Raw genomic sequence first — 925922 nt, 5'->3', positions numbered from 1 at the left:
AATTGAAAAGAACAGAAAAGTAAACTCCTCATTATATAATGAATAATAAAAAAATACAAAAAATATCCACATTTTATCAGAAATTTATAACTAAAATACAGAACTTTGTCAATTTTCTATAACAGATCTTGTCTCGTAAATGAATTATTTTATTATTGAGTAGTTAAGCGTATATAAATAAATTATAACATTCAGTAAGAAGATGAGTAATAAATTCTAGTCTCATAGTCTAATGATAGAAAGTATTACAAATACTTATTACATAATATGAGATTATTCGATAATTATTAATACCATTAGCCTTTCTATCATTAGGCTGAATTTTTAACAAAAAAAAAAAAATTTTTTTTTTTAAATAACTGCTATAAAAATCAGGAAATTAAAAATATTTCAATAAAATATTAATATATAAATATATTCAAACTCATAATTTAAAGCTGAAATCCTCTGTAGATAATTAGAAGTACAGCATATGTTCTTTAATATATATTTAATAGAATTTAACTTATTAACATACATTAACTATTGTAAGACTGATAGATTTATGACGAGGAATAAGGCCCTATAAAAGTATTTTAGCTAAAAAAAAAAAAAAGTTCACAATCTATACAAGCAACGTTAATGCCTAAGCATGCAGTCAAAGCAAAAACACTTTAAAGCAAGATATCATTATATAAAAAATGAAATTACAATGATAATTTTAATATAAGGAGCAGTTTTTTAATTAACAGTAATTCAGATGACAAGAAAAAAAAACAATAAATTTGCTATGTGAGATATATTAAAAAAAAGAATAAATTTCACACAAAAAATTAACTGTTTTATAAATTAACTAAAAAAGAACATTTTATTAATAATCACCATGAGTTAGGTACATAATCTCTAAATTTAGAGATTATGCACCTAACTCATGGTGAGATGCATTACTGTATTTCACTTATAAAAATTTCACCATCAACAACTTTAAATACTGTAGAAAGCTAACAAATAAAAATAATATTCTATTGGTCCTAGTTATTCCAAAAGGAACTGTATTTATTTTCCAGTATAAATAACTTCCATTCTTGCAATTTTTAAGCTATATTTTTAGGAGTGCTTTAAAGTACCATAAATTATTCAAAAAATATACATTTTAAATAATTGGATAAAGGATCTACCACACTTTCAACAGCATAATTTTGAATTTTCTAACCACTAATCACATATTTATGATCAGAAAATGACTGTTTACATATTTATTTTATAAATTTTAACTGCCGATAAAATTATTTTAACAATAACTTTAACGCCATTTCATTAAAATTAGCAGCATATAATATGAAGCATCTAAATTTCTAATATTACACATCTACATTTATGTCACAAAATAAATTAAACACCGGATCTATTTCACTGAATAACTCTACGCTATTATATCATTTTGATATAGTAGTGTACAGATAATCTGAGAGTATCTGGAACAGTGATATATGCTTGACAGTTATATTTGCCAATTTAACGATACAATTATCGGTAAACTGGCAAATATAGTGTTTTTACAAAGATTAATTACATTTACGTGATAATTTTAATCAAAGAAATATTTCTCAACTCACTGCAACATTTCTAAAGTATTCATAAACATTTATGCTTTTACATTTTGTTGGAATGCATTTTTTCTTTGTGATTATTAATCATTAAAACAATTTGCTATTATAAATAATCCTCTATATTCTGTATGACTATTCTGTTTAAATATACATGCTGATTCAAAACTCAGCTGCCAATGTGAATTGGAAAAAATGTTCAAATTTCTGCCCCAAAACTGAAATAAAGTGTAAACATTTGCTATGTTAATCTCAAACAGTTGCTGGTATGTATGCAATTTATTCAACACATATGTTGCATCATGAATGCATTTGCAAACTCTTCTTGGTTGTCTTATGATTGTTACTGACAAGTTCAAACCATTTTTCTGCCACCTGCAAATAAAAAAAAAAAAAAAGAAAAAAAAAAAAAAAGGAAAAAAAATGCAGTTTGTTGGCAGCAATTTGAGCATCTCTGCTAATTCACAAGTATATACATCATATTATATAAAACAAATTATAAGGCAAGTAGAATTACTTTTTATTGCATTATAAATATATACATTTTAAATACATTTTTATATATTTATATGTATACTTAACATACCCAAACTAATGTCACCTATAATGAAGAACTGAAGTAACATCTTCTTTGATGGTAATGTAAATGATCTTTACGGTGTGTCGAGAAACCACAGAACTTGCAACAATGCATTTTAAAATTTGGTGTATGTATTCTTTTGTGTCGAGAAAAAGCAGTCTGATTTGTAAATTGCTTCTGACACTGCTGGCACGTATAGAGTGGATGAACTTGTGTTCCTCTGTTAGTCCAGTATACTAAAAAATAAAAATAGTGAAAATGGAGTTATTTGCAACAGTTATAGCAAAAGAAAAATCAAACAATTTAGCAAATTTTGTAAATTTATTTAAATTGAAAAAAATAATAACAAAAGCTGTAGCATTAATTTATCATAATGATAACAAAACTTAGAAAAATTGGTCTATTTATATTTAAAAATAAATTATATCATCAATTTGTTATTAAGAACAATGGGAAGTAAAAAATGGGAGAAAATACAGAACAAAATAAATTTCTTCAATGTTACTAGTGTAGAGCGAACAGTTCCAGAAGGATGCCTACAGGAATAAAAAAAAATACATACATAATTGTTATGAAATATACTGTGGTACTTTAATGTAGAGAGTTTAAAGTGTTATGAATTATCAATCCAATAATGACTGGTTAATCTGCCTAAACTACAACCAAAGGTTTTACCTTCAGTTTATATTCTTAGTTTTGTTTGTAAGGTGAAACCACTCCGGATCCCCCCCCCCCATAATCTTTCCTCATTCAAACTTTAAGTATATTAAAGCATTCAAATATTTTTAGAATAATTTAAGAGACTGTTTTTTCCAGATTTTCTATAAAAAATTGTTTGAATCTTTTTTTACCCTCGATATTTCCTGTTTCTCTCATCTAAATATGCATATGCAAGTGTCAAAAAGAATGATAAAATTTCTTTATCAAAAAAATTAATGAAAATTTAATGCTATATCTACATAACAGTAAACTTTCAATTGCAAAGAAAGTGGGGGTATATAATAAAACATGCCTTGAAACACATTGAACTACTATTGATAATCTCATGAAAACAAAATATTCATTTGAACACACACACACACACACACACACACACACACACAATTTCAGATAACAGCATTAAAAAAATAAATAATAATAGTTTTTTCTTCTGACCTCTCATGATAACCCCCTATTTAAAAAAGTTTTGTCTGCTATTGCATGAAGATGAATGCTTCAAATATTTTTTTTATTTTAAAATGAAATATTAATATAACTCACTTGAGACAGAAAATACTGAAACAATTATTTACTTTGAAGGCCCAAATACTTTTGCATATCATGCTTGGCAATGCACCAACTGTTTGCAACAATCGGAACATTACTACAAAATGCCTGTTAGAGCATAAATGTGAGGTCATGCTGTGCATCTTTTTTTGGTATGTAACATTTTATGGGTGCTGGTAACATGAAGCAGCATTACTCAACATAAATGGTTCTGATATAGATTCATTTTATTGTGAGTATAATGAATATTGAACTTTATAATTACAATAGTTTAAAAGATTGGTAACTACTGTATATACAAGTATATTAATTTGACTGTTCATATTCAGGTATTTTTGGCATATTTCTAAGATTTGCTGAAGAATTTATTTTCCCTTTCATTATAATTATTCAAACAATAGTATAAGTTGAGATACCAATTATTTTAAGTATTTGTAAGGTCATTGGTATTTTGAAATGTTCAAGATGGGAGAAAGTGATAAGTCTCCCATGGAAGGAAACAACAATTAAACAAAGAACGAGGAGGTACTGGTTGCAGGATGAAAGTCTCAAAACTCAGAAAGGCAGAACTTTGAATGCACAAGGAATGATTACTACAAAAGCAAATGAAACCCTTGGGAAAGCCAAAGTCAAATAAGCAGTTGACAATGCCAGATGTAGAAATGGAATCCAGAATCAGACATCTAAATGATCAAACTAAGAAGAAAATCAAATGCAGCCAGAAAATTAAAAATCTAATTTAAAAAAAAGAATTAAGTAAACAGAAATTAAGACAAAAAGCCCAAAATTCTCAAGAACCAAAAACAAATAGTGAGCAACTCCAATGACAACTAATTTTTAAGTTTTGGAATTAAAATTTTCTAAAAGCAACAGATTTATTCAAAAGTTGTTGCTACAAAGACAAATTAAAATTCAGGCGAGCATTTCCAGACTCTTTGTGAACTCAATATAAAAACCGAGCTCTACACATTACAAAAATTGTTTAGAAAATATCAGAGCTTAAAAAGTCCAATTAAAAACAGGTTCATCACAGGAAAGATTTATGCACTAATCTTTTTTGTCATATTACCCCAGGGACTCACATCTGGTGAGTATGGGCTTGGCACACCTAGGGTCCTGAGCTGGATATCATCATTCTTCTCTTTCTTGGTGATTCCTTTCTACTTTGACTCTCTCTCTCTCTCAGGGTAACTTGGGAATTTTATTTTTTTTATTTATTTATTTATTTTTTTTTGTTGGTACAGCATAAGCCTCAGGCTTCCTTGCACCATATGGCTAATAATAATAATAATCATAATAAAAATATGCAATAGGTTAATATATAAGTTATCAATGATGTCACAAAAGGCTATTTCAAAAGTATCAATTACAGTATAACTTTAATTCTGGGATATCACTAATGGAACGTTTCAAGGGTATTTGCCACCCATTGTACCAATTATACCTCTATTTAAAAAAAAAAAAAATTAATTTTTGCCAGCCTGGTTCTGCACATCCAGGTTGAAATGCCCCCCGATCACTAATGGCATGTTTAGTGCCAAAATACCATTTCTTAATTGGTGAAGAAGCAAACTAAAGTAAACGACATTGATAAGTACAGGTAACCCTCTTATAACACGGTAGTTAAGTTCCTATAAAATCTCGTGTAGTACGAAACCGTGTTATACGGAACTAAGAACCAAAACAAAAAGGAAGGTTACATTCCAAAAGCTAATGAAAATACATTTTTTTATTAAAAATAGTAATAACTGAACAAACATCTTACAAACTGTGATACATAATATGTCAATTAATGTACGTTCATTTAATTTTCTTCCACTTCATTGCTGCTAAGCACAATCAAACGAGAACATTTCTCTGTTGCAGAATATCTTCACCTTCTGAACCTTCACCTTCACCTTCAGCATCTAGATTTCACATATCTTCTGCTCTCTTTAAAATATCAGTATTCTGGGATTGTTTGCTTTTGCTTGATAGATCTTTGTAAATTGCATGGTATGGAGCTAAGAATTTTTGAAGCTCCCTTTTGGACTTTGTGTTCCTTCCAATCCAAGGATCTGCATTCGAAAAAAAAAATAAGATTCTAATTGCTCGGCTAATATTATGCTTTGCCACGTGCTTTTTGTTGTAAAATTTGGAACTTCAGAATTTATCTGCACTATCATCCTCTGAATTGATTGATTTACCTCCGATTCCATTTCCAACAAATCCGCTTTGCCAGCCTCTTTTCTACCAGTAATTCTTAAATGTCTTCAGAATCAAAACTAAGGTAAACTACATTGAGATAGACTAAATTAATAAATAGTCTAATAGACTAATTAGACTAAATAATAAAATTAGTGTTAATTTACATTTAATTAATTTTATTATATTTTAATATTACATGCAACTACATATAACATTCCATATAATTTATATCCATTCTTGTTTATACTTTGGCACAACCACCAGGTCAGAGGAGTTTATAATAAACCATAAATACAATCATTAATCATATTTAGTAGTCATGGGCTTCAATGGTCTACTCAAGGAGTGTGTGCTACTGCACTCTTATTCCTAACCACTCAGCTACCCAAGGCCTGCTATGTTATACAAGCAGAGCATAGTCTCAATTTGTATGCAGCAATGAGCAAACTAGGTTTGCACCTTAGTGCATCAATCTCATATTGTGGAATCCACTTTGCCACAAGTTGCTTTGGTGTTACACTACTCTTAAAAAAAAAAAAAAAACTGCCCCAATGGAGAAGTATATTACTATTCATTTAAAGTATATGCCAACTACCACAGACTGCCAGTTTTAACCCTGCTTAGGGTCTCATAGCTGAGTAGGTAGGCACGATGAAGACCTGAATAACCAAGTCACGAGATATCTTTCTAAACATTAAAATAATTTCCCTTCTAGTGATATTTATTCAGCCAATGAGAGAAGGGACATGCGAGTTACGTGGTAATATGTAACAAATACTAAAATACTTAACAGAAGCTTGTTTTACTATGGTGAAACAAGCTTCTGTTTAAGTGTGATCAATCACATGCTATGTTTATCTAACATGACCATGCGATACCATGCTTGGTTTCCATGTGTAACATATTTATATATTCATAGCAGAGGAAGAGAGAGACAATTTCGAAGGCTTCTGTAAGTATTTTATTTTACTTTATTAAAAGAAGTGAGCACAGCGAGCAGGGGGGAAAGCCCCCTAGTGTTTATTAATAAACTTTTATTCATTTTATGATGACATTGTTAATAAACTTACTATATTTTCTTGAGGTATCTATAAAAACGTTTCATAGCAAATCCACTGTACACATCAGTTTTTTAATGCAGAATACTAATTTATGTATTCTTATCTATTACATCATTCTTACCTTTTATATCATTAATATGGCATTATGTTACTGCTCATCCAGAAAAGTTTGTTTTGTGGTAAAGAAAACAAGCCTAGAGGTATCAATGTATTATGCCCATAAATTTGTGCATTTTATTGTTGATTTTGGGTTTTGCTTGATGAAAAAGATGAAAGCTGACTGTGAAATCTTCACCTGAGACAGATTAACTCAGCCACTATAACAAAAAGTCCACAAATTTCCTCCCACCTTGAGGATTAAGGAAACCAGAACTTTTTTGCAGAGCGAAAGGACAGTGACTGTAACTACTTGCTATCTGTGAGAGTTACCCATAAAAGATAATCACAGATTCTGAAAAACAGTTTAAAACTGTTATATACCCTCATGATCACCACATCTGTAATGGACTATGCTGTGTAGCTGACAGTATAAAAAGCCAAACAGCTTTGTTCACTAGAGAAATGGTAATTTGGCACCTCAGTAGCCAGGTGAGCAGGAGCAGCAGTGCATAGTACACGCTTCTTGATTAGACCAGGGTTCAAACCCTGGTCTAATCAAGAAGCGTGTACTATGCACTTGATTAGACCAGGGTTCAAACCCTGGTCTAATCAAGAAGCCCATGACCACCAAATACAGAGAATGCTGAAAGGTCGGGGAATGACCACCGCATATCCCTGGAGCAATATGGCCTTAGTTGGTAATGCTCCTTAAAAAAAAAAAAAAAAAAATACAAAGTGGTAATTTGCATCTGGTCATGCAAGTCAAAGTGATAAATTAGCAGTTATGGGATGTAGTGAAGATATCACAGGGGTTTTGTGCGTCAGGTGCAGGGCTGAACAAGGTAAGCAGGGAATAGGGGTGCCAACGTCTGGGGAAGCTGAAATTCAAAATTTTTATTATAATAATATTTAATAAAAGTATCTCAAGGGCACCAAATACATTTCTGCCTAGCAACAGCAAAAAACCCTAGCGCCGTGCCTGGTCAGGTGCTTCCTTATCGGAAACCCATGTCTAGTCAACTGCTCATGACCCACTGTGGTTAAGATATGCAAAAATGGTGTTGAACAAGTCGAACTACCTCTCACATATAGAACTGTAAACGATTATGCAAAGTGTTCGTGTTAAGTGAAGGGTTCAGCACACTGAACAGACTCAATGGCAGGTCAATGTGCAACAGGTGACATCACAATAACAATATCCCACACAGTCAGGCATATGGGATTCCACAGCAGACAACCCAAGAGACACCCTTTCCTCACTGCTGACTATCATCAATAGTGAATGCTGATGTGTTAACAATACAATGGTTGGATACTGGAGGACTGGAAACGAGTGTGCCAGTTGGATGAGTCCATACCTGGTGCAACATGCCAATAGATGCATTTGTGTGTAGCAAAATGCAACATGAGTCCAAGGATCCATCGTATATGGTGCCCACTATACAAACACGTGGAGTGATTGCTTAATATGGGGCATGTTTTGTGCCAAGAATTAGGATGCCTGGTGCATATGACCCAATATTTCACTGGTGAGGTCTAATGGCAGCTCTTAGAAGACCATGTGCACCCTACCAAGTTGCATTTTTTTCCTAGACAGAAACAGATCTTCCAAGACAATAATGCGGCATGTCATCAGGCCTGCACTGGGCAGAAATGGTTTGAGGAACACAGTGAAGATGTCATCCACCTTGAATGGCCTCCCAATCTGCCTAACTTAAATCCAATTGAAAACCTTTGTGGAATGTTTTGGAATGGAAAGTGCGGCATGCAACCATCATCATTCTGACACTGTGGAAAGCCTTACAGGCAGCATGGCTGCATATCCCTACAGACGTCTTCAGACATCTAGTGGAGTCAATGCCTAGGAGAATAGTGGCTGTAATCCATGCAAATGGTGACCCAACATGGTATTAGGTAGGCGGTGTTTTATTTGTTACACACAAAAAAAAAAAAAAAAAAAAAAATGCAGAACCCTTTTAATATCATTTACCTATTCTTCAACCAATATAGCATTAGTAGAGGCATATGATGCAAGAAAGCAAGTTTATGCAGCATCAGCAAAAAAAAAAAAAAAAAGCTCTTATTTCACCCCTCTGTTCGTTCCAAATACCTGTCCAGCTCAGACTTAAATTTATTTAGGCTATCAACTTCTACAACAAAAGATGGAAGTCTGTTCCACCAATCAACTACCCGCTGGCTAAAGGCAAACTTCTGCACATCTATCTTACAACTGTCTTTCCTCAATTTGAATTTATGCCCTCACAGCCGATTATTCTGAGCAAGAGAAAGAATTCCATCACAGCATTGAGAATGCTCAAGCATGCTCAAACCTTAATCAGATCACCTCACAGGTGCCTAGTATCCAGACACTGTAATTTGCAAAACTTAAGCCTTTCTTCGTAAGAGCAACTCTTTGTTCCATTCACTAATCTTGTTGCCCTTCTCTGTACTCATTCCAACAGCTCTACATCCTTCCTAAAATGAGGCCTCCAGACCTGTGTACACTACTCAAGGTGTAGCCTGACCATTGCCTTATACAAGGGGATAATCACCTCCTTATCATTGCTAGAAAAATTCCTGTATATCATTGACAAGACACCATAAGCTACTCTTGCAGCTTGTCTGCACTGCTCAGAGAACTTCATATCTGCCTGCACAATTACTCCCAGGTCCTTTTTGTTCTCTATCACTGTCAGTGTAGTACCCCCTCACCTGGTGGGTTCCCCATGCCAGCTAACATATCCCTTCCCGGAGGGATGGGCAGCTTGACCTTCATACCAAATTCGACACTGCTTGGGCATGACATGATGAAGACATTCTTTGGCGATCTGAACTGGGTACTCTAACCTGGTTCACTTTAAAACCCCATCCCCAGGCAGGGGGGGGTCTGGCTCCTCTCCTCCCTGCCTGCCTGCCTACCCCCCATGACACCATTACAGGGGCGGTGAGTGTGTCAGTCTAGTGATTTTGTGCTCTTACATTTCCTTTAATTTCAAGTGCAATTATGCAACCAAGTGTAGATTATTTTGAATATCCTGAAAGCTAAAGATGTCATCTATACAAAAGTTCCAACTATCGGCCCCGAATTTTTGAGGTAAACTTACTTTTGATAATTTTAGATAGACATAATTATATGCTTTAGCAGTAGTGACCGGATGCACGTGTATCATAGCACTTAGAGCGAATGCCACCCTGCTGCATGTACTCGCAATTAGGCTAATCCCTGCCTCGAGCAACAAGGCTCCAACCCTCTGCCTTTTGTTTCTCAGGAAATAGAAAGTAGCTAATAGTGCACAGTGTTTGTTGTTTACTTGTTTGAATTTAAGAAGGGCAAGCTATACAATAAGGTAATTTATCTCCAGAGCTTACAAATTTACCCTACTTGATCATTTATTTTCAATGTATGTAAATATATTTTTCTAAAACATTGAAGTCAGCCTCCAAAAAATCGCCAACTTAGTTCAGCCCCTATTTGACCACTTACTTGTGGTTTTTTGGCAATTACAACGAGCTCTGCTTCCACTTACTACGAGTAGAAAATCGTTTATCCATATTCCTCTCGTTAATCCAGATACCCACTAAAACAACATGAGCGACGCTGAAGTTGAACTGATAGTTAAGGGACAGACAGATTACCCAATCCGCTCAAGGAATGAGGCCCCGGCAACTGGGGAAGGTATGAATAAACCTACAAAGACCAAGGCCAAGAAGAAAGAGAAGGGTAGAAGAAGGTCTGCTACAGACGTCCCAACAACGAAGGAAGTCTCTGAAGAGGCTGCCAATGAATCATTCAGCGAATCTGACCATGAAGAACAAAAGAGTCAGGAAACTGAGCATGAAGGAAAAAAGAGTCAGGAACCCCCTATTACCCAGGTTCCCCCGTTGACTGGGACTCCAGTGGAACAGATTATTGCCATTAGAGGAACCCTAGAAAAATACATGGCTAAGCAATCAAGTAGAATTACTGCTGCCATTAGAACTGACGTGATAGAGATCTTCAGTAAAATGGAGACAGTGGTCCAAAAATTGCACGTCGACCACGAGAGGCTGAAAGCAAAAATCGAAGTTCTCACACAGGAGGGGGAAAAACAAATGCAACAATGCCCCCACTCCTTTTCAGAGGCGTTGAGGAATGGAGCTCAATATGTGCCTAACCAACCAGGAAAAGTACAAAACCGAAAGGTGGTAAGAAAGCCTGAATCACATGTTATTTTGGTTAAACCAGTGGAAGACGCACATTTAGATACCAGTGAAGCGGTCAAGGAAGCACTCACAAAAAACTTCAAGGAGCAGATGAAAACTGTAAAAATAATGAGTATTAGAAAGACCAGGCATCCAGGAGTCTTAATAGAAACAGACACCAGGGAGGAGGCACAAACCATCCTGAATAATGCCGACATGACAAATTTCCGGCTTAGGGCAGAAGCACCAAAGAAAAAAGGGCCTTCAGTTGTGATCTTTGATGTGGACGAGAGCTTAACACCAGAGGAGCTCAAAGCCGAGATCTTTAATAAAAATCTAAGTATATACCTGCAAGATGAGGCTAGCGTGGATGATATTATTCCGAAATACAAAACGAAGACCAAGTCACCTACAAACGTAAACTGGGTAATCGAACTATCAACCAGAGCATGGCAAATTCTGGGAGCTCAAAACAGAATATTCATTGGATGGGGCAGCCATAGATTCAAAGAATATATTCCTGTCCGCAGATGTTACAGGTGTCTCCGCTTTGGCCATACCTCACATACTTGCAATCAGCGTGAATCCACATGTGGCCACTGTGCCCAAAAGGGACACGACTATAAGGCTTGTCCTGTCAGAGATCAGCCGCCAAGCTGCGCAAATTGCAAGGCTGCAAAGGCTCCACACCAACATTCCATCCGAGATACCAACGATGTCAAGTGGACCAATCCGAGATTGGTCCACTTGACAACGATGGTTCAACCATTAATGATCCCTGCTCAGGTAGCTAACAAACTAAATGAATATTTTGCATCTACATTCACACATGAAGGGTTATTCGGGGAGGGGAATGCCAGAGGTGTATTAAAATCTGGCAGTAAGCTAGATAATCTTGTAATAACTGAGAGTAAAGTGGAGGAGAAATTGTTGAAGATAAACATAAGGCACCTGGGATGGATGGAATCTATCCAGTTATATTAAAGGAGGCAGCAAAGAAACTAAGTAAATCCTTAATCAATATTTATAAGAGCTTCCTTGGACTCAGGGGAGGTACCCATGGACTGGAGATGTGCAAATGTGACCCCGATCTACAAAGAATGAACAAAGGGAGACATGGGTAATTACAGACCTGTTAGTTTAACTTCTGTTCCGGGGGAAATTAATGGAAGCTCTGGTTAAAGAAGCATTGCAGGATCATCTAGACAAGACTTCAGTTATAGCTCAGACACAGCAACACAGTCTTGTCTGACCAACATGATTAGATACTATGATGTAGTCAGAAAGGAACTGGATGCAAAGAATAATTTTGATATCATATATCTGGATCTTAGAAAAGCTTTTGATACTGTTGCACATGGAAGGCTGCTGCACAAATTGGAGCAGTGTGGCACTGGAGGCAAATTGCTGCTATGGATAAAGGGATGGTTGAATAGGAGAAGACAAAGAGTGGTAATCAATGGACACTGCTCTTTGTGGATTAATGTTGTTTTCTGTATTAATGATATTGTTGTTTTCTGTATTAATGATATTGATGATGGTATATCAGGCTTAATGTCCAAGTTTGCAGACAATATGAAGGTCGGCAGGATTGTTAATGACACTAATGATAGTACGTTGCTGCTACAGGATCTAGAAAAGTTGAGCAGGTGGGCTGAGAAGTGGCAACCGAAGTTTAACATTGACAAATGCAAAGTACTACATATGGGAAACAGTAACCCCTGAGTAATGTATCAACTGTGTGGTACTAAACTAACAGTGGTAGAGAGTGAAAAGTACCTGGGGGTAATTGTGCAGGCAGAAATGAAGTTTTCTGAGCAGTGCAGACAGTCTGCAAGAGTAGTTTGTGGTGTCTTGTCAATGATATACAGGAATTTTTCTAGCAGGGATAAGGAGGTGATTATCCCCTTGTCAGTGGTCAGGCCACACATTGAGTACTCTATACAGGTCTGGAGGCCTCATTTTAAGAAGGAAGTAGAGCTGTTGGAACGAATACAGAGAAGAGCAACAAGATTAGTGAATGGAACAAAGGGTTACTCTTACGAAGAAAGGCTTAAGTTCTGCAAATCACTGTCTGGTGAGTAGGCACCTGTGAGGTGGTCTGATTGAGATGTATATAGCCTTGAATGGTTTGAGCATGCTCAATGCCGATGGGATTCTTTCTCTTGATCAGAATAATTGCCTGAGAGGGCATAAATTCAAGTTGAGGAAAGACAGTTGCAGGATAGATGTGCAGAAGGTTGCCTTCAGGCAGCAGGTGGTTGACTGCTGGAACAAACTTCCATCTGTTGTAGAAGTTGATAGCTTAAATAGATTCAAGGTAGAACTAGACAAACATTTGGAGTGAGTGGATGGGTGAAACGAGAAGGGTGTGTGTGTGCGCACGTGTATGTTTTGGCTAATGCTATATAACCTTGCTTTCTTGCATCATGTGCCTTTGCTAATGCTAAATTAGAGGGGGTGGTTCGACATACCAAAACAAATACAAGGGCTGATATAAATTCTAAATGGTTAAGAAGATATGGTAATTAAACACAATGGTTATGAAGTTTTGAATAGCTAAAAATAAATAACAGACATATATATAGTAAAATGATTATTCATACCAGGCAAACTAATTAAATTTCAGTATATAAATTGTAAGAAAATTTGTTGGACATCCACTGTCTGCTTATTCTTATTTATATTACTTCATGGTCATATTTTGAAATTCAAAAATAACTCAAAAATTCAAAAAAAACTCTATAGACATAACTTTGTACACATTTAGAATCTGAAACAAGTTCGTAGCCATTCAGAATCTGACATAGAACCACCTCTATTTATGTTTGTGTAAACACCCTGTATAGAGCACCTTCCGAAATGTTATGATTATTTCAAGTTATTACTTCAAATAACATACTCATATAAAACACTAAGAAATATTTTTAAAAAGAGAGTTTTGGAGAAAAACTATATTTTAGAGTGATATGGCAGAAATCTTCTGACATCAGTGATGGCACATAACATTACTGTATGCCATTACTTATTTTACAAATAAGTTTTATGATCACATCTTTTACATCTTTTTTTTGTTAATATCATCTAAGAAGTATTTTAAATTGCACAAATGCTTTATCTCTATTTCTGTTCCCCAATGGGAAATTATTACATGCTGAATCTGCTGAAATGCAAGAACTGAACTGGGAATATGTTGCCCATCTAACGCTGACACGGAATCTTGGTTTCTTTTTGAGTGTCAAAACTTCACATCCCAAATCCCTATGTAAGATATATATCATTGTCTGAATTTTGTAATTTTTTCAGAATAAAAGTGTATGTGCGCTTGAATAAATTCAGTATTATTTATCTGTAATACGTGTGAGAGAACACAACTCCAAAAAAATGCAAAATATTTACTGAGTGACAGGAACCATTTTTCATCCAACAGCATAAGACCATCCACCCTCTTCAAGAAAGCGATCAAGACCTCCCACATTTCACTCTCCTTTACTACCTAGGAGGGTGTGTTGGAAGGTGGGAGGGACTTATTGTCAAAATAGGTAAACAGCACAAAGGTAGATTTTACAAGTAACTGCAAACTTCTCAGATGCAGATTATGGGTCCTCCATTCTCACTTCAAGATGCATGATTGTCTATCAAGTTGACTGCCAATACATGATACATTACATCAGTCAGCAATATTACAAGTTGTGATCTGCTCTTTCACTCACACACAGTTACTCCCCAGAGAGAGAGAGAGAGAGAGAGAGAGAGAGAGAGAGAGAGAGAGAGAGAGAGAGAGAGAGAGAGAGATCCTAGAAGCCTAGGCATCCAACACAGTCCAGGTGTCACAACATCAATGGAAGCAGATGCATCATTTCCTCTGCCCTCACTGGATTCCCCCCCTCTTCTTCAATCTCAGATGCCTTCCCAAAAGGCACGTCAGACCTAAAACTCCACCCCTTCCCCAGGGGTTACTTTAAACAGTACCAAGAGGTTCCAAATAATCCAATCCAGACTGCCAGTCAGCCAAGTGAACCAAGCTCTAAGCTCTATCCATTAATATATATTCCCCTGACATTCTACTTAAGATCTCAGGGCATTCGAAACAGACAAGCCATAGTTAATCATGTTTTTCTCTCGAGGCTACATTTTAATATGCAGACTCTCCAACTCCCGAGCGGTGGATATCTCTAACTTACATCCACCACTTTACCTTCATATATTCCCATTCAACCCTCTGGCTGAACAGGAATATATCCCCCTGCACTCCCCTTCAATAAAAATTATTATATTATTATTATTTTGTTTTATTATTTCTTTTATGAATTCTCCCCAGAAAGCTCAGGTGACTATGGGGTTGGCTCCACCAGAGTTTACTGCCCTACTTTCCTGGCCTGGCTTCTTGTGCTGGTGGACAGCAACTAGGGGTCAGTGGTGTTCCACAGGCCTCAGCCAAGAGGCGAGATGCACAATATAACCCACACTCACACACGCAAAATCCACATATTATTCACTCATACAATGTTCTGGCCTTCACAGAACACTGTATAAATGAGTCACAGAGATACTATTGTGGAGTTGGGAATCCCTGAGGCTTCCAGAAAAAATACACTATACTGTGTCCAAATATCTATAACACACTGATCACCAAGTGTTTATATGGCCCTGAAAACATCTGACAAGTTTGGACCAATCAAAATCTTCCTTCTACTTTATTTTGCTGCTGCTGCCAGATCTGGTTGCTTACAAAAATGTATATCCTATGCTGTTTCTCCCCTCCCCCCACCAAATCCCCGAAATCTACTATTGAAGACCATATAGTTCCTCCTCCTATAGTTTTTTTTTTTTTTTTTTTTTTAACTGATTTACTTAAAGTTTTTCTGCTTAGTTTGGCCTGTTCACCTTGAAGAAAGTTTTTCCACCATTCAATAAATATTTTACATTTATTCATGCAGAGTTGTGTTCTTTCTCATGCATATGGCATCTGATATGATAATCTTAAGCAGTTTAGATTATCAAATACATAATGATATTCAGATGGTGTAATATGTTAACAATAACTGACTAAACATCAGGGAATTCAATTAACAGAAAATATTAATATGCACACCTATCCCAATACAAATACTGTATATCAGTCACTACATCCTTTTAAATTTTAAAACAAAAATTAAACTGAAATTTTAAAAAGAATTAAATAACTTCTCAGAATTTTATTTTATTTTAACCATTACACAGTAATACGTATTACCTACACAAGTAAAAAATTTACAGAATTTGATGTTAATTCAATAGCAGTTGTTCCTGCTTCTGATTTTGGTAAAAATACCTTGTATCTATATAATCTCTATTAAATTTTATGTCATCCATCTGTACGTCCCAATCTGTTGTATAGATTTCTCCCCTTCCCTTTTAATTAATCATTACAGAAATAGGAAATGGTGTTGTTTTTGTAGTTATTCTGTTTTTGTGACAAAGCAATTACAAGGCATCTGCATTTTGTGTCTGTAAGCTATGGATATTCTATGGTCAAATTCAAATTATTTTAATGGCATCCAAGCTTGTCCTGTGTGTGTGTGTGTGTGTGTGTGTGTGTGTGTGTGTGTGTGTGTGTGTGTGTGTGTGTGTGTGTGTAGAAGTTGTAAAGAGTTGATTTGCATATTATACAGGCTGAAAAACCAGAAGCACTCAGAGGGAGAAACCTACCTGAGGTCCCCTATTTATCAATTTATCGTGCTGACCAATCTGTCATGAAGGACAATATTATATGGTCAAGTTACCTGTTTTGAGCAGGAGAAAAAAAAAACAGGTTTCCACTAGAGATACAGCCTGTTCTCTAAGATCACCCAATTCAGTCATGATGTGAAAGAAATCCATAAAAATCCCTCCCCTCTTAACAGGATTCAATCCCAAGCTTTCGCCAAAAAGTATGGAGCATCAGCAATTGTAACTACTATATATTCAAAAGGATGAAGGGTTGTAGAAACCCATACTGCTTGTAATACAAACGGATTATAGATTGAAAAGTAAAAATACTTCTTAACTTGGACTTGAATTTTTGTAAGTCACAAAACTTACAAGAATTCAATGCAACAATCATTCAAATAACACTTTTCTAAATTTTTTTCCCTGAACTTTTTATAATCCTTTCTCCCCATTTCATATATGCCTCCTCTATTATCATACAAAATAAAACACTCAAAAATTTAATCAAAATCAAGCAAAACAATTCCCTGCAATAATCCCCCCCCCCCTTTGCAACCTATAGGGCATGTCCCACTGGTGGGCTAAGACATTTCAAATAAGGCACAGTATAGCGAAAATCACCATAATCAACCATTAGCAGATGTTCAAGTGGTGCATGGGTTAAATATCTTGATACGGTAGTGTTTTTTAGATATTTTTGATAATAAATTATAAAAAGTTTAGGAAACACTGCTGAACATGTCATCAACAAAAATCAGACCCAATCCTCACCAAAATTAGGGTCTGTAATTCTCAAAAAAAAAAAAAAAAAAAAAACTACCTTTAGCATCAATTTTAAAAAGATGAATTAAAAACTACTCACAAATACCGATTTTCTATTTTGTAATATATTTGTTCATTTTCAACACTTTTTAAATAAAATTTGAATAATTATCATGCAGATCAATTCTCAATAATATACATTTGTGCCACAGTGTTAGGCAAACGATAAAGCCTTAAGTTTAGTTTATCACCTGCATGTGGAGTTGTACAGAGCTTTTCATAGCTCACTAAATGTAACTCGTATCATCCTTTCTCTACAAGATTTTCCAGTAACATACTACAATGGCTACTATGTCCATACTTTGATAAGTATTCTAGTCAAATGCTTTTCACTGTGAAATTTGTATATCATCAAGTAACAGAAATAAAATGTAAAAAAAAAATCTGTAGCTGCATATTCCTTAAATTCCTTCTTGGATACTCAACATCTCTGGTTATTAAAATTGTCCCATTATCAGAGCCAGCCCAAGGAATTTTTTCTATGAAGCCAACAACTAAATGTTACCATTCCTACATCCATTACAAAAGAAAAAGAAAGTATAGTTTTAAAAAAATAATTATTACAACTTAAATAATTTAAATACCTGTTATGAAATATATTCAAATAGCTATTTCTCGACTGAAAGATTAAAAAAAAAAAAAAAACAGAGAAGACTGATAAAATGTTTAATAGTGCAAAAAATTACTTGGAAAAATTTTTGTAATGAGCCATAACCAAGGGCAGATCCAGCTTTTTTTTTTTTTATTTTCTTTCTTTTTGAGAAGGGAAGAAAATAGGAAATTATTCTTTTGGAAGGTAAGACAGAAACAGAATAACCTTAGGAGTTAATTACTCCAATTACTTCCTCCCCCAAGATCTACTCTTGCACATAAATCATAGCTACTCATTACATTCACCTATATCAACCAACCTTGGTCTGGATCACCTGTGAGAAATCTCTTTTCACTGGACCATGCTCACTTTACACTGACAGTTTTTTTACATTGGTTTAAATGATATTCATAAGCCTGTTTTTAATGTGATTTGCAGATTATTACTCAGATAAATTACCTTCATTAAAACTTTTTAATAAATGGGAAGTTTATTTTTTCAATTAATTTACAATTCTATTATTAAAAAAATTAAAATAAGCTGTATCAATGCTTTGTTAGCTGCTTTTAGAATTACTAAATAATGAGACTACAAGCACTAATTCAGCATGGACTTCATTCCAAAAAATTATCCTTTCCATGAAAGAAAAGGCATTTTCATTAAATGGATTTCCTAAAAAAAAAAGTGTAGAGAAAATAAGGTGTGATGTAAATTACTCAAAAAAACAAGTTTTTGTAGGCTCAGAAAACTGGGTTTCAACTTCAATGGAATCCAACATTCTCTGTGCTGACAAATTAATTCATCACAAAAAATGTCGAATCTGTCCAATATTTCACCCAAAAGTAATGAAAAGCATCCATTGTAGTCAAAGTAGTCAGCAGCCCAAGCTCTCTAATTCTAAAAACATGCCCCTTTCTTAACAAGTTTCCACCTTTCATTCCCATGTTTGATGCATGGATATAAAAATGTTATATAACATAAAGAGATAATACAGTGTTCTCCCCAGGACCTATCAAATGGGTGCACTGCCCAGTGAATTTAACTGACAGCTGGCTAAAACTTAAGCAATTCTTGCGGTACCATACGGTACTGCTCCCTGATCTCGATCAATATTAATTCAAACATACCATGCAATTGAGGTCAATACGACAGGCGCATATAATGTTAAATTATGCAATTAATTTTTGCTCTGTATCGCTTAAGTCGCATTTATAAATAACAAAAAATTTTATACAAAGTATTACATTTCCCCATGGGGCTCCTTCATAATGCCACCTGGCTGGCAAAATTTTCTGGGAAGAACACTGTAATAGTGATAATAACAATTTTGTTTGGAGAAACCAAACCATGCAGAGGGCACATTATCACATAAAAAATACTTTGTAGTTCTATCATATGTTTCAAGTAATAACTGAAACTAAGGAATGACTACACTTCAATGTCTGTGATGCCAACTTTAATTAATCTGAAATATTACTTCCTTACATATCAATTTCTTTCTTAAAATCTTTGTCAGAGGCTGAACAACAAAATTATCCAGAATTAGGAATATGTATAATTAACCACTCTTTTACCACATGGAGTTTTTAATATATATTTTATTAAGCATAGCCTAAACTAATATATACAATAGTGTGATGTTTCCAGTGTGGTTAATTATACATATTAATAATTCTTAATGGATAACAACCACGTAATGTCCTTCCCCGACTATATTCAGAATTTAGCATTAGCATAGGCATTTGATGCAAGAAAGCAAGCTTATGCAGTATCAGCCAAAAAAAAAAACTTCCACTTCACCCCTCTGTTCATTAAAAATACCTGTCCAGCTGAGCCTTAAACTTATTTAGGCTATCAACTTCCACGACAAGGGATGGAAGTCTGTTCCACCAACCAACCACACGCTGGTTAAAGGCAAATTTCCGCATGTCTGTCCTACATCTGTCTTTCCTCAATTTGAATTTATGCCCTCTCAGGTAATTATTCTGAGCGAGAGGAAGAATCCCATCAGCATTGAGCATGCTCAAACCATTCAAGGCTTATACACCTCTATCAGATCACCTCGCTGGTGCCTAGTCTCCAGACACTGTAATCTGCAAAACTTAAGCCTTTCTTCGTAAGAGCACCCCTTTGTTCCATTCACTAATCTTGTTGCCCTTCTCTGTACTCATTCCAGCAGCTCTACATACTTCTTGAAATGAGGCCTCCAGACCTGTATACAGTACTCTAAGTGTGGCCTGTCCATTGCCTTATACAAGGAAATAATCACCTCCTTATCCCTGCTAGAAAAATTCCTATATATATCACTGACAATACACCATGAGCTACTCTTGCAGCCCATCTGCACTGCTCAGAGAACTTCATATCTGCCTGCACAACCACCCCCAGGTCCCTTTCATTCTCTACCACTTTCAGTGTAGTACCACAGAGTTGATACGTTGCTCTGGGGTTGCTGTTTCCCATGTGTAGTACTTTACATTTGTCAATATTAAACTTCATTTGCCACCTCTCAGCCCATCTGCTCAACCTTTCCAGATCCTATTGCAGCAGCATAGTGTCAGTAGTGTCCTTGATAACCCTGCCTACCTTTGTATCGTCTGCAAACTTCGACATTAAGCTTGATACACCCTCATCAATATCATTTATGAACACAGAAAACAATAATGGACCCAACACTGAGCCCTGAGGGACTCCACTAATAACATTACTCCACGACGAGCAGTGTCCATTGATTACCACTCTCTGTCTTCTCCCCCTCAGCCACCCCTTTATCCACAGCAGCAATTTCCCTCCAATGCCACACTGCTCCAATTTGTGCAGTAGTCTTCAATGTGCAACAGTATCAAAAGCCTTTCTAAGATCCAAGTATATAATATCAAAGTTATTCCCTGCATCCAGTTTAGATATAATATCAAAGTTATTCCCTGCATAGTATCCAATCAAATTGGTCAGGCATGACTTCCCCTTAACAAAACAGTGCTGTGTCCGAGCTATAGCTGAAGTCTTGTTTAAATCATCCTGCAGTGCTTCTTTAACTAGTGCCTCCATTAATTTTCCTGGAACAGAAGTTAAACTCACAGATCTATAATTACTTGTGTCAGCCTTTGATCCTCCTTTGTGAATTGGGGTGACTTTTGCACATCTGCAGTCTGTGGGTACCTCCCCTGAGTCCAAGGAAGCTCTCATAATTATGGCTAAGGGTTTGCTTACTTCCTTTGCTGCCTCCTTTAATATAACTGGATAGATCCTATCCACCCCGGGTGCCTTTCTTGTGTTTATCTTCAACATTTTCTCCTCCACTTTACTCCCAGTTATTACAAGATTCTCTAGCTTACTGCTCGAGTTGAATACACCTCTGGCTTTCCCCTCGCTAAATAACTCCTCATGTGTGAATGTCGATGCAAAATAATCATTTAGTTTGTTAGCTACCTGAGCAGGATCATCAACAGTTGACCCACTGATATCAAGTGGACCAATCTAATTCATCCCCTTCCTTCTAGAGTTTACAGTAAAGAACCCTTTGCTGTTTTTCTTCGCATCCCTTGCCAAAGATTTCTAGTAATCTGCCTTCGCCTGCCTAACCTTCTTTGTAACTTGGTTAGAGATCAACTTGTATCTATCATAGGTTTCTGTGTCATGTGTTAATTTGTATGTATCCCATGCATGTTTCTTCTCTGCCATATGCCTCATCAGTTCATCTGACATCCATTTTGGCCTAAACCTTGAACAATATTTCTTAGTTGGTATGTAAAGCCTAGTAGCTTCCAAGATAAGTTCTTTGAATGCTTCCCATTTTGCATTTGCTGTTGGTAACATCATCAGTTGGTCCCACTGTATAGAATTTAAATACTGTCTCAGTCCATCATAGTTGCCTTTACGAAAGCAATAACCCTTCCCTTTACCCCTAATGGTAGTTACCTCTTTGAGTAAATCCCACTTCAGCACACTGTGATCACTGCCACCTAGTGGTTCATTTATCTGCAGATCCTTAATGCATGAAGAATCACTGCTGATAATCAAATCAAGAGTATTCCTCCCTCCAGTTGCCTCCCGAACATGCTGATGTAGAAAACAATTATCCAATAAATCCACAAAAGCCTTCCTAGTGTATGAGTGACCAGCCCCCAAATTTCAGTCAATATCTGGGAAATTAAAATCTCCCATTATAAGACTCTCTGATTTACTGGCCCACTCTATTTCCCTGTACAGTTTCTTATTATACTCATCAGAGTCATTAGGCCTATAGCACACTCCTACTCTCAATTTTGATCTCCCAATGCTTAGGTCACACCAAAGTGACTCGACACTGCACTGTCCAGCGATGTCCACTGGCTTCACTTCCTTGGATTTTATGTATTTCTTAACTAATAGCATAACCCCTCCTCCCTTCCTATCCAGTCTATCCTTTCTGTAGACGTTGTACTCCCCAATTTCCAGTTCTGCATTCCTTATATCTGTGTGACACCACGTCTCTGATATCCCAACAATATCTGCCTTTGATGTTTTGAGCAATACCTCAAATTCATCAAATTTATTTACTAAACTCCTAGCATTGGTGTACACGCAAGTATACATGCACCTATTTCTATTCTTAGCTACCCTAACACAACCCATGTGTTTACTTGTACCGCAATGACTCCCGGCAGTCTCTGAAATATCCTGCATCTTGTTTTTCAGGCTTCTGCTCATTCCAATAGAAGCCGTGCAAGAATCTCTTTCACCTCTGCCAGTGGCTACTGTTAATCTATTCGTCTCTGTCTCCCCCCAAGCTAGCAGTTTTCCGACCCACCTAACACTGCCTCAATAGCATCAGCAAATATTCTTGCACCCTTTCTATTTAAGTGTATCCCATCCCTGTAGAAGCAATCTCTCCTGTTAACAAGTACAGTCCAGGCTGAAAAAAAATTCTACCCCTTGAGCAGTGCACAATCTTTCCAGGGCCGAATTGATCGACAAGGCTCTCATCATATACTCCCTCCTATTGTGTCTGGGCAGAATTGCTTTTGTTTAGTCCCCAACAAAATTTTGAAGAAATTGAAATGTAAGCAAATCTATTCTAAATGTTTGTATGTAAACTGGTCAGCCAAATTTATTAAAATCAGTGTCACAACACATAGCAAACAGTGGTTATTACCACAGATCAAGATGGGGTGTTTATATGAGGTGCCTACAATCTTTTTCATCATACTGATGAAAAAAAGGATAGGTGCAATAGGACCTGGGTATGTTTGCCAGGGACAAAATTGGATGATTCTAGAGCAGATATCTTTTAAGGGTACAAAAGGTGATATTGTTGTACACGTTGGCACTAATGACATTAAGTGTAGGAGATCTGCGGATTTAATTAACAAGTACAAGTCAATGTTGGAAAAAAGTCGAAAATTAGGGTTAAATTTGAAAGTGTCTGCAATCCTGCCCAGACATGATACGAGGGAGTATATGATGAGAGTCTTGTAAATCAATTCGGCCCTGGAGAGATTGTGCAAAGCTCAAGGGGTAGAATTTTTCTCAGCGGGATCTGTGCTTGTCAACAGGAGAGATTGTTTCTACAGAAATGGGATAAACTTAAATAGAAAGGGAGCAAGAATATTTGCTGATATTATAGAGGCAATGTTAGGTGTGTCAGAAAACAGCTAGCTTGGGGAGATTCACAGACTAACAGATTAACAGTAGCCGCAGGCAGAGGCAGAAATGATTCTTGCACTGCTTCTACTGGAATGAGCAGTAGCCTGGAAAGCAAGTGTCTGGGGATTTCAAGAAATGCTGGGAGTCGTGAAACAAGTAACTACATGGACTGTGTTAAAGTAAATATGAGTAAGAACAGTGCATGCATACTTGCATGTACACCAATACTAGGAGTATAGTAAATAAATTTGATGAATCTGAAGTGCTGGTCAGGACATCAAAGGTGGATATTCTTCAGATATTAGAGACACAGTCACACAGAATGCAGGATTGGAATTTGGGGAGTACAATGTGTACAGAAAACAGAGAGGATAGGAAGGGAGGAGGGATTTGCTGTTAGTTAAGAAACACACAAAATCTAAGGAAGTGCATCCAGTTGACACAAATGGAGAGTGCAATATTGCGTCAGTTTGGTGTGACATAAGCAATGGGAAAGCAAAACTGAGGGTAGGAGTTTGTTATAGGCATAATTGACTCTGATGATTACAATGAACAATTATACAGAGAAACAGAGTAAGCCAGTAAATCAGAGTGTCTTATAATGGGGGATTTTAACTTCACAGATACTGGCCGGAATTTGTGTATTGGTCACTCGCACACTAGCATGGCTTTTGTGGATTTGTTGGACGACTGTTTTCTAGAGCAGCATGTTAGAGAGACAACCACAGGGAGTAACACTCCTGATATCATTATCAGCAGTGATTATTCATGCATTAAGAATTTACAGATAAAGGAACCACAAGGCGGTACTGATCACAGTGTACCTATTTACTTAAGAGATGTAACTACCATCAGGTGTAAAGGGAAGGATTTTTGCTTTCATAAAGGTGACTACAGTGGTATCAATGATTTTTTTTAAGTTCCATACAGTGGGACCAACTGATGATGCTACCAACAGCAAATTCTAAATGAGAAGCATTCAAGGAAGTAATGTGGGCAGTTACTAGGCTTTTTGTTTCAACTAAGAAATACTATTCTAGGTTTAGGCCCAAATGGATGTCAGATGAACTAATGAGACTCATGGCAGAGAAGAAAAATGCATGGGATGCATATAAATTATCAGGAGACACAGTGGCCAATGGTAGATATAAGTTAGTCTGCAATAAAGGCACAAAGGAGATTTAGGCAGGCAAAGGCAGATTATGAGAAATGGTTGGCAAAGGATGCAAAGAAAAACAGCAACCACTTTACTTATATAAACTCTAAAATCATATTGGTCCACTTGATATCAATGGTTTAACTATAGATGATCATTCTCAGATAGCTGCCAAACTAAATTAGTATTTTGCTTCTACGTTCACATGAGGAGTTATTCAAGAAGGAGAGGGCCAGATGTTTATCAAGCTCTAACAGGGAGTTAGATGATTTTGTAATAACTGAGAGCAAAGTGGAGGAGAAATTCTTGAAGTTAAACATAACAGAGGCAACTGGGGTGAATGGGATATATCCAGTTATATTAAAGGAGGTAGCAAAGACAGTAAGCAATACTAAGCAACAGTACAGAATGTAAGTTAGCCAAAATTATGAGAGCATTGTTGGACTCAGAGGAAGTCTCCATGGAATGGAGGTGTGCAAATGTATCTCCAATTCACAAGGATGGGGGATGGGGGTTAATGGGTGACACGAGTAATCAGCAGTAAGAGTTCAGACACAACGTGGGTTTGTTAAGGGTAAGTCTTTTCTGACCAATTTCATTGGATACTATGACGTGGCCACAAAGGAACTGGAAGCAAAATATAATTTTGATATCATATACTTGGATTTTAGAAAAGCTTTTGATACTGTTGCAAATGGAAGGCTGCTGTACAAATTGGAGCACTATGGTATTAAAGGCAATTTGCTACAATGGATAAAAGGATGGTTGAGGGGTGAAGACAGAAAGTGGTAATCAATGGATACTGCTCTACATAGATTAATGTTATTAGTGGTGTCCACCAGGATTCGGTGTTGGGCCTATTGTTGTTTTGTATATTTATCAAAGATATTGATGAAGGATCTATTTATCAATGATACCTTTATCAATATCATTGATATATTTATCAATGATAGTGATGAAGGTATATCAAGCTTAATGTCAAAGTTCGCAGATGATACAAAGGTTGGCAGGGTTATTAATAACAGTAATGACAGTACACTGCTGCAGCACGATCTGGAAAAGTTGGGAAGATGAGCCAAGAAGCGGCAACTGAAGTTTAACATCGACAAATGCAAAGTACTGCATATGGGTAGCAGTAACCCTGGAGAAAGGTACCAACTGGAGGGTGTCACACTCAGGGTAGTGAAGAATAAAAGAGACCTGGGGTAATTGTGCAGTCAGTAATAAAGTTTTCTTAGCAGTGCAAACAGGCTACCAGAGTAGGTTGTGGGGTCTTGTCAACGATACACAGGAATTTTGCGAGCAGGGATAATGAGGTGATTATCCCCTTCTATAAGGCAATGGTCAGTCCAGACGTTGAGTACTGCGTACAGGTCTGGAAGCCTCATTCTAGGAAGGATGTAGAGTTGCTAGAATGAGTACAGAGAAGGGCAACAAGGCTGGTAAGAGGAACAAAGGGGTGCTCATACGAAGAAAGGCTTAAGTTCTGCAAATGGCAGCGTCTGAAGACTAGGCACCTGTGAGGCAATCTGATTGAGGTGTATAAGGCCTTGAATGGATTGAGCAGGCTCAATGCTGATGGGATTCTTCCTCTTGCTCAGATTACAAACCTGAGGGGGCATAAACTCAAATTGAGGAAAGACAGTTGTCGAATAGATATGTGGAAATTTGCCTTTAGCCAGAGGGTAGTCGATTGCTGGAACAAAGTTTCATCTGTAGTTGTGGAAGTTGATAGCTTAAATAAATTCAAGACAAAACTAGACAAATATTTGAAACGAATGGATAGGTGAAATGGGAAGGGTGGGGTTTTTTTTTTTTTTTTTTTGCTAATTCTGTTTGAGCTTGCTTTCTTGCATCGTATGCCTCTAATGCTAATGTATTCATCTACTTTACAAAATATACAAGGTTTCAAGATTGACTATATTTTCACAAGTATATCTGTATCCCAAATAAAGTATGATGTGCAGAATCATTTAATGTTTTATTACAAAAAAAAACGGCTTAAATGAGTACATAAAAATGTTTAAGTTTTGAAGTAAACTTAAAAACCTACATGTAGAATTAACTGGAATTTCTGGCATTGGTGTTCACAAAAAAACTTATCTTTCTTGCTATGGACCAGATTAACCAAAACATGATTTGCAATCAACTCAATTGAAATGACTATTTGCTGGCCTCTCATTTACAATAGGCCAGAGGTTCCCAAACTTTCTTGGTTCACGGTGCCCTTAGTGACTCAGTAATTTTTTCGTGGCACCCCTAGGCCAAAAGAAATACCTAACAGTTCCGTTTATTAAGTAGTTAGGTTCTAAACAACTTAATAAGTAATGTTGAAACTGTGAACTACCTCGAGTTAGTAGTTCGCAGTGTCAGACAGATGTTAAGTATCACTGTGCTTCCCTCAAAAATTTAAAAGATCCCAAGGCATCCCTATGAGTTGACTGCAGTGCCGCAGCATACAATTTGGGAACTGCTGCAATTCACAATTAATTTCCCTTGGTTTACATTTATCTTAATGCACAAAAATATTTTCCCCAATATATAACTGATGAAGTTCACAAATAAATTAAGAATATACATAATTTAATTAAAATCAATTTACCTGCAATTTTGAGGTTTCACACTATTCAAATTCAGGTTATTATACTATTCTGAGTTTGAATAATATGAATTATCATATCAGATGGCATTTGATTTTATTCCATTATACTAGATATTGCTTGTTTCTTGAGAATTATAGAGATGGTAACTCAATGATGGCTCATTAGAAGAGTTAACAAAAAATACATATAGCAATAAATGGTTTAAGTATTTCAGAGTTGTAATGTTGCATTCATCACAGTAATATTAGTACCATATTGATACAGTTTGAATAGTATGGAATCTCAAAATAAATGGTAAACTTATTTTAAACAAACAAAATCATCCTTATATGATGGATATATACATAACAAACATTTAATGATAGTTTATTTATTATTAATTCAACTTACATGTATGATCAGCTATTTTATATTTTTATTGACTTTTATCATATAAAAATTGGTCGGTCAAGTTTAAGATTTTAACTACAAGTAGTACAAAGTTGCAAAATGAGAATCCAACTTCTATACATTATTAGAGAAAAAAGCTAGCTTTAGATTATTCTGACCAGTTGGTTGTGGGATTAACTGTCCGATTACATCTAGGTGCCAGATCTAGATATGAGATCCTAAACCAGGCATGGGCAACCTTTCCTAGTTCAAAGGCCAAATTATCATTGTCTCCAAGTCAAGGGCCAGACCAAATTATTAAATAAAATAAATTAATATTAAATGAATTAAAACAAGTTGCTACTTCATATTTCAATTATTTATAATATAATGCTTTGGTATAAAGCTCTACATAAATTTTATAATATAATGAACGACATAATAATTTAATGTGAAGATTGGCCTTGTACTTGAACTACGAGACTATTAATATTGACATTAATATTACTTAAGGATAATCACGTAGAATTTTCAGAGGTTTTCGTCCGTTATTCTTGTCCGAATTTTTGATTTATTGTATTTCATCATCGAAAAAAACTGTTCACACATATATGTGCTGCTGAAAAGACAAATGATTTTTCTCGAAAAGGCACGGAAATTTATATATTTTTCTTCCACCAAATAAAATTTATAAAAATCCATCAAAGAAATGTTGTTAAATTGAGATTTTAGCAATAAATCCACCTGAAGCTCAATAAGTTCCATCTGTAAGTTTTCTGGCACGTTATTTACAACAGCATCCAACGGACGAGCAAATATAGCGAATGTGGAGTCTTTGTTTTGGAAGTCAGCAAACCTTGTATCAAATTGCTCTATTAGTGCCTTCAGTTCTTCTCCATAACAATTATAAGGGATATTTTTATGAGTTGCTAGAGTAGGAAAATATAATTTTTAGCTCTTATCTGACTTTCCAAAAATCTTAGTTTATTACCAAAAGCTCTGACATGTCCATGCAGTTCGTGAACCAATTGTCCTTGTTTTTGCAATTTGAGATTCAGTTCGTTTGGGTATCTGGTGACATCTACAAGAAATGCTAAACAACACACCCACTCATCTTTTACTTGGTTAATTGTTTCCTTTTATGTCCATTAAATCTGCAATGTCTTGTCTCAGATCATAAAATCGTTTTAACATTTTACCTTTACTCAACCACCTCACTTCACAATAATAGGACACATCTTCAAAATAGGCCTGCCAAATACTCCTTAAATTGGCGGTGATTAAGTGCACGTGACTTAATAAAGTTAATACTGGCTACTACAACTTCCATAACATTTGTGAACTTAATCGATTTTGCACACAGATTTTGTTGGTGGATAATGCAGTGAAAATTTGTTAAATTTTCCTGATCGATCTGTAGTTCTATTGCTCTTTCATGAACTATTCCAATAAATTCCTTTCGTGCACCAACCATTGCAGGGGCTCCATCAGTGCATATGCCAGATAGTGAACTCCATTTAAGCCCAAATCTCTCGAGGACTGTGTTGACTGTTTCAAATATATCTTCACCGCTAGTTGTTCTTTTTAACGGCCAAATCGCCAATAATTCTTCTGTGATGTTGAAATCAACTCTTCAAAGAAATATTGCTAGTTGTGCTATATCAGAGACATCAGTGCTGTCATCCAAAGCAATTGAAAATGCTTTCAATCTAGCAATCTTCTCTTTTAAACTTTTTTTGATATCATCAGCCATAATTTCTATCCATTGAACAACAGTACGTCTCGACAAACAAATATTCTCGAAGTTTTTTTTTCTTTTCAGAACATATTATACTTGCAACATCCAGCAGACATTCTTTGATAAATTCTCCTTCACCAAATAACTTAGAATGCTTAGTGATTTTTTCGCTTACCACAAAGCTGGCTTTGACAATGCTGTGGTGCTGCATTCTTTGCTTGTTGAACATTTGCTGTCGGGTATCCAAGTTCTTCTTCACCTTCTATATTTCATCTTTTCATAGTTGTCCATCAATTTTTTGGTGATCCGCATATCTCGAAGTAAAGTGTCTCTTCAAGTTGTATTCTTTGACTGATACGGATTCCTTGCACAGCAAACATACAGGAAATCCTTTATTCAGAATAAAATAATAATCCTCCGTCCAGTTGTATTGAAATTGACGATTCTCTGCATCTACTTTTCTTTTTTTTTGACATAACCCCTGACATTGTCCCAAATTTATAAGTGATATTCAAAACTGTCAAACAAACTGTCTTCTACACTGCAGGCACTGAACAGAACACAAAATCAATGCAGGCACCGAACAGAACACAACATCAACGCAGGCACCGAACAGAACACAACATCAACGTAGGCACTGAACAGAACACAACATCAATGCAGGCACCGAACAGAACACAACATCAATGCAGGCACCGAACAGAACACAACATCAACATAGGCACTGAACAGAACACAACATCAATGCAGGCACCGAACTTACACATTTTAACACGTTCACACACACCGCTAGTCAAAGTGAGAAAGAGACCTTGGTGGGAGAAAACATGGTGTGTTTTGCGCAAGTCATATGACGTCAGCTTAATGTGAGTTTGTAGAACACACCATGTTTTCTCTCACCATGAATCAGCCAAACTTCGCTGAAATAGATTAGGGCCGGATCAAAAGAAGTAGAGAGCCGGGGGTTGCCCATATGTGTCTTAAACCAAAATAACAGAGGTCCCAAAATATGTGAAGTATAACAGCAAGTCCCCACTCCCCCAACTAGAACTGCTTTCCAATCCCAATTAGAGCTATGAACCGTAAGAAACTATAAGGTGACACAAAACAAGGTGGGTTGGAAAACTGCTAGCTTTGGGGGGGGGGGGTTAGACAGACTAATAGATTGACAGAGGTCCAAGGAAGAGGTGACAGTGACTCTTGCACTGCTTCTATTGGAATGAGCAGCAGCAGCCTGAAAAACAAGGTGCTGGGAGTCATCATGGAACAATTAAATACATGGGCTGGGTTAGGGTAACTAAGAATAAGAATAGCCACATGTATCCTTGCATGTACACCAATGCTAGTTTAGTAAAGAAATTTGATGAACTTGAGGTACTGGTCAAAACATCACAGGTGGATATTGCTGGGATATTAGAAACATGGTGTCAGGCAAATATAAGGAAGGCAGAGTTGGAATTTTGGGAGTACAACGTATACAGAAAGTATAGACAGGATAGGAAGGTAGGAGGGCTATGCTGTTAGTTAGTTAAGAAACACATAAAAGCCAAGGAAGTACATCCATTTGACATGGTAGACAGTGCAATGTTGAGTCAGTTTGGTGTGACATAAGCAGTGGGAAAGCAAAATTGATTTGTTATTTGTTTGTTATTTGGTTTTTAGGAGCATTAGCAACTAAGGCCATATTGCTCCGGGATATGCGGTCGTCATTCCCTGACATTTTCGCATCCATCGTATTTGGTGGTGACGGGCTCGAACCCCGGTCTAATCAAGAAGCGTGTGCTACGCACTGCTGCTCCTTCCCACCTGGCTATGGAGGCGCCTACATGAGTTGGAAGAAAAATGGGATGCTAGCAGGTCAGCTTTATCTTTGGCTGAAGTGACAACAGAACCATCTGGTTTTGACAGAGGTGGGAGCATAGATGGGCAAAAGTTGCAGCCAATAGTTTTGGCAAGAGACTAGAATGCTCAGCTACCATTAGGGCAAGAAGCAAGTTTTCTACTCTTAGCCTGTTCAAAATCTAGTTTGGACTGATTAATAACTGCTTTACAATTGTTGTGAGCTTTGGTGTAGGCAGAAAATGAAACTGAAGAATTTGAAACAAGCCAATCACGATATGCAATGTTCTTCTCTTGAACAGCTTTAGCACATTTATTGAAAAATCAAGGTTTAGATAAAGGACGAGATTTTAAAGTGGAGTATGAGATAAAGGATTCCATTCCTAGACGAATAATTTCACTGACACGATCTGAGCAAACAGTGACATCGGAAGTTTTGAAACTAATCAGACCAAGGAAAAGAAGAAAAGAAATCTCACAGGTCATCCCATTTTGCACTCTTGTAATGCCAAACAATACAAGGCTGGGAATAACCATGAGATAAAGTCTCCATTGGAGAAGAGACAACCACCAAGTTGTGATCTGAGGTGCCTAAAGGACCACTCACTTCGAAGCAGTGAGTGGTCCTTTTAGCACCACTTACTTAGAAGGGTTGTTGGTGAGAAAAAGATCACGTGTATTGGCTGTATAGTTAGGATTGTCTGGTATTCTTGTAGGTAAATGAACAATCTGTGCAAGGTGATTAGTAATTGCAAAAGCCTCAGTATTTCAACCAGCTCGGTCGGTGTGACTAAAAAACGGAAGACAGCTGGAGTTGTGAACATTAAAATCACCAAGGAAAATTACCTCACTTTTGGGAAAGTTGGACTGGAGAAAGTCAAGTTGCAAAGAGAGGAAGTCAAATAGCTCCAAGTGATTAGTGGTTGTTGTTGAGTTTAATGACACATACGCTGCTGGGGCCATATTGTGTCTTTCTAATGGTGAATATGAAACAATAACTATATTTTATGATATATTCCTATCTGATTTAGGAAAGTAAATAGTTCCTTTTTATTAGGATCATCTCCCAGAATTTGCATTAAATTTATTGATGACTGCATATTAGAAATTGACTTAAAAGCGTCTAAGTGGATGGTTTGAAAGTGGGGACAGTCCACTAGCAAATAGTGAATGGTCAGTTGAACTTGGCATGATGTGCATTGGGGAGCGATGTCTTTAGTTAATAGATACAGGTGAGTGAGGTGAGTATACCCAATCCTAAGCCTTCCTAAAATTGTTTCTTCTCATCTATTTTTCCAGAAACTGGACAGCCACAGCTTTGGTTCTGGTTTTATTTGGTATAGTTTGTTTCCTGGATAACCTCTCCAGATCAGTGACCAGCTATTGTAACATGCTTTACGGATGGGTGATTAGTGGAGTTGGGAGAACAGTAGAGACAACAGATGAATTTGACAGAATGAGGTAGAGAAATTTTAAGCCAGAGAAGATCGAAAAGAGGAGATTCCAAATTACCAAGTCTCTGACAGGGAATATCGGAACGGACATATGCACCTTTGAGATGAAAGGAATCATACAGTGACTAATTTGGGCAACTGAGATGAGCAGTAGTTGAATCAGCATTAGCATTGGCATTAGCAGAGGCATATGATGCAAGAAAGCAAGCTTATTCAGCATCAGCCAAAAAAAAAAAAAAAACCCTCTCCCATTTCACCCCTCCGTTCGTTCGAAATACCTGTCCAGCTGAGCTTTAAATTTGTTTAGGCTATCAACTTCAACAACAAGTGATGGAAGTCGGTTCCACCAACCAACCACCCGCTGGCCAAAGGCAAATTTCCGCACATCTATCCGACATCCGTCCTTCCTCAATTTGAATTTATGCCCTCTGAGGTGATTATTCTGAGAAAGATGAAGAATCCCATTGGCATTGAGCATGCTCAAACCATTCAAAGCCTTATACACCTCTATCAGATCACCTCGCCAGTGCCTAGTCTCCAACTCTGTAATTTGCAAAACTTAAGCCTTTCTTCGTAAGAGCAACCCTTTGTTCCATTTACTAATCTTGTTGCCCTTCTCTGTACCCGTTCCAGCAGCTCTACATCCTTCTTGAAATGAGGCCTCCAGACCTGTATACAGTACTCAAGATGTGGCCTAACCATTGCCTTATACAAGGGAATAATCACCTCCTTATCCCTGCTAGAAAAATTCCTGTATATCATTGACAAGACACCATGAGCTACTCTTGCAGCTCTGCACTGCTTAGAGAACTTCATATCTGCCTGCACAATTACCCCCAGGTCCTTTTCAATCTCCACCACTGTCAGTGTAGTACCGCAGAGTTGATACATTGCTCTGGGGTTACTGTTACCCATATGTAGTACTTTATATTTGTCAATGTTAAACTTCATTTGCCACCTCTCAGCCCATCTGTTCAACCTTTCCAGATCCTGTTGCAGCAGCATAGCGTCAGTAGTGTCCTTAACGACCCTGCCAACCTTTGTATCATCTGCAAACTTAGACATTAAATTTGATATCCCATCATCAATATCATTCATAAACACCGAAAACAACAATGGACCCAACACTGAACCTTGTGGAACTCCACTAATAACATTAGTCCACGTTGAGCAGTGTCCATTGATTACCACTCTCTGTCTTCTGCCACTCAACCATCCCCTTATCCATAGCAGCAATTTGCCTCCAATGCCACACTGCTCCAATTTGTGCAGCAGTCTTCCATGTGCAACAGTATCAAAAGCCTTTCTAAGATCCAAATATATAATATCAAAGTTATTCCCTGCATCCAGTTCTTTTGTGACTACATCATAGTATCCAATCAAATTGGTCAGGCAAGACCTGCCCTTAACAAAACCATGCTGCGTCTGAGCTATAACTGAATTCTTGTCTAGATGATCCTGCAGTGCTTCTTTAACCAGTGCCTCCATTAATTTACCTGGAACAGAAGTTAAACTAACAGGTCTATAATTACTTGTGTCAGCCTTTGATCCTCCTTTGTGAATTGGGGTTACATTTGCACATCTCCAGTCTATGGGTACCTCCCCTGAGTCCAAAGAAGCTCTCATAATTATGGCTAGGGGTTTGCTTACTTCCTTTGCTGCCTCCTTTAATATAACTGGATAGATCCCATCCACCCCAGGTGCCTTTTTTATGTTTATCCTCAACAATCTCTCCTCCACTTTCCTCTCAGTTATTACAAAATCATCCAGCTCACTGCCAATGTTTACTTTACCTACATCATTCTCCTTCCTGAATAACTCCTCATGAATGAATGTAGATGCAAAATACTTGTTTAGATTGTTAGCCACCTGAGCAGGATCCTCAACTGTTGAACCATCAATATCCAGTGGACCAATCTGATTCATCCCTTTCCTTCTCGAGTTCAAGTATGTAAAGAACTCCTTTCTGTTTTTCTTTGCATCCTTTGCCAAGGATTTTTCGTAGTCTGCCTTTGCCTGCCTAATCTCCTTTGTGACTTAGTTACAGACCAACTTATATCTATCATAGGCTTCCATGTCACCCATTAATTTGTATGTATCCCATGCATTTTTCTTCTCTGCCACATGTCTCATTAGTCCATCTGACAACCATTTAGGCCTAAACCTTGAACAATATTTCTTAGTTGGTATGTAAAGCCTGGTAGCCACCAAGATTAGTTCCTTGAATGCTTCCCATTTTGAGTTTGCTGTTGGTAACATCATCAGTTGGTCCCACTGTATAGAATTTAAATACTGTCTCAGACCATCATAGTCGCCTTTACGAAAACAAAAACCCTTCCCTTTACCTCTGCTGGTAGTTACCTCCTTGAGTAAATCCCACTTCAACACACTGTGATCACTGCCACCTAGTGGTTCATTTATCTGCAGGTTCTTAATGCATGAAGAATCACTACTGATAATCAGATCAAGAGTATTGCTCCCTCTTGTTGCCTCACGAACATGCTGATGTAGAAAACAATCATCCAATAAATCCGCAAAAGCCTTGGTAGTGTGCGAGTGACCAACCCACAAATTCCAGTCAATATCTGGGAAATTAAAATCCCCCATTATAAGACTCTCTGATTTACTGGCCCACTCTATTTCCCTGTACAATATATTATTATACTCATCAGAGTCATTAGGCCTATAGCACACTCCTACTCTCAATTTTGATTTCCCTATGCTTATGTCACACCAAACTGACTCGACACTGCCCTGTCCATCGATGTCAACTGGCTTCACTTCCTTTGACTTTATGTGTTTCTTAATTAATAGCATAACCCCTCCTCCCCTCCTGTCTTGTCTATCCTTTCTATATACATTGTATTCCCCAAATTCCAGTTCCGCATTACTTATATCTGTGTGACACCACGTCTCTGATATCCCAACAATATCTGCCTTTGATGTTTTGAGCAATACCTCAAATTCATCAAATTTATTTACCAAACTCCTAGCATTGGTGTACACGCAGGTATACATGCACCTGTTTCTATTCTTAGCTACCCTAACACAACCCATGTGTTTACTTGTAACGCAATGACTACCAGCAGTCTCTGAAATATCCTGCATCTTGTTTTTCAGACTTCTGCTCATTTGAATAGAAGCAGTGCAAGAATCACTTCCACCTCTGCCAGTGGCTACTGTTAATCTATTAGTCCTTGTATCCCCCCCAACTAGCAGTTTTCCGACCCACCTAACACTGCCTCGACAGCATCAGCAAAAATTCTTGCACCCTTTCTATTTAAGTGTATCCCATCCCTGTAGAAGCAATCTCTCCTGTTAACAAGTACAGTCCAGGCTGAAAAAAATTCTACCCCTTGAGCCTTGCACAATCCCTCCAGGGCCGAATTGATCGACAAGGCTCTCATCATATACTCCCTCCTATCGTGTCTGGGCAGAATTGCAGACACTCTCAAGTTCAACCCTAATTCACGGCTTTTTTTCAACAGTGACCTGTACTTGCTAAGTAATTCCGCCGGTCTCCTACTCTTAATATCATTAGTGCCAACGTGTACAACTAAATCACCCTTTGTGCCCTTAAAAGATGATATCCGCTCTACAACGTCATCAACCTTTGCCCCTGGCAGACATACCCTGGTCCTATTCCACCTATCCTTTTTACTTTTGCTATGTAATGACCGGAATATTTTTCTACTCTTTACGAAAGACTATTATCAAGACTCGCACCCAGGATCTCAACTGATAACTAACAGAATCAACTGATAACTGAGATTCTGTCAGAAAAAGTATATGGGGTTTGGCAGATTGCAAGCGGAAATGGACATCGTTGAGATTACAATTGAGACCATGTACATTTGTGAAATGAACTAGGAAGTATTAGGGAGGTTTAAATCTTTTCACAGATAAGCTTACTCTATCAGTTTGACAATTCATAGTGTATTCAATAGTAAGAAAAAGTGGAGGGGGGGACATGCTGTATGAAATAATAAAATTTTTGGATATGGCATACAGATGGTAAGAATATACCCAGATCCTTGACATAATGTGGCCTCGATAATGCTCCCCGCATACACACTACTCGGACTCCCTCCAGTCACTATCTGGCAGAGTAGAGGTAGCAAGATTATACACTAGCTGATCTGGAAGACTCCTAAAGAGTTACCAATAGGTTTGATCTGGTGTACTAACTAGCGGCCAGCCCGTGAACACCATTTTAGAGCTGTACCCTCGAAATAAGGAAGATTGGATCTTGCCACGATGTGTATCGTAACCTCAAAAGTCATCAGTCATACTGCATGATGGAAGAGTTGGGGAAGGGTTGACCGGAACTTAGATCTGGAGACTAAACATGGGTTCCACCACTTCAAGCCTCCAATAAGCAAAGTGGTGGTATTGCACCAGTTGATAAGGGTCATCTACTGCCTAGTATTGCCTGGTAACACAGAGGGAGCAGCATTTCTCCATGTGGTGTGTGCTACACCTCGACCCCTGCTTATGTTAGTTCACACCTGATTGGTCACCTACCGTGTGCTTGTGCATGGAGGTTATACCCAGAATTACTAACAGTCCCACCATCATGAAGGTGCAAGCAGAATATTTGGCTGTCACAAACTGTCCAGACTTTGCCAAAATTGGGTCCACTTGACTTGAATGTCACCCGAATATCAGTTCCATCAACATTTTAGACTCCCAGGTAGCTAGTACAGCTTGTCTGGCATGTCTGTGACAACCTCAAGGACTGAAGTTTAACATTGACAAATGTAAAGTACTGCATATGAGTAACAGTAACCCCGGAATAATGTACCAAGCATGTGGTATTTACACTCAGGGTAGTGGAGAATGAAAAGTTCCTGGGGTAATTGTGCAGTCAGATATGAAGTTTTCTAAGCAGTGCAAACAGATGTAAGAGTAGCTCATGACATCTTATCAATGATATACAAGAATTTTGCTAGCAGGGAGAAGGAGTTTATTGTCCCCTTGTATAAGGTAATGGTCAGGTCTGGTGACCTCATTTTTAGGAATGTTGCAAAGCTGCTAGAACAAATACAGAGAAGGGCAACAAGACTGGTGAAAGGAACAATGGGTTGCTATTACCAAGAAAGGCTTAAGTTCTGCAAATTGCAGCATCTGGAGACTAGGCACCTGCAAGGTGATCTGATTGAGATTTATAACAACCTGAATGGTTTGAGCAAGCTCAAAAATGATGGGATTCTTTCTCTTGCTTAAATTACTCTCCTGAGGGGACAAAAATTCAAACTGAGCAAAGACAATTGTAGAACATGTGTGCTGAAATATGCCTTTAGCCATTACTGGCTAAAGACAAAATTTTGGGTGATTGATAGTTGGAACAAAACTTCCATCTGTAGTAGTGCAGGTCAACAACTTAATTAAGTTGAAGGCAAAACTAGACAACCATTTGGAATGACTAGATGGGTGAAATGGGAAGGTTTTTTTTTTTTTTTTTTAATTTGGCTAATGCTACATAAGCTTGCTTTCTTGCATCATATGCCTCTAACAATGGTAATGCTAACCGTGAAAATTTCATCCTCATTCATTTTACTTTTGTCTATCAGAGCCTTAAACACCTCAGTCAAGTCTCCTCTAAGGTGTCTAGTTTCCTAACTGTGCAACCCACATACTGAAGCCTCTCCTCATATGGACACCCATTTGCCAATCTTATCAGGTGAGTTACCCATCTTTGGACCCTTTCAAGATGATGTCTTTTTTAGGTGTAGTCTCCATACTTGAACACATTCTCAGTGTAGTCTAACAACAGCCTTATATAATGGGATTATGATGTCCTTATCTGTACTATCAAATGCACGATACATCATCGATAGGACACTATGGACCTTGTTTGCAACCTGTCTACAATGCTCACAGAACTTCACGATTAACCATATCATAACTCCCAAGTCCCTTTCTTCCAGTACTTACTTACTTTAGTTCCACTCTACCAAGTGTATAGGTTTCTTTAGGGTTGCTGTTCCCCAAGTGTAAGATCTTGAATTTTGCTGGATTAAAACATAGCTGCCACTTTTCCCACCATCCCTGGAGTCTATCTAGGTCATCCTGAAGAAGCTCTGCTTGGTATTGATCATTAACTACTCTACCAATTCTTACAATATCTGAAAGTCATCAGATCACCATCACACCCTCTATCCCTTCATTAATATCATTTAAGAAAATCAAAAACAACAGTGGCCCCAATACTGATTAATAATGTAAGAAGTTGTCCCAATTTTTGGGGAACCCACTTCTTACATTAACCCAATCTGAAGAATAACCATTTATCACAACCCTCTGCCTGCTGCCCTGAAGCCATTCTGCTATCATTTAAGGATTTTCCCTGCTTTTCCAACCTGTTCCAGCTCACATGGGACTGAGTCAAATGCTTTAATGAAATCTAAATAAACAATGTTGAAATTATTCCCTAAATCCAGCATGACCCTGTCAAAATAGCTAACCAGATTTGTTAAATATGATTTTCCCCTTTACAAAACCATGTTGTGTATCTTTTAGAATTCCATTTCTAACCAAATGATCCTGAATTCCACCCTTTATCATTGCCTCCATGGTTTTCCCTACAAGTTAGGCTGACCAGTTGATAATTTCCCACTGCTCTCTTAGAACTTCCTTTAGGTACTGGCAATACATTGGTACTTTTCCAATCCAACAGAATGTCTCCTGAGTCCAGTGATGATCTCATAATTAGCCTTAAATGATTTTAATGCACTCACTTGCCACCTTCCTTAAAATTTTAAGGTATATGCCATCAACCGCTGGAGCCTTACTCATCTGTACGCTCGAAAGTTTTTTCATTAAATAATCATGTGAAATTTCAGTATCATTAATTACATATTTTTCAACTTCACTCCCATAATTTTTCATTGACAAAGTGGTTTTCTTCTACAAATATCGATGCAAAGTAACTACTGAGTTCATCTGCAACTTTAGCTGGGGTATCTGAAACTATACCAAGTCCATTACATAAGGGTCCGATCTGGTTTGTCCTCTTTTTTGCATTTATGTATATGTGAATAATTCCTTATTCCCACTCTTTGCTAGAGATTTCTCATAATCTGCCTTTGCCAGCCTAACCTTTTCTGTAACACTATTAGAGATCAATTTGTGGCTTCAGTACTTTTTATTGCTCTAACTTTTACATGACATCTTTTTCTGCCCAAGTAAGCTGGCAACTACATTATTCATCCAAACTGGAATCCTCCTCGTGGAATATTTTTTTTAATGGTATACATCCATTCAAAGCTCCGGTGATTTGTTTTAAAAGTATACCATAATTCAATTGTATTCACTCTCTGTGAGATATCTACCCAGTTAATAGAGGCCATGTAGCACCTTAGGCCACCATAATTTCCTTTTCTGAAATTATAACCCATTCCTTTTACAGTGTGAAGAGTAAGGATGTAAGGAGTGTCGATGTACAGAGTATGAGGATATCAGGAGCCAACTCAGCGTTATTGTGGGCCTTTATTAGAGCTTCAGAAACAGGAACAATGCCCTTGAAGGAATTAACTTGAAGAAGCCATCAAGCTCTCAGCTGCCCACATCAATGCCAGAGCTTACACTTGATCATCAGGCAACACAGCAACAACCCCAAAGGCAAAATACACTGGTCCCACAGAAGCTATAATGTTGTCATTGGCTCTACTGACAGGGAAAGAAATGAGAAATATATCCTTTAGTGCAAAAAAGGATATCTGGAATAGGACCAGGGTATGTCTGCCATGATGCAAAAATTGATGACATTATGGAGCAAATATCTTTTAAGGGCACAAAAAAGGTGATATTATATACACTGGCAATAATGACAATAAGGGTAGATCTGCAGACTTACTTAACAAGTACAAGGCAATGTAGAAAAAAAAAGGGGGTGTTAAATTTGACAGTGTCTGCAATTCTGTCCAGACATGATAGGAGGAAGAATAGAATGAGAGATCTGTCAATCAATTCCCCCCTGGAGAGATTGTGCAAGGCTCATGAGTAGAATTTTTGTCAGCATGGACTTTGCTTGCTAACAGAAGAGATTACGCTTCTACAGGGATAAATTAAGCACTTCAACAGAAAGGGTGCAAAAATATTTGCTGATGCTATCAAGGCAGTGTTAGGTGGGTTGGATAACTACTAGTTTCGGTGGGATACACAGACTAATAGATTAAAAATGGTTGCATGTAGAGTTGAAAGTGTTTCTTGCACTGCTTCTATTGGAACAAGCATCAGCCTTGAAAGCAAGATACCGGAGATTTCAAGGACTGCTGGGAGTCATTATGCTAAGAGAACAGTCAATGCTAAGAGAACAGTAAATAAACTTGATCAATTTGAAGTGCTGATCAAGACATCAAAAATGCAGACATTGTTGGGATATCAGAGATGTGGTGTGATTCAGATATAAGGAATGCAGAATTTGAATATGGGGAATACAATGTACAGGCAACTCTCCATTTATGAACGTCACAATTCATTCAAAATTTCTTAAAGTGGCCAAGAGATAAAGTTCCTTATAAAATGAGATGCCAAACGTATAGTGAACATAACTAAGATTTCAACAAACTTTTAAAAAATGTACTTATTAAAATAATTATCAGAAAATTATTATATGATAATTATACTGAACTGTTAGTAAATAAAACTATTCTAGCCAGTAAAAAAAAACAAAATGTTGGTTTACATGCATCACAGTGTAGAATGTTTTTTCTGAAGGGTTGGAAATCTTTGAAGAAGAAGATGCAAATATGAAAAAAACTGCAAAAGTGAAAAGAGGCATTTATGACGTCTGGCATGCTACAGTGAGATTTTTAAGGGAAAAAAAGAAACTAACTGTCCATAAAAACAATGTTCGTTAAAAACATATTTTAAAAAAGTGGAAAACCCAGCTGTTTCTTCATTATCAGACACCCTTCCATCTACCTCATCTGCACCTAGTGTCACTTATGTGGAAAATATTGAGCTGTGATGAAGATATTGACGAGTAAAAGTTGAATACATATGTACAGTACATATATTATGTTAGTACTATACTCATTTTCTTTATTTCTATTTTGTGAGGGAGCAAAGGCATATTACAAGTATGACATCTTGTTTTTTTGTATTCTTTTCTTATTTTACATTACATATTGTATAAGATAAACCATAATGCATACATACATTAAAATAAAACATTGTATAGACTATTCGATGTTTAGTACACCGTTTTAATTAGCATTAAAATTAGTAGAGGCATATGATGCAAGAAAGCAAGCTTATGCAGCATCAGCCAAAAAAAAAAACTTCCACTCCACCCCTCCGTTCGTTCGAAATACCTGTCCAGTTAAGCCTTAAATTTATTTAGGCTATCAACCTAACAACAAGGGATGGAAGTCTGTTCCACCAACCAACTACCCGCTGGCTAAAGATAAATTTCCGCACATCTATCCTACATCTGTTTTTCCTCAATTTGAATTTATCCCCTCTCAGGTGATTATTCTGAGCAAGAGGAAGAATTCCATCAGAATTGAGCATGCTCAAACCATTCAAGGCTTTATACAACTCTACCAGATCACCTCGCCAGTGCCTAATCTCCAGTCACCGTAATTTGCAAAACTTAAGCCTTTCTTCGTAAGAGCAACCCTTTGTTCCATTCACTAATCTTGTTGCCCTTCTCTGTACTCGTTCCAGCAGCTCTACATCCTTCTTGAAATGAGGCCTCCAGACCTGTATACAGTACTCAAGGTGTGGCCTGACCATTGGGCCTTATACAAGGGAATAATCACCTCCTTATCCCTGCTAGAAAAATTCCTGTATATCATTTACAAGACACCATGAGATACTCTTGCAGTCCGTCTGCACTGCTCAGAGAACTTCATATCTGCCTGCACAATTACCCCCAGGTCCTTTTCATTCTCTACCACTGTCAGTGTAGTACCACAGAGTTGATACGTTGCTCTGGGGTTGCTGTTTCTCAATGTTAAACTTCATTTGCCACCTCTCAGCCCATCTGCTCAACCTTTCCAGATCCTGTTGCAGCAGCATAGCATCAGTAGTGTCCTTAACAACTCTGCCAACCTAATGCTTTAAAATCGCTGATAACATATACGATATGTATCGTAAAAGCACAGGAATGCAAGATACACATGACAAACAAATGTATAATGAACCTCTTGGAATGGAACTCGTTTGTATGTGCTTATTAATTAAGCACATACCCCGGGGGCATATGTGCTTAATTAATAAGCACAATATCTAAGGCAGTGGATTCAGTTGACACGGGAGGCCTGTGCAATGTTGAATCAGTTTGGTGTGACATGAGCACCGGGATTGCAAAAATGAGAGTATGAGAGTGTTATGTGCCGAATGACTGTGATGAGTACAATGAACAGCTGTACAGAGAAATAGAGCAGGCGAGTAAATCAGAATGTCTTATGAGTTATTTTAACTTCCCAGATATTACTGGACCTTGTGAGTTGGTCACTCGTAGACTGGAAAAAGTTTTGTTGACTTTTCAGATGACTGTTTTATACAGCAGAATGTTAGAGAGACAACAAGAGAGTAATACTCTTGATCTGATTATCAGCAGTGATTCTTTGTGCATTGAGAATTTACAGATAAAAGAACTACTAGTGGTTCTTTTTTCTACAATGTATTGATGTGGTCTTTACTGAAGGAAGTAACTGTCGTTAAGGGTAAAAAGAAGGGTTTTTGCTTTTGTAAAGGTGACTAAAGTGGTCTTGTCAGTTTTTAAATTCTATACAGTGGACCAACTGATACTGTTACCATCAGCAAATTCTAAATGGGAAGTGTTCAAAGAATTAATCATAGAAGCTACTAGGTTTCATACCAAGTAAGAACTACTCTTCAAAGGAATAGGCATAAATGGATGTAAGATGAACTGATTAGACTTGTATTAGAGAAGAAAAATGCATGGATGCATATAAATTATTGGGGGACACAGAAGCCTAGGGTGGTAGTAGTAACATGTGATGCAAGAAAGGAAACGTGAGCTTATGCAGCATCAGCCAAAAAAAAAAAAAAAAAAAATCACATCATTCCCTCTGAATGTTTGTCCAGTTCCTCCTTAAATTTATTTAATCTATCAACTTCCACAATGACAGATGGAAGTTTGTTCCAGCAATTAACGACCCGCTGGCTAAAGGCAAATTTCCGCACATCTATTCCACATCTGTCTTTCCCCAATTTGAATTTATGACCTCTTATGTTCGTAATCTGAACAAGTGGAAGAATCCCATCAGAATTCAGCGTGCTCAACCCATTCAAAGCTTTATACACCTCAATCAGATCACCTTGCAGGTACATAGTCTCCAGCCACTGCAATTTGCAGAACTTATGCCTCTCTTGGTAAGAGAATCCCTTTATTTCCCTCACCAATCTTGTTGCCCTTCTGTGTACATACTCAAGCAAATCTACTTCTGTGTACATACTCTAGCAAATCTTTGGGGGGGCTCGTTATTCACACACTAGCAGGGCTTTTGTGGTTTGATTTGATTTGGATTTTTGTGGCGCAAAAACAGCAAGGTTATAGTGCGCCATGGAAAGAATAAAATTCAAAAAAGATTAGTCTTCTTAGTTTTAAAAAAGGTTACTTCGTCTAAAGTTGCAGGTGTATATATATATATATATATACAGACATATCAATACATAAAAGCAGATTGTATATTTCATATGAATGTATACATATTGATCGATTTTAAAAATTTAAAAACTGCTGACACATTGTCGTTGTCATTTAAAATCTGACTGAGTGTATATGGCTCAGTCAGATGGGTAAAAGCGTTAAAACGAGCATTTATAAAACTGGTACAATCGCATAAAATGTGTTGGACGGATAAAACGGTGTCGCATTGCTCGCACATAGGAGGGTCATCAGCCCTCAGAAAAAAGGAGTGTGTAACATGACAGTGTCCTATGCGGAGCCGAGCAAGAACAACTTCCTCTTTGCGATCCCTGCATGAGCTGGACCGCCAAGGATGGATCACAGGCTTAAGTCGACATAGTTTGTTTGTATTAATCAGTCGATGCCACGAATCTTGCCACTGAGATTGTAGGTTACTACGGATCACTTGCCTGTAGTCTGTATAGGGGACTAACAGGTCAAGATTATCCGTCAGGGCTGCCGACTTGGCTGCAATGTCAGCCAAATCATTTCCTCTAATCCCGATGTGACTGGGGATCCAGCAGAAGCGGATATCGAATCCACTTCCATAGAGATTGTATATGATCTGCTGAATTCGGGACAGGGTTGGATGGTTAATGTGTGACATCACTGATAAAGCCTGTAGTGCACTCACTGAATCGGCATATATAATACACCATTGGTAACGGTGTTTTCTGATGTGATCTAGAGCTAACTCTATGGCATGCAGCTCTGCAGTATAAATGGTGCAGTCAAGGGGTATCTGCTCTGATATGGTATTATTTGGAAAGACAGCAGCAGATCCCACATATGATTCTGACTTCGAGCCGTCTGTGTAAACTGGCAAGAAGTCAAAATGTTCTGCACGGTGTTGTGAATAGAGCTGAAGGTAGACAGAGGCTGGAGTATTAGACTTCGTCGCGATCTTGAGCGAGAAGTCACATGCTGGTGTTTGTGCATGCCAGGGTGGAAGGGGCTCCTCTGGTGATCAAGCGACCTTGTCTACCGAGATGTTAAGCTCATTGAGTAGCTCTTGGACATGAATGCCGAATGGACGATTAGCGGTTCGTCGTGTGTTGTAGAGATTTTCCCATCGTGGCTCGAAAACGGATGTCCATGTGGGATGATCTGGCAGGGACTTCAGCTTGAAGGCATATTGTAGAGACAACTGCATTCATCGAAGCGATAAGGATGGTTCATTTGCTTCGACATACAGACTTTTGACAGGTGATGTTCTGAATGCACCAGTAGCAATACGAATGGCTTGATGATGGATGGGGTCAAGCCAACGAACAGCGCTATTTCTGGCAGATGCATATACCTGAGACCCATAATCTAATTTTGAACGTACAAGTGCACGGTACAGACGTAGGAGAGTGCATCGGTCTGCACCCCAAGAGGTAGAAGAGAGAGAGTGGAGGATGTTAAGCCCTCTCGTGCACTTTGTGCGAAGCTGACGAATGTGTTGGACAAATGTCAGCTTTTTGTCAAAAATGAGTCCCAGGAATTTCGCCTCTGATACTACTGGAATGGTGCATTGTCCAAGTCATAATTCAGGCTCAGGGTGGAGGTTACGTTTGCGACAGAAATGTACGCAAACGGTCTTCTCCGGTGAGAACCTGAAACCATTGGCCGTGGCCCAGGAGTTAAGATGGTCAATAGCTTGTTGCAATTGTCTCTCAATAACCCTCATATTACATGATTGAGAAAATATACTGAAGTCATCGACGTAGAGTGCACTGTTTATAGTTGGAGGAAGTTGTTCAGAAATAGAATTTATTTTAATGGCAAAAAGCGTGACACTTAAGACAGATCCTTGTGGTACCCCCTGGTCTTGGCAAAAGGGCCGCGAAAGGGAGGATCCTACACGAACTTGGAAATAACGGCAGGATAAAAAATTTTTAATAAAAACAGGAAGGTGACCTCTTAGACCGAGACTGTAAAGGTCTTTTAAAATACCAAATCTCCAAGTTGTGTCGTACGCTTTTTCCATGTCAAAGAAGATGGACACCAAATGTTCTCTTTTTAGGAAAGCATCTCGGATAGATGTTTCCAGTCTAACTAAGTGGTCCAATGTGGACCTATTTCTTCAGAAGCCGCACTGAAAGCGGGAGAGAAGGTCATTCGATTCTAAATACCATAAGAGCCGAGCATTGACCATTCTCTCCAATATTTTGCACAGACAGCTGGTCAGAGCAATAGGACGATAGTTTTTTGGATATTTAGGATCCTTTCCTGGCTTAGCAAAAGCAAGAATAGTTGCCTTGCGCCAGGTTTCCGGAAAGTGCTCTTCGAGGAAGATTCTGTTGTACAGGAAGAGCAGACGGTCGATGGATTCTGGTGAAAGATGTTTGATCATTTCATAATGGATGTTACTTGGTCCAACAGCGGTAGCCTTTGTACGGGCGAGTGCTGTTTTCAGCTCATGGATATTAAATGGCCCGTTGTATGGGTGGGAGCCCTTCGATGTGAGTTTAAGGGCCTGTTTTTCAGCGTTGCGCTTTAAGACCAGAAACTCTGGGGAGTAAGATGATGTTGCAGAGATGTTAGAAAATGTTTCCCCAAGAGCATTGGCTATTGCAGTATAGTCTGCAATAGTACATCCATTATATTCAAGGACCGATGAGGGGTGTGCTGTGTATTTTCCCTTCATTTTCCGGATTTTTTCCCAGACCACCTTAGTGCTGGTCGTCTGGGTAATGGATGATGTGAAACGGATCCACGATTCCTTTTGACTCTGACGGCGGATGTAGCGTGCTTTAGCTCGTGCACGTTTAAATGCTAATAGGTTGACCGTGGTAGGATATCGTCGAAATATCCCCCAGACTTTGTTTTGAGCCTTTTTAGCTGCTGTGCATTCTGGATTCCACCATGGTTTTGGAAAGGGAGGAAACCGCGTGGATGTCTTTGGAATCGCAGTTGCAGCTGCATGGACAATATTTTCTGTTATGTACATAACTGCATCATTGATAGGCTCCTGACTGACTGCAGAGTTGTCAAACTTTGCCAGGTGTTGAAAGGCACTCCAGTCAGCCTGATCAAACTTCCACCGCGGCAACCAGGTGACAGGAAGACAAGGTCTCCCAGTAATTAATGTGGTTATCACGGGGAAGTGATCACTTCCATACGGGTTCATTTCTACCTCCCAAGTAAGCGAAGGGAGAATAGAAGGCGAGCTGATAGAAAGATCAATGGCAGAAAACGTACGGGTAGGCATGTGGAAAAAGGTGTTTGTTCCCACATTAAGAAGGCAGAGGTCATTGTCAATGAGCATACGCTCTATGACTCTTCCCCTTCTATTAATGCTAGCACTACCCCACAGGATGTTATGTCCATTAAAGTCCCCAAGAAGTAGGAAAGGGGGAGGCAACTGCATTATGAGATCATCAAAGTCTTTCTGGCAGATGTCAGTCCCAGGTGGCAAATAAAGAGAGCAGACAGTTAATAAGAACCCCACCGTAAGGCGAATTGCTACAGCCTCAATGCTAGTTGTAAGCTGCAAAGGCTGAAATGGGATCTGGTTGCCGATGAGGATTGCGACTCCTCCGTGTGCAGGACCATCCACAATTCTATCCTTACGAATGATGGTAATGTTATGCATAGTGGGGTCGTCATTTGCCTTTAAATAAGTCTCCTGTATGCAAAAGCAAGCTGGTTTGTGCTTTTGCAGGAGTGCCTTGATGTCATCAGTATTTTGCCGGAATCCACGACAGTTCCACTGTAGGAATTTAGCCATTATTTTGGCTTGGTGGGTCCATCAGGCGGCTTCCGAGGTGCTGAGGGCTTACCTTTTTCAGTTCTGATCTTCTCCTTCCTGGGGAAGTATGGACGCTGTCCAGTGTCCATTTCCTCCTCAGCAAAGAGCTCCAAAACTGAGTCTTCTTGTACCTCCTTCTGCTCGACATCCATGTTTTCTTGGATACTAGGTGGTATTTCACCTTTCTTATTCTTTTCTTTTGTATTTGCTTTTGTTATTTGTGGAGCATTAGGAGGTACCGATATAGGAGTGGCAGCTGATTGGTCCTTCTGTGCAGGTTTTTGTGAGCTTAAAAGGTAACGTGCGATGGGAGTAAATGATTCTTTTGGAGGGGCGGACATGTCCGTCTGAGTCCCAATCAAACACCTCCCTGCTACCTTCTGGGTGTAGGTAGGTTTTTTGATGTTAAGAGGTTTCACTGCTTTCCTCGACTCCTGGTACGATATGTTTAGCTCTGCCTTCAGCCGCTGAATTTCTTTTTCTTCTTTCCACCTCTGGCATGCTCGTGAGTAGGCCGGGTGTTCGCCTTCACAGTTAATGCAGGTGGGTTTTGTGGCTGAACATGCTGTTGTTTCGTGGTCCTTTGCACCACATCGAGCGCATGCAAGGACTCCACGGCAGGCCATTTGAAAATGTCCATATTTCTGGCATTTAAAACACCGTAAAGGGTTCGGAACATATGGACGCACTGGACAGTTGATGTAGCCAGCTTTAATCTCATCAGGAGGTTTGGGAGAGTTAAAAGTCAGGATAACACTCCTGGTTTTAACAATTTTCCCATCCCTTCGCGCAGTGATTCTCTTGACGGCAGTAACTCCCTGTGGTTTTAATTCGGAGAAGATTTCCTCCTCGGTGACGTCGAGAAGGTCCCACTCCGAAATGACACCTCTCGATGAATATAGTGTTCTGTGTGGTGTCACTGTTATGGGTATTCCTCCGATTGATGTTACTCAGAGTAGATGTTCAGACTGCCTGTCATTTTTTGTTTCAATCAAGAGGTCCCCAGAACGGAGCCTCTTAACTGCCTTGGGTGAACCTGCTAACCCATCCAACCCTTTTTGTATAAAAAAGGGTGACATTTTACCAATCAGTGTTTCGTTGGTGGAATGCATTATTAAGAACCTTGGGACAGGCCCTGATGGTAGTTCGGTTCGCTGACTCTTTGTAGCAATAATGCTATCTGCCTCTCCATCATTATTTTCAGATAGGGACCGGGTTGGGGCCCCTGAAGGAATATGTTTATCAGGATTCATGAAAGTTTTAAAGTGGTTCAGTGCCCGGGCTCCCCACCCACCACGGAGCCCAAAGGGACGCCCACTACCCGGCATGCAATAAATGCGCTCGGGAGTGGGACGCCAGGGCTACCCAGACACTATACCCGCACCGCCGCCAGCCTGAATCCTGTCCCTCGGACCATGAGGGTAGGGGCGTGGCATTGACACGGTTGACCCTCGCAGGCGAGCCTACTAGCCGATTGATCCTAGCTGGGCCTTCCAGGACCACCCGTCTTGTCGAAGCAGGGGCCAAAGTGGTGTATTGAAGCTGAGCCCCTCAACCACCAGGATCCCCCTTTCCGAATTTCCACGGGTCGCAGCGCACGGCAAACACGCCGGATTCCATTGATGTAAGCCTGGAACCTGGGCTGTGGGCGTTGTATCCCAGTGATGCTAGTCTGGAATTCCAGCAGCATCACTAGGAGGTCCCCTCACCACGTACAGGTGCCCACGTCGAGGGGGGCTTTTGTGGATTTATTGGATGATTGTTTTCTACATCAGCATGTTCGGGAGGCAACTAGAGGGAGTAATACTCTTGATTTGATTATCAGCAGTGATTCTTCATGCATTAAGAATCTGCAGATAAATGAACCACTAGGTGGCAGTGATCACAGTGTGCTGAAGTGGGATTTACTCAAAGAGGTAACTACCATTAGGGGTAAAGGGAAGGGTTATTGCTTCTGTAAAGGCGACTACGATGGACTGAGACAGTATTTAAATTCTATACAGTGGGACCAACTGATGATGTTACCAACAGCAAATTCAAAATGGGAAGCATTCAAAGAACTTATCTTGGAAGCAACTAGGCTTTACATACCAACTAAGAAATATTGTTCAAGGTTTAGGCCAAAATGGATGTCAGATGAACTAATGAGGCATATGGCAGAGAAGAAAAATGCATGGGATACTTACAAATTAACACATGACACAGAAGCCTATGATAGATACAAGTTGATATGCAACCAAGTTACAAAGGAGGTTAGGCAGGCGAAGGCAGATTACGAGAAATCCTTGGCAAGGGATGCAAAGAAAAACAGCAAAGACTTCTTTACTTATGTAAACTCTAGAAGGAAGGGGATGAATCAGATTGGTCCACTTGATATTGATGGGTCAACTGTTGATGATCCTGCTCAGGTAGCTAACAAACTAAATGAATATTTTGCATCGACATTCACACATGAGGAGTTATTCAGCAAGGGGAATGCCAGAGGTGTATTCAACTCTAGCAGTAAGCTACAGAATCTTGAAATAACTGGGAGTAAAGTGGAGGAGAAACTGTTGAAGATAAACACAAGAAAGGCACCCGGGATGGATGGGATCTATCCAGTTATATTAAAGGAGGCAGCAAAGGAAGTAAGCAAACCCTTAGCCATAATTATGAGAGCTTCCTTGGACTCAGGGGAGGTACCCATAGACTGGAAATGTGCAAATGTGACCCCAATTCACAAAGGAGGATCAAAGGCTGACACAAGTAATTATAGACCTGTTAGCTTAACTTCTGTTCCAGGAAAATTAATGGAGGCACTGGTTAAAGAAGCACTGCAGGATCATTTAGACAAGACTTCAATTATAGCTCAGACACAGCATGGTTTTGTTAAGGGGAAGTCTTGCCTGACCAACTTGACTGGATACTATGATGCAGTCACAAAAGAACTGGATGCAGGGAATAACTTTGATATTATATACTTGGATCTTAGAAAGGCTTTTGATACTGTTGCACATGGAAGACTGCTACACAAATTGGAACAGTGTGACATTGGAGGCAAATTGCTGCTATGGATAAAGGGGTGGTTGAGGGGGAGAAGACAGAGAGTGGTAATCAATGGACACTGCTCATCGTGGATTAATGTTATTAGTGGAGTCCCTCAGGGCTCAGTGTTGGGTCCATTATTGTTTTCTGTATTTATAAATGATATTGATGATGGTATATCAAGCTTAATGTCCAAGTTTGCAGACGATACAAAGGTTGGCAGGGTTGTCAAGGACACTACTGACACTATGCTGCTGCAACAGGATCTGGAAAGGTTGAGCAGATGGGCTGAGAGGTGGCAAATGAAGTTTAACATTGACAAATGTAAAGTACTACACATGGGAAACAGCAACCCCAGAGCAACGTATCAACTCTGTGGTACTACACTGACAGTGGTAGAGAATGAAAGGGACTTGGGGGTGGTTGTGCAGGCAGATATGAAGTTCTCTGAGCAGTGCAGACGGGCTGCAAGAGTAGCTCATGGAGTATTGTCAATGATATACAGGAATTTTTCCAGCAGGGATAAGGAGGTGATTATTCCATTGTATAAGACAATGGTCAGGCCACACCTAGAGTACTGTATACAGGTCTGGAGGCCTCATTTCAAGAAGGATGTAGAGCTGCTGGAACGAGTACAGAGAAGGGCAACAAGATTAGTGAATGGAACAAAGGGGTGCTCTTACGAAGAAAGGCTTAAGTTTTGCAAATTACAGTGTCTGGAGACTAGGCACCAGCGAGGTGATCTGATAGAGGTCTATAAAGCCTTGAATGGTTTAAGCATGCTCAATGCTGATGGAATTCTTCCTCTAGCTCAGAAAAATCACCTGAGAGGGCATAAATTCAAATTGAGGAAAGACAGATGTAGGATAGACGTGCGGAAATTTGCCTTTAGCCAGCGGGTGGTTGGTTGGTGGAACAGACTTCCATCCCTTGTGGTGGAGGTTGATAGCCTAAATAAGTTTAAGGCTCAGCTGGACAGGTATTTTGAACAAACAGAGGGGTGAAGTGGAAGTGGGGTTTTTTTTTTTTTTTTTTGGCTGATGCTGCATAAGCTTGCTTCCTTGCATCAAATGCCTCTACTAATGCTAATGCTAATGCTACATCCTTCCTAAAATGAGGTCTCCAGACCTGTACGCAGTACTCAAGGAGTGGCCTGACCATTGCCTTACAGAGGGACAATCACCTCCTTTTCCCTTCTAGAAAAATTCCTGTATATCATTGACAAAACCCCATGACCTGCCATGGCAGTCTGTCTGCATTGCTCAGAAAACTTCATATCTGACTGCACAATTACTCCCAGGTCTTTTTCATTTCCTACCACCTTAAGTGTAGTATCACACACTTGATACATTCCTCTGGGGTTACTTCTACCCATATGGGTAGATATAAACTAGCCTGTAATCAAGTCATAAAGGAAGTTAGGCAAGCAAAGGCATATTACAAGAAACCTTCGGCAAAGGATGCAAAGAAAAACAGCCAAGACTTCTTTACTTAAGTAAATGCTAGAACAGTATTTCTCAACCTGTGTGCCGTGAGTATGCTTAAAGTGTGTTGCGGAAAATGCAAATTTAAAAAAATAATAAAAATCCAAGTTTTATAATAAAAATTAATTCAAATAAAAAATTCGTTTTTTTTTAATTAATGTGACGTCACGTTTAATTCCTAGTACTGTATTAGATCTGTTCACCTTTTGATTCTTAGTATTAGGTCTGTTCACTATTATAAACCATTTGATTCCTAGTACTAGAATTTTTCATCTTTATTTGGCCATTCTAATCACTTGAGAGTCTCTCCCAATGCATTTTGCAGTTGTATATATGTGCATAAAGCATAGGACCACAAATTAGGTGCAACTTTAAGCAGCATAGTAAGAAATTCTTTGTTTTTAAAGTGCTTTTTGTGTTTTATCTCTAAAACATCATATTCAGTTAATTTGTATAGAACAGGGATTTTCAATTAACTGTATTAGTTTCTAAAAGTAACTAATTTTTTTATAAATTATTAGTGATGGATTAATGAAAGAAAATCAGAAGAGGCAACTTGAATAACAAGCTTGGAGTAAATGATAAAAACGAGCAATCATGAAAGTCAAAAAAGAAAATGTTGTCGTAAATATGATGATGATTATTTGGGGATGAGATTTTCTTATACTGGTACCCAAAATTGTCCTCAACCTTTATGTGTGGTATGTGGTTTAAAATTGTTGAATGAATCAATGGTGCCGAGTAAATTGCAGTGTTATTTTTCTACGAAACACGGGAATTTATCGTCCAAACCTGTGGAGTATTTTAAAAGACTGCTGGCCTCTACTAAAAAACAAGGTACAGAATTTTATAATAGGGCTAAAATATCTAATAAAGCACAAGAAGCCAGCTATTTAGTAGCTGAACTGGTGGGGAAAAAAAAAAAAAAAAAAAAACCTCACCTGATTGCAGAATGTCTTATAATCATGAAAAGTATTTTAGGAGAGAAAGTTGAAGGGAAAAAAAATAATAATAATAATGACAGTACCTCTTTCAAACAGCACAATTAGCAGGCATATAAAAGAAATGTCCGACGATATTGAAGAACAAGTTGTTCAACATATTAATAATTTTGGGCAACTATTTGCATTGCAAGTAGACAATTCTATAGATATTAGCTTGGAAAGCCCAATTAATAATAACATTGTCAGGTTTATCAAAAACGACACAATTATTATTATTTTTATTTTTTATTTTTTTGCAAAGAAATCACTGAAAGAACGACTGGCCAAGATATTTTCAAAGTAATGGATAATTATTTACAAACTCGTGGTATTTTACGGAAGTCGTGTTTTGGCATTTGTACTGACGGTGCTCCCACAATGACAGGAGCACTAAAAGGATTTGTAAACTTAGTAAAACGACGCAATTCAAATATTATTCAACACACTGTTTTATACACAGAGAAGTTCTAGTCCAGTGGTTTCCAACCTTTTTTTAATAACAGCACCCCTAAGTAATTTATGTTATTTTGCGGCACCCCTACTCAATTTTCTGCCTGTTAGATCTGATTCCCTCTCTCTGTATATATCCGTGTGTGTGTGTGTGTGTGTGTGTGTGTGTGTGTGTAATATTAAAAAATATATAGGTTATATAATATTTCTTACATAATATAATTAAAAAAATTAAATTTCATAATACAAATTATATATATATATAATTTGTATATTGTTTGTATATAATTGTATATTTGTATATAATTTGTATATTTTTCTCTGTCAGGTCAACGATGATTAATATATGCTTACATTTATATTTTACTTATATTTCTTACCTTTGATTCTAATATTTCAAAATTTTTCTTAATTAATTATCTTCATTCGATTTATTTATATTCGATTTATATTCAGCCTATACTGGTTTATATTTGGTTTAGATTTAAATTATTTAGCATATATTGATCATCACAGAAACAGAGAACTTCTTGTCGTTTTTTGCCTTCATTCTGGGTGGTTGGCCCCAGTTGAAGTCATCTAGATTGTCAGTAAAAAGCGATAATAATTTTTTTTTTTTTTTTTTTTTTTTTTTTTGCGTTTTCTTAAGTCCTTGATGGTATTCTTATTATTGGATTGATTTACTTTTTCTAATGATATTCTATAGACATTGTGGGTGTATTGCATGATTGCTTGCAACTGCATTAACCCATAAATATTAGTTCTTGTCTTTTAACTTTCTTGCTTTTCTTTATTTCTTGCTTTCCTTTTATCACTAATATAACTATTAATATATATATATATATATATATATATATATACATATATACAGTATATAATTTTATTCTTTATATAGGAGTACTAAGTAAACATCGATCACCACAAAATTAAAAAGATACTGTACACCTTTTTATAATGAAATAAACATATGAATTAAAAAATAATAATAAGTTTAAGTAACTTAAACCCAAATTACGTGGCACCCCTGGTATGTTGTTGCGACACCCCCTGTTGAAAACCACTGTTCTAGTCGAAGAAAATTTAGAACTGTTTCCCTTGACTGCCAAAACAAATTACACTAAAATAATTAATTAATGTAATAAGCAAAGCATTAGGCTGTTAAAGACAAAAATTGAGCATTACTTCCCATCCCTTGATACCAAAAAATATTTGTAGGTAAGAGATCGATTTGTAACAAGAAATCTTCCAACGTTAAAACTTAATTTGCAAGAGGAAGAATTGGCTGACATCCATAGTGACCAGCTGCTAGAAATTCCCTTTAATAACACTAATATTAGAAAATTTTGGATTGAAATTCAAAATGAATTTCCACTAATTTCAGAAAAGGAAATTAGAATTTTATTGCCATTTTCCACTTCCTACTTGTGTGAAACAGGGTTTTCTGCTTTAAACAAGATTAAACAAAAAAAAGAACGAGAAAGATTAAAGTCAGTAGAAGAGGAACTGAGAGTAAGCCTATCCACAATAAATCCTCATATTAAAAAAATGTGTGCCTCCCATCAAACCCAACTGTCTCACTAATTGAAATGTTATAATTGAATATTTTTTTGTTTTTATATAATTATGTTAATTTTTTATATATTTTCTTTTAAATTTCATGCAATTCTGTATGTTCAAAAAAGCGACATTAAAAGCATTTAAAACAAATAATAAGTGTGTTATTAAATATACCCAACAGAAGTAACTTCCAGTTCGTGAAAAATGGTTTCAGTGAATGCAAAATTAATAAATAGGTATGACAGATGCACCTAAAAGTGCAAAGCAGCATTAAAGGATGCAAGAGTAAATATAAGTTGTATTAATATATTGAATTAAATATGCATAAATGTATGTGATAGTTATACAAAGTGCCAGCAACTAGCAGAGTGAGGAAAGTAGAAAAAGAAGTGCAGTAGATTTATGAAAAATGAAAGAATGTTAAAATCCTAGAGGTTATGATAAATTAAGAAAAATTATGGGCTGAATTACCAAGTCAATATAAAGTGGGGAAACTATAAAGGAAAATTAGTACATCAAAATAATAATATAATGCAAATAAAATGGAAATAAAAATGTTATAGCTGTCATCAGATATGGGGGGGAAATATTTAGATAATGGTGGAACATAAGTAATGCAAATATGCATGATCTAATGTCAGCAGAAATAATTATTGATATATATACATATATATAATTATTTCTGCTGACATCATTATATATATACATATAACAAGAATATATGCTGATGCTATCAAGGCAGAGTTAGGCGGGTCGGAAAACTGCCGTAATAGCCACTAACAGAGGCGAAAGTGATTCTTGCACTGCTTCTATTGAAATGCAATTGAGCAGCAGCTTAGAAAGCAAGGCAATGGGGATTTCCAGGACTGCTGGGAGTCATAGTGGAACAAGTGAATACATGGGCTGTGTTAGGGTAACTAAGAGTAGAAACAGGTACATGTATACTTGCATGTACACCATTGCTAGGAGTATAGTTAATAAGTTTGATGAGCTTGAAGTGCTAGTCAACACATCAAAATGCAGTTATTGTTCAGATATCAGAGACATGGTGTCACACAGATATAAGCAGTGCAGAATTGGAATTTGGGAAATACAATGTGTTCAGAAAGGATAGACAGGACAGGAAGGGAGGAGAGGTTATGCTGTTAGTTAACAAACACATAAAATCTAAGGAAGTGCATCCAATTGATGTTGTTGGGCAATGCAATGTTGAGTCTGTTTGGTGTGACATAAGCACTGGGAAAGGAAAAATGGGAGTACGTGTGTGTTATAGGCCTAACGAATCTGATGAGTATAATGAGCAACTGTGCAGAGAAATAGAGTGGGCCAGTAAATTGGAATGTCTTATAATGGGGGATTTTAACTTTCCAGATATTGATTGGAACTTGTGGATTGGTCACTTGCACACTAGTAAGACTTTTGATTTATTGGATGACTGTTTTCTACAGCACAATGTTCAAGAGGCAACCAGAGGGAGTAGTACTTTTGATCTGATTATCAGCAGTGATTATCTATGCATTAAGAATTTGCAGATAAAGGAACCACTGGGTGACAGTGATCACAATGTACTGATGTGGGAATTACTTAATTAAAAATGTAACTATAATCAAGGCTAAAGGGAAGGGCTTTTGCTTTCGTAAAGGTGACTACATGGGCTTCAGATGGTTTTTAAATTCTGTACGGTGGGAACAACTGATTATGTTGCCAACGTTGAATGAAAAGCCTTCAGGGACTTAATTTCGGAAGCTACTAGGCTTTTCATTCCAAATAAGAAATACTGTTCAAGGTTTAGGCCTAAATGGATGTCAGATGAATTTAAAGAGGCTCGTGGCAGAGAACAAAATTGTATGGGATACATAAAGTAATTCATCTGTAATGCTACTAAATAACACTGACTCCAATTTGTAAAACGTCTTTATTATAATAAAATAAAATACATGCATACTGTTTGTATAACTATATGTTAAAATATTAAAACAAAATAAAATAAATGTTGTATAACAAGAATAAAATTAAATAAAATATATAAGATTAAAAGCAATAAAAGTTGTTTAAAACCACTATACAGGAGCTTTCAGCAGCACCGGCCGCCTTCATCAGCTATAATGGTTGCAGGATGACCAACAATCTATATGTGCCACACATCTCGGCAGGTCTGCGAATTCAACTATGGAGTCTGCGCATGGTTCACTTCTCGTGTATTGGAACCGGAAAATGGATGGGCCACTCTAAACCATTCGTCTCTTCGTAGGATATGAGCTTCAAAGAGTGGATGAATGCGATAGCCCTTATCCCTATCAAGACTGTAGCGCTCGGACAAACATATTCTTAAACTCTCCAGCCATTTCCAGTTCCAAAAGCCATGTGCCTTATCCATGATCATGGCTTCTTTAGCAGTAATGCCATGCCCAGTTTCCCAGGCATGTTCCGCTACAGCTGAAACTCCCATAATTTGCAGTCGTAAGGGCTTTATCATGTTCCCCCAGGTGATCCCGTAATCTGCGTTTCGTTTCCCCCACAATCAGGACACTCAATTTCATATATGTCCCCACTAGTGTCATTACCTGCAATAGGATCTTTAGTTGCGGACACTACTGTGTGCAGCCTCCGACTTGGCAGCTGCACACAGTGTATCTTACACGAATGCAAGATACCGGAAATGGGTTCCGAAATGCCCGGATAGTAGGGGATCTATGCAGTGGAAACAGCTGTAAAAGCATCCCTGTGACTGTTGTTCATACCTCTTAAACGCCTATCAATAATGCCCTGGGTAACTGCACATTACTAGGTCCACTAATATGTTTAATCTCCTCGCCTCTCTTCAGACGAGGAGCAGTGGGGGCCCACCCTTTCCAATAAGGCCTTAACCACACTACTTTTGTAACAACTGTCCTGAGCTGTTTTGAAGTGTATGTATTGGCCCCGACACACAGGTTTTCTCTAAACCATAGTTTTCAAGTGTTGGCCTTCTCTGTATACACATACGTCTAGGAACGGAAAGCGCTCCCCCGCTCAACCTCCGAAGTAAACCGAATATAGGGCGAATCGCTATTAAATCATTCGAGTATTTCTATTTCGTGTCCTCTTTGTATCACCGTGAACGTGTCATCAACATATCTCTTCCATGCATGTAATGAGGGAGGACTAGAGCTCCCCAACATCCTATCTTCAAATTCTTCCATTGCTAAGTTGGCTATAATTTCACTAATAGGTGGCGCCTCTGTAGCCAGATGGGCAGGAGCAGCAGTGCATAGCACACGCTTCTTGATTAGACCGGGGTTCGAGTCCATGACCACCAAATACGAAAGATGCCGAAAGGTCAGGAAATGACCACTGCATATCCCTGGAGCAATATGGCCTTAGCTGCTAATGCTCCTAAAAACCAAATAACAACAACAACAGTACTAATAGGTGAACCCATAGTACTACGCAAACCTGCTGGTACATAACCTTTTCGAATAACATAGTGGTACTACTTAAACATAAGTCAACACCTTCATAGCGGAATTTGTCCCCTCATTCTGGAATTCTTTTTAACAGTGAAAATTCCACCTTCATTCACCTTACTAATTCATCTCAGGGTTAGTTAAATGAAGGTGCCTGGTTGCCAAGCTCTGTTGCCCACATAATCAATCTTTTCTCATCAATGATCTCACCATACGAGTTGCCTGCCTTTGGACCCTTCCAAGAAGCTCAGTGTCTTTTTTTCAGATGAGGTCTTCATACTTGAACACAGTATTGCAAATGTGGTCTTACAACTGCCTTATATGGTGGGAGTACGACCTCCCTTTTTTCTACAGGATAAAGTTTGATAAATCATGGGCTTTCCTGGCTGCCTATTTACACTGCTCAGAAAAATTTATATGTCCATATCATAACTCCCAGATCCCTCTTTCCCTATACACTTCAACCCCACCAAATGTATAATTTAAGACCTTGCATTTTGCTGCATTAAAAAATAGCTGCCACTTTTCTGACAATTCTTGAAGCTTGTTTAAGTTATCCTGAAGGAGTGTTTCTTGGCACTGATCATTAACAACTCTCCCAATCTTTACATTGTTTACTCTCCCAATCTTTACACACCCTTTATTGCTTCAGGGACATTGTTAGAGAAAAGGCCTCACGCATCAGGGTTAAACATACTAAAATAATATTGCCTCAACTGATAATTGATAAAATGAAAAAGGTTCATTGAAACAAAAATAGATAATTAAAAATTAAAATACACTATGTTAGAAATAAAACTACAACAAATTAATTTGAAATATTAAAATAGAAAGTTAGATTAAAAACATAAAATTAAGAAAATGGGGCAAGTAGCTTTCGAGGCAGAGAGCAACTTTGCCAACAGCTAATGATGTTCATAACATTAATTATATCAACAATTAATGATGTTGCTAACATCACAAATTGTTGTAAATTGACAAAGAGGCTCTTTGCCTCAAGCTACTTGATTTTATGTTTTTAACCTAACATTTTTATTTCATTTTTATTTAATTTACTTTAGTTTTATTTTAAATAAATCTATTTTTAATTTTTAATTATATACATTTGTTTCAGTAAATGTTTTTTATTTAATCAGATGTCGGTTGAGGCAATATTATTTTAATATTGATGTCGTTTATGAAAATCATAAACAGCAGTGGTCCTAGAACCAATCCTTGGGGGAACCCCCATTCCTGACATTACACCATTCTGAAGAATATCTATTAATCATAACCCTCTGCTTCTGCTCTACAACCCCCCTGCAGTCCATCTTAGAATCTTTCCAGTAATCCCAACATGTTCCAACTTATACAGTAGCCTCTCATGAGGGGCTGAGTCAAATGCTCTGCTAAAATCCAAATCAGCTATATCAATTGTTCCCATATCCATCTCACGAGTCACTAGGTTAAAATAGCTTACTAGGTTGGTTAAACATGATTTTCTCTTAACAAAATCATGTTGTGTGTTATTCAGAATACAATATCTAACTAAATATCCCTGGATTGCACTCCTAATCATTGCTTCTAAGATTTTCCCCTCATAGACACCCATCAGAACACTGAGTTTGTGCCTAATTTCTCGACACTCTAGACACCTAGCACACACAAAGGCATCCTCCTTGGCTAAATCATGTCCTGTTTTAGAAAGGTCAGCAAACATTTCACATTTTGCACATTTTTTGAGACCGTGATGCATTGGAGAATCATCCCCTTCATTTCTCCCCGAGTCACAGCACTCGTCTTGCTAGTCTGTGTCATGATTTCCGTTTAAATACAATTTAATTAACAATGAAATTTAATAAGATTAATAATATTTTTGATTAACTGATAATACTATAATAAGCTAACAGATTCCTAATACAGTGCTTCGTATTACACTATACCTTATATCAGTTCGAGATTTATATACATTAGGCTATTTCTTATCGACTACAATATGGCAGCTAGTTCAACAATATTGGCACCAACACCCAGAGTTATAACTTCCACAAATCACTAATTAAATTCAAAATAAGCTAATAAATGCTTAAACCTATTTAATATCTCTGTAAAACACAATGCAGTATGTTAATTAAGGAATAATACGGTAAAAATTAAAAATACTTATCCCTTTACAGCAGTCAAAAATGCACTGTTCTCTTCTGCGACCAGAGCACCCTCTCATTTAAAGCCTATGACACTTCAATTCAGGTCTCCTTGCAAATGCCTAGTTTCCAAGCTCTGAAAGTTGCAGAACAGAAGCCTTGTATGGTAAAAGTACCTTTATGTTCTTGAATAATCTGGTTACTATTCTCTGCACCCGTTATAAGAGATCCACACCTTTCTATTTTTTAAAATGGGGCTTTCAGACCTGTGTACTCAAGATGTGGCCTATTAATTGCTTTATACAACAGGATAATGATTACTTGGACCTTGCTAGCAAAGTTCTGGCAACTTGTCTGTACTACTCTGAGAACTTCATGTGGGACCGTACACTTACCCCGAGACCATGTTAAGTGTTGTACCACCCAAATAGTATGTTATTCTTGGATTACTGCTGTCCATATGCAGTACATTGAATTTACCAAAGAAAAACTGTTACTTCTCAGGCACTTTGCCTAATTTATCAATGGATGCTACAGTAGTATGCCTATCATTAACCGCTCTGCCAACCTTTGTATTACTCACAAACTCTGACAAACTTCAGATGTCTTCATCAATAAATAATTTGACAGTAACAGGGCCCAACACTAAACCCAGAGGGATTCAACTAATAACATTAATCTAAGAAGAGCAGTGACCATTAATAATATTAGTTCAGTAAGAGAGTGCATCATTTATAACCACCGACTGTTTTCTGCCACTTGACCATCCCTTTATTCACAACAGTAATTTTGCCCTAATGCCACATTGCTCCAATTTGTACAATACTCTTTCATGTGGAATAGTGCCAAAAACTTTACCAAAATCTAAATATATTGAAAAAATTATTACTTTCTGTTACTTTGTTGCAGATTTATTGGATGCCTGTTTTCTACAGAAACGCATTAGGGAGGAAACAAGAGGAAACAGCTATTCATGATCTGATTATCAGCAGCAATTCTTCATGCATTAAAAATCTGCAGGTAAAAACCCATTGGTTGGCAATGATCAGTGTACTGACATCAGGTTTGCTTAAAGTCAAAAGTACTGTCAATGGTAAAGGGAAAGAATTCTGCAAGGATGGATACAGTGGTCTCAGACAGTTTTTAATTCTATGCAGTAGAACCAACTGATAACATTATCAACAGAAAATTCTAAATAGGAAGCAATCGGGGGGGGTAATTATAAAAGCTACTGGAGTTTTCATAACTAAGAAATACAGGTTCAAGCATAGACATAAATGGATGTTAGATTAACTGATCAGACTTGAAGCAGAGAAGAAAAATGCATGGAATGCATATAAATTATAAAGTAACTGTCGGCAATCAAGTCACAAAGGAGGTTAGACAAGCTAAAGAATATTATAAGAAGTCTCTAGCAAAGCTGCAAAAAAAAGCAGCAAAGCAAAGACTCCTTTACTTACATTAAGAGGAGAAAGAAAGGGAAATCACATTGGTCTACTTCAGGGGTCCCCAAACTATGGCCTGTGGATATTTCAATTAGATCATAAAAATTAATGTTTACATTTGATCATAATAAAATTTATGAAAAACACATTTTATAGATTATTTTATCATTTGTCGGTTGCTTAATAGTGTTGACATCTCAGTGTCATCAGCTTAGTCTTATTAGATATTAATTCTGTTATTTCCACTCAAAGCTATTCTTTGAAACATCATTAAAATAATCCATTAACATCATTAAAATAATCCATCATTAAATAGCAACAGTCATTAGAGATGGCAATTACAGATTTCCTAATCTCTTGGATTGACTTAGGTGATGCTTATGTCCCCTCCACAGAGACCTACCCCTTTTGTAGTGGGGGTAGGTCTCTGTGGAGGGGACCTAAATATTTTTATTTAGTACTAAGTTAGCACTTCACTTGTTAAGTTCTAAGTTAAACATTTGTTAGAGTCTTGTATATATGTTTCGTTTAATAAATCTTTAAAAGAAAATACAGAAGTGCTGTACTGATTGAAACCTTCACGAACAAGACCAATTTCGGTAGCCTCAACGAATAGTTTTAAGAAAATCTAGGTGAAAACAACAAGTTTGCTAAAAATCAACTGTGTAAATTTTTTTGTAATAAACCTTAAAATTTATTTCAATTTTGTAAATAAATTTATGTTAATATATTTCAATTTTGTAAATAAATTTATGTTAATATATTTCATAAAATTTTTTATGAAATATATTAATATATGTGTCTATTAAGACACATCAGTGCTTACTTCAATATTTAAAAGAATTTTTTTTATTCCAGTGACCCCATAAAAATCATGTCAAAGTTGATGCTGAGTGTTACGTTTTAAATAAGTGGTGGCCAATTAATTACTTTTTTGCACTGCTTAATGATACTTGCACTTGCCTTATTTGCAATGAAACCTTGTCGGTGTTCAAGTAATATAATGTGAAACATCATTACACCACAAAACATGCCTCAAATTACAATAAATTTCAAGGAGCTCTGCAACAAAAAAAACTCCAAGAACTAACCCAAACTTTTCAAAGTCAACAACAGAAGATTAAAACTTTTACTCGTCAAAATTTATCTGCAGTTAGAGCTAGTTTACGAGCCTCCCAAATCACTGCCAAATAAGGAAGGAAGTGCCTTTACAGATGGAGAATTTGTAAAACGAATGTTTGGCAAATTGCAGAAGAATTATGTCCTGAGAAAGTAAAGAATTTTGCACCTGTAAGTTTATCTTCATCAAATGTAACAAGAAGAATTGAAGATTTGGGAGCCGATGTTCATAATCAACTCATAGAAAAAGTTCATGAATTCACACATTTTTCAACAACAATTCATGAGAGAAGAAACAAGCCATATAGCTCAATTACTAATTTATATCAGAGATGAAAATCAAAGTTTTGAAGTAAACAAAGAGCTAGTTGCATTAAAAAGCTTGAAAGATCCAACAACAAGTGAAAATATATTTTTGATTGCATTAGAAGCAATTGACAGCCTCAAATTGAATTAGGACTTACTATCAGCAGTTACAACAGCTGGCACTAAAAATATGGTCAGTACTAAAATTGGGTTCATGGGTCAGCTTCATAAATACCTTGAGAGTAAAAATATTAAAAAAACCAATGCAAATTTCATTGTATAATTCACCAGCAGTCTTTGTGTGGAAAAATTTTGGGTGTAGAGTCAGTCATGTCAACTGTACTATAAACAGCAAATTTTATTTGCTGTTTATTAGTAATTCAAAAATTTTCAAATTGCAATTTTCAAAAATCCAATTGAATTACCAATGGTAAAACCATTGGTAATTCAAAAATTTTCTTGACACTATTGAAACTGAATGCGGTGATTTCTTGTACTACACTGAAGTATGATGGTTGAGTCGCAGTAAAGTATTGAAGTGATTTTTTGAACTTAGGATCGAAATAGATCTATTTATGAATGAAAAATAGAAACCTGTTCCAGAACTGTCAAATCCCAATGGTTGTGGAACCTTGTTTTTTTTTGTTCTTTCTCATGTAAGCACCTGAATTTTCTTAATATGAAACTACAAGGACTTAATAGGAAACAAAAAAAGGACAAGACAAAATTGTCAATGAAATGTATTATAATGTCAAAGCATTTGAAACAAAACTGGAGTTATTTAAAAGTCGACTATTTGGGATAATTTTTCACATTTTCCATGTTGCTTTTAAATTTATCTAAAAATACTGTATGCCTAGTTGTAATTTTTCCACTGAAAATTTTGTTCAAAACATAACTTTGCTGTAGATTTAACTTTGTGGATAGATTTTCTGATTTTAAAAATAATTCCAAGGTATTTGAACTTTTTCAAAATCTGCTTGAAGTAGCCATCAACAGATACGTCAAACAGAATTTACAATTAGAATTGTTAGATCTTCAATCTAATGATGCACTGAAGACAATATTTAAGAATGAAAATTAATTCAATTTTAAACTATCTCAAAATTAAAAATTTTTCAAGAAAGGTTACATCAATTTTTGGAAGTACAAAGATATGCGAGCAGACCTTTTCAAAAATGAAATATTACTATGAACCTACGAACAACAATGGCTCAATATATCCTATGTTTTATTCTTAATTGAAAATTACAAAAGAGTTACCTCAATATTTCTTCATAGGATAACCTATAAACAGGTTTAAAATAATTTAAAAGGCATAAAAACTTCTTTAAAATTATTAAATGTGTTCAATAACTGTACTAAGAGTGCATGAACGATCTGACACCTCGGAATCATAGTCAAAAGCCCCAACACAACACCAGATTCATCAAACCCTCCAAGAAATCTCGAGTAACTGAAGACATCATGTGAGATATTTAAAATAGACGCCGATAAAATGTCACGAAATAAGCTGCTACATAAAAATGTGATGAAAATAATTTACAAAAAACTTTCCTCCCTTAATTTTCAACTCCCATCGTGTTCACAGGTCAGAACACTAATGTACGGTGGGTGTGTTCCCCACAATACTTATGGGAGATTACTCGTTAATTCGCATGGTGTAAAAGCCCATGAATCTTAAATAAGGAACGGACATCATATGTTAATAGAGTTATTATGTAATGTACTCTCATTTCTAAGGTTTCTGCAATTATAATTTTGTATAATTGTGTTGTAAGTTTAAAACCTTAGGCTCATTGAACAGGAAAGTGTGATTCTCATTTATGACATGGAAAGAAAGTTTTGACACTGTGGCTCATAACACTAACTGACACAGCATGTTGTTTTAGGTGTGTGTCCAAAAAACACCTTTGTTGATTCCACATAAGAGGAATTGCAATCTCCGCATGAGAGACTATATACTATGTCATGCATTTCTATGGGAAAAGAGGAAAGGATGGAACAATTTTTCAATATGGAGTGAAGTTTCTGTTTTGGTTTCGCTATTATTTTGAATTCTGTATCCTTGAGAAGAATATTAAGTTACTTGTACCATTGTTCAATGTATGGAATTGTAATAAAATGTTTTTTGCTAACTCTGTTATTGTGTTCTATACTGTCCACCCTGTCTTTAGCCTGCAGTCTAATACTGTTAATGGTCAATTAACAGTAGTCCAAGTGCAAACCCGTGTGACTGCTAAATATGGTTAATGATTGTATTCATTGTCAAAATAATTAATTGTAACTCCTCTCACCTAGTGGTCATGCCAGAATGTAAACAAGGAGACCCTAGCAGTGTCTTAGTATTAGTATTAGTAATGGCCGCATGGTGCAAGAAAGCCTATGGCTTATGCATCAGCCAAAAAATAAAAAAAAACCCGAATAACACAATGATAAAAAAAAAAGAAAAAATAATAATAATATCAATTAATAAAAGAAAAGGAAATTAAACCTATTATCCTATGCTCTTCCCTCACCCGAAGGTACTATCCAGATGACCTTTGAATTTCCCCAAACTGTCAGCCTCTACCACCAGTGTAGGCAACTTATTCCAGTAATTTATAACTCGCTGGCTAAAATAAAACTTCCTGCAGTCCAATCTAAACATTTCCCCCCGTAACTTGAATTTATGTCCCCTAGTTCTATCATCATTTATAATCTTAAAAATTTCGTCCTCTTTCATTTTACTGATGCCTCTCAGAGCCTTAAACACCTCAATCAAATCTCCTCTAAGGTGTCTAGTTTCCAAATTCTGCAACCCACATATTCGAAGTCTTTCTTCATAAGGACACCCTTTTGCCGATCTCACCAGGTGATTTACCTGTCTTTGCACCCTTTCAAGAAGCTCAATGTCTTTCTTTAGCTGCAGTCTCCTTACTTGAACACAGTATTCCAAGTGTGGTCTAACAAAGGTCTAATTAATAATGGGATTATCACATCCCTATCTCTACTTGCAAAAGTTCGATAGATCATTGATAGGACACCATGGGCCTTCCTTGCAACCTGTTTACAATGCTCAGAGAATTTTATGTCTGACAGTATCGTAACACCCAAATCCCTTTCCTCCAACACTGGGTTTAGTTGAACTCCACCAAGTGAATAAGTTATTTTGGAATTACTGTTTCCCAGGTGTAATACCTTACACTTTGTTGGATTAAAGAATAGCTGCCATTTTTCTGACCATTCCTGAAGTCTATCTAGGTCTCTCTGAAGAAAATCAGCTTGACAGTGATCAAGCTGAGCTTCTTCAGAACTACTCTACCAATTTTACATCATCTGCAAATTTAGATATCATACCCTCTATCCCTTCATCGATGTCATTTATGAAAATTAAAACCAACAGTGGTCCTAATACTGATCTTGAGGAACCCCACATTTTACATCAACCCAATCTGAGGAATAGCCATTTATCACAACCCTCTACCTCTTGCCCTGGAGCCATCCTGCCGTCCATCTAAGGATTTTCCCAGTGATTCCAACCTGTTCCAGCTTATAAAGCAACCGCTCATGTGGGACTGAGTCAAAAGCTTTGCTGAAATCTAAATAAACAATGTCGAAATTATTCCCTAAATCAAGCTCTTGAGTGACCCTTTCAAAATAGCGAACCAGATTTGTTAAACATGATTTTCCCTTTACAAAACCATGCTGAGTATCCTTGAGAATTTCAATTCTATCCAAATGATCCTGAATTCCACCCTTGATCATTGCCTCCATGGTTTTCCCTACCACTGAAGTCAGACTGACAGGTCGATAATTTCCCACTTCACTCTTAGAGCCGCCCTTATGTATAGGAGATACATTAGCACTTTTCCAATCCAATGGAATCTCCCCAGAGTCTAGTGGTGCTCGCATAATTAGCCCCAATGGTTCAATGCACTCACTTGCCGCCTCCCTTAAGATTATAGGGTATATTCCATCAACTCCAAGAGCCTTACTGGCCTGTAGGCTCGAAAATTTTTTTATTAAATAATCTTGTGAAATTTCAATATCATTAATTACATATTTTTCAACTTCGCTCCCACAATTTCCCATTTCCACAAAAGGTTTTTCTTCTGTAAATATCGATGCAAAATAACTGTTGAGTTCATCTGCAAAGGCAGCTAGTGTATTTAATACTATCCCCTTTCCCTTACATAAAGATCCAATCTGGTTTGTCCTGCTCTTCTTGGCATTTATATATGTGAAGAATTCCTTATTCCCCACCTCTTTGCTCTGTTTGCTAGTGATTTCTTATAAACTGCCTTTGCCTGTCAAACCTTTTCTGTGGCTCTATTACAGATCATCTTGTAGCTATTATAGGCTTCAGTACTTTTTATTGCTCTGTAACCTTTCCATGCCACCTTTTTCTGCTCAAGTAATCGGCAACTTCACTATTCATCCAACTTGGAACCCTCCTCATGGAGTATTTTTTTAATGGTAAATACGCATTCAAGGAGTCTGTGATTAATGTTTTAAAAGCATACCACAGTTCAATTGTATTCATTCTCTGTGCTATATCTTCCAGTTAATAGAGGCCACCTTAAGGCATCATAATTTCCTTTTCTGAAATTATAACCCATTCCTTTGCCTTTTACTACTGCTATCTCTCTCTCATCATCATCCACCGTAGAACTCCGTGATCACTTCCTGCTACTGGTTCCTCTACTGTCAGCCTTGTTATGTCATCTGATTCATGGGTGATGATGAGGTCTAGGATATTCTTTTCTCTAGTACTTTCTCTGACATGTTGATACAAATAACAGTCATCTAGTTGATTTAAAAATTTTGTTCCCCATGTTGAGTTTCCTTCCCATTTACTCCAATCAATTAGAGGCAAATTGAAATCACCCATAATAAGACATTGACACTTACTTGCCCGTTCCATTTGCATGTAGAGGCTTTCGTCATAATCTTCCAAATCACCTGGTCTGTAGATTACTCCTACTCGCATTATACCTTTGTTTCCAACTATCTCACACCATACAGATTCTATACCAGCATGTGAAACGTCTGAATCCGGGAAAGCTATCATCACACTCAGGCTGCTTCTGACAAGAAGCATTACCCCACCACCCCTTCTATCTACCCTATCCTTCCTAAATACATTATACAAGCCGTACTGAAACTCATCATCCCCAATTTCCGGGTGGCACCAAGTCTCCATAAGCCCTATTATGTCCGCGTCTTGAACCTGAGTGCAGACATATTCTACTGAATTCCAGAATTTAGTGCATGCCATGCAGCTTTGAGGGAATTCTGCCCCTACTCTTCCCTAATTCACTTACCATATCATAGAGAACCTCATCATCCCCTATTTCCGGGGAGCACCACATTTCCATTAGTCCTAAAATGTTAGTGTTAATTATTCTAACAGTAGTTTGAATTCCCTCATTTTACTAATGATGTTTACTACTCTGACAAACCCTTCTTGATATTATTTAAGCTTGTTTCCCTAGCAACAGCTTCCTTTTTGTTTGGAAAATTAGCTACCCTCAGAACATATTGCCAATATTAGCTTTTATGGAAAGAAACAAGAAATCTTGAGATATGTATAACCATCAGATAAGTGTGCATCTATATTAATCCTGTCTCCCCCAACTAACAGTTTCCCCTGAACCCTTAAGGTATACTCAATAATAATGGCAAAACCCTTGCACCACTTTTGTTCAAATGATCCCATTCTAAAAAACAGTTTCCTCCAACCTACAAGTGCAGGCCATGATCATAAAATCTCATTCCCCCAAGAGTTGTGAAGTGTTCATGTTTTGAGTTAATCTACAAAGCTTTCACAGTATATAGTCGCTCCTATGGTGCCTAGGCAGAATTCAGATACGTATACATTTTTACCTAACTGGCGTAATTTTTTCAGCATGGTCCTATATTTATCCAGCAGCTTGTCACTTAATGTGTGCTTAGTATCTTATCCCCGTACCTCTTTACCCCTTAACTTCCACACACACTTTTTTTTTTTTTATGAAACCCCCAAACACAAAAGAAACCCAGCATTAGTGGAAAAGTAGAGGATAGAGCAAACTATCAACCACAGAGAGCAGTCAGAGAGAAAAGTGGATACCCAATTGTAAAAAAACAGCCAACAGTTACGTTGTTGACATTAGACTCTAATTTCTGTTGACTGTAATTTTGCGGTGTCCAGTCATCCATGTGCCAGGCACTCTGATATCTACCACCTACTTAAACATCATTGCTGACCAGGTATACCCTTTCATGGCAACGGTCTTCCACTGTGGCGGCGCTGTCTTTCAGCAGGATAATGCACCGTGCCACACCACCCTGAGTTCGAGACTGGTTCGCAGAACATAAGGAAGACTTCCAGGTATTGCCCTGGCCTCCAAATTCCCCAGACATCAATCCCATTGAGCATCTGTGATTTGTGTTGGAACAGCAACTCCAATCTGTGTCATCTCAACCATGGGCCTTACAGGAGTTAAAGGATCTGCAGGTTATGTGTTGGTACCAGATACCACAAGACACATTTAGAAATCTTGTAGCAACCATGCCTCGGTGGGTACGAGCTGTTTTGGCTGCACGTGGAAGGCCAACATCATATTAGGTAGGTGGTCATAATGTTTTGGCTCATCGGTGTAGAACATCAACCAAAATTTAAAAAAAAAAAAAAAAAAACACCATCCCATTTCACCCATCCGTTCATTCCAAATGTTTGTCTAGTTCAGCCTTAAATTTATTTAAGCTAACAACAGATGGAAGTCTGTTCCAGCAATCAACTACACACTGGCTAAAACCAAACTTCCGCACATCTATTCTACGATTGTCTTTCCTCAATTTGAATCTATGTCCCCTCAGGTTCTTAATCTCAGCAAGTGGACATATCCCATCAGCACTTTGGGACCAACGCATTCTGCCTTGGAGATTGACTCTGTGTTGCCTGATGCACAGGAGTGAACTCTGCTGTTGAGATGGGCAGATGCAAGCTTGGTGCCACCTCATATTAATTTCTTCGATGGCATTTACCCTACACCTCATAGACATCCATCAGAATGCTGAGTTTGCGCCTAATTTCTTGACACTCTAGACACCTAGCGCGCGCACACACACACACACACACACACACACAAAAAGGCATCCTCCTAGGCTAAATCATGTTGTGTTTTAGAAAGGTCGGCAAACATTTCACATTTTGCACATTTTTTAAGACTGTGATGCATTGGAGAATCGCTCCCTTCGTTTCTTCCCAAATCACAGCACTCTTGCTGGTCTGTGATCTTTGCTTCGCAGCTCTAGTCTGAGTCATGATTTCCGTTTAAATATAATTTAATTAATGATGAATTTTAATAAGATTACTATTATTTTTGATTAATTGATAATACTATAATAAACATCTTCTGAAGAACGTAATTACAAAGTTTGATGCACTAGTAGCAAAAATATTGTATCCTTGGCAAGACCAATGGAGATTGCAAAGTTAGGCTTTAAACTGTCCACATGGAGGTTACCAGGAAAATAAGGGATCTTAGTGGTACAAAATTTGCATCACTAAGAGACTGTTTATAGGAAGAGAAGGAAGGAAACACATGCCCAGCTGTCATCACTATTATCTTAGAATCAGTTCCTGGTAAATTTAACACAAGTAGTTTTCCAGCACTACTAGAAATGCTAATGCCTTTCACACAGTCATATTTAGTAATTCCAGTTTGAAAATGAATTCCTATAAACATAGATGATAAAAAACACTAGATAAATCATTCCATTTAAAATTTCATAAAACCAGGACATATATGCATTCTGAAAAGAAACCTTCAAGACATTGGGTCAAGGCACTGAAAATCAGGACTGGCCATCCAACTTTTATCTACATTTTATATCTAACTTTCTGAATTACTGAATTTTACTATATTATTCTCCAATATGTACGCACGCACCAGTGACTGGAAGCACAACCCATAAATGTTTTGATTAATAAAATAAATAGACTACAAATCATTTCATAGAATAATATAACCATAAAGCAGAGTTTTTCCCAAAACCTTTTTAACTCTAATTCCAAGTGAACAATAATGTATCACTTCCAAAACTGCTCAAATAAGGCAGTATGTATAATTAGGATAGCAGATAACCACTAACCAATAACACTAGTTGGCATCAATTAATCCCTGAAATAATAGACAGATTCTCGTAGGAAATGTGTGTTCAAAAACCCAGATATGTGCTTAAAAAGTTTTCAGCAACCTCAGTTTTCAAGTATTGTAGATTAAAGACCAAAAACCAAGAAGCTTCATTTCCTACATTCCTATTTAAACTTTTTTTCTGAAAACTTGGGAGCAGTCTCTGATAAACATGTGAAATGTTTCACCAAGATATTTCTCAAATGGAAAAAAGATACCAGGGAAAATGAAGTCGAAATATGTTGGCAGACTACTGTTGGGATCTCATAAGGGAGACAGCAATGGACAATTATAAAAGGCAAAAAACAACAAAATAAGAGTTTTTTTTATCAGATAAACATTTTTGTAAACAGAACAAGGTTAATAGACCATTTGTTAAATATTTAGTACTTTATATAATATTTTCTTAAAATATATGAAATATTTTTTACTAGAAACTTTTTGAATTTAATCCCTTCTCCTTTAAAACTGGTGGGTGTGACAGCAATATAGTTGCCATATTTGAATTCGATGTCAAGTCTACAAGAATCACCCTGAATTTTAACAGGGAGTGAAAAATTATTCATTTTTCCAACCAGTGTAATAACACAGAGCAGATAATTCGGAGGAAGCCTGCAAGACAGGCTCCATCGCTGAAGGGTTACAGTTAGTATTAGTAGTGGCAGTGATGCACGAAAGCAAGCTTATACAGCATCAAAAAAAAAACAAACATTGTCCATTTCACCTGTCCATTTCCTCCAATAGTTTGTCTAGTCCTAACTTGAAGTTCTCTAAGCTGTCAGCTTTCAAAACAACAAATAGAAATCTGTTCAAGCAATCAACTGTGCACTCGCTTAAAGGCAAACTCCACATATCTATTCTGCAACCATCCTTCCCAAAATATGAATTTATAATCCCTCATGCACACAGTCTGAGTAAGAGGAAGAAATCCTTCAGCAATGAGCTTGCTCAATCCATTCAAAGCCTTTAACACCTTAATCTCACAGGGGCTAGTCTCCAAACACTGTAAATTCCAGAACTGAAGCCTTTCATGGAAAGAGCACCCCCCCCTTTGTTCCCCTCACCAATCTTGTTGCCTTTCTCTCTACCCATTCCAGCAGCTCTACATCCTTCCAAAAATGAGGCCATGAAACATGTATATGCAGTACTCAAGATACAGCCTAACTTATACAATGAAATAATCACCTCCTTATCTCTACTAGCAAAATTCCTGTATATCATTGGCAAAACCTCATGAGCTGTCCTGGCAGCCTGTCAGCACTGTTCAGAGAACTTCATGTCTGACTGCACAATTACCTCAAGGTCTTTTTCATTTCCCACTTAATCTGAGTATAGACACTGAGTACCACAGAGTCAGTACCTGTTACTCTAGAATAACTGCTACCCATATGCAGTACTTAGCATTTATCAAGGATAAACTTCAATTACCATTTCTCAGCTTATCTGCCTAATTTTTCTAGATCCTGTTGCAGTAGCATACCATCATTCCTGTCATTATTCACCCTGTCAACCTTTGTATCATCTTCAAACGTGGACATTATACCCGATGCCTTCATCAATATCATTAATAAAAGAAAACAGCAATGGGCCCTGCACTGAACCCTGGGGAAACCCATTAATAACATTAGTCCAGGAAGAGCAGTGCGTATTGATAACCATATTCTATGTACCTGCTCACTCAACCATCCGCCTATCCACAGCAGTAACTTTCCCTTAATGCCACACTGCTCGAATTTGTACAACAGTCTTTTATGTGCCACAGTATTACAAGTTGTCATGAAACCCTAGTAATTGATAACAAAATTATTTTTTGCATCCAGCTACTTTGAGACCATAGCGTAGTATCCAATAAAATCAGTCGTCCAAAATTTCCTCTTAACAACCCATGTTGTGTCTGAACTATAACTGCAATCTTGTCTAGATGATCCTGCATTACTACTTTAACTAGTGACTCCATTATTTTCCAAGAAACAGAAGTTAAACGAACAGGTCTGTAATTACGTGTGTCACCCTTTGATCCCTCTTTGTGAATTGGGGGATACATTCACACTTCTGCAGTCTGTGGGGGTCCTCCACTGATTCCAAGGATGCTTACATAATTATGGGACCATCCTTGTCTTTGCTTATCTCTTTTGTTGCCTCCCTTAATATAAATTGGATAGATATCACGGATGTTCCTAAGGTATTTGGCACCCTGGTGCCAATTGAAATTTGACACTCCCCTTTAACGTTTTCTTCATATGTGTATGCAAGTTTCAGGTGTCCCTTGAACAATGGTGTTCGGGTTGACTGCACCCATTGCACCTCCCCCCCCCACTGATCAGTGGAAGGTGATCATTGCACCCCCCTCCCACTGATCACCTTCCCCTCTGACTTTCACCCCCAGTCTTCACTCTCCCCCCTACTCTGTCTAATTCAACAGCAAATGTCCCACAAAACCAAAATTTAAAGCATCCAAATTAATGCGTAAGCTCTCTCGGCCTCTCAATCCTAACAGCATCATAACCTTTTTTCTCCCCCCCCTCCAATAGGTCCTAGCCACTGAAGTCTCAGGAAACTAGGTGGCAGGACCTAGCCAGAGTAGTTATCTAAAAATAACTGGTGTACCTGGTCTGCCTCCACGGGGCTTAGTGTGGGCAACGTCAGGCCTCAGTAGGGGGTCCAGCAACTAAATGGCTAGATGAACAACAGTACACGACACTACACCCCACAGTATCCGCACACTTAAATCTCTGGCCGTTACAGTGTACCGTAACACACGACAATGTATACAACACAGAGATGGGCGGAACTCCTGGTGCCATTAGACCCTAAACACACTTTACACTTACCCCTTGCACCCTCGGGATGGCCCGCCCCTGATAGATCTCATGCACTGAAAGTTGCCTTTCTTATTTTCAACTTCAACAATTTCTGTTCCACTTTCCTCACAGTTATTACAAAATCATTTAGCTCCTTGTTAGTTTGATAAACTTCTGACATCAACTTCCCTAAAGAATTCCTCAAGTGTGAATGTAGATGCAAAATATGTATTAATTTTTTAAAAACCTGAGCAGGATCGTCAACAGCTGAATTATCAACATCAAGGGAACCAATAGGATTCCATCTCCTTCCTTCCAGTGATTAAGTAAGTAAAGAAGAAGTCTTTGCAAATATTTCTCATTCTGCATTGGCTTGCTTAATCTCCTTTGTGACTTATATCTACCATAGGCTTATGTATCACCTGATAATTTATATGTATCCCATGCATTTTTCTTCTCTGCCACATGTCTCATTAGTTCATCTGACAACCAAGCCTTGAACAGTACTTCTCAGTTTGTATAAAAAATCTAGTAGCTTCTACAATTATTTCCCTGAATGCTTCACATTTAGAATTTGTTGTGCAACATCATCGGTTGGTCCCACTGCATAGAATTTAAAACTGTCTAAGACCACTGTAGGCTTCTTTACAAAACCAAAATTCCTTCCCTTTACCCTTGATGGTAGTTACTTCTTTAAGTAAATCCCACATCAATACACTTATCACTGCCATCTAGTGGTTCTTTTATCTGTAAATTTTTAATGAATGGAGAAGCTGTTGATAATCAAATCAAGCACTGTTGATAATCAAATAACGATTATTGCTCTCTTGTTGTCTCACTAACATGCTGCTATAAAAAACAGTCGTCCAATAAATCCACAAGTTTTGCTAGTCTGTGAGTGACCAACCCAAAAGTTCTAGTTAATATCTGGAACGTAAAAATCCCCCCCCCTTTCTGATTTTTTGGCCCACTTTATTTCTCTGTACAGTTGTTCATTATACTGATCAGAGTCGTTAGGCCTATAACATACTTTAATCTCATTTTTGCTTTCCCATGTCGCACCAAACTTATCATTGTTGAACTGGCCATCCGTGTCTACTGGATGCACTGCCATAGATTTTATATGCTTCTTTACTAAGAAGCATAACCCCCACCTCCTCTCCTGTCATTTCTATACACTGTAGTCCACATATTCAAATTCCACATCCCTAAAATCTGAGTGACACCATGTCTGTTTTTCTAACGTCTGCATTTGATGAATTGACCAGCACTTAAAATTCATCAAATTTATTTACTATGCTCCTAGAATTGGTGTACATACAAGAGAAGAAAAATGCATGGGACGTATATAAATTATTAGATGACACAGAAGCCTATGGTAGATATAAGCTAGTCTGTAATCAAGTCACAAAGGAGGTTAGGCAAATGAAGGAAGATTGCGAAAAATCTTTGGCAAAGGATGTGAAGAAAAAAAGCAAAGACGTCTTTACTCTAGAAGGAAGGCAATGAATCAGGTTGATATTGATGGTTTGACTGATGATCATCCTGTTCAGATAGCTGACAAACTGATAGAGTATTTTGCATCTACATTCACACAAGAGGAAAGTGAAGGACAGAAGCTAATTAAACTCTAAAAGGGAGCTTAATGATTTTGTAATAACAGAGCAAAGTGGAGGAGAAATTGTTGAAGTTAAACATAAGAAAGGCACCTGGGATGGATGGGATCTATCCAGTTATATTAAAGGAGGTGGCAAAGGAAGTAAGCAAGCCGTTAGCTCTGATTATGAGAGAATTATTGGACTCAGGGGAGGTCCCTATGGCCTGGAGATATGCAAATGTATCCTCAATTCACAAAAGGGGAATTAATGGGTGACAAGAAATTACAGACCTGTCAGTTTAACTTCTGATCAGAGAAAAATAATGGAGTCACTAGTTAAAGAAGCATTGCACGATCATCTAGACAAGATAGCAGTAATAATTCGGACACAACATGGTTTTTTTAAGAGGGATATCTTGCCTGACCAATTTGGATACTATGATGTGTTCACAAAGGAACTGGATGCAAAAAATAATTTTGATATCATATACATGGATTTCAGGAAAGATTTTGATACTGTTGCATGTGGAAGACTACTGTACAAATTGGAGAGTATGGCATTAACAGCAAGTTGCTACAATAAATAAAAAGGAGTTGAGTGGGAGAAGACAGAGTGGTAATCAATGGAACACTGCTCTTCATGGACTAATGTCATTAGTGGAGTTCCCCGGAGTTTGGACCATTGTTTTTATATTTATCAATGAAGATATATCAGGCTTAATGTCCAAGTTTGCAAATTAGCATTAGCAAGGGCACATGATGCAAGAAAGTAAGCTTATATAGCATCAGCCAAAAAAAAAAAAAAAAAAAAACCCTTATTTCACCCATCCCCTCGCTCCAAATGTTTGTCAAGTTCTGCCTTGAATCTATTTAAGCTATCAACTTCTACGACAGATAGAAGTTTGTTCCAACAATCAACCACCCGCTGGCTAAAGGCAAACTTCCGCACATCTATCCTACAACTGTCTTTCCTCACTTTGAATTTATGCTCAATGATATAAATATCTGCAGGGTTGTTAATGACAGTAATGAGGTATGCTACTACAACAGTATCTAGAAAAGTTGGACAGATGGGCTGAGAAGTAGCAACTGAGGTTTAGCATTGACAAATGCAAAGTACCGTATATGGGTAGGAGTAACCCAAAGAAACATACCAACTGTGTGGTACTACACTCAAAAGTGGTAGAGAATGAAAAAGACCTGGAGGTAATTGTGCAGTCAGATATGAAGTTTTCTGAGCAGTGAAGACAAGCTACCAGAGCAGCTCATGGGATCATATCAATGTTAAACAGGAATTTTACTAGTAGGGATAAGGAGGTGATTATCTTTTTGTATAAGGCAATGGTCAGGCCACGCCTTGAGTAATGTATACAGGTCTAAAGGTCTCATTTTAAGGCTTGGTTTTTAAAGCACATGGATGACTAAGGCAATAATGAGCCAAGTCCACATTTTAGGAAGGATTAGAGTTGCTAGTACAAGTACAGAGAAGGGCAACAAGACTGGTGAGGGGAACGAAAGGATCCTCTTACCAAGAAAGGATTAAGTTCTGCAAATTACAGCATTTGGAGACTAGGCACCTGTGAGGTGATCTGATTGAGGTGTATGAGGCCTTGAATAGCTTGAGCATGCTCAATGCTGATGGAATTCTTCCTCTTGCTCAGAATAATCACCTGAGAGGGCATAAATTCAAATTGAGGAAAGACAGTTGTAGGATAGATGTGCGGAAGTTTGCCTTTAGCCAGCGGGTGGTTGATTGCCGGAACAAACTTCCATCTGTTGTTGAAGTTGATAGCTTAAACAGATTCAAGGCAGAACTAGACAAACATTTGGAGCAAGAGGATGTGTGAAATGTTTTTTTTTTTTTTGGCTGATGTTGTATAGGTTTGCTTTTTTTGCATCATATGTCTCTACTAATGCTAATGCCATTACATGCACCTGGTCTTACTATTATTTACCCGAATACAGCTCATGTATTTACTTTTTCTGTGACGACTCACAGCAGAACTTGAAATCCCTGACACCTTGCTTTCCTTACTCTCCAGGTTCCACCAGAAGCAGTTAATCAAGTTATGAATATTAAATGTTTAGTTCCTTAAACATTTGATGAAAATTATCTTAAAAAATTTCATTAGAAAACTTGAATGAATTTAGGGTAATTTTCAATGAAGAATATACAAATTAAACATTTTGGAATTCAAAATTTTATTAATAGTCATTGGAAGAAAAAACTTAATCTGACAATAGTATGCTTCTCTGCATTCTAAAAATGGAATACAGAAAAGAGTAATAGTATCAGAAATTTGATGCCTGTAGTGAAATATAACTCCCCTCACCTTTATTAATTAAAAATTATTATTATTAGCTATATGGTGCAAGGAAGCCTGACACTTATGCTTCACCAGCCAAAAAAAAAAAAAAAAAACCCTCCGTGTGCCAAGCCCATACTCAGCAGATGTGAGCCCCTAGGGTTACAACAATGTGTTATTAAATAAAATTTAATTAAACAAAGTTCTAATTAAAGACAACTTACTACAGCTATCTTTCTAGTTATCAGACTTGACACATCATGCCTAAGTTGTCTATGTGCATTGAAAAATCAATCAATCTTACTAGTTACACAGACAGATAGCTAAACTGAAATATCTGTTCACATGAATAAGTTTGATTGTGTAATATATTACTAGAAATACACTTCATTCATAACAATCAGAGAACTGTTTTATTGTCCACATTTCTTCTTCCCGGGGCAAATCTTACCCACAGATATTTCATCCTTATTTATTAATTTTAAAAGAATTTTTAATCTATATTCTAAATTAGTTTTAATCCTATTCCACCTTAATATCATATAACAGAGCAGATCAATTGAGGCAAGTACTGCCAATTAAGCCTTTATGCTATCATCCCCATTTAGTTTAATTCATATACAGTACTTTAAGATGTTCTATTAATCACCTAAGTGTCCAACTTTTAGAAAAAGGATCCCTGTGTAACAGGGATCCTTTTTCTAAAAACATTCCATGCAAAGATCTCATTAGAAAAATTCACATTGCTTATTAAGCCATGGAAAAAACTATTTCCATGACGTATCTATTTATCAATATGATTGTAACTACAGGTACTGTATAATTATGAATGCTAATTTATCAATAAAAAAAATTAACATATTCTGATATGCTAAATTAATGCACACTTACCATGTCCACTTAATTGGTCCACAATTCATGAAATCCGGTGATAGCTTCTAAGAACATCGCATTTCAAAACTGATTGGTAAATTTTTTAAATTACCACTGCTTAATCTTCATCGCTGGCATGATTAGGTAAAGTGACGGCCATTAGATTCTATGCAGAACAGCTCGTCTATACACCTCATCAAAACTGCTTGTATTTTTCTAGAGTTTGTTTTAAAAGCATGCATTTAATGATGCTTCTTGAAAACTTTAAATAGTAGAGACATCATTCTGTTCCACAACTTATAATTTACTTAATGTTGAAAAAGGTCTCAATCATCATCTCATATCTATAAAAATATTTTTTTTTTTTACACACAGAAATTCAATTACTTTGGATGAACTTCCAGCATTGAAAACAAACTATACTTGTTTAAACTGTCATCTAAAGATTATAATCTTTTTCTAATTATCATTCTGGGCAGCATGGTGAATCAAAAAAAGAAATTGTTCTCAGTAGTGCAGTGTATTTAAAATAACTGCCAAGCCACCCAACCTTAAATATACAAAAAGGTGTAAAATCAAACCAAATCTTGGGGCTCCACTCAACATGAAAAGCGTTGGGTGCTGTTATCATGACTCACACATAAGATTTATTAATAAATTCAAGATGGAGATTTGGATTTGTTATAAATGAACTTCATTCAATTACCATTTAAGTCAGAATGCCACACATTAAGAAAATCTCTGAAGATCTGAGTTTCAACTAATATATCCAAGAATACACCATAATCCACAGATCGCACCAAAGAAAAGATCAACTGTACACAGCTGCACTCTAGAGAAGCATCTGTTAAAAGAAAATATATTTATAAGGCAATTTGGATATTCAAAAGCATAATATATAAAAAATTATTGCACGTACTATTTGTCCACAAAAATATACTGAGAATTTTCCATATGCACTTATATAAATTCTTAAAACAATCTAATAATTTCTAAGGTTTCACTATTTATTCTTATAAAGAATTTTGATTCATATATTGTACAAATATTTGCCAATACAGCATAGAGCAATCTTTTTTTGCTGGTATATAGCAGTGAAATTTCATGGGAGTTGCACACCCCACACAAATGAAAATACCATATATTCCAACATATACAGTGTATATTATAAGTCGACATCTGTTTCTTTGTCTTCGAAATTTGTGCTTAATCATATACTTCCCATATAAGTTGACTCCCCTTTTTACAGTCATCCTTCACATAACAGTATATTTACAGTAAAATCTACATTAGGAACCACGACTTTTAAATTCAATTATTCCTGCTCTTTCTTTTAAATGTTTACATTCTGACATTTTATTACACACTACAATAAAGTGTTAAACAAATGGTAAGCACATAAAATATCCCCTTTACAGCTGAAGGTCACGAAAACAAAACCTACACCTACAGACACAGATGACAGCATCACTCTTACTGATACCACTCATGTATGTACATAGGATACTTTGATTACGTAAACATGCCACTCCTTGTTGCATGTTTAGTACTGTACTGCAAATTGGTTTCTCTGTAAAAAATGCCTCAATATGGAAGTGCATTTGTAATAAAAATTTTGCAATTTTAAAGAACTGAAAAATTAAAACCTGAAAGAATAATTCCCATGAATTCCATTAACTGTTTTCTCCTGATGAATAAGCAAATTCTTGAGCTTTAAAAGTTGAACAACAATGTATATTTGTGCAAGAGTTGAAAAAGGAAATTTTACAAAACTGAATGCTTGTCAATAAAATCTTATTTTTAATAAAGTAAATGTGTGACATGAACTGAAACAGTGTATTCCAGTGCACTCCAGTCCATTATGAGCCTGTGTAATGTTTACGTCAAAACATTATTATGTACACCTTTCGACATCTCTCATATTATGGGATTATCTTCACAATTGGACTGTCATGTCTGCAATACCAGGGTACCTGCCCACCCACCGATGAAGGTCCAATAAGCCTTGAAATGGTGCCCTCTGGGTGGTGGTGGTGGTGGTGGTGCCTACTGAGAATAAGTAACAATAGTCTTCTCTTTTAGTGAAGCGTTACTTATTATAACTTATTAACTAGTATAAGGCAATGGTCAGGCCACACCTTGAGTACTGTATACAGGTCTAAAGGCCTCGACTAGGCACCGGCGAGGTGATCTGATAGAGGTGTATAAAGCCTTGAATGGTTTGAGCATGCTCAATGCTGTTGGGATTCTGCCTCTTGCTCAGAATAATCACCTGAGAGGGCATAAATTCAAATTGAGGAAAGACAGATGTAGAATAGATGTGCGGAAATTTGTCTTTAGCCAGCGGGTAGTTGGTTGGTGGAACAGACTTCCATCTCTTGTTGTGGAAGTTGATAGCTTAAATAAATTTAAGGCTCAGCTGGACAGGTATTTCGAACGAACGGAGGGGTGAAGGGGAATTTTTTTTTTTTTTTTGGCTGATGCTGCATAAGCTTGCTTTCTTGCATCATGTGCCTCTACTAATGCTGAATAAATGCTGAGTGGCTTGGTTTTTTATTAGCAGATGTCAAAACATCTGCACCCATACAATATTTCATCGCTCTCATACTAATAATAAATTACTTGCATTTGAAAATTGCATGCACAGATAAAATTTTTAAAATTGTTTCATTACCTGCACTACATAACAACACACTTACCACTAACCTTAACTTAGCATTAGCATTAGTAGAGGCATTTGATGCAAGAAAGCAAGCTTATGCAGCATCAGCCAAAAAAAAAAAAAAAAAAACCACTTCCACTTCACCCCTCTGTTCGTTCAAAATACCTGTCCAGCTGAGCCTTAAACTTATTTAGGCTATCAACCTCCACCACAAGGGATGGAAGTCTGTTCCACCAACCAACCACCCGCTGGCTAAAGGCAAATTTCCGCACGTCTATCCTACATCTGTCTTTCCTCAATTTGAATTTATGCCCTCTCAGGTGATTTTTCTGAGCTAGAGGAAGAATCCCATCAGCATTGAGCATGCTTAAACCATTCAAGGCTTTATACACCTCTATCAGATCACCTCGCTGGTGCCTAGTCTCCAGACACTGTAATTTGCAAAACTTAAGCCTTTCTTCGTAAGAGCACCCCTTTGTTCCATTCACTAATCTTGTTGCCCTTCTCTGTACTCGTTCCAGCAGCTCTACATCCTTCTTGAAATGAGGCCTCCAGACCTGTATATAGGTGTGGCCTGACCATCGCCTTATACAATGGAATAATCACCTCCTTATCCCTGCTGGAAAAATTCCTGTATATCATTGACAATACTCCATAAGCTACTCTTGCAGCCCATCTGCACTGCTCAGAGAACTTCATATCTGCCTGCACAACCAACCCTAAGTCCCTTTCATTCTCTACCACTGTCAGTGTAGTACCACAGAGTTGATACGTTGCTCTGGGGTTGCTGTTTCCCATGTGTAGTACTTTACATTTGACAATGTTAAACTTCATTTGCCACCTCTCAGCCCAACTGCTCAACCTTTCCAGATCCTGTTGCAGCAGCATAGTGTCCGTAGTGTCCTTGACAACCCTGCCAACCTTTGTATCGTCTGCAAACTTGGACATTAAGCCAGATATACCATCATCAATATCATTTATAAATACAGAAAACAATAATGGACCCAACACAGAGCCCTGAGGGACTCCACTAATAACATCAGTCCACGATGAGCAGTGTCCATTGATTAACTATGCAAAGTAAAATGAATTATTAGAGATGAAAAATTTAAATTGTCATTGACTACTGTGTCTGAGAAAATTAAGGAGGGCATCATTAAATAAGTATTATAGGGAGAACAGCCTCCTGTTTTTTGTAAAGGGAAATTATGCCTAATTAATCTGACAATCAGAATTAGTTGGCCTGGAAATCTAAACTCACCTCATATTTCAAGTTTAGCTGTAATTCTTAATTAATAATATTGTCTAAACTTGTGGCTCCACCCTAAAAATATTAATTCTAATCTGATAAGCCACATTTGTCACAAATGAAGTGGATGCAAAGATAATGTTCACATAGCCTATTCAGACTTAAATAAGGCTTTTGATAGTCATGCATGAATGTCATTTACTTAAACTGTAATAATATGCCATAAGTGGCAGGTTTCTCTAATGGATAAAAGGATGGATAACTGGTAGGAGATAAAATATAATTATAAACAGCTACTGCACTGAATGGACCAAGGTTATGAGTTTGGTCCCACAAGGACTAGGTTCAGCACTTTGTCCCATATTGTTTCTGATAATCTGATGCCAAAGTTTGCCAATAATCCAAAGGTTGAGAGGGTAGTAGTTAACACCATGATATTCTGCTTCAAAATGACCTGGGTAAGTTATTCAGATGATCCAATATGACAACTAAAATACAATGCTGGTAAAAATCTCTCTTCACCTCCCTAAGTTTTTCCTTCTTAAGCAATAGGTTAATAAGGGATTATTACTTTGGTGCTGGAGCTTTTACATTTTTTAATTTTTTATTATTAGCCATATGAAAAAATAAAAAAATGTAAAAGCTCCAGCACCAAAGTAATAATCCCTTATTAACCTATTGCTTAAGAAGGAAAAACTTAGATAGGTAAAGAGAGATTTTTAGCAATAATTATACAACCTGAAGGTCTCCTTCATGTTAGATTGTTATACACTCAAGAATGTAGAGAAATTTTTTCAATAGATACAAAAAAGTGTTTATTTTCTTGGTTTGTTTGTTATTTGGTTTTTAGGAGCATTAGCAACTAAGGCCATATTGCTCCGAGGATATGTGGTGGTCATTCCCTGACCTTTCCGCATCCTCCGTATTTGGTAGTCATGGGCTCAAATGGTCTAATCAAGAAGCGTGTGCTACGCACTGCTGCTCCTGCCCACCGGCTACGGAGGTGCCATTATTTTCTTGGATAAAGATGGTTAAGCTACATCTTGATTATTGAATAAAGGCTTCAAAAACCCCATTTCAGGAAAGATGAAGACTAGTTGAAAAGGTACATTGAAGAGTAACAAGTTATTTCCACAAAAAAAAAAAAAATATATATATATATATATATATATATATATTCTTACATGAAGGAAGGGATTCCAGTTGCAAGCTTGTTCCTAGAGTTATATAAGCTTGTGTATAAATTTATTAACCTTCTGTCACTCACACCCTCACTTGTAACAAGAACACACATACACATGGTTTCTGAGTGATCGTCTTTTAATTATAAAATTTGTTTTTTGAATTGAAAATGATTATCTATTAATTGATTTACTAAACTCAATTAAAAAATAAAGAATAAAAATAAACAAGAGAAACCAATAATAACAATAAAGTTTTTATCATATTTTTTTAGAATTTTCAGTCATTCCCCAGATTGAAACCCAGACACTTACGTAGCATCTGGCAGATGCCAAATGAAACTCCATATTTTTGTCAATAAAAGAAATCAAAGCATTACAGCAAGATTAGACAATTATTACTGGCATATCACAAGACAACACATAGGAGTGGGAGTTTCCTAGAAAGTAGACACTTTTGCTCACCTGTAATCTGCTAAACATCAAACAAATATTTAGTCTCTTAATTTGTAGTATATCAAAATGAAAACAGAAAATACTGTATGGCTAGTTAGAAAATATTAGTGAGGAAAGGTACATGGGAGGATCTGATTTTATTTCCAGAAAACAACAGAAAAATTTTAAAAAGTAATATCTGTCAGATGGCATGCTGGAAACATTAAAAATGTGCCCTTTGAAATAAAAGAAACCTATTTTTTTTTTTTTTTTTTTAATTTCTGTCCTCCTAAAATGAGGTTTCCAAACCAGTATGCAGCATTCCAGATGACCTAACCATTGATATATATATAGATATCTTTTTTTTGTTGGTCCTATAAAAACAACATAAATACATTGCATAAGTACAATGGGACTATTAACTTGTCCTCGTTGACTAAGTTCCTTGTGTACCATTGACACAACCCCTGGGGATGTTTTAGCAGCTTGTTTGCATTGCTCAGAGAATTTCATTTCAGCTGTATTCCTAGGTCTGTTTTATTCTCCACTACCTTCAGTTTGATAGGTCCCAAGACAGATCAAACTGAAGGTAGTGGAGAATAAAAATTCTGGAACTGCTGCTATCCAAATGCAGCACTTTGCAATTATCACTGTTAACCTCAATTGCTATTTTACAGCTCACCAGATGAGTTTATCTATATCCTCCACCCATAACATATCCTGATTACTGTCATTAACTGCTGTGCCCACCTTATCAGCAAACTTACACATCAAACTTGAAATACTTACATCAATATCATTAATAAATATTAAAAACAGTACTGGGCCCAGTGATGTACAAAGCTTCTGTAGCTGATGGTATCAGGTCCAGGAGCTTTGTTGGCTTTTAGGTGCAGTAATTTCTCTTCATTTTACCTTCTATAATTATAAAATTATTTAACTCTCAATTAGCATTAGAGAGACTTTTGCTAGTCCCATCTGTAACACCCCAGACTACATAACTTCCTGAGTAACTTGATTACACATTTTAGTTTGCCCTTATTAGTATTAGAATTGACAATTGATGCAAGAAAGTAAGCTTATACACAATCAGAAAAAAAAAAAAAAAAAAAAAAAACTTACTTTCTACATTATCCATTCATCTGTTCTAATAAGCTAATAATTTATCTAGTTCTTCCTTAATTTATTCAAACTATCCTCTTCTGCATTACCAGATGGAAGTTTGTTCCAACAATAAACTACCAGCTAGCTGAAAGCAAATTTCTATATAGCTATCCTGCAATCTTCCTTCCTCGATTTAAATTTATGTCCCCTCACGTTGTCTGGGCAAGAGATTATTACTCTAAGAAAATCTATATACCCTGACAATTTATAATCATTTGATGCATTTTTCTGATCTGCCACTAAGCTCAGTTCTTTTGACATCCATTTTGGTCTAAATCTTCAACAATATCTCTCAATTGCCATAAAAGAAATTAACAACTCCTTAATTGGTTCATGGAAGAACTAGACAAACTACTGGGGAAGAAGGATAAGTAAAATTGGAAAGTTTTTTTTTTTTTTTTTCTGTGATGCTGTATAAGCTTGCTTTCTTGCATATTTGCCACTATTAATACTAATATGCTTAGTGGCCTTTATGATTACTTCTAACACTACAATTTGGCATTTACATTTTTCAACATCAGTTGCACCCACTGAAAAGACTTTTAAAAATGTCTGAGCCCATTATAATCATCTCTGCAAAAACAAAACCCCTTTCCCTTTACCCTTGAGAGTAGTTATTTCTCTGACTAAATCCCATATTGAAACTCCATGATCACTTCCACCTAAAGATTCTTAATACATGATAAATCACTGCTAATAACCAGATCAAGAATACTGTTTTCCCTTGTTGCCTCTAATATTTTGGTGAAGAGATCTAGCAAATCAAGAAATATCTCAACTGCCAACCCACAATTTCCAATTGATATCTGTAAGTTAAAATCTCGCATGATAGACCATTCTAATTTGCTTGCCCACTCAAAATGTCTATATCACGGGTAGCAAACGTTTTTAAGGGTGTGCGACCAAAATTGGTTAAATCTTTTAAAAAAACTCCCCTGTGCCCCTCGGAATTTTGCACAGTATAACATTATTTTTCCTCACACACACGTTTTACTTGACAAAAGCATAACAAAAAAAGAATGAAATCAAAGACTATCTGAAAAATGCTTTAATAAAGGTATTAAAATAAAATCCTTCATAAAAAACAGGTAAAATGTTTCAAAGTTTGAAATTTTTTTGAGACGCTCTGAATTCCGTGTGCCCAAAAAATTTGTACGCATGCCATGCATTTGCCACCCCTGGCCTATATTTGTTCATTACACTTATCACAGTCATTTGGCCTATAACAGATACCAGCTTTTGTTTTCCCAGTGTTTATGTCACACCATATTGACTCATTATTATACTGGTAACCCCTGTGTCTACTGGTTGTACTCTTTCAGTCTATGCATTTCGTAGGCTAAAGCATCACACCTCTCCTTCCCCATCACGTCTGTCCTTTTTGTACATATAATTATAGTATTCAAATGCTGCATCAGAGCAACCCATGTTCCTGTCATAACTATAATGTGAGCATTTGGTGACTTAATACTTCAAACTCCAACTTTATTTACTATACTCCAACATCAGTCTACAAACAAGCAAATGTGTGAGTGTGTTTTTAGTAACTCAAATAATGCTCTCCTTTCTGCATTTCAGGCTTCTTCTTCTTCAAGAGGAGTGTTTCCAAATGGGTTTCCTCAGCCTACAAGTTATTTCTTGTTAGGATTTTTTTCCTGCCATAAAGTGCGGTTCAAGGTTTCTTGGTCGGTTAAGCCTCGGGCTGTCATACACTCCCATACTCCATCCATCCATGTCCTCCTAGGTCTTCCTCTTCTCCTTCTTCCAGGAGGTATCCATTCCAGGATAGCCTTTGGATATCTGTTTTCTTGCACCCGTTTTACATGTCCATACCTGTTAGACACTTTTCTTTGATGGTGTCAATAATAGTCTTTTTCACTTGCATTTTTTCCCTTATGTCTTCATTCCATTTTCTGTCTCTTCTAGAAGTTCCTGCTGAGCGTCTCCAAAAATCCATTTCTGTGGAGAGCAAGTTGTTTTCCGCTCACCTATTCAATGTCCAGGTTTCCGCTCCATACAATAGAAGACTTTGTACAATCAAGGCTACTGCATATAAAAATAGAATTCATTTTGCCTCTTCTTGCAGCAGCTGTTAAAGTATTATTCTGTATATCCACTCAAACTTCCAACTCACCTAACACTTCCTCGCTAGGTTGACAAATATTCTTGCATTCCTTCTATTTAAGTGTATCCCATCCTTGTAAAAAGTCCACTGGCCATGCTGAGAAAAATTTTATCCCACGAAACTTGCACAATCTCTTTGGGGTGGAAATGATTCACAAGGCTCTCATCAACTCCATCCTAACGTGTTGCGGAAAAATCCCAGACATTATAAAATTCAACACTAACTCGTGGCTTTTTCTCAATATCACCTCATACTTGTTAAGTAAAGACTCAGAATGCCCATGCTTAATCATTAGTACAAACATGTGCAACAATACCAATTCTGTACTTAGAAGACAGTTCTACAATATCACCAACTTCTGCCCCAGACACATCCTGGTCCTATTCCACCTATCCTTATTGCCTAAAATATTCCCGGACTACAGAGCAACCAAGAATAACTACCTCTTGTGAGACTAGTGCATCCTGCCATACAACCAGATGCAAGAGAATGGGTTCTAAACATTAAGGTAGCTAAGGGCATGAAAAGTTCCATTATTTAATTCTATCAAGGGCAATGACCCTTTTCTTCAAGTATCATTTAAATTTGTCCAATGAAACACTAAATTTCCACTTAATTTGCTCACACTCTCACCTAGCGCACACAAAGGCATTTCCTGCGACATTATGTCCAGCCTATAGTCAGGTCTGCATACATACCACACACACAATGCATGCAATAAGATCTTGATTCGTAGAACTACCATCAGGAACTCCCTCCCCAAATTAAAGCATTCTCACTGCTCTGAATACTAATGATACACTAAAATAGTAATAACACTACACTATTACCAGTTAATATAGCAATATGCCATAGTTATGTAATTTTTATAAAACACTATAATATTAATTACATTCCCACAGAACCTCACAAAAGCAAATATTCAAGAATTATACTTATCCTTCAGACCTGTTTAAAAACTTCCCACAACAGTAAACTGATGACAATGGCCAACTTTGCTTTTATGTTTAACTTTCTATATTAGTATCAGTATTAGATTGTATAACTCTTCATTATACACATTGCTGTCATTTTGCCTATAACATACCTACTCTCATGTTTTTCCAGTGTTTGTCACAAAACTGACTCAACATCACACTGTCCACCTATGCCAATCAGGTGCATTGCCTTAGAATCTACGTGCTTCTTTGCCAACAGCATAACTGACCCCCCCCCCCGTACTGTCTGTAAACATTGTATTCTCCATCATATTCAAATTCTGCATCCCTACAACTGAGTGGCACCATGTTTCTGACCTCTAATACAATGCATGTTCAAATTTGATGATCTAACTAATATTTAAATTCTTTGTATTTATTTACTATACTCCTAGCATTAATGTACAAACAAGTATATATGCATTAATTTTGTTCCTAGAAACTAACTGATCCCTTGTAATTTCTTGTCCCATGAAGTCTGCCAGCAGGCCTTGTAATCCTTCAGATGTGTTTTCCTGGTTGCTTCCAATAGATGCAGTGAAAGAATGAATTTCACCTCTGCCTATGCTACTGTAAAGTATTAGTCTGTATCACTCCAAACTAGCAGTTTTCTGTCCAGCCTAACACTGTCTCAATAGCACCAGCAAATATTCTTGCACCTCCTTCTATTTAAATGTATCCCATTTCTGTAAAAGCAGTCTCTCCTATTAACGAGCACAGACCATACTGAGAAAAATTCTAATCCATGAGCCTTGCACAGTCTCTCCAGGGCTGAACTGAGTGACAAGGCATCTTATCTCTTATATGCTCTCTCTCCCCTAACATGTCCAGGAAACATAGTCGAAACTTTCAAATTTAGTACTTTTTCTCAACACTATCATGTACTTATTGAATAGGGCCACAGATCTCTTATTCTTAACATTATTAGTCCACATGTACAATATCACCTTTTGTGCTCTTAAAAGATGATAGCTTCTCTATGACATCGTCACCCTTTGCCAATACCCTGGTCCTATTCCACAAATCCTTTATTTCACAATATATTTCCGTGACAAGAGAGAGTCACCAACAATCACCACCTCCTGTGACACCAGCACATCACTGTGTCATCTGATGCACAAGATTAAGCTCTGGTATTAAGGTGGCCACCTGAGAGCTTGATGGATCAATCCCAATTCCTTTCGAGACATAAACCATGTTCTTCAGGCTCTCATAAATGCCGAGGTTGCACTTAATTCCCTCACACTCACTCACACACACGCATACCCTTGGCTATATCGCATTCTGTTTGAGTTAGGTCTGCAAACGTCAACAAAGCACATTTTATAAAGCCACGATTCATAGAACTCCTGCAGTTCTTCCCAAGCCGTGTTACTCCAGCTATTTGAGCCCTTAATTTTTCTTCTCTAGTGTGAGGTATGTTTTCTATTTTTAAAATTTAACTGAATATGAGAATAATAAACTAAGAGACACCTAGTGCAATAATAACACTATTCACAGGTTACAGTCACAATATACATCATGCTACCAAATTACATTATGTATTACACTATACCAGGCTTGGGCAAACTTTTGGACTGAAGGGCCACAATAGGAATTCAAAAAGAAGGCGGGCCAGACAAAAAAATACTATTTTTAGATATATATTATTTGTTATCATGAAGAAGAAATATAACATAAAAAAATTATTCTCTAAGAACCAAGGATTTAATGAGATGAATGTAACTGTTTTACATATTTTACATTTTTTTAATTTCTCAATAGCACCAGCAAATATTCTTGCACCTCCTTCTATTTAAATGTATCCCATTTCTGTAAAAGCAGTCTCTCCTATTAACGAGCACAGACCATACTGAGAAAAATTCTAATCCATGAGCCTTGCACAGTCTCTCCAGGGCTGAACTGAGTGACAAGGCATCTTATCTCTTATATGCTCTCTCTCCCCTAACATGTCCAGGAAACATAGTCGAAACTTTCAAATTTAGTACTTTTTCTCAACACTATCATGTACTTATTGAATAGGGCCACAGATCTCTTATTCTTAACATTATTAGTCCACATGTACAATATCACCTTTTGTGCTCTTAAAAGATGATAGCTTCTCTATGACATCGTCACCCTTTGCCAATACCCTGGTCCTATTCCACAAATCCTTTATTTCACAATATATTTCCGTGACAAGAGAGAGTCACCAACAATCACCACCTCCTGTGACACCAGCACATCACTGTGTCATCTGATGCACAAGATTAAGCTCTGGTATTAAGGTGGCCACCTGAGAGCTTGATGGATCAATCCCAATTCCTTTCGAGACATAAACCATGTTCTTCAGGCTCTCATAAATGCCGAGGTTGCACTTAATTCCCTCACACTCACTCACACACACGCATACCCTTGGCTATATCGCATTCTGTTTGAGTTAGGTCTGCAAACGTCAACAAAGCACATTTTATAAAGCCACGATTCATAGAACTCCTGCAGTTCTTCCCAAGCCCGGCGCCTCCGTAGCCAGGTGGGAAGGAGCAGCAGTGCGTAGCACATGTTTCTTGATTAGACCGGGGTTCGAGCCCGTCACCACCAAATACGGAGGATGCGGAAAGGTTAGGAAATGACCACCGCATATCCCGGAGCAATATGGCCTTAGTTGCTAATGCTCCTAAAAAAAAAAAACCAAAAACCAAACCTTCCCAAGCCGTGTTACTCCAGCTATTTGAGCCCTTAATTTTTTCTTCTATAGTGTGAGGTATGTTTTCTATTTTTAAAATTTAACTGAATATGAGAATAATAAACTAAGAGACACCTAGTGCAATAATAACACTATTCACAGGTTACAGTCACAATATACATCATGCTACCAAATTACATCATGCATTACACTATACCAGGCTTGGGCAAACTTTTGGACTGAAGGGCCACAATAGGAATTCAAAAAGAAGGCGGGCCAGACTAAAAATATTATTTTTAGATATATATTATTAGCATTAGCATTAGTAGAGGCATTTGATGCAAGAAAGCAAGCTTATGCAGCATCAGCCAAAAAAAAAAAAAAAAACCACTTCCACTTCACCCCTCTGTTCGTTCAAAATACCTGTCCAGCTGAGCCTTAAACTTATTTAGGCTATCAACCTCCACCACAAGGGATGGCAGTCTGTTCCACCAACCAACCACCCGCTGGCTAAAGGCAAATTTCTGCACGTCTATCCTACATCTGTCTCTCCTCAATTTGAATTTATGCCCTCTCAGGTGATTTTTCTGAGCTAGAGGAAGAATCCCATCAGCATTGAGCATGCTTAAACCATTCAAGGCTTTATACACCTCTATCAGATCACCTCGCTGGTGCCTAGTCTCCAGACACTGTAATTTGCAAAACTTAAGCCTTTCTTCGTAAGAGCACCCCTTTGTTCCATTCACTAATCTTGTTGCCCTTCTCTGTACTCGTTCCAGCAGCTTTACATCCTTCTTGAAATGAGGCCTCCAGACCTGTATACAGTACTCTAGGTGTGGCCTGACCATTGCCTTATACAGTGGAATAATCACCTCCTTATCCCTGCTGGAAAAATTCCTGTATATCATTGACAATACTCCATGAGCTACTCTTGCAGCCCATCTGCACTGCTCAGAGAACTTCATATCTGCCTGCACAATCACCCCCAAGTCCCTTTCATTCTCTACCACTGTAAGTGTAGTACCACAGAGTTGATACGTTGCTCTGGGGTTGCTGTTTCCCATGTGTAGTACTTTACATTTGTCAATGTTAAACTTCATTTGCCACCTCTCAGCCCATCTGCTCAACCTTTCCAGATCCTGTTGCAGCAGCATAGTGTCAGTAGTGTCCTTGAGAACCCTGCCAACCTTTGTATCATCTGAAAACTTGGACATTAAGCTTGATATACCATCATCAATATCATTCATAAATACAGAAAACAATAATGGACCCAACACTGAGCCCTGAGGGACTCCACTAATAACATTAGTCCACGATGAGCAGTGTCCATTGATTACCACTCTCTGTCTTCTCCCCCTCAACCACCCCTTTATCCATAGCAGCAATTTGCCTCCAATGTCACACTGCTCCAATTTGTGTAGCAGTCTTCCATGTGCAACAGTATCAAAAGCCTTTCTAAGATCCAAGTATATAATATCAAAGTTATTCCCTGCATCCAGTTCTTTTGTGACTGCATCATAGTATCCAATCAAGTTGGTCAGGCAAGACTTCCCCTTAACAAAACCATGCTGTGTCTGAGCTATAACTGAAGTCTTGTCTAAATGATCCTGCAGTGCTTCTTTAACCAGTGCCTCCATTAATTTTCCTGGAACAGAAGTTAAGCTCACAGGTCTATAATTACTTGTGTCAGCCTTTGATCCTCCTTTGTGAACTGGGGTCACATTTGCACATTTCCAGTCTAGGGGTACCTCCCCTGAGTCCAAGGAAGCTCTCATAATTATGGCTAAGGGTTTGCTTACTTCCTTTGCTGCCTCCTTTAATATAACTGGATAGATCCCATCCACCCCGGGTGCCTTTCTTGTGTTTATCTTCAACAGTTTCTCCTCCACTTTACTCCCAGTTATTTCAAGATTCTGTAGCTTACTGCTAGAGTTGAATACACCTCTGGCATTCCCCTTGCTGAATAACTCCTCATGTGTGAATGTCGATGCAAAATATTCATTTAGTTTGTTAGCTACCTGAGCAGGATCATCAACAGTTGACCCATCAATATCAAGTGGACCAATCTGATTCATCCCCTTCCTTCTAGAGTTTACATAAGTAAAGAACTCTTTGCTGTTTTTCTTTGCATCCCTTGCCAAAGATTTCTCGTAATCTGCCTTCGCCTGCCTAACCTCCTTTGTAACTTGGTTGCATATCAACTTGTATCTATCATAGGCTTCTGTGTCATGTGTTAATTTGTAAGTATCCCATGCATTTTTCTTCTCTGCCATATGCCTCATTAGTTCATCTGACATCCATTTTGGCCTAAACCTTGAACAATATTTCTTAGTTGGTATGTAAAGCCTAGTAGCTTCCAAGATAAGTTCTTTGAATGCTTCCCATTTTGAATTTGCTGTTGGTAACATCATCAGTTGGTCCCACTGTATAGAATTTAAATACTGTCTCAGTCCATCGTAGTCGCCTTTACGGAAGCAATAACCCTTCCCTTTACCCCTAATGGTAGTTACCTCTTTCAGTAAATCCCACTTCAGCACACTGTGATCACTGCCACGTAGTGGTTCATTTATCTGCAGATTCTTAATGCATGAAGAATCACTGCTGATAATCAAATCAAGAGTATTACTCCCTCTAATTGCCTCCCGAACATGCTGATGTAGAAAACAATCATCCAATAAATCCACAAAAGCCCTGCTAGTGTGTGAATAAACAGCCCCCAAATTCCAGTCAATATCTGGGAAATTAAAATCTCCCATTATAAGACTCTCTGATTTACTGGCCCACTCTATTTCCCTGTACAGTTCCTTATTATACTCATCAGAGTCATTAGGCCTATAGCACACTCCTACTCTCAATTTTGATCTCCCAATGCTTATGTCACACCAAACTGACTCAACACTGCACTGTCCAGCGATGTCGACTGGCTTCACTTCCTTTGTTTTTATGTGTTTCTTAACTAATAGCATAACCCCTCCCCCCTTGCTATCCTGTCTATCCTTTCTGTAGACGTTGTACTCCCCAAATTGCAGTTCTGCATCCCTTATATCTGTGTGACACCACGTCTCTGATATCCCAACAATATCTGCCTTTGATGTTTTGAGCAATACCTCAAATTCATCAAATTTATTTACTAAACTCCTAGCATTGGTGTACACGCAAGTATACCTGCACCTGTTTCTATTCTTAGCTACCCTAACACAACCCATGTGTTTACTTGTACCGCAATGGCTCCCAGCAGTCTCTGAAATACCATGCATCTTGTTTTTCAGGCTTCTGCTCATTCTAATAGAAGCAGTGCAAGAATCTCTTTCACCTCTGCCAGTGGCTACTGTCAATCTATTGGTCTTTGTCTCCCCCCAAGCTAGCAGTTTTCCGACCCACCTAACACTGCCTCGATAGCATCAGCAAATATTCTTGCACCCTTTCTATTTAAGTGTATCCCATCCCTGTAGAAGCAATCTCTCCTGTTAACAAGTACAGTCCAGGCTGAAAAAAATTCTACCCCTTGAGCCTTGCACAATCTTTCCAGGGCCGAATTGATCGACAAGGCCCTCATCATATACTCCCTCCTATCGTGTCTGGGCAGAATTGCAGACACTTTCAAATTCAACCCTAATTCTCGGCTTTTGTTCAACAGTGACCTGTACCTATATTATTTGTTATCATGAAGAAGAAATATAACATAAAAAAATTATTCTCTAAGAACCAAGGATTTAATGAGATGAATATAACTGTTTTACATATTTTAACATTTTTTTAATTTCGGGTGTTAATTTTGTAGTTGAGATTCTTAAAACTGCTCGTAAATGTTCATCGGTGATGCTTGATCATAAAGAATTTTTATTTAATTCATGATGGAAAATGTTTGTTCACATAAGTAGGTTGATCCAAAAAGAACCAACACTTTTCGGGCAAAATCTTAAGTTCATCGGATTTGTTCAATTAAGAGTATTGTAAAATTTACAGATTTCCTCACGACGGCGCAATTCCCTTAAATCAGTATCACACTGCAGATCTATAATCTGAAGCTGTAGTTCACTCGGTGCACTATCAATTTCTATTGAAAATCGGTCGTGCACTATTACCAAACTTGTCTCAATTTTTCGGAAGTCGCCAAATCTTCGTGAAAAGTTGTCATTCAAAGCTTTGATAATTTCACAATATTTTTCAAATTTATTTTCTGGAATCTTCAGCAACTTCATGGTTGGAAAGTGGTCTACCTTGTTAATCAATAAATGTTGAAGGAACAACTGGAGTTTTAATTGAAATCCATTCAAACTTTTTACCATATCATGGGCGTATAAATTTTTCCCTTATAACACGGTGTTGAAAGTATTTAAGTGTGTCACGATGTCCAGGGTAAACGCAAAATCACAAATTCAGTATTATCAGTTAATTTGGGAAAGTCCATAATATTTTTCAGTTTTAAAAATAGAACGATGTCATCTTTAAGATCCCATACTTGCCGAAGAACTTTTCCTAAGCTAAGCCATCGAATTTGGCTATGATAAACGGCCTCCGTAGCTGAGTGGTCAGGAGCGGGAGTGCAGTAGCACACGCTCTTTAAGTAGACTGGGGTTCAAGCCCGACTGCTGAATACGGTCGATCTGCCAACCCGCACTGGACCAGCATGGCAGATTATGGTCCATTTCCCTCGGCATGAATTGTTGAGGAGGCTTTCATCCTGCAGTGGGTTGATAATGGCTGCACTTAAACTTTTTTTTTTTAAGGAATATCTGTGTACTCGGATTCAATATCTTGAAGAAAATTAACGAACTGTCTGTGTTTCAGGCCCCCTTTGATCGTATTAAACTTACTAGTTTAATAATACAAGATGAACTCTTTATTATATATAGAAGGCACATGTGACATGTTCAACTTTTAACACATTTTTACATAATACTTGTTGATGTATAATGGGCGCCTCCGTAGCCAGGTGCAGTAGTGCATAGCACATGCTTCTTGATTAGACCGGGGTTCGAATCCGTACCCATCAAATACGGAGGATGCGGTAGGTCAGGGAATGACCACCGCATATTCCCAGCCCGGATAAAGGGTGAGGGTTAGTGTCAGGAAGGGCATCCGGCCGTAAAAATTGCATGCCAAAACAATAAAAACGCTGATCCCATATAATAATGGGAAAAAGGAGAGGACAAAAAAAAAAAAAAAAAAAAAACTTGTTGATGTATAATACAATGAATTGTAATTAAATTATAATCAGGATAAGTTTCACAAATTTTATCCTGAATTTTCTTTAACGCTCCAACATTTTTACCTGTCAAACTTGGTGCTCGTCAGTTGTTACGCTTACCATTTTGTTCAATTGTAAATTATATTTTGTTAAGCATTTCTCAACTTTTTCAAATAAATAATCTCCCGTTGTTTGGTCTTTAAGAGATTCCACTGAAAGAAGCTCTTCAATAATTTCAAAATTAGAGGTACATCCACGTATGAAAATCAATAAATGCACAGTATTCTTTTGGTCGTTACTTTCGTTGAGAGCTATCGAGTACCATGTTATGGATTCTAATACTGATAATAATTGCTCATTCAAATTTGTATCGATACATTCAATTCTTCTTACTACAGTTTGCTGAGATAAACTTATATTCTCAAATTTGTGTTTAATGTCAGGACATAATTCCACAAGCTTCAGTCATACATTCTTTAATATAGTCTCCATCATAAAAAGGCTCATTGCTTTTTGCAATTATATGAGAAATAACAAAACTTGCCTCTACAGTAACTTCTTGTTCCTTAGTTAGCCGCGTAAACACATTTTGTTGTCTAGATAAATTTTGAATCAATCCATCAGCAGTTTCTTTCTCGCTTCCGAAGTTAAACTGGCACCATATTCGGAATGTTTAGTAGTGAAATGTCTTTTAATATTGTACTCATTAAACTGAGACACTATCCCAGCAGATGAGACAGTCTCGTTATTTATGTTAGCAAAAAAATATTTTGTGTTCCACTCTTCATTGAAGACACGATGCTCTTGTTGAATTTTTCGTTTTTTATTCATTTTTAAAAGGGCATAAATATTATTTTTATCGCTACTGGCACCAAGTTGATAACCGAAGATAACGCAAAAAAACTAACTGCGGGACGACCATCAGAGAAAACAGATTGGAACTGCGGCCAGTCAGCAGTCCTATCCTATTACTCCGCCACCAGCAAAGCCATTGTCATTTGTTTTGTTTGTTATTTGGTTTTTAGGAGCATTAGCAACTAAGGCCATATTGCTCCGGGATATGTGGTGGTCATTCCCTGACCTTTCCGCACCCTCCGTATTTGGTGGTGATGGGCTCGAACCCCGGTCTAATCAAGAAGCGTGTGCTACGCACTGCTGCTCCTTACCACATAGCTACGGAGGCGCTAAAGCCGTTGTCGTCATCTGTTACCGTAGTTTCGCGCAGTTAGTTTTTAATCGCAAATTATACTGTTATAAAAGCTTGGTTCGCTCCAGTTCGCGCACAATTTCAAATTCTATCTCAATTTGAACAATACAGAGATGATAAAACAATTTACAAGTCGACAAATTCTATAATGTATTATATATACAAATTTATTTTCCAAAAAGGCGTTGCAAAAGGCATAAAATAAGTAAACTTTTTTAGAAAATACAATTAAAGCTCGCGGGCCATAGTTTGCCGGGGCCTGTACTATACAATTACATTTTAGCTTATTTTATAGCCTTAGGAAAAACACTTCTAATAGTAATTAGACTCCTACAGAACTACAAACAAGAATATGAAAATATTTAGATAAACACAAAAAAAAAAAAAAATGTCTGAATTAAGGCACTTAAAACTATTCCTTTACATTGTTACAGGTTATAATGTTTGTTAGGCTAAACACTTCCAAATTATCACAAAAAAAAAAAAAAAAAAAGAATTTACAAGAAAACTGAAGAACATCTGCCTCCAATTTTAAATATATACTACAAATAAAATATACGAAAATCACGTAATTTTATATAAAAATGATAAAAAACACAACTAATTTCTTTCTAGGAGAGAACTTATTTACAAAATATTAATTCGAATATTTTATCGATATAAAGAAACCAAAACAAATAAAATTAAAAATATGGTATCTAATTTATATTTTGAAATTTATTTTTAAATGTAAATATAAATGATAATCATAGTTTTACTATTGATAAGAATATTTTTGCTATTGCAAACTTTGCTATTGCTTGTCTTAAACTGTCACAATTTTAATAATAGAAGTTTATTATTATGAAAGTAAATTCTGCCTTCTTGCTGTTTACATGTTGTTCATGCAATCCTCACTCATTTCAACAGCCTTCCCAGTTTTGCAAGTTAAAAAGTCTGAAAGCCACCACTAGGCATCTGATAGGTGTTTTTTTAAGATTTTAAAAAGGTGGATTAAACTAAACACTGGGGCATACCTTTCCTCTTTCAGGTAGCACAAACTATTGGACACACATTCAAGTTAAGAAAGGATAACTGTAGACCCAATTTAAGAAAATTTTTCTTTTACCAAAAATAACTGGCAACTGAAACAAACTGCCAGCTAATCTCGTGGAACTGGAGAGTTGGATGAATAACTAGTGAAAACAGATGTCAACAAATGCATATGCTACAATAATAATAATAATAATAATATTTATTATTATTATAAAAGTATAATATTTTAAGGCTAATATATCACAGTCCACTATACTCATTAGGTATTAATACATTTTGTAAATAATTATAAAAATCAACTCAATTACCAAAACCATTTGCAATTTTATATACAAATGTTATGCAGTTGGAACATTTTTGGACAAACTATTAATAGTCAAGAGTAAAAAAACATAGGTTTTCATTTTCCAAATATCCCTCAACTTAATTCAGAACAGACATATGTAATTAAATATTAATCATTCAGCTCAACACACAGAACAATATTATTTACTTTATTTTTTTTTTTTTTGGCTGATTAGTAGTAGCGCAGCCTGTGTGCATTATATAAGTTGCTTTCTTAAATCATTTACCACTACTAATATTAATCACTGGAACCATAGGTAAAATGTTGTAGTAGTAGAAGTGGTGGCATATAATGCAAGGAAGCAAGCTTAAAAAACATCAGCCAAAAAAAAAAAACCTCCCACATCACTTGTCCACCCCCCCTTCCAATAATTCGTCTAGCTCTTCCTTGAATTTATTCAAACTGCCCACCTCCAAAACCAGATGAAAGCTAGTTCCAACAGTCAACCATCTGCTGGCTGAAGACAAACCTCATCCCATCTATCCTGCAACCATCCTTCAATTTGAATTTATGCCCCCTTGTATGTAGTCTCAGCAAGAGGAAGAATACCATAAGCACTGGGCTTGCTCAATCCATTCAAAGCTTTAATAATAATAATTTATTTATCCCAATTTTACGTTATGCTTTTTTCAGAGATAACAGCAAAAAGGGAGGGAGACCACATAAGCCAATGGTTTTTAGGGAGTGTTCCCTTAAAAAATGATGAATATACAAATATACAATTGAAAAATATACAGTTCTGAAATTGTACAGGTAATGTTGAACAGAAAAGACAAATAAATTGGAGTTTTTTGTACATTTCTTTACAGAAGACTTCGTAAACCATCATTACTTAAAATATCAATGTGAACATTTTTACAATTAAACAATGAGAGAAAAGAAAAATGATGAGATATATGCACAGAAATTTACGAACTGCTTCCTTTAACATTTGTACATTATTTCCTCTGTGGTTTTAAAATCCAAGAGTTGAGTGGAAGATAATTTGAATCATACATCCCTGGTGATGTGTTCAATTAGTAGTTTTTTGAATTGGTTTAGTGAAGTGATATTTTTGATTTTCACAGGAAGTTTGTTAAAAAAAGTTTTAGCACCTCTATTTTATATTTTTCTGATCTATGGCTTTTCTGAAAAGCAGAACTTTCAGGTTGGCTCCATTTCTGAAACTGTATGATATTTCTTCTTCTACAGTTATGAAAAAGGATCTGAAGAGAGGGGAACGCTCTGGTGTCTTCAAACCATTGTAAACAAAGACCACCTCGGCTTTCTGTAGCAGTTGGTAGATGCTGAGGAGTCTCGCTGCCTTTTATCTTGAATTAACCAATGCATTACAGGGAAGGCCCAAAATTGAGCGAACACATCAATTGAGAATGGAGTTGATTCTCGCAAGGTTTTTTTGGCTGGTGGTACCCATAAGATAATTCCATAGGTGAGGTGCAGCTGAATTAAACAAAGGAATACTAGCTGAGAAGGGAAGGAGACACCCAGGCAGAGGCCATGGCGAGTATTCCTGCTAGTGACAAAGTGTCCTTTCATAGGGTTATTGTTTGTTTTACCCAACTTAGCTTATCACAATTACCTGCAGTGTCTTTTTTATTTTTCACTACTGAGTGTAGTACTGTGTTATGTTAATCTGGGATTACTGCTACCCATATGCAATATCTTGCTTTTGTCAATGTTAAACTGCACCTATTTCTCAGCCTATCTGCTTAATTTTTCTAGATCTTGTTGCAGTAGCTTACCTTGATTAATGTAATTAATCACCTTGCAAACTTGGACATTAAAGATACCTTCTTCAATATCATCAATAAATACAGAAAACAATAATAGACACAGCACTGAACCCTGAACATAAGAACAAAGTTAAAACTGTTCTTATTTTCTGAACTGAAACAAAGTTCCAATTTAGAAACTTTGTTTCAGTTCCTCCACATGTTGAAAGCTTAACAGTCCCTCAAACATTCTGTTAATGAGCAGAAAAGTTCTTAATCACAAGAAACTTGTATATTTCTGATACCTCTGTATACAAGAATAATAAAAACCAAAAAAACTTTCAATAAGAGAATCTTTCATAAGACAACCACAAGCTGCAACTAATCTAAGGAAACAACAGATATTTATTCTCGTGCACAAGATTTTAATCTAAAGTCTCCCAAAGGTAGAGCATCAGCATCTGCTATTTTTACTAGTACACTGCAGTTATCAACCTCCCATACTCAAGACAAGTCACCATTTAAATATAGTCAAAAATTCCTTTAAAAGAATGGGGTGAGCCCGTTTATAGAGCTTGAACTGAAAAACAGGATGGATGACCTCAAAGGAATTAAAATTTGGGGGGCATCAAATCCTCATCTGCCCATATATATACACCAGAGCCTACACTTGATCATTAGCATTAGTAGAGGCATATGTGCAAGAAAGCAAGCTTATGCAGCATCAGCCAAAAAATAAAAAAACACTTCCACTTCACCCCTCCGTTCGTTCGAAATACCTGTCCAGCTGAGCCTTAAATTTATTTAGGCTATCAACTTCCACAACAAGGGATGGAAAGTCTGTTCCACCAACCAACTACCCACTGGCTGAAGGCAAATTTCCACACATCTATCTTTCCTCAATCTGAATTTATGCCCTCTCAGGTGATTATTCTCAGCACAAGTAAGAATCCCATCAGCATTGAGCATGCTCAAACCATTCAAAACTTTATACACCTCTATCAGATCACGTCGCCGGTACCTAGTCTCCAGACACTGTCATTTGCAGAACTTAAGCCTTTCTTCGTAAGAGCAACCCTTTGTTCCATTCACTAATCTTGTTGCCCTTCCCTGTACTTGTTCCAGCAGCTCTACATCCTTCTTGAAATGAGGCCTCCAGACCTGTATACAGCACTAAAGGTGTGGCCTGACCATTGCCTTAAACAAGGGAATAATCTGCTAGAAAAATTCCTGTATATCATTGACAAGACACCATGAGCTACTCTTGCAGCTTGTCTGCACTGCTCAGAGAACTTCATATCTGCCTGCACAATTACCCACAAGTCCTTTTCATTCTCTACCACTGTCAGTGAAGTACCACAGAGTTGATACGTTGCCCTGGGGTTGCCGTTTCCCATATGTAGTACTTTACATTTGCCAATGTTAAACTTCATTTGCCACCTCTCAGCCCATCTGCTCAACCTTTCCAGATCCTATTGCAGCAGCATAGAATGAGTAGTGTCCTTAACAACCCTGTCATCAGGGAACACAGTGGTAACCCCCCCCCACAAGACAGAATGTGCTGGTCCTACAGGAGCTAGTTGCTGGTGACTCTTGTCGGGGAAAGAGGAAAATATACTAGACAAAAAAGACAGACAGAATAGAACCAGGGTATATCTTCCAGGAACAAAAGTTGATGATGTTATAGAGCAGTATCATCTTTTAAAGTGATATTGTGTACACATTGACAATAATAACATTAAGAGCAGGAGATCTGTTGACTTAATTTAAAAGTACAGGTCAATGTTGAAAAAAAAGTCACGAGTTAAGGTTAAATTCGAAAGTGTCTGCACTTCTGCTCACACATGATAGGAGAGAGTATATGATGAGAACCATGTCAATCAATTTGGCCCTGGAGAGACTGTGCAAGACTCATGGAGTAGAATTTTTCCCAGCATGGTCTGTGCTTGTTAACAGGAGAGACTGCTTCTACAGAAATATTCTTACACCCTTTCTATAGAAAGGATGTAAGAATATTTGCTGATGCTATAAGGCAGTATTAGGTGGGTTTGAAAACTGCTAGCTGGGGGATAACAAACTAATACATTGTTTCCCAAACTGGGGTCTGCAGATCCCTGGAGGTCCATAGACAAGTTCCAGGGGGTCCACAAAATGTTCAGAAGGTATCAAGTAATGTGTTTATTTTCTTAAAAAATGTACGGATAGAATCCCAATGAATTTCATTATAAAACATTACTTATTTTCGATACGATTAATATAGATAATTGTACACATATTTCGAATTATTCATTCTTATAAAAATGAGAATAAAGTTGAGTTGTTTCACACATTAAACTTTGAATTTTCATTTCAGAAAACCCAGTGTTCATACCGGGTTTTCTTTTTTGAAGGAGGTCCATAAATCTCAGTAGTTTCGGAACCACTGGTCTAAAAGATCAACAATAGCCGCGGGCATCAGTAAAAGTGATTCTTGCACTGCTTCTATTGGAATGAGCAATAGCCTGGAAAGCAAGGTGCCAAGAATTTCAAGAACTGCTGTATGTCATCGTGGAACAAGTACATACATGGGCTGTGTTAGGTAACTAAGAGTAAGAACAGGTGCATGTATGCCAATGCTAGCAGCATTAGTAGAGGCATATGATGCAAGAAAGCAAGCTTATACAGCATCAGCCAAAAAAAAAAAAAAACACTCCCATTTCATCCTTTCGTTCGTTCCAAATTCCTGTCCAGCTCGGTATTAAATTTATTTAGGCTATCAACTTACACAATAAAGGATGGAAGTCTGTTCACCAACCCTCTACCCGCTGGCTAAAGGCAAACTTCCGCACATCTATCCTACATCTATCTTTCTCAATTTAAATTTATGCCCTCTCAGGTGATTATTCTGAGCAAGAGGAAGAATATAATCAACATTGTGCATGCTCAAACCATTCAAGACTTTATACAATTTCATCAGATCACCTCGCAGGTGTCTAGTCTCCAGACACTGTAATTTGCAAAATTTAAGCCTTTCTTCGAAAGAGCAACCCTTTGTTCCATTCACTAATCTTGTTGCCCTACTCTCTACTTGTTCCAACACCTCTACATACTTCTTAAAATGAGGCCTCCAGACCTGTTTACAGGTACTCAAGGTGTGGCCTGACCATTGCCTTATACAAGGGAGGGGATAATCGCCTCCTTATCTCTGCTAGAAAAATTCCTGTATATCATTGACAAGACACCATGAGCTACTCTTGCAGACTGTCTGCACTGCTCAGAAAACTTCATATCTGCCTGCACAATTACCCCCAGGTCCTTTATGTTTTCTACCACTGTCAGTGTAGTACTACAGAATTGATACGTTACTCTGGGGTTACTGCTTCCCATGTGTAGTACTTTACATTTGTCAATGTTAAACTACATTTGCCACCTCTCAGCCCATCTGCTCAACTTTTCTATATCCTGTTGCAGTAGCGTACTGACATTAGTGCCTTTAACACCCCTGCCAACCTTCGTATCATCTGCAAACTTGAACATTAAGCTTGATATACAATCATCAATATCATTTACAAATACAGAAAACAACAATGGACCCAACACTGAACCCTGAGGGGCTCCACTAATAACATTAGTCCACGATGAGCAGTGTCCATTGATTACCACTCTGTCTTCTCCCACTCAACCATCCCTTTATCCATAGCAGCAATTTGCCTCCAATGCCACACTGCTCCAATTTGTTCAGCAGTCTTCCATGTGCAACAGTATCAAAAGCCTTTCTAAGATCCAAATATATGTTATCAAAATTATTCCCTGCATCCAGTTCCATTTTGTGACCACATCATAGTATCCAATCAAATTGGTCAGGCAAGACTTTCCCTTAACAAAACCATGCTGTGTCCGAGCTATAACTGAAGTCTTGTGTAGATGATAATGCAATGCTTCTTTAACCATTAAGAAGCATTGCATAACTTCTTCTTCATTAATTTTCCTGGAACAGAAGTTAAACTGACAGGTCTATAATCACTTGTGTTGCCCTTTGAACCTCCTTTGTGAATTGGAGTAACATTTGCACATCTCCAGTCCATGGGTACCTCCACTGAGTCCAAAGAAGATCTCATAATTATGGCCAAGGGTTTGTTTACTTCCTTTGCTGCCTCCTTTAATATAACTGGATAGATCTCATCCACCCTATGTTGCCTTTTTTATGTTTATCTTCAACAATTTCTCCTCCACTTTCCTCTCAGTTATTACAAAATCAACTAGCTCACTGCCAGAATTTAATTCACCTCTGGTTTTCCCCTCCATGAATAACCCTTCATGTGTGAATGTAGGGGCAAAATACTCATTTAGTTTCTTAGCCACCTGAGCAGGATCATCATCAGTTGAACCATCAATATCCAGTGGACCAATCTGATTCATCCCTTTCCTTCTAAAGTTTACATAGGTAAAGAAAGAACTCTTTGCTGTTTTTCTTTGTATTCTTTGCCAAAGATTTCTCATAATCTGCCCTTGCCTACCTAATCTCCTTTGTGACTTGGTTACAGACAAGCTTATATCTATCATAGGCTTCCATGTGACCCATTAACAAAAGCCGAGAATTAGGGTTGAATTTGAAAGTGTCTGCAATTCTGCCCAGACACAATAGGAGGGAGTATATGATGAGAGCCTTGTCGATCAATTCGGCCCTGGAAAGATTGTGCAAGGCTCAAGGGGTAGAATTCTTGTTAACAGGAGAGATTCCTTCTACAGGGATGGGATACACTTAAATAGAAAGGGTGCAAGAATATTTGCTGATGCTATCGAGGCAGTGTTAGGTGGGTCGGAAAACTGCTAGCTTGGGGGGAGACAAAGACCAATACATTGACAGTAGCCACTGGCAGAGGTGAAGGAGATTCTTGCACTGCTTCTATTAGAATGAGCAGAAGCCTGAAAAACAAGATGCATGGTATTTCAGAGCCTGCTGCGAGCCATTGCGGTACAAGTAAACACATGGGTTGTGTTAGGGTAGCTAAGAATAGAAACAGGTGCAGGTATACTTGCGTGTACACCAATGCTAGGAGTTTAGTAAATAAATTTGATGAATTTGAGGTATTGCTCAAAACATCAAAGGCAGATATTGTTGGGATATCAGAGACGTGGTGTCACACAGATATAAGAGATGCAGAACTGCAATTTGGGGAGTACAACGTCTACAGAAAGGATAGACAGGATAGGAAGGGGGGAGGGGTTATGCTATTAGTTAAGAAACACATAAAAACCAAGGAAGTGAAGCCAGTCGACATCGCCGGACAGTGCAGTGTTGAGTCAGTTTGGTGTGACATAAGCATTGGGAGATCAAAATTGAGAGTAGGAGTGTGCTATAGGACTAATGACTCTGATGAGTATAATAAGGAACTGTACAGGGAAATAGAGTGGGCCAGTAAATCAGAGAGTCTTATAATGGGAGATTTTAATTTCCCAGATATTGACTGGAATTTGGGGGCTGGTTACTCACACACTAGCAGGGCTTTTGTGGATTTATTGGATGATTGTTTTCTACATCAGCATGTTCGGGAGGCAACTAGAGGGAGTAATACTCTTGATTTGATTATCAGCAGTGATTCTTTATGCATTAAGAATCTGCAGATAAATGAACCACTAGGTGGCAGTGATCAGTGTGCTGAAGTGGGATGTACTCAAAGAGGTAACTACCATTAGGGGTAAAGGGAAGGGTTATTGCTTCCGTAAAGGCGACTACGATGGACTGACACAGTATTTAAATTCTATACAGTGGGACCAACTGATGATGTTACCAACAGCAAATTCAAAATGGGAAGCATTCAAAGAACTTATCTTGGAAGCTACTAGGCTTTACATACCAACTAAGAAATATTGTTCAAGGTTTAGGCCAAAATGGATGTCAGATGAACTAATGAGGCATATGGCAGAGAAGAAAAATGCATGGGATACTTACAAATTAACACATGACACAGAAGCCTATGATAGATACAAGTTGATATGCAACCAAGTTACAAAGGAGGTTAGGCAGGCGAAGGCAGATTACGAGAAATCCTTGGCAAGGGATGCAAAGAAAAACAGCAAAGAGTTCTTTACTTATGTAAACTCTAGAAGGAAGGGGATGAATCAGATTGGTCCACTTGATATTGATGGGTCAACTGTTGATGATCCTGCTCAGGTAGCTAACAAACTAAATGAATATTTTGCATCGACATTCACACACGAGGAGTTATTCAGCAAGGGGAATGCCAGAGGTGTATTCAACTCTAGCAGTAAGCTACAGAATCTTGAAATAACTGGGAGTAAAGTGGAGGAGAAACTGTTGAAGATAAACACAAGAAAGGCACCCGGGGTGGATGGGATCTATCCAGTTATATTAAAGGAGGCAGCAAAGGAAGTAAGCAAACCCTTAGCCATAATTATGAGAGCTTCCTTGGACTCAGGGGAGGTACCCATAGACTGGAAATGTGCAAATGTGACCCCAATTCACAAAGGAGGATCAAAGGCTGACACAAGTAATTATAGACCTGTGAGCTTAACTTCTGTTCCAGGAAAATTAATGGAGGCACTGGTTAAAGAAGCACTGCAAGATCATTTAGACAAGACTTCAGTTATAGCTCAGACACAGCATGGTTTTGTTAAGGGGAAGTCTTGCCTGACCAACTTGATTGGATACTATGATGCAGTCACAAAAGAACTGGATGCAGGGAATAACTTTGATATTATATACTTGGATCTTAGAAAGGCTTTTGATACTGTTGCACATGGAAGACTGCTACACAAATTGGAGCAGTGTGACATTGGAGGCAAATTGCTGCTATGGATAAAGGGGTGGTTGAGGGGGAGAAGACAGAGAGTGGTAATCAATGGACACTGCTCATCGTGGACTAATGTTATTAGTGGAGTCCCTCAGGGCTCAGTGTTGGGTCCATTATTGTTTTCTATATTTATAAATGTTATTGATGATGGTATATCAAGCTTAATGTCCAAGTTTTCAGATGATACAAAGGTTGGCAGGGTTGTCAAGGACACTACTGACACTATGCTGCTGCAACAGGATCTGGAAAGGTTGAGCAAAAGGGCTGAGAGGTGGCAAATGAAGTTTAACATTGACAAATGTAAAGTACTACACATGGGAAACAGCAACCCCAGAGCAACGTATCAACTCTGTGGTACTACACTGACAGTGGTAGAGAATGAAAGGGACTTGGGGGTGGTTGTGCAGGCAGATATGAAGTTCTCTGAGCAGTGCAGACAGGTTGCAAGAGTAGCTCATGGAGTATTGTCAATGATATACAGGAATTTTTCCAGCAGGGATAAGGAGGTGGTTATTCCATTGTATAAGGCAATGGTCAGGCCACACCTAGAGTACTGTATACAGGTCTGGAGGCCTCATTTCAAGAAGGATGTAGAGCTGCTGGAACGAGTACAGAGAAGGGCAACAAGATTAGTGAATGGAACAAAGGGGTGCTCTTACGAAGAAAGGCTTAAGTTTTGCAAATTACAGTGTCTGGAGACTAGGCACCAGCGAGGTGATCTGATAGAGGTGTATAAAGCCTTGAATGGTTTAAGCATGCTCAATGCTGATGGGATTCTTCCTCTAGCTCAGAAAAATCACCTGAGAGGGCATAAATTCAAATTGAGGAAAGACAGATGTAGGATAGACGTGAGGAAATTTGCCTTTAGCCAGCGGGTGGTTGGTTGGTGGAACAGACTTCCATCCCTTGTGGTGGAGGTTGATAGCCTAAATAAGTTTAAGGTTCAGCTGGACAGGTATTTTGAACGAACAGAGGGGTGAAGTGGAAGTGGGTTTTTTTTTTTTTTTTTTTTTTTGGCTGATGCTGCATAAGCTTGCTTTCTTGCATCAAATGCCTCTACTAATGCTAATGCTAATTAATTTATATGTATCCCATGTATTTTTCTTCTCTGCCATATGTCTCATTAGTTCATCTGACATCCATTTAGGCCTAAACCTTGAACAATATTTCTTAGTATGTAAAGCCTAGTAGCTACCAAAATAAATTCTTTGAATTTGCTGTTGGTAACATCATCAGTTGGTCCCACCATATAAAATTTATATACCGTCTCAGAGCACCGTAGTCGTCTTTACGAATGCAAAAACCCTTCCCTTTACCCCTGATGTTAGTTACCTCTGAGTAAATCGCACTTCATCTCACTGCCACCTAGTGGTTCATTTATCTGCAGATTTTTAATGCATGAAGAATCACTGCTGATAATCAAATCAAGAGTATTACTCCCTCTAGTTGCCTCCCGAACATGCTGATGTAGAAAACAATCGTCCAATAAATCCACAAAAGCCCTGGTAGTGTGTGAGTAACCAGCCCCCAAATTCCAGTCAATATCTGGGAAATTAAAATCTCCCATTATAAGACTCTCTGATTTACTGAGAGTCTTATAATGGGGGATTTATATCTATCAAGGAAGGGTTATGCCATTAGTTGGGAAACACATAAAAGCTAAGGCAGTGCATCTAGTTGACATGGGCAGCCAGTGCAATGTTGAGTCAATTTGGTGCGAAATAAGCACCGGAAAAGCAAAAATATGAGTAGGAGTGTGTTATAGGAATAAAGATTCTCATGAGTACAAACTGTACAGAGAAATAGTGGGCCAGTAAATCAGAATGTCTTACAGGTCTGGAGACCTTGTTTTAGGAAGGATGTACAGCCGCTAAAACAAATGCAGAGAAAGGCAACACGATTGGTGAAGGGAATAAAGGAGTGCTCTTACCAAGAACAGCTTAAGTTCTGCAAACTGTAGCGTCTGGAGATTATGCACCTGAAGGATGATCTCATTGAGGTGTGTATAAGGCCTCAAATGGTTTGAGCAGGCTCAATGCTGATGAGATTCTTCCTTTTGCTCAGTAATTTTCAAGATTATAAATGATGCTAGAACTAGGGGACATAAATTCAAGTTACAGGGGGAAATGTTTAGATTGGATTGCAAGAAGTTTTATTTTAGCCAGCGAGTTATAAATTACTGGAATAAGTTGCCTACCTGTGTGGCAGAGGCTGACAGTTTAGGGAAATTCACAGGTCATCTGGATAGTACCTTCGGGTCAGGAATGTGCATAGGATGATAGGTTTATTTCCTTTTTTTTATTAATTATTATTATTTTTTTTATCATGGTTTTTTTTTTGGTTGGTGCAGCATAAGCCATAGGCTTTCTTGCACCATGTGGCCATTACTAATACTAATAACACACTTGAGCAGGCATAAATTCTAATTTCAGAAGGATAGTTGCAGAAATTTGCCATTAGCCAGCAAGGGATTGATTGCTGGAATAAACTTCCATCTGTTGTTGTGAAAGTTGATAGCTTAAATAAATTCAAGTAAGAACTACACAAACTTTTGGAGAGAATGGATATGTGAAATGGGAAGTGCATTTTTTTTTTCGGCTGATGCTTGTGTTTGGTGAAACCCAAGCAGTTGCTCTTGACATCTCAAAGGCTTTTGATCGTGTTTGGCATAAAGGACTTCTAAACAAGCTTCCATTTTATGGTTTTCCAACTGTTTTTTGTAATTGGTTATCCAGTTTTCTCTCTGATCGCTCACTCAGGGTGATGGTAGATGGCTCTCTGTCTTCTAATCTCTCCACTAATGCTGGTGTCCCCCACTCTTTATCGCTTGTATATTAATGACCTTCTTCCATTGACTGGAAATCCTATCCATAGTTTTGCTGATGATAGCACACTGCATTCCACTTTCCATTTTGAGAAACCTTACCCTGCTCGATCAGCTTCAACTTTTCGAATATCCACTACCAATTCCTTAAATGCCAATCTCCAGGTAATTCTCCAGTGGGGCAAAGACAACTCAGTTGATTTCAATCCTTCTAAAACTCAGTCTTGTCTTATATCTCGCAAAAAGGATTCTTCTGCTCCTATGTTTATCTTTGGTGACACTCCGATTTCTAGGCAAAATGATATATCTCTTTTGAGGATTACCCTGACTTCTTATCTCTCTTGGCACAAGCATATTACTCGTGGAATATCTGTTTCCGCATCTGGGGCAATATCCCAAAACCTCTCAGACTTCTAGATTCCATTCAGAAGAGGGCAGTTAGATTAATTAATGACATCTCTAACAGAGTCTCTCCACTCTGTCTCATAGACGTACTGTTTTTGCTGCATGCCTTTTCTACAGATACTTCCATGGGCACTGTTCTTCTGAATTGGCTTCTATAATTCCCACTCTCTCTCTCTCTCTCTCTCTCTCTCTCTTTGAAAACAGTCCAAACACGTGCCGCCACCAGCCAACATCCATTTACTGTCCAACTTCAAACTCACAGAACCAACTTTTCATCTTCCTCCTTTATTCATTCAACTGCCGTTTTCTGGAACAACCTTCCTTCGTACATATTTCCTGAAAATTACAGTCCACAGAAGTTCAAGTCTAATGTCAACAAATATCTTCTTTTGTCTTCTCAACCTCCAACCCAAGCATGGTAATAAGTACTGTAGGTTCTAATACCTCTCGTGTTTGGGGTTTCCATAAAAAAAAAAAAAAAAAAAAAAAAAGCTGGCTTTTTTGCATCTTATGGCACTACTAATGATAATGCTAAAACAAATTCTGGCATTAAAAATACAATTTTTATAATAATCCTTTTCTGAAGCAAGAAACTTCTCTGTGATGCAGAAATTTTCTTTCTAACATGTTTGAATAAAATTGTGAAGAAGAAAATTTATTTCATGGTTGAAATACCAACTAGTAGTAAAACATCTACTAGTGGCTTTACACAGCTGCAAAGTTTACATAGCTGAGTTGACTGTCTGCATTTAAAGAGAATATTAAATGCCCGATGAATGGCCTTTGACACTGAGACTAAATGGTGCCTCCATCAAGCTTAATCTTGGAATCAATTTACATAAAGGTACAACCTAAGTCCAGTAAATGTCATCTAAGGCTAAACAGAGCTACAAAGAACAGTTTTCACACATACAATATATATACAATCTTTGCACTGGCCACAAGAAAGCAGCCCTAAAAAAAAAAAATAATAAAATAAATTCATAACTGTTTTTAATCATTTTATTTTCAATATTTATATCCGTATCTAACCTATACTTATTCGCATTATACATGCAGTAGTAAAAAACGGAATTACAAATAATGAAACAAAGCAGTCATGTTTGAACTGAGTTATTTTATAATTTTGAAAATGTACAATATACAAATAAACATATTTCTAGAAGCCTCACATTTTTAGAAAGATCACCATTCCTCTAACTAAGCAAGATGATATTTTATTATGATATTTTTTTTTCGCAAACCGTCTTTGGAGTTTCAGAGCACATAGGTTAACGTTCTCTGAAACTGTTTAGAGGAGTGTTTAAAAAACAAGTTTTAACTACGTGTTATTATTTGATGCAATCTGCTTCTGTTCAAAATTCATGAATTGTTAATTATTTTTAAGATTAGTTTTTAATTAATCAAAAGTAAAGGTAAGCTATCTAAAACACTTCCAGAAATATTCAAAACAATTAAGATATAGTTAATTAAGATTAAGATATCTAAAACACTTCCAGAAATATTCAAAACAATTAAGATATAGTAGCCCATTAGTAGTCCTACCATCAACAATAAATAAACATATATAACATAGATGCTTTTGCATAAATAAATGAATGCATACTTGTGTGTGGTTAAGTAGTCCTTAACCACACACACAATACAACTTTAAAACAACTCAAAAATTTAACTTAGAAATGACTCATTACATAATTATATATACAGCCAGGGCTTAGTTAAATGGAATAATTGTGTCTATAGCTATAGACTCCGTAATATTAATTTGATCAAAATGTACTAACCTTATGATTAAAAATAATAGGACAAACTGCTGTAGAAAAATTGGATGCAGTATTCAAGGATATAGGAAAATATGGGGCATAATGCAGACAGGCCAAATGAACATTAAAAAAAAATTCATCTAAAAGGTAAATAATTTATTCTTTTAATGTAAATTAATATTATTTTAAGCCAATCAGGTTAAAATTTTGAAAATTATACAAAATAGAGGACATTATATACAGAAAATATAGAATATGTTTCAAATATACAAGAAATATGGATAATAGAAATGCTCAACGTTCCAAACTGTCCTGTCAGTATAGCCCTATATCAGTATAACTCACATTTAGAAGGTATGAGTTCAAATACCTTAGAGATATCTTCAATCCAGGCTGCAGTTAGCCTATTTAATGAGAGAAAAAATAAGGTTTCTCCAGCAAGTTATTTGGAATTTTCAGCCTGCACAAAAAAAAACTGGCCTGTGTATACCCTTTTACAGAAACCACACAGAGTGCAATGTGGACTTATTATGAACTATGTAATTCATAATAACATTCGAAATTGAATGCAGGAAAGACGAATACACAAATTCTACACAGTCCCGTCTAACAGTAAACTGCTAAATAGTAAGTAAGCAAGCTATAAAAATATTAAATTAGGGCTGCTCAGAAATATTCAGTATACACATTTGGGTGCAATTACTCTTAAACCAAGTCATTTAAAACACACTCCAGAACAATACGAAGTATGTTCTGGAATATACAGTGCTTTAAATTTCATTAATTACTCACATTAAATATGACTCACAAATCAAGATATTTTATTTTAATCAAGATTAAAATAAAGTACAGACACTATCATTCCAGATTTACTGACAAAAGAAACAAATGATATAATGACAGAGTGAAATTAAGTAACTATTTATATTGCTTTTCACATCACATCAAATCAATTTTTGTACTGATTGCATGAGAAGCAAAATCAATGACAAAAAAGTATTTTAAAAAAAAAAGTAGTTTCTTCAATTTCTAATTAATTAAAGTGAAAAAAAAGTTAATAAACAAAGCACAAGTAAAATTCTATACTACCATGTCAAGCCTGTTAACTATCACCGGTTTCAATTGTAAATGAAATGCTGAATGTACATTTTGAAATAAAATGAAGGCTTAAACTGTAACTGTCCCACATATTCAATTTAAAACTGTATTTGTAATCATTAAAAAAATAAAACATAATTAAAATGCTATCATATATAAGTAAAATAATAAAAATACTATCAAAGTACATGTACTTTTCTCTGTTGAAGTGACTAAAAAATGAGCCAGTGATTTTTAGCCAATTTAAGGGAGAAAAGTTAAGTTATTAAGTGTAACTTACGTAATTTACCAGGTATTGGCAGCAATATATATATATATATTGGAATTGTGTCAAAAGACATTTAGGTCTAAATATTAAAATGGCGTAAGTATTGTAAATATTGGCTCCAGCATTAATGCTATTGTCTGTGGACAATTAGACATTACACGTGCATGGGTTGTATATGTACTTAACTTATTTATACATTTCTGTTTTTAAACTGTTGTACTACTTGGGAGCATCAGGTTTGTAATCCGCTGTAACTAGCGGGTTGGGGTCACTACAAACCTGATGCTCCCAAGTAGTACAATTTAAAAACAGAAATGTATAAATAAGATAAGTATATATATATAGCCAGATATATTCAACAATGCATTAACATCCCATCAGTAACTCTTATTCAACAAGGAAACTGTTGAATTAGAGTTATGGATGGGGAGTGTTAATCTCCGTCTCGAACACTTGTAAAGAAAGTATATATTATCATAATACTATGAGAAGACAGATTTTCTTGTCCTTTCTAATATAGATACATCACAGAGATAAGCATTATAACAGTTTCTGTTATTCCAGTTAAACAACAACTTATATACTTTATCTATATCCTGTACTTTAAAGTTAAGAAAGACAGTTATATAATAATATAATAACCAAATATAATAATTTCTTTTAGGCAAACAAGGCATAATTGGCTACTGGAACAAACTGTCATCCAATCTTATGAAATGAAATGTGTAAATTCGTAAAATTCAGGGGAAATAAGCGAAAACAGGTAACAAGAGATTCTTGTGGAATTATTGGGTTTTTTTATTGATTTATGTATTTCTTTTTCTTTCAAAGACTGATGATAACAAATCTGGCTCCTCTGCACCCAGATTGCCCTAGTACATTTTAAGAGGTTTCTAATGCAGTAAATTCCAACTGCTTTCTATAACTGCACTGTATAGTTATCTGTTCGAGACAGAGAGAGAGATTATGCATGTGTTTAGGTCTTATGTTGTTTGGGGGGGGGGAGAAGAAATGGAATAACTTACAGGGAACCCTACTCCTTGCACTGGAGATTAGCAAATTCAGCCCTGAATGGAAGAGACTTTTAAAAAAAATTTTCAGTGGACTCATACTCAGACTTCTCCAAATGATCAGAAAGTTGCAAAACCACTACATTGCCATAGAGGACTTGGTTACATAGTGCATTTAGCATCTAAGGGCATATGATTTTGTCTGTACAACTGTATTCAGGGGTGGATTTGCAAGTTGTGCAATCTTAAACCTGAAATAACAGTTAGCGTTTCCAATAATATCATTTTAGGCCAAAGACCTCAGGATTAGCAACTTTTCTCTGGGCTGGCTCCAAGTTTTCTACTTCACAAATTTCTTCAACTAAAACTTTTCTAATAAACATTTTTTTTTTTTTACATAAAGTTTAAGAAATATGTCTACATATCATTTGATTGAAAAATGCAGTCAGTGCAGAGCTAGCAAAAGCAAAGCACACAGTCAAACAAGATATAATTTTAGACTGCTCAAAATAAGTTTGATTTCACCGTTTTGTGATATTTACTGTTTATATTTTAAATATTTTTTTGCTATTGTACTTATTTTAATGGACTCATGTTATTGTTTGCAGTTTTGCTTTTTATTTTTTTATGCATTCAATAATTACAATGTTTTGTTTTGTTTTTTGGCCTCCTCAGAGAGATTATTTTACTTTGAGTCAGTCAGTACAGTGTTCACAACACTAAGATCTGTTTGAAAATGCTTTAAGAAATCCTCCATTACCCAGAGGGATCGAAATCCAGGCTTCTCCAAATGAGTAACAAATAAAAACTCACTATACTGTCATAGAAGACTCCAGTGTTTTCTAAAAACATTAAGTATGAAAAACTATTGACAACCAGGGCCAATCCAACAAATAAGGGGATGGGGTGCAACTGCCTCAAGCATGCATTTGCAAAAGGCACCAGAAATCTAATGTTTAATTATAATCATAGTAAGGCAAGCCATATTCATATCTTGCCTCAACTCTGTGAACAGGTGTGGTTAAGTATATTTTTCCTTCCGATGTATAGCTAAAATTCTAACTAGACAGAATTTTCAACATCTAAATGGAAATGCCAAAAAATATGCAACTATTGCAAAATGAACGTTCAGTGATACACCAGTTCAAGTACATAACATATCTAATTTCAATATCTACAATATTCATTCATAATAGTTTAAATGTGTTGCAATTTTTTTTTTTTTTTATGAGCACATTTGGTAAGCTGGAATTTGCTCATTTAGGAAACTGAAGAAGTGAAAGACTTCAGTTTCCTAAATGAAGAGTTTTTTGTTCACTTAATTTCAGCGAGAATGAAACTACACACCAGTTATAATATTTTGCCCTTTAATTTGCAGACCTCCTTAAAAATATTTCTGAAAACCATCATATTCCTGGTATATTTTAAAAGTTAAACTAGTTTAAAAGTTTATTTTAAGTTATTAAACTTAAACCTTTATGTAAAGAGTTATTTTTTTTATTAATATAAAATTTCCTTTCTGGTATGAAATTTTCATATGTATGGTAAGATTCCATACATATTTCACACGTATGGAATCTTAATATTTTTCAGGTAGCTCTTGAATGGATCTTTTTGGGAATGGGGGAGGTTCATGTAACTACCATTGCTATATAGTGTGTGATCTGTAAAGCCCTTCTCTCATATAGTAACAAAATTCCTAAAGATTGATATACTGTTTATCAGAATCTAAATGTAACTAAACTTATTTCCCACAGAGGAATGTTAATGAAAGTACATGAAAAGCATAAAACAAGCGTAAGGGAAACATTTAGTCTGATCTCAGATATGTAGAGAAAGTTCCACTGTTGAAAAGAACTAATAATTTAAGACAGAATGGGATAAATACAGCTGAGATCAATAAATAATAGAAGACTGCACATGTGGGCATTTGACATTATATAATAAAATAAAAAATAGTCTTTTAAAACAAAAATATTTCGTATTAAAGCCTTTTGGTGTGTATTGTACGAATATTTGCTGAATCCTCATTTAATTTCCTTATTTTTTTTTACCCTACTTATGTTTTAAAATATACAGGTTACGGGTTCATCATTCTCTTTACGTGCAGTAATATTGACATTTTTATTAACCAGTAATGACCAAGAATGTGTATATTGTGTAATGTGACTATGTACACATTTCCCAACGCCTCTGTGCCTGCTTTCAATATTTACACAAGACGCAAGCAGATGTAATTTCTTCTTACCGTGGCCAATCCGGCCTCTTAGTTTACGGGTAAATTGCTTCATTTTCGTATACACTGTTTAGAGATAAACTTTAAACGACTCAAGTTATACACATATAAGATACTCTGGAGTTATATTAATGTAAGCTACTTTCCACGATAAAAGTTTTTAAAAAATAATACTCCAAATAGTTCAATTTTCTTTCATACCGATGAGCTTGAACTTGGTTTCCTGGAATCGTACATGCCAAAGGGTGCATAAATATGTTACTCTCCGATTTATATGTTCAAATTTATTAAAGGGGAAGGAACACCCACCGCGACACTGCTCCTTACTGATAAATTACTTAGAACGCGTAATGATTTAAAGTACTGATACAAACTAACTATTGGCCTACATAAAACTGAAGGCTACCGTTCTGCGATAAGTGTTCAGGAACGAGTAATGGCAGCCAGTAGGAGCGCGTTGTTGGCACAAGGAGAAAACATGCCGAGATGTGACAAAAATAAGTGAACCACACCCTCGATCTCTAACTTACCGGCAATCGGAAATAAATTTCAAGCACTTCAGAGCCAAGGATATCCCTAATGCATAAAATTGTATCCCATTACTGCAACAACTGACATTACAAAGTACCATATGTGACAATTCGGTAGCAGCTTCGAGACAATCCTTGTACACATCACTATTGTCTAAAGTATATCACAGGAAGAAATACAAATAACATACCGCTAGGTTTGGATATTCGCCTTATCGACAACCACTAAAGTTTAGCTTTTTTAAGGAAAAATCGGAATATTTAAATTTAATACCAGAATTTTAGCAAAACAAGTTTCATTTGCTACTTTGCTTTTCTTAGTAACACAAGACTGTTCTTTTTTATATTTCAACCACCCACTCTTATTAAATTTCCGTTAGGAATAGTGGGAAATCCTGTGATGTTAACAGGAATAAATAAGATAGAACAAAATGTATACAAATTTCCAATTACTGTTAATAAAATTATCATACCTATATAAACTTGCGTAACTGCATAAAATCTTAAAGATTATCAAGTGAATTATAAAAAGGAAGTAATAGAAATCTTTCTTTTCAGGAAAAAAAAAGAAACACTAAATAAATAAAAATAAATAAGGATGTAAATAATGGCATTTACGTAATATGTTATCCACCCAACTTATGTAATTAATTAATGAAAATAGATTTTTAAAAATAAATAAGAAAAAAGTTAATTGTTAAAATCTGCTTTTTTGGTTCCCTTTATGATCCTCCAAAATTTTTAATTAAATATGTAATGATATTCTAAAATAACGCATAATCATACATTTTAAATTCGAAATATCTGGTTGTAGTTCTTCGTAAACAAATCAATGCCATTTAAGTAATTAAAATTTTACTAGACAAATAAACACCAAAAAACTGTTCTTCCTACTCTCCTTTTCCATTCCATTATTTTCACATTCTTCTTTCATTCGACTGTGAGAACAGTGGAATAAAGAATAGGAAAAGAAGTGAGACAATGTGAATTTACACCCCCAAGATATTTTGGTATTTTTACTGTTATCAGTTCAAATTATTACAAACGTCTTGCTGCTAATTCTATTACCGTGCACTTTAAAATAACACTTGCAAAAAAAAAAAAAAATAAATAAATAAAAGGATGCTACACTTTATTCCTAAGTTAAAATACAAAGTTAATTTTTTACGTATAATAACTAAACAGGCTATGCAGTGTGTAAATCTACTATATTTATTTATTATTGCACATACAAAAATCAACTATATATGCCCTAATATGTCTGTTCCCAATTATACCTACAACGTGACAACTATATCTGACCCTGCTTTGCATTCACGTGATAGTATACGGTATTCAAACAGAATTTCTGTGGCTACTGGAATGAACGATACAACTCATTTTCTAGAGGAGTGGATATTTTGCAGACCCTATTATCTATTTTCTTCTTTTTTTATATATATACTGTATATACAGTGAAACCTCGATGTTATGAGCTATGAGTTTAAGCGTTTTGCGATTCTGATCACGTTTCTGACTCTCATTTCCGTGTGGACGGTTGGGCTGTTCATCTGGAAAACTTGGTGTGATGTAACAACAGTCTCATAGCCAACACGCTCACGTGCATCCTTAGTTTTTTAAAATAGGTTGTTATACTTTTATTTTACTAGATACATAAATTTGTAATGTTCGTTCAAAAAAAGAAGGGCGAAAACAGTCGACCTCATTAGTCCTCAAAACGTAAAGTCTAGGACAGCGTTTTCAAAAAGTTCCATAGTCTTCTCCCCATAGAAGAGGGGGAAACTTTCTGTAAATTTGCATATTAGTACGTTTTTTTTTTTTTTTTTTTTTGTTAGCGCATCGGCTTCTGCGGCCATAATGCACCTCCCAAAGTTTTTGCATTTTACTCTGATCCAAGCCCGAAGCGGATTCGAACCCGCGACCTTTGGGTTGGTCAGGCAAGCATTTTACCCACCTGGCTAGCCCGGCCGGCTTAGTACAATCTACAAATATTCAAATAACAAACACATACAAATACAAAAAAAAAATAATAATGATATATAAAAGTCACAAACACAGACAGATGCAAATCATCAAACAAGCTTTAAATTAGAAACGAGAATACAAAGCCAGTGGAATGGTCAGTATGACATGCTAATATTAGTTACAAAAGAAAACCAAATACTGGTGAATCGGTTTGCCTGAAAGACTCAGAAATTCGTGTTGGGTGAAATCCTACAGGTGGTCGATATTGGCTTCATTGATAAGCAAAACACCGTCATTCAGATTTTAAAACATCCAAGCAGACTGAAAAGGTTTAAAGACGATGTTAATACATCTTTGGGCCATTGGGTATGAAGAAATATCATTTTTATATCATAATGAATGAAATATCATAATGAATGCAATCCTGACAGAGGCAGGATTGCATTCATTATTATTATTATTAGCCATATGATGCAAGGAAGCCTGAGGCTTCCTTGCATCAGGCTTCCTTGCAAGGAAGCCTGAGGCTTATGCTGCACCAAACAAAAAAAAATTCCCGAGTTACCCTGAGAGAAAAGGAGGGGCGGGAGGAAAGGAAGAAGAGAGAGAGAGAGAGAGAGAGAGAAAGAGTCGAAAGTAGAAAGGAATCACCAAGAAAGAGAAGAATGATGATATCTAGCTCAGGACCCTGGGTTTGCCAAGCCCATACTCACCAGATGTGAGCCGCATGCAATGTCGACTTCACCCGCTCCAACCACATCACATCTCATTGAAACTGCAGTGGTTGAAATCATTATATGCAGTGCTCTACCCAAAGACAGATCCAACTAGAACGATGGAATTTTAAATGATGGTGATGAGTTATAGTTTTGTTGGGAGAGTGATGACGAGTGATGTAGTGGGATTAGGATTGTACAAAAAGGGAGAGGAGGGGTACTGGATGCGTCGCACCGAGGCTCCAACGTAGAAGTGCTCTCAAACCAAAATGTTTCTTATAAATAATATCAAAAATCAACGTTACATTTAAAATATATCTGACCTGTCCTTTTGTCATTTCTCTAACCGTTGTTATTTCTTTATTGCAATATGATCATGCTCACCCCTTACTGCTAATATTGTCAGACAGTTTCGCTGACAGTCATCATGGAACCTCTCCAAACGAGTAACAAGTGGTTTCCTTACTTTTAATTCGTTTAGAGAGGTCTGGGTTCGAATCCGGTAGGAAACTGGAGGAATTCTTACTTCCAGTAAGAATTCCTCCTGACATGCTTCCCCTGGCATGCTGTCCCCATAATTTATTCCATGTTGAGCACATAAAAGGATAGCCAGGGTCGTGCCGATCTGATCTAACTACTGGGGAAGAAGTTCATAGTGCAATTCCCTTCCCCACGAACTTAAATTTTATTTATTTAAATTTTTTTCGTCTCTAGTAAAATTGCGCCCAGACTAGTGTCCCGTTCGTTCGTGGCTTGGCATAGTACTGGGGACAACTTAGAACCGTGCGTCAACCAGCACAAACCACAGGTACAGTTTTTTTTTTTTTTTTTTGGTAGTTGTTGGCGCATAGGCTTCTGTGGCCATAATGCACCTCCCAAGGTTTTTGCAGTACATTGATCCAAGCCCGAGGCGGGAATCGAACCCGCGACCTTTGGGTTGCCAGGCAGGCACTTTACCCACCAGCTAGCCCGGTCGGCCAGGTACAGTTAATTCAGTGGCATAGCAAACTCTTGTTGGACACAGCGAAAACTCACATTTTGGCGCTGCAGTGCACAATTTGATTTTCGGGCCCTTATCGTTAATTTTATTTAATTCTCTTTCTCTTCTTTGCCCCCCCCCTCCCGTGTCGGACCTGACAACATAGTAAAATAAAATAAATTTTTTGTTTATACTCTGGGACGACCACACGGTCAAAGGAATTCACAAAATTGAAAGACTACAAAAACAGCGCTCTATTTAGCAGTCACAGGCTTGAACCCCAGTCACCCAAAGCACTGTACTTATGTACGGTCGCACGACCACTCGGCTATTTCCCACTGACGGTAGGATAATTTTTCTAGCACTGAGTGAAGAGAATATTAAAGTCAACTAAATTTTCTCTCATAATGCCTAAGCTGCGTATAATAAACAACACATAATGTCATCTTACGTATCCTGAACTGCATAAAAAGAAATTTCACTTTTTTTAAATCCCGGTTTGATGGCGATTATTTATGCAAAAGCCCTTTTACAACAGTAAATAATAGTGTGGGGACGCGTAAAATACTGAAAAATTAACTCATTCAGTATTATTCGATTAATCAAAAGGATAACTAAACTTACCTCATTTAATTACATCCTGGGAATACACTGAGGCGTCCTAAATTTTCAATGTTAAGTAAAATTCTATATCTCCGGCGTTTCTCAACTTCCTCATAAAATGCAACTAACTTTTTTTGAAGATAGGATTATCTTTCTAACGCAACTTGAATACTTCCGATTGACAGTTCATAAGCTCTGCTCATACTGCACTTCTCTTCAAAATAGTCTTGGATAAACTTCGCAGACGACAAGTGGACCCGTCTTCTGCCATGCTTCCTCGGTCTTTTCTAAATTCTCTGGATAAGCAGATAGATAAGAGAGGGGAGGGAGAGGGGCAGAAAACAGAAAAGGGAAGGGAGTTATATGGGGGCGAGGGAGAGAAATGGTGAATTAGGAGAACGCAGAACGGGTAGAGCAGAAAATTAGGGAGAAATACGGATGAAATTTCCGTTTGCATATAAAAATAATGTGAACGTGTTCTAATTTATTTTGACATAATTGACATTGGTAAGCCTAATTCCGTATTGTTAAATAAGACCAGAAGATTACACCCTCCCTGCTAAAGATCCTCTTCTCCAAGATTCAGAAGCGTTTTTACACTACCATGATTTATTTGTGCTCATTGATTTAATCTTCAACCATCTTTAACAAGCGAGTAGATAAAAAGTACCAATCATGTTCGGTGAAGATCCCAGGTAGAGGTTAAAAGGAATTTAGCCCCACCTATGATCAAAATACTGTGAAATCTTTTACTCCTACAAGATGATTACAGCGTAATGATTCCCCTTTAGAAAATCCTTATTCCCCGGAAAATTGCTTTGGTCCCCTCTCCCTCCTTAGGAAATCCTGGACAGCCACTGATCATGTGATCTTCTGTCATGAAGATCACAACATGATCTTGATTTTTTCTTGGATTAGCCTTGTTTGGTTTGAATTTCGTCATGGCAAATAATGACATGAAACGTCAACATGTGTCTGCAAACTGCGTGTGCGCATGGTCAGTTCGTCGGGTTTGGCGAATGAAACAGTCGAGAGAACAAAAAATGAAACCCTCGGCTAGGACCGACTACTCAGTCATGGTCTGAAAAATGCGCATAAAAATTTCTTCAAAGGGATTCTAACCCAGTGTGGAAGAACAGAGATTAAGATCACTGTGCTAGCTGCAAGGGCGCGAGTCTTACAATTCGCATTCTTTCAAGACTAACACAGATCCAGGAAAAATCGGGATAAGAATTAAAAAAAACATCGTGCGGCGAACCAACTGGAATTTCATTTACTTATTGCTCAATTTGCAATATACAACTTCATCCCAAAGTACGAAAGTGTCCTAGTGGGATATATACACTGAGTGCCCACTTTATTATGCACACCTAACCTGATATTATGCACCGCTAAACCCCCAGTATAACCTAGAATCCGTGGCATAGACTCAACGAGGTACCGAAAGTGTGCCAATGAAATGCTGGACCATGGTAACGCAATTGCTTTCCACAGTTGCTGCAAACTGGATGGTTGAGGATCTATACTCAGAAAGTTCGTCGAACATCATCGAACAGGTGCTCAATTGGATTGAGATCTGATGACTTGTGGGGGACTAGCGCAATAAAAATCACTCTGTTGCTCCTGGAACCAATTCTGTACAATTCTGGCCTTGTGCTATGATGTATTATCCTGTTGGAATGAACATCTGCAGATAGATACACTACAGACATGAAGGGATTCGCATAGTCGGAAACAATTTCCAAATAACCTGTGGCATCCAACTGTTGCACCACGAAAACAAAAAAATGCCCCCACTAGCCTACACTGTTGACACCTAATATGGTGGATCCATGGATCTATGCTCTTTCGGCTAAATTCTGGTCCTCCCATTAGCATGAAACGACAAAGAATCATCAAGCCAGACAAGTTTTTCAATCCTCCAGTGTTGATGCAGCCCACTATAACTGTACCTTCTTGTTTTTTTTAATGCCAGGAATGAAACCCGGTTGGATCTTCGGCTGGGATACCCCATCTGACGTGGTACGAGTTGTGCGTTCTGAAATGCCTTTGGCTACAAGTGGTAGCCAAAGAGGCACAAGTTATCCTGCATAAGTCTTGTCAGCCTCTACTGACTTCTGGAATCAACGAGCTATTGTCCGACAGAGGATTATCATTCGATGGGTGTTATTTGGATATTGGACCAATCTCAATACACCAAGACTTATGCTGGGATTTCATACGTGAAATCCCAGCAGGTTCCGAGAGCTTTAGAGATACTCCTACAGGCGCGTCTGGCGCCGTCTATCTTCCATGATCAGTCTCACTTAAATCTTTTCTTGCCCATTCTCGCACTGAATTTCACCCATACAGCTTCCCTACCATCCTACTCTTTTTTTATCGTATAGTAAGAACACGTGATGCATTTAGTAGAGTGCTCCACTTCATGAAAAGGATAGATGTGACTAATGAAGTGGCTACTTAGCTGTGGAAAAACGATACAGTTGAAATATTTACGTCATTAATTCGAAATTCAAATCCAAACAAATAGCAATCATAACATGTAATTATCACCACACATACTCTTAATATACTGCATGTATGTATGTATATATACATACTATTAACGTGCGTGTGTGTATATACATACAGTATATACGCACGCACAATGTTCGAAATGGAAAATATTAACAACCGGAACAATATTTCGCACAAAAATAAAATAATAATAATAAATATATTTCTTGGCAAAAGTTTAACACTTGTAAACATTATATTCTAGTTATCATTGGTTGTTCTGACATTCAGGAACAAGAATTACCAATATGGAGAAACTTTTTGGAAAACATTTTCAGGTGCTTTAGATATAATTCAAACACATCATGTCTATTTATTTATTTATTTATAAAATAAAGGAATTAAAAAAGAAAAATATCTGAAAAGTAATCTATTCAGATATATCTGTAAAGTGATCTATTCAGATATATCTGTAAAGTAATCTTAAAATGAATAATCTGATTTATACGTTGGAATTTATTCAAGGTATAATAATAATCGATCATCTTAAAATCACAGCAAAATAATTTTAACTTTTATAAAATCGCTAAAAAGGCAGGAACTCAATTGTTTGTTGGATGCTGACACAATATTTTTATATATACTGTATTCGTATACTAAACTAACGTTTTTCAGTTTCCTTGATTCTGAACTGAAAGAAATGAAATTCAATAAGAATAATAAATGTGCTCGGACAACATTGATAATGAAAAAGTATCTGTTTATTCCCCACATTGGGATAAACCTTTACAAAACATACCCAGGCCGATAAAAACAAGTAAATTGTTTTGTACAAGTACACCAATACAATTAAGCATACACTTTTTCCAAAATGGCGGAATGGCAGTAGGAAGAACTTTGCACCAAATCTGTATATAACTTTTAACAAGAGAGAGCAAATAAACTTACATTGTGGATTCCCTGAGAGAGCAAATATTTCATAAAAGGGGAAAATTCATAACCACTAAAAAAATATAAACAGCACCGGCGCGTTACACTAACAGCTTCATCACTTGTAATAAGAACAGTCGATTAATTCGTTTGATAAACATACAGAGCCACCTTTCGAATGAGCGTCTACTTATAAAAAACTAAATGTTTTTTTTTAATTAAAAAGAAATTAAAATATTTTACAAATAGGATTAATAAATATTATATTTCCAAGTATCATTTCCATGCAACAGCGTATTAATCTTAGTGTGGAAGAAAAAAAGTAACGCTGAAAAAAGCAATATTTTTTAGTAGGCTTACAGTTTCTTTTTTTTTTCTTCTTATTTATTGTCCAAAAAACTATGAAAAAGTAACGGATTCTGAAAAAACAAATGCATATTAACTATAATGTGGCATTCACCACAGTATAGTTTAATATTCGCCATAGCAGCGATGGAATCAAAGTTCAAAACGGATGTGATGCCGAAAAAAAAAAAAAAAAAAAAAGACAATAATATACAGTAAAACCTGACATGGTAACCACCTCTGTGTAGCAATCTGTGACCAATTTTTGTTTGACACTTGCCTTGGGTCTGACAGGTATGGCCAACCCACAGCTCGCATGACACTTGTGGCGCGTTCAGTTCTACTTATTAGCACTCTTCCCAATGTGGAAAAAAAAAAAAAAAAAAAAATATATAAAAAATTATATTTGAGAATTTGAATTCAGAAATGAGGCTAACAGAGAAGTTTAAATTCGACTTTCATTGTCAGAAATTATGACCTAGATTCAACGTGAAGGGACCCTATGAAAAAAATAAAAATGAGAATAATTATTTCTCGAGAAATGATTATTTTCGTTTTTAATTTTTAATTATGATTTATTTTAATTTTTAAAATTTATAAACTATTAACTCCCCCCCCCCCCTGCTTCATTTGGTGCCTTTTTTCAGTGCACAGCATGCACACCCTCACGCGATAGCCCTGACTATAAATTTTCATCCGTATATTGGTTCGTTGTTAGTTCTCGAAGTCAATGACTATCGCAGCTGAGGTTATTGCTGAAGTTATAATAAACTTTTCCCCTGAATTTTCGAAGTAACCCGTTCATGCCCATCAGATTGGGCAGAACTCTAGTAGTGGCTGTAGAATGCACTCCAGAAAGCCAGAAAATACATCAATCTCTTTAATATGATATAATGGTCCGCAACGTCCACTTGTCAATCAATTTCACCTTACTGGAGATTACGATATGTCTCATTACATTTTAAGCTTCAGCCTTCAATGCATTCTATCAGTTAATAATGAACAATGAGCTGACTCATATTGTATTTGGCGTCGAAGCATTTCTTCTTCTCGCGTAAATCTTCAAACTCCGGAAGGACATTCCTGCTCGGCAGCTTAGTCATACCGGCCACTGACAGCCGTTTCGCGATATTTCGCGTCATTAGCAGGGGGAAATGACTACACTAAGTAGGCGACAAAGCACAAAATGCAAACGCACGCTTCTACTTGCTGCGGGAGGTCATTCTCCTGTTTACTACATTAAATTTTCTCTAAATAAGAATATTTCATCACGATCGGATCAAGCAAGATTTCGGTTTGTAAATTATAAACAGGGGAGATCAGAGCCAGCATGGGTTCTGAGGAAAACAGCCTCACCGGGTAGACTTGGCCTTTCCTATTAAAGATTTGGAATTGGAGATATATGAAAACTCCAAATCTCTCTAAAAATGTATAGCTCATACCGATACCCTTTGTTGAATCGCTGCCAGATATTAAAATTAAAATGAGAAAGCAGAAAAGCACATTTTAATTACTGTGTCCAATTATTAGATGTACAAATGGTAGGGAAAAAAAAAAAAAAAAAACTCAGGTTTTTCCTACCATCACCATTTAACTTCTGCAACTTTTGGATCAACGCACCATGAAAAATTTTGCTGGGTGAAAAACTCGATTTCGAGGAAGGAAAAACCATGCTACCCTCTCCTGAGACTGTTAAACTCAACCGTTGCGAAAAAAGCCCATAAAAAATTTCTCTCGCCACCTCAGGCCTTTCTACGTTTGGGGGGACGGTGATTATATCCACTGTAACCCACGAGGGAAGAATATATTAGAACTCATAGAACTTAGTGACATGCATTGGTTGAAGTTTGTTCTCAAACTTCAACCAATGCATGTCACTAAGTTCTATGAGTTATAATTATCAGGAAATGCCAAGAATGAAGGCTTTTCCAGTAGAAGGGATAAATGAGAAAGAGGAAAAGTTATTTCCACGAATTTGGAGATTGGCAGTGAATAGATGTTGACTAGTTGAATCGAATATTCGGATTGGTTTGGAAGAGAGTGGTGGGATTACAGATGCCAGTTCATATGGTCAATTCCCATGGAAATATAAATTTATGAAGTGGAAACTAAAAATATTTGTGATAGAGAGTGAAGGGAATATGTGTAGGAGATGAGACAGATTATGCATATTGCCCTTGAATAGAGTATTTGGCAGTGGTGGTCAGCCTTTTCCTGCAACATGCCACATATTATTGGAAATGTGTTCCGTGCCACCAAGGGACACGGAACATTTATTTATTTATTTCGATTTGCCTGGGTGGCCAGAAGCTACCCAGGCAAATCGAAAAAAATAAATAAAAAAGAAGACTCGTGAACTTTTTAAGTCTTCGGTAATTCGGTTACCACTTTCCTATAAAAATTCCATGAAAAACTTTAGGCTGGGCTTTTAAGCGAATTCAGTCATTTTCCTCCCCACTCCAAGTAATCCGTGCCTGGGGATCACCTAATATTTTTGCTAGCTGCGAAAAGGTTTATGCTAAGCGCTTGAAATAATAAAAACTGAAAACAATTTTGCATTTATAAAATAAACTTAATATAGGTTAATGAACAAAATTTCGTCCTTGCAGAACTAATGTCATGAGTAGCTCACTAGCACCTCTAGCTACCTGCAGTAAACTGACACTAAAGGCGACGAAATTCGAGTCTGCAATGTCTGACAATAAAAGTGGAATTTACACTGTTATGTATTTAATTTCATTTCATATTTTTCACATCAGTTGTATCATTACGTTATTTTATTTATTTATTTATTTTATTTTCAAATTGAAAAGCCTGCCACATACATATGCAGCGAGTCGGCCATCCCTGATCTAGAAGCTTAAGAGAGGTGGCAGTACAATCCCAGATGTGGTAAAGATATCTGTGGGGTAGATTTCAGATTTGCACAGTCAGTAGCTATTTAGAAAAACAGAGAAAGACTGAGAGCGAATGAGAAAACCTTATTTGCATCATTCACATTGTTTACACTATTAATATTGTGTAAAATCCGAAAATATCAATATAATCTTCGTACTGTTTATAGAATAGTTTTTAATGACCCAAGAACACGGTAATATTTTAAAAAAATAATCTACTTTGAATAATTCTTTTTGTAACCGCATTCATTTGATTGCTGGTTTCATATTCGAACTTTCTCCTTTTCTTTGATGATTTCATTATCATTAATTTTGACTTATGGAATATATATCATTATTCTTCTCTTTCTTGGTGATTCCTTTCTACTTCTGACTCTTGCTCTCTCTCTCTCTCTCTCTCTCTCTCTCTCTCTCTTTCTCTCTCTCTCTCTCTCTCTCTCAGGGCAACTCAGGGCTGGTGCAGCATAAGCCTCAGGCTTCCTTGCACCATACGGCTAATAATAATAATAATAATAATATTTGGGCAGTAGTAAATTGGACTGATTTAATTATTTTACCTTCTCCTCCTCCTTTGCACTATTATAAAATCGATGCAATTTCTAGCCTTTTAAAATTATATTTCAGAGTTAGCACTGTTATTTTCTATTTATATAAGATAATGATGAGACCACATTTAAAATATTGTACTCGGGGCTGGAAGCCACATCTGAAGAAAGACATGGAGCATGTATGGTTCAAAGAAGGATAACGAGACTTGTTAGGGGGTGTTAATCGATAGCCATATGAAGAACGGCTTAGAAGATGCGGACTGCAAAGGTTAGAAACTAACTAGATATCTTAGAGAGGGGGGGGAGGATGACCTGATTGAGGTATATAAGGAGCTGAAGCAGATCAGTAAAATGAAATGAGATATGTTTTCACTGTATGAGAGACAAGAAGAAGTAGATATGGCGGTCGAAGAGGAGAGTTTGCTAAAGTTCAAAGAGGAATTTGGCAGTCACTGTTTAGCGACATGGGTAATATGAATGATTGGGGAAACGTTTCCTTCCTTCTTTTCTCTTTCTTTTTTTTTAAGCCATCGGTCCCTTCCTCTGTTCATGATTCTAGGACCACGTGTGGTGATTTTAAGGTCCTCTACAATCGCTGTCACGTGGTTAAAAAAAAAAAAAAAAAACTGTAAGCATATGTAATTTTCTAGTCAAACATATCATAATAGTATAGTCACTGCCATTCGTTTATGTTCATAGTTAATGTACGCTATGCTAACTAACAATCTCACATAATTATTATTATCTAATATAATATTATTATCTAACCCAATGGTACATTGTACATGTTTTCTCATAAAATTACGGTATGATAATCACACAAGTACTATGCAAGCTGCCAAATTACAGCAGTTAACAGAACATTCGAACATTGTCTTTACTTACTATCGAAATTCAATACCTGAAATATTTAACTTGAGTTGGTCCATCAAAATGACACACGGTTTCAGCAAAATGAAGCTGCTGAAAACGTGTGTTTGTTTTTATAAATAAATGAAATATAAATATAAATGTGAAACATTAACAGTGCATATTATAAGAAACATTGGAGGTATTTGAACACAGAATTCAAAGAATGCATCCAGTTTTATGTAACACTTCACGTACAATATTTTATTTGCAAGATGGATATTTTCTTAAACAGATCTGAGTGACAATTGAAATTTATGTCTTTTAAAGCTTTATTTTCACTTTAGCACATCTTCCAACTTGAATCACATGTCTAATAAAATACAGCCTTGCTTTCCACACTGTTGACTTCAAATTCAATTCAATTCCTACCTCACCAAGGCAATTAATAGAAACTCTGTGAAACATAAACTGCGTTTTAACTAATATACATTTTTTTTTTTCTAATATGAACATAATAATGATGGGTGGGAGTTGGGGAGAGGAGAATCCCACTAAGTAAAATCCCTATATCCAGCTTTTTAAAGACACTGAAACTCAGTCAGAAATATTTTTACAAATATTCCATTTTCGCGAAATATTTTGTGCGTAAATTCAGTGACTATTACGACAAAAACTATTTAAGAACACTTATAGTAAAGTTATCTATAACTTACATTAACAACTAAACTCTAAGGTTAATGTACGAGTTACTAAAAACCTGACTTTATCAGTGACCAGAAACCTGATTTATTTTTGAGTATAACCTACGCAAGAGCATAACAATTTGTTCTGGTTGTTAGTAAGGATGTGTTAATTTGGACATTACAAATGGACAGCTAATTTGGACCTTACAATTAGCGAGTTCCTAATTAATTATATAACGAGTCCGCTGTTAAGATGATTTACAGTACACCAGCGATTATTATTAATATATTTATATGATAGGAATTTCTCAGGAATCTCAGAAATTTCTTGATATCGCTGCAGTCACGTGATATCAAAAGGATATTCCATTACTAAGCAGAAACCTTCCGTCTAATTAACATACAAGTAAAAAATATTACAGAAGATAAACTATTAATTATTCTAGACTATTTGATACCCTATTATATTCAGCGTTACTAAGACAAATTGATGCAGAGTACAAACCACGATTTAATGCAGTAATTAGTGCAAAATTATCCATTTTAATTGTCATACCTATCCATTTTAATTGTCAGAGCCAGACCACTCCACTTTTTAAACATAAATTTAATCTATGCACTGGATGAATAACAACGTAATTTTCACAGGCTAAAATAAATACATTTAAAAGAATGAGTTTGTAACGCACAAACGTTTCAAAGACATTTTCAAACCGGTTTCATCAGAGTGACCAAGAAAGTTACATGAAAAAGTTTAATTAAAAACAGTGAATCAATTAATCTGTGAGGAGAGGGAAGAATGTTTACGAACGACTCTGAATGTCAACGAATTTAATAAAACATTGTTTTGTTACCAACTGAATGTACAAAATCATTTCTTATGTAATTTTTTAGTATATAACATTCAACCGATCAATTGTAGCGCATTCTGCCATTTAAACCTACATTAATATCCTTGACTATCACGACATAATAAAGAAATTATGTCGAGATAGAAAGATGCCTTTAATTCGCGAAAAGATTCTCACATTCAAGATAAGTGTGATGATTTAAAATTACAGAAAAGAAAATCCGAAATGAAGAATTTATATCACAATTAAATATATCTCCGCAGAGATTGCTGATCAAAGTGATAACACACACTTAATGTCGTTTCCAACTTAGAGTACAAAATCGGTGGGTTTGTTTCCAAGATGACCATTTGTGCCCTATTTCCATGAAAATTTTGACATCTACGTATTCAACCTGGAGACCTTACTGTCACCACTACATCTGAACACATCATGCATGCGTTGTTTGAAGGTGGCCGTTTTTTTAACACCACTCGACCTATAGAAATAAAAGAAAAATTTTAAAATCTGTTATAACCAGGGTTATCCAAGTAGCGAAAAAGCAGAATAGTAGAATATTACTAAATCTAACTAAACCTGCTATGCTTTCATTAGCAAACGAATTGCAGAAATGAAAAGCATTAATTAAAAATTCCAGCATGAGGTTTGAAAGAGCACTTATTTAAAGAACTATCCAACCCGCAATCCCAATTTCGATTATTGTCTCTCACCTCCTAGGCTCCCACAAATATTGAAATGGTTCTCGATTAGAGCTTACTATGAGTCAATTTCGTCTCTCCTCATGCTTCCTCCTCCTTTGAGCAGCATTCCAAACATGCTGACGAGGAACATGCTGATTAGTACGGCACCCATGAAATAGGGAAAGAAAAGGACCTAACGGAGTTTGAAAGGAGTATGATTTGCTGCGTTAGGAAGGCGGGGACCAGAATCTCAGCAACGTTGTCGGCTCTTCGAAAATCACTGGTGTAGCAGAAATGATCTGAAGAGGGACTCACAGCCGTCCAACTTGCCAGGACGAGGAGACCACCACTGGTTGACAGTCTAGGTGAACGGCGGTTGGTTGGCACGCGCTGTCCGGGACAACACACGGATCACAGTCCTTGAATTAACAGTAAACTGCAACCAGAGAAACGTTCTTGTGGATAGGCCTACGGAGTAGGCGATCTGTTCATGTACCCATGTTGACCGACCCTCATCGACACTCCGCCTGCAGTAGGCAAGGGAACACTGTTCCTGGACTTTGAACGGCTGAAAAAGAGTCCTATTCTTATGAATCAAGGTTCCAACTCCCACATGCTGACGAACGGGTGCGTATTCGACGGCCAGCAGGTTTGCTGGTTTTGCGTGTCGATTATTTTCAATATAATAGACCTCTATTGTATTTTATGGAGGTCTGTTATTTATATGTTAAACTGCAGTGGCAGCGAAAATCGGTACGACACATCCATGTCTGCGATTCGTTTGGAGAGGTCTGGGTTCGATTCCGGTAAATGAGGAGGAATTTTTAAAGTCCTCTTCATTCGAGGCTGTAGTTAGCCGATCTTAGGTGGAAGGGTAGGATTTTTCCCCATGAGTTACTCCGGATTTTCAAGCCTGCACAGAATGCAAATCGGTCCATGAACACACTCTACAGGCATAATATACTTCCGATTATGAGCTCACGCTTGAAGACCGTTAGTACCAATATTTATTTTTTTTTTCACACGTATGTTGCGACTAGAAATACATAAACTAGAAAGACGTAAATAAGGGGTCATACAGAATCTATGTCAAAATGACTTTGTTTGGAACATCTACTGTTGGGGAAAAAAAAACCTATCGATCATGAGAATCACGTTTTAAAATGGTTCTCATGATCAAACCCGTAACAACATAAAACCACGAAACAATTTGCACTGAATTCAGTTCCAGGAAAACCAGAGAAAAAGTTTCTTTGATTGAGTAAAAACCTCAAATTACTTAAAATTTCTGAAATTTAATTTATCACTCTCTTTGGTGGGGGTTGCTAATCCTCCCACCAGAGTCTCGCTATTCGCTACGCAGCTAATGGCATCGGATTTGATGAACCCTGATAAATGGAACTAAGCTTCATTGCTGAAAAAGGTGACGTCCAGAATGTTGTAAGAAAGTCTTGAAGCCATCCGCAATACTGCACGCGCTTCACGTAGTCACGTTCTTGCATTGCATGCACTGATGTTATCTTGTATGGATGCTATTTCAGGTGTTTTTTTAAGTTTACTTGTTGAGTCATATGAGATGCCTACTTGGTGCGACAATTTGCGAACTGACTTTTTCGGACTTCTCATGATGCGCCCAGAAGTGCTTAGTCAGGATAGGATTACCCATTAAGGCAATGAGGCACGTGCCTAGGGGGCCCCAAGCCAAGACATTTTCCTATAGTGTTCTAAAATAGATTGATGTTTTCAGTAAACAATACCAATGGCTGTAATGAGCCAAGAGCGATTAAATGCCTTATCCGTAATTTCCATTGAAAACGAGTTTGCCGAAAAAATAAACTTTGAAGACATAATCAATAAATTCGCGAATTCTAAAATTCGCAAAGTAAATTTGTAAAAACGACATAAAAATTATTCATTAAACTAAAAAGTTTTATTATTTATCATCCTTTAACCCTTTAACAGGCAGAAAAATTCAGAAGTTCAAAAAATTCAGAAGTACAAAATTTCATTTATTTGTCACCTAACTTTTATTTATTTTTATTCTTTTTTTTTTTTTACTATTATTTTTTGGGGGCCCCCAAATATAATTTGCCTAGGGCCCCCAACTATCCTTAATCCACCACTGTGCTCAATACTTTGTCCACTGATGGCCTGCAGACCTCGACATGTCTTGTTAATCAAATACGACACTATGTTGTTGTGTGTTAAGTAAATTTCGGAATAATTTCCACAATTTTCTGTTTGGCTTCTGTATATTAACCACCACGACGAAACACGTATTCCACTAAAAATATGCGGGCGTCATTTGACAATGCCATTTTCACAATACGCATCCAAGCAGCTCAAGGTTTAATGGCACTTTGGATAGGGGTTAGACCTATCTGTCAGTAGCCACGTACACCACTTGTGTGTGGGACGTTCCTACTTCCAGCAGAATACAACTGCAGGTGCCTACGATGTGTAATTAAGGAAGGCGTACCACCTGCTTATAGTAACATAAAAATGAAATTCCTAAAAAAACATTTATTCGAAATAGGCCTTGTTCTTTTTTTTTAAATTAGAGTCTTAGTGAAGATTATATCAGATTATATATGCGACGGGTTACTGTAATTAAGCTATAATTATTCTGCGTTAAATTCTGCATCTACATTAATACAATGGATCATGGACAGACAGTCTGCGCCAGTTTATAATCTTTACTTATAATTAGAGTGTTTTGTTGTTGTTGTTTTGAAACTGAACACATACTTATTCTTAGTATATTGCTCATATTACCAATAAAACCCCATTACTATCTAAAAAAAATTAAAAAAACTCTTTGAGTAGTGGTGAGGAGGTTGAATACAATCTTCATAAAAATTGTTTAGCGATACGGATATAAAGAAAAGCTGAAATAAAAAATTATTACATTAAAATTGAGAATATTGTTATGCCTTATAAGAGAGGATATATTTTGCCAACGCCCTTGTTTAAAAATCTAAAAAGCGGACAAATCGTTAATGTGGATCATTTAAAATTTTTCATATTATCAGTTGTTTTACCCAAATTCGCCATCTTGTTTTATTTCCTCGTCACCATTATCTTTTTGAGTACATGGCCGAACATGTGTTCTGCAAACTATTTTCAAGTATTGTATTTACTGCAAAAAGTAAATATAATACCTGAAATTATACATCAAATTTCAAAAATTCATAGTATAAATTTATACTTATATAAATACAAGAAAGCTTCTTACGAGACTATTTGAAGGATTCAAGATATGGGTTTCTACGTAAGACAACTCAAATCTGTATGCCTTCGAAACAAAGAAAATCTCTCTTGAATTCAAACCAAAGAAAATCTCTCTTGAATTCGAACCAAAGCTTCTTAAGCAGGAATTCGAAGGATCATAGTTATTGAGATGGGAACCATGAATCTCATTACTTCTGTAGGCGTCCGTTGATATTATTTCACTGTACGCAATTGGAAAAATCTATTCGAATGTTTTCATGTGTTTTAATCTTCTCACTGACGAGAAGGATATTTTCTATAACTCAAGATAGATTGAGTTAATTGGAGTCAGAGATACATTGTTTTTTATTTTTTATCACTCCTCTCATACCAGCAATTTAGGTTTTTCATTACTCAGATATGCTATACACTAACCTCTACGATGTTTTGTATCTTCTCCATACTTTGAAACTTTTGCTCACAGATCGTTGGGAAACGCTCAGAGGTTAGCAGAAAAAATCTATTTGTTCTATTCTGATTATTCTGTAACTATAGAATTAATAATACATAATTAGCATCATTCTCCAATCGATTTCATGTCCATATTTGTTCTTCTAGCTTACACAGCGACTGTTTATTAAATTCGTAGATTTTCGTGTGCTCTATAAATTTGTTTCATATCGAATCGAATCACTCCTTAAATATTTAACACAGAATGAACATACAAGGCCGTATTTTGAGATACGATTTTCTGTGGCATCATGCCACAGAAACATGATGTGTGTGTGCATTCTTGCTAGTCTCGGGAAGAAATATATATATACTGACACTTACTAAAATCATATGAGTAACTATTTCTTTAATGTCTGCTTTTCGTAGATTTTTATAAGCTTTTGTGCAATTTTAATATACCTCACCAATAAGCGGTAGCTACCAATTACACCATTACATCAAGATTATCCTATGTTAACAGCATCACGTTCCGGAACTGTTGTTGTTGTAGGGTTTTCCACTTGGTTTGGGTAGGACAGTGATTATCTTAATTTTTGTACCTACGAGGGCTACCTCTACCAGTTCCTTGGTCAAAGGCAGAAGTTTCGGAAAGTGATACTGTTAACATGTTAACAATGGTAATAATTGCAGTGTAACAGTGCGTTCATTGGTAGTTATCTGTTAATAGAAATAAAAAGCGAAGGAAATGACTCTTTTATCTCATCTAGACTAGTCTTGGTGGGTGTATTAAAATTGCTCTCTAAGAATTGCACAATCTAACAAATACCCTATTTGTTACCAAAATAAAAGACCATATAGTATAATGTGAAAAGTAAAATTATTTTTTGAGGTACTCTGTACAGCAGCCATCAATTCCCAATCCGGCCTTTATCATCACAAGAATTCTTGCCTTGTGATAAATTACTTAGCAAAAAAATATATTTTTTCAAGAATTTTTGCAGCCTTAAGGTTTTCAGAGTTCTTTCACCATCAGCTTTCCTTGCAGTGAAATCTAACCAATCAAATGATGATAAAAGTTGAATTTCTGGCTGATCCCCTGAAGCAACGTTGGGGGAGCGGCGAAAAAATCGTTGAAAGTCACATTAACTGTTTCATAAAACTTTGGTTTTTGTATGCCACACACAGGTATGAAATCTTTAATGTGATTTTAATGTAATCGTGACGAAAAATATATTTATAGTATGATGATTTAAGCTTTGTCGAAGTAATTATGTTTCCCGTTAATGCGATTTTGATGAGGTTTTCAAAGATTTCCTATTGGATTACTGAAAGTAACCAAGAAAACTATGACGAAATGCGTCATATTCTTCAGTCATTTTGCCTAACTCGCAGGAAATGACTTCTTCAGCAATTGCCACTTATTGCTACTGTTACTAAGAAATACAATCATTATGAAGTGCAGAGTATCGCTGTAATGGTGTGGGACTGGAAAATTCGTGATTAAACAGGAAATATTCAAATTATGAAACGTCAATACTAATTAGTCAGAACTATTAAGTATATTTTGAATTTGGAACTATCGATTAAAGAATGTTTTAGTTGTTATGCACACAAGCCTGAACTTTTCTATATATTTTTTAAAGTTACGACACTGTTTCAAATGTAGAAACAGCATTGTGATTTGAAATAATGCGTTTGATTAATTAGTATTGGTACTATTGCAGTATCAGATTCATTAGTATGATTATTTCAACAAGGATGGCTGTATAAATTATTTAATGAATGGCAAAAGTTTGGAAAGTTTTCAGATAGATTACGAACTATGTTGTTAACAATTCTGGATGATAATTATTATTAAAACTTTCAGAAAAGCGCTCTGCGAACACTGGCCAAGGTAAACAAGGAATAAATTTAATAATCCCTTGAGTATATTCGGAACATTTTAGTTCATAGTCGGCAGATGGCGCACTTTTATTCCATGCGATGAAATATTAAATTGGTGACATGTTTAACGATTAGATGAAAAGTTTCACTTTTAGTTCTCCCGCTAATTATAGTCGGTATCGATTTATTATTAATAACGTTCGTAGAATAGGATCAGAGCTTAATGTTCACATTTGTTCTAGCTCTTGACTGCCACATTTCATTTGCTCTGACGGGTATTAGACTCACATTTCATGATAAATTAATTCGAGGGCTGCTTATCACTGACAGCTTTCCCCGAAAGCGCCCAAATCCGTAATATCTGGTAATCCTTTGTATTTTATTATTTCTCATGAATACAACTCATACCAACCTATCAATAAATTAAAAAAAAAAAAAGAAGAAAGAAGAAAAGTGAAAGGCGTAATACACTCATCTGTTCCCGCTAGAGGCGAATCGAAGACGGCTCCACCGCCCCCCATCCGTGACGTCACAGTTTCCACGACTCCCACATGCGCTTCTTACCACGTCCCCTAGTGGACTCCATCCGAATACCATGAAGACACTGCATGTGCGCACGCATGTTATCGAACCAGTTGAATCGCCGCAGACAGACGTGGCACTGGTACTTGAGAAAAGTAGGGCTATGAATGGCGAAGTGCCGACGTAGGGAGAAGTTGGTTGTGAAGTCTTTGTGGCAGACTTCGCAACGAAACATCCGATCCCGCTTTTTCTTCGAGGATCTTTCAGCAGGTATTGGAGACTTGGCACCTACATTTCCTAAGGGGGAGGGGATAGAAAAGGAAAAGAAAGTTTATTATTCTCATGAAGTTATCAGTACAGAAAATCATTCTCTTACATGATAAAAAAAATAATAATAAATAAATAATAAATCATGTAGTATTGATATGTTAAGGGAAAATATATATATTTCAAACTGTGGCAAGTATCGATATAAGTTAACGTCCCTAGACAGAAACAATTTAAAATACTTTGTATACTTGCATTGCAACTTAAATTTTATACTCCTTTTTTGTCACAGGTTTCAAAACAGGCGCACAGATATCCCACTTCCCCGATTTGCCCCTGAGTAAACAACTTCCTCTCCGTAACACAATTGCACAATATTTTGGATGATTCTTTATACCTCTCCCATGTGTGTTCAAAAGTATCTTTTAGTTTCGGGGTGATATAAAATTTGAAATACTGGGAGAGGAAAACGCATTCTAAAATGAGAGACACTTTCTAAATTTATAAGTGAGGTGCCTCCCTAACGCACACACAAGACAGGAAGAGTTTTTAAACTACATTGTCACTTTTAGCCAAATAAAATTATTCCATTTCTAGACACAAGAAACAAATGTGCCGGGGGTTGATCCAGGAGAAGGAGGAAGAATTATTCTCCTCCCTCAAGGATTACTCAAAAATCATGTTTTTTTTTTTTTTGCATTATTTACAAATAGAACAATTTTAATATGCTGTTGTCCCTCCCAAATTGGACTGGATCCGCCCTTGTAGTTATCAGCTAGTTTAGAAGATGTTTATATTCTGGTCACATCAGAGATTACTAAATGCGTATGTAAGTTTTCGTCGTGGGAAGGGAGAAAATGTATAATTCTTCATCTCTTGGAATCACAAGTGCCTTTAGTAATATTTCGCCACTTGTCAATTTGGCAACTTTTTTCCTTTGTTGTAGACCGCTTACGATCTGATCATGTCATTCAAACAAAGGGGTTGATACAGGCACACCAATTAGCCCTCGACCCACATTTTTAATTTAAAATATACATAATTTATAATGCGCATGTATGCACTTATTTTTAACATGCGGACCTCAAAATTACACCGTGCCTAATGATTATGATAGTCTTAGTGAAGACATTCAAACTAAAATGAAATTTGAAACCCGATATTACAATATGGGTTAATAATAAAAAAAAAGTATTAACATAATGTCAAACATTCGAAGGGATGGAAGATATGTTTCTTACCTTGATCTTCAACCAGTAATACTTTAAACTGTTTATGTGAATAAATGATGATTTAACTTAATAATTAAAATCTAGATTTGATAAAGCAGCAATTCTAATAAGACACAAACAATGACATATAAACACGACAAGTCATGTACAATAAAAAACATTTATTTGTGCGCAGAAACGTGTCTTTATGTATAAAGACTTATTGCATAATTTATTTCAATTTGATGACTCTTACAAAAAAAAAAAAAAAAAAAAACAATAAAGAACGCGTGTTTACAGAAATTTTACTGTACAGGATTATCGGGCCTCTGGATACGAATACTCATTTTTTTACAGTAAATTGTACGTGAAACGAAGTTACAGTATTCAGTCACTGATATTCAGTCATTCACAGGTAACTTTGTAATGTACACGTTTACCTTTTTTTCTTTCTTTCTTTCTTTTTTTTTTTTTTTTAATTAAACAACACAAAAATACTCTGGAAGCCATCAAGATATTCCATGAACATTCTTCAAGTGAACCTTCATGGAGTCCGATCGTGTGAATGTGGATGGACACAGACTACAGCGAACTGGTTCCTGAAAGGTATGCTGCACTCTATAGTGGCGTCGGCGATTGCTGGCGAATGAGAACACCTTCCTGCAGATACGACAAGGGTAGCCTGGGCCTGGGATAAAACGGGGGCGCCGAAAGATTAGCAACAAGCTATACACAAGAGTTTAAAATATAAATAGTTGTTACACTGGAATGAAATATATTAGTAAGGAGCTGAGATACGTCGCGACTTGGTAGATTACATGAGCAGCTTAATACCTTTATGTATAATGCGTTAAAGATTTGCAATTTGGCATTTTCATGACTAGGTAGACATATGTATATGGTCAGCGCATTTACTACCTGTGACTTGAGCTACATCTAGAACGCGATATGCAGTGGGTCAAAAACAATCTATTTAGCAGCCCTGAAAGTTGCAAATTTTCTTTAATCCTTATTTGTACTGTTTTGTGACAATTAAAATCTAATAATCAATGCCCTGTTGGTAGGAAATGTAAAATTTAATCATAAAGATATTAAGCTACAAAGCCCATCCCAGTTATAACCTTACATTTGCCTAAACTGATAACTTTCACTGAATAAATTCGAAATATTTTGAACATCTGTATTGAAGAAGAGGTAACAAAGAATGGTTACTACTACGAGAATAAGAAAAGGTCTACAGTAAATACTAACATTTCAGCATCTTCCCTTATTCCTCTATAGCAATGAAATCTGCTAATGGGATATAAATTAGGGTTTTATTGATATGATCTTAAAAGTTTATTATTGGTAAGATATTATTTTAACATTTATTTACTCTGAAGAATTTCAAGTAAAAACAAACGAGTGCTTTAAGAGCATATAAGTAAATTACCGTGAAAATGTTAACAGATATGCATAGCTATTACGGGAATGTAATGGTTATACATATGTGATGTTTGATTCCTGGGCGCTTATCTCAAATAAATAGGAAATTTCAGATTGGATCAATACAATTAAAAGACCGATGTATATGTATAATTATTACGGGAATGTAATTTATACTTCTCTACTAGTAACTGTCTAGTCTAATTATAGTAGTTAGAGAATTATCAGTGAATGGCTATCACAGTGAAACTATAAAACTGTTTGATAGCAGACCTTTCTTTCTGAAACAGGTTTTACAACCATCCAGGATTGAATAATAATCCATGAATTTGTCCAGGAGATATTTAAGAAGCTTGAAGTCACAGATTTAAAATTTCTTTACGGTTTCACTTTAATTTTTGCACCTACTTTTAACATAAATTACTACTTAAAGCAACAACATCTCTTGAATATATTTAAAAAAAAAAAAAAACTGGTTTTATGTTCTAAATACCCATTATCGAAAAAATTCACCACCCTAAGCGAATCAAATTATAACTAATTATAAGAAATTTATGTTACTTGTTATATAACATAACACATCGGTATTTTAATTGTACTGATCCAATCTGAAATTGCCTATTTATTTGAGATAAGCGCCCAGGAATCAAATCTTGGACAGTTGAAAACCCTATTTTGAAATAAGTCAAAAATATAAAATATTGTATAAAATATTGTATAAAATCTTGTATATAAAATATTTTTATATACAAGAAATATATTCAACACTATAAAATCCATTCATTATCAATATTATTTATTGATGTATTCGTGCGTTCTCCATAGATAAAATCCATTTTTTGAAACACTGGATATTTCTGAAGAAATTTCAGCCACTACCCACTAGGTAATTACAGAATAAATTTAACAGATTATATTATACAACAATAACAAACAAAATAAGACTAGAAAACACGTTTCAGTTATAGCCATCTCAAATATACATTCAAAGCTTGAAAACAAATTTTATATTTACCCATATTTTATAAACGATAATATATTTATCAAAAATGGATGCATTATAACAGGTGTCGCTTCAGTATTCCTAGTTACCAACAGATAATTCAGTTCGATATTAGAGATTGTGAAACATTTTTACGTTAATATGGTGTTTGTTAAGTACAAGTAATTAATAAGTATATTTGCTTATAAATAATATAAATTAGGCTAATAATAAGTAAACATCGGTTAAATTATTACAAAACAAAGACTGGCGAAAAAAATGAAGACCGATTTTTTGAGGTAAGCGGACATTTGAATAAAAATAGTTTATTGTAACACTATCACGTGATTCCTTTTATGCATTTATACATCAAAATTTCTAAGATTATTATTCCAAAGATTTATTTGCATGCCAAAATCTCAGCAACATGCAAATATAGTTTATAGGCTGTTTTTAGCGCTTTCCGTTTAAAATAATAATTTTATCTCTTCATTGTGCTTCTTTGGTGAAGCGTTTAAAGAAGTCGCCCCACTTCAAGACACATTTAACATCACTTAAATACAATACGAATAAAATTAAGAGTTATATTAAACTTGTTATCGTTAAAATATTTGAACATAACATGTATTCATTCATACTGAACTTTGAAGATCAGATCATCAAATTTTCTGCTGTTTAGATGTCAGTTTAGTTTCAGTGAAAATGAATTATTTCGAGCATTAGGCCAACAGCTTAAGAATATCTTAAGGCTAATAGTTTGAATATCTTAAGAAAAACAAATGACAGTATCATAAGTGTGAATAGACTGTTCGGAATTCTATATTAGTAACAAATAAAACAGATTTCAATGATTTATTTATGATTTTATTTGATTTATTACTTTATTCGATTTTATTATTATGTAATTCATTTATTTTCCAACATGTCTGTGGGGTATTTATTCGGCCCAGAGTAGTTTCTGTTACTTTTATAAGAGAAAACAGTTTGATAGAAATTGTTATTTATTATTATTTTTTAATTTGCTTCTGCTAGGGCTAGCACAACACAGTAATTTGGCACTGTTAGCATTACTTTCTTCTTATCAAGTAAAATCAAAACTATTCCAATAAAGTCTTAAGAGCAACCGAAACTGGTGAAGTTATTCCCACCTCTTCTTTTCGCAGGTTTCCATAATTCTTATTCGTTGAGAGTGGGAGCTTAAGAACGAAACGTTTTTACTTGAGGTGACAGTGAAGATGCCGCAGTAAAGTGTGTCTTCTCTTGAAAACCTTTCCACATTCCTGGCACGGAAACTTCTGCATGCTCTTGTGTTCATAATAGTTGTGAACTCGTAGAGAGGATTTCGAAATAAAATTCTTGTGGCAGACTTCACAGCGAAAAGCCTTCTTTGCCAGATTACTAAAGGTGAAAGCCACGTAGCCGGCGTTGTTGCCTATGGAAAGAAAGACAGAAGAAAACTATTAGTCAACAAGTCTGAGAGAAAGAAAGAAACGGGTGGGAAATGCTTAAATGATTAAAAAAACTTAATAAAGACAACACAAGTTGTTGTTGCAAGAAAGTCAACAAATTAATATCAATAATTTAAAATTTTATTAACGTAAAGAACATTATACAATACATAATGATTTTACTCATTTTGACGGTTGGTTAAGATAATTAAAAAAATTTCTATGACCATAAAGAGATATAGTTATTATTGTGATGCTACCCACGAATTCTCTGTAGACTTGTAATGGATAGTGCCCAAGTGGGCCCTGGAATCTAAATAATAAATTATTCTTATGAAATATGTACTGTTTATAAAAATAATTATATATGGGCCGTAAATTATTTTAATATCATTTTGGCCAAATTTATACAATTTAAATCATATCAGCATACAGTTTTCCCTGTAATTAAATATATTTCATCTTCCTTACGTAAAATTTATAAAAATACAGTGGTGGGAGGTATTTTATTTTCAACCTTCCATATATACTGAAACTGGATTCAGCAGTGCATTCAAAATACGGTATTTGGCTGAACATTTTTCATGATCCATTTTTATGTTTGTACGAATATAAAGTTTGTTTAATATATTATGTTTAATATCGTTTATTTTTCTTGGTATTTAATGTTTATATGAAAAAAAGAGAAGCTTATGACAGAATGTGGTTTTATATTGAGTAACCTTTTCTATAGGTTGGTTTAAAAAAAAGAAAGCGGCATAAAGTTTTTTGCGCTTTGTACAGTGTACATACATTGCACAGTGTCTATGTTTTATTATAATAAACCTCAATAAACTCCGTTTATTCTCAGTTCATTATAATTATATATTTAGTAATTAAAAGAGTACTTAACTTTATTTTTATGATTCCATTTGATGGATTTTAATTGTTTATATAACAATTAAAATTATTATAATAATAAAAATTTTAAAGTAGATTTTTATTTTTTGTGATATATTTTAACTTTAAAAATGTTTTTATTCATAAACAGTTTAGTGCCAAAGATTTATTTATTTTTAGAATTAAAAGGAAAGTGTGCATTTAATGGCCGCCTAAGACGAAAGATAAGTTTCAGAATTATATTTTACTATTAAGGAACCAAAACCTTTTTGTTTGTTTATTTTCCCCTTTTCCTTTATGAAAATTACCTTTTCTTTTATTTCTATTTCCTTTTCCTTCTTAATGGGGGGGGGGGGGAGAAATCTGATCGAAAGAAAGAAATTTTTTTATTCCAGGTGTGATCCCATGGGCTTTAATAAAACCATATCAGTAAATCAGTACCACTGAATGATATTTTCGCATGTTTTTGTTATGTGGATATTGTAACCGTGCACCATTTCTCTCATAAGATTTAGGACTTTTTTTGCTTGAACTGGGACATCTTGTTCTGGCACTCAGTTGCTGTTCCAAAACATCCCAAAGATGTTGGGTTGGATTCATATTTGGGCTCTGGGTTGGAAATAGGTTCATCACTTTATATTCGTTGGACGGGGGGGGGCTGTAAATCAGAGCCGCTGCTTTGACCTAGAGAAATTTATTTTATTTATTTATTTTTTATTTTTATTAAGTTTTTCTGGTGGGAGGGGAAGAAAAATGAAGTCCAGCAGCCCCCTCCTCGGTACACACCTGTTCAAGCTCTTGAACGGCAAGAACGCAGGAGGTAGTAGTAGTAGAGGCGTAATGCAAGAAGCAAGATTATGCAGCATCGGCAAAAAAAAAAAAAAAAAAAACCATTATTTCACACATCCATTCTCTCTAAACGTTTGTCCAGTTCCTCCTTAAATTTATTTAAGCTATCAACTTTCACAAGACAGATGGAAGTTTATTCCAGCAATCAACTACCCGCTGGCTAAAGGCAAATTTCTGCACATCTGTTCTATAACTGTCTTTCATCAATTTGAATTTTATATCCCCTCAGGTTCGTAATCTCGGGTGTCACAGAACACCGCCTTGCTTTGTGACACTGCGCATTGTCATGCCAGTACAAATCTTCAAAATATTTTCCATAACGTATGCAAGATAAAATTACTCAGATTGCCATAGTGGACCGTTGCATTCACTGTGCACACAATGAATCACAATCATAGTCCAAACCATGCAAATCTGGCCCACACAACACATTACCACCACTGAACTTCCTTGTAGGCGCAATATAATTTAGAGTGAAACCTTTTTCTTGGATTTTATACTACGCCCAGGTTCGTCCATTCGATGTGTCCGTGATTCATCACTCCCTATCCCATTTTCTGCCACTGCTGTGATGTCCGGTCTTCCGTTTTCTGCGCCAGGATAGACCGTAACGTACATTAGTGGGAGACAGCTTCCTCTTACGAGCAGCTGCCCGACCATGGTAATCCATTCTCTGAAATGTTCTTTTGATGGTTGTGGTAATGCACTTATGTTAGTTCTATCAACTGCGATTTCCTCTTACTGTCCGTTTCAACTGTCGACATTTGATTTTCCCCTTCATTTTGTTATCAACCTACTAGGTTGTCACATAATGGACACATCTATGTTCTTTTCTAGTCACAATCTCATTTCATCCACCCCTCGTCCATTGGTCATTTACTACCATCTGCCTACCATACGACTCTGTAATTAACAATTACTTCCCGGGGGTGAGGGTTCCCAATACATGTTGGAGAAGAGTGTATATTTCATCATTCATCACATAACGAAAGTGGCAGTGGGTTTCGGCACTATTTTAACTCTTGTTTAATCCACATAAGTTGAAACTGTTTATGCTGATTTTATCACGGCATTGTAAAAGGGAAGAATCATATTTTTTTGAGGAAACTGAAGTACAGTTTTGTGCGCTTTTAGATGTGCATTGCTTGAATAAAAGTTACTTAAACCAGAGGACTCTCATTGCTATATTAACTTCTGCTGGCTTTGATTTGAAATAGCGTTGTCATGCCGATACAATACGACCCCTCTTCAGAAAAATTTCATGGTGCAGATAAGTTACGTAGAATTGTTCAGAATGTCCCAATAGGCAGCTCCGTTCATGGTGTCATCGATGACAACCAATGACAAACCCCGCACCTCACTGTTTATTATATTAGTCTCTCCCTAGTCTGCTGGCTTTCATGCCCAGATGATGACAGTTTAAAGTGACCAAACGTTATGGGGGGGGGTACAATCTTCATGACCATGGACTCAAGACTCACAATTGGGGTCTATATAGATAGTTTGTTGGACGCTTCATGGTTACTTTTTTGGGATAAGTGTTGGGACTCTGTGTGTTGGAATAGAGGCTTGGGTGCTTTGCATACACTCTCTTTTGGACACAGATTTGTAATATCTGTATTCAGTATTTATGGGACTCTCATTATTGATTTAATGGCTAGTAGTTATCATTTGAGGAGCAATGTCCTTCTGCTTACCCGCCACCGTATTCGTTGCTCATCATATCCTTTATGAATAATGCTCAACTGTGTGATGTTGCCTCTCCCCAGTCCGCTGACTTTCATAAGCAGATGGCTACAATTTCAAATAACAGTCACGACTGTGGATTAAAGAGTATTGCAATTTCTTTTGTCAAGAGACAAAAACGTAATCCTGTTTATTATTTCAATGTTAACTTATATTACGTTCATAACTTATATTATGAACTTTTATTTATACTGACCAAGGGCAGATCAGCGGTGGAGGGATGTAATGGGTAGAGTGTGTTTAGTGTCAAACGGCACCAGGGGTTCCCCCCATCTCCACGAACTATACAATGTGGGTGTGAAACAGAAAACTGTCAATGCCAGAGGTTTAAAAGTATATGGATTTTGTACATGTGTAGTGTCATGTACCGTTGCCACTCTGGTCCTTCAGCCGATGTAATGGGGTAATGATCTGATCTCCCAAATTGATGTCAAAGCACGTTTTGGTAAGTTCTGCTTGTGCGTTATCTGTAACGGGAACAATTTACTGTACTGCTACCCTTCAGTAAACATGGTAGCTCGATCTTTGACACGAGGACCTTAGGAAGAAAAATTTTTTGTTTGATTTATATTTTCATATTGAACTTATTAGTTGTATTATTTATCAGTAATACAACGTAAACTGTTTAATAGTATTTGTATATATAGTAATATAATAATTATTCATCAACTTTAATATTTGTTTCTTGTATCTAAAATTAGACAATGAGCCGCATTTCAAATATGAAGGGGTTTCGATTTTTTTTACAGAATTTATTTAAAATGGTGAATGGCATGCATTTTAAATAAATAGCAATAACTGCTTGAAAAAAAAATTCTTTGTATCTGTCCACTGATGGAATTACTGCAGTTCGCCGTCATTTATCGACAGCTTTAAACTAAAACTAAGTTACATGCTTTCCGTAACTATAAAAATAATATGTTATAATGTTAAAAAAAAAAAAAAGAAAGAAAAGAAAAGAAAAACTCAAGATGTTCGAACTCTGATTTTAATCAGAATATAAATCGAACAAAAAATTTTTCTTCCTAAGGTCCTCGTGTCAAAGATCGAGCTACCATGTTTAGGGAAGGGTAGCAGTACAGCAAATTGTTCCCGTGACAAATAACGCACAAGCAGAACTTACCAAAACGTGCTTTGCCAAAAACTCGAACCCTGAGTTTTTCTTTTCTTTTCTTTCTTTTTTTGAGAAGCTAATCTCTTTTTTCTTTTTTTTTTTTTTTCGTTATATTTTGAGACCATTGACTTTTTCGAAAGCTTTTCAGAGCTGAATTTTAGCCCTCTGCAACTACTGAATATTTCATTTTCCAAACAACTGTTTTAACCCTTTTGTCAACTAGAAACACATGTTAAACCCCTTAAATGTTACCCGCAGTTTTTATCAGTTTGATTCTTTTCACATATTTTTTTTTGTTCGAATTTTACTCCTCCCCTTCCTGCAAAATATTCGAAGAAATGAATAACATGTTGGCCCACCGTTGCAATAATAAGCCGTAGCCTAGTGCTCAGGCGCGCGGGTGCATAAGTACACGTGCCTTGAGTGACCGGGTTCAAGCCCGTGACTGCTGAATACGGTGCTGTTTCTTGTATTCTGTCTATCTTGTTAACTCCTCTGACTGTTTGGTCGTCCCGGAGTATAAACAGAAAATTTATTTTAGGTGGCCGTAGCCCAGTGGTCATGCGCGCTGGTGAAAAAGTACACGTGCCTTGAGTGACCGGGGTTCAAGTACCGTGACTGCTAAATACGGTGCTGTTTCTTGTATTCTGTCTATCTTGTGAACTCCTCTGACCGTTTGGTCGTCCCGAAGTATAAACAGAAAATTTATTTTATTTATTTTACTTCAATCCGCCTTAGAGAACTTTTACTAACTACCAATAGAACGCTGGTGGCATTGTACCCCACTCCTTTAACGCATTCGTGAGCTGTCCTTGTTTTAATTCTGTGTTCGTCTCAGAGATCTTCAGTCGGGTTGAAATCGATATCTGTGCTGGAAATTGCAGAGCTCCTGAATTATTCCCTTCAAGGACGCATTCACAAAACTTTGCGATATAGAGCGCTCTCGTACTGGAAGGACTGTTTACACTAAATTGCCACAGTCCAGGGCACATAGAATTGTCCAGAATATCAGTGTAGTACGCAGTGTTCATGAAACTAGGACCTGTGGGCAGTAGACCATGAAATCTCCTCCAACTTCACAGTTGGTACAACACATTTCTGTAGAAACGTTTTCCGAACGTCCCCCATACTTGAAAGCCTTTGAGAGTATCGGGGATGTTTTCCCAAAGTACTCAAAGTCTCGAAGAGCTTGTAGCGTTCGGTACACGCTCTTCCAGCCTGGGAGAACAGGTAGCGAGATTCGTCACCCCACAGTCCAGGTTCGTTGTTCCTTGCATCATGCCATTCGACATGTGTATTTGTTTTTGTTATCAAACGCTCGTGGACTGAAGCTGACAGTGGAAATTTATAGCATGCATCTCTTATAGGGGACGGTTACAAGTTTGCTTGTGGTCATTTGAACCTACAAACGCAGGTTCTCTAGTCTCATGGGAGATGAGGTAACCAGTCATATTAAGTCGCGTTGACCCCTGTCAGTATTTTAAACTTACCCTTATTTTCACCTCTGGACTTCCATTCCCTCCACAAGTTGCGTAACCTGTCGATTTAAGAATGTTTAATTCCTGAGAAACGGCAACACATACTGAGATTTTCTTAGAAATAACACGCAACTGCTGCCATTCCCGTCTCTGAAACTCTCATATATCTGTGTCACCGTTAGACGTGGCACAGCCCTTTGCCTACGGTCAAAGGGCTGTGCCATGGCGTCTGGTAAAAGAATGTGTGTGTGTAATATATATATATAGACACTGAGTAGCCATTTTATTAGGCACACCTTTTTCATGAATTGAAGCCTGACTTTAGTAACACCATCGCATGTTCGTACCATGTGATAGATGACTTTCATCAACCGGTGAAATACCACCACTTTGCTTATTGGAGGCTTGAAGTGGTGAAACCCATGTTTAGTCTCTAGAGCAAAGTTTCCGGCATCCCCCCTCTCCCCATACTTCTCCTTTAACCCATGCACGGTACTAAGTACTATAGGTTTTGATACCTTTCGTGCTTGGGGTTTTCATAAAAAAAAAAAAAAAAAAAAATGTGATTTAAAGCAGGTGGGCAGTACGGAGAAATGCTGTATGTATGTACTCTTTCCTTGCAAGAATGGGCAGGAAAAAAGATTCAAGTGGCTTTGCACGGAGGATGATAGTCGGTGCCAGACGCGATGGTATGAGTATCTTAGCAGTCCAGCTGGAGTTTCAACATACAACTGAGTCTCGGGTGTATTGAAATTAGTCCGATAACTAAATATCATCCAGCCAAATGCGATCCTGTAATCGGAAATGGCTCTTTGATAAGAGGGGCCAACAGAGGTGATAGGAATTGTACGGGGTAACAGAAAGGCTACAGGCAGTCCAATAACAACCCAGTACAACAGTGGTAGTCAAAGAGACGCACACAACTCGTCATACCCTTGTAACGGATGGGTATCGCAGCAGACGATCGAACCGAGTTCCCTAACTCTCAGAGAAAAAAAAAAAAAGAGAGAAAAAAAAGAAGGTACGTTTACACTGCGCTCAGGTACACCAACAATGGATTTCTAAAACCTCTTCAATAGAGACTGTAATGGGCCAATATTAGGCGGAGGGGACAGGGTTTTTCCTCGTAAGTTATTCACGAGGGTAATTCAGATCGCACAGAATGCAAATGGGACTACCCTACGAACACACACTTGTAGAGGCGCAATAACAATAAATAAATAAATTTTGTCTTTATTTGGGACGACCACACGGTCAGAGGAGTTCACATGATAGAGAGATTACAAGATACAGCGCCATATTTAGCAGCTTAAACCCCAGTCACTCAAAGCACGTGTACTTGTGCGTTTTGGATTTGACTACTCGGCTATGGCGGCCTTGTGGTCTAAGCTACTTATTGATTCGCCTAAACGTAAACTAATAAAGCAGCCCCTTTTGCTACTATCGTCTGAGGTTAAATAGTGGCTCTTTGCGCTGCTCAAAGCAGCTATGCTGTTAGTTCTTCTGATGAAGACCGTCTCCGAGGATGTGTTATTGTTATTCTGACATATGGCTCCTTGAGCTTTATTGCTATTAGGGCAGTCTACAATATCTACCTATATTATTATTGGCAGCAATCTGGATATGAACTTTATGGTGCAGCCAGCTCCTGAACTTATATAGTGGGAAGATCCTAATGCTCCTGCTTAACAATTCTTTATTTTCATGAGAGCAGTTTATAATATTTGCTTATATAATCACTGACGTTAATCTGGATTTGAACTTTATGATAATTATTCGAACTTTATTATCATTTCTGAAATTTATGGCAATTGAATATGAAGTTCATTATATCCTGAACCTAGATGTTTGTGTACTGTGCAGATGCCAATTCTTGGCGGGTGGCGCCTCCACATAATAAATAAATATATGGACGACTTGGAAAAACATTGTCTGGTCTGACGAATCCTGGTTCCTGCTGTTTAACACTAATGGGAGGACCAGAATAATCTAAAATAGCATGAGTCGATGGACACATCTTGGGTCCATCATGTCAACAATGCAGGCTGCTGCTAGTGGCGGCGATGGTTGTGTAATGGCGTGGGATGTTTTCGTGGTGCATATTGGGCCCCATGATATCAGTGGAGAAACATTTTGATGCCACAGGTTATCTGGAAATTGTTTTCGACTGGGCGCATCCTTCATAGTTATAATGTATGGATATACGAATAGGTTCTTCCAACAAGATAATGGATCATGGCACAAAGTCAAAATTTTACAAAACTGGTTCCGGGAACATGAGAGTGAATTCAATTTACTGAGTGGTCACCCCAGTCACAGATCTCAATCCAATTGAACATCTGTGGAATGAGGTAGAACGAGCGCTCTTTGGAGTAGAGAATTGTTGTACACTGAATACAACAATCCAATTTGCAACAACTGCGAAAAGCAATTGAGTCGACATGACCAGCATCCCCTTGTCACGCTTTCGACAACTCGTCCACACTACAACGAATCCAGGCTGATTTGGGGGCTTAAGGGGCACCTGCTCGCTATTAGGTAGGTGTACATAATAAAGTGACCCCTCAGTGTATATAAATATATCAGATACGCAGTATATTTTATTTTGAAATTGGTGTAAATTATATCGTTGAATGGACATAACTCAGTTGCGCATTGTACACAGTAGATAGAAATCATGGGATATCTACCTTTCTTCCGGATAAGGGCAGTCGCATGGCGAGGCACTGATTCCACTAGTTCACGAAAGTGTTCCACAGGTATTTCCATCCATATGCTTGCTGCACAACTGTCCATAATTCCATCACATTCCTGGGAGGAGTATCCAAAGCACGAACAGATCTTTCCACAGCATCCCAAAGATGTTCCACAGGGTTCATGTCTGATGAACGGAGAAGCCATTCTGTGGTGGTAAAATCTGCGGAATGCTCTTCGAACCATGTTCTAGTCACCACTGCTCTGTGGGAAGGTGCATTGTCCTGCTGGAAGAGTCCATTGCCCTGGTGCATGATAACCATGAAGGGATGCAGATGGTCTGCAAAGATATACACTTAACCTGGACCGTTCAGAGATGTCTAGACGTACCAGAGGTCCCAACGTGTGCCAGTTGAACACGCCCCAAACCATTACCAATCGTCCACCTGCTTGAACGGTTTCTTGTTGACATGACGGGTGCATAGCTTCGTGCGGTTTCCGCCAAATACGCACCCTCCTGTCCGCTCGAAATAACTGTAAACGGAACTCATTAGACCAAGAAACCTATATCCAATCAACCAAGGTCCAGTGCTATGTTCTTTCGCCCAGTTGAGGCATAGAGTCTTGGGTCGGCGGCTTCCATAACCTAGTGTGGCTAATGATCGCCTGATGGTCTTGGCGGAGACGTTTCTGGCATCTCCTTCGTTGAAGTCGGCGGTGATTTGTACCACTGTCGCTCTCTGGTTTGCTGAAACAATGCGAGACAAGCGTTGACGGCCACGTTCATCCACTACCATGAGATGTTATTCCGGAAATGGCATATTCCCGATACACTCTTTATACCGTCGAACGGGGATAGTGTAATTTTGTACCACTTCGCGATATAGTTACCCATGCGTTGGGCACCCACTATCGTCCATCTTTCAAAGTCGGTTAACTCACGACGTTTATCCATACTGACATCGACTTACTGTCTACGTGAATGAAGTGTACCTATATACCTGCCAAGCGGTGGGTTCATCCACTAACGAGAGGGGGTGACAGCGTCGCGTTACCCAGGAACCAGGTATCCCATGATTGTCCTTTCAGTGTATATCTGCTTTGTAATGTCTAATCGCTATACAATAGCATTAACGTTGCAGCTTGTTGCGTAACTAAACTTTAAATTTCTAGTTAAGTACTAATTAATGCTAATAGGATCATGGCACGAGCGCGCGCGCGCACACACACACACACACACACACACACACACATCAGGTATATCAGGAACCGTATTGTATAAGCAGAACTTGTTCAAAAAACAATTCTCAAACTTGTTTCAAGATTTTTTGGTACGTCCATTACTTTGCAGTATTGTAGTACTCAAAAAGTAGTAGTATTTTCATTATGCTTTTGTAAGCAGCCACATAATTTAGTCAAATGACGTTTCTAAAAGAGTGTGGTGATCATAGTTCATTCTCCCCCCACTCATCTCCTGAGACATAAAAGGTTCCAGAACTCGTCCGTAAAATAATAGAAAATAAATAAAGGTACCGTATCTGTCCGGACCGATGTACCTGACAGACACTCCTCACGCTTATTTTAAGTGTCAGGTGTATCTGTCCCTTATTTTCATTTCCACGAGATACTAAAACTAAATGTTCATATACTCAACTCTGGGTGCAGACGCTGTTATTAGCAACATTTTCTTTTAATCTTGGGAACACAATTATTCCTTCTTTCTCCCTTGCCCTGTTCAGGCGCGTCGAGAATCCACGTGGCCTACCTTCCCCTCCAGCTTCTCCTTTCTATAGTTTATGGAAGTAGTAGACCGGGCTCTCTAACACGTCTGGAATGGGTATAACTAACACACCTAACCCATCTCCTTCCTTCGACGCCCCTGGCCGTATTATGAAATATAATTGCATATCAGTTAGGGTTCCATTTGTTGTTTACGATGACTGATCATACGCACGCAGTGGCGCGTTATCCTATAGGCAAAAAAGACATCTGCCTAGGGTCCCGATCAGATGGGGAGGGGCCCCAAAATCACTGTTTCAAAAACTCATTGCTGTTTTTTACTAATATTTTTATCGGAGACTAAACTTTCTACCTGCCAAAGTCAATGAACTTTACTTGAAGATTAATTTGAAAATTAATTTTTTTCAAAAAATGGTTTTACCGATTTTGATGGAATTTTATATTTAGTTCTTATGTCATATAATTCGTTTGTTTTGTTGTCACAATAAAATGAAACTGAAAATGTTATTTATTGGCCTTTTTCTTTAGTGGGCCCTCCAAATTTAATTTTGCCTTGGGCCCCATGAAGGCATAACGCGCCACTGCAGGCACACAAATGTGGACTTCGACAGCACCATTACTACTACTAAAATTGCATGCAACATTACTGAAATAGAAGTATCCATCCGACTAGTACAATGTAGCGTTGACGTACAGGCGCACCAACAGGGAGGGGCTGAGGGTGGGTACAATTTCCTTTCCCAAGAACATTTTGTTTCATATTATTTAACTATACTGTCACGTGTTGTGACGCTCATAAAAAGCTACCAAGGTACAAGTTCCTCCCACAAACTAGGGATGTTCCCAGGATTGTCTAAAGGGAGAGGATAAAGCAGTGTTCGGGGAATCAATAGGCAATAATCTCAAAGAGCAGTAAAAAAATACACATTAATTTGATCATAGGGCAAGGACTACCCCTGCCCACAATTTCTGGATGCACCACTACGTAGACGCATTACCATTTTTTTTTTTTTTTAATTGTGGCTGTAGGCTTTATTGTCTATGTAGGCTCCCAAGCCAATGTTTACTTGGCTTGGGAGCCTCGCCATTTCCTTTTGTGAGAATAATAATCAATAATTACATATTTTGGGCTACATAATGTTTAAATTCGGCCCTGATTAGGTGTTATCAGCAGAAATAAGCTTTTTGTAAATCATTCTGCTAATCAGAAAGATAAAAAAAAAAAAAAAAAATCTTGAACTTATACGAATTGTTTCCGGTAATTATGACGCCGTGTAAGAGGGTGTAACGTGAGGAGACAGTAGATAATAAAGAAAAAAATTTAATTTAAAGGTATATTCACCAATAGATGGCGCCTATAGTCTGTGAAATTTAAGAGTTGATGCCATTAAGTCTATGTAGATGTACTGTAAGCGTTAAGTTTCATATCGTCACTTCACGGCATAGTAAAGTGACTCATGATGTGAGGGAGGGGAAAACAAGGAAAGAAAGGAAGCGGTGAAACAGTTTTCAAAGCTTTAAAATACAGTCTGTCTCTCTCTCTCTCCCCCCCCCCTCTTTTTATATATATAAAATGCCTGCGCCTCCTATTGTCGCAGTTTTGCGTGGACCTTATTTTAGCTAAACTATACTGTATATCTAAAATTTTTAATTTTCTTTTACATTTTAATCTAATCTAAGTATGAAATGGAAAACTAGCGCAATGTTTAAAAATATTTGGTGAAACAGATTTTTATTTTATTATTATTATTTTTTTTTATTTTATCTTCCGAACCTGCCCATATATCATGTCAGTTTTAGAATAGGGTAAAGAAATGATTCCTTTTGAAAACCGAAGAGCAGATTAGGTTTTCTAGTGATATGCAAAAAATAAATCTTCACCGAATCTGTTAAAAGTTAATGAGATAAGCCAAAACACTTCGATATAACGTTTATCGGAGCGTTATGATGCTTGATTGGAGGGGGGGGGAGCCAGTTTTACTAAATATTAAGCAACTGAACTTACTTGCATTTGTAAACAAATATATATCTTGTCCTTTTATCTTTTTTTTTTTGTGGCCAGCAGGATTTGAATTACAGGGATAACGCAATAATCTTAATTTACACAGCAGAACAAACTTACTTGCCTTTTCAATGGTTGCGTGGTATTGCACTATTTTCAAAAGATAGCTACTGTATTACAACATAGAAAACTGATTTCGTATCCCTTATGGAAGCTAACATTGAACAACATGTTTACAACATCCGACTGCGTGTTGTCAACAGATACAACCTGCTATTTAATTAATGAGGGACCAGTTAGTTCTTGACAGGCTATCACAGCAATATTATCTTTAATCAAGTGATCAGTTAACCCTTTTGGAGAACCCATCTGCTTGTGTAGGGCAACCAGAGCAACTCGTTACAAAGACGAGTTTCCCTGCTGCGAGAATCAACACCATTGTATCATCTGTCTATGCAGTTTAAATTCTGCTGATTGAAAAAAAAAAAAAAAAACAGATTAAAGGACAAGACAATTCTGCAAGCGTCTTATAAGACAAATGTGATCGTTGATTGCGAGGGCTGATTGCTTTCTTGATATTTCCGGATTGTAAAATGTGCCCGACTTTATGTTTACAGTATTACTGCTTCATTTAGAAATAGTAATAAAGCAAACTGGAACTCGCTATTAAAATATCAAAACTGGAGAAATGCCGTTCCAAAAATAGTACAATTTTTAATTACAAGATAGTCACTGACGTCATTCAGAACCGACGTTGAGCATCTGCAACCGGCACAGCTGAACCAGACCTCATGCTTAGATTTATACTGTATATGAATTTAGCATTTTTTGTTTTTCTTCCTTCTATCCCCGCATTTCTTTGCTGTCTTTGAAAGGTTGTTATTTCAAAAGTTCATAACGCTTCATTCGTCAGTTGGTTATGTAGGATTAGATGAAGCGGGGGGGCCTCTTAATTTCGCCGATTTCTGCGACGCATCGGCCTGGCCCCTGATGGTCGTGGGCACTTATAAATACATGTATTTGGGTTTCTCAAAAAAAAAAAAAAAAAAAGTGTTCGCCAGAAATAGAAAGTTCAGAAACAATGTCCCAGACAAATGGGATTGGCAAACGTTTCCCATCTATCATTCACCTGTGATAATTTTCCAGCATTCTCTTCTATCGAAATAGGCAACGCTCAGCTTGTTTAGCTTCGTAATTAATATTGCGCATGCTCTCAAAACCACTGTCGGAGAGCGTGCTTAGAGGGCACAGCACACCGTGCCTTTCTTCCCGCTGCTGCTGTACTTGGTTCAGTTTTTTGATCATATCTAGTTTGATCATTTCTGTTTTTCGGTAGATTTTAGATGTCGTTTTATATCATATTACCGGAATTTGTTTATTTATTTTTCCCGTACGAGATGGCTGAGACTCCATTAATCGTTATAAATAGATTTGTATTTTTGGATTATCCCTTTCTCCTAAATCGGACTAAATTCACATTTATTTTTTATAAATCTGAACAAAATTTTTTTTTTTTTTTTTTTTTTGCGATAAGTGTGCTAATGCAATGTGTAGAGAACTGTCAAGTTGTGACTCAAATTTATTGTTCAGTGGGACAACGTCTTTTGCTTACTGGCATCCAAGAGTCTGCTACTAGAATAATTTTAGTTGAATCCAAAACTATCTGGTATCACCTCTTTTATAATACAGTGCATGTTCAGCTGCTTTAAGTGCTTCTGAGATAGCCATATACACTGAATGGCCAGTTTATTAGTTACACCTCATCAGCCAAGGAACCGACCGCTCTGATATCACGTGCCCCTACTAGGATATATAAACTAGGCAGTTAAATTACCGAGACTTGTGTGTGCATGCGCAGGAGTGAGAGAGAGAGAGAGAGAGAGAGAGAGAAAGAGAAAAGGGGATGATATGGAGAGTGAATGAGAGTTTCTGTGCGTGCGCTCATCCAACAGCATCTAGAGTGCACAGAAAATGGAACATCAACTGGCTAGATCATTCTCTGTACACCTGATACTGCTGACAACTATTTGAAACTCATATCAGCAAGCAGTCTCCATCGGCCAGAGACAGCTTGTTGATATGAGAGACTGATGGAATGTGAAAAGCTGCGCCTCACGGCGAAGTCTGAATTCAGCGCCCCGTTTCTGGTGAAAAGAATCGCACGCTAGCGCAGCGGAACACCGACACTGGACATTTTATGAGCGGGAAAAAGGTTGCTTGGTCCGATGAATCTCGGCACCAATTGTTCTTTTCTGACGGCAGGACCAACGTATGGCAACAGCAGCACAAATCAATGGGCCCATTATGCTAGGTATCAACTGCAGGTTGTGATGGAGAATATTTTCGTGACACAGGTCCCTTAATATCAGTGAATCAACATGTAAAGCCACAGCCCACTTGAATATTTTTGATGACCAGGTGTTCAGTTTATCCAGTGGCGTAGCCAGGATTTTTTGTCAGCAGGTACATTCACAAAAAAAGACGCCATTTGCTTTCTAAATAAGCGCCACAATATTAGATTTCGGTGTCAGGGAGTACAATGTACCTGCTGACCCCACCCAGACTACGCCACTGAGTTTATCCATCTGGTAACGATTGTTTCCAGCAGGATAATTTACGCGACATTGATCGTTCTAGAATGGTTCCAGGAGCACAAAGGTAACTGCACAAACAAACAAATGGTCAATTGGACCATTTGTTTGTTGGTGCAGTTATCTTACTCAGCCACTTCATCTCAACTCAACTGTGCATCTGTGGTCGCCTGGTCAGCAGAATTCTTGCTGTCCAGTTTAGGTAACTGCGAACATCCCAATGGGCAGATATCCCTGTAGAACAGTTTGGGCATCTAATGGTGTTCATGGCCTAACGAATTGAGACTGTTCTGAGAGATAAGAATGTGCGATTGACTATTCGATCGGTGCACCTAATAAACTGGCCACTCAGTATTATATCACCTGAACTTTAGTTTGTTTAGTATATAAGTTACATACTCGGCGCTTATTCTGTGCTATCGCAGTGGCTCATGACGACACGCCTATCATATTTGTAATGTTTGTTCACTGATGGATCATAGCAGCATGATCATGCTAATAATGTTCATTGAGTGGAAGGCTCGTTGCGGCATGTAGTATTTAGTAATGTACATTAAAACGTGTTCGTTTATGATAGTACTCCATAATTGTAAGTATGGGAAAAGGAAGATTCTAATCAGTGAACTGCACCCGACTTTGTTTATTTAGGGCAGGCGACGATTCTTAACCTGTTTTTCTTTTAAGATTTACAAAGTGTGTAATTTATAAGGTCACACAATAGGTTTGGTTACTTTTCTTCACCGAACATTCGAAACAACACTTGTTTTTTTTTTTCCCCTTGAAACGGAATCTAATATCAGTAAATTACATTGAATAACCTCGCCTGACAAGATGATTAGATGACATAAAGTAATTCCATATTTAATTTTAAAAAAAGTGCCTCACCACACATCCCTCCCAAAAGACCAAGTGAGCCCCCCCCCCAGGGGGATGTCTCCACACTTTGGAAAATCCCACTATAGAGCAATGAAGAAATTTCGATTTCTCTATAATGATTCCAGAATTCATTGGGATCTAGAAGACCCCTAAGGAGTTCGTTTTTACTGATAATTTACTCGGGCACATAGTACTAACAATATCGGTATATAATTTGCTTTAATAGGATTTAAAATAGGATATGGACATTATTATAGAAATGATCCATAGATATAATGCTAAGGTATAATTTTATATGTAATGTATTCTGTGTCATTTTGAATCTTGCTAGTTTGTATTTTCCATCTCCTTTAAGATATAATTCATTTTCCGAAGAAGATAAAAAGAAATTTCATTTTAACTTGATTTCTTTATTTTATAGAGAAATAATTCCAAGTCTTACTTTCCGAATATAGTATATCTCATAGCCTTTATTCAGTCTGCTTGTCATCAGGGCCATGTATTGGTACCTGTAGGTCATCTTTATTATAACAATTTAAAAAAAAAAAAAAATGTTTAGGAGCATTCCTTCTGTATTGACTTAAAGGTTATATATTTATTTCCATTTCCCCCCTTCTTATAAAAAATTGCATACATTTTTAAAAAGGCCGGGAAATAGTCTTTTATTATTTGGGTACGCCGGTAAGTAATTCATCTAACTGCAGAATTTAGACCGCAGTGTGCTTCCACGCATGCGCAGCCGAACCGGAATGGGCGTTTTCAAAATCTCCTCTCTCTTTGATAGCACTTGGTCACGTGAGATAAAACTTAACAAGGTACGTTAAGCCATCAGATTGGTTCCATTCATGGCGGCAGAAAAGTAAATTACTTTACACACAGGGAGCTGGTAAAATGAAAAGGATAAATGTGATGATAAGAGAAACTAGTTAGTTGTAAGAGGAAATGCAAGGATGTGTGGAAGATAAGACGATGCATCAAAGTTTAGTATTTACCAGGTTTAATAATCAAAGACTAACAACAGAAGTACATCAGTTCGGAGTGAAACGATCCATCACGTGTCTCTATGGCGCGAAGTCACATGACGCATGAGCACATCTTTCCGTTTGAACGCTCGGCCGCAAATGGGACAGGAGAACGTTCTCGAGCTGTGTTGGTAGTATAGGTGCACTCGCAGCGACGCCCGGGAAGCGAAAGTCTTGTGGCACAGTTGGCACATGTCCTTGCCTTTAGCAGAATGGAGTACAGGTCGTCGGAAGGGGGGAGAAACGAACACTCTTGAGTATCGCCCTATGAAATAAAAGATAAAAAGAACTGGTCACAGCATCAGTAATGATGAGTGCAAAAGACAGAGTGATGATGATGATGATGTGCGTTCGTCGGCAGGCGCAGATACGCAAGGGCGGGCCGTCCCGAGGGTGAAAGGGGTGCACTGCACCCGGGAGCCACCGTTCATGGGGCACCCGAAACTTGCATACACATATGAAGAAAATTTTAAAGGGGGCGCCAAATTTCTTTTGGCACCCGGGTGCCACATACCCTAGGAACGCCCCTGTGTATACGGGCGGTAGTAATGATTCGAAAATTGTAGATACTTAAAAAAAGGGATCAATTCAATGGGCACTACTCTGCAGCATAACGTACATCCATTTGATCAACAAATTCTATTATAAACATGCGTTCTGGAGTACTCCTTTAAAAATTACCAATTCCCAGAACGGCAGTCCCCCCCCCCACACACACACCAAATATCAGTCTAATTAAAGCATGAAGACGTCGAGAGTTTTTCATTCCACGTTATGCTTTTCACATTTATCCACATAAAAAACCACCAGAGATGATCGGAAAAACAACCGAAAGCTAAATTTGATCATTTATTTATTTTTAAAGGCTTGCAGGTAAGAGAGAAAAGTAAGCAATCGTGAAAGAAAGAGAGGGCAAATAACATCGGCTACTTGATGTTTATGATCTTTAAAAATCGAAGACTTGGATTCTGTAAGATGCGACTGGAGGCTAATGTACTCCGTGTAATGACTTTCCTATTTTTATAGTTAACCACGGCGCCGACTCCACGTACAACGGCGCCTCCAGACGAGGTCTACTTTCTACCCCGTACCATTGCTGTTTGTCATTGGTATAGGAATATCTTTATTGCAATCAGCAAATAGAAATAAGGTTTTACGTAGTGGATTGATGCAACAGCAATAATGCTAGTAGTAGAGGAATGGGATATAGGACAAAAATTAATAAAATAATTTTTATGTTTATTTTTAAAAAAAATGTAAAGATCTAAATATACAAAAAGTAGGAAAATAAAAAATTGTTTTTTCTTGAACGCTTGGTGCCCTTTGGATCATGGTTCTCTACGCAACCGCCCCGTCAGCCAGTACATTCGAGGCGGCTCTGGTTAGCCAATTTTTTGTTTTATTTTTATGAAACCCCCAAACACGATTTATTTATTTATTTGGTTTTTTTTTAGGAGCATTAGCAACTAAGGCCATATTGCTCCGGGAAATGCGGTGGTCATTCCCTGACCTTTCCGCCTCCTCCGTATTTGGTGGTAGTAGTAGTAGCAGTAGTGGCATGTGATGCAAGAAAGGTCACGGGCTCGAACCCCGGTCTAATCAAGAAGCGTGTGCTACGCATTGCTGCTGCTGCTGCTGCTCCTTCCCATCTAGCTACGGAGGCGCCCCCCAAACACGAAAGGTATCAAAACCTGTAGTACTTAGTACTGTGCATGGGTTGAAGGAGAAGTATGGAGGGGGGGGGGATGCCGGAAACTTTGCTCTAGAGACTAAACGTAAGTTTCACCACTTCAAGCCTCCAATAAGCAAACTTACTGTTTCTTAGGATTTTCATCAGGGTTACGGATGGGATGGGCGAGTGCATTCCTTGTTACGAATTCTATCAGGTTTCAGAGGAGTGGCATAGTTTTTGAGATTTAGCCATTTAGATACATTGATTACGCAGTGGTTCCCAAGCTTTTATTCACATCGAGCATGTAGCCAGGATTTTCTATTTTTGGTGTGTGTGTGTGGGGGGGGGGGATAACTGATGATCAAAGCCACTGCTTTGATTTAAAAAAATTATTCAGTTTTATGATTTCGTTTTATTCGAGTCTCTCTTTTTCATTTTTAGGAGGGGAAGGGGAGAGATGACTGAAACCTGGCAGCCACATCCTCGGGTGTACACCTGACTCATGTCCTCCCAAAAGGAATATATCATTTCACGTCCTTCTGACACACAGTTTGACAAACAGATAAAATTTATTAAAATCGCACAATTCCTTCCCCCCCCCCCATCTTTCGAATCCGCTTCCATCCCAGAGAGTACACTTCGCGGTTCTAGAACCATTGGTTTACTGGAATAATCTCGGTAGCAGAACATCTCTGAAGTCCTGGATAAATACTCACCTACAGTTTGCGGCAATGTTTAAAATCCCACTTCCATCCTAAAATCTTTCAGGGTTGGTACTTCACAACACAAAAGTCTAACTATATAGAAACTAGTAGCGTTGCTATCGCTTTGAAGCTGAGCGGGCCTTTGGTTTAAAATAGTTCAGAAAATGTAAGAAACTAATATTATGACAAATAAAATCCTTTTTAAATATGTATTAATACCTATTTAGATACTTAATGTTCGGTGTAAAAAAAGTTTCGATCCCATACTAAGATTCCAATTACGTCTATAGAGTTTATTGGTGAGGAACAGCATCATCACATGCTGATCCCACGCCTGCTCGCCTCCCAATATACAGTATAGGTGGTGATAACAGAGAATTCCCCTTCCACATATACCTTAACATTATTTTGTTTGTGACCAGTGGTGGAAGACAGGTACTGACCCAGATTTATGTATTTATTTATTTAAATTTAGATTACACTCCATAGTTTCAATGTGAAGAACATACACATCATTTTGAAATATTTAGCAACTAAATCCTGGGTTTCGGGTTATATCAACCCTCGTCAGAGCACCTAGTTTTACATTACTAGTCACAAATGCTGCGTGTGTGTTTTGTCTATCTAGGCCTGGTTAGTGCGAATTCACGAACTGTTCAGTTAGTGAATCCCACTTAACAAATATCTAAATAATTTCTTGTCCACAGCAGTGTTTCTCAAACTTTTTCGGTCCGCGGACCATTTTGCGGGAAAAATGCCCCATGTATTCCCCCCCCCCCCCAGTACTATCGCAGCTGCCTATCGTTGTATTTTTAACCAGCCCGCGGACCACTCTTTGAGAACCACTGCCTTAGAGCGACAATGGCAACCCAAAGTAATTAATGACACAACCAAATTTTCTCTGTGTGTTCAGAATTGAATGTATTTCCCCCCCCCCCCCCCCCGAGTACTATCGCAGCTGCTTATCGTTGTATTTTTAACTAGCCCGCGGACCATGCTTTGAGAACCACTGCCTTAGAGCGACAATGACAACCCAAAGTAATTAATGACACAACCAAATTTTCTCTGTGCGTTCAGAATTGACCAAATTCATTTTAGTAAAGTCCTAGATTGGCTACAGTAGAATATGTGGACATGGGCTCGAATTTTGCTTTAGTGAATATAGGGTCGGTCAGTGAAAAATTTTTTCTTTCTTTTTTTAATGCTTGCGTGAAAAATAGAGATGTACTAAGTCATAATTTTTTTATTCTATCTTGTTAACATAAAGAAAGCATATTTTCAGAAGATCACTCCTTATTGGTGTGCATAAAGCCGAATCGATAAAAGGCCGTTGATGGAGCCCCTTATTATCGATTTCTATTTCACTCAAGCAGCGGACTGACCCTGAACAGGTCTGAATTCGTATTTAACGAATTGTGTGAATTGTTAAAATACCGTATAGTATTTGTGACGGCAATTCTATTTATCTTGATTACTTCGGCATTCAGATAATGCTTTGGGGGGGAGAGAGAGATCAGTGACTAATACCAAAATAGCACGGATCATTTGGTTAAGTTGGTTAGTGTAGTTGTTGAGAGGCAGTTAGTTGATCAAGAGTTAGGTATCGATGTGCAGCTTTACAGCCTAACTGACATAAAAATTAATGATTAAAGTCAACCAGAAGATTCATAACTGGCCCAAAGGCATAAGGAATTTCGCATTGTTAAACCTTTGATTCTATCTGAAGCAGTCTGTACTTATTGTGTTTTAAATTTATTTAAAATCAGTCGATCAGAGCGTAATTTCCGATTTGTTGGTCCTCTAGAAGGTATTCGAACTGGGGTTCTCCTGATCTTTAACACCTCACTATCCCAAAAGCTCCCTCTCCACTGATACGTCTCGACTGCAATGGCGAAACTATCCTACGAGCGAGTCCACCAGTAGAATTGGTCGTAGAGCAGTTTCGCTATTGCAGTCGAGACATATTTGAAAATGCAAATATCACTATCCAAATAACATTTACATACCATTGTATAGTGTTATTTTCATTTTATTCTGAATGTGTGCAGTTTAATTATTCTACTTTTTCTCTTTCTCTCCCTCCACATATAATCAGAAAAAAGTGTAATGCGTTATCTTCCCCACTGAGTTGCATTCGACTTTTAATAAAAATTAAAAAAATAAATAAAAAAAAAAACTGACAACAGTTTTTCTCACTTTAAACCATCTTACGTTTAGATTAGTTTTAATTATGATCATATAATTGGCCACAAACGTTCTATCCAGGTCACTTTCTTCCACTTCCAAGAAATCAAAACCATGGTGTATGAGATATATTTAGTATGGGTTCGTAGAGAAATTGGAAGATTTTTGATGAACAGTTGCATCTGTAGATTCAAACAACAAATGCCCTACAATTGACATTCCTTCGTTGTATGAACTACTTCTAAATCCACTTTCGTTGCCGCCCACACACACACACACACACACCGAAGAAAAACATTTCTGTGTTGTTTTGAATTTAATATATTTACTGAGACTGTGATCTATTCATACCTTTTGAAGCCTCAAAGTTGTTATGAATGATTTTGAGATTGGCACAGATAACCCTTCTCGGAAGAAGCATCTACATATCCTTTATTTTTTTCCAAGTTTTCAGGTTTTTTATTTTTTAAATTACCTGCACCGTTTGCTGTTGTTTGCCATCGAATATTCAATTTTTTTAAAGGTCTTAAAAAAAACTGTTTTGTGCATTTATGTCAAGGTAATTCAGGCCACCAGGCATTAGAAAGTCATCCTGTTTGTAAATTGCGTATGTATTAGGGTAGGTTTGTGGGATGAAAAGGAAAAAAGAAAATCCTGTATAACGTCTGCTCTTCAAAAACAGTTCCTGCTATAAACACACATTTTCCAATTTCCATTATGGCCTACCCTTTAAATAAATAAACTGTCATTTAAAATCCAAGAAAAAATCGTGCTATTTTCGATAAAAATAAGCTAAAGGTTCTCCAGTCAGTGAACTTTGTCTTTATATAACACAACAAAGAGTCGATGTAGGCACCAATTGTGTTACGAAGAGAATACATGAGAGACAGAAAAGGCGTCAAGCTTTTTTTTTCTCCTTTATTAGCACTAGTAAATAACAATACATGATTCATTTCGACACACCGAACTGAACGCGTACAAATGATCATTATCTACAGTCACAAACAACGTCGTATATCAATGTTATATCTGTTCTAAACTACAGACTTGTATGGCTTTCTACGTACATAAAAACTAAGTATATTTGTCCACATATATTGTATATACGCACCCTACATAAATACCATGAACCGTACACAGACAGCTGCGCATGACAACAATGATGACCTTGGTTAAGGCCTAACAGGCTTCTTTCTTGCTATAGCGTGTTCAACTATGGAAGGGTTCTCTTGGCAATTAAACCTAGCTGCCACTGAAGCGCTGGTTGTCTATCATACAAAATACTGTTAAAACTTGCCTACTATTTGCTTTCTACACAGCAACTACCTTTCCCCTTGATGCACGATAGATAATTAACTCCCCTATAAAAATAACACGCTACTTTTTTTTTTTTAAATCGGCTCTATTTGTTCTAAAAAATGGTATTTTTTTCTCTCTCTCTCTCTGACTCTCTCTCTCTTTCAGAATATACTCCAGTACAATATGGAAATACTGCTGCAATACATCTAGCAAGACAGAGAAGGGCGGGAAAATAGCTCTCACCGGCATTCCTATTTGAGGTATTGGAAAATGGCGATACACAGTAAGAGCAAATTATCTTTATGGACTTCTAGAGTTGAATTGTCAACTCCTGATTGATTTTTTTCCAGTCACCAAAATACTAAGAAGTTACGGCATACTATACCCGGTCGTAACTCTTAGATTCTTCTCACTAAATACCGCCTTTTTCTCTGAGAAATATGTTTACAAAATAGACGGATTGCTGGTTTTTACATTACTCCTAAGAATAAATATGGCTGTCTGGAAGCATTGGAAAAACTTGCATTTTATTTAGTTATTTATTTTTTATCTGTTTATTTTGAACTGTGCATAGTACAATTTATGGGAGGGATGTTTTTAGCATAGAACAGTGGGCATCTGAACCTGTGACACAGCGTAACGTATTCAGTTACAGTAATCTGCCTAACTCAAAGAGTCGTGCAACTGATGCTATTGTGATTATCTATGTTAAGTGCTGTTGGCAGCATACTCCACTATTTTGTTGATCAGATAGCGAGTACAGAGGCAGTAGTTGATAATATACGATGTACCATGATTAAACATAAGCTTAAAAGAATGGAAGCTGTGCATACTTTGCATGAAACGAATGTACACACAATCGAGAGGCGAAAAACAACAAAAACTTTTTCTATGGTTGAAGAGAATGATTCTTGTGTAAAATATACCAGTATTTGAAAATAGTATCTGTAACAAGGGTCAGAACTTCACAATAAATTTAATCAAGAACTATAACAATACCTGATATATATAAACAGTTTGTTGACCTTAAAGAGAATTGCTTTCTCTTATTTATGTTTTCCCTGTGATGGCAAGAACTGTGAACGAATACGGTGGTCTAACTTCAAGATTACTCTTGAGTTGGCCCCTTTCATCAGTTCATCCTTGGGACTCCAAACATCAACGATGTTCATTTTCTTGTTATACACACTCACGAAGAAACACACACACATACTAATTTCAACTAAGCATTCTAACATCTACGACACTCACTCCATTTGCTAGTACTTACCAAAATCTGAGGGAATTTAAACATCCTTTGAAGGGATTTGGTAGTCTTAAGTTTGAACTTCCCAGAGTTCGGAAGACAATTACAAGAAAAAACAAAAGTCTGGACTACGGAAGTCATAACACCTTAGAGAAACCCGTTCTGATGTGAAGGCTGTCGGAAATAACTGGATGGCCTCTTTGGTGTGAAATGTGTATCAGTTGTACATAATATACAAATGTGTTTATGTACATATTTATAGAGGCCCTTAAAAACAAGCACTTTACACAATAACGGAACATTAAAACACGACGCGAAAACTAACTTTCAATTTGGCAACCAATAATTTGTAAAAAGAAATACCGGGATGAGAAGGATAAGGTCAAGGGAGAGGGGGCGGAAATATTTAATTGTATTCATTAGCTGTAGCTGCTGCTCGAGCTTCTCTCTCGGCTTCTTTGCGAGTATTCCACTCGGCAGTAGCAGCCTGTAATAAAAGGACCGATGGGGATGGTGTGGTTTGCAGTCCCGAACCAGTTGCTACAGATAAATACGGAGAAGGGGGACAGAGGGCCCTGGATATACTTGGCAGGGGATTCAAGGTGGTCGAGGAGGTCTGCATTGCTACGACGGGGCGGGGACTTCGACTCGAGGGGACCTGGTGGATCTTACGCTTATGTGCGTATACGTTGTTTCGCCACAGAAAAGGCTTGTTGCAAATGTCGCAGCGATACTTCTTCCGGTGGGCCGTGTGCATCATCAAGTGGCCGTCAAAGTTGCTCTTGTTGGAAAAGGTCTTGTTGCACGAAGGACAGTGTAAGTCCTGGGGTCGCAATTTGAAACCTCGGAGAGGTGGCCTCCCTCTCTTTCTTATGTCCAGAAGATCTGTGAGGGGGAAAAATGACAAGAAAGGTTAGTTTTTTGCATGTATATGGTTTTATTACATCTGGAAAAAAATACATGAAATGCGTTGGCTAACACTAGGGGTTACAGATGGAGAAAGCAAAATTTATCACAACACAGCCTTTTTTTATTTATTCATTTTTTTTATCACAATCAGCGAAGGGTCACAAGGTGGCTGGTAATACCGCATTGTGTCCTTGTGACAAGCCATTTGTGCAGGTACAGGATCAACACCAATTACAGTACTGCTCTTCACAGCAGCAAAAGAAGAGAACGCTACAGGAACTACAGAATCCCATTGACACAAACACTATGATAACTTGCGTGATTATTGTTATAGCTACCTCGTCGACGCACAAACAGATATGATACTGTTAAGCTAGTTGCTAGCGCTCGATTTTTCTTCAGGCGACTTGTCGCTGTGATGTTCCTCTTCAGCCCCGCTGGCGTAAGGCGATGATACAGGGTAAGGCGAGGGCACAGGAAGAGTACTGTTGTCGCTCTCCATCACTTCAGGGCTTAAGGTGACACCTTCTCCGTGCTCTTCATCCTCCTGGCCCATAGATGTGAAATGGGCACGGCGTTCGTGCCACAGGAACTCCCTGCTGTCCGAGAAGGTTTTCTTGCATAGTCTACAGACGCGGGTTCCTGGTTTTCTGCCTCTTCTTCGGTACATGCCAGGAGAACCATCTGTGAGAGACAAGAAATGTCTGTTAGTGAAGTAAATATTTTTGCCCACATTGAAGAATTCTCATTCATTTTAACAATATTAATTAAAAAAAAAAAACTCAATTCAAAAAACCCGGAGCTTATAAATAAAAGATTGGTTCTTTAAGGACCAATCTTTTAACTATTTATAAACAATAGGCAGAGGGGAAAGCTAAACTGCCCTCTTTTTGTATTTATCCAAATTAAACATTTCTACAAAATATATCACTTCGTAAAAAAAAAATTGGAGGGAGGGGGGGACAAAGTACCATGTGGTTTACCGAACAAAATTGATTTACTAGGGTTTGCTGAAACATTGCGTTAAATAATCTAATAATATAAATGGCAGTCTTTGTAAAAGAACAAGCTCGTACGGCTAAATTTAGCTACAGTTACGTTTTAACTTTTACAGGCAAAGTTTCATGCTTCTAGTTTACAAGAACGGATATTAAAGTTTAAAACAGATTATACAGATTTAAAAATATAACTAATAAAAAAATTGTAGAATTAAAAGTAGACAAAAATATGTGCTTAACTGTTAAAAATGCACTATACAGAAATTACAATGTAGTAAAAAGCAATGACTTACGACACGCTTAATTTCTTAAGAGTGTAAATTAGCAAAAGGTATAGTGAAATTACCTTCAGTGGAATAATCGCTCTGGGCAAGGTGGGGGTGGAATTTCTGCTTGTGCAGCATCAGGGCGTGCTTGCTCAACAGTGCTTTGTCGCAGACGTCACAGAAGAACCAAGCTCGTGGAATGATGCGGGGAGGAGTACCCTCGGGGCTTGCATGTTGCTCCTTGAAGTGCTTGATCATAGTGACGGGCCAGATGAAAGACTTGGGACATAGATAGCAGTCGAACTGGCGAGTACGGCAGCCGGTGTTCACCGTCAGGTGATTCTGCAAATCACTGATGGTATTCTGCTTGGCTTTACACACCGAACATTCTCGAGGAAAGGTGAGAACAAGCTCGCCGGATCCGCTGGTCACTTGCTGGATGCTCGGAAGGGCTAGAAAGAAAAAGAGATACTCAATAGGGGACCTTGCAGAACGCGCGCTTTTCTTTTAAGATGTGAAAGGATGAAGTGTCCACCCAGACGTTTCTTATCGGTCATCTCTCCAGGAAAATGAATTGCCATTACCACCAGCTAAAAGTTGAATTCTGTGGAACGGTTGAGAATATGCACAGAGTAACTGACGATAGTCCGCTGATTAGCACTTAAAACTAAACATGGCGGTGTGGGTCTGGTGAAATACGTATTAAAACACTAAATGTACAACAGCTGCCGGTGTGCGCGGTTGGGTAGGGAAGAAGGGAGATGAATCATATCATCCCTCTGGTACAAAAATCGATAAGCCGTACTTCCCTTTGTGTGCAGATATATTCGGAGGGTGACGCGACGAGGCACGAGACTAAACTTCAACCCTCCACCCTTTCATCTCGCAACAGAGCACATATCTGAGGTAAAATGGATGCTCTGCATTGAAAGTAGGGATGGCGTCGCACGAACGGTACTAACTTCATTCCTTGAAGAATGAATTTATAGAAGATAACAGAAAATAAATCCCCTCTTAGGATGTATATCTGGCACAATTGGTGCTTTTTTTTTTATGCTTGTTTCGGAGAGAAGGGGTTAGGTAAAAATAATTCGCACATTATTTAAGATTTTCAAAACCTGAAATGTTTAGTATTTCTTGACCTCATCTGAAGTAGCAAAATACTTCACAATATGAGAAGATTCATATTATTCGTTATTACTAAAAATAAACTGTTATAGATGGTAAAGCGGCTAAAGAATTTCAAAGCTTAAATAATCGAAAATGTAAAGTATTGGCACCGGTTTTATTAACAGTAAATCATCTAATACAGAGGTTCCAAACATACACTTTTTGCGAAATAGTACGGGGGATAAAAAAAAAATAATAATAAACTAAAATTTACTCTATGATAAAAATAAATAAATGAATAAATTGATGGTACGTTGGAAAACCGCAGTTAAGTGCTAGTTCCACAGTTACACTCTCTATTATAAAAGATTATATAAGCCCTTTACAGAGCAAGGCGAACTGGTCGTCACTGCAAACAGCTGATGTCTCAAGGTCACTTTACTGTGTCTAAAACACGGTGCCATTCAACCAGAACGAGATGAAAGGCTGACACGCTAAGCGATCGTTAACCTCACGAACTCATATCACAAACACAGGTACGGGACTGCAGTTTACTCGAAAGACACCAGAGAGGCCTTTCAAAAAAAAAAAAATATATATATATCACACTCTTAACTTAAATTTTTCTTTCTGACTATTTGGAAACTGAAATAAGAAAGGTCTTATACATTCCACTGGCTGCTGCCAGACGTTCTAAAACAGAAAGTTATACACACACAATTTTTAATTTAACAAATTTGTTATATGTAGGCTCAGTGAATAACTGAACTTAATGAACAGTTAAGCAATAACATCATTTTAACTATTCTTGGCATGCAAACCTCAGTTTGCATTGAAAAGACAAGTGTTTTCACATGGTATCAAGTCGGGATTTACCAATATGCGTGATAAAATTTAGACAGCAAAAACAAAGTGCGATTCATTCACAACCAACATCTGATGAACTAGAGTTTGCAAAATAGTACTTAGGTCTTGGACATTGGATGTACTTTGTGTTAATTTTAGGTGGAAAAAAAAAAAAAAAAAAACTTTTACTTACAAAATGTAATGTAAAAGAATTTGTAATTCAGTTTCGGTGAATAATATACACCAAAACATTCAAATTCTTGGCCAGTTTATTAAGCACGCCTCGTCGCCAAATACTGAAGGTGTGTGTGTGTGTGTGTAATTCAGCGATAAAATGGACTATTAGGTGTAACTGTATGTATTTATCCATCCGTTTGCTGGACGAAAAACCGCGCAACCCTCGCCTGGGACCGGCTAACTGCGCTGTTGTGAAAAAAGTCCGTTAAAATACCCCGCAAGGGCTGACTTTGAGCAGGATATAACTGTCACGAGACGTGCCAGTGTACATGCCAAGGGCACTGCCGGCCCGTTGAGATGTTCACGCGCAACAGAATTAGTGCAGTGGTTTTCAACTGGGGTGCCGCAACAACATTCCAGGGGTGCCACGTAATTTGGGTTTAAGTTACTTAAACTTATTATTTTTTTTTAAATTTATATGTTTACTTAGTACCTCTATATAAAGAATAAAATTATGTACTGTATATATATAATTTGTATTATGAAATGTAATTTTTCTAACTATATTATTGTAATAACTATCATATAACATATGTATATTTTAATATTATATATATACAAGTGTACATATATATACACACACACAGAGGGAGAGAATCGGATCTAACAGGCAGAAAATTGAGTAGGGGTACCGTTATTAAAAAAAGGTTGAAAAACCACTGATCTAGTGTATCAAAAATGGTTAGACAACCACAAAACATTCAGCCAGTGGCAGTCCTGTGGTAGTTTATTTATGTTAAAGACTAACAGATGATGAAAAGAACAGTGCACCCTGACAGCCGTAATCGGTCAGATGACATCGCAATACAACAGTGGCGTGAAAAGGGGTATAATAGTAGACGAACCTCATCGGGTTCCACTCTTGTGAGATGAAAACACGCAGTCACGGATACAGTGGGCACAGGAAAACCAACACTGGACATTTGAGGAGTGGAAAAGAGTTACTTGGTCCATGCTGACGACAGCAACATGAATCAGTGGGTCCAAGGTGTCGAAACTGCAAGTTGTTGGTGAAAGTGGCATGGTGCGGAGACTGTTTTCTGAATGCCATGGCCTATTTTGTTTTTTATCCAATCTGAGGTGAGTCGGAGAGTGGACAGGGACGAGGTTCCGCAAGCGTTACACAGGGCTGCTGAGCCATATGCAGTCGATTACTTGGATGTTGCTCTGAGGCGGAGGGGGACTAAAGAAAGTTATTCCATCACTTTTGTTGCATCTTAAAAAATACTGTCTACCGCATTTTTCTTCGAGAAATAAGAGTACGTGTAGACTGATAGATCTTACTGCTTTCAAACTGGAACCAGTTCTACCTTTCAAAAAAAAAAAAAAAAAAAAAAAGGTGGGGTATTATTTTCGCATAAATGATACATGAATAAATAAAGTAAATAAAAGTAGTGTAATGTTCGTGTTCCCTGTAAATTTATCTACCACGCGAACATCCAAAGTGTATGCTGAAAATTAATTTTTATCAAGTATTTCATTAAATAGGACTGCTGTTTATTGAAAAGTTTATTTGCAAACAGTATGACCCCCGGATAAGTTGGCTACATTATGAGAGAATTAAGTCCACGCGAAGTCTTGTCTTTTCAAGCCTATTAAAATTGGACAATATTGTCTAAGGATACATAAAAAGCAGGTTGGCCAGCACCTATTGTATTCCTTAAGAACCTGAGTTAACCATTTTATTGACTATGAACACAGAATGTGTACCTGGTTGTGAAGCACCTGTTGTTGGTTACAGGAACTCGGGTTACTGGAAGCCGTTAACTTTTAAAAATCGTTATATAGTTCAGTTTTGTTTTTTGTTAAACAATAAGTCATTCTTATTTTTAATATTGCAAACGCTAAGCATCACAAAATACAAGTAGATAGATTTGTATTAATCAAAAAATGTCTTTTTTTGCAATCTGGTAATATTTATTTTCAGTTTGCAGTCACAAAAATTAGATATCATATTACAATAATTATAAATATTAATTTTTAAAAAATTCCTGTTTATATAACTAATTTTAGACTTCAATATTAATCAATGAATTTGTATTTTTTTATTTTGTTTTGCGACCTCCAGAATTTTATTTTTTTAATTCGATTTTAAAAGTGAATTCACGTCAAATTATTATTGAAAAATTATAATCAGTTAATTTTTAATAATTTGTATTTTGCATTTGTTGCTCTCATCTCTCCATTTTAAATTCATTAATATAAATAAATAAAATATATATTATATTATTAACTGATAAGTAGGAGCCCTACCTAGACTTCAAGGAGGATGTAGTCTCATAAGAAAGAAAAAAAAAAAAAAAAAAAAAATGTTGAAAAGTAAGACGGTTGGCAAACAGTACTGTAGATATATATATACTATCATTTTTTTACAAATTAAAATGAAACTTTTAATTATGTTTTAAAAATGGCTGAACATCGATTAACCAAATCCGGAGAAAATATAATACCAGTTTGAATGTAGTTCCTCTATTTGGTCTCATATTTGTTTGAAATTAAAGCTTCAATGTCGATATTTAAACTCAGTGAATGAGGCCGATAACCATGAAGCTTAAATTAAAATTCATTCCGGTAAACTGATTAACAAAACCATCCACGACCAGTTCCAAAATGTGTTCACACCTATTGACTTACATGAGTTATTTAAGCTGCGTACAGGTGCTGGTTCCGGAAAAGAAGCAACCTGCTTTCTATATGTTCGTACCCCAACTTTAAGTTCAAAGGAAAAAAAAAAGTTTCAATTTAAAATATATTATACCTATTTTTTTTTTCGTTTTTTTTTTTTTCATACATTAATACGTTAAAAGTGAAAATTAAAATCATATTAGAAATAAGAAAATATATGAAACTGCAGCTTACAAGCCCCTTCGTGGGTATTCATAGCTACTTGTTCGTGATCCGTAGTGGTGTGCATTTGAAGCTCAGAGGCACTGCTAAATACTCTCTTACAAACTGTGCATAAACGACTTCCAGGCTTCCTTCCTCTCTTTGCCGAGCTGCGGAGCAATTCTATCACTTCCAGATCTCCACCCAGGGTAATTACTAAAAAAAAAAAAAACAATAATAACAACAATAATAAAATAATACTAAAAATAAATAAACTAAAATAAATAAATAAAAACAAAACATGGAGATGGATACACAGTTTATTGCTTCTCAAACTTCAAACAAAAAAAAAAAAAAAAAAAAAGAGCAATTTTTACTTGCATTAATAATCAAGAAGGAAAAGTTATTCCCTCTATTTTTAGTTTTTTAGGGACAGAGCTAAGATGTACATAGTACACAATAAACGAAGTATCACGCAATTACAACAAACAACACATTGCTAATACAAACATCAATGCACTTCCTGCAGTCTTCGGTAAGAAGGAAGCGATCCTTCTGCCGGCGTTACACTTCCATTCATCCGTAATGGGTTGTTTCCCCAACTGACATCTTTTCCTCCGAATCTGATGAAGGCTGTAAATAGACGGGATAACTAAATGTAGAAGTCCTGGAAATAAACGAAACACGCTGATTTAAGTATGCTCAATTTCTCTAAAAGTATGCACAAGTATCGACTTGGTGGCGAATCTTGATCCTGCTTCACGTAAGCCACTGTGTTAACATTTGTAAAGTAGCAAAAATAAAAATAACATAAAAGTAATGAATAATATAAATAAACAATTAAATAAAATAACAAAATAAATAAATAATAAAAAGAAAAATATGAACAAAATTAGATGGATACCTGAAAATAAGATATCTGGAAAGCTAATAGAGTTAGCATTTTATTGAGATCCATTTAATTTATCCAATTGACATCCAACAGTGATTTTTTTTGTTTGGAAGAGGCATTGATTATTTGACTGATAAAATTCATCAGTTATTTTATTTATTTCTTTTTTAGCTGTACATTCGGGAGTTTACTGTAATGTGAATATACCGGAATTGGAATGGTATGGTTCATTCGCAATAAAACAGCCCCATCAGTTCATTCACAAGTTTGCAGCTTCCCTTTTAGTACTGTAATATTTTATAGTACAGTACTGTACTTTTAAACTTGTGTGTAATTATTCAAATTATCTTTTTCAAGGGCATTTTTACTTCTTCACTTACTGCTCCCTATTTCACTAGGGAGTTAGATTTGGATTTTAATTAGCATCGAGAAAGGGGAATTCCATTTGCCCTATATACTGGGGTTGCCAACGAGAAGGGTTCCACCTTCGCTAATAAGACTCATTAGAGATTTAAAACGCTTTTAAAATAGACTAATCTTATCTATGCGCCATCTTAGTGCCCTCCCCTCCAAAAAAATTATGACGGTGCCACCTCAGATGACTGTGACAATGTTTTGTTAACAGGTATGTATTGTGTTTTTTTCTTTTAATTCTTTCTAGGTTGCAAGACTCTCATAGTGAGCACTGTTCAATTGTGTTCCCGGATATGCTCCTTTCGTATGCAACGGGTCATTATAACAGTTTCGCAATACTGGAAGAAAAGTGCTGTCTTTATAGCACGATCTGAAGTGCACTAAAAGAATGCAAATTAAAAATCCAATATTAAATGTTTACCGTATTTCTTAATTATTAGATAACCAATGTATCATATTAACGAGCATTTCTTTGCAAATCTAGTTTTAACGAGTGTCTTCCCCCTCCCCCCCCCATCTACAATGTTCACAGGAAAGGCAGGACAGATTAACAAGTGCAATTTTGTCTTCGAAGGACAACGTTAGACTCAACGTAGAATTAGTTTCATCATGTGTCTGCAGTCATGTCTGTTGAAATGCACTTTGAGGAAAGACAGGTCCGCATTTAAGTCTGTAAGGACCGTAATTACTTTATTAATTGGGGTCCCTCGTTTTCAGTTCCACCTCGTACGTATCCATCCCACAAGCAACACCTCTGTAGTATAACATTTATTTTTAAGGATCAAAATCAGTTGCGGGGTTTGGGGTTGCTTCAGTTTGAGGTTCGTACATAAAAATTTTGACTTTTATGTACTGTGATAACCAATAAACTTATTTTTGAAATTGCTACCTTCTTAAGTTAGCAGATCAGTAGAGTAACAGAATACCACAATAAATTGCAACTGACACAATCAACACTTTATTCATTTTGTTATCTACTAGGTAACCTCCAAATATATTTAAAATTTATTTTACAAAACAATCTGTTCTAAGAGCGACGCATTTATTAAGTCCAATGAGGGTAAACCCTCTTTGTATTATGTTTAGGCCTCACTTGCAGTCCGTGCTTGGTAAGTCTGTGTCGAATGAGGTTGCTCTGCCAAAAGAACACCTGAGGGCACAAGGTACACCGATAGGTCTTGCGTTCTGGCATGTGCTTCATCATGTGCGTTTTAAAGTTGCGCGTGTTCGTAAACGACCTCTCGCAGATCACACAATACCGCTGCAGGGAAGGCTTTAGGTTCATGGAGTACACATCGTTGCACGGGTTTCCACCTAAGATAAGGAGAGCTTTATTAACAAATAGTACAAAAGGCATGCGCGTTTGTTGTATACAAGACAGAGAATCCAACTTTCATATATTCACAACAAATTCAGTGCCAAACAAAACGATCTAGTCTAATTAGCTGTATAATCAGCGCTTACCTGTGCACATAACAAAAATAACATTGGACGGACTGAAAAGTAGTATGTAAAGTCCACTTGTTTACATTGTAATATTGTACAAAATCAAATCAACAGTACATGAAAGGTAGTAGGACAAAAAAAAAAAAAAAAAAAAATTACAAACCTTTTGAAATTTATATGGCAATAAATCAACTTAAAATTAATTAACACACAACTAACATCTTTGATTTTGCTCTTTGGCAAAAGTATTAAATTAAAAGTTAAATCCAAAAATACGTTGCCCAGTTTCTTCTGTAAATTGATTATAACGTCGTGTGTCGAGCAAGATTTTTCTTTAATGCATAGCTTTCCCCGTTTGTGTGTACAGTTAGAGAGGGGCTGATATAACAGTAAACCGAACCAGTAAAAAATTTCTCCCACTGTTCACATTTTAAACGACAAATATTACGATCATTATAAGTTTAAGGTGGCGTTAAAAATTAAAATCAGCATGCACATGACCAGTTACCCATAAAACCATTGGAATTAATTTTATATCAGTTGCTTCTTCGTTGGTAAACATCTCCATTTCACAATGACGTATGGCATGTCAGGATATTGTGTGTTTTACACCATGGTTCCCGTTGGTTGATATATTAATTCTGATATGACAGTTCTCTGGTGTCGCGTTTTCTTTGTGCACGATATTTCCTGTTTATCAACTGTAGCAGCAAAATTTCCCAACTTGCTATTCCTTTTTTCGAAAAAGAAAAAGGTGCATAAATATATTAAAATTACGCTATTTATGTTTGTATTCCATTAGGATGTCAAGAAACCCCTGGTAACCTTGGATACAAGTGTACTGTTTATACGTTTTTCCCCTCTTTTATTTACGATTTTTAATGAAAGTATGATTGCAGGTATTTTGAAGACAGACAGGTACCTCACGAATCTAAATTAAATCGCCGTTCGTTTAAAAATTTTAATACTTAAACAAGGGGAGTTTACTAATGAAAAGAGGCCCAATTATTTGCACGTGTTCTTTAGATTGCGATGTATTTATAAATATTGAAGACCACTTCAATGTATTGTTGCATTGAGACTGTGTAAAATTGGAACTTCCGATTAAAAAAAATAACAAAAAGGACTTATAAAAAAGAGCGAAACCCCTATTAACGGTGAGTAAAACAGTTCTTGTAACTTCATTATTCTGCGGGCAAACACACGGCATCGCACACGAGTTTACACCAGACATCACATCACGTTTCGAGAACAAATTACGGCATTACTGCACTACGAGAGAAAGAGAAAAATCAAGCTGCTAGTTTAAAATTATACAGAGCGTGTCTATCAGGGTATTTCGTTAAAAAAAATGTACCTCATCATTTCTTTGTGATTCATTGTATCAACATAGTCTTTTCTTCTTTGTACAAAGAGGATTGCGAAGGAAGTTGTTGGAGCACAATAGTTAAGTACACTAATCGATACGAAATGATCGTGTGAGGTGAAAGGAATTGTGGGAGGTAGATAGCTACGAGGAAAATAAACGATTATTGCAAACTACAAGGCGAATGACGTTGGAGGAAACGTGTATGAGTGGAACAGGGGAGAGAGAGAGAGAGATATTCTGTTCCAGCAGAAGCAAATTGAGAAGGCGTGGCCATTAAAGGGACAAACATACACGCACAGAGCAGAGGGGAAGGAGAAGAAAAACAAGAATTAAAAAAAAAAGTTGTAAAATGTATTTTAAATGTTATTTTTCTCCGGAAATGTATAACGGTCAAACGATTTCTTCTTTAAAATTTATTTAAATTTAGAAAAAAAATATATTTTTTTATTTCAATTAAATAGTGTGGATTACTAGGCAACTAGTGCTCTTACTGTTAATTAAATAACTTCCATTTTATTTAAAATGTTATAATTATAATGCAAAGTGAAAACTTGTATTACCTGCTGACATAATGTAATGTTGGTACTGGGTCCGGACAGAACTCCCCTAGGACAAATAATAATACGAAATGTTTAAACCACAATTTTTTTTTTCTTGTTATTTATAGTTCTTTAAGAATGGTCACTTAAAGAACACTTATCTGAGATGAAAAATACTGTGTTACATTCATTATATGATATGTCTGCAATAAGGAAGGCATTATATGTATTGTATTGTAGCATACATTAACACTTGCATTATAAATTTATAGTTCACTGGTTTTGCAGGAAAACAAAATTATTTACACAGTCATAAAAATTAATATAATAAAAGTAACATCACAACGTATCTATGAAAAATCAAACAAAGCCCAACAATAACCCCCAGGGGTGACATCTGGTGAGTATGGGCTTGGCACACTCAGGGTCCTGAGCTGGATATCATTATTCTTCTCTTTCTTGGTGATTCCTTTCTACTTCTCTCTCAGGGTACTTCAGAAAATTTTTTTTTGGCTGGTGCAGCATAAGCCTCAAGCTTCCTTGCACCATATGGCTAATAATAATAATAATAATAATCTCATTATGCGTAAGGTTCATTAAGCTTAATTAAAGTTTCATATTTTGATAAGGTAAAGTTCATCTTACTTCCACCTGATGACAAGTGCCGTCACTTAGGTGCTACTGAAATAGTCCATTAGGCTTTCAACAAATTGGAGGAATTTCTGAATGCCATAGGGCACAGCATCAAGTGGAAGTAAAATGAACTTTACCTTATTATAATATGAAACTTATTAATTAAACTTAATGAACGTAAAATTAACCTTATTAATTAACCTTAATGAACGTAAAATTAACCGTACGCTTAATGAGATTTTCAATATATTGATTTATTTGTTTGATTTTTCATAGATGATACGGTGGGATGATCCTTTTATTATGTTAATTTTTTTGATTGTGTAAATAATTTTATTCTCCTGTAAAACAGTGAACTATAAATTTGTAATGCAAGTGTTAATGTATGCTAAAGTACAATACTTATAATGCCGTCCTTATTGCAAGCATATCATATAATGAATGTAATCTTTTTCATCTCAGAGAAGTGTTCATTCTTAAAAGAACCAGTATATGAATACTGGTTCTTCCTTTCCGAGGAACCGGTATTTATATACTGGTTCCTTTATTTCCATTCAACATTAGTCACTGGAGGAGAACAGGAGGGAGGAGAGCAGAGTACTGCCATATCAGGTCTACTGTATATCATTCGAATCTATCATCAATTTTTGTTTGCTGCTTAAAACCTCTGTTAGGATTTAAAGTTTAATTTGGCAGTTAAAATTCAAATGAATCTTTAAAGGTTGTTCAAGCGTTTATGTGGCGTGCTAATATTTTCGTACGTTTAGAGTAGGAGCTTACTATGCTGAAAGATTCGTACTGTGGTTACAAATTTATATCTACATGTTGAAAAAGAGGAAGATAATATAGAAATATACTCGCTTTTATTAGATTCTGCTACGAAAAAAAAATTCAATTATTTTTTAAAGTAATTTATTTAGCTTCATAAAATAATTTAAATTATTTTATAGATATATATTATTTTAATGAAATAAGCCATAACTGCAATCTGAGCCACGCGTGTGTATCTATTTTTGGGGATTTTGAATCTATTTTTATGCAAGCTGGGCTCGTAACGGACGGATATCGCCCGCATGCCGTTCCTGTTCGTCATACGAATCGGTAGTGTTATTTATACGCGTTAACCACCTGTTTATTATACTGAAGACCTTCCGTAAAATTTCCATTTCGAACCCTGACAGTAATGATGCATGCCCAGATATACTACTACCAGCCTCTAGAATAAGTAAGCTAATAAATGTTTTTTTTTTTTTTGGCCTACTTGTTATTAATATACGTTTATTAATCATGCACCAGTTGCATATTTACAAAGCGAGGAAAGCTACACTTCTGAAATACTAAAATTAACCCAAGAAAAATGAGCAGCTCTTTAAATAAAATAAAATTTAAAACCAAAATCAGCAGTGTTTTATTTTATACACCATAGATAACAAGATATTATTCTCAAGTGCCTCTTTTAGTCCAGAGAGGCTAATTTAACTCTTTGTTTTTTGAGTTAATTTTCACTGTTAAATTCTAATTACACTTGCATGACTTATACTTATTTGCCATATGATTACGGCTGGAATGACTTTCGCTACGGGAAAGTAGAATTATCACCCTGTGACATTTGGCAAGACCAATCTATGGGATGATTTCTTGGAAAGCATTTATGAACTCCGTGAGTTTACCTAAATAATAAATCCCAATAGAATACCCGTGAATAATGAGCAGACGACCTTTCAGTTGCAGACGATTCCGTAACCAAGTAACAATGTAGCCAGTACTGCAGATTTTACTTCTGCCACATACCCCCGAGTTTCTTGCCGATTTCCCAGTTCACAGCATGGGCGTTCTTCTTGTGACGAATCAGATTATCTCTCCACATGAACTCCCGGAAGCAAATGGGACACCGGAAGCTATGCCGATATACGAAATGTAAGGTCATGTGGCGTTTCAGGGAGCACTTAGCGGCGTAGGACTTCTTGCATATAGGACACTGGAACATCGCAGGCAATGCCGCTCCGCCATCAAAACTGGGAAAGGAAGCACCTACACAGAATAAATACATTTCTTAGTGCAATTTCAACACTCAGCGAACTTGCTCAAATATGTAAATAGCTCATTAAGTTACACCGGAATTTACTGGTGCCTGTGCCTCTTTAAGGTCCTTTACCTGCGTGCATCTTTGTTTTTACCGAAGCCTGGCCCAAAAACAAAATCAAAACAGTTAAAAGTATTACAGTACACGTGTATTTAAAAGGCAACCAGTACACAAATGCCTCTTTGTGTGGATTTTCAGACGTTTTAAACTTATTCAACACATCCCTGACCTAGAATCTTTTTCTTTTTTTTTTTTTTTTTATTGTAAACAAAAGTTAAACTGAAAGGGAAGTTTTTTTTCTTTCTTTTCCTTATGAACAAAGAAAAAACACACACTAAGAACTCCTTGATCGTAAGGCGTGTAACAAGTATCGATCCACATTTCTTCAGTTCCATACACTGAAGACGACATCACAGCGGAAGCATGCCGCATCTCACAGATTCATTCCGAAAGCTTAAATTGCGTAAATCTCCAAAGAGCGCAAAAAATTACGCAGAAAAAGAAATCCATCAAAGCATTTAAGAAACTTATTCAAAAATAAAAAGAAATCTCAAATATTGTTAGAATAAAAATTACTTCGAATAAGTTTTAAACATTGCGTTGTTTAATACTTATTTGAGTAGTTCTTAAATGTGATGTCCTCTTTAAAGAATATATTAGTAGGCCAGTATAGTTTCCTAAAGGGATTCCTAACATTTTCATACTTCAATTTCCATACCAGGACGAGGATAGCAGCTGAGACACTTGCCTCAATCTCTACACCTCGTCCCACAAGGTTGGAAGGGATGCTGGAGTTAAGGCTCGCGAGAACCCATGCGGTCCATGGGTTCTCGCGGAAAAAAAAAACCCTTCCCATTTCACTTTTAACAGAAGACTATTAGCTTTTAACTCGTTCCAGCAGCTCCACATCCTTCCTAAAATGAGGCCTCCAGACCTGTATACAGGTGTAGCCTGGCCAGTGCCTTATACAAGGGGATAATCACCTCGTTATGGAGAGCCTCCGTAGCCGAGTGGTCAGGAGCGGGAGTGTAGTAGCACACGCTCTTTGAGTAGACCGGGGTTCAAGCTCCTGACTGCTGAATACGGTTGATCAACCAACCCACACTGGGCCAGCGTGGCAGATTATGGTCCATTTCCCTCAGCATGAATTGTTGAGGAGGCTTCCATCCTGCAGTGGGTTGATAATGGCTCACTTTATCTTTTTTTTTTTTTACCTCCTTATGGGGAGAAAGTCTGGTGCTTTGAAGGCACCAGACTTTTCCCCTCTCTTCAGATCCTTTTTCATAACCATAGAAGAAGAAATATCGTACGATCTAAAAATTGAAGCAAACTTGAAGGTTCTACTTTTCAGAAAAGCTATAGAAAAATATAAAAGACAAGCTTCTACTTCTACTCTAGAAAGTTCTACTTTCAGAAAAGCTATAGAAAAATATAAAAGACAAGCTTCTACTTCTACTCTAGAAGGTTCTACTTTTCAGAAAAGCTAAGAAAAATATTAATGACAGAGGCTCTAAAACCTGGAACAAACTTTCTGCAAAAAGCAAAAATGTCACTTCACTAAACCGATTCAAGAAACTACTAATTGAACACATCACCAGGGATGTACAATTCAAATTACCTTTCACTCAACTCCTGGATTTTAAAAACACAGAGGAATTCATTACCAACATAGAAATAATGTACAAATGTTAAATGAAGCAGTCAGCAAATAGTTTGAAATTTTCTGTGCATAATATCTCATCATTTAAATTGTAAAAATGTTCACAATGCTATTATAAGTAGTGATGGTTTACGAAGTCTTCTGTAAAGAATTGAACAAAAATCTCCAATTTATTTGTCTTTTCTATACAATTTACCTGTACATTACTTGTACAATTTCAGAACTGTATATTTTTAATGTTATTCACATCGTTTTCTAAGGGAACAGCTCCTAAAAGGCCATTGGCTTATGTGTTCTCCCCTTTTTGCTGCTATTTCCCCAAAAAAGTGTAACATAAAATAGGGATAAATAAGTTATTATTATTATTATCCGATCCCTGCTAGAAAAATTCCTGTATATTATTGACAAGACACCATGAGCTATTCTTGCAGACTATGTGCACTGCAAGAATAGCTCATGGTATCCATGCAGTGCACATAGTCTTCAAGAATAGCTCATGGTGTCCTGTCAATGATATAAGGGAATTTTTCTAGCAGGGATAATGAGGAGGTTTAGAACTAGAATATTGTTTTGAGAACAAAATTAATATTTTCACTCTAATTATTTTTTTAAAATTTATAAATACGAAAATTAAGCAATTATTGCATAAACTATTAACATTCTTATTATGGGTTATAATAACAGCAGGGATAATGGTTAATTTTTAAAAGAATCATAATTTTTATAAATAGTTTCTGTTACACTTTTCTAACATAAAAAAATAGTAATGCCTGCTTTATTTTACTTACAGCTCGATATTAAAGGGCTGACTTAGCCGAGTAGTTAATTAAAGTTTGAGCTAGGGTTCGAGCTCGCGTAACTGCTAAATAGGATATTGATTGTATTATGGTCAGATGGTTGATTGTAAACTCTATTGACTTAGGTGGCCGTAGTAGATAATTTATTTATTGTAATTGTTAATATTTATAGTAGTAGATAAATAAAATTACGAAATACGTATGCCACAAAAGTAAAATGCAAACGTAGTAAGGATGTAGTAATGAATTCTTTTTAAGCATCTTGTGAAAGTTCCTTACCCCCCCCCCCCCCCATTAATCAAGAGAATGCTTCCATAACTGTATTTACAACATGGGCCAAATGTTGATTGAAAGTAATTTGTTATACTGATTATTCATTTATTTGTCAAAACTGTTTCGTTTAAATGAGACATACAAAGCACTAATGACGGCGGAAGTCCTCTAGGGACTTAAATGTAATGGATTTTACTGTATACTTATAACAGTAGTAAAATAGACTCACATTGTAAATTGCCTTTTAATATAATTTAATTCAGGGGTTCTCAAATTGTGGGTCGCGAGCAACTCAGAAGGGTGGGATCGCAAATGTTTTTTTTTTTTTTTTTTGCATCCAATTTTAAAAAATGCGATTGTTTTTCGTTTATTTCCAATGGAATGATTTTATTTTATAAAGTTGTGAAAATCTATAATTGTTTCATATCGTATATAAGATTAAATTTAATTCTTAAAAGTATAAGGTATATTTATTTCTTGTTATTTATTTTATTAAATTCAAATGCAAACGAAATCATTAGTTTCATTTATAGGAGGGAATCGGATAAATTAATGTACCATTCATTTATCAACGTTCGAGAACTTCTGATTTAACTATTTTTCCTAAATTTATGCTGTTATCTGTTTTGTTTAATTTTTAATTATGTCTTTCTCGTAATCTAATTTCACATATTATTTTTCAACCCTGTTTGTTAAACTCATAATTCTGGCTGTGAACCTATTTCAAGGTAGTGTCGCAGTTCCAGCAATAAAAATTCATTATAAAGTCCTTGTGCAGTTTTAAAATTTCATAACTTTCGTTCTATACTTGATAAAATCAATCTGTAAAAAACGTTAGAAATGTAATTTCGTGAAGTTTAGTATGTACTAAGAGTGATTCATTTATTTTATTATAGTTTAGCAAAAATTTTATTACTATTATTTATTTTTTTTGCAGAATTAGGCTTGACCAAATGGCTTCAATATAAGAGAAAGTAAATTGTGTGCTGTTGTTGGCCGAGTTAAAGTCTGTAATCGCAGTACAAAAAAGATTTAGAACCCATTACAACATCTGTAGAACTTCAGAAGCGTATCTCAGTTTGTATGCGTAATGACGGTGGATATGTTGAGAATGGACTTTTTTTTTTTTTTTTTGTAGTTGTTGGCGCATCGGCTTTTATGGCCATAATGCACCTCCCAAGGATTCTGCAGTACTTTGATCCAAGCCCGAGGCGGGATTCGAACCCGCGACCTTTGGGTTGCCAGGCAGGCACTTTACCCACCCGGCTGAGAATTAACAAGCCCAAGAATAAATGTATGTAAATTTGTAATAAATTCTTTCCCTTACGCTATTTACAGATTGATTTCATCATGTATAGGACGGAAGTTATGAAAATTTAAAACTGCACAAGGACTTTATAAAGGCCCCGTAATCGGTTGCTTTGCTTACTTGTTGGAATAAAAACTTGATTTCCAAAGATAGAAAAATCATGTAATTGTCGCTCGAGATAAAAAAAAAATTCAACTATGGCGTTGAAATAAAACAAAGTAAAATTAAATAAAAAGGAGGAGATTCGAACACACGCCTTTTTAATACATTTAGTCAACTTGCATCAAAATCAAAGGAGAACTGTACGGAATTAAATTTGTTTAGGGTACAATATATTGGTAAGTGAATTAATTCAACAGGTACTGAGGAAGAAACAAAACCGAATGCTTATGCAAATATCGGGAATTTATGGATACCAAGAGCTGTCCCAGGATTTTCTAAAACGGGGAGGGATCTAAAGCATTGTTTCGGGGAAATATTTTAAACCAGATGAGGTGAATGTTTTAAATGAGGTGAAAATTCAAAATCAGGCCATTCAAAATAAAAAGGTAACGGGAGAAGGAGAATCAAGAAATAAGCGAGCACTTCTGAAATTAAAGTGTTCACCCAAACTCTCACGCGTTTGAGTGGACTGCAGGGAAGTTGAGAGGTACTCGTAACGTGAGTTCCGGTGCAAAGAGCATGACCGGCCTCCTGTGTTTGCGTGTCCACATGTATATAATTCGTTGTGAATGTTAAAAAGCAACAAGTAAATTCTGATATATAATTAATCAATAAGATAAAAAAAAATTAATAAAATGAAAACATTTTTATTATTTTAAGTGTATAGATTTTTACTGATTATTAGAAATCTTTAAAAAATGTAATATTACAGTCTCGCCCATTCGTTTCCCCTTGAAAAATTTCGGGCCCGAGTAATAGACTCGTAACCCCCTCTCGTCGAACCTGTTGGTTCGTGGTACAAGTTCGCGTGACTGCTAAACACGGTTAACGATTGTATTCATTGTTAAAATTTTAAACTCTTCTGACCTAGGAGTCGTACCGAAATATAAACAGAAAAGAAAATATAAGTTTGAAATAAATATTTTAATGAGAACAAAGAGCTGATAGAGATCAACTATGATATTCCGGCTGTGCAAAGAAACGCTATTTTTGGAAACTCCGGAATTCGTCGTAAGTGAAATTAGTAATTCAACAGGCCCTGAGAAAAACCAAAACGATACGCTTGTGCAAACAACGAGTCCCAGGATTTTCTGAACGGGAAGGAGTCTGAAACAGTGTTTCGGGGAACCCATTTATGCAGCTTGAAATTCATAAAATTCTAAGTTTACTGAAACTAATTATCAGGACCACGTACACCGATGGTAACAACGAGTCGAAGCTATTGAAAACACAATCTTTACTGAATTCAATTTCAGGAAAAACAGAGAAAGATATTTTCAGAATGTTTAAAAATTTTAAACCGTTTAAAATTTCATAAACGAAATTCTCTCCTTCGTGGAAGAGGGGCTCGCTTAGGGCCCTACCATTTGTTATGCCGCCACTGTTTGTTCAAACTCCCAGACCACAGCATAAGATAGAGAAGTCACAAAACAGGGAGAATACAAGAACAGCACCGTATTTAGTAGTCATGTGGGCTTGAATAATGGTCACTCAAATGCTTATACCTTTGTACCCACCCGCTTGACTACTCAGCCACAAGCGCTAGTCTTTAAACGTTTCCTAACGTATCGTTAAGTTTTATTATAGGCAACAAAAACAAGATTAAATATATTTTTATTCAGCTCTTTATCGTACCGATAATAGAGAACTGAATAATAATAAAAAAAAACTTTTCTCTATGGTACTGACTTCCGATGCCACAATTAATTACGAATATGCCCGAACGTGTGTGTATCAGCAGTAATCTTTATTTAAGCGGTTCCTAAAATTCTATTTTTTTTTTCACGTGGCGTACCAAACTTAAAAAAAATTATTTAAACTTATAAAATTAATCTTTACCTGAGGTAAAACAGCTATCTGTTGACTAACTCAGCATCTATTACACGTATAATTACTAATGGCTAAATATTAACAAGGTCTGCAATCAAATTAATAACTCTATGTAAATGAAGTCACCATAATTTACCAGTTATGCTGTCTTTACAGTCACTGAATAAGTAGTACAGGAAGTATCACGAAACGTCTGAAAATAATATGTAATTCCTTAAGAAATTAAGGACTAATTACACTACGCAGGTTGGAGTGCTCATTATTTCAACAATTTCCATTTTTTGATATAACTGCGCACCATGCCACAAAAATATTTAATTTGCATTAAATATTCGCTCATATAATACACACATACAAAAATACATACGAGATATAAGCAGGTTTACTCACATAACACAGATGTGTTCCTGAGCACACCACAACTAACGAAATACACTTTTGGTGCACCAAAGCAGAGTGTGTAACTGAGTCTAACAGTTAGTCTGAAAAGGCCTGCGGCACACCACCATGCCGTGGCATGAAGTTTTGAAACCACTGATTAACATTTTGTAAAGTGTAACAATATCTGTAAACGCTGGATTTACTCTGCTGGTAGCCACTTAGTGAGTAAATCACTGAGTGGCTAGCAGAGTAAATCTGGTGTTTACAGGTATTACGCTGACACAGAGGTCACCCAGTGAGTGACCACCAGCAGAGAGAAATTAAATCGTAAAGGGTGCAAGCAAGAGTCGAAGAGACTGCACTGTTTAGAATGCAGAATACTTCAGAACGAGACTTTTTCAAAAGTTAATTGTAAGGGTTTTTTGACACACTCCAGGGTTCCCCCATTTTTTTGCAAAAAGTTAATTGTGGGAAGTGTAAGTATCCGTGTGAAGTGAACAAATTCTATGCGGGCCATTAATATTTTTTTCACCTTTTGGTAAAAAAAAACAAATTATTACCAAAGAAACATACTCTACTTGTTATAAAAAAATAAATTAAAACTAGCCTTTGATTTTTGATTAATGCACATGCTTCTTTGGACCGTAGATTAAGAAACACTGATTTAGAATCCAAGCTATAGGACGTGAGAAAATACAAAACATACCAAATGCAGGTAATTTATTTTATTTGTCGTTGGTCGATAATGAATATACATATATGCCCAACAGTTATTTGTAGTTTCGCATGATAATTTCTGGCATGTCACCGCTGCCATCTTCTTTTTTTCTCGCTTTCCCAACTGACTGCATGAGAGTTCCTTTTGTGCCGGAAGAGGTCGTGCCTCCACATGAATTCTCGACAGCAGATGGCGCACCGATAAGTGCGGCGATACAAGGAATGTAGAGTCATGTGTCGCTTCAGGGTGCACTTGGTGGCGTAGCACTTTCTACATATGGGGCACATAAATTCCGTAGGTTCTGCCGTTTGATCCTGGATTGCCGTAAATGCGAAATCATAGGTGGAAAAATAAGCACCTGTGAAGAGAGGGATAAAAATTAACGTTTAGTGATTGGCTCTCACTCATAAGTATTTTTGGTAAACTTTAGAACAGGATCCCCTTTCAAAATAGCGGCGACAAGAAGAGGAAGAAGGCAGTGATTGACATACCTAAAGCGCCATGGTTAGTATTAGTGTGTTAAGTTAGGGGGTGTTTATTCCCCCCTTGCCGCTGTTTTAAAATCGGGAATTCGTTTTCCTATTTTATAACAGCGGGAGGGGGGGTAAACACCCTAAGACTGAGGCAGTCTTGGCGGGGGACCCTATTCTGAAGTCAGCCGTATTTTTTAAAATTTTATTAGCATTTAAATGAGTTTTGTTAAGCAAAAACATCTGTAATAAAATACTAACTTTTTCTCTGATGAACATGCGTTTTCAGTTCAGTTAAGTAGTAATTCCAGTCTTGTAGTGATAGACCTCGCCCCTGCCATAGATAGACTGTACCACTACTGGTGGTTGGAGTACCCTCATTGATAAACAGTTCGGCTGGATTGTTTAGGTTATTATTATTATTATTATTAGCTGTATGGTGCAAGGAAGCCTGAGGCTTATGCTGCACCAGCAAAAAAAAAATTTCCCGAGTTACCCTGAAAGAGAGAGAGTCAAAAGGGAATCACCAAGAAAGAGAAGAATGATGATATCCAGCTCAGGACCCTGGGTGTGCCAAGCCCATACTCACCAGATGTGAGCCCCTGAGGTTATCGTAGTGGCAGCTGCTCACTGTATTATGTAAATTATTATATTATGCATTATATATATAAATTGCATGTATAATGAAATCGGTTTCTCAGCGGTGCGAAAACCTCTGAGCCCGTCTAACTCAATACCGGGAAAAATAACCTAGTTAAAATTTTCCAGCCATAATAAAAATTATTTATTTATTCCAATTGGATGTTTTGAAGGTCTACTGGGCATTCTAGAAAAATGTATATCCGTATAAATCGACTTCTATTTTCTGCCTTGGAAAATTCCTGCGTAATCATTTATCTATGGTATAAGTTGACCCCATTTTTATGCTTATCTTTCGTATCTCGCGTAGTAGTGTATTAGAGTAAAATTTGCATTAAGAACCCCTCTCAACTTTTTTTCCAAATTTAACTTTTTGAGAACTGGAAAACATAACTGCCAAAGAATTCCATGAACTGTTTTTTTTTTTTTTTTGTTTTTTTTACCCCATCTTATGAAGATTAACAAATTCTTGGTCTTTAAAATGTGACCAACAATGTATATTTATGTTAAAATACATATGTGATAAATTATAAATATATCGAGTATTAATTCATGTTTTTTTTTTTTTTTACCCTAAATACTTTCTTTAACTCTAGTTGAAGATTTTATACTCACCGTATGAGTCGACTCTAGATAACACAGAAGCAGAGTAAATGCCTCCATATGATATGTAGAGGCATTCGTGTGGCTGTTATCTACAGTTTATTTTAAAAGGTGACTGCAAGGATAAGAATTTTGACATCATATATTTAAGAGCAGCTTTTAGAACTGTTCCACATAAAAGACTACTGTACAAATTGGAGCAGTGGGGCTTTAGGAGAAAGTTACTGTCATGGATAAAGGGATGGTTGGGTGGGAAAAGACAAAGTGGTTTGCAGTGGACGCTGCTTTTTTTCTTTTTTTTTTGTTAGTTGTTGGCGCATCAGCTTCTGTGGCTATAATGCACTTCCCAAAGTTTTTGCACTACTCTGATCCAAGCCCGAGGCGGGATTCGAACCCGCGACCTTTGGGTTGCCAGGCAGGTACTTTACCCACCCGGCTAGCCCGGTCGGCGACACTGCTCTTCTTACTGTTATTAGTAGAGTTCCCCAAAATTCGGATGTGTCCAATGTTATTTTCAGTATTTATTAATATTGATAAATGCATATCACGATTAGTGTCTAAGTTTGCAGATGATAAGAAGGTTGGCGAGGTAGCTAATGACAATAATCAAGTATGCTACTACAACAAGATCTATAAAAATTAGGCAGATGGGCTGAGAAGTAGTAATTTGAAGTTTAACGTTGACAAATGCAAGGTACTGCATATGGGTAGCAACAATCCCATATGAACGAAGCAACTCTGCGGTACTACAGACTCAATGGAAAATGAAAAAAGGTCTGGGATAATTGTACATTCCGCACCTTGGCAATTAGTTTTCTTCCTGCATGATGTTCGGGAATTCTCGCAACACTTTTTCTAAACAGGGAGTTGGATAACATGGACCTTGGAATTCGTACCACAGTCGTTGTTTTTCCTGTTTCAAAAAGGACATGCCAGCAACAGTTCTTGCTAAATCAGCAAGAACTGAGCAACTCACACAGAAAATTTTTTGCCACTATTTCAATGGTAGTGTGCGCATCTGCATATCTTCAGTCATGGTACATTACAAATAATACATGGTTGTTGATGGTAACCATTTTGAACACATACGTTAGGATCTTCTCTGAACTTTTTCAAATACAGGAAGACCCAACACTGTAGCGCCAAATTTATATTCAGTATATGTAAAAGTAAAAAAGAAATTTGCGATTGGTAATAACAAATGAAAATTCACCTTATACCAAAATTGTAACGAAACCCTCACAAATTAAAGTTTTCCATACAAAACTAAATGTTTTTTCTTGACCTACAAGAACCTCTTTCAGAACTCCCTGTACAGCCTTGCTACAAAATATAACTCAACTGTTTTGACACTCTACAACGAGTAGCAACAAAATCTGTGCACTTTTGTTATCGATACAGAAGTAAAGGGAGTACAGTACTGCAATCATGAAGCAATGATTCTTGTAAGTTTCATTCGTGGCATCAATGGCCAACTTCATTTTGCACAAGATCTCTTTTCAACTGTTGGAACAAAAAGTAATCACACGGCTATAGTTTTGACAAATATGGGCTGGGGAAGGGAAAGAAATGCAAAATATCAGACTTGTTAAGAAGATAAATTACAAGCCGAAGTTATGGCACCTTTAAAGATTAAATAAAAATAAACAGTCTAACAAAGGATGGAAGCGGCGAGTTTAAACGTCAAAGTAGGAACATGTCATAGAAAAAAAAAAGTCTAAGGTGTTTCTAGAAAACTTGCTAGAAACACCTGAGACAGTAGTTAACACATCAAGGAACGTTCCTTACGTATAGCTGTGGAGCGGCTTAGCGCAGAGATCAAAGAGAAATCAGCGTAGAAAGAAGAGTCTTGACAAAAAGATGGATTAGAAAGACATTCGTTTGAAAAGACACTGTACACAAAGAAACTTGAATAATTATAATTTGAGTTGTCAGCATTCAGAAAAGGACAGCTACTCAAAAGTGAGAGTTTCTCTTTGATAACTTGTAATGGGTAAGGAGGAGTTATGATATTTGAAGAAGAAATAATATGCAAATTTTCTCATAGAAATCAATAATATACGAGCGTGCAACTCAGCTAGTGTATGGAATGGAGTTGGCAGTTTGATTTTGTGGAGTGAAGATGTAGTTTCAAAGAGTGTATATCGTTCTTAGGACAGGCTCGTTCAACCTGCCTTGGCTTAAGTGAAGAAAAGAAAGTCGAAGGTAGTATTAATAGCGAAAGGGAAAATGATTGTATTCATTATCAAAATAATTAGTTGTAGGCCCCTCTGAGTTGGGGTGCCAAAATATAAACAGAACTTTTAAATACTGAATAGAAAAACTGATGTGATGTAATACACTGAGAAAGATGGGAAAAAAAAAGGAAGTTGAACAGATTGGAAAAACAAAGATGGTAAGAGACAGTTGACGGTCGTAATCGACATGTAGCCTGCTATGGGCGGTCTGCGACCTGGTCTTTATAATGCGTTTGAACATAAGTGTATTGAAATGGCTTAGTTGAGTTCAGGTGTTTAACAGTATTAGTCAGAAGAATTGGCGAAGTGGAGACGTGAAAATATAGTGGTACGCAGAGAGAATGAAGTATTCTTACATCAGGAGATGGTCCAGATGAAACAGATAGAGGCGTCACGGAAAAAATTAAAGTGGTCTAACAGAACTGTTAATAAACATTAATAGTTGTGTGAGAACTAAAAATTAGAGTAGGGAAGGAGCCAATGATGCAGTAAACATTATTAGCACCTTCCCTGCTATATTTATTGTATCTGAAAGTGAATATTGAGACAGGCAGACAGAGAATAATTGACAATTATTAAGATTGAATAAATAAGATAGAGTAGAAGATATTTATTGAAGACAGATTCATCCTTATGAACGACAGGCATTGTGAATGAGCTACAGGTATTATGCAAGATAGGTATTGTGAATTGCAGGTTTTTGAATAATAGATATGACGTTACATTGTGAAAATAAAAACTTCTTAAAAAAAGAATTAATTGTGCAAATTAGTATGAATTGATTCACATTTTTTTAGAAGCGTTCTACTGGTTAGAGAGCATTATATTGGTAAGATCTGTACAGTTATAGAAACGGGATTTTAAATTGGAAATATACTGGCTGTAAGGATAATTGTGTTCAGTAAGAATTATAGGTATGTGAAATGACAGGTGTGAATTTGGAAATTTTGAATTTTTCAACATTTATTGAGAGGTAATTTACATATTTAATTATTCGTGAATTTTACGAATACTAATTGTGATTATATGGGATTAATTGAAGTTACATCGTAATGTTGATGAAGAGAATTTTAAATGATTTTTTTTTTTTAAAGTGAAAGTATAACAGATTATATTATTCTGTATGTCAGCATCAATCAGATATACATTGCTCATGAGATATACACAGTTCTGCCAAGATACATACTGTATTTGTAAAGAAAATAACCCTCAGTCCTTGGATCTTCTGATCATATTGAAAACTATCATAACAGTCGGGTTGAATTGTGGGCTTAGTTCTGTGAGGGGAGCCGTTGTCTCAAAGAGGCTGCTGTCTCAATTGTCAGCGAACATTACTAAGAGAACGGTTGTATAGAGAAATAGTAATTAATAGGATAAAGGAAAGTAAAAGTAAAGGCATTGAAAGAAATAATAATATATATGTACAAATAAGATTCTTAAATTATATTAAAATTGCGCTGATTGTGTTTTGCCTTTTTTTTTTTTTTTTCAAGACAAAATGACACCATTTGAACATTCTGCAGATGTACACGTTTTCTTTGGTGAAGTTTTAAGTGCACAAACTTTATTGTGTAATTAAACGATAAACGAAAGTTATCCATAATCCCATGGTTGAAAAAGTGAACGCTCGAATTCAGAGTATTCGAGCTTCGTGCAGTGACCTCCATTTTGCACCGTTGCTTCAACTGTCGGTAATATCAATGCTTCTGTAGCTCATCAACATAAGTCAAGATACGATACAATGAAGCATTACTTCCCTTGCTGATGGGTGGTGCACATCAACACGTCGCCAGATGTCCATTATTCAAGTCAGTGAATTTACTTTGCTTAGATCTGCTCCTTGTCCAGTGTTTCCACGAGTTTGAAGCACACTAATCTTCCCAATTAGCGAAGGTTAAGAAATCCTCAAGTTTTTATGTTTCTTGAAATAAACACCGGCCTATTTAAGTTTTACAGGAAAGAGGGACCGAAAATTGAAGTTATACCTTTTTAATATGCAATAAATGAACACTTAAAGAATATTTTCGATTGGCGCCAAGGCAACTCAGATAATGAAGCTTCAGTTTCGTGTTGTGTCATATTGAAATTGCGGGTGTTCTACGGCTGCCTTGTCTGTTGAACGAAAAAAACGGGGGAAATCCTGGGAAAACCCACACATTCTTCTAAGATTAGTTAGTTCATCTCTGCTTGAAAAGGCCTGAATAGATTCCTTTCGTCATCAATGTGAGGAACGTATTGAAGATATCTGAAATCGGGCTTTTCCAAATTAGCGACATGTGACACAGTCATCTGCACGAAGGTCACCAGCAGACAATAAATACGGTGTATTCGCTAGAACGTACGCCGATGGGGTAAGCCACCCACCAAGAACAATTTGTGTCATATACGAGTACAGTATAATTATATTGTCAGGGTAGACACTTGGAAAAGCTACCAGTATAGCGTAGGAGTCCACTCCCTTCTTTTTTCCCGAAACAAAATTTCTGGGTGCGCCACTGCGCTAGAACAGCATTTCTTAACCTACAGTCTACGAATACTTACCAGGTGATCCGTGCATTGTTCAAAGATCAGTAAACTGATTTTTTTTTTTTTTTTAATAGAAAGCATATGCCCATAGTCACTACTTTTATAATAATAAATTAAGATTTTTTTCTATTTCAATAAAAATCAACAAAAATGTAAAAATACTTGCGGCCTGTGTAAAATTTGTTCAAGGCAATCCGTAGCGTTGGAAAGATTAAGAATCATTGTGCTAGAGTTCCCTATTTTCTCTTCGCATCGGTGCAAGTTGTTGGACAAACTTGTATAGCATCACACATACTACCAAGAGCCATTTTGACATTCTTTGCCCTCCATCTTTAATTGAACTTTTTCGTGTAATGGTGGCAGCGGAAACAAACAGTAACAGGTCGCGCCCTATACCATTGTAAACGTCTTAAATGACCTTCCACTAGTCTTAAACGGCCTTCTCATCAATAAATTGCAGTCAGCAATTTATTGATGAGAACGAATTCCACGGTTTGACTGCAGTTTACTGACAAGAATACTTCCACGATATGGAATTCAGCTTTCCGGATTAAACATCTGTAGTTCATTTATTAAAAAGACTTTCTCCCAGACCGGACATCACGTTGAGATTCCATGAACTAACTGCAATTTCTCACTAGCTAATTTTCATGGCAGGGACTTCAAAATCACATTATATGAACTGCAGGGCTTCAATGCCTTATTATGGAATGAGCACACGAAGGCACCTCCGTAGCCAGGTGGGAAGGAGCAGCAGTGTGTAGCACACGCTTCTTGATTAGACCGGGGTTCGAGCCCGTCACCACCAAATACGGACGATGCGGAAAGGTCAGGGAATGACCACCGCATATTCCCGGAGCAATATGGCCTTAGTTGCTAATGCTCCTAAAAACCAAACAACATACAGCACACGAAGCAGAACTTCAATGTCTTATAATGGATCGGGTTAATTAGTGGCTGTAAGTCTGTAATTATCTGGACAGTATTATTAATAGATAGCGGGGATGCCAGGAAAGCTGGCTGGAACCTCCTAAAAAAAGAGAAAAGAGTGCTGCCTTAACCATTGGGCTAAATAGGCTATAGCCCAAGGGAGCCCAGCCTTTCAGAGAGCCTTCCTCTTTTGTATTTTTTTTCTATTTTCTTGCTTTTATAAGAATTTACTGTTATTTATTTATGAGCAGTAAAATCTATATTTATTTTTAAAATAAATATTTAGTGTTACTCACTAAAAATATGCATTACACCGACCATACGAGGGTACATCGTGTTATTAGTCCAGGGGTCCAAATTTCTTAGGGCTATTCTGATTTAAGAGATTGGTTCAGTTTCCTAATTGAAAACCAGTTTGTCAATGTGTACATGTAAGGGCTGCAGTGGATGATATTTCATCCGCGAACATGAAAAGGTATAGTTTCTTTAGAAGTCAATTTATTATTTAATATTCATGCCTGTAGAACAAATACGGAAAAGATCACAAAAGCTGAAAAATATATGTTAAATCGATCCAAAATTGTGGAGTTGCTTCTTGTTTTCATCTAATCCAATCATTGCATATATCTGTATATTTTCTCACCTTTGTTAGCTCCTTAATGAAATAAGTAAAATGTTAACTTAAAGAAAAGCTAAACTCACTTTCACACCAAAAAGAATACAAAAAGTTTTATATTAAGTTCTAGTCCAAAATTTACTATGTAAATAAGTGTGTGTGTGCAATGAAAGCACAGCTGTCAAGCCTAGAAAAGTTGAAGACCTAGAAGAATGAGATCTTAAGCGGCTACCAAATAATCGCTAGTCCATGGTCACATGAGACACTTTATTGCTTGATGTCATTACACCAATACAGTATACAGAGACAAAATAAAAGATTTTTCAGCACAAAAACGATTGAGAAATTCTCTTCGGATATAGCTTATAACCAACAGTACCATAAAACAATAAACAAAATGCTTTATAATAATATTTAGGACTGAAAATATTTATCTATTCAATGGAAAATGTAGTAGAATACATCGAGTTAACATCATAAGTTCGGACTTTCCTTCAAATTATGGAAGGGCATGGAACGAACACGACTAGTTCGTTGTTCGAGCTGTTGGGACTGAATGCATTCAGTAATCCCAAGCATTAAATCCAAGAGTACTTGATAAAAGTGTGAATACTAGAACGCAGACCCAATGGAATGGAAATAGAACTTTGATGTAGGCAAACTCCATTGAGGTATGGAGTGGATCGAAAAGGAACAGCACTCTTAGTGTTCGTTTACCAATAGGACATTTAAGTTTTGATAATTTCAGAATTACTTTGGTCCAGTCTATCTAACCAGTTTGCTATTCCTAGAAACTCTTTAGCCTACAAAATACAAATCCATACCGGAATGTCCCTCTATTAGCTAGTGACTTACATCATGCCAAAGAATGTGTTATTCAGTTCAACAATTTGCGCACTTCAATGGTGTTCCGCAAGACAGATTTCAGACACGTTTCTGATGTACAAGTTTATCGATATGATATATCGTCAACTTTATTCAGAAAATAGTTCCCCTAATTCACTGTGACTTTGCTTCTTATTGTCGCAAATTTGTTTCTAGTGGGATACAGGAAGCCCCATCTCGAAGCAGAAATAAAATCAGCAACAGTTTAAAACTGACAGAAAGCCTTAAATGGAGCGAGAAGATGCGATTCACCTTACCTTGATGAGGGACGGATTTCTCTTTGGAGTCTAGGATCCACGGAGCCCTTATGGAAAGACCATATCCAGCAAGAGATCCACCATAATCATCGGAATAGAATCCATATACCCAACTGATGGCAGGTTTGGTATAAATCACTTGACGACGCTCTGCTCTTCGTATTTCGTTTGAAAACGAGAATAAACTCAAAGAACAAAAAATATGTACCAACAAATTTTTTAAGTTCTACACATCCCTTCCACCGAACTGGGGAATAAATCTCCACCAGCTTCAAATTGAAGGTCGTAGAAAAAATTCAAATTGGAAAACGGAAAAGAGGAAAATCAAGGATTGAATCCAATTCAAATAGGTAAGAAGACAATTGCTGACAATGGCAATTAATGCCATTTAATATCCTCCCCTCTGCTAATTTGGAGAATGTGTTGGGGAATACAATCAAACAGGACAATAATCCTAAGTAACCAAATATACAGTGGAAATAGCAGACAAGGTTGCCCCTCATAACAGTGAATTATAGATATTATATTCGATGAAGTTCAACAATTGACAACACGACAGAATATTGAGAGGAATTTGCAGGCCCGTGCTAGGGAACGAACCTCAAATGAAAGTCTTTGTTCCAGACTAGAATTAGAGCAATATTTTGTTAAACAGATAAGACAGAGCTTCTAGCATGTAATATACAAAGAAAAAGTAGTCTAAACAGCGAACTTCTGTGACCTTACGTGGCAGCCCTGATGTATAAAATTTATTTTATTTATCAGCGTATGCAACCTAATATGCGTTGACAATACCAAAGCAGCTGAAAATAAGCAACGAATCCGTGTGTTGTTTTCAGTGTTCAGTTTAAGGCAAGCGGTGGCTCCATTGAAAAGTCATCTGTAGAACAGTTTGGCACGATGGTTGCCACGCTGCGACATTAGGTCCTCCAAACAACAAACACATTCCTTTTTAAGAGCTTCGACTAGCTATGAATGCAAGATGGCAGGCAGATGGAGCTTGTTGAGGTAGGACTGAAAATTACTCGATGATTCTTTTACTGCTTGTGGGAATATTCCTTATGCAGATTCCTACGATGACGGAGAAGATGATGGTGCCAAGAGAATTCCCTTCCACATATATGACAGTTATAGCGTCTGCGAAAGGGAGAGTGCAGCTCCATATGCTTTTTCATGTACTGCTTGGTAGTGAAGTGGCGATTGCACAGAAGACACATGTAGTCCACCAGCTTCTTGCCATTTCTATCGTACACACTGCCGACACGGGTCTTCGCCAGAAACAGACCTGGAAAAGGAAACTTTATTGTTATAATGTTCCGTTATACAGCACAATATGTATCTTATTTACATTACACAACATAAATAATATATTCCTTCATATTATCAACAGTAAACTTTACAGTGGATGGCTTTGTAGCCATAAGTTCATAACATGCGATGTCACCATCTAGATTAATCTACTGGTAAAATCTTCACTTGCATTGCACCATTGTAGTTAATGACCAGAACACTTGATTTTTCTTGCTCTTGGACTCGTTGACGACCCCCCTTGCTTGATTGTGTTTTATAACACTTCTGTTCTTTTCTGCAAATTAAAATGTTCATGCACGCATATTAATTTGAATTCATGGACCCTTTCCCCGTGTACAAAATTCCGTGTGATGCTTTGATTTGAAACGGTTCCTATAATTGAAGAACAAGTAGCCTACGAAGAAAATCGTTCCACGCAATAATAATAATAATAATAATAATAATAATAATAATAATAATAATAATAATAAAAAGGGGAAAGAAATAAATAAATAAAACAGTTGAGCAGGAAGTGTGCCAAGACAAGAACGCTGTAACGATGTCAAATTTCGTCCATTTTATATGGGCTCATCTAAAACTCTGGATTCTGTATTCGGCCAGACCATCAAAAGGCAAATCCAGTATGGAGATTGGCTACAGTTTTTGTTACTTTTGTCTGCGCTCTATCGAAGGAAAAGAGTATATGTAAACAAAAGCACACGAACACTAAGAAAATTAAAGAGGACTGAAGATTCAAATTGGGTCATTTTTTCTACATAATCTCTTGCCACATGCAAGGGTTATGCAGAAAGACAAGTGAACATGTGATAATCACGTGCTTTTATTTATTTATCTACTGTTTCCTTTTTAGAATAGATCATAGCTACATCTTAGCGTTATCTTGGATGTAATAATTTCAAACATTGCTTGGCACAGATGAAACAGGCGGTGTCTTATGTATGATATAAGCCAGGGATCAGCAATTAGTTTTCTTCGCTGTCAGTATTAAAAGAAAATGTAATTTATTGCGGTCGGAATTCCTTTTTGGTATAAAACTAATAAGCGTCAAGCAAATATCATGATAACGTACTTTTATTTTCTTTTGTGACCCCTAATATAAGTGTAATTATATTTGTTCAGGGCCCAACCATATGGGAGGGAGGAGCAGCTTGGACAAAAAAAAAAAAAAAAAGTCCCCACTAAACGACCTTCCGGGCAAGGGCTGAAGGGCGTTTGTACCAAGACCCATGAAATTATGGATCTTGGTACAATGAAACCTTGTATAAATGAAGTCTTGCTAGAAAGCCAGGAGGCAGTCGCAGATCCCAATGTGTATATTTTATACATTAAGATAGACAAAGATTGGCAATAATATTAATATATATACATTATGTACAGTATGTTATTAACGTATTCTATAGATTCCAACTACAATACATTCAACACTTGGAGTTATCTAAATTAAAGCATTTCAATGTATACACAGTTAACTATATATTCTACAGGAAAGAACATCGCAGAGAAAACTAGGAACTTCATGGTGGACACAGTTTCCTCTTTGTAGTATTACAACATTCACTTGTATGTCCACTGATCAAAAATGGGTCCAGTTTCATTCCACTGAAGGGAAAGAGAGAGGCTGGAAGTAATCTGATGCGCTAGGTAGTTGACAACAGTTACTGAAATGAATTATAGACATTTTCTAAAGCGTATCTGAAATATATAAAGAATTAGCACCTGAAACTTTCTGATATCCAATCTAAAAAAAAAAAAAGTTTTGTTTTGATGCTAATGGAAGAACCGACATACATGTAGGCAGAATATCTCAAGGCAGTGCTTATCATAATTTAAGCAACTCTACTAATGAACTAATTGCAATGTTAAAGTATATATTTTCTTTAGAAATGTTGCCTCTTTTCTCTTTCGGAGCCACTTATTAAAAACAAAACAAAACAACCCCAGTGATTAAGTTGCAGAAAACCATTGGAAGGGGCACATGCATCTTCCTTCATACCAGTTCAAGTAACAGTTTGGATCTAATTGACAGTTTCTTAGTGAAAAGTTTTTCTTTTTTTGGCTGGTGGGCTAAGAATGATTGAACTAGTGTCATTGTAACATAACGCCTATTTAAAATACGCTTGCTTTTAAATTTTGTATACTTGAAGGATGTTGGCCTTCTCTAGTTCTAAACAGTCATGCTCAAGGAACATTATAAGGTTTTGTTGCCTGCAGGCACTATAAGCTCCCACAATGTCCTACTAAAACTTATAATAAATTATATATTTTATTCCTAAACATGTATATAATATATAAGCATGATTTATCGTTTCCATCTTTTATTACAAATTTACAAAACCTCAAGGAAAGTTCGGGATTTAAATAAAATCGTAATTTCCTACGTTGCCTTATAACGTAAATCAGGCTCGATCATACCATATATATAGGTATGCATCAATATAATTTTTATAAATATGCGACAAAAAATGTACCGGAAATATATATACTTCTCCTCCCAAAGCAAATATTTTTTTATTAGGGGGAGAAGAACCCCTTTTTCTATCACTGCTTAGGTTTTACTTCTGTATGTGCTGCATCACTCCGTATTGCGCTAAATATGAGAACTGATTCCATCGAAAGCCTAATGTCAAACAGGCCTCCATCCATTTTTTGGATGAAGGGATTATTTGGAATGAAGAAACAACTTCTTGCCTCCTGAGGAGGTTGTAAAATTCTCTTGGAGAAGCGGCACGCCAACAACTAACGATAACGCATCTAAAAGGCACCACACTTTAACTTACTACAGGACAAAAACAATATGTGTATAACACGCATGGTAAATGCAGCATATCAGCTGGGATTTGATCAGAGTAAAATAAGTGCCAAGGAACTGCTGACACATGATTAAGATATCATCAAACTGTGGAAACTAACTCCACTAATGTACTAAACTTTCCACCTAAAACTCATCCCAAATTTTCTCATTTCGTGCGTACACGATTTGAGATTTCTACATCACCTAAGCGCAAGTGATGTGGCGAATTTTGCTCTTCTTCCCTAACGACTGCTTCTACTTCAAGTAGGTGGTGCCTTAGTGAAAGTATTCTGATGATGCACGTTCCGCCAGTGTCGTCTGAGGTCATGGTTCCAAAGGAAGTCTCGTCCGCAAAGGTGGCACGTATACTTTGGCCGGAAAGGGGTGTGCAGTTCCATGTGTTTCTTCATATAGTGCTTGGTAGAGAAGGGCTTGTTGCACAGCATGCAGATGAACCCCACAGACGTCTTTATAACTGCCGATTTCACGAGGTTGCCATGGTGTCTGGGGACGATGGTGTGTCTGGAAGTGCTCCCTAGAAAAGAAAATTTTATTTGTTATTCTTACAGAATCACTGATGTGCAATACATCTCAATATACACTTAGATCAACGACACTGTTGTCTATCCATGCACCTTGCAACAACCACATCACTCTCGGCTAAAAACAGAAATTTCTGTAACTTGAGCTTTTCTCAAGTATATGGACAGGGTCGTTAGGAAGTTTGTCAAAATAATGAACATCTTAATTAGAAATGTTTATACAAAATGTACACAACATGTATGAACTTTATATCATGAGAGCAGAACATCCATGGCACCGGTTATATTACTGGTCGAAATCCCCTTATAAGATGTATTGACTTAAAAGGTAAAATAATTTTAGGTTACTGGTGAGCTTTCGGAGTCATATTTTTAATCATATTATTAACTCACTAAAATTGCATAAACTTCAGCTTTAGACGAAATGGTCCTATCTTCTCTGCTCTGCCCTGCCCTGCAGTGGTACTATGAAAACTCTACCCAGCACGCGCAACAATTTTCTCTCTGTGAGTATGTAATAGGAAAGAAATTTCCAAACTTTTATGCCTTGTGTCCCCTTAAAACATTTCGTACATTTCATTTTTTTTTTTTTTTTTTTTTTGTTTGGTAGTTGTTGGCGCATCGGCTTCTGTGGCCATAGTGCACCTCCCAAGGTTTTTGCAGTACTTTGATCCAAGCCCGAGGCGGGAATCGAACCCGCGACCTTTGGGTTGCCAGGCAGGCACTTTACCCACCTGGCTAGCCCGGTCGGCTCGTACATTTCATACGACCCCATCTTCCAAAAGAAGTGCAAATAAACAGATTTGACATAAACTTTAGCTACGAGTGTATATATATATATATATATATATATATATAGTACTGTGTATATATATATATATATAGTACTGTGTATATATATATATATATATATATATATATATATATACACAGTACTTTTACAAAGTAATACAAATTTTAATCTCAAAGATTGAAATAAAATTTATTTCAATCTTTGAGAGGGAGGGTTTGTCCATATTTCGTTAAAAAGATGCTTCATAAAAACAACATTCGCCCCCCCACAAAAAAAAAACAACAACAACCACCAAATGCGTCCCCAGAAGGGCACGCGCCCCACACTTTGAGAAATTTTATTAACACTCAGTAATAGGGTGTTAATAAAATTTACTTGCTAAAAAATAATAAACAAATAAACTGCTGGATATGATTACAAATAATGTTAACTGATGGAGTTATTAAGTTGTATTAATTTGCTGTAAGAGGATCTGGATGAACTTGATAATAAAAACTATCAGATGATACCAGGATCCTTATACAGTAAATTAAATAAAAATAAAAAACAAACAAACAAACTAGGGCGATTTAAAGTATGTTCCTTCCCTTTAAACAGCAGTTACATCTCGATAACTTAAATAAGCCCTCAGACATTAGCCTATGTTTTTTTCAAATGGAATTGAAACTTGTTTCCAAATCGACTTATTTCTTTGGTAATGAAGATTGTGCCAGTGGAGAATCTGACCTTCCCACCCCCCCAAAAAAAACGCACTCTCCACAGCTGTCGCATGGAGGTTGACAGGTTCTTACCAGTTTGTTGGTATAGGGTTTTAGGCGCATCAGTAACTTAGGCCATATTGCACCATATATATGTTTCTAAATTACATGTGTTCTGTGGTAGATTTGTTGTTTTCTAGGCGAAAACCCCGAGTTTCCAGGAAAAAAAAACATGTTACCCTTTCCTGAGACCGACTAACTCAGCTACGTTGTGAAAACGACCCATAAAAATCGCTCGCATCATTGACAGGATTCGAACTCAGGTCTTTTCCATCCGCACGCCGGTTTTTTTTTTTTTTTTTTTTTCCTTTTTTGTTGGGCGCAGATTACCCGAGATTTTCATCTTAAAAGCTTTTTGATAGTAGCAGATTTATCACTGACCATAAATGGTGATATAATTTTAGCTCATGTACCATAAAAAGATACGATTAATAATGAATTAGTTAACTTTAAAATACTCTGAAAGTCAATTAATTCAACGTCAAGATCTAGTGGCTCAGATATAGTAATACAGTGTGGTCCAGTTATAGTAATGCCGGGGGGGGGGGTAAATTCTGAAGCCATAATCAGGCCTCTTATGCTTAAATCCGCTACTGTCTTCCAATCAAATCAGTGATAGAGAATGTTAATAGAATAATGACTTACACTCCAACCCCAACCATTGTTGTAATGTGTCCCAACGAAATTCCCACACAGTTTGATCTTGATGAGCATGCTTGACAATCCTCTGTCAAGCATGCTCATTCTACTGATTATTTTATAATTAACGTTTTACAATATTCTTTTACAATAATTATTTTATTATTATTATTTTTCATTAATTGTTAAACCTCTAAGTTTGGTATAGATATGGATGTTGCTTTAGTCTATTTAAAATTTTTTTAATGTTAGTACTCAATAAGTGTATAGAGGATTAATTATTAACACTTTCGACATCAGGGTGTGATACCCTTTACCTTGCAAATACTGTATTCATTTAGTGTTCATGTATACCCAGTGTGTCTGAAATGTAACGAATCAAAAATTCTAAAAAATAAGCAAATGCTCAGAAAAAGAATTTATTACGAAAATCATTCAAGTAGTCCCCATAGGATTCTATGATTGTTGCACCTCCCTTTTAATCACTGAAAGCAATCAAAATGAACATATCTATCCTCTCAAAACTCGTCATCAAAAAGATAGAAGTCCCTAGCATAGCTAAGATAGTCTTTCACCATCCAACTTCCAGCAGACCCCGTCGACATAGCCAAACTACAATGCAGCCACCCAGGAACAGATTAAAATCTGTAGATTTGATGTTCCCTTCCAATACTATAGGTATGTTCCTCACCCTGGACATAGAATGTGACCGATTTTACAAAGAAAAGAACTACCGGACCGAGATTGTGCATCGCGTGTAGACCATCCTGCCAAACAACTACTACATCGACATTGGTAAAAGAAAAGTCCTAACCAATTAACCATGTGACTATTTTCCTGTTTCTATATTCATAATATGCATTTATGTAATATTGTCATATACTATGTCGTTTAACTGAAATTAATCCTTAAATGTCACTCTCCTTGTGACATTTAAGTATCACATTAATCATGTTTGACCGTATATGTATTCTTTGACTATTTATCTATTTTTATTCACTCATGTAACATTTATGTATTATTAATGATTCATTCAAGTAATATTGTAAAATACCATGTCCACTGAACTGAGACAATCTCTTAAATGTTACTCTCCTTGTATCTAAGAAACCCCCTGGCTTCGTATGGCGTTTCCGGGGTAAGGCGTACACCTTAATCTGATTTTAATTAAAAAAAAAAAAAAAAGACATCCTTGAGTTATCTCCTTCAGATAAGTCGTATATGTGCAAGAACGAGGACTTGGCGGGTTAAATTCATCTCTCTCCACCCCACAAGAACATTTTTTAAATATTATATTATATAATCGTACTGTCATGTAATAACTCTTGTAAAAGTTGCCAGTATGGAACGTACGAGTTCCCCTCCCCCGAAACAAATTTTCTGGATGCATCACGAGATCGTATGAAATCGTTTGCCTTTCATCTTCATTTTCAACTTCAGAGAGAGAGAGTCAGTAGGGGCCAAATTTGTGAATGGCTCATCTCTCTCTAACCCCTTACGAAAGAAATCTTCAAACAATTTAACGCGGAATGCGCAAGTGACCCGGAATGTGACGGGTCAGACCATGTAAGCCTGGTCTGATCCGTCGAATTCTTTGCAAACATCCATCCATCACTTCTGAATAAAATCGTACGAGTCTTCCTTCTGGAACAAATTCTTTATGAACGATCCCTCTTGAATCGAGGGGAAAAAAAAAAAAATAATAATAATAAATAAAATAAATGAAGTGCCTGCCTGGCAACCCAAAGGTCGCGGGTTCGAATCCCGCCTCGGATCATAGTAGAAAATGCAAAAACCTTGGGAGGTGTAATATGGCCACAGAAGCCGATGCGCCAACAACTAATAAAAAAAAAAAAAAAAAACCCAATGATTAATGTAATTTTTATTTTTAGAGGTGATTTTTTTTATTTTATTGGTAGAGGAGATGAACAGCACTCAAAGCCTTGACGTTTGATTTGTGAATTGTATTCAAAGCTCCGCTACTCGCCCCCAGTAACTCGAATCTAAAAACGAGTTGGTTTATCAGCCATTACCAAAACGTTTTCATACACTTCCATTATCCACAGAATGCGCAGGTGTGCATCCTGCGGATAATGGAATTCTTTTGCAAAAGTGGAAGATTTCCTTTTCAAAAAGGAATTATTAAAGTTTCCTCCCCCCATTCAATAGATTTGGCTCCGGCTGACTTCTCCCCTCCTCCGAAGTTAAAAAGGAAGGAGATAACTTTGGAGGAATTTCAAGAATGCTTTCAACGATTAAAAGAGTTATGTAACAAGTGTATTTAGTTCCCCGAGAACTATTTTTAATTATTTTCTAATTAAATTATTTTTCGAACTTTTTTTTTTTTGCAATTTTTGTCTCAGTACTTTTTCAGACGGTGTTTGTTTGTTATTTGGATTTTAGGAGCATTAGCAACTAAGGCCTTATTGCTCCGGGGATATGCGGTGGTCATTCCCTGACCTTTCCGCATCCTCCGTATTTGGTGGGCACGGGCTCGAACCCCGGTCTAATCAAGAAATGCCTGACGTAGCCGAGTGGTCAGGAGCAAGAGTGAATAGCACGCGTTCCTTGAGGGGACCGGGGTTCAAGCCCGTGACTACTGAATACGATAAATACTTGTATTGACGATTTATTGTAAACTCTACTGACTTGGTTGTCGTGCCGGAGTATAAACAGAAAATTAAGCGTGTGCTACGCACTGCTGCTCCTGCCACCTAGATACGGAGGCGCCATTTTTCAGACGCACTATGTATAGTGAATATACGAGAGTATTATTTTTATATTACCGAAGACCGGCTGTGGTCCTGGGTTAACGTATGTGCCGACTGGCTCGGGTCGTACGTTGTGAGTCGAGCCTGTGGCGCGTACGTTAACCCATACACGAAATTAGCATATTTTGTATATTTTAAAACAAAAATAATTCAACTATTTCCCTGTACACAATGAACAAGCAGAGAGTTAATGTTTGGGAGTATTAATGAAACTGAATTGAGAAATATCCACTGAGTTCCCCTGAAGTGCTGTAAAAAATAACGCCTCCACGAGAACTCGCAATGGAGAAACTGGCAAAAAGAATCCTGATAAGATGAAAAAGATGTAATGTCTATGGCTCTATTAGTTAGGTTGCTCGGTCCAATTTCATGGTCCTGCTGAATTTCGTATATGTCCTGTGGTCACCATTGCAAGAGAACAGTCTTGTATCGACCTATGTACACCTGTTCGTTGGCATAATAGCTAGTATACAGCACCCTTTCTACGTTCAAGATATTGGCGAACAAGTGAGTGAGATCCGATTTTTACTTCATTGAAAGAGAGCGAAATTATGTTAATGATAATGATATTCGTTGGTCCATCTTATAATGATAAACTGAACAATGCTCAAATTTCAAAATCAGTCCTGCTTTCAAGCCCCGCTTTCAAATCCAAATCTGGAAGGAATTTCATTAGTATTTGTATAAACAAACAGTTGGGATGCTTATTTTTCAATTTTGCAGTTTAACGTATTCTGAATGATAAACTGTAAGATTCTTAGGAATTCATTTTTCATACGGTATAACACGAAATCAGTTTCGAATCCAGACCTTATATCTCTGGGGATAGGGATAAGAAGGGTTGATTTTTTTTTTTTTTTTTTTTAAAGTTTGCTTTACTTGTTTACTTTGCACCCCTAAAAATACTTGAAGCATAATATCCAAATATCTAACGCAATATTAATTCTAGGTTAAATATTCAAGATCCTGAATATCGAACATTTTGCATTCTTGATTGATTGCAAAAGTTTTCAACCGTTCAACATGCCGTGTTACCCCCCCTCCCCCACGTCTTAACGTTATCCGCTTAGCACTACTTACGTAAATACTTCTGCAGCTTGAAGCTTATCATCTCTAATAGTCATTTAACAGATAAAAGTGTCACAGCTAGAACAGACACACCGGACATATCTGGCATGGCAACGTCGCATTTCCTGTAGGCGTAGGCCCGCTAGTTCTATGGTTAGACTGCCTATGCATGATTTTTTAAAAAAAAACACTTTTTTGAAATCCTGAATAATCGCGCCATCTACTGTGAACCGTTCGACACTAAAAAACGCTTATGAAATATACCCTCCAGAATACAAACCGGAGGTTCCTTTTCTGATTTATATTCCGGAGATTCAAGATCTATATCTTTCGACTTTCGGATCTGAATGTACTTGCTCTCTCTTCAGATTTCCGGCCTCTGATACTGCTTCACGAAGAGCATACCAGGTTGACATGTTTACAATCCTAATACAAAACTGCTTACACTGTATTTAGTTAATTTTAAGTCCCACTATAAAGTTTGCATGCTGTCTCTGAAAAATCATGTAGTATTCATTTCACGAAAATCACTCTTAAGAGCGATTGTTTATTATTTTACAGATATATCGTAAATAAATAAAATTAAAAAGTACGCATTTGGTGGAACACTTTTAAATCAGTTGGTAGAGGGGTCTCCGCCCCCCATAAGGGCCGCATCTTGAGTACTGTATACAGGTCTGGAGGCCTCACTTTAGTTTAGGAAGGATGTAGATCTGTTGGAACGGGTGCAGAGAAGGGCAACAACCAGATTGATAAAGGGAACAAAACGATGCTCTTACCTAGAAAGGCTTCAGTTCTGCAAATTGCCACGTCTCGAAACAAGGCATCTGCGGTGGGATCTGATTGATGTGTTTCAAGCCTTGAATGGATTGAGTAAGCTGAATGTTAATGGTGTTCTTCTACTTTCTAAGACTACATACTTTATGAGGGGCATAAATTCAAGTTGAGGATGGTTGCAGGATAGATATGCGGAAGTTTTCCTTCAGCCAGCGGGTGGTTGATTGTTGGAACAGGCTTCCATCTGATGTGGAAGTGGATGGGTTGAATAAATTCAAGGACGAAGTAAACAAATTCTTGGAGGGTACAGATGGGTGAAATGAGAAGTGTTTTTTTTTTTTTTTTTGGCTGATGCTGTATAAGCTTGCTTTCTTGTATCATTTTCCATTATTACTACTACTACTCTAAGAAGAATGGGGAGGAAGTATCATAATTTGGTATATCTGTTGTTTAAAAATTGGTGCTAAGGTAGCTAAGCCTTAGCTACCTTAGCACCAATTTTTGCTGGATAAAAACACCCTAGTTTCCAGGAGAAAAACCATGGAAACCTCGCTCGGGACCGAATAGCTCAACCAGTGTAAAAAAAAAAGTAAATAAATAAAATAAATAAAACCTCCGTCTTTATTTGGCCTTTTCCACAGAGCGTCGTGGTTTCTTCCCCTTTACGCGAGGGCCACTGTCACAGACCAACCTATTGTGATGTATTCATCTATGAACTACTGTGTTTATTAGTTTCGGCTTCACCCGACACTCAAAAATACCAATACATAAACACGGAAACAACATGCAGTGGGATAAAAAGGAAAGGCTTTATTTGTACTCTCCAGCACAGCTCACAAAAAACGGGTAGATAAAAACTGTCTTCACTGGGGGCTGCTCGATCTCACTCCGTGAATGTTCAACTTGTGTCTTGCTATGTAATCTCTACACTTGAACGCCTTCATGCAGATATCGCAGCGAAACAGGCGACGGTGAGGGGCGTGTTGTGTTTTCTCGTGTCTTCTGCAGTTGCTGCGGTCGCTAAAGGCCCGAGGGCACATCCGGCAGTAGAAGATATGCTTCGAGTCTGGGGGTTTCTTCCTTCCTCGAAATTTGTTGAACATCGCAGGAATGAGTAAATCTGAAACGTAAAGACGAGAAGGGAGCACGCATCATATCTGAGATCACTGTTAGTTTACAATTACACTAAGTAATTATGTCTATAGCTCTGCGACACCCACGCCATCTGAAAAATATTAAAAATTCACTATTGTGCTTTTAAATCGGAGAACTGCTCCTTCATTATCGTGAATGTAAGTTTACAGAGTGTGTACAAATCCTGATCTGTTAAGAGGGGGAATAAAAAACGACAACAATAACAAAGGGGTACTTGAAGAAGGAGACAGTCAATTTCCGAAACGTCCTACTTGTAAATAAGTTTATTTAACAAAAAATAAGTGATTATATTGTAATAATAACGACATTAAGTAAGATTTTTTTTAAGGCTTTATTGTACTCCCAAACACAAAATAGGGTAAACAAAACCAAATGACTTCACCGAGGGGCGCTTAATCTCATTCAGTGAACGTTTAGCTTATGTCTCGCAATGGAATCGCTACGCTTGAACGTCTTCATGCAGATATCACAGTGAAAAAGACGACGATGCAAGACGTGTGTTTTCTCGTGTCTTCTGCAGTTACTGCGGTCACTGAAGACCCTAGGACACATCTGACAGGAGAAGATGTGCTTTGACTCCGGCGGTTTCTTTCTCCCCCGAAGTTTGTTGGACGTCGCAGGTATGAATAAATCTGAAACGTAAAGACCAGAAGGGAACACGCATCATATCTGAGATCACTGTTAGCTTACAACTACTCTAAGTAATTATGTCAATAGCTCTGCGACACCCACGCCCTCTGTAAAAGATTAAAAATTCACTACGCACTTTTAAATTGGAGACCTTCATTATCTTGAACGAGTTTCAGTGTGGATAGCCCTACCATCACGAGAATGAAATGAAACTAACTGCCGTACAGTCTATTTGAGAAGTAGAAGGAGGTATAGAAGAGGGAAGAATGAATGCGGATATTAAATTCTGTATATTATTCGTTATACACTTATATGAATAACGTTGTTAAAAATTATAATTAATCTAAAGATCAAAATACCGTAGTCACCCCCCACCCCTTCCGTATACTCCTAAAGTAGGCTGTCTGGGAGTGACCTTGAGTTTATTCTCGTGGCGGTATGACTATACAAAACCTGACCCGGCAAGAGGGGAAAATACAGTAGTGGACAGGGGCAGATTCCGAGTATTTTTTGGGAGGGAGGGGGGCGATATAATGATGATGATATATGTGATTGGTAGTGAATGAAAATTTAGTTGTACACTAAGATTCTGCTCAGGCGCATTGTCTGTGTGCGTTCGTTAAAAATTTGAGATTATATTCATACAACGCGAATAGTTCCCATACAACTTAATATCATAAAGCATATAGTGTTCGTTCCAATTTACTTTACTCAGGCTTGGGGGAGGGGAGCGGATCCAGGAGGGACAGTTGTCCCTCCTGGAAATATCCTGGAAATGTTATTTCAACAGAGAATGAGTAATAAAATTGCGACCTATTCCTTCCTGGACGTTTACAGATACCTGGGCAGAGAAAGTTGTAAATTCTTTACAGATATTACTAATATGAAGTTAACTAAACTGGAGTAAGACAATCTGAGGTTAGCATTGCAGTCACCACGGATTCCAAATTGAAAAGGTTGTCTTTAAATGCTGCTAATGTGCAGTTATCACTGTGATTGCTACCTTGTGTGTGTGCTACGTTCCCTATCTTAATATTTCAAGTTTTTTGAAACGATACCTTTCTGTCATCACGCGACTGAATGCAATTTACTGTGTATATAACTGAAAATGGCAAAATTATAAGTGGGAAGGGTAAGTGGAAATTGTGAAGTAAGGGTAAGTGGAAATTGTGAAGTATTTCTTTCCTTCTCGTTCATTATAGTTTCATTACCAAAAGAACTCTGGATTTGCTTCCCTCCTCCCCTTCCTGCCGCCATTGGATGGTGATATTAGATGCGTTGTTTTCTATCTTGACATTGCTTTCCATATGCACTCCTTGAAAGTATTGCACTATAAGTCAAAGTCAGGCGCCTCCGTAGCCAGGTGGGCAGGAGCAGCAATGCGTAGCACACGCTTATTGATTAGACCGGGGTTCGAGCCTGTCACCACCAAATACGGAGGATGCGGAAAGGTCAGGGAATGACCACCGCATATCCCCGGAGCAATTGGCCTTAGTTGCTAATGCTCTAAAAACCAAATAACAATTAATCAAAAGATCAAAGCGCGGAATACCATCCTCTCAGGATAATGTGGTGTTGTGTACTTGCTTCACTAAGGTATGAGGACTCAAGGTGCTAAGTTAGTGTTAATGTAGAGTCTCTGGTACCAGTGGTGAATTTTTTGAAATCACTGAGGGTCTGCTTGAAATGAAACCTGCTGTTATTTTGCAAAAATGACATCAGGATAAGTTTGGGATAATGCATTGAGAACGTGGTGGCAACACACTTGCGTTTCTGTTTTTACATGGTACTTGCTCTGTTAAGTGACTTTTTTTTTTTTTTTAATGAGGCAGAGTCACAATTTACACACACAGACACAAAAAAGGTCAAAACAGGAGAGAGAGGGTGCTAAATTGAACCTTTACGAGAAACTGAACCTTTAAGGTTAGCATCGAGTGCCAAAATCTTTGTGTCATATAATGCAGCAGTCCACAATATTTTTATATTTTCTTGTCATTGAAGAGACTTTGCTTGCTTCTTTTAAATACGTCGAGGAATCGTGTTAAATGTCGCTTTTAAATCAAAGAAAAAACCATATAAATTATATAAGAATGTTCACACGCACGCAACAGACATTACAACCTAGTGAGGATAGTTTCAGTAACATTAAAACTTTTAAAATGAAGTCCTCCGTAACACTCCGTAGAATATTGGGTCTAATACAAAAATAACACTTAAAAATATAAAACACTGCGTATTGTATATCACAGGATACAAGAAGGTACTTGGCAAACTATTGACTTCTAATAACATCTCCAAGATACCTCGTTTTTTCACTCAGCTAGGAGTATGTAGAAGCACCGGCAAGTCTGGCATAGTATGTTAAATTATTAGATCAGCGAAAAACATGAGTGTGTGGAGTAGACGATCTATGCACAATGTACTATATTTGTAATGTTCAGGTAGTTAGAAAAATTATCCAAACTTGTAGAACATAATTGAAAGTAGCGAAGGACAACCAATAGAACAACATTTTTCAAGCAGTGGTTCACGAATTCCTCGAGATCGGTGTCTCTTTCTCTGGGATTCAATTTTATTTTTTATTTTTTTTTTTAAATAAATATCGAACCTCCATTTGCAACCTAGATTAGCTTGTTTTATTTGTCGTTTATACTTTCTTTATGGAAAGAAATGCTAATTTAAATTAAATTTAATTTAACACTAAAATTAAATTTAAGTGTCAATAGTTTGCTCATACAGAAGTTTGAAATAAATCTAAACATTCCCAGGCAATTTAGAGTCCGAGTCTTTCAATTTTGTAGAAGTGGGAAATAGGGATAATACACGGTACAAGTTTCTATTTATTCGGAACTGTTGGCATTTTCAAGAACGTTGAGAACGAACGCTACTCTAGAGAACCTAAACAAAATTGCTGGCACATGTCTATGTTCACAGCACTCAGAGAATTGCATTTAAATTCTCGCAAATACATTCTATATGAATAGAATGGCAGTTACAGTTAGATGATCCTTCTATTTACAGTGAGAGTTGTTGCAATGATATTCACCACTATGGCAGAAACGAAAGACGTCCCAATTTCTAATCTTCATCCTCTCTCTTAAGTATCCACCGCATGCCTTCTTCTTATGTGCTCTTCCATGTAGCGTTTCGTCTTCAGCGCCTTATGACAGATGTTGCAACGAAACAGATCACGTACAGGAGCATGAATGGTTTTTTCATGAGTTCTTCGATTGCTCCAGTCAGAGAAGGGCTTGCTGCAATGTCGACATGGGAACTTTTTAGTGTTTCTATTTAATCCTTGTAGTCCTACAATTGTCGGGCGTTTACCGGCCGTTGTGGACTTTGGGGACACTGCAGCTGGTGATCCTGAACTTGCCGAAGCATTAGTAGACGGAAACCCGATTTCCCATCGATCACTGAAAGGGACTTTTCTGAACGTTCGGTGCCGCATGAGAGCTGAAAAGGAAAACACACACTCAAGTTAAAACCAGTGATTTTATTAGTCTTCTCTCATAAAAAAAAAACAAAAAACATTAATATCGTCACAAAAAACAAATTGCCTTGAATTACATATCAATGAATAGCTTTTTCAATGATTGATCATGGACTTCCAATGGATTAAACATCAAAATTCATCCGTTGCTATTTAGCATCACACACACACACACACACACACACACACACACACACACACACACACACACACACACACACACACACACACTGCACGATTTTGTCCATAGATATATTGCTCACATGTCCATATATATAAAATTTGAATCAACTTTTCCTATAGAAATATCCTATTCAAAAATTAAGTCTTTTCGTAACCATCCCTATTGGAATATCATGAAAAGGCTTGTCATGTAAGCACCCGTCATTCATACTTATTTTTGAAAGGTGGCTCGTTTTGGGGGTTGCATGGTTGGGTTATGAGAAAATGTAACTAGCAGCACAATGTCTTCTATAGTTTTCATGTACACTGGTTGAGAGATGCGATCCTTATTATTTCCTTAGACCGATAAACTCAGCACTAGGTAAAAACCTAGAACTTTTTCCAGCAGTTTTACTTTGAGTAAATCAGTCTTGAGAGAAATTCACATTTGGAAAACATTGAAATCCTACTGTTGTATATGAAGTTATTAAATTTGCCTTTTCAGTGTGAATTGCAGTAGTTTAATTTCTCCAATTATTGAACATGTATATTATTTTCATTAGCTGGTATTATAAAAGTTTTTGATTAAGGGATAATGAAAAATTGTCATTTTTCACTATAGTTCATATATAACTTCATTATCCTTTAACCAAAATTTGGTGTAAGGTGTGAGCCAAATTTCAAAAAAAAAAAAAAAAAAAAAGAATTACAGCAATTATAATAAGATTGATATTATGCTACTGTTACAATACATCAAGCAAAACTGCATTTGCAGATGGTACTAGTTATGCTTCAGATTATGTTCTTTTAGCATATAAAGCAGAGACATCCTAGAGAAAGATCTGAAAGTAAATTAATCAGCAAGAGGAAAAAAATATAATGAGCAGCGGAGACAGCCCGCTTGGTATAAAACGATTGAGAGCACGCCACTGACGAACGACCAACGTATTTTATGCGGAGAACAGGCTATCACGACTGCTGCTTCTCTTTTCTTTTTTAAATTCTTTTCTGATATATGTTAACCAGTACCACACTTTTCACAGGCCTAGCTCAAATGCAGTCATAAAAGAGATGTTTTCCATTAAAATGGGCTTAATCCTTTTCTGCATATATGCATTTATTTATTTTATATGGTCTAAGAGCAAAAGCAACAATAACTCTGAGGCGCCAGTGTATTGTGTTTGCAAATTGCGTGTATTCTGTGGTCGATTTTCCTATTTGCTGGACGAAAAATCCGAGTTTTTCCGGAGGGCAAACCATGCTACCCTCACCTAAGATCGATTGACTCAGGCACGTTATGAAGAAAGTTCATAAAAATTCCTAGTGACATTGACGATGATTATATCCACCGTACTACGTACGAGGGCCATCTTTTCTCCCATCGTAAAATTACATTTTCTTTGGTATGTAAATGTTTTGCATAACGGAAGAGAGAATTATTAAAAATAAATGAAGTATGGAAATAGATACTCGTAGGTAGGCGTAATGGTCAATGTATAGACTACCAGTCCTATGCGAAGTAAAGGATTAAGAAAATATATTAACAATAAATTCGAAATAAATTGTATATACTGTATTAATAATGCCACCTCTAGTTAGAGATTGGATTTTACGCTCCCAGCATGCCCGAGTACTTATATTTATCAATAGAGAACTGTTTTCTATCTTAATTATTTTGCAAAGTCTGCCATAACTTCATTCTTCGCTTTTATGTAGCCGTGGAACCTCCATTCTACTACTGGTCCTAAGTAAAATTATACTACTAGCACATTGCTAGAAACCATGTATTTATTTGGTCTCTTTTTATTCATTGGCATGGAGGATCGAAACGCTAAGTTGTCCCAGATATATTATTATGGCTGTAGTCCTCTGAAGATGTTGGAAATAATACTCTATCCTCTCAATATGTATCGATATTGATTTTTATACTACCTGGCATTCTTCTGTCACCTCGTTTGACTTTTAAATTTAAATTTAATACACCATCCCTGGTACCATTATTAATATCTATAATGGTCAATCTGTATATGACAATTTGTGCCAACTATATGTTATCAATCTACACTAGCCTGTCTGCTTTCCTCATTCATTTTTTCATCACATATCTTTACATTACATTTTTCTTAAACTGCTTTGCACTTGACGTTGTAATTCTATAATTTATCTTACTTTTTCATTCATCTTTCATCTTAAGAATCAACTATACCCCAATAAATTTAATGTTTATGTATGTATATCAGAATGAAGAACAAATCGGAAGCAATGATTTGAGATATTCAGTAGACATTTATTGATATTCTCTACAAAAATATTTTCTGTATCAAAAACACAGACAAAATAATTAAACGCATAATGAAGTGAAAATAAAGTGAAATATTATTAAAACGTTTGAAAATTATCGAAAAAAAAAAATCATTTTAATTCAGAAATTACATGCAATGATAATCTTGATGGAATTCTTTCTTACCCCCACCACACAATTAAATTAGAATGAAGAACAATCGGTGTAAAGTGAGTAATATTTAGAATTCCATCGCCAAAATTTATGCTTAAAGTTTTTTTTTTATTAAAAACATAAATTTTCGATTTTAATTTAATTTACATAAAATATTTAAATTTAATTTAAATAAGACTTTAGTTAAATTATTTAAAAACTCTTAATACAGAATTAAATATTGATTTTCTTTAGAGATTTTTAGCTTTTCTCCTATTTTCAACTTAGTTTTAATATTTAAACATAAATTAATTTTAATTTGTTTTCTGTCGAACATTATAGAGGTGCCGATATTATTAAAATAAAAAAATAATAATAATAAATAAATAATAATAATCTTATAAAAGCACACAATGTAACAGATGTTTCAAGATAAGAAATAAAATCATAGACCCGCTTTATTTTAAGGCAGACATCTCTAGGACCGTTGCATTTCAATCCCAAATGACTGCCTTTGTTCGTTCATACCTAATCCAACCGAATCGGGTTGGTTTTGCGGCCTGCATTACTTGCTGAATGCACTCTTCTTCTATGTTCCTCCATATAGCGCTGTGTTTTCAAGGGTTTCTTGCAGATGTCACACACGAACAGATCGCGAACAGGGGCGTGGATAGTTCTCTCGTGGGCCGCTCTGTTTTGGGATTGAGAAAAACGTCTCTCGCAGTAATGACAGGGAAACGTCTTGTTCTTACGAATAGATGGTTTTCTTTCTGTTGCTGGAGAAAGCTGAAGAGACGTCATTGCAATAGCAGCAGTTGCCTGGCTTAATCTTCCGAACAAAGGGGTTCCTAAAGATGGGGAGGAACCAAAAGAAAAATAAAACGACACACTGTTTTAAAGCGCTTTTAAGCTGTACGAACTCTAATCAAAAGAACTTGTATTTCCTTTCAGAGATAATGCATTAGCATAATAAATATCAAGAACGCTGCCCTTCCCTTATGATATTTATTTACCTCTTACTGTATGGGTTAGGTTAAAAGCTTTCAGTTCTTCCTACAGATTATAACAGTTGCTCTCGGACTAATTTCTAATAATAATAATTATTTTTTACCCACTTAATTCGGTCCACTGCTGATCCACATACTAGCCTATATACAAAGTGTCATATAGTTCGATTGCCATAGGCAAATTTATTTAACTTTACACCTCGAAGTTTGAGTCATCTCCAGGAATTTGGCTGCTCTGTACAAACTATTATGTATCCATAGAGATAACATTCGTATTACTTTGATCGATTAGGGTTATTATTATTTTTAAAATTATTATTTGTATAGAATAATTACTAAACAGTGATTATACAGAATAACCGCAATTTTTATAAAGCAAATATCTTTTCTTCATTAAAACTTTAAATAATAGATAACGCAATTTTTAAAGTATGATACAATTTTATGTAGCAATATTTTAAAATGTACAAAGAGAAATACTTATTAGCATCATTCCCCTCGACTTTAAAATAACAGCATCTTACATCGTTTAGCTATTTGATGCCCAATATAATATCCAAGCCTGAAAGCTTTGTCGTGATACTGATTACCTTAAATATATATATATTTATTTCGTTTTATTAACTTTAATTCTGAGAACCGTCTTTCACCTGTTCAAGAGAGACAGAGTTAAAAGTACTTTTAAAGATGCAATGTTGGGAACGATAGTAAAACCTCGATTTATTCCGAAGTTGCTAGAATGTTATGAAAAACTGTTGTATTATGACATTACTGCACTTACTAGTTGCGTGGAGCAGAATTTGAAATTTTACCTTGTTCACAGTGATGACTCTGACTAAAGCCTATTCAGAGTTTCAAAAGCTCTCGAGTACCCTCTGTGAGGGTTCAGATGACACATGATGTTTGTCATGCTCGGCAGGTTGATGAAGGATGGTTGTAAGGAAAATACTGCCTACCTACCATTCTGTACTGATGTAAATCTTGTAATCGGCGTAGGCTCGAAGCTTGCAAGCTTTAGCCGAGCAGTTTTCCGATGCTGCCTCCCAATATCCCGAGAGTTTTTCCACAACAGCAAGAACTGTAAATACGAATTAGACATAGTATTTCAATGACAGGCTACTTCAGTGGTCATAAAAGAGAACAAAATTGCTTCGTATGTATTTCTTTTGTTCTGTTTGTTTATATGAGACTATATTGATAAACAAAAGCAGGGTGAGCTTTCTCATTAATTGTAAGTTAAATTTGCTTTATTTTTAAAATATTTCAGCTTATGGTAAACACCATCAGACTGAGATAATCACATAACGGGGTTCTATAGGAACGAAATCCTGGTCCATTGACAATACTGGTTTATTATCACGAGTGTGGGCTCCGGTACAACGTTTATTTATTGACCCTCAAGGTAAGCTTTCTCTTTTTCATTTGTGCCCAGCTGAACTCAAAAGCCTGGTGCAGTCGCACCATCACAAGACTATAGGATGATACGGCAATGGACACTGTCCGTTGTTTCCGAAGTCCGTTAAAACTAGCGTTTACTGTACATGTAGATCATTAGTTACTAAAAACAATACTTTTTTTTTTATGAAAACCCAAACACGAAAGGTATCAAAACCTATAGTACTTAGTACCGTGCATGGGTTGAAGGAGAAGTATGGGGAAAGCGGAATGCCGGAAACTTTGCTCTAGAGACTAAACATGGGTTTCACCACTTCAAGCCTCCAATAAGCAAAGTGGTGGTATTTCACCGGTTGATGAAAGTCACCTACCACCTTCTAAACTAAAGACACATTTCTACATACATAATAATTACTAATTTCTGTGAATAATTAAATTGCATCAGCATTAGTATGACTTTCACCTATCAGATGTTGCTAGACATCATTTTAAGTTAATTATTCCATATAAAAAACGAACAATTATTATTGGGGTTGCAAGTGTTCGACCTTGTTATTTTTCAGTGAAAAATAATTTCTTAAGTAGGCGTTTAAACCGTCCCTCAATTCGACCGTTTCGCACTGCACGCTTTCATCGGTCCTGGAGCCGAACCAGTGAAAATAATTTTTCTCCCCTCATTTTTTCTGTATTCTGTTGTGAAGTTATCTTTCATTTGGTTGAGCTTCCGAAGTCTGTATTGGCCAGTAAATTTTGTATCTGCACAAAAACAAATCGAAGGCTTCGTGGTGGTCATTCAGCTGTTCAACGACGTCTCATGTACCCACTTCCTAAGATATTCACATCCCGCTACTCTTTAACTACGTAGGTGAAATGAAGGGGCGCTCACCGTATCTTGTATAAATCAGAAACATTCTAGTTGTTAGACATTTCATCGATGTAAGTTTCCGGCATCCTTTGCAGATTATTTATCAGGTAGGAGTCACGATTAACAGATGCATCAGCAAAGCATGAAACTAAGAGTACAGTTAGTTGTCCATGAATTCCTACCCACACACCGATGCGAATCGGTTTGAAACTACAAATCACAGTGAGGATTCTCATCATCCCGGCATAATTATTTGTTATAGTTCCATCGAAATGAAAACACACTTCATCTGAAAGAAAGTTTTGCGTCTACAGTGATGACAACTACGAGAAAAATTTAAACGTGTCATTGCCATTTCCGTATAGTTCTTGATTGCACATAATTCGAAAGGATGAAATTTATATATTTTTAGCACTCTTTACACAATAGACTAGTAAATAACTCCTGCTTCTTGGCGACTTTTCGATCAGACCGATTCAGGCTACTTGCACTTTGGCTAAAATATCTGAGCATTAGCATCTCATTATATGCTTGAGGAAGTCTAAAATGCGGCTTGTTTGCAGTGCTTAGAATCCTTAAAACGTTATAGGAAATGCACAGTAACGAGGCTTGGTTTTGAATTTTGGAGATAGGACCAACAGAATTTGTCGCAGGCTTCCAGCTGACTTCTAGTACCAACATGCAGCTCTAAATAATAAGATTATCATTAAATTTTCCTATGGCTACAGGTTTATATTGATTGAGTGTTATAGTAGTAGTAGTAGTGGCATGTGATGCAAGAAAGCAAGTGTATGAGCTCATGCAGCATCAGCCAAAAAAAAAAAAAAAAAAAAAAAACATCACACCATTCTCTCCAAATGCCTGTCCAGTTCCTCCTTAAATTTATTTAACCTATCAACTTCCACAACGACAGATGGAAGTTTGTTCCAGCAATTAACCACCTGCTGGCTAAAGGCAAATTTCCGCACATCTATTCTACATCTGTCTTTTCTTAATTTGAATTTATGCCCCCTTAGGTTCGTAATCTGAACAAGTGGAAGGATCCCATCAGAATTCAGCGTGCCCAACCCATTCAAGGCCTTATATACCTCAATGAGATCACCGCGCAGGTGCCTAGTCTCCAGCCACTGCAATTAGTAGAACTTAAGCCTCTCTTGGTAAGAGGATCCTTTCATTCCCCTCACCAATCTTGTTGCCCTTCTCTGTACACGCTCAAATAAATCTACATCCTTCCTAAAATGAGGCCTCCAGACCTGTACGCAGTACTCAAGGCGTGGCCTGACCATTGCCTTATACAGAGGGATAATCACCTCCTTTTCCCTGCTAGCAAAATTCCTATATATCATTGACAAAACCCCATGACCTGCCCTGGCAGCCTGTCTGCATTGCTCAGAGAACTTCATATCTGACTGCACAATTATTCCCAGGTCTTTTTCATTTTCTACCACCTTAAGTGTAGTACCACACAGCTGGTACGTTTCTCTGGGGTTACTTCTACCCATATGCAGTACTTTGCATTTGTCAAGGTTAAACTTCAGTTGCCACTTCTTAGCCCATCTGCCCAAATTATCTAGATCCTGTTGCAGTAGCACACTGTCATTAACAACCCTGTCAACCTTTGTATCATCTACAAACTTCGACATTAAGCCTGATATACCTTCATCAATATCATTGATAAATATACAAAACAACAGTTATGTGATGTAATCGTTTATTCTCTCCTTATAAAACACTTGTGTATCTTAGCGTGGCCCTGTTTGTTTACGTGTTGATAATAAAAATCTGTTTCAAGAACGAAAACCAATGTTACGTTTGTGTCAGTTCTGTTGCTCAGAACATTATTTGTTAATCCGATAACATATATTCCCCTCGATTTGTCACCTTTCTATAGAGACTTGTAACAAGGGCCTCCACTTGCATTCGGTTTAATATAATTTACTTTTTCAGTCCTATTAGCACGAAACTGGCGTTGAGTGAACAGTAACTTTTAATGAAGGCAAAATGAAAGAGATCGCAACAGGGAACAAACCATAGAGAATAGAAAACATTCCAGATTCTCAAACACCTAAAAACTTTACAAAAAATATATTTATTTAAAATTACAAACCGTGTCCAGCAAAATTTTCAAAATTTCAGCACTTATTTAGAATATTCTAAAAGAAGCCACCGTCATCACTTGAACATCGTGTAGAAAAGTTTGGATAAACACTTTTTTAATTCCGGTTATAAATTTTGAACCCCCCCCCTCCCCTCAGGTTACGTTATTTAATAATCGAACTCTCCTGAAATGTAACGTAGTGCACATATTACCAAACTTGTTTCTGAATATCTTCATGAACATCACTCTGTGAATGAACGCTGAATTGACACAGGCCACATGAAAATCGGGAACTCTTTTTCCTATTTTAAAACAGCAGCAAGGGGTGGGGGGGGGAGATAAACCCTAAGACTAATCATGTGTCAATCACTGTTACTCGCAATGCTCAATCGGAAGGGGTACCAGATTGTGGAAACTAACCCAGCACCGGATTTAGCAATCACGGGCTTGAACCCCGGTCATTCAAAGCACGTGTACTTATGTACACTCGGCTCCTGACTCGGCTTATGCATCCTTGGACTACGACGGCCATCTGAAGTGATTCCTTGCTGGTCAAGCTTTTTTCTCAAGAGACAAACACCACAACTACGCTCTGTGCATATCACTTCCGAAAGAATGAAAAGAGTACTCTTTTTCCAAGTAATGACGTAAAATAATCAGAAAGTTTGAAGAAATGGGTATACTGGCAGAGATTGGTCATATACTTTTCAGAAGCTGTGGTCGAAGAGTTGAATGTATGCTTTAAACCACAGTTCAGTGGTATCGGTACAAAATTATATTCTATCCAGAAGTGTGAGAGCAAGTATGATAGTTGAGGAAACATGCCCTTGAAACGTTCTATGGTCAGGCAGACGAGGCCCGTTTCCTACTAAATGGATAGTGAACATCTACAGGATTATCCAATTAAACTAAGAGCCAACTCACTTTAAAGTACGACTAAATTTTATTAAACACAAATACGGAATTAAAAAAAAAACAACAACAACAACAACAACAAAAAACTACATAAAATACACCTGGAGTATCCACCTTGTGTACACCTGAACTTACTCTTCTCAATGTGTTTTTTTATGACTTTTTAGATTCATACAGGATAATCCCAATTACAATGCATAAATAAACTGATTGTATAAAATACATAATACATAAAATCAAATAAATGAACTACATAAAGTAATAAAAGTTTAGTACAATATAATAAAATGTACACTATTTGATATATTAAAGACTAAATGCACAATATGTTATGGATAGAAATTAACTATATAATATCGGTGTAAATACACCATAGTTTACCGAAACGCGCCTGAGTGGTGGTGCCCACTGAGAATAAATAACAGTAATCTCCTCTACTAGAGAAGCGTTATTTATTTGAAGTAGTGCAATACCTGATATCTCGTTGTGAAGGTAGCCACAATATGAGATAAAATCTAAACGATGCTGTTACATTAAGTGTATGGAGTTAAACTATGGGTAAACTATGGTGTATTTACACCGATATTATACAATCAATAGTATTTGATATAGTAAAAAACAACATAAAACAAAACAAGTCTAAAAGAACAAGTAACACTTGACTACATAAATAATGCAAGTAAAGTAAGATAAACAACAAAAGACTCAAAAGAGAAATAGAATTTAAATATTTACGAAGATAAATACGAGTGAATAAAGAGAATTGCAATCTGTTGAATGGTCTAATTCTAAAATGTTGATTCAATTTAATAATTTAAAAAAGGGGGCTAAAACAACCGTTGTCGGCACGGAAAGACAAATAAGTGGTTCTGTCTGATTGATCTAGAAGGGGATACGGAAGTTTATGAGATAAAGGAGATTGGATAGAAGACATTTTATTAATGATTTTAAACAAACAAAGCCAAATCGAACTCAAGCCCCCTTTTGTGAGAAGCGCGGTCCATTTAATTCATAACCTGTTTTTTTGTAAACAGTAAAATAATGATATATTTGCATTGAAAAATAATATTACTTCATAAGTTTGTTAAATAATAGTACTGTACAAACCGTTTTAAGAATAATCCAGTGCAACCTCGACATAACACGGGTATCGGATGACAACTTTAATACCAGCGTTATAAGCGAAGCGCGTTATAACCAAATTTTTTTTATCATTTTTTCCCAGTTTTTTTAAACAGAAATACACTTTACTTGGTAAATAAAAATTTTTAAACTTTATTTACTAATGTTTTATGAGTATACACACTAAAAGACAAAATATTAAAGGTTATATTGTTCCCTTTACACTATACTGATGCATTTATGGACTTGCGTCGTCATAGCTGTTCATCTGTGAATTCGCCATCCTGGATCACATCACGCAGAAATTCAGTAAACGCTTCTCTGCTGCTGCTGTAATGTCACCAAATGTGGATTCGCCTACAAGACTAACTTGAGACATCCCATTCCAGAGTCACCCTTGAGAAGCTTAAAATGTGTCATCTCCACCAAGTAGCTTATGAAATTTAAGAGCATGTGCTTTCAAAATGACCCCATTTATCGGTACTTCATCATGCTTCTGTAGAAGCCACTTGTACAAATATAAGCATTGGCCCACATCATTGTTTTTGAAAAGTCTGCTTTTCTTTCTTTGGAGGTCTACTTCATCTTCTACGGAGTCAACGAATGGACGCAATTATTCTTCCTCTTCCATCCAACCTTGGATCGTTCCTTCTGGAATTCCACATTCGCGAAATATACTGCATTTTGTTTCGCCACTCTTTTAACTCTTTCTTTAACTTTACTCAACTGTAATAATTTTTTATTTTGGTGCCCATTACTTCAGTTCTACTGATTTACAAATTTTGTCGTGTATTTATTTCTGATGCCCTAGAATTTACCGTGTTTGAGAAAACTAAATCAAAACAAACTGTCTGGCCTATCATAGTGCCGAAGTAAAGTCACGTGATTTTTCCATAAATCAGTTCGTATATATTTTTGTCTAGTTTAGCCCTTAGCATTTTTTTCTGTCCTAAGTGTAACTTCTAAACGATGTCATGCACTGTTGTTTACAAAAATTTACTTTGTAACGCACTTGACGAAAAATACTAGCCATGTTCCACTCCAGAGGTTGTTGTTGTAGAGTTTTTTTAGGAGCATCAGCGACTAAGGCTATATTGCTCCGTGTATATTGTCTGTAAATTGCGTGTGTTCTGAGGTCGGTTTTCTGTACGAAAAAACCAATCTACCCTAGTCTGAAGCTGACTAACTCAGCCACGTTGTGAAAAAGGCCCATAAAAATTCCTCCCGTAATCGATGGGACTCAGGTCTTTTCCATCTGGTGTGGGGAGGACGGCGATTCTACCAACTGTACTAAATACAGTATTCACTTTTTCCAGTTTCCAATATGAAATTGTCAATTCTTTGAATAACACTTTTTTTAATTTTTTTTTTTTTTCATAATTCGATTTGGAGGACGTGATCATACTCGCTCTATATCTGAAATCGCGGGTATGAACGTTATATCGAGGTTGCACTGTATTACTGAGCGATATTTCAACGTAGTAGTTGAAATAAATTCAAAATTCATACGCATTACCTTTGATTTCGATCATGGAGAACAGTTTTCCATGATCCGCAGATAACGCGTATGAATTTTGATTTTATTTAGAATGATATTACCTTTATTTAACATTACTGTTTTATATGAATTATTATTTACATTATTATTTTAAAGTATATTGGATAAAATATTCTCTAGGCAGACTAAAAAAATAATTATTTTTTATCAAGGCTTTTAAAGATAATTTTAATTAAAACTAACCGCATTAAAAAATTAAAACAACTTCCAATTTAATAAAAAATAAACTTAAAATTCTTTTATAAAAAATAATAAAACAAATTTAATAAACTTTTAATAAAAATATAATAAGAACATAAAACCAAGAATGCAAGCAGTGATTTTAATAAAAAGAGGGTATGGAAATTTGTTGAACTTGTTCTGTCTCTTCCATCTCAATTCATCTTCACGCGTTATATCGTTTTGTTCAAATTTATTTATTTATTCACTTTTAACCCCTGTACAGCGTGTACATTAGGAGGGTTAATGCTGCACTCGTCTACATGTTTTTATTAAAATGAATGGCCTTCATATTTTTAGCATCCAACCCTCACTGCGTAAATAATTTTTATCATAAAATTTCGAAAACATTCTTCAATAATCTGTGCGCAGGGAAATAATCAATCAGTTTTGCACATTGATTGTGCTTTTAGACAGACAAAAATTTTCTATCGAAGATAAGTTCCGACTGACGTTTTCTGACCTAAATCGGTGTACTGTATTCTGCTGGGCAGTGAAGTCCTTCGCGGCTAATTTTGTCCTTTTTTCTTCTGTATACGATTGGCAATCTTTTATTATATTGTCCAAAGAAATATATTCTGCGGGCTCATCTTCACCCAAGTCCTCCACCGTCTGTATTTTCTTCACAAAATTTTTTTTTCTCATTATGTACCACTTGTATATGAACTGAAATCCATAAGGTTTGTACATAGTGCAACCAGTTGCGTCGATAAAAGAAGTCCTCGTGGGTAGCACAGTTAGTGTAATCAGCATGCCATACCGGGTGGAAAAGACCTGAGTTCGAATCTCTTCAATGACCCGAGGAATTTTTATGGGTCTTTTTCACAACGTGGCTGTTATTCGGGTGAGGGCAGCATGGGTTTTTCTCCCAGAAACTGGGTTTTTCGTCCAGAAAACAGCAAATCGGCTACAGAAAACACGATATTTGACTTCATCACCGAAAAAAAAAATAGTAGTTTTTTTTTTTTTTTTTTTTTTCAAAAGAAAAATTTCATCATCATTTTTATCAAGGCGACTAAACATCATGATTCCATGACGTACGCAGTAACAGATACCTGACCATGTATTATTTTATTACTTTAATATATTATTATTAGTAGTAGTAGTATATTTAGTATCCATATGGTGCAAGGAAGCCTGAGGCTTATGCTGCACCAGCCAAGGTGCTCCGTAGCCAGGTGGGCAGGAGCGGCAGTGCGTAGCACACGCTTCTTGATTAGACTGGGGTTCGAGCCCGTGACCACCAAATACGGAGGATGCGGAAAGGTCAGGGAATGACCACTGCATATCCCCGGAGCAATATAACCTTAGTTGCTAATGCTCCTAAAAACCAAATAACAACAACCACAGCACCAGCCCAAAAAAAAAAAAAAAAAAAAAAAAATTCCCGAGTTACCCTGAGAGAGAGAGAGAGAAAGAGAGAGAGAGAGAGAGAGAGAGAGAGAGAGAGAGAGAGAGAGAGAAAAGTAGAAAGGAATCACCAAAAAAGAGAAGAATGATGATATCCAGCTCAGCCTTGGTGTGCCAAGCCCATATTCACCAGATGTGAGCCTAGGTTGTGATACCTTTCGTGTTTGGAGGTTTCATAAACAAAATGATAATTTTGTATTAGAAAAGAAAAAAGGCTGAAAATATGACTCAATTGGAGCAAGAAGTTGAACATTATTCGCAGGTTTCAAGCCGGTGGACATTGCAGAAGATTTATCCATGCTGCTAACTTTGGAGATCTCTGCTTGGGAAAGAAAAAAGAAAGAAACGGTATTTAGGAGCGGTACATAAAATATTACTTCCAGGATACCTCCAATATAACAAGAACAAGAAGCAATGTTATGGAAAGAATGGAAAACTTTTAGCAATCTGGATTTAGGACATGAATCAACAACATAGGCCCCATTAGTAAGGTTAGTTATGGACAAGGCAGCGAGTTTACATATGTGTGAAGCACGAAAGTGCAAATTATGAAGTTTTTAATGCTAGTCTTGGATGGTTTGATCTCTTTAAATGCAATTTCCTGTTACAACGAACTTTACAAAGAGAAAGAAAAGCAAACAAAACAAAAGATCAATTCTCTCTTTAAGAAAATTGTGGCCGTGGTACCTGAGTCCTTGCAGAAATGATCTGGTGACTTTTTTGTGTATTTATAGCTTACATTACATAAAAGTTTATATTAAATAGAAAAATAGTGGGCGGCTAGAGAGAGAGAGAGAGAGAATACGAATTTGTGTTAAAGAGGAGGCAAGACGCACGCGGAATGAAGAGGGAGTTGTTTTTTTTTTGTTTAGTTAATTAATAACATTTTTATACTTTATTAAAGGTGATCTTAAAGATGTTAGTTAGTTAGTTATTTGATTTTTAGGAGCATTAGCAACTAAGGCCATATTGCTCCGGGGATATGCGGTGGTCATTCCCTGACCTTTCCGCATCCTCCGTATTTGGTGGTCACCGGCTCGAACGCCGGTCTAATCAAGAAGCGAGTCATATGCAAGTCGGTACTAGGAACTTAACCTCAACCTAAAACGAGGACTTCTGTGTAATGCTCCCAATTGTAAATTTAAAGTAGACTAAATATAATGCACCTCATATCATAACCTAATTAAGGTTGGGCAAAATTCTAGAGATCACTCTTTTGGAGATTATTCTCTGCTCACATCTAATTGTGGTGTGTGTGTGTGTGTGTGTGTGTGTGTGTGTGTGTGTGTGTGTGTGTGTGTGTGTGTGTGTGTGTGTGTGTGTGTGTGTGTGTGTGTGATATCCCTTATGACGAGTAGACAGGTCTCCAACCTACTAAAATTCTCTGATTCTGGAATAAACAATGCTCTTGTATTTAAATACGGCTGTAAACAATAAGCTAAAAAAAAAATCACAAATTAAAAAGTAGAAACCCTACTCTGGTTAATCAAAAAAAAAAAAATTTTTTTTTAATTTACATTTGAAGGTTTTTGACTTCTGTGGTTAGTGTGATCACCCCAATCCAAGAACCAGATGCAATCGCCCAACATGCTTCATCTCGCCTTCCTTAGTACCACTTCTCCATTGGATGTATGTCGTGCTGGAATCTCTTCCGTGCTTTTCACTAACGTCACTCAGATTTCACAAAAAAAAAAAAAAAAAAAATCCAGGCGAGTGTGCAAAAAATGGAGCTTGATTAACATTGTACATCCTAATTTATCAACTAGTTTGTAATTTTCAGCCTTAATTTTAACAATAAAGCCATTCAACACAAGGCTTTCACGAATGTGCCACACATTTTGCTTCAGCATCAATCACTTTGTTTCCTAGTTCTCGTGAAGCCAACATCCGTTTAATCTGTGAACTAATAAATATACCAGTTTTCACTTTTGGATCAGGCAATTTTAAGAACATAGAACTAGACAAGTATATGCGTGAAGGTGTCACCTTGAGGACTCAGTTCTTTAACAAATTGATATGGAGTGGTTGAAGCAAGATTTTGTTTCTCGGAACCAAGAGATTCTTTGCTACATTGTATGGGCCAGGCTGCAACTAAAGTCTGGCAGACCATTCTCTTCTGTAGGGCTGATCTACTGTCCTAGAGACAGAGAAACAAGGAGAATTTAGTGAAACCACTTTGCAAGCCCAGAAGGAACCCCAGAATATATAAGTCCCCATGGACATCCCTGGATCTTCAGCACGTGTTTCACATTTCCATAGTCTTCTTTAATATGAACAAAATGCTAAACAAGAATCGGTGGGTGTAAATTCAATATGATGCAACTCAGCTGTCAAACTTTTATTTGAACTAGCTACGTTGAAATGTTTCTGACAAGAATTTGGTTTTGCATATCTTAATACTGCACGTCTTGTCGACTTCTAGGCAGAGCATATTACTTAGGTGAACTATATTAGTTGGTAAGAAGAAAATACTGGTAAGAAGAAAAAGAAAACGCCTACATTTGGATTTGATGACATATAACTTGCCCGTTATGTTACTGGTTCGAGTGAAGTTTCTGGCAGACCTTTACATGCAGGCGCCTCCGTAGCCAAGTGGGCAGAAGCAGCAGTGCACACGCTTCTTGATTAGACCAAGGTTCGAGCCCGTGACTACCAAATACGGAGGATGCGGAAAGGTCAGGGAATGACTACTGCATATCCCCGGAGCAATATGGCCTTAGTTGCTAATGCTCCTAAAAACCAAATAACAACAAACAACCTTCACATGCACTGCAAAACTTAATACTGTACATATAAATGTCACATGATGGGTAGTGCAGGTGCACAGCATACACATGCACTAATGGGCATTATAGCAGATGCATAAGTGAAATTCTCGGGTTCAAGAACCGGGCATCTTATGGAACAGCGATCTTGTGTAATGTATAGTGTTATATATAATTTATTTTATTCTTTTAGCAGTTCGTTAATTTTTGAATTATCCTCTTAACTAAATTGAGTTCTAAATTACAGCGTGCTTCAAGTTGTGAAACCCATTTATTTTTCAACATAGTTCCCCCCCCCCACTAAGTCAATACTCTTTCTGGCACGATCCACTAGTTTTCGTAACTTGCTCAAATTAAATTCAGATTTTGATTCAAGCCAGTTGTTGACTGCATCCATCACAGCATTGTAACACGAATTTCTGAAATTTCTGTCTTTTCAAGGTCTTTTTTGAGATTTGGAAATAGAAAATAGTCCGATGGAGCCATGTCCGGTGAGTAGGGCGAATGCTGTAATAGCTCTAACCCAGTCACGTAGTGCTGCTTCAGCCAAAAACAGTGTGGACCGGTGCAGGCTGCCGTAGCCTAGTGGTCAGGCACGCTGTGCATGAGCACGTGCCTTGAGTGACCGGAGTTCAAGCCCGTGACTGCTGAATACGGTGCTGTTTCTTGTATTCAATCTATCTTGCGAACTCCTCTGACCGTTTGGTCGTCCCGGAGTATAAACAGAAAATTTATTTATTATTGTCTTGATGCAAGATGACTCCTTTTGTCAATTTTTCCCACCTCTTAAGCTTTAATTTCTCGCGGAAACATCTCAGTATGTTAGAATAATACTCGGCATTGATAGCGGCACCTTGTTCCAGGAAATCAACCATGATCACTCCTGCATCCCAGAACTTTCCCAGCCGACTTCTGCACTCGAAACCTTTTAGGAGTTGGGGTGGGGGGGGGGAGATGCTTCGACTGTTTCCATTGTTGCATGCGTGATCAGATCACGAATGACATCCACATTTGAAGGTGTCAACACGACCACAGCACTTCCACTGTGGGGTGCATCCTCACCACTGTCTCATCCACGCTTAAATTTTGACCATGAAGGACAAGGTATCCCTAATGTTTGCTGCAGATCGTCTTGAATTTCTTTCGGTGACATTAATTTTAAATGAAGGTACTCAATGAATGCACTGTGCTTGATTCTCCCAATAGTCGCCATCTTCATTCCCCTTCCGCACTTCAACCTCCTCTGTAAAGGAGAAAACTATAGTTACAAACCTGAAATTTTCTGTGAGCACAAGAAAAGTCACAGCAGAGACTGGCAATATTGTTTTTCACGAAAGCCTTTGCGATCTATATTGGCTAAAAACTTTTCCAATCCACTCCCCTTCCTCGTATATATTTAAACTCCCATTATAGCGCTTCGGGAGGGGGGGGGGGTTAATCCTAAAAAGCATTATAAGTGGAATCCTCCTTTGGGGCTATTTTTTATACCGATTTTGATCTCGTAAGATTTTCCATAGAGCCCAGGTATCGCAGAAGCATCCTCAATCAATTCAAACATGAACTCTTTTATCATTTCGCCAAATCCACTATACAGATGTCCTCAGTTAACTGTAACTTGCCATCTCACTGGTGAAGAAAAATGCAGACTTCAGTGAATATTATACGTTGTGTATATGTCACCTGTGTTCTTTTTTTGTTATTAACATTTTTCGATCAGGTATCTAAATATGTCATAAAATATAGTAATAGTAAACCTCCAAAGCTTCAAGTTAAATAATGAAATAAACCAAAAATCGGCACCGGAACTGATTTCTGTGACATACATCATAAACTATTCAAAAAATTTAGTCTCTAACATCTCTTTCCCAAAACTAAAATCAAGGGTAAAGCTCTTTAAACGTTAAAAAAATGCATGGTACTTAATAGGATTGACCATGGAGTCAGAAGAATGGTGTTAAAAGCGAGACAGCGCTATAAAGAGGAGTATTATAAGAGATCAACAAGGAAGAGCACCATCACTTTAAGATAACGCATTTATTCGATCATCATGTTGAACATTACAAAATAAAAATGACATTTGTAATTAATATAAATGAATTCATTTATAATCAGTATTAAAAACAAACATCACTTTTATGATAACGCCTTTATTCGTTCATTGCAAGTTACAAAGTGAAAATGATATTTGCAGTATAAATGAATTCATTTATGATTAAGGATTAAAACAACTTCGGTAAAGTAATAAAAGCATCTTTGAGAGATTATTTAGCACCTATTCTAAACACATCAATACAACCAATGCGTCAGTACATTTTATTGCTCCAACTTATGTATAGGTAGGATGAACTCTTCTGATGTGTTCTTCCATGTAGCGCTCCGTCTTCAAGGCCTTGTTGCAGATGTTGCAGACGAAGAGGTCCCGGACAGGAGCATGGATTGTTTTCTCATGAGTCGATTGGTAATACTGATCAGAAAAGCGCCTCTCACAATAACGACACGGAAATGTCTTATTCTTAGCTGGCAAACTTTTCTTTTTCCTCGTCCTAGTCGATTTAGGTGATGTAATTGTAAGTCTTCCTGGGGAGACATCGGCAAAAGAAGGACTTTTCTTCCAGCAAAAAACAAAAGGTCTTTCGCTGCTTTGCTTTCTTAGGAGACCTGGGAAAACACACATACTTTTAAAGGTTTGGAAATGCCTATTTATTGCTTCATTTATTAAAAGAAATTACACATATGCAACAATAATTTATTACACTACGTAACACTGATAACAAAAACGGTTAACATCAAACAACTTTTACTCAGTGCTAACAGTGTACACAATTACATTTGATAATCACAGTTCTTTGGTGCTTAACTACTACTCCAAGACAATTTGAAGTGGATTTACAAAACACAAAATAACACATGAGCCAAATAATACGTTGCACTACCTCTGGCTGGACTTGGTGACATCGTTCCATAAGGCGTTAATGTACTTCCAAAAGGATCACGATGATAGACAACTGATGTCCGCGGATCTCGAGGGACGATGGACTTGTGTGGAGAAGCCATGATCTTTAAAGGTGTTGGTGACGCTCCAGTTCTTGGCAATAATACCCAAGCATTAACTGCTGCCTCCCATGGACCATTGGACCCCAAAGAACGTTATTAAAAAGAATGGTCGTTTGCATTTGAACACCTAAGATGCTGCCCTAGGTGCAAGTTTTAACGGTCCTAATTGTCTAAGTTTACACTTGCGAGTTGCAGGTGTAAACTCTGAGAGATATATGGACATTGTTTCCGCCCATGAATATAAATAACAATATGATTGGTAGACAAAAAGAACATTACATTTTACAAGCCTTACAAGACCAGAAAGTCAACGGTGATGAATGAATGGCTTATCCAAGTTGTTAGCAGGTTGCTCTGTCACGGTAATGAATGTTTAAAAGCATTCCCCTAGCTTCTGTGTTATGATTCCATTACGATACTGCTTCTGCAATATTAGGATAAATGACTAAACACCTACTTGACTAAAAAAAAATTACGTCCTCCTCTAATAATCGCATTAAACCCTCATAAAAAGAAACGCCCTTCACCATTGCAATGGTGGTATTTCGAGGGTATTATCAGCGACAGAATGGGATGGTAAATGGTTGTCCTTAATGACAGCTCGAACAGAGAAATAAAAAAAACTTTTTCTAATATAAACTTTAAACGTTGTGAGCAGAACACCGTGTCCTAATGTCATCAAGATATTTGTCTAACTAGGAATTGCGTTTACCTAGTGGGTGCTGATTTGGTATTTTGTGTGTTGCTTTTGTGGTTTTTTTCTTTTTTTTTTTTTTTTTTTGAAACCTAGTTAGCAAGATGCTGCATACCACAATCCAAATTTAATGGATTATAGTCCTTTTTCAGAAGTAATGGGAAAACATAGCTAATGTTTTGTTTTGTTTTCAGTTTAATCACAGGATAAACAAAAGGTTAAAAACTTTCTAAAAGGGGAGCATGCATGGACGAAACTGGTGTAACCGTAGTATAAAATGTTTGACTATACAGATTATAACCCTATTGGTGCCTCTGATGTGATAACATATTTTCAACTTTCATATCTGTATTTTCTCTCGTATATCAATCAAATATTTGTAATCCATAGAATTGTATTCTGTGCGCATAATTGCATTATGTAGGTAATAACCGTGTGCTCCTCGTGAACATTAAATAAAGCCTCGCTGTTGAACCTAAGTAAAAAAAAAAAAAAAACAATCAATATTACGTCAAACAAGAAACAAATAAAACACCCATACACACGATTAAGATGTATATTTATTTATTGGAGTATTAAAATACAGTGTTACAAAGAATTCAATTATTTTAAACCTTTTACATCATCCCAGAAGCTTTTACATCAGCAGCTACTTCAGACAAAGCTAGAGGGATACAGGGAGACAAAATAATAAATAAATAATAAAAATAGTACACTGAGAGTAAGGAACCTCGTTAAGGTCCTCTCTCCTCACCTTCCTTCCCTTTGTGGGGTAAAATAGGTTTCCGCGCAAGAAAAAATAAACGCATCGAGGATGAAGCCATAATACAGGACTGTGTAGTGGTATCCCGGAACACGAGTGCATGGCTGGTTTGAGGGCCGTATCCTTTGTATGACGTAGCCGAGTGGTCAAGCACGAGTGCAGCAGCACGCGTTTGAGTTGACCGTTGTTGGAGCTTAAGTGACTAAATACGGTTAATAACTCCTCGATTGGGAATTCCACGACTGGATCAGACAAAATTGGGCACCACGTATCTGTGCTTTTCCCCCAACGCCCTACCTTAAGAATAAAAGCATTTTTTTAAAATTTACTGTCTGCGGGAGTGTGTTTAAAGGATGATTAGAATACTGTGCAGGCTAAAAATCCCACTACTTCCACCCAAAATCGGCTACAAGCTGATTGAAGAGGACTTTAAGAATTGTTCCACTCTCGGATGTGATTTTTATCCACACCTCTCCAGAGTGATACGTGTTGAAGCCGGTGAATAAAAATATATTTAAAATGAAAGTACTACCCTCATTGAAGTAGGCCCATAATATACGAGGTATGATCAAAAAGATTGGGAACTTTTTATCATGAAATTGCAGCATCGTAGTGACTTGACTTGTCGCAGCATGTTTGAAACGCCCATTTATCCACGCTCATTCTGAATTAGCGCACGTTGAATAGATGTTTTATTTCATTGCATTTTAAAACAGGTGATTTTACTCATTAGAGAATTCGCATTTTAAATAATTTTAAATTATTAAATAATTCGCATTATTTTAAATTATGGAAAAGTGTAACAGAAACTCATGAAATATTAAAAACAGTTTCAGATAAGATTCTACATGCCGTTCGAAGACTTTTCAGTGGTTCGCAGAGTTTAAAGAGGCCTTCTTCTCCATCGAAAATCATCTTCGCTCTGGCTGATCTTCAACTTGAAAAACCGATGTTTAATCGCTAGTCTTCGTGATCTGATCTGGAGTGATCGACATTTAATTATCTGCGAAATTACTTGTGAAATTGATAATTCTTATGGGACATGCCAATAAATATTAAAAGGAACATTTGGGTAACACGATTCAGCCAATTTTATATCTCTTATCCTAATAGATGATCACAAAGAGTGGTGAGTTCTCGCATGTCTGGATATTTGCCAACGCTGCTGATCACCCTTACTTTGTTTCTGCCATCATTACTGATGAAGAATCGTGAGTCTGGAAACAAAGGCCCAGTCCAATCAACAGAAGGCTCTTGTCTTTTTGAAGGTCCAAGAAAGCAAGATAATCTCGATCAAATCTGAAGACCATGCACGTTGTGTTTCTTGATTCACAGGATATTCTTATTATTTTTTTCCGTATGGTAAAACAGTGAATGGAATTCCACAAAACAGTTATACGGCGATTGCGCAATGCCCTTCAGAGTAAAGCCGAAAAAGTGAGCTTCGGGAAATTAGTGGTGGCATCACAACGCCCATGTACACTCGGCGCTTTTCATTCGAGAATTTCTTGCGAAACACCTGATCTACGTGGTTTCACATCGACCATACTCGCCGGGTTTGGCCTCTTCTGATTTGTGTGTGTTTGTGTTTACCAAGCTTAGAATCCCCTGGAGAGGTCAAATATTTTTGCAACGACGGAGAAAATTATTTAGAACGCGATACAGGAACTATTAACAATTCAAAAAAAAAAAAAAAAAAAAAAATCCTAGGAGTCAATACTTTCAGAAGCATTAGACATTGGAATCAGTGTGCATGGATGTCGAAGAGGTTATTTTGAAGGAGATCTATCCGAAGAGCGGGTAAGCTCCATTTTACAAATATTTGTTGTTACCAAACTTTTTGATCACACCTCAAGCTGTCCCCATACCTCTTTGTATTTTGTCTACAGTACTTGTAATTTAGTTGCTGCTTTGCATGATTTAAAAAAAAAATCTTTCCATGATTTAAAAAAAATGTCTTTGCACGATTTTTTAAAATTATTTAATTAACTACTAGGAGGCTCCGCACCCTGCTCGACAACCCCCTCGACGCTTTTCTACGTGAAAGAGAGACCTGTAGAAACGCACTGATCGATATCTAATCAGGAAATGACCTATGTAATTATTTACCTGTGATTTAATTGACGTAATTTCTCCGCCCACTTGCACCACGTGATCAGCATCCCTTTTCTCCCATTGGCTACCCCACCATTCTCAAGGGTGAATAAATATAACTATGTAATTATTTACCTACGTTTACATAGGTGACTTAGCAAAAGGCCTTTTGTTTGGGGTTCCATAATGCATGAGGAATATTGTCGCATTCGAAAGAGCAGAGCTAAAATATTTACAAACTGTACAAATATTTAAAATATTTACAAAATACTAAACCATTTACAAATATACTCACGTTATTGAAGCAGTTGTCTTTCAATGAGACGAACGTTGGCATGCGTCCCGCTCTACATTCTCAACACGAAGTGTCTGATTCTGCCCGGTAACCCATTCGTGTTCCTTCCATTTAACGTTCATCAACCTTGTGCATGTGCTTCACTGTCTAATACACGACCATCATGTATTATGATGTTCCATTGTAACGCTTTTTTATATATTAATGTCAGCTGATGAAGGGACCCATCGTCCCGGTATAGTAGAGGTATGATTGTAAATACAGTAGTTTAGCGTTTTGTAAACATTTGTATAGTTTTGTATTGTATAATGTTATTATTTGTATAATAATAAATTATACTAATATACTAAGATTATAACACACTGATCGAAAAAATCTAATCAGAATTTTTTTCGTGATTAGATTTTCGAAATAATTACATTGGTAATAAAAATCTAATTACCTATTTAATTATTTATCTGCGCATTTGTGGCTTTAAGTTAGGAAATGCTGTTAATAGGATTATAGATAAGACAGGATGCTATTTTGCTTCTATAAACCTAACCACCTCTATATCAAAATAAAAATAAAGAAATGAAAATAAACAAAGCTAAGAGTAAGAATAGAAAAACGAAAGCAGCACTCACCTCTGGGGAAGTGAATGCATGGCTCATTGTCCAAAAAGGTGCACCTACACCCACCCCCCAAAGACAGAGCACTACTGAAATAATCATAAAAATAACACAAATCGAAACAAGAGCTCCCAAGCAGCACAATCTCTTCAAAAGACTGTCACTTGTAAACACTGAAAGGGGGGGGGGGGATCATATTTCAGTCACCATCCAGTGATGTTTGGCTGCAATTGCTATCATAGCCAAATATTAATTGATGTCCCAATACAAATTGTTATTTCTCTTAATGTCCATGACATCCACTGATATTTTTCAATGATAGCAATCAGTGATTTAAATACAATCCTTTGTGATATTCTTTGTTTTCATGTGTAATATTTTTGTGTTATTAAGTGGCGTTTACTCTTTGGGTGAGATTGGGGTTGGAGTTCGTTCGATCACTGGAGGAATTTCTAAAGTCCTCTTCAATAGAGGCTGTAGTTAGCCAATCTCATGAGGAGGGAGTATGGTTATTCTCCGTGAGTTGTTCCGAGTTTTTTCGGTCCACACCACATGCAAATCGGTGAACACACACTTCTGCAGACACATCACACATACGAATATACGAACACCCGAGGATCATTAAAATAATAATAATTATCACTGATTGTTCATCTCCACTCCTGAAAATAAGCCACGTACACTGACAGAGAGCAACAATTTTGTAGACAACAGTTATAAGAAATAATTCACGGTTCTAGCAAATGGCCGCATCCTTAGATACAGATTTAAGTATTTATAAATTAATAAATGATTAACATCGCTGTTAATATCTAAGAAACCTACTACAGTGAACACCCGTTCACTGCTACATTTCTGACTCATATGTAACCAAAACAACACAGGTACCATATACATGCATAACCTCCTATTGTCTTCACCATATCTCTTCTCCTGTCTGATTGTCCGTCCGCATCTAACAACTCCACACCCAGTGGACGGATGTTCGGTGTCAGTTTACTGAGAAGTATCAAAAAGCAATTCATTTAAATGTCATAACATTATATAAATATAATATTAATATGGTAATAAAATTCATTTCAAGATTTAAATTATAGAAATTATTTCTTGGAAAACTGATACTTGGTCGCCCTTTTATTTATCCAACAAAAAGTAAAAAAAAATGTAATCCTTTGGATATATCCTTTTAAAAGAAACAAATTTTAGGGCGGACCGACAATGCCTTTGAAAAATAATAAGAGCCATATGTCAGGGGTTGACCTCAATCCCACAGGCGATAATGGATCAGGACAAATTGCACTGCCTCTGAAAACTTCGTTACTTAAAAGAATAATGCTTACCATTTTCTATTCATAACTTTTCTTAACTATTCATAAGAGCCACATGTCATAATTTACAGGTTGACCTCAATCCCGCTGGTAAAATAACATCCTAAGGCAGGGCAGTACGCGGATGTGCTTGTGCTGTACTATGTCTATTCGAGATACACAATTTCGAGAGGCCGCATTTCGGATGAATGCATTTGTCTTATGTATCTCTTGAGAACTTCTTTGGGCAAAATTTGCACACGTGAGGAACGAAATGCACATTTTTAAAAGCAGGGAGGATTTCAGGAAGTTGAGTTTCAGAGGGTTGAGTCTCGGGAGGACAAGTAACAGGGGATTGTATTTCTGGAGGTTGAGTTTCAGAGGGTTGAGTCTCGGGAGGACAAGTAACAGGGGATTGTATTTCTGGAGGTTGAGTTTCAGAGGGTTGCGGTTCTGGAGGTTGAGTTTGTATTTTGGATGGATGCATTTTTGTTAAGTGTCTGAAGGGAAAGGTCACCGATGCGAACTTCTTTTGGAAAATCATGCATATATGGGGGATGCCGAGATAAACTGTTTTTCACGCCACTTTCTTTTCTGCGGATATAAATGTCTCCTATCGCAAAATCGATAGTGAAACTGCTTGACAAAGTAGCTCTTCTTAATTTTCTTCTTCTGTCCCTTTTTATTTTGGTCGAGTGACAAATCAGACAGGTTGAGTTTAGGGATTTAGTTTAGCAAGCAACCGATATAGCTCCTTCTCGCTGTCTATGATTAAAAAAAAAATTATTAGCTTGTTGTTACAAAAGTAAATATTGCATTCATAATTCAAGCAACAAATAGTTATAATTACACACAAAGCACAATTGAATTACATAGTATAATTGATATTCGCATTATTTATTTTCTTTGAGAATAAACAAACAATATAGCTGAAGATCTATATGAGGTCATGATCATCAAATTTCGAATTCTTATTATAAAAAAATATTTTAAAAAATCGATACTAATAATAATATGCAGATGTTCGCCACAAATAACCAACTGTTTATCATGGAACCACGCAATATGCAGACCTAATAAACATAGTGGTGTTTTTTAAAAGTGGCTTCTCTCAATTCAGAAGTTCAACATGCTTTCAAAGAGAAATTTCGGCGAAGAGATGTATCTGGTGAACTCTGTGATCTACGAACAAATTCGATGATTCAAATGTGTCATTCGGTGTTGTGAGGATTCTTTAGTAGTCATTCTCCACTTTTTGCCGTGCAATTTTACCCCTTCCCCTTCTTATATTCATCTTTCGCATCTTGCATAGTAGTATATTACAATAAAAGTCTGCATTAACCACCACAGTCTACTTTTTATACGTAATTCAGATATTTCTGCTCTTTGTTTTGAAAGTTTACATTATATCATTAAACTTTATAGTAAACTGTAAAGAAAGTAGTAAGTGTAAGTAAGCATATTGTCCTAATGTACAAGAAAGTCACAAGTGACATATTCGGGTTTACAGAAATAAGAAAATGTAACTCTCGAAGAATTTCAACGTCAAACACAATAATTTGTGTTTGACGTTGAAAGGAAGTATATTTGTGTCAAGTATATATATATTTTTTTTTTTCCCCCAGTTTATTATATATATATACACACACGTTTAATTGTAGATTTTTATCGATTATTGGTGTTTTTCATATAAGTATTAGTGTTCATACAAATTTGTAATCAAGTTAACCTAGTTTGGTTATCTTCATTCCATATGGCCTATATACATTTTGAGTTAAGATAAAAAGTATAATGCTAAATGATAATGATTTTTCATAACATTTTACCAATGAAAACATTTTATCTGTAGCATGATAATTATTAAATCTTAATTTCTGTATAAATTTATATAATAATACTAAATCTTAAAGACTGTACAAATTTATATAATAATATAACGTATTGCATTACACCACGTGGCCATCAATCCCCCTTCTTCATCGGGGGCTTTGAGTGGATTGACAGCCCTTTTCGACGTAATGCCTCATACTCGTTTCTGTCTGTACCTATACCAGTTTTGCTATTTTAGTTTATATTTTCAGGTTCATTTTCTTAATTTGGTAAAGATTCAATATCGGGTACATCCACCAAAAATGGCGGCGAGGAGAGGAGGGGGGAAAGCAATGATTGACGGGTTGTGACTCCGCCCACTCACTGCGTTCCCCCCCTCTCCTCGCCCGGTGGATTTGAAATGACACGCGGACGGCACTTGGCACAGCAACAAATATGGCGGCTGAAAACAAATGAAGAAAAAGCAATTTTTAAAAAACCAAGAAACAAATATTTACACGAAATGCAATCACTGATTCTTCTCGCCCGTACATAACTAGACTATTTCGCGAGCATTAACAACGATAATTTCTGATGCCAGTCAACTCATAAATGCTTCTTTTTTTGCGAGTGAACACATAAATGCTTTTTTTTTTTAAATTTTTTGGTGTGGGCTGCCGCCCCTACCCCCCGCTATTTCCCCTCCACAAAATTGGAGCTGAAAAAGAAAAGGTAATTTAAGGGTAAATAGAGGGGAAATTTTACAAAACAAAAACGCACGTTTTTCTATGCTATTTCTATGAAAAACAATCAGATTGAACTGAGACAAAGAAAAACCACTGACCTCATCGGTCGGGTGTCCTCGTTCAATCCTCGGTTTCAGGTTTATACACTAAGCTCACAGCTTTTAAAAATTCCATAGTTAAATCGCTGCTGCCGGAATGTTTTCTTCGCCACATATACTCTTCGAGATAGGAGTCGAACTGATCATTTACTTCGCTTAATGACAGTTGCCGTTTAATAGCACTCCATGCTCCCTCGATTTTGTTAGAGTTTGCCCGTTTCCTGTGAAAAATAGCTGTGACCAAGGAGATTTCACGGCAGCAAGCAACAGGCACCCGCACAAATCAAGAACTGACCAAAATGTGATTACGCAATCGTAATCAGCCAATCACAAAGTTGTTACTTTATTTATTTTTTTTTTATTTAATTTTTATTATTTTTTTACTTTTTTGTCTGGGGGCGTTATTTATACCCCCCCTATGTGGGTCCTCCAGCCCCCACACCCCCGGAATTATTCAGCCGAGAACAATACCAATGAACAATAGTTCATTTTTTTTTAATATTTCAGTTTCGTATTGGGTTTCGTAACCCAGAAAACATCAGCGTGCCTCGTGTTGCCTTTCATCAATCCACATTTCAAAATTAATTTTTTTTTCTGGGGGCTCTGTCCCCAAACCCCCGTTTCAGCGGGGGTTCGGCCCCCTCACCCATTAGTTTAATTTCAACTTTAAATTCTGATAAGTAGGATTTTTTTTTAATTACGAATGTAATTAAGACCGATGATTAACCGCAACCACGTGATATCAAAACACCACAAGTAACAGGTGCGGCACAAGGTGACACGCACTGCGTGGCACCCGTGTCAGTTGTGATCGTCTAGACGTCAGTTGACTCCGCCCACTGGGTGGAGTCGGCTGAGCCGTTCTCATTGGCTGTACCCGATACTGAATCTCGACCTGAACTTGTTCTTTGACATTCGAGTGGTTTTCCTAACACCAGTGTAAATGTGATTTCAAATAAGAAGAACCCATTTTGTTAAAGAGCCATGTCCAGTGAGGGAGGGAATTATCATTCATGCAAAAGGAAGGTAGAGAAACAAGACTCTGAGATAAAGGACTGCTTATCACAGGATCTTGCCATCTCTTCTCGATGTTTGTTTGTTATTTGGTTTTTAGGAGCATTAGCAACTAAGGCCATATTGCTCCGGGAATATGCGGTGGTCATTCGCTGGCCTTTCCGCATCCTCTGCATTTGGTAGGCACGGGCTCGAACCCCGGTCTAATCAAGAAGCGTGTGCTACGCACTGCTGCTCCTTCCCACCTGGCTACGGAGGCGCCTCTGTTCTCGATGATGTAGAAGTCTATGCATCTGCAGGAGGTAGCCAGGCTGCCCATAATTCTCTGGCTAGTCTCTGAAGAACAATTAAAACCAAAGGGCAACCATTTCTTGCTGAAGCAGACATCAGGTATACAAAGGCAATAAGCATCGGTTGTGTTATATGTGTTAATGTTTTTCTCTCCAGAATTCATGCAATTTGATTTGATTTTAACAACTATAAATTGCGTGTATTCTACAATCGGTTGATATGTTTTGCTATATAAAAATCAAGTTTTTTCAGGAGCAGAAACTTGAAACTTTTCTGCAGAACCTTGCAGCCCTCGCCCAAAAACTTGGTCGTGAAGTGAAAATTGCCCATAACAGTCCCTCTCGTACCGACGAAGTTTTAACGTAGTCAGAAGGATGGTAAAATAAACTATTCGAAATGTCACTTTATACATAATTGTGTCAAAAGTATTTGGACACTATAGGATAATCACATGTACGAAATATCGACTTGCTAATGATGGTGAAGTTATACAGTAGCGCATGGGACTAAATTTTATTTCAGATTGCGTCTCATTCGCTTGGATTCAGACTCGTTTCAGACGAATTTTAGAGGTTCTCAAGGATCATGGTGCATAGTGTTAGGGTCAGGCGCCACCTGTGGTTTCCCACATCTGCGCCATATGTACACTGTGAAGAAATACAGTACTACTGTAGATGCCAGAAAAGTGTTGTGTGTTGGATGTGTAGTATTGTGTTGGGTTCTGTTGTGTGTCCTGGCATTTGGCCGCAGGGCCCCTGGTGGAACCCCACGTTGCCCGCACACACCACTAGGAGGTAGCCAGGCTGCTCATAATTCTCTGGCTAGTCTCCGTCAGGGTCGCCTCAGCTTCCTGAGCGGAGACCAAGTTAAAAAAAATAAATAAATAAATAAAAAAAAAAATACCAATACAAATAATAAAAAAAAAAATAATAAATAATAATAAAATAAATAACTTAAAAAAAATAAAATAAATAAAGCGATTAGATAGAGTGATGTAGTGCAGGGTGTACAGAAGAAGAGGGGGAATGAAAGTAAGCGTAAGGGGATATAGGCGAAGGCATCCCCAACCAATCAGTGGACACTCAGGCGAAGGCGAAGAAAGGGGGAGGAATGGGGTCTAAAGTGACTGTACAAGGGAGCACGATAGGATCGCCATTTGGCGCCTCTGTCATTGACATCGGGTGGTGTCCAATCCAGGGGTTTAATTCAATCCAATGGTAGCTTTCAAACTCCAATCGTCGGATAGTTGCCCGTTTGATGGTGTGACGGTCAACTTCATGACTGTCTAGTCTGGATGAAAGTCCATCATGGTCTCAAACTGTCTGTGGTCTTCCTTGGGACCGTTGTGATGCCGGTACAGGAACTGTAGATAAAGATTTCCTTCGGCTGAAGAGCTCTTGTGCGAAACGCGTAAAAGCTGTATATTCCTCCCTACTATCAAGCAGGCGCGTTTCTTGGTCTTTGGGTATGTAGGTCAAGGAAGTGATGAAGGTGCAGCGGAGATCCTCATACAGGGAGCAGTCATACATAAGGTGCGACCAACTCTCAGTCCCACCACAGGTGCAAGTGGAATCATCGATGATTCCCAGGGCCGTCTTTTAATGATCCATGGCCAGTTAACAGGTATGTAGCTTAAATACCAGGTGAAAACCAGGGGGAAAGCCTGGGGAACACCCTTTTAATGAAAGGGAAGAACTTTCTAGTGATTTCGCCTTCCTTGGAAGTAGTCCATCACGGTATGGAATGTCTGTGTGGACATTTTTTTTTTTTTTTTTTTTTTTTACATTTTTATTAATGTAGTGGCTCTAATAGAACATTATTTCAATCCCGCCTCGTTTTACTGTAACTTTTACAGACTCTTTAAAAATGGGCCAGGCATGTAGTACATTTTTGTATGATTAATGCATTTTGTGTTGTGCTGGACGTTTAGATACCCAGAAGCAGCAATCACCTGGAATGCTGCTTCTGAGTTCCCGTTCACACCACGGGAAGGCTGGCCAGTTCCGTCCGGTGGGACACAAAAAAATAAAAATAAAATAAATAAATATAACGCCACTCTGAGAGCCCACTCCAGCGGGGGTAGGAACTGTTTATTTGACTGTTACTTTTGTTATTCCAGTATATGGAATTTATTTATTTATTTATTTTATTTTTTATATTAGGCGTTCTCTAACAAAAACTGGCATCCCCGCCATATTATACAATACCGTACTTAAAGACATAGATATATGAATCCACTTATACAATACATAAATCCACATAGTTAATGCATAGATCCACTTAGTCCAGTCCAGTAGATAATGTAATTAATGATATTCCAATACATCTCAAAGATGCCCAGGAACTACAACCCCATTAGATTACTAAAACGCCATCAGTCCATCAATTATAAAAAAGTGCACAAGTTCGAACTTAACGAAGATGCTACCAGAAAGACGAATCCACCTTAGTTGACTTAATTAAGTCCAAAAGAAATGATGGGTGCATCAAATATATAATCCTCACATCTCGTTTGTTAGCAACAAGTCGAAATAAGGAAAATTAAGTCCACCCGTCATCAGCAGTACAAGTAAGTATGATCACTAAATCAGAATACAGTACAGACAAAGTCTTGGATCTTGGCAGCACACACCTCAACAGAGGAGATGCAAATTGTTAATAAATTAACATCTCAATCACTATTCCTCGACAGATCGAAACAGTCTGGGTTCGAATTCCATTCAATGATGGAGAAAATGTAATTGTTTTTTTTTCAACAATGTCAAAGTACTCGGGGAAGGGGAGCACGGTCTGACTCAGACTGTCTTGGGTGAGGATAGTATGGCTCCCCTTTCCCCGGAGATTTCAGTTTTTCTTCCAGAAAACAGAAAAAGCGACCACAGAATACACGAAGTTTACAGCCAAAATATACTGATGCCTTATAGCTTTAGGTGCCTTGGCACTTAACATCGCTGGTGAACGACGTACGAAATCGAGGGAACGATTTCACAAGTTGTGCTGCGATTTCCTTCTTGAGGAATACGAAATACTTCCATTAAACCATTAAAATCTACCAAAAAAAAAAAAAAGGTAATTTTTTTTTGAGGAAGGTATATGCTGTACTGAAAGCACACCATATTAAATTGTATGTATTGAAATCTCTAATTTATATCACATGTCTACATCATACGAAATTGTTCTTATTCATCTATATAAATATATTTTGGTGTCCCAATACTTTTGATAACACAGTGTATCTATTATATTGTCAGAATATTCGTAGATAGAATAACTTTATGGAACGTAGGATATCGACAGTCATTTGTTTTGGAAAATATAATTTTGAGAATTAAGGTGCATATATCAGTATACAAAGTGGTTTATCAAAACGCCTTTTTTCTTTCTGATAGATTATCTTATGTTGCACCAAAGGGGAGTTGTTATCCATTCATGTGTACACCACATGTTGCACTGCGTGTACACGGTAAATGTGGTCGACCCATATGCAATTCCTGTCATGTACTTTCTAATGAAATAACAGTCGTTGATTCAGAAGTCTTTATTGCTATATACCCATACAAATCAAATGATCATATTTAATACATTAAACAATGTCAAAGTACTCATCTACATACAAAACTGTCACTCAGGAAAAACAGTTCAACAGCGAAAGGCATTAACAATCTTTAGTAGAAGTACAATGAAAAAGTCCAGCTAATGCACATCAACTATAATCAATCGATAATGGAGAAATTATTATTACAAAAGTGGCAATAATACTAGTAAGTATGCTGCTATACCAAATACATAATTTTTGAGGAATAATGCGCATGGCACAATCCTTTCAGGCTTGATAATCATTCGCGATTACCAGAGGAAACGACAGTTTGCTTAAAACAAACCTATACAATACTCTTAAAAACAAAAGATAAAATACGAAGATTCCTGATATTTATTTATACTTATTTAGAACTTTCAAATTCCTAATGCAGTCGAATAAAACTTCTATAGACCATTATTATTACAGATACATATATCTATTAAATTTATTATATGTGTGTGTGTATATTTATTTGTACAGATGTGTAAGGCACGTCAAGGGATATTTTTATATTAAAAAGTAGCAAGGAATGTATGTTTTTCAAGCTATTTTTGTGGAAATCCCATACGCAGAGATGGGTTTGGTGGTGGAGGGGGCGAGTGTTTAAAATTACTTTGTACAACAGGGTTTGCACCTTTCAGGTGTGATGTACTATGTTTACCCTGCTATAACAGGTTGAGTGTTGGATTAACCCTTGGGTAGATTCTCAAATGTCAGTGATTTAAAAAAAAACATTTAAACTAGAACACAGCCAAGCTTGTGTGTCCTTTTTGGCTACTTTCATATCCAGGACCGTGCAATGATATTCTGGAACTCCAATGCATGGTTCCTTTTGGAGCTCCTTTCATGTCGGAGGCAGGAGCCTCATTAGTCCACCTTTCTTTTGTACAGTTCTCTTCATAGCAATGCATTATAGAATGATAAAAATTAAATCACCTAAAATTAAACTTCTAACCCTGAATCAATAGACAAAACTGTTTAGTTTTGTCTATTGACGTCTGAATCTATGGAAATCACTGAAACACGTTTTTTTTAGTGTATTACTCCATTCACTCGCCCACTGATTTCTCTCACTCCTTGCGTAGCTTCTTCTGGTGTGCAACTGAAGACTTCAGTTTTTTATCCCCTCTTGCAGAAATGGCAGGAGAACTGGTTCGAAATTCTTGTTGCTCTCTCTCGTCTCTTTTCCTTTTCAGTGATGCTTTTAGACTTGAGGAGCAACCTGTTGTTGTGGACTCAGTTGAAGTGAAAATTCGCGATGAACGACGTAAAACCGAACCTTTCTCTTGTGAACTCGATGTGTCCATTACTGGAGGATTGCAAATAGCTGGACTCTTCACTTGTGCAACTAATGGATCACAAGTCCTGGCACTACGTAATGCCGAGCATTTTTCTTGTGCAATTGATATGTCTTTAGTGGAACTACGTGAAGCTGGGCCTTTTGATCGTGAAGTTGACAAATCGCGTGTAGAACTGTGTAAAATTGGATCTTTTTCTTGTGAAGTCGACGCTTTTCTTGGTGTAGAACTGCGAGTGACCCGACTTTTTTCTGATAATTTTGATCGTGAAGTTGACGAATCGTGTGTAGAACTGTGTAAAATTGGATCTTTTTCTTGTGAAGTCGACGCTTTTCTTGGTGTAGAACTGCGAGTGACCCGACTTTTTTCTTTTGCACTTGATATATCCACAACGGAACTACTTAAAACTGGGCGTTTCAACTGTGGAGACGAATCACTTCTAGAAGTACATAGAACTGAATCGCTCTCTTGCGGAGTTGATATATCCACTAATGTGGAGCTTGTTAAATCTGAACCTTTTGCTATTGGATATAAAGAACCAGAAGGTCTGAAACTGTGTATCACTGAATCTTTCTCTTGCGCATTTGATATTTCTGCAGTGGAACTGTGCAAAATGGGACCTTTTTCTTGTGGAGACGAATCATTTATAGAACTATGTAAGACCGAATCATACTCTTGTGAAATTGGAACTGATGTATCCACAAGTGTGGAATTGGTTAAATCGGGGCTTTTCACTTGTGTAGTTTTTGAATCGAAAGGCCCTAAACTGCTTAAAATTGGGCATTTCTCTTGTGGAGTTGATTTTCCAGGTTTAAAACTGTGTAACATTAACTCTTGCTCTTGTTCAGCTGATGTACCCATAGTGGAACTACGTAATATTGGGCTCTTTGGCTGCGTAGTTGACGAATCTTTTCTAGAACTATATAAACCTGGATCTGTCTCTTCTAAAATTGATTTATCCACCAGAGTGGAGCTGGTTAAAACTGGACCTTCTCCTTGTAATGTTGCTGTATCAAAAGACCTAGAACTGCATAAAATAGGATCTTTCTCTACTGGAGTTGCTGCCCCAGAAGGCCTACGACTTTGTAACGCAGAGTTTTTCTCTTCTACAGTTGATGTTTCCGTAGTAGATCTGTGTAAAACCAGATCGCTCTCTTTTGGAGTTGATGTATCGAAGAATGTAGAACAGCTTAAATCTGACCTTTTCTCTTGTAGTGGTGATCGATCAGAAGGCTTCAAACTGGGTGAAATTGGGTCTTTTCTTTGTGTACTTGATATATCAATAGCTGTAGAACTATGTGAAATTATACTTTTCTCCTGTCGGCCTGATATATCACTAGGTGCAGAAATCTGTAAATTTGGCCTTTCTCGTTTTGCAGTTGACAAATCTAGTCCAGAACTATGGCATTTATTTTGTGCAGTCGATGAATGACGTTTAGAGGTACGTAACACTGGACTTGTCTGGAGTGAAGTTGATGAATGACGTTTAGAGCTACGTAACACTGGACTTGTCTGGAGTGAAGTTGATGAATGATGTCTAGAGCTACATGAAAGTAGACCTGTCTTCTGTGGAGTCGACAAATGGCGTATAGACCTACGTAAAGTTGGACCCGTGTTCTGTGGAGTCGACAAATGGCGTATAGACCTACGTAAAGTTGGACCTGTGTTCTGTGCAGTCGACAAATGGCGTATAGACCTACGTAAAGTTAGACCTGTATTCTGTGCAGTCGACAAATCAGGCTGAAAACTGTGTATAGCTGGACTTTTTTGTTTTAGAGATGTTATGTCACTCGATGTAGACGTGAGGTCTTTCTCTTGCCCAGTTGATATAGCAATAGGTGTAACAGGGTTTGATCTTGAACCATAATCTTCTACATTTGATGCAGGAGTAAGTGTGGTACTGGATATATCTGAAGTTTTAACTTGCGAAACCGTTATATCAACAGGTCTTAAGCTACCGCAGTCTTCTGAAACTGCGAGATCAATATGCCTATCATCATCTAATTTTCCATCCTGTGTTTGCGAACTTGCTGAATCTACTTTGAAAGAACTAGATACCAATCCGCATTCTGGAAATTGAAGTGATTTGGTTTCTAAATATATAACATGCAGTCCTCTAGTGTTAGTTGGACTTTCTGAATCCAGAGCTAACGGTTCTGTACGCGCCAATGAATGTTTTGTTGTTTGGCTTCTTGTATCAATGTGTGAACTGAAAACGTCTGGTACTAGATCTGCTGAATATATAACGCATATATAACGCATGAAGATGCGTTATATAAGTCTTCAGTACTTCTAGAAGTTGTAGTTTTAATAACCGAAGAGGCTTTTCCGAGGAAATCTCTGTAACTTATCTCGATGGGAGGCAAAGAACAGCATCTTCTCTGCCTGTGATGCATTTGATTAGCTGTCTGGTAACTAGCTGTTTTGCCTTTATCTGTCTTAAGAATACCAATGGAAAGTAATCCTCGAGATAATGGATCATCTTGAAGTGGCTTTTCATCTGGCTGATCAACGGAAAAAGGCAAATTAGGTAAGGCCAACGTTCCTGTTAATGGATCAAGAGGAAGCGGTTTATTGGAATTTTTTTTAGATCCTTGGTTATCATTATTATCATCATCATCATCATACGACGATGAAGTTACGTGTCGAAGAAGAGCCATACATTTAGAAACCTTCTCATGAATGGATTTAGGATTCGCATATTTTCTGCTAGTCATTAAGTTCGTCTCCAATATCTCGTTCATTGGAATATCTAAAGAAAAGAAAAACAGTCTTAAACACATGGTTTTATTTCTCTTCCTTTACAAAATACAAAATTTTAAAGATACACTCTTTTTAACCAGTGATACACGCCTTCATCATTATTCATTTTCTGAAAGAGCACAGGAGAAAATATGTAACTCTGACCAATAGCAACCTTCACTGTGTTACTATGATTCAAATGCACTTTTAACAAACAATTTCATGGTTTTTAACAAACAAGCAATATATGGTTAATGGAGATTTTACAAGCGTATAAGTATTATAAGCATGAAACATAAAGCTTAATACTGCAATTTTACATGTATTTCTAATAGTTCATGTAGCTTGATTGTATACCTTGTCTTCTGACATTAATATCTATACAATACACATTCATAAACAAACAGGTCATTATATTAATAATAATTAACAAAATGAAAGATTACATAAATCTCTTGAACCATCTTACCCCAACCCTAATTTAGACACAGAGGGCGTTTTAAACATCATACATTGTCGTTTGAGATGTTCTTAAAAACCATACAGTGACAATGTTAATATTACTCCTATTTCTTTATTAGACTGAAAGACTTTGATGTTAATATTAGCTGTAGCACCACCTCATCGTCTTCTTGGATGTACGTCATGTTAGAATTATTGATTGTTTATACAGTGCATAAATTGAATAAGTTAGTTAATGTACACAGTGAATTAGCAAATAGTAATAATTCATGATTTTTAATAAACGAGTAATATATGGTATATGGGAACTATGTATAAATATATATAAAAATGTAAAAATTCGTCCATTGGGAGTCGGACGGACATGGTGATGACAATAAACTCATTATGCATATTATGTTAAAATGCTTAAAAATTAAATTTAACTACCTTTATATTGGAAAGTCGGATTTTTTTTTTTTTTTTCCAGTGGTACAAAATAACGAAATCTCTCAACACAATATACTGAAGCATCATTGTAAATTCTAATATTCATTTCTAATTTTGTTTTAACACAAATGGTCAACATTAACACAGATCACAATATTAGTGATTGTTCACAGTCCCACGTGAGGGGTATAGTGATTTCGCCACTTCTAGCTCGTGTGGAGAGATGGGATTTGAGTCCCGTCGATTATTGGTGGAATTACTAAAGTACTCTTCAGTCAGTCACACACATTGATAGAGAACACCAATGTCTGTTTGTCCGTCCGCATCTAACAACTCGATTGAAAGGATATTCGATGTTACTTTACTGAGATGTATCAAACAAAAAATTCATTTAAATGCATAAATAACATCATATAAATGTAATATTAATATAAAATAATAGGTAATGAAGTTAATTTCAAGATTTAAATTATATAAATTATTTCTTGGGAAACTGATATTTAATCATCCTTTTATATATCCAGCAAAAAGGAAAATATGTAATTAAGATATATCCAACCTTTGATAAATTAATAATAGCTGCATTATCATACACTCTGGATGGAGAGTAACCACATTCTAGTAGAAAAATTTTGAGCTGCTGCTGTGAACGGATAAATTTTTGAAAAATTTAGCCGTTTTCTTTACTTAATTAGTATATTAAATTGTATTCTACAAACAGCTTTCTAGTCCTAGTCACATCTGTTAGGTTTTTTTTTTTTTTTTTAAATTTAGCTAGAGATTTTGAAGCTACTACTTAATATACGTAGAACCTTCGTATCCCTGATTTGGCGCAAATATTGTACCCCCTACATTTGTACTGTTGTGCGTGGTAGGGGAATTCTAGTATCTAATTTTTTCCACGAGTATTTTTTTTTTTTAATGAGATTGCTAGCATCCACTGGTATGGCACACCCACCAGTGGATTCGGGATCTTGTGCTTAGCACAGAATACTGGACCAGGTCCGGATACACGTGCTGAGGGACGGGCACTAGGAATTAGCTATTCAGGTGCTGGTTGCTCCCTGGTGAGAAAGTGGCCTAACTTAAACAACACTTACTGTACGTACACTAATACACACATTAAGTATGTCAGACCCGTTTTACAGAGTTTCTGTATACCATCACCGAGACATTAAGCAGAGATAGGCATATGCCTAGGAGCCACCACACACAAACACACTCTGAGGGAGAGGGGCGCGAATGTCCTGAGAAGCAGGGCCTCACGAAATGTACTGCTTGCATGATATTTTCGGATCTGTGAAACGGGACGTGATACAGCCAAGGGGCAGGGTTTTTTTGTGTACACTCAATGTAAAGAGTGTGAGGATATTAGGTGCCAACTCGGCGTTCTGATGGGCATTAATGAGAACTTGAAGAACCGGGCAGATGCCCTTGAAGGAATTAAATTGTGGGCCATCACGCTGTCAGCTGCCCACCTCATTGCCAGAGCTTGCACTTGCTCATCAGACAACACTGCGGCAACTCCCAAGTCACAATGCGAGGGTCCCACAGGCGATCGCTATTGTCGGTGGCTCTATTGTGGAATAGGAAAAAGGTATAGCTGCCAGGAGTAAAAGTGATGACGTTCTAGTGCAAATATCATCTTTTAAGGGCATAAAAGGTGCTATCATTGTACAGGTTGATACTAATAATTTTAAGAGAGGAGATCAGAAGACTTATTTAACAAGTATAAAGCAATATTGAGAAAAGGTCGCAAGTTAGAATTAAATTTGAAAGTATCTGCAATTCTGCCCAGACACGATAGGAGGGAGTACAAGATGAGAGCCCAGTCAAACAATTCGGTCCTGAAGAGATTGTGCAACGCCCATGGGGTAGAATTTTTCCCAGCGCGGTCTGTGCTTGTTAACAGGAGAGACTACTTCTCAGGGGTGGGATACACTTAAACAGAAAGGGTGCAAGAATATGTTGACCTTGGCCTTAAGTGGGATGAAGGATTAAACTTCATACCTCACTTCGAACACATTAAGAAAAAGACATACGCAGCACCCTGGAGCACTTGACAAGAACTCACCGGTCTCCGAAGCCCTCATCTTATGATTCAATATATCCTTAAATGCGGTATACCGATTCCGTTGTACGCATCGGCCCCCGAGAACAACATCAAGGCCTTCTTAGGAGTAGAATACTGGCTCCTGAGATGGCTAAACAAGATCGCCGGAAAACCGTTTACCATCTCAAGAGCGGTCTTATCTGCCAATCTGAACATCACATCCTGGAAGTATATCATCATAACCAAAGCTACTAACTGAGAGGATAGATGCGTCGAAAGTGGGAAACGTGATCACTCGCCGTCGGATGATACGACCGAGAATAAACAGGGAAGAACCAAGTCTCAAGTGCCAATTGACTCAATTGGACTCTCTGGGGAGATTTTTCCCAGCAAATACTGTGAATTATTTTAATAATTTAAATATAGATCCAGAGAAACTATGTACAGACAAAATGTATACCGGCAGGTACAAATATAATAAGAAGACTAATTTAATAATTTATATAATAATATTTAACAACCATTCGCAATTAATTAAACCAACTTAACAATTAATTCATTAACCACACTGTTTTTTCATCTCCAAATTTTGTAAATAAGTTCATGTAAATATGCTTGTAAATACTGAAATAATGTAACCACACCCTCCAGCCACGTGCTGTCTATGGGTGTCTCGAAAGAGAAATAAACAGATAATAATAATAATAATAATAATAATAATAATAATAATAATAATAATAATAATGCTATCGAGGCAGTGTTGGATGGGTCGGAAAACTTCTAGCTTGGGGATACACAGACAAATAAATTAAAAATATTAAAAGTAACTGCAAGGCCGAAGTGAAAGTGATTATTGCACTGCTTCTATTGAAACATGCACCAGCCCAGAAAGCAAAGTACAGTAAAGAATTTCAAGGACTAGGTCATCAGGGAACAAGGAGATACATGGGCTGTGTTAGAGTAACTAAGAGTCAGAACAGATGCATGTACACTAATGCCAGGAGCACAGTAAATAAATTTGATGAATTTGAAATACTGGTCAAGTCAGCAAATGCAAACATTATGTGGTTATCAAAGACGTGGTGTCACTCAGATATAAGGCATTCAGAATTTGAAAATGGGGGTGTGCAATGTATCCAGAAAGGGCAGTTGGGGTGGGATTATGTTCTTAGTTAAGAAGCACATAAAATATAAAGCGGTAAATCCAGTTAATATGAGTACCTGGTGCGATGTTGAATCAATTTGGTGAAATATAAGCACTGGGAAAACAAAATTGATAGTAGGAGTGCGTTTTAGACAAAATGACTGATGAGTACAACGAACAACTGCACAGAGAAACAGAATAGGCTGGTAAATTACAATGCCTTATAGTGGGGGATCATAACTTTTCAGACAATGACTGGAACTTGGGCGTTGGCCACTCACACACTAGCAAGGGTTTGTGGATTTATTGGATGACTGTTTTCTACATCAGCATGAGAGGCAACGAGAGAAAGAGAAAGAGTGTACTATTCTTGATCTGATTACAGCAGTGATTCTGCATGCATTAAGAATCTGCAGATAAAAGAACCACTAGGTGACAGTGATCACAGTGCGTTAACTTAAATTAAATTTACTTAAAAACGTAACTACCATTTATGAGATAAGTGGCAGAGAAGAAAATGCATGGGATGAATTTAAATTATCAGGTGATACAAAAGCCTGTGGTATATATAAACTAGTCTGCAATCAAGTGGCAAAGAAAGTTAGGCAAGCCAAGGCAGATTATGAGAAGTCTCTGGCAAAGAATGCCAAGAAAAGCAGCAGAGACTTCTTTACATATATTAGCAAGGGGTTTAACCACATTGGTCCACTTGATATCGATGGTTTAACTGTTGATTTTGCTCCGGTTGCTGGCAGGCTGAATAGGTATTCTGCATCTACATTTAACATAAGGAATTCTTTGCGGACGTGAATGCCAGAAGTTTATTAATCTCTTTGATATTGATTCTATCCAGTTATAAGTAGGCGCATAAAATAGTCCTCTACAAATTGGAGCAGTGTGGCATTAAGGAAAAATTACTGTTAAGGGATGATTGATTGGGAGGAGGACACTGGTCTTCGTAGACTAATGTTATCAGTTGAGTCCCATAGGGTTCGGTGCGGTGCTAGGATCTTGCTGTTTTCTGTATTTATCAATGGGACTTGAACTCAGGTCTTTGCCAACCATTATGGGAAGGGCAGCGATCCAACCAGCTGTGCTACCCACGAGGGCGATGATACAAAGGTTGGCAAGGTGGTTAATGACAGTAAAGAAGGTTTGCTGCTGCAACAACAGCTAGAAAAATTAGGCAGGTGGGCTGAGAAACGGCAACTGTTTCACATTGAAAATAAAAAGGAATCTCAGAAAAAAAAAATCACAGTACTCGCAGAATAACGTAATAACTGTGTGGTACGACACTCAGGTAGTGTAAAATGATATGAATTTTTCTAGGCAATGCTGACAGAACAGCTCATGATGTTTTGTCAATGATATTCAGGAATTTTGCCACTAAGGACAAGGTGATTACTCAATTGTATAAACAATTGTCATGTCACATGTTGAGTACATACAGGCCTGGAGATCTCTTATTAGGAAGGGGTGTAGATCTGCTGGAATGGGTACAGAGAAGGGCAAAGAGATTCGTAAGGGGAACAAATTGGGTACTCTAACCAAGAAAGGTTTCAGTTCTACGAATTGCAGCGTCTGGAGACTAGGCACCTGCGAGGTGATCTGATTGATATGTTTAAGGCTTGAATAGTTTGAGCATACTCAATGCTCATGAGATTCTTCCTCTTGCCCAGAGTATGCGCATGAGGGGATATAAATTGAAACTGAGGAAGGATGATTGTAGGTGGTTGTAAGTTTCTCTTTAGTTACGGGTTGTTGATTGCTGGAGCAAGCTTTCATCCGTTTTTGTGGAAGTGGATACTTTTAATAAATTCAAAGAAGAACTAGAAAAACATTTGAAGTGGGTGATAGCTGAATTGCGATTTTTTTTTTTTTTTTTTTTTTTTTGGCTGATGCTATATAAGCTTGCTTTCTTGCATCATTTTCCACTATTAATACTAATCCGTGCCAGGGTTGACCTCAAACCCACAGGCAATAGTAGTTCAGGACAGATCCGCACTGCCTCGGAAAATTCGTTACCGAAAAGAGTAATTAATACCTATTAATTCTTAAAACCAATACCTATTAATTCTTAAAAGCTATTTTAACACATCAATATCCGCGGAACATCGCTAGGCCCGTCAGCCGTCTGTGGATCCACAGACAGTGGACGGTTGTCGTTGTGTTGGACTACATCTACTCAAGATGCACGATTTCGGGAGACAAATGCGATGTTTTTACGTCTGTTTCAGAAAGGTCAGTATCTGAACTCATCTGCACGTCTAAGCTTTCTTCGGCAAAATTTGCACGTGGTGAAAAATACTCATTTTGAAAGTTAGGGAGGGTCTCAGAAGGTTCAGTTTTAATTGGTTGAGTTTCAAGGAATTGCATTTCGTACGAGCTTTTTTCGCCAGAATTTGCACTCCGGGAAAAATACTCATTTTGAAAAGCAGGGAGGTTCTTAGGAGGTTCAATTTCCTCTTGTAACTCAACTACCGCTTTGGGAAGTTCAGTTTCAAGGAATTGCATTTCGTACGAGCTTTTTTCGCCAGAATTTGCACTCCGGGAAAAATACTCATTTTGAAAAGCAGGGAGGTTCTTAGGAGGTTCAATTTCCTTTTTAAACTCAACTACCGGTTTGGGAAGTTGAGTTTCAAGGAATTGCATTTCGTATGAGCTTTTTTCGGTAAAATTTGTACGTGGGGAAAAATACTCAGTTTGAAAGGCAGGGAAGGTCTCGGGAGGTTCAGTTTTAGGAGGTTGCGTTTTGGGAAGCTGAGTTTCAAGGGAATGCGTTTCCGGCGGCTCAGTTTGGTCAGGTCGTATTTCGGATGGATGCATTTTTTTTGTTTCCGGCGGCTCAGTTTGGTCAGGTCGTATTTCGGATGGATGCATTTTTTTTAAGTGTCTGTAGAGAAAGGACCCCGATGCGAACTTCTTTTGGCAAATCATGCATATATGGGGGAGGCCGAGATGAACATTTTTTTCATGCCAATTTCTTCTCTGCGGATATAAATATCGCCTATCGCAATATCGACAGTGAAACTGCTTGACAAAGTAGCTCTTATCAATTTTCTTCTTCGCTCCCCTTTTAGTTAGGTCGATTGACAAATCAGGTAGGTTGACTATAGGTGTAACAGCACTGGAAAGCCGAATCTGGGACATAACTTTGGAAACTTTTAAACTGGTTGCAAGCTCCTTCTTTTTCGTGGGATCAATAGCAGTTTCAAGTAACCGATACAGCTCGTTATCTATGATTAAAAAAAAAAAAAAAAAAAAATTTATTAGCTTGTTAATACAAAAGTATATGTTACATTCATAATTCAAAGCAACAAATTGTTACATACAAAATTGAATTATACAGCATAATTTAAATTCACATTATTTACGAACAAAAAATATAGCTGAAGACCATGATCATTCAAATTTCGAATTCTAATTATCAAATATTTTAAAACATTGATGGTCTAATAATAATATGCATGTATCAGCTAGAAATTATCAACCGTCTATCGTGGAACCTCGGAATCTGCAGACCTAATAAACATAGCGGAACTGTTTTTTTAAAAAATTTCTTCTCTCAATTCAGAAGTTCAACAAGCTTTCAAAAGAGAATTTCGGTGAAGAGATGTATCTGGTGAATCTGTCATACACCATTAAATTCGATGATTCAAATCTGTCATTCAGTATTCTTTGATAGTCATACTCCACTGTTTGCTGTTGACCGGCCCTACCTCTTGTTAAGTAGTCATCTTTGGCATCTCACGTAGTGGTGTAATCATATTACAAAGAGGACCTGAAAGTATAACTCTCGAAAAATTTCATGTTAAAACACATCTTACACTTTAAAGGATGAGAAACAAAGTAACATTTGTGTCAAACTATGTGTGAAAGAAACCATGGACGTGTTTCACCCACATATTTCTGGATAAAAAAGTGAAAAGATAGTTATCTCGTCAATAAAGCTTCACCATGACATGCATGCTCGCATATCAGAAGACACAGCTAGAATGTTGTCCATCGAGCAGCCCTATCCAACGTTTTTGGCTGACCCGGCGCTTTTAGCATATTTTTAAGAAGTTGAAAGACGTCACAAAAATATAAATAAATATTGATCAAAAATAATATATAGCAGTTCATCTTCCAGTATCCTCTGTAGAACTTGATTTGTAGAAGTACTAATTGATAGTTTAATACAAGGGAACAAATTCACGAGGAAGAGTTACATCGATAGAAAATTAAATAAATAAAATAAAAATTATGATTAACTTGCTCTTTGACATTCAAGTGGTTCTCCTAACGCCGGAAGTTGTGATACAACTTCCGGAATTTTAAGATTAAGATTTCAAAAAAGAAGAAACCAGAATTCTCCTAGTGGCACAATCGTTGGAATAGTTGTCCAGCGATTTTGCAATAGGATTAATTCAGAAAATCAAGTGAACAAAATATTTGTACCATAATGCGCAAATTTTTATTTCATTTACGTATTTTATTTTATTTATTTTTTACAGTAAATTGGTATTAAAAATAGCAGCTCTGTAAATTTCCTTAATTTCTGAAGAAGGCTATTTGCCTTCTTCAGAAATTAAGTTTTAAATTAAGAAATAGAACATTTTGCGATTTCTATTTCTTAAATTTTTCTTGTTAAGTAAATAGTTCGTATATATAAGTGTTTTAGATTTCGATGCTCAATACTTTCCTGATTGATCAAGTTGTTAACCAATCATGTCCAGTGAGGAAGAAACAACGTTCTGAGATAAAGGATTATTTGTCACAGGACCTTATTTCTGCACCTTCCATCTGTTCTCGATGATGCAGAAGTCTATACAACTGCCAACTTGACTGCACTGGTCCACACGGATATTTCTGAAAACTAGTGGCATACTATGCAACAGCAACATAGTATATGCATACTATGTTGCTGTTGCAGCAGGGAACTCGCATTGGGTAGAAGTCAGACGTCGATTCTGAAGAGCAATTAAAACCAAAGGACAGTCATTTCTTGGTGAAGCTGACATTAGATATACATAGCCGACAACCATCTGTTGTATATACCCTGCTGTTCAGTTATTTGTGTTAATGTTTTAGTATTTAGAATTTGTGAACAATTTACTGTGATTTTAAACGACTGTAAACTGCGTTTATTGTAGAATCGGTTGGTATGTTTTGCTATATGAAAACCAAGTATCCAGGAGAAAAAAAAAAAACATTGCAGTCCTCGCCCAAATAACTCGATCGTGACGTGAAAACAGCCCACAAGAGTTCCTCTCATACCGACAAAATTTTAACGTAGTCAGAAGAAGGATGGTAAAATAACCTGTCCGAAACGTCAGTTTATCTCATTCGTTTGGGTGGGAACTCGTTTTAAAAGGATTTCGGAGGTTCTGAAGTTCTAATGGACTTCTTTATGGAACATCATATGTAAGTGGAAGGCAAAAGGAAAAGTTGAATCACGAAGCAGCCTCAAAATGGTCAAACGTGTTGCCAAACAAAATTGTCGCTACAGCTGCAGCAAAATCACTCAGGAGGTACAGGAGTGCAGTTCGCATGGGCACAAAAACTATAATCACAAAACTCATCTCTCAGCAACAGTTACTCTTGCAATGTTGCTGAGAGATGAGTTGTCTTGCTTGCAGAAACTGGACATTAAAGTGGAAATACGTTCTTTGGAGTGATGAACCATGGTATACGCTATTTCAATCTGAGGTAGAATCTTGGTCTGGTTACAGCCAGAAAAACGCTTCCATGCGGGTTGCACGTCACAACTGTGAAATAGTGGTGTTGAAACACTGATTTTTGTAGACAGTATAAAATAGATTGTTTTAAAGATATTATTCATTCATGTTTTATAGAAAGACCCTACGGTCTTTCTATAAAACAAAAAAAAAAAAAAAAAATTCTTTAAAACAGGCAATGTATGATGAACAGAACAATGGGCTACCACTGTAATGGATGGCTTCGGGCCCTAATTTTTAATATTCATCATCTAGTGCAGTGGTTTTCAACTGGGGTGCCGCAACAACATTCCAGGGGTGCCACGTAATTTGTGTTTAACTTACTTAAACTTATTATTTTTTTATTTATATATTTATTTACTTATAAACAGGTGTACGGTATCTTTTTAATTTTGTGGTGATCTATGATTGATGTTTATCTAGTACCTCAATATAAAGAATAAAATTATTATATAAGTATATATAATTTGTATTATGAATTGTAATTTTGTTTATATATATATATATATATAAACAAAATTACAAAATATAAACAAAAATTAACACACACACAGACAGAGAATCGGATCTAACAGGCAGAAAGTAAATTGAGTAGGGGTGCCACAAATAAAATAAATTACTTAGGGGTGCCGTTATTAAAAAAAGGTCGAAAACCACTGAACTAGTGCAAGGAAGCGGCATTTTTAGCTACACCAGCCAAATATTAAAAATAAAAATAATAAAATAATTAATTAAACAAAAATCAAAACGAAATGTTATGAATAAAATAAAATATCTGTTTCACACACGCCTGAGCATTCGGGTAACCTTTGAATTCATCAAGGCTAGCCTCCTCAGGTGGTTGATCCACCTGAGGCAACCAGCCTAAGACTGGTTGCGTCAGGTGGATCAACTTATTCTAATAATTAACACCTTTACCCCGCTAAGCGTTTCTGGTGAATCGAATTAGACACATTAGATGGAAAAAGCATGGGTTCGAATACCATGAATAATGCTAGGAAGTTTTATGGTTTTTTTTTTTTTTTTTTCTGTTTACAACTTGGCTCAGTTATTCTGTCTTAGGTGAAGATAGCATGGATTTTTATCCCTTTTCTCTCCTAGAAACGAGTTTTTTGTACAGGAAACAAAAAATAATAATAATAAATAAGATTAATAAATAAACAACCATAGAAAACGCGCAGTGTATAACCACAATATACTGATGCCTTCTAGCTTTACTTGCCTTGGTACTTAATATCTTACGTCGCTTGGTAATCGATGAGAGACGTATGCGAAATTGTGGATACGATGGGGGACGATTTCAGGGTTCACCTCGTTTTGGCAGGTTTCGATTGAAATTTGCCAAAAAAGAGGTGGAAAAATTTCCGCGTAGAATGTTTGCTGCACTGAAAACACATCATACAAAATTGTTCTGGTGTCTCAATACTTTTGATAACACAGTGTATATATTCTATTCTCGACATATCATTCGTAGATAGAATAAACAGCTTTATGGAACGTAGGATATCGACAGTCATTTGTTATAGTTATCACATCTACTTAATGACCACCTCTAAGCAATACCTCGTATTATATATTCATGACAAAAATTTAAATACCTCAGACCATTCTGTCCACAGAAGTTCTGTGCGCTTCTTTAGAAAAGATGAATATACATTTTGAGAATTAATGTTATTTCAGAGTTGTTTACCAAGGTGCATTTTTTTCTCTCCGATAAATTCTCTTGTTTTGCACCAAAGGAGTTAACTATTCATTCAGATAAAATGTGTAGACCACATGTTGGACAACGTGTATACGATAGATATTGTCATCAGCCCATGTGCAATTGCCCCTCTAATGAAATAAAAGTCGTTGAAATAGAAGCCTTTATTTTTGCATCTCAATACAAATCAAATCGAATAAAATCAAATTAAATGATTATATTTAATATAGTATTAAAACAAGATCAAAGTAATCAGCTACACAAAATTGTCAATAAAAAGTGTTCAAAATAATAATTATTATTATTACAAAAGCGGCACTAATATTAGTAAGTGTGCTGCTACAGCCCATAATTTTTGTTGGATATGACACATAGCACAATCCTTCCAACGTTATAATCATTCATGATCACCACAGGAAACAACAGTTTGTTCATGCTATACTCATAAAAAAAGAATAAGATAAAATTTGCACTCTCAATTATTCCGTGATATTTAAACTTATATACTGTATATATATAACATATATTTTTTTATATTAAAAAATCGCAAGAAATGTGTTTTTCAAGATAATTTTGTGGAAATACCATATGCAGAGATGGTATAGTGAAGAGGGGTGTCTAAAATTACTTCCGTATAACAGGTTTTGAATCCTTTCAGGTGTATTGTATAAATTTAAAGTGGAACACGGTCAAGCTTGTGTGTCGTTTTTGGCGACTTTCAGAGCCAGGACCGTGCAATGGTATTCTGGAACTCCATGGTTCCTGGAACGCATGGTTCCTTTTGGAGCTCCTTTCATGTCGGAGGCACGAACTTCATTAGTTCACCCTTCTTTTGTACAATTTGGTTCATAGCGATGCCTTATTGAATGATAAAGATAAAATGGCCTCCTGGTGCTACTTAGCATCAGTGTCATAGACTGCCAATCCATTCTAGAAATTTGTACTGTTTCTTCTGAACAGTTTTTGTCTCTTGACGTCTGAATCTATAGAAAACTATAAAAAATAATAAAAACTGAAACCACTGTACCAAGTTTTCTAGTGTATTACTTTATCCCACCCCCCAGCCCAGTGATTTCTCTCACAATGTTTCGTTTGTATGAATCTTGTTTAGTTGCAACTTTATCTCACTCCTTGCGTGGTTTTTTCTGGTGTGTAACCGAAGCCTTTAGTTTTTTATCCAATCTTGCAGAAATGGCAGGAGAACTGGTTTGAAATGCTCGTTGCTCTTTCTCGTTCTTTTTTCTCTTCAGTGCTACTTTCGGAGTCGACTTAGTTGCAGCGATAATTCGGAATGAACGACGTAAAACCGAACCTTTTTCTTGTGCAGTTGATCTATCTGTAGTTGAACTACCTGAAACTGGGCCTTTTGATTTTGAAGTTGACGATTCACGTGTTGATCTGCGTAAAATTCGACCCTTTTCTTGTGAAGTAGATGTTTCTCTTGGTGCAGAACTGCGAGCGGCCCGGTTTTTTTCTTTTGCACTTGATGTATTCACAACGGAACTACTTAAAACTGGACCTTTCGATTGTGGAGACGAATCACATTTAGAAGTAGATAAAACTGAATCGCTCTCTTGTGGAGGAGATATATCCACGAATGCGGAGCTAGTTAAATCTGAACCTTTTTCTTGCGGAGGTAAAGTACCAAGAGGAGTAGAACTGTGTATCAATGAGTCTTTCTCTTGTGCATCTGATGTTTCTGCAGCGGAACTGCGCAAAATGGGACTCTTTTCTTGTGGAGACATGTTTATAGAACTACGTAAGACTGAATCATACTCATGCGAAATTGGAACTGATGTATCCACGAGTGTGGAACTGGTTAAAACTGGACATTTCGCTTCTGCACTTTTTGAATCGGAAGGCCCAGAACTGTTTGAAATTGAGCATGCCTCTTGTGTAGTTGACGTGCCAGAATGTCTAGAATCGTGTAACACTGACTCTTTCTCTTGTTCAGTTGATGTCTCCATAGTGGAACTGCTTAAAACTGGGTCTTTTAATTCTGGTGAAGAATCGCTTCTAGCATTACGTAAAACTAGATCGTTATCTTGCTGAACTGACGTATCAACGATTGTAGAACTGGTTAAATCTGGGTACTTGTCTTGTGGAGATATTGAATCATAAGGTATCAAAATGCTTGAAACTGATCCTTTCTCTTTTGGAGTTGATTCTCCGGTGGATTTAGAACTGTGTAAAACCGACTCTATCTCTTTTACAATTAATGTATCCATAGCAGAACTCTGCAATAATGGGCCTTTTGGTGGTGGCGTTGACAAATTACTTCTAAAACTGCATAAAGCTGGATCGTTGTCGTGTATAGTTTTTGTATCAACGAAACTGGTTAAATCTGGACCTTTCTTTTGTGAACATGAAGTACCAGAGTCTCTATCCTGTGCAGTTGATGTTTCCATAGTGGAACTGTGTAAAACTGGGTCCTTTGATTGTGGAGACGAATCACTTCTAGAACGACGTAAAACTGGATCGCGCTCTTGTGGAACTGTTGTATCCACGAGGGTGGAACTGATTAAATCTGAACCTTTCGCTTGTTGAGTTTCTGGATCAGGTCTAGAACTGCATAACACTGAGTCTTTCTCTTGTTCAGTTGATGTCTCCATAGTGGAACTGCTTAAAACTGGGTCTTTTAATTCTGGTGAAGAATCGCTTCTAGCATTACGTAAAACTAGATCGATATCTTGCTGAACTGACGTATCAACGATTGTAGAACTGGTTAAATCTGGGTACTTGTCTTGTGGAGATATTGAATCATAAGGTATCAAAATGCTTGAAACTGATCCTTTCTCTTTTGGAGTTGATTCTCCGGTGGATTTAGAACTGTGTAAAACCGACTCTATCTCTTTTACAATTAATGTATCCATAGTAGAACTCTGCAATAATGGGCCTTTTGGTGGTGGCGTTGACAAATCACTTCTAGAGCTGCATAAAGCTGGATCGTTGTCGTGTATAGTTTTTGTATCAACGAAACTGGTTAAATCTGGACCTTTCTTTTGTGAACATGAAGTACCAGAGTCTCTATCCTGTGCAGTTGATGTATCCATAGTGGAACTGTGTAAAGCTGGGTCCTTTGATTGTGGAGACGAATCACTTCTAGAACGACGTAAAACTGGATCGCGCTCTTGTGGAACTGTTGTATCCACGAGGGTGGAACTGATTAAATCAGAACCTTTCGCTTGTTGAGTTTCTGGATCAGGTCTAGAACTGCATAACACTGAGTCTTTCTCTTGTTCAGTTGATGTCTCTATAGTGGAATTGCGTACCACTGAGTCTTTGTCTTGTGCAGTTGAGATTTCAGAAAAGAGATCTCTCTTTTCTGAAATTGATTTATCCACCAGTGTGGAACTGGTTAAATCTGGACTTTGTGCTTGTAAGCTTGTATCAGAAAACCATGAACTGCGTAAAATGGGAACTTTCTCTACTGGAGTTAATGCACAAGAAGACCTAAAACTTTGTACCGTTGAGTTTTTCTCTTCTACAGTTGGTGTATCCGTATTGGAACTTCGTAAAACAGAGCCTTTTAATTGCAGAGTTGACGAATCGTATCCAGAACTGCATAAAATTGGATCTCTCTCTTCTGGAGAAGATGTATAAATGGATGTAGAACTGCTCGAATTTGACTCGTTCTGTTGTAGTTCTGATAAATCAGAAGTCTTCGAACTGCATAAAACTGGACTTTCCTTTTGTGGACTTGATGTATCAATAGCTGTAGAACTATGTGAAATTGTACTTTTCTTTTGTCGCGCTGATGTATCAGCAAGTGCAGAAATCTGTAAAATCGGCCTTTCTTCTTTTGGAGTTGACGAATCAAGTCCACTATGGCATTTATTTTTCATAGTCGATGATTTTAGTCTAGAACTAAAGCCTTTCTTTTGTGCAGTCGATGAATGACTTCTATAGTTACGTAAAAATGGACCTGTCTTCAGTGCAACTGATGAACGACGTCTAGAGCTACATAAAGTTGGACCTGTGTCCTGTGTAGTTGACAAATGGCGTCTAGATCTACGTAAAACTGGGCCTGTCTCTTGAGCAGTGGATAAATCAGGCTGAAAACTGTGTACAGCTGGATCTTTTTCTTTTAGAGATGTTGTTTCAATAGATGTAGACTTGGGGGCTTTTTCTTGTGTGGATGAAAGATCTGAAGGTTGAAGCTCTTGCACAGTTGAAAAAGCAACTGTTCCGCAAGTTTCACTGGATGTATCTGAAGATACATCCAGTGTATCTGAAGATACATCCAGTGTATCTGAAGATACATCCAGTGTATCTGAAGATACATCCAGTGAAACTTGCGGAATTGTTATATCAATAGGTCTTAAACTACCGCTATCTTCCAAAACTACAGGATCAGCGGGCCTATCATCGTCTAATTTTCCATCCTGTGTTTGCGAACTTGCAGAATCTTCTTTCAAAGAACTAGATACCAGCTGTTCTCGAAATTGAAGTGATTTAGTTCCTAAATATACAATATGCAATTCTCTAGTTTTAGTTGTACTTTTTGAATCCAGAGCTAAAGGTTTAGAAGGTATCATTGAATGTTTTGTTGTTTGGCTTCTCGTATCAGTATGTGACTTGAAAATTTCTGGTACTAGATCTGAATAATCACATGAAGATGTATATAAGTCTTCAGTACTTCTAGAAATTCTTGTTTTAATAACCAAAGAGGCTTTTTCGGCGGAAGCTCTGTAGCGTCTCTGGTTGGGAGGCAAAGAATAGCATCTTCTCTTCCTATGGTGCCTTCCATGAATTGTTTTATGACTAGTTTTGCTTTTATCTGCCTTAAGAATACCACTGAAAAGTAATCCTCGAGATAATGAATTAGCCTGAAGTGGCTTTACATTGGGCTGAACAGCGGCAAATGACAAATTAGGTAAGGGCAATTTTCCGATTGATGAAACAGCAGGAAGCGATTTATTGGAAGAACGTTTTTTAAATCCTTGGTTATCATTATTATCATCAGCAGCATCAGAGGATGATGAAGGCATGTCTCGAAGACGGGCAATACATTGAGAAACCTTCTTATGGATGGATATGGGATTCACATATCTTCTAGTCATTAAGTTTGTCTTCAATATCTCGTTCCTTAGGACATCTAAAGAAAAAGAAAAACAAAGTCTTCAACAAATGGTTTTATTTCTCTTGCTTCGCAAAATAAAAATGTAAAAAATAACATTCTTTTTACCCGCGATACGCGCCTTCATAATTATTCATTTTCTGCAAGAGCACAGAATAAAGTATGTAACTGTGATCAATAGCAACCTTCACTGGGTTACTATTATTCAAATGCTATGGATTCTGCTCGTTACACAAAGCATAAAGATTAATGCTAAAATTTTACAAGTATTTCCAACAGTCCACGTTGCTCGATTCTATACCTTCTCTACTGACATTAATATCTACACAATTTTCTTACCGAACTGGTAATTATACTAATAACAAAATGTTTTGAACGAGAGATTATACAGATCTCTTGAACCATCCCAAATGTTACAATGTAAGTTTAGATCAGAAACGCATTCTAGGATATATGCCCTAAGAAGTGCCGGCATTCTTTTCTATAGAAAACGCCATCTTTTCATTCAGATGGTCCATTAAATACTGTATATTCGGAAAGAAAGTTTTTGGAAAATTGACGATCCCACCAATGATTAACCTCCCCTCCCCCAACTTGAATTAGACAGAGAAGGCTTTTTAAACATGCAGTATTCTTTTTAGACTTCCAATATTCTTAAAAACCAGAGAGTGAAAATGCTAATAATGTTACTCATATTTCTTTATGTACATGAAGAACTTTGATGTCAATATTAGCTGATTTAAGCACCTCAGGTATATCTTCTTCTTCTTCTTCTTGGCTGTACGCCATATTGGAATTATCAGTATCAGTAATTTGGATTCACTTTATGGTGAGGGTGCTTTATGGTTTATTTATCTAATTTTTTTAAACATTTTTTATAAGAGAAGCGTGAAATTTGAAACAGTATTGAATCTACAGATAAGAAACCACACTGTGGAGTAACATATCAAATCTGCAAACAACTTAAATAACAAACCAAAATTGAATTTGCTTTTATATGTATATCTATATTTCATGTAAGGAGATTTTTTTTTTAATGTAAACTGTGATAACTTTTAATTATAACGAATCAGACGAGGGCATATCATCCGAACGTGCAGGAGGGGTGGCCATGCGTCTGAGTCCACTGGAGACTACTAGAAATGATCAAAAAATATTTATCCGACTTTTACTACGCAAAATGTAGAGTTGTTATTAATAAAAACTGTTATCTGTGATGAATTTTTTTGCACGTCAGCAATAATTTCTGAAAGCCACCACTAACAAAAAAAAAAAAGAAAAGAAAAAAAAAAGAGAACTTCCAAAAAGCTATTGGGAGGGGATCTGGCGCACCCAGATCCGATGTATTTAGACAGCAGAGAGTATGATCCTATCATACTCTCTGCTATTGGGACCAGCATACATATTCAGATACACATTACAGTAGTGAGGGTTCTTTAGAACTTCACTACTATATGTATCTGAACCAGAAACTTGACCAAAAAAAAGGCCTGATTTGAAAACGTCCAGATGGCTACTGTATCACTAAGAGTACACTCACCTCAACTGTTGAGGAACCACTACATATGCAAACAGATTCCCGCCCTCCCGACAAACCAGATCTTGCCTACTGTGACAGTTTTCCAAGTTCAGTGATGAATACCGAAAATACATGGATTTAGACGGTATCCCAATAGATAGAGATGAGATTTGCAAATATATCCTATTCACAAAAGGTAAAATGGGTAACTAAAAAGATCTGTCAGTTGACTTCTGTGCCCGGGAAGATGATGGAGTCCTTAATTAAGGATGCAATACAAGATCATCTGGACAGGTAGGGAATTATAATGGAATCACAGCATGGCTTTCTTAAGAGCAGATCATGTCTGATTGATCTAATTAGCTACTACGACGTTGTCAGTAAAGAATTGGATAAAAAGAATAACTTTGATATCATTTACTTATATTTTAGAAAAGCTTTTGATACAGATGAACGCCTGTTGTATAAATATGGCATTAAGGGCAAGTTAATATTACGGATAAAGGGATAGTTAGGTGGTAGAATACAGGGAATAGTTACAATGATCGTGGACTAGTAGACAGGTTGCTAAAACAGCTGGTGTTTTAGGATTTTGTTAAGATGTGATTATTCCATTATACATTAGACTCCCGAATTATCTGGGGTAGGTGAGAAATAAATTCACTTGGATAATTCGCATCACAGAAACTTTGGCAAATGTGTAAATTAATTATTGTATTTATAAAAGTATAGTACACCGTGAGAAGATTTGACTTAAAATTTAATAATGGTACTATGTAAATTTAGTAACATCATTTTGTTAGCGAGAGCGGCGTGTCCCCTTGTTGAAGACGCATACAGACACAAATAAAATTAAAAAAAAAAAAAAAACTCAAAGAAAGAAATGTGACTAGGCTGAGCTAGAACTCTACTAACTCTTGTGAAATTCGGAAATTTTATCTAAACTTAAGGAGAGATTGGATAAATAGTTGAAAGAAATAGGCAAATGAAACTTGTTACTTTATGTAGTTGGAGAAGCATGTTACGTGGTTTTCCATGGAATATAGATTTCTATAATAACCACTCTCATACCACATGAATATTAAGATAGTTTATTTAACTATTAACTAAATTACTATACATTAAGTTAACGTTTCGGGAACCTTGCCGGAACGGAACCCATCCTCAGACTACACATAGGCTGTTTTTTAAGGACAGAATGTATGGTCTGAGGATGAGTTCCGGCAAAGATTTCCGAAACGTTATCTTACTATATAGTGAATTAGTTAATAGCTAAATAAACTATCTTAATATTCACGTGGTATAAGAGTGGTCATTAAAATTTAATGTAACTGTGATTTTTTTTATGATAACGAATGAAACCAGGACTTTTCAGCGTGCTGTGGAAGAAAAGCAAGCCCCCCCCCACCCCGACCTGATGCAAAATCTGCATATATATTTCTCACAGAACTCAAAAATACTTGTAAATAAATACAGCATTAATACTCATCACGACTAGTGAGAGGCGAGGGGTGGGAAACTCATTGCATATCTGTGTAATCCTATAGGTAGAGCAGAATCTCATAGCATTAACAGCATAAGATTATATGAACACAGTCTTATAATAGGAACTAATATCAAGGACATCAAGAATTCACATATCAACATACTCAGTCCTTGAGCTACAAGTAATTCGCAACAGTACAATAAACAACATAAATATGACATATAGCAGCTTGAAAAACAATTACTCTTTTCTCTTAAGCGACAAAATATCATATTAAGTTATCTTCTTCTTGAAAGCCCGATACATCGTGAACGTCCTCTTGTTCTTCTCTCTCACGAAATTCTGCCTCCTCGGGATGTCTTCTTCTCATGTGTTCATCCATGTACTGTTTCGTCTTTAGGGCTTTCTTACAAACCCGGCACACGTACAGTTCGCGAACCTCAGCGTGGAGAAGTTTCTCGTGGCGACTTCGATCCTGAAACCAGTAAAAGGTATTCGTGCAATAACGACAGGGAAAGCCAGTGGCCATCTTCTTTTTCCTTCTCTTTTGTGAAAACTCTCGCTTGTTGTTAGTCCAGTTTGTATCAGCTACTCTTGTTGGTTCTTGTTCTTGATCATTGATAGACTGAAGTGGCAGATTATCTGCCGTCTTCTTTTCCTGAAAGAAACGTTTGTGTAGTATTTGTATCCGGCGATCTGAAAAAATAAAGAGGAAATATAGGTCCAGTAAGCCACTGGAATGGAATCAACTTAGTGAGTGAAATGCCTCTAATATATTTGAACTTACTGTAACTGCTGCGGGAAATGAATAACACTTAACATATGCACGCAAAAAGGAAAATAAAAGAAAATCGCATTCAGGCCCTCATTCGAAGCAATACTTTTATTGTCACATGAATGGAAAACGCCCCCTCTACACCCATAAGATGCTAAAATCAACGTGCACAAAGTAACCCCTTGAAAAGAAAAAAAAAATAATAATAAATAATCGAAATTATCTCTCAAACCGATGTTTGTTATCTTTCTGACGCTACGGATCACGCCTTGCGATTAATAAATTTTACTCAGACCATCATTATATTTTGCACCTTTTGATGTTTTATTAAAATTATTGGACAATTAAATCAAAGATGAGAAAAGGATTGAAAGTGCTGAAATGAAATTTATTCGCAGAACCAATGGCTATAGATTATTGGACAAGAAGAAAGTTCTGATATTAATAAAGAATTATGTATTGATCCAATAATAGATAGAATCTACAAATACAGAGGAAAATTGATTAATCATTTGGATAGGATGCATCTAGTAAGATTACCAAAGAAGATTACGAAATATCGGCCAGTTGGAAGAAGAGACCCAGAACGTCCGAAGAAAAGATGGACTGAGACCGGAATAGGCCATCTGGCCTAAATCCATGAAAGGATGATAATGATGATGATGATTAAAATTATTTTAATTTATTATTATCAAAGCATTATTAGAATGGATTAGACCAGAATAGAAATTTGCCTGCAACAAAAATAAATGAAAATAGCCTTCCATTTTTAAACAAAAATTTAAATCAGTTACTGGTTTTTGACGAATTCACAGTTAAGTGCTCGCGGATCGCCAGTGGACCCTCAGACCGCAGAATAAGAAATTTCTCTTGACCACAACAGACTCTCTCTCTCTGCCCATACGGCCCTTTGGTAAGATCAGTTACCGACTGATCAATGCAAGATTAAGGGCTCGCGGATCACCACTGGTGTCCACACCACAGGTTAAAAACCGCTGCTCAGGCCTACTCTGTCTGCCTATACAAAAGCACATAGCCACATTGCTCGGATAATTCACCTGAAGATCGATGAGCAATATCCACGTTATGGATATTGCTCATTAATGTCCTTCTTAGAGCTCAGCAACACTATACAAACTCTAAAGATAAAATATCATTTTCATTTCCTGATACCATTGTCCATTAAAAAGCCAGTGAAGCCTGTGGCACAGTAACGGTATGAAATTTGGTACCATGCAAAAGTTTTGCTTGATGACTACTATGAATGTGTCCTTTGGCTTGGAAGGGAGAAAAGGTAACGTGGTCACTGATAACCTTGACTAACTGCATCAGCTCTTACGTTTAAATCTTATGTTCATCTGTCTAAACCAATCAAATCACGTTGTTGTTGGTGGTGGGATTCTTGACAAAGCGAATTTGTTCCCGTGGCTCGCCAGCTGTTGTGTGGTTGTTGTATGTGTCTGTAAACGGGCTGATCTGCATATTGTGCGTGCTGAAAAACCTGGAATAACTCACGAAGATGTTGGGTGGGGGGCTACTCCCTTCGCTAGAGATCAGCTAACTACATCCCCGAATGAAAAGAAATGCGTATTCTTACTATGAAGTAAGTAAATAAAGCAAATTTATTAAACATTATCAAAGCCGTTCTTTGTATGTTTATTCATGATATTGGCCGCGAGTTTTCCATCTACAGAGATAAATCGTATATCATTCGAAAAGTCTCACCTAGAAATTGAGTTCATGATATTAGCCAGAATTAAATTCTGGCTTAAATTCTAGCAAGACCAAATGATACAAGGAAGTGAAGCTTTCTGCAAAAAAAAAATTAATAAAAAAAAAATAAATAAATAAAAAAATAAAATAACACAGAATAGTTACACCATTCCCATTAGGTAACAATCTAGTTCCGCTTTGAACGTATTGATACTCATTGCCTCTGCCACTTTGGGAGCCAACTTGTTCCAGTGTTTCACAACTGACTGCCCAGGTGAATTTCATGCAATCCAATCTGTTATTTATTCCCTAAAGCTTTATATTTGTGTCTCCGATTCATGGCTTACCTATGAGGGAGATCAGACTTTCCTCATTTATGTTACTGTCTCTTCAGCAACTTATATACCTCAATCGAATCCTCCCTTAGATGTTTAGTTGTCAAACTTTGCAACCCACCTAAGCCGTTTTTCACATGTGCATCGTTTTGCATTCAGCACTAATGTGGTCGCCCTTTGAACCCTCTCCAGAAGTTCTTGTGGTAGTGGTCCCCCCCCCCTTAAGTTACGGTATAGAGAACTGAATACAATGTTTCAAATGCAGTCTAACCATCGTTTTGTTGCGATGGAGATAATGACGTCCTTCTCCCCAGCAGAAGTTCAATAAATCATGGACAGGTCATTTTTCTGGCCATATATGCAACCAATCCAAACCTTTTTGAAACGACATGGCTTGGCTTGGATTGTAATCACCCTTCCCGTTTCGAATCATCAGCAAACTTTGGCAGCTTCCCTTGGATAACTTCTTCAATATCATTTATGAAAATTAGAAACTGTAGGGGACCCAACATCGATCCCTGAAGGACTTCACTTTGCACTGGTCCACCCTGAAGATTTATGACAATCCTCTATGTCTTAAATCATCGTCAGTCTTACTAGTAACCCCAACTTATTCCAGTTTTTCTTTTTGCTAATTATTCCTCGATTCTTTTGCCAAAAAAACTGAACGAAGCGATACAAATAAATAAGACAGTCATAAATAAACTAACCACTGAATTTTAAAGTGGAACCATATTTTTGATAATTAATTTGATAATAAAATAATTTTGAACTTGTGCTAGTAAATGTTAGGAGTTAGCACTATAGTTATAAGTTTCGTATTTCTTAAAAAAAAAAAAAAAAAACTGCCATACGCAAGGTGGTGCCACGCCAGGTTCGAAGAACTTGTTTCCAGTATAACTCCAAAACAGTTTATTCCAGAAACGTGATGATCCGTTATTTTTCAATGCAATCATCTCCTAACTCTATTCCACCAAACAAGAAAATGTTTGATAGATTTATTATTAACAAAATTAATAGTAAAACATTTTTACTATTAGTTTTTCCAGTCTTTTGTATATTCCTCACAAGTAGCTGCTCTTTTTTGATGAGTATACTATATAGTAATAAGTATATGATGAGTACATATGCTTGTGAAAAGAGAGAATATATTTATCGACTCATTCTGGTATAAAGATGTTCTATAGATAAATGTGAAATATTTAATGGTCACGCAGCTGTTCATGGTGAACATGTACACGTCTTTATCTGGGTGTTTGAAATTATGCCCACAAAAATACAATCAAATGAAGATCTATCCAGAAAGAGGAAAGCAACCAAGAGGCATTAATTAGTACTGCATGAGTAACCACAGAAAATTCCAATATTTCCCTGCTGTAAAATGTAGGGTTTTTTTTTTTTTTTTTGTACAGTTTTCATAAAAACACCAATTACTGTGGTCGATTTTGAAGAACCCCAGAAACTAACTTAGCAGTATGATTTTGTTTTATTTTTTTCTCATCTACATTACAAGTGGACGATGTTTACTTGCAAAATCATTGCGGGATTTCCAGTTATACTCATTTGCTGCTAATTTTCACTGGATGCATTCTTCGGATGTGTTCATCCATGTATCTCTTGGTCTTCAAAGCCTTCTTACAGATGTGACAAACGAACAGATCTCGAACCTCAGAGTGTACATTTTCGTGCCGATTGCGATCGTACGACCAATAAAAACTCTTCGAACAATATCGGCATGAAAATCGAGCCTGCTGTTTTCTTTTCTTCCTGGGAAAGCCTTTCTTAAGAGTCGCTGAAGAGAAACTGGAAAAAGTATTCGCTCCTGAGTCTAGAATGTCCAGGTCCAGCTGTTGATCCTCGGCTTCGCGAAGCTGCGCTATGCAGCCAGAAAACTTCAAGGGAGTGGCAGAGTTCCGTATGCCGTGCAGCAAACGTATTCCCAGGGTTCGGTTGCGTTCAGCTAGAAAAGAAAAAACATTGAAATGTTTTGCGTTGGTCTCTGAAAACACAGTCAAAAATACAAACTCAGTGATTCCTATAAATCTGATCTATTGTTAGATACCATAACTATGGATGGGGACTTCTTTCCCTTCTGAAATGTAACAAGTGTAACGATTTAAATCCATCCTATTCGTAATGTTTTTTTATTTCCCAACATTCCACACATTTCCATACTGTTTTAATTAATTGAGTTTCAATATATCATTACTATATTTTCATTGGTCAACTCCATACGCATAGTCTGTAACAAAGCCTTGTTACTTTAGTTAAAGAACCTCGACAAGTTGTTCAATTAATTATCGATTGAATCAGAGCCGTATGCAAGAAAGGGGACATTCCGTTACCCCCCCCCCTTCCCTCATAATCTAGATTGGACGATTCCATTGTATGTTGAACTCACTCAGTTTTTTGTATACAAATCGAGATGTTTATTTCATTTTACAGTGCCCAAAATGTTATATCAGATGCTGAAGAAGGAATTTTTCACCGCTTCAATACCTTCTGAAATTAAGTCACTTTATAGAGCTTATTACTGCTTAATTAGCATGGCTTTTGTCTGTTCTGTATACTCAAAAAAAGCTTGGCATTATTCTAGTCCAAGACTCCTTCTACTGGCTAAACGCCCCTCTCCTTCGTGGTCCAGAAACATCTTTTTGGCCTTCAGTACACCAATCGTAACCTTTGTGGACAGTATGCATATGCATAACTATACTGTATAGCCTACACACAGAAAAACCAATCACAATATCCACGAATTTGGCACCAAATAATCTATTTTGGTGCCAAATTCTGTTCAATTTTTATTTTTTATTCTTTTATGGAAACGGTTTTTTTTTTTTTTTTTTTAGGATTTGGTGTCAACATTTTATTTAAATGACGTGCATCTTATTGCATTTTTTATTTAAAATAATTTTCTCGTATTTTTTAAACCTTAACTTAAAAATAAAATAAACACCCGCTTTTGAATAACACCCTTCACTTTTGACACGTAGGAGGAATTCTTCAGCATTCCTTCTTCCAAAACAAGTACTTAAATACTTATAAATCGAACCTATAAATTAGATTTTAACCAGTTATTACATGTCGTTCTTGAAATTTAATTTTAGAATATTAAGGACATTAATTCCACCTCAATGATGGAACACATCCCTTTCGTATGAATTGACTCTAAGAGCGCTATCCCGCTTCACCCAAAATCTTTTTTTTTTTCTGACTGAGATTTGTCTGATATGAAGTTAGATTGAGTGAAGCCTTTTAAACTGAATAGCTTTATGTATCAAAATGTGTGCTTCCTTTTCAGTGTCGGACCAAGGTATTTCCGCGCCCGGGCACAGTGATTTTTCGGCGCCCTTTACCAAGGATATATATATTTTTTCCCTCATTGTTCTTCTGCTTTTGATTGACGCCCCGGGCAGGGGCCCTGCTAGCCCCTGACTTAATCTGGCACTGTTCCTTTTGCTGGAAGCAAATTACAGGGTCTCCCATAAGTCTGGAATCGTAGGGAAAAATAATAAATGGATTCGACACTTCTCTCAGATGATAATCTTCGAAGAGACTTTGCATACATTTTTGATTTTTTTTCCCCCATAAATGAGCGAGGGTGGCAAGGGGCATCGTTGGTGGCCCTTCTCGATGGCTTTATCCTCTGTGGATCCTGTTTTCCTAAACTCTGCACGTTAGCTAACACAGCTCTGTGTTATCGGCTGGATTCAGTGTGTTAAATTGTGCAGCAACCTCTTTCTCTCTCTCTCTCTGATTTCCTACGAGAAGAATTATCTGGACCCCGTTCTTCGTTTTACTCAATGACATCTTGGGGCTGTAAAGTTGAAAATACATATATGAATTAGTTATTTTTCCCTATGATTCTAGACCCTGTATTATCGTAGCATGTAAATAATTCTTTTTATATTTTGCCACTATGATAAATGTGGGGGTTAAGTTATCAAAAAAAAAAAAAAAAAAAAAAATCCTCAAGCTATCAGCTTGAGGAAACCGCTCATGCAGGCAACTTTTTCAGCAATTAATAACCCGCTAACTAAAAGAAAACTTTCTGTAATCCAGTCTAACCCTCTTAATTTGAATTTATGACACCTAGTTTTGTGATCATTATAGAAGTGAAAATTACGCCTTCATGCATTTTGCTGTTCCCTCTCAGAGCAGGCGCCTCCGTAGCCAGGTGGGAAGGAGCAGCAGTGCGCAGCACACGCTTCTTGATTAGACCGGGGTTCGAGCCCGTCACCACCAAATACGGAGGATGCGGAAAGGTCAAGGAATGACCACCGCATATCCCGGAGCAATATGGCCTTAGTTGCTAATGCTCCTAAAAACCAACAAACAAACCTCTCAGAGCTGCATAAACCTGAATCTATTCTCTTCTGAAGTATCGCGTTCTTGGATGAACCGTCTTGTCCATGAGTTAGATCCACATTGGCTAAATTAACAACTAAACCAGTTCGAGGATAATAGAAATATAAAGCTTCAGTTACTGTTTCAGGGAGTTTTTCATTACTTTCCAAAATCAGCGCAACATCACATGCGATACTACTCTGGAATGGAACAAAAGGGAAAACTGAAACAACAACCAGCCTATATATAAATCTATAACTGTGACGTCATACATCAGGAAAGTGAAGAATTTCATCACTAAGAAGAATTTCCTCTAATTTACCTCGTATACACAGAATCTTGTCAACCCCTGTCCCAACGGATTTAGATTATTTTGAATGATTCGTCATCATTAGTGCCTCCAAGTCAATGGTCCTAAACCATCGACTTCTCCTGGCCTTCGTCTTAGGTGAGAGCTGAAGACGGAGAATTCTATCGTGAGGATCTGTTTACATCTCCGTTCCAAAAAGTACCAGACTGCACGCCAAGCTTTTTTACTAATCTTTTCCTTAGCTAATGCAGTAGCATAGTAGATATAATCACCGTCCTTCCCACACTGGATGAAAAAGGCCGAGGTTCGAATCCGGTCCATGACGCTAGAAATTTTTATGGGCTTTTTTCCACAACGTGGCCGAATTAGTTGGTCTCAGGAGAGCTGCATGCCCTCTCAGAAATTCGGATTTTTCGTCATTGTTCCTCTCCCTCTCTCTCCTAAAATCAAACTGCCACTCTCCACATTTTTCTCCAGCCTTACCATCATCTTTCTCTTTAATATCCTCAACGTTATGATTCCTACACGGGGTATCAAACTCATATACGCCATTCCCTTTGCTAATTGGTGTTGTTGTTGTTGCTGCTACTGGGTTTAACGACATAATGGCTGCTGTGGTCAAATCGTGTCTGTTCATAATTTATGTAGAGGCAACATATTCTTTGCTAATACTGCATTAATCCGCATAATTCTGTTGAATATTTTAAAGTCACCTAGCCCAATAACTTTATAAAACTAATCTAAAAATATTACCGATCAACAGCTGTGAAAAAATACTACCCACTAAAAGTATTCGAACACCTTCCCAATATAGTGAACAATGTCAACTATATGCATACAAAATAGAAATAGGTGTCGGACAGTGGCGGACTTAGCACTTGAGAGGCCCCAGGCGCAATTCAATTTTGAGGCCCCTCTCTCTTGTTCGCATAGATATTTCATATAACATGTGGGGATATTCGCATAAGAGTTTACTAACTTCTCATATTAAATTATAGTTTTATTCAGTAACAGTAATAAAGATGAGTGTAAAAATTTAAAATGAAACAATTTTATTTATTTATATTTTTTTTTTTTTGAGACCTGAGATTTGAGGTCCCAGGCGCGCGCGCCTGTGCGGAAATCCGCCACTGGTGTGGAACTTAATCTTCAGATGCCATATCAGAAACTTAGTACCGCTTACAACAGCCATACATTTGAACCTCACAAAGTCAACTGCAGGTTATAAAAAAAAAAAAAAAAACACCCGCCGGACAGGAATCACTGATCCTTGCAGAAAGGTCATGAAAGTGAATAAAACGGTATCCTTGGAAAACGTTACGTTGGAGCTCCAGACGTCCACAGGAAGCTGCTCGGCACGCGTTTCCAAGGAAAAGCTCCTCACAAGCCCTACATCACTGCAAACGAACTCCTGACATGTTTTGCGTTATGGAGGCGAAATCATGGCATAGGGGCAACTTTTTGGTTCAGATTCGGATCGCTGGCTGTATTGCCAAAACTCGTAAATGCTAAGTTATACACTGACACCTTGGACAGTTCCGTTGGTCCCCATGTTCTGGAAGTTCCAGGAAACAGGTCCACCCATGTCCTAGCAGGACAGTGCTCTCTGACCAACAAGCAATGTAAACAAAAAAAATCTGGGAAAAAACCCCAGCAGCTTGCTTGGCTACCTCCGAATTCAGACCTCGACGCGATCAAACACCTTTCGGAAGAACCGGAACGCTGGATAAGGGCACGGCCAATAACACCTGCCATCTATAGCTAAACTGAGGACTGAAATGAGAGAACACACGCGCGCGTTTCAGAAAAAAATTACTGGATTTTCATCTATATTTCTCCTAGTCTTTCTATTAATCAATCATACGAGTGGTAGAAAGGTAAGGAGCAGCATATAGCAATTTTGATAGTTTCTATATATATATATATATATATATATATATATATATATATATATATATATACACACACACACACACACACACACTGACCTACCAAAATATAGAGGGTAATATCTAAGAGTAAACATAGATCCACTTTTGGCGGCCATTATTGTTGACAGTGGAAATCCTTTTAGCATGAATTACAATGCACGGATATCCCTGACAGTGTTATGGCGTTCTTCTTTGAGAGTGACTCAACAGTTTCTGAGACCCATCTCAGATACTTCGTCCCAGATGATCTTCCTCATCCAACGGATTCTCGAAGGGAATCATGTTCAATTATGGGCTATGATGGATGTCGCGTATCGCGTGCTTTGAATATTTGACGTTCTATGGGCTATGGCACTGTCGTCTTCTACAATGTCTTGAGATGACTTTGGTTCGCAAGAATGTACAAACACACACTCTAGAATATGCAGAGGACGTGAACCGTACTAGGAAAAGCATGTATCCGAATCTATTGCTTCGTGCAGCTTCTTCCACACCTTCACATAGTGCTTGACTAACGACATTACCCGCTTACAGTGCGCCACCTACTATTCCCGACAAAATTTGCAAACGGATTCGTTTATTCCAATCTTACCACAAGAAGCTTGCGAATGCTATAGAATTGAATAGACTCATCCTGGAAGTTGATGGAAATAGGTTCCTACTGTTCAGCGTTGAAGGTTCATCGTAGGCAATTACCACTTAATTGGTAATTGCCTACGATGTTGCTTTCCGGTTATGGCGTATATACGATTATATGGTGGACAAAACATCTGCGGTCTTGGTTGTGGAGTATCTTCTTCCGGCCAGACTTTGCACCCTTCGGTTCTGGTTTTGTCTTATAGTAGCCATAAATCCTAAATCCTAAACACCGCCAGCGACTAAATGGATAATCACTCACTTCGCTACTGCTTGTAACTATTCCCCCCTCCACAAACCAACCTTATGATCATATCTCTTGTGAAGTCACCTGCCTTTCCAAAAGTACACCTTTAATGATTCCACTGATCTTATTGGTCTGTCGGAGTACGGCTATATCACTTAATTACGAGGGGAGGCGTGCGCGATATAGCAATGCTGATTTTTCTAATAAATTGGTGGGGCAGTGTACAGTGGAAGGGTATGCAGTCGTTAGTGAATGTCGAGGTAATCAATCACTAAAAATGTAAATTAAACGTAATGTAATCAAATAATGATTTATATAATTAAACACAGTTTATTTATTCTGGTATTTTAATTAATATTAATTTATTTTTTCATTAGGAGGGTTTTTTTTTTTTTTTTTAATTTGCGCTTGTATTAATTAGGTACAAAGTACCCCTACCCAAAAAGAAAATAAATGAATAGTTAAGAGCCGAAATCTTATTCACAAATATATGAATAAGATTTAACTATGGCAGAGAAAAACGAGTTTCTGCAGGAAGCCTGATTTGGCAGGAATAATGCCCCCCCCCCCCAACGGAAGCAAAACCTAATGATAAACATTCTTTGAGGAGGGTGCCCAAATGCGATTTATACCTGGCTCCTCAAATTCCTGGTTGCGCCAGGTGTTTGTGATCATTTAATCGTGTATTCTCAGTGCAGGAAAACAACAGCCATCAGGTTACAGGAATGGCTGAGTCGTCAACTATTCTTGTAACAAGACCGGATTCAAACAATAAAATTGTTCCCGTGATTCATTTTGTCGCCCATCCACCCAAAACATGAAAAGATGTCTTCATTTTTCTTAAACCATTTACTTGTTTCTCTACCAACCTAGTACAGTTTAACCTCCAAGATCCAGCAACCATTTCCAGGAAAATGGATGACTCCAGTAAACCACCAGTCCAAATGGTTCTGCTTCGAGTTCGTCGGCTCTAAGCCCAAGCCTTCGTGTTGAGTACTCGGCCTCGATCATCAGTGGGTGTAAAATGAAAATGATCCTCATGATCGAAAATCGAACGCAGTAAAGCGTACCAATTTTTATTTGTCTTCGGAGTTTCCATCCAGTTAGTACTCTACTCCCAGTTGGCTAATGGCATGCCCATTTGTTTTACACTAGCAGCAGGGAATTCATCATAAAAACACATTTCTATTCATTTTACCAATATATTTAGCCTGCTTGCTCTGACTTTGTTTGCAGTATGGCATTTGTGAAAAAAGGTTACTCGACAGTCGACTTTGGTAAGGCAATTTGTGAATCTCCGTGTTTAAGAATTAGTTTGAAGAAGAGTAGACTAAAGTTGCTTAAAAAACCTCTTAGGCGGCGACACAAAAAAAGAAATGGCAAAGCTTATATTACTGTTTTTGTCGATGTCAGGTACATATACTGTAACACAGTAACTATGGTATAGAAATGCAGTGTTCCTGCATTTTTCCATGTAATGATAACATTCAGACATCCAGAAAATTCCAAGATTCGGCAAGGCTCAGGTTCCAAGGTATTAACAAAATATTCATTTTGTTAATATGCCAGTGGCCAGTTTTAGTATATTTTTTAATATAACTTTGCTCTACAAGTTTTAGAACTCGTCAAACTGAAGGTCTTCAAAATTTAATTTCTCTCCCCATCCCATCTTTCCCAAAAAAAAAACTCAATTTTTACAAAAGGTTTCATGAAAAACCTTAATGTTTTGTGGTCCCTAGTTTTTTGATGATGATTGATCACTTACATACAGGGGAAGTAATAAGTTACATCACACTTTTAAAACTCAGTTAATATTTGTTAGAAAAATGCAACGTTAATGAAGAAAGAAATTACCACAGAGAATGGTAAAAACATTTTAACTACTCCATTATCATTTTGAAAAATTAACCAAACAAGAGGACGGGAGATAGGAGTAAATTGTAAAATTTTTTGCATTTACTTCAATAATAAAAAGACAAAATTTAAGTAAAGTTGTTCTTCTGTGGATTTTAGATATCCTTTTAAAGAACTAACATGTATGTATCCTTACGCTCGCATTTTGCAAAATACTTTCCCAAAAACGCATTGTTACAACTGCTTCCATTTGTGGATTAAAAGGGACTTTTTTTTGGTAACACAAAAAAAAATCCATTTTAACAGATATAAACTGTTGCCACAAGATATGAATAAACGTAGAAACTTTTGTCAGTGGCCCACATTTTGTAATATACACATGATCCCCAGTTTATCGCCCAAGTCCTGGTTACATGTTTTACAAGAAGTGGAATTCTCAAGTCTTGAAATACTCATACATGGGCTGAACAACTACGATTGTCAGTACTCGTTATCAACACATTAATGTTCTATGTGTGGTGTTCTTGGGGACAATCTTGTTGGTCCATATTTTTTACCAGTAAGGCTTTCGAGAATAGCATACCTACATTTTCTGCAATTTGTGGGAAGTACTTTATTTTTTTTATTATGAAAACCCTAAGGATGAAAGATATAAGAACTTATAGGACTTAGTACTGTGCATAGGAGAGAAGATGAAAGTAGATACTTGTTGACATTATTAGACTTGAATGTCTGTAGATTGTAATTTTCAGGAAATACGTAAAAAGGGAGGTTGTTCCAGAAAACAGAAATTGAAGGAATAAATGAGGAAGAAGAAAAGTTGATTCTGTGAGTTTGAAGTTGGACAGTAAAAGGATGCGTTTTCTGCGGAACAGTTTGTGGGAACTACTGGAAGATACTCTTTAAAAAATTGGCACAGGAAGTAAGTAGTCTACGCAAGTGCACTCACTGGCTCACTTTTCCTGCGATGTTTCTGACTTTTTAAATTAGGAGTACCATTACCGGTGCATTGGTCGGAACGTCCCTGTGCAGTATCCATCACCTTTAGATTACTTTGGGTGAGGATAAAATGAAATCACTGATTTATTCTACGGTATTACAAACAGAAATCGCATTTTTGAAGTGCTGAAATCACAAGACATGACAAGGAATTGGATCCTTCGCGCTGAATGGTGCATCAAACAAAATGGAGATCACTTTAAATAACTGCTTTAGATTATGATTATTGTCTCAGAAGACTGAAACATGCGTTTGTAGGAATTTTTTTATTTTTAGCTGTAGAATGTGCTCCTACATTTCCCCCCGTGCAGTTTAGACGAGTAGTAAAAAGCACATTTATTTCTTCAATGGCTTCATACACGGTAGTAGCCGGTGAGCTCATCTAACAATCATTTCAGATGGTCTTAGCTTAGTACCGCACATCTTCGTCTCTCTTACTCTTGTTTACATGTTTCTGGCCCGAAACAAAGGAAGTTGCCTACGGTTATATCCACTACTTCCTTAAAGAAACAAAAAAGGTGGGATGTCGAATTATTTTTTGGCAGGTGCACTCCGTGTCGATGTCAAAAAAAAAAAAAAAAAAAAAAAAAACAAGTTTGGAAGCACTGGTTTAGGTTTTTACGATTTCCAAATTTAAATCTTACCTAATCAGAATTTTATTTTCTCTTGATAGAAAAGTTGCTCCCCGTCCTCGATTTAATCTAAAAACGCCACCAGTGTACATCTGAAACGAACGTAAACCGATTTATTTGAGCAAGGGGGGGGGGCGGTTGTATGTGATGTTCGCTGTTGTTGTTGTTGTTGTTATTTGGTTTTTAGGAGCATTAGCAACTAAGGCCATATTGCTCCGGGAATATGCGGTGGTCATTTCCTGACCTTTCCGCATCCTCCGTATTTGGTGGTGACGGGCTCGAACCCCGGTCTAATCAAGAAGCGTGTGCTACGTACTGCTGCTCCTTCCCACCTGGCTAAGGAGGCGCAATGATGTTCGCTCTTCCATAAATACGTTTAGCATGCGTGCGGCTTGTTTATTATTATTATTTATTTTTTTTTTATTCAAATGAAATCGGTTTACATTCGTTTTCGGATGGCGTTTTTAGACTAAACCGAAGAAGGGGAACAACTTTTCCACTGAGATAAAAAATTTATTAGGCAAAATTAAAATTCAGAAATCTCTAAATCGTAATACTTAGTCCAATTTTAACATCAAATTCAAAAATTTCAGCCAAAATATGAAAAAAAAAAAAAAAAAAAGAGGTTAAGATAACAAATAGCCTAACCCTAAAAGTAAGCGAGATAGACCGATGCCTTTTAATTGAAACACCTAGTATAGGAGGAACACAAATATTCTTTCCAGATTTATAATTAAATCTTACCTATGATTTTTACGAGTGGCTTACTGCCTTCGAACGATTCTTTAAATTGCTTTTTTTATCTTGTCAAGAATTATAAAACATTTCTTAAAATCCTAGATTTTCGTGTTCCTTAAGCGGCATAAATTCTATTCTCCTTTAGATGTAGTTATATATTTATTTAAATATATTCTCATAATGAGTTTGCTCTTCCACCCAGTAAGAAATGACAGCAAAATAAAACACACACACATCCTAATATTTGATTATTCACAAATATTCTCTTTGCTGTATTTTATATATATATAAAAACAAATATTTTCGTCAACAAGAATTCACAATTGTAATATATGTTGCGCTCATAATCAAATGGAGAAATAAGACGCTCTTTCCCATCCCAAGAAAATTTCTGATGTGGATGTGATTTTTATCAGAAGTCTACCAATTTCGAAACCTAAAACGTCAAAGAATACGCATTAACCAAAAAGAAAAGACACAACGCACCTTCACTCAGTGATCCAATCAATTTTATATATTTAAGAAAAACTAAAATAAATTTCAGACAACCTCATACACATTGAGACAGAAGACAGTTTCAAAAAAATCAATTTATTAAAAATAAATAAATAAATATTATTATGAGCGGGTACGTGTAACTATTATTAACTATTGTAAATATTAACTATACTAATTCTATATTTGCAGAATTGGTATAGTTAATAATACCGCGCAATTATAATAATAAATTACTACAAGCGGCACTGAGAAACAAATATTACTTTAACTCCCCTCATTTAAAAATAATCTAGAAAAAACTACGAAATTACTGCGTGATATATGTGCGTGACTAATACAGAATTGACATTCCTGGAGCTGCCCCCCTGCTCCACGGAGTATTTTGCATCAGTTATTGTTGTGCCATCATATGCCAATCCCTTTGATAGTGCGTCGAGTGCACAGCCAATCTACGCGAACAAAATCTTCTTCCAGGAACACCTCTCAAAAGTCTTCAAGGTATACACCAAGATCAAATCTCGATTAAATTATCGGTAATGCCATGACATCTCCTTTTATGTTCATTCATGTAATGGAGCGTCTTCAAGGGCTTGTGGCAGATGCTGCAGTAGTAGGTGACACGATTTTTTCTGTGCACAGTCCTTTCGTGACGTAGGCAGCTGTGACTGTAGGAGAAATGACGACCACAGTATCTACAGGTGGTGGAGTGTTGCTTGTTCAACAGCGAACGTTCCTTTGTCCCTTGAACTGCATGTGAAGCTGCCAATAGGCCTGAAACAAAAACACAAATCAGTCACTCATAGTGGAGGTCTTATCAGTCATTGAATACACGGTGTTACACTTACTTTGCACATAGAAATGGAAGCTGAACAACGTAAATGTAATGGGCGTTGCGAAGTTACTGTCCTATCCCTTTCCCCCCACCTCATTTCGAGGACAACACCTTTAGGAGAATGAAACAATCTGGAACATGAAGTCTAAAAACCCAGGTAGGCTTCACTGGTTTTTTTTTGTGTTATCACGATCACATGCCTCGACATTTTTTTTTTTTTTTTTTTTTGCCAAGGGAGGGAGGGGGGAATACAGTCCAATTAGAAATATAATTGACACCAGCAGCAGTGGAAAGGGAGGGGAGCCAAAACAATGCTTTCCTTCCCTCAGTCAACAGATCGTGGAAGAAATACCTTTCTTGCCTCCCCCACTCCACTTCTACAGTCAACACCTATGATCACGATTATATTTTACTATGTGAAAAGCCCATTCGCATTAAATACTGTCCCGTTCCCCAATGTTACTATGTTGAAAACGTCCCTCTACACCGCGTGGTCACTTTATTAGGACCACGGATGTTTCGGCTATATGCCAAAATAAGTAAATGGAAGAAGTCACATGGTGTGTGAACTGTGTAAGAAAGCACTCTAAAAAGCCATCTGATCTAGCATCTAAATCATTTCACTGGCAATAGACTGGAGATAACGGACTTCCAAAAAGGTACGACTGTTGGTGCACGTTTAGCAGAAGCTACAACAGAGAGGACAACTGCACTTGGAGCGTTCAAAAAATAGTATCATTTGAACCTTTCACGAATGTCAAAATGCCTGGAAAATATCCTTCAAGACGCAAATGCTGCCGAAAATGTAAGGTAACAAAAAGAGGTGCCCAAAATTTGGAGTGGATTAAGTGAAATCTTCCAAACGACAGAAGAATTAATCGCTTTATTTAACGTAGGCATATCAGAAGGCATTAGTATCCAGCCCATGCGAAGAACCCTACAAAGACTGTACTACGGAAGTAGGAGACCAAGGAAGCCACTGATCTCGGACACCAACTGAAAAATATGGTCGAGTTGGATGCGACCGTATTTTTCAAGAATGCGGAGGATGGACGCAGGTGGATTGCAGGCAAGACATGTCCGATGAATCACGATTTACGCTTTTCAACACTGATGGAAGGTTATGTATATGGAGGAGACTCCATGAGCCACTGAAACCATTCTACTGTGCACCAACAGTACAGCTGGTCGTGGAGATGTATGGGTGTGAGACATTTCCTTGGCATACTACCCTTGGAAATGTCTCACACCCATACACTGACTACGCTGGAGGATCACGTGTTGGAGCAGCGATTCGAGTCAACAGCGTACAACCCACTATTAGATCATGATCCTAATCAAGTGGCCAGACAGTGTATAAATTTAGGTCACTCAGTAGAGTGACCTAAGAACAAAGCCTCAGCCAGTAGAATTGCACCCATTGTGAAAATCAGCCACACACCGCCCTTGCAATGGTTCTGGCTTCGAGTACAATGGTATTTCAGACACGTAAGTAAATGTAACAAAATCAGCGCCACAAAACTTTTACAATAGTAATAAAAAAAAAAAGAAAAAAAAAGGGGGGGGGGGAATAAATGATTAATTGTGTGAAAAACATACCTAGAATATTTGCGATCACTAAATCAAAATTACCAAGTAATTAACACCACGTAAGATTTAAGTTTTCAGTTACACGGTCAAGACCGCGCGATTTCTATTCTACCACTCTGAGAATCTCTTAACGATTACGACGTTTCGAAACCAACTTTGGATTTAGTTATTTAAGTCTTGAAAAAATGCTGTCTTGACAAGCTAGTAATTACCTGAGCATCTTTGGTTAGGCTGCTAACCAACGCTGAAAGTATTTCTCACATTCATTGTACTTTCAAAATGTGATTTCTTCTAAAGTTCAGCAATAGTTCCCAAGAACGAGCTTTCAGTTCACAAGATGAAATTAATTCGCACGGAAATTATCTTTGTGATTTCCAGGTTTCGTTCGCAACTTTACTCAAATACCAATGAGTTTAAAATAAGCAAAGCTTTCAAGAAATATCTCAGTTATTTCTTTGTACATGTGCAAGTGCCCCAGCAATTCACTTGATAGTGCTGAGTTCTTGAAATCAGAATAGTTGCGGCTTCCAGGATTGTGTAAGTGTACACTCTTTACTCTTTACAATTATATATATATATATATAATTGTTTAATTAATTTATATATATATTTTTACCACCTACTGTCAATTTATTATTTCGGTAACTATATGTTACCCTTGGGCCTCTGACTGCGTATACTGGTCCAGGGATTTTGGGTTATTTAGAATAGAGTGAGACAAACTGACAAATACACTAGTTAATTGTAATACGTTTAATACAAGGGTTCAAACTCATGCACATACAAAATTTCCACTAATTGCCCAATACAGGCAAACTCCACAGGGATGTACCGTTACAAAAGTTCTTACTATAACTCTCATTACCAAGAAGAATAATTTACAGTTCTTTTAAGACCTCAGTTGGGTTTTATCCTTCCACTTTACTGGTTAATCATGTCATTCGCAGGTAGGAGTACAGATTGCCTTATATTTTATTCTCTTCTCCCCTGGGACTATATCTTGGCTAGGTATAATAATGAAAACAGTACATACAATTAATTTTCCCTTTCTCCAGGTTGGGCCAGCACCTTGGTTTTAGAACGACTTTCCATTATGGTCTTCATTTCGGATTCCTTTGTTCTATACCAAACCACCAACTCACTCTAAACGACCAACTCTTTCTGTTTCCAGCCGAACAAATCGTGCAGCATAAGCCTCAGGCTTCCTTGCACCACATAGCAAATAATAATAATAATAATAATAATAATATATCCCATTTGTCCTAAATCCCCCCACCCCTTATTTTAATATAATCCCCGATTAGTTCCTCCGTCCTTGACCTTCTCCGCATATTTCTCCTGGCTCGGACTTTTTCGAGGAATTTTGAGCTGACATTCTTTCTGTAGGTCGAAGTTCAGCGTCCTTCTGAGAAATTTTCCTCGCCCTTAAGCACCTTCTTAACGGTTAATACCTGATCCTATTTTAATATTTCTTTGACTGGTATAATTAAATGTTCACCGAATCAGTCTAATTTGTAAGAATATATTCCAATGTTAAATGGATATATATTATTATTATTTTATTTTATTTACTATTATTTTTTTTTTAGTAAGCCAAAGCTTACAATTGACTGTGTTTAGTGTAGTTTATCGCTTGCCAAACGTAAAAACCTTAAGGTTTTACATAAGATTATTCGAATAACCTTGAATAAATTAAACAAAACAAGTAAAAAAATAAAATAAAATAAGAATTTATACAGTTAAATCTGTCATTCAAATACAGTCTCCTTACATTTAAATGCAAATTCCATACGGAGAGAAAGTTAAGCTTTGGATGCATTAAGAGTCACAAAATGTCTCATCGCACTGGTTCTCTACGATGTGTCAGTAAAAAAACTCAAGCATGAGCAATGAAAATGGTACAGAACGCAGTAAAATAAAAATAACGAATTTAATTTTCCAGTCTAGCAAACGCTTTCTAAATGTTTGACTCCTTAAAGCTACCCGCCACCAAACATACTGTAAGTGTAAGAAATCCAATTAACGAAGGAGATCTCTGATATCACGAATCTTTAAGAGGAGCCAGTTCCTTTTTTCCAGTTGAATTTTTGAATGTGAATAACAGAACGCCTCCCCACATATCTCCATATCTGTATTTAAATCAAGCACACTCTGAACATAATAAATAAATACATTAGCGATGTATTTATTCAGTTTACTGGAAGAAGAGTCATCTCGGTGCAATAAAAGTGCAACATGATACATAAAAACAGGTTCCAAGTAATAACCGGATTTAAATGGTCTTGGGGCCCTGGCCATATATTTTTAGAGGTGCTAACAGTAAGGTTGTCTCAAGGAGACTTATACCAATACTAACTGTAATATTTTAAGCTTCCAGCAAATTCTGACTCCCTTGGGCTAGTGTAGATTGTCAAGCGGCACCGGGAATCCACCAACCTCGCGTTTGTATACTGTATCGCAGTACAAACTCTGTAAACGCCAGAGATAGTGTGAGTTTCGGTATGTAGTGTTGGGTTGGGTTGGGTTGGTATGCTGTTCCTCCGGCATGACCCTGCGCCCGAGCTTGTCAGAGAAGGCCCCAGAAATTATTGGAAGGGGAGGCGCGGGTGGTAATAGTTCAAGTGTTGAAGACCGGTAATTAAAAATTAAATGGAATGGGGGTAACTGACAAGAGCAGTAAAAGTTTTGTGGTGGTAGTCAACCAGGCTCAGAAGTTGGGATGAGGTGGGAAGAGGAAGCAGGAGAGAAAAGTCATACGGCAAGGGCACCCTATATGGAGGGGAAGGAAATTCGCACTATGCAAAGTGCTTCTCTGTTTTGTGATCCCACACCGGCCAGACCAGATGCAGCCAGTGTGAGCTAATCCCACATCATGCCACCTGGGGGCTTGACGTCAATGCTGAAGAAGCATTGACGGATGGCTTCCTACTAGATTCTCCCCCCCCCACTACTGTCTAGATTGGGAGCCTGCTAGAACAACACACTCCATGCACTCAATCGATGCTTATACTTGCACAAGAGACATTTTCCTCCCCTTTTAAACATATTTAGGGGAAGAACACACAGCACAGCTCTCATTCACACATTCGCCATCTTACCTTCTCGTCATTCAGAGACAGGACGCAGGTGCCACTTAAATATGACAACTACATAGACCAGTGGTTTTCAACCTCTTTTTAATAACGGCACCCCTAAGTAATTTATTTTATTTTGCGGCACCCCTACTCAATTTTCTCAATATATATATATATATATATACACATACATATAAAATATTAAAAATATATATGTTATATGATATTTATTACAATAATATAATTATAAAAATTACATTTCATAATACAAATTATATATATACAGTATATAATTTTATTCTTTATATAGAGGTACTAAGTAAACAGCAATTATAGATCACTACAAAATTAAAAAAGATACTGTACGCCGTTTTATAATGAAATAAACATAAATTAAAAAATAATAATAAGTTTAAGTAACTTAAACTCAAATTACGTGGCACCCCCGGAATGTTGTTGCGGCATCCTCAGGTGCCGCGGCACCCCGGTTAAAAACCACTGACATAGACAGTCATTTTTTTTTTTTATACCAGTCACCGCATAGTTTATACAGGTGACCATGGCATTCATTCTCATTTACACAACATAACCAGCAAGGTAGGTGAAATTTTATATATATAATTACTCCTTGGACAACTTCGCCAATGTACTTCAGTAAATTTCGGCCTTGGTTCCATGTTGCTGTGGTTTGGGATTCAGTATCCTATCCTAACTGCGCTACTAGAAATTCAAATAATTAATGGCACACGATCTTTTAATTTGGGGTTGTGTGTTAACCGCAGTATACCTTGATAGCACATAACCCTGAGTCACCAAGCATCAACGATGTTTGGTGATTCGGGGTTAGTTTGGTCTCTCACTGAGAGACCCCTTACTTACTCGTATACTTTCTATCATAAAATAAATAGAAAAACAAGGAAAACCGTTTGTGGGCAAATGAAGTAAATAAGACAGTACACAAATGAATGTACACAATTTTATTTCTGATTTCTTCATATTTTACAAGTTCCAGCTAATCGAAACTCATACTTTGGCTATAAAAAACACATATTTTTTTTTTTATTCTTCAACAACAAATGAGAGTGGTATCCCGGAATTCTGTTAGTTATTTCGAATGAATGAACTCCAGGGATGCACAGATCTTTTATGGAAAGTGGATGTTGCTGTCCCCAGTACATGACACACTTAATGAATTAGCTGAGTCCATACTTTCGATTTGTATAAAACTGTGAAAAGCAACGTCTCTAATTAAATAAGTCTTTTACATATAAAAGTTTACAGCACACACTTTGCAAACAATTTCTGTATCACCGAGCCAAAAAAAAAAATTAAACCTTCACAGACAATATAGTTCTATCGGAAGCGAGCTGATGACTGTACTTAATAAATATGCATAGCAAAGTTGTACATATTTTAGTACCGGATGTACAGTAATAAAAAATAGAGTCGGTAGTTTAACTTTTATATGAAATGCAATGCTCTTTGATCACCATGGAAGACGGGAAATAAAGATACGCATGTCCTCGATAGCAGGTTTATTCCTCTCTCTCTCTTTCTGAAGAGGGAACACGTACATCTATATGTAATAAAATCTCTTAAAATACTGATCATTAAGCGTAGTTGAGGAAGGAGAGAATGGACTCCATAACTAGTCAGATATTGATACCCTTATATTGCTCTATTTATCTCCACCCCTCTCTCTAAGAAAAACATCAACTGACGCTTTTCTAAAGATGGATGACTTCATTGACCTCAGATCCAAAGTAGAGTTTAATACGCGTGCATGCTAAATATCAGCGACCAGTGACAAACAAAAAATACCTTTTCAGTTTACAATTACAGAATACCTACAAAAGATTTTCCTACATGCTTTTTTTTCCTTCTGTTCGTCATAGTATTTGCATAGCTTCTTAAAGTGAATACCATAATCAGCACAGCTATTCAAAAATGGAAGGTAAACAAATACATCAGGAAACGGCTATATAATGTCACTAGTGGTTTCTTCAATTGCAGGCCATTGAACATGATGGCGGACAAGAGGAAAGTGATAAGGAAAGAAAAATAGGAGGGAGGATGCTTTGCTACAACAGTACTGATGAGCCCGTATGAGTAATTAAAATAGTAAGAAAAATAAATTTTGATAACAGCACACTATGTCAAGGCAGTTGTATTATTTACATGCAGGAAAAGATGGTAGACTACTCAGTGACATTCACGAAGAAATATTTACAAAGTCTTTATCAAGAATTTGGCACCGCAGATGTTAGTAAAGTTGCAAAGGTTTGTTCCACCAATAACACAACTTGAATGGACCGTCCTCTTGGCTCTCCAGGCGTTGAAAAATTTCGGGAATTTCTAGTAGCATCTCCGAGTCAGACATGGCACATCAAAGAGAATATTTTCATTCGTTTTCCTGGGCACCGGTCATCGCAAATGTTACAGTCAGCGCTATTGTTCCTACACCTACTACTGAAAAATTACATCTAACCCCTGATATATAAATTAGTGTTCTAAGTTCCAAAACTACCCAACCCGACTTCAGCTGATTAGGGAACACGGTCCAGATATGGGTGGACACTCACGTTTGTTGCATCAAAGGATCATCGACTCCGTGGCATCTCCTTTTGTGCTCGTTCATGTAATGCTGGGTCTTGAGTGCCTTCTGGCAGATGTTGCAGCGATAGATAAGGCGTACTGTCTTGTGCACTGTCTGTTCGTGGCGCACGCAGTTCCGTCGGAAGGAAAAATGGCGACCACAGTATTTGCACGTGGTTTGCTGACTCATTAACTTCCCTCCGATGAAAGCCCGATTAATGTTTAGAGGGAGGGCAATGCCTGAAACAGAAATACAAACCAGTCATAACGTGCAACCAGAAACGTTGTATAAATAATACAAACAAATACATTTTTTTTTTCTAATCTTCAATATAAAGTTTCTCGATATTTTTTCGCAATCTGCGACGTCCCACAGATATAGTACGGGGGTGTGTTTATTGCTGATTTTTTTTTTTTTTTTTTTTTTTGTTTCTTAAGTTCGAATGTGAGAAAAGAAAACTGTGGAGATGCCATTGAAATGTCACACAGAAATACATCGGTCTTTCTGAAAGGAACCGCGGTTAAATGGTTTGATGAAAAGAACCTCCCTCCCCATTTACGTAGGCAGTATCGAGGGATCATCGACTCCGTGGCATCTCCTTTTATGCTCGTTCATGTAATGTTGGGTCTTCAGCGCCTTCTGGCAGATGTTGCAGAAATAGATGCGTCGGTCGACCTTGTGCACGGTCCTTTCGTGGCGAATGCAGTTATTTCGAAACGAGAATTGGCGACCGCAGTATTTACACGAGGACTGCTGTTCGAGGGACTTTCCTTCGAGGTACGTTCCGCTTAGAATTAGTGGCAGGTCGTTGTCTGAAACATAAAAAAAAGGAGACAACACCGATCACAACTCTGCATCGTTGACGCAAAACAAAGCAAATACAAATACACACAAAGGGTACGTGTAAAAAGAGGAAGCATAAAAAACGTCTCGGTCTGTGTGCTGTCACTGTGGACACGTTCCAGGGCACACACACACACTTAACACAAGGCACAGAAAGTAATTCCCTTCCCCTTCGACGTCTAGTTGGAGAGGAATAGCGGGTCATCGACACCATGACACCTCCATTTATGCTCTCGCATGTAGTCCCGAGTCTTGAGTGCCTTCTGGCAGATGTTGCACCGATAAAAAAGGCGATCCTTCCTGTGCACAGTTTCCTCGTGGCGCCTGCAACTACGGGGGAACGAAAAATGCCGACCACAGTACTTGCACGTCGTGCGATGTTTCTTCCTCTTGATGTCTTGACTAACAGTTGAGAATGAGTTTGGCATCCTACCAACCGCTGAAACAAAACATACACACCGGTTACAACACAGCAGGTAATAATTAACAAAACGCATACAGCAAGTCATCCACTTAGTATCCACTTTAACAAGTTCTTAGGCTGTGTGCCCATACCTTTCTCATACTACAGAAATAAAAACTCTTTCATTAGACCAGAATTTAAAAAACAAAAAAATAAATTAATAATAAAAATAAAATAATTAAATCAAACTAACGAAGTATGTTGTTTTTACTAGGCATTGGCGCTAACGAGATTTTCATCCCGAGAATGAATAAAATGTTGCTGCTGGCCGAAAAAAACCCAAAAAGTTATCTATTAAAAACGTAAGTTTATAAAATCTTATTTATTGATAACTCATAATTTAAATTATTGTAAAATGCAAAAAAGAAAAGAAAAGGCGTGTATTTTATTTTCATGGGCACTGGCGTTCTGTGGAAACTGTGCAGACTTCACCAAAATGCCATTAGACTTCACCATTATATCACGTGACAGCATGTGGAATAGAATTATACCGCAGCCACTGTGTTGGGTTTGCGATTTGTAGATGCAGTCACACTAGACAAGAACCACCAAACAGGTTTATTTATTCATCTGCATATTATGTACAGATATCACGTTTATTCTGAGGCGGCTAAGAAATGTGGTTAGCATACATCATAGTTATGAGTTTATTGACATATGTTGAGATCGCATCTTTCTTAAAGGCTACAACTAGCGGATTACTTCGTCAGAGATGAAGGCTATGTTTCCATTGAAAAGTTTCACGCGCACACCTCAAAGTGAACAGTACACTTGGTTTCTCTGCTCTCAGTGACTCAGGAAGAAACCACCTGGAATCTGTAAAAGAAAAGGCATCCGTTGAATACATGTACTTCCTTGTAATTGGGTAGGGTTAAAAGAAGAATGAGTATTTGAATCACTTATTCTGCATAAGAAATAAAGAGAAGTTTTACTTAAAACTAATACAGAAATTTCAAAGTCGTTGAAGAGATAAATTCTTTTTAAATAAATACTGGACAGCCTCTTCGTCCATGAATGTTACATAACGTAGTATTTATCGCGATTTCTTTGTGCAGTACTGTACCAACGGTTATTAGATCACTTTTAGTCAAAGATGAGAGGGGCTTCACACACACGTGACAATGCTAGCCAATGATGATAAATAAACATGCCATGCTGATTGGACATTGACTGAATTACTTCAGCCGAGAATGCATAATCTGTTCACTTGCCTTCGTATAGTGTTGCACTTTTAAACAAATACAGTATCACATCGCCAAACGATACACAAATAAACATCGCCAAACGATGTTATATTTACCAATTGTACTGCTTTCGAATAAATGTGGTTGAGAAAGTGCAATACCAAGGAAACTCGTTCTGTTGAGAGCCAGTGGCAGCAAATAAAAAAAGGCGAGAAGCAATATGATAGTGCGCCTAACTACATATAATTCCAAGTCGGTGCCAAAAAATAGCTATCTGGTCCTGGGAAAAGCGTAATCTCAAATACGTTCTTTGCAGTACTTTCCGAGGATACAGTCAAAAAATGGGAGACATTCTGTAGACAATTTCACTGGAAGATAGTTAGTCCTGGCTACAGTTCCCAGAAACTAGGAGTGTCTGGCAACTTTACAGTGATGTTAACCTTCGGTGTATCCTCACGTCCTTCACAAAAAAAAAAAAAAAAAAAAAAACACCCTAACTTAACTAAGCGCACTTTTTAGTATTATTAGTGGTAAATGATGCAAGGAAGCGAGTTACCCACTTCATCTGTACATAAATTCAGACGGAAGTTTGTTCCAATCAATTCCTCCTCTATATGGAATGGCAAGGTCCTGCTCATCATTGGCTAAAATGTCTTCGGTCATTGATTACTCCTGCTATTAATGAAAATAACTGGTTCTTTTCATGGAGTAGCGCACATCGCCACGAGTACGCATGTTTAGCGACCAAATCCGCAAGCATAAAAAAAAGCTCGTTCTTAATTGAGCACTGTTATATCGGCTGCCATAACGCAATCCGTTTTCTTTTTACTAGTGGCTGGTGCAGAAGCGCAACTAAAGTATGGCGAGGGTGGCCCTGGCCACAGACGCCGACTGTATAGGTCTCAAATTCCTAAAACCGACAACGGCATGCAGATTATAAATTAGCAACATTTACAGATATTATAAATAATGGGTTTAACTTGCAATTATCCACTGGCGATCGGTTCCCTGGAATTAAAAAAAATACTTGGGGTGGGAGGGGATGAAAAAATAAATTATATTGATTTCGGCTTCGGACCCCATGGACAACAAAATCTAAGAGAATCTTCTGCTATTTATACAATTAGAGTTGAAGCTCTTTATAGCGACCCTCTTTTTAACGTCCTAAACATTAAAACGTCCTATGTGGTTGGTCCTGGCCTCATTAACCTAATGGTATTTTATGAACAATAGATATAACGACCCTTTTCCTCATTTCCCTAGAGGGTCGTTATATAGAACTTCCGTGCCCTCGTATCCGCCCTACCAAGAACGTAACTAGGATTTCTGGCGCCTATGATTAAATATCAGAAATGGCCCATGCTTTTCAGTTTTTTAAAAAATTAAATCATTTTTCGATAATATATTATAAAATAATTATTATTAAATTATTTTACAAAAGCTTGTGGCTGCTATATAACAATTGTTATCGATAATAACAATTATAGTCATACAAGGTTTGACAATTAAGTTTCCAAGATTGGGAATATTAAATTAAGAAAACCAGATATCAGAATAAATATAATAAAAAAAATAAAAACTTTTAATATCTATCAAAGTAAATAGCCTTGAGCGATTAATTTGGAACACATTTTTTAAATGCATTTTAACTGACCACTAAATTCCCTTGTCACATTTCTTTTAATGCCCTTTACACTGTCGTTCTAAGGAAGCAACTATCCAGTTGACCTCTGAATTTCTTCAAAGCTTCAACTACCTGCGGAGGCAACTTGTAATAAACGATTCCCAGGCTAAAAGAAGATTTGCTACAATCTAATCTAAACCTTTTCCTCTGTAATTTGAATTTGAATTTATTCTTTGTATTAGTGAAAATTCCACCTTCATTCATTTTACTAATCCCCTCTCAGAGCCTTATAAACCTCAATCAGGGCCTCTATAAGTTGTCTGGGTGAATCCCCGTAGCCCATTTGTATACACAAGTTTTGGGTCATTGGGATAAACGAATTCATCGATTAAAGGCTCAGCTTCGAGAAGAAGCCGATTCCTTTACACGACAACGTTAAGCCTTTCTGCGCTGATAATCAAGAGATTTTTGGCAAAGCTAAACCATCTTCCTCTCTCTTGTTCCCTGATATATTCCCCCTCCTTTCACCAAGGACTACTTCTTGTTCTCCAAAATCACGTCCGCTGAAAGGACGATGATTTGCGCATGCAGAGGATATTAACAGAAATGTGACAAAGAATAGGTGGAGGTTTGTTCAAATGGGTTTAAAAAATAGCTTATTCCAATCTAATATCTGGTTTGATTAAACTGACTTAGTCCTGGAACTTAATTATCAAACCTTGTATTTGATACAATGTTTGATAATTAAGTGTAAGCCTTAAAATACAAGTGTAAGGCGCAGCCTCACACTTGTATTCAAGCACTTGGAAGCTTCTTCAAAGTTACTTAAAATCGTGCTCCGGTCGGAAATAAATAACAACCATAACCAGGACGCTTATATAAAATTACTGGTAAGCTGAAGCCTTGATTAAGGAAATAACCGAAAGCTGTTCTGGTCCAATCCGAGAGCTACTCAAGGAGCTTAGCGAGAGAATGCTTGAATTCAGTGACTGGAGAACAAACTTTGATTTGCCAGTAAAAATAAAAAGCGCTCAAGAAAATCATTATGATAATAATAATACATCGGACTCCTTAATAGTCCACAAAGGTGAAATATTGAAATTACCAAATTTCTGTTTCCCCTGCGGACATCCAGACGCTGGGAACTTCTCCAAAATAGTCCTACTGAAAAATCTGCTTCATGTAATCGCTGTGTCGCCTCCACTCGTGGCTCGTCAGATTATCCCTGCGATAACAAGAAAATTCGCAAAAGCGGCACTGATGCTTCTGGAAGTGTGGCCGGTGTATTCTCCTGTGTCGGTATACAGCATTTCGGTTTAAAAATGTCTTTCCGCATTCAGGACACGTAAACAAGTGACGGAGACAAGGCACGCTGCCGTAAACCACAGAATCTGGAAAGTAAGGAATGGTGTAAACATTACAACAGTGTTGAACAATGAGATGTGCATACAATTGTGTTGAGCGTGCATGCGAAGGCGTTGGTAAAAACTAAATAATAAATTTCCGTTTATATTCCATTTGAAGACACATGGCATGGGCCTCATCGCTCAAAAAGCTGGACGTGACCAAAGATTCAGGCCTCTCTGAATCTTTGGTCACGTCCATGAAGACCAGTATACGGCCACCGTCGCTAGAGGGTTTGCAGCTGCTTCACCCAACCGTTTCATTGCAGCTCATATACCAATGTCATTGCATGTTATTCCGGAATCAGAACCAGTCCAAGGAAAGAAAGTTTCTTGGGGGAGGAGAAGAGGCAGGCTCACAACATATAACGCCAAACGCATTATCGTTCGTCTGAATGACCAGCACGATGCTTAGTACTGTTTCTGTGACAGAAATAATTCTAAGCACAGTGCTAGTTATTTTGATTATGTTCATTCTTTAAACTTTCAAGCATTTTAAGGAGATATGTTTAAATTTTTGGATGGGGAACTCAATCAATACATTACGAATATAATATACTAATTTATTTACAATGTTCAAAGATCAATGTTGTGAGATGGTATGAATAAACAAAGTTCATTCATACCATTTTACTAACAGATGTGGCGGATAGTTATGAAATGAACCTTGGTACTGCCACAAGTAACACTAAAAAAAAAAAAAAAAAAAAAAGTAATTTTTTTTTGCGACGTGACACTCAAAATTGGCTCTCATTGATCACATATAGCGGATACCTATTCATGAGTTTAGCAGCTTTGGAATTACTCCTCTGTTACACACCCGAAGGATGGCTGCATACTTTTCATAATGTTTATTTGCAGTTTTTAAGTTATTAAAAAATACTTTTCTTCGCTGTCATACGATGATAAATTTAAAATGAAACGTTTAGTCAGCCTTTTACCTATTTAAATATTGTAAGAAAGCAGTGTTCTAATAAATGTCAAGTAAATGTCAAGTAAATGTTTTATTTTAAGAGAAGCATCGTAGTGAGTACACTGTGAAGGGCTAAGGCTCCCTTCCACGGTGTATTCACTACCCCGGGGGCTCACATCTGGTGAGTATGGGCTTGGCACACCCAGGGTCCTGAGCTGGATATCATCATTCTTCTCTTTCCTGGTGATTCCCTTCTACTTTTGACTCTCTCTCTCTCTCTCTCTCTCTCTCTCTCTCTCTCTCTCTCAGGGTAACTCGGGAACTTTTTTTTTTTCCTGGTGCAGCATAAGCCTCAGGCTTCCTTGCATCATATGGCTATTAATAATAATAATAATAATAATAATAATAATAATAATAATAATGGGGGGGGGAGATATATATATATATATAATACTTAATATTGGCTGTGACCAGTTAAAATCACCAGGGGATGCTGCTGTTAACAGAGAAGCTAATGATGGTTAAAAAGGGAGTTAAAAAGAATTAATGATGGTTCAAACTATATCTTTTAAACAATTTTTTTTTTTTTTTTTATGTGCGATAAACCGAGGGGTGGAAATATGAGATCTGACCGACATCGTTAAAATACCTCTGGCCGCCCCTGATTAAATTGTCTTGGCTTTTTCAATTATATTTGCACACTTTATTCAGCAGTTGCTCAGGAATAAGATAAGAAAATGTATCTGAAACATCAGCGCGTTTAATAAAACGTTATTGTTATATATAGTAAGCATCCATCTATAGTAATATAAATGGATGCTTACTTAAATTTAAACACTATTTAAATTTAAACATTGTTTAAATGTCATTTATAAATCATATTAAGAAGTACTAATTTCAAGTTGAAAACGGAGTCAATTTACGATAAAAGCATAAATAAATGAAATAAGCCTTTAAATAATAAAGTATTTGGCATTGGCATGTCAAAAAACACGCCTTAAAGAACAACAAAATTTCATTTTTGCTCCTGCTGGAAAACAAGATTTCTCTCTGTTGTCAAGAGTACGTCCGTCCACACGTAGCAACCCAAATCTTAAGGAAGTTCAGTTATTACATGTTTTTCGCGAAATTTATGTTTTTCGGTCTTTTAGAAATATTTATCAAACCACTCCAATCAGTAAAATCGAATAAAGAGAACTCTGATATATTGAGATCATATATGTACAATATAAGCGAAATACATCTCGGATATTCGGTCATTACTGGAGAAGCGACAAGTCGGATCGACAAGTTTCTGCGTACGTTCCTTTGGTTCCTGGGAAGGGTTTCAGCAAATTGTGCTACAAAAGTAGGTGCATCTGATACTTTTCAGAACCTATTTAGAATATTCTAGAGACATTCATATCAAATTTCTTGTCACTAAGAACTTTGAGACCAGAAAATGGTCCATCGCAGGCATAAAAATAAAATTTGCTGGAGAAGAGCAATAACAGAAATCTCAGTAATACCTTTTCAAATTTAGTTTTGAAGTTTATTTCAAATTTTTGTTCACCCCAACGTTTTAGTTAAATTTCAGATCAGTATTCAATAACAAAAATGGTAATGGCAATACTCCGGAGGCTTTTATAGTTAAAAAAATGTTCGCAGCAGTGAGCCCGATTACTGTATCAGATCAAATTAAAATGAGAGAAGGGGATATTGATTTATTTGATTAAAATGACAGAATACATTACTTCAGTGACCTAAAATCAATTTTCAAATTATAGTATGGGTGAATCCAAACTATTTCTGGTGGGGGGGGGGGGCGATATAGTTCCAACAACTTAATAAAAAACAAAATACGGATATTTTACCTAGGCTGGGGGGGGGGGATTCGTCCCTTGGATCCACTATTAAATAATAAACATCAGAAACACTCACATGAAACATTAAATTTTTCGGAATTATGTCTTATTACTTAACACTGTAACAGTTTAAAATTGGTTTCCTGCAAACATCTTAACTACAAAAGTAGGTGATAAGGGAGGGACACAGAGATTTAATCCAAAAATTATGATAATTAAATAAAATTATTTAATTTAATAAAGTTCATATAAAGAAAATTTTGCATGGCACAGTTTTCTTTATTTGAACTTTTATTGGTCAACCCAGTGCCAGATTCAGGAATGTGAAAAGGTCCCAAAATATGTAGCTATAGATTTTATCCTCACAAAAGGAAACGACAAGGCTCCACTCCCCTCTGAAAGTCATAGCTTATTTGGCTTACCTAAATCTGTCACTGGTCCATATTTATATAATTGAGTAGTTATTTCAGTTTACTGGTCAACCATGTACAGCAAGAAGGTATTCTGATCGCTGCTATTTCCTTATTCTTTACAACCTTATTCGTTAATAACACTGTTGTACATAAATAAGGTTCAACGTTAAGTTTTCCTCGTCGTTTATTCTCGCTTACCGTCGTAGGCCATGAAAGCGAGAATAAACGACCAAACTATTCATTTAAACTCAGTCAAACGGGACAATCCTTTCTTCCCTAGAATGTCAGCCAATAGACCTTAAAGCAGTTTAAGTTGTAAAACATTAATGATGTACTGAAATTGGAGTTCTTCGATGACACAAAACCATTTTATTTTTACGTTAGCAATCTATTTTGTTTTCTTTTTAAATTGCGAGTCTCACAGCCAGGAATACAACATAATCGGCATTATGCTAACTCGACTGGTAAGATAAACACCCCCACTGTTGTATATTCATCACGTGACAAGTGAAGAATTCCATCAGCATTGGGATTCTTCTTCCTCTTGCTCAGGGAACATAAATTCAAACTGAGGAAAGACAATTGTAGAATAAATATACCAAACTCCGATTGATCGCTGTGGAAGTTGATGGCTTACAAACTTTTGGAGCAAATGGATGGGTGAAATGGGATGGTTTTTTTTTTTTTTTTTTGCTTTCTTTCTTGCACCATATGCCTCTACTAATGCTTGCAGCATTACCTCTTTGAACCCGTGGCGGAGTGGTCAGGAGTGGGATTCAAGCCCGACTGCTAAATACGATCGATCTGCCAACCCGCACTGGACCAGCATGGCAGATTATGGTCCATGCCACTCGGCATGAATTGTTGAGGAGGCTTCCATCCTCCAGTGAGTTGATAATGGCTGCAGTTCACCCTCTTTTTTTTTTTTTTTTTCTTCTTCAGGACGTGACAGCTTTTGTTTCAACCTGCATAGCTTTCCAATAATCTTCTATTTTTAAGTGAAAATGATAAAATATATATTTAATAACCGAATGCCAATGATAATCAAAGTAATAAAAAGGGCTTTCATTTGCATAAAACGTTACCAGTGTCGAAGGTAAAATACGTTACAAATGCAACTGTTCTCTCTGAACAGAAAGAAATTAATGTATTGCACCATGACGACTATCTATATTTATAATACTGCACCACCAGCATGTTAACTCAGTTTATCATGGCTTATTTCACTAGAAAAGACCATAAATCGAACGTAACTGATAAAACATAAGAGTTAGTGCCCCTCATAAGCATGGTCTTCATATATATATATTTTTACATGTTTTGGAACACGGCCAACTCATTTTTATCATTTTTTTTTGGTGACAGTTCTCCAAACTTCGGCTTTACCAAGTCGCAGTTCCATCCTGTTTTCTGCTACGCTCGCTTCATTCACTCACTGCCATGAATTTCCAAGGTTCTTTACAGGAGGCCATAGAAATCCTGTGGTATGGTTACTTGAAAAGGCACTCCAAGCATATTTTTGTGGGGTAGAATACTGTTCTATCGACAGTGTTATCACTTAAACTTCTTGACCCTTAACCGTGGGCATAATAGGCGTCAGCCTTTTTTAGGGCACTCTCCTCTTGTGTGCGTGTGTTAATATGTTAGACTTCTTCGATGGCTTGAAACTAATTTATTTTGATGTTAACAATCTATGTTTATGTTATTATTATTTTTTTAATTGCGATTCTCACAGCAAGAATTTCCATTTTCTTGTTCATGTTGGAATTTCAATTGTTTTTATTTATGAACAGTAGTCTATTTTCAAATAAACATTTAGTTTCACTCACTAAAAATATGCATTCCATCGCTTATAAGAGGGTACATTGTTATTAGCCTAGGGAGTCTAAATTTCTTAAGGTGGTTCTATATATTTTCAATATTTGATCTGGAAGGGACTCCAAGCGGCTTTCGTCACTATACGTTCATTTTCACTGCCACGAGAAAATGTCTCAATTGTATTGGCCATAACAGTGGCGCGTCCAGAAATTTTGTTTGGGGGAGGGCGGGTGGGGGACTCGTTCATTACATACTGGTAGTTTTCACAAGCCTAAACACATTACAGCACAATCAAATAAGCAAATGAAAATGTTTTTGGTGGATTGCGTGTTTGATAAAAAAGTTCCGTGAATGATCTTATAACCCTTGAGCGCCTAATGGTGAGGATGATGATTTGATATTTTATGGGGCGCCAAATACAACTGAACGATATTCTTCGGTTTCGACACAGTGCGACTTTTGTATATTAACAAATTTAAAATAGGACATAAAAGGAAAACGATTTGAGTTGATTCAAGAAATCCAATCAAACACCATAGACCGCCTATAAAGCTTTTACAAAAGACTTCTAAAATTTGTTTCGATCAGTGCTAGGCAAGATGGAACAAGTGTTTGGTTGTAGAAGAAGAAATTATATTAACAATGTTTTTTTCCTGAATAAAATTTTCATTTTTTGATCAAACGTTATATCTTATGTACATAACAAAAAATTATAATTTTCCACCAAATTATAATTTAACGAGATGTGGCTGGAAAGTTCCTAGAATGGCTTCATAAGTTATAAATCGGACTTTATTGGGGCACTGAGACTCTCAGGCGAGGGTTACATATTTTTTCTTCCCGGAAACTCGGGATTTTCTTCCAGCAAACAGAAAATCGACCACAAAACACGCGCAATTTACAAACAATATACACGGAGCGATATGGCCTCAGTCGCTGATGTTCCTAAAACCCTATTACAACAACCACGACTAGAAGCATTTTCGAAACTCGTTTATTGGTATCGATTTTACTGCCTTTGACACGTGCCGATAGACTTCCTCCAAAGACTCAGAATGTGTTCCTTTTTTTGTTCCCAAGTAAAGTGTAAAGTGTGTATAGGGTCTGACGGCACCAGGGGGGGTCCCCCATCTCCGCGTAATATACATTGTACCGAGCTACCCTGTAAAAGCCAGAGATTTAAAAGTGTATGGATATTGTTAAGTGCAGTGTCATGTACCGCTGTTGATCTGCCCATTTAGCCGTTGGATCCCTATTCGGGTCCACCATTACCCACACTTGGTCCCGTGGAAGCAGACATGGGTACACCAGTACAGCAGTTTTCGGTTTGTGTTTTTTTTTTTTTTTTTTTTTTTCAAAGTATCAAGTATCAACAAAATCGAAAATATGAACATTAATTGCAAAAAATGAATGTTAAACATTCATAAATACCGCATTTCAAACCACGCGCGTAGCTATACGACACAGTGTACCCCGCTTTACGATATTAATTCGTTCCAGAGACACCATGGTATCGTGAAAATATCGTAATGTAAACCCAATGACACATTGTTTTTTGGTAATTCGTTCCACGACCTCGGAAGTTGAAATTCTCGCTATATAACTCTCTAAAAGATCGTTTTTATAGTGCAAATTGTATTAGTTGCCAATTCAAATCATTAAAATGCACTACACTTTCATCGTTATCATATATTCTTATAAGAACCAATTTTGAACACCTTTGTGATATTTTTCTAAAGCACATTTCTGGAGGTCACGACCATAAAACAATTTGCACTTTTCGGTTTATTGGGCTTTTCTGTTACTGCAAACAATTATAAACGGGTAGTAAACTCGATGTTATCGAATTTGCGAAAATACCGATAGCTGGAATTGTGTGGTTTTTTACGTTATTATGGCGAATGTGTTTCCCCTTTACTGAAATCTTCAATCGTATAAAAAACAAAATTTCAGAATCTTCTCTTCATTCTTTTTTTTTTAAGCTTCGCAAACTTGTTACTCCTCGCAAATCGCATTAGTTGCAATTTGTGCGTTCAGTTAAAAAATGCTTATGCATGCTATTGAAATTTATAAAGAAAATAGAAGATTATCTTGGAAACAAACGCCTCTTGAAGCATTTCTGAAGACGACAACTCCTTGTGCAACAAACCAACGAGTGCTGAGCAAATAATAAGTGATTAACGAGTGTGCATTTAGTCGACGATGATGAAGAATAAACATTCTTTAAAATTTGTAAGTCATAAATAATTTCATTATTATTATAATTTGCTTGATTTTACAGGCTACGTTTTAATTTCGTTGGATAAATCAATCATTGTTTAAACAAACTAATTAGCTAACTAATTTCATTGTTGAGAACGTAACCCCTATTTTTAACATTATGTCTATGGGATATAATTCCCGCTTTAGGAGCGCGCGCTAGGACTATCTGTATTTTAAATTTTAAATAAGTACTCTGGCAGATCCTACGACCGAGTTTCCCGAAATTTCAGTGGCTAGGTCCTAAAAAAAAAAAAAAAAAAAAAAAAACGCGGTAGGATTGAGCGCTGAAAGGGTTAAAGGCCAAGAGCCTGTACAATGGAATTTGAAAGTTTTAAATTTAGACCGTGCGGGGCTTACGCTGTAAAAGTGAACAGAGTAGAAGGTAGACTGAAGGCTCAGGGGAGGAAACAGGAAGTAAGGGGTCAGTTTTGTTTCCAAGTTTGATATTTCGGAATAGAAAAGTAGGAATCTTTTTTCTACTTTGAAGAATCCAGTTTTTTTTTTTTTTTGCCATAAATTGTATTGCCGATAGTTCAGTGAGCCTACACACTGTACCACCATTGACCGTGGTCACAATTCGTGCCTTTTCCTAAAATGCATCAAAATTTGAAGATAAAATGTCTGATTGACAGTTTGCCCTTAGGGAACGAATTCTGGGTAGCCAATATATATTTTTTTCATTATCAAAGAAAACAATGATAGTCTTGAATTCTGATTTACTGATCCTTTTTTTTTTTTTTTTTTTTTTGCTTGGGAAACTCTCTTCCAATGTTTGCTCTACCCAAGGATCATAAAATATCCATGTTTTGGGCCCCGTGATGAAAGTTACCCAGAAAGTTTGGCTCCACCTCTTCTTGCATCAGTTGTTGTGAGTCCAGGTGTGCGGTTTTTTTTTTTTTTTTTGCACCATTTTTCACCATTTAAAGATTGATGATACTTTCGATGAATACTATTTATCCATTCCCAATTGTTCTGCTGTCATGTAGATAATCATTCTTTGAATATCCAAAGCCACCCCTACCTTTTACCAAACATTATTTTATATCTCCTTCGTGGAAATCAATATTTATCATGTACACAAATTTACGAGTATTTTAATGGGAATTTTGATAGAACCATGAATTTCTAATATCTCTCCAAATAAAATATAATTGGTAATATAAGAACTATTTATTACTTTGCTTAACAAATTTCCACTCTAAAAACATAAAGAAAATCATATTAATCAATACGTTTAAAACCTAAATAAAGAATAATCATTGACAGATAAGGAAATATAAGTTTGCATTTATAATTTAAGAGAAATTTTATACAGTACAGTATATTTTCTTAAACTGCTCTGCTTTGAGAATATTGGAATACAAAATTGGAGTTGTCATTTGCACTTGTTTTATATTTTAAACTTCCTTAAAGATTTATATTAATTAAGCAAAGAAGCCAGATACAATTTCAACGCAGGTATTGAAAAAGTTTAAGAAATAAAGCTCACACTGGCATCCGTATTTTGTCTACACAGCCTGGCAATCATATTGCCCCTCCTGTGACAGTTAAAGAATTTGGAATTAGGTTTGAAAGGAGTGTGTTACCCATGATTACACCAATAATAAATTTATCACATAGCTCATCGAATTTTTAATCAGGGAGGGGGTAAAACAGGGTCCTTCGACAGTACCGACAGAAATTCGAAAGGGTGAGCGTGTTGTGTTTCTCAAAAACATTCAAATCCTCCAAATCAAATCACTTTATCAGTAAAAGTGCACCCACTGCACTAAAATCGTTTAAAAAAAAAAACGAATTTAGTTTGGGGGGGAGGGGGAACTTTTACTGATAAAGTGATTTTGGAGGGAGGGCACTTTTTGTACAGTTCTGGTCTGACTTATCTTAAAAATTAAAATTTGTGTAATATCCCAGGTATTTGGGATATTTACACATTCTAATTTGATTTTTTACGTTGCATAACATGCCTACAGAATCTCGTACATGCATGAGCAGCAATATTTTAAGTACGGGTGGACCCACAAGGGGAGGGAGGGAGAGAGAGACAGCTAGCACACAACCCTTCAATCTGCTTTCTGACAGTGATGTCACCCAATCAGTTGTTGCTGGTTGGAAAGAACTGGATGTTAAAAGAATGGTATTACTGTTATACTCAACTTTCTTCAAAAGAATAGTCGAAACAAAGCAGTTCTTAAAAATCTGGGATAACTCCTATTTAGCGGTGGACCAGGCATCTCCAGTTCCCAAAATGAGGTAGCTATTATATAAAGATTGAAGCTGGATTACTGTAATATTCAGGGTTGCTTATATTTGCCAGTCCACTACTGCTCTATTGCTCACAAATCTATGCAACATGGGGGAAATTTTTATAGACAATGTTCACCATAAATCCCTCCTCATTTTAGAGTTCTCCTTCCCCATCATATAACATGATTTATATATTAGAGGAAACTGCAAAATGAGACAGACCTCATGGAGGTGACTACTGACTACAGGTGGGGCAATTGTTCCAAATGTTTGCTGTGGTGTTGCATGCCTGCTAATTCTTAAAAAAAAAAGTGTAACTGCACTAAATCAAACTTTGATGAAACAATTTTATATTTACTAGTGTTTGATGACATGGGAAGAGAAGTAACTCTCTTTTAATGAATAATATAATTTTAAATAAATATCATCAATACAGTCCTTATTTTTGGGAAATGTTTATCTGAAAGTAGCTTAGTAAAGGCAGCTTGGCTATCATGAAAGTTGACTTTCTTTTGGATAGAAAAAAACACTTTCTTTGCAAGAATCTGCAATAATGTAAATAATATAAATCTGCTAACTCTGCTGCTTTTCACTGCTCTTATTATTAGTATTAATAGTGACTAATTATGCAAGAAAGAAAGCTTATATAGAATCAGCCAAAAAAAAAAAAAAAACACCAATCCACCCCTCCATTAGTTGGTCCAGTTCTTCAATTTACTGAAACTATCCACTTCCATAATAACAGATGGAAGCTTGTTCCAGCAAAATCAACCACCCATTGGCTGAAGGCAAACTTCTACACATCTATTCTGCAACCATCTTTCTTCAATTTGAATATCTGTCCCCCTATGTGCATAGTCTGAGCAAGAGAAAGAATCCAATCAGTATCAAGTTTGCTCATGCCATTCAAAGCCTTAAACACAATAAGATTACCTCAGTCTCCAGACACTGAAATTTGCAGAACTGAAGTCTTTCTTGGTAAGAGCAACCCCTTTGGTAAGAGCAACCCATCAATCTTGTTACCCTTCTCTGTACCTGTTCCAGCAGCATACAATGGGATAATCACCTCATTAGCCCTGCTAGAAAAATTCCTGTATATATCACTGACAAAACTCCATGAGCTGTCATGGCAGCCTGTCTGCACTGCTCGGAGAACTTCATATCAGACTGTAATATTTTGTACTTGCATTTAGGAATAAAGAATATATCATCCATAAATTTTAGTTTATTCCCTGAAATTCTTAAAAAACTTTGCATGTTTCATACTACAGTAATTTTACTTCTCTTTTTGGCTAAAAACAAGCAGCTATGGATATAGTGTTGCTTGTCAAGCGGCACAGGCCCCCCCAACACTCCACGTAGTATACTCTGTGGTGAACAAGCTCAGTACAAATTCTGTAAACACCAGAAATAGTGAAGTTTAAGTACTGTCTGTATAGTTTTGCATAGTGTTATTCCTCAGCCATTAAGCTACAGAGCCCACACTGCCCTTCCATCACCCCCCATGAAGGCATGCTGAGTGTAGTAGGGAGTAAACAAGTCTCTGGCCGGGGTGCACATGTGGCAAACATCAGTTGGATGTTTCAGAAGTGTAAAAAAGTTACCTGGTCTGATGAATCCCTGTTTCAGTTGTTCCACACTGCTGCCAGCCAAGCATCAACGATACAAGCTCGTAGTTCAAGTGTGATGATACAGGGAGTGTTTTCACTGCATATGTTAGGTTCCCCATTTATCAGCAGAATAGCGCACAATATTACAAGGCATGGCTCATTTGTGAATGGTTCCAGGTCGTAATGGTACCTTATTTTACCAATAACATTTGGTAATGCTATCAGAAAATAAGTCACTTCGGACAGTTTATGCAGTTCTGTTTCCATTTGTAGGAAACAGAACAGGAGGTCATCAGAATTACTCTGTGCTGATACACAACTAGCCTCTGGTTTAAAATGTATTATTTTATAAGTTTTAATATAATGAAATTTAGTATTACTATATATGGGCATATTGCTGTTATGGATAAAGGGATGGTTGAGTGGGAGAAGACAGAACGGTAATCAGTGGACACTGCTCTTCGTAGACTAATGTTATTAGCGGAGTCCCTCAGGGTCCATTGTTGTTTTCTGTATTTATAAATGATATTGATGATGGTATATTAGGCTTAATGTCCAAGTTTTCAGATGATACAAAGGTTGGCAGGGTTGTTAATGACAGTATGCTGAGAGGGGGCAAATTAAGCTTAACATTGACAAATGTAAAGTACTGCATATGGGAAGCAGTAACCCCAGAGTAATGTATAAACGCCGACCGGGCTAGCCAGGTGGGTAAAGTGCCTGCCTGGCAACCCAAAGGTCGCGGGTTCGAATCCCGCCTCGGGTTTGGATCAAAGTACTGCAAAAACCTTGGGGGGTGCATTATGGCCACAGAAGCCGATGCGCCAACAACTACAAAAAATGTATAAACTTTGTGGTACTACACTGACAGTGGTAGAGAGTGAAAAGGACCTGGGGCTAATTGTGCAGGCAGATATGAACTTGTCTTCGGTGCAGACAGTCTGCAATAGTAGCTCATGGTGTCTTTGTCAATGATATACAGGAATTTTTCTAGCAAAGGATAAGGAGGTGATTATCCCCTTGTATAAAGCAATGGTCAGGCCATACCTTGAGTATTGTATACAGGTCTGGAGGCCTCATTTTAAGAAGGATGTAGAGCTGTTGGAATGAATACAGAGAAGGGCAACAAGATTAGTGAATGGAACAAAGGGTTGCTCTTACAAAGAAAGGCTTAAGTTTTGCAAATTACAGGATCTGGAGACTAGACACCTGTGAGGTGATCTGATCGAGTTGTATAAAGTCTTGAATGGTTTGAACATGCTCAATGTTGATGGGATTCTTCCTCTTGCTCAGAATAATCGTCTGAGAGGGCATAAATTGAAATTGAGGAAGAGCAGTTGTAGGATGGATGTGCGGAAGTTTGCCTTTAGCCAGCGGGTGGTTCATTGCTGGAACAAACTTCCAGCAGTTGTTGTAGAAGTCGATAGCTTAAATAGATTCAAGACAAAACAAGACAAACATTTGGAGCGAGTGGATGAGTGAAATGAGAAGGGTGGTTTTTTTTTTTTTTTTTTTGATGCTATATAAGCTTGCTTTCTTGCATCATGTGCCTTTGCTAATGCTATGTACAGAGAGAATAAATGATACAAGGAAACAAGCGTATATAGAAGCAGCAAAAAAAAAAAAAAAAAGAAGCCACCTCATCCCCTCTAATTCCCCCTTAAATTTATTCAAACTACCCATTTGCACTACATCAGACAGAAGTTTCCTTCCAACAATCAATCACTCACTCTGACTGAAAGCAGTTAAAGACTATTTGTGTTAGCTGTTTGAATGAATGCTTTCATAAAATCTAAAAGTATCGATTTTATGAATACTGCAGTGCCATTCGCTATCTTATTGGATATGTGTATAATTTTATTTAATATAAATATGACACAATAAATAGACTTATTTTTATCTCTAATGTATCAACAAAAGATATTTGTTAGAAAAAATATTAAATTTTGATTAAATAGATATATAATAAAGCCATAAATTCAAGTTACAGGAAAAGAGATTTAGACAAGATTGTACAAAGTTTCCTTTTACCAGAGAGCTTGAGGGAGGATTCAGAGGTCAGCTAAGTAATTACTTGTATGAGAAGGGGAAACACTTCAGCTGTTTATTTCTATAAGCTTTCTCCCCCCCCCCCCCAATTCAAACTGATCCCTTCCTGAGGCTTATGCTGCACCAGAAAAAAAAAAAAAAAAAAACTCTGAGTTACCCTGAGAGAGAGAAACAGAATGGAATCACCAAGAAAAAGAAGAATAACTCTCATGACTCTGGGTGTGCCAAGCCCATATATATATAATGAATCTAAACAGGGAGTCCAGCTGTGTGCACAAGAAAAACTTCCAACTGAAAACTTCATTTTGTTATGCGTTAGTAACTTTAGGTTGACTAGTGAACAATGCAGTCATTTATAAAGTAAGAAAGGCCTAAGCTCTGTCACTGTCATCTGAGAATCAATAAAAATAGAAAAACTAATGCAGAATAGCAATATTTTCTCAAAAAGTTGACATTTTACACACTAGCTATTCAATGAGGGAAAGATCAGAAATGATGGACAGTCTTATTTAAGTACTAGTTGTTAATTTCTTAGCATTACATGTGTTGTAGTCAAGTATAAGGATGTAGGTGGATATAAATGGAGTACTGCCTAGCAGTACTCCTTTTATCTCCAACTAATAGATGTGCAGAATATAGATTTAGTGCATCTATATTTAGTGCACTAAATATAGATGTGTGGGAATTTGCCTTTAGCCAGCGGGTAGTTGAGTGGTGGAACAGACTGCCATCTTTTGTTGTGGAAACTGATGGCCCAAATAAATTTAAGGCTGAGCTAGACAGGCATTTGGAAAAAAACGGAGGGGTGAAATGGTAGGGTGTTTTTTTTTTTTTTTTTGGCTGATGCTGCATAAGCTTGCTTTCTTGCATCGTATGCCTCTACTAATGCAAATGTTAAGACCCCAGAAGCACTGCCACATATTTTAATATTTTCCTTACATCTGAGTCATACAGCTTGAACAAACAAAAAGGAACAAATTTGTGACACATAAATATTGAAATCTCACCAATTAATTAATAAGAAACATATATTCTTTACACAAACAAGCAATGTTTTATCTTATAATGCTGGTGACTATTGCTCTATTGCTGGTGGAGATTATTGAGATACTGGTAGATGACTTTCATCAACCGGTGAAATACCACCGCTTTGCTTATTGGAGGCTTGAAGTAGTGAAACCCATGTTTAGTCTCTAGAGCAAAGTTTCCGGCATCTCTCTCCCCCCATATTTCTCCTTCAACCCATGCACGGTACTGAGTACTATAGGTTTTGATGCCTTTCGTGTTTGGGGTTTTCATTAAAAAAAAAAAAAAAAATACCACCCCTGGATACTTAATTTTTTTTTACTTGATTTTAGTTCCAATTGATTTAGTTCCAAGAATAACTGTCTGCAAAAATACCAGGTTTAACCATACTGATGGTCAAACTTCTATACTCCTTTAAAATTCATGAGAAAAAAATCCACTTTTTAAAGTCTATTCTTTTCCTCCTGAAATTGTTTTTTATTCCAGCAAGTGGTGGGTGTTCACAAGCCGATTTGTATGCTGTGCATGCTGAAAAACCTGGAATAATTCACAGAGCAAAAACTGTACAGCCTCTGCTGAAAATGGCTTTAAGAATTTGAACCCAGACTCCCATCAAAATTATTAACTAATAATTGTGTTGCTAGCAAGACTGCTCTTGATAATTGCAAGAAAATTCCCAATTTGGTTTTGTAAATTCAGTATCTCCAAAGCCTATCAAGTGTGCAGAGGCAGATTTATCAGTAAGCTCCAAAGGGACCCATGAAAACTCTAAAAAAAAAAAAAACCCATTGATTTATATATCATGTATTCTACAGGATTATTTTTATTGAGTGAATCAACCAAGACCAACCCTGTTTATAAATATTCAGGGCCAGATTTCCCATTAGGTACCACAAGCAGAGTGCCAGTGCCTACAAAGGAATGGAAAATTAAAAAAAAAAAAAAAAAAATTCATTGTGACTAATGAAAAACGAGCTGAGTAAAACGTGTGCAATCGACTCTAGGAGTTTCAATTCAATACACATACGCTACCTAGCAACTGTTCTCGAAACTAGAAGAATCGAAGTGATGATCGCTCCGTCAACTGAGATGGTTTTTCATTTATTATAGTTGAAACTTGAATAACGTTAATTGACGTGATTCGCAGTCAAAATGTTAAAAGTTAAAATATAAGAAGGTAAAACGTTTTACTCCCCCCCCCCCAAGCACATTTCAGAATAAAAGTGCCTAGGGCCTACGAACACCAAAATCCAGCCCTGCAAATATTAATTTTAAATACAAATCTTTATTATTTTAATAAGGGAGAAAGACTGTACTATTAGACATGACCGATAATAATACTAAATAACAATGTATATTTTATATACACACAATTCGAGATTAACTAAATCAAACACCTAACCAGTAGCTGAATTTTGTAGAATTACTTCGGTATCAATTTGGCCCATATTCCTCTACAATTTAAGATGCAGTAAATTTTGATAATTTTTATAAAATTTGCTTAATTTATAATAAGAAATTATTGATTGTAATATTTATCTTTTGTTCACTAGGAAGAAATGTATAAACCTTTTCTTGTTTTATGTATTTTACAAAGCTACTTAACTTTTATAAATTTTTGCCAGGTTTCGAATGGAGTGGGGAGATACCAATAAAATTTTTAGGGAGCTTGTTAAGGCCCTCCTCTACACTTTCTCACTGGTCTAGACAAAATTACATTTACTTCCGGTAAAACACTGAGTGTTGTGAAATTCTTAGTATACTGCTATAGTGCATACACATTATGTTCAAGTATTTTATTTTCATGTGCTAGTACTTTCAAAGTCTGGCCTTTAGACCTCATAATGAGAAAACTGTGACCTCTGAGTGCATCACTCATCTAAATGCATATCAATAGCAATGCTGGCATAGTGACCCAGACTTGAGGTTACCCCACTACAGAGTTGTTACCTCTTTAAGTTTGACCCAAAGAAGTGGAATTTCTATAGGGGCATGCCATGTTTAAGTTCTAGATTTTGTTGTCTTTTCTCTAGATCATAGAATGGTAGAGAGAAAAATAAAATTTTCATTCCAATTTCAGGAAACTGTGATATTACTTATTATATGCTTTTTATTTTTCATTTTCTTCTTTTTTTCGAAAAGGTGGCAACTCTGTGCTTCTTGGACACCAAAATAGTCGAATGCACTGCACAGTTGATATCTCAAAATACAAAGTGTTATTAACACTGTACTGCTAATTATCAAGAGCAGTTTATCACTGACATATAATCAAATGCATCTTTAATCTAATATATGTACAAATCTTTTTATGTCCATCTTTTGAGGCAGGAGTAATAAATACTACCTATCTCACATTAGATGATGGACAAAGCTAGCATATTTAAAAGTTTTTATTATTGCACTGCTTTGAGTATCTGAAATTTTACAATTTTTATGTGACAAGCAGCTAACTTTGATGACCACTGGAAAATCATTCACAAGTACTTTAAAATATTTCCAGATGACTTAAGAATTATTAAAACTTTCTCTCAAGGAATATTTCAATTATCAGTGGTGGTGGAAATTCTTCCATTCGATTTTATTTTATTTTTTAATGGGCAAGACACTTTTCAAGATTCGCAATTACTTTCAGGGAATACGAGCTTAAAATGAACTCGCAAAATGGATTTTTTCACTTTATAATGTGAATAAACTATTTTCTTTTTAATATGTACTCATAATTAAACTCAACTAATGTCCTTTAGGCAACATATTAATAATCCTGTAAAATGGCATTTCTCAAGCTCTTGTTATTCAAGGCAACTGTAGAATTAAAAATAAAACCTATATGGGACAGATAGAGAATGACTGCCATTGATCTGAATGGAGCTCTCCACTCAGATCAATGATCTCACAGTAGCAGGCATTATGTGATTCAGCTAGCCAGCTGAATCTCAAGACTGTTGACCTCAACAGTTTGCATTTATGTCCCCTAATTTTCAGTGTTCCATTTCAATCTGAATTCTCCACCATCTTTCATTTTTCTCCTCTCCCTTTCAATACCTTATACACCTCAATAATACCCTTCCCCCTGTACATACAAGTAAGATGCCTAGTTTCTAACCTCTGTAATCTAGAGCTTCATAATCTCTCTTCATATGAATGTACCTTTTATGTTCTCATCAGATGAGATATCTTGTCTTTGAACCTTTTCAGGCAGTTCAATGTCCCTTTTAAAATGTGGCTTCAGAATCTTCACATGATATTCAAATGCAATATCAAAAATGATCTATATAATGAAATAATTTCCTTTGTAGATGCTGAAAAGATACTGATAGATGCTGATAAGATAGTAAATCACTGATAAGATACTGTGTGCTTTCATTGTTGAATATTAGGTCAAAGGATCTCTTGCCCAATAAAAATAGTCTTATAATACCTCCAAGATAATCATTAATAAGTTCTACCAAGAAGACTTGATAACATGCAAATTTCAAATGCAATATTAATGTATATAATATTAACAAACTAGAAACTATTTAGTATTAGTATTAGCAAATACTGCAAGAAAGCAAGCTTAATAAAGCATCAGCCAAAAAAAAAAAAAATACACCTTTCCCACACCACTGGTCCATCCCTTCCATCATTTGTTCTACTTACTTCACAACAACACGTGGAAGTTTGTTCAAACAATCAACCATCCACTGACTGAAGACAAACTTCTGCACACTTCTATCCAACAATCATCCTTCCTCAATTTGAATTTATGCCCTGTTTGTAATCTGAGTAAGAGGAAGAATGCCATCAGCACTGAGGTTGCTCCATCAGATCTCCTCACAGGTGCCCCCAGACACTAATTTGCAGAACTGAAGCCTTTCTTGGAAAGATCATCTTTTTGTTCCCTTCACTAATCTCGTTGCTCTTCTCTCCACCTGTTCCAGAAGATCAACATCCTTACTAAAATAAGGCTTCCAGACCTGTATGCAGAACTCAAGATGTGACCTGAACATTACCTTATACCACTGATTTTCAACTGGGGTGCCATGTAATTTGGACTTGTTACTTTTTTTTTAAATTTATATATCTCTTTCAAAAAGGTGTACAGTAATCATTGTAACGTATCTTTGTAATTTTGTAGTGATCTGTAATTGATGTTTATTTAGTACCTCTATATAAAGAATAAAATTATTATAAAAGTATATATAATTTGTATTACAAATTGTAATTTTGTTTATAATTATATTATTATAATATACACACAGAGAGAATCAGATTATTAAAAGGTCAAAAACCACTGGGTTAGGTATTGTTTTGGCCCAGGGGTGACGTGAAAAAATTACTGGGACACTAAGGGCACCAAGAAAGTTTGTGAACCTCTCTCTTATACAATTGGATAATCATCTCATCCCTGCTAGCAAAATTCCTGTTATCACTGACAAAACTGCATGTGCTGCCCTGGTGGCTTGTCTGCACTGCTCAGAGAACTTCATATCTGACTGCACAACTTCCCTCAGGTATTTTTTTTTCATTTTCCACTACAATGAGTTGGTACAGTAATCTGGGATTACTGCTACCAATATGCAGAACCTTGCATATTGGTAGAATGTTAAATTTTAATGTTAAACTTCAACTGCAATTTCTAAGCCCATCTGCCTAATTTTCCTAGATCTTGTTGCAGTAGCTTAACTCGATTATTGTCATTAACTAATCTGCCAACCTTTGTATCCTCTGCAAACCTGGACATTAAGCCTGATATATCTTGATCAGTATCATTAATAAATATAGAAAACAAAAATGGGCTCAGCACTGGGGGGATTCCACTAATTACATAGTCCATGAAGAAGAGTACCCATCAATAACCACACTCTGTCTTCTCCCACTCAATCATCCCTTTATCCATAGCAATGACTTGCCCTTAATGCTGCATTGCTCCAATTTGTACAGCAGTCATTATGTGCAACAGCATCAAAATTTTTCCTGAAATTCAATCCAAGTATACAATATTGCCAGGGCCGCCTCGTGCAGGTGTTCAGGGTGTGCCCTGCACAGGGTGGCATTTGGGTTCGATTAGTTGAATATTAAAATAAAAAAAAAAAATATATATATATAGCCTATATTATTATTATTATTTTTTTTTTTCGCAGAAAGGTTCAAATTCTGTACTGTACCCCTCATGTTACACTATGTGAGAACAAAAGGTTGCGTGATGGACATGAACTGAGAAAAACAGTTGCAATTAAAAGGGGGGGAAAAAAACACTTATTAGAGGGGGTCATGTTTTAATCGACTTTCATTTTTGTTTAGTGAAAAAAAGGTTAGGTTTTTTTACTGTGAAATAACACTAATAATAAAAATGCATACTTCTTTTACCAATGAAAACAAGACAAATTAAATAATATAATTAAATATATTTTTCCCACTGAGTAAATTTTTCTTAATAATTCTTCATTATTTGCTATTTCTTCGTAAAATTCTTCACAAGAATTAGCAAAATTGCACTTGACTTGTAATCAAGTCTTTCAGCGTTTCTATGTCAGTTGTGTTTTTGTTGACATTCACAACTTATTTACTACCGAAAAATCTCTTTCTGTTCTACCATTGGTTTTCCTGGCTTTGCCATTAACTTAATGGTTATATCCGGGACTGTCCCGCATAATCCAGGATGTCTGATCACTTTAGTCTAGTGTGGGCATATATTTATAGTTTACAATACTAAAGGTAAGTAATATTTATTATATTGTTTAAAGATTTAGCACATTCCTCAAAATATTAGCGCATTTACTTTTACAGAATATATAAATAGATTAGGTATTTACCAGGGACAAAAAAATAAAAAATAAATTTGTAATAATTAAATTTTACACTAAATATTTTAAAGTAATTGTTTATTATATATTCATATTATTATATTTTAATTACTGAATTCCAGATGTCGGACAAAGTAAATGATAAGAAAAAAAAAAAAAAACCCCACTTTTTTGGAGCCCAATGTAGAAAAAGAAAAGCAAAAAGGCTGCAAATAGAACAAGGATTGGCCAGGTCATTAAACAGATTTTTGAAAACAGAAACAGCACCAGCAGAAAAGAAACAAAGAATTACATCTACTGAAACTGGTAGCAGCGCCACAACATGAAAAGAAAATGAAGATGAAGCACATCAAGATTTTGTCTCAGTCGATCAATCTCAACAAAGTACTTCATTTACAGGCCAGTCAAAAGAACAAGAAACATACAGATTTAAAGAAATTGAAGATGGTGGCATCTACAATTATCAAAAGAAAATGAATATAAAACAGACATAGATATTATTTCAGTCTCCTAAACTCAACAAACAATTACATCTATGGAACAAACAAAAGAAAGATATGATATTGTTGAAACTGAACATAGTAGCAGTACTAAGACATTAAATGAAGCTGCTAGCAGCAGCAGGGCACCAGAAGATGCAAATGAAGGAAATTCTCATTCTACTTTCGAGAAAGCCGAAACATCAAACACTATTTTTAACTTTAATGTAAATGACCCAGGTATTGGTCAAAATATTTATCCATAAAAATTAGAGATAGTTTAGTCGAAAATTGTCCTTGTCAAACAACCAATTGGAATTTTCCTAAAGACAACTCAGGGCGAAAGTTTACCAACTCTTATTAAATTCAAAATGGGGGAAAAATTCAAAAGAAATTATTTGATATACATACTCAAAATCGCAAAATTCTGTTTTTTGCTACTATTGTAGGCTATTTGATAATCAAAAATCACAGCCAGCTTAGCAGTGAAAAATATGGCTTTAATGTTTATCACATATACTAAGAAGACACAAGAGAAGTGCCCTCCATATTAAAAATAGTACAAAGTATTGCAAACTCATACTGTCTTTAAGTAATAAATGTATGATTGATGTAATAGAACAGACTGTACGACACTGAGAAAAAAATATTGGCAATCAGTTATTGAATGTTGAATATACATAATACAGTATTTATCAGGGCAGTGTATTCCTTTTAGAGGTTCTTCCAAAAATTTATATGATAAGGAGAAAGGTAACTTTCTAAAATTAGTAGAAACCATTGCTGAATTTTAGTCAATAATGTGGGAACATTAACGTCACATTCACACATTCCAAAAAAAGAATATTGCATATTATTTGGGAGATAATATACAGAATGAAATAATTCATATAATTTCCGAAGGTATAAAACAAAATATTTAGAAATGGTTAAAAATGCAAAATACTATTCTTTAATTCTTGATACAACTCTGGATATAAGCCTAACAGAACAATTAACTCTTGTTTTCGGATTTAGGCAGTCAAATGTGTGGTAGGCATAATGGACTCCAACAAAAAATTATTGAAGCAAATTCTTCTTTGTACCATGTTCTTCTCACTCTTTAAATTTAGCAGTCAATGATGCAGCAAAAATTTCATTTGAGACAGTTGATATTTTTGACGTTATACAGGAATTATACAATTATTTTTCCACATCTACTAAGCATTGGGCTATATTAAAATCCCACGTTCAAAAAGCCTAAAATCGCTATCAAATACAAGATGGGAAAGCCGAATAGAAGCAATAAAGCATCTTGAAATTAACATTTTGGAAATTTATCAGGCTCTCTTGGATATAACTGATGATAATACTAAAGATATCGATTCAAGAGCTCAGGCTAATAATCTTATTTCAAAAATAGCTTCATTTAAATTTCTTTGCTCAATCATTATTTAGCATATTTTAAGCCAAATTAATGTCATCAGTAAAATGATGCAGAACCTGTCATTTAATATAGAAACAGTTACTGAACTGGGCCGTTTTAACACATGGGTGCACCTAGCAGACGTCAGGAGCCTCAGCCTATTGTGAGCCTCACTTGTTGATCTTAAATAATTTTTTAAAAGACCCTCTGTCCTCTACGTTACGTTGCAGTCAAAAGCACTGCAAACATGGAACATAATGATATACAAATAATGTTTTTAGCTTTCTCTAAATAGTTTAAAGTGCCGAAAATATTAATATTTAGAAAAATAATTAATAAATTTAATTCTCACGTATGATTATAAATTAATAATATATATATAATTATATATTATTAAATAATATATATATAATTATATATTATTAAATAATATATATATAATTATATATTATTAAATACAGGCATACCTCGGTTAACGTTACCTCTGATAACGAAGCTTCGATATAATGAAGTCGGCAATTTCAAGCCCCATTTAACATAAAAAAATATTCCAGTTTAATTACCTGAAATCTAAACAAACTGAAGAAATTACGGAAACCTTTGGGGCTTCTCGTGGTTGTTTCAAGAAATTTGAAAAACGGGCCAGGATTCATAGTGTAAAATTAACAGGAGAAGCTGCAAATAAGTTTCCAGAAAAACTAAAGGAAATAATTGAACGTGAAATTTTTCCAAATTTGGTGTTCAATGTTGACGAAAGTGGTTTGTTCTGGAAACGGCTACCAACAAAAAGCTTCATTTCTATTGAAGAAAAATCAGCTGCCGGGTTCAAAGCAGCCAAAGACCGTTTAACGTTACTCTTTGGATCAAATGTCTCTGGCGATTATAAATTAAAATTGTTATTAGTTTACCATTCAGAAAATCCGAGGGCATTAAAAGGTAACATTAAAATGAATTTACCTGTAATATGGAAAGCAAACAGAAAAGTGTGGGTTACCAAGGAGTTATTTATACTGATTGGTTTGTTAACCACTTTTGTCCTGAAGTAAAACGGTATTGTCAAAAAAAAAAAAAAAAAAAAAAACAACTTTGAAGAAAAAGCTGTTTTGTTGTTAGACAATGCTCCGGGAAATCCTACTGATCTTAACACATTGGACACATGCATTCCTGTCAAAGTTGTGTTTCTTCCAGCAAACACAACTTCCCTGATTCAACCATTGGATCATGGAGTAATAGCATCATTTAAAGCTTATTATCTGCGTCGAACATTAAGCAGTTTAACTGAACTAGAGGATAAAGAGGAAATGACAGTTAAAACTTTTTGGAAAAACTACACCATTAAAAACACAATTGAAAACATTGATAGTTCTTGGAAAAAAGTCACTAAGAAATGCTTAAATGGAGTTTGGCGCAAAATATGGCCAGAAGTTGTACTAGAAGAAGAAAATAACATCCAAGAAATTAGAAATGAAGTTATCCAGATGGCTCAATCAATAGGTTTCGAAAATGTCGATGAAGAGGATGTTAGAAATTTATTGAATGCAGAAAATGATGGTTTTTCAGTGGAAGATTTAGAAAACCTTGTTAGCAACGAAGACAAAGATAATGAAGACGAAGTTAAAGAAGTTCCTGCAGAAAAAGTGTTAACAACCAAAGATTTAAAAAGGTGCTTAAATGACATTGAAAACATTTTAAATTTTTTTAGTGAAAATGATCCTGATTTAGGGAGAAGTGTTATTGTTAAGCGATCAGTGTTAAATGCAATAACTCCGTATAGGCAATTGTTAAATGAAAGAGAAAAAGAGCATAAACAATCAACTTTAGACTCATATTTTAAAATGTGATTTCAGAAAATGTTGTTGACTGTTTATTTAATAAAACTTTTCTTTGTTCGAAAAAAAAAAAGCTTTTCATTTTCTTTACGTAGGAACGTATCCCTATTCTAGCCATAGTATTTTTACCTCTGAAAAGGAAGTTTCACTTAACGAAGTAATTTCGTGGAACGCATCCTATTCGTTATTCGAGGTATGCCTGTATATATATATTATGCAATTATAATTTTTAAGTGTCTGCTACTCTCCACTCCATGCAAAGCTTCGCGCATGGTTATGGAGCATAGTTTCCAGTAGCTTTTTTAATACATAGGGAATGAGACTAAGAGACCCAGAAAAAAATTAAAACAAAATTTAAACTGAATAGGGGCCACATTTGGAAATTTGCCAGGGGGGCCCCAAGAGTTCTTAAAACAGCCCTGTTACTGAATATGTTGAACATCTTGTAAATAATTTAAAAGATTACAGAACAGACCAGAATTTTGAAAATGTTATTAATTCTGCAACACAAATAGCGAATATTTTGGATATTGATCCTGTTTTTCCCGAGGTTCGAAAAAGACTAAAAAAAAAAAAAGTTTGAATATGAAGCAAGGGATGAATCTATAAAAAATGCCAAAGGTAATTTTAAAATAGACATTTTTTCTTGATACTACTCTGTCATCTCTTACTGAAAGGTTTATGCTGTTGAAAGAGAATAATGAAGTGTTTAAAATTGTCCATAATATCAACGTGTTAAAATAATGGAATGGGGAAGATATATTAAAACATTGCAGATTTGCACATGAAATTAAGTGATGTCAAAAATTCGATTTTATCGTGATATTGACGGCATAACTCTTTTTGAGGAAATCAAATCCTTACAATATTTTATAAACAAAAGAAATGTCTCCTCACGATTTATTAAATTTTATATACGAGAACAATTTACAGGATGCATTTCCAAATATTTCAGTAGTCCTAAGAATTCTTCTGACACTACCAGTGTCAGTTGCTTCAGGGGAAAAAAGTTCCTCGAAGCTTAAAAATTATAAAAAATGATTTAGGATCAACTATGGCACAGGAACGTTTAACAGATTTATCTATAATATCTATAGAAAATGATATTATGGATAATTTGGAGATTGGTGCATTAATCCAGAATTTTGTAGCAGCAAAAGCCCGAAGAGTTCAAATTATGTAGTTATTTTAATTGTGTGTATGATTAAATCTGTGATTATATAAAAATATAATACAAATTTACATACTACTAAATATTAGTGCAATAGACTGCTCTTTGATTATAGTTATTACATATTATATAAAATTAGAATATTAGACTAATAGTCACCTATATATGTAATCTTTTTGTGCTGCCAAAAAAATATTTTGTTACCTCTATGTATATATATTTTTTTAAGTGATACTTATTATTAACAAGTAGAACTGATTATTATTAACAAGTAGAACTGATTATTATCATACTATGTAATCTTTTTTTTATGCCGAAAATTTATTTTGTGACCTATTTATATTTTTTCTGTTTTTATGATATATTTAACAATACTTTGAACTGGTTGTACTGTGATTAGAATAATAAATATATAATAAAATTTTTAATTATTTTTATAACCCCTTTCTAGTAGATGGCAGTCTTATGAAGGTTTGCAATAATTTTTTGCATCCAGTTCCTTTGTGACCATTGCAGTATATTCTTTATTACTATTACCTCTTTAACAGTGACTCCATTATTTTCCCTGGAACAGAAGTTAAAGCTAACAGTTTTGTAATTACTCATATCACCTTTGATACCCCCTTTGTGAATTGGGAATTTATTCACACATCTCCATGGGGACCTCCCTGGAATCCAGATATGCCCTTATAATTATGGCTAAGAGCTTGCTTGGTTCCCTTAAATATAATTGGATAGATCCTATCTATCTATGGGCCTTTTTTTTTTAATGTTTAGCTTCAACAGTTTCTCTTCCACTTTCTTCTCATTTATCACAAAATCATTTAGCTCCCTGTTAGATCTTTATAAACTTTTGGCATCCCTCTACCCAAAGAACTGCTCATGCATGAATGTATATGCAAAATACCTATTCAGTTTTTCAGCAACCTGAGGAGGATCATCAACAATAAAATCATTGACATCAAGTGGACTAATGTGATTCAAACCCATCCTTCTACTGTTAGTATAAGTAAAGAAATCTTTGCTGCTTTTTTTGGCTTAATCTGCCTTAGCTTGCTTAATTGTGACTTGATTACAGACTAGTTTATATCTACGATTGCTTCTGTATCACCTGATAATTTATATGCATCCCATGCATTTTTCTTCTCTGCCATAAGTTTCATCAATTTATCTGACATTCAATTAGGTCTAAGTTTTGAAAAATATTTCTTAATTGGTATGAAAAGACTAGAAGCTTCTATGATTACTTCCCTGAATGCTTCCCATTTAGATTTAGATTTATTTTATGTAATAAAATGTTTGGGAAAATGCTGATATATATCTTTTTTGTCTTCCCAAACTTGAACACTTTTCAAATTTTAATAAATGCCTTGTCACTCTCAACTTTGCTCTTATTCACTCTATCTTTTTAATTTTATTTTTTCTTTGCTCTTTTTCATTACACTTCATCAATTTAAGAAGTCCACTGGCCTCACCAAAAAAACTTAGAATTATTTATGCACAAATTGATTCTCTGAAAATACTTTAAAAAGTTTCTTCATAAATATACTTAAGGTAAAATACATTTTGTTGACTTTTGTCAAAATTTATACTTTTATTTCTTTTTTTCAAATGGATTGCATCCATTTGAAAAAAAAAAGAGAGCAATTTTTTAAAATTTCCACGTAAGTTTATGATAATCACCGCAATCTGACTGTATGAGTCTGACCAAACAAAGCTTGTTATAAGATTGTATAAAATTGAAGAGAATTTATAGAATACAGGAACTAAGTGTGAAATAGCCATCTTTGAGAGCTAAAAGAAAAAACCTGGAATAACAGGAAAAATTCCAACTTCTTGCCGACTAAGCAATAATTGTGATATGCTTATGCCAAGAAAGCTTAAAAGCCAGGATTATCCCCAGTAAAGATTAATGAACTAGTCTAAAAATCTAAGTGTTGTTGAAGGAGCATGGAAGGAGAAGACCCTTTTTTGCAAAAAATAACGACTGGGATTTTAGAATTAAAATTAAGTAAGCTTTCTTCTTCTCGCTGGAGAGTTACACGAAGATCAGAATTTAAGGGGCTTGTAATAGACATTTTAAAAATTGGAGCTGGTTGTGCTTCAGAAAAACAATTGATAGGATTTTAAGTCAGTGGGAGATCATTAATATACAGCAAGAAAAGAGTGGGCAAAAGAACAGATGCTTTGTTCTTTTGCCCACTTGTTAACTAATGTTGGAAATACCAACATTAGTTAACAAGCTGGAAGACATCATTTTGAAGTGGCTTTCCAACTGAAAAAAAAAAAAAAAAAAAATAGAAGACAACCCATAAGAAATGTTAATAGCAACTGCTTGAGTTTATTTAAACTTTGCCATGAAATTTGCCCAAAGATGAGCAATATAAACTGAAACACTGCTAGTGGATTGGCACTGATGCAATCCATACTGGGTAAATTAATCAGATAGAGTTGAAGCAAAAATCATTAAAGATTGGGAGAAGGGAGGGAGGAATTTTTCACTCTTATTAGGAATTAGCCAGACCACACAGAAGAAAAATTGCCAGTGGAATAAGAGATGATAAAAGGTGACTGAAAGCAGAAGTTAAACTCTGAAGCACAATCTAAAGACTTCTTGACAGAGTTTTTCAGGATTGTTCAAATCTTTGTCTGTCAGAAAACCAGGAAGGCATTGAATGGAGTAGGTTTGGTATGGTAGGAAAAGATTCACTAAGATCACTTTTGCAAGAGACAGGAACATAAACCATTAAGAGTTAAAAGACCAACAGAAAACCATCCAGAACATAACAAATCTGCAAGTACCAATGGAACAGAAGTTGCGGTCAATAGGCTTGGAAAGACCAGATAGCTTTACTATCATTTGAATAAGAAGCAAATTCCATATTAGCCTTTTTAAGATTGCTTTTGCATTTATTAGCAACTTGTTTCTATCTTTAGTGTGAGCAGGAAATGAAGATACAGATTTAGATACAAGCCAACTGTGATGTGCACATTTTTTCAGAAAACAATAAGGAATAAGGTTTTCAGGTGAAATGGGGAAAAAAGATTTCAACCTTACAAGATTAATTTCAGTAATATGATCTGAGCAAATATTAAGATCAGATGCATTGGTATAATAACTAGGGTATGGCAAGTGTAGCTCTCATCAAAGTGCACAGATTCACCATAGGCACCAAATGAAGTTAAAGATACGATGCAGAATAAATGAATTTATAATTTATTTTAAAAATATTTGTTATCTAAAGCAAATTAAATCAATTATTATAAAAGCCCTTTAAGATAATAATAAGACTGGATTTCAACTCAATATTAATAACTTTCTTTTATTTTATTTTATTTTTTTGTCCTTGCCTTTTCCCATTATTATATGGGGTCAGCGTTTTTTTTTATTTATTTTTTTATTGTTTTGGCATGCAATTTTTATGGCCGGATGCCCTTCCTGACGCCAACCCTCACCCTTTATTCGGGCTGAGGATATGCGGTGGTCATTATTTATGAATCTTAAAATTTATGTTTGTTTTAAAGGTTTCACTTTGATATTTCTTAAGTTTCCCCTTAAAACACTGAATGCATTAAAAATCTCATTACTTGCCTCAGTTCCTTCAAAAAAACTGACTAATGTGTCCATTGCACCTTGAGCTTGTGAGATTGTCGGCACTGTTTTTGATTCACTTTCACTTGTCATCATAATCTTTATCATCGTCGTTATCGAGTTTGTTGAGTACAGCATCTACAACATCACTTTCTGTAGGAAGACCACACAACTTATTAAATTCTATTCCAAGAATTTAATAAGTTGCCACCGACTCGTACAAATTCATAGATATTATCTCTATTAAAACCTACAATGTTGTTACATCACAACCATTTGGATAATGGTAAGTTGTTTTCTTGTTTTCCATCATCTTCATCTATGATTGAAATTTCGTTTGAATTTAATTTCAGTTTCTTGAAGAAATCCGATATGGTTGTCGAAGTAACCCTATTCCACGCATCATTCAATAAATTTATAGCATCCAATACTGATATAAACTCTGTAAACTTCTGTTCTCTTTGACTGATCATTGGTAGAACTAGAAATCTTTTATAAAATCCATTCAAATTCTTGATTGGGAGCCAGAAACACCAGGTATTTTGAATCTGGGGATGTGCAGGACAGTTATCAACTAACAATAAAATATTTTTCTTCTTTCTAAATAACTCCTTATTCTAATCATTTACGTATTGCCAAAAAAATATCAGAAGTCATCCAAGCTTCCTTGTTTGCATTGTAACCCACAGGAAGTTTCCTTATGTTTTGATTTTCTGATAACAAGCGGTTTTTTTTTTTTTTTTTTTAATTATTATTATCAGTTCCTGTCATATTTGTGCATATGAGCACCATCACAAGCAAGCCTGATTTTTTTTCCAACATATTTTTTCCCTTTGAATTTAAATGTATTGTCAGGTGTCAAATTATAAAAAAGTCCTGCTTCATCGGCATTGTACATGTCTTCATCAGTGAAATCTTTCCTGATTTCTACCCAAATACAATCAACACATTCATTTGCCATTATTGGATCTGCATAAATAACTTTCTTTTATAATTTAATTAATAATATAACTTAATAAAAGATTAATGAAAAGCAACAATGCATTTTTGGTGGCAAAAAATTCAGAAAATCCAAAACAGTAATTGGAACCAAGGAAAAAAAGTTATAGAAACCTTGCAAAGGATTTAATGTGGCCACTCTCAGCCTCAGATCATCTGAGGCTGAGAATGACCACAGAACAAAGGCTCCATTGGAGAAGAGACTGTTACAAAGTTGTGATATGAGGTACCAGCTAAGGTAAAGAAAAACAACAATGAGAACCATGGGAAACTTTTACCGGTACCACAGCCTCTCCCTGCATTCATGGTAAACAGATGGTGCGTGTTATCGGTAGTGGCAGTAGAAGTTGATAACGATGTATTGATTAGATTTTTTTCTTATTATTAAAAGCAAATTATTGGAGTACATGAGTGGGCTGAAATTTACTTATGGGTACACCCTCCAAACTTCCTCAGTTTAGGGTGTTTATCCCCCCTTCCAACTGTTTTAACCCAATACGAAAATGACTTCCACAGACGGTTGCAGTAGAAGTCTTTTTCTTATCGGTTTAAAACAGCGGGAAGTGGGGATAAACACCTTTTTTTAATGGTAATTTTGCTGATCTAAAAAACAGAGTTGTATATTCTTAGCTTAAATATTAAAGACGCAGTATTTGTAATAGATCTTTTTTGTATATACTAATGCATGTTGACTGGACTTAAGAGAAACTTTATGGTGTGCTTGTATGCGCACACACACACACCTGCACACTTCATATGCATTACACACACATGTACACTACTACACACACACACACACACACAAAGTAAAAAATGTATAACATCGAACGGGTGTTATGTTTAATTGGAATATGAATGTTGTAGATTTGTGCTTTGTATACAAATCAGCTTGAAAGGTATTTTTAGTATACACTATTTACTTCTGAAATTGAAATGAGAAATATTAATTTCTTAGAGCCATTATTTTACTAATGAGATGAAATTTCATGGTGTGACTGAGGTTTTTGCCTTTTCAGAAGGTTCTGTAATATACAGATGCTTCAAAAATGTTTTTTTTTGTTTTTCTATGGCCAGTGTTAATAGCCTCTTTTCAAGACGCCAATTATCCGCATCAGTACATAAAATTAGTGTTTTGTGAAGTCCTTTTTTAATTCTTTGATACCACTGTATTTATACTTTTGTTGCATAGGAAGTCTGGAAGATGTACCCATAAATAAATTTCAGCCATGAAGGCATACCATTCATGAACCCCAATAATCTGCTTTTAATAATGAGAAAACAACTAATCAATACATCGTTATCGACTTCTACTGCCATTACCGACAGAATGCAGGGGGAAGCTGCAATACTGGGAAAGGTGTCTGACTGTTAAAAGTTTCCCGTTTTTCTCGTGTTGGCTTTCTTTACCTTCACCGAGGTACCTTTAGAACATTTATTTTGAAGGATTGTTGAAGAGGAATGTAACAGGAATGTTAGTTAGGTGGTTATGACTGTTATGATAGTGAATATGAAAATCACTAAGGAAAACTACTTTTTACTGTTAGAATGGCGAAAATAGTAGAAGAGAGAGAGAGAGAGAGAAAAAAGTCAAACAGTTGTGATTAATAAAGTTATGAAATCATTAAACACAATAAAAAATGAATTTGACAGAATCAGGTTTTGAATCAAGGGAGATCAAAAGAGATTTCTCATTCGAAAGTTTCCAAAAAAGAATCAGAGCAGACATAATGCAGAAATTATCTTGTCTTATCTTCCTTCACGGATTAGGCAATCCACCTGTTCTGATCTCAAAGAGGTCTGCCCATCTTTTCTTTGGTCTTCCTCTGTCTCTTTTTCCTTTTGCTCTATGTGTGTAAATGATGTAGAAATACAACCTCTAAAGCAATAGTAAGCATAGAATTGAATCATCAGAAAAAATGAGGCAAATGATGGTTGAGGCAACCCGTCAGAGATTCTACCAAAAAAAAAGTAAGGTGGGCCTCAGCAGATTGTAGATGGAAATGGACATTTCCATCAACAATCTGCTAATCATTAGATTTTGGATTGGAACCACATTTTTGCGAAATGAATCAGGAAGGTTTTGGGAGGTTTATTTCTTTTCACAAAGAGATCTGTTCCAGTAGTTTGACTATTTTTGGTACATTGATGAAATTCTCAAATATGACATATGTGCAGCAAGCTATACCCAGCTCTGTAACATTACATAATCTTTGCAGCCCACTCCACATAAACACTATTGTATATGCAAAGCAGAGACAATAAGGTTATACTCTAGCTGATCTGGATGCCTCTTGCAGCATCACCAATAGGCTGGATCCAGTGGACGATCAAGTAGCCGACTTGCAAAAACTGTGCTTGAAATTTAAGGCATTTGTATGTTGCCATGGTGTCTCTCACAACCTCAAAAGACATCACTCATACTGTGCAACTAAAGAGATGGAGAGCCAGAGCCATGCCAGCCTACTCGTGCACTGCATGGCAGTTTGTTTGTGGGCTTTACGGCACAAGGGCAACATGGCCACAATGTCCCTGCTGCATGAGGGAAGCAAAATCTAAAAGCCCCTTTTACCCTTGATGGTAGTTACTTCTTTAAGTAAATCCAATATCAATACATGGGAACACTGCCACTTAGTGATTCTTTTATCTGGTGTTGCCAGGCTGCTGTAAAAAGTGGTCATTCAATGAATCCACAAAAGTCTTGCTAGTATGTGAGTGACCAACCCACAAGTTGCAGTAAATATCCAGAAAACTAAAATTGCCATTATAAGACATTCTGATTTACTGGCTCACTATTTCTCTATACAGTTGTTTGTTGTACTCATCATAGTCATTTGGCCTATAACATATCCTTCTCTCATTTTTCCTTTCCCAGTTCTTATGTCACAGCAAACTGACTCAGCATTGCATGCAGTGGCCACCCATGTCAACTGGATGCACTGCTTTAAGATTTTACGTGCTTCTTAACTAGGAGCATGACCCCTTTCCTCCCTCCTATCATTTCTATCATTTTTGTATGCCTTGTACCCCGCATATTAAAATTCTGCATCCCTTATATCTGAGTGACACCATATCTCTAATGTCCTCACAATGTCTGCATTTGATGACTTGACTGGCACTTCAAATTCATCAGATTTATTTATTATGCTCCTAGCATTGGTATACATATAAGTATACAGTAAGACCCCAGTATCCGCAAGGGATACGTTCCAAGACCTATCATGGACGGCTGAAACTGCAGATATAAGTGAACACCTGCTGACCCCATATAAAACGTGATTTTCTTGTACATACTTAAGTATAATGAAGTTTAATTGATAAATTAAACACACAGTACGACATTACCAACATTAAATACGGTAATATAAAGTACAGCTGACTCTCGATTTACTGGGATTGGTTTTTAACTGGGACACTTCAAGACCCCCCCCCCCCCAAAAAAAAAAAAAAAAACCACCAGAAATCATAAAATTCAAGTAATAACTAGAATAGGTATAAACAGATATTTTCCAAGTTGTAAATGGGCGACAAGAACCGGCATTATAAGTTGTCATTAGGAGATTAGTGTACCTATTATCTTGTACCTCCTGTTGTCTTCACACACCTACCTACTGCTCAAAAAAAAAAAAAAAAAAAAAAAGGAGAACAAATGTTGTTTGATTTAGTGTGTCGCATCGATTGTTGTGTTCTGTCACACCACAAAAGGACAAATTTTGTTTCGTTAGTTATGTCAGAATTTTTATTATTATTTTTTTTTTAATAATAACTATATATATATTTCTTTTTTTTTTTTGTTTAGAAATCACGAGAATGATGGGCAAATGCAAGAGTTGTGCTTTCAAATTAAACAAAAACTTGAAATGATTGAAAAGTTTGAAACCGTGCATCTGCTAAATCTCTAAAGAACCATTATAATGTTAGTGACCAACCCATACACAATATTGTAAAAAATAAAGGGAAGCATTGTATTGGACACGCGAGTAGCACATGTTAAATTTTTTTTTTTTTCGTGGTTAACCACGGGTAACTGAACATGCACCTGGTCTTAAACTTAGTTAGTCTCAGACACCCCATGTATTATTTACTTGTATTGTGATGACTCAAAGCAGGCCTTGAAATTCCAGACTGCTGCACACACACCAATAGAAGCAGTGCAAGCGTCGCTCACCTGTGGCTATTATTAATCCATTAGTCTGTGTGTATTTCCCCCAAACTAACAGTTTTCCAACCCACCTAATAATGCCTTGGTAGCACCAGCAGATATTCTTGCACCCTGTCTATTTAAGTGTGTCCCATTCCTGTAGAAGGAGTCTCTCCTGTTAACAAGCACGGTTATGAGAAAAGGAAAATGAGAAAGGGGGAAATGAATGCATGGGGGGGGGTATAAATCAGATAATCACTCATAGGCAAGCCAAGTAAGTTGTTGTTGTTATTTGGTTTTTAGGAGCATTAGCAACTAAGGCCATATTGCTCCGGGGATATGCATTGGTCATTCCCTGACCTTTCCACATCCTCCGTATTTAGTGGCTCACGGGCTCGAACCCCAGTCTAATCAAGAAGTTGTTGTTGTTTGGTTTTTAGGAGCATTAGCAACTAAGACCATATTGCTCCGGGAATATGCGGTGGTCATTCCACTGACCTTTCCGCATCCTCCGTATTTGGTGGTGATGGGCTCGAACCCCGGTCTAATCAAGAAGCGTGTGCTACGCACTGCTGCTCCTTCCCACCTGGCTAAGGAGGCGCTCAATCAAGAAGCATATGCAAAGCCAAGTAAGCACTGGAGTTCAACTTCCAAGATTTCCCTGTGGCCCATTCATCAGGCAGTGACAATTCGCTTTAGAAGTCAAGATATTTCTGTCCGCTGATAAGGTACTAACATCAGTGAGTCAATTCATTATCTTCTGTTATCATCCACCACAAACCGCGAGATTCCTGCTTTTGCATGCTGATATGGGAAACTACACATCACAACAGCAAGCATAATCAGACAATACTGTGATTAGATAAGGAGCATTTTTTAGGGCATGCCTCATAAGACTTTTAAAATCACAATTCCATATTGAAAGCATAACAATTTTTAAAATAACTTTTAACATCTTCTAATATGTTGCTCAATGTCTGTTTATAGTGGGCATCTAATTGTTGGCTAGCTGTCTATCCCTGATGAGTAGGTAACTAGGTAATGTCAGTTATTATCCAATATATTAAAATGTTTTTTTTCTTTTTTTCTTTCCCACTCTTGGGCAGTAATGAGTTTCCTGATATTTTCTTTTTAATGAATTTCATATTTTACCACAGACAAACAGAGAAACTTTATTGTAACAAGATCGAAGGGATTGAAATATGTTCATTAAATCCATTATTCTTTATAATCTCCAAGAGAATTTTCTACAGTTTTAAAATTAAGAGAATAAATGGTAATTGTCAGTTAGGTGTACCCACAAAAACTTTGTTAAAGGTTACTGATGCATTTCCCAATATCAGTCAAGCTTTAGCTGTCATTAAATGTGTTCATCATATAAACTCGACAGCTTGGGGTTATTTTTATTCATGCATTTATTTTATTGTTGTTATTATTATTTTTAGCTAAGGCTTACAATCTAATGCTGATAATCACTAAAGAAATTTTATCATGCTTCTGTTTCTTGATTTTATCGCTATGCCAAATCAAACTGGTTCTGACCAATGATCCAACGAAGGGGAGGAAAAATGTCAGAGGAATAAAAGTTACATTACAAATAAAAGTTAAAGAAATTTAAAAGCCTGTAATTTTTGTTCTTAAATGTATATCTGCTTTCAGTGTAACAAAACAATCAACCTGCAATCACAACAAGCAAGCAGAGCACAGCAAATTTTTACCAACTGGCCAAGGAGATACCCCACATTTAGGAACCAAAATTTTAAATGCTTTTAAATTTTTTATATGATTAATTTTTATTCATGTATTTCCTATATGTAAGATGCACACTGGTAAAAATTTACCATGTGGTCAGCAAGGAGAACCAAACTGGTTTTTTTTTTTTTTTTTTTTGCTGGAGTTAATTCTTTTTTTTTGAAATAACTGGGTGTACAAACACAGGCTGCAATTATCAACACCAATATTAATGATAATTACACTTATCGCACCCCTAGAGGCAGATAAAAATCACTTTGATTTAGTTACATGTACATTGATAGAGTGGATTGTACTAAGGTCCACAGAAAATAAAATCAAATGTCACTTTATGGAATAAAGCTCACTGCCCAATAAACCTACACTGACAGGTGGGTACAAAATCCAAGCAGTTTGGGGTCCAGTGAGTGCATAGGTGGAAACAGCTTCCACAGCAATTTATGGCATAAAATATTGATTTTATCACTATTTAACCCTTTCTCAGGCCATTTTTCTTGAATATCAGTTCCCACCCCCAAATTTATACATTTGAGAAATCTAGGACTAAAAAATTGTTCCCATCCCTGAACAATGAGAAGTGCTTTCATTTTTCTTTCTTGTTAGCTCAGAATTACCTATTCATTACAAGTGTCACGTTTGTCAATTAAATTTATTTTTTCATTGTTTGCTCAACACTGCTATGATTTTGTTATATCCATGTTCATTATAATCTAGTTGAACTGGACGTGTGTGAGTTTTTATTTCTGATGGTAACTTGAGTGGGTTTACTTGGGGGGGGGGGGACAAGTAATTTTTTCTAGGTTAAAGCAACTCTGATCCTCAGCATCCCCTAAAGAAAAATCTTATTTGCTGCTGCATAAGAATAAATCTTTTAAATCAGAAAACTCAGTTAAGTAACAAAACTTTCAGGAGTGCTAGTTTTAACTGAGAATTCAGCTTGTAAATCAGCCTCCTTTTTTCATCTTTTTTTTGAATGAGAGGACTCAAAAAATAAAAAATCTACGAATATAAAATTTTGCAAAGAAGAGTAACAAAGAATCCTGCTATTTATAACCAGGTGCCATTACAGGACAGATATATGGTACTTGTATTTGGAAATCACTGGAATGCTATCTGTGATTTCAGTGCATTACAAATCTGAAAGGTGAATTGTAATTTAAATATTTTCAGAAAAGTTCAATAAACTATTCAAGATTCATAATTAATCATATTATGTTTTATCTTATAATAGTTGAGCAAGCTTTTTTTTTTTTGCATTGCATTGAACAACTCACAAAAATACTATGGAGTAAGTAAATTTTATTTATGATTAAAACAACACTAAATAACAGAAAAAAAAAAAAATGTCCAACAGTTTTTATAAATGAACTATTCATATATAATGATCCTCATTGATGACTAGAAGTTCAATAATCATCACAGATGGCACTTCAGTGGAACCTCTGTTTATGTCTGAATAGATACCAGTTAGACTTGAATGATTTCTGACAGACAGTACACCTAAAAACACTAGTGAATGTCACATGAAGATTATTTTCATGCCGCCACCTGTTGCTTCTATCTGTAAAAGGTTGATTGCAATAGCGACAGTAGAAAGTCGTTCCTGGCATCTTCGCTTGACTGCGCTGCTTGTAGAGGATTTTGCTGTGTGTTGTAAGCAACTGACTTGAAGGCATCACATTATGGAAGACATCTGCAATACAAGATGACAAACTAAACGATAATAATAAAGGACTTTATATAATTTTGAAGCAGATAAGATTGTCTGCTCTTATTTTTAAGTGTTTCAAGATTTACAGATTTATCATCGAACCAGGAAGTGCTCCAACATGGCCTGTAATAGCAAGCTAATTCGCCATAACCAAGGTAGTCACGCTGCTATTCCCCCACCTTATATTTTTATAAATATTTCTGTGTGGTCACAATTTCAAAAGTTTGTTCAGCCCAGCATTATATTACACATGCAATCAGCAATGTTAATAATCATTATGCTGCACATCTTATTAAAAGCAAGATGTTTTTTTTTTAAAAGGGGTCACTTTGCATTTCACAAATGCCCCTATTCACCATTTTCCAAACTGAGGAGAGGTACTCCAGGAGGAGCCCATGAGTTACATGTTTATTTATTATAAATATATAAAAAATAAGAAAATTTATAACAAAAAGATTTCATAAAAAAACCAAAACAAAACAGTTGATTCTGATGAAAAATGAATAATTTTATTTGTACTCTTATGTTCATTGTTAGTATTTTTATTGCAAGATCTATATGGCAATCAGTTTAATAAATATAAAAATACTTCCAATTTTACTTACATCCCTCCTGCCTCATTGGAGTGAGGAAAGAGGTATATAAGTACCTTCTAGTAGCACCTAACAAAATAAAATAACCAAATAAATAATATAAATTAATTAAAAAAAAAGAGAGAGAAAGAGTTTATATGTCAGCTCTTCTTCCCCAAAAAACGAAATTGTTAAGGCTCTGGGTTAAATGAAAAATTATTAAATGAAATGTGGAAGGGATCCTTAGGTCTGCCTAGTGCTCAAACTTTAACAAATTAACTCTGACTAGTTTTAAGGCCTGAATAGCCAAATGTCCAGAAGTGTGAGTGCACTAGCACATGCTCTTTGAATGGACCATGGTTCAAGCCCACAATAACTGCTACATTAATAATGATTGTATTCATGATTTATTGTAAACTATGACCTGGTGATCATGCGAAAGTATAAACAATAACTGATATCACCCTGGCATGTTTCTTATGAATTTTTAATACACACAAAAAGAGCATGGATGTGCAATTGCCAATACTTAACAGCTTGAAATAATATTTTTTCCTATACATTCCCAAATGGTGTATAAAAAAACCATTTGTTGCTTCAGATAGTTCTATAGATGCATGTTAATAATCATTGAAATGTGGCCAAAATTACTATTATTATCTTATTAGCTGATATATGCTGAAAATTTTAAGTGACATACTCTTTAAATTTAAAGAAATATCTTAAGACTTATAGATATGTACAAATTTACATGACAGGTTTGATGTCTTTGCACATCTTGTTAACAATGTATAAAATTCTTTTTAGAAGCATAATCTATCTCATGATAAATTACATTCAGATGTGCCGGATGTGCAGAAGGGGAGTAATCCTTTTCTGTATTTCCTCTGTGGCATGTCAGTCACGTTGGAGAGAAAATAAATTAAGACAAATTAATTTAGGCCACGCAAATTGAGATTGGTCTCATTTTAACAGTACCATTTAGTGATTTTGTGTGGAATAACAACAAAAGTGTTGTGTTCAATGAGACCTGCATTAATAAAATTCAAATGATTACATAAGACCTATGCACAATTACTGTTGCTTAACAAAACCAATGATAATATCACCTCTTCCAGTAGGAAGACAATTATTTTTTCTTTTGCATAATCCACGACAGTAAGCAAAAATAGCCCCCAAGCAGTTATTTCAGATTATAATCACCATAAAAAAGAAAAAGAACTAAACTTTCTCAAACAAAACAGCAGAACCTAACCAGAGATATATTCAACTTATTTTTCACTGACTGCAGCCAACAGAATTATTAAATAAAGCATGACTGATTATGCAATAATTATATTTGGCAGCAGTCCCATACCATCATCCTCTTTCAAGCTCAAAATGCTTTCCCCCACCTTCTTTGTTTCATCTGTATACATCAATGTTTTGCAACAGCATTCTTAAAAGTTGACCATCTGCAAAAATCATAAAGAAAATGAAACCAGTATTATTAGGTTTACTATCAGTGCAGTTCTGTTACAATGTGTTTATTATGCTATATATTCAGTAATCTTCTGTGAAAAGTGAATTTTATCATTAATCCGCTGGTAATTGAGAGGAATATAGCAGTGTGTATATGATGTATTTTATTCTATTTTATATTTTGAAATAAAAATGACCTATTTATGAAGATTTATTAAGAATGGATTTCTGTTACTATATTACATTTGTAATATAGTAATAGCAATGTAGAAAAAAAAATTCACAAAAAATATATTTTTTGAAGAATTAAGCATTTTTGTGAACTAGTAGCCTCTTAGGCTACTAGTTCACACAAATGCACCTTAAAACTGTTCTTCTGGCAGTAAAAGTTTGGTCATCCTTGTGAATAATGGATCTCATCTATGTTGAGGGCATTGATATCAGGGAAGAAAGTGTCTTTCACAAACTTAACTAAACAATCACTTTTTACAGTAACCACAAACACAGAAAGTTAGTGGAATATATATTACTTTAGTACCAAGTATGGACTGACGGATGTTAACAGTGGATTTAACTTCTATTCAGAGTCCTAGGGTAGATCAAGGATAGGGGGTTTGTTCCATTTGGTATTTGAGCTTCAAAGTCATTGGTCACAACTTCTGACCATCCAAATTTCCATCTCTTTTATAATTTGATGGTCAAGTTACATTTTCCTCAAAAGATAAAGTGTTATTAGCAACTTACTTTTTCTTTTAACTCTTAATTCAGTGATAGTCTCTTCTAACCATAGAACACACTACTCAATTCCTCTACTGGTTTTCTAACAGTAGAGATTTAAAGAATCCTGAACATTCATGGTGCCAAGAAGTCTTTGAGTATTGATGGCAGTTGTCCCTAAAACCTGTGCTTCAGAGTTAACTCCTGTTTTATGTTATATATACTCCCTCTTATTCTTTTGAATGGAAACTTGCTCATATTCAGGCAATTACTAAAAAAAAAAAAAAAAGGAATGACAAATCTCTCCCAATTATCATTCCATTGCACTTAATCACAACTCTTAGACTATCTTGAAACCTTTCATGTGGTAAACAGTCACCAATAGGGATTCCATCAGTGGCAATTCACAAGTGGTATCCTGGCTTATGCTGCTCTTCTGTGGACAAATTCCACAAAAAATGTTTGATGCCAGAGCAACTTGTTGTGATACTGGACACACCCGGCTAGCCTCCACGTGGCAAGATATGGGCAACGTTGGGCCCCACTAGGGGCCTGGTGGCCAAGAAGCCGGCCAAACAATGGGCACAACATATCACACTGCACAGACATGGCCCACACACATTCAAGTCTCTAGCTTGATACAGCGAACACACGTGGAGATGGGAGAAATCCCAGGTGCTGCCTGACACGAACATACTTATAAAAACTGGCAACCCAAAGGTCGCGGGTTCGAATCCCGCCTCGGGCTTGGATCAAAGTACTGCAAAAAACCTTGGGAGGTGCACTATGGCCACAGAAGCCGATGCGCCAACAACTACCCAAAAAAAAAAAAAAAAAAAATTATAAAAAATGTTTGAGAGAACACAAGTAGTTACTCTTGATATTTTTAAGGTTTTTATTCCAATTTTAGCCTTCCTAAGCAAGCCACCACTTTCTGCTTTCTGAAGTTGGATAACCAGTTTCTTCTTATACTTTAACCCAGCAGTAGTGGCACATCCCAGTCATAAAAAACACAGTGGTGAGGGGACTATCACGCCCAATTTAAATGACTTATTATTTTAATGAATTTTTAATGAAAATTTCAAAAATTTAAGTGTGTCGTTTTTTATACTTATTTTTAACATAAAACTTTTTATTAATTCTGTTAGAGAGAGAGAGAGAGAGAGAGAAAGAGAAAAAAAAATCAACGAAAAAAAAAATAAATAAATAAACCCTAATAAACAAAATATAAATATGAAACTACTTGTAACTTCCATTTTCAAGTTTATAAAATTGTTAAGTGTGCAAAAAAATTCAAACTAACAAATGCAGACATATATTTTATAAAATAAATAAACAAATAATGAAATAATAATAATAAAGACAATAAGCACTTTTGCAGTATATAATAATTAAATATAAAACAGAGTATATAATTTTTCTAAAAATAATGACAACTATCTGGCAAGAAACATTTATATTATGTTCACACTGAAATAGCAGCTCAGAGCATAACAAAGCAAAAAGAACAAAAATATGTTAGGGAGTGACTCCTCTATCAGGAAATTTCACATAAAAACCTTGTATATGTTAGGAAGACAGACAAACGAACCAGTAATCTTGAACTGGCAATTAATGTGCTATAGATATATTTCAAGTGGGCAAGTTAGACCACCCCCATACCACCACTGCTTGGTTAATGACCTCCTTCCATCGCGCAGATGTCCTAGTTTCGCTGATGACACTATACTATTCCACTTTTCAATTCAACAACTTTTGCTCTTTCACAAATAGCTAAAATTTCTCAAATGTCCACCAAACACTACTTCCTTGTATGCTGATCTGCAAGTAATTCTCCAAAAAAAGGGAGAGAGAGAGGAAAACTTAACTTCAATTTTCCTAAATGCTATAATTTATTATTTCTCAAAAAAAAAAAAAAATAAAATAAATAAATAAATAAAAGTCTGCTGCACCCATGTACATCTTAAACAACACTGGCTTATAGACAAGAATACATCACTTTAGTACATGACTATCAACCTTCATTTGCATAAGCAGATCACAAATATTGCTTCCTCTTCACTGAAAAATCTATGCTTTAAATTTCATTCTTGTTAATTTTCTTCCAAACAGCTACTGACTGTACAAATCTAAACTCCATCCTACCATGGAATACTGTTTCCACATCTGGGACGGTGTCTGCAGAGCTTCTCAAAAACTCCAACTTTATCAAAAAAAAAAAAAAAAAAAAAAAAATGAGACAATGTCTGTGTTAATGTTCACACAGACATTGTCTCTACTATGTACCTTTTCTAGATATTTTTATGGGCACTGTTCTACGAATTAGCATCTGTAATTTCTCCTCTAAACCTGCCCAAACTCATTGAACTAGTCGTATTCATTCTCCCTTCAACTCCAAACTCAACAACTGACTTTATTTTTCATTTATTCTTTCTGTTCTTTGAAACAACCTTCCTTGCTGCATCTGACAAATGTTGACGGTCTCTGATGGATGGTTCCTGAAATTTAAGGCTTGTCACAAGCTGTCTTTCAAAAAAAAAGTGTGCTTAGTGGGAAACATGTTTTGCCCTATGCCAAAGTGGAGGTGGACACTGTGTTTCGGGATACACACGAATAAAGGATAACACATTGCAGACATAACAGAACCTGAAATTTGTTGTGATGATGAAGAGAAACCTACTGTGGTTGATCACAAAGTTTTGTTGAAGGGTGCTCATAAGGATTAGAACTTTTTTACTTCATTTTTTTTTTTTTTTTAAGGGCAGTCCAACTCTACATGCCTTCATAATTCTTTTTTAAAGCATGCTCTGCCACTGAAACAGTGCATTAAAGTCTGAATGCCAATTTTCATCTATGGTCAAGCGGGGATGCCAGGAAAGCTGGCTGGGACCACCTAGTACAATTAAATAAAAAATATGGTCAGGCCTTGATATATATATATATAGATATACATATCAAGGTACAACGTATGTATATCTATATATGTACTTGGTACATATATAGATATACATACGTTAATTTACAAATCAATTCTAAATGTATGTTTCATTTTCTTGTTTAATACTGTAGTACATATTCTGAATTAGATTGTACGTATTGTGTTAGTAAAAATTTCAGAGCTGCAAGGCTCAATAACTTCCACGATTTTTCAATATATTAAAAAAAAGTAAGAGATTAGCTGTCTTTTTCGTGGAATGCTTCCAGTCAGTTCTCTCCAAATGTAACGAATAAAATAACATTTGGAGAGAACTGACTGGAAGCATTCCACGAAAAAGATTGAGCTAATCTCTTACTTTTTTTTAGTATTGTGTTAGCAGAATTCAATTCTATTAACACATTAAATGTTCAAACTTTCTTTGTTCTTATGCTGATTTTAAGAACTATCAATATAATGTCCTTTCAACATAACAATTTTTCTCATTTACCTGGGGAAGGGGGGGGGGTTAGTGTTGCTATAAAGAGCTTCAGCTATATGCTTTCTCTCTCACACAGTACTGTTCCAGTTTTGATATTTACTGATGGAGTTGCGATTAGTAGATACAACGTGGCCAAGTTCTTAGGAGTATTTTTGAGTGCACCTTGTTGTTTCCAGAACACATTGTTATTCACCATTCTTTATTGGGTGCTTATAGGAATTTCAAACTCAGTCTCATTCATGTGTCAAACAAGGATATTTTTATAAAGATTTTAATTTATATGTTAGATCTATTGCAAACTGTTTCCTGTTATGTCATTTAGTAGGCCCCCACTCCCTTCTATTCAACCTTGTTGGGGCAGTGTACTGGATCCTCATTATGAACACCAATCACAAGTTTGTAATGAGTATCTGAAGAACACACGATCAAGAACTGCCATGCTATGGAATCTCAATTTCATTGATCTCACAAATACAATATTTAGTTTAATTCTTTAAAGAAGGTGGTTAACATCATATCTGTTAGCCTGGAGGATTCCACAGAATCAGCTTTATGCTAGTATGGTGATTTTGTAAACTAAAGAAATACATTATTGCATTAATGCTAACTTTAAGTTAATTAATTTGCTTGAAATGATTTTGACTGAGGGGATCTAAATCCCAAGTAGTGGAGTTTAATCAGGTCATTGCTGATGGACAGAAATGATTTGAAAATGTTTTGTAAGCTCCCTACCATATGAAGGGGTCTTGCCTTGGGTTTGCTTTTATTTAACAGTAAAGGATTACACAGACGCACACGGAGTTTTACACAACATCCAATTTTGAAAAGAATCAAACCTAGATGTTGCAGAAAGTTTTTGACAAATTAATAATAATTAATGTATCCTGTATATTGCAATATGTGGAAATTATATATTCTGATATGCAGTAAATCACATTTTGAAGTTTTGTTTTACTTGTATTTTCTAAAAGAATTTATCTCTTCCATTCAACTACTTAGTATTGGCAGCTAGAACCGTTTTTGTTGGGGGGGGGGGGATTAAAGCATTATAAAGTGTGAAATAGTCAAATGATTTAACTAGTGTGGCTTCAAAATCTTGTATATCTTGTAATGGCACTGATATTACAAGATATAAAAAGATAAATTTTTAAACCAACCTCAAACAAAACTTAAAGAAATTATAATACACTTTTTCTCCACATATCTAGATCAACTATTTATTCATGGAACAAGAGAGCACACCAGAACCAACCAGATAAAGTCATGTCACTTCCTAACTTTTCTAAAGTTGCACTTGGAGAAACTTAAAATAATCATTTTTCAGACATTAAGTTCCTCCAAACCTTCTTCCCCATTGAATAATACATCAGAAAGTTACTAATATGTGCAAAAAATCTGTTGCTTTTATTATTTTTTTTTTTTTCACTAGTAAGTATTATCTATAAGTATACTTATTATCAACAATTGATATTGTGATTTTAGTATTTTGTTAGTTTTAGTGGAAAAACAAGTTGTGTATTTGAAAAACATAACACAAATTGGATTAACAATTTAAAAAAAAATAAAACAATAATAAATCAATAAAATAAAATAAGGAATCTTTGTAAAAGTTGATAGGCCTATGAACAGTGAGAGGGAAGAGACAGCCAAAGATGTAGTTTATTGAAGCTTAATATGTTTAAAACTAATTGCTAACTTCATGCTAAATAATGTACTTAATTTGAATTTGTCTTTAAAACTAACCTCAAGCTTTAACTTCAGCATTCCTCACAAAGTTGAATATTGCAGCTAATAATAATGTTTGAAAACTACACAATTTAGGGTGAACCCTGCAGATGGTGAACTGTGTGCTACTGCACACAGTTCACCATCCCCACTTAAATTTTAAAATATTTATTAGAATTACATCACTATAAATTTTAATGTAGTTCTCAATATCATCTTCACTTTCAATCTGCATCGCCGATTAGTTTTTTAATCAGAAAAGTACAACCATAAAAATCTCAAGAATCTGCACTGGTGTACAAAATGTGTCACAGGTTGGCGTGTGTATAATTTTCCCTTTTGCTATCTCCTGTTCTGCAAGGCTGTGTGTTGAGGTAGTAAGGAAATAATTTGTTAGGAGATATAACATTTTAAACCATTTTTTGCCTTTTTTTCTCAAAAATGTTGTTGCACAAAATGTAACAATATGCCTTGTTCACTGTAAGATTACATATTATGACTAAGATAATTTTTACAATTATATAGAAAACTTGGCTGATTTAATAAGCTTATATATAAGAAATCTTAGTGAAGATATCAAACTTAAGTTTTAAGGGTTTAAAAATTTAGTTGGATATTATTAATAATTTTAGTTCATTTGGATAATGAATTTGAACACATTTAAGAATATTTGTAATTTGGTTTTTCTTTACTTTTTTTTTTTTTTTTTGGTAAAATTGCATTTACCCATAAAATTGTCAATAATTTCAAAAATGTTATTTCTTTTGTTTCTTATTCAACAGAATAATCAAGCAACTTATTTTTTTTTTTACACTGTTCATTTTCCTGAATTATTTTTAACACTAAAAACAGATGCAATATATAACTTACTACATCTGAATTCAGGAATTAAAGGAACAATTCCACTATACAAACTACACAACTGTTTATTGCTACAACACAGGGGAAAATACATTGAAACAAGTTTTTTTAAAATGTTTATTAACAAACGGCGTTTTAAAGTGATATCCATGTATACATTATCCACACGAGTAATTTATTTCAATAGAAATGACGATTAACAATGAAACATTTGTTTCTTTTAATTAAAAAAATGATGGCCAGAAAAATTAAAAGAAACATGTTTTCTACTTGAAAACAAAAGTAAAGTCAGATGTCTGTTTAATATTTCTATGGTTGTGTTCACCCAAACACATCAAGTATCAAACAGATGACAATACATAACTACGTATGATTGCAATCGTTTTCAAGATTCTTCTACACCATGTACTTTTAAACAATGTAGACCCATGTAGCTCTTTGATTTGAATACCTTATGGCATATACTGCACCGGAAAAGCAATCTGTTGGTCACATGCATAGTATTTTCATGCCTCCAACGGCTGCTGTTTGATGAAAACGGCTTATTGCACTGTCGACAATGAAATGCTTGTTTCCCTCGTGATAAATATTGAAGCTTGAAATTTTCCTTGAATAAAGTCCTTTCTATGACAGAGATTAAAGTGGAGCCAGAAATATCTGTAAAAAAAATTACAATGATGAATATGCTGAGCTAAAAGTAACACTAAAATGAAGTAAATATCTACATTAAATTATATACTCGGATCTATTGTTATTGAATTTTAGGTGCACCAGTAACTTAGACCATATTTTTCCATTGTGTATTACATCCGACAAAGTGTGTATTCATGTGCTGCTTTACACGTTGTGCAGGCTGAAAAACCCAGAAAAAAACATTACCTTTGTATGAGATCAGCTAATTGCAGCCTCGATTGAGGAAGACTTTAGGAATTTTTCAAATCATCAACAGGAAATGAACCCAAACCTCTCCAAAAGAGTGATGTGGTGAAACCACTACTGTTGCAGAGAACATACTTGGATGAAACACTAACGGTTTCCTAACCATATTTTGTTTAAGATGAGATAATGTAGCCAAGTGGTTAGTGCAGGAGTGCACAGTATACACATTCTTCATAGTTTCAGCCAACATAATTACTAAATATGCTAATTCTAACTGATTGTATTCATTGTCAAAATAATTGGCTGTAAACTCCTCTGACTTAGTGGTCATAATAGAGGATAACAACTTTCTTTAAATATAATTGTATATATATATCAAACTTAAGTTTTGATATATATATATATAATTATATATATATATCAAAACTTTATCATTGAGCAAAATAAAGGGAACATTTTGAGTGCTATTCTAAAATGATGATGATCATCTCAAATGAAATAGAAGTTTCAAAAGAAAAGGTAAACCACCTTCTAATCAGAGTGAAATGTAAATTATCCAAAAGAAAAAGTTTGTTGTTAGTTTTACAACTAACCTGTAAATACTGATTTAAACTGCCATATTACAAAAAAATTTACAATTTCTAAAAGGAAGTCAAATGTTGTTTTATAGGGTTCTAAGAACACAAGCCTGTAAAACCAAACTAACTTTCATTAGGCATAAAATGGAACTCATTATGTTGTTAATACAAACTCACCATTTTGGGATGCTATTTACTTTTATTGTGTCTAAAATGGTTATTTTAGAAGTGAAAAAATGCTAACTTCTAACAATTTTCAATTGAACAAGTGATGGATGGATTTTAGCAGCTTAGTTCTCTGTGATAATCTGCATTTATATTGGGCTCAAACAATATGCATTTGAGCCTCTAAAAAGTTCAATATTTCATTTTTATATTATTAATACACTTAAACAGAGAACTAACATCCAAGATTAAAAGATCATTCTAAAATTGATTTTTTTGAGGAAGCCATGACAAACATCTGCAAAGATCGTAACAAATATAATTTTTTTTATAAAATAAAGAAGTTTCAATCCATATCCATAATTAATTGCTTAAAAGAAGTGCACAACTATGGACTGTGCTGATTACAGACCTACCTCAAGTAAGAGGAAACTTAAATTTCCTCTTGCTGATAGGAGGAGCAACTACCAAGAAGAAGGAAGCCTCTTATGGGAATATGACATTTCAACTGCAAAGTTCTGTGCACAGCCACTACACACCAAATGCCATCTGTGAAACAAAGGCATAGTAGTTGATCCCAAACACCTTTCCCTAGTTGTCTACCAAATCACGTTGCAACAAGCTCATTCATTTATAGTGAGACAGGTTTTAATTATCTTGTATTTTTGCAGTTGGCTGGAAAAATGACAGACAAAAGAACTGAACAACGAATCAACCTCAAAATTTTAACAAAGCTAAAGAAAACACCAAATGAAAGTAGCAAGTTGTTACATCACGTTTATAAGGTAGATATGTGTCATTAGCTCGCATGTTTTAATGGCATAAAAGGTTTTTAGAAGAAAGAGAATGTGGAAGACAAAATATGACCAGGCCACCCAGTATCCATGAAAACTGATGAAAATCTGGACACGGTAAGGACAATGATTAAAAGTGATCATCGTTTAAGCAAATGGCTACATCAGAACTCAATATGCACAAAGAAACAATTAGACAAGTTTTAACTGAAAAGTTAGGCAAAAGAAAAGTGCGTGAATGAAGATCAAAGAATTAGAAAATTTCAAATGTGAAGATGTGTTGAAAATATTTTGACTTGCTGAGTACTGTCATTACTTGCGATGGAAGCTGGCTGTTCCAGTATGACTCAGAAGCTAAAAGACAAAACAGTCCCCCAGACCAAAAAAAAGCAAGAATGCCAAAATCAAAAATGAAAACCATGTCTCTTGTTTTGTTTGATATTAAAGGAATTATTATGGCTGAATACATCCCACCAAATCAGACTGTCACTCAAACATACTACACTGCAGTTCTGACAAGGCTGCATGAAAAAATTCCAAGAGACCTGAATTCTGGAAGGATGTTTGAATGATCCATCAATAAGCTCCAACACTCACCATGCTCTCTGTTTGCCAGCTTCTGGCAAAAAGCAAATCCCTATGTGTGAACATAGGGATTTGCTAGGGACCCTGCTTGCCAAACACAGCCCCTCTGTGACTTTTTTCCTTCTTCTCTAAACTAAAAAGTGTACTTAAGAGAACCCAGTTTCAATCCACCAAAGATATTCGTTGTGCTTGGAAGAAACATATGGAACAGTGTGTGCAAGCCAAAGGCAATTATTTTGAAGGGGATAACTTGTAAAGTGGGAAATATTTCATAATATTCATTTTATTGCAACCATCTTCTTATATAATAGCACACCTTGTATGTTCATCTTGAATGAAGCAAGAAATACAGCTGCCACTAGAGGATGTTGTATTTTATTTAAAATTAAAAAAAAAAAAAAATGAAATGGATGGTGTAAAACTGCTTGGTAGATTACTGATGATTCTGGATTTTATAGAGGGTACGCCCAGTAAATGAACAGTTTTAGAGGAATAAAGTTCAATTTGATGTAATAAAGAAAGTTATGGCAAATGTTGTCATGTACTGTAATGTTGGTGAATGTGCCCAGGCACACCACCCTTCCTTACCATCTTAGGTGAAGTGAGAGGTTCACTCAGCTGGCCAAGAAATACAAAATGCATGATCAAAATGTTTTGGGACTAAAAAATTTTTACCTTAAAATTGCAACACTATAGCAAGTTGCATGCAACTTGTTCCAACAAGTTAGATGACCCTTCTAGACACAATGTGTGAATTGCCTGTTTATCTGCAGCTAGTCTGAATTAGTACGTTGAAAATGTGTTTTTCCCGTTTCATCACATTTTAAAATGAGCGATTTTAATAAGCAACAAATTTTGTTTCAAATTGGGGAAACTGCAACAGAAACCCATAATAATAAAAATTTAAAAATTAAAAACAGCAGAAGATGCTAATTGTCATTTGAAGACTTTTTATGGTTCACAAAGTTTAAAGGGGGAGCCGCATGTCCATTCAAAATGATCCTTGCTCTGTCCACTCTTCTTCACCTTTAAAACCCATTAATTCAATTACCTGTTTGTGATCCGATCAAGATTTATTGATGTTTAACTATCTACAAAGTTGCTAGTGAAATTGGTATTCCTTATGGAATACAATTAATTTTAACACAAGATTTTGGGATGATGCAATTCAGCCAAATTTGTGCCTTCCTGATGATTACAGAGTGAGGAAAGTCAGAATCTTCATTGTGTTGCCGATCCATATTTTATTTCTTCTTCCATCATTTACTGGTGACAAATCATAGGTGTACGGCTATGACCTGGAAATAGAAGCCAAGTCTTTTCAAGGAAAGACTACCTTCTCCAAGCTCCATAAAATGTAAATATCAAATTATGAATTTGTCCCACATGGTCAAATAGTGAATCAGGAATACTACAGAACAGTTCTACAATGAGTACCTGATGCTGTTTGGAGAAAATGGACAGAAAAGAGTACTTTGGACAGCAACACAATATCACTGCAGACTTACTACTTTCCATGGAAGAATTTCTTGTGAAGCACTCCACCACTATATACCCCTATGAGCCATACTAACTAGATTTAACATCTTGAACTTCTCCCCCCCCTAAAGAAAAATTACCGAGGACATTCTTTTATAACTCTTAGTAACTCCATAAGAAGCCTATCAGGAATGCCTCCAGATGTTGCAGTAGCACTGTATCAATATATGTATCATGCCAGGGAGTTACTTTGAAGGAAGCCCATTTGAACAGCCAGCAGCATTACGCAAATATTGGTTCAGTCCTTTTTGATCACACTTTGTACTATTAGGGTCTAGTTCCAAGGTAACAGGAAGCTGAAGCAACACCTCAATAGGAGGTGATTATCCCTTTGTATAAAGCCATGGTTAGGCCACATCTTCAGTACTGTATACATGTCTAGAGGAAGGATGTAGATCTGGAAGTGCAGAGAAGGGCAATCAGACTGGTGAAGGGAACAAAAGGGTGCGCTCTTACCTAGAAAGGCTTCAGTTCTGCAAATTGCAGCATCTGAATGGATTGAGTAAGCTGAATTTCAGTGGCATTCTTCCACATGCTGAGACTGCACACATGATGGGGCATAAATTCAAGTTGAGGAGGATGGTTGTAGGATAAATGTGCAGAAGTTTGCCTTCAGCCAGTGGGTGGTTGATTGTTGGAACAGGCTGTTGTGGAAGATGGGCTGAATAAATTCAGAGTAATCTAATAGCCTAATCATCTATTACATATGAAATCCACAAGATACATGACATACAAGTTGTGCCAATAAAGTTCCTGGAGTGGCACACTAATAAGAACACAAAGTGAAGAAGCTCAGAAATGATTTTTTTTTTATTCAGAGTAATCACCACCTGATTGATGGCACTTGTTACAACCATTCTAAAAGTTTCTGAAAAGAATTAGTGAAGGCTTCCAAAGAAATGATGCTCAGTTTCTTGATTGTTTTTCTTTATGTCCTCCACATCCTCAAATCTCATTCCTTTGAGGGCAGTTTTCACCTTGAAAAAGTAACCTGCTGGTGCTAGATCAGGAATGTATGATGGATGGTTGATCTGAACAGTAGCATTTTTTGTCAGAAATGTCTTTAATGGGCAAGGGTATTTTCGTACAATGAGAATCAGCTACCTTTCTCTCAAAACTGTGGCCTTGCCTGGAAAATGTTCTTCAATAGTCTTAACATTTTATCACCATAAACATTTTTTTTTTTTTTTTTTTAAACATTTCATACATTTCTGTTGCAGATTTTCCCAGATTTAAGCAAAATTTGATATCCATTCATTGTTCTATTGCAAAAGCATGACACAGAACATTTAACAATACTAACGAAACTGGTTGTTGCTTGCAACCTCTCAGCCTACAATCTCTGTACCATCATCTGTTGAAACAGTTTGAACTACAATGTACCACTTACACTTATTTTAAAACTCATCAAACTTGACAGCACCAGTCTGAGAACTTTACTGCTACACCTAATATAATCTAATTTTATTATTGTATATTTTTCATTCTGATGTGGGAAACTTAATTTGAGTAAATGATTTTCTTTACCTCTATGCAGTTTATACCCCCTCATGGAACTACAGTGCCACAAGGAATATGTATATCTCTTTGCAAATTTATGCATAACTCATGTAATTTTAAAATGTAATCTAAAAGTCCACAAAATAAAGTTCATAAGATATATATATTTCATCCTGATGTGGAAAACTATTAATTTAACTAAATGTTTTACCTGCAACACAGTTAATTTAAGTAAATTTTTCCCTATACTATCGTTTCTTTCTAATAATAATCTACCTACATATAACATCATCCATTGTAAAAAAACTTAAGCAATACAGCTCTTCACCATACTTGGTTAAGTCTAAATACATCATGGGTGTACTTCTGAAATGAATGTAAAATGATTTTACTGAAATGCGTTAAGGGCTTTAGCCTCATAACTTAAACAGGCACAACTCCCCGAGGGGTCACAACTGGATATGGTTGTACGTGTAATGTATAAAAAACCATTTTCGTTCACAGTAAAAAGGAATGTTAAATCTCAGATATATTATTAACACTCGCTTCACTAACAAATCACAAGACCTTTCCTCTCTCTCTCTCTCACACGGCTAAAAGTAGATACTAAAGATGCAGTATATGATGTATTTTATGGTACTCTGACAAAAGAGAGCAACAACATGAAATTGCTAGCCTCAAGCCCTCCCTAAACAATACGATTACAAATTGATATTTTTTGTTTATTTCAAAATAAACAATTAGTCATCAAAGTTATTCGGATATCTATTTATTTCTCAATTTTAAATTCAAAGTCGGCATTAGTTTTACTCATGAAGGAAGGGGTTGGGGTCTCACAAATTCATTTAGCATTTTAAAGGGTCCTGGTATCACAAATTTTGAGAATCCCTGATATATTCAGCTAATTACATAGCTGCTAACTTCTGACTAAAAAAGCTGCTGATCAGGTAACTGTCAGCAGGAAGTTAGGGGAGGGGACAAAAAAAACACCCCAGACCTTTTTGTAAAAAGCAGTTCTTCACAACAAATATGATATTAGGAGAATTTTTAGAAAAAGCAGGAATATTTTTTGAAGTATACACTGCACTACAAATTAAATTTCTCTGACAGCATTAATACATTTTATTAGCATTAGCAGTGCATATCCACATCCTTATCTCTAACAGCCTCTCCACTCGCTGTCTCATAGACATACTGTTTCTGCTACATGCCTTTTCTACAGATACTTCCATGGGCACTGTTCTTCTAAATTGGCTTTCATAATTCCCACACTCTTTCAAAATAGTCGGAACATGTGCAGCCAACATCCATTTCCTGTCCAACTTCAAACTCATAGAACCAACTTTTCATCTTCCTTGTTTATTCATTCAACTGCCGCTTTCTGGAACAACCTTCCTTCATACGTATTTCCTCAAAATTACAGTCTACAGAAGTTCAAGTCTAATGTCAACAAATATATTCTTTTTTCATCTCCTCAACTTCCAACCCATGCACAGTACTAAGTATTATAGGTTCTAATGCCTCTCGTGTTTGGGGTTTTCATAAAAAAAAAAAAAAAAAACACCCTTCTCATTTCACCCATCCATTCACTCCAAATGTTTGTCTAGTTCTGCCTTGAACTTATTTAATTTGCTAACCTCCACTACAAAGATGGAACTTTGTTCCAACTATTAACCACCCGCTGGCTAAAGGCGAATTTCCACACATCTATTCTACAACAGTCTTTCACAATTTGAATTTATGCCCCCTCAGGTGAGTAATCTGAGTAAGAGGAAGAATGACATTAGCATTGAGCTTGCTCAATCCATTCAAAGTCTTATACACCTCCATTAGATCACCTTGCAGGTGCCTAGTTGCCTTTCTTGGTAAAATGAACCCTTTGTTCCACTCACCAATCTCATTGCCCTTCTCTACTCATTCCAGCAGCTCTACCTAATTCCTAAAATGAGGCCTCCAGACCTGTATACAGTACTCAAGGTGTGACCTGACCATTGCCTCATACAAGGGGACAATCACATCCTTATCCCTGCATATCATTGACAACACACAATGAGCTACTCTTGCAGCCTTTTTGCACTACTCAGAAAACTTCGCATCTGACTGCACACTTATACTAAAGATCAACAGGTTATTTACCAGCACAGTAAGTTTTCAAACATTAGCATCCTTAAATTCTTCTGTCTGTGGCTTTCTGCTACACATCACTGATTTCCACTTTTTCAAACAAAGATACTGTTTGAAGAATCAGCCCCCCCCCCCCATTGAGAAATGTTAAATAGAAGTTTTGTTTACAGCAGTGGCCCCAGGTCTTGCCGAGCCACTTTAGTACCTCAGGCAAGAATGAAAATTTGCACCCTAATGTTAGTGATGGCAACGTCTGCAATTATTTAATCTTTCTTTTGGTGTCCCCTTCAGCTTTTAACCCGAGACAAGAGCCTCATTCGCCTCACCCTCATCACGGCTGAGTGGCCCTACTTCCTAGACTTGACTATTGAGAGCATTTCCAAAGCTTCACCAGAAATAGCTGTGAACTCCCCCCGCCCACACCAACCCTGACTGAATATTACTTCTCTCACACCCAGCATTACGCTCCAAAAAATTGTTAAAATATCAAGCATGATTTGGGATAATTCATTATATTTCAAGCTTCCTTGTGCACTTGTCAGTTCCCCAGTCCAGGATTGCGGCCTCATCAGTTCTTTCATTAACAGAACTAATACTACAAAATATCTATTTCTTTATCTTCAATGATACAAAGAAGTTGTTGTTATTTGGTTTTTAGTAGCATTAGCAACTAAGGCCATATTGCTCCAGGGATATGCAGTGGTCACTCCCTGACTTTTCCGCATCCTCCATATTTGGTGGTCACGGGCTCAAACCCTGGTCTAATCAAGAAGCGTGTGCATCAGTATTTACAGAAGAAAACCCTTTATGTCAATGAAAAATTATGGGAGTGAAGTCGAAAAATATGCAATTAATGATACTGAAATTTTAGAAAAAATTTGAGTCTACAGGCGAGTAAGGCTCCTGGGGGTTGATGGCATATAACCTATAATTTTAAGGGAGGCAGCAAGTGAGTACATTGAACCTTTAAGGCTAATTATGAGAGTTTCACTTGACTCAGAAGAGATTCTGTTCAATTGGAAAAGTGCCAACATTTAGACAATACATAAAGGTAGTTCTAATAGTGTAGTAGGAAATTACCGACCCGTCAGGCTAACTTCAGTAGTAAGGAAAATCATGGAGGGGATGATCAAAGGTGAAATTCAGAATCATTTAAATAGAAATTTTGAAAGATACACAGCATGGACTTGTAAAGGGAAAATCATGTTTAACTAATCTGGTTAGCTATTTTGACAAGGTCATCACAGGGAAAATCCGTAGATTGATAGCAGGATGGCTTCAGAGAAGGGGGCAGATTGTGATAAATGGTTATTCTTCAGATTGGGTTAATGCAAGAAATGGGGTTCATGAAGGATCAGTATTGGGAACACTTGTTTTTGATTTTCTTAAATGACATTGACGAAGGGCGTGATGTCTAAATTTGCAGTGGATGTAAAGATTGGTAGAGTAGTTAACGATCACCACCAAGCTGAGCTTCTTCAGAGTGACCTAGATAGACTTCAGGGATGGTTAGAAAAGTGGCAGCTATGCTTTAATTCAGCAAAATGTAAGGTCTTACAGCTGGGTAACAGGAACCCCAAATTAACTGATACACCTGGTGGAGTTGAACTAAAGTCAGCAGCGGAAGAAAAGGACTTGGCAGTTACAATACAGTCAGACATGCAGTTCTCCAAGCATTGTAGACAGGTGCAAAGAAGGCCCACAGTGTCGTATCAATGATTTATCTAACAATTGTTAGAAGTCATAATCCCATTATATAAGGCTATTGTTAGATCACACTTGGAATATTGTGTTCAAGTATGGAGACCTCATCTGAAAAAAGACACCGAGTTTCTAAGAAACAGGTAACTACCGTGGGGAGATCAGTAAAAGGACGTCCATATCAGGACTACAAATATTTGGTTGCACAGCTTGGAAATTAGGCACCTTAGAGGCAACTCGACTGAGGTATTTAAAGCTCTGAGAGGCAATAGTAAAATGAATGAGGATGAAATTTTCATGGTTATAAATGATTCTTGAACTAGGTCCATAAATCCAAATTATGGGTTAGATGTTTAGACTGGATTGTAGGAAGTTTTATTTTAGCCAGGAATTACTGGAATAAATTACGTACATGGGTGGTTGAGGCTGACAGTTTCAGGAATCTCAAAGGTCAGCTGGGTAGTTACCTACAGGAGAAGGGAAAATTCAACTTTTTTTGGGTGGTACAACATAAACTTTGGGCTTCCTTGCACTGTATGGCCATTACTAATAATCAGGTACAGCATAAGCCTTTGGCTTCCTTGCACAATATGGAGATTGCTAATACTGATCATCATTTATTGGAACTTTCTTTCTTACTGATTTATAACTCAGGTTTTCGTTATTATTCAAATCATACATCAAAAGTTCCCACATCATCTGTCCATCTCCTCCAATAGTTTTCTAGTTCTTCCTTGAATGTATTCAAACAATAGATGGAGTTTGTTCCAGTCAACCATCCAATGGCTGAAGGCAAACATCTCCACATCTATCCTGTAACCATCCTTCAATTTGAATTTATTCCACCCTTACGGGTGTATTTTGAGTAATTGGAAGAATGCCAGCAGCACTGAGCTTGCTCAATCCATTCAGTCTCAGGCACCTCAATCACATCACCTTGCAGGCGCCTAGACAATGCAGAACTGAAGCATTTCTTGGTATGGTTTAAATTCTACAAATTTTTTCCTTTTTGTTCCCTTCACCAATCTCGTTGCTCTTCTCTGCACTCATTTCAGCAAATCTGCATCCTTCCTAAAATGACGCCGCAGACCTGTATGCAGTGCTCAAAGATGTGGCCTAGCCATTGCCTCTTACAGTGGGGTAATCACTTCCTTATCCCTGGTAGCAAAGTTCTTGAATATCATTGACAAAAAGCTGTTCTAACAGTTGTCTACACTGTTCAGAGACTTTTGTATCTTACTGCAGCACAGTTATCCCTAGACCTTTTTCATTTCTCACTACCCTGAGTATAGTACCTCACAGTTGATACGTTAATCTGGGATTACTGCTACCCATATGCAATACCTTGCATTTGTTAATGTTAAACTTTGGCTGCCATTTCTCAGCCCATCTGCCTAATTTTTCTAGATCTTGTTGCAGTAGCTTAACTTGACTACTGTCATTAACCACTTTGCTAACCTTTGTATCATCTGCAAACTTATATAACAAATTGGATGTAATGAGTGAAACGTGGTGACAAAATAAACTTTTCACTCCTCATACTGCAGTTCCATAAAAAATATATTAATGTAAAGTTATATTTATATTTCATGAAATTATATTTAGAATTATATTTCATGAAAAATAATATTAATATATTATTTTTCATGAAAGTCAACTTGTGCATATGTGCACTTAGCCTATTGACAGATTTAGGACCATTTTCTGGAGCCTAAGGTGTAATTCTAAGGCATACGCCATCAATATTTGTTAAAAACAAATATTGATGGAGTATGTCATAGAATACACCTTTTCGAGGAATAAAAGTATTCTGGTACCCAGCCTGATTTTGTGAGAAAAGGCGCAAAAATTTGCTGTACAAGTTTTCCTGCCTTGATTGGATTAAGAAATATTTAAGTTTTGAAGTTTTCAGTGGCTAAGCACATGCAGATTGTGATATAATAGAAACTACATGTGTGCTGATATTAATGAAAGCATAAAAAAATGGAGCATGAGATAACAGTGACGAAATTATTTTACCATCAGTCACAATGTAAGAGGCAATTAAAGCTTTGTTCAGTGCAAATCGTATATTTTAATGATACTCAATATTAGTGATGAAATGGTCAAACCACTCAAATCCAGCATCATGCCATTTTCTTTCTGTTTTTTTAAGAAATGGGAAATCCAGCAAGCAACCCAAGAATTTGCAAATTTAGTTCTGAGTCATTGTCAGTTTTATGGTGCATCAACATCTTCGGGCATGTTGTTCTGTGCCAGTATATTATGTCTGTTCAAATGCATTCACAGAAAACCCTACATCCTCTGCCTGAGATCAGCCAACTAAAGGTCTGAATGAAGAAGGCTATAAGAATTTTTCTATTCTCTGACGTAATTCAAACGAAGAACCCCCCCAAACCAGTGGCCGCTCCAGAACACTATTACTGCCATTGAGAACTTAGTTCTTGCACTGGCCACTGATGAAAGCAATGAATCAGCTAATTGTGCAGGAGAGATTTCATCTTGGAACCATTAGTTTTGATGCATTCCAATGACACTGTGAAATTTGTTATGTCCGGTTTTATGAACTGTCTAATGGACAATTCAGTTCATAGCAAAGATTGTGATGCGAGTTGGAAACAAGGTATAAGGAGATGTTGTTGTTATTTGGTTTTTAGGAGCATTAGCAACTAAGGCCATATTGCTCCGGGGATATGCGGTGGTCATTCCCTGAACTTTCCGCATCCTCCATATTTGGTGGTCATGGGCTCGAACCCGGTCTAATCAAGAAGCGTGTCCTACGCACTGCTGTTCCTGCCCACCTGGCTACTGGGGCTCCCCATTACCTGCTCTGGCAGCCCGTCTGCACTGCACAAAGAACTTCATATCTGACTGCACAATTACCCCCCAGGCCCTCTTCATTCTCCACCTCCCCGAGTGTAGCACCACACAGTTGGTACGTTTCTCTTGGGTTACTGCTACCCATATGCAGTACTTTGCATTTGTCAATGTTAAACTGCAGTAGCATACTGTCGTTAACGACCCTGTCAACCTTTGTATAATCTGCAAACTTGGACAACAATCCTGATATTTCTTCATCAATATCATTGATGAATACACAAAACAACAATGGGCTGAGCACCTAACCCTGGGGAACTTCACTAATAACATTTGTCCACAAAGAGCAGTGTCCATTGATTACCACTCTCTGTCATCTCCCACTCAACCATCCCTTTTCTCCATTGTAGCAACTTACCCTTAATGGCATACCTCTCCAATTTGTACAGCAGTCTTCCATGTGCAACAGTATCAAAATCTTTCCTAAAATCCAAGTATATGATATCAAAATTATTTTTGGCATTCAGTTCCTTTGTGACCACATCATAGTATCCAATCAAACTGGTCGGACAAGACCTCCCTTAACAAACCCATGCTGCATCTTAACTATTACTGCAGTCTTGTCTAGATGATCCTGCAATGCTTCTTTAACCTGTGATTCCATTATTTTCTGCAGAACACAAGTTAAACTAACAGATCTATAGTTACTTGTCTCACCTTTTGAACCTCCTTTGTGAATTGGTGATACATTTGCACCCCTCCAGTCCATGGAAGCTCTCATAATTATGTCGAAGGGTTTGCTTACTTCCTTTGCTCCCTCCTTTAATATAACTGGATAGATCCCCCCCCCCAGGAGCCTTCCTTATGTCCAGTTCAATTCAATTTCTCCTCCACTTTGCTCTCAGCTATTACAAAATCATTAAGTAATTCCCATATCAGTACATTGTGATCATTGTCATCCAGTGGTTCCTTTATCTGCAAATTCTTAATGCATGAATAATCACTGCTGATAATCAGATCAAGGGTATTACACCCTCTGGTTGCCCCTCGAACATGTTGCTGTTGAAAACTGTCCTCCAATAAATTCACAGAAGTCCAGCTAGCATGAAAGTGACCAATCCACAAGTTCCAATCAATATCTGGAAAGTTAAAATCTCCCATTACAAGACATTCTGATTTACTAGCCCACTCTACTTCTCTGCACAATTGCTCATTATACTGATCAGATTCATTATGCCTATAACGCACACACCTACTCTTATTTTTACTTTCCCAGTCTTATGTCACACCAAGCAGACTCAACATTGCATTGTCCACCAACACAAATTGGATGCACTTCCTTAAATTTTGTGTTTCTTAACTAACAGCATAACCCCTCCTCCCTTCCTGTACACATTGTAATCCCCAAATTCCAATTCTGCACTGCTTGTATCTGTGTGACACCATGTCTCTGATATTCGAACAATATCTATCTTTGATGTCAGCTAGCACTTCAAGCTCATAAAACTTATTAACTATACTTCAAGCATTTGTGTACATGCAAGTATACACACACCTGTTTCTACTATAAATGTGAAGTGCAGCCATTATCAATCCACTGCAGTATGGAACCCTCCTCAACGATTCATGTTGAGGGATATAGACCGTAATCTGCCACGCTGGTCCAGTGCGTGGTTGGCAGATTGATTGTATTTAGCAGACGGGGGTCTCGAATCCCGGTCTACTCAAAGAGCGCGTGCTACTGCACATCCACTCGGCTACATACAAGACTACTATACAAATTGGAGCAGTATGATATTAAGGGCAAGTTGCTACAATGGATAAAAGGGTGGTGGTTGAGTGGGAGAAGACAGAGTAGTTATCAATGGACACTACTCTTCATGGACAAATGTTATTAGTGGAGTCCCTCAGGGTTCGGTGTTGGGCCCATTGTTGTTTTCGGTATTTATCAATGATATTGATGAAAGTGTATCAGGCTTAATCTCTAAGTTTGCAGATGATACAAAGTTGGCAGGGTTGTTAATGACAGTATGCTACTGCAACAGGATCTGGAAAAGTTGAGCAGATGGGCTGACAGGTGGCAAATGAAGTTTAATCGTGACAAAAGTATTGCATATGGGTAGCTGTAACCCCAGAGTAACATATAAACTAGCTGGTACTACATTCAAGGTAGTGGAGAATGAAAAGGACCTGGGGGTAATTGTGTAGACAGATATGAAATTTTCTGAGCAGTGCAAAAAGGCTGCAAGAGTAGCTCATGCTGTCTTGTCAATGATATACAGAAATTTTGCTAGCAGGGATAAGGTAATTGTCTCCTTTTATAAGCCAATGGTTAGGCCACAACATGAGTACTGTGTACAGGTCAGCAGACATCATTTTAGGAAATATGTAGAGCTGTTGGAACGAGTACGAGAAGGGCAATGAGGTAGGTGAGGGGAACAGAGGGTTACTATTAACAAGTAAGGAAGTAAGTAAGGTCTGCAAATTGCAGCTTCTAGAGACTAGGCACATTGGAGGTGATCTAGTTGAGGTGTATAAGGCATTGAATGGATTGAGCAAGCTCAATGCTAATGGGATTCTTCCTCTTGCTGAGATTACTCCCCTGAGGGAGCATAAATTCAAATTGAGGAAAGATTTGTAGAACAGATGTGCAGAAATTTGCCTTTCGCCAGCAGGTGGTTGATAGTTGGAACAAACTGCCATCTGTTGTAGTGGAGATCAGCAACTTAAATAAGTTCAAGGCAGAACTAGACATAACTGGAGTGAATGGATGGTGAAATGGGAAGGGTGTTTTTTTTTTTTCTTTTTTTGGCTGATGCTAATTTAAATGCCATAGGATAATGAACTATAAGAAATTGTTTATGAAATTAATATTACATTCTGCTCAAAAATGACAATGCACAAGGCATAATTTAATAACAAATTTTTGAAAAGGGTTCTTTTCAGTGCACTGAAAAGAACCCTTTTCAGTGCACTGAAAAGAACCCTTTTCAGTGCACTGAAAACAGAAGTGGCACTTAAATGTAGTGCGGTGCTTCAAGAACTTTGGCCTAGTAAATACAGAAAAAAATAATTTATATTGTTTCATTATCATTCTACCGCTAATATGGCAGCGAACAGCATCTTGTTAATTTAAAAAAATTTTTTTTTTTTTTTTTTTAAATTTAGAAATGAAATCAAATCCTCCCATGCATCTTTTCCTACCAATATTCTATAACTGGCTTTAGAGTATTTTTTGTCTTCATTTCAATATACTTTTTTTTTTACATGCCATTTAATAGACACCATATGAATTTCATTTATTAAAATTGAGGGTGCAAGTGAATGAAAGTTAAGGGAACGAACCAAAATGCAGATGCATTTGAAAATTCGCTTATTACCTTAACCCTGCCCTCAATTTTTAAATACTAAAACCATACTTTGGTCCTTGAGGTTGTCACAGACATTGTGGGTGACCACCCAGGTGCAAATCAACATTAGCAGGGATCAAGGTGTGGTGCCCACACAACATGGAGGAATGTTGCCTCTCTTGTGTTACCAGGCAATACTAGGTGGTGGATGACTCTCCGTTGCAATACCACCACTTTGCTTATTGGAGTTTTGAAATGGTGGAACCCATGTTTAACCTCCAGAGCTAAGTTCCAGTCAACCCTTTCCCATCTCTTCCACCATGCAGTATGACTGATGACTTTTGAGGTTATGATGAACACCATGGCGAGATCCAAACTTCCTTACATCTTGAGTGTACAGCTCTAAAACGGCGTTTGCAGACTGGCCGCTGGTTAGTACACCAGACTGAACCTATTGGTAACTCTCTAGGAGGCTGCTGGATCGACTAGTGCATAATCTTGCTACTTCTACTCTGCAAGACAGCTAACGGAGGGAGTCCAAATAGTGTGTGCCGGGGGGGGGGGGGGGAGCATTGTCGAGGACATGTTATGTCAAGGATCTGGGTATATTCTTACCATGTGCACACCATATCCAAAAATTTCATTACTTTATACAGTTACTTTACTTTAGATCTGAAAATATCTAAACCTCCCAAACACTTCCTTATTCATTTCACACAAATATACGTGGTCTCAGTTCTAATCTCAATGATGTTCATTTTCACTTAGTCTGCCAAACGCCATGTACTTTTTCTGACAGAATCGCAGTTATCGGTTGATACAACTACTGCTCATCTCAGTTGCTCAAATTATTCACTGAATGATTCCTTTCTCTTCAATGGTGGTACTTGTGCATATGTCAGTGCTGATATTACCTGTCAGAGACTTGGTAATTTGGAATCTCTTCTCTTTGATCTTCTCTGGCTTAAAATCTCTCTACCTCATTGTGTCAAATTCATCTGTTGTCTCTACCATTCTCCAAACTCCACTAATCACCTGGAGCTCTTTGACTTCCTCTCTTTGCAACTTGACTTTTTCCAGTCCAACTTTCCTGACAGTGAGGTAATTTTCCTTGGTGATTTTAATGTTCACAACTCCAACCGGCTTCCGTTTTCTAGTCAGACAGACCCAGCTCGTTGAGGTGCTGAAGCTCTTGCAATTTCTATTAACCTCTCACAAATTGTTCTTTTACCTACCAGAATACCGGACAATCTTAACCATACAGTCAACACACTTGATCTTTTTCTCACAAACAACCCTTCTAAGTAGACAGTCAAAGTGAGTGGTCCTTTGGATGCCTCAGATCACAACCTTGTGATTGTCTCTTCTCCGATGGAGCCTTTATCTCATGGCTATTCCCAATCTCGTGTTGTTTGGCGTTACAAGAATGCAAAATGGGATGACCTGCGATATTTCTTTTCTTCGGTCTGATTATTATTTCAAAACTTCTGATGTCAACGTTTGCTCAAATCTTGTCAGTGAAATTATTCTTGTAGGAATGGAATCCTTTATTCCACACTCCACTTTAAAATCTCGCCATTTATCTAAACCTTGGTTTTCCAATATATGTGCTAAAGGCTGTTCAAGAGAAGAAAGTTGCATATCATAATTGGCTTGTTTCCTATTCTTCAGTTTCATTTTCTGCTTACATCAAAGCTCGCAACAATTGTAAAACAGTTATTAATCAGTCCAAATTAGATTTTGAACAGGCTAAGAATAGAAAACTTGCTTCTTGGCCTAATGGTAGCCGAGCATTCTGGTCTCTTGCCAAAGCTATTGGCCGCAACTTTTGCCCATCTCTGCTCCCACCTCTGTCAAAAACAGATGGTTCTGTTGTCACTTCAGCCAAAGATGACTTGCTAGCATCCCATTTTTCTTCCAACTCATATATTAATGATATTGGCAAAACATCTCCCACCATTCCCAACACATTGCATTCAATGCCTCCTGTGGTCTTCCGTCAAAAGGATGTCAGAAGAATTTTGACGAATCTTGATACTAAGAAAGCTCCAGGTCCTGATGGTATTTCTCCACTTGTTCTCAACACCAAGTTACCCCTGCTCTTTGCTGCCTTTTTTCACTTTCTTATTCCAAAGGTGTTTTTCCTTCTGCTTGGAAATCTGCTCATATCCAACCAGTTCCTAAAAAGGGTGACAAATCCCTCCCATCCAATTATCGTCCCATTGCAATTACTTCTACTCTTTCTAAAGTAATGGAGAAATCAATTAACCGCCAACTCTTAAACTACCTAGAAACCTTCCGTTTGATTCAACAATTGCCAGTATGAATACAGTCAGTGTCGATCCACTGGTGATATTCCGGCTTATGTTACCATTTATGGACAAATTGAATGGAAAAGTTTGGTAAACACAAGCAGTTGCTCTTGATATATCAAAGGCTTTCGATCGTGTTTGCATAAATGTCATCTAAACAAGCTTCCACGTTATGGTTTGCCAACTGTTTTTTGTAATTGGTTATCCAATTTTGCCTGTCTGCTCACTGAGGGTGATGGTAGATGGCTCTCTCTCTTCTACCTTCTCCAGTAATGCTGGTGTGCCCCAAGGTTCAGTCTTTCCCTCTTGTATATTAATGGACTTCTTCCATTGACAGGAAATCCTATCCATGGTTTTGGTGATGACAGAACAGTGCATTCCACTTTTTGAAAACTTGCCCTGCTCAATCAGCTCCAACGTCTTGAATATCCACTAGCAATTCCTGAAATGGCAATCTCCAGTGGGGCAAATACAACTTAGTTGATTCCAATCCTTCTAAAACTCAGTCCTGTCTTATGTCTTACAAAAGGATTCTCTTCTGCTCCCATGCTTATCTTTGGTGACACTCCGATTTCTAGGCAAGATGATATATCCCTTTTGGGGATTACCTTGACTTCTAATCTCTCTTTGCACAAGCATATTACTCGTGGAATATTGTTCCATCTGGGTTGATGCCTCCAAAATCCCTGAGGCTTTTAGATTCCATTCAGCAGAGGGCAGTTAGGTTAATTAATGACATTTCTAACAGAGTCTCTCCACTCTGTCTCATAGACGTACTGTTTCTGCTGCATGCCTTTTCTACAGATACTTCCATGGGCACTGTTCTTCTGAATCGGCTTCTATTATTCCCACTCTCTCTTTCAAAACAGCTCAAACACATGCCACCACCAGCCAACATCCATTTCCTGTCCAACTTCAAACTCACAGAATCAACTTTTCATCTTCCTCGTTTATACATTCAACTGCCACTTTCTGGAACAACCTTCCTTCAAACGTATTTCCTGAAAATTACAGTCCACAGAAGTTCAAGTCTAATGTCAACAAATATCTTCTTTTTTCGTCTCCTCAACCTCCAACCCATGCACGGTACTAAGTACTATAGGTTTTAATAAAAAAATAAAAATAAAAAAAAAGAGAACAAGATAACCACCCTGATACTGGAACTTAACAATACAGCCATGTTTCATAAAAGCACAAACAGGACAGAGTTCCAGCACTGTGTGGTGGTTATCTTGTTCTTTTGTAACTATCCCAGTTAACATTCTTAGCTTTTGCACATGGTTTAAGTATTCTTTGTATTAATATCTTAATTCTCAGTTATCCGTTTTACTCATCTCATTACAGAATGTTTGCTGTGTATGGCAATTATGTGTAAAAGAACAAAATTATTCTTGAAAAAGGTCTAAACCTCCCAAATACTTCCTTGTTCATTTCACAAATATGGATGGTCTAAGTTCCAATCTCAACAGCCATTTCTACTTACAGTCTGCCAAGCCCGCTTATACTTTTTCTGACAAAATCCCAATTATCAGTTCATTCAACCACTGTTCAGATCAGTTGTCCTAATTATTCACTGTATGATTCCTTTTGCTTAAAAAGTGATATCTGTGCATATGTCTTTCCCCAATATTTCCTGTCAGAGGATGCCCAAGAGAAAGGCTCCACTGGAGCGTTTTTCTCTTCAGCATTCTGAGCATTATGTTGTTTGCCTTTACAAAACTGCAAAACGGTTTGATGATAGAAAATTTCTGCAAAATTTCTATTCTTCTTTTTGTTGGTTGATTACTGTTTTAAATTTTCTTATGTCACGGTATGCTCTAATCACATTCAGTGAAATTATTCTTGTAGAGATGAAATCCTTTAATCCACACTCCACCTTATCTCATCGTTTATCTAAACCTTGGTTTTCCAATAAATATGCTAAGGCTGTTCAAGATAAGAATGTTGCTTACGTCCAAATCTAGAAGTTAATTTTCTGCCTAATGATTGCAACAACTGTAAAGCAATTATTAATTGGTCCAAACTAGATTTTAAACAGGCTAAGGGTACCAAAATTGCTTCTTATGGAAACAATAGTCAAGCATTCTTTTCTCTTGCAAAAGCCATTGGCTGCAACTTCTGCCCATCTCTGTTAAGTTCTGATGGTTCTATTGCCACTTCAGCTAAAGATAAAGAAACCTGCTAACATCCTACTTTACTTCTAACTTGTATTAATGATCTTGGTAACCCACATCCTACCATTCCATGCCTCCTGTGGTCTTCTATCAAAAGAATGTCAGAAGAACTTTGAACACTCTTGATGTCAAGTAAGCTTCAAGTCCCGATGGTATTTCTCCAGTTGTTCTCAAAACCTGTGTGGATGTGCTGCATTGCCTTTTTACTCTTTCTTATTCCGCTGGTGCTTTTTCTTTCTGCTTGGAAATTTGTTCATATCCAGCCAATTCCTAAAAAGGGTAACAAATCCCCCCCACCACCAAATTACCTCTATTCTTTCTAAGGAAATGTAGAAATCGATTAACCACTAACAGAATCCATATTGGTGATCACTGATGATCACCAATATGGATTCTGAAAGCGTTGATCCATTGGTGAAAAACAGGCTGGCCTCGATTAATGCAATTAATTCATCCCGTGAGCACACGTTAATCGAATATAATAAATCAATAGGAAAAATTATAATTGGCCTGTGACCTTCAGGAATGTCCATATAAAGAATTTTAAAAATGCCTTTTAAATAACTTTTTAATTGTATACCACGTAAAAGATAATGAAAGTAATACAGAATTAAATGTTTATTGCATAAAATACACAATGAAGAAACTATGTGTTACAGAAATATTCGAACAGTGTTGGCTTTCTTTTTTCATCAAGCAATTTCTGATAACTGATAACAATCTTCTCTAGGCCTTTGCGAAATAAATATTGCAGAGAACCTCAAACCTTTCGTTTGAGGTTAGCTGTGATAAGAAAGATTTTGTTTAGTTCTTTTACCATTATCTCCTTTGCGGTAGAATTTAAATCTGGCTCATTTAAAAATTAGAATTTTTAAATGCAAGTCTGCAGGTGACTTTATTAGCAGGAGACAAACAAGTAACACATCTTCTTCCGATGGTTGAGAGAACACACTGAGGCAGGCAGCAGGGAAACACTTCTTTATTGCCTGTCCGCAGTAAACTTAGCACACGATTCAAATCTTTTTTTTGCATTGTGTAAAGTGGTATAAATTTTTTGAATAGCAGTAACTGAAAAATGTGTTAAACGAACTAGCATTATGGAAGGCCTGGCCGTACTGGCTTATGTTACCTATATGGACAAATTCAATGGAAATGTTTTGTGAAACTTGAGCATTTGCTCTTCCCATTTCAAAGGCTTTTGATTATGTTTGACCTAAGTCTTTTAAATAATTTTCCAGTTTTCTGACTACTCACTGCAGGTGATGGTAGGCAGCCACCTTCTAATTTCTCTAATAATGCCGGTATGCCCAAGGTTCAGTTCTTTCTCCCACTCTTTTTCTCTTGTATATTAATGATCTTCTTTTTCCATTAACTGGAAATCCTGTCCATAGTTGTGCCAATGACAGCACATTGCACTCCACCTTCCAGTTTGAGAAACCTTGCTCTGAATTGCTACAGTTTCAACTTCTTGAATATCCACTACCAATAACTTAAATGCTGATCTCGAGGTATGTCAATGCTTCTAAGACAAAATCCTGTTTTATATCTCATAAAAAGGATCCTTCTGCTCCTATGCTTATCTTCGACGACACCCAGATATCATATATCTATTAAGAATTACCCAGACTTCTAATCTCTTTTAGCATAAGCACGTCTTGAGTACTGCTTTCTCTGCATCTAAAAAAGTTCTCTTTCACTCTTGGCATTACTTTTCTTCTAAAGAGCTATTCACTCTGTACAAATCTCAAATCCACCCTAACATGGAATATTCTTCCCACATCTGGGGCAGAGGCCCCATAACCTCTTTCAGGCTTCCAGACTCCATTTTAAAGATGTTAGGTTAATTTATGACTCATCTCTTAGAAAGTCTCTCCACTGTCTCACATATGTTTCTGTTGCATGCCTTTTCTATAGATACTTCCATTGGCACTGTTCTTCTAAATTGGCTTCTATAATTACCCTCCCCTTCCAAACCAGTAAGTAAAAAAAAAATTTATTGTCCAACTTCAAACTCACAGGATTATTTTTTTCTTCATTTTTCCACTCAACTTAATTTTTCTGGAACAACCTTCTTTCAAACATATTTCCTGAAAATTACAATCTACAGGAATTCAAGTCTAATGTCAACAAGTTTCTTTTTTCATCTTCTGAACCTTCAAACCCACGCATGGTGCCAAGTATTAAAGGTTCTAATACCATTTGTGTTTAGTGTTTTAATAATATACGTATATATATAATCAGTTCTGTTAATTTAAAAATTTCTTTATATATTGTCATTCCTTTTATATGCCTTTGCTCTATTCCTTGAACCATTGGTTCAACAACGCTCAAGTTTTGACTTTTTGGTCATTATTAAAAAACCCAAAAATTTAGGGCTCTTGAACTCTGTATTAACAAGATTTTACTGTAATTTAAATATATTCAGTGTCAAAGATAGTGGGAACGAGATTACCTCAGTATGGACAAAGTTTATATGGCTCTAGCAAATAGGGAAGTTTTTCTTAAATTTTTACCATTTTATTGACTAAATTGGCATGTTAATTTATTTTCTAGAAGTAGCTTTATATTCCAAGTTACAATACTTAGTTTATTTTGAACTTATATAGAGATTTTATGGGTTATTACTTAGTATCGGTAAAACTTGTACTGTTTGAAACTTGCCGCCATTGTGTAGTATCAATACGGAATAGCATTACGTATATCTTGAACTTGATGGTGTAATACGTAGAACTGTAGTAGGAATTTGTTACCTAGTTTAGTACAGTACTGGCAATGAATCAATTAAATTTATAAATCCTTTTAATTTTTATTGTTAACTGAATTGTATTTAAATGGAAATCATTCAAAGACCTGACAAAGGTTTACAGAAATAAGTGTCTGTCAGAAATAATAAAGAAACATTTCATAATATTTAAAAAAAAAGACAATTTAGGGAAATGAGTACAGAGTTTATGCCACACAGCTTGAAACCATAGCAAAAGTGAAAAAAGAATTGACTGTTGTCAACTTTTATTATTATTAGCCATATGGTGCAAGGAAGCCTGAGGCTTATGCTGCACCAGCCAAAAAAAAAAAAAAAAAAAATTTCTGAATTAACCCAAGAGAGAAAGAGAGAGTCAGAAGTAGAAGGGAATCACCAAGAAAGAGAAGAATGATGATATCCAGCTCAGGACCCTGGGTGTTCCAAGCCCATACTCACCAGATATGAGTCCCTGGGGTTAACTTCTTCATATCTGGTGCAGATAACCCTAACATGTCCAGCTAGGTGGTTGAATCAACCAACAATTGGGATTCTGTCAGAAAAAGTACATGGGCTTTGGTAGACTGCAAGTGGAAATGGATATCATTCAGATTAGAGCTGAGGCCATGTATATTTGTAAAATGAATGAGGAAGTGTTTGGGAGGTTTATAATTTTTCACAGATAATTTTTTTTTCAATTAGTTTGACAATTAATGGTGTAATCAAATGTAAGAAAAGATGGGGAAGATATGTATGAAATAATACAATTTTTGAATATGACATACACATGGCAAGAATATACCCCCTCCTGTACACCCTATTCAGACTCCCTCTGGTCACTATCTGGCAGAGTAGAGGCAACAAGATTATACACTAACCAATCTGGAAACCTCCTAGAGAGTTTATCAATAGGTTTGATCCATTGGGCTCTAAAATGAACAGCACTTTAGAGCTATGCCCTTGAAATGAAAGTAAGATTGGATCTTGCCACAATGTCCATCCTAACTTCAAAAGATAACTTCAATCATACTATATTATGGAAGAGATGGGGGGTTGCCGGATCTTTGCTCTGGAGACTAAACATGGGTTCCACCAATTAAAGTCTCCAATAAGCAAACTTGTGGTATTGCTCCAGTTGATTAGAGTAATCTACCACCTAGTATCGCCTGGTAACACAGAGGGGTGGCATTCCACAGTGTGGTGTGGGCAAACCACAGAAGCAGAGGTCACAATTTGACCTCTGCTTTTGTGGTTCGCACCTGGATGGTCACCTCCAGTATGCTAAGTGCCATATTTCAGGACTTGGACAAGGAGTTATGCCCAGGGTTACTAACATTTTTACCATCATAAAGGTGCAAGGAGGATTTGGCTGTCACAGACTGACCACATTTCACCAAAATTAGGTCCACTTGACTTGAGTGTCGCCTGAATATCAGTTCCCTCAGCGTTTTAGACTCCCAGGTAGCAAGCCAAGCTTGGCATACCCAAGAGAAAGCCTGTGACAGGATTTTGGGGGAGGGGTGGTGGTGGTGGTGGAATGGATTAACCAACCAGGAGCATAGCTCAAATGGTACAGCACTCATTGAAATATCAAGGTCTTGTATACCCAAAGAGGGTCAATGTAAGTACAACAAAACTATGAGTTGATCCTAGTTCAACTCCAAATGGCTACTAAATACAGTTAACGATAATATTCATGTCAAATATGTAGTTGCGCTGTGTATGTCACCTGAAAAGAGACAAGACACCAACAACATTTAAGTTTACTTAACCTTTTTAAAGCTTAGTCAGCTGGTCTCTACATAGATGCCCAGTGTAGGTAGTATGCAATTCCAAAACATAGAAGCAGTTCACAAACTTCATGGTTTCAGGCATTACTAACAAATGGAAGTAGTAGCCTCAAACCATGGCTAGCTGAATGAGTCCTATCTGACTGCCTCCACAAAATTATGACTGATATGTTAAACTTGCAGGAAACACTCTCTGGGTGTATCTCCAAATGCACACATTCTGTAGCTAGATGGAACATGTTTGGCTTATCATCTTTTATGATATGCCAAACATATTCCATAAGTCTGAAGGAATTCTGACCTATTTGTTGTTGATGTATTATTACCTACAGTCTTTTGTCTCTGAACAGCAACTGCAAGTTTATAGCCATATGAACATCAACCCATACTTTCTACTAGCACTTACTGATGCATTAGAAGACCTACAAGATCTTTTAATTTGTCTGAGCTGATATGCATACGAGAGAGAGAGAGAGAGAGAGAGAGAGAGAGAGAGAGAGAGAGAGAGAGAGAGAACTCTAGTATGGTATACAATATTCAATATTCACAGAGGGGGGTCTGAATACTTTTGGTTATGTAGTGGATTTAATACATAGGATTTTTTACATCTATACTCTATACAAAATAAAATAAAAGCTAAAATTAAAAAATAAAATAAGTGAAAAATAATCCATGAAATAAATTGAAATTGAAGACTTCCAAAAGATATTTCAATATTTAAAGTTAATCAGATGCTGTTCAACCATTTAGCAAGTATGGTGTTGGGTTAAAGGTCTCTGGGAGAAAAGAATACCAAGTTCAAGCTTACAAAGTGTTTTTGTAAACATATATTTTTATATTGTATTGATACATCAACTATTTCACATGTTTTTGTAATTTGCTGGACCTTCCCCAGATAAACAAAATGGTTCAGACTGGTATACAAGGAAACTGTATGTCACAAATTAGTTGTTACTGCTATGGCACAGCACTTAGAGCTGAACTGGCTGATTTCAACAGCGGTATGTTTATCAATTCATGCAATTACTGATAGCCTACACCATCCAAAGTTGACTGTTGATAATTTTAGCACAAAATTAGGAAGTTGCACAGGTGATAGCACCATCACAAACCAGCAGTGCACAAAAGGACCACATGAGCTCACTTCATTGTACCAGAATACTTAGAAGGGTAGGACATCAATTTCAGAAATCCCTGCTAAACATCAACCAGGATTTCAAGGTGTCAGCAGTAGAGGTTGAGGTCTGTATGAACACACTATGTACGGAACTCCAAAAACCCAGTTTTCATGGGATAGTGGCAGCACATAAGCCAAACATCACTAACCACAATCAGCAGCCTCAAAATAATTCCCCTCGCCTTGCAAAGTGCAACAGATGGCATAACTGGGCCACAGAACAACATAAATCGGTTCTGTAAGAGCAATGAATCTTGCTACATCCTATTCTAACCAGATGGGTATGCACAGGGGATCCCTGGGGTATGTCTAATGCAGAAAGGAATGCACTGTGCTGACAACTGAAGTTTGGAGGCAGTGAGGTTATGGTAAGAGGAACCATTAATGCCAATGCCTGCCTTAATGTTCTGGACAACTCCATGCTCACTATAATGTGGCAGTTCTTTGGTACAGAACCAAGCTTGTTTCAAAAGGAAAATTCATCATGACATGTCACTTGTGCTCTTCAGGAATGGTTTATGTACATGAATGTAGAAAAGTTTTATTGGCCGGCACAGACTCCCAAACTGAACTTTGCATAACAACTATGGGTTGAACTGAAACATCAGGTGAGGACCACCCCAACACATTCCACAGAAGTAGCTGAACTGTTTACACCTATGCTGGAGGAATGGAAGACTACCCGCTACAGTTTATCAATCATTATTTGTTATTTGGTTTTTAGGAGCATTAGCAACTAAGGCCATATTGCTCCGTGAATATGCGGTGGTCATTTTTGACCTTTCCGCATCCTCCGTATTTGGTGGTGACGGGCTCGAACCCCGGTCTAATCAAGAAGTGTGTGCTACGCACTGCTGCTCCTTCCCACCTGGCTACGGAGGCACCTTATCATTCATTGGTGGAAAACCTACTCAGGAGGGTGGTATGTGCCAGAATGGCACAAAGGAGATCTACATGGACTATGAAAACAGGGGCGGCTAGATACGTTTCGGAGAGTATGTTTTGAAGTTTGGTTCATGTGTTTATGTACTAAATATTCAAGTAAGTGTTGCCACAAGCCAACCAGTGTTTCCAAACAACTATAGGTAGTTTATCATAGATGGCAGTAAGAAAATCACTTTAAAAACCAGAAGAAAAAGTTGCACAGGTTAACTTAAATATGCAATCAGGATTACAAAAGCCAAAAATTCATACCAAGAATTTATTAATTCTTGGAAATTCTGTAAATTTTGAAATATAAAATAAGTGTATCTATTGCAAAAGAAGCGTTTTCTTCCTCTGATATGGTGCATTCAGGAAGTATCATTTTGGCCACCTCTACACAACTGACGAGATTTCGGAATATTCAACCAATGGAACATGCCTTTAATATATGCACTTTTGCCAATTAGACAGAAACTGAATCAGGTGATATGTAAATAGATGCAGAGAAATGTTTCTCAACTGGTGTTCTGTGAGCACTCATTACTTGACAGTCCATGCTGAGGAATAAATTTTTAAATAATTTATTTACAAGTATTATCTGCTTTCAATTATTTTCTGGATTGTTTTTACACTAAGGTAATATATGAATAACACAATATAATAAGGTAATATAAGTAAATGTTGTTATTTGGTTTTTAGGAGCATTAGCAACTAAGGCCATATTGCTCGGGGGATATACGGTGGTCATTCCCTGACCTTTCCGTATCCTCCGTATTTGGTGGTGACGGGCTCGAACCCCGGTCTAATCAAGAAGCGTGTGCTATGCACTGCTGCTCCTTCCCACCTGGCTACTGAGGCGCCATATAAGTAAATGTAAAATAAAAAAAAAATAAAAAAAAACCAATGCACACACTTGATCTGTAGTGCTCATCATCATCATCAGCCATTTTCAATCCACTGCAGGATGAAGGCCTCTCCAGCAACTTTCCAGTTCCTTCTGTTTTGAGCACTGGACATCCATTTACTACCCACAAACTCATGAATTTCATCTATCCATCTCCGCCTTTGTCTTCCAGGTTTTCTTCTAGCTCCTCTTGGATACCATTCTGTTATTTTCTTAGTCCATCTGTCATCATGTCTTCGAGCTATGTGTCCTGCCCAAGACCATTTTAGTTCTTTAGTTTTGATAAGAATGTCCTTTACTTGAGTTTGTTGCCTAATCCATGTGTTTCTCTTCTTATCTAACAGTCTTATTCCCAATATGATTCGTTCCATTCTTCGCTGTGTAGTTCTCAGCTTCTCTTCCATTCTTTTGGTGAGTGCCCAAGTTTCACTTCCATAAGTCATGATGGGGAGTATACATTGGTCCATTATTTTACGTTTCAGACAAACTGGGATATTGCTCTTCAGTATGTGACTATATTTCCTGAATGCTATCCATCCAAAATTTATTCTTCTCTTGACTTCCAGCCATTTATCATTATTACAGCTAATAACTTGTCCCAGATAAGTATATGACTCCACCTTTTCAATTACTGCTCCTTCAATCATTATTTCCCTTTCTGTGGCATACTTGTTCATCATTACTTTTGTTTTAGCCATATTCATCTTTTGTCCAAAATCCTTACTAGCTGTGCATAACTGATTAAGATTTTCCTCTAATTCTTTGGGATCATGGCTTATGACCACAATGTCATCTGCAAATCGTAAATGGTTTAGGTACTCTCCATTCACATTGACTCCTTTCTGCGACCAGTCTAATCTTCTGAAAGATTCCTCAAGGGCAGCAGTAAACAGCTTCGGAGATATTGTGTCTCCTTGTCGAACTCCTTTCTCAATTTTAAATTTCCTACTGTCTTTGTCTAGTCTAATAAAGGAGGTAGCACTCTTGTATATTTTCTTCAAAATCATAATATATGGGGTATCAATGCCTTGTCTTTCCAGTGCCCGAAACATTGCCTTATGCTGTATGGAGTCAAATGCCTTTTCATAATCCACAAATGCCAGGCATAATGGTGTTTTATATTCATTTGCTTTCTCCATTAGCTGTGATATTACATGAAGGTGATCCATAGTTGAGAATCCTGTCCTAAAGCCAGCTTGCTCTTTCGGTTGATTCTCATCCAGTATTCTTTCTAATCTGTTAGTAATGACCCTTGTGAACAACTTGTAGATGTGGGATAACAAGCTAATTGGTCTATAATTTCCAATTTCTGATTTATCTCCTTTCTTATGCAGCAAAACTATGATTGCATTATTCCACTGCTTAGGCGTCACACCTTTTCTAATGCACTTTGTGAAGAGCCTTGCCAGTTTTTGTGTTATGTCTCTTCCTCCCAATTTTAACAACTCTACAGTAACTTCATCTTCCCCCGGGGCTTTCTGATTCTTCATTTTCTTCAATGCATGCTCTACCTCATCAGGAAGAATATTGGGTATGTCGTATGTGTTGCTACGTTGCAATCCATCTTCCCCACTGCTGGCATCATTCCCCTGCTCCTTGTATAATTCTCTATAGTAGTCTTCTGCTATTTGAATTATGCCTTCTCTGCTGTTTATAAGTACACCATCACTATTCTTCAGTTTCAGTATCATTTGTCTTTCTGTATTACTGCTCATGGCTGCTGATTTAAATCCTTTGTTTTCCCTTAATGTTTGTTCTACTTTTCTTGTGTTAAATCTTCTTATGTCCTCTCTGAGTCTCTTTCTAATGGCTTTGCATAACTCAGTATACTCAATTTTCTCCCTGTCAGTGTTTTTCTTGCTCTTCATTTGTCGTCTTTGGTTCATCATGACAAGTGTTTCTTGACTAATTTTTTCTTCTTTGGATTTCTGTTTCCCTATAGGTTTCTTGGGCTTTATCACTTTCAGAAAGTTGTAATATTCCTCGTCGATATCTTGGTCCTGAGCAGTCTGCAGAAGCTCAAACTTGTTCTTAATTTCCAGTACATACTGCTTTTTCTCCTCCTCTGTTATTTCAAAGACCTTTGTATTATTTACTCGAGTCAGTTTTTTCCTTTCCTTTCCTACATCTATATCAAGTGTACATCTTACCATTCTGTGATCACTTCCAACATTTACCTTATTCAGGACGGTAACATCATTCACAATATATCTTCTGTTAGTGAGGATGAAGTCGATTTCATTAGTAGTTAATCCATTTGGACTCTTCCATGTCCACTTTTACGGTGGACATGGAAGAGTCCGGTGGTCATTCCCTGACCTTTCCGTATCCTCCGTATTTGGTGGTGACGGGCTCGAACCCCGGTCTAATCAAGAAGCGTGTGCTACGCACTGCTGCTCCTTCCCACCTGGCTACTGAGGCGCCATATAAGTAAATGTAAAATAAAAAAAAATAAAAAAAAAAACCAATGCACACACTTGATCTGTAGTGCTCAGTGGTCTACAATTTCTACAAAACTCATGTACATGATATTATTCAAAGTAATAGCAATCTTTTTTCTTTTTCTTTCTTGGCAATAATTTCTCTTTGGTCAGAAAAGTCAAAATAAGAAAGAATAACATAAGCCTATGTGCCTTCCAAAACTAGTGCATGAAACTTAATATATATTAAGTGGTCATTATACTGATGATGCCAAGTCTAAAATGAGTATAAATCTATACGATATCTGATTTTAGAGTTTGTGGTATAAATTGATATACAGTCAGTTCTGCTATAACACGGTACGTCTTCTTAACAGGGCTTATGAAAAAAACAGGGATATAGGCAGAGCACTAAAAAAAGTTAGAATAATAAAAACTACAGTAAATATAGCACTGTAATATATACATACTAATTGATATTTCTGTTCACTGACTTTTTTTTTTTTTTTCGATTGTAAAATTTAAAACAGTAAAAAAGATAACCAATCAATAACGACGAATATGGCACACACACAAGTGAGGTACGGAGTAAAACGTACAAAGCTTAAAAAATAGGATGAAGAGAAAATTCTGAAAATTTATTTGTTTTTATATGATTTCAATGAAGGGGAAAGCACATTTCACTCACCACAATAACATAAAAACCCACAGAATTTCAGCTATCAGTATTATCACAAATACAATAAGATCAAGTTTACTACCCATTTATAATTAGATCGCACTAATCCGTAGCCGAGTGGTCAGGAGGGGGAGTGCAGTAGCACACGCTCTTTGAGTAGACCGGGGTTCAAGCCCCCGAATGCTAAATAAGGTCGATCTGCCAACCCGCACTGGACCAGCGTGGCAGATTGTGAGCTCCTGAAAAGGTGAGTCGGCCTACAATATCACCAATGAATGACAACAGTGTGTCTCCGACCAATACAACAACAGTATATGGGAAATATAGCTCTCACACATTTGACGCTTGAAATTTTAAGCTTCATAAACTTGTATGCAATGCTGCGCAGGTCACCATGTTCAGCATGGTGCCGGGTTTTGCGTTCACCTTGTGTTACTTGCAGACAAAATTGCACACGAGCCAACGTGAAAATCACGTTATACTTGCATTGTTCGCTAATATAAAAAATCGCGTAGAAGCAAATTTGCATTGCGAAAATGCACATTATAGCAGAACTGACTGTACCTGAAAACTCCAACAACAAAATTTAGACTGCGCATTTGCGCAGGTAGCAGGAGCGTCACACACAGTTGTAAATTATCACATATATGAGTACTCAAGACTGTTATCATAATTATCATCTTTGAATGTGTAGTTCTCTACAGATTGATTTTAGATATGGAAGAAAAAATATTAAAAAAACATTTTTAAAAAAATGCAGAACAGATACAAAAATATTTATATTGTTTAGTAACTTGCATATTTCACCACCAATTTATTTAACTGTCAAGTTCTGCAGTGTTTGCAACACCCCAGTGGTTTCTTTAATTTTCGCACACAAAAAATGCGGCAACTCTCAGCCATCTTTCAGAGACATTACTGAAGGCAGTCAGGCAGCCTTCAAAATAGTCAGTCTTCTGGAGTGTTAAACAAAGGCATCCATTCAAGATTTAGCTGAACTGATTTAGTGTGCATGTAAAATGTCCTTGAAGCCCAAAATTTTTTTTTAATAAAGACTTTATTCTGGATATTTAAATTGAAAGCATAACCTGTGTAAAATTTCTTAGAATCCATTTTTTGTTAGCAGAATTTACTGTTTGGGCTTTTGATGTTTTCTGTAGTGTCTAACAGCAAGAATCACTGAATAAGCTGAAAAGATGGCATGCACAAAACAGGGTTTGTTAACCCTGTTAACAATAAATTCTAAAAACTTTACACAGGTGAAGTGGTTTAGTTCAGGTATTATATATTAAAAAAATTCACCTTGGCATTATAATTTTAGATTATGGAATGCTGCAAGTTAATTTTTTTTTTTTTTTTTTTAATTTAAGGTGATACTTTACAGTCCAAAAGTGCTGTAATTACACGAAAAGTTAATCTCGATATAAGGTAATATTTTCAACCAAATGCAGTCACGATTACTAGTAACCGAATCAAAACAGCTAACTGTTACAAATCTGTTATATACTGGGAGGAAAAGCACAAAATACACCTTAAAATTACTGGTGCCATTTTCCTAAAATCTTATTTTCATCTTATATTAAACCAAACTGAATATTAGATGACTTGGTATTAAATTAATAATTTCTGAATTGTGGGCTAATAACTAACAAGAGACAGGAGGAAAGTAGTATCCTCTATAACTTCTCAGGTTATAGTATATTTGTCTGACTGAACTTTTTTAAAATTCTGTTTATCTTAATTAGAGGGTTTGTACTTATTGCAGCATTCCAAATTGTTTTTTTTTTTGTTTATTTAAATGCAGTTTGTGGGATCTTCTTGAGCCATTGATACATCTTGTTTCTTTTGTTGAAGTATTCTAATCTAACTTTAAAAGATACAAGTATTTCAGCCCTAAAGTTTATCTTTTATTTCTGTTTGATAATGTTTTCATGGAAGCATTTTATATATATATATATATATAAAAAACACTTCTTTGTTGTTGCTGCTATCTGTCAAGAAAGTGGAAATAGCTTTCAAGTCCATCTAGTCAACCTAGCATCCGTGCATGGCGGAGAAGTGATCACATTTCTCTTCTCCTCCATGCTAAGCATCTTTTATGTAATCCTATAATTTTTTTGCCGAGGAGGTGATATGATGTGTTAAAACTCACTAAGTATGGTACTACACAATCGGTACATTATTCTGAGGATGCTTACCAATTTCAGTATATTGCAATTATCAATTTTAAACCAAATTTACAACTTCTTAGCCCATCATCCTCATTTTTCTAGGTTCTCCTGTTGCAGTAGCCCATCTTGATTCCTGTCCCTAACCCCCTTAGCAACATGATTACAGACTAGTTTGTACTTAATGTAGATTTCAGTGTCCCCCAATAATTTGTAATCATCGTATGCATTTTTCTTCTATGCTGCTAGTCTCACCAGTTCAGCAAACATCCATTTAGGTCTAAACCTTGAACAGTTAGTATAAAAAGCTTAGTAGTTTCTTATACAAACTAAGAGATGTTGTTCAAGAGTTACACCTAAATGGATGTCACATGAACTGATAAGACTAATGGAAGAGAATAACAATGCATGAGATGTTTATAAATTATCAGGTGACTGAAACTTACAATAAACTAATCTGCAATGAAGTTAATAAGGGATTACGGCAAGCTAAGTAAGATGAGGTCTTTAGGTGATATTGCAATGAATTCTTTGCTTATGTCAACAATAGAAGGAGGTTGGTTGGTTATTTGGTTTTTGGGAGCATTAGTAACTAAGGTCATATTGCTCCGGGATATGCAGTGGTCATTCCCTGACCTTTCTGTATCCTCCGTATTTGGTGGTGACAGGCTCAAACCCCGGTCTAATCAAGAAGCGTGTGCTACGCACTGCTGCTCCTTCCCACCTGGCTACGGAGGCGCCCAAAATAGAAGGAAAAGCATGAATTACTGCCAGTAGATATGAATGGCATAACTACTGATAATCCTTTAAGGCTGCTGAACAGGACTATCATGCTTATATTTTGCATTTACATGTGACTTTGGAGAAGTGTACCACATTATAATTGGGAGCCAAATGATTTTGTGATAACTGAGAAGGTACTGAAAGAAAACATTGACACTAAAGGAAAGTAAGGCACCTGGGGCTGATGGAATCTAGCAAATTATAATAAAAGCAGCAAAAGTGGTAAGCAAACCCTTGGCCATAATTAGGAGAGCATCCTAGTATGAAGATGGGCAAACAACCCTACTACTCTTAAAGGGGAATCAAAGGGTGACCTAAGTAATTAGAGATGTGCAAGCTTGACTTCTCTTCCAGGAAAAATAATGCAAGTCAGCAGTTAAAGAAGTATTAACATTCTTATCAATGGTTAGAAGAGCAGAATCATCTTGACAAGAATGCAGTTGTCCACGTTGTAATTGCAGTTATACTGCAATTACAACATGGACTTGCTAAAAATAGATCTTTTCTGACCAATGTGAATAGCAACTATGATCGTACACTTGTATTTCAATAAATCTTTTGACACTGTTCCACATAAAGACTGCTGTACAAAATGGAGCAGTGAGGCATTAGAGGCAAGTTACTGTTATGGATAAAGGGATTGTTGAAGACAGAGGGTGGTTATAAATGGACACTGCTTTCCTTGGAATAATGCAGTTAGTGGAGTCCTTTAGACTGCTGAGCCCCTTACTGTTTTTAATGTTTATTAACAATACAGATGAAGGCATTTCAAGCTTACTGTCTTAAGTTTGCAAATAATACAAAGATTGTCAGAGTGGTTGATGACAGGAATCAAAACATACTGCTTTGAAAACCTAGAAAAATTAGGCACATGGGAAGGGAAGTAACAATTGAGATTAACATTATTTTGCATGGCTTGAGAAACCCCTCTCCCACCTGCACATAAACCAAAATAACTGCCACTTTGTCCTCATCTCTCACACACCATTATCAGCCATTTTCAATCCACTGTAGGATGAAGCCCTCTCCAGCAACTTTCCAGTTCCTTCTGTTTTGTGCAATGGCTATTCATTTGCTACCCACAAACTCATGAATTTCATCTATGCATCTCAGTCATTGTCTTCTAGGTTTTCTTTTAGCTCCTCTTGGGTACCATTCAGTTATTTTCTTAGTCCAACTGCCATCTTGTCTTTGTGCTATGTGTGTGCTGCTGCTGTTGTAGACCATTTTAGTTCTTTAGTTTTGATAAGAATGTCCTTTACTTGTGTTTCTGCCTAATCCATGTGTTTCTCTTCTTATCTAACAGACTGATTCCCAATATAATTCGTTTCATTCTTCGCTGGCGCTTCCATAGCCAGGTGGGCAGGAGCAGCAGTGCATAGCACATGCTTCTTGATTAAACCCGGGTTTGAGCCCGTGACCACCAAATATGGAGGACACACACACACACACACACACACACACACACGCTCTTCTCAACAAACCTCACCTGCCAGAAACATCTCTCTCACCACTAATCTGCACACAGTGTTAATACCTGTCCAGCAGAGGAATTAATTACCAATAATAAAATTATGCCACAAATTTTTCCCTCTGTTAATCTACTTGTGTCTGCTAAGCAGAATTATCACACAGCATGTGAAGATGGTAATACAAAAAGCGGATGGGGCAGCTGGCTAACCACAGTCTTGTGCTCCCCCCACACAGGTTACTTTCTTTGTCTCAACCTTAACACGTTCACTGTCCCCATATATTACATTTGCGTGACCTGAGAAGTCCAGATATGAAACTATCAGATTAATCAAAGTGTACGTAAATATGTACATATAGCTATTTTGTATATTGTATTTAATGTTTTTTATGTGTTTTTTTTTTTTTTTTTTTTTACTATGCATCATATGTGATGCCTGGACTTGTGAATACAAATTTACTCCTCCATGTCCATGAATCACGTATGATTCACTTACAACTACCCGCCAATTTTATTACTTTTGAGGTTATATATTGTTGACCTTGAAGTGTTTCGGCCACGGTCACAAGTTATTAGTTACTTTCTAGTGTGAAAATGGGTAGTCGTGGACTTAGTGACAAGGAGTTGCAAAGAATATTGGAGGAAAGTGACTATGAGCCAATTTCTAGTGATAGCGACGACGATTACGTACCAGAGACAGTTTCAGAGCCTGATATTGACAGTGGAAATGAAATGAAACAAATATTGACACAATTTACGGATATGGCAGGTACATCAAGGCAACATGAAGGTTCTGCTAGTGTTAGTAAAAGTCCTTGGACTTACATTTCTCCACCTCAGAAGGAAACTTTCATAGGTTCATCCGGTATCCAAAATATTGACAGTATAATGGAAAATGGTAAAGCTTCTATAACCCGCATTTATTATAAATTTATAAATGAAGACGTCATGAATCTTATGGTGAATCAGACAAATTTATATGCTCATCAGGTTATGAATAGTCAAGTAACAGCAAAAGGAAGAATGCAACGATGGAAAGATACTAATGAAAGTGAAATGAAAAAGTTTTTGGGATTCATCTTATTCTCAGGTATTGTTTCATATCCGAGATGGGAGTATTATTGGAAAACAGACCCTATGTACTATCATCCATTGTTACATAATTTTGGAATGACTTACAATCGTTTTACTAACCTACTAAGATGCTGGCATTTTGCAGATAACACAGCAGAACATTCTAATAGATTGTATAAAATTCAACCCCTTATTGATCTAGTAATTACAAATTTACGTAATTTATACTTTCCCGGGGATGTTGTTGTTATCGACGAATCTATGATACCGTTTAGAGGTCGGCTTCTATTCAGGCAATATAACCCTTCAAAAAGTAACAAATATGGATTGAAAGTATACAAGTTGTGTACAAAAGATGGTTACGTTTGGTCTTTCGATGTTTACAACGGTCAAACCCCGCAAACCCTGCCAGGAATCGATAAACCTGGATGTGTGGTTATAGAGCTATTAGACAGACTAATAAACCAAGGGCGACTTCTAGTTGCAGATAATTATTATATTAGCATACCTCTTGCAAATTACCTGAAATCAAAACAGATTTGTGTGGTACACTTCGTAGTAATAGACTGGGAGTTCCTAAGGAAATAATCCAGAAGAAATTACGCAGGGGTGAAAAAATAACAATGCAAAAAGATAATATTGTGATCACTAAGTGACATGATAAGAGAGATGTTTTGATGTTGTCAACATGTTTTGGTGATGAAATGAAGAAGTGTGGAAGAAGAAATGAACAAGTAAAACCAGAAATGATAACTGAATACAATAAGGCAAAAAAGGGGATCGATGTATCAGACCAACTTTCAAGTTACCAGTCACCAATGAGAAAATCATTGATATGGTATAAAAAAATTGCAATAGAATTAGTTTTTGGGACAGCAATTGTGAACACATTCATAATTTTCAATGAATTGCAGCAAGAGAAGAAAGACAAAATGTCTCTTTTAGAAGTGAGAGAGGCAATCACTAAAGAATTGATGGGAATCAAAAAAGGAACCAACCTCTAGTACAACCATTTGTCAATCTTCATCTCAGCATTTTCTGTCAGAAATTCAGAGGCTTTCCCACGGTAAAATTCACAGGAAAAGGTGTCACGGATGTTACGAAGAAGCAAAAATTGCTGGAAAAAATCCCAAATTGGCTGCCAAACAAGTTCATACTGAATGTAAATCATGTGAGAAGCCATATTGTATGAAACATTTTGAAAATAAACATAAAAATTAGTCTTTTTTTCAGTTTTTTGTACTTCTGAAATAAAATACACTTTTCTTAACATTTTGAAATCTGTTTTATTTACTCCTAACATTGCATGTAATTTGAAATATTTGATGTAGCTATGTGTAAAAACTAGGAAACTTTTATGCAGGTTCATTAACTTTTCTAAAAAAATATTTTCTTGTTAATAAGTCCATAAAAGATTAAAAACATAGGTCAGAAGTCCAATTTTTTAAAAATGTTTAAGCTGGCAAGACCCTTGGGAATCACATATGATGCCTGAACTTATTACAAAAAACGATTGTGCATCACATGTGATTCCCTGGACAGTGAACGTGTTAATCTAAACATAACTTCCCTTTCTTCCTATCAATCCATTTAATTTATTCTTATTTTATTATCTACCTATCTATACATATATACAGGCCTTTTTTTCTCCTGCCAGAATGGTGTTGTGGAAGTTAAACAGAAATAAAAATTATTTATTATTACTAATGCCTTTGGAGCATCATGCGTCAGCAGAGTTAAGCTAGATGCACAGCTTGATTTTTGACTCATCTGTTGAAGCATTCTCCAACCACAACTCTTAATTAATAATTAAAATGCTTAATAAAACCATAGCATATTCAAAGCCATCATGCAGCCATAGACAAACAGTAAAAAAAAAAAAAAATCAATAAGATTCTTTTACTGTGGAAATCTTTATAAAAAAGATTTCGAATAAATAATACCCATTAAATTAGTGCTTATGACACCATTATGTAAAAGCATCACTTTGAAATGAGAATGCATATTGTTTATTTTGTAAATGTGATATTATTGAAGTCTCAAATAAAGGAAAAAGGGGATTTAATTAAACACTGCAACAAAGGAGCGAGAAGGCGATTGTAAGAAGTGGCCAGAATGATATGTGTTTTCTTCAGATATCGGGGGGGGGGGGGGGGGGATCATTCAGATTGCTTAAAGACTAACTAAAAAAAAACAAAAAAATAAGTACAGTGCATGCATAATGTCCTTTCTGTACACCATATTCTGCATCCCTGTTTGAGTGGAACTAAGTTTCTAATATCCCTATAATGTCTGCATTTGATGAATTAACCAATATTAAAAATTTGCCACATATATTTACTATACTCACAGCATTAAAATACATGTATTTATATTTTGTGCATACTTTTACTCTAAGAATTTGTTAACCCATATATCGATCCTTGTAGCATGAAGGCCCCCAGCAGATCTAACCCCAACACACACCTTGCTTTTCACGCTGCTAATGTCCCAATAGAAGCACTGTAATTACTAGTTTCACCTTTACAGGCAGCTGCTATTAAACTGTTAGTTTGTGTATCCCCCCCATCACAAATTAGTAGTTTTCTGACCCACCAAACATCACTTCAAATAAACAAACCAAAGTTTGAAAACACCTTTAAAGGAAATAAAAATTAAACAACACTGAAATTAAATGCCTATTGAGGTCGAGACTGCTCTATTTTATGGATAAGATGACTTTCATCAACCAGTGAAATACCACCACTTTGCTTATTGGAGGCTTGAAGTGGTGAAACCCATGTTCAGTCTCTAGAGCAAAGTTTCCGGCACCCCCCTCTCCCTATACTTCTCCTTCAACCCATGCACGGTACTAAGTACTATAGGTTTTTGAGACTTTTCGTGTTTGGGGTTTTCAAAAAAAAGATACATATACAGTGCAACTTCAATATAATGCAGGTGTCAAGGGACAACTTTAACAGCAACGTACATTATAAGCAAAGCCTGTTATAGCCGAAAATTTTTTTCGGCTTTTTTTTCCACAATTTTTTTTAAAAAACAATAGACAACGATCAAAAGATGACCTATTAAGAATATAATTTTATATAAGCAAATTTCATTTTGCAAAACTTTTTCCCTATTTTAATCTATTTCAATATTTTTTTAAATGGCAAAAGCAACATTAACACAATTTTTTTTAATGCTATACTTCAAAATTTTAATTTCGGGAGGATTTTAATTTCCCAGATATTGACTGGAATTTGTGGGTTGGTCACTCACACACTAGCAAGGCTTTTGTGGATTTATTGGATGATTGTTTACTGCATCAGCATGTTCGGGAGGCAACCAGAGGGAGTAATACTCTTGATCTGATTATCAGTAGTGATTCTTCATGCATTAAGAATCTGCAGATAAAGGAACCATTAGGTGGCAGTGATCACAGTGTGCTGACTACCATCAAGGGTAAAGGGAAGGGTTTTTGCTTTTGTAAAGGCAACTACGGAGGTCAGAGACAGTATTTAAATTCTATACGGTGGGACCAACTGATGATATTATCAACAGCAAATTCAAAATGGGAAGCATCCAAAGAACTGCAGATAAATGAACCACTAGGTGGCAGTGATCACAGTGTGCTGAAGTGGGATTTACTGAAAGAGGTAACTACCATTAGGGGTAAAGGGAAGGGTTATTGCTTCCGTAAAGGCGACTACGATGGACTGAGACAGTATTTAAATTCTATACAGTGGGACCAACTGATGATGTTACCAACAGCAAATTCAAAATGGGAAGCATTCAAAGAACGTATCTTGAAAGCTACTAGGCTTTACATACCAACTAAGAAATATTGTTCAAGGTTTAGGCCAAAATGGATGTCAGATGAACTAATGAGGCATATGGCAGAGAAGAAAAATGCATGGGATACTTACAAATTAACACATGACACAGAAGCCTATGATAGATACAAGTTGATATGCAACCAAGTTACAAAGGAGGTTAGGCAGGCGAAGGCTTACGAAAAATCCTTGGCAAGGGATGCAAAGAAAAACAGCAAAGAGTTCTTTACTTATGTAAACTCTAGAAGGAAGGGGATGAATCAGATTGGTCCACTTGATATTGATGGGTCAACTGTTGATGATCCTGCTCAGGTAGCTAACAAACTAAATGAATATTTTGCATCGACATTCACACATGAGGAGTTATTCAGCAAGGGGAATGCCAGAGGTGTATTCAACTCTAGCAGTAAGCTACAGAATCTTGAAATAACTGGGAGTAAAGTGGAGGAGAAACTGTTGAAGATAAACACAAGAAAGGCACCCGGGGTGGATGGGATCTATCCAGTTATATTAAAGGAGGCAGCAAAGGAAGTAAGCAAACCCTTAGCCATAATTATGAGAGCTTCCTTGGACTCAGGGGAGGTACCCATAGACTGGAAATGTGCAAATGTGACCCCAATTCACAAAGGAGGATCAAAGGCTGACACAAGTAACTATAGACCTGTGAGCTTAACTTCTGTTCCAGGAAAATTAATGGAGGCACTGGTTAAAGAAGCACTGCAGGATCATTTAGACAAGACTTCAGTTATAGCTCAGACACAGCATGGTTTTGTTAAGGGGAAGTCTTGCCTGACCAACTTGATTGGATACTATGATGCAGTCACAAAAGAACTGGATGCAGGGAATAACTTGGATATTATATACTTGGATCTTAGAAAGGCTTTTCATACTGTTGCACATGGAAGACTGCTACACAAATTGGAGCAGTGTGACATTGGAGGCAAATTGCTGCTATGGATAAAGGGGTGGTTGAGTGGGAGAAGACAGAGAGTGGTAATCAATGGACACTGCTCATCGTGGACTAATGTTATTAGTGGAGTCCCTCAGGGCTCAGTGTTGGGTCCATTATTGTTTTCTGTATTTATAAATGATATTGATGATGGTATATCAAGCTTAATGTCCAAGTTTGCAGATGATACAAAGGTTGGCAGGGTTGTCAAGGACACTACTGACACTACACTGCTGCAACAGGATCTGGAAAGGTTGAGCAGATGGGCTGAGAGGTGGCAAATGAAGTTTAACATTGACAAATGTAAAGTACTACACATGGGAAACAGCAACCCCAGAGCAACGTATCAACTCTGTGGTACTACACTGACAGTGGTAGAGAATGAAAGGGACTTGGGGGTGATTGTGCAGGCAGATATGAAGTTCTCTGAGCAGTGCAGACGGGCTGCAAGAGTAGCTCATGGAGTATTTTCAATGATATACAGGAATTTTTCCAGCAGGGATAAGGAGGTGATTATTCCATTGTACAAGGCAATGGTCAGGCCACACCTAGAGTACTGTATACAGGTCTGGAGGCCTCATTTCAAGAAGGATGTAGAGCTGCTGGAACGAGTACAGAGAAGGGCAACAAGATTAGTGAATGGAACAAAGGGGTGCTCTTACGAAGAAAGGCTTAAGTTTTGCAAATTACAGTGTCTGGAGACTAGGCACCAGCGAGGTGATCTGATAGAGGTGTATAAAGCCTTGAATGGTTTAAGCATGCTCAATGCTGATGGGATTCTTCCTCTAGCTCAGAAAAATCACCTGAGAGGGCATAAATTCAAATTGAGGAAAGACAGATGTAGGATAGACGTGCGGAAATTTGCCTTTAGCCAGCGGGTGGTTGGTTGGTGGAACAGACTGCCATCCCTTGTGGTGGAGGTTGATAGCCTAAATAAGTTTATGGCTCAGCTGGACAGGTATTTTGAACGAACAGAGGGGTGAAGTGGAAGTGGGTTTTTTTTTTTTTTGGCTGATGCTGCATAAGCTTGCTTTCTTGCATCAAATGCCTCTACTAATGCTAATGCTAACTAATCTTGGAGGCTACTAGGCTTTACATACCAACTAAGAAATACTGTTCACGGTTTAGGGCTAAATGGATGTCAGAGGAACTAATGAGATGTGTGGCAGAGAAGAAAAATGCATGGGATACATATAAATTAATGGGTGACATGGAATCATACGATAGATATAAGCTGGTCTGTAACCAAATCACAAAGGAGGTTAGGAAGGCAAAGGCAGCTTATGAGAAATCTTTGGCAAAGGATACAAAGAAAAACAGCAAATTTCAACCCATGCACGGTACTAAGTACTATAGGTTTTGATACCTTTTGTGTTTGGGGTTTCCATAATAAAAAAAAAAAAAAAAAAAGAGTTCTTTATGTATGTAAACTCTAGAGGGAAGGGGATAAATCAGATTGTTCCACTGGACATTGATGGTTCAATTGTTGATGATCCTGCTCGGGTGGCTAACAAACTAAATGAGTATTTTGCATCTACATTCACACATGAGTTATTTTGGGAGGGGAATGCCAGAGGTGAACTAAACTCTGGCAGTGAGCTAGATGATTCTGTAATAACTGAGAGGAAAGTGGAGGAGAAATTGTTGAAGATAAACATAAGAGAGGCACCTGGGGTGGATGGAATCTATCCCGTTATATTAAAGGAGGCAGCAAAGGAAGTAACCAAACCCTTAACCATAATCATGAGAGCTTCCTTAGACTCAGGGGAGGTACCCATGGACTGGAGATGTGCAAATGTGACCCCAATTCACAAAGGAGGATCAAAGGGCAACACAAGTAATTATAGATCTGTTCGTTTAACATCTGTTCCAGGGAAATTAATGGAGTCACTGCAGGATCATCTAGATAAGACTTCAGTTATAGCTCAGACAGAGCATGGGTTTGTTAAGGGAAAGCCTTGTCTGACCAATTTGATTGGATACTATGATGTGATCACAAAGCAACTGGATGAAGGGAATAACTTCGATATCATATATTTGGATCATATAAAGGCTTTTGATACTGTTGCACATGAAAGACTGCTGCACAAATTGGAGCATGTGGCATTGGAGGAAAATTTCCGCTATGGATAAAGGAATGGTTGAGTAGGGGAAGACAAAGAGTGGTAATCAATGGACACTGCTCATCGTGGACTAATGTTATTAGTGGAGTCCCTCAGGGTTCAGTGTTGGGTCCATTGTTGTTTTCTGTATTTGTAAATGATATTGATGATGGTATATCAAGTTTAATGTCCAAGTTTGCAGACGATACGAAGGTTGGCAGGGTTGTTAAGGACACTAATGACAGTACGCTGCTGCAACAGGATCTAGAAAAGTTGAGTAGATGGGCTGAGAGGTGGCAAATGAAGTTTAACATTGACAAATGTAAAGTACTACATATGAGAAACAGTAACCCCAGAGTAACTCTGTGGTACAACACTGACAGTGGTAGAGAATGAAAGGGATCTGGGATAATTGTGCAGCCAGATATGAAGTTTTCTGAGCAGTGCAGATGGTCTTCAAGAGTAGCTCATGGTGTCTTGTCAATGATATACAGCAATTTTTCTACAGGGATAAGGAGGTGATTATCCCCTTGTATAAGGAGATGGTTAGGCCACACCCTGAGTACCGCATACAGGTCTGGAGGGCTCATTTTAAGAAGTATGGAACGAGTACAGAGAAAGGCAACAAGATTAGTGAATGGAACAAAGGGTTGCTTTTACGAAGAACGGCTTAAATTTTGCAGATTACAGTGCTTGGAGACTAGGCACCTGTGAGGTGATCTCATTGAGATGTATAAAGCCTTGAATGGTTTGTGCATGCTCCATGCTGATGGGATTCTTCCTCTTGCTCAGAATAATCACACGAGAGGGAATAAATTCAAATTGAGGAAAGACAGTTGTAGGATAGACGTGCAAAAGTTTGCCTTTAGCCAGCGGGGAGTGGGATAAGATGACTGGAACAGAGTTCCATCTTTTGGTGTGGAAATTGATAGCCTAAATAAATTTAAGACTGAGCTGAACAGGTATTTGGAACAAAAGGAGGGGTGAAATCAGAGCTTTTTTTTTTTGTTGTTAATGCTGCATAATCTTGCTTTCTTGCATCATATGCCTCTACTAATGCTAATACTAAAATAAAAATATTAAGTAGCAATGCTTCATACGCTTAAAAATAAAATTTAAAAATTGTGTATTTCTTATAATGACCGATGCATCCAAATGAGGCATGTTTACAGGGAATACAATTTATGTGCACTTACATAAACAGAAAATAAGGAACAGCTCAACCACATAAGCAGATGCTGCAGCCAAGGGGCCAAACACATGGGAAGCCTTTTCTCTCTTTTTTTTTTAAACACAGGAATTCTTGAGCTATGTGATTAAGGTATTGCTGGAAATCATCATGTAGCTGAAACTATCTTAGGAATATTTTCCATAGAAAATAGTGTAATATGGCTGGGTTACATCTTGGATCAGATGATGAAAGCTGATCTCCACCCCCTCACCCCCAAGAATGTACTATTTTCAGCTATACATGCAATTAACTTTTAAGTACTGCAGCATAATTTATGGAGAATACCAACTCCTATCTGTAGAAACAATTTATAAAAAGAAAAAATGTTTGTCAATTCATGCACACTTTATATTATGCCTTAAGCAGTTGATGTCATTCTAAATATGATTTCATCCTTGAATTGAATGTCACATGCTGCTGTTTACAAAAATTTATAAGAATGTATCACAACTGACAAATAATGTTTGGTTGGCCTCCCAGAAGAACATGTTCACTTTTGTGAGTGCCTCATGTGCAACTGACTCCAGATAACCGCTGTTTATAAAAGTTTAATCTAGGAAAAATACCATACAATGGCTCAGCAAATACAACACAACAGCTCAGTAGTCCACACTTTGGAAACCACTATAGCAACAAGTTTTGCTCTGTAAAGTATATGGTTTGCTTCTGCTAGACTACTGATATTCATGTTTTGCCACAAAAACTGAAATTTTTTACACACGTGCGCGTGCACACACACACGTATACATACATACAGGGTAATTCACTACCAGTGCGACAAACTTGCAGGAGGTGTAGGGGGGCACAAAGACGAATCGGAATCACATAGCATTGCAGGGTCCAAAATGCCTTCGTCATGCGGTAGAGGACGTTGAACAGGAGGTCGCGTGAACAGCAATCCCGCTGGGAGTCAGCATTTGTGAACCGTTTCTGTTGAAGAAATCAAGTAGCAAAAGTCCTCTAGAGTGGATAATCCGCAGGCTCCAATGATTTGGATGCGTTGCAGATGGTATAAACTCATTTGGTTTGTTGACAGTGCTCCATACAGTGGATTGGGAAATACCCAATCGCTGGCCTATCGCTCGAGTACTCGTACTCGGATTGCCTTCTGCAATACGTAGGACATTCTCCTCATTGTCTGGCGTCCGCTCTCGATTCATGGTACCTCTCGCGAAACAACCAGTCTCATGTAACCGTCTGTGCACACGTGCGAAAATCGTTTGATGAGGAGCACACATGTGCGGGAAACGTTCCTGGTACAAGCGCAGAGCGGCCCGCCCGTTACAGTCCGCAGCTCCATACACGAGGTGCATGTCGGCCAGTTGAACGTTTGAATAGTCGTCCATCCTACTGCCTTGGGATCCGGTTCGCAAATGCTGACTTCCAGTGGGATCGCTGTTCACGCGATCTCCCGTTCAACCTCTACTGCATGATGAAGGCATTTCGGACCCTGCAATGCTATGTGATTCCGATTCGTCTTTGTGCCCCCTACACCTCCTGCAAGTTTGTCACACTGGTAGTGAATCACCCTGTATATATATATATATATATATATTGGATTACTTGAACACATTTGCATCATATCCAAAACCATGCTATAACCAGGGATGGTATATTGTACCAGGTTGTACCGTATATATTTTATGCATTCATAATAGGAACCATTGTTCGTAAGCCCTGTATCCATATAGCAGATTGAGTAACATATTGGTCACTTTTTGGACTATATGATATCCCGTTGTGGCAAATTCTGGTTTGTGTAATCAATGTACAAATTGTGGGGAAAAAAAAAAAAAAAAAAAAAAAAGTCGAAATCTTTTTAAATAAAAACATTTGAAACTGGAAAATACATTTAGATAGCTTACTGGGTAGTTCTCAATTGTTTTACAATTATTGATTTGAACTTTATGACCAAAATAACACCTTCAAATAGGTTCCACCATAATTATAAAACTATTTCATACAAACATTGGAGAGATACTTAAAATGAGAATTGTGACTAGTAATCAGATCTATTTAATTTAGATGTTACTTAACTTCACAGATCTCAACCAGCTAATTCTTGAATATCAAATGCAGTGCAACAAATGTCAGATGAGACTAAACAGAAATTTGATGCAACAATTCTTTGTAATAATGAAAAAAGTTCCAATTATTATGGTGAATATTTATTGGAATTTATTAAATTGACTTGAATGTTTGACACCACCAGCTTCTAAATGTACAACAAAAAAATATTAAACACTTTCAAGAACCAAATATACTGTACTAAGTATTGCACAATCATGATGCAGCATAACAGTTAACTTAATGCTACAACTTCCCAATGAAAACTTGCACTTTGTCTAGAAGGCATTATGCTTTCTTTTTAAGAAATTCTTAAATATGATAGAGGGGGAAGGAAAAAATCTGTAATTGGTATGCAACATCATTCCTTTTTAACATATTTATCCATGATTATGCTTCCACTGAACAAAGGGAAGTTAAAAACTTGCAGATGTTCTATTCAAAGTTTAAAAAAAAATATCCACATAACATCTAAATCCAATAAAATAACAATGATGTGACAAATTCTTATTGGTATCTAATTTAAAATATAACAATTTTAGAAAAAAAGAGATAACATAGTCAAAAGAAGTACAGAAATTTCAATTCTCATTCAAAGAACACACCTCACTTACTCTAAGAATCAAAAATAAATCCAGGAATGTTCATTAAATGTTATTTTCTATAAACATTACACTTCATTCATGTTGAATGTTCATTACAAATACAATAATCAGAGAAGTAAATAACTGTCCTTTCAAATTATGCATGAGATTGTTATTGGAATGTACGGCCTCAATATCAGGACGGATACAAATTTGATATTTACAATTTAGAGATGTGACGACATCTTTGCTTTCATTCTCTTTCCTTTCATAAACATTTAGTCTTCCCTATTTCACAGTATAGTCAATGGCAGATTGTACACTATCATAAGTCAAGAAATCTATGAGCCACTCGTTTATGATATTCCAGAGAAGGATCATCAGCAAACATTTCCAAACAGATGTGACATCGAACGTGTTTAGATTTATAGCCATGTAGATTTATCTCGTGCCTTCTGCGATTACTTCTATCTGTGAAGGGACGGTTACAAAACCGACATGGGAGGATTTTCTCGGGGCATTTTGTGCGACTAGGTGTCCTCCCCACAGTTCCTTCTCTTGCTTGAGCAGAAAACAGCACCGGAAAATCTGAAATGCAGAATAAAATATTTACAGTACGCCTTCATATATTATTCTGCATAACAATTTCTTTGCCAACGGAGGAATAAATTTATAGATAAAGTCTGATGTATCAGGAGTACATGAAAAGATGAATAATCATGAACATACAAATCACATAAACAGGTAAATATACACTCAGACAAGCTATCATTAGTTCACATTGACTGGACTTACAAGCAAGTCTTATTATACACAGTGAACGTGGAGAAGCTTATCTGCTAAATCAGACTGTTTGTTAAACTTGAAAGAAATATATATGGTTGAAGTTTCTAGAATGTTAAAAAAAGACGAGGCACTATGAAATTAAAAAACATTAAATGTTGTAATCTTGAAATTTACCTTCACTTATTATGCAGTAAAATATAGTATTACAACATACTGTACATAGCTTATTCACAGCCTGAAGAGCCCTCTGCTACAGGCTTAGATGATATCATATTGATGCCCTGCTTTGTTATATGTATAGGTTGATGGTGAAGAAAATACTGGCTCAGTTTCACTCTGCTTTATTGTGAAAATATTTTAATCTTCTAGCAAGCATGTCAAAACAGTTACAATAGCAAGCATATTAGTGCATAGATTTCACCAATCATGTTTTTTGGGAAAGACACCAAGAAAAGGCTGAAAATGAGAAATTTAAAAATTTATTCTTAGTTCTGATACTAATACTGGATTATACAATCAAGAATTTTTTTTCAGAAACAAGTCTTGTTATCCAAAAAAAAAAAAAAAAAATACTTCCGTGACTACCTTAAAGGTCATCTATTTTTGGTTGAGAAGGATGAAACAGCGAACCCAAAATGAAACTCTATGGACAATTAACATGATGAATGCTTTTTACTCGAAAACAGAACCTTCAAAGATTTTTTTACAGCTATATATCTCCAGAGAAAAAATAATTAATGATGCAGTTGGGAAGGGACTTTTTTCTCACAAAAAAAAAAAAAAAAAAAAAAAAGTTTTTGGTTTGATGATATCAACCAAAGCACTCCCCAGTAGGTTAAATGAGGGTAAATACCATAAACGGAGGCTGTTACATCAACAGGTCCCTTACAGATGAAAAGAATGGCTCACTGGACAGTCTGTTATTTCCCAAGTCCATTAAATTCAGATCTGTTAAAGCAAGAAGTTTAATAAAATTGTCTATAATGAAGAACATAAAATGTTGTTCATTATAGACATAATGAAGAACATAAACATAAACACTATAATGAAGAACATAAAAAAATAAATAATAAATAAATAAAATACTATAATTAGTTGCTATACAGAGATTGGCCAATCTCTGAACCAGTTTTAATCAGATCTCTATAAATGCTACAAAATAAAATAAAAATTGCAAATCAATGTTCCCATAAACTTACCCTTCATAAAACACCTGCAGGTTATATTCTGCTAGTGCATCCAAGGAAAGCCATAAAGGGCTAATTATGCCATAACAAGAAAACAATGCAAGGTAATGCATATGGGTATTAGTAATTTCATAATAATATACCAACTTTTCATCTTCCTCATTTATTCATTCAACTGCCGTTTTCTGGAACAACCTTCCATCGTACGTATTTCCTGAAAATTACAATCTACAGAAGTTCAAGTCCAATATCAACAAATATCTTCTTTCGTCTTCTCAACCTCCAACCCAAGCACGGTACTAAGTACTATAGGTTCTAATACCTCTCGTGTTTGGGGTTCACATAAAAAAAAAAAAAAAAACTGGGTGGTACCACACTCAAAGTGATGGAGAATGAAAGAGATTTACAAGTAATTCTACAGTCCTACATGCAGTTCTCTGAGCACTGCAAACAGCTCTCTGGGTTGTTCTGTCAATGATATAATAGAAATTTTTGCCAGAAGGGACAAGGCAATTATCCGGGTGTATAAGGCGATGGTTAGGACACACCTTGGGTACTGCAAACATTTCTTAATTCAATTCCACCAAGTGTCAAAATATGTACTTTGTTGCATTAAAACACACCAGTTTTCTGACCATGTTTGATGTTTGTTTTCCTGAAGTGTGCTTGGTACTTACTTATCATTAAGTTCTCATCCAGTCTTGATATCATCTACAAACTAAAATCATGCTCTCTAATTCTCTATCAGTGTCATTTATGAAAATCACAAACAACAATGGTCCCCATACTGAATCTCAGGGGGAACCCTGCTTCTTACTTTAGTCTGCCCTGAAGAGTACCAATTAATCACAACTCTCTTCCTTTCAATCTGCGACCCATCTAAGGATTTTTACTGATTCCAACATTTTCATGCTCATACAGTTAATATCTCATGTGTAACAGAGTCAAATGCTTTGCTAAAGTCCAAGTCAATTTCAAAGTTATTTCTTGCATCCAATTTGTGAGTGACTAAAAATAGCTTTCCAGGTTGGTTAAACATTATTTTTCCATTTAGAAAACTATACTGTGTTTTCTTCAGAATTCCATTTATAAACTTGTACTGCACATAATTATTTCAATACCTGAAGTCAGACTGAACAGTTGGTTGGTATAATTAATAAAAATATCCACTTCATTATTAACACTGCCTTTATGTACTTTTGCCACATCCCTCAAAATATAAATAATTCTCCTCAATAGGCTCATGGAGTATTTAATAATTAGTTTTCTTTGTAGTCCTTATTAGAAAAATTTTGAGTGAAAAAAGCTCATTGTATTCCAGATATTTTACTGGCATAAGTAATAAAACATCAAATAATGACTGCTCACAATGGAATGCACTCCCAGCATTCAGTAACATTGCACTTGTCAGATAAAATGATCTTTAATGTATCCACATCACTTTCCTGCATAGAAGGGGGACAGAAGAAGTACTGTTTACTGCAATCATTCATTTCATTATAATTATCAAAAAATAAAAGTATTTAATACAATTTTATAATATCTGTAACTCAAAGATGCATTCAATGTAATTTTATGATGATTTTCTTTTTCTTTTTTTTTTTTTTTTCCACACGTCAAATTAGGGAAACTTACAAAAATGTAAAAAAATGCATCTAAGAACCTGAAATCAGATACAATGTTTGCTGTCAACAGGGATTACGAATCTATGTTGACAGTGAACTACATTTAAAATTCAAAATATCTGGTTAGCCACTTGATAGATTATGAAGATAAAAATTAATAATGAAAATTCACTGTAAAAAACTTTTATTTCACATAATTATAACATTCTTGAAAATTCAATCTCTCTTATTCCCTCAGAATTTCCAGCCAGTGAAATGTTCATTATTGGTATGTTTGTTTTTGTCACTTGATTATTGTAAAATTAGCATTAGCATTAGTAGAGGCATATGATGCAAGAAAGCAAGCTTATTCAGCATCAGCCAAAAAAAAAAAAAAAAAAAAAAAACCCTCTCCCATTTCACCCCTCCGTTCGTTCGAAATACCTGTCCAGTTGAGCTTTAAATTTGTTTAGGCTATCAACTTCAACAACAAGTGATGGAAGTCGGTTCCACCAACAAACCACCCGCTGGCCAAAGGCAAATTTCCGCACATCTATCCGACATCCGTCCTTCCTCAATTTGAATTTATGCCCTCTGAGGTGATTATTCTGAGAAAGATGAAGAATCCCATTGGCATTGAGCATGCTCAAACCATTCAAAGCCTTATACACCTCTATCAGATCACCTCGCCGGTGCCTAGTCTCCAGACTCTGTAATTTGCAAAACTTAAGCCTTTCTTCGTAAGAGCAACCCTTTGTTCCATTTACTAATCTTGTTGCCCTTCTCTGTACCCGTTCCAGCAGCTCTACATCCTTCTTGAAATGAGGCCTCCAGACCTGTATACAGTACTCAAGATGTGGCCTAACCATTGCCTTATACAAGGGAATAATCACCTCCTTATCCCTGCTAGAAAAATTCCTGTATATCATTGACAAGACACCATGAGCTACTCTTGCAGCTCGTCTGCACTGCTCAGAGAACTTCATATCTGCCTGCACAATTACCCCCAGGTCCTTTTCATTCTCCACTACTGTCAGTGTAGTACCGCAGAGTTGATACATTGCTCTGGGGTTACTGTTACCCATATGTAGTACTTTACATTTGTCAATGTTAAACTTCATTTGCCACCTCTCAGCCCATCTGTTCAACCTTTCCAGATCCTGTTGCAGCAGCATAGCGTCAGTAGTGTCCTTAACGACCCTGCCAACCTTTGTATCATCTGCAAACTTAGACATTAAACTTGATATCCCATCATCAATATCATTCATAAACACCGAAAACAACAATGGACCCAACACTGAACCTTGAGGAACTCCACTAATAACATTAGTCCACGTTGAGCAGTGTCCATTGATTACCACTCTCTGTCTTCTGCCACTCAACCATCCCCTTATCCATAGCAGCAATTTGCCTCCAATGCCACACTGCTCCAATTTGTGCAGCAGTCTTCCATGTGCAACAGTATCAAAAGCCTTTCTAAGATCCAAATATATAATATCAAAGTTATTCCCTGCATCCAGTTCTTTTGTGACTACATAATAGTATCCAATCAAATTGGTCAGGCAAGACCTGCCCTTAACAAAACCATGCTGCGTCTGAGCTATAACGGAATTCTTGTCTAGATGATCCTGCAGTGCTTCTTTAACCAGTGCCTCCATTAATTTACCTGGAACAGAAGTTAAACTAACAGGTCTATAATTACTTGTGTCAGCCTTTGATCCTCCTTTGTGAATTGGGGTTACATTTGCACATCTCCAGTCTATGGGTACCTCCCCTGAGTCCAAAGAAGCTCTCATAATTATGGCTAGGGGTTTGCATACTTCCTTTGCTGCCTCCTTTAATATAACTGGATAGATCCCATCCACCCCAGGTGCCTTTTTTATGTTTATCCTCAACAATCTCTCCTCCACTTTCCTCTCAGTTATTACAAAATCATCCAGCTCACTGCCAATGTTTACTTTACCTACATCATTCTCCTTCCTGAATAACTCCTCATGCGTGAATGTAGATGCAAAATACTCGTTTAGATTGTTAGCCACCTGAGCAGGATCCTCAACTGTTGAACCATCAATATCCAGTGGACCAATCTGATTCATCCCTTTCCTTCTCGAGTTCAAGTATGTAAAGAACTCCTTTCTGTTTTTCTTTGCATCCTTTGCCAAGGATTTTTCGTAGTCTGCCTTTGCCTGCCTAATCTCCTTTGTGACTTGGTTACAGACCAACTTATATCTATCATACGCTTCCATGTCACCCATTAATTTGTATGTATCCCATGCATTTTTCTTCTCTGCCACATGTCTCATTAGTTCATCTGACACCCATTTAGGCCTAAACCTTGAACAATATTTCTTAGTCGGTATTGTAAAGCCTGGTAGCCACCAAGATTAGTTCCTTGAATGCTTCCCATTTTGAGTTTGCTGTTGGTAACATCATCAGTTGGTCCCACTGTATAGAATTTAAATACTGTCTCAGACCATCATAGTCGCCTTTACGAAAACAAAAACCCTTCCCTTTACCTCTGATGGTAGTTACCTCCTTGAGTAAATCCCACTTCAACACACTGTGATCACTGCCACCTAGTGGTTCATTTATCTGCAGGTTCTTAATGCATGAAGAATCACTACTGATAATCAGATCAAGAGTATTGCTCCCTCTTGTTGCCTCACGAACATGCTGATGTAGAAAACAATCATCCAATAAATCCACAAAAGCCTTGCTAGTGTGCGAGTGACCAACCCACAAATTCCAGTCAATATCTGGGAAATTAAAATCCCCCATTATAAGACTCTCTGATTTACTGGCCCACTCTATTTCCCTGTACAGTTCCTTATTATACTCATCAGAGTCATTAGGCCTATAGCACACTCCTACTCTCAATTTTGATTTCCCTATGCTTATGTCACACCAAACTGACTCGACACTGCCCTGTCCAGCGATGTCAACTGGCTTCACTTCCTTTGACTTTATGTGTTTCTTAATTAATAGCATAACCCCTCCTCCCCTCCTGTCCTGTCTATCCTTTCTATATACATTGTATTCCCCAAATTCCAGTTCCGCATTACTTATATCTGTGTGACACCACGTCTCTGATATCCCAACAATATCTGCCTTTGATGTTTTGAGCAATACCCCAAATTCATCAAATTTATTTACCAAACTCCTAGCATTGGTGTACACGCAGGTATACATGCACCTGTTTCTATTCTTAGCTACCCTAACACAACCCATGTGTTTACTTGTAACGCAATGACTACCAGCAGTCTCTGAAATATCCTGCATCTTGTTTTTCAGACTTCTGCTCATTTGAATAGAAGCAGTGCAAGAATCACTTCCACCTCTGCCAGTGGCTACTGTTAATCTATTAGTCCTTGTATCCCCCCCAACTAGCAGTTTTCCGACCCACCTAACACTGCCTCGACAGCATCAGCAAAAATTCTTGCACCCTTTCTATTTAAGTGTATCCCATCCCTGTAGAAGCAATCTCTCCTGTTAACAAGTACAGTCCAGGCTGAAAAAAATTCTACCCCTTGAGCCTTGCACAATCCCTCCAGGGCCGAATTGATCGACAAGGCTCTCATCATATACTCCCTCCTATCGTGTCTGGGCAGAATTGCAGACACTTTCAAGTTCAACCCTAATTCACGGCTTTTTTTCAACAGTGACCTGTACTTGCTAAGTAATTCCGCCGGTCTCCTACTCTTAATATCATTAGTGCCAACGTGTACAACTATATCACCTTTTGTGCCCTTAAAAGATGATATCCGCTCTACAACGTCATCAACCTTTGCCCCTGGCAGACATACCCTGGTCCTATTCCACCTATCCTTTTTACAAAGCATGTTCCCCGTTTCCCTGACAATAGAGTCACCAACAACTACTAGTTCCTGTGGGACCAGCGCATTCTGCCTAGGGGGCTGCCCCTGTGTTGCCTGATGACCAAGTGCAAGCTCTGGCGTTGATGTGGGCAGCTGAGAGCTTGATGGGCCCCTCAATTTATTTCCTTCGAGGGCATCCACCCTGTCCTTCAAGGTCTCATAAAGGCCCATAACAACGCTGAGTTGTCGCCTGATTTCCTTGCACTCCTTACATCGTGCACACACAAAGACATCCCCCTTGGCAGTATCATGTCCCGTACCCGACTGCTCCGCAAACATCAAGCAAACAGTGCATTTTAACAGACTGTGATTCAGAGGGCAACTGCCCCCCTCAGTTCTCCCCTGAACCACAGCACTCCCATTAGCTTGAGCCTTTTGCTTTGCGGCTCTGGTCAGAGTCATGATTCCAATTTAATTCAATAAAATTTAAAACAAAAATTAAATCCTTAAGTTATATCCCAAAACAGTTATGTTATATATATATATATATATATATTTTTTTTTTTGGTATCTAGTGGTCCCTTTATACAACTTCCGTATCACGTGTACCACTATAGTTATGTATTAATTATTTGTTACGATTAAGTCGTTATATATATTTATAGAGTTAAAAATACAATTTAATTGACAATAAAGTTTATCAAGATTAATAGATTTACTGATTAATTGACAATATTATATTATGCAGTATACTACACTAAGCTTATGCTATCGTGTAAAAATGGCGGGAATTCACGAACGGTATTTCTACGGACTCGTAAGTATTGATTAGCTTCGAAATCTCGCTATCTCAATTTAGAATAAACTAAGGATCCTGACTAGGTCTATAATCTACTTATAGAAGATAATTTGATATAACAATTGGTTAATAAATCGACTAAATTTGGTTAAAAGACCTCTCGTTCAATTTGTGACACGTGGATTTGATACCGTTACCGATACTAAGTAATATCTACGAAATCTCTGTCTAAGTTAAACTTTAAACTAAGTATCGTAACTAGGAATATAAAGCTACTCTAGAAAATAAGTTAATATGACAATTTAAACTAATAAAGCAGAAAATAAATCAGGAAAAACTTCTCTGTTTGAAGAGCTTTAAGGAGCAATGTCTGCACAGGCTAATCTCGCACCCAGACTGAAATATAATGTAGGGGAAAAAAAAAAAAAGTGCAAGCTTTCTTCTGTAAGTATTTATTCCAGTTGCTTTTATGTTATTGGTTTTTGTAACAATTAATGTAAATTAATAACTAGACCAAAAACATGCAAGCTCTAAACATGTGGCTCTTATAACTAATAGTGACCATCTTGTTTCAAGGTGACACATTGAAATAAAAATAACCCACTGTGATGTGCTCTCAAACCAATTCAAAATAAGTGTAAATTTTGTTTCAATCAGCCTATAAACACAATCTCCAATAATTCCAGTGGCAACCACATTGTTTAAAGATGGCAGTTTGAAATAGAAGTATCCAAGTAAGGTTGCACTGACAGGTGATCCCACTGTCACTTCTCTTCAAAGGGCTGTACTATGGTCAGGATGGGATATAAACTAATGAGTTCTAGATGGAGGCTAAAATTAAAACCATTTCCATCAGGATGCTCAAGTATCCCCTCATATGTATAGCAAATCTGGCTTCAAATAGAACTGTAAATAGACATCTTATTTAGGAGGGAACACAGACCCTCAGGTTTCAGAATGTAGGCTAAAAAAACACGAAAATTTTAAAATGTTTTCTTGGAAAAAAGTCCAAAGTTCTCTACACTTGAATTTTATTATGCTTATTCTCATCCTTATTTCACAGCTTCAATTATATTTCACATCACACTCCTCTGTGTTAATTACCAATTTTTGTACTCATTTATTTCCAATGGTTTAAGCCAGTGGTATGCAAACTATGGGGCACAATCCCCAGAGGGGTCACAACAATACCTGCAGTTAAAAATAATTTTTTCGATACTGTAAGTGTAGAGACCTTACTACTCAAACGAGGTCTGAGATATGAATGAACCCTATTGCCACTCTATTTTTAGGGTGGTTTCAAGTGTGATGCAGGTGGCTTTCTTACTTATTGTCCTTGTGGGTAATACGCCTTAATTTGTTCACTAACTATGGACACAGAAAACAGCTGACTAGTGCGACTTCTAGGTAAATATTAATAATTCTCAGTACTACTCAATTGCTGAACCATAATCCTTTTAGCTCTTAATTCTTGCTTCCTACAGCAAAAATTTCTGAAATTGCCTAAAGGCTAGAGGTGCAAATATACGGTGGCAGTAAATAACAATTCTGTTGCATGCATGCTTTATTCTGCATCGTAATTCAGTGCTTTCACATCAACTTGGATGTCTTTTTCATTCTTCTGGTAATTTTTTTAAATAATTCCTGCTGTTTTTAAGAAGAAAAAAATACATATTTTCATATATTTTACCATGGACAATTGGGTAATCAGAACAAAACGGTCGAGGAGTGACGACAATAATGTTGCTACAAATACTTCAGAAGCTGAAAGGGTAAGAAATGTTATCCTGTGAAAATTTGGACACTAATGTTATTTCAAGTGTAGTGCGACCACCAATTTCTGATAGAGAGCCATCATATTCCAAATCAAAATTCCAAACTTTACTTACAGTGTTGTTGATGATGAGCAATGTCCTGTGTGTGTAATATGTTACGAAAAAAATGGCTAATGAAAGCCTGAAACCTATTAAATGAAAAAAAGAAATATACATATGAAGCAACCAGAGCTAATGAAAAATACTGAATCCTTTTCAAAAGACACACCAATGCCATAGAAGGTCTGAAATCTTTCATGGAGAAACATAATGGCAGTTCCTTGTACAGCTTTAAGAGCATCGTTGGAAGTTTCATATTTAAGATGAACAAAAATTTAAATCACATACTGTTGCTGAATATCTATCTTGTTCTGCCTGCTGCAATAAAAATGATTTCAAATATGCATGTAGAAAAGTACACCAATGATTCAAATACTGTTCCTCTATCCAGACACAGTCTCGCGGCATATTACAATTATTGCGGACAACATAAAATTCAGTTTATTAAATCGTTTGAGAGAATGTCCAATGTTTGCAATACAGTTAGATGAATCCACAGATATTTAACATCTTGCTCAACTTATTATATATGTGAGATACTGCTACAAGGGAGATATTTTGGAAAATTTTCTATTTTGCAAAGCTTTGGAAGGAAGAAAGACGGGAAGGAAGATTTTTGATGTTATAAATATTTTCTTTCAAACAAATAATCTACAGTGGAACAACTGCTTTGTGATATGTACTGATAGTGTGGCTGCATTAACAGGATAAAATAAAGGTTTAAAAGGCAAAGTAAAGGAAATTGCTCCAAATATAGTTTTGAATCATTGAATTATACACAGAAAAGCATTAGTAGAGAAGAAAATGCAAACTGATTTGCATGAAGTTTTGAAAGATGCAGTGTGATCAACTTATTAAAAAGTAGAAGCTTAAATAGCAGACTTTTCACAATGCTTTGTAATGAAATGGGATTAAACGCTTCTTTTATATACGAAAGTGAGGTGGTTGTCCAGTAGTACATTGTTGCAATGTCTTTTTGACCTCAGACATGAGGTTTTGTTTTTATCAGATAAAAAGAAGAGCCTTGCTCAATTGTTTACAAATCAAAAATGGCTTGGAAACAGTTCCCTTGCTGATATATTTGAAAAATTTGATGATTTAAATTTAAGTCTTCAAGGACAAGGAACAAATATATTAATATTCAGTGATAAAATAGAAACTTTCAAAGGGAAGCTTAATCTTTGGAAAACTGAATTTGAGCATAAAAATACCAAAATGTCACCATGCTTTTCTGATTTTGTTATAATATTGACATTTTACAATTTAGGGATATCATTGCCACCCACCCACCTAACAATGCTAATTAACAATATTTTCAAACAATTAATGTATCTCCAGAAAAAAAAATTGTAGTGGATTCGTGATCCCCTTGCTTTTGAAATTTCTTTATGCCCCGAAATTACCATTCAACAAAAGGAAGATCTTATCGACCTGTCGTCTGACGAAGCAATAAGTGCTTCTTTCAAGGTGACACCTCGTGAAAAATTTTGGCTTTGTCTTCAAGATGAGTATCCAGAATTATCGAAAATGGCGATAAAAACATTGCTACCTTTATGATCTACATATTTATGTGAAGTTGGTTTCTCAATATTAACAGCTATAAAAACAAAAAAGCATTCCAGACTTGATCCAGAAGATATGAGATTAGTAATTTCAAACATTTCATCAAATGTGGACCAAATATTATGAGTTACATAATTTATGGGTATTTATTTTTGTATTTCACAGTTCCCCATTCTGGGCTTCATCAGTCTTCTGCATTACTGAATTCTAAGGACTTATACAGACACTCAATATTGGTTGGGGGGGGGGGGTATTAAAACACGGAACCCTTCTTTCATTACTGCCTTGTAGCAGTACACCCCCGGACATTTTATTTCCAATTATATATGTGGAATATAAGTTTTTATTAAATGCTGTTTTAGGATTTCTATACATTAACCTGGCAGTGGTTGAAAAAACCTGACAAAATTTTTTCTAGAAATTTAAAAAAAAAAAAAAAAAGCCCCTATCAAATCCATACCACTGCTGCCAGATCAGCTCAGCAGATCTCAAAACCTTTTCATGGCATAAACCCCTAGTTTGAATGTAGATTCCACTTACTACCTTTCAAAACTAATTTACATATGCATATAACACCAGCCAAAAAAAAAAAAAAAAAAAAAAAAAATTTTTTTTGTCACACCTCCGCAATAAAAATGTGATTCTGGAGGAAACAAACGTTCTGATTCTGAAAATCAACATAAAAAGTCTATCACGTCTACATCAAAAGATGTATCAATATTTAATGTTAAAATAAAGACATATAATTCAAGTTTGTAATACAAGTGTAAAAAAATATACGTTCTCTGTAACTCGTTTAACTTCAGAAAAAATATAATAAATCATTGCGAAATAGTTATACTTCAATAATATATATATAATCGGCATACCTGTAATTGTCCTTAAAAATGTTTGCTAACAAGATATTTTCTTTTGTATTCCTGCTTACTCTCCCTCACAAGGAACTAGCAGTTCCTTGTGAGGGAGATTCCAGCAACCTCTGTACCCACTTTTCCATTGTGGAAATAATCTTGATGAAACTGCTCCCCTTGTTCCTCAGTCATAAAACACTACCATAAAACAATAAAAACAATTTGCAGTTTCTGGTTTATTGGGCTTTTCTGTTAGCTTAATCTTTTATAAACCACTAGTAAACTTGATCTTATTGCATTTGTGATAATACCAATAGCTGGAATTCTGTGGGTTTTTACATTATTATGGTGAAATGTGTGCCCCCTTCAATGAAATCTTCAGTCACATAAAAAGCAAATTTTCAGAATATTCTCTTCATTCTATTTTTTAAGCTTTGTAAACTTGTTCCTTCGTATCTGATGTGCAATTTTGTGCATGCCGTATTCGTTGTTATCAACTGCTTTTTTTTTTTTTTTTTTTTTACTGTTTTAAATTTTGCAATCCCAAAAAAAAAAAAAATTGATCGAAAAAATATTTACGTAACTAGGGCTTACATAAATCGGGGACTTACTGTACTGACTAGATTCATTTCCCAGTGATTCCCCCATCCCAAGCTTTAGAGAGATTTGCAACAGATGAAATTATTCAGCACACAAGATGGGGAACTATTAGCAATTCCAAACAAAGCCAATCAGGAATGGTTCCAGAAGTTGCATAAGAAATGGAATTGGTATACTGTATACAGTGTTGAAGAAAGTATTCTGTACGATATCCACCAAGCAGCTGGTAAGCTTCTCATTTCCCAAATATTAGTTTAGTCCCTGAACATTTTAATCACACTTCGTATCATGATAAGATCATATTTTAATCACGCTTCATATTACAAATTTACCAATCACAATAAAATTAGCAGTAAAAGGCTCACTATCTATGGATACTATTTTATCCTTATTAATTAGAACAGGAGCGGTGATGACTGATGCACTTTTCCAAGTGTCTATACTTTTGCTGAAGTACTTTGGTAAGGGACTAAACTCTTATAAAATAGAACTGGATGACAAATTTCAGCTTTCTAATTTATTGTTACCGATGTTAAAGTGCATCATATTTTTAACTTTCTGCTCTTAATTTCTAAATGCCACTCAAAATTTGAGAAATTTTTATTCTCCTCTTGCTTATCAATAGGTTAGCAAAAGGCAGCAGATCCTGTTATTGTTTTTGTATCAAAACAACTAAGATTACGACGTGAAGTACTTTCCTTGTAAACCTGAAAAATACCTCATATTCTATAGTTAGCTTATTTTGGATGAAAGGGACACAACTTACACACAATAAGAAAAATATCCATAAAAATTGTTTCCATCTTGGTGGGACTCAAACCCAATCCTTTTCTATATGGTGTGGAGAGAGAGAGATAGCAATCACAAATACTGTGCTACCCATGAGAATTACTGTCAGGATGTGTGACTACTATCATTACCACTACATTTTAATAGCCAATGCTACAATGGGAGCAATAGCAAGTCATTTATGACTACTCTTATCATATGTAAAAGGTATCAGATGTTAGATCTTTATTGTTTTATAGAATTAAACCATTTTTAATTATTTTTCTCCCTTCAAATTAAAGTGCATCATGTTTTATTTGATATTAGTATTCTAAAAGTCGCTTAATGAAATTTCTTCCTCTGTTACCTCTTGACAAAGTTCACACATTCTTTCTAATTTGCAAATTTCCCTTCAATAAACAGTTTTTCTCTCTCTTAAAATTCTCAGCAAGCATGTGGAGTTCACATTATAACCAAGCACCATCTAGAACAGAAAATGTTCAGCTATCAATCATGATTAGTAAAAGCCAATAAGAACAACTAGTGTCACAACCAGACCAATCATAGGAAAGCTATAGCAAAGTTTTCCATCAGGGTAAAAATTTTGCTTTTGATATTCTTGTTGAAAACCATTATTCCATATTCCGGAAATGAATAAACATTTTTTTAAAACTGAAATGTTAAACATATGTAACCCCAAGTATAAAGGAAAATTTATTCATTGTATATTTTCATTATTGAAAATTATGATTTTCAAGAATGATGGGCAGTAGTGACAAATTAATGATATATTGTAATGTATTTAAAAAAAAAAAGATTACCTTATAATAATTAAAAAGTAACACTGCTTTCAATACCAAAAATTTAGCACTATCCTACTTTTATCATTCTTTCCTTCTGGTCCCATGATCAATCCTATGAAATGCCATGCATTTTTTTAAACACAATTTAAAAACCCTGTTTTTTTTTAAACACCCTGTTTAAACAAAAGCATTCCCAATTTATATACCACCCCCTCCTCCTTTTATATGTATCCCAAGAAGAAACAAACACAGATATAATCCTCCTTTCTCTTGATTTTTGGCTTTGGGAAAGAGATGACAGAATAAATTTTAGGATTCATTAACTGAGCAGTTTGTTTACTTCATAGAAATCATTCCCAATGCATTAGCATTAGCATAAGTAGAGGCATTTGATGCAAGAAAGCAAGCTTATGCAGCATCAGCTTGCTTTCTTGCATCAAATGCCTCTACTAATGCTAATGCATTGGGAATGATTTCACATTTTATTTCACATTTAACTCAAACCTTAAAGATAGATAAGCCACCTTAACATATATCCATTTGTTGCTGCATTAACATACTCTCCTCAGCTTTCCTTATTAGTACAGTTCAGTATCTTTTCTGTTTGTGTGCATTCAATATGGCAACAATAAATTTTTAATAATGGCATAATTAAAACATCACATTTATCATATTTATAAGGTAATAAAAGATGCCACTTAACCATGCAGTAGACATGATGTTCTGCTTGTCAATCACAGCCACTTCAATTTAATATTATATTATCCATTAGAATTATAACTGACATATGGTCACTGTCTGATAAAATCTAACTGCATGTCCAATCTAACTAACTGTTATAAGGCCCAGTCATCGAGTTAGTTAGTGTTTGGTTTTTAGGAGCATTAGCAACTAAGGCCATATTGCTGTGGGATATGCGGTGGTCATTCCCTGACCTTTCCGCATCCTCCGTATTTGGTGGTGACGGGCTCGAACCCCGGTCTAATCAAGAAGCGTGTGCTACGCGCTGCTGCTCCTTCCCACCTGGCTATGGAGGCGCCTGTCTTCGAGTAAAACATTTTGTGCACTGGAAAACACATTTCAGTCAGTTAAAATATGTTTTATAGGTAAAATGGTATCACAAGACACACATAGGAGGATCATCAGCCCTCAGCAGCAAAGATTGTCTAAGATGACTGTCTTATGTGGAGTCAAGCAAGAACAACTTTACATTCCTGCACAGACCAGACTATCATGTTTCAATTAGGCTTCTGATATAATTTGTCTCTTCATATGAATCTTGCCATCAGGAGCACCTTATTGTGTATTATTTGCCTGTAGTCTGTATATAAGGGATTATGGTTATTCGTGGAAATTGCTGTACTATCAGCCAAATTATTCCCTAATCTCATATTGGCTTGGGATTCAGCAGAAGTGAACATAAAATTCATGTTTATGGAGAGAACATATCTGCTGAATCCAAAACAGGACTAGATGAGAATTATATTTAAACGCTAATAAAGCTTGTAAGCATAACCCTCAGGCTTCCTTGCACCATATGGCTAATAATAATAATACTCTCACAGAATCATAATATAAAATAAATCACTGGTATTAGCAATTTGTGATGTGATCAAGTGCAACCCACAGCATGCAGCTCTGCATTGTATATGCTTCATTCATGAATGAAATAGAGCTGCAGGTAGACAGATGGAGTATCAGACTTTACCCAGTTAAGAGAAAAGTCACATGCTGGAACATGAGCATGCAAAGGTGGATGGGTTTGGTGTTTGGACAACTTGGACCTTGTTTAGCATAATCTGTAAATCTAGGAGCAGTGCATGGGCACAAATACTGAAAAGACAATTGATAGTTTTTTTTTTTTTTTTTGAGCCATGAGAGAAAACAATGTCCACATAGGATGATCTAGCAGGGATTTCAGTTTTAAAGTGTACTTCACAGATAACTGCTTATATTGAAGCAATAATGGTGGTTCATTTGCTTCCACATTAAGCTCCACACAGGAGATGTCAGAAATGCTCCAGTAGCAATACAGATAGCCTGATGATGGATGGGGTTCTGCGAACGAAGTCACTGCTTCTGGATGATGCGTATACCTGGGATCTGTAGTCTAGTTTAGATCACACAAATGCACAGCAGATGCCAAGTAAGGTGCATCAGTCTGCATCTCAAGAAGTAGGGGGTGGAGAGCATGGAGAATAATCAAGCCTCTCATGCACTTTATACACAGTTGATGGATAAGTTCAAGAAAAAGTCAACATTTTATCATACACTACTCCCAAGAATTTTAGGTCTAGTACTATTGAAATAGCATTTTTCTCAAGTCTCAGTTCAGGATATAGATTATGCTTACAAAAATGAACAGAAATGTTTTTTTGGTGAGAACCTGCATACACTAGCCAATGCTCAGCACCAAAGACAATCAATGGCTTGTTGTGGTTGTCTTTAAGTAACCCTTAATCTTGCACAAATGAGAAAATATGGTAAAGTCATTACCATAGCGGGTGGTCTTTACAGCAGGAGAAAGTTTTGTAATGTAATTTACTTTGATGGGGAAAATCATACTTAAAACTGATCCTCGTGCTACTGCCTTCTCTTGACAAAACGTTGGATCCTATACAAATTTAGAAAGATCAAGTGGATAAAAAGTTTAATAAAAATGGGGAGGTGACCTCTAAGACCGAGGCTACATAGGCCTTTTAAAATGCCAAATCTCTAAGTTAAATAGCTAGTCAAAGCGATAGGTCAACAGACAATTGGAATTTTAGAATCACCTCCTGGTTTACCCAAAACAAGAACGGTTGCCTTATGCCACAAGTACAGAAACTGCTATTCAAGAAAAAATTCAAATATAGAAAGTGAAATTGATCCACATCATTTGGCGAAAGATGATCATTTCACAACGAATGCCATTTAACTCATACTAAAGCAAGTTGTGTTATCTACACACTCACCTTAGTTTGAGAGGTAGTACTGTATTTTGGCTCATATATAGTAAATGGCCCATTGTAAGAATAAAGACTCTTTGAGGTAAAACTAAGAGCCTATTTTTCACTGTTCTATTTCACGACCAGGAACTCTGAGAAATATATTTTGCAGAGATATTACAAAATGTTTTCCCAGGAGCACTGGCTATCGCACTTGGCTCTGCAACAGTGCATCCCTTATATTCTAAGATCTATGGAGGGTGGGGTGTATATTTTCTCTTCATTTTCTGGATTTTATTCCAGACCTCCGGAGTACTGGTTGATGTGAAATAGATCCACAATTCCTTTTGACTCTGATGGCAAATGTAGCATGTTTTGGCTTGTGCTCATTTAAAGGCTGTTAGATTAGCTGTGGTAGGATATCGTCAAAATATTGCCAAAGCTTTGTTTTGACCTTTTTCGCTTCAATTGTAACTACTGTTGCATGGACAATGTTTTCTGTGATATATATCACTGCACCATGGACTGGCTCCTGACTGACTGCAGGGATGTTAAACTTTTCCAGATATTGAAAAGCATTCCGGTCAGCAAGATCGACCTTCCACTGTAGTAATTTAAAAGGAAGCACAGTATACACTAAGCAGAGTGATTATCACAGGGAAGATCACTCCTCCACCCAAATAAGTAAAGGAAGGAGAGAAGGGAAGCAAAAAGAGAAAGATCAATGGCAGAAAACGTATGGATGGGCATATTGCAGAAAGTGTTTGTTCCAGCATTTAGGAGATTAGGTCATTGTCTGTGAGAAGATTTTCTATACCATGTCTCCTAACATTAATGTCAGCACTACCCATAGGTTAGTATGTCTACTGAAATCTCCAAGAAGTAAGACAGGGGAAGGCAACTGCAAAACAAGATCACCAAGGTCTATCTGGAGGACATCAGTCCCAGGTGGCAAACAGATGGAGCAGATTTTATTAAATTCCCTATTATAAGGCAGATTGCTACTGCTTCTAAGCAGTATAGTTTGAAATGGAGTCTGGTTACCCAAAAAGATGGCAATTCCTCCTTGGGCAGGTCTAGTTTGATCTTATATATTATTGTAGTAATATGCAAGGAAGGGGTCTTAATTTGCCTTGAAAGAGGGCCTTGATAATGTCAGTATTTCACCAGAATCCACAACAATTCCACTGTAGCCATTATTTTGGCTTGGTGGTTCTGTTGGTCGGCTTCTGAATTAGCAAGACTGTTTCTCTCTACCTGGGATTCATCTCTTTTTTTCAGGGAGATGTATGGACAATGTCCTGTGTCCATTTCTTCCTCCACAAAGAGTTCCAAGACTGACTTGACTAGTTTCTCTTTCACCCTGTATCCACCTTTCAGTCAGGTGGGTGCCTGAGTGACCAGCCTCTGGGCTAAGAGGCCGGATAAACAACACAACCAACATAATCAACACTCACTACGCTACATAAATCTGACCTTTACAGAGTTTGGAGAAACCCACAGAGGCACATTACAAATAACACTATGTCCATATATCTGGCACTTAAAGCATCTGGAACATATAGACCAGGGGTGCCCAATGAGTTGATCGCGGATTTAATTTCAGTCTATCACGACGAATTTTAAATATACAGTCATCCCTCGATTTGTGCACCTTGTGCAATGTAATTTTTGAGATGCTAGATTGTGGCACATTTTGAAGGAAAAAAGTAGATCGCATCACAAATTAAGTAGGCCACTTCTGATACAGACTATGATAGGCTAGCTTTGATCCCATTAGGAGATGCAGATGATTAAATGTAAGGATGAACTTTCTAGTGGGAACAAGATACCCATCCCCATGCACGATTATTCATTTTGCAGCAATGACACTCCTCGAGATTTACAGAACAGATTTTCTCCTCAGAAGTCACTTCAAAGAGATTGCATTGTAAGATGACACCAATGGATGAATTCAGTGGTTTGTGGGAGGTAACTATGATTGGCATTCACCCGATCGTAGTTACCTCCCACAAAAAAAAAAAAAAAAAAAAATGCACTGGTATTAAACAAAAAGTCACATTTAAAACTAAGGGCAAAAACTTTAAAAAAAAATTTGCAACCTCCGCCAATAAATTGTCTTGAGAATCCCTGTCTCAATGTTTTAATTTTGAATGATTCTACTTTTTCAAACAGATTTTGAAAACATTCAGGGGGAGGGGGCGGAATCCCTCCTTTCTGCATAAATAAAATTTATAATAAAAAAAAATTACTTTACCTTTACTGTTACACATTACTTGACAAAATTAACAGAACATGTAGAAAATGTGGTGTAACTCGTGCAGCTTGCAATGAAGTGAGACAAAATTTGGCATGGCAGTATACCACAGAATAATGAAATGAGAAGACAGCGAGAAACTTCGGACATGAATAAGGGACATTTATAGGAGTTACATAAAAATTATCAAAAAGGTCACATTACAGAAGTGGATACAAGATGCTCAAAAATTTGGTCACATGAGTTCAGTATGGCATATGATTCCCGCCGAGGGCTAAATAGGCCTGACAAGTGTGGTGAACCATGCTCGACACAAGTGAGGCTATAATATTCTCTGTCAACAAATCTCATTCTTCCACCAGCACAGACCTTAGCTCACCAAGTGACTGAGGAGCTGGCTGTCAGCACCCAAGGGCATCCCATAGCAGTCGTTAGATATCTTCAATTACAAGATATTCCTCCACCACTTGAGCTCTATGTGCAGCAACATTTTCGGGCATGAAAAAGAAAATCTGGGCAAACTACACCCCTAAAAAGGTGCACGCAGAGTTCGAGGATCTGTTCTCGGTACCTCAACGCAGTTACAGAATCCTTATCAAAAACACAAAGAGAAGTGCACCACACACAAGAACACTGTCTGCACTGTAAGTGTCGCCTTCTCTGATGTTGGATGGATGGTACCACATTCCTCATTTTCTACAGATGAAATGTCTAGAATCTGTTTTTAGGCTAAAACATGACTCATCACAGACTTGTACCCCATTTGTTACGACTCCAAGTCACATGTTCATGGCACCAGTTTCAACAAGCCCTGAGGTGGTTCGGAGTTATTGGAATACAAATGCCTGGATTCCTTGTATAGAGTCCACTTGAATTGAGCCTTCTTAACACATTCTGGTTGTAAATGTTTTCATCTCTGGCTGCAGCAACCTCAAGAGACAATTGATGACTGACATTGCAGATTTGTGTCTTAGTGTTAGAGACAAAGAGTGGTCTGTTCTGGTTGACGTAGCTGTCAAGCACTGTTGGCCGGCTCTTCTTGTAATGATTCCTGTCTCCTGAAACTGATTCCAAAGTGCCAAGACGACAGTGCGTGACATATTAAGCCAACCTGCCACCTCTGCCTGCAACTGCCCAGCTTCAGATTTGTCCAACCTCCTCCCATCTCAAAGAATTATCTAAATGGTGACTTGCCATCCTGAGTACTGGAGATGTGGCCATCCCACTGAGCAAGCCAAAAAACGGGAATGAAGTGATGTGGTCGCAACCTGTGCTTTTGTAGGCATGAATAATTTACATAATGTGTGGCTTTCTAAGGGAGCAGATCAATTTCTACAAGATACATGGAATCTGCATGCCAAGTTGCTTATTACATCAAATATTCACCTTCAGCAATAATGTTCACAATAAAATATTCGTGAAAAACAATTTGTTCTTAATTTTGTTCAATTCTGGTGTTAAAGTACACCAGAATTGAACTATTATGGCCATTATACCCCAAAACATTGAGTATGCTGCATGCCTGTTCATGTGAATTTTTTTTTTTTTTTTGCTATGGTTACTACATGGTTAAGGGCACAATTCAGTTATTTAATTTGACATATAAGTTGAATATTCATTTAAACATAATTAATGCTGAATATATTATCAGTCATGTAGATTAATCAGTATTATCAGCAATGGTACCCAAGAGGAGCTAGAAGAAAACCTGGAAGACAAAGGCGGAGATGGATAGATGAAATTCATGAGTTTTTGGGTAGTAAATGGATGGCCAGTGCTCAAAACAGAAGGAACTGGAAAGTTGCTGGAGACGCCTTCATCCTGCAGTGGATTGAAAATGGCTGATGATGATGATCAGCAGATACCTTAAATGTCAGGAAGACAATTTTAAGTGTTTGTTATAGAGTAGATAAGAAAGCTGGTATATAAAAAAAACTAAACTACAGAAGAAATGAAGTTTGGCTGATTCCTCAACACACACTCCCCAGTAAGATACTTTGACAAGTAAATAAGCTAAACAACATTTTATATATATATATATATACTACCATTAAATATTGACAAAAGTAACATTATAATAAAATAAATAAATAATTGAGCATTCATTAGAGGCAGCGACTTGCAATTCCTCCATATGAACCCGAAATATATTTTAAATTAAATAAAATAAAACGTTTTATTTTATTTAATTAAAAAAAAAAAATATATATATATATAATGAATATAGCAAATAAATTAATTATTATGGCAAGATAAACAATTATTATAGCAAATTATGCAATAAAAAACTAAAAACTGAAAGGAGAAGCTCCTTTGTCATCCACTAACATGATATTTAAAAACTATTGGTTCTCAACTACCACTATTATTCGTCTTTCTGCTTGATTCATTGTCTTGGCTATCAGTCGGGCTAAAGTCATCCAGCCTGTTAACCACCTCAAATTCGTCTAATTACCACAAAATCCGTCTAACTTTAACGTAGTTACCATTATTATAGCTATCCTTATTTTTGATATCTTTTATTACCATTCGGCATGGATTAACAGGCAGATGATATCAGAAACTGATAGCTCGCTAATTGTAGGAGGACACATTGAAGGGGTTAGCCCTTGATAAAGTCCCTTTCAATGTGTCACCATTTTCCTATAATTGGCATTATAGGAAAATGGTGTTTAGTTATTATTTAGTATTTAGTTATTTAGTTATTATTTTCTACATTTATGCTTTATTGATTTTGTTTTTTCAATATTTGTTATTTCCATTATTTATGGGTATCCTTACCAAGCTAGAACCATGGACTAGTTAGAACTATTATAGCGTTTAGTTGCCACCAGCTTATATATACTTGCCTTTAATATATATATATATATATATATATATATATACACAGGGTGATTCACTACCAGTGCGACAAACTTGCAGGAGGTGTAGGGGGTACAAAGACGAATCGAAATCACATAGCATTGCAGGGTCCGAAATGCCTTCGTCATGCGTTAGAGGACATTGAACGAGAGGTCGCGTGAACAGCGATCCCGCTGGAAGTCAGCATTTACGAACCAGTTCCCAAGGCAGTAGGATGGGCGAGTATTCTTTTTTGGTAGTTGTTGGCGCATCGGCTTCTGTGGCCATAGTGCACCTCCCAAGGTTTTTGCAGTACTTTGATCCAAGCCCGAGACCTTTGGGTTACAGGCAGGCACTTTACCCGCCCGGTTAGCCCAGTCAGCAATGAGCATTCAAACGTTGAACTGGCCGATGTGCACCTCGCATATGGAGCTGCGGACTGTAACGGGCGCGCCGCTCTGCGCTTGTACCAGGAACGTTTCCAGCACAGGCGTGCTCCTCATCAAACAATTTTTGCACGTATGCGCAGAAAATTACGTGAGACTGTTTCACGAGAGGTACCATGAATCGAGAGCGAACAACGAGGATGCCAGACAATGACGAGAATGCCCTACGTCTTGCAGAAGGCAATCAAGAGTACGAGTACTCGAGCGATAGGCCAACGATTGGGTATTTCCCAATCCACTGTATGGAGGATACTGTCAACAAACCAAATGAGTTCATACCATCTGCAATGCGTCCAATCATTGGAGCCTGCAGATTATCCACTCAGGAGGACTTTTGCTACTTGGTTTCTTCAACAGAAACGGTTCGCAAATGCTGACTTCCAGCAGGATCGCTGTTCACGTGACCTCCTATTCAACGTCCTCTACCGCATGATGAAGGCATTTTGGACCCTGCAATGCTATGTGATTCCGATTCGTCTTTGTGCCCCCTACACCTCCTGTAAGTTTGTCGCGTACTGGTAGTGAATCACCCTGTATATATATATGAAATACACTTAAAAGTGATATATCTTAATAAGTTAACAAGATTACTACTAATCAATCTAATGAATTAGTTCATCTTTCATTTGATCAAAGTTTGTGTGATAGACCAGAGGAGTAGTGGCATAACTAGAGTTAATGACACCCAGTGCAAATAAAACAATGGCACCCCTTGGAAAATGCAAAATTTTGAATTTTTGCATTTTTTAACCATAAAAATGGCACCCTCCAAATTTGGCACCGAGGGCACATGCACCACCTGCCCACCCTAGTTATGCCACTACAGAGGAGTATCCCATTTCATTTAGTAATTATAAATCACACTTTCTCATCTAATTTAATTTTAAATTCATGAAATATTTATCCCTTCTTTCTAGGGAGTACCAAATATAACCAAATAACACAATATATCTGACTAAACAATAATAAAAATCTGAAATGGACTGCCCCCCTCAAGATGAATGATATGCTAGCATCTCCAAACAGAATGTAACATATTTATAGGAAATTTTAGCTGTTTTATTCCTAAAGATACAAAAGATAATTATAGCAATAATAAATGTTGTTAAATCAGCAAATAACCAATTTGTTAAAAATCACTTAAAATATATAAACTAAACTGTGATTTGAGGGGGGAGGGAATGTTAAAAATTCATATATTTACCTGTTGCAGGTGTTAATACTGTATTGTGTATACAATATGCATCCAGAGTTCATCTCAAGACTGTTCTGGCACAAAACTGTTAACATGAGGGAGTTTAAACTCCACATACTGACTTTCACATAACACATATAATTATCACACAGTACAAATGATGTAAATATGTAATCTTCAATGAGTATCACACATGAGTTGTCCGAGAACTAATTCCATGAATTCTCCATTTATGTTTCATGAATGAAGACTTGCACAAAAACGTTTTTGTACAAATATTACAGCGAAAGAAACGACGTACATTAGCATGGACAGTCTTCTCGTGACGTCGACAGTTGCTCCGGTCTGAAAAGCCGCGATTACAGAACTGACAATAAAATAATTCCTCCTCAGGATTCTGTTGTAGTTTGTGGATGCTGAAGGATCTTTCCAACGATGCTCGGGCCATTTTCCTGTTTACTGGCACCAACACTGTCTCGGTATCTAAAAACAAGATGGAAAGGAACCAACCATAACTACTTCTCGGTATAAACCTACAAATAGTGAAAAACACTATGCCAAACACAGTAAGAAATACACTTAGTTTTTGTACATGGACTTAAATCCTGTGCCTTTTTATACTGGTCCAACCTGCCACAGCCAAAACTTTCAGCTTAACTTTCACTTCTCCAATTCCTTCTATTCATTAACCTTGTTGAATAGTACATAAAAATAGGAGGATCAGGTAATGTGATGTGTGTGGTGCATTACATTTTGGGCGCATCTACATCACTTTTCATAATTCTTTTTTTTTGTAATCACATTTAATTAATTTCATATAGCATTCTAAATAAATGCACTATGAAATTTAATTAAAATAAACTGAGACTTATTAATTTAAAAAATAACTTGATATATGTATTAAAAAAGTCAGTTTTATTGATGTGATTTTAATGGAATTTGAAATGGCTTCAGAAATGTTTCTTAAGCCATTCCAAATATGTTCACAGTTTATGTGAAATTTAGATCTAAGTTGCTCCGTTATCTACTGATTATTTTAATATCAACTATAGTCTTACTCTTCTTAATGAATAGCAGCCATTGTGTTCAAATTAGATCAGTGACACTCAACCATCAACAAACACATCTGGAGTTGTGAAATACATTTGATCTGTCTTCAACACAAACAAAAGACAGCAAGATGTCTTATAAAAATAAAAGACATCAACAATAAATGTATCTCGAGGATTTATCTTTAATTTGATACCATGGGAGCCTTTTGAATCATGAAAAATTAAATGAATATAATTACAGAATTTAAGATAGAGCCAAAAATTTGTCGATACACACAACACAATTTCACCATGTCTAATCTATATTGTTTAATTATATTTTACACAATGTAAGATAAACATTCTAAATTTGTTCAAAGAAATCCAAATGCCTCAAAACAACACACTAAAGCTTTCTTAATGACAGACAATAAGAAAAAACAAATAACAATATTTAAGTATACAGTTCTCTTTTGCTCAAGTGTGCAGTGAATTAGCATATGTGTTTTAAGTAGACTATGGTTCAGCCTGCACGATGACTAAATGCAGTTGATTGTGGTCAGTGCTGAAAGAGCATAAACAAATTTTTTAGAAGCAATTTCCGATGTTTTTTTTCCAATGTGAAGGTGTCTAACAGGAATGTGTTGTAATGTTGCTGTTACCAAAATAACGGCAACATTAAAAACAGGTATACAAATACAAAGTATACAATTAAAAATAAGATGATGTACATCTAAAGTACATATAAAAAATTTTAAAATTAAAATGAGCGATCATTACCACTAAACTTTTTTTTTATATTAATAAAAATAAAAATTTTAACCCTATGACTGCATTTATACACACATTTCTTCCTCATCCTCAATTTCTACTAATACTTAAGACATTTTTCTGTCATGTGAATGTTCACATTAGGTGTTTAATTTTTGAAAGATGTTTTTATCACTCCACAGGAGCATCCATAGTTCTTTTGCTGTTTGGCAGAGCATGATAGAAATACAAATGTTTGGGAATTCCTGCAGGGCCAATTCATTCTCAAAGTGGATACTATGGTTTCCTCTAAAAACCTTTTGTATTGCTTTTTTCCTTTCACATTTTTTTTGGGGGGGAGGGGGGTTCTGTATTTGCCCACTACACATTTAGAGGCAGCATTAATTTTTTTTTTTTTTTTAAACAATTAGCACCTCTTTGACATTACTTTTTGCACAGCAATTCCTATGCATGGTACAACAGTGTTTAATTATGTAAATCATCATAAAAGATTATTATATATGAGATGCATGTTACACGAACTCGCTGATGCAAATGATCAGCAGAAAAAATGTTAAACAAGCAAGGGAAAGTAATTGAACCAACATTAACAGTCAGATAAAAGGTACGAGTCCTAATATTAAATTTAAAAATAAGATGATCACAGTGGTTAAAAATCATGACTAGATTTATTTTTTGACTCCAAAGAGTCACTGTATAACTGCTAAACAAAGCAATCCAGATATCCCCAAAAAAGACCATAATATTTAAATTCTGTTTTCATAGTGAACATGTAATTATTTTAAAAAATAAATCTGTTAATAGTGAAAGCATTTTCCTGAACCTCACAATTATTACAGGTCTCTAGGAGATATTTTCTCAACAAAACATTTTTCAGGGATGCATCCTTTATAACTTAAACATATGATTTAAGTGAAGCCTTCTTTAAGTTTCTCATGACAACACAGCAGCAAGTTGCAAGTTCGAGAAGCACTGCTACAAGCGGCTTTCACAATTCTCTTTTTGGATTTTTTCCCCCCTCACTCTGCAAAACTCCACCCCTCTCCCATTCTTTCTATAGGTAACACATTATAATTTAGATCTGTTTTGTCCATATTGTAAAGTTATTCTCCAAACAATTTTTCTCTGTTGAGAAAAAATAAATTTAAATCTTTTGAAAAGGCTAATCAAGCACAATTTCTCCCTACTAATACTCAATATGGACAAGATTACTTTTTTCCCCAAGTCCAAGGCATCATTCACTTGGGTTTAAAACTTTCTGTATCACTCTGCTGATGCAAGGCCTTCCTTTGAGTACAGGATTATCTTTCTTGCATACACTCTGACCATAATACATCATCTACAAGCTATTATAAATCTTTGAAGCAGAGCAAGCAAGAACTTAATGACCTTGGTGAGAGAGTGCAAAACTTCTAGATTAAGATTTTATATAATATTTTACAGTTCTCACCTATGCTTAATCCAATAGATTTTTTTCTAGTGAGTAGCTTTTATCAATTTTTTCCAGGACATCAACAGATTTCATGGAAATGAAAATGCTTCCTTTTCTCACTATATTTCAGAATTTACATAACATTTAATTATATTACATATTGTAATTACAATGAATAATTTTACTGCTGCAAATGGTTTGGAAGAAACACAATGGACAACTCGTGGCACACCTCAGTGTGCATAAAACAGAAAATAACACTAAAATCAACTGTTGGCTAGAAACAATACACAACTATTCTTCACATTTCAGGCTCTTGATAAATGCAGCAGCATCTTTGCAAGATTTGAAAGATCCCTCTCCAAAATAAGTAGTATGCATTGTTGATGTAATGCTAATAGCTGAAACTTTTCAGCCAAACTATTTTTTGAGTTCTTTGAAAGTGAAAAATTATTATTTACTTGGAATTATACAAAGAACCTGTCAAGTCGCATGTGAGTATTTACTATTTCTGCTTTTCATTTTATATTTTTCATGTGTCTATGTTTCACCATCTGTAAACAATACATTGTTGAAAATGAAAGAAGCAGGATGGTTGGTGCCTGATGCCTCTGATACAGAAATTGCTCTTTATATTTAAAGATGAAGGAACAGTTTATTTAGGAAGCCAGTTAATAGAGTTTCTATTGTATACATATCAATTCTGGGCCTCAGGGTTAAAAAATACAAGAAGCAATCCCCCCCCCACTAGAAAAAATTTACGAGTTAACCCCAGGTTCTTAATCTCAGCAAATGGAAGTATCCCATCAGCAATGAGCCTGCTCAAACCATTCAAGGCCTTCTACACCACAATCAGATCACCTCGCATGTGCCTAGCCTCCAGAGGCTGCAACTTACAGAATTTAAGACTCTCCTGGTAAGAGAACACTTTTGTTCCTCTTCTCTGTACTCGTTCTAGCAATGCTACATCCTTCCTAAAATGAGGCTTCCAGACCTGTACGTAGCACTCAAGATGTGGCCTGACCATTGCCTTATACAAAGGTATAATCACCTCCTTGTCTCTGCTAGCAAAATTCCCATATATCAGGAGTGGCCTATTTAATTTGTGATGCGATCTACTTTTTTCCTTCAAAATGTGCCGCGATCTACCATCTCAAAAATTACATTGCACAAGGTGCACAAACTGAGGGATGACTGTATATTTAAAATTCTTCGTGATCGACCGAAATTAAATCCGTGATCGACTCGTTGGCCACCCCTGCCATACATCATTGACAAAACTCCATGACCTGCTCTGGCAGCCCATCTGCACTGCTCAGAGAACTTCATATCTGACTGCACAATTACACCCAGGTCTTTTTCATTCTCTACCTCCCTGAGTGTAGTTCCACACAGTTATTATTATTATTATTATTATTAGCCATATAGTGCAAGGAAGCCCGAGGCTTATGCTGCACCAGCTAAAAAAAAATTTCAGAGTTACCCTGAGAGAGAGGGTCACAAGTAGAAGGGAATCACCAAGAAATAGAAGAATGATGATATTCATCTCAGGACCCTGGGTTGCCAAGCCTATACTCATCAGACTCGAATGTCTGGGGTTTGGTACATTTCTCTGGGGTTACTGTTACCCATATGCAGTACTATGAATTTGTGAATATTAAACTCCAGTTGCCACTTCTCAGCCCATCTACCTAACTTTTCTAGATCCTGCTGCAGTATTACTGCTTTACTATTATTATTAGCCATATGGTGCAAAGAAGGTGGAGGCTTTTGCTGCACCAGCCAAAAAAAAAAAATTCTGAGTTAGTGTTTGTGTGTGAGAGAGAGAGAGAGAGAGAGAGAGAGAGAGAAGTAGAAGGGAATTACCAAGGAAGAGAAGAATGATGATATCATTAACAACCCAGCCAACCTTTGTATCATCTGCAAATTTGGACATTAAGCCTGATACACTTTCATCGATATCATTAATAAATACACAAAACAACAAGCACTGAACCCCAGGGAACTCCACTAATAACATTAGTCCATGTACAGTCCATAAACAGCACAAATGCTGACACACAACTCAAACAAAATTAAGGTAATTTTTTTTAAAAAGTGAACAGAGATTACATGCAGGAAAAGTTCCAATAGAATTATGAAAGATGATTCAGGCTGTCCAATAAATTAAGATGACTGAAAATATGTCCCCCTGGTAGAAGCAGAAGAGGCAAAAACCCGCCATGATGAATAGTAGGTGACATTTCAGGATTATTACAATCATATAAAGGCCATGACAATATTTCAAGTCAAATGCACAAATCTTGATTATGTTAAATTGTTTAAAATGGTTAATGATCTTATTCAAGATCTTATTCAAGAAGAAATCCTTAGTTCTCACCTATGCCAACACTTTTTATTTGCAGTTAGTGTGGCATAAAGATTAGTCAAACAGGAAATTCTCTAAAAGAGGTAGTCCCAGAGTTTGATGCTGTCATCAACCCCATTAAGTTTGTTTGTTATTTGGTTTTTAGGAGCATTAGCAACTAAGGCCATATTGCTCCGGGAATATGCAGTGGTCATTCCCTGACCTTTCCGCATCCTCCGTATTTGGTGGTGACGGGCTCGAACCCCGGTCTAATCAAGAAGCGTGTGCTATGCACTGCTGCTCCTTCCCACCTGGTTACGGAGGTGCCCACCCCATTAAGTAAATCCATATGCCTTCTGAATGGAAGAATATGGAGAATCTGGTGAGAATTCAGGATAGAGATGGAAACTTTTTTGATGGCGTTTTTTTTTTTTTTTTTTTTTTTTTGTGAACCTCAAACACGAGAGGTATTACAACCTATAGTACTTAGTACCGTGCTTGGGTTTGAGGTTAAGAAGACGAAAGAAGATATTTGTTGACATTGGACTTGAACTTCTGTAGATTGTAATTTTCAGGAAATAAGTATGAAGGAAGGTTGTTCCAGAAAACGGCAGTTGAATGAATAAATGAGGAAGATGAAAAGTTGGTTCTGTGGGTTTGAAGTTGGACAGTAAATGGATGTTGGCTGGTGGCGGCACGTGTTCGGACTGTTTTGAAAGAGAGAGCAGGAATTATAGAAGCCAATTCAGAAGAACAGTGCCCATGGAAATATCTGTAGAAGAGGCATGCAAAAGAAACAGTATGCCTATGAGACAGCAAGTGGAAAGACTCTGTTAGAGATGAATCATTAATTAACCTTAACTGCCCTCTTCTGAACAGAATCAAGAATCCTGAGAGGTTTTGGGGGCACCACCCCAGATGTGGGAACAATATTCCACGGTAGGGCGGATTTGCGATTTGTAATGAGCAAACAGCTGTTTGGAAGGAAAAGTAATGTCAAGAGCGAAAGAAAACCAAGTTTTTTAGATGCAGAGGAAGCAATATTTGTAATGTGCTTGTGCCAAGAGAGATTAGAAGTCAGGGTAATCCCCAAAAGAGATATATCATTTTGCCTAGAAATCGGAGTGTCACTAAAGATAAGCATAGGAGCAGAAGAATCCTTTTTGCGAGATATAAGACAAGACTGAGTTTTAGAAGGGTTGAAATCAACTAAGTTGTCTTTGCCCCACTGGAGAATTACTTGAAGATCGGCGTTTAAGGAATTGGTAGCAGATTTTCGAGAAGTTGAAGCTGATTGAGCAGGGCAAGGTTTCTCAAAATAGAAAGTGGAATGCAATGTGCTATCATCGGCAAAACTATGGACAGGATTTCCAGTCAATGGAAGAAGGTCATTGATATACAAGAGGAAAAGAGTGGAGGAAAGAACTGAACCTTGGGGGACACTGGCATTAGTGGAGAAGTTAGAAGACAGAGAGCCATCTACCATCACCCTCAGTGAGCGATCAGAGAGCAAACTGGATAACCAATTACTAAAAACAGTTGGCAAACCATAAGATGGAAGCTTGTTTAGAAGACCTTTATGCCAAACACGATCAAAAGCCTTTGAGACGTCAAGAGCAACTAATTGTGTTTCACCGAACCTTTCCATTGAATTAGTCCATAAATGGGTAACATAAGCCAGAATATCTCCAGTGGATCGACACTGACGGAATCCATACTGGTGATCGTTGATCAGACGGAAGGTTTCTAGGTAGTTTAAGAGTTGGTGGTTAATTGATTTCTCCATTACTTTAGAAAGAGTAGAAGTAATTGCAATGGGACGATAATTGGATGGGAGGGATTTGTCACCCTTTTTAGGAACTGGCTGGATATGAGCAAATTTCCAAGCAGAAGGAAAAACACCTTTGGAATAAGAAAGTGAAAAAAGACGGCAAAGAATAGGAGTAAGTTCAGGAGCACAGGTTTTGAGAACAAGTGGAGAAATACCATCAGGACCTGGAGCTTTCTTAGCATCAAGATTCAACAAAATCCTTCTGATATCCTTTTGACGGAACACCACAGGAGGCATTGAAATGGAGCGTGTTGGAATGGTGGGAGGGTGTTTTACCAAGATCATTAATACATGAGTTGGAAGAAAAAATGGGATGCTAGCTAGGTCAGCTTTATCCTTGGCTGAAGTGGCAACAGAACCATCTGGTTTGGACAGAGGTGGGAGCAAAGATGGGCAAAAGTTGCGTCCAATAGCTTTGGCAAGAGACCAGAATGCTCGGCTACCATTAGGGCAAGAAGCAAGTTTTCCACTCTTAGGCTGTTCAAACTCCAGTTTGGACTTATTAATAACTGCTTTATGACTGTTGCGAGCTTTGGTGTAGGCAGAAAATGAAACTGAAGAATTAGAAATAAGCCAATTACGATAGGCAACATCTTCTCTTGGACAGCCTTAGCGACATTTATTGGAAAACCAAGGTTTTAGATAAAGGACGAGATTTTAAAGTGGAGTGTGGGATAAGGGATTCCATTCCTGCAAGAATAATTTCACTGAAACGATCTGAGCAAGAACGTTGACATCAGAAGTTTTGAAACACTAATTCGACCAAGGAAAAGAAGAAAAGAAGTCTCGCAGCTCATCCCATTTTGCATTCTTGTAATGCCAAACAACACGTGGTTGATAATAGCCATGAGATATAAAGGTTCCATTGGAGAAGAGACGATCACCAAGTTGTGATCTGAAGTGCCTAAAGGACCTCTCACTTCGACCGTGTACTTAGAAGGGTTGTTTGTGAGAAAAAGATCAAGCGTATTGGCTGTATGATTAGGATTGTCCGGTATTCTTGTAGGTAAATGAACAATCTGTGCTAGATCATTAGTAATTACAAAAGCCTCAGCATCTCGACCTGCTGGGTCGGTGTGACTAGAAAATGAAGCCAGCTGGAGTTGTAAACATTAAAATCACCAAGGAAAATTACTTCACTGTTAGGAAAGTTGGACTGGAGAAAGTCAAGTTGCAAAGAGAGGAAGTTAAAGAGCTCCAAGTGATTTAGTGGAGTTGGGAGAACGGTAGAGACAACAGATGAATTTGACACAATGAGGTAGAGAGATTTTAAGCCAGAGAAGGTCAAAGAGAGGAGATTCCAAATTGCCAAGTCTCTGACAGGGAATATCAGAACGAACATATGCACAAGTACCACCTTTGAGGCGAAAGGAATCATACAGCGAATAATTTCGTTGACCAAGGTAATGAAAATAAAAAGTTAGATTTTTTTTTACAGATTAAAAATTGGCTAAAAATTATGCAGAAGCCATAATTAGATTGTAAATTATCTGTCACTGTCCTTGAATGGGTTGAGTAAGCTAAATGTTGATGGCATTCTTCCTGTTGTTGAGACTACACATGAGGAAGCATAAATTCAAATTAAGGAAGGATGGTTGCAGAACAGATGTGCAGAAGTTTGCCTTCAGCCAGTTGATTGTTGGAACAAACTTCCATCTGTTGTTGCAGAAGTGGGTGGTTTGAATAAATTCAAGGAAGAACTAGACAGGAACTAGAACTATAAAAAAAGTAAGACCCAGAAATTGGAGTATGGATAGGTGGAGTATGTAAATTTTTTTTTTTTTTTTTTTTTTTTGGCTTTTTGGCTGAAGCTTTATAAGCTTACTTTCTTGCATCATCACCACTACTAATACTAAAAGGATGAATGACACTGAATCAGTTGATACATATCAAGCATGAAATGCAGTTTAATAAAATAGCGAAAAGTGATGAAGAAATGGCTGCTGCAATTACAGCCATTTACCTCTAAAATGCCTATGTAAAATTTCAAACTTTTACAATGGTTAATAAGTTCTGAATCTAGAAAGACCAAACCTGACAAAAGCTTTGGAGTAAAAACATAATTTACACCAGAATTATGCTAAATAACTGCACTAAGAAACTAATATGAAAAGGCAAAAATAAGCAACGCAAGCATTGAATAAAGGCCAAAAACCTTCAGGTCTTATACCTGCAGAGACCATCTGGACAATTCATGCTTCCCTTGACAATGAATCAACTACGGCAGTACATTGAGAGAGCTACCACATTCACTGGATCTCAACCTCCACATTCATATTTGGGAGTCATGTGAAAAATGATACAGGTGACCCCCGCTTAACGCTGATAATTCGTTCCAGAAAAACAGAGCGCTAAACGAGCGATAGGATATTTCCTAATCAATAATAAACGGTAGTGTAAAGATGCACAAATGTTGGTCAAAATATTTAATATTCAAATATTTGTACATATAAAATATTCTGCATTACATACGTATATAATTATGTGGTAACTACTTACGTATCAATTTAATCATGAAAAATATGTGGATTTTGGGATGTACTTTATGGCCCTCTTCCTGGGAAACTAAAAGGGATTTTAATTTAAAATCTCCCGCAGTGTTATCACCCAACAATAAAGTCAACCGATCCTTCGCCACTTTAAAACCTGGCATGTTTTTTGTTTCTTTCAATATAAAACTTCTTTTAGGCATTTGTTTCCAAAAAAGTCCTGCTTCTTCTTTGTTAAAAACTTGAGAAGTATAACACATAATACCCCTCTTCAATAATTTTAACAAGTTCTTTTTTGAAAGTTTCAACTCATTGATCTGCACTTGCAACTTCTCCCTGGATTTTAAATCTATTCGACCAGGCCTTACTAGTTTTAAATGGTTCCACTTTTTTTTTTAGGTGAGCTTTCTTCAGATCATCATATAGGCTAATCTATTTTTTTTTTTTTTTTTATAATATTTAACTTAACTGAATTCTGCATTGGTGTTATCTTCAATAAAAAATAGTTAAAAGTCTCTCTATTTCAATCCTAATAGCTGGCCTAGCCCTAGTTGCTTGCAGTGGAACAGCTGTCTTTCGTGCTGCTAAAATCAATTCTTTATTTTTTATAATTGTTCTTACAGTTAAACCTGCCAGTCCTAAATTATGGCGCACATCCGCTTGTCATTAACCGGAATCGATTTGCTTCAAAATGTCTAATTTAATTTTAAAATTCAGTCTTTTTCTTACATTTGTAGTCTTCATACTGCATCCAGACATTGTTGTTTTTTTATTCTTATCTGCCATTATTTAACTCTTCCAAAATGTAACTGCGTTGGTTGCTTTAATTATGATACAATGTTCGAGTAAACTGTTCGTTACGCACGATGTCTAATACTGTACTGAGTGATGACTAGACTTCAGGTAAATGCATATAACACAAATATTACAAGCAATATACTTGATAATTTTTTTAAAATGTTGATCTCGGAACTACGTAACAAGTCACTGTACTGCAATTAAATTAGCGTGCGAGAAAATTTCTCAAGTCGGCATGGGAAACATTTTAATGCTGTTTTGCTATTCATTTTCAAGCTATCGACTCCATCAGATGAAACATTTTCGTTAAATATGCCAAAAATGCAATCTGTACACTGGTAAAAGAGTGTTATAGTGATTTGTGACAGCGTTATTATCAGAGATGGGTTATAATATAAGAGCAGCATTATAGCGAATCAGCGTAAAGCAAACCGCGTTATAACGAGGACTTGCTGTATATGAATGCAAAGTGAACACAAGAAACAAAGTACTTGAATGATTTTGCAAGACACATCAGTAATGCAGCAGTTCTTTATAAGGTTAGATTTCTGGACAGATATGCCATGCTGTGCATTCAAGTTGACAATGAACATTTGGAATAATTACTGTATATAAAACTGTATTACTATAAATGGCACAATGTAATTCTGTACTATACTGCACCATATAATGTAATTTTTTTTTTTTTCTGTAGTTGTTGGCGCATCGGCTTCTATGGCCATAATGCACCTCCCAAGGTTTCTGCAGTACTTTGATCCAAGCCCGAGGTGGGATTCGAACCCGCGACCTTTCGGTGGCCAGACAGTCACTTTACCCACCCGGCTAGCCCGGCTGGCATGTAAGGTTTTACCCAATACAAAACTCCAAGTCAAGATACATTTTAAATTCCCACAGCTCATTACAGAATGAAATGAAAGATGTTTATACATATTTTCATTCAAAATGACAAGAATTCCCTGCTAAAGTTATGAGGGAAAAAAAAAAAAAAAAAAAGATATGCTACATCAATTCCAACAAGTAGCACTCAAAACCACAACTTGTTTCACAACAATTATCCGCAACATGTATAATTAGAACAATGGCACCTTATTTACCAATGGAGTAAAATCTCAAACATGTAGCACTACAATTTTTTTTTTCAAAATGCTACTTTTTATTATTTTTAATTTTGCTTTTCCTACAAGTGGCCAGTACTACTTTTCAAGCAATCCAAACAACAGCTACACTAAAATGAATCCTTCTGTGTTTAAGATCTTTATTTCCAGTGTTCGACATTACTAATTTGATTAGTGCTTATTTTTCTCAACGTGCTAACAGAATAATAATGACAAAAACCATAATAAGATCACCACTAATGGATTATATTTACAAGATTGCAGAAATTCTAAATTTATAACTGTTAGAAAAAAGGAGAAAAACCAGTCTCAAATATTTCACAATACATCTCATAATACTTGAACGTTAAATAAGAATTTGAAATATGGCAGTAAAGATCTGAAAGAACAAATTAAATTTTGTGTACATTCCTTTATCACCAGTGAGTTTTCTTGATAAAAAAATGTGAATTACTTTGGAGCAAATGTGGTTCTTCTTAATTAAGATGTTTATAGAGAGCCGATCCTTAACTTAAATTTCTATTTTCAATATGATTGCTGGAATCTTGAACCTGGGATTAAAAAAAAATCAAAGAGACGATTCACACTGATTAAACATCATTCCAAGAATTCTACCATACGATCATAGGTATAAACCTAACATCTATTTAGCTTCTAACTGCAAGGTTCAGTGATAACTATTCCTTAACCTATCTAATTAACAAAGGGTGACATAAATACAGATCTGTTAGTTTAACTTCTGTTCTGGGAAAAATAATGGGGTCACTGGTTAAAGAAGCATTGCATCATCACCTAGACCAGTGGTCCTAAACTACTGATATCTATGGACCCGCTCAAAAACCAAAAAAAGTTCACGGACCCCTTCAAATATCAAAAAAAGAAAGAAAAAAAGTTTGCTGACCACTATATAAAACATATGCATATGTTTTATATATATATATGTATGGTCGACCACCGTTTTTATGACCCCCTGAAACGGATATATGGACCCCAGTTTGGGAAACATTGATCTAGCCAAGACTGTAGTAATAATTCAGACACAGCATGGGTGTGTTAAGGTGAAGTCTTGTCTGACCAATTTGATTGAATACTATAATGTGGTCACAGAGGAACTGGATGCAAAACAATAATTTTGATATCATATACTTGGATTCCAGGGAAGCTTTTGATACTGTTGCACATGGATAAAAGGATAGTTGAGTGGGAGAATAGAGTGGTAATCAAGGGCTACTATTCTTTGTGGACTAATCTTATCAGTGGAGCCCCCCCCAGGGTTCGGTTTGGGCCCCATTGTTGTTTTGTACATTTAGTAATGATATTGATGAAAGTATATCAGGCTTAATGTCGAAGTTTGCACATGACACAAAGGTTGGAAGGGTTGTTAATGACAGTAATGGCAGTGTGCTACTGCAACAGGATCTATAAAGTTGGGCAGATGGGCTGAGAATTGCCAACTGAAGTTTAATATTGACAAATGCAAAGTACTGCATATGGGTAGCAGTATCTAGGGTATTTCTACCCATATAAAACATGGAAGATAATTGCACAGTCAGATATGAAGTTTTTTTTCAGCAGTGCAGATAGGCTGCCAGAGCAAGTCAATGATGTATAGGAATTTTAATGCAAGAGATGAATTTAAGCAATTTCCTGTAATGAAATTTTTGGTTCATTTTTTTAATGAAGGAACTGTAAGTATCAAAAAAGCTATCGCTAGCCAATTCCCTTGGCAGAGAAAAAAGTGCACAGAAATTAATTCAATCAGAATAGACCTGCTCAGTCATATTAAAAGGGGATGACATAATATAATAGCCAGTAATATTTTTATATTGGAATTCCTTGTCAGATGAAAATGTGACGATTTGTTTCAGAATTAAAATCTATAAAAAAAAAAAAAAAAGAAAAGTGATTATGTCAAAAGTTAAGAATAAAGTTTCTACATTGTCAAAGAAGAGAAACTATTTCTCACGTATTACAATTTTGTGAAAGGGAAGCCAAAATGAAGCCCCTATTAAAATTACTTTTTAAAAGTGATTGAACAGACTTTTGCAGCGATTTGATTGTCTACAATATTTTCTTAACCTGTGGTCAACAAAAGTCTGGGTGGGTAGGGAAAAAATTCTTCAGAAACACAAGGACTGCATTAAAAATTAAATAAAATTTAATATATATAATAACAGATAAGTACTTTCTTTTCTCTTTTTTTCACTTTGTAAATGAAATATTGAAAAGTTAAAGAATTCCAGTGTGATAAATATAACTTCTGTGATTGATGGGTCAGATTTTTATTTTAGGCATGTAACTTTATAAAAAAGGTCAAGAAATCCTGGTTTACACGAAACAAGCATCCAATAAGAAATGAAAAGCAGAAGTGTGATAAAAATGGGCAAATGATTTTAACAGTTTGAAATCATATGGCAAAAAAAAAAAAAAAAAACCTAAGTAGACCCTGACTATAGCTGTAAATCCAGAACAACAGTCACCCATTTAGCAACAATGGGAAAAATCTAGATCATATGTTTCCTCCACATAGTTCTCTGCCAAAGGTGTTGACATCAGCATGATTCTTCTGGAAAACACAAAATGACCTTCTTCATTTGAGGGGCATCAAAAAAAACATTCTGGCAACAAGATGGAGCCCACAGAGCAGGGGTCGGCAACCTTTTTGAGCAAAGAGCCGTTTTTGATCTAATTAAAAAAAAAAAAAGGAATTCGAAGAGCTGCACCTCAGCTCAAGCTGGGGGGAGTTTTTATGAAATGGAATAGAGTGGGAAGGTGTTTTATTAAAAAAATACACTGGTGTTCAAAGAAAGTGCATCACCCAGGAATTTCACATTTCTAACCTTTTTTTTCTGCAATGGTATGTTATTGACTAGGATCACAAATAGAAATACAGGCAGTTCTCACTTTACGAGTTTTTTCCCCCAAGTAAAAACAATATCAAAAATATGAACATTAATTGCAAAAAATGAACGTTAAACATTCATAAATACCGCATTCCAAACCACGTGCGCAGCTATACAATACAGTGTACCCCACTTTACGATATTAATCAGTTTCAGAGACACCATCATGTCATTAAAATATCGTAATGTGAACCCAATAACATTGTTTTTTGGTAATTCGTTTCAAGATCTCAGAAGTTGAAATTTTCGCTGTATAACTAAGCTATTTATCTCTCTAAAATGTCATTTTTAAGGTCACAAGCGTGAAATTAAGGCCATCTAAAAATGTGTGAGCATGGTTTGTAAATTGTATTAGTTACCAATTCAAATCATTAAAATGCACTACACTTTCATTGTTATCATATGTTCCGTTATAAGAAACAATTTTAAACACGTTTGTGATATTTTTCTAAAGCACATTTCTGGAGTTCACGACCATAAAACAATAAAAACAATTTGCACTTTCCGGTTTATTGAGCTTTTCTGTTACTGCAAGCAATTATAAACGGGCAGTAAATTCAATCTTCTTGCATTTGCGAAAATCCCGATAGCTGGAATTTTGTGGTTTTTTACTTTATTATAGTGAAATGCATTTACCCTTTACCAAAATCTTCAATCTTATAAAAAAAAATCAATTTTCAGAATCTTCTCTTCATTCTTTTTTTTTAAGCTTCGTAAACTTGTTACTCCACGCGAATCGTGTTAGTTGCAATTTGTGTGCTGTTCAAAAATGCCTATGCATGCAATTGTTAAATTTATAATTAAAAGAGAAGATTATCTTGGAAACAAGCACCTCTTGAAACATTTCTGAAGATAAAGACTCCTTGCAACAAACCAACATGTGCCGAGCCAATAACGAGTGTGCATTTAGTCGATGATGATGAAGAATAAACATTCTTTAACATTTGTAAATGACAAATAATTTCTCTATTATTATAATTTGCTTGATTTTACAGGCTACATTTTCATTTCTTTCGATAAATCAATCATTGTTTAAACAAACTAATTAGCAAACTAATTTCATTCCTGAGAACATAACCTCTATTGTTAACCTTAAGTCTATGGGAAATAAATTCCCACTTTACGAGTAGTAGTAGTAGTAGTAGTAGTGGCATGTGATGCAAGAAAGCATGTGTATGAGCTTATGCAGCATCAGCCAAAAAAAAAAAAAAAAAAAAAAAAAAATCACACCATTCCCTCCAAATGCCTGTCCAGTTCCTCCTTAAATTTATTCAACCTATCAACTTCCACAATGACAGATGGAAGTTTGTTCCAGCAATTAACCACCCGCTGGCTAAAGGCAAATTTCCGCACATCTATTCTACATCTGTCTTTTCTTAATTTGAATTTATGCCCCCTTAGGTTCGTAATCTGAACAAGTGGAAGGATCCCATCAGAATTTAGCTTGCTCAACCCATTCAAGGCCTTATACACCTCAATCAGATCACCGTGCAGGTGCCTAGTCTCCAGCCACTGCAATTTACAGAACTTAAGCTTCTCTTGGTAAGAGGATCCCTTCATTCCCCTCACCAATCTTGTTGCCCTTCTCTGTACACGCTCAAGTAAATCTACATCCTTCCTAAAATGAGGCATCCAGACATGTACCCAGTACTCAAGGCTTGGCCTGACCATTGCCTTATACAGAGGGATAATCACCTACTTTTCCCTGCTAGCAAAATTCCTATATATCATTGACAAAACCCCATGACCTGCCCTGGCAGCCTGTCTGCACTGTTCAGAAAACTTCATATCTGCCTGCACAATTACTCCCAGGTCTTTTTCATTTTCTACCACCTTAAGTGTAGTACCACACAGTTGGTATGTTTCTCTGGGGTTACTTCTACCCATATGCAGTACTTTGCATTTGTCAAGGTTAAACTTCAGTTACCACTTCTTAGCCCATCTGCCCAAATTATCTAGATCCTGTTGCAGTAGAACACTGCCATTACTGTCATTAACAACCCTGCCAACCTTTGTATCATCTGCAAACTTCGACATTAAGCCTGATATACCTTCATCAATATCATTGATAAATATACAAAACAACAGTGGACCCAACACCGAATCCTGTGGGACTCCACTAATAACATTAGTCCACGAAGAGCAGCACCCATTGATTACCACCCTCTGTCTTCTCCCACTTAACCATCCTTTTATCCATTGTAGCAACTTACCCTTAATACCATTCTGCTCCAATTTGTACAATAGTCTTTCATGCGCAACAGTGTCAAAAGCTTTCCTGAAATCCAAATAGATGATATCAAAATTATTTTTTGCATCCAGTTCCTTTGTAACCACATCATAATATCCTATCAAATTTGTCAGACAAGACTTTCCCTTAACAAACCCATGCTGTGTCTGAATTATTGCTGCAGTCTTGTCTAGATGATCCTGCAATGCATCTTTAACCAGTGACTCCATTATTTTACCTGGAACAGAAGTTTAACTGGTCTGTAATTACTCGTGTCACCCCTTCGATCCCTCTGTGAATTGGGGATACATTTGCACATCTCCTGTCCGTGGGAACCTCCCGAGTCCAAGGATACTCTCATAATTATGGCTAAGGGTTTGCTTAGTTGCTTTGACGCCTCCTTTAATATAACTGGATAGATCCCATCCACCCCAGGTGCTTTTATTATGTTTAACTTCAACAATTTCTCCTCCACTTTGCTCTCAGTTATTACAAAATCATTAAGTATCCTGCTACAATTTGATAACCTTCTGCCATCTCCAAACCTTAATAACTCCTCATGTGTGAATGTAGAGGCAAAATACTCATTCAGTTTGTTTGCTATCTGGGCAGAATCATCAACAGTCGATCCATCGATATCAAGTGGACTAATGAGATTCATCCCCTTCCTTTTAGAGTTTATATAAGTAAAGAAATCCTTGTTGTTTTTTTTAGTGTTGTTCCTAGTGCGCGAGTGCGCACTAGGAACGAATTAAATCGTAAAGTCAAGAACTACCTGTATAAACAAAAGATATTTATTAATAGTTAAGGCAAAGCTAAGAAATATTTGACAAGTGCTTCAAAATATTCCAAAATGAGCATTTGTAACTTTTATAAAACAGTTTTGGTAAACACAGCAATTATGGCTGAATGTTATCAGAAGCCCTCAATTTGATTCAATTTATCATTTTAAAGGGAAAACAAAATGAAAAGTTAACAAGGTGCGAACTAATATTTAGTTGAATTGCCTCCGGCCCTGAAGACAGCAGCACACCATTGAGGCAATGACAAGATCAATTTCTGAAGATAATCAAGTGATAGTTTTTGGTTCCAAACACAAATTATGGCTTCCTGAAGTTCCCAAAGGGTCTTTGGTTTCTTTCTGTCAACTGCAGATTCCACATGATGCCAACAGTTCTCTACAGGGTTCAGGTCCGGGCTGTTTCCTGGACAGCTAAGAGTTGTAATGGACCGTTCTTCCAGCCATTTTTTCACCTGTAACAAATGTAAACACATTAGTGCCGAACCTCTAATGCAGAAATGAAGCTAAAGTAACTACAGAAGTGCCTACTTACACTTTTCATCCGATGACAAGGAGCAGAGTCGTCCTGAAAGATGCAGTTACTTGGCAGGTTGGAATGGTCTCTAATGGTTGGCAGCAATTTGCCTTCTAATATAGTCAGGTATCCATTAGCATTTATGGAACCTTTTATAAACTGCAGGCGACCTACTCTGCAATACGAAATATCATTTGGCTGATAAGCAATTTCACTGCAGACAGCATACAGTCTGGATGGTATTCTTCACCATGTCTACGGCGAATCGTTTGTCTCCGATTAGAACCATGCAGGTTGAATTTCTCATCCGAGAAAATAACTGACCCACTGCTCAGGGGTCCATTTGACACCTTACACCAAATTAATCAAGACTTTTTCATTTTTTGTGTGAGGAGGGGCTTCTTCTTAGGACGATGGGCTACGAGTTGAATAGGCATCTTCTGACTGTTACTGCATTTTCCACCACTCCTCTATATTCTTCCCATTCTATTTTCAGCTCAGACAAAGAAGCTTTACGGTTTTTAAGGCATAAGCACTTCCAAACGCGGTCCTATTTTGGCGTAGAGACTCGTTTGTGTCCAGTTCCTTTTTTCTTATCAGCAGAATCAGTATTCTTGAGTTTGGAAAGAAATCTACTCACTGTCAACTGATTACAAGAGACCACATAAGCAATATGATGGGAACATCCTTCCTAACATAAATCAACAATAACACTGTTTCTTTGTGGTGTCAACTGCACATAACTCGCCATCCTGACACACAAGCAAGGAATGACTGCTACCTTTGCAGAACGTCCTTATATAGCTGAAAGTAACAGCTGATGCAATATTACGGCATCACCTATGCGTGTCAATCTTATCTTATGCAATCAGTAAGAAATATTGCCATATACTTATGTTATTCGGACAATTACAATTTTAAGGGGCAACGTACTTTCTTTGAACACTAGTATATTTTTTGAAATATTATTTATTAATACTGAAAAAATGTAACAAACATCCAATTAGGTACAAATTAATATGACTTTTGCTGCTGAACTACTTGAGCGAGTCTCTCAACATCAGACGAGTATGCCATAATTTTCATCTTTAAACATGCTGAGAGACTTACATAGCTCGCCGTTTCTTGATTTATTTTTAATATAGTTCATTTTCAAAAATATTTGATCACAGAAACACGTCGCTTGTCATACATGTGGACTAAAAGTTAAAGAGGCGCATGCGGCTCATGAGCCGCAGGATGCCAACGCCTGCCATAGAGGATAAACACACAGGCAACAAAATTTTACAACCAGTACTTCAAGTTATTAGCTCCCTTGACACCACGCAATTGACTGGCCACTATCGTATCTAATTTCCAAATATTATTTCTTGTGGGGAGGGATACCTACATGAAGCACAAAAAAGTAAACCCAAAACCTTTCATTAACTTAGAGACAAATAAATAGAATTCTACTCAATTGATAAGTCACACACAAAATGGCGTGTGATAGGCCAAATGGCACTTTGTACAAAGATGCTCACCTTAAACATTCTTAGTTTACCAGGTAATTATCCTCACCCTGTTAGATTTCAAGAAATCTTCACAAAAAGTAGCACTGTGTTAGAGAGGAGGAAGGGGGGGGGACTTGAAATACCACAAATCTCTATCCTTGTGTGAGTTGGTAATAGAACATGAGGATTTACAGAAATGCCCAAATGATATATTCTATCATAACACATGAACAGAGACAATCCCAGGTCAAGGATAAAAGGGCTATAGTCCCCTTTACAAATAATATAGATTATTTTTAATAATCCACATTATTTTTATAATAAAAATAAGGGCTATTTTTAATTGCTGCATGATAATTACTGGAACACTACTTTAAACTTCCTCCTTTAGAAAACTTTGGGAGTGCCACAGCATATGAAATAAGGTTTCTAAAAAGGGTTTAATATGCTAATTGTAAACGATCTGGCAGTATATTCTTAAAAAGTGAGATTAAATAGAATGTCAAGACAAAAATAAAATATTGTTCATTTTTTAAACCAAGAGAAGAAATAATTCTAAAATTATATATGACTGATGCTGTCTGAAAAGCAGAATCTAAAAATCTGAGATAAATTTATAAAAGAATAATACATTCTTTACAAAATTATTATTGAATGACTTTAAATACTGGTGATTAAGGAATATGGAGGTAAAGCAAATAAAATTAAATAAACTGCAAAAAAAAAAAAAAAAAAAATCATAGGCCAATTCATACAATCTACTACCATATACACTTGTATAAGACAAATATTCCCAGCCAACCACAATGAATTTTATTTAGTCATAAATTGTTTAACACTTGTATTTATCAGAAGTGACTTATTTTTGGAGTTTATGTTATACCAGAAATTAATTAGTACTCAATATGTATAACAGACAGGAAGTTCAGGCACTTCATTTCATTTTTTTTTTTTTTTTTTTTTGCATTTTATTGGAGAGAAGGATATGCAAGTTAGGAATGCAAAGTCCCTTAATCCTTTGTCAGTCACATGTCAGACAGACACCACTCTCCCTTTTTATTAAATCTGGAATCAGCCATGTACCTTTTCCTACAAATTTTCTGATGTGGTATTTTCCGTTGGTTTTTTTTTTTTTTTTTTTACTACTATGAATTACAAAATGTTAATTGTTTGGCCTTTAATAAATGGCACAAGAATAATCAAATTTATCCTTTTAGGAATCTGTTAAAGTGTACAAACTTCCCTTACCCAGCAATCAAAATTCACCCCATCATCTATGGTGGATGCATAAACGAATAACTACACGCTGCAGCACCAATGGTATTCTGCACCACCGCTGTAATGTAAAATATCGCTATGCCTGACATATTTTTCTTAAAACTCCCTTTTGTCATATATAAACCAGAAAAAAAAAAAAGTGGTATAAATAAAAAACAAGTGGGAAAAAACCATACAAGAAAATTTAAGCATATATTATAATTACATCAGTGTAGATTTTAGTGTTCCTCAAGTATGGCAGTATCCAATTTGCTCTGCATAATGAATTCTTTTTTAACTAGAAAACATGGCAGTAAAAAAAATATATATATATATATATACAGTATTCTTTATTGCTCCATATTTGTGCACATTAATTTCCAATAGGACTTTGGTTCAATATCCAGATGTACAGAGAAAAACCCTGTACATCTTAGATTCTTCATTTCATCCCATCCATGATTAGGTAAGCATAAACTACAAAACTGACATACATGGATACCTAGCTTTTGATGCCAATAAGTCAACATAAAGGTCTGCATCCTAAAATTAACTAGAAACAAAGACACAAAGTCATTTTGCTTGCAAACTCATTTCACACTGAATTCCTATGGTATTTGCACTACTGTCAAATAAGAATTTCCCAAAAGGGAAGTAGTGATCTATTTATTTAAAAGTTATCCTGATGACAGTCTCAACAGCAGTGACATCTACCGTTGAACCCAGAAAAGTAATGTTTTCACATTTTTGTCTGTTTACAAAACAGTATACAGTTCTAGACTACTAAAATCAAGTTGTGTATTTTTACTAATGAAACACGCATTGATCCAATGTCCTTAGTTTTCTCATTAATTTCAACTGCCTCATGACCAGTTTCCAACGACACAGTCTCTGTTTGAGATAACCGCCAACTAATATACTGTTACACCGTGATTATTACCTTTGTTAGCAGCATCATATGCCAGAAGTTCTGCCAGTTCCTGGGTAACATGCATACTATTCATGTTGATTACAATGTCTAGGAAAGAAAAGGGAGGGTAATCACATAATAAGAGACAGACTGACCAATCAAGCTCAATCAGAAGAACTCATTAACACCATCCTAGCCTCCAAAGATTTCTTATAATTACACAGTACTGCCATAAATACTGTCACAAAAGTAAGACTCCCGAAAAAATAGAAAATGATATCACGGAGCTGTGGGTTTTGCATCATGTGTAGTACTAATGTATGGTTTTCTTTAACAGGTCTTCATAAGGCAGGACATGATGCACCCACAATTTTCAAACTTCTGAAACCACTTGGAATACACCGAAGATTTGTCTACAGGGCAACTGATAGGTACAATGAAAACAGAGAATTGATGACAGGCCCTGGTCTGGCCACCCAAGAACTGTGAGGACCCATGCAGCTATCAAAGTGGTAGAGAACAGAATTCGCAGGAATCCCCTACAAAGACAGAAAATCATGTCCAGAGAAATGGGAATATCACCAAGATCGAATGGGAATGGCATGCAAAATGAAAAGTGATCTAGAGATGAGTGCCTACCACAGGAGAACAAGACAATTCCTACCTCCAGCTCTGATGGAACGGAGGCAAAAAAGATCAGAGGCACTGCAGCACCAGTACACGAATGGTAAGTATCAACAGATACTCTTCACAGATGAAAAGATTTTTACTACTGAGTAGAGTTACAACCATCAAAATGACAAGATATACACCCAAAGCTCTTCAGAGGCATGTTAAGTTGTTAAAAGGGTTGATAGGGGTCATCATCCAGCATCAGTGATGGTTTGGTGGGGAGTCTCCTACAAAGGTGTAACAAAGAAGCATTTGTGTTCAGGGGATGAAAACCAGTGCAAGGGTGTAACCTGAATAATATCCTGGAGCTGCATTGAGACCCCTCAATCAGACCCTCTTCAATGGTCAGCACTGGATCTTCCAACAGGAATCAGCACCTGCCCACAAGGCAAAGATCACCGACACATGATTGACAGAGAATGTGCTAGAGTTCGTCAAGCATGAAGAATGGCCGCCTGCGCCCAGATCTTAATCCACTTGATTAAGCTTTGTGGGCTATTCTGGAAGGGACTGACGGTGGTAAAAGGCATGCAACACTGGAAAGCCTGAAGAGATCACTGGGGCATGCTGTGGCCAGGTTCCCACTGGATGTTGTGCATACTTCTATTGATGAATGGCAGGAACGTTTGATGTCTTGTGGGGAAAAAGAACAGGAGGGTGGCAATTTGGATGAGTGTTGTGTTGCTTTATTTGTTGAATGTTCAAGAATAAACCTACAGAGTTTTGATTTGCTGTGACTTTTTATTTTGTGGCTACATGCAGTAACACATGTGACAGTACTGTGTATATACACTGATTTTAATCCCTCAGTAAAAAAAAGTTAATGTAGGCAGTATTACATTTCAGGCACATCAGCAAATAGTAATAATTCATGATATATATATATAGCCAGGCCTCGCATAACACGAGTTCGATTAACGGATTTTCAGTTAACGCTATTTGAAAAATTATACCACTTTTCACTTTACACGATGCAAATTTCCAGTTAAGGCGATTTTTTTTTTTTTTTTTTTATGCGATAGTTGAAAGATTTGAATCGCGCGTTAAGCATACCGCGAGTCGTACGGTCAATAAACAAACGTTTGCCTGCTGCCCGCCTCGGGTGTGTTCCATCAACCATCGGAAGAAGACTTTATTATTATTATTATTATTAGCCATATGATGCAAGGAAGCCTGAGGCTTATGCTGCACCAGCCAAAAAAAAAAAAAAATTCCAGTTACCCTGAGAGAGAGAGAGAGAGAGAGAGAGAGAGAGAGAGAGAGAGAGAGAGAGTGTGTCAGAAGTAGAAAGGAATCATTGTTTGTCTCCTGCTAATAAAAAAGTCAATGCACACTTGCATTTAAAAATTCAAATTTTTAAATGAGCCAGATGAAAATGTTACCGCGAAGGAGATAACGGTAAAAGAATTAGATGAAATTTTTCGAATCGCAGAGAACCTCAAACAAAAGGTTTGAGGTTCTCTGCGATATTTATTTCGCCAGGGCCCAGAGAAGATTGTTGTCGGCGCTATCGGAAATTGACTGATGAAAAGAGAAAGTCAACACTGTTCAAATATTTCCGCAACAGTCATTTCTTCATTGTATATTTTACGTCAGAGGTTCGAAAACTTTCTCGATTCACGGCACCCTCAGTGTCTCAGTAATTTTTTTCAAGGCGCACCCAGACCAAAAGAAATACCTAACAGTTCTGTTTAGTAGTTAGGTCCAAACAACTTAATAAGAAATGCTGAAACTGTGAACTACCTCGAGCTAGTAGTTCGCGCGTGTCCGACAGATGTCGAGTATTGCTGTTTCCCTCGAAAATTTAAAATATTCCGCGGCGCACAGTTTGGGAACCGCTGTTTTATGCAATAAACATTTAATTCCATAATTCTTTTCAATATCTTTTACATTGTATACAGTTAAAAAGTTATTTAAAAGGTATTTTTAAAATTCTTTATGGACATTCCAGAAAGTCAAGGACCAATTATAATCTTTCTATTGCTTATTATATTCGATTAAAGCGTTTCTGTTTTGCGCGATGCGCTCGCGGGACAAATTAATCGCGTTAATCGTGCTTCAGCTATGATACATGAATAGACTATGTGATACAGTATCTGAAAATAAAGAACTGCCAGATTTTAATGAAATTTGAGATGGCTTGCCAAATATTTCTAAAAGAACCAAATATAAAATTTTATGAAAATCCATCCATTAGGAGTAGAGTTATTACATGTAAACAGACATAAAAAATAATAGGCACATTACATATATATCCTAACACACCTAGTTTTCATAAAATTTATATTCTTCTGCTGAATAAATTCATCCACAATGCATCCATATCCTTCCCCATATTTCGATTTTTTTTTTTTTTTTTTAATGTAAACCACAAACACGAGAGGTATTAGAACGTATAGTACTTAGTACCATGCTTGGTTTGGAGGTTGAGAAGACGAAAGAAAATATTTGTTGACATTGGATTTGAACTTCTGTAGACTGTAATTTTCAGGAAATACGTATGAAGCAAGGTTGTTCCAGAAAACGGCAGTTGAACGAATAAAGGAGGAAGATGAAAAGTTGGTTCTGTGAGTTTGAAGTTGGACAGTAAATGTATGTTGGCTGGTGGCGGAACGGGTTCGGACTGTTTTGAAAGAGAGAGCAGGAATTATAGAAGCCAATTCAGAAGAACAGTGCCCATGGACATATCTGTCGAAGAGGCATGCAGCAGAAACAGTACGTCTATGGGACAGCGAGTGGAGAGATTCTGTTAGAGATGAATCATTACTTAACCTAACTGCCCTCTTCTGAATGGAATCAAGAAGCCTGAGAGAGGTTTCGGGGGCACCACCCCAGTTGTGGGAACAATATTCCATGGTAGGGCGGATTTGCGATTTGTACAGAGTGAACAGCTGTTTGGAAGAAAAGTAACACCAAGAGCGAAAGAGAAAACCAAGTTTTTTTAGATGCAGAGGAAGCAATATTTGTAATGTCATGGTAATTCCCAAAAGAGATATATAATTTTGTCTAGAAATTGGAGTGTCACCAAAGACAAACATAGGAGCAAAAGAATCCTTTTTGCAAGATATAAGACAAGACTGAGTTTTAGAAGGATTGAAATCAACTAAGTTGTCTTTGCTCCACTGGAGAATTACCTGGAGATTGGCACTTAAGGAATTGGTAGCAGTTTTTCGAAAAGTTGAAGTTGATTGAGCAGGGCAAGGTTTCTCAAAATAGAAAGTGGAATGCAATGTGCTATCATCGGCAAAACTATGGACAGGATTTCCAGTCGATGGAAGGTCATTAATAAACAAGAGGAAAAAAGTGGGGGAAAGAACTGAACCTTAGGGGACACCGGCATTAGTGGAGAAGTTAGAAGACAGAGAGCCATTTACCATCACCCTCAGTGAGCGATCAGAGAGAAAACTGGATAACCAATTACAAAAACAGTAGGGAAACCATAAGACAGAAGCTTGTTTTAAAAGACCTTTATGCCAAACATGTTCGAAAGCCTTTGAGATGAAAAGAGCAACTGCTTGTGTTTCATCGAACTTATCCATTGAATTAGTCCATAAATGGGTAACATAAGCCAGAATATCTCCAGTGGATTGACACTGACGGAATCCATACTGGCGATTGTAGATAAAACGGAAGGTTTCTAGGTAGTTTAAGAGTTGGTGGTTAATTGATTTCTCCATTACTTTAGAAAGAGTAGAAGTAATTGCAATGGGGCAATAATTGGATGGGAGGGATTTGTCACCCTTTTTAGGAACTGGCTGGATATGAGCAAATTTCCAAGCAGAAGGAAAAACACCTTTGGAATAAGAAAGTGAAAAAAGGCGGCAAAGAACAGGAGTAAGTTCAGGAGCACAGGTTTTGAGAACAAGTGGAGAAATACCATCAGGACCTGGAGCTTTCTTAGCATCAAGATTCGTCAAAATCCTTCTGACATCCTTTTGACGAAAGACCACAGGAGGCATTGAATGGAGCGTGTTAGGAATGGTGGGAGGTGTTTTACCAAGGTCATTAATACATGAGCTGGAAGAAAAATGGGATGCTAGCAGGTCAGCTTTATCCTTGGCTGAAGTGACAACAGAACCATCTGGTTTGGACAGAGGTGGGAGCAGAGATGGGCAAAAGTTGCAGCCAATAGCTTTGATAAGAGACCAGAATGCTCGACTACCATTAGGGCAATTTATTGCCCTTGTCTTTAATTTTTCTTAAATACATAGCTTCTTTAAACTTTCCTTTTGATAAAATCTCTATCCCTTGATTATTTTGAAATTTTTTACATTTTATAAAAAGCGCAGAAGCAATCGTAAGCACATTCAGTTGCATTCTGATTTTCTGGTATTTCCCTTTTCTATGCATTCACAACATTTGGCAATTCTAGTCTCAAATAACTTCCAGTTTACATTCTCACACTTGTTTTTGTATACAATTCATCTTCTCCTAGTTGAGAAATCATCATACTGCCAATTTTATTTATTGGTTTAAATACATCAAGTTTGCATTTGTTACAAAAGAAAAGGAGAATAAATAAAATGAGCAATATTTTAAATGACAATTCTCCCAACCAGGAGAAGTCACATTATATACAAAAACACATGGGGAAATGCACATCAGCAAGACAGGAAGGTTATTTGTAACTAGAATTGCTGAACATTGTAAACATGTGAAAAAAGGTAATGTTAGGAAATGGCAGGTTGAATGCATTTTACAAATGACCCCACACTTTTAATGTAAAAAAATTCAAAATAATTCGGACGGGATTTTATCAAACGAAAAGTTGAAAAAACTATGTATAAAAAAAAAATTCAAAGATGGGACAATAAATAGAAACATGGGATGGATATAAATGCACCTATCTTGGCAACAGATATAATTTATTTTTTTTAAATTAAGGGATTAAAATTAATATAATAAAGTATCTTTAGAGATAGAGTGGTTACTTGTGATTGACCAACAAAACTTTTAAATTGTCATCTCCTTTCCCTTTATTTTCTGGACATTCTGACAATAGAGTGTAAAAAAAAAAAAAAAAACCTTGTTTATACTCTGGCACGATCAACCTGGTCAGAAGAGTTTACAATAAACCAGGAATACAATCATTAAATTGTATTTAGAGTGTCCATGTCACAGGGACAGGCAGAAGTGCCAGCATGAGATACTGTTAACAGGTAATAACTGTGGTGTAACAGTATATTAATTAGTAGTTTTCTTAATGTAAATAACTCGCAAAGGAAATGCCTTAAAAATCATGATTAGAAATTCTCTGTACTTTGTTATTATCAAACCCTTGCCAAAAATACAATGCGCATACATTTTGTTGTTAACAGAATCAGTATACTCAAAAATTACAGACACTGTCCTATGGAGTTATACAATTTTTCAGATGAGCGTCAGCCATCAAAATCCAATGAGGAAGTCTGATTATTTTCTTTCTTAGGAAACTGCTAGAAGCTCTTGATAATGGATTGTTATGGTCTGGCAGAAGTCCTGTATGCTACACTGCTTGTTTGTTATCTAATGTGGTGAATCTGTGACTTGATGAGACAATTAGTTTTAGCCATTACAAAATCCTGCAAGAATATGTGTTGTTCACTGAAGACATTCAAAGAATGTCTTATTGGTATGACCTTTATACATCAACACCTCTTTATACACATGCAAGTTTATAAAAAGGCTGCATCAGGTGACGACCAACCACTACACCATGACAGGAAAAACTGTCTCCCCCTTTCAGTTTGTGGATAAACTAAAATTCCCTAGAGAAGCTAAGATTCATATTATCATTTTTATATTAGATTATTTCAATGATGATAATATATATATATATTTTATTATTATTCACAAAATATAAAGATGCTGCAAAAGTGGTTGTACATGCACCAATTGTTTCGTTCAGGCTTTCAAAGTCAGGATATCCAAATATTTAGCCATTACATTCCACTTGAAAAACTGTTTTCATAAAATTCTGCTATCCACTGCTTTGTATCCTGTGCAATTGGTACAATATGCAGATGAACTCTTAAAATTGTCATGTATTTCTTAGGTATCCTTATAACAGTTAAAGAAACTAAAAAACAAACTAATGCACACACACAACAGCGCAACATTTCAGTTCATCCCACTGTTTTCATACAAGGTACTGATAACAAAGTGGTCTTTTTCCCCTACCTCTTTTATGTTAAACCACAACTTGCTATCTGAGAACACTCTGTTATGTCCTATAACACCATATCATTGCCAGATCACGTTTTTTTTTTATTGTACATTCAGCTGCTCACTCGTCTAAAGCTGTTAATGGCAAAATGTGATACCTGCCTCTCGTGAAAAGACTAAAGAATCTGTGACAATGAATCTATTCAATGGCGATTTCTTGAATGTTAAGATTAAAAAAAAAAAAAAAAAAAAAAAACTAAGTACTGTAAGTCGGGTAAGAGTAATTTCAGAGTTATAAAGAATGTAAAAAAGGGAAGGTCAAAAAAAGAAGGTACATTTTCCACTGCCTTCTCAAGGGTTAAAAATACATCATTATGCTAAATTATGTTCATATTGTGAAATTAATTCACAGCTGGGTTGTCAGCTGTTATACCATCAAGGCACCCACCCACTTGCAGATGAGGGGCTGAACAGCCCTGACACGGCCATATGGATCATGGTACTAAGAATAAATAATAGTACTGTATTCTCTACTGGGGAAGTGTTACTTATTCAATGAGATAGGCAAATCATGAAGGAATTCACAATATGAGATGTTACGTAATGATGCCAATGCACAACTTCAGGTGGTTTACTGTGTATAGAAATGATGTCATTGCACAGACTTATATGAAACGTGTTTAAAAACTTTTATTCTTATATAAGGACAGAAAAATGTGCCAATTAGTCTTATTTTGTTTATACCGAAAACTCTATGGGAAACCTGTACAGTGCTTTGCAAATAGAAGCAGGAGGATATGTATGCTAACTATAAAACATTTAAATAAATAAATCGTTAACATTGAGGCATTTCTGCCAGAATACAAATAATGTTAGAGTATATCCTTTAAACATTAGCTAATATTACATGCACTGATACACACAAAACTAAGTAGAATAACTCATTAAACAGCAAATCCAAATTAGAGATGAATGGCACAAGTCTAACTGTGGGCTACTTCTTTTACTTAATAGGTGAAACTTACCTTTAATTTTACTACATAACAGAAACCTTTACTCAATGAAGTGACTGCAGTTGAAATTATCCATATTAATTTCATGTGATGCCATCCATCAAATTGAGTTGGAGACACTTCCATCAAGTTAACTTTCTTTTGAATGATTTTTGCCAAGTGATAAGAGAGAATTATCAGTAAGTAATCAGTTTAAATGATGATTCTGGATATGTGAATCTGAAAAAGGGGCATCTGAGCTGATTTAAGTACTAAAAGAATCCTTCCATTTTTTAATTTTCTTTCCATTTCTTTTCATTGTGAATGTCACACATTTTAAAATTTTGGAATTTTATGATCTCTCCATTTATGTGCCTCTAGTGATGCCTTACAGAGAAATTTTTTAAGACACTCTTTACAACGAAAGAAGCGGCGCACATTGGCATGGACAGTCTTCTCATGACGCTGACAATTTCCACGGAAGGAAAATGCTCGATTACAATATTGACAATAAAATAATTGCGAAACTTCATCAGCAGGCATATGTGACCTCCGGCTCCAGTGGGACCTCTCCAGCGATAATCTTGCCATTGTCTGACTCACAGGCATCAGCACAGTCTCGGCATCTGGAAACGGACGGAAAGGAATCTTCATAACTTCCACTTGGTATTAAGTCAACAAAAGTTTTTTTTTTTTTTTTTTTTCAATCATGAACGTGATTCAGGGACTAGGTGTATCGTATGCACACATCCAACTTTATAATGGCAAGAATCGAGTTATCAATAAAAGTTACTGAATATACTAACAGAGTATTATACACATAAATTGAACCCTAGAAATTTATATCTCAACGTAAACGATCTTTAAAAACTAAAAACATGTTTTTAAGTTTATGGTGAGCTGTTTTCAGCTGTGAGCAAGATCAACGAAATATGCACATTTTATATCTACAGTAAAGAGATAAGACAGAGTTGAAAATTGTATACAACATCTAGATATCATAAAATACTTATAAGTGTATGTACATGGAAAACACTTAAGAATTTAATTTACAGTTTTGCGGTATTGACATTCCCTGTACCTGCAGCATTCAGAATACAAAAGCATAATAATTTATTTCCTCTTGATTAATACTTTATATATAAACTGAATTAAAATGACACCAGGTATGTTGCAAAATTCACTCCCAAAAGAAACCCTAATTATAGAAGTCATTACAGAAATTGATATCTTTATCCACTGTAGAGCAGCTACTAAATTCAAAATTTTGCATGCAAAACAGGAAGTAAGTCATCAGTGGCAGCATATATACATATGATAACTATTTTTGTCTTCACAGCCTTTTAATGCTCATGACTGTAATCAATGATATATGTAAAAAAATTCTACAGTGGATAAAGAAACGATCCAATGAAAGTATGAAGTAATGTCACTAACCATCAGATGATTTATGGATAAATTAACACTTGCAAAGAGTATAAATTTAGCTGGTTTGCTTAGATTATTGTCAAGACAACTTCATTTCGTAAGGTATCCTGCGTGGTGTCTTAAATATATTCAAATAACTATTTGGAGGGATTGGGGATGAGAAGAAAAGAAACACAAGAACAGGAGCAATTGTGAAAAATCTCACACCTCTGAATGGCTAATTCAGAGGTATGAGATTTGAATAACCAGTTTGAAAACACATCAATAAATCCATTAAATTATTGAAAAGATTCAAATTCATGCTTTTCCAAATCATTTAAGTCTGCCTCTGTCATCTGCTTTTGAAGGAAACAGTTTCTCACTTCAGCTTATGTCACTGAATACAAGGAACTGGTTCCCACAAAAGAAAACACAACAGTGTGAAGGGGGTAAAATCTATGGCAGTACATGAAGGTGACAGTCACAAGGATTCATTCCAGTAGTAACCCTTTGGGATTCAGTTTCCTTAAGTCTTCACATCTGCTTAACATTCCAGGGAAAAAAAATAATGATTAATTCAAAAGATCCCCAACTAAGTAGAGAAACATTGTAAGAGGTATTTTTGCTGAACCAGACAGAAGACTCTTGGCCCCATAGAATTCAGTTCTACACCACGTCCGTTTCACATTTCAAAATAAATAAGTTGCAATATAAATGAGCATAAAAATTATCATTTAAAATAATTCTTCCTACTCTTTTACTGCTGAGTGTACAAGTTGGGTCATTTCAAATTAATCTTGGTTTTAATACAAGGTTTACTAAGCAACACCTTGCAGTAACAATTTTTACATATGCAGTTCTACAAAGTATAAAAAAAAAATTAGTTTAAGACGAAAACAGAACCTACCATGTCTTGAACACTTCCACGATTCATGCATAATTTCGCTCGGCATTTCTGTGTTTTTTTTTTTTTTTTTTTGGGGGGGGGGGGGGGGGGTTCCCCATACCCTTACCGCGAATTTTTGTTCATATAATCAAACGTGTATATATGAATACTAATAACGAAGCTTCTAAAAGTAGTGATTTAAAGCGTATAATTGCAGGAAGACATTAACGATAAAAATCAATCAGTTAAATATCAATATTTTCAGACTGACGATATCTTTGATTTTGTTTAATTGTTCAGCAGTTATTTATTTCCACCTTTTCAAGTAGAACGTTTAGAAATTCCGTGTACTCTCCATTTATGAGTCCTAAAATAAGATCTACAAACAAAATCCTTTTGGCATATGGTACAGCGAAACAAACGACGCACGTTGGCATGAACTGTGTTCTCGTGACGTCTACAGTTGTTCCGGTCGGAGAAGCCGCGGTTACACAGGCGACAGTAGGATACAACGTTGTAGTGTGAAGTGCGGTTTCGGTATGACCTCGCCCAAGACACTCTGGCCATTTTCTGGTTCACTGCAACCAACACAGTCTCCGTACTACCTGCAAATGGGACAGAAAGGAACCGTCAGCAGCAAGACCAGACAAAAGTCGAAAACAAACAGCAATGAAATTTGCTGCATGAAATAGGGGATAAAGGAAGTGTAGTCTTAACTATAAAACTGATATATCCCTAATTTTACTATCAGAACTTCATAAAAGACATTTAAAAAAAAAAAAAAGGCTTTTATAACGACTGTCACTGTCAATTCATTGTGAAAATAAAACAGCGGGAGATGTACCAAGGGAAGAAAAATCACTATGAGGATAATTTTTCAGATTATTTATATAGTACACACAATTTTCAAATACAAATATATATATATATATATTCTAAATAAAAATTGGAAACCATAACACACATTCTGTATACACCCGGAAATATCCTTCTAGGCAACTCTTGTCCAAATTCACATTTATTATACTTTGTTTCGTTTGTATCTTTGAGAATGAGTACAAAAAGGAATGAAAAACTGAATTAGAAAAAAGGATTTAATCTAACCTTGATCACATCCTCCATATTGTCTGCCGCAGCGATGTACTAACTTACATGAAAAATATGCTCACTGTATTATTTTGAGTTGACTGCCTATATTCCCAATATCATCCAACATGTAACTTGAAATAAATATCACTTCTTTTGTAACTTGTGTACAACCACACATCGAAAAACAAAATATAACAAAGTATCCAGCACCGTACTTCTGATCCTGCACTACTGCCGTTTAAACACATTTTCTCAATCAATATTATTTTTAATTCAAATAGACTTTGTTTTAAAGTTAGAACTTTCTATTTGGTATAAAAGATAGGGTTACCAAATTTTCAAATCTCGAAACTGGGACACAGCGGAACTCTGGGAAATAGAGAAACGCCCACTTACAGACGTCATATATGACGGTTGGGACGTCACGTTTGAGTAAATACATTTGACAATCAAGAAAATAAAATGAATGTGTTTATGAAAAGCTAATCTAGTTTGCATTTGAATTAATCTCAGAATTAATTTGTAAATTAACTAATAAACAAACAAGACAGTCAACATTCGGTGCCGATATAGCCATAGCAAACTATTCGGCACAAAGAAAAACTGGAATGGATTTCCGAAAACATGTTTACTTGGCGTGAATGCATTGCATTGGATATTTCCTTTTTTTTTTTTTTTGTTAATAAATTATGTGCCAATTCTGATATGCATATTATATTGCTACGCCATAAAAATAAAAACAATAAATATACATTTTTATTGTCGTATTTACTTACTAAACTTCATTTTACTGGAACTCGTTTCAATTTATTTGAAATAAATATAACTGCATACAAATAGAGCTAAAACTCAAAAATGGATTGCCTAAAAGGGAAACGTGCACCTAATTCATAGTAGTACTTTTTCGCATTCAATCAGTTTCGGCAGAAGACTTTTTTCTCTCTCTCTCATGGAAAATCGAGTGGTTTTTTTTGCCTGTAGCGAACCAATTACCCCCCAGGGGCTCACATCTGGTGAGTATGGGATTGGCACACCCAGGGTTCTGAGCTGGATATCATAATTTTTCTCTTTCTTGGTAATTCCTTTCTACTTCTCTTTCTCTCAGGGCAATAGGGAGTTTTTTTTTTTTGGCCAGTGCAGCATAAGCCTCAGGCTTCCTTGCACCATATGGCTAATAATAATAACGTGAACATTTACAAACACTGGTACCCTTTCAGTTGAGTTTCGGAGGTATAACGTCACTTAGTCTTAGGGAGTCCCCCCCCCCCGCCGCTGCTGTTTTAAAATCGTGAACTCTTTTCCAATTTTAAAACAACGGCAAGGGGGAGGTTAAACGCCATTGATAAGTTACTCTGGGATTTCTGCTCCCAGACTAATTTCGACTGCTATTTCTTAGTCCATTGACCCAATTTTCCTAGATCTTGTTGCAGAAATCCCAGAATAAATTATCATAGCCTTCACTGCTACTCACAACAGTCAACTGGAAGAGTACCAGCTTGTAAAGTTTAACCAAATATACTGTTGCAAAACAACCATAGTTGTTTTAATGCATATTCTGGATGTCCCATCGAAGCTTGCAACAGGGCAGAAAAAGGTACTCTTATCAAAAAGAGTGAGGAGAGCCAATTGACATATTTGGGGCTGCTCTGGAATCTTTACTCTTTCTCGATAGACACACACAAGGAATCATAAAATTAAATTTAAACTGGAAAAGGGGGGCATATTTCTATTCGACAGATGTGCAGAAATTTGCGTTCTTACCGTCCTGAATAAGGTAAATGTTGGAAGTGATCACAGAATGGTAAGATGTACACTTGATATAGATGTAGGAAAGGAAAGAAAAAAACTGACTCGAGTAAATAATACAAAGGTCTTTGAGATAACAGAGGAGGAGAAAAAGCAGTACGTACTGGAACTTAAAAACAAGTTTGAGCTTCTGCAGACTGCTCAGGACCAAGATATCGATGAGGAATATTACAACTTTCTGAAAGTGATAAAGCCCAAGAAACCTATAGGGAAACAGAAATCCAAAGAAGAAAAAATTAGTCAAGAAACACTTGTCATAATGAACCGAAGACGACAAATGAAGAGCAAGAAAAACACTGACAGGGAGAAAATTGAGTATACTGAGTTATGCAAAGCCATTAGAAAGAGACTCAGAGAGGACATAAGAAGATTTAACACAAGAAAAGTAGAACAAGCATTAAGGGAAAACAAAGGATTTAAATTAGCAGCCATGAGCAGTAATACAGAAAGACAAATGATACTGAAACTGAAGAATAGCGATGGTGTACTTATAAACGGCAGAGAAGGCATAATTCAAATAGCAGAAGACTACTATAGAGAATTATACAAGGAGCGAGGGAATGATACCAGCAGTGGGGAAGATGGATTGCAAAGTAGCAACACATACAACATACCCGATATTCTTCCTGATGAGGTAGAACATGCATTGAAGAAAATAAAGAATCGGAAAGCCCCGGGGGAAGATGAAGTTACTGTAGAGTTGTTAAAATTGGGAGGAAGAGACATAACACAAAAACTGGCAAGGCTCTTCACAAAGTGCATTAGAAAAGGTGTGACACCTAAGCAGTGGAATAATGCAATCATAGTTTTGCTGCATAAGAAAGGAGATAAATCAGAAATTGGAAATTATAGACCAATTAGCTTGTTATCCCACATCTACAAGTTGTTCACAAGGGTCATTACTAACAGATTAGAAAGAATACTTGATGAGAATCAACCGAAAGAGCAAGCTGGCTTTAGGACAGGATTCTCAACTATGGATCACCTTCACGTAATATCACAGCTAATGGAGAAAGCCAATGAATATAAAACACCATTATGCCTGGCATTTGTGGATTATGAAAAGGCATTTGACTCCATACAGCATAAGGCAATGTTTCGGGCACTGGAAAGACAAGGAATAGATACCCCATATATTATGATTTTGAAGAAAATATATGAGAGTGCTACTTCCTTTATTAGACTAGACAAAGACAGCAGCAAATTTAAAATGGAGAAAGGAATTCGACAAGGAGACACAATATCTCCGAAGCTGTTTACTGTTGCCCTTGAGGAAGCTTTCAGAAGATTAGACTGGTCGCAGAAAGGAATCAATGTGAACGGAGAGTACCTAAACCATTTACGATTTGCAGATGACATTGTGGTTATAAGCCACGATTCCAAAGAATTAGAGGAAAATCTTAATCAGTTATGCACAGTTAGTAATGATTTTGGACTAAAGATGAATATGGCTAAAACAAAAGTAATGATGAACAAGTATGCCATAGAAAGGGATATAATCATTGAAGGAGCAGTAATTGAAAAGGTGGAGTCATATACTTATCTGGGACAAGTTATTAGCTGTAATAATGATAAATGGCTGAAAGTCAAGAGAAGAATAAATTTTGGACAGATAGCATTCAGGAAATATAGTCACATACTGAACAGCAATATCCCAGTTTGTCTGAAACGTACAATAATGAACCAATGTATACTCCCCACCATGACTTATGGAAGTGAAACTTGGGCACTCACCAAAAGAATGGAAGAGAAGCTGAGAACTACACAGCGAAGAATGGAACGAATTATATCGGGAATCAGACTGTTAGATAAGAAGAGAAACACATGGATTAGGCAGCAAACTCAAGTAAAGGACATTCTTATCAAAACTAAAGAACTAAAATGGTCTTTGGCAGGACACATAGCTCGAAGACATGATGACAGATGAAATAAGAAAATAACAGAATGGTACCCAAGAGGAGCTAGAAGAAAACCTGTAAGACAAAGGCGGAGATGGATAGATGAAATTCACGAGTTTTTGGGTAGTAAATGGATGGCCAGTGCTCAAAACAGAAGGAAATGGAAAGTTCTGGAGATGCCTTCATCCTGCAGTGGATTGAAAATGGCTGATGATGATAATGTGATGCAAGAAAGCATGTGTATGAGCTTATGCAGCATCAGCCAAAAAAAAAAAAAAAAATCACACCATTCCCTCCAAATGCCTGTCCAGTTCCTCCTTAAATTTATTCAACCTATCAACTTCCACAACCACCCGCTGGCTAAAGGCAAATTTCCGCACATCTATTCTACATCTGTCTTTTCTTAATTTGAATTTATGCCCCCTTAGGTTCGTAATCTGAACAAGTGGAAGGATCCCATCAGAATTCAGCGTGCTCAACCCATTCAAGGCCTTATACACCTCAATCAGATCACCCCGCAGGTGCCTAGTCTCCAGCCACTGCAATTTGCAGAATTTAAGCCTCTCTTGGTAAGAGGATCCCTTCATTCCCCTCACCAATCTTGTTGCCCTTCTCTGTACACGCTCAAGTAAATCTACATCCTTCCTAAAATGAGGCCTCCAGACCTGTACACAGTACTCAAAAGTGTGGCCTGATCATTGCCTTATACAGAGGGGTAATCACCTCCTTTTCCCTGGTAGCAAAATTCCTATATATCATTGACAAAACCCCATGACCTGCCCTGGCAGCCTGTCTGCACTGTTCAGAAAACTTCATATCTGCCTGCACAATTATTCCCAGATCTTTTTCATTTTCTACAACCTTAAGTGTAGTACCACACGGTTGTTACGTTTCTCTGGGGTTACTTCTACCCATATGCAGTACTTTGCATTTGTCAAGGTTAAACTTCAGTTACACTTCTTAGCCCATCTGCCCAAATTATCTAGATCCTGTTGGAGTAGCAAACTGCCATTACTGTCATTAACAACCCTGCCAACCTTTGTATCATCTGCAAACTTCGACATTAAGCCTGATATACCTTCATCAATATCATTGATAAATATACAAAACAACAGTGGACCCAACACCGAATCCTGTGGGACTCCACTAATAACATTAGTCCACGAAGAGCAGCACCCATTGATTACCACCCTCTGTCTTTTCTCACTTAACCATCCTTTTATCCATTGTAGCAACTTACTCATAATACCATTCTGCTCCAATTTGTATAATAGTCTTTCATGTGCAACAGTGTCAAAAGTTTTCCTGAAATCCAAATATATGATATCAAAATTATTTTTTGCATCCAGTTCCTTTGTGACCACATCATAATAACCAATCAAATTTGTCAGACAAGACTTTCCCTTAACAAACCCATGCTGTGTTTGAATTATTGCTGCAGTCTTGTCTAGATGATCCTGCAATGCATCTTTAACCAGTGACTCCATTATTTTACCCGGAACAGAAGTTAAACTAACTGGTCTGTAATTACTCGTGTCAGCCTTCGATACCCCTTTGTGAATTGGGGATACATTTGCACATCTCCAGTCCGTGGGAACCTCCCCTGATTCCAAGGATGCTCTCATAATTATGGCTAAGGGTTTGCTTAGTTGCTTTGCCGCCTCCTTTAATAAAACTGGATAGATCCCATCCATCCCAGGTGCTTTTCTTATGTTTAACTTCAACAATTTCTCCTCCACTTTGCTCTCAGTTATTACAAAATCATTTAGTATCCTGCTACAATTTGATAACCTTCTGCCATTTTCAAACCTTAATAATTCCTCATATGTGAATGTAGATACAAAATACTCATTCAGTTTGTTTGCTATCTGAGCAGGATCATCAACAGTTGATCCATCGATGTCAAGTGGACCAATCAGATTCATCCCCTTCCTTTTAGAGTTTATATAAGTAAAGAAATCCTTGCTGTTTTTCTTATCATCTTTTGCCAAGGATTTCTCGTAATCTGCCTTCGCCTGCCTAACCTCCTTTGTGACCTGATTACAGACTAGCTTATATCTGCCATAGGCTTCTGAGTCGTTTGATAATTTATATGCATCCCATGCATTTTTCTTCTCTGTTACGAGTCTCATTAGTGCATTTGATAACCATTTAGGCCACCTTGAACAATATTTCTTAATAGGTATGAAACTTTTAGTAGCATCCACGATTAATTCCGTGAATGCTTCCCATTTAGAATTTACTGTTGGTAACATCGTCAGTTTATCCCACTGTACAGAATTTAAAAACTTTCTGAGACCACTGTACTCATCTTTACGGAAGCAAAAACCCTTTCCTTTACCCCTTATGGTAATTATATCTTTAAGTAAATCCCACATCATTACACTGTGAGCACTGCCACCTAGTGGTTCCTTTATCTGCAAATTCTTAATACACGAATGCATCTTTAACCAGTGATTATTGAGTGAAAATTGAGTAGGGGTGCCACAAAACAAAATAAGTTACTTAGGGGTGCCATTATTAAAAAAAGGTCCAAAACTACTGGTCTAATGTGTTGTGGACAAACAGGTCTCATCACTGTTAATAAACTGCCATGTGGTGTTGAGTAAGTGAATGAAGAGGGTTATTTTTTTAATGGTTGATACTGTATAATGTTGCATCATTTAGCCACTACTAATACAATCCATGAAATGTACATTTTTTGTAGGGGCACTTCAAAATAAAGAAATCAGGGCAACAGATTGTTTGAATGTTGTGTCCATTATTTCCTTGCTCTTTACAATGAAGATTGTGTCCTTAGCTATTATAAAAATCGTTCTTCTGCCCTGGTATGCCATACATTTTATAAAAGACAGAAAAGGATACAGAACAGGTGTCTGTCCATGTGCCAATACAGAACTTATTAACCTGATGAAAAAAAATTTGGATAAGAAGTGTTCACATTATGCCCCTAAACATGGTAAGCTGGTAAGCTGCATTGAGAGAGCTGAAGAAATATCTCATTGTCAAGAAATTGCTTTAACATCATGTTTGGGCATTTTCAGTAATGCACAAGATCAAATCTGAGGGTAGAATTGTTTTTTGCTAATATTTGACTGTCAGTGGTTTTCAACTGGGGTGTTGCAACAACATTCCAAGAGTGCCACATAATTTGGGTTTAAGTTACTTAAACTTGTTATTTTTTTAAAAATTTATATATTTATTTCATTATAAAAGGTGTACAATCTTTTTAATTTTGTGGTGATCTATAATTGATGTTTATTTAGTACCTCTATATAAAAAATAAATTATATATATATAATTTGCATTATTAAATGTAATTTTGTTTATAGTTATATTATTGTAATAAATATCATATACCATTTTTTAAATATTATATATATATACGCACAGAGAGAACTGGATCTAACAAGCAGAAAATTGAGTAGGGGTGCCACAAAACAAAATAAGTTACTTAGGGGTGCCATTATTAAAAAAAGGTCGAAAACTACTGGTCTAATATGTTGTGGACAAACAGGTCTCATTTCTGTCTCTATGGTGCTATTGCCCACAACTATTATTTGTATAAAGGACATCCTCCGCGCTGAATAAGTCTGCATGGTGTAGTGGTAGTTTTTGTCGCAAGTTTTGACTGGTCCATATTTCTCTGAAGAAGTTATGGGATTCTCAAAATTGAAGAAATGTTTTTCAATTCGTTGAAAAACATTCAACTTGCTTTTTTGTGCCATTTCTTTTTCTTTTTTTTTTTAAATTAATGTTATGTGTTTTGCCTTTTATTGATATGTTCATTCCGCTTTATTTTGTATCCAGCTGTTTGTGTTCAATTTTGCATTTAACTCTTATCATTGAACTCCTAATTATTTTGCTTCTCAATTTCATGTTATGAAATTGTATTTCATTAACCCCGGGGGCTCACATCTGGTGAGTATGGGCTTGGCAAACCCAGGGTCCTGAGCTGGATATCATCATTCTTCTCTTTCTCGGTGATACCTTTTTTTCTCTTTCTCTCTCTCACGCACACACACAGGGGGATAACTCGGGAATTTTTTTTTTTTTTTGGCTGGTGCAGCATAAGCTTCAGGCTTCCTTGTACCATATGGCTAAGAATAATAATAATAATAAATAATAATGTTATGTCCCATTGTGTCGAAATGCTTTGTTTGCATTGATCATTTTAACGTCCATGAATTATCAGGCACTGAATAGGCGGGGAAATGAAAAAAAAGGCCTCACGATCATTAATGAAATCAAAATATAAAGATATAATTGATCAAATAATGACCTAATCAATACTTCAAACTCATCAAATTTATTTACAATACTCTCTCACACAGCCCACATAATTGCTAGTCTTATGGTTCCTCATCAAATCTTTTAATCCCCCCCCAACATCATCCTGCTTTTCATACTACTGCATGTCAACAGAAGCAATGCAACAATCTAATTAAGATGAAGAGAGCATAATAGAAAGATTTTAGCGGGGGGGATTCTTATTACAGTAAGCCATCCATCTACCTAGTGGTTACATTCTTCCCAAAAAAACATTATGAAAATTTTCTTCTTCTTCCTTTTTTCATTAAATTTGTCATGTCTATTCTGTTCTCCTGGCTGACTGTATCTCAACTTGCTTTTTTGTGCCATTTCATTTTCTTTTCTTTCTCTTTTTTTTTTTAAATTAATATTATGTGTTTTGCATTTTATCGATATGTTCATTCATTCCGCTTTAATTTTTATCCAGCTGTTTGTGTTCAATTTTCATTTAACTCTCTTATCATTGAACTCCTAATTATTTTGTTTCTCAATCAGTGACAGTCAACTATGAAGTGTTACTTTGTCATAATAACACTGCAAAAAAAAAGTATATAATTTTTTTTGTATTTATTATTAATTTCTATTTATTTTTTTATTTACTGATTTGGGTTTATTTTGCATTTATCACAACTGATGCTATAAATGATTAAATGTTACTCAACATTGGTCATCTTTTAAGTAAATAACTAGAAGTGATGAGCTATTCTAAAACTGGCTCTCATAATGTACATTAACAAATAATCCAAGGAATTCTTCTCCATTCATTTGAAGGAAGAATGAATGTGCCAGAGCAATACTGGCTCCAGTACTGCTCTGGCACATCTAGTCTTGGGTGCTTTTGTTAGTGTTTATTTGCAATGAATAGAATAATCTATAGGACAAGTCTATCATGCAATGACAAACTTAAAATTAAATGATTCGGCAGATCTCTACCCGATTTCAATATTGTGAAAAACCAATGTCCCCAAGACAAAAAAAAAAAAAGTTTTTAAAGTATTTTGGAACTATCAGTTGATATAAATTGCTAGCAGCCATTACTGCTCAAATGCTTTCTGTGTGATCTTACTTATTACCTTTATTTTTGTGGTTTCATTTATTTAGGTTTTTTGTTTATCAATATGGACCTTACAAACTTTATGTATTCTTTTTATATTTTAGGTCGTTACTGTTCCAAATAGTACTGTTTATCCATCCAGTTATTTTGTTAACATTATTCACATTGATGACTTTTTCCACTATTCCATAGCTGCTATTAATTTCTATACTCAAATATTTACATATCATTGCCTATTCTATTTTTTGTTCTAACTCGGAACGACTCTTACAGGATCCTCAGATATTATAAATGATTTTGTTTTACTTGCTGAAAATTTTATACTATTACAAATTTTTTAAATCTGTGCAGCCATATTTGTAAATCTTCTACTGTCTATTCAATTTGTAATAGTATAAAATTGTGTCCTCTTCATAAAGTATCATTTTTAATTCTTTATTTCCAATTTTAACACTATTCTTTTAAATTTAATTCTCTAATAATTTCATCCATAATAAGAGTAGACGCAATGAAACACCTTGACTTATACCTTTTCTAATGGTATTTCTTTAGATAATGTGTTTTCTATTTTAATTAGTGTCTAATTTTTCATATAATTTTTTTCCCCTTTATTTGTATAATATTTTGGGTATATTTTTTCTTTCTAATATTTTTAATACATCTTCCAGTCTTACTCTATCAAATTCTTTTTCCACATCCAGGAAGCATCAGAATACTAGCACATTAAGTTCATTTGCCTCTTCTATAATTTGTTTCAATAGAAATTCTCCATTCATGTTTTCATAAGATATTTTGAGTGTAATTTCAATGTGGTACATAATAAACTTATTCCTCTGCAATTTTCTTGTTTTTGTTTCGTTATTATGTAAATTTAAACCATGTATAAAGATACTAAAGGGTTTACATAACATCTGTCATAGACTTCTTTAAAATATGCTACCTACACAACAGTGGCTTTAAAATATGCTACCTACAGAAATGGCAATTCAAGTTTAACATTGACAAATGCAAGGGTGCTGCATATGGGTAGCAGTAATCCAATATTAACATACCAAAGGTGGGGTACTCAACTGTATAGAGGAAAATGAAATTGACCTGGGAAATTCTGTAGTCTGATATGACAGCTCATGAGGTTTTGCCAATGATACACAGGAATTTTGCTAGCAGGCATAAGGAGGTGATTATCCCATTGTATAAGGTCAGGCCACAACTTTAGAGTACTGCATATATAGGTCTGAAGGCCTCATTTTAGGAAGGATGTGGAGCTGCTGGTATAAGTACAGAAAAGGGCAACGAGATTGGTGAGGGGAACAAAGGATGTTCACATATCCAGAAAGGGTTCAGTTCTGCAAATAATAGTAATGATAAATGATGCAAAGAAAGCAAGCTTATATAGCATCAGTCAAAAAAAAAAAAAAAACATACACAATTCCCCCATCTATACCCTCCAAAAATTTGTCTAGTTCATCCTTGAATTTATTCAACCCATCCACTTCCACAACAACAGTTGACATCCTGTTCCAACAATCAACCACCTGATGGCTGAAAGCAAACTTCTGCCCTTGCACCATAAAAACAAAAATCAAATGAAATCAAATCTGCAAGTCTACCATACTACAACCATCCTTCCTCAACTTGAATTTACGCCCCTCATCTGTGAAGTCTCAGCAAGTGGAAGAATGCCATTAACATTCAGCTTACTCAATCCATTCAAGACTTTAAACACCTCAATCAGATCTTCCCACAGGTCTTGAGATGCTGCAATTCCAAGAACTGAAGCCTTTCTATGTGAGCACCCTTTTGTTCCTTTCACCAGTCTGGTTGCCCTTTTCTGTACTTGTTCCAGCAGCTCTACACCCTTCCTAAAATCAGGCCTCCATACCTGGATGCAGTCTCAAGATGTGGCCTGACCATTGCCTCAATACAATGGGATAATCACCTCCTTATCCCTGCTAGCGAAATTCCTGTGTACCATTGGCAAAACCTCATGAGCTATCCTGGCAGCCTGTCTTCACTTCTTAGAGAATTTCATATCCAACTACAGAATTACCCAGATCTATTTCATTTTCCACTACCATGAGTTTAGTGCACTGCTCAGAGAATTTCATCTCTGACTGCACAATTACCCCCAGGTCTTTTTCATTCTCCACTACCCTGAGTGTTGTACCACACAGTTAATAAATTACCCTGGGGTTACTGCTACCCACATGCAGTACCTTGCATTTCTGAATGTTAAACTTTAACTGACATTTGATGGCAGTTAAAGTTTAACAATAGTGAATAAAGTTTACTATTGTATTTAATTGCTTTTGTGCTCAATTGTTAATAACAAAGTTTAACAACTGAGCACAAAAACAATAGTGAATAACACTATTGTTTGAGGATGTATAAATGAAGTTTTCTGAGCAGTGGAAAAAGGCAGCCAAGAAAGACCATGGTATCCTATCCGATGATTTATTAAACAATATCCTGGGGATATTGTTTAATATGGAGGTCATAAACCCACTGTATAAGGCAATTGTAAGACTGCATTTGGAATACTGTGTCCAAGTATGGAGACCTCACTTGAAAAAAACACACCGAGCTTCTTGAAGGGTCCAAAGATGGACAACTTGAATGGCAAGATTAGAAAGACCATAATTATGTGGGTCACAGAGCTTGACAACTAGGTACCTCAGAGGGTACAAACATGAAGTTTATAAGGTTCTGAAAGGGGTTATTAAAATGGATGAAGGCAGAATTATCACTGTTATAAAGAATTCCAGAACTAGGGGGCCATAAACTCAAATTATGAGGGAAGGGCTTGCTCTTTCTGTTTTCTGGGAAAACATTTATTTGAACACGTTTTCAGGAAGAGAAAAAAACAATTTCCTGAAATTTGACTATAAAATTAAAAGCAGGTAATTATCAAAACAATAATGGAAATAGGTAATTACTATTAATTTTTAATTAATAATAATACTGAAGTTTTTTGTATAACCTAAAAAAAATAATATGGTCGAGATTCATATATGTTCATTACTGTATTATTATTTGTCCGGTCCGTTAAATACGAAATCCGTTATATCAGGGTTCGTTGAACTTTGTACTTGTCAATGTTAAACTTCAGTTGCGACTTCTGAGCCCATCTACCCAACTTTCGAAATCCTGTTGCAGCAGCATACTGTCATTAACAATCCTGGCAATCTTTGTATCATCTGCAAACTATGACATTAAGCTTGATATACCTTCATCAATATCATTGATAAATATACAGAACAATGGGCTCGACACCGAACCCCGAGGGATACCACTAATAACATTAGTCCACGTAGCGCAGTATCCATTGATTACCACTCTCTCTCTTCCCCCACTCAAGCATCTTTTTATCCATTGTAGCAACTTGCCCTTAATGCCATACTGCTCCAATTATTTGAACAGTAATCTTCCGTGCACAACAGTGTCTAAAGGTTTCCTGAAATCCAAGTATATGATATCAAAATTATTTTTTGCATCCGGTTCCTTTGTGAGCACATCATAGTATCTGATCAAATTGGCCAGACAAGACTTCCCCTTGACAGACCCGTGCGGTATATGAATTATCACTGCTGTCTTGTCTAGATTATCCTGCAATGCTTCTTTGCCAGTGACCATTATTTTCTCTGGAACAGAAGTAAAATTAACAGGTCTGTAATTACCTGTGTCACCCTTTGTTCCCCTTTGTAATTTGGAGATACTTTTGCACATCTCCAGTCTGTGGGGGACTTCCCCGGAGTCCAAGGAAGCTCTCATAATTAAGGCTGAGTGTTTGCTTAGTTCCTTTGCCGCCTCCTTTAATATAACTGGATAGATTCCATTCACCCCAGGTGCCTTCTTATGTTTAACTTCAACAATTTTTCCTCCACTTTGCTCTCATTTATTACAAAATCATTTAGCTCCCTGATAGTTTGATAAACATCTGGCCCTCTCCTCCTTGAATAACTGCTCATGTGTGAATGCAGATGCAAAACACTCATTTAATTCGGCAACTATCAGAGAATGATCACCTACAGTCAAACCACTGATATCAAGTGGACCAATCTGATTCATCACCTTCCTTTTAGAGCTTATAAAAGTAAAAAGCCTTTGCCTCCTTTGCTAAAGATTTTTCATAATCTGCCTTTGTTTGCCTAGCCTCCTTTGTGACTTGATTACAGACTAGCTTGTATCTACCATAGGCTTCTGTGTCACCTGACAATTTATGTGCATCCCATGGATTTTTCTTCTCTGCCATGAGTCTCATTAGTTCATCTGGCATCCATCTGGGCCTAAACCTATAGTATTTCTTAGTTGTAACAAAAAGCCTAATAGCTTCCAAAATTACTTTCTTGAATGCTTCCCATTCAGAATTTACTGTTGGTAACAATCATCAGTTGATCCTACCGTATAAAATTTTAAAACTGTCTGAGACTACCGTAGTAGTAGTCACCTTTACAGAAGAAAAACCCTTCCCTTTACTCCTGATGGTAGTTACATCTTTAAGTAAATCCCACATCAATACACTGATCACTGCTTCCTAGTGGTTCCTTTTTCTTTAAATTCTTAATGCATGAATAATCACTGCTGATAATCAGATCAAGAGAGTTACTCCCTCTTGTTGCCTCTCTAACATGCTGTTGCAGAAAACAATCATCTAATAAAGCCACAAAAGTCTTGCTAGCGTGTGAGTGACCAACCACAAGTTCCAGTCTATATCTGGAAAGTTAAAATTTACCATTATAAGACACTCTGATTTACTGACCCACTATTTCTCTGTATATTGTTCATTGTACTCATTAGAGTCATTAGGCCTATAACAAACTCCTTTTGTCTTTTTTGCTTTCCCAGTGCTTATGTCCCACCAAACTAACTCAACATTGCACTGTCCATCTATGTCAACTGGATGTACTTCCTTAGAATTTGTGTTTCTTAACTAACAGTAGAACTCATCCCCCCCTTGCTATCCTGTCTATCCTTTCTGTACATATTGTACTCCCCAAATTCCACTTCTACATTCCTTATATCTGAGTGACACCATGTCTTTGATATCCCAAGAATATATCCGCCTTGGATGTCTTAACCTGAACTTCAAATTCATCAAATATGCCTCCATTTTTTATGCTAATGATATATGGAAGCAAGCTTATACAATACAATAGCTATTTCAAAAAATAATAATTAGCTGTTTTGTTCCCCATCCCTTCCAATAAAATAATTTAACAAATCTTTCTTTAAATTGTTCAAACCACCAACCTCTAACAACAGGAGACAGAAGTTGATTCTAACAACTTTACTCCCAAACTGAAAGCAAATTTCTAAACACATGCCCTGCAACCAACCTTTTATAATTAAAATTTTTGTTCTTTCATATGTCTACCATCCAAGAAAGGTGACAAGAAGATGTAAGAATGCCATCAACATTTAGTTTACTCAACCCATTTAAAGCCTTAAACACTTTAGTCAGGTCTCCTTGCTGGTATCTAGTTTCCAAACACAACACTGTAATTTGCAGAATGAAGTCTTTTGTGGTAAGACCCTTTGTGTTCTTGACTAATCTTGCTGCTCTTCTCTGCATCCATTCCCACAGATCCACATCCTTCCTGACTTGTCCCACATCAAATTCAGTTATCAGATCATATGTTAGATTACAAAAACAAGATTGATGTGTGCAAAACCAGTGTTTCTGAAACAGGTCTTTCATTTTTTATCCCTTGTTTAGTAGCCTCCTCATTTTGCTTCTTTTTGATTTTTGGATGTTTCTGAAATCTGAAAAGAAAAATCAGGGACTGCTCTGTTGCTTCAGATAGGAATGAACTGACAATTTTTTTTTTAAGGGAAAGTTTCATAAGTAAGGGGGGAATTATAATAATAGTATTCAGTAAGATTAACTGAAGTGGTTAGTTTTCTTGTTCTGTAACCATTAGTTAAACCAGCAACTCAACTCATGCCCAACTATTTGGGCAATTGTGAAGAGACTCAAACATGGGGGTATAGGATTCGACACCCACAGCAGTATACATACTTGTTAAATGACATCCACAAAAGGGTATTAAATTTAATACCCTTTTGTGGATGCCCACACCTGATTTAAGATAAGGATATCACAAAGGCATAATGCTACTACTCTGTACATCAGAAAGGAGGGCATGCAGATATTTGACTCTGGATAAAGCAGTGTTTCACTGGTTGGTTGTGCATATGAGAAAGGCATTTATGTTGTGCAAAGGACTAACTGGCCAAATAATGAAAAGCATAGGACCACCTTTGTTCTTTTTTGTATATTGTGCAACCTTCGGAGTTTAAAATGCATGTATAAAACTGCCCTTCCTACCAGAGCTGTGCCAAAACATTCTAGTACGTGAGGCAAGAATGAAAAATTGTGCCGCCCCCTAAAATATTTTAAAAAAAAAAATTATTAAAAAAATGACTCATTTAAAATACATTTCTGGTACACATTTTAATAAAAAAGGATGACAAAAAAATGAAATAAAACTGTTTAACGTGATTTTTATTCTCATAAGCAGTATTTATTATAAATATATAAGAGATTTATTTATGTGTCATTCATTTAAAAAATAATAATATTATTATAATACTTGAAACAGATGTTTTGTCAAAAATATCATAAATTAGAGTAATTTTAATTATAAATAAACAATATTTCATTAATCAATTAACAATAATATATTACAGACAGACACACGGCTTTTATATGTGCAGATTAATAAATTTGTCGACATTTATTTCAGTACATACGGTACTGTCAATTGATAAAATGGCCATATCAGATAATTTTTCTTGGCTTAATGTTGACCATAAACAGTTTTAAATCAATTTCAGCTTGCTGAAACCTCTTTCATATGATGCAGCTGTCACTGGAATCGTTAAATATATTTTTAATGTCACTTCCAGATTGGGAAACAAATCTAACAGTTCATATTCAGGAATAATTTTCAAGATTTTCATCTTGTAAAAGCAAGATGATAAATGGATTGTAATTACCAAAACAAACATAAAATTGAGAACATTGGCGGTTATTTCATCATTCTTTTGGCACCCCTTTCAACTTTTAACCTCAGGCAAGAACCTCGTTCGCCTCACCCTCAGCATGGCTCTGCTTACTATTCATAGGCGAGCAAATCTTGTGTCCCCCATAAGTTCCCTCAGCATTAGACACACCTCTTAAACAAAAGACATCCCTAAAAGGGTATTAATTTAATTATTTTCATCTATTTTGCCATTTATGTAAAAGGTAAGACTGCTATGACAGCCAGTTTCAAGACTTACTGATCCCTCCTCAGAAATGAGGGATCAGTAAGTCTTGAACCCTCATCAGAAATTTAGCAAACCGTATGACTCAGTCCCTCATGAGATGTTACTGTAAAGTTGGACATGTTGGGATTACTGGAAAGCTAAGATGGATTGCTGGGTGGCTGTAAGGCAAAAGGCTGTGATTAATGGATATTCTTCAGATTGGTGTAACGTCAGGAGCGGGGTCCCCCAAGGATCAGTTCTTGGACCACTGTTGTTTCTGATTTTCATAAATGACATCGAAAAAGGGATAAAAGCCGTGATGTCAAAATTTGCAAAAGACAAAGATTGGCAGAGTTGTTAATGATCAGTTCCAAGCAGTGTTCCTTCAGGATAACTTGAATGCACTTCAAAAATAGTCAGAAAAGTGGCAGTTATGTTTTTTAGCATTAGCAAAGGTACATGATGCAATAAAGCAAGCTTATATAGCATCAGCTAAAAAAAACCCCTTATTTCACCCATCCACTTGCTCCAAATGTTTGTCAAGTTCTGCCTTGAATCTATTTAAGCAATCAACTTCTACAACGATTTGGTATCAGTGAACAAAGGGAAGCAGTCAGTCAGTAAGTGGCATCAATCACCAATTAAACAGACTAAGCTTTTTATTCTGCATATTTGAACTGTCCAAAATATTAAATGAATAATTATTTCAAGAAAGAAAAATGACAAAGTAGCCAGAGTAAATTTATTAGAGTGATCTGCGAATTAAACAAACAGCCTGATAAAAACATCATTTGTATGGATTTATTGATATCAAACATTCCATTGTAAATAATTTTAAGAAAGTTTCTTTCACATATAGAAGTACAGCAGACTCTCGATTTACAGGGATCGGATTAACCGCGACACTTCAAGAGTCCAAATTTAAAAAAAAAAAAATCAACAAAAAATTATAAAATTCAAATAAATATTTGAACCTGCTGCTCAAAAAAAAAAAAAAAAAAAAAAAAAAAATGTTTAGTTTGTTTTAGTGCGTTGCGTCGATTGTTGTGTTACGTTGAACCGCAAAAAGACAAATTTTGTTTCGCTATTTATGTCAGGGATGTAGAAATTTTTTTTACAGTAAATATATATATATTTTTGTTTAGAAATCGCAAAAATGATGGATAAATGCAAAAGACTTGTGCTTTCAGTTAAACAAAGACTTGAAATTATTCAAAAGTTTGAAAATGGTGCATCCGTTAAATCACTAATGAACCATTATAATGTTGGTGACCAAACCATACGCAACATCATAAAAAATAAAGGGAAGCTATTAGATTTAAAATCGACATCGCAAAAAATAAAGGGAAGCATTGTATTGAATACGCAAGTAGTTCATTTTTTATCTATCGACATATTTTTTACAGAGGTTGCTGAACATTTTTTGATACACTAAGTCCCCAACTTACACATTTTGCAATTTCTAATGACCTTGCACATATTGTTCATTTACCTACAAGAATACCAGACAATCCTAACCAAAGAGCCAACCCGCTTGATCTTTTTCTCACAAACAACTCTTCTAAGTACATGGTAGAAGTGAGCGATCCTTTAGGTACCTGAGATCACAACTTGATGATTGTCTCTTCTCCAATGGAGCCTTTATCTCGTGGCTATTCTGAAACTTATACTGTTTGGCATTACAAGAATGCAAAATAGGGTGAACTGAGATTTCTTTTCTTCTTTTCCTTGGTTCGACTACTATTTCAAAGCATCTGATGTCAACGTTTGCTCAGATCGTGTCAGTGAAATTATTCTTGTAGGAATGGAATCCTTTATTCCACACTCCACTCTAAAATCACATCCTTTATCTAAACCTTGGTTTTCCAATAAATGTGCTAAGGCTGTTCAAGAGAAGAAAGTTGCATATTGTATTGTAATTGGCTTGTTTACAATTCTTCAGTTTCATTTTCTGCCTACACCAAAGCTTCCAACAATTGTAAAGCAGTCATTAATCATTCCAAACTAGATTTTGAACAGGCTAAGAGTAGAAAACTTGTTTCTTGCCCTAATGGTAGCCAAGCATTCTGGTCTCTTGCCAAAGCTATTGGCTGCAACTTTTATCCATCTCTGCTCCCACCTCTGTCAAAACAAGATGGTTTTGTTGTCACTTCAGCCAACGCTAAAGCTGACCTGCACATCCAATTTCTCTTCCAAATCATGTATTAATGATCTTGATAAAACACCTCCCACCATTCCCAACACGCTCCATTCAATGCCTCCTGTGGTCCGTCAAAAGGATGTCAGAAGGATTTTGACGAATCTCGATGGTAAGAAAGCTCCAGGTCCTGATGGTATTTCTCCACTTGTTCTCAAAACCTGTGCTCCCGAACTTACTCCTGTTCTTTATCACCTTCTTTCACTTTCTTATTCCAAAGTTGTTTTTCCTTCTGCTTGGAAATTTGCTCATATCCAGCCAGTTCCTAAAAAGGGTGACAAGTCTCTCCCATCCAGTTATCATCCCATTGCAATTACTTCTACTCTTTCTAAAATAATGGAGAAATCAATTAACCGCCAACTCTTAAACTACCTAGAAACCTTCCGTCTGATTAATGATCAGCAGTATGGATTCCGTCAGTGTCGATCCATTGGTGATATTCTCACTTATGTTACCCATTTATGCACAAATTCAATGGAAAAGTTTGGTGAAACACAAGCAGTTGCTCTTGTCATCTCAAAGGCTTTCGATCGTGTTTGGCATAAAGGTCTTCTAAACAAGCTTTCATCTTATGGTTTGCCAACTGTGTTTTGTAATTAGTTATCCAGCTTTCTCTCTGATCGCTCACTGAGAGTGATGGTAGATGGCTCTTTGTCTTCTAACTTCTCCACTAATGCTGGTGTCTCTCAAGGTTCAGTTCTTTCCCCCCACTCTTTTCCTCTTGTATATTAATGACCTTCTTCCATTGACTGGAAATCCTATCCAATGTTTTGCCGATGATAGCACACTACATTCCACTTTCCATTTCGAAAAACCTTGCCCTGCTCAATCAGCTTCAACTTCTTGAATATCCGCTACCAATTCCTTAAATGCCAATCTCCCCAAGTAATTCTCCAGTGGGGCAAAGACAACTTCGTTGATTTCAACCCTTCTAAAACATAGTCTTGTCTTATATCTTGCAAAAAGGATTCTTCTGCTCCTATGCTTATCTTTGGTGACACTCCGATTTCTAGGCAAAATGATATATCTCTTTTGGGAATTACCATTACTTCTAATCTCTCTTGGCACAAGCACATTACACATATTGCTTCCTGTGCATCTAAAAAACTTGGTTTTCTCTTTCACTCTCGGCGTTACTTTTCTTCCAAACAGCTGTTCACTCTGTACAAACCGCAAATCCGCCTTGCCATGTTGTTCCCACATCTGGGGCGGTGCTCCCAAAACCAATCTCAGGCTTCTAGATTCCATTCAGAAGAGGGCAGTTAGGTTAATTAATGATTCATCCCTAACACAGTCTCTCCACTCTCTGTTTAACAGCCTGTTCACTCTGTACAAATCGCAAATTCGCCCTACCATGGAACATTGTTCCCACAACTGGGGTGGTGCCCCCAAAACGTCTCTCAGGCTTCTTGATTCCATTCAGAAGAGGGAAGTTAGGTAATTCATGACTCATCTCTAACAGAGTCTTTCCACTTGCTGTCTCATAGACGTACTGTTTTTGCTGCATGCCTTTTCTACAGATACTTGCATGGGCACTCTTCTTCTGAATTGGCTTCTATAATTCCTGACCTCTCTTTCAAAACAGTCCAAACACGTGCCACCATCAGCCAACATCCATTTACTGTCCAACTCACAGAACCAACTTTTCATCTTCCTCGTTTATTCATTCAACTGCTGTTTTCTGGAACAACCTTTCTTCATACATATTTCCTAAAAATTAGTCTATAGAAGTTCAAGTCTAATGTCAACAAATATCTTCTTTCATCTTCTCAACCTCCAACCCAAGCATGGTACTAAGTACTATAGGTTCTAAAACCTCTCGTGTTTGGAGTTTTCATAAAAGAAAAAAAAATTACAATATTAATAATAAATTACTATTAAAAACATAAAAAATTAATAGGAAAGCAGAATGCTGTATGCCAAGTGTCACTTTTCTAGAATGTTATACAATTAAGTGTCATTTTTCTGGAATGTCATGTCTCTGTTAGTTATTCTGAATGATATTAATGCATTCTGGTCTTAGTTCTTCAAGAGTATTTTTTCTGCAAAAAACAATATTTCATCAGGAGGCTGCCAATTAAAGGCAGGCCTACTGATAGACAGTTTTATCCTATTACTTCCTAAGAAGTCAATTTCATATAATACCCAGAATATTACCATATTTGCCAAACGATAAGATGCAATTTATTTTACTGGAAATGTTGCCTAAAATTCCTCTGCACCTTATGGTTTGGATATGGCAACCCTGTATGTGGTACACACACCACATGCAAGCTTTTGTTAAAGGCACACCAACCAATATGAAAAAAAAAATCAGAAGTGAATATACGGCATAAACTTTACTTTTTAAGTTCACATTTATCCTGGAGTTCACCATAATTGTTCCCATTATGCTGAAATCCAGGTTAAATTAATTCATATTTTCCACTTTTTTATGTGGTAATTTAATTTAATGTGTGTAAGGTGTTATTAAGTGAGCTCTGCATGACATTGATTCTGTAAATATAAATATTTATTCATTACCCTATATTAAATTTATTTTATAAACATTAAATTTTTAAAATTTTTTAGTTACAAGCACTTGGCATATGCAATAATTCATTTACGCAGTTAACAAAAGCATTTGATGGGGCAGTTTAGTGGTGGGAGAGGTATTCTGGTAACTTAAAGACAAATGCACTTTCAATGTGATGCTGCAGGAAAAGGTTGGCCACACCTGGTTATTGCTTAACATATCTGTGTGACATTCCTTACCAGAAGTAATCCCTGATTCCCATGGGAAAAAAAAACAATATAATCCCTTTGTTTTAGAAAGAAACATTTCATCTGGAAAGGATTACAGGGAACTACCCTATAGTTCCTCCTTACCTTCAATATACGAGTTACTGATTACCACTCTCCTGCCCTCCTTTTTGGTTTTTTCCCACTGAAATCTCTATGTGCAATGATAAGCAGAATGATTTCTTTGAATTTCTAGTGGTAATAATATAATAATTGGACTGACCTTATCTGGGACCATCAGTAATCCCTTCTGTCAATCAGTGAAGCACCAGTAGAGAGCAAAAAAAAAAAAAAACATCTTAGTAGCTCGTGTTTCTGTGTGATGTGGAGTATAGTAATTTTTATTCTTTATAAATTTGTAGTGAAATTGATGAAAGGCAGAAGACATTTTTGCACAGTGTTAGCTTTAAATTGAAGGTATTAAGTTATCCTAACAGAGAAGTTGAAAGACATTTTGATAATCCTCCATCCCAGAAAATATACCATTACTTCTGAATTTTTATTTCAAATATATGCAATAAAATTTTTATTTTTTATTTATTTCCAAAATTATCTTAAAATAATCTAGATGTGTCTTATGGTATCTATTAAATCCAAGGAAATTAGTACACTGGTTAATTATGTACAAGTTAGTGTAATTGCATCATTTCTCTACGTAGCCAACTACTTTTTAAATACAGGTCGTTCCTGACTTTACGAGTTAACTCGATCCTAGTGCATGCTCATAAACTGAAAACTCGTAAAGCGGGAATTTTTTTTTACCATAGATGTACGGTTAAAATCAGGGGTTACGTTCTCAACAATGAAATTAGATAGCTAATTAGTTTATGCTTACACAATGATTAATTTATCCAAAGAAATAAAAACATAGCTTGTAAAATCAAGCAAATTATAATAATAAAGAAATTATTTCTGACTTATAAATGTTAAAGAATATTCATTCTTCATCATCATTGAATAAATGCACACTCGTTGATCACTCATTGTTGGTCTGTTTTCTTGGCACTGGTTGGATTTTGTTGGAGGCACAGAGTAGTCTTACAGAGTATATCTTACTTCTCTGTGGTTGGAGGCACAGTTGTCGTCTTCAGAAATGCATCAAGAGGAGTTTGTTTCAAAGATAGTCTTCTCTTTTCTTTATAAATTTCACGATAGCATGCATAAGCATTTTTTAAATCCATAGCAACTTTCCTAGTATGCTCCAAATTTGAATCTTGTAACTCGAAAATCTCAATTGCTTTTTCTATGGGTTGAAAAGCTTCGCTAGCCCCTTGAGAGAGTGAAGGAACGAACAGGACTTTCAGCTGTTAAATCTTCTTCCTCAGCTTCTTCACATTTTGCTATTTCAAAGAGATCTTCATTTATGAGCTCTCCATTGTGTGCTTGAAACAGATCAGTGACATCAGTTGAAGAAACATCGAGCTGCAATTGGTTAGCAATCTGCTTCTGTTTGTGTTGTACGATCTCTGCTGGTCCTTGAAATCCTTCAAAATTATCAATAAACTGAGGACACAGTTTATTCCAAACACCCTTCATGTTCTTCTCTGTTATTTTGTTCCAGGTTCGTTGTATTATTTTAACTGCATCTAAAATATGGAATTCTTTACAAAATTCTTTAACAGTTGAACCTCCCTCCTTATCCATTGCATTAAGTTAGCATGTCAAATGCCTTCCGAAGATAATGCACTTTAAACGTGTAAATAACGGTCTGGTCCATTTTTCATTAACTGCAAAAGTGGTGTCACATTTGGTGGCAAAAAATTTATTTAAAATCAGAATCACCCAAAAAGGAATATTCTTATCTTCACAATATTGTTTTACTTCAGGCACAAAGTGATGCGAAAACCAATCTCAGAACAAAGGAATGAAGAGAAAATTCTGGAATTTATTTGTTTTTTATATGACTGACGATTTCAGTGAAGGGGAAACATATTTCACCATAATAACGTAAAAACCCACACAATTCCAGCAACTGGCATTTTCACAATACGATCGAGTTTATTACCCATTTATAATTAGAGGCACTAACAGAAAGGCCCAATAAACCAGAATGTGCGAATTGTTTTTATTCTTTTATGGTGGTGAAATCCAGAAACATTCTTTAGAAAAATATCACAAAGGGGTTCAAAGTTGATTCTTCTTCTTATTATTATTGGAAGACTGCTGCAAAAATTGGAGCAGTGTGGCATTGGAGGCAAATTGCTGCTATGGATAAAGGGGTGGTTGAAGGGGAGAAGACAGAGAGTGGTAATCAATGGACACTGCTCATCGTGGACTAATGTTATTAGTGGAGTCCCTCAGGGTTCAGTATTGGGTCCATTATTGTTTTCTGTATTTATAAATGATATTGATGATGGTATATCAAGCTTAATGTACAAGTTTGCAGACGATACGAATGTTGGCAGGATTGTCAAGGACACTACTGACACTATGCTACTGCAACAGGATCTGGAAAGGTTGAGCAGATGGGCTGAGAGGTGGCAAATGAAGTTTAACATTGACAAATGTAAAGTACTACATATGGGAAACAGCAACCCCAGAGCAACGTATCAACTTTGTGGTACTACACTGAGAGTGGTAGAGAATGAAAGGGACCTGAGGGTGGTTGTGCAGGCAGATATGAAGTTTTCAGAGCAGTGCAGATGGGCTGCAAGAGTAGCTCATGGTGTATTGTTGATGATATATAGGAATTTTTCTAGCAGGGATAAGGAGGTGATTATTCCCTTGTATAAGGCAATGGTCAGGCCACACCTAGAGTACTGTATACAGGTCTGGAGGCCTCATTTCAAGAAGGATGTAGAGATGCTGGAACAAGTACAGAGAAGGGCAACAAGATTAGTGAATGGAACAAAGGGGTGCTCTTACGAAGAAAAACTTAAGTTTTGCAAATTACAGTGTCTGGAGACTAGGCACCAGCGAGGTGATCGGATAGAGGTGTATAAAGCCTTGAATGGTTTGAGAATGCTCAATGCTGATGGGATTCTTCCTCTTGCTCAGAATAATCACCTGAGAAGGCATAAATTCAAATTGAAGAAGGACAGATGTAGGATAGACGTGAGGAAATTTGCCTTTAGCCAGCGGGTGGTTGGTTGGTGGAACAGACTTCCATCCCTTGTCGTGGAAGTTGATAGCCTAAATAAGTTTAAGGCTCAGCTGGACAAGTATTTCGAATGAACAGAGGGGTGAAGTGGAAGTTGTTATTTTTTATTTTTATTTTTTTTTTTTGGCTGATGCTGCATAAGCTTGCTTTCTTGCATCAAATGTCTCTACTAATGCTAATGCTAATTATAACATATGATAACGATGAAAGTGTAGTGCACATTTTAATGATTTGAATTGGTAACTAATACAATTTTCATTACAAAAATACCTTTTGGAGAGATAAATAGCTTAGTTATATAACGAAAATTTCAACTTCCGAGATCTTGGAACGAATCACCAAAAAACAATGTGTTATTTGGTTCACATTACGATATTTTCACTATGCAATGGTGCCTTGGGAATGGAAAGCGAGGATACACTGTATTGTTTAGCTACGAGCATGGTTTGAAATGCAGTATTTATGAATGTTTAACAATAATTTTGTGCAATTAATGTTCATATTTTCGATTTTGTTGATACTCGAGGGGAAAAAAAACTCGTAAACCCGGGAACTCGTAAAGCAGGAACTGCCTGTGGTTATAAATTGGCAGTAGTATATCTTATATTGTGAATACCTTCACAACGAGTTGCCATGGTATTGCACTACCTCGAATAAATAACACTTCACCATAGGAGAAGACTATTGTTAATTATTCTCAGCGGATACCATCACCCACACGGCACCATTTCGGAGCATATTGGTTCCTTATCAGTGGGTGGGCAGGTATCCTGGTGTTGCAATGATGACAACCCAGTTGCGAAGCTGGTAAATTAGGTAAATTCTCAAGCAAAAGCAATCTTGAATAGTTGTTCTGGACAATTCACAGTATATTTTTAAAATCCTTTCTTAGTGACAGGTGATTCTACAAGTGGTGTTGACTCTTTTTCTCTCAGAGAAGTTTCTTTTCTGTGAGGGAAGGAAAGAACCAATATTTTTCTGAATAGGCCACATTAACACATATGTTATTCGTGGGAGCTGGAATGGGAGGGGAAAAGAATATTCCTCCATTGAATAATATTAGTCAAAAATTCATCACAGATTCATCACAGCTCAAATAAAATTCAGATTTTGACCCAAACCAGTTGTTGACAGCATCCATCACAGCATTGTCACTGTTGAATTTCTGTCCTTTAATCCAAAGGAGCAAAATCTGATCAGCAGCGTAGGTTCTGTAAGAGCTTGAACACACAGTCATGCTGTGTTATCTTAGTCACAAACGTTGTGTGCCCAGTGCATTGTCTTGATGAAATACTACTCCTTTGGCCAATTTCTCATGCTTCTTGGATTTTAGTTACTTGCAGAAACATCTCGATAGGTCAGAATAATACTCAGCATTGATAGTGGCACCTAATTCTAGGAAATTAATGATGATCACTCCTTCTGCATCCCAGAAGACAGATGGAATGACTTTCCCAGCCGACTTCTCCTCTCAGAACTTTTTAGGAGGGGACAAGTCGGATGCTTCCACTGTTTTGATTGTTCTTACGTTTCAGGATCAAAGTGGTATAACTATGTTTCATCCATAGTGATATACCGCCACCAAAGCCAAGCTTCGTTAGCTTCAGTGTGCTGCTGCACAATTCTCACCACCTGTCTCTTTCCTGCTTCTGATCTGCTTTAGGGACCTACCTCGAAGAAACCTTCTTCATTCCTAAATCATTCACCATAACGATCCAAGTTTCTTGTGATGATGGACTTAAAAGCGTTAAAATACATAGAAGCTTTCGAGACGAAGTGTCTCTTCATCAGCTAGTCAGTGAATGGTTTGTTTGTTTTGGAGCATTAGCAACTAAGGCCATATTGCTCCGGGAATATGCGGTAGCCATTCCCTGACCTTTCCACATCCTCCGTATTTGGTGGTGACAGGCTCGAACCCCGGTCTAATCAAGAAGCGTGTGCTACACACTGCTACTCCTTCCCACCTGGCTATGGAGGCACCCGGTGAATGGTGTACTTCAGTATATATTGATGGTTACAATAGCAAAAGTCAGCTGGGCATGATCATGTATCACGAATCCAGTGTCAGTAGAACAGAATTACATACACATGCCAGCGCTCATTGCATTGAAATACAGTACATTCTATAATAGGGTGTAAGTGCAATCCCCTCGTGCAATTCATAGTATTGCATGGGAGATGGGTGGCAACCACATTTTCAGGTGTCAACACAGACCACCACCCACTGTGGAAGTGCATCTTCAACACTATCTCATCCACACTCAAATTCTGCAACCCAGTTTTTGACCATGGCGTATGAAGGACAAGGTTCTTCTGATGGTTTCTCCATGAATTTCCTTTGCTGATATTCCCTTTAACTGAAGGTACTCAATGCCTGCATGGTGATTGATTCTCTCAACAGTCGATATCATCATTCATCTTGCACACTTCAACATCTTCTGTAAAGGAGGAGAATATAGATACAAACCTGAAATTTTCTGTGAATACACAGAAAAGTCACAACACAGATTGGCAATATTGCCTTTCACAAATTTTATTTTATTACAATTGATAAATAATAAATCTGCAGCCACTGTCAATCCACTGCAAGATGGAGGCCTCCTCAACAAGTCATGTTGAGGGAATCGACCATAATCTGCCACACTGGTCCAGAGCAGGTTGGCAGATTGACCACATTTAGCAGTCAGGGGCTTGATCCCCAGTCTACTTAAAGAGCATGTGCCACTGTATTCCCACTCCTGACTACTCAGCTACAGAGGCCACCTTGTGATCCATATTGGGCTAAAAACCTTTCACACCAAGTCCCAATATATGTTCCTTTTAAATTGCTATAGGCTCTCAGATTTGGAAACTTAATGCTTGACAATCAATTGGGAGAGCAGGAAGAGAAGGATGAGAATAAAAATCTTACTTCTAAGTGTTGATCTGCCCCCAATAGCACACCCAACATGCAGCTTTTTACCATTCTGGACAAAATTTTGATAGAAATTGGCCGACAAATGTTCTTCAAACAATGATTGGTATTGACCCCTCACATAACTTTCTAAGATGGTCCACAATGATTTAAGCTCTGATATTCTGGACTAGACAGGAGAGATTTCAGAGAGATTTCAAACAAATACAGAAGAAACCTCATAAATCCAACATACTTAGGACCCACTCATTGCTCATTTGAGGTTATGAACATAGTCTCAGTATTCAAGGGTAATTTGTGAATTTTATTAGATAATACAATAGCTCTGATTCCTATAATCTTCACAGAATAACATTTAACCCATACCTCCAGATTAGTCCACTGGGTAATGGACTTGATCCCAAGAAACAAAAATCATAAGATTCAAATTTTGCCTCCCATGTGGGTGTGGAAATTCACCAGTATTTTTAGTGAGGTATAAATAGTGCAACATGATTTCAGCAACTAAATTGCCTTATAAACTAAATTCAGACTACTATACTATTAAGCCCTACATTGTGCACTAGAATTGAATGCCTTGCAAAATGAATGATTTTATACATTGCAAATTCATATTAACAACAACACAAAGTCTGGGAAATATGTAAAACAGAAAGAAATCAGTGTACAGAAATTATCCATGAAACATACTGCAAATATGGCACCTATGGTTTCACTCCCACCGAAGTCTGGCTAGCTTATTTTCGCTCTGTCCTTGATTGGTTGACAACCCTCAGACAAATATTCAAAGAATGCCAAATTCTGAGGTTTAATGTACACATATTTTACATTACGTTGCACTGCACTAATTTTGATAGATTATTTTGGACAACACATGTGGAAGTGAGTGTTGCCCAAAATCAATAAGGTGTAGTTGTAAACTACATGCAACTATGATTTCTGCATTTATCACTTGATCCTCTTATATAACTTCAAACAATTTGTCTAGTAGTATGAGAAAGATGCTTTTTTGTAAATGCTAAAAGCAACACTACAGTATTGCAGAACTATGTAGCTGATGATCATTAAATAGACAAGTGATCCCCAATCAGGGTTTAGTGGAATCTTTTAGTTTCATGCAAAAAATTAACATTCATATAAAAAACATATACTGTATAGACCAAATTGGCATAACTATAATCTTAGTCACCTTAATATTAGTTTTTCATAATTTTGTACAAATGGCGGGGGGGGGGGGGATTGTCGGAGAACAGTAGATTCCATGCAAAGAATATGGCATGTTAATTACAAGAATATCGTCTTGTTCACAAGAAAAGGTGCTTGGTAATGCTCATATGGTAAATTTTTATAATCACTTTTGCATTTGGCACAATCAAAAGACACATCATGACAGATGGCACACTCTGACCATAGATGCTGATGCACCAAATAAATCCTTAATCAACCAACCATCATGACAGAACTACCATGAAATTTCACCAATGGTAATAATGCAGTCAAATAAGTAGTATTCATCTAGTTACGCTAAACACAGATTCATGTAGTGAATTAAGCAAAAATTGTATCAGTATTTGTCAATCCACAGGCATTCATTACATTCACTCAAGATGTTGTTGTTGTTGATTAAGGGTTTAAAGACACAAGGGCATCAATGGCCAAGATGTGTCTTTCCAAGTTTGATGGAAATCAAACATTAGATTTGTTTATCAAATCTGATTTGCCGAATAAAATTAAGTAATTCATCTATATTCGCGGAATTGTCTAAGATCTGTTGAAGGGTAACTGGATTCTGATTATTGCATGAACTCTGAAAACAAAGCAATCTGGAATTTCTGAATCGAGGGCATACCAAAAGAATGTGTTTTACGGAAAGCTGAACTTGGCATTGGACACAGCGTGGGGGATTTTTGTTTGCCAATAGATGAAAATGAGTAAGATGAGTATGGCCAATTCTCAGTCTGGCAAGTATTACTTCTTCTCTGCGACTCTCTCTGATGCTGGAATTCCATATTTCTGGATTAGGTTTTATTTCCTGCAGTTTATTGTTGATTTCATTTTTCCATATTTCAGCCCATTCATTTTCACTTTCTCTAATAATGATTGGACTAAAATCAGTGTGTGGAACTATCATTGTTTTATTTGGCAGTTCTGATGCTGCCTTAGCTGCAATGTCTGCTTTTTCATTGCCTTCTATTCCGCAGTGTCCTGGGATCCAGCAAAGTGTTATATCAGATTGTTTCTTTTGACATATGTTGATTAGAAAGTCAATTTCTTGTAGGAAAGGATGATGAGAATGTCGTTTACCCTGTATGGCTGAAATAGCACTGAGTGAATCCGAGTAAATTAAGACAGAGAGGGACGACTCTTGACATATTTCACTTAATGCAAGCTGTATAGCATATAGTTCTGCAGATAGAATGCTGCACTCAACTGGAAGGGATTTTGAAATTACATGCGATGGGAGCACGGCTGCTGCACCTACATGTGATTGGCTCTTAGATCCATCCGTATAGATTATGAGTTTCCCAGTGTGTTGCGAAGTATAGTTGGCATGCAACTGTCGGATATTACATGGTGGAATGGTATTTTTTGACCACTGAGCAAAATAAAGATCAATGTTTATATGATGTCTATTCCATGGGGGTAAAGGCATATTTTCATTTTCCGCAATTTTATTGAGATCGAGTTTCCAATTTTTTATTATTTCTTGAAGACGAATCCCAGCAGGTCTGGGTTCATTAGGCATAGATTCATAAAGTGTTGGCCATAAAGGTTGGTTAAGGTATACCCAACAAGGGTGAGTTGGAAAGCTTCTTATTTTGGCAGCGTATTGGCAGAGTAGGCGTTGTCTTCTAAGATAAAGCGGAGGGTCGTGTGCTTCTATATACAAGCTTTTTACAGGCGAGGTTCTGTAAGCGCCTAGTGCTGATCGAAGGGCACTGTGTTGAATGGTGTTCACAGACCGTAAGATGCTGTTTTTAGCTGATGCATATACTATGGCTCCATAGTCTAATCGTGACCGGATTAGAGCACGATATAAATTGAGCAGTGACTGTCTGTCAGCACCCCAAGATGTTGAGGATACTGCACGAAGGATGTTTAGTTTCTGGAGGCACGTAGTTCGTAGATAGGTCACATGTTTACGAAAATTTAATTTGGTGTCTAAATTCAGACCCAATAATCTCATGGAGTCTGTCATTGGTATTTCTCTGCCTTTCAGTTTTAATACAGGTTCCGGATGAAGCGAGCGTAATTTACAGAAGTGTATTGCTGCTGTTTTCCCCTCGGTTAATTGATAGCCGTTGCTTTCTGTCCAAGTTTCAATTTTGTTTATTGCTATCTGTAGTTGTCTTTCAATGGTAGCCATGTTGGATGATTTACAGGAAATAGCAAGATCGTCTGCATACATATAAACTTCTACCGTGGATGGGATATCTCTTATAATGCTACTGGTACGTAATGCAAAGAGTGTGGCACTTAAAATCGATCCCTGAGGTACTCCTTCTTCTTGTGTGTGAATTTTGGACAGCTCATTCTGGAATCTTACTTGAAAGGTCCTGAGGTGAAGAAAATTCTGAATGAATCTAGGCAGGTTACCTCTAAGTCCAAGTTTGTATAAGTCTTGGAGGATTCCATATCTCCAGGTTGTATCGAATGCTTTGGTAATATCGAAAGTTATCATTACCATGTGCTGTTTTTTAAGAAAAGCATTTCGAATCTGAGCTTCGACCTTGACGTGGACATCAGTTGTAGATCTATTACGGCGGAAACCAAATTGATGGCATGATATGGCATCTTGATCTTCAACAATCCAAACGAGTCTCTTGTGTATCATCTTTTCCATTATCTTTCCTAAACAGCTGGTCAAAGATATAGGACGATAACTATTGGGAGAGGAAGCATCTTTCCCGGCTTTCGCTATGGCTACCACAACTGACTGATGCCATGTATCAGGGTAAACATTCTCCTCAAAGATTCTATTGTAAAATTTCAGTAGTATAGATTTTGAGTTTGAGTTGAGGTGGCAAAGCATTATATAGAAAATGCCATCTGGTCCAGCAGAACTATTTCTAGAATTCTGGAGAGCTTCGTTGAGTTCATTCATAGTGAAAGGAAGGTTATAAGAATGAGATTGTTTTGTAACAAAGTTAATTTTATATTTTTCCATGGAAATTTTTTTACGTCTAAATGAGTCTTCATAAGATTGAGATGATGAAGTGACTGCAAATGTTTCTGCTAAAGCCTCTGCAATATCAGTTGGAGAAGAAATATCTATTCCTTTCCAGGACAAGATTGGGGCTTTGGTTTGTTGACACTTTCCACTGAGGGTACGGATCTTTCTCCAAATTATTCTTGGGTCAGTGTTTCTGCAGATGGTAGAACTGAATCGAATCCACGCATCCTGTTTAGCTTTTCGACGAATTCGGCGTGCTTCAGCTTTCAGCCGTTTATAGTTTATAAGGTTCTCCATTGTAGCATTTCGGCGAAAAGTGTTCCAAGCTTTGTTTTGTTTCCTTTTGGCAAGATAGCAGTCCCTTGTCCACCAATTATTATACCTTTGTTTAGTAGGGTTAACTTTCGGTATTGCGCTGGTAGCAGCTCCAAGTAATTGTTCTACTATATGTCTAGTGGCATTATTAATAGATGCAGAAAGAATCAAATGGTTATCAAATTGCACTGTTTTCGAAAACTTTTCCCAGTTAGCTCTGTGAAAATTCCACGTAATTTTTTGGTTAGATGTATAGTTTGTATCCGTCTGTATTTCACAAATTATAGGAAAGTGATCGCTGTTGTGAAGGTCAGTTAATACTGTCCAATCAAAGCTAGGATAAATGGACGAGGAACATATGGACAGATCCAGAGCAGAGCTAGAACCTGTAGGCAAGTGGATATAAGTATGCACACCGGTATTCAGTAGTGTTAAGTGATGGTTATCAAGTAGAGTTTCGATCATCCTCCCTCTACGATCCATGTTCGGGGAACCCCACAAAGGATGATGAGCATTTAGATCACCTAGAAAGCATACAGGTTGGGGTAGTTGATTATGTAAATTATCAAGTTCTGTAATGGAACATGAAACGTTTGGTGGAATATAAATGGAGACAAGAGTGAGATTAATCCCAAGAACAATACGAACGGCTATTGCTTCTAGATTAGTGGAAAGCTGAACGGGTTTTGATGGTACATTACTACGAACTAATATTGCTACTCCTCCTCTTGCTGGAGAATCGGAACATCTGTCACGTCTATATAGTGTATACCGTGAGAAGTGTGGGCTATAATTTGATGATAAATAAGTTTCCTGTAGACAAATACATGCAGGATCATGCTGGTGCATTAGGTATTTTAATTCATCAAGATTACTTCTTAGTCCTCTACAATTCCATTGAATAATTTTCTGCATTACTTGGGTTTAGGTTAGATGGATTGGTCTGATCGTTTGTTTTTCCCTCGATCCTGTTTATATTTCTCTCGTTTTGAAAAGACTGGGCGAGTAATATCCATCTCATCATCAGCATGAAGCATGAGAACAGCATCATCATTGTCTAATTTCTCATCGGTTTCCATGGTTCGTTCAGTTGGTTTATTTTGTGTACGATGAACATCTTTCTCCTTTAATAATGTGCCTGAGTTTGGAACGTCTTGTTGTGGCTTGGATGGCTTTGTATTAGTAGTATTTGATGTACTCTTTGTCTTTGTTGCTGTTAGTGTCTCACCATCCGCAAGGATGGATCTAGCCCATTGAATAAGAGATAATTTAGGAGGAATAGTAATATAAGTCTGAGTAGAAAATTCTTTAGTGTTTTTAACAGCATTGGAATATGTTTTGGCAGGGATCACATTTAATATTTGTTTACGTGCCTCTTGGTAAGATACATTTTTCTCTACCTTGTACTTCATTATTTTCTTTCCCGTTTTCCATAATTCGCAAGTTCTAGAATATGCGGGGTGAGTACCCTGGCAATTGGGACACTTTGGCGTAGCTGCTGTACATTCAGTTTGGGAATGGTCTGATGAGCCACACAGGGGACAGATTGTCTTACCTTGGCATGCTGTTTGAGAATGACCATACTTCTGGCATTTAAAGCATCTAAGTGGATTTGGTATATATGGTCGGATCTTACAGGAAAGGTAGCCAGCTTTTACTGATTCTGGTAGATTCGGACTGCTGAAGGTAAGGATAACATTTCTTGTGGGTGTAAGGACACCATCTTGTTTGGTCATAATTCTTTTAGCACCGACAACACGTTGTGCTTTAAGTTCTTCGGCAATTTCTTCCTCAGAAACATTAAGGAGGTCCCATTCCGAGATGACTCCCTTTGAGGTGTTTAAACTTCTGTGCGGGGTTACTGAAATGGGAAGGCCTCCGAAGGTCGTTTGCTTCAGGAGTTGTCTAGAATGACTGGGATGGGAAGTCTCTATAAGAAGATCTCCTGAGCGAAGGCGTTTGACAATTTTGGGAGTACCTGCTACAGCCTCTATGCTTTTCTGCACAAGAAATGGCGATAAGCTACTAAGAGGTTTCGTTGATAAAGAGTGTAAAATTAGAAAAGCAGGTATGTCATGTGAAGAATCATCTTTTTTGATTCTTTTTGCTTGAGATGACTCAAGTTCATGCGAGCACGTAGGCTCTACAGTCGGTGATATTAATGGATCCATGTTTGCTCCTTTTCGCCCTGAGTATTAGATTAATACTCAGACTACCAGCCCCGCCACGTGGAGGCAGGAGCGGTGCCACCAGTGACCAAGCGATAAGAGATTAGTGGTTAGTGCGTTAGAGAAATTGGTTATATATATATAAATATAAAAGAAAGGTGTCTTTCCTTTCTTGATACGAAGCTAAGTTCTTTATTTAGAAAAAGCCAAAATTAAATAATTTTATAAATAAAGAGGGTTTTAACAATCTCTACAATCTGTCGCTTAGAGAAAAGACGCTTTCAAATCACTTTGGAAATATCGCTATGATCACTCGCTTGGCACTCGGGGCCTTCACTCAAGAAGTTGAATGTGGTGTGGACTGATAAACAGGAAGTAAAATTGGGATTACATTCCACCTCAAAGGACCAGCAAAAATGCAGTACTTAACCTGGAACCACACAAATGCAGGCATGCATTGGGATAAAAATAACCCATGAGTCTTGAAAACAATACAAATTAGCCTTTCCCACTCTTCAGTATCTTTAAAGAACATTTTCCTCTATAATCTAATGGGGGAGGGACCCCCCCTTGAATTGCTCCAAGAATATACCTGTAAACACAAAGGGGAAAATTTATCCCATGCGTGTATTAGATGTTTCCAATATTTTCTCTATAAGTAAATCAGGGAAAGTAGATCAAAACTGAGACAGTGTTTGAAAATGGTTTGCAAAGAATTCTGTTACTGTTCCCCCCCCACTTTTTCGAAACTGTATATCTGAGTTTTTCTTTTTTTTAATATTTCAATATCTGTTTAATATTTTTCTGTATCGTTAAAAAAATTCTCTCAAAATATATCATTTGTTACCTTTTTCTGTGTTAATATCTACCCCTGTATTATATATTTTGAGATTCACTGCTTCCTCTTTTTACCCCACCCATGGTGCCAGAATCATAAGTTTCCATGTGTGATCTCCTTGGTTAAGACAGAGTGGTATTTAGTAAAGAGAATATGCTCATTTCTTACTTACGAATTTACTTACGAAATTCGTAAGTAAGAACTTACGAATTTTATTAAATTAAAATGTAATTAGTTAAATGCACAAGGCATAATATAGTTATATTATGCCTTGTGCATTTTACCTATATAATAACAGCATAGTTTACCCATAAATTTAACTACATAAGTAGTGTAATGGCATCGTTTCGATTTTATCTCATATTGTGGCTATACCTTCACAACGAGATACCAGATATTGCACTACTTCGAATAAATAATGCTTCTCTAGTATAGGAGACTACTGTTATTTATTCTCAGTGGGCACCACCATCCAAACGCATTTTGGAGATTGTTGGCTCACTCATCGGTGGGCAGACAGGTACCCTTGATAATGCAGATATGTCATCACAGTTGCAAAGTTAATTCATGTTGTGGCACCTTCACAACGAGATACCAGGTGTTGCACTACTTCGAATAAATAATGCATCTCTAGTAGAGGAGACTACTGCAATTTATTCTTAGTGGGCACCACCAGTCTGGAATTCACAAGAAAGTCTGTTGTATAATTGGTAATTGTTAGAATATTACAAATATTCTACGATATCTATTAAAAATGATGTAATTTTTTATAGTGTAAATATTGTATTGTGGTTGATTGTTTTGGTTATAACTTATTGCTTGGGAAACTCGTGCTTGTGAACTTTCACCTTGTTGGAAGCTGCAGGAATATGGTGTATTTGTAATAGTTATTGGTCCCTGAGAGATAGACTTAATGTATAGTTGTATAGTGTATATATATATTGTTTGGTTGGTCTAGCCTATGCCCTCACTGGATTAAGTGTCAAATATCTGTAATCATTAATGTCTGCTTTCTTATAAACTTTCATTCTAGAAGACATGAGTGAGTCTTTTATTTGCAAACTTTCACTTCTGGAAGGCGCGTCCGTAGCCAGTTGGGAAGGAGCAGCAGTGCGTAGCACACACTTTTTGATTAGACTGGGGTTCGAGCCCATCACCACCAAATACGGGGCATGCGGAAAGGTCAGGGAATGACCACCGCACCGGGGCAATATGGCCTTAGTTGCTAATGCTCCTAAAAAAAAAAAAAAAAAAACTTCTGGAAGTTGCAAGTCAACTGAAAAGATTAAATTTTAAATTCCTGGTTATTAGTTGGAGGTTGATGTAGTTCCTCTGCTGACACTTAATTCTAAGGTCAATCATTCTTTGGTTTAGTAACTTATTCTGCTGGTTATGTCACTGTTATTATTACTGTAGCCTTATGCCTTTTGTGTAAGGTTTGAGTGTGGCATATTTAAACTGATTAATTGTGCTGTATATGCTTTGATAATGTATTTGATGGTTATGTTTAATTAGCTTTGATGTTCTGATATCTAATCACGCTGAGATTGTTGTGATAAAGTTGTTATTGAGATTTCAGTAATATACTCTATTTTTAACTTCCTGCTCTACCTTGTGTTCGACTTGAAGATTTATTTAAATATAGTTTAGCCATTCTATTGGCCATCTGGCTAGTTAAGTTGTTTATTTAAGGTGATCCTTATATTTTATTAGTGTTAACCTGTTAGAAATTTTAAATTGAACTACAGATATTGTTGATTGTTCTGTAGATAATTTTGTGTAGTAACATAGTTATTCTGCTATCTCCACATGAGGTTAAACTGTGGTTAATGGGGGAAACCCGGGATCCACCAATCAACAAATGAATAAAATGGAAAAAAAACTGGGCACTACAACTCAGAGCAGTTTCGGAGCTTGTTGGCTCACTCATCGGTGAGCAGGCAGGTACCCTGATAATGCAGACATGCCATCATGGTTGCAAAGTTAATTCTACAATATGAGAGATGCCAAATGGTAAAGATAGTGATAATATTTGTAACACTAAATGCACAAGGAATAATATATTATGGGTTGAAATTAACTATATATAAAGGCACCGTTATTATATAGTTAATATAACACGCCATTAACTATATAATAACGGTGTAAATACAACGTTATTATATAGTTAATATAACACGCCCACCGATGAGTGAGCCAACAAGCTCCAAAACGCATCTAGGTGGTGGTGCCCACTGAGAATAAGTAACAGTAGTCTCCTCTACTAGAGAAGCATTATTTATTTGAAGTAGTGCAATATCTGGTTTCTCGTTATGAAGGTATAACCACAATATGAGATAAAAATCAAAATGTTGCCATTACATTACTTATGTAGTTAAATTTATGGGTAAACTATGGTGTATTTACACCACTATTATATAGCATATAACAGAGCTATAATGCTCAATACACTCTATGTTGACTTCAATATTTATAGAAGATAAGAGAAATTTACCTCAATATGATACTTTCCAGAAATAAAAACGAATAAAAGATTATCGTATAATGATTACAGTAAAAAATGAATTGAAAGCAATTAAAAAAAATAATCAAAAATTAATACAAAATTTAAAAAACAATTTAAAAATTTTAAAAAATTTCTATCCTTTCCTTAAGGAAAAACAACTGTTTTTCAAAATTTACATGAAACTTTTAATTATCTTTTAAATTAATTTTTTAAATTGTTTTTTGAATTTTTATTAATTTTTTAATTGTTTTCAATTGATTTTTTTACTGTAATCATTTTGCATTAATCTTTTATTCATTTTAATTTCTGGAGAGTAACATACAGAAGTGTTCTACGTATCATATGGAGGTAAATTTCTCTTATTCTTCTACAAATATTGAAATTTTTAATAGTACTACACTACAAAAAAAAAAAAAAAAACAATAAGCATAATGAAGTTACTTGTTTGTGAAGAAGTGCAAGGCAACCAAAACACACACATAAACATGGCTGTAGCTGATTTTTTATTGATGCTACATGTGAGGTTTTCTGGTGTAGATGTCATTTATAATGCTGTACTGTAAATTGGTACCCTATGTAAACTATGCTTCATCTACTGTAAGAAATTAACAATTTTGGAAGCTTAATTTTTCATAAACATAAGAGTGCTCAATATTTTCATATTAAGGCATTACTGAATGAAATATATATCTCCCAGTCCCCAATTAAAATGATATGAATAATCTGTTTCCAAAATTTAAAATATTTTCAGTAATATGATATAGTAGATCAGACGACAAATAATTGCATAGGAGAAGAAAAATTCTTTAAAGGGGTGGGGGGGGGGAGAAGAGAAGTAAAATGGGAGAAAACCTGCAATTTAATAAATACAGATCCTTTATTAAAATGGTAAAAGCTAGCCAACAAAGAAACCTGGACACAATTTAAGAAAGATGTTAGACGAGCAAATATATTGAAAATGGTCTTGATGGTTTAAAAAATTTTATTATTTTTCTCCCTCATTGTTTCTTCAAAACAAGATAGTGATGTCCATTTTGCAGCTTTGTACAAATTTTAAAATAATAATGCACCTCATAGCGAACAAAAGCTATCATTTGGAAAAGCATGCATTTTCTTTTTATGCTCTTTCATATACTTGTCACAATTAAATGTTTTCTGGCATATGACACACTTATATCGCCGACGGACAACTGCATGAACAGTATTCTCATGTCTCTTGCAATTTTTTCGAAAAGTAAACCCTCGATGGCAGAAACGACAATAATGTAGTCCACCATTTCTTCCAGTGGTCTTGTGGCCAAAGGACCTGTTCAGAGCTTGCTGGGCCATCCTTTGGTTGACAGGCACCAACACAGCAGAGATATCTGAAGGGAAGGGGAGGATAGAAGCTGTACTTCACTATCCACAGACCATTTCTTTATGTTATATTAATAGTGAATTATGTAGGAAAAATTTATATAATTTACTAAATTATTGGACTATTAAATTTATTTTAAAAATTATTCCATTGATATAAATATGATAAAATACATATATAAACATCTTAATTTTAAGTAAACTGAATTAAATCTTTGGATCAGTAATGCTACTTATTTTGTAATATATATATATATCTGTAAGACTGTCTGTGCATGTTTATTTAAGCTTGATTTCACTGAATTCTCATTCAAAAATGCATGCTGATATCACTTTAAATATTTACAGTAATATTGTTAATTAAAGATATTAACTCACTGATGTTTAATATTACTGCTTTGTAACCAAACCACTTCAGGACCAAACAACAGTTTTAAAATGTGAAAGCTACTGCATATATCAAATAATTTTTTTATTATTATTATTATTTAACTTCTGATAAATTACAACTACCAGTTACAGGTGAATCCCAAGTTATGTCAAGGATGTCTTCCTATAATATATATTGAAGCATTGTTAATCATACAAATTAATGGAATCAGGGAAGCTGTATGCAACATATCATAATTTTATCTAGAATATTATCTTTTTTGGCTAAAATAAAGATAATTTAAACACCATCAACATAGTCAAAATTACAAGAGGACATAATGAAACAAAATTAAACCTACTGTACACTATAAACATAACAATGTACTGTTAGGAACAATCAATGTTTTCCCATATATTTTTAAATTTCTGTGTTATAGTCTGTTAAGTCAGTTTCAGATCTTGTGCTTCAAATAAACATTCATTTTGCTGTTTCTTTATTGTATCCCATGGCCAACTTTCCAATGGCTTCATCTTATTATCTGCCCAGAGATTTAGGCAAGATGTCAGCATGTCACACAGTAGCACATTATCATGTTGTAATGTTTACTATATTTACCACATTTTAAATTTGCACTAAGTTTTATAGCAATAGCATCAGTCATAAGTGAGGCAACAAGAGGGAGCAATACTCTTGATCTGATTATCAGTAGTGATTCTTCATGCATTACGAATCTGCAGATAAATGAACCACTAGGTGGCAGTGATCAAAGTGTGTTGAAGTGGGATTTACTCAAGGAGGTAACTACCATCAGAGGTAAAGGGAAGGGTTTTTGTTTTCGTAAAGGCGACTATGATGGTCTGAGACAGTATTTAAATTCTATACAGTGGGACCAACTGATGATGTTTCCAACAGCAAACTCAAAATGGGAAGCATTCAAGGAACTAATCTTGGAAGCTACCAGGCTTTACATACCAACCAAGAAATATTGTGCAGGGTTTAGGCCTAAATGGTTGTCAGATGAACTAATAAGACATGTGGCAGAGAAGAAAAATGCATGGAATACATACAAATTAATGGGCGACATGGAAGCCTATAATAGATATAAGTTGGTCTCTAACCAAGTCACAAAGGAGATTAGGCAGGCAAAGGCAGACTACGAAAAATCTTTGGCAAAGGATGCAAAGAAAAACAGAAAAGAGTTCTTTACCTATTTAAACTCAAGAAGGAAAGGGATGAATCAGATTGGTCCACTGGATATTGATGGTTCAACAGTTGAGGATCATGCTCAGGTGGCTAACAATCTAAACGAGTATTTTGCAACTACATTCACGCATGAATAGTTATTCAGGAAGGAGAAGGATGTAGGTAAAGTAGACATTGGCAGTGAGCTAGATGATTTTGTAATAACTGAGTGGAAAGTGGAGGAGAGATTGTTGAGGATAAACATAAAAGAGGCCCCTGGGGTGGATGGGATCTATCCAGTTATATTAAAGGAGGCAGCAAAGGAAGTAAGCAAACCCCTAGCCATAATTATGAGAGCTTCTTTGGACTCAGGGGAGGTACCCATAGACTGGAGATGTGCAAATGTAACCCCAATTCACAAAGGAGGATCAAAGGCTGACACAAGTAATTACAGACCTGTTAGTTTAACTTCTGTTCCAGGAAAATTAATGGAGGCACTGGTTAAAGAAGCACTGCAGGATCATCTAGACAAGAATTCAGTTATAGCTCAGACGCAGCATGGTTTTGTTAAGGGCGGGTCTTGCCTGACCAATTTCATCGGACAGTATAATGTAGTCACAAAAGAACTGGATGCAGGGAATAACTTTGATATTATATATTTGGATCTTAGAAAGGCTTTTGATACTGTTGCACATGGAAGACTGCTGCACAAATTGGAGCAGTGTGGCATTGGAGGCAAATTGCAGCTATGGATAAGGGGATGGTTGAGTGGCAGAAGACAGAAAGTGGTAATCAATGGACACTGCTGAACGTAGACTAATGTTATTAGTGGAGTTCCTCAGTTTTCAGTGTTGGGTCCGTTGTTGTTTTCGGTGTTTATGAATGATATTGATGATGGTATATCAAGTTTAATGTCCAAGTTTGCAGATGATACAAAGGTTGGCAGGGTTGTTAAGGACACTACTGACACTATGCTGCTGCAACAGGATCTGGAAAGGTTGAACAGATGGGCTGAGAGGTGGCAAATGAAGTTTAACATTGACAAATGTAAAGTACTACATATGGGAAACAGTAACCCCAGAGCAACGTATCAACTCTGCGGTACTACACTGACAGTGGTAGAGAATGAAAAGGACCTGGGGGTAATTGTGCAGGCAGATATGAAGTTCTCTGAGCAGTGCAGACGAGCTGCAAGAGTAGCTCATGGTGTCTTGTCAATGATATACAGGAATTTTTCTAGCAGGGATAAGGAGGTGATTATTCCCTTGTATAAGGCAATGGTTAGGCCACATCTTGAGTACTGTATACAGGTCTGGAAGCCTCATTTCAAGAAGGATGTAGAGCTGCTGGAACGGGTACAGAGAAGGGCAACAAGATTAGTGAATGGAACAAAGGGTTGCTCTTACGAAGAAAGGCTTAAGTTTTGGAAATTACAGAGTCTGGAGACTAGGCACCGGCGAGGTGATCTGATAGAGATGTATAAGGCTTTGAATGGTTTGAGCATGCTCAATGCCAATGGGATTCGTCCTCTTGCTCAGAATAATCACCTCAGAGGGTATAAATTCAAATTGAGGAAGGACGGATGTCGGATAGATGTGCGGAAATTTGCCTTTGGCCAGCGGGTGGTTGGTTGGTGGAACCGACTTCCATCATTCGTTGTTGAAGTTGATAGCCTAAACAAATTTAAGGCTCAACTGGACAGGTATTTCGAACGAACAGAGGGGGGAAATGGGAGTGGTGTGTTTTTTTTTTTTTTTTTTGGCTGATGCTGAATAAGCTTGCTTTCTTGCATCATATGCCTCTACTAATGCTAATGCTAATACAGTGATGTATATCTATGAGTGCATTACTAAACCATGTTTCAGTGGAAGAAAACGTTTTCCTGAAAACTATAACAAAAATTATTAAAACAGCATGAGTTGCATACAAATGAACAAATTCCATACATTTAAAAACACTTTCCCATGCCAGAAATAAATTATGGAACTGCAAACACAATTTCAAAAATGGACACACGACTGTTGTAAGTATAAAAATCACAAAATTTGGATGAAATCTTTATCACCGAAATTTTTCAAAGGTCATCAAAATGTCAGAGATTTCTAAAACCGAAACAAAAAAAGTTACCACACAAATAAGCAAACCACTAAAACTAGTAATAGAATTACTAAATTGATACTACTAAGGAGCACAAAAATTAGTAATGGTAAAATGTGAAAAGCTTTGGAGACATGACTTGAAATCATTGTAAATTAAGGGATGCTTCTACTACTGCTGCTCCTGCTAATACTGTCAAAAATGAAAAGAAATTATATTACCCACTGGAGAGTCCAATGCTTTAGCTATCTCTGTGGCATAGCATTGATTATATAAATTAATAAAGATTAATTATTTGAAATTAATTTAAATGAGCTTATCAAAATGCAGAAACCACACAGGAAGCAAAAAGAATCCACTGCAGTAACTGGCAAGTAAGTTAATATGTCAAAGTTAAAATAAATCATACCTTAAATTAAGTAAGATGAATAAAAAATATACATAAAAATATAAATCCCATTAAAAATTTATAGAAACCAAGTAATAAAGAACACATTAGTAGACAAGCTGTTATGGACAAATAAATCCTTTAACTGAATTTGTTCCACCACAGGATATGGAAGTGAGGTACAATGATATTTTAATCTGATACATACCCATAGGGCTTTGAATCTCCTATTACATTTTGCTGACATATACATAAACCAAACTGTCTTTTTAAAAATTAAGTACATATATTCAAAAAATTACTCTCTTTATTCACCTAGCAAAACTGTACAGAGATTACAGAAACGGGTAAGTATAATACATTCTTCTTGTATGGCTATATGTCTGCTCAAAGCCCCTGAGGAAGTAGCAGATGCATGGCCATGAGGGAGAATGTTAATTTTTGCTAATTTCTATAATTTTCTTCAGTATTCTGTAATTTTCTACAATTTTTTCCAAATGTCTCTAATCTTCTTTAAATTTTACATTAATCTTTTGTTTTAATATTTATATGTATCTATGTTATATATTTATATGTATCTATGGTATATTAGGCTATCCATACCAGGGCTAGATTTATATATAACTAGCAGGTTGGTTGGGGTCACTAACAAACCTGATGCTCCCAAGTAGTACCAAAATTAATTATAAAAAGTAATAATATATAAATAAGTTAAGTATATATAGAGAGAGAGATATATGAATGAAATCCCACGACATCACTGTCCATTGCACCACATCAAGCACATGTGAGGGCACCAAGACAGACCATTTTTGAGTGTATATGTTTCTGGCAGTTAAAACACATAATGGATCCAATACATATTTACTGTATTCAATACATACTTACTGGGCAGTGCAGGTAACCAGCTGTGATGGAATTAGGACACACTGGTGAGTTAAAAGTAAGGATGAGGTTTCTAGTAGGTGCTAGATTTTCATCCTTATGCACAAAAATTCTTTTCACAACCTGTCACTACCTGTGGCTTAAGTTCAGAACAGATTTCTTCTTCCAGCACTTCAAGAAGAACCCCAGGGGCTCACATCTGGTGAGTATGGACTTGGCACACCCAGGGTCCTCAGCTGGATGTCATCATTCTTCTCTTTATTGGTGATTCCCTTCTACTTCTGACACCCGAGATTGCCAATATGGTTCTCTTACTGTGCAGCTGCGTGTTTTTCAGCTCTATGATTTCTGCTTGAAATAATGTGTTTAAAGTATTTTCCAGCTGTTAAAAAGTGATCTTTATCTTCCTGTGAGTACACAGGAAGATAAAGATCTAAGTAGTCCACTTGTGAGAACCTTTTGTCAATGTACTGGGAATTTAGTCAGGTTGAAGCGTTTTTTTAATCTATATCCTTTGTTCCCAAACCACATTTTCACCATGTAGCTGACAACGGGGCTATAGAGAGGCTGCCTATATAAGGCGACGGCCGTGTTTCCACCTGACACCTTAACTAGGGAGATGCCCAAACTAGTGTAAGTGAACAGATACAGTGCTCCATCAAACTGTGCTCTTAGCAAACATTTTACTAAGGAAACATGTACTTTAGTGTCTCTCCCCTCTGCCATGATGTGTCCATGGAGAGATATGACTCTTTATCTGTGCACGTTACTGAAAAAAGAACTGAAATACCTGGGAGTAATACTGAACCCCTCTCTCTCCTTCAAGGCGCACCTGAAGTAAATCCAGAAGAAGGTACGGAGCTATACAGCTGTTGTCGCCAGAGTCACAAAAAGGGACTGGGGATTGAAAAGCAAGACACTCGAGCTTTTCTATAAAGCTACCTTCCTCCCGATTGCCACCCATGCCTCCGGGGCATGGTTTACTAAAGTAACCATGGCGGTAAACCACAGAATCCTAGACTCCATCCATAGAGCCATGTTGCTTGCTATAATCAGGGCCTGTAGTACAGTCAGCAGCCATGTGCTGTCTGGAACGTTACCATTGGACCTCAAAGTGGCAAAAGGAGGAATACTGTACAAACTGTCCAAGGGAAATGCCTGTGCCTTCGCTGGCATCAAGGCAGATCCCACTGTTAACCATTCAACAGAAAAGAAGAGACTCACAAATCATCTCAAGCAAACCTGGCAAACCAGATGGGAGAACTCCCCAAAGGGAGAAATCAGCAGGCGGTTCCTCTCCAACATTGTAAAACTACCCAATAGCTCCGGCATGGTTCACATTGGGACTCCATGTGACCTTCTTGCTAACGATGCATGGTGCTTTTAAGGCTAAGCTCACAGTCCTGGGCATCACAGATGGCCAGGACTGCTGCTACTTGCTGCTGCAGAGAGTTGGAGAGCTGGCACCACCTCATGAATGAGTGACAGCTCTATGGCGACCTTCACTGTCAGCTCCTTACCCAGATCACCTTCCTACCCAGAGATGGGAGACAAGAATATACTGCCTTCTCTAAGTTTGCAGAAGACTTGTACAGAAGAAGACAGGACATGAACACACAGTAAACACAAAATGGCTAGATGCTAAAATGCGTGCCACACCTAAGATGACCTATAGAACAACCAAGAAGATGGACAAAGGAATTGAACAAAGGATGAACACTGGCCTTTCCTGGCAGTCTGAGCCAAGCACTCTTGTTCCCCTTCCTCCTCTGGTGGTTTATACCACTGAAAATATGGAGGCGTCTTCCCTATAGACCCCATACTTCTACCTGTCACCCCTCAATCTTCAAACTGCACTCCCCACTCTAACTTACGACCATGTACATCAGCCCTTGGACTAAGTTAAACCTAAATCTTACCCTCTTGGCCTAGTTTCAGTGATATGACAAGCCCCACATACCTAAATCTAAATATGTCAAAATTATATTTCACCCATCCATTCGGCTTTTCTAAATTCAAGTGACACCACCCCCGCTCAACTGACAATGTTCGCACGCATGCACGCACATATTTTTTATTTTATTTGATTTTATTAATTTTCAGTTTATTTGGTCATGTAATGTTGTTAGTTTACGATTCCACCATAGTGAGATTTCACATAATTCGGAAACAGGTGCCATCGAGGAGGCGCCACTAAATTTCTTTTAATTGGCTTAATTTCTAAATTATCTTAGGAACGTTGCTTCAACACTACCCTTTTCTTCTTTACCCCTCCCCCGCTATATTTTTCTGCTATTGTTATTTTATTTGGTTGAGTTCATTTTCACTCTACTGGTTTGCCATGCTACTGGCAATAACCTATTTTAATTTAGCTTATTATACGCAACATGTAGTGGATTGTGCTTTTCTGCTGCCACTGATGTTAGCTTTTTCTATTAATTTTGTTATTTATTTTAATATATATTTCAGTAATTTTTATTTCTCTATTTAATTTTTGGATTAATTTGATCGTGTATATATATATATATATAGTGGATATGGCAAATAGTTAACAGTTATAAACGTAAGATAATTAATTATAATGGTGATACAATCAGTGAAAACCTAAACAAAGAACCTGACAAGGGAGAGAAGAGCTGATTAATGCCATCAATGTCTGGATAAAACATTACATCAGTCTTAATATCTATGAACATAATGTGAATGAGCAGGTGGTAACTAAGTGCTGTGATAGCTGTCATAGCTGTCTCTGGTCCATGGTAATAACCTGGTAGGGAAACAATGGTTATATGCAAAAATGAAACATAAATATATAAGGATAATTACTAAATCACTATGTCAAGCCAATTGTATATATATAGACATATATACTGAATATATATATATATATATATATATATATAGACATATATAAATATCCTCCATTATTTTTAATTTTTTTTTTAGGTCCTAGCCACTGAAATCGAAGGAAACATAAGTAGCGGGACCTGACAGAGTAAATCAAGATTACTGGGTGTTCCTGGTCTGCCTCCATGGGGTGAAAGTGGGACAACGTTCGGCCTCGGCAGGGGTCCAGCAGCTAAATGAACGGTACATGACACAACATTTATAGAATACCCACACACTTTTAAATCTTTGGCACTCTCAGTGAACTTTTTTTTTTTTTTTTTAGGAGCATTAGCAACTAAGGCCATATTGCTCCGGGGATATGTGGTGGTCATTTCCTGACCTTTCCGCATCCTCCATATTTGACGGTGACGGGCTCGAACCCCGGTCTAATCAAGAAGCATATGCTATGCACTGCCGCTCCTGCCCACCTGGCTACGGAGGTGCCCTCAGTGAACTGGCACACACACACACACACACACACACACACACACACACACACACACACACAGTGTAAGCAATGCGGAGATGGGAGGAACCCCTTGTCCCACTGAGCATCAACAAATTTTACACACACACACACACACCATTTTTTCTTTTCTTTTTTTTTTGGCTGGTGCAGCAAAAGCCGCAGGCTTCCTTGCATCATATGGCTAATTATAATAATAAGACCCCATTTGAAGATCCCACCATGTGATAAATTAAGCATCATGTGGGGGCTACTATAAATCAGAATTATCTCAATAGAGGTGGCTTAAAAAAGTTGTCCTCAATGCTTTATTGTTTTAATTTCTATTAAAATGTGACCAGAATGAAGCTATTTAGGTGATTGGGGGGGCCTGCTAACCTGTCCATTCCCTTCTGTATGAAGAAAGATGACATCTTTCCTCTGTGCTTTTCATCGGTGGAACAGATTAACAGGTAGGTCCTGGTATTTCTTTCATTCTCGACCTTTTTGCTGTGATGAACGTATTATCAACATGTTGGGGTCCCATAAAAAGAATTTAGGTTATTAGGATTTATAGTTGCTTTTATTTTGTTTCAGTAATCTGGCTTCCCATCTGCCATGGAGTCCAGTGGTAGGCACAATAACTGGCAAGCAATAAATGCTCTAGTACAGTGCTTCCCCAACCTTTTTCATATCAGGGCACACTTGCTGTTGTTGTTGTTGGTGTGGATGTTTATCAGCACAAGGGCAACTTTGAATTATTTATTTGATTTTAGAAATATTCATACAGTCTGGTTTGTTAAGATAAGCAAACAGCTCATCCAGATTTGCATTGTTTCCCAACAGGTCAGTTAATGATAAGGCTTCTTGCATTTGCGTCAGAGAGCGGAAAGTATGATTTTCATGTGAGATGAACTGAACAGTCTAAGAGAATATGCCAGACTCTAAGTTGTGATGAACAATGTGTGCATATAGGAGGATCATCACCCATCAGCAGGAACAAGTGGGCCAGGTGTGTGTGTGTGCCCTATGCATAGTCTTGCCAGTATTACCATTTCATGCCTGTTTCGCCTGTGGCTGGAGTTCCATAGTTAGGGTTCACGCTTAATTTCAAACAATTTATTGTTCATGTGGGTCTTCCAAATGTTTAACCACTGGTCTCTACAGATATGTCGGATATGTGTTAGTAAATATATAAAGGATACTTGGTACAATGGAGGTGCGGCACTGTTTGGATGTTTGCCTGCCTGGTCTGCTGTTTCGTTAACTACGATGCCAGCATGCCCTGGAATCCAACAGAAACTTAGAGTATGATTCCTATTCCGTAAACAATTTAGACCAAACCATATTTCTTTTACTATGGGATGTGGAGTTGAGAATAAATTACTTATTGCGGACAGTGCACTCATGGAGTCTGTATATATTGAGCTACTGGTGTTGAGATGAATATTGATTTCTCAATAGCTAGTTGGATTGCAAACAGTTCTGCAATATAGCTGCTACATTCAGTCGGGAGAGGCACACTTGCATTTTTATATCTGGTTTTATTCTTGAAATGGAACGCTTAACTCCTGATCCAGATTTCTAAATGATGATCTAGCATTAGCATTAGATGCAAGATGATGCTATATAAGCTTGCTTTTTTGCATTAACATGATGCAAGAAAGCAAGCTTATATAGTGTCGGCCAAATAAAACACACATACACACACCCTTCTCAATTCACTCATCCACCCACTCCCAATGTTTGTCTAGTTCTGCCTTGAATCTGTTTAAGCTTTCAACTTCTACAATGACAGATGGAAGTTTGTTCCAGCAATCAACCAACCACTGGCTAAAGGCAAACTTCCACACATCTATCCTACAACTGCCTTTCCTCAATTTGAATTTATGCCCTCTCAGGCGATTATCCTGAGCAAGAGGAAGCATCCATCAGCATTGAGTATGCTCAAACCATTCAAGGCTTTGTACACCTCGATCAGATCACCTCGCAGGTGCCTAGTCTCCAGACACTGTAATTTGCAAAACTTAAGCCTTTCTTCGTAAGAGCAACCCTTTGTTCCATTCGCTAATCTTGTTACCCTACTCTGTACTTGTTCCAACAGCTCTACATCCTTCTTAAATTGAAGCCTCCAGACCTGTGTACAATACTCAAGGTGTGGCCCTACCATTGCCTTATACAAGGGGATAATCAACTCCTTATCCCTGCTTGAAAAATTCCTGTATATCATTGACAAAACACCATGAGCTACTCTTGCAAACTGTCTGCACTGCTCAGAAAACTTCATATCTGCCTGAACAATTACCCACAGGTCCTTTTCACACTCTACCACTGTCAGTGTAGTACCACACAGTTGAAACATTACTCTGGGGTTACCGCTTCACATATGCAGTACTTCACATTGGTCAATGTTAAACTTCAGTTGCCACCTCTCAGCCCATCTACTCAACTTTTCTTAGATCCTGTTGCAGCAGTATACTGTCATTAGTGTCATTAACAACCCTGCTGACCTTCGTATCATCTGCAAACTTGGACATTAAGCCTGATACCATCTTCAATATCATTAATGAATACAGAAAACAACAATCGACCCATCTTCGTGGACTAATAACATTAGTCCACAAAGAGCAATGTCCATTGATTACCACTCTCTGTCTTCTCCCACTCAACCATCCCTTTATCCATAGCAGCAATTTGCCTCCAATGCCACACTGCTCCAATTTGTGCAGCAGTCTTCCATGTGCAACAGTATCAAAACCCATGCTAAGATCCAAATGTATGATATCAAAATTATTCTTTGCATCCAGTTCCTTTGTGACTATATCACAGTACCCAATCAAATTGCTCAGGCAAGACTTCCCCTTAACAAAACCATGCTGTGTCCGGGCTATAACTGAAGTCTTTTCTAAATGATCCTGCAGTGCTTCTTTAACCAGTGCCTCCATTAATTTTCCTGGAACAGAAGTTAAACTAACAGGTGTGTAATTACTCGTTGTTGCCCTTTGATCCTACTTTGTAAATTGAGATCATATTTGCACATGTCCAGTCCATGGGTACCATCCTTGAGTCCAAGGAAACTGTCATAATTATGGCTAAGGATTTGCATACTTCCTTTGCTGCCTCCTTTAATATAACTGAATAGATTCCATCCACCCCAGGTGCCTTTCTGATGTTTATCTTCAACAATTTCTCCTCCAGTTTACTCTCAGTTATTACAAGATTATCTAGCTTACTGCCGAATTTAATACACCTCTGGCATTCCCCTCCCTGAATAACTCTTCATGTGTGAATGTAGATGCAAAATACTCATTTAATTTGTTAGCCACCTAAGAAGGATTATCAACAGTTGAACCATCAATATTCAGTGGACCAATCTGATTCATCCCTTTCCTTCTATAATTTACATATGTAAAGAACTCTTTGCTGTTTTTCTTTGCATCCTTTGCCAAAGATTTCTTATATTCTGCCTTTGCCCGCTTAACCTCCGTTGTGACTTGGGTACAGACCAGCTTATATCTATTACTATTATTAGCTACATTGTGCAAGGAAGCCTGAGGCTTATGCTGCAACAACCAAAAAAAAAAAAAAAATTCCCCGAGATACCCTGAGAGAGAGAGAGAGAGAAAGAGAGAGAGAGAGAGAGAGAGAGAGAGAGAGTGAGAGTCAAAAGTAAAAGGGAATCACCAAGAAAGAAAAGAATGATGAAATCCACATCAGGACCCTGGGTGTGCCAAGCACATGCACACCAGGGGTTAAATGCTGCGCTTTATAATTCCATGTTTTCCCATGTATTGGTCAATTTGCATTCTCTCCTTGAATTTTGTTGGCTCTTTTTTTTTTTTTTTTTTTTGTTAATTCAACATTGTTCGCCTGCTTTCTTTACTAGTACAATAATTACTGTCCCAAATTTATCCTAAATTTTTTCAAATGTATGCATATTCAACGAAAAATCAATAAATTTCATTACGATTATTATCATTGGTGTCAACATTTATACAGTAATACACAAGATATGTTTAGTTTAGTTTAATAAAATATATTTAACATTTTTTATTCTTTTTAACAGTGAAAAGAAAGGGTGAAAGTGCCAAAAAACAACACATAGTATGTATATTAAGTGAGCAGGTTTAATTGTTTTGAAAACACTAAAAAACAAAATGTTTTGTATCAAAAAGCCTCCAAAAAAAGAGGGAACGAGGGTTCCTGCTTATTAGTATTAGTAGCGGCAAATGATTCAAGAAAGCAAGCTTATATAGCTTAAACAAAAAAAAAAAAAAAAAATTTCTTAACCCCCTCCATAAAACAGCTGATTTTTTTTAATTAGAGGAAAGCGATAATAGTTTCAGTATGGCAAATGAAAATTCTAGCATAGACATAAATGACAGATCGAATATGTTTTAATATACATAAATAACAGATAGAATAGGTTTTAATTTATTTAAATTTGAATACTAGACCTTCAGAGGATAAATGTCAAACTATATTATCAAAATATTTTTTGAAAATAAATTCAGTGAAGCATGTATTCATTTTCAAGATGTTATATATTCCAGTCGATAATTCTTCAAAGAGGAAAAGGGCAATAAACATTATTTAAAAAGTGAGTTTTAGAGTCAGTGAGATCTTATGCAAACCTCATCCACAATGCTGTTATTATAAAACTCAAGTTTGATGTGTGCATAAAGAACCCATATAACTATTTGATGAAATTACATATGTAAGGATGATGCTACATAAGAAAATAATGTCTACAATTATTTTAGCAAAATAATAAACTATATTATGATATAAATTAGTATACCAGCTAGCAGGTTTTCAAATGCCATGAAGCTTGTTCTTCTTTCAGTACCTAGTACTCAAAGAAGAACAAGCTTCACTTCATAATTTAGCAGTTTTAAATAAATAGCGTCATCAAACAATTCCACTATCTGTTTAAAATTGTGATACTGATAAAATGACCTGTCTCAAAACTTACTGATCTATCATATTGGTTTATAAGTGGTGCATCTCAAGCAATTTCGTGGATGCCTTCAGATGTGCCACTCAACATGCATTTTCTTTCTAGTATATTAAGATGAAATCATATACTCATAGTAGTTGCAATCCTGCGTAGCAACCAAATACATAAAAGCACAAGAAATGTCCTTTTATGTATTTGGTTAAAGTTGATTAAAGTGTAGGAAAATGGCTAAGTTTGTTTGAACCAGTTGATCTAAGATTTGTAATGAAAATAATTTTTTTAAGTTATAAGTATACACTTACACCAATAGTTTTTTAAACTATCCATAGTAATAAATTTTTTTAAAATTTAAATCCTTTGAGGCTTTCAACACCAAATATAAAGACATCACAAACAGGCCATTAAAAATATTCATCCAACTAAGTGAGTGAGAAGTTCATTTGTCAGCCAATAAAATCACCTACCAGAAGAGACTGATTAACACATAGGTTTTCCATAACACATAGTTATGGCAGAGTTTCCCCACAGACAATTTCCAAAAAGTTCATGCTTATATCCAGTCACTCATGATCATCATTAGAAAACATCTGAAAGTATATCCATCAATTATTCCTGAGTGAAAGCGAACACAAGTTCAAGAAGGATTCAGAAGCAGTTAGAGGAATCCAAGGAATGTAATGCCTTTAAAGCCAACCAGGCTAGCCGGGTGGGTAAAGTGCCTACCTGCCTGGCAATCCAAAGGTCGCAGGTTCAAATTCCGTTTCGGGCTTGGATATCATATGATGGTGCTGCACTATCCGGTTGGATCTCACGGCCACGATACACAAAGGAAACTGGTTCCTTCGTGTATTGCTCACATCATACGATAAAAAAAAAAAAAGATGCCTTTAAAAACAAGGATTAATGAGAATGACTTAACATGAAAATAAAAATTTACAGCGACTTAGTAACATAGTAACCCACATGTCACTTTAGATAATTTATTATTATTATTATTCCAAAAAGGTTCCACTACAGTTCCAGAGTGTTCCGGTAGAAAATAAGCTCAGTGCTGATTATTAACAATTAATACTTTAAAAGCTTCCTTATGGGATTAACTGTTTATATCAATTATACATACTCACACAGAATTAACAAAAGTGAAGGTATATGCTTTATACTTTCTCTAGTCAATATTCAAATCTACTACGCATGATGCAACACGTGGACAGGGCAATTCATGAACCTTTCGCATGTGGTCTTCAGCAGATTTCTTTGCTTCAAAAAGCTGTGCACACACATTACATTTAAAACGGAAGCGGCGATAGAACGTATGGACAATTTCTTCATGCCTTTTGCAATTTCTCCGCAAACCAAATGCCTGGTTGCAAAAACGGCAATGAGACAGGCCATCCCTCTTCAAGATGTTCTGGTTTGAAAGTGGCACGTTGAGGACTTGTGTCATTTGAGTCACAGGAATCAGCAATGTACGGACATCTAAAGAAGGGAGGACAGAAATTGTACTGCAGTGTTCAAAGAATGGATCTGTATAAAACTAAAAAATATATTAGTGACTAAACAACCATTCCTAAACAATGAAGCAGAAATAAGTAATAAGTAATTAGCAGAAATAAGATTGTTGCCATAAGAGCAGATTTGTTTCAAAAGATCTTAATGAAATATAGGAGAAACTCAAGACAAGACTATCAATTTCTTGAAAAATGTACAACCTGCATTTAAACTTTTTTAAAGGAACAAATATACTGTACTTTAAAAAAAAAAGTGTTTTGACATCAAATACAAAATACTTGGTCCAATCATAAAATCAAGTAGCAGCCATTTTAGATGCACAATGAAATATTAAAAAATACTTAACACAAAAAACTGCTTTATTACCCACAGATACACAAACAACAGGAAAACAATAGAAATAACTGAAGGAAAGAATGAAATGAAATTTCTATAAAAATTGGATAATGATTAAGGATAGCAATTACGATTTGGATCAGTATTCTGAGTATAATCTCATTTTTCGGTATTTTTCAATTTTCTGTACATTAGTATAGAAAATTGAAATTTTCTGTACATCAGTGTTCATTAGATTTTCTGTACAATTGAGATACTTTGAAACAATGCTGCTCCTGTGGAAACAAGATATAGAAATCATAAATTTAATTTTGAATCAGAGTTTTGTCACTTCATCTATAAAATTTTAAACCTGTTTTACATGAATTTTAATATAATATTTGAAGCTTTCAGAAGCAACCTTATTTTAAGTAATTACACCAGATTTTCAGAAATCCATTTCTTTTGTAAAAAAAGTGCCTTTCTAGATCCATTAATTTCTTTGTTTCAACTCCACTCTTTTCCTTCAAATGTGTAATTTCATCTCTACATCTGGTCTTACTCAATTACTAGTTTAAAAAGCAAGTTGTGATGAGATGCCACACAATCTTACATTTTAATCTCAGTGAAAATGCTTAACCATAAAGTTTTAAGTTTTGATATCTAATCATTCTTCATTCCTGTGTTATTTTATTTTATTTTATTTTCCAATAGTAAGGAGTGCATTCATTTTTTTAAATTGATGACTGACCAACTGAAAACTTCAGTGTTGGTAATCTATATAATTGCCCACTTGACATTGAATTTAATTGGAAAGAGAATAAAAAAAATCAATAACTTTTGATATTAATTGATCAAATTATTGTTCTTTTACTGATTTCTTCATATGACAGTAATCACTCAATATCCATCAAAAATATGTTAGGTATTTTGCTGCCTTTTATTCAGTGTCTTAACTATCAACTTTATAAAATTAGGGCAGAAAATATAACCACATGGGATCCACAGTAGTTGATTCCACCTTGAAGAATAAGTTACTGTGTCTACTCCTAATCTTTCTTTATATTTATCCCCAGGGGCTCACATCTGGGGAGTATGGGCTTGGCACACCCAGGGTCCTGAGCTGGATATCATCATTCTTCTCTTTCTTGGTGATTCCTTTCTACTCTCTCTCTCTCTCTCTCTCTCTCTCTCTCTCTCTCTCTCTCTCTCTCTCTCTCTCTCTCTCTCTCTCTCTCTCTCTCTCTCTCTCTCAGGGTAATTCAGAAATTTTGTTTTTTAGCTGGTGCAGTATAAGCCTCAGGCTTCCTTGCATCATATGGCTAATAATAATAATAATAATAATATAATAATAACAAAGTCACCTTTCATTTTTTTCCCTTCGATTTTTATAGCAGGGTGGAATCAACATTTGGTTTTATGTTTGCACACATATTTGAAGTCCTTGCCTTATTCTGGCCCACCTTGTGCAAGGTTCTGTTCTGTGCTGTTGTATTTCCAATGAGTATCAACTTTCAACTGCATTCTTTTTTATGTATATTGAAGTGAACTATAAATATAATTTCATATATGAAGTGAACTATAAAAGAACCCAAACACTCAACATGTACATTTTTTAAACCACCAAAAACTAATAATTATTAACCCTTATTCTCAAAATAAAAACTAACTTATTTGTTTTTATTTTGACAGAAGTATTAGTCACTTTATAATTTTTAGAACTTCCAAGAATTATAAAATATCCAATGCTACTTTGGCCTTTTCAAAATTATGAAAAGTAGGACTTGTTTATCTTCTTCTGTTTTTTTTTTTTTTTTTTTTGCAGCAGGATTTAAACTACCTAGTAAAAGCAAGTGTCTAATGCTCACAGCAAAACAAACTTTGCATGTGCAATGAAGTAGCCTTGGTATTATTTAATACTCTCTCTCTCAGGGGAACTCAGAAATTTTTTTTGGCTAGTGCAGCATAAGCCTCAGGCTTCCTTGCACCATATAGCTAATAATAATAATAATAATAATACAGCTATTTAAACAAACAGTTAGCTGAAAGTTAAGCTAACATTTATTTAAAAGATCAGACACTGCTATGATAGCCTATAATCAAGAATAAATAAATACAGGCAAAATATTTCCTTTTTTGTCATCATAAATGAAGGATAGGAAGAATAATCTACTGTTTCACAATAACCCCAGGGGCTCACATCTGGTGAGTATGGGCTTGGCACACACCCAGGGTCTTGAGCTGGGGTTATCATTCTTCTCTTTCCTGGTGATTCCTTTCTACTTCTCTCTCTCTCTCTCCCTCTCTCTCTCTCTCTCTCTCTCTCTCTCTCTCTGAGGGTAACTCGGAAATTTTTTTTTGGCTGGAGTAGCATAAGGCTCAGGCTTCCTTGCACCATATGGCTAATAATAATAATAATAACCAGTAGTTCCCTTTATAAATGGCAACTGCATCCTGCAAATACTTATGAGATGGCAATATATAATTTGTGTGAAGACTTTAAAATCAGCGATGCAAGTATATTCTCAAATTGATTTTTACTTCTCCTGACCATATGCATTTCATTGTGCCTTCTGAAATTATAGGAAAGAATTCTTCTTCCTGTTTTCAGCAAGCCAGAAAACCACTGACACTTGATAACTTAAAAAATAAAAAGTACAGAATATTACTGGTTGTCTTGCTGATTACCATCATTATCATACCACAGAGAATTGTAATAGTAGCACAGCCTGTTTGCACTACACAAGTAAGATCAGGATTGTATAGTGGAAGAGGAATGTGAATATGCATTAATGAAATAGATTAATAATATGACGACATAAATTGGCTATCTGAACATGAAAGATCAGAGTTAAATGGAAATAAACTTCAAGTACTAAGATGAAGGGCAAAAATACTTGTGCTGCTTTACTCAATGAAGTTAGAAGATTCTTTTTATTTGTCCAGTTATCCACCATGCATGGATTTAAGGTCAAAGCTTACTTTCATTCCTTTGTCCTGTTGCAAGATTCATCTGTCTTTAGACAAGTCTTTCAATACTATTTCCATCTATTCTAATTATATCTTACATGGATGAGGTTATTTCAAAAAATCTCAGGTAAGAGAATTCCTGATTTAAATTTCTAAATTCAATATTTTTATTTCTTAATATCCTATATATTCTATTTAATATTCTATTTTTATTTGATTTAAATTCAAAATGAGGAAATTTCCTCATTTTGAATTTAAGAGAAAATCCTCTACAAGAGAAATCACAATAAATTAGCATTTGTCCGATTTTACGAATATTAGCAAGTCCCGATTACACAAGTTGTCTGTCCAACATGTGAAGTTAGAAGATTGATTATACAGTAAGGTGTTTATTTCTAGTCAAGATTAAATATCTTTATTAGGGATTACCCTGACTGCTAATCTCTTTCAGCATAATAAGCACATAACAAATACTGCTTCCTTTGCATCCAAAACAACTGGATTTTCTTTTTAGGGTCTGTCTAATGAAGGACCCTTATAATGTCACTCGGTTGTCTGTCTGTCCATCCATCTGTCACAGCATTGTGTCTCTGGAACAACTCAACCTATTCACTTGAAATTTTGTATGACTTTGTACATCATGTGGGCCAACATAATGCCATATTGATCGTTGTTGATAAAAATTGGTCTAAGAAATGTGGAACGGGTTAATGTGGGGGGAGACAAAAATGTTGTCAACAACCTATAGCTTATTATACACTGTTGGAAAAGGCTCGATGAGTATGCTTAAAATATAATTTTAAAATATTTTTAAAATTAAAAATGGCAGCGCCAGACAGGAAAATGTTGAGTAATTTGTGCCCCCCCCCCCTATTTCCATTGCTAATTGAGCTAAAAATTTAAAAATCATATTAGCTATGCATTATTCAATGCTTATCAAGGGAAAACTGTTCCAATTAAAATATATCATTAATTTTTTGTGTTAAAATTAAAACAACAATTTTTTATTGCACTTTGATAGTGCACTTCTTTGTACTAAGTATCCTTTGTACTAAGTAAGTGTCCTTTTGGTGACAAAAAGGTTGCTAAATAGTCAGTTAATAATTTTATAAATTTATAAATTTTGTAACGAAAAGTATTTTTTAACAATTTTCAAATCTAGAATTATCCTGGCAGGGACATACTCAGAGGGCCAGTGGTGGGAAAGTGCCTGCGCAAAGTCTTGTATGGCCCTCAACACCTGCCAGTCACTTCTTCCCCAAGACTTTAATTGCTTCTCCAGGAAAAAACCAGAGTCGCTTCTCCCACCCTTGTCATTCACAACAACTGGAAAGACTCAAATAAATAACGTTTTCATTAGCTCCTCAGTTTTACACCAAGCAGGGGAACTAGAAAGTTTTTTCAGTTACCATAAAGCTCTCTGTTTGAGATACTACACTAATGACCATTCGTCACTATGAACCCGGCACTCAGTAGTTGACCGATTTATTTACTCATGGCATTACTTTTCTTTCAAACAACTACTCTCTGTACAAATCCGAAATCTGCCCTGCCAGGGAATACAGTACTGCTCCAACATCTGGGGTGGTTTCCTTCTTTCTGAAGCCTCTCCCAAGCTTCTTTACTTCATTCAAAAGAGGGAAATAAGGTTAATTAATAACCTGTCTCTTACAAACTGTTTCCACTCTCTATGTCATACACATTCAGTTTCTGCTGTGTCTTTACTATAGTTACTTCCATTGGAGTATCTACAGAAAGCCAACAAGTCAGCATCAATTCACTGCCCAACTCCTAAACTCACAGAGCCATTTTTTTCCCCCTTTCCCCATTTATTGTTTCTACTTCTGTTTTCTAGAACAGCCTTTCTCTATATGTATTTCCTCAATACAATCTACAGAAATTCAAATCCAATATTAACAAGTATCTTCTGTCTTCTCAGCCCTCAACATATGCAAGGTACTGCAAAACTATAGGCTCTATACTTAGTACCATAGAACATATGCATAGAACATAAGTAATACCTATAGTTCGGTATTACTAAGATTAGGTTTTATAAATAATAATAAAAAAATACTATGCATAAGTTAATATATCTTCTACTACACATAAGCTTTAAAAATTAAAAACATGCTTTATTAAGTGTACATTAGTAGTGTTTTTTAACTTGGGACCCACGGACTCCTGATAATTTCAGAAAGCATATTTCATATATTTTGAATTGAATTATCAAAATTGTTTAAAATATAAACAAATTTTGAAAGCAAAGTTTAACTTTAAGTAAATGAAGATGAAAGACAAATGTTGTAACCAACTAACAATGTTTCAAATTAGTGTTTACTTTGAAAAGTTTTAAGTTGGGGGTTCATATAATCGGGCATAGAGAGTGTCAGCCTGCTTGGATCTGCCATGTTTTCCAACTAAAAATGGGATATGTTGCAGACTAAAGGTTAAGCTGCAAAGCCAGAGAATTACATCATTGGAGTTAAGAGCATGTACCACTTATGTAAGTGTTTTACATTGTTAAATTTTTTTTAATCACATTTTAATTTATAGTTACATACACTCACTGGCCAAAAAATTGCACACCTTTTGTAACTGGTGTCATCAGATAATTAAACATATGGTATGCAAATTAAGTTGTCACATGATATGATTGCAAGTTAGTATCAATATTGGTAGTAGCAAATGATGCAAAAAAGCAGACTTGTACAGCATCAGAAAAAAAAAAGAGACCTTCCACATTACCTGTCCATTCCCTCAAACAGTTTGTCCAGTTCTTCCTTCAATTTATCTAAACCACCAACATTCACAACTAGAGCGTTTTTTCCAACAATCAACTACCCACTAGCTAAAGGGAAACTTCTGCACAATTATCCTGCAATCAGCCTTCCTCAATTTTAGCAGTAGTTAAAGGCAAACGAATGGGTTATAATTTCAGGATGTTGATATTTGGTTTTTAGGAACATTAGCAACTAAGGCCACATTGCTCCGGGAATATGCGGTGGTCATTCCCTTGACCTTTCCGCATCCTCCGTATTTGGTGGTGATGGGCTTGAACCCTGGTCTAATCAAGAAGCATGTGCTACGCACTGCTGCTCCTTCCCACCTGGCTACGGAGGCGCCTTTCAGGAAAGGAAATTATGACGGCCTAAGGTGCTACATGGCCTCTTAACTGGATAGATATCTCACAGAGAGCGAATACAATTCAATTATGGTATACCTTCAAAACATTAATCACAGAAGCCATGAATGTGTATATACCATTAAAAAAATACTCCATGGGGAGGATTCAAGAGTTGAATGAATAATAAAGTTGCCAGGTTTATTTGAGCAGAAAAAGACTGCACGGAAAAGATAAAGAGCAATAAAAAGTATTGAAACTTTTAACAACTACAAATTGTTCTGTAATAGTGCCACAGAAAAGGTTAGGTGGCAAAGGTAGATTATGAGAAATTGCTGGCAAGGAGAGCAAAAAGCGAGGATAAGGAATTCTTCACATATATAAATGCAAAGAAGAGGACAAACAAGATCGGACCATTACATAATGGATGTGGGATAGTATTAGATACCTCAACTGATGTTGCAGAGAACTCAACGGTTACTTTGCAACGATATTTACAGAAGAAGAACCCTTCAAGTCAAAGGGAAAGTACGGGAGTGAAGTTGAAAAATATGTAATTAATGATATTGAAATTTCACATGATTATTTAATGAAAAAACCTTTGCACCTACAAAGGCTCTTGGGGTTGATGCCATACCCTATAATTTTAAGGGATGTGGCAAGTGAACCATTCAGGCTAATTAAAACAGCATCACTAGACTCAGGAGAGATTCCATTCGACTGGAAAAGGAAAAGTGCCAATGTATCTCCAATACATAAGGGTGGTTCTAAGAGTGTAGTAGGAAATTACCGACTGGTCAATCTAACTTCAGTAGCAGAGAAAATCATGGAGGCAATAATCAAGGGTGGAATTCGGGATTTTTTGGATATAAGTGGAATTTTGAAGGATACTCAGCATGGTTTGTAAAGGGAAAATAGTATTAAACAAATCTGGTTAGCTATTTTGACAAGGTCCCTAGTTAGCTGGATTTCGGGAATAATTTCAACATAGTTAATTTGGATTTCAGCAAAGCATTTGACTCAGTCCCATATGAGTGGATATTTTATATACCGGAACAGGTTGGAAACACAGGGAAAATCCTTAGATGGATAGCAGGATGGTTTCAGGAAAGGAGGCAGAGGGTTGTGATAAATGGTTATTCCTCAGATTGGGTTAATGTACAAAGTGAGGTTTCCCCAAGGATCAGTATTGAGATCACTGTTGTTTTTAATTTTCTTAAATGACATCGATGAAGGGATAGAGGATGTGATGTCTAAATTTTCAGATAGGGCCAGCCACAAGCATGTTCAACCAGTTCTGTTAAACAGGGCCCCATGCTCAAATGGTCTAAATAATAATAAATATCTTCTGCATTCCTATCAATGAGCCCACCGCCGTCTTGATGTCTCCCATATATCGTCACTCCAAGAGTGCTTGCACAAGTCGACTTGAAAATTGCTAATAAAGAATATACTCCATTCTCCATGTATATGTTCTCCATGTTTGACATCGAACATAGGACATTATTTAAAAATGTAATTTTCATTATACTCACTTTCAATAATATCTGTATTGTTGATAACTTCTGGAGGTAAAGAAATAACAAACAGGGCCATGCAAGTAATTCTTGAACAGGACCCCCACAAATGAGGACAGCCCTGTTTGCAGATGATGTAAAGATTAGTAGAGTATTTAATGATCACCGCCAAGCAGAACTTCTTCAGAGTGACCTAAATAAACTTCAAAGATGGTCAGAAAAGTGGCAGCTATGCTTTCATCCAGCAAAGCACAAGGTCTTACACCTGGGAACAGTAACCCCAAAATAACGTATACACTTGGTAGAGTTGAACTAAAGTCAGTAGTGGAAGAAATAGACTTGGGAGTTATGCTACAGTCAAACCTGATGCTCTCTGAGAATTCTAGACAGGTTGCAAAGGAAGGCCCATGGTGATCTATCAATGGTTAATCAAACACTTGCTAGTAGAGATAAAGACATCATAATTCCATTATATAAGGAATTATGTCTTTTGTCTATTGTTAGACCACACTTAGAATACTGTGCTAAAGTATGGAGACTGCACCTAAGAAAGACATCAAGCTTCTTGAAAGGGTCAAGAGATAGGTAATTTGCCTGGTGAGATTGGAAAAAGGATGTCCTTATGAGGAAAGACTTCAAATGTGTGGGTTGCGCAGCTTGGAAACTAGGCACCTTAGAAGCAACTTGATTGAGGTGTTTAAGGCTCTGAGAGGATGAAATTTTCACAGTTATAAATTATTGTAGAACTAGGGGCCATAAATTCAAGTTATGGGGAGTGCTGTTCAGACTGGATTGCAGGAAGTTTTATTTTAGCCATTGAAGTTATAAATTACTGGAATAAGTTGCCTACATGGGTAGTAGAGGCTGACAAGTTTGGGGAAATTCAAAGGTCAGTTGGATAGTTATCTACAGGAGGAGGGAAATGCATAGGTTGTCTATTTCCCTTTATCTTAATATTTATTATATTTTTTTATTATTATTATTTAATTTATTTTGTTGGCTGATGCAGCATAACCCTTGGGCTTCCTTTCCCCATATGGCCATTACTAATACTAATTGGAATTTATGCCCCCTCAAGGCAAGAGGAAGAAAACTAAAATAATATTGACTCAAACTAGCAACTAATAAAAATAAAAAGTTTATTGAAACAAAAATAGACTATTAAAAATAAAACTAAGACAAATTAATTAAAGACATTAAAATACAAAGTTAGATTAAAGATATTAAATCAAGCAAATGGGGCAATAGATTTAGAGGAGAACAGCCTCTTTGTCAACTTACTGAAATCTATGACAGCAAGTCAACTATAATAGAGAAAGGTAGACTTAGTCAAGCAAGCGTATAGATACCCAGCTGCAGAACACCATTGGTGAAGAAAAGAAAAGAAAGAAGGGAGGAAAGGAATAATAGAAGAGGACATGAACTGCCAGACTCAAAGTTGTTATGTCATACATTACACAAGTTGTTAAGTTGCCAATTCTCATCACATTGTAAAATGACGGCCCCCGTGATAGGATATATGCAGGTTCCAGCATTACAATTGGTAGTGGAACCCACCACAGCTATATGGAGAACCTCTAACCCCAAGAGATGGTGAGAATTATTAGCCCAGTCTATTATTATTAGCCAGATCTATTATTTCAACTTTGGGCCAGTGATTATAGAGGAAGAATGCCATCAACACTGAGCTTATTCAATCCATTTAAAGCCTTAAACACTTTAATCGGATCACCTTCTTAATATCAGATAAATACTGCCTTCCTGAGGCTTCTTAGGAATTAGGTGATGGAAAATCATTGATGTGTCGAAAGCAAAAATATACCACAGCAAGATGAAAGGAATGAAGCTCTAAAAAGAAGAAATGCAGCAGAAATTCAGTACTCCAAGCACAATACTGCAGGAATTTAAAGTGAATTGTTCATCAGAATAGAAGGTCCACTATGCAGAAAATGGTTGAAAAATTCAATTTAGGCAAAGAAAGAAAACCCATTTCCAACTGCACTATGCAGTGGGAGTTGAAAAATCTGGGAATGTTCCTATACAAAAGCCACTTATTTCTAAAAAAAATCAAAAGATTCAACTGGGGTGGTGCTGCCCACATAAAGACCAAACTGTGGAAGAGTGAAAAAGGATCATGTGGTCTGGCAAGTCTTTATTTACACTTTTTCTGCATCAATGGCAGGATGAAAGTGTGGTGTGAACTTCACAAAGCCATGCATCCAGCCTGTCTTTTGTCCACCACTCAAGTGGCTAGAGGTGATATATTCTATACGTATGGTCAGGGTCAGCTCCATTGAATACGTTATCTCCATTGTATATCTTTCTGTTGTATCAGATGAACTTCACCCTATAATTCTTCGTTTTTACCTGAATTACAATGGATTCTTTCAAGATGACAATGCAACTATCTACCATTAAAAATTGTATTTCCAATTGTGTGGTGCAACTCTACCTGGCCGCTTAATTCTCCAGATCTAAATTCAATTGAGAAAGGACAGTTCAGGTTTGCAGTTCTCTACTGACCACAGTACAGCAGCTGACCAATATTCTAAGGGAAAAATGGTCTTTGGAGTTAGACTCCCTCAGTCACCTAGTGGAATCCATGTCATGATGTGTACAGACTATAATTTTGGCAAAATTATATGAAGACTAAAACACAGTCATTTAAGGAATCTAAACTATAAGAATCTACTTTATAACTAATGATTTAAATAAACATTCTAGGAATTTTGTTTCAGTATTGAAACTATAGCTGTTTGAATGCAATACAGAGTTGGAAACTAGCTGGATACTTGTGACTATTGATGATACTGGATTTAAATTTAAAATTATAATGGAATATCTACTTTGGTACATTGTTTCATACTGATTTATATCCTAGAGCAGAATGCCGTTTAACTCCTCCAACCTGCATCTCTTGCATGAAATGCTACATTTAATAAAACTAAAAGTTATGCAAGAAATTGTTTAAAATTGTTACCTTTGTAATGGAATCTTTTAGTTTAACACTATAATAACTACACTATATAATTCTTTTTTAAATTGAAAAAAAATATTTTTAATAATTAAAAAAAAAAAATTCCCTGCAAGTACACTTAGATATGCCTACTGGAATACAACACACAAGCAGGTGAGCAATACACTTTGTTGTTCAGTACTGCTGGCATTATACTGGCATAATGATAGTATTAGAACTTTGAATATTATTCTTTGGTTTGCTTTATTCAAGGGTGTATCCAGTCATGGATTATTGAACAGGCCAGATAGCCATAATTTTAAATATAATGATAACATTACTTCCATTATTCTCATCATTACAAAAATGTACTGACACGCCTTTTTTTTTTTTTTTTTTTTTTTTTAATTCAGTTCCTTAAAGTTACACTATAGTAACAACCTCGTGAAAGTCTTAATCTTAAACTAATGGCATGTAATGTTTAAATGCAAAGCACACAGGTTTTTTTATAAGTAGCTAGCTAGCTAGATGCAGGCAACTATCTGTTCACTTATAGCTCCACTAAAATATATTGCAGTAGACAAAGCGGGAATTCTGGAACACCTTTAGGTGTGTTTAAACATAGAAATAACAATTTAAGGATTAATTAACCACTGAGTATGAATATCTAGAAAATTAAAAATATATTCATGTCAGTTTAAAACAGGTAACTTTTTCATTCTATTTGATCAGCTAAGAACCAATAATTTTATTTCCCCATTTGTGAGTAACAGCCAACCACAAGCATTAAGACAACTGTTAGTGAATACAAGTATCTGCAATAGCAGCTTGTACATGCAGAATAGATATAAAGTAGCAACATTCCTGCAAAAATCTTTGTTTCACATAAAAATACAAAATTAATTTTCATATATCTAAAAACACACTAAAACCAATTTTGCTCCTATCTTTGGGTTCAATAAATCACTTTTTTTTTTTAAATGGATTAAGAAGAGTATTCACACCTATAATTTTGAAAGATTATTAAGTTTTTCATCCAAATATGGATCTTTATGACCACCCAGTATAAATGCATGTGAAATGATTTCTATATAAATTAAAATTTTCTTGTGTTCATTTCTCAATATTCATATATGATTCACAGCTTCAAGTTACTCCAAACCTTTCTTGAGGAAGGGTCATGGTCACCTGTAAGTGCATAGATTTTGGATTTAAGATATTTCCGGATTAAAAGAAAATGGTCTTTTTGAAGCTTTTCATTTGTAGAGGCAGCCCATCCATATAAGTAAATTAAGTAGTCCCAGGGTGCCAAATTCAAAGAAAATGAACAAGTTAAAATTAAAATAATAAAAAATATATAAAGTTTTCATGATTTCAATTTCCTGCATGCATAGGGAAGAAGTATGAATATTCTTGTTTATACTCTGGTACGACCACCAGGTCAAAGGAATTTACAAAAATTCACAAATATGACTGTTTGTCATATTTAGCAGTCATGGGCTTGAATTATGGACCAATCAAAGAGCATGTGCTACTGCATTCTTATTCCTGACAATTCAGCTATGTAATAGCAATAGGCATGTGATGCAAGAAAGCAAGCATATGAGCTTATGTAGCATCAGCCAAAAAATAAATAAATTAAAAAAAAAAAAAAAATTCACACAACCATTCCCTCTTAAAGTTTGTCCAGTTCCTCCTTCAATTTATCAACTTCCACAACGACAGATGTAAGTTTGTTCCAGCAATTAACCACCCGCTGGCTAAAGGCAAATTTCCGCCATCTATTCTACAACTGTTTTTCCTAAATTTTAATTTCTGTCTCCTTAGATTCATAATCTGAGCAAGTGGAAGAATCCCATCAGAATTCAGTGTGCTCAACCAATTCAATCCGATCGCAGGTGCCTAGTCTCCAGCCACTGCAATTTGCAGAACTTAAACCCTCTTGGTAAGAGGATCCCTTCATTCCCCTCACCAATCTTGTTGCCCTTCTCTGTACATGCCCAAGCAAATCTATATCATTCCTAAAATGAGTTCTCCAGATCTGTACGCAATACTCAATGCATGGCCTGTCCATTGCCTTATACAAAGGGATAAATTGCCTCCTTTTCCCTGCTAGCAAAATTCCTGTATATCATTGACAAAACCCCATAACATGCTCTTGCAGCCTGTCTGCATTGCTCAGCAAACTTCATATATGACTGCACAATTACTCCCAGGTCTTTCTCATTTTCTACCACCTTAAGCGTAGTACCACACAGTTGGTACGTTCCTCTGGGGTTACTTCTACCCAAATGCAGTACTTTGCATTTGTCAACGTTAAACTTCAGTTGTCACTTCTCAGCACATCTGCCCAAATTTTCTAGATCCTGTTGCAGTAGCACAATGCCATTACTGTCATTAAGAACCCTGCTAACCTTTGTATCACTGCAAACTTCAACACTAAGCCTGATATACCTTCATCAATATTATTGATAAATATACAAAACAACAGTGGGCCCAACACCAAACCCTGTGGGACTCCACTAATAATATTAGTCCACGAAGAGCAGCATCCATTGATTACCACCCTCTGTCTACTCCCACAAAACCACCCTTTTATCCATTGTAGTAACTTACACTTAATACCATTCTGCTCCAATTTGTATAATAGTCTTCCATACACAACAGTGTCAAAAGCTTTCCTGAAATCCAAGTACAACAATACCCAAGACAGCACGGATAATTGGTACCGAAACTGTTCCGTGTTATGTGAAACCGTGCTGATTGAGGTATAATTATAATGGTTTTTAATTGAATGCATACCAGAGAAACAGTCTATAATCAATTTGCACTTTATAGCCAATTAAAAGGATTTGAAATAAAAGAATATTGCAAAAATTTTATTAATGAAAAGATGAGAAAAAAGATGTTTATTTAGTTATTTCAATACTGAAGCCAATTAAAAGGATTTGAAATAAAAGAATATTGCAAAAATTTTATTAATGAAAAGGTTACATCATGAGAGATGAGAAAAAAGATGTTTATTTAGTTATTTCAATACTGAAGTCTGATGAAGTTATCTCTTCTTTTTCTCAGCATACAGGTCTTTGTAGCATCAAATCCCATCTTGTAAAATTTGCCGTATCTTTCTGCCACGTTCAACATTCGGATCTCCATTCATAATCGCCTCGCATGCCATGTCAACTCCCCGAAAAACTTTCTCCAATTCTTCTGTTGAAAATTCTTTTGATGCCACTTCAGTGTTATCCACTTCAGAATTGTTTTCCTCTTCTTCATATGCAGTTTGCTCATCAAATTCAATAAGAGTTGCATCATCAAAGTCATTTGCATGTAAGTCAGTGCAGTCACGTACATTGGCAGTGTCCAACGTTTCAAACCCCAAGTTTTTTCTAATCTTCACAATGTCTTCAGCAATTGTCTGAACTTGCGATTCAAAACCAGTGAAATCATTTGCCAAATGGGGCAAAAAACATGCTGCCAAACAGAATGCATATTGTTGGCAGTAATTTCTGTCCAAGATGCAGATATATTTTCGATTGCATTCCTGATGTTATAATTTTTCAGAATGTTTATAAAGATGATGATCCCACTCCTGTTAAAGCTTCAATTGCTTTGGAAAAGTTTGCCGCAGATAATAGACATTGAATGTAGCAATTACACCTTGATCCATGGGTTGTAAGAGAGACATTGTGTTAGGTGGAAGAAAGCATATTTTATATTTTCATTGGATCAGAAATTTCAGGTGGATGGCCTATGTGCATTGTCTAAAAGCAACAAAATTTTGATTCCATCCCTTCATCTTTGCAATTACGTTGAACCCTCAGACAAAAATAATTTGTGAACCATTCTGTAAACAATTCTCTTCTAATCCGTGCTTTCTTATTGGATCGTCAAATTATGGGCAATGTGCTTTTTATAGAACCCTTTAGAGCTCTTGGGTTTTCTGCTCTGAACATAAGTAGAAGCTTCAATTTAAAATCCCCAGATGAGTTTCCACCCAACAAAAGTGTTAAACGATCTTTTGATGCTTTATATCCAGGTTGGGCCTTTTCATTTTCAGCTAAAAAAGTTCGCGAGGGCATTTTTTTCCAGAACAGTCCTGCTTCGTCGACATTGAAAATTTGTTCATCCTTCTAGCCACCTTCCTCAATGATGTCTTTCAATTCACTGGGAAATCTTGCAGCAGCATCTTTGTTTGCACTTGCACTTTCACCTGAGATATGAACATTGTGAAGCCCAACGTGGTTTCTAAATCGGAAAAACAAACCACGACTGGCTGTAAATATTTTTTTAGTCTCCTTTTCATTTTCTTCTTTTTCCTTCAGCGTGTTATACAGGCTGGTGGCCTTTGCTTGAATGATGTTTTGACTCAAAGGAATTCTCTTTTGATTACAATCTTCTATCCATATTAATAAAAGACGTCCATATTAATCAATAACGAACTTCTTTGCTTAGTTAACACTTTCATCTTGTAAGATGCTGTAGAAATTCCCTACTCTTTATACTGATCCTTCTTTCGAATAATCATTCGCACTGATGCACCATGTTCATGGCACTTGAGTTTTTTTCCTAATGTAAGCCATTTACGTTTAGTAGAACCACTGCTTTCATTACTTTTCCTTTTTTGACTCGTTTCGTATTTAAAGGGGTAAAAAATAAATTGTTAAATAAAAAGTTTGAAAAGCTATTACCTTGTCTCATCAGGATGGAACACTAAACACTGTTGCCGCTGACTGCCTGAGGAGAACTATTGGCACATGTGCATGTGAGACAATAGAGTTGGCAGCGCAGCATATATGTTCGTGTAGCTAGGCTACAACAGTGCAGCAGGCTTTTATTGCAAATTTAACGACTTAAACTTAGTCATAAAGTTTATTGCTTCCTCTGAAAACTAATAAATTTATTATGAGCTAAGATACAAAAATATAAACAAACAGGAGCTTTCGGGGCAATGGAACATTATAGTCATAAAACAATAAATTTTATGACTGTTATGGAACCCGATACCAAAGGCCTTGTCATAGACTTAAACTTAATTGAAAACCGTGTTATAGTGAAACCCGTACTGTTTAAAGCCATGCTAGGTGAGGTATTGCTGTATATGATATCAAAATAATTTTTTTATCCAGTTTCTTTATGACCACATCATAATATCCACTCAATTTGTCAGACAAGACTTTCCCTTAACAAACCCATGCTGTGTCTGAAGTATTGCTGCAGTCTTGTCTAGATGATCCTCCAATGCATCTTTAGCCAGTGACTCCATTATTTAATTAATTAATATGCCAAATAATTTATTTACTGCAAAAATAAATATATTAGGGAATTAAATTATTTTTAAATTTTTGATAAGGGGTGGGAACTAACGCAATCTATTCCACAATTTTTATAAGAAATAGCTCTGCAGTATGGTTGTCAGTTTACCAAAAACCAAATTCTATAGTCAGCATGGGGTACCAGTTCTTGACAACTAGTCTGGGGAAAGCTCCTGTTCATTTGATATAGTTTCTGATATTTGATATCAGGTATTTAAAAAGCAAGGCTGGTTGAGCATCATCATTGAGAAAAACTTTGATTTACATTCTGATTGGTGGGAATCCTGTTACTTCCCATCGATCAAATTGTAAGCAGAAAAAATATTATTTATTATTATTGCCTGTACAAATCAAAGGCTATTAGAATTTTGTTAATTATTGCTGAATTATTGTTTTCTATGCAGTATTATTTAAAAGGTATATATAACACGTACAGAAAGGACACATAATGGGGGGGGGGGGCTACACTTTCTGTTAAGAAGTACACAGATTCTAAAACAGTACCAATAAACAAAAGTGAGGGATTTAAGTCTGGTATGATGTAAACACTGGTAAATAAGAATAAGAATCTGCTATAGGCCAAATCAGAGTGAAAAGTATAATGAGCAACTATATGCACAAATAGGATGGGCCAGCAAATCTGAATGTCTTATAAAGGTCGATTTTAATTTATGGATTGGTGTCTCTCTTGGTAGTATCTTTATTTGCTAAATGATGTTAAAAAGGCAACAAGAGGAAGTAATATTCTTGTTTGATTATCAGTAGTGATTCACTGTGTATTAAGAATCTTCATGTAAAGGAGCCTGTAAGTTTCAGCAATCATAGTGTATTGAGGTGGAATTTTTTCAAAGAAATAAGTATTGTCAAGAACAAGGATTTTGTTTTCACAAATGAGATTATAATGACTTTTTTTTTCCAGATGTTTTCATTGGGACCAATTAATGTTATGGAAAATTTGTAAATGTCAATTGGGAAGTTCATAGAGGTAATCCCTAGAGGTCTCTAAGCTTTCCAAGTTTATATCAAAATGATTGTCCATGGAATTGACGAGCTTAGTGACAGATAAAAATGCATGGAATGATTTTAAATTTTCAGGAGATACAGGATAGCACTAGAGTAAGTGCAAATTAATCTGCAATCAAGTTGTAAGAGGGTCATGCAGCTGAAAAGTCAATTGCTAAGAATGCAAAGAAAAGTAGCAATGAATTCTGTGCATTTGTTAACACTAGAAGGAAAAGGATTAATGATATCCTGTTCAGATTGCTGAAAAACTGTATAAATATTTTGCACCTACTTTCTTCACAGAGGAAAAAATTTTAGAGAGAGAGTTAAGAGCAGTGCTGTATTTGGTCCGGATGTTCCGGTACTTTTTTCTAAATGTCATAATAGAAATTCATTAAATTTATACACCTAATATTATGAAAAAATAGCATAATCAAAGGGGAGGGAGAAATATCTATTTTAACCATTGCTGATAAAAATATATATTAATAGTAATCTTTAAAATTAATAGATTTATTTAAAAACAAAAATATAAATTTCGCAATTAAACTTGAACATTTCTTACTAAAGTACAATGTGTTAGATAAAGAGATCCCACGAATGAGATATACTGTGATGCATGCGAACACTGCATTTTGAATCTCCATGAGCTGAACGTTAGAACTGGTTGTTCTATGAACTGTGAGTCTGAAGTCTGATTCAGTTACTGTACACTCGATGTGGCATTATCATATAGTCTTCTGGAGAAGGAGCATTCCGGTACTATTTTTTTTAGCAATACATCTCTGGTTAAGAGAATATCTAAACTCATTGGGAGTTAAATTATTTTGCAGTAGAAGCAGTCTTAAGTTCCTCACCATATTAACCAACTCTCCTTGCACTCTTTAAATCATACTTTCTGATGCCTATAGTACACTACAGTGTTCTGTTGTTGTTGTTTGTTGAATTTATTGGTGCAAGGGCTACTAACGCCATAATGCACCTATTACAATCTTATTTGGTACCTATTACAATCCTATTACATAATGCACCTATTACAATCTTATTTGGTACCTATTACAATCCTATTACATAATGCACCTATTACAATCTTATTTTATTTTGTAATCTAATGCCACATGGTTTACTGCTATATTAAATGGAATCAGATCAGATGATATTTGTTTATCATTTTGAGGAAGGTAAAAACATCATTAATATCTTGTCGGTCCCCGAGAATCTGCTGTAAGGTAAGTTTATTAGAGGAATATAGATGTGAAGAGAAAGCTGTTTGTAGTCCTCTTAAATATAATGGACATTCAATGATCAAGTGGTTCATTGTGAGTTGAGTTTGACAGTTGCTGCATAGTGATCCTGAGTTATTAAATAACTATGAGTTAGGTGGGTATGTCCTATTTGCATTCTGGCAAATACAACTTCCTTTCTATTGCCTCTTAGACTTGATAGCCACTGCTTGTGATCGCTTTTAATCTGAAAGAGCTTATTGCTTTTTTGTTCCTGCCAAATGAATAGCCATGTTTTTTCTAACAGTGCTATGTATGATGTGTTTGAAATCTGGGTAAGGTATCTACATGTCTGATGTTATGTGACTGGTGTTCTTGGCAGCAAAATCCGATTGTTCATTTCCTATGATTCCAGAATGTCCAGGTATCCAACAGAAAATTAATTTTTGCCTGTTTGCAAGAAGCTGCACTAACTTGATTTGAATTTGTTGTAGTAACAGATGACTGGAAGGAAATTTACACTGAAGAGCAGATACAGTGCTTAAGGAATTGGTGTAAATAATAGTTTGAGGATATAATGACTGTTTTACATTGTCTAGAGCCATCAAGATAGCATACATTTCTGCAGTGTAAATGCTGCACTAAAAAGGGAGCTTCTGGGATATTGTAATGTTTGGGAGAACTGCAGCTGCACCAACTTTACTATCTCTCTTGGAACCATCAGTGTAAATTTGGATAAAACTAGAGAAGGGAAAAGAGTGAGTTGCATGGATCTGCTGAATACTGCAATCTGGAAGGGCATTTTTTCCCCATTGTTGGAAATGTTAGTATTAGTAGTATTAGTATTAGTAACGGCCGCATGGTACAAGAAAGCCTATGGCTTATGCTGCACCAGCCAAAAAAAAAAAAATCCGAACAAAACAATGATAAAAACAAAAAAAAAATAAATAAATAAAATAAATAACTAAATAATAATAATTAATAAATAAAAAATAAAATAAATAAAAAGGAAATTAAACCTAACTTCCTATGCGCTTCCCTTACCCGAAAGTACTATCCAGATGACCTTTGAATTTCCCCAAACTGTCGGCCTCAACCACCCATGAAGGCAACTTATTCCAGTAATTTATAACTCGCTGGCTAAAATAAAACTTCCTGCAGTCCAATCTAAACATTTCCCCCCGTAACTTGAATTTATGTCCCCTATTTCTATCATCATTTATAATCTTAAAAATTTCGTCCTCTTTCATTTTACTGATGCCTCTCAGAGCCTTAAACACCTCAATCAAATCTCCTCTAAGGTGTCTAGTTTCCAAACTCTGCAACCCACATATTCGAAGTCTTTCTTCATAAGGACACCCTTTTGCCGATCTCACCAGGCGAGTTACCCTTCTTTGCACCCTTTCAAGAAGCTCGATGTCTTTCTTTAGGTGTGGTCTCCATACTTGAACACAGTATTCCAAGTGTGGTCTAACATAAGCCTTATATAATGTTGGTCAACATTGGCCAAGGGTATCTGCCATGGTGGTGTAGCCGTGCTAATATCTAGAATGTTATTCATATTTAGTTCGCAGCACATAGTTATGCTTTGTAATCTAATGCCACATGGTTTATTCTGCAAAGGTTTATTTTGGTACAAATTATGCCGTTTTGGGGTGAATAGATACTGCCCTATAGAATGGTGTGGGAAACTTCTGATTTTAGCTGATAACTTCATAGAGAGCATGCCGACAAAGAAATATAGGTGGTTCGTGTGCTTCCATATAGAGACTCTGAACTGACGATGTACAATAAGCTCCCAGTGCAATTCGGAAAGCATTGTGATGTACTGGGTCGAGCCATTTTAATACACTTTCTCTAGCTGAGGCATATGCAAGAGACCCATAGTCTAGTTTGGAACTTATGAGCGACCGGTATAAGTGCAGCAGCATGTACCAATCTGCACCCCATGATAGAGCAGAAATTGCCCTGAGGGGATTCAGCTTCTTGAGACAGGTTGTATGAATATGCTTAATATGCTCTAAGAAACTAAATTTTTTATCCAGAATTAGTCCAAGAAAGTAAATACTCTGTTGAAATGTAATTGGATGAAAGTCAAGATGTAAATCGGGATCTGGATGTAAATTCCATTTACGGCAAAAATGAATTGCTGTTGTTTTTCGTTTTGAAAGTCTATATCCATTATTTTCGCCCACTGAACAAGTTTCTTAATTGTGCCTTGAAGCTGCCTTTCAATGAAACACATGTTTTGTGAGTGGCATGAAATTACCAGATCGTCGGTATACAGATATGTTTCAACTGTGTTGGTAATACATTTGGTAATCGAATTAATCCTGAGGGAGAAGAGCATGGCACTAAGCACAGAACCCCGAGGGACCCCCTCTCTCTCCTTGCGCAAATGTTTGCGAGAGAGCAGAGTGAAATTGTACCTGAAAGGACCTATTGCTCAAAGAGTTCTGGATAAATTTTGGAAGATGACCACGAAGACCAGATTCATAGAGATCGTGTAGAATTCCATATCGCCAGGTTGCACCGAAAGCTTTTTCAATGTCAAAACATATCATCACTAGGTTTTCGTACCTGAGAAATGCATTTCAGATGTTTCCTTCAGCTTTGACCATAATGTTAAGTTTTGATCTAGTTCTTCAAAATCCATACTGATTTTGACTTAGAATGCTTTCAGTCTCTAGGAACCATGTCAATCTGGCATTAATTATATAGTTAAAGCTATCGGTCGGTAATTTGCTGGATCTGAATGGTCCTTTCCTGGTTTTGGAAAAGCTAATACAATGGAATGATGCCAACTGGTAGGATAGTAGTCTTCGACAACAATTCTGTTATACAGTTTTAGCAGAGCAGAATGGGATCCTTCACTCAAATGATATATCATGGCATAGTACACTCCATCAGGACCAGCAGCACTATTTTTGGATCTTGCAAGTGCACTTAACTCTGCCATGATGGAAGCTGTCGTGAAGTATTGAAATTGAGATATTTTTCTGCTTGTACTTTATGTGCCTGGAAACTTGGCTCAAATGCGGTTACAGCTGAGATAGTTTCGAAGGTTTCACCTAACCTATTAGAAATATCAAGATGATTGCAGATTTCTTTACCTTTTATAAGTATTATCGGAGTGGCTATAGGAGGATATTTTCCATTAATTCTTTGAACTTTAGTCCAAACGGTTCTGATATTTGTGGTTCTGTTTATAGTGGAGGCATATTTGGACCATGGCTCTTTTTTGCTGATTCGTTGTATATGACGAGATTTAGCTCTAGCTTTCTTGAACTGTATGAGATTAGCTATGGTTGGGTATTTACGAAATAAGTTCCAGTATCTATTCTTGTCTTTTTTGGCATTGCTACAGGCTTCAATCCACCATCTTTTTGGGTGGAAGCGGGTTTTCACGGATGATCTGGATATACCGGTTTCTGCAGATGACTGCTATTATTTGCTGAGTTATGTAAGCTACGGCATTATGTAAGTTACAGACCATTCTCAATGGTCTGAATATCTAGACGTACCAGTTATTGATATTTCTTCCAGTTAGCTTTGTCGAATTTTCAAACAGTTTTTATTTCAGTTTGTGGAGGAGAGTTAGTTGACAATGTGCATATTACTGGAAAGTGGTCACTGTTTCGCAGGTTATCAGTGACCATCCAATCAATAAGTGGAAAGAGGTTTGGCAAGCATATTGAAAGATCAATTGCAGAAGTTGACCTTGAGGAAAGATGCACGTACGTGTGAGTCCCATTGTTTAATAATGTTAAGTTGTGCCTTTCAAGAAATTTTTCAATTAACTGACCTCTCTTATCAAGGTGCGAGGAACCCCCCCATAAGGGGTGATGCCCATTTCATTCACCCAAGATACAGAAAGGTGGTGGCAGCTGGGTAACTAAATCATCCAAATCTGCTAAAGTGTATGAATAATTTGGCGAAAGGTACATGGAAACAACTGTTACCGCTATCTCAACAATAACTCTAGCAGCGATTGCTTCTAATGCAGTGTGACAGGTCTGAAAGGAGTTCTGGAGTTTACTAGCAATGCTATACCTCCATGTGCTGTATTAGAGTCATTCCTATCCTTTCTACCCATTTTGGCCCTAGTTGCCCTTGTGCCCAAAAACACCAATCCCAATATCCTTTCTAAGCATTATATAATGTTTTAAGCTCATAGATATTTTAAGGGTCAGGTTTGTTTCCTGTAGACAAAGAACAGCAGGCTTATATTCGGTAATTAAGTCATAAACATCATCTAAGTTAGCTCGGAGTCCGTGACAATTCCATTGAATGATTCTATGCATTATTGAGGATTATCGGGTATGTCTGCTTGCTTACGGGATGTGGTTTGTTTGCGCCTGTCTAGTCTTGTTTTTTCCCTTTTTGGGAAATTTGGTCTAGTGACGTCCATGTCCTCCTCTTCTGCATGAAGTTCAAGAAGTGATTATCTCAGTGTGAATTTCTATCTATGTCCATGGTATCAGTACTGGATTTTTGATTATTTCTTTCAGAGCTTGTTTGATTAACTGGCTGTTGTACAGAATTTTTATCTGGCGGTATTGTCAATGGTGTATTTACCGAATGTGTTGATTGCTGTTGGATAGGCTGTTCTTTTAGTGTAGAGAGGACCGACCTTGTCCAATCAGAAATTGAGATGCTTGGCAGAACTGAACAATCTCTTTGTACTGTTATGGATCATTGCTTTTTTACAACTGAAGAATAAGATGGCAATTTATTTGAAATTGAAAAATGTCTTTTAGCCTCTTGATATGGCACCTTGTGTTCCACTTTGTACTTTTGTATATTATCTTCAGTTTGCCACTGGATGCACTGCTTTGAAAATGCTGAATGATTTCCCTTACAGTTTGGGCAGCATTGTATTTCAGTGGGGCAGTCTGTGTGAACATGCTCTTTTGAACCACAGGAGGCACAGGTGGTTACACCCCTGCAGACTGCTTGCAAGTGTCAAAATTTTTGGCATTTAAAACACCAGACTGGGTTTGGAATATAAAGTCGAATTTTGCACCTTAAATATCCAGCTTTAACAGTTATTGGTAAAGTTGGTGTTTTAAAGGCAAGAATGACAATTTGGGTAGGAGTAAGAACCCCATCTTTCTTAATGACTGTCCTTTTGGTATTTATTACATTTTGATCACCCAATTCCTGAACTATCTCCTCAGAAACATTAAGGAGGTCCCACCCAGCTATTACCCCTTTAGAGAAGTTTGGGGTGGCATGCGGGATAACCTTTGCAGGAATTCAACCAAAAGTTGATATTTTTAATAGTTTTTCCGAGTGCTTATTCTCACTCATCTCCACTAGGTCTCCAGATTTTAATCTCCAAACCATTTTTGAAGGGCCCGCCACATTTTCAAGATATTTCTGTATTAAGAATGGGGAGAGCTTACTCAAAGGATTATCAGTTAAAGAGCAGGGGTTTCTGTTCCTTCTTTTTTCTGCCGTTTTGCATTACCTGCATTTAAGTCATCTCTGTTTGAGAGATCTGGATCATGGGATCCATAAGTGGCATGTCTATTTATGTCCATCTTTGCTCCTTTTTGCCCCAGGAGAGTGGTTTTCTTCTCCCAGGTCACCAGCCCCCGCCACGTGGAGGCAGGAGCAGTGACCAAGTGACCAAGCGGTTTAGAAAGTTAGTTAGGTTAGTACGGATTATATAAATATATATACAAGGAAAGAAAGGTGTATTTCCTTTCTGGATTCTACTTCAAAGCTTTTAAGAAAAGAATCACTTATCAAAAACAAGAAGAATAGAGACACTGGAAAATAAATGTAACTAATCCGCTGAGAAAGAATGCTATGTATCACGCAAAATATCACTTGGGCACTATCGCTTGGCACTCGGGGCTGCAGTGTTCTGTAGACACTGGTCTAATATGCTTGAAACTAGCAAATTTTAATGGTCCAATAGGCATACTTACCCATTGAGTTGTCCAAGAGATCAGTTGTTTGTTTGTTCAAAACCATATTTGTACCAGGAAAAATTATTTGTTACTGCAATTAAAATACATAACCTAATGAAATATTATATAAATTAATGAAATATGGGCAAGAAAAGAAAGAGAGCTGTTGTTTCTAAGAAAACTAATTTGGCTGCTCTAGAAAGAATGAATAAAGGCAAGTTTCTAAAAAAAAAAAAAATGCTGTTGAATTAAGTGTGGGAAAGACAACTTTCCCACACTTAATTCAACTTAAAGACTTAACACACTTAAAGACTGAAAATAACGATAAAAAAATCTAGAAAGATTTTGCACTCAATTTGCTTATCACAAGTGTGATCAAGTTCTTGCTCCACGTTAGAGAAACCAAAATTAATAAGTAAATAATGCATTGGTGGCTGTGGTTTATGCAAGAAATACAATATGAACCTGCAACCAGAACAACAGACAGTTCATGTTCCCTGAATTAATGGCAGACTACAACTAGGACACGTAGAAAAACATTTCTCAGCACAAACAGTGGACACTCTGCGGATAGGCCTATAGAGTAGGCAACCTGTGTGTGTGCCCATGTTGACTGACCATCATCAACACCTCTGCGTGCAGTGGGAATGAAAGAATAGTTTCTGGACCTTAAAAGAATGGAAAAGAAGTGCTTGGTCTAATGAATCAAGGTTCCAGCTCCATTATGCCGATGGATGGGGGAATATTTGACAGCAAGCAGGTGAACAGCTGCAGCCAGACTGTGTGGTTAGATTAAAACAGGCAGGCGGCAATGGAATCATGGTTTGGAGGATATTTTCATGTACATCACTGGGTCCTCTCATCCCCAATGAACACATCTCACCACCAGATCCTACCTTGGCATTGTTTCAAGCCACGTTTTGCCCTACATGGTGACCATGTATCCAAATGGCACTCAACTCTTCAACAAAACAACACCGTGTCACAAGGCCCATATTATGCAGGCACGGTTCAAGGATCCAAGCATTTCACATGCTCCCCTACCCTCCAAATTCCCACAACATCAATCCCATCACACATTTATGTAATGAGATGGAATACAGCATTCTCTAGTCCATGCCAGTGCCTCACGCTGTTGTCAAACTCCATGACATCCTTCTGTCCAGCTGGTCCTGGATACCTGAGGACACCTTCCAGTCTTGTAGAATCAATGCTATGCTGGGTGCAAGCAGTCATCATAGTGAAATTCAGCCCAACACACTATTAGGTGGTCATAATGTTTTTGCTGATGAGTGTGTATGTCTTAAAATTTATATAACCTTACGCTTTAGAAAATCCAGTACAAAATGTATATTAATTAAGAATGTAATTTTTTTTAAAATTATTATATTTGAAATGAAATTATACTTTAACATTAAATTACTGTAGATATTGAAACATAAACTTTCAAAATCATCCATATTTTATAGTAATCACATGCTGGGGAATTCCTTAGAGGGAAACCAATTTACTCTACAGTACTATACACAAGGATTTAACTGCTCAGATAAACAAAGCTCTACTTATAAGTGCAATATCACCTTTGTTTGGTTTCTTTTGGTGATTGGTGTTTAATCTTTGGGATGCAATGAATAACCGGGTATTGTCACTGATTATTATCCTATCTAACAAGAATCATTCTCAATCTGTGTAAAGCTGCAGAAATGTTAATACACTTGCCATTCACTTCATTTTGTGAGCATCAATTAATATTTTCAATGCCCATCTGACACAATTTGTGGTTACTAGGATTCTGTGGTTATCAGAATGCATGATATTAAGATACTGTTTCAGAATTTCATGATATTACTATTATTGTTTCAGAATTTCAAGAAAATGATAGTAATAGTGGCATGTGATGCAAGAAAGCAAGAGTATGAGCTTATGTAGCATCAACCAAAAAAAAAAAAAATCAATTAAAAGTTTGTCCAGTTCCTCCTTCAATTTATTTAAGCTATGAAATTTCACAACAACAGATGGAAGTTTGTTCCAGACTTGAACCACCTGCTGGCCAAAGGCATATTTCTGCACATCTATTTTACAACTGTCTTTCCTCAATTTGAATTTATGCCCCCTTAGGTTCATAATCTGAGCAAGCGGAAAAATCGCCATCAGAATTCAACATGCTCAACCCATTCAAGGTCTTATACACCTCAATTCCAATCACCTCGCAAGTGCCTACTCTCCACACACTGTAATTTGCAGAACGTAAGCCTCTCTGGTAAGAGGATCCCTTCATTCCCATCACCAATCTTGTTGCCCTTCTCTGTACATGCTCAAGCAAATCTACATCCTTCCTAAAATGAGGCCTCCAGACAGACCTGTACGCTGTACTCAAGGCATGGCCTGACCATTGCCTTATACAAAGGGATAATCACCTGCTTTTCCCTGCTAGAAAAATTCCTGTATGTTAATGACAAAACCCCACGACCTGCTCTGGCAGCCTGTCTGCATTGCTCAGAAAACTTCATATCTGACTGCACAATTACTCCCAGGTCTTTTTCATTTTCTACCAATCTAAGTGTAGTACCACACAGTTGGTATGTTCCTCTAGAGTTACTTCTATCCATAGGCAGTACTTTGAATTTGTCAATGTTAAACTTCAGTTGCCACTTCTCAACCCATCTGCCCAAATTTTCTAGATCCTGTTGCAGTAGCACAATGCCATTACTGTCATTAACAACCCTGCCAACCTTTGTATCATCTGCAAACCTCGACACTAAGCCTGATATACCTTCATCAATATAATTTATAAATATACAAAACAACAGTGGGCCCAACACCAAACCCTGTGGGACTACACTAATAACATTAGTCCACAAAGAGCAGCATCTATTGATTACCACCCCTCTATCTCTCACTCAACTACCCCCTTTTACCATTGTAGCAACTTACCCATAATATCATTGTGCTCCAATTTGTACAGTAGTGTTCCATGCGCAACAGTATCAAAAGCTTTCCTGAAATCCAAGTATATGATATCAAAATTATTTTTTCATCTACTCCCTTTGTAACTAGATGAAAAAATCATCTAACACCCCTGACTCCAGGCCACTGCTCATTCTAATAGAAGTATTGCAAGAATCACGTTCACCTTTGCCTGCAGCTACTTTTAACCTTTTAGTCAGTGAATCCTCCCAAATTGGGGATACATTTGCACATCTCCAGCCTATGGGGACTTCCCCTGAGTCCAAGGATGCTCTCATAATTATGGCTAAGGGTTTGCTTAGTTTCTTTGCCACCTCCTTTAATATAACTGGATAGACCCCCATCCTCCCAGGTGTGTTCCTTATGTTTAACTTCAACAATTTCTCCTCCAATTTGCTCTCAGTTATTCAAAATAATTAAGCACCCTGTTGCAGTAGCACACTGCCATTACTGTCATTAACAACCCTGCCAACCTTTGTATCATCTGCAGACTTCGACATTAAGCCTGATATACATTCAACAATATCATTGATAAATATACAAAACAACAGTGGCATTGGCTCCACTGTTGTTTATTTGCAGGTCATGGGGTTTTTTTGCTAAAATACTCATTAAGTTTGTTTGCTTTCTGAGCTGGATCATCAACAGTTGAACCATCAATATGAAGTGGACCAATCTGATTCATCCCCTTCCTTTTAGAGTTTATATAAGTAAAGAAATCCTTGCTGTTTTTCTTAGCATCCTTTGGCAAAGGTTTCTTGTAATCTGCCTTCGCTTGCCTAATCTCCTTTGTGATTTGTTTACAGACTCATATATCTTATATCTGCCATAGGCTTCTGTTTCGCCTGATAATTTATATGCATCCCATGCATTTTTATTCTCTACCATGGGTCTCATTAGTTCATTTGACAACCATTTAGGCCTAAACCTTGAACACTATTTCTTAATAGGTATGAAAAGTCTAGTCGCTTCCACGATTAATTCCTTGAATGCTTCCCACTTAGAATTTGCTGTTGGTAACATCATCAGTTGGTCCCATTGTACAGAATTTAAAAACTGTCTGAGACCACTGTAGTCACCTTTACAGAAGCAAAAACCCTTTCCTTTACCCCTGATGGTATTTATATTTTGATGTAAATCCGACATCAGTACACTGGTCAGTACCACCTAGTGGTTCCTTTATCTGCAAATTCTTAATACACGAATGATTACTGCTGATAACCACATCAAGAGTATTACCCTCTCTGGTTGCCTCTCGAACATGTTGCTACAGAAACCAATCATCCAATAAATCCACAAAAGTCTTGCTAGTGTGCGAGTGACCAACCCAAAATTTCCAGTCAATATCTGGTAAGTTAAAATCCTCCATTATAAGACATTCTGATTTACTAGCCCACTCTATATCTCTGTACAATTGTTCATTGTAATCAATCACGTCATTAGGCCTATAACACACTCCTACTCTTATTTTTGCTGTCCCAGTGCTTATGTCACACCAAGCTGATTCAACATTGCACTGTCCATCTATGTCAACTGGATGCACTTCCTTTGGTTTTATGTTTTTCTTAATTAACAGCATAACCTCTCCACCCTTCCTATCCTTTCTGTACACATTGTACTCCCCAAATTCCAATTCTGTATTCCTATTATCTGTGTGACACCACGTCTCTGATATCCCAACAAAATCTGCCTTTAATGTCTTGACCAGCACTTCAAGCTTATCAAACTTATTTACTATACTTCTAGCATTGGTGTACATGCAAGTATACATGCACCTATTCTTATTCACCCTAACACATCCCATGTATTTGTTTGTTTCATGATGACTGCCAGCAGTCCCTGAAACTCCCAGCACCCCTCAACTCCAGGCCACTGCTCATTCTAATAGAAGTATTGCAAGAATCACCTTCACCTCTGCCTGTGGCTAACTTTAACCTGTGAATCCTCCCAGGTGTGTCAGATTTGATTTGATTTGATTTTTTTATGGTGCATTGGCAGCTAAGGCCATAATGCGCCAAGTCAAATTTTAAAAGGCTACTAAACATTTTGGTAGCCAAAGCTACCACGTCAAGTAATAAATTATTGTCAAAAGATGAATAGTAAAAGTATAAAAAGTATAAACCTTAGATTCTTGTATAAAAATTAATAGACTGTAAAAAGTTAAAAACGTCAGACATATTGTCTCTGTCACCTATAATCTGACTGAGTGTAAATGGCTCAGTCACATTATTAAAAGCGGTAAAATACAAGCGTCGTGCTTCTATAAAAACAGGACATTCTATTAAAATATGACGGACGGTTAAAATAACATTACATATCTCGCACATAGGTGGGTCATCCGCCCTCAGCAAGTAGGAATGGGTTAGATGACTATGACCTATGCGGAGCCGAGCAAGAACAACTTCCTCTCTTCGGACCCTGTGTAGACTGGACTGCCATTGCGTAATTACAGGCTTAATGCGATGTAATTTATTTGTGGCCTGTCCATGCCAAGAATCTTGCCATTGGGAGAGTAAATTAGAACACATTATTTGCCTGTAGTCTGTATAGGGGACTGACAGGCAATGATTATCCAGGGAAATGGCTGATTTGGCAGCGGTATCAGCTAATTCATTTCCCCGGATCCCAATGTGGCTTGGGATCCAGCAAAAGCGAATATCAAATTCTAATTGCTTGAGAGAAAAAAGAATCTGCCGTATCCTGGACAGGATCGGATGAGGGTTATACCTCACCGATACTAGAGCCTGTAATACGCTCAATGAATCACAATAAATCACATACCTCTGGTAGTCGCGATTTTTAATGTGATCTAGGGCTGATTGTATTGCATGCAACTCTGCAGTATAAATGCTAGTTTCTTGTGGGATCTTATAGGATAATGTTTTGTGAGGGAACACAACAGCAGATCCCACATGACATTCTAACTTTGAGCCATCTGTATAGACTGGCAAAAAGTCAGAATACTGCTGTCGATGTAATGCAAAGAGTTGCTGGTAGACTGATGGCGGTGTAGTAGCCTTCTCCCAGATCTTAAGGGAGAAGTCGCAATTTGGAAAATAAGCATACCAGGGTGGAAAGAATTGCCTTGGGGACTGGGCAACGTTGTCTACCGTCAAGTTTAGTTCGTTCAGCAGCCCTTGAATGCGAATACCAAAAGGTTTGTTGGCAGTCCGACGGGTGTTGTAGAGGTTTTCCCAGCACGGCTCAAAAACGAATGGCCATGTGGGATGATCGGGCAGGGATTTTAATTTGAAGGCGTACTGTAAGGACAACTGCTTACGTCGAAGAGACAGAGATGGTTCATTTGCTTCAACGTAAAGGCTTTGGACAGGAGATGTGCGAAATGCTCCAGTGGCTGTCCGGATGGGTTGATGGAGGATTGGATCTAACCACCGAACCATAGACCTGAGACCCATAGTCGAGTTTGGAACGGACAAGTGCCCGGTAGAGACGAAGAAGGGTAGCACGATCTGCGCCCAATGAGGTTGACGAAAGGGCACGAAGGATGTTAAGCCCTTTGACACATCTTGTCCTCAGCTGACGAATATGTTGTAAAAATGTCAGCTTTTTGTCGAAAATAAGTCCAAGGAATTTGAATTCTGCTACAACTGGGATGTTATTTTGCCCAAGCCTTAATTCTGGGTCAGGATGAAGATTACGTTTGCGACAGAAGTGTACACAAACAGTCTTCTGTGATGAAAATCTGAACCCATTGGCCAAAGACCAAGCTGTAAGATGGTCAATGGTTTTCTGCAGTTGCCTTTCAATGACCCTCATATTGCATGAATGACAAAATATAGCAAAGTCATCAACACAGAGGGCATTGTTTACAGTGGGTGGAAGTTGTTCTGCGATAGAGTTTATTTTGATTGCGAAAAGCGTGACACTTAGAACGGATCCTTGTGGGACTCCCTCTTCCTGAGAGAAAACTTGAGAGAGGGTGGATCCTAAACGGACTTGAAACTGGCGATTCGAAAGAAAGTTTTTAATAAAAAGAGGAAGGTTACCTCTAAGACCAAAGTTATAGAGGTCTTTTAAAATCCCAAATCGCCAGGCTGTGTCGTACGCTTTTTCAATATCAAAGAAAACTGCTACCAAATGCTCGGATTTAATGAAAGCATCACGAATGGATGTTTCCAATCGGATTAAATGGTCCAGAGTGGACCTATTTCTTCGGAAGCCGCACTGTGTCCTGGAAAGCAGACCGTTTGTTTCTAAATACCATACCAGTCGTGCATTAACCATTCTTTCCAGGACTTTGCACAAACAGCTTATCAGAGCAATAGGCCGATAGTTACTTGGATTGCTAGGATCTTTTCGTGGTTTTGGAAAAGCAAGGACGATAGCCCTTTACCAGGAATCCGGAAATTGTTTGTAAATAAAAATTCTGTTAAACAGAATTAAAAGGTGATCCTTAGATTGTGGTGAGAGGTGTTTTAGCATTTCGTAGTGGATGTCATCGGGCCCCACAGCACTTGCATGCATGAGAGAGAGTGCTGCATTTAACTCTTCCTGTAAAAAGGGCTTGTTATACGATTCAAGCCCTTTTGAAGAGAAGTTCAGTGGGTTTTTCTCAATTTTCTTTTTCAGGGCCAAAAACTCTGCGGGAAAAGATGTTATCGCAGAGATTTTTGCAGATGTTTCCCCTAGACTATTTGCAGCTGCAGTTCGATCTGCAATTGGACATCCGTTGTGCTCGAGGATCACTGAAGGGCATGGTGGATATTTTCTCTTTCATTTTCCGGATCTTATCCCAGACTACTTTTGAGCTAGCAGCCTGAGTTATGGAAGATGTAAAACGAATCCAAGATTTCCTTTGGCTCTGACGTCGTACATAACGTGCTTTTGCACGTGCACGTTTCAATGATATTAAATTTTCAGTGGTGGGATATCGGCGGAATATCCCCCACGCTTTGTTTTGTGCTTTTTTTGCTGCCGTGCATTCTGAATTCCACCAAGGTTTGGGAAATAGTGGGAACCGGCTGGATGATTTTGGGATTGCAATTGCAGCTGCTTGGACAATCGTTTTTGGGACATACATGACTGCTTCATTGATTGGATCCTGACTGACTGTAGTGATGTCAAAGTTTGCCAGATATTGAAAGGCATTCCAGTCGGCCTGATCGATCTTCCACCGCGGTAAACTAAATGGCAGACAGGGTCTACCATTAGTTAGGGTTGTTATCATGGGGAAGTGATCGCTTCCATATGGATTTTCTTCTACCTCCCAAGTAAGTGAAAGAAGGAGAGAATGGGAGCAGATAGAAAGATCAATGGCAGAGAATGAACGGGTAGGCATGTGGAAGAAGGTGTTTGTTCCCACATTTAGGAGGGAGAGATCATGGTCAGTGAGCATATGCTCTATGACTCGTCCCCTTCCATTGATGTCAGCACTACCCCACAGAGTATTATGTCCATTGAAATCCCCAAGAATTAAACAAGGGGAAGGCAATTGCATAATAAGATCATCAAGGTCTTTCTGGGGGATGTCAATCCCAGGTGGCAAATAAACAGAGCAGACAGTTAATAAGAACCCCACTGTAAGGCGAATTGCTACAGCTTCAATGCTAGTTGTAAGCTGCAAAGGCTGAAATGGGATCTGGTTGCCGACGAGGATTGCAGCTCCTCCGTGGGCAGGACCATCCACAATTCTATCCTTACGAATGATGGTAATGTTATGCATGGTGGGGTCATCATTTGCCTTTAAATAAGTCTCCTGTATGCAAAAGCAAACTGGTTTGTGCTTTTGCAGGAGTGCCTTGATGTCGTCAGTATTTTGCTGGAATCCACGACAATTCCACTGTAGGAATTTAGCTATTATTTGGACTTGGTGGGTCCATCAGGCAGCTTCCGAGGTGCTGAGGGCTTAATTTTGTCAGTCTTGGATTTATCTTTCCTGGGAAAGTATGGACGCTGTCCTGTGTCCATTTCTTCCTCAGCGAAGAGTTCCAAAACTGACTCATCATGTACCTCCTTCTGCTCGACATCCATGTTTTCCTGTAACACCTAGTTTCCAACTAGGTGTTACTTCCCCTTTCTTATTCTTTTCCTTTGCTTTTGTTACTTGTGGAGCATTTGGAGGTACCGATATAGGAGTGGCAGCTGATTGGTCCTTCTGTGCAGGTTTTTGGGAGCTTAAAAGATAACGTGCAATGGGAGTAAATGATTCTTTTGGAGGGACGGACATGTCTGTCTGAGTCCCAATCGAACACCTCCCTGCTACCTTCTGGGCGTAGGTAGGTTTTTTGATGTTAAGAGGTTTCACTGCTTTTCTTGCCTCCTGGTACGATATGTTTAGCTCTGCCTTCAGCCGTTGAATTTCTTTTTCTTCTTTCCACCTCTGGCATGCCCTTGAATAGGCCGGATGTTCTCCCTCACAGTTAATGCAGGTGGGTTTAGTGGCTGAACATGCTGTTGTTTCGTGGTCCTTTGCACCGCACCGGGCGCATGCAAGGACTCCACGGCAGGCCATTTGAGAATGTCCATACTTCTGACATTAAAACACTGTAAAGGGTTCGGAATGTATGGACGTACTGGACAGTTGATGTATCCAGCTTTAATCTCATCAGGAGGTTTGGGTGAGTTAAAAGTCAGAATAACACTCCTGGTTTTAACTATTTTTCCATCCCTTCGCGCAGTGATTCTCTTGACGGCAGTAACTCCCTGTAGTTTTAATTCGGAGCAGATTTCCTCCTCGGTTACGTCGAGAAGGTCCCACTCCGAAATGACACCTCTCGATGAATTGAGTGTTCTGTGTGGTGTCACTGTTATAGGTATTCCTCCGATTGATGTTGTTCGGAGTAGATGTTCGGATTTCCTGTCATTTTTAGTTTCAATTAAGAGGTCTCCAGAACGGAGCCTCTTAACTGATTTGGGAGAACCTGCTAACCCATCTAACCCTTTTTGAATAAAAAAGGGCAACATTTTACCAATCGGTGTCTCATTGGTAGAATGCATGATTAAGAACCTTGGGACTGGCCCTGATGGTACTTCGGTTCGCTGCCTCTTTTTAGCAATACTGCTATCTGTATCTGTGTCGATGTTTTCAGATAGGGACCGGGTTGGGGCCCCTGAAGGAATATGTTTATCAGGATTCATGAAGATTTTTAAATTGTTCAGTGCCCGGGCTCCCCACCCACCACGGAGTCCAAAGGGACGCCCACTACCCGGCATGCAATAAATGCGCTCGGGAGTGGAACGCCAGGGCTACCCAGTACCCGCACCGCCGCCAGCCTGAATCCTGTCCCTTGGACCATGTGGGTAGGGGCGTGGCATTGACACGGTTGACCATCGCAGGCGAGCCTACTAGCCGATTGATCCTAGCCGGGCCTTCCAGGACCACCCGTCTTGTCGAAGCAGGGGCCAAAGTGGTGTATTGAAGGTGGGCCCCTCAACCACCAGGATCCCCCTTTCTGAATTTCCACGGGTCGCAGCGCACGGCAAACACGCCGGATTCCATTGATATAAGCCTGGAACCTGGGCTGTGGGCGTTGGATCCCAGTGATGCTAGTCTGGAAGTCCAGCAGCGTCACTGGGAGGTCCCCTCACCACGTACAGGTGCCCACGTCGGGGGGGGGTGTGTCGGAAAACTAGCAGTTTTCCGACACACCTAATACTGCCTCGATAGCATCAGCAAACACTCTTGCACCCTTTCTATTTAAGTGTATCCCATCCCTGTAGAAGCAGTCTCTCCTGTTAACAATCACAGACCACGCTGAAAAAAAAATTCTATCCCATGAGCCTTGCACAATCCTTCCAAGGCTGAATTGATTGACAAGGCTCTCATCTGGGCAGAATTGCAAACACTTTCAAATTTCACCCTAACTCACGACTTTTTTTGTTAAGTAATTCTGCATATCTCCTATTCTTAATGTCATTGGTGCCAACGTGTACAACAATATCACCCTTTGTGACCTTAAAGGATGATATCTGCTCTACAACATCATCTTTTTCCCCTGGCAGATATACCCTAGTCCTATTCCATCTATCTTTTTTACACAGTATATTACCCGTCTCCCTGATAAAAGAGTTACAAACAATAATTACCTCCTGTTGGACCAGCACATTCTGCCTTGGAGATTGCCGCTGTGTTGCCTTATACACAAGAGTGAGCTCTGGTGTTGAGTTGGGCAGCTGAGAGATTGACGGGGGCCCCCTCATATTAATTTCTTCGAGGGCATATACCCTACACCTTAAGCTCTCATAGACGTCCATCAGAATGTAGTTCTGATGGGTGTCTATGAGAGCTTAAGCTAAGCTGATGTCTAATTTCTAGACACTCTCTGCACCTGGCACACACAAAGTCATGCTCCTTAGCAAGATCATGTTCTGTTCCAGAGAGTTCAGCAAACATTTCACAAGTTGCACATTTTTTTAGGCTGCGATGCATTGGAGAATTGCCACCCCCCCCTCAGTTCTCCCCCGAGTCACAGCAATCCTGCCACTTTGTGCCCGTTGTTTTGCTGCTCTAGTCTGGGGCATGATATTTAAAATAAATAAGATCAATAAATTTAATTAATTAAATGTCAATACTACACTATCTAATAGAATCCTAAATGCAGTGATGCATATTACGCTATATAGTTTTACTTTAGAGCTACCTAGTTACGACAATTAAAAATTTGAATTGCTTACCGCTCTATATGAAAACAATGGCTGTAAGATTCTAACGAAACAACGGTTTTCAACGTATATTAAGTAGTAATCTACAAAAACTAAATTTAAATTTTTTAATTTAGTTTTTAATTTTTAATCTAAATTAAAAATAAAAATAACCACTGTAACTGGAACTATAAGGCTACTTAAAAAGTACAATACAAAATAACAATTAGGTAACTAAAATGGCAAACACATCACTTTTTCGGAGCCTGTAATTCACAGCTGTAATTTTTAAATAGAGTCAGCGCCCTCTCTTGATCTTCCGATACTGGGGAAACCATTATGAAAATTGGAAATTATTCACTTTCAGTTCTCTTTAATTCTGTCAGGCACTCTCCATTAGATGGATGGTCTACTGCACCTTTTTCCATTGTAGACACCAGTCCTTCCTTCTTTGAATACATGGCACTACTTTGTATGTTCCAGTGGACTGCAAAATGTCGGCAGCAGGCTGAATATTCTTAGTGTTTAAAAATCTAACAGCCGAATGAATCTCATATTTGACAAGATTTTCAATATGCATGCGCATTTTCAACTTGGACTGAACAACACAACACATTCACAGTGTGTATGTGTGTGCTAATGTTAAGAGCAGTCATGGACATCCCCCACTTGTTTGTAATGTTGCTGTAAGCATTGGGACTTTACCTTCTGGATATGCTTCATTTACATACAAAAACATGCACATATTGATATAAACGCATATAAGTGACCTATATTGTTTATAATAAAATCAATATATAAAATATAAAAACTGGCATTTCTCCACCTTTTAATAACCCAGATAAAAACACAGCCCGCTTAAACTTCAAAAAATCGTTCTCTTGAATTTAAAAGCAGAATATATATATATATATATATATATATAGCACAAACTATTAAGGGAATGGGGTAGGTGATGAGAGAAGTGGGATTTCTTTTTTTTTTTTTTTTTTTGGCTGATGCTTTATAAGCTTGCTTTATTGTATCATTTGCCACTACTAATACTACTATACAAATAACTTTTTTTAAACAGTTATTCATGGGTTATATAGTAAATCATTCATGGGGTTTTCTCATAAAAATGTTTCGTACATAACATGAGAAAAACAGCCTCCCAAGATGCTATTTAGGAGTGAAAAAAAAATTTTTTTTTTTTTTTTCGTTTTTTGATACATGCCAAAAATTTTTAAAACCAAATTTTGAATGAGAAACAAGAATGTGAATGAAAATTATGAAACTGTGGAAACATGAGCACAGCTTTAATTCAAAATCAATGTCTACAGTTAGACACCAACTCACAGTAAAAACCAAGGGGTCTCCAAACTTTTTTGGTCATGCAACCTTATTTTACTTAAAAGGACTAGCGAACACCCCAGAATAAAAAATTAAATATATAAGTTTGATATATATATATATTTTTTTTTATAAATCATTTACATGGTAGGCATTACATCTAAAATCACATAATTTTAAAAGATCACAAATAAAAAAAATACAAAACAAAATTAAATTGAGGTTCAAGTACCTGCATATACCTGAATGTGCATGATCTGCATGCTCAAAGCCGTATACAGGCGGGCCTCGATTAACGCGATTAATTCGTCCCGCGAGCGCATCGCGCAAAACGGAAACGCGTTAATCGAATATCATAACCAATAGGAAAAATTATAATTGGTCCTTGACCTTCTGGAATGTCCATAAAGAATTTTAAAAATACCTTTTAAATAACTTTTTGACTGTATATAATGTAAAAGATAATGAAAATAATTATGGAATTAAATGTTTATTGCATAAACCAGCAGTTTTTCAACTGTGCACCACGGAATATTTTAAATTTTCGAGGTAAACACAGCGATACTCAACATCTGTCGGACACCGCACGAACTACTAGCTCGAGGTAGTTCACAGTTTCAGCATTTCTTATTAAGTTGTTTGGACCTAACTACTAAACGAAACTGTTAGGTATTTCTTTTGGTCTGGGTGCGCCTTGAAAAAATTAATGAGACATTAAAGGCGCCGTGAACCAAGAAACTTTGGGAACCTCTGACATAAAATACACAATGAAGAAATTACTGTTGCGGAAATATTTGAACAGTGTTGACTTTCTCTTTTCATCAATCAATTTCCGATAGCTGACAACAATCATCTCTGGGCCCTGGCGAAATAAATATCGCAGAGAACATCAAACCTTTTGTTTCAGGTTCTATGTGATACGAAAGATTTCATCTAATTCTTTTACCGTTATCTCCTTCACGGTAACATTTTCATCTGGCTCGTTTAAAAATTTGAATTTTTAAATGCACGTCTGCATTGACTTTATTAGCAGGAGACAAACACGTCTTCTTCCAATGGTTGATGGAACACACCGAGGCAGGCAGCAGGCAAACGTTTGTTTATTGACCGTACGACTTGCAGTAAGCTTAACGTGCGATTCAAATCTTTTTCAACGATCGCATAAAAAAAAAAAGATCGCGTTAACTGGAAATTTGCATCGTGTAATGTGAAAAGTGGTATCATTTTTCAAATAGCATTAACTGAATATCGCGTTAATCGATCTCACGTTATGCGAGGCCTAGCTGTATTGAAGTATTAAAAAAAAATTATAATTTTTAATTACGTTTTGAAAACTAAAGTTTTCATAATTAATAAATATTGATTTATTGTGGATTATCTCATGCACCCTATGGATCATCTTGCACACCTAACTTTGGAGACCACTGACCTAGACAGTGGTCTCCAAATTTTTTTTAAAAAAAGTGTTAATACTATAAGCTATCACACAATTAACAAGAGGAAATGTCAAGTTCTGATTCAATATTTTGGCACAGACAGAAACTGAAGGTTCATTAGCTGTTTCATCTCCAGTGAGTGCACTTTTCATCTGAATGTAACGAATAAAATTAAAATTAAAATTTCTTTGTTTGGTTGTATGATAATATTGCCAAAAATTACACTGAAACAATATTAAAGTGTGTGTCTGTAGCAACAACGGAATTGCTTTGGAAAAGCCATTCTACATATGAAATGCGATGTTGAATGCTCCAATGATTCATAACGAATTGATTTACCAAGCCTATTGCTCAGTATCAACTTGCGGACATTGTTCTTTCTTGCACAGGAGAAAAACTAGCAAAATGTATCAGTTGTTTCCAACAGACCCTATTGAATTACAAAACTATGAAGGCACTTTTGAATTATTTTGTGTGTATTCGTGCATGTGTGTATGTTTGTGCGAAAGTGTGTGGATGTGTGTAACAGCTAGTTAGTATTAGAAGTGACAAATGATGCAAAGAAGCAAGATTATACAGCATCAAACAAAATAAAAACCACTGCACATTCCATCCGTCCATCTCCACTCTAGTAATTTCTCTAATTCTTCCTTAATTATTATTTAATTATTAGTGCACAACAAAGACCATCTGAGAAAATATTACTAGTAACATCAGATGATAACCCTCAAGTCACCATCATTTCTGAGTGAGGATCCAACTGAAGGCGCCTCCCCTTTTCTTTAAAAGGCAAAATTGTTTACTGATCTCTCAGATGAACTTACACTGTGCAATTTTTTGTTTATTAGAGGTGACTCTGCAAATAGTAAGAAACAAAGCAACAATGTGCATAACTTTCTCCTCCATGATTTTACAAAGCATAATAGTTTAAAAACCTAATAGATCTCAACTCAGTCTAATAACTGCAGTCAAGGATCCAACATCACAAAGGAAGTAAATAGATTTCAGAGTGCTCTGATGGCAGTAAAGCTCAAACTAATCATATCTCTATCAATTCCAAATGGATGTGACTAGTTCACAACTATTGAGCATTTAACACAGTCAAAGAAATTAAACTCTGACTACAGTTTCTGTTGGGTTTTAGGTACATCAATGACTTAGTAGTAATTGTAGTAGTATGAGCAGAAATGGCAAATGATGCAAGAAAGCAAGTTTATATAGCTGTTGTTTGTTTGTAGGCTTTACAGCACAAGGGCAGAAAGGCCATAATGCGCCTAATTATGGTGATGTTAAATACATAGTTATATCTGTATAGATATTATTCAAATTTATACAGCATTGTAGAGTTTTATCTGTTGAGAAACCAAAAATTTTGGTCACATGTGGCGTGCCTGTTGGAGGTCAGAAATGCTGAAAGAGCTATTTGTCATGAAAATGAGGTAAACATAGCTTTTCGATTACTATTGTATTTGGGGCAATCAATAAGTACATGCTGGACAGTGAGCTGAGTGTTGCACCCTGTGCACCATGGTGGATCAGTCCCTGCAAGAAGATAAAGATGTGTCAGGTTGTGTATGGCCTATTCGTAGTCAAGCTAATACTACTTCTTCATGTCTGTTCTCACGTATACTCGACTTCAAGGCCTGAGATCTTTCTTTATACGGAGCAGCTTGTTAACAACTTGATTTTGCCAGCTGTGTTGCCATTGCACAAGACTTCGCTTCTTTATAATTAACTTGTAATCGGAGAGTGGTATGCTAACCAGTTGATCTAGAGAATCTGTAGCAGTCTTGACAGCTAAGACAGCATGTTCATTTCCAGGAATACCAATATGACCAGGGATCCAACAAAACAGAACTCGTTGATTCTTCTTATTCAACTTGGACATAGTATTCCAAATGTTTACGAGTAAGCGGTTTTGATTGTTTTTATTCTGCTGTATAGCTTCGATTTTACTGAGTCTGTGTAGATAATATTTGTTCAGAAGGTGAAGTTTAACACTATGTAGATAGCATAGAGTTCTGCGGTGTAGCTACTGCATTCAATGAGGAGTTTCTTGGCAATGGTAAGGTTGGGAATACTGCTGCTGCACCTACATGGGTGTCAGTTCTAGATCCGTCCATGTAGATTGCTGTGTACTCTGCGTGCTGGGTTCTCAATGCAGAATGTTCTGTTGGGGTAAGATATGTTTCCCCAACAACGTGAGTGAAAGATCACGCAGCGGTATGCGATACATCCAAGGTGGGACTGTACCAGAAGTAGAGGGCTGTATCATGCTAAGGTCAATTTGCCAGTCAGTGAGCAGGGAACACAGGCATATCCTTGTTGATTGCTTTTCAGATGGGTAGGCTCTGTAAAGGTTCTCCCATTTGGACGAGAAACGTCCATTCCGAGTAGGATTGTCCAGTTGCCCTTTGACTTTTGCTGCGAAGTTTAAATGAAGCATTTGTCTGTGTAGATCTAAAGAGGTTTCATTTACTTCAGCATATGAGCTCTGGACTGACGATGATCGGAATGCCCCTATTGCAAGACGAAGAGAACTGTGGTGTGTGGGATCAAGCTGACGTAAGGCACTTGGTCTAGCAGAGCTGTAGACCACCAAGCTTTACTTTAGATGCGACCATATTAATGCATGATACAAATGCAGTAGTGTGTAACGGTCGATTCCCCATGTTGTGCCAAATAGTACTCTTAAGATGTTTAGCTTATTAAGGCAAGTAATCCAGAGCTGTTTTATATGTTCGAGAAAGGTATGTTTTTGGTCAAGAACCACACCAAGAAAGCGTACACTAGGAACCACTGGGATGATTTGATTTTCTAAGTGAAGTTCTCGGCCTGGATGTAGGTTACACTTCCTACAGAAGTGTATCTCAACTGATTTTTGTGGCGAGAGGGGGGAAATCATTGTTTTGGGACCATTTTACAATTTTGTTGATAGCACTCTGCAACTGTCTTTCAACCATTCACATATTAGGTGAATGTCAGGAGATACTCAAGTCATCAGTATACAGGGTAGTGGACATGTCCGTGGTAGATCCTGTGTTATAGAGTTTATTATTGTGTTAAATAGGGTGGCACTTAGTACTGAACCTTGTGGGACCCCTTCTTCCTGGATAAATATGGAAGATAACTGGTTGTCGACTCTAACTTGAAATGAGCGATGATGGAGGAAGTTTCTGATAAACTCTGCCAGGTGTCCATGTATTAGCATTAGTAGAGGCATATGATGCAAGAAAGCAAGCTTATGCAGCATCAGTCAAAAAAAAAAAAAAAAAACTGCTCCCATTTCACCCCTCCATTTGTTTCAAATACCTGTCCAGCTCAGCCTTAAATTTATTTAGGCTATCAACTTTCACAACAACAGATGAAAGTTTGTTCTACCAACCAACAACCCACTGGCTAAATGCGAACTTCCGCACATCTATCCTACAACTCTCTTTCCTCAATTTGAATTTATGCCCTCTCAGTGATTGCCTTAAGAAGCTAAACACCTCAGTCAGATCACCTCGCAAGTGCCTAGTCTCCAGACACTGTAATTTGCAAAACTTTAGCCTTTCTTCGTAAGAGCAACCCTTTGTTCTATTCACTAATCTTGTTGCCCATCTCTGTACTCGTTCCACCAGCTCTACATCCTTCTTAAAATGAGGCCTCCAGACCTCTATACAGTACTCAAGGTGTGGCCTGACCATTGCCTTATACAAGAGGATAATTAATTCCTTATCCCTGCTAGAAAAATTCCTGTATATCATCGACAAGACACTATGAGCTACTCTTGCAGACCATCTGCACTGCTCAGAAAACTTCATAACGGCCTGAACAATTACCCCCTATGTCCATTTCTTTCTCTACCACTGTCAGTGTAGTACCACAGAGTTGATATGTTACTGTGGGGTTATGTTACCACAGAGTTGATATGTTACTGCTTCCCATACGTAGTGCTTTACATTTGTCAATGTTAAACTTAATTTGTCCCCTCTCAGCCCATCTGCTCAACTTTTCTAGATCCTGTTGCAGCAGCGTACAATCATTAGTGTCCTTAACAACCCTGCCAACCTGCATATCGTCTGCAAACTTGGACATTAAGCATGATATACCATCATCAATATCATTTATAAATACAGAAAACAACAATGGACCCAACACTGAACCCTGAGGGACTCCACTAATAACATTAGTTCACAATGAGCAGTGTCTATCGATTACCACTCTTTGTCTTCTCGCGTTCTACCATCCCTTTATCCACAGCAGCAATTTGCCTCAAATGCCACACGGCTCCAATTTGTTCAGCAATCTTCATGTGCAACAATATCAAAAGCCTTTCTAAGATCTAAATATATGATATCAAAGTTATTCCCTGCATCCAGTTCATTTGTGACCACATCACAGTATCCAATCAATCAAATTGGTCAGGCAAGACTTTCCCTTAACAAAACCATGCTGTGTCCAAGCTATAACCGAAGTCTTGTCTAGATGATCCTGCAGTGCTTCTTCAACCAGTGCCTCCATTAATTTTCCTGAAACAGAATTTAAACTAACAGGTCTATAATTCCTTTTGTTGCCCTTTGATCCTCCTTTGTGAATTGGGGTCACATTTGCACATCTCCAGTCCATGGGTACCTCCCCTGAGTCCGAGGAAGCTCTCATAATTGTGGCTAAGGGTTTGCTTACGTCCTTTGCTGCCTCCTTCAATATAAATGGATAGATTCCATCCACCCCAGGTTCCTTTTTTATGTTTATCTTCAAAAATTTCTCCTCCACTTTCCTCTCAGTTATAACAAAATTATCTAGCTCACTGCCCAAGTTTAATTCACCTCCAGCATTCCCCTCCCTGTATAACTCCTCATCTGTGAATGAAGATGCAAAATACTCATTTAGTTTGTTAGCCATCTGAGCAGGATCATCAACAGTTGAACCATCAATATCCAGTGGACCAATCTGATTCATCCCTTTCCTTCTAGAGTTTACAGAGGTAAAGAACTCTTTGCTGTTTTTCTTTGCATCCTTTGCCAAAGATTTCTCATAATCTGCCATTGCCTGCCTAATCTCCTTTGTGACTTGGTTACAGACCAGTTTATATATATATCATAGGCTTCCATGTCACCCATTAATTTATATGTATCCCATGCATTTTTCTTCTCTGCCATATGTCTCATTAGCTCATCTGACATCCATTTAGGCCTAAACCTTGAACAATACAGGCATACCTCGGTTAACGTTACCTCTGATAACGAAGCTTCGATATAACGAAGTCCGCAATTTCAAGCCCCATTTAACATTAAAAAAATATTCCAGTTTAATCACCTGAAATCTAAACAAATTGAAGAAATTACGGAAACCTTTGGGGCTTCTCGTTGTTGGTTCGAGAAATTTAAAAAACGGGCCAGGATTCATAGTGTAAAATTAACAGGAAAAGCTGCAAATAAATTTCCAGAAAAACTAAAGGAAATAATTGAACGTGAAAATTTTCCACCAAATTTGGTGTTCAGTGTTGACGAAAGCGGTTTGTTCTGGAAACGGCTACCAACAAAAAGCTTCATTTCTATTGAAGAAAAATTAGCTGCTGGGTTCAAAGCAGCTAAAGACCATTTAACGTTACTCTTTGGATCAAATGACTCTGGCGATTATAAATTAAAATTGTTATTAGTTTACCATTCAGAAAATCCGAGGGCGTTAAAAGGTAACATAAAAATGAATTTACCTGTAATATGGAAAGCAAATAGAAAAGCGTGGGTTACCAAGGAGTTATTTACTGATTGGTTTGTTAACCACTTTTGTCCTGAAGTAAAACGGTATTGTCAAAAAAACAACTTTGAAGAAAAAGCTCTTTTGTTGTTAGACAATGCTCCGGGACATCCTACTGATCTTAACACGTTGGACACGCATTCCTGTCAAAGTTGTGTTTCTTCCAGCAAACACAACTTCCCTGATTCAACCATTGGTTCAGGAAGTAATAGCATCATTTAAAGCTTATTACCTGCGTCGAACATTAAGCAATTTAATTGAACTAGAGGACAAAGAGGAAATGACAGTTAAAACTTTTTGGAAAAACTACACCATTAAAAACGCAATTGAAAACATTGATAGTTCTTGGAAAGAAGTCACTAAGAAATGCTTAAATGGAGTTTGGCGCAAAATATGGCCAGAAGTTGTACTAGAAGAAGAAAATAACATCCAAGAAATTAGAAATGAAGTTATCCAGATGGCTCGATCAATAGGTTTCGAAAATGTCGATGAAGAGGATGTTAGAAATTTATTGAATGCAGAAGATGATGGTTTTTCAGTGGAAGATTTAGAAAACCTTGTTAGCAACGAAGACAAAGATAATGAAGACGAAGTTAAAGAAGTTCCTGCCGAAAAAGTGTTAACAACCAAAGATTTAAAAAGGTGCTTAAATGACATTGAAAACGTTTTAAATTTTTTTAGTGAAAATGATCCTGATTTAGGAAGACGTTTTATTGTTAAGCGATCAGTGTTAAATGCAATAACTCCGTATAGGCAATTGTTAAATGAAAGAGAAAAAAAGCATAAGCAATCAACTTTAGACTCCTATTTTAAAATGTGATTTCACTTTGTATGTAAGTTGACTGTTTATTTAATAAAACTTTTCTTTGTTCGAAAAAAAAGCTTTTCATTTTCTTTAGGTAGGAACGTATCCCTATTCTGGCCATAGTATTTTTACCTCTGAAAAACGAAGTTTCGCTTAACGAAGTAATTTCATGGAACGCATCCTATTCGTTATTCGAGGTATGCCTGTATTTCTTAGTTGATATGTGAAGCCTAGTAGCTTCCAAGATAAATTCTTTGAATTCCTCCCATTGAGAATTTGCTGTTGGTAACATCATCAGTTGGTCCCACTGTATAGAATTTAAATGCTGTCTCAGACCACCGTAGTCGCCTTTACGAAAGCAAAAACCCTTCCCTTTACCCTTGATGGTAGTTACCTCTTTGAGTAAATCCCACTTCAGCACACTGTAATCACTGCCACCTAGCAGTTTCTTTATCTGCAGATCCTTAATGCATGAAGAATCACTACTGATAATCAAATCAAGAGTATTACTCCCTCTAGTTGCCTCTCGAATACGCTGATGTAGAAAACAATCATCCAATAAATCCACAAAAGCCTTGCTAGTGTGAGAGTGACCAAACCCACAAATTCCAGTCAGTATCTGGGAAATTAAAATTCCCCATTATATCTCTCTGATTTACTGTAGTCCTAGATCGTAGTCCTAATGTAGTTCTAGATCATATCGATTTCACATTATACCATACCTTCAAGTTGTGCCAAATGCTTTTTCTATGTCAAAGAGAACCATGACATTGCGTTCTTTTCGTACAAAAACATCACGAATGTTTATTTCTGCCCTGATCAGTAAGTCAAGTGTGGATCTGCCTTCACAGAAACTGCATTCTACTGGGTTAAGAAGGTTGTTTTGGACTAGAAACCAGGCTATGTGGGTTAATAATTTTTTCCAGGACCATGCTCATACAGCTGCTGAGTGCAATAGGTCTGTAATGTTGTGGATCTGTAAGATCGTTTCCTGGTTTTGGAAATGCAAAAAAAAAGCATGATGCCATTTGTCCGGGAAGACATTCTGTTTGAAAATTCTGTTATAAAAAATTAACAATGTCTTAAGGGCTGGTTCAGTAAGTTGTGCTAACATGATGTAGTGTATTCTATCTGGTCCTGCTGCACTAAGTCTGGTGGTGGCTAAAGCATGGTGTAATTCTGTCGTTGTCAAGGGGATATTTTTTGGCTGGTGCAGCCTAAGCCATAGGCTTCCTTACACCATATGGCCATTGCCAATACTAATAATAAATAAATATATGATTTCTTCAAAAGAGAAGTAAAACAGAACTGATTTCTTGTGTTCACGGTTAATAGAAGGATTGCATAAAGAGCAACATCCTCTTATTCTTAATTTCACTGTTACAAAGTCCAACTCTATTAAGAGGAATCAACTATTCCAAATCCTCAGACAATGTGATTCCCAGGAAGAATGTAAAGGCGAGCAAGGCCCCATAAGCAAACAAGAATTTTAATTCAGGATATAATGACTGATCGTTTTGAAGTGGCACATGCATACTCCAAGGTGAATTTTAGCTTCCTACCTCTTTATAATTGCAATGGATTACATCTTTCAGAATATGGAAGAATTTGGTTTGCATAACTGACTTAACTGACAAGCTTCCAGATGCTCAGCATCATTTTGATAGCAGAGTCCAACTACCACTAGGTATAAGCTTAAAAAGCAATCCATCCAATTATAAAGAAATGCAAAGGAAGAGAACTTGAAAGAAAAAAAAGAGCACTGTCTCTGTCTCCCTCCCACAACACTGTTCAGCCTATATGTAGAAGTTATATAGAGTGGTGATGGACATGGAGAGACAGAGTAAGTATAGTAATAGATAAGGTAAAATAGTACAGGCAGTAAAATTTGCAGATCACATGGTATTGCTATCTGATACAGAAGGGTGATTAAAAGTTTTGTTGGGAAGGCGTGAGAAAAGTTTAAAGACACGAAAGAAAATAAATTTTGATAACACTAAAGTTATAATGTTAGAAAGGGATGAGAAGGAAAAATTGATTATAAGATATTAACAAAAAGGTATAAATATAGAGATTATGGCAGTAAACTAACAAATGATGGGAGAAATAGTCTGGAAATTTGAACTAGAACTGCAATTAGTACAACAGCATTAAGGAAGAGGAAGAAGAAATTAAGTTCAGGACGATGTCAGACATTTGTGTGCTACACATGCATTATGAGACTGAGATATGAGTGTTATGGAAGGTAAATACCAGAAGAAGCTTTTATTTAGGAAATGTGTCAGAGGCTTGAAAGGGTAAAATGGACACATAGGGTAAGAGAAATGAGGAAATATCAAGGAGGACAGGAAAAAATAGATGTAGTATAAGCACTTTAAGGAAAGGAAAAAATATTTAATTGGACATGTACCGGATGATGAAGACAATTGAAGAAAAAGTGGGTGATTGGCTACCGACCAAGAAAGTTGTTGTTGTTATTTGGTTTTTAGGAGCATTAGCAACTAAGGCCATATTGTTCCGGGGATATGCGGTGGCCATTCCCTGACCTTTCCGCATCCTCCGTATTTGGTGGCTCACGGGCTAGAACCCCGGTCTAATCAATAAGCATGTACTGCTGCTCCTGCCCACCCGACTACGGAGGCACCTCGACCAAGAAAGAGAACTGTTAACTGTTAGATAGTTTTATAGATGCCAATGGGTACTGTAAGCTGAAAAAAAAAAGGACTAGGGACATATGCATATAGTTCTGTTACAGCTATTCCTAAGGAATCCCTCAAACCCATCTCATGTCTATGTGTTGAGCATCTATGCAAAAGCTAATCATATATTGTGAGGTTTGTATGCGTAATGATGTGTGTTGTACAACTGGCCTCTTGGCAACCAACCAGTAAGTTCCTTGGAAATCTGCTGGCTGGCAGGGGTCTTTGCCAAAAAGGTGGGCCAACTTCGGAACAAAATTAATCACAATTTTTTGGCCTCTCACTGCAATCCTAAAGTTGCAGTGCCCAGTGGAGGAAAGCAGGTTAGACAAAAATAAAATAAAATAATAACAATAATAATAAATAAAGGAAAAAATAAAATAAAAACTGAATAAGATGCATTATAAAAGATATCTCTCTCTCTCTCTCTCTCTCTCTCTCTCTCACACACACACACACACACACACACACACCAAAGTCCCAGTAGGAAGGGTAAGAGAACTTGTAGTACTGAACATGAGCTGAAGGCCGAGAAAACTGAAGATACTTGATCACATTACACTCGAATTTCTGTAGATCGTAATTTTGGGAAATAGATGTTTAGAAAGGTTGTTCCAGAAATTCAAAGTACAAGAGATAAATCAAGAAGAGTAAATGTTGGTTCTGGGAATTTGGAGTAGGACAGCAAATGGATGTTGACTGGTTGCAGCACATATTCAGACTAGTTTCTAAGAGTGGTGGAATTCTAGATTTCAATACAGAAGAACAGACCCATATAAGTATCTATGGAAAAAGACATGCAGCAGAAATTGAATATCTATGAGACGATGAGTAGAGAGGCTTTGTAAGGGAAGGGTCATTAATTAACTTGACTGCACTGTTTTGAATGGAGCCCAGAAGCTTGAGAGAGGATTTGAGGGCACAACCTAAGATGTGTGAATAATATTCCATGGTAGGATGAAGTTGAGATTTGTACAAAGTGACTAGTTGTTTAAAAGAAACATGACGGTTTTTATTCAGAAGAAACAATATTTGCGCTTGTGCTTATACAGAGTGAGAGTGAGAGAGAGAGAGATTATAAGTTAGGGTGATCCCTAATTGAGGCATATGAATCTTGTCTAGAATCCTGAGTGTCATCAAAGATGCACATAAGAGCAGTAAACTCTTTTTTGAAGAAATAAGACAGATTGGGTTTTGGAAGGATTAGAATTAACATTCTTTTTGCTCCACTAGAGAATTAAAAGAATTATCTGGAGATTCACATTTAAAGAATTGGAGGTGGATTTGAGAAGTCGAGTCTGTTTTTGCAGGACAAGGTTTCTCAAACTGGAAGTTGGAATGTAGAGTGCTATCATCAGAAAAGCTAAGACAAGATTTCCAGTCAGTGGAAGAAGTTCATTAATACCTCTACAAGAAGAAATGAGCAGGAGAAAAAAATGAACTTTGAGGAACATCAACATTAGTGGAGCAGTTAGAGGACAAAGAGCCATCTATTCCAACATCTGCAGTAAGAAACTCAGCAAGCCATTAGATCAAAGTTTGGTTAGAACACTTTTATGCCAAAAGTCATAAAAAATATTAGAACTGTCAAGGACAACTGCTTGAGTTTCATTAAACTTTTCCATTGAATTTGTCCAAACATAAGTAACATAAAAGTAACATAAGCCAATATATCATGGATTGTCACTGACAGAATCCATATAGCAATCATTGTTCAGATGGAAGGTTGAGATGGTTCAAGAGTTGACAGTTGGCTGTTTTTTCCATTACTTTGGAAAAAGCAGAGGTAGATGCAATGGGGATGATAAGTGGACAGAAAAGATTTAATACCCTTTTTTAGGAATTGGCTAGATGTAAGCAAATTTCCAAACAGAAGGAGAAACACCAGTGGAATAAGAAAGTGTAAAAATGTGACTCGGAATGGGAGCACATTCTGGAACACAGGTTTGGAGAACAAATGGCGAAATGCCATTAGAACTAGAAACTTTCCTGACATTGAAATTGTCTGGAATTTTTCTAACATCTTTCTTTTGGAAGACCATGGGAGGCACTGAATGGAGTGTATTAGGTATGATAAGAAGTGGTTTACCAAAATCAAGATACAAGAAATAAAAAATAAAAATTGCATACTAGTAAGTTGGCTTTGTCTTAGATACAATGGAACCATCAGATAATAACATAGGTTGCATCCAATAGTTTGGCGAGAATAAGTGATGGCTTGATTATCATTTGGACAAGAAGCAAGTTTTTTACTCTTAACCTCTTCAAAATCAAGTTTCGATTGATTAATAGCTGTTTTATAATTTCTGCAAGCTTTAATGGAGGCAGAAATTGAAGCTAGAGATTTTGATACAAGCCAATTGCAGTATGCTACATTCCTATCTTGAATGGCCATACCATATTTATTGAAAAACCAAGGTTTGTCAATAAATAGTTTAAGGATTTTAGAGTAGAACACATAATAAAGGATTTCATTCCTACAAGAATAATTTCATTGACACAATCAGAACAAACAGTGGGATTAGAAAATTTAAATTGTGCTGACACACGGCTGAGAATGGTCATGAGAGAGAGAGAAGCTCTATTGGAGAAGAGACAAGTTGTGATCTGAAGTGTCTAGACAACTATTAACATTGACAATGTACCTTGAAGGACTGCTTGTGAGATAAAGATTACAAATACAGGGTGTGTGGTTTGCATTATTTGGTATTATGGTAGGTAATTATATAAGCTGCATGAGTTCATCAGTAACAGAAGCCTCAGCATCTCAACCAACACAGTATGTGTCAGTAGAAAACTGAAGCCAGCTAGAGTTGTGAACATTAAAATCAACAAAGGAAATTACCTCACTGTTAGGAAAGTTGAACTGGAGAGAGTCAAGTTTCAAAGAGTTTCAACTGATTAGTGGAGCTGAGAGGATGTTTAATTAGGGATTTTTTTTTTTTTTTTTTTTTGTTATTATGGTAACACAGCAATAGTTACCAAATATGCACCATGCAGGAGTTGCAGCACTATTACTTTCACATGGTTTAAGAGTGATTATTTAACTAAGCTGTTTGTTTATTTGTAGCCCTCTATTCACCAATTCACCTGATGCAAATATTCAGTTTCTGCTACATGCTTTTTCTATGGATATGTGAGGTTGTTCCTCTTCTGTACAGATAGCTGCAATTCCACCTCCTTGCATCAATTTGTTCCTATTAAAATTAATACTAACAAGTGGAAAATATGTAAATAAACTTCTTAACTTTTGCAGATAAGTATTTTTATCAAGAAATTTTCAAAATTTCTTTCTGTACTTTTTCAAGAACTTCCAGAATATTCTAACAGCAGAAATAGAGGAAATTTTTAAAGAATTAAAAGTAAAATTTAAAATTGATCACATGCAATAGGAAAATAAATATACTGTACTATATAAATTCTCATCAATGTAATCTATCTCTATTCCTCACCCTGAACAACAGTGTGATACTTATTAATAAAAGAAAGAAAAACGGTCAGTTCTTCAACAATTAATTTACATAACTTTCATCACCATTTTATGATGGGTTTTATGCTATTCCCAAATCAACGTGAAGAAAGCAGATGCATGTGAAATAAAACTGCCATAATCATCAACAACTTTGAGGTGGGAAAAGGGAAGGGGAAATTATCAATAAAAAATAGGAAAGTAAAAAATCACTTTCCTGTTATACCCAACCCCTCTTTGTTTTTAATTCCTTACAATGCCTATAACACCTAAATAATTTTTTTTTTTAATCATAATCTCAATAGAAATTACTTAAAATAACTGTAAACCAACAGATTTTCTCTTATTTAGAAACTATATTTTATTCCTATAGCAAATAAGTAACAAAAATGTGAAGGTAATTTTCCAGGGCAAAACCATACTATTATAAAACAACCAAAAGAAAAAAACATGAAAGGAAAAAAAGAAAAGATGAAAATTACTGGTTTTATTATAATAATTTATACAAAAGAAGACAATGTCTCTGTACTGAGCATTTAAAAAGTGTCAACAGTCATGCCATTTCCACACACATACATCAATAACATAAGTGTAAGAAAGAGATTAAATGATACATTAAAATCAACAAAAACCTTATGAGAACAAGTCAAAGTATAACTATTGACAATGTTTACAGATATGTATATTTCATTACTCCAAAAAGATAAATTGTGCCAACTCTAATTATGTACTGTAAAAAGCAGTACATGATCTCCACCCTTTACTTTCATCAAGAGATAAATGATGGATACATATGTTTCTCTATTTGAGAATAATTGCCTGACATGACTAGTGAGTGGTAACCTGTATAAAAAAAACTGTATTAATCAACTGGGGGAAGGGAGGAGAATAATTCTTTCCCAAGTAGAGTGAGGAGTCAAAGAGATTAGGTAGCAGACAAGAATACAGGGTGTACAAAAAACCTTTATTATTATAAAAGTCCATAACTTTTGAACAAACGCATATTTACATTAACTGTTTTCAAATTTACAAGTAATAGTTTGAAAAGTTTTAAAGTACATCAGTAAAATTGAATGTGTGCTCCTCTTTTAGATCTCAGGACATCAAATTCGTACTCAACCTCCTACCATGTATTACTTAGCATTTCACATGAAATTGAAGAGACTGCTTCAATTATTCTTGCCTTTAATGTTGCAAAATCAGGTGGGGTTTTTTATTTTTCTTGTGGAGTTAACGTTAACATTATCGCACAAGAAAAAATCAAGCAGAGTTACATCAGGTGACAATGGCAGTCATTCAATTGGTCCGCCACAACCAATTCAGTTATTTGGGAAAAAAGCATCAAGGGTATTATGTAGAGCAGAATACCAGTGAGGTAGGAGCCCATACTGCTGGAAAAAAAAAAAAAAAAACATTTGGCTGATATTCCTCCAAGTTGTGGAATCAATTAATTCCCTAAATGGTCAATGGAGAAAAACTGTTCTATTAATTTGCTTTTCAGAGAAAAGAAATGGACAAATAATTGACCACAAACTGACCTTTGGATTATCACACACTTTTTTATGCACTGTATGTGAGTTCTTAGAACCGCCCATATGCGAACACTGCCACTTTACATGTCCTGAAACATGAAATGCTGCTTCATCAGAAAAGCATGCTTTTATTTTTGTGGGAAACTACAGTGAACTGACATTGTCGTAGCATACAATTCACATACTGGCCTATCTGTTGGTAATAACTGCTGCACCACTTGAACTTTAAATAGTATGCAAAAAACACAGCCTTTTATGATTATATGTACTCTTAATTTTGAAATTTTTATGTTCTGTGAAGTGCATAAAAATTAACTGTCTTGGGATCTCCTGAACTTAAACAGACATTGAAGGCCATCCACTACCCTTACCATGCAGTAAACTTCCAAATTACTTCTCACTTTTTGATCCACTCATAAATGGTTGTAACACTTAGTGAATCCTTCCTAAACATCTGACGATAATTATTAATTATGTTGAACTTTAATCGATAAACTTGTAGCAGAAAGCCACAAAGTGCATTGTGTTTTCTATTGAACAGTAGCCATTTTATCTGATAGCCTGCTGTGGCACCACCTGGAATCAGTGGTTTACAAAATTCATGGAAAAACGTTTTGTGTTATTTCACTTCTGTTATTTCATATCGAATTAAAAGTTATGGACTGTTCTAATAATTACGATTTTTTCGGACACCCTGTATAGCAGATGATTGAACTTCTTGTCAAATGATATATTATAATTCCATTTCTGCTTCAATTAACAATCAATTCATGAATAATTACTTTAATTAAATTATGAAAGACAAAATTTATACAATAAAAACTTTTTATTTAAAAAGTTATTCATTTTTATATATTATTTCTGTAAAAGGTTAATGCTGCCTTTTTAACTTTTTTTTTTCACAATTCTGAAACATAAAGCAATGCATGAACTTTTTTAAAGAAGAGACAGAGAAGAAAATTTATTGGAAAACAAGTATGACAAAACTGCATAAATCCAGCAGTCAAAAATCTGAAATTCTTCAAAAAAATTGGGCACCTTTGAAAAATTTTGCTATTACTATTACAATAATAACATAACAAAATCTTTATTACAATTAGACAAATGTGGTTATGTCTGCAAAGCCATCATAAAAAATATCACATTTACAAAAAAACAAGTAAATACTACAATAAGAGTAAATTCTTAGGAAGATATAATCTACACTTTACTAAGAAATTCTATGCAATCCAGACATTTGGGATCATACAGGGACATCCATTGGCATTTAGATGGATAATGGTCAATGACTGAAATACGATCCTCCTTGGAGTTAACAAGTACTGATGTCCCTTGAAAGGTGGTGCTTATCAGTTACCTGTCTTTGTTTTTGTTTTATTTTATATTATAGGTTATGGTTCTGTGGTTGTGGTGAATCTCTTTGAGCAAGCAGTCATGCGTTTGCAATGCAAGGATGTAAGTCATTTAATTTTCTTGTTTTATTTATCATTTATTTTATTTGAATACTGGGATGTCATAGTATACAGACAGTGATATTACACCTTCCCTTTGGAATTTACCCTAATAGTAGGATTTATTTATTTAAAGCTAAATACTGTTTAATTTTTATAATAAAAAAAAAACTAAAAATTATTCAGAAGTTCCACACTTCCTTGGGTCTGTGCCTTGATTGTTGTAAATTATAATTTAAATTAATTAATAATATGTAGTCATATATACAAGAAGTAATGAAATGAAAATGAGACAGAGCAAATATTTTTAAAACTAGTCTCAATCAGAGTTAAAACACCTATCTCACAAACTGCTTATGCCAGTCCCATAGAAAGACTGCAGTAAACACTGGGAAATTGCAATAATTGTAAAGTGGGTGTACCATGGCTTCCCCTTCAAATCTGATTAAGGTGAATGATGCCATGCACTGTTTTTTACTGTGCAGATCATTCCCAGTAATATGACTTGTTGCTGATATCCTGATGCAAGCATTCTAATGTTTCACAGTAATTTGTCTATGTGCTTCATATTTCATAATCAGAACAAAAATAAAGTAAGCAGGACTTTTTCCAGCTGTTAGGTGCAGAAAGCCAGATGCTTCCACTGGAGACATTTCCAAGTTATTTCTGGGTCATAGTGGTGATACTAGGACTCAGTATCGATAATAATGCATGAACTGATCACCTTCAAAGGCAAAACAAATCAAATATTTCAGTACTATCCACTCCACTTTCTGTTCAGATAGGGGTTTGGGAACTTACCATGCACATAATGGCTGATACCTCAAATCGATGCAAAACAGTGGGAACTAACCATGACTAACATGTACAGTTTCAGCAAATGGTTACCTTTGATCTCCTTTGCACAAGTTGATGATGGCATCAACTTGTGCAACTGTCCTAGACATAATGATACAATACAAATTGCTTGGGTGATTATTACTATTCCTGGTATGACGCCCTTCAAAGAAACATTTATTCCATCGAATCCATTAATACACACTACACTGCCTATAATGGCATTAAATGTTTCCCTGTAAATAGACCACAGGGGGCTCACATCTGGTGAGTATGAGCTTGGCACACCCAGGGTCCTGAGCTGGATATCATCAATCTTCCTTCCTTGGTGATTTCTTGGTGATACCTCTCTCCCTCTCTCTCTTTCCCAGGGTAACTTGGAAATTTTTTTTGGCTGGTGCAGCATAAGCTTGTTGTTGTTTAAGGGTTTTAAGACACAAGGGCATCAATGGCCAAGATGTGTCTTTCCAAGTTTTTAATGTAAATCAAACATTTTTTTCAGATTTGTTTATCAAATCTGATTTGCCGAATAAAATTATACAATTCATCTATATTCACAGAATTGTCTAAGATCTGTTGAAGGGTAACTGGATTCTGGTTATTGTATGAACTCTGTGCAGCATAAGCATCAGGCTTCCTTGCATCATATGGCTAATAATAACATAATGTGGGTTAATTTCTTTCACTATCAAAACACAAATAAAACACAGCACTGCTCCTGTGCTGGAGCATGCAAAACTTTGTTGAACAAACATGAGAAAGAATGAAATTGGAGGACAACCTTCAACATGTAAATGAATTGCTTCTTGTAATTACATAGTACACTGGGAAATTACCATAACTTCTGAGTACAGAAGTTTGCAGTGTGAAAGTAACGCAGTAATGTGTCTCCCTCACTGATTGCTCTTAAAATACTAACAGCTACTGTTTATTGAAACTAACAATAACAGTAGCTGTGAGACGATAAACGTGAAAAACATACTGTTTCTATTAATAATTTTTTTTAAATTTGAATGTGATGTCAGCAAAATTTTGTTGTGCAATCTTTCCTTTTCTTGTTGCTAGCTTGGCAATTTAACATAACACTCAAGATAACGATCTTTTCCAAATATCACATTCTTTAATTACAAAACTGCTAGCAAAATTCCACACAATCTAAATAACAGCAGCTGTCAGTATTGATTATTAGAAAGAAATAAGACATTAGGTTTTGTTTATCAATGCACCACTGGCATCAAAAGAGTAACTGCTTCAGAAAGTTGCAGAAAAGTTTCTCTCACAGCCATATTTACATAATTATTATTAAAATGATTAATTATTAAATGTACAGACACAAGTTCACCTACGATAAGTCCCCCCCCACACAAACTTAAAGTTTAGACAGTGATACTCAGGAAAACTTTACCAAGTGATTGAGATGCAATATAATTGCCAAAGGGAACATTGCTTTGCCAATCCATTACACCATGTCTTAATCTTTTTTTAGCATTTGAGGACCTGCCATTTTACTACCACTTCGCGCATAAGTGTTACATTCTAAAAATCTGGCTAGAGATAAGCCCAATGTTGCTCGATTTTTAAGGTTCTACCATACTGATATTTCTGTTTAAAAAAAAAAAAAACATATTCCTCACGTTAATGCAAATAAATTTGACTAATGATATCACTAAAATAAAAATTTACATAAGAAATGGTTTCCTGATAGCAACATTATGTTTCCAACTGATGATGTTACCAACAGCAAATTCAAAATGGGAAGCATTCAAAGAATTAATCCTGGAAGCCACTAGGCTTTTCATACCAACAAAGAAATATTGTTCAAATTTTTGGCTTAAATGGATGTCAGATGAACTAATTAGACATGTGACAGAGAAGAAAAATGCATGGGATACATACAAATTAACATGTGACACAGAAGCCTATGATAGATATAAACTGGTCTGTAACCAAGTTACAAAGGAGGTTAGGTAGTCGAAGGCAGACTACATGAAATGTTTGGCAAAGGATGCAAAAAAAAACAGAAAGGAGTTCTTTACTTATGTAAACTCTAGAAGGAAGGGGATGAATTGGATTGGTCCACTTGATATCGATGGTTCAACTGTTGATGATCCTGCTCAGGTAACTAACAAACTGAATGAATATTGTGCATCTTCATTCACACATGAGGAGTTATTCAGGGAGGAGAATTCCAGAGTTGAATTAAACTTGGGCAGTGAGCTAGATGATTTTGTAATAACTGAGAGGAAAGTGGAGGAGAAATTTTTGAAGACAAACATAAAAAAGAAACCCGGGGTGGCTGAAATCTATCCAGTTATATTAAAGGAGGCAGCAAAAGAAGTAAGCAAACCCTTAGCCATAGTGATGAGAGCTTCCCTGGACTCAGGGGAGGTACCCATAAACTGGAGATGTGCAAATGTGACCCCAATCCACAAAGGAGGATCAAAGGGCGACAAAAGTAATTACAGACCTGTTAGTTTAACTTCTGTTCCAGGAAAATTAATGGAGGCACTGGTTAAAGAAGCACTGCAGGATCATCTAGACAAGACTTCAGTTATAGCTCGGACAGAGCATGGGTTTGTTAAGGGAAAGTCTTGCATGACCAATTTGATTGGATACTGTGATGTGGTCACCAAGGAACTGGATGCAGGGAATAACTTTGATATCACCTATTTGGATCTTAGAAAAGCCTTTGATACTGTTGCACACAGAAGACTGCTGCACAAATTGGAACAGTGTGGCATTGGAGGCAAATTGTTGCTATGGATAAAGAGATGGTTGAGTGGGAGAAGACAGAGTGGTAATCAATGGACACTGCTCATCGGGGACTAATGTTATTAGTAGAGTCCCTCAGGGTTCAGTGTTGGGTCCATTGTTGTTTTCTGTATTTATAAATGATATTGATGATATATTGTCTGCAAACTTGTCGAAGTTTCCAGATGATATGCAGGTTGGCAGGGTTGTTAAGGACACTAATGATTGTATGCTGCTACAACTGGATCTAGAAAAGTTCAGCAGATGGGCTGAGAGGGGACAAATTAAGTTTAACATTGACAAATGTAAAGTACTCCATATGGGAGGCAGTAATCCCAGAGTAACATATCAGCTCTTTGGTACTACCCTGACATTGGTAGAGAAAGTAAAGGGCCTGGGGGTAATTGTGCAGGCAGTTATGAAGTTTTCTGAGCAGTGCAGACGGTCGGCAAGAGTAGCTCATAGTGTCTTGTCGATGATATACAGGAATTTTTCTAGCAGGGATAAGGAGTTGATTATCCCCTTGTATAAGGCAATGGTGAGGCCACACCTTGAGTACTGTATACAGGTCTGGAGGCCTCATTTTAAGAAGGATATAGAGCTGTTGGATCGAGTGCAGAGAAGGGCAACAAGATTAGTGAATGGAATAAAGGGTTTCTCTCACGAAGAAAGGCTAAAGATTTGCAAATTACAGTGTCTGGAGGCTAAGCACCTGCGAGGTGATCTGATTGAGGTGTATAAACCTTTGAATGGTTTGAGCATGCTCAATGCTGATGGGATTCTTCCTCTCGCCCAAAATAATCACCTGAGAGGGCATAAATTCAAATTGAGGAAAGACGGTTGTAGGATATATGTGCGAAAGTTTGCCTTTAGCCAGCGGGTGGTTGATTGCAGGAACAAAATTCCATCTGTTGCTGTAGAAGTTGATAGCTTAAATAGATTCAAGGCAGAACTTGACAAACATTTGGAGTGAGTGGATGGGTGAAACAAGGGGGTTATTTATTTATTTATTTATTTTTTTTTTTTTGGCTGATGCTATATAAGCTTGCTTTCTTGCATCATGTGCCTTTGCTAATGCTAATTAACATTAGCATACTATGCAAGAAAGCAAGCTTATGCAGCATCCGCAAAAAAAAAATTCTCATTTCACCTATCCAATTGCTCCAAAACTTTGTCCAGTTCTTCCTTGAATCTGTTTAAGTTATCAACTTCCACTACCAAAGATGGAAGTTTGTTCCAGCAATCAAACACCCGCTGGCTAAAGGAAAATTTACGCACATCTATATTTTGCAACTGTCTTTTCTCAATTTATGCCCCCTCAAGTGCATAATATGATCTAGAAAAAGAATCCCATCAGCACTGAGCTTGCTTAATCTATTCAAAGCCTTATACACCTCAATCAGATCACCTCGCAGGAGCCTCATCTCCAGATAGTGCAATTTGCAGTACTTAAGCCTTAGCATTAGTAGAGACATATGATGCAAGAAAGCAAGCTTATACAACATGAATAAAAAAAAAAACCTTTCCCATTTCACCCATCCTTTTAATCCAAATGTTTGTCTAGTTCTGACTTGAACTTATTTAAGTTGCCGACTTCCAATTGAAGAAAGCAAAAACCCTTCCCCTTACCCCTTATTGCGAGTTACATCTTTAAGTAAATCCTACATCAGTACAATGGGGAAAAATTCTACCCCATGAGCATTACACAATCTCTCCAGGCCCGAATTGACTGACAAGGCTCTCATCATATACTCCCTCCTATCATGTGTGGGCAGAATTGGAGACACTTTCAAATTTAACCCTAACAGGCAACTCTTTTTCAACATTGGCTGGTACTTGTTAAGTAAGTCTGCAGATTACATGCTCTTAATGTCATTAATGCCAACATGTACAATGATATCACCAGTAGCGTAGCTACCCTTTTTCAGGCCCGGAGGCAAAGAACATGTTCAGGCCCCTAATTAATAAATGAAATTTGCTAAAACAGACGACAGCCAAAGACGTTGGACCCCTAAAGTGCCCAGGCACAGAGGCAATTGCCTTGCCTGCCTACATGGTAGCTATGCCACTGGATATCACCCTTTGTGCCATTAAAAAGGTGATATCTGCTGTACGTCATCAACTTTTGCCCCAGGCAGACATAAACTGCTATTATTCCACCTATCCTTTTTGCACAATATATTTCCTGTCTCCCTGACAGTAGACTCACTGACAATAGCTAGCTCTTGTGGGACCTTTCTTGGTAAGAGCACCCCTTTTTTTGCTCACCAATCTCGTTGCTCTTCTCCGTACTCATCCCATCAGCTCTACATCCTTCCTAAAATAAGGCCACCAGACCTGTGTACAGTACTCAAGGTTTGGCCTGACCATTCCTTATACAAGGGGACAATCACCCCCGTATCTCTGCTAGAAAAATTCCTGAATATCATTGACAAGACACCATGAGCTTCTCTTGTAACCTTTTTGCACTGCTCAGAAAACTTCACATCTGGCTGCACAATTACCCCCAGTTCTTTTTCATTCTACTACCCTGAGTGTAGTTTTGCACATTTGGTACATTACTCTGAGGTTACTACTATCCATATGCAGTAATTTGCAATTGTCAATGTTAAACTTCAGTTACCACTTTCTTAGTTCATCAGCCTAATTTTATAGGTTATGTTACAGTAGTGCACTGTCTTTCCTGTCATTAAACCCTGCCAACCATTGTATCATCTGCAAATGTGGACATTAGGCCTGACATTCCTTCATCAATATCATTGATAAATATAGAAAAAATGCAATGGGCCAAACACCATACCCTGGGGCACTCCACTTGTAACATTAGTACACAAAGAGCAGTGTCCATTGATTACCACTCACTGTCTTCTCCCACTCAACCATCCCTTTATTCATAGCAGCAACTAGGTTTAATTCTATAATGCTCCAATCTGTACAGTAGTCTTCCATTCAAGATATATGGTCATAGCACACGCTTCTTGATTAGACTGGGGTTCGAGCCTGTCACCACCAAATATGGAGGATGCAGAAAGGTCAGGGATGGTTGGTTGATTATTGGAAGTTTAATGGCGCATCAGCATCTAAGGCTGTTGTGCGCCAAGTCTAAGGTAATAAAATATAAATATGTAAAAATATAAAATGGCATATCTAGTTAATATATTATAAACAAAAATATGGCATAAAACATTTACAATATATTAAACATTAGGGCAATCTAAATAAAACTATGTAGATCAATCAGTTGTAAAAACCTGAATACATCTGACACATTGTCATCGTCGGATAAAATCTGCCTGAGTATATAAGGCTCAGACAGATGGTTAAAACATGAACGGCGTTCATTACTAAAATATGTACATTCGACTAAAATATGACGGATAGTTAAAATTGCTTTACAATGTCTACACACAGGACAATCATCAGCCCTCAGCAAATACGAATGCATCAGGTGAGAATGTCCTATGCGTAGCCGAGCAAGAATTACTTCCTCCCTTCGGACCTGTGCTGACTAGAATGTCAAAGAATTATTTCAGGCTTAATTTCATTCAGCTTGTTTGTAGGGCACCCATTCCAAGATTCTTGCCAATGCGCACATAATTTTTTGTAGATCAGTTGCTTGCAGTCTGTATAGGGGACTGACAAGTGGATGCGAATTTGTGGCGTTGCTGATTTTGCTGCTGCATCAGCTAAGTCATTGCCTCTGATGCCAACATGGCTAGGGATCCGGCAAAAGCGAATATCAAAATTTAACTCTTAAGAGGAAGTGTAATATTTGCTGCACCCGACATAACACTGGGTGAGTGCTTCTCACATTGGATAAGGCCTGTAATACGCTTAGAGAGTCCATATATAGCATGCACTTTTGGTACTGGTGGGATTTTATATGATCCAAGGCCAGTTCTACTGTGTGTAGCTCTCATTCACTTACATTCACTTGGAATACGACTACAGATTGTTTTGCCTGGAAAGACACAAGCAGATCCCACAAACTCTTCAAATTTCGAGCAATCTGTATAAACCGGCAAGAATTCAGAGTATTCGGCAAGGTGTGCTGCAAAGAGTTGCTGATATATACATGACGATGTGTTAGCTTTCAGCCAACTCCTAAGACTGAAGTCACAAGACGGAGATCTTATATTCCAAGGGTGAAAAACTTGCTTGACTGACGTTGATATATTATCCAACGTGAAGCTAATATCATGGACCAGCTCTTGAATCCTGATACCAAAAGGCCGACTGGCAGTTTTACACGTATTATATAGATTTTCCCATATATAAATAGATGTCCACGTAGGATAGTCAGGCAGGGATTTTATTTTTATAGCATATTGTAACGACAATTGCTGACGTCGAAGCATCAATGGTGGTTCATTGGCTTCAACTTGGGTTCAAATCGGGTTCATTGGTTCAAATTGGGTTCATTGGTGAAGTACGGAAAGCCCCGTGGCAATCCGAATGGCTTTATGGTGGATTGGGTCAAGCCATCGGAGTACAGAAATTCTAGCAGAAGAGTAAGCTTGGGAACCGTAGTCAAGTTTAGAGCAAACAAGTGCTCGGTATAGACGCAATAATGTGCTTCTATCTGCTCCCCGAAAGTTGGAGGAGATAGCACTGAGCATGTTCAAACCCCTCATGCACTTTGCTCTACGCTGACGGATATGGTGTAGGAATGTCAGTTTTTTATCAAAGATAAGTCCCAAAAATTTTGTTTCTTCTACCACAGGAATTGGATTTTGTCCAAGTCTGTGTTCCGGGTCAGGATGTAGATTCTGTTTGCGGCAGAAGTGCATGCAAACGGTCTTTTGGGCAGAAAACTTAAACCCATTGTTTAAAGCCCAGGAACTAAGGTGATTGAGTGCTTGTTGCAATTGTCGTTCAATAACTCTCGTGCTACAGGAGTGACAGAAAATACTAAAGTCATCAACGTACAAGGCACTATTTACTGAAGGAGGAAGCTGTTTTGTAATGGAGTTAACTTTGACTGCAAACAGCGTAACACTGAGGACAGAGCCTTGGGGAACTCCTTCCTCTTGACAAAAAAAGGCGAGACACACTGGATTTAACACGAATCTGGAAGAGTCGTTTAGATAAAAAATTTCTGATAAAAATTGGAAGGTGGCCTCTCAGACCAAAAGAATAGTCTTTTAAAACACCATACCTCCAGGTTGTGTCAAAGAAGACTGATACCAACTGCTCCCGCTTTAAAAACGCATCACGAATCGCTGTTTCCAGTCGGATTAAATAGTCCAAAGTGGATCGATTCCTTCAGAAGTCACACTGAATCTTGTTCAAATGGTCGTTTGCCTCAAGGTAATATATGAGCCGGGCATTCACCATTTTTTCCAAAATCTTACATAAACAACTAGTCAGAGCAATTGGATGATAGTTGCTAGGAATTTTGGGATCTTTTCCTGGCTTTGGGAAAACAAGGACAGATGCCCTACGCCAAGAAACAGGAAATTGATCCTCCAAATAAATTCAGTTGTAGAGATGTAGCAACAGCTCTAGAGAGAGATGAAAGATGTTTTATCATCTCATACTGAATTTCATCTGACCCTGCTGCACTCACTTTCGAGGTAGCAAGTGCAATGGTTAATTCCACTTTACTAAAAGGCAGGTTATAAGTTTCGGCTTTGATTGAAGGGAAGTTAAGTTTTTGTTTCTCCGCTTTCTTCTTTAAGACTAGAAACTCAGCAGAGTATGACGTTTCAGCAGATATAGTGGAGAATACTTCTCCTAGAGCATTGGCAATAGCAGTTGGGTCTGCTAATGTACAACAATTATGTTGTAACATAGATGAAGGAGCTGATTTGTATTTACCCTTCATCTTCCGAATTTTATCCCAGACGACTTTGGCACTGGTCATCTGGTTAATTGAGGATGTAAACTTGACCCATCATTCCTTTTGGCTCTGTCAGCATATAAATCGTGCTTTGGCACAGGCACATTTAAAAGCTATAAGATTTGCGGTGGTGGGGTAATGTCGGAATTTTCCCCATGACCGATTTTGTAACTTTCTTGCTTCTTTACAATCTTGGTTCCGCCATGGCTTTGGAAAGCGTGGAAATCGGGAGGATGTTTTTGGGACTGCAATTGCCGCTGCGTGGATAATACACTCTGTGATATACTTCACTGCTTCATCAATTGACTCCTGTTGAATTTGTACAAGATCAAATTCAGTGAGCTGTGAAAATTTACTCCAGTCTGCTTGATCATACTTCCAGCGTGGAATTCTAAATGGACGACAAGGTTGTCCATTCACTATGGTAGATATTACGGAGAAATGATCGCTACCATAAGGATTCTGTTCCACTTCCCAGGAAAGCAAAGGTAGCAGAGAAGGCAAGCAGATGGAAGGATCGATGGCAGAGAAAGTACAGGTAGGCATATGGAAATAGATGTTCTTTCCCATATTTAATAATGAAAGGCCATTATCGTCGAGAAAACGTTCAACAATACGACCTTGTTCATTAGTTTCTGCACTACCCCACAGGGTACTATGTCCATTAAAGTCTCCAAGAAGTAAAAAAGGAGAGGGCAATTGGGTAATAAGATCGTCGAGATCTACCTGGGAAATGTGTGTCCCAGGAGGCAAATATATAGAACATATTGTAAGCAAAGACCCTATTGCTAAACGAATGGCTACTGCTTCTAAGTTAGTGTTCAATTTAACTTGTGAGAAAGGGGTATGGTTGCCCAGAAGGATTGTGAGTCCTCCATGGGCCGGGCCATCCCCGGTTCTGTCTTTACGAACAGCAGTAAAATTTCGCAAGATGGTGTTATCATTTGCCTTTAGGTATGTTTCCTGCAAGCAAAAGCAAACAGGTTCATGTTTGCGCATTAGCATTTTGACATCCTCTATGTTTCGTCGCAATCCACGACAATTCCACTGCAGTAATTTAGCCATTATTACTTGGAATTAGTGGAAACGTTGACTGGCTTCCGAAGTGATGCGGGTTTTGATTGGCCCGCGTTGGGTTTTATTCTGCCTTTGGGAAATTGAGGGCGCCCAATATCCATTTCTTTCTCCGGATGAAGATTCAGAATAGATTCTTCTACACTTTCAGTCTTCTTCATTTACCTCCATTTCCTCCTGTACCTCACTAATAACAGGCGGGGTTTTAATTGGAGGTGATTTTCTTTTAGGTGCTAGTTCCTTGGTTGGTATTGAAATGGGTGTAGTGACTGCTTTATCTAGCTTGGAGTGCAAAAGAATCACGTGGCGAGATTGAAATATCAGTTTGCGTCAAAATTGAAACCTTCCTCAAAATTGCTTGTGCATACGATTTTCCACTGTTTACTGGTGTTACCTGTTTCTTTGCTTCCACATATGGGATGTTCTGTTCTGTTTTGATTTTTTGAATTTGTTTTTCGTCTTTCCATCTTTGGCATGCTCTTGAATATGCAGGGTGTTCACCGCCACAATTCAAGCATGCTGGTTTCGAGGCAGAACATTCCTTTGTGTCATGTTCTTTTGCTCCACAGCAGGCACAAGCAGGTGATCCTCGACATGACATCTGAGAGTGGCCATATTTTTGGCATCTGAAACATCGCAACGGGTTTGGAATATACAACCAGCTTTGATGGAAGTAGGCGGTTTAGGAGTATTAAATGTAAGGATAAGAACCTTAGTTGGGACAAGTTTTTCCTCCTTATGCATAAATATCCTCTTAACGGCTGTTACTCCTTGATCTCTCAGTTCAGTGCATATCTCCTCTTCAGATGTTTCGAGGAGATCCCACTCTGCAATTACGCCACGCGATGTATTCAATGTCCTGTGTGGTGATGTCTTAATTGGAATGCCCACAAGAGATGTTGCTTCGAGAAGCAATTCTGAATTTCGCACTGAGGAAGTTTCTACTAAAAGGTCACCCGATCTAAGTCGTTTTACCGACTTCGGGGACCCTGCGAGCTCTTCAAGACCCTTCTGAAAGAAGAAGGGCGACATTTTACCTATTTCCTTTTCACCGGTAGAATGTATGATAAGGAATCGAGGTACAGGAGGTGGTGCTGCTTCTGTTCGGTGTTTCTTTTTTGGTGATACATTATCTTCATCAGTTTCAGGGACCTCATAGAGGCCCCAGAGGGGTTTGAAAGATTTAAATTACTCATAAGAGAAAAGAGAAAGTGTCTGATGCCTAAGTACCTCACCCACCACGGAGCCCAACAAGGGGACGCCCACTCGTGAACTAGCAGGTACTGTGTACACGAATGGGACGCCGAGTTCACTTAGGAGCACCATACCCACATTAGCAATAAGTCTTTATCCCGTCCCAGGACCAAAGGGAGGGAGACTTATTGGAACGCAGTTGACCCTAGCAGTAAAAAAACACCCGCCGATTGATCCCAGTCGGACCGGTCTGGGACCTCCCATCTTGTCAAAGCAGGGGCCAAAGTGGTGTGTTAAGGCTGGGCCCCTCAACCACCAGGATCGCCCTTTCCGAATTCCACGGGTCGTGGCGCACAGCTGCACATGCCAGATTCCAATGATGTAACCCTGGAACCAAGGTATGGGCGTTAGATCCCAGTGATGCTAATCTGGAATACCAGCAGCATCACTGGGAAGTCCCCCCCACCACGTACAGGTGCCCACGTCAAGGGGAAGGTCAGGGAATGACCACCGCATATCCCAGAGCTATATGGCCTTAGTTGCTAATGCTCCTAAAAACCAAATAACAAACAAACATAACCCAACAAGATATATGGTATCAAAATTATTTTTTGCATTCAGTTCCTTTGTGACCACATCGTAAAATCCAATCAAATTAGTCAGACAAGATTTCCCCATTAACAGACACATGCTGTGTCTGAACTATAACTGCAGTCTTGTCTAATGATCCTGCATTGTTTCTTTAACCAGTAAATCCATTATTTTCTCCAGAACAGAAAATAAACAGTTAAACAAACAGTTCTGTATCACCCTTTGATCCCCCTTTGTGTATTGGGAGATACATTTGTACATCTCCAGTCAGTGATGACCTTCCCTAAATCGAAAGATGCTCTCATAATTATGATTAAGGGTTTGCAACTGGATAGATCCCAAACACCCGACATGCCTTTCTTTCTTGACTGCAACAATTTATCCTCAGTTGTTACAAAATCATTGAGCTCCATGTTAAAGTTTGATAAACTTCTGACCTCCACTTCTCTACAGAATTTCTCCTCATGTGTGAATGTAAATGCAAAATACTGGTGCAGATTGTCAGCTTCCTACAGAATCATTGGAACCATCAATATCGTGTACCAATCTGATTCATCCTCTTCCTTCTAGAGTTTACATAAGTAAAGAAGTCATTTTTATTTTTCTTGCATGCTTTGGCAAAGATTTCTTGTACTCTCCCATCACTTGCCTAACCTTTTTCTTCTCTGCCACAAGCCTGTTTAGTTCATCTGAGAGCCATTTAGGCCTAAATCTTGAAAAGTATTTCTTAGTTGGTATAAAAAGCCTAGTATTTTCCAAGATTAATTCCTAGAATATGGTACTTTTAAAAATGAAGCAATTTCAAAATATTTAAATGATTTTTCAAATTCTTAAAACCTACAAAAAAAACTGTTTTTTTAAAATACTGTGTATTTAGCTAGTTTGATCTATATACACTTCTAAATTACATGTTCATACATACATATATATATTACTTTTTTTTGTCTATATATATATATATATATATATATATCTGATAATTAAAATAGATCTGATATTTAAAATAAAATAAAAACATCAGCCAGTAGTACGGCAAAAAAGTAGAGCGAAACACAACGTAAAATAATATAAAATAAACAAACAGGGAAGGGAAAGAAATGGTAATAAGACAAAAAAGTAGTCGTTAATCCCCTGTATAATTTAGTCATTAAACCCAATTAATAAAAACGATGTAATTTTAAATAATGCCAATTATAGTTAATTTAGCGGTTCCTCCCCAGAAGGTACCAGTTCCAAAAGACGTGAAATATCACCAAAAGGGGGGGGGGGGTTAAAGAAACTACAAAAAATTAAAATATCAAAATGATAGACTGACCATCATGCCCCATATCGACAGAGGACCACGAGGCCAATAATGGTCATGGAATCGCTGCATTTCAATCGTCATACAAATCATCGCAAAGGCGGAAATATCGAAGAACCAAACCACCCTACCATTCTCCGATAGATCAACCAATGCAGAGGATTTGCATGGCGGTGGTCCTTATGCAGCGAAAGGTCCTTGCTGCATAAGGACCACCGCCATGCAAATCCTCTGCATTGGTTGATCTATCGGAGAATGGTAGGGTGGTTTGGTTCTTCGATATTTCCGCCTTTGCGATGATTTGTATGACGATTGAAATGCAGCGATTCCATGACCATTATTGGCCTCGTGGTCCTCTGTCGATATGGGGCATGATGGTCAGTCTATCATTTTGATATTTTAATTTTTTGTAGTTTCTTTAACCCCCCCCCCCCCTTTTGGTGATATTTCACGTCTTTTGGAACTGGTACCTTCTGGGGAGGAACCGCTAAATTAACTATAATTGGCATTATTTAAAATTACATCGTTTTTATTAATTGGGTTTAATGACTAAATTATACAGGGGATTAACGACTACTTTTTTGTCTTATTACCATTTCTTTCCCTTCCCTGTTTGTTTATTTTATATTATTTTACGTTGTGTTTCGCTCTACTTTTTTGCCGTACTACTGGCTGATGTTTTTATTTTATTTTAAATATCAGATCTATTTTAATTATCAGATATAATTAGGCTTCATGTGGAGGATTTGCATTTGCTGCCTCTAGTGATAGCTTTTTATTTATTTTATTTTATTTTATTTTTATTACCTTTGCCTAACTTTTATATTACATCATATATATATATATATATATATATACACGTTTAATTGTAGATTGTTACCGATTATTGGTGCTTTTCATATAAGTATTAGTGTTCATACAAATTTGTAATCAAGTTATCCTAGTGGCAAAAATATAATGGCATTCAGGCAGCGAAGAACTTGCAAATCAAAAAGAATACATACATCATCTAAACGTAATAACCACATTATATATATATATAGACAAAATGCTGCTGATATGTATATATATATCAGCAGTCTATTTCAGAGATTGTTACTGGTTACAGTTTGCTCAAAGGCAGAGAGGATAGGTCTTGCCTAATTTGACATCAGGAGGCCCAACCACAGTTGAAACATTCCTTTACCCAGGCTTTAACCAACTACAGGTCCTTTGTGACAGAAAAATACAGAATTTTCATATTCATATAATTATACATGAATACCATGATAAAAATATTAGTGAAATGGCAGTAACACAGTGAAATAAGTACTGCTTTCCACTTCTTACATTTCCACTTCAGACAACCAAAAAACCTCAGTGGAACAAACATAATAATATAATATAAGAAAACTGTTCAAAAACGGAAATTTTTGCTATTTCAGAAAGTCAGTCAGACAATTAAAGCGATAAGATGCATCTCACTCATATTTTACATAACAAAAAAAATTTTTATCATCTTTAGTACTACACAGAAAATGTTCACAAAATGTCATCTGTCACATTCTTCAAATAGTGCCACATATGCTGAAAGAAAAATTAAGATACTAGAAAGATTTACCGCACTGCTTCAACAAAACTAAGAAAAGTAGATCAAGGGGAAACTAACATTATAACATTTGACTTTCATTTGAGCAGAATTGTTATGTTCAGTTCAAAAGATTAAATGAATGCAGACCATGTGACTTGTGTTTATGTCTTTCAGCATATTTTTTACAGTTAAATGTCTTCCCACACACTGCACATTTGAAGAATCGACGGACTGCAGCATGCACTGTGTTTTCATGCCTCCTACAGTTACTTCGTACAGTAAAGCTTCGATTACAAAATCGACATCGATGAAGTCCGGCATTTTTCATTGTTGTCTTCTGAGCAATGGACCTGTGCAGAGCTTGTTTTGCCATCCTGTTACTCACAGGCACCAGTACTGCAGCAACATCTAAAGGAGGAGTACATAAGCTATCACGAATGTCCACTGTTGATTCCTTCAAATTGTAAACTGAATTCGATTGGACAATTTTTTTTCGGACTGTGCTTATAACAACATTCTGCATAAACAAGAATCAGCTACAGTCCGAAAAAAAAAAGAAAGAAAGAAAAACTTAACTTCACTCTAAAATAAGAGAACACAATAAATTAAATGAAAGTGATTTAAAAAAAAAAAAAATCACTGATAGTATGTGGCTAAAACAGAAAACATAGACTGCATTAGTATATTTTTTAAATGCTTTGTTTCAACCTATCATTTGATGGACATTTTGCCAGCCCTGTCAAGTGATTACATCCAAAATTTGTGCTGAAGGTGTGAGAAGATGTTCTCGATACTGAAGTATTTCCATATTTTCCTCATCATCAATTTGTTTTTAAATAAAAAGCTAAACTGCCTATAAACAGACTTGTTTTTAAAATATATGATTAAACCATACATAACGATATAGACCAGCATTTCCAAAACTGTGGTCTGTAGACCCCAGTTTGGGAAACGCTGGTCCAGGGGGTCCATGAAAAGGACCTTCTGGAATTGGTCAAATTATTCCTTCTGTGAATAACAAATTGATGATAAATAAGGTTATTATTATATATTTATGTAAAAATAAGATTAAAGTTGCATTGTTTTAAATATAAAACTTTGAATTTTCTTTTCAGAAAATCCAGTGTTCATACATATATATATACATACACACACACACACAGAGAGAGAGAAACATATGCATATGTTACATATATACAGGAGTCCGCAATTTTTTTTTTTTCTTTTGAAGGGGTCCATAAACTTTTTTTGATTTTTGAAAGGGTCTGTAGATCTCAGTAGTTTGGGACAGAACTGATAAAGACAATTCATTTTATTTATTTTTCAAATCTTTCTGTTGAAATGACTTGATAAGTTCACCAAACACACACTGCTTTGCTTCCTGACCACTTTCAACCACTTGCAGGAAAGAAAATGTCAATTTATGATATAGATACATAAGACTACATGCAAGGTTGTTAAAAACTTAAAACTTCCTTCAAATATATGCTTTAGCATGAAAAATCACCACTCAAATCAATATTCAAGTTTCGAGGTTGCATGCCATCTCATTGTCTTCGTAAACTCTACCATATATAGCAAAATAAAATCCACTATACATTCAGAACACTGAATCAGCAGAGTAATTAGAATACGGTGGAAGTAATGAGTAAAGGAAAATTAGAATATAACATCAATTTATAACTGTAAAAAACTATAGCACAGAGCTTTCAGGAAATCTACAGTGCCCTTTGTTCAGTGTTTGTTCCTCGTAATGAAAATTTCTGGCAACAATATCCAGACATACCTGGGCACAAAGCTTTAATGTTCACAGAAATCTGCAGCCTGGTCTGTAAACTATAACGTCCATCCTATTGCACAAAGCTTTCTTTTGTGAGTATTAGCAAAGGACAATATCTTCAGAAAGAAGCCTTGTGACAATGCAGGTATGAAGGATTCTGTAGAATATTACAGCAAAACCAGTGGCAAACACACACTACAGGTTTTCCAGAATTCAATGATATACACTGAGAAACATCTGACTATTGATCACTGGCACATTCAGAAGTTGGATCTATTTCAAATAGTGAGATGTGTTCAGTGTTTTTTCTATAATTTACAAGCGTTTAATTACAAAATTATTGATGATGTTTTGGGACCTTTACTGAGAGATATGCTCCAAATTTCTAAAATTATACTTTGGGGCTACATCCAAATTGCAAACCAGGATCAGATTAATCGTTACAAGGACGATCATAAATGTTCTGAAAGACCACCTTTCCAACCAAACTTTTTCTTTCAACTATAGATATTCCTCAACCAAATGTGGTCAGGAACTAACACACTCTCATGACTGGCAAATACTTTAAAGTAATGGGAGGAACATTATGATGACAAGTTGGAAACCATGGAAAATACAGAAACATAAAAAAAATTAAAAGTATTTGAGACCATATATTACTGGCTGTGAACACACTTGTTTAGGCATAACACAAAATAAACTATGTTAGCTAATACACTACTACCAGATCAGCAGATGTGATACAGGATCACCTAGACAAGACTGCAGTAATAGTTCAGACACAGCATGGGTTTGTTAACTGGAAGTCTTGTCTGACCAATTTGATTGGTCACAAAGGAACTGGATGCACAAAATAATTTTGATATCATATACTTGGATTTCAGGAAAGCTTTTGATACTGTTGCACATGGAAGGCTGCTGTACAAATTGGAGCTGTATGGCATTAAAGGATGCAATGGATAAAGGGATGGTTGAATGGAAGACAGCAGAGAGTGGTAATAAATAGACACTGCTCTACATGGACTAATGTTATTAATGGAGTTCCCCAGAGTTCGTTGCTGGGCCCATTGTTGTTTTGTATATTTATCAATGATATCGATGACGGTATATCAGGCTTAATGTCCAAGTTTTCAGATGATACAAAGGTTGGCAGGGTTGTTAATGACACTAAAGATAGTATGCTCCTGCAAGAGGATCTAGAAAAGTTAGGCAGATGGGATGAGAAGTGGCAACTGAAGTTTAATATCGACAAATGCAAAGTACTGCATATGGGTAGCAGTAACTCAAGAGAAATGTACCAACTGTGTGGTACTACACTCAGAAGGTGGAGAATGAAAAAGACCTGGGGGGAGTAATTGTGCAGTCAGTATGAAGTTCTATGAGCAGTGCAGACAGGCTGCCAGAGAAGGTCATAGAGTTTTGTCAATGATATATAGGAATTTTGCTAGCAGATGTAAGGTGATTATCCCTTTGTATAAGCCAATACTCAGGCCCACACCTTGAGTACTGTAACAGGTCTTCTGGCCTCATTTTAGGAAGGATGTAAAGTTGCTAGAACAATTACAGAGAAGGGCAACAAGATTGGTGGGAGGAACAAAGGGGTGCACTTACGAAGAAAGGCTTAAGTTCTGCCTTTCTTTGTAAGAGACTAGGCACCTGCAAGGTGATCTGATTGAGGTCTATAAGGCCTTGAATAGTTTGAGCAGGCTCAATGCTGACAGGATACATCTGCTTGCTCAGATTAAGAACCTGAGCGGGCATAGATTGAGCGGGCTGATGCTGTATAAGCTTGCTTTCTTCCATCATATGCCTCAACTAATGCTAAATCTCCAAAACAAGAATGAACAAAATTAATAAATTAATACCTTTTTACAAATGTTTTTTAATAATAATATACAAAGTTAATTTTTTTTTGTGTGTGCCATTATGTATTCAATAGGTCTGGCTGCTTGAAGCCTGCCAGAAAGTGTTCTGGTGTCCCAATCCACCCCCTGTTGAATCTCACTTTGTTCCCCTAACAATGTTGAGGGAATAAAGTGAGATTCTTTGATAACGGCAACAATCTGTTGTTTCAACTTTACTGGTGTATGAAACTTTCCTATATTACACTATGTATTAGAATATAGCTGGTGATACAACAATTCCAGTTCTTCTGGTTAAAACTTAGTGTAATACTACCTAGTGAAAGTCTGTTATCTATTAACGTTTTTATGGATTTTTATACCTTTCTAATTATGTTTTAATTGCTACATCCTTTGTATATTTTACAGTGTTCAGAAAAATATTAATCCATTAGCTCAGCAACCTAGAAATAATTCTATAAAAATATAGGGCTGCTTATCCATCTGTATGGTTAGGCAACCAGCAGAATACTGTAGTGAAAAGTTCATGGCCATAAGACTCAAAACAGAATGTACTTCATGCACAGCTCACAATCTTTTCACTCCAAACAGAATGAGTGCATTTTTATCCATGGCAGAATAAACATCTGTGTTTCTCACAAGTTTCTAGAAACACTGCTTTGAAACAGTATTTGTGTAAAGGTTATCTGCCTAAAACAATCACCTTCCTCAAAAGGTTAACCTGTTAAATAAACAGCAATTTTATTGAACAGAAACTTTTAAACATAATATCCTTTCAAGGAGGCTAAGGTTTAAAAGTTCAGCATCTCAGAGCAATTGAGAAAATGCAATTTTCTTTCTATCTTAAATGAAAAGTTCATGCATCATTCATAGTTGAAAGATCTTCTTTCTGCCTGAACAAAGGTAACCAGATTGATGGTTACCTTAGTTCAAGGCAGGAATTATTTGTATCTGGAACATTCCTGATTTTTTTTAGAATATGGAAAGGTAACTTACAAGAATTGTTAATCAATGCATACTTCAGAATGTTGATCTCAAAAGGGACTACTCTCTTTCTCGATCAATATTTTCAAGTATCAAAGTAACTGAATTTCTAGTTTTGTTTTAAATATGGCTATGGTTTTCTTCATCTAAATCAATTATTAAAAAAGTATGTAGCTTTTATATAAAAGCTACAGGCTTACAGATAATACTTTAATAACTATTAACATTATGATAACTAAATATCATTTGTTTGATTAGTTAAATAAATTCATAATATCCAGTGCTTTTTTTTGGGACAGTACCCAACGGTACTGCATACTACACCTTTATTAACAGTGACGTGTGACATTTGGATGCAGTACACTTCGAAATTTGTAATATTCCGTAAATTTTTTTCACATGTTTACCTACTTTTCAAATAAGCTTAAAGTTATTTAACTAAATTTGCATTTTTCACTGTCTATTGCTAAGATTTTTTATAAATAAAACTTTATGACCATTTTTAGAATTTTAAATTACTCAATCGGACCTCTTTTAACAAACTCCTTTTATAGCGAATTTTTTTGAATTCCCATGGATATTAAATTTAAAATAGTTTCAGTTGGGCAAAGAAAATTTTCATATAACGAATGGCTTAGGAGAGACTTAATTGGGTACAGACTGTTCGCACTTCTGGCCTTCAGATAATTTAGCAAATTAGTTTTGCTGCTAAGCAAGAATTGAGAGAGCAAAAGGGATTGATTACCATTCTACAACTTAGTAGTACTTGGTAAAACCTATCCAACCCTGTTTCACATAGAGAAGTCGTGCTGGTCAACAGTGAGCAGATCAAGGGGTATTCCCAATGGGCTCTGGTTCACCTTCTACTGCAGTGGTGTCCAATCTTTTCCAGTACAGGGGACATATTCAGAGTTTCAATTCTTTCAGGGGCCACACTGAGTGATTCGAAAAAAATTAGTGTGTTACATTTTTCATATCTCATTACATATATAAAAAATGCAAATTCCCAATACTTTTTGTGTAACAAATCTATGTCACTAATTTATTTTTTGGATTTTATTAAAATTATAAAAATATAACTTTCTTTGTTTTTCAAAAAAAAAAAAAAAAAAAAAAAACTTACTTTTGCCTTTAAATGTTCACTTTAGAAAATTTACAACCTGAAAGTATTACTGCTTAAGATGAATATAAGGTGAACATTAAAGTGAATAAATAAAAATAATATTACATCTGAAATTGAAAATATTCAACAATTTTATTAAGTACAATACACGATTACATTTACTAAACAAAACATTTAATGAGAAAATTTTTTTTGATAATTAGAGAAATTTAAAATGCTGTTTTAATTCACTTTGCATGCAGGCCATAGGTTGGACACCACTGTGAATCGACTGTAAGTGCCCCGTTCGAGAATTAGGAGAGAGTGATTTTCTTTTACCCAAGAAAATAATAATCTTTTATTTCGCGGAAGTGTGTTATCCACATTTTAATGTAAATTTTCCCTATCTCTGTTTACATGGTCACAGTAGCTGAAAATCCAAATGACACCGACTTTTGGACAGTTTCCAAAAAAAAAAAAAAAAAAAAGAAAAGAAAAGAAAAAAATTCAAATTTAAGAACTAGTGACAATATTGATGATGAGAGAAGGAAAATGAGGACAATGATGTTATTAAACCTTCTAAACATGAAATGTTGGCAGTTAGTGAGAATGAAGTTGGAAATTTGTCAATTATGCTTCAGTTAAATGAATCCATCCATTTCGGGAATACCTAATCAAAAATTCAGTTTTGGAAAATTTGAAGAGCATTTGATGAACGCTCTGAGTACGATACCAATTTCATCAAGTGATTGTGAACGAGAATTTTCACAAATGAATCTGATCATCAGCCCAACCAGAGTTTTGTTGAAGACAAAAACAATTTCTTCACTACTATTCCTTAATAAAAATTGTTGGTCCACCCAGAGCCGGACCAAGGTATTTCCATGCCCCGGGCAGAAAGTGTTTTTTGGTGCCCTTTTACTAAGGATATGTATATTTCCTGTTGAAAAAAAGCCGTGAATTAGGGTTGAATTTGAAAGTGTCTGCAATTCTGCCCAGACACGATAGGAGGGAGTATATGATGAGAGCCTTGTCAATCAATTCGGCCCTGGAAAGATTGCGCAAGGCTCAAGGGATAGAATTTTTTTCAGCCTGGTCTGTACTTGTTGTAGAAGGGACTGCTTCTACAGGGATGGAATACACTTAAATAGAAAGGGTGCAAGAATATTTGCTGATGCTATCGAGGCAGTGTTAGGTGGATCGGAAAACTACTAGCTTGGGGGAGAGACAAGGACTAATAGATTAACAGAAGCCACTGGCAGAGGTGAAAGTGATTCTTGCACTGCTTCTATTGGAATGAGCAGAAGCCTGGAAAACAAGATGCAGGATATTTCAGAGACTGCTGGGAGTCATTGCAGTACAAGTAAACACATGGGTTGTGTTAGGGTAGCTAAGAAAAAGAACAAGTGCATGTATACTTGTGTGCACACCAATGCTAGGAATTTGGTAAATAAATTTGATGAATTTCAGGTATTGCTCAAAGCATCAAAGGCTGATATTGTTGGGATATCAGAGACGTGGTGTCACACAGATATAAGGAATGCAGAACTGGAATTTGGGGAGTACAACGTCTACAGAAAGGATACACAGGATAGGAAGGGAGGAGGGGTTATGCTATTAGTTAAGAAACACATAAAATCCAAGGAAGTGAAGCCACTCAACATCGCTGGACAGTGCAGTGTCGAGTCAGTTTGGTGTGACATAAGCATTGGGAGATCAAAATTGAAAGTAGGAGTGTGCTATAGGCCTAATGACTCTGATGAGTATAATAAGAAACTGTACAGGGAAATAGAGTGGGCCAGTAAATCAGAGAGTCTTATAATGGGGGATTTTAATTTCCCAGATGTTAAAATGGTACAAAGGAGTTGGCCAGGCGGGTAATGATAGCAATCAAAGAACTGCTACTGCAACAAGACCTGGAAAAATTGAACAGATGCTGAAAAATGGCAATTAATGTTTAACACTGATAAATGCAAGGTACTGAATATGAGGGCAACAGTAACCCCAGAATAACATACCAATTAAATGGTACGACACCGTGCTGCTGGTGGTGGTGGTGGAAGAAAGTAAAAAAAAATCTAGGGATAATTGATATGAAGTTTTCTGAATTGTGCAGTAGGCTGCTCAGGTAGCTCGTGGGGTTTTGGCAGTGATATGCAGTAACTTTAGCAGCAGCAATGACACGTCATTGTCCTATTATATAAAGCAATGGCTGAGCCACTCCTTGAGTACTAAATATGGGTCCTCATTTTTGGAAGGATATGGACTTTGAACTGGGTGAGGAGAGGAGAGGGGCAACCAGATTAGTCAAGGACATAAAATTCTTCAGTTCTGAAAATTGTAGAGTTTGGAAACTACAATTAGGTTCCCTGCAAGAAGACCTAATTGTAGTGCTTAAGGTCTTAAATGGACTGAGCAAACGAAATTCAATGACATCCTTACTCTTTCTCAGACAACACACATAAGTGGACATTAGATTAAATTTAAAAGGGTGGCTGCAGGATAGATGCGTGAAAATTTGGTTTGGCATTGTGTGAGTGGTTTGAATAAATTTAAGGAAGAATTTGAAAAATGATTAGAGAGGATGGACAGATTGAGGTGGATTTTTTTTTTTTTTATTGATGCTGTATAAGCTTGCTTCCTTGCATCATATTCCTACTAATATTAAATACAAATTATATTAGCATAACAGGTGGGTAGCCTTGAACCAAAACAACAATTGTTCAACATGAAATCGATATATATTAATGTGAAACACGTGTCACCTGTGAGATGTCAAGTGCCTTAATGCAGTAAAAGTTATTAAAAAAAATAAAAAAAAAAGGCATGCAAGACCTGCAAGATTCTTTCACACCAGTACTCTGTGAAAAACAATATTACTTCAAAACTACTTTGATAAAATTATATCTATGTTTAGAAAGGTAGAAAAATTTTCAGAAATTAATCTTGAACCAATAATTAATACACAACTTTTTTGTGTGAGGCATCTGGCAGATCCCATACACCAAGTGCTGGGATACACTAATATTATAAATCAGAATATTATAAACATAACGATCACAGTTGAACCAATAGTGTAATGAATAAAAGAGTTTCTTGTGAGATTTCGTTAGTACAGGGATACTTTATCAGATCCAGTCACTTTTTTTTTTGTCTAACTATTCCTTTGATTCTTTTGACGGAAAAAGTGAATGAAATAATATGTGAGATATAAATAAGAAAGCATGTAACAGGGGAAGGGGATTTACTGATTAAAAACTAACCACTGATCATTAAGCTTAAACTGGAACCTTATTTTTGACTTTTATAACCAATCTCTATGGCATTCTGTGTTACAGTTGGATCACAGATATTGCACTGAATCTGACATACCTCCAGGTAAAGTAAAATGACAGTTTGCATATGTGTTGCAGAAGTGTAATAGTAGTACTAACTCTTTTAAGATTTATAATAAAAATTCTCAAACATCTTTGAATACAGTTGACTTTCCAAATGCATTTATTACAAAATTAAATTTTCATTTACTATAAGACCTAAAATCCCCAATCACTGAATCTGGCATACCTCCATGTAAAGTAAAATGATAGTTTGCATATGTGTTGCCGAAGTGTAATTGTAATACTAACTCTTTTAAGATTTATAACAAAAATTCTCAAACAACTTTGAATACAGTTGACTTTCCAAATGTATTTATTACAAAATTAAATTATCATTTACTATAAGACCTAAAATCCCCAAGTGAGGGAAGGCCTTTATTGCCAAATTAAATAAGAGTAAAAATTATTGATCAATTAATTTACAAATGTGTTATTTATTTGTTTGCTTATATATTCACCTTGAATTTATTTAATTTGAAATGCACGAGTAATTTGCAAAAGCATGAAATGAAATTACATTTCAGCCTTCCCTACCTTGTTTTCATACTGCTTTTAAGGCTACAGTTGCAGCTCCAAAAACAGAATGCAAAAACTAGTTGGGCCAAGGGAGGCTGAGAAGCTTAAGTATCTTAGAAAAGTCAGTTCCATAAGTCACTGTTAAAACACAGGTACTTCACAACTTATTTCTTAGATAATCAAGATGAGAAGGAAATGATATGACTGAAGTTCCTTCAATGCCTCCTTTAAACAGTAAAGCATGGCATAATTCCAGCTCCCCAAAAGCCAAGAAAATTCCAAATGATGCCATCTGCAGGAAAGGCAGTGCTAACTGTAGTTTCCAATTTAAAATGGGATTATTTTGGAGAGTGACAAGAAAAAGCAGACAATTTTCAGCAGTGCTTTGTACTACTATGATATGCTTAAAAGACATCTGAAAGCCTGCAAACTGGACCAAATATCAAGTTTATCGAATGACAATTCCCTTTCTAACATTTGTGCTCAAGCCAAATGAAAATCAACAGTTAGGCTTACACAACTGTTGACACCATTCATCGTCTACATTTTAAAGTGCTATCACACCCTCCTTGTTACCTGACTTGGCCCCAAATTTCTAGTTTTTTTTTTTGGACTATGTAAAGAGGCAATAGAGGTGAAGCACTTCCAATACAATAAAGTTCAAACAGCAGTGCACATGTGGCTCAGCAAACAATCAAAGATATACATTTTTTTTAGTATCCTGATATTAGTTTTGTAAGGGGTATAATGAGGTTTTGTATACCAATGCTATGAATTAAAAATTGTTTAGTTCAATTTTCTGTTTTCATTCAGCGATCAAGACATTATCAATTACAGTTGTTTTGTCTTCGGGTTTGCAATGGGGTTTTCTGTCTTAAATATTACATTTTTTTTTTTTTTTTTTTAGATTTTATGTATTAGCATATGATGTAAGAAAGCAAGCTTACACTATACAGCATAGTAAAAAAATAAAAAAAAAAAAAACGTCAACATTTCGCCTATCCATTCGCTCAAAACTTTGTCCAGTTCTTCCTTAGATCTTTTTAAGCTATCAACTTCCGCTACAACACATGGAAGTTTTATAGCAATCCCACTTTCTGCCTAAAGGCAAATTTCCGAAAATCTATTCTGCAACTGTCTTTCCTCAATTTGAATTTATGGCCCCCTCAAGTGCATAATCTGAGCAAGAGGATTTTTTGATTTGATTTTGATTTTATTGGCACAAAAACGACTACCAGTTATACTGCGCCAAGAAAAGATTAAAATATCAAGATATATAAGATAAATTCTGGTATCTCGTCAAATTGTTATATATATATAAAGTAAATTATGCAGTTTATATATGTGTATATATATCAATAGCTTGTAAAAACTTAAAAACTGCTGGCACATGGTCATTGTCTGATAAAATCTGACTGAGTGTATAAGGCTCAGTCAGATGAGTAAAAGCAGTAAAATATATATTGCGAACATGGGTAAAATTAACGCGATCTATTAAAATATGCTTTATTGATAAAATGGTGTCGCAAGACTCGCACATAGGAGGGTCATCTGCCCTCAGCAGAAACGAATGTGTCAGATGACTGTGTCCTATGCGGAGTCGAGCAAGAACAACTTCCTCGCTCCGATTCCTGTGCAGACTGGACTGCCATGTTTCTATTACAGGCTTTATCTGGTATAATTTATTTGTTCTCTCTCTATGCCATAGTTCTTGCCATTAGGAATATATCTTGTTGCGTATTATTTGCCTGTAGTCTGTATAGGGGACTGACAGGCAATGATTATTAGTGGGAGCTACTTATTTGGCTGCAGTGTCAGCCAAATCATTTCCCTTTATCCTAATGTGGCTAGGAATCCAGCAGAAGCAGATATCAAACTTGTATTCGCAAAGAGAATGTATCTTCTGCTGAACCCGACAGAGCAAGAGGAAAAATCCCATCAGCATGGAGTTGCTCAAACCATTCAAGGCCTTATACAACTCAATCAGATTACCTCGCAGGTGCCGACCAGGCTAGCCGGGTGGGTAAACTGCCTGCCTGGCAATCCAAAGGTCGCGGGTTCAAATCGCGCCTCTGGCTTGGATCAGAGTAGAAAATGCAAAAACTTTGGGAGGTGCATCATGGCCACAGAAGCCGATGCGCCAACAACTAACAAAAAAAAAAAAAAAAAAAAAAACCTCACAGGTGCCTAGTCTACAGATGCTACAATTTGCAGAACTTAAGCCTTTCTTGGTATGAGCACCCCCTTTGTTCCCCTCACCAATCTCATTGCCCTTCTCTGTACTCATTCCAGCAGCTCTACATCCTTCCTAAAATGAGCCCCCCCCCCCAGACCTGTATGCAGAACTCAAGGTATTGCATACAGGTCTGCCTGACCATTTATTTATACAAAGAGATAATCACCCCCTTATTCGTGCTAGCAAAGTTCCTGTATATCATTGACAAGACCCCATGAGCATGAGCTACTCTGCCAATCTGTCTGCAATGCTCTAAAAACTTCATATCTGCACAATTACCCCCAGGGCTATATCATTCTCCACTACCGCACACTGGTACATTATTCTGGGTTCACTACTACCCATACATAGTACTCTGTTGATGTTGAACTTCAGTTGCCACCTCCATCTGCCCAACTTTTCTAGATCCTATGGCAGCAGCATACCGTCGTTACTGTCATTAACAACTCTGCCAACATTTGTATCATCTGCAAACCTGGACATTGAGCTAGTTATAATTTCATCAATATCATTGATAAATATAGAAAACGGCAATGATCCCAAGACCGAACCTTGGGGGACTCCACTAATGTAATCCTAGAACTTCTTAGAGGAATCTTAAATGCTATCTATGTAAAGTTTTATTTTTGTCTTCTAGAGACTACCATATAATTCATAAACCACATGGATTTGGATAATCAGTTTTAAATTTTTTACATACTAAATATTCCAATATTTGATATTTTAAAAGATCAACTTTCTCCCTTCTTTGAATGCCCATGATGTTTCTAGCAAACATTTCAATTACAACGTTTTTTTTTTTTTTTTTTTAAATATTTATTCAGGGCAACATTCTGAAGCAGAGGGTCAAACTTTTGTTTCTAGCTTTAAATTATAATGTAGTGCTACTTTTCATTTTTTTGCATAATTTAGAATGTTTAAAGTAATAATTTTAGACAAATATCAATAAATATTGATATTGTCAATTGTCTGTATTGTGGAATTTTGAATGTATTGTCAAAACTCAAGATTTTAATTCTCTATTTGCTTTTATTTGCATTTATTTTACTGTTTATAACAGCATAACAATTGCTAGTATATGTATATTCAAATTTTTGTTAATGTTTTATATCTGATATATCAAAATTTAGTTATTGCAGAAATAACAGGAGTTGCAGTGATGAAACTAGCCCATTCAGGCAGACTCTCTTTGATAACTAATCTAATTCTTAAATATTTCATTTGTGGTGAACTATAACGGTTAAAATAATTTCAATTTCAAAGCAGCAAGAGGAGGGAAAAAAGCAGTAAAAAAAAAAAAAGTTTCATTTCCTCTTATACAGTAACAGATCACAAAAACAAATATGATGAAATGTATCGTAAGTATTACCAATAAAAACATTCCAAAGATCATTATAACAGTCTAAGAAGCCAAATTAGCACATTCAATGTGATTGCAATATACAAGGTTTTGACAGCGGTGGGCAAAAATTTTAGGTCAGGCTATACACACACGAGAACAATTACAAAGAGTTCATATACAAGTGCTTGCAAACACTTTATTAAGTGACCTCTTTTTGTAGTAGCGGAAAGTGAGTACAGTAACGAACTAAGAATCACAAACAAACAGTAGGAATTGAATAAGATATCTTTCGCAATAAATGTTGGTAGTAAAATTTTCTGTTTATTTCCATGCACTATTCAGCATGTCTTGCATTCACCCAGTGATTTGAACAGACTAGTTCAAATATCTCTGAGCTATCCTGAATTGACTTGAAACCACTGAACAATACAGTACAGACTCCCGATTATTCAAGGTGGTTATGAAATAAACATTCTTAGATAATCTGCAAAATGAAATAAATGTGACAACTAATTGCATTTATAAAATAATTGTATAATTGTATTTATAAATATATTATAGTGTGGTAAACAGTGGAAAAAGGAAAAATAATGTAGTTCACTTTTTACCTTCATTTGCCTTCCTATGAATGGTATAACATAAATTTTAAAGCTTTATCTTGTCAGTGAAGGCAGACTCTCCTTGCTGTTCCATGTAGTCAAGTAGAGATTCATTAAAGTTAACACTTTAACACCTTTTCATGTTTACTTATGAGTTCAACAGAAAGAATAACCATTTTCCATTTTATCATGACTGTTAAATGTTTAATTCAATTGAACATTCAATTCGGTTGTAATATTCAATTTGTGTTCATTTATTATATGAACACAAATTGAATATTAAATAACCATACAGTAATAAAACTGAAGCATTACTGAATTATTAGGAGAACACAGATGGTAACTAGAAAGCAAATGCAGGAGGATCGTATTGATTTAGGATCAATACCATCTCTATTAATTGGGATCTCTATGTACTTCCATGGTCCATAGAGATCCCAATTAATTCCCCCGCACCCAGATAACTAATCATCTGCTGTATGCTATTATAGGGCCATTAAACTGTTCATCAAATAACATAGGCAACAAAAAAGGAAAAAAAGAGATAAAGCTGATTGAGCATACGAGTAACACTATGGATAACCTATAAATTATGTATATAAATTGTCCAGAATAGGTTGTCAAGAAACTGTGAATTTGTGAATACCAGCACTGAATTGCAAGAGTGTCATCATGCATGAACCACACCTCATCCTTGTTTGTAAAAGTACAATGTCCCACCAAAATTTGTAGGTGGTAGATGACTTTCATCAACTGGTGAAATACCACCAGTTTGCTTATTGGAGGCTTGAAGTGGTGAAACCCATGTTTAGTCTCTATAGCAAAGTTTCTGGCACCCCCCTCCCCCCATATTTCTCCTTCAACCCATGCACGGTACTAAGTACTATAGGTTTTGATACCTTTCGTGTTTGGGGTTTTCATAAAAAAAAAAAAAAAAAAGTGTTTGGCAAAACAAAACACCCTAGTGACATATCTCCAAGAATACATGTCTATACATATTTGATAACTTCTGTTGGTACCACAACTGTCTCACTGTGCAAAGATTTTCCCCAGCCTACACAGGGATGGAATTAAAATTAATAATTCTATCTCAAGTGAATTCAGCTTTGCTTATTAACAACATTGCTGAAAGGCGAATAGGGTTGGAAGAATGACTTACTTGTAGCTTTAGCCCCTGGACTCTATGTAAATGATAAAGATAGAGAAACTGCTCATATACAACACACTATTCAATCAAGTTGGAGACTCCCTTATCCACAATGATCCCACATGCGCTCATCCCAGAATTATCATTGATCACTTCCAGAATCCTTTCTTCCATTACATGAGCACATGCTCTACTAGGTCTCTCATACAGTCTATTGTAAAAAGAGCACTTACTCACTCTCTCTCTCTCTCTCTCTCTCTCTCTCTCTCTCTCAAAAAACAAGGATCATTTCTGCTGAAATTCTTATGAAATGGAATTTTGTAATTAATGATTGCCTCTTGGTTAAGGAGCCATGCTTCTTCCAAACTTCCATGTACATGGCTATAAAACAAAGACCATATCTGCCATCTCTGCAAATGTGTAATCATCATTCATTTTGACCACACACAAACAAGCCAGATAGGAACAGAGCAGGAATAGCACAAATGGCTTCACAATAGCACTAATGGCTTCAATAGTATTGGAACACTGAGCATGAACAGTATTCTCCATATGCCCTCTTGTGTAGAAATCAAGAAATGCATACTCCAAGCAGTGTACAGCAATACCCTGCATAGCACTGATAAGTGGTACCGAAACTATTCCGTGTTAGGTGAAACCATGTTGATTGAGGTATAATTATAATGGGTTTTAATTGAAGGCGTACCAGAGAAACAGTCTATAAACAAATTATAATAAATCTATAAAAATTTGCACTTGATAGCCATTTAAAAGGATTTGAAATTAAAAAACATATTGCAAAAATTTTATTAATGAAAATGTAACAATCATGAGAGATGAGAAAAAAGTGTTTTTTTTTATTTAGCTATTTCAATAATGAAGTCTGGTGAAGCCATCTCTTCTTTTTCTGGGGGTACAAGTCTTTGTAGCATCGAATCTCATTTTGTAAAATTTGCCGTATCTTGATGCTGTGTTCAACATTCAGATCTCCATTCGTAATTGCCTCGCAGGTCATGTCAATCCTCCCCAAAAAACTTTCTCCAGTTCTTCTGTTGAAAATTGTTTTGGTGCTGCTTCAGTGTTATCCACTTCAGAATCGTTTCCCTCTTCTGCATATGTAGTTTGCTCATCAATTTCAACAAGAGTTGCATCATCTAAGTCGCATGTGATTCAATGCAGTCACTGCAATACATTGGCAGTGTCCAAAGTTTCGAATCCCAAGTCTTTTCCGACCTTCACGATATCTTCGGAAATTATCTGAACTTGCGATTAAAAACCAGTGAAATTATTTATCAAATGGTGTAAAACATGCTACCTAACAGAACGCATGTTATTGGCAGTAATTTCTAGCCAAGATGCAGGATATATTTTTGATCGTACTTAAAGAGGTAAAAATGAAATTTTGAAATGAAAAGTTTCAGAAACTATCATGTCATCTCGTCAGAATGGAATTAAGAATACTGAACACTGTTGCACATTGCAGCTGACTGCCTGAAGGGAGCTATTGTCACATGTGGCAGACAATAGAGTTGCCACCATAGCATATATGTATAGTACCTGTCTAGGCTATTAAATGAATTTTAATATGTACAGTAAATTTTTGACTTAAACTTAATTGAAATCCATGTTATAGTGAAACCCGTGCTGTTTGAAGCCATGCTAAGCAAAGTGTTGCTGTTTTCACTTTCTACCATGTTTGTTTCCAATTCTTAAATCACTATACTCTGGTGAGCCAAAGTATTGCAGCAGCCTATCATAAGTGGCTACAAATTGCACCATATAGCCAATAATAATAATAATAATAAAAAGTCAGTCAATTCAGAATCAAAGCAAGTGAAAGAATCAAACCCAGCACTGTGTGAAAATGAACAGGCACAATTACAAACATTTATTGTGCAAGATACTTTATTCATCTTTCATTTTTAGGTTATTAGTGTGGTAAACTACATAAAGAGACCACTACTCCAAAGTGAAGGGTTTGTAGCAACCTGCACACAACTTTTTTCATTGTTATGTGTGTATAACCCATCTGCAAATTTTTACCCACTGTTATCAGAACATCTTGCATAACCAGAATGACCTTCCCCCACCCAAGCTTCTTGCATATTTTTCGGTAAGAAAGAAATATGGGGGAGGGGGGGTCAATACACATCATTCTTTCCATATGAAGAATAGAATAACAGATCAGTGAAATATAATTATCACAGTAACTCCTTGAATTCATCCTATGTATACCAAAGTCTTCAGAATGTCCAAGTTGTTTCTGATGAATGAGAACATTCACTACTCTGTTAAAGTAGAAACTTTAATAAATCCAAATTATGCTAAATAACAGGCAGAACTACATAATTCTCCCATTATTTAGCTTAACTCCAGAGGCTTACATCTGGTGAGTATGGGCTTAGCACACCCAGGATCAGCATTCTTCCCTCTCTTGGTGATTCCTTTCTACTTCTGACTCTTGTTTTCTCTCTCTCTCTCTCTCTCTCTCTCTCTCTCTCTCTCTCTCTCTCTCTCTCTCTCTCTCTCTCTCTCTCTATCAGGGTAATTCAAAAATTATTATTTTTTGGCTGGTGCAGCGTAAGTCGCAAGCTTCCTTGCACCATATGGCTAGTAATAATAATAATTAATTCAAACATATTAAAGTTTATACCTTACTCATTAGATTGCTCTCATTCATCATTCTACTATCCTGTGTATCAAAAGAATGTCTTTCAACAATTATCTAATACATTTTATTTTGCATTTTCTATTCCCATCTAAAAAAGGATGGCTGAGTAAAATTTTAAAAAGCTAATCACAGATAAATGGAAAACATTAATTCATGTGATAAACTAAATCCAACAGAAGGTTTTTTTTTTTTTGAAGGGAAATGTTGACTGTTAGATAATTTCATGTGCAAAGTAGTGGAAAATAAGAAAATACTGTATAATGTGTTCATTCTTAGAATATGGTCACAAATTCCATTTTGCACAGACTGGAATTTTATTAATTTTGTAATAAAATTAACAAAAAAAAAAAATGTCCTGGACTTAAAATTTTAGGCCATTTTCTTTGGCATTTGTTTCCTATTATGAAAATTCTATGAACAACAAAAGAAAATTTTAACTTTATACTATATTTACTTTTTGTAGAATTTTAATTTCCACAAACACTAGTTTTTGTGGAAATTAAACAGATTTTATGGAAATATTACTTTCAATCATCCTATAAAAGATTTTCAATGCTTCAAACATGTTAAAATATTATAAATACAATTACAGCAAATTACCAATCTCGGTATATGCAGCGGCCAATGATAACACAATGATAAAACCAATAACAAATATTTCTTTAACAGAATATTAATTTGAAAAGGAACTATATAATCCAATATGGTTGGGTTTTTATATACACTGGATTTCTCTAGTCAGTTTTTTAAAGTTTGTCCTCAGTCCAATTTACACTAGAACATTGGGTCAACTGTTCTTGTCAGTGACAGATCAATCCAAACAATACACTTCAGATATCTGCCCTTCCATTCAGCAGCTGTTATTAATTATCCAGGTATGAAATAAAAAGCAAACCTTTTCTCACGTCAGGTCACTGTGATCACGTTTTCGAGCAGGACAAGAGTTCTTAAGATGAACAGGCAAGGACTTTTTCCACTTGAATTTCTCTGAGCAAAGAGGACACTGGTACTCACTCTTGGAATGGCTATTCATGTGCTGGCGCAGTAGTTCTTTGGCTTTGAATCCTTTGCCACAGACAGGACAATAATGTGACAGTTTCCCCATAAACACGGCACTGCGTCCTCTCGATGATAAGCGACTGGAAAGATGGAACCTCCACTGCAATCGAGACTCTGGAAAGGCAGGAGGGAGCTGTGTGTTCAGTCTAATAGGTAGACAACATGTGTCTGTTACCTATACTACATGCCTCAGTTTGTAAACTAACAGTTTATTTGTAAGCCTGTAAGGTGTTCACATCGCATTTCAATTTAAATGAATTCCACAATTATAAACTACGTGCCAAAACAATAACACAAAAAAATGAAGCTCTGAAATGATTATCACACTGAAATTAATTATACAAATGCTTCATTAACACACCACGACTAAGGTCCTAAGTGGAATTCAACCCGCAATTTATCTAAAACTCTTTTGTTCCTAAAAGTTTACAGATACATGCACCAAGGAGGCTACACATCTATGTTACACAAAACGTTAAATGAGTGATGAAACGGTAAAGAAAACTTTTAAAAAATTCAAGCTGCAGAACTTCTAAGAAATTATTCACTCTCTATATCTAAAACATTATTTCTGATTTTGACTCATCAATACCTTTACTATTATTTAAAATATATGCTACCAAAGTACAACAATATAATGGGCTAGTTTATCAATTCAATCAATATTATGTTATACATGAAAAAGACCAGAATTATAAATAAAATAACTGACTTACATAAAAACAAAAATAAGTCACCAAGTTCCAAAAATAAAAAGTTTCATTCAGACCAGGTGGAAGGACCAGAATGCACCACACCAATTGAAAAACAAATAACAGAAAAGTCTGTTGTTTTTTTACTGAAAAACTTGCACTCTTAAGAATTTTCATTTCTGGACTATTCTTAAGAAGCCCTTTATAATAATTAATCTGGCCAATTTCCAAACTCTTCTGATTACTTTCCAATGTTTAGGCTCTGTTTAAACATTTGTATACTTCATATCATATCTATGCCCTGCAATTACATTATAAGTATAAAAGTGATTTATGTGTGAATGACTCAAAATAAGTATATGGGTAGTAAAAATCATAGCTATTTCTCACTAAACAGCTGAAATCTTAAGTTGGTAAACTCATTCTGACAACAAAAAATACAGTATAGATATTACGCTAAATGTGTAACCAATCATTCATATCAACTTTCTGTCGCATTGATAGAATGATAGATAATCAGATCCAATGAGTGTAAGAATGCAGTGGGAAAGCAGATCACCAGTGTTTTCACAAATGTTGCATTGTATTTTCTACTTTGCACACCAAACAGCTTTAATAAGTTCATCATTCAAAAGATAATATGATTACAGAAATTAAAGTTAGGGTCACAAAATATTCCTAAACCCCATGAAAAAGAAGAAATGAAACAATTTGAGAATCAAGAAATGCATTATTAGGAAAAGATGTTTTTAAAATGAGATTTGAAAATAGCTGGATTTCGGGAGATTGAAAGAGAGGCTAAAAGAATGAAGGTAGGAGGAAAAATGTTTTAAGAGTTTTGGAGATGAGTTTTTGACCCCATGAGATGATGAAATTGTTTATATTATCTGCATAAGAAATTAAATGTGTAAAAATAAGGAAAGATTGGAGGAGAGAAATGTTGCCGAGAAAGTGCACCCTCCCCCTCCTTGTATAATATTAGCGGAACTTTTAGTAGAGCACATTTTCATACTTGAATACTAAAATTCTTATTTTCAGTGACTGGGAAATAAATTAAATGTATTCTTAAAAATTATGTAAAAATATTCCTGATTTAATATTACTGAGGCAATATTAAAAGCTGAATTTCGATTTGTTTATACAGTTTTTTTTTTAAATTTATTTATTTATTTAAAGAATGTTTACAATTAAGAAACTAGTCCACAGCATATAATTTAGTTGTGGCAGAGTAACAGTTTATTCCGCACTGAATTTGATTACTTTGTAATAGACTAAACTGCTTCATAAGAAATGGAGAGTATATATCATCAGGATAAGATTGATAAAGAAACTGAAATGGGTTAGCCATCTTTATTGGTGCTTGCATTTCAGTAAGGGTGACAAATCATGATGAGACCATTCAGTAAGCAAAATAGTTATTCAATGATTACCTGGATAAAAAAAATAATAGCAGTAAATTGATGATATAAATACTGGATGAAATAAATACTAATTACTAATACATACCAGCTAATTTTATCATAAAGAAAGGAATGTTGTCTATATCACCAGTCTTTTGTTGGAAGTACTTTAATGGCATCTTTAATCAAGTCTTTAGAGGTGTGGCTCTTTCTTCATTTCATTTCATCCTTCTAGTGAAGAATTGATTAAATTTCAGTAACTCCTCTTCAAATTTTTGTTATTTGATGCAAAATAGCATATATAAGGATAGCAAGTATTCCCAACTTCACCTTAGAAAAATTATGTTAATTTATCTCTTTATGTGCCACTCTTTCCAGAAAAACAAAAAAAAAAAGTGTTACCCCTACACCAAGACTCTCAAGCACATAGCTACATTCTGGCTACTAGATGGTGCCACTAATATTTAGAGGCAGAACCATTTTAATATTTAAAATTATGGTGTTTTTTTTTTTTTTTTTTTTTTTTTTTTCAGATATTTGAACCAAAAACGATAATTTTTTTTATGAAGCTATGTGCCATACCAGCAATATGGCATATGGCTTTGTAAATTTACATGTACGAATTAATTTTCATTACTTGTTTGAAATGGCTTATCAAAACTATATAACTGTTATTTGTTTAGCAAGGCAGAAATAATTGCCCTAGCTTTCATCAATAAATAATACACCACTGATATAAATAAATATAGCATTCATCGATAGATATAAATACAGAACTCGTGGATATATTCAATCATATTCATATAAAAGATCCTTCGGTTTACTGCAAGTTAACACTTATATATTTATCTGGATGATGACATGCCTAAGAATTAAATTATTGCTGAAAGGATTTAATCACAAATGCTTGGAGGATTCGGTTGTATGCTATTTATTAATTTGAGAGAGAGGGGAGTGGGGTATACAGTTCCTGCAATACTGATACTATCAAATCCGACAAACTTTAACATAAAGACAATAAATACATAAAATGTCCTAAAAGCAACTACCTGTCAATAAAAAATTTAATATTCATTAAAACAGTATAACTTTTGTCATGTAAATAAGAAAACTATTAATTTTCACGTATGAGTCAAAAAGGAATTATGACATGAAGATATAGTATATTAGGAGATGAGCAATAATCTGTATGCTGAATAACAGATATTAAAAAGAAAATTAGTGAATGGAACAAAGGGGTGCTCTTACGAAGAAAGGCTTAAGTTTTGCAAATTACAGTGTCTGGAGACTAGGCACAAGCGAGGTGATCTGATAGAGGTGTATAAAGCCTTGAATGGTTTGAGCATGCTCAATGCTGATGGGATTCTTCCTCTCGCTCAGAATAATCACCTGAGAGGGCATAAATTCAAATTGAGGAAAGACAGATGTAGGATAGACATGCGGAAATTTGCCTTTAGCCAGCGGGTAGTTGGTTGGTGGAACAGACTTCCATCCCTTGTCGTGTAAGTTGATAGCCTAAATAAGTTTAAGGCTCAGTTTTGAACAAACAGAAGGGTGAAGTGGAAGTGGTTTTTTTTTTTTTTTTTTTTTTTGGCTGATGCTGCATAAGCTTGCTTTCTTGCATCAAATGCCTCTACTAATGCTAATGCTAATGCTAAAAAAAAAAAAAAAAAAAAAAAAACACTAAAAATAAAATAAACAGATATTTAACTGCTGGAAATAAAACTTAATTTTGGATAAAGAATACATTAAAGGAAAGGAAATCTAGGCATACACTGCAGTTTGGCCTTTAAGGCCCACTTCAGTAAAAAAATTTGTGGTGGGGGGATAGTCAAACAAAGAACTTATATAACTGTTGCCTACATTTCCCAGACATGTAAGTTAAACATGTATTGTTCCTGAGCTGCAGCAACATAGTAAATCAGTGAAATAGAACTAGTGCTCACATGTCTCTAAACTGGACTGGATGGGCACATCCAAAACCAAAGCTCATATAAATCTGAACCAAAAATTACTCTCCACATAAGATTAAATTGCCTATTCTGCTTGATAAGTAAACCATACTCCCAAGAATTGAGAGGAGTGATTTGTCACACAAAGTGTACTCAATTTCTTAAAGTATACAAACACTCACCTCCCTCAAAAAGAACTTCACAAGTAAAAATTTAGACCATGGAAACAGTAGCATTTTTATTAAATTTAAGCCATAGGTAACCCAAGAAATGTAATTTTTGAATTAGTCAACAGGATTACTCCTGCTCTGGGACAGCCACACAGTTAAGGAATGTAAACTTCATTGCAGTTTATTAAATTTATATCAAGTGCAATTTAATTTCAACAATAGAATTATAAATAATTAAATAATACTTTATGACTTTAGCAATGGGTATATTTTGAAGTTATTAACTATTATTTTAATACACATACACAGAATAAGTATTGTGCATTATTTCTAAACATTTCATTTGTGATACCCTTGTAATTTTACATAAGGAAAAAAAATATTAAAATGGTGTGTGTGTGTGTGTGTGCACACAGGTCACTTATTAACTGGGATCCTGGAGTTAAGAATAAAGATGTACACACTACAGATCGAGCCCATGCATAGCCACAATAGATGTATGGCCCATTATGAACTGGTGCACTGGTATATAGAAGATGGCTACAGTTCTGCTCAATGACCTCAATCATTGATTGTTGATGACTCAGATCATTCATTTGGCTGGATGAATTGAGCCACTCAGATCATTAGCCATCAGTATTCTGTTCAATCCAATGATTAGCACACCTGTGTCAAAAAAAAAAAAAAAAAAATTCAACAACCTTACTGCTGAAAAAGCCACATCATTTCATTGACTAACTGTATAAATGGATTCGATTCCACAGTTTTGTAGACTACAAGTAACAACTGCCAGCATTACCATTACAAATACTTTGTATTCAATCAAATTCATACATTTTGATTAATTAAAACTTATGATATGGGCAAAGCATAGATATTTAGCTATATTTTTTCAATTTCTTGACTTCAAAATGGGATGTAAAAATACCAACATAATTATACAAATCCATGAGCCAAAATGTTAGCCACTACTGTTTCCTGAATATATGCATCCCCCAGCACCTAGGAGTGAATTGTGACCACCTACCTAATACAAAGGTTGTACTGAAATGTTATTAACATTCATTATTCAAGTAAATGAACACCAATAAAAACAAATTACTTAATGTGTGCTATGCATTAACATCTCAGGCATTTGATTGTATCCAAATTGTGACTATCCTATCCATTATGGATGAGATGGTCACAATTCAGTGATCACTGAATGTAGATTTACAACACAAGTAGTGCCTGTCAGTTTGTTTGTACAAAGCCATGCAATGACGACAGAGAATACAACACCTGATGGATTTTGAATGGAGAAGGATTTGCAGTGTTACGAAGTTGAGGTCAACATCTCAGTAACTGGAGGCTTTGCTAGCTTTTCAAGGGTGGCATAGTAAAGGTGTGGCAGAAATGATCTAAAGAGACACACACACAAACAACCACCCAATGTGCTGGGATGGGGAACACACCACTGGTTCACAAAGGTGAATGCCATTTGGTACTTGCTGTCCAGTACAACAAGCAGCATATGATCCCTAATTCATAACACACTACAACCAGGGTGCGCAGAGAAACATTTCCAAGCACACCATCGAGTGGATGCTCATGCAGATAGGCTTACAGAGTAGGAATAATGTTCATGTGTCCATATCAGTGGGCATGGGCCACTGTTCCTGGACATGGACACCTGGGAGGGAAAAAAAATTCACATGGTCTGATGACTCAATGTGTTTTGGCTAAATCATGTCGATGGTTGGATGCATATTCGATGGTGAGCAGGTGAACAGCTGCAACCAGATTGCACAGTTAAACAAAAACAGGCTAACGGTGATGGTATCATAGTTTGGGGGATTTTTTCATGGACATCACTGGAATCCCCATCATCCCCTCTTTTAACACATCCTCACTGCCAGGTCCTACCGTGTCTTTGTTTCAGACCAAGATTTGTCCTACATGCTCACCATATTTCCAGATGGCACTGGACTCTTTGAACAAGACAAGGCCACATGTCACAAGATCTGCAATGTGTAGGAGTGGTTTGAGGATCATGGCCAAGCATTTCATATGCTACTTCTGGCTGCTAAATTTCCCCAACAGTTGACAGCAGCATTACCCAGTCCATGCCACTGCCCCGCTCCATTGCCAAACTCCATGCAAGATAACTGAGGACACCTGCCATGATCTTGTGGATTCAATGTAATGCTGAGTACAAATGGTTATCACGGAGAAAGACATGCCGAACAGGTAATGAAGTAGATGGTCAATGTTTTGACTCAGGCCTGCATATATATAAAAATAAACTTAAATTAAATAAATAATATAGGAAAGAAAAAAGAAAGACAATCAGTACAACAAAAAATATGTTTCTGCAAAGCAGAAACATATTTGAATATAAAAAAGAATATGCTAGTCATATGGCAAGCCTACTAAATCGAAAATAGAAAGTAAGCCAATATGTAACTATCAGTGAACAATGAAGAAAGGTGGGAGGCAGAATCTTTTTTTTACTGCAATTGCATACTCCAAATGGTTGTCTAGAATTTATTTGAATTTATTTAAGTTGTTGACCTCCACTACAACAGATGGAAGTTCGTCCCAATAATCAACCACACACTGGCTAAAGCCAAATTTCCGCACATCTACCTTACAACAATAGAATAATATCCCATCAGCACTGAGCTTGCTCTAACCATTCAAGGTCTTATTCACCTCAATCAGATCACTTCACAGTTGCCTAGCTCCAGACACTGCAATTTTCAGAACTTAAGCCTTTCTTTCTAAGAGCAACCATTTGTTCCAGTCACCAAACTCGCTGCCCTTCTCTGTACTCATTCCAGCAATTCTACATCCTTCCTGAAAGGAGACCTCCAGATTTGTGTAGGTGCTCAAGATGCATGGCCTAACCATTTCCTTATATAAGGGGATAATCACCTCCTCATCCCTGCTAGCAAAGTTCCTGTATATCATTGACAAGACACCATGAGCTACTCTTGCAGACTGTTGGCACTGCTCAGAAAACTTCATATCTGACTGCAAAATTATCCCCAGCTGTTTTTCATTCTCCACCACCTTGAGTTTAGTACCACACAGTTGATACATCACTCTAGGATCACTACTACCAATATGCAGTACTTTACATTTGTCAACGTTAAACTTCAGTTGCCACCTCTCAGCCCATCTGCTCAACATTTCTAGATCCAGTTGCAGTAGCATTCTGTCATTAGTATCACTACCAACCTTCGTATCGTCTGCAAACTTGGACATTAATGCAGATATACCTTCATCAATATCATTAATAAAAACAGAAAACAACAATGGACTGGACCCAACACTGAACCCAGGGGGACTAATAACATCAGTCCACAAAGAGCAGTGTCCGTTGATTACCACTCTCTGGGCGCCTCCGTAGCCAGGTGGGAAGGAGCAACAGTGCATAGTACATGCTTCTTGATTAGACCGGGGTTCGAGCCCGTCACCACCAAATACGGATGCGGAAAGGTCAGGGAATGACCAATGCATTTCCTGGAGCAATATGGCCTTAGTTGCTAATGCTCCTAAAAAAAAAAAAAAAACCCAAAATAACAATAACCACTCTCTGTCTTCTCCCACTCAACCATCCCTTTATCCATAGCAGCAATTTGCCTCCAATGCCACACTGCTCCAATTTGTTCAGCAGCCTTCCTTGCACAACAGTATCAAAAGCTTGCCTAAAATACTACAAGTATATGATATCAAAATTATTTTTTCCAATCAGTTACTTTGGAACCACATCATACTATTCAATCAAATTGGCCAGACAAGACTTCCCCTTAACAAACCCATGCTGTGTCTAAACTATAACTGCAGTCTTGTCTAGATGATCCTACCGTGCTTCTTTAACCACAACCTCCATTAATTTCCCCAGAACAGAAGTTAAACTAACAGGTCTGTAATAACTTGTGTCACCCTTTGAGCCTTCTTTGTGAATTGCAGTCACAATTTCTAATCTCCAATCCATGGGGGCCTTCCTTGAGTCCAACAAAGCTCTCATAATTATGGCTAAGGGTTTGCTTACTTCCTATGCTGCATCCTTTACATAATTCAATAGATCCCATTCACCCCAGGTGCCTTTCTTAGATTAAACTTATGAGTGGGGTCACTTCAAGATTCAGTGCTTGAATGCTCGTTGATCCTAATTTTCATCAATGATACTGATCGTAGAATTAAACCTTGTGTCAAAATTTATGTATGAAGGTAGATGGGATTTTGAATGAGTTTCAGAGTGTTCAGCACACACTTAGAAAATCTACAAAGTAGCTCTTTCATAGTAACTTAAATTAGAAGGGCAATCAATACTCATAACTTTTGAAAACATGTTTAACCGTTTACATGCAAAGATCAAGTGCCACAACCACTTGACAACAGAAATAAAGAAAGATGGCAGCCAACTTTTGCATACTCTTAACATTTAACAACCCCATAGTTTTCAGAGAAAGTTTGCAGTTTGCACATGCCGTGTTCGTCATTATTGATCACATATCTTTTTTACTGTTTAAAATTTTATAATCCAAAAAAAATTTTCAATGAACAGAAATATCAATTAGTACATATATATCACAGTGCTATCTTTACTGTAATATTTATTTATTAGAAATTTAAACCTGTGTTTAAATGCCATAATACAAAGGTTGCCCCAAGGCTCACATCTGGTGAGTATGAGCTTAGCACACCCAGGGTTCTGAGCTGGATATCATCATTCTTCTCTTTCTTGGTGATACCTTTCTACTTTTCTCTCTCTCTCTCTCTCTCTCTCTCTCTCTCTCTCTCTCTCTCTCTCTCTCTCTCTCTCTCTCTCTCTCTGTCAGGGTAACTCGGGAAATTTTTTTTGGCTGGTGCAGCATAAGCCTCAGGCTTCCTTGCACCATATAGTTAATAAGAATAATAATAATTTTTAAGAACACATGTACAGCATTATAGCAGAACTGAGTGTTTGTGTATATAGGGGCAACAAAAATCCTACATGAAAAATGGAAACTCAACATACACCAAGAAATGCACAATGTGCTGCTTCAGAACACTGGACATGCTGTTTCAGTTTATAGAATCATTGGATCAATTCCTGTTTATCAAGAGAAGACTAGTGATTTAGCAGTCTTTCAATCAGCACTCTCTGATTAACAATACAAGACTACTGTATGAGTTTAACTCTTATACTCTTACTTGTTTAAAGTGGTTTAATTAGTTCTCTAATTGTGTAATCATGGATGACATGAATACCAATAGGATATTTTGAAATGTGGTGCAAAAAAAAAAAAAAAAAAAAAAAAACTACAATAGAATGTTGATTATCCAAAAGTCGATTAACCAAATCATCAATTATCCAAGTCATTGGCACCCCCTCAAAAAAATTACAGTATCTACTTTTAGTGCACTGATACTGAAATATTACTCTTCTCACTTGATTCATTCGTTTCCGATTATTTATTTGAAGTTATACTCAGTATAGCATAGAAATGGTCTTGATTTGTTATTACAGGAATTAAAAATCAAATGTTGGCTTTAACTACTGTGTGGACCCAGGATAGCCTCCCGTGACCTTGTTGCGTCGTTGCCTGTTGTGCAGTTGTCCGTTGTGAGCATGGTAGTATGGTGGGGAGTTAGCTTTCATTCAGTCTGCTACGAGCCATTGCAGGCACTTTGTTTCTAATCACTCAATTTTGAGTTTTTGTTTGTGGCTATTTCAAAATGAAATATTGTGTCATTGTGCTTTTTAATTTTATTACTGCTGCCCCTTTTGTTAACAATGACATCTACAAGCAAAAAAAACTACAATTTGTTGTCAATAGAAAACAGGATAACAATTATTAACAGACTGGAAAAGGGAAAAACCAGTTTATCTCTTGCTAAGATATTTAACATTGGTAAAGCAACCATATCTGACATAAAGAGCAGGAAAAAAAATGAAATTTTGTAGTTTACTTCAAAGTTAGACAATGAACATGGCTCTAAAAAAAGGAAAACTATGAAAAATTCTAGTGATGAGAAATTATAAGATGCTATTTATGGTTTCTAGAAAATAGAAGTCAAGGCAAACCTATTTCTAGACCTCTGTTATGCAAAATAGCATTACAGTTGAATCAAAATTTTAAAAGCCCATCTGAATTTAAAGCCAGTTGGCTCCAAATGCCTGTCCAGCTCAGCCTTAAATTTATTTAGGCTATCAACTTCCACAACAAAAAAAGATGGTAGTCTGTTCCACCAATCAACCACCCGCTGGCTAAAGGCAAATTTCTGCACATCTGTTCTACAACTGTCTTTCCTCGATTTGAATCTATGCGCCCTCAGGTTCTTAATCTGAGCAAAAGGAAGAATCCATCAGCATTCAGCTTGCTCAACCCATTAAAGGCCTATACACCTCAAAAAGATCCCCTCACAGGTGCCTACTCTCTAGGCGCTGAAATTTGCAGAACTTAAGCCTGGTGTTGGAGAGTAATCTGAAAAAGAAAAAGCATAAACTTTTCGGTGCTGCTGAAGGGATGGTCACACTTGTGCAAGATTTGAATGAAGGCGTAGAGGAGATTATAACTTTCAAGGGATTCCTGGGTTTTCAAGGTGTGGGCAAGATGATGCAGAGGCATAGTTAAACAACAATATTGATGTTACTAGTTATCCATATTTTAACTGAAGAAGAAATTATTGCATTAGAATTCAACTCAAGATTTTAAAAGTAAAAATAAAAAGATTTAAAAAAATAAACCTTCCCAAGATTCACTATACTCGTATTTTTGTGCAATGACTTGTTTATTTTTGTTTAGGTGAAAAAAAAAAAAAAAAAAAAAAAGAATGTGATTTATAGTTGAAATCATGTAAAACAATTAGGTAAGTTCAAAATAAATGTAATATATAATATACATTGTTTCTTCCAAATGTTTTGGTTATTATTTACAAACCATTTATTAAATCAATTATTTTTTATAATACTTCATATTTTAAAATACACAGCATTAACGCTGCATACAATAATTTAATTGTAGGCCTAATTACACTTTGTTTCATATAAACTGGGTATTCTCATGTATGTTTGATTATCCAAACCAACCTTTGTCCCAATTAGTTTGGATAATTGACATTCTACTGTATTACATTAGGGTCACCCAGTAAGTTATTACATATACCCATGTGTATTGTGTCTATAAATTGTGGGTGTTGTCTGGTCAATTTGCCAGTTTTGTTGGATGTATAAACCTGTTTCTGGGAAAAAATCTTGCTATCTGTGCCAGAGACCAACTAAATTCAGCCACAGAGCGAAAAAAGCCCATAAAGTTACTAGTGTCATTGACAGGATTCTAACCCGGGCCTTTTCCACTCGATGTGGGAAGGATGGTGACGAAAATTTGTTCAACAAATTTTCAAATACATGTGATATCTTAATTACGTCAAATTTGACTGATTTACATGTACAGACGAGCCAGCATATCATAATCAGTGGGAGAAAGCACAGTGCAGACTGTGAGTGCATTCGGGCAGAGTGAAAAAGAAAAGGGCATGAAATTTCGTCATTGGCAATATAGATTTTATCAGACTAAATAAAAAAGGGTAATACTTTTTTTTTTTTTTTTTCACACTACTCCCACTGGCCTTACATTGACAGAGTCTGTAAAAAAAAGTACAAAGTAATGAGGTGGAGTAGAACATGTGTTCTAGGAGCCGCCCACACATATAATACATATATACATACATACATATTCGCAGATAAGCCGAGAAGATTGCAATTTTTATTTAAAGATAATGACGAAAATTAACAGGGTCTAATTCTGTTTTGCAAGAGTTATTTTAATTTTGTTCTTGTTTTAATAAATTATTTGAATGAATATATATAATTTTTTTGTAGAATTTTTATTGTTTGAATGTTTCAATCAATTAATGAGAATATTAAAAATTGCTTATTACTTCGACATCCAAAGTGCTGCACTGGCACTACCTTGCACCATGCTGCTGACACCCATGATGAATGTCACTGTTTAGCAAGAGAGTTTCTCAAACAAATACATTTCAGTTGTTTATTGTATTATGAACAATGAAATACAAGTTAAGTCATAATCACACCATAATTTAATTTTTATATTTACTTTTATGGTTAGGAGAATGCACCAATGGTTACATTACTGCACAAAGGTTAGCACAAAAAATTCCAACTACAGATGTCAATGATAATGACTATGATTCAGAAAATGATGAAGGCTTTCCAAGTTAATACATTAATTATGTACCACCGGAGAGGGATATCAAACCTTTTGTTAGGAAGCATTATGAAGAGAGGATAGAGAAATAAAAAAGTTAAAAAATGCATTATATAATTTGTGATTAGCCGCTTAGTGAGGCATTATTAAGTTCAAGATTTGCAATCGTGACAGTATTACCTAATTACATTGGCATCAATGAGCAGAGGGGAAAGAATATGGCACTGATTCCCCTAGGACTTTGGACAATAATTTGAGAACAATACAACTGCATTCATGTTAGGCTGTACGAGCAGCACCAATTAAAAAGTAACAGGCTAGGCATATACTTGTTGCTATTTAATTGTTACATAATCTTTAATCTAGTAAAAATGATAAATAATAATAACCTAACTTTGTTTTATTATAATTCTATATTATTAAATTATAAGATTTAGTTGTATTATTCAAAAAAATATATTGTTGTTAAGATAACAGCAGGAAAAAAAAAGTCTAAAAAAAAAAAAGTCCAAAAAAAAAAAAAAAAAAAAATTGTTGAACACTTGGAAGTGACTTCCAACAACAAAGTGAATGTTTTTGCCAACTAAAGAAAAAATTTATTCTGAAGCTATAGTGGATACTAAAATTCAGAATTAACTTTAAGGACTCATAAATTTTTGACGATCTCAAAACTGACTGACACACACACACAGGCATATGCAAACCTTATCTGTTTTAATTTAAATTGTCAGCAATTTTCATAAACAGAATAGCTTTAAAAAACTATGGTCGTGAATTAAACTATGGTACGTTATTAAAAAATCACTGCAGATTGCATAGGGATCAACATCAAAATTAAAATTCAAAAATGCCAATGTAGTACTAATGTAGAAAATGATGATGGCTTAATAAAGCATATATTTCCAGGGTAAAAATAGACTGTTTAACATTTCCTTCTGTCTCCAGCTATAAATAAACATGAGAACTCGTCATCATTGGATTAAGAGAAACTAGCCAACATAAGTTCAAGCTAGACTCAACATGCAGATAACTAAGTTACAACTTGTCAAGCTTCTCTTAATTCACTACGAAGAGTTATCGTCAGTACCAGATTCAGGAAGACTGGGGCCACTGGTACATATAGTTTTAGAGGCCCTTTTTAATGTTTACCATAAGCACAAATAGTGTTATGAGTTTTATGATGCAAAAAAGGATGCTCATAAAGCATCAGCCAAAGGGGGAAAAAAATCCTTCCAACATCACCTACCAACTGCCTCCAATAATTTGTCTAGTTCTTACTTTAATTTATTCAAATTAACCACTTCCCCAACAACAGATGAAAGTTTGTGTAAACAATCAACCACCAGTGGCTGAATACAAACCTCTACACTTATGTCCCTTCATATGTGTGCATGTAGTCTGAGCAAGAGGAAGAATCTCGTCTGCACTGAGATTGCTTAATCCATTTAGAGCCTTAAACACCTCAATAAGATCACCTTGCGGGTACCTAGACCAGTTTTGTATACGCTCACTTTGTTTTTTTTTAAATATATATATTAAAGTATATAGACTGGGCCAAAAAAAAAAAAAAAAAAAAAAACACAGCACTCTTTATTGCATACAAAACGCACATACCGTAACACAATACCCTTCACGGCTACAAGCCAGGGGTCCAGAGACAAATAATGCATCTGACAAGATTAGAAAAAGGGTGCACATACAAGGAAAAACTTAAAATATGTAGGCTACACTACACAGCTTGATAACTTAGTAACCTTATACATCTCAGTTAAGTCTCCTCTCAGGCTCTCACAGAAGAAGTAAAATGAAGGAAGATTAAATTTTCATTGTTTTAATTATTCCAGAACTAGGAGCCAAAAGTTTAAATTATAGTGGAAGAAGTTTAGAATGGATTGCAGAAAGTTTTATTTTAGCCACTGAGAAACTGAAATAAGTTCTCTATGCATTGTTGTTGAAATTCTTCCTTTAATTTATTCAACCTATCCATCCACTTCCACATCAAATGGAAGTTTACTCCACCAATCAACCAACCATTGGCTAAAGGCAAACTTCCACATTGCCATTTCTCAGCCAAACAGCCAAATTTTTCTATATCTTGTTGCAGTAGCATACCATCATTAATCTCATTAACCACTCTGCCAACTTTGTATCATCTGCAAACTTAAACATTAAGACCTATACAAATACAGAAAACAACAATGGGTCTATCACCAAACCCCAGAGGACTCCACTGATAACATTAGTACATGAAGGGCAGTGTCCATTGATAACAATTCTGTCTTCCACACTCAACCATCCCTTTATCCATAGCAGTAACTTTCCCTTAATGCCACAATGCCCCAATTTATACAGCAGTCTATTATGCAGAACCGTATCAAAAGTGTTCCTGAAACCCAAGTAAATAACATGAAAATTATTTTTTGCATCCATCTCCTTTGTTACTGCATCACAGTATCTAATCAGATTGGTCAGACAAGATCTCACCTTAATCTGTTAGCTTAACACAAGTTAAGCTAACAGATCTGTAATTATTCATGTCACACTTTGATTCGCCTTTGTGAATTGATGATACATTCACATATATCTAGTCCACAAGGGCCTCCCATGAATCCAAAGATGCTGTTATAATTATGACTAAGGGCTTACCTCCCTTGGCATGATTGAATAGATCCCATCCAACATGTACTTTTATGTTTAACTTCAATAATTTCTCTTCTGCTTTCCTTTCAGTTATTTCAAAATAATTTAGCTCCCTGTTAGAATTTTATAGACTTTTGCCATCCCTTTCCCCTAATGAGTGAATATATAATGCAAAATACCACTTCAGCCTGCCAGCAACCTGAGCAGATTTATAAACATTTAAACCACTGACATCAAGGGGACCAAAGTGATTCAAGCTCTTCTTTCTACTGTTAATATAAGTAAAGAAGTCTTCGCTGCTTTTTTTTGGCCAGAGACTTCTCGTAATCTGCCTTGGTTTACCTAACCTCTTTTGTGACCTGATTGCAGACTAGTTTATATCTACTATAGGCTTCCGTTAATTTATATGCATCCGAAGCATTTTTCTTCTCCGCCACGCTTCTCAACAGTTCATCTGACAACCATTTAGCTCTAATCCCACTTCTACAGTATTTCTTAATCAGTATGAAAAGCCTAGTGGCTGCTATAATTGTTTCCCTGAATGCTTCCCATTAATAACTCGTTTTTGGAAACATCATTAGTTGGTCCTGCTGTATAGAATTTAGAAACTTTCTCAAACCAGTATAGTCTCCTTTATTAAAGTATAACCCCTTCCCTTTACCACCACATCCCACATCAATACACCATCATCACTTTCACCTAGTGGTTCTTTTATCTGTAGATTCTTAATGCATGAAGAATCACTGCTGATAATCAGATCAAAAATTTAAAAAAATAAATGGCTTTTTTGCAACACTTTCAATAATCCTCATTCTGAATGATGATTGGAAAAATATTCTGAAGTCATCAACATAGAGAGCAATGTTTACAGTTGGAGAAAGTCATTCTGTGATGGAATTCACTTTGGTAGCAAAAACTGTAAAAAATAAAACCGAACCTTGAGATACACTCTTCACTTGGGAAAAGGGCTGAGTGAGTTTAGATTCTACAAGAATTCGAAAAGATTGACAGCACAAGAAGCTTTTAATAAAAATGGCTAAGTGATCTCTTAGGTAGAGGCTATAAAGGTCTTTCTAAATATAAAATCTCCAACTTGTGTTACATGTTCTTTCCACGTCAAAGAAGATGGACATCATTGTTTTAGGAAAGAATGTTCTTGTTTTAGGAAAGAATCTCGGAGAGATATTTCCAGCCTGAACAAATGGTCTAAAGTGAGCCTATTCCTTAAGAAGCATGCAGCAGAAGAGGTTGTTGTTAGTGGTGGTGGTTTTACGGCACAGTGGCAGCTAAAAGCCATTATGCACCAAACAATGGTAGAAGATTTCAGATGTTATTAAATGTGACATATCTAATAAGTGGGATTTAAGCATTATATTCCGTAATAGCATTTTATCTTTTTTAGGAAAGTGAAAACTGAATTAACGGCAAATCTGTTGTCTAGTGTTTGTTGCATTTGGGCTGCATGGTTTTATAAAAAGGTAGTCTGCCATACTCCATTATAAAGAGGGCAGTCAATTATGATAGGCTGGACTGTGATTTGTGCTTGGCAGTTCAGACAGAAAGGCAGATCTGAGGAAGAAAGAAGATAAAAATGAGTAAGGTGTATAAGTCCTATTTGTAGTAGTGCAAGTGTGAACTTTCACTTTACGAATAGGACATACACACCTTAGGACATACACTTCATCCTTTCAGTTCGTTCGGAAACTAGATGGCCAAGACTGGAGTTCCTGTTTAATCCGAAGGAGTTTGTTGCCTTCTTGGTTTTACAGTATGACTGATGAATTTTGAGGTTATGATGAACATCAAAGCAAGGTCCAATCTACCTTACATTTCGAGGGTACAGCTCTAAAACGGTGTTTGCAGGCCGGCCGCTAGTTAGTTAGTTAGTACACAGGGCCAAACCTATTGGTAAATCTTTAGAAGGCTTCCGGATCAGCTAGTGCATAATCTTGCTAAATCTAGTATGCCAGAGAGTGACTGGAAGGAGTCCGAGTAGTGTGTATGCGGTGGGCATAATCGAGGCCACATTTGTCAAGGATCTGAGTATATTCTTACCATGCGTAGGCCATATCCAAAAATTTCATTACTTCATACAGCATGTCCCTCCCCACTTTTTCTTACTACTGAATACACCATGAATTGTCAAACTAATAGAGTAACATTATCTGCAAAAAGGTCTAAACCTCCCAAATACTTTCTAGTTCATTTCACAAATATACGTGATCTCAATTCTAATCTCAACGATGTCCATTTCCACTTGTAGTCTGCCAAACCCCCATGTACTTTATCTGACAGAATCTCAGTTATTGGTTGATTCAAGCTGCTCATTTCACTTGCCTAAATTATTCGCTGTATGATTCCTTTTGCCTCAAAGGTGGTACTTGCGCTTATGTCCGTTCCGATGTTCCCTGTCAAAGGATTGGTAATTTTGAATCTTCTCTGGCTTAAAATCTCTCTACCTGATTGTGTCAAATTCATCTGTTGTCTCTACCGTTCTCCCAACTCTACTAATCACTTGGAGCTCTTTGACTTCCTCTCTTTGCAACTTGACCTTTTCCAGTCCAACTTTCCTAATGGTGAGGGAATTTGCCTTGGTGATTTTAATGTTCACAACTCCAGCTGGCTTCCATTTTCTAGTCACAAATACCCAGCTGGTCGAGATGCTGGAGCTTTTGCAATTACTAATGATCTTGCACAAATTGTTCATTTACCTACAAGAATACCGGACAATCCTAACCATACAGCCAACACGCTTGATCTTTTTCTCACAAACAACCCTTCTAAGTACATGGTCGAAGTGAGTGGTCCTTTAGGTACCTCAGATCACAACTTGGTGATTGTCTCTTCTCCAATGGAGCCTTTATCTCGTGGCTACTCCCAACCTCGTGTTGTTTGGCATTACAAGAATGCAAAATGGGATGACCTGCGATATTTCTTTTCTTCAGTCTGATTACTATTTCAAAACTTCTGATGTCAATGTTTGCTCAAATCATATCAGCGAAATTATTCTTGTAGGAATGGAATCTTTTATTCCACATTCCACTTTAAAATCTCGTCCTTTATGTAAACCTTGGTTTTCAAAGAAATGTGTTAAGGCTGTTCACGAGAAGAATGTTGCATATTGTAATTGGCTTGTTTCCAATTCTTCAGTTTCATTTTATGGATATATCAAAGCTCGCAACAATTGTAAAGCAGTTATTAATCAGTCCAAACTAGATTTTGAACAGGCGTTCAAAACTTGCTATTTGCCCTAATGGTAGCCGAGCATTCTGGTCTCTTGCCAAAGCTATTGGCCGACTTTTACCCATCTCTGCTCCCACCTCTGTCAAAACCAGATGATTCTGTAGTCACTTCGGCCAAGGATTAAGCTAACCTGATAGCATCCCATTTTTCTTCCAACTCATGTATTAATGATCTTGGTAAAAACACCTCCCACCATTCCCAACACACTCCATTCAATGCCTCCTGTGGTCTTCCGTCACAAGGATTTTGACGAATCTTGATGCTAAGAAAGCTCCAGATCCTGATGTATTTCTCAAAACCTGTGCGCCTGAACTTACTCCTGTTCTTTTGCCACCTTTTTTCACTTTCTTATTCCAAAGGTATTTTTCCTTCTGCTTGGAAATTTGCTCATATCCAGCCAGTTCCTAAAAAGGGTTACAAATCCTTCCCATCCAATTATTGTCCAATTACAATTACTTCTATTGTTTCTAAAGTAATGGAGAAATCAATTAACCGCCAACTCTTCAACTACATAGAAACCTTCCGTCTGATCGACGATCGCCAGAATGGATTCTATCAGTGTCAATCCACTGGTGATATTCTGGCTTATGTACCCATTTATGGACAAATTCAATGGAAAAGTTTGGTGAAACACAAGCAGTTGCTCTTGACATCTCAAAGCCTTTCGATCGTGTTTGGCATCGAGGTCTTCTAAACAAGCTTCGCCTAAGGTAAAAAAAGCCCACACGAGAAGCATGCAAAGGTTCAATGAAATTTACCGATAAAAGTACTTTACCGTAACGGCATTTGTATTGTTGCTCGCTCATTAAACAGACAGTGGGTGTTATCAGTCTGAAGTAGAAGTCGAATCCCACGGGAGCTTCAAACTCTACCAAAGTGGTGGTGGGGTGGGAGGGGGGGGGGGTAACCTGACCTTTTTTCTTTAGAATTACTAATTGAGTTAATTAACTGAATCACGAACAGAGTCATATTGGAAGTTCCAGTGTCGTAAAAAATGTTCGTAACGTAGTTTCACCAGTAAACATTTTCGAAGTTTGTCGTGCTTCTCGTTTGGGCTTCCTTTACCTTTGTCTTTTTTTTTCTTAATGAACAATTTATCCACTAGACCACCAGTTATTCCAAAGACAAAGAGTCAGATTACCTCCTCCAATTTGGGAGGGTTTCAATCTCCCCTGGGATTCAATTTCTACTCCTGACCGATAACACCACTGTATGTTTACTGAGCGAGCAATAATACAAATGCCATTATGGCAAAGTACTTTTACCAGTAAATTTATCAAACTTTTCTGTGCTTCTCGTGTGGGCTTTCTTTACCTTCACCCAAGCTTCCATCTTATGGTTTGCCAACTGTTTTTTTGTAATTGGTTATCCAGTTTTCTCTCTGATCGCTCACTGATTGTAATGGTAGATGGCACTCTGTCTTATAACTCCTCCACTAATGCTGGTGTCCCCTAGGTTCAGTTCTTTCCCCCACTCTTTTCCTCTTGTATATTAATGACCTTCTTCCATTGACTGGAAATCCTATCCATAGTTTTGCCGATGATAGCACATTGCATTCCACTTTACATTTTGAGAAACCTTGCCCTGCTCAGTCAGCTTCAACTTCTCGAATATCTGCTACCAATTTCTTAAATGCTGATCTCTAGGTAATTCTACAGTGGGGCAAAGACAACTTAGTTGATTTCAATCTTTCTAAAACTCAGTCTTGTCTTATATCTTGCAAAAAGGATTCTTCTGCTCCTATGCTTATCTTTGGTGACACTCCAATATCTAGGCAAAAGGATATCTCTCTTTTGAGGATTACCCTGACTTCTAATCTCTCTCTCTCTCTTGGCACAAGCACATTACAAATATTGCTTCCTCTGCCAAAAAACTTGGAATTCTCTTTCGCTCTCAGCGTTACTGTTCTTCCAAACAGCTGTTCAATTCTGTACATATTGCAAATCCGCCCTACCATGGAATATTGTTCCTACATCTGGGGTGGTGCCCCCAAAACCTCTCTCAGTGCTCTAGATTCCATTCAGAAGAGGGCAGTTAAGTTAATTAATGACTCCTCTCTAAGAGAGTCTCTCCACTCGCTGTCTCATAGACGTACTGTTTCTACTGCATGCCTTTTCTATAGATACTTCCATGAGCACTGTTCTTCTGAATTGGTTGTTGTTGTGGTGTTTTCTGGTGCAATGGCAACTTAAGACTATATTGCACCTCCCAAATCAATGGACTTTACATACAGGAACTGCTTGTACAGCTGTTAGAAACGATCATACATTTGAATTTGTTTTAAATAGAGAAAGAATTCAGAGAGATTTGCTTCTTTACCTATGATGCTGCTGTTGTTGTTGATGGGGTTTTAAGTGTAATGGCTACTTAGGTCATATTGCACTTAGAAAGGTGGTTCATACTGCCTGTGTTGGTTCATGTAGAAGCAGTTAGAAATGGCTATACAGTCCTATTCGTTTTAGGAAGGAGAAGAATTTTGTGAGATTTGATTTTTCGCCTATGATATGGCTAAGTGACAAAGGTTCCTTTAAGCTTGCCAGAGAATTGAATGACACTAGTTGAGCATTATTTTTCAGAGTACATTCCAGAAGTATGTGTTTGACTGTGAATGGTGTATGACAATGGTTACACTGAGGAGGGTCATTTCCTGACAGGGGGAACAAGTGAGTTAAATGAGTATGGCCAATTCTGGCTCTGGCTAGAATTACTTCTTCTTGTCTGTTTGCAATGAAGGTTGAAGCCCATAATTTTGGTACAGGTTTAATTTGAAAAAGTTTATTATGAATTGCGCTGGCCATTGAAGAGTCCATCGACCTTTACATATACTTCGGATCGTCATTTTATAATCTGTGAACGGTACCAAGGAATTTGTTGGGGCGCTCTCGATTTGGTTTTTTTTTTAGGAGCATTAGCAACCAAGGCCATATTGCTCCGGGATATACGGTGGTCATTTCCTGACCTTTCCGCATCCTCCGTATTTGGTGGTGACGGGCTCGAACCCCGGTCTAATCAAGAAGCGTGTGCTACGCACTGCTGCTCCTTCCCACCTGGCTACGGAGGCGCCAGGGCGCTCTCGACGGATGTTTGGCAGCATCATCCGCAATTTCATTTCCTGGTATTCCAGTATGGCCAGGTATCCAGCCGAAAATAACCTTTTGTTGATGCTCTCTCTCAGACGTACCAACTCTGTTCTAATGAGCTTTATTAGAGGGCGAGTAGACGGGGAGTTGTTTTGCAAGGCTAACAAGGAACTCTGCGAGTCTGTGTATATTAAGCTCTTTTGAATTGACATATGGAAAATATGTTCTATAGCAAGCTTTATGGCATATAATTCAGTCGTATAACTACTGCACTCTGTTGGGAGAGATAGAGAAATGATAGTATCAGGGAGTACTACTGCTGCGCTCGTTCCACTCTCAGACTTCGATTCATCTGTATAAATTTTAATGAAGTCAGGATAACGTTGAGTATGTGCTATGTGTAGCTGTTGGATGTTAATATCTGATAGGGAGTGTTTACCCCAATGTTGGAAATAATGATCACAACATGGCATGATGACAGACCATGGAGGGTCGGGGGTCTATAGGATCTTGTAAGATTTTATTTAAGTGTATATCCCAATCTTCTGCTAGTTGTTTTAGTCTAATACCAGCAGGCCGAACTGACTGTGGTTTGTTTCAATAGAAGGTCGTAAACTGTGGATTATAAAGTATTGACCAATTAGGATGGGTCATCTGGCTTTGGATCTTGGTTGCATAGTTCATCAGCAGCATCTTTCTCCTGATATTTAGAGGAGGTTCATGAGCTTCAACATACAAACTTTGCAATGGAGATGTTCTGAACGCACCTAGTGCTTTCTGAGAGCTGAATGTTGAATAGGGTTGAGTCGAGATAAAGCACTCTCCCTAGCAGAGTCAAAGACAGGCGTGCCATAGTCCAGTCGTGATCTGATTATAGTTCTATATAAATGAAGCAGGCTGTAACAATCTGCTCCCCAAGTTGTGGCTGATAAGACTCTGAGTATGTTGTTTTTTTTGAGAAGTAGTCCGGAGATGTTCAATGTGCTTTTTGAAATTTAACATATTGTCAGAGAACAATCCTAGTAGATGAATACAATTAGCTATGGGAAGAGGATGGTTATTCAAGTGCAGCTCGGGTTCCGGATGCATATTGTGTCTGGAGCAGAAGTGAATGGCAGTAGATTTCTGGCTGGATAGTCTAAAACCATTTTGTGTCATCCATGTCAGGATGCAATTCATTGATATTTGAAGTTGGCATTCACAGTAATGCATGTTTTGAGAATGACAAGAAATTGAGAGATCATTTGCGAAAAGGTATGAATCCACAGTTTTCGGAATGAGTTCAATTATATGATTCATTCTCATTGCAAACATGGTAGCGCCAAGAACAGACCCTTGTAGAATTCCTTCTTCTTGGATAAAGTTTTTAGAGAGGGTTCCCCAATAACGAACTTGAAAGGATCTCCGTTGAAGGAAATTTTGGATAAAATATGGTAAATTACCTCCCAGGCCAAGAGAATGTAGATCCTTTAAGATGCCAAAATGCCACGTAGTGTCAAAGGCTTTCTCACCATCAAGACAGACCATGACGAGATGTTCCTTTTTGATGAAAGCATTTCTGATATTTGTCTCGGCTTTGAACATGAGATCCAGTGAGGATCGGCTTTTCCGGAAACCGAACTGGTTGTTATTTATCAAGTTTTGAGACTCGAGGAACCAAGTGAGACGGCGATGTATCATTTTCTTAGGAGTTTGGCTGAGACAGCTGGTAAGGGATATCGGTCTGTAATTTTGAGGAACAGAATGATCTTTACCGGGTTTAGCAATTGGTCATACATAAGAATGACTCCAGGAGCTTGTTAAGGTATGTTTAGAAAAAATTTGATTATAAAATAGGAGCAGCGAAGAGAGTGATCTCTGATCCAGATTTCGGAGCATTACATAATATATCCCATCAGGGCCAACAGCACTGTTTTTTGAGTTTGTAAGAGATTGCTGTAGCTCAAACATGGCAAGTGGTTGATTATAAAATAAAGCAGAATTGTCAGTGTAATTCAGTCTGGATTTCTCTGCAACTGTTTTACGTTTTTGGAATGATTGATCATAAACATTACAAGAAGACAACAGAGAAAATACAATTCCCAGTGCATTTGATATTTCTGTGGGATTAGAGAGTTCTTGTCCATTCCAGTTTAGTAGCGGGGTGGATGGAGGTGGAAATTTATTGTTCAAACATTTTATTTTTCTCCAGATTAATCTTATATCGGTATTTTTAATAACTGATGAGGCGAATTTAATCCAAGTTTCTTTTCTTGATTTGCGTCTGATATAGCAAGCTTTAGCTCTGAGCCGTTTATAATTAATAAGATTGGAGGAGGTAGGATATTTGCGGAAAAGATTCCATGCTTCGTTTTTCTCTTTTTTTGCATTATAGCAACCTTCATTCCACCAGTAATTTATTTTTCGTCTATTTCTTGCTCGTTATTGGGGAATTGCGACGGATGCGGCTGCCAGCATTTGATTCGTGATGTGCTCGGTAACACTATTGATGGAACCGGACTGAATGATATCGCTGTCAAATGAGATGTGCGATCTGTATTTTGCCCAGTCGGCCTTTGAAAATTTCCATTTAATCGGACTTTCTGTTGGAAAGGAATAGGATGTTTGAATTTTGCAGATTAACAGAAAATGGTCGCTACTATAAGGATCACTCAGAGATATCCAATCTATACTTGGAAAGAGGATTGGGGAACAGATGGATGTAGGATAGCACATATGTAGGAGACCCAGTATTCAGGAATGATAAATTCTGCCTATCAATCAGCATTGCGATAAGCTTACCTCATCTGTCTGAGGTGGTGGAACCCCATAATGGGTGATGTGCATTAAAGTCTCCTAGTAAACAAAACGGTGATGGTAACTGCATAACAAGATCTTCAAGTTCCTGAATAGTATACTGATTAGGCGGAAGATAAATGGAGACCAATGTTAGAGTAATACCATTAACAACACGCGTGGCAACGGCTTCTAAGGATGTTTGTAATGGAATACGTTTGGCGGGGATGCTTGAATCCACGAGTATCGCTACTCCTCCATGAGCGTTATTGGAGTCAGTCCTGTCTTGCCTGAATACAGTGTAATTTTTTTATTGAAACTGAGACCAAAGATGTCAAATTAGTTTCTTGCAAGAACATGGCAAGAGGTTTATAGTGATGAATTAATTCAAGTATATCATCTATGTTACTGCGAAGACATGTATAGTTCTATTGGATAATATGTTCCATTATTTGGTTTTGTAAGAGGAAGATGAATCTGTCTGCTTTTTATGCGTGGGTTGTTTGTAACGGTCAGATTTAGATTTTTCTTTTCTGGGAAAATTAGGGCATCCTGAATCATTTTTATCCTCCATATCTCCATCTGCATGTAATTCAAGAAATTCTTCTTGGTTGGGCATATCATCAGTATCCATGCTTGTTGATTGTTTCACCTCCACAGGATCTGATTTATGCAATTTTTCTGCCATTGTACTGTGGGTTACGTTTTGAGTTGGAACTGTGAGTGGCGTATTATTACTTTGGTCCACTAACTGTGATTCAGATGTAGGTTGAGTTGATAGTACTGATCGAGCCCGGTCAGCGATAGATTTGTGGAGAAAGAGTGACACTTCTCTCTGACATGCTACTGATTTGTAACTATGGGTAGCCGAAGCATAAGCGGCTTTTGGAAAACCTGATTTTACTTGTCTTCTAGCATCTTGAAAAGATACTTTATTTTCAGTCTTGTATTTCTGTATTTTTTTTCCTAACTTCCAGAGACTACAATCTTTGGAGTAAGCTGGATGATTGCCCTTGCAATTAGGACACTGCGGAGTTTGGGCCTTGCATTCAGATTGAGTATGAGTTTTGCAACCGCAGTTTGGACATGTTGCCTTTTTTTTTTTTTTTTTTTTTTGTAGTTGTTGGCGCATAGGTTTCTGTGGCCATAATGCACCTCCCAAGGTTTTTGCAGTACTTTGATCCAAACCCGAGGCGGGAATCAAACCCCGCGACCTTTGGGTTGCCAGGCAGGCACTTTACCAACCCGGCTAACCCGGTCGGCAGGACATTTTGCATCTCCACGGCATGCTGTCTGGGAGTGGCCAAATTACTGACATTTGTAGCATCTCAGAGGATTTGGGATAAAGTGCCAAACACAACAGTTTAAATAGCCTGCTTTCACTGAGGATGGTCAATTCGGCAAACTAAAGGTTACAATTATGCTACGTGTTGGGACTAAGGTGCCGTCTTTTAATATCATAATTCTCTTGGCCTGAGTGACATTTTGATCCTTTAGTTCCTGGATTATTTCTTCCTCGGAAACGTTCAATAGGTCCCATTCTCTGATCACTCCCTTGGAAGAATTGAGGGTGTTATGTGGAGTGACTTGAATTGGAATTCCACTTAAAGATGTAAGTTTTAACAGGAGGTCAAAGTGTCTTGAGTGAGAGGTCTCTATTAGCAAGTCACCAGATTGAAGGCGTTTCACCATTTTTGGAGATGCTGCTGCATTTACAAGGCATTGTTGTATGATGAAAGGAGAGAGCTTGCTGACAGGTTGTGAAGACAGAGAATGGATGATCAGGAAAGCTGGAGGTTCCTGCTTGATTGCATCCTTTTTTAGTCTTTTCGACAATGAGAAGTCATGATCAGTTTCGTGGTTGTCATGTTGAGAGCTCTTTGGCTCTAATCGTGGGAAATCAGTAGTGTCCAGGTATACTCCTTTTAGCCCTGGGAGAAGGGCTTTCTTCTCCCAGATTACCGGCCCCGCCTGGGCGTCTCCGTAGCCAGGTGGGAAGGAGCAGCAGTGCGTAGCACACGCTTCTTGATTAGACCGGGGTTCGAGCCCGTCACCACCAAATATGGAGGATGCGGAAAGGTCAGAGAATGACCACCGCATATCCCGGAGCAATATGGCCTTAGTTGCTAATGCTCCTAAAAAAAAAAAAAATAATAATAAAATAACAACCGGCCCCGCCATGTGGAGGCAGGAGCGGTGCCACCAGTGACCAAGCGGTTATTAATGTTAGTAGAGTGAGAGTATTTAATATAAATACTAAAAAAAAAAGGTAGATTCCCTTTCTGGGTTCTTACATAAGACTTTTTAAGCAAAGAACCACTTTAAGTGAACAAAACAGAAAAAAATCGCACAACAAAAATAGAACTATATCACTTTCAAAGATCACTTTATGAGTCGTAGAGAAAAAAAATCGCTTGCCACTCGGGGCCTTCTGAATTGGCTTCTATTATTCCTGCTCTCTCTTTCAAAACAGTCCGAACACGTGCCGCCACCAGCCAACATCCATTTACTGTCCAAATCCAAACTCACAAAATCAACTTTTCATCTTCCTGGTTTATTCATTCAACTGCTGTTTTCTAGAACAACCTTCCTTCGTACGTATTTCCTGAAAATTACAGTCTACAGAAGTTCAAGTCTAATATCAACAAATATCTTCTTTCCTCTTCTCAACCTCCGACCTAAGCACAGTACCAAGTACTATAGATTCTAATACCTCTCATGTTTGGGGTTTTTATGGGGGGAAAAAAATGTTGTTCAGAAGTAAAGATACTGCATTCAAAGGGTGACTGACTAGAGATTATGGATGATGGAAAAATGACAGCAGCACCGACATGATGGTCAGTTTTGGAACCGTCCGCGTATATCTGGTTAAAATATTCAAATTTTTCAGTTACAGATTTGTAGAAAGAGTGCTTTTCCTCCATTTTTGCAGGGACAGATCACATGCTGCAGGACAGAGAGCCCATGGGAAAGCAGTGGAACTAGTAGTGACTATTTTAGAAAGATCTATCTACCAATTATCAAGTAATGGGCGAAGACGTATGCCAGCAGGTTGATTTATTGATAGATAAACGGCATTCAAGTTCTTCCAATCTGGAGTAAATAGATGTAGATGTTTCCATGCTGGATGCAGGAGTTTGCTCTTTATTCTGACAGTTTATTAAGCAGTAAAATTTGTTTTCGTAGAGAGATTGGAGGATCGTGAGCTTCAGTGTACAGACTTTGCACAGGAGACGTGCAGTAGGCTCCATGGGCAATAGATAGGCCACTGTGATGAACAGGGTCCAAAAACCTCATAGTGCTGGATCTAGCAGAGTTGTAAACTGGCGATCCATAGTCTAACCTTAACCTTACGATTGCATGATATGAATGGAGTGTATGATGGTCAGCACCCCATGATGCAGCTGATAATACTCTCAAAATGTTTAGTTTCCTGAAACAGGTGGTTCTAAGTTGTTTAATATGGTCAAGAAAGATCAATTTTTTAACTAAAGTTAACCCAAGATATCGGATAGCAGGCATAACAGGTATGTTGAGGTTGCCTAGCTTTAGAATTGGGTCAGGATGGAGATTAGGTCTTCTACAAAAATGAACTGCGCCAGTTTTTTTGGATGTTGTGTGAAAACTGTTACCTGCAGCCCAAGTTGTAACCCTGTTAAGAGCACCTTGAAGTTGTCTCTATATCATTCTTATGTTTTGGGGGTGACAAGGTATGCTAAAGTCATCTGAGCCCTGTGGAACACCTTCTTGGATAAAGTTACAAGAGAGGGTGGATTGAATGCGGACCTGGAAACACTGCTGCTTTAGAAAATTCTGTATAAACTTTGGCATATTACCCCTGAAGTCAAATGAATATAGATTGCGGAAAATTCCATATAGACAAGTTGTGTCAAAAGCTTTCTCGATGCCTAATTAAACTGTACTTTATTTGTATCAATAGGTCTAAAGTTGATATACCTATATGAAATCCACATTGCAATGAATTGATAAGGTTTTATTTGCTCAGTAACCAGGTAAGATGAGAGAGAGTTTACCATTTTTTCCGTTATTTTGCCCATAGAGCTGGAGAGGGCAATGGGTCGATAGTGACGTGGATTCATTGAGTCATTATTAAAACCTTGCCAGGTTTTAATAATGCTATGACATATGAGTGTCGCTGGATATCAGAGAAAAGGATTTTCTGTAAATATCCGGTTAAATAGCAGGAGACATGAAGTGACTCTTTGCTCAGCTCTTTTAACATGCAATAGTGAATTACATCGGGTCCAGCAGCACTAGGTGTTGAACTGTTAAGAGTAAGCGGTAGTTCAATTATGGTGAAGGGACAGTTGTATTGATAGTGGTTAGTGGCAAAATTTAACTTCGTTTTTCAGCAAGGGACTTTAATTTCTGGAATTCTGGTATGAGGATACGGCAGAAGTTTAAGAAAAAGACTCTCTGAGAGTGTTAGCTGTATCCTGAGGCAGTAAAACGTCATTACCATTTACATTCGGTATTGATAGATGCAAAGGAAGATATTTGTTATATACATTTTTCTAATATTTTTCCAGATTCTTTGTGTTTTGGTGGGCCTTGTAATTTTGGAAGTGAAACGTTTCCATGATTCTCTTTAGCTTGACCGCTGAATGCACCTAGCATTGGCTCTGGCTTTTTTAAACTGGACCAGATTAACAGTGGTAGGACTCTTGCAAAAGTTATTCCAGACTTTATTTTTGTTTTGTTTGGCTTGGTTGCATTCATTGTTCCAAGAAGGTCTTATTTGTTGACTTATGGAAACCTTGCTATTGCTGCTTCTGTAGCATGCAGTATTTGTATTGTTATATAATCAACAGCATCATTTATTGACACATTTGAAACAACGGTTTTTTCTAGGATTGCTAACTGCCTATATTTTTCCCAATCAGCTTTCGCAAAATTCCATTTGGCTGTCTCATTATGGCAGGGTTGTAAATTTGCTTCTATATGACAGACTATTGGGTAGTGGTCACTACCCAGTAAACTATCATGAACAGACCAGTCAAACAGTGGAAAAAGGGCTGGTGAACATATGGAGAAGTCAACTGCTGAACTTGACCCAGAAGGCAGGTGAAAATAAGTGGACAGTCCAGTATTCAATAGTATCAGATTTAATTTATGAAGGAACTTTTCTAATATTTTCCCCCGTTTATCATGTATCTTATCGCTACATAAAGGATTATGTGCATTAAAATCCTGCATGATGCAAAAGGGAAGAGGGAGCTGAGATACAAGAGCTTCAAGATCACTGTACGAGATGTCTGTTTGTTTGTTTGTTGTTGGGTTTTATTGGCGCATTAGCGACTAAGGCTATAATGCGCCACAACCAGGTGATATATAAAAATTTTTGTTTCACTGACCTAATTACTTAGGTCACCATGTCAAATTATAAAATAACAAAGGTATAAAATGCAAAAAGATAAATCAATAAAGAAATAACAATAACAAGTAAATATTAAATAAAAGTAAAAACCTTTATTGATTTATAAAAGCTAAAAATAGCAGACACATGGTCATTGTCAGATAAAATCTGACTGAGTGTATAAGGCTCAGTCAGATGATTAAAAGCAGTAAAACGGATATTACTAAAATCTGGACAATCAATTAAAATGTGTCTAATTGATAAAATTGTGCCACAAGACTCACACATAGGAGGGTCATCAGCCGTCAGCAAAAAAGAATGTGTCAAATGACTATGTCCTATGCGGGTCCGTGCAAGAACAACTTCCTCCTTACGATTCCTGCGCAGACTAGACTGCCACGGTTCAATTACAGGCTTTATATGATATAATTTATTCGCAGTCTGTCTATTCCACGAATCCTGCCATTGGGAGTTTATTTTCTCGTGTATTATTTGCCTCTAGTCTGTATAGGGGACTGACAGGCAGCGATTATTACTAGGAATTGCTGATTTGGCTGTGGTGTCAGCCAAATCGTTTCCCATAATCCCAATGTGGCTGGGAATCCAGCAGAAGAGGATATCATATTCACGTTCATGGAGAAAGTGAATCTTCTGCTGAATGCTAGACAGAACTGGATGAGAATTATATCTCACAGTTATTAAAGCCTGTAACACGCTGAGAGAGTCAGAATATAAAATGAACCGTTGGTATTGGCATTTACTGATGTGATCCAAGGCTAACTCTATAGCGTGCAGCTCTGCAGTAAATATGCTGCATTCAGAGGGAATCTGCTCCGATGTAGTGCGGTCTGTAAAGACAGCAGCAGATCCCACATATGATTCCGACTTCGAACCGTCTGTGTAAACTGGCGCGAAGTCAGAATGTTCAGCTCGGTGTGCTGAATAAAGCTGCAGGTAGACTGATGATGGAGTGTCCGACTTTCCCCAATTTCTAAGGGATAAATCACATGCCAGGACATGAGCATGCCAGGGTGGAAGGGGTTGCTTTGGTGTTTGGGCAACCTTGTCTACCTTGATATTAAGTTCTTTGAGTAGCTCTTGGAGACGAATACCAAAAGGACGATTGGCAGTCTTACGGGTATTGTACAAATTTTCCCATCGTGGCTCAAAAACGAATGGCCACGTCGGATGGTCTGGCAGGGATTTCAGTTTTAAAGCGTACTTTAAAGACAACTGCTTACGTCGAAGCGATAACGGTGGTTCGTTTGCTTCGACGTATAAGCTCTGGACAGGAGATGTTCTATATGCTCCAGTAGCGATACGGAGAGCCTGATAATGGACAGGGTCCAACCATTGAAGGGTGCTGTCTCTGGCTGAAGAATATACCTGGGACCCATAATCTAATTTGGACCGCACAAGTGCACGGTAAATCCGTAGAAGATTGCATCGGTCTGCACCCCATGATGTAGAGGAGAGCGAGCGGAGAATATTAAGGCCTCTTGTGCACTTTGTGCGGAGCTGACAGATTTGATCCAGAAAGGTCAGCTTTTAGTCAAATCTGAGTCCCAAAAATTTCGTGTCCGCTGCTACTGGAATAGCATTTTGTCCAAGCCTTAATTCAGGTTCAGGATGAAGATTACGCTTACGACAAAAATGTACCCCGGACAAAAATGTACCTATTGCGTACATTTTTGTCCGGGGAGAACCTGAAGCCATTTGCAAGTACCCAGGAGTTGAGGCGATCGATGACTTTCTGCAGTTGTCTTTCAATAACCCTCATGTTGAATGACTGACAAAATATGCTAAAGTCATCAACATAGAGGGCACTGTTTACAGTTGGAGGAAGTTGTTCTGTGATGGAATTTACTTTGATGGCAAAAAGCATGACACTTAATACTGATCCTTGTGGTACTCCCTCCTCTTGGCTGAAGGGACGAGAGAGTGAGGATCCCACACGAACTTGGAAAGATCGATTGGCTAAAAAGTTTTTAATAAAAATGGGGAGTTGCCCCCTAAGACCAAGGCTATGCAGATCTTTTAAGATGCCAAATCTCCAAGTTGTGTCATATGCTTTCTCCATATCAAAGAACACCGACACCAAGTGTTCGCGTTTTAGGAAAGCATCCCGGATGGATGTTTCCAGTCTAATAAAATGGTCCAAAGTGGACCGGTTCCTTTGGAAGCCTCACTGAATGTTGGAGAGAAGGTCATTTGATTCTAAGTACCACATTAAACAAGAATTAACCATTCTCTCCAGGATTTTGCACAGACAGCTAGTCAGAGCAATAGGACGATAATTGGTAGTGAATTTCGGATCCTTTCCTGGCTTAGCAAAGGTAAAAACAATTGCCTTGCGCCAGGAATCCGGAAACTGCCCTTCAATAAAGATTCTGTTATATAGAAAGAGCAGATAATCCATAGATTTTGGTGAAAGATGTTTAATCATTTCATAATGGATGCCATCTGGTCCAACAGCACTTGCTCTGGAAAGAGCAAGGGCTCTTTTCAGTTCCTGCATAGTAAATTCCCCGTTGTAGGGATAGATGCTCTTAGAGTTAAAATTAAGTGCTTCTTTTTCTAGTTTATGTTTCAGGACCAGGAACTCTGGGGAATACGAAGATGTTGCAGAGATGTTAGAGAATGTTTCCCCAAGAGAGTTGGCTTTCCCCAAGAGCAGTTGGATCTGCAATAGGGCATCCATTATAATCTAGGATTGAAGAAGTGTGGGATGTATATTTCCCCTTCATTTTCCGGATTTTATCCCAGACTACCTTAGAGTTGGTAGACTGGTTAATGGATGATGTAAAATGGATCCATGATTCCTTTTGACCCTGACGACGGATATAGCATGCTTTGGCTCGTGCACGTTTAAAGGCTATAAAGGGTGGTCGTGGTAGAATATCGGTGGAATATCCCCCACGCTTTGTTTTGAGCCTTTTTTGCTGCTGTGCATTGTGAATTCCACCAAGGTTTGGGAAATGGTGGAAACCGGGCAGATGTTTTTGGAACAGCATTCGCAGCTGCTTGGATGATAGTTTCTGTGATGTACGTTACTGCATCATTGATAGGCTCCTGACTGACGGTGCTGAGATCAAAATTTGCCTGATGTTGGAAGGCAGACCAGTCAGCCTGATCAATCTTCCACCGCGGTAACCTGAAAGGAAGACACTGTCTCCCACTGTGTATCGAGGTTATCACAGGGAAGTGATCACTACTGTATGGATTCTCCTCCACTTCCCAAGTGAGTGAAGGGAGTAGAGAAGGGGAGCAGATAGAGAGGCCGACCGGGTGGGTAAAGTACCTGCCCGGCAACCCAAAGGTCGCGGGTTCGATTCCCGCCTCGGGCTTGGATCAAAGTACTGCAAAAACCTTGGGAGGTGCAATATGCCACAGAAGCCGATGCGCCAACAACTACCAAAAATCAAAAAAAATCAAAATCAGATAGAGAGATCAATGGCAGAAAAAGTACGGGTAGGCATGTGGAAGAAGGTGTTTGTTCCAGTATTTAGAAAGGAAAGGTCATTGTCATTGAGCATACACTCTATGACCCGTCCCCTTTAATTGATGTTAGCACTACCCCACAGGGTGTTATGTCCATTAAAATCCCCGAGAAGTAAGAAAGGGGGAGGCAACTGCGTTACAAGATCATCAAGGTCTTCCTGGGAGATGTCAGTCCCAGGTGGCAAATAAATAGAGCACACAGTTAATAAAAATCCCACTGAAAGGCGAATTGCAACAGCCTCTATGCAGGTTATAACTAGCAAAGGCTGAACTGGGGTCTGGTTGCCCACAAGGATAGCCACTCCTCCATGAGCAGGACCATCCGCAATTCTATCCTTACGAAACATTGTGATGTTATGCAAGGTGGGATCATCATTTGCCTTTAGATAAGTCTCCTGCAAGCAAAAGCAAACTGGCTCATGCTTTTGCAGGAGGGCCTTGATGTCATCAGTATTTCGCCGGAATCCACGACAATCCCATTGTAGGAATTTAGCCATTATTTTGACTTGGTGGGTCCATCAGGCGGCTTCCGAGGTGCTGAGGGCTTTATTTTGTCACTCTTGGATTTATCTTTTTTGGGGAAGAAAGGACGCTGTCCGGTGTCCATTTCTTCCTCCGCAAAGAGTTCCAAGACTGATTCATCCGGTACCTCCTTGTTCTCTACATCCATTGTTTCTGGTATCACGGATGACTCTTCTGAAGTTTTTGGCTTTTCTTTACCACTTGATTTTGGTAGTGGTGGAGCACTAGGAGGTACGGATATAGGAGTGGCAACTGACTGTGTTTTTTTGGTGGGCTTTTGTAAACTCAATAAATAGCGAGCAATCGGGGTAAATGACTCTCTTGGTGGTATAGTCATCTCAGTTTGTTTCCCGATAGTGCACTTTGCAGAAACCTTCTGGGCATATGAAGGTTTCCCGCTATTTATTGGTTGGATACGTTTTCTGGCCTCTGGGTAGGAGATATTCAGCTCTGTTTTCAGTTTTTGTATTTCTTTTTCATCCTTACACCGCTGGCATGCTCTAGAGTAGGCGGGGTGCTCTCCTTGGCAATTGAAACAGATCGGTTTTGGAGCTGAACATTCCTTGCTCTCGTGGTCTTTAACACCACATCGAGCACAGGCAGGGTTACCACGACAAGCTGTTTGTGAGTGGCCGTATTTTTGGCATCTAAAACACCTCAGTGGGTTTGGGATATAAATCCTCACTGGGCAGTTTAGATAGCCTGCCTGCCTTTATGGAACTTGGAGGCCGTGGGGTGTTAAACGTGAGGATAAGAACTCGGGTAGGGACGAGATTCCCATCCTTTCTCATTGATATTATTTTGACAGCCGTCACTCCTTGTTCTTTCAATTCAGAGCAGATCTCTTCTTCAGAAACATGAAGAAGGTCCCACTCTGAAGTGACACCATGTGAAGAGTTCAAAGTTTTGGGGGGGTTACGATGATAGGTATTCCCCCTATTGATGTGGCATTCAGGATTTTTTCCGCCTGTTTAACATTTGTAGCTTCGACCAAAAGGTCGCCAGAACGCAGTCTTTTTTACAGATTTTGGTGAACCTGCCAACCCTTCTAATCCTTTCTGGATAAAGAAGGGTGACATCTTTCCAATGGACTGCTCTCCGGTAGAATGGAGAATGAGGAAAAGCGGTGTCACTGATGGTGGTGGTATTTCCTCAGTTCTGGCTCTTTTTACAGAGGTTCTGGCTCTTTTTGCAGAGATCATCTGCGTCATGATCTCGATTAGGTAGGGGCCTTGTTGGGCCCCAGAAGAAATGGGATTTAAATTACTCATAGGAGTAAAGAAAAAGTGTCTGATGCCTAAGTACCTCACCCACCACGGAGCCCTACGAGGGGGAGCACACTCGTGAACTAGCAGGTACTGCGTACATGAATAAGACGCTGAGTTCGCTTAGGAGCACCATACCCACGTTACCAATAAGTCTTTATCCCGTCCCAGGACCATAGGGAGGAAGACTTATTGGAACGCAGTTGACCGTAGCAGTAAAAACCACCCGCCGATTGATCCCAGTCGGGCCGGTCCGGGACCACCCATCTTATCGAAGCAGGGGCCAAAGTGGTGTATTAAGGTTGGGCCCCTCAACCACCAGGATCCCCCCTTTCCGCATTCCACAGGTCGCGGCGCACGTCTGCACTCACCAGATTCCACAGATGTAACCCTGGAACCAAGGTATGGGCGTTAGATCCCAGTGATGCTAGTCTGGAAGTCTAGCAGCATCACTGGGAGGTCCCCTCACCACGTACAGGTGCCCACGTCGAGGCGTACGAGATGTCATGGTTAGGGGGAAGATATAGAGAGACAATGATAAGAGCAAAACAAAAGGATATTCGAGCGGCTACTGCTTCAAGATTTGTTTGTAGAATTAATGGTTGGGAAGGGATATTGAATCTGACTACAACTGCAACCCCTCCATGAGCCAAATTGGTTATATGAGAAACTCGACTTTTCCGTAGGTAACATGATATTTAAGTGAGGTAGTAACAGAAGCGGTTAAGACAGTTTCTTGGAGAAGAAGGCAACTGGATTATACTGAAGGAGATCCAATGTCATCAAAGTTGCTACGATATCCTCTAAAATTCCATTGAAAGAAACTGAGCATTATTTGGATTTGGATGTAGTGCGGTCCTCAGTTTCTGTCCAAGGAGCTGTTGGTTTATGGTAAACAGATTTTCTTTTCAGAAAGTACGGCCTTCCTGTCTCCATCTCTTCCTCTGAGAAGAGGTCAAGAACTGGTTCTTCATGGTCAGTGTTTCCTTCCATTTTTATTGAGTCAGTTTCAGTAGAATCATCAATTTTTGAGTATTGTGGGTTATTATTAGTATGTGGAACAGTGATTGGTGTATTAATAGCCTTACTTGTCTTAGATGGTTTGCTAGATAAGGATACAGCTGCCAGAATTGACCAAGCCCAGTCTGACATTGATGTGCTTGGGGGAAATGTAACTTCTGTTTGAGTACCAGTCATTGACACTCCTTGCACAGTACTGGTTACTGCAGTTTGCTTTTGAACTACTTGAGCGAAAGTGGGTCGTGTGTTAAATTGTGCCTGTACTGATTTTTTGGCTTCTTGGTATGTGATGTTTTGTTCAGCTTTGACGTGTTGAATGTTTTTATTTTCTTTTCTTTTTTCCAAACAGGCCAGTCTCTGGAATAGGCAGGATGTGGGATGTTATGATTTGAGCATTTGTGCTGTTCTAATTTACATTCTGAGTGAATGTGCTCACGTGATCTGCAATTAGCATAAGTGGCTAAACCTTTGCATATGTTTTGGGAATGCCCAAACTTTTGGCATTTAAAACAGTGTGTTGGGTTAGTAACGTAGTTTTATTTGACAATTGATATACCCTGTTTCGTTGGATGTTGGAGGTTTGGGGCTATCAAATGTTAATATTATGTTCCAAGTCGGAACTAGGGCATTGTCTCATTTGGTGTATATGCATTTTACATGCACAATTCCTTGATCTTGTAATTCATTTTTCAACTCTCCTTCTTCTTCTGAGAAGTTTATGAGATCCCACTCGGCTATCACACCCCTAGAGGTGTTTAGAGTAGCATGAGGGGAAACCGTGACGGTTAGTACTCCAAAGAATGTTAGTTTTTGGAGCCGTTGTTAATGCCGTTCATCTAAGACCTCAACAAGCAGGTCACCAGATCTAAGACACTGGATTGTTTTTGGCAATCCTATTAGATTTCTAGGTGTTTCTGTATTTTGAAAGGCAAGGGACTACCTAGAGACTTATTCGGGAGTAGAGTGCAATAGAAGATGCATTGGAGCACCTTTTCTTAATAGTGTCAGCTTTTTTGTCTTTTGGCACTGTATGAGTTAGAGTCTACTATCTCATGAATAGCCATGTTAGGATCCGTAATTCCTGTAGGGGAGATCATTTTGCTCCTTTTATCCCTGGAAAGATAACTTTTCTTTCCAGGTTACCAGCCCCACGACAGGGAGGCAGAAGCAGTGTCACAAGGGTACCAAGTGGCTGAGTTAGTTGGTTATTACTATTAAAGAAACAGAAAGGTGAGTTTCCTTTCTGGAACTCTGCCTAGTTCTTGTAGTGCAAAAGTTACGCAATACAACTAACTATTTAAAACCAAAAGAAAACTATTCACTTTGCACACGCAGTATACAGCTCACTTGGAATTGCTTGGTTACACTAATAATCGCTTGGCACCTAGAGCCACAGAAAAGGTAATTTGAGTCTAAATACCATATAAGTTGTACGTTGACCATTCTCTCTTCAAGATTTTACATATCTAGTAAGAGCAATTGGAAACGAGTTGGGTGGAAAATTGGGATCCAAAGGCAACAGTTGCATTGTGCTAGGTGTCCAGAAACTTCTCTTTCTGTTGTATAGGAAAAGCAGGTGGGTCATAGATTTTGGCAAGAGCTGCTTAATCATTTCATAATGGATATCACAGGAAATGGTACAACAGCACTTTGCAAGGTGAGGGCTCTTTTCATGCTTTAGAATGGAAAATGGCCCATTATAGGAGTAAAAATCCTTTGATGTGAAACTGAATGACCTGTTTCTCATTTCTCATAAGGCCCACCAGGAAATAACATGATGTTGCTGTGATGTTAGAAACAGACTCCTCAAGAGCATGCTATTGCAGTTGAGTCTGCAATAGAACACCCATTCCAGGACTGATGAGGGGGTGTGACATGACTTTCCTTTCACTTTTTGGATTTTTCCCCAGACAGCCTTAGTACTAGTTACCCAAGTAATAGAGAATATAATGTGAATCCACAATTCCTTTTAGGTCTGGCAACAAACATAGCATGCTCTCAAATGTGCATATTTAAAGGCTAAGAGCAAAATGTGTTATGACATCTTTAGAATATTCTCCATGCTTTGCTTTAAGCCAGTTTTTTTTTTTTTTTTTTGTTGCTCTGTATTCTGCATTCCACCATTGTTTGGAAATGGTGGAAACTGGGTAGATGTTTTTGGAATTACAACTGCAGCCACATGAGCAATATTTCCTGCAATGCACACATCTGACTGTGGTGATGCCAAACACTGCCAGATGTTGAAAGGCATTCCAGTCAGCCTTATCAATCGTCCACCAGGATAACCTAAAAGAAAGTCACCACCTCCCACTAAGTAATGAAGTTATGACAGGGAAATTATTATTGTTATTAGCCATATGGTGCAAGGAAGCCTGAAGCTTTTGCTGCAATAATCACATCTATAGGAGTTCTACCCCACCTTCCAAGCGAGTAAAGGGAGAAGGGGAGCAGAGAGAAAGGTCAGGGACAAGGAACTTAAATGTATGCAAGTCAAAGAATGTGTTAGTTCCCACAGTTAGAATAGAGAGGTTATTGGTGAGGATATGCTCTAAGACTCATCCTCTTTCTTTAATGTCAGCAGTACCCCCACAGGGGGTTATGCCCATTGAAAGCCCAGAAATAACAGAGGAGAAGGCAACTGCATAATAAGATCATCGAGGTCCTTGGATTGATATCTGGCAACTGTCAGTCCAAGATTGTAAACAGACAAAAGAGACTGTTAATAAAAACCTTACTATAAGGCAAATTACTACCATTTCTAAGTCGTACGTGATACAGGTGAAGATTAAAATGGGGTCTCATTGCCCACAAGGATAGCAACTCCTTCATAGGCAGGTCTATCCCCATTCCTATGCTTATATATTATGGTAACATTATGCAAGAGCATCTTAATTTGACTTTAAATGTCTCCTGCAAGCAAAAGCAAATTGGTTATCCTTTTTTCAGGGAGAAAGTTTACATCATATATATTTTGCTGGAAACCATATTCCACTGTAAGACTCTAGTAATTATTTGTGCTTGGTGGATCTAGTGGTTGATTTCGAAAGTGCTGGAATCTTCATTTTCTCAGCCGTGGATTTATCTTTTTTGGATACTTTGACATATGGATACTTTCCCATGTCTATTCCTTCTTCCATAAAGAGTTCTAAGACTAAGTCATCGGGTACCTCCTTCACATTGACATCTATAATTTCTTGTGTTTCGTGGATTACTTCAGTTTATTTGCACTTCCCCGTTTCCATTGGTTTTTGGTGTGTGTGGGGGGGGGCATCAAAGGAGGTAGAGGTGTGGGAATGGCAGCTGAATGGTCTTCTGGGCAGGTATTTGCAAGCTTAATAAATATTTTGTGATAGAAGTAAATTATTCTTTTCGTGGGACAGTCTTTTTGTTTGGGTAGCAATGGAACATATCCCTGCAACCTTCAGGGAATATTACAGATTATTTATTATGATTTATAGGTTTCACCACTTTTTTTACCTCCAAGTACAATATGTTTAGCTCTGCCTTTTTAATCATTGTATTCCTTTTTCTTCTTTCCACCACTGTTGTGCTCATGAGTAAAGTAGGGTGTTCCCTTGGCAGTTCGGCTTCTAATACACGTAGTAATTTTATGGTCCCTTGGAACACATTGGGCACATGCAAGGAAACAGCCACAGTCTGTTGGTAATTGTTCATAATTCTGGCACTTACAGCACTTAGTAGGTCAGATATATACAAGCTTACTGGGCAGTGCAAGTACCTGGCTGAAATTTGGTGTGCTGAAAGTAAGGATGAGGTTTGTAGTGGAGACTACATTCCCATCTCTATATACAAACATTCATTTTTCAGCCACCATTCCATGAGTTTTCAAGTTCAGAACAGATCTCCTCTTCAGATACTTCAAAGTAGTCCCATTCTGAGAAGATACCTCGGGAGGAGTTCAGTGTCTTGTTGGGGGGGGGGGTTAAATAATTAACATCTCCCTAATAGAGGTGGCGCAGAGAAGTTGCTCTGAGCATTTCTCACATTTGGTTTCAATAAGGATATCTGAAAAATGCTGCTGTTTAACAGATTCATGGAGCTGTCGACCTTTCCAAATCCTAAATAAAGAAGAATAGTATTTTCTCAATAGGTTCTTTACTGGTCAAATGGATTATAGGGTATTAGAATTAGTATTAGCAATGGCCATGTGGTGCAAGGAAGCCTATGACTTATGCTCACCAGCCAAAAAAAAAAAAAAAAGGAATAAAATAATAAGAAGCAAATTTTTAAAAAATAAAAGAAAAGGAAATATAGAACTTCTGCATTTCCCTCCTCCCATAGGTAAACATCGAGCTGATCTTTGAATTTCCCCACATTGTCAGCCTCTACTACCCATGTAGTAACTTATTCCAGTAATTTATAACTCGCTGGCTAAAATGGAACTTCCTGCAATCCAGATTAAGCATCTCCCTCCTCCCCCGGTAAATTGAATTTATGGCCCCTAGAATCATTTACAATGCAAAAATTTCGTCCTCATTCATTTTTCTTGCCTCTCAGAGCCTTTAACACCTCAATCAAGTCTCCACTAAAGTGCCTTGTTCCCAAGCCCTGCAACTCACATATTTGAAGTCTTTCCTCATATAGACACCCTTTTGCGAATCTCACCAGGCGAGTTACACGTCTTTAGACCCGTTCAAGATGCTCAATATCTTTCTTTAGGTATGGTCTCCATACTTCAACACAGTATTCCAAGTGTGGTCTAACAATAGCCTTATATAATAGGATAATAACATCCTTATCTCTACTAGCAAATGTTTGATAAATCATCGATAGCACAACATGGGCCTTCCTTGCAACCTGTCTACAATACTCTGAGAACTTCATGTCTGACTTATCTTAACACCCAATTTCCTTTCTTCCATACTGACTTTAGTTCAGCTTCACCAAGTTTATAAGTTATTTTGTGGTTATTGTTCCCCAGGTGTAATACCTTACACTTTGTTGGATAAAGCATAGCTGCCATTTTTCTGACCATTCCTGAAGTCTATCTAGTTCACTCTGAAGAAGCTCTGCTTGGCAGTGATCATTAACTACTCTAGCAATTTCTTTACATCATCTGCAAATTTTGACATCACCCTTCATCGATGTCATTTCTTGTGAGTATGGGCTTGGCACACCGAGGGTCCTGAGCTGGATATCATCACTCTTCCTTGGTGATTCCCTTACTCTCTCTCTCTCTCTCTCTCACCCCCCTCTCTCAGGGTGACTCGGAAATTTGTTTTTGGCTGGTCCAGCATAAGCCTCAGGCTTCCTTCTACCATATGGCTCATAATAATAATAATCATTTTAAAAAATCGAAAACAAGTGGTCCTAATACTGATCCTTGGGGAAGCTCACTTCTTACATCAACCCAATCTGAGGTATAATCATTAATCACAACCCTCTACCTCCTGCCCTGAAGCCATCCATGTATCCACCTAAGGATTTTTCCTATAAGTCCAACTTGTTCTAGCTTATAAAGTAACCACTCGTGTGGGACTGAGTCAAATGCTTTGCTGAAATCCAAATAAACAATGTCGAAATTATTCCTAAATCCAGCTAATAAGTAACCTTGTCAAAATAGCTAACCAGATTAGTTAAACATGATTTTCCCATTACAAAACCATGCTGAGCATCCTTCAGAATACCGTTTCTATCTAAATGATCCTGAATTACAACCTTGATCATTGACTCCATTATTTTTCCTTCTAGTGAAGACAGATTTGACTGGTCAGTAATTTCACACTACACTTTTAGAACCGCTCTTATGTACAGTAATACCCCGAAGTTACGCGATAGGTGGGTCCGACGAAAATCGCGTAAGTCGAATTCGCGTAAGTCGGGGTAAAACTTTGCATATAAATACATATAAATTTTGCTTAATTGGGACCAAGGACTAACAAAAACACTAGTTTAGAAGAAAAATATTAATAAATTTGCAGTTCTTTATACATATTAATACAAAATATGTATTAAAAAAACAAATGACTTACGTTAAAAAGTTATTTCGATGTCGATGGCTTCATAAAATCTAACAAATTCGTCTGACGACACAGCGCGTTCCTTTTTTTCACGCAGAATTTCTTCGTAGCAAGCTAATAATTTTTTTATTCCTTGATTTGTAGCTATAACGCGTTCTTCGTTGGAGTCTATGTTTTCTAAAATTTTTAAGCCCTTTTCAATTTTCAACCTGTCAAGTTTGCAATTGTCATGTGCTTTTCGCCGTTGCTTCATTTAGGCCTGTAGCACGTGCATTATCACATGGTCTTTCATTTCGCTCAAAGCGTTTCACAATTTCATATTTTTTCTCTATCGACAGAGGCGGACTGGCCATAAGCCTTACCGGGGAAACCCCGGTGGGCCAGTGTGATTTTGGCCAGAAACCATAGTGTAAGGCCACTATAAATTTTCCCGGGTAAGAATTTTTGATCCAGTCCGCCTCTGTTTATCGATAATTGCTTTTCTTTTTCTCTCTGAATCTGCAGTGTCTTCACCAGGACGCTTCCTTTTCGCACATTTTAATTAAGTATTTTACTCATTTTTAGGGAATAAAGCACAATTACAAAACGAGGAGCACGCTTGATAGGCATAAACAAAGCTGCACGCATGTAGCAACTGAATAAACAACACCATAAAGGCAGAGATACACTATTAACACCTCACATTTCTAGGGGTTACTACCATAAAACAATAAAAATCCAGTTGCGTTTCTGCTAGTGGAATCTGTTATAAACTGGTAGTAAACTCGATCTAATTGCATTTGCGATTATACCGATAGCTGGAATTGTGTTGGTTTTTACGTTATTATGGTGAAATGTGTTTCCCCTTCACTGATATAAAAAACATAAAAGCAGCAAAGTTGAATTTTGTTCATCTTTCGCTCTCAATCTCCGCCGTCGCACCGTATATCGATAACATATGAAAAACGACCTTGAAGATAGTGGGCGGCAGCGTTGCCAAACGAAAAAATCAAGAACTGCGTAACTCCGAGTTCACGTAAGTCGGGGTAGCGTAAGTCGGGGTATTACTGTATTGGAATTACAGTGGCACTTTCCAAATTCAGTGGAATCTCTACAGTCCAGTGATGCTTTCATAATTAGTCTCAATTGCTCAATGCACTTACTTGCCACCTCCCTTAAAATTATAGGTATATGGCATCAATCCCTGGAGACTTAATCGACTGTAGGCTTGAAAGTTTTTTTGTTAATTAATCATGTGAAATTTTAATATCATTAATTACATAATTTCCCTTTGACGTAAAGGGTTTTTCTTCTGTAAATATCGATGCAAAGTAACTGTTGAGTTCATCTGAAACATCAGCTGGAGTATCTAATGCTATCCCACGTTTATTATATAAGGTTCCAAGATGGTTTGGGCTTCTCTTCTTTGCATTTATATATGTGAAGATTTCCTTATCCCCACTCTTTGCTAGTGATTTCTCATAATCTGCCTTTGCCAGCCTAACCTCACTTTTTAGCTGTTATAGGCTGCAGTACTTTTTATTGCTCTGTAACTTTTTCATGCCATCTTTTTTCTGCTCAAATTATCTGGCAAATTCAATATTCTTCCATTTTGAATCCTTCTCGTGGAGTATTTCTGATGTGAAAACACCTATGGCGGCACTGGAGTAAAACCAATTGGTAACGAAATTTTCTTACGAAAATAACATCACTTCCTCTATTAGGTGGCTGTTAGATTTTAAAGGATGCAAATGACATCACTTCCTGAATGGCTTCTAAAATTGTCACTTCCAAAAACCATTTAAAAATTTAAACCATTTTGATTCAAGGAAGGCAACAATAAAACAATCACTTGAACAAACAACAATTACTTCTTGTAGTAGTTTTTGGATATGACGTCATACTAATCTACAAATTGATTTCGCTAACTACTGAATTGTAAAAATACCAAATCTAATGTCGTTTAACAACCTATAAGAGTATTTTGAAGATGGCTAAAATTCCAGCTCAGCGAAATTGAAAGAAGTAAGCAAAAATAAAAGCTTCAAAACTACCGAAGAAGCCTCCCATGTCAACAACAGAATGAGTTCAAAAACAGAGAACGAAAAAAATAATGCAGAGTTTAATGAAATCTGCTGATCAAGATTTTGAGAATCACATTTTATTAAACTCTGAAAAAACATTTGGAGCCTGTTACTCTACCGAATCAACATTAGTGAAAGCATTGACATCATTTAGGATGTAATTTACATTATTTCCGTTTCACATTTTCGTCAAAGATGTTTTCACATAAAATATCTGTGTGTATAAGATACACACAGCCTTTTCGCTCTTTTTTTTAATGGCATATACGCATCCAAGGCTTCTGTGATTAATGTTTTAAAGGTTTTATTCATTGTCCGTACAATATCTACCCAGTTAATTAAGGCCATGTAGCACAATAAGGTATCGTAATTTCCTTTTCTGAAATCATAACCCATTCCTTTGCCTTTAACTCCTGCTACCTCTCTCTTCATCATCTACCGTAGAATTCCATGAGAACTTCCTGCTATTGGTTCCTGTACTGTCACCCGTATTAGGCCATCTGATTCATAGGTAATGATTAGGTCTAGAATATTTAAATCAACTAGATAATTTTAAATCAACTAGTAATTTTTATATCAACTAGATAATTGTTATTTATGCAAATAGCAATTATCTAGTTGATTTAAAAATTTTATTCCCCATGTGGAGTTTCTTTCCCATTTGCTCCAATCAATTAGAGGCAATTAAAATCACCCATAATAAGACATTCATGCTTACTTGTCCATTCTATTTGCACGTAGAAACTCTCATCATAATCTTCACAATCACCTGGCCTGTAGATTACTCCCACTCTCATTATACCTTCGCTTCCAACTAACTCACTATCAACTATATCATAGAATCTTTATAGAATCTCTATAAAGATTCTATACTAGCATGCAAAATGTCTGAACCCGGGAGAGCTTTCATCGAACCCAGGTTGCTTTTGATAAGCAGCATGACCCCCATCACCCCTTCTGTCTCCCCTATCCACACTAAATAGATTATACATAAAAAAAAATTATACACACCATACTGAAACTCACTATTCCCTATTTCCAGGTGGCACACCACGGTTGTTATTTGTTATTTGGTTTTTAGGAGCATTAGCAACTAAGGCCATATTGTTCCAGGGATATGCGGTGGTTATTCCTGGACCTTTCCGCATCCTCCGTATTTGGTGGTGACGGGCTCGAACCCCGGTCTAATCAAGAAGCGTATGCTACACACTGCTGCTCCTTCCTACCTGGCTACGGAGGCCCCTCAGGCACCATGGTGCCATAAGCAATATTATGTCAGTGTTATTTGTCCTACCAGCAATTCGAATTCACTCATTTTATTGACAACACTTCTAACATTACTGTATAAACAATTAAGACTTTGTTTTCTTGTATAGTTAACTATACAGTGGGACCTAGTTTTTGGTCGATTTCCATGGCTTTTTTTTTTTGCTTATTATAATTCCTGACAATGGAATTCCTTGGCTACATTTTTGAAAAACCCATTGAAACATTGCAGTATCCAATTGTTCATTTTTAGCAAGATTCATTGTTTTACGACTTTTAACATTACCGTCAGTGGTTTCTAATTTAGACACATGATTTTCAATTTTGTCTGCATCACGCTTTATATCATTTAACTTTCCACTTTTAACTTCAAATTCCATTGTATAAGGCAATGGTCAGGCCACACCTAGAGTACTGTATACAGGTCTGGAGGCCTCATTTCAAGAAGGATGTAGAGCTGCTGGAACGAGTACAGAGAAGGGCAACAAGATTAGTGAATGGAACAAAGGGGTGCTCTTACGAAGAAAGGCTTAAGTTTTGCAAATTATAGTGTCTGGAGACTAGGCACCAGCGAGGTGATCTGATAGAGGTGTATAAAGCCTTGAATGGTTTAAGCACGCTCAATGCTGATGAGATTCTTCCTCTAGCTCAGAAAAATCACCTGAGAGGGCATAAATTCAAATTGAGGAAAGACAGATGTAGGATAGACGTGCGGAAATTTGCCTTTAGCCAGCGGGTGGTTGGTTGGTGGAATAGACTTCCATCCCTTGTGGTGGAGGTTGATAGCCTAAATAAGTTTAAAGCTCAGCTGGACAGGTATTTTGAACGAACAGAGGGGTGAAGTGGAAGTGGTTTTTTTTTTTTTTTTGGCTGATGCTGCATAAGCTTGCTTTCTTGCATCAAATGCCTCTACTAATGCTAATGCTAATTTACTGTTGTTCTTCCTATTCCATAAACCGATGCTATACTTGTAGCACTTTCCCCTTTTCTTAGAGGATTGATTATTTCAATTTTTTTTAATAATCCCAACGCTACTCGTTTACGTTTCTCTGTCATTTCAATGGGTTTACTAAATAAAAATTATTAAAATGCGGAAGAAGAGGTTAAAGTACAACCGCATACAGTGAGTTGTATACAAAGACTGAGTGACACATGGCACCAATATCACAATGCATTACAGTGTAGTGGGGTTAAGTGACAGTTAACAGAGACTGGCGGTAAATAGGGTGATGGACAATCATTCTACTGTAAGTCCTTTTTGTTAATAGATACCCTACCATCTAGATACTTACTTACCAACTAGATATCCTACCATCACTTCGTAGGGTATCTAGTTGTTCGACCTAATACAGTTTCAGTTTTGGGTTCCATCACTGACATGATATTCTCTGTTTTGATAGTGTACCTTTCTGGTAGGGACTGTGCTGCAGTCCCAGAAGAATTAATTTTCATTGCCTCTGCTCCCCACCTACTATAGAACTTAAGGGAACACCCACTACTTGGCAAGTAATAAATGTGCTCAGAAATTGGTCACCAGGGCTACCCAGATGCCATGCCCACACCGATGCCAGCCCAAATCCTGTCCCTAAGACTAGGAGGGGTAGGAGCACAGCATTGAAACAGTTGAGCCTTGCAGGAAAATCCATTAATTGATCCTAGGCAAGCAATCTCAGGACTTCCTATCTCATCAAAGCAAGAGTCAAAAACATTTGTGTGTTGAAGCTAGCCCCTTGACCATCAGGATCCCATTTTCAAGTGTGATGGCTGAGGGGTCCAGCTTTACAGCTATGGACATTGAATCCCAGTCACACAATTTGGAGTACAAATCCTTAAGCTCTTTACCAGTAGAACCCCAATGCTTACTAATTTCATTTCAATATTATTTCAATAATAATTGAAAATTTCACAAATGTGCTGTTTGGCACCTAAAATCACTCATTAGTTAAGGAAAAAAAAAAAGGGGGGGGGGGGACTCTATTGAGCATATTACAAAGACACGGGAGAGCAGAGCGAGCAACCAAAATGATAAAATTACATTAAAAAAATAACTGATTGTTTAAGACTGTAAAAAAAAACTTAAATTTAAAAGTATTCCACGTTTTCAACGATTTGATGAAAAATTTTCTCAGAGGACCCATGAGCCACCTCTCTTCTCTGATGGGAGGGGATCATCTTCAGTGTCTACAAGTTTATATTTTACAAAAAAAAAAAAAGGCCCTGCTTATCAGCTACTGCTCAGAGAAGTGGGAGATGATTGGGTATGGAAGGCAAGGAATGAGAATGTATTCCATGCAAAATTCCTTCCCAAGGTGATTTTAAAAATATTTCTATTTTCCAATTATTTCATGAAAACCATTCTATGTAATATGAGACTTTTAAAAATCGATGAAATGCAGGAGTAATATGAGACCTATAAACAAATATATTTTATCATTCTTTTTGGAGGTGGTTTGTGTGAGAATTTTTATTTTTTTTTAAGAAAAAGGAATTTGCAAAAAAATATAGCTCGGAAAGCATTTTTAAAACATCTTTTAATTCCGTTCAAATTTCAATTCAAGTAATGCTATTCAGGTCATCGAATTATGTCTCAAATAAATGTAAATTATGTTAATTATGAAGCATCATAATCAATGACAAAATTTCTGTTATATAAATTAAAGTTTCTCTTCATAAATAGTGAAAAATCCATTTTAATTTGTGTTATTGATTTTATTTATGTATATTTGTGGCTTCCAGAGTGAGATGAGACCCCATATTTCGGACTGATTCGGGCCCCATCTCACCTTCTCTCTCTCTCTCTCTCAAGGCCTTGTTGGCAACACATGAAACAATTAATTTCTGCCAAATTTAAGCTTTCAACAGTCGTTCAGTGCACAAAACTTCAGCATTACTCCGGCATAAAAAATTAAGCCAACATTTACGAAAAACACTCTAAAATCAACAAATTTCAATGAAAAATAAACTGCTATTAATTCTGCTATATATCTAATGAATATTATAAAACATGAAATAGTAACAAAAAATTATTCACATCCAAGGTTCACATGTGACATTCACTATTACAAGAAAATTCCAAAGTTCTTGTGACATTCACTACATGCAAATTCTGTGGGACTCAAATACAAAAATAATGGTGATACATCTTTTCCTGCACCCGTCTTTTATTCCAAAAATTTTGATTTTCCTTATGAATAGCTTACATTTCATATTATCACCTGCATGTGTACTGTTACTCAAAAATATCACTTGCAAATTAATTCCTGCTAAACTACCATTCAGTAGAGTATAGTATTCTGTTTATATTATAAAACTGCATATAACTCATTTAAATATGCCACAATCCGACCCCTCACAGAATTGGAAAATGAAACAATATCACACAATATTCTAAATTAGTATTAGTACTGGCAAATGATACAAGAAAGCAAGCTTCCACAGTATCAACTAGGGGGGCTTCTTATTTCACCTATCCACCCCATCCACCACCAGTTCGTCTAGTTATTCCATGAATTTATTCAAGCCATCTACTTCCATAACATTGAATGAAAGTTTATTCCAATAATCAACTACCCGCTGGCTAAAGAAAAACTTCCACACATCAATTTATGCCACATTACTCAGACTCTTGGATGAAACTGAGCACGAGGAAGAATCCCATCATCACTGAACTTTGTTCAATCCTTTCAAAGCCTAAACACATCAATCAGATCACCTCATAGGTGCCTAGTCTCCAGATGCTACAATTTGCAGAAAGGAAGCCTTTCTCAGTAAGAGCATCCCCCCCCCCTTTGTTACCCACGGAAATCTTGTTGCCATTCTCTATACCTGCTAGGGTTGCCAGGTCCTTAATTTTTTGTTATACAGGAACCACTAGGTGGCAGTGATCACAGTGTGCTAAAGTGGGATTTACTCAAAGAGGTAACTACCATCAGGGATAAAGGGAAGAGTTTTTGCTTTCATAAAGGTGACTACGATGATCTGAGACAGTATTTAAATTCTATATGGTGGGACCAACTGATGATGTTAACAACAGCAAATTCAAAATGGGATGCATTCAAAGAATTTATTTTGGAAGCTACTAGGCTCTACACACCAACTAAGAAATATTGTTCAAGGTTTAGGCCTATATGGATGTCAGAAGAACTAATGAGACAGGGCAGAGAAGAAAAATGCATGAGATACATATAAATTAGTGGGTGACATGGAAGCCTATGATAGATATAAGCTGGTCTGTAACCAAGTCACACAGGAGATTAGGCAGGGAAAGGCAGATTATTAGAAATCTTTGGCAAACGATGCAAAGAAAAACAACAAAGAGTTTTCTACCTATGTAAACTCTAGAAGGAAAGGAATGAATCAGATTGGTCCACTGGATATTGATGGTTCAACTGTTGATGATCCTGCTCAGGTGGCTAACAAACTAAATGAGTATTTTGCATATATACATCACCCATGAGGAGTTATTCAGGGAGGGGAATGCCAGAGGTCAGTTAAACTCTGGCAGTGAGCTAGATGATTTGGTAATAACTGAGAGGAAAGTGGAGGAGAAATTGTTATAGATAAACATAAAAAAGGCACCCGGGGTGGATAGGATCTATCCAGTTTTATTAAAGGAGGCAGCAAAGGAAGTAAGCAAATCCTTAGCCATAATTATAAGAGCTTCTTTGGACTCAGGGGAGGTACCCATGGATGGAGAAGTGAAAATGTGACCTCAATTCACAAAGGAGGATCAAAGGGCGACACAAGTAATTATAGGACCTATTAGTTTGACTTCTGTTCCAGGAAAATTAATGGAGGCTTTGGTTAAAGAAGCACTGCAGGATCATCTAGACAAGACTTCAGTTACAGCTGGGACACAGCACGGTTTTCTTGAGGGAAAGTGTTGCCTGACCAATTTGATTGGATACTATGATGTAGTCACAAAGGAACTGGATGCAGGGAATAATTTTGATATCATAAATTTCGACCTTAGAAAGGCTTTTGATACTGTTGTACATGTAAGACTGCTGAACAAATTGGAGCATTGTGGCATTGGAGGCAATTACTGCTATGGATAAAGGGATGGTTGAGTGGGAGAATACAGAGAGTGGTAATCAATGCACACTGCTCATCGTGGACTAATATTATTAGTGGAGTCCCTCAGGGTTCAGTGTTGGGTCCATTGTTGTTTTCTGTATTTATAAATGATATTGATGAGGGTATATGAAGCTTAATGGCCAAGTTTGCAGATGATACGAAGGTTGGCAGAATTATTAAGGACAATAATGACAGTACACTGCTGCTGCAACAGGATCTAGAAAAGTTGAGCAGATCGGCTGAGAGGTGGCAAATGAAGTTTAACATTGACAAATGTAAAGTACGACATGTGGGAAGCAGAAACCCCAGAGTGACGTATCAACTCTGTGGTACTACACTGACAGTGGTAGAGAATGAAAAGGACCTGGGGGTAATTGTGCAGGCAGATATGAAGTTTTCTGAGCAGTGCAGATGGTTTGCAAGACTAGCTCAGTGTCTTGTCAATGATATACAGGAATTTTTCTAGCAGGGATAAGGAGGTGATTATTCCCTTGTATAAGGGAATTGTCAGGCCACGCCTTGAGTACTGTATACAGGACTGGAGGCCTCATTTCAAGAAGGATGTAGAGCTGCTCGAACGGGTACAGAGAAGGGCAACAAGATTAGTGAATGGAACAAAGGCTTAAATTTTGCAAATTACAGTGTCTGGAGACTAGGCACCTGCGTGGTGATTTGATTGAGGTGTATAAAGCCTTGAATGGTTTGAGCATGCTCAATACTAAAGGGATTCTTCCTCTCACTTTGAATAATCACCTGAGAGGGCATAAATTCAAATTGAGGAAAAGACAGATGTAAGATAGATGTGTGAAAGTTTGCCTTTAGCCAGCAGGTGGTTGGTTGGTTGGTTGGTGGAACAGACTTCCATCCTTTGTTGTGGAAGTTGATAGCCTAAATAAATTTAAGGCTGAGGTGGACAGGTATTTGGAATGAACGGAGGGGTGAAATGGGAGTGGGTATTTTTTTTTTTTTTTTTGGCTGATGCTGCATAAGCTTGCTTTCTTGCATCATATGTCTCTACTAATGCTAAAAGCTTTACTTTTTTTTGGTTGATTTTTCTGTTTACATTTTTAATTTGCCTGTAGATTGGTTTCTTCTTTTTATGATGAAAATTGTGTTTTAAACGTCCCGATAAATATAGTTAAAAGTTGGTTGCTAACACAACCATCAGATGATGCTACAACTATTCAAAAACTGTTGGCCACGACATTTTTTTAACAGTTGCCTACCATGAGAAAGGCAGAAGAAGGAAGAAGTCACGGATCATATTGTTCTTTCACTTTCATTGTCCATCGTGTGGGAGAAGGATGCAATGTAGTTTATCATGTGTTGAAATGTAAAGTTGTTAATAAGTTATAGTAAGAATATTGAACTTTATAGAAATTTAATGTATATTGTGCGCTATTATTGGTATTTTTAATTATAAAAACACTTCTGTATACAGATTCAGAAATAAAACTGCAAGTGGTTTTTAACTTTTTTGTCAATGTTGGAGAATATTGCTAGATGTTACTACTAAAATTCTTGAGAAAAGTTACTTGAGTATTATGTATTCATACAAATCAACGATAATGATCAGAAATAAAAGGAATCAAAGAATGCAGAAATTTCGCAAAGCAATTTTTGAAAAAGGTACCCCAATGCAAACAGAAAAAGATTTTTGATGAATATTGTGATTTTTATTCAAATCTATTGCAATATCCAGAAAAAAAACTGACTTCGGTGAGAAAAATAAGTGTTCTAGGTTAATAAACTTTTCTCTGGAAACAGAAGAAATTAAGTATCAAGATTTTGAGACAGCAATTGATATTGTTCAACTCCAAGAATGTGAGAATCTGGACAAGATTAGCATTGGCATTAGTAGAGGCATAAGTTGCAAGGAAGCAAGCTTATGCAGCATCAGCCAAAAAAAAAAAAAAAAAAACCCTCCCAGCTCACCCCTCCGTTCGTTCGAAATACCTGTCCAGCTGATCCTTAAATTTATTTAGGCTATCAACTTCCACAAAAAGAGTTGGTTGGTTCCACCAACCAACTACCCGCTGGCTAAAGGCAAATTTACGCATATCTAGCCTACATCTGTCTTTCCTCAATTTGAATTTATGCCCTCTCAGGCGATTATTCTGAGGAAGAGGAAGAATCCCATCGGCACTGTGCATGCTCAAACCATTCAAGGCTTTATACACCTCTATCAGATCACCTCGCCGGTGCCTAGTCTCCAGACACTGTAATTTGCAAAACTTAAGCCTTTATTCGTAAGAGCAACAGTATCAAAAGCCTTTCTAAGATACAAATATATAATATCAAATTTATTCCCTGCATCCAGTTCTTTTGTGACTGCATCATAGTATCCAATCAAATTGGTCAGGCAACACTTTCCGTTAACAAAACCATGCTGTGTCCAAGCTATAACTGAAGTCTTGTCTAGTTGATCCTGCAGTGCTTCTTTAACCAATGCCTCCATTAATTTTCCTGGAACAGAAGTTAAACTCACAGGTCTATAATTACTTGTGTCAGCCTTTGATCCTCCTTTGTGAATTGGGGTCACATTTGCACATATCAAGTCTATGGGTACCTCCCCTGAGTCCAAAGAAGCTCTCATAATTATGGCTAAAGGTTTGCTTACTTCCTTTGTTGCTTCCTTTGTAATATAACTGGATAGATCCCATCCACCCTGGGTGCCTTTTTTATGTTTATCTAAAACAATTTCGCCTCCACTTTCTTCTCAGTTTTACAAAATCATCTAGCTAACTTCCAGAGTTTACTTTACCTCTGGCATTCCCCTTCCTGAATAACGTCATGGGTGAATGTAGATGCAAAATACTTGTTTAGTTTTTTAGCCACCTGAGCAGGATCCTCAACTGTTGAACCATCAATATCCAGCGGACCAATCTGATTCATCCCTTTCCTTCTAGAGTTTACATAGGTAAAGAACCCTTTTCTGTTTTTCTTTGCATCCTTTGCCAAGGATTTCTCATAATCTGCCTTTGCCTGCTTTATCTCCTTTGTGACTTGGTTACAGACCAGCTTATATCTATCATAGGCTTCCATGTTACCCATTAATTTATATATGTATACCATGCATTTTTCTTCTCTGCCATATGTCTCATTAGTTCATCTGACATACATTTAGGCCTAAACCTTGAACAATATTTCTTAGTTGGTATGTAAAGCCTAGTAGCTTCCAAGATAAGTTCTTTGAATGCTTCCCATTTTGAATTTGCTGTTGGCAACATCGTCAGTTGATCCCACTGTATAGAATTTATATACTGTCTCAGACCATCGTAGTCGCCTTTACAAAAGCAAAAACCCTTCCCTTTACCCCTGATGGTAGTTACCTCTGAGTAAATCCCACTTCAGCACACTGTGATCACTGACACCTAGTGGTTCCTTTATCTGCAGATTCTTAATGCATGAAGAATCTGCTACTGATAATCAAATCAAGAGTATTACTCCCTCTAGTTGCCTCCGGATCATGCTGATGTAGGAAACAATCATCCAATAAATCCACAAAAGCCTTGCTAATGTCTGAGTGACCAACCCACAAATTCCAGTCAATATCTGGGAAATTAAAAATCCCCCATTATAAGACTATGATTTACTGGCCCACTCTATTTCCCTGTACAGTTTCTTATTATACTCATCAGAGTCAATAGACTATAGCACACTCCTACTCTCAATTTTGATCTCCTAATGCTTACGTCACACCAAACTGACTCGACACTCCACGGTCCAGCGATGTCGACTGGCTTCACTTCCTTGGATTTTTTGTTTCTTAACTAATAGCATAACCCCTCCTCCCTTCCTATCCTATCTAACCTTTCTGTACACATTGTACTCCCCAAATTCCAATTCTGCATTCCTTACATCTGTGTGACACCACGTCTCTGATATCTCAACAATATCTGCCTTTGATGTTTTGAGCAATATCTCAAATTCATCAAATTTATTTACCAAACTCTTGGTGTACACGCAAGTATACATGCACCTGTTCCTATTCTTAGCTAGCCTAACATAACCCATGTGTTTACTTGTACCGCAATGACTCCCAGCAGTCTCTGAAATATCCTGCATCTTGTTTTCCAGGCTGCTGCTCATTCCAATAGAAGCAGTGCAAGAATCACTTTCACCTCTGCCAGTGGCTACTGTTAATCTGTTAGTCCTTGTACCCCCCCAAGCTAGCAGTTTTCCGACCCACCAACACTGCCTCAATAGCATCAGAAAATATTCTTGCACGCTTTCTGTTTAAGTGTATCCCACCCCTGTAGAAGCAGTCTCTCCTGTTAACAAGTACAGACCAGGCTGAAAAAAATTCTACCCCTTGAGCCTTGCACAATCTTTCCAGGCTCTCGTCATATACTGCTTCCTATCGTGTCTGGGCAGAATTGCAGACACTTTCAAATTCAACCTTAATTCACGGCTTTTTTTCAACAGTGACCTGTACTTGTTAAAGAGATGTATGAAGAGTTTTGTGAGAATAGGTTAAAGTTGCTAGAAAGCGTACAGGAAGTGATGTGGCTTGATTTTATTTCCAAAGTTCCTAAAGAAAATATATGCAATATCACTAGAATAGTAGGATATTTGTTACTTATTCTTGGCTCAAATGCTGTAGTAGAAAGGCTGTTTTCGTTAATGAAATTGAAGTGGACAGATGTCAGAAACAAAAGTCACTGAGAATTATTCAAGGCAGAGTTGCAGATTGCAATGAATTTTTCTTTTTTTACATGTAAAGAATTCCTTCCATATGTAAAACAGGATAAACAATTGTTAAAAAGGACAAAATGCCAAATTAAGTACAATTAAAATATCAGACAATTTTAATTTTTTTGTATTTTTGAAAACTAATTTTATCAACAAAAATCTTTTTCTTTTTTTTTTTTTTAGGAAAATTTTACGACCCTAGTACCTGCTCTACTAGCTCTATGGTTCCCCTAAAATAAAGCCTCCAGACCTGTATGCAGTACAAAGAATTCAGTACGAAGCATTCGTGAAGGATATTTACTTTCTGGAGGCACGTAGTTTGCAGTTAAGTCAGTGGTTTTCAACTAGGGTGCCGCAACAACATTCTTGGGGTGCCGTGTGATTTGGGTTTAAGTTACTTAAAGTTATTATTATTATAATTTTTTTTTTTTTTAATTTGTATATTTTTTTTCATTATAAAAAGGTGTACGGTATCCATTCTACCGTATCTTTTTAATTTTGTAGTGATTTGTAATTGATTTTATTTAGTACCTCTATATAAAGAAGAAAAAATTATATAGGTATATACATTAAAAAGTCGAAAACCACTGTGTTGGGTATTTCTTTTGGCCTAGGGGTGCCGTGAAAAAATTACTGGGACACTACTAAGGGCGCCGTGAACCGAGAAAGTTTGGGAACCTCTGAATTAGGTAATATGTTTACAAAAATTTTGCTTGTGTCTAACACTAAGCCTAATACTCTTATGAAATTTCTGAAGAGTATTTCTATGCCTTTCAGTTTTAAGACCAGTTCTAGGTGAAGAGACCACAACTTACAATAGTTAGTTGTGGTCTCAATAGTGAGTTACAATAGAAACTGTAGTTTATCGGTGACCACAGCTTACAATAGTGTAGTGTAGTACTAGTTTTCCCTTCAGTTAATTGATAACCATTGCATTTTATCCAAATTTCAATTTTGGTTATTGCCAATTGTAGTTGCCTTTCAATAGTAGCCATGCTCAATGATTGACAGGAAATAACAAGACTGTCTGCATACATATAAGTTTCCACAATAGCTGGAATGTCTCGAGTAATGTTACTGCTATTTAATGCAAAACGAGTTGCACTTAAAACTGATCCTTGAGATAATTCTTCTTGCAAGTGAGTTGTGGACAAACCATTTCTGGAATCATACTTGAGAGGTCGTGAGACGGAGAAAATTTTACATGAATAGAGGAGGTAACCTGCCTCAAAATGGGAGGTAGGTTACTTCTTATTCTATGGATATACAAGTCTTGGAGTATTCCATGTCTCATAGTGGTGTCAACTGCATTATTAATTTCAAAAGTTACCAATTACTATGGGTTTTTTTTTTTTTTTTTACAAAAGTGATGAGTGTGCTTTAATGTTAATGTGGATATCAGTTGCTGACTGTTATAATGGAAACCAAATTGGTGGCATAATATAGCATTATGATCTTCAATAATCCCAACAAATCTTTTGTGAACCAGCTCTACTAGGATTTTTCCTAAATTGCTAGTCAGACATATAGAACAATAACTATTGGGGAAGGAAGTAATCTTTCCCCAGTTTTGCTATGGCTACAACTACCAGGGTAGATATTCTCTTCAAAGATTCTGTTGTGAAATGGCAGTAGTGCAGATATAGAGTTGGAGTTAAGGTGGTGAAGCATTATATAATAAATGCCACCTGGTCCAGCAGAACTATTTCAAGAATTTTGGATAACTTTGTTTGAGTTCAGTAACAGTGAACAATTATAAGAATACAATTGACTTTTAGCCATGTTAACTTTATATCGTTCCACACTTTTCTTTATGTGATTAAATGAGTTATAAGAAGCAGAGGATGAGGTGGCAGCAGATGTTTCAGCTAATCACTCCACAATGTTGATCAGAGAAGAAATATCTCTTCCATTCCAAGACAGGATTGGGGATAAATTTTGGTGACACTTATCACTAAGGGTGTGGATCTTTCTTCAGATTTTGGGGTAAATGTTTTTTCAGATGGTAGAAGTAAATCTATTCCATACATCCTGTTTTGCTTTCCTATGAATTTGCCGAGCTTCGGCTTTGTTCATTTATAGTTTATAAGCATCTCCATTGTAGAATTTCAGCAAAAAATGTTCCATGCATGCTTTATTTTGCTTCCTTTTAGCAAGAAAACAATCTCATGTACACCAACCATTATATTGTTGTTTGATATTATTTTATTTCAACATTGCACTAGCAGAAGCTCCAAGAAGTGGTTCTACTATATGCATAGTGGCATTATTAACATAAGTAGTAAGGATCAAGTGACTGTCAAATTGCATTATATTACAAAATTTTTTCTGGGTGGCTTGATGAAAATTTCACTGGTTGCAGGCATAGTCTGTATCTATCTGTTTTTGCAAATTACAGGAAAGTGATCAACTGTTGTGAATGTCAGTTAATACTCCACTCAATGCTAAAATAAATGAACGAGAAACATATGGAAGGTCCACAGCAAACCTAGATCCCATGAAGAGGTGAATATACACCTTCTGTATTCAGTAATTTAGCTGATAATTGTGAAGTACAGTTTCAATCATCTGCCATCTATAATCCAGTTCAGAGAACCTCACAAAGGGTAATGACCCTTTAAATCACAAAGGCATACAAGGGCAGGGCAGTTGATTTAGTAAATTAAGTTCTGCAGTGTAGCATGATATGTTTGGTGGCATATAAATGGAGACAAGAGGGAGAGTAATGCCAAGAACAACAAGAATGGTAACTGCTTCTAGAGAGATGCAAAGCTGGATAGGTTTGGATGGTGAATTCTGTGAACTAAAATTGCTACCCAGTTCTCAAGGTAAATCCTATACAGACATCTTGGATTCAAGATGTCTGTATAAGATATATCTTAAGAACTAGGGCATATAATTTGAAGATAAATATGTTTTCTGTGGATAAACGCTGGCAGGATCATGGTGATGGTGGTGTATTATTAAATACTTTAATTTAATTAGGTTGCTTCTTAGGCAGCTATAATTGCAATGAATTCTGCATTATTTGGTTTTAGATTTGGTGGACATTGATTTGACTGCTTTTTTTTTCCCCTCAATCCTGTTTAAATTTTTTGCATTTTGGGTAATATTGGATGACCAACATCCATCTCCTCATTCACACATAGCAGGAGAGCCATATACTTATTATCTGATTTCTCTTCAATGTCCATATTTTGATCCAATTGTTTATTCCATGCAAAGGATTTAGCTCTTTCTCCTTTGTCAATAATTCTGACCTGGGCCATTGTCAGGTGCTTGATATTAGTAGAATTTGTTGTACTCTGTTTTCATTACGGTCAGTGTCTTGCCATCCATGAGGAAAGGTCTGGCCCATTAACAAAGAGATATTTTTGGAAGAATTGTAATATCTGTTGGTGTTGAAAACTCTTTGGTATTTTTGACTGTATTAGCATACAATTTGAAGGCATCAAGTTTAATATCTGTTTGAATGCTCCTTGGTATGAAACATTTTTCTCTACTTTGTCCTTCAGAATTTTCTTACCCATTTTCCATGATTCACAAGCTTTGGAATATGCACTGACAATAGGGACATTGTGCTGTCACAGCAGTGAATTTGAATTGTGAGTGGTCTTTTGAGCCACACAAGGGACAAATAGCCATACTCTGACATGCTGTTTGGGAATGTCCATATGTTTGGCATTTAAAGCATCTAAATGGGTTTGGAATACATGGACAAATCTTACAAGAAAGGTAGCCAGCTTTAACTGATGCAGAGGCATTTGGAATGCTAAAAGCAAGAATAATGTTCCTTGTAGGGGTAAGAATGTTCCTTGTAAAGGTAATCCTGTTCCTGTTTGGTCATTATTCTTTTGGCACTAATGACACATTGTGCTTTAAGTTCTTCAGTAATTTCTTCCTTGAGAACATTAAGGAGATCCCATTCTGAAATGATCCCTTTAGAAGTGTTTAAAGTTATCTATAGTGTTTCAGAAATGGGAATGCCTCCAATGGTTGTTTGCTTCAGGAGCTGCCTAGAATTATTGGGATGAGATGTTTTCACAAGATCTCTTGACCAAAGTTGGCTGACTATTTTAGGGAGTAACTGATAAAAGTTAAAAGATAAAAGCAGAAGAGCTTTTATGCTCTTCTGCACATGAAATGCTGATACATTGCTAAGAGGTTTCATTGATAATGAATGTATGACTAGGAAAGCAGGTAGATATGGAAGAGTCATCTTTTTTGATTCTTTTAAGATGAGGTGATTGATTCTCAAGGTGTGAGCTTATTAGCTCTAATATTGCTAAGATTAATAGGTCAATTTTTGCTCCTTTTTGCCCTGATTACTGGATTTATAATCAGATTACTGGCCTCACCACATGGAAGCAGGAGCAGAGCCACAAGTGACCAAGCAATAAGAAGTTGGTGGTTAGTGTGTTAATGAAGTTAGTTATATATGTACAAAAAGAAAGGTAGCTTTCCTTTCTTGATACTAAGCTTAATTCTTTATTAGCAAGGAGCCAAATAAAAAATAATTTTGAAAATTAAAAGACTTTAGTATTCTCTTTAATCGGCCAATCAGAGAGAAGTTTTAAAATTGCATTAGAAATAATAACTCTGAGCACTCAATTGGCTCTCAGAGCCACTGTTCTAGAAGCCTGTACACATTGCTCAGACAATATGGAAGACTGTTCAATTACTTGCAAGTATTTTCCCCTTAATATAGGGCAGCTTAAATGGTATGTTATTCTGGGATGACTGCTATGTAAATGCAGCTTTTTTTTTTTTTTTTTTATGTAGAGCTATGTACTCTTAAATACTGTTAAAATTATGAAGCTCTCAAACCAACAATCTCAAATTTCCTGCTTGGCTTTTCACAAGATCAATAATTTTTAACTTCACAAAAATACAGTTTAATGAGATACAATAACTGACTGAAATTTGGCTGCCAAGGCAGCTGACCCGCTGTTGCTAGCAAACATTCCAATGAAAACAGTAATAGTGATTTCGATATAGAGATAATTCATTTACATTATCCTCTCAAATTCAAAAACAACAAAGAGCAAGTCAAATAAATAAGATTTTAAAATCTGATTACAGAATTTCTTTGTATATAATTCTGCAAAAGGACATCTGTAGGTACACATACTACTTTGAGAATAATTATTCCTGAGGGTTAGAGGACTATGCTGATATATTTTGATTGTTTGGCTACATTCTTCAAATTACTTATATCTTTTATTCATTTTTCTTCACAAAAAGAGGACAATATGATCCATTGGTAACATCAGGACCAAAAACCAGTTGGAAGAGCAGCAAAACATAGAAATGCCCACCTATAATGAATAAAGAGGAAATGCTACTACCTTGAATGATCTGATCTTTATTGTCTCTTAGCAAATGATTAGCTAATAAAAAGAAAAATAAATTTAATGGCTATTCCTAACTAATGTAAAATTATGCATTAACATCAGTTAATATTAATATTAGGAGTATAAAATTACCCTATTAGAAAACATAAGACCACCTAAAAACCTTAATATTAAACAATCAAAGTAATTATAAATGCTGACTTACATCTTATATGACGGCATGATTTAATGTTTATTTTGAGTGTGGTTAGTCAAGGCTGCCTCATACATGAAATTCTTCCCACATACTATACATTCATAACGAGAGATACCTTGATGAGTCTTTCTATGGTTATATAGCCCAGTGATGAAAGAATAAGTTTTGAAGCATATATCACACCGGTAGGACTTTCTGTTGTGTGTATGCCGTTCCATGTGTCTTCGCAGAGTCTGCCTGTTGAAGAACTGCTTCTGGCATATAGAGCAGGTCGGGCCATCACTACTTTTCAGGGTCTCCGAACTAAGGAACTCACTGATGATCTGTGCACCAACACCACTGCAACCATTATCTGAAAATCGATATTTACATAATACACTCAAAATCACCTAAAGCATCTGGAACACTTTACAGGAGATGACAAGAGCTCATCTTTATTTTTATACATTTCTTGTGCAAATTTAATATATCTAGATTAGAACAAAATATTGATCCTTTTCTTTAAATACAACAGGTGGAATGAGTATACTGGAATAGAAGAATCTTGTTTACGAATATTTTCATATTATTTCAAAAAGATCGACTAAACACTATCTCATCCTTGCAATTCATGTTAACATAAATTAACATCAGTATATGAACCAAACGGTTAATGTCAAAAAAAATTAGCAGTGGCATCAGAAGTCATCAAGATATGAGTGAACTGCAATAAAAAGGCAATTACCAGAAACTAAATGTGCCATGCTAAACTAGATATTTCAAATGGAATTAAGAAGGATGGGGCGAGAGAGAGAAAACATTTCTAATTTAATTGTAGCGAGGTAAATGAGTTGAACATCAAGGAATGAGAAATCCTTCACTAAACAATTATGTGGCTTAAGTAACAAAAATATTAATATGATAAGAAATTTTCTGTTTATATTCAAGGATTGCAATATACAATACTTTTTAACAACAGAGCAAGTTGGTAACATTGTGTATACACAATAAAAGTCAAAATGTCAATTCAGAAGTATATATATATATATGTCACTGTTATTCATTTCAGTACCTAAATCCATACTGTCTGTGAGTTGTGGTGGTGGTAATAGTAGTTCACTTTTAGTTGAATCAGCAACTTAGGCTATATTGCACCATTGCCTAATGGAATTGCCACTGTAGAAGAAGCCTTTAATAAATCCTACTGTCTCTGACAGATTCAAACCCAGTCCACGCCAAATGCACGACAATTAGCAAAACTGCTATACCCTCACAAAGGACATATATCAGTGAGTATTATGTAAAATGAACCATATAACTAGTATAATGTTCATAACAAATTAAGAAGTACATGTTAATATTTTGCAAACAAAAGCAATTAAAACACCTCCCTATTTCTGGTAAAAAGTATTTGTGTCAATACTTTTTTTTAACACAAATACTTTTCATATATAATTATTGGAAACCCTGTAAACACAAATATAAGTTAATGATGTAAACAAATAAATATGGAATTATTTTAATTATATTACTGAATGTGGTTAATTCTTTGTCCATTCCAGAAAATGAATTTATAGTGTTTGAAAAAAGACGAAGTAATATCACAATAATTAAATTACTCCAAATCAGGTAATATGGATTGATCAAAATTACAATATGCATTGATCAAATTGTAATTTTGTAAAATTACATTGTAATAATGTAATAATTATTATAATAATGTAAAATTACATTGATCAAAATTACAATTTGCATTTCAGCCTGCCCATATATGATATATTTTAGCTAAAGATTGCAGAAGCACATGTAGAAAACCACCAGCAAATAAGTTCTAAGGGAAAACATGCTGCTATGATTTAAAAAATCATAATAATAAATAAATGAGAACACTTCTTAGCAATCAAATCAGGAGATAATTGCTAGTTCTCTATTGTCCATGGATATATTATTTCTTTTTATAAAACAACTTAGTATGAGATTCCCAAAGGCATGATTCTCAGGATGTCCAAAAGATATTTTACAGAGAACTTTTCTACCAAATATGAAATGACATGCAATATCTTAGGTGGTGGCAATCAATATTCTCATTGTCTTTACTGAAATTTTGATACTAGTACATAGATTCAATAATTTCTGATGACGACTGGCTGCAGGAAGGCCACCTGTACATTATGCTTTTCTATTGTAGAATTTGTTTTGTTCATTCTGAGTGAGCTCAATGTGTATCAAGAAGCGGTATGACGCACTTTCTTGGAGCATACCACTTCTACATCTTCAATGGTGATTTGCTGCCATTTGCGATAGCATTTTCAAAATGAACCATATTGGTCAAATTAGAACAGTACTGATAAAGGTATAGGGATGAAATAAGTCAGACTTTTCAGCATCAGTTTACAAATGGAAGGGGACAATATATGGGCAACATATTTTATCGAATACATTCAAATAAAATTTGTTTTTCTTCTATTAATTAGTTTAAATAATATTGGGTGCATTACATACTTTTTAAATTTATTATTCAGCAATAAAATCATAAATAAAAAACAGTAGATAAGACATTAACAATAGCCCTTATCAATATGGACACCATCTCATGCCTCCTTCTGAGTCACCGAATGGTGCGGGGAGAAGGAAATGAACTTGGTTGGTGTGCAGCCGGAATTGGGGGGGGTTGACAAAAAGGTCCTAGGTGCAACCTATCCTCGTGACCCGATGCCAAAATTTTAAGCTCTATAAACACAAATCTAAGGTTTGTGTTTATAGAGCTGCCATATTTCAAATGTTCCAGAAAGTGAATTTAACATTTTAAAAACTACAAAGTGAACCTCAGTCTCTGCTACCTTTCTCTTAAATTTATTTCTATTTCCCACTGTATATATTTCTAAGAGAAATAAATACAATGGGAAATAGATTTAAATTAGGAAAGGATAACTGCAGACCAGATGCAAAAAAAATTTTCTTTTGGGCAAAATTTTTTTTTGCAGAGTACCAGATCTGTATACTATCAAAAAACACCACCCACTGATGAGCACTGGTTTTCTTTGAAATGCAATGAAGCTGAAAATGACTCGTCACTATTGGGCTGTTTCCCATTCGTGAAGCTTGTGTCAACACAATATAAATACTAAATAATAATACAAACTAATCATGACTATTTTATTTCCATAGTTTTAGTCCTTATCATCCTGTCTATATATTTTGGACAAAGGTAATGAAAGCAACTATGAAAATTCCATCGCAACTTTCCTATGACTTCCACCATACAACAAATCAATGGCTTAACAAATCACTGTGTTATTGTTTGTTTTTCAATAGTTTAAGCTGATTGACTGATAACACTTGTCAATGAAAGTACTGTACCATTAATAGAGCCACTGCAAATAAACTTTACAGGACAGACATCTGTTTCTTTAACTAAGTATAGGTAACTCAATCTAACTTAATAACACTGTTTCCTAAATGCTTAATTAAAAATTAAGCTAAGCTGTCAACTATTAAAAACTAAGTTAAGCTATAAAAGTAATTTAGGTAGCCTAATCTTATTTAAAAATGGCCTCTTTTGTTGCTAATTCTGCACCTCAGAGAAGTGGCAACTATGTTTTAATGCTGCTAAAAGTAAGGTCTTACACTTGGGGAATAGCAACCTCAAATAAAGTATACACTTTGTGGGGCTGAATTAAAAACAGTGGAGGAGGAGGAAAGGGATCTGGGAGTTACAATACGGGCAAATATGTGTAAACAGGCATCCAGGAAAGCCCATGGTATCTTAGCAATGATTTATCCAACACTATCCTGTACAGATAAGGTCACAGTCCCACTGTAAGGAGGCCTTCTCTGAAAAAAGACAGAGCTTCTTGAAAGGCTCAAAAAACAGCCAACTCGAATGGTGAGATCGGTAGAAGAACTAAAGTATGAGGAAACGCTCTGATTATGTGGGCTACAGAGTTTGGCAACCAGGCACCACAGAGGTGACCTGATTGAGGTTTATAAGACTCAGAGAGGGATTAGTAAAATGAACGAAGGTGGAATTCTCACTGTTCTAAGCCAGGGCCACATTACAATTAACATTACACACTACATACATCCTCTCTTAAAATCCTAAGGCCCAACGATCTGCTGACTTTCAGTAAAACCCTTTGGGAATCCACGATAGACAACTCAGCAGCCACAAGATCCATTGCTCAATAGAAACAATGATATTATTATTATTATTAGCTATATGGTGCAAGGAAGCCTGAGGCTTAGGCTGCACCAGCCAAAAAAAAACTTTCTGAGTTACCATGAGAGAGAGAGAGTCAGAAGTAGAAAGGGATCACTAAGAGAAGAATGATAATATCCAGCTGAGGACCCTGGGTCTGCCAAGCCCATACTCACCAGATGTGGCCCCTTGTTCTATTGAAACAATATCATCCATTATTTAGCAGCTCTAATTCTACAATTGAAATGTCCCTCCAAATTCCTGTTCTAAACAAGACCAGAACTGAAGGTCATAAATTCAAATTACAGGGCTTGAAGTTTATTAGATTGCAGGAAGCTTTCTTTTAGCTAGCGAGTCATTGATAGCTGGAACAAGTTGTCCTCACAGGTAGTTGAGACTGACAGTTTGAATAAATTCAAAGGTCTACTGGATGCATAGCTGTGTGAAGAGGGAAGCATATAAGAGAGTCAGAAGAAGATATGAATCGCCAAGGAAGAGAAGAATGATGATATTCAGCTCAGGACCCTGAATTTGCAAAGCCCATAGTCACCAGTTGTGAGCCCCTTGTTCTATTGAAACAATATCATCTGTTATGCAGTTAACAAATCAGACTGGAACCTCTTTAATTCCACAATTCAGGCTTCCCTTCAAATTCCTGTTCTAAACAATTTCAAAACTAGCCGCCATAAATTCAAATTACAGGGCTTGATGTTTAGATTAGATTGTAGGAAGCTTTCATTTAGCTAGCGAGTCGTTGACTGCTGGAAAAAGTTGTCCTCACAGGTATTTGAGGCTGATAGTTTGAATAAATTCAAAGGTTTACTGGATTTTTACCTGTGTGAAGAGGGAAGCATATAATTTGTGTTTTCTGATCTACTTGGTTATCTTTCTTTTCTTTTCTTTTTTTCCAGTGCAGCAAAGCCTGTGGCTTCCTTCCACTATATTACTATTACCTTCTGAATTTGACATGGTACCAGATAAGCACTTGTTTAACTGATTTTGTGATGTTCGGGTTATGCTTTGAGAGTCTGCATTGATCAATAAATATACAGGAAATCTTCGCTAATCTGGTTACAGTTAACCTGGATGTTGGATAATCCGGATCAAAATACGAAAATTCTGTTCGGAATTTCGCAGTTGAGTACTTTGAAAGACATGGGATTTAGGAAAGCAAATGAGTAACTCTGACTGCACAGAGAGAGAGAGACAAAACATACATTACACTGTATAATGCATAGAGTAGCAAGATATCTTACTACTCTGTGCATTATACAGTACTGTCTTGCATGTTGTCGACTCTGAGTCAGATGGATGATAATGCTTATACATTTTTTGCTTCATTGGTGTATGCACATACGTACATGTTAACAAATTTAATATAATTATGGGTTCTAAAGAATTAAAAAGTGAAAAAAAAAGAAAACCCTTTACTTTAAGTATCATTAATAAGCTCAAAATGATACAACAAACTGAAAATTGTGTTCCTGGAAAGAAAAAAAAAATTGCTCAAGAATTTGGTATTGGCCAACAGGCTGTATCAGATATTAAAAACCAAAAAGAATCTATAAAGACATTTCCTTTAAAATTCGATGTGGGGAGTGATAAAAGCAGTGTATCAAATAGACATTAAAACATTAGAAAAGCCAAAACAAGTGTTGCTGGAAGAAGCTATATTTAAGTGGTATTCACAGCAACGATCAAGTGGTGCTGATAAATGATATGGTGCTGAAAACTAGATAAATGCATAAAAATATAGCACGTTTAGCCATATATCGATGGATAAATGTATTAAAAAATATAGCACGTTTAGCCATATATCGATGGATAAATGTATCTTTTTATAATTTTTAAATAAAGGCTCTATACAACGATATATATATATATTTTTTTTCATCAGCACTACTTATATAATTAAATGATACAATTTATTTGTGTTCTAAGTGTTTTTTTTTTTTTTTTTTGTCTTTTAGGACTATCTTTTATTTCACTAATCCGGATTATCGCTTAATCCGGATGACCCCTCCCACAGTTACTCTGAATTAGCGAGGATTTATTGTACTTATATGTATGAATACTATACTTATAAAAATACAAATATAAATATAATAATAATATTAATATATGAATGATATATACTAATAAAATTAATATATGAATGATATATACTAATAAAATTAATATATGAATGATATATAGTAATAAAATTAATATATGAATATACATATGAAGTTCTGAATTTCTGATGTTTGGATAGATTGAGGTTTCAAAACAAGGAGTCCCATGACCATCCTATTTAGATAAATAATTTTTTGTTCTTCCATGCACAATACCTTGACAGCAGTTGACAAAGAAATCACAAAAAGGTGTCTCCTTCTTGCCACCTACACCTGTTAATTTTCTCCATTTATTTTTTGTTTTATGTCCGGTGATGGATATTTTTTTAAGTGGATACGCTGCACTGAAATGCATTTCAAGAAACACACAACCTTTTTACCAGTTTTCCACTTTTTTTTGGTCATATGAAAACTTTGTTATGCAGATTGTAACAGTGAGATATTCAAATCAAGTAGATTTCTGAACATATATTCTACTAGGGCAATGCATAACTAGAAGCCTTTCAGGCTATAACCTTACATAATAAACCTTTGTAATTGTTAAGATTAGTTGTATAACCTAAAATTCTTGCAGATATATATGCAGCATTCCTGTGGGAGTAATTGTGCTATTGTTATAAGCGGTAATACCACTGAAACCCCTATTGTACTTTCTTTTTTGAGCCATCCATGTACACTGACTGGACTATAACTCTGCAAAGTTGACAAAGTAGGCAATATACACTTGCAGACAAGTGATGCTAGAATAAGGATGATCTTAGTATCAGTAGTGGCAAATCATGCAAGAAAGCAAGTTTATACGGCATCAACGAAAAAAAAAAAAAAAAAGTTTCGCCTATCTATCCCCTCCAGTAGTTTGTCTAGTTCTTCTTCCAAGGAAGAACTAGAATGTCCTTGAACTTATTCAAGGAAGAAAATCCACATCAACAAGACTGACTGGAAACTTGTGCCAGCAGTCTGCCACCCATTGACTAAATGGAAAGTTTTGCACATCTATCTCTTCTGCAACCATCCTTCCTCGGTATTTATGCTCCCTCATAAGCATCTACTGAATGAACTAGAGGTAGAATCCCATTAGCACTGAGTTTGCTAAAGCCATTCAAAGCCTCAAACACTTCAATAAAATCACTTTGCAGGCACCTTGTCTCCAGATGCTGAAATCTTCAGAAATGAAGCCTTTCTTGGTAAGAGAATCCCCTCTCCCACACTGTTCCAATTACCAATCTTCTTGCCCTTCTCTATACCCGTTCCATAGCAGCCCTACATTCTTCCTAAAATGCGGCCTCCAGACATGTATGCAGTACTCAAGATGTGCCCTGACAATTGCCTTATACATGGTATAATCACCTCTTTACACATGCTAACAAAGTTCCTGTTATCACTAAAAAACCCATGAGCTACCCTGGCATCCTGTCTGTACTGCTTAGAGAACTTCATATTAGTATGAGTTCTCTAAGCAGTACAGACATATTAGTACTGTCAAACTTGGTTATAACGAGCATCAAGGGACTGAAGAAATTTCCTCGCTATAACCATTACTCGCTATATCAGTGATAGCAGAGGTGCGGAAATCCCTGGGGCCATTAGACAACGAACACTATATCAGTGATGAGATAAATCTACCTCCTATTTTTTTTTTTTAATTCTCAATAACTTGATAAAAAGATAGACTCAAAAAACAAAAGAAATATTAGAGAGAGAAAAATAATATAAGTATATACCTGCATATTATTTGTATTAATATGCTTGTATAAACTACAATACACTTAATACTACTAAACACAATTTATTTCTCTGTAATGAAAAACAATACTATTTAACAATAAACACGATTTCAATTAGTCTATTTTATTCTTTTTTTTTTTTCCGCCTTTTCCCATTATGGGGTCAGCATTTTTTTTTTTTTTTTTTTTTGGCATGCAATTTTTAAGCCCGGATGCCCTTCCTGATGCCAACTCTCACCCTTTATTCAGGCTGAGGATATGCGGTGGTCATTATTTATGAATCTTAAAATTGATGTTTGTTTTCAAGATTTCACTTTGATATTTTTTAAGTTTCCCCTTAAAACACTGAATGCATTAAAAATCTCATTACTTGCCTCAGTTCCTTCAAAAAAACTGACTAATGTGTCCATTGCACTTTGAGCTTGTGAGATTGTCGGCACTGTTTTTGATTCACTTTCACTTGTCATCATAATCTTTATCATCGTCGTTATCAAGTTGGTTGAGTTCAGCATCTACATCACTTTCTGCAGGAAGACCACACAACTTATTAAATACTATTCCAAGAATCGACTCGTACAAATTCATAGATATTATCTCTATTAAAACCTACAATGTTGTTACATCTCAACCATTTGGATAATGGTAAGTTGTTTTCTTGTTTTCCATCATCTTCATCTACGATTGAAATTTCGTTTGAATTTAATTTCAGTTTCTTGAAGAAATCCGATATGGTTGTTGAAGTAACCCTATTCCACGCATTGTTCAATAAATTTATAGCATCCAATACCGATATAAACTCTACACTTCTGTTCTCTTTGACTCATCAGAGGTAGAACTAGAAATCTTTTATAAAATCCATTCAACTTCTTGATTAGACACCTATGTTCATTGGTTGTAAAATTGATGTCGCATTGAGAGCCAGAAACACCAGGTTAAGGCTGGACAATTTTGAATCTGAGGATGTGCAGGACAGTTATCAACAACAATAAAATATTTTTCTTCTTTCTAAATAACTCCTTATTCTAATCATTTAAGTATTGCTGAAAAATATCAAAAGTCATCCAAGCTGTCTTGTTTACAGTGTAACCCACAGGAAGTTTCCTTATGTTTCGATTTTCCGATAACAAGCAGGTTTTTTTATTATTATTATCAGTTCCTATCAAATTTGTTCATATGAGCACCATCACAAGCAAACCTGATTTTTTCCCAACATATTTTTTCTTTCCCCTTTGAATTTAAACATATTGTCAGGTGTCAAATTATAAAAAAGTCCTGTTTCGTCGGCATTGTACATGTCTTCGTCAGTGAAATCTTTCCTGATTTCTGCCCAAACACGGTCAATCCATTCATTTGCCATTATTGGATCTGCAGAATGAGTTTTTCCACTAATTTTTGCATAAACGATGTTATGTTGGTTTTTAAATCGATCCAGACAACTATTGTTATATACAAAATCGTCGTGTCCAAATTGTTTAGCAAATTTTGCTGCTTGAGCCTTCAAGATCGGATCGTCTATTGAAACTCCAGCACTTCTTTGTGCAATGATCAAATTGAACACTGCACAAAGAAGTGCAGTGATCAAATTGAAGCAATGCTTCATCAGCGTATGTAATATCCCACTTTCTGAATTTTTTTTTTTTTTTTTTTTCGGTTTATGCTCTTTTCCAGTGCCAATATGTAAACATCTTTATTCTTTCACAATGTCAATACACTCAAAGCGGACAAAGAAAACTTTTCACACACTTCAACGCTTTTCGCACCACGTTCTAACTCGCAAATAATTTCGAATTTTTTGCAAATTGAGAGACACTTCTTTTGTTAGTAGACATGTTTCGAAGGAAGGATTCATTTCTAACTGATTTTACTTTAAAATTATGGTAAAGTGATCTTCATACAAAATTCTTAGAAGCCCGAAATGCATACGACGTCTTGGAAGTGCCGAAATGCATACACAGTTCTTAGAAGTCCCGAAATAAATTTATGGTTCAGTGAACACAAGACAATCTGTAAATAGGGTAATGCAACAAGCAGGAATGCACTATTATATAGACACCATCACTGAAAAGGGCAAGATCAAAAACCAGCAGCTAATCCAATGCGGGTGGTCATAAAAGCTAAGTCGCCCATTTCATTTTTGTCTATTCCAAGAATTGGGGTTTTTTTTCGATTAGCCAAATTACCAAAATTTATTCAGTATATCCATGCAGTACGCTCATTATAACAGTGAGTAATTGTATGGGAATAGGTGCCTCCGTAACCAGGTGGGAAGGAGCAGCAGAGCGTAGCACACGCTTCTCGATTAGACCAGGGTTCGAGCCCATCACCACCAAATACGGAGGATGCGGAAAGGTCAGAGAATGACCACCGCATATTCCTGGAGTAATATGGCCTTAGTTGCTAATGCTCCTAAAAACCAAATAACAACAGCAATTGTATGGAAATACGTGTAAATTCAGATCATGGCTTTTTGCTCGTTACAGCTGTGGTCTCGTTATTTCCGTGCTCGTTATAACCAAGTTCAACTGTATTTTAGTTGACACATTACTCTAGCATTATTGTTACCATATGCAGAACCTTGCATTTGCCAATGTTATAAACTTCAATTGCCATTTCTCAGCCCATCTGCCAAATGTTCTATATCTTGTTGTAGCATCGTAACTTCATTACTGTCATTAACACCCTGCCAACCTTTGTATCATCTACAAACTTAGACAATAAGCCTAATATACCCTCATCAATATCATTAATAAATACAGAAAAGAACAAAGGCCCAAGCCTTTGGCACTCCACTAATAACATGATTACACAAAGATCAGTGTCCAATGATAACCTCTCTTTCTCTCTCTCTCTCTCTCTTCTTCCACTTAACCATTCCTTTATCCATAGCAGTAATTTTCCCTTTATGCCACAGTGCTCCAATCTGTACAGCAGTATTTTATATGCAACAGTATCAAAAGCTCTAGTGAAATCCAAGTGTATGATATCAAAATTATTTTTTGCATTCAGATCCTTTGTCACTGCACCATAAAAATCAACCAAATTGTTTAGACAAATTAACAAATTCCCTTTAGCAAACCCATGCTGTGTCAAAAGTATAACTGCACTACTCTCTAAATGGTCCTGCATTACTTCTTAAACTAGTGACTCCATTATTTTCCTTGGAACAGAAGTTAAGCTAACGGGTCTGTAATTACTCTTGTTACCTTTTGATCCTCCTTTGTGAATTGGGGATACATTCACACAACTCCAATCCACAGGAACTTCCCACGAATCCAAAGATGCTCTCATAATTACGGCGAAGGGTTTGCTTACCTCCTTTGCTGCCTCCCTTAAAATAATTGGGTAGATCCCCTCCACCACCCGATGGAGGGGTGGATAGAAATATGTTTTTTACTTCAACAATTTCTTGCCAATTTCCTCTCAGTTATCACAAAATTGTTTAGCTACCTGGAGGTTAATAAATTTCTGCAATCCCCCTCCCGAAGGAATTCCTCATGTGTGAATGTAGAGGTAAAATACATATTCAGCCTGTCAGCAACCTGATCAGGATCATAAACAGTTAAACCACTGACATCAAGGGGACCAATGTGATTGAGTCTTTCCTTCTACTGTTAATATAAGTAAGGAAGCCTTTGCTGCTTTCTTTGGCATTCTTTGCAGAGACTTCTCGTAATGTGCCTTGGCTTGCCTAACCTCCTTTGTGATTTCAATTCAGACTAATTTATATCTACCATACGCTTCTGTATCACATGATCATTTATATACATTGCACACATTTTTCTTCTCTGGTACATGACTCAATAGTACAACTGATATCCATTTAGGTCCTTTAAACTGAAATATTCCCCATTCCCAAAACAAGAAGCCAACAATTAATCTTTAAAAAAAAAAAAAAAAAAAAAAAAGGCTGCTTATGTTAGGTTTAGTGAAACTGGGACTTTTTCTATTTTTAGGTTTGATGTGCAAATAGTTTTTTCAGGTGTATTATTATTATTAATATTGGCCACACATTGTGCAAGGAAGCTAGAGATTTATACTGCACCATTTAAAAAAAAAAAAAAAAAACTAGCTATGTGTTTCCCTCTTTCCACAAGCACCTGTCCAATAGGCCTTTGAATTTCCCCAAGCTACTGGCTTCAACTATCAAGCAAGGCAACATATTTTAATGATTAACGTTGGTGGCTAGAAGTAAACATCTTATATCCTACAAGTGTTTCTCCTTGCATTAAATTTATGTCTATTGAATTTTCATTTTGCTCCAATTTTGGTCCATTCTTAACCACACATTTGACCTTAAAGGCAATTAGAAAAACAACTGTTTCTTGATAACATGACTAAAATATATTTTTAAAATTATCCAATCCAATATAGTATCAGAATTAAGAATAAATTTTTAATTTCCCATTTTTATTTACCGTGGTCTGCCCACGCTATTCCTGTTACCTCTAAATGACCCATAATCGCACAAATTTTGATGCACACGCGCAAACAAACGATGGTCCGGTCCATGTCTGTCTGGGAAGCATTCTCCATAAATTTGTTGAGTGGCTTGTCCATTGCCCTCTGCTAATCCATACGCTAGGTGCATGTCTGCAGCTCACAGTTCGTATATCGATACATGCTCTTCGTGCGGCGACTACTGCTTGAATGAGTAAACCAGAAATTTTCCCTCTCACAAACTGATGAACAGCGCCGTGTACCGACTTACAGTGACATTTCCGGTTATGGGTTCCTATGCGGTTCACATTCCTTTAGATGTTACCTACCTCCCCTAAACACTTGTACCAATATTTTTGAGACACCCTGTATATGTGGATATATACAGAGAGAGAATCGGATCTAACAGGCAGAAAATTGATTAGGAGTGCCGCAAAATAAAATAAATTACTTAGGGGTGCCATTATTAAAAAAAAAAAAAAAAAATTTTGAAAAACACTGTATTAACCCTTTTGGTATTAAGGTATTACTTTGTACTTTCTCTGCAGTGCCAGAATTAAGACTAAGCCAAATAAGCAATGGCTTTGGGCCTTGCTATCCAAGGAGTCTTTACCATTTTTACTGTAGGATAAATATTTATAATTACATATTTTGGGCCCCTTAAGATGCTTTGGCTCAAAGCTTCAATCATGTCCATACCAAGCCCTGTTCTCTGAAAAGATGGAATCAACATAAACAACAATCATCCAGATTGTTCAAAATCTACTCTTATGTTAATTATTAGAATCCTTTTCATGATGACAATAACACTTCTTAAAAAATTGAAGTTAGAGGTTAATATTTCAAATAAAAACTCTTCACAAACAAATAAAAATTCCATCCCTTCTTTCCATATTTGCTATTTTTCTACAGGAAGATAAACATTGCAGTTCAATAACCAAAAAACACTGGGCAGAGAAAGATTAGTCCAATTTTGAAAGGGCATTTTTATGTTACCTTATTACAATAAAGTAAGATATACAATGCCACTGTTTTCACAAAGGATTTATATGGATTCAAGAAACATAATTATAATCCTATGCTGTGGATTTAAGAAACATAATTGTAATCCTATGCTAATATACAAAATAAGCATCCAATAGATTTAAATATCTGCCAAATCTGTGACAGGAAATTTGTAAGGTATCTGGGTTGTCTCAGAAAATTTCTAGAAATCTGTTTTTTTCTGCTGTATGGGACGTACACTATTCCTTCTGGATTTCAGTTTTTGTAATACCTTTTCAAATATGCTATACTGACAAAAGTATCTGGACATCCCTGGGATTTGAGAAAAATTAACCTTAACCATTATCCACACTCTAGAATAGGAATAAATGCAACAATAGTCATGCTACACTTAAACAGATCAAGGAAATACAATAGATGGGTTGAGGCATTAAACTTAGTGCCTTCCAATGGAAGGCACTAAGCGGCTTAATGAACTGGTTTGAGCATGCGGGTTTCACTAGCTTGCCTAGAGCCCTTACCTTATCCCCCGATAAATACCTCTGAGATGAACTGAAATGATGCATTCAGGTCAGGCCAACATGCCAATAATCAGTAGCTGAACTGAACTCTGCACTGGAGGAGGAACAGACCAAAATATTGCCTTCCTGTTATTAAAAATTGGTTCAAAGTCTACAAACAAGGATACAGCAAAGAGTTCTTTACTTATGTAAACTCCAGAAGGAAGTGGATGAATCAGATTGGTCCACTTGATATCGATGGTTCAACTGTTGATGATCCTGCTCAGATAGCTAACAAACTAAATGAATATTTTGCATCGACATTCACACATGAGGAGTTATTCAGCGAGGATCAAAGGCTGAGACAAGTAATTATAGACCTGTGAGTTTAACATCTGTTCCAGGAAAATTAATCGAGGCACTGGTTAAAGAAGCACTGCAGGATCACCGAGACAAAACTTCAGTTATAGCTCAGACACAGCATGGTTTTGTTAAGGGAAAGTGTTGCCTGACCAATTTGATTGGATACTATGATGCAGTCGCAAAAGAACTCGATGCAGGGAATAACTTTGATATTATATACTTGAATCTTAGAAAGGCTTTTGTTACTGTTGCACATGGGAGACTGCTGCACAAATTGGAGCAGTGTGGCATTGGAGGCAAATTACTCCTATGGATAAAGGGGTGGTTGAGGGGGAGAAGACAGAGAGTGGTAATCAATGGACACTGCTCATCATGGACTAATGTTATTAGTGGAATCCCTCGGGGTTCAGTGTTGGGTCCATTATTGTTTTCTGTATTAATAAATAATATTGATGATGGTATATCAAGCTTAATGTCCAAGTTTGCATATGATACTACTAACGCTATGCTGCTGCAACAGGATCTGGAAAGGTTGAGCAGATGGGCCGAGAGGTGGCAAATGAAGTTTAACATTGACAAATGTAAAGTACTACATATGGGAAACAGCAACCCCAGAGCAACGTAACAACTCTGTGGTACAACACTGACAGTGGCAGAGAATGAAAAGGACCTGGGGCTAGTTCTGCAGACAGATATAAAGTTCTCTGAGCAGTGCAGACGAGCTGCAAGAGTAGCTCATGGTGTCTTATCAATGATATACAGGAATTTTTCTAGCAGGGATAAGGAGGTGATTATTCACTTGTATAAGACAATGGTCGGGCCACACCTTGAGTACTGTATACAGGTCTGGAGGCCTCATTTCAAGAATGAGGCCTCCAGACCTGTATACAGTACTGTTGGAATGAGTACAGAGAAGGGCAACAAGATTAGTGAATGGAACAAAGAGTTGCTCTTACGAAGAAAGGCTTAAGTTTTGCAAATTACGGTGTCTAGAAACTAGATACAGGCGAGGTGATTTGATAGAGGTGTATAAAGCCTTAAATGGTTTGAGCATGCTCAATGCTGATGGGATTCTGCCTCTTGCTTGGAATAATCACCTGAGAGGGCATATATTCAAATTGAGGAAAGACAGATGTAGGATAGATGTACGGAAATTTGCCTTTAGCCAGCGGGGAGTTGGTTAGTGAAACAGACTTCCATCCCTTTTTGTGGAAGTTGATAGCCTAAATAAATTTAAGGCTCAGCTGGGCAGGTATTTCGAATGAACGGAGGGGTGAAGTAGAAGGGTTTTTTTTTTTTTTTGGCTGATGCTGCATAAGCTTGCTTTCTTGCATCATATGCCTCTACTAATGCTAATACAGTGTGTAATTAAGGCCAAAGGTAAGCCAATGTATTATTACACATTGTATCAATAAAGGATTCTTTGAAGCACACAAGTTACCTTTGGCAATACAAGGAATATGTATGTGCAATATTTTTCAAATTCAGACCAATGGACTTATCAATATGGGTTTCAAATCTGCCATTGGCTGACCCTGATCACCTTTATCATAGACTTTACTTGTAGCAAATAATTGTTTGTTTGTTTGTTTGTTATTTGGTTTTTAGGAGCATTAGCAACTAAGGCCATATTGCTCCGGGGATATGCAGTGGTCATTCCCTGACCTTTCCGCATCCTCCTTATTTGGTGGTCATGGGCTCGAACCCCGGTCTAATCAAGAAGTGCGTGCTACGCACTGCTGCTCCTGCCCAACCAGCTACGGAGGCGCCTAGCAAATAATTGATGACTAGATAGTTTGGTTTGGTGTCAAACATATTTACTATGTTTTCTGGCCTTTTATCCTTCCCTAGATTTTTTAAAATGTTTTAAGTTGTTTCACTTAATTGTTCTATTGAAAAAATATTTCAAATGTCCACCTTAACTGAGGATTAATTAATTTCCTTTAGATACTGCTCTCCACAAATCTATCAATGTCATGAACCCATTCCAGATTTTAAAAAATATTCTTCTATTTCACAAGTGGGCAGGCAAGTATAGAAGGATAATATTTAATAATAATAATAATCTAGAATAATCCATTTATAGTATTTAATAATAATAATAATAATAAACAATAAACAAAATCCTGACCAGCTGCATAACCAGGAAGACATCAGACCACTTGGAGAGTCAGAACATAATGGCCGAACAGCAGAAAGGATGCAAGGAGCAATTAAACACAGACGGCATGGTTATAGAGCAAGCCTACAAGAAGTGCTGCAAAATGTACACAGCCTACATCGATTACCACAAGTCCTTCGACTCCTTGCCTCATAGCTGGCTAATAGAGGCGCTGAACATCTACAAAGTCAATCCAATAGTGACAAACTTCCTAGGAAACAATGGCTAAATGGAGTACTACCATTAAGGTCAAGAACATCACAACAAGTCCAATCCCCATCAGGAGAAGAATATTTCAGGGAGATGCCCTGAGCCCACTGTGGTTCTGTATAGCACTTAATCTGCTATCCACAAGGCTCAACAGCAGAAGTACGGATATAACCTCAAAGAAGGAAGGAAGAACCTGTACATCCTCACCCACTTGATGTACATGGATGACATCAAGCTCTACGCAGGGACCAAGAAGCAACTCCAACAACTACTCCGGATCACCAGAGAATTCAGCAATGATATTCAGATGGAATTTGGTCAAGGCAAATGCAAGACCCACGGATTGCACTAGGGAAAATTAGTCAACCAAAACTACCAGCTGCAGACTGGTAAAGAGATCGAAGCCATGGCAGAGGGAAAGTCCTACAAATACTTGGGGATGATGCAGGCTCAGCAGTTACAGCATAAGGAAATTAAGGCCTGCCTGGCCGAAAAATACCATCGGAGGCTCAGAAGTCTGCTGAGAGCAAAGCTGAATGGGGGGAACACAGTTAAAGCCATAAACACCTATGCAGTCCCAGTGCTAACATTCTCCTTCAGGGGCGCCTCCGTAGCCAGGTGGGCAGGAGCAGCAGTGCGTAGCACACGCTCCTTGATTAGACTGGGGTTCGAGCCCATGACCACCAAATACGGAGGATGCGGAAAGGTCAGGGAATGACCACCGCATATCCCCGTAGCAATATGGCCTTAGTTGCTAATGCTCCTAAAAACCAAATAACAAATAAATAACAAATTCTCCTTCAGGGTCATAGATTGGACTAGCACTGAGCTGGAAGATATTGTGAGAAACACAAGGCCAATGATGACCAAGAGCCGCCAACACCACCCGAAGTCAGCTGTGAAGAGACTGACAATTGGGGAGAAAGAAGGAGAAAGGGGCCTGATAGACCTTATTGAGCAACAGAAAACAGCGATTGCTAACCTAAAGGATTACTTCTAGAAACACACAGTAGCACTCCACAAGGCCATAAGGATGATAGACAAATAATATACACTGCTCAACCTAATCGAGGAGTCCCTTCCCAATCAAGAAGTACAAAGGAAACTAGAAAGATGGGCAGAAAAGACATTCCATGGCAAACACTACAATGATCTCCATCAAGATTATATAGATAAAACTGCTTCCAATGCATGGCTCTCGAGCGTGACGCTATTCCCCAAGACTGAAGGATTCATGCTTTCCATCCAAGATCCGGTAATCAACACCAGAAAACACATCGACAAGGAGCCCGGAGTGTCTAATTACACATGTCGACGATGCCACCTGGCCTCAGAAATGATCCAAAACATCACAGCAGGATGCAAGGTGATCATCCAGACTGAGTACACTCAAATACGACCAGGTAGCCAGGATAATACATCAGAAGCTAGCAAGGAAATACCAGTTGATCGAAGAAAGTGTACCGTACAAAAAGTACAAATCCTAGGCAGTACTAGGGACCCCAACCCATAAGCTGTACTGGGACTGCGCCATAATAACGGATAAGACAATCCCACACAACAGACCGGACATAACCCTTGTGGACAAGAACGAAAAGGCATAGGTCTGTCTGATTGACATACCAGTACTCAACACTGGCAACCTGCAGAAAACCAATGGGGAAAAAATCAGGGGAAGTACACGAACCTAAGACAGGAGATCAAAGAGATGTGGCATATGCAACAAGTTACGACCATCCCAGTCATCGTGTCAACCACAGGTATGGTGCCAAAGACTCTGAATAACAGCCTAGCAGCAATAGGTCTCCCACCAAACACCTACAAGAAACTCCAGAAAGTCGCAATCCTGAAACACCTGTAGGATAGTCAGGGAGTTCCTCAACCAACAGTATCATCAAACATAACAACTACCCTGTGTACTTGGTAGCAATACTCGTCACGAGATAGAACCCCCAATCAGGGAGTAATAATATAAGAGCAATAATAATAAAAATAATAATATTCTTGAATGATCCAAAGTAAAATACATTTGATCTATTGAGAGACTCCAGATTATACATCAACAGAGCCTAAATACCAAAGAGGAAATGGGACAAGGTTGAAACTGATTCAAATAAAATTAATACAAACGAAATTCTTTATTTCTGTTATTAATAAGAGTTAATAAGCATTGTTACCAATTTTACAATACAGATTAGTTTTTCTTAATCTGCCTGTAATATTGGTTGTGTAATAATGGTCTACTACAAGATAAGTTTCCGATTAGCCTTATTTCCGAGTTTGGTGGGTAACAACCAAATTCTGTTTGGACTTAAAAAAGTTAAGTTTAATAAAATTCCAGAGCCAAATTAGTGAATTCTACCACAAATGACTCCTAAATTCTAATGTGGTCTCTCCTGACACAAAATTCACCAAAAATTTAAACATATTCACTTCAAGACTGAGCATTTCAGCCATTAACTGCTGGTTAAAACAAGTAACGCGGACATAATAGGGCTTACAGAGACGTGGTGCCACCCGGAAATTGGGGATGATGAGTTTCAGTACGGCTTGTATAATGTATTTAGGAAGGATAGGTTAGATAGAAGGGGTGGTGGGGTAATGCTTCTTATCAGAAGCAGCCTGAGTGCGACGATAGCTTTCCCGGATTCAGACGTTTCACATGCTAGTATAGAGTCTGTATGGTGTGAGATAGTTGGAAACAAAGGTATAATGCGAGTAGGAGTAATCTACAGACCAGGTGATTGTGAAGATTATGACAAAAGCCTCTACATGCAAATGGAATGGGCAAGTAAGCGTCAATGCCTTATTATGGGTGATTTCAATCTGCCTCTAATTGATTGGAGTAAATGGGAAGGAAACTCGACATGGGGAACAAAATTTTTAAATCAACTAGATGACTGTTATTTGTATCAACATGTCAGGGAAAATACTAGAGAAAAGAATATCCTAGACCTCATCATCACACATGAATCAGATGACATAACAGGGCTGACAGTAGAGGAACCAGTAGCAGGAAGTGATCACGGAGTTCTACGGTGGATGATGACGAGAGAGGTAGCAGAAGTAAAAGGCAAAGGAATGGGTTTTAATTTCAGAAAAGGAAATTACGATGCCTTAAGGTACTACATGGCCTCTATTAACTGGGTAGATATCGCGCAGAGAATGAATACGATTGAACTGTGGTACGCTTTTAAAACATTAATCACAGATGCCTTGAATGCGTATATACCATTAAAAAAATACTCCACGAGGAGGGTTCCAAGTTGGATGACTAGTGAAGTTGCCGCATTACTTGAGCAGAAAAAGGTGGCATGGAAAGGTTACAGAACAATAAAAAGTACTGAAGCCTATAATAGCTACAAGGTGATGTGTAATAGAGCCACAGAAAAGGTTCGACAGGCAAAGGCAGTTTATGAGAAATCACTAGCAAACAGAGCAAAGAGGGGGGATAAAGAATTCTTCACATATATAAATGCCAAGAAGAGCAGGACAAACCAGATCGGACCTTTATGTAAGGGAAAGGGGATAGTAATAAATACACCAGCTGCCGTTGCAGATGAACTCAACAGTTATTTTGCATCGATATTTACAAATGAAAAGCCTTTTGTGGCAAAGGGAAATTGGGGGAGCGAAGTTAAAAAATATGTAATTAATGATATTGAAATTTCCCAAGATTATTTAATGAAAAAACTTTCGAGCCTACAGACCAATAAGGCTCCTGGAGTTGATGGAATATACCCTATAATCTTAAGAGAGGCGGCAAGCGAGTGCATTGAACCATTGAGGCTAATTATGCGAGCATCATTAGACTCTGGGGAGATTCCCTTGGATTGGAAAAGTGCAAATGTATCTCCCATACATAAGGGTGGCTCTAAAAGTGAAGTTGGAAATTATCGACCTGTCAGTCTGACTTCAGTAGTAGGGAAAATCATGGAGGCAATGATCAAGGGTGGAATTCAGGATCATTTGGATCGAATTGAAATTCTCAAGGATACTCAGCATGGTTTCGTAAAGGGAAAATCATGTTTAACAAATCTGGTTCGCTATTTCGAAAGGGTCACTCACGAGCTGGATTTAGGGAATAATTTCGACATTGTTTATTTAGATTTCAGCAAAGCTTTTGACTCAGTCCCACATGAGCGGTTGCTTTATAAGCTGGAACAGGTTGGAATCACTGGGAAAATCCTTAGATGGATAGAAGGATGGCTTCAGGGCAGGAGGCAGAGGGTTGTGATAAATGGCTATTCCTCAGATTGGGTTGATGTAAGAAGTGGGGTTCCCCAAGGATCAGTACTAGGACCACTGTTGTTTTTAATTTTCATAAACGACATTGATGAAGGGATAGAGGGCGTGATGTCTAAATTTGCAGATGATGTTAAAATTGGGAGAGTAGTTAATGATCACTGTCAAGCTGAGTTTCTTCAGAGAGACCTAGATAGACTTCAGGAATGGTCAGAAAAATGGCAGCTGTGCTTTAATCCAACAAAGTGTAAGGTATTACACCTGGGAAACAGTAATCCCAAAAAAACTTATTCACTTGGTGGAGTTCAACTAAAGCCAGTACTGGAGGAAAGGGACTTGGGTGTTACGATACGGTCAGACATGAAATTCTCTGAGCATTGTAAACAGGTTGCAAGGAAGGCCCATGGTGTCCTATCAATGATCTATCGAACTTTTGCAAGTAGAGATAGGGACGTGATAATCCCATTATATAAGGCTTATGTTAGACCACACTTGGAATACTGTGTTCAAGTATGGAGACCGCACCTGAAGAAAGACATCGAGCTCTTGAAAGGGTGCAAAGAAGGGTAACTCGCCTGGTGAGATCGGCAAAAGGGCGTCCTTATGAAGAAAGACTTCGAATATGTGGGTTGCAGAGTTTGGAAACTAGACACCTTAGAGGAGATTTGATTGAGGTGTTTAAGGCTCTGAGAGGCATCAGTAAAATGAATGAGGACAAAATTTTCAAGATTATAAATGATGCTAGAACTAGGGGACATAAATTCAAGTTACGGGGGGAAATGTTTAGATTGGATTGCAGGAAGTTCTATTTTAGCCAGCGAGTTATAAATTACTGGAATAAGCTGCCTTCATGGGTGGTAGAGGCCGAGAGTTTGGGGAAATTCAAAGGTCATCTGGATAGTACTTTCGGGTAAGGGAAGCACATAGGATGATAGGTTTAATTTCCTTTTTATTATTTTTTATTTTATTAATTATTATTATTTAGTTATTTATTTTTATTTTTTTGTTTTTATCATTGTTTTGTTCGGATTTATTTTTTTTTATTTTTTATTTTTTTTTGGCTGGTGCAGCATAAGCCATAGGCTTTCTTGCACCATGCGGCCGTTACTAATACTAATACTAATTACCACAAAAGAAAATAGTGTTGATTCAAACTGGACTGGTTAATCTAAAATTGTTTTGTACAGCCTCATTTTTTTTTCATAGAAATTCAGAATGTGAAAGCATCTTCAGTCTTATCAAAAATCATAAGCCAAAATCTGTCATATCATATAAAAGATCTGTCATATAAAAGCTTAGTCTATTCTGGTTTTAAAGTGCACAACATTGAAAACTGTTTTTTTTTTTGCACAGAATTTTTTTCCCGATTTCTGTAAAAAGAAGCAGGTGCAGCTGTTATTACCTAAAAACATAAAATTGTTCCATACAAAGAGAGAGTAAGTGGAGGCCTCAATTTTAGGAAGAATATAGAGCTGCTGGAACGAGTACAGAGAAGGGCAACAAAATTGTTGAGAAGAACAAAGGGATGCTCTTACCAATGGCTTAAATTCTGCAAATTGCAACATCTGGAGACTAGGCACCTGTGAAGCAATCTGACTGAGGTGTAAAAGGAGGCTTTGAATGGTTTGAGCAAGCTCAATGCTCATGGAGTTCTTCCTCTTCCTCAGATTACACACTTGAGGAGGCAGAAATTCAAATTGAGGAAAGACAGTTGCAGAACATATGCACCAAAATTTGCCTTAGCCAACAAATGGTTTATTGCTGGAACAAACTTCCATCTGTCATTGTGAAAGTGGAAAGCTTAAATAAATTGAAGGAAGAACTGGACAAACCTTTGGAGCAAATGGGAAGTTTTTTTTTTTTTTTTTTTTTGGCTGATGCATAAGCTTGTTTTCTTGTATCATATGCCACTACTAATGCTAAGTGGAGGAACACATCCTGTATCTTTGTTCAAGATCAATTTTAATAAAGATTTAATTTTTAACATATTTTGTTTTGATGATTATTTTAGAAGCAACATTAATTATTTTACCATTCTGAATTTACATTCACATGTAAATTGGAGCAATTCGTTGTTCTTTCTAGACATAGCGACAAACTTAAATATGGAGTTGGGGGAAAGAGTAGTGTAGTCCCTTAAATGTATGGAGGTCCCAAAATAACTACAGTGGACCTCCAATAAGCATCATTAATGGTTCCTTAAGAGTGAGATGGATAAGGAAACAACAGAAATGGCATGACAGATCCATATTTTAAAATGATAGGTGGTTCCAGGAAAGTCAAACTTAAGCATGTAACTCACTTTGATAAATAAATACCAATAAAAACAATTGGGTGATAAGATTATTGATTTAAAAATATAATGAGCATATCAATTTACCCCTTGAAGGATAAACACCTTTGCTACATATGAGGAACTTTACATTCAGAAGTTGAGGGCTGTGTATTCCTGGGTACCCCATAATGCTCCTTGTATAAGGATTTAGAGTTGATTACATCCACTCCTTCTTACACTCATTCAGGACTTCCTTGTAGCAACAAAAGTCAGTGGAAACCAATCTTCATTACAACAAGAAAGATCGATATCTCTCTCTCTCTCTTCCCCCATTTCTCTATAACTAATTCATCTCATCAAGGTTGTTCAGATGACAAAGCATTCTGATGATTCACACTGCCTTCTGTGCTAAGGTATTCTTGCTGAAGTAAATCTTTACTATGCAATGGAAATGACAGCAGAACACTCTTGTAACAAATTCCTGTTAACCCAAGTTTTCTTGCTTGACTGAAAACTACAGAAAGCTGAAGTTTTTCAAAGCTGTTAGATTCTCATAACAGAAAACAAATCTCAGTTTCAACTTGAAATCCCAAGCAGTATTGCCTGCAGAAGGATGCAGTTTAATCTTAGATGACTTATGACCTAAAAAACTCTTCGAGATGACATTAACGTTGGGCATCTTCCACACTAGCCTCATTTCATCTGCGTTTAAGACTTATTTCGAACTGTATTTTAAGCTCCTCAATAGTTTGTGCACACTCAATAAAGTAATTCCTGTTAGTTGGCAACAATGCTTACTGATTCACAACCAAATAAATTCTTAAGGAACCATAAAAAAAAAAAAAAAAAAGCAAGGATGCCAGATTTTTGTCACAAAAAAACTTACAACCTGTATCCATCTTATCTTCAACCACTTTTATGAATAAGAGAGTAATGGCATTAAACAGTGGGTGACAGATACAGTCAATTCCAGTTATCTGGGACACATCGGGACTACTGCATTTTGGCCCAATTAAGCAGCTGCCTGAATTAAGCAAAGTTTCATGTAAATAGTTAAAAATACAGCTTTACGATTGATTTTCTGTGTGATCAAATCACGTTATGATGGATTCACCATAGAAAAGTACCGACTGATGCTTACTACAATATGTAGTAAGCATCAGTCATTGTGATCACGTTTTGAATATAGTAATTGAAGTTTAATTCTATTAAACAGTGATTCTAATTAGTGAAAATAGGAGGAATATTATCCACAGACTATAAAAGTAAAGATATATTGTATTAAGTACAAATTTATACTTTATAACATTACCAATTAAAAAAATTAAATGATACATGAAATTCGGAAGAATATTTTCCACAGGTTAGCAAAATAAAAATAAATTTACACTTACATGCATAGCTTAATTAATACGTACTGTAATATGTACATACTAACTAGTTGACATTGCTGTTCATGAACATTTGTGGGTGGGGGTTAAAATTTAAAACAATAAAAAAGATAAGCAATCAATAACAGAACACGGCATACACAAATTGCAAATAACACGATTCGACAAGTGAGAACGAAGTAACAAGTTACAAAGCTTAAAAAATAGGATGAAGAGCAGATTCTGAAAATTAATTTTTTTTATATGATTGAAGCACTAACAGAAAAGCCCAATAAACAGGGACTGCTAACTGTTTTTATTGTTTTATGGTTGTGACCTCCAAAAATCTGACTGAACCACGTGGTATGGTCAGAGAGAATCGTAGGGTAATTTGAAGTGCTGCGGTCTCCTGCCCCAATTAAACGGCATGTTATCCCAATTAAGTGAAGTAAACCAGGGCTATTTTCTCAATTGTGTTCTGTTCTTTAAGATTTTTCCCAAATAAACGGCTGCCCCAGTGGGCCAAATAACTGGAATCCACTGTATAGAAGGCACCTCCGTAGCCAGGTGGGAAGGAGCAGCACACACTTCCTGATTAGACCGGGGTTCGAGCCCGTCACCACCAAATACGGAGGATGCGGAAAGGTCAGGAAATGATCACCGCATATCCCCGAGCAATATGGCCTTAGTTGCTAATGCTCCTAAAAACCAAACAATAATAACCACTGTATAGGAAAAATTATGCATAGGGCAATCAGCAGGTATAAACGGCCCACTGTACGTCTCACATGATTTTTAGTTCATTAGAGTTTTTAACTGTCTACCCAGTTGAAATTCACAATATCTTATAAAGAGCATTTTCTTGAATGATCTGAGAAGTTATTGACACTTGTTGCTATCATAACAAGATTTTGTACTAATGAGTATTGACTCTTGCTCATTAATTTATTTTTTCTCTCTTTTCTTTATTTTGCTAAATTTAGCAAAATAAAGAAAAGCCCAATAAAAGGCTGCTTGGTCACAAGCAGCAGTAGCACTTTACAAGCTGAACTTTGAAAATTGAAACAAAGATTAATACTTTCACAAATGAGTTTTCCATTCCAAATGTGTATAACCTCTGGACAGTGAGTAAAGCATTGGCAAAAACACATCTTCGTAATTTATTCACTGGATATTTTTTGAAAACCTCGTCTCCACCCTCATGGACTTTAAATGCTTTTAAATATTAATTTGTTCTTATTTTTATTTTGCTATATAACATTACAGTTAAGGTGATTATTTTGCATCAAGCATGAGACTATGCATAAGATTCACTAATCAATGGGTTAGTGCCATTGCACCATGTTTTGTTTGTAGTGAACTGCCAAAGTAGATAATTGGAATCGTCTTAATTGTATCTCATATTATGAATACCTTCAAACCGAATTTGGCATTAGCAGAGGCATATGATGCAAGAAAGCAAGCTTTTATAGCATCAGCCAAAAAAAAAAAAAAACTTTCGCATTTCACTCCAAATGCTTGCCTAGTTCTGCCTTGAACTTATTTAAGTTGTCAACCTCCACTATGACAGATGGAAGTTTGTTCCAACTATCAACATCCACTGGCTTGTCAAATTTCCGCCCATCTATTGTCTTTCCTCAATTTTAATTTATGTCCCCTCAGGTGAGTAATCTGAGCAAGAGGAAGAATCCCATCAGCACTGAGCTTGCTAAAACTATTCAAAGCCTTATACATCTCAATTACCTCGCCTTGTCTCTGGATGCTGAAATTTGCAGAATTTAAGCCTTTCTTGATAACAGCAACCATTGCTTTATTAGTTCTGTTTGCTCAACTCTGTACTCATTCCATCAGCTCTACATCCTTCCTAAAATGAGGAAGACCTGTATGCAGTACTCAAGTGTGTGGCCTGACTATTGCCACATTTTACATTGCTTTATACAAGTGGACAATCATCTCCTTATTCCTACTAGCAAAATTCCTGTATATCATTGACAAGACACAGTGAGCTACTCTTGCAATGGACCTGCACTGCTCTGAAAACTTCATATCTGACTGCACAATTACCCCAGGTCCTCTTCATTCTCCACTACCACACACTTGGTATGTTACTCTGCGGTTACTGATACCCATATGCAATACTTTACATGTCTCAATGTTAAACTTCAGTTTCCACCTCTCCACCCATCTTTTCCAGATCCTGTTGCAGTAGTGTACTGTCATTCTCATTAAAAACCCTGCCCTCTGCACACTTTTCTGTATTTGTCAATAACACTGACAAATACAGAAAACAATAATGGGCCAAACACCGAACCCTGGGGGACTCCACTAATACCATCAGACCACGAAGAGCAGTGTCCATTGATTACCACTGTCTTCACCCAGTCATCCATCCTTTTATCCAAATTAACAACTTGCCATTAATGCCATACTGTTCAAATTTGTACGGTAGTGTTCCAAGCTTAACAGAATCAAAAGCTTTCCTAAAATCCATGTATATGATGTCAAAATTATTTTTTTCATCCATTCAGTTCCTTTGTGACATCATAGTATCCAATTAAATTTGTCAGAGAAGACTTCCCCTTAACAAACCAATGCTGTCTTAACTATAACTGAAGTTTTGTCTAGATGATCCTGCAGTGTTTCTTTAACCAGTGACTCCATTATTTTCCCTGGAACAGATGATAAACTAATACGTCTGTAATTACTCGTGTCACTCTTTGAACCCTCTTTATCAATTGGGGATACATTTGCATATCTCTAGTCCATAGTGACGACTGCTGGGGCCAAGGAAGCTTTAATAATTATGGCTAAGGGTTAGCTTACTTCCTTTAATATAACTGGATAGATGCAATTCACCCCAGGTGCCTTTCTTATGTTCAACTTCAACAATTTCTCCTCCACTTTGTTCTCAGTTATTACAAAATCATTTGGCTCCCTGCTAGAGTTTGATAAGCTTCTGGCCCACTTTCCTACAGACTTCCTCATGTGTGAATGTAGATGCAAAATACTCATTCGGTTTGCCAACTTCCTCGGCAGGATTGTCAACAATCAAACCGTCGATATCAAGTGAACCAATCTAATTCATCCCCTTCTTTCTAGAGTTTACATAAGTAAAGAAATCTTTGTTTTTATTTGCATTCTTTGCCAAAGATTTCTCATGATCTGTCTTCGCTTGCCTAACCTCTTATGTGACTTCATTACAGACTAGCTTATATCTACTATAATCTTCTGTGTAACCTGAAAGTTTATATGTATCCCGTGCATTTTTTTTTTTTCTTCTCTGCCATGAGTCTCATTAGTTCATCTTTCAACAATTTGGGCCTGAACCTAGAGCAGTATTACTCAGTAGGAACAAAAAGCCTAGTAGCTTGCAAGATTACTTCCTTGAATGCTTCCCATTTAGAATTTGCTGTTGGTAACATCATCAGTTGTCCCAATGTTTATTATTTAAAAAACTGTGTGAGACTCCTTTAAGAAAGCAAAAACCCTTCCCATTACCTCTGATGGTAGTTACATCTTTAAGTCAATCCGACATCAACACACTGTGATCACTGCCACCTAGTGGTTCTTTATCTGCAGATTCTTAATGCATGAAGAATCACTACCGATATAATCAGATCAAAAGTATTACTCACTCTAATTGCCTCTCGAACCTGCTGTTGTAGAAAACAATCATCCAATAAATCCACAAAAGCCGTGCTGGTAGTGTGCGAGTGACCAACTCACAAGTTCCAATTAATATCTGGGAATTTAAAATCCTCCATAAATTACCATGGTATTGCACTACCTCAAAAAAATAACTCTTCACCAATGGAGAAGGCGCTTCCGTAGCCAGGTGGGAAGGAGCAGCAGTGCGTAGCACACGCTTCTTGATTAGACCGGGGTTCGAGGCCATCACTACCAAATACGAAAAGGTCAGGGAATGACCACCATATATTCACGAAGCAATATGGCCTTAGTTGCTAATGCTCCTAAAAACCAAATAACAAACAATAAACCAATGGAGAAGAATGTTACTTATTCTCAGAAGATAGCACCACCCAGATGGCACCGTTTCAAGGCTTATTGGCTTCTCCTCAGTGAGCGGGTAGGTACCCTGGTATTGCAATCGTCATATTGTGCAATAATATTAACTAAGGTGATTATTTTGCATAAAGCATGAGACTACATGTAAGATTCACTAACGAACAATGAAAATTATGCCAAAGATACTAATTATCAACTCCGGCAGTTCACTAGGAATAAAACATGGTGCAATGCCACTAACAGTTCAATAGTGAATCTTATGTGTATTCTCATGCTTTATGTAAAATAATCATCTTATTTTCTACCACTGCAAGGAGAGGCCACCCAGACGGCCTTGAAATGGTGCCATCTTGGTGGTGGTTTCTACCAAGAATAAGAAACATTAGTCTTCTCCGTTGGTGAAGCGTTACTTATTTGATGTAGTGCAATACCATGGCAACTAATTGTTAAAGTATTCACAATATGAGATACAATATGAGATGTTGCCAATTATCTACTTAGGCAGTTCAATACAAACAACACATAGTGCAATGGCACTAACCCATTCATTAATAACATTACAATGAAAGTATTCTTAAAAATCAAATCAGAAAAAAAAAAAAAACTATGATTTTATTTTCATTTAATAACATTTGTTATTACACTTGTTTCAATTTCATTAACTTCTAAATCTCAATTTCAGAGAATTCTCTGAAATTCAGATCCAGAACTCAGAGAGAACTCAGAGATTCTTATAATTTTGGTTTTATTAAGCGAAAATGCTTTCTGCATGAGTTTTTCTTTCATTCTACAGCTTAAACATTAAATTTTTCAATAATCTTGGATAATAGGTCTACTGTCTATGCACTTTTCATGCATTCTGCAGAGTATGCATGTGTGTATGCTAGTGTGCACATGTGTGTGTGTGCACGACACTAAGTTTATTTTAAAATATGTTTTTGTTATCCTCTGAATTGTTTTGCTCTTCAGTAAGTGCTGCTGTCTTACATCTGTGCGTCCAAGTACCGTAATTTGCAGAAGACAGTTCATAATAGATTCAATAAGGGAGACTACACCTGTTAGCCTTTGTTATCTGTTTGAAAATCGTTTTTGGTATTTGACCACATTTCAACCAACCACATTTGCTCATTTTCAAAGTATGAATCAGTGTGGCTGGTCAATATGTGTGGAAGTATGGATCTGTGTTAGCATTGGCATTACTAGAGGCATACGATGAAAGAAAGCAAGCTTATCCAGCATCAGCCAAAAAAAAAAACAGCACCCACTTCACCCCTCAGTTCATTCCAAATACCTGTCCAGCTGAGCCTTAAATTCATTTAGTCTATCAACTTCCACAACAAAAGATGGAAATCTGTTCCACCAATCAACTACCCTATGGCTAAACGCAAACTTCCACAGATCTATCTTACAACTGTCGTTCCTCAATTTAAATTTATGCCCTCTCAGGTGATTATTCTGAGCAAAAGAAAGAATCCCATCAGCATTGAGCATGCTCAAACCATTCTAGGCTTTATACACCTAAATTAGATTACCTTGCAGGTGCCTAGTCTCTGTAATCTACAAAACTTAACCCTTTTTTTGTAAGAGCAACCCTTCGTTCCATTCACTAATCTTGTTGCCCTTCTCTGTACTCGTTGCAACAGCTCTACATTCCTTCTTAAAATGAGGCCTCCAGACCTGTATACAGTACTCAAGGTTTGGCCTGACCATTGCTTTATACAAGGTGATAATCACCTCCTTATCACTGCGAGAAAAATTCCTGTATATCATTGACAAGACACCATGGGCTACTCTTGCAGACCGTCTGAACTGTTCAGAGAACGTCATATCTGCCTGCACAATTACCCCAAGGTCATTTTTGTTCTCTACCACTGTCAGTGTAGTACAACAGAGTTTATACATTACTCTGGGATTAGTGCTTCCCATATGTCGTACTTTACATTTATCAATGTGAAACTTCATTTGCCACCTCTCAGCGCATTTGCACAACTTTTCTAGATCCTATTGCAGCAGATTGCTATCATTAGTGTCCTTAACAACCCTGCCAACCTTTGTATCTTCTGCAAACTTAGACATTAAGCCTGATATACCATCATCAATATCATATAAAAACAGAAAACAACAATGGACCCAACACTGAACCCTGGGAGACTCCTCTAATAACATGAGTCCACAATGAGCAGTGTCCATTGATTACCACTCTTTGTCTTCTCCCACTCAACCATCCTTTATCCATAGTAGCAATTTGCCTCCAATGCCACACTGCTCCATTTGTGCAGCAGCTTTCCATGTGCAACAGTATCAGAAGCCTTTCTAAGATCCAAATATATGATATCAAAGTTATTCCCTGCATCCAGTTCCTTTGTGACCATATGATAGTATCCAATCAAATTGGTCAGACAAGACTTTCCCTTAACAAAACCACCCTTTGTCCGAGCTATAACTGAAGTCTTGTCTAGATGATCCTGCAGTGTTTCTTTAACCAGTGACTCCATTAATTTTCCTGGAACAGAAGTCAAACAGACAGGTCTATAATTACTTGTGTCGCCCTTTGATCCTCCTTTGTGAATTGCGGTCACAATTTCACATCTCCAATCCATGGGTACCTCCCCTGAGTCCAAGGAAGCTCTCTCATAATTATGGGTAAGGGTTTGCTTACTTCCTTTGCTGCCTCCTTTAATATAACTGGATAGATCCCATCCACCCCCGGGTGCCTTTTTTCTGTTTGTCTTCAACAATTTCTCCTCCACTTTCCTCTCTGTTATTACAAAATCATCTAGCTCACTGCCAGAGTTTAATTCACCTCTGGCATTCCCCTCCCTGAATAAATACTCATGTGTGAATATAGATGCAAAATACTCATTTGTTAGCCACTTGAGCAAAATCATCAACAGTTGAACCATCAATATCCAGTGGACCAATCTGATTCATCCCTTTCATTGAAGACTGCAGTACAAATTGGAGCAGTGTGGCATTGGAGGCAAATTGCTGCTAGGGATAAAGGGATGATTGAGTGGGAGAAGACAGAGTGGTAATCAATGGACACTGCTCATCATGGACTAATGTTATTAGTGGAATCCCTCAGGGTTCAGTATTAGGTCCATTGTTGTTTTCTGTATTTATAAATGATATTGATGATGGTATATCAAGCTTAATGTCCAGGTTTGCAGACGATACTAAGGTTGGCAGGTTGTTAAGCACACTAATGACAGTATGCTGCTGCAATAGGATCTAGAAAAGTTGAGCAGATGGGCTGAGAAGTGGCAAATGAAGTTGAACATTGACAAATGTAAAGTACTACATATGGGAAGCAGCAACCCCAGAGTGACGTATCAACTCTGTGGTACTACACTGACAGTTGTAGAGAACCAAAAGGACCTGGGGGTAATTGTGCAGGCAGATATGAAGTTTTCGAAGCAGTGCAGAAGGTCTGCAAGAGTAGTTCATGGTTTCTTGTCAATGATATACAGGAATTTTTCTAGCAGGGATAAGGAGATGATTATCCCCTTATATAAGGCAATGATCAGGCCACACCTTGAGTATTGTATACAGGTCTGGTGATTCACATGAAAATTCCAATATGATTGGTTACACTCACTGGATAAATGGTGATGCATTTCTCTGTACTAAATGAGGAGGGGCAGATTTTATCTTATAAAGTATTCAATTGAAGTTACTAATCAATTATTCTTAAGGGTACTAATTAGGATTTATAATTATCTAGGTGCAGGAATCTAGTGACCTACTGAGGACTTTAATATATATTATATTAAGCATTAGTTTAGGCTATGCTTAATATAATATATTTTAAAAACTCCATGTGGTTAAAGAGTGGTTAATTATACATATTAATAATTCTTAATGGATAACAACCATGTAACGTCCTTCCCCAACTATATTAGAACTAGGTACGGAACAAACACTGTCTCAGTCTTATCCACGAATTAGAAAATATAAGAGTAAAGATTACAAGACTAAAATGTATTTCTAGTAAAATGTAGAAACGTAAATATCACTCCAGCTAGTCTTAACATAAAAGACCCCATTAAAAACAACTTTTTGGGGAGAATTATTAAGATTACGAGTTTAAAAATATTACGAAGCGCAATTAGACAAATTAGGTTTGACATATCGAAAGTTACAGATACTTACAATAAAAACCATGAGTGACTCTAAAGAAAAACTTGAATGAAAATGATTTCTCAAATATGGTGCTATTATATCCATCCATTCCACTAAAACACACATTGACATACACAATATCTTGAAGAAAAAAATCTCTAGACGTATAAATCAAAATTTTCCATTGAATTCAAATTACCCTTCTCCGAAAGATAACTGGTACACAAAGTAGACCACCCTATTAATACCTCTAAAGATAAGCCGGTACACAAAGTAGACCGCCGTATTAATACCTCAAAAGATAAGTCGGTACGCAAAGTAGATCATCCTAGTAACACCCCTAAAATTCTCGACCATATCATCAACCTTAGCTCAAAAACTCTCACGAACGCAGAAATTCGGGTACTTAGCAAAGGCCTTAATTTTAAACTGATACCACACATTAGATTTCCTAGCACACCTGTACAATAGTTAAGTGTGTTCAGGATAATCTAGCCAAAGATACGACAACATCACAGACATGCAGTCAATATACAGCTCAAATTACAAGAGGATCTACAAGAACAACAACCTATCCACAGAAGAAAGGAAAGCACTGAAAAACCTGAAAGAAGACAAGAATATACACATATCCAAAGCAGACATAGGGAACACAACAGTTATTATTGACAAAGAAAACTACATCGAGTAGTTTTCTTTAGTTCAATATAGTTGGGGAAGAACTTCTAAAAGACACCAGCACCTACAAAGCAGTAAAAACAGATCCCACCAACAGCCTCGAGAAAAAAGTCAAAAGAAAACTTCAAACCTTACTAGACAAGAAATTTATTGATAAAGAGCTCCACAGGAAAGTTCAACCCTAACAATTCAGAAGTGCCATACATGTTTGCCAACATTAAAGCACACAAACCAGGATTCCCTGCCAGACCCATTATTAGTGGTAGACATCACCCAGGACAGAAGATATCAAAATGACTGACACCTCTCCCAGATAGTTCAGAATAATAAAAGCTCATTAAAAAATAGTATCATTTGATGTGGACTCCATGTTCACTACCAATCCCTCAGAAGAAGCAAAAACATGTCTCCTCCAAACGATAGACAACCATATCACCTTGGGATACCCAAGACAACTCCCTACCAGCCACAGAAATAACAGATCTCATAGATCTAGTATTAGTATTAGTATTAGTAACGGCCGCATGGTGCAAGAAAGCCTATGGCTTATGCTGCACCAGCCAAAAAAAAAAATCCGAACAAAACAATGATAAAAACAAAAAATAAATAAATAACTAAATAATAATAATTAATAAATAAAAAAAAAATAATAATAAAATAAAATAAAAAATAAATAAAAAGGAAATTAAACCTATCATCCTATGCGCTTCCCTTACCCGAAAGTACTATCCAGATGACCTTTGAATTTCCCCAAACTGTCGGCCTCTACCACCCATGAAGGCAACTTATTCCAGTAATTTATAACTCGCTGGCTAAAATAGAACTTCCTGCAGTCCAATCTAAACATTTCCCCCCGTAACTTGAATTTATGTCCCCTAGTTCTAGCATCATTTATAATCTTGAAAATTTTGTCCTCATTCATTTTACTGATGCCTCTCAGAGCCTTAAACACCTCAATCAAATCTCCTCTAAGGTGTCTAGTTTCCAAACTCTGCAACCCACATATTCGAAGTCTTTCTTCATAAGGACGCCCTTTTGCCGATCTCACCAGGCGAGTTACCCTTCTTTGCACCCTTTCAAGAAGCTCGATGTCTTTCTTCAGGTGCGGTCTCCACGTGTGGTCTAACATAAGCCTTATATAATGGGATTATCACATCCCTATCTCTACTTGCAAAAGTTCGATAGATCATTGATAGGACACCATGGGCCTTCCTTGCAACCTGTTTACAATGCTCAGAGAATTTCATGTCTGACCGTATCGTAACACCCAAGTCCCTTTCCTCCAGTACTGGGTTTAGTTGAACTCCACCAAGTGAATACGTTTTTTTGGGATTACTGTTTCCCAGGTGTAATACCTTACACTTTGTTGTACCTTACACATCTTTGTGTAAGGTATGTGTACCTTACACATACCTTACACATCTCTCCATAGGTAAACCTAACTTCACCTTTAATGGAAAATTCTACACACAGATTTCAGATCTCAGCATGGGAAATGCTCTATCTCCTCTCCTGGCAGAAATTTTTATGTCTAAATTAGAAGAAATTTTTTGGAAAACCAACAGATAAAATCGATAAAATCTAAATTCTGGTGTAGATACGTAAAGGGACATCATAGCCATCTAGAATCATGGTACAGATAAGTTAAAGAAATTCTTTGAAGCTCTCAACAATCACCACCAAAAAATCAATTTCAAAATGGAAATAGAGGACAACGGCCAACTTCCTTTCCTGGACATCCTTTTTTCAAGAAAACCCAAAGAACTACATATGAAAGTTTTCAGAAAACCCACAGATACATACTAAACTATAAATCCTGTCATCCTTTCTCCACTAAAATAGGCCTTCTAAAGTCCTTCATCAGAAGAGCCTACAGAATTTGCAAAGAAGATAACAAACAAAATGAACTACAAAAAAATAACTAGTCTTGCCATAAAGAATGGATATCCAATGCATATCATCAAAAAAGCCATCAAAGACACCTCCAAGTCCATCAGTCAACCCCAAACTAACATCGACAGAAGAAGAACCTCCATATGTATACCGTACATACCATCAATTAGCACCAGAATAGCAAAAGAAGCCAAGAAATTCAGTATATTCACCTTTTACAAAAAGTTCAGCCTCCAAAAGAGAGATCATAAAACAACAGTCCAACAACCCCGACAATCCCAGAGGTCGAATCTATAAGATAGATTGCTGGTATGGAAGTATATATATGGGGGAATCCTACAGACACCTACAATGCAGAATAAAAGAGCACAAAAAAAAGATGTAGAGTATGGCAAAATCAATCAGTCTGATACAGCTCTCCATGCCTTCCACTGTTCGGATACCTGGAACTTCCAGAACACAAGTATTATTTCCACAGATAGTCAGTACAACAGAAGAAAATTCAAAGAAGCATTTCTTATCAAATTATTTGCATCTTCAGCAATCAACAGAAAACAGGGGGTTGAGTTCAACCCACAGTATTTCCATCTGTTCAATGAGAAAATAAGTGAAGAAATAAGGACCCAGGAATGAAAAAGAAACAAGGCATCCAGAGGTGCAGATCGCATACAACCCCTTTCAGACTCAGAACCAGCCCACACACCATAACAGATGATCAAAGGTCAACAGCAACCCGGAACCAGAGCAGGAGGTCGAAGATCAACTTTCAAGCTACTCGGATCTAGAATAATCTAACACTATTTCTATTGGCTAATTATAAGAATCCCTGGCCTCTATAAGGTACTGCTGGCTGATCCTCCTTCCCATTTCTCTTCAGGTCTGAGGGTGGTCAGCAGGTAAAATTTGTTTTGTTGGTCTTAATTCATCTTATTAAATAGTCTAAAAGTAAAGTAAGTTAAAAATTTCTCAGTGTAACCAAGTTCTGCTCATATAATTGTGTAATAGTAACATAGAATTGCTCCTTTATGTTGTAACTGTAATCTTAGAGATGCTCAATTTGTTATTATAACTTAATATTATTTATCTACTCACTGCCATTATTATTGAAAATTAGAAATGACCAATTGTTAATACATCTTAGAACTGATCCTTTGTTAAAAATTATGATTGTAACTTAGAACTGCTCAATGTAAATCTAATTAGTAATCTTCACTTTTTTTATCTCTATTCGCAAACAGCATGGTCTGATGATGGGTATCGGAAATTCACATTAAATGTAGTTTTAATGGAATACCGTAGCTTAAGACAGTCCAATGTATGCATCACATGTATTGTTATGCAAGGTTCATGAACATGGTATTGCTTGTAGAAAGTTACACACATATACAGAGAAATGTTATGTGAAAAAAGAAAAGTATATGGGAGAATAATAAATATTATATAGTTATAATTAAACAAAGGCTGAGTTTAGAGAATATAACCCTATAGGGTTTTATTAAGTATTCTATAAATTTATAATTTTAATAATTAATTGTTAAAAAGATAACTATATTTAGTTTTCACCTTCTATTAACCCCAGAAAATGAAAAAAACACAATTTAAGAAAATAATCAAATCTTGCCGAAATGTTAAACACTGTGTGTGTGTACATTAACTAGTTTTGAAGAAGTAACTTCATTTTCAAATTTTCTACATCCCTAAATATCCCTAAAAAAAAAAAAATTTAACTCTGTATATATTAAAGTTAATTTAACGATTTATACAATGTTTATTTTTACTTTCATAGCCTTGGATTGGCTAGCATGTTTATTGATTTCCATTGGCAATGTACTCTTTGCACAAATATTTTCTGAACAGAAAAATTGATTCATAAAGTAAGAAAAAAAAAAAAAGAGAGAGAGAGAGAAAAAGAAATATCAACCTGTTATTCAGTACTACAATTATCACTAGCCTGATAATAACCTGTTTTTCACTCCCAATCATAAAGAAAAATTTATCCTTTTTTTGTTCTATTTTTCCTTGTTTATCTTCCTTATTAACTGAACATCAATATACATCTCTAGACCATGTTTTATTCCAATATTCTGCTTTAAATACAAAATAAAGGATTATTCTCAAACTTTGCATAAAATTTTACATAATTTTTGATTTTCACAATCACCTAAGTAAAAACATCCACATAAATCTAATTTATTAAAATGAGGCCTATACCTCCTATACGTGGTGAGAATACCTCCCAAAATACGCTAAACTGTTTTTTTTTTTTTTGCCCATTTTGCTATACTTGTATAAATTTGTTGTAATGGGCAGAAAATGAATTTTTAAACAAGTTTTTAAAATTAAAAAAAATATATACAAAGACTGTCCAAATAACGGTACCACAAATAAAGGAATATTTGCTAATGGCACATTGAAATCAGCTGTTTGCATACAGTGCAGATGACTTGCAGCCCCGAAAAAAGAAAATGGCAAGTCACATGATCACAGCATTTGTTTACGTTACCCATTTTGAAAGTGAATTCTGTACTGATAGTACGGATTATAATGCTATTTTACATTTATTTTAAATTAAAAAACCCTCACTATGGCTCCTAAAGTTAGTAAACCTCATACACAGAAGAAAAGAACAACAACCACATGTTTAGCGATAAATTTGATATAATTCAAACTATTACATTAGGGTCACCCAGAAAGTTAATTTGTATATGCATGTGTACTGTGTCTGCAAATTGCATGTGTTCTCTGGTCGATTTGCCTGTTTTGATGGATGAAGAATCCGTTTCTGTGGGAAAAACCTTGCTATCTAGGCTTAAGACCAATTAACTCAGCCACACGGTGAAAAAAAGTGCATACAAATGCCCCACATCATCGATGGGATTCGAAACCAGGCCTTTTCACAGAGTGTGGGGAAAAAGGTAAAGATACCACTGTGCTACGGTGCAGACTAAAGTTGATACAATAAAGAAAATACAACAGAGAATAAGTAGGAGTGTATTAATATAGAATATATAACATTGGACACATTCTAGTGCCAAACCAATTTGTCTTCTGGTAATCCTTAGCTCATCATGTAGTTTGTGGATCCAGATACACAAAATCCTTTTTTGGAACCAGTTGGTAGCCCTAACTAAACAATCATCATCAAAAGGCATCTTTATACGGAACCCATATGGGACTAGGCCATGTGCTTTACATCTATACGCAAATCTTAAATGCTGTTTCTGTTTGGCCTCCGTCATGCTATATCTCTCAAATTCGCGGATGTGCAGCACTACGGAGTGACCATAGCTATTAAGGATATCTCTAAATAGGCCTACAAGGCTGGGACAATTCATATTGAACAATTAGACTTTACACCAGCCAGTATTCAAATAAACAAATTCCAATCCTGCAACTAAAACACTTTATTTACAATAAAATAAAATACGAGCATATGAAATGAAATGAAATGAAAAAAAAAAATAAAATAAAATATATAGTAGTCTAAAACTGATGTGATTTAATTTACAATAAAATACGAAAATATAAAATATGATGAAAAAGCGATAAAAACAATAAAATACCATAACAACTGTAGCTTTTGGGGATAGCGATCCCCTTTCTCAACAGCATATTTCTGCTGTGTGGCACATCCTTAAATAGCAGATCCACGGCACTCTTCACATGGTTCCTCGGGAGTAAGGCCGGAATTTCCCATTTATGCACCAGAACCGGAAATGGCTCGGGAGCGCACTAGCTGAAACCGTTAATCTCGCCCAAGAACCATAGTTTCCAAGAGGGGATGTAAACATACACCCTTGTCTCTATTAATGGAATTGCTAGCTGCCCCAATACGTAAACTCTCAAGCCATTTACGGTCCCAGAACCCCTGTGCATGATCCGTGATGACAGCATCCTCCGGGGAGATTTGATGTTGCTTCTCCCAAAAATGTTCTGCCATGGCAGACTTCCCATAATTTGCAAACTTTATTGCACTCATATGCTCCCCCAGACGGTCTTTCAGTCGTCGCCCTGTCTCACCTACATAACACACCCCACAATCTGGCCACTCGAGCCAATTGTATCATTTGTAAATAGTCCCACGTATGCTCTATCAAGGTCCCTAGCCAAGTTGATCGCACCCATAGTAGGACTTTCCAACTTGGTTATCAAGAATAGCAAAGAGTTTGTGGATTTTATAAAAGGACAGACTATACGAGAAAATGAGATTATGATTTCTTTTGATGTTACATCATTGTTCACTTGTATCCCTATTAAATTTGGAGTCCAGTGTGTCAGAATGGCATTAGAAAAGGATGTTTTGTTAAGTACTAGGTCTCCTCTTAGTGTTAATAATATTTGTGAGGGTGTGGAGTTCTGTTTATCCAGTACCACCATTGTTTTCAAAGATGTCATGTATAAGCAGATCCATGGCACAGCCATGGGTTCCCCCATTAGTGCCATAGTGGCTAACTTAGCTATGGAAGAGTTGGAAGTTCGAATTTTTGAGGGTTTGGAATTTCCCATGCATAAATGGAAAAGATTTGTTGATGACACATTCACCATTATACAAAAGGGGGAGGGAGGATCAGATACTTGATGTACTTAATAGCTTCTCCCCTTTTATTAAATTTACTTCAGAGGTGGAAGCAGAGGGAACCCTACCATTCCTTGACGTGTTGGTTATTAGGGATGGTTGTAGGCTCAAGACCAAGGTGTTTAGAAAGCCCATGAGGTCAATATACTCATTATACCTTGGCACAAGCCAGCCAGCACAAGGGTAGTGTTGTCAAGGATTTAGTAGATAGGGTGTGGTCCCACTGTAGCACCTCCGAGGACAGAGATAACGAAATTATTCGTGTCACGGCAGACCGCAAGAAATGCGGCTACCCCCAGAGGGTGTTAGACAGAATTATTAGAGGAGCAGAGTCCACCCGTACTGAGCCGTTCGCCCCTGTGAGCACTGCATACATTCCCTACTATCCGGGCCTTTCAGACTACATTGCACGAGTAATTCGAGGGTGCCAGATACGCTGTGTGCAACTCACGGGACGGAGGTTGTACACAGTGATATCTTGTGTCAAAGACCCCATAACGAAAGAAGCCAACAGTGGGGTGGTATATAAGATTAAATGCCCGGATTGTGGGGTGTGTTATGTAGGTGAGACAGGGCAACAACTGAAAGACCGTCTGGGGGAGCATATGAGTGCAATAAAGTCCGCAAATTATGGGAAGTCTGCCATGGCAGAACATTTTTGGGAGAAGCAACATCAAATCTCCCCCTGGAGGATGCTGTCATCACGGATCATGCACAGGGAAAAGATTTGAGAGTAAATTCTCAATGGCTTGAGAGTTTACGTATTGGGGCAGCTAGAAATTCCATTAATAGAGACAAGGATGTACGTTTACATCCCCTCTTGGAAACTGTGGTTCTTGGGCGAGATAAACGGTTTCAGCTAGCGCGCTCACGAGCCATTTCCGGTTCCAGTGCATAAATGGGAAATTCCGGCCTTACTCCCGAGGAACCATGTGACGAGTGCCGTGGATCTGCTATTTAAGGATGTGCCACACAGCAGAAATATGCTGTTGAGAAAGGGGATCGCTATCCCCGAAAGCTACAGTTGTTACGGTATTTTATTAATTGTTTTCATCGCTTTTATCATCATATTTTATATTTTCGTATTTTATTGTAAATTAAATCACATCAGTTTTAGACTACTATATGTTTTATTTTATTTTATTTTTCATTTCATTTCATACGCTCGTATTTTATTTTATTGTAAATAAAGTGTTTTAGTTGCAGGATTGGAATTTGTTTATTTGAATACCGGCTGGTGTAAAGTCTAATTGTTCAATATAAAACAAATCCATAATCAAAGTCAAAAAGGAGGCTAGGCAAGCAAAGGCATATTACAAGATATCTTTGGCAAAGGATGCAAAGAAAAACAGCAAAGGCTTCTTTACTTATGCAAATGTTAGGAGGAATCAAATCGGTCCACTTGATATTTTTGGTTCAACTGTTGCTGATCCTGCTCCACCTACTAACAAACTGAATGATTATTTTGCATCTACATTCACACGTAAGGACTTCTTTAGGGAACTGGAGGCCAAAATTTCATCAAACTCTACCAGAGAACTAAATGGTTATGTAATAACTGAGGTGGGAATTGAAAGACAAATCATTGAATTCACACATAAGAAACAAGTGCGATGGATTGGATCTATCAGATCATATTAAGGAGGGCTGTGAATCAGATTGATCCACTTGATATCGATGGTTCAACTGTTGATGATCTGCTCAGGTAGCTAACAAATTGAATGAGCATTTTGCATCTACATTTAGACATGAGGAGTTATTCAGGGAGGGGAATACCGGGTGTATTAAACTATGGTAGTGAGTTAAATGATTTTTTAATAACTGAGAGCAAAGTGGAGGAGAAATTGTTCAAGTTGAACATAAAAAAGGCACCTGGGGTGGATGGGATCTATCCAGTTATACTAAAGGAGGCGGCAAAGAAGTAAGCAAACCCTTAGCCATAATTATGAGAGCCTCTTTGGACTCTGGGGAGGCACCCATGGACTGGAGATGTAAAAATGTGACCCAATTCACAAAGGAGGATCAAAGGGTGACAAGTAATTACAGACCTGTTAGTTTAACCTGTTCCAGGGAAAGTAAAGGAGGCAGTGGTTAAAAAAGCACTCCAGGATCAATCAAGACAACACTTCGGTTATAGCTCAGACATAGCATGGGTTAAATGTGAACACAATAACACATTTTTTTTTTTTTTAGTAATTCGTTGCAAGACCTCAGAAGTTCAAATTTTCGCTATATCTAAGCTATTTATCTGTCTAAAAGGTCCTTTTTTTTATAATGGAAATTGCACTACACTTTCATCGTTATCATATGATCCCTTATAAGAATCAATTTTGAATGCCTCTGTGATCATTTTCTAAAAGACATTTCTGGACGTCACTAGCATAAAACGATAAAAACAATTTGCACTTTCTAGTTTATTGGACTTTTCGGTTAGCGCAATTTATTATAAACAGTTAGTGAACTCTATCTTACTGGATTTGTGATAATACTGATAACCGGAATTCCGTGGGTTTTTACGTTACGGTATTATGAGTTCCCCTTCACTGAAATCTTCAATCATATAAAAAACATAAATTTTAAGAATTTTCTTTTCTTTCCTATTTACTTATTACAATGGTAAAGGGAAAAACGGAAAGCGCAAGTGCTAGCAGTGCTCGGAAACGAAACAAAATTCATTTGGAAATGAAGATGATTGATTAAGAAGTATGAAGCAGGACAAAGTTTGTCATCTATTGTATGGAATTAGGTCTTGCTACTTCGACAGTGAATACTGTTTTAAGGAACTACCCATATAAAAGAACATGTTAAAGGGTCAGCGAATTTAAGATCAACAATGATATTACAAAACATTGATCAGGTGCTATATCAAAGAAAACTATTAATGCTATTAATAATATGGATGGAAAATAATATTCAAAAGTCAGTGCCCCTGAGTCCAATGGCCATTCAAGCAAAAGCAAGAAGTATTTATGAAGATATTAAGGAGAAGTATGGCGAACCCCAAGCCAAGTTCGTGGAAAGCAACAGGTGCTTTAAAAGGTTCAAGCATTGCACTGGTTTCCAAAACATTAAAGTTATTGCTGTTTGTTATTTTGGAGCATTAGCAACTAAGACCATATTGCTGCGGGGATATGCGGTGGTCATTCCCTGACCTTTCCGCATCCTCCGTATTTAGCATTAGCATTAGTAGAGGCATTTGATGCAAGAAAGCAAGCTTATGCAGCATCAGCCAAAAAAAAAAAAAAAAAAAAAAGTAACATAAATAAATAAAAATAACCACTTCCACTTCACCCCTCTGTTCGTTCGAAATACCTGTCCAGCTGAGCCTTAAACTTATTTAGGCTATCAACTTCCACGACAAGGGATGGAAGTCTGTTCCACCCACCAACCACCCGCTGGCTAAAGGCAAATTTCCGCACATCTATCCTACATCTGTCTTTCCTCAATATGAATTTATGCCCTCTCAGGTGATTTTTCTGGGCTAGAGGAAGAATCCCATCAGCATTTGGTAGTCACGGGCTCAAACCCAAGTCTAATCAAGAAGCGTGTGCTACACACTGCTGCTCCTGCCCACCAGGCTACGGAGACACCTGTAAACATTAAAGTAGGTGGTGAAGTCGCCAGTACCGATTCTGCAGTTGTAGAGAAATTTTGTGCTGTGTTGGAAAAAATCCCTTCTAAATCTCCACAGCCCTCAATTTCCACCGCTGTGTGCTTATCAGTTGGAGAGATAATTCTGGCAACGATGCTCTAAAGGTAAAACTTGCTAACGTCATGCCTGTCACCTCTCTCTTTTTGTAATTTTAAAAATTTTTGTAATTTTGTACATTGCTGTCATTTTTCCTGCGCATAAGAGAAAAATTGTATAAATAATTCTATTTACTTGTTCATCAAACATTACTTTTTTGCTTCAATCAATTTCAGTGCACATAGTGCGAGTGCTGCGAATCACTTAGGGAAATTCTGACACGTAAAATTTGACTCACTTATAATTCTGCAGAACGCACCCCTTACGCAAGTCAGTGAATGGCTGTACTTGGATCTTAGAAAGCTTTCCATACTGTTGCACATGTTAGCTTACTGTACAAATTGCAGCAGTATAGCATTAAGGGCAAAATGCTGCTATGAATGGTTGAGTGGCAGAAGACAGAGTGGTAACAATAAATGCTGCTTTGGCGACCTCCAATAATTAGTGGAGTCCTCCAGGGCTCGGTGTTGGGTACATTGTTGTTTTCTACATTTATTAATGATACTGATGAAGGTATATCATGCTTAATGCCTAAGTTTTCAGACGATACGAAGGTTGGTAGGGTTGTTAATGCCACTAATGACAGTACACTACTACAACAGAATCTAGAAACATTGAGTAGATGGGCTGAGAGGTGGCAACTGAAGTTTAACACTGACAAATGGAAAGTACTTAATCTGGGTAGCAGTAACCCCTGAGTAGCATATCAACTGTGTGGTAGAGAATGAACATTCTAAAGGACCTGGGGGAAATTGTGCAGTTAGATAAGAAATTATCTGAGAAGTAAAGAGTGTACAAGAGTGTCTTGGTGTCTTGTCAATGATATACAGGAATTTTTCTAGCAGGGATAAGGAAGTGATTATCCCCTTGTATAAGGCAATGGTCAGGCCACATATTTAGTACTGGAAAAAGGTGGAGGCTTCATTAGAAAGATGTAGAGCAAGAGCCGTGCCAAGATGTAGAGCCAAGAGCCGTGAGGTTTCTTTTGGCCCCCTTTTCAACTTTTAGCCCGAGGCCCTTGCCTCGGGCTAAAAGTTGAAAAGGGGGCCAAAAGAAAGCTTAATATAATTGCCAACGTTTTTGATTTAAAAAATTAATGAATTTTATTTTATTATTTTTTTTAATGCTTTTATTTTTATTAAAACGTGTACCAGAAATGTATTTTAAATAGGTTATATTTTCCTTAATATTTTTGGGGAGGGCACAATTTTTCATTCTTGCCTCAGGTACTAAAATGGCTTGGAACTATCCTGTGTAGAGCTGCTGGAACTAGTACAGAGAAGGGCTACAAGATTTGCAAAATGGTGTCTGGTGACTAAGCACCTGCAAGGTGATCTGATTGAACTGTATAATGCCTTGAATGGTTTGAGCAAGCTCAATGCAGATGGGATTCTTCCTCTTGCCCAGATTAATCGGCTGAGGAAACAAATTCAAATTGAGGAAGGACAGTTGTATAATAGATGTGCAGAAATTTGCCTTTAGCCAGCTTTTTTTGCTTTTTTTTTTTATGAAATCCCAAACACAATAGATATTAGAACCTATAGTACTTAGTATAGTGCACGGGTTAGGTTTCAAAGGTGAAAGAAAATATTTGTTGACATTAGACTTGAACTTCTGTAGACTAATTTTCAGGAAATACGTATGAAGGAAGTAACTGCCCTCTTCTGAATGGAATCTAGAAAACTGAGAGTTTTGGGGCATCGGCCCAGACGTGAGAACAATATTCCATGGTAGGGCAGATTTGCAATTTGTACAGAGTGAAAAGCTGTTTGGAAGAAAAATAAAGGCAACAGCGAAAGAGAAAACCAAGTTTTTTAGATGCAGAGGAAGCAATATTTGTAATGTTCTTGTGCCAAGAGCGATTAGAAGGGTAATCCCAAAAAGAGATATATCATCTTGCCTAGAAATCAGTGTAACCAAAGATAAGCATAGGACCAGAAGAATCCTTTTTTGCGAGATATGTTGTTTTTTTTTGTTTTTTTTTTTTTGTGCAAGAGCTACTTAGGCCATATTGTACCTATCACTGTTATGAATGTTGCATATGCATGGTGACTGTAATGGCATTACTCAAAAACGATCATATAATTTATCTTTTTCGTGAAGTGAAAGAACTCCAGCAGATTAGTCTCGTTACCTATGATGTGGCAGAGTGTCAAGGGTTCTTTAAGGTTTGGCAGAAAGCTAAAAGAGACTTGGCGGGTAGTGGTGTATAAAGTACACTCAACAAGAATATGCTTCACTGTAAGTGGACAGTTGCACTGTGTGCATTGTGGAGGATCATTATCTGTGAGGAGATAAAGGTGGGTAAGATGACTGTGGCCAATTCGCACTCTGGTTAAGATTACTTCCTCCCTCCTGTTTATACGAAAACTGGAGGTCCATGGTTGCGGTTCAGGTTTTATTTGGCGGAGTTTATTATGCGTTTGGGCTTGCCATTGAATTCTCCATTGTTTTTTACACATTCTTCGAATGTTACTTTTGTAGTCAAGATATGGAACAAATACTGTGATAATTCTTAATTCTCTATTGGATGGATGTTTAGCGGCATAATCCGCACATTCGTTTCCTGGTATCCCAGCAGAAAATGGGCACTCAGAGTTCTTGAAGATGCATCAGTTTGGATTTTATGAGCTTTATTAAAAGATGTGTTTGAGAAGAATTGAGCTTTATTAAAAGATGTGTTTGAGAAGAAAAAAGATATAATCGCACTTTGGGAGTCCGTATATATCATGCTTTTATGGATGGACAGATGGAGGATATTTTCTACTGCAAGTTTGATGGCGTATAATTCAGCTGTATAGCTGCTGCATTCACTGGGAAGTGATACGGAGAAGGTTTTATGGGGGAAAACGGCTGATGCACCCACTCCACTCTCAGATTTTGATCAGTCAGTGTATATTTTTGAAAAATGCAGATAATTTTGTGTGTGGGCAATATGGCATTGTTGTTTATTAACATTTGCAAGAGAGTCCTTACCCCAGTTTAGAAAATAACTGTCACAGAATGGTTTAATAGACGTCTATGGGGGGGATCCGTACTATTTAAATCTTGGAGAACTTTATCAGGATGTATATTCCAAGTTTGCGATAATCCTTGAGCTCTGAGAGCAAAAAGCTGAACTGCCCTAGGTTTATTTCTATAGAATGTTGTGAACTGAGGGTCATTAAGTATCGGTCTAATGGGATGGGTAGGTAGACTTTGGATTTTAGTTGTATAATTAAGAAGTAACATCTTTCTCCTCAGGCTTAGAGGAAGTTCATGAGCATGGCAGAGGGCTAAATTGGTGCAAGTCACACTAGCACACTCTCCCTAGCAGAATAGTACACCAGGGCACCGTAGTCAAGGAGAGATCTGATTAGGGCTCTATACAAATGAGTGTATCGATCTGCACCCCATGATGCAGAAGAAATGACTCTGAGTATGTTCATTTTTTTCTGGCAAGACGTCTTTAGATGTTTAACGTGCTCTATGAAGTTCAACTTACTATCGAAAGTCAGACCGAGCAGACGAATGCTGTTCTCAACTCAGATAGGTTGGTTTGTTAAGTGTACCTCTGGATCTGGATGAATCTTCCGTTTGTTACAAAACTGAACTACTTTAAATTTTGAACGGAGTCGATACCCATTCTGTGCCATCCATAACTGAATCTTATTAATTGAAATTTGGAGCTGCCACTCAATGAAGGTAGTGTTTTGCGAACTGCAAGAAACAGTGATATCATCGGCATAGAGGTATGAATTCACTGTGCTGGGAATATTTTTAGTCATGTGATTTAGTCTTATTGCGAAGAAGGTGGCACTGAGCACAGAGCCTTGTGACACCCCTTCTTCTTGTATATATGTTTGAGAGAGAACCTGTCAGTATCGACTTGAAAGGATCTGTGCTGAAGGAAATTCAATATGAAATATGGTAAGTGGCCTCTCAGATCAAGGGAATGCAGATCTCTCAGAATACCAAAACGCTATGTGGTGTCGAAGGCTTTTTCTACATCAAGGCATACCATGACGAAATGCTCATTTCGAATGAGTGCATTCCTGATGTTTGTTTCCGCTTTGACCATAAGATCCAGGGCTGATCGATTTTTCCTGAAACCAAATTGATTGTCAGAAATTATATTTTTAGAGTCAAGAAACCAAGTAAGTCGACAGTGAATTATTTTTTCCAGGGTTTTACTTAAGCAGCTGGTGAGAGAAATAGGTCTATAGTTTTCAAGAATGGAATGATCTTTTCCTGGTTCGGGAATTGCTATAATATAGGAGTGATGTCAGGAACTGGGGAAACAATGTTCAAGAAAGATGTGATTTAAAAACGTGAGCAGTGAAGAGACAGATTCTTTATCTAAGTGTTGGAGCTTTCTGTAGTATATTCTGTCGCGGCCCACAGCACTGTTTTGTGGAGTAGATCTGGCTTCTTGAAGTTCAAGCATTGTAAGCGGCTGATTATAGGGTAAAGAACATTTACTCATAGGTCTGAAGTTCAGTTTGGACTTCTCAGCTAATACTTTGATCTTCTGGAATGACGGATCATATGCTGTTGGGGCAGATAACTGTGAAAAAACAGTCCCTGGGGCATTCGCTATATTAGCATTAGCATTAGTAGAGGCATTTGATGCAAGAAAGCAAGCTTATGCAGCATCAGCCAAAAAAAAAAAAAAAAAACCCACTTCCACTTCACCCCTCTGTTCGTTCAAAATACCTGTCCAGCTGAGCCTTAAACTTATTTATGCTATCAACCTCCACCACAAGGGATGGAAGTCTGTTCCACCAACCACCCGCTGGCTAAAGGCAAATTTCCGCACGTCTATCCTACATCTGTCTTTCCTCAATTTGAATTTATGCCCTCTCAGGTGATTTTTCTGAGCTAGAGGAAGAATCCCATCAGCATTGAGCATGCTTACACCTCTATCAGATCACCTCGCTGGTGCCTAGTCTCCAGACACTGTAATTTGCAAAACTTAAGCCTTTCTTCGTAAGAGCACCCCTTTGTTCCATTCACTAATCTTGTTGCCCTTCTCTGTACTCGTTCCAGCAGCTCTACCCCTGCTGGAAAAATTCTGTAGGAGAAGAAAGATCCTGCCCATTCCAGTTGAGAAGTGGAGAAGATAAATGCAGAACTTTGCCATTTAGTTGTTTCATTTTACGCCATATCATTCTTGAATCAGTACTTTTATTAATCGAGCTCGCAAATAGAATCCAAGATTCTCTTTTAGCTTTCTTCCAAATGTGACGGGCCTTGGCTCTGAGTCTCTTGTAGTTTATAAGATTGGTGGTGGTGGGATGTTTTCAAAACAGATTCCATGCTCTTTTTTTTTTTTTTTTTCCCTTTTTTTTTGCACCTTTGCACTCTTCGTTCCACCAATAGTTTATGGTTCTATGGGTTGTTTACTGTGATTGTGGCATTGCAGTGCATGCAGCAACCAATATTTGTTTCGTGATGTGATTGGTAGCTGTGTCAATAGCACACGTTTCGATGATTTGTTCATCAAAGGACACTCGAGAAGTGAATTTTGCCCAATCTGCTCTGGGAAATTTCCATTTTACATAGTGCTGGGAAATTATGGAATGTCCTGTTTGAATCTTACATATTAGTGGAAAGTGATCACTATTTAGCGGGTTGACGAGGACCACCCACTCAATACTAGGGAAGAGGATCGGAGAGCATATGGAAAGGTCTGTTGCAGAAGTTCTACCCACAGAGAGATGGATGTAAATTGGCATGCCAGTATTTAGTATAGTCAGATTTTGTCTGTCAGCAAGCTATTCGATAAGTTGTCCTCGTCCATCTGCATTGGGAGAACCCCACAATGGATGGTGTCCATTGAAGTCGCCCAATAAACAGATAGGGGTTGGCAACTGCTGAATAAGATCTTCCAGCTCATGGATGGTATAGCAGTGATTGGGCGATAGGTAGATAGAGACAATTGTCAAAGTAATACCAATCACTAAAAGTGTTGCAACAGCTTCGATGGAGGTTTCTAAAGGAATGAATCTGCAAGGTACTCTTGAATCTATGAGTATGGCTACCCCTCCGTGAGCATTATATGTAGCAGTTCTGTCTTTCCTAAAGAGTACATAATTCTTAACTGAGAGTGACACATGCCGTGTTAAATTTGTCCCTTGTAGGCAGATGCCAACAGGATGGTAACGATCAATTAACCCGTGGATATCATCAATGTTACTGCGAATTCCTCTACAGTTCCACTGTATGATTTGGTGCATTATCTGGTTTTGTTACTTGATGAAGATTCTGAGTCTTTTTCATTCCCAGAGTGTTTGTGGCGATAGTTTCATTTTCTCTCTTCTTGGAAAGGTTGGGTGTCCAGTATCCATGTCATCTTCTGCATGAAGGTCTAGGTAGGTTCATTTGGGTCAGTATTGTTATCAGTGTCCATATTTACTGAAGTGATATTGTTTGTCTTCCTATTTGGAACTGAGTCGGTTTTTGATTTGGAAATATCTGATGGTCTATGTGGGGTAGCTGGTGGGACGGTGACTGGGGTGTTATTGACTCTATCTACTACCTTTTGCTCTTTTGGAGTCTGTTTCATCGATGGGGACAGTATAGATCGGGCCCAATCTGCAATCAATATAGTTGGGGGGAACTGATACTTCAGTTTGTGTTGCTGTTGTTTGATATTTTTTCATTGCTGCTGCATATGTGTTATTAGGTGTGTTGAGCATAATTTGCTTTCTTGCCTCTTGGTATGTGACCTTTCATTCTACCCTGTACTTCTGGATTTTTTTTCCAGAGATCGCAAGATTTGGTGTAGGCTGGATGCGCGCCTTTGCGATTCGGACAGTGCGGTATTTTGGCATCACAGTCTCTTTGTGAATGTTCTTTTGACCGACAGTTTGGACAGACTGGATCTCCTCGGCAAGCCATTTGCGCGTGACCAAATTTTTGGCACTTGTAGCATCTTACAGGATTTGGGATAAAGGCTCGTACTCGGCAGTTGAGATAGCCGGCTTTGACACCAGATGGTAACATAGGTGTTCCGAATGCCAGGATGATATTGCGGGTGGGAACAAGATCTCCATCGTTCCTGATCATGATACATTTCGCTTGTACTACTTTTTGATGTTTGAGTTTTTGGGCCAGTTCATCTTCTGTTACATTTATCAGATCCCACTCTGCAATTACTCCCTTGGAAATATTTAATGTTGCATGAGTAGGTAGTCTGAATGGGTAGTCCGCAAAATATCGTTAGTTTCAACAATCTCTCAGATTGTACATGACTCACTGTTTCTACCAAAGAGGTCTCCAGACCTGAGTCTTATCACCATTTCAGGAAAGCCCGCCACATTTTCCAAACATTTCTGTATAAGAAATGGTGAGAGAGTGTTCATAGATTTGTCCAACAGACTATGTAGGATAAGGAATGATGGGCATTCCTGTTGGTCTGTGTCTGTACACAGTCGTTTAGACTTTGTTACATGGTGGGAAATTTCATGGTCAGCATTGCTGACGGTACTGGATGAGCGCCTAGGCTGCTCAAGCTCTGGGTAATTCTCATAGTCCATGTTAGGCTCCTTTTTATCCTGGAGGGTTGACTTTCCCTCCCAAATTTCCAGCCCCGCCACAGAGAGGCAGGAGCAGTGCCGCAAGAAGGCCAAGCAGTGAGATAAGTTAGTTTGTCAGTAAAATAAAGCAATATATGAAATGAAAAAGAAAGGTGAATTTCCTTTCTTGTTCTTACTTGTGATTTTCCAAATATACAACCAGATTATAAATGGACTGCTAGTAAAAAATGATACAACTTAAAACGAACTGTTATCGCTGGGAAAGATCGCTATATATTTGCACTTCGAACGATTGACCCCGAATTCGCTTGGCACCTGGGACCTTGCAAGACATAAGACAGGACTGAGTTTTAGAAGGATTGAAATAAACTAGGTTGTCTTTGCCCCACTAGAGAATTAAAGCTGATTGAGCAGGGCATAGTTTCTCTAACTGGAAAGTGGAATGCAACGTGCTAACATCGGCAAAACTATGGATAGGATTTCCAGTCAATGGAAGAAGGTCATTAATATACAAGAGGAAAAAAGTGGGGGAAAGAACTGAATCTTGGAGGATACCAGCATTAGTGGAGAAGTTACCATCACCCTCAGTGAGCGAACAGAGAGAAAATTGGAAAACCAATTACAAAAAACAGTAGGCAAACCAAAAGGTGGAAGCTTGTTTAGAAGACCTTTATGCCAAACACGATCGAAAGCCTTTGAGGTGTCAAGAGAAATTGCTTGTGTTTCACTGAACTTTTCCATTGAATTTGTCCTTAAAGGGATAACCTAAGCCAGAATATCACCAGTGGATCAACACTGATGGAATCCATACTGGCGATCGTTGATCAGACGGAAAGTTTCTAGGTAGTTAAAGAGTTAATTGATTTCTCCATTACTTTAGAAAGAGTAGAAGTAATTGCAATGGGACGATAATTGGATGGGAGTGATTTGTCATCCTTTTTAGGAACTTGCTGGATGTGAGCAAATTTCCAAGCAGAAGGAAAAACACCTTTGGAATAAAAAAGTGAAAAAAAGGCGGCAAAGAACAGGAACAAGTTCAGGAGCACAGGTTATGAGAACAAGTGGAGGAGAAATACCATCAGGACCTAGAGCTTTCTTAGCATCAAGATTCGTCAAAATCCCTTTTGACAAGATTTTGACGGAAGCCCAGAGGAGGCATTGAATGGAGCGTGTTGGGAATGGTGAGAGGTGTTTTACCAAGATCATTAATATGAGTTAGAAGAAAAATCGGATGCTAGTAGGTCTCCTTTATCCTTGACTGAAATGACAATGGAACCGTCTGGTTTTGACAGAGGTGGCAGCAGAGATGGGCAAAAGTAGCAGCCAATAGCTTTGGCAAGAGACCAGAATGCTCGGCAACCATTAGGACAAGAAGCAAGTTTTCAACTCTTACCTGTTCAAAATCTGGTTTGGACTGAATAATAACTGCTTTACAATTGTTGCGAGTTTGGTGTAGGCAGAAAATTAAAACTGAAGAATTGGAAACAAGCCAATTACGATATGCAACATTCTTCTCGTGAATAGCCTTAGCACATTTCTTCGAAAACCAAGATTTAGATAAAGGGCAAGATTTTAAAGTGGAGTCTGGAATAAAGAATTCCATTCCTACAAGAATAATTTCACTGACATGATCTGAGCAAATGTTGACATCAGAAGTTTTGAAACAGTAATCCGACCAAGGAAAAGAAGAAAATTCTTACAGGTCATTCCATTTTGCATTCTTGTAATGCCAAACAAGATAAGGTTGGGAATAGCCATGAGATAAAGCCTCAATTGGAGAAGAGACAATCAAAGCCTCAATTGGAGAAGAGACAATCAAAGCCTCAATTGGAGAAGAGACAATCACTAAGTTGTGATCTCAGTTGCCTGAAGGAACACTCACTTCGACCATGTACTTAAAAGGGTTATTTGTGAGAAAAAAAATCAAGCGTGTTGGCTTGATTTTTAAGGTATTCTTGTAAGTAAATGTACAATCTGGGCAATGTCATTAGAAATTGCAAAAGCCTCAGCATCTCAACCAGCTTGGTCGGTGTGACTAGAAAACGGAAACCAGCTGGAGTTTTGAACATTAAAATCACCAAGACAAATTACTTCACTGTTAGGAGAGTTGGACTGGAAAAAGTCAAGTTGCAAAGTGAGAAAGTCAAAGAGCTAGAAGTGATTAGTGGAGTTGGGAGAACGGTAGATACAACAGATGAATTTGACACAATCAGGTAGAGAGATTTTAAGCCAGAGAAGATTGAAAAGAGGACATTCCAAATTACCAAGTCTCTGACAGGGAATATCGGAACGGACATATGCAAAAGTATCACCTTTGAGGCGAAAGGAATCATACAGTGAATGGTACAGTGAATGGACAATTGAGATGAGTAGTTGATTCAACCGATAACTGAGATTCTGTCAGAAAAATAACTGAGATTCTGTCAGACTGCATGTGGAAATGGACATCATTGAGATTAGAATTGAGAAAAACATATTTGTGAAATGAACTAGAAAGTATTTGGGAGATTTAGTTCTTTTTGCAGATAAGGTTACTCTATTAGTTTGACAATTCGTGGTGTATTCAGTAGTAAGAAAAAGTGAGGAGGGACATGCCGTATGAAGTAATGAAATTTTGGATATGGCCTACACATGGTAAGAATACACTCAGATCCTTGACATAACGTGGCCTCGATGATGCCCACTGCATACACACTACTCGGACTCCTTCCAGTCACTCTCTGGCATAGTAGATTTAGCAAGATTATGCACTAGCTGATCCGGAAGCCTTCTAAAGAGTTACCAATTGGTTCGGTCCAGTGTACTAACTAGCGGCTTAGTACACAGGACCTATCCTTAGTCCGGTGTACTAACTACCGTGTACTTAGAAGGGTTGTTTGTGAGAAAAAGATCAAGCTTGTTGGCTGTATGGTTAGGATTGTCCGGTATCGTGGTAGGTAAATGGACAGTCTGTTTGAGGTCATTAGTAAATTGCATAAGTCTCAGCATCTCGACCAGCTGCGTCGGTGTCACTAGAAAACAGAAGCAGCTAGTGTTGTGAACATTAAAATCAGCTCACTGTTAGGAAAGTTCGAGAGGAGAAACTAAAGTTGCAAAGAGAGGAAGTCAAAGAGCTCCAAGCTATTAGTGGAATTGAGAGAATGGTAGAGACAACAGATGAATATGACAGAATGATGCAGAGATTTTAAGCCAGAGAAGATGAAAAGAGGAGATTCCAAATTACCAAGTCTCTGACAGGGAATATCGGAACAGACATACGCACTAGTACCACCTTTGAGGCGAAAGAAATCATACAGCGAATAATTTGGGCAACTGATATGAGCAGTATTTGAATCAACTGATAACTGAGATTCTGTCAGAAAAAGTACATGGGGTTTGTCTGACTGTAAGTGGAAATGGACATCGCTGAGATTAGAAGTGAGACCATGTCTATTTGTGAAATGAACTAGGAAGTGTTTTGGGAGGTTTAGATGTTTTTGCAGATAAGCTTAATCTATTAGCTTGACAATTCATGGTGTATTCAATAGTAAGAAAAAGCGTGGGGGGGGGGGGTCATGCTGTATGAAGTAATGAAATTTTTGGATATGACATGCACTTGGTAAGAATATGCCCAGATCTTGAAATAACACGGCCTCGACAATCCCCCCCCCTGCATATATTATTCGAACCGCCCCAGTTGCTGTCTGGAAGAGTAGAGGTAGCAAGATTATACAGTAGCTGATCCAGAAGCCTCCTTCGGTCCAGTGTACTAACCAGCAGCCGGCCTGCGACCACCATTTTAGAGCTGTACCCTCGAAATGTAAGGAAGATTGGATTTTGCCATGATGTCCATCATGGCAAAATCCAATCAAGTCATGGCGAAATCCTCAAAAGTCATTAGTCATACTCCTTGATAGAAGAGATGGGGAAGGGTTGACTGGAACTTAGCTCTGGAGACTAAACTTTGGTTCCACCACTTCAAGCCTGCAATAAGCAAAGTGGTTGTATTGCACCGGTTGATGATGTGTTTGATTGCTGGAACACTTTGATCTGTGGTTGTAGAAGTTGACAGCTTAAACAAATTGAAGGCAGAACGAGACAAACATCTGGAGCGAATGCATGCGTAAAATGGGAAGAGGGGGTTTTTTTTTTTTTCTTTGTGATGCTGTATAAGCTTGCTTTCTTCCATCATATGCCTCTACTAATGCTAGTTTTAATTAATTAATGCCAAGTACAGAGAGCAGCAATAAGATTTGGGGGGGGGGGAACAAAGGGAAATCTTACCAAGAAAGGATTCAGTTCTGCAAATTGCAGCATCTGCAGACTATAAACCTGTTAGATGATCTCATTGACGTGTTTAAAGCTTTGAATGGATTGAGTTTACTGAGTTTACTCAATCCATTCAAAGGTTTAAATTGAGCAACACACAAATTGTTGTGGGTTTCCTCGTATTGCCCAGACTGCACAGATTGGGGGGATGGGGCACAAATTCATATTGAGGAAGGATGGTTGCAGAATAAATACGGGAAAGTTGGTCTTTAGCCAGATAGTGGTTGATTGCTGGAACAAACTTCCATCTGTCATTGTGGAAGTTGATAGCTTGAATAAATTCAAAGAACTAGACAGACTATTGGATGGAATAAATAGATGAAATGGGAGATCACCCTTTTTTTTTTTCTTCTTTTTTTTTTGCCGATATTGTATATGCTTTGTATATGTTATTGTATATTGCTTTCTTGCATCATTTGCCACACTAATACTAAACTATATTGAAATTGCTCCTTACATAGTGCTCAAATCTCTTACTAAGTTAGTTACACAATTTTTCCTTAACCAAACTATTTGTGTGTTATTCAGAATACCATGTCTATCCTTGGATTGCACACTTAATTGTTGCTTCTAAGATTTTCCCTACCACTGAAGTTAGGGACTAACCAGTGTGTAGTTACCTACTTTCCTCTTAGAACCACCTTTATGTACTGGTGATACATTGGCACTTCTCCAATCCAAAGGAATCTCTTCCAAGTCCAAAGATGCCTTCATAATTACTTCAAAATTTCAATACACTCCCTGGTGGCCTCCCACAAAAGTATTAGGTATATGCCATTAACTGTAGGAGTTTTGCTTTGCTTTGCCTTTATTAAAAAAAAAAAAAAAAAAAACTTTCAAAAATAAAGTCTGTAATTTAAAAATCACTAATTTCACATGACTCTTCCTCACCTTCACATCCTTTTTTTCAGCATGAAACATCCTACTTCAGTAAAGACAACTGCAAACTACCTGCTTAATTCATCTGCAATATCACCTGGGTTATCTAAGGCTTTCCCACACACAGTGCGCAAGGGTCTGATATGATGTTTGGTTTGGTTTTTTTTTTCCCAGTGCTTTCTCATATGCTGCCTTGGCTTCTCTATCCTCATCTGTGGTATTACTACAAATCAACTTCTGGCTGTTGTAGGCTTCAGTACTTTTTATCAAACTTTCACTGTCCCATGCTGTCTTTTTTGCTCGATTTGACCTGCCAGGTCGGCATTCATTCATTTTGGCATCCTCCTCCAGCAATATTTTCTTACTGGTATGTATGCATTCGTGGCTTCTGTAATTTTCACTTTAAAACTATTCCAAAAAAACAAATGTATTCGCCCTCATTCTGCAATCTGCTCAATCAATAGATGCATCAAATTCTCCTCTTCTGAAATTAAAACCCATGCCTTCACCTTTAACCTTCTGCAACACCTTTCTTCATCTCCCAACTGATGACTGTATGATCACTACCTGCCAATGGTTCTTGTATTTTAAGCCCTGCAATGTAATCTAATTCATTAATGATGAGATCTAGAATATTCTCTCTCCTAGTATTATCTCTAACATGCTGGTACAAGTAACAATCATCTAGTTTATTTAGAAAAATTCTTCCCCAAGGCAAGTTGAATTCCTTGCAAATGATTCCAATCAACCTGGGACAAACTGATGTTGCCCATAAGAAGACATTTGCACTGTTATGAATTAAATGTTACATAAGCCTTGCTTTCTTAATCTAGATGAAGACAAAGGCTACATTGATCAAAGTTTAATTAGAAAGTGACAGGTATAACTTTACAAAGCTATAACATCACTGAGGAGATGTTACAACTATGTTTTTAAGGTGAAACATTAAATGGCAGTTAGCTATGCTGAGGCATGCCACTGCCACAGTAATAAATGGGCAAGAAATACATTTATTTATTTGTTTACACAAAAAATAAATAAAGTGAATGGATTTTTGTATTTATAACTCATGATATTAAAGTTTAAATGTTATTATAAGGTAGCCTCAATGAAAATGATGTCTTGTTGCTTACATATTGTAACTAGTCCACACAGCAGTGCTTTCGAACAGTTATCCAACTTCCCAGACAGCAGTTATATAATGCTGAAAGAAGATTGGCTTGGATAGTTTCCAGTTTTGCACCTTTTGCTGATGTTTATCAGCACCAAAAAAGAAATTTATGTAAAAATGCATTTTCATCACAGCCATCTGATGACTTCAGCCATCACAACTTGAAATTAAATGATTTGACAAACCTCTTGATTAAATATCTCAAAAAAACAACATTCTAATAAAAATAATTTATTTTTGCATTATTTTGGCACAACCAGTCAAAATCACCAGAAGAGACTAACAATTAGATATATCATAGTAGTGGCATTACTAGGGTGATGCACGTCTGCTGGCTACCAAATTTGGGGGTTGCCTTATTATGGTAAAAAAAAAAGGCAAAAATTCATAAAGGACAGTTTTCAAGGGCAGCATTTTTTTTTTATTTGTCCCGGGTGCCACTACCCTAGTTATGCCTCTATATCATAGATTTCTGCTAACAAGTGCAAAATGATATGAAACTTAATTAAACATATCACATAAAAATTTTCTTGTAGAGACAAGTTCCATTCAAGTTGGAATCCAACTGTGTTAAAAGAAGTAACACAGCTTCCAAGACAGATTTCATTAGTCATCATTTTTTTTTTTTTTTTGCTCTGTAAGAGGCCATCACAAGTTAGCCAGACATCTGTAAATATCTCCACGTTATAAATGGTTTTGGAAATACAGAGTCAACAGTATACTCATGACATCCGATAAACCTTCAAAACTTGAAAAACCCATCACCTGAAAGGTGGTAACCATTGGAGTTATCATATAGGAATCTGCTGTTCTGTCTGTATGTTCAGTCTGCAGTAATGTAGTATTTCTTGATAGGCTCCAATACGTTAAAGATTAGTTTAAAATATGTTTAATATATAATTTAATAATTATGTGTTATAACAGTTGAAGCTCTTTATAGCAACCCCCAGCGGAATGAGAAAAACTGTTGTTATATCAAAAAGACATTACATCCTAAATAACAATAAATTTTAACTACCATTACACTATAGTATAAAGTAATTCTAAATATATATACTATAGTATTAAACAAGGAAATAATGACTACACATTTTGCATTGATTGTCCAGTTTTGTTTTGTTTTTTATGTAAACCCCAAACACAAGAGATATTAGAACCTATAGAACTTAGTACCATGCTTGGGTTGGAGGTTGAAAAGATGAAAGAAGATATTTGTTGACATTGGACTTGAATTTCTGTAGACTATAATTTTCAGGAAATACGTATGAAGGAAGGTTGTTCCAGAAAAAGGCAGTTGAATGAATAAACAAGGAAGATGAAAAGTTGGTTCTGTGAGTTTGAAGTTGGACAGTAAATGGATGTTGGCTGGTAGCAGAAAGTGTTCGGACTGTTTTGAAAGAGTGAGCGGGAATTATAGAAGCCAATTCAGAAGAACAGTGCCCATGGAAATATCTGTAGAAGAGGCATGCAGAAGAAACAGTATGCCTATGAGACAGCAAGTGGAAAGACTCTGTTAGAGATGAATCATTAATTAACCTTAACTGCCCTCTTCTGAACAGAATCAAGAATCCTGAGAGGTTTTGGGGGCACCATCCCAGATGTGGGAACAATATTCCATGGTAGGGCGGATTTGCAATTTGTAATGAACGAACAGCTGTTTGGAAGGAAAAGTAATGTCAAGCGAAAGAGAAACAAGTTTTTTAGATGCAGAGGGAGCAGTATTTGTAATGTGCTTGTGCTAAGAGAGATTAGAAGTCAGGGTAATCCCCAAAAGAGATATATCATTTTGCCTAGAAATCGGAGTGTCACCAAAGATAAGCATAGGTGCAGAAGAATCCTTTTTGCGAGATATAATAAAACACTCAGTTTTAGAAGGATTGAAATCAACTAAGTTGTCTTTGCCCCACTGGAGAATTACCTGAAGTTCGGTATTTAAGGAATTGGTAGCAGAATTTCAAGAAGTTGAAGCTGATTGAGCAGGACAAGGTTTCTCAAAATGGAAAGCAATGTCCTATCATCAGCAAAACTATGGATAGGATTTCCAGTCAATGGAAGAAGGCCATTAATATACAAGAGGAAAAGAGTGGGGGAAAGAACTGAACCTTGGGGGACACTGGCATTAGTGTGGAAGTTAGAAGACAGAGCCATCTACCATTACCCTCAGTGAGTGATCAGAGAGAAAACTAGAAGTTTTCTCTCTGATCGCTCACTGAGGGTGATGGTAGATGGCTCTCTGTGCAGTAAAATTACGTTATAAATTATACATATACAGTATCTGTGTATAGGAATAATTTATAGATATACACAGATATTGTATACTAATTACATACATTTAGTATGTTATTGTGTTACTGTATTTAGTATCCATGTATAAGTGTATATATGTTATGTATATACATATATACTCTTATAGATAGAATTATGAAGACTCATGAAGGGGTTAATTAACTTCACAGTCAGGCCTGCACTTAGAAAAAAAAAAATAGCATACAATTTCTAATCCTTGATGAGCATCCTTCAACAAAACTTCTTGTTCATCCACAGTCGGTTCCTCCACTTCACCACTACAAATTTCAGGTACCATTACAACTGAATGAATGAAATTTTTCATTCAGTTGTAATGCATGTTTCAGAATGTGCATTACAACAGCAAACATCAAAAATTTCTTCACTATTACTGCAATTACTGAAGGAAAAAGAATGCAACACTTCGTTTGTTGCACCATTCTAAGTAACAACAAATCTATCATGTTTGAAGCAATTGGAATAACTTTTTTGTCAACATCCCATGCTGAAACATGTTAGCATTAGTTGAGGCATAAGATGCAAGAAAGCAAGTTTATACAGCATAAATACATTATTTGCAGCACACTCATTTCAGTGTGTTTTGCTTTTCAGACAACACAATTTTGTTTTACCATTCTTCAATAAATTTTCTTAAGCACTGGATAAGACCTTGGACAAGTGGCTAAACAACTGTTTTCATATTAAGTGTTGAGAGGTGCAGTTATCCACAAACAGCAAAATTCTTCTCCTTCTTCCCTTCACTCATCTTGCAATATAAGCCTCTGATCCATTATACATAGATTTTTGATGACATCTAAGCCTTTAAGCCAACTTAATACTTAATAAATTCGGCCCTGGCGAGATTGTGAAAGGAACATGGAGTAGAATTTTTCTCAACATGGTCTGAGCACATTAACAGGAGAGATTGTTTCTACAGGGATGGGATACACATAAATAAAACGGGTGCAAGAATATTTGCTGATCCTATCTAAGCAGTGTTAGGTGGGTCGGAAAACTGATAGCTTGGAGGGATTCACAGACTAATAGATTAACAGTAAACACAGGAAGAGGTGAAAGTGATTCTTGCACTGCTTCTATTGGAATGAGCAGTGGCCTGAAAAGCTAGGTACTGGGGATTTCAAGGACTGCTGGGAGTGATCATAGAACAAGTAGATAGATGGGTTGTGTTATGATAACTTAGAATAAGAACTGCATGTATACTTGCATGTACACCAATGCTAGGAGTTTGGTAAATAAATTTGATGAATTTGAAGTGCTGGCGAAGACATCAAAATCAAAGGCTGATGTTGGGATAACAGAGACATGGTGTCACAGAGAGATAAGGAATGCATAATTGGAATTTGGGGAGTACAATGTGTACAGAAAAGACAGAGAGGATAGAACAGGGGGAGGAGTGATGCTGTTAGTTAAGAACACATAAGATATAAGGAAATGGATCCACAGTTGACAAGGGTGAACAGTGCAGTGTTGAGTCAGTTTGGTGTGACATAAGCACTGGGAAAGCAAAAATAAGGGTAGGAGTTTGTTATAGGCCTAATATCTCTGACGAATACAACAAACAATAGTAAAGAGAAATAGAGCAGGCCAGTAAATCAGATTGTCCTATAATGGGGATTTTAAATTCTGAGATATAGACGAACTTGTGCGTTGGTCACTCCCACACTAGCAAAACTATTGTAGATTTATCGGATGATTGTTTTCTACAGCAGCATGTTTGAGAGGCAACCAGAGGGAGTAATACTCTTGATCTGATTATCATCAGTGATCACAGTGTACTAACGTGGGATTTACTCAAAGATGTAACTACCATCAGGGGTAAAGGGAAGGGTTTTTGCTTTCGTAAGGTGACTACAATGGGCTCACAGATTTTTTAAATTCTATACAGTGGGACCAACTGATGATGTTACTAACAGCAAATTCTAAATGGGAAAAATTCAAGGAATTAATCTTGGAAGTTACTATGATTTTCATACCAACTAAGAAATACTGTTCAAAGTTTAGGACTAAATGAATGTCGGATGAACTGTTTGTGTTGTTGTTATTTGGATTTTAGGAGCATTAGCAACTAAAACTAAGGCCATGTTGCTCCGGGGATATGCGGTGGTCATTCCCTGACCTTTCTGCTTCCTCCGTATTTGTTGGTCACGGGCTTGAATCCTGGTCTCAAGCCCGTGACTCAGATTTCCTTAAGTTTAATGAAACAAAAAAAAAAAAAGTATAAAAATTATAAAATCCAATAGTAAAATAAAAACAAAAGAAAATAAGATAAAAGCATGAAATAAGAGGCCATGATCATCTATCAATAGTCTTCTGTGCAATAACTTCATTCTCTATGCAACTAATATGTATTCAGAAACATTTCTGAATTTCCTATTCAGAGTTTAATTGTCCATATAAAAACGTTTGGTATTATAGCCACATATTTTTCAAGGATAAACTTCTATAATTGGCTATCTGTTGGGAGTTCAGTGATGCATGTACGCTCAGAATTATATGTAAAATTACACTCCCCCAACCACTTCTCATTATTTCATATGGGAAAATGCTCTTTATTTATGTTTTTACTTAGGCAGATTTTTTTCAAGAAACCATCTAACACAGCACAAAATAATCATTTACAGATTATTACATTTTACTAGTTCTATCATTATACCCCATGAGGATATAACAGTAATTTCCTCATTTACAAACATCATGCATACTTATAAGTTGTTCATCAGTCAGGAGAAATTTGCCAACACAATAACATAATGGGAACACATGCTTCCTTCATCTTTCTTGCATTTTACTCTTTGTTTAATGCACTTCATTTTATATTTGCAATACAATATTAAGTATATTAGACACAATTCAATGACAAATTGTTATTGACTTGTCTAATATACAAATAAAATAAAATGTCTAAAAAAAATCATGTCAACATGATTTTATTTGAGCTACTGGACATTGTCTGGCCCCAAGGTTCTTGCACTTGGAAGTATGACCTGTATTCAAATAAATAATAATTTTTTATGCTTATTAATTACTTGAACAGCTATATAAAGGTCAGAAGAGTTTAAGCAGACTACGAGAATATTACTGTATTTTGTTGGATCACGTTAATTTGAATATATATTCTTAAATTGCATACGTTTAAATGTAATGCTTTTCTGAAATCCTTTTTAAAATTCCCAGCTGAAATAATGGCGTAGATCTATTGTACTTTATAGAAAATATCAAAATTATGCATTTTGTCTGCCAGATTACCAAGAAAATTAAGAATAAACCATACTGTAAAGGCCACTGTAGCAGAATGGTCACGCATGAGTGAGTGCATAAGTACACTTGCCTTGAGTGACCAGGGTTCACACCTGTGACTGCTAAATACAATGCTGTTTCTGGTGTTTAAGGCTTTAAATGGATTGAGTAAGATAAATGCTCTGAATCAATCAACTAACCTAAATACTAATGGCACCCTTCCTCTAGCTCACAAGAGTGAGGGTGAGACTCAGGAAAGATATTTGCATGATAAATATGTGAAATTTTGCTTTCAGCCAGCAGATAAATGATTGTTGAAAACAAGTTTCCATCTGGTGCTGTGGGAATTTTTTTTTTTTTTTTTTGTTTGTTTGGCTGATACTGTTATAAGCTTGTTTTTTTCTTGTGAATTCCTCTGACCATGCAGTTGTCCCATAGTATAAACAGAAAATTGATTTATGTTCAGTATGCTAAATTTAGTCGTTTTCAAATTTCACATATCTCCCCCCACCCCCACCCACTTCTCTCTCTCTCTCAACTTAGCAATGAGAAAATTTTATCTTTCAGTTTTGACTGCTGGTCCACAATTGTTAGACCATATCATGAATAATATATACTCATCTGGAAGTCTCATATAGGAATTTAATCTGTTGGAGAGATGGGCAACAAGATTGGGGGGAGGGGAAAACGAAATGGTATTCTGAACAAGAAAGACCTTGGTTCTGTAAATTACAGCAGCTGGAACTAGATGCCTGCAAGATTTCATTGAGGTGTTTAAGGCTTTAAATGGATTGGGTAAGATAAATACGCTGAATCAATCAACTAACCTAAATACTAATGGCACCCTTCTTCCTCTAGTTCACAAGAGGGAGGGTGAAACTCAGGAAAGATATTTGCAGGATTAATGTGTGAAATTGCTTTCAGCCAGCAGATAAATGATTGTTGAAAACAAGTTTCCATCTGGTGCTGTGGGAATTTTTTTTTTGTTTTTTTTGTTTGTTTGTTTGGCTGATACTGTATAAGCTTGCTTTTTTGCATCATTTGCAACTACAGTCAGTCCTCGTGTAGCACGATAGTTGTGTTCCTGAAAACCCTTGTGCAATGCAAAATCATGCAATATAAACAACAGGCCCTATGGGTAAAATAGGGTTAGGTGCCGAACACCCAAGACTGAACACACATTTGTAACCAAAACATTACCAAACAATAAATAATCATAATAAAATACTTACCATACATATTTTATTACGACTATTACGTAATAAAATATTGCTAATGCTTTTGCTTCTATCATAAGCAAACTTGTTTTTTGTTTGATTTTTTATTCAAACAGATGACAGCCGTTCCATCTCTTCCAATTCTTTGTGTCTTAATCTAATGGATTTTAATTACACTTTGAGTTGTTCCTGCTATGAAAGTTGTTTTTATTTTCTCTGCATTCTTTGTAATTCTTGGCGTTGCCTCATTTAGGTCTGTAGCACGTGCAATATCACATGGTCTTTCATTTCGCTCAAAGCATTTCACAATTTCATAAAATTTTTCTCTATCGACAGAGGCAGACTGGCCTTAAGCCTTACCGTGGAAACCCCCGGTGGGCCGGAGGCCGGTGTGATTTTGGCCAAAAACCATAGTATGAGGCCACTATAAATTTACCCGGGGTAAGAATTTTTGACCCAGTCCGCTTCTGTTTATCGATATTGCTTTTGTTTTTCTCTGTGAATCTGCAGTATCTTCACCAGGACACTTCCTTTTCACACCTTTAAAAGTATTTTACTCATTTTTAGGGAATAAAGCACAATTACAAAATGAGGAGGCACGATTGATACACATAAACAAAGATGCGTGCCTGTAGCAACTGAATAAACAACACCGTAAAGGCAGAGATACACTATCAACACCTCACATTTTACTAAAGCACATTTCTAGGGGTTACTACCATAAAACAATAGAAACAATTTCCAGTTGCGTTTCTGCTAGTGGAATCTGTTATAAACTGGTAGTAAACTCGATCTAATTGCATTTGCAATTATACCAATAGCTGGAATTGTGTTGGTTATTATGGGGAAATGTGTTTCCCCTTCACTGATATAAAAAACAAATACATTTTCAGAATCTTCTCTTCATTCCTATTGTGTTGCGTTCGGTTGGAGTGATTCGGCGTTCGACTGCCATGTCTTGTAAACACAAAGGCGAATCGTGCATAAGCGAATTCGGTTCGTGTTATATTAGATATAGTTCCCCTATTTATAAATCGTGTATGATCAAATTCATGTAATGCAAACACGTGTTATACGAGGACTGACTGTACTAATATTAAAACTGTAACCAGGGATAAATTTTCCAATCGTGAAGCAACAGATCCAGTTTTATATGAGAATGGAACTGAAAGAGGTAGAACTGTAGATAAAACCACACCCATTATCTTATAGTTTTATGTGTAAAACTGATTTTATCGGCAAACAAAGGTACACAGTGTTGTTACTTTGAAGTAGATTAAAATATCTGTCTTAATGCAATTTATTGAATTGTACAAGTTCCTCGTGTATGTTGAAGAGGAAATCTTGGAAATACAAAAGTAAAAGCTTGAAAGCACACTGGTAAGTAAACAAATGTTGAAAACTTATTTTGTTCATTCTTAAAAGTCACTGTATTCAGAGGGTAACTAACCACACTGCCTTACTATTAATATCCAGACACTTGCATACTACAATTGACATTTTATTACATTTACATTTTTTATTTAATTTGCACTATTTACAGATCTAATAACGTGTGCTAAAACCTTTAGCCTTTATGACAGCCTCTACTCGGCTCAGTATTTTTTCAATTCAGCCTTCATCACAATTTTGCAATTCAGCCTTCATCACAGCAGCAAAGAGTTTGGCAATCTCTGCTAAGACACACCTGACAAGCCTTCATCACAGCAGCAAACAGTTTGGCAGTCTCTCCTAAGACACACCTGACAACAAACCAATTCATCTCAGAGGTTCTACTTCCAGGACTGAGGTCAGGGTTCTGAAGTGGCCAGTCCAACTTTGACACATGTCCTCAAACCAACACGAGCCACAGTGAGAGTAGTGTAATATTCAGCATTGTCCTGTTGACAGTGGCCATTCCCCAATGTGGTGCCACAATGTAAGCAATGCATTATCATCTGGGATGTCTCGGTAGAGTTCACCATTCGTGGTCTCCCCCCCCCCAAAAAAATAACTTTCCCAGACCAAATCACAAAAAAAAGAGCCCCAGACCTGCCTCCGCCTAACTTTATTGTCAGGACAATAAAATCTGGCAGATAGCTTTCTCTGGGCATCTACCATCTCAAACACAACCATCAGACCGGTAGATCATGTATCATAATCATCACTACAAAATACAGCTTTCCATTAATCTACCAATCGACAATGGCAAGCCTTACACCAAGCTAGATGGCAACTGATACTAGTATGGTGATTAGTAGACGGCTGCACTACTCTGGTAAACCTATATTATGCAATGTCCTGTGCACTGTATACACTGTGCTGGTATGTGTCCCAATTATCTCACTATGCTGCAAAAATGTTGACAAACATTCCAAGCAAACAACTTTATTTGGGGACTCCTGTCATAGTCCATCAGCTTCAGGTTTTCTAGGCTGTTTCGTGACCAAACCAGAAAAGCCGTCAGCACCAGTCTGCTTCCATTTGCAGATTAAATCGCCAATCATCAACCTAGGGATTTTCAAAGCCAAGTACAGTTAACTTATGTAGCACCCTATTATCATTCTGTGCAGGAATTCTAACTCCATTGATTGTGGCATTTCTATTCACAAATTGTACTACTGGGTCCTCAAAAGACCTACAAGCATATTTATAGCTGTGTCTGACACATGATGCTTGGGCAGGAAATGACAAACCATTAACTGAAGGATGTCCAGATATTAACGTAGGGCAGTGTATACTTTACTGGGAAAGTCTAGGTTACTCACATATAGCAATACACAAGCAAGATTTTAAATGTTGTCAAGGGTTTTAATTTTTGGGGCTAGCTATTGCCTTTGGGTAATGTAAACTGGTATGTTGCAGTGCAAGTCAAACCCATATGCTCCTGCAAAAACAAATGAACAGTCCACTGTTAACTGTGTGTGTGTTTAGTCTGCCAACTACAATAAAACAATGAAATTTGTGAATTCTTCTGGGTGTGGTGGCTACTATACCCTGTGAGGTGGCCACCAACTCCACCCCAACATTAATTTAAGGCATCTCACAACATGCACAGTGATGATGATTATTATCTCATTTATTTTAGTATGAATCAGCCAGATGATTTTCAGTGTTAATTTAAAAAAAAAAAATCCTCACACATTCAAGGTATTCCCCTTGTGTGGCATGATGCATTGGTGAACTGTGTTGTTTGAAGATAAAGCACTCAAAACCTTTTGGTATTTTATTTCTGAATTAGAAATAAGTACATAACGGAGTAAAACATTTCATGGTATTTTTTTCCCACTTCTACAGTGACAGCTGTCTTTGCAATATCACCATAACAAAAGATCTATTTGGTTATAAGAACTTTTTTTTTTTTTATGTTAAAAATTTTATGTAAATTGTACACTTTTCTGTGATATTACAAATACAGCTATCAACTGAATAAGTCATAAGAAAATACCACAAAAGGTTTGACTACGTTATGTACATATTTGCAATTTAGAAATAAACATAATACCAACACAAGTTTTGAGTGCTTTATCTTCAAACAACTTTCCACATTGACTTTGTTTTGACACATCTACCTGTGATGTTCACTAGTTTGAATTAATACTATTCATAAACACTAACCATTGACCAAAACAACAAAAAAATATTTAATAAATTATATATATTCTTTGATTTAACATTAAATCTCACTATTTCTCTGTATGGGCAGCAATAAAAAGGCTGGGTTTTATCTGACTTTTGGGAATTTTTAGTACCCAGTCTAGTCAAAATTGAGATTACATTTCAAATGGAAACACCATGCATTCGTGCTCTTTGAAAACCTTTTCTTCTTTTTTTTATTTTCTTTGTTATATTGAAAACATTATGTAAATTGTACTTTTTATTCTATTCCTAATGAATCTTATGTCACAGTTGCAAAAACTGGTGCAAAGTGATACTGGAAAACAACGAAGTGCATGCAGCACAAAAATCAAACCCACAGGTAAATATGCAGTTAGTCTATACATGAATGATTTTATCAATGGTAGTTAATTCTTACGGTTTTCTTCCCCATTATATTTTTTGTGAATACAAAACTTTCTTGTGAAGATAAAACTGAGATGCTCACAGACTGCAAAAAAAAAAAAAAAAATGTACTGAATACCTAACATGTTTTTAAATGACCTTTACATCAAAATTCAACCAATGAATATTCATTCCCCTCCCGCCATAAAATACTTTCAACATTTGAGTTTGCAAATCACTGTTAAATGTTTATATATTTAATGCAGTGGTTTCCAAACATTTATATGAAAATATGGATGATATTGTAATGGAAATAAATAAATCTGGGGCTGAGGAAAATTTCAAGTTTATAAGTTCAAGCTTTGAATTCACAATGTCAAAAATTTTGCCTGGTATCATCAAATGTTTCTAAACTGGTTAATTCCTGTGTGGCAAAAACTTATTTACGGGCATGCCAAAAGAACGTTTTTAAAGGTGGGCCAAATTCTTCTTTTTTTTTTTTTTTTTTTTACCAATAAGGCAGAACAGTTCATTATGTGAACTAGTGAGGCAATGACCTCGAATGGTAAAATTTTAGATGACAAAAAAATTGTGAAAATAAATTTTTTTAAATCCCCCCCCCCTCAAATTTTCGATGTGCAAATTTCCTTTGCCACTGAGTTTATTCCAGTTATATTAAATTCAAACAGTTTCCAGGAAAAATACCCAGACCACCTTTCCTATTTGGACAGCACTCAGCACCCAAATTCCCTAGCAATAGAGGAAAAAACTATAGCACAGTGTCTTATAACAATTGTCAAAAGTCAAGTAAGGCTCGAATGGGGAGGAACTAGTACTATCACTGCTACCATGAATTTATTTTATTTACTTCTGCAAATACCTGTGTAGAAAATTAAACAACATTATGAAATCTGTACAACTCCGCAACAACAGATCAATAGTCGTGAACCAATAAACTTTCTAATACCTCAAAATTTTTAATTTATTTTTTATTAGTGTACCAAGCTCTCCCACAAGATGTAAAAACTGAAATTCTATACACCTGACAGTGCTATTTGCACTACTGCATCATTAATGACACTGCATGTTTTTGATACAATAACTGCTTGGCTACTTTCAACAAAATATTTGTAGATACACATGTATTTCCATGTGTTTCAAATACTAGAGTATTAAAAGGTAGTAGGGTTGTTATTATTCATACATACCATAATTATTTTAAGTAGGAAGTACCAATATACTAACAATTTGGGTATAAGAGAGGAGAAAAGAGTTCCAAACACCAATTAAGACGAAAACTTATAAATTAGCATAACTGAATTATGCTAACTATTTCCTACAAATAGTTTATATATATATATATATAAACATTTTAGCCCCAGAACTTTACCTGACTGGGAGATAATTCCTGTATTTCAAAAGCAAATAAATAATAGATAAATAGATTATAACTCGCAAAATAACTGAAATAATTTCAGTTATTTTGTTTTGGAAGTAATAACACTGCGGTGTATACTCTAAGAGCGAAAATATCTAAAAGGGAATATAAGTGAACAACAGGAAGGCTAGTAATGTTCATAACACCAATAGAAATCATCATCTTTTTCTAGTCAATGATTTCTATTGGTGTTATGAACATTAACTGAAAGTGATAGTGTAAAAACACTAAAAATATTTTATGTAGTCTAAATCACCTTCTAAATAACATCATTTTAACAGTAAATTTTATTTATGTAAACTAATAAAAAACAACATGATTACCACAGACTCACGTGACAAGTAGCAAACTGGTAACAATGCTGTTGAATTACATTACATTTTCAGAAGCAACAGTGGCTCTTTAGTAAAATGTCGTTTATGCTTCTATGACTTTTAAGACTATCTACACTATATCTGAAAGCTTGAATTTGCTCTGTTGCCTATAATCAGAATGTACAAGAAACTTCTGTAACAGAAAGAGTGAGATTACTGAGAAACCTGAAAACTTGTGTGTGCAGTTCTCTTGTGTCTATCGAGATTGTCCTTCCAGCTGAATGTTCGAGGACAAAGGTCACATTGATACATGCGTCGAATTTCTGCGTGGATCTCCCTGTGTCTCTTCAAATTACACTTCTCTGTAAAGGATCTGTGGCAAATGTCGCACTCGAACAACCGCCTGTTCCTCGTCAAGTAGCTGATGGAACTTGGGAGAAGATGCAAATGGGGCGGTGGAGGCTGGCAGTCTGCAAATAATAAAGGGAGCCATCAACACCTTCCCCACATGTGTGCACGAATAACACACTGACCTAGTCTGAACAGTGTCTGAAAAGTATCCAATTTTCCTTTTACATTAACTGCATTTAACAGGTGAAATGGTGGAATACGGAAGATATTTTTAATTATTTCCAAAGTGAAATAATTAGTGTATGTGCAATTTTACTTAAAAGGCAACCAAATTTTATCAAGGATTTGCAATGAATAATCAACTGAATAATTCATATGCTTATTGATTTACAATAAAGTGAGCAATTTTCTTAAGTTTTGCAGACTAATATAGCATGAAACTTGTCTTAATCACAAAGGATAAACTTTTACATGGTGAAGACTTCAAAATTGAATCTGGAGTACATCACATAGGCTTGATTTAAATTAAATTGTTTGCCAATTAAGTATATATATATATATATATATATGCGAATGTGTGTGTAAAAAAAACTAGTCTCTACAGATGCCAAGAAGTTTTCATTGAGAAAAGGTAATGCCCACTGTTGTTGGCATACAAGTGACTGAAAAAACATGCATTAATTAGCAAATTCTACTTTGGACTATAATCTAAAGTGAAAAAGGGTAGTATGGAAAAGTGGGATATCCTTCCAGTCATAACTGTTTATAAAGAGCATTATGTAACAGATTAAGTAAGGAGGCAGAGTATGTTGAAAATGACATGCTATGTAAGAAAAAGGTTCAATTTTGTTAATGTAATGTGGTATAGTCAAATGAAAGAAGGAAGATAAATGCCATGGCAACCAAACAAGACCAAGAAATATTTAAAAACTAAAGAGTATATATATAGGGCAAATGAAATGTGAAAATAAAAAAACTATATGATGAAAACAGCTGAAGCTGTCACTTGTATCTAAATCTTACTACATATTTTATATATTGATGACAATTCAGATAGCCTATTACTCAAATAAAAAAAATGTTTCAATGATAGACAGGAAGCATTGCTTCCTGTCTTTCACTAAACTTGCCAGTTTTCATTTCCCCCTTTTTTTTTTTTTTTTTTTTGACGAGAATGTTAATTTCATTCTTATTCATTTTTTAGCACTCACATGATTCTACAATACATTTCTCCTTTGGCTCAACTAATGCTCAATTTGTAAATTAAACTGGAAATAAATGGCATTTTCTTGTAGTTTTGTATTTCATTTACATGGTGGGTCCCTTTCTGAAATGTACTCAGAAAAAACAACAGTAGTGATGTTTTTATTACTGCATCAGTACTCTTGCTACTAATTTTAGTTTTCACTGGCTTTCAATAATTACAATTGACAGCTGGGTCTCTAACAGCTGGGCATCTGTTCTACACTGTATGTTCAAAAAGAACAGGATATACTTTACTGAAAATCAATGCCCCTTCCTGCCATGAATTTTAATGGGGAAAAATTGTTGAGTGGATTAAAATAACATTTTCAGAACTCTTGACAAATTATAACACTTTAATATCAGATAAAAATAACAAAGGAAAAAAAGCCAAACACTACTACATAAGAAGGTCCAGAATGCTACATTTACCAACAGCAATAAAGGTAACAGTATGGTTATTACTTCCATTCTAGGATCAGATTAGAATGGTAACAACAGCAATATAATACACTCTGCCAAGAATTAAACACTTTTGCTGATTAATTTAATATCAAAAGAGAATAACAAAAACAAAAGCCAAACTTTATTTCAAATTAAGGGGACAGAATTCAGAGTTTACCAACACAGTTTTTTAACAAATATGTTCTATGAAGCCCTAAGAAGGACGAGTTTCCCATTTTCCCTTATTTCTTACTTTCCTTCATTAACAGTGTCATCTTAATGACTGTTACATGAGGTATTAAGATTACATTGAGATGACACTGTCAGTAACAGTGCCACCTTATAATGTCACTTGACAGTTACATGCTGTTTAAGAAAATGGAGATGAGTTAATAAAATTTGTTTTCAAATACTGGCAACACAATATTTCATAAAGTTAACAAATTCCATTGGTCAGCTGCCTGTGCCTACATTGTACTAGTGATGGAGCCGAGTGGGTTAAAATTCTAGGAAGCAACATGTCACTGAATGAGAGATTGCAGTCTATAAAAACCTCTCTGTACTTATGCCTTTCATTTTAGAATCTAATTTAGAAGCTATTACACAAAATTTACGAATTAAATTTCTCAGAGCTGCTATGCACTCCTCCCTCAGTAAATTAAAACTGAAAACTTATCTAAACTGAATGTTATATAAACATGCCAGCTAAGGATCTGTATAGCTGGACACACTAACTGCTCTAACACAAAAAAAAAAAAAAAAAAAGTTTAATTTTGTTAGTTTATTGGCTTCATTTAATGGGGGGGGGGGATAATTAGCTGGCACTGACACATCCATCCGATCCCGTAAAATTAACCTTATTTCATGTGTTCTAAGTTAGTGTTAAAAACATATTTGTTTTATTGTTTTCCTTCAGTATTATAGGTGTCGACGTCACGATTAACCCAAAAACCAGCTACAACATTATAAGACAATTTAATCCTCTGAAAAAGGACTGCTTCGTTCTTTAACTTTAACCACAAGATTTACTGACTGACTTGAATGCGAGCAATCAACTCCCAATGATATTTAGCTGTTTTGCACTCTCTTTAGCTGTTTTTTTTCCACCTAGCCCATATGATGCCAGAAAGCAAGCTTATAGAGCATCAGCCAAAAAAAAAAAAAAAAAAAACCTTCTCATTTCACAATCCACACGTTCCAAATGTTTGTCTAGTTCTGCTTTGAATCTATCAACTTCTACGACAGATGGAAGTTTGTTCCAGCAATCAACCACCCACTGGCTAAAGGTCAACTTCCACACATCTATCCTACAACTGTCTTTCCTCAATTTGAATATATGCCCTCTCAGGCAATTATTCTGAGCAAGAGGAAGGATCGCATAAAAAAAAAAAAAAAAACATGCCAGGCTTCAAAGTGGCAAAGGGTCGGTTGACTTTATTGTTGGGTGGTAATATTAGCTGCAAGGATTTTAAAGTAAAACCCCTTTTAGTTTACTATGAAGACGGTCAAAGTACAACCCAAAATCGACCAGAATTACGAAACTCAAAGGCCAGGGCCGTTTAATTAATAAATTCATGATTTTAAGTTTAATTTTGATACATAATGTAGTTACTTACCACATAATTATATACGTATGTAATGGAGAATATTTTATATGTACAAATTTTTAATATTAAATATTTTGACCGACATTTGTGCATCTTTTCGCAACTGTTTATTATTGATTAGGAAATATCCTATGGCATAGACCGTGACTGACAAATACATATGTTAACATTTAGCACTTAACACATTAACACTTAGCACCGATTCACTTAGCACCCTTGTTTTCACAAATGAATTATCAGCATTAGGCAGGGGGTCACCTGTAAATGGAAAAATCACGTGTGTCTCTACTGAAATTATGTTGTATTTCCTTTGGCATCTTACTGAAAGATATCAATTATCTTAGTAATACACAAATACTATGATATCATTGAACATAATGGAGAAAAACACTATTACTGCATTTTACTCTTTTGGAATGACTACCACCAACCAAAGCAATACCTGACAGCCAATCCATTAATGAAAATAAATAAAAAAATTAAGAAATTAAAAGGGGGAGAAAATCCAATTTTAACACAGTTTTCTTATTATTTTTTAAGAAAAGTAAAGATGGATGAAAACTGAGTTTCTGCAAAAATGCAGAGAAACACCTGATCACCATTGAGGAAATGGCATTATAATTAGCATTAATAGAGGAATATGATGCAAAAAAGAATGCTTATATAGCATCAGCCAAAAAAAAATAAATAAACAAACTTTCCCATTTCACCCATCCATCCATTCCCTCCAAAAGTTTGTCCAGTTCAGCCTTGAATCCATTTAAGCTGTCAACTTTGATGACAGATAGTGGTTTGTTCCAGCAAACAACCACTGCTGGCTAAAGGCATTTTTCTGCATATCTATTCTATAATGGTCTTTCCTCAATTTGAATTTATACTCCCTCAAAAGTGTGGAATCTGAGCAGAGGAAGAACCCCATCAGCATTGAGCTTGCTCAAACCATTCAAGGCCTTACACATCTTGATCAGATCATCTCTCAGGTGCCCAAGTCCCCCAGATGCTACAACCTGCAGAACTTAAGTCCATCTTGGTAACAGCAACCCTTTGTTCTACTCACCAATCTCTATACTCATTCTAGTAGCTCAGTATCTTTCCTAAAATGAGGCCTCCAGACCTGCATGCAATACTCAAAATGTGTCCTGACCGTTGCCTTATATAAATGGATAATCACCTCCCCATCCCTGCTAGAAAAATTCCTATATATCATTGACAAAACCCCATGAGCTACTCTTGCAGCCCATCTACACTGCTTAGAAAACTTGATATCTGACTGCACAGCTACCCCCAGGTCTCCTTCATTCTCCACTACCCTGAGTGTAGTACCGCACAGTTGGTTTGGGATTACTGACCTATATGCACTGCATATGGGTGGCACTAACCCCAAAGTATTCCACAGTGCAGTAGTATTCTGCAAGTTACTTCAGCAGGTAGTTGAAACTAATAGCATGGAGAAATACAAAAGTGAACTGTATAGTTACCTATTCAAAGACGACAGCATATAGTCTGTTTACTTTTTTTCTATTTTATTTCCTTATCTACTTTTATATTTTTTCTTATTTTTTTATATTTTTGATTCTTTGTATTTTATTGTTATTCTGAATTATAATTTTTTTTTCAAATTTATTATTTTAAAGTAAAACCCCTTTTAGTGAATTATAAATAAAAAAAGTGCTAGTTTCAGAACCAGCGCTCAAAGTAATGTGTAAAAAAAAAACAGAAAAATATTCACCCAGAGAGAGAGAGAGAGGGACACTGCACAAATATTAATTTTAAAAGCAAATTAAAGAAAATAATCAAATTTAAAGTGGGTAAGACAATAAAAGGAGCAAATGAGATGAGGTACATCAGGCGGTGCGATGTTGGTTACTGCATGTGGGCACAGCCTTCAGAGATGGAACAACATCAATATAAGGAGATGCATGATCCATCCATCTCATAAGTCCTTTGATGGCATAGTAGTTGTCAGTCAGTCAGCCAGCCAGCCAGCCATACAAGGAGCTACAGTATGACACTGTAGTCTTGTGTCATACTAGTACTTCAGTCTAAAGCAATACAGGAGTAATGTCAAAACTGTAGGAGTTCAGGCACTGTGTGGCAGGCACAACAAAATACAATGAATTAATGAATAATTTTACTACTCAAAGCTTTAAGTACTGCTTATTATCTATATTAGATTTTTTTTTATTATCTTAGTACTCACCTCTAGATCTGTATTGGTTAGGGTAAAGTAATTTTTAATAGATTAATTAATTTAAAAACATGTCTCTAGGAAGAGGAAGTACACCACTTTTTCCAGGTTGTCATTTTTAAAATTATACGAAGCAGATTCGTGTGTTGAAAAACCAAGAGCTGGACGAGAAGCATTCGATGTCGTCATCATCTGGTGAATGACACGAGTTGATTTATAGCAAAGGGGGCCAATCAGTCTATCGCGGAATTAATTTTGGTTGATCATGACAAATTTTAAATATACAGTCATCCCTTGATTTGTGCAATGTACTTTTTGAGATGGTAGCTCGCAGCACATTTTGAATGAAAAAAAGTAGATCACATCACAAATTAAGTAGGCCACTCCTGATTTATAGTATCGTAGCACCCACAGGATGCATTACATTAAACACGTGGAAATTTGATTCATGTGAGCTGCCATATTGGTGATAGATTAGTGGGTAATTTAGTGTTTAAAATTTCGTATAATCTATTTTGGCGGAACGATTCTATAGCTAGGGCTTCCTACTGGAATATCTTATAATTCGATTTAAGTTTAATTAGTGTAATTATGTTATCTATTTATTAATGGCTCATGATTATCTATTAATGGATCGTGATTCCTAGAACAGCCAACAAGGGCATACTGTCATTATAATAGCTTCATATCAGACCAATCAGAAATTTTTAATAATTTTTGAAAGAGTATGTGCTGACTGAACCCAGTCAGCACGTACACTCTTTTAATCATGATCCTTTAATAGATAACACAATTACACTAATTAAACTTAAATCGAATTATAAGATATTCCAGTATGAAGCCCTAGAGTATGAAGCCCTATAGATTGGTTCCACCAAAAGAGATCATATGAAATTTTAAACACTAAATTACCCACGAATCTATCACCAACATGGCAGCTCACACGAATCAAATTTCCACGTGTTTCACATAATACATACTACGATACTATAAATCAACTCCACTCATTCACCAACCGATGACGACGACATCGAAAGCTTCTCGTCAAGCTCTTGACGGAACATGACAGAGCAATCCGGCTTGCCGAAACTGACCAGTCTGCAGTCGCGGAACATTTTTGGGCCACCAACCACGATCTTGATCCCAAACGTGACTTTGAAACAGTAGACCACTCACGACACTTTTGCCACCGCCTACGGATAGAGTCACTGAACATATTAAACAATCCAAAGGCAATAAACAGCCACAAAGGCACAGGTCTACACCCCATCCTAGAGACAACCGTTTTAATGCTAGATGATCAGTGGAGTAAAACAGCGCACGTCCGTGCAACAACAATAGCAAATGAATAACATTCCTCACTCAGGTCATTGCACTTATCCGTTGAATTTGTATTTGAATTCAGTTGAAAAAGAGACTCGTTAGTCTTGAAAGCTACTGCCTGTTACTTATTGTAATATATTTTATTATGACATTAAACTGGGTTATAATTATACGTATCTATATATAAATATATATATTTTTTTTTTCTCTCAACCATGGACCCCAGTACACCAGGTCCATTCGTTACTACTTTTTTGTACACATTGTACTCTCCAAATTTAAATTCTGCATTAGAATTTGAACCCCACATCTCAGATTCTGCAATATCCACTATTGTCACCTACAATAACTAGCTTCTGTGGGTCCAGCACATTCTGCCTGAAGATTACAACATGTGTTGCCTGATGCAGAAGAGTATGCTCTGGCATATAGAGATGTGCAGCAGAGAGCTTGATCTGGTCACCATTTTAATTCCTTCGAGGGCATCTACCTTACTCTTCAAACTCTCATACAAGCCCATCAGAACACCAAGTTGGCACCTGATTTTTGACACTCTCTACATCTGGCACACAAAGAGATATCCTACTTGGCTAGATCATGTCCTGTTACAGAAAGATCCACAAACATTTCACGTTGCACATTTTTTAGGCTGTGATGCATTGGAAAATCACCCCCTTTGGTTCTCCCCTGAGCCACAGTATCACGTTACTTTGTGCACATTACTTCCCTGCTCTAGTCTGGGACATGATTTCCGATTAAAAACAATTTAATTAATGAAAATTTAATAAAGTTAATAAATTTAATTGATTAACTGACTAAACTATACTTGACAATACATACTATACTAAGCAATACTATACTATGCAGTGATATATATCGTTATCTAGTTTGAAGTTATACCTTATGCTTAGGACTTAAAATACCCAGATCACGGAATCCCAAATCCGAGTTATTCTTTTCTGGTATTCAAATACCGGTATTGTAACAAAAATACAGGTTTTTCAGTACTAATTTAAACAATAATTGTTTATGACTTATTCTCATAAAGGTTATAAAATCAACAATAAAAAATCAATATTACTGAATTCTGCAACTGAGGGAGTGTTAAACATAATACAAATGTAACGGAAAACGCCATGAAACTCAAATCAGCTTTACTAGGCACTGTTGCACACAAAATAAAAGGTAAATACTGCATGTCTAATGAAAGCTCTTGGCAATCAAATTTATGATGAAAACACCTGGCAATCAAAATTCTGAAATAGCTAGAGAATTGCATTGAAACTCCGTATTTCAGAGAGGCATACAAATTTATCACAGGTTCTTCAGTATTTGCAAAGTGGTACACAAGATGATAGCAAATTATTTCCCAGACTCAACAAAGATACTATAGTGAAAATTATACTTTGCTTAATAAAACATCTTTCTCCTTCATAAAATGATGAACAGAAGACCAGAATGGAACAGAACATCAGTGTTCTGAAAATTATTTCAAAAATAAGAAACTGCCCGACTCTAATGAGATACAGTCATTAAAAGATAAACTTGTTCCTGCTAAAAAAGTTCAAAGCCTAGAAACGGGGTTAAAAAAGAAATAAGGTTTTTGAAAGATGAGGGAGTAAGGGGGTTAAACCTGCAACTCGTCTATGACTATCTCAATATGACAACACGATCCAGCATAGAATCCGAAAGGGCATTTTCTGTCGATAATAAAATATATACCAAAATTAGATTCCGTTTAAAGCATAACACCATTGATTGCTTACGTTTCTTAAGAGCTCACTTTATGCGAACAGGTAGTGTAGATGTTTGCATATTTTCTGTTTTTAGAATAACTGTATTTTTAATAATTTTTGTCAGAGTATTTATTATTGCAATAAAAGTTTGATTTAAAACATAAATTAAAGTAATTGTTTTTTCCTTACTTTATTGCACCTAATTATCATCAAAATTTATTGATAAAAACTTTGTTTTTGGAATACCGGTATTCCGGTTTCGTAAATTAAAAATACTGAAATACCGGTATTAAGATTTTGACAGGTATTGTGAGCCCTACTTATGCTCACAAGTTTGAGATATACTCTATTCTGTAACGATCACAATATTGGTGTGAATAAAACATTTGAACTACTTATTTCAATTAAACCCCTACTGTTCTTCTGTGATACTGGTTGCATGCTACGATATTCGCACCAAAACACCAATACAATAGCAGTATAAGTAGCAAGTCATAACTTGCAAAATCACTATCTAAATTTAAAAAATAAGATAACGGATGCTACTAAGCTTGTTTAATCTATTTGTAAAGCACAATTTAATATGTGAATTAATCAAAAATACGATAATTTCTAAGAAATCTTATCCAAGAAGTCCTAAGTCATCACACCTATAATCTCGTTCCCAGCAATCTCAATAATAGTCTTTCAAAAATGCTAGCATATAATAAAATTTCATTATGATAATGACTACATATCGATGTATTAGCATTAGTGTATAAATAATTATGTAACAAGAAATATTTATGTTTATAACTGTTTTTTATTATGTATTAATGCGCCTAATCAAAATGTGTCATTGATGACTCTAGTTTTGCATTATGGCAGCAACTGAATTTTTTGTGACATTAGTATGCATTGTCCTTCAACTATGGCCCAGTTAACTCAGTGCTTGTTCACTACAGCACTATTTTTTGATACCTCCTGGAACTCAAGAGTTAAAAATACTGCAAATAATTCAACAAAAAGTTTGTATGAAAGAATAGTGCTTACTGATCCCATGAATCAAAAAACCATAGCATTACTGATTACAAAAATGTTGGAAGAAGTTGCCCATTAACAGGTTTATAGTTGCCTGAGAGGTCCTCTTCAATTAAAATTTGCAAATCAACTTCAATTCACAATACTTGCCTTCAAAGGGGTGTTCTTTCATTTAAAGTGACTTTTATCCAACACTGTTATTAACAAGAAAATGGCTGAACTATCAGGCAAACTGGAAATGCTGCAAAGCAAATCCCATTTATGAGGAGAAATTTCAATGGCTGCCTATTGTCCCAAAGGTTATTCTTCATGTCTATTGGGTAATTTACATTGCGTTAATACTCTGTAGCTGTTTGTACTGGCACAAATTTCCCATATCCACTGCTGTTAAATATAGTCACTCAATGCTATTGGGGGAAAATATATCAGAGATCACATCATTTTTTGAATATTCCAAAAATATACACTTTATACATCTTCCCACGTGGTAGTGTTGTGGAAAGGAGCATAATGAAATTCTAATTAATTCAAGTTTAAGTGGAATGTTATTTGAAGCGGTGTTTATAAAACTTCTCTTTAGAACTGTCTTATCATGATGGGGCATTGTTATCTCCACATCAAGAGCACCACACTACCTTCCAGAGACGTTTTTTCAATTAGGTGATGAATATAATCATCGGGATAACTGGGATTACACCTTCAAAGCCTATTCAAATGACTTAATGAGGGACCTTTGTCTAAACAAATCAAATGCAAGATTCCTGACATCTCGTTTAACCCTGCAGTTGTAGCACTCCTAATTGTTCCAAACAACATGGCTTTCCAGAAATTAAAAGATTATTTTTAATTTTCCAGAAAGGAGGGAAAAAATTATATACAGGGTGATTCACTACCAGTGCGACAAACTTGCAGGTGTAGGGGGCACAAAGACAAATCGGAATCACATAGCATTGCAGGATCCGAAATGCCTTCATCATTCGGTAGAGGACGTTGAATGGGAGGTCGCATGAACAGCGATCCCACTGGAAGTCAGCATTTGCAAACCAGTTCCCGAGGCAGTAGGATGGACGAGTATTTAAACATTGAACTGGCCGACATGCACCTCGCGTATTGAGCTGCGGACTGTAATGGGCGCACCGCTCTCCGCTTGTACCAGGAATGTTTCCCGCACATACCTCCTCATCATACGATTTTCGCACGTGTGCACAGAAGGTTACGTGAGACTGGTTGTTTCACGAGAGGTATCATGAATCGAGAGCGAGCGAAGAGGACGCCAGACAATAAGGAGAATGTCCTACGTCATGCAGAAGGCAATCCGAGTAAGAGTAGGCCAACGATTGGGTATTTCCCAATCCACTGTATGGAGGATACTGTCAACAAACCAAATGAGTTCATACCATCTGCAACACATCCAATCATCATTGGAGCCTGTGGATTATCCACTCTGGAGGACTTTTGCTACTTGGCTTCTTCAACAGAAACGGTTCGCAAATGCTGACTTCCAGCGGGATCGCTTTTCACGCGATCCTCCCGTTCAACGTCCTCTACCACAATGATGAAGGCATTTCGGACGCTGCAATGCTATGTGATTCCGATTCGTCTTTGTGCCCCCTACACCTCCAGCAAGTTTGTCGCACTGGTGGTGAATCACCCTGTATGTGTGTGTGTGTATATAAATATATATATATATATATACTGGTCAAATGATATTTAATGCTTCAATATTGGTCGATTTAATCTATTTTCTGGTGTTTATTAATGTTAATTTATTTATAGGTATTTAAGTGTATATGGAACAGGTTAACAAGTTAGCATTTGTGGGCTAACTTTAGCCTGGGGGCCCGTAAATGTAATGGTAATAATAAATGAAGTTAAATTTTTAGGTAAAACATTAAATAACATTCTTTCACCTGGTCATCTATCTGCTACTTCATCATTGGCTTGGAGCAGATTGATAGCCAGACTAAAGGAATGTCTTATATCTACCTGTTTCTGTTATCCCTTTATCAGTTTTGCCATGATTTTGCCCTTAATTTAATTTTAAATTAAAATTTTCTATTCATTTTAATTTTTCAATTGTTGAGTCAGAAGCAGCAAAACTGGTATAGGTGATACAAAGCCCAACGGGTAAGTATCTGAATAAACGAGAAAGGTTTTACTTACTGCTACTTGTCCTGTGGTGGTCTGTCAGAAAGGAGGTTATTCCCGCTTTCTGTTTGTTTTATTGACTGATCGGTTTTTACTGCGCAGTCGTGCCTATTGTGTGTTATGGTGTGATGTCGATATTGCTGTATGGCAATATATCTTGAAAGTAATGAGAGGGTTTATTTTTACGTTTGTTGGGGGGGGGGGAGGCCTTCCAAGTTGAAATGATGCGTTTTTATATATACAAGTATTGGAAAATACATGGTGATTATTGATAAAGATGTTTTTCTGAAAAAGATGTTATGATGAAAGGATGATGTTCATATACGTTATTTACATGAAATTGTTTTTCTATCCCTTAGACTGGGCCCGTATAGCTTTTCTAAGGCATAATGACCTGTGTTGTTCAAGGGAATAGCTATTTACATATTTACAGCCTCCTTCTAAGTGAATTTTTACCGTGTGTCTCCTTGTGTTATTTTGAATAAGGGTGTTTGTTTATAATGCTACTGGTGGTATATTTCTGTTATTTATGCTGTCAGTCTTGGTTTTCCTAAGTTTTCTAATTTTTTAGAGGGGTGGGTTATTTTAGAATGTCAGATTGCAGTGCGGTCAGAAGACGAGCGTCTTCTGAGCACAATAAATCCGGGTATCAAATTGGGGAGTATTTATCTTGTATTGTAATTTAGACAACTTAGTGGCAGTAAGTTACTCATGGTTTAAAGATGTTTTCAATAATTTTATATGGACTGACATTTTTTTTTTTTTTTTTTGTTGGTGTATTTTGATGTATATATGTATGGCCGCTTTAATATGTCTGCTGTAGTCGGTGGGTATATTGTTTTTGGTGAGGGTTTTTAAGAGTTTTTTTAATTGCATCCGTTGCATTATCTGTATTATTTCATATGTTTAGTAATCTGGTTGTTTGGTGTCTAATGGTGTTTCCTTGGATGTGTTTAGCAATGTTTCTATCCCAGTGGATGAGCTTTATTGCTGGGAAGCTGAAGTAGTCTCTTTTGTTGTAGTGTTTAGTATCGATATTGTCTTTGGTGATAGTGATTTGGCTGTCGAGATAATATGCTTGTAGGTTGCTACTCTGATTGGTATGTTCAATGGTTAGGTCTGTAGGGTAGATTTCCTGGGCTAATGTTTCGAAGTTATCGTAGTTTGTGACCATGGCTATCCCTCTAATCTGTACATAAATGTTGTTTCCCATTAGCACGTAGTTGTTTTGATGTTGAGATTGATGAGGTTGTGCCAGTATTGTTTATTGCATTTCAAATTTTTTTTATTGTTCTGGTAGTAGTATAAGAGGACTTTAATTACATTGTCGTCTGAAGTGCTGGTGAAGAGGTTTTTGAAGTCGTAGGTGGAGATGCTTATGATATTATTGTTTTTGTTTTTGATGTATTCTAGATATTTTTTGTTGTTGGAAATGATTTTGGTGTTAGTGATTTCATTGGCTATAATATTAAGTTTGTCTTCCATTAGGTTGCTGGAAGGTTTTATGTAATTGTTTTTGCCTGATGTGATGAACCTTTTTCCAGTGGGTACTTTATGAAATTTGGGGATCCAGTAAATGAATGGGTATCTTATATTATCTATTTTCAGTTTGAGTTTTTTGTAAATGGCTATGATTTTCTTGCTAATGCTGTTTGGTATGGAGTTCATAATTTTGTATGTTTCACTGTGGTTCATTTCCTCTTTAAGTGTGTCTATGTAAAACTTTTTGCAAATTACAAACTAGAAGCATACTATCTCGACAACCAAATCACTATCACCAAAGACAATATCAATACTAAACACTACAACAAAAGAGACTACTTCAGCTTCCCAGCAATAAAGCTCATCCACTGGGATAGCAACATTGCTAAACACATCCAAGGAAAACACCATTAGAAACCAAACAATCAGATTACTAAACTTATGCAATAATACAGATAATGCAACGGATGCAATTAAAAAAAACTCTTAAAAACCCTCACCAAAAACAATATACCCACCAACTACAGCAGACATCATATTAAAGCGGCCATACATATGAACATCAAAATAAACCAACAAAACGTCAGTCCATATAAAATTATTGAAAATAACTTTAAACCAGCAGTAACTTACCGCCACTAAGTTGTCTAAATTACAATGCAAGATAGATAAATATTCCCCAATTTGATACCTGGATTTATTTGGCTCAGAAGAGGCTCGTCTTCTGACCGCACTACAATCTGACATTTTAAACTAACCCACCCCTCCAAAAATTATAAAAATTAGAAAACTTAGGAAAACCAAGACTGACAAGCATAAATAACAGAAATATACCACCAGTAGCATTATAAACAAACACGCTTGTGCAAAATAACAAAAGGGGAGACACGGTAAAAATTCACTTAGAAGGAGGCTGTACATATGTAAATAGTTATCCCCTTGGACAACACGGGTCGTTATGCCTTAGAAAATGTTATAACGGCCCAGTCCAAAGGATAGCAAAACAATTTCATGTAAATAACGTATATGAACATCATCCTTTCATCATAACATCATCATTTTTAGCAAAACATCTTTATCAATAATCACCACGTATTTTCCAATACTTGTATATATAAAAACGCATCATTTCAACTCAAAAGGTTTGCCCTACAGCAATATGGTGTGATGTCGATATTGCCCTACAGCAATATCGACATCACACCATAACACACAATAGGCGCAACTGTGCAGTAAAAACCTATCATTCAATAAAACAAACAGAAAGCGGGAATAACCCCCTTTCTGACAGACCACTACAGGACAAGTAGCAGTAAGTAAAAACTTTTCTCATTTATTCAGATACTTACCCGTTGGGCTTTGTATCACCTATACCAGTTTGCTGCTTCCGACTCTATGACTGAAAAATTTTAATTTTAAATTAAATTGAATATAAAAATTTAATTTAAAATTAAATTGAATATAAAAATTAATTTATAATTAAATTAAAGTAAATCAAAATTAAATTAAATTAAGTGCAAAATCAATAATTGGCAAAACTGATAAAGGGATAACAGAAACGGGTAGGTATGAGACATTCCTTTAGTCTGGCTATCGATCTGCTGAAAGCCTCCGATGAAGTAGCGGATAGATGACCAGGTGAAAGAATGTTATTTGATGTTTTACCTAAAAATTTTTTTACTCAAATTTGCATTGCTTAATACCATTAGTATATATATTTTTAACTTCATTTATCATTACCATTACATTTACAGGGCCCCAGGCTAAAGTTAGCCCACAAATGCTAACTTGTTAACCTGTTCCGTATACACTTAAATACCTATAAATAAATAAATAACATTAATAAATAAACACCAGAAAATAGATTAAATTGACAAATATTGAAGCATTAAATTAATTGACCAGTATTATTTCATGCAGATATAATGTCAAATTGCCACATGACAATAGCATTAACGTAGCATGTGATAAAGAAATAATCATATATAATTTTTACCAGAATTTAAATCATAAGCTTTAATAAGAACACAAAGAAAATATATATATATCTATATTAGGGGAAAAATTATTTGTAAATTTTAACATTATAGATAACTTAAGGTTGTTAATGAAATCAGCACCGATTATTCCCATCTATGTGAAAGATTGTGCATTACATCGGTCTACATTGATATGTACTAGATATGATAGAATATGGTAGTGGAAAAATATATCGGATTAGCAATGAGGTAGCAGGTTGAGTGAGATAAGGTGCGGTCTGAAAAATACATAACAGATATAACTGTTCTTTTTAATTTCTGGACAAAAGTTTATGGGTTTTTGGGGTTGTGCTTTATGGCTTGGTTTCCTACTATATGGATTTCTTTTTTTTTTTCCTCTCTTTTTAATAAAAAAAAAAAAATTATGTACCCTGCTTACTGGGATCATGGATAATGTTATCATTTACATAATGCTATCACTTTTATGAAATTCTGATCAGACATAGATACATTAAAAAAAAAAAAAAAAAAAACTACATGTTATAATTATTGCTCCTGTTTACGCACATGCAGTGAAACTGGTTATGTAGCAACCAATTTTTTCTTCAAACTCCAGCAGGTTGTGTGTCCACTTACTGCTGGTGCTTTGTACAGTTCATATGGTTGTCAGTGCCCTTTTCTAATTCTTGATTTTAATATTCTTTGTTTTTAATGGTTTTTATGGATTTTGTAAAAGTTATTACTGCTTCATTTTTATTGTTCACTTTCTTGGAGAAATAATGGACAGACAAATTAAAGTCCACGTTTTACGTATAAACACATTTCCACTCTATAAATAAACAATACCACATTCTTGTTCCATCAGTTATTATCACATCAATTAAGCTGTATCCAGTACAGAACCCAGGTTTTTCCTTGAGGGAAAGAAAAGGTGACAAAATAGTCACTTTTACTGTCTGTCAAGAAATTGTGCTCCCTTCCATAAACACCATTGCAGGGGAAGCAAATGCTCCCCCTCCCAGGTGCACTACTGGCTGTATCCCAAAATAATCGTAATATGTAGCATCCACTTTTTATTTAACAATGCTTTTTGAGACCTTGTTTTCGAGGGGGGGGGATTTCCCTTAAATCTTAAAAATTAGAAGAAATCCATTAACAGGCATAACACTTCCATTTTCAAAGTATGTCCGAAATGCACAAAAAATATGCATATATATATCATATTATTCATTTATAATTTTTTCAACATTTATTTCCAATTTGAAGCACTACAAAGAAGGCAAAATTAACTTTTTAACATACCATTCATCCATGTCACAAACTCTCTATGCAGACTGATCACTTTCAGTGTTTCTTATTTGAAAATAAAGAATATTTCACGAATCTTTCAAAAAGATGTTTACAACTCTATATTCTCTATTACGTAGCACAGAGCGAAACAGAAAGTAAAATAAAATGACAAGTTGTAGTTAAATTAGGTTTAAAGTTTAAGTTTAAATACATACGATAAACAGTAAAACAGACTCAGATGGTAGAAGACTTTCATCAACCGGTGAAATACCACCACTTTACTTATTGGAGGCTTGAAGTGGTGATACCCATGTTTAGTCTCTAGAGCTAAGTTTCCGGCATCCCCCTCCCGCCATACTTCTCCTTCAACCCATGCACGGTACTAAGTACTATCGGATTTGATACCTTTCGTGTTTGGGGTTTTCATAAAAAAAAAAGAAGGTAAGATAGATACAGTAACCAGTAATACAAAATGCTTTCGGACTTTATGTTGCCCTTCATCAGTTAACCGTTGGATTGAAAGTTTTAGGAACGAAGAACTTAAGAGTGTTCAATGGCAGTCATGCACACTGAACTGCGTGATGCAACTACTAACTGTTGGAAGTTTAAACCTGTGGTTGTGACATATGGGAACGTTGCCAACATTTATCAGTCATGAAAATGGTTACTTCAATAATAGGATGAACACAACATCCTCCGTTTCTGTTGATGGAAATATAAGAACACTTGATGTACAGTGACCCCAACCAGGCGCAGCATCGGTAATGGCGGGATCGTTCGAAAACCATGATATCGTGTCGGGTTGACCAGAAGTGCTCAGCAATGGCCGAGGGTTCTATGTCTGTAAAGCGAATGGCTCTTTCGTATTCTGAAATGTTTGCTGAGTCTTCTACCAGTTTCCCCGAGATAGCAACTAGTGCAGTTACAGCAAGAAATGCGATACATTAGTCCACTCTGTATTAGTGCAATGGGACCAGGTGTTTTTGCTTTGGAGATGAGGTTGGTTGGTTGGTTATTAGGATTTTTATGGCGTATCAGCAACTAAGGCTATAGTGCGCCAATTGGAGATGAGGGATCGCAACTTCCTGCGTGAGAGTTGTACGCACTTCATGCCATCAGATTTCAGGACCCTAGAAACCTGATGTGAAAGGTTTGGGTAGTATAAGATAAAGGCGCTCAAGACAGATTCATTACCTTGAGCAGGCCTGTAGTTCACACCTATCTAGGATACTAGTGGGATAGCCACATCTCGCAAGATCTGTCTTGACCCTAGCAAATCTCGGTGCTCCTCTCATCTGCAGAACTGGAGTGGGTCCAGGCACGAGTTAACAAGGCCCACGCAGTGCCAAGAAGATGGCTGTGCGTGTGTGTTGACCGATAGTTGTTAAATTGGCCAGCACACATTCATTTGCAATCGACTGTTGTTCTCGGGCACATGCCCTCACGTCAGATCAGGGTGTCCAAGTATGGTGGGATATTCCCAAACTCTAGTTCAATAGTAAATTTTATGAAAGGTGAGAGAGTTAAGGTGGTCTAAGAGTCGGTTCCCTGAATCTCTGAGAATAACTACAAACAGATCATCCACATAGCGACACCAAAAGGTAATGGGATCTGGTATACTCTTAAATGCACGACCCTCCAATTCTTCCACTGCGATGTTTGCAGTGACTGAACTAACTGGGGAACCCATGGCCATGCCATGGACCTGTTGGTAAATGGAGTCACCGAACATGATTGCACCACCAGTTAAGCACAGTCAGAGAGCAGTGAAGTTATCATCTGAAGTTAGTTGGATTCTGTTGCTAAGGGTCTGGTCACCATCCAAACATTCCTTGGCACACGTGATAGCAAGCTCAACAGGGATGGATGTTAAATAGGGACACTACATCGAATGAGACCATGACTTGATCATCTGAGATGGATCCGTTCTATAAATTCACTTGGATCCGTTCCATAAATTCACCACTGTTGGAAACGGTGTTGGCAGTCTTGCCAACACCATTTCCAACAGTGGAAACGGTGTTGGTGGTCTTGCCTATTAGGAGAGAGACAAGTCCGGAGACAATTTTTGCCAACTCATAACTTGGTGAGCCACAAGAGACAATGGGTCTTAACAGTAACGCCTTCTTTGTGGACTCTTCGGCAGCTTGTAGTGGCGAATGCAATTTGCCTAAAACCTGCAGCAATTTTGCATCATGCTCGCCCTGCTTCCTCCAATCTCAATCACCGACACATCTCTACCCTAAAAGCACTGAAGCAAGATCCTTCCCTTGTCATCCTTCCGACAGACAAAGAACGTCGAACAGTTGTGTTGAATCGTACTGATTATGAGGCAAAAGCCCTATCACTTCTGTCTACCAGCCATTAACTGTTCCTCCCATCAAAGCCTTGAAATAGTGGGAGTCAAAAGTAAACGTCCTCATCAACAATTGGTTTCGACAAAGGAAAATAACAGAGTCCATATGTAGTCCCCTCAGTGCCTCTGGCTGCCAGATTCCATTATCTGAGAAAGAGCAAGAATACCATCACTATTAAGTTTAATCAATCCGTTTAAAGCTTTAAACACTGCAATAAATCCTCAAGCGCTTACTTTCAAAAGACTGCAATTTGTAGAACTGAAGAATTTTATAGCAAGAGTACTTTCCGTGTCCTTTACTAAGCTAGTTGATCTTCTCTACACCCATTCCAAAAGATCCTGTTGCAGTTGCACATCTCAATTCCTGTCATTAACAACCATGCAAACCTTTAATTCATGTGCAAACAGACAGAAAGCATGATATGGCTTCACCATTATCATTAATAAATACTGAAATCAGTAAAGGGAAGAGCACTGAGCCCTGAGGAACTCCATTAATAATTCTGTGTTAGAGATGATCTGGGTTGATAAGGTGTGATTTCAATAAGATCTCTAGCTTTCTCGACCTCTGAACCACTAGGATTAATAGATCAGAATCAGAGAAAGGAATGATCTGCCAGAATCCAGTATGGCACAATACAATAAACAATCCCTTTGTTTCAGAAATTGTTTCCCCCACTCCATAACAAGCTGTGCCTGATCAAACAATGTATTCAAGCATAAACAATCTGTTTCTAAAATTGCTGCTGTAAAAGGTGGCATATTTATGTCCACTAGGACGTTGGCATACACTGAGCAAAATGCCAAGCAACTGTTTTACCTCATAGCGCACAGCTTTCTTTATAACATTAAAAGTGAAAATTACTAAGATCTACTTGACAAGTTGATTTACACTTACAAAATATTAATACTGCAATAATTAAAGACAAACACTAGCCAAGGAATAAAAAATTTTTATTATAAAAATAATAAAGTAATGTGATACACTATCGGAAGACTAAAATATTACAATAAATTACAATAAAATAAACTACAATAAAACGTTAAAAATACACCGAAGCAGTAAAATTATCTAAAACAAACTGGATTAAAAGCTATAAAACCTGTCGCTTAAAAAAAAAAAAAAAACGCTTTTAATCCAGTTTATTTTAGATAATTTTTTTGCTTCGGTATATTTTTAGCTATATTTTTAACGTTTTATCGTAGTTTATTTTATCGTAATTTATTGTAATATTTTAGTCTTCCGATAGTGTATCACATATTTTATTATTTTTATAGTAAAAATTTTTTATTCCTTGGCTGGTGTTTGTCTTTAATTATTGCAGTATGGAATTTCCCAGCCCCATAGGCCTGTTTGAAGATAAAATATTAATAGTATATAGATTTTATTCAAACTCTTTACATAATTAGAAAAAGTTCACAGCAAGAGTCTCAAACTGTTTACTTGCTGCATATATCTCATCGTTGGATTGCTGAGGTCTTCACAATGCCTACTTGCCCACCAAAGAATTATATTAGGAATCAGACTATTGGATAATATGAGAAACACATGGATCAGAAGCAAAGTTAAGTAAAGGACATTCTAATCAAAACTAAAAACTGAAATGGACTTGGGCGGGACATAGCTCATAGACATGACAGATGGACTAAGAAAATAACAGAATGGTTCCCAAAAAGCTAAAAGAAAACCTGGAAGAACAGAGATGGGCAGATGAAATTCAAGAGTTTGTGGACAGTAATTGGATGGACATTGCACAAAACAGAAGGAACTGGAAATTTGCTATAGGGCCATTATCCTGCAGTGGATTGAAAATGGCTGATGGCTCAGACAAAATTAAGCAGAGGTTTGTTGGAAAAAATATTCCTGCAACATTGCTAGCACAGATAATCCCTACACAGGATGCCACATAGGGAAAGGAAGCACAAAAGGTGCAAAAATAAGTGCACCTGGGTGGATTTTCCATGACAGCATATACAAGCTTATCACCAAATGAATGCCATTAGCCACTGTGGATTGATGTGTGCACCGCCATTTATAGCCATTGTTGGACGGCAAGCAGAATTCTTGTAAATTTAACAATCAGCTCGAGTGACCCACCACTGGATTTAAGTATTTCTAATATAAGCTACTACTACAAATAAGCAACACATTACCACAAAAAAAAAGAAGTAGAAAACCTGTCACAAAACTCATTTCAGTGTTCCACAATCCTGATTTTGAGAGGACTAGTTTTAGTATGGGAATCTATTCGAATGGATGCACAGAAGAGCAACAAGCACTTAGTGAGGAGACCGGTACCCTTACCAAGAAAGGCTTCAAGTACTGCAAATTGCAGTAACTAGAAACATTGAGTTCAACCAAATGAAGTGTTTAAGACTGAATGGACTGAGTAAATTCAATGTTCATTAGTTCTTCCTCAGACAATACATATAAGAAAGAGGGCATAAATTTAAATAAATTTAAATTGAGAATGGTTTGCTCTCACACCTGGGGGGGGGGGGTGATTGATTGTTGGATCTGATATTTGATTTTGTGTGAATGGGAAATTTGAATAAATTTAGGGAAGAATTATTAGAAGGAATGAATGGACAATGTGGGAAGCTTTTTTTTTTTTTTTGCTAATGCTATATACATTATCCGATGCGTACCATTTATCGCTACAGGCAACCCCCGTATAACATGGAACTACAACACGGTTTCACTCTAACATGATTGATAACTTCTGCCATCTTCGCACAGCACGTACTTATATAACACAGTTAGAGAATTTCGGCAAACCTCGCATAACAAGGTATTTTTGATCTTTTGTGTGGGGGAAACCCTGCTGTTACTGTATGGTGGTAATTTTTCAATGTTTCCACTCTTTTTGAATCCCTGCTGTTGACTCACTAGTGAAAAAAAAATTATTGAAAAATCTCTGCATTTTATTTTGTTCAGAAATCCACGTTATGTTCTGTGCTATCGAACTTGTATAAAAATCTAATTTCAAAGTTTCATTACTATTAGATAGCACACCAAGCCATTCAAAAGATTTAAGTCATCCAAATGTTCAAGTTATGTTTCTACCACCACAATTGTACTAGGTTAATACAACTTGTTTCATTCAGCCATTAATCCACCTTTAAAAACTCATTATATGAGAAAATCGTTAAAATGGAATTTGGGAAAAATTTATTCTGAATCTACTGAAGTAATGGAGGCACAGAAACATTTCTCAAATGTTGATTGTATCAGAATCTTAGCTTTATCACTGAAAGAAGTAAAACGGTCAACGTTAAATGAGTATATAGAAAATGTATAGCCAGAGTCAGTTAATTCAGGAAACATAGTCAAACCAGCATAAAACAGAATTGGTGCGATAGTGAAACTTGCTACCTTGGTAGGAGGAGAAGGTTTTGTTGATATGACTACTGAAGTCCTTGTGTGTAGCGCAGTTGATAGAATCGCGCTCATCCCCACACCGGGTGGAAAATATCTGTGTTCGAATCCCGTCGATGATGGGGCGAGATTTTTATGGGTCTTTTTCACAACATGGCTGAGTTAGTCGGGCTCAAGCAAGGGTAACATGGTTTTTCCTCCCAGAAACTCTGGTTTTTTTGTCCATCAAAACAGAAAATTGACCTCGGGACAATTTATAGACAATATATGCACAGCAAAATGGCCTTAGCCGCAGATGCTCTTAAAAAAATAAAAAGAGATATGATTACTAAACATATTCCTACTGGAAGAAAAATAGGCTGGCAAAGCGAATTTGGTTGAAATGGCATCAGAGGTAAAACCAAATGAATTCAGAAGATGATGGCACAGATGAAAATTCTAAACTTCCAAATTTTACACTAAAAAGCATACGGGAAGGTATAAAGTTAGCAGAGCAATTAGAATCTTATTTCGTGAATGCAGATTCTTGAATGAAAGGAGCCCAGAGTTAAAAAGGGAACTTCAAAAATGCTTATTTCCATACAATAAAATTCAGAATTTTTTTTTTTTTTTTATGAAAATCCCAAACACAAGAGGTATTAGAACCACCTATAGTACTTAGTACCATGCTTGGGTTGGAGGTTGAGAAAATGAAAGAGGATATTTGTTGACATCAGACTTTAACTTCTGTAGACAAATTTTCAGGAAATACATATGAAGGAAGTTTGTTCCATAAAACGGCAGTTGAATGAATAAATGAGGAAGATAAAAAGTTGATTCTGTGAGTTTGAAATTGGACAGTAAATGGATGTTGGCTGCTGGTGGCACGTGTTCGGATTGTTTTTAGAGAGAGAGAGAGAGAGAGAGAGAGAGAGAGAGAGAGAGAGAGCGGGAATTATAGAAGCCAATTCAGAAGAACTGTTAGAGATGAGTCCTTAATTAGAGATGAGAGTTAGAGATGACTGTTAGAGATGAGTCCTTAATTAACCTAACTTCCCTCTTCTGAATGAAATCTAGAAGCCCTGAGAGAGGTTTTGGGGCACCACCCCAGATGTGGCAACAATATGCCAATTTGTACAGAGTGAAAAGCTGTTTGGAAGAAAAGTAATGCCAAGACCAAAAGAGAATACCAAGTTTTTTAGATGCAGAGGAAGTCAGGGTAATCCTCAAAAAAGATATCATTTTACCTAGAAATCGGAGTGTCACCAAAGATAAGCATAGGAGCAGAAGAATCCTTTTTGCAAGATATAAGACGGGACAGAGTTTTAGAAGGATTGAAATCAACTAAGTTGTCTTTACCCCACCGGAAAATTATCAGCATTTAAAGAATTGGTAGTGGATATTCGAGAAGTTGAAGCCGATTTGGCAGAGAAAGGTTTCAGTAGAGTTTACAATAAATTGTCAATACAAATATTTATCGTATTTAGTAGTCACTGGCTTGAATCCCGGTCCACTCAAGGAACACGTGCTATGCACTCTCGCTCCTGGCCACTCAGCTAAGTCACGCCTGCAATGTGCTATCATCGGCAAAACTATGGATAGGATTTCCAATCAATGGAAGGTCATTAATATACAAGAGGAAAAGAGTGGGGGGAAAGAACTGAGTTTTCGGGGACACCAGAATTAGTGGAGAAGTTAGACCCAGATTAATGATTTTTTAAAGAGATCAGAAGACACAATCTAGAATGGTGTATTTTGTTAATATTTTATTAACAAAATAGTGTATTTTTTTGTTTTCCCTTTTGGAACGTAACCCTCCCTTTTTGTACTTTTTTCTTAGACTCAAACTGTTTCGCACAACATGACATTTTATAGGAACCTAACTACCGTGTTATACAACGATTACCTGTACTTATACTAACCTTCTGCCCAAAATTGAACTTTGTGAGATCCAACTTTTATTATTCTCTGAGATTTTACATTTATTTCCATTGGTTATTTTCTTGCCTATGTGGGAGAACACTTTCCTTATTCATTTTACTCATTGCCTTCAGAGACATATCAGACCCTCCCCCTTAGGTGTTTTAGCAGTAAAACTTGGCAATCCACATCTTCCAAACTGCTCTTCCACATGGACAAGAATTTGCACTCTTCACTAATCTCATTACCTTTCTTTTAGGTGGCCTACAGACCTCACAGTACAATTTACCAAAAGGTCTAACCATCACCATCCTTCCCCCTACTAGAGAAAGTCCTGTAAATCATGCACAAAACACCGACAGGTGACTTCCTAGCCGTCTGTTTACACTGCATGGTAAATTTTACACTAAAAAGAGTCATAACACCCAAGTCTTTTGTCTTGAACCACTCACAATTGCTTACATGGGTCTTGCAGGATTCCTCAAATGCATATAACCTTACATTTATTTTTAAGCCCATAGAAGGAACAAATCCATGCCTTTTTGAGGAAAAACTGTCTGACTTATGCTTAGTGTTAGTAGTGACAAATAACACAAGGCAACAAACTTAATACATGATCAGCAAAAAAAACTCCATCCCCTCTAATAATTTCTTTAATTGTTACTTAAACCCACTTCAATAGCACCCATCTAATCCACCCTGTCTTCTGCTCACTTCTTGTTTACCACCTTCACAAGTGATTGTGAAATTTTGATACCTTCCCCTTGGATGCCCACATCAATTTCACTCATTAAAATGAACACGAGAGGAGGAGGGCAACACAAAGCTCTCAAAGAAACCCACTTTTTACGTGGATCCACCCAGAAGACTGACTATTTATGACACCTTTTTTTTAGTCAACCTGCAATTGTGTAGGATCTAACCACTAACTCCAACTTCTTCAAGCTTATATATAGCAGTCATCCATTACAGAAAGCATGAAAAGGTTTACTAAAGTCTATATAATATATATATAAAAAAAAAAAAAATCTGCATCTTACTGTTTAATTACTGCACTACACCAAACTAGTAACTTTTCTATTAGCTTTCAGCAGCTTTTCTAACAAATGCTTCAATGAGATTGTACTAAATCAAATTTGATTTATGGTAAATCATCCACTGAAATCTAGCTGGACAGGAGTCAGTAAATGAAATACAATTCCTTCCAGAGTTCACAGAGTGATGGGATCCCTTTGAAGAGATAATTGTTTGCAAGTTCCATGTCTTTTTTCATTCATTAATAAAGTAGCATTCATGCTTTGGTGGGTGTGAGGCCATGTCTCTTTGGGCAGGAGGCTTGTAAATGCACTTCTGAGGGCAAGTGGTGTTTATCTTCTTAAAATTTTATTTTGGATACCTTGGTACAGTAGCCACTGTATGCCAAATATAGACCTCTAATAGAAGCTATTTTTTTTTTTTTTAAAGAAGTTAGAAGTTATTTTTTTTTTTAAAGGATCTTGGAAAACATTTAAATTTTTGAAACTTTTGTTAAAAATATAAAATTGCATTTATTAAACTTCTTTCGTCATAATTATTTTGTAATATATAACAATTGTTCCAGCTTCTTTTATTTCCTTTCAATGTAAAAAAATTGCATTAAATGTTTTAGCAGTCAACTTTAATTCATTATAATGACATTTCTCTGCATAAGCTAGTCTCAAATATGAGATAAAGTGATTTTAAAATGTTTTTAAAAAATGTATTGTTTTTGTTAATGTTACAGCTTCTAATATAACCAACCATAAATGGTATTATTCTTAATGAGAAGGCCTTATACACTGCCTAAAGTTTGGAAATAACATTTTTCAGCCTCAAATGTTGAGGTTAACCCTAAAAAGTTCTAATGGCTTAGGTTATAATGCAAGCACTCAAGTTAAAACCCAGTAAACAAGGCTATAAAGTTATGCAATATATTATACAATGTGGGTAACGCAATGGTTGGAATTACATTATGAAAAAAAAAAATTTCTGCATTGTGCTGGCATAACTGCACTGCAGTATATATATATATAAAATTTGAAAAACTACAATAATGTTTATTATTCAATTGCTCACAGCAGGTAACAATTGTTTATCTTCCCTTTAGTCAGCTTTTCTGCTTAAGCAATAATAATAAAACAAGACCATCTTTTATCAGTTTACATAACATTTTCCTGTTGATAATGCACTGTGAGGAAATCTGATAATTTCTCTCATATAATCAAAGCTTCATTTTTGCCACCATTATAACAATATCAGCTCTCAAGTTCACTCACTATGCCTTTTCTAACATGGCATTATTAACAAGTAGGGGAGCGAATGAACTGAACCACCTATTTTTTTTCTCTCTAAACTTCAATCATGCACCTGACAAGCTGAATGACTAATTAATTACAACACAGTAGAAGAAAAAAAGTGTGCAATTATATCTATTCTTTGTGCACATCAAAAAAGTGACTCTTTAATCTTCAATTTAATCAATACCTTTTTCAACTTTATCCATACACTCGGCATTTTTAATTCTCTTTTTGCTCTCAAATGTCCTAAAGTAAAAAACTAGTCACCAGCTCATGCAGGCACTATATAACCAGATTAGACAATTACTATAATTTGGGAGAATTGTTGCAATATTTTAACTGAGAGAGAAATTAAAAGTTATGTAGCCAAAGCTATAAGGCTTCAAATAAACTATATTATCCTTTCCATTTGTTTTTGACTACAAGTTTTGACAAAAAAAAGAACAATGTAATGTTCAAGACTACAATTACATTGTCCTTTCACTTTCTTTTTTTTTTTTTTTTTTTTTTGGAGTCAGCAGGATTTAAATTACACCAATATTACAATTCTGACAGCAGAACTTATCTTTGCAACAAATTTCCTGCTATGTTGGCATAACAATTCTATTTTACAATGGTATTTCACTACTATGGTTTCACGAAGGGTTAGTTAAGTGAAAATTTGTTTAAAGGCAGATAACAATTAACAAGATTGGCAATATAGATAAGCTATATTACAACTATGAAAACTAATTTTGTATACTGCATGGTAGCTCACAATATTTCAACATCATGTTGTGTTATTACACAGCACGAGATTGATACCAGTTTCTTTGGGAAGCTGGTATGTCACAAACTACCACTGTTTATCTCACTAATCAGCAAGATAAACACATTAACAGTTTATATAATGGCTCTTCAAAAAGTATTTTTCTTTCCCCTCTTCCAATATTGGGGATAACTGATTGACAGTGACACCTTGATCTTGAATATATTTGTCAAGACTTGATAATAGAACTTTAACTATTCGTTTGATTGAACTTTTGGGTTGGTAGACTGCTCAGTAAAAAAAAATTCTTGTATTATCAGATACAATACAAAAGGCAGCAATATTCTTGACTCAAAATGAAATAAAATTCTTACGCTGTATTTTTCATTTTAATCAGTTCTTTGCTCCATCCCTAAAGACCAAGGATGCAGTTTGTCTACCAAGGCTTAAGCTTTATGTTGAATTTACAAACACTTCATAGCCACAGTACTGCCCAAATTGCTAATACTGTTTTACTACACACAGCATCACCTTAAAAGGCTGCTATGCCACAAGGATACCCATTTCAGAGCTTACTGGCTACTCGTTAACGAATAAGTAGTCTTCAGTGAACATAAGTCAAATTGAGCACATAATGCATTTTGGCAGTGTCCAATTTTCAAATGCTTAACAGATTTGCCTTATTCTGGTGGTGCTGTGCAATTTAATTGAATACTGAAACCTAAAAAAACTTTAGTAGTAATGGTATTTCTCTTAAGATGAACAAAAACCGAAGAAACTTGAGTGTCAAAAATTCTTCTCAGATTTATCAAATACAAGTAACTCCCCATTGTGCCCCCTGAAGATAATATAGTACACATTCTATTTGATTCCAATTACAGAAATGAAATAATGCCACAACCGTTGTATTGCTGTACTATGTATACCAAACATGTCCGAATTCTAGGGATTAAAGATACACCGAATGGATGTTATATGATTAAAATGGAAGTTCCACTTGCAACATTGCTTAACTTAAAATTAACAAAAGATTTTAAGGTTTATGCAGGCTGCAAAATCCTAGCACTTGAATCCACAGCCACTCGCATATTAAATGGAATGAATGTCACATATGGCATGAAAATTTGTCTTAATAATTAATTTTAAGCTTTATTTATTTATTTTTTTTAATGAACTGAAACTAGTAGTATTGTAATAATTATGATAAATTAAGGATGCATTTTTATCTTCTTTTTTTTTTCCGCTTTTTATTAATTCAGTCTTCATATCACAAATTGGAAAAGGAATTCATATGGCATCTGGCAGATGCCACATTAACATTGCTTTACCCTACTGTTTATATTTTATTTCTGCAAAACTGAAAATTTTCTACAGCAATGCACTCCTACCACATGACAAGGAGTTAGTATTAGTAGTAGCAAACGATGCAATGAAGCAAGCTTATACAGCATCAGCCACAAAAAAAAATAAATAATAAATAATAAAAAACTATCCACCTTACTACCTGTCCACCTTCTAATAATTTATCTGATTCTGCCTTTAAATTTACTCACTTCCACAACACTGGGTCAGTTTGTTCCAGCAATGAATTACTCTCTGGCTGAAACAACATTTTACATATCCATCCTGTAAAGTACCTTTTCAATGAATTAGTCTCTGGCTGAAACCATATTTTTCATATCTATTCTGTAACTGTACCTTTTCAATTTAAAAAATATGTCCCGTTATGTTTGCAGTCAGAAAGAAAAAGGGAGGATGCCAGTAAGATTTAGCTTACTCACACCATTTAAATCCGTAAACATTTCAACCGATCTCCCTGCAGGTGCAGAGTTTCAAGTATTACAATTTGCTATCAATACCAAAGTTCTGTCCTTAACTAAACTGGTTTTTTCTCTTCACCAAGGTCCACATCCTTAACACAGTGGTATTAGCACCCAAAATGTAGCAAAAATACTGCTGAACACTTTACAGGTGACTATTAATTCCTGGAAAATATTGCCCCCCTAGCAGAATGCTTGGAGAATACTAATATTTCATCATTTTTTAACGGATTACAATACCATATATGAGTGCCACTTTCTAAAAGTTCACTGTACAATGTTTTATATAACTTTTATTAAAAATAGAATTTAGCAAATGCTGTTTATATGCCTTTTATTTACAAAATAATAAAAAAAATTGTTAATTCGAATGAAATTAATGGAAAAAAGTTTTGGACATAAAATATAAACATGAACTATTAATATTAGACTTCCATTTTCCAGTTTAAGAGAAAAAGCTATCAAAGTTTTAAGCATGCACATATTTTTCTACTTATAAATACAAATATTCTTAATTTTATACGTATAAATCAGACACTATTATTCACTTCCGTTTAATTTTTTTCTAAATTTATTTAAAATTAGGAATGCTTCAAACAGCACACAAAATTTAAAATTACTATGTTGCTTTCCACAGTCCGGTCCAATGAGAGAATTTCAGGTTGTGTTTACCAAAGAAAAATAATAAATCTTTTAAAAACAAATAGGGAAGGCTTGAGATGTTTATTGAATTAGTGAAACAAGTAAACTAAAACTATAAATAGACAATTTGAAAATGTGAAGATTTGCCTGTAACATCCAGTTTTGTGATCTACTGATAAGTACCACATACACTAATTGATCACAGAATTGTGCCCACTCCACCCACAATGGATTATGCCACATGACTTGCAGTATAAAAATCCAAACATGTCTGTAGGTCAGTGATAACACTGATCTGTTTGTGCAAGTCAAAGTGATAAAGCAGCAGTAATCAGATGTAGCAAGATATCAGGAATTTCAAAAGAGTGTGACTGTAGGGGGTTGTCGTCAGGTCCTTCTAGGTTGTAAATGGCATGTTGGACATTCACAGCCAAAATGTGTTTAAGGTGTACAAAGAATGGTTTGTATGGCTCAAACTACCTACCTAGGACAAAACTGAAAAAGAATACCAAAACTGTAAAGAGGTGAGTAAAGGGGCAGTGTTCTGAGCTCAATGACATGTTCCAGCACAATGGAATATGCAACTGTGCTACAGTTGGACATTCAGCTATTAGGGTTCTATAGCAAGACCCAAGAAATACCTCTGATCATCATTGACAGCAAATGTTGTGGTGTCAACATGCTGGTTGGACACCAGAGGTTGGGAAATGGGTGTGTCAGATGAGTCCAAATACCTAGTGCAACATGCTGGTGGGCACCATGTGTGGCAGCACAAGCAACGGTGATGGAAACAGCCCATGGAACCATTGTGCATGATGCCAACTATCTAAGTAGGTGGCAGTAATTGTTTAATACTGGTCATTTTTGTTGCCAAGAACTAGGACTCTGGTATATATGGACTGTTTCATTGGTGAGGTCTTAGGAGACCATGTAGCAGCTGCCATGTTGCATTTTTTTCTGGGACAAAAACAGGATTTTCGAAGACAATAATGCACCATGTCATCAGGGAAACAATGAGCACAAGTGGTTCAAGGAACACAGTGCAGCCATCTTGATTAGCCTCCAAATTCGCATGACCTCAATCCAATTGAACACCTGCGGGATGTTTATGGAATGGAAAGTGAGGTGTACAGACACGCTACCATCATCTGACATATGGAAAGCCTTGCTATAAGCATGGCTGCAGATCCCTATGGTCAGCTTCAGACATGAAGTGCAGTCAATGCCAGAGCAAATAGCAGCTATCAGTGCAAATGGTGCCCAACACAGGTAGGTAGTCACAATTCAGTGTTCACTTAGTATATAATATATCCTCACCACTTTCTTAAAAGTTTATTGTGCAAGGTAATAAAAATGTCTACTTAAACTTTTAGCACAGTGGTTTTCAACCTTTTTTTTAATAATGGCATACTGTACACCATTTTATACCATACCCCTACCATACTGTACACCATTTTATAATGAAATAAACATATAAATTTTAAAAAATAATAAGTTTAAGTAACTTAAACCCAAATTATGTGGCACCCCTGGAATGTTGCGGCACCCCGGTTGAAAACCACTGTTTTAGCACTATGCAGGATTGTAAACATAACTAAAAGAGGGAAGGGATTAACCTAAATGGCAAACATGATTAATTGTGAATTTTAGATATACACAAAATAAAGTAATACCTTACAGACCAAATATACCATACTTGAAGTATTTATAAGTGGCCAATCGACAAATCACATACAACTTAACTTGCACAAACTATTAATCAACACCCAATATTTACAAGAGAAAAAGAAAAAAACAACCCTCAGCCAATCTGAAAAATCAAAAATGAAGATAAATGAACTGCAAAGCTTTCAAGGGTGGTTCTGATATGTATCAAAAAAGGATGTTGCTGAATTCTAACATCTTAAGCAGTTTTCACACTCTGAAAGCTAATGACTGAACTACTCAACTTCAAAACTCCTTCACTAAACTTGGGCGAAGTAGCATATACAATAGACTCTCAAATTTCCGGGATAGATGGTTAAAAAAAATATTCCCGGATAATCGATTTCCCGATTAATCCAAAACATTCCCCGACATACGTAAGAGAAACATTACAGGACTTCTTGCGTTAAAATCGAGATTTGCATAACTCGGGAATGACTAATAAAATATTGCTGCTGTATCCCTGATATAGCAAAATTACGTAAACCACATATCCTCAAAAAAATGAAGAAAAATAGTTATATATTTTTAATGTTCAATTAAGAACTTTATCTGGGGCCAGCGGTGAAGTAGTGGCACAATAACAAAACAAAACTTAAAAGGAAGAAAAAACTATTTCATAAGCCTTGGTTATCATTATAGTTAACCTTCATTGGTGCCAACCGCTTCTCGTATTCTGTCTTTCTCCTTTATTGTATTCACCGTTGCCACTAAGAAATCTGAATTCCTTGTTATTGTTTGACCATTAACAAGGAATGTTTTACCATTTTCATACATCTTTATTATACTAATTTTGTAGTCCAACTCGATCGATTTCCTTTTCTTGATAGACTTACTAGTAACCGCTGTCACTTATTCTCTTAGTCGGCACCATTATCATGATGCAGACTAAGAGAGAATTTTCTGACAAAGAACTTCATAGGGTTAGGGCGAAAACTCACTATTATCACTAAACCCGAGCTTACTAAAGCACATTTCTGGAGGTCACTGCCATAAAAACAATTTGCACTTTCCAGGTTACTGGGCTTTTCTGTTAGTGCAATTAATTATAAGGGGATAATAAATTCGATCTTATTACATTTGCGATAATACCGATAGTTGAAATTCCACGAGTTATTACATTATTGTGAAATGTGTCCCTTTCCCTTCACTTGAAATCTTCAGTCATATAAAGAAATTATAAATAACGTAATGTAAGTCTGAATCTACGTAAGTTGGGGACTTGCTGTATTGAAAAATTTTCGGTAAACTACGTAAAAAGTATGGCAATAGATAAAGAACTTACCACGCACTACTCGCATGTCCAATACGATGCTTTCCCCTTATTTTTTACAATGTCGTGTATGGTCTGGGAACCTTTGAGATTTAATGGCTGCACCATTTCCAAACTTTTGAATAATTTCAAGTTTTTGTTTAAATGAAAGCAAAACTCTTGCGTTTCCCCATCACTTTCACGATTTCTAATAAAAAAATTTTTTTTTTAATTTGACATGCATAACGAAACAATTTTTCCTTTTTTAGGGTGCAAGGGAACACAACATGTTGTGTTCCATCAACGCGATGCACTGAAACAAACTACAACTTTTTTTTTTTTTTTTGAGCAATGGATGGGGATATGAAGACAAGGGGGATTGCAAGATAATAGGCACACTAATCTGTTAATGACGACTTATAATGCTTATAACGCCGCTTATTTACGACTTGCAAAACATCTGTTTTGTTATGCCTACTATTTATTACTTGAATTTTACGATTTCTGGTTGATTTGTTTCTTTTTTTTTTTTTATTTGGAATATTTTAGTATCCCAGTTAATTCCGATCCCTGTAAATCAAGAGCCTGCTGTATATCATCCCTAGCTCTTACTGATGTTCTGGTCAAAAACAAGTGCATACCACCATGTTTACCATCAAACTTAAATATAGAGAATAAAAATAATGTTGGTGTGTAATAAACCATATTTTGAGACTGGGTTCTTTTTACCAGTCAAACTGCCTTTTATCATTAATTTAGCACAAGTAAGTAGAGATTCTAGCAAACTTCTAAAAACATATTTGCCTAACTGATGTCAACAAGAAGTTTTCCTTCATCCATAATAATCGTTGAAAAACTCAGCATTACTGAGTGACTTAAAATGCTAAGCAGTAGTTGAGATAATTTCAAGCTTCCTTTGCAAAGGAAGCTTGAAACTGTCACTGATAATAACCACCACCAATTTTTATTTCTTTCATAATAGCATCTGGTAGGTTCTCGCATTGAAATTGACAGTAGATGCTGCAAAATATTTCCTTTTTTAATGTTCACTTGTGAGTTCTGTGTTATTTTGTTCAATTTGGCAAAACTAATTCATTTCAAAAATCTGTTCATCAAATAGCACTACTACATGATGAACACATTCTCCAAATCAGATTATATTTAAGTAAAGTTACATAACATTTAACTTAACACTTCCAAAAACTCAGCTGGCAACTTGCTATTTTTAGATGTAGCATTTCAAAACAGGAAAGTCAGCTGGCTGCCAAACTTGACTTCACAATTCAATAAATTTTTCATAGTCAATAAAACAGATGGTATTAAATACCTGAAGCCATAACACTTCACTAGATTGTATCATCACACCAATTATGTTAATTGAACAATGTTTGTAGAACTTAACTGTGTGTATGACTCACTAAACTTTGCTGCAAATGGTAGCATATCACAGATTCCCTCCCTCACAATAGATTACAAGCACTACTGATCAGATCATCCAACTCATTTATATGGTCTTTGAATCCATATCTCATTGGTCTTTTACAGTTGTGATTCACAAAGAGGGCAGTCACCTTCACTGGTTTAAGGAAAGGGTAGTGTTAGCTCTTTTGTTATTTTAGTGTCAGCTCATATTTCTATAGTATCAGCAATGTGAGCCCGGAGTTACTAGCATTTATATTGATTCTATGAATTTAAAGATTGAGGTGTTTAAAATTTTGAATGGACTGTATGTAAAAATGCTAATGACATCCTTCCCCTTGCTCAGAAACAACAAACAAGGAGGAACATAAATTTAAATTAAGGATGGTTGCACAATAGGCATGCAGAAATTTGCTTCCATCTAGCAAGTAGAGTAAACCCCCGCTATTCGCGAGGGTTACGTTCCTGAGAAATGTCGCGAATACCGAAAACACAAATACTGACTGAGTTATGGCTCCCATAGTAATAAAGGGGTTCTGTTCCAAAGTATGAAAATATATAAGAAAAACTAGTCTAAAATTTTGTCTCTATGTATGTATTATATGTACCTTCATAATATGACTATATACATGGACAGTAGATAGTGAAATGCAAGCATATGGCATCGAAATGAAAATAAGAAACTATTTAATATTAGATGTAATATTTATTAGAAATTTCAAACAAATCTTTCAAACCAGCGCCTTTTGCTAGCTAAAACACTTATCCCGCCAGTGCTATCACCAGTCTCGCTAAAGTTTTGATAAAGGAGTTTTGCCTTTTCACGAATGAAGAGTGAACTTAACGGAATTTTATTTTGAGTTCGGTCTTCTTTCCACAGATTTAAAGCTTTTCCATTTTTTCTAATTTAACATCACAAGTTACAGAGCAAATTTTTGAAGCAATTAGCGCGTTTTAACGGACCCTATGGCGGATTTTTTCTTCCGATTTTTTGATTGATCGTACCATTGACTTATTGATTTTATAATATTTTGCCACTGAGCAGACACTTTCACCATTAGAAATTTTATTTAATAACTCAATTTTATTCGCTAATGTCATCACCTTTGATATTTTCACATTTCTCTTGTTATTCGTAGCCATATTTTTGTAGTGATTAGAAAGAAACTTGTCCACAATAAAGTCACTTTCTTCCGTTAACACACTCGAAAAAGTCTGTTTTACACTGCAAAACGGTAGATTTATCATTTTTGTAAGCATATCAATTTATAAATTGATAAATTTATTCAATTTATAAGCAAAGAAATTAAACGCAAATGACGAAACCTTCCATGACAAGCGCATAACACATACTGAACAAGGATTAGCGAGAAACATCCACGCTTGTGATTTTGTCACCCCTCTCTCCTCATTCACTGAGCACTGTTTTGACCGGGAAAGAATTTTAGCCACGCCCATGTTTTTTTATGGCGGAAAATATTCACAGCGCTTTAAAATTCACATTTTTTTAGTTTCATTTTATATTAAATCGGCGATCGCGAATACAGATACCGCGAATAGCGGGGGTTTACTGTAATGCAAAGCAAAGTGGGTACTTTGATTAGGAAGGAAGAATTAGACAAATTATCAAAGGGATCAAAAAGGCAATATTGGTTATGGAAAACTCCTTTTTCCAATGCAAGCCCTCTAAACCTCGTACGAACTACCTCCACAAAACTTTCAATATAAGACGAGGAGACTTCACTCCATGCCTCACAGATGTTATGTTCTGCATTCACTAAATGAAGTTTTCCAACTGTACTACCATAAGCCCCAACCTTTCTGGTCTTACGCCTCTTTGATGAGATGACCAAAGGGTCATCTTCCTTACAGGACTTGAATGTCACTATAGTACTCATATATCCTGATCCGTAGTCTCTAGAATTGACACTGGCAAAAAATATTTCAATTGAGAAATCAATGCACAGAAGCTCAAGGTATGAGAAAACAAACACACCAGGTCCTGCTGGTGTCTCAGAGCAACATGGCCTAGGGCTCTGTCTGTCTAAATATTACCCAGACAAAATAATATTTCAACTATGCTACAAATACATCTTGGGCACCAATAGGCCTTGCACTGCTTGTCCATATAATAAAATGATCACCCTTATTATATATTAAGTGCAGAAATGTGATTTCCAAATGGCAAAGTATGTGACTTAAACTGAGTGACAGACATAATGGTGATGTTCTATCAGTGCAGTCTCTTCCTCCTATAACTCGGGGGGGGGGGGGGGGGTCAATTAAAAATTAGAATATATTTTTGGATGGTACAGAAAATTAAATTATCTTCATCCCTTAATTCATATTAATGTGGGCTCGTTATTTTCCAGACAAGTCTAAAACGTACAGTGCCAACATACGATCAGTGAATATTCAATTCCATGTTCAAATCTTTATTTATACAAAATTAATTACTTATTCAAAACAGTCGTGCAAGACCTAGATGTTTGTATAACTAGTATTAGAGGAAAATCAAGTAACTGAGTAAAAACAATGTTACTTTATGTGATTTGAAAGTATGTGGTGTCAGCAAGTATGATAAACGGGTGCTCTTACGAAGAAAGGCTTAAGTTTTGCAAATTACAGTGTCTGGAGACTAGGCACCAGCAAGGTGATCTGATAGAAGTGTATAAAGCCTTGAATAGTTTGAGCATGCTCAATGCTGATGGGATTCTTCCTCTTGCTCAGAATAATCACCTGAGAGGGCATAAATTCAAATTAAGGAAAGACAGATGTAGGATAGACGTGAGGAAATCTGCCTTTAGCCAGCGGGTGGTTGGTTGGTGGAACCGACTTCCATCCCTTGTCGTGGAGGTTTATAGCCTGAATAAGTTTAAGGCTCAGCTGGACAGGTATTTCGAACGAACAGAGGGGTGAAGTGGAGGTGGTTATTTTTTATTTATTTATTATTTTTATTTATTTTTTTTTGGCTGATGCTGCATAAGCTTGCTTTCTAGCATCAAATGCCTTTACTAATGCTAATGACATTCCTCACTTCTTTGACTTTAAGAGATGCAAAGAGTGCAGACTAAGTGCAAACACACAACAGGCTTTTGAACTCAAATACTGTGTGAAAATGATTGTGTAGCTATTGCAGTAAAAGTTTATTAGGGAAACATTTAGGATGGTTGAAAAATGATTTTTATTCATAAATTCACCAGTAACGTGAAATTGTTACTTTGCAGGGGCACCTCTCAGTTGCAGGGTTACCCATCACTAGTTTTTTGAAATCACAAGGTGTTGCCAACAAGAGTTAACCGATGCTTATTGGCTGTAAACTCCAAAAGCACCCTGCTCTCATTAGAATTAATATATAGGATGACATTTCATTCATATATATATTAAAGAGTACGCATAGGGGAAATCTCTCAAAACACCACCAGCCAACATCCATTTACTGCCCAACTTCAAACTCACAGAACCAACTTTTCATCTTCCTCGTTTATTCATTCAATTCCCGTTTTCTGGAACAACCTTCCTTCATACGTATTTCCTGAAAATTACAGTGTACAGAAGTTCAAGTCCAATGTCAACAAATGTCTTCTTTCGTTTTCTCAAACTCCAACCCAAGCACAGTACTAAGTACTATAGGTTCTAATACCTCTCGTGTTTGGGGTTTACAAAAAAAAAAAAAAAAAAAAACACATTACCTTTCTGCCCACCGCTAACAACCTCACAGGCACATCTCAAAAATAACTGCTGCAACAACCACCAATTAAATTAATGAATAAAAATATGAATTTTTTTCTGACCTTTCCAAACATAATCAAATTTCCTAAGATGATTTATAAAACACTCTAATAAGAGACATTCTCAATAGCTTGATTTTCACATTGCCTTTTATTTAGGTATATAATTAAGAATTACAGCCAAACTTGAAATATCTAAACTTACACAGTGGTAAGTTCAGATACTTCATTTCAAATGCTTGTTAACACATTTGAGAGTTAAATATATGGGGGGGGAATCATTTGCATAAAATTTAACTGATTTAGATAATCAATGTACTTGTGCTCTCCTCAAAATATTTGTCATGGCCCAAAGTGTTAAATTTTACAGTAATCAGCTTATATCAAAATATTGCAAGAAAAATTACAATTTTTTTATGACCCTCAGTATAAACGTTTCTGTTTGAGAGAATTTTGTGTGATGAAAAGTTCACATGAAAATGTTACATTTGATACTGTCATATTTTAGTAATAATATTTGATGAATTTGAAGTGTTGATCAAGACATCAAAGGCAGATATTGTTGGAATATCAGAGACATGGTGTCACACAGATATAACCAGTGCAGAATTAAGAATTTTGGAGAGTACAATGTGTACTGAAAGGAAGCAAGAGGGGTTATGCTGTTAGTTAAGCAACAAAATCTAAGGAAATGCATCCATTTGATATGGGTGGACAGTGAGATGTTGAGTCAGTTTGGTGTGACATAAGAACTGGGAAAGGGAAAATGCAAGTAGGAGTGTGTTACAGGCCTAATGACTCTGATGAGTACAATGAGCAACAATGAGTACAATTAGGGGCAACCAGAGGGAGTGATACTCTTGACCTAATTACTAGCAGTGATTATTCATGCATTCAGAATTTGCAGATAAATGAACCACTAGGTGACTGATCAGTGTACTGATGTGGGATTTCCTGTTACCCTTGATGTAACTACTATCAAGGGTAAAAGTTTTTGTAAAAGTGACAACAGTGGTCTCAGACAGTTTTTAAATTCTATACAGTGGGATCAACTGGTGACATTTAAAACAGTGAGTTCTAAATGGAAAGCCTTCAAGGAATTAATTTGGACGCTACTAGGCCTTCTAAGAAATATTGTTCAAGATTTAGACCTAAGTGGATGTCAGATGAAATAATGAGGCTTAGGGCAGAAGAAAAATGTGCTGGATGCATATAAATTATCATGTGACACAGAAGCTTATGACAGATATAAGCTAGTCTGTAATTAAGTTACAAAGGAGTTTAGGCAACTGAAGGCTGATTACAAGAAACCCTTGTCAAAGGATGCAAAGAACAACAAAGACTTTTTCCTCTGTAAACTGTAAGGAAGGGATGAATCAGATTGGTCCACTTGATGTTGGTGGTTCAACTATTGATGATCCTGCTCAGATTAGCTGCAAACTGCATGAGTATTTTGCATCCGTTCACACACAAGTAATTCTATAAGAAAGGGAAGGACAGAAGTTTACTAAATTCTAACAGGGAGCTAAATGATTTTGTAATAATGGAGAGTAAGGAGAGGAGAAATTGTTGAAGTTAAATATAAAAAAGGCACCTGGGATGGATGGGATTCGTACAGTATATTAGAGGCGGCGGCAAAGGAAGTAAGTAAAGCCTTAGACATAATTACGAGAGCTTCCTTCGACTCAGGGGATGCCCAGGGACTGATGATGTGCAAATGTAACTCCGATTCATAAAGAAGGATGAAAGGGTGACAAGTAATTACAAATGTGTTACTTTAACTTCTGTTCTAGGGAAAATGGAGTCATTGGTTAAAAAAGTGATGCAGGATCACCTAGACAAGACTGCAGTAATAATAGTTCAGAAGGGAAAAAGGGGTTTGTTAAGCGAAGTCTTGTTTGACCAATTTGACTAGATACTACAATGTGGTCACAAAGGAACTAGAGGTAAAAAAATAATTTTGACATCATATACTTGAATTTCAGGAAAGCTTTTGATACTGTTGCACTTTCAAGACTGCATTACAAATAGCAACAGTATGGCAGTAAGGTCAAGTTGCTGCAATGGGTAAATGACTGGTGAGGGGGAGACGGCAGAGAGTGGTAATAAATGATCACTGCTGTACATGAACTAATGTTATTAGTGGAGGCACACAGGGTACAGTGCAGAGCCCATTGTTGTTTTGTGTATTTATCAATGATATTGATGAAGGTATATCAGGCTTAATGTCCAATTTCACAGATGATACAAAGGTTGGCATGGTTGTTAATGAAAGTATGCTACTGCAACAGGATCTAGAAAAATTAGGCAGATGACGGCCAAGAAGTGGCAACTGCAGTTAATATTGACAAATGCAAAGTGCTACACATGTAGTAGCAGTAACCCAAGAGAAACATATCAACTGTGTGGTACTACGCTCAGGGAGGTGGACAATGTAAAAGGCCTTCGGGTAATTGTGCAGTCAAATATGAAGTTCTCTGAGCAGAGCAAACAAGCTGGCAGAGCAGGTCATGGAGTTTTGTCAATGATAAATAGGAATTTTGTTGGCAGAGACAAAGGCAATTATTTCCTTGTACAAGGAAATTTCCATAAAGCAAGGCAACGCATTTTTTTCTCTCGATAATCTTTAATAATACAAAGTTGAAATTACACACCAAGAAATAAGTGAACATTCACTACTCCTCCACAAAGTCTCCAGTTTTACTGATGCACTTGTCCAAACAATGGATCAGTTTATGAATACCAGTACTGAAGAAGTCTGTGCCCACATGCAATAACCGCCTGATGAACTTCCCCATCCGGGGTGGCCATGACTTTTCGGACACTGGGAACAGTTTTGAATTTTTTGCACACAGGAGATTGTGGTTATTTCCAGGTCATGGAGTCTTGTTTACTCTCCGGGGAAAAACGATGAACCAACATTTTGTCTGCTGTGACTATGTGAGTGAGAAACTCATCTGCTTCGTCGCTGTACAGCAACAGGTTCTCCAGACACATCCCCATGCGTTTTACTTTGCCCTCCTTTGACAACTGTCGGTGCACCCAGCGGTAGTATATCTTTCGAAACCCAAGGACGTCGTGAACAGTCGACTTACATTAACTATTTGTGCAAATTCACGCAGTTTCAATCAACTGTTTTCAAGAATGATGCCCTTAAATGTGCAAAATGTTGCCTTCTGCCATGCATGATGAAGGCCTGCCTGCCCAATGTCATTCTTCAAGGTCAACATGGCCTGCTTTAAATTCGTTGCCCCAAAAATACACCTGCTTATTTGTCATCACAATACACAACAACCACTTCAAGATGAATGTCACTTGGTGAAGACCCTTTTGGTTGCAAATAACTTCACGAACACCTGTTTTCGATCTCACTCTCACGGCAGCGGCCATTTTTAAACTGGAATCTGCTGCAAGACCACAATACTGCAACACTGCAGTGCCGGCCTTACTGAAAGTTGTTAGCGGGTATATCCATCCAATGCATTTCATCTCATTCCCTTTCACAATTATTAAGAAAAACAATGTGTTACCTTACTTTTCGGTTTGTTGTTTGGTTTTTAGGAGCATTAGCATCTAGGGCCATATTGCTCCGGGGACATTCCCTGAAGTGTGTGCTACGCACTGCTGCTCCTACCCACCCGGCTACGGAGGCGCCTCTTACTTTTCGGAAATGCTGCGTGTAAGGTAATGGTCAGGCCATACTTTGAATACTGCTTACAGGTCTGGAAGCTTCATTTTAGGAAGCATGCAGAGTTGCAGATAAGGGCAATGAGTACAGGTAAGGGCAACAAGATTGGTGAGAGGAACAACGGGGTGCTCTTACCAAGAAAGCCTTAAGTTCTGCAAGTTGCAGCATCTGAAGCCCTAGACCCCTGAGAGGTGATCTGATTAAGGTGTATAAAGCCTTAATGGGTATATGGTTCCAGCAGGCTCAACACTGATGGGATAGTTCTGCGTGCTCAAATTAAGAACCTCAGGGCATAGTTTCAAATTGAGGAAAGACTTTTGTAGAATAGATGTGCGGAGGTTTGCCTTTAGCCAGCGGGTAGTTGATTGCTGGAACAGACAGACTTCCATCTTTTGTTGTGGAAGTTAATAGCTTAAATAAATTTAAGGCTGAACTACCCAAACATTTGGAGGGAGTGACTGGATAGATGAAATGGGAAGGGTTTTTTTTTTGGCTAATGCTATATAAGCTCCCAACTACTTCCTAGTTCATTTCACAAATATGCGTGGTCTCAGTTCTAATCTCAATGATATCCATTTCCACTTAGTCTGACAGTCTGTTATCGGTTGATTCAAACACTGCTCATCTCAGTTGCCCAAATTATTCGGTGTAAGATTCCTTTCACCTCAAAGGTGGTATTGTGCATATGCCTATTCCGATATTCCCTGTCACAGACTTTATAATTTGCAATCTCCTCTTTTCGATCCTCTCTACCTCATTCTATCAAAATCATCTGTTGCCGCTCCCGTTCTCCCAACTCCACTAATTACTTGTAACTCTGACTTCCTCTATGCAACTTGACTTTCTCCAGTCCAACTTTCTGTTTTCTAGTCACACTGATCCAGCTGGTCAAGCTGCTGAGGCTTTTTCAATTACTAATCACCTTGCACAGATTCTTCATTTACCTACCATAATACCAGACAATCCTAACCATACAACCAAACATGCCTGATATAGCTTCTATACATTGGGACCAAGTGATGATGTTACCAACAGCAAACTCAAAATGGGAAGCACTCAAGGACCTTATCTTGGAAGCTACTAGGCTTTACATACCAACAAAGAAATATTGTTCAAGGTATAGGCCTAAATGGATGTCAGATGAACTAATGAGACATATGGTAGAGAAGAAAAATGCATGGGCTACATATAAATTAACACATGACACAAAAGCCTATGATAGATATAAGTTAATCTGTAACCAAGTTACAAAGGAGGTTAGGCAGGCGAAGGCAGATTACGAGAAATCTTTGGCAAGGGATGCAAAGAAAAACAGCAAGGAGTTCTTTACTTAAGTAAACTCTAGAAGGAAGGGGATGAATCAGATTGGTCCACTTGATATCGATGGTTCAACAGTTCATGATCCTGTTCAGGTAGCTAACAAACTAAATCAATATTTTGCATCTACATTCACACATGAGGAGTTATTCAGGAAGGGGAATGCCATAGATGAAGTAAACACTGGAAGTGAGCTAGATGATCTTCTAATAATTGAGAGTAAAGGGGAGGAGAAATTGTTGAAGATAAATACAAGAAAGGCACCTCGGGTGGATGGGATCTATCCAGTTATATTAAAGGAGGCGGCAAGGGACGTAAGCAATCCGTTAACCTAATTATGAGAGCTTCCTTGGACTCAGGGGAGGTACCCAGAGACTGGAGATGTGCAAATGGAACCCCAATTCACAAAGTAGGATCAAAGTCTGGCAAGTAATTATAGACCTGTGAGTTTAACTTCTGTTCCAGGAAAATTCATGGAGGCACTGGTTAAAGAAGCACTGCAGGATCATCTTGACAAGAATTCAGTTATAGCTCAGACACAGCACGGTTTTGTTAAGGGAAGGTCTTCTTGTCTGACCAATTTGATTGGATACTATGATGTAGTCACAAAAGAATTGGATGCAGGGAATAACTTTGATATTATATATTTGGATCTTAGAAAGGCTTTTGATACTGTTGCACATGGAAGACTGCTGCACAAATTGGAGCAGTGTGGCATTGGTGGCAAATTGTTGCTATGGATAAAGGGATGGTTGAGTGGCAGAAGACAGGTAATTAATGGACACTGCTCATCGTGGAATAATGTTATTAGTGGAGTCCCTCAGGGTTCAGTGTTGGGCCCATTGTTGTTTTCTGTATTTATAAATAATATTGATTATGGTATATCAAGCTTAATGTCCAAGTTTACAGACAATACAAAGGCTGGCAGGGTTGTTAAGGACACTACTGATGCTATGCTACTGCAACAGGATCTGGAAAGGTTGAGCAGATGGGCTAAGAGGTGGCAAATGAAGTTTAATATTGAAAATGTAAAGTACTACATATGAGAAACAGCAACCCCAGAGCAACGTATCAACTCTGTGGTACTACACTGACAGTGGTAGAGAATGAAAAGGACCTGGGGGTAATTGTGCAGGCGGATATGAAGTTCTCTGAGCAGTGCAGACGGGCTGCAAGAGTAGCTCATGGTGTCCTATCAATGAAATACAGGAATTTTTCTAGCAGCGATAGGGAGGTGATTATCCCCTTGTATAAGGCAATGGTCAGGCCGCACCTCGAGTGGGGTATACAGGTCTGGAGGCCTCATTTCAAGAAGGATGTAGAGATGCTGGAACGAGTACAGAGAAGGGCAACAAGGTTAGTGAACGGAACAAAGGGTTGCTCTTACGAAGAAAGAGCTTAAATTTTGCAAATTACAGTGTCTGGAGACTAGGCATCGGCAAGGTGATCTGATAGAGGTGTATAAAGCCTTTGAGCATGCTCAATGCTGATGGGATACTGCCTCTTTGCTCAGAATAATCACCTGATGGTTCATAAATTCAAACTGAGGAAAGACAGATATAGGATGGATGTGCGGAAATTTGCCGTTAGCCAGCGGGTAGTTGGTTGGTGGAAGGCTCAGCTGGACAGGTATTTCGAACAAACAGAAGGGTGAAGTGGAAGGGGTTTTTTTTTTTTTTTTTTTTTTTTTTGGCTAATGCTGCATAAGCTTGCTTCCTTGCATCATATGCCTCTACTAATGCTAATCCCACACGTTATAACATCCTATATGCATAGTCTCTGCCAATTTCTCATTAACCTAATGCTTTTTTATGAACAATCGATAACATCCTTCCAATATAACGGCCATTTTTCTCATTCCCTTAAGGAGGATTCATCATATAGAGCTTCGACTACACTATTCTCCTATCTTCCAGTTTTAATGTTTTTAATAAAATGATCAGAATTAAATTCTAAAAGGTATTTTCAGAATTTAATTTCTGAAACATATTCCTGGTTGTATTTGATTAATGTCATACGTGCCCTCTAAGATGAAATATGAAAATAATTTACAAGGAATAGATCTGCTCCTAAGTATAGCTGAAAAGCGCCACAATATGGCATAATCTGTACAGTTCAGTCATAGTAGTAATGGCAGATGATGCAAGAAAGCAAGCTTATATACAGCATCAGCAAACAGGGAAGAAAAAAAAAAAAAAAAAACAGCCCAAATGATGCATTTGTCTAGTTGTCCCTTGAATTTATTCAACCAATCCACTTCCACACACCTTATCCTGCAACGATCCTTCCTCAATTTGAACTTATGACCCCATGTGTATTTTCAGCAAGTGGAAGAATACCATTAACAAAATCTTACTTTCATTGCATTCTTTTTATGCATGAAAAACTTTCTAGTAATCGGTTTGATGAGGTTATGCCACCTGAATACAATTTAATCCACTATTTCAAGGTAGTAAGCATGCTGTAATAAAAAAGTAACTGTTCGCATGGCATGGTCACATTTCTAAAGAAATGCCCAGCTAATTTTATGCTGTCCCCTTGTAGTATGCTAATTTTGCTGATGCGATGCAGCTCCACTATATTACTCTCTAAACTGAGAGTTTGCATTAAAGAAACCAATCTAAACTATAAATTTAGATAGGCCTGCACGCAATAGCTGAACTTTTATGATACTAGGTCTTAAGAGCCGATTTTTGTAAAGAGCAGTAGGGCCAAAATGTTTTAATACTAATTTATTAGTTGCACAAACTGATTTTATCGTTCTTCCCTAATTCAGTTTATTTTAAAAAAAATAAATAAATTACAACAAAAAATATTCTGCATATTGTGTCAGTGTCTCCATTAAAATTAGACCCAACTTAAGCAAATAATTCATTAGATCCATTAATTACAATGCATTCTCCTTGTATGTTTATCGGCCTAGATATGCAATCGAGTGTATTAAGAGCATCACACTGATATCTTAGTATTGGTATTAGGCAATGGTATTATAATACTATTGTAATCTGGGCAACTTCAATTTATACTGTAGTTCGGTGGCAAACAGATTTATCTGCAACCCCTGGCATCTTCAAGTAAGTCAGTGGAGGTTCATAAGGACTTCCTACATGTGTGCATTTATATATATATATATATATATATATATATATATATATATATATATAAGCGAAGCTCAAGCGTCACAATTTTTAAGAGTAAGTTGTAAGAATAAGAAGTCACAAAGGCAAGCAAAAGCAAAGGCTGATTAAGAGAAATCAGTGGCAAACAATGCAAAGAAAAAAGGAAAAAGACTTCTTTACTTATATAAACTCTAAAAGGATGGGTATGAATGAGATTGGTCTATTTGATATCAATGGTTTGACTGTAGATCATTCTCAGATAGCTGCCAAACGAAATGAATATTTTGCATCCATTCACATATGGGGTTATTCAAGGGAGGACCAGATGTTCAAACCAATAGAGTTAAATGATTTTGCAATAACTGAGAGCAACATGGAAAAATTCTAAGTTAAACATGAGGCACTTGGGGTAGTGGGATCTTGTTATATTAAAGGAGGTGGCAAAGTAAACCCTTAGCCATAATTATGAGAGCATCCTTGGACTCAGGAGAAGTCCCCATGGACTGGAGATGCTCAAATGTATCTCCAATTCACAAAGGGGGAACAAATGGTGACACAGATAATTACAGACCTGTTAGACTTCTGTTCCAGGGAAAATAATGGTTATTATTATTATTTGGTTTTTAGGAGCATTAGCAACTAAGGCCATATTGCTCTGGGAATATCCTGTGGTAATTCCCTGACCTTTCCACATCCGCCGTATTTGGTGGTGACGGGCTCGAACACTGGTCTAATGAAGAAGCGTGTGCTACGCACTGCTGCTCCTGCCCACCTGGCTACAGAGGCGCCGGCTTGCAGGGAATTCGGATTTCATCCTTAAATGATCAAGGTTGCACTACAGTTATGACCAGGAGGCCTCCGTAGCTGAGTGGTCAGGAGCAGGAGTGCACACTGAGTAGACCAGGGTTCATGCCCCTGACTGCTAAATACAGTTGATCTGCCAACCACCCTGCAGATTATGGTCAATTTCCCTCGACGTGAATTGTTGAGGAGGCTTCCATCCTGCAGTGGGCTGGATAATGGCTGCAGATTTTTTTTTTTTTTTTTTATAACCATTTATGCGAACTTATATGGTCTTCTATTTATTTTTCATATTGCATTTGAAATTTACAAGCAAGAGTTTTCCACTTGCTGTGACATCTGCAATGGAGCACTTTGTATCACTGTCGATGTGTGCTAATGATACAAAGATTGATGCATCTTAAATATGATTTTTTTTCTGAGGTAACTCACAATGTGTATACAGTACAGGCATATTCAATCAATAACAAAAGGAATTTCATTTGAAGGAAATGCACCAGCTGAACACAAAGACAATTCATTCCCTGAAAGGCCTATTAATTTGAGGAAATGTGTTGCCAATGCCAATTTTGTAGTTAGGTATTTGAAATAAATTTTATTTTTCTACCTTAATTTGCATGAACATCGCTTTATGGGAAAATGGGTTGACACCAAAATACATCTCATTTCTCAAATCGCAGAAATTGGCAGTTAAGTTGGTCGAGATACAACAGATGGTGCCTATTAAAGCTATATAACCAGCACAAGTGTTCTTTCCTGTATACGTGCACTCAGTTTAAAAGGATAAAAAAATTACCTCCTTTAGAACCATCTACTTAAGAATTTGATTTAAATTTTTCACTTTTTGATGATGCCACCTTTATTTTGCATCTATTATGAACTGTGAATATTAGAACTGTGCAAATCCTTCAGGAAACAAGAAAATATCTCATATGATTAATGCCATATGGAAAATGTGAATTGGAATATCATCGGTTTGGCTGAAACAAGAAGAAATGAATCACTTATAAGTTTATCAAGTGGAAATCTGCTGTACACCAATGGAAACAGTGAAAGGAGTGAAGGTGGAGTTGGGTTTTAAAAACAACATTTTGGAATTCAAACGTACATCACCAAGGGTGTCAAGACTAATACTCAAGATTTCTAAGAGGTGCAAGCTAAAGATTATAATGATTTATGCACCAACATCGAGCCATGATGATGAAGAGGTTGAAGAAATGTACACTGAAATTGAGTCTTCTAGATGAGCAGAAAACCCACTACACTATTATTACGGGGGACTTCAATGCTAAGGTTGGGAAAAGGCAAAACAGCGCAGAAAGAGGAACTATAGGAAATTTTGGAATTGGGGAAAGAAATAAGAGGTGAAAGACTTGTGGAATTTGCAGAATCTCAAGGACTGTCAATAATGAACACTTTTTTTCAAGAAAAGGGTGAACAGAAAGTGGACATGGAAGAAAGAGTCCAAATGGATTAACAACTAATGAAATCGATTTCATCCTGACTAACAGAAGATATATTGTGAATGATGTTACCGTCCTGAATAAGGTAAATGTTGGAAGTGATCACAGAATGGTAAGATGTACACTTGATATAGATGTAGGAAAGGAAAGGAAAAAACTGACTCGAGTAAATAATACAAAGGTCTTTGAAATAACAGAGGAGGAGAAAAAGCAGTATGTACTGGAACTTAAGAACAAGTTTGAGCTTCTGCAGATTGCTCAGGACCAAGATATCGACGAGGAATATTACAACTTTCTGAAAGTGATAAAGCCCAAGAAAACCTATAGAGAAACAGAAATCCAAAGAAGAAAAAATTAGTCAAGAAACACTTGTCATGATGAACCAAAGACGACAAATGAAGAGCAAGAAAAACACTGACAGGGAGAAAATCGAGTATACTGAGTTATGCAAAGCCATTAGAAAGAGACTCAGAGAGGACATAAGAAGATTTAACACAAGAAAAGTAGAACAAGCATTAAGGGAAAACAAAGGATTTAAATCAGCAGCCATGAGCAGTAATACAGAGAGACAAATGATACTGAAACTGAAGAATAGCGATGGTGTACTTATAAACAGCAGAGAAGGTATAATTCAAATAGCAAAAGACTACTATAGAGAATTATACAAGGAGCGAGGGAATGATACCAGCAGTGGGGAAGCTGGATTGCAAAGTAGCAACACATACGACATACCCGATATTCTTCCTGACGAGGTAGAACATGCATTGAAGAAAATGAAGAATCGGAAAGCCCCGGAGGAAGATGAAGTTACTGTAGAGTTGTTAAAATTGGGAGGAAGAGACATAACACAAAAACTGGCAAGGCTCTTCACAAAGTGCAATTAGAAAAGGTGTTATGCCTAAGCAGTGGAATAATGCAATCAGTTTTGCTGCATAAGAAAGGAGATAAATCAGAAATTGGAAATTATAGACCAAGTAGCTTGTTATCCCATATCTACAAGTTGTTCACAAGGGTCATTACTAACAGATTAGAAAGAATACTTGATGAGAATCAACCGAAAGAGCAAGCTGGCTTTAGGACGGGATTCTCAACTATGGATCACCTTCACGTAATATCACAGCTAATGGAGAAAGCAAATGAATATAGAACACCATTATGCCTGGCATTTGTGGATTATGAAAAAGGCATTTGACTCCATACAGCATAAGGCAATGTTTCGAGCACTGGAAAGACAAGGCATAGATACTCCATATATTATGTATGATTTTGAAGAAAATATATGCGAGTTCTACATCCTTTATTAGACTAGACAAAGACAGTAGCAAATTTAAAATCGAGAAAGGAGTTCGACAAGGAGACACAATATCTCCGAAGCTGTTTACTGCTGCCCTTGAGGAAGCTTTCAGAAGATTAGACTGGTCGCAGAAAGGAGTCAATGTGAATGGAGAGTACCTAAACCATTTACGATTTGCAGATGATATTGTGGTCATAAGCCACGATCATTCCTCGATTTTTTCACATGTTTAACCATTATTCAAATACATACGCTTAAAGTTATTTAACTAAATTTGCATTTTACACTGTCTATTGTTAAGATATTTACTATATAAAACTTTATAACCATTTTTGGAATTTTAAATTACTCAGTCGGACCTCTGTTTAACGAACTTAAAATAGTTTCGGTTGAGCGGAAAAAAATTTCATATAACGAACAGATTAGGGAGACTGTACGCACTGTTCACACTTCTGGCAATTTATGCTGCTGCATGAATTAAGAGAGCTAAAGGGATTATTCCACTTAGTGATACTCTTAAATCCTATCCGACCACCTGTCCCATATATACTGAGTTCTCTGTATGTGGGACAGGTGGTCAACCCTATGGGCTCTGGTCAACCTTCTACTGTAAGCGCCCTCTTCGGGAATTAGGAGAAAGTGGTTTCCTTTATAAATAATCAACTGTTGTTTTGCATTAGTGTTTTTTTTTCCGTAAATGTTTCTGTAAATTTTTCATATCTCTATTTACATGGTTACAGTACCTCAACGACTTCCACATTTTGGACAGTTTTAAGGGGGGAAAAAAAATTTCAAATTTAAGCACTAGTTCAAAAAGCTAATGACAATATCAATGACAAGAACAGAAAAATGCAGATAACGAAGACATTAAACCTTCTAAACATGAAATGTTGGCAGCTTTTGAAACTTTGTTGTGGCATGTAGCGTAAAGATGTTCCTGAGAATACAAAAAGGTAGGTTAAAACAAATGCAAAAATTTTTTAAATGATCAATGTACATAAATACAGTGTAAAACAAAAGATAAGAATTATTTTTCAAAATATTTGGTTAAGTGTACTAATATTTTGCACATCATGTCGTATGAAAAAAAAAAATCTTTTCTTAATGTTATATATTAATAAATTGTTTTGAAATGTTAGAAAATATATTTACCATCTTTTACTGTATTTCTGAATGTTAAATTATTTTTCATTGTGGAAAACGTCATATTTCTTTATAACAAAATTTTTTCAAGGAACAATCGTCTTAGTTACAGAGGTTCCGACTGTAGATTTACTTTATTAGGGATTCGCAGGTGTTCCGTTCATCTAAGAAGTACCACCCACTTCGGAAACTCATGTACCTCTTTCTTGACTCTGCCCCCCCCACCCCTTTGGAAATGCCATTTCCTAGGGGTTCGTTCCTATTGGTTCCCACTAATTTATCTGTAGCTTTTGTTGCAATGTAAAAGTTTGTTCAACACAAATTTGTATTTGTGCATCTTCAATTCAAATGCAACAGTTTTATTTATTTGCCCGTGCGGTAACGAGATTGTAAGTGAATTAGTATTAATAACAAGTTATCTTGAACCTTAAAGTACAAAATGAAAAGAATTCCGTTTCTTCTCACCCTCCATAGTTAAGAAATTAAAAACAAGTGAAAATGTGAGTGAAGACCTAATTACAGAAACTGTGTCAAACACTGCTTTTGTTCCTGATGGTATCCACATCCAACAGCAAGGGATGACTGACATAAATGAGTGGCCAAGTTGCTGGACTGTTGATCAAAAAAATGACTTCTTTGCGCAAAGTATATTGGCTAAATTATCAAAATAAGACTTGGCTGTGCTTTATGTAAACAAATTGGAACTCTTGGAGTGGAAAAAAAGATGGGCATGAAGTAATGGGCAAATAATGAGTTACCTATTTTGGCAAAATTGGACAGCAACTGTCTTTAAGAAAGAAAATTTTTGATCACAAGGAAACAGTGGGACATAAAGCTGCCATAAAACTGCTTTGGAAGCTGAGAAAGGGCCCCATGAAAATCTGTTTTGAGTTTGTAGCACGAAAAATTAATAACAGCAAAAATTTTTCGCACTTCATATAAGTTGGCCAAAGAAAATCAGTCTTTTCATAATCTTGAATCCGAGATTGACCTACAGGAATTAATGGGATTGACATGGGTCGTATTCTTCATTCAAAAAACACTTGAATTAACATCTTGAACCACATTAGTGATGAAATGACAAAAAATTTGGTTAATAAAATCATTATGTCAAACAGTAAAATTTCACTGATAATTGGCAAATCGACCATGGTGAGTAGGAAATCCACTTTGATCGTTTACGTTCAAACTTGTATATTTGACTGCAGAATGAGATCTGTAAATATGTTTCTGGACTTGATTGAACTCTAAAGTGTTACTGCAAAAGGGATATTTGATTCTCTGCTCGATTGTCTTCAGTCATACAGTATGATGGAAAACTATCTAAAAACTCACTTAGTTTGTCACATGATGGTGTAGCTGTTATGATCGGTAGTAAAAGTGGTGTTGCGAAACTAATGAAACAAAAATTCCCTTCTTTAATAGTGTGGCTTGCGCTAATCAGTTGGCGATACTGTGAAATCCGTTGCAGGTATCGATAGATTTAAAGCATTTATTGATAAACTTTATGTCGTGTATAATGTGTCGCCAAAAAAATGCCAGAGAATTGAAGGTGTGTGCAAACTCGCTGGATATTGAACTATTAAAAACTGGCAGAATTTTAAGCGTACAATGCGTGGCAGAGCTTCCAGTCTGTTTCAGTTGTTTGGAATATCTATGAGGCGTTAGTTAATCGTTTTCAAGCGGGACCAAAAAGAAAGATGTACATAAGAAGGATTGCAGAAGAAAATTACGACTACAAACTTGATATTAGACTTAGATTTAATGGGTGATGCTCTTCAAGAATTATCAGATTTCAGCATGGACTTGCAGGAGCGCGATAAAGATTTATACAGGGCAAATAAAAAAATAGAAATTGTTGTACAACTTTTTCTTCAAAGACAAACAGTTCCGGGACAGTATTACAGATATGCCGCCAAACCTGCCGAAAATCTACGATTTCAAGGCGTTTCACTTCATGGGACAGACTACAGAACTTATTCTCCAATCGATCCAGAGGCTTTGTACAGGACTTTGAAACAATCAGTAGAAAGCAGGCTGCTTAATAGTAAAAGTGCTGATTTCACAGCGTCGGCCCGAATACTTCACAGGAAACATTGGCCTGAAGACATTAACTCTCAAGTGACATTTGGTGAGAATGAAATTAGAAAATTATCAATTAGGTTTGTTAAATGAAAGATGGACAAGTGAGAGAACAGTCACTGGACACGTCATGGACTAATGTTATGCGTAATTTCCCCAGGGGTCTGTGTTGGGTCCATTGTTGTTTTCCGTATTTATCAGTGATATTGAGGAAGCTATATATCAGGCTTAATGTCCAAGTTTGCAGATGATACGAAGGTTGGTGAGGTTGACAGTAAGAACAGTACACTACTGCAACAGTTTCTAGAAAAGTTAAGCAGATAGGCTGAGAGGTGGCAACTGTAGTTAATATTGACAAATGTCAAATACTGCATATGGATAGCAGTAACCCCGAGTAACATACTAACTGTGCAGTACTACACAGGATAATGGAGATTGAAAAAGACCCAGGGTAATTGTGCATTCAGATAATGAAGTTTTCTGAACAGAACACACAGGTGCAAGCTCATGGGGTCTTTTGTCAATGTTAAATAGGAATTTCGCTAGCAGGGAGAAGGTGATTATCCCCTTCTAAAACAGGATAATCACGTCGTAAAGAGGTGATTATCCCATTTTACAAAGGGATAATCACCTCCTTATCACACTTTAGTACTTACTGCATACAGCTCTTGAGGCCTAATATTAGGAAGGATGTAGAGCTACTATAATAAGTACAGTTAAAGGCAATGAGATTAGAGAATTCAAGAAATGGTTGCTGTTACAAAGATAAGCTTAAATTCTGCATATTACAGCATATGGAGACCAGGCGCCTGAAATGATCTGACTGAGGTGTATAAGGCCTTGAATGGTTTGAGCAAGCTTGATGCTGATGAGATTATTCCTCTTGCTCAGTTCTGCACCTGAGGGGGCATAAATGCAAATTGAGGAAAGACAGTTGCAGAATAGAAGTTCGTAAATTTGCCTTTGGCCAGCATGTGGTTGATTTCTGGAACAAACTTCCATCTGTCATTGCGTAAGTTGACAACTTAAATAAATTGAAGGCTGAATTAGATAAACTTTTGGAGTGAATGGATGAGTAAAATGGGGCGTGTTTTTGTTTGTTTTTTTGATGCTAAATGAAGCTTGTAAATAGATATAAATAAATAAATATGCCTCTACTAATGCCATGTTATAAGCTTAAAAGTATAGTGGCAGCAAAAAAATAAATGAGGCAGTTAAAAATTAACAGGTGATGTCTCAGAGTAAGTATAAACTAGTCTGTAATCAAGTTACTAGTCACAGGATTCTGGTTTTTATTTGAAAGAAAACTTAAAAAGAATTTTAGTAGAAATGAAAATAATCAAATGTCATAATATGGGTACAATATTTCTATGACTATAAGACATACGTTGGTCATATATACTAATATATATTATTAGTGGCAAATTACAAGAAATCAAGATTAAAGAGTATCAGCAAAGAAAAAAAAATTGTCCATCCCTTTTTAAGAACTAGACAGGTGTCTAGTTCTTAAAATTTAATTCCAACTAGGCACTTCAAACAACATCAGATGGAAGCTGGTTCCACAATGTACTACTCGCTGGGTAAAAGCAAATTTCAAGTTTTTCTTGCAACCATCCCTTCCTCAATTTTAATTTGTCTCATCATGTATGTTATCAGAGCAAGAGAAAGGAAGCCATCGGCATTTCACTTATTCAATCTATTTAAGCTACCCTAAGCAACTCAATCAGATCTCACAATTTGGAATTTGCAAACCTGGAGCCTTTCTTGGAAAGAGAATCCTTTTGCTCCTCTCACTAATCTCATTACACTTCTCTATACACATCCCAACTTTCAAAATTAAATTCTTAGTAAATTAATAAGAGGAGTTTACCTCAATATAGTACGTGGAACACTTCCGTATGATACCCTCCAGAAATTAAAACGGAAAAAACGAAAAAATCGACAACTTACCGGTACATTAAAGTAAATTATAAATATAATTAAAGTAAATATAAATAATTAAATAATCAATTTAACACAATTAAAATCAATTTAACACAACAATTAAAAGAATCTAACGAAAATATTCAAAACGATTTTAAGGAAGGAAAATCGTTTTGAATATTTTCGTTAGATTCTTTTAATTGTGTTAATTTGAATTTTAATTGTTTTGAATTGTGTTAAATTGATTATTTAATTATTTATATTTTACTTTAATTATATTTATAATTTACTTTAATGTACCGGTAAGTTGTCGATTTTTTCGTTTTTTCCGTTTTAATTTCTGGAGGGTATCATACGGAAGTGTTCCACGTACTATATTGAGGTAAACTCCTCTTATTAATTTACTAATATTATTATCAACGTAGAACATATCGAGTATTACAGCTCTGATTCATACTATAAAATTAAATTCTAAAAACCCATTTTTAAAATTTAACTTTAACCCTATGTAACAATATTTTACTTATTTCACCTATTTTAGTTTTTTATTTTCTTTCATTAATATGTAAGTAACTACAGTGTTATTTCCAATTTTTGGTGTAAAGACTATTTCTGTGCACATTTGATAATACTAATTTAAAAGTGATACAGTGGATTCCGGTTATTTGGGTCACCGGTTAATCGGGGCAAATCTTAAAAAACAGAAAACAATCGAGAAAATAGCCAGGGTTTACTTCGCTTAATTTGGACAGCATGCCGTTTAATCGGGGCAGGAGACTGCAGCACTGGAGATTACCATATGATTGTCTCTGGCGGTACCACATGGTTCAGTCGAAATTCTGGAGGTCACAACCATAAAACAATTAGCAGTCACCTGTTTATTGGGCTTTTCTGTTAGTGAAATTATCATAACTCCTCTGACCTTTTGGTCGTCCCGGAGTATAAACAGAAAATTTATTCATTATAAACGGACAGTAAACTCGATCTTACTGAATTTGCAATAATACCGACAGCTGGAATTCTGTGGGTTATTACGGTGAAATAGGTTTACACTTCAGTCATATAAAAAATTTAATTTTCAGCTCTTCTCTTCATTCCTATTTTTAAAGCTTTGTAACTTGTTCTCACTTGCGCATATTGTGTTACTTGCAATTTGTTTGTGCCGTGTTCTTTGTTATTGATTGCTTATCTTTTTACTTTTTAAATTTTAACCCCCCACCCACAAATGTCGATTAGTTCGTATGTGCATTTTACAGTATGTATTAATTATTCCGATTATCAGGTATATTCTTCCGATTTTCACATATCATTTAATTTTTTAATTGGTAAGGTAATAATGGGTGAATTTGTGCTTAATATCTTTGCTTTTATAGCCTGTGGATAATATTCCTATTTTCGTTAATTAGAATCGCTGTTTAATAGAATTAAAATTCAATTCACAAATGTGATCACAATAGCCGGTACTTACTGCACATCATATAGTAAACGGTACTTTACTATGGCAACTCCATAGTAACATGATTTGATTGTACAGTGAACCAATTGTGGGGGGGGGCGCGCGTTGTATTTTTAACTATTTACGTGAAACTTCGGATAATTGGGGCAGTCGCTTAATCGGGCCAAAATGCACTAGTCCCGATGTGGCCCAAATAACCAGAATGGACTGTATTACTAGTTATATTCAGAGTCAAAAAAATAAATAAAAAAAATAACTCCAGTGATAACTTATCAAAAACAAAAGCATAGCATGCAATATCATTTCATTTATTACCTCGTCTCCTAAAGTAATAACTGAATTAAATAATTCCTCCCTAATGTTAAAATATATATAAATAAAATATTAAATTTTGTATTTTCATACCCTGCAATGCTATTTATTAAAAGCTTTCATTAACTCTGTAATACTGATAAGATACACAGAAACAGTAATTAAGCTTATTACTTATGAATATTGCACCAGAAGTGTATGTTTTTTTTTTATTATTTCATATTGTCTTATTTTTGGCTCATGTCCTGGATTTCAATTTGGTATTGAAATCCAAAAACAAAAATGATTTCACTATATCTGAGGGAGATTATACACAGAAGAGAGAGGGTATTGGGAGCTTGGCTTTTAAAATCAAACACCTTGTTTAAATTTTGCAGATACCTGTTTCCACAGGTACTTACCAAAGTCAGCCTCACGTGAACAAGAAAATACCTTTTGCCCTTAACCATGGCCATTTAATTTAACTCTTCGGTATTCTTTACAGAAGTTTCATATTTCTAAAATGAGAATTTCCAGGCTAGCAACATAACATCATCAGTGCTACTGGCAAAGTTACTGTAGCTTAGTGACAGAAGAATCCTACTGAATGTCCTAGCAATCTCATTCTTCATTGGTCAGAGAACCTCATATGCAACTGCATAGTTCCTGCCAAGATTTTCATAACCACTTCTTCACCAAGTGATACCATAAAACAAGACCTTTCTTTTCAAGCCTATGTGAATAACTAATCTACTAATAAATTTATCCCATTATGAAGAAATATATTACTTATGGTCCATTAACTACATACACAATCCACTTATTTCATAGTACACTCTAGTGACTAAGTTGTTAGTAAATACAACACTATTCAAAAAATGAATTACAGAAATAAACAGATCAAAAAAAAAAAAAAATAGCTATTTAAGAGAGATACCACAAAGCCCTAAAGCAAATTCTGAATATCACAAGATATATAACTAATAAGCAATTAGAATGAGTCCAAATGTTAATACATGCAAAACAAATACAGTAAACCCCCGCTATTCATGGGGGTTACGTTCCTGAGAAATGTCGCGAATACTGAGTTATGGCTCCCATAGTAATAAAGGGGTTCCGTTCTAAAGTATGAAATATATGAGAAAAACTAGTCTAAAATTTTGTCTATGTATGTATTATATGTACCTTCATAATTTCACTATGTACATAGAAAGTACATAGTGAAATGCAAGCATATGGCATCGAAATGAAAATAAGAAACAATTTAATATTAAATGTAATATTTATTAGAAATTTCAAATAAATCTTTCAAACCAGCGCCTTTGCTAGCTAAAAAACTTATCATGCCAGTGCTATCACTAGTTTCGCTAAAGTGTTGATAAAGGAGTTCTGCCTTTTCACGAATGAGTGAACTTAACGGAATTTTATTTTGAGTTCGATCTTCTATCCACAGATTTAAAGCTTTTTCCATTTTTTATAATTTAACATCACGAGTTACACAGCAAATTTTTGAAGGAATTAGCGCATTTTCACGGACACTACAGTGGATTTTTTCTTCCGATTTTTTGATTGATCGTACGGTTGACTCATTGATTTTATAATGTTTTGCCACTGAGGAGACACTTTCACCATTAGAAATTTTGTCTAATAACTCAATTTTATTCGCTAATGTCATCACCTTCTTTCATATTTTCACATTTCTCTTGTTATTCGTAGCCATATTTTTATACGGGTTAGAAAGAACTTGTCCAGAATAAAGTCACTTTCTTCCATTAACACACTCGAAAAAGTCTGATAAAAGTCTGAAAAGGTCTTTGCAGCGTAAAACGGTAGATAAATCTACCGTTTTACACTGCAAAACGGTAGTAGATTTATCACTTTTGTAAGCATAACAATTTATAAATTTATTCAATTTATAAGCGTTTAAATTAAAAGCAAACGACGAAACCTTCCATGACAAGCACATAACACATACTGAATAAGGATTAGCGAGAAACATCCACGCTCGCGATTGTCACCCCTCTCCCCCCACCCACTGAGTGCTGTTTTGACCGAGACAGATAATTTTAGCCACGCCCATGTTTTTTTATGATGGAAAATTTTTTCATGCCCACTTTAAAATTCAAATTTTTTTAGGTTTCAATTTATATTAAATCAGCTACTGCGAATACCCGAATACAGGGGGTTTACTGTATACATTAAACAGTATATTTAAGAATCCCCTCTAAATATATTCTATATATTTAGAAGGGCAATAAAAATAAGTAAACATTAAGTGGGATCAACTCTTTTGGTGCTATTACTTATGGTCCATTAACTACATACACAATCCACTTATTTCATAGTACTCTCTAGTGACTAAGTTGTTAGTAAATACTACACTATTCAAAAAATGAATTACAGAAATAAACAGATCACAAAAAAAAAAAAAAAAATAGCTATTTAAGAGATACCACAAAGCCCTAAAGCAAATTCTGAATATCACAAGATATATAACTAATAAGCAATTAGAATGAGTCCAAATGTCAACACATGCAAAACAAATATACATTAAACAGTATATTTAAGAATCTCCTCTCTAAATATATTCTATATATTTATTTAGAAGGGCAATAAAAAGAAGTAAACATTAAGTGGGATCCCCTCTTTTGGTGCTATTTTTCCTTTTGCTAATATTTTTCAAGAAAACACCAGATGCAAGCTGAAAACCTGCTGCCCACTTTTTGGAACCTTTTTTTTTCGTGCTATTAAAAAATAATGGATTTTTAAGATTTTTATTAAATTTAAATTAACTTTATCTTTATCATAAATATCGCACATTGAATGGAAAAGTGACATATATCAAAAATTGTTGATTTTAATTAATACCATAACATATTGACAATGTTGGCCTCCACAACCTGGAAAAAACATTTGTAACTAATTTTTACTGCTAGAGCAGGTATGCTGTTTCTTTTAAGAAGACTTTGCCATTGGTCACACTAGGAAGTGACACCTCAGTTATAAAAGGAAGGCTGTATTTGTGGTGCTGATAAAACTTTTTTTCTTTTTCTTGTGTCTTCTTATACAAGGTAAGTAATTTTTCATATTTTAATATTTCTTAACTATTTTGGGTTGTGCCACTTTCATTGGTGTGTTCATTAGCAGAAATTAACTACTTTAACCTAATGTGATTACAAACCTTTATTAATATTTTATTCATGGTTTTTCCCCTCTCCCTCAGATGACATGACTTCCGAAGAGCATGGAGGGGAAAAAATTAACTTTAACCATGAGGATCAATCTATAGAAAATGAATAAAAAATAGAGCAAGAATACAGAAATGAAAAAAATCATGTAAACAGGAGAATAAGTGAAGAAATGGGGGTGAAGGATGAACAGGGTTTTACTGATTGGGAAGAAAATGCCAAGGAAGAGAGATGGATGAAGAAAGCTACAAATGAAAGAAGTGCAGAAGATGAAGAAACCACCACAAATAATGAATGATCAACAAAATTTGGTGGCTGAGATGAGAAGGAAAGGATTGAAAATGAGGTGAATGAAGAAAGCTGTGTACAGTCAAACGGAAGGAGGTATCGGTATGAAAGATGAAGCAACCAAAATGAAGGATCGATAAGATTTAGTAACTGAGAAGAAAACAAAAGAATACGACGTGAATGAAGAAAGCTACATACAGTCACATGGAAGAGGAGGAGATGAAGAAAATTAATTGAAGCAACAAGATTCGTCATTAGAAGAAAATGGGGAGACAACCACAGGAAATAAAATAAAAAAGTTTTCACATAAAAATTCACAATATTTTCAATTTCTGATTCAAATGAAGGTAGTCGCAATCGAAACCAAGACCCGATCGAAACACGAGAATGCCAATGACCAGAGAAAAGGAGTGAATTGCAAAACCAAATGAATGGGGGGGGGGGAATAAATTAGCATTCTTCAAAATTTTGAAGGAGGCTTACTACATTTCATCATCTTCTACCAAAACATGTAAGATCCAATGTCCATGTAAAATAGAAATTAGACGTAAAATAATTGGAAAGTACTGGAAACTTAAAGTGTGATTTCCTAGCAAAGAGTATACAAAGGGTCACGCCTTCTTATTGCTATCAAAAGGGTGCCTCCACAGCCAGGTGAGCAGGAGCAGCAGTGAGTAGCAACACGCTGCTTGATTAGACCGGGGTTCGAGCCCTTGACCACCAAATACGGAGGATGCGGAAAGGTCAGGGAATGACCAACGCACCGGAGCAATATGGCCTCAGTTTCTAATTCTCCTAAAAACCAAATAACAATAACAGCTATCAAAAGCCAGGGAGTAATCACATTTGAACTCTTTCTACTTTGAAATTGATAAATAAAGGTTTTAAACTATGTAAAAAACTTTTTTTAAAGAAACACTTCACATTGACATACACACACGATAGACCAATAAGAACAGTTAAAGCAAAAACTGAAATCAGTTTTCTAAGCAAAGACTTGCCTCTCGTTAAGTCTTAATTGAAGACTTGAGAGGCAAGAATTGTATGCACAAGACATTAGATACTGAAATAAAGGGGGAGCATGAGACCACATTAATTCCATTCCAAGAATCAAGTCATTACCATCCCCAGACAAGATGAGAATTAATCAAAAGGCAAAAAAAGTGATTTATATATAGACTAAAGACTGTCCACATGTATCTTTAGCAGTGTATACACAAATTTTTTAATTGAATTCAACATTTCATTCTCTGTATTAAAGAGGGACCAGCATGAGTTATGTATGGCATACACAATAACACTGAAATGAGGATGATAAAGAAGTCTTAAAAAATATATGACAAACACGAAAAAGATCAGAGCAGAGATAGACAGGTTTATTTCATAATTCTCTGCCAAACAAAACATTTGCTGTTCAAGGAGTCTTGTTATGTTTGTAAATTAAGTAAACGAGTTCTCACTGTTTGTTATGCTGCAATTCATAGGGCAGTACAAACTACTTATGCAAGTACTTATGCCAATGCAAGTGCTTGGATTACGGTCAATTTTTCAGTCTTGGTTATCAAAGATAGCACGCACACATTGCCATCTAAAAAAGATGCCCAAAATGCATTAGGCGTAAGAGAGAATGTGTTTTCTTGCAGTAGCATCAATAAAGCAACAGCTATTCAATTTGATGTGTATCCTGCAATTCAAAATGCATATAGGACAAAGACTGTGCAAACATTGAATTCTTTCTATAAGTTAAGTTAATTTATTAAAAAGTAATGTGTTTTCGTCTCCTTTTAACATTAAGATTGCAATTCTTTTTACTGTGATACTAAAATATCATAGAGCCAATTCCGATTATTTGGTATTTTGGCCAATTAAGCGGCTGCACCAATTACCCAAAGTTTCACGTAAATAGTCAAAAATACAATAGACCCCTGCTTTACAATTGGTTCACTGTACAATCAAATCACATTGCGATGAACTCACCATAGTAAAGTACCGTTCACCATATGTGTAATAAGCACCGGTCATTGTGATCAACGTTTGTGAATCTAATTTTAATTCAATTAAACGGCGATTCTAATCAGGGAAAATAGGAGGAATATTATTAACAGGCTATAAAAGTAAAGATATAATAAGCACAAATTTACCCTTTATTACCTTATCAATTAAAAAATTGAATGATACATGAAAATAGGAATAATTAACATGTACTAATGTTGACATTTGTGGGTGGGGGTTAAAATTTAAAACAGAAAAAAGATAAGTAATTAATAACAAAGAACACGGCACACACAAATTGCAAGTAACACAATGTGTGTAATTAAGAATGGAGTAACAAGTTACGAAGCTATAAATAAGAATGAAAACATAGAAGACTCTAAAAATTAATTTTTTTATATGATTAAAGATTTCATGGAAGTGTAAACACATTTCACCATAATAACCCACAGAATTCCATCTGACTGTATTATCGGAACTTCAATAAGATCGAGTTTACTATCCATTTACGATAGATTTCACTATAGAAAAACCCAATAAACAGGTGATTACAAAAACCGTTTTATCAGTGTTTTATGGTTGTGACCTCGAGAAATCTGACTTAACCACGTGGTACAGTTGGAGACATTCGTAGGGTAATCTCCAGTGCTGCAGTCTCCTGCCCTGATTAAACGGCACTTTGTCCCAATTAAGCTAAGTAAACCCTGGCGATTTTTTCAATTTGGTTCTGGTTTTTTTTTTTTTTTTTTTTTTTAAGATTTGACCCGCTTTACCGGTGGCCCAAATAACCGGAATCCACTGTATATCAAAATATATCGTTCAATATTTTCATTTCAGTTTATTACTTTTTTTAGTTTATCTTATAAAAAATAAATGAAACTTTTAAAAGTGCATTATTCCTATTAATATATTGCTTTCATTCTTTTATTTTAATTTTTTTTATTAATTTATTTTTGGTATTATAATTTATTATTCTTAGATATTGAGTATGTACCAAAAAAAAAAAAAAAAAAACACCACAAATTATGACAATTTTGGGGGACCTCATGAAATGCGAAAGTTTAGTTTCCTTGAACTTTGTATTAACTAGATTCTACTGTAATTTTGCTTCTAAATCCTTCTGTCATAAAATCAATCTGCCAGCATTTCTCAAACTGTGTTCCATGGAACACTAGTGTTCAGTAAGATGTGAACAGGTGTTCCGCAAAAAATTGTAATCAATAATTTTAAAAAATAAAATAAATAAATTTTGAATATTTGTAGCGTACGCCACTTTTGTATCATTAATATTTTTTTCGATTATTAATATATTGGCATGGACTAATAATCAAATTGACGGCAGAACACTTATTTTTGGCTGGCTCTACACAGATAACTATGCGTAGAGGTAATGACACCTATGAAAAAGTAGCAATGTGGTGATCGAGTATGCCATGTGCATGCGATTTAGCATGGAGCACACAGGTTGAAGGAGAAGAGGAAGTGAACCGGTATCATAACTAAACTCTTCTTGTATAAATTTTTTTTGATTATTATTAGTATTTTCAAATATTACTAATGAAAAAAGGAACTTTAAAATGAGAAGCAAAGTATTTCTAGTAGTGCAACTGTGGTCGATGAAAACTAACACAATAATGTCACATTTGAAAGTGAGGATGAACAATCTTAGTATTTTATTCCCTAGAAATCCAAAGTGAAAAAACAGGAACCAACTAATAAAGGACCAAAACGAAAGTATAATTGGGAGTTATTTGAATTGTAGCTTTACATGTGTTGGAAATAAAGATGCTCCTGATGCACTGCGCACCATATGTAAAAAAAATATTAGCAATAGTTCTTCAGCTCTTGCTAAACTTCAGAAGTGTTCCATGAAAATGTTAAGAGATGAAGTGTTCCGTGACTAAAAAAAAAAAAAAAAAAAAAAAGTTTAGGAAACGCTGATTTAGACTACTGTATTAGCAAGTATATACTGCAATGTTAGTACTTGATTTGTAATCTACACAAAGTATTGTACCCCCTAATTTTAAATTATAAGTCTGTAACCAAATCTAAACAAAAAAAAAAAAAAAAAAATACTAAGGAAAATTGTTCTTGAACAGTTTAAAACACGTTAGAGTATTAGCATGTGGTTTCATTTTTTATACAAAATGTCATTCAGAGAAAATACTGCCATACTGTTCTCAACGAGGTAAAAGTACATTGAACTCTGCAAATTCTGGCACATTTTACAAAAAAAAAAGTCAATCAAATCTCTTTACGAATCAAAGCAAAAAAAAGAGGGGGGGGTGAAATTTATTTTTAAAATGCTTGCAAGATTACCTAGTCTCAATCTTGTTTTTGTGGCCAGGATTTAAATTGCAGAGATAATTCAATGGTCATAATTCTCACAGCATAACAAACTTGCATCTGCAACAAGTTGCGATAGCACATTGCACTACTTTCACACACATGGCCTCTCCAAAACGTCAATTGGCCATTTTTTTAAATGGATGAAGCCCAATGACACCCCACTTGATGGAATAATAATGACCCTTACTGGAACAGCAGATGGTACCAAGTGACAACATGCAGACAAAACAATTGCAAAATTATTCAATGTGCACTGCCAAAGCAGCACACAAAATCAGTTTTCAAAATTGTAAAATAGCTGACACCATCTGTCAGATGGTGTCAGCTATAGTAGTGCAAATACTGACAACTCGTTACCAAGGAAATGTTCTGCTGCTGTGAGAAGACCGCATCTGTGTAGTTTCAAACCTACTGGCCCCCAAAAGAGGGAAAGACAAGACAGTTATTATTAAAAGTGCAGCCATTATCAACCCACTGCAGGATGGAGGAAGCCTCCTCAACAATTCATGCTGAGGGAAATGGACCATAATCCGCCACGCTGGTCCAGTGCGGGTTGGCAGATCGACCGTATTCAGCAGTCAGGGGCTTGAACCCCGGTCTACTCAAAGAGCGTGTGCTACTGCACTCCCGCTCCTGCCCACTCGGCTACGGAGGCCGCTTACAAATGTAAATGAAAAACCTCTAAAATCCAAAAGTATTAAAATACAGTACCTTCACAATTAGCAAGGGATAAGTTTTACTTTCGACAACAATAACACTCACTCATAAAATTCTTATTGAAACCTCTAGGGGGCATGGCAAGAGAAGAAGAAAAAAAATTAAGGGAGAATTGCATGCTTCACTTTTACATCATATAGCTTTTTAAAAACACTATTAAAACTTGTAGCCTTCATAAATTTTATCCTGACAAACGCATAAGCATCTAATGACAGCAATCTCTACCTTTGCCTCAGCCATTCCAAATGACAAAATGCAAACAATTTAAAGACAACAAAAGTTATAGGAAAAAATTAACAGAATGTGAGGTTATTACCACGATGACTGAGTTTTGCAGCTCCGGTGAACACAAGTTTTCATTTATATTTGCTCATTTTATTGACTTAACTGTTATACTAAATTATTTTCTATAAGTAGCTTTATAGTTCTAGCCAAGCTCCTTGGTTTATTTTTGAAAGTTAATACTTATTGTAAAGATTTTATGTTCGTAACTTGCTGCCATTGTTATACGATACGGAATAGCTGATACGGAATAGCTTACGGTTAACATAAAACTAGATAGCGTAGATAGCGAAAAAACGTAGCACTGTATTACAAATCTGTTTGATTACTATAGTATTATCAATTAATCAGTAAAATTTATTAATCTTATTAAAGTTCACTGTTAACAAAAATTATACTTCGTGGAATCATGACCAGACTATAGTAGCAAAGCAGTGTTCACAGAATATAGCCAGTGCTGTGGCTCAGGAGAGAACCAAAGGGGACAATTCTCCAATGCATCACAGTCTGAAACAAGCAAGATGTGAAAAGTTTGCAGACCGGTCTAGAACAGGACATGATCTAGCCAAGGAGGATGTCTGTGTGTGCTAGGTGCAGAGACTTAAGAAATTACATGCCAACTCAGTGTTCTGATGGGAGTCTATGAGACTGAGGTTTGGTAAATGCACTCAACAAAATTAATGAGGGGCCCATTTAACTCTCAGTTGCCCAACTCAATGCCAGAGCTCACTCCTGTGCATCAGACAATACAGAGGCAATCTCCAAGGCAGAATGCAATGGTCCTGGTCCCACAGGAACTAGTTATTGTCAATGACTATTGACAGGGAGACAGATAAGTGGAACAGGACAAGGGTATGTCTGCCAGTAGCAAAGGTTTATGATGTTGTAGGGCAGATATCTTTTAAGGGGACAACAAATGATATTATTGTACACGCTGACAATAATGACCTTAGAGTAAGAGATCTGCAGATTTACTTAACAAGTACAGGTTAATGCTGAAAAAAAGTCGCGAGTTACAGAGTTAAACTTGAAAGTGACCTCAATTCTGCCCACACACAACAGGGAGTATATGATGAGAGCCATGTCAATCAATTCAGCCCTGGACAGATTGTGCAAGGCTCACAGGATAGAATTTTTTTTCAGAGTGGTCTGTGCTTGCTAACAGGAAAGACTGCTTCTACTAACAGGAAAGATTGATTATCCCTCAATACACTTCAATAGAAAGGGTGCAAGAATATTTGCTGGTGCTATCAAGGCAGTGTTAGGTGGGTGTGAAACTGCTAGATTGGGGGATACACAGAATAAAAGATTAACAGTAGCAGCCACAGGCAGATGAAAAAGTTATTCATGCACTGCTTCTACTATAATGAGAAGAAGCCTAGAGAGCAAGTTGCTGGGGACTTCAAGAGCTCCTGGGTGTCATCATGGAACAAGTAAAATACATGGGCTGTGTTAGTAACTAATAGTAAGAACAATTACACATACAATCAGTCCTATACACATGCGTACACTACACGAATTCGATCATACAAGATTTATAAATAGGGGAATGATATCTTATATATAATAAGAACCGAATTCGCTTATGCGCGATTCCCCTTTGTGTTTACAAGAAATGGCAGTCGAACGAGGAATCACCCCAACTGAACACAAGGGAAGATTCTGAAAATGTATTTGTTTTTTATATCAGTGAAGGGGAAACACTTTGCCATAATAAAATAAAACCCTCAATTCCAGCTATCGTTATTATTATGGCAAATGCAATTAGATAGAGTTTACTACCCATTTACAACAGATTCCACTAGCAGGAACACTAACTGGAAATTGTTTTTATTGTTTTATAGTAGTAACCTCCAGAAATATGCTTTACTAAAATGTGAGTTAATGAGGTGATGAGTGTTTCTGCCTGTTGCAGTGTTGTTTATTCAGTTGTTACACGCATGCAAATTTGTTTACGTGTATCAATCAAGAGGTACACATATCATTTATATGTACCTCATTTTGTAATTGTGCTTTATTCCCTAAAAATAAGTAAAATACTTAAAAAGATGTGAAAAGGAAGCGTCCTGGTGAAGACACTACAGATTCAGAGAGAAAAGGAAAAGTAATATCAATAGATAGACCAGGTCAAAAATTCTTACCCGGGAAAATTTGTAGCGGCCTCATACTAGCATTTATGGCCAAAATCACACCGGCCCACTGGCTTCTAGCCCACGGGGGTTTCCCCGGTGAGGCTTATGGCCAGTCTGCCTCAGACGACAGAGAAAAATGTGAAAGGCTTTGAGCGAAATGAAAGAACATGTGATATTGCATGTGCTACAGACCTATATAAGGCAACACCAGAACAATTAGCTGGAAAGCAGAGAAAATAAAAACTTTCATACCAGGAACAATTCAGTGTGATAAAAACCATTAGATCAAGACAAAGAATAGGAAGAGATGGAATGGCTGTTATTTGTTTGGAGAGAATATCAAACTTTTCTGTTTGCTTATGCTAAAAGCAAAAGCATTAGCAATATTTTATTACGTAATGATTGTAATGATTGTAATAAAATACGTATTTCATTACAATTATTTATTGTTTGGTAATGTTTTGGTTACAAATGTGTGTTCAAACTTGGGTGGTCAGTACCTAACCCTATTTTCCCCATAGGGCCTTTACTTTATATTGCAGGGGAGGGGGGTCTAGGAACACAACTTTTCCGTTATACGAGAACTAACTGTATACTTGAACGTACACTAATGCTAGAAGTATAGTAAATAAAATTGATGAATTTGAAGTGCTAATCAAGACATCAAAGGCAGATATTTGTGGTATATCAGACATTGTGTCACACAGATATAAGGATTAGATTTTGGAGAGTACAATGTGTACAGACAGGATAGGAAGGGGGGGGGGGTTATGCTGTTAGTAAAGAAACTAAATCTAAGGGAAGTGCATCCAGTTGACATGGGTGGACAGAGCATTGGATCCCTTTGGTGTAAGAAACACTGGGAAACGGAAAATGAGGGTAGGCGTATGTTTTATTATAGGCCTAATGACAGATGAATACAATGAAGTTGGGCAGAGAAATAGAATGGGCCAGTAAATCAGAATGTCTTGTAATGGGGGATTTTTAACTTTCCAGATATTGACTGGAACTCGTGGGTTGGTCAATTGCATGTTAGCAATATTTTTGTGTATTTACTCGATGATTGTTTTCTTCAGCAACATGTTCGAGGGACAACCAGAGGGAGTAATACCCTTGATCTGATCTTAAATATTGCAACGATAGAACAGTATAAAATTAAATTATTCTTATTATCTTAAAAATATAAGACAAATTGCTAGAAGAGAATTATTTATGTTAGTAATTTTCATTCAGAACCTGTTGTATCAGAGCAATCAGAGTTGTCCATGATGAGTTATTTTACGTGATCTAATCCAATGTCTCCTGTTCCATCCAAATAACTTGTTGCTTACTTTAAAAGCAGGTGGTATTTTAAGGCCAAATTCTGGTGAGAAAATAGTTTTGCAATGTGTTTATTTCGTTCCTTTTTGAAAAATTCAAATAGTTTTTTCTCAATTTCGGGATAAAATGCCTTCCTTCCTGCACCCTCAAGACCTGGTTTGTGTTTAAGTTTTTTAACCAGCTTCAATAATTTTGCTTCTTGTTGCAACCAACGGCGAAGATTTTTCCTGTCAATGCCTGTTTGTTGCAATATCTAATTTTGACTTTCCCCCACTTTTAAACGTGTCACAAACTGTAGTTTTTCCTGGATAGTATATGATTTTCGTTTACTAGACTTTTTATTTTCCATTTTTAGGGTTAAAAATTCTGACGAGTAAAGACGCACAAGCACAAGTTCACATCTATTGCAATGACATCTCGGGCATGCACAGAGCGCCAATATACGGTACATTGCGGGAAAGTGCATTCTTATTTGTCCCCAATAAAGCCCATGGGCTTCTATTTGGAAAACAAAATCCTAATATAAGCCCAGGTGGGCCTATATTTGGGTAGGCCTCTTAAATGAAAAACCCGGTACTTAAAGATGTAAGTAACTGCCATCAAGGGTAAATGAAGGGATTTGTTTAGGAGTCTACAGTGGTCTAGACAGTTTTTAAGTTCTATATAGTGGGATCAACTGATGATGTTACCAACGGTGAATTCTTTTTAGGAAGCCTTCAGGAACTTAATCTTGGAGGCTACTAGGCTTTTCATACCAACTAAGAAATGCTGTTCAAGGTTAAGGCATAAATCGATATCAGATGAATTAATGAAGCTCCTGGCAGAAAAGAAAAATGCATTGGATGCATAAAAATTATCAGGCAACAAACACAGAAGCCTACGGCAGGTATAAGCTAGTCTGTAATCAAGTCACAAAACAGGTAAAGGCACATTACGAGAAATCGATGCCAAAGGACACAGTTTTTTTTACTTATGTAAACTCTAGAGGAAGGGATGAATCAGATTGGTCCACTTAACATAGATGGTTTGACTATTGATGATCCCGATCAAGAAGCTGATAAACTTAATGAGTATTTTGCATCTATATCCACATGAGGAATTATTCAAGGAGGGGAATGACAGAAGTTTGTCAAACTAACAGGGAGTTAAGTGATTGAGTCATAAGTGAGAGCAAACTGGAGTGGTTTTTTTTTTTTTTAGGAGCATTAGCAACTAAGGCCATATTGCTCCAGGATATGTGGTCATTCCCTGACCTTTCCGCATCCTCCGTATTTGGGTGATGGGCTCGAACCGCTGTCTAATCAAGAAGCGTATGCTACGCACTGCTGCTCCTTCCCACCTGGCTACAGAGGTGCCACCGGAGTAGTTGAACATAAAAATGGCATCTGAGACAGATGGAATCTATTCAGTTATAATGAAGGAGGCAGTAAAGGAAGTAAGCAAACCCTTAGCAATAATTATGAGAGCATCCTTGAGTCAGGGGAGGTCCCATGGAGAGACGTGCAAATGTATATCCCCAATTCGCAAAGGCGGTTGGTTCAAGGGTGACACAAATAATTATAGACCTGTTAGTTTAACTTCTGTTCCAGGGAAAATAATGGAGTCACTGGTTAAGGAGGTGATACAGGATCACCTACACAAGACAGTAATAGTTCAGACACACCATGGGTTTGTAAAGGAGAAGTCTTGTCTGTCCAATTTGATTGGATACTACGATATGGTCACAAAGAAACTGGATGCAAAAAAATAATTTTTATATCATATACTTGGATTTCAGGGAAGCTTTTTATACTGTTGCACAGGGAAGACTGCTGCACAAATTGGAGCAGTATCACATTAAGGGAGCAAGTTACTGCAATGGATAAAGGGATGGTTGAGTGAGAGATGGCAGAGATTGGTAATAAATTTGACACTGCTCTACATGGACTTATGTTATTAGCAGAGTCCCCCAGGTTTCAGTGCTGGGCCCATTGTTGTTTTGTGTATTTATCAATGAATATATATCAGACTTAATGTCCAAATTTGCAGATGATTATAGAAAGGTTGGCAGGGTTGTTAAATGACAGTATGCTACTGCAACAGGTTCTAGAAAAGTTAGGTCTATGAGCTGAAAAGTAGAAACTGAAGTTTAACATTGACAAATGCAAAGCACTCCATATGGGTAGCAGTAACCCAAGAGAAATGTACAACTGTGTGGTACTACACTCGGGGAGGCTGAGAATGAAAAAAGACCTGGGGGTAACTGTGCAGTCAGATATGAAGTTCTGAGCAGTGCAGACAGGCTGTCACAACAGGTCATGGAGTTTTGTCAATAACATATAGGAATTTTGCTAGCAGATGCAAAGTGATTATCCCTTTGTATAAGCCAATGCTCAGGCCCACACCTTGAGTACTGTAACAGGTCTTCTGGCCTCATTTTAGGAAGGATGTAGAGTTGCTAGAACAAGTACAGAGAAGTGCAACAAGATTGGTGAGAGGAACAAAGGGATGCACTTATGAATCAAGGCTTAAGTTCTGCAAATTGCAGCATATGGAGACTAGGCACCTGCAAGGTGTCTGATTGAGGCGTATAAGGCCTTGAATGGTTTGAGCAGGCACAATGCTGATGGGATACTTCTGAATGCTTAAATTAAGAACACAAGAGGGAATAGATTCAAATTGAGGAAAGACAGTTGTAGAATAGATGTGCGGAAGTTTGCCAGCATTGATTGCTGGAACAGACAGACTCCCATCTGTTGTGGAAGTTGATAGCTTAAATAAAATGAACTAGACAAACATTTGAAGTGACCAGATGGGTGAAACGGGAAGGTTTTTTTTTTTTTTTTTTTTTGGATGATGCTGTATAAGCTTGCTTTCTTGCATCATATGCCTCAACTAATGCTAATACTATATTTTACAAACAATTTGATTTATAAAATTATACATTTCAAACTGGGAAATAATGGCAGAAACCAAGCAAGCACCATACTGGGGGAATATATATATATATATATATATAAAATGTTCCTGCTGATTAATTCAAATATAATTGAATAATCAATGACTAGGAGGGGGGGGGGGAACTTTTCACTAATAATCCACAAAATGAAAATAAAACTAGTAAGAATACGTGTAGAAAATATATATTTCCACTTATTCTTACTAGTGCTTTGTCCTTCAGTTATCTTGAGAAAAATAACTTCCTGTGAAGGCACTGGCTCCTGCTGGATAATGGACATTCCAGACATTGAACTTTGGGCAGAGGCCCAATTTGACTGTTCGACTCATATTTTTGCCACCCAACACCACTCTTCTACCAATGGAACAGTAAGTAACAGCAAACTTCAAGAAAACCAATACCTAGGAAAGTGTTTACAAGTTTCTTTACTTGTGAAAAATATTGCCACCTTCAAAAAGATTTTTTGAGGTAGAAATTCAATGTTGTGGAGTGAGTGAGGCTGATTGTTGGAATGATGTTTCCACATGGTACTTAAATTCAGCCTGGAAAAATAAGTTACCTTTAATCATCCAAAATGTTGATGGATTTGACGCCGATGGTGCTTTTACAAATGAAATAGTCACTTTTGATGAATCAATGAAGCTGGAGTTTGATGAAGAGGATGACTACAGTAATACCCCGACTTACGCTACCCCGACTTCTTACGCTACCCCGACTTACGCGAACTCGGAGTTACGCGGTTCTTGATTTTTTCGTTTGGCAACGCTGCCGCCCACTATCTTCAAGGTCGTTTTTCATATGTTATCGATATACGGTGCAACGGCGGAGATTGAGAGCGAAAGATGAACAAAATTCAACTTTGCTGCTTTTATGTTTTTTATATCAGTGAAGGGGAAACACATTTCACCATAATAACGTAAAAACCAACACAATTCCAGCTATCGGTATAATCGCAAATGCAATTAGATGGAGTTTACTACCCGTTTATAACAGATTTCACTTGCAGAAACGCAACTGGATTTTTATTGTTTTATGGTAGTAACCCCTAGAAATGTGAGGTGTTAATAGTGTATCTCTGCCTTTATGGTGTTGTTTATTCAGTTGCTGCATGCGCGCAGCTTTGTTTATGTGTATCAAGCGTGCTCCTCGTTTTGTAATTGTGCTTTATTCCCTAAAAATTAGTAAAATTAAAAGGTGTGAAAAGGAAGCGTCCTGGTGAAGACACTGCAGATTCAGAGAGAAAAAGAAAAGCAATTATCGATAAACAGAGGCGGGCTGGATCAAAAATTCTTACCCGGGAAAATTTATAGTGGCCTTACACTATGGTTTCTGGCCAAAATCACACTGGCCCACCGGGGTTTCCCCGGTAAGGCTTATGGCCAGTCCGCCTCTGTCGATAGAGAAAAAATATGAAATTGTGAAACGCTTTGAGCGAAATGAAAGACCATGTGATATTGCACGTGCTACAGGCCTAAATGAAGCAACGGCGAAAAGCACATGACAATTGCAAACTTGACAGGTTGAAAATTGAAAAGATCTCAATTGTTAAAGGGCTTAAAAATTTTAGAAAACAGACTCCAACGAAGAACGCGTTATAGCTACAAAGCAAGGAATAAAAAAATTATTAGCTTGCTACGAAGAAATTCTGCGTGAAAAAAAGGAACGCGCTGTGTCGTCAAGACGAATTTGTTAGATTTTATGAAGCCATCGACATCGAAATAACTTTTTAACGTAAGTCATTTGTTTTTTTAATACATATTTTGTATTAATATGTATAAAGAACTGCAATTTTATTAATATTTTTCTTCTAAACTAGTGTTTTTGTTAGTCCTTGGTCCCAATTAAGCAAAATTTATATGTATTTATATGCAAAGTTGTACCCCGACTTACGCGAATTCGACTTACGCGATTTTCGTCGGACCCACCTATCGCGTAACTTCGGGGTATTACTGTATTAGATGCACATGGGAGTGATTTAACAACAGAGAACAGAAGTTGGAGAAACTACAAATATTTTAAAAAAAAAAGACTGAAGAGAGAAAAAGTGCCCAAAAAGTGTCAGCTGAAGACCATATTTTCTTGTTGGGAGCATTTAAGAGAAGTGGGGGGAAATAATAAAATAACATTTAAAACACTGTCCTGATGTGTAAAACGGAAGATGAAGTTGTTTCTTACTTCAGGAAGCTTCCTGCAAAATGTCAATAAAAAACAGTCAACTTTCGACAGTTCCTTTGCTAGTAGTAGCAAAAGACCAAAAATACTCACATGGGCAGCAGTAATCTCCAAATAAAGTACCAACTGTGTGACACTACACTCTGAGTAGCAGGAAAAGACCTGGAGGTAACTGTGCTGTCAGATAAGTTCACTGAGCAGTGCAGACAACAACACTAGGTTTTGTCAATGATATACAGGGCAAAGGAGATAATTATTCCACTCAAGATGTTGCCAGGCCACACCTTGAGTACTGCATACAGTTCTAGAGGCATTGTTTTCAGGAGGAAGCAGAGCTGCAGCAGCAGCAGGCACAGAAAAGGGCAGTATGTTCAGTGAAGGGAACATATGGCAACTCTAGCCCAGAAAGGCTTCAGTTCTGCAAATTGCAGCATCTTGGGTCTAGCTACCTGCAATGTGATTTGCCTGAGGTTTTAAAGTCTTCAAATGGATTGAGCAAGCTCAATGCTGATGGTATTCTTCTGCAGACTATGCACAAAGGGGTATAAATTAAAACTGAGGAAAAGAAAGATGGGTGCAAATAGATGTGCAGGTAGTTGATTGTTAGAATAAAAGTTTGTTGTTTGGGTCATGTTAAACAAATTACAGGAAATCATTATTTGTGTTAGCTTAGAATATTTTCAACGTTCAATGGGTTTTGTGGAACCAATTACCACTGATCCATTTTCCAATTTAAAAAACAATTATTAAGTGTGCAAAATTTCAACAGTGCAAGCATTCACATTTCTGCTTTTTCTGTTTATGCATACAAATAAATTTGAAAAACATTTATTATTCACTTGTTCAAATTGTTTGCTTGAACAGTGTGCCAAATTTGAAAAATATCTATTTAGCTTCCAACAGAGTAGCAGACAGTGAATCACATTTTCCTTTTTCATCATTACTTATGCAAAACTAAGGAATCATTCAAAACCAAATCATGTGAGACTTTTTGGATGTAAAATCAAAACTTTAAGTTACCCAAATGCTTGCTTACCTAGTGGAAAATGAAAAGCAAATAACCTTTAACTGCAAACAAACAATTATTTTCTTTAATTTGAAAACTTGGCAGCATCAGCAAGTGTGAAATACCTCTACTTTTGATATTCCCTAAGAACTGCAATGATAGCATGGCACCTGACAGGTCCTCTCATTACTCTACACACACACACACACACACACACACACACACACACTTGCAGTTAGTTTTGACTATATTTAGGAAGGTCAAAAAATATCAGGTTTTTCATCATTGCGTGGGGCATTATTTTAGAGAGGCACCCATCAAGTGTCATTCTATGCTACTGCCAAGTTAACAGTATAAATATCACAAATAGAAAAAAAGAAAATTTACTTTAGCCAAATTATATTCAAGAAATTTGTTTCTAAATTTCATTCATATCAATAAACAAATATGCCTTACCTTGGAAAAATGGAAATTCTCAATTAGATTAGCCCAATGCAACAAAAAAATTTCACAAATTAAAATCTATTAAGAACTACAACTATACCAGACTTCTTTGTATTCCTTCAGTAGGCATGACTTTTAACCTGAATAAATTACAAGAATGTGGAAAACATGAACTTTTCATTAAAAAAAAAAAAAAAAAAAACCTAACATACACTCACTCATAAATCAATTTGAACAGTAGCATCCTTTAACTATTCACTTAAGTTATTCTGACCTGTCAGTCACTTGCTTGGGCTGGAATAAGCAAGGTAATCAGATAATTTTTTGGGTAACCAGTTATAATGATATAAAAAAAATGTTTTCAGGTAATTTCATTCTAGTAACCAAGTTCAATTTCAAACTATTTTTACACCTTTGTTCCAAGTTTGAGTGCCATATAAAATGCAACTGTGCAGCTGCTCTTTTTTTTTTTTTTTTATCTACAGATACAAGAATTTAACTTTTAAAAAGAAGATTAAAAATGCACACCTTAAAACTGATCTTGATAAGGTCCTTTTTTCTTCTTTTACTGTTTATTAAATAACTATTCATACAAGCACTTCAATATTTTTAAACTTTTACATACTTTTTTTTTTTTGGAGTAAAATCAAAAAGTGCTGCCAATATTCTCTATAAGCAACTGCTTTGACTGCATTTAGCTACTTTAAAAGTAAGGTCTCAGATATCAGCCTATTCCCCCTCCCAAAATATGTAAATATGTAAAAAGTATGCTCATTATAAAAATTTGTTTTATCATTAAAAAAAAAAAAAACATCTGTAGCCAACTTAATGTATTCATTGCTTGCCACTTACGTGTCAGTCTTTTAATCCACCCAGATGAAAAATCACTTGACTTTGCCCTTTGGTTGCTATTTATGGCATCTGATAGATGCCACTTACATTATTATATTTGTAAATAAATCTAATCCTTCCATGTACCTTTTGCCCACCAACAGTTTTTCACTTCATTATACTATGAATTAAGACATTTGTTTGGCATTTTAACAGACAAATTAAATTATCAACCAACTAAATCATCCCATTGCTGACTTTCCACCAGGGGAGCAAAAGCAACCATTTTTCCCTCAAACCAGTGGTTCTCAACCTTTTTTTGCCCCATGCACCCCCTTTAAACATATGTCACAGAATGTTATCCCTGCCTTTCCAAGATTGTCTGACTCAAAAGGCTCCAAAAATCTGTGCATAAAAAAACAAGAAATATTTTATCTTTATTTTAATGTGACATCCAATACAGTGTATATCCTGTGGATTATGTACAATCTGTAGAAAGATCAATATTCCAGTTTGGGTGTCAATCTGTGGTCCCAATCCCCCCCCCCACCACAACCCTAAAATTCCCCCTGGAAGAACCACTGCTCTAAGCAATTATCATTCCCAAGTGGCATGTGTGACACCAGTAACAAGTGACTAATCTTGCCATTGAGCTTTGGTTTCAGCAGCTAAATTCTGCTCAAAACAGCAAACAAAAAATAAACTCAACATTACATCCATTAAATTTGTGACCTTCAAATAAAAAACACTTCCTTTGATACTTTTAAGTTTAGCAAATCATAATAGCTCACCGTTTTCAATTCTATAAAACAGCTAAAAATGAATTTAATTAAAACACAAAGGGGTATAGATGCTACATGAGCACCTTATTAAATTTAGGGTATTAACAACAATAAGATTAAGTACCATTTTGTTCCAATTTTCTGGACAAAATTGAATTTTTAGTCAAACCTCACTAATTCGGCCACAGCAAGAAAACAGCCAATTATCTCTGCTCTACCAACTAGAAGGCTTGTACCCACATCTATTGAACTTTGTGCACTAAGAATGGTGATCGCAGGTGGTATCTAACACATTCAAACTAGATCATACCATTACTGGCTTTGATGTTTTGCACAATTTTTTTTTTTATCACTGTGCATTGCAATTGGCCATTATAATATTCTTTATGATCAACCATTTGTCAGCTCATAAATGGTGGTTCTATTTCTAATTCGATTTACTAAAATTATAGGAGGTTAACTGTTTAATATCTAACAAACATCAGATATGCCATTTTTTTTTAATAATGCTGGCATGTAAAAACATCTCATCCAATAACCATAATTCCTCTCCCCACCTGAAAGGAGATATGAATTAAACATAGCAATTTACTCAACAATATCACTTGCATGAGCGATATTTTTTGCAAATAAAACCTTAACAGGTTCATCTTTAGTTAGGGGTAGAAGTCATTTATCAAAATTAACACATACAACTAAAGTAGCCAATTACTTTTAAATTAATTATCTTATGTTCAAAGATAATGCCAAGTTAGTTTTTATTCATGCAACCAACTGATCAAGTGTATGCTTTTAAGTGCAAATAGCAATCCAGCTTATTTGTGGTATCATCTAAATGTATACCACTATACATTTAAACAATACCTCAACCAGACACTATATATCCTTAATCATCTTAAAATATTTCTAATAAGTTATTAATAGGCTATCAACAATGCAGGCCAACATCCAAAATTTAAAAAACTTGCTTTCTTAAAGTGTACCAGTTCATCATTAGCTATACTGCAAAATTCTCAGTTATTTTTAGAAGGAATTAAATCAAATTAAAAGAAACTAATTTAGAAAAAAAAAAATTCAGGTGAGAAATTAATTAAGGTGGTGAAAACACAATCGAGAGAACAGTACTAGAGTTGGCTGTCCTTGTTTTTGGGCTACCCCACTTTAATAGAAAAAGTAGTATATTCACCTAATTTAATTTTAATCAGCAAAGCTAATAAGTAGTAAACTGTTAGAACGTTGGAAATATACTATTTTACATATAAATTCATTAATTTGCATACATGATTAAAACAAATAATCTGCTTGCATCCCCTGTTGTCTGTGACACTCTTTGAACTGGAATAACTGTTTAAACAAGCTTTTGAGCCAATTCCTTTGGCAACAGGTTTCAATTTAGCTCCAAAATTTTTAAAAAAATTTCCAACTGACTTTCAAAATTACTTTGAAGAGAAGAATTTCTTAGCTTTTCTTATCAATCAACAAATCTCAGGGTCAGGACTTTCAAAATTGGCATTTTTTCTCATTGACCAAGTTTCCAGGTCCTGGTAGGTGTTTTTCAATAATTGTTAATTTTTAAAGGACAATAATAGTTGTTTAAATTATCAAATGGCATTTTACTACCAAAGTCCATCTCACTGACAGTTTAGCTAGCAAGCAAAAGGAGCCTAGGGAGAAGTTATTGGCAAATTTTGGCAAAGTATTTGTCTCGGGTATTCTGAGTTAGAAATAACTTGACTAATAGTCACAAAATAAGTACAACTTTTTAACTTATTTCCTCTAAAATCAAGCTGATACAGTGTTGTAGCATAATTTGCAATTTTTCTACAAAATTCTCTCTCTTTCACTTGAAAGAATGCTGTTCCTTCATTTCATTTAGGCAACTTCCTCAAAATTAAGATGGAGCCAGTTAAGTCATTCACTTAGTACCTACATAATCTGTCCAACACTCATCTTCTATAAAGACCTGAGACTATTGTTTTATAAATTCTAAATTAATTTCAAATATTTTAAGCAGCAATTCCTGCTGTACATCTGATGATAATACACTTAACTAATGTATAGAAAGACTAGTAAAGTCCTTTTTTTTTTTTTTTTAATTTACAAATGCAATCTTTTTACGGAAAACTTAACAAATGGGCAACCGACTGAATCTTCAAATGACTTGCAAATATTTTAGTGTTTAATCAGTTCTCCAAAATCTAAGCTTCCAATTGGGGTTTTAACTAAAAGCTTGGTTTCTATTTCCTTTATGAATTCATTTACTGCATCTGTCATGAATATTTCTACATTTATCTCTCAATAACCAGCTTAAACCTTAAAACAAAAATATCAGCCTGGCATTAAAATGCATACTCATTAGCAAAGCCAGACGTGGAAAATTGTTGTGCATAAACACGCACAGAGACTTTCCACCTCTGGCTCTGCTAATGAGAATGCATTTTAATATTCACGGAGGGAACATGCCCTCAGTTACCACACACAGCAAAAGTTTGAAATAGAGTGCATTATTTTGCTATTTATGGAAATCAGTTTCCTTGCAAGTAAACTGCAAAATAATGTTTAAAAGCAGTAGTCATCACACAATGATCACAGGATATTGTTCCTATGAAAATGAATTTTAGCTATTCATGCTTCATTTGAAACCATGAAGAACTCTCCAAGAAAAGGATATTTTTTTGCTTTTACTAATGAAGTAAAGAACTGATTTTGTCATAAGCAAGTTCGTTAAATTTCCACATTAACAAAAACAAATTAGTATTTTACATTACATAAAATACATTTTACAAATGTATTTTATGGTTTTTAATATTCACAGAAGATCTCAAATTAGACCTATATTCTATAACAGCATATCAGTTTGGGTAATATGGTTCTAAGGGTGTACTGCAAAAAATTGTTAAAAAGTTTTCTTCCGAGTATTCTAAACAGATATCAACAAAAACTAAAATTACACTGCATTCCAATTCTAGCACCACTGAGAAAATTATAGATCAGAATAATTAACTTGAAGAGTTCCTTTTAATGGAATAGGCCAAAACGTTTCACCGTGTAAACAACAGTTAAGAATATAATATACACAACACCATATTTAGGATAGCAACCTTGGCTTTCAATGGAAAAATGAATCTTGCATAAACCAAAGACAATTTTATTTGGTCTTACATATGCTCAAAAGTATTCTGTCCTACCAAAGTGAGCTAGGAACAAGTTTTCATTTTAAATTAACAAATATTTGACTGATTATACTTCAGAAATCACTTGCGAAAACATTTCACAACTTACATTGCGTGAATCTCAACCTACTTTTTGACTGACTTAAAAAGCCAACCAGCTAACTGGTCATAAAAAGCTGTGTTTTCCCTTCAAAGGTAATTTTTTTTTTAAATTTATTATGGTGATATATCAAACGCTCCAGGATGGATCACCACCCAAATGACATAAATAGGGACGGGGGAAAACACCTGGGAGTCAATACACTCAAAATAAAGTGTATTTTTAAAGCAGAAACTTTCCTACAAAATATTACAGTTGGATGACCAGACTAAATGGTGCCAGAAATGAAAGTAGGGTTAACCTCCTTAAAACAAAGTTTAAGAAGCCAGAAACTGCAATTTAGATGTAACTCGTGTGCAGGGAGGCGTGAACGTGAATACCTTGTTTGTTTTTTTTTTTTTTTTTTTTTTAATTAAAATCACCTTTTATTATACAGGTGTGTTGCTATAACATAATTTGAAAAAATAAAATTTGGGGCAGTGTTTAATAAATTTAGGTTGATTAGAAATTCATAACCTTATAAAACTCCTTGTAAAAATTTCAAATCAAAACTGACAAATTTGAGAAAAATGGATATATTTTAGAGAGTTAATTACTAAAGAGGCACATTTATCTTTTTTTAAGCACTAATACAACCTCAGTGGTATTAAATTATACTATAAATATTGTTAGATAGCATAGTACCTAAATACTACTTACTTTAAGCAGCATGACCCAAGTCACAAACAGAATATTCCTCAATGCAACATGAATCTAGTGTCATGGTACAATCATTTGAAAGAATCTATCCCCTAGGAATGAATTTTTTATTAACATTATGCCAATACTGAAAAATTCCCAAAGGAAATTAGATTGGCATTAGTAGAGGCATACGAAGCAAGAAAGGTCATATGCAGCATCAGCCAAAAAAAAAAAAAAAACAACCTCATTTCACTCTCATTCGTTCCAAATGCCTTAAATTTATTTAGGCTATTAGCTTCCACAACAAAAGATAGAAGCCTGTTCCACCAATCAACTACCCATTGGCTAAATGCAAATTTCCGCACATCTATTCTAGAATTATCTTTCCTCAATTTGAAACTTTTAAAGTCTGAGCAAGAGGAAGAATTCCATTAGCATTCAAAGCTTGCTCAACCCATTTTGCACCTCAATCAGATCACCTCACAGGTGCCTACTCTCCAGGCACTGCAATTTGCAGAACTTAAGCCTTTCTTGGTAAAGCACCCACCCACCCCTTAACAAGCCAAATTCAATTGGAAACCACAATATCAAAGCCCCATATTTCAGCAAAAGCAAGCCATTTGTTTCTTTCTGAAAACAAATCTAATAAAATATACCAATGAATTTTTTTTTTTTTTTTTTTTTTCATTCCAAACAACAAAGCATAATCCTTCTTACAAGAAAAAAAATCTTGTTCTGAGGCTAGCAGTTAACATTTAATACAATTAAATAAAATTTAATTTAATTTAATTAATACAATAAAAATTGCAATTTAATGCATACTATTTTCAAATTAAGTGTTTTCAAGCTGTGCAATTTTAAGCTTTGAACATAAGTTACTCCTTTTGATTTCTTACCTGTAATTTATCTTGCTACATACAAATAAAAATTTGTTATTTAATAGAGAAAAAAAAAAAAAAAAACTATTCATAATTTAAATTTACTACAGTTAATATAAATATACTTTTCACTATTAACTAACAACTGACAGTATCTTTCTTCAAAAATATGCATATTCAACATGATCCAGACAGGAGCAGCCACATTCTTATAAATTGCAAGTGTTATTATATTATTCTAAGCTCAATATAACCCCCCAAGGGGAATGAAAAAGTTGTTATATCGGAAGGGCATATCAATTGTTCATAAAATAGCATTAGGTTAATGAGAAATTAGATGGGACCAACCACATAGGACGTTATAACATTGGTCGCTATAAAGAGCTTTGATTGTATTTAACCATTGGCTTATCCCAATAACCTTTACCTTTCTGGAAGATACACTCCACTTCCAAATATTTCTGGGTTCAGTTGAATATGCGACGATTCACATTCAAACAGTTTACTTTAAAATAAAGTAGTTCAACACATCTCCCCAGGAAAATCAGTGCTGAAAATAAAGGCATATGTTTTCATATGTTCAAATATCATTATTAGTTATTTATCTAAGTCTCAATTTCCTTCCTCAGATCAGAAAGTTTTAAACTGTAGAAAGCATATCTCTTCAGCAAAACATAAGCTTCCTTCCCACCACAACTTCGGTTTAATTTCAGATCATAATTTTTGAGGAAAGTTAACTGGATGAAGGTTTAAGAAAAAAAATTAAAAAAACTTTTTCTGTTTGCAGTTCATAATGGCTAGTGTGAATTTAGAGGTTGAAGAAGCAAAGCTCAGGCTAATTACAAATTAAAGATATTACAAAGGAATTCTAGAAGAACTGCATATACTGTGTATCTTTTTCTCTTTCTCTAAAATCCCACTGGACATTAACATTACTGCAAAGAAAATTATTTCCTATTTTTAACAATAATGTAAATAGCTGAGCTAGTTACAAAAAAAATGTATGTAGTCTAGAAATAATCCTTGGTCAATAACACTTGCAGAAAGACAAATGAGATGGGGAGGAGGAGAATAATTTAATTTTATAAATATATAAAATTAAATTTTTCTTTTGAAATTATTTTATGGAGCTGGTAATTATCTCAATTTGTTTATTAAAGTTTGGCAGATAATTCTTTTAATAAGAATTAGAATAATCTAAAGTTAAGATAATAAGGATCTTATATTCAGATAATAAAAAAATTCCCCCTCAAAAAATTAAATTTATAAAATCATTTCTTAAGATATATCGTTTCAACCTAATCTACATTTCTGTATGACTTACCAACTCTTCAAAGCATGTAAATCACAACTAAATCCAGTCCGAAGGCAAAAATCAGCTTATTACTTCTGAATAAAATAATTTGTATCATAACTTCAAAGTTAGATCACATTCGATATTCACTGAAAATATTAACAGCACTTTTAAATTGTTTTTTTTTTTTTTTTTAAATGAGGTGGTCTTTTCATTAAAACTAAACCTGCATTCATAATTATAAGCCTGCATTTATTCAAAGATTTTTGAAAACAGCTATACTTCTTAAAACTGGAAATAAAGTTTTAATGGAATCTTAAGGAACAAAAATATTTAAATAAATACAAGCTAATTTTTTAAAAATGCAGTATCTTTTCATATTTAATTGTGACTGGTTAGGTTTGGTTTTTTCTTGCATACTTTTGATTTCTTACCTGAATTATCAAAAAAAAATTTTTTTTAATTAAATCTGTCCCCTGAAATTTATGTATGCCTGTCCTCCAACAAAAAAAAAAAAAAAAAAAAATTAAGCTTATAAACAAGGAATAGGTGTAGTGCAAGATTAAGAAATTAACCTGTAGAAAATGCAACATACATCTTCTACAAGCTGTCATTTGTTCCTAAAACTAATATAAAATGTTATTTTGAAAAAAAAAAAAAAAAAATTTACATGCACTTTTTAAGTACCGAATTTGCTAAAAACATGCCCAATAACCATTAAAAGAAAAAAAAAAAAAGTTTATTCTTACATGCATTTTTTTTTTTTTTTTTTTTTTTTTTTTTTAACCAAAGTATCAAATTTTGTTAAGTGTCCAACATTCAAAGGCTTATTTCTAAACTCTCAACTAAGTTTATTGGTCTTCTATTTGGGGGTGGGGGTTGACTGTTAAATGTGATTATTAATTTTTTCTAATTCGTATCTCGATTTCAAGTGTGACAAATAACTGACATTCTATAATAAATTAAAAGGTTTATTGTGGAATAAAGATCATAGCACATAATTTATTGCTATCCATTAACAATTTGAGTCGCTTTAGGATTTTTTTTTACTACTGAAAATTTGTTTATTATTACTTTTATTGATACCATGAATTATGCCATTTCGTTTTCTGCCTCGAATCAGGCCCCTTGTAAATTTTAGTTAAAAGTAAAATTCAGCATTAAAACAATGGTGGGTTTTTTTTTGTTTTTTTTTGATATATACATATATGTTCCTCTCCTGAAATTGTCAGGGTGTTTTCAGAAAGCAAAACAAAATCGATATTTTAAGAGACTAAAATGTGTTGGGAAAAGGGGTACCTGTTCCCTGTATTAAGGCTCCTTATTAATTTCTTCAATTTTATGTTAAATTAACCCAATGTTAATTTTTCTCATTGAATGCAAATTGTCTTTAATGTATTTTGATTTTCATATTAAAAAGTTTGAATTACTCTCCCCAGCTTTTCACAACCAGATGGGATTTATAGTAATATTATTTAATGTAAACAACTTCATTATGGTGTTTTTACTTCTGATATGCTTCCCCTGCAGTATTTCTTGATCAATGGCACTTGATTTACCATTAATAAAAATGAAACATTTGAAAGGAAAAATCAATCTGTGATTATGAAAATCTAAAAGGAAAGAAATGCTGCTCTAGACCCCCCCCCCCAACCCCCCTCATGAGAACTAAGAATTGAATAGATCCAAAAAAAATTAAATTTATTTTCTTAATGAAAGAGACAAGCACTTCTTTCTTTTTGAATTTTCACCCACCAATCCATCCCCTTTATTTAAATGTATCAATTTTGCAAATTGTTTTTAAAAAAAAATTAGAAGTGTATGCACAATTTTAAATTGAAACTTTAAATTTAAGCTTTGCCATGCATTACTAAAAAGTTTTACTAGATTCTTAAAATGTGTAGTACTTAAATTTAAAGTAATTTTAATCAACTGACACGAAAAAATGAAACTTGAGCCATAATTAAAATTAATACCAATTTATTGACAATTCAAATCATACAAAACACAAGAACCAATAATATAAACTTAACAAATTGTTACACTTTGCACCAATACAGAGAAAATACTTACAGCCCTTTAACATCACCACATAAAATTAATTCTGCTAATATTACCATTTTTTTTCCACACAAGTAAAAATATATTCTATACATGCAATATGATATTAAAATTACAACACAATATTACAAAACCAACCAAACAGTACACCAAGCCCACATAATATTCTATACATAACTTTTTTTTACAGTTCCATTTTACATACAGGTAAACAATCATGACAATCCCAAAACTGCATGGTCTTATACAATTAACTAAAATAAATCTTATTACAATTATTTAGATTGTTTTTGCTCAGAAAATAAATACCCCAACCAACTTGTCCAAAAAAAAAAAAGTGCACTAGCTAGTGACTACCAAAAACAGGCCTACTGTACGAGGAGTTGAATGTAAAAAGTTCAATATATACACACACACAGGCACACTACCACATATATATATATATACACAGTATAAAAAAATATATATACATATATACAAATATATATAAGAAAGAAAGTGATACCCACCTATTACAGTACAGCATCTTCTAAGCGCAGCTATCTTCTTCTATATGCAGCAGAATCCTGAGTTCCCCCCACCTCTAGTTTTTGAATATTGGTATGATATGCAAGTATTTTTGGATAGTTATCCCCCCCCCAACATTTGACAAGTGGATACATCATAAAGTCGCACAAAAAACGAAGGGTTTTTCACCTCTTTACTTCCATTTTCATATTTGTGCACACAAACAGAGTTATATACTGTGTATGCTTTTGTTATGATATAACTATTTAATTCTGTAATCTATTCTTATCAAAACAAGAAATTTTATGAGCATACAATCCCATTTTGTTCTTTGTACTGAGTGGAACAATAGAGGTGTGTGTGTGTGTGTGTTAAATCTTGTTCTATGAAATTGGCTGCCAGTGTTATTCATATAGTCTGGTCTTGAATCTTTTCCACGTTTTATATCAACTACAATCGGGTGCAATTTCAAAGTAAAGCATACCGCACACAGTTTTAAAAATATAATCTACACATTTCAGCAGACATTGAAAACACATGATGATCACAACTCAAAGTATGTAATGGAACAAACTGAACACAAATACAAATATACAAAAATTAATCAATTCAAAATAACTAATAAAGGAATAGCATACTAACCTCTTAGAGCTGCTTCAGCACTTCGTTTGGACATCATCTTCAATTCTTCAATTCCAGTGATGCAGAAATTGCTGTATCTATGTTACAGTGACTGTGTCAAAACACAGCATTAGTTCCTCCAACCACCCATCCCACCCCTCCATGTTATTATTATTGAAGTTTCAAATTTGTATTCATGTATCCATTCATACAAATTATTTCTTGTAAGTCGTTTGTGTCGATGCAAATTAATCCAGCATAAGCAACATGTAACACAATTTTAGTACATAAACACTAAATATACAAAAATATGAATATAATAGAATTAACAATTCACTAACCTTTTCGTTAACCTTCCTCTTCAATATATTGTGCTTCCTCCACATGCAGTCTTGGAAAATCACAATTCTGAAGCAATTTTTCACTTTTGAGATACAGATATTTGTACAATCATGTTACACACCTCCACATTCAATACTCAAATAACGGTGTACCAGCATATATATACTACTTTTTGTCTCACCTGTGTAAGCTTGTGTAATTGTTCTTCTTGTGTAATTAATTACATGTACTTTCACATAAATCACTTTTTCCAACATCATTCATTTACCATGTTTTGTAAGTGTTTTAGTATCACAAAAATGCTATGTAACAAAGTTCTAATTATTAACCAAGCTTATAGAAGATCCTTGGACAAAGTAATGTGAAGTAAAAAGGTTTTTGGGCAGTTTGAGTAACTGGATAAAGTCCAAGCTTTTGCCATTTTTAAACTGAGATATCTGTGTAAGTTGTATTAAAATTAGCATATACATTTCTTAAGTATAGAATTACAATGATTTCAAAAATATACATATTCTAACCTGAATCTACTGGCCATAGTCACCGAAGGGACCAGGGACATCAACAGGTCCATAAGGCACGAGACATCCAAGAACACTGGCACAGATGAAACTGTCGTTATGCTAGGCTGCAGCAAATGGCACCATGATCGGCTTGAATCGCCACTCCAGGTGTTCCTGTAGCCCATCGACGGTTGTCTTGGGTCATAATGCACTTACCTTTCGTAGCACTTGATATCAACCCATTTCACAAATTTCACAAAATAATATACATAAAGCTCAAATTTCCAAAAATAAATTTTCTAATATATAAAAGATTTTTACTTACCATATTATTACCTTATACAAAATATTGCTGGAAGAAAAAAAGTGGGAGGGGAGTATCCTGTGTTCACACGTCGAGTCAGTGTGTTCCCTCAACAACCCAAAGTTTCTTCAAATACTTTCTAAGTGAATTTCACAGCACTGGGTTCACTTTTGAATAATTGTGTGTACGTGTTCAAGAAATAAAGTCAGACACACACTTACCTCATCAATTCATTTAATTTACTTCAAGCTTTATTTTTCTTTATATACATATCAGTACATTTATACAATTAAATTACAATACTTCAAATACACAACACCAAGAAGGGGAGGGGGGGAAACTAAACATTTTACAAGTGCATATAAAGCAAGAATTACAACTAGTGATTTCAGCAGTCTTATAAGGGGTAAGAGAGAGAAGAAAAATTTAAAGAAACTGGGACTTTAATTCCAATATTTTATTTCAGCAATAAAATTAACTCAGTTACATCTGTTTAAAGTTCAGTACATTTAAGCTGCATGCCTTTCAGGTAATTCACCAAGTATTTTATAATATATATAAATGTATATATATAGCATTTGTAAACAAACTTCCAAAACATGTTTAATACGTCTGAGGGGAATAAAAGTGTGTATATTATATGCATACACAAACTATACAATATTATAGCCACGCACAAAAAAAATTTCATTACAAGTATGCGTAAAGAAGAAAAAAAAAAGGCATCCAAGAAAAAGGGGGGAGAAACTGAGGTTTCATTTTAAGGTGCAACTGTTTCTGCTGTTCTTGCTTCACAACTTTTATATCACTTTAACTTTTTATATAAATAGATCATGCCAATTCTGTACATTTTAGCATAGGCAGATAAAAAAATGTTGTGTACTTCTTATTCATTAGCAAATATTTGCAATCAGATTTATGTAAAAAACATAAATAAAATTCAAAGGTTTCAAAACAGAAAGCCCTTGCTTATACATAAAGCCAACAGGTTGACTTACCTTTTTTGGTTTATACCGTATCTGGTCAGAAAAACTGTGGTAACAGTTTCTCATTTTATTCCTAATGCCAAAATATTCAGAATTATCATTAAGACAATGCAAACAAAAGGATTGCCAAAGGCACACAGGTCAACTGCAATATTTATAAATTACAGTTAATTAAAGAAAGAAAGAAAGAAAGAAAGGGGAGATAAAAAAAGAAAAGTGCATGCTTGAACAGTCTGTGCCAATGCAAACACTTGCATAACATCTACTGGCTCCAGTTATTTCAGAATAATCTGCAGAACTTCAAAAAACCACAACACAGGTGTCATTCTGAACGACAATAAAAAAAAAAGGAAAAAAAAAGGAAATACTGGATGTCCACTACAAGTCTAACATGCTAGCTTTTGCTATTTAAACACATACTGTTTGTTAAATGGTTTAAAAAAAAAAAAAAAAAAAAAAAAAGTGGTGCACTACTAAACACTACGAAAACATTTAATGCTAATGATTAATAAAAGCAAGTCCATGCTTTTTTAATACTCTATGTATTGTGGACACTGAAATACTACTCACTTTTTCAAAAGTATCTGTATTTTCCAAAATCATTTTCTGCAAGTCTCGTAATGATGCACCTGAATGTTCAAGGACATAGCTAACTATTAAGTCCTGTTGCTTAGAGCTGAGTTTTGGATAACGACCCTTTTTCCCATATCTCGCATTAACAAATTCATTACTATACAAGTCACTAGTAACAGATTCCTGATTGCCATCATAGCTACAAGCTAAGTTCTGGACACTCCCATAAATATCAGGACAAGCATCTCTCGACGTCTTGGGATAAGAAGTTCCAGGTTCCATGTCCCATGAGGCACCCTTTATGCCTACAAGTGGCAACCAAGAGTACACCTGTGTCACAACTACATACTAGTTGGAATTTTCTTTCAAATTTATATTAAATATTTTCGATAAATTTTTTTTTTTTTTTTTTTTTTTCAATTTCATAATAAATAATAATGATTGAAATTTTGACCACATTTTCTTTCCAAACAGGTATACTAACTAAAAACCATATGGCTTACAAACAAGGGCTTTCTTATTTTATCAAGTCTACTGCAAGAACGTATTTACTTCATACTGCTCAGTAATGTTTCTTCTCTATTTTATTTTCAACACAGCTTGCAGGAGGCTTGAATAAGTAACTGTGACAAAGAATAGAGGAACTAATTCTCTCAATGATAAAGAACAGGAGATAGTTTCATTCTCTTAAAGCTTACTTACTAAATACACTGCTTTCCTTTGATATTATAGAGCTAACACTTACAACCCATTTCATCTATTCTTTGTCACATCAAAGAACGTATACGAAGTTCATGCCTACCTTGTGGTTGAGGCTGCTGCGACTGAGGTTGTTGCTTATCTAACTGATAATTGCTTGGACCAGGGATAGCAGGCACTCCAGATGTATCCATATACATCATCATAGAACTACTACTATCTTGATGTGAGGGACCAGCAACAGGTGATATGGGAGGCTCTTCAAATGATACCAGGGCACCTGGTTTGATATCTGCAAAAACCAATACCTATCTGTAATTAAGCTAAACTTAACAGGCAGTATCCTGTTTAAAAATTAAACCTGCAGCAGCATATTTACACAGTTCAAGCTGAAAGAAATGAGTTGAAAGCAAAATGAATTTTTTTTAATCCCTTCCAAATCAAGAGTGAAAGGATTAAAGCAAGTCTACCTCTAACACCAGTTTCACGAAAATACAAATAAAATGCAGGCTAGGAGGGACTCAGTGAGAAGTTAAAAGGAAACAAAGTAAAAAACCCAGCTTCAGCTAGTAACACCAAGAATGTTCAATGTACTTCAAAGGAAAACCAAGTTACACCACCACCACCACCACCAACCCTCAAGCAAGTAGCAATACTAGGGTTACTTTATGCATAATCAGAACATAGCACCATAACTAATTCAAATTCATCCAAATAATCATTTAAAAAAATAAAATAATAATAGATGCATATAGCATTATAAATTATTTATTTCAGAAACACTTGAAACTCAAGTTAAATGATCTTTGTATGATAGACGTCTGGGTATCTGAGATACCAAATATCATCTCTCCAGCAATTTGGTGGTGAGGGGGGGGGGGGGGAGAATCTACTTTGTTCGGGCAGTTCAACTGCAAAGATCTACGTTATAGCTGCATTCTGATATTTCGTGTGAAGTGATATACACTAACTACTGGCCATATTAAGGCAACTGAATTAAAGGCAAACTCTTAAAACGTATTACACAAAAAAATACCCACATTTCAACTGATGGCAGGCAATGCCAAAGTATAACATGCCACTTAGGTTAGGCTAAGGATTTCCCAACAAAGGGAATGTAGTCTGAATCCACAAATCAATATTCTTAAGTCACCAGTTTCAGTACTGAGGTTCCCAAATAAGGGCAAGCCACACTATTCAGCCTTAAAGGAAAAAGCCGAAGTATACCTGCCAATTGAAAAAAAATAATAATAATAAACTAGTGAATTGTAAGAAAAGGCATAAACACAAAATGTTTATTTCTTTTTATTTTGCCATCAAGTTTTCTAGAATTCATATGTTTTTGTTCAAACAAACAAATAAAAGCATACACTAGCATTATTGAGGTGCATCCTTCATTCAGATTACAAAAAAAAAAAAAAAAAAAAAAAATTTGCTTTCATTTCATTTTTGTGAATTTTACCTTTTTGGTTTTTTAGAAAGCTGCTCAGAAGTATTCTGCTACCAAACCAGCCAACAGGATACAATAAAAATGGAAAGCTCTTCCTCAACATTTGTGAAGGAAAAAAATTAAATCAACAAAAAATTAATATTTACCACTCAATGTACATACCCACATGTGATGTTTTCTGAATGGTCAAAATTTAGATCAAACAAGTAAATAAGCAAACTAGCTTTATCCCCTCAGTTAACAGAATTTGGAGTTCTCTGAAACAGCATTCCACGCGACTGATTTTTTTGGTCCAAGGCAGCCAAAAGGAACTAAGACTGCACATTTTGACTGCACAGTTATGTTAATTCAGAATTAACATAACCACCAACACAGTAACTTTAAACTTATATGAAGAAATTTCACTGAACTGCTTGCCACAGCAAGGGCATTTAATGCCAAAATCTGAAATGCTATATAAAAATTCTTGCAACACAAATATTCAATTTCCAAAGTCACTAGTAACCATAATATGTTGCATGAATATCAACATCAGCATTTAGCAAATAACTGAAGCAAGTCAAATGACAAATTCAACTCTTGAAAATACAGCAATTCCTAGCTGTTAACTCCAATAATCAACTATGATACAATCATTTCCAAAAATGCTGTAAAACACTTCTGGAAGCATGTCATTGGATATAAAACATGTCATTTTTCACATTCATTTCAGATTCAATTCATTGTGGTGAATTTTACTTTTTTGGTTTTTTAGAAAGCTGCTCAAATACAAATAGCTTTTAAAAACCAAATATAATTATCCATAAAAACAAAAAATCTAGGGAGCTACTCCCAAAAATAAATAAATGAGGATTTTATTTACCATTCCAAAACGTAATTCCAAAAGTAATGAAACTGGTTGATTAGGAACCAACATCTGGTTAACAGCTTAGCACCTCCAAAACTTAAAAAAAAAAAAAAAAAATATATATATATATATATATATATATATATTACATGTCCCTCCAGAGAGCATCCTGCACCATCTAAAAGGGGATTATTAAAATATTAATTACTGTCCCTCATTTGAAATTAAGCTTAATCAAGGACAACTTTCCAGTTGAAATTGGTAATGAAAGGATCAAAAGAGTGAATTTATTAATATAACCTTTCTGCAGAATGAAGTGAAAACTGAACTACAAACTTTCCAAACAATTAATCACCTATGAAGCAACTTCAATTAGAGCCAGTCATTTAATATCAATGTGCCAGCAGAGTTTTATCATCATAAATTTACTAATTATATAGAACAGAAAGTTCCAAATTGGCTCCAATTTGTTGCTTTCTTCATTAAAAAAAAAAAAAAATTGAATTCCCACCAAGCTAAATTGATAAAATTCTTCCCAATCTAGACTTCTGTTAGATGCTAGAAGAGCCTAGCATGGTGCAACTACACACAAAAGCCAAATTTTTATATGCATTAATTTGTAACTTTTCTCTCTCTATTGGAAACTTCCAAGTGGGTCATGTGGTAACATTTTTTTTTGTCCCATTTCGAAATTTATTCCTGTATTTTCTTTACCAGAAAGTAAGCATCAAAAAAAAGTACAAGTAGTGATATATTGCAACCAGCACCAGATTATGTACAAATATAAGTGACACTTGTGTAGTATTTGAATGAAAATACCTAAGCTTGAGTGTTTTCTGCTGCTTAATCATGACCAAAAACAAAGACAGCAGACGAAATGATTTTTATTTCACTCTCAAAAATTACATACGTTTCCCCGGAGGCACTTATTACAACTTAACAGGGGAAGGAAAATTAGCAGTTGTGTCAAGACTAACAAGTTTATACAGACAAAAAAACGAAAACAAATACAGTCTAGCTTTGCATATAAACCACTGTTTACAAAAAAACAAACACCGAATGGTAATGATTAGCCACACAGTACATCAGTTCTTGCCATTATATGTAATTAACCTCATTACATTCATCAAAGTTGTATTCAAAATGACTTTAAGGAATAATTTCAGTTTTACACACATGCTTCAAAATTTTACTGATTGCACTGAGGCTTTCCCAAATTTTCCGATTCGCACCTCATCTGGTGTACACGTTTCCATAAAGTTGTAAGAGGTACCTGAAACACAGAAGATGACTTACGCAAAGTCCAGTGTCTTAACATCACTGCCTCTATAGCATGTTTCATGTTTTGCTCCAGGTACAAACTATGCCGAAATAGTGGTCGATACCCATAACTACCAGCTGACGACAATACATAGTTCTTGTTTACAAATTGTGACTTATCACCGAGATTCAAAGAACTTGCTCTTAAATCACCTTTCCCTGAATGCACATATCCACTTCCACTAGGCCTCCAATCTGTAAAGAGAGGCAGAACCCATAAAAGCATATTTTTCTGTTTTCAACGTGAGAAAATACGACTGATTATCTAAATATTTTCCATAAATAGCTCAAAGTCCACTACTTTTTATTCACAGTAATTTTTTATTGGGGTGTTATTTCCCTATTAACACTAACAGTTCTCCTGTAAGCTTTTATTCGATGCCACAACGTCGTGTGAGGGACCTTAAATTGTGCAGCTGCCCTTCTTAAAGCGAATCCGCCAACTAAAACAGCATCAATAGCCCACTGCATGTTGTCTTCTCTCCACTGACGTAGCGGCAGACTACGCAGACTTGTCCTCGTGTCGCTGCTCTCGCTCAAGAGTAAAGGAGGAAAAGACTGGGCAAAGTCTGCGGAAAGACCACAAAAATCTTGTTTGATGTGGTCTATAACATAAAATGATATTCAAATAATTTCCCTAATTATTTTGTGCTATTATTTGTGAAAGTAAACAGCTTCTTAAAATATATTTTACTTTTTAAGCTGAATTAATAATTGAAACTAAAGCCTAACCCTTAAAAGTATTCATTCTTACGAAAAATATCAGTTAGTTTTGTAATGGATGAAATATCTAGATAAACTGACTGGTTGCAATATATCAATTACTCCATTAGATCTCAAAAACACTTAAATTTTTTTTGAAAATAATATAAATCACTTGGCAAACTTCAGAAGGCTGAAAAACAAAACAAAAAAAATAAAATAAAATAAAAAGCAGTAGCAAGACATTCCAACATGCATGCCTGCTTGCTTTAATTTTAGTTTTCCTTATCAACCTTACCAAATGATTCATCATTACAATTGCCAAGATGATAGAAACTTACCTTGTGTTGTGTCCTGAGTAATATGACTGGATGTGGATGGCTCAGATGGCATAGAACAAGGAACTAAAGCTTGACTATCTCCACAGGGCCCTGGAGCTGTGTGGTGAGGCTGAGTGTCGACTAATCCAACAGTCGTAGGAATGGGAAGCTGATTTGTGACTGGAGTTAACGTAGGACCTTGGGATGGACTATCGGAAAATACTGGCACCTGAAATATTAAAAAAAAAAAACTTCAAATTAACAGTTACACCTTCAGAAACATAATACAGAAGTTAAAACAAATCACTAGCCAAAGAATACTGAAAACTAAAATGGCTGAATACCTTAGAGTTTAGTTGACTCTAAACTAAAATTTTTTAGAAAATAAAATATGGAATTCCACAAGTACATCTGCCACTTCAGAATCAAGATAAAGAAAAAACATCTGGAGCCATATTTACTCAAGGTTAGAATTTCATTACCCTTAAGCCACTACTTGTCATAAAAAAAAGCATTAAGGAAAACAAAAGCACATTAAAGCAAAAAAAAAAAAAAAAAAAACACTTATCATTAAAGTTATGGACTTTAAGGACTTAAAGAATGGCAGAATCTGCAAAGCCTACCCCCTGAGAAGCAAATCATGCCATTCAGTGAATGGTGCAATGCTTAATGCTTAAAAAAAAAAAAAAAAGGCTAAAACTAATGTGCAACATTCTCAACTTTAGTTCCACAAAATGGGAATACTCAGTACAGCTGCATATATTAAAACTAATATCCATTAATGGAACTTCTCTAGATTTATGAAAAATTTACACATTTAAATCCATAAACATTTTCATTTATTAATTACACCCTATACCTCTGAATTTCACTAGAAACAAAAAAAAAAAACACTGACATTTGAATGCTGAAAAATTCAAATGCAAAATGATGGGGCACAAGAGATAGGCAACTCTTTATAATAGAAACTGAGTTTTGACTCAAGCTAGCTAGTTATACTATGGCTATGAACCAAATTGCCAAAAGTAACCAACACGTCTTTTCATAAAACTGATCTGAGAAAACAACCTTTTCTTGAGACTTGCATTAGCTTAAATTTCAAATAATATAAGTTTATAAGTTGTTGAAGTTACCCACAATATAAAATCAACAACAAAATGATAAAACTCAAAAACTGCACCTAAAACATGAAGCATTGCTAAAATGGATACTATATTCCAAGGAGGAATCAAATTCATTCCAGACAACTCAGTCCTTGGAAAAATATTAAACAAATAGTGGGGAAAGGAGAAAGAAGATGTCTTACTAAACAATCTTTAAAAAAAGCAGCTACTATAACAACAATGCACTCTCCTGAACATTTCCCAGAATAATAAAAATACTCTGTCTACACAAGAATTTAATGTTTATACTTTTAATTTGCAAGTCTTTTTCATTAGCAATCTGCCAAAGTTCTTTTATTCAATTCCAACACAATAGTACACATCAGATATTTAAATCATATCAATAAAAATATCCTCAGCACTTTTAAATATGCAAAATAATGACTGTAGGACAGACCAGCAGTTAAAGGCTAAATGCCAAGAAGAAGCACTCTTCGTTCAAACTATGTTATTACCAGATTTATAAAAATCTTATTTCATTAAAAAAAGTTACCAAGTTAGTAAAAATTAATGAGTCTTAAATCAAATGTTACAACTGTGCCTCAATTCCTAATGCAGTGTCTCAAAATAATACAACTTGGAGATGAAGAAAATGTACAAAAAAAATTGGAAATAAAATGGTGACATTAAAGGACAGTAAGTAGTGCATGCCCCAGTAAAAGTAATGAACACAAGCGTAAAAATCTTTCAGCATAAGTGAAAACAACCACTAACATCTGCTTTTGGACAGGGATTGATTGTGCACTGAATACAATCCCATTATGTTCATTATACTTTCCAAAATGAAACAATGCCAATAACTGTATGCTTTCACAGGCACCCAAGAGAATTTACAAGACAATACAAGCTTTATAAAATTTCACTGCAACTACTGATTTGTCCAATTAAGCTTATATTACTGAGAAAAATTAAATCCTTCAAATGGAATAAATCCACAGTTCACTTTACTATTGTTCACAACAAAGATGTAACTTCTTCAACAGAATAAAAACTCAGGGCATAAACCTTAGCAGTTTCAGGGGAAAGTAAGACACTTGATATTTAAAAAAATATATAAAATGCCTGATAACACCTAAGAACAGGCAAACGTATTGTTTATCTTTCTGCACAAAGTATACCAATGATACAAATTCATTTAAGATCAAACTAATAAAATCAACAATTGGGCAGAATATAAAACTAAACTGACCAATATTTTTAAATACAACTGATCGTACCACTTTTTAAAAACTTTTTATCAAGTTACAAAAGCATCCACAACTCAACACTACTTTTAATATGAAGTTGATCACTGGCCTAGTGGACAAGATTAATCTTTTTAATTAATGAAAAGGTCAACAAATTCAGGATTACAACTCTTTAATTATAATGCATTCCACATTGTGAGAGGATTTCAAAATGTAAAGGAATGCTACATAAGATAATCACCTTCTATCAGCTACTGCGTAAAATATTTAAGGTGAAACAAAACAAAATACTCTAGAACCATCTTAGACAAGTTTTAAACTAAGAAAATATGTAATCAGCATATTAATCCATAAGTACTTGTCAAAGTGAAATTTGTAGCTGTTGGGTGAAACACCCAAAGGAACCCCCTGAGGGCCACTTGGAAAGGAAAACGCTTAACACATATCAATAATTTCTAAAACCTAGTAATAGTCACATTTTGCCAAAGGCGGCTGACTCAACAAGTAGATCTGCAAGGGTGCTTCCGTGGCCAGGAGCAGCAGTGCACAGCACACGCTTCTTGATTAGACCAGGGTTCGAGCCCGTGACCACCAAATACGGAGGATGCGGAAAGGTCAGGAAATGACCATCGCATATCCCGGAGCAATATGGCCTTAGTTGCTAATACTCCTAAAAACCAAATAACAACAACAGATCTGCAAATGGGAGCAACATTATGCATCACACATTTGTCATGCAGCTCAAATTCTAGTTTTACTGACAAGCACTTCGTGCTATTCAAGAAATAACTCTTATCACAGCTAGGAAAACAGGCAGGCATAACACTATGAACAATAAATGTGCTAAATGAAAAAAATTAGCACTTCAAGATAATATTCAACAGAGAAAGTGAGAGAAAAATTACACAGCAGGGTAGTGTAACAACTAGCCAAAAGAGAGGATAATAAAAGTTAATAAAATGTGAGGAAAATGAAGTAGACCATTTGGTCAATTTTTGATTTTAGCATAGCATTTTTCTTCCCTCCACATTCTCTCTGTATATATACACTGGAAAAATGTTTATTCAAAACCCACATTGGTGATATGCATGGTTCTGATTAGAACAAAGAAACTGGATGCAGTATTCTGTAATAAATGAGATTTCCACAGTAAAAAGTGGAAATTACTCATCAAATCAATAACTGCACCATAAAAACCATGACATCAATATGCATGTAAAATTCAGATTTAACTAATATTAACTGTCATTTAGTTACTGAAGTTGTACTTTTATTCTATAGGATTCAGCTTCATCATTAAGTATCACCACATTGTTTATATAGATTTAACAGCAACTGTAAGCAATATAAGCAAAATTTAACCAAATTTCAAAATATAATCAAGCATAGTTAATACTAATGAACAAAATTTAGTGACAAAAGAACTCACTGGCAGGTGATAATCTAAAATCCATAACTCATCTGAATTATTTGAAGTATATTTATACAAGTACATTCAAACTGCAAAGAACACTTGCATTTTTATGAAGATTTTCACAAGAATATGGATGTTACCATCTAAATCCAACACCAGTTTTGATATTTTCAAAATGCAGTTTTAATAGAATCTTAATACAGTTGCAAAACTGATGATTGTGTCTGACTGCCAAATATATAAAATGCAGGAATTCCAATGAGTATTCTAATCTAAAACCCATACTTCTCAGATTGTTTAAAATATATTTACAAACTGGCCTGTTAAATTCAGGAATTCCAATAATCAGTTTCAAAGACAAATCCTTGGATCTATTTGAATGATATTTCAACATATTCAAAGGTTAACCATTACTGGCCGAAGTGGGTTCTGATGCCAACTGATAAGAAAAATATCCATTTGGTTAACCAATTAATAAATTCAAAAACCACCGGTCTGGAAGATGCAAACTTACAAATAGGTGCATACACAGCACAAGATTCTGCTATGGAACAGGTGAAATTGTGACCAATGATAGCAGTGGTGAGCCTGTTCAATCACGTGCTCTAAATTCTCACTGCAAAATCTGATCTTCCCGAAACGTAAGATGGCATACAGCCTACCTTAAAAAAAAAAAAATTCAAATACCAGACACTATTTCTATGGTTTTTTATGTTAACTAAATTTCCAAACATTTTCATAAAATTGTGTTAGTTTTTCAACACTTTACAGGCAAGCAATAAGCATAACACCTAAACTGTACTGCACATTCATGCCTGAAAAGGCAGGTCACAAAACTGTTAAAACAGTTAAACAAATAAAAGGCAGCATTCTCCACTGAGTTTTCAGGAATATTAAATTTATTCACAAACCACAGGGTTCAAAAATACTTCCAGAAGACGGTAAAACCAAACAGGTACTGCTACCACAAGATACTTCAGTAATAACATGTGGAACAGAAAGGTGGGGGGACATTTTTCCCAAAATCGCACCACTCAAAAAATGCGCCAGTTGCAACTTGCTTATTCTCATAGAGAAGTATTTTCTGCCAATTACTATAAATTTATGTAAGCTCATTAGCATAATCACACAATCACTACTTAATGCTTCTAAAAAACATCTCTCAAGAAAACCTATCCAATAATCAATGCCAGCTAGAGAGGGCCTAAAAATGAGGCTCATCTGCCAAAACTAACCCTACTTTTACAAGATCATGCACACCATAAGTCATTTCCAATTCATTACTGCACTGGCTGAAGGGCATTATCAACTGCCAAATACTATTTACAAATTACATACGCTTCTGAAATGAAATAAATCGGCTCAATTCACTTTTTTTTAAGACATTTATAAAGCATCACTACTCTCAGTCAGAAATGTTAATGTATTTTGTCCCAGTCCAGCTCAAATCCACTATGAACCAATGATTAGAGATGAGACAACCAGTCTAAGTGGGAACATAAAAGGCTAAAAAATTATATCAACCATGCTGTTTCACACAAAAGCATGCTTTCAGTCTACAACTGCATGATCATACTTCAGCTTATCAAATATCCCATTTATAAAACTCCCTCAATCCACTACATAAAATTTTAGCCTAGATTGCTTACTAGTTCACTGATGTTAATAAAATGATACACCACCTCCCTTTTTTTGAAGCAGTGATTTTTTTTTCAACTGCTTTCTAAATGACAAAACCTGCTTATAATTAAACACTAATGTAACTCTAATTTGTTAACTTAGGTCTTTATATCCATTTCACTATTAGTATTACCTTCAACCAAATAACTTCAGTCATAAACCCACAGAGGGATGGGGCGGGTTATAGGATAAAAACAAGAATTATATGGAATCATGAAAAGAGGAGAGCCCCACTGGCTAAGGAGAATTTGTAATACATTTCTCATTCTTAAAAAAAAAAAAGACCATAAATATTACCTGTCGGCAAAATAAGTTTAAATCAAATTTCAAATGCTTCAAGTTCAAAAGTGGTGGTAACCTTAAACTTTGTTAGGCTATCCTGGCTTTAAAAAAAAAATCTAAATGCCAAGAGAATACCAGGAATGGGGCCAATTTCAAAAATTTGAAGTAAATATTTACTGGGCAACAATTCACTACCTAAAATAGTGAATGGCAATTTACAATTTAAAAAAAAAAAGTTCTTGAATAATAAACCCCACAAACTAAAAATGTTTAAACTGGCTGCAGAGGGAGGAGACAGTGCACAAGCATTTTTCTGAAATCATTTTTGCCAAATCTGTCTCAAAGTGCTTCAATAAAAAAGGGAATACTCTCAAACAGTTACAGCCTATAAAAAAGGTAAACTACAGCCGTTTTATCTATCCACTGAAGGATAAACGCCTCTTCAACGATTCATATTGAGGGAAATGGACCATAATCTGCCACACTGGTCCAGTGCGGGTTGGCAGACCGACCGTTTTTAGCAGACAGGGGCTTGAACCCTGGTCTACTCAAGGAGCTTGTGCTACTGCACTCCCGCTCCTGAGCACTCGGCTACAGCCTATATAAAACGTAAATGTGATATTATAAGGGTTTCTGCCTACTGATGAGGCAGTGATGGGCATTTCATGTGAAAAAGAGCCCCCCCTACTACATCAAATCATTTCTGAACATAAATTTTCCGCAGTCCATATTTTTCCAAATTTTCCCTAAGTGAAACTTCACCAAAATTATATTCTAGTTAAGCACCAATGGGATAATAAAATTTTAAGTTTTATAAAGAAAAGGCAACTCCAAGATTCTTATAACTGAATGAAACATTTTTAGCACCATTTAAAAAAAAAAAAAACTCACTCTTAAAAACATACTAACTATAGCATTTTTTTTTTCCCACTTAGTACACAACACTTGCAAAGATGGTTGACTTTACCAACTTTGTGACCCTTTTTTAACATGCATTTTTGCATGTGCTAAATCTAAACATCAAACCACTTTCCAAATACTTACATTATCTGTTGTCATCGTCTGTTCCATTAACTTAGATGGCTCCATTTCGAATTCTGTATCTTCACCCGATTGTGGTTCTTCAACAGTTACTGAGTCCTGTACAGATGGAAGTGATTTCTGAGTGACACTAGGATGTACACTTGGATGAGGAATGGAAACCTGAGTTTGTGGATGGTTTGGTGCTGATAACCTTTGCCTCACTTCACTTGTGTCCGACATTGCCTCCCTACTAATGTCCTCAAGTACTTCTGGTGAGTCTGGTTCTTTGATTTTTGATGGCACCTGGTCCTCTGTATCACTACGATTTGAGTCACTAAGGGATCTTCTCCGTGGCCTCCCGCGTTTCCGCCTACTTAACGGTGGTGATTCTGCCCTGTGCTGTTGTTGTGCCCCACTAGGAGGCAAGGCCTGAGTACTTAAGTTCTGCTGAATCACCTCCTGTTGTATAATACCCGATGCACCCCGATGTTCACCTGTTACTTCTGCTAAACCTTTCACTTTTAGTGTCTCGGCAGTTTTTAGGAGTGCAGAAAGCTGGTCCTGTGAAACGTTCACTTCACCGCGATACATGAAGTCTACTATGGCTTTCAGATCTGTATATTTCATGTCTTTAAGGATCACAATGGGATGTTTACAAGGGTTTTCAAGAAATAAGCTCTGAAAGAAGGGACTACACGCAGATAGCACCATTTTATGAGCCTTTAAGCTCAAGCCCTCACACGCTAATGTCACATCTACTAGGGCTTCACTAGAAAGTAACTGATCGAATACAGCTAACATGTTGGTCTGATGATTGTTCCATTTTAGACAAAACTGTTGGGTTCCCATCTTGTAATATTGCTGCTAACTAAACGAAGTTCAAAACAAAATATATATATATATGGCTCCTGCAAAAGAGAAAAGAAATAAACTAAAATTAGACTCAGTCATGACACGTAAAATTATTCAAAACATAAAATTCAAGTTTTTACAAATAGGCAGTTTAATACCGCCTCTCTCAAATGAACCAGGATTCACTTTACAACACTTTCTGTAACTGAGGACTCAAAAAAATTTTTTTGTTGTAAAGCAAACCTATTAAAATATCCAATAAATTAAATTTATACATATTTAGGAATATCTATTTATATATATAAATGATACCAATTATGACTTTTGTGCACAAAGGCAAATTACGTTCAAAATTATTTTACACCCAAGTAAAACTGAAAGCGTAAATTGCTCTTGTCAAAAAAGTTGTATGCCAGCATCATCATATTCTATATAGGGATGCTTATCAAAACTTATTTAACATCATCTCTACTAAAATACTGTTCGAAATGGTACTAAATAGCAAAACACTAGTTTTGAAAACTTCGAATCATTAGGAAACTTGCTCTCGAACACTATTGCATGTCAATATAATGAGAGACCAGTGATTTGGTTGTAAGCTTCCAGTTCGAAATGTCCGTAAATAGCAAATTCGGTATTTAAAAAAAAAAAAAAAAAGAAAAAAAAAGCTTCTTACAGATTAGTATTTCTAAAAATTCGTTGTAAGGCATACAATAGAGTACGATGTATAAAACATAACTGCACTCCTAATGAAAATTACTGAAAAATTGAATAAAGGAAAAAATTACATCGGGTTCATTTATCAGTTACCGTGTGAAAAACCATTTTCTCCTAGACTTACACAATTTCAAAAATGACAAATGCAATGTCAAAAAAAGTTCAAACATTCTGCTTATATTTGGACCAGCTTATTGGCTTCAAACTTCCAAACATAGCATGTTCAAATTAAGTGGTAAACAGTGAAACGTCAGAAAATTGGCTAAGTCCTGAAAACTTCCAGCCAATCGTTGAGTTCCCTCAACAAAACTATCTAAGCCACAACCAGTTTATACAATACCAAATGAGTTGCCAACATTCGGTTACGAATAAATGACAGGCAATGGGAATTAAAAACTCCAACTGCTTCCCAGGGCCCTTGCAATCATAATCCATATTTCATCTCCAGTTGAACTGTTTTCAATATTGCCAACACATCTCGCCTATACACGGGGACGAATAACTATCAAATCGTTTACTAGATATAAAAAAATTGGGCTGTGTGCAAACATTTATATTATAATTAAAATAATGTTAAAATGTCCTTAGTTATTGACAGCATCTCTAATAAATGCACTATTTTATATTTTAAAAAATTACACCACAAAAAAAAATTAATTAAATGTTAAAATAACTTTCAGGCATATTTAATGCAAGAAAAGTTATAATTATCGACCACGGCTTAAAATGTATTTAATAAAATATTAATTATTATATCACTTTTAGAGGAAAAGGTGCAGTTGAAGGCATCTTGGCGCCAACATTTATTTAAGCCAAGTTGTTCAAATATGGCGTCCATGCACCCTCCACCCGCCACCATAAGCAGCAGGCTGCTGTTAAAACAGCTTATCCCTCCTGTTCCATTCTCCAAAAAGACGCCATGTTGGAAAACAAGAACAACCCACTGCAGATTAGTAACAACGACGCCGGTTTCCGTTAATTTCTAAAAATCATATTTTGCACCCAAAAAAAAAAAAAATTACAGCATTTTAAATAAGAAAAAATATAAAATAAAAGTACATTTTAAGCGATACACAAAACTAAATTTTAAAAAAGACAAACTAAAATAAACCCATTAAAATTAGAACGCCCCTGGTCAAGTAAACTCGTTCTATTTATTATAACTAAACTTGTTTTTAAAAAATAAAATAAACGTTATTTTATTGTTAAATACTAACAAAACGGATTTCGCAGACTTGGCGTATAAGAATAAAATTTTAAAAAGTTACCACGAATTTTGAACCAATACCTATATATATAATACATATACCGTATAATAACACCACCGCACTTTGAACGAAGTTTGTGTGTGCAAATGATAATCTTAGCGTTCGATTGTTCTCTCCCTTTTTGGAACTTAAAATCAAAAAAAAATAATAATAAAGTTCAGGGGGCATGCATAGAGCGCGTGCATAACAAAAACAATTTCGGCCACTTTGGCTTACCTGCCAAATTTTCGAGCCTCAACAACTTAAAAGCGGTAAGAGCTTCCTTCGCGTCCACACAGACCCACACAAGCAGCAACTCACCGACGAACAAAGAACACTGGCGTTCAAGAAGCACAACAGTAAACGCAGTTCTACGGGGCTACAAAACTTACTGCACGGTGCATGGATAAGGATGGCCTAGCTTTCGGCCAATAGAAACAGCCGAACTGGCAGGCATGCTTATGTGACGGAGCGTTTGGGTGTGGTTAGTTACGAACGGACGACAAGAAGCCGTATTTCGACGGAAATAGGCACTTTTTACTAAAACAAAATGGAATAGAATCTTTCGGACATTGAGTATTTCTGAACACCCCATCTTGAATGCGGCGTTTTGGATACGCATAAAATATCTGGCCCGCTTCGAAAAATAAATAATCTTTATAATATAAAAACAGAAATTTAAAATATTAAAAATACACAATAATGCTCTCTCTTTCGAAGCTATTTTTACCCAGAAATAAATGCGTGTTTTAAAATATTTGTAATTTGGTTTTACACAAAACAGCTTAAGTCGAAATTGTAAGGTTAAACCGAATTGATGCCGAAACAATTAGGGAAGGACGCTACGTAGTTCTTTAAAACTGGTAATTGTAATTTTAAAATTTGTAACTATTTTTCTGTTTCCCAACAACTTTGTCTGATGGTAAGGTACCCGAAACGTCATAGTAATGGAGGCGAACAGCCTAAGAAACTATAGTATTAATTTTCATGTGGTAAAGAGTGGTTTTAATATAATAATAACCTTAATGAATTGAAGCCGATTAATATTCCCCGCCGTTGTCTTGCTGAATACGATGCAGTTCGTTGAAATATTTTAAAATAATTAAATTAATAAAAATGGTTGCCAGTTCTACCTTTCTGCAAAGTGTGTGATTTTAACAACTATGCTTACCAAAGGTTGACATGTAGTACACACAATATTTGTTGATAATAGGTCTGGATCACGGGTGGCAAACTCGTTACAATTTTTTTTTTTTTTTGGGCACGCGGAATTCAGAGCGTGCCCTTCAATCTTCATGCAGTGATTTGCTTGAATTCGGAGTAGTGAAAGGTTACTGAGGAAATTGTGAAACGAAATTAAGAAAAAAATTCGTGTGTGGTATGGAAATTATTCTTCATTAATTCCCATAAATATTTAATTGCTATTTGCCCTTTACAGATTTTTTTTAGAATGTCAGCTCACCTCGCGTTTCAGAACACAGAATGCATAATTTTGTGTTCTGAAACGCGAGGGTAGTTTTTTAAAACATTTAGCCAATTTTGGCGCGCACCCCTGTACTAGATAAATGAAGTGCGCAAATATATATGAATGCGGACTTTTACTTTTGGAATTAATCGTCATTAGTTATTCCTACTAATTTCGTTTTTTTTTTTTTATGTGATGATTAATGTATTCAGCCTACAAACACTCATCGTTCAGCCCACTTATCAATAATTTTTTTTTATTATTCTCATCCCTGAAACTATTGCACAGAGAAGCTGTGTACTTTCTATCTCATATCTCAAATTCACTAGGGAGAGAAAAAAAAGAAAATTGTGGCTGAATTAGTAGCCATTTTTATTACCATATGGCGGACGAAATTAAAATTTAAAAAAAAAACTGTTTTAGGAAATATAAGAAGAGAGCACAACCAAATAACACAGATTCAAATTTTAAGAAAATAAAATAAAAAAAAGACGCCATATGTCTCTCCCAGATTAAATAAACCGTTAGCGTGGCTACAACACAGCACACCAAAGTAATGCGTGGGGCCCTAAATCGAACGCTGGCTGCCTTAAGGTTTGAAATAAAAATATTCAGCAGGGAGTGATGTTATTTGGCGGGAAAGAAGTGAGTTGCTAAAATTCATACCTACACTGCTGGACACCCAAATTTATCTATTTAAAAAATAAACTGTGTAAATACACTAGCATTACAATATACGTTATTTATATTATCACATACGAGCATTATGCAGTGAGGAGTTTTATCCATGTCCCGGGATTATTCCAGCCTTGAAAGTGTGTGTGAGAGAGAGAGAGAGAGAGAGAGTAGTTAGGCGTCGTTGTTGGGGAAGGGGGAGTTAAAATCCCGATCTTGCACAAAACGCATATTTCCGTTACGTTTGCTATTCCTATGGAAGGTTCAATATTTCAGACTGAATGACAAAACAAATAAGAGAGAGGGAGAGAATAGGGTTCTGTACATAAAAAAATTCCGTAAATATTTCTTTTTAAAACCACTGAAAAAATACACTATTTTCATGCGATTTAGCGCCCACCCTCTTCTTCTCTCCATGTAAGTACATTAGCTTTACGTATTTTCAATATTTGTTCAATACAACATTTAATACGAACAGGTTTCTAAAGTAAACAAATTGCTTATTTTAAAAACCACAAATATTTCTTTTAATGCATCTTATTTGTTATACATCTTAAAATGTTATTTTGCATTAATTTGTCATGGGATTTGTTCATGCATCATGAAGTCAAGCTAAGCCTAATTAAAAGCTGCAGCCATTTGTAAACATTTATTCCGCAGTATTTTTATTTATAAAATACGGCCGATTTATACTTCTAATTCAAGGTTGCACTTATCAAACATTAAGTTTTAAATGATTGTCTAAATTCGAAGATAACAGTTGATTTTTGTAAATGAAATAATCTTTTTTAATAATTTTATTTACTCATTTTAATTTTTTAAAAAAAATGAGCTGCAAAATTCATTTCAAACAACTGTTAGTTTTAATAAAAATGGGAGATAACTGAATTATTTATCGATTCAGTTTAGGTTGGCTTTTGTTTTCTTATAAACACATTTCTAGCTATTTCTTATAAACACATTTCTAGCTATTTCTTATAAACAAAAGTATATAACTGCTTTGTTGATCCCAATGTTGTTATATAAAAATTTTCATTTTATGAATGATATATATCGTTCATTCGTATTATAAAAGGGTATATAAAAAGTAGCCTTCCCCTATTCGTACAACTACAAATCAGCACATGCATATACAAAACCTTTTGGCCCTAATCAGATCTTCGTGTACCTGATTAGGGTCAAAAGGTAGTTTGTTGACAAAACATCTTTCAAAAAGCTTGAGGCTTTCTGAAAGATGTTTTGATGTCTGATTATATCTTAATATCTCCAAGGCGTGTTTTTAACCTCTGATGACCGTTAGATTTTTGAATAGACGTTATGTAAGGTATATGTGACTTTTAGGAATAATAATGATTTCTTTTACCAGAGCTTTATAAAATTTAAAGAAACTATTATTTAAAATTATTATTCACAAATTTAAAAAAACGCACTTCAAGAAAGTTTTAAAGTGTGTAATTTTTAATATTAACTTAATATCCTTACAGAAAACAGTTACGAGGATTAAAATCGAGTGACGGGGTGGCCAGGTAAAATCTCCACAACGAACACATCGAGAAATTTTTTTTTGACAGCTCTCATTTTCAGATGTTTCCTTTTAAAAAAATACAATACAATATCTGATATACTGTACATATATAAATATCGAGGGTATCTCATGAACAATACGCATGTTTATTTTATTTTATTACCGTTTAATGAAAACCCCAAACACGAAAGGCGTCAGAACCTATAATACTTACTATAATGAATGGGTTGAAGGTTGAGAATTCAGAAGATTTACTAGAATTTCTGTATATTGCAATCTCCAGGAGTGTCCAGGAAACAGAAAGAAGGTGAAAGGAATAAGAAAAAATTAAAAGTTGGTACTGTGAGTTTGAATTCAATGCTGACTGGCTGCAGCAAGTCTTCGGACTAGTTTGGAAAAGAGTAGAAGAATTAGACATGCCAATTCAGGAAAAAAAAAAAAAAAAAAGTGCTCGTAGAAGGAAGAGGCATGCAGCGGAAACAGAATCTATGAGGCAGAGGGAGAGGCTTTGTAAGAGATGGGGTAATTAATTAACCATCAATGACTGCCCTCTTTTAAACGTAATCTAAAAGCTCGAGAGAGAGGTTTTGAGACAACACCCCAGTTGAGGGAACAATATTCCATGGTAAGGGCGATTTGAGATTTGTGGTGAGTTCAAAAAGAAAACCAAATAAAATTTTTATTTTTTGAAGGAAAAGTAATACTTGTGATGTGCTTAATAGTAATAGTAGCAACCACACGGTGAAAGGAAGCCACAGGCTTTTACTGAACTGCCCAACAAAAAGAGGGGGGGACAAAATATTTGCTTCTCCCCTCACACAGATAACTATTGTGAGGGGATTACTCACACAGGTAGCTGTGTGAGGTAAACAGTCAACGTCAGCTATCTGAGAAGGCAACTTGTTCCAAAAATCAATGACTCGCTGGCCTAAAATAAAACTTCCTACAATCTAGTCAAACTCTTCCCCTGTAATTTGAATTTACGCCCCGGAGTTCTCTGTAGTAGTGAAAATTCAACCTTCATTCATTTTACTAACCGCTCTCAGAGCCTTAAAAACTTCAATCAGGTCATCTCTGAGGTGCCTGGTTACCAGGCTCTGTAGCCTACATTCAGAGTCTTTCCTCGTACGGTCGCTCTTTTTCCGATCTCACCATGCGGGTCACCCCGTCTTGGACCCTTTCAAGAATCTCAATGGCTTTTTTCAGATGAGGTCTCTATACTTGAACACAGTATTCCAAATGTAGTCTTACAATTGCTTTATACAGTGGGATTACGACCTCCCTATCTGCACAGGATAGTGTTCAAAAAATCATCAAATAACACCATGGGTTTTCCTGACTGCCTGTTTACACTGCTCAGAAAACTTAGTATTAAAATGGCAGGGTAGAGCCTATGTAGTAACTGCAGTAAAAAAAAAAGGGAGAGAAAGAAAGAACAAAATGTCTCCCCAGTTTTATATATTTATCTACTCCTTTAAATCTACGCAAGTCCTCTGCCTCCACAAGGCCAGTGGTTACTTTTTTCCAATAGTTTTTGATAAGCAACTATAAATTGTGTTCCCTCTGCTCCGCAAAATTTCCGAAAAGGTTCCAAGAACCATACCAAACAGCCGTCGAGCTCCCCCGACTCCTTGTCTCTGGTAGGCCTAACGTGGCGCATGGGGGAAGACTACAGCTACTAAAAGTAAATAAATTTTCTGTTTATACTCCGGCACGACAACTAAGTCAGTAGAGTTTACAATAAATCGTCAATACAAATATTTATCGTATTTAGTAGTCACGGGCTTGAACCCCGGTCCACTCAAGGAACGAGTGCTAAGCACTCTTCGCTCCTGACCACTGGGCTACGTCAGGCTATTAACTTTAATTTGAATCTATGAGACCAAATAAATATCAGAGCAATATAAGCTCCAATACAGGAATTACGCCTGTGAATTACGTACGTTGATGTTTCCCACGGTTGGTTCAGTTCTTTCTTCCATTCTTTTCCTCACATATTAATGACCTTCTTCTAATGACTGGAAATCGTATCCATAGTTATGCACACAGCATTCCAGTTTAAAACCTTGCCCCGCACAAACAGCTTCAACTTCCCAAATATCCACCACCAGTTCCTTAAATACCTCCAGGTAATTCACCAACAGGACAAAGAAAGCTTAGTTTATTTCAATCCTATCTTAGTTCTAACAAAAAATAGTCTACTGCCCCTTTGTTCATCTTTGTTGATACCCAGATTTCTAGACATGATCACATCGACTAGAAATTACCCTAACTTCTAATCTCTCTTGGCATAAGCACGTCACAAATATTGCTTTCTCTGCATCTAAGAAATAAAAAAATTGAATCTTCTTTAATCCTCTTGGCGTTACTTTTCTTCTAAAGAACTACTTGACAAATCTCAAATCGACCCAACTATGGAACACTGTTCCTCTCCCAGAAGCCTAACTGGAACTTTGACACCAATGGCATATTTTTCTTTCCCCATTGCTACATGCTGCTTGTTGAGTTAGAACAGTTCATCCTTCCATTTTCTTATCTTCCTCTACTTCTTTTGCCGATGGGTCTCCAGTAGTAGTTCTTTACTATTTTTGCCTACCTATCATCCTATTTATGTTTTTCCTTTTTTTTTTCTATTATATATCCAGTCAATGCGCCTTTGTTTTCATAAAAATAATTATATTATAACATTAATGTATTATCTTTGAATTAATTATAATATTAATTAAATTGTAATTAAATTATAAAAATTATTATCCACGAAAAATGGTACTTTATATAAAAAAAGGCTTTCACATAATGATTGATTTAGGCAATAAGTAATAAGTCAACTATTCTGTTTTTAAATCCATTCGGCTCCGGCCATCAGGTTCGCTATCCTAGTTAGAAGAACCCGATGGCCACCAAAAGAAGGCCATCGGGTTAATTAATTTGGTTCAGTGCATCTGGAGTTGTACAGTGAGTGGATGCTACAAACAGTCCGCATCCACTCACTGTACAACTCCAAATGCACTGAACCAACTTTTTCCCCCCCTCATTTATCCCTTATACTTCTCTTCTCTTGAACAACTTTCCTTCACATGACTTTTCCCAAAAATTACAATCTATATAAATTTAAGTCTAATGTCAACAAGTATCTTCGACCTTAATCCATGCACGGTACCAAGTACTACAGGTTCCAATAGCTTTCGTGTTTGTAGTTTTCATTTAAAAAAAAAACATTATATATATTATATATATAAACACAGAAATTAAAATCTCTTCTCTTGAACAACTTTCCTTCACATGACTTTCCCCAAAAATTACAATCTATATAAATTTAAGTCTAATGTCAACAAGTATCTTCGACCTTAATCCATGCACGGTACCAAGTACTACAGGTTCCAATAGCTTTCGTGTTTGTAGTTTTCATTTAAAAAAACATTATATATATTATATATATAAACACAGAAATTCAAACATGTGTTCACAGGTCAGTTTGCTTCTTGTGCTGATGAAAAAACGGATTATTCACAAAGAGAAAGCCCTACACCTCCGCCTGAAGCCGATTAGTTATGTAGGTGTCAGTTTCATGAATAATTCATTCAATTTTTGTTCTTTTTACCCACTAAATTTGCGGTTCTAGGTAACTGCCTAATTTAACTAAACTGGTTCTAGTAATAAAATTGACGATTCAGTCGGTACAGCTGCGTGCGTGTGCGCGCGCACACACGCGCACACTATGTTTAGCTCTAGAAATCAAAATACGTGCGTGACCTTTGAGTTAGCAAACAAAGCTATTCATTCCTTTATTTTGAATACGTGAAGAGACGGTGATTGACCCAAACTGACATACCTTATTTCCTGAACAAATATCTCTCCATTATCTTGGCGACTATAACCATGGAAGTTTATCTTTATAAAACAGCCAATTTCCTAAAGTATTAGTAATATCGATATTACTGAAGGCAGTATGCAGGGGGAGGAGGGATGAACAAAATATACTAGCACTGTAAAAAAAAAAAAAAAAAAAACTAAAAGGTATAGAACTGGCAAAAAACATGGCCACAAAGCCCCTACGAACAAAACGCGGACTCAGGTGTTTTCCACCTGGTGTGGGGAGGATGGTGATCCTACCTCCATTAAGGGATAACGGCAAATTATGCACTATTCTCACTGGTATTTAATATTACATTAAAAGTATTTGTGGAGATATTTTCGGATGTTTTATTTTCCTATACTGTTATACCCCCCCCCCCCTCAAAAAAAAAAAAAAAAGCACTAGGGCAAGATCGTTTTTGAAAATTTCTTGGAAATGTTGAACTGGATTGCAGTGGTACACAATGTGCACTATGCCCACTCCGAGTGCAAGGCTCCAAAGAACAATCCATAACTGAAATAAAAGTATGGAAGTTAATGGTAGTGATGGATGCAATCAACTGGAAAGGATTACCGAATAATCATTTGGTTTCAGTAATTGTCCATAAAAATAGCTATAAATATAAATCACTAACTTTTTGTTGCATCATCCTAGAAATAGAAAATATGTCCGTTAAACACTTCAATCAGATCCCTAAGCTGATGCCTAGTTCTAATCTTTGTAGGTTACAGAATTAGAGTTTTTTCCCAGTAAGGACATCTTATTTTTATATAAGGATATATATCTTTCCTTCCAAAACTAATACTGTTATCTGCCTTTTCACGCTTCCAAGCAAGCATATTTCCTAAAATGAGACATTTAAACCAGTATACCCTACTGAAGACATGTTTGATCGTTGATTTGCACAGTATCACGAATTCCATACATAAACCACGCAATGTGGGGTGTGTAAAACTAACTATAAAAGAAGGATATTTTCAACAGTTATGAAAACTAGGAAATAAACAGCGATTCTTCCAGTTAAACTTCAAAACAGCTCTCAAGTAAGCAATAGCAACCCTAGAATTTCTATACAAAACCTGTTTAATGTAGAGTTATGGAAGTTGGGTGATGAGAATGGGATTGAGGGGAGGCTATTCAGCCCAAAGCATTCAGCCAAATCCAGTACACGTCTACCCGTAGGCGTAACGCCAGTTATGGGAGGAAAAAGTGGCCCTTTCTACTACGGCTGGAACTGTTAAGAGGCTTTGTCACTGGTAAACATGTACAGGTATATTTGTACGGCCCAGATTGCACAATGTCGACGCGAAAGAAAATATGCTGAATTATCACAAGTCACCGTGTAAACCTAGAGAAATATGAACAATCAACATTAAAATGATCATTTGTTAATGCAATAAAGCACGAATACAAACAAATGCTGACCAAAGAAGTGATTATTCCATTATAAAGGAATGGTTGAGCCAAAATTTCGAGTATTGCATATAGGTATGGAAAGCCCATTTTAGAAAAGATGTGGACCTTTGGAAAAGGGGCGGAAGAGAACGAGAGAGAGGTTAACGTGAAGGCAATATCGTTTTTACGTCAATAGTCTTCAATCGGCGTAACAACCTATTGGTGGTTGTGGGGAGGGGAGGATCTTAGGAAATTTCTAGCTGTAAAAGGATGCATAGAATGCTAATATGGTGCACTGGTAGATTCGGTAAATTTCATTGGTGAGGGGGGGGAGGATTGGTTTATCAGTTACACCTAATATATGATGGTACTGTATTTTAAAAAGTAGAAAAGCTGGAAGTCCATTGGGTGATGGAAAATGACCACAAGTCACCTTGGGTCCGCCACTGATGTGGTACCACAAACTGTTTACGTCTTTCCCCCCCCCCCTTAATCAAAGTCACTGAATATATTTGTACTTGACAAAAATTCAATGCCCAATATACACAGTACATTCGAAATATTTCGTCATAGCGAATTTTTTTTCTTTTCTTTATATCAAGTATGCTGTTCTATAGCTTAAATTAAAAAAAACATGGGATAGTTTACCTTCTTTTTTTTTTATGAAAAGAGCAGTGGAAAACATTCTGTAATAAAAAAAAAAAAAAGGTGTTGTACTAAAAATATGAGAAAGACTGAAGATGACCGATTTGGATGATAGTCTGAAATGGAAGTGAAGTAGGGAAGATTAGGAATAATAAAAGAAATGAGTTTAAAAAAAAAAACAATCAAAATCTGTTTTTAAAGCCGGATTTATTCAGCCAAGCAAGTGTTGTGACAAATATCGAAGAAAGTTGTGCAGTTTCGACAGGCATACCAGTAATTCCTTTAATATTACACAAAATTTCGTCGAGTGGGTAAAAAGTGATGAAAATCTTCTGAAACAGGTGATCTGTCAGTAAAGGATACAGTTGATGGAATTATATCAGGTAAATTTGACACAGAAAAAACGAAAATTCTGATAAAAGATATAGAGGCCAGAGAGTTATGCCAACGACCAAAGAAATTAGGAAATGTTTTGAAGTGCTAAGGAGTGCATTAAAACTAAAGGGAGGGAAAAGTGAAGACCACAAATTATTGTACGGGTTACAAGAACGTATTGAAAATTTAACTGATAAGGATTTAAAACAAACATTGGAGAAATTTTTTAAAACTAGGTCGGTATATTTATGTGTTTTTGTATTTTTTTTTTTTATTTATTTTTTTTTTTTGACACTGAAATCGGTTGATAATCCATTGTAGAATGGAGGGCCCCATCAACAAGTAATGCTGAGGGAAATGGACTGTAATCTGCCACGTTGGTGCGATGCGGGTTGGCAGATCGACCGTATTTAGCAGTCAAGAGCTTGAACCCCAATCCACTCAAAGAGTTTGTGCTACTGTACTCTTGCTCTAACCACTCGGCTATGGAGGCCGTAGTTATGTATGTAGAGGACTATATATACTGTACTGGATAATAAATAAAGATTGATAAGATAACTTTTTATATTTAATCAAAAAAAAAAATCTCTCTATTTAATGTGATCACAATAAGCGAAACCAAGGGGAGCCGTGCCACGGGTGCACTGCACCCGGGCACCAACGTTCAAGGGCGCCTGAAAACCTGGAACTTACAAACACATGTGAAGAACGTTTTAAAGGGGGTGATGCCAAATTGTGATTTGCACCCGGACAATATATTCCCTAAGAACTCCCCTGAGCGACACCCACTGTACTACTAAGATGTCTAGTTACCAAGCTTTGCAGATCACACCTTCTAAGCACCGTTCTTCGTGTGCACCTTAATTAGCATCCCTCGCCAATCTGGACACACGTTTCTCAGTCCTCTACAAAAGCTGTTTCTTTTTAGGCAGCCTCTAAGTATATTCCAAGTGAGGCTTGGCCATCACCTTATACAGAGAGACAATGACATCTCTCTCTCTCTCTCTCTCTTGCAAATGCTCTATTACGGAAAAGGAGGTCAGTGACCAATATTTTGACCAATACGTATCATATTAGCTTTCTTAGAAAAATGGGGAATCAACCTTAATTCGTTCTGTCACATAGCATATTGTTTCGTCTCCTGAAAGAAAGCCACTGAAAGTAGGGCTTTAATTGAAGATAACTGAATATGACCATTAGTTTATTTTATTTTATTTTTTCTTTAAAACCAGCAGAGTTATATAAATCAAGATTATAAGATCAGGTTAGACTTTAAGATGTCTACACATGAATATTCATTATGAATTTATTTATTTCGTTTCCTTTTTTCCTGTAAGAAAAGTTGTTCTATTATCCTACAGTTATTATCCTATATCACCAAACTGGTGATATATCGATTGGGTTGCTGATGACGAGATGTCGCAGGCAAAATATCGATTATTTCTCACTGCAGGCTGGAGAGAGCCAGTTTTGGAGAAAAGCTTGTTCCGCGTACACCATCTTGCTTTAGCGCAAGGATCAGAAAGTGTGCTAAAAGGAATCCATGAAATTCTGCAGCGGGATAAAAATCACGATTCAAAGATCAGTTCAAGGATTTATTTAAATTTAAAAAAAAAGAAAGAAATTCTTCAGAACTGTTTTATGATTTTTTTATTTGATTTATTACAATGAATTCCACGTGTGCGTTTCTTGGGTTGTTAATTTGCGCCCTCCAGTTTTTTGCGTACTCCACGCTTTGTCTACTGGAGCCCCACTCTTCTAGAAATAATGTGCAAGGAACGAGGAGTGGTCTTTGCCTAGATTTGGATATTTTATTTAATTAATCTTTAGAAACCTAAACTTAGGCTAAAATGACAAAAATCAAGGGCTTTCTTGGCCTCTGAAGAAATCGAAAAAGATTAGGAGAAATTATCTTAAGTAGGAAAATCATGCATGTAGTAATGATGATAATCTCAGTACAACAAGTCAAGATAACAGTAACATAACCAGTATTCTGGGGATTGTTTTCTTTATTTTCAAGTAAAAAAAAAAAAAGTTAAAATTATGATCTAAAAATAGGATAGAGAATTTTTCTCGATTCTCAACTACCTTTGAAAGTAAATTCACGATAAAGAGAGAGGAACAAAAAAAAAAAAAAAAAAAAAATGAGCTCGATAATAAATAAATATACAAAACATATTTGGTTCTCCAGAGACTGTATACACTGCTGGATGTTGAAGACGCTTCCAAAAATTCTTCATCTTCAATTGGGGCTTGGACCTAGCCATCTACAACGAAATGGTAGATAGCGAAGCTATTATTTTGCCATGAAATATACAAAATCAGAGCTAGAGTAAGAAGAATTAGGAATTTAAATCTCCAATCTGAAATTTGGAAAAGCTTTTTTTTTTTCTTTTTTTTTCCCCAATTTCAGAGAGGAAATGTTAAAAGGACTGTATTTCTTAAAATCAAAAAAATACATTCATAAAAAATAATAATTTTTATGAATATTTTCATCAATGATCACTCCCACCCCTAAAACGAATCAAATTTCAAACATACCCTTTCAATTCACACACACACAAAAATAAATAAAATAAAATAACCTGCATAATAGAAAAATATATTGTATATTTTTATAACACAGATGATTCTTGCTAAAGAGGAACCACTATTTGGAAAGTTTTTAGCTCTACGTAGCCGTCTCCCTGACTAAACATACAAAATTTGTTTTACTTAATTTACCTACCTTTAAAAGTAATTAGGGTAAAACTTTAGAACAGGGGTCCCCTTTCCAAAATGGCGGCGAGAAGGGGAGGAAGGCAGTGATTGACATGCCGAATCCGCTACGATTAGTGTTAGTTAGGGTTTTTATCCCCCCCCCCCTCCACCTTGCCGCTGTTTTAAAATCGGGAACTCGTTTTCCTATTTCAAAACAGCAGGAAGTGTTGGGGGAGTAAACACCCTAAGACTGAGGTAATCTGGAGGGGGGCTTTATTCTAAAGTTCAGCCGTAATGAAAATAACGACTAATCTTCAGAACAAGACTCTTAGAGATCGATCTTTGCGACAAGGAGCAATAGATACCCTTAGCTCCTCCTGTTGCTTCGTAATGATTGGACGATCTACTCCTTTCCGTAATTTTGTTTCCCACTTAAAACTAATGGTAAGTGGACCCCTAAACTGTTTTGGGAACGATTTACCCCTTTACCACTGGTTTTAAATCGGGAAACAAAATTACGTAAAAGAACTGATTGTCCAATCAGTATGAAGCTAGACGTGCTCAACATTTGCTGTTGCAAAGATCCATGGGTAAAACCCTGTTCTAAAATTTAACCAAAATAACATGTCTAAAAATAAATTAATAATAGAGATGCAAAATTACAAAAACACGTATTGCTCACATTATAGGTAACACATTTATCTTAGATAGAAAAAGGGGTGGAACACTCTAAACGCTGACATCTTATGGCAACGTTTGATGGGGTTTTTTTTTTTTTTTTTAATAGCAATATGTTCTTAGATGTGTTCTATTGGTATATGTAAAGCGATCAAAGAATATATATCTCAGTTTGTCAATAATCTAGACAGCTGAATTATGAATCCACAATCTTTGCGTGTCACACGAATGCTCCGCTCTTTCCTATCAGATATCACCACATATTTAATTTCCTATTTGTATCTCTAGTGACAGGTTAGTTTTCTTTCGTGTTGCTTTACTTTAAGCTATAACCACATAAAATATCCTTCCTTTATTTGGCATCGTTCTTTAAAATAAGTAAGTAAATAAATAAATGTTGAATATTGTCGGTGTCGGTTGAATAAGGACATAAAGCAGGTATGATTAGGTGATTTTAGCACATTTGAGCTTGTCATTTGAAATATTTCAGTAACATATTAATAAATGACTACTTCTTAGTAAAAACCAACAAAAAAAAAAAAAAAAACGACAATTTCCTGCCAAGAGAAAATGTACCTTTGGAAATAATGCATCAATGTGATCCGCAAAAGGAAAATCTGCGAATATATATTATTTTAATATATTCGCAAATTTTCCTTTTTCAGATTATATTGATGCATTATTTCCAAGAGTACTTAGCTGGTCCCTTCCGATCCAGCCCTCTGATTCCCCATAGTTGGATGCTGATTATATTTATAAAAGTTGTTCAAACAATTAAATCGCTTAAATTACACCTAAATGTATTTATATTGAACAATAGATAAGATTGTAATTTTTATAATACTTACCTATTCCTCGTAATAACGGTCACTGTCAATACTGATAAAATCTAAATATGGTGAAAATATACACAAATAGCATCACAGACAGAACAGTTCAAAGATAGTTCGAAACTAACCGATCTAATAAACAATAAAACTAAGCAACTTAAAATTACGCCCTCTACAAATTACATGTGCACAAAAATTATTAGAAATGGCTGATTGTAAAATTAGAGTCCATAGAAAAAAAAAAATGAACACCGCTTCATATTTAAATTCAAATTAAAACAAAGATGCCGGTCCACGTGAATTTTTAATATTTTAATTTATTACTGTTCTATATCAGACATATTTCAACTACCAGACAGTTCAATTATTAAAACGTAGACTGACCGGGTGTTCTTGACTCTGCTTTGAATTATTGCTATCAGGTCCAAAAGGGGAGTAACACAAGTTAGAATCACTACTTTAATTCAGTTAACTGAAATTAACTGACTTAATTAAATGGCATAAGTTGGTACACAGTCATATTGAAGCCAGAGGCTGATATGTGTAATAGTACAATGGTATTATTACATAATGACGAACCTACCATACCACCGGATCACAATCTTTGGGGAGTGGGAAAGGGAGATTTTTATTTATTTATTAAATCAGTTTATTTCCCAGGAAACCTTGGGTCACCCTGGGACGGCTCTGTGCCAGAAGGGTGTGAATATTTACAGACTAAGGTGCGAGGAATACATGCACAATAAACAAAAGAGATGGATGAATATGTTGCTAAGAATCATATGGAGAAATTCGAATACTTCGCCGGTGTCCCAGAATTTATAGTTTCGTCCCTACTATTATACTATTACAAGTTTACTAGCCATAGTGACTAGTTTTACGAAAGTCTTAACCTGGCCATGCATGCGATTATTAAATATTCGTTCTGGACTTTAAATGAAAACAACTCTTTGTCAATTTTCAGTCTGTTCTTGCCCTCGTGGCAAAAATAGACTGAAAGCACAATTCTGGCACAGTTAGTAGAATCGCCGGAAGATACTTGTTGATATTAGATTTGAATTTCTGTACATTGTAATTTTCAGGAAATCTGTATGAGGGAAGGTTTTTCCAGAAAACGGAACTGAGGTGCATAAGGCCTTGAATGAATTGAGCACGCTGAATTCTGATGGGATTCTTCCAATTGTTCAGATTATGAACCTAAGGGGGCCATAAATTGAAATTGAGGAAGGACAGCTGTAGAATAGATGTGCGGAAATTTGCCTTTAGCCAGCGGGTGGTTAATTGCTGGAACAAACTTCCATCTGTCGTTGTGGAAGTTGATAGCTTAAATAAATTTAAGGAGGAACTGGACAAATATTTAAAGGGGATTGTTTTGTAATTTTTTTTTTTTTTTTTTTTTTTTTTGGCTGATGCTGCATAAGCTCATACACTTGCTTTCTTGCATCACATGCCACTACTACTACTTTAAGGAATAAATAAATAAATTTATTTATTAAAAACTTAAAGGAATAAATAAATAAATTTGAAGTTAGACAGTAAAAGGATGATGACTGGTTGTAGAACGTGTTGGGACTACATTGGAAGAGAGAGCAGAATTATAGACGCCAGTTCAGAAGAACAGTGCCCATGGAAGTATTTATATAAAAGGCATGCAGCAGAAACAGACGGTCAATGAGACAGAGAGTGGAGAGACTCTGTTAGAGATAAGTCATTAATTAACCTAACTGTCTTCTTTTGAATGAAATCTAAAAGCCTGAGAAAGATTTTGGGGGCACCGCCGCCGATGTTGGAGGTGGGTAATCAAGATCGTCAATACATTAGTTGGAAGAAAAGTAGGATGCTAGCAGGTCAGCTTTAACTTTGGCTGAAGTGGAAACAGAACCATCTGGTTTTGACAGAGGTGGGAATAGAAATGGACAAAAATTGCGGCCAATAGCTTTTGCAAGAGACCAGAATGCTACTACCATTTGGAGAAGAAATTTTTCTACTCTTAGCCTATTGTTTGGACTGATTAATAATTATTTTACAATTGTTGCGAGCATTGGTGTAGACAGAAAATGAACCCAGAGATTTGGATACAAACCAAGGTTTAGATAAAGGACGAGATTTTAAGGTGGAGTCTGGAATAAAGGATTTCATTCCTAGAAGAAAAATTTTACTGACACGATCTGGCTAAACATCGACATCAAAAGATTTGAAACAGTATCCAGCCAAGGAAAATAAGAAAAGAAATCTTGCAGATCATTCCATTTTTTAATGCCAAAGAACGCGAGATTGAGAATGGCTCCATCTGCAGTGCCTAGATGACCACTGACTTTGACGGTGTAATTAAAAGGGTTGTTTGTGAAAAAAAAAAAAAAATCAAGCGTGTTGGCAGCATGGTTAGGATCGTCTGGTATTCTGGTAGGTAAATGAACAAGCTATGCGAAGTCATTAGTATGTAATTGCAACAGCCTCAGCATCTCGACCAGATGAGTCCGTGTAATTAGAAAACGGAAGACAGTTGGAGTTATAAACATTAAAATCACCAAAAAAATTACCTCACTTTTAGGAAAGTTACACTTGAGAAAGTTAAGTTTCAAAGAGCTCCAAGTGATTAGTGGAGTTGGGAGAACGATAGAGGCAACAGATGAATTTGATAGAATGTGGTAGAGAGAGAGAGAGAGAGAGAGAGAGAGAGAGAGAGAGAGATTTTAAGCTAGAGAAGATCGAAAAGAGGAGATTCCAAATTACTATTTCTATGACAGGGAATATCATAGTGGATATATGCACAAGTATCATCTTTGAAGCGAAAGGAACTACTGCAAATAATTCGGACAACTGAGATGAGCAATGGTTGAATCAATCAATAACTGTGATTCTGTCAGAAAAAGTACATAGGTTTGGCAGACTGTAAGTGGAAATTGACCTCATTAAGATTAGCACTAAGACCACGTATATTTGTGAAATGAATGAGGAAGTGTTTGGGAAGTTTAAATCTTTTCGCAGATAAGTTTGTTCTATTATTTTGATAATTCATGGTGTATTTAGTAGTAAAAAAAAAAAAAAAAGTGGCGAGGTCATGCTCTATAAAGTAATGAAATTTTTAGATATGGCGCACACATGATAAGAACAGTGGTCAGGCGCGCGGGTGCATAAGTACACGTGCCTTGAGTGACCGGGGTTCAAGCCCGTGACTGCTGAATAAGGTACTGTTTCTTGTATTCTGTCTATCTTGTGAACTCCTCTGACCGTTTAGTCGTCCCGGAGTATAAACAGAAAATTTATTTATTTTATATTCCCAGCTCCTTGACATAACGTGGCCTCTACAATGCCCTCCGCATACACACTACTTGGACACCCTCTAATAACTATCTGGAGTCTGCGCGGGTAGCACAATGGTATCGTCACTATCCTCCCCATACCGGGCGGAAAAGGCCCGCGTTCGAATCCCCTCGATGACGCGAGGAAATTTAATTGGCTTTTTTTACTCCGTGGCTGAGTTAGTCGGTCTCAGGCGTAGATAGCAAGATTTTTTTCCCCAAAACTGAGATTTTTTCGTCTAGCAAAACAGGCAAATCGACCAGAGGATACACGCAATTTACAGACACTTCATTTACGGGAGAACCTAATATCATAATTTGTTTTTTTTTAGTCACTATCTGGAAGAATAGAGGCAGGAAAATTATAACTAGCTGATCCAGAAGCCTTCTATAGAGTTACCAATAGGTTTGTTCCTGTGGTCTCTCTAGCGACCGGCCTGCGAACACCGTTTTAGAGCCATATCCTCGAAATGTGGGAAAGATTGGATCTCGCCATTATGACCATCATAACCTCAAAAGACATCAATCATACTGCATGATGGAAGAGATGGGGGTTGATAGAGCTTTGTTTTGGAGACTAAACATAGGTTCCACCACAACGTGGTGCAACCGTGTTTTTTCACAATGTGGCTGAGATAGTCGGTCGCAGGCGAGAGTAGCATTTACATGCAGTATACACGGCGCAATATGGTCTTAGTTGCTGATGCTCTTAAAACCCTTCTACAACAACAAAAGTGTATTTTATAGACTATTGGCGTTGCAATAACTTAATCACCTGACTTGCTGATTTTTCAGCCTACTTATTCCTAATATGTAATTTAACTGAGTTAGAAGATTACGTAGGCCTCTCTTCAACGACCGTAATTCCTATAAAAGGTTTTTGTCGTCTATTGATTGTTTTCCTGTAACATCGCAATATTAGATGTGTGAATCTGTTGATTAGATAATTTCGACATCTTTATAAAATGAGCGAGGTTATCAGAGGAGAGAAAAAAAAAGTGAATATATTTATGCTACGATCCATTTAATACAATTCAAATTACTACTAGGGCGTTGCAACTTCCAGCCTCTCTTCCTGTTATTTCAGTGTCGTTTGCACGTGATTCATAATTTATTTCCAGTCGTTTGCAAATATTGTATTATTATTCGCTATTATCAAGTTTAAATGTTTCAACACTATTCAATGTTTTACTGCTTCCTCCAGTTCATTTATTTTGTTTCACAACCATTGTAAAATATGCTGCAATGCTGAAATGTTAGAAACAAACCTTGTGCACTCCATGTGCTTGAATTACAGCATGACGTCGCTGGGGCATGGAGGAAAGGTAACTAAGAATGCAATTCACTGCTGTAACAATAATTCTAGTTTCTTCAAGATGAAGGCAGCAACGAATTCTTTGTGTGTTGCTCCTTTCAAGCGAGTTTACTCCTAGGTTGAATGTTGCGTTGAATCAACCTGTTAAGTTTTAAATACCGGAACAATATAATATTGAGTTTCGATGAGTCGGGGCCAGTTAGAGTTCGGGAACCCTGGTGTAAGAATTAATGTTAGGGCAACGCTGTCGTTCTTTTCTGACTAAGTAACCGCACTCATCTGTTTGGTTTCATGCCCATTCCAATAGAAAGTCCGGGTGCGTTGCGATCTTAGAACCCCGTACCCTTGAAGGGAGAGCTTTATGAGTGTGATTAGGGTCTAAAGACCCTACCTACAGTATAGGTAAACCATCACCTGAGGTAAAATCACGAATAAAATAAATTAATTAATATAAAATTAAGAGCAAAATAAATGTTTTCTATCGGAATATAAAATGAAATTTATTTATGCATTTTCGAAGTAGAGTTCCCATGGTTAATACAACTGTTATAATTGCGGTTCTTCCACACTGAGAGTAGAAAAGGCATTGGCTCGAATTCCGTCGCGAAAAGAGGAACTTTCATAAGATTTTTTTTTTTTTACATCGTGGCCAATTTATTCGGTCTCGTTCGAAGACCTCATGATTTTTTTCGCTAACTGGGGTATTTATTTTATAAAATAGCCAACCGACATTAGAATATACACAATTTACAGACATGATATACGATGCCTCATGTTTTTAGTTGCTTTGACATAAATTAAAAAAAAAAAAAAACTTTTACATGAATAAAAAAGATGGAGACGTAGGTTCCATTAAAGAAATAGTGTTAATTGTAGATGGGACAATGAGCAATCAATAGCCTACACTTACTAGATAACATTAAATACAATAATGGTTAATTTTTAAACACTATTCATTTTCCTTTTATACTGCATATCCATTGAAATTTATTTTTAAAAATTCTATTGCATTTAGATTTACACCTAATTAAATGAATAAAATTTTGCTTTCCAACTTATTAGTTTTATTTATGTAATATATATGCGTCTCAAAATCAGTGCGCTTACACCCGACAATTTTAAATTGATTTCAAAAATTTGCATTTATTTAGTATTTTCCTAACAGTGTACCTCTTTAATACCGTATTTACTTTTAAGACAAAGTTTAAATCAGTTATTTATCGCTATGAAATGTTTGTTTACGCCAAATTCCATTTAATTTGATATAAACAAACAATAAGTGATAAATAACTGATTAAAATTTTCTTGATAAAACTAAACGAATATATCAAGCTACAGAATTGTTCTAATAGTTCTGTAAAAATGGATTTTGTAACCACTACTTATATCTACAGTTAGAAACGTATCAAATTATTTTATTTATCAGTAAATGAATTGCAAATTTTGATTTCTAACTACCTTCTGTTTTCTTCATAATTAGTTGTTGTTGTTGTTGTTGGATTTTAGTCCCATCAACGGCATAGACCACAATGGTCAATATTATGTCTGTACAAGTATGTTTCACAAGTCGATTTAAATGTTATGCAAGCTAAAAAAAAAAACAAAAAAACTCGGCATAACTCATGGGGGAATCCTACTCCTTCCACCTGAGATCGGCTAACTTACCGATTGAAGAGGCCTTTAGAATTCTTCAGGTCTAAGACGAAACTTGGGCACCATACCTTTCGAAAGGAGGGAAAAGTGGCGAAACTACTGTACTGTCATGGAGGACATCAGTTGAACTGAATTATTGTAGAGCCATTTATTTTTGAGATTTCTACGTGTGATATGTCATGCTTATTTTGGTTTGGACACACTGATATAGCTGTTGTATCATGACAGAAATTGAAATTCTCGGAGTAATAATCTATTAAATACATTTTCCAATTGGTCAAGCCCGAGAGTTCAGTAGCAACACTATTTTGAGTGACCCGTGGTCAAGCTCACGTGACTGCTAATTATGATTAACGATTGTATTCGTCAGAATAATTGATTTTAAATTCCTTCGACCAATGGTCGTGCCGTATTAGAAACGGAATTTTTTTTATATATAGAACTGGATTGAAAAGGAAACAGGAGAAAACGATTGGCTTATATATATATATATAATATTATATTCCCCCTCTCTCTCTCTGTTATATGGTAACAGTGGCATTTACTTAAATATGCAATGTGCAAAAGTTTCAGCGTTATCAATCCCCTAGAGTTGCGTAATTTAATTGAACTGTTTATTTACCTCCTTTAGTACTCAAATTGGTGTTCCAGCTGGGTACTAAAGCTACTTTTGATACTAAGAAACCAGAACCTCTATACCTTTATACATTTCAAAGGTCGTAGTAGCCGAGTGGTCAAAGCATCAATGCCATAGCACACGCTCTTTGAGTAAACCAGGGGCTCCTGACCTAAATACGGTTGATCTGACAACCCACACTGGACCGTCGTGGCAGATTATGGTACATTCCCTCAACATGACTTATTGAGGAGGCATTCCATCCTGCAGAGAATGGCTGCAAATTTTATTCATGGGCTAAAATACCTCTTTTTTTTTTTTACTGCATATTGCAACATTGTATTGCAACATGTAGTGCCATTGCAACATTGTATTGTAACATCAGTGCCAATATACTGTAATCTGTTATTTTGGTAAGATATTTTTGTGTATTGGCCATTTTCAATTAGAACACAGAATCACATATTTTAGTTTTATCTTAAAGACATTTTACCAACCTGTCTTTAAAAACAAAATTTTATCTTGGTGATGGTAGCAGATTATCTTTCTTTACTGCTTTTCATATATTATTTTATTTTTGTTTTATTTCTATTTTATTTCCAGTTGTTGTCACATTACTAATAGCTGTTTCCATTCCGAATAAATATATATACGCGCGCATGAATACATGTATATGTGCGTGCACACGCTTAAGGGTATTGGTTTGGATTTTGATTGTTCATTCAAAACATTCAATTCTGGTAGCTATTTAGTGAGTAATATTTTAATAAATAATAATACTAATAAATCCCAAGTATTTAAAAATATAAAACAAAAACGAAAGACGACAATTTGGAAAGAAAAACTTAACTTTAGGAGATTGAATCAAAAGACAAATTAAAATTACGAGATATAATTTCCTAGCCACGAAATGATTAAACGATAATCCTGGGTTATAACAACGAAAGTTAAAAAATATATATTAATATTGCGTAACTGTCATTATAGTAATTAAAAATTTACATTTTTAAGGAATGGCTAACATGTAGGTTAGTGCAAAAGCATCATTTTAACGTAGCCATCTACCAAAGTAGTTCAATTAATTAATTAAATTGGCATCGTTTTGGTTATATCTCATATTGTGAATGCCTTCACAACGAGTTGCCATGGTATTGTACTACCTCGAATAAATAACACTTCACCAGTGGAGAAGACTATTGTTATTTATTCTCAGCGGATTCCACCACTCAGACAGCACCGTTTCAAAGCTTGTTGGATTCTCTTCGGTTGGTCGGCAGGTACCTTAGTTTTGCAGGGTACCTCGAATATTATTTATTCGAGGTAGTACAATACCATGGCAACTTGTGAAGGCATTCACAATATGAAATATAACCAAAACGATGCCAATTTAATTAATTAACTGAACTACTTTGGTAGATGGCTACGTTAAAATGATGCTTTTGCACTAACCTACATGTTAGTCATTCTACTTTGCAGCATGAGGCCTTTGCCCTTAAATATTCTATAATTTTTAAGGAATAAATTAATAGTTATGCGATAATAATCTTTACTGAATCTTTACCAGCATTCAGAGAAAAAATGGCGACGGTAAAAAAAAAAAAAAATCGCAGAGCATTAAAAAAAAGTTCGAAAAATTTTAATGCACTTTTAATTAAAGGTATATTCCTCGGCTTCCTTTTTCCTCTATAATATTTCTTTATGGTCACCCACAGCGTGGATGCTCAGTAAATTTCTAAAATTGCATTTAAACTAAGCCACGTAAGAAATACTGTCTGTTATTTGAAACACGAAAGCTGTTGTAGCTTGAATAAAATATTTATGATGTTTAAGGAAATGAACGTAAGTAGTTATTTATTTATAAAAGCGGAAAGCAAAGTTACTTTCATTCAAAGTAACAAATGCCATGGAAGAAAAATCGAATTTTATGAGGTAGTATTAAAAATTCGAGGTAGCTGTCATTTCTCTCTTTAACAGGAATTTGTTCCATTTTCCTGATAAGTCGAACAGAAGGCGACAGTAGGATACAATACTTCAAATGTGTGCGTGGGAGTGGAGGTGGATTCTGAAAATGAGGATGCTGGGATATATACTTATTTATTAATTGGTAAAATGTATTTGTAATATGATGTTACAAATTTAAAGTTTATACTTCTACAATTAACCACCAGAGATCTCACATACATAATGCAACTTTATATTTATGGGGTAATCATCACGAGTTTGGGCCCTAGTATCACGCAATTAATTAAGTTAACTTGTTCTTTTTTCCTTTGAGACCCCCCCCCCTGAGCTAAGGGCAGTGGTGTAGCTGCACCACTTGACCCACAGGATGATACGTCACTAATTACAACTACAACATATCGTTCGCACACTATCAAATTTTTTTTTTTTCTGCCATCTAATTCCCCATCTAGATTTTGTTTTGTCTGATGATGATAACACAGGAAACCACCGCCCCACCTGTTTCCTGTTTGGTCATGAATAGGGTATGGAATGCGCTATATCTCCAATGAGCTGGAATCGATCATTTTTTGGCTGTATACTATTATTTTTAAAGATATACTGTAATATTTAGGCTGCAATAGCTTCTCCATCAGAAGTTGTCGCAAAAATTATACATTTGAAGCAGTCAGAGAATTTTGTGGTTTTTTTTTTTTTTTGTTGCTTTTTAATTTAGGATATTTTCACTAAGATTTAAGTGTTTCTTAATTTGGCGCACAGCAATAGTATGTTTTAAAATTTTCTACCTGAAAAAAAAAAAAAAAAAAAAAAGAACACGCAACTGTACACTAATGTGCACTGTAACACACACAGGAAAGGCTTTAGGAGGTCACAGACTTCCTAATTAGTGATAAGCTTCCTATTTACGTAACTTTTACATTTTTCATAAATATAAAATAAAAACAGTAAATCGCTTTCTGTTTCGTCTAAGCCCCTAAAGTTGCTTTTATTGTTCCGTTACTGAAATAAAATTGAAGTAAAGAAAAGACTCCAAATAATTGAATTTACGATTTCTAAGAAAATAGATTTTTTTTTTTTTTTTTTTTTTGTACCGTAAAATTTGTAAATATGCTAATATTCATTCCTTCAGTCATTCTTTCATGAATGCATACGCAGCCGTATTCAAGTGAAGCCTAGGGAGGGTAGGACCCAGAGACTAGTACTACCCAATTAATCATGTGAAACTGGGTCCTGATTGTTCAGGGTCCAATCAACTGTGTTGAATCAATTGCTGCTATTATTTTTTGTTTTGGCAACAGTTTAAGAGTTTTATGTTTTTACTATATCTGTATGTAATACATAAGTGTATAGTGGGATAAGTGCTAAGTGCATGTATGGTAGCAACAAGTTTTGGAGTACATATAAAGTCTATTTTGAACTGCATTTCGGTGATAAAGACAAATATTGCCTTGGTCATCCATAAGCATTTCTGCTATTTTAACCACTGTACCATTTTTTAAAATAAATGACAAATTAATCTTCTGATGATGTCATTTATTTGAAAGTAGTGCATTGCCAGTGCAACTCGTTATGAAGGCAATTTGTTCTGCTATATGCTATTAGACCATTGTATAACTGAATAATTTAAATGCTGGCTATAAAAAATAAAAATAAAATTATAAGAGAAGATAGAATACTGCTCCATGTAATTTAATAATTATTTTATTTTTATACGTTAATTAATATTTAAATTATTATTATCATCCTATAAAACCATTTTAAGATAGGGTCACCATTTTTTATCCCTTCAAAGCCATAATAATAATTATTATTATTACTAGTTAATTCTATTTCCGGAAATTCAGAATGGCATAGGCTCATTTTCCACATTCTTTATGTCGAAGCCATTTTGTCTCTGGGTTTGAAGGGATAAAAAATGGTGACCCTATCTTAAAATGGATTACATGACAAAAGAAATTTTGTGCAAGACTCCAATACTTGGTATAATCTTCATAACATGAACCTTGTTAAAATGAAAGTACAGTATTTATATGGTAGATTTTAAATTTTAAGAGTTAATTCTACAGACTAATAAGTGCAAATAATGGTCTATATACTATTAGACCATTGTATAACTGAATAATTTAAATGCTGGCTATAAAAAATAAAAATTAAATTAGAAGAGAAGATAGAATACTACTTCATTTAATTTAATAATTATTTTATTTTTGAAAAATAATTAATATTATTATTTCTGAAAAATAATAAATATATATTATAAAAATTGGTATTAATGCCCTCCAGCGTGTCTTCATAACCGTAACTATATATATATATATATATTTTTTATTTATAGAAGTATCTGTACTCCAATTTGCATGTTGTGAGATCTGAAAAACCAGGAATAACTTGTGAGAAATCCTACACCCGAGATCGGTTAACCACAGTCTCAAATGAAGAGAACCTCAGAAATTCCTCAAATCGTCGAGGGATAGACTCTGATGTATCGTGCCGAATAGCCTGCCACAATGGATTTTTTTTTTTTATATTATATAATTGTACTATCACGTGATAACACTTGTAAAAACTACCGATGTGAAACATAAAAAAAAAACAATATTTCTAGGCACCACAGATTAGGGGGACGAGAAATTTATGCCATATTAACGAAATAAACAATAGACATTCCTTCTCGCAATATAATAGAAGCCTCTCAAGTTTCTTAATTAGTTCATATCTATTTACTCCCTTTCCCATAACCAAATCTCTGAAATTGTATGCATTGCAAAATATAAACTGAAGTAAAAATTATAATAAAAAAACAAGACCAGCTCTGCCTTTATATATTTAGATTATCCACGCTCTGACAGATTTTTCAAACTGAAATGGATCCCATCATCCTAGAAAAAAAATCAGTATGAACAAGCAAAAATTGCATTCGTTTCTGAGGGTAGAAGATTTACTAAAATTCAATTGAGGGGGAAAAATTAGCATCTTATGAGAGTCACGTGGGAGGACGGAATTTTTCAGTGCTTGACAAAAATTCTCCATCTCCACCAATCAAGCAGCCATTAAGACAACTTTCCATTACTGCTTGTGTTGTGAAAGGCTCAGTCGCGAAAAAAAAAAAAAAAAAAAGAGGTACTTACTATTTAATTTTAAAATCCTTTTTAATATATGTGAACGAAATAGGAAACGTGAACAGCATATGCAAATCGTGAGCAACATATGCATATGCTCTTTGAAGTAATCTTTTAGTTTATGCCAATTTTTTTAAAATTAATTTTCTTAATTTCATTATTCTTAATAGTTTCTATTCAGTTATGACGCACAAAATATGGCTGACTAGTATAAATCAGTATATTTTGCTAAGCGAAAGGTAAAAACAACTTTAAATTCAGCAGTACGATATCGTTATCTAATTTAAAAAATGGCTATTTTTCCTTTAGAGGACGTGAGTTGTATACGTTGTGTGACTACTTTCGCAATTGCTTCGGAAGTCACAGAGAGAGAGAGAGAGACAAAAAAAAAAAAAGAAGAAATAACACGCGCAAGAGGGTTTCGTGTTCTACTTGTGCGTTTCTCGTGTGTACTCTATAACGCGAATTTATTTTGAGTCATCCTTTGGAAGCGGTGGGTACAATCCTGTTTCATGTGAACCGTGTGGCTGTGTAGTTACTGCCACCCCCATTTACGCCACAATGAGGCTAACCCTGGCATGCAGTATTACTGCAGAGAAACAGGGGCAAAGAACGCTAAGCTAGCCGTTACAACCGGTACCTGGTAAAGCTGTTTATACCAGTGGCAGTACAGATCTCTGATTGGCCAACTTAAAAGCTGTGGAAGGAGCTGTATGGATGAGTTGTCCGAGTGGCTGATCGGAGGTTACTCAGTGGAGAACTCCGGGTTTCCAACAGTCTGAGTAAACAGCAAAATGGCGAACCTGGAATGATTTTTCAGTTTTTATTTAAATTCGTAGAAGTTATACGCTGCTGAAAAACGAGGTTGAAAGATACTTTTTTTTTGTTTTTAAAAGTTTCACCCAAACAAAATAATAAACTGAAATAAAACTTTACTTTCGATGCCTATACTATCATATAAAATAAAAGTTCTAAACAAATAAAAGGCTTATAATTCTTCTACATCTTAATAATAATTATTATTGTTAAATATTTATATCGTTTTAAATAAAAAAATACTAACGGAAAGGAATTTAATTTTGTATAATTATATACAAATATTTCGTTTAATTATATAAAATAAATAATATAATTTTCATACAACAACCGCTTCATAATTATGAACAGGCGAATAAATAGATATATATATAAACTTTGTGAATAATTTATTATAAACATAATTTTTAATAAAACAAAATTATTACTAATATTCGTGGAGTGACAATAAAAGCAACTTTAAAATCAGAATAATTTTTAATAAAAATCTGTACACGTGATTTTTAACTATCTTCCATATGAATGCGTTATTGATTAATTACGCCAGGTGTTGGGCATGCGCTTTTACCTGCTGCTCAGTATTTTCTATTAGCTCTATGAAACATCAAATTATTAATTAAAATCTGTGATTATTATTTTATTTTATATTTTAATAAATTTAATATTTTAATAAGGTATATGTTATATAATTTATTAAAAATAAAAATAGATGAACAATTAAATAACTTCGACAATAAAAGATATTTATTTTAAAATCAGTTTATTTATTATTTATTTTTGTTTATAATTAATTAAACATAAATATTATTAATGATAAACACTCCAAGCATAACTTTATAAAGTACATACAATTTTTTATTTTATTTTATTTGATTACAGTTATTTGTTGTTCCCTTGACGACAGAGCTGGCCCGTCCTTTAGGCGAACCTAGGCGGTCGCTTAGGTGCAAAGGTCCTAAGGGCGCATTCCAACAAAATGTAATTTTTTTTAGTGATTAAAAAAAATAATTATTTAAATTACCTTAAATAAGGTAATAATTATTTCTAAATAAAGAAATGTATTGTTATAATCACATCATATAATAAATAGCAAGCAGATAAATATTATAGATGAATGGGTGGGAATAGGTAAGCTTGTTAGTAGACAGAGTGATGGATAGATAGGCGGATGCATGGTACGGAATACAACTGGGGCGAAATTTTTAAGTCTCGTCTAGGGTGTGTTAAACCTTTGTGCCGGCTCTGCCTGACGCTGTCATCATCGAATAGGATGACTGATTTCTTCTTTATTTAAAAAAGTCTGTGAGTATGAAAAGTATGGTGGTATCGAACTCAAAAGTACTTGCGAGTCGCATCAGTGGTGCAACCAGAAATCCATATCGAAAGGTGCAGTGTGTATACTATATATTCCAAAAGTCGCCTTCGAAGCCATAACAAATCGTCTAAAATTTTAAAGTCGACTTATACGTCGAGTATAAAAAGCATAGAAATTTTAAGCGATTTAAAATTTTTACTCAAAGTATAGTTCTGAATAAATATTGTAGCTTGCGTTGTTATTATGAGTATAAGTAAATATGCAGAATTGATATTTAGAAATCAGTTTTGCTAAATATATAAACTTTTCTGAATTGCAGGCTGCATCTAAAAGTTCATCATCATCGTCACTGTTCTGCCAAGTGCAACTCCAAACAAACATCAGCAACCACTTCATATCTCTCTATCCTTGGCCCTCCTCTTTGTCAACCCATATCTACCACCCTCTCTCAATTCATCAATCATAGTTTCCTCAATCTCCCTTTGGGCCTCCATACTTACATCTCAAATCTTCTGATATATTCCATTCCCAATCTCCGTATATACTGTCTGTAAATTGCGTATGTTCTGTGGTTGATTTTGTTTTTGTCGGACGAAAAACCTGACTTTCCGGGAGAAAAAATCATGCTACCCTCGCCTGAGACCGAACAATTCAGCCACGTTCAGAAAAAGGCCCATAAAACTCCTCACGTCATCGATGGGACTCGCACTCAGATCATTTTCACTCGGTGTTAGGGAGGACGGCGATTTTACCAACTGTGCTACCACGAGGGCAGCAGTGGGTTACAGAATCATATCATGATAGCACTCTGAGCTGATAGTGCTCTCATAGAACACGGAACCAATTACATGTCTTCATGATATCGCGCACCATACACCAACCTTTTGATCATGCAGTGATATCTCCTAAATGACACCGTGATCAATCGCCGACCACATACGTCTTGGGGGTTTATGCATCCCGATAAATGGAACTATTCACTATCGCTGAAAAAGGGTCAGGAACGTCATTCTGGACGTCATAATGTCTGTTAAGAAAGTCTCGACACCATCGGCAATATTGCACACTCTTCACATGGTTACCTTGTAGTTCAGCACTTATGCCATTTTATATGGATACAACTTCAGGTGTCTTTTTATTTATTATTATTATAATTTTTTTTAAGCGCTTTGTTTGTTGAGTTATATGAGACGCCTGTTTGCTGTGACAATTTGCAAACTGACTTTTTCAGAGTTCTTATGAACTCTAAAAAGGTTGAGACCAGACGTATCCGGTACTTTTTCCTCCATTAAAAACTGACGGCCTGCCAGATCTCGGTTCAACTGCAACTGATCCGGTTTCCCTAAACTTGTTAATTAACTGTTTGCTTTGTTGCTATGTGATACTCGAATTTCTGGATATATGTTCCAAGATTTCTGTTTAACTTCTGTACATTCACCTCCACAATGAAACATTTGTTCCACTAAAAGCTTTATTGAAAACGCCATTTTCAGAACATTTGCGTGCATCGAAGTAGTTCGCTGTTTACAACAGGACTGTTTGAAAGGTAGTGGGTTACCAGGGGATTTGGACTATGTACCAGTAGTCACGTATGCTACTTAGACGCGTGCATGGGTCTTTTCTACTTCCAGCACAGAAACTTTTTGCTCACGCCTTATATATTATACCTTGTATTTTTATGTAATTCACGTAGTTGAAAAAGTTGATGTCAGAGGTAAATAGTACAAGCAATATGGGTTTACTATTAGTATTCTCAGAGTAGAAACTACACAAAACGCTTTTATTTAGACTGATTGTCCAAAACAGTTTCCATCTTTATTTTATGAGCTGCCGGAACGGGTATAGAAAAGGGAAACGAGATTGGTGAGGGGAACGAAGTGGTGCTCTTACCAAGAAAGGCTTCAATTCTGCAAATTGCAGCGTTTGGAGACTAGGCACCTGCGAGGTGATCTGACTGAGGTGTTTAAGGATTCAGTGCAGCATGGCGCAAACTCAATGCTGATGGGATTCTTCCTCTTACTCAGACTGCACACATGCGGAGACATAAAATTAAATCGACGAAGGACGGTTGCAGAATAGATGTTCTGAAGTTTGCCTTTAGCTAGCAGGTGGTTGATTGCTGGAACAAACTTTCATCTGTTGTTGTTGTAGAATTTGAAAACTTAAATAAATTCAAGGAAGAACTAGACAAACTATTGAAGCGAATCGATAGGTGAAATGGAAGTTTTTTTTTTTTTTTTAGCTGATGCTGTATAAGCTTGCTTTCTTGCATCATATGCCACTACTAATGCTAATGACAAAGCACTCAAATCCTACGTTGGTATTATGTTTATTTCCGAATTGGAAATATGTACATAATGGGTTTAAACATTTCGTATTATTTTCTTACCACTTCTCCAGTGACAGCTGTCTGTGCAATATCACTGTCAGAAAAGGTCACTTCGATCACAAGAACTTTTGCTGACGGTGACATTGCAAAAATAGCTGTCACTGATGAAGTTGTAAGAAAGTTCCACGAAACGTTTGACTCCATTATGCACATATTTCAAATTCGGAAATAAATAATAATACGAACGTAGGTTTTGAGTGCTTTACTATCTTCAATTTTTATCTTAATTTCCAGTTAAGCATCTGATGAATGCCCCATAGTTTGAAACATTGTGGTGCAGAATAGAATTTTTTTTTTGTCTGCCATTCTAATGTTCCGCAGAAACAAAGACAAAACCCAGAAACCGAAAATTGGAGTAGGATCCCCCTCTCCTCTCGTAGTTATTTTAATATTTTCTAAAAGACTAAATACATTTGTTGTTTCAATTTGTAATAATCTATCGATCTGAAAACAAAGCTATAAACGTGTGTGTGTGTGTGTGTGTGTGTGTACTTTGAGTTAGCACTCTGAAAGGAGCGTTTGTTGTACCTTTAGGTTTATATAAAAATAAAAGCTGTTTGCATAGTTTATTATATAAATATTAGATTTAGGTAAAGTGCTGTCTTTCGAAAGAACATTTCGTTACTTATCTCGATATCTTTTGTGTGCATAGTAGAGGACGACAATTGAAAGAGCAGTTCCTGTCCAACTTTTGGATTTCGAGTGAACAGCATAATATATACTCACAATCAATCATTTTACAAGTACACAAAAGGAAATTTTCATAATCAATAATTGAATATATTTATATGCTTGAGCTCTAGTAACCAGTGTTTCCTTGTAAGTATAAATTGTTTCTCCCCCAATATTGTGTTTGTTTGATTTGTTGGTGCGCGTGCCCACAAACAAATCAAACAGAATCATATTTTTATGATTCATTGAGGATTTTGTATTCCTAAACGCCCTTACCACTTTAGTAAAATTAATTTCTTTCGTGTAAATTGTATGGCAATGTTTATTTATACATTGAGTGGTAGAAGACTGAGGAAAAACAGGAAAAAGCATAAAGCGGTGTATACCATTATACTCTCCAGCCCTGCTTTCTAGTTTCTAATAAACAAACACATAAAAAAAATAATAATGATAAATAAATTTTCTCCAGAATATTTCTTACAAGGTTTTAATTGTATTAGTAAACGCCAAAAATGGTAGAAGGGGTTTGCTGGTAGTCCAAGTGTGTCGAGGACCAATATGTGCCTTGAAGAAAGCAACCTCACTGGGGAACTGCCTTCCATTCCAGTTCCTCTTTTCTCTATATGACTGTGGCCACCCTACCCGGTGTCTGGTCAGGAGTATTTAATTTGCTTGCCTTCCAGCCTCTTTTGACACCTCTGATTATGTCGTAACCATATTTTAAATTTAAACATCATAAATGTGACGAATAAATAATTTCAGGGTATATAGGGCCTACTATTAATGTCGAAAATGAAATTCTTACTTACCTTACCTTGGGTTTGCTTCTATCTCTCTCTGTTTTTCAATAAACGACGTTCATTGTCGATTCACAAAATAATCGACACCATTTTCATGGCGTTCAACATTTTTACTATTGCGTACTCATATAAGTGTATCATGTTGATGGATATTATTTTCAAAACCTCATACTATCTAAGAGAATGGTGCGGCTTCGAGTACGAAAAATACGAGTCAACCCTGAATGAAAACGCTGCTCGCTCGCCCACTCTGCAGATAACTTGATGGGCCCGGAGAGTTGATTATCGAAAGGTTATTCGGAGAGTTGTAATACCAGCCAGAGGAGATGGGTCCTTTCACTCCCTCCTGGATCTGTCAGTGATTACAGCAGTAGCTGACTAAACAGACAGTGACGAAACTGCCATACAATCAGGTCCGCCATTCGCGGGAAGCAAAGAATCCTGGGGGGGGGGAGTGACAGTTTGATATGGATGTTAAAGAGTACAATGGTGGAAGATGCTTTCGAGAATTTTGCCCGGGGGATTCAGAATTCACAATTCTGCCTCTGCTAATAGGATACACTTGCTATTATATAAATTGCACTAAATAATAAATATTGAAAGAAAAAATTTCTCAGTGAATATTTCAGATATATAAAGTACTCAAGAGCTAAACATGGACTTATGATGATTATACGTGTACGCGTGCGTATATACATTGTAAATGTTTTGTTGACTCAAATTAATCATTAAAATTTTCAAAGCAAACTATTCACGTGGATGGAAAATAAATAATTTATAAAGTTTATTATTTTTATTCATAAATAGATTTGTTCCCTGCATTGCAGTACCCACTTCTAAAACAATCAAACAGTATTGAATTGATTGACTGTCCTGTGACAATAAACCCTGTACCCTATGAAAAAGATGAAGAGGATTATATTTTATTATTATATGAAATGTTTCCAGCAAAAGTTGGGCTATTGCATCACAGCAGAGAAATTGTAAAATTAGAAAAAACAAAAAGGATTGCAATTACACGAAGTATTTACTGTCGGATAGCTGTTTGCGGTTAGCAAACCTAAATTTACCAGCGTAAAAGGGAAAGGGCTTAATTAGTAATGAAAAGGGAACTGTGTGCTGGGAGATGCCATAATAACATTGCACTAGCTCTTACGCATGCACACGGGTAATAATATTTTATCGAACGCTGTTCATCAAGATCCCCGTTGCCAAGGCAACAGCTTTAGGCGTACTGGGGGTTGTTGTTCATGTCTTGGCTCCCAATCTCGCTCTCTTTCCTGGCTTCTGTTCGCCTTCAAATTAATTTCCTGAGCTTTCAAAGACGGTTATTCGACAGGACTCTTTGAAATAGTTTCTTAAGAACACAAGCACAATAGGGATGGAAAACTGAGATGGATGCAACTTTCCAGTTCTATTCAATGCCATTAGCAACAACATTCAAAGTGCTGTAATGCTAATAATTCTTGTTTGCTTTAGCCACGAAATGCTTTTAAACAACGATAAGAAGCAAAGGTTAATAGCAATGCAAGCAACTCCCACTTTATTCTTTAATTTACCTTTAAAATTCCCAATCAGATTATGTAATTAGTTTAATACAGCGATGTTTCTCTCTTTTTAATATAATAATGAAACAGGATGCAGCTTGCTTCTTCGATTATTGGATTATTTATGCACTACTTTACAGAAATTATTTATAATATACTGCGTTATAAATATGTAGTTGTAGTTTTACATTTACTATCGACTTCCTTTGTGTTGTAAAGTTGTTTCAATGCAGTTGTTTACCTGGAACTACTGCCACGTGTCATCAAGAAACTAGTACCCGCTTACGCAACCAACTACTGCTGATGTTTGGCTAATTAAGCTGTGTTTTCAAATACAATTTGAAAATACAGCTTTAAAAGAGAATTTTCGAAAAAAAAAAATTTTTTTTAGAGTGGATTAATCTAACATATAATATAATAAACAGTTTTATGCAAGCAGTTTTCTCCCCACCTCTCCCCATGTACGAATGAGTTAAAATAGATGTGGTTGTAGTACTCCAAGTGTGATTGGCTTGCACGACTTAACATGACTACACAAAGATGATCAGTCCTATGTATCAACGCGAAATGAATACTAAACAGCCCATAAAAATATTCCCAGGTCATGAGAACTAATACAAATAATATGCTTGCTCATCCATCCAAATAAGACTGTTTATTATTTACTTTTTAATGTAAATAGCGCGACAGAATAGGAAAATTTTAAAGGTATCATGTTCAACCATGACTTGGTCCATTAATGAAATTTCAGGGCAAAATCCAGAACAAGGATATCATATTTATAACATGATGTTACAAAAAAAAATATTTCAGATTAGGGTTATTCCAGAAGACAACCTCATCCATCCATGTTTATTATGTCCGTAAATTCATGTATTCACTATTGTTTTGCTGGGCAAACAACCGGGAATTTCGTGGCTGAGACGACTAACTTATCCATGGAATTCCTGGATTAGTCGCCTGGATGTAGTCGGCTGAGACGACAACCTCAGCCACGGTGTGAAAAGGCCCATGAAGGTTCCTGCCGTCACTGAAAGAATTGGAGCCCAGACTTTTTCTACATTGTGTGGAGAGGATGGTGATTATAACCACTGACTTTATATTCTTCATATGGGAACACAATCAGAAGTTTTGCGATTGATATTGAATGGTGTGTGCATGCCTGGGGAAAACTATTGATCCCAAATCAGTTATTGATAACACACACACACACACACACAAGAGGATATGAATTTAAATCGAAAAAAGGAAGAATTAAGAATAGATGTGTGGAAATTTGTATTCAGTCAGAGAGCAATTTTTGTTCCAATAAACTTCTACCTGGTGTTGTGGACGTGGGAATTTTTAATAAGCAAATTATTAGGAATAGAAAATGAAGTGGGTATTTTTTCTTTTTTTTTTTTTTTTTTTCTGATGATGCTGAATAAACTTTACTTCCTTGGATCGTGTTGCCATTACTGATACTAACACTAGCTCTATGCTTCCTTGTATCGTTTTTAACTTTCTGGAGGCGAGCGTTTTTACTTGGAGGTTAGAGCCGATGTCTTCTCTGAAACTTTTCAGGAAAGCCTGTTTTGAAATAAAATAGACTCTTTTACCCAAAAAGTTTTAAGTTGCAAAAGAAAAAAAAAAATAATAATAGAATGATAAAGTAATTATGAGTGTTCACAGCTAGTTGCTTATCAGTTTGTAAGTTTCTGTTTTCAGTACTGAACCCTTAACCAACAGCTGAACATTAATCGTTTCGTATTACTTTTGATCGTCTAATATCCATGAACTGCTGAGATATGGTAGGCAGTAGCTCAGTAGTGTATATAAGGGGTTTCCAATACAAGTGAGATGGCACAGCAGACAAATTTGCTGGAGTAAGGTGCATTACGTAATCATGAAAGCATCGTTATTGTATCCTAGGTATGACAATCAACTTTCGCGTTGGAATCTGTCAATGGATTCAGGTGGATATTAATGGTCCAGTAACATCCTTGAGAGAGAAACGGGGCTTATTTTCACTTCTATGGACTATGCATTCTTAATCGGATTATTTGCAGGCCTTCAAAGTGCGGACTGGATTTTGTGAGACACAGATATTCATTTAAAAACCACTACTTAGCGGCTCTGTCTTCAGCTGCCTTTGATTTTTCAATACCTGGAGCATTGCTAAGTCAGCACCTAATCATTTTGGCAACAAACTACCAATCATGGTTCGAAAACTACTCTCAGCTGAAGTGAGTACAATCTGTAGTCAGTTATTTTATTTTTTAACTTACTGTTTATTTGATTATGTTAAACCCTCGTTGTAGGTTGAAATAAACCATGTAACACTTCACGCGAACGTCCAACCTTTGAGGGGGAAAAAAAGAAAAGGCCGAAAAATTCATAACAGAAATTCCACCCTGTCCTTTTTTCACAATATGTGAAAGGAGAGTGATCATAACCACCACTGATCCAAATTGCCAGGACCATGCCACAGTAGATATCTTTTGTTACCCTATCATAATAATTATCCTACAGAACCTTTCCGATGCACTCTGTGACTTAAATTATATAAAATCCACGCCCTACCATTTGATTTATCACTCTCTATATGGGGAAAAAATTCCCACTCCCGATAGAACATATTACAATTGTGCGCATTGCTGACAGCACAATATGCACACTCCAGTGTACACAAATTGATTGAAAAGTTTTTCTCAATATCACCATAGCTAATTAACTTCCAACTGAATGTAGTAACTTCACTGCGGAACTCTATGCAATTATTATAGCTCTAAATTTCGCGTGGACAACAACCATACCACACGGTATCATGTACACCGATTCAATCAATGCAATTCAAGCTACACAATGGAAGAAAAAGCACGAAAATCCATTACTCGTACAGATCTGGGATTTTCTAACGAAATTAAATGGAAATGCCAGAGAAATCACCTTCTGTTGGATCCCTGGTCTTAGTGGTATCCTGGGAAACGAGCGTGCAGATTTAGCTGCCAAAACTGCAATTAACACTATTGATCTTACCTTCAATATGCCATTCTCAGCTTACAAGACTATCATTAATGAAAGATGTGCAAGAAATCTGGGAAAACCAAACTAACAACAATTTATTCCGTATAAAGAAAGACCTAAAAGCATGAAAATCCAGTATCACCGATAAGAGACAAGAAAAAGGTATACTCGCTAGACTACCAATAGGACACCCACCTAACTCATTTGCATCTACTTAATGCCACCGATCCTTCAGAATGTCCAAACTGTAACACAGCTGACAGTTCAACATCTACTTATAGATTGTGACTTGCACAACACAGATAGACAGGTTGCCTTTGGTCCGTTTACTACCATAAGTACACCTCTTATTTTAGCCCGACTGTTAGCAGATACATCGGATGTAGCCAGAATTTTTATCTATCTCAAATGCATTAAAAATTATAACGCGCTATAAATATTAATGAAAAAAAAAACTTTCAGTAAACTGTATGTCATTTCTCATCTGAGATTAGGCACATTATGGCCTAGATGCCCTTGTGCCGTTAAACCCAAAGAAAAAAACAGAAACAGCATGCATTCTACATTATTTAAATATATACTGTATTATGTGTTATTTAATTCCAAATAATTAAAAATTTTCCTTAACAAGTTAAAGAAACTCACAATGTAATTGTTCCAATAATAGCGTTATGATGATTACATTGTGATATTAAAAATTATAGTAGTCATGATTAGAAAGGTCTACATGAAATATAGCCTCTGATGGCCATGCAATTATCTCATTACCCATCATTCTGAATCTGAGGCTGTCTACAAAGCGAGGCAATAAATTTTGTCCCTCCATTGAGTTAATTCCAATTCAAGAAGAGTTCTTCGATTCTTTATGAGTTTAAAATAGTTTTCTTCAATCTGATATTGCACCTGGAACATCCATCCAAGAATGGCATTGAGAACTTGGTGAATTTCTGTTCAGTACCACATATGTCAGGTGTTCTGTCCAATAGAGACATCATCCATAGTGGGTTGATAATCTTCATTCAGCTGACTACATCTATTTTCTCTCATTTTTCTTTTTGATCACCGTACAGTATTGAGAAAAGCAAGAGGAGTTGGATTTCTCTTGGGCGCATCTGGTGAAGTCGCATGTGCATTAAAGGAAGACGCCAATTTCACTATCTGAAATGGAAAACGGCGTACAATGGGCCGATCGATCCAGTAGAAGCTTTAGGCATGCATCTTATAACCAGAAGGAGTGACCGAGAGAAAGATAAATGAAATTATTTTCATTTTATGCTCTCCTTTGTTCACAAACTCAAGAAAAGAAGCATCATCAAATTTCATTTGTTCGTGTCTGGTAAATCGTTCAAATTTTATTGATTTTTTGCAGAGTGAATTTGAACACACGAATTTCATTCCCACTCAGCAGCCATTGTCGTTGTACATACTGAAACCCGCTATTGATTTGGAGGAAACCATATAGACAGTGAAAAGCTCTCCGGCATCTAAGCGTAATACAATACCTCCAGCAGGAGAAGGGGCCAAGGCATCTACGTACCGGTTGCTATAGCAACAGGGGGGGAAATTGATGTCGGCGCTCGCGGTAGTTGCTAGTTTATTCCGATAGGCATTGAATTGCTCCAGGCCCTTTGTAAGTTTTAGCAGGCAACGAAAGGTGCGTAGAGTATAACACAAATGCTCACTGCTCGGTAAAGGAGAAAAACCAGTTGAGCTGGTTCTCCATGGGACTTTATTAACATTGGCTCTACTGATCATAAAGTTGGGATTAAATTATATATTTTAGGCAGCCGAAGCTGCGTGTGAATGTGGCATATTGCTATGACAAAGGAAGGATATTTTCACTAACGTTTTCTTGGCCTGAAAGCATGTGAAGAATTATTTGGCAATATCCTGTGGAATAAAACTTAAGATCTCTGTTCTATCAATTTCAAAATCACATTTTTCGCAGAAATAAATCTAAAATTTTTTGACTATAATATGTGTTTATATCACTTTCATTTTGTGATGTTTCCCATTTGTGCATCCAAAGGCAGAATCACGGGTTTGGGTACCCCAGCTCAAGAGAGAGAGAGAGAGAGAGATCCTATGCATGGATGAAAAAAAAAACGGGCTGCAAGCCTCCCTGCATCATAAAAAAAAGCACATTATAGAATTTTAGCTGCAATTCCTGTATGAGCAAATGATCTCCGAATAGCTTAATTAAATGGCAAGTCTGAAGACCTTATAATCATGTTATTAAAGAACAACCTAAGTCGTTTTGAACAGAGCGCAAAATTAATTGGATAAGAATCCCACGGGTTTCGTAGGTGTTTAATTTAGAATGCGGTCGCGTACAATTAAAGAGCCTGGATTTCTCCTCTCCATGTTATTATTTTGCTAAAAGCTTTAGCTTGTTTGCTTTCGTTAATTTTGAACTGCGTTTTGTGGCAAAATGAAATAGCGGATAGCCAGTTGGAAAAGAAATATTTTCTGTTTTAGTATATTAATTCATTAAGAACACTGAAGACAATGCGGTTTTTTAAAGAGTAGCTTCCATCGATTCTTGGTTTTTCAACTGTACAGTTCATTTAATTTTAATACTTCATTCATTTTATAAACAGTGATTTGTTTCTTACTCACAAACATTGAAAACCTTGAGAAATCAATGTTTCTCAAGGTTTCTCAATGTCTCTACACAGCGGCAAATACGATTTTGCCATTAAGGCTTTTAATAAAAGATTAAAAACATAAATAAAGAAAACCAAACACAAGAGCCGCAAGAGATTTACTGTCAGGACTCAAAAATAGAAACTCAATATTGATTCAAGGCTTGATAATAGTGCTTGAAAAATAGTCTGAACTATTTTTAAAGCACTTTGGGAGAGAAACATTATACGTCTAATAAAGCATTTAAAAATAACTACAGAAAATAGTAGCAAGAATATTAAGCTAACCCCAGTAATTTGTATCCTTTTATTTTGTAATGACTGGAAAACCTGCATTTGAAAAGTGAAAATAAATCTGCACAGAAGAGTTCATCGATACCAGTTTGTAAATTTGAATATATATATATATATAAAATACTGCATATAAATAAAGTTTCTTTGTTTTTTTTAATTTTCTTCATTTTATTGTATACATAATTTCTTATCAAAATACAGTTTATACTTTGTGAAGTATGAGAATTTTGCGACTATATCCTTTTTACTTGTAAAAAAAGAAAAACCAAGTGGATATATTGAGCTCGAATGGGCTCCAAATGAGTTGTATTCTTTCTTCTCCCCCCATTCCTCCCTCAAACCATTATTATGATCACTATAAGGATTATTTCACCGAGCAACAAGAAAAGAAATAAATAATCCATACAAGGTAGGTTTTATTTCGTGCGATACAAAAGTTTCACTGAAATGTTGGCAGTATGGAAAAAAGCGAATAAATAAACAACACACTTCCAAATATAAGAACGTAGAGTTTAAATGTTTTATTCAATCTTTTTTTAGGTGAGTGAAATGAAAAATTAAACTAGAATAATCAATACGATTTTAATTTAATTAAGAAACATGATTTTGAAACTTTTCCAACTTGATAAACTTTTACTTTATATTTTGGAATCCAGTCAAAAGAGACAACGAAAAATATAAAAAAAGCTTTTATTTAAGCTGATCTCGCGGTATCTCGCGAGTAGCTCAAATCCCCGCACAACCAGCACTCGGCAACACCCTTGGTCATACACCCTCATTATGCACCCGCAAGTTCCGCGCCCACCATCTGCGTCAAGGGATTTGCGCAGAGAAGCTGCGCAGACTATCTGAGCTGCAAAGCATGCAGTGAAAAGGACTTGCTCCTCATGCCAGAGGCCCGTCGGCGTACCTTTTACCCTTATAACCTTTACAAACCTTCTCTCTTGAGCTGCTTATCGATCCACAGGCCTCACACAGGATCACACTGCCTATTGTATGTCCGGTATCCAGGACTCTCACACTGGCCCGGATGTACAATTGCTCTTTGCGTTCGCTCCTGCTGCAGCAGCTTTACCCCTGCTGCATTCTGCAGACCAGCGTTGCTGTCACCAAGAGGGGGACCGGGGAACCAGGAGGCAGAATAAAGTAAACAGACGTGAAAAGTTTCAACTTCGTAAACAAGCATAACTTCATAATAAAATTCAAAGTTATTTTCTTTTCAATAATTACTATTATTTGACATTTACGTTAGTTTATTTACATTTAATAACAACAAATTATTTTTTTGGGAAGGGGTCATATTTTATCCTAGCAGAAATATGTTTAAAAAAATATAAAATATCTGAAAACCAGACAATACTGAATAATTATAATATTAATAATAGATGTCACAAGAATCATTCATGGAAAATTTCAAATAAATGTAGTTTATTATGACTGTTAGGGAAATAATAATGCTTCCAAAAAAACTGAATAGTACAAGAGTTTATTTTATTATTTTTAAATTTATACCTTGACTTATAGTGAATCGTATTATCACTTCAGATAGACTTATAATCAACATATTTTTGCCAATACTCAGGAACGTTTGTTAATGGCCACTATGTGGCGCAACACAGATTTTTTTCCTCTGTAGTCGAATATCAGCCATATTTTTTACTAAATTGCTTTATTAAATTATTCTTTAATAATTAAGTAAATTAAACTAAACCAAACGTATTTAATTATTAAATAATTTAATAAAAATTAAAATGTAATAATGCTTCCAAAAAAACTGAATAGTACAAGAGTTTATTTTATTATTTTTAAATTTATACCTTGACTTATAGTGAATCGTATTATCACTTCAGATAGACTTATAATCAACATATTTTTGCCAATACTCAGGAACGTTTGTTAATGGCCACTATGTGGCGCAACACAGATTTTTTTCCTCTGTAGTCGAATATCAGCCATATTTTTTACTAAATTGCTTTATTAAATTATTCTTTAATAATTAAGTAAATTAAACTAAACCAAACGTATTTAATTATTAAATAATTTAATAAAAATTAAAATGTAATAATAATTATTAATTGAGTTATAGTTATAAGGCAATTAAATCATAAAACAAAATAAAATATTATTATTATCATCCAAAAGCCTGTAGTTTTTATTTAAAAGAGGACATTTATAATAATTTATATAATGATAACAATATTATCCATAAATTTCTAATGAATCATAAATTGTGTTCTTTGATACAGTTTGGCGAACGGTGAATCGGGGCCTGTTACAGCTGAAGTCTGCAACCTTCCAGTTGTGTGCTAGGTTTGCTCTGCTGGATGAAAAGCCTTTTGTCATATTTACTGATTTGTTTCTGTGCATCTAGTGCCGGTGGTGACTTTTGAAATTAAGTGGTTTGTAAAATAACTAGCTGCAGTTGTTTTGCAAAATGAGTACCGACATGAATAAAACGGTTGTGGAGTTAAATTTGATAAATTTCAGCTGTCGTTGAAGTTGGCAGTCTTTCTGTCTTCTTATTGTGGTAGACATTTCTGAACCATTTATCAAATTTAAATCACTTTAGGGTATTACCCCAGACAGCCTTCCAGCTACAGAGTGTATATTTTATAATGCTGTAATCAACCTAACATGTGATTATATGCTGATTGCCGACTTTGCTCTAGATAGTTGCTTAGATAGACACTTTAAACTCAAGTGTCTTTCAAATAGCGATTTTCAACGAACGAACATACAATGTGCGACTAAAAAGAACAGAGAAATATTTTTTAAATCGTTTATTATTTTGAATACATCAATTTCAATATTTATCCCCTTCAAAATACTCTCCAGCAGCGCCTATGTAGTGCTCCAACCATGATTTCCACGATCTAAAACAACGGAAGATAATGCTACATTGTGTTCTTATGAATCGTTTTCCTTTGAGGTGGATTTTAATCTTCGGGAACATGAAAAAGTCTCAAGACGCCAGATCTGACAAATAAGGCGGGTGTTTCAATGTTGTGGTCTTGTTTTTCGTTAAAAACTCTCTCACTGCGACAGAGGAATGACACCGCGAATTGTCACGATGGAAAACCATCTGACAAAATTATTCTTTCCGTTTCTTTGTCTCGAATTCTTTCAACATTCTCGGCTGTCGTTGAAGTTGGAGGTCTTTCTGTCTTCTTATTGTCGGAGACATCTCTGAACCGTTTGTGCCATTCGTACACACACACACACACACGTGGCTGACTCATGGTTTCATCATCATACACTTACTGTAGCATCCCCAACGTTTCTGCACAATTTTTACCGCGTTTCGCTAATAATTTAATAACAAATCTTTGCTCTAAATTACGATCATTCATTTTTCAGCCTAAGGGTTAAAACATCGATCCACTTAAAGAGACACAGTTCAATCAAAACTTAACCGACTGCAAAGAAACAAAAACTAATCTGTACAAGGCAAAAAAAAAAACAAACAAAAAACAAGCTGCAGCACGATATGAATGCTGTTGACATGTAATAAGGTATTGGTAATTAAGGATTCTTGTTTCATTTTAGCCACACTTTGAAAATTTTAGAATGTTTAAAATCATACATTGAATAACAAAATTGCCTTTATTAATTATATGACAATTGGAAAATGCACTTTTTCTTTGTGGGGTTCCGTGTACTCTACAGTATTTCAATAAAACGTAGTGGTGCCATAGCGAGACATTTGAACAAAACTACTTCTGTAGTTTTTATTGTTAAAGTAAACATTGGGATAAAAAATATTAAAATAAGAACTATATGTATCTATCTTTTGTATGCTGGTCTAATGAATATATTTCCCAAAAATACGAAAAAAATTATGCAATTTTTATGTATTTATTTTATTTTTAGGTACATATGTTTCTAAATCTTCTGAAATGACACCATCCCATCTACTCTGCAAATTAGGTAGTTTTGAAAAGTGGTTTTTCATATATTGGATCAAGTGAACACAAGAGATATATCAAAGAAGAGATCTTTCTTGTAATGTTTATTTCAAGGGACGGTTCGTCCTCACATTTGAGGGGAGAACAGTGGGTAACAAAAAATGAAAGTTGCTATGTTTACAGATAATACGATGGCCCATTATACGACTTGAAACCGGGAAGTCGCAGACACGGTGGCATGTTGGTTTAATGTGTCACGCAGTGTCGTTTCGGCGCTGTGGAAGCAGTGAACACCCGCAGACAACCCAAATTAAAATTGGCACTAGAACCATAAGGCTCAAATACTTCGGAGTCGTCTTGGACACCCGCTTATCCTTCAAACCACAATTAAACTACATAAGAAAAAAAATAAGGAATTGCACTGCTTTAATAAACAAAATTGCCCGAAGAGACTGGGGGGTGAAGCAGAGAACGATGATGCTATATTACAAAGTAGCATTCCTACCAATTGCAACCTACGCAGCGGGTGCTTGGTATAAAAAGGCAGCACAGCTGCAGACCTCAGAATACTTGATTCCATACACAGAATCATGTTACTCACTGTTACACGCGCCTGCAGTACAAAGTGTAAAGTGTTCGATGTTTAACGGCCCATCTCCGCGTTGTGTACTCTGTTTGAGTGTATCACAGAATTCTGTGAAGGCCAGAGGTTTAATAAGTACAATGGTGTTAGCCTTGTGTAGTGCCCTGTTATGTTGTTCTTCTGACCATTTAGCTGTTGGGCCTCTAGTGGGACCCCCATTGCCCACACTTTTCCCTGAGGAGGCAGGCCAGGCAGTAGAGGGATCGCTTAAGTACTCTGGCAGGCCCTGCCACCTAATTTCGGAAGATTTCAGTGGCAAGTGCCTAAAAAAAAAAATAAATAAATAAAATAAAAATAAATAAATAAAATTAAAAAAATTAAAATAAAAATAAAATAAATAAATAAAAGTAAAAAATAATAAAAAATAAAATAAAAACAGTAAAAAATAATAATTTTAAAAAATAAAATAAAAACAGTAAAAAATAATAATTTTAAAAATATAATAAAAAATAAAATAAAAACAGTAAAAAATAATAATTTTAAAAAATAAATAAAAAAAATAAAAATTAAATAATTTTAAAAAATAATAAAAAATAATTATAAAATAAAAATAATTTTAAAAATAAAAATAATAATAATTAAAATAAAAAATAATAATTAAAAAATAAAATAATAATAATAAATAAAATAAAATAAAATAATAATAAATAATAAAAATAAAATAATAATAAATAATAAAAATAATAATAATAAAAATAATAATAAAAAATAAATAAGAATAATAAAAAATAAAAATAAATAAATGAAGTAAAACAATGTGATAAGTTAGATTAGGAGTTGTTTGTTTGTTATTCAGTTTTAGGAGCATTAGCAACTAAGACCACATTGCTCCAGGAATATGCGGTGACCATTCACTGATCCTTCTGCATCCTCCATATTTGGTGGTGATGGGAGAGTAGGAGTAGAGTCTGAAGAAGGGGGACACAGGCAGAAACATGAGGATGATAGGGAAGACAACCAAAACTGCTGAGTGGGGACAAGCCCCACCAGGAGAAAAGAGGGGAGCAGGAGATAACAGAAAACTGTCCCCTCCTCCTGCCCAAGGGATGGGGGATAAAAGTTCAGGTCGCCAATGTCAACAGTCACTGTCAGGTAATGGATCTATTATCTCAGACAAGAAGTACATTCAGGAGGCTGGCATTTAGTGCTATTTTGCCTCCTCCAGGTGTTTCTTGGGTTTTCCTTGCCTTATCAATGTCTATTGTCTGGAGAGGTCAGGTCCAGTTTAATTGCCTCTAAGAGGCCTAAGTCACAGTTAGGAGTTGATGGTCTAAGTTTCCATTTCTCAAGGACAACCATGGTGCATCTCCAATGGCTGTGTTGGCTCCCGATCGAAGTACAACACATCCGGTCTTGTAAGATCGCTCCTGGTCAACAAAGGTAAGGTCGTCAGCGAACGGTTTGATTTCACTCTCATTGTTTCAAGTCAGTAATTGGTAGTAGTATATTTCATTTCTCAGTGGGTTCTGAGGGTATTGATCCATCCGATGTTATTTTCAGGATGCAATTGTAAGTCGAGGTTTTTCAAGTCCAGTGGTTTCAGTTCCCTGTGTCTCTCATTGGAAGCATCATTATTTTGTGAGTTCGTCCAAATGGTTTGTCAATTTCTGGGCACAGTGAGCTCAGGTGCCTTATATGTATGTATATATGTATGTATTTGTCTTGGGCGGCACCTGGAACGTTAGTTCATCTCCGCCTCGTTTCACTTTTAGAGGATTCTTCAGAAATGGCCAGAAGTAAACTGGCTGTTTGGCTACCCGGAATCAGCAGGTCGGAAACGCGCCATCACCGCCACGGGAAGGTAGACCAGGGGCAACCAACTGGCGGCAGCAGGTGCCTTGCAAGTCATCGCCGGAACCCTCCCTTTGGACCTAGAGATGGTGAAGAGAGGATCCTCCACGAACTCGTCAAAGGAAATGCTTGCGCGCACCTTGACTTCAATGCAGATCCAGGGAACAACACACCGCGGAAAAAAGAAGACTCTAGACTCACTTGATGCAGGCGTGAAGGGCACGATGGGATACCTCAACCAAAGGCCGGATAACAAAGAAGTTCTTCCCAAACGTGGACAGATTCCAACCCAAATTATCAACCTGGTATGCACCTGGCCTATTCGTGACATACTTGCTTACAGGACATGGCGCCCTAAACGCCAAACTAACAACTCTGGGAATAATCGAAAATCCAAACTGTACCTGCGGCGATCCAGAAACCTGGTCACACCTAATGTTCAACTGTCACCAAAAAACAGTAAAAAATGACATCCGTTGCCAGCTGGTGACAAGACTACAACACTCACCCAAAGACCAGGAACAATTCATCCTGGATGGTAACGAACCATATATGGCATTCAGTGAATATGCACAGAAATTATTTGACAGAGTGCAAACCACATTGCCGCAACAAACGAATAACGGAACCTAAACGGAGTGACAAATGTAGAAAAATCTACAAAGTAGCACTGTAGAGGGAAAACAGTCAAAATGGCATCCAAGAATGAGACAATCACAAGCAACATAATGACAACGTAGAATGGGAAGCTGCTATTCCCACAACAAACAAACTCAACAAGAATAAAAGGACGGCCTACAACTGTATGGCTTCAACCTAAACCTGTAAAAGGACACATCGACCTGAACCAGACATCCCCGCTGCCATCAAGCCTTATTTGCGATCAGAATCGAGGACGTGACTCGATTCCTTTAAAACCCAACCTTGGGTTTGAAAGAAAGAAAAGGGAAGGGAGACACCTTTCTCCCTTTCCCTGCCGAACTCCCTCCCCTTTCCTCTTTGGTGAAGCATGGGCATGCCTCACTGATCAACTGGGGTATCGAGTCACGTCCTCGATTCTGATCACAAATAAGGCTTGATGGCAGCGGGCTGTCTGGTTCAGGCAGCCCCACATTAAATCTAACAAGACACTCAAAATAATTTTCGCCCAGTTTTGCTTATTCATTCACGTAACATCTAGTAGCATTAGCATTAGTAGAGGCATACGATGCAAGAAAGCAAGCTTATGCAGCATCAGCCAAAAAAAAAAAAAAAATCTTCCCATTTCACCCATCCAGTCACTCCAAATGTTTCTCTAGTTCAGCCTTAAATTTATTTAAGCGATCAATTTCCACAACAATAGATGGGAGTCTGTTCCAACAATCAACCACCTGCTGGCTAAAGGCAAACTTCCGCACATCTCTCCTACAACTGTTATTCCTCAATTTGAATCTATGCCCCTTATACACCTCAATCAATTCACCTCCCAGGTGCCTAGTCTCCAGATGCTGTAACTTGCAGAACTTCAGCCTTTCTTGTAAGCGCACCCCTTTGTTCCTCTCACCAATCTTGCTGCCCTTCTCTGTACTCGTTCTAGAAAACATCCTTCCTAAAATGAGGCGTCCAGACCTGTATACACAAGGTGTGGCCTGACCATTGCCTTATACAAGGGGATAATCGGCCCCTTGTCTCTGCTAGCAAACTTCCTATATATCTGTAACAAAACTAAACTACATGACCTGCTGTGGCAGCCTGTTCACACTGTCAGAGAACTTCATATCTGACAACACAAATACCCCCAGGTCTTTTTCATTCTCCACCTCCCTGAGTGCAGTACCACACAGTTGGTACGTTTCTCTTGGATTACCGATACCCATATGCAATACTTTGCATTTGTCAATCTTAAACTTCATTTGCCACTTCAAATACACAAAACAACAATGGGCCCAGCACCGAACCAGGGTTCCGCTAGTAATATTAATCCACGTAGAGCAGAGTCCATTTATTACCACTCTCTCCCATCTTCCACTCAACCATCCCTTTATCCATTGCAGAAACTTGCCCTTAATGCTAGTTTTGCTGGACAAATTGGAGCGGTCCAATTTGTCCAGCAGTCTTTCATGTGCAACGGTATGAAAAGCTTTGCTGAATTCCAAATATATGGAATTTGAATCTGAATGCCAAAATTATTTTTGGCATTCAGTTCCTTTGTGACCACATCGTAGTATCAAATCAAATTGATCAGACAAGACTTCCCCTTAACAAACCCATGTTGTTGTCTGAACTATTGCTGCTGTCTTAATGCGGTTTAATTTGGGCGAAGTTAAGTTTTTGCAGTTGTGTGGGGGTATACGCTGGCGTATTAGGCTAGATGATCCTGCAATGCATCTTTAACCAGTGACTCCACTATTTCACCCCGGAACGGAAGTTAAACAAACAGGTCTATAATTATTTGTGTCACCTTTTGAACTCCTTTTGTGAATTGGTGATACATTTGCACATCTCCAGTCCATGGGATCTCCCCTGACTCTAAGGATGCTCTCATAATTATGGCTAAAAATCTAGCCCCTTGCGGTGTATACGAGCATACAACGCATGCTGTATGCAGACATGGCAAAATGGTATGACCATCTACCCAATATGATTGTGGTCCTACATGTGCAGCCAAAACAGCTCGTACCCGGCGAGGCACGGACGCTACAAGATTTCTAAATGTGTCTTGTGGTATGTAGTACCAAGACGTAACCCGCAGATCCTTTAATTGCTGTAAGCTCTGTGGTTCAGACGCCACAGATCAGAGTTGTTGTTCCAACACAAACCACAGATGCTCGATGATATTGATGACGGGGGAATTTGGAGGCCAGGGCAATACCTGGAAGGCCTCCTCATGTTCTGCGATGCAGTCTCGAACAATACGGGAGGCATGGCATGGCGCATTATCCTGCTTAAAGGCGGCACTACCAGAGGGAAAGACCATCGCCATGAAAGAGTGTACCTGGTCAGCAATGATGTTAAGATAAGTGTAAAGTGTATTGATGTCTAGCGGCACCAGGGTTTTCCCCATCTCCGCGTTGCTTTCTTTGTAGGTGTACTAGTTCATTGGGAAAGTCAGAGATTTAAAAGTGTGTGGATTTTGTATGTGTTTAGTGTTGTATATCGTTGTTCATCTGGCCGTTTAACCGCTAGACTCCTACTGAGGCCGAACGTTGTCCACACTTGGCCTCCTGGAGGGAAACCAGATACACAGAAAGGCTCTGCCACCTAGTTTCCTGAGATTTCAGTGACTAGGGCTTAAAAAAAGAAAAAAAAAACAAAACTCGGTAAGGGTGAGTGCTGCAACTAGAAAAGCCAATTGAGGTTTATGCGGTTTAATTTGGGCGAAGTTAAGCTTTTGCAGTTGTGTGGGGTATACGCTGGCGTATTAGGCAGGGTGAGGGGGAGACTGAAGGCTGGGGGAAAGACAGAAGTATGGGGACGATAGAGAAGGCGACCCCTTCTCTATCGTCCCAGGCAGGCCCGTGCCCCACCAGGAGAAGAACAAGGATTGGTAGGGGATGAAAGGAGGCAAGACTGTCTCTTCTCCCCAACAGGGGAAAGGGAGTAAAGGTACCAGGCCAGGGAGTCCGGTAAAGATCGCCATTAGGCATTGGTAGTAGAAAGCACGTGAAGAGTCCAAGCGATCTGAACCGGATCTTCGTTGGTTATCGTGTTCAATGTACGAGTCAAATCCAGTCGTAAGGTCATACATGAGGCAGTCTCGTCCTATGGTTGGTAATGTAACCTGTTCAGGTCCCCCAGTGTGCATGTTATGAGGATGCTGCCTTGGGTCCTGGTGATATCATTTTCTTAGTTTGTGCGTTGGCCATTTGGTTTAGGCATCCAGCTAGTGGTCCAGTGCGAATAATTTGTATGCAGTTCATGTGAAGTCCTGTGCCAGTTTCTCTGGTTCAGACGTAGGTCTTCCTGGTTGTCAGTTCCCTCGTGAACAAGACTAGCTAATGGTCATGTTCGTGGTTGTTGGTTATTTTGGTGCAGTTTACTTCTGTATTCCAATTTTCTTCAGTCCTAGTTTCACCATCAGCTTCCAGGTGCTGTGCACTGGTGGTTTGCTATAAGTGCTCTCCTTCTAGCAAAGATAGTAAGGGCTTTGTATTCATGTTCCGAGTCAAGTAGATGCTGTTCCATGTTCTGTGGGAAGTAGGTGATAGCCGTGGTGAGCATGCATTGCAGGTCCTCATAGTGGTCGCAGTCATTTAACCCCGGGGGCTCACATCTGGGGAGTATGGGCTTGGCAAACCCAGGGTCCTGAGCTGGATATCATCATTCTTCTCTTTCTTGGTGATGCCTTTCTACTTACTTCTCTCTCTCTCTCTCTCTCTCTCTCTCTCTCTCTCTCTCTCTCTCACACACACACACACACACACACACGCACGCACGCACGCACGCACGCACGCACGCACGCACGCACGCACGCACACACACACACACACGCACACACACGCGCGCGCACGCACACACACACACACACACACACACACACACACACACACACACACACACACACACACACACACACACACACACACACACACACACACACACACAGTAAAAGGGCCGAAAGTGGACGTAGTTCATTTGGAGTTGTTTAAGGTTTTGGTGTGGGGGCATACGCTATTGTAAACATAGAAGGGAAGGAGACTGTAGACTGGGAGGAAGTTGTTGTTGTTATTTGGTTTTTAGGACCATTAGCAACTAAGGCATATTGCTCCTGGGATATGCGGTGGTCATTCCCTGACTTTTCTGCAACCACCGTATTTAGCGGTCACGGGCTAGAGCCCTGGTCTAATCAAGAAGCGTGTGCTACGCACTGCTGCTCCTGCCCACCTGGCTATGGAGGTGTAAGGCAGAAGTATGGGAATGTTTAGGTACTATTATTTTTAGGCCACCCGAATAATTAAATTCATCTGCCATGTGTTGTGTGTCTTATGTTTGTTAATTGCGTGTGTTCTGTGGTCAATTTGTCTGTTTTGCTGGAAGAAAAACCCCAGATTCTGAGGGGAAACCTTGCTATCTATATCTGAGACCGACTAACTCAGCCACAGAGTGGAATGTTTAGGTAGGTGGTAGACGTCAGAGTGCCCAGCACTTGGATGAATGGGCCCAGGGTATCCCAGCAGAACATTGCCCAAAGCATGACACTGCAACCACTGGCTTGTTTTCAACCAACAGTGCATCCAGGTGACATCCTAACTCCCAGGTAAACAACGTACATGTACCAGGCCGTCCACATGGTGCAACAGGAAACGTGATTCATTGGACAAGACGATCTTCTTCCAATCACTCAAGGTCCAGTTTCCATGATCGCTTGCCCATTGTAGGCGCTGTTGCCAATTAACCATGGTTCGCGTGGGCACTCGGAGTGGCATGCAGCCACGCAGCCCCATTTTCAGCAGGGTTCGATGTAGTGTGCATTGTGACACATTACTCCCGTCACCAGCATTCCAATTACCAGCAAGTTTCGATACAGTCGCCCTTCTGTTGCCTCATACCATCCAGAAGAGCCTTCACTCACCTCGAGCATCAATGAGCCGTAGTCTTAAAATACCTCGCCGTCGGTTCGTGGTTCCCCCTCCTCCCTCGGACCACTTTCGGTAGGTACTAACCAAGGCTAACCGTGAGCATCCCACCAGCCGTGTCTTTTCGGATATGCTCTGATCCAGTTGTATGGCCAATACAATATGGTCATTGTCGATCTCGGTTAAGTCCACTGCCTTTCTCATCTGAAGAACAAGAGTAACACTGATTAACGCAGATCAGTATCAGGTGTGTTTTTTATACCGTGTCCCGACCTGCGCACGCGCCGTAATTCACCTGCAGTTGTTGCCATTTGCATAACGACTCGCTGGTCATAATGTTTTGGCTCATTGGTGTATTACTGCACTTTTTTTTTTTTTTTTTAGGTTCTCGCCGCCGAAATCTCAGGAAACTAAGCTGCAGAGTAAGTAAGTCTACTGGGTGCGTGGTCTGCCTCCACGGGGCGAAAGTGCGGTAACTTGGGGCCCAGTGGCAAAATGACCAGATGAACAACGGTACACATCACTACACATGTACGATTCTCACATACTTTTAAATCTCTGGCATTTCCAGCAAAATGGTACACCCACAATGAAAGCAACGCAGAGATGGGGGAAACCCCTGGTGCCGCATGACATCAACATACTTTATACTTTATGGAAGCAGTTTCAGGAGACAGAAACCATTACAAGAAGAGCTGTCAAGGCCAACCGATGGCTACATCAACCGGAACAGCCCGCTATCTGGCTCTAATAGCAAGACGGAACCTGTCATCAACTGGCTCTTCAGGTTGCTGCAGCCACAGGTAAAAACATTTCCAATCAGACTATGTTAAGAAGGCTCAATTCAAGTGGAATCCACGCAAGGAAGCCAGTGGTTCGTATTCCGTTGACCACGCAGAACTCGTCGAAACTGGTGTCATGAACATGTGACTTGCAGTCCCAACAAATGGGGTACAGTTCTCTTCTCTGATGAATCCCGTTTTAGCCTACAGACAACTTCTAGACTTTATTTCATCTGGAGACAACGAAGAATGCGATACCATCTCTCCAAAATCAGAGAAAGGGACCCTTACGGTGGAGGCGGTGTTCTTGTGTGGGGACAAATAATGATCAACGGCCGTATCCGTCCATGTTTTGATAGAATACCTCTGTCCAGTGGTACAGAGAACGGATCTTTGAACCGTATGTGCGACTCTTTAGGGGAGCAGTTGGCCGAGATTTTCTTTTCATGCAAGTCCACTGCACAGAGAGCTGAAGTGATGGAGGAACGTCTTGAAAATGAAGATATCGAACGACGGCCGTGGCCACCACGATCATCAGACTTAAATCCAATCATGTGTGGGACGCCCTTGTGCGTAGCATTGCATGCCGACAGCCAACTCATTGGCCACTTGGTGAGCTAAGGTCTGCGCTGGTGGAAGAATGGAATGTTGCCACAGAATGTTATAGACACCCTTATATCGAGCATGATTCATCGCTGTCAGGCCTGTTTAGCTGTTTTAAGGGATAGTACGCCGTACTGATGTCATGCGACTACATTTTCGACTTCTGTGACCTTTTTGGTAATTCTTATACATCCCCCCCCCCTATGAATGTCCCTTATCCCTGTCCGATGTTTTTAGCTGTCTCCTGATTTCATTGTTATTCTATGGTACCTGACCATACCAAATTTTGTCCCGCTTCATTGCGAGCTGCACTAGTAACAACACGTTTTTTAAGTGTTTTGTTACTTTTGTCGAGCAGTGTATATGAGGTATACTTTGAAGACTGAGTTATATGTGTCATTTAGGCAGTGACGTGTCTAGGATTCGGTTGTCCAGGGTGCAGAAAATAGACATGGACGACAAACAGGTTCCTTATAAGTGGAGGATCTTTCTTGTAATGCTGCGTTATACTTTGAAAAACTACTCTAAGAGCGCTTGCGCGAGTCAACTTGAAAATTGCTAGAAGTTGAGCGAATACTTCATTCTCGATGTTTATGTTTAGTTTGATGTCGAACATAGGACGTTATTTAAAAATGTAATTTTTATATTATACTCACTTTCAAGAATATCTGAATTGTTTTTACCTTCTGGAGGTAAGGAAAGGGTTCTTGGGAAAGGGAAAACGTGTCTAGGATTCGGTTGTCCAGGGTGCAGAAAATAGACATGGACGACAAACAGGTTCCTTATAAGTGGAGGATCTTTCTTGTAATGCTGCGTTATACTTTGAAAAACTACTCTAAGAGCGCTTGCGCGAGTCAACTTGAAAATTGCTAGAAGTTGAGCGAATACTTCATTCTCGATGTTTATGTTTAGTTTGATGTCGAACATAGGACGTTATTTAAAAATGTAATTTTTATATTATACTCACTTTCAAGAATATCTGAATTGTTTTTACCTTCTGGAGGTAAGGAAAGGGCCACACAAACAAACAGGGCCGCGCAAGTAATTGCTGAACAGGGCTTCGAAAATATTGGAACCGGCCCTGTTTACACAACAAAAGGAGCTCCATCTTAACAGTTTTGTGCTGGGTAAAATCACACAAGGAGGAAACAACAATTTTCTATTAAGAAAATTGCCTTTGGTGCCTTTGGAAAGCTGTGGTTTTTTTGTTTTTTTTAAGAGCACAATTTCTGTCACTGTGGTTCCATTAAAAACAGAGTAAATTAATTATTATGTAAATAATATAATGTACAGTGTTCAGCAAATTAATATTAACAAAGAAATGCTAAATTAATGAATACAATATACTGCGCTATAATAATAATGTTACATGCGGACGGACGGGCACAGATGAACTTGGTGAGGATAGCTTATAACAACTCGATGGATTTTCATCCATTGCATGGATTTTCAGTGAAATTGGGCCAGTAGAAATTCAGAATTATTATTATTTTGTCCGTCCATCCACATCCAACTTCGGGACCCTAAATGAGAATGTTTTTTGGAGCCAATACGATAAGACTGCTATTCACTCTATTGAAAAACAGTAAGCTGATAATAAAGAAATTGTTAATTTTTAATACACTACTGGACAAAATTACCAGAACAAACCAAAACGTTTTTCATGAATGTCAACATCCCTGTTAGTAGTAATGCATGTTCTAAGGTAGTTATGATGTGAGATGTCTAGGCTCCTGGACTGATTTAATTGTACTGAGAGTACTAGTGAAATAATTCTTGAGAATGGAGATTAGAACTGCTCTGTATTTTATCATAGGCTCTAGCATTTTCCCGCGATAAAATGCAATTCTTGACTGACTAACTTAGCCACATTGTGAAAAAGCACATAAAACTCTTCTTGATATTTGATATAACAGGCATCCTGGCACGCAAATTCTGAGTATCCAATAGAAATCGATCTACAACCTTACAGAACGGCACATTATGCAAATTATTCATGCCTATAAACATTATAGGCATGAATCTTCATTCCCATTTTTTTGCTTGCTCAGTGGGATAACGATATCTCCAGTATTCAGAATGGCAAGTTATGGTTGTTTAGTTGATTCTTTGAGATAGCGGGCCGTTGGACGACTTGAAGTCGGGCAGTCGCAGGCGGAGGTATAATGTTGGCTTAACCCCATTAATCTGTGTCACGCAGTGTCATCTCGACACTATGGAAGCAGTTTCAGGAAACAGGAACCATTACGTATAGAGTTGGCTCGGCCGAGGGCTACGTCAATCAGAACAGACCGCTATCTGGCTCTAACAGCAAGACGGAACCTCCTGTCATCAACTGTCCCTTGAGGTTGCTGCAGCCACAGGTGGAAACATTTCCAACCGTACTGTGTTATCGTGTTAAGAAGACTCGATTTAAGTGAACTCAATGCAAGGAAACCAATGGTTTTTATCCCGTTAACCCAAAACACTGCAGATCTCGTCGAAAATGGTGCCATGAACATGTGACCTGTAGCCCTGACAAATGGGGTACAGTTCTGTTCTCTGATCAGTCCCGTTTTGGCCTACAAACAGAACAGATTCTAGACGTTATTTCATCTGGAGACAACCAGGAATGCGGTACCATTTTTCCAACATCAGAGAAAGGGATCCTTACGGTGGAGGCGGTATTCTTCTGTGGGGCGGAATAATAATGAACGGCCGCACCTCTCTTCATGATTTTGATAGGGGTACCGTAATTGCGCAGAGGTATCGAGAACAGATCCTCGAACTCTGTGTGCGACTTTTTAAGGATGCAGTTGGTCCAGATTTTCTTTTTATGCACAACAATGCCACTGCACATAGTGGTGGAGGTATATCTTGAAAATGAAGATATCCAACGACTGCCGTGGCCAGCGCGATCAACACACTTAAATCCGATCGAACATGTGTTGCACGCATTGCACGCCGACAGCTAACTCTTCGGTCACTTGGATTGCTCTTATTGATGCCGGGACTTCTACTGACTACTTACTGATGTTATGGACTTCTATAATGTGACCTTTTTGGCAATTCTTATACAAACCCTCTAAATGATCCCATCTGAAGTTTCTCGCTGTCTCCTTATTTGATTGTTATTCTATGGTACACCACCACCAAACCAAATTTTGTCCCGTTTCATAGCGAGTTCCACGAGTTACAACACGTTTTCTACGTGTTCTGTTAATTTTGGGGAAAATTTGGTTAAATTTTATGATTAAAAAATGCAAAAATTTCAAAATAACAGTTTTCAAGGAGCGCCATTTTTTTATTTACCCTGGGCCTTAGCAACGGTATTACTTCCATTTGTACCCGACCCTGCTCAAGCATTTCCATATAAAGCTTGGTCGTTTTATTTTTGGAATGCAGTAATGAACTTTGAAGATTTAAATTATTTTTAAAATCTACTTGGTGGTTTATGAATTTGATTCTTGTTAAAAATTTAAGATGTCTTTAAAAACTTAAAACTGCATTATGATTATGATTATGTCAACTTGTACCTAAAAAAAAAAAATAATATTTATAAGAAAATCTTTAAAAAAATTCGTTAAAAAAACTAATTAATTAAATAATTAATCGTGTAAATTAAATATTTTACGTATTTATTTATTATTTAGAAGTTATGGTAAATAAACAGACGCGGTTATGCATCTATAAGCGATATTTGCAGTTGGCGCATGCGTATTTGCCACTGGTTTGGCTTTTATATGCCACTAGAAATTACTGGAATTGATGACCTTTAAGAGAAGATGGACAATATTATCACGTGATTTCAAGGGCAGAACGGAATGTGAAAACTGTATATTAGAGTTATCGTCTAAAGGAGAGTTCTTCCTGGTGTCTAACCACTTATTTGTATACAAAGAAATAAATTCGAAAGTTTAGTATATCTGGCAACAAATATTGTAATTCCTTGTATTATATTTTTAAGCAACCTTAGGTAGTTTTGAATTAAATTTATAAATATTTATAAATAGAACATATACGCCATTTTATTTTTATTTAAAATTAGTTAAGCTGCAAATTACAACCAAATAATATACATAGTACAACCAAAACAAATGTACTGTATTTATTTTGATTATACAGGATTATTACGTTTTGAAAGTTTGTAAAGTTTATTTTTATTTATTTTTTTTATTTATTCTAATATGGTCCTATTAGGAATGCTTTTGACTTTATTCGCCCCTAAGGCTCTGTCCCACATGTTTTTATAAGTCCTAAAACTAGTTTCCGGGTCGCCTAGCCCTAGACCAACAGCAGTAGCATTCTTCCGAGGGATCCCTGCTTAGGGATTTGGAGCAAATGCGTCAAAAGTAACCCCAGAAAAACGTACCAAACTAAATTTATATACTGTATTTATAAATTTATTTATATGTGTGGTACTACACTCAGGTGGTAGAAAATGAAAAAGACCTTGGAGTGATTGTGGAGTCAGATTTTCTGACCAGTGCAGACAGGCTGCCAGAGCAGCGCATGGGATATTGTCAATGATTATCCTTTTGTATAAGGCAATGGTCAGGTCACGCCTTGAGTACTGCGTACAGGTCTGGAGGTCTCATTTTAGGAAGGATGTAGATTTGCTTGAGCGAGTACAGAGAAGGGCAACAAGGTTGTGAAGGGAACGAAGGGATCCTCTTATCAAGGAAAGCTTAAGTTCTGCATATTGCAGCGTCTGGAGACTAGGCACCTGCGAGGTGACCTGATTGAGGTGTATAAGGCCTTGAATGAGTTGAGCAAGCTCAATGCTGATGGGATTCTTCTTCTTGCTCAGATAACGAACTTGATGGGCATAAATTCAAATTGAGGAAAGTCAGTTGTAGAATAGATGTGCGAAAGTTTGCCTTTAGCCAGCGGGTGGTTAATTGCTGGAACAAACTTCCATCTGTCGTCGTGGAAGTTGACAACTTAAATAAATTCAAGAAGGAACTGGACAAACTTTTAGAGGGAATGGATCTATTACGTTAGTAAATTGGGTCTTGTGTCAACGAAATATAGATTCCGAGATTTACACTTTTCATACATTTTGAGAATCTTGCTAATATTTGGTCAGTATTTTCATTTTTGATATGAGCTCTATCAGTTAACTAGGGCCTTGAATGAAAAGAACTTCAAAAATTCCTTCAGTCATTGACAGGAACCGAATTCACTCCTCTCCAAACAGCGATGCATCGTGAGGACTAGGCTTCCACTGAGCGTTATTAATGTGATATCTCACATTAATAATTCTCAGTTGAGTGACCGTGTTGAGCCACCGTTCATACTGATAATTGTTGCTGTTTGCCTACGTATTAACTCCACTAGATGTCTGAAGACGTCCTAGTGAATAGCACAGTTGGTTGAACCGCCGTGGCCCCTACACCGGGTGTAAAAGATATAAGTTCGAATCCTTCAATGACGTGAGGAATATTTAGTCGTTTTCACAACATGGCTGAGTTAGTTGGTTTAGGCGAGGGTAGCATGGTATTTTCTCCCGGCAAAGCTTTTTACAGTGTCGGAACACATGATGGGTGAGTGTTAATGAGACATTGGGACAATGAGACGGGTGAGTGTGAATGAGGCAAGTTTTCAGTTGTCAGTTGGTAAAGTCAGGCTAATTTGAAGATCAATCAAGATGGGTTATATCTTCACTGTGTTCCTCGAACCACCCATGCTCAATGCGAGCCCGATGACAGAAGATCCCATTTCTGTCTGGGAAAAAATTGCAACATGTCAGGGCACATAAAATAAAAATATTAAATACAAAAATAACGGTTAGGTGAAAAGTAATACCTACATATTTGCAAAATAAACGGATAAGTAAAGTAAAGTGTAAAGTGCGTTAGTTGTCTGATGGCACCAGGGTTCCCCCATCTTCGCTGGCAAAGTGCACAGTGGGTCCATGGACACCTGTTGCTTGTGTCATACACAAAGGCGTCCGTCGCGTGTTGCCACGAGTATTTGGACTCACCCGACCAGAACAATCGTTTCCAATCCTCCAGCGTCCAACCAGCATGTTCCTGACACCAGGAAATCCCATCGACGATGATCAGCAGTGAGAGGTAGTTGTCGCTTTGGCCATCTGCTATAGAACAGGTACAGGGTAAAGCGATTGACGAAAGATACAAAGGGTACTCCTATCAAAAAAGGCTTCGGGTCTGCAAATTGCACTGCAATCATAAATTCAAATTAAGGAAGAATAGTTGCAGGCATGGGCGCCGGCAGGATATTTTGCAAGGTGGCCCATGTGGGAATACACTTTTTGTTCACCAATTTTTCGAATACATGCAATATCTTATGTACCAATAAATTAATGAAAATATTAAAAATTGTGTATTACTTCGAAATCCAAAGGTGGTGCTGCGTGCGCCCATGGTTGCAGAATAGATGCGCGGAAGTTTGCCTTCAGCCAGCAGATAGTTGATTATTGGATCAAATTTCCGTCTGTGTTTGTGGAAGGGGGTAGTTTGAATAAATTCAAGAAAGAACTAGGCAAACTATTAGAGGGATTGATAAGTAATCCACCATCAACCTTTTTATCATTTGCTTACTTGGACATTAAGCCTGATGTACCTCATCATTATCATTAATAAATATATACAACAATGGGTGTTGTACAAACCCTGGAGGACTCCACTAATAACATTAGTCCACGAAGAGCAGTGCCTATTGATAACCACTCTCTGTGTTCTCCCACTCTACCTTTATTCATACCAGTAACTTGCCCTTAATGGATGAATGGATAATCGAGTAGGAGACTGGACACTTCTATTCGGGGACGAATAGGTTTATCTCGAGTCAGTTTCAAAACAGGCTAACCAATCATGGAATACAGGCAATTTACAGACGCAATACATTGATGCCTAGCATGGGGACAAGGGCTAGCATGGCCCTTGTCCGGGGCGCCATTCTGTAAGGGGCGCCAAATTTTACATATCATGAAAAAAAAAAAAAAAAATATATATCCTTAGTAAAGCGAGCTCCTAAAAATCTTTCTCCCCGGGGGCTCGAAAATACCATGGTCCGGCACTGACAGCAACACTCATTAGGATTTTAAAGTTCAGTATGCTTAATTTAAAACACCACTGTCCTTAATTTATAGTCATACTTAGTATATATATATATATATATATATATATATATATAGAGTCGAAGCTCTTTATAGCGACCCTCTTTTTAACGTCCCAGCACGTTATAACGTGCAATGTGGTTGGTCCCGGCCAATTCCTAATGCTATTTTTCATTCACTATAACCACATTGGAAATAAAAGGATTTCTCTATAACGGCCACATAAATTTCTACCTCTTCATCTCAATTTTTTCTTTTCTATTACAAATAAAAATGACAGAACGCTTTAAATATATTAGAGTAATTCACGAGCTTGCAGCCTGATCGTGAGAAATACTTTTTTAAGATTTCCCACGTTCTTTTCTCGTAGTGCGGTAATAAAATGAACACGAATAGAAGTTAGTTGGAGTTCATGTTTATTGGTATTGCTCCAAGAAAGCGGATGGACAGCTTTGCCAATCGCAGATAAATTATGATTTTGGAAGCTGTAGAAAATGGTGTGCCTTCTAAGACTGATATCCCCAAACAGTTCGACATTTCTAAGAGTACTCTGTTCAGTATCTTGAAAGATTGGAAAAAAAGATTGAAAGTTTAGAGAAATCTGCTGCATCGGGTAGAATTCGAGCACGAAAGGCGAAGTACCCTAATCTTGAAAAAGCGCTTTTCGAATGGCTAATGACAATGCGTACAAAAAACGCTCTCGCAGATGGCAAGCTAAGGCTGAATCGTTTGTATCGAATGGACAGTGAGGAATTTAAAAGTTCAGATGGATGGTTCCTGAAATTTAGGACTCGTGGTGGCCTTCCTTTAAAAAAAATGGCTGGCGAAAGTGCAGCTGTGGACATTGACGTTACAAAGGAATGGAAGGAAAATCGTTTAAAAAATGTCATCTTCAATGCTAATGAAACCGGACTCTTTAATCACTGGGAAAGTCCAGAAGCCTCGGTGCTCTTAAGGTTTCAAGACATTACGGACTATGTATTGAGCAAACCAAAAGGCACGGATGACATCAACGAAGAATGGATGAATGAGAAGAATAGAAAAATTTTGCTGTTTGTGGATGACTGCACCTCTCATTGTCGAGTAAACGACCTACATGCAATCACTGTTGAATACCTACCACCAAATATGACGTCAGTTCTTCAGCTACTTGATCAAGTTGTTTTAATCCAATGTTTTAAACAAAGTTAGGCTGTGTCTTGAAAACAAAATTCAATTCGAACTCGACATCCTGCAGGCAATGTTTCAGCACGGGATAAAGTTGATGAGAAAGTGATCGTCAACTTCTTCAAACACGCTGGATGTACCGCTTTAAATGATGCAACGTGTGAAGTTTCGCATGCTTCTTCCTCTGTTAATTTCGAAGAACAGTCCAATAATAGGGAAGAAATATTTGAGTATGTGCATCACACTTGCCCTCGTGGGTAGCACAGTTGGTAGAATTGCCGTCTTTCCCATACCGGATGGAAAAGACACGAGTTCGAGTACCGTCGATGACGGAAAGAATTTGTATGGGTCTTTTTCACAACGTGGTTGAGTTAGTTGGACTCAGGCGAGGATAACATGTTTTTTTCTCCCGGAAACTCGGGCTTTGCATCCAGCAAACAGAAAATGGACCACAGAACGCACGTCATTTACATATAGTATAATGGCCTTATACATGGCCTTAGTCGCTGATGCTCCTAAAACCCTACTGCAATTTCAAAAGCGTCATCCGCTAAACTTACAGGAAAACTTAAGCTTCAAAGATTACGCAGAAGTGGATGTGGACATTGAATATTTCAAAATATGCATAAATGAAGAGGAACTCATTGCAGACATAATGGATCTTCTGAAATTTATAGTGATGAAGACGAGGAATTTACGATGGTTGAACAAGAAGTTTCAGTTAAAGATGCCCATCGAGGATTAGAACTTGTATGTCGTATGTACCTGAATGATTAGAACATACAGGGTGTTTCAGTTAAACGTTTCAGAACTTCTAAGAGGGGTAGGGTACATCCTGACAACTCGAAATCATATACCAATGGGCAGAATCGAAAATTCCGAGCTTTAGTGCAGGGAATCTTAATTTCGCACAAGAACGCCAAGTTAGTAGGATGGATGATTACACGAACGCAGAGTTAGCCGATATGCATTTGGCGTACGGGGCTGCAAATTGTAGTGGGCTAGCCGCACAGCGTTTGTACGCGGAATGATATCCGACGAGGCGTATTCCCAGTCATAATTTCTTTGCAAGACTGCACCAGAGGTCAGCTGAGAGAGGTTCATTTGAAAGAGCTGACAGGGACAGGGTAAGAACAGCACGGATTCCAGCCGTCGAACAGAATGTGCTGCAGCATGTACAGGGGAATCCAAGAACGAGTACACAAAGTCTAGCAAACGCAGTCGGGGTTTCCCATTGCAGCGTCTGGAGGATTCTCCGAGAACAAGACATGCATCCGTTTCACGTGCAGCGTGTCCAGACACAGCAACCGGAGGATTATGCACCTCGTATTGCTTTCGCACAGTGGTACCTTGGAAAATGTGCTACAAATCCCCTTTTTCCTGCTGAAGTGTTGTTTTCCGATGAGGCATCCTTCACAAGGGAAGGAATTTTCAACACGCATAACGACCATATCTGGGCGGTCGAGAACCCGCATGCAATACGACGTCGTGCAGCACAGATTCGATTTTCGGTCAATGTATGGGCCGGTATTATGGGAGATCACCTCATCGGACCTTACCTGTTACCGTGTCGTCTAACCGGACCTATCTACTTGATCTTTCTGCAGCAAGTATTGCCACAACTTTTGAGAGATGAACAGATTTCTGCATCGACGCAACAGACAATGTGGTTCCAACACGATGGAGCCCCTGCCCATTATAGCGGAGATGTTCGTAACTACCTGGATGTCACATTTGGTCAACAGTGGATCGGACGTGGTGGTCCCGTCCGTTGGCCTGCTCGGTCACCCGACCTATCATGTCTTCATTTTTATTTCTGGGGTCATATGAAATCGCTAGTTTATGACACCCCTGTTGACAATGCTGAGGAGCTGGTTGCAAGAATCGCAGTAGCTGCCGAAGAAATTCGAAATTCGCCTGGAGTATTCCAGAATGTTCGGATGTCCATGCGTCGGAGATGTGAGGCGTGCATTGTAGCCCGTGGAAGAAATTTCGAACACTTACTTTAATCCATGTACCTTTTGCTTCTTTTCATGTATTATTAAAACGATTTCTCACTTACGGTCTCTTTTCTTTTTATAGTGCTTCTGTGTACAACACCGCTTCAGGAAAGCATTTCCGACCCCACATTGCTATATGATTTCGAGTTGTCAGGATGTACCCTACCCCTCTTAGAAGTTCTGAAACGTTTAACTGAAACACCCTGTAAAATAGTTTCTTTCTATTACCTTACCTGTTCTTTTCCAGCATGACGAAGCACGACATGCTACCACAGTGTAGGAAGAGCAGAATTGTCCAGAATATAAGCTGAATTCGCTAATATACCCCGTTATACACCTTCAGTCTGTCGAACACCAATTGTGCATACAAGTGCCATGGCCTCGTGTTGCTTTCTCGAAATGCGGATACAACATCAGCATGGAAACGGTATTTACAAGAATCCCGTTTCCATGCCGAAATCCCTATGCAAAGTGCAGTTTCTTATGTCTCCCGTGAGCATGGGACCCATGACACCATCGACATCCATAGCCGGTATGAGTATATTGACCTTACTGTTCCCATTTGCCTCCAGGTAAGCTGGGCCACTGTGTGTCACTGCTTTGTTTCGAGACGAGACACACGGCGCTCACCACAAACGTTGACCACATGTGGCTGTCCGACGTGTGTCCTTTGGCTAGTTGTTCGACCGCTATTGAGTCGTCACGGTAGACTCATGAGACCACAAAACGGGAGCACGTAACCATGTTGGCTGTTGTCGAGATACTGGCACTTGCGTGTTCTCCCCTTCCCCCACAGCCATTTTACTTTCGAAGTCAGAGAGATCTGTCTGTTAAAGTAAAAAAAAAAAAACAAACAAACAAAAAACAGTAACAATGGCTATACAGGATGTTCTCTTTCTTAATATACTGAAAACGTAGTGGAACTCGTGCAGCTTGCATTAAGTGGGACAACATTGGTATGGTAGTTTCATCGTTAGAATAATGATGAAATGAGGAGACAGCGAGAAACTTCGGACAGGTAATAAGGGACGTTTATAGGGGTTGTATAAGAATTACCAAAAAGGTCACATTACACAAGTCGATACAAAATGACATCAGTACGGTGTATGACCTCCCTACAACGGCTAAAGCCCAATATAAGGGCGACTATAAGATTGTGCAGCAAATCCCATTCTTCCACCAGCGCATACCTTAGCTCATCAAGTGACCGAGGAATAAGCTGTCGGCGCGCAATGCGACGCCCAAAGTTCGCCCACACATGTTGGATCCGATTTAAGTCTGATGATCGTGCTGGCCACAGCAGTCATTGGACGTCTTCAGTTTCAAGATATTCCTCCGCCACTTGAGCTCTATGTGCAGTGGAGTCGTCGTGAATGAAAAAGAAAATTTGGGCCAACCGCACCCTAAAAAGTTGCACATAGGGTTTGCGTATCTGTTCTTGGTACCTCTTGCAGTTACGGAACCCCTATCAAAAAATGAAGGAGGTGCGGCCTTTGATTATTATTCCGCCCCACACTAGAACACCGTAAGTGTCATTTTCTCTGATGTTGGAGGGATGGTATCGCTTTCCTCGTTGTTTCCAGATGAAATAACGTTTAGAATCTGTTTGTAGGCTAAAACGGGACTCATCAGAGAACAGAAGTGTCCCATTTGTCAGGGCTACAAGTCATGGCACCAGTTTCGACAAGCTCTGCGGTGGTCTGGGGTTAATGGAATACAAATAATTGGCTTTCTTGCGTTGAGTCCACTTGAATTGAGCCTTCTTAACACAGTTCGGTTGGAAATATTTTCACGTGTGACAGTAGCAATCTCAAGGGACAGTTAATGACAGGATATCGTAAAGTTCGGTCTTGCTGTTAGAGCTAGATAGACGGTCTGTTCCAGTGGACGCAACCCTCGGACGACCTTGGCCAGCTCTTCTTGGAATGGTTCCTGTCTTCTGAAACTGCTTCCATAGTGCCGAGAAGACAGTGCGTGACACATTACGCCAACATGCACTTGCCGTGATTGCCCGGCTTCAAGTCGTCCAACGGCCTGCCATCTCAAAGAATTATCTAAACGACGTTGACTTGCCATCCTAAGTACTGAAGATGTGGTTATCCCACTGAGCAAGCCACAGAAAAAAAAAAAAAAGAAATAAAAAGAGAACGGGAATGAAGTGATGTGGTCGCAACCAGTGTTTTTATAAGAATGAATAATTTGCATAATGTGCAGCTATGTAAGGTTTGTAGATGGATTTCTATTGGATACTCGGAATTTGCGTACCATAATGCTTATTAGGTACATGAGGTTTTCGTCTTCGTCGAAACTGTTCATGAAAATTCTTGAAAAGCATTTTGTGCTGTTAATTTTGTCGAGCAGTGTATTTAAAATCTACTACATCAACATTAACATCAACGTCAAAAAATATCCAAACCTTGTATGATATTTTTAAATCCTACGTTTTTTGTGCCTCTGCCTTTAATGCTTCGGGTGCTCCACTACCCTATCAACTGAACACCTTTGGACTGTTTTGGAAGGACCACTGAGTGTCACAACAAGAAGTTCCAGTTCAAGCAGAAAACTGTTATCATTAGCCATATGGTGCAAGGAAGCCTGGGGCTTATGCTGCACCAGCCAAAAAAAATTTTCTGAATTACCCCGAGAGATAGAGATGGAGAGAGAGAGAGGGTCACCAAGAAAAAGAAGAATGATGATATCCAGCTGAGGACCCTGGGTGTGCCAAACCCATACTCATCATATGTTAGCCCCTGGGATTAATTTACCACGAAGAGGTGTTTTTTTGGCCAATGGAATGAAGGGAGACTCCAAAAACTAAAAATTTGTAGAAAGTGTGTTCGACCTATGTCTTCTTTTTTTTTTTTTAACAAGATGTCTTTCCCTTTAGTGTTCTAGTTTTGGTGATAGTGATTAGAGAAGCTGTTTTTCAATGCGTTTAAAAAAAAATATATATTTATATTTTATTTTAAAATTAATATATTTAAAAGAATGGCCAGAAAAAGTATTTTTATTACTCTCGGAGATCAACGACCCCATTATTTGGAGGTGTTAAAAAGACAAAGGAGAGAGAGAGAGAGAGAGAGAGAAAGAAAGAGAGAGAGAGAGAGCGAAACACAGTCTGAAAGGTCATTGACTCAGTTCATTTTTCTGCAACTGCTTTTGTGAAACCTTTTTTAAACTACAAAAATTAAGAAATGTGTGATGTTTGTGTTTTAATTATTCGACGAAGTACTGAGAAATAAAATAATAATACGCAAAAACAAAAAAAAAGCTTTCTAACCACCTAGTTACATTTTTTTTGTTTTAATTATTAACAGAAATTAATTATTGGTTAACTTCAAACTGCTCTCGCCTAGCGAAAAAACCATCTAAAATGCTCCTCCTTTTTTACTAATTGCAAAAAGTAGCTTCGAGCGCCATCTACTGTGTTCAATTAATTGTTGAAACTGTAAAAATGGACTTTTCAAATGGACATATTATGATTTTGTTGTTGTATTTAAAGACGGTTTTCATGAATATCAAATTAAAGAATAAAGAGAGAGAGAGTGAGAGAGAGAGAGAGAGAGAGAGAGAGAGAGTCCAAGCAACCACTGAAGTGTCTTCGACTTTTGAGTGGATCAACTTCACATATTCTTAATGCGATTCTCCTGCCATCTATTGATAGATATATCCTTAAAATTGTCTAAAAAAAAAAAAAAAAAGGTCTCACATTTAGTTACAGGAATAGTATTTGGAGCTCCGATGCGAGAAGAGTATGCAGATCAGATCCGAATCCGAAGTTAATTAGCAATTTTTGTGTATATAAGTTCTTATCACAGCTATATTTTGAATCTTGTCTTCCTTTAACGTGCATTAACATTAACGTTACAACTTCAACGGACAACTACTGCCATCTACTGGCACTATTGTAGTAATTACTGTCAAGCGTTAGCTCACGCGCCCATACACCCACTCAGTTACGCACAATAGTTCGTTATCCACGTGAGTTCTATAGCTGTAAATTACCATCACTCTTTTGGAGTAATGTTAGCAACAATAAATTCTATTAAGAACTTGATATTGGGTGTTTTTTTTACAAAATTTCGACTTCACCATAGCCTCAACGGACAAGTAGCGACATCTGTTATGCTATTTTTCGTTATTTTAATTTTGACTGCAGTTCTCGTCTGAAGCTTACGGTATCGTCCTGCCATCTAGTGGACTATACCTCGTCCTGCATTAGAAAATCAAACTTATTGTGCGTGCGTGCGTGTGTGTGTGTGTGTGTGTGTGTGTGTGTGTGTGGTACGTACCAGGTGGCAACCACTATTTCGGGGTACCGTTAATATTCATATTTTCACTTAAAGTGTGACGAGTGACAAAAGATTGGGATCCACTGTTGATGGTCACCATCTTCCTTAAGTGGATCCCAACAGTCGAATGTGTCCGTGATTTTACGCAGTTTTGCCATTCGATTTTTACGTTATATTTCCCTTATGTTTTAATTTTTCCTTTTTTTTCTTTCTGATGAGACATGGAATCTTTTGGATTTCAGCCCCACTTCTCTTGCATTTCTCCACAGTCTGATTATAAGTCTTGACACAGTTTATGCCGATAAATAGGTCACCTCCTCCGTTGCTCTTCATGATTCTTTTATTCAGCTCTAGCGATTGTAGCTACAAGTACGTGATACATTCAAAAAGTTCCTGGAATTGCACGCTGGTATTTAAATAGTTTGCGCTACAGCCAAAGTGAAATCATCCGAATGGAAAACAAAATTAACCCACCACCCAAGAAGCTTTGTTCAACAAAATCCAACCACGTCAAAGTCATGCTCATCGTTTTTTTTTTTTTTTTTTTTTTTTGAAGATGAGGGCATAGTGCACACGAATTGTGACTAGATGGGGGAGGAAGGAAGCCAACCTCAAAAATGGAAGGATGGCTGGATCCTGCACCACGACAATGCGCCCAGTCACATTGAAACAGCAGTTCAGTAGGTCTTGGATGCGAAAAAATCAGTCATGCAACATCCTCCCTACTGCCCTGACTCTGCTCTGCCTTTTCGACTGCTTGCTGACCTAATTACCTCCAAAGTTCCTTCAGCCCAACTGTTTGCTCAATAAACTTTCATAGTAAAATCCTGAGAACTCTGAATGCCCTTTGTACAAATGTTGGGCTGTAAAAATCTGCTTTCTTGGGGGGAGGGGAGAGGGGGGCTTTCTTGGAAACAAAAAGGAAAATGTTAAAACATAGCGAGGAAAATTTGCTTTTTCCTAAGATATTAAAGAAATTTCAATTTTGATTTAAATTTAAATTTTGCAAATTAGAAAAATAAATATTTTGAAAAAAAAAAACCCCTAAAAAACCCATAATACACGACAAATGTTTGAAAATGTCTTCAACACTTTATTTTTCATCTGAAAGTTAGAAGAAGTTGTCAGTGTAGGTGATGGCTTGAGTTCCTTTTCATCACTTTCTACTAATTATGAAGAAAGCAGAAAATGCAAATTATTTGTGGCAAAGGTTTATTAAACTTGTAAAGCTGCGCATGCACTTTAAATGACTCGCTTCGAGAGGGACTTTTCTGGTTGATGTCAGCAATGCAGCCCCGCCCGACCCTAATTTTTAATGCCCTAAAAACGCTACACGAATCGCCACTTAAACCAATTAATTTTTATCTCCGGAGCGCTAGTTGCCATGGCAACTGGACCAAGGGAGACTTGATTATGAAATCAGCTTCACTTTCATTAGACACCGTGCTGCCATCTAGGGACCTGGGAAATAATTACTATTTTGGTTTGTTTGTCGTTTAGATTTTTTGGCGCAAGAGCTTCCTTGGTTACTGCACCTCAAATTGTGGCTAACTTCCAAACAGGGCGCGCATTCCAGTGAAAAAAAAAAAAAAAAAAAAAGGTTACATTTTGTTACCCCACTAATTAGGACCAATTCAGGCAATTAATGGTAGTCTGGAGTGTGCACCCTGTTCTGAAGTTCTACCAAAATTTTTAAACTTTAAATGGTGCATTATAGTTGGTGATAGTAGATTTCAAAAGGTGCACTTGTATACTGCCTGATGGGTCAGAAAAATTATTGGCTGTTCCTCTCTTTACCTTCCTTAAACACACACCTGCGTCTGAGACCGACTAACTCAGCCACGTTGTGAAAAAGGCCCATAAAAATTCCTCACGTCGTCGATGGGATTCGAACTCAGACGTTTTCCACTCGGTTTGTAAAGGACAGCGATCCCACCAACTGTGCTACCCACCAGGAGAACAGTGCTATTTATTTGTAGTGCAGGATAAGGCAACTCGTCTTGATAGCCTTACAATTTGCGAGATCGACAACTAAAGACTTTGCGTCTTTCTTTTTCTGTTTATTTATTTCGTGCATTCCATGATACATCCGTCTCTTTGTTTTCACTTGCATTGTAAATATACACTGCTCTACCAAAAGTATTGGCACGCCACCACCACCACCACATTTAGAAAAATAGATAGTGGAATAGAAGTCGATTAACGTGTATAAAATAAATTTGGCACCCCCCCTTTAAAATTTTCTTCATACGTGTATCCAAGTTTTAGGTTTATCAGGCGCCCTTTGAACGTTGACGCCCGGTTGTAGTGCACCCCTTTCAGTCCACCCCTGCACTAAACCATCCCTTTATCCACGAATCTATTTATATGATACTGTGCATCATACTTCACTCTAAAAATCACAAATCCGCCCTACCATGGAATATTGCCCCCCCATTGGGGTGGTTTCCCCCAAAACTTCTCTCAGGCTTCTAGATTCCATTCAGAAGAGGGCAGTTAGGTTAATTAATGACTCCACTCTGTCTCATTCTGTTTCTGCTGTATCCCTTTTCTATAGATACTTCCATGACCACTCTCCTTCTGAATTATCTTCTATAATTTCCACTTTCCTTCTTCCTCATTTATTCCATCAACTTCCGTTTCCTTCTTACGTATTTTCTGAAAATTACAGTCCAAAAGAAGTTCAAGTCTAATGTGTGACAAGTATCTTCTTTCAACTTCTCAACCTTCAACCCATCCAGGAGCGCGTTATCCAAAAGGTAAAAAAAAGGCACATTCCCAGGGCCCCTGACCAGAGGGGGCCCCCAAAAATCACTGTTTGAAAAACTTATTGCTGTTTTTTACTAATATTTTTAAGTTATTATTATTTTTTTTTATCGGAAACTGACTTTCTACTTGAAGGTCAATGAACTTTGAAGATTAATTTGAAAATTACGTTTTCTTCAAAAATGGTTTTACCGATTTTGGTGAAATTTTATATTTAGTTCTTTCTTAAATAGTTAAGTAAAGACTGCCTTGTAATGCTTCTCACAGACTATGATAATAACTGAAAGTGGAAGAGACAAATATTTTTGCGAACGAATTTGAAAATCTTCAAAATAAACATTCGAATTTAAAACACGCTGTAAATACTTTAAAATCATTGTCATTATATACAGTGGCGGACAAAAAAAAATTCCATCACCTTAAAAAAAAACAGAAACATTTGTAGTGAAACGTATAAGATATTGTTTGATTACAGTCATTTTGTTTGTCGCAAAGCAAAGGTATTACGTCAGATAATGCTTCTATTGCATCAGACAGTAATTGCAAGATATTGCATCAGCCGTTTCTATAAATACGGCGTTGGAAGGGTATACACGCTCATTAGTATTCTGTTTTGCGGAGGTGTAAGCATGGCTCCATACGTTCAGTTGACACCAAGAAAAAAAAAAAGTGTAGCTGTTGCTCTGTCCCAGGAAGGGCTTTCTACGCGTGCAATCTCTGATAAGATAGGCTGCCACCAGTCAACAGTATCCCGGGTGCTGAAATTAAAGAGTGAAACAGGAGATGTGAAGAGAAGGCCTGGATCAGCCATAAGACAGTGACTACTTTCAGATGGCCTCTGGTGTTGAAACAAGTGCACCAACTATCCAAAGACGGCTTTCGGAATGTGGTCTGCATGCCTATCAGCCCAAGAAGAAGCCTTTGTTGACCCAACAAATGAGGAAGAAGCAACTTGCGTGGGCTCAAACGCATGTTTCATGGACAAAAGACCAATGGGACACCGTCATCTTTTCTAACGAATTGAAATTCAACCTGCAGGCTCAGATGGAAAGCGATATGTCAGAAGACGAAAATCGGAAGCATACCATCCTGACTGCATAACACCCACTGTAAAATTCCCCACTGGTCAGATGATCTGGGGATGCATAACAAGCAAAGGGGTGGAACGAATTAATTTATTAACGGAACGGTGAATCCAGAAACCTAAACTTCTATCCTGGAGGAGTGCCTGAAACCCGTTATTAGGCATCACCACACAGACGTACAAAAGTGCATTTTTCAACAGGACTCAGCACCTTGCCACAGTAAAACTGGTAAGTTTTATGCTATTTAGATTGAGTTTGTCTTCTTGTCCCACAAGGACATACACCAATGTTTTCTCCCTTAAGGTGCAGTCATGCCTCAGACATGCTGGAATTACAGTGTTGGACTGGCCCAGCAACAGTCTAGATTTGAACCCTATTGAAAATTGCTGGTACATGATGTCGTCTGAAATTGCTCAGAAGAAGCCAACAAGTAAGATTCAGCTGCAGCAGAGTACTGTAAGGGTGTGGTACCACGAAATTGGGCAACCGTATATCCAGAAGTTCATTAACTCAATGCCAGATCGTTGCAAGGCTGTAATTGCAACTCGAGGAGGAACAACAAAATATTGAGGACTTATTTTATACTATTACGTTAATTTATCATTTCAGTTTGTACACATAAATGCAATAAAATGTATGTTTGGTTGTCATGGTTTTTTGGGTGCCCACAAATAATAATAATAATAATAAAAAAAAGAATAAAAATAAAATAAAAGTAAGGTGGCAAATAAATGAAATTTTGTACTTTTAAATTTTCGTTTAAATTAATCAAGATTTTTATGATGTTTACTGAAAACATTAATCTATTTTAGAACAGGAAAATGTCTTGGCTTGGGGCCCCCAAAGCCTGGGGCCCTAGGCACGTGCATTATTGCCTTAATGGGTAATCTGCCACTGTTCACGGAGATATAAATCCCATCTAACAAATGCATTTCGAACAATTGTACAACCCACAATGCGCAGCAAAACACATAATTTGCAAAATTCACGAGTGATGCAGTTTTTTTTGTCCACCACTGTAATTTAATAAATATTTATTCAGATGACATTGACGCTAATGTTTTTAAACTGATATACAATTTCTCAGCTCAAAAAGCACTAAAAGTTCCATATAAAGTTCATATTAGTTTAAGTGTACGTATTATTTCCGAATTATTCTTCTGGATTAGATATTTTTCTTATAATTTGTTTTGTTGTTACAATAAAATGAAATTGAAAATGTTCTTTGTTAGTTTTTTTCTTTATATGGAGCCCCCAAATTTCATTGGGCCTTATGAACGTATAAACGCGCCCCATCCGTGGCTATATGACTATCGCATCCCACAACTCATCCACTGTTCTTCTATCTATCAATTAATCAAAAATAGAAATCCTTTTAAATGGTTGGTTAAACCATTTAAGCACTCAGTCAATAATTATATTTTATAAAAAGCTGGATTTTCAAATTAATGTCTGATATGACACATAGATGGCAGCACCAGACGACTTCAAATTCTTTTCTTGACATAGCTTATAGGACTTGACAAATCGGTTCCGTTATTTTTTTTTTTTACTGTTCATTTTAAGAATGACTACACTGCGGTGTATAAAATAAGGGGTTTAGAACTAATTTCGATCCATACCCAATTCGGATTCCTTAATTTCCTTACAGATTCCCTTACAGAAACATTGTTATAGATTTGGAATAGCAGCTGTGATTCTTTAGAAAATTTACTTAAAATAATTTTAGGGACGTTTGTACCAAATTTGGTGACGCTGGGTCTTAGTCCACTTTCCCTGAGAACCCGTCCTCAACTCCCTTAAGAATAATGCCACAAAAACCCCACATTCCTGCAAAAAAGTATCGGTAATCAACGAGAAATTGAAAGACTTTAAAATTAATCTTTAGTTTTAAGTTCAAAACGAAGAGGAAAAAAAAAAAAAAAAAAAAACTCCGTCGAGCCGGAGTCGAACCAGCGACCTATGGATGTCCGCATTGCACCAACTACAGTCCACCGCTCTGCCAACTGAGCTATCGACGGATGTACGCAACCCTCTTCCCAACAGCCCTTTTGCATGACATCATTGGCGTACTGCCACTTAGAACGAGGTCAGACTAGAAACATTAACTGTGCATCAGCGTTTCAGTAAGGGAGATCGAGAAGATGGTCCTCCCCAACAACTGCAATAAACCGGAGTGCATCATCCTCATTATTCAGAGACATTGATTGTGACTTTCACGGACTATAACTGTAACTGGACAACCTAAACGGTGGCCCTCGGAAATTCACAATCGGGCATCCCAATGTCCATAGGTGTGGTCAGCTTAGTTGCAATTCGAGGTACGACTTCTCCCAAATCCAGAAGTCGCTTATGAGGGGAGAGGGAAGGGGGGGGTGAAAGCAAAGCTCAATTCTTTGTCTCGTAAAATCTATATATATATTTAGCTTACTTTCTATCTTAAAAAAAAAAAAATTAATTCTATATAAAGTTTTAACGAACAGGGAAGCATTAAAGTATTAATTCGTGTGTGGGGGGGAGCATTAAAAATACTTGCTTTCGTTGAGAAGTTAGAAGACAAAGCCATCTGTCTTCATCTAGCGAGTGGTCAGAGAAAAAAGGTCACCCACTTTGAAAAGCACAGGCCATATGAAGGTTCTGGGAGTTTTAAACAGCAAAGCAACTAAGGCCATGAGGTGTCAGTATATTGTGTTTGTGATTGCGTGTAATTTTAGGTCTATTTCTTTTTGCTGCACGAGTTTCCGGGAGAAAAACCCATTATCTTACCACGTTGTGAACCACAGAAAAGGAGCTTGCCTCTCGACCATGCCAAGTGGCAATCAGACAAGTCTGGTTTCTTTTGACTCCGATTCCCTTTCTCCATTTGCCTAGTGCAGTTTACTCCATCTAATAATTTTGAGGATGCCTTCCTCAATATTTCTTATTATTCCCCCCAACTTCATTTCATATGACCCAATCTCTGTTTTTTTTTTTTTTTCTTTCAGGTCCTGTCACTGAAATCTCTGGTAATTAGGTGGCAGGACCTGCTAGAGAATAATGGGCAGCCTGGCTTTCCTCCTATCGGTGTGTGCGGGCAACATGGGGTCCCAATATGGGTCCTGTGGCCAAACGCCAGACCACAACAGAACTTAAAATAATACTTCTCATATACAACGCACAATACTTTTTTCTGCCTTTCACAGAGTGCTGCATACGTCATAATAGTTTAGAGGAAAAATAACTTGGAGTTTTATAGAAAAAAAAAAAAAAAAAAATCCGTCGAGCCGGAGTCGAACTAGCGACCTATGGATGTCTACATTGCACAATCTACAGTCCACCGCTCTGCCAACTGAGCTATCGACGGATACAGCCAGTACCTTCCAAACAGCCCTTTTCTTGACGTAATCCGCGTAGAGGAAAAAAAGAATGTGGGACAAGGTTCATTCATTCTCCTCTGACCCTCTGGGGAATGGATAAATACCTTAATTGCGCATGACAGAAAGCACTTTTTTTTCTTTCCCTCTTCCAAGGTAAGTTCAACTTGGCTGAAAGTGGAGGAAACATTTTCAGATTCAAAAGACATTAAGTAGATGTGCATCAGTGGTTCATTAGGGGTTACCTGGAAGATGTCCTACCCTAGAATCGCAGTACAATAAATTGGAGTGCATAATCCACATTTTGTGTTAGCCAGTTTACAAAATATAAATTCAAAGACTGTACAACTTAAACGGTGACCCTCGGAGATTCACAGATTTTCGATTAATTTGAAAAATTTCATTTCATTTATTTTATTATTATTATTTATTTTTTTTTTTTGTGGGCCACGATGATGCTTTATTATTCAGAACACAAAAAAAAAAAACCCAAAAAAAAAAAAAACACGGTATTTTAATTTGGGGGTTCTGCATTCTCCTCTGTCAGTAAAAAAACAAATAAAATAAAAAAAAAGAATAAATAAATAAAAAAAAAATAAACAATAAAAATTAAAAAATAAAAATAAAAAAACAAATCAATAAAAATAAAAACAAATAAATAAATCAATAAAATAAAATAAAAAAATAGAAAAGAAAATAGCAATTATGCCCTTCGTCTGTGGACGCAACCTGAATAGCTCGCAACACAAAAATACCCTGTAATTTGGATTTCTGTCCCCGATTTCTGGACTTCTTTAGAACAGTGAGAATTCCACCTTCATTCATTTTACTAATTCCTCTCAGAGCCTTGTAAACCTCAATGAGCTCACCTCTGAGGTGCCTGGTTGCCAAGCTCTATACCCCAGATAAATGGAGTCTTTCCTCAGTCCTTCTGCCGATATCACTATTCGAGTTGCCCGTCTTTGGACCCTGTCAAGAAACTCAATGTCTTTGTTCAGATGAGGTCTCCATACTTGAACACAGTATTCCAAACATGGCCTTTCCATTGCCTTATACAGTGCAATTATGACGGATTCAATTCACCAGCAACATCAGCTGGGTTACCTAAAACTTCCCTACAAGGGTCCAATCTGATTCGTTTTCGTTTTATTTGTATTCGCGTGCACGAAAAACTTCTTCTCCCATTTCCTTTTAGCCAGTGCTTTCGTATGCCAATGAATCTGGGACAGGTTGAAATCGCCCACACAATTTTTTTTGATCATTCCATCTGTGTGTAGAGACTTTTGTCTTGATCTTCACGATCTTCTGGTCTAATGAGAGTGAGAATACTCTCACGCTCATTAGACCTTTGCTTCCAACTAACTCACACCACGCACTTTGAGTGCCTGCAAAAGTAACTTTTGATTCAGCAGAGTTCTTTTATGGAAAAAACTAAAAAAAAAAAAAAAAATCCGTCGAGCCGGAGTCGAACCAGCGACCTATGGATGTCCGTATTACACCAACTACAGTCCACCGCTCTGCCAACTGAGCTATCGACGGGTGTACACAACAGCCCTCCCAACAGCCCTTTTCTGGACGTACCGGTTAGTCAGCCCAATGTGGGACACTCCTCTGAGGACACCTTGTTTGCGCATGACAGGAAGCACCTTTTTTGTTTTCGCTTCCAAGGTACGTTCAGCTTGACTGAACGCGAGGAAAACATTTTCACATTCAAGGAATATTAACTATTAGTGGATCAGTAGGGCAAATTGGAAAGATGTCCTCCCCAAGAGTCGAAATAAATTAGAGTGCATCCACATTTTGTGTCATCAACTTTACAAAATATAAATTCAGAGACTGATTTTGACTTTCATGGACTGAACAACTTAAACGGTGACCCTCGAAGATTCACAATCGGGTGTCACTAAGTCCATAGTTTTTTTTTTAGGTGTGTTAGCATTGAGCCTGGTTGCAAGCAGGGGCGCTACTTTTCCGAAATCTCTGACCCACGAGTAGTTTATGAGGGGGAGGGGAGAAAACAGGGGTTGGTGAAAGCAATCCTGAATCATTTTTTGGCGTAAAATTTATATATTTTTAACTTACTTTCTATCTACAAAATTAATTATTAAATATTACTTATTAGGGAAAAAATTTAAGAGGGCTTTTGTGATGACTGTTTACTTTTCTAGATGTCTGATTCGAAATCAGGATTGGATCCTTCGCCCTAGGTTAAAACAGGGATCATCAATAATAACAAACAATCAATAATAACAAACAAATTTGTACAACTAAAAAGAAATGAAATTATAAAGAATCCCACATCTCTAAGAGGATCGGATCCAGGCTGCATACAGACAGACAAGTTTTTGATTTTATTTTTTAAATGTACGTACTTTGGAAAATGGGTGGCCAAATTTTAAAGGTGAGTTCAGAAATATTTTTTTTTTGACGACTACAATGCTTTATAATTCAGAAAAATAAAAAAAGCAAATTGCATTTTAATTTATAGGTTCTGCGTTCCACTCCTGTCAGCAAAAAACAAGATGGGACAGGCAAAATGGGCTCTGAGGTGTCTGATTTCCAAGCTCTGTAGCCCACATAATCGGAGTATTTCCTCGTACGGTCGTCCTTCTGCCCATCTCACCATTCCAGTTGCCCGTCTTTGGACCCTTTCAAGAAGCTCAATGTCTTTTTTTTAGATGAGGTCTCCATACTCGGACTGATTATTGCTTTAAAGGTTTGCCATAATTGTAATATCTTCTCTCTCCCTTTGAAATATGTCCAATTTGGCTCTGGTGGGTAGCATAGTTGGTACAATCGCCATCCACCCCCACACCGGATGGAAAAGCTCTGAGTTCGAATCCCGTCGATGATACGAGAAAAATTTTGGGCCTTTTTCGCAACGTGGTTGAGTTAGTTGGTCTCAGTTGAGAACAACATTGTTTTTTCTCCTGCAAATCAGCTGGATTTGCAAACAGCAAACAGGCAAAGGGACCATAGAACACCCGCCATGGCTTAAGTTGCTGATGGGCCTAAATGCCAACAACAACAACAGCAATAACCGTCCAATTAATAGTATGATGTAGCAACTTAAACTGTGATAATCTCCGTTTCTGAAATGATCTCTTCAAGTTCTTACTCAGCAAAAACTCTTTTCAAACTCAGGCTACTTTTGATAAAAATCATGATCCCATCACCCGTTTTGTCTTCTCTGTCCTTTCTCAACACATTACACACCACAGAAAAACTCACCACTCCCAATTTATGGATGGCAACACGTTTTTAGGCTTATTATATCAGCAGCATTACTAACTTAACCAGATCTCAACTTCACCCATCTTGTTTAAAGCACTCCTGATATTGTAGACAAATCTCAGACTAAGTATTCTTGTACACTTTACAATTCTGTTACGCTCCTTGAAGTTATTTAGACTTGTTTCCCTAAAATTATCTATCTGCACGCTTGAAACGTTTCCACTTTCAGAAAATGTTGACAATATCGACCATTGCGGCAACAAGCAGGGATTCTTGGGACGTGTACAAGCTTTGCTTTCTGTATCACTTGATAAACGCGTGTCTGCATTACCCTTCTTCTCACCTTCCACCTAAATATCAGTTTCTCTGAACCCTAAGGATATCTTAAATGATGGTAGCAAAAACTGTTCAGCCATCTTTGTTCAAATGAATACGGTCTATACAAAACGGATCTCTTCTACCTACATATGGGGGCAAAGCTGAAAAATTCCTTCCCTAGTGCTCTCCAGAGACCCTCAAATCTTGAGTTAATCCAGGAGACTCTCAGCAGAAGTGGTTGTGACCATGCTGCAAAATTTTCACGGGTCATTCAGGAAAAAAATAATCTGGAATGTTATGTAAAAAAAACTTGTTTTTCGTGCAACGAACGAAAACAAGAGTTTCCAAGAGGAAAAAAACCACGCTATCTTTTGCTGAGACCGATTATCTTACCAGATTGTGAAAAAGGCCAAAAAATTTCTTACGTCATTAATGGAATTCGAACTGAGGTCGTCAGTTTGTTTAAATGACCCTGTTCTTCAAACAGAATCGAAAACTTTAAAAATGTCAATAGCAACTGCTTCAGTTTCACCGAACTTAGCTAAAGATGAGCAACATAAACTAAGATATCACTAGGACTCAACACTGACGGAATCCATACTACAGATCGTTGATCATATCGAAGATTTCGAGTTAGCCTAAGAGATGGCTGTTGATGGATTTCTCCATTACTTCAGAAGGAGTAGAAGTAAGTGGAATGGGAGGATAATTGGATGGGAAGGATTTGTCGCCCTTTTCAGGACCTGGCTGGATATGAGAAAATTTCCAAGGCAGAACGAAAAATACCAGTAGAATAAGAAAGTGTTAAAAGACCACACGGAACGGAATTAAAGTGAGGAGCACAGGGTTCGAGAACAATTGGAGAAATATCCTGAGGATCTGGAGTTTTCTTAGCATTAAGATCTCTTAGGATTCTTCTAAAACTCTTTAGAACACAGGAGACATGGGTCATGGTAAGGAGGAAGTTTTACCTAGATCAAAAATGGAAGAGATTGGTTGCTGATAAGTCAGATTTGGCTTTATATTAGGGCCAACAGGAACAAAACAATAAGAACTTCTTATAACAGATGTGGAAGTATGGCTATGGCTAGACAGAAATTGCATACAGCATCTTTAATATAATATAGAGTGGTAAAAGGATGGAAGAAAGCAAATTTATTTACATCTGCCATAAAAAAAAAAATTAATTAATTAATTAATTAAAATAAAACAGTTTTTCTAGGGGAATCACAAAGTCTGACTTCGAGTCAGATTTTCTGAAGATTAGGAAACCTTCTCTTGGACAAGAGGACGGTTCCTGCTCTTCAGCTTTCAAATTTCAGTGTGAATTCATTATTAAATCCATAAAATAAAATTTTATTTTATGTTTAAATATAATTTATGGACACTCGGTATTTTCCCACTATACGAAGTGTTCATGTGTGGTTCTTGATTATTTTATTATATCGAAAGCTATATTTATGTACAGGGTTTTATTATTTATGTTATTGTTTATTTTTAATATAAATAAACATTTATGGGAAATACAGATTCATTCTTTCTGGTGTAAACTTAAAATTACTAATCGACTGTTCTTGCTGATAATAATAATAAAATCATATGCTAATAATAAAAATAAATTAGAATAAATTAATAATAATTTTTATTATACATTCATTTTTTTGAAAATGTATTCAAATTTATATTGTTTAAAAGATGCACACAAAAGATTTCGGAGCTTCTTAAATATACAGTAGATGGCAGCACCTGCTGGAGACATAAAATGTTTTTTGGTCCCTATGACAACGAAATATAAATGTAGTAAAACGATACGTGGCTTTTATAATTACAGATATATTTATATTGTATATGCTATTATTTTATAATTATTGAGTACCATCACATATATATTTATTAGATGATTATTTTAAAATTAATTTTATCATTATTGAAAATTATGGCTTTCTTGAATATATTATTCATATGATGTAAATTATACCAGTAAAGCTTCTTTAATGCGCCATCAGATGGCAGCACGATAACATCATTTCTAAGTGATTTTAGCCAATGTGACTTAATTTGAAGTTAATAATTAATTTTCGGTCAGAATTCAGGTAAGTCATTAAAATTATAAATATAATTATTTAAAATTATAATTATGATAAATAACAATTATTATAATAAATTATCATTGTTATTTTTCATGAATATTTTCATTAAAATTCACAATCAATAAAAAATAAATTTTCTCCCAGAATTCGCTCGTTTGGGTTTATTAATACAAAATTGAATTCAATCTGTGGAAAAGTAATCCATCACCGATGCGACGCCTAGTGGCAAAAATCATTAGGTTTCATGTTTCATTAAAGAATACATGACAGAATATTTTTTGATCTGAGCTAAAACGCCACAGGCAGAGAGAGGAAAGTAAATGCTGTCGGGTTTACGCTGCTTAATTTATTTATGATTCAAGGTGGTACAGAATTTTATTTGTTTTTCTTTTATTTTTATTTTGGTTTACTTTCTTTCTATCGCCTTTTCACGGGAGCAAGGGAAGCTTTCATAAACATATTAAAAAAGAAAAGAGAAATCAGATATATCTTCAAGAAGTTCAATGAAAATATTTTGTAACTTGTTGTGGAGTATAATGGTAGGGTTCTGGAGATCAGCGTTCCGTACAATTTATGGCAGTCTGCTTTTAATAGATTATATCGATGATATCCCATCTTATAAACTATAAAAATCTTCGCTTTGGGACAAGGCAACGCAAAGCAAAACATTCCAGAAACGGTGGTGGTGCTCAAATACTGCCAGTGACGATATTTAATTTTGATGTGATGTTGTACAGTGTGTTCGAAAGAGAGAAAAGATTGTAGCTTTTGTTATCACAGGAACTCGCCGGCTTACGTCATACTAGACTTATGAAAATTCGACTTTACGTAGGTTTTTGCCGGCCGGTGCAAACTTAAAAGAAATCGTGGAAACGTATTTTGCATCCCGTAGAAATAAATGGAGGTATCGTGAAAATATCGTAATGTGTACCGAATAACACATTGTTTTTTTGGGTAATATGTTCCAATTCCTTGGAAATTGAAAATTTTGCTTTATTACTAAGCTTTTTATCTCTCTAAAAGACCATTTTTATAATGAAAATTGCACTACCCTTTCATCGTTATCATATATTCCCTTATAAGAATCAATTTTGAACCCTCTGTGATATTTTTCTAAAACACATTTCACTACCAATAAACAATAAACACAATTTGCTCTTTCCAGTTTATTGGGCTTTTCTGTTAGCGCAATCTATTATAAACAATATATTATAAGCGGGTAGTAAACTCGATCTTATTGCATTTGCGATAATCCCAATAACTGGAATTCTGGGGGATTTTACGTTACTGTATTATGAGTTCCCCTTCACTGAAATCTTCATTCATGTAAAAAAGATAAGTAAATTTTCAGAATCTTCTCTTCATTCCTATTGACTTATTACAATGGTGAAGGGAAAGGGACCAACAGAAAGTGCAAGTGCTGGTAGTGCTAGGAAACGAAACAAATTGATTTGGAAATGAAAATGATTGATTAAGAAGTACGAAGCAGGACAAAGTTTGACATCTATTGTATGGAATTAGGTCTTGCTGCTTCAACAGTGAATAATGTTTTATGGGACTGCGCATATAAAAGAACATGTGAAAGTATCAGCGCATTTAGGATCAACAGTGATCACAAAACATTGTTCAGGTGCTATATAGAACACGGAAAACTATTAATAATATGAATGGAAAATCAGATTCAGAAGCGAGTGCTGCTGAGTCCAATGGCCATTCAAGCAAAAGCAAGAAGTATTTATGATTATATTAAGGATAAGTATGGCGAACCCCAAGCCAAGTTCGTGGCAAGAAACAAGTGGTTTAATAGGTTCAAGCAACGCGCTGGTTCTACACCATTGAATTTTGCGGTGACGTCACCAGTGCCGATTCTGCAACTGCAGAAAAATTTTGTGATTTGTTGGAAAAAAACCTTTCTAAATCTCCACAGCCCTCAAATTCCGCAGCGCCGTGCTTTTCAGCTGGATAGTTAATTCTGGCAACGATGCTCACACGCTAAAACTTGCTGACGTTATGCCTATCTCCTCTCTTTTTTTGTAATTTTTATAATTTTTGTAATTTTGTAACTTTTCCTATGCATGATATAAAAAAAGGACTAAATAATTCTATTTACATGTTCATCGAACATTTCTTTTTTGCTTCGGTCAAATTTGCGAGTGATGCTGAAGCATTTAGGGAAATTCCGACTCACGTAAAATCCCTACTTACGTTGAGTTACGTGGAACGCAACCCTTACCTAAGTGTGGGAGTGACTGTATATGATATCAAAATTTTTTTGCATCCAGTTTCGTTTTATATGTTAAAGTGGAATTAATGCTCTTCTATACATTTTAACGTTAAAATATTAATTCCTAGTGGGGAATTAAAAAATTCCAGCATTCGTTGAAAATTTAGGAGACAGAGCCGTCTGTCTTCACCGTACTGATTGGACAGAGTAAACTGGTTACCCAATTTGTGAGAATACAGCACAGGCCATAAGAAGGTTAGGTGAGCGTCAAGCACACAAGCAACTAAAGCCACGAGGCTTCGGTATATTATGTTTGTGACAGCGTGTATTCTTAAGTTGATTTGCTGTTTGCTCCAAGAAAAAAACAGGAGGTTCCGGGTTAAAAAATCATGTGCTCTTCTGTTGAGACCGATTTTCTTACCACATTGGAAAAAAGACTATAAAGTTTCTCACCTCATTAACAGCATTCGCTCCCAGGACTTTTCCTTCCGGTATGGGAAGGATGGCGATTGTATCCGCTGTGCTACCGCAAAGGAGCACCATATGAAGAAATTTTGTTAAAAGACCATATTTTTGAAACAAAATCGAAACTTTAAAAATATCAATAGCAATTGCTTTAGTTTCACCGAACATTTCTAAAGATGACCAACACAAATTAAGATTTCATCAGACACCGACTGAATTGTTGGTGATATGGAAGATTTCGAGTTAGCGAAAGAGTTGGCAGTTGATTGATTTCTCTATTACAGTACTACAAAAGAGTAGAAGTATGCAATGGGAAGATAATTGATTCGGTGGGATTTGTCACCGTTTTCAAGAACTGGCTGGATACGAGTAAGTTTCCAAGCAGAACGAAAAATATCAGGAATAAGAAAGTGTAATAAGGCGGCAGAGAGCTGAACCACAGATTTCGAGAACAAGTTGAGAAATATCTTGAAAATCTAGAGCTTTCTTGGCATGAAAATCATTTAGGATTCTTTTAATGATCTTTTTGGAAGAACGCTGGAGGCATGGGTCCTGTTTAGGAGGAGTTTTCCCAAGATCATCAATGGAGGAGGTTGATGGAAATGTTGGCTGCTGATAAGTCCGATCTGTCTTTAGTATAGGGTCAACAGGTACATTGGGTTATAACAGATGTGGAAGTATTGGTGGACAGAAATTGTCCATCAATAATAATAATAATAATAATAATAATAATTAATAAATCATATGCTAGTAATAAAAATAAATTATTGAATAATAATGATAATAAAAATTAATAACGATAATTATTATTCATTGATTTTAAAAAAAAAATATTCAAATTATTATTGTATAAATTATGTTGCATATAAAATATCTTGAAATTTTAGTGATTCTTAAATATTCAATAGATGGCAGCACATGCTTGAGACATAAAAATATGTTTCGGTCCCCATGACAACGTAATATAAATGTTTATCCAACAAAACGATATACAGTATATGTTTTATAATTTACACATATATTTTTATTGTATACGCCTATTATTTTATAATTATTGTGTAACAATCCATATATATTTATTAGATGATTATTTTAAAATTAATTATTACTTTCTCGAATTATTTCAATGAGATTAATTATATGATAAAGCATCTCCAATGCTACACCAGATGGCAGCACGTTATTTTCAATATTAAGTGATATTAGACAACGTGACTCTTTTTTAAGTTAATAATTAATTTTCGTTCAGAATTGAGGTAAGTCAATGGAAATTGCATTACCCTTTCATCGTTAATATATGTTCCCGTTATAACAACATATATTGGGATATCAGAGACGTGGTGTCACACAGATATAAGGAATGCCGAACTGGAATTTGGGGAATACAATGTGTACAGAAAGGATAGACAGGATAGAAAGGGAGGAGGTGTTATGCTGTTCATTAAGAAAAACATAAAATCAAAAGAAGTGCATCCAGTTGATATAGATGAACAGTGCACTGTTGAGTCAGTTTGGTGTGACATAAGCACTGCGAAAGCAAAAATGAGAGTAGGAGTGTGTTATAGGCCTAATCACTTGAATGAGTACAATGAACAATTGTACAGAGAAATAGAGTGGCCTAGTAAATCGGAATGTCTTATAATGGGGGATTTTAACTTCCCAGATATTGACTGGAACTTGTGGGATGGGCACTCACACACAAGTCAGACTTTTGTGGATTTATTGGATGATTGTTTTCTGCAGCAGCATGTTCGAGAGGCAACCAGAGAGGGTAATACTCTTGATCTGGTTATCAGCAGTGATCATTCGTGTATTAAGAATTTGCAGATAAAAGAACCACTAGGTGGCAGTGATCACAGTGTACTGACGTGGGATTTACTTAAAGATTTAACTACTATTAGGGGTAAAGGAAAGGGTTTTTGCTTCCGTAAAGGCGAGTACAGTGGTCTCCGACAGTTTTTAAATTCTGTACAGTGGGATCAACTGACGATGTTAACAACAGTAAATTCTAAGTGGGAAGCATTCAAGGAATTAATCGTGGATGCTACTAAAAGGTTCATACCTATTAAGAAATATTGTTCAAGGTTTAGGCCTAAATGGTTGTCAAATGAACTAATGAGACTCGTAACAGAGAAGAAAAATGCATGGGATGCATATAAATTATCAAGCGACTCAGAAGCCTATGGCAGATATAAGTTAATCTGTAATCAGGTCACAAAGGAGGTTCGGCAGGCGAAGGCAGATTACGAGAAATCCTTGGCAAAGGATGCTAAAAAAAACAGCAAGGATTTCTTTACTTATATAAACTCTAAAAGGAAAGGGATGAATCTGATTGGTCCACTTGACATCGATGGTTCGACTGTTGATGATCCTGCTCAGATAGCAAACAAACTGAATGAGTATTTTGCATCTACATTCACACGTGAGGAATTATTAAGGTTTGAAAATGACAGAAGGTTATCAAATTGTAGCAGGATACTTAATGATTTTGTAATAGCTGAAAGCAAAGTGGACGAGAAATTGTCGAAGTTAAACATAAGAAAAGCACCTGGGTTGGATGGGATCTATCCAGTTATATTAAAGGAGGCGGCAAAGCAACTAAGCAAACCCTTAGCCATAATTATGAGAGCGTCCTTGGACTCAGGGGAGGTTCCCACGGACTGGAGATGTGCAAATGTATCCCCAATTCACAAAGGGGGATCGAAGGGTGACACGAGTAATTACAGACCAGTTAGTTTAACTTCTGTTCCTGGTAAAATAATGGAGTCACTGGTTAAAGATGCATTGCAGGATCATCTAGACAAGACTGCAGCAATAATTCAGACACAGCATGGGTTTGTTAAGGGAAAGTCTTGTCTGACAAATTTGATAGGATATTATGATGTGGTTACAAAGGAACTGAATGCAAAAAATAATTTTGATATCATATATTTGTATTTCAGGAAAGCTTTTGACACTGTTGCGCATGAAAGACTATTGTACAAATTGGAGCAGAATGGTATTAAGGGTAAGTTGCTACAATGGATAAAAGGATGGTTAAGTGCGAGAAGACAGAGGGTGGTAATCAATGGGTGCTGCTCTTCTTGGACTAATGTTATTAGTGGGGTCCCACAGGGTTCGGTGTTAGGTCCACTGTTGTTTTGTTTATTTATCAATGATATTGATGAAGGTATATCAGGCTTAATGTCGAAGTTTGCAGATGATACAAAGGTTGGCAGGGTTGTTAATGACAGTAATGGCAGTGTGCTACTGCAACAGGATCTGGATAATTTGGGCAGATGGGCTAAGAAGTGGCAACTGAAGTTTAACCTTGACAAATGCAAAGTACTGCATGTGGGTAGAAGTAACCCCAGAGAAACGTACCAACTGTGTGGTACTACACTTGAGGTGGTAGAAAATGAAAAAGACCTGGGAGTAATTGTGCAGGCAGATATGAAGTTTTCTGAGCAATGCAGACAGGCTGACAGGGCAGGTGATGGAGTTTTGTCAATGATATATAGGAATTTTGCTAGCAGGGAAAAGGAGGTGATTATCCCTCTGTATAAGGCAATGGTCAGACCACGCCTTGAGTACTGCGTACAGGTCTGGAGGCCTCATTTTAGGAAGGATGTAGATTTACTTGAGCGTGTACAGAGAAGGGCAACAAGATTGGTGAGGGGAATGAAGGGATCCTCTTACCAAGAGAGGTTTAAGTTCTGCAAATTGCAGTGGCTGGAGACTAGGCACCTGCGCGGTGATCTGATTGAGGTGTATAAGGCCTTGAATGGGCTCAGCACGCTGAATTCTGATGGGATCCTTCCACTTGTTCAGATTACGAACCTAAGGGGGCATAAATTCAAATTAAGAAAGGACAGATGTAGAATAGATGTGCGGAAATTTGCCTTTAGCCAGCGGGTGGTTAATTGCTGGAACAAACTTCCATCTGTCATTGTGGAAGTTGATAGGTTGAATAAATTTAAGGAGGAACTGGACAGGCATTTGGAGGGAATGGTGTGATTTTTTTTTTTTTTTTTTTGGCTGATGCCGCATAAGCTCATACACTTGCTTTCTTGCATCACATGCCACTACTACTACTACTACGAGTAAGTTTCCAAGCAGAACGAAAAATTCCAGGAATAAGAAAGTGTAATAAGGCACAGAACAGGAGCACAAATTTTGAGAACAAGTGGAGAAATATCGTGAGGTTCTAGAGCTTTCTTGGCATGAAGATTGTTTAGTATTCTTCTAACGCACTTTGTCGGAAGAACAGTGGCATGGGACTTGTTTAGGAGGAGTTTTACTAAGATCAATGGAACAGGTTGAGGGAAATGTTGGCTGCTGATAAGTCAGATTTGTCTTTAAATTAGGGTCAACAGGAATATTAAGTTCTAAAAGATTTGGAGATATTGCTTGACAGAAATTGTTCAGCAATACCTCCAAATATCTATAGAAATCTCCATATACATAGAGAAATTGTCCATCAATACGTCTTTAATATAATATAGTGTTAAAGTGGTAAAAAGATGGAAGAAAGCAAATTTATTTACGTCTGCACTCCAAAAAATTAAAATAAAATCAGTTTTTCCCTTGGAATCCGAGAAGGTCTGACTTCGTGTAAGATTTTCTGAAGATTAGGAAACCGTTCTCTTGGAGAAGAGGACGGTTTCCTGCTCTTCAGCTTTTCAAATTTGAGTGTGGATTCATTATTAAATCGTTAAAATAAAATTACATTTTATATTTAAATTTAATTTATTGACACTCGGTGTTTTCCCAGTATACGAAGTATTCATCCGTGGTTCTTGATTATTTTATTACACCGAAAGCTTCATTTATGTACAGGGTTTTATTATTTATGTTATTGTTTATTATTTATGTAAATAAACATTTATGGGAAATACAATTTCGTTCTTTTTGGTGTAAACTTAAAATTTCTAATTGACTGTTTCTTGTTGATGTGGTAATAATAATAAAATCACATGCTAATAATAATAAAAAAAATAAAATATTGAATAATAATAATAAATGAATAATAATTTGTATTATTATGCATTGATTTTTTAACATCCGAAGTTAACATCAGTTAACTTCGAGCTAACCGATGTTCGAATGGTAAAACTTGCTGACGCTATCTCCTCCTCTTTTTGTTATTTTATAATTTTTAAATTTTGTAAATTTTCCTGTGCATGACAAAAAAATAATATCAAATTTTTTTTTTGCAGGTTGATTTGCTGTTTGCTTCACGAAAAAACAGGAGGTTCCGGGTGAAAAAACCATGCCCTCCTCTGCGGAAACCGATATCTTACCACGTTGGAAAAAATACAATAAAATTTCTGAATTCATTAACAGGATTCACTCTCAGGCCTTTTCTATCCGGTATGGGGAGGATGGCAATTGTGTCCGCTGTGCCACCGCAAAGAAGCATCATATGAAGAAATGTTCAAAAGACCTTATTCTTGAAACAGAATTGAAAACATTAAAAATTTCAATAGCAATTGCTTCAGTTTCACCAAACTTTGCTAAAGATGACGAACATAAATTAAGATTTCACCCATAGCTGGACAGACTCAACATTGAGGGAATCGTTGGTGATAGCGAAGATTTTGAGTTAGCGAAACAGTTGGCGGTTGATTGTTTTCTCCATTACTTCAGAAAGAGTGGAAGAAGTGCAATGGAAAGATAAAGCATTCTTGGCATGAATAATCGTTTAGGATTCTTCTATTGCTCTTTGTCGGAAGAACACTGAGGCATGGGACCTGTTTAGTGGGAGTTTTACCAAGATCGTCATGGAAGAGGTTGAAAGAAATGTTGGATGCTGATAAGTTCGATTTGTCTTTAGATTAGGGTGAACAGGAACATTAGGTTATAATAGATGTGGAAGTATTGGTTGACAGAAATTGTTCAGCAATACGTCTTTCTTCTTCTTCTTCTTCTTCTTCTTCTTGGTCCTTAGCTGGCAGCTGGGGGAGGCGGTTGGCCACGCAACCAGTATGCTGCTGTAGGTGCCGCAGGGTCTGTGATGTTCTTCCATACTTTACGATCCATAGCGTCAGTCCTGGCCTGGTTAAGGTCGAGACGTCGGCTCTTCAAGTCATTTTCCACTTGCTTGACTCACGTTTTCCTAGGCGCGGTCCGTTGGATGCTCCATTGGGTGGGTCGTTGTCTCCAAAGGAGTGTGGATGGTATTCTGTTCGTGCCCATTCTACATACGTGGCCAAACCATCTAAGCCTTCGCTTCTGGATTTGGTCGGCAATGGTTGGTTGCTGTTGGCATCTGGCGCGGATGGTATCATTAGTGATGCGGTCACGAAGTGAGATGCCCAAAATCTGTCGCAGGCATCGCATTTGGAATACCTCAAGTTTGTTTAAATCTAGATTGAGACAAATCCATGTTTCTGATCCGTAAAGGAGAATGGGCAGGATAAAAGTCCGGAAGAGTCGGATTTTAGTCTTTGAGGAAATGTTGGTCCTCTTCCACAGACACCATTTGAGCGAGGCGAACGCAGTGGCCGCTTGTCCAATTCTGCTGTGGATTTCCACAGCAGAATTGGGCAGAAATACGTCTTTAATATAATATAGTGTTAAAGTGGTAAAAGGATGGAGGAAAACAAACTTATTTACATCTACCCTCAAAAAAATAAAAATAAATCAGTTTTTCCGTTGGAATCAGAAAGTCTCACTTCGAATGAGATTTTCTGAAGATTAGGAAATCATTCTTTTGGACAAGAAGACGATTTTTGGATCTTCACCTTTTAAATTTGAGTGTGGATTCATTATTAAATTCATAAAATAAAATATTATTTTATGTTAAATACAATTTATGGACACTTGGTATGTTCTGAGTATACGAAGGGTTCATCTGTGATTCTTGATTATTTTATTATTTCGAAAGCTTCATTTATGTACAGGATTTTATTATTTATGTGATTGTTTATTGTTTATATAAAAATATCTACGTACATAAATAAACATTTATGGGAAATACAATTTCATTCTTTGTGGTGTAAACTTAAAATTACTAATTGACTCCTTCTGGCTGATAAGGTAATAATAATAAAATCATGCGAATTTTAAATATTCAGTAGATGGCAGCACCTGCTGGAGATATAAAGTGATTTTTGGTCCCTATGACAACGTAATATAAATACAGAATATTCTTAAAAACCACACATATCTTTTATAATTTACAGATAAATGTTTATTGTATATACTATTATTTTATAATAATTGAGTACCATCATGTATACATTTATTAGATAATGAATTTAAAATTCATTTGATAATTATTGAAAATCATTGCTTTTTTGAATATATTATTTCAATGACAAATGATATAAATAAAGCTTCTGTAATACTACATCAGATGGCAGCACCTTAAAATCATTACTAAGTGATATTAGCCAATGCGACTTTTTTTGAAGTTAATACTGTACTTAATTTTCAGTCAATTCTGGTAAGTCAGTAAAATTATAATTTTCATTTAATTAAAATTAAAATTATAATCAATAACAATTATAATAAATTATCATGGTTATTTTCCATGAATATTTTCATTAAAATACACAACCAATATTAAATAATTTTTTATCCCAGAATTTTCTCGTTTGGGTTTATTATCAAAAGATTGAATTTATTCTGTGAAAAATAATCCATCACCGATGCGACTCCTAGTGGCAAAAATCATTAGGTTCCCTGTTTCACTTAAAGAATACATGAGAATATTTTTTGATGTGAGTTAAAACGCCACAGGCAGAGAGAGAGGAGAGTAGATGCTGTGGGGTTCAAGCTGCTTAATTTATTTATGATTCACAGTGACACAGAAAATGTCAAGGTCTTTTTTTATTTTGTTTTACTTTCTTTCTATCGCCTTCTCACGGGAGCAAGGATTTGAAAGAGAAAAGATTGTAGCTTTTGTTATTATTTTTCTTCGCATTAGGCAATAATGCGCAATGGTAATACATCTTTAAACCTTCATGATTCTAGTTCCTATACGCATGATTTAAAATTAAAAAAAAGTATTATATTAAAGAGGTATTTAAGAATTTTTTCAACTTATGTTCCTTTATGTGTGTCGTATGAGGAACAATAAGATGTTGTTAGCATCTAGTTTATTGAGATTAAGATTATTATTGCATAAAATATGCAATATATACTGCACTTTGTGTTATTCAGTACAGTATATTAAATTAATAGCGATTCTTTAAATGGTCACTAGATGGCAGCATGAGCTAGATATATGACAAATATACGTAATTACCAATGATAATGGCGATATATTAGTTAATATGCTATATTATATATGCATACAGATATTATTTTGTTATATACACTATTACTTAATAACTATTAAGTGATATTATAATTATAAATATTATATAATAATTTTACAATGAACTATGCAATTGTTGAGATTAATTTTCAAGATTAAAATATTATTCGAATAGATTTATGCTTCCGTGATGTACAGTCAGATGGCAGCACTGTAGAATCAATTAACAAATCTGACAACGATAGTAAATTTTGATTAATTTTTGTACTTGAAAAAGCTCAGATAAATGGAAAAATATAACGAATTCTTAATGAATTTTTCTAGGAAAATTTAGCAGCGTGCAACTATTAATAAATACACGTATTTGCGCAATTCTTTGGCTTCTTTATTAATGCAAAATTGCATTTATCGAATTTTGGCAAAAATGGTGGCAAAAATAATGTTCGTGTTGCTTTCGCTTGAAGAGTTCATGACAGAATATTTTTTGATTAGCAGAAAGAGGAAAGTGGATTTGGCAGGAATGGCTGCTGCATAATTTATTTATGATTCGCGGTGGCAGAGAAAAATGTCAAGGTCTTTTCGTTTTTATTTAGATTCACTTTTTTCTATTACCTTCTCCCGGGAGCACGAAAAGCTTTCATAAACGTATTAAGAAAAAGATAAAATCTTGGGTACAGCTTCAAGAAGTTCAATGACAATATTTTATAACTTGCTGCGCAGCAGAATGGTAAGTTTCTGGAAAGTAGGGTCCCGCTTGCCAGGATTTACGACGACGGTTAGTTTTAATAGTTTATATTGTCGATATTCCACCGTATGAACCATAAAAATCTTTTCTTTGGGACACGAAAATGCAACACACTCCAGATATGGGAGTGTTGCGTTTTGCGTACAAATATTGCCATGGAGAATACTGGAAATTGGATTTGGTGTGTTGATGCTGTGTTGTACAGTGAGGTAGATAGAGAGACACAGATATAGGAAGAGGAAAAGAATAATGAAAGATACATTCTGACGTAGGAAGACATAGAAAAAAACAGACAGACAGAGGAAGGAATAGAAATCAGAGGGACCGACAATGGGAGTCATTGAAAGAGACAGACAGACAGAGTGGTAACAGAAAGAGTCAGACAGATGGATACACAGAAAGACAGACAGAAGGAGACATAAGAAACAGAGGGACGGACAGAGGGAGTCATAGAAATAGACACTAAAAAAAACTCAAAACAAATTATGATATTAGGACCGCCCGCAATTTCCATGTCTGTAAATGGCGTGGGTTCTCTGGTCGATTTGCATGTTTTGCTGGACGAAAAAACTCCAGTTTCTGGGAAAAAAACCTTGCTATCTAGCCTGAGACTGACTAACTCAGCCGCGGAGTGAAAAAAGCCCACTAAAGTTCCTCGTGTCATTGACGGGCCTTTTCTATCCGGTGTGTGGAGGATGGTGACGATACCAGTGTGCTACGCGCGCAAATAGAAAGAGACATATGGACATGTGTTATTGTTAGGGCGGCTCCTAGAACGTCACTTCAAAACTGCATCGTTTTACTGTAGGTTTTAACAGATTTTGTAAAATAGGCCAGACTGGAAGTAGTGTCATTTTTTGTATTTTATATATGTTGTGTTGTTGTGATGTGTTGGCCTTTTGGTTACCTAGAAGCAACAATCACCAGGAAGGCCGCTTTCAGATACTCGTCCACACCACGGAAAGGTGGGCCAGTTCCAGTACATGGGACGCCTTAGGTCTCAGTTTTTAATTTTAAATTAAAATTAATTAATTAAAAAATAAATAAAATAAAAAACACTCTGGGAGCCCACTCCAGGGTTAAAAATAAATAAATAAATGAAAACGCTACAAAGACCACGTTAATCACAGTTAACTGTCCAAAGTTAAAATAGTTCTTAACTGTGGAAGCATACTTCTTATTAGATGAAATGCAGCTTTAGCAAAGGTTTGTAACATTTGAAGTTTATCTCGTTCCCTCAAGAGATGAAACCCTTGTCCAGGAATTACATTTACCAGGAGATCACTAATTATTGATCGCGCACTATCATAAATATTACATTCACACAAAATGTGAAACCAATTTTCCTTGGTCAACAAAAACCTCCAACTCCAACCGAGGTATAAACCATTCAGCTACTCTTTTATCTAGCAGAAACGTCACCTCAGGAAGAAATAACTTTGTCACTCTTCCCGCAGTTCCCGTGTTCCATCTCGTTTGCCATAGGTTAATTATCTACTTTATACACCGCTTCTTTTCCCTTTTAATACCTATCTGAGTATCAATTGTAATGTCATGAAACGTAGCGGGTATCTTCTTCTTAATCACAGTCCTCGGTATATCAGGAACAAGTCCAAAGGAACAGCCCCGGCTAACACCTGAACTTGATGACGTTGTAGGGCAATCATCTTTTAAGGACACAAAAGGTGATATTGTTGTACACGTTTGCACTAATAACCTAAAGAGTAAGAGATCTTCAGATAGGGACATAAATGATAGGGACATTGCCATAAATGTGCATCAGATTCACATCACTTTCGATCTCTTAATCACTAAAATCACATCTTTGTGAACGCAGTATATGAGGCGAAAATGCACTTAAGGATGAAACATTAAAGAAAGTTATAGACAGGTTGACAGACCAGTGTTTTATCGAGCAGAAGGGCATACGTCAACCCCCTTCCCTTTCCCCGAATGGAAACATTATGAATTGTAAATGGCTGTCGTGACAACATCTCGTGTCTTTTGATTTCTGAAAACTCCATCAATATCAAAACTTGGATAAGTTTGTGTACCGATTAGCACATTACTGGGTTCACAGGAGAGGGCCAATCTGTGGGAGAGAGGAGAACAACGAGCTATATGCACTCTCGATCCACGACTGAAAAGCGCTCCAAATTCAAATAAAAAGGGGCGTCCTCAGTCCCAACAAATAAGGGTGCAAGAATTGGTGGCCCCTGTCCAGTTGACCTTTGAATTTATTCAGACTGTCAGCCTCAACTACCTGCGAGGGCAACTTGTTCCAGTAATCAACAACTTGCTGGCTAAAAGAAGAATTCGTGCAATCTAAAAACTCTACCCCTGTCATTTGAATTTGTTCCCCCGAGTTCTGGAATTCTCTGTAACAATGAGAATTCCTCCTCCATTCATTTTACTAACCCCTCTCAGAGCGTTATAAACCTGGATGAGATCACCTTTGAGGTGTCTGGTTGCCAAGTTCTGTACCCTACATAATCAGTCTTTCCCGAATCTTTTTCTCCACTATCCGAGTCGAGTTGCCCGTCTTTGGACGTGTTGAAGAAGCTCGATGTCTTTTCTAGGTCTCCGTACTTGAACACAGTCTTCCAAATGTGGTTTTACAATTGCCTTATACGGTGGAATAATGACCTCCCTATCTCTACAGGATAAGGTTCGATCGATAGGACACCATGGGCTTTCCTGGTTACCTGCTTGCACTGTCCAGAAAACTTCATATTTTTCGACATATTTTATTTGGATTTAAGCAAGATATTAAGCAAGACTCAGTCCCTCATGAGAAGTTACTGTATAAGCTGGAACATGTTGGGATTACTGAAAAGATTCTGAGATGGATTGTTGGGTGGCAGAAGGATAGAAGGCATAGGGTTGTGTTTATTGTTCATATCTGCCAGTATTTTAACTCCCAGATCTCTTTCTTCCTTCAGCGCTTTTAATTCAACCCCACCAAGTGTATAATTTTTCTTGGGGGTTGCTATTCCCTAGGTGTAAGACCTTTCATTTTGCTGCATTAAAAATAGCTGCCACTTCTCTGACCAATCTTTAAAGCCTGTTTAAGTCATCCTGAGGCTGCTTGGCACTGATCATTAACGACTCTCCCAATGGTTCCCTCATCATGTCTCAGCGTCACTAGCACAGCCTCCCCTCAGAATAAAGGGTCTTTCGTCAGTAAAGTAATGGCATTCAATTCATCATCATCAGCAGCAGCTGGATTATCTAAGACTATCCACACGCAGTACATTAGGGTCCGATCTGATTCGTTTTCTTCTTCTGTGTACACATACACGAAAAACTCAATTTCTCCATTTTTTGATCACTTAGTCAGTGCATTCTCACACTCAGAATTCCCTTCCCCCTGACCTTACCTGTGGTACTATTACAGATCAAGCTATATACCTGTTATAGGCTTCCCAGGTTTTCATCACTCTGTGACTGTCCTACACCAGAAAGTGATCAGATGACAACCATTGCCCTGTGTCATCTGGTTCATTAGTAATGATGAGGTCAAGAATATCTTGACCCCTAGCACTTTCTCAAGCAAGCTGGTACAATAATAATCATTATTTTCCTCATGTTGAGTTTCCCTCCGCTCATTCCAATCAATCTGGTGCAGACTAAAGTCGCCAAAATAAGACATTCGCACTTGCTTCCATCTGCTTGTAGAGACTCTCGTCATACTCTTCATAATCTTCTGGTCTGGAGATTACTTCCACTCTTATTGTTACTCCTTTGTTTACAACTAACGGGCACCACGCAGATTGTATGTACCATATGGTGTGTTTAGGGTCTAACGGCACCAGGGGTTTCCCTCATCTCCGCGTTGTTCATCTGAGCTTTTAGCCGTTGGGCCCCTGGTGGGGCTCACCGTTTCCACACTATACTCTTGGGAGGTAGGCCAGGTACACCCATATTAGGTATTTACTCTGGCAGGTCCTGCCACCTAGTTTCCCGAGATTTCAGTGGCTAAGACCAAAGAAAAAAAAAAAACCCACTAGGATTGAGTTTGGCCAAAAGGAATATAAAGATTAAAATTTTGGTTGTTGGGCTCAGTAAATTTTGACACGTGTTTGACAATAGTAGTTAAGATAGAGAGGGAGGGAAGACTGAAGGCTGGGGGAAAATACAAAAGTATGGGGGCAATAGAGAAGACAACCCCAGGAGTCAGTGGGCCACCAGAGGGAAAAGAAGGGGTGACGGGGGAGGAGACAGAACCGTCTCCCCCACCGAGTGATAGGGAGTTAAAGTGAATCAGGTAAGAGCATCCTATTCAGACCGCCAGGTGGCATTGGCAGCGAAGGTCATAGCTCTTTTCCTGAGGTGTCACAGATCCCAGAACAGGTGCCATCCAGGAAAATTGGTGGAAGGACTAAATCAGGTAGGGTCTGTGGTGGTGGGAGAGTCCTTCGCCTTCCGAAGAGGACTTGGGCGAATTTGGAAAATGCAGCATAGGTTTCCTCTGATTCCAGGAATCTCGGGATGACTTGAATTTTTGATATCAGAATCCACCGAAAGTCCTCATATAGTGGGCACTGGTACATCAGATGCTCCCATGATTCAAGTTGGCCACAGGAACAGAACGGGTTGTCCATGAGGCCCAGGGTCATAAGTTTCCCTCTGATGGGGCCTTGTCCAGTCAGCAGATAGGTTGTCAGTAGACCTGGGAAGAACCAGGTTGGTGACTTTGGGTAGGTTGTCAGGAATGAATTTTTGGTTATGGCCGTTTTATCTGTGGTTGTCCATCGTTGTTGCCAAGTCTGTTGAAGAAAGGTAGCAAGTCGTCGCTTCTCCATAGAGCGGTTGTTAGTCAGATCGATGGTGAAGTTTAGTGAGGTGACAGATTTGTATTTTGTTAGGTAATAGAGCATGGCACACTAGACGGCCTCCAGGTCTAGGGGAAAGGCTCCCATCAGACCTGGAGACCGTGTGTACTGACAGTGCAGCACACCCAAGAGATGGTGAGCAGGATTGAGCGATGTATGGTTTGAAGTTTTCTTCGGTTGACTACAGTACTGGCGCTCCTGTATGGTACATAAGAGGCTGAGAGTTCTTTTATTGAGCCCCAGTCCTTACAGGTGACTCTTGCAATTAGGGAAGAGTAGCCCCTTATCTTCTGTCTGATGTAGGCTAAATGGGGTTAGAATGATAGGCTCCTGTCGAGAAACAGTCCCAGGTACTTTAGTTGTGCTGCTAGTTTTTATTGTTGTACCCTGGATTTTGATTTGTGGCGGTCAGGTCATTTGGAGGTTACCCTTCAATAGTATGGAGCATGTTTAGGATGGTGAGACATGAGGTGAGTAGCCCAATTTTGCAGAGCTTCCAGTGCCCGGTTTCCAGATGCTTCCAGTTGGGCCCTGTTGTTAGCGGCCACCATCAGGACAAGGTCATCGGCATAAGCTTGGGCTCTGATGTTACCAAGGTCTTGGTTGAGGAAGTCGTCCACAACGAAGTTCCATAGCAAGGGTCCGAGAACGGATCCTTGTGGGCAGTCTCTAAATACTTGCCTGGTGACATGGCAGTAGGGTGCTCTAACTGTGATGCTCCTTTGGGAGAGGTATTGCAGGACCTTGGGTGTGCCAAGCCCATACTCACCAAATGTGAGCCCCTGGGGTTAAAATATGAATAAGAAGAAAAATCCTAGAGTTGAGGGGAGGAAGAGCAGAAGAGTCTGGAACTTCCCCCTTCCCATCGCGAGTTCCTAGGCTACACGGAGAGTTGGCTAAAAGTTACCGGATCCAAAGCATAAAATTAAGTGTGCTAAATTTGGTTCAACTTCAATTCAAGGTGCAACTTTCAGTTTTAATCCAGGAGTTAGTGGTACAAGGAATGAGGATGATGATGTTGGTTCCATGACAGCTGCTGAGGTTCAGCATAATATTATGGATCAGAGAATACAGATTGAAGAGATCAGAGAGGGTATACAGGATTTACAGTTTACATCAGAGTCAAAGATATCCGATGCTTCAGAGGTTCATTCAAAATTTCTTAATGTCGATGTTGACAGTTTCTTTGGGGACATTAGCAGACAAAGCATGGGTACTAATGTCAGAGAGAGTGACGTAATAGTCAAAAACAAACATGAGCAAAGGTGCAGGTATGGGGATGTGAATACGATATATGAGTTGATTACAAGTTAAAGAAGATTGTGGTTGATTACACCACGAAGCCAATAAGGATTTAAACACGGCATCAAATTTTATACTAGATAAATGGGTTGACGTGGAGATAATCACTACAGCTTTGCTCATTGATAATGAGGGTTTGAAGGTTAGGGT

General features: G+C 36.5%; 4 protein-coding genes and 3 non-coding genes across 12 annotated transcripts; all 7 read right to left on the bottom strand.

Moving 5' to 3' along the window:
* Positions 1-167259: 167259 nt before the first annotated feature.
* On the bottom strand, positions 167260-176765 carry LOC150075872 (uncharacterized). Its single transcript, XM_090387028.1, has 4 exons — positions 176553-176765; positions 176076-176258; positions 171104-171475; positions 167260-170443 (listed from the first exon to the last, which is right to left on the bottom strand). The coding sequence occupies exons 2-4, from the start codon at positions 176128-176130 to the stop codon at positions 170133-170135; spliced, it is 738 nt and encodes a 245-aa protein (XP_090243154.1). The 5' UTR covers positions 176131-176258; positions 176553-176765; the 3' UTR covers positions 167260-170132.
* Positions 176766-249210: 72445 nt separating this feature from the next.
* LOC150075871 (uncharacterized) lies at positions 249211-252305 on the bottom strand. Its single transcript, XM_090387909.1, has 2 exons — positions 251536-252305; positions 249211-251484 (listed from the first exon to the last, which is right to left on the bottom strand). Exons 1-2 carry the CDS (start codon positions 252303-252305, stop codon positions 249816-249818), a joined length of 2439 nt encoding a protein of 812 aa, XP_090244035.1. The 3' UTR covers positions 249211-249815.
* Positions 252306-265350: 13045 nt separating this feature from the next.
* LOC150075869 (uncharacterized) lies at positions 265351-828060 on the bottom strand. 2 transcript variants are annotated; one of them, XM_090387076.1, is made up of 5 exons: positions 827952-828060; positions 824920-825806; positions 818171-818378; positions 813614-813802; positions 265351-269393 (listed from the first exon to the last, which is right to left on the bottom strand). In XM_090387076.1, exons 2-5 carry the CDS (start codon positions 825745-825747, stop codon positions 265420-265422), a joined length of 5199 nt encoding a protein of 1732 aa, XP_090243202.1. In that variant the 5' UTR covers positions 825748-825806; positions 827952-828060; the 3' UTR covers positions 265351-265419. The 2 variants fall into 2 exon arrangements, with proteins under 2 accessions (XP_090243202.1, XP_090243203.1); XM_090387077.1 differs by lacking the exon at positions 827952-828060 and having other exon boundaries at positions 824920-825808.
* On the bottom strand, positions 347069-595541 carry LOC150075870 (uncharacterized). 5 transcript variants are annotated; one of them, XM_090387078.1, is made up of 3 exons: positions 595426-595541; positions 504632-504983; positions 418898-418989 (listed from the first exon to the last, which is right to left on the bottom strand). In XM_090387078.1, exons 1-2 carry the CDS (start codon positions 595496-595498, stop codon positions 504673-504675), a joined length of 384 nt encoding a protein of 127 aa, XP_090243204.1. In that variant the 5' UTR covers positions 595499-595541; the 3' UTR covers positions 418898-418989; positions 504632-504672. The 5 variants fall into 5 exon arrangements, 3 of the variants coding, with proteins under 3 accessions (XP_090243206.1, XP_090243204.1, XP_090243205.1); XM_090387080.1 differs by lacking the exons at positions 418898-418989; positions 504632-504983 and adding an exon at positions 347069-347454; XR_016547795.1 differs by lacking the exons at positions 418898-418989; positions 504632-504983; positions 595426-595541 and adding exons at positions 347345-347454; positions 451635-451899.
* Positions 828061-900893: 72833 nt separating the features above from the next.
* TRNAY-GUA (transfer RNA tyrosine (anticodon GUA)) lies at positions 900894-900982 on the bottom strand. The gene is given in 2 exon segments: positions 900894-900929; positions 900946-900982. It is a non-coding gene; the product is annotated as a tRNA-Tyr (tRNA).
* Positions 900983-902215: 1233 nt separating this feature from the next.
* On the bottom strand, positions 902216-902304 carry TRNAY-GUA (transfer RNA tyrosine (anticodon GUA)). The gene is given in 2 exon segments: positions 902216-902251; positions 902268-902304. It is a non-coding gene; the product is annotated as a tRNA-Tyr (tRNA).
* Positions 902305-903764: 1460 nt separating this feature from the next.
* TRNAY-GUA (transfer RNA tyrosine (anticodon GUA)) lies at positions 903765-903853 on the bottom strand. Its single transcript is given in 2 exon segments — positions 903765-903800; positions 903817-903853. It is a non-coding gene; the product is annotated as a tRNA-Tyr (tRNA).
* Between the last annotated feature and the right edge of the window lie 22069 nt (positions 903854-925922).

This window comes from Mastigoproctus giganteus, chromosome 13 (genome assembly GCF_048544385.1).
Source record: "Mastigoproctus giganteus isolate SK-2022 chromosome 13, ASM4854438v1, whole genome shotgun sequence".
Classification (NCBI taxonomy): Eukaryota; Metazoa; Arthropoda; class Arachnida; order Uropygi; family Thelyphonidae; genus Mastigoproctus; species Mastigoproctus giganteus.
Note: the sequence above shows the minus strand (reverse complement) of the source record. Positions and strands in the feature narration are given on the sequence as shown.

Bases quoted from the DNA above. Each gene is read 5' to 3' on its own strand.
- LOC150075872 (XM_090387028.1), bottom strand. From the start codon at position 176,130: ATGCACACCACTACGGATCACGAACAAGTAGCTATGAATACCCACGAA. The intron at 171,476-176,075 runs GTAAGCTGCAGT...TTTTCTTTCTAG, and splicing joins GAATACCCACGAAGGGGCTT to CCCTTCCGAGCATCCAGCAA. The intron at 170,444-171,103 runs GTAATTTCACTA...TGTCTCTCACAG, and splicing joins GAGCGATTATTCCACTGAAG to ATGGTTCTCCTGGCATGTAC.
- LOC150075871 (XM_090387909.1), bottom strand. From the start codon at position 252,305: ATGCGTTATATATGCGTTATATATTCAGCAGATCTAGTACCAGACGTT. The intron at 251,485-251,535 runs CTCTAAACGTCA...AGTGTTACGTAC, and splicing joins ACAAGTCCAGTGTTACGTAG to CTCTAAACGTCATTCATCGA.
- LOC150075870 (XM_090387078.1), bottom strand. From the start codon at position 595,498: ATGCCATTAAAGTACTTCCAACAAAAGACTGGTGATATAGACAACATT. The intron at 504,984-595,425 runs GTATGTATTAGT...TCCCTTCTTTAG, and splicing joins CTTTATGATAAAATTAGCTG to ATGTCCGTACATTGCTGATT.
- LOC150075869 (XM_090387076.1), bottom strand. From the start codon at position 825,747: ATGGGAACCCAACAGTTTTGTCTAAAATGGAACAATCATCAGACCAAC. The intron at 813,803-818,170 runs GTAAGTTTCTAT...TGGTTTTTGCAG, and splicing joins TACTCAGGACACAACACAAG to ATATCAAACCAGGTGCCCTG. The intron at 269,394-813,613 runs GTAGGCATGAAC...CTTTTTCTTTAG, and splicing joins GCAGCAGCCTCAACCACAAG to ATGTCCTAAGGAACGAGATA.